Source organism: Kogia breviceps, chromosome 7 (genome assembly GCF_026419965.1).
Source record: "Kogia breviceps isolate mKogBre1 chromosome 7, mKogBre1 haplotype 1, whole genome shotgun sequence".
Taxonomy (NCBI): domain Eukaryota; kingdom Metazoa; phylum Chordata; class Mammalia; order Artiodactyla; family Physeteridae; genus Kogia; species Kogia breviceps.
In genome coordinates this window covers 36,400,769-37,432,731 of record NC_081316.1, presented here as the reverse complement: position 1 = coordinate 37,432,731, position 1,031,963 = coordinate 36,400,769, and the positions used below count along the sequence as shown (strand labels likewise).

General features: G+C 45.9%; 2 protein-coding genes, 1 non-coding gene and 2 pseudogenes across 14 annotated transcripts; 2 read left to right on the top strand and 3 right to left on the bottom strand.

Moving 5' to 3' along the window:
• Nucleotides 1-73,460: 73,460 nt before the first annotated feature.
• NAV2 (neuron navigator 2) lies at nucleotides 73,461-838,089 on the top strand. Of its 12 annotated transcripts, none has more exons than XM_067038101.1 (39): nucleotides 73,461-73,659; nucleotides 559,993-560,110; nucleotides 568,539-568,591; nucleotides 595,761-595,833; nucleotides 606,930-607,185; nucleotides 611,879-611,947; nucleotides 620,417-620,583; nucleotides 663,808-664,903; nucleotides 669,892-670,004; nucleotides 675,590-675,698; nucleotides 677,972-678,361; nucleotides 712,069-712,191; nucleotides 762,083-762,221; nucleotides 770,052-770,343; nucleotides 771,089-771,791; nucleotides 774,755-775,222; nucleotides 775,892-775,957; nucleotides 777,296-777,340; nucleotides 780,035-780,195; nucleotides 781,811-781,999; nucleotides 788,772-788,824; nucleotides 794,164-794,187; nucleotides 794,302-794,376; nucleotides 798,994-799,077; nucleotides 799,474-799,585; nucleotides 800,888-801,033; nucleotides 803,978-804,150; nucleotides 810,623-810,776; nucleotides 811,777-811,939; nucleotides 812,679-812,779; nucleotides 814,893-814,988; nucleotides 816,667-816,835; nucleotides 819,700-819,935; nucleotides 822,251-822,405; nucleotides 822,607-822,678; nucleotides 824,332-824,528; nucleotides 825,378-825,496; nucleotides 832,324-832,527; nucleotides 835,425-837,267. In XM_067038101.1, exons 1-39 carry the CDS (start codon nucleotides 73,585-73,587, stop codon nucleotides 835,548-835,550), a joined length of 7,164 nt encoding a protein of 2,387 aa, XP_066894202.1. In that variant the 5' UTR covers nucleotides 73,461-73,584; the 3' UTR covers nucleotides 835,551-837,267. The 12 variants fall into 12 exon arrangements, 11 of the variants coding, with proteins under 11 accessions (XP_066894202.1, XP_066894198.1, XP_058926132.1 ...); XM_067038097.1 differs by lacking the exons at nucleotides 73,461-73,659; nucleotides 835,425-837,267 and adding exons at nucleotides 429,568-430,658; nucleotides 837,928-838,089; XM_059070149.2 differs by lacking the exon at nucleotides 73,461-73,659 and adding an exon at nucleotides 429,568-430,658.
• LOC131760676 (small nucleolar RNA SNORA1) lies at nucleotides 326,406-326,539 on the bottom strand. Its single transcript, XR_009336781.1, has one exon. It is a non-coding gene; the product is annotated as a small nucleolar RNA SNORA1 (small nucleolar RNA).
• On the bottom strand, nucleotides 599,824-600,495 carry LOC131760238 (26S proteasome non-ATPase regulatory subunit 9 pseudogene; annotated as a pseudogene).
• A 30,558-nt stretch (nucleotides 838,090-868,647) lies between the features above and the next one.
• On the bottom strand, nucleotides 868,648-873,243 carry DBX1 (developing brain homeobox 1). The gene is made up of 4 exons (XM_059070164.2): nucleotides 872,877-873,243; nucleotides 872,127-872,228; nucleotides 870,007-870,209; nucleotides 868,648-869,586 (listed from the first exon to the last, which is right to left on the bottom strand). The coding sequence occupies exons 1-4, from the start codon at nucleotides 873,241-873,243 to the stop codon at nucleotides 869,221-869,223; spliced, it is 1,038 nt and encodes a 345-aa protein (XP_058926147.1). The 3' UTR covers nucleotides 868,648-869,220.
• Nucleotides 873,244-933,532: 60,289 nt separating this feature from the next.
• LOC131760282 (protein artemis pseudogene) lies at nucleotides 933,533-935,873 on the top strand (annotated as a pseudogene).
• The last annotated feature ends 96,090 nt before the right edge of the window (nucleotides 935,874-1,031,963 follow it).

Below are 1,031,963 nucleotides of genomic sequence, written 5' to 3'. Positions count from 1 at the left end.
CAACGACAGCAACAACGTTGGAATATGTCAAGAACCTTTATATCTATTATCTCACAACCACCTGTGGTATTGATACGTTCCTTCCTTCAGTCAACAAACACTTCATTGATCCCTTACCAAGAACCAGGCACCGTGGTCGGCGCCTTAGTCACACGCAGCAAACCTCCACGTTTATAGGGCTAACACTCCCTCAGCGAAATTGATTAGTTATTTGTTAAAGCACACCTCAACTTGATCATCAGTGCTAAGAATAGCACAGAGTAGTGCTTAAGTGATATTTTTGAATTGCTGGATTAATACCTAGGTTAATCAGTTTCACCACTTAATAAACAAGGAAATAGCCCAGAAAAATCAGATTTGGAAGTTTTGAGGCTGAAAGGCTCTGGTCTAAAAGCAGAGGTTCTAGGACCTCGGTGTTTCACAGACTGGTCAATTTCTAAATGAAAAGTGCCAAAAAAAAAAAAAAAAAATAGTTAGAGTTGGCCAGTTTTTTGTTTTCTAAGTAAGGAAAGGGGGAACAGTATGACCAACACTCATGATGTCACAAAAGGATGTTTTTAACACTCCAGTTATGTGAAGGATGATCCCAGAATTTTTTAAAATTGTGGTGCATTTTGGCTTGGTGGGAAAGCTACTACATTGTTTTTATAGTTCTCATTTCACTGAGGACTAGTGAAAACTTCACTGGTCAACATGGAAGAGATAGGTTGGGATTCAGATGGGCATTTGGGAGCCTCTGGCCTGGAAGAACCCTCAAATTCTTGCTTCTGTCTTTATGTGTCTCTCCAGCTCCTCTCTCGACTTCTCCCTTGCTCTCCTCTTACCTACAGACACACAAAGGCACATTTCATAGCTCCAAAGAGAAGCATGCTGTGTATCAGAATTGGATCTTATGGGGGGAGAAGAAATGCAGTCTCTCCTATTCCAAGTCCAGAGTTCCTAACTCTGAAAGGAAGAGGAGGGAGGGTCCCCACGACCCTCTTTATTATACTCTAAGTATTCGTTTATGATTCCTATTAGTCACATGGAGTAACCCTCCCAATTATCATATGATAGAGACATGCATTCCTTCAGCCAAACAAAATAATTATTTACTAAAATGAATTAACATATAGAAAAGCCTCAGTGCTCTGGAGGCTGAAATTTAGCATAATGAGTTTATCAGGCTTAAAAGAAGCCCAGACAGGCTTCTGGGTGAAATAAATACACTAGCTACAGTGAGACTCAACCATGCTGGCATCGTGCCATTCGTTATTTCTTTAATAAACGCAGCTCGAGTTGATCATCTGTTTTCAATATAATTTATTGACGCTCTCCTTCGCAATTAACAGCTGGGGCGGGGGCGGGGAGAACATGTTCTTACCAGTCTCCTCCTCCAGGTCCCCAAAGTTGCTCACCTGGGGCGTTCTTTGTGGCTTAAGAGGCTTGCCAGTCAGCCTGGTGCACAGATCTGATCTGGGTTGACAATATACTCGTCACTGGGAAAGGCATCTCCAGGACATCAGCCCTAGCAGTGAGGGGAGCCAGCGAAGGGGAAACAATTACGCAAATTTAAACTCTCCCGAGCCCCCTCCACGGCCTTGCAAGAGAGTAAAGGTCTGCCTTCTGTCCCTTTGTCTAGGGGCAACGGGCCCTCTTGCCACGTGTCTTCCAGAGGGATTCCTCAGTTCTTGAAGCATCTCCTAAATGGCCTCATGGACACATAGTTGGGAAACAGGATTTATGAGCAATTAGGACTGAAAAAAATCTTAATTGTTTATGGTACCCACTAAGCCACTCAGTCTGTTAAATTTATTTTTAATAGTGACAGTGTCAAGTGTTCACCAAGGGACATTCAGATCATTCATTCACCCATTCATTTAACAAGCATGCATTCTACAGTGCAGTGCTGGGAACACACAGAGCTTAGAGCTTACCTCATTCATTCATTTAAAAATATATGTCGAGCATCTACTGTGTGTCAGTCCCTGGGGCGGGGAGGTGAACAAGGCAGATAAGGTACTTGCTGTCGTGGAGCTTAGCTTTGGGATGGGTGCGTGAAGGAACGTGACAGCTGTGACTCCTGGTGGTCCCAGCCCTGTGTGATTCCCAACTCTTCTTGAGTGTGGCTGGCCTAGTGACTTGCTTCTGAGAAAGAGAACAGAGCCCAGGTGGTGGGATGTCACTTCTGATTAGGTCAGAAAAGACTGTGACTTCCATCTTGCTAGCTCTCTCTGTCTCTTTCTCTGTCTCTATCTCTCTCTCCCTCTCGCTCACTCCGATGAAGCAAGCTGCCATGCCATGAGATGCTCTATGGAGAGACCTACACTGCAGGGAATAAGGGTGACCCCCATCTAGCAGCTCCTGAGAAACCGAGGCCTCAGCTCCTCGCCGTGAGGAACCGAGTCCTGCCGGCAACTACACGCTGGAGCCAGGAAGCGGACCCTCCCTGTTGAGCGTGAGGAATCTGCAGCCCCGGCCAGCACCTTGATTTTGCCACCAGTGAGACTCACAGCTGGAGGACCCCAATGCCCCTAGATTCCTGACCCACAGAAACTGAGATAGTAAATGTTGTTCTTAAGCCTCTGAGTTTGGGGACAATTTGTTATACAGTCAATGATGATAGTATGAAGAAGTTATAAACTAATAAATGAAGGAGGATAAGTATCAGCTGGTGATAAGGCAGTGCTGAGTATTAGTGAAGGGTGACATGCTGAAGGGTGGCAGGGCAGCTGGTGAGAATTGGTGTCTCAGGGAGGAATGGACCCTCAAGGTCCTTTGGTCCAGTGCCCCAGGTGAAGCTTCTGTGTGCTCTGCATGTCCCTTCCAAGAGGCATCCAGTCTTGGGTCAAGTAAGCCTCCGTGAAGGGAAATATACACCTTTCTAGTTCCTCTGTACCGTCTTTGGATGTGAAAAATATTTGCTGCTGTGCTGAAATCTGCATCCTTCTGGTTTATCTCCCTGGTCCTGGTTCTACCTTTTGAGGCCACATTCCTGCTCCTGTGTTGTGAGCCCCTCTCTCCTAGATGATCATCTAGCCCTTCCCTCATTGCCCTTTCATTCCTCGAGCTGGCTCTTACTCCTTCCCTTCCCAGGCTCCTGGCTTCATCTGTTTTGATACTGCTTTTGGCTATTATGATTTGATGGCCTCTCCAACTCCCCTTCCTCTACTCCCTGGTCTCATTTCTGTGGTCTTGGCGTCCCTGTAGCTTTAGTAGGAAATCCTGCACCCCTGGGGTGGGTTGACTGCCTTCAGATGCGTCATGCCAGAGCACACACTCACAGGGCAGGTCCTTCCTTTAGCCGAAAGTGGCTCGTGACAAGCCCAGCTTGTGGCCAGACAAGCCCAGCTCCTTGGTGCTCCACCCCCTCCCTGGTGACTTCCTCCCCCTCTCCTGCCTCCCCTAGCCTCAGTGATCACTTCTGCAGATGACTCACTGGAGGATGACTTCTGTCCAGCCAGCTACCTGCTGGACAATTTCCTGTGACCATCCTTGAAGTCTCTTGAGCATGCCTTCCCTGTCCTCCTACAGTAACTATCCTCTGATCTCTCATGCTGGGCTCTTGCCCCTTCCGGGCAGCATCCCCTCTCCTCTGCTACCTGATGGGCTAGGGCCTCCTGCACCTTCTGGTATCCCAAGCTCTGAACTCAGGACAGCCTGGCCTCTTTCTCTTTCCTCCACCTTCGATACCAAATCTGTCGTGTACTCTGCCCATTTTTCCTTCCCAGGGTCTTTTTCACCTGCCCCTTCCTTCAGCCACCCTGAGACCTAGGTCCTCACTCCTGGACTATAATAACCACTGACCTCCAAAGAATGCATTACAGGGGACAGTGCTGGGCCCTGGGAGTGCAGTGACCGGCAAAGCAGAACTGGAGTCCATCCTCATGGAACTTAGAGTCTAGTGTGTTCATCCCCTCATCCATTCAAATATTTTTTTGAACACCTACCATGTTGACTTAAAAAAAAATTATTTATTTATTTTTGGCTGCATTGGTTCTTTGTTGCTTCGCGCGGGCTTTCTCTAGTTGCGGTGAGCGGGGGCTACTCTTCGTTGCAGTGTGCGGGCTTCTCATCGCGGTGGCTTCTCTTGTTGCAGAGCATGGGCTCTAGGCACATGGGCTTCAGTAGTTGTGGTGCACATGCTCTCCAGCATGTGGGATCTTCCCGGTCCAGGGCTTGAACCCATGTCCCCTGCATTGGCAGGTGGATTCTTAACCACTGTGCCACTAGGGAAGTCCCTGCATTGGGTCTTTTTTTTTCTTTTTTTGAAAAGAAGCAGAAAAATTATCTTTATTCATACGTAACATAATTCTAAGGAATCCATAAAAAGTAACAAAGTCAGAATAAGACAGTTAAGTAAAAATTTATAAATGATTTGAACAGAAACTTCACTAAATATGACATTAATTACTTAAAAAAACATGAAAAGATGCTCAGTATTATTAGTCATCAGGAAGATGCACATAAAATCTACAATGACATACTCACTAGGCATCCATCAGAATGGTTAAAATAAGAAAGACTGACTATATCAAGTGTTGGTGAATATGTGTAGTAATTGAGAACCTTAGACATTTCTGATAGGAGTTTATGTGATACAGCCAGTTGGGGAAATATTTTTGCAATCTCTTAATCTGCATTTGGTCTTCATAGCTGCGCACAGCCTTTCTCTAGTTGCGGCGCGCAGGCTTCTCGTTGCTGTGGCTTCTCTTGTTGCGGAGCACAGGCTTTAGTTCCATGGGCTTCAGTAGTTGTGGCGCAGGGACTTAGTTGCTCCATGGCACGTGGGATCTTCCCGGACCAGGGCTTGAACCCATGTCCCCTGCATTGGCAGGCGGATTCTTAGCCACTGCGCCACCAGGGAAGTCCCTACAGTGTTGACTTTGTCAAGCTGACCCAGATTGTTGATAGCTGGAGGTAACTTCCTTTCAGCTTAGTTGTATGAGGGGGGCAGTTTCCAATAAACAGCTTGACAATTGCTTTGATAGTGGCAGCAAATGAGAAGGACTGTCTGGAGAGTCAGGCACACTGTCATTCTACACCCCAAGAAACATGCTTCTGAGAGTTTCTGGGCTGGAGTCTTACCTCTGGGTCTGCCCGACTACCAGAAGCCCCATAGTGACATCCCAGGAAAGGCCAGGGCTGGGAAAGCTGCCCTCAGGGGCTGCCTCTACATCCTGCGGATACAGTGAGTTCCTTTATCCCAGCCCATTTTCTTTCCATCACCTGTAGCTGGTCCACTTTAAGGACCTGCGTCATCCCAGGTAGCCTGGCCATTGGGGAGAGGGGTGTCCTGGCTGCTGAGTGGGGAGCAGGCAGCAGTGGAGAGATCTGTGTCCAGAAAGCTGCCTGAGGGGTCTCAGGGAAGGACTCCAGGCCAGAAGGAGGAGGGAGGCAGTGGGGAATGACCTGGTGTACCTGCAGGCTGTGGGGCAGGTGTGTGCATTCCTGAAGGCCAAGAAAGGTAACATGGTGTCAGGGTGAAGAATGTGCAGATTTTAGGGGTCCCAGAGCGATTACCACTAGCTTGTTGGTACAGTGGGCTTGTGTCCTTGAGCTAGTGACTTGATTTCTCCAAGTGGCACGTATTTCATTTTAAATGGGACCATTGGTACCAACCTTAGAGGACTGTTGGAGGTTTACATGCGATAATGTGAGGAAGTGCGTGGCACGAAAGGTCCATAAATGGTAGCTACATTTTATTAGTATGGTTGGGCTGGTGTTGAGGTGGGGGTTAAGCAGAAAGAACCAGAAAAGGGGAAGGAACCAGGGTCCTCAGAGAGTGTTTAAGGTTAAGCTGGGGAAGCCAAGATCCTTTTACAAATGCAAAGAGCAGGTACAGAATGAAAGTGGGACAAAGCTCAGGGCAGGAGCAAGTGGGAGGTCAGAGATGTGGGGAAGCCCTAGGCAGTTGCCAGGAGTTTTTCTGGATTCTCAGCAATGGACTTTATTAGCTGTTTTCTGGGGAGGGTGGACAGAGTGCGCAGAAAGTGGGGCATCTACATTGCACTTCCCCTGGCTCAGGCCAGAATTGTTTCCAGAGCAAAGGTGAAGCTCCAGATGACTGTCAAGTAGCCACTGGATCAGGAACTGCAGGGCCGTGGGGGCAGGTACTCAGGCAGGCCCATCCAGACCTGGCCCACGGAGGGGGTGCTCCAGAGAGATCACCCTCGGGGACTACCTGGAACTCTTGCACTTTCTCTCCTCCTGTCCTGACTGTTTAGGGCCATTCTCATCTCATCTCTTTCAAGGATGTTTTTCTGATCCCCCGTCCGGTCTGCTCACAGCTATTTCCCTCTGTTTCCAACGGTACCGGGCTAGTTGCTTTATATACACACTGTGGCATTTATTCCTCAAAGCATTCATGTGAGGTAGCTGTTATTCCCATTCTACAGAGAGAAAAAGTGAGGCTCAGACTGGTCAGGTAACTTTGCCAGCATCTCACAACTAGGAAATGGCAGGGTGAGGATTTAAAAACAGGTCTGCCTGGCTCTATGGGCTTCCCTGGTGGCGCAGTGGTTGAGAATCTGCCTGCTAATGCAGGGGACATGAGTTCGAGCCCTGGTCTGGGAGGATCCCACATGCCGCGGAGCAACTAGGCCTGTGAGCCACAACTACTGAGCCTGCGCGTCTGGAGCCTGTGCTTCGCAACAAGAGAGGCCACGATGGTGAGAGGCCCGCGCACCGCGATGAAGAATGGCCCCCACTTGCCACAGCTAGAGAAAGCCCTCGCACAGAAACGAAGACCCAACACAGCAAAAATAAATAAATTAATTAATAAACTCCTACCCCCAACATCTAAAAAAAAAAGGTCTGCCTGGCTCTAAAAACCCAAGCTCTGCTCAAGAGGCTGAGATATTCCAGTTACCATAACTGTGTAACAGATTTCTCTAAAATGTAGTGGCATAATACAACCATTTATTTGGCTCACGTATAAATTCAGAGAGGGCACATCAGGCATGGCTTATTTCCACTCCACAGTGTCTAGAACCTCAGCTGGAAGGCCCGAAGGCTGGGGCCGTGCTCATTGAAAGTCTTGTTCATTCCCAAGTCTGCCGACTGAGGCTGGCTTGAGGCCAGGGGCCTCAGTTCCCCTCCACATGGGCCTCTCCGTGAAGTCTCTCTGCGTGGACTAGTTTGGGCTTACTCACAGCATGGTGGCATCACCTCCCCCAACTCATGAGTGAGGGTCCAAGAGCCAGAGAGAACCACGATGAAGTCATATCCACTTTTATGGCCTACCCCCCCAGAGATGGGCATTATCAGTTCTGTGGTATCCTGCTTGTCAAGGCTGTCACAGAGGGCCATCTGGACTGTAAGGGTGGGGAAATAGACTCCACTTTTAATGGAGAACTGACAAGGTCTGGTAAGGAAATGTATGAAAATATACTTAGCCACATGAAGGAACCTGAAGGAACATATCTATGCGATGATGACCTCACCAGGGCTGACCTTGTCCCCATCTCTGTAATTCTTGTAGACCCAGCCCATGAAGACACAAAGAGCGTTTGTTGAGTTAAATGAATAAATACAGAACATCCAAGTCAAGCCGTTTTGGGGGGTTTTATTATTATTATTCTCATCTCCCATTTACTGCTTTCTCTTTTACTTCTGCAGCTGAAATGTTTAATTTCATAGTTGTTTTGCTTCAAGGTTTGTTTCTTCACTCGGAGATTCAACAGGATGCCTTTTCATTACGGGCACCTGCTCATGGCTTGTAGGGGTCTCTGGAGGAAAGCTCTTGAAAGCCCAAAAGGCAAACTTCCATCAGAACCTTCAACTTAGGACAGTATCACTCTTCTGCTTTGCCTGGCCATCCTCAAAGCTTGGGTTTTTTTCCCTTGGGCCTTCCATGGACTGTGCATGGAGGTGACAGGGGAACCTGAAACCATAGCCTTGAGGCTTGTCATGGGACTAGTTTAGGCTTGAATCATATATGGAAAGTATGGGTAAGATCTGGGTATGATCTTTGCCCATGTGTGCTTTTTGCGTGCTTGCCTGTCTTTCTTCTTTTCCGTCCTCCCTTCCTCCTTCCTTCCTATCTTTGCTACAGTGCAAGTCTGGTTTTGTTTGTAGCTCAGTACTTCCCAGATTGATCCCAAATTCTGTGAAAATTCACACTTCTGTTTTTATCTTATTGTACAGTGTGCTGCTAATGAGAGTTGCTGCAGAAGGAACTCTGGCCTGGCAGCCTAGCTCAGTGGGAAGGACCTGGCATCGAGTATCAAGAGACCTGGGTTAATAGAGACACAGATGTAGAGAACAAACTTATGGACACCAAGGCAGGGGAAAAGAGGGGTGGTGGTGGTGGTGGTGCTGGAGGGACGAATTGGGAGATTGCGATTGACATATATACACCAATATGTATAAAATAGATAAATAATAAGAACCTGCTGTATAAAAAAAAATTAATTAATTAAAAAAAAAAGAGACCTGGGTTAATATCTTCACCTCTCAGCCTCACTTCACTTTCCACATCTGTAAAATGGGGAGATAACACTACCTTTTTCCACACCAAGGGCTGTTGTGAAGATTGAAGGAGACCACGGGTAGAAGAGGGTTTTGCAAACTACACAGGGCTGTATAAAAGTCTGTGGTTACTCCTTTGAGTCAGAGGTTCTATCTGCCCACTGAGGTGGAGGTAGGAGAAAATTCATGGCTCGAACCTTAACCTTGCTACAGTGTCTTAATTAACCACTGGACCTTTCAGAACTAGGGTAATTAAGTGTCTGTAAGAGAAGTTGTTCCCTCAATCCGTGAGGTAACATTCTTTGCTGATGCAGATACTAGCATCAGGACCAGATTCCAGCACAAGTAGAGAAGGTAGTTGCTTATGGAATATTTGGGGGTTCTGCAGGCTCCCTTCTGACCAAGTCCTTTTTACTGGCTTGCAGCATTCCGAAGGTGGAGGTTGAAAACTCAAGTATTTCAGGGCCCAGACAGGTACCATACATGGGTGAAGCAGGCTTGGTAGGGACTAGGGAACTCAGTTGCCTTCCCCTTTCCAAAGTGTGCAACCCCTCTCAGCAACAGCCATGTGTTGTCACATAGGAAGACACACTGGTGGGATTTTTTTTTTTTTTCCCAAAAGAAGCCAGATTTCACCTTTTATTTTAAATGCAAAATCTCTTGACATTTGTTTCTTGGCAACAAATCCAAATTTTCACAAAATAGTGCTAGGACCAAACAAAATACTTGAACATCTGAATTCAGCCCATGGGCCACCAGTTTGCCATCTGTGAGCCAAAAGCCTGGGAAGTCCCATGGGCTGGTGAAATATAGCCCTGTGACTCTCCGATTGCTATAGCTGAGACTGCAGTAGTGGCTATAAGTGATTGACATCAGATCTGTCTTTCCCTGCCAGGAGGGAGTGGGTTTTTTTTGGGGGGGGGGCGGTGAGGAGGGGTCAGGAAAAGGCATGCTGGTTCCTGCTCAGAGCATAGGACATGGGCTGAGGAGGACTGGAGAGGAGAGGGGGTTGCAGCCCTGCAGCAGCATTGGGTTTATGTAGGCATGTGGCAGCTGAGGGCTGGGGCAAGGGGGGCGGGCAGGCTGGCAGCTCAGTCCTCCCTTCCAGCTCCCAGGGAGCTGACTCCTTCCCAGAGGAGGAAAGGAAGGCAACAGGCAGCACACTGGACCCCTGTCCCTCCCCAGAGAAGACAAAAGCCAGCAGGTATGCTCAGCAAACAGACCCCAGATCCATCGCTGGTGACCCGTTAACATTAGTGTGGAATTATTTCTTTCACAGGAGCTATTGCCTATTAACCAGGGGAGACACAGCAATGGCAGCTTTTGTAGAAATCATTGGGAAACCAGGCTGACAACTAGGGCCTAGAAAACTGTGCGTTTTCTGTGTTGACAGAGCTTCCAGACTGGCTTTAAATCATTCAAGGGTCACATCCAGAGAGCTATGAGGTTGAGCAGAGTTAGGACATCTATGGTTCCTTTTATACAAAGTAAAATAAAATTTCAAAATTTTTAAATCACAAAGAGTATACTCATTATAAAGAAAATTTAAAATACAGATGGTCAAAAGAAGAAAACCAATACTCAAAAATTTCTGATCATACTTCCAGAAATATTTATATATGTGCATATATATATATATATATATATGTACACACACACAGGTAGAAAATATTTTGAACAAAATAGACATGGCTTATACTTTACAAACTGGTAACTGGCTTCCTGCACCTTGCCACCCCCCACCCCCATATTTCCATCAATAAATATTCTCCTTTGATATCCACTTTGAAGAGTGATTAGTCATTTTATGGGTGTACCATGATTTATTTTACCAATTTAAATTTTAGGAATTTAAATAGTTTCCTTTTTTCTGTTAGAACCAACAGCATGATGAACATTCTCACAGATAAATGTCTTCATCCAGCTCTTGTTAAGTCTTTAGTATGTGTTCCTAATATAATATAATACATTTAGTTGAAACTACTTAAGAACAGCTTTTGAAAGAGCTGAAAAAAACTTTCCTGAAAACTTATGACTCATAAAATAGCAGCTGTGCTTGGTGCTAATAAACCATCATCCACACTTGATATTTTCCATGTGACAAACACATAAAGGTTTTACAGACATCACCTCAGTCAACCATTCCGTTGACCTTATGAGAGTATTATTACCCCCATTTTACAGATGGGAAAACTGAGGACCAAAGGGACAAAGTAACTTGCCCAAGGTTATGCAGTGGGAAATAGCAGAGCTGGGATTCGAGCACAGCTCAGACTGACCCCAAAACTCCTGCTTATGTTCTTATGCTATCCCACTGGCCACTGGCACATTTATAAAAACTGCTGTCTTGAGAAGTACCTGATTTTTTTTGATTACCAAGCTTAGTGTTCCTGCTCCCTTTTGGCTGCTGTTTCCATGGGCTGAAGAGGCTCTGAATGACTGGGAACAGTTTTTGATTAATTAGATTTTTGTTGCCAAAGAATTAATTTGGTCCCCCTACCCCTCCCTTCTTGCTCAAAAAGCACACAAGAAAATGATTTTAACAGTGGGGATAATTACAGAAAATGCGGTGTTAACTAGAATGGAATGCAAATATTTTAGGTTTTTTTTTTTAAACTGTTCTCCAAGACCACCAGAGTGGAAAGAAAAGAGTGTAATAAGCTTCAGCAGACACTGGGGGAGAGCAGATACCAAGCTGGGAACCTCAGTCACTTTCTGTGCCTGTCCCCTTGACAATCTCAAACAGAAGCCTGGATTATAGCAGGAGGGCTGGGGCCCACTGGAATCCCTGGGTAGACTCATGGCAGATAAGAAAGGCCCAGCAAAGGAACGGAGAAGCCAAGTCTCCTTTTTCTGCCACTTTCCTTGCCTGGTTGTTGTAGTTTCTCTGATGAGTGCACACATATATCAGCCCCATTGTAGGGACATACCTGTGGGTTTAAACTTGGGAGACACCTGTTCAAAGGGAAGAGAGTGGCTCCACAAGGGGGAGTTCTCCCATCAGCGGTCCAGGTTGGAATAGAGAGGCTGGAGGACTCCATTGTTCATTCCCCTCTACTGCACTTGTCTTATACTTTCTTGACTTACTCCTTCATTTTGCTTGAACATCTCATAGTAACTCCTGGGAAAGGAGTCAAGAAGATTAATTGTCTTCACTTTTGCAAATCTCAGCATTCCATTATTCTGCTCGCATTACGACTGATAGTTTGGGGATAGAATTCTGGGCTGAGAACTCAAATCTTGAATACATTTCGTCTACCACATTGCTACTTAAAGTGGGGTCCATGGACCAGTGTCAATCTGCAAACTATTTGTCATTCATCTGGGATGAAATCAGTGCAGAAATTGAGAGTAAGCATTTCAAAACTTTTATACTAATTTGTGTCATTACATGTTTACTGAAGCTGATAATAATATGTTGATGGCTTTTAATTTGTATGTCTTTTTCAAATTTTATTTTTTCTACTAATTCTTTTCTAGTCCCTCTTTTTTTTTTTTTGGACCACGCAGCACAGCTTGCAGGATCTTAGTTCCCCAACCAGGGGTTGAACCCATGTCCCCTGCAGTGGAAGTGCAGAACCACTGGACCACCAGGGAAGTCCCTTTTCTACTCTTTTATAAAAGTAACAGTCAGTGACAGATTGAAGGCAAAGTCCTTCACCACATATTTTGAGAAGCACTGTTTTAGTATACTATATTCTTGAGAAGTCCTTTGTCAGTCTGATGTTGGTATTTTTCTAAGTAGCCCATTTTTCAGGTGTTCTCTTTATCCTTAGGGTTCAGAATTTCACTATGAGAAGACTTAACGAGGGCCTTTTGTCACTCATTGTGCTGGACCCACAATGGGTCCTTCAATCTGGAGACTCATTCATTCATTCATACTAGTTTCATCCCTCTCTTTTTCCTCTCTTCTCTTTTTCCAGAATCCTTAGTGGTTGAATATTGGGCCTCCTGCTTCATGTGTTGAATCTTATATTTTGTCCCTATACTTTCAGTCCCTTTTTGTTTTACTTCTTATAAGATTCTTCAATTTTATCTTCCAACTCATTTGTTTATGTAGACTATCATTTATGTATACTATCATATTTTTAATTTCAAAATCTTATTTAATTACCTCTCTTTTGTAATCTCTTCTTGGTTTTTTTTTGTATGCAATATCAGTATTTTTGAGGAAACTGACCAGATGTACTTTATTTCTAGTCTTTGCTTCCTGCGTTATATCTGTTTCCCTGTTTCATTTTTTCTACTGTTTGAGTTTAGCCTCTCTTCACATTGATGACTCTTGTCAAAGATCCTGTTTGGGTTATCCATTCTTATCTAATAATAAGATTAAAAAGCCGATGGGTAGCTCTGTGTATTAGTATGGATATGGGGGTTTCTCTATTGGCAGATATCACTCTTGGGGGATGGGGTGGGAGGCTGGCACTTGGGGGAAACCCAAATATCAGGAATGTGACAGTCTTTTCTTTGGGACTGTTCAGATTCTCCAGAGAAGAATTTCCTGATCTCCTCCCTGGGGAAGGGTGGTGATGGGTGAGGGTGGCGTGCATATATAGCTGCTGGTGTTCTGCATATCTGGTGGGGAAGAAGGACTAGGGGTTCCAGTGTTCAGATAAAGATGGCCTGCAGCTCTGCACTGCCCCTGCTTCTCCATGACACTTTGGGTCAAGTCTTGAGCTTCCCCAAGTTTCCATGAGGCAAACCGGCAATGTTTTGCCTTTGGCCTCCTCTGCAAACATTTTAATTTGTGCCTTTCTCTGCCCTGCTACCTCATTCATCATTTCTAAAAGCTTCTCCTCTTCCTAAGATTTGCTGAAATCTCTCATTCACTGATGGCTCCATTCCCATTCTCTTTGCTTGGGAGGGAAAGGAGATACATGTCTGATCCACTGACAACTTTTTTTTTTGCGGTACGCCGGCCTCTCACTGTCGTGGCCTCTCCCGTTGCGGAGCACAGGCTCCAGATGCGCAGGCTCAGCGGCCATGGCTCACGGGCCCAGCCGCTCCGCGGCATGCGGGATCTTCCCGGACCGGGGCACGAACCCGTGTCCCCTGCATCGGCAGGCGGACTCTCAACCACTGCGCCACCAGGGAAGCCCTACTGATAACTTTTAACTAGAAGTCTACATCCTGTATTTTTAGAGTTGTGCCAGATTAAATATTCATATTCAATTTCTTCTCAGCCCATTCATTTCTTTCAGCCCATTTTAGACTCCATTGTGTGATGCATAGGCTGGTAGTCATGCCTTTCATATCTTCATCCTACTCAGTGAGGCTGAACAGGATAGGATCAAGGAGAGAACCCAATGGCATATTCCTAAAGGCCTCCACAGACTTAGACACTGTGTCTGTCCTATTTACCGCCATAGCCCTGGCGTGAGAACTTAGTTGTTGTGTAATAAACGTTTGTTGAATGTAACCATCCTATCAAAGAAAGAAGTGAGGGTGATCCTGTGAGATTTGCTCCTAGCAACCCACGCTGGTTGTCATGCTCACCATTTCCCTCTCGCTCATGAAATGTTATCGTTTAATTATCCCTTATAGGATCTTTCTAGGGACTGATATCCAAATCATGAGTTGTGGCTTTTGGAATATGCTTCTTTACCTTTTCTGAAAAGAAGAGCATTGCCTTTTCTGGCTCCTCTCTTGGTCTCACAGATCCCAGTTCATTATCACACTGGTCCTAGAGATGCCTCCCCGTCCTGGGTTTACTGGTGTGGGCCTGGCCCTTCCATCTCACTTAAAATAGCTTAAGACTGTCTTGCTAGTTCTCTCTGCCTTGTATTTCAGTGTCTTTCTAAGCATGTATATTCTATGTTTTCTAGCTTGAAGATTGTTGTTCTTGATAGACCTAAAGGAGTTAAGTCGTTTTTTCTTTTGAACGTGCCTCTGAAGTACCCAGCCAGTTGCTTCCTTATTCTTCTTGGTCTGAGCATTGATTTTAAGAAAGAGGGAGGCTAAGAAGCCTGATCAGGTGCCTAAAATCTCACTGCTGCCTGAACGTACTTTAATCTGTCTTCTGTTGGCTCCAGTGAAAATAGGTGTGTTTTCCTTGATGGGGAGCCTATCCTGTCTAGCATCTGTAGAGCACCTCCAGGACTAGCCATGCCCGATGGATGCAGGGGAACCGAGGATGGCCCATGGCATCCTCGGCCAGGTGAGGTTACAGCGAGAGCCAAGACTGCTGGACAGTGGCAACGTGAGGTCAAGGCAAGGCCCCGTGGCTCGGAAGGCCCCACCGGCCTCAATCCTTGACCACCTTTTCAGCCTCATCTCAAACCATGCTCTCCCTGTTCATTATGCTCCAGTTAGGCCTTTCTGTTCCTCAGACCCACAAAGCCTGTTCCTGCCACCGGACTCTTTGTGTTTGCCATCTCTCCACCTGGTGGCCCACTTTTCATACAGGTCTATGCATTTACAGCTGCTTCTCTTCATTCTGATGTGGGCTCAAAAGTACCTTCCTCAGGGTCCTTCCCTGACTTCCCCATCCTCTCCCCCACCAAGGAAAGCATTACCTTTATTTGTCGTCTTTATGTCACTCACCATTATCAGAAAGTTTCTTGTTTATTTATTTGTTTACTCGCTTAGGATATCCTCTGTCAAATGTAAGTTCTCAGGACTTTATTTGCTTTTCTACTTCTGATTCACAAGGCTTCAGCCAGAGCCTGGCTCACTGAAGGGATGCAATACATGTTTATTGAATAAATGAATTTGAAAACAACATTGCCAACTTTGTAGTTCTCCTGAGTGGAATCCTTGACTATTGCAGAAACACCTGAGGATCTTCAGTCTATACTTTAGAGCAAGGGTCTGCAAACTATGCCCCATGGGTGCAACCTAGCTTACCACCTGTTTTGATAAATAAAGTTTTATTGGAACACGGTCATGCACATTCCTTTCCTTATTATCTTGGCTGCTTTCACCCTACAACAGGAGAATTGAGTAGTTGAGACCAAGACTATATGGCCTGCAAAGCTGAACCAGTTTTATTATCTGCCCTTTACAGAAAAGATCACTAACTGCTACTCCAAAGGGAAGGCTCCCTGGATTACGTCAGACCTTTCTTTCAGATAAATTGATGCCACAATGGCAAGAGGCTTTGTTGCTTCTCAGCTCAGAGGCCTCTTTCATGCCTGTGTCTTTAGATATGGGACTAAATCTTTCTGTTCATGAAATTGTTGGCCTTGGCAATCTGCTTAATTCAGGTGGAAAACTACTTTGACTTGAATTATCTGGAGAACGGAGATCAGTGTGTTTTCTCTAATTGTTAATTATCAGGGTGACACATGGTATGAGCCGCTCTGCCTGTCTGTCTTTTTATCTAGAGGAAAGGTTTAGCAACGCGCCTTGGTAGCATGAAAGATAGACTTCGACAGTAAGATTTTATTATTTTTATTATTTCCCTTTGCTTAGATCTCTATAAGAATCATGATGTTTCCAAGGCAACACATGGCTTGGGGAAACTGGAGAGAATACTCTTGATGCAAAGGGATAACATCACAGCTACCACAACAATGCTACCCAGTGCACAAATGTCGGGTGTTCAGAGGAACCAAGTCATCTTGATTAGAATCTGGGCAGCATGAGTTTCAAAGTGGAATAATCATGCTATGTTCCATAAATTTGCAAACCCTCCTTATAGTGCAGTGGAGAAGCGAACACGGTTAAAACAGTGCCTGGGACTTGGCTCCTGGGATGATTGTCAGGGAGCGTTTTATTACTTTGCCAGGATGGAGCCGATGCTTTTGAATCCCTTTTCTATTGTACCTGTCTATTTAAAACACAAGTTTCTTTTTCTTAAGTACCCAAAATATTAGAAAGCTTTTCAAATTGTCAGATCATTTTCCCTAAAATGACACACATTTCTTAAAAAAAAAAATCTTAAAATACTTTTTACAGATGAACATATTTATTGTAAAAAAACCCAGAACATACAGTTATTTAAAAATATTATAAACCCTTCCAGACTTTCCCTTATGGACTAAAACATATATATATATATATATATATATATATATATATATATATATATATATATATATACACACACGCACACACACACACATATACACAGGGCAAAATACTATACACACTAGTCTGTAACCTGCTTTTTTTTTTTTTTTTTTGTGGTACACGGGCCTCTCACTGTTGTGGCCTCTCCCATTGCGGAGCACAGGCTCCAGATGCGCAGGCTCAGCGGCCATGGCTCATGGGCCCAGCCGCTCCGTGGCGTGTGGGATCCTCCCGGACCGGGGCACAAACCCACGTGCCCTGCATCGGCAGGCGGACTCTCAACCACTGCGCCACCAGGGAAGCCCAACCTGCTTTCTTTTTAAAGAATGGTATGTCATGAAGATTTTTACACTCTGCTGGAGTCAGAATAGTGTGGTGTCAACATCATGTGCTCTGCCCCTGACTGCCATGTTTCAAATACCGACTTGGTCAGTTACTAACTTGGACAAGCTAGTAATATGACCTTGGACAAGATATATAACCTCTCTGGTGCCTCAATTTCCTCCTCTGTAAAATGGACAGAATAATGATGGAATTTACTACATGGAGTTTTTGTGAGGAGTAAATACGTTAATACAAAAACAGCCCATAATGCAGTGCTCCGCACATGGGAACCTCTCATTGAATGTTAGATATTGTTATCTTTCCATGTTAGTACATGTATTTCTACAACATAACTTTATTGTCTGCGTACTGGAATGCAGGTACGCTTTTCTGCTTTTCCTTTGGTTTGATGGTTGTGCTTCACTGCTGTGAGTGTTTGTTTGTTTTGCCTGTGCCGCACAGCATGTGGGATCTTGGTTCTCCGACCAGGGATTGAACCCTCGCCCCCTGCATTGCGAGCGTGGAGTCTTAACCACTGGACTGCCAGGGAAGTCCTAATACTATATTTTTATATTCCACCGAGTTGGAGTTGTACAGTGCATCTGAGTAGAGAACACAGAATCCGTTAGCCCTTTTGTTGGAGGAGCTTCTGACAATGTTAGTGGAAGGAGAGGAGAAGGTGGAAGACTTTGTAGTCGTGGTATCCAGTAGATAAGAGGTGATGTGGAGACTATACATGAGCTTTATAGTGTCTGGTCTTAGATCTGCTACTTTCTGAGCATCATAAGCTACTTAACTTCTCTAAACCTTAATTTGCTTAATCTGCAAAATTAAAATTTTTTTGTTATCTACCTCCTTGTGTTTTTGTGAATTAGATTAGTGATGTGGAGAGTTTAGCACCTGCCTTGTACCTGGCAACCTCTTAGTGAATATTAGATACTATTATTAGAAACGGGAAGCCACCATCAACCATAATGTATCATGTTCAGAGATTCTTATTATACCCATACACTCACACGTTCCTGTCAAATCACACAGTTTATCTATGGTATAGTCATTCGGTAAATTCTAAATTTACATTTCTTCTTCCATCTGCTTCTATTATTATTGCTGCTGGGTCTCAAATTCACACCTACTTTGTATACTTGTTTTGTGTTGCTGGCGCTGCGACTCTGCAAACCCCATCTCCTTTGCCAGCTGGGTGGAGTTCAGGTTCTGCCAGTAGGGGGTGCTAGATGGAGACTGGAAGGCAGGAGGAGGGAAAGGAGATGTGCTTCTTGCTGTTCGCCTCCAGTTCCTGCCAGCATCACCCGAATTACCGCCGCAGTGGTAGATTTCAATATGGCAGCTGACTCTGGTTTTCATTTTTTTCTCACAGTCTCAAAACCAGTTTCATTGTCCCTCCTTGGAGATCCTAGTCCTGGCCCATTGGCATGCCTTCCTCAGAGGCCTGGGTTCCATCTCTGGGGGGGCTCCTCTGTGCTTCTGCAGAAGCACCTGGGTGGGAAGGCCACCTGGGCCCTGACAGTACCTCGTGGTCAGGGCTGCCCTCCCTGGGGGCGGGGTGAGGGTGCTAAGGCTTCAATGTGAGCGGCTGCATTTGGGAAGTAGAATAATCCTTGAAGACAGGCCCAGAGAAGGACAATGAAAGGAAAGTGTGGTAGAGAAAGGAGGGGTGGAGCAGGTGCTGAGGGTGGAAGGCCAGGGCTGACAGAGGCTGGGGGTGGGGAGAGCAGAGAAACACACAGACTATTAGTCCCTGTGGAGAACGGATGGGTCAGGCTTTCATTTATTTACACATAGTGAAAATGGCCTGTATAATTCATTGGTCAACACCACTTTCCGGCTTCATTGGTTTCCAAAAGGGCTCTCTGCTCCCCTGCTGAGAGATTCTTTCTTGGAGCCTGTTTCAGGTCACTCACCCTAACCCCCTCCTCAGTGCTCAGTTCAGTCTGTCTCCCTGTCTGTTTGTCTCTCGTTCTCACACACACACACACACACACACACACACACACACACACACACACACTTTGTTCACAGGGAGCCCTGGAAACCCTGTGGCCTCAGAGGGGACACCCCTCCCCATCCCCACCACTCAGCAGTGGTCCTCCCCAGAGCCCATCTGACCAGTGGGGCTTCAAGAGAGCAGTGGAAGAGTCTGCCATTGCCCTCAGACCCTTGGCTGTCCGGATCCATACATGGTCAGGATGCCTTTACTGAGTTCACATTGCTGCTGGTGCTGCTGATGGGGGAAAAAAGGCAGAGGAGCTCTTGCGGGGGGAATCCGATGACTCCCCCCTCCAGGCTGCCCTGTGTAGGGTGTTGTGAGTCAAAGTGGAGAAGTTCCTGCCCTTGGCTTGGAAATTAATTCTTGGCTAAAAAGTGAAATATACTCTTTATTTCTTAGGAGAAGATTTAACAAGAGGAGCAAAAGCAGCTAGGGCCTCCACTAAGATTTTTTTAAAATAAATTTGAAATGATTCTGGTGCTACAGAAAAGTTGCAAAGTTAGTACAAAGAGTTCTCATCTCCTCCTCTCCTAGTTTTCCCTGTTGTTAACATCTTACGTCACCATGGTACTTTCATCGAAACTAAGGCACCAGCATTGGTACATCACTGTTGTTAGCTAAACTTCAGTCTTTACGCAGATTTCACTAGTTTTTCCACTAATGTTCTTTTTCTGTTGCAGAATCCCATTCAGGACATCATATTGTATTTAGTCATTGTGTCTCTTTAGTACCCTTTGGTCTGTGACAATTTCTCAGTCTCCCCCCCCCACCTTTTTTTTTAAATGACCTTGACAGTTTTGAAGGGTACTGGCATTTAATAGAATGTTCCTCTATTTGGGTTTGTCTGATGTTTTTCTAATGTTGAGACTGGGGTTATGGGTTTTGGGGAGGAAGACCACCAAGGTGAAGTGTCCTTCTCATCACATCTATTAACCCTTCCTCCTCCTCCACATTCCCTCATGCTCCTTTGTCCTCAGCCCTTTCCCCTAACCCAGCCCCTGGCAACTGTTGATCTTTTTCTCTTTGCCTCTATTTTGCCTTTTCCAGAATGCCATATAAATTGAATCATATGGTATATAGCTTTTTTTTTCAGTTTAAAAAGCAGCACTATTGAGGTATAATTAACATATATAATATACTGTGTATACTTAAAGTATACAATTTGATAAGTTTTGACACACACACACACACACACACACACAGTGGTGGTGTCATCGCTACAATCAAGATAGGCGCACAGAGCCTTCACCCTAAAAGTGTCCTCATGCTCCCTCACTCCCTCGTAATCTTTTCCTTCCTTCTCTGATCCTAATGTACTTATATACAGCCTCTCGATGTCTTGCTTATCTACTTGTACAACAACGTTTGTATCTTACTGTCCTAAAGTAAGGTGGCCCAGTGGTTGGCAGCATATGGTCTTTGGGGTTGGATACCTGGGTTCATATTTTAACCTTAGGTTCCACTTAAGCTCTCTATGCCTCATCTTTCTTATCTGTAAGATTGGGAAGATAATACTACCCACCACATAGGGTTGTTGTGAGGATTAGCTGGGTTTATCCACAAAAAGCACTTGGAAAAGAATTTTTTTGTACAGAGAGCACTTAATAAATGTCACCTCTCATCATCAGCCTCGTTATTGCTGAGAGCCCTTGAAGGACAGCAAGTACATCTCTTCCTGCACAGTGGTAGGCATATGGAAGGGGTTCGGATATTTGCTGGATTTTTGACCCAGTGACCCCTTGGGTGAGTTAAAAGTTCCCGTGACCACTTAACATACTATGTGCTTGTTTAGATCTGTTGTTAGACCACACAAAACCAAAACAAACCAGACTCCCGGACCAAAAAGCTGTGACAATTTTGTCTTGGTAAATATAGCCATGGCGTGTCTATTTCCATGGTTTAGAATATCACCAGTGGAAATCTACAGTGGAAAATTGAGTACAAGACTTTCATCACATGATTCGTTTTGCTCGTATTTGGGTATGCCCCTGGCTTAGGAGCTAGGCAGCTAAACCCCACCCAGCGAGGAGCCTTTCATAATGCAGTTTGCACAGAAGGCAGGAAAGGATTCAAACATTTAGTGAGCATCTACTTCAGCGGTGTGCTAGAGCTGGCTTGTTTGGTCAATTTTCAGGAATTTTACAAGCTAGTTATTAAATGCAACCATTATAAAAATGTAAATTATATAGACTTACAACTAAATAAATTACGTTAAAAACAAAAGTAACAAATACTCAGTTGTACTCACATTGAGAATAGTCAACCAATTATTTTACTACTATCTATGCTCTTGAGGTTATTTACATTGGTTGCATCTGTGTGGTGAAAATACTATATAATGGTGCGCTATTTCTCATCTCTTCCCATCTGTGTTCAGTGATGTCATGTCGGTAGCTTGAAACTGGCCATGGTAGGACTATTTACACCACATGTATTGGCAAACACTTCAAATCAAGACTTACTATTCCCAGAGAGATGACTGTTAAGCATTTACCAGCCCACCATTGATACTGCTTACCAGGCATGACAGTTGCATGGTTTTCATTACAAGAAGCAGGGGCTCACTCAGGTTAGTTCAACTAAAGTGAAGAAGGGTTTATGCTAACGGTGTTTATTGTGAGAAAAGGGAGATAGAATATCATGGAGATTCAAGAATAGGTCCTACTCCAGGGCCTTACGGAGCTGGGGGCTTAGAGGGTGGTTCTGGATCCAAGGCTACTCTGTGGACCCCAGAGCGTGGCCTTGAGCGTTATGCCCTGGTTCATTGCTATTCTCATAATACCTGCTTCTTTCTGTCCTGGTCTCAGCTGCTCCCGCCTCCCCCCACTCCACCTTATATTGTCTCTCTGTTATTGCTTCTGCTTCTTAAAATTTCTCATGTCTTTGGCTTGTATTGATTTACCATTGCCATTCCCACTTGCCATTATTTGCTCCCGTTGAAGACTATGTTATTCTCTTTGTTTTGTTGCTTTAATTTCTGAGCGAGGGGATCTAGTTGGTACAGCTCATTTTTTCATGCAAAGTGGTATTAGTCGATAGCTGGCCTATGGTTTACTGGCTTTTGGTCAAATGGCTGTATCTGGCCACCATTGGCCAGGAAGGAAGGTGGGGTCACATAGTACACATTCTGGCCTAGTGCATGAGGGGTAGGAAGATGAATTAGCTAAAGTGAAATAAGCCAAAGAAAGACAAATACTGCATGACGTCACTTAGATGTGGATTTTTTTTTAAAAAAAGAGTCAAACTCATAGAAACAGAGAATAGAAAAGTGGTTGCCAGGGGCTAGGGGGTGGGGGAAATAGGGAGAGGTTGGTAAAAGGGTACGAACTTTCAGCTATGAGCTGAATAAGATCTGAGGATCTAATGTATAATATGGTGATTATAGTTGATAACACTGTATGTATAATTGAAATTTGCTAAGAGAGTGGAAAAGTTCTCACCAAAGGAAAAAAAATATGTGAGGTGATGGATGTGTTAATTAACTCCATGAAGGGAATCCTTTCACAATGTATATGTGTATATCAGATCACCATGATGCGTACTTTGAATATCTTACCATTTTATATGTCAGTTTTACCTCAATAAAGCTAGAAAAATAAGATGAATTAGCTACTACCAGAATGACTAAAATAAAAAAGATTGACAAAGTTTGGTGAGGATTTGGTGCGTTGCTCCATACTTCATGCATTGCTGGAGTAAGTGACAGTGTGTACAACTACTTAGAAAATGGTTCAGCAGTATCTACTCAAGCTTGTTATATGCACAACCTTGTGACCCGGAAGTTGTGATCCAGAAATTCTACTCCTGTAAATACCCAACAGAAATGAATGATTTTTTCCATGGTAGAACATGTACAGGAATCTTCCTAGTAACACTAGCTGTAATAGTTCCAAACTGGAAACTCCCTAGGGTCCATTCACAGTGAAGTAGATACCTAAGTTGTGGTAATTTCATAAACAGAAATTGTGTTATTGCTACACACAACGTCATGAATAAATCTCAAAAACATTATGCTGTGTTAGAGAGGCCTTATTCAAAAGAGTATATACTATATCATGCTCAAGAACAGGCAAACCCAATCTATGGTAGAAGTCAGAATAGTAACTGGGAAGGTATCGACTGGGAAGTGGCATGTGAGAGACTTCTTGGGTGATGCGTTTTCTCTCCTAATTTGGGCGATGGCTCCCCAGTTGTAAACATTCTTTGAACTATACACTTAAGATATGGACACTTGACTGTATGTAAGTTAAACCTCAATAAAAAGTCAATGAAAAGAAAAAAAAGAATGAAGTATTATCATTGCCCCCCAAAAAGTTTAGAGCCCACTAGTAGGGAGGAGAGAGTGACTGACATCAAAAACACAGGAGTAAAAAAATAAAAATAAAAAGAGTGAGTACAACTTACCTATATATTTAAAAAAACCCAAAAAAACATGGGAGTATATATTTGAGAAAGGTAAGTGCTAGTTAAAATACGTATGAGGTGCCATGGGAACTCAAAGGAAGAGGCAACTGATTCTGCTGGGGGAAAAAAAGAAAGGAATTCACATGCAGGAAGTATCAAGTATATGCCAGGTGCTTATAATTAAGCTACCTCATTTAGTCCTGCATGCTCTTCCCGTACCACAATTTATAAGACAGGAAAGCTTTGAATGGGCTTTTGAGTGATATGTGGGTATTCCACACAAAGTAATGAAAATAATTATGTCAGGATTGTGGGACTATTTATAATAAAACCCTTTTGTAATGGTGTATTAGTTTCCAGAGGCTGCTGTAACAAATTAACGCAAACTTGGTGGCTTAATGCAACAGGAATTTAATCTCTAATAATTTTGGAGGCAGTCTTTGAGAAAAATCTGTTCCTTACCTTTATCAGCTTCTGTTGGCTGCCTTGGCATTCCTGGGTTTGTGGCCACATCATTGTGACCTTTGCCTCCGTTGTCCCATTGTCCTCTGTGTGTCTCTTTTACAAGGATACTTGTGATGGCATTTAGGGCCCACCCAGGTAATCCAGGATTATGTCCTCATCTCAAGATCTGTAACTTAATCACATCCACAAAGATCCATTTTCCAAATAAGGCAGCGTTCACAGGTTCCAAGGATTTGATGTAGACATTGGCCTACCATAAATGGTTTAATTGAATTAATAATATATACCAGTTTATTAAAAATGAGTAAGTAGGTGTTTGCCAGGCACAGGGAGAAGGCAAGGCCGTGTATGTAGAAGAATCCTGGGATGTGCTCCATGAGGATTATAACATATTTCACTGTATACTTGCCCTTGACCCCAAACTCCTTGGTTGGAGGAGCACATGATTCATGCACATGGTATCTGTGTACACACAAACAACTTTCATTTCAGCTGCATGTTGCCCTCAACTGGGATCTTTGGATATCCTGAAGCCACCTGCAGCCTGCCATTCACAGATCATGATGAGCCTCTCCAAAGGGAAAACATTTTGAACTATCTTATGTGTCATGAGCTTTTTTTAGCTATAATCCCTTTCTTCAAACAAAAGCATGTTGTGTATAACTGTTAAAGAGCTAAAGCCTGGAGTCCCACTTCTTCTTGATGTCCTTTGTCCCTTCTCCAAAGAGCCCATTTGAAATTATTGTCTCAGGTAAGGGGGTGGCAAATTTTGCCAGTAATGAGCCAGATTGTAAATATTTAGGGCTTTCCAGTTCATACGGTCTCAGTTGCATCTACTCAGCTCTGCTGTTATAGCCCGAAAGCAGCTATAAACAATACGAAAACGAACGGCACGGTTGGGTGCCTATCAAACTTTATGGACACTTTGAATTTCATATAATTTTCTCATCGTGACATATTATTCTATTTAAAGATGTAAAAACTATTCTTAGCTCATGGGCTGTGCAAAAAAGGCAATGGGCTGGTTTTAGCCTGAATGCTGTAGTTTGCCAACCCCTGTCTTAGATAATAGCATGCGACCTGTGGAAGTTTTCTTAAGATTTAAAATCCCAGAACCCCAGGATTGGAGAGGACCGCAGAGGCGAATAGCCCTTAATTCCCACCATAATATCCAATTGCCATCAATGCCTCCCTGAGCTATCATCCAGTGCCTTCTTGAACTCCTGCAGCTGCAGGGAACCCCGCCTCCTGGGGGTGGGGGGGTTCTGCCTCCCAGACAGCGCTGATTGCTAGACTCCTTCCCCGTGCAGAGCGGCACCTGTCTCGAATGAGAGCATCTACAGGATACAGTTGGAACTGTGAAGCACAATATTAACACATCAGGTTCATTTCATGCTCTACTTGTCTTGGGCTGATATTAACGAAAATTAAATTTTATGCTAATCAGCCTTAGCGTTCAGCACGCACGATGCAAATTTGTGATTTCTGGCAAGGGTGGTTAAATCATATTTATGCTATTTGTGCGGTGCCTGAATAACAGGGAAATGCTATTACCAACAATTAAACTCCTAGGTTGACAGATGTCACCATAAGCAGACATAGCCCAGTGCAAGTGGAGATTCTTCTTAGCAAGTTGCCAGGCAGAAAGGACACAAACTGGAGAGCGGAAGTTAATTTTCAATTTCCTCCTTTCCTTTGGATGGCTAATTTTGCACGTTGGACCAATGCAAATGATTTTACTCTATGCCCTGCTTTCTCTCCTTTTCCTCCTTTTTTTGGATTTGAAAAGTAAATTTTAGAGACAAGCAAGGAGGAATATTTTTTTTCTTTCCTGGGTACCTCAGATATAGGTCTTTTGAGCAACTGAAAAGCATTCTTGTTGTTGCAGCTGGCTTATTGGGTGAGAGCAGTTGAGAACTTAGGAGGTGCTCTTGTTTTGATCCGCAGGGCTAGAGAAAGGAGGACTGGATGAGTGAAACTGGTCTGACTCCACGAGTGTCTTCCCTCTGTAGGAGAGAGATGCTTGCCCAGCCTGTGGCCAGGGCATCTGGTGTTTGACCTGTGCTTTCCCTGTGACAAACCACTCACTAGCAGAAGCACTATGTGGACACTGTCTCACAGATCTTATCTCCTGGCGAAGGTAAGAGCCACGAAACACACTCCAGAAGGATACTCTCCAAGATCTTCCACACTTCATCTTCATCAACAAGAAAGCGTCAGGGGAATCGAAGGTCCTTAGGATCTTGGGTAAACATTTCACCTAAGAGCCACCAAATGTGCTCACAGTCAGATTCCTCAGGGGATCTGGCACATTCTCTTTCTTTTCTTTTTGCTTTCATTATTTATTTATTTATTTATTTAGTGGAGTATAATTGCTTTACAATGATGTATTAGTTTCTGCTTTATAACAAAGTGAATCAGCTATATGCATACATATATCCCCATATCCCCTCCCTCTTGCGTCTCCCTCCCACCTTCCCCATCCCACCCCTCTAGGTGGTCACAAAGCACTGAGCTGATCTCCCTGTGCTATGTGGCTGCTTGCCACTAGCTATCTATTTTACATTTGGTAGTGTATATATGTCCATGCCACTGTCTCACTTTGTCCCAGCTTACCCTTCCCCCTCCCCATGTCCTCAAGTCCCTTCTCTATGTCTGCGTCTTTATTCCTGTCCTGCCCCTAGGTTATTTATTTATTTATGGCTGCATGGGGTCTTCGTTGCTGCACGCGGGCTTTTCTCTAGTTGTGGCAAGCGGGAGCTACTCTTCGTTGCGGTGCATGTGCTTCTCATTGCGGTGGCTTCTCTTGTTGCAGAGCACAGGCTCTAGGTGTGCGGGCTTCAGTAGTTGTGGCACGAGGGCTCAGTAGTTGTGGTTCGTAGGCTCTAGAGCGCAGGCTCAGTAGTTGTGGTGCATGGGCTTAGTTGCTCCGTGTCATGTGGGGTCTTCCCAAACCAGGGCTCGAACCCGTGTCCCCTGCATTGGCAAGCAGATTCTTAACCACTGCGCCACCAGGGAAGTCCTGACCCTAGGTTTTTCAGAACCATTTTTTTGTTTTAGATTCCATATATATGTGTTAGCATACGGTATTTGTTTATCTCTTTCTGAATTACTTCACTCTGTATGACAGACTCTAGGTCCATCCACCTCACTACAAATAACTCAGTTTTGTTTCTTTTTATGGCTAAGTAATATTCCATTGTATATATGTGCCACATCTTCTTTATCCATTAATCTGTCAGTGGTCACTTAGGTTGCTTCCGTGTCCTGGCTATTGTAAATAAAGCCGCAGTGAACATTGTGGTACATGACTCTTTGTGAATTATAGTTTTCTCTGGGTATATGCCCAGTAGTGGGATTGCTGGGTCGTATGGTAGTTCTAGTTTTAGTTTTTTAGGGAACCTCCATACTGTTCTCCATAGTGGCTGTATCAATTTACACTCCCACGAACAGTGCAGGAGGGTTCCCTTTTCTCCACACCCTCTCCAGCATTTATTGTTTGTAGATTTTTTAATGATGGCCATTCTGACTGGTGTGAGGTGATACCTCATTGTAGTTTTGATTTGCATTTCTCTAATGATTAATGATGTTCAGCATCCTTTCACGTGTTTGTTGGCAATCTGTATGTCTTCTTGGAGAAATGTCTATTTCGGTCTTCTGCCCGTTTTTGGATTGGGTTGTTTGTTTTTTTGATATTGAGCTGCATGAGCTGCTTGTAAACTTTGGAGATTAATCCTTTGTCAGTAGCTTCATTTGCAAATATTTTTCTCCCATTCTGAGGGTTGTCTTTTCATCTTGTTTATGGTTTCCTTTGCTGTGCAAAAACTTTTAAGTTTCATTAGGTCCCGTGTGTTTATTTTTGTTTTTTTTTCCATTTTTCTAGGAGTGGTCAAAAAGGATCTTGCTGTGATTTATGTCATAGAGTGTTCTGCCTATGTTTTCCTCTAAGAGTTTTATAGTATCTGGCCTTACATTTAGGTCTTTAATCCATTTTGAGTTTATTTCTATGTATGGTGTCAGGGAGTGTTCTAATTTCATTCTTTAACATGTACCTGTCCAGTTTTCCCAGCACCACTTCTTGAAGAGGCTGTCTTTTCTCCGTGGTATATTCTTGCCTCATTTATCAAAAATAAGGTGACCATATGTGTGTGGGTTTATCTCTGGGCTTTCTATCCTGTTCCATTGATGTATATTTCTCTTTTTGTGCCAGCACCATACTGTATTGATTACTGTAGCTTTGTAGTATAGTCTGAAGTCCAGGAGCCTGATTCCTCCAGCTCCATTTTTCTTTGTCAAGATTGCTTTGGCTATTCGGGGTCTTTTGTGTTTCCATACACATTGTGAAATTTTTTGTTCTAGTTCTGTAAAAAATGCCATTGGTAGTTTGATAGGGATTGCATTGAATCTGTAGATTGCTTTGGACAGTATAGTCATTTTCACAATATTGATTCTTCCAATCCAAGAACATGGTATATCTCTCCATCTGTTTGTATCATCTTTAATTTCTTTCATCAGTATCTTAGAGTTTTCTGCATACAGGTCTTTTGTCTCCTTGGGTAGGTTTTTTCCTAAGTATTCTATTCTTTCTGTTGTAATGGTAAATGGGAGTTTACTCCTTAATTTCCTAAGAGTAAGAATTTTTTAAAGTTTCCTAATTTCCTTAATTTCTCTTTCAGAGTTTTCATCATTAATGTATAGGTATGCAAGAGATTTCTGTGCATTAATTTTGTATCCCGCTACTTTACCAAATTCATTGATTAGCTCTAGTAGTTTTCTAGTAGCATCCTTAGGGTTCTCTATGTATAGTATCATGTCATCTGCTAATAGTGACAGCTTTACTTCTTCTCTTCTGATTTGGATTCCTTTTATTTCTTTTTCTTCCCTGATTGCTGTGGCTAAAACTTCCAAAACTATGTTGAATAATAGTGGTGCGAGTGGACAACCTTGTCTTGTTCCTGATCTTATAGGAAATGGTTTCATTTTTTCACTCTTGAGAAAAATGTTGGCTGTGGGTTTGTCATATATGACCTTTATTATGTTGAGGTAAGTTCCCTCTCTGCCTACTTTCTGGATGGTTTTTATCATTAATGGGTGTTGAATTTTGTCAAAAGCTTTTTCTGCATCTATTGAGATTATCATATGGTTTTTCTCCTTCAATTTATTAATATGGTGTGTCACACTGATTGATTTGCATGTATTGAAGAATCCTTGCATTCCTGGGATAAACCCCACTTGATTATGGTGTATGATCCTTTTAATGTGTTGTTGGATTCTGTTTGCTAGTGTTTTTTTTGAGGATTTTGCATCTATGTTCATCAGTGATATTGGCCTGGAGTTTTCTTTCTTTGTGACATCTTTGTCTGGTTTTGGTATCAGGGTGATGGTGGCCTCATAGAAGGAGTTTGGCAGTGTTCCTCCCTTTTCTATATTCTGGAGAGTCTGAGAAGGATAAGTGTTAGCTCTTCTCTAAATGTTTGATAGAATTCACCTGTGAAACCATCTGGTCCTGGGCTTTTGTTTTTGGAAGATTTTTAATCACAGTCTCAATTTCATTAGTTGTGATTAGTCTGTTTATATTTTCTATTTCTTCCTGGTTTGGTCTCAGAAGGTTGTGCCTTTCTAAGAATTTGTCCATTTCTTCGAGGTTGTCCATTTTATTTGCATATAGTTGCTTGTAGTAATCTCTCATGAACCTTTCTATTTCTGCAGTGTCAGTTGTTATTTCTCCTTTTTCATTTCAAATTCTATTGATTTGAGTCTTCTCCCATTTTTTTCTTGGTGGGTCTGGCTAATGGTTTATCAATTTTGTTTATCTTCTCAAAGAACCAGCTTTTAGTTTTATTGATCTTTGCTACTGTTTTCTTTAGTTCTTTTCAATTTATTTCTGATCTGATCTTTTTGATTTCTTTCCTTCTGCTAATTTTGGGGGTTTTTTGTTCTTCTTTCTCTAATTGCTTTTGGTGTAAGGTTAGGTTGTTTATTTGAGATGTTTCTTGTTTCTTGAGGTAGGATTGTATTGCTCTAAACTTCACTCTTAAAAGTGCTTTTGTTGCATCCTATAGGTTTGGGGTCATCGTGTTTTCATTGTCATTTGTTTCTAGTTATTTTAAAATTTTCCTCTTTGATTTATTCAGTGATCTCTTGGTTATTTAGTAGTGTATTGTTTAACCTCCATGTGTTTCTGTTTTTTACAGATTTTTTCCTGTAATTGATATCTAGTCTCATAGCTTTGTGGTTGGAAAATATACTTGATACAATTTCAATCTTCTTAAATTTACCAAGGCCTGATTTGTGACCCAGGATATGATCTATCCTGGAGAATGTTCCATAAGCACTTGAGAAGAAAGTGTATTGTGTTGTTTTGTGATGGAATGTCCTATGAATATCAGTTAAGTCCATCTTGTTTAATGTATCATTTAAAGCTTGTGTTTCCTTATTTATTTTCATTTTGGATGATCTGTCCAGTGGTGAAAGTGGGGTGTTAAAATCCCCTACTATGTTTGTGTTACTGTCTATTTCCCCTTTTATGGCTGTTAGTATTTGCCTTATGTATTGAGCCGCTCCTATGTTGGGTGTATAAATATTTACATTTGTTATATCTTCTTCTTGGATCGATCCCTTGATCATTATGTAGTGTCCTTCTTTGTCTCTTGTAATAGTGTTTAAGTCTATTTTGTCTAATATGAGAATTGCTACTCCAGCTTTCTTTTTCTTTCTTTCTTTTTTTTTTTTTTTTTTTTTGCAGTATGCAGGCCTCTCATTGTTCTGGCCTCTCACATTGCGGAGCACAGGCTCCGGACACGCAGGCTCAGTGGCCGTGGCTTACAGGTCTAGCCGCTCCGTGGCATGCGAGATCTTCCCGGACCGGGGCACGAACCTATGTCCCCTGCATCGGCAGGCGGACTCTCAACCTGCGCCACCAGGGAAACCCTCCACCTTTCTTTTGATTTCCATTTGCATGGAATGTCTTTTTCCATGCCCACACTTTCAGTCTATATGTGTCCCTAGGTCTGAAGTGGTACTCTTGTAGACAGCATATATATGGGTGTTGTTTTTGTATCCATTCAGCCAGTCACTGTCTTTTGGTTGGAGCATTTAATCCATTTACATTTAAGGTAGTTATCAATATGTATGTTCCTATTACCATTTTGTTAATTGTTTTGGGTTTGTTATTGTAGGTCATTTCCTTCTCTTGTGTTTCTTGCCTAGAGAAGTTCCTTTAGCATTTGTTGTAAAGCTGATTTGGTGGTGCTGAATTTCTTAGCTTTTGCTTGCCTGTAAAGGTTTTAATTTCTCTGTCAACTCTGAATGAGATCCTTGCTGGGTAGAGTAATCTTGGTTGTAGGTTTTTCCCTTTCATCACTTTAAATATGTCCTGCCACTCCCTTCTGGCTTGCATAGTTTCTGTTGAAAGATCAGCTGTTAACCTTATGGGGATTCCCTTGTGTGTTATTTGTTGTTTTTCCCTTGCTGCTTTTAATATTTTTTGTTTGTATTTAATTTTTGATAGTTTGATTAATATGTGTCTTGGCGTGTTTCTCCTTGGATTTATTCATATGGAACTGTCTGCGATTCTTGGACTTGATTGACTATTTCCTTTTCCATATTAGGGAAGTTTTCAACTATAATCTCTTCAAATATTTTCTCAGTCCATTTCTTTTTCTCTTCTTCTTCTGGGACCCCTATAATTCAAATGTTGGTGCATTTAATGTTTTCTCAGAGGTCTCGGAGACTGTCCTCAATTCTTTTCATTCTTTTTTCTTTCTTCTGCTCTGTAGTAGTTATTTCCAGTATTTTATCTTCCAGGTCACTTATTCGTTCTTCTGCCTCAGTTATTCTGCTATTGATTCCTTCTAGAGAATTTTTAATTTCATTTATTTTGTTGTTCATCATTGTTTGTTTGCCCTTTAGTTCTTCTAAGTCCTTGTTAAGCATTTCTTTTATTTTCTCCATTCTGTTTCCAAGATTTTGGATCATCTTTGTTATCATTACTCTGATTTCTTTTTCAGGTATTCTGCCTATTTCCTCTTCATTTGTTTGGTCTGGTGGGTTTTTACCTTGCTCGTTCATCTGCTGTGTGTTTCTCTGTCTTCTCATTTTGCTTCACTTAACTGTGTTTGGGGTCTCCTTTTCTCAGGCTACCGGTTCATAGTTCCCATTGTTTCTGGTGTCTGCCCCCAGTGGCTAAGGTTGGTTCAGTGGGTTGTGTAGGCTTCCTGGTGGAGGGGACTGGTGCCTGTGTTCTGGTGGATGAGGCTGGATCTTGTCTTTCTGGTGGGAGGACCATGTCTGGTGGTGTCTGTGACCTTATTATGATTTTAAGCAGCCTCTCGGCTAATGCATGGGGTTGTATTGCTGTCTTGCTAGTTGTTTGGCATAGACTGTCCAGCATTGTAGCTTGCTGGTCGTTGAGTGGAGCTGGGTCTTAGCGTTGAGATAGAGATCTCTGGGAGAGCTTTTGCCATTTGATATTACGTGGAGCTGGGGGATCTCTGGTGGACCAATGTCCTGAAGTCAGCTCTCCCACCTCAGAGGCACAGGTGTAACTCTGGGCCGGAGCACCAGGACCCTGTCTGCCACATGCCTCAGAAGGAAAGGGAGAAAAAAAGAAAGAATAAAATAAAATAAAATAAAGTTATTGAAATAAAAAATAAAACATTATTAAAAAGAAAAAATTAAAAGTAATAAAGGAAAAAGGAAAAGGAAGAAGAGAGCAACCAAACCAAAAAACAAATCCACCAATGATAGATAACAAGTGCTAAAAACTATACAAAAAACCCTCAAAAAATGGACAGACAGAAGACAAATGGTAAAAGCAAAGCTATACAGACAAAATTACACAAAGAAGCATACACATACACACTCACAAAAAGAGAAAAAGGAAAAAATGTATATATCTATATATATATATTAAAAAAGAAGAGGGTAAGCAAATCAATTAACAAATCCACCAGTGATAATAAACTCTAAATACTAAACTAAGATAAACATAAAACCAGAAACAAATTAGATGCAGAAAGCAAACCCCAAGTCTATGATTGCTCCCAAAGTCCACCGCCTCAATTTTGGGATGAGTCGTTGTCTATTCAGTTATTCCACAGATGCAGGGTACATCAAGTTGATTGTGGAGATTCAATCTGCTGCTCCTGAGGCTGCTGGGAGAGATTTCCCTTTCTCTTCTCTGTTTGCACAGCTCCCGGAGTTCAGCTGTGGATTTGGCCCCACCTCTGTGTGTAGGTCGCCTGAGGGTGTCTGTTTTTCGCCCAGACAGGACAGGGTTAGAGTAGCAGCTGATTTGGGGGCTCTGGCTCACTCAGGCCCCGGTGGAGGGAGGGGTACAGAATGCAGGGTGACCTTGCAGTGTCAGAGGCCGGCATGACATTGCACCAGCCTGAGGCACACCGTGTGTTCTCCCAGGGAAGTTGTCCCTGGATCACGGGACCCTGGCAGTGGCAGGCTGCATAGTCTCCCGGGAGGGGAGGTGTGGATAGTGACCTGTGCTTGCACACAGGCTTCTTGGTGGCTACAGCAGCAGCCTTAGCATTTCATGCCCGTCTCTGGGGTCTGCACTGATAGCTGTGGCTGGCACCCATCTCTGGAGCTCGTTTAGGCGGTGCTCTGAATCCCCTCTCCTCGTGCACCCCAAAACAGTGGTCTCTTGCCTCTTAGGCAGGTCCAGACTTTTTCCCGCACTCCCTTCCAGCTAGCTGTGGTGCACTAGCCCCCTTCAGGCTGTGTTCACGCCGCCAACCCCAGTCCTCTCCCTGGGATCTGACCTCCAAAGCCTGAGCCTCAGCTATCAGCCCCAACCCATCCTGGTGGGTGAGCAGACAAGCCTCTCGGGCTGGCGAGTGCTGGTCGGCAGCGATCCTCTGTGCGGAAATCTCTCCGCTTTGCCCTCTGCACCCCTGTTGCTGCGCTCTCCTCTGTGGCTCTGAAGCTTCCACCCCTGTCTCTGCCAGTGAAGGGGCTTCCTAGCGTGTGGAAACTCTTCCTCCTTCACAGCTCCCTCCCAGGGGTGCATGTCCTGTCCCTATTCTTTTGTCTCTGTTTTTTTCTTTTTCTTTTGCCCTACCCAGGTATGTGGGGAGTCTCTTGCCTTTGGGGAAGTCTGAGGTCTTCTGCCAGCGTTCAGTAGGTGTTCTGTAGGAGTTGTTCCATGTGTAGATGTCTTTCTGATGTGTTTGTGGGGAGGAAGGTGATCTCCACGTCTTACTCCTCCACCATCTTGAGGGTCTCTCCCACATTCTCTTTCTAAAGAGGAGTGTTTGCTCCTGGTTATTAAGCTGCAGGATCAGCCCTGGGCCCAGGAGGGCAGGTAAGGCTTACATATTTCTTGTTGGTAGGGTGATAAGCTGTTCTGATTTTCCTGGTTTTCGTGGGAACTTTTGTGTGGAACTTTCAGTTCTCAAACCGGAGCAGTTCTAGGTCAACTGGGACGGTTTGTCACAAGTGGTAAGCCCAGCTCACTGGAAAGGCCATACTGGTTGTGAAAAGAGTGAAATGTTTTAACATGGATTGGTTAAAGAGCCAGTGTCCTGCAGCCCTGGAGTTCCCTCCCCACTTCTCCTCCCCCACCTACTGCCTTGGCCACCTGCCCTTTCACCCCTGGACCTTCAGGTTCTCTTCACCATCCCACAGCTGAAGGCAGCACACCTGGCACATAGGTGCCTCCAGGACTGTTCTTTTAGGTCTGATTTGAAATATCAGCACCTTCCAGTATTATGTGATGTGCTGTTCCCAAAGCCCTAGCCGTAACCTCACCCTTTCTCTCCCACCCAGGAAGGCACATCAGAATGCCTGTGACAAATATTACATATTTGGTATTTATATATGGAGACCTCTACCATTCACCCCTTTACTAGTAGTAGCAAATAGTATAAACAAACTCATTTATAGTGTTCTAGACATTTAACATGTATTAATTAATTTGTCACAGCAACCCCAAGGGGTACATGCTGTTGTTCCCCCTATTTTACAGATGGGGAAACTGAGGTGTGGAGAGGTTATATACTGTATGTAATTTGCCTAAATGTACACTGCCTGTGAGTAGGTTTTAAGTGGAAGTGGTCAGAGACAGCCTCCTGGGGGCCTCACAAGCCCACACAGAGCATGGAGAGCAGTGGAAGGTGGGCCTGCGGACCAGGCATGGAGACCCGGCAGGCCTTGGGCCAAGGCCCCTGGAGCAGACATTCATGTGAACAGACAGCCAGAAACCAGATGGGCCCAGGGACATCCGAGTGGGTGACAGTGGGACTGGTGATGATTGAGACCAGACTCTTCTTGCCCCCATTTCTTCGTTCCCCCAAACAAAACAAAGTAAAACAAACAAATGAAGAACATAAAGGAGAAGAGAACCCCCAGGTGGAATAAAATTTCCCTGACATTAGATTTCTGACACTCTGGTATATAAGAACACAGGTTATATTTCTTGTAACCATTTCTACTTAATCTTCCCTTCCCTGCAGGGTCTGGGAGGGGAAAACCCAGTTTTACCCAGAAGTAAGCCCCAGGGTCTCTGCTCTCAGTTGCCTGACGTATCCTGCCCTGGGGCCTGGCCTGGGTCACGGGATGGGGCTAGACAGGACACAGACCCCCTTTTCAGAGGGGTCCCCACATCTGAGCTCTCTCCTCTTCTCACAACAGCGTGTGGAATGATCTAGTCTGGGGAGTGGTAAGGAGAGGCTCAGACTGGTCACATTTTCTTCCAGATCTGTCATTAACAACATTAACTTTACACCTGACTTTTGTAGGACTTAGGCATCTGACACTCAAAAGCCTAGGTCTTGTAACTTAAGAGCCTTGAAGTCTTTTGACACCTCGAACACTTGGATCTGACTATACTGTTCTCCAGTTTGCTGTCATCACCCAACCGGGAGGCATCAGGGACCTTGTGGTTCAGTTTAGCTGCTCCAAGGAAGTAACCAAAAGTACTAGGAGAGACACATCAGTTAATATCACCTATATGTCCACTTATTTGCCGTTCTCAGACTCAGTAATGCTTTTAAGTCTCAACTTGCTGGTGCTCTATCTTTAGTAAATTTCCTAAATAGCTGTGATATTTCAAGAACAGAAGCCCAGAGCTGCACTACTGCAACTATGATGTACCCAGACCACTTGGAGAAAGCTGATGTGGGGCAGGCACAGAGCAGGAAGTTTTGGTCCACATCTTCTTCCTGGCTGCAGGGCCCATCTCTTGAACTCCAGACCCCAAGATGTAAAACAGGTTTCATCTTGTGCACCAAATCCAATCAATGACTAGGACTGGCTGCTTGGTATGCAGCTGTGTTAAGAAGGGTACTGAGGCTGAGTCTGTTCTCAGAAGGGAAGAAATGAAGTGATCAGTTGATAATGCCTGACATAGGCCTAAGAATGGAGTGAAGAGCAACGCTCCTGCCAGGATCTTACAGACCTTTGTCAAATTCAGCCTCTCTGGAAAATGTAGTGAAGACCTCACCAAGTGGGTAGAGCACAGCATGGTTTCCCCTTTATGTCAAAGCCTCAGATTACAGGGACTCCTGAGATGTTAGCACCCCAAAGCAGCCAAGCATGGCAGGGCAGGACTAGCTCTGGAACTTTTTTCCTAGAACTTTTTTTTCTTCCTCCCTTCCCTTCCCTTCTCTTCCCTTCCTTTCCCTCCCCTCCCCTCTTTCTTCCTTCCCTCCCTCCCTCCCTCAATCTCCCTTTCTTTCTCTTCCTTCCTTTCTTTCCTTCTCCCTTTCTTTCCCTCCCTCCCTCCCTCCCTTCTTTCCTTTCCTTCCTTCCTTCCTTCCTTTCCTTCCTTCCTTCCTTCCCAGCTTGTGGGATCTTAGTTCCCCAACCAGGGATTGAACCTAAGCTCTCGGCAGTGAGAGCACGGAGTCTTAACCGCTGGACCACAAGGGAGTTCCCTCCAGAGCTTTTTTGTTTGTTAATTCTGTTCTGTGTTCTACTTGCTTGGAGATGCCTTTCTATCATCTCCATAGATGGAGTAGCCCTGTGGGCAAAGTGGACAAGTGGCTCTTTAGGCTCTGAACCAATAGGGGGCAGCAAAGAGCAGAGAAGAGCCAGTCTGGCTGGAGCAGCCCCAGACCCAGGAAAACTTCCAATCTTCTATTCCCCTAGTAAGTGAATCCCACTGTTAAGACAAGTTGTCCACACAAGTGGTGTGGTCCAGGAGCAGAGCAAGAAAGGCCAGAGGGCGGGAGATTTTCTGGGTTCAGGTGGAGAAAACCCTTGTTGGATGCCAAGCTGCTCTGAGAATAGGAAAGAGGAAGAAGAACGAGAAAGAATAAGAGCCGTAGTTACTATTTACCCAGTCCCTGTAGAGTGCTAGGCCTCCTGTGAATGCTCATTCTTTTCATTCTATCAAAGACTACGTGAGGTAGGCAAACCCCTCCTTACAGATGAGAAAACAGGGGCCCAGAGGGGTTAAGTAACTTGCCTAGTATCACATGACTAAGGAAGGGCTGAGCTAAAATTTGGACTGTCTGCCCAGGCCTGCATGTTATGATGCCCTTCCAGGAAGGAGGCAGGAAAGTATACCTGGCATTAGGATGCCCTGGGGGAGTTCTGTGGTCCCAAGAGAAGGCAAAGGGCCTTCTTAGTACAGCTTCCTCTCTGCTGGTGGCCGTGGATGCTCTACCATATTTAGCCAACTCATTGGCTCATGGATTCATACACCATCATAGGCAGGGCTCCACGATGGAGCCTTTGAACAGACGCTGGGTTATGTGGCATAAACTCAGGCCAGGCTGGAATCTTGGATATCTGTTGACTTCTGACTTTGAGGCCAAGACCTGGAAGGTCCCCTCCTCCACAGAGCACAAAGGTGGACCTGTGGCCGGTGGCACGACTCCTCCCTTGCACCAGGACCAGACCCTCTAGCTGTGTATTCAAGACTCCAAAAAAAGGTTCTCTGGAGTTCCATCTCCCTTGCCCACCTCTCTCAGGCAGATGGCCCTAGGAAGACTCTACATGCATTCCACCCCACCTGTGAACTCAGTGCCTCCCCCTAGCCCCGCTCCCCAGCCTCCATCATTCTCTGTTCCTTGCTTGGGTTGTCCTTCTCACTCCTCTCTGAGCCAAACCCAACCCCCTCCCAGTTCTTCCCACCAGCTCTTGCGTAGACTTGCCAGCTGTGAGCCAGGTCTCTAAGGAAATGTCTTTAGGGCATAGGTTAATCTGAGGCCAAAAAAACCAAAGAGTGCATCAGAATGACAAGGAGAATCAGCAGTTCAAGGAGGGGGATGAGGCTGAGGATTCAGAGCAAGAATTTCTGACTGAAACAGAATTAATGTAGAAAACAAAAGAAAATTTACATGTCTAATTAATATCTCAGAGGTATTTTTAGATTTTTTAAAGATGATTTTGGTATTTTTAGAGTTATTTAAAAGATATTGAATCAATAAGTTAAGAGAAGGCTGACCAAAAAATAGAAGGAATCAGACAACTCTTAGAAAAGAGTTCTAAGAAAAAAAATAATAAAAGAAATAAGAAAAAAAATCAACAGTGACAAGTAGAAGGGGCTATAGCTGAGAGTAGGATTAGTGAATTAGAAGACAAATTGGAGAAGTTTTCCAGAATGCAGAGCACAAAGACAAGAGATGGAAATTATGAGGATGATTAAAAAAATATATGAAATAGAGCTATCAGGTCCAAGTTTCACAAAACGAGAATACTGAAGTACGGAACAGAGTGAATAAAGAAGAAACAATAATCAAGGAAACATTAAAAAAAAGTTCTCCTAATAGAAGAAATACATGAATCCAGATTAAAAAGTGTCAGTTTCATCAGGGCACAAACCTATATTCATCTGAAATTTTGGAGTTCTAACCAAGAGGAAAATTCTACAATCTTTTAAACAGGAAAAATAAACCAGCTACAAAGGAGAAAGGGTCACACACTACTACTGGATTTCTCATCTGTAACACTAAATGCTAGAATGTGAGTTAGAGGGGAAAAGACAGAGACTCTATATATAACCATTCAAATTATTGTTCTTATGTGAAGGCATAAGAAAGAGATACACCAGACAGACTCAGAAAGTACACTACCCACATGATCTTTAAAAAACAACTCCTTAAGGAAGCTCTTCAGCCAACTGAAAAAAGAATTAGCACAAGATGGGCTTCCCTGGTGGCGAAGTGGTTAAGAATCCACCTGCCAATGCAGGGGACACGGGTTCGAGCCCTGGTCTGGGAAGATCCCACATGCTGCGGAGCAACTAAGCCCGTGAGCCACAACTACTGAGCCTGCGCATCTGGAGCCTGTGCTCCACAACAGGAGAGGCCGCAACAGTGAGAGGCCTGTGCACCACGATGAAGAGTGGGCCCTGCTCTCTGCAACTGGAGAAAGCCCTTGCACAGAAACGAAGACCAAACACAGCCAATAAATAAATAAATAAATTTATTTAAAGAATTAACACAAGACACTCAACAAAGAGGAAGACAAACGTGTGAAACAGCGGTGAGTGATGAAACCCACAAAGCATAGCTAGGGTCTAATGCAGCGGCTGAGAGGGCAGGCTGTGGTCGGAGACAGGCCTGGGTTCAAATCCTGGCTCTTGTCCTGTTGTGATCGGAGATGTTTGATCCTTGTGATGATTGGAGAGTCAGACAATGCCCAGGCCCTGTCCTCTTCATATGTAATTGAGGACAAGGGTACAACTGAGAAATAGAGGACTAGGAATCAAAGCCTAACCTTATTAATATTTGTGGAAGTGCTCAGCACAGACAGGCAAACAGGGCCTTCTAGCAAAAGCTGAGTTGTGTATATATACAATTGTACATTGGAAAGAGAGAGAGAGAGAAATCTGCAGAATGGACTATATCCTATTTTGCAAATACAGAGATGATACAGAAAAAGAAAGCCATGCTCAGATTTTCCTGAGGATAGGAAGCCCCAATCGGAGGTAAGAAACAGAAGAGAGAACTCTGTAAGTAGTTATTGACCTCTATAGAAAAGTAACTGCAGCAAAAAATTTCCCACAGAAGGTTCTGGGCTCTGCTCCATCAGATTACCAATGTACAGTTCCTTTGGCAGGGGTGAAGATGACAAGGGAGTGGGCAGAGCTTAGATTCATGGGTGCAGGGGGCCGAAGAGTCCCCTTGCTCTGATTACCCTCCTTTCATTCTGTCTTAATCCACTGGTTTTAGCAGCCAAGCCCAGGGTCAGCCAGGGCTGTCCTCACCAGGAGGGCCTTAGTCTTGCCTTTGTGAGACTGTTCACCTGAAATTACTCCTGCTCCTTTCTATTCTCCTGGGACCAGGTGGGCAGTGCAGCTTCTGAAATGGGTCATAGCTGAGCATTCCTTAGCTTGGGGTCATTCTTTCTTAGGAAAATTTCAAGTAATTGTGCATTATCCAAAAATTTGCTCTTATATTCTATTTTCCATCTCAAATTATACCTGGCTATGTCATCTACTCTAGTGCAAAAAAAAAAAAAAAATACAATGAACCAAATTAATATAACATGAAATATTCCAAATTTGAACATGAATTTTCTTCCATTATTGAGATCCCATTGAGAAATTAAATTTCAAGATGAAATTCCCTTTGCATGTAAAATCCCAAAGGAAAAATATCCACCATTTCTTCTGCGGTTTCTTTTTCTGCCCATTCTCAGTTACAGAGATCCCACTCAGATACTTGGATACCATCTAGGTTTCTTCTTTTGCCACTTTAGTCTCTATTATTTTTTACTGAAATGATTGAACACCTCTTCTGTACCTCCAAAATAAAATTCACCAAACTTCAAATTTCCCCCATGTTCCAGTTTTCCTTCCCAGTCCCAGAGTTTCAGGACAGGGTAGCACCTGTAAAGTGAGAGAGTAGAGAGAGAGAGAGAGAGCTTAACCACCAGTCTCAGATATGCCTGCCCATTCTGTTACTTTCTGCCATGTATCCTTTTAATAAGCCACCAAATTCATGAGGACCCATAATTTTCCATATCATGTTTTTTTTTTTAACATTCAAGAGAACTGGCCCCAAATGACTTCATATTTCTGTGAATGTTGATGTAAATAATTCTATGTAGAACATTAGTGAATCAAATCCAGAAAAGTATTAAAATAGCATACCATGACAGTGTACGATTTGGTTCCAGGGAAGCCAATATGGCTCAACATTAGGAGATCTGTTAATGAATTCATTTAAATAATAGATTAAAGGAGAAAAACCATATGACTCTCTCCACGAGTGCTGGAATACATTTCAGAAAATTGAACATCGTTGCCTGCTTAAAACTTATGGTAAATTCTGAAGAGGAGGAAAATTTTAAAAGAGAAAGAGTATAAGAAGTGAAGAGCAAGCATCACATTTAGTGGTATAATAATAGAGGCTTCTCTAGTAAAGATAAGGACTGTGCAAGGATCCTACTATCCTTGGGATTAGTCAAGATGGTACTGGAGTCCTATCTAAAGCAACAGGATAAGAGAAAGAATGAGAGCTACAAATATTGGAGGTAAAGAGACAAAATTATAACTCTTTGAATATGATGAGATTGTGTGGCTGAACTATCTAAGAAGATTGACTATTAAGAATTTTTAGTTGAGCTGCTGGATACAAGAGTAATATACAAAATACCAGTAACCTTAATGTGTATTAGTAATATCTCGTTAGGCAACACAATGGGTAAAAGTTCTCATTTATAACAACAAAGCACGTAAGAATAGTTACAGCTGGAAAATTTCAAGACCGGTATGAAGAAAATCATAAATCTTGTGTATGCAAGAGAAGAATAAATGGCAGACCACATTTCTACATGAGAAGGCTCAACATTATACAGATAATAATTCTGAAATTAGTGCATGCTTTTAACCTAATATAAAGAACCCATTGGGACATTTTTGGTGAAATTAGATAATTTTATTCTAGACTTAATCTGGAAGAATAAATATAAAAAAACAGCTGAGAAACACTGAGGAAAAAAAGCATAATGTGGGAACACTTACATTACCACATACTAACACAAACTGTAAAGGTCTGGTGATTCAAACAGATACTGGTACATATGGAACTTTACTAGGGGAACAGAATAGGGAACACATAGGATTTCAGAAAATAATAAAAGTAGGATTTTAAATCAGTGGTGACAATAGGTAAATTAAATATTATTGTGATAGTTAACTATCGACTTAGAAAAAAAAAAGAAGAACCAGAAGGGAATTTGGAGAGTATTTTTTATAATCTTGGATTGGGGAAGCCTTTCTTAGCATATAACAAAGTCCCTAATGTGATATAAAATACTGACAGATTTGACTAGATAAAAATTTAGAATGTACAACAAAAGGTAATATAAACAAAGGTAAAAGATGAGTGACAGACCAAGAGAAATATATTTGTAACTTGTATAACAAACGATTTCTGTGCAGGATATAAAAAATTCCTGCCAATCAGTTAGAAAAGTGCTAACAACCTGATTGAAAATGGCCAAAAGGTATTGGATCCATCAAGGAAATGTTTGCTGATGTAACAGCTAAACCCCCAAATCTCACGGGAAATCCAAGATGGTTGTTCACGATTATCTGGCAGCTCTCCTCCAAGCAGTGATTCAGGGACCCAGGAAGTTACCAGTAGCTTCCAAGGTCAAAAAATCTCCACTGCTGGTAACACAAGGTCCTTGCTCTGAATGGTCCTTTTATTTCAGTAGGGGGAGATAGACTAAAGAAATAGAAGTAAATAAATTTAAAATCAAGATAATTTCAAAAAATGGTAAGTCCTAAAGGTGAGGAGCCCTAAGGTGATCAATGAAGGCCTCTCTGAGGATGAGACATTTGAGTTGTGACATTAATGAAGCCTAGGAGCCTCCCATGTGAGAATCTGAGGGGATGGCAGTTCAGGCAGAGGAAGAGCAAGAAAAAAGGCTCTGAGGTGGGAATGAGCTTGGTTTATTTGAGTTGCGCAAAGAAGGTCAGTTGGAGAACTGAATGGGGAGAAGGTAGTAGAATCACAGGTGGGGGACAGCCAAGTTATGTAGGGCCTTACAGACAAAGTAAAGGAGTGTGGTTTTTGTCCTGTATGTGATGAGAAATCAAGATGTCAGTTTCAGTGGAATCTGCACAGTGATACCACTTCCTTCATTCTATAGGAAAAAAAAAGGCAATGCAAACAGATTTTTTCCTAGTTCTATTGAGATATTGACATACAGCATGTATAACTGTAAGATATACAGCATAATAATTTGATTTCCATATATTGTGATATGTTACCACAATAAGTTTAGTTAACACCCATCATCTCAGATAGGTACAAAAAAAAAAATAGAAAAAAACGTTTTTTTTCCTTGTGATGAGAACTCCTGGTATTTACTCTCTTAACTTCAAATATACCACACAGCCGTGTTAACTGGAGTCATCATGTTATACGTTACATCCCCAGTACTTATTTGTCTTATAATTGGAAGTTTTTACCTTTTGACCATCTTCATTCAGTTCCCCCATCTCCCACCCTGTGCCTAGTCTGATCTCTTTTTCTATGAGTTTTTTTTTTAAGATTCCACAAATAAGTATTTATACAGTATTTGTCTTTCTCTGTCTAACTTATTGCACTTAGCATAATGTCCTACAAGTTCATCCACGTTGCCACAAATGGCATGGTTTCCTTCTTTTTTAATGACTGCATCATATTCCACTGTTTGTGTGTGTGTGCATGTATATTTACATATGTATGTACACACAATGCACACACAATACATCTTCTTTATCCATTCATCTATTGATGGACATTTAGGTTGCTTCCATGTCTTGGCTATTGTGAGTAGTGCTGCTATGAACATGAGGGTTCTCTTTGGCATAATGTTTTCATTTCCTTCAGATAAATAACTGGAAGTGGGATTGTAGGATCATATGGTAGTTCTATTTTTAATTTTTTTTTTTTTAGAAATGGATCTCTTGATAACTTCTTTTTTAAATTAATTAATTAATTTTATTTATTTTTGGCTGTGTTGGGTCTCTGTTGCTGTGTGTGGGCTTTCTCTAGTTGTGGCGAGTGGGGGCTACTCTTCGTTTAGGTGCGTGGTCTTCTGCGGTGGCTGCTCTTGTTGCAGAAAACGGTCTCTAGGCATGCGGGCTTCAGTAGTTGTGGCATGCGGGCTCAGTAGTTGTGGCTTGTGGGCTCTAGAGTGCAGGCTCAGTAGTTGTGGCATACTGGCTTAGTTGCTTTGTGGAATGTGAGATCTTTCCGGACCAGGGCTTGAACCCTTGTCTCCTTCATTTGGAGGCGGATTCTTAACTACTGCACCACCAGAGAAGCCCTATTTCTAATTTTTTGAGGAACCGCCATACTGTTTTCCATAGTGGCTGCACAAATTTATATTCCCACCAACAGTGCACAAGGGTACCCTTTTCTCCATATTCCCGGAAGCATTTGTTATTTCTTGTCTTTTTGATAATAGCGATTCTAACAGCATGAGGAGATATCTCATTGTGGTTTTTCTTTTTTTAGCCCCACATTGTTTTAATTTTTATTTTTTTAACATCTTTATTAGAGTATAATTGCTTTACAATGGTGTGTTAGTTTCTGCTTTACAACAAAGTGAATCAGTTATACATATACACATGTTCCCATATCTCTTCCCTCTTGCATCTCCCTCCCTCCCACCCTCCCTATCCCACCCCTCTAGGTGGTCACAAACCACCTAGCTGATCTCCCTGTACTATGCGGCTGCTTCCCACTAGCTATCCACCCTATGTTTGGTAGTGTATATATGTCCATGCCACTCTCTCACTTCGTCACAGCTTACCCTTCCCCCTCCCCATATCCTCAAGTCCATGCTCTAGTAGGTCTGTGTTTTATTCCTGTCCTACCCCTAGTCTCTTCATGACATTTTTCCCCTTAGATTCCATATATATGTGTTAGCATACGGTATTTTTTTTTTCTCCTTCTGACTTACTTCACTCTGTATGACAAACTCCAGGTCTATCCACCTCATTACAAATAACTCAGTTTCATTTCTTTCTATGGCTGAGTAGTATTCCATTGTATATATGTGCCACATCTTATTTATCCATTCATCTGTTGATGGACACTTCAGTTGCTTCCATGTCCTGGCTATCGTAAATAGAGCTGCAATGAACATTTTGGTACCTGACTCTTTTTGAATTATGGTTTTCTCTGGGTATATGCCCAGTAGTGGGATTGCTGGATCGTACGGTAGTTCTATTTGTAGTTTTTTAAGGAACCTCCATACTCTTCTCCATAGTAGCTGTAACAATTTACATTCCCACCAGCAGTGCAAGAGGCTTCCCTTTTCTCCACACCCTCTCCAGCATTTATTGTTTCTAGATTTTTTGATGATGGCCATTCTGACTGGTGTGAGATGATATCTCATTGTAGTTTTGATTTGCATTTCTCTAATGATTAATGATGTTGAGCATTCTTTCATGTGTTTGTTAGCAATCTGTATGTCTTCTTTGGAGAAATGTCTATTTAGGTCTTCTGCCCATTTTTGGATTGGGTTGTTTGTTTTTTTGTTATTGAGCTGCTTGAATTGCTTATAAATTTTGGAGATTAATCCTTTGTCAGTTGCTTCATTTGCAAATATTTTCTCCCATTCTGAGGGTTGTCTTTGGGTCTTGTTTATGGTAGCCTTTGCTGTGCAAAAGCTTTTAAGTTTCATTAGGTCCCATGTGTTTATTTTTGTTTTTATTTCCATTTCTCTAGGAGGTGGGTCAAAAAGGATCTTGCTGTGATTTATGTCATAGAGTGTTCTGCCTATGTTTTCCTCTAAGAGTTTGATAGTGTCTGGCCATACATATAGGTCTTTAACCCATTTTGAGTTTATTTTTGTGTATGGTGTTAGAGAGTGTTCTAATTTCATTCTATTACATGTAGCTGTCCAGTTTTCCCAGCACCACTTCTTGAAGAGGCTGTCTTTTCTCCACTGTATATTCTTGCCTCCTTTATCAAAGATAAGGTGACCATATGTGCGTGGGTTTATCTCTGGGCTTTCTATCCTGTTCCATTGATCTATATTTCTGTTTTTGTGCCAGTACCATACTGTCTTGATTAAGGTAGCTTTGTAGTATAGTCTGAAGTCAGGGAGCCTGATTCCTCCAGCTCCATCTTTCGTTCTCAAGATTGCTTTGGCTATTCAGGGTCTTTTGTGTTTCCATACACATTGTGAAATTTTTTGTTCTAGTTCTGTAAAAAATGCCAGTGGTAGTTTGATAGGGATTGCATTGAATCTGTAGATTGCTTTGGGTAGTAGAGTCATTTTCACAATGTTGATTCTTCTAATCCAAGAACATGGTATATCTCTCCATCTATTTTTATCATCTTTAATTTCTTTCATCAGTGTCTTATAATTTTCTGCATACAGGTCTTTTGTCTCCTTAGGTAGGTTTTTTCCTAGATATTTTATTCTTTTTGTTGCAGTGGTAAATGGGAGTGTTTTCTTAATTTTACTCTCAGATTTTTATCATTAGTGTATAAGAATGCCAGAGATTTCTGTGCATTAATTTTGTATCCCGCTACTTTACCAAATTCATTGATTAGCTCTAGTAGTTTTCTAGTAGCATCCTTAGGATTCTCTATGTATAGTATCATGTCATCTGCAGACAGTGACAGCTTTACTTCTTCTTTTCTGATTTGGATTCCTTTTATTTCTTTTTCTTCTCTGATTGCTGTGGCTAGAAGTTCCAAAACTATGTTGAATAAGTGGTGAGAGTGGGCAACCTTGTGTTGTTCCTGATCTTAGTGGAAATGGTTTCAGTTTTTCACCATTGAGAATGATGTTTGCTGTGGGTTTGTCAAATATGGCCTTTATTATGTTAAGGAAAGTTCCCTCTGTTTCTACTTTCTTCAGGGTTTTTATCATAAATTGGTGTTGAATTTTGTCAAAAGCTTTCTCTGCATCTATTGAGATGATCATATGGTTTTTCTCCTTCAGTTTGTTGATATGGTGTATCATGTTGATTGATTTGCGTATATTGAAGAATCCTTGCATTCCTGAAATAAACCCCACTTAGTCATGGTATATGATCCTTTTAATGTGCTGTTGGATTCTGTTTGCTAGTATTTTGTTGAGGATTTTTGCTTCTTTGTTCATCAGTGATATTGGCCTGTAGTTTTCTTTCTTTGTGATGTCTTTGTCTGGTTTTGGTATCAGGGTGATGGTGGCCTCATAGAATGAGTTTGGGAGTGTTTCTCCCTCTGCTCTATTTTGGAAGAGTTTGAGAAGGATAGGTGTTAGCTCTTCTCTCAATGTTTGATAGAATTCGCCTGTGAAGCCATCTGGTCCTGGGCTTTTGTTTGTTGGAAGATTTTTAATCACAGTTTCAATTTTAGTGCTTGTGATTGATCTGTTCATATTTTCTATTTCTTCCTGTTCAGTCTCAGCAGGTTGTGCATTTCTAAGAATTTGTCCATTTCTTCCAGCTTGTCCATTTTATTGGCATACAGTTGCTTTGTAGTAATCTCTAATAATCTTATATTTCTGCAGTGTCCGTTGTTACTTCTCCTTTTTCATTTCTAATTCTATTGATTTGAGTCTTCTCGCTTTTTTCTTGATTAGTGTGGCTAATGTTTTATCAGTTTTGTTTATCTTCTCAAAGAACCAGCTTTTAGTTTTATTGATCTTTGCTATCGTTTCCTTCATTTCTTTTTCATTTATTTCTGATCTGAATTTTATGATTTCTTTCCTTCTGCTAACCTGGAGGTTTTTTTGTTCTTCTTTCTCTAATTGCTTTAGGTGCAAGGTTAGGTTGTTTATTTGAGATGTTTCCTGTTTCTTAAGGTAGGATTGTATTGCTGTAAACTTCCCTCTTAGAACTGCTTTTGCTGCATCCCATAGGTTCTGGGTCGTTGTGTCTCCATTGTCATTTGTTTCTAAGTATTTTTTGATTTCCTCTTTGATTTCTCACTGATCACTTCGTTATTAAGTAGTGTATTGTTTAGCCTCCATGTGTTTGTATGTTTTACAGATCTTTTCCTGTAATTCATATCTAGTCTCATAGCATTGTGGTTGGAAAAGATACTCGATTCGATTTCAATTTTCTTAAATTTACCAAGGCTAGATTTCAAGATATGATCTATCCTGGAGAATGTTCCATGAGCACTTGAGAAAAATGTGTATTCTGTAGTTTTTGGATGGAATGTCCTATAAATATCAGTTAAGTTCATCTTGCTTAATGTATCATTTAAAACTTATGTTTCCTTATTTATTTTCATTTTGGATGATCTGTCCATTGGTGAAAGTGGGGTGTTAAAGTCCCCTACTATCATTGTGTTACTGTTGATTTCCCCTTTTATGGCTGTTAGTATTTGCCTTATGTATTGAGGTGCTCCTATGTTGGGTGCATAAATATTTACAATTGTTATACCTTCTTCTTGGATCGATGCCTTGATCATTATGTAGTGTCCTTCTTTGTCTATTATAATGGTTTTTATTTTAAAGTCTATTTTGTCTGATATGAGAATTGCTACTTCAGCTTTCTTCTGATTTCCATTTGCATGGAATATCTTTTTCCATTCCCTCACTTTCAGTCTGTATGCGTCCCTAGGTCTGAAGTGGGTCTCTTGTAGACAGCATATATATGGGTCTTGTTTTTGTATCCATTCAGCCAGTCACTGTCTTTTGGTGGGAACATTTACTCCATTTACATTTAAGGTAATTATCGATATGTATGTTCCTATTGCCATTTACTTAATTGTTTCAAGTTTGTTCTTGTAGGTCTTTTCCTTCTCTTGTGTTTCTTGCCTAGAGAAGTTCCTTTAGCATTTGCTGTAAAGCTGGTTTGGTGGTGCTGAACTCTCTCAGCTTTTGCTTGTCTGTAAAGGTTTTAATTTCTCCATCCAATCTGAATGAGATCCTTGCTGGGTAGAGTAATCTTGGTTGTAGGTTTTTCTCCTTCATCACTTTAAATATGTCCTGCCACTCCCTTTTGGCTTGCAGAGTCTCTGCTGAAAAATCAGCTGTTAACCTTATGGGGATTCCCTTGTGTGTTATTTGTTGTTTTTCCCTTGCTGCTTTTAATATTTTTTGTTTGTATTTAATTTTTGATAGTTTGATTAATATGTGTCTTGGCGTGTTTCTCCTTGGATTTATCCTGTACGGGACTCTCTTTGCTTCCTGGACATGATTAACTATTTCCTTTCCCATATTAGGGAAGTTTTCAACTGTAATCTCTTCATATATTTTCTCAGTTCCCTTCTTTTTCTCTTCTTCTTCTGGGACCCCTATAATTCGAATGTTGGTGCGTTTAATGTTGTCCCAGAGGTCTCTGAGACTGTCCTCAGTTCTTTTCATTCTTTTTTCTTTATTCTGCTCTGCAGTAGTTATTTCCACTATTTTATCTTCAAGGTCACTTATCCATTCTTCTGCCTCAGTTATTCTGCTATTGATCCCATGTAGAGTATTTTTATTTTCATTTATTGTGTTGCTCATCATTGCTTGCTTCCTCTTCTTTTCTTCAAGATCCTTGTTTTATGTTTCTTGCATTTTGTCTATTCTATTTCCAAGATTTCGGATCATCTTTACTATCATTATTCTGAATTCTTTTTCAGGTAGACTGCCTGTTTCCTCTTCATTTGTTAGGTCTGGTGGGTTTTTACCTTGCTCCTTCATCTCATTGTGGTTTTGATATGCATCTCCCTAACAATTTGTGATGTTTAGCACCTTTTCATGTACCTGTTGGCTATTCGTATATCTTCTTTGGAAAAATCTAACAGATTTGGAAAATGCTCTCTGGAGACCTTTTTGAACCAATCTTTGTTCATTCTCCACCTCCTTTCTAGGCTGAGCTTTGCTGACTAAAGTCGTTTAACAAGATTTCAGTGGAGTGCAGTGTGTAAATGTTATGCAGAATGAATTACAGCTCTGTAGACATTCATTTCATTACCCTAGCTTCTATTAGCAAAGTTCGCTTTATGAGCAGCCAAAACGATTTATCTTATACTAGCTTCTTAAGAAATGTTTCAAATCCTGTGAACTTTAAGTGACTATTGAAATTGTAAGGGATGTCCATTTTGGTAACTAGGAGGTCTAGTTGTGATTATGGAATGTGCCTTTGATTTGTCATTAAAATGCAAACCAGGCCATTCGACAGAGCTCCTAACACACTGTCTGGCCAACAGCCCATGCCCAGTGCTGATGGAGGAAAGCAAGCATCGGTTCTCAGTGTGTCCCCTCTCCCTGGGCATGATTTGGAATGAGATGGATGGAGCTGTATCCAGACACCTATAACATGTTGGGCCCATGATAGGCATTTGGTCAGTATCTACCAATGACTGAATGGGTGAATGATGAGATATTTTGGACTTTAACCACATTTTCACATATAATAGATCATCCTTTTATGTGGGACTCTTGGTTTAACAACATTTCTTCGGAAAAGTGTAAGTCCCTGGCCTGGACCATGGATAAGGGCTGGTGACATGGCAGCAGGTGCCTGGCTGAGGTGGTGCCACCCAGAACTCCAACCTCATCTCCATCCTCTAGCTGCACCCTCTTCCATTTCCCTACCCCAGTGCCATGGCCACTGGTGGCCCGTGCAAGAGCTGTTCCTCTGCATGCAAAGGCCCCACCTGCACCCCACCCTTGCCTCACTGGTCAGACTCTTAAACTCCTACTTATCCTTCAAACTCCAGTCAGATGTTACTTCCTCCAGGAAGTTTCTCTGACTGACCCCTCTCTCCTAACTACTATATCAGTTTTCCCTGTCATGTACTCTTGTGTGCTGTTTTTCAGAGTGATTATCAAAGTTTATAGTATTAATTAAGTAATTAATTTATTTATTTTTATTGAAGTATAGTTGATTTATGATGTACTAGTTTCAGGTACACAGCAAAGTAATTTAGTTATATATATATGTGTATATATATATATATATATTCTTTTTCAGATTCTTTCCCATTATAGGTTATTACAAGATACTGAATACAGTTCCCTGTGCTATACAGTAGTTCCTTGTTGTTTATCTATTTTATATATAGTAGTTTGTATCTGCTAACCCCAAACTCCTAATTTATGCCTCCTTCCCCGCCGTTTCCCCTTTGGTAACTGTAAGTTTGTTTTCTATGTCTGTGAGTTATCGTATTATTTTGTAATTATTTTAAGATTATGCTGTGATTAAGAGCAGGGATGAATTTTTGCTGGGCTCAAATATCAGCTCTGCCATCTGCAAGCTGTAGGAATCTGGGCAAAGTGTTTTTACCTTTCTTTATCTACTTCCTCGTCCATAGAAAAAGGATGATCACAGTAGTACCCACTTTTAGGGTAGTTGTGAGAATTAAACAACCCGATAAATGTACATGGCACTAAAATTAGCTGTAGTTATTTGACAACTGTGTGTCTCCCCCATTAGACTGTAAGCTCCATGAGGCTAGGGGTTGAGTCAATACTTTACTCGCCATGTGTCCTCCAGGCTTAACGGTGTCTGGCCTCTGATACATTTCATGAAAGGAATGAATGAAAATGCATGGAGCTTTTCTCCACCAAGCAGGTGCGATGCTGGAGGAGGCCTGCTGCACAGCACACAGGAAGGCCCACTCAACTAAAATACTTCCACCTTCGATCTGGCCTCATCTGTTAGGTGAAGATGATAAAGTCTTCTCTACCGGCCCTGGGGAAGGTAGCTGAGAAAGAAGGGAGACCCAGTCTTCCCTCTGTGTCCTTCCTCCCTCCCTCCCTCCTTGTTGCTGACATTGCTAAGCCACAAGGCTGTCAGGAAAGGAAGCCCTTTCAAAGTCAACAGAGCACCCATCGTGGGACAGACTCTGAACACCATCCAGTCCTGGCCCCTCTGGTCCTCCCAGCTGAGTGATTTTCTTAAACACATACAAATGGCTCTAATAACATGTGTTAAAATAGGGCAGTGGTTTTCAAACTTTAGTGTATGTGTCAGACTGAGTGGCAGGATTTGTTGACACAGATGCTGGCCCCAGCCCCAGAGTTTCTGCTCCAGTAGTTCTGGGTTAGGGTTCAAGAACTGGCATTTCTTAGGGAAATGCTCTCCACAACATTTTTGGAAAAGAAAAATATTACATTCTCATTCATGTATCAAAAATAGCCTCAAAGACAATACATCAAAATGTTAACTGCACAGAAAGTTATTGGGTTTTTTTGTTTGTTTGTTTTGTCTTTTTGCCGCACCACGCAGCTTGCAGGATCTTAGTTCTCTGACCAGGGATCGAATCCGGGCCCTCGGCAGTAAAAGCACTGAGTTCTAACCACTTGGTTGCCAGGGAATTCCCGAGGAAGTTATTGTTTAATGGGACAAAGTTTCAGTTTCAGATGATGAAAAAATTCTGGAGGTGGATGGTAGTGATGGCTGCACAGTGTGAATGTACTTAATGCCACTAAACCATACACTTAAAAAGGTTAAAATGGTAAATTTTATGTTAAGTATATTTTATCACAATTTTAAAAAATAAATAATTTTTTTAAAAGACCGAAAGAAAAAAAGAACTGGCTTTTCTAACAAGTCCTAAGTGCAGCTGGCCCTGCTGGTCTCGGGTCTACATTTTGAGAACCACTGAAATCAGGGCATGTTCTCTACGTGGCAGGGGAGACAGGGTGATGCAATTTGACTCTGGGAAAGTGGTCACAGAGGCTGTGATATTTGTACAGGCCCTTGAAGAATGAGCAGGAATTTGCAGGATGGGGAATGGGGTTCCACGCAGAGAGAACGGCACGAGCAAAGGTGTGGAGAGATGACAGTGCATGTTGGCAAGCGATCCTCCATGGAAGGGGCTTGGGAGGAGTGTGGAGGCTGCTGCATAGCAGGGCTCCTGCTTATTCATCCTTTGTTCTTGGTCAGCATGGGGAGAGGCAGCCTGTGGAGAAGACAGACCCAGGAGAGGACAGGATAGGCCAGAAGAGCTTAAGCTCTCCAGTTTTGGAGTTAGACAGACTTGGACTTGAATCTTGACCACATACCACCTGTAGGACTTTCGACAAGTAATTTACCTTTCTCAGCCTCAGTTTATTCACCTGTGAAATGGGACTGCTGATAATCGTAGCTGCTTCATAGAGTTATTGTGAAATGAAGCGAGCTGATAGATACGAAGAGCTTGGCTTCATGTTTGGCCCATGGTGGATACCCAGTAGTGGAAGCTACCATCAGTAGGTGAGTCTAATGTAGAAGAGGCAGGTCTGGAGCCACGCTGTAGTTGTTTGTGTATCTGCCTCCCACTCCAGGCTGGGACCCTTTGGGCACAGTGTGTGACATTTCATCTGAGTCCTCCCACCTCTAGCAGGGCCAGAGCCTGGATGGAGCCCAGATGCTCAGGACATGTGACTTGGGAAGGGATCTCTGTTTCCATGAAGGGCTCAGGTGGTCTGGGAGCCAGCAGACACTTGGAAAAGGAGCAGGACCGGGGAGGCAGATGAGCTGGAGGTGGCCTCTGCCTGTGGCCTAGCATGATCTAAACAGATGGCCCAGCCCTGGGTGGCTGGAGGCCCAAGCTCAGCTTCAGGCCATGTGGACCCCTCTCTCACTGGACACTGAAGGGAAGAGGCCCTGCCATGATGCCCTCGTCGAGCTTCTCCAGACCAACAGGGCCATGACCGGGGTGCTAATGACCCATGGTCCTAAGAGAACAGGCGTCACACGATAAGCACTGTCCTTGGAGTCAGAAGGTTTGGGTCCTAGTCCCTTCCACCACAACTCCCTGTGACCCTGCTTGTGTGACCTTGGGCAGATTGCTTAACCTCTCTGGGCCTGTGGCCTCATCTGTTAGGTGAAGATGATAATGTCTTCTCTCTTTGAATGCTGAAGGCTGGACCACACCTTCTCTTTTGGTGAGAGGACCAGCCCTGGGGAAGGGGACTTAGAAAGAAGAGTCATCTTTCCATACTTCCTTCCTCCCTCCTTTCCTTCTGCCACCATTTATTGTGCCAGATACTGTGCTTTGTGCAGGGGACACAGCAGTGAGCAGGACAGACAGTGTCCTGCATTAATGGTGCTTAATCTAGGTGGAATTAAAGGTCAGGAAAGCTACACCAGGTAAGAAATCAGTTCAGTGTTCAAGGAGATCATAGGTAATTATACCAGGACTTTCCAAAGTCCGTGAGTCTATATGATTAGAGATGACCACGGCCCAGGCACAGTGCAGCCTAAGAATACAGTGTTTCTTTGAAGACGCAAGTAAAGACTGCTTCTGCCCCTTCATTTATTCCACAACTATTTAGTGAATGTTGCTGTGTACCAGGCACAGTTCTAGGCCCTGGGGATTCAGCATGCAGCAGTAAACAAAGCAAAGAGCTGTCCTCCTGAAGTTTACATTTAGTGTGGGAAGACAGCAAATAAATAAATACTGATGTAATTCGTCAGGTGGTGATAGAGCCCTGAAGAAAACTAAGGTGTGTGGGGGGGTAGGAGCCACATCTTCCTTTCGCCTGTCTCTCCTGTGTAGGGGGAGGACCCACCCTTGTGGAACACTCCTCTAGGGAGGAAGGGCTGGTTCGCTGTTGGTGATTTGGGGATGAATAGTGGGGCATGTGAGGCCCTGCTCGTCCTCCCTTCCCTTCGGCTGGGCGTGAGCCTGCTCTCTGCAAGCACCAGCCTGCTCTTCTCCTCCAGCCTTACCTCTTAGGGTCCCCTGCTGTCTGGTCCTGCATAGCCAGGCCGGGTGGTTCTGTGTGCCTCATCTGTAGGTTGGTACCCAGAAGCCCACTTGCCCACAGGTATAAGTCTCATTTTCTAATGTCAGTTCTACTGGAAATAAAGGTGACATTTTGTTCTCCCATCTGCCTTGCCTTCTTTTTTTTCTTCCTTATTTTGCAACTGAATTAGAACAAACATGGAGTAGAAGGGTGCTTTTAAATGGCTCTTCAGACTTCCAGCAAAGAGAGTTGAAGAGTGGTAGGAGGTGCTATTTTAGATAAGAGAGGTAAGGAGGACCTCTCTGATGAAGTGAGAGAGAAAGCCATGTGGGAGTAGAGCATTCCAGGGAAAAACAACTTGTGCAAAGGCCCTGGGGCAGGCATTTGCTTGGTGTATGTATGTGTGGAACAGCAAGGGAGCCAGTGTGGCTGAAGCATAGTGAAAATAGAAGAGACATATCTTAAGGATTTCTGGCTTTCTGCATCAGGCAGTTATTTTTCTGGATTGGATAAAACCATCATCTAAAGGACCTAGTACAGCTCAAATAACGAATCAGTGCTTCATTCTGGAGCCCCACAAGCTATTGTTCTGACCAACCTGCAAGTCTCTTCCATCCTTGCTTTGTGCCAGGACTCCTCTTTGAGGACCAGGAGCTGGAGAGATGTGCCAGGGACCAGCCTGGAAGATGCATGAAGTCTCCTGGGAGAGTCAGGCTGGAAGGCAAGATTCACAAGACAGAAAACAGAGGTGACCCTCAAGTTGAAAGGCTTGAACCTAGCTGGGTGATTGATTACCAGGAGACCGCCCTTATTTTGTTCTCTAATTACAGTGTTTATTCGAAGCATCATATTGGGTCTGAAACCCTTAATACCAGCCAGTGATGTTCATTGTTATAATGTCCTAATTAAGCTTTGATTTATATGCTAATTTTATTCCAAGTGTGTTCAAAAGGGGGAAAGTTATTAGACTTTATTTTGAGATTACATTTTAATCCTGGGGTCTGCTGGGTGAGCACCATGTTTATTCTGTCGGCTTTTGTTTCCAGGATGTTGGTGGCAATTGTGATTATTTCCTTGGAGGGGAAAGATGATGAAGTGGTAAGGAGCTGTTTAGAGTCGGTGGAGCTTCTGCTAATTGGAATTATGTAACCTCTTGCCTTTGCCTTGACAGCTTTGCAATGAGTCTTGCTTTGACTGCCCAGCTGGTTAGGAGGGACAACTGGGGTTTGCCTTGGGGATGTCACAGAATGGTAAACATTTGGAAAGAAGTCCATGACATGAGGGAGTGATTGGATTTTGGAATGTGAGTGGAAATCGGGCTTTACCACATGAGTCCCTGAAATCTGTAAAAGGGTCATGCAAAAACTCTGGTAAGGGGAGCAGCTGGTCTTTGCTATGGAAAGAATGCATTGTGTGTGTGTGTGTGTGTGTGTGTGTGTGTGTGTGTGTGTGTGTGTTTACATTATCATTTATCCTAAGTAGATGTCATTTGAATTTTTCTGTTCAAGGATTAAAAAGCCTTGCCATGAACTGTAGGTCTGTTTATCTCTAGACATTAGGAGGTTCATGTGGCTCATAAATACGCTGAAATAATATGTAAAATAGTGTGCATTTTTCTGGGGAAGGGTCCAAAGTTTTTACTGAACTTTCAGGAGTACTGATATTCCAAAGTGTCAAGAATCATAGGTTTGGGGAGCGTTAGGCTTAGTTCTGGTATTAAATTTCCTGAGATTGGCTTTGTGGCCTAAAGAAACCAGTTACCCAGATTAACAGATACAGACTACTCTACATGAAATAGATAAGCAATAACGATTTACTGTATAGCACAGGGAACTATATTCAATATCTTGTAATAACCTATAATGGAGAAGAATCTGAAAAAAATACATATATAACTGAATCAATTTGGTGTACACCTGAAACTAACAAAATATTATAAATCAACTATACTTCAATTAAAAGAAAAATAATCCAATTACCTAGTGGCCTTTTCTCCCTGCCCATCCAAATCTTATCTGCCCAGGTCCAGGAGGTACCCTGGGTGAGACAGACACAGGACCATGTTGAATTGGGAGGGATGTTTGCCTGAGCTTGTCCCTCGCTGAGTGGCACAGCAAGGACCCAGACTATTTGCTCTGAGTGACCTGAAAGTCCTTTTTGTCTCAACTCTAGAGGAAAGAGTTGTTTATAAATAGATGAGGGCTTCTGAGTAAACACTCAGAGTCACCTCTCATTCAAAATGCTTTGTAACCTGAAGCTTGTGTGTTTCCCATGGCGCTTCAGTAAATCATCCTCCATTGGGTCTTCAGTTCTACTGATTGGGTTTTATGGTTCTTTCATTCCCCTTCCCCACACCCCCACCATGCCAGCCAACAGTCACCATCAGAAACATTTAACAGGCGTATGTTCATTCCACATTCTTCCATTGTGACTAGTACACAGTCTGCAGCTCATTTGATACCTTTACTTTATTCTAAAAAAATTAAACTTAGGGATTCTGATTTCAAAAATAACTACGGCTAACATTGATCAAGCACTTATGTACTAAGCATTTTATCGGCCTTATCTCAGCTCCTACTCCCCCAAATCCTCAGGGTAAGTCCTATTATTATCATCCTCATATATAGACAGAGAGACTGAGGCTCAGAGAGGTTAAGGGCTATCTTGGGGTCACATATCTAGTATGTGGTTAGCTGGCATCAAACCTGGGTCTGCCAAGCTCCAAGTCCATGGTTGGGACCGCTATGCTGACCTGTCCCTGCTGGGACATATTACTTTTTAAGTGTCTCCGTTTCATCATTTTCTGCAGAGATCATTCTTCCATCCCTGTGGGTATGAAGACATGGAGTATGGGTCAGCTCCTCTAGCCCAGGATTGTATCTTTCAAGGGGATACCAAGGACTGGTTTATAGGAGAGCAGGGCTATGTCTCTAACCTCAGTGGGGAAATGACCCCCAAATTGGACAAACTGCCCTCAAATTCTCTGGATGCCTTGGCTCTGCACCTACTTAGCCTGGTGTAATCAGAGCCTTCCACCTGACCTAGTTTAATTATGATGTGGCTTCAGGAAGGTTCTAACACTTGCTTCTGATGCGTGTATCTTAGTACCTCTGCTAGTCTTTGCTGCTTGCCTATATTTTTAACTTTACACCTTGCATTCTGTCAGCTTTCCATATAGTGAAAATACCCCCATTCACTTGGTGCTGCTCCAGAGGAAGAATCTCTACCATTTTCCATGGATGTTGACCCTGGGATGGAGGAGATGTCTGGTTTATTAAGGCTCCCATGTGACCCCTAAGGGTTTTCTTTGAAAACATGTCTTTTTAAAATGGATAACATAGATTTTTTAAAAGTCATATGTTATCTTTCTACCCCATCATAAGGAATTCATTTTTCCTATTTCTTTCCTTGTCTTTATCTACATGTATATAAATTTTACTTAGGCATGGTGATGGAATGCATTCATTTCATGTTTATATTTAATGTAGTGAGTAGGAATTTCACAAGTTACATATTCAAATATGCAAAGATGATCATTTTATTTTTCTACAACTTAAACTCTATTTTGAGCTCCGTTTATAGCTGATGGCTAAAATGAAGAAACAGACAAACAAAAGTCCTACCTAATTTAATCAGTTCTACAAAAACTTAATCATCCAAAGTTTTCCTGAGCCTCTTTTGAGTAAATTCAGTTAATTTAGGATGTTCAACCTCCCTCCTTCCCCCTGGAATTGTGATAAATTCCCAGGGGTCTCAGATGGTATCAAGACCTCAGTTGGGGGTAAGGGAGGCTTCTGCTCCTGATTCGTCAAAGTTCAGTTAGGAAAACAGAAATCAAATGTCATACAGGAAATTGGATACATCAGTTATGGAAGGACTGAGAGGCCAAACAGGGGACAGAAAGGAGGGGAGGGATGGTGTAGGTAAGGCCACGGCACTTCCCAGAGCATGCACTTATACCTGACATTCTTATTGCATTTCCAAATCTCTAAGGCATTGTAAAGAAGAAATAAAACTTTAGCTAACATCTCAAAATGTTATTTGGCCACATTTGTATGGGTAAGTATTACAAGAACCTTAAGTTACTTAACCATTCCCTTATTGGGTATTTGGTTGGCTTTCAATGTTTTACTACCGATTCAATGGTGGATGTATTTTAAGAAGGTGGCAGAAGATGCCCACCTGACCTTGTGCCTTTATCCCCTTCTGACACCCTAATGTACCTCAGAGCCAGAAGGAAGAGTGGTTTGATGGGCTTCAGCCCTATTCATGGCAAAAGGTGGGCCTTCTGCTTCTTGGCTTCCATTTTGTGCTTCCTCTCCCTACCTGTGGTCTTGGTTTTGTGTCTGTCTCACCCTAGATCCTGGCTAGAGATGTGGCATCTTCTTTTCAACGCTGGTCCTTGTCTCACACTATGTCTTTGATTCTTGCCCTCTGGCTGTACCACTCTTGACCATCCTGGGTTACTCCCGCAGAGGGAGGAAGGACATAAGAGGTGGGCTTTAATTTCTAAGGCCCATGTTCCAACCCCAAGCTACAAATGAGTTTATTTTTTAAATTATGTTTAATTTTAAAGTAATTTTAAAAAGGAATATCTGTTCAGTTTAGAAGACATGGAAGACACAAAAACATATGAAAAAAATTAAAGTTACCCCAAAGTCTGCCACTCAAAGATAACCACCACAAATTCCACAAGGGAAAGGACTTGGCTGATCTTGTTCATTTCTGTAACTCCAAGGCCCAGGCACGTAGTAAGTGCTCAGTAAATATGCTAAATTAAGTGATAACCTTTCACTTAATTTTTTCCATCTATTTTATACAAATGGAATCATGCTCTACCTACTGTTTTGTAACTTTTTTTTTTCATAGCAACGTATCATTAACATTTTTCCAAATCAACAAATGTTCTTTTACATTATTTTAATAGTAGTATGGTATTCAGTTGTAAAAGTGGACTATAATTAACGAGTTACTTAATGTAATATGTTTAGGTTTTTTTCCGCTAATTTTTTTACTCTTCCAAACAGCTTTACAGTCTTATATGTATATGGGTGCACGATTGTCCCAAAGGGCATGTACACATATTTTTAAGGCTTTTGATGCATTCTGCCATCTAAGAAGCATGCACATCTTCAGCACAATGAATTACACTAGAATGCACATTCCATATAGCAAGGATTTTGTCCGTTTATTATACCGCAAGGACTCTAGCCTAGAGTAATGCCTAGCACAGATTATGTTCTTAATAAACATTTGTTGAATTTGTTTCCCTGTGTCCTCATCAATAGCATTTACTATTACTTTAACAAGTTTTTTTTCAGTCTGATGGCAAACACAACAGTTTCCATATTTAAAAATCATACACTCATCCTACCTTCTATCCCCCAATATTTAGTAAGTCTGCTGGAGTTGGACCTAAATATTTAAAAACTATTCTCAGAACAAAAGCTAATCAGAAATAAGGTCTTATAGAGCTGTAATCTCTGGATTTAGACTCTGAAGTTCAGGGTGCTCTTAACCTGAACCTGCTTACAACTCACGTAGAGCCAAGCATCCCATCTCCAGGGGAGATTACTGCAGGTAAAGGAAGGCAAAGAGATTCACGTCAGCAGCACTCATATATTTCTCCTTGAAGGATTCATCTTTGTTTTCTGTTTTTGTTTTTTTTTGTTTTTTGTTTTTTAACACAAAGCTAACTTACTGACCCAGAAAGAAGAGAGATTTTTATTTTCTTTGAGGATTTGGAATATGCAGGCTGCCATGACTCAACCCCAGGGGAGAAGACAACGGCATAGTGTGGTGACATCGCCAGACTTCAAAGGTGTCTTGAAGAAGGATTTGTGTGGGGGGGTGGACCCTGGGGGCTTATTGTGTGCGCGCGTGTGCATGCGTGCATGTGTGTGTGAGCGCTAGTTAGGAGGCAGCCAGGAACCCAAGCAAAAGAATCGAAGGGGAGCTTTTCTTCTGTATATCCTTGCTCAGCCTGTTGGGCTTTGAGTAGTTAGACCACTGGACACATTGTGAGATGAAAGGAATTTGCATTGATTTCCAGGCCACTTTCATCTGATGCCACAGGACAAAAACAACAACAACAAATCTAATGGGGCTCCTTTCAGTGGAGAAACAAGACTTTGGAAATGCAAATACTCCCAATGTGCTATGCAAAGTAGCCAAGCCAGGGGCCTCACACCTGCCGTCCCAGGAAAGGTCTTGATCCACACACAGGAAGCTAGGGTGGGTGGCCTCATCATCAAAGCCAAGAATCTTCCCTTTGAAGAATTTAGAGAAACAAAATGTCAATGGAGAGTCACACGTCCAGGAAGCAAACACTATTCAGATATGATGAGGTGACTGAAACTTTTACTCAAAATATAGGAGGACACGCCCATTCTCTTTTAGATGGTAGAGTTGCTCTGGTTTGAACGTGGTGGGATCCAGGAGTCCCTACATTCTCTTGGTGACACAGCTAAATATTTCTGCCATGGCCTGAGTCCCTGTCCTCACCCTCTCTTGCTTGCTTTGTTGCAGCTGCCTCCTCTCTTCGTGTCTGCAGTCTTCCTTGCTCTAGTCCATTCTTCACGCTCGTCACCAGAGACATTTCTCTAAACAACTCATCTGACTACATCACTCCCACTTCTCCTGCTTAAAATCCTTCCATAGGGGCTCCCTTTGGTTTTTGGGAGGAAGCATGGTGCCTGAGACTGCTGCTTCCACACCACTGGCTCGTCACTCATGTCTCCAGGACACAGAGTTTTCCTTCGTAGACCCCCCAGACCTCTTCTTCCTCTAATTTGTTCTTGCTCTTGGCTTCCAAAGAATCTCATTCTTGCATGCATGGGACACAGATACTCAATACATATTCACTGGATTTGTTTTAAGTTTTAGTTTCAACTCCATTTCTAGTACATACGTGCACCCTCTTTAAGATATCTTGAAAACCAAAACTGCTAAAATCAACTTATAGCTTGGATCTTGTTACCCATTCCAGCCTCCCTAGAATGTTCCACTCCAAGCCCCTTTCTCTACATTTGACTCCTCCACAGCCCAACTGACATGCTCATGCTACCTGTCTGGGTGTTCCTCAGCAGGCCTGTTGTTATAGCATCCTCCCACGCTTGCAGAAGTGCCAGCCACTCGGGGCTGGGGAACCAGAGCCCGCCCACCCCCAGCTTCCGTCCCTTGCCAGCTGACAGTAAACTGCCTCCTCGCTACTGTCTATTTCAGACAGTGCAGCGTTGTCTCGGCCCACTATCAGTCCGGTAAACAGACTCCTTCCGTCTACTCTAGCTGCTCAGCCATGGTGGTGCTGAGTGAAGGATGATGAGGGAAGAGTTTGAGGAGAACCTGCCAGGGGCAGGAAGGAGAGAGAACCAGAATGTCACAGCCCATCTATCTCTCCCTTCCCCATCACCCCTGCCATGACCATTCTTCAGATGAGGAGGCTGAAGTGACTACCGTTCAGTGACCCTTCAGTGAAGTTGTGGAAGGGAAAACACAAAATGAGGACTGTAGGCTGCTGAGAAATGGGAAGAGTAGAGGTGGGGTCATGAATTTTCCTCAGACATAAACCTCTGACTTTACAATAATCCGGCACATATTTTTTTTCAAGAGTGAAACTTCAGCTGCTTCCAAAAGATCCAGAATGAGAGTCATATTTCATAGAATCACAGCAAATTGATTGTTTTCAAAACTGTGGGATAGACTCATCAGTTCTTCATGCTGCACTGCCCTGAGGACAGGGTCTGCGTCTGGCGAGTTCTTCCCTGTATCTCTGGATGCTGGCACAATTCCTGGGACAAAGTTCTTGGATGAATGAGCCCTGAGCCCCTACTTTGAGAACTTACTCTATCCCCAGATTTATGTTAGGTGTTAAGAGGAATAAAAAAGAAGTAAATATTGTTTATTCTCTCTTTCATCTTTCTGTTTGGTTGTAAAAGATCTGCCACTAACCAGCTTTGTGACTAAAGGCAAGTTGCCCAACCCCTCTGAGCCTGTTTTCTCTTCTTTCCTCCTTCAGAAAACAGGGGAAAAAAACAGTACCGACTTTGTAGATTTGTTGTGGAGCTTGATTGAAGTCACGTATTTAAAGCAACTGGCACATCTTAAGAGTTGCTCAATAAATTGTAATTAATAGTTCAATCAGTGTCAAATATTGGCTGTCCAGAATTCAGTCACTTTTGACAACTGAACTTTCTTAGAAGCCCTGGGTTTGTCCATTAAATTCCATTTAGCCAATTTGTATGAAAAGCTTTCTTGGATACTAAAATCTGCCCTGCCTTTTAAGACCTCTGTTGGATTCAGAGTCAGCATTAGGAGGGATCCATGCAGTTTAATGAATGGATGAGATGTGTAAGATTGATTGCCCATTCACTAAATGGTCCCAGATTGCCTGGACCTTTTGTTTTGGTTTCCGTAGGTTTATTGGTCTCTTGTCTTGCTGACAGATTGTCCTCTCTTACTTCTTAGAGTTGTCAGTTTGCCAGCTCTAGGGATCAGTGCCTTCCTCTGATTTGCTGTGGGCTTGAGAACGAGATAAACCAGCCCCATTAAAAGTGTGAGTAAACCAAGAGCAGAGAGTCTTTGAACGAGGACTGGCGAGGCTGTCTCCTTTATCACAAACCTTTGCGTCATCTCATTTGACTTCTCAGAGATCTCCTGACTCTTCGTGCGTTCTCATCAATGAGATCATACTGCACAGGCATGTAAGTTCTTGGCATATGTGGGCACTCAATAAAATTTATCGACTAAATGAATGAAGGAGCAAGAAAACAAAATCATACAGCTATAATATACCATAAACTTAAGGGGTGTGCTTGGAGGGAAAGGATGAGGTGAGGGAGTGTAGAGTGAGATTAGTTTGCTATGTTGGCAGAGACAAATTGAGCTGTCTTAGAGGAAAGGAAATATGGTGGGTGAGGGTAAAGCTGGTATCATGCAGGGGTACAGAAGAGAGGGATGGACGCTCCCCTGTCCCTGCTTCCTCCCTAGGCTTGCTTTTTCCCCAGACGGATGTGAGTACTATGCTGTAGTTACACTGACCTTCTTTTTGCTCCATGAGCACGCCAAGCTCATGGACTTTGCACTAGGAGCTGCCTCTGCCTGGAATGTTCTTCCTCTTGATTCTTGTGTGGCTGATATCCTTATCATTCAGATCTCAGTTTAAATTTCTTCTCAAAGAAGTCACCTACTGCTTCCCACCCAGTCATTCTTTATCACACCGTCCTATTTTTATTCCCTGCAGAGCCCTAATTATTTTCGCAAGTAATCTTGACCAAATACTTGTCTCTCTTCCATCTTCCTCCACTCTCACCATGAGAGCAGAGACCTTTCCTACTTTGTTCACTGCTGTATCTCAGAATCTTTATTGGCAATAAAATTTGTTTCAGGGTTGAGTGAATGATGAATGTGAATGAATGACTAGTCAGGGAGAGAAACATGAAAAGGGATGATTATGGCATGGTGTGGCAGGTGCTAGAAAAAAGTACAAAATGCTGTGGGATGCCTGAGAAGAGAACAACCAATGCTGACGAGGATTTGGGGGAAAATGCTTAAGAGTTGGATCCCCAAAGATAATGAAAGTTCACCAATCCAAAAAGATAAGGTGGAAAGGGACATTTTCCATCTTCTTTCCTGCCTGCTGGCCAAGTGGCCCTGTGTTCAATTCACAGACAACTAAAGACATGAGAGAAGAACATTTTTTAAAATAAATTTATTTTCTCTTTATTTTTGTCTGTGTTAGGTCTTTGTTGCTGCATGCAGGCTTTCTCTAGTTGTGGCAAGCAGGGGCTACTCTTTGTTGCAGTGCATGGGCTTCTCATTGCGGTGGCTTCTCTTGTTGCAGAGCACAGGCTCTAGGTGCGTGGGCTTCAGTAGTTGTGGCATGCAGGCTCAGTAGTTGTGGCTCACGGGCTCTAGAGTGCAGGCTCAGTAGTCATGGCTCACGGGCTTAGTTGCTCCGCGGCATGTGGGAGCTTCCTGGACCAGGGCTCGAATCCGTGTCCCCTGCGTTGGCAGGCATATTCTTAACCACTGCGCCACCAGGGAAACCCGAGAAGAACATTTTTGCATTTAAGATGCCGCCTCTCTGATGTCCCACACATGTTAAGACAGTATCTGTGCTGAATCTACGAGACGTGCCTGCTTTCCAGAGGCCTAAACCAGAGACTTTTCCCCTCAAGTCTTCTTGAGATTGGATGAAAGATGCTCCTTAATTTATAGAAAAACAGAACATGCTTTAATTTCCTAAAGTGCCTCACATTCATTTGTTCAGGGATTCTGTAGCTCTGGAAGAGGGCAACATGGGCACTCTTGAAGACAAGAAAATGGGGGTGCAGGGGGTTAGTATTAGGAGTCAGAAGCTGAGTTAAGTAAGTACCTTTGCATGTCTCCCTTTCACTGTGTGCTACAAATGTCTAACATTGTCCAACCATTGAAAGGTCTCTTTCATATTTGCTACTGCTGATTGACCCCCTGATCTGACCCAAAGGTCAGATTCTTCCATGAGAACTTGAACTAAGTTCCAGAGGGTAATTGGTATTTGCGCTGAAAGATCCTGATAGAGACACTGAGACAGGTAGCCATGTTAGGCTACGAGGAAGGTGAGTGATGGGAAAGGGAGAGAAGAGAAGGTGCAGCCCTCTCCTGAAGGCATGGAGGGAGTGGCTGAGTCCCTAGGCTTGCAGTTCTAGTCCCTGGGAGACCTGGTTATACTGTGGTTCCTGGTGTTCTACATCAGTGAAATAGAAATAACCCTTTCTTCAGGGGACAGGGGCAGATTTGGGGTTAAGACCCTAAATGGGTGATTGAGTATGATTTTTAAAAATTTGTGCATCCTTAATAAAGGCAAAAATGGTCTTGCAGATGGTAGCAGGTGTTAAGGCCTTTACTGCTACAACTCTCATTTGGGATTGCAGCGTGTGTGTGTGTGTGTGTGTGTGTGTGTGAGAGAGAGAGAGAGAGAGAGAGAGAGAGACAGAGACAGAGACAGAGACAGAGACAGAGACAGAGAGACAGAGAGGGAGAGAGACAGAGACAGAGAGAGAAAGATCAGATAGAATCTCCCTAGAACTAAGTCTATCCTCTTGGATCTTAGTGTACAGGTGGGGACTGGGCAGGAGTCATAGTGGCAGGAGAGAAAGGGAGCTATTTTAGAAAAACGTGCCCCCAGATATCCACCTCTAGTAGGGAAAGGTTGTTGTGTAGAGTGGTGGCTCAAAACCACCTATGAAGATAAGTCGATGCCCACTTGGCCCAGACTTGGGGAAACACACACACACATATACCAACAAGCTGTAGGCTCATGATCAGGCTACAAATCCAGCCACCTGGTTGTTTCCTCTCTGCATTTGCCTGGCAAATCCTCATCATTCTGGGAAGGGCCTGTATTAGTCACAGTTCTCCAGAGAAACATAACCAATAGGTTATGTATTTATATTTTTATTTTTCTATCTACATCTATACTGCTCTTTCTCTTCCCCCCTCCGATAGATAGATAGATAGATAGATAGATAGATAGATAGATTGATTGATTGATTGATTGATAGATAGGGATTTATTTGAAGGAATTGGCTCATGTGCTTGTGGGGTCTGTCAAATCCAAAATCTGGAGGGCGGGATGGCAGGCTGGAGACCCAGAGAAGAGCTGATGTTGCAGTTGTGAGGCCAAAGGTAGCCTGGAGGCAGAATTCCTTCTTTCTTAGGGGGACCTCAGTCTTTTCTCTTAAGGCCTTTAACTAAATGGATGTGGATGAGGCCCATCCACATTACGGAAGGTGATCTGTTTTATTCAAAGTCCTCTGATTTAAATGTTATAATAACCTCTAAAAAAATAGTTTCATAGCAACATCTAGACTGGTATTTGAACAAAAACTGGGTACCATAGCCTAGCCAAGTTGACACGTAAAATTAACCATCACAGGGGCAAATTGGTTTTATTATAAAAGCCCTTCTTCTCTGCAAGGTACATTCTTGCTTACAAAACATGTACTCACCTATGATCACATCTGATCCTCAGAACATCTCTGTCGGGAGGAATATTAACTTCTCTATTTTATATTTGAGAAAATGGAGGTCCAGCGATTAGATCATATAGCTGATAAATAGCAGAGAGGGGATTCCAGCCCAGGCTGTCTGGCTCAGATCTGTGTGTTCTAACTCTATGACACTCCCTACAACTGGGTGCATGATGTTACTCTCCTGTCATTCCCTGCTGGTCATATTGCTTACATGACCTCAGAGGGACTTGCAGGAATTGGCCAAGAAAGCGGCATGGTTTTCATTTTTCAGTTCTGTCTCGTGACCAGTGTCAATGGGCCCCTCTGGGGCAGGACCCAGGAGTGCAACACATGTGTCTGTGTTGGAGTAAGCACGAGCACAGGTGCCTTTCCATCCCAGCTGCAACTGCCTCTCCCCTGCCATGTCACAGCTCAGCCCTCTGCTCTCAATAGGAGGAGGCTCCTGCCCTCTTCCTACCACCAGACCTGGGGAGTGCACCTCCCTTTCTGAGCCTGAATCTCCTCCCACCCCTCAACCAGAGGCTCAGCAGCAGGATTGGCCTTCTGCTTTGGCCTGTGTCCAGAGCTCCTGGGTCCACAGCACCCTGAGAATGCTGGGCCCATATGGTCCTCCCCAGGTGGTGGTGTGGACAGGCCCTGCAGTCTGGTGGCATCTGTAGGCTTTGGAAAGGCCAGACAATCCTCCTGCCAGGACCAATGGGACTCCTTTCTTCTCACCTCGGATGCCCCATGTGATAGAGCAAGTTTTGATTGGAGGATGAAATAGGAGGGAAATAAGAGGCCTTCAGAGATGGAAGTGACCACTCAAGTGCTTCTCCAAACCTGCCTGTCTCCCCTTTTATTCCATGTTTGGGGAACTGACCTGAGTTTAAGAGATGAGAAAACGTTTGTTTTCACCATTTCAGGTCTTATTTGCAAATAGTGCTAGGATCCCGAGATTCCTCCCACCTGGCACCTGAAAGAGGGGTAGAGAGACACAGCTGAGCACAAGCCTCTCCGAGTTCAAAATGGTCCTGGGGAAAGACGAAAGATGACCGAAGAGCCTTCTGAAGAAGGGTCACCTGGGGAATAGGATGTGTGGCCTTCTAATTTCTGAAGGCCTGTTAGGTAGCCTGGCAGTCTTGTTCTGTGCGTCCAAGAGAGCAGAAATGGGGCCTGGTCAGGAGGCAGGATCGGTTCCGTGCTAGACAGAACATGCTCCCAGTCAGAGCTCTAGAAGGGAGAAAGCACTAAGCTTTGCCTTGGGAGACTGCGAGCTTGCCATGGACAGAGGTGTTCAAAGCTGGACAGCTCCTTGTCCAAAGGATTACGGGTTTTAGTGAAAGGCTGAAGTAGGTGCCCTAGGGCATTTTCCGACTTAGGCTCTCCAGTCATGCGGGTCTACATTAAAGCGCCAGGTAAATCTGTCCCGCAGAAGAACGGTACCAGCGGAGAAACCAGATGACTCTCTCTGGCTCCCGGGACCCCATCTTCTAGTAGCAGCAGCTCCAGAGAAACCCCTGCCTCCCCGTCTGGTCCCTTAGCCTGGGAAGGGGCTCGGGACCCTGGAAGGGGACCGGAATGGCGAGGTCACCCATTGGCTGTGAGGCGCCATGTGAATGGTGCTGGTTGGTTGGCGGGAGGGAGGAGGAGGCGGTTTCCCGGGTAACGGGAGGGCAAGGAGCGGCTGCAGCAGCGGCGGCGGCCGCGGCTGAGGAGTGCGGTCCGGAGCGCGGTGCGAGACCTGCTGGAGGCGGCGGCTCCGCAAAGCCGCGTGGGCGCAGGTAGGAGCTCCCAGCGCCGTACCCCCAGGGTCGGGCTGGGCCGGGTTGCCCGGCGCCTGGACCAACCGGGGGAAAGTTTGCCGCCCAACGGGACGAGCAGGGAGGAGAGGACTTGCGGATGCTCTGTGCTGGGCTCTGGGGACCGGCAGGGCGGGGACTGCGGGCGGGGAGAGGGCTGGCCCCGCACGGAGCGGCGCGGGGGCCACACCGACACCCCGGGACCCTGCTGGAGGGCCGGGGCCTCCTCGGACGTGTGGCCGCAGCACAGAGACCCAGCGGGCGGACGCGCAGCGACCGACGCACGCCGACGGCTGGCGGGCCCTTGTTCAGAGATGCGGCGGCAAAGTCTTCCCCGGCAGATGTGGGCTGGGGCGCGCGGCGCGGTGCTCTGAGGTGGTTCTGTGAGCTCCGGGGCGCACTTTCCCCGGCCTCGGGCTACGCTGCACACGCCCCCGTGCAGAGTGGGTGTGTTTCTCTCTGGGTGTGCGTGCCTGAGGCTGGGTGTATGTTCTTGTGCGTGTTCTTGTGTTCCTCATGTCTTCTGTTTGTGTGCCTCTGTGCGTGATTCTCCCTCTGTGTGATTGGATCTCTGGGTGTATCCTCACGTCTGGGCCCTTCTGTGTTTGCTGTTGGCGTGGGTGTCTGTGAACGCCCTCTCCGGGTGCTTGTGTCTGAGTATCTCTGTTTGTGGATCCTTCTGTCGGCGTCTCCGTGTATTTTCGGTGTTTGTGTGTGCCTCTTTTCTCTGTGTGCCTGTCTGTGTATCTAAGAGTATGTGTGTGTTTTCTGTCTGTGCCTCTGTTTTATAGGTAGGTCTGGTACCTGTCTGCGCGTGTCCCTCTCTGGGTGGGTGTGCATCCTCGTGTGTGATCTAAGGTTCTGTAGGTATGTGCGTGTAAGTCTGCGTGTGTGTTTATGTCTGGACCTCTGCGAGTGTCTACTATGCCTGTGTCAGTCTGTGTCCGAGTCTCTTCACTGTGTCCATATCCGTGTGTGTGTGTGTGTGTGTGTGTGTGTGTGTGTGTGTGTGTGTGTGATTGTAGGTGGATCCGAGCCGAGGGCAGCTAGGCCGGGCCTCCAGTTTCCCTGTCGCTCTCTCCCACGCTCCGGGGAGGCGCGGGCGGCGGGGCGCGGGCGAGGGCGGAGGGCTGGGAGGGGGAGCCACGGCGCCTCGCGGGTGTGCGCTCCGCTGAGCCGGCTCCTTTCTTGCCGGCAAAGGGACCCCAGCGGCAGAGGCAGCAGCAGCAGCCCGCGCCGCCCAGCTGGGGCCCTAGTGACTTATTTTTGTGTGTGATCCTTTCTTTTCTTCAGGGAAGAGGCGGGAGCACGCTCCGCTCCCTAGTCGTGCGCAAATAAAGGCGCCAGGGTTGGCGGCTGGGTCAGCCCTCCCCTGCAGCTTAGCAGAAGTGGCCAAGGGCAACTTAGCAGAAGTGGCCGACTTGGCGGGCTCCCTTTGGGAGTAAAAAAAGAACACCCCCCAAAAAGAAAAAAAAAAAAACAACAGCCCGGAAACCACTATGCCTCCTTGGCTCTCTTCCTTACATCTTATGTAACTTATTGATTGATTGATTAATGAAAGGCTTGATTGCCAAGAAGTTCCTCCGTTTACCCTATTGGCACCGAAGACTAATTAAAAACGCTGTGTTGGTGATGAGTGTTAATTAGACCATTCCAAAGACGGATGCATCCCTGTTTCAGAAGCTTAACTCCAGTTAAAAGATGAAGCAGGGCAGGCTGCCCTTTCTCACCCCGATAACCTTTAATCCAGGTTTAGAACCAGTTTCCCCAGTCTTGGAGCCAGATGGGGAGAGGGAGAAGAGTAAGAGGCCAAAGGGACTTTGTCCAATTTTGAAAACTTTGGAGAATAAAAAGGCTGTTTTACTAAAACATATGAAATGACTTAACAATTCCAATACCTGGGCGGAGGAAGGGGTGCGGGTGCATTGTACCTGGGAGGGACTGGCCTGTGGCTTGTCTGGCACCTGGCATCCCAAATTGGCATTTACTGGGAAATGGAGTTTTATTGCAGGACGGGACCTCACTGGGCCTCTGGAAAAGATGCCTCTATATCTGAGACTAGACCCTTGCCTGGCTCCCCGTGTCCTGGGCTATGCCTTCAAACCAGTCTTTAAAAATTTTTCCCCTGGGGATTGCCCAGAAGGCAGGGAGGATTTGGACACATGTGGGGTGGGAAGTTGAAGGCTTTTGGAGACTGTGTTTGACTAAGTAGGAGGAAGCCCACTCCGTATGCTCAGAATATCTTCAGTATGGCTGGACTTGTCTTTTGGACCTTAAGGAGGAGCTGGGGCTTGCCCACAATGACTCCCCGACCCCTCTTATGGTCCAGTCTGGTCCAGTCTTCTTTCTCCCCTTTCCCTTGCACTGCTCCTGTCTGACTTAGGGCATGGAGAGGAGAAGCTGCTGCTATGTTGCTGCATTTAGGGATCAATCCAGCAAACATTGACTTCTCCACCATCCAGTAAAATATTCTGTTAATCCTGCCGTTCAGCTCTTTTTTTAAAAAATTCAAGTGTGTTTAAAAACTTGCTGAGATTTCTCTGGGCAGTAAGAAATCAGAACTTTTACATCAGGATTTCCTCTCATGAAGTCTGCTCTCCCCAATCAGGAAACTGATTGGATATGGCAGCGAGCTGAGAGCAGCATCCTTGCTTCTCCCCTTTCTTGGGTACCCCCTCCCTACCCTGGCTCTAGCACAGGGACAGCGACAGCCCCAGAACTGGTGGAGACTGACTCCCAGAAAAAAACAAAAGGCTCACAGGAGGTGTTGAACATCCTCCCACTTCCCATTGATGGGGAGGTATTTCTGTGGCGAGAACGTCTGTCCCCATGTGCACTTGGGGTGTGTGCACCAGCTGGCATGATGAGATGTGACAGGGTCTCACCCGGGAGAGAGCTAGGGTCTGGTGCGGAGTGCAGAGCTGTTCTCAGAAATGAGAGATCTCAGAGCAGAGAACGAAGCGGCTGCTCTGGAGAAGGCCCGTCCAAGTAGGATACCCTTTTGGCAGTGGCTTTTTTTTTTCTTTTATTATTATTCATGAGGAGAGCCAGGAGCTGTAAAAAGTGTGGACTCCGGGCTCAGGCTGCTTGTGAAAAGCCAAATAACAGTGATCCTGCCAGAGGGGCATGGCTATTCGCAAGGACTTTGCAGTCAGACGTGGGTTGAAATCCCAGCCCCACACTTCTTAGCTGTATGACGTTAGGCAAGTTACTTGACCTTCCTCCTCATCAGTTGTCTCATCTCTAAGCCAAGGTTAAGAATCCCTAATTGGAGCAAGGTAACTGACACATAGCAAGCCCCTGATAGAGACTGGTTGAATGAATGAAAATGTAAGGCAGTAAACAGTGCCTGGCATAGAGCAAGCATTCAGTACGTGTTAGCAATTGTTATCTTTTGATCACCTGCTGTCAATAGGTGATCTTGATCTTTCCACTCCCATGTGCTATCATTATCCCCACTTTATAGATGAGAACACTGAGGCTCAGGGAGGTTAAGTTCCTTGCTCAAGGTCACACAGTGAGTTAAGTTTCAGAGATGAGATTCAAACCTAGATCTGTCTGAGTCCTCTAGTTTGAGGTCTCCGTTTAGATTCAGCAAAGGGTAACACTTGGAGCCAGTTTGCCAGAGTTTATTTGAATTGCAATCTGGAGCTAAAAAGAATGGATCTGAGAGTTTTCACCTCTGCCAGGGATCCCCTGAAGGGGCTGTGGAGATGGTGGTGGGCAACCAGAGGGCTTTCTCTGGAAGCTCAGCTATTTCCTGGGCCAGCAGAGGGCTTCACTGATGCGGCGTCTTAGATCTGTCACCCATGGGTGTACGAGATGCCTGTCTTCTGGATATTCTGCTCTCACGGATTCTTGCCAAATTCAGAAAGTCAGATTTGTGATTTGGGCATTTACTTGGTGAAATCGTCTCTGGCCGAGTGTTTCATGTGGTGTGGGACAAGCCTTCAACCTTTCTGTAGCTTCTCTCCCAGGAGAAACTGTTCTCTTCCTCCTCACAAACCCTTCGTGGCTGAGTCTCTCATCCGCCTTTTAACCTGCTTTGGCACTGAGCTGTGCGGAAGCCTTTTGTGACAGGGGGTGGCTTCGGCCTCATTCCAAAGTAGCCACCGGTCAGGACAGCTGCAAGGGAGGGTCTGAGAGCTTCTGTCTGATGCCCGCTGTGGCCGGATCTGGCCACAGCTCTCCCGGAGGCTGGCGCGGCCTGAATTGTAGAATAGCTAGTGCGTTGATTAGAAACGCTGGCAAGAGACTAGTGCCTTTTAGTAAAGAGCTTTTCCCGCTTTTTTCTTTCTTTTCTGGTGGTGCTAGTGCTATGGGAAAAGGCTTTCATAATTGTTTATTGGTGCATCTTCTTGGGGATTCTCCCATATGTTCCCACCCCTCGGATCATTTGTGGAAGGCGCATCCCATGTGAAATGTTTTCCTTGGTGCAGAGGTCCCTCCTCTCTCCTCCCTCCCTCCCTGTCCCTCTGAGCTTCTGTGACGTCAGCCCGGAGGTGACTGGGTGCCTTCTCTGCCTGCAGGTTCTGAGGCAGGGGACGCAGCTCTATTGCACAGTTGCCTTCCAGCCCTCAGATGATCTAGGCTGCTCTTTTCACTTCCCCAGTGGACCCTGTTGTCTCACCTGCCACATACTGCTTTTGTAGCTGTATTTGGGGGGAAAATGTTGATGGCTTTTTGCTTCAGAGACCATTGCTTCCCTGTCTTATCTATCATACCTGGGTGCCTTATCCTTTGACGATGATACGCCCCACATGGGTTCGAGAGAGAACTCATTTCTGTCTCTGGTGTGCATATTTGAAGAACAGGGTCCCCTGTGTGTCTCTTCCCAGTGGGGGTGGGGAACCTGTGCGGCCCCCGGGTGCTTGTCCAGGGATGCGCGCCAAACGTGGCGAGGCCTGGAGGAAGATCGATGGCTGCTGCTGGGTTTGGGCTCCAGATGGTGGGCAAGGAAGCTCAAGTCTGTCCTCCTCCACGCAAGGCAACTCTGACCATTGAACATTTTCCCCTCAGGTATGAGTCTTCCTCCAAAGAGCAAGATGACAGCCCCGGAAGGGAGCAACCTCGGTGATGAACACTCGCAGGAACTGTGAGGGGCGGCTTGGCGAGCAGCTTTGTGGTGATTTATGGGAGTCAGGGGCTGCCGGAGAGGGATGTGGATGCTATCAGCTCGGTGGATTAAATGCCCATTTCCATTGTTATTGACATATAAATTATCAGTGCCAAGGAGACTGTGAGGGGAAGGATTTCTGGGGCAGTGATGTGGCACATGCCCCAGGATATGGACTCGTCTTTGCCCAAATCTGTCCTCTGGGCTCTCAGGAAGCCGGCACTGGAACTGAAATAAAACCCCAAGTCCCAGCTCTCAGGATGCCGGCAGCAGCCGCCTTCATTGCTAAAGCAGCCATGGCGAAAGAGGTTCCCGAGTGGATTTTAAGAAGTCGGGAAGACCTTTGAAAAGGTAGTGTGGATCTCCTCCGCTGGCAGGAGCCGTGTCAGGCCACGTGCATGCATCACTTTTGCCTGGGTTCTTTTATTCCTCTGTGGATTTGGAAGCATCGCTGAAGGAGAGAGGGGATCTTATTCCTGGGAAATGGAATCGGCTTCTGAGTCCAGCCAACAGCAGAAGAGAAAACTGGTAACCCACGGACTGGAAGATCAAAAGAGGGTAAGTGAGAACTTTGTTGCTTGGCTTATGGCGCCAGAATTGCTGGGCATGATTCAGAGCGCCCAGGTGGTCGATCGCATTGTTGTTGTTTTCATTGATTTTGCTGGTTTGTCTTTCTCTGGTTAAGGAGGTGGGATGGTGGCTCTTGATTTGCCAGATCCTAGTGCTGGACTTGAAGCCTTGACTTGTTGGGCAAGGGGAGAGAGAAAGAAGGGGAAAAAAAATCAGAAAGGCAAAGATTTATAAGCCTCAGCTCAGGGAGTTGACAAAAAGTGTTGGTGTTCTATAAGTCAAATATGAGCTTATTTGTACTGAAGCCCCCCTTTGGGATTTATACGCTGTTAGCACCTTTTGGAAATGGTACTCTTGACAGCGGTGGTTTCATTTGAGTTATTCACCATGTGGTCTGCTGGCTCTTGTGTTTATGGATCAAAACCATATTCTACTCCACTCTTTGGCCGCATCTGTGAGAATGTCAAAGCCATTTTAAAAGGCCCGTTGAGTGTAGGTCATTTGCTGTCATTGGTCTGAAAGCTGCAGTCACCCAGGACTTGTGCCTTGCAGTTAAAGTTCAACTTGTCTTCAAAAGCCAAATGTGGTCGAGAGTAGCATTGAGTGGCTACTTTTCCTGTGTTTCCTCATTCCCAGGGGAATTTCTAGGACCAGGGGTGGCCAGGGTTAAATACAGCCCAAGGAGAGTCAGGGTCTATGTTAATCTGAAAATAATTTCTGATGTTTCCTTTGAAATGTTGTGGACGGTTGAAAAACTTCTGGTATTCTGTTCATGTGGAGTGGAGTATCCCTTCTCTTCATGAGTCTCAAAGATAATCTCTTCCTGGTGTGAAATATCTGTGGAGGTGAAAACTAGACTTACACCTCTTCCCTATACTTTTCAGTGGCTGTGTGTGTGTGTGTGTGTGTGTGTGTGTGTGTGTAAAGGATTTAGTATGGGGCTTTCCTCTGACCTTCAAAAAATAAACATAAATGGAAACAAACCATATTTTAAAAACAGTTAATTACTCTATTTCTAAAAAAATTTTCCACTCTTTAAGCTGCACTCACCGTAATGTGGGAAGAATGCCCACTATCTTAGGCACCTGGATAAGTGAAATTTGTTTTGTGGTCTGTAATTTATCCAGTGTACAACCTGCTAGACCTGTCTGCTCCTATTTCTACAGGAGCTTTCTGAGAGATGGGAGGAAAACTGGTAATTGTTGTGAACAGATCCTAGGATTGACTGCGTTTTACTAAGTGTAAGCCAAGTTTGATATCCAGACACTTTAGTGGAGGAACATTTGGGACCTCTGACACTGTAGAATATTTTAATTGGGCTGGTACACCGAGATAATATGCAATTATGACAGCCTCTCCTTGGTTAGGTATGGATATCTGCATTTCCCATCTGTTCTTGGCTCTGGCTGTGTTGGGTGTACATGTACTATGGAGCCTCTGGAAGTAGAATATAACCCCAAGTGAGGCTCCGCGGCAGCTGGGTTAACATCAATTGGTCATGCTCAGCTGACGTTCATTTTAACTTGAACTCTAGCTGTCATGGCGATTATTAAATTTATAATGATATATGTAAGATCCGTTTTAATGACTCTCTGTGCTTGAATGAGCTCTCACTTGTGCTGGCAAAATAAGGCTTAATAGAGTATTACATTTCATCTCCTACTGAATTTTCCAGGCAGTGGTTGAAACTTTGCTGAGGAGGAATTAGATTGCTTTTTCTGATAGGCATTGTGATTATAGTTCCATATTGCTCGAGTACAGTTTTGGGCACTCTTGTAGAAATATCGCCACTGCAACAGCTTCTGTTGGTGTGTGCGTGTGTGTGTTTGTGGGTAAACACACACCCCATTTGTGTCAAGTGTGAAGCTGAACAAGCCTCCCGGCACACAGCCTGGAATGTCTTGTCCCCGGAGCTGAAAGGCGACTCTCCAGTGTTTTGGCTCAGATATCTCGGGTGAGCTGAAAACCCCTCTTCAGGGGGGATTGGCTGAAACTCCAACAAAGGCACAATCAAGGCATCCATTGGGGAGCTGGGAAATCTCCATCAGCATGCTTAAGTTACCACGCGTTCACTGGCACCAGATCCTTGTGGCATTGCCGTCAGTGAGCGTGTGTGTGTGTGTGTGTGTGTGTTTGTGTGTGTGTTACCCAGGGAAGGACAATTGTGGGTAGCTGCGGAGACAAGGCAGAGAGAGAGTGGCTCGCTTCATTTTGCTGTATTTCTTGCTGTCCAGAGCAGCAAAGCCATTTTCTTTAAGGTTTGGTAGGTTTCATGCACCTTGCTGTAACTTGGCCCTTTTTTTGGTTTTCATACAGATAGAGTGCCTTGTTGAGGGCTCCTCTAGGATCTGGCTCTTTGAGGGTATTTGCCTGTGCTTTCTGTGGTGAAGAGTGCCATGAGCTGTGGAACCAGAGAGCTGGGTTCAAATTCCAATTGTGCTGTGTGACTCTGAGAAAGCTACTTAAACTCTCTGACTATTAGATTCTACATTTTCCAAGAGGACAATAGTATTTAATTATAGGGATACTGTTAAGATTAACTGAAGTAAAGCTGTAAGGACTTTGGTGATTGGTAATTATTTAAGAAATGTTCTGTATATTCTTGGGACAATTTGCAATGTGGTATTTCTTATTGTCCTTTTGTTCTTAGAGGGCTACATGTGATTTTTTAAAAAATCTTTTAAAAAAATACTCAAGGTGGGCTTCCCTGGTGGCGCAATGGTTGGGAGTCCGCCTGCCGATGCAGGAGACACGGGTTCGTGCCCGGGTCCGGGAAGATCCCACATGCCGCGGAGTGGCTGGGCCCGTGAGCCATGGCCTCTGAGCCTGCGCGTCAGGAGCCTGTGCTCCGCAACGGGAGAGGCCACAACAGTGAGAGGCCCGCGTACCACACACACACACAAAAATACTCAAGGAATACACACTCATTACACATTTAAACATTAAAGAAGAATTCAGAGTGTAAATTCCTCTTTTCTCTAGTTTTATCCAGCAGTGACTGCTATTAACAGTTTGATATATAGCATTCCTGACTACTCTTGGTTTGTGTTTCTTAATAAAAGCAAATCATACTGAACATATTTTTAAGAACCTTGTTTTTCCACTTAATATAGTGTGGATATCTGTCTGACTCATTACATACATACCTACCTCATGACTTTTAATGACTAGTGAGAGTTCCATTATAGAATGTGCCAAAATTTATTTAACTAATCCCTTGCATGTACAGTTAGGATGTTTCCAGGTTTTGGTTCTTGCTCTGTGATTTTTTTTTTTTTTTGGTATTACAAAATTCCTTTGTTCATCTATTCAGCAAGTATTTATGAAGTACCTTCCATGTGCCAAATCCTATTCTTGGAGCTGGGTATCAACTAGACAGATATGATCGCTTTCTTCCTGAAGTTTACATTCTAGACCAGCTCTTTCCATCCAGCTTTCTGCAATGATGGAAATGTTCCATTCATGAACTGTGCACGTCAGTAGCCACTAGTCATATCTGGCCACGGAGCACTTGAAATGTGGCTAATATGACTGAGGAGATCATTTAGTTTAAATTGGGAATTCCCTGGCGGTCCAGTGGTTAGGACTCTGCACTTCCATTACAGCAGGCATGGGTTCGATCCCTGGTCAGAGAACTAAGATCCCGAATGCTGCACGGTGTGGCCAAAGAAAAAAAGTTTGTTCTCATTTAGTTTAAATTAATTTAAGCTTAAATAGACTAGTTGGCTACAGTGTTGGACAGTGCCTCTCTCGACAGCTACATCATCTATTTGCAGACAGTGGCCTACGTGCTAAAGAAAATAAATCGGCCTGGGTAGTGTCATGGGTGTGGCAAGGATGAACTTCATACTTATAAGTATTTCTTAATTTTCTTTTAATTGAGGTGTGACTTACATTCAGTAAAGTCCATGCTTCTTAAGTTTACAGCTTGATAAAGTTTTTTTAATCTCTATTACACCTGTGCAGCCACCACACAGATCAAGATATAGACCATTTCTTGACCCCAAGAGGGTGTGTTGTAGCTGGGTATAAGGGATGCCCCCCTAGGGAAGTGCCTTTTGAGCGGAGACCTCAGTGATGAGCAGAAGCTGGCCATGGGGAGATCAGATGGCAGACTTCAGATGTGAACGTGCCCACACTCACCCCGCAGCAGGGAGGGGTGCCATTCAGAACTCCCCCTTGGGGGACTTATCTTGGTGTCACTTATGGACAGTAGCTCCCCATGCCTCCCTAGCACTTGTCAAATTCAAATTCTGTGCTGACGTCAGGAAAAATCCAGAGAGGCATGGGGCTGCAAATTGCCACGGAGAGAAATTCAGTGAGGTTAAGTATTGTTTAGTGCTGTAAGAACCCACTTAACTAGCACAGTTGGGAGAAGTAAAGTTTCCCTGACAGACACCTATTGATCAGTCAAGGGAATGACTTTTTGATTGATTTTTTTCTCTACTCCTCCTTAGAAGTTTGTCCTTCACAGACGGAGCTTTCCCACAGAGGATGAACATAAAATAAGAATTGTTCAGGGGTTTTTAAGACACGTGATAACTGAGTGGTGACAAAGATGGCTTAGTCTGGGCTGTCAGCCTCTCAGCATGAAAGACTTCCTGGGGACAGTTTTTTAAAATGACTTTGGAGAGAGTGAAATTGGGCTTTGTATAATTAAAATTTCCCGGGTTGGCCGAACGGCTCTGGGTTGCCAAATGCTGCCCTACAAAGTGGAAGATATTACCATGCTTGCCCTGTCATCCTCTCCCCCTCATTTTTCTTACTGGCATCCCTGACTTTCCTGTCACGTGGTTGCAGCTCAGAATAATTTTACCTTCTCCACCACCCGCTAAGTCCTCTACCTTTTCATCCTATCATCAGTCCCACTTGCTCCTGTGCTACATTGTATCTGCAGCTGTCTCTTCTTTCTGGTCTTACTGCCACCACCTTCATTTCAGGTCCAGGAATTCTTGCTTGGCTGGTGGCATAGCCTCCTGGCTGGCTCTCTTATTTCCATTTCTCCTTTAGACCATCCTCTACTCCTGGCCAGATTACTCTTCTTGGAGTCTTCCTGGAGTGTTGTCATCCTATTCAGTGTTTTCCTGCTATGACCTTACCCTCCCCAGCCCCTGGCACTTTACGCTGTGCCCAACTTCTAGGATGTAATAAGTAGAAGCTCAAATCTCATTGGAGTTTCATAGACCATGGCTTTACTCCTGGAAGAATTCTGTAACCTCCCTGAGCTGTTTTCTCAGTGGTATTTATGCATAGCTTGTAAGATGCTTAGCCCTGTGCCTGGAACATGGTAAATAATCAGTGAGTGGGAATTGCTGTGATTATAGTCTCCCATTCTCTTTTATCCAAATATTCTCTTGCCAAACTCTCATTTCTGTTTCATGAACAACCCTCACGTTTCCCCCACCTCTGAGCTTTTGCTTTTGCACATGCCCGCCTGTCCACCTTGAGACCCCTCATCCATCCTCCATGAAGAATGCATCCTCCTCCTGTTTCTAATACCTTGTTCACATGCAGCTGGGGTAGCAGTTCACGGCATTCTCCTCATGGCCCAGATGTTTTTCTACATGTCACACCCTGTACTAGATCGTTGGCTCATTGAAGAAGGAACTGGTTTTGCCCATCTCTTCATCCCCTGGCACACAGTAGGCACCAGTAAATATTGGTTGAATGAATGAACGTTAGTTGTTGCTTTGAGATTTCTTTTTCCCTGTGGTCCTGAAGCTGAATCTGATCTTCCAAAAGGACTGGTTTAATATGTTGTCCACTCTTAGACAGAGAAGAGGGAGAAATAGGATTCAAGGAGATGGTTAGGAGTTCCCTGCAGTGATTGAATACATTTGATTCGGGAGACTAGATGGGGTCTGGTGAGTGGAATAGAAAGAAGGGGCCTATTGAAGCAACATTTTGAAGGAAGGAGCAGAAGAATTTGGGTTAGCGACTAGACTAGTCCCTAAACTGACAGAGAGGGATGAATCTAAGATGTTGCCAAGCTTTGGTACATCGGTGGCTGGAGGGGACTTGCAGCCCTTTGAATGGAGCGACTTGAAGTAGTGACACCTTCTAATGCTTCTCACAGCAGAAGTGCTCTTTTGCTTGGTTTGCACCAGTGGAAGCAGAGCAGTTGTTATTTCTTTTCAGGCAAAGAAGGAAAGCAAGATGTATTTTAAGGTACTTTTCCCAAGCACACATGACTTAGATTTAGTGAATCTTTCAGAAACGATTAAGAAATAGGCTAAGGATAGGGAAAGTAACATATTGTACAACTGCTATGTGGCAGAGAGTGTACTAGGCATTCATTTTATCTCATTTAGATCTCCCCCAAGCCCTTGATGTAGGTATTACCAACCCATTTTACAGATGCAAAGGAAAGGATTTCTCCAAGTTTCCACAACTTATTTTGTCTGCTAGGCTCCAGCACCTCACTGTAATTTCACCTACCATTAGGATTATATCTCTAAAAATTTTAAACTGGAATTTACTTTAAAAATAGTTTCTTCTAACTTCCTTTTAGTTGTGTACTTGTATATACATGGACATGCACATACACACATGTGTGTGCATACATACTCCATAGCAGGGTTTGCCTGTGTGGCATCTTACAGGTGTTTGTTCATCTGGGAACTATGTCCATATCATTCCTGAAATCAGAGCTCCATGCCACCACCCTCCCCAAGGTCAGTCTCTGGCCATGGTGAGGCTGAGCTGCTGTAGAGGAATTCTCCTCCTAGTGGTCTGAGCTCTGAGATGCTGCCAGTGTGATCAGGGCTCTGGACGAATGGATATTCACATGTCAGGTAAAAATGCAGCTCCAGCCCCAGCTCCCTGAGCTCTTTCCAGATGAGCTGAGATGCTTGCTCTTCGTCCTGGGCCCATGTGCTGCTGTCGCCCCTTTGTAGCCGGAGGTGGCAGCAGTTACAAGTTGATCAGCCTCCAGACACCTCCCTACCTGGATGGCCTGCCTGTCTGCCTGGCCTGCATGGAGGGGGTGTTAACCAAACGCTCAGGGGATGTACACTGAGGGCCTACCACAGCACAGTTCACATGTCACTGAAGGCTGGAAAAAGACTGTAGCTGGATGCACCTCAGTTCAGTAAGTTTTGAGCTTCTGTTCAGATATAGGGGGAGAGAGGCTAGCAAAGGGGACAGGGCAATGCCCTGCTTTCATTCCAGTGCGGAGAATGTGAGACAGCTCAAGATCAGTCTCATTTATGCATTCATTCATCCCACATTTATTTCTTGAGTCCCTACTGTATGCCAGCCAGCCACAGCATGAGGCTCTGGGGTCATAATGGTGAGCTTAGGTAGTGTCCCCCGTCTCTTGACACCTCCATTGCCTTGGAGGAGTCAGTTTAACCGGCAGTGACAGTGACATTAAATAAGTGTGTGTCTGGCTTGGAGAGGTTGGCAGGTTTGGGAGGGTGGGCAGAGAGTGCTTCCCTGGAGGAGGAGGAACTTGAGCTCTGCCTATAAGAGGCTGAGTGAGGAGCACACTGGAGGGAGCACTAAATAAGCAGCTCGCAGGGTGGACTGAATTGTGTCCCCCTGCCCCAAATTCATATGCTGAAGTATACCTCAGAATGGGACTGTGTTTGGAGATAGGCCCTTCAAGGAGATAATTCAGGTTAAATGAGGACAAAAGGGTGGGGTCCTAATCTGCTATGACTGGTGTCCTTCTGAGAAGAGGAAGGAATGTGTGCACAGAGGAAAGGCCATGTGAGGACATAGCGAGAAGGCCACCATCTGCAAGCCACAAAGAGAAGCCTCAGGAGAAATCATACCTGCTGACACCTGGATTTTGGACTTCAAGCCTCCAGAACTGTGAGAAAATAATTTTCTGTTGTTTAAGTCACCTAGTCCATGGTATTTTGCTATGGCGGCCCTAGCAGACTAATACACTGGCACACGGGGAGAGAGAGAGTTGGCTTAAGGCATTTTACCTACAACAACCCAGACTGTAAGCTCCCTGAGGGCAGACACTAGGTCACTTCCCCAGCATCCAACACACTGCCTGATGTCTGATAGGTCTTTAGGAAATATTTGTTGAGTGAGAAAATCCATGAATGAAAAAGATGAGGACAGAGAATGGAGAAACTGGACAAGCCATATGAACAGTTGGGATTTTGTCCTGTAGGCATTGAGAAACCACTGGGGGTGTCAGAATTAGGGAATGCCGTGAAAGCGGTGCTTGGGAAGATTTCTGGAATAAACCAGGGTGGATAGGAAGGGGTGAGGGTAGCTGTGCAGGTGATAGAGCCTGGAATCAAAGAGACCAGTTAGAAGGCCACAGTAGCCACATAGGCATTCATGATCAGCTTCCATTCCAGGGCTAAGACAAAGGGAAGGCAGAAGTGAGCACAGATACAGGAATAGAATCTGAGGAACAGAAACTGGTCAGCAACTGGATATGGTTGACTCCTATTCCATGTGGCAAGAATCCCAGGGGTCTCCAAGGTTCAGAGCCTCCCCTCCCCATACCTGCTAGAATGGTGTCTGATAGCCCAGTGGCACTTTGGATCATGACTAAAGTACCCCGGATGCACCGTGATCTCCTGCACTAGTCATAACAGAGTAGTTGACTCTGTCTCTATTTGGTGGATGAGGTAAGTGAGGCATGCACAGGCCAAGTGACCGGCCCAACATCACACAACTTGTTCATAACTAGATGGGGGTGAAGATCCCTAGTCTTTATCCTCTAGTTTAGGGTCACTTTCCAGGGAATAAAACTGCCTCCATCAATCAGCTGAAATAAATGCTGATGTTTTGTTATTTTAGTTTAATTTTCAATGGGGAAGAAGATAACATTTTGGGGACCCTACTTTAAAGATACTGGAAAAGTTAATTATTTTTGGTCCTAAAGGTGCAAGAAGTTGAACAGTAATTCAGGCACCTCAGAGGTGGCCTTTTCCCATTTATTTGAAAGATACACATAAATTGCATGAGGATAGCTTTGCAATAAGTTCCAGCTCTGTCCCAGATGGCGTCCAGGAATCAAATTACTGTGTCCTCAGCACAAAGGAGGGCCGAGATTTAATAAGAAGTAGTAAGAAGTGCCACCTTCCAGCTGGCTTCCTATGTAGGGCTGGCATATTTGTTAAAGCCTTTTACTTACCTGATCTCTTTAGAGTTTAATTTTTTCCATTGTATTGTTTGTACAATACAATTGTTTCATCAATTGTTTCATCATTAATTCCTTCCTTAAACTATATAAGGTATGGTCTTAAAGGAAGAGAGGAAGAGAGGAAGAGAGTGGCAATGTCACCTAGGCTGTTTGGTATTTGTTAAGGACATAACTTTGGGACCTTATTACTTTGGATAATTTATCCTTTCTAGCCTCTGTTGCTTCATCTTGAAAATTAGGATGATAATAATAAAACCTTTGGTGAGGGTTATGAGATATAATGCACTTGAAGTATTTAATGCAGTGGTTAGCACACAATTAAGAATTAAATGATATCTATTATAATTCTTATATGTTTCCCTTTCCTTGGTTGGCAAAATTCTCTAAGTGGCATATTTTGTGAATAAAATGGGGGGGGGCGTGGAGAGGGAGATGGGTGACTGCTGCTCATTTGAGTTTCCATTTCTGGTTAACTGAGGTCATATAAAATTACTTTTAGTTTAAACATTTGTTACTGCATGTCTCCCTCAAAGAAAGTCCGCTTTTCTGCTTTAGAATTAGAGTCGATGACAGCAACCAAGTCTTCCTTTGTGTAGCAATCCTGTAGGAACTTCCTTGACCTCATCGTTCTGCACATTAATTGACAATTTACAGGACTCTGGTAGGTACAGATGAGGCTAAACCTTTTGTGGGATTCCAACACTCCCCCACCACAAGTTGCATTTTTTGCGTGAATATGTTTTCTGAATTTCATTTATTACACTTTGTAGTATCCCCTAAAACTGCAGCACTGGGAGAAAAAAAATCTGGTTACCTAGAGGTAAGTTCCAATTAATCAAGGTTTTCCAAATCTTGTCTTAGGTTACTTTGCTCCTAAAGCTTAGATCAGATTCCTCCATGCCTGCGGTTTGAATCAAAATAATGACATCTCTGACTCCTATCCTCAGGGCATTAATTTTTAATCTTCTTTCTCTTTGGGATAATTAGAAAGAGAGGGAGGGGGGTGGGGGCGGGGGGTTGGGGAGAGAAATGCAAGGAGATGCGGTTGGCAGAGCAGGAGTGGGTGTTTTTATAATGCAGCCTCTTCTGGGAGGAGGGAGCATCTGCATTCCCAGTTCACTTGAGGAAGCAGAGGCGAGGGTTGGGATTGGGAGGGTGGCTAATGGAGCCAGATCAGGTTGGTGTCTGATGTGGGAACTGGAGGCCGTTTGGGGAATGAGCCAGAGCTGCGTAACTGTGTGTGTCAGAGAGGAAGGTTGAGAAATACACTTGGGTGTATGTGGGGATTTCTCCCTTGGCTAAGCTGAGTAAGTACAGAAAAGGTTACTCACAGCCTTGTCCATTTCCTGTATCCACGCTCCCTTGAACCTCTGGGGGGGTCACAGTGGGACTTGAAGGACAGGAGTCAACATCTTGATTACAATTAGCAAGATGCATTTTAAATTTGCCTTCCAGTGATTCTAACATACATTGGGGTTTGAGAATTACTTTCATGATGGATTAAAACCTGTGACCACCTCCATCAGCACCAAAATCAGGGCTTTGCAGGAATGGGTTGGAGGAAAAAAATTTTTTTTTAATTGCAAAGAGTTTCACTTAAGTTCCCTTAGGAAAAAGTGAAGTTTGTTGTTTGTTAATGGAGAGGACACATGTGCTTAGGAACCCAGAGAAATGTCAAGACAGGCTTCAGGAAGGGCAGGAGATGAGGCAACTCTAGGTCCTTGCCATTTGTTCCTCCTTGGCTATTGTTCCCCTTCTCTGCTTCTCTCAGTGCATCTCTTCCTTTCTCTTCTTCCCAGAACTCGTCCTCTGCTGCTGTTCATAGTTTCTTTCTCTTCCCTTTTAAATTCAAGGCTGACCGTCATCACCTCCACCTGCCATCACAACTTAGCTCTTTCAATATTACTGTCCACTGAGAACTTCCCTTTGTGTTGCTTAGTTCAGAGATGTGCGATGCTCAGATTGGCTTATCTCATCTTGTCCAGCGTAGCAGCAAGTCCAGAGAGTTAGATCAGCCACTAGATTGGCCACTCATGAGTTGTGGGTGTGTTCCTGGGCCTGTCAGCTACGGCTCCAGTGGGGGTGGGTCACATGGTCCATGGCAGCCTTTGAGAGTAGATTATCCCAGGAGGAGGCATGTGTAGGCAGGCAATGACTGACATCTCTATGTTCTTAGATAGAATTTGATGGAAAGAGGAGACCAGAGAGGAGGAGGCACTCTTTGGGTTGGATGGTCAGGGGAGTGATGGAATCATCTATTGAATGTCTGTCTTTGTCACTGGATTGTCCCTGCCTTCGTAAAGCTCACAGTCCAATGGAGCAATCAGGTATTAAATGAATATTGAAACAAATATCCACTTAGGTTCCACTGATTGATAAATGAAATATACCAGGGAAGATGGGGCTTTCACCAATGGAAAACAGGGTTGTGCTGTGGTTGGCAGCCCGCCTGCCAATGCTGGGGACACGGGTTCAATCCCTGGTCCAGGATGATCCCACATGCTGGAGCAGCTGAGCCCATGCACCACAACTTCTGAGCCTGCACTCTAGAGCCCGCGAGCCACAACTACTGAGCCCACGTGCCACAACTACTGAAGCCCGTGTACCTAGAGCCCGTGGTCCACAACAAGAGAAGCCACCACAGTGAGAAGCCTGCGCACCGCAACGAAGAGTAGCCCCCGCTCGCCGCAGCTAGAGAAAGCCCGCGTGCAGCAACGAAGACCCAACGCAGCCAAAAATAAATAAATAGATAAATAAATAAATTAATTAAACAAAAATTTGTTAAAAATAAAACAATGGAAAGCAGGAAGCCAGATGGTAAGGTAGGAAGAACTTCAGCAATTTGAGCAATTTGGGTTTCGATCTGTGCCTCAGAATGTATTGGGTCTTTTGATCTTGGAAGAAGTTTTTTTTTTTTTTTAATTTATTTATTTATTTATTTATTTTTGGCTGTGTTGGGTCTTCGTTGCTGCGTGCGGGATTTCTCTAGCTGCGGCAAGCGGGGGCTACTCTTTGTTGCGGTGCGCGGGCTTCTCATTGCAGCGGCTTCCCTTGTTGCGGAGCACGGGCTCTAGGCACACAGGCTTCAGTAGCTGTGGCACGTGGGCTCAGTACTTGTGGCTCACGGGCTGTAGAGCGCAGGCTCAGTAGTTGTGGCACACGGGCCCAGTTGCTCCGCGGCATGTGGGATCTTCCCGGACCGGGGCTCGAACCCGTGTCCCCTGCGTTGGCAGGCGGATTCTTAACCACTGCGCCACCAGGGAAGCCCGGAAGAAGTTTTTTAATGTCTCTGAGTTTCACTTCCTCATCTATAAAATGTGGATACTAATAGTTTCTACCTTGTAGGGTTACATTAAAAGAAATAATGTATGTAAAGTACTTGGCACAGCACCTGGTATATTGCATTGGTACTGATCAAAACTGAACTTTCCTTTACCAGTCTCTGAGCTCATATTAAGCCATGAGAAACTGCACTTTGTTATTGCGTTGTTAGTGGGTTTACTTTGGAACTAACATCTCTTGTCTATAGAAGAGTGAGGAAAAGTCACACTATCAAGAGGACTTGAGTTACAATCCCAGTTTATCACCTGGTGTGACAGCTGTGACTGGGCGAGTCCTGTCTCTCCTTGGTCCTCAGCTCCTGCTGGACTTGTATGAAGTTCTTTGACTCCTTGTTCTGGCCTTTTGCTAGTATTTGGCATGTGGGTAGCTCTAGGAGGGGATCTTCTGGTTGGAAGGCCGGGCAAGGTTCCCAGCTGTAAAGCATCTTCGTCCCTGGCTGCCTTCCATCATCTAGAGGCCGCTGCATCAAGCCCAGGGAGCCAACTCGCTCTGCCGATTGAGATCAAGGGTACTTGGAAACAGGAGCCCTGGATGCATGCTCTCTCTTCTCTTACGGCCATCAGTCACTGGCAGGGCCCCGCCTAGGACTGAAGAAGGAAACAGCAAATAAGCAGTTTGCATTACTAGAACAACATGAAGCCCTTTGCCTACGGTAATTGAAAAAAATCTTATTTCTGCCAGTGTCCCTGGAGCATCTTCCTACTTGGATTCCTGTGGAGTCTCCAAATTTTATTACCAACACAACTGAGGAGGCAGAAGGGAGTGAAGTTCACTGCTGGAGTGAAGTTGTGAGGAGAATCCCTGGGACCCCAGAATGGTGCCCAGAGATCCTAGATCTCAGCTAGATTAAGGAGAATGAGGTAGAGGTGATGGGGAAAGACATGAGTGAGGGCAATGCATATGCCTAGGATGGGGGTTGCCTGGAGGGTGGAGGTGGACTAGCGATTGCTGAGGTCCAGTGGTGCAGGGATTTTAGTACTTTGTCATCTTATTTAGCACTGTTGTTCCCACTTCAGGCTCAGAGAAGTTCATAACATTCCAATGGTTCCAACAGCTGGAAGCAGTAGCCCTGGGTCTTGAAGCCAGCTCTGCATGACTCCAAACCCTATGCTCTTTTTCATCAGATGCTATTATAGACATTAATATACCACTGCCCTGACTTCTGCTATATTATTAATACTCCATATCTGTTTTTAAATAGACTCAAACAAAATTAGCCTTATCACAGGATAATATCAGTGAAATCCCAGGTTTGATGTGCTACTTATTTTTCTTTCTAATACTCATGAAAATGAAATCATGGGTATGAAGTTTTTAAAGTTTATTGATGTACTACTTAAAATAACATATACCTTCAGGGGTACACAGACCTCAGTTTGGAAACACTCCCTTTACGTCATTAGCAATATGACAGCAACAATAATAATATCGACTGATTACTGAACACTCACCATGTGCCAAGTTCTGTACAAAGCATCACAGTGGGTAGAACATGGGATCAGTAGTCAGACCTGGGTTTAAAACTGAAATCTGCCACTTCCTTTGATGTTTGACCTTCAGTAAATTAGTTATCTTCTCTGTGCCTCAGTTCCCTCATCTATAAATGGGGCTAATGATAATATCTCTCTTCTAGAGTTGTTTTGAACATTAAACAAGTTAAAATAATACTCAGAAAAGTGCTTTGCACATATTAAGTGCTGTGTTAAGTATTAGCTATTACTGATTCATTCATTCATTTGACAATTAATGTTTGAGCATGTTCTGTATAACAGACACCATTCTATAATCTTCACAAAAATCTGATTGTGGATATTATCCACATTTTACAGATGAGAAGACTTAGGTTGAGCAGCTTCCCCCAAGGTTCCCTAGCCTAAAACATGATGAAATTGAAATTCAAATCCAGGTATGTCTGAAGCTCTACTGCTATGATTTTTACAGAACACTTCTGACACAAAATATGTGTGTGTGGTGTGTGTTTTTCGACAAAGACCAATTCTTTGACACCAGCTGGGTGCCCTACAACTCAATTCAATTCATTTCTGATGCTATCTACCTGGAGTGAGTGTCAGATCCCTCAAGTTAAGGACTCAGTCCCACAAGCCTGCCCCTGGTTCAGATGCTAATTGTAAGTTCAGACCTCTGGTACTTTTCGTTTTAAAAAAAAGATTTTTTAAAATTTATTTTGAAATTTTTTGAATTTTATTTATCTTTTTATACAGCAGGTTCTTATTAGCCATCAATTTTATACACATCAGTGTATACATGTCAGTCCCAATCACCCAATTCAGCACACCACCATCCCCACCCCACCGCTTCTTTCCCCCCTTGGCATCCATACATTTGTTCTCTACATCTGTGTCTCAATTTCTGCCTTGCAAACCGGTTCATCTGTACCATTTTTCTAGGATCCACATATATGCATTAATATACGATATTTGTTTTTCTCTTTCTGACTTAACTTCACTCTGTATGACAGTCTCTGGATCCATCCACGTCTCAACAAATGACCCAATTTCGTTCCTTTTTATGGCTGAGTAATAGTCCATTGTATATATGTGCCACATTTTCTTTATCCATTCGTCTGTTGATAGGCATTTCGGTTGCTTCCATGACCTGGCTATTGTAAATGGTGCTGCAGTGAACATTGGGGTGCATGTGTCTTTTTGAATTATGGTTTTCTCTGGGTATATGCCCAGTAGTGGTATTGCTGGATCATATGGTAATTTTATTTTTAGTTTTTTTTGTGTGTGTATGTGTGGTATGTGGGCCTCTCACTGTTGTGGCCTCTCCCGTTGTGGAGCACAGGCTCCGGACTCACAGGCTCAGCCGCTCGGTGGCATGTGGAATCCTCCCGGACCAGGGCACGAACACGCATCCCCTGAATCCACAGGCAGAGTCTCAACAACTGTGCCACCGGGGAAGCCCTTATTTTTAGTTTTTCAAGGAAACTCCATACTGTTCTCCATAGTGACTGTGTCAATTTACATTTCCACAAACAGTGCAAGAGGGTTCCCTTTTCTCCACACCCACTCCAGCATTTGTTGTTTGTAGATTTTCTGATGATGCCCATTCTAACTAGTGTGAGGTAATACCTCATTGTAGTTTTGATTTGCATTTCTCTAATAATTAGTGATATTGAGCAGCTTTTCATGTGCTTCATGGCCATCTGTATGTCTTCATTGGAGAAATGTCTATTTAGGTCTTCTAACCATTTTTGGATTGGGTTGTTTGTTTTTTAAATATTGAGCTGCATATATATTTTGGAGATTAATCGTTTGTCCGTTGACTCATTTGCAAATATTTTCTCCCATTCTGAGGGTTGTCTTTTCGTCTTGTTTATGGTTTCCTTTGCTGTGCAAAAGCTTTGAAGTTTCATTAGGTCCCATTTGTTTATTTTTGTTTTTATTTCCATTACTCTAGGAGGTGGGTCAAAAAAGATCTTGCTGTGATTTATGTCAAAGATTGTTCTTCCTGTGCTTTCCTCTAAGAGTATTATAGTATCTGGTCTTATATTTAGGTTTCGAATCCATTTTGAGTTTATTTTTGTGTGTGGTGTTAGGGAGTGTTCTAATTTCATTCTTTTACATGTAGCTGTCCAGTTTTCCCAGCACCACTTATGGAAGAGACTGTCTTTTCTCCATTGTATATCCTTGCCTCCTTTGTCATTTATTAGTTGACCATAGGTGCGTGGGTTTATCTCTAGGCTTTCTATCTTGTTCCATTGATTTGTTTCTGTTTTTGTGCCAGTACCATATTGTCTTGGTTACTGTAGCTTTGTAGTATAGTCTGAAGTCAGGGAGTCTGATTCCTCCAGCTCCGTTTTTTTCCCTCAAGACTGCTTTGGCTATTCGGGGTCTTTTGTGTCTCCATACAAATTTTAAGATTTTTTGTTCTAGTTCCATAAAAAATGCCATTCATAATTTGATAGGGATTGCATTGAATCTGTAGATTGCTTTGGGTAGTATAGTCATTTTCTAAATATTGATTCTTCTAATCCAAGAACATGGTATATCTCTCCATCTGTTGGTATCATCTTTAATTTCTTTCATCAGTGTCTTATAGTTTTCTGCATACAGGTCTTTTGTCTCCCTCCTTAGGTGGGTTTATTCCTAGGTATTTTATTCTTTTTGTTGAAATGGTAAATGGGAGTGTTTCCTTAATTTCTCTTTCAGATTTTTCATCATTAGTGTATAGGAATGCAAGAGATTTCTGTGCATTAATTTTGTGTCCTGCAGCTTTACCAGATTCATTGATTAGCTCTAGTAGTTTTCTGGTGGCATTTTTAGGATTCTCTATGTATAGTATCATGTCATCTGCAAACAGTGACAGTTTTACTTCTTCTTTTCCAATTTGTATTCCTTTTATTTCATTTTCTTCTGTGATTGCCATGGCTAGGACTTCCAAAACTATGTTGAATAATAGTGGTGAGAGTGGACATCCTTGTCTTGCTCCTGATCTTAGAGGAAATGCTTTCAGTTTTTCACCATTGAGAATGATGTTTGCTGTGCGTTTGTCATATATGGCCTTTATTATATTGAGGTAGGTTCCCTCTATGCCCACTTTCTGGAGAGTTTTTATCATAAATGGGTGTTGAAGTTTGTCAAAAGCTTTTTCTGCATCTATTGAGATGATCATTTGGTTTTTATTCTTCAGTTGGTTAATATGGTTTATCACATTGATTGATTTGTGTATATTGAAGAATCCTTGCATCCCTGGGATAAATCCCATTTGATCATGGTGTATGATCCTTTTAATGTGTTGTTGGATTCTGTCTGCTAGTATTTTGTTGAGGATTTTTGCATCTGTATTCATCAGTGATATTGGTCTGTAATTTTCTTTTTTTGTAGTATCTTTGTCTGGTTTTGGTATCAGAGTGATGGTGGCCTCATAGAATGAGTTTGGGAGTGTTCCTCCCTCTGCAGTTTTTTGGAAGAGTTTGAGAAGGATGGGTGTTCGCTCTTTTCTAAATGTTTGATAGAATTCACCTGTGAAGCCATCTGGTCCTGGACTTTTGTTTGTTGGAAGATTTTTAATCACAGTTTCAATTTCAGTGCTTGTGATTGGTCTGTTCATATTTTCTATTTCTTCCTGGTTCAGTCTTGGAAGGTTATACCTTTCTAAGTATTTGTCCATTTCTTCCAGGTTGTCCATTTTATTGGCATAGAGTTGCTTGTAGTAGTTTCTTAGAATGCTTTGTATTTCTGTGGTGTCTGTTGTAACTTCTCCTTTTTCATTTCTAATTTTATTGATTTAAGTTCTCTCCCTCTTTTTCTTGATGAGTCTGGCTAATGGTTTATCAATGTTGTTTATCTTATCAAAGAACCAGCTTTTAGTTTTATTGATCTTTGCTATTGTTTTATTTGTTTCTATTTTATTCCTTTCTGCTCTGATCTTTATGATTTCTTTCCTTCTGCTAACTTTGGGTTTTATTTGTTCTTCTTTCTCTAGTTCCTTCAGGTGTAAGGTTAGATTTTTTATTTGAGATTTTTCTTGTTTCTTGTTTCTTTCTTTTTTTTTTTTTTTTGCAGTACACGGACCTCTCACAGCTGTGGCCTCTCCTGTTGCGAAGCACAGGCTCCGGACACGCAGGCTCAGCGGCCATGGCTCACGGGCCCAGCCGCTCTGCGGCATGTGGGATCTTCCCGGACCAGGGCACGAACCCGCGTCCCCTGCATTGGCAGGCGGACTCCCAACCACTGTGCCACCAGGGAAGCCCCTTTCTTGTTTCTTGAGGTAGGCTTGTATAGCTATAAACTTCCCTCTTAGAACTGCTTTTGCTGCATCCCATAGGTTTTGGATTGTCATGTTTCCATTGTCATTTGTCTCTAGGTATTTTTTGATTTCCTCTTTGCTTTCTTCAGTGATCTCTTGGTCATTTAGTAATGTATTGTTTAGCCTCCATGTGTTTGTGTTTTTATGTTTTTTCCCCTGTAATTCATTTCTCATCTCATAGCATTGTGGTCAGAAAAGATGCTTGATGTGATTTAAATTTTCTTAAATTTACTGAGGCTTGATTTGTGACCCAAGATGTGATCTATCATGGAGAATGTTCCGTGCGCACTTGAGAAGAAAGTGTAATCTGCTGTTTTTTGATGGAATGTCCTATAAATATGAAGTAAATCTATCTGGTCTATTGTGTCATTTAAAGCTTCTGTTCCCTTATTTATTTTCATTTTGGATGATCTGTCCATTTATATAAGTGAGGCGTTAAAGTCCCCCACTGTTATTGTGTTACTGTCGATTTTCTCTTTTAGAGCTGTTAGAAGTTGCCTTATGTATTGAGTTGCTCCTATGTTGGGTGCATATATATTTCTAATTGGTATATCTTCTTCTTGGATCGATCCCTTGATCATTATGTAGTGTCCTTCCTTGTCTCTTGTAACATTCTTTATTTTAAAGTCTATTTTATCTGATGTGAGTATAGCTACTCCAGCTTTCTTTTGATTTCCATTTGCCTGGATTATCTTTTTCCATCCCATCACTTTCAGTGTGTATGTGTCCCTAGGTCTGAAGTGGGTCTCTTGTAGACAACATATATATGGGTCTTGTTTTTGTATCCATTCAGCAAGCCTGTGTCTTTTGGTTGGAGCATTTAATCCATTCACGTTTAAGGTAATTATCGATATGTGTGTTCCTATGACCTTTTTCTTAATTGTTCAGGTTTGTTTTTGTAGGTCCTTTTCTTCTCTTGTGTTTCCCACTTAGAGAAGTTCCTTTAGCATTTGTTGTGGAGCTGGTTTGGTGGTGCTGAATTCTCTTAGCTTTTGCTTGTCGGTAAAGCTTTTGATTTCTCCATTGAATTTGAATGAGATCCTTGCCGGGTAGAGTAATCTTGGTTGTAGGTTCTTCCTTTCATCACTTTAAGTATATCATGCCACTCCCTTCTGGCTTGTAGAGTTTCTGCTGAGAAATCATCTGTTAACCTTATGGGAGTTCCCTTGTATGTTATTTGTCATTTTTCCCTTGCTGCTTTCAATACTTTTTCTTTGTCTTTAATTTTTGCCAATTTGATTACTATGTGTCTCGGCGTGTTTCTCCTTGGGTTTATCCTGTGTGGGACTCACTGCGCTTCCTGGACTTGGGTGGCTATTTCCTTTCCCATGTTAGGGAAGTTTTCGACTGTAATCCCTTCAAATATTTTCTCTGGTCCTTTCTCTCTCTGTTTTCCTTCTGGGACCCCTATAATGCGAATGTTGTTGCATTTAATGTTGTCCCAGAGGTCTCTTAGGCTGTCTTCATTTCTTTTCATTCTTTTTTCTTTATTCTGTTCTGTAGCAGTGAATTCCACCATTCTGTCTTCCAGGTCACTTATCTGTTCCTCTGCCTCAGTTATTCTGCTCTTGATTCCTTCTAGTGTAGTTTTCATTTCATTTATTGTATTGTTCATCTCTGTTTGTTTGTTCTTTAATTTTTCTAGGTCTTTGTTAAACATTTCTTGCATCTTCTCAATCTTTGCCAACATTCTTTTTCCGAGGTCCTGGATCATCTTCACTATCATTATTCTGAATTTTTTTTCTGGAAGGTTTCCTGTCTCCACTTCATGTAGTTGTTTTTCTGGGGTTTTATCTTGTTCCTTCATCTGGTGCATAGCCCTCTGCCTTTTCATCTTGTCTGTCTTTCTGTGAATGTGGTTTTTGTTCCACAGACTGCAGGATTGTAGTTCTTCTTGCTTCTGCTCTCTGCCCTCTGGTGGATGAGGCTATCTAAGAGGCTTGTGTAAGGTTCCTGATGGGAGGGACTGGTCGTGGGTACAGCTGAGTGTTGCTCTGATGGGCAGAGCTCAGTAAAACTTTAATCCGCGGGTCTTCCCTGGTGGTGCGGTGGTTAGGAATCCACCTGCCAATGCAGGGGATATGGCTTCGAGCACTGGTCCTGCAGGATCCCACTTGCCGTGGAGCCACTGGGCCCATGCTCCACAACTGCTGAGCCTGCGCTGTGGAGCCTGTGTGCCACAACTACTGAAGCCTGCGTGCCTGGGGCCTGAGCTCCGCAACAAGAGAAGCCGCCACAATGAGAAGCCCGCACGCCGCAACAAAGAGTAACCCCCGCTTGACACAACTAAAGAAAGCCCATGTGCAGCAACAAAGACCTAATGCAGCCAAAAAAAATTAAAAAAAACAACCCCCCCAAAAAAAACCACTGTAATCCACTTGACTGCTCATGGGTCGGGCTGGGTTCCCTTCCTGTTAGTTGTTTGGCCCGATGCAACCCAACACTGGAGCCTACCTGGGCTCTTTGTTGGGGCTAATGGTGGACTCTGGGAGGGCTCACGCCAAGGAGTACTTCCCAGAACTTCTGCTGCCAGTGTCCTTGTCCCCACGGTGAGCCACACCCACCCCCTGCCTCTGCAGAAGACCCTCCAGCACTAGCAGATAGGTCTGGTTCAGTCTCCCCTGGGGTCACTGCTCCTTCCCCTGGGCCCCAGTGCACACACTACTTTGTGTGTGCCTCCAAGAGTGGAGTCTCTGTTTCCCCCAGTCCTGTCGAAGTCCTGCAGTCAAATCCCACTAGCCTTCAAAGTCTGATTCTTTAGGAATTCCTCCTCCTGTTGCTGGACCCCCAGGTTGGGAAGCCTGATGTGAGGCTCAGAACCTTCCCTCCAGTGGGTGGACTTCTGTGGTATAAGTGTTCTCCAGTCTGTGAGTCACCCACCCAGTAGTTATGGGATTTGATTTTACTGTGATTGCGCCCCTCCTACCATCTCATTGTGGCTTCTCCTTTGTCTTTGGATGTGGGGTATCATTTTTGGTGAGTTCCAGTGTCCTCCTGTGGATGATTGTCCAGCAGCTAGCTGTGATTCTGGTGTTCTCGCAAGAGGGAGTGAGAGCACGTCCTTCTACTCCGCCATCTTGGTTGAGGGCCAGACCTCCTGTACTTCTGACTCACCATCTGTAAATCATAGGTTCCCACTCCCTGCTCCTTGAGGTTTGCTAGAATGGCTCACAGAACTTAGGAAAAGAGTTTAGTTACTATTACTAGTTTACTATGAAGGATACAACAACCAAATGGAAGAGATACATATGGCAAGGAGTGTGGAAAGGGGCATGGAGCTTCACGCCCTCTCTGGGCATGCCACCCTCCCGGTACCTCACTGTGTCCACCAACTCTGAATCTCCTTGAACCCCTTAATTTAGGTTTTTAAACGGAAGATCCATTACATAGGCAAGATTGATTAGATCATTGACCATTGGTGATTAACTCAATTTCCAGCCCCTCTCCCCTCCCTGGAGGTCAGGGGGTGAGGGCACTGGGGCTGAAAGTTCCAATCCTCTAATTACGGTTGGTTCCTCTGGCAACCAGCCCCCATCATGAAGCTCCCATCAAGAGTCATCTCATTAGCATAAACTCAGGAAAAACAAAGACGAGGCTTTCCTCTCAGCCCTATCACTCAGGAAATTCCAAGGATTTTAGAAGCTCTGTGCGAGGAACTGGGGATGAAGGCTAAATATGTATTTCTTAATCTATCACAATATCATAGAAGCCATAGCTGGTTCTCTTAGCTACTCTGCCATTACTGCCCCTGCATGAAAGGAAGCCCCACTTCCTGACAGAGGGATGCCTACCCATTTATTTCTCAGACATGTGGTCAGACTTTATCCTCTTGGGCCAACTGAACTTCCTTGCCCAGTTTTCGGAAAACAGCCAGTGTCACCCTGTCTGTCCATGTTCCAACTTTGATTCTAGTGATGTGGGATGAGTCTTCAGATCCCATTAGCCTGTTGTGGCATCTTTGTGTCCCCCACAGTGTCCATCCAGAGGCCCAGAGATCCTGTACACAGGGGGCAGTCAACACATATTAGAATGTGGGACTGCAGCGGGGCAGTGACCTGGAACAGACAGATGCCACCGTAGCAGCACCAGCAACAGAATTCGTACACAAGCATCTTCTTTTGCAAGGTGCAGCAGTTAAGGATCTGTTTCCCATCATATAACATAATAGTGGTTTGCTTTACAGATGTCTTCATGGAGTTCTTTTCCTTAGAGAACTTTAGAAAATTGTGATTGCTTGTTACTTTTCGTGTCTATGTTCACTATGCAAGGGTAGGTTTACTCACACAATATTTTGACTGTTGTTGTTTTCTACCTTTCACAGGAAGATCTCTGGGCCAAATTTGATCATTAAGGGCAATGAGCTTCCTTTTGAGAGCATCTCTCCCTCTTTGGGAAAGGATGAACTAGATACAGTGATGCCCTCTGCTGTGTTTTTTCAGGTGTGTTTAGAGCCCAAGTTGCATGGGTACAGATGAGAGTATGTGGAGAGAGTCAGTTGCATCTGGGCCATTTCAAGCAGGACTGGCATTCCTTGTGGAAACTGGCAGTGACTGTCCATCTTCACCTTATTCTCCCCTTTCCTCCAACCAGCCAGCCCTAGCCACTCTTCAAGATTGATTCTCCCATTTCTATTCACTTGAAACCTTCCCTGTCTCTTCTCTCTTGTTCCTTCTCTGATTCATTTTGTTTGTTTGTTTTTTTGCAGTACGCGGGCCTCTCACTGCCGTGGCCTCTCCTGTTGCGAAGCACAGGCTCAGCGGCCAAGGCTCACGGGCCCAGCCGCTCCGCGGCATGTGGGATCCTCCCAAACCAGGGCACGAACCTGTGTCCCCTGCATCGGCAGGCGGACTCTCAACCACTGTGCCACCAGGGAAGCCCTTCTCTGATTCTTTTTAACTCTCTTTCTTTGTTTCCTACCCGATACAGTATTTCATTGAATCACATATGAGTTAAGAGCATGAGTTGTGGAGTCAAAGGATGAAACTCTCAGCTCTGTGACTTTCAGAAAGCCCCTTCCTTTCTCTGCACCTTAGCTCCCTTCTTTGTTCAAAGGAGAAAACAACAGCTGCTCTATCTTGGTCATCTTATGGAGGATCAAATGAGCCAATACAAGTACTTAGCAGGTACCCAGTAGATGGTAACTGTTCTGTAAATACTGACTGGGAGCCGTGATAGTGGCGACAGTGGCGCTGTGTTCCTGGCTAGAGTGTAAGATGCTAGAGGGCAGAGACCGAGTCTCATGTTTGTTTTTTATCCTCCAGAGTTGATGGTGGTGCTAAAGTCATAGAAGTGCTTTATAAATACCCCGGGGGATTTAAGGAGGTTTCACATTTCATGCTTTCTCCTCTGTCTGCTTTATTAGAATTACATTTAAGTAAAATTAATGTTTGGCTTGTCCTTAGACCCATTTTATTAGAGTGCATGTGTCAGCGATTAAATATAGGGTTTATTCATAAGTGTTTATTGTCCTGGAGTGAAAACATCCCAGCCAAACCATGTGCTTTTAAGACTCCTGCTCTTGGCCAATTCATAGGGCACAGAGAGTAAGCCCAAAGGGAGAGCCACCCTTGCTCTTTTAGTGTGAAGTGAAAGCAGGTCTGATTCTAGAAGCAGCCAGAGAGGAAGCATTAGGCAGAGCTCTGAGAATAGGAAGTCCTGTGGGAGATGTCGATAACCAAAATTATCTCTCATTTCAGCAGCCGCTAAAAAGAGCCCCACCTGGCCCCTTCCCCTGAGGGGGTGACCTCTCCCCTGTGCGGGCAGGATGAGCCAGGCAGGGGCAGGAGGGGGCAGTCATCAAGAGTCAGGTTACCAGTGGGCATGACGTCAGGGTGGCTCCTCAGAGCCCGTGCTGACCTCGTGGAGAGGCAGCAGCTGTGCCCAATGCACCCTCCATGGAGCCCATCTAAGTCTGAAGCTCCGTGTGGATGGAGGGAGGGCGGGAGGGCTGCAGACGGCCCCATCACTTGGAGGGCAGCCAGGGCTGCTCTCTCTGTTCAGTCCTCATGGCAGGGTCGCCTTTTTGCAGCTTTCCCTGCGAGGTCAGTTTGCAGAGGAAGGGAATCAGGAGCCCCTAGGCGGGCAAGAATACAGGTGTTTGAGTTGATGGGAAGTTTCAGGTCCCTAGGATGGGCCTGCCAGAGCTGCCAGTAGTGGATGGGAAGCAGAGGGCTGTCCTGGAAAGAGCTGGATTTGGAATCAGCCCCCAGATGAAATTCTGGATCCAGCCCTTATGATGGGACCATATGCACATCCTTTCTCCTTTCTAATCATCAGCTCGTCATCTGTAAAGTGGGGAGGGATGTTTCCCCCCTTTGGAGAAGAGAGTGTTGAGACTGGTGCATAGTGAGAACTTAATGCATGGCAGCTCTTTGCTACCCCCCTCCCCTATGTCACCACTCTCGAATATTAGACAGCTAGTTAGACTCTAACAGCTGAGTTTAGTAGCTGCTAGACCATTCCAACAATGACTTGGGTTAGCTCTTCACTTTTTGTGCAGATGGGGCCGCATCTAGAGCAGGTTTCTTAGGTCTGGGTAGATTCTCCCTTTGATACCTGCATCTTTAAATCCAGAGTCATCATTGCGCAGACAAGGAAACTGAGGCCCAGAATTATCACACCCGGAGTGGTAGAACCAGGCCCAGGTCCGCAATCTAGGTTGTACAGCACCATCTGTAATTTCCTGATCCCTCAGGATCTTCTCACAGCCTCTGAGCATTTGCATGTGCTGTTTCCTCTGCCAAGCACAACCGCTGCACTGACTGTGCTGAACCGTTTGTCCTCCTTGAAGATTCAGATCAAGAGTCACCTTCTCTAAGAAGCCTTCCCCAATCACCACCTCCTAGCTGGTATGGGGACCCCTCCTCTGTGGCTTTCAGAGCCAGTGGAGCTGACCTCTGTGGTGGACTTCTCATACTGCATCGTGGACAGCTGTTCCCCTGCCTGTCTCCCCTACTCGACAATGAGCTTTTCAAGGATTTAGGCCAAGTCTTATTCATTTCTGTATTTCTGCTGTCATGCCTGGCACATTCTAGGTGCTCCAAGACCTCTTCATGCAATGAAAGTATGAGTGAATGAACAGATAGCAAGGAGATAGGGTGATGCTCCTGGCAGTAGCTTTTCCAGAAAGGTTCCCACTGGCTCTTTTAAACAAGATGGCAGACCTCCAGCCCTCCTGCTCATAGAGACTTCTCTGGGGTGGTGTCCCTCCCAGTGACCCAGAGTGCAGCCACTCATTACCTGAGCTGTATGTCCATCCTTGTGGGTCCCAAGGACCAGAAACTCCCAATGTGAGGCCCAGAGAAGCTGCTATTTAGGGTCTTTGTTTCCTACAACCCCTGCATCTATTTTATGGCTCTGTCTTTGGCTGCCATCCTTACAGGGGCTGAGTTCCCAGAAGATGTCTTAATGGAGACGTCACTAAATTGTCCTCCAGAGCTTAGTGTAAACAACCCTGGTGTGCATTCATTCATTCATTCTTTCATGCATTCATTCAGTGCCTTCCTCCTTCCATTAAGGCACATAATCACAAAGGGACTGTATATGACTTTATCACTCACCCGGCTCCGATGTCACTCAGAGCAGGCAATTAGATTTTTCCCAAAGGCCAGATTTGGGGGTCAGGAGGGCAGGCTGATGGAGCATTGACAAGTACTCTGATGTCAGCTTTAAAATAGGCAGTAGAATCCTGAGGTAATATTCCCCCTCCCTCACTTATACACATGCCCCCAACATCATCCAGTAGCAGGTTTGGAGATATATCTACTCTCTTCCCTTCCCCAGGGCAGGGAACAGCCAGCTAGATCCAGAGTCCCTGCAGGATTTGAAGTCCTAAGAATGATGGCCACACTGATTTTGCTCCCATGCAGACACAAACAAGCAAGCTTCTTCCTTGTCTCCCTGTTCGTCTCTGGGTGACTTCAAGAAAAATGGTGGGACATTGAATGGGACCAAGCTCCCCCATGTCCTTCAGCAGGATTGTCAGAAACTGGGCAATGTGTGTGTATGACCTTGGAAGAGTCATTTCACTACTATGAGCCTCCATTTTGTCACTGTATGAGGAGGCTAATAATCCCAGCCCTTTCTCCCTTGTAAGGTTGTTGTGAGGATTAAATGAGGTCACGTTTGTGAAAATGAAAAGGCACTAACAGCTAATGTTCCTTGGGTACATCGCAGGCACTGTTATATTCCCCATTTTATAAATAAAGGACCTGAGACTCAGGGAAGTTAAGCACTTTGCTCAAAGTCACACAGTAAATAAGTGATAGAGCCTGGTATTTGTCATCTGTCTGACCCCAGAGTCTAAGCTTTTCATCGCCACACCATATCCTGTTTCAGATTTGAGCTGTGTCACATTGGGCAAGTGACTTCCCTCTCTGGTCTTCAGTGGTACCATCTGAAAATGAGAGACTTGGCGTGGATTAATGCTAACGTCCCTTTCAGCTCCAAATTCCCGGTTGTATTTGAATAAAGGACACAGACACCCACTACCCGACAACACTTCCTTCCTCCAAGTTTGGCCTTCTTTGAATGTGGAAGGACTTGACCGTTTGCAGACTCTAGCTGAGAGAGCACGCCGGAGGAGCGGGCAGATTGTAACGCACATCTAAATAGCAGAGCCGAGCCTGCCTAAGTGGGAAATGGATGTTGTAATACAAAGGCAGTTAGCACGGTCCTTGGAGGTTTCAGCAGGATGTAATTACGGTTCTTTAAAAAAAGGCTCGCATATGTTTTTGAGCAAACTTAACAGATGCCCGGATGTCATGTCTGTACTCTTTAGGGAGCCTAGGATGACTGATTTTCTACAACAAGTTTGCGTAGCACACGGGAACGACCCATTGCAAATCAATTCCTAGGGTGCAATTTAATGAGTGCTCTCATTGGTGTTTCAGATTAATAATCTAAAAACCTTTATAAAATGACCACAACTTCATCTCTGCCTGGTCTACTCTGTGTTTGATAAACTAGATGGATAGTCCTCTCTGTAGTTAGAGCTTAATGGGATTCCTTTAAAAAGAAATCCTCAGCCACACCTGTTTACAGGGATTGAGGATTTTAATGCTGTGCGCTTGTTTCTGGTGCATCATCCTTTGCAAACTTTTGTGACTTCCTTAGAGATTTTCTTTGAGCTGTGCACCATAGGGAGACCTTCTGGACGGTTTACCACCAATTTAGTGTAGAATTAAATGCACATTGATTCTAACCAATCAATGCCCCAGTTAAGGCAGTTTGGGGGCCATTTCCATACCCCAGCATACTTTATCTGGAAAAGTCTCTTGGAAACCCATGTCCTCCTGAGGCTATTGAGAATATCGAGCAGCTACATCAGGAAATCGAAAGATAACAAGCCTAGTTTCCTTTGGTGGGCACCTTGACATCTCTTTTTTTTTTTTTTTTTTTTTGCTGGAGCTCTAACCTGTCTGATAAATTTCCAATCGAAACTTCTGCATCGAGTGATTCTTATTCCTAAGACCCGGTTGCAGGCTTCTGGGTTCACTTCTCTGTACTGGCTTCCTCCGGGCCAAGAAATTTTCCTCCTAATAATAAACAGTTGAAGACAGTTGAAGATGGAAGCCTTGCACATGTCTGGTTTGGGCAGAATGTCAGCCTTTCAGTTGCCTCCAACTTTTCATAACCGTCCGTAATTTCATAGCCATCGATTTGCCCTCCCCCCCAGCACGCTCTCATTGGCCTGTTGCCCACATCCCGTAATTGTGCCAGTCACCCCCATGACCTTTCCTTTGCTGAGCCTGATTAATAATGTACTCGACACGTTTCCCTGTTGCATCAAATACCAATTTGGCCTGAATGGGTGAAGGAATGGCTAATGAGGAGATAGTTAAGTCTTCTTATTGGACAAGCCTTTTCATTGATCTGGTATTAGGAGATGGGGGGAAGAGAGCAAGCTGCATTGTCACATTTGGCTCAGCAAGTTTTTCTCAAACTGCAGCAGAGTCTGATTCTAATTACCCAGATACAGCAGCTCTTGTGCAGGAGAGGGTGTGTCACCTGATATTGGGGGGGGGCTCTGAGCAGTCAAGGGCCTCATATGACACAGCTTTGTAGCAGGTGTTTGCCCACCTCGCAAATGTTTCTGCTAAATATTTTGGACTGAGAGGAGAGTAATTACAACATGGAATAGAATATTTATTTAGGAAGGAGGGAGGGAGGAGACTAGTCCTGTCTTTCTGCAACTTTCTTTGTGTCCTGGAATGGCCCGGCATGTGCTCAGTCAGAGGATGGAGTTGGGTAGCTGCAGAGGAGAGCATGGCACCCACGCTTGCTTGGTTCCCTGCCACGCACAGACACAGCATTTGCAGTTGCTTCAAAGGCCAGTTTTGCTGACAGTTAATGTTAGGGGGACCTGCTCCAGGATATGTGGCTTCCAAAGCTATGTGATAGCAGACAGCTGGCCTCTCCAACTTTGAGTTTTGGGAGGATTTCATGACTCCCTGGGAAGAGGCATTTCCTTGAGATGCCGGTAACCTCATAGAACATCAGAAGTGGAGGTTCCTTGAGACCACCTATTTCAAGCTCCCATTTAACAAATTGGAAAACTGGGTGTGTCAGATAGAAAGGTGACCTCTATAATGCTTGCCACCAATGGGAAAGAATTGCAGAAAGGTGGAAGCAACTGCATTAACCACGTTTTATTGAGCACTTATTATGTGCTATTCTGTATTATTCCATACTGAAAATTCTACATATGTTTCATTTAGTCTTCAGAAAAATCCTGGCAGGCAGGTACTGTTTATTATCTCTATCTGACCGACGGGGCAATGTAGTGTTGAGAGAAGTAACGGTTCCAGGTGACGACACCCGGAACTCAAAATAGGGAAACAACTTGCCCAAGGCCAGTCAAATAGTTAGTGGAAAATATCGTTATTGCCACTGAAAGTAGATAACATTTATTGAGCACTTGCTGTGTACCAGAGATTGTGCTCTATGCTTTACACCCTCTTATTTAATTTTTACCACAATCCTAGAAGGTTGGTACCATTAGGTGAGGTAACCGAAGGCTAGGGAGGTTAAGAATAACTTATCCAGTGATTGATAGGATTTAAGCGGAAGCTCCAAAATTCGACTGTCCTAGTTCTACTTTGTGAGGTCTGGAGTCTCTGAATCCTATCCACACCCATTTCCATATCTCATTTAATCCTCCTAGTAACCCCTTAGGTAAGACTTGAGAAACCTGGATATAGTTCTAGCTTTGCTACCAAATGTGCCGTGTGCTCTCTGGCTAGTCACTTCTCCCTCTGTGTGCCTCAGTTTTCTTATTGGTAAAAGAGGGCTAGCATCCTCATTTGTGCCACAGGAGCATGTGAGACAGTAAATGTGCATGTACTTCAGTGGAAAAGTGCTGAACAGGGGATTATTCTGATTCTTTCCATTAAGTCCCTTTATCTTTTGAGCTCTGGAAGCTTTCTCTGTTGCTTCATCCCTTCAGATCGCCACTGGAGTGTCCACATTTGTTGTGAGTTAGATGACAGCTGGGTTTGTATTTGATTCGGATGGAGCGTGGCCTGGGTATTAAATGGCTGTCAGCAAGACCTCTTTTCTAGCTGGCTCGGGGGACAACAGAGCCGAGCTGGCAGTACTCCCTCCAGATGTCTGGGGACGCCTGCAGAGGGGAGCTGTGGGGCCTCCAAGACTAAGTCCCCATTCCATTGTGCTTGAAGTACATAGAAAATATTGGGTCCAAGTGGAAGCAGGCTGAGCCCTGCTTCAACATCCGGCCCCACTTCCGTGAGACAGCAGAGGAGATCAGGCTTGAGAGGTTTGGGTGATAAGTGATGCTGAGAAATGGCTGCGGAAACCAGATTTCAGGACCTCCTGGCCCCATCAGCTGTGCACTCTATCATTTCACAGCCTTTGGCCATATGGGCTGTTGGGATTTCTAGGAAAACTTCATTTTAACCGTAACCAGTCTTATTATGTTCTTTTTTATTGGGATGGGGAACAGTGTTGCATTCTCCCATCTACACTGATTTCTTACTTATTTTAAATCCTGCAGTACTTAATTCTCTCTGAAACCAAGGGGAGGCAAACAGTTTTGAGAGCGGACTCTTTGATGGAGTTTATGCTGAGACTTTTACACACATTATACCATATCATTCCCACAAAACAGATCATTCTCTCCTTGCAATGCTCACACTCTCTTGCTTTTTCTCTCATATTAATGGTTTTATCTTTTTTTTTTTTTTTTTTTTTTTTTGCGGTACGCGGGCCTCTCACCGTTGTGGCCTCTCCCTTTGCGGAGCACAGGCTCCGGACGCGTAGGCTCAGCGGCCACGGCTCACGGGCCCAGCCGCTCCACGGCATGTGGGATCTTCCCGGACCGGGGCACGAACCTGTGTCCCCTGCATTGGCAGGCGGGCTCTCAACCACTGCGCCACCGGGGAAGCCCAATGGTTTTATCTTTTTAATCTGCTGGCTCTTCAACTGAATGTCAAGTGCCTGGGGCTCAGTCCTTAGTCCTTTTTTCTCTTCTCTAGGACTATGTAGGGGGTCTTATCCAGCCCTGTGGTTTACCTTCCACCTCTATGCCTATAACTCCCAAGTTTATGTCTCCAGATCCAACCGTGCACCTGGGCTCCAGACTCATACACCCCTCTTGGAAGTCTCCCAGGAAAGCTGGCCTCTGCCTGCCTCTCCGACCCCTGCTTTTAATCTCCCCTTTAGCCTCTGACCTTCATGCTGTTCCCTGAACCTGTCAACATATTCCCACCTCAAAGTCTTTGCACCTACTGTTCCCTCTGCCTGGAAAACGATTCCCCTGATATTTTCTTGGCTGCCTCACTGTTCATCAGGACACCTCCTCTGACCACATCATCTAAACCAGCCCCTCAAACAGGATCCCACCTCCCACTCTCAATGCCCTTATCCTGCTGTTATTGATCATAGCACTTATCCTACCTGCTATGACATGGCATGCTTATTTACTTTCTTGTTTATTGTTTGTCCCTCCCCCTGTATTATAAAATTCACAAAGGTACACATGTTTTCATGTTCACTGATGTAGCACCAGCACCTAGAACGTGGCTGCAAGTGGCTGGAGCCCAGGGAATGGTTGTTAGATGTGGAATGAAAGAATAATTTGAGAGGTAGGTATCGTTTCTCCAATTTTTTAGGTGAGGAAGTGGAGGCTGAAAGATGTAATGTGCCCCATGCCACAGATTTTTTTTTCCCCTCAGAAAAGGTGTGATAGTTTTAATCAGGATCACTTACATGAAAGCAATTTCTATTCATTTTGATATAAATTGATAAAACTTATAACAAGGATAGAGTTTTCTTAGTTTTTGTCCAGATAACAAAACTCAGTATGTGCATTTCATATGTGCATTTCACAGCAATTCTGAACATATATTGTGACCATAATTCACCACATGTATGACTGGTCTGCTTTTTTCCCCCAAAACACCTGCTTTCCTGACTTCACACCTAACCTTATTTTCTTGTTATTTACTATGTGACAGTAACTTGGCACCCATAACTCTTTGTCAGCTCCAGTAGATGACTGTTTATGTGAGAATCAAAATACCCAGTGCATCCAAGGAGAATTTTTCTTAAAAGATTTTTAAAATAATTGTTTAAAGAACCCCTCACCGGTGTCTTCACTGAAGGACACTTCGTGGTGTCTGGTGTGGGGTGATGGGTGAGCTGCCGTTGACTGGCTGGTCACAGGGCACCATGGTGCATTCTCCAGGGACTCACTGTTGGGAGATCCTGTCATTCTTGGCCTTTGGTAGAAGCCATTTGTTTTGAACCTTTATGTTGTAGTTATGCAGTGTATTTTACATATCCATTTCGTAATCTGCAAAATAGGAAGGAACACCAAGAGAATCCAACCAGAAGCTGTTGAGCTAGATCAGCTCTTTTTTTTTCTTTTAGATCCTTTCCCCTTTTGATTTTTTTTTTTTTTTTTTCCTGCGGTACGCGGGCCTCTCACTGTTGCGGCCTCTCCAGTTGCGGAGCACAGGCTCCGGACGCGCAGGCTCAGCGGCCATGGCTCACGGGCCCAGCCGCTCCACGGCACGTGGGATCTTCCCGGACCAGGGCACGAACCCGTGTCCCCTGCATCGGCAGGCGGACTCGCAACCACTGCGCCACCAGGGAAGCCCCCTTTTGATTTTAAGAAGCTTTAACTCTGGGAATATCGTGAATCCAGTACAATTCAGAATTTGGACATTCAGGATACATAACCATCCCCTCACCTTGTTCCCTGACTGTGTGGCCCACCTGGAAGTTTGGTGCCTTGCCCATCATACCATACAATTCCCCTGCAAGGCTTTTTCTTCTCCTTGGATTTGATGCCTGTCCCTCTCTCTTTATCAGAACCAAGTCCCAACCCCCTTGAATGGCAGGCAGTCCTTCAGGCATACAAAGAGCGACTTGGACTGTATCTGTCACTTTTGGTTGGATGCCGCCTGGCTCGCCCAGCCACCAGGTCAGGACTCAGACCCTGATGTCTTCCTCTCTAGCCACGTTAAAGCTCCTCCTGGACAATGACAGTTTGCTATATTCTAGGTTCCTTCCAAATTCTCACCCAAGGGTGGCCACGTACAGCCGCTCAATAAAGACTCGTTTGTCCAACTTCTTGGTTTGTGGCAGCCAGTTGTTCTCTACACGATCCCCTCAGACTTGAGGAGTCATTATTCCACACATCTGGGTAGTCTCTTTCTTCCATGCAGTCATGTCTGGCAGGACACCTCTGCAGGAGCCCTGTTTCTCCACTGCAGTCACTCAAAATCTGATGTGTATGAATTCATCCCAACGGGACGGCCAGGCACAGATCAGGCAACGGGAGACTGCTCATGGAGAAAGCAGGGCAAAGCATTGGTGCTCCCTTCCCCCCTGCTCCCCTGTTCCAGCACAATTCTTCTTGGGCTTGTTTGTTTCCCAGTGCTTGAATTTCAATATCTACCTCCTCCTTGCCAAGCTCAGCTCTTGCTCTACATCTGTCTGAGTTTACTGTTCTCCCAGCCTCTCCTTCCTATTAAATTAAATATTAGACATACCCATCCATCAGTGCTGTTCAGGGTAGAGTTTGCCATTTCTTTGCATGAATGGCTGAATGCTGTGGCTTGGATGGACCTGGATTTATCTACAGAATTACATGCAAGCCTTGTGCATTCACCTGTGCAGGTGTTCAGGTCCTGTGTCACTCTACCTCATAAAACACTAAACTCCCCTGGAAGATCTCAACAAAAGAATCCCATGTTATTATCCCTTGGCATTGCTATAGCTCTTTATGTTTTCTCTTCCGGTGGTGATGTTGGGAGTGTGTGTGTTTATGATCATTTTATTAGCCTTTCCTCACAAGATTCATTTTTATTAAGAACACAAATATCACTAGAAATATCTTGGTAGGAAGGTTGAAAGGGATTTCGGGAAAAACAGGGCAAAAGGATTGAATGTCTGTAGGTTTAACCTGTTGCTCAAATGAATGACTACAATATGACCATGGACTTTTCTCTTACAGGTAGTCTATCAGTTTTTCTTCAGATAGGATGTGACAGCTAAGAGCTTGCTGGTTTAAAGACATGTCACAGTGGGAAGGGCGAGTTTGTGGAGATTACTTGAAGAAAAATCTTGTGTTTAGAAAAATCATGTTCTCTACTTCTGTAGTTATTTTCTGCTCAAAAATTTCTTATTTGTGCATTTCTGGTGGGCCAATACATTCCCTTGTTGTTTAAGCTAAGTTAAAATGGATTTTCTTTTACTTGCTGTCAAAGCATCCTAATCGTAAATAGAAGTAGCATGCGTACAACACTTGGTAGTTTACAAGGCACCTTCAGGTTGGTTGTCACATTTAAATCTCCTGACAACCTTGGCCTGGGTACACTTAGATTCCCCTACAACAGAAGAGAAAACTGAGGCTCTGTGGGAATGAGAGACTCATCCAGTGTCATATTGCTAATGAGTGGTGGAGCTGGACTCGAACCCAAGTCTTTCCATTTCTGTTTCAAGTTCCTTCTACAATCTCACACTGCCTCTCAAAGAAACAGGTTTGTTCATTCATTCAATTATCTATCTCTCCATCTATGCATTCAGCCATTCATCCATCCAGCCATTCATCTATCTAATATATCCAGCCATCCATCCATCTATATCCATCCAAAACTATTCATTGAGAACCTATTATATACCAGATACTGTCTGGAACTCCCAGTTTGGTAGGGAAGACAGTTAATAAATGTTTAATTATAGTAGTGTGACAAGTGCTCAGGCATTAGGACTGGGGCTCTGGAAAAACAAAGGAGGAACACCTGGCCTGGGGCAGGGGTCAGGGAAAGCTTCCTGGAAGAAGTGATGCTAAAGCTGAATTTTGATGTGTATGTGTATTAACAAGCATTTATTTCCCTGAATGGTACCAGCTTCCAATGCAACACTATTTTGCCCACCCCTTATATCACTCTTAGTTGGGCTCAGTTGTCAAGAAAGCAGTGGGTGGAGCTAGTTCAAGAAGGAAGAGCATTCCCAGTGAGGGGACTTCGAATGATAAGGTGGGCTGGAGAAGGCTGTGAACATATGGGATGGAGAAAGTGCCCCAGACAAGAATCAGAAGACCTGGTTTGGGATCTGGACAAACTCTGTCTTTTTTCCAGGCCTTGCTTTCTCATCAGTGATACAAAGGGATTACATCTTAAAAAAGCTTGAAAGTGCTGATTGCGCTGTCTCAAGCAAGCAACAAGAACAGGGCAAATAAGAATATTCTCAGGGGGTCTTCCCTGGTGGTGCAGTGGTTGGGAGTCCGCCTGCCGGTGTGGGGGAGACGGGTTCGTGCCCTGGTCCGGAGGGATCCCACATGCCGCGGAGCGGCTGGGCCCGTGAGCCATGGCCGCTGAGCCTGCGTGTCCGGAACCTGTGCTCTGCAACTGGAGAGGCCACGGCAGTGAGAGGCCCGCGTACCGTGGGAAAAAAAAAAAAAAGAGAGAGAGAGAGAGAGAGAGAAAGAATATTCTCAGGAAGTGTGGAAGGGCCCTTCTCGTGCCTCTCATAGCTGCGTGCCTTTGCACTAGCTCTGCCTTCTCCCTAAAAAGCCTTTGCCCATTTTGTCCATCCATTAACTTCTAGCTCCTCTCTTGTCTCCTTCCTGTTCCCAGAGAGATGTTCAGGACCCTACTTAGCAACCACAGAGCCCTGGGCTATAACTGTCCCAGTCCTTGTGTTTGGATGTTTGCATGTCTGACTCTCCGCTGGCCATGCATTCCTTGAGGGAGGGACTGTGACCTTTTATCTCCATGGTCCCAGAACATAGCCCTGTGCCTGGCATGACACATATGTCAAAGAATGATGGAAGATGGCAGACTTGGTTTGATCATAGGTCTTTGAGTTGGATAATAGGTCTTCCAAAAATGACTTGGGTATTCAGAATAAAGTACTTTCATGCCCGTTCTACAGACAAGACTCTTAAGGCCCTGGGAGGTTAAAAGACTTACTGGGAAGGACAAGCCAGGTCTTCCACTTCCCAGGACAATGGTTCTACAATTCCCCCAAGCCTCCCAGGATTTCAGTTCCATTTCTGTCCTTTGGAAAAACAGAGAGGCATTTTCACAGGTGTAAGTTAAGGGACATAGGAGTCGGGGTGTAACAGCTTAAGGAGAAGAGTGATATGAAGTCTGTGAAGGTTCATTTGGGTAACAGCTTTTGAATAGATTAAGACGGTGAGGCTTGGAGGAGGCAGGTGGAATAAGATCAGAGGAGACAGCATTTGACAATGCGGAGCTGTGTAGGCCCTGAACAAACAGCTCATCTCTGGGGAGAGTGGAGAAGGGTTTCGAAGAGCGTGTGCATGAGACAAGCTCCATGTACAGTGAAGTGGTGCGTACGGCAAACACATTTCCCCCTCTGCTTGGGCTGTCACAGCTCCGGCCCCTCTGCACATGTCATTTATCTTTCAACTTCCAAGTTGCAGTGGACCCTTTCAGGCCATCCGAAAATGGAGTCTGGGCTTTTGGGGGTGCCTGCTTCTTTTACACACCTAACCGTCATCACTTTGGGATATTGTTTCTGTCTTCTTTGTGTCTCCCCCCTGAGTTTATTCCTTGGCAACAGGCCTCTGGCTCGGGGGCTCTGATGCATCTTCCCATGCTGTTGCTTGTCAAAGGCACCTTATCAGTTCCCTGGCAGGCGCAGGGTGCACGCACTGAATCGCTGATAGATGCCACTCGGAATCAGCTCACACCTTTAATAAAGAGCACCGCCTCACTATTTGCTATGATAGGGCTGGTCGTGCTAAAAGCATCTCTTTCTGATTGGCTTTTGAAACGGCAGATGGAGAGCTGGGTGGGGGTAGGGCGGGGAGTCACTTACTGAGGAGGAGATGCTCTCTTTTATAAAAGCCAACTTCATCTCTGCCAAAGCCTCCAGGGTAGGTTTGATGCCACCTTTGTGTTTTATGCTCTGAAGGAATGGATGATCAACACACACATCCCAGATGCCGCTAAGGGGCACAGGCATCCTGACCAGCCTCTGAGCTCCTTGAGGACAGGGCCTTTGTTGTATTTTTCTGGGTCCCCAACCCCAGGCTCAGTGCCAGGCTCAGTGTGCCTGTGGAGGCTCTTGGGCCTGAGTTCCAGCCCTGACTTCACCCCTTGTTAGCTGTGTGATCGTGGGCAAATTTCTCAGCCTCTCTTGAACTCCTTCCTCAGTGTGTTACAGGGGTCGGGGCAGAGGCATTTCCTGGAGATGCTGCTTCCGAGGCTGAGTCTTGAAGGAGGAGGGGGCAGGGCTGTTTGGAGGACTCTTGGTGGGCAAGAGAGGTCTGCTCAAGGGACCTTGTGGTGAGAATGTCTGGGAACTTGCAGTGTGGTTCAAGGTCAGGCAGGCTAGATGGAGCAGGAGTGGGAAAAAGGACACTGAAGTCCTAGTGAGTGGTTGGAGAAGCCAAGGGAGTCGGAGAGAGACCTGTTTAGATAGTGAGAGCAACAGGGCCTGTTACCTGGGAGGAAGGCGGGGTGGTAGTTGGGATGGGATGCTATGAAGCCAAGACAGCAGTAGGGAAATCTCCAAGCAAGAGTCGGAAGAAAGCCATGCCCATACCTCACACTTGATGCACTAGAAAATGTTCGTCTTCACTTCATTTCCCTGTTGTGTTCTGAAGCGGACTCCCAAATGGCTGCTGTAGAGGAAAAAGCAGAGAGGGGAGGACAAGAGAGGGTGGCGACAGCCTTGGGACCCCGACACCTGCTGGGTGTGGCCACCTCCGCTGCCCCGGCTCTGCTCTTTCAGCATCACTCCAGTGCTGCCATGTGTCTAGGGAGCTGAGTATGCTTCTCAGAGGTGTTTTTCCCTATCTCACTTCAAACTGCCTGGTTTGCCCGGTACTCCTTCGAGAACCCCGCATCCTCCTTCTTACTGCTTTGCTGTCTGCGTGCAGAATCCGGTCACAGCAGCTCTCTGCTCACCTGTCCACGGTGCCTCCCCGAGAAGCACTTCCTGCTTCCAGCAGCACCAAGAATTTAACAAGTTCCTCCACGTCACCAACAGACCATTTTGGAAAACAGATTTTATTAATATCTTGGATAGCTATAGTGCCTATAATTATAGGCATATATAATAAAGATCTATAATTAATATCTTGGACCACATACAGTTGCAGATGGGATAAATACTGCCATGATGGTTTTTACCTTTCAGGCTCTCCCACAAAACATCTCATTTGTCTAACCCTCCTCACTCCCTGTGTGTTGTATTACTTGCAATTAACATGTAAGTGGAATCTTTCTTATGCAAACAAACTAATAAATAATAGAGTACATCTTCTCGCCACTCCGGCAACAATCTAGTCGACCTTAATGAGATTTGAGCTCAACGCGGTGATGTTGATATCTGTCAAGCTTGTTACAGTGGGATTCTCTCCATATTGGATTTCCTTAGGCTACTGCTGTTCCTTTGCATTAGATATATCATCCCTGTGGCTCTGAAAGTCTGGAAGGCACTAGCTAGAAATTGTACCAGTCTGGGAAAATCCTGGCATCCTTGAACGGTCTCTGGAATTTCCATGTTCTAATGGACTGCTTAGGAAGTGGAGTGCTTCTGAGTAGGTTATCATGAGGCATGTGGGAGGGTAGGAAGAAGAAGCTTCCTTCTCCAGGGATCTGCCATGACATCCTCCATGACAGCAGGCTAATAGGAAGTGTCAGAGCCTTCAATGTCATGGCAAAGCATTGGTGGTCAGTGCAGTCTAAGCATTATGAATGACTGGTGTGCTGTGGAGATGCTCACGGAGGAGAGTGTACCCACTGTCCGGATGGTAGAAGTGATTGGAGTGGGTTTTCTGAAGAAATTATAAATACAAATCCGATCATGTCACTTGCATGTTGATGATCCTCCATGGACTCCTTGTCACCTTTACACAATGTTTAAGCTCCTTAGCCCGACAAAGAGTTCCTTGACTAGGGTGACCAACCGCCCTGCTTTGCCCAGGATTGAGTGGGGTTCCTGGGATGTGGGACTTTCAGTGCTAAAACTGGAAAGTCAGGGCAAACTGGGCTGATCTGACCACCCTATAACCATGACCTAGGCCCACCTATTCCTCTGCAGCCCCAGCTGCCACCCCTATCTTGAGCAATAAGCTCTAGTGGTTCTAAATGGGTTATAACGGTTCCCTGCTGTTTCTTTTTTAAAAATTGAAGTAAAGTTGATTTACAATATTATATTAGTTTCAGGTGTACCACACAGCGATTCAATATTTGTATAGCTTACACTCCATTTCCCTGCTGTTTCTTCCCTCTTTGCTAACACCCCTGCTCTCTTGGCTGCCTGGAAGGCCGCCCTGGCTCCCCTGTCTTTGCCTAACTGGTTCTTCTCACAGTCCTGGGTGGTGGCCAGGACTAGTCCACAGGCTGCTTAGCAGACCTATCACTCCCTGGGACCCCTGGTGAGCACGTTGCCAGCAAGTCCCCTGAGCTGCCAAGGGGGCTGCCTTGTGTACTGGAATCTCTGTCTGCAGGATGAATATTTCAGAAAGGCAGCTGGGAAAGGCAGTGCCTTTTTAATCTAAGCTGAATAGAGCCTGAGGGGGAAGGGCACGGCATCCTCAGGAGGGGAATAATGTGCTTGGGACACCATGTTCCCTGTGTACAATGGGACGGGAGGTGAGCGCGGGCGACGGCTCTGGTTATAGAATTCTTTCCCTCTTGGCCCATCCTGAATGAGAGCCTGGAATTGTCGCCGGTGACCTTTGACAGCAGCACAGGGGGTGGCAATTGTGCCGACCTTGATGAATGAGAGCCCGTGGGGGAGACACGCAGTGCCTGCTGTCTATGGAGCTGCTCGCTCCGGCCAGATGCTGGCTCTGCTTTCCATAGCTAGCTTCGTCTCATTGCAGCAACAGCCCTGTGGCAAGTGATCCTCTCTCCACTTTACAGGGGAGGAAACTGTGGCCCAAAGGAGTCCAATAACTTCAAAGCACTTAGCACAATGCCTGGCACACCATCCCAACAATAGTAGCTAAAATGTAGGTTAGGTTTGCTCTGTGCCAGGCATCAGGCTAAGTCCTTTGATAGGTACAACATATTTAATCCTTACAACCGTATAGGATATAGGATATAGGATATAGGTTCCATTATTAGCCTCATTTTACAGATGAGGAAACTGGAGCACAGCAAGGTTAAGAGCATGCCCAAGATCACACAGCTTGTAAGTGACAGAGCCAAAACTTTAAAAAAATTTTATTGAAATATAGTTGATTTATAATGTCATGTTAGTTTCAGGGGTACAGCACAGTGATTCAGATATATATATATATATATACGTATATATGTATATATGTATATTCTTCTTTAGATTTTTTTCACTATAGATTATTATAAGATTTTGAGTATAGTTCCCTGTGCTCCATAGTAGGTCCTTATTGGTTATCTATTTTATACATAGCAGTGTGTATATGTTAATCCCAAACTCCTAATTGATTCCTTCCCCCGTTTCCCCTTTGCTAACCATAAGTTTGTTTTCTATGTCTGTGATTCTATTTCTGTTTTGTAAATAAGTCCATTTGTATCATTTTTTAAGATTCCACATATAGGGGATATCATGATGTTTGTCTTTCTCGACAGAGCCAAAACTTGAACCTAGGTAGTCTGATTCCGAAGTTTAAGTGTTTAACCATTTACAATACCACCTCGTATACAGAGAACACTCAAAACTGTTAGCTGCTGTTACTCTCATTACTCCCAAAGGCCCACAGCTTGTGAGGGCAGAACTGGGATTGAACACAGGATGTCTGACTCCAAGATACCTGCACTGAACTTCTATACTAGGCTGAGTGAGGGATCTCTGGATTTTTCTAGTTAACTGAGGGTTAGTAGGAAAACCCAGTTGCCTTCAACCCAGTGACAGACCCTACTAGAGTCACCGGTATCTGTGCTCTCTTCCTCCTGGGCTCACAGCCTCGCTACATGTCCCTGCTTCCTTTGCAGTGAAGTGTGGCCACGTCAATGAATTCTAGCAAGCGGAATATGAACAGAAGGGATGTACGCCCCTTACAGGCTTGTCCCGCCCTCAAAATAATCCATCTGTGATCCCAGAGGACCCAAAGGAGGGTCACTGATGGAAGGAGCCTGGGTATTTGAATAACTACATGGAGCAAAGCCCCCAACCCCTCGCCCCCACACGGGACTTTAATGCAAGCAAGAGACCATATTTATTGGGTTATGTCACTCAGATATTGATATTATTACAGCCGTCAGCTCTCTCCACTGCCAATAATATAGAGCCTTAACAAAAGCCCTTGAAAAGTGCCTGAGTCCACTTCTCTGCCACGGTAAACAGAGGCCAAGAGAAGTTTGGAAACAACACAGGCTTTAGGGTCAGACCCAACTGAGTTCCTGTCCCAGCTCACCACTTGGTAGCCTTGTACCTCAACCTTACTAAGCTGCAGAGGCCTCTTCTGGGCAATCCAGGAAATACCATCCATGCTGGGTTGTTGCGAGGAGTTAGAGGTAATACAGCTAAAGCCCCTGGCACAGCCCTTGCTGCCTACTTGCTCAATCAATGTTAAAGATTTTTCCTTTTAGTGAGAGAGCAGTTGTCCACTATGTGTCAAAACCTGAAATGTTTGCACGGCTCTTAACCCAGCAATTCCACTTCTAGGAATTTATTCTAAGAAAATAATATTGGATGCTCAAAGATTTAGCTATTAAAATGTTTACCCGGGCTTCCCTGGTGGCGCAGTGGTTGAGAGTCTGCCTGCCGATGCAGTGGACATGGGTTCATGCCCCGGTCCGGGAGGATCCCACATGCCGCGGAGCGGCTGGGCCCGTGAGCCATGGCCGCTGAGCCTGCGCGTCCGGAGCCTGTGCTCCGCAACGGGAGAGGCCACGATAGTGAGAGGCCTGCATACTACCAAAAAAAAAAAAAAAAAAAAAAATGTTTACCCTAGTATTGCATTTGAGTGAAAAATTGGAAACAAGCTAAATTTTCAACAATAAGAAATTGGTTAAATAAACGGTGGTGCATCTATTCAACTGAGAACCATCCAGCCATCCAGCCATTAACATACATAAAAAAGGCCATGCAATGATATGAAAAAGTATTCACAGCAAAAAAGTAGAGAAAGCAGATTGTACAATAGCATGTATTCCATGAACCTATTTTTAAAAATAAAAATAAAAGTATATGTATATAGAAGAAAAAGAGTTAAAGGATATACCCTGAAATATTAAAATGTTTATCTCTGGGGAGTAGGGTTTGTGAGTTTCTTTTTTCCTTTGCTTATCTGTGTTTTCTAGATTTTCAGTCTTAAAAAGGAATTATTTAGGTAAAGAGAAAAAACTAAGTTATATAAACTCTTTTTTTTTTTTTTTGGCTTTGCCTGCATTAGCCATGACATTGAACATCTCTGATCACTGTGCATGGATGTTGACTTGGAGAGTGTGAGAGATGAAGAGAAATGAGAGTTGACCCGGGGAACTGTCGAGTATAGGGTTGTGTTGCTGTCATTTGTGGTTTAGGTGGGTGCTGGTTGTTGGATGGTTAATATTATGGGTATTATTTGTATGGACACACGAGCACATGGACATCTCCCCTCCGCTCTTCCCTGTAAAAGTTCTGCTGCTAATGTGTATCCTGTCCTTGACAGGACCAGGTGTCCCGTGACACTCTCCAGGTGCCCAGATCATAAGAGCATCTCTGGACAGACCAAGGACCACAAGACGAAAGCTGACAACTCCCAGCCTTAATATAACAAGGCGTCCAGCATGGCAGCACTTGCTGGAGTAGCCTTCTCTGGGCTGGTACACTCACAACCTGCTTTCTTACTCCTGGAGCCAGGGACTTAATGAGTGTGAATGAGTTTGTTTCAGGTTTGTAAAAACCATGCTTTTGCAAGAATAAGTGAACCACTTATTCTTATGCAAGAATAAGTGAACCATTTATTCTTTTTTTAAAAAAAATTTGTTTTATTTATTTATTTTTGGCTGCATCGGGTCTTCGTTTCTGTGCACGGGCTTTTTCTAGTTGCGTCAAGCAGGGGCTACTCTTCGTTCTGTGCATGGGCTTCTCATTGCGGTGGCTTCTCTTGTTGCAGAGCACAGGCTCTAGGCACACCGGCTTCAGTAGTTGTAGCATGTGGGCTCAGTAGTTGTGGCTCGTGGGCTCTAGAGCGTGGGCTCAGTAGGTGTGGTGCATGGGCTTAGCTGCTCCACGGCACGTAGGATATTCCTGGACCAGGGCTCGAACCCACGTCCCCTGCATTGGCAGGAGATTCTTAACCACTGCGCCACCAAGAAAGTCCCTGAACCATTTATTCTTTTGCAAGAATAAGTGAGCCACTGGGAGAAAGTATTCACAATGTATATGGCTGACAAAAGACTCCCATCCAGAATATATAAAGATTTTCTACAAATTGACAGTAAAAAGATCAGTAAAAAGTGGGCAAAAGATTTGAAGAAGAATTTCACAAAAGAAGATCTAGGAATGGCTAATAAGCCCATAAAAAGGAGTTCCACATCATTAGTCATAAGGAACATGCAGTTTAAAGCCACAATTAAATACCATTTCATACCCAATAGAATGGCTAAAATAAAAAAAATTCTGATGACTCCCAGAGTTGGTAAGGATATGGGACAACTGGATTCTCAGTTCATTGCTATTATGGCATCAGTTTAAATTCTGTTCAAAATGATTTGATTTATGTGATAAAATAGTTTCTGGATAAATATGTTTCTTCACTCATGCACTTATCCAGCAATTATGTAATTACATGGTGATGGGTAAAACAAAGTTTATGCCTTCAAGGATCACGTAGACAGTTTTTGAAATGAAGCTTTGTTAAGTCAGTCACCATATAGCTAGTGTTATTTACTATATTTTCTTGATTCTCAGACCCATGTTATCTTACATCCAATTTCAAAATAAATCTGATAACTGAAAAAAAAATGTGTTTTTGCACCAAAAATAAGAGTTTTGAGGTGCCTCTGTTTGCATGTCATTTTTTTCACACTTGGCCCTGGCTTCGACAGGAAAGAGATAATTTTTATTCTCTTACCCTTTGCCTCTGCATTCCAGTTCTTTGAGAAGAAATGATTGGGAATGGATGGTATTAATAATGATCTTGTTCCATTTGCTGAAACTTTTTCCCTCAATCTCTTTTAAATATAGCTGCATTTTGATCTCTCAATATAAGAAAATTATGTTAAATTAATACAGTCTTAAGCCATAAATTGGCGTGGCTTTGTTTACTTGCCCAAAGGCAAAAGTTAAATCCATTCAACAAATATTTTTTGTGCCTAGCATTGAACCAGACACTGTGCAGTGACACGGAAGGAGCAGTTCTGATGTGAGAAACGGATATCATTTTATAATGAAAAGAGTTCTGGGTTTGAAGTTAGGGGACTGGGTTGGATTATGGCCCTGTGATGTCTTAGCTATGTGATCTTGGGTGTGTCCCCAGACTTTAATTTTCTGAACCTCTGTTTTCTCCTGGGTGGAATGGGTATAATCATACCTATCTCATATTATTGATTTAATGGATCATGTAAAAAAAAAACTTGGTGGGCTTCCCTGGTGGCGCAGTGGTTAAGAATCCTCCTGCCAATGCAGGGGACATGGGATCGAGCCCTGGTCCGGGAAGATCCCACATGCCGTGGAGTAACTAGGCCCGTGAGCCAGAGCTACTGAGCCTGCACTGTAGAAACTGCTAGCCACAACTCCTGAAGCCCGTGCGCCTGGAGCCCATGCTCCGCAGCAAGAGAAGCCACCGCAGTGAGAAGTCTGCATACCCCCACGAGGAGTAGCCCCTGCACGCTGCAACTAGGGAGAGACCACACGCAGCAACGAAGACCCAACGCAGCCAAAATAAGTAAATAAATAAATAAAATAAGTAAATTTTAAAAAATAGCTTGGCATGTGATAGGTGTTCAGTGAATGCCTGTCGAATCTGAATCAGTCTCAGTGGAGTTACAAGATGTGCTTGAGGAGATTCTCAGAGACAACATGAGGCAGTGGGGAGCATGTATTGTCAAATTTGAGCTTGAGATGGGCACAGCTCTTAGAATAACCTCTAGCATTTTTCAGCAGTGTTCAGTGAGCCATAGTAGAACACCAGGGAAATTTGGCTGTAACTTTGACCTTGGTTTGGTAGAGAGAAAATGTGACTTGGCAAAACTGAAGTGTGTGAGTTTTATAGTTTGGGGCTTAGAGATGTTACCTCCATGACCCCAAAGGGCAGCACGTAAAGGATAAAAAAAAGTGATGGGCACGGGCATGGTGCTCAGAAATAATTTCCTGGAAAAGAATCAGATATGAGAATGACTGGGAGTAGAAACGGGAAAGAAAACTAGAGAAGGGAAGGTGAGTGGAGGCTGCCCACCCAGCAGGAGGACAGCAGGCCCTTCTTTGGGGTGAAGTGTAGGCAAAGGTGTGTGAGAGGTGATGGGAGTGGCTTCCCAAGGCCACACAGGTGGTCACTGCCTGATTCAGGACCAGGAACTCACACTTCATCCCCCAAATATTCTTTTTTGTCCCATTGCAAATTGTTTCAGTGATATCACTTTCTCAGTTTTTCATTTACTGGGCATGCACGCGCGCACGCACACACACACACACACACACACACACAGAGTCACATTGGCAAGTCCTTTCTGGGGAACAAAAGGCTGGTTCATCCGTTCATGTTTCTAAACTGTGTTTCTAGTTAAAAATCTTCCTTATCCTGTTGGATGCTCTTTAAGCATTTGCGATCCAGGTCAGCTAGGTGCTCTGGGACGCGGTGGCTGAAGGAGGAGGAGCAGACATTGGGACGGTGCTGGCTCAGTGTCCCAGAGCTCTCTGGAGCTGAGATTTCAGGGTGAGTTAGAGCACCAGGCCACATGAAGAAGAAAGGGAAGTGGGCAGGCTGGGAGGCATTGCAAGGAGAAAGGCCTAGGGACTGTGCAGCGTGCCGTGTTTTAGGAACTGCCCATTGCCAAGGTGGGAGCGTAGACTGGGAGCTGCGATGTGAAGAGAAGCTTCCGAGCCCCACAGAGCTTTCCCTCCAGGGCACATTTTCTTTCCCTTCCCACTTTACCAACCACATGGAACAGAACAGTATTTTCTTCCCCTCGTGAAGGGACAGGGAGGGGTTGGGTAGTCGGTGGGTGCTGAGTGAGGCTGTGAGGTCATGAAAAGCATGGGGGCTTCTATCCAGGGAAGGGGTGGACACTAGGGGACTTGCCCCAGACAGTCCCGGAGACTGTGGAGAGAGGACAGGAGGCTTTCTAATGCCAGTGAGGATGGGTGAAGCTGTTTCAGAGTAACTGTTGAGAAGTCGTTCATTTGCTTTAAATCTTGTTCTTGGCTGTAATTTGATTTAAATAGACTTCTTTAATATTCAAGCCTCATTTAAGAGCTCCATTCTTAGGGGAAAAGCTCAGTGGAGAGGAAAAACTTGCTAACATTTGGCTCCCTTTGATGGACCCTGGGCAGGCCGTAGGCACCCACCAGCGACCTTGTGCCTCTCCACACCAAGTGTGTGACCGGCACCTAAGGCATTAGCTAGCTGGGAGCTTGTTAGAAATTCAGAATCCCAGGCCCCTTCCCATACCTACTGAATCAGAATCTGCATTTCCACAAGAACCTCACGTGACTCTAATGCACATGATAGGCATGTGAGAAATAAATAGATGACAATGATGGAAAGCATCACCAGCTTCCTGGGAGGTGAAACCTTGAAAACTCCAAGCCAGAAATTTCCAACTTTGGAAGGGAAGGAAAAGGGATTAAGGAATTTAGAAACACAGTAAAGTGTAAATCTTTATATGTTTTAGAATACTTTATAAAACATTGGATTATAAATTGCATATTGGAGTTTTCAGGGTAATGGGATGTGTGTGACTCTCCTCGCAAATACGTTACTTATCTCTGCCAGACCTTGCAAGAGGCTGCCTTTCTCCAGCTGTTCCCCATCCTAGAAAACCAGCTTTACAGCTTAAGTCCTGCGTCTGGCTTCCTTGAGGTTGAGCCTCATTGGAGATGTTGAAAGTTTGCCTGTTGATTCTCATTGTGAAGATTTTAATTGCTAGGTATTAAAAACACCCATGTAATATATATTCCATCTGAGAATCTGTTTTTCTAAGCCTCCTGTAATGTAATCGGCACGGAAAGATTGAACTATAGATGGCTGGGGGTTTGCTGCTGGGGGGAAGTTGAGGAGTAGGTGGGGGGGGTGGATGTGGGTGGATTTGGCGAACAGCTGCTTTCCTTGTGACTTACAATGAAATAGATGTTAGTAGTAGGACACCCAGGGCAAAAGAAAATCTATGAATTCTTATGATTCTGTCATTGCCCTCACGTGCAAAATGGCCATAGTTTACTGAAAACTTACCATGTGCCCCAGACTTTACATATATTGTATATATTCCAACAACAACTCCATAGGCAGGTGGCATTATCCACATTGATAGATGAGGAAGCCGAGGTTCAGAAAGGAAAAGTACCTTATTCAAGGCCACAGCACTGGCCCATGCAACTGGGATTTGAACCCAGGTCCTTTGAACCCCAAGCTATGTTCTTTCTGCTCTGCCCTCAGTTGTCCACTGTGAGCCAGACTCATATTTTACCCGGCCATTCTGGTTTGCTGCCAAGGAACCCACCAGCCTCCTTCCTCAACTGATGGAAGCAAATCTCATAGACTTGTTCATCATCCGTGAACAAGAAGAGGGTAAGCAGTGACATGGCCTGCTGTTTGGTTGCAATCAATCCACCAGCTAGTCAACTCCACCAACATTGGATAAATAGCTGTTATGCACAAGGCAGGGCTCTAGACTCAAGAGAGTTTAAAAGTATGAAGACAGGGCCTTTAGACTGGTGGAGCTGTGAAATAAACACATTCCCCTCTCACCTGCACGTGACAAGTTGCATATTGACAGCACAATGTGCTTTTACAGTGTCTTGCATTTCAGAGGCTGCTGCAACCTATCAGAAAGGACACAGAATATGCACTCAAAATGTCTGGATTTGAATCTTGTTCTCCCACCACCAGATTTGTGATGCTAAGCAGATCCTTTTTCCTCTCTGAGTCTCAGTTTCCTCATCTGGACCATGAAGATCCAGGACAGCCGTCTCACAGAGCTGTTGCAAGGGTTAAATGCCCGGATATATGGGAACTGGCCAGTGCAATGCCTGGCACACAGTTATTTCTTTAAAGATGTTTATGGAACTCTGAGTCTTTAGTGCTTTATTGTTTTCAAAGCTTATTCTTTCCAAACATCTCATCTGTGATTCTGTGGCATAAACAGTTTGGCCTGGGCCACTTGAACTTCCTTGAAAGCCTCCTGCCCCAGCCCACAGGCCTAAGCTCCGAGCGGAGATGTTCTCACATCACCTCTCAACTGCGAGCTGGTCAGACAAGAAAAACTGTGGCCTGGGGTCAGAGGTAGAATCCCTGCCTTCTATTCAGTGACCCAGGCTACTCTGTGACCTTGGTCGTATGTGATACTTTTATCCCTTGGCCAGAGTTTCATAATCTGCACCATTTGTACAAACATTCCAGGAAACAATTATTTGTACAGGCTCATAAATTTGTGGGACAATTTACATATGGAGCCTCATTAAATGATAACCTTCTGATGCTCCGAGCCCACTCAGGGTCCTCCTCCCTTTGGTCACCCCTTTCTGCTGAGCTTAGCTGTGCAGGTGCCGGTGGCCTGAGGCTATGATGATCCTGCTTTGGCCCCCTTGACTCTTTCCCCCAACCCCTTTCTGTGGCCTTTCGTGATGGACGGTGCTCGACCCATAATTTTCTGTCTCTCAAGTCTCCCCAAGCAAGAGCTCATCATCCCCTTGCCTCAGCTTTTGGTCCTGGGTGGGTAGCTCCCAGATCTGCCCCAAATGCCTAATCCTGCTTCCTGCCTGCAAAATCATAATCAATATGAATTCCACCCTTCTGCAAACATTTATTGAGCTCCTGCTGTGTGCTAACCCTGGACATGTAGGGTGAACAGGTTGGTTAAAGCCCTGGACAGAAGCGATACCCAAGTATAACAAAGAAATAAGTCATAAAGTTGCAGTCAGGAGGGGAACGAAGCATTAAACCAAATGTCCAGAGAGTGGAGAGATTGGGCTGATGGATTGTCTCATCACTGAGAACAAATGAGCAACAGTTCTGGCTTGCCTGCCGTGAGGGAAGTCAAGCAGGGTGAGGGGTGGGTAGGGAGGGCCGGGAAATGGTGAGGGAAGGCTTCTCTAGGGAGAGGACCTCCGAGCAGACCCTACAAGCTGAGAAGGAGCTGGAAGATCTGGGGAAAGGGGGGCAACTGTACAAGAGGCCCTGAAGTGGGAGCGAGTGGGGTGAGTTTTAGGAGCGGTCACTATTTATTGTGTGGTTAACTCCATGCCAGGTGCCAGGCGTCATCCTTACATGCCATATCTTAAATGATCCTATGAAAAGAGTGGTAATCTTGTCCCTTCCGTTGCATAAGATGTAGAAGCTACTCCAGTCTCATTCTGGAGGATGAAGACTCTGAGGGGTGGAGAGGCTAAGTAATTTGTCCACGGGCGTCCCAGAGCAAGTAAGTGGTGGGGCTGGCGTTTCACCAGCTTTGCAGTATCCCAGGCCTTTGTTCGGTAGGACTCACTGCACACACTGCCTCCTTTCAGCCCCACTTGCATTCTGATGAAACCCCACCTCTTGCCTTCATTACAGCTCATTTCCAAGGAGGCATCCCTTCCATACCTCACCTATGAGAGTCCCTTCCAAGTTGTCTCTGACTCATCCCCCTGCCGTGCACTCAGCACCTAGTCAGCTTTTTCTCAGCATTTCACCTCTGTCCCTTCCCAGCTGCCATTTCACCTGTTCCCAAAGCCCTGAACCTGGTTCCTACCTGTTCCTTCTGCACACTTTTGGCAGAAGAAATGTCCTCATCTAGAACTTCCTCACCATCCTCACGTTAAACCTTCAGCAAATTTTTTTTAACATCTTTATTGGAGTATAATTGCTTTTCAATGGTGTGTTAGTTTCTGCTTTATAACAAGGTGTATCAGTTATACATATACATATGTCCCCATATCTCTTCCCTCTTGCGTCTCCCTCCCTCCCATCTTCCCTATCCCACCCCTCTAGGTGGTCACAAAGCACGGAGCTGATCTCCCTGTGCTATGCGGCTGCTTCCCACTTCCCACTAGCTATCTGTTTTATGTTTGGTAGTGTGTATATGCCCATGCCACTCTCTCACTTTGTCCCAGCTTACCCTTCTCCCTCCCCGTATCCTCAAGTCCATGCTCTAGTAGGTCTGCGTCTTTATTCCCATCTTGCCCCTAGGTTCTTCATGACCCTTTTATTTTATTTTTTAGATTCCATATATATGTGTTAGCATACAGTATTTGTTTTTCTCTTTCTGACTTACTTCACTCTGTGTGACAGACTCTCTAGGTCTATCCACCTCACTACAAATAACTCAATTTCGTTTCTTTTTATGGCTGAGTAATATTCCATTGTATATATGTGCCACATCTTCTTTATCCATTCATATACAGATTGCCAACCAACACATGAAAGGATGCTCAACATCATTAATCATTAGAGAAATGCAAATCAAAACTACAATGATATATCATCTCACACTGGTCAGAATGTCCATCATCAAAAAATCTACAGACAATAAATGCTGGAGAGGGTGTGGAGAAAAGGGAACCCTCCTGCACTATTGGTGGGAATGTAAATTGATACAGCCACTATGGAGAACAGTGTGGAGGTTCCTTAAAAAACTAAAAATAGAATTACCATATGACACAGCAATTCCACTACTGGGCATACACCCTGAGAAAACCATAATTCAAAAAGACTCATGGGCTTCCCTAGTGGCACAGTCGTTGAGGGTCCACCTGCTGATGCAGGGGATGTGGGTTCGTGCCCCGGTCCGGGAAGATCCCACATGCTGCGGAGCGGCTAGGCCCGTGAGCCATGGCTGCTGAACCTGCATGTCTGGGGCCTGTGCTCCGCAACGGGAGAGGCCACAACAGTGAGAGGCCCACGTACCACAAAAAAAAAAAAAAAAAAAAGAGTCATGTACCACAATGTTCATTGCGGCTCTATTTACAATAACCAGGAAATGGAAGCAACCTAAGTGTCCTTCAGTAAATTTTGATGCTCTGAATTTCAAAGGCTATCAGGTATCTTAAACATTACTAGCGACATTAAGAATGACCCCTTGAAAAAAAAGAATGACCCCTTGACTTGCCAGCCTCCATAATCTCATGAGCCAATTACTTAGACTAAATCTCTCTCTAGGGGGATGGGATTAACATATACACACTACTATATAGAAAATAGATAACTAACAAGGACCTACTGAACTGTACTCAATATTCTTTAATAACCTACAAGGGAAAAGAATCTGAAAAAGAATCTATATGTATATCTATATCTATCTGAATCACTGTGCAGTACACCTGAAATTAACACGATGTTGTAAATCAGCTATACTTCAAAAAAAAAAAAAATGATCCCTTGAATTTGAGGAAGATCTTACATTGAACAAGACATTCACTGTTACTGTGTGTCCTGAAGAGAGTTCTGTGCCTTTAAGTAGCAGAAACAGTGGGGGATGATTTTGAATTTAGGTGTTGCTAATGGCCTCACAGTAAGAAAGTAATAGAGGTTTTAACGCCTATCAGTGGGGTTTGGGGCAGTGGGGGAGGAACAGGAACTGGGGACGGAGGGGGATTTTATACTGTGTGTTGTAACAGACGCTGGAGTTCAATCTAACTATAACTTTTCTTTTTTATCTATTCTGTTTGTCTAGAATAATGAATGACAATACTTAGCACAGTGCTTTGCACATAGGGGATGCTAATAAAATGTTGGTTCCCTCACCATGTCCCCATCTCCATCTCCAAGAAATGATACTTAAATGAAGCAAAAAAATCGTGATTATAAATCATAGTAAGGAAGGGACTACGTTAAACTCTTGACCAGAATGCTCGGGGAATAGAGAGTCTGGATTCGTGTTTTCTGGTAGTTGAGGATTAATCAGACTCTCTCTGTCTAAGCCTTTGAGTTGATGATGGAGGAATAGTGGTTATGGGTATAAGCCTTGCCAGCTGGGTTCAAGCCCTGACAGCCAATTGCTCACTGTGTGAGGCATGTGACTTCATCTCTCCAAGCCTCAATTTTTCGTCTGTTAAATGGATATAATAAGAATTTGTTCCAGGAATCTATTACTACATAGCAAATCATCCCAATACAATAATTTAAAGCAATGACCACATTTATCTTGCTCACAAATCTATTATTTGGTTTTTATTTTTATTTTATTTATTTTTTTACTTTTTTAAACATCTTTATTTGAGTATAACTGTTTTACAATAGTGTGTTAGTTTCTCCTTTACAACAAAGTGAATCAGTTATACATATACATATGTTCCCATATCTCTTCCCTCTTGCGTCACCCTCCCTCCCACCCTCCCTATCCTTCCCCTCTAGGTGGTCACAAAGCACAGAGGTGAACTCCCTGTGCTATGCGGCAGCTTCCCACTAGCTATCTAATTTACATTTGGTAGTGTGTATATGTCTCTGCCACTCTCTCTATTATTTGGTTTTTTAAAAAAATGTTTATATATTTGGCTGTTCCAGGTCTTAGTTGTGGTACGCAGGATCTTTGTTGCGGCATGTGGGCACTTAGTTGCGGCATGCAAGATCTGGTTACCTGACCCAGGCCCGCTGCGTTGGGATCGTGGAGTCTTAACCACTGAACCACCAGGGAAGTCCCCCAAATCTATTCTTTGGGCAGGGTTCAGTGGGGGTAGTTTTCTTTGCTCCATTCAGTATCAACTAGTGTGGCTTGAAGCTGGAATCACCTGAAGGTTCACTCACTCACTCACTCTCATATGTGGTAGTTGATGCTGGTAGTCAGCTAGGGGTCTAGTTGGGCTACATGCAGCCTCTCCATGGGACCTGGGCTTCCTTACCACATGGTAGCTGGATGCAAGGGCAAGCATCCAGAGGGAGGGGGAGAGGGAGGGGGATGGGGAGGGGGAGGGGAGGGGGATGGAGAGGGGGAGGGGAGGGGGATAGGGAGGGAAGGGGAAGGGGGAAAGGGAGAGGGAGAGGGAAGGGGAGAACCAGACATAAGATATATTTCATTTAATGACCTACTCACAGAATTCACTCTGCATAGCTTCTACTACATTCTATCCATTAGGCATGAGTCTAGACAGCTGGCCCATATAAAAGGGAGGGAAATTAGACTCCACCTTTTGATGGGAGGAGTGGAAAACAATCTGTAGCCCTGCTTAAAACCACCACATAGTTCCTACATCAGGGCTGTAGTGAGGATTGAATGTGATCTTGCAGTAAAGCAAGGCACAGTGCCTGGCACAAATGTATAACCACAGCAACCTTATGAAGCATGTCACATTTCCAGTTTGCAGCTGAAGCAGCTGAGGCTCTGAGAGGTGAAATGACTGGCTCAGATTCCCAGTGACTGCCAGAGCAGGGATTTGACCTCTTGCTAGCAGGACTCTGTGTGGCTCCTTCAGAGGCTAGCAAATGGCTCTGACGTCACTCAGCGTCATTTACACGTGGTGCCAGTTGTTAGAGGACACGATTCTGTGAATTGGATGATGTAATCTCTACAACCTGAGGTCATCCTTCCTTCTTTCCCAGATTGTCTGTCCCTCTTTCTTCTTTGCAAAGGGACTTGGGGCTTGATTAGGTGGGCACTGGAATATTTTGCTTTGCCCTATGCACCCTGTTGTGGGAATGGCACTGAGACCATCAGTTTCTTCTTTCTCAGGTTGTCATCCAGAAGGCCTTGGATAAAGGTACCAGACAGGCCTTAAGTCACTGTGTCCAGTCCCCTTTGGACTTTGGGAGGCGTCTAACATCTGCTGGCTTGACCTGGAAGCTTCTGTTCTCCACTTCAGTTGTTAACTACATTGGACTGGTCTGTAGCTTTAAAACACTTCCATATACCACCCCATTCGTTATGCTCCATTGATTTAGAGGGGAAGGTGTGGATCCCTTTGTCTGTTTACAGGGATTATAAAATATGAGCTATATCTGTAGCCTGAAATTACGTGTGTCAATAAAATACAATTTTTTAAAAAACACCTGACAAAACATGTTTTAATTTTGCAGTGGAAATCCCTTCACCTGTCAAATTAAAATGTAATCCTCCTTGAAATGAAAAGTACCTTTTGTAGAAAAAACCTGAGGAAGAAGGCAATGAAATTGGACTGCTACCTCCAGGCTTTTTAATTTGGATTTTTTTCCCCCTTTTTCTCTCCTTTGTATGCCTGGTAATTTTTCTTCCCAGTAGAAATTTGCTTGTTTTAAACTTAAAATGTACTGCATAGAGAGCCATTTTGCTCTATATTATTACTTCTGTTTTAAAAAGAATTTATAACCTAAGATTTTGGTTTTGTTTGGTTTTTTTTTGAAGTAAAATCTCACTTATGAAAGTGTGAAACTCATGGAGACTGTTGTATTCGGAACTTTTCTTTCCATTTGGACTGTGAACCCTGAGCATTTTTTGGAGGCAGTGAAACTGAAGAGCTGCTTTACTCTGGGGTGGGTGGTGGGAGGTCAAAGGATACATCCTTGGTCTCTTCTGGAAGGTAACTCTAAATTATCCAGCACGGTTCCCCTCCCCTTGGCCATATCACAGCCAGGAAAGGAGCTGCATCTCCTAACATTCTGGGTGCTTTGTGCAGTGGACCTCATGATTTTACTGTTTGAGGATAACTTCGGGTGCTGGGAAAGAGGGTATTTTTTACTTTCTTTCTGTTTTTCTTTAAGATGTAGATATTGCTTTTATAATGGGAAATAAAACCTTTGTTTTAAAAACAAAACCACAGGGCTTCCCTGGTGGCGCAGTGGTTGGGAGTCCACCTGCCGATGCAGGGGACACGGGTTCGTGCCCCGGTCCGGGAGGATCCCACATGCCGCGGAGCGGCTGGGTGCGTGAGCCATGGCCACTGAGCCTGCGCGTCCGGAGCCTATGCTCCGCAATGGGAGAGGCCACAACAGTGTGAGGCCCGCGTACCACAAAAAAAAAAAAAACAAAAAACCACAGCCCCCAAAGAATTATTGTTTAGAGGGACTCTTTCCAGGGTGCTCATTCATTTATTCCATTAGCCAGTATTTTCATAGCACCTGCTATGTTCCAGGCCCTATGCTGGACTCTCAGGACATAAAGATAAACATAAGTAGCCATGGCTCCTGTCCTCACCGAGTTTAGAGTCTATGGGAATGGGAGCAGTAAACATAGGGGCTCATTGAAATGGAACATTCAGACTGGGGCGTGGTGCCATTGGAGGGCAGGAAGGGGAGATCACCCCAGGCAGAAGGTGGGATGAGACTTCCCTGAGCTGAAATCTGCAGGCAGAGTAGAAGTTGGTGAGTCAAGGAGGGAGGCGTGCCCAGGCAGAGGGAACAGCATGGACAAAAGTTCAGTATCAAGAGGACGTGGAGGCATGAGGTCCTGAAAAAGCCTCATTGTGGCTGGATTGGAGCCCTAGAGCTAGGAAGTAGGGGATTCAGCAGGGATGCTCCACCCAGGGCAGCTGACCGTGTTCAGGAAGGCCACCTTTATCTGAGAGTAATAGCAAAGGGTTTGATGCAACCTGTGGTGTGTGGATGAGCTGTACGTAACTCCGTAAAGGCAAAATGCAGGAAGCTTGTCTGAGGCAGGCCTTTCTCATTCTTTGAAATGGAAAGGTAGACTGGTTGCAATGACCTTCTGGGGGTGTGGGCAGCTGCTGTGTCTTTGTGTTCAAGTAGTATCTTGAAATCTTCCAGTGTTGCTCTTTGGGATCAGGGAAGAAGAGTGAGGCTGTGAGCATGTGCCTGTGGGTTTGCCTGTGTGTAGGTGAATCCCGAGGGGGCACATTACTGGGAGGAAAGAAGAGGCCCCACCGGAGAGGCCCAGCCTCTGCTACCATGGACAGCACCTGCCTTGCTGTGCTTCATTCATTCAGCACACACTCATTCTGGGAGGACCTCCCCTGTGCCAGGTACCTGGGGCAGAGAGAGGATTCTTGCCTCTGACAAGACCACCCTAGGCTGAGTCTGGTGTGTGGAGAGGGTCCAGACAGGGTTCAGGCCGTCGCTCTAGATGGGTGGGTAGCTGAGTGCAGCTCCTTTGTCCTCAGAGGCAGGTATGTCTGCCCAGGTCCTGGTCCAGGGGGCACCATTGCTGCAGGAGCAGAAATGAGCCTGTGACTCACTGGGCAGACAGCTGAGCCCCCAAGGTCCAGCTGACAGACCAGCCTGTGCCCAGGGCAGGAGGGAGCCCTCAGCGGGATGGGGATTGGGCCTGCTGTGGGTTTCTGGATGTTGTTTGGAGGCAAAGCCAGCACACTGATGGCTCTGGTTTTTATTTCAGCCTCTGTTCTTGACACCGTCCCTCTTCCTGCCTCTCCTTTTTGGTCCCATGCTGTTTCTGCCCCTCCTCTGCCCCTTCACCCCTGAATGCTCCTGTAATAGAACTGTCTCATTTCCTACCTGTCCCAGCCCTGGCACCCAGATCCCAGCTTTGCAGTTCCCCACAAAGGTTTAAGTTGGGAGAATTTGGAGTTGATCTCAGGCAGGAGTGTGGAGAGTGTCCTCAACTGCACAATGGATAAAAGTACCTCCTGGAGTTTTGTGAGGGTTAGCTGGAATGATGCATGTAAAGTGCCCACAGCTCTGCCTGGCATGCCCCCAATAAATTCCTAATAAGTGATATTGGTAATTATGAATAACCAATCTCAGCAGCTTAGAGGGTGCAGGGGAGAGAGAGTGCCTTTCCCCTACAACTGGTGTTTGTTAAGCACCCACTAATACTGCTAGCTAACATTTGAGCACATTATACGTGCTGGGCTCTGGACAGAACAGCCACCGTTATTACCCAAGATCTCACAGCAAGGAAGCATGCAGGCCTAACATGGGCATGTTGCCTGTATGAGACCAGGACATGGCCCCCATGGCATGTGTGTTAGGTTGATGTGTAATGTAGTACCGCTAACCTACAGCCTATGAGGGTGTTGCTTAGTGCATTTTCTGTGAAGAGATACCATGTTATTCAGAAGACTCTATCCCTGTCATTCTGCTTGTGTCCAGGGCTTACCTGTGCCCACATTGTGAGATCCACATAGTCAGAGGGTCTCCAGAAGGAAGCTTGTGCTCCTCCTTTCCTGAGCACCTCACCTGGTGGGAGGCATCATTGTGTGTCAGTTCTCAAGCCCCACTCTGTGCCAGTGTGTCCCTTCTTGGGGGCAGGTGACCTTGACTGTGTCCTTCAGATACCACTGACAGAACCAGTGGTTGGCATGGTGATGAGAAGACTCAGAGGGCTGTGGGCCCTGTTCTTAAATACTTGAGGGCCCCCTAAGAAGAGGAAGCAGATATGTTTGGGGTTGTCAAAAGGGTTAAACTAGGGCTATGGGTAGACAAGTTTCTGCTCAACTAAAGGAGGAAATTTCTGACCACTAGAGCTATGGAAAAGTGGACAGGATGCTTCCAGAGGTAGCGATCTCTCTTGGTCTTGGAGGTATATAAGTCAAGACTTATTGACTGCTCGGCAGGGCTGTTGTGGACAAGATTGGATTCTCTGAGGGGTGTGTGTGTGTGTGTGTGTATTGGGGTTCCTGCCCTCGTGTCTGCCTTTTGAAAGGGGGCTGTAAACTCCTGGCCTCTCACAAGTGGAATGGTTACCTCTGGTGTGTGTTTGTGGGTGGGTGGGGGAGCTCATCATTTCTACTATTATTATTTCTGCATGCATATTTAATTTAAATTTGTTACAACAAACAAGCATTGATTATATGATAAAAAATAGATTAAAATTGCACCTTGAATCAAAATTGCCTCTGAATTATATGTCACTAAAGAAAGAACAGTGGGCTGCTACAAGTCAGGAGACCTGAGGTCTAGCCTTCGCCTGGCTGCTCCCTCTCTATATGACTGGGCAAGGCACATTTTCATTCTGGGCCTCAGTTTGCCCATCTGTAAAATGGGAGGACTGGACTATATATATGTTATGCATGGTCCCATATGGCTCTGATAAGCAGGCTGGGCTACCGTGGGAGTGGGGGAGAGAGAGAAAGAGAAAGGACAGTGTCTGTGCCTCTGTGTGATGGGAATATAGGGCTAGTGGTGGCAGAGGGCCCTGTGTCTTCGGGCTGCATCCACTTTGTCAATACTGCTCTATTTCCTGACTCTCCTTGGCATCCTCCGTCTGGGAGATGTGTAGGAGGTGCCGACTGCATCACTTGTGTCCCAGAAACTCCGTGATGCCTATAGGGCTGGCTTTTGAAGAAGCAAGCCTGGGGGATGGCACTGCTGGTTTCCTCTTCTGTAGGCCAGTCTCTGTCCCTTTAAACACAGCTGGTTTTCCCATGCACCATGCTTCTGCCACCATGGTGACTCTGTGAAGCTAGCCTTGCTTTTGTGCTGGCTTGTCCTTCCTCCGAGCCCCCTCCGTGCTCCACTCACCCCTCTGCTTTCCTATCCCTGAAATTCCAACCCCTGCCTCCATTCTCCAACCTTCTGGGAGTCCTTCCCTAGCTTACTGAAACCCCATTTCCCTTTTGACGCTCAGTTTTACCCTGCCCCTTAATTCTGGCTAGATCCACAGTTTGGGGATTAAGAGGGACCCTACTAGTTTCAGCTCCCTATCCTGTGCAGGAGCCTGCCTCGGCCCCCTCTGACACCACTGCTCCCACCAGGGAAGGAGGATTTAGACCCTCTCCTTCACTCACACACAGGATCATAGTAGGTGGGTGAATGAACAGCACTTTTGGACCCAGCCTCAGCCTCTGGCAAACACCTTTCCTGAACCCCAGGTCACTGTTGCTTAAGTCACAGCTGGAGGCTGGCTTCAGAGCATATTGATTTCTCGCAGGGCTTTAATAACCCCGAGCTTCAGTTTGCCTATTGGCTCTTTCGTAATGTATCAGCCTCATAAAATGGTCACTTTCGGTTAAAAGATCTCATTACTGCAAAAAGAGATGTTGAATCACACTTTCAAGGTCACTGGTGAAATGTGATCTTTGAGATTCATTGGCCCTGGTCCAGGGCGTGGGGAAGTGGGTATTAAGAAGATAAATTAGAAGTCAAAACACAGGTCTGTTTTCCCCTGCGTCTTAGGCTGAGTGTCTGTGATGAATTTTGCAAGGAAAAAATCAGAACTCCCTCTCCCCACGCTGCACTCCCTGCCACCTTCAGAAGTCAGATTCCAACTTGGAGAGATAGTCAGCAGCTCTTTATTTCAACCCTGACATTACCAGAATGTTAATTTCTCTGGGTAATAACACAGAAGGCTGCCTTCTCTCCTGCAAGTCCCTGAGGTTGGCTTTACCCCTCAGCCCAGATATTTTTCAGTTCCATGCAGTTCAGGAAATCCTTGTTAACGGGCTTGTTCTGTGCCAGGTGTAGCATCCACGGGCAGGGAACACAGAGAGATGTGACAAGGCTCCTGTCCTTGGAGCCTACTTGCCTCTGGTGTTGGTGGGGCCGGGGGTGAGGAGGGGATGGATTGATGCGGTCAGGGTGCCGCTGGGATAAGATGGCAGACCCTTTCTTTCATCGACCCTAAACTGCAAGTATTATGACCGACACCATTTACGGTAAGGAAACTGAGCCTTAGACAGGTTAAAATGCCCAGGGCCAGTGGTGGAGCTGAGCTTGGGACCAGGTCTGACTGATTCCAAAGTCAGCTAGCCCTTTACCCCATATATGGTACTGCCCTTCCCAGCACCCAGAAGAGCCCCAGGCCCAGTGGCCAGAATATAGAGAAGCATCTTTCATTTGTGCAGCCAACCCCCTTGGATGCCATTTCCATTTTAATACAGCATCTCATGAATAGTTCTCAGTAGCAGGGTAATGCTCTCAGATGACAGATTCCTGTGTCCAGATGTGGAATATCAGTCTGCAGTGAGACAGCGTTCTGAGGTTAGAGCAGGAAGGTGCTGTGCCTGTTATCCAAAGGGTGTGTTTGGAGAAAATCGGGGGGGGGCGGGTGCTGGTGGGAGTCCACAGTGACAGCTGTGAATTCAGGTAAAGTTAGCGTTCAGGAGGATGGGGAGGTATCCCAAAGAGCCACCTTCTCCCATATCCCTACCCTAACCTCACTTTCCTTTGTTTTACTTCCCATTCATTCCTGTAGTAAACATAGATGCTGGCCACGTAGAGCCAGGGCCCCCGAGGCTGACTTGCTCCTCAGTTGCGCTGGTGTGACTGGGCTTTTCTGCTGGTGAAATGGCGCAGCAATGGGGAGAAGAAGTCATTTCTCCCCCCAGAAGCCACCGACTAAATCTTCAGGCCTCCACGGATGTCTCTCACGGGGCACACGTGCTCCAAAGAAGCACCATTGCAGCATTTCACCTCTTTACAAAGAAAACTCTATAGATGAGGGCTCTGTAACAAAACTGGAGATTCCTCAGGGTAAATACCCAACTGTTTAAAGACAACCTCCAGGGAAAGTGCCAGATCCTTCCCTCTCATCACTAGAAGAAGGCACAGGATGGATGGGGCCATGAGTGTGGCATGTTGGGCATTTCTAAAGCGCATAGGGCTACTTAGGACTGGGAGGTATCCTTGGCTAGTTTCCTGGGCCTCTGAGCATTTTCCTGTCTCCCATTCATTCACTGGAAAATGACTTGTTGCATCTCTCCTGTGCACCAGGCACTGTCCTAGGCACTGGTGATGCCCTGGTGGACAAAAAACAGACAAGTCCTGTCCTGCTGGAGCTTACACTCTGCTGAGGAGAGGAGATAATGAAAATAATGAACATCAAATGAGTAGAACGTGGAACGTGTCAGATGGTTATAAGTGTAGTGAATAAAAATAAAGTCGAGTACAGAGAATAGAAATATGGCGACAGGGTGCTGATGGCATGTTGCACAGGCCGGTCAGGGAGGACCTCACTGACACGTTCACATTTCAGCAGAGTCCTGAGGTGAGGGAGCGAGGCAACATGGTATCTGGACGTGAGAAAACAGCAAATGCAAAGGCTTTGCAAGGAGAATGTGTCTGGCGTTTCTAAGGATGAACCGGGAGTGATGCGGCTGAAGTAGACTAAGAGTCAGGGGAGGGAAGTGATGCTTGAGCCTCACAGGTGACCATAAGGACTTTCATTTTTACACTGAGGGAAATGAAAACCCAGTAGGGGGGGTTGAACAAAGGAAAGATAACACCAGGCTTACATGTTAAAGGATCCCCTTGCTTGGGGCTTCTGTGTGGCCGATGGCTGGAAGGGGAGGGAGGGCAGGAGGGGAAGAGCAGGTAGAAGGTGATGGCGATGATCCCTGTGGCTAATGAGGGTGTCTGGCGCCGTGCCTGTAGCCATGGAGGTGGATAGAAGTGGATCGATTCTGGATACACTGAATATACAACAAACAATTTTTGCTGATGGATTAGTTCTGGATTATGAGAGACAGTGAAGAGTTAAGGAAGACTAAAGTTTTTGACCTGAGCCAGTGGGAAAATGGAGTTGCTATTTAATGAATTGGGGAAGGCAGTGGAAGAAGCAGGTGTGGGGAGAAGAAAATGTGGAGACTGGGTGTTGGACACATTAACGGTGAGATGCTTATGAGATCCACAAGTGGAGGCGTTGAGTGGGTGGTTGGATATGAATCTGAGGTTCACAGGAGAAGCCCAGTCCTGATATATACATTTGGAAATCATCAGAGAATAGATGGTGTTTAAAGTCATGACACTGGGAAGAAGTGTGGATGGAAAAGAGATCTGAGGACTGATCTCTGGGGTGCTCACTCCAACATTAAGAGGTCAGGAAGATGAAGAACATTGGTAAAGGCGACGGAAAGAACAGCCGGTGTGGTAAGAAGAGAAAAAGAGAGGTGTCCCAGTGTGACGGACATTAGAAAAATATGGTTCCTTTCCAGTCTCTGCTTCTTCCATCCTTTTCAGGCCTCTGACTTTGAGCTTTGCCTGCAGAGGTAGCAGCACCTTAAGACCACGTTTTATCAGACTCAGCGATGTAGAGTCTTGGTTCCATCATATGTTCCGAATGGGTTTCTAGGAGGATTAATTGGTCTGTGGCCAGGAGGAATTAGGACTACATTTCAGTTGGCAAGCAGCCTTAGAGAAGTCCCGTAGTTAAGATGGAAGGGGTTTTCTTATGAATGGAAGACAGGACTGAGATTTTTTAAATGTTGAACTGCAAAGCAAGCACAGCGGGACATCTTTCAGTTTTCAGTCTGAATTGGAGTTCTGATCTTGGCATAAATAGACAAACCTGGTGATGTTTCTGGGGAATAATTTTGGGACCATTTCTTCAGCAGCTGTTGGCTATTAGAAATGGAATTGCTGTGGCTTCAAAAGAAAATGTCTGAAGGAAGAGACCATTATTTTGCTTTAGATCAGGATTCAGCCTGGTGTATTGGAAGGAAAAAGAGACCTGAACTTGATTCAGGTTCCAGATCTGCCCCTGGTTAATTGTTCAACTGTAGGCCAGTTACTGAAGAATTCTGGGTGTCAGTTTTTTCATCTGTTAACATGGGCATAATTTCTCCCTACTTGCAGAGACTTTGTAAGGATTTAATATGCACCAGTACCTTGTTCATTATAGGGGTTAGTTAGGGCTGGTTGGTTTTATTTGCTTTCCTCTAGTGAGAAAGAGATGGGACTTCTTAGGGAGGTTAAACAGTACACATCATGGGCATATGTATGCGCCTCCAACTCTCCAAGAATAGACCTCTCCCTCAAGGAACTCTTTAATCCATTTGGAAACACAGAGCTGCTTATGTGAGAGCATGTTTAAGAACCCTGTGGTGTGAGACAGTCTGAGGGGAGAGGGAAGGCTTCAAGATGATCCTTGAGCTGGGCTGAACCCAGGTGGACAGAGTGTGGATGGGTGACCTGGAGAGGGGTGGCACCTTTGTGTTTAGTTCTGACTTGTCCAGAGGCGAGAGAGTTGAATGAAAATCCAGTTAATTTTGAACTCATTAAAATCATCCATCAACTATGCTAGAGAAAGTACAGAAGAAGTTCTTGTCTCCAAGCACTCCCAGTCCTGCGGGGTGTTGGAGATGTAATAGACATTCACGATATAGAGTGGTGAACTCTCTACACGAGACCTGTTGTAGAAGAGACAAACATTATAAGCTAGGGTTTCATTCAGTAAGAGCTTTGGAGAATCTGGTGGACCGTGAGTCTTAAGAAATCACAAGGAAGAAGGAGGTGAGTTATTTTCATCAAAGTCATGGAGATCTCCTCGTCATGTTCCAGATGGAGCTTCTGCTGAGGGGCTGTGTTTGCTCCAAAGCTTCTATCTGGGTGACAAGGAAGGAATGCCCTGGCTTTCCCATCTGTTCCAGCTGCTATCTTCCTTCAGTCTCCTGGAGTCATATTGGTGCCTCTTACCAGCCAACTTGTATGTTGTCCAGGGTAGGGCAGGATTTGAAGCCAGGTGAGATGGGTTTGAATCTCAGCATCAACCCTGGCTACCTGTGTGGCTGTAAGTAAGTCAGTAACCTGCCTAAGTCCATCTCCTCAAATGTAGAAGGGGGATATGACCCCTAACTCTCAGGTCATTGGAGGATGAGGCTGTCACTAGCTTATATAGTGGTTTTGTGAGAGTTAGAATTAGGAGAAGGTACCTCTTCTTCCAGACATTCTACTGTCATCTTCCAGACTATGGTGTGAATGGTGCCCCCTAGGGTACGTAGGATACACATCATCCATTGCATAAACGATAGCCGCTACTATGATAATCATTATTATCACCTTGAAGGAAAAGAGCTCCAACCTGACCTTTTGGTGGGTTAGTTGGATCAGCCTGATGCCTGGTTAATCAGATTTCATCACAAAAGAGCAATTCTCCTTTGACCAGCTAACATATAATCGTGACAATACACAGGGGTGTGCCAGGAGCTGTGTGTTCTTATTAGATCTACTTTAGCACTCCGTGTCAGAAGCTGAAGGTCTTCAAAACATTGGCCATCTCTAAATTATTGTGCTGCCAAAATAATTCCTACCACAGAGCAGACTGTCTCCAGCCACTGGAGATCAAAATAGAGCCTAATGGATTTAGGAAGCAATCAATGCTTCTAAAGACATTTGTGGGTTGTAGCTCATAAAATATTAATTCTTTCTGTTTGTCTTTAAGAATATATTTTATATGTTAATGCATTATTGAAGGGTGTTTATAATGTTAAGTGACTTAAGACCTGAGCATTGAATGGCTGAATTTATTTTTCTTTCAGATATAAATATAAAATAAAAAGACAAAACCAAACCCCGCTGACCATGCTGGTAGCCATGAGTTGACAGTCATGGAATCAAACTGTATCCTTATACAGTGAAGTTGTTTTATTCACGTTTTGATGGGCAAATAAATAACTTATGTGTGGCATTTCCCACCTAATAAAATGTTTCACTCTCAGATTTACAGGGCACATTTATGAAATCACAACTGTGCAGCTCAGCTTTATTTGTCCTTAATAACATTAGGGCTGGGGAGGGTTGCGTCTGGGTCTTCAATGTACAGAAGGATGCAGGTGAAGGAGGAGTGATCACAATTCAAAGCAAGGGCAGTCTGGAAGATGCAGGGAAAATTGTTTAAAATTGACTCAGAATTCATCTTTCTGGACAGAAAGTATTGTAGACGTTTGGGTTCTTCTGAGAGTGGGCATGTATACACCACACAGAAGTACACAAGGTATGTTTCTTGGTATATTTCATGGAACACTACATTCTAGAAGGAATGATTTAATGCACTTTTAGGGGGCCACAGATCACTCTGAAAATGTAACCTATGGTGCCACACTTAAGAAACATTGTCATATTCATATGCACACAAAATTCTTCACATGATTTCTGAGGGTCCTTCACCCCGGACATAAGACTGTTGGGCTCTGATCTAGTCCAGTAGTCTTGTTTTTCACTCCAGGTTGCTGAAGCCCAAGGAGGTGGTGGCCCACCTAGGATCGGTCACACAGCTCCTGATACCTCATCCCAGTACCACCTCTCCAGGTGGTAGAAGGTGTGAACTTAGGCATGGAGGAGTGTAGACTCTAGAGCCAGGGTGCCTTGGTTCATAGCCTAGTTTTGCTACTTATTATTGGTTTCACCTTGAGCAAGTTATTTCTCTTTCTGTGCCTAAAATATCCTCATGTTTAAAGTGAAGATAACACAGACTTGTTGTGAATATTAAACAGACTGATCTACTTAGAGCTTGGGGCTTGAAACACAGTAAGCACTTTAGAAGTATTGGTTTCCATCGCTGTGTGTCGAGATCAAAGTCTCCTGCAATATGCTTTCATAGCTTTTTGTATGTTTTCTTCTGTTTTTTTTTCTCCTTCATTGTGCCTATAATATAATTTATAGGACTTTGAAACTATCTTGACTATTTATTTGTTTGCTTATTTATCTTTGGTCTGTTTGGGTGCAGATAGATACTGCTTCATCCTCAGTACCTAGAGTGGGTCTTGACACATAGTAAGCCATCAATAGACATTTACTGGATTTTCAATAATGAATGAATGAATAGCCCTTATTATCATCTGTCTCTTTGTGCTCATGTGTTGTGTGTAGTATCTGTCTCCCTCCTGGACTAAAGCTCCATGAGAGCATCACTTACTGTAGTTACCTCCATCCCTCAGTGCTGTGCCTTGGTACATTGTAATTTCTCAATAAGTATACGTTAATTGAACATGTGGATATTTATAAGGAAACAGGAGAGAGTAAGAATAACAGAGGGCACATAGAGAAAAGGAGAGAAAAAGGATATTATTTCAGGTCCAGCATTCATGCCACTCCACCATTTATTCATTACTAAGGCAATAGGGGGTGGTGGTTAAGAGCCCAGACTCCAGATCTGGCTTCAAATCCCACTTCAGCCACTTACATTGTGTGAATTTGGGACAACTTAGCTAACCTCTCTGTGCCTCTGTTTACCTGAAATATGGAGTTATATTAGCACCTACCTTATAGGGTTGATAAAAAGATGATGAGTTAATCTCTGCAAAGTGCTTAGAACAGTGACAGGCAAATAGTAAATGCTCAATAGACACCAGCTATAATGATCATTTACTTGCTAATTTCAGCAAACATTTACAGAGTATTTACTATCTGCCAGGCCCTTGCTGGGTGCTTAAGGTAGAGTTGGTGCTTCAGAAAAAACAACACACCTCTTCCACGGGGAGCTCAGCATCTCCTAGGAGAGATAGAGAAGTGCATTAACAATCCCACGCTGGTGTGGTAGAAGGAACGGCCGTGGGACATAGAGCTGGCACCCTCGCCAGGCCGGGGCCCAAAGTGCAGGGACAAGGAAGTTCCCAGAGAAGGGACGTTAAAAGAAAAGCTGGGGTTAGCCTCGTAGTAGAAATGGGAGGAAGGGCATTCCACATGAACGGAACAACATGCTCAAAGATAGAGAGGCGGCAGCAGCAGCTATAAGTTTGGAGGACAGCAAACATCAGGATGCCATTCATCCATTTAATTCATTTTATTAGTATCCATTGAGCACAAACAATGCTTATGCTAGGCGCTGTTCTGTGCACTAAGGATAGTGCAGAGAACACATTGGACATGAGGCTTCTATTCTAGCATGGGAAGACAAACAATAAACAGATGTGGATGTCATGTGTCAGGTGGCCAGAAACACTATGGGGAAAACCAAAGCAAAGTAAGGGATATAGGGTTTGTGGTTAGGAGAAGGAGTGTTATTTGAGATGGGGCGGTCAGGGAAGGCCTCTCTGATAAGTGACATTTGTACAGAGCCTGAAGAATGTGAAGGAGGAAACATGGGACTCTCTAGGGAGACATTGATTGGTCCAGGTAGAGAAACAGTCATGTGCAAAGGCCCTGAGTTAGGAGCAGGCTGGACCTGTTGGAGATAGAGCAAAGAGGCCAGTTTGAGGAGTGAGCAAGGGGAGAGTGGGAGGAGACCGGGCAAAGGGCTGGCCAGTTGCCATTGGGCCTTGTGAAGACAAGTGGAGACTTTGAGCATGAGTCGGAAGGCAGACAGAGAGGTTGGGGGGGCCGACTGCTCAGGGCCGAGGCATAAGCTCTGCCAAGTGATTGCGCTTTCTTCACGAGAGCCAGAGAACCATGGAAGGGTTTTAATCAAGAGTGATGTGGTCACATTGCGTCCGGCAAGGATAACTCTAGCTTGAGAGTTTACTGGAGGGGAGGGGCGTCAGGTGAGGAGTTCAGGGGGTGACCCCCACTGAAAAAGGAGGGAGGCCTGAACTTGCAACAGGGGGCAGAGCTGATTGCACCCACGTCTGTCTCCTTCACTGCCTGCAAGTTCCCCTCTTTCCATGGGTCTCACCAGTGCCTTACTGGAATCAGCATTACCTCCTGAATTGAATTGTGGGTGGGAAAGACCAGAATTCAGTCGCCTGAGCCCCTAAGGCCAATAGTGAGAAAGAAACTTCGAGCTTTCTGTGGGTGCTATTACAGGTACAATTTCTGCAGCTTGAAGCCTAGGTCTAGAACAGTGAGACATTTTCATGTTGTACACTGCATCGCAAATCAGATTATTTTTTAAAAAATTAATGGCATCTGTCATTTAAAAGAATTTTAAATGCGTCTTTGTCTCCGCTCTTGGAAAACGCTACCTCTTAGTTTTTATGCTAAATCAAGTGATCACAACCCAAGAACTCAGCAATTTTGCACTTTAAACATTTACTCCATGATTTATTTCCTTCCAATGAATTCATGATTAAATTTTAAACCCACACTCCTATTCAGCAGGGAATCAGAGAACAGAGGGTGAAATGACGCTTTTCTTTCTTTTTTAAAGTTTTAACTTGGAAATGCTGTCTGTTGGGTCTTCCAAAACCCATCGTCGAGCCTTCCCTCTCCTCTCTGCACCATCCACCTGGAACTCCGGTTATCCGGGACAGTGGACAAGGAGCGTGGACCAAGGACAGAGGCAAAGGGCAGCTGACTTTTCCATCCTAGATATTTTTGTCTCTTGTCCCTGGAAGATAAGAGTTGGTATTTACTGTCCTAGAAGAGTCCAGAATCCTGATGCCTCTGAGTGTTTATGAATAAGGAGAAAAATACTCATTGACATGTATGCTGAAGACTGCTGGTTTGAGACCACTGGGTCCCCCAAATAAATAGGGAAGCAGATGTTTGGGAGGTGCCTGCCAAGATATTAATAGTTTTTCACCCAAATTCTGATGTCGGGCTGACCCCCTCCCCTTCTTCCTTCCCACCTGGGTCTCCGGCCCCATCTCTGTGATAAACAATCCCTTCCCTTTGTAGTGGTCGCTTCTGCTCTCCACTGAGATCTTTCTGCAGTCAGGGCTGTATTTCCCGCTACGTGAAGGAGTGATGTGAAGGCTATCAAAAGGTTTGTCCGTCCTGAAGACCCTTCCCTCTGCACACCAGCAGCAAACCACGCCACACCGCCCCTGCCACCGCATACCCACAGGTGCTTGAAAACACCTTGATCCAGTGGAAGAAGCTGTGTATGAGGCACAGACAGGCCTAGGCTAGAAGCTTTACTTTGCCACTTCCTCCCTGTGGCATTGAATGTGTTATTAAACCTTTCCAGGCCTCAGTCCCCTCATCCATAAAATGCGATTGGCAGTAAGTACTTGCTTTGTAATATCTATGCCCGTGCCCAGCATAGAGTAGGGGCATCAGGGAACAGTGACTTTTTCTCTATTTGTATTAGACCTTTGGGTGAAGGCATTGGGTCTCCAAAAAGAACCTTTTAAAAATGCAAAAGGGTTATCTCAGAGGGCTGCCATAATTACCCAGGTAGGGATTGCTTACTAGATAAACAAGATGGGGCCACTGGAACAGAGTAGGAGAAGCACGGTATTGGGGGATGGGTTGGGATATGCCATTTGGTAATGGGTGCAAAGAAATCCCAGGAAAGAGCTCTCAGGTGCTTGGTGGGGCAGGCAGAGGTGGAACACATTTTGCAAACTTCTGGCGGTCAACCCAAGTTAGCTCGGCTTCTGTGTTCTTGCTTTGCAGCTGGGGGAAGCTGGGGCCACCTGGCAGCCTGCGGGGCTTGGGGGAGGGCACAATTTGGACTCATCAGATTTGAATCTGAGCATGGTCACCCACTAGCTAGGTGAGCTAGGACAGGTGACTCTCTTCTTCTGATCCTCAGTTTCCTCATCTGCTAAATGAGGGGAGAGTCTAACAGGGTGTGGGAAGATTCAATGGTAAAAATGGGGGAAAGCATCATTTTCCCAAAGAGGAAAAGGGAAGACAGAGACAGCAGACCACTCATCTTAAGTCACAGAGCAGACAGAACCGAGGCTATAGGTCTGTCTTCTCCAGGCTGGCCTGCTCAGATGCTACCTGATACTTCTACAGGTGGCCCCTGGAACTAGCCATTCCCTCAGGATGGGCTCATGTCACTGGGAGTCTCCTATTTCCCTTCACCCAGCCTTCTTCTTCTTCCTCTTCTACTCTTCCTCTTCTTCTCCTCCCCTCCTCCCCCTCCTCCTCCTCCCCCCCTCCTCCTCCCCCTCCTCCTCCTTTTTTTTTTTTTTTTTTTTTGCAATTAACCAAGCCTATTTTTCCCTTGAAATCTCTACTTGTCGCCACTGTCCTGTAGAGGATCTGGGCCTCACTTGCCCAATAACCCTATAGCCAAGAGGGTCTGATTTGTTCCCGGCCTTTAAGACATACCCATAAAAGAAGAAGCATGTGGGGCTTCCCTGGTGGCACAGTGGTTGAGAATCCGCCTGCCGATGCAGGAGACACGGGTTCGTGCCCCGGTCCGGGAAGATCCCACATGCCGCGGAGCAACTAAGCCCGTGAGCCATGGCCGCTAGGCCTGCGCGTCCGGAGCCTGTGCTCCGCAACGGGAGAGGCCACAACAGTGAGAGGCCCGCATACCGCAAAAAAAAAAAAAAAGAAGAAGAAGCATGTGCTCATGACTGTTTTAGGAAATTCCTTGAAATCACCTCTTTCCCAATCTGCTCCTGATTCTCTGGCACCCTCTCTCATCTCTCTGGCCCCAAACTTCTGCTTCACACACCAAATTCCATATCTTCCTCTGCTCCCCTATTTGGGAGTAACTTCTAAGCTCCTTCCTAGGGATTTGGTTTCTGATGTCCTGTCTGGTTTTCAGCTTTGTTAACTCATTTGATCGCTGTCTCCTAGTGCCAGGTGGAGGCTCGGGGCGGTGGAGGAGTTAGAGGTCCTGACCCTACCTTGACGGGACGTGTGGCTCCCTTAGGACTACTGGCTCCCGCCAGCGTGCAGGTTCTTTCTCTTCATGCTTACTCATTCATTTTATAGACAGTCTCGGGCGTCTACTCTGCCGAGTATGGTGCAGGGTACTGGAAATACCACACACACAGCAGCCCCTGCCCCAGTGGAGCTGACAGTCTAGAGACAAGTAACGAGACATTAACAGTACAGCTGAACAGGGCTGTGCTGTGAGAGGCTGACGAGGAGTACAAAATTCCAATTTGATGGTGGTCAGGGAAGCCTTCCTGGAGGAAGCCAATCTCATCTGAGACGTAAAAGGCAACTAGGAGTTAGCCAGTTAAAGGAGTGGAGAAGAGAGTATTGCCAGATAGGAAATGGCACGTACAAAGGCCTGCAGGCATCTGAATGAGTGAAGGATGGCAAGAATATGGAGTAGGATGGAGGAGTTGGGGGAGAGGTGTAAGCAGGGTCCAGAGCATGGAAGGGTTTGCAGGCGTGCTGAGGAGTTTGGGCTTTGTCCTGTGGACGACGGGGAGCCATGGGATGATTGCAAACATCAGATCTGCATTCTGGGGAGATCCCTGTGCTGCCATGTGGAGGACTGAGCCAGCCGCTAAGGCTGTGGTGGTAATAGAGGACTTCAGCCCTTGGGACCTGCACTCTTTAGAGAACACCCCACCCACCCACAGCCCCCACCCGCTCCCCCTTCCAACTTGCCACTTGAAAACGAAATCTCCAGCCTCCCTTCCTTTCTGCACTTGGTGTTCAGCGTGCCCCGGGCTTTGTCCAATCAGCGCTGGCTGGCTGAGTGCTTCTCCCGTTGGCGGCTGGGGCCTGATAATGCGTGTCCTCCTTTGTTTCATTGTGCAAATATGTGTCTGCGATGTGGTTGGGACTGATAAGTAAAGAAAATTGTGTAGCTTAACAGCAGACATTTCATGACCTCAGGAGTCCCCCAAGATGCATGCTCCCAGCAAATTGTCGGCAAGCCCATTTATCACGGCGCTGACCTGGGACTCTGTGCACATTTCCCTATGAAAACAACCCAGTGCCGTCAGTTACCATCTGCCCCGACCTCACCATAATGAAGCGAGCTTTAACTAACCCTAGTACCCACTGAGTGGTCCCATCACAAATGGCTTTTGGGATGCAGACACCTGCACGTGGAATGTAGTCTTCCTGACGGTGGATTTGTGTGGAAATCCAATACACCCTTGAAGCTTTGTTTATTTTTGGCTTAGGTAATTGGATAGCATTAATTATTTATAGTTCATGCTGCAAGCCAGCAGGAAAAGGGCAGAGAGGGGGGAGGTTGGGAGAGGGACAGCCGACCAGTTAAGATGATGGCAAGTGGCTAAAATATTCTGAACCCTGATTAAGTAGGGGTGATCGTGTGTAGTCACTCCAAATAAATTTTGCTAGAAATATTGTATGTGGTTTCCCAGAAACTGCTTGGTGACTCCTTCAGGCAAAATGACAATTTATCAGTGTTTGGGAAGTCCCTTGGCAGTCCTGTTCTTGCTACCCCAAAACTCATTACACCCCATAGCTGTGACTTTAGTGATAAGAGCAAACTGCAAACTTTTACTGGGCGCTTACCACATACCACGTGCCAGGCACTGTGCTTAAGTTCCGTACAAATGTTGCAGTCATTTGAAACTCAACCTCATGAATGATCTGTTTAATTATTATCCCCATTTTACAGATAAGGGAACTGAGGCTAAAGAGATGGTCTTGCCCAAGGTCACAGCTCGTGAATGACACAACTAGGATTTGAATCTGGGCCTGGCTGACTCAGACTCTGCAGCCCCTTTTTTCTGAGGATATGAATACTTTAAACTGAAGACAGGCACCCCCCCCCCAACCCCGAGAGCCCGTGAGTCCCACTGGGGTTTTAAGCTGCCTGGTAGGATCAGGACGGAGAAGCAGATAGAGCCCCCTCTTTTATACTTGGCTTTCTTTATGAGTTGTGAAGCTAAAGGTTACTCTGCTAATTAAATGGGGAGAAAAGGGGGCTGTTGGAGGATCAGTGGCAAAGTGACTCCAATTAAACCTTTAATGAGTATATTAAGCCATGTAAAACACATGCCTTTTTCTCCCCCTTTGGGAATATCAGCTTCCCTTGGCGAGCAAATCATTGGCCTACCCCGTGTCGTCTGGGGCCTCCAGGAAGCTAGAAAGATGGTGGGTTTATTCTGCAAGTGCAAAAGCTGAATGATGCTTGAGGGTTTAAAAAAGAGAAAGTAAAAATGGATCCCTTCTTTAATCACTAGTGTTTTACTGAATGTGACTTCCAGATTTAACAAAGCATGGGGACTAATTTAGTCTTTTGCTTTTCCTGATCTTTCATGAACAGATCCTGATTTTCTTTGAAACTTCAGATCTCTCCCAGTCACCCGCTGAGCTCTTAGCCTTGTTCTTGGGTGGGTGGGTGGGACCTTGGAGCTCTCCCAAGTCTTCCCATCACTTAGGTAAATAGCCCCGGACTGCCTGGAGCGGCCTTGGCAAGGTTGAAAGGGGAAGTGATCTGGTGCTATGGTCTCCTCTCTAAATGGAATGGTGGAGGCCGTGAGCCATATGAATCCAAGACTCTGTTCTGTGTGATCATTCATTCATTCATTCAGCAAATCTTCACAGAGCTTCTGTGATGCTCCAGGCTCATGCTCCAAGATTTACTTTTGCTATTTAATTTCATTTTCTCAAAAACCCATGGAGGTGGACTTTATTACTGCACCCCTATTCTAAAGATGAGGAGACTCAGAGAGGGTAGTTACTTACTCAAAGTCAAAAACATACTGTTGCAGGGCTGGTATTTGAACCCAAGTTTAGTTGACTCCAAAGTTTGGGATCTTCTTTGACCCCAGTTGGAGGGAAATGACTGAGTGTTCTAGGCTGGGCCAGCGCTCAGGATTCAGTGGGGAGGGCGGGTAGTCCTGGGGCCAGACTGGGGGCTGGGAGCTTCTCTGGGAGGCTCTCCAGGGCCTCTGGGCCCAGGAGACTGGACCTCACAGAGAGAGCCCAGGATGTCCTCAGACCTCTGTGTGCCAGCATCCTCTGTGGGGCTGCTCCCCCACCTCCCCACCCAGCTCCGGTCCGACTTCAGGGGGTACAGACAGAAGGGGGACCTTTCTGAGGCCTGGGACCTTCCCAAGAGCCATGCAACAGTCAGGGGCAGCCTTGGCTAGATTATAAAGGTGGCACACTTTTTGTTTCAGACAACTCCTCCCCCCTCATCTGGGCTCTTTCCTTCCTTTTATCCACTCATATGGAACCTCATTCTGACTCTCTGCTGGTTTCCATCTAATCCCTGCCTGACTTATGTTTTCAATACACACTTAAGTGTGCCGGGCACTGTTCTAAGCACTTTATACACAATGATCCATTTAATCTCCATAACACCTCTACTAAGTAGATCTTATTATCCCTATTTTACTAATAAGGAAACCGAGGCAGGGAGAGGTTAACTAACTTACCCAAGGCCACACAGTTAGGATGTGGCCAAGCTGGGATTTAAACCCAGAGGATTTGACTCCAGCATCTGTACTCCTGACCACTACCTTGTGCTGATATTTCTGATAACTCCCTGATGGGATATTTTCATTTTAAAGGAAAAAATAAAAAGAACACTTTCAGACATAAATAGTGAAGGTGTAATGGATGGACCTCCATGCAGTAGGGCTGATGTTTGGTGGGGGTGGGGGGCGGGCAGGGCTCTGGGTGCCATTCCTCACATCATAGTTCAAATGGGATGGGGAGACCAGACCTTACTTAGGGCCAGGATTCTTTGACACAAGAAGGGCTCTTTCCTTTAATTAATCATTAAACAGACGTTTCCCGAGCACCTAGTATGTGCTGGGCACCGTGCTGGGGGAGGTGAGGACGTACATGAAGAAACCCCTCTACTTAGGACTGTCATAACAGAGTGTTCAGGGGAGAGAGAACAGCACAGCGTGTGGTGAGGCTTGGGGTGGAGAGTCAGCAGAACTTCTGGATAAGAGAACAGGATTTGGTGCCCTTCTTACCTGGGTTCAATCTGACTACACCACATGCCAACTGAGCCTCAGTTTCCTCATCTGTGAAGTGGGAATGACATTATATTATTATATCTTTCTCAGTTCTCTTTTAAACCTGGCCCAACGCTCAGTAAATGAGAGCTGAGATGCTGCCACTGCTATGCCAAATAGAGATGAACACTGATGGAACATTATGATTTTCCAAAGACCCAGCTGGAGGGGTGGAAGGCCAGATTTCTAGATAAGAGCTAGTATTCTTAAGGGGCATGGCAAAGGGTGAGAAGAGATACTTTAGAACTGGCAAACTCCATTTAATAGTTGTCCCAGGTAGCCAGAAATGTCCTGTTGGCTAGTCAGAAACTCCGCCTACATTGCTGAAGTGAATGCCAGCCATCCAAAGGGGACCTGGCTGTGTTCCTTGTCATCCACAATATTCAGAGTGCTAGCTTACTGATTTCTGAGAGCTATTGGTCTTTTGCACCAAATTGCTCTTTAGAAATACAGGTCCTCTGTCATTTGACCAGTCACTCTTTATTACCTGACTGACCTCTATTTATTCCCCTAGACCCAGGGTCGATGTCTCCTCTATGGAGAAGCCTTCCCTGCCTGGCTTGAGCAGTGAGTCATGCACAGTACACTGTCCCCATGCTGTAGTGCTGTGATTGTCAGAGTATAAGTACCCCAATAAGACTAGGAAACCACATGATTCAGTTTTGGAGCATTAGTATATCCAAGGACTAATAATCCAAATTAAAAACTTAAAGTAATTATATTCAAATGAAAAAGTAACTAAAATCCATGTCCCGGAGACACCAAAGATGCTCATCCTAGTCTACCACAATCCTTGGCAAAACTCCCTTTTCTCTGCTCTCCAGTTTCCTTATACCTGACAGTTCCTCTCAATCCTTCTCTGTGCCCCAAGCCCCAAATCTCACTACACATAATGTGCAAGGGTTTTCTGTCTCTTTCTTCCTTCCATATCTTCTCTATTCCTTTCATAGTTCTGTGGACTTAGTCCCTTTCCTAGCAAGTATGAATCTTTTCTATTTAAGAGTGGGAAGGGAAAACCAAGAGGCCAATGCAGGATTCTCCTTAGTAGGTGGAGGCAGATATAAACCCTGAAACACTTACAAGTCAACACATTTTTTATCCCATCACTCATAATCTTCCCTCCTCTTGACTGTGAGACCCTCTATATTGGATAGGGATTGAGAGATTCATCCCCCTGTAGCCACTGTTTCCAGAGGTAACGGGGGAGGAAGACGGGTAGGCAGGCATAAATATTTGTTTGCTTTTGAGCCCCTGTTCTCAAGGCTCTGCTTGAGTTCCAGGATCAACTTTTTTTTTGGTGGTGAAGGGACTCAAGGACGTGTGCACAGAGCAACTTGACATCAAATCCTCCTTCGGCTCCGCAACAGGGGAGCCCGTGTTGGTGGTGCCAGAGGCGACATTCCCATACCTACCAAAGTTGCCATCCTATCCCCCATTCTCTTTCATCTTCCACTGCCCAAGTAGCAAAGTTGGTCTCAACCTGGGTGTCAGCAGAATCACCTGGAGGGCTTTCTCTGGCCCTATCCACAGAATTTCTGATTCATTAAGGCTGAGTGAGACCTGAGAATCTGAATTTTCATAAGTTCCCAGGTGATGCTGCTGCCATTGCTTTGGGATCTATACTTTGAAAACCACTACATTAGCAGCCAAAAGTATTCTTTTGGGGACCATACTGTCAACTAACTTGAACCCTCAAAACAATTGAAAGCCACTGGGTTATGGGACACCTAAAGGACCTTCTACTAACCAGAATGCATTTTCTACCCACATGCCATCAATATCATTTCCTTCCCTTTCCCATAAGTATTTAGGGTTTTTCTCCTTCATTACAAGACCCCAGAGACAAGCAGGACCAGGAGCTAGTGTGTGTGTGTGTGTGTGTGTGTGTGTGTGTGTGTGTGTATGGCTAGGGTGTTTTTCTTCCATCTCTTATAAATCTCTTCTGGCTTTCCTCCTTCTTATTGTGTCCTATTTATTATTTATTAAGAGAGTCTTAGCTCAATCCCAAGGAGCCCTGAGAACGTACTAAGGGATAAGGAATGGGGAGAAAGTATGTGGAAACTATTCCTTTCCATCTGGACAAGAAGGGGACCAGAGACGGGACTTCCTTCAGAGCACAACTGTGCTGTTAGGGCTGCCCTGCTTGGCACGTCTTCATTTTGTGAAGCATCTTCACAACGGGTGTTTCATTTTTTGGTTCAGCATCTGTGAGACAGGAAGGGTAAGTATTACTCTCGTGAAGGTAAAGATGAAGACATTGAGGTTCAGAGAGGTGAAATCACCTGCCCAAGGACACATAGCTTGTAGCTATAGACTAGAGTTCGGAAAGAATCCCAGGAGTCTGTTTTAAAACCTTCTTCTGACTTTCTGACACCGAGTTCAGTGCTTTCAGTGAGTCAGTCAGTCTATCTCTCAATCAGCCTCTCAATCCACCAGTGTTTATCAAGAGCCTGTCATCTGGGAGGCTGTGTGTTAGGAGTGGAGGTTCAGCAATAGAGAAAGTCTATATTTGCCTGCTTTAAGAGAGCCCACAGTCTAGGAGGAAGCTGGACATGGAGAGAAGAATTGTCAATGGGATGAGCATGCCCAGAGGAAATGCACAGGTGCTGTGAGGCTGACAGCACAGGGATTACCCCTCACTGTGGTCTCAGATGAGTGTTCGCTGAAAAGGTCCAAGCTGAAACTCTTATTCAAGGATGAATGGTGGTGATTTAGGAGATGAGGGGCTAGAAAAAGGCATATTCCAAGAAGAGACCAGCATGTATAAAGGTCTGCTTGTAGGAAAGAGGAGGAGCATATTTAGGGAAAGATCTTTGCATTTGGAGCAAAATAAGTCAAATGAAGAAGGGACTGAGATGAGGCTGGAAAGAGAGATGGCAGCCAGATCATAGATGGTCTTGCAGGTCATCAGAAGGGCTTGGAGCATTTCTCTAAGTGCCATTGAAAGCCGTTGGAGGGTTGTTGGTGGTGGGGTGGTGTAATCAGATCTGCATCTATTATATGGCTGGAGGGTCTGAGTAGAGGCAGGGAGACCAGTTAGGAGACAGTGGGAGTCCAGGTAGAAGGGTGACAATGGGCTGGCCTCAAGTGGTGGCAGTAAGTAGTGAGAGCAAGGGTTGGAATCCAGAGATAGAGGGGTTGGACCACTTGGTGCTTAATTGTGTTTGGTAGGTAAGGCGGGGGGAGGAGGTAAGGGTAACACCCAGCCTCTGAGTGCACATAATAGGAGCTCAGAGGGTGTTTATGGACCTGAATGCATCTGATGGCAGACACATGCCTTGAGTGCTGGGAGCTGAGCCCTGGAGGTTTGGGGGTCAGTATTACTGGGGGTGGGGAGTACTGGCACTGTGTTGGAGTCTGAAGTGCCTTCCGCTTCTTTCTTGGCTCCTACCTGCAAGCTGCCCACCTTCTCTAAACTGTATTCTGCTCATCGTTGTTGAAATGCTGACTGACAATTATTTGCTTTTTATAAAACATGTAGCTTTCCTACTATCTTTAGAGAAAAAGCACTGTAGGTGAGCCTCATCAAAAACACTCTGTAGCATTCTATCATGAGCCAATTAGAAAACTTGGGAGACATGTCTGATACAGAAGGATCTCATGAATAAGATTCTCTGGGGAACGTGGGCAGAACTTGTTTCCCAGCTGTTTGCACCCATCAGCACGGCTGAGAAAGGAAGCTGGTGCAACAATCACTTGCTCTTTGCTTTTGCACTTTGGCTGGTAAGTGGAAGGGAACATGGCAGGCAAAGCTCCACGACCTGGTTCTTAGTCCAATGAGAAGAAATGGGGAATGATAGAAATGAACACTCCAAATTCTCTTCGAGAATTCTCAGGGATTAACAGTTCATTCATCAAATGTATCTTAGCAATACTTTATACAAGGCTTAGCAATAGATGATCTAGGAATGACAGAAGTGAGATAAGGCCCTTGCTTTCTGTTAACTGAGAGTATAGGGAGGTGTGTATAGGATGAGATACTTGCCTAGATGGAGAATTTCTTCAGAGCAGGGACTGTTACTGATTCATTTCTGTAACCCCTGAAGCTGGTCTGGGTACTGACAGAGTAGGTGTTCAATAAATGCTTGGTGAATAAAAGGATGGGAGGATGGTTGAACGGATGGATAGATAAATGGCTTATTGGTTGGATGCATGGATGAATGGATGGTTGGATGCCCTTTGGTTGCAGGAAATCCTGAATAGTAAAATGTGTCTGTAGAGCACATTTTGTCATTTCAATGACCAAGCTGTAATCTCTGTTCACTCTTAGTCTTGCTGAGTCTCTGTCATCTCCAACAGCTGAGTATTCACAAAGATTCTGCTTCATTTGGCATTTGAGTCACCAGCTGAGCTTGGCTCAGTTTCCTCTTAGGACTGAGCGAGGCTCTTCCACTTGTTTAAACTTAGTGAGTGAACCACTTGTATGCTCAGAAAAAAATCCTTCCGCCATATTTAAACTGGATGAAATATCAGAGATTGTGTAGTTCAACACCTTCTTCTTAGAAATGGGGAGTAAATTACTTAAAAGCCAGTATACACTCTGTGAAAGAATGTTGGACTGGAGTCAGAAGAAGACAGGCCTGAATTTTGTCCCTGGCCCTCACGTGGCAAATCATGTAAGCTCCAGAGAATAATTCCTTGCTGCCTGCCTTATCTGTTTGTCGTGAGGATCAGACGAATGAGCGAGGGCTTGAGGAAGGGCTTGGCAAAGACCAGCAGCAATTCTTTTCTAATGGCATCAAGATAGTAGCTGGAGAGCCAACATTAGGGCTAGGTATTCTGAGTCAGGGTCCGAACAATGTCTGCTACACCACATTGCTTTTTAGAAATGACATCAACCCGTGGACTTGTGCAGTTTGGACAAAACCAAAATATGGGTGATCGATAAACCCACCAGAATGGCTGAAATCAAAAAGATTTAAAAAAAATATCAGTGGTTGGCAAGGATGGGGAGCAGCTAAAACTCTCACACACTGCTGGTGGGAGTGGAAATTGGTGTATCCACTCAACCCGAACATGTACATTTACTATGACTGAGCTCTTTCATTCCTAGGTATATACCCAAGAAAAGTGAACTCAAAAGTCATGTGCTGGAATACTCATAGCAGCATTATTCATAACAGCCCCAAACTGAGCCCTACCCAAATACCCATTAAGAGTAGAATGAATACATTATAGTTTATTTGTACAATGGACTGTTATACACCAGTGAGAATGAACAGACTAAAGCTATATATAATAATATGGATGCATCTTGTACACATAATGTTGAACCAAAGAGACCAGACACAAGACTACATAGGTATGATTCCATTTATATAAAGTTCGCAATAGGCAAAACCCATCTCTGATATTAGGAGCTAGGACAGTGTTCACCATTGGGACAAGGTACTAACTAGAAGGGAGCATGAGAGAGCTTCTAGAATGAGGCCGATGTTGTGTTTATTCATCTGGGTGCTGATTACATAGGTGTGTTCAGTTATTAAAAAATTTGTTGAGCTCTGAACTTGTGGTTTGTGTATTTTCTTATTATGTTGCGCTTCAGTGAAAAGCTAAGCTAACAAGCAAAGCGAAACAAACTTAAGGGTGATCTCCACTGTATGTGGCAGGGTGCTTGCCCCTGCCTTCCTCCACCATAGGATGCCACTGCCCCAAAAGGCATTGCCCAGCTGCTCTCCCCAGCCTCACACCTTGAGAAGCAGGGCTTGGGTTTGATGTGTGGCAGCTGGTGGAAGGGGTCACTACCCGGTGGGATCCTGCCGCTTTCCTGCTCTCCACCTCTTCAGGCTCACCAGACTCTTGCCCCAGGCACTCCAGATGGAAACCATGCTCAGGTTCCCAGAAATCAACTTCTGCCTCCTTTGCCCACATGCTGCAATCCAGCTCCCATCACACAGCTGCCTCCGTGGCAGCCCGGCATCCATCATGGAGGACCAGACCACACGGCTGCAGATGACACAGGTCCAATCACACTCACACTCACTCACACACACACACACACACACACACACACATACACACCCATGCAGGGGGATGGGGCAAGGACTCACAGAGCAAGAGCTGAATGGAAGCTTGGAGATCACTGAGTCCCCCAAACAAGGCTCTCTTGCCTGTGATGGGATGCTCGTAGGTGTCACCAAGATGAACAATTTGTAACTTAATGATCAACTTACTTTGTTGTATATTAGGAAATAATATAATCAGTGCATTAAATCCTTGATTTCATGGATATTATTGCTTAGAATGATGCTGAATTTAAAAACTAGTTGGTTTAAAGACAAACATTAAATATTAGTATATGTGATATAAGGATATGGCAAAAATCATAGAAGTGGAAGTTTGGGAAACACTAATCTGGCTCCCTCAGGTCACAATGAGGAAACTGAGGCTTGATGTGGGGGAAGGAACAACGTGAAGATCCTGACTCCTAACACTGACACAGCACTGGAGAGCCCATTAAGTACCTTAGGAGAGAGGTTTCCTTAAGAGATAGATGTGCCCCAGCATGGGAGGTTGAGATAATGACCATCATCCATTACCAAGAGTGAAGGAGCAGGGTCCCTGACAGGGCAACAGTGAGAACGTATGCTTCAAAGTCAGATCAAGCTGGAGTCACATCCCAAACCCCCATTTTTCTTGCTGTGCGACACTGTACATGTAATTTAACCTCTCTGAGCTGAGGATACCTTCGCTGTAATGAAAAACTTTATACCTGTATCACGGGGTTGTTACAAGGTTTAAAAGAGATGATCAAGCCCCAGGCTCAAGTTGGTTGGTCTCTGTCCCTAGAGAGAGGAGGGGCCTCATATAAGGCAGCGTCTAGAGGCAGATCCACACCTGGAACCCAGGGCTCTTTGCTCCCAGTCCTGTTCTCTTTCTTCTAAGACGCCATCCCTCCCCATCCCGGTTCTGCAAGTCCTTGCTCCAGTGGCCCAGCGTCAGCTAGAGAAGAGTGGGGCGTAGTTTCCCCGGGTCTCTGCTGGGTTAGCCTGACTTCCCATGGCGAGAGCACCAGTGACTTGAAGAGGCCTTCACGAGTGGGCCTGGGGATCAGTGAGCTGCGTCTGAGCAGCTGAATGGGCTGCCAGCCAGAGAGGGAGGCCCCCACTGCCCTGGAGAGCAATTAGGGGCCACTGCATCGGGAAGCGGTGCCCTTGGGATGCCAGCCCCAGCAGAGGGTAGCCACCCACACGGCATTGTGGGATGCACCTGCGCTGGAGAGCCCCATTCCCATACAACAGGAAACCATCCACACGGCCCTTCTGGGGCTACGTGCAAAGGAGAGGTTGGCCCCTTGACGTTTTATATACTGGCCACGGAGAGCTGCAGGTTTGGAGACCGGCCCGGTCACCACGGTAGCAATTACGCAGAAGGTTAAATAGGAAAGATCTTAACCTAGGATCAGGACAGGAATAAAGACGCAGACCTAGAGAATGGACTTGAGGACACGGGGAGGGGGCAGGGGAAGCTGGGACGAAGTGAGAGAGTGGCATGGACATATATACACTACCAAATGTAAAATAGATAGCTAGTGGGAAGCAGCCGCATAACACAGGGAGATCAGCTCGGTGCTTTGTGACCACCTAGAGGGGTGGGATAGGGAGGGTGGCAGGGAGACGCAAGAGGGAGGGGATACGGGGACAGAAGTATACGTATAGCTGATTCACTTTGTTATAAAGCAGAAACTAACACAACAATGTACAGCAATTATACTCCAATAAAGATGTTTAAAAAAAAATAGGAAAGATCTGGCCTTGTAGGAATTACCCAGATGGTTACAGTGTTTGCACATATCTTCCCTCCTCATTCCTTCCCTCTCTCCCTCTCCCTCTTGTCTTCTGTCTGATCTTTTTCTCCTTCCCTCTCCCTTCCTGTCATGCACTGATTCATTTATTCATGAGGCACAGCAGCACATCAGGGACTTGGAGGCAGAGAGGGCTGAGTTTGAGCCCTGGCTTTCCCTTTTAAGACCAGATTGGTCCTTTTGAAATGGCCATTGCGGTCAGTTTAAAATGGTCCAGAACTGTGGGTAAGACACTTAACCCTTCGGAGCCTCACTTTCCACATCTGTAATTTCATTCATTTCACAAGGTTGTAATGCTGAAATTACAATGCATGTAGGCTGTTTAGATCGGTGCCTGACACGTAGTAAATACTCATTTGTATTTTCTTTAACGATAATTTCATATGGTTTACTTATTATTTGTGTAGCCTTCGTGAAGTTGCCATACTGAATCTCTTGGAGCATTTGTATCCTTAACTGTAAAACAGAGACAGTATCCACCTTGGAGGGTTGTTGTACGGATTAAATGAGCTAATGTTTGTAAAGTGCTAAAGGCAAGCACCGAACAACTAGTGGCCATTTTTTTCCATTCTTTCATTCATTTGTTCTACAGGCATTTGCAACTAAGAGCTGTGTGCCGGGCTCTGTGCAAGGTGCTGGGAACATAGAGATGAAAGAGAGATGTCTCTTTCCTTCAAGAATTTACTGTTCAATAGACTCAACAGGCAAGAGGCTTATGGACATTTTATGTTGTAGGGAAATAAATGGAGCTGGAAACTGCTGGACTGAAACTTTGGGTTTTGTCTTCAGTGGGGGGAGTATTCATTGAGCATCTGCTCTGTGCCATGTGCAACATACACATTATCTCATGTAGCTGTTCACACAGTGCTATAAGGTAGGTATTATGTGAGGAACTGTGGCTCAGAGATGGAAGTTGCTTGCTAATGTCTGACTCCAGTGTTCATTATCTTTCTACTGTACACAGCTATCCCCAGGGAGCAGAGTTAGGGGAGGAGAAGTGACTGGGACCTGAGAGGTAGGCGTCAGCTTGACCTGACCTGCCATGGTTTCCTCCCTGTGAGTTACTCCTGAGTCTGCAGAGATACTTGGGGCTGGGGAGACTTCTGATAGCTTTCTCCATGGATGAGCCATTGGCGGTTCGGAAATAACTGGGAACTTCCCTGGGGGCTGAAGCTCGAGCTGAGAATTGTAAAGTAGCATCAAGTCCAAGATCTGACTCCTGTCCCCAAAGTTGACATGTAGATGGTAGACCCAGAAAGCCAAGGAGCCCCCATTTCCTGTGAAAAGGGTGATCTGACATGGAGTTGTATGCTGCACTGTGATAAACTAATGCTCTTAAAATTTTAGCTATTCATTGTATGAGCTGCTTTGACAGGGAAATTAGACATGCAGAATTTTGAGCTCTGGCCTTATTCAATTTTTAATTAATTTTTGTGTAATAAGCTGTAAGCACATTAATATCAATGAGGTACCCTCTGCAGTGCAGCTAATATACAGCTTTAAGAAGTCGTGGGTATTGTTTTCCCCTTTATTTGTGTTGAACAAAGATTATTAGTTCTCTAAGTATTATTTTCTGGTTCTTGGGAGGTGGGGCTATAAGAGAGGAATTAAATTTTCCCAGCAGGCTTGGGCTGAAATGTTGTCACAGACATGTATTTGAGAGCGATGAGAAGAGCTCTAGGTGTGGTGCTCATCGAAGGTTTGACTGTTGGAAATTAAAGGTTCTTCTGCACTGTAAGAAGTGGTCCAGTGTGGGATCAATCCATAACTAAATAAACCATAGAATTTGGAATAGGATTATTGCAGTTTTTAAATAAGATCTAAGCAAGAATTTCAAAATAAAAATATTTAAAATATTTAGGTTAACAGCACTAATTTTGTCCAGATATTATGGGATTCCATTCATTCATTCATTCAGTCAGTCAGTCAGACATCCTACAGTAATTTGAACACCTACTATGCACAAAGCATTCTGCTAGGCATTATCAGGTATACAAATATGTAATTCAGCCTTGTGTCTAGGACACTATTTTAGTATAAGGCGAAGTGATAACTGTCATCATAGAGGTGCAAATTAGTGCTGGAATAGTCCAGTGAAGAGGTTATTTGTGAAAGAAAGAGTATGAAGATGACTTTTGAACGGGACTTTTAAGGTTGCATAGAATGCAGAAGAAAGGAAAAACCATTTTTGGAGAAGGGAACAGCCAATCCATATCCAAGAAGAGCAGGGACAGGGTCACCAGATCCAAGGAAAAGAACAACATTCTCTACCACTGACATGCCTTTAATCATGCTCTTCCCTTCTTCAAGAGTACCTTTTCCTTCTTCCAACTGGGTAGGTCCTCTGTGCCCCACTGGTCTCTCTTTCCTCCCATTAAGGTCAGCCTGTGCTAATTTAACTGGCTTGTCTTTCAGGTAAGAAAGTTGAGTCAGATAATTAGAAGGACATGTCCCCAGCTGGTTGCAGTCTTGACTTGGACTGGATCTCCTGTGGATTAGTCTTCTGTGCATTTTATGTAGTTCTGATCCATTATGTCTCAGAATAAAGGTCAAGAAATATGCCTCCCACAATGGGAAGTTATAGCGCCACTTTCATTAACTGCTAAACTTAGGGACAGGGGTGATTTTGGACAGTGGAGGCTTATCCAGAAAATTCTTTTGGTTTCAACCCTTGTTAGTTCTGAATTCTCTTACATACTCTAATAGAAAGAGTATAAGATTCATATCAAATCCTTTTTTGATGATTGAGGATATTAAAGACCCCAAGTCTGTCATTCTGGACATCAATTCTTATGACTCTTCATTGTTGATCTCAAGCCCAAGATGTCTGCTAAAAGTTTTTGTCCAAAGCACTAAGGTGAGATTGTTTTCTTCTCTTTTGCCTTCATGTATTTTCTTTTTTAACATCTTTATTGGAGTATAATTGCTTTACAATGGTGTGTTAGTTTCTGCTTTATAACTAATCAGCTATACATATACATATATCCCCGTATCTCCTCCCTCTTGCGGCTCCCTCCCACCCTCCCTATCCCACCCCTCTAGGTGGTCACAAAGCACTGAGCTGATCTTCCCGTGCTATGCGGCTGCTTCCCACTAGCTAGCTATTTTACATTTGGTAGTGTATATATGTCCATGCCACTCTCTCACTTCGTCTCAGCTTACCCTTCCCCCTCCCTGTGTCCTCAAGTCCATTCTCTATGTCTGCATCTTTATTCCTGTCCTGCCCCTAGGTTCTTCAGAACCTTTTTTTTTTTTAGATTCCATATATATGTGTTAGCATACAGTATTTGTTTTTCTCTTTCTGACTTACTTCACTCTGTACGACAGTCTCTAGGTCCATTCACCTCGCTACAAATAACTCAATTTCGTTTCTTCTTATGGCTGAGTAATATTCCATTGTATATATGTGCCACATCTTCTTTATCCATTCATCTGTTGATGGACACTTAGGTTGCTTCCATGTCCTAGCTATTGTAAATAGAGCTGCAACGAATATTGTGGTACATGAATCTTTTTGAATTATGGTTTTCTCAAGGTATATGCCCAGTAGTGGGATTGCTGGGTCGTACGGTAGCTCTATTTTACTTTTTAAAGGAACCTCCATACTGATGTCCATAATGCCTGTTTCAATTTATATTCCCACCAAGAGTGCAAGGGGCTTCCCTTTTCCCTGTACACTCTCCAGCATTTATTGTTTGTAGATTTATTGATGATGGCCATTCTGACTGGTATGAGGTGATATCTCATTGTAGTTTTGATTTGCATTTCTCTAATGATTAGTGATGTTGAGCATCCTTTCATGTGTTTGTTGGCAATCTGTATGCCTACTGTGGAGAAATGTCTGTTTAGGTCTTCTGCCCACTTTTGGATTGGGTTGTTTGTTTTTTGATATTGAGCTGCATGAGCTGCTTGTATATTTTGGAGATTAATCCTTTGTCAGTTCCTTCATTTGCAAATATTTTCTCCCATTCTGAGGGATGTCTTTTCATCATGTTTCCAGTTTCCTCTGCTGTGCAAAAGCTTTTAAGTTTCATTAGGTCCCATTTGTTTATTTTTGTTATTATTTCCATTTCTTTAGGAGGTGGGTCAAAAAGGATCTTGCTGTGATTTATGTCATAGCATGTTCTGCCTATGATTTCCTCTAAGACTTTATAGTGTCTGGACCTACATTTAGGTGTTTAATCCATTTTGAGTTTATTTTTGTGTTTGGTGTCAGGGAGTGTTCTAATTTCATTCTTTTACATGTGGCTGTCCAGTTTTCCCTGCACCACTTATTGAAGAGGCTGTCTTTTCTCCATTGTCTATTCTTGCCTCTTTTATCAAAGATAAGGTGACCATATGTGCGTGGATTTATATCTGCACTTTCTATGCTCTTCCATTGATCTATATTTCTGTTTTTGTGCCAGTACCATACTGTCTTGATTACTGTAGCTTCCTAGTATAGTCTGAAGCCAGGGAGCCTGATTCCTCCAGCTCATTTTTTCTTTCTCAACACTGCTTTGGCTATTCAGGGTCTTTTGTGTTTCCATACAAATTGTGAATTGTTTTGTTCTAGTTCTGTGAAAAATGCCATTGGTAGTTTGATAGGGATTGCAATGAAATCTGTAGATTGCTTTGGGTCGTATAGTCATTTTCACAACGTTGATTCTTCCAATCCAAGAACATGGTATATCTCTCCATCTGTTTGTATCATCTTTAATTTCTTTCATCAATGTCTTACAGTTTTCTGTATACAGGTCTTTTGTCTGCCTAGGTAGGTTTATTCCTAGGTATTTTATTCTTTTTGTTGCAGTGGTAAACGGGAGTGTTTCCTTAATTTCTCTTTCAGATTTTCATCATTAGTGTATAGGAATGCAAGAGATTTCTGTGCATTAATTTTGTATCCTGTTACTTTATCAAATTCATTGATTAGCTCTAGTAGTTTTCTGGTAGCATCTTTAGGATTCTCTATGTATAGTATCATGTCATCTGCAAACAGTGACAGCTTTACTTCTTCTTTTCCGATTTGGATTCCTTTTGTTTCTTTTTCTTCTCTGATTGCTGTGGTTAGAACTTCCAAAACTATGTTGAATAAGAGTGGTGAGAGTGGGCAGCCTTGTCTTGTTCCTGATCTTAGTGGAAATGGTTTCAGTTTTTCACCATTGAGAATGATGTTTGGGCTTCCCTGGTGGCGCAGTGGTTGAGAATCCGCCTGCCGATGCAGGAGACACGGGTTCGTGCCCTGGTCCGGGAAGATCCCACATGCCGCGGAGCAACTAAGCCCGTGAGCCATGGCCGCTGAGCCTGTGCGTCCGGAGCCTGTGCTCCGCAACGGGAGAGGCCACAACAGTGAGAGGCCCGCATACCGCAAAAAAAAAAAAAAAAAAAAAAAAAAAAGAGAATGATGTTTGCTCTGGGTTTGTCATATATGGCCTCTATTATGCTGAGGTAAGTTCCCTCTATGCCTACTTTCTCGAGGGTTTTTATCATAAATGGGTGTTGAATTTTGTCGAAAGCTTTTTCTGCATCTATTGAGATGATCATATGGTTTTTCTCCTTCAATTTGTTAATATGGTTTATCACACTGATTTGTGTATATTGAAGAATCCTTGCATTTCTGGGATAAACCCCACTTGATCATGATGTATGATCCTTTTAATGTGCTTCTGGATTCTGTTTGCTAGTATTTTATTAAAGATTTTTGCATCTATGTTCATCAGTGATATTGGCCTGTAGTTTTCTTTTTCTGTGACATCTTTGTCTGGTTTTGGTATCAGGGTGATGGTGGCCTTGTAGAATGAGTTTGGGAGTGTTCCTCCCTCTGCTATATTTTGGAAGAGTTTGAGAAGGATAGGTGTTAGCTCTTTTCTAAATGTTTGATAGAATTTTCCTGTGAAGCCATCTGGTCCTGGGCTTTTGTTTGTTGGAAGATTTTTAAATCACAGTTTCAATTTCTGTGCTTGTGGTTGATCTGTTCATATTTTCTATTTCTTCCTGGTTCAGTCTCAGAAGGTTGTGCTTTTCTAAGAATTTGTCCATTTCTTCCAAGTTCCCCATTTTATTGGCATATACTTGCTTGTAGTAATCTCTCATGATTCTTTGTATTTCTGCAGTGTCAGTTGTTACTTTTCCTTTTTCATTTCTAATTCTGTTGATTTGAGTCTTCTCCCTTTTTTTCTGGATGAGTCAGGCTAATGCTTTATCAATTTTGTTTATCTTCTCAAAGTACCAGCTTTTAGTTTTATTGATCTTTGCTATTGTTTCCTTCATTTCTTTTTCATTTATTTCTGATCTGATCTTTATGATTTCTTTCCTTCTGCTAACTTAGGAGTTTTTTGTTGTTGTTGTTGTTCTTCTTTCTCTAATTGCTTTAGGTGTAAGGTTAGGTTGTTTATTTGAGATTTTATCTTGTTTCTTGAGGTAGGATTGTATTGCTATAAACTCCCCTCTTAGAACTGCTTTTGCTGCATCCCATAGGTTTTGGGTCGTCGTGTTTTCATTGTCATTTGTTTCTAAATATTTTTAATTTCTTCTTTGGTTTCTTCAGTGATCTCTTGGTTATTTAGCACTGTATTGTTTAGCCTCCATGTGTTTGTATTTTTTACAGATTATTTTCCTGTAATTGATATCTAGTCTCATAGCTCTTTGGTCAGAAAAGATACCTGATATGATTTCAGTTTTCTTAAATTTACCAAGGCTTGATTTGTGACCCAAGATATGATCTATCCTGGAGAATGTTCCATGAGCACTTGAGAAAAAAGTGTATTGTGTTGTTTTTGGATGGAATGTCCTATAAATATCAGTTAAGTCCATCTTGTTTAAAGCTTGTGTTTCCTTACTTATTTTCATTTTGGGTGATCTGTCCATTGGTGAAAGTGGGGCGTTAAAAGTCCCCTACTATTAATGTTACTGTCAATTTCCCCTATTATGGCTCTTAGCATTTGCCTTATGTATTGAGGTGCTCCTATGTTGGGTGCCTAAATGTTTACAATTGGTATATCTTCTTCTTGGTTTGATCCCTTGATCATTATGTAGGGTCCTTCTTTGTCTCTTGTAATAGTCTTTATTTTAAAGTCTAATTTTGTCTGATATGAGAATTGCTACTCCAGCTTTCTTTTGATTTCCATTTGCATGGAATATCTTTTTCCATCCCCTCACTTTCAGTCTGTATGTGTCCCTAGGTCTGAAGTGGGTCTCGTGTAGACAGCATATATATGGGTCTTACTTTTGTAACCATTCAGCTGGTCTATGTCTTTTAGTTGGATCATTTAATCCATTTACATTTAAGGTAATTATCAATATGTGTGTTCCTATTACCATTTTCTTAATTGTTTTGGGTTTGTTATTGTAAGTCTTTTCCTTCTCTTGTGTTTCCTGCCTCGAGAAGTTCCTTTAGCATTTGTTGTAAAGCTGGTTTGGTGGTGCTGAATTCTCTTAACTTTTGCTTGTCTGTAAAGGTTTTAATTTCTCCGTCGAATATGAATGATATCATTGCTGTGTAGAGTAACCTTGGTTGTAGGTTTTTCTCTTTCATCACTTTAAATATGTCCTGCCAATCCCTTCTAGTTTGCAGAGGTTCTGCTGAAAGATCAGCTGTTTACCTTATGGGGATTCCCTCGTATGTTATTTGTTGCTTTTCCCTTGCTGTTTTTAATATTTTTCCTTTGTATTTAATTTTTGATAGTTTGATTAATATGTGTCTTTGCATGTTTCTCCTTGGATTTATCCTGTATGGGACTCTGTGCTTCCTGGACTTGATTATTTCCTTTCCCATATTAGGGAAATTTTCAACTATAATCTCCTCAAATATTTTCTCAGTCCTTTTTTTTTTTCTCTTCTTCTTCTGGGACCCCTATAATTCGAACATTGGTGCATTTAATGCTGTCCCAGAGGTCTCTGAGACTGTCCTCAATTCTTTTCATTCTTTTTTCTTTATTCTGCTCTGCAGCAGTTATTGTCACTATTTTTTCTTCCAGGTCACTTATCTGTTATTCTTCCTCAATTATTCTACTCTTGATTCCTTCTAGAGAAATTTTAATTTCATTTATTGTGTTGTTCATCATTGTCTGTTTACTCTTTAGTTCTTCTAGGTTCTTGTTAAACGTTTCTTGTATTTTCTACATTCTATTTCCAAGATTTTGGATCTTCTTTATTATCATTACTCTGAATTCTTTTTCAGGTAGACTGCCTATTTTCTCTTCATTTGTTTGGTCTGTTGGGGGTTTACGTTGCTCTGTCATCTGCTGTGTATTTCTCTGTCTTCTCATTTTGGTTACCTTACTGTGTTGGGGTCTCCTTTTCGCAGGGTGCAGGTTCGTAATCCCATTGTTTTTGTTGTCTGCTCCCAGTGGCTAAGGTTGGTTCAGTGGGTTGTGTAGGCTTCCTGGTGGAGGGGACTGGTGACTGTTTTCTGGTGGATGAGGCTGTGTCTTGTATTTCTGCTGGGCAGGCCCGCATCCGGTGGTGTGTTTTGGGGTGTCTTTGACCTTATTTGATTTTAGGCAGCCTCTCTGCTCTGGGGTGGGGTTGTATTCCTGTCTTGCTAGTTGTTTGGCATAGGGTGTCCAGCACTGTAGCTTGCTGGTCGTTGAGTGGAGCTGGGTCTTAGCGTTGAGATGGATATCTCTGGGAGAGCTTTTGCCATTTGATATTACATGGGGCCGGGAGGTCTCTGGTCGACCAGTGTCCCGAACTCAGCTCTCCCACCTCAGAAGCTCAGGCCTGACACCCAGCTGGATAACCAAGACCCTGTCAGCTACACAGCTCAGAATAAAAGGGAGAAAAAAATGAAAGAAAAAATAAAATAAATAAAGTTATTAAAATTAAAAAATTAAAAAGTGATTTAAAAAATTTATTTAAAAAGAAAGAAAGAAGAGAGCAACAAAACCAAAAACCAAATCCACCAATGATAACAAGTGCTAAAAACTGTACAAAAAAAAAAAAAATGGACAGAACCCAGAACCGTAGGACAAATGGCAGAAGCAAAGCTTTGTCTTTCATTCCATTCTTCTTTGCTTTTGTCTGGCTAATATTCCCATAGTCTATGTTTGTTCTGCTTTCTGGTCCTGATGTAGATTCCTGTAGTTTCTCTCTCTTCCTCTTCTTTTTTCACCCTTTCAAAAGAGAGTGGTGTGTGTGCTGAGTCTGGCCTCTAGCCACTGGGCCTGACACTGACGCTCCGACTCCCGCTCCCTGCCTTCTTGTTTTAATGACAGAGGGAAAGAGGGAACTAGATAGCTTTAGAGTTACTGGGGCTGTGATTCAGCAAGGTTTGATTAACTGAAGTTGCACTATGTCAGAGAAATGCACTATTTTGACAACTCCAGCTCAGTGATTCTGAGTAATGGTGAAAGGAAACACGAGTTTGTGTTTAGTGAGACTCTGGGAATGGTTTGGAAAGACTCTGGGAATGTGGTTTTCTGCAAAATTTGACAGCTTCCTGCCCACCCTCTCCTTTTCTCAGTGCTTTTAATCAGTGTTCAGAGAATCCCACGAAATCCGTTTGCATCACAGTTCTAGATATATAGATTTGTGTCTTCCCCAAAGAAGGACTCAGATGGGTCCCAACGGAGGTTTCTGGGATGGAGAGGTACTGCTGGCAGGCTCCAGAGGAACTCAGCTTTCCCAGGCCATTGAATGGCTTTCTTCCCCATCACTCTTCTTTGGGAATTTTTGCCAATCACAACCTGATACTCCATGAAGGACTCTGTGAAGAAATAAATCAGAGATGCTCCTTGGTTACAGAAAAAATATTGGCTTTTTCACTCTAATTCCTGGTTTCCAAAGATATCCCTTTGCCAAGGACAACAACATCTACCCACAAGTAGTTCCATTAACAGGGAGGGACAGGTCAGCAAGAATCCTAGTGTCTCTCGTGGCGAACTTGCCAAGAGAGGAATATGATTCAGGGTACATGGAGAGGGAAACTAAGTACTGTAGGTTGTAACCAGTGAGAACCTCTCCACCGTCTCAGAGCACAAAGTCTTATTATTGTTTGTTTTCTAATGAATTGATGGACTCCTCCGCCAACTGCTGTACCAGCAGGAAATTCGTATCCCCCTTGAGGTCCCGTCTGACTCCTCTACCTCCACCACATTGTCCTGGAACCTGGTGATTTATGCAGTGCAAAGATCAGTCATGCTTTCTCCCCTAATCAGAGGAAGCAGTGGCATTTGAGGGGTTCATCGCTGCTATTTCCTTTACACAGAGCAGCCATTTAAGACTGGTCTTGGCCCCTCTCTTACTGAAGAAGAGGATTAAGGAAAAGCACAAATGAAATCCCTGGCATGGTACCCTGCTACAGTACGTCTGAGCTGGCTCCACAGCTGACCAGGGCACCCTTAGCTTCCGGGGTTCCTTTCACTCATTCAACCAAAACAACCCATGTCAAAATAAGCTTCTCCTCCACATGGACCAAGCTGTGGCTCCTTTGTACAGACCCTCCCTGCACACATCTGTCAGAGAAGGTCAAGTCCCATGGCTGCTCTGAGTCTGTTTCCTTTTCTACAAAAAGAGGATGGCAATGCGCTTGGGCTTGTTGTGGGGAAGAAATGAGGTGATTGATGCGTATGAAGCTCGGGGTGGGTGCTGGTGCATAGTGAGCCTGCAACGGTACTAGACTTTCTCCTTCCCTCCTGCTGTTTCTCCCCTTCTTTCTCTCTCTTAATAAGAAATAGAAGAGCACATGCAGCTAGGATTACTGAGGAAACCCTTTTATTTTTAACCAGAACCTTTGCCTAATTACAGGAGAGCAGCATGTTCAACTTAAATGCTGAATGGGATCCAGACAAAGTTCTTGTTTCCATCTTCAGAATCCAGGTACGAAACTCCGAAGGGAATCTCGTCACTGGGACACATGATGAAAAGTCAGATGGTTTCTGGACTGTAGTGCAAAATAGTTGTTGTTTAATTTCCTGGAAGAGTAATTGCAATCTCCCACAGCCCTGCCAACAGTGGATATTATCAAGGTTTTGGATATTTGCCATTCCAGCATGTGAAAAATGGCATCTCAGTATAATTTAGCTTGGTTGTGTTTTTTTTAATTATGAGTAGAGCTGAACATCCTTTCTATATTTAAAAGCTGCTTGTATTTCACTATCTGTGAACTGTCAGTTTATGTCATTTGCTTGTTTCTTATTGGGTGGTTGATCTTTTACTTATTGATTTCTTGAAGTCTCTATACATGAGAGCAATTATACCTGTGTAATATGAGTTGCAGTTTCCACCCCCAGTTTTTTGTTTGTCTTTTTGACTTTGTTTATGGTGTTTTTGATTTTTATATAGTCAAATGTATTATTTTCTTTATAACTTCTGGATCCTGGGTCTAAAGTAGAAAAGTGTTCTTTATCCTGAGGTTATAAAAAGAATTCGACAATGATTTCTTCTTCTATTATAGCAGTTTCCTTCTTTGTGTTTAAATCTTTCAGATCTTCCAAGTTTTAATAAAACCCAGAAGTCAGGGTTTTCTTGTTAAACATTCAAATTATTAATATTGGCAACTCATTCATATAACATGCACGCACATTATATTGGCCTAACAAAACACACACGTGGGCTAGACTTGCTCTGTTGACCCCTGATTTGCAACCTCTGGTTTAAGACCTGACTGTCATCCTGTGTGAAAACATTACATAATTGGGCAACTAGAGGTGTGTTATTTCTAAAACACATCTTCATTCTTACAGTTTCTTTCCCATCGTTCCCCAGTTTGTCCTGAAGCCTTTGCTCTCTGTCTACCAGTGCCTTTGGCTTGGAAAGGGCTGTCTCCTGGCCAGTCCTTCAGTACTGAGCTTTGAGAGCCCCTGAAAGTTTTGCCCACTGCAGGTTGGGGCTGATCCGATTAGCCATCACTGGGAATTATGTGTCTCCTTGACACAGTCGAGCCACTATACTGCCTTTGGCTACACTTAATTGGTTTTGCACCCAAAGAGGTTAAGAGCTTTATCCCTGGTGTTGCTTACATGGGCAGTGAATTCAAATTTGGATTACCTGATATTTAAAAAATGCAGTTCATGTCCTTCCTCTTAAGTGCTTTGAAATCACTGAGTGATTCTACTTGATTCTGAAGTTTAATTAACCCTGGCCAGGAACTAAACCTTGAGCTCTGTTTGCTTTGCTCTCTTCAGGGAAGCCCTGTGCCTTACGGTCTATGCTTTCCTCATGGCCACTCAGAGTCACCTTCTGGTTGTAAACACTTATAAGCAGAGAATAAGGGTGGGAAAACAAGGGTTGGTTGGCCAGACTGTTAAATTATGAAACAAGCAGAGATGTGCAAACTAATTGTTGGCAAACGCTTTCCCAAGTGATCCTTTCTTCATCTGCATCAAGAAAACTCTTGCCTAAGAACCTTGACTCGTGTGCAGTGTAGTAGGTACTTGGAGGCAAAAGCAAGGTGAGAGAGGACTTTTCTCCCAGCCTGACTACAGAGCCACAGAACTCAAAATTGAGCCCTAAAAGATAGGTGGCCTGGGGAGATGGGGATAGGGGAAAATCCTGAGTGGACCTCCATCATTTTCTGTCCATTGTACAAGCTCATGAACCCCTCTGTGCAGCCTTTCTAGAATCTCCAAGGTATACTCACAGTCTTCTGCCTCCCTCGTTGGTTTGGGAGCTCAACGAGTACAGAGATGGTGGTTTCCAGACCCATATCCAGCTCCACTCACAATTCCTGGGACAGGGTGGGGTGCTTGGGGAAGGTTTGCTGGGTGAATGAAACCTTGTGCTGATGCATCCATTTATCTGGCAGTTCCTGGCACTGCCAAGGGCACCAGGCCAATCAATAGGCTTGTCAATCAACCAATCTGCAGACCTTCGCTGAGGTATTATGGAAATGCCCAGGGGCTTGGGAGAAAGAAGTCTAGCTTTGGGGTCAGGAGATCTGAGTCTGAATTTTGACTCTTCCCTGAACCCACTGGGTGACCTCAGGCGGCTTGACCCCAGCTTCTCTGAACCTCAGTTTAGTCGTGTGTAATGTGAGGATATTGGACCACAGCTGTCCACAGACTCTTCAGCTCTGCTGTTCCAGGAGTCTGTTGGTTCAGAGGTTATAGAGAGGGACCCCTGTCAGCGCTGGCAGACATTGGCTGGACTCCCCCAAGTGCCAGATGCTTTATGCATTGACATAAATGCTTTCATTTCAGTTTTCAAGACATGTCTAGGAGGTGCATCTTGTTGTCTCCATTTTACAGATGAGCAATCGAAGGCTTAGGACAATTAAGTTCTAAGACTACACAACCGGTTTCTCCAGTAGCCTGGACTCAGTAGGGTCCCTTCAGGAAACCACATTGTTTTTCTCCTGCCAGGGCCTTTGATCTCACTTCTCAGGCACTTGGTGACGCTCATAGATTCCAGTCCTTTTCAGCCATGAAGAAGGAGGAAGAGGACGGAGGGGAAGGGGGAAAGGGGGGGAAGGGAGAGGAGGAGGAAGGAAGAGGTCTCATCTTGAGTCATTTGAACACTGAATCCAATTTAAATTGAAAACTGTAATTTGACATTCAGGTTAAAACTTTATTCCTCCCATCAGCTCCACCTGGTCTGGCCCTCAGTGGGCCACGGTGGGAGGAGGACCACCCTCTGCTCTTCATTCTCCTTGTTTCCCTTCTCAGCTGCCCTCCTGCCCCCACCCTTGACTTCCCCCTTTCAGGCTGCTTAGGGTCGGGCTGGGGAGGAAGGACAGGGCTGAGGCTTTCTCGTGCAGCTGACGCTCTTTGCCCTTCTTGCTTAGCGGTCCAGGCACCTGTGTCAGTGTCAGAGCATTTTCCCAAAGTCAGCTCTGCCGTGGCACCCCTGGCGTGTCCTCTGAGTGCCTCTGTGCTGCCCCACCCTTAACGTGGACTGTGCCCCCTCACCCCAGCTGGCGTCCTTGGTGTCTGTTCCCCTCCTCCTGTCCCTTCTCTCACAGCCTGCTTCAGCTGGGTCCTTTCAAGACAGTTCAAGCCCAAGTCACCAGGGTTCTCTGAGCCATGGATACAGTGCATCCTTGCCCAGCTGAAAGGTCAATGAGCAGCTAACCCCACTGCTGACCTCCATCCCCTTGGCCTGCCATCATGGCAGCTCCAGCCCATGGGCAGCCCTGTTCATTTCACATACACTTGCAAACTCCTGGAGGTACACTGAGTTCCCCAGAACTTTCTCACTTCTGTCTACTCCATTTATAACAGGGAGTTGTTTTTCTAAGTTTCTGGAGCTCAGCACCGTTAAGGTGTGAGGAGCTTCCTGTGGAAAGAACCACCTTTCTCCCTCCCCTCCTGTTCTTCCACAGATGTCCTTAGGAGAGCCTGCCCTTCAGAGAAGCCCCAGCCTCCTCTGACACAACCAGAGCTAGCTTTGTCGTCTTCCAGTAAGTGTTGCTGGGATGTGTCAGGCCACCCTCCAGAACGTGGGCTATTTGTCACCCATTAGCTTTCATTTAAGGCTTCAGCCAAGATTTGGGTACAACAAAAAAGCCCCTTCCATAGCCTCTTAAATCTTACAGTGTACATCTGCCTTATTTTAGCTTTATTAAAGGCAACATAGAAGTGCCCACGGAGGGGCATCTCATCTCCCGCCTGGAAGCTGCTAACAGTTTCACCCGCTGTCTCTCTACCCATGGTGGTCTCACAGTGCTGGGGATAAACAGCTTGTCCCTTCTAGCTGTGCCGAATTAATGCTGGCTAAAGCCCGAAGCGGGAAGCCACGTGGCGGGCTGCTGCTTCCTGGAGCTAGGAGGTCAGCAGTCACAGCCCCAGCTCTTTGCCGCATTTACTGACTGCGGGGGCAGCAGCGGGGAGACGGAGCATACCCGTTGGCGTCTACTTGCCACAGGAGGAGGCCTGGAGGATTGTGCAAGCCCTGCATCTTGATGTACTGAACAATGAGACCATCCACTGAGTACAGAAGCCTGGGAGAGGCCTGGCCTCCATGCTTTTCAAATTTTATTTTTGTTTCAGAAACCATTGTTCCAACAAACTCCTATCTGGAACTTTATTGTGTTAAAAACCATTTTTCTGGCCAAAGTGGAGCTGGGGCTGGGTGCTGACTCTAACCCCCTCGTTCTGCTTCTTCTCTTTATGGTTCTGATGGGGCTTAAGAGCAGAGATTAAAAAGCCAGGTGTCAGGGCTTCCCTGGTGGCGCAGTGGTTGAGAGTCCGCCTGCCGATGCAGGGGACGCGGGTTCGTGCCTTGGTCTGGGAAGATCCCACGTGCCGCGGAGAGGCTGGGCCCATGAGCCATGGCCGCTGGGCCTGCGCGTCCGGAGCCTGTGCAAAAAAAAAAAAAAAGCCAGGTGTCAAAAGAATGAATATGGATGAAGAGAGAACTTACAGGCTTCGACCTTAAGTAGAATCTACCAAGATGAATGTGAGAGGTGAAGATTTGTACATACAGGTACCTGGTGGAGAGGGGAGGCTTAGCAGCAGCTGGTGAAAGCCCAACTTTGGGATTTTTCAATAAGTGCAAGGCTTAGAGTGTAATGTGACTGTCCAAAGCGTTGACGAGCCTGGATTCGTGCATGTGGTTTAAGACAGGGCAAGCCAGCATAGGCCCATCTTGCTAAAGACCCTTACAGAGTTTCTTCTGTAGAAATTACCACTCTCATATCCTGTGGGCCACCCTCTCATTTTTGTTGATGGATCAGAGGAGGGCATTTGAACTAATCTGTAGGCTGGCCAGCAGCTGATAGGGCGACCTGCTGCTAAAACTTGGCATGACTGGGTGGGTGGTGATTAAGTGGAAATATCAAGTTGTCTCCCTGTGGAAGGTTTGAATTTAAGTCATAGAGAATATTTTGGGAAAAGACCACCAACCATACACTCACAGGGGGGCAGGCAGGAGAAGCCAGAGGCATGGTGAACATGAGGAGGTGTTGGCCAGGAGTGTGCAGATGCTAGAAAGACGTGAGGAATGGAGGGCAAGGCACCTGGTGGGTGGGATCTGGAGCAGCAGAGATGGAGACAGGCAGGAGCCAGGGCCCCTGAGGAGCTGCTGAGGTGTCCCTGCTGTTAGAATTGCACTGGATCCTGAATTGCCCTGTGGTTTCAAAGCATGTTCAGGTGCTAATCCATTTCAAGGTTTCCATGAGACCCAAGTTCTTGCTTCCTTATCTCCATGTTTATCTTCCCAGTAAACCTTATTGGAGCTGAGGAGAACCCTGCTGTCCTCTGAGGCAATGCGTACTCAATCAAAAGAGCCCAACTCACCCTGAACCACTAACATCCTGCACACGCTGAATGTTTACCCCATTCCTCTCCATATTTGTCAGACTTGTGGCTGGCTCCTGGTACTTGAGTTTTCATAGGATATTGATGAGCTGGAGTATGTTCCTAGGGAGGGTCCTAGAAATTATGCTGTTTGGTGAAGAGAGGACTTTGGGACAGAGATAAGAAAAAGATAAACGTTCAGCCTTCAGTTCTGTCTTCAGATGCCTGAAGGGTCCACATGTAGAGGTGGGATTGTATTTATGGAGGTGGGGGTTGCCTCTAAAGGGCAGATATGGGACTGAAGAATGGAATCTTTGCGGAGGCCATTTCAGCTCTCTAATTCCAACACTCTTCAACACTAGATGGTGCTACTTCACCGAGTGGTGAGCTCCCCATCAAAGAGGGCAAGCAAACACAGGTTGGCTGCTCCATCTGGAATGCTCCAGAAATCACTCTTTGAAGTTCTAAGAACTGATGCAACTTCTATACTTTGAGACTTTATTTTGGAAATGTTGACCTAAGTGTTCTGCACCTGTTTTAGTTCTTATTTTATATTTTAAAAATAATTTTCTTATTACCAAATCAATATATGCTTCTAGAAAAATTAGAAATTACAAGTAATCCAGAAGATTTCTGCATTTGATAGGGCAGCAAGAAGGGAATGCCTAAGAGCCCTCATAAGCCCGCGATGCTTGGATTCTTTATTTCTCCACTTTTTAATAGGAAACGGAGGTCTGGTCCTGCTGACCTGCCTAAAGGGAGGGACTGGAACTGGTTGACTGTTGCTTTTTAAAACTGATTTTAGAAGCAGGCAAAACCAACTCTATTTTCAGAGAGGCAAATGCCAGCACAATTTATATCAAAGCCCCCGTCTGCTCAACTGAAAGGCAGTGGTGTGGACCAAGTGTTTTGTGAGCTGGCAACACACTTGCTTATTGAAGGGTCTTAGCTCCACCAGGACTGCCCAGTTAGGTCCCTGAATCTAATTGGGATCTTTATATTAACTCCTTGCCATTGTGACCACCATTGGCAAGTTGTATTTCCCCTTGACTGGAAGGTAGATCACTGCTTTTCAAAAAGTCTCAAATCCAATTGAGATGTTTAAGCTATCACATGCACAAATAAAATCTGCATTAGAAAAGAGTTGTCAAAAATACATTAAGATGTTAAAGTAAGTAAAGCTAGCTGCTATAAGAAGTAAAGCTTAAAATTTCAAGGGCTTAATACAATGAAGGGATGTTTCTCATGCTTGCCATGGTTTCAGTTGGATCAGCGTGGGGCTCTGCTCCACATAAACATTCAAGAACCCAGGCTTCTTTCAGCTCTGGGCTCTCCCATCACATGCATCACCCGGGGCCTTTATGCCCTGTAACTACTGTTGACATTATGGACCATTCTCCCTGTGGCAGTCCAGGAGAACTTTAGCATCTGGCCAATAGGCAGGAGAAGAGAAAGCATGAAGTGTTATGCAGGAAGTTTAGGTGCCAGGCCTGGAAATGGTGTGGGTTACTTTGCCCACACTCCATTGGGCAAGCTACACTAATCACATGGCCTCCCTTAGATGATAGGGAACTAAGAAATATGCCAAAGAAGAGAGGATGGCATGCATATTAGTCAATAGCTGCCTCTCACATGAGAAACAGAAGAGATGACTTTCCATGTCTAAAGAGATGGGTGCTACAAATTTGTCAGTGACGTTGGAGCCAGGCATCTGATTTCATGCATAGAAAGTGACCAGTGGCTATTGGTGATATGGATGTCAAAGAGAGTAAGGCATCTTGGTTCCTGAAGGGAAGAAGTATGTTGGGGGTCATCTCTGTGCAGCTTGGTGGTGGAGAAATGAAGCATTTTTCAGAGAAGAATTAATATGTCAGAGTGGCCAATGTTTTTTTGTTGATAATTACAAAAAGAAGGAATTAAGAACCTGGAGAGAAAGAAGGGAAGTGAGGAGTTTCACAGTGTAGCCTCGGGAAGAAGGAAGCTGAGTTCCCATCAGAAGCATGGAATCCAGAACTGAGTGAGCATCTACCTTCCCAGACTCTACATAAAGTTCCCATGGATGGATGCACCGTAGTTTACCCCCAGGTTTGGAACATATTTCTTCTTTAGCTCCTTTAGAAGGCCAATACTGTTTGAGCAGGTCTTGAGGTGTTTTCCTACCTTGGGTAATCAGATTACTCTAGACTGGGTGGTGGGAGCCAACACTTTGGCTTTGTTATAGATGAGCCTTCAAATATCAAAATACGTTCATTGACATGGATGTTATCAATCACCATTTGACTCTCTCATACTTTTACAGTCAAAAGAAACACAGGAAAGAAGCAAGAGACTATGGGGGACTTTTGCCAAGGTTCTTCTCAGAAAGTTGAAAAGGTTCTTCATGTTTCCCAAATCTGTCTTGAGTTGTCATATTGGTCCCCAGCTCTCCTAAATCTTGATGGCACCAATCTGTTGGTGGTGGAATGAGGTAGGTGTACAGAAGGGGAAGCAAGCATATTCTAGATCATGTGATCTGTCACAAAGAAGACAGTGACCACTCATGAGATGAAGCTACTACCATCAACAACTCTCATTTAAGTGGAATGTCCAAGGTTCATAAGTTCTGGTTACTTGAGGCTAACTAACCAGAAAAATCTTATGTTTCCAACCCTTGCAAACTTGTCAGTAACCCAAAATCTACTTTCTTTTCCCAACATATGTGGCAAATATAACAGCATCTTTGCCTGATGGCTGAGGATTTCACAGTGTCTTTATTCATCCTTCTAAATATTTATTCTTATCAGGGTTGGCCCTGTGTACAAAATGCTAATTATACAAAATTTGCTTTAACCTCACCCTACACTCTACTCTGCCTCTTGTCTCTCTTTTCTATCCCTTCCCTCTCTCCCCTTTGCACTCTCATTTTCCAGCAAAATTAACTCTGGGAAATATTGGAGACATAAATATTGGAAACATAAAGGAGAACAGTCCTTTATACTTTAGAGTGAATTCCTTCTTTAGTCAGTTAAAACTCACAAATGGGTCATATACCAAATGTCTGTTTGTGAGTTATGGTGTTTCATCAAATCTCAAATGCCATTGGTTATAAAATTCACTGTGATTTTATGTACCACTCAGGAAAAAAAATCACTGCCAATTAAACTATGACACAATGCATTCTCACCACTTAGGATTTTTCTACTTACCAAAGGAGTTCTCTTATACTTAATTAGGCATGGCTTTCTGTCATATCACTCATACATGCACAAAAAGGACAAGCAAAATAGATCGAGTAAGGTATTGCTAAAATGTCTCTAATTAGAGCTTGAGATTTCTGAATCAATTTTTGAGTCATTGATATGGTTGTTTTCCCACATAATACCATTTTCTGTTAATGCCAATGTAAGCATTGGTGATTTAGTAATTCTGAAATGAATTCTTAAAAGAATGAAAAGCCATTGGTGCTAGGCCCTCAGCAGTCTTGCAGTTATATAAAGTGAGCCTACTTCAGACTCCTGCTTCACTTGACTTCTGACTAACCACTTCCCCATCACTTATCTTATAACCATTGCTCCTTGGGGCTAAAAGAGTCCTTCTCTGCAGCATCGTTGGGCTTTAATGTGCAGCAAGCCCCCGTACGTGGATTTTCTCATCGATCCTTAGAACAACCCTATGAGATAGGTATTATTATCACCCCAGTTTACAGATGAAGAAACTGAGGCTTTCAAAGGTTAAGTAACGAGTCTGAGACACAGTGTGTGGTGGGTCAGGGTCTGAACCTCATTTGTCTGCTTGCTTGTGTCCTCTCTGCTGTGTTAGTGTTGTTGATATTATTATTATCACTCTCCCCACGGTCATCTCAGCCATGAAGTGTAGAAATCAGGGGGCTAGAGGAAGCACAGGTCTGGATTCAGGCAGACCTGAGCTCAAACCCTGTCTCCAGCCCTTATCAGCTGTGTGATCCTAGAGAAATTATGCATTTTTTTTCTGAGTCTCTTTTCCCAGATATAAAACTGACAGTGATAATAATACTGACCTCACAGAGAGGTTGTGAGGTTTAGGTGGGATGATCTACATAATGGGCCCAACAGGCCGCCATGTTTACTTCCTGCCCCCTGAGATGTGCTCATTCACAACTTTGGCCCTTAATCTTTCACACAGTACATGATCAAGAAATATGTTTTTGTGAATGAATGCCGTGATGGATGTAATTTCCTAGGTAACTGAGGATTAATTAGAAATTCTCTTTTGTTCCAACCCTTGTTAAAAATCCTTAGAAAATGTCAGAATCCATTTTTCTTACATGCGGTGAGCATGATTTAATCTTTGATTCATTTTGAACATCATTCCTCATTACCCAGGCCTGCAGGTGTAGCCAAGAATGATGTAGAATATTGAAAATAACATGCAAATTGGTTTAAAAATTAATTCCAAATGCGAACTTTAAAAAATGTAATTTACCTTTTTGCTCAGAGTTTCAGCTAAATGCCCATATAGTTGAAGTTACATAATTGAAGGCAAGATATTGGAAGCATTCTGGCTTCATATGCAATTTCTACTCAAGTATTTTTACAATCATTTACTTCAAAAAATTCATTCAGAGCCTACTGTATGCCAGGCAAGGGGCTGGTATACAAGATAGATGAAGCTACCGTCTAGGGGGAAGGCAGACAATTGGTGGAGGAAGTCCTGGGAGCTTTGAGAAGCCATGTCTGGAATTCCTACCAAGTCTGGGTTTGGCGCCTGGCGAGGGTGAAGGTGGTGATGGTCAGACAGGGAAGGCATTCTGGGGGAAACGATGCTTAAGCCAAGAGCTGCAGGATGAGCTAGAGTCGGAAAAAGGGAAAGCTTTTCTATATAAGAGATGCAGCCTATGCAAGAGCACCCCCAGTGTTGTCCAAGGTGCTGGGGTCAGAGCGGTTGGAACAGAGAGTAGGGGTCCCAGGGGGATTGGAGAGGGGGAAGGGGAAGAGGCCAGGTCATGCTCTTAATGGATTATCTAAGGGAGGCTTATGTGGCTCCAGTATTCATCTTGCATTCTTTCATTGTCCATCTATTAGGCACCACGAGTGCTGGAGGCACTGTGTTAGGCCCTGGGTAGCACAGTCAGCAGGTGATAGCCTGGACCTCAGGGTGCACACAGTCAGTGGGGAGGACACTCGACACAGTCAAGCATGGGAGGGGGTGAGAGACAGGTACCGATCACAAAGAATGAAGCAGTAATTCTCTTGGGAGGTGAAAGGCTCAAGAGTGACTCCATAGAGGACAGGACACATGAACTGTGCCTTATGCACGGTCCACGCCTATCTTATTAACTGTAGGACCTGTGTCCCCAGCCCACACATCTCCTGGCATCAGACAGGCATTCAGTGGGGATTTGGCGATTGACTGAACAAATGAATGAATGAAGAAATGGTTTAACCCTTCCTACTTAATAGCTTTTATTTGCTTTCGTCTGTGCTGCATACACATCAGGAAACACCTCTATTCCATTGTAACACAGGCCAGTCCTTCTACGTAGTGTTCTGGAAATCAGTACAGAAAAAAAATGCAATTTGATCTTGTTGTCATGGAGCTTGCAATGGAATGAGAAAGACAGGCATTGAATAACTAACCACACAAATAATTATGTAATTAAAATGTTGACACACAATACAAAGAAGATATACAGGGGGGATGTAAGGGCACATAACGGGGCCAAAGAAAGCCTTCTTAGAAATGGCTGCTTTTCTCCAGTTTTAGTGAGGCTTAAGATAAAACAAAGGTGTCTACTTATCCTAAACTTTTGTTACGTTTTAGTGTCTTGTGGTCTTTTTGGTTTTGTTTGGTTTTGTTTTTGCACAAATCTATCCCTTTAATAGAAAACACTTTGGAATCTGTGTTCTGATTAATCTAGAATTAATTCAATTAAGAAAGGCACATAAGTACATTTGAGACATGTAAAGAAGAGGCAAAACAGGAATAAAAGATGGTTACTCTAAAGGAGAATGTGAACTGGTAATCCAATGGAGAGAAACCTGAAGTGGAAAAGGATAAAGACTGAAGTGATTCAAAAGAACACACTGGATATGGAGGATAGAAAACAGCTCAGCTCAGAGTTACAGGTATTTTCAGAGAAGAAACTGGAACAATTTGAGGGAAGTCATAGTCAAACATTTCACAACAGAGAAACTTCTTAAATTGAAAAGGAAAAGAAAAAAAATTGAATCTCTAGGTCAAAGTATATTGCTTTGGGAAAAAATACTAGGTGTTTTTAATTGAAGTACAGTTGGTTTACAATGTTGTGTTAATTTCTGCTGTACTGCAAAGTGATTCAGTTATACATATATATATATACATTCTTTTCCATATTCTTTTCCATTATGGTTTATCACAGGATATTGAATATAGTTTCCTGTGCTGTACAGTAGGACCTTGTTATTTATCCATTCTATATATAATAGTTTTCATCTGCTAACCCCAAACTCCCAATCCATCCCTCCCTTCCCCCACCCCCTGGCTACCACAAGTCTGTTCTCTATGTCTGTGACTGTTTCTGTTTCATAGATAAGTTCATTTGTGCCATATTTTAGATTCCACATATAAGTGACATCATATGGTATTTGTCTTTCTCTTTCAGATTTACTTTACTTCCTATGATAATCTCATGTTGCTGAAAATGGCATTATTTCATTCTTTTTTATGGCTGAGTAGTATTCCATTGTATATATACAGCACATCTTTATCCATTCATCTGTTGATGGACATTTAGGTTGTTTCCATGTTTTGGCTGTTGTGAGTAGTGCTGCAATGAACATAGGGGTGCATGTATCTTTTTGAGTTATAGTTTTGTCTGGATATATGCCCAGGAGTGGGATTGCTGGATCATATGGCAACTCTATTTTTAGTTTTTTGAGGAACCTCCATACTGTTTTCTATAGTTCACTTACATTCCCACCAACAGTGTAGTAGGGTTCCCTTTTCTTCACACCCTCCCCAGCATTTGTTATTTGTAGACTTTTTAATGATGGCCATTCTGACCAGTGTGAGGTGGTACCTCACTGTGGTTTTGATTTGCATTTCTGTAATAATTAGTGATGTTGAGCATCTTTACATGTGCCTGTTGGCCATCTGAAAAAATACTCATTTTATTATTGGTTAGGTGCAAAATCATGACCTTCTTTATATTTTTATATAGGTGAGCCAGTGAACTGATAGCAAATATTCCATTAAATAAATCAGTTGAGGAGGAATTATTAAAGCACTTGAGCAACCACTCAATCTTTACAAAAAGAAAGAAGAATTCATGGCAAATGTCAAATAAAAACAAAAAGTAATTTAGAAAAAGAGAAATGGCTGCTTGCACTAGGTTCTGAAGGGGCAAAAGGAGGTGGGAAGAATGTCTCAGGCAGAGGGGAGTAGCAGATGCAAAGGCCCCGAGACAGGGAGGAGCAGAGTGTGTTCAAGGACATGACGGAAGGCCGGTGTGGCTGAACCCCAGCGATTAACTGGGAGGGTGGCCGGAGGTGGGCTGGAGCGCAGACAGGGACTCCTCACTGGAGGCCTTGCAGCCATGTTAGAGATTTTGCTCATTGGTCTAAGAGTACTGGGAGCCATTGAAAGATTTTAAATTGGGGGGAGATATATCAATCACACAAGCTGCTGAGACATGAATGGATTGGAGAGGAGCAAGAAGGGACGCTGGGACACATACACACACAGTCTCCAAACAGGCTGACAATGCCCTGTATACAGAAAGCCGTAGGGAACACGAAACTGAGGTTTGATTGTCTTCACATTATTTCTTCCTTGTCTTTCTGATATGGCCCGCCCCTTCATTCTGCATTAAAGCTGACATTACTTGTTATTTATTTTTTTACCAATTTTATGAAACAACAGACACGACACTTCCCTTACTGTTGTTCTTCTCAGGGAGAGGATGTGGGTCACAGCAGATAACGTGCTTTTATCAGAGCCCATTTTCTCCCTTGGTTTCAAGGGGAGGGCCGGGGGTTGGGGGTGCTGAAGTTGGGCAGGAGTGGAATTCACCCTTCTGTCAGGGGTTGGCTTGAAAGCGAGCGTTAGCACATATTCAATTTGGTACAGGAGCTCCCCTTGGACACGGAACCTGGTCCTTATCTCATTTTTCCCATTAATAATGAGCTGTTAAATTACATTGCTCATGCCATTTGTGGAGATAGCGATGTGGCGGCTTAATTGTAGCTGCCCTGGTGCCCCATCATCTTAATCCTCCTCCTAATGGCTTGACAGGCGGAGCAGGGTGGCTCAGAACTACTGGTTTGGGCCTGGCTCGTCACCTTTCAAGGAATCTCCAGTTTCAGAGTCAGGGATCGTCATAGCTGAGACTGATGGGGCTCTGAGGGTGAGGGCCTTGGGGAGGGGAGACCGCAGACATTCCCATCTGTGTGCTCCCTCCTCTCCATCTCCCCAGAGGCCCTCTCCGGAATGCTAATGGGTTGAGGAAAGGCGGCTGGCGTGGGCGGCAGGGCCTCCACTCTGAACATTCAAGCAGACCCCCTCCCTCCTATCTGCCTTTTGTGGGCAGCTTGGGCAAGCTGCTGACTTCCTGGGATCAGGCCAGCTGATAAACAAGGATAATTATGTCTGTGGCTTTGCAATCCCTCAAAACCAAAGGTGAAATGATTCATTCTAAAGGAGGGATTTCCCCAAAGAAATGACTCTGTGCCCCTGGTAGGAGTGGCTAGAAAAGAGGTGCATTTCTCAAATGTGGGGAGAGGACCATTCTCTGCTCTTGCTGGGGGAGTCCAGGCATTGGAGGGCTGGCCAGAATTAGGATTAGGGGTGGTCTGCAGAAGCCTGCAGAGACATTGGGAGGTGGTGGCATCATAGAAAAGGCCCAGAGCTCTGGTCCCACCCAGTCCCACCAACTGGCTGCATGGACTTAGAGGAAACACCCTTTCAGTACTGTGAAATTTCTAAAAATGTGTCCCAGTTTCTAAAATGGGTGTGACAGTGGGCTACGTCAGAGGTATCATCCTCTCCCTCTCAGCTACCGTCATCAGATGTGTTGCTCAGTTTCCTTGACCAAAAGAGCTACATAGGTGCATTGCCCTGGATTCCTAGTGTTTTGATTTCAGCTGCTTCTTCCAGTGTGGGGAGAAAGGTGGTCCCTTCTGGGGTAAGATTTGAAATGCACTCCTGCCCAAAGAGGTCTCCCTATCTCCGCATCAAAGGGCCTGAAATTCCCACGGTTTGCATCTAATTTGAGAGGGAGGCTGGGTAATGTAGTGGAAAGAGCGTGGGCTTTGGTGGTGAGACATGAGCCTTGGGCATTTTCCAGGTTACTCAGAGCACCTCCTTCTTGCTGAAGGCACTGCCACCTCCTAGTCCTGCTGCCACCCACAGCTGGACAATCAAAGCTGAAGCGCTGGGCCAGCGTGGCCTCCATGCCCTACGTGCTGGCCCTTATCCTTGCTGCGTTGTCCCTCACTGTGAGGCACGGGTGGGAGGCAGGCTATTGTCTCTGGCCTCCCTAGTGCTTACCAGGGACTGAATGATACCACGTGGAAGTATAGGGAGCCAGCCCTCCGTAGACTTGGACCAATGGGAAGGAAGAAGCCTGGGGGAGATGGGCCAATTCCCCGCTTCTTCCTCCCTGCCATGGACCACTCCAAGGCACAGTTTGTCCTTGCAGATCTTTTGGAGGAAGTTCCGCATGCTAAGCAGACAAACCTGCCGATACCTGCTGTCACGTAGCAGCTTGTGGTGAAGCCGTGGCCCCCAGTGAGGCATCGCTTTGCATCCTTTTGCCCCTTTCCTGGTCTCATTTTCCTCTTTTTCTCCCTCTTGCTGCCATGGGATTGCACTTACCTAAGAGTATTTGTAGTTGAACTCCCGCTGAAGCTTTGCTTCCTAGAGGACCCAGACTGAGACATCTGGTTTGGCACATGGATCTATAGCTTGCCGGCAACTTCTCCTCTCCTAAAATGCCAATTTTCTTCTCTGTAAAATAGGGATAATAATATTCAGCTTTCAGGGTGTGAAAAGTAGATATAATGAGTATCAAGTATTTAGCACAGAGCCTGGTGCATAAGCACAGCGAGTGCTCAATCATTATCTTTATTATTGCTGCTGATATTATTTGTAACAGGAATGGTTGGCTGTCACCAAAGTTGAGTGCAACCCTCCCACAATAAAGTGTTGCTGCTCAGAAGCCCTGCCCCGCCATGGATTTCCATCCTCAGCCTTCCTGGCGACTAGGGAGAACCATATGACCGAGTCCTGGCCAGTGGAACGTGGGGAGAAGTGATGTAATGCCTCACCCCAGCCTGGCTCATAAAACGTTCTCACCGCAGTTTAACCATGTGCTGCAGACAGCAGAGTATCCAGCAGCCCAGAGCCCTGGATGGCTCTGATGGCAGAGGCACCCAGTCCACCAGCCCATCCCGCCACACCACCAGTGAACGTTATATAAATATGAGATCAATTCTTTGTGTGTTGAACCACCAAGATTTCGGATTTTTTCTGTTATTGCAGCTGATATTACCTTAATCATTACATTGTTATTGCTATATATATAGCAATATATATTGCTATATATATATATATATATATATATATATATATTGTCTGTAACTTCTTCTTATTCAGAGTAAGACCTTTTCTGGGAGGCCCTGTTGAGGCTTTTCAAGGGGTTCAGCATGTGGACTCTGGAGTTAGAAGGCTTGGATGTGAATTCCAACTCCATCACTTTACTAGCTGTGTGACTTCTGTGCCAAATGACTTGAACTATAAAATGGATCAATTATGAGAATTGGGTCAAGAAAACTGTGTAAAGAATAGGACAGTGGCTGGCACAGAATGAGTTCAAGGAAAGTTAACTATGGCCACCCCCATCATCTTCATCATCATCACGATCATCGTTATGTCAGTGGAGAGTTGGGCACTGACCGAATGGGAGGTGGAACTGCGGTCTGGCTCTGGGGTTGAAGGGGGGCATAGAAAATACTCAGCACATGGGTGTGCCGGTTTGAGAAAGGCAGCTGAGCAGTGGGAAGATGAGATGATGCAGTGCTGGAGACAGACTTGGCCCATTTCACAACTGATGTAGGCAGGGCACCTACATTGCTCTGGAAGATGGCTTCAGTCCTACTGGCCAACAAGCATCTTCTGAGAGCATCCTGTGGACATAGCACTGCCCTGGGCACTGTGGGAGATACAGTAAGAAGGGGGAGGGAGTGGGAGAGGATGCTGAGCACGTGGGATGCACTAGACAGGAGGCTAAGCCCTGGATCCCTGCTAACCTGTTGAACCTTCACCACAGACCCATGAAGTTGCCAGTCTTTCATTTTATAGATGAGGAAGCTGATACACAGGACTCGATGGAACTCGCCCAGAATCACACAGTCAATTGTAGAGCAGAGGCTTGAATCTTCACTGGGTAGAGACCCTATTGTCTCTGGAGCGACTTTCATTCACCAAGGCTAGTTCAGCAGAACTGGAGGTCGCAGCTGGGAAAAGGCAAACAATGTCAGTAGTCGGGGGCCTGCCCTACCTTTACCATTAGCTGACTTTATGACTTTTGGCACGCCGCTTTATTGTCTCTGATGCTTTTTTTTTTAACGAGAGGGAAAGGGGGGTGGAGGTAAGCCACATATGCCAGGTACCATACTGGAGTCTTTCAGTAGAACCACTAACTCATATAATGTTTCCAACAGTATACGAGGTAGGTGATGTTACGGAAAACTGAGGCAGAGAGAGAGATTCCATCACTTGTCCCAGATCTCTGTGGCACATCCATCTCCTGGGTATGTGTATCAACGATGTTTTTGTGGCATAAAGTCCCAAGTCACTGTGCCTCAACACAGTCAGTATCTTCAAGACTTCTTCCAGCTCTTAATTTACTCAGTCTCATTTCTGTAAAGTTTCTTTGGGAAGCAACGCAAGGAAAATGGCAACTTGAATATCCAGCCCTGTGTCATCTACCCTCTCTTCCCAGCCTAAGGCAATGGAGATGCAGCCAAGTAGGCGCAATGGAAACATAGGATGAGTATCTGGGTTCTTCTGGGTTAGATCCTCTTTCTTCCTCTTCTCCCCTTCCACCCTCCCCCCATCAGAGCTGTGGGCTCCTAGCTTCCTCTATCTTTTCAAAGATGGGAAGGAGCATTATAAATGCTAATGTTGCATCCTTTCTTCCTTTCCTCCCACTTCTTCTCCTGTGTGTTCTGTGTCATTAACCAAGCCCCAACTGGCGCAGAGAGCAGGGCCAGGCGTTGTTTGGGTTTAAAGGAAAGTTGACACAACTCGGGGTTTATCTGCTTCACCTGGCAGCTCTCCAGGGAATGGAGTTTAGGGCCACTTGGAGGGAATTTTCTCCCTTTTAATGAGCTGCTCGCAGGCTGCCAGGTGATAGCAGGGGGTTAGCGACTGCTTCAGGGGATTTGATAACAAGAGCAAGGACTGCATCTCAGACAGAGTGCCACCTGCCTGCCCGCGTCATCATTAATGCCAACAGCTGAACTGCTGAAGGGCTCAGGGCTCTCCTGCGTGTGGGAGCCAGGAGAGAACCCATCGCAGGGGCCGTGCCCCTTAGAATATGTCCATCCACATCTACACACTGGAGGGCCCAAGACTTCCAGGCCTGGGTCTGTGTGGACAGCTGTGTGGAGCAGATGTTGACATATCCTGGGCCTGATGGAGAGAGAGCCAGTGTCAGCCCGGGCCCTCAAGTGCCATAAGAGTCCTTCAGGTGCGCGTGATTCATGTTCTCTCCAAGGAGAGGGAATCAATAGGTAAAGGACCTGGCATGAGGCAGTGAGGTTATGGTGCTGCCAATTGGACCTGAAGGGGGTCCCGTGTGTTCCCTCTCCAGAACCTAGAAGGTTTGGTACCCACTGGTTATGCCCTTCGGGATACTGAGACCCACTGTTGCCCAGCAGGCCTGTGGTAAAAGAGGGCTATCTCCCTTCTACCTCTAACCTGAAAACCTCTTCCTAATTAGTTGGAAATAAAACACCGGCAGTCCCTTTCTAGCTTACTTGTGGCTTCCCTGAAATTGAGCGGGATGGTTCTTTTCAGGATTTAACTGATAGATTCTCCATAGGACTGTCATGTAGACTCGAATAACCATTGACATTTGTGCTTTGCTTCATGGGTTTCAAAGCGCTGCCACTCACCTGAATTTGAGCAGGTTGCGTTGGGAGGAGGTTCAGAGTCTGGCTCTGCAGTTTGATAGAGTGGGTTCTAACCCCAGCTCTCCCACCTCCCGGCTAAGACGCCGGGACAAAGGTGCTTCACCCCTGCTTCCCGAGCTGTAAAGTGGAGTCAGCAATTCCTACCTCACAGGTTTTGGGGAAACGAGACTAGAAGATGCATTTACAGCGCTATGTCAGGGTCTAGCATGGAGTTAGCTGTTGTTATTATTATCATTAGTAATAATTCTTACAACACTATGAGGTAATAATCTGTGAATTATTAGATGAAATATTAAGCCTCCCTGACTTAGAATATAAGCTTCCCTCATGGCCAGAGACCATATCTCCTTTCACTTATTAGACTAAGTCACAGAAGGTCTTAGTTTTCTGGACCAACTAGGAATTTGATTTGTAACAATGTCCCAGGAAGAGTGCTTCCTTATCCTTGATGTTCCATGAGCTGGTCCTTCTGCTAGATTCTTGAAGTGAGATGTAAGATATGAGATACCATCAGAACACGTGAATCAGCATGATCCCAACTTTTTTCACTCTCCTGTGACCAAATGTCCTGGCACCCTGGTTTAGCCTGAACTGTCGCTGATCACAAGGGGTAAAAACACTTAAAGGCAGTCAGTATGGCCTGGGTGCTACTTCAGCGCCCCCAGCAGGCCTGGCTGTCTCATTGCATGGATTGGAATATAAGCAAGATCCTCAGAGGTGACAGCCATCTCCGTCCTCCCCAGGGAGGTTGATGGCAAGGACACCCAGGGCCAGGACACCCTGGGAGTTCTGAACCCCTCCGCAATCCCAAGTCTGTTTTATACCGGGATCCAGGTACATGGTTCTCCTTGGGGAGGCCATTCATTATTTAGTTGGACATTTGGTTTTGTGGAAGATTCTGTTGGACACTTTGTTCTGTACGCTGAGCTGTGAGTATTAGTTACGTGAACTCGAATAAGTTGCCTAACCTCTCTGATCCTGTTTCTTCATCTGCAAAATGACACAACAATCCTTACTTCACACTATAGGCGTTAAATGCAATAATGTATGTTATTGTTTAATAATGTTGTTAATATTATAATTTGCATGCTGCATATTACCTAGCATATAGTAAGCACTCAATAGATACCATCTGTTTCCTGTTTTGTTCACATAGCGATTAGTTGTATAAATAAAGCCTTTTTGGCAATGAAATTACAGTCTGTGAAGGAGGGAGAGAGGGGAGCCAGGGAGTCAATCTGCTCTCTAAGAGTGATGGCTAAGGAAATAGAGCTGTTTAGAGAGCAGTTATTTATTTGTAAAATAAACCACCCAGGATTGTACACAGTGTGGGATTATTTTTTTCAAACTGTGAAATGCAGTTTGTATAACATGATCTATGGATTATTAAATTCACTTAGCCTCAAGCAAGCCTGGAATTGAGCGATTATTTTCACTTCTTCCCACCCCTACTTCCTGGGTCTGCTAGGGCATCCGGACTTTGCCTCCAGTTTGGGGAACTGGACCATCTAGGTAGGCTCTATGCTGAGGAAAGACACCCCCACACACAAACACACACACAGTGCTTTGTCTGTGGTGGTGTAAGCAGAGGAGGGGGCTCTGGAAGCACTCCCCAGAAGAGGTTCTGAGGAATGTGGAGGCCTGATTTGAAATGCGGGCGTGGAAAAGTGACAGCCTCGGGCAGAATGTGTTGGCAGAAGCCCCCCAGGGAGGGCTGTGAGCTCTGGGCAAACACTGCCTCTGCTTCCACCTTCCTGGGCAGGGACCGCGACCTTCCAGGGCTGATCCTCCTTGCTCTTGACGGAGGGCAAAGGCATAATTGAGGCAGACCATGTGTGGGGATGGGAGGGCGGGGGCGGGGGCATGGAGTGGGTGCTTTTGTAGATCCCTTATTGTTACAATCTGTTTCCCTGTCTGCCTCCCCTGCCAGGCTGTGTGACCCTGGAGGGCAGGGCTGGGCCATGGCAGTGCTTTCTATGTCCCCAGTGCCTGGACCAGGGTCTGGCCCAGAGCAAGTCTGTGGTTGAGCTAAGAAAACAATCGTGGGTTCCAGTGACCCCTCTTCCTTCTGCAGCCTTCTCTCGTGGCCTGCCCTCAGCCCTCCAGATTTGTGGCGTCATTCTGTTGTGGCGAGAACTAAGCAGACATCCAGAGCAGAGGACAACGAGGGGCCTTGTTTGCTTTTCCAGGGAAAGGCATGACAGGAGAGATGGTTACCTGCACATTCTATCATCTTCAATTCATCAGTGGACTCTCGTTAAAAGAAGTAACTGCCTAAGTGTTTGGAAATGGGGGAGAAGAACTTCTGTGACGACAGTGAGGTCTGGTCGGGGAAGTTAGAAGTCCATTTACTACAGTGGAGCTGCAGGGGTGAATGGCCGTGTGGTATATATGGATTTTTTTTTTAAATCCCCTTCTGAGGCACATTGAGCTAATTTCCCTGCACAACCTATGATGATTTGACTCCTTGATGGTGGAGGGTCACTTGTAATGAGCTGCAGTGTCACCTAATTTCCTTCCCTTTCATTGCCCCCTTTATCAGTGTCTAAAGACCAGTTCCTCTGAGTCATGGGGCACTGGAAGAAAACCATTTGGTGGCAAGAAAATGACTTGGTCCCTCATTCTCGGCAGAGCTGGCCCAAGCAAATCACTTGTTCTAAGCCCCTGAGGTCATTTGTTACATCCTGTAGCATAAATGGCAGATAACTTTCTAATCCGTTAATGGCTTATTCAAAGTAGCACGTAGTAATTCAGAACCTTTGCTATCTGCCAGCTGACAAAAAAAAAAAAAAAAAAGACCTATTAATAAAAATATAAGCAACCGGCACATTTGTAGTCTTGTTTTGACTTTTGAATTAATGTCTGGTTTCCTGAGGTGTGAATTAATGAGGTTTCCCTGCCTAACCTATGCAACTTCATCATTCACAACAAATCATGTGGCTGGACTGGCTTAATCAGTTTGGTTTGAGGCAGGGACGCGGTTGTGTATGGTTTCCGCCAAGTGGCATCGCTTCTTTTCCAGGGTCAAGTGTGTGATGGGCCTGAGCTTAGTGCATCTGATGCTTCCCAGTCTAGGCCACCTGAGCACAGCAGGTGGGTGATGGTTTGGGCCTGCTGGCTGGGCGGAGGTCTGTAGCAATTTCTGAATAAGGTATGGACTTACGGTCTGAAAGGATAAGACAACTTGAAGGCTTTTGATAACAGTGGCCACTTAGTAAATGACTACATAGTAGGGACTTCTCCAACTGCCCTCCTAGAATACATATACAGCGATAGAGAGTTTAGCTTGCCCCAAATGAACTCTGCCCTGGAGCATGGAAGAAGTTGCTAGGACAAAGGGATGTAGTTCTGTCTGCCCCTTATTCATGTCTGCAGCTCTCTCTCTCTCATGTTCCCAAGGCTGCCGTGTATTGTTCTGCCTCCTCTCAGTTCCCTGCCCCTCCCCCAGTCTCTTTTATGACTCACAGATATTCCTAGAGATCTCCTCTTATCCCCCAAGCAGCACAGAACTGATGACACCACAGAAAGGGAAACATACCCACCTCTGATGGACCCAGTGTCCATCTACACCTCTCCCCAAATGGTACCCATTCTCTCTCCGCCCCCGCCTTCATCGCTTCCTTCCTTCCAAAAGGTATTTACTGAGGACCTACTATTAGTCAGTTCTGTGCTGGGCTCTAAGTATACAGCAGTGGAGCTCCCAGTCTGGGGGTGGAGAGAGAAGACAGCCACTTGTGCAAATACTGAACTACTCACAAGTGACTGGGGGGCTGCAAAGGCGAGCCCAGGATGCTAGGAGAGCAAGGTACGGTGAGGCTGGGATGGGGATTCAAAAGGCTTGCCTGCTCTGAGGATGTTTCAGCTGAGACTGAAGGATAGGCTGGAGTTTCCTAGAAAGAAGGAAGGGGAGCGGGAGAGAGTCCTGGAGGAGGGAGCCGCCTCTCAGCTGGTTCAAAGTCCCTGAGACAAGAAGGAGTGGAGTAGAGTCAGGGACTTGGAGGTGGAAGAGGCTGGCTGGAGCCTGCAGGTGAAGAGGGGCAGCAGCTGCTGGGGCTGCCGAGGACCAGAGCAGCAGGGCCCTGAAGGTCAGGTGGTGGGTGGAACCTGGATCCAAAAGAGAAGGGGCTGGTGAAGAGGGCTGAGCAAGGAAGTATCTTCCATAAAGCGTCCCCACAGCTGTGGTATCTGCTGTCCCATCCTCACTACACAGTGCACATCACCCTGTGATGTGGTCAGTTCTATTAGATTAAAAAATTAGGTGTAAGAGTCTGTGTGTGTGTGTGTGTGTGTGTGTGTGTGTGTGTGTGTGAGAGAGAGAGAGAGAGAGAGAGAGAGAGAGAACCAAAGATTCTCTTCTTTTCATTTCCCTTCTATTATTTTCATGTAAGTGGATAACCCTTTAAAAATCAGTCCTAAACTAAATTCAAATTTAGGGAAATCCTTTTTGAAAACTCATAAATAATCTCTAAATAGTTACCGAGTGCCTGCCATGCTCCAGGTGCCATGCTGGACACTGAGATAGGAAGAAAGAGCTCACAGGAGGGGAATGACCATCATGAAAGGCCCACGCCCTCCCCGTCTTCCCAAAATGCCATCCTCTCCCCCTTGGGCAGGTTCCTTCCTTGGCCCCATTCTCCCACACCCCACTGTCTGGATGAGAAATGCTCCTCTGTCTTCCAAACTCCTGTATTTCCACTTTCATCATGACGATAACATCACAAACAATGAGAATACGATAGATAAATAGTGGCTGCTATATGTAAGATCTTTTTACGTGTGTTAATCCTCAGAACTACCCTATGATAAAGGCACTTATTGTCTCCATGTTACAGATATTGAAACTGAGGCACAGAGAAGTTAAGTAATTTGATCAATATCACATACATTCAAAGTCACATGGCTGGTAAGTGCCAGAGCTGCGGTTTGATCCCAGGCGGGCAGTCTGACTCCAGAGACTGGGGTCCTAATTGTGACAGTTTATTGCCCATATCTAACTGTTCATTGCTATGAATTCCCCTCTAGATTTTAACAGCAGACACTATGGCTATTTTGTTCCCTCTGGATTCCCAGTGCTTAGCACTGTGCCTGACACATCACAGGTGTTCAAAAGAAACATGTGGAGACTGGCTGATTGCAGATAAAGGCAAAGGAAAATTGGGGACAACAGATGTGAGGCCTGAGTGTGGAGCAAGCCTCTTGGATGGAAGGCCCCTGAGAAAGAGTACATGTCCTTCAGGAGGGCTACAATCCAGACCCTAACAAAATTCAGTGAGATTTAGATCAATAGAGGGAAACTGATCTTTATTCTTAAGCTGGATATTAGAAATATATTTGGAAGATCCCTGACCATGCTAACACTTTTTGGTATGTGGGTATCTCCCCCAGAGAGACATCCTCTGGAGACTCCCGTGGGCTGCCTGGGTCATCCTGTAATAATGTCACCTCTGACTAAACCAGTGTCTTGTCCAAGTGGCCTGGGAGCCGGTCACGCTGATCCCACCGGCCAGGCTGTCTGCTGACCACTGGGGCTCAGTCCAGAGGGCACCTCCCCTGTTCGATCTGACCCCAGGCCGCTGCCCTCCCCACCCCGCCCAGAGCACCGCGGGGGCTCCAGCTTCCTGGAACTGGCCACAGTCCTGTCTCCCCTGAAGAACTCCCTGGGGTTCCTCCCCCTCCTGCCATGCTGATTTGCTCTGAAAACACCCAGCAGTCATGTGAGACCTCTCTTACCTCTCCTCAGATTGCCTTGAGGGGCTCCCAGAGTGACTGTCATGTCGTTGGCTGAGACCCCTCGGGGCCATCAGCCTGTCCTCGGTTCTGTTGCTCCGGTACTGCCAGGGCTGCGGGGAGCATCTGAGCTGACCTGGGAACAGAGGGCAGGCCTCTCTGCCCAGTCCTCAGGGCCCCTGTGGCTTTCTCCTCCTCCTGAAATCCTACCAGCCACGAATCTAAACCCTTCACGGATAAACCTTTATCCTTTTAAATGACTCCTTTAAGGTTTTGTCTCCTGCTCAAGGCCAGAGTCAGCCCTTTAGAAAAGGGAGGACAGAGCCCATCCCGAGCCATCCATCCGCCTTCCTGTCACTATTGTGGCTTAAGTGAACCCCTTTATGCGGGGAGAGGCCATTATGATTATTTTTCATTGTTAATTGCCTGTCTGTTTGGGCCTCTGCATAGCCTTCATGGACAATTTTGGACACCATTCTCTGTGGCTGCCTTGGACACAGATTCTTCTCACAGAGAGATGCTGGCTTCAATGAAACAAGGGTGCTTAAAGTCAACACTCCTTGCCTTGGAGGCAATGCCACTCAGAGCACAGAGAGGGCTGAGGGCTGGGATCAGACTGCCGGGCCAAGGAGAGAGGGGGACTAGAGAAGCTGGAGGAAGGGCTGTGCCTCCTAAAGACTAAGCATCAACTGCGTGGGGGGTTGACTCAAGGACACTGGGGTGCGCGGGTGTCTGCAGAGGGAACACGGTCCACCTGGCCTCCTAGGGTGGGGGCCAGCCCAGCTGCAAACAGCTGCCTCGATGCTGGCCAAGAAAGTAGGTCTCAGGGAGCTTTGAGGACACAGCCTCTCTGTGACTTGTATTTAAGGAGGATGGACGGCTCCTTCAGGCACATCACCCTGAGGGCGGGAGGTTGTCAATGATAATTGTCATTTACTGTGTGCTAGGCCTTGTGCTTAGGGCTTCGCAAGGACTTTTCTAGACGGACATCCTTGAGGCAGGGCGCCTGTCCTTTATTCATCCCAGTGGCTTACTGACAGCTTATCATTTGCTAACAGCGTGCTGAGCTGGTAGGCAAAAACGTCCGGCCCTTTGCTCATGAAGCCTACAGGAGAATGGGCGGGTTAATGAAGGGAACAGACCAGGACTGTTGTCATGAATTTACAGGCCATTGTAACTGAACACAACAAAGGAGGCAGATGGCCGAGGAGAACATTTCTGAGGAAGTGACAATGAATATGAGATGGAGCCAAGCAGGGGGAGAGTTGGGGCATTCCAGACAGAGGGAATGGCATGTGCAGAGGTCCTGAGGTGGGACAAATCGTAGTGTCTTTAAGTAACAAAAATGAAGGCCAGTTGGCTAAAGCATTCTCAGAGTGGATCTCTAGTGGATCTCAACATCACCTGAGAACAAGTTAGAAATGCAAATTCTCAGGCCCACCCCAGGTCTACCGACCCACAGACCTTGGGGTGGGGGGCCCAGCAAGACTTCCAGATGGCTCTGATGCATGTTAGAGACAGAGAACCACTGGGCTTGAGCACAGTGTGCAAGGGGCGGGGTTGCCTGAGATGAGCTGCAGAGCTCGGTAGGGCCAGGGAAGGTGCAATAGCCAGTTTAGATTTTAAGTGCAATTGAGGTCACCGAAGGATTTTTCAGCACTTGGGTCGGATGATCTGAGTTTTCATTTTAAAATATTCCTGGCTGCTATGTGGAGAAGTGATGGATGGGGTGGGGCAGGTTGACAGTGGAAGATGGAAGACCAGTTGGGAGGCTGTTTACCATATCCCTAGTGCCTAGGATCACAAGAGATGCATAGTAGATGTTCAGTAAATATTTATTGAAAGAATGATCACATTTTAGACTGTTATCTTTTCTCAAAGCATCCTGTAGACTTCATCCACAGCATTTGCCACATATGAAATGCAGTGAATCCTGCATAATCGTTGGTATGTCTCTTCCACTCTGCCGTGATTTCTATAAGGCAAGAACTGGTGTAGGGCCTCAAGGAATATTTGTGGAATGAATAATTGAATGTAATCATAGCATCTCTGTGAATGGGAACTATTATTTCCCCCACTTTACCGGAGATGAAACATTACAAGAGGTTAGGTTGTCTTCCTAGGAAGGATTGGGGCTAGAATCAGGACCCAGGCTCTTCGGGACGATGCCAGCCCCCTCCTTTTGTCCTTTTACCTTTGTGCTATTTAAGAAAAATCACCAGTAGAATTCCAGGGTAATGTCTGTGCCGGTGAAACAGTCCCCTGAGAATGGTTGCCAGCCGTGAGCAATGCACGAGAGCCCGAGGTATCAAAAGGCCTGATATTTTGGGGCCTGCCCGGTTGCCATGGTGTTTGACCTATAGTAGGCAGAGGCATCCTCTGCCGTGGCTGAGGCCCGAGTGTACATATTCATGGTGGGGCCAGCCCTGCACAGGGGGAAGGGAGGAGGCCAAGTAGGCAGCACGGGCTGCTCCTGCCGTTCAGGGTTTGAGCACCTTGGAGGTGCAGTGATGTCATCCAAGTGACCCGGATTGCTCCCATCAGCTCCTCCCAACCAGGTGAGGACCCAGCTCTGAAAAGCATAATCAGAAGCCTCTGCTTTTCTAGGTAGAAAAAAGAGAGCAAAAGAAATGTGCATTTAAAGGATACCTGTGATATCCCTGGTGCTCCTGGGATATTCCCTAATGTGACCCGAAAGTCACTGCCAGTTCCGACCACCTCTGATGTGCCAGGTGCCATGATAGATCAACAGGCACTATTTCACTGAATCCTCAAACACCTTTGTGAGATACTAGCAATGATTATTAATAAGTATCATCTATTGTGTGGAACAGCACCGTAAAGTTGCTGTCATACAGGTGACATAACTGAGGTTTGGAGAAAAAAGAAACAGCCTGCCCCACCTCCCAGATAGAAGGGTCAGAGGTGGGACTTGAACCCAGGTCTGTCTGACTTCAGAGTTCACACTGCCTGGCCCATCCCAGGCTCTCCCCTTGGAGCAGTCTTCTGAGGATGGCTGGACTGTCCCTTCCCAGGACTGGACTCTGTTTACAGGTGACCTCTTCTGTTGCCCAGGGTGTTGCCCGAGGTGAGGTGAATCGGAGACAAACTCAAAGCCCTTCAGACCAGAAGTCCCCGCAGTCCCACCCTCTGCTGTGCCCTCTCTTGTTTACCTCCCTGGGACTCAGCTCTTCTGTAAACTGTAGTCCAGGCAGGAGAGGGATCAGGTGACTTACCAGGTCAAAAATTTATTCAAAAAGTTATCAAGCTTCTACTATGTACTAGACTCTGTTTACATTCTCTGGGGACAGAGGTGGTACATGAAACAGACAGCGTCTCTACTGTCATGGAGTTTATAGTCTAATGGGGGAAGAAGAAGTCTAAACAAAATTTAAATTAGATGGAGGAGAAAGAAAACAGTACCATCACCAGTGCATTTTAGGGGGTACTGGTAAATGCTGTGAGGAAACCAAAATAAATTGATGCTGTAGAAAAGGGGGGTGTGGCGTGAGCAGGCCAATTCAGATTGGGTGGTCTGGAAACAAGTCTCTGGGGAAAGTGACTTGGAGGCAAGAAGGAGCCAGTTGTGTGAAGACCTAGGGACCAGTGTGCCAGGCAGAGGGAAGAGGCTCTGAGGCAGGACCTGCTCGGCGAGTAGGAGGAAGAAAACGATGGTCCGCATCCCTGCGAAGACAGAGTGGGGAGTGGGGCAGAGCCAGCGCTTGGAGGGCCTTGTTGGCTATGGCAAGGGGTTTAGGCTTCGTTTTAATTAGGATGGGAGGCCGTTTGAGAGATTTAAGCAGGGAGTGACACCCTCTGATTTGCATTTTTAAAAGGTCACTTGGGCTGCCACATGAAGGACGAATGGCAGGGGGTGGGAGAGACGGAGAGCAGGAAGGCCGGTCTTCCCTGCAGGGGCTGCTGGCCTGGGGTTTAACAGGCGGAGGAGTGGAGAAGAGCTGGCAGATTTTATAACAAGTTTGGGGGCAGGTCTGTGCTGGGCAGAGGGGAGAACAGGGATGCGTGTGACGAGCTGCTGTCCTAAAGGATCTTACAGCCAGCCCACTCTTAACAAACTCCTATTTGACCCTCAAGAAATAATTATAGAGTATCGAAGAGAATGCAACACAGGAGTGGGTTGTGGGAGCACGGAATGGTCTGCGGTGCACAGCAAGGAGTTAGAGATGGAAAGGAGGCAGGGGCCCTCCCTTCCAGTCCCACTGGCCTGCACTTTGCCTCTTTTCTGGCCCCGCAGCCTCCATCTGGTCCCTTGTCTTATGGGTAGTTTGGCGGCAGGCTTGGCCCCCACGTGCCAGGCATCCTGCTCTCGCCCGGTCTGCAAGCCCAGCCAGCTGAGAACATCTGGGAGGCGGCAGCTTGATGGGCGGAGGAGGCCCCATGGTGGCTCTTGGGCCTGGCGCCCATAGCTGCCATCCAAGGAGTGGCTCATGCCCCACGCTGGTAGCGTGCGGACAAGAGGTCAGCCCAGTGACAGCCACACTGCAGCTGGGAGCAGGTGGTGTTTGTGCTGGGAGGCAAGGGGGATGCAGGAGTGACCAGCCAGCTGTGGCTGCTCCCAGAGCCCCTTCCCACAGGTGTCTGGTCTGAATGGAGAGGAAGCGCTTGGTGAGGGGACCCTCCACGTGTGCACGGAAGTCACCAAAGTCTTCCTGTAGCTAAGTCACACATTTGTGTGAAATACAATAAAGGCCCTGCTCATGTCCCTGAAACCTGCCCAGGAACATTCCATGGCTCCCTGTCTCCTGCACATTAACAGTGATAGTAGCTAAGCCTTTGGTTGACCAACCGTGGATCAGGCACTGTTCTGAGTGCTTTATCTTTGTTAATTTATTTAATCCTTTGTTAACTTATTTGATCCTTCAGGGTAGGATGCGTTATCACCACCATGTTATAGATCAGGAAACCAAAACATAGGGAGGTTAAGGGGTCCAAGTCCTGCAGCTAGTACGAGGTGGAGTCGGGATTTGAACCCAAGGAGTCTGGCTCCTGGGCCCTGTGTTTAACCAGTTTTCTATGCACAGTAAATAAAGAATAGAGTCCAGAGTCCTCTCCTGGCACATGGTGCTCCTTGGACCATCATCCCACCTTCCAGGCACACCTCCCACCTCTGAGAGGCCATCTTCCACAGTGGTTATGCATTTAAACTCTGGGATGGGTAAGTGAGGATTCAAATCCCGATCTAGCATCGACTAACTTTGGGACTGGGACTGAGTAACTCGGGCAGAGAGCAATGTGGGCCATGGCAGGGCGGCTTGAGTGTGTGAGTACACGTGATGACACAGGTGGGGGTGGACGAGGGGAAGTGGTAGGAGATGAGCCTGGAAAGGAAGACGGGGGTCCTGACTGCTCAGGTCTTCAAAGTCCCTCAGGAGACTGAATCTCATGCCAAAGGCAGGGGAGAGCTACATCAATTAGAGCTTCCAGTCATAAGGAGACTGCCAGGTTCAAGTTGTAAGAAAGCCCAACCCAAACTTGCTTAAGCATAAAAGAAATGTATTGGCTATGTCACTGGGTTGTCTAGGGATAAAGAAATTTCAGGCCAGACTTGATCCAGGGGTGATATACCATGTTATGAAGAGCTTGTCTTTTTGCATCTCTCCTCTTTGTGAGCTGCATTCTCAGATACAATCTCCCCTCTTGTGGCGTGGTGACTGCCTAGGGCCCTGCACTTAAAATCCACCCCCCAAACAGAGAGTGCTCTTGCCTGAGCCCAAGTCCTGGGATTAGCTCTGAGTGGATTGGATTGTCCTGGCCTAGGTTACTTGCCCATACCTGAAGCAATCTCTGTGGTCCGAGGGGTGTGGTGCTCTGATTGGTCAGGGCTGGTTACAGGCTCACCCCAAGGAGGACTGAGTAGAGGACAGTTACCTCTGTTACCAGAGGAAGGGCAAATGATGGCAGTGAATGTAACAGATGTCTCCTTAGAGCCATGTTCAAGCAAAGGGATGGTATAATTAAGCACCATTTTAGGAAGAATGCATTGATGGTGACATTGGACTGGACTAGGGAGATGTGGGGTGTCTTCCTGTGCTTGAAAAGCAGGATTGAGTCTAAACACTGGAAAGACTATTTGGATCCAGACTGAGGAGAGCCTGAAGTCAGGCTGAGGGATTTAGGCTTTATTCTCTAGGTACTTGGGAGCCATAGAATGTTTTAGAGCAAGAGAGGGCTCTAGCCTGAGTTGCATTTTAGGATGACTAATGCCGCATTAACCTAGAGGGTGGATTGAAGTGTGGAGGAGAATCCCTTTCAAGGTTCTAGTCAGCACGGTGTAGTGGAGAAGCAAGAGGTTTAGACTCGGACAGTGGGATTAAAGTCTGACTCTTCCACTTTTAAATGGTGTGACCCTGGGCAAGATACTGAACCTTTCTTTACTTCTGTTTTCTCATCCGGAAAGGGGGAGAACAATCTTGTTATGAATGGAAGATCGTGGTTTAGAAAATTTCTGTAATGCACCTAGCATGGTATACTGCACATCATCAGTATGCAACAAATCTTGGTTTCTCTTCCTTTTCCTTCCTCTTCCTGTGATCCAGTGACCCAGTTCAGCTGAGTCCGAAGAAGTAGGTTCTGACCAATAAAGAATGTGGGCTTGGGCTTGGAAGCCAGAGAGCTGGATCAAATTTAACTTCCCTGTTTAACAACTCTGTGACCTTGGACAACCTCTCTGAGCCTCTTTCCTCATCTGAAAAATTTCATTTACAATCCTACAGATTGTAGGCACTATGTGCCAGCCAGATGGCACATAGGTATGTGCAGTGGCACATAGGTATTAGAAATCATCATGAATACTAACGCATACATATGGAATCTAAAAAAATGGTACTGATGAACCTAGGGGCAGGACAGGAATAAAGACGCAGTTGTAGAGAACGGACTTGAGAACACAGTGGGGAAAGGAGAAGCTGGGACGAAGTGAGAGAGTAGCATTGACAAATATGCACTACCAAGTGTAAAACGGATGGCTAGTGGGAAGCTGCCGCATAGCACAGGGAGATCAGTCGATGCTTTGTGACCACCTAGAGGGGTGGGATAGGGAAGTTGGGGGGAGGCTCAAGAGGGAGGGGATATGGGGATATATGTAAGCATATAGCTGATTCACTCTGTTGTACAGCAGAAACTAACACAACATTGTAAAGCAGTTACACTCCAATAAAGATGTTTATTTAAAAAAAAACTACAGTTAAAAAATAAAAGAAAGAAATCATCATGAAAAAAATCCTGGTTGGGGGAGTTGAGAATCAAAGATGAACTTTCTAGATAGGTGAATCTCACCAGGCAATCCTGGGAGAGAGGTTCCCCCTCGCTTGGTGGGTGGAGTTTTATACTCCTCATTTCCTTCCACATGCAATAAAGGGAGTTGAGACTTACAGTATACTTCTGATGGGATTCATCATTTCAGGTCCTCAGAACTAAACGCAGGTCTGATTTTCCAGGAGGGAATGATTAGCACTGCAGCAGCTTCCGTCTGTAGAGTTCAGGTGCTATGGTTATAATTTGTAACCAGCACCTTCCCATTTGGCTCCTTTGCGGCCATCTGGTCTCCTTAGCGGAGATCTGTTTTGTTGGCAACTACAGTGCTGAGTAAATGCCACAGGAAAGTTGAAATTTACCCATCAGAGCTCAGTGCATCATGGAGACTCCCTTCTCAGCCCCCACCTCTGACCCCGGCTCCCCTCTCACTAGTCCATTGCCAACACTCCTCCATGGGGATTTTCTAGCACTATGATAATTTTATTGCCAAGAATCAGAGTAATTGTAACTTTCAGAGGGATTTCCTAGGAAAAGATGAACTTGGATTTATGCATCAGCACATTCAAAAGAAGAGGTTTGGGACTTGTGCATTTTATGTGGTTTAAGACATTAACATGAGTTTCATTTCTCTAAAATACTTAATAAGTTTCTGCCTGCTGCATAATGTGTTGATGATGATGAAAGCTACCATTAATTTGAGAACCCACTATGCATCGGGAAGTGTGCTAGGTATTTTATAAACATCTCTTCTGATCAGCCCAATCTGGAAGGGACTACTTAGGTCACTGTTCCTTTCAAAACCATAGTTTGTGATCCATTAATGGGTCATGGAATCAATTTGATGGGTTGAAACCAGCATTTAAAAAATGAAATAGATTGGTAGGGAATGGAATGGAGTGGAATGGAGTAGAGTGAAGTGGAGTGGAATGGGATGGGATGGAATGGAATGGAATGGGGCGGAATGGAATGGAATGGAGTAAACTGGAGTGGAATGGAGTGGACTAGAGTGGGATGGGATGGAATTTGAGTGGGATGGAATGGAATAGAGTGGGGTGGAGGGGAGTGGAATGTGGAGTGCAGTGGAGTAGAAAGTGGAATGGAGTAGAATGGAGTGGACTAAAGTGGAATAGGATGGAATTTGAGTGTGATGGGATGGAATGGAGTGGGGTGGAGGGGAGTGGAATGGGGTGAAATGGAATGGAGTGGAGTGGAGTGGGATGGAAAGGAGTGGAATGGAGTGGAGTGGAATAGAATGGAGTGGAATGGCATATTAAGTATCAGAGAGCATTGAAAGAAGCCAGAGGAAGAATGTTTCATGAAACTTGTATCTCAGTTATGAGCATAATGTGTGTGAGTACTATGCTGTGATGAAAAATAAATTTCTTACTGTGGGTGGTGGAGAGAAAAAGCTAGAAACTCACTGGCCTAAGTCAGTGGTTCCCAAGCTTTAGAGTGCATCAGAGTCACGTGGAGGGCATGTTATAGCACAGCATGCCGACCCCTATCCTTAGAGTTCCTGGTTCAGTAAGTCTGAGTCAGGCCTAAAACTTTGCTGACAAGCTTCCAGGTGCCCTGATGCTGCCCATCCCAAACCACATTTGAAAACCATTGGCCTAATGACCGCATTTCAAAGGTGAAGAAACTGAGATTCAGAGAGAGAAAGTGATCTGCCCATGGTCCACAGCTGGTACAATTAAGAGCTAGGATACAGACTCAATCTGTTTGACCCCCAAACTGTAAACCAGGTTATGCTGGATTTAATTCTGGAAATAATCTGTCTTCAGCAAGTGGATCTGGCATCTCTCTGTATATGGTGTGCTTGTTTCTATATTTTTTCTCCAAGTCCCATATAAATTGCCTGAGATAGGAGAAACATTGGCACTGGCAAGCCGAACCCCCTTATTATTTAGATGGGTACCTAATCCCCATAAGGGAAGAAGAGCACAGCCTTGATGAGAAGCTGGATGGCATCCTTAGCCTTCGTCAGTCTTTGCAAGCCTGCCCCACCTCCTGTCAACCACTCCATACCTGGGTCTTAGTTGGAGTCTTGACATGTGCATGGCTTGGTCTCATGAAGATCCCAAGCCCAGGAAAAGCCCCTTTGCCCAGGAATGTTCTCTATATCAACTATGATTCCAGAAGAGCCCAAATGGAGGCCAACATTTAGCACTTCCTAGGCTGGGACTTAGAGCATAGTACTCAAAGGATACTTCTTCTGCTTGTAGCGGAAAGAGCAGTAGCTATGGGATTAGAGAGATACGGGTCAAATCCTGGGTCCACTACTATGTGATCCTGAGCCTTCTACCTAACTTTCTCCAGGTCTTGATTTGTTATCTTTTATACAGGACTAAAAATACCTATAACCTCAGAGGCACTTTCTGAAGATTAAATAACATATATAAAACACGTGTCATGGCACCTGGTACTGAATGAACCCTCAGTAAATAGTAGATAGTATAGTCCTTACTCATTCATGTGCAAATATTAATTGAGCACCTAACTTTGTTTTAGGCACTGCGCTGTGTATACCGAAGCTAGAAAGATGAATATGGCCCTGCCCCTGCCTTTAGGCATTTCTCAATCTAGTGCTAAACAGACCCACCTGCCTCCACTCTCTAATCCCATGCCCGAGGCAAACCTGGCTAATTGATCATGGTATCATTTCACACTGAGCTCAATATGCAGCTTCAGCATCCTTCTCCACATGGCAATTCAGGCAGTGCTGCACAGCAGATGGAGTGGCCATAAACCATTAACTTCTTTGCTTTCCCTGGTTTCGTGGGTGAGACTTAGAAATGGACAATTACAGTGGTGTGTGGTAAATGCCGTTATAGGAGAAAATAGAGGTCCTCATACCCTGTGTGAGGGTTGCTTAATTCCCTGGGGAGAGCATATTGTGTAAAGCTTGCAGAAAGAGCTGAGTCTGGAAGGACAAACAGGGAGTTGATTAGATTTAAAAGAGGGGTGGTGATCAGGGAGAAGGGGGAACAGCATACATACATACATACAAGACAGACAGACAAGCAATTAGGCAGCTCTCTCTCTCTCTCTCTCTGTCTCTGTCCATCTCCATCCCCATCCACATCTCCATCTTTCTCTCCATCTCCATCTCCACCTGTGTGTTCTGGAGGCAAGAGGGAGCAAGCGGGCATTTGGGGAACTGTAAGGAGGACAGGGTATGGTGAAAGGGTGTGTTGAGGCTGCAACAGTAAAGAGAGGCCTTTCTGGCCATGCTGAAGTCAGGGCACCATCACTGTGCCCCTGGGAGCAGTCAGGTGAGAGTCCCCAGCTCCCTGTATGGGAGCTGAGTGGCTGCTGCTGTGCTGCACCCGGAGAGAAAGCTGAACTGATGCGGATTAACCTGGAGAAAAGAAGCTGACAGGCAAGAAATGTTCCTCCTCTGTGTGAAAACCCCTGAATCCAGTGAAAAGATTTAAGGGATAATGGAGGCATTTCTCTATTTCATACGGTAGTAATCCAGGTCCCTCAGGATCAAGCCCAGAACCTGATTAGTGCTGGGCCAAAGCCGCCCTGAGCACCCTTTTCCATCATGAGCTGACTGCAGGCTACACTCTAATGGGATTGTTTGTTTAAAAAAAAAAAAGCCACCCCTGCTTTAAAAGAATGTCCTCACTGAGCCCGAGCTCTGTTGCTATTGTGAGGGGATGGGGGCCCGGCAAAAATATTTAAAGCCCTACTCTTGGGGGGGATGGGCTTTGAATTTTGGCTCCAGAACTTTCCAGTTAATCAGCTTTAGAGTTGCAGGAGTAGAAAGGAAGTGAAGGTGGATATAGGGAAATACCCCTCTTGGTTGAGCGGAGTGCTGCGAAGACGGCACCCTCTAAGGCAGGGTCTGGCATTCAGAGTCAGCTCGTGCCTGGGCCACCTTGAGCCAGACCCTTGCCCTCTCTGGGCCTCAGTTTTCTTACCGGCAAAATGGAGAAGTTGAATCATACTATCTAAATGTCCTTCCATCTATAATATTCCTTGTTTAGACAGCAATTGCCTGGGAGATTTGTTTTATAAGAAGTTTGATCAGCAAATTGCCAGGCTTTGTCTGTTCTCATCTATCAGAGGGATACACACTGCTAACGTGCTTTATCCAGATTTGCTGCTGTGATCAGAAGCACACCATTTAGTGCAAAAAAGTTAGACATTGCTGGCAGATCCCCGCTTAGACACGCGCTGTGTCCCTACAGTTGGCTTTTAAGTTTCTTGCATCAAACTCAGAATGCACTTTCCAGGGAATATTTAACTTGGAGTTAACTTTCTCGGCCAACCCACAAAAACCCTGTTTGGCCCTTAATGGAACTAAAGTAATTTTAGTTTTATGGGACTAGGCTGAGAATAGTACTGTTTTTATAGAGTATCCTGGAGTTGGGCTCTTTCATGAACTAGCCTGGAACAGAACTGTTATGATGGGGCTCCCATGGAATAGTCGTATTGCTTTAGTTTGAAATAGTGTTGATTTTGACAGGTTAACTTGGAATGAAACTATTTAACTTGGAATGAAACTTGGTGAGCCTGGGAAACTATCCCTAGAACAGCATTTTCCAGTTGCCTTTAGGGTAAGAGGACATTGGGGGTGTGTATTTTCTCCTGCAATTGCATCAACCATGGGTGGGAAGGTTTGCATGCTCCCGATTGTCCAAAGAAAGGGGAGCCCCCTGCTGGAGGGAGGACTGCCCTGTTGTGGTAGCTGCAAGAAGGTCAGTATTTCTATTTCAGGATTAGTCTGTATTTACAGGTAGAGTAGAATCAAAAGTCTTCATATCTTTTTATAAAGGTGCTTTTTTTTGGTATTAAATGACCATTATTACTCCAAAAGATTTTAATTATTTTAATTGCTGTTAAATCAAATTTAATTAACTAGTTTAAAAAAAAAGCCTTTATAATTTCAGATTCCTGATGAAAGATTAAGAACGAAAACTGTGGGCTTTTTGTGTGTTGTCAAGTTGTAGAATGGGGAATCAGGAAGGTCCCCTGATTAGGGCTTTGGGGAAAGTGACCGAACTAAGTTTATAGTTAAACCCTAAGAATGGAAGATGATATAACATTAACCATATTCACTTGAGGATTCACTGCAGTTTACACTTTACATCTCACTTGATCCTCAAAAATATGGTAGACATTTTACAGTTGGGGAAATTGAGGTTCAGCTCCCTAGCGGGGGAGCTGCAATTAGAACCCAGGTGTCCAATTCCTTTACTTTTTCTAACACCTTAGGATTAGAAATGGTCTTTGTCCTAAGGGATGAACCCAGAAGGTAATCAGTAGAGAGGAAATTAAACAGGTAAAGGTCTAGATGGGGGAGCACCAACTGGTCCCTATGATGTATGATGCTTTCTGGGGAGAGACAGGAGTTCCAGAAATGCACATGAATGTGAGCTTCATTAAAATGCAGTTTGCGCGCGAGAGTTCAGCTAGTTGAATTTCTTCTTCCCATGAGAAAGTGATGATGATGATTATTTGGTGCTGTGTGTGTTTGGTATTTCATTTAAATTTTTATAGCGCCAGGCCAGATGGGAAGACAGGCAGCATTTGTAAAAGCCTTGTGGCTGCACTGGGTGATAGGCCAAAGTAACAGGTCAGACTTATCGTTTTGTTGGTATTGGTGGGATTTCTCCTCCTGTGACCTCACTGTGGAAAATCCATCTGGACCTGCCCACAGCCCCTTGTTTCTTCCACCAAATGCCCCTATTGGCCCTGTCCCTGAGATGTGGCTGGCGGCAACACGCTTGGGAAGAGGCATCGTTTCCAGTTTGGGGTGAATGGGCTTTGCCTGCAGTTCCTCCTAGCTTTTGGGTCTGAAGGTCGGGGAACAAGGTAAGAGGTGTGCAGGTGCCAGAGCCAGCTGCCGCTCAGAGCAGATGAGCTGTTCTTGGAAATAGTCCCAGACGATGAATCGCTTGTGTGGTGCAGAGAGATGCAGTGGAAAATTGTCCATTCACTGTGCACACTCTGACTCTTGAATGCACTGGCACTTGCTTAGTCTCAGCTCCACGTGGCTCAGGAGTGAGCCACACAGGAAGGTTCTGAACGAGCCATGGGTGGAGCCTAGTGGAGGCTGTCAGTTTAGGCAGGGAGGGGAAAAGGAAGCGGCAGGGACATTTCGCTGGGCAGAGACAGCCCCCGCCCCCTGCTTCCCCTCCAGTTATAAAACCCTTACCGGTAGTCATGGTAGAGAGCTTGGGAAACACAAACAGTTACAAGGAAAAAGAGAAATTTGTTTCTCGCCTTGCTACTCAAAAGGAAAGGATATTTTTAATGTATCTCCTATAGATCTGAGAATCTCTGTCTCACCCTTCCTATCCCCCCATGATCCATTCTTCCTTTCTCTCAACCTTCCTTCCCTCCCTCCTTTCTTCCTCCCTCCCTTCCTCCCTCCCTCCCTCCCTCCCTCCTTCCTTCCTTCTCTCTCCCCTCTCCTCCCCTCCCCTTCTCTCTCTCTCTCTCTCTTTCTCTCTCTCTCCCCCCTTCTATCTACAGTCCAAATTGGGATCATATTATATGTACAATTTGGTAACTTGATTTTTTAGTAGTATCCACATGCTCCCATGATAAGACATTTTCTTCAGAATTAACATTTTTAATAGTCCAGGGATAATTTTTTAGAAGAACCATAACTTATCTAACCAATAAGGCATAACACTCTGTGACTGTACCGTAATTGAACTAACACATCACTTATTGTTAGACATTTAGGCTGTTTTCAGTTTTTTCAAAATAATAAATACTATTTTAATAAGCATCTTTGAACATAAATCTTAGTTGGAATTTCTGATCATTTCCTTAGGAAAGATTTCTAGGAGTGGATAAAAACTATGAACTTAAACAAAACAAATAAATGACTTGTGACATTCATGGCTGCCTTGCTTTCCAGGAATTTTTGTAGCAATTTACATTTCCTTTGGTGTCAAAGAGCTTGCTCCCTTACATCCTGGATGAAAAGATTTTCCTTGAGAAACAGCATAGAATTGAGAGTCAGTTAAAAGGCGAGACCTGACATCCAATGTTGTCAAAAACATCCAGGAAATATCTTGCTTCTCATGCGGATCTGTGGATTCTCAGATCTGCGGGTGAATCAGATGGGCCTCTTATCGCTGGGATCAGCGTCCTGTCCCTGGATGAGGCAGTCTGAGGGCAAATGGGTAAGTACTGGGTGATTCTGCCTTAGCTCTGGGCAGAGCAGCAGTGGACCTGACCAGGTCCTGGCCTCAGAGAACTTTCAGTCTTATGATGGAGGCGAGGCTCACTTGAACCGAAGAGGGGCCATGGAAGAGGGCGTGAAGAAAGGTGCCACGTGGCCGGGCTCTGTTGTGGAAGTGTGGGAACTCAGAGAAGGGAGAGGTCACGTGGGTAAGTCAACAGGGAAGCTTCCTGAGAGAAAGTGGGCCGTGAAGGGGCGCGCAGAAGGAGCCGAGAGGGGAATGGGCATGAGAAGGGCTTAGTGTGTGCTGAGCCTCTCCCACAGACAGGCTGTAGGCTTGGTGGTCGAGCCTCGAGGTTCTGGGGTCAGACAGACTCGCATTCCATTCTCAGCTTCACTGCACAATCTCTGAGTGATCTTCATCTGAGGCTCTGCTGAGCCTCAGTTTGTTTTTGGTTTTTGGTTTTTTTCACTTTTATTTATCCGTATTTTAAAATATTTTACATTGAAAATATATTCATGCGTTGAGTCCTGACCTTAAGAAGTTACAAACTAGTAGATATGATACAAATGAACAATTTTTTTTTCTTAAACAAAAAGCAAAAAACCTGTTGAAGCAAGTGTGGCAATATGTTCAAAACAATTAAAACTGAGGAATAAGTATATGAGTTTTATTTCTAACTTCCCTCAGCTTTTGTATATGTTTGTAACTCAAAAAATATTTTTGTTATAAAAGCTATATATGCTCATGGTAAAAAAATGTTAAGTACATGACATCTCCATTCACCCTAATCATTATTAACAGTTTTGTATATAGCCTACTAGAACCACTTGTCAGATAACCAAATGTATACAAATGTGTTTCTTTTAAAACAAAAATGAGATTATACCATACATATTCTGCTGGTTTTGACTGATAACATTCCATTTTATGGGTATACCATTATTCATTAACTAATTCTTTTTTTTTTCACACACACACACTGTATTTTATTTTTACAAGAGATAAACTGACACCAAGCATTGTAAATGGATGACTACAACAAAAGCAACAATGATTGCAATTACCAAACATGAAACACACTCGTACTATGTCATAATATTGACATTCAGTCCAGTAATCCTCCACTGTTACAGCTCCTTTACTTTGCAGTGAAAATTGATTTGTATATTTTTTGCCTCTGAGTCCTTGTGGGATGTTTTTTTTATTCAACAGAAAGTCACAAAAATTATAATCATCCTCATCAGTTCACTCAGTCCCATGTAATTAATTTTTTCTTAATCTTAATCTTTTGTTAGCAATTTTATGAATTCATCAGTTTTCCATTAGAGTTCTGAAAATGCTTATTCATTCAGTTCAGCAGTATAGTCAGTTACCAGAAACGTGTACTTGTCAGAGTCTTTGCCATGAATTCCTTGAAGATGAAACCCTTTATAGGAACATTTTTGCAAAAACATCAGAGTATACCCAGAACTGTCTGTAAATGACAAAAGACTTAAAAATGACCACAATTAAACATTTGATGAAAGTTCATAATAATGCAACTGACAAGGAAATTTAGTTATTTCTGAGATACACATTTTAAAGTAATAACTAGAATTATGACTTATAACATTATACCAGAACATATAAGATTTTTAGAAATTTCATGTAATGTCTGAAACATTTATCTTAACATATTTCCATACAAATAACCCAAAGAAAGTTTAGTATTAGTTGTTTTTTTGTTTCTTTGTTTCTTTATACTGCAGGTTCTTATTAGTTATCAATTTTATACACATCATGTGTATACATGTCAATCACAATCACCCAATTCAGCACACCACCATCCCCACCCCACCACGGTTTTCCCCCCTTGGTGTCCATATGTTTGTTCTCTACATCTGTATCTCAACTTCTGCCCTGCAAACTGGTTCATCTGTACCATTTTTCTAGGTTCCACATAATGCGTTAATATACGATATTTGTTTTTCTCTTTCTGACTTACTTCACTCTGTATGACAGTCTCTAGATCCATCCACATTTCAACAAATGACTCAATTTTGTTCTTTTTTATGGCTGAGTAATATTCCATTGTATATATATACCACATCTTCTTTATCCATTTGTCTGTCGATGGGCATTTAGGTTGCTTCCATGACCTGGGTATTGTAAATAGTGCTGCAAATAACATTGGGATGCATGTGTCTTTTTTAATTATGGTTTTCTCTGGGTATATGCCCAGTAGTGGGATTGCTGGACCATATGTTAATTCTATTTTTAGTTTTTTAAGGAACCTCCATACTGTTCTCCATTGTGGCTGTATCAATTTACATTCCCACCAACAGTGCAAGAGGGTTCCCTTTTCTCCACACCCTCTCCAGCATTTGTTGTTTGTAGATTTTCTGATGATGCTCATTCTGACTGGTGTGAGGTGATACCTGATTGTAGTTTTGATTTGCATTTCTCTAATAATTAGTGATGTTGAGCGGCTCTTCATGTGCTTCGTGGCCATCTGTATGTCTTCATTGGAGAAATGTCTATTTAGGTCTTCTGCCCATTTTTGGATTGGGTTGTTTGTTTCTTTAATATTGAGCTACATGAGCTGTTTATATATTTTGGAGATTAATCATTTGTCCATTGATTCATTTGTGAATATTTTCTCCCATTCTCAGGGTTGTCTTTTCATCTTGTTTATGGTTTCCTTTGCTGTGCAAAAACTTTGAAGTTTCATTAGGTCCCATTTGTTTATTTTTGTTTTTATTTCCATTACTCTAGGAGATGGATCAAAAAAGATCTTGTTGTGATTTATATCAAAGAGTGTTCTTCCTATGTTTTCCTCTAAGAGTTTTATAGTATCTGGTCTTACATTTAGGTCTCGAACACATTTTGAGTTTATTTTTGTGTATGGTGTTAGGGAGTGTTCTAATTTCATTATTTTATGCTGTTTTCTCAGCACCACTTATTAAAAAGACTGTCTTTTCTCCATTGTATATCTTTGCCTCCTTTGTCATAGATTAGTTGGCCATAGGTGTGTGGGTTTATCTCTGGGCTTTCTATCTTGTTCCATTGATCCATGTTTCTCTTTTTGTGCCAATACCATATTGCTTTGATTACTGTAGCTTTGTAGTATAGTCTGAAGTCAGGGAGTCTGATTGCACCAGCTCCGTTTTTTTCCCTCAAGACTGCTTTGGGTATTCGGGGTCTTTTGTGTCTCCATACAAATTTTAAGATTTTTTGTTCTACTTCCATAAAAAATGCCATTCGTAATTTGATAGGGATTGCATTGAATCTGTAGATTGCTTTGGGTAGTATAGTCATTTTCACAATATTGATTCTTCGAATCCAAGAACATGGTATATCTCTCCATCTGTTGGTATCATCTTTAATTTGTTTCATCAGTGTCTTATAGTTTTCTGCATACAGGTCTTTTGTCTCCCTAGGTAGGTTTATTCCTAGGTATTTTATTCTTTTTGTTGCAATGGTAAATGGGAGTGTTTCCATAATTTCTCTTTCAAATTTTTCATCATTAGTGTGTAGGAATGCAAGAGGTTTCTGTGCATTAATTTTGTATCCTGCAACTTTACTAAATTCATTGATTAGCTCTAGTAGTTTTCTGGTGGCCTTTTTAGGATTCTCTGTGTATAGTATCGTGTCATCTGCAAACAATGACAGTTTTACTTCTTTTCCAATTTGTGTTCCTTTTATTTCTTTTTCTTCTCTGATTGCCGTGGTTAGGACTTCCAAAACTATGTTGAATAATAGTGGTGAGAGTGGACATCCTTGTCTTGTTCCTGTCCTTAGAGGAAATGCTTTCAGTTTTTCACCATTGAGAATGATGTTTGCTGTGGGTTTGTCGTATATGGCCTTTATTATGTGGAGGTAGGTTCCCTCTATGCCCACTTTCTGGAGAGTTTTTATCATCAATGGGTGTTGAATTTTGTCAAAAGCTTTTTTGCATCTATTGAGATGATAGTATGGTTTTTCTCCTTCAATTTGTTAATATGGTGTATCACATTGATTGATTTGTGTATATTGAAGAATCCTTGCATCCTTGGGATAAATCCCACTTGATCGTGGTGTATGATCCTTTTAATGTGTTGTTGGATTCTGTTTGCTAGTATTTTGTTGAGGATTTTTGCATCTATATTCATCACTGATATTGTTCTGTAATTTTCCTTTTTTGTAGTATCTTTGTCTGGTTTTGGTATCAGGATGATTGTGGCCTCATAGAATGAGTTTGGGAGTGTTCCTTCCTCTGCAATTTTTTGGAAGAGTTTGAGAAGGATGTGTGTTAACTTTTCTCTAAACGTTTGATAGAATTCACCCATGAAGCCATCTGATCCTGGACTTTCGTTTGTTGGAAGATTTTTAATCACCGTTTCAATTTCATTACATATGATTGGTCTGTTCATATTTTCTGTTTCTTCCTGGCTCAGTCTTGGAAGGTTATATCTTTCTAAGAATTTGTCCATTTCTTCCAGGTTGTACATTTTATTGGCATAGAGTTGCTTGTAGTAGTCTCTTAGGACGCTCTGTTTTTCTGCAGTGTCTGTTGTAACTTCTCCTTTTTCATTTCTAATTTTATTGATTTGAGTCCTCCTCCTCTTTTTCTTGATGAGTCTGGCTAATGGTTTATCAATTTTGTTTATCTTCTGAAAGAACCAGCTTTTAGTTTTATTGATCTTTGCTATTGTTTTCTTTGTTTCTATTTCATTTATTTCTGCTCTGATCTTTATGATTTCTTTCCTTCTGCTAACTTTGGGTTTTGTTTGTTCTTCTTTCTCTAGTTCCTTCAGGTGTAAGGTTAGATTTTTTTATTTGAGATTTTTCTTGTTTCTTGAGGTAGGCTTGTATAGCTGTAAACTTCCCTCTTAGAACTGCTTTTGCTGCATCCCATAGGTTCTGGATCATCGTGTTTCCATTGTCATTTCTCTCTAGGTGTTTTTTGATTTCCTCTTTGATTTCTTCAGTGATCACTTGGTTATTTAGTAACGTATTGTTTAGCCTCCATGTGTTTGTGTTTTTTACGTTTTTTTCCCTGTAATTCATTTCTAATCTCATAACATTGTGGTCAGAAAAGATGCTTGATATGATTTAAATTTTCTTGAATTTACTGAGGCTTGATTTGTGACCCAAGATGTGATGTATCCTGGAGAATGTTCCATGCACACTTGAAAAGAAAGTGTAATCTGCTGTTTTTGGATGGAATGTCCTATAAATATCAATTAAATCTATCTGGTCTATTGTGTCATTTAAAGCTTCTGTTTCCTTATTTATTTTCATTTTGGATGATCTGTCCATTGGTGTAAGTGAGGTGTTAAAGTCCCCCACTATTATTGTGTTACTGTCGATTTCCTCTTTTACAGCTGTTAGCAGTTGCCTTATGTATTGAGGTGCTCCTATATAGGGTGCATATATATTTATAATTGTTATATCTTCTTCTTGGATCGATCCCTTGATCGTTATGTAGTGTCCTTCCTTGTCTCTTGTAACATTCTTTATTTTAAAGTCTATTTTATCTGATGTGAGTATAGCTACTCCAGCTTTCTTTTGATTTCCATTTGCCTGGATTATCTTTTTCCATCCCATCACTTTCAGTGTGTATGTGTCCCTAGGTCTGAAGTGGGTCTCTTGTAGACAACATATATATGGGTCTTGATTTTGTATCCATTCAGCAAGCCAGTGTCTTTTGGTTGGAGCATTTAATCCATTCACGTTTAAAGTAATTATCAATATGTATGTTCCTATGACCATTTTCTTAATTATTTTGGGTTTGTTTTTGTAGGTCCTTTTTTTCTCTTGTGTTTCCCACTTAGAGAAGTTCCTTTAGCATTTGTCATGGAGCTGGTTTGGTGGTGCTGAATTCTCTTAGCTTTTGCTTGTCGGTAAAGCTTTTGATTTATCATGGAATCTGAATGAGATCCTTGCTGGGTAGAGTAATCTTGGTTGTAGGTTCTTCCCTTTCATCACTTTAAGTATATCATGCCACTCCCTTCTGGCTTGTAGAGTTTCTGCTGAGAAATCATCTGTTAACCTTATGGGAGTTCCCTTGTATGTTATTTGTCATTTTTCCCTTGCTGCTTTCAATACTTTTTCTTTGTCTTTAATTTTTGCCAATTTGATTACTATGTGTCTCAGCGTGTTTCTCCTTGGGTTTATCCTGTGTGGGACTCACTGTGCTTCCTGGACTTGGGTGGCTATTTCCTTTCCCATGTTAGGGTAGTTTTCAACTATAATCTCTTCAAATATTTTCTCAGGTCCTTTCTCTCTTCTTCTCCTGGGACCCCTATAATGCGAATGTTGTTGCGTTTAATGTTGTCCCAGAGGTCTCTTAGGCTGTCTTCATTTCTTTTCATTCTTTTTTCTTTATTCTGTTCTGTAGCAGTGAATTCCACCATTCTGTCTTCCAGGTCACTTATCTGTTCTTCTGCCTCGGTTATTCTGCTCTTGATTCCTTCTAGTGTAGTTTTAATTTCAGTTACTGTATTGTTCATCTCTGTTTGTTTGTTCTTTAATTCTTCTAGGTCTTTGTTAAACATTTCTCGGATCTTCCCGATCTTTGCCTCCAATTCTTTTTCCGAGGTTCTGGATCATCTTCACTATCATTATTCTGAATTCTTTTTCTGGAAGGTTGCCTGTGTCCACTTCATTTAGTTGTTTTTCTGGGGTTTTATCTTGTTCCTTCATCTGGTACATAGCCCTCTGCCTTTTCATCTTGTCTGTCTTTCTGTGAATGTGGTTTTTGTTCCACAGGCTGCAGGGTTGTAGTTCTTCTTGCTTCTGCTCTCTGCCCTCTGGTGGATGAGGCTATCTAAGAGGCTTGATGGTAGCGACTGGTGGTGGGTACAACTGACTGTTGCTCTGGTTGGCAGAGCTCAGTAAAACTTTAATCCCCTTGACTGTTGGTAGGTGGGGCTGGGTTTCCTCCCTGTTCGTTGTTTGGCCTGAGGAAACCCAACACTGGAGCCTACCTGGGCTCTTTGGTTGGGCCAATGACAGATTCTGGGAGGGCTCAAGCCAAGGAGTACTTCGAAGAACTTCTGCTGTCAGCGTCCTTTTCCTCACGGTGAGCCACAGCCACCCCCCCATCTCTGCAGGTGACCCTCCAACTCTAGCAGGTAGGTCTGCTTCAGTCTCCCCTGGGGTCACTGCTCCTTCCCTTGGGTCCCGATGTACACACTAGTTTGTGTGTGCCCTCCAAGAGTGGAGTCTCTGTTTCCCCCATTTCTGTCAAAGTCCTGCAATCAAATCCCACTAGCCTTCAAAGTCTGATTCTCTAGGAGTTCCCCCTCCTGTTGCTGGGCCCTCAGGTTGGGAAGCCTGACGTGGGGCTCAGAGCCTTCCCTCCAGTGGGTGGACTTCTGTGGTATAAGTGTTTTCCAGTCTGTGAGTCACCCACCCAGCAGTTATGGGATTTGATTTTACTGTGATTGCGCCCCTCCTACCATCTCATTTTGGCATCTCCTTTGTCTTTGGATGTGGGGTATCTTTTTTGGTGAGTTCCAATGTCTTCCTATTGCTGATTTTCCAGCAGCTAGTTGTGATTCTGGTGTTCTGGCAAGAGGGAGTGAGAGCATGTCCTTCTACTCTGCCATCTTGGTGCCTCTCCGAGCCTCAGTTTTCTCATCTGTAAAAACAGAAAAATAAAATGCCTAGTGTTGTATGTTAGTTTCCTAGGGCTGCTGTAGCAAAGTACCTTAAAGTGGGTGACTTAAAACAACATAAACATATGGTCTTACCGTTCTGGAGACTAGAAGTCCAAATTTAAGGTGTTTGTAGGGCCCTGCTCCCTCCAAATCCTCTGGGGATTTTCTGGTAGTCCCCGGCCTTCCTTGGCCGTGACAGTGTAACTCCAATTTCTGCCTCCGTCTTCTCCCTGTGTCTCTGTGTCTTCACATGGCATTCTCCTCTCTGCGTCTCTCTCCTCTCTCATAAGGACACCATCCGTTAAGGGCCCATCCTTGTCTAATATGACCTCATCTTAGCTGATAACATCTACAATGACCCTATTTCCAAATAAGGTCATATTCTGAGATACTGGGGACTAGGATTTCAACATAGCTTTTTAGGGACCCAATTCAACCCCTAACAGGTTGGTCTGGAGGATTAAATTGAAGTAAAAGTCATAGTCCAGGGCCAGGCTGTGGTAAATTTCAAAAACTGGAAGCTATTATTACTACTGTTATTATTGCTATGTGTCTAGGTCCTTTTCTTCTGTTGTTTTATTCCAAGGTAGCTATTTGTCCCTCATTTTTTGGAAGAGGATACTGAAGTGCCAAGAGGTTATGTGAAAGACAAGATGACATAACGGTTGAGTGCAGAGATTTTGAAGACAAAGAGCTGATGTATGAGTTCTCACGTACTGCGTCTGGGACCTTGGACCTGCATATAGGGATAACCAAACTTAACTCGTGAGTCTTTCATGAGTTCTCATGAGGATTAAATGAGAGAATTTCACATAATGCTCCTAGCATTGTACCTGGTATATGGAAAGTACTCAAAAACTTGTACTCATTTTGTCAAGTGGCAGAGCTGGAGGCAAACCCCAGACAGTGTGACATCCAAGTCCCCACTCTTTCCAGGGAACCCACTGCCTCCTAAAGATTGGTGGCTGCTCCCCTGGCTCAGTTCTGGCCCCAAGATCTGGCCCCAAGAATGCCCATGTGTGAATATGAGTCAAGAATAAGCTGAGGCAGGACCCCAGGATGAGGCAGAAGTGGTGGAAAAGCCATCTCTTTAGACTATGATCTGCGGCCTTTGCCATCAACTCTGTGGGATGGGGCAGAGGATAGCGAGGGGCTTAAAAGATTTGCCCTCTGGTGTCCAGAGGATTGTGTATTCTCTGCCTTCCCTGCTGGACTGGGCAGGAAAGACCTACCTTTCCTAAAGCCCAGCTCTGCCAACCCTGCTAATTAAGCCATTTGGTCAACCAGAGCCATTTCCCCACATGGTCAGTGGTGTTAGTTCCTGCATTCTCTCATCTCTAGCATTCCATTATGGCCTCCAGCCTTATCTCACCAGGTGCACTCTCACCTGCTTTCAGGATCCTGGCAGGCTTTTCCTTGGCAAATCTGGCAGGAGTTGTAAAGAGCAGAGGTTGGAAATGAAGAAAACCATTTAAATCCAAAAGTTATGTTCCTGATCTGGCTACCTTTGTTCCTGGCTGTCCTACATTTTCTACCTGTTCTATATTTTCTTATTGGACCTCTTTTTTTTTTTTTTTTTTCATTGTTGTATTGAATTTTTCTAGCCAGGCAGCTCTGACCAGCTGTACTAAAGCCCCATGAGAAGCTCTAACATTGATTCTCTGTCTTCTTAAAAGGAGGCAAGAATGCAAAGTAAGGCAGCCCCCTGTGCCTTGTCTGTCACCTCTGCCTCTTTATTAACATTAAGAGTGGAGGGTTGCCAGATAACCTGGAGATCGCTGACCCTGAGCTTGCCCTTGGCCAGAGGGTCAACCTAGACTGTGCCAGGCAGCCCTTACACTGGCTCCTGGAAGTTTGTTTCTGCAAAGACTCCTTGTCTCCCTGGGGCTGAGGGAAGGTGGAAAACCCTGAAGAGTCAGTGAGTCAGTGCTGGCTGAGCTACGGGGCTTCAGGGAGATGTTGGCTACCCTGAGAACTCACTAGAAGTGTCTGGATCATTCCCTAGACAGCCTCCAGGAGAGCTGGAATAACTCAAGTGATGTTCCTGTGCCATAAACTCCCTGGAACCCTAATATCCAGATGAGGGTTCCGGTAGGGAGCAGGTGGCACACTGGGAAGGACTGGTTGGAGAGGGTTTAATCGAGGGACTGTTTACAAAGGCATGGGCAGGGTTGAGGGAGCCAACAGGAACTAGCAAAAGTAGGAGCTGTTCCAAGCCCCAGGCTTGAGAGCTGAGGGGAGAAAGCTGTAGCCTTGGACTAGGGGTTCCCCACAGCAGCTTTGACCTTAAGGAGAAGAATGAGACAATTTGGCGGGGAGGGAGCTGGGGAAATACCACCTGCCCCCAACCCTGGCTCTCCTTTCTCATTTCTCTTGTTAGGCAGGGCCTCTCATTGGCCTAGAGGGCATGGGAGTCTGGGTAATGCAGTCTGTAGAATCACCTCCTGAGCCAGAGCAGGGTGGAGAAGTGTGGAGAATGGTGGGGCAAAAGGAGAAAATCAGCCACCTCCAAATTCTCTTATTTTAATGAAGGTTATTTGCATTTGCATTGAAATGTGCCTTCTGTGTCTCTCCCCCATCTCCTTTTTCTGGTGAGTTTCCCAGTGCCCATGGCTACGTCTTCATGTTATCAGTACCATTTTGAACACTACACAGAGGGGGAGATAGGGCTCCATGTAAAACACTCACACCAAGAAGTCATTTGCTTCCCTTGTGCAAATTACTTAACCCTTCTGAGTCTCCATTTACTCATCTGTAAATTAGAGAAAGTAATAGCCACCACAGCAGAAGGATAAGATGAGAAAAATGGTTATAACACCCTGAGCCAGGGGACAGGGTCAATGCCCAACCAGTAGCAGCAGCAATAAGAAGCAACAGCAACAATTGTTTCTTGATCGCTTACTCTGTGCCACATGTATGTTATTGACTTTAGGACTGTCTGTGGATTTAGTTCTCCCTGGTAGACGAGGCACTCTCCCCATCATAGTTTTACCAGTTCAGGATCTGAGAGGCAGAGAGATAAGCAGCTGTCCATAGTCACACTGAGAGCCAATGATGGAGTAGACCCAGGACTCATTATTATGACCACTACCCTCTACTACTTCTCAGCACTGGTTATATCACCATCGTCATCCTCACTCAGTATTCACTTTTGATTTCTAACTAGTAAAGGGTAAGCATGAAGAGGGCACTGCTTAGCCCAATCAATATGGTAGAATTGCAGCCCCTGCGGTGCCTGGCTGGGGCTGCCTGGGCACCCATCTGGCTTCCAGAGCTGCTAGAGCCTTCTCTGCCACTGCCAGCTTCACTCTGATCCTCTTCCCACAGATGCTGCCCTAAGATCCCCACTCCTGCTGGAACACCAAACACTGAACACCAAAGTTAGACCGGCCAGCTTCCTGAGAACCCCAGATCTGTTGAAGTAAAAAACAGAGGCTAAGGGTGAAGAGTGCCTTGCTTTTAAACTTAGTTATGAATTTCTCCTTACTCCCTCAATCCTGGTTCTGCTCTGAGCATTGTTGCTCCCATCTGTGTATTATTGGGGAAATCTCTTGTCATCTCTGGGTCTCAGTTTGTCCATCTGTAGAATAGGGAGATTAGAAGATTAGACTATGTGTGCTGTAATCCCTTTTAGCTCCATTATTCTATAGCAAGCTGAGAGTGTAGAGGCAAATACAGGGCTGTGAGCCCAGAGGGCATGTGGATAAGCCCATGGATTCCAAAGCCAGGCTGTTGGTTCAGATCCCAGCTCCAACTTTTACTTGCTGTGTGACCTTGGCCAATTATTTAACCACTCTGTGGCTTAGTTTCCTCATCGGTAAAGTGGGGATAATAAGAGTATTTACCTTACAGAACTGTCCTGAGAATTCAGTAGTTGACATGTGTAAAGCGCTAAGAACAATACCTAAACATAGATGTGACACGTACATGAGAGCTATAAATATTATTAGTAGCAATGCTATTATTATCGATCCTGGAGCCACATAGGGCTGGTTTGAAACCTCACTCTGTCAGCCCAAGCAAATGCATTCATTGGTTTGGGTCCCGATTTCCTCATCGGTAGCTAGACTTCGGCCTCTCAGGTTGTCAGGAAGATTAAATAGGATAATACTGAATATTTGTAAGTGCCTGGCTCTTAATAGTCCCTCAGGAAGTGCTGCTGCCTTCTTCCCTCGAGCTGTTTCTCCAGGGCCCTTGTTTCCTGGTTGATTTAGGCAGTGCTGTATGTAAATAAACTCAATAGTGCCTGCTGGGAAGATGATACTTTGCCTGAAGGTTCGATGGTAAAACCATCATTTAGTCAGCGACAGTAGCCAAGCCTGGTGCTGCCTGCCCCCCTATGTGGGGTCCCCCAGCAGCTCAACTGTGTGACCCACAGAAGCACCATGATTAACTAGAGGCTTTTCCAGGTCTGGGTGAAGAGCCCACTCTTTGTGCTACAGGTCAGCAGGTTTTCCAGATGAGAAGACAGAGGACCCATAGGAATCTTCCCAGGGCTCCCAAGAGAGCAGCCAAACTGGGATTGGAGCCAAGGTTTCAGAGTTTAGATTTCTGGTTTGGACCCATACAGCTTTGTTGGTCCTGATTCCCCCAGCTTGTTTTTTGAGGTGCGAGCCAACTTGAAGCTAGAAGCTAATATGGCTTAGGGGGTGTCTCTTTGGGTCTGTTTTCTGCCAAGTTAGGCTTGCTTTGTTCCATGCATCTGACAGAATCCTTAGCCACTGCTAGAGTCCTTACAAATAGGTCAGAAATGGGCCCAGGTTAGAGGATACAAATGGCTCAGTACCAAGTCATTTCCATGAAATGGACATGTGCATACTCTGCAGGTGGGGGTATGAATTGGCACAGACATGGATGAGAGGGAGAGGCCTAGTAGTACTATTGCTGTTCAATTTATTTAGTAGTGCATGCACATGGTGCGTTAGTCAGTATATATGTTCAGCTGTTTTTCAAAGAAAGTGCACATAAAATTGACCTAAATAGCACTCACGTTGACTTTGCTCTCCTGCGAAAGTCTGAGATGATCCCTCTATGGCTGAACCTGGAAGTTACTCATGTTAGTGCCTGGTCCCATTGGTCAGAAGCTCATCACATGCACTTAGCGGGGAGGGAGCCTGGAAAAAGGAGTCATTCTTTTGGAAGTGGGTGCAGCGGATATGTGCTACATCGCCTAGGTCCCCTCTTCAGGGCTGACATCCCTGTCCCCAGATGCTGGGAATATCGGTGACTGATAGTACACAGTTGTGTCTCTCTCTGGTCACTGCCCAGAGCCAAGATGGTCACTTGGGAACCATCTCACCCAAGATTATACCCGCTTCCAGAAGGAGGCCATTTTTGCCCATACTTGACTTATGTAGGCAGAAAAATTCCTGGCCTCATTGCCTCTATTTGGGACAGCTCTGAAGGGTCATTCCAGCTCCAGAGGTCCTGCTGGGCCCCCTGGAGCCTGGTTGGAAGAGCATTGCCAGCCCAGCCATGCCTTCCTCACTTCCTTATAGGTGGCCCTCCTGAGATGTCTCCCCAATAAACCTCTGCCCGCACACTCTACGCCAGAGACAGGTTCAGGGAACCCAAACTGAGAAATCTGGACTCTGTATCACGGAAGAGGTGAAAGGATGTTGGGAACAAACAGTCCCTTTCACCTGCTGCGATCCCATTTTTCACATCAGCTCTGAAAAGATACTTGCAGGTGTGCCCCAGGAAGCAGCCTCGGGCTGCCTTGTCCCTGCAGTGTCTGCGAGAGTGAAAACATGGTTCGGCCACGTGGTAAGAAGACTGAGAAAGTTCTAGATTTGCTGTATTCCGTATTCTCCAGGAGCTTATTGAATGTAAAAAAGAAATTGCAGAAAGATATATACAATATGATTACCAATTTATTAAAAAGTGGCAAACGTTACGTACATGCACGGCCATCAGAATAGTATATAAGCGCTCGGAAAACCAGTGGAAGGTTGCCGTGGAAGCCGATCACAGTGGCTGCCTTTGGGGAGGGGAAGAGAGGCTTGGGATGTGAGTGCTGGGACGGGGTAAGGCGTGAAGTAGAGTGGTCTAAGAAGCTTTAAGCCTTACCTGTAATGTTTCGTAAAAAGAATGTATTGGAACACATTCATGGATGATTTGTTCCATTAGAAGTTTATATTCAAAGAGAAAACTGGAAATCCATTCTCAGTCACGGGAATTGAAATCGTAAGTCATCTTCTGAGGACAGATGAAAAAAGCCAGCTTTGCTTTGCAAAGAGAATCCTTTATTTTCATTTCAAGAGACCTTGAGCCCTCGGGCAAATCACTCTGCCTCTGTAAGCCTCAGTTTCCCCATCTGTGAAATGACAGTCACAGACCCCATTTCATATGTTGCGAGGTTAAACTGTTGTACAGTTTATAAAGCTGTTAGCCCAGCGCTGGGCACACTGTGCAAAAGTGGTGGGTGGACTTCAGGGAAGGCTCCTCTGCTTCTAGAGAAGACGGCCTGGCAGCCCTGGACAGGGGGTAAGCTGGTCCCCCCCCCCCCGAACAAGCGCCTGGCCCAGCCTCACCAGCTAGCAGCCGGCACTTCTGATGACCTTCAGCTGGGCCTGGGTCAGCAGCCCCACTCCCTGGTCACAGCCTGCAGCTGTGAGGGCCAAGACAGACTGTTCCAGAACGTTCCAGGTGTTCAGGGATCAGCTCTCTGTTTCTGGGATATGAGCAGCCGTGTGTGTAGCTGCCGAGGAGGTTTTGTATTATGTCAAAGGGTTTGGGTGGTTTTTCTGTCCTCTTCTTTCTCAGAATGAAGAGGACAAAGCCTCCCTTTCAGGGCAGCCCAGCAGATCAGAAAGGCTTTGAAATCATGAAATGCAAATCCTGGCCTCTTTTGAACCGTATTGAAGGTGGAGCTGCTGAGTTAAATTAACATGGCCCATAAATACAGAGGTTAAAAAATGGGAAACCAAGTGTTTCGAGGCTTTTGTCCAAAGGAAAAATAATCACGGGACAATGGTCTATTTTGTTTGGGTTACAGGCCGGGCTGATATCACATTAGCTCAAACCTGGCAATATTTATGTTGAAAACTGCTGTTTGCAGGGCACTGTTGTCCCAATTCATCTCTGCGGGGAATCCCTCAGAGCAGAGCATACTGGCCTCCCGCTGCCTGCCTGGTACTGCCCTTGATTGCTGGAGGGTGCTGGTGTTTGGCTGTCTGTGGAGAGGAACAGACCAGGTCAGAAGGAGAAGGATCCAGCACAGACAAACTGGGAACCCATTGACAAAATTCAGCCTGCAAAGAATATATTTTTTAGAAGAGGTACCATACAAATCCATCCATCCTGCTTCTCTTGTGAAATCAAAAGAACCAACAATGTGTGACCTGCACATTCACATGGCAGTAATCACAGGAGTCATGGAGTGGCTGGCCCTGTAACCAGAGCACTCCATTAGCCCCAGTCCCCACCGCTCCCTTTTGCTCCCTGACCCTGAGGCTGAATGTCAGTTGCCATTAAGAGCATATCACTCTTGTGCTGTTGTTTATCTTATAGTCAAAAAAATTTGTCCAAACTCATGACATATTAAAATGTAAAAAGGTGTGAGCTAAATCATCCAGAGGCTTTTTTTTTTTCTTACAGCCAAGCTGCTTTCCTCCTATGGGTACTTGTGTTTCCAATCACTGGGCTATTGCTGAAACTTCTAGGCCTGGATATTGGTCTCCGTTCTTCACCAACTGATCTTAGGCAGCCATCCCATCTACCCCCACTTTGGGTCCCAGTGTCCTCACGTGAAAAGACAAGACATCATCTTTCAAACTGTGTTCCATGTAACGTTAGCTCTGTGGGACCTGAACAGAGTTCACTGGAAAGCACTGTTAGACAAAATTAACTCAATTCCCACATGCAGGTCTTTCCAGAGCCCTTAATGAACTGACATGCATCCGCTTCTCAAATGAATTTACCAGGGAAGCCAATTTTCATGGAGCGTCTTGGGGCACTGGTGTTATCTGGCTTGGATTTGGGGAAATGAAGGATGACACCCAAGTTTCTGTCCAGGATGAAGGCTCAGTGCTGGAGTTTAGCCCACCCAGTCCTCAGCATGGGTCAGGGTGTCTTGCCCAGTACCAGCAGGCCCACTTGTGCCCACCTTGCTGTGTACCTTCCTTCTGTCCTCCCCCTAGTTTGCATCTCCTCTCCAAGCTTTGGGCATCAAGGGAAGTTTGAAAGTGAGGAGTGATCACTCCCATCCCCCAATCATATCATGTTCCCAGGGAGTCCTTTGCCCCCAGACTGAGTCACAGGGCGGGAAATATAGCCAGTCTGGGTCAGGGAAAATGATCTTTTGGGATAAGGATACGAAAACACTTGTCAAGGTGAACGAGGCACTCAGCCCTCTGCCAACTCAGAGTTGGCAGAGGAACGCTGATGAGGGCACTGCTAAGAAAAAATTGCAAACCCTATAAAACCTGTCGTGTTTATGTCCCTTTTATGTCAGACTGCTGTTCTCTGTCTCCTGCAATGTTTTCTCCTTGCATTACACCAAAAACTCCTAGAGGGCAGCGAGCTGCATCAATTTTATTTGCATTATTTATTACATCGTATGCATTCAAACAGTTAATCTAGAAGGACTTATTGAGTGGGGCTGCTGCCTCCTGAGATATAGGTTCCTCCCTTAGAGTCATAAATAATCAAATGCCCACCGTGTGGCAGAGTGGAAAGCTGCAGATTCCACAGTCAGATGGAAGTGGGACTGAATGGTCTATGTGGCCTTGGTCACATCACTTCTTTCTGAGCCTCTGTTTTCTCATCTGTAAATTGGGGACTATACTGGGAAACTCACAGTCTTCATGAGGATTCCCAGCAGAGCCTGGCACAGAGCAGGCTGCAGGAAATTACCGGTATTGTGATGCCTGAAGGTTTACTAGGGGCTTCCTTATGTGTCCATCACCTCACTTCATCCCCATGGCCTCTCCCTGAGTTAGGTAAGGCCAGGATCGAGACCATCTGTGTTTTACAAATGAGGAAACAGAAGCTCAGAGATGTTGAGGACCCTGCCTGAGGTTTCTCAGACAAGAGGAGGGGAACCAGGATTTAAAGTTTGGGTCTTGGATTCTACACCCTGGGTGGCCTCCAGCACAGCCCCAGATCCCATGTGATAGTGCTTTGCCAGATGCAAACACCGTTCAGTACAAAGGGTGATGTGTTGCTATCATGACAAATTCAGCATTTATTGCTACAAGCAACAAGCTTTTCCTGGAAAGATGTCCTAGAGCCCTCAAAGAGCCCTCAGGAGGACAATAAGGGCTGTCTGTTAAAAAGAGCTTTATCAGGTAGAAAATGGTCAAGATCAATTAGAGAAAGTGTGTGGGTATCAGGGGAGAGAGATAGGGCGCAGAGCAAGAGCTCCCTCTGGAAGGGGTGTTGGAGGTGGGACTCACAGAGAGACAGCAGGAGCGAAGGACAGAGGAAACCACAAAGCTCCTTGTCAGGAAAGCAAAGGGGAACCCAGGTCATTGGGCGTGACTGGACAGGCAGGTCCAGAGCCAGGGGCCTACAAGAACCACTGAGGAGGGCTTCCAGTGTGAGGGCATGTGAGAGGAGGGTTAGGGGTTTCCAAGAGGCAATGTCAAAGCAATGGGCAGAGCGGGCCAGCTTGGAGTTCACTGAGGAGCAAAACACCAAGGGCCTAGCAGACCAAAGCAGAAGAAAAAGGAGGGGGTATAATAACTCATTAATAAATTTGTCAAATATTTCAATCAGTCAGTGAAAATATTTTGAGTACCTACTGTGTGTCAGGATTGGTACTTGCTTCTGCAAGTCCAAGATAGTACAAGAAAGAGATAGGACACAACCTAAGCCTTGACCAACCATGACAAAAACCAAGGTCTTACTTGCCACCTTACAAGAAGAAGATAGGACACAACCTAAGCCTTGACCAACCATGACAAAAACCAAGGTCTTACTTGCCACCTTAGCCCCTATGCTGTGCACACACATGCACATATGTGCACACACATGCACACTCATGCATGCACATGCATATGCAGACATGCACACACGCGGTTCTCATCCCCATCCCCTGTTCCTGCTGGCTTCCATAACCATTACCAGACATCTCTCCTCCTCTGTCCCAAGGCAAGGCACGTTTGCTGGTCAGGTCAAAAGTTCTGATGCAAATGTAATGCCTACTTTAGAAACAAAGCCTCCCCCATAATGAGATAGTTAAAAAGGAGGCTTTGCCAGGCATCTGAAGAGCTGTTTTTCATTACAGAGACGGGCGCATACTTTTAGCATAGCTCCCAGCTTCCAGAGGTCTCCCCTGACTTTGGGGCTCTGGATGGGGCCCACGGAGGTGGGGTGGCCATTTTCACCCGGCTGCCCGAGCCAGCTGCATGGGGCTGAGTCTGGAGGGTGGCTGTGAGTTGAGCCGTAGTTCATTTGGTGGTCTGGTCACTGTGTCGTGTATAATTAATTGAGCTGAAAGGAAGTTAAAGAAACTTCTCTGACAGGGAGGTCAGGGAGGATGAACTCTGATGGGAAATTAATGATGAGAGTCTGGAAACTCCACAAGAGGGCTTTGCCACCATGGCTCTGGTGGCACACTGGTAGCTGGTCTCCTCCCTACTTACCTAACAGAATGCAAGCACCCAAGCGGCCTTTTTGGAGATTGTTTCTTCTGGGCATTTCAAAGAACGCTCCACTGCTGGACATCAATAATAATAATAATAATAATGATAATAATAATAATAATAATAAAAAAACTGTCATCAACATAGTTATTGAGCGTTTATATGACAGCTGCTATGGAAGTGCTTTATGTATATTCTAACAAGAAACTGTCTTACTGACTCCACCCCGCACCTCTCTCTGTGCCAGGAGCTGTAACAGAGCTTAAGTCATTTACCCAAGGATTCAGAATTACTACCCAGCAGAGCAGGGATTTGGACCTGACCTCCTACCCGCTCCGCTCTTTGACCTGTTAATAAGTCTCCCATAGAAAAGAAGGTTGGGGTTGCAGTGGTTCATGGTCTAGGGCAAAGACTGGCCAACCGTGGCTTACAAGCTGTGTTTTTCAATAAAGTTTTATTGGAGCACAGTCACACCTTTTTGTTTACTATTGTCTAGGGCTGCTCTCACGCTACAACTGTAGAGTTGAGTGATTGTAACTGTATGGGCTGCCAAGCCTAAAATATTTACTATCTGACCGTGCATAGAAAAAATTTGCCAACCTTGAACTAAGGACACCAAGGATGAAACAAAATTAAACAGGTTTCTTTGCTGCAAGACTTTTCAGAGCCTTCACTCAGCTAATGTGCATTGTGAAGGGCCCAGAGAAGGATCTGGTCTGCAGCACAGCCTCACGTATTTGGCTAAAGGACCCCCTTTCATTGTCGAGGCGTCCTTGAGGTGAGCCTTGGGGAGTACTGCTGGAGTCTGACCCCACTCACTTGGTCAAGGAGACAGGCTTAGAGTGGGAAACGTGACAGGCTACTGGCCATGCAGCTTGAGTATGGCTCAGCCAGGACTTGGTGCGGATCCCAGGAGCTTCCCAAGGCAGTGCTATACCGTCTGCCCTTTGCCAGCCTCAGTGAGAGTGATTGGTGCTGTTCCAGGAGCGCCTTCTCCGGAGGGGTCGTCTGTTGCGGTGGCCAGAGCTGCCCATTCTTCATTCAGTTGCTCACTCACGATGGTGTTCTACAACCTGGTCTTTATGGGGCCTGTTTGTTCAAGTCCAAGAAGAGAGGGAAAAAATCATCATACTAATAAAGAATGTCAGTTTTAATCAGCATTATCTGCCATTATGAGAATTGAATTTCTACCTTTCACTGCATATGTTAAATATGGGGCTTTATCTCCTCATGCAGAATTGATTTGCCGTAATTCTCTCCTTTGGCCCTTGTCATGTAAATCATGGTATTTCTCCCCCAATGACTGCATGACGCATAATCTGCAGAAGCAGATTAGAGGTGAGAATCCAGCCTCCCTGACCAGCTGCTGCTGGGAGCTTTGTCTATCTGTCTTTTCCAGCTCATGCTTCCCCTCTCTAGATTCCCTCTTTGGGGCTGCTCACTGGACCATCATGCCCTCTGCAGATGGAGCCTGGACGAGAGGGAGAGAGGGATGATGGCTTGGGGGGCTGAGCAGGCAGCCCTTGGAGGAAGTCAGGAGGCCTCAGCCGTGGGGATCTGTGACTGCTGGATAGTTTGTTGGGATGGATCTTAGGGCCACTTGCAAATCTTGGTCCACTACTGAATCAAATCACCAGTATCCTCAAGAGTGCCACACCCTCAAATACTCCCCAAGGGGGCCCTGGAGAATCTCCAGCTTCTGGCATCTGTACTGGATGGATAAGGACAGAGGTAGCCTCTGCCTGGTACAAGAGCCAAGAGCCGAGCCTATGAACTGTGGCTTGAAGACTAGTCCAAGGGCTCTGTGGGAAGGAGCAAGTTTTGGGGAGAGCTGTCTCTGGCACATAGGCTGTGACATTCAGTGAGACGCCAACTATGGACGTCTCTACCCCTGCTCTGTAAAGCTCTTAAGTCTCACTTTTGTCTTTTAACTATTTCCTACTACCTATCTGAGCAGAGGTTAAGGGATGGGATTCTGGAGGCAGAAAGACCTAGGATCCAATCCTGGCTCTTCCACTTATTAATTGTGTGACCTTGGGCAAATGACTTGAGCCTTCAAAACCTCCACTTTACCATCTATAAAATGGGGGCAATAGTAATAGGAATGCCCATGAGGTTGTTTGGAAGACTGAATGAAATAATCCATGCGAAGCATCTAGAGCAGGCCCAGCATGTAGTAAATGGTCAATACATACAGGCTACTCTTCTTATTGTTAAATTCCCATCCTCAGATACTGTGTCTGAGACACACCTTGTGGCATAGTGTATTGACACGGTATGTAGACCAAGGTGCTTTAAAAGGCCATTGAATATCTACAGTATATCTCAGGGGTGACACACAAAGGTGGGGAGGGGCAAGAAGGAATCCATCCATTACTGAACTCTTACTGACCACCAGGCACTTTTAACAGTAAATGGTCAATGATAGATGGTTTTCATAATATCACTCACAGCATGCCCTTAGTGTTAACTGTCAAAGACAGCATCTGGGCAAATAAATAGGAGGTCTGGCTCAGGTGGGAAATTCTTAATGCTTTCCATAAAGAAAAATAAGAAAAAAGAAAAAATTACATTTGTAATTTTATTTTATTTTACTTTTTTAAATTTAGTTTTTTGTTGAAGTGTAGTTGATTTATACATTTGTAATTTTAAATTTATTATCCATATATTGAGAGCCTGCTATGTGCAAGCACTATACTCAGAACTTTATCTTTATTGTAATCTAATTACATTTCACAACAACCCCTAAAGGTGGTACCATTATTATTCCCATTTTACCGTTGGTGAAACTAAAGGGCATCTATGTAGTCACTGGAGAGAGGAAGACATCAGCTCCAGAATCAACTCTGAGATGAATTTCCTTCACGGGCTCTCTGCTGCTTCTGTGCAGCCTACAAATCTTGTATTGCACCACCAGTAATGAGAATGTGCTGCTGAATTTGTCCTCTGTTACCTGAGCTCTCTCCATCTAAACTCACCTTTCCCAGATCAAAATGAATGTTCCTCAGGACTCCAGGGTTACTGTCTGTCAAATGAGAAGAAGGCAGTTTTCCGTGAGTCAGGCTACGGCCCAAGTGGTGCTTGAGGATAAGTGTAAACTGACTGTGAACGGAGGTGGCCTGTTGACGTTGATGACTGGGACAGTCTGGCCTCAGTGAAGTTGGTGGGAGCCACTCTGACTGCTCAGCACTGCTCTCCCCAGCAGCTTTTGCAAGTCAGGGCAGTTGGCATGGGTCCAGCAAGGTCCCAAGAGGCTAAGAAGTCAGCTGGAGCTGGCCAGCTGGGCAGTAACATGGAGGAGAATCTGTGTCAGGACCACCTTAGCAATGCCCAGCATAGCTCACTGCAGCTTATCACAGGGGTAAATGGGATGCTCTTCAAGGCAGGTGGGATGACGTTCAGCCTTTCCCTAAGTGCCGTTGTGCTAGGGAGTTACAGAGACTCTGCAGTCACAGATACACATATATGTGTGTGGTGGGGGGGGTTGCTCTTGGGAACGGCTGGGGCAGGGACAGCGGCTAATGCGCGTCCCCCTCCATGCCGCTTGTTCCCATGTGCCATTGCCCAGCCCCACACTCCTGTGCTCACACAAATGCCACCTTCCACTTACTGAGCCCAGCTTCCTGGGTACCAGGCATTGTGCAAGCCCTCTGGCCTGCCCGCTGCTTTATTCAGATCCTACAACCCCCTGTTATAGGTAAGTGAGTAATACTCTGATCCTACTTGGTTTTCAGAAGGGAAGACAGGAGCACAGAGAGGCAAAGTAATTTGCCCGGGAAGTAGCAGGGCCAGAATTCAAACCGAAGTCTCTTGATTCTAAAGCCCAAACGTTTTACTCAGCAGGGCTCATCCTCAGCGCCCTACCCCCCTGGGGTGTCACAGACTGCGGTGAGGGGCTTCAAGCACCTTGTTGCTAAAAAAGTACTGTGTCTTCTGCCTTTTGAGTCTGGCAGTGCAGGTCTCTCTTTCCTCTATGCCCTTGGATTTGTGACTGGTCCTCTCTCTCTCTCTCTCTCTCTCTCTCTCTCTCTCTCTCTCTCTCACACACACACACAGACACACACACACAGACACACACACACAGACACAGACACAGACACAGTCTCCCCAGGCCCTCAGAGAATGAATATGTTAATTAAAGTCTGGCTCTCTCTTTTGCACTGTTCTGCCCCCTGCTTTGGGAGGTTGGAGGTGCTTCAGGGTCAGTCACCTCTGTAGCGTCCTCAGACTGCTTCAGCCACTTCTTACAGCCCTTCTGATGATGGGAGGAGGGGCCGGGGGGGGGGGTGTCGCTGCTGGTTCCACTATTGCAAAACCCTGGCCGTTAGAAAGCATCTCTTCCTCGGGAACCATACAAGTGCCCTGGCAAATCCTGCCCCAGAAGAGCAGCTCAGCCAACTGGTATGGGGGCTTTGTTGTTGTTGTTTACGTCTAGAGGAAGGGACCCTTCAGCTCTTGACCCTGAGAGGCCTTTGCCTGGACCCTGAGGTCTGTTCTCCTAGACCTTGGGCTGTGATTATTCCTGTTCCCAGGGCTGGACCCCTCCTGGGGAAGTTCCAGCTTCTGGTCTTTCCTTCCTAGAGGGAGGTGGCACAAGGCTTTGTCCACTCTGACCCCAGACCTTCCCTCATCAGCCTGCCAACCCCTGAGCTGCCACCCTTCCAGCCCACATTCTCTCCAGCCCCACAGCTGCTGGCTGCTGGAGTCAGGCAGGGAAAGGGCTGATGGATCAGACAGCAGGTGCAAGAGAAACTCCCAGTGTTGAGCCTCTGGCAGCTGGCACTGGGCCTGGCTTTCATCTGCCTGCCCTCCTGCCCTCACCCCTGCCTCAGCAGGCACTCATTCAGACAGAGCTGGGGAGGACTTCCATATGGGGTGACGGAACAGCTTTACCCCCAAGGCCAGGAGAAATCCCTGTTTCTTGGGATGACTTTAGTCCTTCCTGTGCACTAGAGGCTCAGGCTGCAGACTCCATAGCACCTTGGCCCTGCCCTGAAACTTATCACAAGCAACTCCCTTGGACCTACCCTCTGGAAATCAACAAGGTGCAAAGGACAAAGCACAGGGCTAGGCTTTCAGAGGCCCAGGCTCCTCACTTTGCTATAAACTTGCTCTGTGACCTTAGGCAAGTCACTTCCCCTACTTGAGTACTGATCTTCCCACCCACAAAGGGCATGTGTGGGTTTCTGAAGGATCTTGAGGCCAGTGGTATCCAAGCCTCATTCTATCCCTGACTTTTCATTTCTCAGAACCCTATAACTTGAGATTTCCTCTGAATTTCAAGTCTAAGTGGGAGGCAAAAGAGTGGAGAAGAAGAAAGGAAGAGTCACTTCTTCCGTCTCTACCCTCCCTTTCTAGCCTAGGACCAAGACTACCAGGAAGTTACCAGCATACAGGGCTTGATTTGGGAGATGTTGAAAGGCCCATCCACTCCCCAAATATCCTCTCTGCCCCTGTTAATTCAATAACTGCAGTCACTCCTTTGGGGACACATGATCTCCAGAAGTCACCTGTGAATATTTAAATTTGGTATCTGGGAAGTGAGTCGAATAAACTTGTTCTTATCCTTTAACTCCCATTAGATTGAATTTGCTTCCCATGGAGCAGATCCTTGAAGGAGCACATAGATAGAATCTATTAAGAATTTTTTTTTTAAAAAAGAGAGGAAGAAATAATGTAGGCAGGCCTGGGATGGCTCCAAATGTTAGGGCACAGAGTGTCCAGAGACTATGACGTACAGATGCCTGTGCACAAATAGAACCTGTTTCCTGATCGTGCCAATGACAGGCTCTGTCGTGTTGCATTGAACAGGGCAAGCTGGAGCCAGCTGCAGGGCTGGGGAAAGGAGGCTGAGCTGAAGCGATGGCAAGACCCCTGTCCACCATGAGCCCTCACCCTGACCAAACTGAGGAAGCTTGGCACTGCCCTTATGGTCCACCTCTGAGTGAGGTGAGCTTTGCAGCCCTTCAGGAGTGGAGTATGGCAAAAGCATCTCTCCACAGTAGCCCTGTCCAAGAGACACAACGTGCCCTGCCTCTGATGTTTGCCCGTTGTAGCTTCTGGAGTGCAAAGCCAACTAGGCAAAAGTGGGTGGCATCAGAGTAGCTGAAGGTGGAACTGAGGGTAGCTGCCAGGGAACAGGGAGGGTTTAGATGCATTCACTTACAATCTCCGCCTGGGACCTTTCGCCTCAGAAGCCACTGGCTAATAGCCTTCCCCATCACTCTCAATCGTTAGGGCTTTGGTCTTTCTGGTTCTTCTGTCTCTGTTGCCCCCCATCTTTTATCCTGCAAGACTTAGCTCAGGCATCATCTCTCCGAAGCCTCCTATGAGGGAGTGGATAAAGGAATGAGTATGCATAGTCCCTCAGTCCTAGAACTATCCTCAATCTATCCAAGCACCTTCCATAATCCATGAGTCAGCACCCTTTAGCTCAAAAGAGCTCCTGGAGGCCCAAAAGATGCCCAGGGAAAGTTGCAACCGATTACGTGTTGTCTCCTGGACTTGAGAGGATGATCAGGATTAGGGTGGATGCACCCTATCCAGAGAGGCTCTGGGTGTAAAGACCAAAGGAGAGGGCTCAGGCACACTGCCTGGGCAAGTGGCTTTCCCTCTCTGGGCCTCTCTATCTGGAAAATGACTGAAGGACATTGAGACCCATCCAAGCTATAATGCGCTCCCTCCCGCCACCCCCAAGCCTGCTTCCTGAAGCAGAGAGAGGCTGACTCAGTGGTTTCAGAATGCAAAGACTTGTCACTTGCAAGGTCATCAGAAGTGATGCTGTTCATTCAGTGCTGAAAGGCATTCCTATTTAAAATCTTCCTCCTGAGGAGAAGAAAGAGCTTCACAAAATGGGAAATGGAGCTGGTGCTCTGTGGTTGGCCGCTTCTGACACGTTCCCAGTGATCCCTGCCTCCTGGGATTCCCTCCTTGGGTGATTCCCTCCCCTAGTGGCTTGCTTCCAGCAAATAGAATATGGCTGGGGTGATGGGATGTCACTTCCGTATTAGGATATAGAAGACTGTGAATTCCTTCTTACTGGACTCTTTCTCCATTGTCTTCTTGGCTTGCTCATGTTGATGAAGCAAACTGTCATGTTGGGGAGATCTATGTGGCCAGAGCTGAGGGCAGCCTCTGGCCAACAGCCAGTGAGAAACTAAGGTCCTTAGTCCTACAGCCTTCGAGGAACTGACATCGTGGCATCATTATGCCACCAACCATGTGAGTGAACTTGGAAGCGTATCCTCCCCGAGCTGAGCCTTGACATGACCACAGCCTACCCAGCATCTTGATGGAAGCCTGTAAGAGACTCTGAAGTAGAGGACTGAGTGAAACTGTCTGGATCACTGACCCATAGAAATTGTTGTTTTAGGCCTCTGAGATTTGGGATAATTTGTTGCACAGCAAGAGATAGCTAATACGTGCTCCTAGGGTTTTGGAGAGCCATGGACGGAAGTCCTAAAAACCAAAGATATCCTAAAAATTAGGAAGTGCCTCCACCAATATCAGAGAGGCAGGTGGAACATCATATGGTGTCACCAAGTGGTCTCAGACATGTCACTGTCCCCCTCCCTGTCTCAGTTTCTTTATAAGGGGGTTGGGTTAGCACAATGGTTTTGGTGAATCAACAACTTCAAGGTTTCAGGGACCACTTTAGTAATTTTGCTTTCTGGATCTATTGACTGAAAGATACAAAAATGACAAATAGCTACTCTAAATACAGTGATGCTGTAACCAACTTTATTAGACCAATAACGTTTCCGTACATTTGAGAATTGGTCATCCCTTTTACTGATTTAATCTGTAGGTGTAAGCAAGCAGGGAATGGCTGTGGATAGAGGGTGTTCTCATTGAGAACAACTAAGACAGGCCATTTTGGATCTTGCCAATGTACAGATGGTGAAGTAAGGTTAGGGCAGGGATGCTGGAGTCAGACGGCCTTGGGTTCACATCCCAGGTCTGCCCCTTCCCAGCTATGTGCCCTTCAGGGCTTTCTCTCATAAGTCCTCAGTTTCTTCACCTCTGAAGTGGACATTGGGGATCATAAAACTTACCCCACAGTGTTGATATAAGAATTAAATTTGATAATGAACAGAACATACTGTACTTAGCAGCTAGTTAGTTCTCAGTAGTGGCACCTAACTCTAATAAACAAGCATTCATCACTGCATCATTACTGACATATTAGTGTACCAAGCTGACATTTATTGAGTGTTTACTACGTGCAAGGCACGGAGCCAAACTCTTGGTGCAGTGTTTCAGATGCCAATCGATAGAACTTACAGTCTGCAGGGTGGCCCTGTCTGTCCTCATCTCTCTGAGGTAAGGCAGACAGTTTTGTCCCCTGGATGCTTTGAGTCACTTGGATAGGCCACCCTGTAGAGGACACTGAGGTGTCTGCTCTCAGGAGTCTGTCACACAGTCAGTGCTGTCCTGGGCCCAGCATCTTTTCTGTTCTCCAAGGGTCTGCTTTACCCTGGGCAGGGTGGGCTGTGTCTAGGAGGCTCCCCTGCCCAGCCAGGAGAAGTGGTGAGGGAGGGTCCCTGGGACTGTGAAGGCCCAGGGCCTCCATCCCTTCCCCAGAGACCACACCTTCATTGAAGCCCCATGTGCACAGCTTCAACCCTAGACTCCACAGTGGTATCTTAAGCCCCTACAGGGTTGGGCAGGGATGAAGGAGGGTATACTATAGTCTGAAATTGTGGTACCTTTTTTCTCTCTGCTGTCACTACTAATAATATGTTTCTTTGAAAGGAAAGGGGCCCTCCGCATTATGACATGGAAAAGGTAGAGATTCTGGTTTCAGATGGAGTTGTGCTTAATTCTAGCTTCACCATTCGCAGGCTGATATGAGCAACTTATATCACTTTGCTACATTCAGTTTTCATCTGTGAAATAAGGGTCACAGCCCCTGCCTTTCAGAAGGTCATCTTGTCAGGCAAAGCGGTGGCCTGTATGTCAGGAGTTGAAATGAGATGCACAGAGTAGGTGCTCAGTATGTGATAGAGAATCATCTGGGCTTGATTCTCAGCGCTTTCCTGTGAGATCAGAGATGAAATACTAGAACTAGCTCACAGTGTTGGGGCATACTATGTACTGGATAAATGTTAACTATTGTGATCATAATGTTTTTATGACGTTAGCTTTTCTCCCCACAAATCATGCCTGACTTCCAAGACTTTCCCACTACCTCATGAAAGGGACACTGGGTCCACGGGTGGGCTGGAACATACTTTTTATTTTGTTCCATAGTCCCAGAACTCCAATATTAAGCTGGGCACATATGGGTGCTGCTAAATACTATACTTCCCATCTCCCCTTGTAGCTAAATGTGGACATTTTACTAAGTTTACTAAGTTACATATCAGCAGACACTTAAAGAGCAGCGCCACGCCCTTCTTTGTTACTTCCTCCATCCAGCTGCCTGGGATTTTGATATGATGGCTGTAGCTCTCGCAGACATCTTAGACTACAAGGATAAAAACCATACCCCAGGGAAGAAAGAGGGTAAACTGGAAGGAGTCTAACCTAACCGCCTCATGTGTCTCCGTATAAGGTCTGTCTACCTCCAGACTTCTTTTTATAAGAATAAACCTCTGTCTCATTAAAACCACTGCTCTTTTGACTTTCTCTGTTATATTTAGCAAAACCTCATCTCAATGGATACAAATAGAAAGGCTTTCCTTTCCAAATAGTTAAAAACCTTGTCTTCCAGGGATTTATTCAAAGAGTATAATCATATAATGCTTAAAGTCATGTGGACAAAGATACTCCATATAATTTTTTTTATTATTGCAAAGAAAATGGATGTAACCTACATTTCCACCAGTAGAGGAGAGGTTAGATGTAAGATGGTTACAGAATAGAACAGTGGAGAGGACCTTCAAGATGGCGGAGGAATAAGATGTGGAGATCACCTTCCTCCCCACAAATACATCAAAACTACATCTACATGTGGAACAACTCCTACAGAACATCTACTGAATGCTGGCAGAAGACCTCAGACTTCCCAAAAGGCAAGAAGCTCCCCACGTACCTGGCCATGTGGCTGACAGGGTCTTGGTGCTCCAGCCAGGTGTCAGGCCTGAGCCTCTGAGGGGGTAGAGACGAGTTCAGGACATTGGACCGCCAGAGACCTCTAGCCCCATGTAATATCAATTGGAAAGAATGTTCTCAGAGATCTCCGTACAAATGCTAAGACCCAGCTCTGCTCAACAACCAGCAAGCTATAGTGTTGGACACCCCATGCCAAACAACTAGCAAGACAGGGATACAGCCCCACACATTAGCAGAGAGGCTGCCTAAAATCATAATAAGTTCACAGATACCCCAAAACACATCACCAGACATGGTCCTGCCCACCAGAAAGACAAGATCCAGCCTCATCCACCAGAACACAGGTACCATCCCCTCTACCAGGAAGCCTACACAACCCACTGAAACAACCTTACCCACTGGGGGCAGACACCAAAAACAATGAGAACTATGAAACTGCAGCCTGCAAAAAGGAGACCCCTAACACAGTTAGTAAAGCTAAGTGACAAGACAGAGATATATGCAGCCGAAGAAGGAGCAAGGTAAAAACCCACCAGACCAAACAAATGAAGAGGAAATAGGCGGTCTACCTGAAAAAGAATTCAGAGTAATGATAGTAAAGATGATCCAAAATTTTGGAAATAGGATAGAGAAAATACAAGAAACGTTTAACAAGGATCTAGAAGAATTAAAGAGCAAACAAACAATGATGAACAACACAATAAATGAAATTAAGATTCTCTAGAAGGAATCAATAGCAGAATAACTGATGCAGAAGAATGGATAAGTGACCTGGAAGACAAAATAGTGGAAGTAACTACTGCAGAGCAGAATAAAGAAAAAAGAATGAAAAGAATTGAGGACAGTCTCAGAGACCTCTGGGACAGCATTAAATGCACCAACGTGTGAATTATAGGGGTCCCAGAAGAAGAGGAGAAAAAGGAAAGTGACTGAGAAAATACTTGAAGAGATTATAGTTGAATACTTCCATAATATGGGAAAGGAAACAGTCACTCAAGTCCAGGAAGCACAGAGAGTCCCAAACAGGATAAATCCAAGGAGAAACACACCAAGACACATAACAATCAAAGTATCAAAAATTAAATACAAAGAAAAAATATTAAAAACAGAAAGGGAAAAGCAACAAATTACATACAAGGGAATCCCCATAAGGTTAACAGCTGATCTTTCAGCAGAAACTCTGCAAGACAGAAGTGACTGGCAGGATATATTTAAAGTGATAAAAGGGAAAAACCTACAACCAAGATTACCCTACCCAGCAAGGATCTCATTCAGATTCGATGGAAAAATTAAAACCTTTACAGACAAACAAAAGCTAAGAGAATTCAGCACCACCAAACCAGCTTTACAACAAATGCTAAATAAACTTCTCTTGGCAGGAAACACAAGAGAAGGAAAAGACCTACAGTAACAAACCCAAAATAATTAAGAAAATGGTAATAGTAACGTACATATCAATAATTACCTTAAATGTAAACAGATTAAATGATCCAACCAAAAGACATAGAGTGGCTAAATGGATACAAAAACAAGACATGTATATATGTTGTCTACAAGAGACCCACTTCAGACCTAGGGACACATACAGACTGAAAGTGAGGGGATGGAAAAAGATATTCTATGCAAATGGAAATCAAAAGAAAGCTGGAGTAGCAATTCTCATATCATACATAATAGACTTCAAAATAAAGAATGTTACAAGAGACAAAGAAGGACACTACATAATGATCAAGGGATAAATCCAAGAAGAAGATATAACAATTGTAAATATTTATGCACCTAGCATAGGAGCACCTCAATACATAAGACAAATGCTAACAGCCATAAAAAGGGGAATAGACAGTAACACAATAATAGTATGGGACTTTAACACCCCACTTTCACCAAAGGACAGATCATCCAAGATGAAAATAAATAAGGAAACAAGCTTTAAATGACACATTAAACAAGATGGACTTAATTGATATTTATAGGACATTCCATCCAAAAACAACAGAATACACTTTCTTCTCAAGTGCTCATGGAACATTCTGCAGGATAGATCATATCTTGGGCCATAAATCAAGCCTTGATAAATTTAAGGAAATTGAAATCATACCAAGTATCTTTTCTGACCACAATGCTGTGGGACTAGATATCAATTACAGGAAATAATCTGTAAAAAATACAAACACATGGAGGCTAAACAATATGCTACTAAATAACCGTGAGATCACTGAAGAAATGAAAGAGGAAATCAAAAAATACCTAGAAACAAATGACAATGAAAACACGATGACCCAAAACCTATGGGATGCAGCAAAAGCAGTTCTAAGAGGGAAGTTTATATCAATACAATCCTACCTCAAGAAACAAGAAACATCTCAAATAAACAACCTAACCTTACACCTAAAGCAATTAGAGAAAGAAGAACAAAAACACCTCCAGGTTAGCAGAAGGAAAGAAATCATAAAATTCATGTCAGAAATAAATGAAAAAGAAATGAAGGAAACGATAGCAAAGATCAATAAAACTAAAAGCTGGTTCTTGGAGAAGATAAACAACATTGATAAACCATTATCCAGACTCATCTAGAAAAAAAGGGAGAAGACTCAAATCAACAGAATTAGAAATGAAAAAGGAGAAGTAACAACTAACACTGCAGAAATACAAAGGATCATAGAGATTACTCCAAGCAACTATATGTCAATAAAGTGGACAACGTGGAAGAAATGAACAAATTGTTAGAAAGGTATAACCTTCCAAGACTGAACCAGGAAGAAATAGAAAATATAAAAAGACCAATCACAAGCACTGAAATTGAAACTGTGATTTAAAATCTTCCAACAAACAAAAGGCCACGACCAGATGGCTTCACAGGCAAATTCTATGAAACATTTAGAGAACAGCTAACACCAATCCTTCTCAAACTCTTCCAAAATATAGCGGCAGGAGGAACACTCCCAAACTCATTCTACGAGGCCACCATATCACCCTGATACCAAAACCAGAGAAACATTTCACAAAAAAAGGAAACTACAGGCCAATATCACTGATGAACACAGATGCAAAAATCCTCAACAAAATACTAGCAAACAGAATCCAACAGCCCATTAAAAGGATCATACACCATGATTAAGTGGGGTTTATCCCAGGAATGCAAGGATTCTTCAATATACGCAAATCAATCAACATGATACACCATATCAACAAACTGAAGGAGAAAAACCATATGATCATCTCAATAGATGCAGAGAAAGCTTTTGACAAAATTCAACACCCATTTATGATAAAAACCCTGAAGAAAGTAGAAACAGAGGGAACTTTCCTTAACATAATAAAGGCCATATTTGACAAACCCACAGCAAACATCATTCTCAATGGTGAAAAACTGAAACCATTTCCACTAAGATCAGGAATAAGACAAGGTTGCCCACTCTCACCACTATTATTCAACATAATTTTGGAAGTTTTAGCCACAACAATCAGAGAAGATAAAGAAATAACAGGAATCAAAATCAGAAGAGAAATGGCCATCATCAGAAAATGTACAAACAATAAATGCTGGAGAGGGTGTGGAGCAAAGGGAACCCTCTTGCACTGTTGGTGGGAATGTAAATTGATACAGCCACTATGGTGAACAGTATGGAGGTTCCTCAGAAAACTAAAAATAGAACTACCATATGACCCAGCAATCCCACTACTGGGCATATACCTTGAGAAAACCATAATTCAAAAAGACTCATGTACCACAATATTCGTTGCAGCTCTATTTACAATAGCTAGGACATGGAAGCAACCTAAGTGTCCATCAACAGATGAATGGATAAAGAAGATGTGGCACATATATACAATGGAATATTACTCAGCCATAAGAAGAAATGAAATTGAGTTATTTGTAGCGAGGTGAATGGACCTAGAGACTGTCATACAGAGTGAAGTAAGTCAGAAAGAGAAAAACAAATACTGTATGCTAACACATATATATGGAATCTAAAAAAAAAAAAAATGGTTCTGAAGAACCTAGGGGCAGGACAGGAATAAAGATGCAGACATAGAGAATGCACTTGAGGACACAGGGAGGGGGAAGGGTAAGCTGAGACGAAGTGAGAGAGTGGCATGGACATATATACACTACCAAATGTAAAATAGCTAGCTAGTGGGAAGCAGCCACATAGCACGGGGAGATCAGCTCAGTGCTTTGTGACCACCTCAAGGGGTGGGATAGGGAGGGTGGGAGGGAGCCGCAAGAGGGAGGAGATATGGGGATGTATGTATATGTATAGCTGATTTACTTTGTTATACAGCAGAAACTAACGCACCATTGTAAAGCAATTATACTCCAATAAAGAGGTTTAAAAATTCATGTTTAGATATGCAATTAGTTTTCTGTTGTATAATAAATTATCCCAAAATTTAGTGGCTCAAAAGTAACATTTACTGTCTCCCAGTTTCTGAGTGTCAGTGATCGTGAGCGGCGTGGCTGGTGGTTCTGGCTCAGGGCCTCTCAGGATGCTGCTGTCTAGATGTCAGGCAGGCTGTGTTCATCTGAAGGCTGAACAGGGGCTGGCGGAGCCACTTCTAAGGTGATTCACTCACCCTGACAAGTTAGTACTGATGGTTGGAGGGGCCTCAGTTCCTTGTCACGTGCACTTCTCTAAATGGCTGCCTGAGTGTCCTCACAACATGGTAGGTACTTCCTCCAAAGCAAGTAACTTGAGGAAGAGCAAGCAGAAGCCCCAATGTGTTTTGTGGTCTAGACTTAGAAGCCACACAACGTCAGGCCTGCAGCATCCTGTCTGTTACACAGGTCAGTCCTGTGTAGGGTGAGAGAGGGTTACACAAGGACTCGATTACTAGGAGGCACAGATCACCAGGGCCATCTTGGAGACTGGCTACCGTAATAGGCAACTAATGAAAATCTATTTTTAAAATGACATGAAATTAGCATTATTTCAGAAAATTTGAGATGTGATCACTAAAAAAAAAAACAGTCTACTGAACTATTTTTTGTTTAAGGTCATGTCCACTCCTAATGTCAAAGGAGAGGAGCGCCCAGGCTTTGCATTCATTCCAGACCTGGGGTTAATTAACTCAGAATTACGCTGGTTGTGCTTTGACACATCACTTAATCTTCCTATGCCTTGGTTTCCTCACTGTAACGTGGAGAGTAATAATAGCCACCTTCCTGGGTGTTCTTAGGGGTAAAGGTGAACAGTCCCCATACCAGCTTGTAGCCACTCCAAATCGTAGCAGTGAAGGGGTTGAATCCTGGTGTTACCAGTTATTGGCCACTTAATTTTGGGCAAGTTTCTTTGCCTCTCTGTGGCTCTCTCCTTCTGTAAAATGGCAGTAATAATATTCTCTGTCTCACAAGATTGTGATGAAGATTGAATGAGTTAATTCTTATAAAGTGCTTAGCACTGTGTCTGGCACATTCTAAGTGCTGTGCTGGTATTTGTGAAATAAAACATAGTCTAGGTATATAGTAGGTATTTAATAATGGGTAGCTGTTTCCACTCTGTCCAGGCTTGTGTCCCATAACAAAGACTGAAGGTATCAGAACATAATGGAAAAAAATACCCTGGTGAGTAGACCCCTTTAGAATATGGGGTGGGAGCCTCCCTGGATGTGTAATATGTTTGCTATTCCTTGGCTTTTCACAGCCTCAGATTTACCCAGGCTCCCTTCCTAGTTTTAAATTTGTCTTTACTTTTCCACAGTTAGATGAACAGCTGTAGCTCTTGGCCCCAGGGTGTCTGAGGCTCTGAGCGTTTATGAGTCATCCATCATCGGATGGGAATGAATGAATTTTGCTAACCAAAAGGTGAGCCTGCCACCTGAACTTATGACCTGAAAGCCACAGAAAGAAAATGCAATTCCCTTTTAGAATGTCTCCGTTAGCCCAGCTCTTGTTCCCAAATGTCAATCGGCGGAAAGGCCTCCATGAGGCCCCTTCTGCTCAAGTACCATGTTGAGTTGGCGGTTGCTGGGTTTGGAGCAGCGAGAAGCAAAAAGGAGCTTGGAGGAACCAACTCTGAGAACGGTCGCTAACATCCATGGCTGGCTTATTCTGAGCCACATCCCGTCAGAGCTCGTTTAGTGCTCACAATCATCCTGAGGTCATTTTGTCATCATCCTAATTTTACAGATAGGGAATCGGAGGCACCAAGAAATTAAGTAACTTGCGCAAGAACACGCACTTGGGAAGTGATGGAGCCACATCCAAACACATGCAGCCTGGCTCCACAGCCCAGGCCCCGAGCACTCTGTATGCCACATGGTGGCTCCAGTCTCTCCAGGCCCACAACCCCTTTCCCCATGTGGCTCCTCTGGATACGAGGACAACAGATCTAGGCAGCTCCCCAGTTTTTTTTCACACACGGTCTGCTGATGGCTATGGTCACATCATGTGCTTCTCCCTGCCTCAGTTTCCTTATCTACAAAACCAGGTCCCTCAAAGTTCTCCCAACTCCCGGTGGGGAGGGCACAGACTTTAGGAAGTAGGCAGACTCAGATTTGAACCCAGGCTTCTTTGGCCAGTTCCCTTACATAACCTCTCTGAGCCTCAGTGTCCCTTTCTATAAACAGGGGATGATTAAGCCAACTCTGGAGAGGTGTGGTTACAATTAAGTGAGAAAAGGGGAAAGGGGGATAAATTAGGAAGTTTGGGATTAACATATATACACTACTCTATATAAAATAGATAACCAACAAGGACCTACTGTATAGCACTGGGAACTATACTTCATATTTTGTAATAACCTATAAGGGAAAATAATCTGAAAAAGAATATATATATATGTGCATATGTATGTATGTATAACTGAATCACTTTTGCTGTACAGCTGAAACTAACACGATGTAAACCAACTATACTTCAATAATTTTAAAAACCTTTTTAAAAAAAATTTATTTATTTTATCATTTATTTTATTTTTGGCTGTCTTGGGTCTTCATTGCTGTACTCGGGCTTTTCTCTAGTTGCGGAGAGCAGGGGCTCCTCTTCACTGCGGTGCGCAGGCCTCTCATTGCAGGGGCTTCTCTTGTTGCGGAGCATGGGCTCTAGGCACGTGGGCTTCAGTAGTTGTGGCTCGTGGGCTCTAGAGCGCAGGCTCAGTAGTTGTGGTGCACGGGCTTAGTTACTCCGCGGCATGTGGGATCTTCCTGGACCAGGGCCTGAACCCGTGTCCCCTGCATTGGCAGGCGTATTCTTAACCACTGCGCCACAAGGGAAGCCCATGAAAAAACTTTAAAAGTTATAATTCTGATAAAAAACATATTAAATCAGATCCATTGTTAAAAAAAGTAAATGAGAAAATATATGTATTGTGTGGAAGTACTCAATAAATGTTTCTCCCTGTTCCTACCCGCTCCCATAAGTAGTGTAAAACTTTACTTAATTTAAAAAAATCAGGGGACTTCCCTGCTGGCACAGTGGTTAAGAATCCGCCTGCCAATGCAGGGGACATGGGCTCGAGCCCTGGTCTGAGAAGATCCCACATGCTGTGGACAACTAAGCCCGTGCACCACAACTACTGAGCCTGCGCTCTACAGCCCACAAGCCACAACCACTGAGCCCGCGAGCCACAACTACTGAAGCCCACGTGCCTAGAGCCCAAGACCCGCAACAAGACAGGCCACCACAATGAGAAGCCCATGTACGGCAATGAAGAGTAGCCCCCTCTCGCTGCAACTAGAGAAAGCCCACGCACAGCAACGAAGATCCAACGCAGCCAAAAATAAATAAAGTAAAATAAATAAATCACAAATCCATTTATTTACTTCACAGACATTTACTCCTACCTGTTCATCCCCATTTTATCCTGTTACATTCATTCATCTATCCATCTGTCTATCCATTCATCCTCCTATCCATCTGTTCACTCATCCACACATTCATTCACTCAAATATTGATTGAGCTGCTACTGTCTGCTGTGTTCCAAAGATGGAAAGCTGGGGTCCTTGCTCTCAAGTAGCTCATAATCCGTGTTCATCCTATGCTTGAGTGTCACGTCATATTCAGATGTACAAAGCTTTGCTCAGCCAAGTTTAATTCACTAGGTTGACAGATCTGTTATTAAAGAAGGTTTTCCCTAAGGTTTTTCCTCATTTATAGCAAGCTACTATGGTTAAACCATTAGTTTAACCTCTCATCATGTTCAAATCTGTTCTGTTGAAATAAATCCACAATTAACATCTGTCTATAGTCCATCCATTTTATGTGAGCCATACAGCCCAGCCAAAATGCTCCGACCACCTCTGGGTTGTTACATGTCTTAGAGGGCAGAGCCAGCACCCTAGGCAGCCAAAACTGCCTTTACCACCTGGGTTGGGTGATTTTCTCCACAGTTGCTTTAACCTCATCTAACTGGCCTCAACAGTGAGCAGCTAATGAAGTGGAACCACTTTGAAAGCACCATAAATAAAAGTCCGGGAACCTGAGACTGAAGTGAACCAGTGGTTACAGTAATAATGATGAATTGTTTCTCCTAGAGGGTTTTTGTTGTTATTGGGTTTTTTAAAAGGAGCTAGTTAGCATCTCTCAACCATGATGACACCACATGGGGGTAAAGGTGGGAGATGGTAGGGATTCTGTTTGCAATTGGTGAGGCCTGATAGACTTTGGGCAGGAGAAGAGTCATGAGTCATTTCTAAGGAGCTGTGAACAGTGCCTGGCACTGAAATAACTGTTGAGTCAATGAAGACATGCTTTCCAGAGTGGAGCAGAATGAATCTGGAGTTTGGAATGAGATGTAGCTCGGTATCTTGAAACTGGGCATGTACACAGCTTAACCTTGCTCAGCCTTGATTTCTACATCTATTAAATAGGGATGAGCATATAATGCCCACCTTTGGGGGCTGTTGTGTGGACTAGATGAGATAACACACTGTTTATGTTTTATCCCCAGTTATTGGCCTGGGCCTGAAACGTTGTGGAACATATCATATGCTGTTCTTTTGCCCTGTAAACACTCATCTTAGACATTCTATTGTAATGTAAGTTCACTGCATAAGATAGGTTCTGTTTATTTCCGTGTCCCCTAGATGAGTTTCTGGCTTACAAGGTGCTTAAATCTCAAATGAAGATGACACAGCTCGCTTTGCTTTTCTTCTCTGTGGTAGATTAACTGTATCAATGGGCCCAACTCTTCACACACACACACACACACACACACACACACACACACACACACAGAGTATTCATGCCCTTTGCCATGTGTCTTTGTATTTTCTTTCACTAAAGAATCACTTACTTGCTTCTAAGGCTGGACCTGTGCCATGTTTTGGCCAACGGGATATTAGATGTGACACATGCAGAGGCTTGAAAAGATAACTCCACTCTTGCTCTTGCTCCTATTCCATTGCCATGAGAAGATGCTCAGGCTAGCCTGGTGGAGGGTGAGAGGCATGTAGAGAAGAGTTGAGTCATCTGATAATCATCTCTCCATCATGAGAGTGAGCTGGGCTACTGCCAGCACTGCCCAGTCAAGCCCAGCCTAAATCAAAAACCCACAGACTCATGAGCGAAATAAATGCTTATTGTTTTCAGCAACAAACATTTGGGGTACTTTGTTACACAGCATCATTGTGGCAATAAATAGCTGATACACCCCTCTTTGATTAATATCTGGGATAGATCTTAAAAAGGGGCCAGGAGAAATAATGAAATACTTCTTGTCATTTTTTTTCTTTTTATCACCTCTGGGAAAATATTTGATTGGGGGAAGCTGGCATTAAATGATCATTGCTTAAATGATTTGAAGCACTATGAATTGGAAAGTCTCGGCCATCTCTATTGGGTTGTCTCTCTTAGAGTGCAATCAGCTGGAATAATAATGTTAATATAGTAAAATCTTACCCCACATCACTTTAATACTTAGAAAACTTTCAGATACTTTCTCTAAATTACTCTGATTTTCTCAGGAACACTATTCCTGATAGGTAAGGTGACTCAGGCAGGGTCACACAGCTAGCAAATCGTAGAAAGAACTCTTGATAGAAGGTGTATTCATTTTCTGTGGCTGCTGTAACAAATTAATACAAACTTAGTGGCTTAAAACCACACAGATGTATGGTGTTACAGTTCTATAGGTTAGAAGTCTGACAGTCTCAAAATCAAGGTGTCAAGGAGGGCTGCATTTTTTTCTGGAGGATATAGAGGCAAATCTGTTTCCTAGTTGTTTCCAGCTTCTAGATGCTGCCCATGTTCCTTGGTTCCTCCCTCTTGTAAGCCAACAATGTTGCATCTCTCTGGTCATTCATTTGTAGTCGTATCTCTCTGACTGACTACAGTCAGGAAAGTTCCTCCACTTTTAAGGATTCACACAATTAGATTGGGCTCACCTGGAAATCCTGAATACTCTTCCATGTCAAAGTCCTTCACCTCTATCTCATTTGCAAAGTCCCTTTTGCATGTAAAGTAGCATATTCACAGGCTCCAGCAACTAGGATGTGGACATCTTTGCAGGACCACTATTTTGCCTGCCATGCAAAGGGTCATCTACATTTCCAGTAACTCATTTCATCAGGATTTGGCAGGCTACTGCCTGCCCCCCTTTCTTCTTCCTTTTTTTTTTTCTGGACAGTGGTGCAGTAGCTATAGTTCCACAACTCCGGTGGTTGTAAAATCTTGGCGTTTGGCCAAGTGGAAGAAAAAAACGGTAAGCACTCCCCAAAACAGATCTTGGGACAGAGTTGTCTGAATACTTGGAGTCCAAGATATTTTATATTCGTATAAAATCACTTAGTGTTAGCTACAGACATGTTTCTGATTAAAATAGTCCAAGGGGTATGTTCCTTCTGCGTGTATTGCTTACTCATCTCTCTTGGTGTAAAGGGACCAGACTTGTAGTAGAAATGGATTTATTTGATGGTAGGGTAGCAGCAGCAGAAATTACTTCATGCAAATGAAGCCTGGCAGTGTGACTTCATGAATAAGAAATGAGCCAGCACCTCCTCTCCCCACAGGCGATGGTGTGTGCTGGGAAGTTAATTGTGGCATTGGTTGGGTGGCCTGGCTTCTCTGACAGGGTTTCAGGCAGACACAAAGATGCTTCTCTTCACCCAATTGGATATCAAGTATTTATGTCCTTTATGGCTTTGCTCTCTGTTGTAAGTGAACCATGGGTGGGTCTCAAGTCTCCCAGAAGCTTTTGGAGAGACTTTCAAAACTTAAGAACTCATGGTGGGAGCCAATATGGCACTGAGCCACACATAACGACCATGAGTTCAGATCATCTCTGAGTTGAAGAGACTTAAGTTGCCCTGGCTTTTTTGAATGACAATATACCTTAGTGGTTAAGTGCATAGTCTCAGGAGCCAAAACATCTGGGTTCAAGTCCCTGCTCTCCTCCTTTCTAGCTACATGACTCTTGGCAAGTTACCTAATCATTTTGTGCCTCAGTTTCCCTATCTACAAATTAGAGATTATAATAGCTCTTACCTCATAGGGTTGTTGTGTGTTAAAGCACTTAGAAAGAATTTCACTGACACCAGGCTTTGGAAGTGCCCAATAATGTTACTTTAGATAAAATTAAGATGAATGATGAGTGCTCTTTGCTGCTGATGGTTATAGGTGTTCATAGTGTCATCAAGATGAAGTAGAAAAATAAGACTAAAAACAGGAAGTCTTGGGTTCCAGCCCCACATGTTGGTGCCTCACTGTCTAGGCAATTCATTTACCTTGTTCTGCCTCTGTTTCTTCATCTCTTGGATGAGGTAATGATTGTTCCAGTCGTATCTTATTGCATAACAAATCACCTCAAAATTTAGTAGCTTAAAATAACAACCATCTTTTAATAATTTACAATCTTGTGGGTCAAGGATTCAGACAGGGATCTGCCGAGCAATTCTTCTGCTCCACGTGGCTTTAACTAAGACCAATCATGAAATTCAACCAGTGATGAGCTGATCGGGTGGGTTTCATTCACATGTATGGTGCTTTGGCTGAGGAATGACCTGAAGGCTGGGCTCAGCTGGGACTGTCAACTGGAGCATCTACATGTGGCCACATCAGCATAGTGGCTTCAGGGTTTGACATCCAGTGTTCCCAGAGATAGTGTTCCAGATCATAGGGAATGGGAGCTGCCAGCTTCACAAAGCCTCACTTTACAAAGTGGCACAGTGTCACTTCTGCCATATTCTATTGATCAGAGTAGACATAGAGCCTACACAGATTCAAGGGGTTGGGACATAGACTTCATCCCTGGATGGGAGGAATGTCACAGGGTTTGCAATCTTTAATCTCTTCTGTGATCCTGTTCTTATGACCATGATGTGTGGATACAAAGTACTGGGTAAACATGGTACTTGATAAAGTGAGCTATATATTGTCTTTTTCAAAGATCTCTTCTTGGCATATGATGGTGACATACATGCAGGAGCTATCAAGGCTTTGACCCTACTATGTGATAGAAATCTGGGGCTCCCCACCTGTCAAAGATTCCAGGCCTAATGGAAGAAGCAAACTAAATATTTTGTTCATGTCAGAGCCATGTAAAAATGAAACATGTTGCCTTTGTGAGAGAGTGAATTCCCTGTCATGAGAGGTATTCAAGTCCAAACTGAATAATCACTCCTTAAAGATTTTCAGAGCAGGAGGCTGAGTTCCTGGCAGGCTCAGGGAGGAGTCTCTGTTTTGGGCTGCTGGGCTAAAGGGGCCATCATGAGGGCAGTGGAGCACCCAGTGAGCAGGTGGCCCCCCGCTAGAACTCAGGCCTCCCAGTCCACAGCCCCAAACCGACTCTTTGTTTTTTAATTTTTACTAATACCTTGCAAAATATCTAGACTAAATATATATAGCTAACTGTTATTTTAATCAAAGTAACTTTTAGTTTTATGAGTAATGCTTATATTTCTAATATTTGTTCAACAAGTCATTCAACTGTTGACTGAAAAAACAATATAGAACTTGAAAGTTGAGAATTATGTTTTATTTGGCGAATTTTCTGAGGACTGAAGCCCAGAAGACAGGCTCCCATAAAGCTCTGAGGGATTGCTCCGAAAAGAGGTATCCTCCACTATTCTTCAGCTGCCTAATCAAATCACCCCATTTGAATCCTTCTGAGAACAGCAGAATCAATCAGCTGTGTGACTGACAGGGTCTTGGTGTTCCAGTCAGGTGTGAGGCCTGAGCCTCTGAGGTGACAGAGCTGAGTTCAGGACACTGGACCACAAGAGACCTCCTGGCCGCATGTAATAACAATTGGAGAGAGCTCTCCCAGAGATCTCTGTCTCAATGCTAAGACCCAGATACACTCAACGACCAGCAAGCTCCAGTGCTGGACACCCCACGCCAAATAACTAGCAAGACAGGAACAAAACCCCACCCATTAGCAGAGAGGCTGCTAAAATCATAATAAGTTCACAGACACCCCAAAACACACCACCGGACGTGATTCTGCCAACCAGAAAGACAAAATCCAGCCACATACACCAGAACACAGGCACCAGACCCCTCCACCAGGAAGCCTACACAACCCACTGAACCAACCTTACCCACTGGGGACAGACACCACAAACAATGGGAACTATGAACCTGCAGCCTGTGAAAAGGACACCCCAAACACAGTAGGTTAAGCAAAGTGACAAGACAGAGAAATATGCAGCGGATGAAGCAGAAAATTAAAAACCCACCAGACCAAACAAATGAAGAGGAAATAGGCAGTCTACCTGAAAAAGAATTCAGAGTAATGATAGTAAAGATGATCCAAAATCTTGGCAATAGAATGGAGAAAATACAAGAAACATTTAACAAGGAACTAGAAGAACTAAAGAGCAAACAAACAATGATGAACAACACAATAAATGAAATTTAAAATTCTCTAGAAAGACTCAATAGCAGAATAACTGATGCAGAAGAATGGATAAGTGACCTGGAAGATAAAATAGTGGAAATAACTAACACAGAGCAGAATATAGGAAAAAAATGAAAAGAATTGAGGACAGTCTCAGAGACCTCTGGGACAGCATTAAATGCACCAACACTCGAATCATAGGGGTCCCAGAAGAAGAAGAGAAAAAGAAAGTGACTGAGAAAATATTTGAAGAGATTATAGTTGAATAGTTCCATAATATGGGAAAGGAAACAGTCAATCAAGTCCAGGCAGTGCAGAGAGTTCCATACAGGATAAATCCAAGGAGAAACACACCAAGACACATAACAATCAAACTATCAAAAATTAAATACAAAGAAAAAATATTAAAAGCAGCAAGGGAAAAACAACAAATAACATACAAGGGAATCCCCATAAGGTTAACAGCTGATCTTTCAGCAGAAACTATGCAAGCCAGAAAGGAGTGGCAGGACATATTTAAAGAGATGAAAGGGAAAAACATACAACCAAGATTACCTAGCAAGGATCTCATTCAGATTCAATGGAAAAATTAAAACCTTTACAGACAAACAAAAGCTAAGAAATTCAGCACCACCAAACCAGCTTTACAACAAATGCTAAAGGAACTTCTCTCGGCAGGAAACACAAGAGAAGGAAAAGACCTATAGTAACAAACCCAAAATAATTAAGAAAATGGTAAGAGTAACGTACATATCAATAATTACCTTAAATGTAAATGGATTAAATGATCCAACCAAAAGACATAGAGTGGCTGAATGGATACAAAAACAAGACGTGTATATATGCTGTCTACAAGAGACCCACTTCAGACCTAGGGACACATACAGACTGAAAGAGAGCGAGTGGAAAAAATATTCTATGCAAATGGAAATCAAAAGAAAGCTGGAGTAGCAATTCTCATGTCCTACATAATAGACTTTAAAATAAAGAATGTTACAAGAGACAAAGAAGGACACTACATAATGATCAAGGGATCAATCCAAGAAGAAGATATAACAATTGTAAATGTTTATGCACCCAACATAAGAGCACCTCAATACATAAGGCAAATGCTAACAGCCATTAAAGGGGAAATTGACAGCAACATAATCATAGTAGGGGCCTTTAACACCCCATTTTCACAAATGGACAAATCATCCAAAATGAAAATAAATAAGAAAACAAGCTTTAAATGACATATTAAACAAGATGGACTTAATTGATATTTATAGGACATTCCATTGAAAAACAACAGAATACACTTTCTTCTCAAGTGTTCATGGAACATTCTGCAGGATAGATCATATCTTGGGTCACAAATCAAGCCTTGATAAATTTAAGGAAATTGAAATCATACCAAGTATCTTTTCCGACCACAACGCTGTGAGACTAGATATCAATTACAGGAAATAATCTGTAAAAAATACAAACACATGGAGGCTAAACAATATGCTACTAAATAACCGTGAGATCACTGAAGAAATGAAAGAGGAAATCAAAATATACCTAGAAACAAATGACAATGAAAACATGATGACCCAAAACCTATGGGATGCAGCAAAAGCAGTTCTAAGAGGGAAGTTTATAGCAATACAGTCCTACCTCAGGAAACAAGAAACATCTCAAATAAACAACCTAACATTACACCTAAAGCAATTAGAGAAAGAAGAACAAAAACACCTCCAGGTTAGCAGAAGGAAAGAAATCATAAAATTCATGTCAGAAATAAATGAAAAAGAAATGAAGGAAACGATAGCAAAGATCAATAAAACTAAAAGCTGGTTCTTGGAGAAGATAAACAACATTGATAAACCATTAGCCAGACTCATCTAGAAAAAAAGGGAGAAGACTCAAATCAACAGAATTAGAAATGAAAAAGGAGAAGTAACAACTAACACTGCAGAAATACAAAGGATCATAGAGATTACTCCAAGCAACTATATGTCAATAAAGTGGACAACCTGGGAGAAATGGGAAAATTGTTAGAAAGGTATAACCTTCCAAGACTGAACCAGGAAGAAATAGAAAATATAAAAAGACCAATCACAAGCACTGAAATTGAAACTGTGATTAAAAATCTTCCAACAAACAAAAGCCCACGACCAGATGGCTTCACAGGCAAATTCTATGAAACATTTAGAGAACAGCTAACACCAATCCTTCTCAAACTCTTCCAAAATATAGCGGCAGGAGGAACACTCCCAAACTCATTCTACGAGGCCACCATATCACCCTGATACCAAAACCAGAGAAACATTTCACAAAAAAAGGAAACTACAGGCCAATATCACTGATGAACACAGATGCAAAAATCCTCAACAAAATACTAGCAAACAGAATCCAACAGCCCATTAAAAGGATCATACACCATTATCAATTGGGGTTTATCCCAGGAATGCAAGGATTCTTCAATATATGCAAATCAATCAATGTGATATACCATATTAACAAATTGAAGGAGAAAAAGCATATGATCATCTCAATACATGCAGAAAAAGCTTTCGACAAAATTCAACACTCATGTATGATTAAAACCCTCCAGAAAGTAGGCATAGAGCGAACTTACCTCAACATAATAAAGGCCATATATGACAGAGCCACAGCCAACGTCATCCTCAATGATGAAAAACTGAAACCATTTCCATTAAGAGCAGGAACAACACAAGGTTGCGCACTCTCACCACTATTATTCAACATAGTTTTGGAAGTTTTAGCCACAGCAATCGGGGAAGAAAAAGAAATTAAAAGAATGCAAACTGGAAAAGAAGAAGTAAAACTGTCACTGTTTGCAGATGACATGATACTATACATAGGGAATCCTAAAGATGCTACCAGAAAACTACTAGAGCTAATCAATGAATTTAGTAAAGTAGCAGGACACAGAATTAATGCACAGAAATCTCTGGCATTCCTATACACTAATGATGAAAATCTGAAAGAGAAATTAAGGAAACACTCCCATTTACCATTGCAACAAAAAAATAAAATACCTAGGAATAAACTACCTAAGGAGACAAAAGACCTGTATGCAGAAAACTATAAGACACTGATGAAAGAAATTAGAGATGATACAAACAGATGGAGAGATATACCATGTTCTTGGATTGGAAGAATCAACATTGTGAAAATGACTATACTACCCAAAGCAATCTACAGATTCAATGCAATCCCTATCAAACTACCAATGGCATTTTTCAGAGAACCAGAGCAAAAAATTTCACAGTTTGTATGGAAACAGAAAAGACCCCGAATAGACAAAGCAGTCTTGAGGGAAAAAAAACGGAGCTGGAGGAATCAGGCTCCCTGACTTCAGAGTATACTACAAAGCTACAGTAGTATGGTATTGGCACAAAACAGAAATATAGATCAATGGAACAGGATAGAAAGTCCGGAGATAAACCCACACACATATGGTCACTTTATCTTTGATAAAGGAGTCAAGAATATACAATGGAGAAAAGACAGCCTCTTCAGTAAGTGGTGCTGGGAAAAATGGACAGCTACATATAAAAGAATGAAATTAGAGTACTCCCTGACACCATACACAAAAATAAACTCAAAATGGATTAAAGACCTAAATATAAGGCCAGACACTATAAAACTGTTAGAGGAAAACATAGGCAGAACTCTCTTTGACATAAATCACAGCAAGATCCTTTTTGACCCACCTCCTAGAGAAATGGAAATAAAAACAAAAATCAACAGATGGGACCTAATGAAACTTAAAAGCTTTTGCACAGCAAAGGAAACCGTAAACAAGACAAAAGACAACCCTTAGAATGGGAGAAAATATTTGCAAACGAAACAACTGACAAAGGATCAATCTCCAAAATTTACAAGCAGCTCATGCAGCTCAATATCAAAAAAACAAACAACGCAATCCAAAAATGGGCAGAAAACTTAAATAGACATTTCTCCAAAGAAGATATACAGATTGCCAACAATCACATGAAATAATGCCAACATCACTAATCATTAGAGAAATACAAATCAAAACTACATTGAGGTATCACTTCACACCAGTCAGAATGGCCATCATCAAAAAAATCTACAAACAATAAATGCTGGAGAGGGTGTGGAGAAAAGGGAACCCTCTTGCACTGTTGGTGGCAAGTAAATTAATACAGCCACTATGGAGAACAGTGTGGAGTTTCCTTAAAAAACCAAATATAGAACTACCATATGATCCAGCAATCCCACTACTGGGCATACACCCTGAGAAAACCGTAATTCAAAAAGAGCCCTGTACCACAATGTTCATTGCAGCACTATTTACAATAGCCAAGACATGGAAGCAACCTAAGTGTCCATCAACAGATGAATGCATAAAGAAGATGTGGTACATATATACAATGGAATATTACTCAGCCATTAAAAGAAATGAAATTGAGTTATTTTTAGTGAGGTGGATGGACCTAGAGACTGTCATATAGAGTGAAGTAAGTCCGAAAGAGGAGAAAGAAATACCATATGCTAACACATATATACGGAATCTAAAAAAAAAGAAAAGGTTCTGAAGAACCTATGGGCAGGACAGGAATAAAGATGCAGACCTAGAGAATGGACTTGAGGATACAGGGAGGGGGAAGGGTGAGCTGGGACGAAGTGAGAAAGTGGCTTGGACGTATATACACTACCAAATGCAAAACAGATAACTAGTGGGAAGCAGTCACATAGCAGAGGGAGATCAGCTCGGTGCTCTGTGACCACTTAGATGGGTGGGATAGGGAGGGTGGGAGGGGGTAGACACAAGAGGGAGGGGATATGGGGATATATGTATATGTATAGCTCATTCACTTTGTTATACAGCAGCAACTAAGACAACAATGTATAGCAATTATACTTCAATAAAGATGTTAAAAAAATATATATGTATATATTAAAAGCTGAAAAAAAAAGATTTTCAAAGCAGTCTATGTGAAAGCTGGAGCTATGTTGTGTCTGAGGTATGCTTCAGGGATGAGACTTTGTGAATCTTTGATTTCTACGGAAGGCTTCTAGGTCCTGTCTTCTCAGTCCCAGTTGCAGAGGATGAGGACAGTTTGGAGTGACTAATAATGCTTTTTGACCAAACCCATGGGATCTTGGGCTGAAGCAAAACCTGCCTCTACAGATAGTCGCTGCCCCCAACATGGAAGACGGGGAAAGCGAATCAGCATTTTGAGCGGATACTGGGGCCAGGGGGACGGTGCTCAGCCTGTTATATATATGACCTCATTAGATACTCACAGTTTCCTTGAAATATAGTATTATTCCCCTGATTCCTTACATGAGGAAACTGAAGCACAGAGAGGTTCAATTACCCCTCATGATCCAGAGCTGGAAAGTGATGGAGTTCCACATTCAGACTCACGTCTGTCAGGCTCCAAACCTCACCCTCTTCCCACCTCTGCATTCTAGTTCCCTTCAGTGGGAATATACATTGCCAGCTGGGCTTCCCTTGGTTGCAAATGACAGAAGTAGTCCATGGAGAGAGGAGGAGGAGGAATGTCTGTGTCCAGCTCCCTCTCAACCCCTATTTCCCGCTGGTCAGTGTGCCCAGTGGGGAGCTAAGTCTTCTTCACTTCAGAACGGTAACCCCACATCCTGTCAGCAGCCTCCCACAATGTTAGCACCCACACCACACTGGAAAGTGTGTCTTCCAAGTCTGGAAAATGTCAGAAGAGCCAGAAACTCTGGGCATGTGGCTGGGAGGGGCCCGCACTCCTGGGACTTGTAAGTGATCTGCCACAAATGGAGAACCACCTGGGCCCAAGTCAGGCACAGCAGCAGCCTTTGAGAAGGACCTTTGGGAAGAGTCACAAGATTTGTGTCTCCAGTACTGTGTGACCTTGGGAACGTCACTGAATCTCTCTGAGCTTTAGTGTCCTCAACTGTGAAATGGGGCTGATAATACCCACCCACCTTCCAGATCAGAAATAATATTAGCCCCGGTTGAGTGTGGTGCTGGCATCTAGCAGGTAATACATACATAGCAACTATTATTTGTAGGATTATGAGTGACTCTGTTCTGGTGACATTGGCATGGCTGCATTCTCTGGGGGAAGACTATTGAGTTTTGATAAAAACTCTTGAGCTAGAGTGCTGAATGCATTGGCAGATCTGAGAAGGGGGCATAAAGAAGGAGAAAATGCCATCCAGGAAGGAAATGCACAAAATGCCTGTTCATCACTTGTTTCTCACACGGGACCTGCTGCGTAATTTGTGGGGCTGCTGCCCAATGGACATGGGAGATGCCTTGTTCAGAGGTTATTGAGCATTTCAGGACGGCATCAGCAAGTGTATTAAACCAAGCATGGGCCGTTTCTGAGGGCAGGGCCCTTTGCCACTGTACCGGTCACATGCCCATGACACCAGCCCTGTCCCACACTTACACGCTGCCAGAGTGAAGCAAGTGCTGCTGTGGGCCAGAGCTTGGCAACGTTCCCTTTTCCCTAGCAACCTCTCTTCCTGCCTATGCCCAGCTTGATGGGGTCTTGTAAGCATCAGAGGAGGGGAAGGGATCTTGAAGCTGATTGAAAACACCTCTACCTCAGCCCTGATGGTGTCATCAGCAAGTCAATGGGTAACATAGAGATTAAGGGCAAATATAGAACATATATACATAAATTTATATATATATATATAAATTTTTTTTGTTGACATGATTCCATGTACTTACAGGAGTGTTGCCATGGTGATTGGCAGGGCCAGCTGTTGTTTCATTTCCCCCAAAGAATTGTATGGTAATGATGGTCCCCTGGAGAGTTCTCCTGGGGCAAGGAATGATATTAAAAATCTGCAAATCAATGAACAGGTAGTGGATAGGACCTCATTCTCATTAGTCGTAATTAACGGGATTTTACAGCACTTTGATGAGAAGTGGCTAATTGGGGATAGAAATGCAGAGAGGGGACTGCTTTTGGAACCTGGGTTTGAATCTTCTCTCTGTCATTTAATAGCTATGTCACTTAATTCCTCTGAGCCTGAGTTTCCTCATTTAGGAAATGGGGATCATTATACTAAACTTATGGGAGCATTCAAAATAAAGTATATGGAATACTCAGCTCAGTATCTGGAACGTTGTAGACATGCACTACAGGGTTGCTGTGGTGATATTACTGAAATAATAATAATATAAAGCTGCCATTTATTGAGGACGTCCACCTGCGTGTCCCAGTGTTTATATGCATCATCTCATTTAACCTTTATAACAACCTTATGAAATGAATAAATTGTTATCTTCATTTTAGAGATTAGCGATGAGGATACAGAGAGGTTAAGAGACGTGCCTGAGGTCACACAGCTAGTGAATGACAATATCAGGATTCAAACCCAAGCAGTCCAGAGCCCAACCTCTTAACCGTTATGCACAGTGCGCCTGGATTAGTGATGACATGAAGACTGAATAAATGCTGAGAGACATGCAGTCTCCTAGATTTTGAGTTGGTTTTGGAAGATGGGTCCTCGATGAAGTAAGGAGTAGCCTTCCTTCTACAGCAAAGGCAGTGCGGGTGAGAGTGGGGGAGGGGGTGTTTTAATAAGTATCTGCTGGTGAGGGCTGTTCTGTGGACCAGCCTTGCTCAGCCCCAGAACTTCAAATGTCTCTTCCTAGGACTGTCTCACTGATTCCTCTGGAGTTGCAGCAACTCCTACCCTGGTTTGATCCAAGAGTCAGGATCAGGGTCAGGATTAACAGACTGACTCATTGACTCCCCCTCCAATGGTACTTCCTCCCCAGGGCTCTGAGATTGCTGACCTTGGTCCTCCCCAAAACTAAACAAAAACAAATAATCATACAAGCACAAAAGCAGCCCTTAGACTTCTCTCTAATCCTATGTGGTTCCTCAAATATGGAAGGCAGTTTCTTTCCCAGGGCCTTTGCACATGCTCTCTCTTCCAGGACTGCTTTTCCAAGCCTTCATTCCCAGCCCCACTCATTGCTGGACAAATTTCTAATCATCCTTCATTTGTGAGCATATTGTTCCTCAAGGAAGCCTTTCTTTGGGTCTTCGGGGAAGTCTTCTGGGATGACCACCCCCACCCCAGGCTCTGTTAAGTCCCCTTGTTATACAATCCTACAGCCACCTGTCTGTCTTTTGTATCACTTATCAGAATTTTCATTAAATAATTAGGAGTGTAGTGATTTGTTTAAGATCTGTCTCTCGCAATAACTATTTTACTCACTCCTGTATCCTTGGAACAATGGCTGACTCTGAATTTGTTGAATAAACGGATGAATGAATAAAACCACCAAAGACCCACCACCTATACTGGGGGTAAAGCTTGTGTCTTGCAAGGTGAGAACTTCATGGCTTTCCCAGCTTCCTTGATATTTGGTAGGTTGACTGTGGTCCCACTAAATGTTCAGGAAAAAACAAACAAAACACCATCATTACATATCAGGGCAGCATGAGAAGGAAGGGAGGAAAGTAAATTTACCAAGCTTCTACTACATTTCAGGGCCTACATCTCTTGTTTAGTCCTCAGAACCCCTGCAGTGTAGGTGAAATGATTTGCACTTGACAAACAAGGAAACAAAAAAGAGAATGGACAGAGCGATAATTAGGGCAAGTTAGTCCTTGCTGTGGAGCCCAGTGCCTTGTTCTGTAGAATGAGAGTGGGACAGGTAACTGGACAACTTTTAAGATCCCTTTCAACTTGGTCCTTCTCTGCCTGCGGTTTAGTCCCCTGTTGTCCGGACGTGTGTGCAAATGCACAAAATCATCTGGGACAGGGACATTGTCATTAGCATGAGTACCCGGCTTCAAGCTCTCAGAGGGGAACCCCGCTTTGGCTAATTACATCTCAGAGTTTGGACAGGAGTGTCTGTGTCCTGTGCACCCTGGAAAGGCTGGATGATCTTGTTCAGCTTTTACATTATTCCATAGGAAGGATTAGAAGGGGATTAGATGCAAATGCATTTAGGATTTGGCTGCATCGAGCTTGTATTCCCAGCCTTGATAGTTGGGATAGTTATTCAACCCAGGATCTCAGGCTGCTTTTCCCAGCTTTTTCCTGCTGAGCTGCAACAAATGATAATATAATCAGCGGAGGCAAGTTGGGAAAATAATCGGCTGCCCCCCCTTCTCTTTGCTGGTTCTTTAGATGTCATCAGTGTTTACCCCCTCAAGCCACAGATTCACTGCCCCTAGAACACTAAGGAAGAAATGGACTTTTATTCTGGGGGCTGGGCAGTTGAGCTCCTGACATTTGCTGGAATTACTTTAATCTTGCCTCGAACAGCCAGCTGGAAAGAAATGTCTGAGCTAGATCTTATAGGCAGAGACCCACCTCCAAAGTCTGGGGGCTTTTCCTCATTCCTGGGGGTGTTCTTCCTCTGGGCATTAACATTTTCCAGGAGGAGCTATCTAATGCTTTTAGTTCTTGGACTTTTGCAGGTGTAAACAGATTGTTAGATGAGATTAGAAAACCAGAAGCTATTTTGCAATTTGAGAAAATATCAGAAGGACTTTTAAGATAGAAAACAGGGACTCAGGGTATACAGGGAGGAAGTGAGGGGAAGATACCCAGGAGCCATTGTTGATATGTGAGGGAATGAGGAAAACCTTCTCAGGATGTAATAGTAACAAATCCTTCCGTAGCTCTCTGTGCCAGGCACTGTTTTAAACACACTATGTTTATGAACTCATTGACCTTCACAGTTATATCTACTATGAGTTTGGTACTATTTTCCTATCTATGTTCAGTTGAGGCACAGAGAGGGGGTGGAGCCTGGCCTCAAACCACCAAACTGACTGATGATGCTGTACTATTTCTTCTCTTTTTAATTCATGTTCTCTTCTGAAGTATACAGAGGTTCTCAGAGTTACTAGAACAACTGATAAAGCAATGGTTAAGCTGAGGGCGATGTGACCAGAAGAGGGTCTAGACACTGCATCCTCACAGAAGTGGGTATGAGTTATTTGGGGGGAGTAGGGCGAACATTGATTGTGGTGATGATAGTTGCACAACTCTGTGAATAGACTAAAAACCATCAGGTTGTATACTCTAAATAGATGAATTGTATGAGAACAATCCATCAATAGAGCTGCTATTATTTTGGAAAAAAAAAAAAAAAAAGCGGGGAAGACATCTGGAGGCATGGAGCTGGGAGGCGGGTGGGTGCGTGAGAAACGCCAGGCTGGAAAGTGGGAGTTGTTTCATGCAGCCTTTCTGGGCCAGACAACAACTGCTGTCTCTCTGCGTCTCCATTACCCTCTGTTCAGGCCTGGGAGGTGAGGCTGGAGGGAAGGGCCAGAATAGGAGAACAGTGCCCTCGTCACCGAGGCCTCGGTGCCCCGGTGATGATGACTCTTCTGGGCCTGGGCCACTGCTGGGGCCCTGGCGAGCTCTGCGGTCTCCCCCAGCCTCAGGCCCTGCCATCTGGCGTGGACACTAGCCTTTCCCCCTGACCCAGGACACTTGGCACATTGAGCCCAGACTGAAAAACATCGTCCTATCCAAAAACTACATTTGCCAAATAGGAATGGATGTAGCCAGTAACAACACATTCTGCGGTCTGATGGCCAGAATTCTGCACACTGTCCTCTGGGGTTCCCGCCTAAAGCCTTTTGTACCCCAGCCCAGTCTTTGACATTGCTCTGCCTGGACAGACTCCAAGGGAAATAGATTCTGTTTCCCTTCCCATCAGGAAACCGCCCTGTTCGCTGGGGAGCTCTCACTTCAGTAGGTTCTGTTGGGACCCTTAGGTGCCCTTCCTGAGGAGTGGAATGGTGGTGGGGTGTCTGGACAACGCTGAGAGCTGCGGGCCACAGGGAGGGGGGTGCATGGCACTTTGAAGACTCCTCTGACTTTGTCTCCAGGGAAAACAGCCTCTTTGAGTCGCTGTAAATGAAACCCAGAGCTGGCAGCTTCCTTTCTAGAGCAGCCACTGAGCACAGAGGCTGGCACTTTAGAGATGGAGGCGGGGACGGGTTCTCTGGGAGACAGGTCTGCAGAAGGTAGGAGACTGTGGGATGTGGTATGGAGGTGCCAACTGGGCTGGGACAGGTTCTCTGAGAGACAGGTCTGCAGAAGGTAGGAGACTGTGGGAAGTGGTATGGAGGTGCCAGCTGGCAAGTGGCTGCATAGAGGGAAGGGGAAAGGAGGAAAAAGAGGGAGTCCTATCCCCCGAGGGAGGCTAAAACTCACAAGGGAACTCTCATGCATTCACATTGTATTTTAGGCTCTTAGAGTGAAAGCCTGATTCCTTAGAAAGGGGCCAAATGGCTAGTTTGCCTTTCTAGATAACTCAGAGTTAGGCAGAACCACTTTTCTGTTTTAAGCCTTGTAGGAAAAAAGATGGGAAATACCTTGGTTCCCTTCTCATCAGTCCTGGAGACGCTTTCCCAACAGCGTGCCTCAATCCCGAGGTCCCACACGCATCCTTTCACAGGTGTGCACCAGATCGGGCTCAGATCAACAAGTGAAGCTCATTTTTGCAATACCAGAGTACATGGACTGCTTACGCTGGTTTGGGTGATGCCACACAAAGGGGAATATAACCTGCTGTGGATAAGAAGGAGTAAGTTAATTCTTAGATGGACTTGAAAGATGTGAGAACTTTGCTTTTCCTTTAAAACCTATTTTTTTCCCTTTAAAAATGCTAGTACCTGCGCCAAGGTTAACATCCAGGGCCAAAGGCCTGAGGGCCATTCTGTCTCCGCAAGATGCCTTTGCATCGCTCTGCTCCAGTCCATATTGTGTCTGTCGTGTACGGTGCCTATCACAGGAAAATCTTCATTTGCCCAATCGCAAGCCAGGGGTTGGCACTGTTGTCCTCAGAACTAGAACAATTCAATTCTCCCAGGGTTTAACTTATACTCTCATCAGATCCTTTCAACAAACATTGTTACCTTGCCGTCCTTCTGATCTTATTTTTACAGACGTTGTAGGTGAAACGATTTGTCACCTCCACAGCCCAGGCCTACCTGTCAGGCCACAGGAGTCCCTCGGGTACATGACTCCCTCCCGCACGGCCCAGAAGCTCTTGATAGGATCCAAGTCCCCCTTCTCCGCCTCTCAGAGAGATCAGCTCACCAGCCTTTTTATCCGTGTGTGTGTTTGACATTTAACCCTAGGAGATGCTCCCTAAATGTCTATGGCTTTATTGCCTGGGAGGGAATCACACAGGAGAGGATTTGGGGTAGGAGGTCAGGCTGCCCTGGGGGAAACTCCCACCTCCCAGGCTGGCTGGCCTTCCCCTGGCGGCAGCCCCAGGCTCTCTGAAAGCCTGCCCGCAGCAGCTGCTTTTTTGATGAGGGGAAATTTGGACTCATGAGTCCAACCGGAGGAGGTAGCCCTGGCCCAGGCAGGCCCAGGCTGTGCCCTGGGCTGAGAAGTATTAGGGGGCCTCTGATAATAGTATGGACTTCGGGATTTGAACGCCAGCCTTGAAGGCGACCAGTCATGTCTTTCTGACAAGTTCTCTAACTCCTGTAAGCCTCAGTTTCCTCAGCTGTAGAATGGGGTGGAGCAGGGCAGGGGGGATGGCTAACCTGAGACTGGTAGTGGGAAGAATATTCACTTTATAAAGCACATTGCACAGTGTCTGGCACCTGGGAATAAATGAAAGCAGGCATTATTATTCTAGCAAGTCACCGTGCATCTCTGGGCCTCTCTTTCTTTATCTGGGAAATGGGGACTCACAGGACACAGAGCTCACACATTCTCTGCAGACAGGGAAACAGCAGCCTGTCCCTCCTCTCCAACAACCACACATTGTCTCTGCTTCTGTCTTCTTTCTGTCTTCTTTTCCCATCATTTTATTTTTTTTAAGTAGCAATTTTTCCTAATAATGAAACTTCATTCTTTAAAAAAAAATTTTAGAAAGTATAAACATAGAAAAAGAAACTTAAAATTCCTGTAATTTTAGAACCCAGAGAACATTTTTGAATATAACTTTCCAGTTTACATGTATTCTTTTTTTTTTTTTTTTAACCTTATAATTTCAAGTACGGTTTTCCCAGGCAATTTCTTGATTGTTCTTCAGCATGGCCTTAAATAGCCATTTGACGGTCCAGAGTATGGAAATCTTAAAAATTATTCTGTAAAGCTTATATTGTTGGACATTAATTTCTAGTTTCCCCTTGGTACAAATACACTGTGTGTTAAGGGACTATTGCAGTCAATTCAGGGAGAGATGCTGGAGGCAAGGGAGTGGCCAGGACTGGTCAGACTGGGATATGTTTTGAAGGTAGAGCCAGCAGGATTCGCTGATTGAGTGGATGAGGCATGTGGGGAAAAGAAAGGCAGCAAGAATGACTCCAAGGGTTTCAGCCTGAGCAACTAGAAGCATGGATTTGCCCTTGACTGAGACGCGAAGGCCTCCCATGGAGCGAGTTTGGAGAGGAAGGGCAGGAGTTTGTTTTTAAAACATGAAGTTGGAGGTTTCTATTAGACATCCAAGTGGAGATGTCAAATAGGCCGTTGGATATATGAGTATGGAATTCAGGGTAGATGTCCTGGCTGGAGATATAAAGTAGGATGTCATCCATGTGTGATCCATAGATTTAAAGAATTGAGACCACATGAGATCTCTAAGGGAGCTGCAGAACTCAGAATAGCTGCCACCACACTGGGGACCTTTCTTCTTTTTGTTGCCGGGAAAAGGTGACACGTTCCCCTCTTTCTCCTTAGCCAATGATGTAGTGTCACAGCTTGAGCCCCACAATACCAAAAAAACTTCTGCCTTCACTAACAAGTCCCCAGAGTCCAGAATTGCTACCCTTACCAGTATCACCTTGGGCAGAAAACCACACGAGCTGTCCTCAGTTGTGGATACAAGAGGCCCGGCTGGGAACTCTTTTGCGGCTGATTTCTTTGCAGCCTATAGCCTTGTGCTAATTTGCACACCTGGGTTAATCCTTCTCCACCACAGCTCACCCCCACGTGGAAAGCAAAATGAGCTCGTCTACGATCACCGTTTTTTTTTCCTTTGGCTGACGTCGTGGGGGCAGAGGGGGACATGAGATGATGGTGGAGACCACTTGTAGTCTTGGCTGGATCCATTTTGGTCCCTCTGGCTGTTAGTCAGTGACCTGTGAAAGGAGAGGGCAGGAGAAATGGGGACTGAGGAAAAGCCAAATGGCTCCCCTCTGGCCTGGCGTTTTCACCCAGGTGAGGATGTGAGGCTCAGAGAGGGTGGGCAACAGACCCAGGTCATCTGCACAATGCCCCAAGTATACCTGTCCACAGTGGGGTTTAGTGGGTCAATGCTGGGAATTTCAGTGAACAAAGAAGAGAGATGCGGTGATAGGTGACGTTATCAGCGCTGTTTAAAAGGTGAAATTTCAAGTGGGTTTTTGCAGAAGAGAATGAGTGGAAAAAGACAGAAGGACTCACAGCTAATTCCCTTCCTTTGGCCGCCACAGTCCACTTTCCCTGCTGCCCATGGATGTTATGTGGTCATCGCAGAGCGGCCTCTCACTAGCGCTTGTGAGCATGCCCTGGCCCGGGAGGCTTTTCTGTGGAATCTCTGCTCTGATTCAAGTCCTTCTGGTTCTGGTCCTGAGAACTCACATGTCCTTGGGTAAATCACCAAATCTCTTCAAGTCTTATTGTCTTCATCTTTTCAATGAGAATAATGATACCTGCTTGCAGAATTTTTGAGAGCACAAAGTAAAACAGTGCCCACAAATTGCCCATCAGTGCCTGGCACTTAGTTCAGTATCACGCACTCCAAGCTCACCTCTGTCTTGCCTGCCAATAAGTGGCTCAGTTACCTTTAACCCTGCAAAGAGGAGGGGATTGAGCGCCAAAGGACTGGGGATCGTTTCAGAATTCCAGGTCAAGCCCACAGAGGTGGATGAGGTTCTTGACCAAACTTATTCAGATGACATACCAAACAGCTGGAGAGGCAGCTAAAAGAGTGGCTCTCAACTGTGGTTCTATGGCCCCCACCCTGGTAGCCCAGCACCCTTCACAGGTGACAAAGCCAATTAGGATCAGTGGGTAAAAGTAATTTTATTATTACTGGGTGGTAGAACCAGCATTTGAACCCTGACCATGTTGCTCTAGAATCCCCACCAATATGCATGGTACCCTGCTGTCTCCCACCAGTTCACAGACAGTGGGCACTCCCTGAGTAACTGCTGAATGAATGAAGAAATGCGAGAAGGACCCCCTTCCTGGCCTGGTGTTCAGTAAGGCTTTTGCTGGCTGCACCTGTCTTAGCTTGTGAGGCAGCCCAACATATCCACACACCATATTATCCCTCCCATCTCAATTCACCAGACCCAGCCAGGTCATGGGAGTTCACTGAGGATCATCAGACCTGGAGGAGAATATCCTTCAGCAAATAGCTCCTTGGAGGAAATGAGGCAAACTGCATGAGGACAAGTCAAGTGGTGATTCCACATGCACTGGCCGGGCCTCTCAGGGAGACCTCTCAGCTGTGCCTCCTCTGTGGATGCAGAGGCTGGAAGCAGCATGTGCTTTTGATAATTCAGCTGCAGCACGAACGTGCTAATGAGGGTTGTGTTCATTTTGTGCTACATAAAGCAGGTTGGATGAACTGAGCAGGGCAGAAGCATTTTGAGGGAATAGCGCTTTCTCTCTGGCTGAGACTTTTTTCAACTCTTCTCTTTGGTCTGAGAGCCTTGAAGTCCTTTCTTGGCTGGACCAGAAGAGGCAGAGGTTTCTGGAAGGGTGCCAGGAGTTGAGGTCTCCTTCATGCTCAGGCAGCCCCTGACCTCCGGGACCACAGAAAGGATATGGCTGCCTCTAATCCTCTTCCATGTGATGCACCCAGAAACAAACATGCATGGGCGTTTTACCACACTATGGCCCGGAAGCTGGCACCAGCCCATTTTCAGGCAAGTACAACTATCTGCAGATGAAGCAAAATTGCTACTGAAATCTAGGGAAGCATCAAAGGACTTGACAGTCCAGAAGGGTAGAAGCCATGACATGCCAAGCCTGTGGCAAAATCTCCCCATGGCTTGTGGGGACCCGCACGTGGTTGCCTCTGCCTGCCCGGTCCAGCCCTTTCCCAATCCACGCGCCTCATTCTCCAGCTGCTCAGCCTGCTTTCCTTTCCCATCATAGTTCCTTCCTGCCCCGGGGTCCTTGCAGATGTCCTTTCTTCCTCGTCTCTCCTTCCTCCTTTCTGCTCCTTTGGGGTCCCCCTCCCTTGCTTCACCCTGCTTTTGGAGATTCTAAGCACAAGCCTCTTGCAGAGAACACGAGCTGCTCAGTAAGTAACATCAAAGACAGTCTGGGTTTCAGGGAGGAAGAGCAGGAGAAGCCAGTGGTGTGTCTCCAGCTATCTCTGGGTACCAGGTGCTCTGCCGGGCTCTGTCCCTGTGTGGCACTCACAGGAGCAAAGGGGTGGCCTTGGGAGAGTGGAGGCTGCTGCCGGCTGCCACTGCCACTTCATTACTCATCTGCTAATTGTGGCAAATGGGGATTTTACAGCTCCCCCGGCCCTCATTGTGAGCTGCAGCAGTGCTCTGATGGAGGGGAATGGAAGGCCAGCCTAGAAATCCCTTCAAGGGGTCCATGTGACCGCCCACTGGTTCATTTGGACCCTGCAAAACTGAGTCTGGGTCCTGCACTCAATTGGCGATGAGGCAGGGAGGGGCGGTGGACCTGGGACCTATAGCTCCAAGCTGAACCCTGCTTCTCCCCATGTCCTAGTGAAGCCCTCAGCTTGGATCATTCACATTGGGTCATCAGTGGTAGCCACTCGGCTAAAAGAAGTGGCTGGGTCACGTGCAGCTGCTGAACTCCTGAGAGGAGGAGTTGAGGGCTGAGGCTAGGGACAAGACTTCCTTCTGGAACCTTCTGGAGACCATGCATTCAGAGGCCAGTGCCCAGGTCCTGGGCTGCTGTGGGGAGGGACAGGGAACCAGAGCATCAGGGAGCAGAGCTCTGAAGAGCAGGACTCTGGGTCCTAACAGGCAGGAGCTGGCTGACCTGGAAATACGTCGCTGAGTCTCAGGTCCTCACCTGTAACACGGGAGGGTCATACCTCGCCAGGTTGTGAGGAAGATAAAATTAGCTAGTGTACCTAAGTGCTTAGCACTAAAGGATCGCTTCCAAGAGCAGTTGTCAGGGAGAAGGAAGATTCTCATGCCTGTTCAGCCCACAGTTCTGTTCTTAGCTTATCTTACATGTTAGTGGGGATACTTGAGGAGCCCCCATCCTCTCTGTATGAATCAGAACTGCCATCAGTGAGCACTCATGGAAGGCCATGGGCTTAAATATCACATCTCTGATCTTTACAATCATCCTGCAGGTAGGTCCCTCCTGCCCCGAGCCATTCTCCAGATGAGGATGCAGGAATCAGGGAAGCTAAGAAACTTATCCAAGGTCACTCGGGGAGATGTTACCCAGGACTGTCTCTCTGCCTGGCTTCAAGCCAGGGGTCAGCTGGATCCTTCCTTTTCCTTTGGCCACTATCATTTAGTCCCTTTTCCGAACAGCTCTACCCAATTCTTCTCTCTCTCTCACCCTCTGCTCTGAGAGGCAGAATGCAGTAGGGGTTAAAACTGGAGTTTTGCAGATCAGACAGATTCGGGGTTTGGATCCAGCCTGGCCACCTACTAACTGCGTGGCTTGGACAAGTCATTTGCCCTCTTTGGGCCACATTTCTCTATTTGTAAAGTGAAGATAAGGTCTGCTTCACAGACAGGTCACGAGGGAGTAGAATCACTGGGGAGATGCCAGATCTTTCTCCCCTTCCTCGGGGGTGGCTGCACAGCTTGGAAGCCTCCACGGAGCCTCTTTCTGCAGAACAGCAAGAGGGCAGGGGGGCAGACTGGAAGGGAAGCCACAGCAGGCCCCTCACAAAGGCCTCCCCTCCCTCAGCCATCTCCACTCCCATCACTGAAGATGGGGGGACCCACCAACTCATCCTTTTTAATAAAGAGAGGAGTGGTCCAGAGAGGGCCTGTTTCTATGGCTACAGGAGCGTGGCCTCCAGAGGCTCCTGATTTGGTGATAAATGGCTGAGGGGATGCTGCCTCACACCTTCAAGAGGCTCACAGAGTCAGCAGTAAGGGGCCAGCAGTGGTGACTGCCCTTCTTCCCTTCCTCACCAGCTGGGGGTGTCTTAGCCCCCCGGGCCCCAGCAGGCACCCACCCACAAGCCCCTTCTCAGGCTCCTTGTGGCGTGTGCCCAGGCTTCAGACAGTCACTCGGACCCCCACTGGCACCTTAAGGCCAGCATTTACAGGTGTTGAAAGGGTCTTTCTTCACTGTGATGCAATTTTCCTGTATAGAAGAAAAATCATGAAACTTCTGAAGAAGGGAGCTGCTGTGTTATTCTCTAGGAGAGGAGAAAAGGCTCTAAGCCATCATTTCATCTGCGCTTAAAACCTTTCTCTGCGATTCCTCAGTATCGACAAGATCAAAACCGCTTTCCGAGCTGGTGCTCAAAGTTCCCCCACATACTGGCCCCGACCTACCTCAGGGGTCTTACTAACAGTTATTATGATTATTGGGAATAATGATGACCGTTGATTAAAATAATCAATCATCCATGTTGGAGGACACACGAGGCTGGAGGCTGTGTCCTAAGCACTTGCATTATCTCACCGAAGTCCAATGACAGCCACAGGACGTAGATGTGAGGTCCCCGTTTTCCAGTTAGGAAACTGAGGCCAAGAGAGGGTGAGTCGTTGGACTCCAAAGCTCAAGCCCGGGTTGCTCGGCGAGACCATCCATATACCCAGGGCCCCAGTCTCCTCCTTCACGCAGACTCTCTCCTCCTGACTGGTCCTCCATGTACCTTCCATTTATCTTCTCCTGTCCTCACTTGTGCTGTTCCTTCTTCCAGGAAGACATTGGGAAGTGGCATGGATAGGGCACAGTCTTCAGGGTCAGGCACACCAGGGGTCGGAATCCTGGCCATACCACTTCCCAGCCCCCAAACTATTTAAGCTCCCTGGGCCCCAGTCTCCTCACCTGGAAAATGGGAGGACAGCGCAGCCTCACTGATTTGATGAGTCACCATGTGCAAAGTATCTGGCTCCTAACGCTGGCTTAGCTGACCAAGTTCTTCTCGAAACTGGAGGCCCAGCTCTGACTTCCTCAACAGCGAGATCTTCTCTGACTCAGTCTGTTACCATTTCTTCTTCTTCCAAACCACTCCGAGCCACCACCTGTGTTCCTTGCTCATGTCCCTTTGAGGGCAGGCGTTCACATTGACCTAGTCCTATCCCTTGTAACAGTGCAAGAGCCTAGTCAAGGTTTGCAGAGTAATTGCACTTCAGGGCTCTTCATCTTCTGCCCCCATCTCCCTCTCCAGCATCTTTACTCTGTCCCCCCAGGGCCTTCCCCTTCCCCCATCACACACCTGTGCTCTACCCAGCTCCCTGTGCTTCCTCAGACATCTCCGTTCTCTTTTACCTCCTCGTCCCTCTGTCTGCAAGGCCCTCCTCCATTCTTTCCCTGGGTTATTTCTGCTCCTCCTTTAACATTTGGCTCAGGCATTCTCTCCTCCTCCAGGGAAGTCTTCCCTGATACTCCAGGCTGGTTAGATACCCCTCCTCTGTGTTCCCCCAGCCCCTAGCCTGAACTCTCTCCCAGCTCTTGCCACGATTCATTTGCTGTATGTGTCCAGCTGTCTATCTCCCCTGCTAGGCTGTCATCCCCTGGCAGCAGGGACTGAGTCACTGTCATCCCTAAAGCCCTGGCATTTGACACAGTGTCCACCACAAAGCCAGTGGTTGTTGAGTGGACAGATAGATGAATGGACGAATGAGTGCCTGCTTGAAAAATTCCCAACACTTGCTGTTTGGAGTATCTGCCCACTGGGTTATGCGCTGTCTGTGCCCATGGTGTACCTTGGCCACCTTTACCTTTGCATCCTGGAGACTGTGCCAGGCTGTTAGGAGGCAGGACCCAGTATCTGGGAACTGTGTCTAAATCTGCGTGTGCATTTCGTGCCTCCAATCCAAACCTTGTTCATTAGCACAGCAATTAACAGCAGTGCCTAATGGCAGATGGTCCGGCAGCGAGCCTGAACCCCTGGCTCCACAGCGGGCTTGGAGTGGGGCAGACACATCTGGCAAGGTTGATGTTTTCATTGATCTAGCAAGTCAGAGCTCCCAGGGCTGCCCGCTATGGAGCCACTGAGCTGATGTCAGTGCCGGTGTGGTGAGGGCTAGGCCTAAAAGGGCCGTGCCTTAGAACCAGCCCTTGGAAAGGTCAGGAAAGATGTCCTGCCTCCACTCTAATCCTGGAATTGTTCATTTTAAGATCTGAATTTCCTACTGGGGCGACCCAGCACACCACCCTCAAATTTTCTTAATCCACTTAAACTCTAGTGACTTCTCCAGGAGGTGGTGTCCCTTCCCATTAATGCCTTAGAAGCATCTAGGCTTTCTACAATCATTATTTAAAATTGCAGTGTCCAGGCCCCTTGGCCTCTGCTAACAGACACACAGAGTTCAGTGTTTAGCCTTGTGTTAGACCAGTATTGTGTACATTGTATTTAAGCAAGTTTGGAGAGACATTTTCTTTTTCTTCCTGTTATCCTTGGTTTGAATTGGCTCATTGGTTATTACCCTGGGAATGGTAGTCATTTCTCCAAAAAAGAAACATCAAATTGGCATTCAAATGGCTGTCTGGGTTATAAATTCAAGCCAGAGTACAGCATCCTAAACCAGAAGTGGCTTTCCAGAACTAGAGTATATCAGAGCTAGAAAGGATCTTCTTGTCCAACCCCCATCATTGACAGAGTGAAACTGACTCCCAGAGAGGTGCACTGATTTCTCTGAGGACGCACAGCGAGCTTGTCTCCTAGCTGGAATCTCTTCCCTACGGCATGTCCAGATCATTAGAAATGTTCAGGCTCTGCCGAGTGCCAACCCCCAACCACTCTAGCAGAAATTCTTTAAGTGGAATGGGATATGCTTCCTTCACGGCCTGTCAACAATCAGGCCGAGTGAAATAGAAGAGGGCGCAGGCCGAGCAGGCGAGGCCTGTGATCTGTTACTAGCCATGTGGAAACCACACATCTTGTTTTGAGAGGTGCTGACAATGAGCCACACTGGAGAAGAATGTTAGCTGAGGTTGAGAAGTCCCCGTGGTGGGAGACCTTGCAAGGTGGGCCTTTCTCTTGCATGGGGTTGGATGTTGGGGGGGGGTGTGTGGAATTGGGGGCGTAGCCTAGTTCCCACTAATAACTGGTAGGAGAGACACGCATCGTGTAATAGCCTGCCCCCATCCTACCTTTTCTTACCTTGTGGCCAAAGCCTCTGGAGATAACCTTCCTGCCCTCCATGTTTTAGGAGATCTCATTGGCCTGAAATGCCAGGTGCTTGTCTGATGACTGCTAAGGTTACTGTGAGGAGGAGCCTTGGTCCAGAAAACCAGTCTTTAGGCTACTGGGCAGCTGGTCACCAGGGGAGACAGGAGATAGGATACCCTGGGCCGAATGTCTTAGAGTGAAGGCCCAGGTCTCGGTGCCCCATGGACTGGTCCCACCTGAGAATGTTCCCCACCTCCCTGTTGGGGGCGCCGAGATTCAGGTGGGCGTTGTGAAATGCTGCCTGGAAGAAGCGTCCCTTCTCTCAGTGCTGTGCTAAGAGTGCCCACTACTCTCAAACCCTCACTGAGGCAGACCTGTCCCTTCCGTCTTTGTCTCTTTTATTTTTTGATTCTATCCAGGACCTACAGCTGAAGGAGGGTTCAGCGATACAGTCCCCTCTTATGATACAGAAACATGATCAAAATATATTCAATCTCAGGGGCATTTTCTTCTTTTCCTCTGGCAAGATAGTTTTTTATTGAAACATACAGATAACAACAGGGAATTTCAATGGGAAAAAATGTTTCTCGTATAACTCCATCACCTTATCATAATCATTTTTCCTTCCAGACTTTGCACAGGCACATAGTTTGGACATAATTCTTACTTTAGTATAAATGGAACTTTTTTATGTTTTTAACATTCAAAATATTCATTTAATATGTTCCATTAGGACTCAGAATAAGCCTTTGTTACTTTGTGTAACAAAGAGATCCTAAAGCCAGTGGTTTAAACAACACAAAAATTTATTCCTCTTTCACCTGACAGTCCAGCTTCTACAACTACTACTAGTACTATTATTACTATTTCCATACTACTCTGAGTATTACCATCACTACTAGTACTGGTACTGGCTGACATGCATTGAGTATTACTGTGTACCCGGTAATATGCTCTGTACTTCAAATGTGATAATCCCTTCTAATTCTGACATTATCCTTAAAAGGATTATTGTACCCATTTTACAGATGAGGAAAAGTTGTTCTCCCAAGGTCTCTTAGACAACATGTGACAGAGACAGGTATGACTTCAGATGCTCTTTCTCATAATCGTTGTGTAACATGGTCACCGAGACTGGAAGGGCCAGAGATGGGATCCAGGGCAGAGTCATCTGGCCAGATGTTCCAATCTGGATAAAGATGAGATTCTGAGTCTCAAGCTGGAAACAAGCAAGGAAGATGCCTGGGATGCTAGGGAAAACTTGAGACAGGCTTTGCTGACTACTTTCAAAGACAGAGCAAAAGAGGACATATTAGTCTGATTACAAGAAACAGAAAGCACTTTCCGTTGCATTAAGGAAATGAATTCCTTGAGAGGATTTGAGGTAGTCTGCAGACTTGCTAAGAAGGCTGGAGGCCAAGCCTTCGGAACAGGCAGGCAGGATGGAAGCCAGGGTGTGGCCAGGACCCACTGGTACCCGACAAAGCTGAGCCTCAAAGCCAGGCTACCGAGGATGCCATGGTCGCCGCCATGGCATCAGCTTGTATCTCTACCTCCCACCCACAGCCTGGCCACAGCCATCCCTGGACACGGCCCGTGGCCTGTGCTGCCTCTGCTACACCAGTGGAACGCCCCTCCTGGTTCCTGATTCCCTGGCGTACTTTCATCAAGCACAAGTCTTGGGAGGAGCAGAAAAACGGCATTTCTGTCTCTCGCTGAAGTTTTTCTCCTGTCCCCAGATGAAAACTCAAAGAGGTGCAATGACTCTTCTGCTCACTATTAGTAACATTTTCTGTCACTTGAAGTCACAAAGCACAGTCTTGGTTCTATAATGAGAATACCCAGTCCTGTGTGTTAGGTCGAACTCTGCCTTTGATTTAGAGGTAAATCTTCTCCATGTCCCCTTCCAGGGCCAGCTTCAGGGCCAGCCTTGTCTTGGAGAGTGGGTAAGGACTGTGCTTTTCTCTCTTTCTCTGTTCTTCCTTTGCCCTCAGTTTACTGACTGCAGCTCCAGGGTTGGCCAAGGACAAGGAGGAGGGACAGTAGAAAAGGAAAGTTTTTACTAAACTGGTGTGCCAGTCACAGCTGTCACGGACGGCTCCGGACTTGGGGGCAGACACTGAAAGCAGATTAGGCAGCAGACCTCTTTCACACTTTCTCAGAGACCTAGTTATGGCAGGGCAGGGAGGCGGGGTCTGGCTCACCTGCTGATTGCAGTCAAGCCTGAGATCACCACTGGCTTGGTGGCCCCCTAGGAAGCCTGAAGTTTTCCTTCTGCTAAAGTCCCATCACTCCCCTGCACCAGCTCTCTCTTCAGAGGGGGTCCACGTCTGAAAAATGTCATTTCTGAACCCACAAACCCTAGGAATAAGGCAGCAGAAACTCTTGTTTGTCCCTCCTTGTCCCCTATGGCTAAAATTCCTATAGAAGTCCCTGAGGTTCATGCCCCCTTAGCCACTGCTGGGGAGGGAGAGGTGGGATTTTTCTCCATGCAGCTGCCTCTCTCTCTCTCTTTCTCTCTCCCCGCCCCTCTGCTGACAGCCACACTCCCTTGGCTTTAACTTTCTCAGGTCCATATCAGGCAGTAGCCTGGTGAGCCTCCAGTGCACATAGGTCAAGCTCTCCAGTGCATTGACCACTTTCTCAGACCCTCTAGGGTGGGTGCCCTCCCTCCCCGCAGCAGCTGTCTCCAAATTCAAGCTCACGCTCCCGAATTTATCAGACACCGACCGTGAGCGTCCGCATCTTGGTCTCTCCCTGCACTGTGCAGAGTATCTAATCCCTTTGTCTGTCTGAGGTCGTGGCTGAAATGTACTCTTTCCCAGGCTCCTGATTCGCAGTCCGGGGTGGTCCCTCCTGATTGGTGGAGCCCATCTCCCACCGGAACTCCTACAATGGGAATCCCACAGGCTCCCTGAGTCTCCTCAGAGGGGTCGAGGATGCAGAGCAGCCAAGTCACAGGGAGAGAACTCCCTCCTCCCTCCCCCAATCCTGGGAATCAGGCTGCAGTTGTTTCTCTTAACAAATGGTAGGGGCTTGAGGGGCGGGGTGCAGTTCCCCACGAGCCCTGTTATGACAAACCACCTTCACTGCTCTGTGATATGGTGGCAGGCACGGAGAGGAATAATTTTGCATCAGGGAAACATTATACACTCAGTGCCTCTCCCCCACCCCAACTGCACCTTTCTAATCCTGGGGAAGGCCAGGGGGACGTAAAGGGGGACAAGAAAACAATCATGACCAAAAAAGGAGGTGGTTTCAGGAAGACCTTTTGCGTCAGCCTTGGTGGCCTCTTCTCATGACCTCCTGGTCCCTGCATCCCCCCTCCCTGGCATTTTGCAACAGTAATGAGTGTTTTGCAGTTTGAGGGGCACTGCCGAGTGGGCAGTGCACAGGATCATATCTTTTTTTTTTTTTTTTTTGTCCTCTTCTGAGACTGCGGATGACTGTATTTCTCACAGGCACAGTCTTACTTCCAGGCACCTGAAACCCCATCATCCCACCCCCAAACCAGGGATGAATCTGGCCAGTGTGAAGAGGCACTTGGGAGGAATTTGCCATCTCCCTTCCACAATGAAGCCTATTTCCTTGAACCTTTAGGCTGCCAAAGAGAAAGGCTATGAAAACAGTGGTTCCCTGGTCTTTGGAGTTTACAGACCAATAATATGTTTTAAGGATGACAAGAAACTTATTTGCCAGGTAAGGATACTGAAGAAAAAAGAAACCTAAAAAATGAACATCTCCTAGACCACCATTTCATAAAAGAAAGGACATTTTAGCACACACACACATACTAATTAAGAAGGAGGGCTTCCCTCCTTCTTAATGGTTGAGAGTCCGCCTGCCGATGCAGGGGACACAGGTTCGTGCCCCGGTCCGGGAAGATCCCACATGCCGCGGAGCAGCTGGGCCCGTGAGCCGTGGCCGCTGAGCCTGCGCGTTCGGAGCCTGTGCTCCGCAACGGGAGAGGCCACAACAGTGAGAGGCCCGCATACCGTAAATAAATAAATAAATAAATAAATAAATAAAAGAAGGAAACTGATCTTGGAATAAATGGCAGCCCTTTGAACTAAATACTCTTAGATTTTTATATGAAAACTCCCAATATTGTCCTTACTTTTCTTATTTTGTTGGAGACCCATGGAAACTCCAAGGTAGCCTTTTCCTTGAATTAGAGATTGAAAAGGGGGAGCTCAAGTTGCTGAATCAGTCACAAGGTAAAGAAGCGATCACATATGCAAACAGCTACATGTCACTGCGTTTACTGATGTCAACATTTAACACACATTCATGATTACCGAGTTCTTGCTGGGCGCTAGGTTTGTGTGGGGTACACACTGCTCCCTGACCACAAGGGAGTGTGTACTTGAGTGAAGGTTATGGAAATGTCACCTCCTCTAAGAGGCCCTCCAGATCACCCCATCTAAAGTGGCAGCAAAGCCCGCCCCCCCCCGCGCCCCGGTAATTCTCTAACATGTCACCTTTTTCTTTTTCTTCTGTACTCTTACCTTAATGGAAGTTACTTGACTTCTATCTTTGCGTCCTCCTCTGTGGCCCATCTCACCCTTCTAGAACGTAAGCCCCAAGGGTGCAGGAACTTTTCTGCCTTACTCACCACTAGAGCTCCCATACAGAGGTACAGGGGGTTCCCCAGGGTAGTGGGGTGGGATCCTGGGTTGGGGGGTGTGGGTGGGACACAGCCACCCATTGTCCTGGGCCTTTCACACTGTATATAACCTCTTCAAATCCCTCAGTGATCGGGTGAGATGATAGGAGGCATCTTGCTATGAATGAGTGCTCTGACTTCTGAATTAACAGAGTTCCAGTTAGGAAGATAAGTTAAAGTGGAACAGCAGTGTTTCTTTAGAGGAGGAAAAAACAAATCTGCTTTGTACCACTTTCCTTCTTTGCTGAGGGTGTGGAGGTTGCTGGAAGGTCATGGGGAATATTTAGAACTGAAAACTCAAAGGCTCCCCATCGCCCTTCCCCAGTGGAAGTCAGCAGTCTGCGCAAAGCACGCTGGTGGCAGCAGGAGGGTCCCAAATCCCCTCGCCAGGTCACCACTGGAAATGACAGGGGAGGTCCCAGGCAGTACCAGAGCCTGACATTAACATCCCAGTCCCCGGCAAGAAGGCAGGGGTGGGACTGCCTCTGTGTGTGGCTGGGCGCTGTGTAATTGCTTCTCAGGAGGTCACAGCAGCTTCAGGAAAGCAATTGCAGGCTCCTTCCGCTGTGTATAGCTACAGGAAGGCAGGCTGAGGTGAAACTCAGCGCAGCTCCCCAGATGTCAGGAGCCGGGGATTGAGCTCCGAGTTTGGGAGAGGAGCTGGGTCAGATGATAATAACCTGTGAGTTAGTATTTGCTTAGAATTTACCGTGTGCTGTGTGCATACACTAGAAATGCTCTTAAGAATCGTGTGAGATAGATGTCATCATTATCTCTTCTTCACGCATGAGAACACTGGAGCTCAGAGGGGTTAGGTGGCTTTCCTGAGGTCACACTGCTGACACATGACATCACCAGGACTTGCATCCAAGTCGACCCCACCCGCAGTGCACACACACCTCTGTGCTTCTGCCCTGAGCCTACCTCCCATTCACTAAAATGTGCCATGGTTTGGTGACAAGCTGCAGAGTTCTGTGGCCAAATCCTGAGGTTGGAATGACAATAGTAATAAGTGACAACAACCCAGCTCCTGCTATGTGTCAGGCGCCGTGCAGGAGCTTTCTGCACATTAACTCTTTTAACCCTCGCAACAACCCTGAAAGGTGGGTATTATTATTGCCATTAAGCAGATGAGAAACAGACTAGAGAGTTTAAATGAACCTCCCAAGGCCCATATCCATGAAGCGGTAGATTCGGAATTTGAACCCAGCTTTGCCTGACTTCAGTGCTCCCTCGAAAGCATCGTCCTGTGGGACACAATTCATTCAAGAAGTATTTAGGAGCACCTGTTCTATGCCAGGCACTGTTCTAGAAGGTAGGGATTAGCACTAAATGGAGAGACAAAGCCCTTGCCCTCACAGGGCTCACATTCTGGTGGAAGAAACAGACAATAAATGTAGGAAGAAAGAAATATGTGTCATTTCGGCTGTAAGTTATTAAAGACAGGAGGGTCTGTGTGAACCCCACTCCCCTTCTGGCTGCAGCACTGAGTGGAGACTGTAGGCGGACAGAGCAGCAGGGGACCAGTTAAGAGGTGATGGCAGAAATCCAGGTAAAAGACAAAGTTGGCTTGGATCAGGTTGGTGGTAGTGGATCGGTGGGAGGTGGTTGGATTCACTTTGAAGTGAATCAGCAAGATTTGTTGGTAGCATGAATGTAGATTGGGAAAGAAATCAAGGAGTCAAGGGTGATTCCAAGATTTCCGCCTGAACAGCTGGAGGGATGGAATTGCCAGTTGCTGAGATGGGGAATATGGGAAGGTCAGAATTTCAATTTTATTATTTGCGTTTGAGATGTTTATTCCCTATCCAAGGGGAGATGTTGAAAAGCCATTGTGATTTATGAGGCTGGAACTCAGGGGGTATTCTGTGCTAAAAATGTACCATATTTCTTCAAATGTAAGATGTCATTGACTGTAAGACCACCGTTGTTTTGTGTACTACTAAGAAAGAGCACTGCCAATTAAACTAGGACACAACCCAACTTTTAGAGATATTAAAATGTGTGTCTTAAAATCAATGGGATATAGTCAGTTTGGGAGTTGCCAGCATATAGGTGATATTAAAGGTGGTGAGAGTTGAAATCACCATGGAAGTGATAGAGGAGAGAGAGAGAGAAAAAAAGAAATACAAGGACTGTGCTCTCAGACAGCAAAGTTAGGACGCTCACGGCCCAGTTCCAGCCAAATGCAGTGTCAGACAGTTAAAGTTCTTCTTCAGAGGCAGATGCCATGATGGTGCCTCCCTGTGGGGCTTCAGTCTGAGGATGCAGAGTTCAGGGGTGGCCAGCTGGCATTACAGCCACATCACCTGGCACTGGCTACATGGCATCCACAAGGGCCGGACCTTTGGGCTCACCTGGGTTCAAACCTGAACTCAGTTTCTCATCGGTAATATGGGCATATAATGTCTGCTCTACTCCCTTCAAGACCCAGAAAACAGGCCAATCTGTTCTTTTTCTAGGTGGGCCTCAGTTTCTGCATCTATGAAATGAAGAGGTTGGACAGGATGACCTTGAAGCCCTCTTCTGGCTCAGGCATTATGATAACAATAATACTGGCTGCAGTACTTTGACGCATCTACTAGGAGATTTATGTAATCATTAATCAGTATAAACAACCATTTAGGGGACGTGTTATTATTCCCATTTTGTAGATGAGGCAACTGAGACCTCAGGGGGCAGGCCACTCAGAGTGGTGGAGCCAGGCTGAAAAGCAGGGTGTTTTAAGGCCAAGGGCTTTGGATTCCACCAAGCCCCCTGCCTCCCTGCTGGGATTGATGTTTGGTTCTTGAATGAAACTTAGTAGCATCAACGCCAGAGCCCAAGGGCAATCCCTCCCCATACCATGACAAGGGACGTTCAGGGTGTTGCCCCATACAAATGGGAAATGTAATTTGTCTCAGCAGCTCCAGTGCTCTCATGAAAACAGAGTGGCTCCTGGAAAGGCCACTAGAAAAGGAGGCAACTGATGTGTGTAGAGGGTAACGCACATCCAACCCTGGGGACTCGGGGTCCAGTGCTCTCTCACACCACATTTTTATAAGTCAAGGGTGGTGCCACACAGAATGGTGTTGAATGGGTTTCCCGCAGCTGGGGAGGGGCTGGTGAAGGCCGTTCTGCCATTCTGTCTTCTCTGGTATCATGAGAAAGTTTCCTGAGCAGGAGGTGGGAGGGAAGAGGTGGATTTGGGTGGGTTTGAGTGATGGGACAAAGCTGGCTCTTGGCCAAGGCCTAATCGTGGAGCTGACCAGAGTCAGTTGCCGTCAGCATTTCAACAGGATTATAGTGTAGACAAGGATTTCATAACCTCAGCAATATTGGCATTTTGGGTCAAATGAATCTTTGCTATGGGGGACTGTCCTTTGCATTGTAGGATGTATATCAGCATCCCTGTCTGCTACCCATTAGTGCTAATATCATCCCCCCACATAGGCAACTAAAAACATCTCCAGACGTTACAAATGTTTCTTGAGGAGCAAAACTGTAGCCACCCCCTTCCCCAGGGTTCAGAACCATTGGTGTAAATAATTCCCTTATCCTCCTTAGAAAGTCATCAGCTGACCACTTCCATGAATGCCCTGGGGCCTTCCTGAAAATTCTTCTCCCCATGGCATCTGACTGCAGGGCTGGGTGAAAGCTGGACCCCATTGTAAGCAGGTTACCCCTGCCTTTCACTAAGTGTCCCCCTGGAACCATCTCATACTGAAACCTTCTCTGGGACACGCTCTTTCTCTCACTACTCTCTGTCTGTGCTGGGCACCTTCTACGTATGCTCAGACACACCCAAATGTGTTCCCACCCTGGGACATTTACATGTGCTGTTCCCCTGCCTGTGTCTCCTTCTCAACATTCAGATCACTATTCACATGGCACCATCTTGATTACCATTCCAGTCACTCCTTCTTGCATCTCTCTGCTTCAGTTCCTGCAGAGCATTTTCCACCCTCTGGAATCATCTTGTTCATATATTTGCCTCTTTGTTTCTTGCTTTCCTTCCCCATTAGACTGTAAGCTCCCCGAGGGCAGAGGACTGTTCTAGCCTGTTCCCTGCTGTAGCCACAGTGCTGACTGCAGTGCATGGCTAACGGTTGGTTGAATGACTTTGGTGGACACCTACTCTGTGCCAGGTGCTGTGCTGGGGCTGCAGATGCCAAGGTGAATAGTGCAGTCCCTGTCTCCTGGGAACTTGCTGCCTTGTAGAGGGAGACCAATGGAGGAGGTGAGGACAGGGAAGTATGGGAGCACAGAAAGGGAGCAGCTGAGGACAGATCTCCAGAGAGGTGGTTAGAGGAAAGGGAGGGGGCACAGCATCTCTAGAGGCATGGAGATCTAGGGGATCATGGATGAGCCCAGAGGACAGGGAAGGAGCATGGCACAAAGCTTGGTGCTGCAGGAATACCAGGGCAGTATCTGAAGCAGCTGGAGATGATGGTGGTGGAATAAATGAGGCCAACTCTGAGAGGCCTTGAATCCCATGTGAGGAAACTTCAACCTATCCTCTAGCAAGAAAGAGCCATGGAGGCAGTGTGGGCTAATGGTTAAGACTGTAGGCTTAGAAGTTAGTCTCAGATCTTTGTTCAAATCCTTAACTCTGATACTTCTCAGTGGTTTGGCCCAGCAATTTCATGTCTCTTAACCTCTGTTTTCTCATTTTTGAAATGAGGTTAACATTTTCCCTTTGGGTTGTTGGGAATGTGATTGCGTGCTCAGCTCAATGCCTGGCACATAGTAAGTACTCAATAAATCATCACCATTCCTGTTGGTGTGGTTAACAAGGAGCCATTGGAGGTTTCTGAGACAAACAAGGGATGTGATAGATTAGCATTTTAGCAACATCACTCAGGCAGTAGTGTAGAGGGTGGCTTGGCAGTGGCCCTGGGGAAAGCAGATGAGACAGGAATCAGGGAGGACAGTTTGGAGGCTGCTAGAATGAAAAGGGAGGCAGAGGAGGGGGCGTGGTTCCTAGGATCTAGAGCATCTGCTGTGGTAGGAAACGTGGCCATACTTTGCTCCTCAAAGTAAGGGTGCAGGGGCTGGAGGAAGAGCCCCCAAGCCTGACAGTAATTGAGACCTCGATGTGGACCAGGCGGGGACTACAGCTCAGCCTGACCTGGGTTCACTCGGCAGCTCACGGCGCCCCTGGAAGAGGCAGCCAGCTCTGCATTCCAGACAGCCCTTGCGGTGAGAAGGGTGGCTTGCCATTAGTATCAGGTGATACACTTTTAATTAAAATAGTAATCATTTGAGCATTCTCTAAAGTTTTACTTTGGGAATTTGCCTTCTTGCAAGCTCTGCCCTAATTAACATTCTCTTTAGCCTCTATTAATAAATTACATATCAACAGTTTTATCCGCCTCCTTTGATCACAGAGTGTCATCATTCCTGAGCCAAACTCCACCCTCTGTTGACATTTTGGGTGTAGTGGAGCCAACCAGGCCTGATTTGGGGGCTTGAGAATTAGAACTCTCAATTAACTCCCAGTAACATAGGGGTCCATCTTCTTGCTGTCCAACTGAGCCCCAGGCAAGCACACAACTTATGTGCCTCCTGAGGTCAAGATTATGGGACCCCTTAGGGGCAGGCCTCTTGAGGAAGCCCCTAGAATTAGGCAGATAAACCTGAGAGGCGGCCACGCATATATTAGGACCCAGTACCATAACTAGGAGAACAGAAGCGGAAAAGCTGAAAAGCTGATGGGCTAGCCCTACAGGCTTCAACCCCAGGCTCAGAAAGATTAAGTAACTTGATTACAGTCACAAATTCAGGTCATTAAAGGTTAGTGAATCAATAGGGACTAACATTTATTGGGAGGATCTTATGGGCTAAGTCCCATGTGAGGTGCTTTATGTGCCTGGTGCCTGTTACTATTCCAGACCATCTAATAGGTATAGGCAGTTTTGTCTCCCATCTCTGGAAGAGAAAAGCAAGTCAGTGAAATTAACCATCTTCCATAAATCTACCCGCTAGCAAGAGACGCAGTTGGTATTAAGTCAAGGTCTGTCCGACTTCAAAGACCTCTCTCTGTTGACTGCACCATCCTGGCTTACTACCAAGGTCTCCCAGCTTGAACCCCACTGCCCTTTTGTTTGGCACCCTATCTGGAGGGTGTGTTAGACCCTTGCTACTCAAAGTGTGGTCCACGGACCTGTGGCATCAGCTCACTTGGGTTCAAGTTATAAAAGCAGAATCTCAGGCCCCAACTCACACAGAAGAATCGGAATCTGCATTTTTATAGGATTCCCAGGATGTACAATACCCATTAAAGTTTGGGAAACAAAATGGATATTTGATAGTTGTTCAGCATCTTCTACTAATCCTCCCAAGCCTTCCAGTGTCAATGTTATTCCTAATAAATAGGTACAGAGATGTTAAGTGATGACTTGGCCCAAATCTTACATTCAGTTAGTGGCAGAATCCAGATGTAGTCCCTAGCCCTGCCCCTGACCTGGAGTTCTAGGAGCTAAGGTCCCATATTCTCAGTTCTTGGGCTTCAGGATGATTATAATGGAGATTGGGAGCCATTATTAGCATTCCCAGAAGTCCAACGTGTATCTTCTGCTTCATCTTAGTCAGACCATAGGGATGTGAACTTGGACACAAACGTCTTTGCTTTTGGCAAGAATTATAATTGGCCAGCATGGAAACTAGTTATTTCCTGGAGAGCAGGGGTTTAGATAGGCAATCATATATCATTTTGATGAATAAAAAAGAGACATTAATTAATTACCTTTCAAAAACGTGACTTGTTTAGGAGACAATGGCTTTCAAATTGTGAGGTCCATAGTGGGAAGGAGATTATAAAAGGGGTCCCTGTGAGTCTAGTAACTTCTAATATGTGTTGAAGAAGAAATCCAGAGGATCAACATCACGAATCATCAGGGAAATGCAAATGAAAACCACAATGAGGTATCACCTCACACCTGTTAGAATGGCTATCATCAAAAAGACAAGGGAGGGCTTCCCTGGTGGTGCAGTGGTTGAGAATCCGCCTGCTGATGCAGGGGTCATGGGTTCGTGCCCCGGTCCGGGAAGATCCCACATGCCGCGGAGCAGCTGGGCCCGTGAGCCATGGCCGGTGAACCTGTGCGTCCGGAGCCTGTGCTCCGCAACGGGAGAGGCCACGACAGTGAGAGGCCCGCGTACCACAAAAAAAAAAAAAAAAAGACAAGGGATAACAAGTGCTTGCGAGGATGTGGAGAAATTGGAAGCCTTGTATGCTGTTGGTGAGAATGTAAACTGATATAGCCACTATGGAGAACAGCATGGAGGTTCCTCAAGAAATTAAAAATAGAATTACCATATGATCCAGCATTCAAAGCCAAGTCTCCCAAGTCCCCTTTCTTTTCATAGCACAGTACCCCTCCGGCTTATTACATTCTATTTGTTATACCATTGTGGCTGACAGCTGGTTTTTCTTTACTATTTCAGTGATGGGGCTTTAGAATTGGCCTTTGGGCAACAGCCAGCAAGTAGACTTTGTCTTTTCCTTCTCTCCTTAATGCATTCTGACCAGGGATTGAACCCGTGCCCCCTGCAGTGGAAGCGCAGAGTCTTAACCACTGGACCACCAGGGAAGTCCCAGTGCATTCTGGATATCGTCACCTTTACTATCCATTTCCTGAGTGACTTTCCCTAGTTCTGGACACAAGCTCACGGGTATATCAGATCTAGTCCACGTGCTTTTTTTTAAAGTCAAACAGACGTGGGTTCAGGTCCTGGCTCTGCCACTTTCTGTGTGACCTCAGAGTTATTTAATCTTTCTAAGCTTCAGTTTCTATATCCATAAGATGAACCTGCCTCATAGGGTGTTGTGAGGATTGACAAAGGAAGTATATGTGGTCTGGAGATCATGTTTGGCAGGGAAGGCACCTGAGTTCTAGAGGAAGGAGCACCTTGCCATGGTTATAAGGCTGCTGAGGGAAGGAGGGGCCAGAACCCAGCCTTGGGTTCCTTACCTCGCTGCACCTTTTTTTTTTTTTTTCTCATTGCACCTTTTGCAACACCTGTGCTTTAGGTTTGGTGAGAAAATGCCACACAAAAAGCAACTCAGACTAGTAGAGTCTCTCAGTTTTTGTTCCCATATCTTTAAATGTCATTGACATTGGGCTTCCCTGGTGGCGCAGTGGTTGAGAGTCCGCCTGCCGATGCAGGGGACACGGGTTCGTGCCCCGGTCCGGGAAGATCCCACATGCTGCGGAGCGGCTGGGCCCGTGAGCCATGGCCGCTGACCCTGCACGTCCGGAGCCTCTGCTCCGCAATGGGAGAGGCCGCAACAGTGAGAGGCCCACGTACCGAAAAAAACAAAAACAAAAACAAATATATATATATATATAATTGACATTGACATTGGTGAGGTCCAATAACCTGGCCAAGCTGTGACATCTCTGGAGCAGCCTGGCCCCGAAGGCTCTCATCATCATTCATCTGAACCACGATCTCTTCTGAGCGGCCTCCCCTGACCAATCAAATCTGCAAGTTCTCTGTTCATATTCTTGTACATTTCTCTGTTTTATTTTCAAATTATAACTCACTTTTTTGTGCGTTCATGTCATGGTCTCTGTAAGTTTGTGTTTCATTTATTTATGTATCTTTTTAAAATTAACCTTTTTATTTTAGAATAATTGTAGATTCACATGCTGCTGTAAGAAGTAATATGGGGGGATCCTGTGTACCCTTCATCCAGTTTCCCCCAGTGGTAATATCTTTCAAAACTCTAGGGCAATATAACAACCAAGATATTGACATTATCTTTACAATGTTTTTCTTTTCACTAGAAAGTAAGGACCACAAAATCAGGGACTTTGTCTCATCTGACACACAATTCCCAACATCTAGAATAGTGCCTAGCATATGGTAGCTGCCTAATTACTGTTTGCTAAGTGTGTGAATCAAAATTGTAGGGCAAGAGCCCTGTATCATTTTCTATCCCTTCCTCTCCCTGCAATCTTTAAATGGCTCTGTGATGCCCAGGTAGTTTTACTCTGCAGAGTCACGGGTTTCTCCAAATTCTGTGAACTGAATCTCATTAAATCAGTTAGAGCAATGATCTTCAAACTGGGAGTGCCTGAAGATTTCCCCAGGGGTGTGTATGCATGAATAGTTGGAAAGAAATCAATTTCCAGATACTCAACTTGTTTTTCAACAGTTTTCCAGTATTGATCTGACCAAGAAGATCTACCCAATAAAAGTTCAGAGAGGCTCTTCTCCCATTTGACAAGAAGGAGACCTCTCCCTTATCTCAAATCTTACTAGGATGATTTGCCCTGGGATTTCAAACCATCCGAATGTCAAGCAAAGGGATAAATTGAAATATTAGTTTGAAGTAAGCCACCTCTAATGATTAACTAAGGTACCTTAAACACACAGGGTGTCCTATCTTTTCCCAAATTGTGCATCTTCCTGTTACAGGCTAAGGTTGGCCCTGGAAATAGGGTCTTTGGGCTTGTGTTGGGAGGCTCTGAATCAGGAACAAACAAAACAGCATAGATTGGTGATGCTAATCTTCTCAAAGTGCTAAGAATGTTTTTCAGAGCTACCATTTTTCTCACGCTATATTGGTGAAACCCATGTGTAAAATTTATATGTGATCTCTTTCTGATTTGATGTGCTTTATTCCATTCATGATTTTTAATCACATCATGAGATATTTATTCCAATTATACCTAATCCTAATTTTATTTAATCTTATAAAATATATGCTATATTCTGCTCATTAACACAGAGTAAATATGTGCACTCATGACGACATCTTCTAGATGATCAGTTTAACAAGGAGCCAGTGTTTTTTCAACCTTCTTTTGGGGGGATGGGAGTAAAAAGATTGAAGGCAACTGAGACAACACAGCCATTTGGAAAGCCATTATCAGCTGCCATTTTGATTCAAGATCTAATGTCATGGGCATTTTGAAGCCTTTTGATTGCATCCCAAATTTGATGCAATCAGTCTACTCCCTGAAAAGTTATCAAGAAGCAGCCAGGCTACAAATGCTCAGGGTTGAATAGTTCTCTTGAAAGAAGCCTCACTGTGTCCAGCTGATAATCAAACGAATGGCTGCCTTGAGATAGGTCACCAAGGGGGATCCACTGCTCCCCCATCCCTTATCCAAGCCTGGGCTCTGTTTCTTTCCCGATAGGAACCCATAATCCCATCAGCGCCAAAGGGAGTTATGTGCCTGCTTCACTAGAGACAATAGGCTGTCTGAGAGGGACAATTGTTCCTAGCAACTGAGGGGGTAAACGCGATTGGCTGTTCCCAGCCACTACCCAGGAAGGGCCCGGCTGGGCTCCCAAAGCCCTTTCTTTGTTAGGCTGCAGAGCCAGAGGACTCAGCCTGTCTCTCCTTCCTCAGTGGCTGCCATCCCCCACCTTCAGAGGCAACCTGTCCCTGGGGCATCTCCCAAGGTCCCCACCCACACTGGTTGCAGAAGGCCTTCCCAGCTTCTCTCCTACCTGTTTCTCCTTCCTTCTAAAGACAAGCCCAAGGACCCTTGTCTATTTCACTCTTGCCATGAAATCGTAACAGTATCAAAAATAAGAATTGTAACCATTTATTGAGCACTTATTATTTCCCCCCCCGACTCTAAGCATTTTATGCACATTTGTACATCTAGCTACAGATCCTCTTGGCAACTCTGCAGGGTAAATATAATCATTCCCATTAAATAAAGCAAAAAGAGCCTCAAGGAAGTCACACATCTAGTAAATTGCAGAACCTGGATTCAGTCCGGGACCGAGCTCTATCAGGCTCCAAATCCCATGCTCCAAGTGATGCCTGTGTTTCCCAAAGTATGTTTCCTTCAAGATCCTCTGAGACACAGCTTGGGAAATGCTCTACAGTGTCCCTGCTCACCACACCCCAGTCCCTTTCTGGGAGATTCCCAATGCAATTTAGTTTATTAAAAGTTCTGGAAAGTCCTGCAGGAAACAAATTTAACTTGTTTAACTCAGTATTTCCCAAGTATTTATCATTTTTTGCACAACACAGATCACACTTTGCTAAATGCTAAACTGTATTATGATGATGGGGGAAGGGGAAATGTGCCTAGAGGAAGGAGCTTCTAGCGAAAGTTAGAAACGTGACTGGCTCTTGCACTCAGCCCCTTAAGCCAGTGGTGGAGGCAGAGCTGTTGACTGCCGCTTTGGATTTCACGGCCTGACAAGGGAATCATAGCCAAGTTCTCTCTTCTCTTTTTAAAAAATTTTTGTTGGAGTACAGTTGATTTACAATGTTGTGTTAGTTTCAGGTGTACGGCAAAGTGAATCCGTTATACATATGTCCACTCTTTTTTAGATTCTTTTCCCGTATAGGCCATTACAGAGTACTGAGTAGAGTTCCCTGTGCTGTACAGTAGTTCCTTCTTGTTACCTATTATAGGGCTGTGGCAGCACCAGAGATCCATCGTCCAGCATCTACTATCCCACCTTTTATACCAAAAATGTGACCTGTTTTCCCACAGCAGGGTAAAAAGACAAATTGCTCCAGAATCCAGGGAAGGAAAGGTGCAGTAGCAGTATTGAGACTCTACTGCCCTGGGATGGAGCTGAAATACAGTAGGGCAAGAGATTTACTATAGATGAAAGCTTTGGGTCCATCTCTGCGGACTGGCAGCCCCTGGCAGAGTCCCCTGTGAATCTGGTTGTCCCTGGGGCTCTCTACAGCAGCGGGCTGAGGCCAGGACTCCTCGGCTGTGCCAGGGGCTCCTCCTCTACACTAGGATGTACCCACAGCTGAGGCCCCTCATCTCTTTGTCCCACTGGAGGGAAGGGACAGAGCCTCAGGCATCAGGCAGAGCATGAGGCCCAGGCTGATGTGGGACATGCCAAAATGACATGTCATGGGGATTTTTGTGGGCCTCGCTGGAGCCATTTCCTCCAGGGGGTCATTTTATTTAGTTTCAATTGGACCCTGTGATTGGTCTCAGCCCTGAGCCACCTGGTGTCCTGGCTCCATATGGCAACAGCTAGGAAGATGCCATTTTTCAATTGAAATATGATTCTGCCTTACTGTGGATCAGTCTGTAATTGCCTTTGGCTGGAAAGGGGCTTTGTTTTTTAAAAACTAAGCCAGGAAGTGATTTCTCCACTTCTGATTTGTTGGTCTGATGGGTCAGTGTCTTTTTTATTAACTCAAACAGAGTGAGTCACAGCATGGGAGTGACAGGAGGGGTCTTAGAGGTCAGCAGGGCCCACCACTGACCTCATATGGGAATCTCTTCCACCTACCCTGGACAGATGGTCCTTTAGCCTCTGGCTCAGCACTGCCACAGACAAGAGAGCTCCCTCCCTCCCTGTGTAGACCTATCTGCTGTTGGCCAACTCTCAGTGAGTTTGACCCCATAGGGAGGCAACAATGGGTACCCTTTAAAGGACCATCACCACCTGCCAGACTCTAGGCTAGGCATTTTACAGGCCTGTCTTATTTAATCTTCATCCTAACCCTCTAAGGTAATATCTTATTACCCCTATTTTGCAGAGTGAGTGAAACAAGTCACAGAGGATTAAGGAACTTATTCAGGGTCCCACAGGCAGTAAGTGATGGAGCTGGTAAATTCTGGAAGGGTCACTCCAGAGCCCAAGCTCTTAAGCCCTTTGCTCTCTGCCTTGAATAAGAATAGCTGTTGTTCATGGAGTGTTTACTAGGAGCCAGGCTCTCGGCCAAGGATTCCGTAGATGCCATCTCATTTCATTGTAACAGGCTGTGAAGTGGTTCTTAGTATGCCCATTTTAGAGATAAGGACCCAGGGGATTCAGCCAAGGCCACCAGCAGAGCTGTGACTCTAATCAAGTTCTTTTTGCCCCAAAGCACACTGCCCATCAAAAGTCATAGTGCTGGGCTTCCCTGGTGGCGCAGTGGTTGAGAGTCTGCCTGCCGATGCAGGGAACACGGGTTCGTGCCCCGGTCCGGGAAGATCCCACGTGCCGCGGAGCGGCTGGGCCTGTGAGCCATGGCCGCTGGGCCTGTGCGTCCAGAGCCTGTGCTCCGCAGCAGGAGAGGCCACAACAGTGAGAGGCCCGCGTACCTCCAAAAAAAAAAAAAAAGAAAAGAAAAGAAAAGCCATAGTGCTGCCATTCTACAGGTGAGGAAACCGAGATCAGAAAATTCAGGAGTTTGTCCAAGCTCTCGATCTAGAAGTAGTAGAGTCAGGAGGTCAGCCTGACTCAAACCCCCAGCTCTTCCTTGGTCTCCTGCTTACCTCTAATCCTGACCCTGGGTCCTAGAGGACCAGCCCCTCTGATGATGGGTGATCCCATCTCTCTGTCCTCCCCAATAGCTTTAATAAGCTTTCCGGGTAGCTGGTCTAATCACGTAAGTTTGAGAACCAATGATTAGAGAAAGCCTTCATTCATCCTTGGTCACCTTCAGAATAGGGTCATGGAAAGCAATGTAAATTTCAAAGTCAAAAAGACCTGGGCTCAAATTCCTGCTCTGCCATTTCCTCTATGAGGGATTTAAAGCAAATTGAATAAACTCCCCCAGGCTCAGTTTCCTTGTCTATGACCAGAGATAAGAATGGCTACCTTGTATGGTCATCAATCTGTTTCTTTTTGAAGTGGAAGCTTCCTCCTGGACATAGGATACTTTCTAAAGGTATCTCTGAAGTTCCAGGGACCAGTGGCTTGAGCTGTTGATGACGCGTGTTGCCAGCCAACCTAACAGCAGTCGTCGCTGCCGTCAATGAAATGTCATTTATTGTCACGTTTACCTGCACACCCCTACATGTGGTACTTTGCTTTTATCCTCGCTGCAAATCCCACCTAATCCCACTGATACAGTCTCTGGAGAGTCCAGCTTGTACTCCCCCTAGAGAAACGTTCAGCCTGATGTAGGAGTTAAAATCCAGGGACTCTGGAGTCAGGTGTCTTGCCATTTTTGACTGTGTGATCTTATACAAGTTGGTTAACTGCGCTGAGCCTGGCTTTCCTTGTCTATAAAAAGGGAGTAAAAATACCTGCCTCCCCACTCTCGAGTGGTTCAGGTTACAGACATACTCATAGTAGGTTTTCAAACATTATTTCTCTTTCTATTCCTTGCCCTCTCCTCTCTCACTTAGCCAACTCTGAGTCCAACCTCTCAGTGACACCAAACGCTACTCATCACCTCCGTCTTCCTCTTGTATTTCCAGGTTCATGGTGGATAATCTATCAAGTGTTATAATGGTCACAAGTGTACTTTTTAGCTTTAGAAAAAGTATTGTTCCAATGTAAACTGCCTTCTTTTGTCCTCTAGACCAAAGCTTGTGAATGTCCTTAGTACAGCAATATGATCTGCACTGTATGCATCCATTTAAATAATATTTCTTGAGCATCTTATAGGTGTGTAGGGCTTAATATTATGACTGGCACATAGTAAGTGTTCAACAAATGTATGACTACTGAATGAATGAATGACTGCATGGATTAGTACTTCTTCAAGGAAGCAGTGACATGGGCAGAGCTGGGTGCCGTCTAAACCAAGTGATTTAAGCGGCGTGAGGAGGAGATGAACTTGGACCCAGACCCTCTGATTCTAACTCCTGAGTTCTTTCCGCTGTGAGTCTCCAATGTGAGCAGAATGAGATCCATGCTATGAGCCAGCCACAGGTTTCAGGGATAACAAGTAGACGGAGGTCACTGTAAAGGCCAAGTTCAACTTTCTCATCCCCCTGGCTCACTGGTTCCCGGGCTCTGGTCAGGCAGAGTCTGAAATCCAGTGTTCTGAGCAGCCATCAAGGCTTGAGCTGGGTTCTGTCTCCCTGGAGTCCACATTCCACACGTGAAAAATTGAAGCCAGGCAGGGGCTGGGTGGGCTGTGTTTCACTCTGGGACACTGGTCTACTTTGGTGGCTTGGAGTTGGGGAGAAAATCCACTTTGGGGGGGGAAAATGGGGTTTACTGTGCAGCCTCATCCCAGTTCATCACCCCCCTGGCTGCTTACCTGGCCATCTTATCCTCCTGTAACAGGATGAGCCCTGGCTTGGGAGCCAGGCGGAGCTGGAGTGAGCCTGGTTCTGCTACCTGGTGGCTGTAGGACCACAGGCAAATCTCCCAACTCTCCCTCAGCCTAATCCTTGCAGGCGACTTCAAACAAAGGCATGAGAATGGGAATCCTAACACCCGCCTCATCGAAATGTGGTAAGGATGACTTGGGTGCTCATGTGCTGAGCACCCGGCAGGCACGTGGTTAGATGGTAACAAATGTTAGGTGCTCCCCTTCTCCACCCTGCTTTCAGCCCAGGAGGCAGTAAAGCCCGTTCAGAGCAGCTGCCATGTTCAGAGACCCTGAAGCTGCTCTGAGCCCCGTGGTCCTCATCCACCTACTCATTCACTTCTTGTGTTCCTACTGCTGGCCAGAGCCCTCCTCGCCAAGGTGGGCATTTATTATTGGGAGCTCCCGGAGGGCCAAGCCTGACTGGCTTGGCCCAGACCTGACTGGCTCTGTGAGATTTCATGAGGGGGCAGATGTATGTCTCAACCCTGCCTCCAGGGAGCCGGTTTGGACGTGGCAGCCAGCTGCATTATCCACTACATGCGTGCTCACCTCCATCTGTCTCCCTTGGAGCCTCTTTGGTTTAAAGACTGATGTTAGTGCTGGATGTGGCCTCCAGGGACAGAGTTCCTTCCTGGGGGACAGCTGCAACACCAGCATGCAGATGGTCAAAGGAAGATGGTCCTGGCTAGGGGTGCCCCCTTTGCAGTGGAGCTCCCACCTGGAGCCTCCCTGAGAGGCTGGCATCGAGCTGCTGGGAGTTGGTTGCTCGCCAGACAGTTTAGCTTGGCATGAATAGGTCAGAGAAGTAAGCAGTGCTCTCTCTCTCTCTCTCTCTCTCTCTCTCTTTTCGTGAGGGTACTAAACATTTGGGGAAATAATCTAATCATTTCCACTTTTTTTAAGTAGAGGAACTCTTCTGTTGTTTGTCTTCAAATAAAATGTCAAGCAGTTATAGTATAGAAACCTGTGCTATAACGGAAGGCAGAGTGGCTCCAAGTGGGTTGGGATCTCCCTTCCCCCTCCCCTCCAGGAAGTTTCCACTGGGTGCTTCCAGGGAACCTTAGAATTCCATGGGGCTCCGTTTTAGAACCAAGGAAACTCATTCTCCAGGAAGCCACACCAAACTGTGTTTAAGCAGGCAACGAAAACATAGATGTTTTCCTGTAGAGAAATCTCATCCCTGTTTGGTCTTGATTGGGAGTCTCTCGCAAGGCCTGACTGCTCTCTGAAGAGCAGATGACAGGGGAGGCTGAACCCCCAGCTCGGAGACGTCCTCCTCCCTCAAGCCTGGCTGTTTTGTAACTAAGGCCATGTTGAGGGCGCAATTGACCGCTGGGGGTCTGGCTGCCGTGACTAATGGAAGCCCCGTGGTGGCCATGCTGGGGGCCCCGGGTGTGCAGCCTGGATGGCGAAGATTGAGCTGCTGGGGGCAGGTAGGAAAACAGCCTGTAAGCTGGGCAGTGGAGCCGGCTGGACTGCCTCTTCTCAGAATCCCAGCCTCTCCAAAGCCACCTGCAGGGTGGGGTGAGTGCATGGAGAAAGGGTTGGAGGGGTTGTGTACAGAAGGAGGGGCTGGTTACCATGGTAACCACCCTCTGTGGTCCAAACTCCAGCGGCCCTTTTGGAGGTGTTTTTTCTCATTTAAATTGCCTTAGGACAAGAAAAATAAATAAATAAATTGCCTTAGGGACTGTCGAAAAGATTTTATTTCCCAGGTTTTGAGCTAGTTCTCTCTCTTTTTAAAGTTCCTCTAAAGTAAATGTAATCATTTTAGACTCTTTCTTTTTTTTTTTTTTCTCTCTATCTCTCTCCTTGAGACGGGAAGCTACATCCCTAAGACGTAGCACTTTCGAACCCCCAGGTGCAGACATCTCCCCATCCATATAACCCTTGATTCATTTTTAGATCAGATCTGGGAGAAGATCAGTTGAAGTTTAGGCCATAGTCAACACCTGGATTCTGGGAGCTCACCTGTAGCCTGTGTACCTCCCTTCTGAATGGTAGGTGAAGAATCAGGGGTGGGTGCACATGAGACCATGAGGGCCCCTGATATTGACATGGGGTGGTCCTTGCACACCCATTTCTAACTGGAGCCTCCCCAGCCCTGCACACAGACCCCACGGCTGCCCAGAGGTTAATGATCCTGTAGTAACTTTGCAGGCCAGCTCTCCAAGCTGGAGAGCAGTCGTTAATTAAGGTCGCCGGGGCTGGAGGCCATCTGCGGAGCCGAGCGAGGGCCAGAAGCAGTCCCAGCAGATGGAGAGCTTGAAAGATGCTGGAAATCCTTGAGTTCCTCTCCCCCCCACCCCCAAATGTAATGCCAAATCAAAGCAGTACTTTACCATGAAACACAAAACTGCTGACACTAAAGTAGCTTCTTTCTGGTTTTTCTAATTGCAGACCCCGGAAGCTGATTATTTTATTCTCCCACCACTACTTTTTCCAGCCCCTTCCTTGGTCACAGGTCCATGAAGTGTGTTCTCGTTCTGCACGCGGGATTATCAGGCGTTGAGGGGAGGCTGCTGGCATCCAGCTACAGTTGTAATCTTCTCTACCTCTTCTTTTGGCCTCTCAAGTTTGCCTTTCATCTTCCTGTTCCTTGGGGCCATTTACTAAAGAACAAGTAGTAGTTGAGAGGCTGGAGGAGATAGAGGATCCCACCCCATACTCTCTTTTGCCTTAAGACTTGCCCATCCTTGCTTTGAGTAGTCACAGTAAGGCTAATGATAATTGTGTGATGATAATGGTGATGATGATGATAATAATAATGATAATAGTGCTAATAATAAAAGGTCTGAGAACTCACTTTCACTACAGGGAATGGGCTGGCTTCTGGAGATGTTTCTGGGCTCCAGTTCCCTGCTAACTGCAGTCTGGATAGTAACATTTCAATGTCTGCAAGTTGGTGGCCCACAAGAAATGCTGGAAGAGTGGATTAAGGTGAAGTAAATGTGAGCATCGTACCTGATTTAGAAATGGGGAAGTCCAGGTTGAGAGGTTGAATCACCTGCTGCAAATCACCCAGCTAGTGAGGGATGGGGATGGAATCAGACTCAGGGGGCCTGACTCCGTGGTCACCATCGTTCCTCCTTGGCTATCACTGTTCACAGGTGAGTTTAGTCATGGCGTCTCTTACTGACAGTTTTATGGCTGTCGGTGATGGGTATCTCCAAAGAGCAGTTCACAAATGAACAGAAAGGGAAGAAACTTAAGGAAAGGGCATAATAATAAAGTGAAATCCTGAAACAGCAAAGACGTAAGTGTTCAAAGGAAATCAGATGATGGGGGTGGGGTTCAGTTATCACCGTTCTCTCCCAACCGCGGACATTCTGCAGCACGCACTCTGTACCAGGGCTGATTCTAGTGACATGGCCTCCTGTGCTCTCGGAGGGAGGACCTGTTCTTGTCTCTTACTCCATTTTACAGATGGAGTAACTGAGGCAGAGAAATGTCATTCACCCAGGAGCCCAGTGATAGTGGAAGAGTCGGGGTTCATGAGCCTATATTGTCTAGGTCTACAGTTTGCCTTCATAACCAAAGAGTGTGCCCTTCACCAATACCTTGCCAACCACAAGCAATAGAAAATTTCAAAACATTCTAAATGTTTCAAAACATTCTCACCTTTAGAATGCTCAAAGATGAGGTAATTTGTATTAAGCAGAGGTCACTGACTTCCTGCATGCCCTCCTTTTTGTCTGAGCCAGGGTTACAGACAAGAAAGATGAGACTAGGCTTCCCTGGTGGCGCAGTGGTTGAGAGTCCGCCTGCCAATGCAGGGGACACGGGTTCGTGCCCCGGTCCGGGAAGATCCCACATGCTGCGGAGCGGCTGGGCCCGTGAGCCATGGCCGCTGAGCCTGCGCGTCCGGAGCCTGTGCTCCGCAACGGGAGAGGCCACAACAGTGAGAGGCCCGCGTACCGCAAAAGAAAAAAAAAAAGAAAGATGAGACTACATCTCTTTCAAATGACTGCTTCCCTGAGCAAGAAGGGCCTTGGAGGTCATCTGGGCCCCTAAGCAAGTGAATGTTTCAGGCTTTGGGACCAAAAGTCATTCTCCTCTTTCTGAATGTGACGGGATATTAAAAGGGACATTTCTTATTGTCTTGGGATTTGGCTGAGGCTCCCAAGCTGAGGCTGGGTGTCCACACTTTCTCAAGGTAGGGGCTGGGTCATCATTGAACTGGCTAAGAGGTGACCAAGACCAGTCCCAGGGCTCCTACTTCCAGAGTGAAGAAAGGAAGTCTGGGGGTGGGTAGGAAGGCAGATCCTTCTGAGCCACTCAGAGAGATGGAGGCTGCCTTCGAGAAGGGAGGCTGGGATCTTATTCCCAGCTGGATGCTTGCTAGTCCTTTCGGAAACTCACAGGAGACGGGCACCCCCTTCTCCCCCCCATGCTGTCTCTTGGGTTTGAAGGACAAGTGTCCCCAAGAGCATGGGGGTTGACCTGATGAACAGAGGCCCTGGCTGGAAGAGAGGCCCCTGACTGCAGAGCAAGGAGGGCAGGTACTGTGAGAGAGCGTGACCTTTCTGCCAGTAGCATGGCAGGTGACAGCAAATGGTAACCGGGCTGAGCCATTTTAAAAGGACCCCACCCAGGAGGGCTGCCTGCCAGGAAGAGGGGACTCCAGCAGCAGATTACATGGGAGTGCTGTGCCAGAGGGCAGGCTCTGAGGAGGAGGGAGAGGGACCCCCCACAGGGTCCCGCCTCGGAGCCATGAATGATACAATGTGGAGGCCCCAGGGGGCATCGCCCAAGAACCCAAACTGCCCCCATGAGCATTAGGTCATCTGCCCACCAAGGGCATCACAGCCAGATGACAGTAACATTAGTCGTGTCAGAGTCTGCCCTTTCCCCGTAGCCTCCCATCCTCCTCCCCCAGCTCCAGAGGGGCCAGAAACAGGAGAGCAAGTGGAGGGGGACGGAGCAAGGAAAGCAAAATAGCAGCCCCCCGCCTCCCCCTTCTGATGCTCTGTGGCCCCAGCTCCCACACTGCAGCCAGGGAGAGAGGACACACGTGGAGTTGGAAAAGAGAGCCGAGTTTTGATTTAGATTGCACCGGACGAGTGTTACCTGAAAATGAGATTGTTCCAATACCCGAAGGCAACTAGAAAAGCTCTGGGACCTGCTTGAGATATTACCCAGGGGTGCAGAAGGAAAATTTGACAGGACAGTATCTGAAGGAAGATAAGAGTAAAGCTATTCCTGATGCTCATTTGGTAAAGAAAATCACTGGCTGAGAAACTCCGAGTTTCCTTCCAGAGCCCCTCAACGCCCCTATCTGCTAAGGAGGAAAGAGAAAGGGAATGCACATTTATTAAGCACTTACTGACTGCAGGCACTGTGCTAGAACCCTCGTACCTAAAGCATCCCTAAATCCTCCCAATAATCCCATGAGTTTGGATTAACAATTTCTATTTACAGATGAGGAAACCGAGACCCATAGGGGTCAGGTGACTTGCCCGAGTGCAGGTGCACATGAACTGGAGTGGAGATTGGAACTCAGCAGACCATGAGCTTCACAAGGGCAGGGACTGGGTCTGTGTGGTCCCTGCTACGGCTTCAGGGCCTGGCACAGAACAGGTGCTCGGTAGATATTTACCTAATAAATGATGATCAAGCCCATCCCTTTCCACATGGCCCTATGGCTTCTCTCGGGGACTGATACCAGCCTACCCCTGTCACTTTCTTTCTGCAACTTATACAAGAATGCGTGCAGGTTAGCAGACTGATGTGTCATTGGGATCAAGTTCCAGACTGTAGATACCCCAAGGATAAGGACCATGTGTTCTGTTCCTTGAGGAGGGGGTCAGAGGCCAGGCTGAGCCTCAGAGAGGTCAAGCGACTTACCCGAGGGGCCCAGCATGTCCTCCTGGCTGAGTGGTGACCGCCTCCAAGTGCTCCTCTCCTTTTGCTCCCTGCACGCCCCTCCACCCCCCTCCCCCTCCCCGCCCACCAGGTGCATGTGCTGTCAGCTTCCCCTGTTATGTTGCAGAACATTGGACTTAGCAAAGCTGACGGAGGCTCCACACCGCGAGGTTCAGAATAGTAGCTTAAGCAGATGTCTTGTCAAAACAGAATAAGAAACTGTGAAGAAATAGTCTGTGAAACCCAGCCGCGTCCTGCTTCCTCTCATTTCTGGGGTAAAATAGCAGTGGGAAAAAAAAAAAAAAAAAGTTCCTTAGTTCTGTCGGAATAGTGCATTTCCTGCGTGAAGCATGGGTGGCTTCTAGAATTGTCATTCCAGATCAGATTCATTCTGCTTCCTTTCCTCACGCCACCTTCTTCTTTTCCCTGCTGCCCGCCTGCCCCTTGCTCTCCTCTCCTCCCTCCCCGTCCTCTCTCCCCACCTCACCCTCCTTGATGCTCCTTTGGTGAGGACTTTAGCAGCCCTGGGTTCCTGGGGCTTCTGAGACCTGCACTCTCCCCTTCCCTTTGTCTGAGGAGTAGAGGGGAGGCTGTGAATTATTGATGAGGCGCTGCACTCTCTGAGGCCCAGGGCTGAGCCTGGGGTGGCCCGGGCCCCTGGAGGGGGCAGCAAGACTGTCAGTTTGGGAGCCCGTGGGGGGCAGCTTGCAGTGGGGGGAGGGTGAGGAGGAAGCACTTATCACCCATCCTTTGCCTCTTTGCCAGGCCTGGGGCTGGGAGGGGCGAGAGCTGGGGTAACTGGGAATCCGTGGACAGATGGAGCCAGGAGAGGGGAGCTGTGTGTGTGACGTGTCTGCGGGGAATTTGCAGATTACAGTCCCTGGGTGTTCAGCCCCCTCACTTTGCCCCTCTTGGGCTTCTCTGGGTCAGTTCCCATAAGCCCCAGGGCAGCATCCTCATGGCTGGGGGGTCTTGTTGGGCCCTGGGCTCCAACCCCACACCAGCTCCCTCCCATCCCCTTCCCAGGAGGGCAGAATCTCCCAAGCCAGATCCCATTTGGGTCAAAGAACACAAGACGAGTCTCTGTCCCAAGGCTGTGGAACATTAAGTGGAACCACTTGGTGGCTAGAAGGACAAGCAGAACCGTAAATGATTCGGTCTTGCAGATACGATAGGCATTTTGGAGAGAAAGTGGAGGAAAAAAAGATTATTTCAGCGCTGCAGTCTGAAAGAGCCGAATCACTTTCACTGGCCAGCGCTCTGGGAGGATTTTCTGCCTTAAAGTAGCTTTCTTTGAGGAGCTGTTTCCTGGGCAGCATTTCTCTCTGTGGAAAAATTTGCTTCCTTGTTAGCATTGACATTGCATTGTGACTGTGTGTGTGTGTGTGTGTGTGTGTGTGTGTGTGGTGTGTGTGTGAGAGAGAGAGAGAGAGAGAGAGAGAGAGAGAGATCCACTCAAGACAGTGAAATTAATACGTAAGCAGAAATCCTTCTTTTTGTCCATTGCATCAGTGGAGTGAAAAAGAAGGCAGATTCTGGCAGCCCTGTCTCTGCCCTCAGCATGGCTGTGTGATGTGTTCTCTGTGGACACATTTGTACAGGAAAATGTTGCTTGGTGAGGGGGGCTGTCCCTGTCCCTTGGGAGAGCCCTGCTTGGACAGACCCTTGAGAGGGGCACCCTCTTTCAGTGCATGGTCCTGCCTCCAAGCCAGGAGGCCCCTTGGCTAGAAAGTCCCAAAAACCTTTGCTCTGTCTCCAGAATCTGAGATATAGGAAATCAACATAATCCCCCCGCCCCAACTTTGTGAACGCCACTGTCTTGAACAGGACTCTGGGCTCCCAGGAGAACGTGAGGGCTCTGCTCCAGGCTTTGTCCAAATTCCTTGTGGGAGGAGGAAGAACGTGTGGGGTCCCACCCCTGCTTCATCCATCCTCCCTCCTGAGGCCTCCACCCAAGGGCTCAGGGCCCTTGGAGCATCAGGATACGCAAATGCAGACAAAAAAGCCTGCACACACGCAGGTAGTCTCTATTTCTGTCTGTCTCTCCTCCCCACCCACCCCCCACCCACTCCCCACCCTCAGGGGCGAAGGCATTGGCCACCAGATTATCAAAGGCCTAGGAAACTGAGCTGAGGCTGCTGGTTTCCTTGGTCTGGTTTGAATCTCCACCTCCTGGCTGTATTGTTTGTAACAAATGGACACATTTAACAGAAGAGCCCATTCCAGTACGCTTTGGCATTGCAAATTGAATCCAGCCCCGGTTGCTGCATACCTGAAGGTCTGACCATTCCATTTCTGGGGAGACAAGCCACAGCCGCTGGGCTCCAGGGAAAGAGAGGTTCGGAGGCAGGACCAGGCTCTCTGCAGGAGCCAGTGAAGCCATAAGACAGAGGAGGCCGCCTGGATGGCAAATCCTCCTGGGCTTTTGGCAGAGTGGTGCTGCCCTCTGCTGGCAGGTGAGGGCTAAGTCACCGCCGCACCGGTTCTCAGGCTGCAGGGTCAAAGGGCCTTGCACCCAGTAAGGTGAGGCTGAGGGTGAGGCTGACTTCTGTGCCCCGGCAATGACAGAAGGGGACAGGGCATTTGATTTCATTTCACCCTGAAAATAAGTGAGAGTTCTATCTTTTTGGAAATACTATGCTCTAAGCCCAGGAGGTAATGGAGGATAAAGTTGGCCTGGGAGAACTAAGGCTGGGTTAGAGCCTTCTAAGGGCCTGGAAGGGCTAAAAAGTCTACATAGAGGTTTTTCTCTTTGTCAGAAATCAACTCTGAGAAATTATTCGAATTTTAAGTTTACAGATGAAGAAAGTAGCTCAGAGAAGTAAATTAACTGTCCTAAAGACACACAGCTAGCAAGCAGCAGAGCCCGGATTGACTGTGTGATGCCAGTAGCCACACTAGGATCACCTTATGGATGAGGATTTCTCTCTGGTTGTGAGAGTGAGGGCAGGGAAGATGATTAACCTCTTGGGGAGACACTAGGCTTCAGGGCCCTGCTTCTCCCCACTAATGGAATTAACTTTTATCTAGATAATGAGTTACCTTGACAGCAGTGGGTTCCTCAGCAGGCTGCCTTCTGTCCCCGTGGTGCCTTTGGGAGAATGTGCCTTCCTGTGGGCTGCCGGCCCCAGCCAGAGCGCATTGCTTGGTAGCAGAAACGGACTAGAATCCAGCCCACGCTTATCACCTGGGTTGGGTATCCTTGAGCAGGACTCAGCCTGCACACCTGTCCACGGCGGCCCTGTCCTCCCATTTGTCTTTCTGGCTCAGCCTCCCTTTCAAAGCCTTCTGTCCTCCTCCATCCCGAATGTCAGTGCTTTCAGCTCCCCAGGAAACAGGGAGGGTGTTAGAGCTTTGAAAACATTCACTCTGCCACTGCTGGGAATCTCGCCTAAGGAAATAATCTGAAACATGGAAGATCCTTACGCAGGAAGATGCTCATCCCCGTGTCATTTATAAAAGTGACAGATTCAAACCATTTCTAAATGGCAAACCACAGGGGAATAGTGAATTGTGGTGTGTCAACAAAATGGACTGTTATGCCACCATTAAAGATGATGTGTGCAAGAAGTAGCACGAAAACATGTTTATGGTTAGTTAACAACACAGACTACAAAATTATATTATACAACCTGATCGCAGCAATAGGAAATACATAAACAGTTAACGACGGGGGTGGGGGGCGTAGGATTTGAACTGGTCATGGGCTTGGGTGGAGACACCACAGCGGGCAGATCTTAACCCTTTTTGTACAAAAAAAATCCTTCTTGTCTGTTTGGTGAGCCTGTGAGCCCCTTCTCAGCATGTTATTAATGCATGAAATATAAAACATAGAACTTCAAAGGAAACCAATGATATTGAAATACAGGTATCAAAATTTAAAACAAATTTGCAACGTAGTAGTGTATATGCTTTTTCTTAAATACCTTTAAATAACAAGTATTACCTAGCAGGAGGTCAAATAACTACTATACCTATGGAGGGGTGAGGAATGCAAACAGTATTTCAAGATACTTGCAAAAACTAAAACGTGATATAACAACGTCTGAGATTCCTCTTGGTGACAAAGTTGCTTGTACTATAGCTAAGACTTCTGTGATTTGATGCCTGTATTCATAATGGATGGAAGTGCTGCATTTTAGTTAAAACCTGATGAAATCAGTATGTCATTTTTCCTGTTCAAGTTCAGGCATACTATAAACTTCTTACAGGTCCTCTAGGGGGTTCATGGACCCGGATTTAAAACCCCAGCATCAGTCTTCCTTCTTTTCTTTCTCTCTTTCTCTTTCTTCCTTCCTTCCTTTCTTTCTTCCTTCCTTCCTTCCTTCCTTCCTTCCTCCCTCCCTCCCTCCCTCCCTCCCTCCCTTCCTTTCCAAATTTTATATAATAGACATGCATTACTTTTACAATGTATACAATAATCAGGGAACTTTAAAATTAAGCAAACGGAGGAAGTAAATATGATTCAGACTTTTTTGATTACTTGTACTCTTAAATATCATATCATTTAATCCTCAGGTTAATTCTGTGAGAGAGGTGCTGTTATTGTAGCTGTTTTGCAAATGAAGACATTGAAGCTGAGAGAGGTTAGGAGACTTGTGCAAGGTCACACAACCAGTAAATGATGGAACCAGAATTCAAACCTAGGTCTGTCTTTCTAAGAGCCCAGCCTCTTCCTGTTCCAGTCTAATGATGAGTGAGTTGAATGTTGTGTTTGTATGTTCTATTTATTGTAGCTGTTGTGAAGTAGTCTCAATGTGTACATTTCTCTTGCTGAAGTACAGCTGCCTCTGATGAAATGCTACCTGTGCATTTCTTGGGAAATTGATGGTACCCTGGGCTCAGAAAGAGAAAACTGGGAGTTTCATGTCTGCTGATGCCTTGAGGAGGGACATCCTCTTTCCCCAGATGGAAGCACCTCAACTTGAGCTTCAGGTGGGATGCTTTCCTCTGAGCAGTGACCATGGAAAGGCCTGGCTAAACTGGGACTCGAACAGAACCGAACGGGCTTCAGTTCCAGTTGGGAAACGCGGAGTGGTGTCTGCAGCCTGGGGGTGTGTCACCAGCAACTAGGAGAAGGTTTGGATAACCAGTGGCCACTGGAGGGCAGCATCGAATCAGGATTAGAGGGGCTCTGGGTCTGGTTAATGTCTGATGAGCCCACTGGGAGTTTCTTCTTTTTTCAGATTTATTGATTTTATTTTTTTTTAACATCTTTATTGGAGTATAATTGCTTTACAATGGTGTGTTCGTTTCTGCTGTATAACAAAGTGAGTCAGCTATATGTATACATACATCCCCATATCTCCTCCCTCTTGCATCTCCCTCCCACCCTCCCTATCCCACCCCTCTAGGTGGTCACAAAGCACCGAGCTGATCTCCCTGTGCTATGCAGCTGCTTCCCACTAGCTAGCTATTTTACATTTGGTAGTGTATATATGTCCATGTCAGTCTCTCACTTCGTCCCAGCTTCCCCTTCCCCCTCCCTGTGTCCTCAAGTCCATTCTCTATGTCTGCATCTTTATTCCTATCCTACCCCTAGGTTCGTGAGAACCTTTTTTTTTTTTTAGATTCCATATATATGTGTTAGCATACGGTATTTGTTTTTCTCTTTCTGACTTATTTCACTTTATGAAAGACTCTAGGTCCATCCACCTCATTACAAATAACCCACTGGGAGTTTCTTCTTGGAGGAGTGGATGCTCCTGTGGGACCACACTGGGGAGGAACAGTCCCTTTAATGACTCTGAAAGGCATGTCCTTTTACAAAGGGACAGCATAATGTGGTGCCCACAAATGTGGACTCTGGAGCCGGCCTGCTTGTGTTTAAATCCAGCTCTGCCATTTATTGGGTGTGTAACTTTGGGCGAGTTATTTAAGCTTTCTGTGTCTCAGTTTCTCCATGGGGTTGATTAAAAAGTCTGAATGAATTAATACAAATTAGGTACTGTTTCAATTATCTATTGCTGCAAAACAAACCACCCCCAAACAGCAACTATGTATTTGCTCATGATTCTGCAGTCAAGGCAGGGCCCTATGGGGAATAATTTTCTTCTCCATGGGATGTTGGCTGGCGCAGTTCAGATGAGGCTGGATGACCAAGAAGTCTTCTTCAAATGTATGGCAGCTCAGCTGGGGCCTGGCTGGGCCTCCCTCTCCAGCAGGTAGTCTGGATGTTTTTACGCGGTGACTCAGGACTATAAGAGAATAAGTATAAAAGCTACCAGCCTCTTAAGGCCTAGACTAGGTGCTGGCTCGGCGTTACTTCCACCACATTCTATGAGTCAAAGCAAGTTACAAGGCCAGACCAGCCTCAAGGAGAAGAGAAAGAAGCTCTACTTCTTGATGGGAGTAATGACACACTCCAGTGATGGGAGGAATTATTGGTGGCCATCTTTGCAAACAATCCATCACGGGTAGAACAGAGGAAACCCTCTGTAAATGGTAACTACTATCACAGCTGACCAGACCGAAGCTGAGACACTACAGAGATTGTCCCAAGATCACACAGTTGGTAAGGTTAGACAGAGCTGGTATTTAAACCCAAGTCTTTCTGAATCCAAAGCACATTCACTTATCACATCATCATTATAAGCTGTGTGTCCTTGGCCAAGTCATTTAACCTCTCTGAGCCTTTCTTTCCTCATGTGATTTCTGATGGATATAATAAAGACAACTACCACATAGAATTATTTTGCAGACTAAATAAGGAAATGCCCCAGAAAGCATCTTATAATGTATGAAGAATATAGGAGCATGAATTATTTTGAGATATTAATTTGAATATCATTCTTTCAGAATCTGTCTCCTGCTGGTAGAATCCAGATTCATGTTTACCTCCTTTGACACTAGTGGTAAACTAGGATGGCTACGGGTGGCTGACAGGAGGGAGTATATAGTGCGTAACCCACAAGCAGTAGCGATTTCCAGGTCTTTGGGAAGCAGCCATTGACGTGAATGTTAAGCCACTCTTGTCTGATCACTAAGGAAACTCCCAAGAACCTATTTCTATGAAAGATGACTCTGGAGGCAGGAAGCTGCTTTCTTTTGAAGCCTCTGGCCCTCTCCCTTTCCCAGGGCCAGTCTGGGGTTTGTGCTGTCCCCTCTGGGGAGTCTCCAGAGCCCCCTCTCAGTAGTCCACCCTGTGCCGGGAGTCCGTCAGCCCTTTGGAGGGCAGACGGACAGAGAGCCCTCTGACCCTGCCTGTTCTACCTGGAGTCTCCAGTTCTTCAATTACCTCTCTGTTAGCCATTCCCCTCAGGTGCCTGATCAGCTCTAGCTGCAGGGACCAGAAGCTGTGCTTTTATTAAATTTCATCCGCATCAAGATTGCATTTGGGGCTTCCCTGGTGGCGCAGTGGTTGAGAGTCCGCCTGCCGATGCAGGCGACGCGGGTTCGTGCCCCGGTCTGGGAAGATCCCACATGGCGCGGAGCAGCTGGGCCCGTGAGCAGCGTCCGGAGCCTGTGCTCCGCAAAGGGAGAGCCACAGCAGTGAGAGGCCCGCGTACCGCAAAAAAAAAAAAAAAAAAAAAAAAAAAAAAAAACCCTTAAAAAAAATAAATAAATAAAAAGATTGCATTTGGTGGTTTTCCACGTTATGACTTCCTAATTAGCTCTTTGTTGAAGCTGTTTTTTATTGCTTTGCTCAGAATCAGTGGTAAAATAGCCCCCATTTTTTGATGGTTTGGCCTCCTTTGGTTATTCTCCACCACCTCCTCCGCCCCACCCCCCACCCCCCGCCAAAGAAGAAGGATGTGCTTCCTGAGACATCGGATATCAAATCAGAAGCTTTAGAAAACCCTGAGATCCCCAGATTATCAGCTATGCAGACGTCTGCTTTCTGCTGCAGGAAAACAACCTCTCCTTGGCTGGGAGAGACTGGGAGTGTGGGCTTTGGAGTCAAACTTTCTGGGTTCAAATCTTGGCCCTGCTGTTTGCCAGCCGTGTAATCTCAGGCGTATGAATCAAGTTCTCTGAGCCTCAGCAGCATCTTCAGTGTCACAATGAGAAGGTTAAGTACATAGTACAGAGGTCTTGCTGCGAAGCTCCACAGAGGTCATCAATATGCCCTCAAGAACATCATCAGCTGTTATTATATTCTGAGGATAAAATGAGATACTTTGAAAGAATGTCAGTGTATAGAAATCTCTGAAGTGCTATGCAAATATTGGTTTTTATGATTATCAAGAATAGTTCACTGTATGGCCTTGGATAAGTCACTTTATCTTTCTGGGTATCTGGACCAAAGAATGGGTTGCAAACTCAGATGCCTTCAGGAGCCAGAAAAGAGTACTGGAAAAGAGTAAAGTAGACTGGATAGAAGAAATGTTATGTTAATAGGTATTATGGTTTTTAAAAAATTGCATTGCGAGGAAGGGTCCAAAGTAAATAAGTTTGGGGAACTGGCTTAAACAAAATTGAGTCTCTTTCTGCAGGACTGCTCAGTGCCTTTTAAATGCCACCTGCACAGTGAATTTCTAAGGGAAGGAGAGCATATGTGGGTAGTATTTCCAAACTTCTCTGACCACAGACCCCTGTTTTCCACAAAGATTGGTGTTCTAGTGAATGCACCTGATAAATTATTGGGTTGATGATCTCAACCATTCCTTCCAATTCTGAAATTTAGCCTTCCATTCTGCTTGGGTCTCTACAGTTAGAAAGAGGAATTTCTGAGATGATAAAAGACAGAATGTGTGGTTTCTTCCCTATAAGTGTTGATTTTCACCAAGATTACAACTAATTCTATTCCTATGACAGCTCGGTGTGGTCAGCTGTCAGTGAGACACACGTCTGGGTGTCACTGGTCCTACCCAAGCTGAACTTTGCTTAGAGACAATCAGTGATGGAGGAGTCGGGTGGGAGACCAGGGAGGGAGGACAGTGCTGGGGCCTATCTGTTATTTAGGGAAAACCAGAAAATTGTCTGGACCTAGAATTTGGCATATAACACATGTGAGGTTCTGAAGTCCAAGGCCGGCAGCAAAGGCCATTTGAGGCTGGCCTTTGCCTTTATGAGCTCTAATACCTTGAATGAGTTTCTCCCCTTCAGTGAAGGGAAAAGTTAAAATCAGGAACATTTTGTGAGCACCTACTATTACCAGGCATCTGTAAGTTACTTAATCATCTTCATCAACCTGTTTAATTTACATATATGTTGGGGGAGTCTCTGAGATCTCAGTTAAATTGCTGTGAACCCCAAATCCCATAGTCTGTGGATAGCTAAAGCCCTTCGTAAGGTTTCTGCTTCTTATCCCTCTTGGGCACTAAGTTCCTTAAGTGGGACCTCTACCCTGCACCTTCTGTGAACTCCCTTGTGTCTTAGAGAGGGTAAGTGACTTGGTCAGGATCTCACAGCCTGCAAGTCTGGCTCAGTCAGGCTTGGCACTGAGCCCTGCCTAACTCGAGAGCCTTGTCCCCTGCCCTAGGCTGCTGTCCCTGGGGGGAGGATGAAGATCCTGCAGATGAGGGCTGAGATCTGGGACACGTCTCCATTCCAGTCTTCCCTTCTCTCCTGTCCTCACCCTGGGTCTGGGGGCCACCCAATCCAGAGATGCAGGCATCAATCCTCCAAAAGAGATCGCTTCGGGCCTTCATACTTCATTTCATTTAATCTTCCAACCATTTCCCTGACAGTGGTAATATACCCATTTTACAGATATCCTTATAGAGGTTAACTAGTAAAAATAACAAAAACCACCACAACAACTGATATTTATGGAGCTCACACTGTGTGCCAAGCATTGTCTTTATTTTCACATGCCTTTATAGGAAATACAGTGCCTTCTAGTGGGGAGACTTATCATGACTGTGACCAAGTTATGCCCAGCCCCCAACCCTTTGGGGTCAGATCCCCTCTTGGAAGGTGGCAAGGCCTGTTGATAATCAAAGTGATCCCTGGGGCCTCCCCACAAGCTTTTGGGACATCTCTGGGGCCAAGGTATTTTCTAAAGCAAGGCAAAACCTTTATAATAGCCACCCTCTTTGAGACATGGGCTGGGTCTTCACTTAACCTCTTTGACCCTTACTGAATTATTTTTTCTCTTTCAGTTTCAAGTTTTGGTGGCCCTGGAGCTTGGGTGGGGTTTCGGCACTATATCAACAACAGGATAGAATTCTAAGATATTTGGCTAGGGATTAGGTCTGCCCAGAGCTGGCTGATCTAATAAATCGGAGTCCAGGAAGGAGGGGACTGTGTAAAGCAAAGTCCAATACCTCATTTACAAAGAGGGGAAAGGAGGCCCAGAGCTGGTAGGGATTCAACCAGCACCATAGCAATGGTTCTGGGGTTGGAGCCCAGGCTGTTACGTCTCTTGTTCTATTGATCTGCTTTACTCAGAGCCAGCAAGACAGAGCTGCTTCATAATCAAGTTGTGACTCAGAGCCAACCATATGGTGGGATGGTGGGATGTCAAGGAATCACTGACCTTCCATCTATTCTCTGGCCATCTATCTAATCCTATGAGTTTGCCCTCGGTCCTGAAATAACGTCACCCTTAAAACTTGGAGTAGAATCTGCTATGTCTTACCTACCTGGGGAAGGTATTAACGGTGTTAACAGCAAAGCCCTAATTAACGTAACTTCTGGACCCATCGGAGACATTGGACAGTTAGTAAGTTTGACTGCTTTGAGAAGTGGCAGGAAGCCAAAAGACATACAGAGGTTTGGAGTATGAGCACATAGAATTTTCAAAACTTAGAGAAGATCTCAAATCTTTTCCTTGCTTAGGTGGATAAACCAAGATCAGGAGAAGGGACTTTTCCAAGAACTCCCAAATGACAGGGCAGGGCCCACCCAGCTCTCTATCACTTCCTCAGGCTCTCCCCTCACAGGCAGCTCTTCTGGTGGAGCGCTGAACTGGGGACCAGGATTCTGGGTAGATTTTACAGATAACCAGAGGCCAAAGGTAGAATTTCGTCACAGTCCCCTCTTGACAAAGAGGGACCTTTACAGACCCATTTTTCTGCCTGTAACAACCATAAATTAAAATGACCTCCTTGGTTGGTATTTGAGCCCTTAGATGGGGATGCAGCCTAGCATCCTTCTCAGAATTCACCAATTTGCTTGTTAAAATGCAAATTCCTGGGCTTTACACAAGGCCCACTGAATCCAGACGTACAGAAACAAGGCCCTAGAACCCGCATTTTGACATTCACTCTGGGTGATTTGCACGCACCCGGACACTGGGGAACCACCACTGCAGTGGAACACGGGCCCTGGAGTCAAGCTTCCCTGGATTTGAACCCCAGCTCTGCCAGTTACCAAATGTATGACCTCAGCACGCCTGAGCTTTGGGTTCCTCCTCTGTAACATGGGGAGACCAATAATAATAATTCCATCACAGGGTTATCGAGAGAGTTTAGGGAGGTAAAGCAGGTAAAGTACTTGGCAGCTGGCAAGTGCTTAATCATTATGAGCAGCTACTCTGATATCATTCTTTAGAGACAGTCTCTGTTTCCAGCTGTCCACATGGAGGCCATTTGGGGCCCTAGGGGTCCTGGGAGCAGGTCCCGACTCTTGCCTGCCCCACTTCTCCCAGCCGGGATGTGCTGGTGTAAGAAGTCTGGCCCACCCACTGTGGCTGGGGTCTTGGTGGGTGCAGGGACAGTGGCCACCTGCAGGGGGCGACATGCACACATTTCAGAGCACAGCCTGCTGGGACCCTTGAGGATGGGACCTGTCTCTGCCGGGAACGGTTTGAGGCGGGGATCAGCATTTGTTCTCGAATCTTCCTCCCAATGTGGAGAGGAATGTCTGGGGATGGTCACAAGACAGGGTAGTGCTTTTCCTCTTGTTGCTCGTGAGAGCCTGAGCTGGCTTGGTGCTGAGCCTCTCCCCTGAGGCCTCAGAAAGTGCCTCCTTAGCTGTTGACTTTATTTTCCCCACCCAGTCTGGCCCCGGCAGGCCCTCAGCAGGGTGCTGCATGCGGTGCCTTTCTAAGGAGACTCTTGGCAGGGCCAGGATCTGGGCCTCGTAAGCTTTTTCCATCTGAAGGAGCAAGAACTGTGCGAGGAGGCTCGCCCTACATAGCCAGCTTTCTTACCCTCAGAGGCAGGGTGGTGGGTGAGGGGTACAGACCTGCCCTCTGATCCGGAGCTAAGAGTTAGTGCCCTTGCTGCTATCCCCTGTGAGTCGAGGGCTGAGGAAGCCGACCACCATTGCTTGAGCACCTGCTCTGTACTCTTCTGTAGCTCGTGAGCATTCTACAGAGGTGAATCTGAGGCTCAGAGAGGTAAGGTGACTTTCCCAGAGCCACACAGCTGGTGAGCAAAGATAACAGTGCCATGGGCCACCAACTGAGAGCCTAGGACATTGCCGGGCGTAATGGCAGTCATATCACATATGCTCAGTCCTATGTGAACCATATCTGTAAACCCCAGTGTCTGACCCTAAAGCCCCTGCTTTTCCCTCCACTCCACACTGCCTCAAAACCCTATGGACTACCCTTCTATTTCCCCAATCTTATAAATTATTAAAGTTCCCATTTATCCCACAATTAAAAGTCCCCTCTTCCCTCTTAATCCAAGAGTACTTTGGTAAAACTACAACAGTGACTCAATCATATTCCCAATTTTAGATCTCCTTGAAATTCCTAGCCTGGAGAGTACCAATTCCCTGCTAAACTCTGCTCCTAGAAGCACACAAGTCAGAACATCTCTTTGCTGGAGAAGCCCACTCCCCTGCACACCCCTTTTGCAGCTATCTGGCAAGGGCTCACATTGCATTTATTTTCACTATGGTGAGAAATTGACAGCCCTCCTTTTTATCACAGAAATTAATGCCAGTAAAATGCCTGCCTGAGTCCACTCACTGATTTGAACCCACCATTAAAATAAACCATGTCTGTGTGCAAACACTTATGCCTTTGTGTGGACTTGATGAGTTGTGGCTTTTAGAGGTGCTATAGTACAATATACACAATACAAATGGGAAGACATTTCAGTTTTCCTCCCGGCTGTCTCTCCATCCACCGATGAAATGCCAGCTGTGGCCGGATGTCTAATGGCAGCTGGAGGAAAAGAACTTGTGGCTTCATGTTTTTTCTCCTGGAGCGCTGGGCTTGCTCCAGCTCGCAGGGAATTCTGATGTTGGTGGTCCATGGATGCTACTTCCAGAAATACTGCAGGACACCAAGCTGTATCCCCATCTAAGGGCTCACCAAGGTGGTCATTTTCATTTACGGTTGTTACAGGAAGGAAAAAAGGACTCTGGTCCTGATAGATCTCTCTGAATCAAGAGGGGACCATGGCTGAATTCCACCATAAGCCTCAAGTTTATCTGTAAACTTGATTCTGTGAAGACCATTTGGCTCAATCATGAGATGCTTCCTGTCATTGGGGATGCCACCCTTGGGCCTGGGAGACAGGGAGCCCAGACAGCTTGCCGCAAGTGACCTAGTCTTGGTACTGCCTCAGGACTCAGGTATTTCAGAGCTGCTGGCCATGTAGGAAGTTCATGTGGCAGACAGGAAGAAGAGCAGGAGAAAGAGAATCTACACTCGCTGAGAACCCAGAGGATATCCTGGGTTCATTCCCTCTGTACAGTCACATCGTGAAGATATAAGCTCCCTCTAGGTCTAGAATCCAAGGAAACCGCGGCCCAGAGAGGCATGGTAACTAGTCCATGGTCACCTAAGTGGCACAGAAAGGTTCTGGAGCAAATCCAGGTAGGTCCAATTCAAATCCATGCATTTTTAAAAAATAGATCTTTATTGGAGTATAATTGCTTCACAATACTGTTAGTTTCTGTTGCACAACAAAGAGAATCAGCCATATTCATACACATGTCCCCATATCCCCTCCCTCTTGAACCTCCCTCCCACCCTCCCTATGCCACCCCTCAAGGTCATAGCAAAGCACCGAGCCAATCTTCCTGTGCTATGCTGCTGCTTCCCACCAGCCAACCATTTTACGTTCGGTAGCATTTTCACACTCACCTCTGAGAGCAAATTTTCCAAGTATCACAGAGGTGTCTTTATTTGTTTTATTGGGGGTCCACACTTTCTGCTGCAGTCACTTCTCTAGGCAGCGAGAACACTGTCCTGGCAAGGGAAATCTACATCAGACCAGAGACTGGACAATGGAAGGTTGTTTCTGTAATATTTATCCCTGCAAAGTAAATATTTCTGTCTTCGTCGTAGTCCAGAATGTCCCCGTTGACAGCTTCATAGGTACTTCTTTTTCTCCTCTCTTGAACATTCAGCCATGGCTGGGGACAGGATGGCCAGGCAGAACTGGTTCTTTTCACTTTTGACTGTGGACGTCTCCCAGTCAAAGGAAGAAAAAGGGCCAGTGACCCTCCAGGGGAGGGCTGAAGCCAAGGCTGTGGAGGGAGGTGGTAGGCTGGGTCCCAAGCAGTGGTCCTGGGGGGAGGAAGACTCACCCACCAGAGAGCGAGCCTGGGGCTTTCCGTGTGGTTTTGGACCAAGGTATGCAGTTTTCTGAAGTCATCGTGTAGATTTATTTCTGTTGTGTTCTCACATCCCTTCCCTTCTCTCTCTTCCCACCAGCACTTCTCAGAGAGGTTGTATAACCTGCCCAAGGTCAGGCACTAGTAAGTTCTGGCCCCTGCCTCCCAGGTCATGGGCTCACTGCTGCTCTGTAACTGGAAAGCCCTTCAGGAGCCAGGCCTGCCTGTGTCACTGGACCCATTTCTCAGGCACCTCACCGTGACCATCTATCTCAGTCCCTCCAACGTACACATTCTTCTTTGTCTTTACAGCTTCGCGTGGCTGTTTCTGCTGCCTGGGACTCTTTTTTCACTTTATTTATCCTCAAAAAAAAAAAATAAAAATGTCCTCAGGGAACCTACTGACAGTCACACTCAGCTAAAAGGTCCCCTCTTCCGAGGGGTCTCCTGTCACTGGTGACCCCGCTCACCTGTGCCCATGCCCTTCCCTCTGCCTCATGCCTGGTTGGGGGCTCCTGGCACCCCCCCCCCCGGTCTAACACTGACCATGCTGTGGTGTAACTTCTGACTTCATTTTCTGTCCCCCCGACTAAGAGCTCTCTGAGTGCAGGGACCTCTTCACAGCTGCCACGCCAGCCACCAAGGCAGCACCTGACTCGTAGTATGTGCTCGATAAACGTGAAGTGGGTGAAAGTGTGAATGAGGCCATCTCAGCTCCCTCAGCCTGCACGCCCTCCTCACGCCCCAGCTCTTGTCACAGCTACTGCCTTCCTTGGCGCACCACTTCTCTGTAGCCCAGAAGGCCACGAGCTCTGTCTCTTGGGCTCAGGGGTCTCAGCTCAGCCCAAGACACCCTCTAAGGGGAGTGTCCGCAGAAATGTTCTCCAGTGCCAGGACCCTGGAGAGAGGCTCCAGACAGGGGCCAGATGGGGCGTGGAATGGATGGGAAGGTGCAGGGTTGGGTGGAGGGGAGCAGGGCACTCAGGAGAATCCGGAGCAGGCAGAGCTGGATAGAGTGCGTGCATATCCTGGCCCCAGTTCTCGATGGTGTTTGTGAATCCTGGGTGTTTGAGTTGCAGGGATGGGTCTTTTAAAGTGGCAACTTGACCCAGAATTCCGGAGCATGGTAGCACCTTTTATTGAACCCAACTACAGGTTAAATCCTGCTAAGCACTTCACATACTTGGTCTTGTTTACTTCTTATGAAAACACCTCCCAGGTAGGCCTGGTCCCTGTTCCTGCATCACCCGATGAGGGGGCAGAGGAGCGGAGAGAGTGAGCACTTGCCCCAGGTCAGGGGTGCAGCGGGCAGAGCCAGGTCTCAGGCCCCAAGTCTGTTGCTGTGGCATGTGGTGTCTTCCCGAGGTGGCCTCCCCACCCCAGCCATACCCCGGAATGCAAAGGGGAGCTCTGGCTTTAACTCCAACCTCAGTGGATCTGATTAGCAGAAGGGAGTTGAGCTGAAGTCATTAACTTTCATTTCAGCTGTGCTGCCTTGGGTCCCCGTGTGCCTTCCATTTGACAGGCAGCTCGGGGGAAAGCAAGGCTCCGGTCCACGTAACACAGGCCTTTTGGATGCTGAGCCAGGCACCTGTGGGCTCTGCAGTTCAGAGAAGTCAAATGGCCTCTGGTTTTCCATGGTCACGACGTTAATGGTTATCCCTCGGTGATGGAATGATGGGTGCTTTTTCTTCTTTTTCTGCACTTTTAAAAATTATAATCAAAGAAAAACATTTTAAATAATAAACAAACAAGCGAATACCTGCAAAGCTGCCTGCCCTTGCTTGTGCATTTCTCTTAGCCTGGAATGCTCTCCCTTCTGTGGTGTAAGAAATATATTGGGTCTTGACCCCTGGTTCCTGGCCCAATGCTCTTAGAATCCTTGGAATTTTCTGAGTGATTGAAGTGTCTTTTATTACTCATAAGGAGATCCTTTGGACCACACCTGAATTTATGCTGATGAGTGAGGAATGGAGACAGCCTCAGGATGGGGCTGGTCACCAGAAAGACCTAGAGGGTTGAGACTTTCAGCCCCCCACCAACCTCTGAGGAAGGGAAGTAGGGGGCTGCAGATTAAGCTCTAAAAAAAAAAAAAAAAAAACCTCTTGGACGACAAGACACTGGATGAGCTTCTTGGTTGGTAAATGAATTCACCTGCGGGGTTGCGGGGGAGTGCACCCCCATTCCACGGAGACAGAAGTTCCAATGCTTGGGACGCTTCTGGACCTCGCCCTAAATACCTCTTCATCTAGCTGCTCATTTGTGTCCTTTACGATTAAACTGGCAAACATAAGTAAACGTTTCTCTGAGTTCTGTGAGCCGCTCTGGTAAATTAATCGAACCTGAGGAGGGAGTCATGGGGCCTCCGATTTAGAGCCAGTCGGTCAGAAGCACAGGTGACAACCTGGACTTGCGATGGACGTCTGAAGCAGGGGCAGTGTTGTGGGACCGAGCCCTTAACCTCCGGGATCTGATGCTGTCTCCAGGTAGATAGTGTCAGGATTGAGTTAAAGTTGTAGGACAGGCAGTGGCTGCTGAGAACTGGAGAACTGCTTGGTGGTGTTGGAGAAAACACTGGACACCCCTGCCCCGCCCAACGCGTTAACTTCTTCACGGGGCCCAGCTCTGCAAATGCTGACCCCTTCCCAAGCTCAATAAACCTCTTCTTTGATTCCTTGGCTGGTGTCTGTCTTGCCCACTAGAATGGAAGCTCTGTGAGGCAACACTGCTTTATCCTCAGGATCGATGGGCACATAGGAAAAATCCATAAGACTTTTTTTCGTGAATAAATGGTTAGTCTCATATCTGATTCCAAATATCCATGCCCATCTCTCCCATGGTCCCCTGTGTGTCACCCCGAGGCAGCTGTTTCCATCTCCCTCCTCCACGGGCCTGTGAGCCAGTGAAACGCTTCTTTCTGTGACCCCACAGCACAGAGCTTGGCTCCCCTTAGGCCTCAGTAAGTGGGTGTTTGCTGTAAACTTGAAGGCGAGGAGTCAGGCTCACTTTACCCAAGGATGCACAGGGCTACCTCTCCCCTCTTTTCTGGAGAATGAGCTGGGTTGAGAGAACGGCCCCTAACCACCCTGGAAGAGGGAGTTACGAGATTCAATGGCTCTACGAGATTGTCCCACTATTTGCTGCTTTATGAGAAGGGAAAGTTCGGAAGCACGGCCACAAAATCTATTCAAAGCTAAACTTTGAGATATAAAGATGACTTGGTCCTTGGATTCAACCCGGTGGCTGCTTTTACCTGGGCCTTCAGAAATCAGGGGGAAATCTGCATCCCTTCGTTCCTTCCCTTTCAGCGTTTCGTTTGTGAAATAGCTATATTGTTGAAGACAGCGGAATAAGGACAGCAGAAGAGTAGACGTGCAGACGCTGAATGACATGGATCTTGGGCTCCAGGGTCGAAGACACAGGTTCAAACCTTGCCTCTGCTCTGCCCTGACGGTGTGTCTTTGGGCTGGTGACTTGCACATCCTGACCCACAGTTTTCCTCATTTCTAAGATGGGGTATTGATGATAATGGCATCTACCTCAGAGAGTGTCAGAGAGATTAAATGTAAAAAAAACACTTCACACAATACTCTTTAGGATAAAACAAAGCGGTAAATCTTCATGACCTTGGATTTGGCAGTGGATTGTTAGATATGAGACCAAAAGCATAAGCGAGAAAAGAAAAAAAGATAAATTGGACATCATCAGAATTAAAACTTTTTTTTTTTTTGCAGTACGCGGGCCTCTCTCTGTTGTGGGCTCTCCCGTTGCGGAGCACAGGCTCCGGACGCGCAGACTCAGTGGCCATGGCTCACGGGCCCAGCCGCTCCGCGGCACGTGGGATCTTCCCAGACCGGGGCACGAACCCGCGTCCCCTGCATCAGCAGGTGGACTCTCAACCACTGCGCCACCAGGGAAGCCCAGAATTAAAACTTTTGTAGTCAAATGACAACCCTGTAGAATGGAAAAAAAGTTTGCAAATCTTATATGTGACAAGGGTCTAATATACAGAAATATATAAAGAAATTCAACAGAATACATAAAGAGCTCAACAATGAGAAGATAAATAACCCAATTAAAAAGTGGGCAAAGGACTTGAATAGACATTTCTCCAGAGAAGGTCTACAAATAGTCAACAAACACATGCATAGATGCTCAGGATCATTAATCATTAGGGAAATGCAAATCAAAACCACAATGAGATGCCACTCACACACACTAAGATGGCTATATTTTTAAAATGGAAAACCACAAGTGTGGGTAAGGATGTGAAGAAATTGGAACCCTCATGCCGCGCTGGTAGGAAGGTAAAATTGTGCAGTGCTGTGGGAAACAGTTTGACAGTTCCTCAACAAGTTAATCATCGAGTTACCATCTGATACAGCAATTTCACTGCTGGGTGTATACCCAAAAGAACTGAAAATAAGTGTTCCAGAAAAACCTTGTGCATGGATGTTCATAATGGCACACTATTCACAATAACCAAAAGGTGGAAACAACCCAATGTCCATCAACAGATGAATGGATAAACAAAATGTGTTCTGTCCATACAAAAGAATATGATTCAGCCATAAGGAGGAGTGAAGTACTGATAAATGCTACATGGACGAACCGTGAAAACATGTTAAGTGAAAGAAGCCAGATACAAAAGATCATATATTATATGATGCCATTTATATTAAATATGCAGAATAGACAAATCCATGAGAGATAGGAAGCAGATTAGTGGTTGCGGGGGGGGGGGGCTGGGGGAGGGGAGAATGGGAGTGACTCCTTAATGGGTACGAGGTTTCCTTTTGGGGTGATGAAACTATTTTGGAACTAGATAGAAGTGATGATTGTACAATACTGAGAATGTAGTGTCGCTGAACTGTACCTTTTAAAATGGTTAATTTTTTGTTATGTGAATTTTACCTCTTAAAAAAAAAAAACATAGCTCAGAGAAGGCAGTCAGTAGATGCTGCCTTTAGCATCACTTACCATCAATATGTCCCCTTCCCCCTGGACATCAGCTTTCCCCAAAGGCTAAGTGATAAGATGTGTTAGGAAGCTATAAGACAGGAAGTGCAGAGACGGAGGACAAGGACGAGATGGGGGCCAGTCACAGGTGTGGCCCTTCCCTACCCTTCGAGCACTCAGTGCATTAGGGTCACCCTATGGTGAGCGCTCTGGCAGGCAGAGAGACCCACCCCCCACTGCCTGCGGTGAGACCACAGGGGTGACACTGGCAGACACAAGGCAATCAGATGGGGCAGATGTTCCTCTGGTCCAGCGCGTGGACTTGGTGCTGTGGCTGCTCCTCCCCCTGCCCAGCAACACGGCCAGCTCGCCCAGGCTGCTGCCTTCTGTGTATCAGTTGTAAACTCCTAACAGTGCTCTATGGCTTAGGTCAGGGCCTATGTCTCTGAACCCTATGATCATGGACTGGAAGAGACCCTAGAGGCTTCCATCCCTTCTTATGTTGCAGACGGAGAAACTGAGGCTTGAGGATGTGGCACCAGCTTGCCTCACTCTTTGCTCAGCCGCTCTGCTCTGCAATGGAGGCTGGAGTTTTGAGTCGTCCCTTTGCTGTAGTAGTCCATCTGCAACGTGTTTTTTCTTTAAGATTTTTCATCTTTGACAAAAGAAATGAACCATGTCAAAGGATTAAACGGGCAGCTCTGCAGTGTTCATTTGGGGGAAGCAGCATGGCTCACAGGAAAGAGAGGGAAAGCTTGGATGGCCCAGGGCAATCCCTTCATGCTAATAGCAACAAACACTTGCAGGTTTTGAGGTAGTTAGCACGGTGGTCAGAGCATAGATGCCAGAGCCAGGCTGCGTGCACTTGAACCCCAGCTGGTCTACTTAAAAGCTGTGTTGAGTTTGGTTAAAGGTTTAAACTCTCTGTGCCTCAGTTTCCTCATCCGCAAAATGGGAATAGTAACAGTGCACATCAGAGCTTCCGGAACTGTGCCTGGTGCCTGGTAGGGGCTTAGGAAATGACAGTGATTATAATTCTTATTGCTGATATTAATTAGTATCATCACGTAGGGAACCCTGTATTAACATGCTGAGGCTTGCCAAAGATAAGTTCCCAGAAAGAGCAAACCGTCAAACCAACAGTGGATCACATCATTCCTTTTGAAAAACTGGCCACAAATTGCATTTTTACAAAATCTAATTTTCTCATTGACTTCTTGTTTGGGAAAAGCTTTGTCTTTGAAATCTAGTGAGGACTCTGCCTTGGCGTTTTAGCTCAAGGCATTTGAGACCGGTTTGCTCTGCCTGGAAAGCTGTCCCCCCGGACTAGGGATCCACAGGGCAGCCTTTACCACTTCCTTCACTCTCTTCTCAAGAAGTCAGCTGTTCAGTGAGCCCGCCTCCGGGCACCCTCTCCAGAATTCCAGTGACCCTGTCTCCCTACACTTCCTATCTGCATTCTCAGCTTGACTTTTTCCTTCTTAGCACATTACCTGACATTTATTTCTTTATTTTGTTGATCATCCCCTCTCCTTCCCCAGCCCCTCAACTAGAAAGTAAGGGCTTTGAGGTCAGGGGTTTGGACCATTTTGTTCATTGCCTTTTCTCCAGTGCCCAGGGCATGCATGGAGCACGGACCCCATGAGTGTTCGTTGCACGTGTGAGTATACAAGTGGGAAGGAGAATTTGTTTGCAGGCTGGTTCTGAATTTAGAATTCAGCCAGGACAGCTGTGCTCAGTAGAGAAAAACCAATCTTTACTGAGCTCTTCCTCCGGGACAGCCTTGGGCAGTGCTTGGCGTACGTATGTCATTTCATTTCTTCTGCACGAGAGCCTTATGGATAGGAAAGTTAGGGCTCAGAGAAAGAAAGAAACTTATGGGTCACACAGTGGATGGGTGTGACAGAGCCTAAGGACCGAGCCCTCCCGTCCTGGACAGCAAGCGAAGCCTTCGCCCTGCCCTGCATCCCAGCAGAGTGGGCCTCCCTGGGTGCTTTCTGAGCTGGCTACTCCGGAGGGCCCGAGGCCACCCTTCCTCACCTGCCCACGTGCGCAGGCGGCTCTTGGCATGTTCCCTGAGTCAGGCGGTCCCAGCAGCTTTCGGCGCTCAGAGGTGGCAGGCTAATTAAGGGCTCCAGAGCTGCCGGTGGATGCACTAGGGATTGTCTGAAAAGTTTGCTCAGAGCCGTGGCCTGGTGGGACTCCCTCCACTTCTGTGCCCAGGAGGGCAGGGAAGCGGGGCAAGGCCAAGACAGCCATCATGCCTGTGAAGGGTGTTTTCTGTCAAAGGGAGATATCAGACAAGAGTTAGAAAGACCTGGGTTCTTAATCCTGGCTCTGCCACTGAATTGTGTGAAATCTAGTAAGTTTCTTGAACCTCCCTGAATCCCCCTGCTTATAAAATCTCAGCAGTAATCAATGCCTGCCTCCCAACCTTTGTGGGGGGATGATGGATGAGACAATATATGTGACATGCTGACCCTGGCTACGAAATAAATGTTATTTTATGTTTATTCATTGTGGGCTACGGTCTCCTCATCTGTAAAATGAGAGCTTTCCTTCAGTAGACATGGCCTGGCACACAGTAGGGGCCGAATAAAGGTTAGTCCCCTCCCTCTTCCCCTTCCCTTCCTTCAGCCTCAAGTACCAGGCCTCTGTTGTCCCTGGGGATGCAACGCCCCAGGCCCTGCCCTAGATGTTTTCCACAGGCTTGTGGTTAATGAGCCAGCTTCCCAGAGCAGAACAGCTGGGCTCTGGGTTTCGTTTTGGAGCTATTGTGTTAGAAGCCCCATTCCTCCCTGCCTTCCTTTCTTTCATCCGATTCATTTTTATTGAGTACCTACTATGTGTCAGGTACTATGCTAGGCACAGTGACCAGGGCTGTGAGCAAGACAAGATCGCTGCTGTCATGGAACTTAAGTCTGGTTGGAGTCAGGTGGGGAGAAAGAAAATAAACACGTATCAAAGAAAAGAAAAGAAGCCCTATGAAAGCAGAAAATATAATCACATAATGGGAGGTGATGGAGGGGAGTAGTAATGCTATGTTAAATGGGGAGCCAGGAAAAGTATCATTAAGGAAGCAGTATTTGAACCACGACTTGAAGTATCAGGATAGGCCAACCATATTCAACACTGGGAGAAGGGGTTTCAGGCTGCAGGAACAGCACCTGCAAAGCCCTGGGGTGAGATTGAACTTAACTAGTGCCCCCACACTTTTTAGTGGGAACACTGGGCCCCCAAAATGAAACCACAGCTCTTCTCCTCCAGCCCAGACAAGGAAAGCAGGCTGGGTCTTCAACAGTTGGCTACCCTTAAGATCCTGGGTGCTCCCAGGATATCCTTTTTGCAATTAATTTGCTGCAGCTGGCAGAGGTTAATCACGTCCGTGTTCCTCAGGACCCATGCCAAAGCCTGCCCTTTTCACAGATGCTGGTTTAAATTAGAGGACTTGTTTGCTGAAGACTAGATGGGGCAAATTCCAGACTGGTCCTATTTCTGAGCCCTCCTGATGGGCAGGTGAAAGAATGCTAGGCTAGGCCGGCATCTAGTAGAGGTGCGAGATGCCTGGTCCTGCCAGTCTAGAGAGAGGCAAGTCAGACCCCATCAGCTCTCCTCCTCAACCTGTGTGGGCTCCCTGCTGCAGCCAGAATGCCACCCAGACCTGCTTGTCTCCCATGGGAGATGCTCCACACTTGGCCCCCGCCTTGCACTCATCTCTCCCGCTCTGAGCACTCTCCTGCCTCACTCCTGCCTTCAGCCGCCTTACCTCCTGGCCCCATGGGGGACGTTTCACTCATTCTTCCAGGCTCTGTGAGGCCCTGGGGGAATGCTCCTCTCTTTCCGTATTCTCCTAGTTTCTCTTAAGCCTTTTAAGGCCTTGTTCACAGTGTACATTCCGGTGGGGAGTCTGAGTTCCAACCACAGTGTGATCTCCTTGAGGGCAGGGGGTCCAGGCAGCTACATCTTCGCAGCTCCAGGGCCTGGCACGGGCTTGCCTGTCATTCATCATTCATTCCTTCATTCATTCATTCAGCAGATGTTTATGGAGGGTCCACTCTGTACCAGGCTCCATGAGAGGCCAAGGGAAACAACTGTGAGCAGCTGTGTTCCTTGCTCTAAGCCTCGTACAGGGGATGGGCCATGAAGAGATCACTGTAACACAGAGGGCTGAGCAAATTGGGGTGCAGACTCTAATGAGGGGTGCCCCGTGGAGGCTGGGGCGGTTCAGGAAGGCTTCTCGGAGGAAGTGACAACTAAAACACATGGACTGAGAACGCTGAGGCTCAGGGGAATAGAAAGCTGGCCCAAGATCTTGCCTCTGGCACACGGCACAGTAAGCCCTCAGATCCAGGCTGCCGTCAGTGCCCCGTGAGCACAGTCATTTGTAGAGTGGGGTCCCCTCTGTCTCCCCTCCTCCCAGGTTAGCACACTCCTTTCTGATCTGGCCTCCCAGAGTAAGGAAGAAAAGGATCAGACCCACTTGTCCAGAGCCTGGGCAGCCTTGACGCATTCTGCCGCAACATCTTCTGTTTTCAAGCTACTTCAGCCTTTTGATGACTCACCAGGTCCGTGGAGTCACAGAGACCGTCAGCAGAATCTGAGGCCGGTGAACAGACTTCCCCACACAGGGTATCGGAGGACAGCTTTCTTCTTACTGTTGCTTTTTTTCCCCATCTATTTAGAAAATAATGCATACTAATTGTAGCAAATCTGGGGAGAAAATACAAATCACCCAATTCCACTACTCAAAAAAAAAGCATTGTTAACATTTTGGTGTATTGAGATAGTTATTTTGGGATATTTTTCAGAAATTGCTGTAATATATAATTACTGCTTATTTATGCAAATACATGAATATGATTAACTTGTATATATTTAGCTTGTTGTAAAGACTTGCAAACTCTAGTGCTTGGAAACCTCAAAGAAAGAGAGGAGAGGGAAAGGACTCGCTTTTATTGAGAACCTACTATGTGCCTGGCTGTAATTAAACACTCTTCATATTGATAATGCAAGAACCAAACTTCTGTGATAAAACAAATGTTATCTCATTTATCTTGACGATATTAACCCCATCAGATGGTTATTGCTCTCATTTCCATTTTTCAGATTTAAAAAAAATGAGGCGGGCTTCCCTGGTGGCGCAGTGGTTGAGAGTCCGCCTGCCGATGCAGGGGACGTGGGTTCGTGCCCCAGTCCGGGAAGATCCCACATGCCGCGGAGCGGCTGGGCCCGTGAGCCATGGCCGCTGAGCCTGCGCGTCTGGAAACTGTGCTCCGCAACGGGAGAGGCCACAACAGTGAGAGGCCCGCGTATCACAAAAAAAAAAAAAAAAAAAAAAAAAAAAAAAATGAGGCAAGGCCAGTAAATCACATAACCAAGGGCACAGAGCTAGGATGCTGTGGGTGGCCTTGGGATTAAACTCCTGGTCTGTCCTGCTCTCCAAGTGCATGTTCCTTCCACCTCATCATGTGGTTTCAGTGGTCTTATCTGAGGCCTCAGAGAGAAGCATTCATGTTGCCCTTGGAGATGAACAAGCAGAGATGGCCACTGGTCGTCCACTGGGTGCTAACATCATATCCTCATCAAGCCCTCTGATAGGCCCGGCCCTGCATGACCCGCTGGGACTACTCACAAGGAGCAGACCTATCCCTGTTTTCAGGAAGCTTTTCAGGTCTCTGCGAGACCTCAGAGGAGGGAAAGGCCTTCAGAATATCAGCCACGGGAATGAAGAGAAAAGGACGGCTTTCAGAAACTTTTCAGATATATCCTTCCACAGTGTGGTGGCAAATGCAAAAGCTGAAGAGGGCAAAATTCAGATGTCTGCTCATCAAAGAACAGAGCCTATGCTGCGTGAGTCATTGTTTTAACATCAAAATACTTCTCCCAGACGAAGCCTTGGATGAGAGAGCCACGTGCAGACAGAATAAAAATGGAGGCGTTTTGGCAAACATCATGGTCGGGGTCCCAGATATCTGCCCGTTGGGATGCCCCACGACTTCCCTGTGGGCTCTGGAGACCCTGCCCCGTCCTCAGGGTTCCTTTCCCTCCACTCCTTCCACCATTTAGCTGCACACGCTGGTATAGCCATACCTCTAACCCAGTTGGTGACTATCCACTGCCCCGAGCCCACTCTGTGTCCCCCGCCTCACATCCTCCAACCAACCGTCCAGCCCCTGCCACACACCCCTGGCCTTCCAATAGTCCAGCAACTAACGGGAAGGGCCCGGCTCACAGAGGGGCTCTGGAACCCTCTTCTCCAGCGCCATGGCCAGCACACGTTAACTGTTTGGTCCCTGCCATAACAATTATTAAATGGGTTGAGTATCACCAGTCCCTGCATCTTGCACACCAGCCATTCCCAACTATGGACATTTTTCTCACAAACATCATGTTGTTCGTTCTTTCTTGTGGGAATGCCTTCCCCTCCTCCCTGTCTGCCTGGTCAGCTCCTACACATCCTTTAAGACCCGCCTCTGTCACTTCCTTCATGAGGTTGTTCCCTCTCTCTCCAGGGAGCATTCATGGTTCCCTCTTAAACCTAACTCTGTTGTGGTCCTTTTCGTGCTGAATGGCAGACACCTGTTAGGTGAACTTGTTTTCCCCACCAGGCTGTGTATTTCAAAAAGGCAGACTGAGCTCAAATCCCTCCCTCTCCAGTATGCAGCCAGTAGTAGACATGCAGTCGGGTGGGATAAATGTCTCTGTGGCCCAGCAAAGGCATTCTGGGGCCTTTCAATTCATTTGCTTCAGGGCGAACAGTGCTGGTTCTATATTTCTAAGGAGAGCTCTTCCTTCCCTGCAGTGTTCTCTATGGAATGAAAGTATTTTTGAGCAGGGCTTTGTCTAACTCATCAAGGCATTCCCCAGTTCCCAGGACAGCACCTGGCACACAGAATGCCCTTCATGCATGTTTGCAGAAGGCTGAATGCCCCGAATAATGCTGCTTTGCTAAATAGTATGCGTGTATTATCACCACAACCCTGTGATGTGGGTCTAACATTATACTTATTTATCACGTGAGGATATCACATGAGGCTCAGAGATATTAAGTGGCTTGTCCAAGGTCACGGTTAGTAACTGGCGGAGCTGAGACTTGAACTCCAAAAGCCAAGTTCTGGTTAGCCTCCACCCTGCCCTCTGCTTGCTTCCTTCACGGGGCTGCGCTTCTGATACCCATCCTCAGCTATCCATCCTCTGGGAGGAAGCTTGCTGGCTCTGCCTCCTTCACTGCCTTGAGGCCAGGTGCCGTAGCGCAGGATGGGGGCCCCTGAGTAAGAGGGAAGATTGGCCACTTGGGCCTAGCCGTCCATGCAGCCGTCCTGGCCTCTGGGCTCTGTCCCAGATGATTCTGGGTTCCCCCACCTGTCACAGTCAGCCCCCTTGTCCCTCCGTGTCCTTCACCCCCTATCTTTTTCACAGCTCTATTTCCCCTCTTGTCAACAGATCGCTCGACAAAATGTTTTCCATCACTGCTGGCTAATTTTAGCCCTTTATCAGAGTTATTTCCTTTGGTAAATAGCTTCCTGGCACGGGGTGGGCAGCCGAGTTCAGGCGCCAGCGAGCACGGCGCGGGCAGGAGGTGTGCAGTGGGTGGGCATCGGGGAGAGAGAGAAGAATTCAGCGACGTGGGCCAGGCCCGGCCTTTGGGGAGTGCTTTCTGCTCTGATGGCAGGCGGCGGCAGGAGCAAGATGCTCATTCGGTCCCCATTTCAATTTGATCAAACCATTCTCTGAGAAGGCGGCGTGTGCCGAGGGGCTCGGAAGCAGGCAGTCAGCGGCAGGCACCCAAAATAGCCTCAAAATCAGCAGCATTTTGTTTTGCTCCCGGCTTTTCATGCCTGCGAGGGGAGGAAAGAAAGGATCCAGAGTATTTTCGGCGTCCAAACACACATCCCTTTTACAATAAGACAAATGACTCGTATTCGTGCTATCAAATCCGGCAGCGTCCGCTCCCCACCAACCACCCCTTCTCCCAGGACCTCGCCAACATTTCCTTTTGTGGCTGTGGGAGAAGAAAATAGCAGCTCACGCCGTGTCCGGTGCCGCGTGCCTCTGCTTCCTCCAGCTCTGCCTGCAAGCTCGGCTTTTACAAGCTGGGATTTTAATAAATTAACGCCACGCGTGCTCCTGCAGCTGCCGTAACGGCTTTCCAGAAGGTGTTGCTAGAGCCAGGCTTTGCTGGAGAGAAATGAGCCAGTGATTTGCTAGGGGAAGCCTCATGGCCCCAGGCAGAGTTTAAGCCAGGCGTTTCCAGAAGCCCCGGGCTGGGCTCTGAGGGCTGCCCACTGTCCCTGCGCCTCTAACAGGGTTGCAGGACCAGCCTCAGTTCCTGGAGGAGGTTCCCTGATGGCCAGGGAGGCAGCATGTGCTGCGGGGAGCCCCGAGGGGAGAACAGGAGACCTGGACCCTGGTCCTAGCCCAGCTCTGACTCACAGAGGGGCCTTGTCCAAGCTGCCAACCCCCTTGGGACCAGTTCCTGGGAGGAATAAACTCTCAGGGAAGGGTGGTCCATCTCCTTTGTAGCACTTACCCAATGAGAATCTAACACTTGTGGAATCGTTTGACCATCTCGATCGGGGGGTCTGCACACTTAGGCCCATGGGCCATATCTGGTCACATGCATCCGTTTATATCTTCAGCTGCTTTCACACTGCAGTGGCAGAACTGAGTAGTTGCCATGCAGGGATTAGATGGACCCCAAAGCCTAAAATATTTAAGCTCTGGCTCTTTATTGGAAAAGTTCATCAACACCTGGTCTAGATGGTAAGTCCCATGAGAGCAGAAACTGTGTCCCCTTTGAGAGTTTTAGGGACATCCTCAAGGTTACTCAGCTAGTAAGTGGCCTAAAAGTAGATGTGCCTGTGGAAGGCTCAACATCCAAGACTGTCAGAGAAGTTACCAATTAAATGTGCACAAGTAGAGGTGGAATTTGACAAAAAAGAAATCCCTCCCCAGAATAAAAATCTTACGATGCATAGGGGGGTGAGGTCAGGGTCTGGGATAAGGCTTCTGAGCAGGGACCTCGCTCAGGCAGACTCACCACCATTTTCTAACTGCGTGGCCTCGGGCAAGTATGTACCATACATCTCTGAGCCTCAGTTGCCTCAGCTGTAAAATGGGTATAACAATCCTTCTTTTGCAGGACTGGTATGAGGATTTATCATGATAATCTAAGCAAAACGCCAGCACAATGCCTGGCAAATATTGGGAGCTCTGTCCAGGGCTGGTTTCCCTCACTGGTCATGCTTTTCACCCGACAGAGACAGAGTAAGGGCCCTGGGATCATGAGTGGTAACAATGTAGAGGATGAAGTATTTTAGAATCACTGGACCTGCATTCAGATATCGGCCTTACTTTTCTCATCTGGAATATGGAGGAAAATAAAGCCTTCCTTGCAGGGGAGTAATAAAGATAGAATGTAATCGTGTGCGCTATGTATTTAGAACCCTCAAGAATAGTAGATAGTAAGCGCTTAGTTGCTACCCCCTCCCAGATGAGCTGGCTTAGGTAGATTCTCGTTTCTCCTGAGCTGTCACAGGAAGGAGTAGCTTTGGGTGTCTCTAGGTCCCTCGTGGACCACACCCTGAGGGTAAAAGGCTCTGAGAAGTCTTCTGTCCTGTCTCACTGAAGTGGAAAGTTCCATAAAACCCAGAGGCGCAGCACGCCAAATCAGCTCAGCTACACTCTTGGCACCGGGACCAACCAGTGGCTTTGAAAATGTGTGTTTTCCTGGATAAAACCTCTAATTGGACAATTGTAGGTCTTCTGGCTTTATGTCGACTTTCTGACTTTGAAAGCTCTTAAGCTGGGGTGAGGAAAAATTTATGAATGGGATTTCTCTATTTCTGTAGCACTCTGACTCATGCTGTTGACCCAACCGGGGGGCTGGGCTTCCATTACTTGCTAATTTCTCTTTACCAGGTGGTCCTCATTCTGCGTGCTCCCTCACTGAGCCCCAGCCCCAGCGACTAGAACCCAGGCAAAGGGTTTCTGGCTGCTTAAAAAATTGTCCTGTACCCAGATCAACTTCCCAGGTAAAGGAATATGGTGCTTGGGAATTTCTCAGGGAAGATTTACAGTTTTCTCTCAAATTTTGAAAGCTTGTTTTACCAGGGTTTTTAAGTCCTTCTCATAGAAAATGCTCACAATCTGAGTTAAAGGGCATCTGGCTTAGAGGAAAGGCTGATTCCTGGCTGAGAAACATTTCCTTTGGGTCCCTACATCCAAGACTCTTTTAACAGTAGAAAACAGAGCTACAAAGATGTGTCTGGACCAGTGCAGCAATGAGACTGACTTCACATAAAAATTGTGTTAGTTAGGGTAATGTAATCTTCTATAACAAAAAGACCCCCAAATGTATAAAGGCTCAATGCAATAGAAATGTACTTCTTGTTCACATGATAGTCTGAGGTTGACATTTCTGGTCAGCGGGTGGCTCTCCTCCATCCAGTTACTCAGGAACCCAGGCTGCTTCCATCCTATGGCTTCACCATCCTGCATCTAGTCAGAGGAAGGTACAAAAGAATGTGGAGAAGGCTCACCAGCTTCATAAAAGCCTCAGCCTGGAAATGGCTCTCATCACCTCTTACATTTCATCAGTGAAGTCACATGGCCACACCTAGATATAAATGGAGCTGGGAGCTGTTGTTGGTTTCTGGGAAATTCCTCCACATGGAAGGAATATACCATAGAAGGACAAGCATGAATTTTAGGGGCAGTTAGCAATATTTGCTACAGAAAGGGAAATATACTAAAATGGAGTCCATAAAGAATTAAATACAGCTAGGGTGCCCTTGGATCTGGCATCTGGCTGACAATATCACTATCTTTGTCTGAATCCCTAGCTCTTAGAGCAGTGCCAAGCATATAGTAGGTGCTCAGTAAAGCTGGTGAAAGGGTCCTAATCTGACTCTGGCGTCCTTAAAAAAAGAGGAAATGAGGTCACAGATACACACACAGGGGAAAGACCATGTGAAGACACAGGGAGAAGATGGTCATCTACAAGCTGAGGAGAGAGGCCTCAGAAGAAACGAACCCTACTGACACCTTGATCTTGGACTTCTAGCTTCTAGAATTGTGAGGAAATTAATTCTGTTGCTTAAGCCACCCAGTGAGTGGTAGTACTTTGTTATGGCAGAAAACTAACACAGGGGGAAATGAAGTCTGCTGTTCTCGCCCGTGTTTCTCTCCAGGGCACAGGCCACGAGGTAGCTGCGTGAACTTGGGTAGTGCGTAAAAGCGGCAGGAGGCTCTCCTGGGCCTCCAGGGTGCCCTGGAGCCTACAGGCCCGCAGGCCTCCCATGATGACCTGGGCACCAAGGGGGTCTTCCAGCCAATGAACACCATGGCCGCCACCACCCAGCCCCTCCTCTGCACCTCCCTATGTCGGCTGCTGGCAGTCCTGAGACTCCTGGGTCATGGCCTCCAACCCAGGTGAGCTCAGTCCAGAGGAAGCCATAAGTCCTGTATTTCCTGGATCCTAAGACGACATCAATTACAAAACACTATCCATTCAATAACAGGGTTCCAGGAGGCAAGAAGGGCTCTGACTCAGAAGCATGGATTTTAAGAACTACCCTGATTTTAGTCAAGGGGAAATGGGACCACCTGCATGTCTTTGAATCAAGGAAGTGAAATCATTGATTCTAGCACAGGGGTGTGTGCTGTGACAGGGAGGGTGCTGGGAGAGAGTGAGTGATTCTGCCTTGTGCGAGAGGTCAGGACCTTAGAGGACACACGTGAGGAGGAAAATGCCGGGCCAATGAGGCAAGAAGGGTAGTCCCAGCAGAGGGAACGGCATGGACAAAAGAATAAGGTGTAGACATAGCTGCGGTAGCAAGGATATGTGTAGGGGAGCAAACAGAGGTGAGACAGGGCAGACAGACAGAGTGCAGGCTGTGAAGGGCCCGGGATGCTGTGTGCAAGGTCCTCAACTGCATATAGAGCAGAGGGTGGGAAATGAGGCCACGGGCCAGGAGAGCGCCCCAGGCCCATTCAGAACAGGGGGCTCCAAAGCAGATCTGTTATCATAGCTCCATCTCCTTCAGAGGCTCCCCTCGTGAGAGCACAGATGCTTGGTAACCAAGGGATGGTCTATATAAAGCCACCTGTGAGTCGGTTCTAGGAAGTATACTGCAGGATGGAGAGGGAGGGAGGGAAGGAGGAAGAAGGCCCTGAGGGGGAATGGTCTGCCCCGAGCCCACTGTGAGGTCTGGGGCAAGTCCCTGCCTCTCCCTGGGCCTCAGATTCCAGCACCTCGTGGTGGAAAATTGTGCAGGCTCAAGAGGCAGCTGCATGGGTTCAAAGCCAGGCTCCATCTCTTACAGTATGTGTGCTTTGGTCAAATTACTTAACCTCTGGGCCTAAGTTTTCTCCTATGTTAAGGGGCTAATAATGGTACCTCCCTCTTAAAGGTGCTATGAAGATTAAATGACATAATGCACATAAAGCCCCTTTAACAGTATCTGACACACGCAAAACACTCAAAATCAGCTCTTGTAAAATATGATGAGATGATCATGATGGACTAGCTTTGGAGGTTTTAAACCTTACACAGTGTTTTTTTCCAACGTATTTGGAACTGCAATGTGTAAGAAAGGTTACGTTGACCTCTTCTGGTTGATGCAGGTGGAGACCCCGAGACCAGGCCCTCAGCATCCCCCTTCCACAGGGCTGTCTCCCAGCAACCCCTCCCCACAGGGCACCTCTGCAGAACTCTTAGGCTCCAAAAACACCAGGTTGAAAGCAATTGTCCCAGAAGATCGCTGAGGTCTCTCAGCTGCTCTTTTTTTTTTTTTTTTAAATTTTATTGAAGTAGAGTTGATTTATAATATTGTGTCAATTTTGTCTCTCAGCTGCTCTTTTTAATCTAATTCTTATTTCTGAAACCTGAGTATACATCTGGAATAGCTATCCTTTACAGCTCAAAATCCATTTTCCAAAATCATCAGCTGTGCCAGGCCTCAGGGACAGTCTGGGAAAGGCAAACCAAAATGGACACGGAGAGGTGAGGAAGTTAATTGAACAAAAATCCTGACTGCAAAGACCCACAGACAACCAAGTACCACCTCCGCATTTTTTTAAGCCAATAAATGTTTAGTTAAGGAATTTCACACACTGCGATTCATTCCACTGCCTAGCAAAGTTACCTTAGTTCCTCCAAAACTTGAGTCAAGCTTATCTTCAAGATATAGGCATTTTTAAAAGATCCCATACTTCATCCACAGTAGTTCTGTCAGTCAGCCTGGTCGCAATTTTCTTAGTTGGGTTTCTTTTACCTCCACTTGAATAGGGACGTACTGATGACGTACTTCAAAAAGTATCCCACCTAGAATCTTTGGGATCTAGTTTTTCAAATAATTCACTTTGGAGCTCTAGCAGTTGAACTGCAAGAAGTACATTGCTATTTTGGCTAATGATCTAAAATGCATCATTCCTTAACACATTTCTCGTGTTGCAGTTGCGGTACATCCAGTTTTCACTCATGACCTTAGCAAAACGGTTAACAGTCTCATTATCACCGTTTCAATAAATTTACTGTGATATAAGCAGACCTTGTGTCTCAATTTAGTCCCATGAACAATTTCTGGACAATATGACCAACAGTGCCCTTCTCATTAAGAATGAGGCTTTCGGGCTTCCCTGGTGGTACAGTGGTTGAGAGTCTGCCTGCCGATGCAGGGGACACGGTTTCGTGCCCCGCGGAGCAGCTGGGCCCGTGAGCCATGGCCGCTGAGCCTGGGTGTCCGGAGCCTGTGCTCCGCAACGGGAGAGGCCACAACAGTGAGAGGCCTGCGTACCACCAAAAAAAAAAAAGCAAAGCCATTGCATCAAATTGTCTGTGTGATTCATTTGTTGCATGCACTGATGAAAAAAGAATGAGGCTTTACCTCCACATTTTTTTATTGAGGTATAGTTGATTTATAATATTATATAAGATTCAGGTGTACAACATAGTAATTCATAATTTTGGAAGGTTATACTCCATTTATAGTCATTATAAAATATCGGCTATATTCCTTGTGTTGTACAATATTTACTTGTAGCTTATTTATTTTATACATAGTATTTGTACCTCTTAATCTCCTACCCCTATGTTTCCCCTTCTCCCTTCCCTCTCCCCACTGGTAATCACTGTTCTCTACATCTGTGAGTCTGTTTCTTTTTTGTTATAGTCGCTAGTTTGTTGTATTTTTTAGATAAGTGATATCATACAGTATTTGTCTTCCTCTGTCTGACTTATTTCACTTAGCATAATACCTTCCAAGTCCATCTATTTGTTGCCAATGGCAAAATTTCATTCTTTTTCGTGACTGAGTAGTATTCCATTGTATGTATATACCACATCTTCTTTATCCATTTATCTGTTGATGGACACTTAGTTTTCTTCCATATCTTGGATATTGTAAATAATGCTGCTATGAACATTGAGGTTCATGTATCTTTCTGAATTAGTGTTTTTGTTTTCTTTGGATATATACCCAGGAGTGGAATTGCTGGATCACATGGTAGTTTCAATTTTTTGAGGAACCTTCATATTGTTTTCCACAATGGCTTTAGGAACATATTTTTTAAAGATAAGTCATGCTGGGCTTCCCTGGTGGCGCAGTGGTTGAGAATCCGCCTGCCGATGCAGGAGACACGGGTTCGTGCCCCGGTCCGGGAAGATCCCACATGCCGCGGAGCAACTAAGCCCGTGAGCCATGGCCGCTAGGCCTGCGCGTCCGGAGCCTGTGCTCCGCAACGGGAGGGGCCACAACAGTGAGAGGCCCGCATACCGCAAAAAAAAAAAAAAAAAAAAAAAAAAAAAAAAAAATAAAGATAAGTCATGCAGATGTGACCATCTCCACCAATCACAGTCCAGGGTAGTTTCTCATCCCTTTGCCTCTAGGTGATCGGCACTGCCATTGCCCTGTGTGAGGTGCCCTATGGTTGTCTCTTCTCCACTATGGGACTGTGTCTTGTTCTTTCACCTCCGATCCTAGCACAGGGTCTTTTTTTAGCTGGCACCCAATAAATAGATATTGAATTGATCGAATGGAATTGAATATGGAACCTCTACATGGTCAACTCCAAGCTGCATTCAACAATGACCCAGAAAGACCTGGATCCTGACTGCATAGTGGTCATTGATGGGGTGGGAAGATTACTAAGTACAGGTGTGATAGGGCTCATGACTTATTATTGAAAGATAAAATTCCAAAGCCCACAAGGGGCAGAGGTTTGCCTTTAGGATCCACTAGGGCTGGTCTTGGGAGGACCCTGGAAAACATCACCTTGAGGTCCTGAAACAGAAGGTCTCCTTGTTTCCTGGGACCCCAGAACCCACTGCAGAACTCTACCCGGCTTTTTCAGCATAAATAGAAGCCTGGTGCCTTGTCATGCACTGTTTTCACAGCACATGCACTCTAGACATTGGTCTTTAGGCTTCCATGGCAGACTCCAATTTGCAGGCCACAGTGAGCAAAAGCTGGGAGAACAAGCCCAATCCCCAGCCTCTTCTCACCGACTACCCTCTGCCTTTCCTTCCTTCTGCCTCTGCCTCTGGTCACATGCCAGCTGCTTCAGCCACCTTGAGCTTGTCACTGTTCTCCAAGCTCTCCCACCCCTTAGCCATCAGGTTCTCTCTACCTGGAATGTCCTTTCCTGCACCACTACCCCCTTTTATACCTACTGAGCTCCTACTCATTCTTCAAAACAATCCCAAATGCCACCTCTTCTAGGAAGCCTTCCTAAATCTCCCCAGTTGGAATTTGTAACTTTTCCTTCTCCCATCCTTCCGTAGAACTTATACAGCATGTATGGTATTCTGCTTGGGTTTTAAGTTATATCTCTTACTTCCGTTACTATGTTATAAACTCAGTGAGGGCAAAGATTTTTATTTTACTGGGTATTCGCATATATGTGGGAAGTCCATGGATTTGAACTTCAATTCCTAGGTCTTTATGGATATGTAAATTTAGATAAGTTACCTAATGTGTCTGAGTCTTAGTATTCCAGTATGTAGAATGGAGGTAAAAAACCCTTTTTTCATAAGCTTATTGTGAACATTAAATAAGATGAAGTAATAATGAAAATGAAATAATAATAATGAGAGCTAATATTAAGTGTTCACTTAGGCACTGATCTAAACTCTTTACAAGCTCATTTAACACATTTTTTTAAATTTTAGAAATAATTATAGATTTGCAGGAAATTGCAAAATAGTGTGGAGAGATCCTTTGTGAGGGCACCCAGTTTTCTCCAGTGGTTAAATCTTACATGATTATAGTACAGTATCAAAACAGGAAACTGACAATGGCATGATGGTGTGTGAGTACAGTTCTGTGTCCACTTGTGTAGATTTGTGTAACCACCACCACAATCAAGACACAGATCTATTCTATCTCCACAAAAATCTCCCTTATGCTAGTTCTTTATAGAGCCACCCTTCTCCCTTCTACCAGGAAGCCAGTAAGGGTGGCTTACGTTTCGCCAGCCTCCCTTCTCCCTTCTGCCATGCTTACCTCCTGGCAACCATTATTGTGCTTTCCATCTGCATACTTTTCTCATTTCAACAATGTTCTCTGAATGGAATGACACAGTATGTGACCTTGTAAGATTGACGTTTTTCACTCAGCACAGCATAATCCATCCAAGTTGTTTTATGCCTCAGTAGTTCATTTCTTTGTTGTTGCTGAGTAATATTCCATGGTGTGGATGTACCATGGTCTAGCCATCAAAGGACATCTGGGTTGTTTCTAGTTTGGGGCTATTACAAATAAAACTGCTACAAGCATTCATGTATAGGTTTTTATGTGAATCTAAGAATTCATTTCTCTGAGATAAATGCCCAGGAGTGTAATGGTTGGGTTATATGGTAAGTGTATGTTTGATTTTTTAAGGAAGAGTCAACTGTTTTGCAGAGTGGCTTGTACCATTTTACATTCCCATCAGTAATGTATGGGTGATTCCATTTCTCCACATCTTTGCCAGCGTTGGGTGTTGTCGCTATTTTTTTTTTAAATCTTAGCTCTTCTATTAGGTATGGTGTGACATCTCACCATGGTCTTACTTGCATTTCCCCAGGAGTGAGTGATGTTGAGCATCTTTTCACATGCCTATTTGCCAACTGAATATCCTGTTTGGTAAAATGGCTCTTCACATCACTTGTTCATTTTCTAAACGGATTGTTTGGTTTTTTAATGTGGAGTTGAGAGCCCTTGGTCAGATATGTGCTTTGCACAAGTAGCTCAGTTAATCCTCATAACAACCCATGAAGAAGATACTAAGATGATCCCAATATACCAGATGAGGAAGCTGAGGCACCGTGGTCAGCACGCCGCGTGGCAGCAGATGGGCAGTGAATAATCACCGTGAGCCATGCGGATGGAGCTCAGACCTTAGGCACGTACAACTCACGGCATTTTGGTGGAAATGGTGGGGCTGCTGGAGATAAGGATGGGAAGATAAAAGTTGAAGCCATGGGCTTCCCTGGTGGCGCAGTGGTTGAGAGTCCACCTGCCGATGCAGGGGACGCAGGTTCGTGCCCCGGTCCGGGAAGATCCCACATGCCGCGGAGCGGCTGGGCCCGTGAGCCATGGCTGCTGAGTCTGCGCGTGCAGAGCCTGTGCTCCGCAAAGCGGGGGACGCGGGTTCGTGCCCCGGTCCGGGAAGATCCCACATGCCGCGGAGCGACTTCTTTTCATCCACATCTTACCTCTCTCCTGTACCGCAGGTTTGGTGAAGAGCTGCCAGTTTCCACTGCGGGGATTTTTTTTTTTTTTCCTCCATGCCTACCCTTTCCAGGGCACTGGGAGGCAGCCTGATGTCATGGGAAGCACAGGGCCAGGGGTCCCAGCCGGGCAGTGAAAAGTGTGGGAATTGAATGCTTTACCTCCCTGAACATTCCGTCTCCACATCTGTAAAATGAGAGTAACGACGGTAGCTAACTGGCAGGGTGGTTGTGTGGATTAAACGGAGAGCAGAGGGTGAGAACAGGGCATTAGTAACACACATGGATTCAGAATGGAGCTTCTCCTTTCTATCTATGTGACCTTGAACAATGTTCTTAACTCTTCTAAGCCTCAGTTTCCTTATCTGGAAAATGGGGACTATCTCAGTTCCTACCTTATAGGGTTGGGGTGAAGATTAAGTAACATGATACATGTGAAGCATTTGAACAGATCCTATCTCTAGATGAACATGATGAAGCACTTACTTTTTGCCAGAATCTGCTTCTCTTAGGTTGAGTTCATGCAAAATAAGATGAGGCACCAAGACAAGGATATAGGTGCAAGAAGTGTACTAGGGAGGGGATCCCAGGAAGCGGAGAGAGAGAGAGGAAGGGAGATGGGGAAGGGCGTTGTTCTGTGGGCATCTGGGGCTCAGAGAGGTCGTGGGGGACATGCCTCAGAATTGTTGCACTGGGTTGGGGAGATGGTGAGGAGGATGCGGTGTTTATCCACCGTCTTCCAGTCCTCCTAGGCTGAGGGTTGATCCTGGGACATTAATTCTGCCATGCTTCTACCTGCCCTGAACTTGAACTAAGCATATTTCCACGACCAGAGAGAGAGAGAGAGAGAGACAGAGAGACAGAGAGAGAGAGAGAGAGACAGAGACATCCAGGAAGGCACGTACAGGGGGCCTGAACTATCTCCAAGGGGACTTGGGTGGGTGCTGGCAACCTCTGCTACGTTGCAGTAAGCACTTAAAACATTAACTCATTCGATCCCTACAACAACTTTAAGAAAGAGCACGATTTCCATCCCCATTACAACCCAGCTCCCAAACACTTGCAGACACGTTCAGGAAATGAAAGTTCCACAGCACGATACTAATCCTTCCTCTGCGCGATGCACTCTGAACTTTTCTGTATTTTTTACCACGTTATTTAGAAAATGCTATTTGTCACCCACTAAACTGTTTTCATAACCCAGTAACAGGCTGCAATCTACAGTTTTGGAAAAGATGGTGCTCTCTAACATTTGATTTAATAGGACAATGTTGATGACAGTGATGATGTCATAGGGCTGGCATCCGGCCTGGTGCCCAGAATGTGCCCAGAGAATGTTGGTTTCCTTGCTTGCCCCTCTTGGCAAACCAGAGCCCGTGAGCAGCTGCCTCCCAGGCTTGCAGACGGAGGCCTGAGCTGGCTCAGCTCGTCTCCTGCTCTGACCCAGACCTGCCCCAGTGGGGTCTGCTCAGCCTCCTCCAGGGGGATGGGCACCATCTTGGGCTGTGACCTCCAAGTCACCAGCTCCCCAGAAGCCAGCCCCTCCTTGGGAGACGAGGTTATGCCCTGTCCCCACGACGCTGTCACTTCCTTCCCCTGAGTCTCTCTAAGTGAGGATTGTTCCCCTAATCAGGATGGAGACGCAGCTCATTACAAGCTGGTGAGGCAACGGCTCTGTGCTCCAGGCCCGAGACAGGCTGTCTGGGAGCTTGGCCAGCTTCCCGCTGCCCTGGACACCAGGGCAGTGGCCTCAGAGCAGAGCCAGCCGCTGGGTTGGTTTGCCCCCTTCCCCAGGGACACAGGCAGACAGACACTCTGCTGAAACTTCCACGGCTTCCACTATCACAAAAATTCTGCCATGCTCAGACGATGAGTTTCTTTCAACCCTCAGTGCTTCTTCGAGAGCATCTCAACAGCATCTTTGATAATAACTGGCATTTACTGGGCATGTACCATGCACTAAGCACTATGTCGAATGCTTTATATGCAGCGTGTTACAGCATGTGGTCTTTACAGCAGACCCACTAGATAGACATGATCATCCCCAGTCCACACACGCAGAGACTGAGGCATGGAATGTTTCGGTGACTTGACTAGCTCACCAGGCAGTTAGTAAGTGGCCACACCCAGCTGTCCCCAGATTCCACACCTGTTTCCCACATCGCCAGGCTGCCTGCAGGAATGTCACCCAAAGTTGCCCCTTCCTCCTGGTTTCCAACCCTGGCTTCACTCTGTGCAGCGGCCAGGTGAGTTCCCACAGGTGACTTCCCCTCTGCGAGCCAAGTTGCCCTCTTCCATTCCTCACGGCACCTCCTTTCCTTCCTAAGGCTGTTAGGAGGAGTCAAGGAAATAATGTGCATAAATGAATCTCTGAGAGCTCCTGGTGCGTTAGAAGGTTCTCAATACATCTATTTATAAAAGAGGCGATTCAGCTCTTTTTCCACTGACTTGACAGCATCCCGCAGCCATTTCCCACAGGCATGATGTCACCATCCTGAGGGGGCATGGCAGCCGATCTAGAAGCCTTCCTGTGCTCCTGGGCTTCTCACTTGTGCCTTGTCTCACCCCACTGCTTGGCCACACTGACGTGCCCCCGGGCAGTAGTCTCCAGCATGACTACTGTCTCTCGGAGGGCTGCGAAGAAACCATTTATTTCTTCCAGCAGCAGACCCCTCCGCCCCCGGGGCGAGGGGAGCCGTCGTCGTGTAGTGCGGGCAGAGGCTGATGCTGGAATTCTCATTAGCTACAGTTGAATTACTGCCTGCAGTAGACGTTTATAACAACAGTAAGTCCCAATTAGTTGCTTGTTACTTCAGAAATAATTACTGATAGTGGCCCCTTTGTCTTTGCTGTAATTCCAGCTTCATTCCCAAGCTGCAGGGGTCTAAATGGAAAAGTTGGGGTTCTGGGGTGCACGTGGAATGTTTGCACCGAATGGTGGGTTTCGCCGGGGTGCATGCGTCTGTCTGAGTTGAGTGGAGGCGTGCCCATGGCCGGTTCTCCCCCATGAAGACACCTCCGCGGAGGAAAGCTGGGACCTTGATCCCGAGCCGATGATGGAGATGGGGCTCTGCTCTCAAGGCAGGTGGGCCTGAGAAGTGCCACCCTCTGCACAGACAGACCACACTGTGAACTGTGCCTGCGACATGCCCCTCCGCTGCCCCGGGGACCAGTCCCAGACGCTAACCATGGCAGCGACAGGCACAGCCGGGTGGCAGAGCTGATTTCCAGGGTGAGGACGGGGTGTGCCATTTCCGCTGCGAGGACAGAGCCCCGGTCTCGGCCACGCCTCTGATCCACAGTCTAAGGGGGGCCTTCCTACCGCACTGAGGAGAACTTGGGCATGCAGGGGGCCTCAGGGTTCCCCAGCACGGGAGGTAGGCACAGCAACCGGCCGTCTGTGCTCCTTGGGGGATACGCTCAGGTAAGGCCATCCACGGCTTTATTCCAGTCTCCTAGCTTCAGGGCATCCTTCTTTGCTCTGAACCTGCTTTCATGCTGCTTTCGCCTTTTTAACTTTTATTCTGTTGCACCTGTGAGAATATTGTAGTGCCGAGGAGCTGTTGTCTTTGGAAGCCGTGTAGTAACTAGAGCTAACATGTATTGGTAACTTATTATCTGCCAGACGCTTTTCTAGGTGCTTTAGATGTATGTTGTCGTTTAATCCTCACTGACAACTCCCTGAAGTAAATACAACTGTTATCATCAGCCCTGATTTGCGGATGGGGAAACTGAGGCTCAGAAAGTTTATGTAATTTGCCAAGGTCACCCAGCCCATCAATGGCGTAGCTGGGGGATTCCCTCCCAAGCAGTTTGGCTCCACAGCCAGGCTTTTGACCACTACGTAATCCTGCCTCTTATTGGAAGAACTTGAACCTTTAGGGAACTGGGTACCTCACAATGCAAACATCCCCACTGATTTTTCTTTGATCGGCTCTGAATAATATGGTCTTTCACGACCAGCTTTCTTTTTAAAAAATTCTTGGGTTGGTTTTTCATTCCAACTGTGTTCTCTGAAAGCTTCTCCCCATGTGGACCCTCCACGGTGGCTCCGGCCAGATGCCCTCTGTTCTCAGTGCTTCTGCAGCTTCAGTGGTGAATGAAGTGGGTGGGGAATCTTTTGGACCTGGCCCAAGGGCCACCCTCATTTTGAGGTGACAAAGCCCTCTTTCCCACCATGCGGGCCAGCTCTCAGCCCTTTCCCATGCGTCCTGTCCCTCCTCCTTTATGACCAACTTGTCGAAGAAAGAAGCCACACTGCTGGGCCAGTAATTTGCTGTTTTTCCACCATGATTTTTGGTCTCTTTCCTCATGAGGATCCTTTCCAACGAAATTACAAACTATTTGGCTGGAGGAACCCGCTGAAAATTCATCCTTTCTCGTGTTTTCCTTCTTGCCTTCTGTTCATTTCATCCGTTGGCCCAAACCACGATGCTGTCTCATTGTCAATCATCTGGGCTCTTCTGTGTTTGGAAGTTCATTTGGAAAATCGGGTCTACGAGGCAGAAACGCTCCATATCATCCCAGACACAAAGGGGCCCTTTGAAGGTGCAAAGGGTTTGGGATTAAGTGAGTAAGCAAACAAGCGTGGCCTTTGAGGAGAGCAGTGTGGGAGGGTGAGGAGAAAAATAAAACGGCTTCATAAAACTGTACCTCAGTTTATTTAGACAAGGGGAGCTTATTTGTGTTTATTCTGTGCTCACATCCCAGAGTTTCAAGGAATGCCCCTTTAATCTACTCCAGAGTCACGGGGGCTCTTGCCAAAAATCCTTTGATGGCCAACCTTTTTTGGAGCGTCAGGTGAAATGTGGGCTCGGGGGAGGCTGTCCTGTTTGACAGCCAGCATGAGGGGTACCTGGTCTATTTCCCCACTTCCTGGGACTTTTCTCCTTCTGTGGGAGGGCTTGTGTGTGGCCCTCCCTCCCCAGCTCTTCCCCTAGTCACATGTGTCCAGAAAAACCTCAAGCCTCAATGGGTACTAGCTCTTCTTTTCTTCTCTTTCCAAACCAGCTTGCACCCCTGTCTTAGTTTGGGTCCTCCCTAACTGACCCTGAGGGAAGGATTGCGATGCACGTAGTTTATTTGGGAAATGATTCCAGGCAGCATTATGAGGGTGAGGAGTAAGGCAAAGAGAGGAGGAGGTTCATAAAAGGGGCCTCGTGGGTGGGTAACTGTTGTGGGAAGCTGGGGCTCAGTCCTGTTAGGGACCCTCTGAGGGACTGTGTGGGGCATACCTCGGAATTGGCCCACTGACGTGTTTATCCACCAACTCACAGGCCCTGGTTGCGGGGTGCTCCTGGGTGTAAGCACCCCAGCACCTCTGGCCTGCTGTGTTTGGTGGCCAAGCATCTCTCAGAGAGAGAATGGCCCCATGCAGAGGGCCACTGCCACTGTCTGTGGGTGATCTCTAGGCCCGGCCAACAGTGATGCCAGAGTGTCAACAGCATCTGCTAAAGCAACCAAATGCTGAAGCGCCATGAGCGTCAGACAGAAGAATAACGGTGGTCAATGTTGACCTCTAACTTCTAACCAATTACATGTCTATTAATCTTATCGGTCTGCCGAAACCTTGGAGGTAGGCCCACTGTCAGGATCTGCAGTATAGCCTTGCGGCTGAGAACATGGACTCTGGAGCCGGAATAACTGTGTTCAAATGTCATCTCTTCTGCTGAGCAGTTGTGTGACTCAGGCCAATTACTTAGCTTCTTTGAGCCTCAGTTTCCACATCTGCAAAATGGGGGTAACAGTAGTACCTATTTGATAGGGTTGTTTTGAAGTTTAAAATAGTTAATATTATACATATAAAATAGTATACATATACATATAAAAGCACTACGACAGTAGCTGGCCTGCAGTGGGTGTTCAATCAACACTAGCCATGGTCATCGTTCTACAGATGAGGACATCAGAGCTCGGGGGTTATGATGAGCTGCACAGAGGATGCAAGACCTTAACTCAGGCTTTCTGCAGCCACAGTCACTCTTTTCCTACTATACCACAGGACTTTGTAATCATTAACATGTGAGAAAGCACTTTATATACTGTAAAACGCTCTACAAATACTTTGGTTATGAGCTGACTATTTCCTGGTCCTTGTAACAGCAGATACAGTGGTGTTCTCTTAAGAGCTCCAGTCTAGCCTTTGAGTTCTGCTATCTGTCATTGCTGTAGAGCTGGCAGCGGGCACAGTGCCTGGTTGGACGTCAGCTAAGTGGGTGAGTGACCAAAGGCCCCAGGACGGGCCCCACTGACACTTCCCATCAGAGCTCCCACCTTGGAACTTCCGCTTAAGTCTGGCCTTCTCTCCATCACACGCCCCAAATGCTGCCTCTCCCAATGCCCACAGGCCCCCCTCGGAAGTGCTCCCTGCTCCACCTGCCTTCGGCCTGCTCGAGCCATCACTGTCCCCCAAGCACAACCTCTACAATTTCTCCTTCGGGTTGCCACGCCCACCAGCCCTCCCTGACCTCCCCCCACCCCGGGCTCAGAGCTGCCCTCTGCTTGCTCCCAGCCCGACCCTGATGTCTGCCTCATCATGTACTCCTGCAGTATGAGAGGGGCCTCCTCACCTGCCTGAAAGCTCCTGTGGGCAGAGCCGAGTGGCACCTGTCCTTTATTCATCTATTTATCCATCGTGGTACCACACACTGTACCCCACTGGGTGATTAATTGGGAAATCCGGACACACAGAACAAGCTTGGTGTATGGCTGGAGGAGCTCAGTCTGAGGGGAGAATGGCATGCAAACATCCCTAACGATGCCAGTGAATCTCGGTGGGGACACAGAGCTGAGAGTGCCCAGAGACGTGGGTCATCTCTCTCTGTGTGGTGCAGTCAGGGAGGCTCTTATGGAGGTGACACTAGAGCTGAACTCTTAGCTTAGGGTTGATTGAGTTGCAAGGAAAAGCAGCCTCCTCTAGGAAAAGCCAGGTGGAGGAAAAGGGAAGGGGGGCTGGATTTTAGAGGAATACAAGGAACCTTTTGGAAACAAAGAGCAGGACCTTCCCCATGGGAGCAGAGGAGTCGTCAGGGCCCCTGGTCTTCTCTGTTGTCAGGGCCTGCCCTGCGCCTCTCCATTTAGCTTCCTTTCCCCACGTGACCCCACACGGCCCAACTCTGAGCCTAGATGACCACCCCTACCCATGCCCCATGGCCTCACCATATAGTTCCCGGTACCTGTGACACTTACCAGCCCAGCCCGGGCAAGGTGTCCATCCTGGCTCCAATCAGCTTTGGCCAGGGAAGCAGGGGCATCTAGTACAGAAAGGCTACCTCAGCCCCCCTCAGTGCTGGGAAGCGAAGACTGCATCTCTATGGCGGTTTTGAAGGGGAGTGTGTTAATTTCCTGTGGCTGCCATTACAAACTTCCGTAAACTTGATGGCTAAAAAACCACAGAAATATATTCCCTCACCATTCGGGAGGCTGGAGGTCCAAAGTCAACGTGTTGGCAGGGTTGTGCCTCCTCCGAAGGCTCTGGAAAGGCCTCTGGTTCTTGCCCCTTCCAGCTTCCGGTGGCTCCAGGCATCCCTTGGCTTGTGGCAGCATCACTCCAGTCTCTGCCTCCGTCTTCACGTTGCTGTCTCCTCTGTCTTCTCCCCTGTTCTTCCCTTGTGAGAAGACTTGTCATTGGATTTAGGGCCCACCCTAATCCATGAGGATCTCATCTTGAGATCCTTAGCTTAATTACATCTGCAAAGACCCTTTTTCTAAATAAAGGTTACGTTCACAGGTTCTGAATGGACGTATCACTTGGGGGCCACCATTCAACTCCCCACAGTGAGAGTCTGACAGATGGAGAAGGGAAAGGAGGGTGTATCGAGCTGAAGGAACAGCACAAGCTAATGATCGTTGCTCAGGGAACAACGACATTACTGCTGCAGGGTTTGCTGATGGCAACAGAGGGGTCTGCGGTTAGGTGGGACCAGACCACAAAAGGCCTTCTGTGTGTCATAGTAGCTTTGCCCTGTCGGCAGCAAGTGGGCCACTGGTTGCTCATGAGCAGTGAACGAGCATCATAAAATGTGTTGTAGGCAGGTCATCCTGGCTACAGCCTGGAGTTGTATTAGAGGCAGACAAGAATGGAGGGAGGGAGATAGTCATTCAATAAATAGTGATCAAGCACCTACTGTGTGTCAGGCATGTTTCAAGACATTTGGAGTATAGCAATGGAGAAAAGGAGTTAAGCTGCGACTGCTGTATTAGGTCTTAAAACTAAAGGAAGGAAAGGAAAAAAAGCAAAGAAACAAAGGTTTATCATATTAACTAGCAATAAAAGCAGAAAAGGAGAATAAGGCAGAGAAATGGGTACCGGGAGCGATGGAAGGTTTCTGTACAGGAGGTTCAAGGACGACCTCTCTGATGAGGTGACGTTTGAGCGAAGGCTGACGGAAGTGAGGGAGGGAGCCATAAGGTTTCTGAGGGAACAGTGTCCTAGGCAGAGGGAATGGAAAGTGCAAATGTTCTGAGGCAGGAACATTCTTGGCAGGTTCAAGGAACAGCAAAGAAGAGAGTGTGACTGGAGGAGACTAAGAGGGAGGAAGCAGTAGGTGAGAGCGTCAGAGAGGAAGTGGGTTGGAGGCCCTGGTAAAAACCTGGCTTTTACTCTGAGTGAGATGGAGAGATTTGGGAGCATTTTAGGCCAAGAAACATCGTTGGACTTAAATGTTTTTAAAGGGTTGTTCTGGAGGAGAGATTAGGGGCCAGGAGGAGAGTGCACTAGGAGGGTACTGTGTTAGTAAGGATGAAGGGTGACACTAGCTTGAAGCGGGGGTGTTATTGATGAGATGGTGAAAAGCGACCAGATTCTGAATCTATTTTAAATGTAGAGTTGATACAATTTGCAGATGGATCGCCTAGGGCGTAGGAGAGAGAAAGAGTCGAAAAACTGACTCCAAAGTTTAGGCTTGGGCTTCCCTGGTGACGCAGTGGTTGAGAGTCCGCCTGCCGATGCAGGGGACCCGCGTTCGTGCCCCGGTCCGGGAAGATCCCACGTGCCGCGGAGCGGCTGGGCCCGTGAGCCATGGCCGCTGAGCCTGCGCGTCCGGAGCCTGTGCTCCGCAACGGGAGAGGCCACAACAGTGAGAGGCCCGCGTACCGCAAAAAAAAAAAGTTTAGGCTTGAGCAACTGGCAGGATGGGGCTGTCATTTACCCAGAGAGGGGGGCAATGAAAGAAACAACCGGGATGGTTCGAGAGGTTGGGGACATGCTAGTTATTGGTGGTTTGGGAAGAGTTAAGTTATCGAAGCTTGCTTTGTGCCAAGCACTGTTCCAAACCCCTCACAGGTATTAACTCCATTGGAACTCATAGCTGCCCCATGAGATGGGAACGATAGTCACCCCACTTACAGGCGAAGAAACTAAGGTACTGAGAAGTTAATTAACTCCCCCAGGGTCCCCCAGGTAGTGAGGTGCTGAGCTCGGATTGAGCCCAGACGTGTTCCTGACAATTACAAAGGACTGCCACCGGCTCTTTGAGAGGTTGAGGGGAGGCAGTGGGGGAAGGGATATTTATTTAGGAAAAAAACACCCAGAGGAGATACTGACTTGCCTCCACCCAGCCTCCCCTCGTCCACCACACCCATCTAGATCTTTTGGACTTTGGGAGAAACTCTTAATCCTCCAGCCCAGCCCCCTCTAAGATCCTCTTGCCAGGAGGGTAAAGGGGCACTCCCCTACGCTGATCTTAAGTGTATTTACCATTTCCTCGTGTTCTGTTTGTGACATGCTGGCTTTGTTTCTATCTACTTCAAAAAATACACTGCAGGAAAAAAATAACTCGGTGGAAATGTTTAAGTTTCCGGGCCCCAAACCATTTCTAAATATTATTTTTTAAAAAGAAAAAAAAAATAATGAAAAGTGGCCTGAGCTCTGCATAGCTGAGAAGGCCTGTCCAACGGGGTGAGGGAGGATGGGAGGGTGGGGAGGAGGAGGAGGAGGAGGAGGGCAGGAGGCTGGCCTCGCATCCCCTTCCTGGTAGCAGCTGCAGGGCTGCCTCCTTTGCTTCATTTGTTTGCCTGGAAAGGATTCATGAAGGAGGCTGCCTTCTTCTAAGGGGCTCTAGCAAGGACCCTCCAAAATGGGTCACCTCTTTTCTTAGCTTCATCAGATTTCAGATTTGGAAGGCCTTTGGGATTCAAGGCCCGGGGCCCAGGCTGTGCAGCCTCCCCGGGAAGCCCTGTTCCCGTGCAGCTCTCTGCAGCTCTGCTGTTCATCTTGGAACCTGTTCGGAGAGAGAGCTGGTCGATGACTCCAGGAAATCTGGTGGCCGGTGGCATCACACCCGTTCACACCGAAGCAAAAGGTTAACGGGAACGAGTGAGAGGCCGGCAGTCAGGACTAAGTTTAAATTCCATAATTTGTATCTGTTTGAGTTCCATTTAAGTCCTCAGAGGCAGTTCAGCGGAGATCTGTAGGCTGGGCCTTGTTCAATTAAACAGTTGGGCATAATTTGTGACTGGCTTCTTGAGAGCACAGCCAAGCCCCTTTGTTTGGCTGTCAAGATCCTGGATGGGCTAAGCCTGCTTATTTGCTTTTTATTTCAAAATGTCTTGGATATTGGATGCTATGATGGGTCAGGTAATCTGCTGGATGCTTTCCCATTCATTGCTTTAATCCTCACCCCAATCCTGAAGCCAAAATGTTATAATACTTATCCATAGATGAGGAAACTGAGGCTCAGAGAGGTCACCCTGCCGCCGGTGTCACAGCCAATGAGGGCTCTGTGTCCGGCGCTCCTCTAGGACCCCACCTGTGCCCCTCTGGTTTCTTCCTTTCTCTGCCTCGTCTGCCCTCCCTCCACCACCATTCCAGCTGCCTCAGCCAAGCTCTGCTCTGTCCCAACGCTGCGTCTGTGCTCCTGGGGCTGCACCAATAGGGCACTTGATATTAGTCAAATCCCCAAGCCCTGACCTGGGGATAAAAGGAGTTAAGTGTCCTTAACACGTAGCCGGAACCCCAAAGGCCACGAGGAGGCGAGGGCCTCCTAAATCACCTCTGCCGAGAGAAGAGGCACCCAGGACATCATGAAAGTCGAGAGAAAGGTCTCCGGCAAGTCCCTATTCTTGTCTCTGAATTATTGTTTCTTTTTGTGCTTTCTCAGGCTAACTGCAATCCCAAAGGTGGGCAGGTAGCACAGCCTTACCTGAGGTCTTGATAGGAATGCAGGATCTCAGTCCCACTCCAGATCCACTGAATCAGAATGTGCATTTTAACAAGACCCCAAGAGATTCAGAGCGTCCCGCGTCGGAGGTACGCTGCTCGAGCTGGCAGTACTTTCTTCGCGCCCCTGGCCGGGTCCCAGGCCAGGGCAGGGAGCACGGGTTCGCCATAGCTGTGCACTACTCTGCCTCCTTGCTGCTAAGGCCCTCTCTTGCTCTGTGTCCCTTGGATCTGGTGAGGGCACAGTGGAGAAGGACTCCCACTATCGGTAGGTGACCCCAGCTGCACAGTTGGCCCTGCAGCTTCTGCTCAGATAGGCCCCCCGGGTGTGGGTGTGATCTCCCCCAATCCTGACTTCTTTCCCAGATCTGCCCCTTGTCTGCCCTTGGCGCTGAGAGCCCTCTCGGCCCAGAGCAGAGACGAGATGATTTGTAGGCATGGAGACCAGCTCTGCTCACTTTGGCATCTTGAGCTCTGGGCAAGGCAGCCCCACCTGGTGAGCGGAGGTGGCTCTGCCTTTCTAAGCAGCGTGAGGGCAGCTGTCACGAGAGGTTGCAGCTGGAGGATGGCCAGCTCTGCATGTCAGTGTGTCTGGCTGTACTTGACCCTATACGGCAGGCTTCTTGCCCCATGAGTTGACTGTACTCCTGGCCCCAAAGGTGGGAGTAAACAGGTACCTCTCCACTCACAGCTCAGCTCTTTTCCTTGTCAGCCTCGGAGCCCCTAATGAATGGGTGTGGCTGGGCTGAGAGCACGACTGAGGGATGAGAAAGAAAACAGGTCCACTGAGCAGGATGCAAGATGGGAGCTCAGATTACAGGCTTCTTACTCGCAGCACGGAAGAGAACTTCATGCCTAAAGGGAACCAAGGAGAAAAATAGTTCCTGCCTTTGGAAACCTTTCAACAGAGATTCCTCTGATAACTGACCACAGAACCCTAGTTTTATTTCTTTATGATCCTTCATTTTAATTGGCATGCTCGATCAGGAGGCTAAGTGCCAGAGCGTCCACATGTGCCCTGAGAGCTACCTCTCTCAGGGACTGTGCTATGCCCATAAATGCATGATCCCCTTGTGTACCCAGAATCACCTTTTTCTCCCATTTTACAGATGAGGAAAAGAACAGTACCAAACCCAGGGACCACAGCCAGTAGGACCCAATATCCCAATCTACCTTTCTGCACCTTTCTGCATCACCATGTTCTACGACATTCCAACAGAGCAAACGGGCTGTTGTAGGACTTCGTGGAGCTCCATTTATCAAAGACATGGGTCCTTCTTGTAGAACTCGTGTTTTAATTGTAAAAATGTAGGTGCATTTCTAAATGGTAAAATGCCCCAGGGACGCTGCCTCTCCTTGGGCCTCTGCTCCCACTCTCACCGTCCTCGTGGCCCCTTGTGCACGGTGCCCTGGATGCCAGCCGAAGACCAGCAGATGTCAGTGTGGAAAGAGAGTACGAGAAAAGCAAAGCCAACTGCCTTGCCTTGCTTATTAGTGCATGAACACAATGATGCCCTTGATGTTTTTCAGAGGGAGGGGTGTTCAGGCCAAGTCCATTAGGCATGTGAACTAGTCTCCACACAAAGGCCCAACTGAGATGAGAGCATCCATTTATTCTGAGGAAACCTGTCCTGTGTCAGCCATGATCTGTGGGACAAAAGATATCCATATGCTGTATGGGCAAGTCCCCTTACACACACACACACACACACACACACACACGCTCTCTCTCTCTCTCTCTCTCTCTCTCTCTCTCTCTCTCTCTCTCTCTCCCTCTCATATACACACACACATACACACACACTCTCTCTCTCATACAAACACACACACACACTCTCACACACACTCTCTCACACACACACATACACACACACTCTCTCTCACACACACATACACACTCTCACACACACACACTGTCTCTCTCACACTCACACACATACACACACTCTCTCTCACACACACACACTCATACACACACACTGTCTCTCTCTCACACACACACACATACACACTCTCTCACACACACACACACACACACACACACAATCTGGCTGTCCTGACACTAGGCAATATGAATTCTCCTGTGAGAAACAGAGTTTCCATGTCTCTCTTTGGAAGCCAGCTGTGTTCGTTTCCTATTGCTAGTTTAGCAAATTACCACTAACTTTGTGGCTTTAAAACAACACTAATTTATTATCTTCTGGAGGTCAAGGTCTCAAATTGAGGTGTCAGCAGGGCTTCTGGAGGCTGTAAAGGAGACTGTTTCCTTATCTTTTTCCAGTTTCTGGAGGCCTCCTGCATTCCATGTCTCACGGTCCCCAGCTGGCCATCAGTCCCATCACTGCGACCTCTGTTTTCATTGCCACATTCCCTTCTCTCGCTCTTCGGCCTCTCTTCCATCTTTAAGGGCCCTGTGATTACATTGGGTCCACCTGGGCCATCTGGAATAATCCCCCTATTTTAAGATCCTTATTTTAATCACATCTGCAGAATTCCTTTTGTCGTATAAAAGAACATATTCAGAGATTCAGTGACTTCTAGAGGGCCATGGGTCTGCCTACCACACTAGCCTTTGTAAAAGCAGATAACACATGAGATTTATTAATAACCGCAGACATAGTTTTAGTCATTTACATTACTAGAAAGGATAGCAAGAAATTCCAAATATAGAAATTTGAAGGTGAAAGCAGACACAAAGGAAAGGAGGGGAGGGAGAAAAAGAAAATGCAAAATACATCAAGACCAGGTGTGTAGAAAGACAAGGAAGGCTTGTGTCTTCAGGAAGACTTACAGAGAAGGGAGGTGGGAAAAGTAGAATGGGAGGGGGAGAGAGGGAGAGAGAGGAGAGATATTTAAAGGCAGGATGGAGGGAAGGAAAAGTGTTACAAGTGGAGGAAACAGCATGGACAAAGGCCTAAAGGCAAGATGGAGCCAGAGCCACAAACACCTCCTTCCTCCTGCTGCTGTAGTTGGTGGTTTGCAGGTGGGTCTCCTTTGGTAGACACTGAGCTCTTTGAGAGCAGGGAGTGTGTCTTCCCTTCTGGGCACCCCTGAGGGCTTAGCAGAGGCCCTGAGCTCTGCAAATCTCACCCAGCCTTAACTAGGGGGACTGTTACCATTCAATGTCCAGGATCAGTTGAACAATTGATTCTTGGCCATGTGAGCCTCTGTGTCCTCAAAGATCCTATTTCCGCTACCCTCAAAGCCTGAGAGGAAGGGAGAGGGCACAGCTCAGGCTGTCCACATGGGCTCTGGTGCAAAGATTTAAACTCAATTTACATCATGGATAATTTAAACCCATCAGCAACAGCAGATAACCCTTACTGAGCTCTCACCACACATCCTCCCAGAGTCCTGCGGGCCAGGAAGTGATGTACCCCTACTTTACAGTGAGAACACAGCAGCTGGGGTCTCCCCCTCAGATGCCCCAAACCAGGTCTGAGAGTTTCTTCTTGAAGGGCCGCATCCCTTGGCCAACAAGAGGCAACCCTTCAGCTGACAGCAGTCACGTCCGCAGGGATATGGGTGAGGGTAACAGAGAATGTTGGACTCTCAGTTTGGGGGTTTGGATGGGGGGTGGTGCTCATCTCAGTTCCTGAAATAAACCCCCCTCTTTGTTCCATCTGCATTAGTTCAATCTAGTCATTTTTTTTTTTTTCCTTCATGATTCAACTTTATTCCAAAAAGGATTTGAGGAAGCTTAAGATATATAAGCTAATACAAGATGGTAACCTATATATAGTCAAGGAAGTCAGAGTACGGTGGAAAATAGAGAGAGGGAAAATCAGATTATATCCAGAGCAATGAGGCCAGTGGGCTCACACCTGCTACCTGGACATGGGCTACCATTGTGACTCCGAGCTTTCTATAAAATGAACCCCCTTCAAAGTTTCAGAAATCTCTTATTGCTTTATAATATGTACTTAACATAAATATCTCACAGGTAAAATGCCTTATTGCTTGGAGAGCTTTTTCATTACAGCCTGCCCACATCCAGTTCTCACACAGGGGCCTTCAATATGAGGGAGGAAGCCCAGAGTTCAGTTAGCTTAAGAAGAACAGAATGTGGGCACTTATTCTTTGTAGTTCCAGAATATGGATGGGTGGATGGATGTTGGATGGATGGATGAATGAATGAATGGATGATGGATGGATGTCGAATGGATAAGTGGATGGATGGATGGATGGATGGATGGATGCAGTGGTAAGAGCCTGAACCTGCCTGCCTATGTGCCTGGACATCGAACACCATCTTGTCTCCCTTCAGAATCAGGTCAGCCCCTTCCTGGGTCAGAGGGACCCAGCTGGAAAAGTTCTATGACTGTCTGGGTTCCTCCCAGTGTCTGAGCTGAGGATATGGATGGAATATGAGGCTTTAGGAAAAGAGATCGTGTTTTTAATCTTGCTTTTTAAATTATTATTCTGAATGTGACTTCCTGTTTCCTCCACATCAGACAGGCCTTGGGTATGGGTGGATCTCCCAGGAAGTACTGCCCTTGGCCTCTAGGCTGGGAGTGTCCTATTGTTTGTTAGGTGATGGGGAACCAGCCATCCTATGCCCTGTCCAGAAGTCTGCCCAGTAACAAAGCATTGATGAGGTGGGAGGGCATCGGAGTTGTTCCCAGGACTTGCAGGAATTGCTACAACTCTCCCAGCCCAGGTTTCTCTGAGTCTGAAACAACTTTTCATGGTGAATAAGAAGCAAACTGCCAGAGTTGGAATCTCTTCTGTTTACTAGCCATGTGACCCTCATCAAATTAGTGAACTTCCCTGTGCCCCAATTTTCATCAGTAATAATATCACTTACCTCAAAGGTTTGTAACGTGGATGCAATGAGTTAATTCATTTGCAGCAATTAACACAGTGCCTGGCCCATGGTAAGCAACTCAATAAAAGTCGTGTAAGACAGGTAAAACCAAAATTGCCTTGCTCCCCTCTTAGGTTTGCTGTAACAGTCAAACGAGTCATTTGTGCCATAAATTATTGGGCAATTTCTACATCCCCCACTTGGAGGTTGGGCCTAAAGGTGAGCTACCTGCCTTCGGGAGCCCTTTTGTGAAAGGACTTTGCAAACTGTGGGGTTGTACAGATAAGAGGGAGGGTTGTGGGCTCACTTATGTTTGAGCCCCTGAAATAGATGTTTTTAAAACAGGACCAGCAGCGCAACCTTCTTCAGTTGAAGTTTTTGCAGAACCCAAATCGATAAAGTAATAAAAGCAGGGTAGCTCTGGCAAGATGCCTGGGGGATGTAGCAGGCTGCTGGATCCTGCTGGTCCTGCTGGCTCTTTTCCTCTCTGCTCCAGCCCCAGCCCCTAGTGGCCCATAAGGCACCTTCCAGAAACCCCTTGGCTGCTCAGAACACAGATGAGACCCTCCTTGTGTCTTTCTTTTGGCTCTGCACATCTCTCTCTCTCTCTCTTTCTCTCTCTCTCTCTCTAATTAATATATTATTTTTTAGAGTACTTTTATGTTCACAGCAAAATAAAGGCAAAGTGCAAAACTCCCATATAACCCCATCTCCCCCGGCCCCACAGCCTTCCCTATCAACATCCTGCACAGGTGGTACCTTTGTCGCAATCAAGGAACCTGCACTGATGTAACGGGATCACCGAAAGTCTATCGTTTACGTTAGGGTTTACTCCTGGCACCCCAGTCTCTTTTAAACACACACCCTGTCGGCATGGCGGGTACGTGTCTGGATGCTGGGGTCCAGGGGCGCCCAGCTCCATGGCCAGGCAGCAGAGGTCATGCTGAGAGGAGGTGCCTGCTCTGGAGCCGTGGCTTTCCTGTTCTCCTCAGAGCCTCTGTCTGGAATTTCCCCCAGCACCTTCTATGCAAGGAATCGTTAAGCCCTCCAGGCCACAGTGACGATTATGATCAGGACTTACCCCGATCCCTATGTGCCCTCTGTTTTCTGGAACTTTTCCCTAAAGACCCCTCCGCCCACCATAAAATTTTCATTTTTTTTTTTTTTTTTTTTTTTTTTTGTGGTACGCGGGCCTCTCACTGTTGTGGCCTCTCCCGTTGCGGAGCACAGGCTCCCGACACGCAGGCTCAGCGGCCATGGCTCACAGGCCCAGCTGCTCCGCGACATGTGGGATCTTCCTGGACCGGGGCACGAACCCGTGTCCCCTGCATCGGCAGGCGGATTCTCAACCACTGCGCCACCAGGGAAGCCCAAAATTTTCATTTTTAATATCAGACATGGTCCTCTCCTTTGTGACTTTTGGGCCACCTCCTGTACCATTCCTTCATCCTCAGAATACTGCCCAGAGGAGAGACTATGGTGGAGGCACCAGATGGCTGTGTGCCCTCCACCGAGCAAAGCTGAGAATGGGCAACTCGTAGTCATTGCCTGAGATGCTGGGGCTGCTAGTGCCCACTTGAGTGTTCTGGCTGACTTCGCTCCACAGTAAATAGGTACAACATGTAGCCACACACACACACATGCTGAATTTTTCAGAACTTAAATGGATTTGCATTTATATTCAAACTCCCATTTGGGTAAACTTGCTTTAAGTCCTCTGTGCCTCTATTTCCTCATCTGTAAAATGGGTATAATCATAGTACCTCCTCATATGGCTCTTATGAAAGTCAAATAAGATAATACATGTAAAGTGCTTAGGACAATGCCTGACACTGAGTGAATATTCAACAAATGATAGTTTTTGTTTTTGCACTTAACTGTTACTACAAATGCATAATATATGTATATATACTATATTATATAAAAATTTTTTGAGACAAACAGTGTTGTAATGAATCAGCTCTAAAAGGGGCAGCATCAAAGATGGCAATGGAATGACTCACATATTTATCACCCGTGAGCTTAATCACAACAGCTTTCATGTACTGAGTGCCTGGGATGTGCCAGGCACTGTGTTTTAAATATCATCTTTTTTTTTTTTTTTTAAGTGGTATGCGGGCTTCTCACTGTTGTGGCCTCTCCCGTTGCGGAGCACAGGCTCTGGACACGCAGGCTCAGCGGCCATGGCTCACGGGCACAGCCGCTCCGCGGCACGTGGGATCTTCCCGGACTGGGGCACAAACCCGTGTCCCCTGCATCAGCAGGCGGACTCTCAACCACTGCGCCACCAGGGAAGCCCAAATATCATCTTCTTGAATCTTAGCAAAGCAGCCATTTAGGGTAGGCTTAGTTTTTGTTTTTTCTTTCAGGGAACTAAAGCTGTAGGCCCATCAGCTGGCAGCTCCAGCTGCCTCTGTATCAGCCGTCGGGGGACCCCGCCCTCTGTGCAGCCCCTACCCCAGCCCTGTCAGCAGAGTGCTGGCCTCTCCACCCCCATGTTCTCTGAGCTGTTTGCTTTTGTGCTCCCCACTTTATTTGACAGCCCACACACAGCTACACGGCTTGTGGGCGTCGCTCCAGGCTACAAAATTTTTACAAGCAGCACACAGTGGAAACATTGGCAGGTTTTTTTTCCTCCTTATTTTCCAAAATACAGCCCTGCACCCTGTGTATGTGTCCACATTTAGGCATATGTGTCCCTGTTGGTGTCCAGAAGCTCAGGGCACGTGGTGTCTGGATATTTATGTGTGTGTATTTTAGTGTGAGCCCACTTCTCTTGATCAGTATACAAAGATAACCATTTCTGCCTGTGTGTGTGTGTGTGTGTGTGTGTGTGTGTGTGTGTGTGTGTGTGTGTGGTGTTTGTGGTTCTCTGGGCTGGTCTACCTCCCCCAAGCAGTGTCCAAAGGCTCGCTTGCCCCTGTGCGTGTGTGTTTGTGAGCCTGGGTTCATGCCTGCATCTCTCCCAAGGGTGTCCAGAGACACATGTAAACTATCCTTCACTTGTGTTGTTGAGACCCTCCTAGGATACTTTGGCCGGCAGAGCAGGGAGACTTGGGAGAGAAAGTGTTTAGTCTGGAAGGCAGGCAGGCTGGCAGTGGAGACTCCCTGTGGAGCACCCAGGCGGCGAGCCGGACCCCAGGGCCGCTTCCAGTGCCCTGGATGATGGGGGGGACAGAGCTGTCCCAATGCCACGTCTGGGTCCAAGGTGCTGGGTGTTCCTGCTTGGGCAGTGCTGGGCTCAGGTTGGCTCCTCTGGCCTGAGTGCTGAGCCGGCTTTCAGCCAACCCCAGCCCTGTTGAGGCAGGTTCCTTATTTTTCTTGTTTTCCTTTTCTTGCTTTCTTTCAGTCCTCAGAAGCATAGATTTTTATGCTGAATTGAGAGGCTGTGTTAGCGCAGGCATATGGAGAGAGCATGAAGATTTAGTGTCCTGGCTCTGTCATATGCTAATCATATAATATTGAGATGGGGGCAGTTACTGGACTTCAGAGCCTCAGTCTCCTCATCTGTGAAATAGGTGTAATAACATTATGTTGCAACCTTGTTTAGGAGCCTAAACGATAAAATCTATGGAGACAACCTTGCAGGTTCTCCATCACTTTTCATTCCCTTTGTCTCTGTGGAATTTTCTGGGTAACAGTTTTATGACTGGACCAGCAAGGCAATGCCATGAATTTCTAGGAAAAGAGCTTTTTAGTTTTTTTTTTTTTTTTGCGTTACGCGGGCCTCTCACTGTCGTGGCCTCTCCCGTTGCGGAGCACAGGCTCCGGACGCACAGGCTCAGCGGCCATGGCTCACGAGCCCAGCCGCTCCGCGGCATGTGGGATCTTCCCGGACCGGGGCACGAACCCGTGTCCCCTGCATCGGCAGGCGGACTCTCAACCACTGCGCCACCAGGGAAGCCCAGAGCTTTTTAGTTTTGATGACCTAGTTGAGGGGCAGAGAGGAGGGCTTAGCTTTGCAAATGTTTTCTTTTAGCTTGTTGTAACTTGAATTTAAACCTTTATATTTCATTTTAGTGAGTGGTAGAGGGCATTTAAGGTGGATGGTGGCAGTTGGAGGAGGGGCAGGATGAACTTTCTGCAGAAAGCATGCACCTGCCTTCCCAACAGGAGCAGGTTCATGAGCCGGTGTCCAGCCCCCTGGGGTGCATCAGCTATTAGCAGGCTGGTAATGGAGATAACAGGCTGCTTGCTACTTTGCTCGCTGTACAATGCTTGGACACTGTCAGGCACTGTTCTGGGCAGTGAGGTTTCCACACTAAACAAGACAGACACAGGTCCTGCCCTCAAGGAACTTCCAGTCTCGTGGGTGGAGCCAAGGAAATCCATATCAGCTAATTTTCAGAACATGAAAAAGATTAAATATGGGAGTTGTGATAAAGAGTGAATGGTGAGATGTGGGGTGCCACTTACATAAAGGTGGCCCTAGGAAAGGCCTCCCTGAGGAGACAGCTTTGTTCCAGACCTGAAGGATAAAAAGACAGCAAAACAAAGATCTGGGACAGGAGGCAGGGGTGGGAGGAGCTTCTGAAGTCCTCCTTCTCTTCTGAGGACAAATCCAAGTCCTTACCGTGGCCATCAAGTCCCTGTCCGATCTGACTTGCTCCTCCATTCCCCTCCCCTGGTCACTGCACTCCAGCCACACTGGCACACATACACCTCAGGGCATTTGCACTTGCTGTTTGTTCCACCGAGAGCACTCTTCCCACAGATATCCGCATGGCTATCTCACTCCTTCCTTCAAGTCTTGCTTAAAGGTCAACTTCTCAATGGGCTCTGGATTCTCCTTTACCCTAGGCTATTTTCTCTCTAACATCTCGTAATTTACTTATTTGTTGTTTTTGTCTTTCTCTCCCTCCTGGATGATAAGACCCATAAGGGCAGGTATTTTTGTCTGGTTTTATATTTGGATGTAAACAAGTACCTAGAATGGTGCCTGGAACATAACAGGTGTTTAATAAATATTTTCTAGATGCATGGATGGGACCTTGGGGACTCAAACCTCACCCTAATCACTGGAAGAAGCAATGGGTACAGTCTGAGTCTCTGCCATGGGCCTGGCCCTGCACTAAGCTGTGGTGATGGGGAGCCCCAGATATGACAGGGAGATGGGGCCAAAGAAAAATTAGCCGAAAAGTCCAGAGTCAAGTTGGGGAGAACAAGGTTCTGAGGGGAGGTACATGGGTACCCTCTGAGGACCATGAAAAATCTGAGAGGGGGAGAGTTAGAGGTAGGAGAGGGGCCAAGATGAGTGGCGTGAGGAAGAGGGTGGCCTCTCTGGGACCAGAAGGATAGAGACCCATCTTGGCTAAAGCTAAGGTGTTGGGCTGGCAAGAAAAGGACAGAAAGATCCACCACTACCAACACACACACACACACACACACACATTCTTATAATGTGGTCCCAAGTATCCATCTATAGAAGCACATTGATGTTCTCACAAACCTGAGTTCATATTCACCTCTGCTCCTTACTCTGAGTGTATTCTTGGGCAAGTTACTTAACAGATCTGTGCCCTTTCTCTGATCCAAGGCTTAATATTTCCTACCTCACAGGAGTATTGTGGGACTGAAATGTGATAATTTAATTATTAAAAGCATAGGCTTTGGAGTCAGGTCCAAGTTCAAATTCTGGTTCCAATTTTTATGACCTGTGTGTCCTTGGGAAAGTGACTTAACCTTTCTGATCCTCAGTTTCCCTAATTGTAAAATGGGAATAACGTCAACCTTATAATATAGTTATGGAGATGAAATGAGACAATAACTAGAAAGTAGAATACATGTCATATGGGATGTGAAAGGACTCAGCACGTGACCCGGCACATAGTAGGTCCTCACATGCAAAAGGGCTGTTTGAAGAAGGTGAGGCTGGCTGAGGTGTGTAGGGTCAGTTGGGGACCAAGAGACTCATGTGTGTGCTGGGCCAGGGCTCTGTTGGCTTGGGGGCCATGCGGGCCATGGGAATGGAAGGTTTTCCATGGTGAAGTTCTCTGGTCACAGGCTACAGGAGCTGCAATTCTGATCTTATCAGTACCAGCAAAAGGAAGCAACTTGTGCAGAGGACAATGTGCTCTGGACCTTTATGTGAGGCTTTTTCCCAAGTGGAGGGTGGACCATAGTTGTCTCCAAGGTCCCTTGCTGCAGTGAGAGCCCACCTGTGTCCAGGGGTTCCAAGGGGGTAGCCTGGCAGAGAAGGAAGCCTGGTGCGAAAGGGTCCCCTCCTGGGGCCCAGTCTCCCTGTCTGTGCCCCGAGGGTGACAGCCAGATGGGAGGTGCTAGTCCTGCCTGCAGGGTAAGAGCTTGGGCTCTGAAGCCAGGGAACCCAGGTTCCAATCCCAGCACTGCCTGTGTCATCTTAGACAGATTCCTTAACCTAAACCTCTGTTTCCTCATCTGCCAAAATGAGATAATGGTAACCCGTGGCCACTGAGGCCGTGGGGAGGCTGAAGTGAGTTTATGCCTGTGAAATGCTCTACACGGGGCCGGCACAGGGCAAACACCCAATGAACGATGGATACTTTCATCACGCCTGGGGAGAGTCTCCTACTGCTGACACCCTTGGAGCCGGTGTGTCTCCCTCCCACTCTGCCCCTGGGGTTTGGCTCCCTGGATGCTCTCCGTCCTGGTCAGGAAGTGCCTCACGGTCCGAGGCAGCCGGGGAGTTGGACTCGTCAGGCGGGAGAGGTGCCAGTGGACATTATGTTCCTTCCCAGGAATGGGAAAGCGGGAATGTTCCAGGGCAAGGAACAGGGCTCTGGGGCAAGCATGCCGGGAACATCCGCTCCCCCTTCACCACTGCCTGGAGCCTCACCAGCCCATGCTGGGCCCTGTGGGGAGGAAGACACGTTGCAGAGGTGACCAGGCCTGCACGGGGCCCCTGGTACGTCTGTGCACACCCTTGTAGAGCGTACAGTGTCACACGTTCACAAATAGCCCCACAGCCCTGCCCCCACGCACAGACACACAGGCGTGCTCAGATATGCATCCAGACGTCCACACCCACATGGCCATGTACTCATCTGTGTTCATTTGTCCACATGTAACCCGCAGGTCCTGAAGTCCCAGCCCTGTGTACACACACTCACATACACACAGGATACTTAATCACCCCCATCACTTACCCATACTCACCAATGTGCACCCGGTTACCTGCACAATCAAACAGTGTTGACACCCATGAACACATATGTGAATGTACATAGCATAAACATGCACACACATGTAATCCCACACGCATAACCACATACACCAAAGTCCCCTAGCCGTTTAGCCTTCTGGCAGCATCCACCACTATACTCTCCAAATAAAACAACCCAAACCCCGTCCCTGCTACTCTGACAAACACCCTCTCCCCAGGACCCGCAAGGCGTTCAGCTGCTCCCTCCAAGGTGTATCGTCTTCCTGGCCTTGCTCCAAGCACCTGAGACTACAGCCCTCTGTCCTGCGCCCATCTTCATTCCCAAATGCCACCGACCTGGGATCTCATGGCCACCAGGCTTTTGCGGAAAATAAAGGAGTGGGCAGAAAACAGCTCTTTTTCTTCCCAGAAACCAGGTGGCAATTCTCTGTCTCCACAGAGTGCACTCCCTGCCAATTTTGGGGTTCCATCTGCATTTCCTTGGTGCACCCCTCTTTCCCACCCCTCTGAGCCGTCACTCATCAAGCCTCTGCAGTCCCAGGGAGCAAAGCCCAAATGTCATATTGCGCAGAGCAATTTAGTCCTCTCTTGTTTCTCCTTCCCCTCCCAGGCCAGGAACCAAAGAAGCCCATTAAGACATTTTCCTAGACTACTACTACTACTACTATTACTAACAGTAACAACAGTGTTAGTAATAAAGCTGTGTCAGAAAAGTTCCTCTCAGGTTAACTGCGCCTCTCTCCTAAAAGGTAGAGCAGCTTCCGTGTTTGATGTTGATGGTATTTTTTCTTACGTATACACTCACACTCACACCCACACACACTCACACACAGCCTTGAGGAATTAATTTCCTTTTTCATGCTCTCCCCCTACGTCCCCCTCCCATCTTCAGGTCAGTTGCTGGAAAGGAAGAGGCTGAACCCCCAAAGAGATCCCAGAATCGTGGGAGTGGGGGGAGGGGGAGGGGAGGGTGGGAACCGCAAACCGGTTAGGAAAGGGGGCCGGGAAGAGAGTGGACTGATCTCAGCTTTGGAAGGCCCCGCGTGTTCACTAAATCATGCCCTGCGCTTCCCCGCCTCTCCGCTGTTGCTCTCAGTGCCTCTTGTGTTATGGGCCCATCAACTCTCCCATCTCTGCTGGTCCAGGAGCTGGTCCAAGTCCTCCCCGCCCGAGAACCTTGGCCCCTGTCAGTCCAGAGCGGCTCTTTCCCATTCTATACTCCTCATGAGCGGTCACGGGCTTTTGATAAAATCCTCTCCGCTCTCCGATTTGTGGGGCAACCCTGGAAGCCACTGTCTGTTTCGCCAACTCTTTGGGGAGCTCCTGAGAAATAGGGCCCATGTTTCCCCAACTTTGGGTCCCCAATATACCCACACAGCTTAGGGCAAAGAATGCTCAATAAATTACATATCTTTATCTCTCAGTATCTATATATCATTAATATCTAGATCATCTGCATCTATCTGCATAGTAGTTTAGAGCAGTAAAGGCTGCCTGGCCCAGCCAAAAATCCTTGGCCTGAACAACAGAAAGCCTGATTTCTGCTTCTGCCTCTACCACTCACTGGCTTTTTGACATTGGCAGATCAGTTAGCTTCTCCAGATCTCTCTCTTATCATGTGCTAGATGGAGCTGAACAGGAGAGGTGGTTCTCAAACTGGATTCCAGGGAACCCTAGGGTTCCAGGAAGACATGATAGTGAGAGCAAGGCAAGAAGGGAAGAGGGCAGTGGCTGAGGGCAGCAACCCCTACTTCTAAGAGGGCAGCAACCCCTACTTCTAAGAGGGCAGCTCCTCCTCGCTCTGTTTTATCTACTGTGGTTCCACTCAAGAGTGCATTTAAACAAAGGGTCCTATTGCTTGAAAAAGAAAAGTTTGTAAGACACTGGCCTCGATGCTCTCTGAGGGCCTTTCCAGCTTTGACAAGCCAGGATTTGTCATCTATTTCACCCCCAAAAGTGCCCATGTAAGGAGAAAGCAAAACCAATTCTTCCTCTCTGGTTTTAAGGCCATCTTTCCTTTCGTTTCTAGAGTCACTGCCCACCTTTCACCTCCCCTCCAAGACTAGGGTGCTCACATAAGCCCCCTTACCTCTACTTCCACAAATAGCAAATGAGGACACTCACAGCACTTCACTCTCAGGGTTTTAAGGAGAGACTTGTATTCAACGAGTAGTGAATGCAAAGGCCCAGCACAGGCTATGGTACCTGGAAAGTGACCTCTAAGCGGTGGCTTTGGTGACGGTCAGCGTCCCAGGAGACAGCTGCCTCTCTGGGCATCCCGCCTGGCTCGTGGCTGGGGTCTGCAAGCCGAGGGTGCACATTGCTCCGTGGTGAGGGGTCAGTGTGCTGTGTGACATCTAATTAGCCATCACCTTCCAAGAAGACAGCTCAGTTGTGTAATTTTTATTTCCATATTTTATACACCCTCCGTCAGCAAGAGAGACCCAGGCCAACCTTTCACCGGCTTCATTGTTTGTTTGCCTTCCAGCTGTGTCAATTACCCCCTTCTCATCTTTCCTCGGTTCCCACCCACCAGGGAACGTGCCTGCTGTGGGGCAGGGTAGGGGTGCAGGGAATAGTTTTTTCATGTTGCTTCAAAGACCCATCTCCAAGACCAGCACACTGAGAACAGCTGTATTGGTTGGATTTCCTGTATGGCTCTGGGTGGGGCAGGTGTCTGTGATGGCATACCCACTTCTACCATCTGTTTATAGGAGTGACGCGGTGTGGCGTGAAAGACACTAGGTTTGACATCAAACAGGATCCATAATTTTCTAGCCATTTAATTCACCTCTCTGAGCCTCGGCTTCCTTATCGGTTAAATCAGGACCTTTATTATACCTTGCATCATGAGACTATTGCAAGCTTCTATCCTTCAACACATATTTATTGGGTTCCCCCGGATGAAATAATGTTTGTGGTAGAGCTTTGCAAACTGAAAGTGCTGTCTAGATAGGAGTTATTCTCATCATTGCAGTCTGTCTTGATTATTTGAGGAGCTTTTTATCAGGTTTAGATTGTCCAGACTCATTATTATGAGATTATTAGACTAGCCAACCTCTTCCCACCTGCTGTTGCCTGTTTTGCAGTTTTCCTCCTGGTCAGTCAGAGAGGCTGATTCCTTGCAGGAAGCCCAGTAGGGAGAGACTCACATCCTGAAGCTATTATTGATGGCAGTTGTTTCTATCCCATTAGGATATGCATTTGACCTCTTTCTTAAATACTTAGGAAACGAAATGCTCAGCGCTGGGCTAAAAACCGTGGGTGCTATAAAGAAATATAAGCCAAGGTCCCTAACTTCCACACACTCCACCTCAACAGGAGGCCAAAGATCCACGCAGTGTTTAGCAAGCACCATTTTTATGAGCAAGGCTAAGTACGTTAACCCGTATGCTTCTCATCCAAACCCTTTAAGTGGATATTATTAGTCCCATTTTGCAGATGAGAAAACTGAGGTCCAGAGAGTTTGTCACTTGTCTAAGGCCACACAGCTAGTAAGTGGTACAGCCTGAAGAATCTGCCTCCCTTTGACACTGCACTAAGATTGTCTGCCTTGTGTGTACCTCCTGCTCCAGACTCAGCTCCTTGGGGGCAGAAGCTATATCTGCTCATCACAGTGCCCGGCAGAGGCCTCACTGAGATGGTTCATTCTGGGCGTCAAACTCCTTCCAGCCTCTCCCCACTAACCTCTCCTCCTAGTCCCATCCCAGAAGGACTTTTGCCTTCCTGATCTCCCTGACAGCAGTTCAGGGGCCTCTGCTCAGCTGCCAGGTTGTTGAAACAAGCAAAGGCTTTGACCGGGGCCTGGGGCTCCTGGCTGCACACCTGGATCCATCTCCCCAGCCAGAGGGGGAGGTCTCTGGCATTCAGAACCCTGGGCCCTTACCTGTCAGCAGGGCCAAGGGCTGCTCAGCCTGCCAAGAGTCTGCACAGCTCACAGCTGCCAGCGGAGACAGAGCCCGGGAGGCCTGGCCATTGTTGCCTGGGAGCAGAGAAATGTGCTGGCTCCAGTCTGGCTCCCTCACCTGAGAAATCAGGGGAAGCTGACCCAACAGCCCGGTGTTTGTTTCCACCGTATCTGGGGCAGCTGTGCAAATCAGGCCTGCCTGACAGAGCCGGGTCCAGGGAAAAGCAGTCTGTTCCTTCCCTCTCCTCTGAAGTCCATGTTCAACGGGATGCTGCCAGGGGAAGCATTCGGAGTGCTCTGCTCGGGCCAGGACTGATGTGCGGGCCTCACATCTGTGTAGGGTCCAGGCCCGGGGCATCATGGAGAAACCAGGCATATCTGGCTTCAGCCTTTGTCCCCTGAGGTGCATTGGGAGGAGCCCCTGCTCAGAATTCAGACAGGCCTGGTTTGGATTCCAGCCCTGCTGCTGTTTACCAGCTGTGTGACCTTAGAAAAGTCACTTAACTTCTCTGAGCCAAATGTGGATAATAGCAGCAAACTTACAGAATGATTGTCAGGATAAACTCACTGAAAGAATATATTTAAATTGCCTGGCACATAGTAGATGCTTAATAAAAGTACATTCCTTTTTCCTTCCTCGCCAGGCCAAGGTTTCCTAACTTTCTCTTGCCCCTCACCTGTGTCCACAGCACACAGAGAACCCAGAGCTCTGGCTCCTATATCAACCACTGTCCAGAAAGCTTGCCGTGTAAGTTTTCCTACAGCCTGGGCTGCTGCACCGATTGCCCTACATTGACCTCAGCACACACAGGAGGGAGGCAGCATTATATACATATATAGGGTATCATCAAGGAACTGCCCATTCACAAATCTATGTCTTAACTCACACCATTTATTCATTTATTCAAAAAAACTTCTACTCAACTTCTCCTCAGGGAAAAGCCCTATCCTGCACCCCAGGAATACAGAGATGAACAAAACACAGTCCCTGCCCAGAGTATTAACTGGAGGAGTTGGACAAGTGAAGAGAGCATTAAATTCCATGGGCTAGGTACACTGGCAGAAGAAAAGCACAAAATTCTGAGACACGTCAGAGATGAGGCTCCTAATTCAGCTTGGAGAACTAAGGTAGGCTTCCCAGAAGAGGTGATGCCAGAGTAGTGAAGGATAATTAGGTATTTTCTAGGCAGAAGATAAAGGGAAATGTGTTGCAGGGTGAGAGAGCACGCACGCACAGGCCTGTTGGCTAAGAGAACGTGCCCATGTGTTAGTTAGTGTTCACTAACTGCTGTCACGAATGTGCTCAAAATTTCAGTAATTCCATATAATAAAAGGGTGTTTCTTGCTCATGCAATGGTCCAACACTGGTGTTCCTGGTCAGATGCTTCTAGATGGCTCTCTTTCTTGCAGTGATTCAGGGACCCAGACACCATCACTTTGTGACTCTTCCATCCTTTATAGCCTCAGAATCAGCTACTTGTAGCCAAGTCCGCAGAAGGAAAATGAAATGGTTTTTGGTGGGAACGTAGTAGTACCTCCAGCAACCTGTGTGAAGAGTTTCTAGGGGTTAAAGAAAGTTGGAACAGAAGCTATGCGACTGGGAATGGTGAGACGTGGTTGTGCTGTAGGCAAGAGCAGAGCGTGTGGGTGCTATAGGCAAGCTCAGGAGTTTGAATTTTATCCTGAAAGTTGTGCAGCATCATCAGAAATTTTTAAGCAGGGAACTGCCATCATCAGATTTGCTTTTTTAGATCAACGACTCCAGCTGCAGGGTGGAGGGTGGATTGGAGGGAGAGAGGCTGGAGGCAGGGGAACCAGTGAGAAAAGTACTCTCGTAACCCAAGCCGTCTTACCTAAGGATGGGTGAGCAGTGGCGATGGTGAGGGAGAGGGGGGTTGACTGCTGTCCTGAGAGGCGGTCTGGGCCATGGATTGGAGTCTGCATTGCAGCAAAGCTTTAAATAGCTTTTGGGTTCATGTCTAGTGCAATGGCTAATTGAACCTCATGCTCATGAAATTACAGTCAATACAGAGCAGCTTATTTGAGCTCGGTGTTTCCACGAGCCTGAATCTCATCCCTTAGGGCCCTGGTCAGTAGATTTGGTCAGTGCAATTGCTAGTGTTCCCAGAAATCAGAGATGTTTGTAGTGCTCTCTGAACGTCTGTGTCTTGCTTTCTGTTTTTCATTCTGTTCTCCATGTCTGCTTCTCCACACATTTGTCTCTCCTAGAGAAGCAAGGATTGTCCCTGAGCCTCAGTGGGAAAATGGAGATTTCCTTACCCTTGGAAAGGGGCCCTGGGTTTGTTGGTCTCTTTGCTTACCATCTTCCCGATGGCCCCGCCTGTAATTCAGGGCACATCACCCAGGAAAGGACCCTGCTGGCCACAAGGTTTTGAGCCCAGGGAGCTGCTGGCTTGCCTCATACTGAGAGAGAGAAGAGATTCAAGTTTGTGCATGGAGTTCTTTACTTGCAATCTTAGGTAGTGAGTTCTGCGACCTTTAAGTCTTCTTTCACTTACTCTGAAGGGCGCTGGAACTTCAGGCCGCCTCACACCTTCCAGGTTAATTTACACAGTCTGCTTGGTCCAGATCCACTTGGTATATAGACCCACATCTCGTGAAATGTGACAATGAGTTTCCTCTTAAAAGAAGGGAGCTTTGGTGCTGGAAGTTGAAAATATTCAACAGGGACAGATGGGGTCCCATTGTAGCACATCAGTTCCAAGTTAAGGCTTCCATGAAGAAGCTGGTAAAAGTACCTCTGGGTCTTCTTTTTCTGCTCCATTCAAGAGTTGGGGGTGTGGCCTCCTGGCCACATGAAGGGCCATGAACTTCTTCCTGGCCTGACCTCTAGTCTCTGTGTTCCCTGGCTGCTGGCCTTGCCTCTACCTTCAGTCTCTGCACACCTCCCTTCAGCCCCAGTTTACCTCTGTGCTGATGAATACCGGACACGTTTCCCCCTCCCAACCCATCCTGCCAGCGCTGACACATACAAGGCGTTTTGAGATCCTTCATAGCTAGTGGGGGTTTTGTCCCTTTCGTTTCCAGATGCCTTCTTAGGTTAGACTAGTAAATTGGCTTTTATCAGATACAGATTTCTGACTAAGTCATTATTGCGATAATTTATTGAACCCTTACTATGTGCTAAACACTCTATGTATGTTGTCTTATTAAATCCTCAGAATAACCCTGGGAGGTACATACTGTTACCCCGCTTGTAATGGACACTTACAGGATTGTCTGCCTCAAATCTCTTTTCCTAGGAATCCCTTCCACAAATTCATATGATTTCAGTAGGAGTTACTAGATTTCAATGTGACCGTTCCCTCTTAGGCCCATGTGATTGATCCCAGGGTGTGCACTTGTCAAAAGTTGGGACACAGGCAGAAATAGAGACACAGAGGTAGAGAGCAAATGTATGGACACCAAGGCGGGGGAAGCTGGGGTGGGAGGGTTAGGTGGGATGAATTGAGAGAAGAACAACAACCAAAAAATGTTGGGACAATCAGTCCCTTCCCTGGGAAGTTTGTTACTGGGACTGAAAGAAGGAGATCAGTTTCTCTCTCAGTGTCTGAACAGTAATAAGCAAAACACAGCGACCTTCATTGCCATGCTTTCCACCATGTGAACCAAAAAAGCAAGCTTTGAGCTTGAGAAAGCAGAACTTGGTGGAAGCAGTAATGTGGTATAGTAGGACAGATACGGTGGAGAAAGGCAGACCAGACGTTGAAGGCTCACTTTGCCAATTACTAACCATGTAGTGTAGACCAATAATACTAATGCTAATACTATCTAATATTACTGAGTCCTTACTATGCACCAGACACTGTTCCAAATGCTTTACATGCAGGCTTATTTGTCCTCACAATATAAGGTAGTTTATATTATTATCCCTACTTTTTTCCCATGAGGACACTGAGGCCCAGTGTAGTTTACAATGTGCCCAAACGTACCCAGGTGGTTGGGTACATCTCTTGAGCCTTAACTTATTCGTCCGGAAGTAGCGAGAGTACCGGCCCTTGGGCAGAAAAGCGTTAATATAGCAGGCTGAGACTGCAATCCTTAGAAAGTTCTATTCACAAGGTTGGCCCTTGTCTGCTGGATTTCCAGGGGGTTCCCACAATTTCCCGATAAGGATGGCGCACTATGCCTAAGACGTTTGTGCAAAAAGTATGGCCTTTGCTTGAGGCCCCCTGACACAGCTGTACTTCAGGTTTGTTGTATGAAGCAGAGGATGAAGTAGATTCACTACTCCGAAGAGGGTTTGGTCACCAGGAGCACCTATGAAATGGCTCAGCCCTCTGTGAGCAGCCCCAGATGGAGGGCACAGCCTGCACAGCCCCGCGTGAGGCCCCCGGAGCCCTTCCACCACCACGACCGTTACTATTTTTAGCCCTCCAACAATTGCACTTTAGGACTGGCAGCCTATGCAGAATGGCAAAATATTTCTAGATATTTAATCAACAAAGGAAGTATTTATTTCAAGAGGTTTTCCAGGTTTTTATAAGGTTGTGTGTGGGGAGGACGCTTTCCATTGCTGTATTTTCAGGTTAATTCTCTGGGAAACTGACTGCCACAGGCCTGCTGACCGGGAGGTGCCACGCACAAACCCACCACCGACAGACAGAGGAGGCCTTAGTGGTCTCCTGCTGCCTTCAACAGTGTGCGAAGTGGAGGTTCAGAGGAAAGCGATTCCCTGGGTGTCTCACAGGAGGCCCAGGGCCGCCTTCCTCCACCTGGGCCCCTGGAGCCAAGTGACTCCCCACTGACGGGCCTTGTGTGTGATGAGGATCCGGAATGGGACGGGGGGAAAATGTGGAGAAATGGCTCAACCAGTGGGATCTCCTCCTAGGAACCGGAACAGGGTGTAAACAGTCAGTTGCATTCAGACCTGGTTGGCAGCCAAGGGATGGCTTGTTTGAATTCAGAAGGGCTGCGGGGACGTAACAGCCTCCTGCTCACTTGCCCAAACCAGTGTGTGTATGTAAATGAAGCCAGGTCTACAAGTGCCAGTAAAGAAAGACAGAATCCATTAAGCAGGTAATTGAATTCAAAAACACCATTTGGGCTTTAAAACATCGAAATGGTTCAGGGCAAAGTGGGACTTGGGGACTTAAGTTAGACAGATAACAAATTCCATCTCATAACTCAGTCATATGGAACGGCGTTTCCTAAAGCGGAGCTATTAATAGTAGGTATTCGGGAATAAAGTTTGCTTTGGTCAATAAGTTTAGGTAAGGTGCTAGTCAACCAAACTGAACGGATATCTTTACTGCAGGACTTCTCAGAGCCTGCTCACGTGTATCATGAAACTCCAAGAGAAGATTATAGTATAGTATTTTATTACAGTATATACCTGTATGTTATATATGTTTCTAATATATACATATACACACACATATAATACTTTACGTTATTATACACAGCATTGCCCACACTTACTCACCTGAAGATTCCTCTTCCCATGCTGCATCATGGGACTATCATTTCAGAGCCTACTTGGGAAACACAGCTCTGGATAGTGTCACCATTCCCTAGGCCTAAGAGAACATCTTAGGACAAAAAGATAGCTCTGTGAGGGGAAAGGTAAGACTAAAGGGACAGGGTTTGGCCAGCCCAGTTTTCTGGGCCAAGTGGCTGAGTTGTGAGCTAAGGGTTGCAAATGTAGTGCTCAAGAAAGATGACATCTTGACTTTTAGTCCATTGGCAATTCTCCGAACCTGGATGTGTTAAAGTCCAAGACCCACACCCAGGTGCTGACATCATGAAGGGACACCGTGACACTGATGTCAAGCTGGGGTGGCCCTGAGCCACTGTAGACACTAGGGATGTTTGGCCTGGAGGAAAGAGGACCCAAGGACACCTTTAGCACTACCCACAGTTCTCCAAAGTCTCCAAAGGAAGGGGGCTTGCCATTGCCTTGTGACCCCAAGGGAGGAACATAACCAGGACCAGGGATGGGCGCTTTGGAGAGGCAGAGTTCAGCACCACCCAAAGGAGAGCTCTCCAGGGATCGTTGCTATCTGTCAGGCCATGGGTAGGCTGGCCCCTGGAGCTAGTGGGTACCACCATCTGGAAGCAGGGGCTGATGAGCTCCTGGTGGGGGCAGGAAGCAAATATTTAAACTCTGGATGAGAAGTGGTTTCGAAGGTCTCTCTCAGCCCTGGGATTTTTGACTCTAGGAAGTTTGACTTTACAATATTGACAGATGACAGCATTCTCCAGTCCCTGTACCATCTACATTCAATCCATCAGCGAGCCCATCCCTTCCACCTACCGATGAATCTCCAAGCCATCCACTCCTCTTTGCCTCTACCGCCACTTCCCTAGTCTAAGTAACCATCACCTTCTGCCTGGACCACTGCAGTAGCCACTTAGCTGGTCTCTTTGTTTCTATTCTTGTCCACTTTTAACCCGTTTCCACAGCAGTCAGTGAGTTAAGACTCTTGGGAGGAGATATGGGGATATATGTATATGTATAGCTGATTCACTTTGTTATACAATAGAAACTAACACACCATTGTAAAGCAATTATACTCCAATAAAGATGTTTAAAAAAAAAAAAAGAGAGAGACTGGGTAGAAGGGCTACCTCCTCACCGTGTCCCACAGGGCCCTTCCCTAGCTGGCCTAACATGCTGGCCAGTCTTACCTCCCCTCCGCTCTCCCTTTCACCTACGAGGCTGCAGCCACACTGGCTTCCCTCGAACGCGGCCGGCTCTCACCTTCTGGCCTTGGCACTCGCCGTTCTCTCTGTCTGAAATGCCCTCTACTCTTTACCTGGCTGCCTCCTTCTCATCCTCCAGGTTTAGGCTCAAATGTCACCTCCTCAAAGAGGCTCCTGTGGTCACCTTAGATAAACACAGCCTTCCATCCTCACGGCTTCTGCTCACCTCTCTGTCTTTCATAGCACTTTGTTTCCTTCCTAGCAGTTCTGACAATCTGAAATTTAATTTTTATTTCTTGTCTCTCCTTTTCTGACCTGTCTCCCCCATCCATTCTTCCCATTTTCACCTCAAATGCAGGCTCCTTGGGGGCAGAGACCTTGCTTTGGTCACGCATATTCCCAGCTGGAACAGTGCTCCGCGAATTGTAGGTACTAACAAGTGTTGGTTGAATTAATGAGTTAATTAGTTACCACTTTATATTTGTTGGGGGATGGAAGGGGTGGCAGGGACAGGTGTTCTCTTGACTAAATTCCCTAGGCGAAGAACGCAAGCCTCGGAGAATCCCATTGGATCTCCATCTCCACATTCCCGCAGGGTCTGTACCCTCTGGGACTTACCCCTCTGCCCCTACCCTGCACGGCTCCGCCCCGCCCAGTAACACTCCAGGGAGGGGGGCACAGTCCCTGTAAGTTCTAGAGCGTTTCAGCAGACCTGTGCCTGGAGACAAAGCCCTTTCCTAAGCGTGAGAATCGTTTGATACAGTGTTATGAAATCTTCCTCCCTGGAGTGCTTTTTTTTTTTTTTTTTTTTTAAATTTTAATGTATTTATTTTATTTTTTGAACGTGTGGAAAATTTTATTAACATTCAGTTTAAAAAGCTTTACACCAACATATGTATATGTATAACTGATTCACTTTGTTGTAAAGCAGAAACTAACACACCATTGTAAAGCAATTATACTCCAATAAAGTTGTTAAAAAAAAAAGCTTTACACCAGTGGTACACCAAGAGATGTATGTTTGATATATTACCCCAAATATATAACTAAATCAGTGTCTCAGTTGACAATAAATTGCTGTGTCAATTGAGTTTTACGTATATGAAAGTCTAAGAAATTTTACAGAATTTAAATAATTTCCTCACCTCTAAATAAATAAGACATACAGCTTAGGATATATTCACGTACTAAACGTAGTAAACGTCAATATAATCTTCACAGTACTAAGCCATAATTCACAGCTCCCTGGAGTACTTTTTAAGCAGGTTGATTTTTTTCTTTCTGGGGCTGCTTTGAGCGATTTCCGTCTGGAGATGGAGAGTGAGACCAGCTTGGGACTTGGAGGACTTTGGGAGTCCCTCCCTGATCCTGATGGCTTCGTTCTTGTCAGACCTGGAGTTCCACTACTGGGTTCCCCCGGTCTCCTCAATTAGCTGCTTTGACTTCTTCCTCTCCACCTGGGCTCTGGATGCGCTAAGGCGCTGTGCACAGAGTCGACGGCTTTGATTAAGCAGCTTTGATCTCTGTTGAGCATCTCAGAATAATATCTTTGCTCTCAGAATAATATCTTTGCTCTCAGCATCTGTGCCAATTCCCGAAATAGTTGAGCCCAGCTGAGCAGGAGGGGGGCTGGATTGCAAAGTGTATTATAGGAGCGATTTAAAAAGAAAAGGCAGCTGCAAACAGTCAGGGGTGCGTGTGTGTGTGTGTGACACATACTCATGTTAATGTGAGCACCCAAGGCCCCTGGGAAATGATTACCATGCTCTCAGTGTGTACCAATCCTGTGTTCACAGTGGCCACTGCTGCGAGAGTAGGCAGCTTGTAGCAGTCAGCCCCTGAGTCAGGTGGCAGTCCTGTTGCAGAAACAAAAACATCAAAGGCCTTTGCTGCTGTTTACGTGGCTTTCGCTTGTTTTCACTAAGGCGTTGGGAGAGCTTGTGCCAGATTGCATTCTGCATGGCTGTCCTTCTCATGTGGGCGTTGGGGGTGGGTGGGTGTGGAGGGGGAATCACCACGGTTTTGAGGTGTTGATCCTAGATGCAATATGTATGCCACAGGATGGAGGTGGCAGTGCTTCCAAGTACGTGTGTTATGTCTGTGCACGTGTTTACCATAAAGTTGGTATTTCACTGCCTCCGTGTAGTTAAACACATACATGTCTACGTGTCTTGGGTTGGTAAGTAGTACCCTGTGTCTGTGCACTATGATGCCCCCGAAGTGTGCTTTCCCATCACGGGGAAGAGCATCCTGACGTTTGGGTGCGTGTGTGCGCACATATATCCAGGGACTGACACACATGTGTGCATGTGGCTTTCTGTGGGTTGGGTTGTCCTGGATGGGAGTGGTATGTACACACAGCAGAAGGCTGTTTGTGTGGTTACATTTGCATGGGGTGAACTCCAGAAATGGATGCTGGGGAGAAGGTGTTTGATGTCAGGGCATTTTGAACAGTGAGTCATTATTTTCTCTCTTTTGGTGCCCATACCCTGGGAGCTTGTCCTTGTCTATAGCTCCTCTGCAATCACAAGCGGAGGAAAAACAGCTCTATTCGGGACCCTTTGTTCCTCCAAGGAAGCCGTCCTTGGTGCTAGGTGTTGCTGCAGGAAGCTTTGGTTCCTCTGGTGGCCATAGGCCGGTGGATATGAATGTATGCATCTCATATAACCCCTTGTGGTGAGAGCCTCTGTACTGAGGCTGAGGGACATGGGAGCCGGGAGACAGACTGTGGTCTCTCATTCCTTCTGATCCAGCCATTCATGTGAGCTCCTTTGCTCTGAGGATCCACCAGGTGTGGGTCACAGGGTAGCCGCGGAAGCCAGGCCGTTGCCAGAACTGGGAGAATAAAGCCTTGGGAAGGAGGAGTCTGTTTTGTAGGGCCATTAAGTCCAGAGCTGGCTGGAGTGTGGCCCTTAGCTTGTTGGGTTTCAAGCAAAGGGGAAAGTAGGTAGCAGAGCTGGGACCTGAGAAGGTCCCAGATCAGGACAGATGGCCATCAGGTCAGGGCGGGCTATAATCAGAGTACTGCGTGATGAACAGTTTTTGGCATTCTGTGTGGCCCAGGGGGGCCTTGACTGAAGGTCACACCTGGTATTTCTCAGTGGTGGCTGCCTGGAGCACTATATTGAAAAGAATTCTCAGGCCAAGTATATTCTTCTGGAGAAAGATGATGGCTGTATTAGTTTCCTGTTGTTGCTGTAACAAGTTATAAAAATTGGTGGCTTAAAATGACACAGATTTATTCTCTTACAATTCTGGAGGTCAGAAGTCAAACACAGGCCTCACTGGGATAAAATCTAGAGGTCAGGAGGGCTGCATTCCTTCTGGAGGTTCTAGGAGAGAACCCATTGCCTCAGTCTTCTCAGATTCTAGCGACAGCCGTATTCCTTGGTGTGTGGCCCCCTCCTCTGTCCTCAAAGTCGGCAATGGCCAGTTGAGTCTCCATCACACTGCACCTCTCTGAGCCTGAACCTCCTGCATCGCTCTTATACTTATAAGGACTTGTGGTTCCTTTGGGTCCACCAGATCATCCAGCATCATCTCCCCAGCTCAAGATCCTTAATAATCACATCTGCAAAGTCCCTTTGGCCATAGCACGTCACATATTCAGAGATTTCAGAGCTGAGGAGGATGTGGACATCTCTGGGGGGTGTAATTCTGCCTACTGTAGTAGGGATAGATTAGTAGCAACGTTTGCCATGGCACTGGTGGGAATTTGGGGTGATAAGAATACTGGATGCTGACCATCCCTAGTCTGGTAGTTAACGACATGTAGAGTTAGATAAGGGATGTCAACGGACTGGGGAGGGATGAGAAGAAAAGGGAACTAAAATGTATTGAGCCTTTACTATGTGCCAGGCACTTGCTATATAGTTCAGAGGCCTGTCTCATTTCATTATCACCACAACTCTTTGATTGGGTGGAAAGGTGACTGGTATTCTACAGTGGAGAAAAATGAAGCCCAGAGAGGTTATGGGACTCATCCAAAGTCACCCAGCTGGTAAGGGACAAGGTTAAAAATCTAAAACCAAGTCCAAAGCTACACATGGCTGAAGCAGAGAACAGGGGCAGCTTCTGACATGGCTGTGATGTCCTTTAAAGTCGAATTGGCTGCCAGGAGCAGTGGTGCCGCCCGGGATTGATGACAGCGCCTGACACAGAGCTTTTCTCTGGAGCCGTGCCCACCTTGCAGATTATCCCCCAGCTTTGCAAGTGGGGTTGAGTGAGAGGCCAGGGCTGAGGGCTTCAGCCCCATCAGCAGAAATGCTAATGGCCTCCCTAGCAAATGTCAGAAAATGCACAGCCAGCATCTCTGAGTGTGACTTTATGCGAACGTGGTTTGCGTTCCGATTGTCTTTCACTATCACTACTGACGTCGAGGTGCTGCAGAGTGAAGCCAGCTAGGAAAAAAATGGAGGTGTGGGGTGGGAGCTGCTTCTTTTAATATAAATATTCTAATTGACACATCAGGATTGTTTGAAATGGGGCAGAGGAGGCTGGCAGGCTGGCTTCCTCCTGCTTTTTGCCTTTTGTGCAGACAAGCGTTGGGCAGCTGTACGTGGCAGGCAATGATGTGGATTTATGACCGTGTCTGAGCTGAGGCCCCGTGGTACCACGTGCCACAAACTGCTGGAGGTCAGAGGGCAGAAGGGAGGGTGGGCTCAGCAGTGTTAGGGTGTAGGGCCTGTGGAGCTTCCCAGGGTGGGGTTGTGTTGGAATGTATTTTAGGGTGAGGGTACTGGCCAGAGACAGCTGCTGAGGGGTGCTTATCTAGAGGGAATCAGATGACAGTCTTCAAATAGTGGCTATGCTCCAGGCACTATGCTAAGTGCTTTAATTATAAAATCCTAAATCCTATCCAACAACACTATGAGGTAGGTATTATGGATGTCCCTCATTTATAGGTATGGATGCTGTGGCCCAGAGAGGTTAAGTAACTTACACAAAATCACACAGCTTGAATGTGGCAGAACCAGGACTTGAACTCAGGTTTGACTTACTCTACAGCCCATGTCTCTTCAGGCACTGCAAGGGGACACTGCCCTGCCTCCCAACAGTTAGCCTCCAGAATTCCTGAAGAATCTGCTGCAGGCAGGGGGCAGGTGTGCCACAAAATGCCAGGCCCTCCTGCACCAAGCAGAGGTAGGGTAAGAGATGCCACTTTCCCTCTGGGTCTCTGGCATGAGCTGCTCCAGCTTGCCACCTCTGGGCCTGTGGTCAGTATTGACCGGGTATGTTTCCCTTGGAGAGCGGCCCTCAGCACGCAGCAAACCGCAGCCCTGGTGGGGATGAGGCTGAGCACACACAGGCTTGTGCATGTGTGTTGCAGGTCTCGCAGGCTGATGGGCTCCCAGTAGGCATGGAGAGGCTGGCACTGTACAGCAGTTTGTGCCACCATGGAAGAGTACAGAGCAGGCCTCAGGTCAGACCTAGGGTTAAAGCTGCCCTTTGCCCCTTGACATGTTCCCTAAGCCCAGAAATTCATAAACCTAATTGCAGTACAAACCCAGCGATCGGTGTCTGCTTCCACCACCAGCAGCACCAGCACCATCCCCCTTCGTCACTATGACTGTGGGGCAGGCAGCACGGCCCCCTGACGCTGAGGAAACGGAGGCTCAGGAAAAGTAAATGAGTCAGGAAGCTTCTGCAGCAAGCAAGTGGCAGCACCAGCATTTGCATCCCGATGTCCCAGCTCTTGAACCTAGACCTCCACCCCACCCTTTGCCATCCCTGTGGCTGGGCACGCTTAGGTGGTGAGCCCTGGTCACTGATGGATGTGGAATGGACGTCGAGAGTCAGACCTGCTGACCCACCCTCTCCTGGGACTGAAGGGGGAGAGAGGAGGTGGGTACTGGGGGCGGTGGGGAGGGGGGCTCTGGCTTGTTCTCTTGACTGTACCGGCCTCGGGGAAGGTTTGGGAAATATCGGTCACTCAGCACCCATTGTGTGCCAGACACAGTGCTGGGACTTTTACATTACTCTTCCCCACTCTTGTGAATTAGGTAGGGTAGTATTAGACTCATACGACAATGAGAACACTGAGAGGCTCAGTTTAACAGCCTCCTTGTGCGTGCCTGGGACAGGGCCTCTCCACGAGGCCGGGCAGCCTAATTTGCCGTGATATGTTGGAGCTGACTAGTGTCTGTGTATGAGAGCCAGGTATTAATTTTTCAGCAATTTTGTGAGCTCCTTGTTAAAAACAGTCATTATTAAAAATTAGGGCTTCCCTGGTGGCGCAGTGGTTGAGAGACCGCCTGCCGATGCAGGGGACATGGGTTCGTGCCCCGATCCGGGAAGATCCCACATGCCGCGGAGCGGCTGGGCCCGTGAGCCATGGCCGTTGAGCCTGCGCGTCCGGAGCCTGTGCTCCGCAACGGGAGAGGCCACAACAGTGAGAGGCCCGCGTACCACACCCACACACACAAAATTAAATTATATAACCTGACAGGTAAATGCATTGTATTAAAATTGAAGGTAATAAATACTCAAAAGTCATCACTTCTTAATTCCTTTACTTCTCCCTGTACTCTTAAAGTTATTTAGGCCTCTTCAGTGTGATGGAAATACTATTTATAATACTGTATAATGTTTTGCTATGCTCAGCTCTTTCCAATGCTACATTCAATGATGTCACATTGGTAGCTTGAAATCAGCCACGAAGGTAGTATTTACACCACAGAAATCAGCAAATATGCCAAATCAGGGCTGGTTTTAGTTCTCCTGGAGACCCAGCTGTGAAACATTTACCCACATACTACTGCTTGATAGGCCTCAGCTGTATCATGTTTCAGGATGGGCCCAGTAATCCAGAGGAGGGGGTCAGGGTCCTGGCTCTGAGTAACCCAGTCCCCACTGATGGCTCTTCGCTTGGCCGAGTGTTGCTTTGGTCCCACCGTCAATGCTAATGGAGCTACGGTGTGCTAGGCAGGACCAGTCCTGGAGAGTGTTTGGTGATGGGGACCCTCCAAGAGATCACAAGGGTGTTTCCTTTCCACTACGCTGTAGCCAGCCTTCAGGATAACAAAGCTAACGTCGAATGTTTGGCTTTGGAAAATCATGCTCTAGCAGTAACACAGTTCAACCCTTGTACAATTATTAACTAAGTGTAGAGAAACCAGAGCATACAGATAAGTTAAGAGGAAATTAAAATTACCCCAATTTCCACCACCTAGAAACAATTACTGTTAACATTTCGGTGTATTTCCTACTTGATAGCTTTCTATGCTCTTTGTGAACACTTGTTAAAGGATAATATTACACATGATTTTATAAAACCGGCTTTTTCATCAACATTATATTATAAGCATCGTTCCATGTTAATTTTTATGGCATCTGTTTTAGTAGATGTATATTATTATAGCACTTAGACTTAGGATATCTCCTGTTTTAAGGCATATAGATTAACTCCAGTTTTTCTCAAATATAAACTGTGCTAGGAGGAATATTCTTGTCGTGAAATCCTTGTATATCTCCTCAGGATAAATTCTCTAGGGTAAGATTGCTATGTTAAAAGACATAATACAATTCAGTATTTGCATCTGGTCAGTGGGTTAAACATTCCCATCAGTTTAATTTGAGATTAAACCGAAGAGGTCTAAGGGACTTTAGAAATGAGACTATCACTCCTAGTTTTAACATGGTCTGGAGAGAATATATTATAAAGTACACTTGTAACTCAATTAAGAAGAAGTAAACAATTCAGTTATAAACTGGACAAAATATTTGAACAGACACTTGACCAAAGAAAACTGTGGGTGGCAAATATGCACATGAAAAGACACTCAGCACCGCTGGCAATCAGGGAAATGCAAAATAAAACCGTAATGAGGTAGGGACTTCCCTGGTGGTCCAGTGGTTAAGAATCTGCCTTCCAATGCAGGGGTCTCCGATTCGATCCCTGGTAGGGGAACTAAGGTCCCACATGCAGCAGGGCAGCTATGCCCACGTGCCGCAAACTACAGAGCCCACGCGCTCTGGAGCCCCTGCGCCACAACTGCAGAGAAGCCTGCACGCCGCAACAAAGAGCCCACGTGCCGCAACTAAGATGCAACACAGCCAAAAAAACAAATAAATAAAATAAATATTTTTTTAACAACCATAATGAGGTGACTCTACACACCCATTAGCATATGCAAAACACAAGAGTGTGACGACTACCAAGTGGTCAAGGATGTGAAGCAACTTGGAACTTTCCTGTATTGCTGGTGAGAATGGGAAGTGATGCCACTACTTTAGAAAATAATTTAGCAGTTCTTTCTTTTCTTTCTTTTTTTTTTTCCGTTACGCGGGCCTCTCACTGTTGTGGCCTCTCCCGTTGCGGAGCACAGGCTCTGGACGCGCAGGCTCAGAGCGGCCATGGCTCACGGGCCCAGCCGCTCCGCAGCATGTGGGATCTTCCCGGACCGGGACACGAACCCGTGTCCCCTGCATCGGCAGGCGGGCTCTTAACCACTGTGCCACCAGGGAAGCCCTGTTTAGCAGTTCTTATAAAATTGAACAGCTACTTACCATATGTTACAGGTTGAATTGTATCCCCCTCAAAGAGGTATGTTGAAGTCCTAACCCCTGGTACCGGTGAACGTGACCTTATTTGGAAATAAGGTCTTTGCAGATGTAGTTGAGTTAAGATGAGGTCTTTAGGGTGGGCCCTAATCCAATATGACTGATGTCCTTGTAAGAGGAGGGAAATCTAAACACAGACACGCAAAAGAGAATACTATGTGAAGACACAGACACAGAGGGAAGATTGCCATGTGAAAACAGAGGCAGAGATTGGAGTTAGGCTACCATAAGCCAAGGACCAGGCCTGGAGCTGCCAGAAGCTGGATGTTGCAAGGAAGAATCATCCCCTAGAGGCTTCAGAGGGAGCGCGGCCCTGCCAACACCTTGATTTCAGACTTCCAACCTACAGCACTGAGAGACAGTAAGTTTCTGTTGTTTTGAACCACCCAGTTTGTGGCACTTTGTATGGTAGCCCTAGGAAACAAATACACCCACATGGGCCTAGAACTTCCATGCCTTGGTATTTAACCAAGAGAAACGAAAACATGGAGTTACACAAAAGACTTGTTTACTTATGATCACAGCAGCTTTAGTCATAACAGCCCCAAACTGGAAACAATCCAAATACTCAACAAGTAATGGATATGCAAACTGTATTAGATTCATACGATAAATACTACCCACCAATTAAAAGGAATGAATTACTACTTGTCCGTGCAGCAACATGAATGACTTTCAAAAACATGCTGAGTGATAGGAGCCAAGGGAAAGAGACCACATACAGAATGATTCCAGGTGTATGAAATGTTAGAAAAAAACAGATTTAATCTTCAGTGATTGAAAGCAGGAAGTGGAGCTTTTGGAGTGATGGAAACGTCTATACGGTAGTCCCCCCTTATTCACGGTTTCACTTTCCACAGTTTCAGTTACACACGATCTGAAAATATTAAATGGAAGATTCCAGAAATAAACAATTCGTAAGTTTTAAATTGTGCGCCATTCTGAGTAGCATGATGAGGTTGCACGCCATCTCACTGCGTTCTGCCCGGGATCCACAACCACTGACATCATCTGCTTCTGACGTCCAACCATCAACATCGTCATGGCTCAAGGATCCAGGACCACACTAAGCACATGATCCTCCTCCTGACACACCATCAGAGGGTCAATAGTAGCCTAACACTACGTCACAGTGCCTACGTCATTCACCTTGCTTCATCTCATCACGTAGGTATTTTATCATCTCCCATCATCACAAGAATAAGAAGGGTGACTACAGTACAATAAGGTATTTTGAGAAAGAGAGAGACTGCAGTCACATGACTTTTATTACGGTATATTGCCATCATTGTTATATTTTAATATCAGTTATTGTTATTAATCTCTTCCAGTGCCTGATTTATAAATTAAACATTAGCGGAGGTATGTACGTATAAGAAAAAACATAGTGAATATAGGATTCGGTACTATCTGCAGTTTCAGGCATCCACTGAGGATTTTGGAATGTGTCCCCCATGGAGAAGAGGGGACTACTGTATCTTGTCTATGGTGATGGTTACAGGAGTGTCACATTTATAAAAACTCATTGAACTGAACACTTTAAGTAGGTGCACTTTATTCTATGTAAATTATTTCTCAGTAAACTTGGCCTAAAGAGGACGGGGTCACGCAGTTCTGATGGCCAAGACAGAACCTGAATCCCTCATCTGAGTCTTAGTTCAAGAGAGCTCTTGGGAGAAAAAAAAACCATCCCACCAGATTTGCTGTACAAAGCCATTAGGTTTGCTGTACAGACCCTCTTGACACTCTTGAAGAGCCATTCCCTGGAAGCCATTCTTCACAGCTCGTCTCCAGGGAGGATGTCTTTTCTCAAGGGTCCTATAAGAGCACAGAGATTAAGTAAGAGCTTGACTAAAGCATTTTCAACCTGCCAGGCCCCATCGGGGAGCAGAGAGGCCCAGTGCACTTCCCTGTGAGACAGAGGGACAGGGGTCTCTGGAGCCTGTGATGTGCAGTGGGCCCCATAACGTAGAAGCACAAGGGACACACTCCACAAAATGTTCTCACTGCACACCCAACAGGCCACCGTGCTGCAGAGGGGCCCACACATCTGTGAGCTTGGGGAGGCAGGACTGCCTAGAGGTCCAGAAGCCCCTTTCCCCTTATGCTTGCCGGGCCTCAGTTTCCTCATCTGTAAAGGGAGCACACGATACTTGGAAATTTCATTGTGAGAAATAAGTGAGATAATATATCTGAAGCCCTTAGCACCGTGTGGCATGAGGTAAAAGCTCAATCCATGGGAACTTGCTTTATCATTTGAATTATTATCACCAACCCTGTTTCACTGAAGAGCCTGCAGATGATCCAAGTGAAAAAAATGAGGCGGGTAGACCAGCTGGTCATCCACTTTGGCCTTCTTAGCAAAGGCAGGGCAGATGGCAGCCTTGACAGATGGCATCTGTTTTTAAAAACCATTTCTGGCAAGATGAGTCACTAACCGTAATAGGATATGCTTTCCTTCTGATCTAGAAGGATGGATATCTAGTTAGGACAGATCCTTGAGGACCCTGAGTGACAGAGTAAGGAGTTTGTGTTGTATCCTATGTAGTGTGTTGGAATGGTGGCCCACAGAATATCCTGGAGCAAGGAGTGACCTGACAAAGATGAATCTAGGATGTTAACCAATTAAATAGAGCCTACTGGAAAAAAATGCCATTTGTGCCCCTATGATCCCAGCTAATAAGAACCTTCAGCCAGGGTCTGCACTTGGATGCTCTGTGGGCTCTGGGAGGGGGAGCTTGGAGGGATCTTGGCTTACCACCAGCACCCTTGGGACCAGCTTCCTCCCGGGGCTCCTCTGGCCTGAAGGAGGCACAGCTGAGCCACAGGATGAGTACTGGCAGGGCCCTAGGTCAAAGCAGCCACAATCCCAACCCTTCTGCAGACACTCAAAGCAGCAGGCCCATGATCGGCATTGAGGGATATACGTCTGGACAGATCTCTGAATCTGGGGTGATATGCAGTGAGAAAGCAAGGCTCCTGCAGACCCTAAGCATCCTTGATTACATGGGCTTGGGTTTGTGGACAGAGAAATATTAGTTTTCGCCTCCTTTCTTTTCTTTTCCTTTTACTTCCTTAACTTCCCAAGAAATATACGTGCGAAACAATCAATAACATAGAAGCATATGTGGTACTTCTATGAAAGCATGGCTTCAACCACCATGCCTGCCTTGAATGCCCTCCCCCTGCCTTGAGGTAACCACTGTGAACAGCTCACACATTTACGTGCATCTATGTCCATATACGACTACACAGCTTTTTTTCGCGTAAATGGAACCATCCCATACATAGCATTCTCCTCCTCACTTTTTCACTTGGCAGCTTTCCATGGCAGTGCATATAAATTCACTTCTTTCCTTCTAATGGATACAAAGTATTCATAGACTATAATTTCTTTAGCTCCCCGTTGAAGATTATCTAGATATTTTCCACCTTTTCTGAGACTATGAAGCATTGGTTTTTCTTTACAAACCTCCGGGGAAGGCAGAAAGTTGCCCAGCGTTGAACCCTAGCTGTGCACAGCTAGCTTCTCAATCCCCATCCTTTTTCTGGGCTCTGCTTAGGGCTCCCCCACATCTCAGCCTCTCCTGCCCTTGGCCTTAATAACAGGTGACATTTGCACAAGAACCACGGAGCCGTGGAGAAGTTCCACTCTATCTCTGTTGCGCTGTGTTTCTTTAAGTGCTCTTGTTAATGTTTCATGATGGATGGCAGCGAAACCTGGGAAATGTACCAGCCTGGATTCTTAAAGTATCTGCTCGAACTAACTTAATGTATTCATTTATTCAGTGTGACAGTAAAGAGGAAAAAGAAAAGGACTGTGAATGCAGAGCAAGCTCCAGAGGGAGGTAAAAGAGGACAAGAGGGAGGGAACTAACATGTATTAGGCCCCAACTAAGTGCCAGGCAGTTTGCATTTGTGTCCTTGTGAATCCTCCTCACATACCCAGGAGGTTGCTATTAATATCCTCATTTTGCAGATGAGAAAACTGAGGTGAAGCCACTTATTCAAAGACATGCAGCCAAGCAGAGCTGGGATTCAAACCCAGACGTGCCTGGCATCAAAACCTCATGCTCTTGCCATCCAGCTCGGCCGCCCTGGTTGCCATGTTCCTGGAAGATACCAGAGATAATGAGGCATGACAATAATAACTAACACTTATCGGGCGCTTGCTGTGTGCCAGGCCCCATTCTAAGTGCATCATGCACATGAATACGTTTATAATCATGTGAGGTAGCCAACCACTGCTATACCCATTTTACAGACAAGGAACAGAAGGCTTAGAGAGCCCACATAACTTGCCCTTGGTAACACAATCCTGGCTGGCAGGGCTGGGACTTGAACCTCTGCTTTCCTCCTCTCGCCTGGATGACCTGACAGGCTAGAGCTTTAGGGGTGACTGCAGAGGTCAAACACACCTCTGGGCCCCTTGATTGGAGAAGGAAGATTGTCCAGCTGTTCTCTTGGTTTCCAGGGGGACAGATGTCTGATGGGGGCAGGGTGACCATTTGCAGGGCATTTGCCTCAAGGAGATCTTCCTGTGCAGGGGCCTCGCGGCATCATGGTTATCTCACATCGCAACTTCGAGCTGAGTTTCTCTCTAAACAGCAAATGGAAATGACAAAATGCAGAGCGCCGAGTGGCAGTGCATAGGGACCTCCATTTCCAGGGGAGACTGGCTGCAGGAGGAGCCCCCGGGGTCAGTCCTCAGTGGCAAAAGCCCATCCCCTATCTCACCAAGGGAATCCATCTCACTTGTTTTCACGGAGCTTCATGTTGTATTGGACTCTCCAGCTCAGCATTCATCAGGCAGAGAGAACAGCCCACGCCAAGCCCCTGAGAGAGGAGGCAGCTTGGTGTGTGTGGTATGTCTGAGGGACAGAGAGAAGGCCATCCTGGTGAAATGCAGTGAGTGCAGGAGAGATGCTCCGACTGAGGTTGGCGGGGGAGCCCTGAGCCAGATAATGCTGAGACTTGCGGGTCGGCTTGACATTTTGGATTTCACTCCCTGTTTGAAGGGAAGATATTGGAGGGTTTTGAGTAAGGGAGTGACTTGATCTGTTTTATGTTTTGTAGGATCCCTCAGGGAACTGGCAACACCCACATCACCTGGGAACGTGCTAGAAATGCAGACCCCCAGGCCTTGCCCCCATGTACTCAGAATCTGCAGACTCAAGTGATTCCTTAGGAATAGCAGTGCTCTAGAGACAGAAATGATGGTCGCCTGGCTAAAGTAGTGACAGTGGAGAAGTTAAGAAGTGATCGGATTCAGTATATATTTTTAAGGGTAGAGCTGACAGTGTTTGCTAATGCTTTGGTTGTGTGGTGTGAGAGACAGAGCATCCAGGCTCTCACCTGAACTTTCAGCCTGAACAACTGGGTCCATGGAGAAGCCGTTTACTCCGATGAAAAATTCTGGGGAGGGGAAGGCCTGAGGGGGAGGTCTGTCTTGGCTATGATGTAGTGAGGTACCTTCTAGACATCCAGGTGATACTGTTGAGCAGGAAGTTAACTCTACAGATTCAGAGTTGAGGGGAGCCGTCTCGGTTGGGGATATAAATCTGGACATTTAAATTCATGGGAACTGTGACTGAGTATGACTAGAGAAGAAAACTGCCCCTCCAATATTTCAATTTGGAAAAAACCAGGAGAGTCTAGGGTAGCCTCAAAAGGCTACCATCCTGGTCATTCCTTTTTGAGCATCCAATTTGTGGCAGGTACCTATGTATGGTTTTTGTTTGTTTGTTTGTATTTCTCAATACAGCGAAGCAGGTAGAACTTATTTTACACATCTAATATACATACATACATACATACATAAATCTGGTTCAGAGATGGTAGGTATTGCAGCTGAGGATTTGAATTCCAATCAACTTTCCATATCCATGTTCTTTTGATTATGCCACGCCCAGGGCTGATCTTCAAGTGGGTTCTGAATATTAGGGAAATGTGCCTATATCTGAGTTTCTGCCCATTTCCCATCATCCTTATGCTGCCCACTCCCTTAGGCTGCCTGAAACCACGCCAGCCCTATATCCTGAGAGGGCCAGGAACACGTGGGTCAGTGACAGCAGGCAGGATAGACCAGACAGGGAGGCCTTGACTGGAAGCCCATGCTAATGTCCTTCAGCCCCCAAGCAAGGCACGTTGGCTTCCCTGGGGCTCCAGAGCCCTGCACAGGCAGGAAACAGGGCAGGAAGGCATGAAGAAGAGCTGGGTATCCTGAGAGATGAGATAAACAACAAGGCCGAGCCGTGAGACCTCACCAGGAAGAGGAGCCTGTAGTGACAGATGGGAACAGCGTTCTGGACACATCATCACATCAGGGGCAAAGGCATGGGGTGATAGAGACCAAAGTATTAGATCTGGGACAAGGTGGAGACTTGGACTGGGGAATACAGCCTAGGATCAGATATTATTAATAATGAAAGTTGTTATTTATCAAGCACTTACTGAGTCCCGGCTACTGGGCTGTGGACTTTTATATCTACTCTTGCCATTTAATCCCCAATAGTAATAGCTTTTATTCTATGCTACGCATTCTATGTTTACTATCTAATTACTTTTCACAACTCTATGAGGCAGGTACTCTTATTATTCCATTTTATATCTTAAGAAACTGAAGCACAGAGAGGTTAAGTAACTTGCCTAAGGTCACACATCTAATAAGTAGCAGAACTGAGGTTTGAACCCAAGCTGTCTGACTCCAGAGTTCAGGCTTTTAACCACTATTCTATAGTGAACACTTTACACACAGAAACTCATGTAATTGTCATGACAACCATGTAGGTACCAATATTATCTCCACTTTACAGGTGAAGAAAGTGAGTCTTAGAAAGCTGTGCGATTTATTAAGAGTCACATAGCTGAAAGGCAAGGGAGCCTTTATAGACACATTATAATGTCTGAACTTTGAACCACCAGCCATAGCACCTGATCCATGCCACCTAATCAAAGGCAGGGTAGGCAAAGAGGGGACTTCTTGGCACACCCTTTGAGTGTGGAAGTCAGACTCCTCAAATCCCCTTATTGAAGATAAGAGGGACTCTGGGCCTGGATGAGCCCAGCAATGAGCTGGCAGAGGCTCTTCCTGGCTCACAGAAGCTAATGCATGCATTTCTTCCCGACTCTGCTTTCACTGACATCACATTTGTTGCTTGAAATCAGCTACAGTGGGGGTCTTCACACCATGGAAATCAGCAAGGGCTACAGATCGGGAATTATCTTTTCCTGGAGAGCCAAGGTACCAGTGCACCAGTGATTAGACTTGAGCTGACATTTAGAATCAAGTGTGCTCCACTGGGGCCAGAGGAAGGTTGTGGAGTCAGGAAACCAGGTATATCTCTGCCCTGGTCCTGGGGGAGATGGAAATCAGCAAAAATATTCTAGGAACGGACACTTAGCAGTTCAAGTGTACTCTGTTGTCATAACATCGGGCCCTGGAAATACATCAGTGACTTCCATAGACATGTCCTTGATCTTGTGACACTTAAGAGTCCAGTGGGGAAGATGGGTAAAAATAAAGAGGTGTAAGTATACATTTGCAAGTTGTGATACTGTGAAGGAAACAGAGGAGAATCTGGTTGTACAAGGAGTCAAGGAAGGTGGCTGTAAAGAGTTGACATTTACACCAGAGACCTCTGGGATGAAAAGGAACCAGTAAGACCCAAGTAGAGGGAGGAGTGTGTGTGAAGGCCAAGTACTGGGAAGAGCTTGGCAAATGTTGGAGGCCAGGTCAGGTGGAGTGGGTGGTGAGTCAGGGAAGCGTAAGATATGGCCAGATGGTGGGGGCAGCATGGGGTGGGAGGGGTGACCTGCTCTGATTTCTAACAGTGAAAGATGACTTTGGCTCGCATATGGACAGTGGGCTGGGAGGAGAGTGGTCAGAGTAGAAGCAGGGAGATCTCTTATGGGGAAATCGCAGGAATTCAGGCAAGAGCTGATGGTGGTCTGGACTATACTGGGACACATTTGAGATGTATTGAGGAGGCAGAATCAAAAGGACACGCTGATGGATTGATATGGGTTGCAAAGCAAGAGAGAGGGTGGAATCAAGGATGGTTCCCTCATCTGGACCTCAGTTTCCTTGAGACATTAAAGACAAGAGGCCCAAAGCAGACTTTCTGAGTTCAAATCCTGACCCTATCACTTGCTAGCAATGTAACCCTTTGCAAGTGACTCGGTCCCTGAGGGCCTCAGTTTCCCGATCAATAAAATGGAACTCTTACTCCACACAGTTCTTGTGAGGTCTCAGTGAGTTATTCTGTGTGAAGTGCCTGTATAATACCTGAATTTAGTGAGCCCTGCACAAAACGGAATTACTACTCTTATGATAAATCTACTGATCATTTCTCTGCCTGCCATTAAGAAATTGAGGCTTTCAAGGCAAACAACTCTTGTTCGGAAAGAAAATGTTCTGGGAGGAGTACCGCCGGCATCCCCTCTTTCTCTGTGTTTGTGTTCCCTTCCCCAGCATGAATTTGGCAGGCGGAGCTGTTCAAAGTAAACACAGGTCCAGTGCCCTAGATAATATCAGGTTAGACAACACAGCAGAGGCCAGACAAACAGCACTGCTGGACAGGAGGAAGCAGGCTGGCTTTATGCTGACCTCACCAGGCCACTGCCTCCCAGGGGCTGCCGCCCCAGCAGGCTGGACCTCCCTGGCGGGTGGGGCCTCCATCGGGGAGCCCGTCACCTGTGCTGTCTGGTCCCTTTTCTGGTGCGGCTTCGGATGAGTCACCACTGTCACTCACTGCTTGCTGGTCTGGACATGATGATTCACAGGCTCCTGAAATTGACACCCAGGCGGCAACAGAGGTGGGGTCCAGAAGAAAACAAGGGAGATAGTAGTACTAGGTTAGGTCGGGAGTAATTGGAGGTGTGCAGGGCACTGGGGAGGAGGGGACGGCGAACACATGCGGAGGGACCCGCAGATCTGAACAGAAGCCAGAGGTGACCAACCACCCCCAGCTTCGGATACTTTGACTCAGGGCTCCTCAACCCTTCTGACTCCATGTCAGCCCAGCCTGGAAGATTTACACAAGGTGTATTACAAAAGCAATAGTTAACTCTTTGCTTTCTCAATATAAGACTACAATGTTGGATACAGTTTCTAAACCAGGAGATTCTGATGTGAGGCTGGTGGAGCCGCACTAGAGAATGGAGAATTGCCCTTCTAATTATAGCGGCAGCAGTAGTGATAATAATAGCCTTTATCTGTGAAAAAACACTAACAATTGAGGGGATATGGAGCTTTTGGGCAATGTCGCTCTTTTTTAAATTGTGGTGAATTACACATAACCTGAAATTTACCATTTTATCCACTTTTAAGTGTACAGTTCAGTGGCATTAATATTCACAGTGTTGTGCAACCATTATCACCATCCACCTCCAGGACTTTTTCATCTTCCCAAACTGACACTCTGTACCCATTAAACAATAAAATGTTTACCCCTATGCACGGCCCTCTCCCTCCGGCAAACACCATTCTACTTTCTGTCTCTATGGTTTTGACTACTCCACGTACTTCATATAAATGGAATCATACAGTGTTTTTCCTTTTGTGTCTGGCTTATTTCACCTATCACAGTGTGTTCAAGGTTCATCTATGTCATAGCATGTGTCAGAATTTCATTGCTTTTTAAGCTTGAATAATATCCCCTTGTATGGACATACCGCATTTTGTTTATCCATTCATCCGATGAACACTTGGGTTGCTTCTATTTTTTGGCTATTATTACAGTGTCGCTATTGATACCGGGTGTGTTGAAATGATTCAAAGTCAAAAATAGCATATAACAAGATGCATGGGTATCTTCTGTTTGTATGGTGTTTTTAACTTGTCAGAGGGCTTTTGAAACTAAGGTGTGAAGGTAAGAATAGGAGTTTGATGGCCAGTCAGGCCTGGATTTTTATCCTGCCTTTGTCTCCTTACTGGTTGTGTGACTTGAAATAAGTTTCCTAAATGTACTATGTCTCAGTGTCCTCATGTGAGAAGAAGTCAGGACATTATGCCCAGTGTGGACAGTTACTATTATTCTAAATAAGAGAACAAGTGTGAAAATGTTGAGCAGAGTCTGACTTTCAATACTCAATGGATTTCATTGTTTGTGTTACTTCATTGTTTCCATCTGATTCAAATGGCAATCTGTGGTTAGGTAGGACATGAAATATTTGTCTCATATAATGGATTAGGAGACTAAAGCATTTAATGAATTAATGGCCAAGGTCAGATTGGAACCCAGGTCTCCCGAATTTCAGGTGAGGGAAGATTGGGAAGCAAATATGAGAATGGCAATTGTTACTTCTACCTGCCTTTCAACCTTTCAGACTCCAAGTGGCTCTCATGGCCCTGACTGTCCTCCCATTCCCTGCCAACCACCACATGCCAGGCAGCTGGAGGGACGGTTGTGTGGCCCTGCAGAGCCGGCACCCCAGTGGCACCAGACAGGCCTGCCCTGGAGCCTTCTTTCCATTCAGCCACTTCCCTACGATGAAGCTGTGCCCATGGGCTCAGGGATTCCTGTGGAAGCACAGAACTTCCTACAGCAGCCCCACCTGTCTCACCTGTGCCTGAGACACTCAGACCCCAGGTCCAGTGACAAGTGGACTGTATCTTTTGGCTACCTTCCCCGGCCTGGTGTACCTTCCCCTTGCCACACGACTGCCTGATATCATGTATGTGTGACCTGATGTCAGCTAGGGCCCTCCCGATTCAGGGGACCACTTACACTTAGCTTGAGCACCACACTCCATGCCCTGTGGAGGTCCAAGGCTCTCCCCAGTTTCAATCAATTCCTAGCTGCGGTCATGATAAGAGAGCCATTTGCACGGTTCCCTCAAGTCCCGCCCTGTTGCCTCTTAGTTGAATGGTCATCTCCCCACTGTGCCCATGTAGACTCTGCATCACATTGTCTGGGTTGGAAACGCAATCTCTTTCACACAAGGCGATGTGTATGTGTGTAGAGTACACGAAAGATTTGCAGGCGAGACAGAGAGGGGGTATGTATTTCAGAAATGCATGTAACTTTGTACTGAATATTATTAGATACTGTATGGGGGCGAGAAATAAAAATAACCAAAGCTGATGTTTACGGGGTGCTTATTACATGATAGGCATTGTACTAAGCACTTCACATGTATGACCTGATTTGATTGTCCCTGCGATGCCAGGAATTAGACACTATTGACGTGTCCAGTGTATAGATTAAACTGAGGCTTCGAGAGGATAAGAGATGTGTTCGAGGTTACACAGCCAGGAAGTAGCAGAGCTAAAGAACCGAACTCAGGCAGTCTGACTCCAGAGCCATCACAAACCACTCCTGTGGTCCCCTGCCTCCCACACCCCCCGAATGGTTTGTCTGCTTCCTCCAGCCCCATACCATCCTGGTAACATATTCTCTTTCCTTCCTACTCTCACTTCTTATCCTCCCCTCCTTCCTTCCAGATAAGTGGGGAAACTCCAATATCTTCTGCCTCTGTTATTCAGACCAATTCAAGTTTCCCCAGCCTTTGCTCCTAACCTCCTCTCAGATGCCATCAAAGTTCTCAGCAGAGCAAAATGCCTTTCATGTAATAACATCCACACACCTTTGATGTTAGGCACATGGACTCACACTATGCAGGTTCTCTGCTCTAGGACAGGAATGGCAGGTGTGTGGCATGTGGCTGCCCCTCCCACTCCCATCCCCATGGCAGACGTCACTGATTAATGACAGCACTCCTCCTTGTGGAGCCCAGACACAGCACAGGGCTCCAGAAAGCCACTGCCAACTAAGCCGGTCTGTTGCGTGAAATGGAACCTTCTCTGCCGTCACCCCCCGCCAACAGGGTAAGGCCATGACTGCACAGGAAAGGGACCAGACCATCCTTCAAGGGGAAAGGTGAAGCCTGATCCCAGTCTCTGGAAGAGATCAGACTTGAAAGGTGGGCCTTCCACCGGCCCTGGATTCCTTCTCTGGGCCTCGTTCTTTCAGCCTAGACTCTTTGGTTGAAGGCTCTTTTGAGTGAGAGGAGAAAGTTGACCCTTTGTCACATGGATGCCAGTCCCACAGCTGGGCATGGGGGCAGCTCTTGGGGACCCCAAACTGAAGACAGACCGGATTTGTCAGCTTCTTGGCAATGCCTGAGTCTCTTCGTTGCTGTCCCTGAGCCTTTAGTCATCTTGTTGCATGTCCTAGACCATGACTGGTCTGCTGTCTATTAATGGAGAGGTCATGAGTCCAAGATGAATTTAGAACCACTTAGAGAAGCACTTCCTCCCTCAAGCCCATAGGACAGTTACGAGGTTGACCAGAGAAAGAAGTTCCCCCAGGACAGGAGAAACGAGGCTGCCATCCTTAGGGATTCTGGCAAGCTTTGAGAAGGGGTGGGTGATAGAACTCTGAATTTCAGTAGAAAATGGAGAGCTAGATATCGCCCCAATCTCAAGCCTCAGCCTGTTTGAATTTGAACCCTGAGGGCTTCAAGATGCTGAGAGGCCCTTGCCATGGAGGAGAATGGTGAGCTCCACCTGCCCGAGGAAGGAGAGGGAACAGATGACCATTTATTGAACACCTATCGTGCTCTTGCAACATACAAGACATTTATAAGCATCCTCATGTTCAGTCCTCAGAGCAGCTGTATGAGGGATAGATTGTCTCTACCTCACAGAAGAGAAACCTAGAATTCAGAGAGATTAAATAATTTGCTCGAGTCACACAGCTAGTGAGTAACAGAACTGGAATTCAGACCTGGGTACTGTAAAACTTGAAAGCCAAGGAGCTTATCACTTGTGCTGTATTTCCTGGGGCTGGGGGCTTCGGGCAGACATTAAGAGAACAAAAATGACCACTTAACAAAACTGAGAAGTCAAGAGGCGTGCTGGGCCCGCTCCAGGGACAGCAGCTTCTACCCTGTGGCCCCTGGACCCTCTGGGCTGCAGACGACCAGCCAGGGTCCTCTTTTCCTCCCCAGCTCACTGTTACCCGGCACTCCTTTCAGGCCTCTGGAGAGGATGCTGTTTCTGAGGCTGAGAAGCAGAATGGGGCATGGCTGGGGGCAGGGAGTGGCATGCTCGCCTGACACCCCCGTACATGGCTTTCTACAGCTTATGAGGCTCTCTTTATCCCATGACAGCTCTGTTCAGGAAGCTCAAGGAAGAGCCTTGTGGCTTATTTTTTCTTAGGAACTGGCTCTTCTGCAAAACAGAGATATTAATAGTTACCTGGCAAAGTTGTTGCTCAAATCAAAATCAAAATATGTAAAAGCCTCAAGAGATTTTAAACACACAGTCACCATTGCTCTTGTGATCCGTTCATTTCTGATTCATAAGATATAGATTTGAGGACAAACATATCTCAAACTTCTCACCATCCAAACTGTTTATCATCTTTTCTTGGAAGAGCAGAAAAGCCTGATAGAATCAATTAATAATGAAACATTTGGCGAGTGTCCTCAGCAATCTTCTTATAAAGAATTTTTTAGATCAACCAAAGTCTAAACTGTGAATATGATCTGTGTGATCAATTACAGCCATACTTGAAGATTATTTCATTCTAGGATTATGAATCACAACGTAACTTCAAAGAATGAAATAGCATCATTATCACCATCACTACCCCGTTGTCATCATCACACCCTTCCATCGCAGGCGATGGACCCCTGCCACTCCCACATGCCTACGAGGGAGGTATTATAAACCTCCTTCTGCAAATAAAATACAGCTGAGCTTCCAAAAGGTTCAATACCTGTATGGGTTCACGTAGCAAAGTCTCAGGGCCAGAATTTGAACGTGGTTTTCTCTGATGTTAAAATCACATGCTCTTTCCGCTATAGCAGCCAGCTTCCAATATCTCACCATGGGTTTTTCACTGGCTTCACTAGCCAGGGATTCTGATCGAGTTGGTCTGGGGTGGGGCCCAGCATGTATAATGGAAGCCAGATTCCCTGAATCAGTATCTGGAATGGTGTAAAAGTCCACATTAAGCCTTTGCAGAAACCAGTGGGAGCTCCTGGTGCCATCATGGCCCCAACGGGCTAGATGTTTTCACGGCACCTCTTCCAGCAGCCTGTCTGCAGCAGAGAATAACCACCACTCAGTATTGCTATTGTCAAGGGGGATTTGGGGTAATGACCTCACACGTGGGTGGCCTGAGCCCTGAATATTTGCTTTTCCCCTGCAGCCGAGTAGGCTCCCAGGTAGCCTGTAGAGCTAGTGGACTCGGTGGGCACTGATGGCTGTGGGTCTGTGATGATGCCCTCTCTCCCCGTCTTTGCCTCCACCTTATTGTATTTCTTTTGGTTCCTAGGCTACGCCATGATCTTTTCCAGTTCAGGACCTTTACACATGCTGGCCTGGAATAATCTTGCTCACTCCACCCCTCGACCTCCACCTCTGCCTGCATCCAGCTTAATGAGACTTCACCCTGGCCTCTCACATTAGGATCATTTGAGGAAGTTAAAAAAAAAGATGATGTTCAGGCCTCACCCCAAGCCAAACGCATCAAAATTTCTGGGGATGAGGCTTTTTCACGAGTATTTTTATATCGTTCTCCAGGTTATTTTTATATGCAACCAGCACTGAAAACTGCTGATTCTAGCTAGTTCCTACTTGATTTAAATGTCACTTCCTCCAGAAAGCCTTCCCCAGCCCACCTCTCACCCCACCCCGATTCCCCCGCCCCTAGACTGGGCTCAGCCCTTCTGCTGTCTGTTCCCGTTGTCAGTGTCCCAAGAAGCTGCTAACTCTTGGGCACAGTGACCATGTCCTCCTTGTTCACCGGCGGGGCCTCAGAGCCAGTGCCTTGCACACAGGATGTGCCTGCTTTGCTTTCCTGGCTGATGGAATAGACCAAACAGATATTTCAAAATTCCGCAGTTACTCACTGATGCCTGCTCTGTGCCAGACCTCGTGCTGGGCTCTGGGGATTTAAAGTTCAGTAAGACGTGGCCCTTGACCTTGCAATGCTCATAGGCAGGCGGGGAAGACGGATGCGTGAACAAATAATTTCAGTGTGTGGCATCTGACTAGGGGCACAGGTGGAAGGTTGGCGACTTCTTCAGGCCTGAGATCACCAGTCGGGATGGCCAGCACACACGGCTGAGCTTTGGAGGCACCAGGAGGTGGGGGGAAAGAGAGAAAATGAGTAGACCGCTTGATCGGTGGGTTGTAGGGCTCAGGGCTGGGGGACTGGGGGAGGAACAATCCTGGGTCCCCTGGGCCCAGCACCAGTCCTAGAATATGCTAGGTGCTTGTTAAGAGCTTGTTGAGCGAATCGAGGAATAAATGATTGAATGAGGCAAATCAATGCCTCGTCTCTGAGGAACTGGAGAACTGCCTGGGTAAGGATCAGTGTGTGTTTTATAGGTTTCTATGCCAGAGCGGTGTCATGGTTAAAAGAACACAGTTCAGAAGTCAAAAGGAATGTCAACATAGCTCAAGTCCTTTATTTGTAGTTCTCAAACACCATGAAAGGGACTCAAAATCCACAGTCACACATCTCAAGGTGTTTGCTTGCCTGTTTTTTCCACACTCTCATCCACCGCCCTTATAGCTCTCAGTTCCCTTGGAGCCTGTCTTAGGCAAAGCCTCCCAAATCCCCCTACAGGTGTGCTTTAGGGGCACCAGGGGGTGGGAAAAGGAGTGAAGATGAGGAGACAGCTCAACTGGTGGGTTGTAGGGCCCAGGTCTGGGTCCGGGGGGCTGGGGGAGGACCCATCCTGGATCCCCCATGCCCACTGAATGTCTCCCCTCTGCCTGTCCTCCCAGGTCCAAGAGGACACCTCCAGAGAGGAAGAAGGGCAGAGGAGGGAGGGAAACTGAGCAGGCAGAGCAGGAAGGGAACTGTTTGGGAAAGTATAAAAGACAATATTTTAAAAAACCACATATAAGTAAGATCTGCACTTCCCATATGAAACGCTATTTCCATCAATTGCCTTAAAAAGTAAACTTGGGGGACTTCCCTGGTGGCGCAGTGGTTAAGAATCCGCCTGCCAATGCACAAGACAGGGGTTCGAGCCCTGACTCGGGAAGACCCCACATGCTGCGGAGCAACTAAGCCCGTGCGCCACAACTACTGAGCCTGCGTGCTGCAACCACCGAAGCCGGCGAGCCTAGAGCCCGTGCTGCGCAACAAGAGAAGCCACCGCAGTGAGAAGCCCGTGTACCGCAACGAAGACCCAACGCAGCCAAAAATAAATAAATAAATTTATTAAAAAAAAAAAAAAAAAAAGTAACCTTGGTTCTACAGCCTAGTGGCTTAAAGTGTGTTTACAGCTTAAGGCTGATCTTGAATCATCTCAGTCCTGGGTGGGATCCCCCTCGCTGTCCCTCCTCGTTCAGGCCCTTCATGTACCCCTGTTTCCAGGCTGGGTTGAGGAGGTCGGCACCGGGCCACCTTGCCCTGGTGCGCAAGCTGTGGCTGCCCAGAACTCAGGTGCTTTCCCATCAACTCATCTGCGGCCAGAGGTGAGAGTGCTGGCTCCCTGGCAGTATTAAACAGGTTTCTGAGACAGACCACTAGTAGTTGAGAAGAATGTCCCGTTTCATTGTTAAGAAGGGATTCCCTCTACACTGCAGGCCTATGGGAGACAATTAGGAGAGCTTGGGTCTTCATGTATCATCCATCCTCCTGGGGTACCAGTAAGATGAAGGACAAACGGATGGATGGATGGAGGAATGCAGGGATGGACAAGTGACCACCCACTTGGCGATAAGAGAGGTGGAGAGCTCTGGCTGATGCACCAGCTGTGGAGAGGGTGCAGCCAGCGGCTAAGGTTTATTGAGCTACTCCTTGGTGTCAGAAGCCATACCGGGCCTTTCTGTATAAAAGGTCATTTAATTGCACAAGGCATCTGCAAGACGCCAACACTCACTGCCATCGCCTTGGTCTCTTCAGCTCCATTTCATCTCACTTGTTTCTCCCTAAGCCCCAGATGACCTTTCTTGTTCTAGTCTTCTTCCCTCACTCATTCATTTTAAGTGGCTCTACCACTTTCTTGCTACACAGCCTCGGGCAGGTTACTTACCCTCTCTGGGCCTCAATGTGAACATCTGCAAAATGTGGAATACAATAGCACCTCTCTCATAGAGCCTCAGCATGACAGAATGAGTTAATGTATGTAAAGCACAATGCTATGCTCTATACAGGTGCTAACTATATAGATCACCTACTAAGTGCCAGATGGGGTGCCATGCTGCTCTCTCCTTCCTCCACTGGTGACAGCTGCCTGTGATGTAACTCAGTACTTGTGAGCAAGGGGGTTTTGAGCCAGAGGCGCCTGGCTGAGTGGTTTGAGCTTGGTCAGAGGGTCCTACCCTGTCCCGTTCCCTTTTCTCTTAGTAACTCCCAGGTCATTCAACACCCTTCTGTTTTTGGCTGTGCCGAGAGCGGCATGTGGGATCTTAGTTCCCTGACCAGGGACTGAACCCGCGCCCCTGCAGTGGAAGCGCAGAGGGACGGCCACGGAGGTCCCTCAACACCCTTTTAAGTCCAGGTTCACACAAGTGGACCCAGCTTGCCCGTGATGGCGGTGGGTGAGACTCCTTCCTCCCTAGTCCTGGGTGATGCCCAGTAGGTCAGACATGTTCTCCCACTTGGCATATCCAGATTTCAAGTTTCTCTAAAACGCTAATCTAATCACACCTCTCCCCTGCATATTATGACCACCGATGCTCTCGGGAAAAGTCCTACTGCTTTCAACTTGCCGTAAAGTCCCACGTGATCTGGCTCCTGCCCACAAATATCCAAGACTGCAGTCCATCCTCATCATCCAACCTTGCGCTCTGTGACCCAGCCTTTCTGAACCTCAGTCCCTCAAACGTACACGCACACTCTGGCCTCCCCTATCACTCTGCCTGGAATGCTCTCCACCCACACCTCCGTACTCTTCGCCAGTGGCTCCCCCTGACCCATTGTACCTCTGCTTAGGCCCCACTTCCTCTAGCCCTTCTCAGCCCCCAAGGTCTGGGCGGGCTGCCTCTTCGCCTAACCTTGAACTCCCCGGGTGATCTCAGCCTCCCCTCGCTGGATTCCCTGTGAGGTCCAGGAGGAAGGGCACAGGCCTCTCCTCTTCACCGCTTTGCCCCTGGTGTCTCCGAGGGGTCCCTACGCGGCGCGAGCCCTCTCACTGCCGGGGCTCCGGGAGCTCTGCGCAGGGAGGACCTGTGCTCTCTCCTGTCGCGTTCCGAGGAGAAGGCACAGCCTCTCTGCAGCTCTACACCCAAGGCTGCCCGCAGCCTTGCACCGAGGGGGCCTGGAGTCCTCAGGCACCAAGCCAGCCGGAAGGGGCTGCTGACCAAGCCATGCCTGTGACTCTCTGGGCAAAGGAGGGAGGAGGCAGGCGTTAATTGCTGGGTCCCCCTGCTCCCAAAGCAAAGCCCAGGCTTTGAAGCTGCAGCTGGGCCACAGAGGAGGCGGGAGAGGCCGAAGAGGCGGTGCCGTGGCTGTGGGCACCTCTGAGCCCACAGGAAATTATTAATAAAGAGATCACCAGCACGGAGCACTTTGTATAAATAAATAATGACACCCTGTCTTCCCCGGCAGCCTGGCCTAAGCGCTTTCCAGCCACAGACTGGTTCATCCAGCCCCCTTGGAATGTCAAGGCAGTTAATGGAGGAGCCTGGTGTCTCCTTCCAGCCCCACCCTCTCCCCAGTGCAGCCCACCTGGCTAGGCCAGCCCTCCTGGCCCCTCTCCTCAAAGCCCCTGTGATGTCAAGAGTCTGGGGACTCCATCTAGTCTAAGATGGCAAGTAGGTTACATCTGCTTCAACGCCAAACGGACAGAGGGGGCCAGAGCTTGGGTGGAGAGGCATTGGAAGCTACATCCAAGCCACTCGTGAAAGAGGGTGGTGATCAATTAGTGCCGTTTGCTATGTGCCTCTGATCTAGTTCTTGCTCTTTGCCTCACTTGGACCGTTTGCCCTGGTTCTCGTCTCACCAACAACCTGTGTGTGCTTTAAAAACATCGTGACAGGTAATGAACAAGCTCCAGCACATGCATGCATGTGCTCACATTCACACCTGTACTTCTCCACGGTGGACGGTGTGATTTCTCCGGTATTGTCTTCCTTATACGGGGCCTCTTATTTCATTGAGCTTTTATGTCCTGTCCTTCAGCTGGGGAATGCCTTCTATTTATAGTGACTACGGAAATGCTACTCACCCTTTGAACTCAGCTGCCTCCACGAAATCTGTCTTGAGCATCCCCTGCTCTGACCGCATCTGGCATTATTCACCCTCTCCCTGTCCCTGTGGCTCCTGTCTCCTGCAGCCAGATTGGCTCCTTGGGGTCAGACTGAGCCCCGCTCGTCCCAGTAGCTCCCCCATCCCACCTGCCCCTCAAGACTTAGTTTCAACACTTAGAACAAGGGTTGGCGCACTTTTTCTGTAAAGGGCCAGATAGTAAATATTTTAGGCTTTGCAGAACCACATATGGTCTCTGCTGCATATTTCTGCTCTTGTTTTGTTTACAACCCTTTAAAAATGTAAAAATCATTCTAGCTCAGGGACCATTCAAAAATAGGCCCAAAGCTGGATTTGGCCTTAGTTTGCCAACTCTTGATTTAGGTAAACAAATCTTTAAGCACTCCTGCTGTATGCTTAGTGTGATTCTAGGTGTGGGAAAGACAGAGATGTACAAAGCACATCCATGTCCACAGGGGATGCCCTCAATGGAGGGAGAGACGTTCATAAATAGGCCATTACAATAAAGTGATGGGAGCCATGAGGGAACTGGGGATGCAGACTTCCTGGGAACGACCTCGGAGCTGAACCTGAACACCTAGGAATGAGCTAGAAGAGAGGAAGAAGAGATCAAGGCGGAGGGAACAGCAGGGCAAGGGCATACAGGAGTGAACCAGCACTGCGTGTCCTAGGAACTCCAAGTGGAGGGTGCTTAGCACAGTGCCTGGCAGGGAGTAAGTGCTCCATGCAAGTGCCGTGCCTTGAGCAGCTTCCATCATGGTCCCCGGGCCAATGCCAGATCCTGAGTCAGCACTCAAGAAATATTTGAGATTTGTGTGGTTCTTTAATTTCTTCTTTAATTTTTTATTTTCATAAGGGCACAGAGCCTGAATCTACATCCAACCAACCCTTAGGAGTGAGGCAGGTCCACTCAGGAATGAGTGCTGGTCAAGGTGACTCTTGGCATATCTTTCCTTGACATGAGTTGTATTCCTGCCTCTGTCACTGACCTTGATTGAACAAGTGTTAACTTTCTCGCTGTAAAGTGGGCAGAACGGTGGGAACTGCCTCTCGGAGGGGACTTCGGGAGTCAGTGAGCCCTTGGCAAATGCCCCATGAAGGTGACCGGCAAGAGTTCTTTCCTATCTGCTGGGCCCAGGACGTGGAGGGTGGGAGGGACGCGCTAAGGGTGATGGGCATGGATGGAGCCGCAGAGAGAGGGCTTGAGGAAGGAGCCCGATAGAAGCTGAGAGCGGACGTGTCCTGCGTCGACCAGCTCAGGCTTGGGACGGGCCCGCAGGCGGACAGAGTGCCCTCCATCTCTGAGTCACTCAGGGGCCGGGGACCATGCAACTCCCTGCCGGCAGCCTATGGCACCTTCCAGACAAAGAGGGTTCAGGTCTTAAAGAGTCAGGCAGAGAGAGGGACAGGGCAAAGTTCCTGTGGCACAGCACATAGACTTATGAGTGTTTTATGTTTATTTATTGGCTCCTAGTCTTTCTCCAAAGGAAATTTGAGGCAGATTGCAACAAACTACATGCTTACAAGAGGGTTGCTAGAAGGAGAAGTCAGAAACCACCACAGCCCAAGAGCTGGATTAGACATTGAATTTGGCTCTGAACCTCTGAGCAGCTGAGGCATAAGCAGAGGCCGGGGAGAGAAAGAGAAAGACGAATATTGAGTCTGTAGTGAGCACCATTATCGTGGAAGGTATTCTCCCGTGGCAGCCCTGTGATGATAAACATTATTCTTTGCACTTACAGGACCAAGAAGTTAGAGAGGCTGCACTGTGTTTTATAAATGTATCCATGTATGCCTGTGCTTACTGAGCCTCTACCATGTGGCAGGCACTGTGCCGGATGCCTTATACTAATTCTTCTAACAATTCTCAGAAGTGGGTATCATCATTATCCTCATTTAACCAACAAAAACCAGAGAGGTGAAGTGATTTCCTCGAGGTCACACAGCTAGTATTTAAACCCAGAGGAGTTTGATTCTAAACCTCGTCTCTCACCACCCTCTTAACCCAACTCCTCTGAGAACAGGTTCCTTCACACTAAATTCTATAAGAAATTTCTCATATGGAGTCTTAACTGGAGGAAGAAGGAGACAGTGAGTAATATAAACAGTCAGTTTTAGATGGAGGGTTGAAAGTTTTTGTGCATTATCTTTGGGTTTGATTAAACAACCCATGCAACAAAGCTCTTTCTCCTCCCGGGACCTGTTAGCTTCCTTCCGTGATGGACTAAGGCTGGGCACACAGCAGGGCTTGGGGGCCAGGACCCAGCCTCCTTCCAGGCCAGGGTGGGCAGCGGCTGTCAGAAACAGCACATCAAGGATGATCTGAATTTCCCACCCTTCCCTTTCCTTTCCCCTTCTTGGGCCTGTGTTTTTATGACACTCAGTTTGCTGCTTCTCGGGGCCGGATGCCTCCTCTGAGCGGAGCCAGCCTTTTATGGCCATGGAGTTAATTAAGTAAGAGCAACTCAGGGGCACTTGGAGAGCAGCTCTGGTCATCGTCAGGCCTGGGCCAAGCAGCCAAGTGCCTCTGGCCCGGGGTGTGAAAGGAGCTCTTGGCTGAGCATCAAGCTCTTTCTCTCTCCAGCTGGTCCCGTCTCACCTTCTCTGTTCCCTCTGATCACAGACACGTGCAGCCACTTCTTCCCCGAGCTAGTTAGGAACGTTCAGAGACTGGCCTAAGGATCACCATGTCCCAAGTCTTATTTTCATTTCCACTCTGGAGTGATTTTTGCACAAGAGGGATGTGAGGACAAGCTCTTAGAAGGAGCACATGTGTCCATCTTCCTTTCTGGGAAGAAAAGCCTTCTGGATGCCGCCCTTGACAGACAGGAATGGCGGCAGTTCCCAGCCAGCAATTTTTCTCAATGGAAGGTTCTAAGCAACCAGCCCTGAGGGTTGAACTCCTCTGCTCCCTTCTCCCAGTCTTGGAGGGGGGACTTTGTTCTCAGGATTGTTGTCCTGGGCCAGGCTTAAGTTCTCCAGGACAAAGGTGGGGACAGGCACAGAACAGAATCTCAATGGACATGGGTTGACAGTTGGAAGTTTCAGTGAGTGAGGTCACCCAGGGAGCAGGTTTTCCCGAGCCTTGGGCTTCCTGGGTATTCCTTCACTTCTCTGCCTGGAATGTCAGGCTTTGCACCCTCAGCCTCAACCCTTAGGCCCACTGCCCTCCTTTCAGACGTCACAACTTCTCTCCTGGACTCTTTGAAACGTGCCACCTGTCCATGCTAGGATGCAGTGGCCACTGGGAGGGGAAAGAGCCAGCCTACCTGGGTTCGAATCTGGTGTAGAACTTGCCCAAATCTCAGTTTCCTCATCTGCAAAATGGGGCAATAGTTGGACCACCCTGTGAAGTTTGGAGGATGATTAAAGAAGGGGATTCATGCGAAGGGCTCAGCAGGGGGCCTCGCAGAGAGTAAAAGTGGGAGATAAAGGGTGGCTCTCCCCCTAGCCTCGTGGCTTCTAAACCATCTCTCCCAGGACCTCCATAGACGTCCAGTCACATCCTTCACATACACAACGGCTTCCTTTTCTTGTCTCAACCACAGGAAGCCTCCAGGATCCTTAGCATAGTGTAGAAGACCCAACACAACTTCCATGTCATCTCTCATCATACCCACTCCTCCAGCCTCCCCCAGCTCCACACCACACATATGCACTTGAAACTCTAATCACATGTTCCCCAAATGCCGCCCCCCCCACAGTCTCCCTGTAGGGATGCCCCACCCCTGCACACCCACTGCACATGCCCACCTAGAGGAGGCATCACTCTGTGAGTGAACAGCCAGTGTGTGTGCCCCTTCTGTCTCCTTCACAACCCATGAGGTCCTGGAGAGCAGGGACCATGTCGTATTCCTTTCGGCACAAGGCACGGCACGTACTTGGTGCTCAGTAAGTGCCCGTGGGACTGACACACTCATCACTGTTCTCACCGAGGGTTGCAAGGTAGGAAGTCTCTTCCCATCTGCCAGTAAATCAGGGCTGCTGTGTACAGTCATGTGGCTTGTGGGGTGTGCCACCTGCACGGCCATTCCCAGGGTCCCTCCACTAAGGTAGCCCTAAGTACCCCCTAAATTAGTTGATATTCGCACAGCAATTCATAATTTACAGGTCTGTTTTCACAAATAGCATAATTAATAATGGTAACAATAGCCAGAATGCTGACATTTATTGAGTGCCTACTCTGTGCCATGCATTTGACATGGGTTATTTTGCTTAATCCTTACAGCAACCCTATGAGGCACATAGGACTTGTACACCCATTTTTACAGATGTGGGAACTGAGGCTCAAACTGAGAGTGGGAGAGTGGACCTTATCCTCAGGCCCTTTGGTGCCAAATCCTGTGATCCCTCCACACACCCGGAGAGCCTGAAGAGCCTAGTGCTCGTGCATCAGAAGGTACCAGGGTCCTGATTCCTCAGCTCTGTAATTTCTTTTTCTTTCTTTCTTCTTTTTCTTTTTCTTTTCTTTTTTTTTTTTTTTTTTAATGTTTGGCCTCATGCACTTGCACAGCATGCGGAATCTTAGTTCTCTGACCAGTGATCGAACCTGCGCCCCCTGCAGTGGAAGCGTGGAGTCTTAACCACTGGACTGCGAGGGAAGTCCCCTCAGCTTTCTAATTTCTGATTTAGCTCCTTCCCTGTCCCCTTGATCCTCTGTCCCACCCCCTGCTCCAGGGCCTGGATGATAAGAATAATCTGGGTTGCAGAATCTCCTGAATCCCGGCGTATATATTGGAAAGGAAGCAAGCACCGGAGTATGACAATCTTGGGTTCAAAACTGGCTCTGCCACCTTCCGTCTCTGTGTCTGTGGACAGGTGTCTTAGCCTCTCTGTGCTTCCATATTTTCATTTGCAAAATGGAGATATTACCACCAAACCTAGTGCTTTGCTATGAGGATTTAGAACCTAGTTCAATGCCTGGCTTACAGTAAATATTGAAATAAATGTTTCCCTCCTTACTTCTCCCTGAAAAAAAAAACAACAACAGAAACCTTAAATTTTTTTTTAGAAAGCAATTTCTATGGCAGTATGCTCAAGGAAACCATAGCAACCAGTTTCCTGCAGCTTGGTTTCCGGCCTTCCCCAGCTGTACAATGGTGCTGGGACACAGCCTTTGTTATCCCAATACCCCAGGGAAGATTGGAAGTCACGCGCTCTGTGGGGTGGAGGCATCTGCTGGGGAGAATTGCCTAGGCTGATGGCGGTGTCACTGCCATTGGCACCTCAGCTCCTGGTGAAATGAGGCTGGCCCAGTCCTGTCCCCCAGTGGTCAGGTCACAGGGATGCCATGGTTCCCCACTGGAGGCGCTCTTCATCTTCTAAGGCCTGCCTCGTTGTGGGTCAGGCCGGAGCAGCTGCTTTTCTTTTTTTATGGGGATAAAAGCAGCATTTGGTTGGGTCTGGAGAGCTTCCTGACTCTCCTTAGATCTTTAAGACATTTCCTAGGACGTAAAGGCCACATGGTACCCTGTGATCGTGCGTGTGTGTGTGTGTGTGTGTGTGTGTGTGTGCATATGAAGATTGCCAGGAGTGAAGGCAGTACCTCTAAAGGACAGAATAAAGGCTGCCAGCCACAAAGAGCCTCTAAGGTTGGCCTTGTAGAGCAGGGAACCCTGCGTTCCTGTTGGCCTCCGAGTCACGCTGTGGTCTGGTCCAGTCCGCGATGACACCACACCCGGTTTGCCATGCTACCTTGCACTCTGCAGAGGAGTTGCCCTGGGTGCTTGGCATACTCAAACATGAAGTGAGACAGTCTGGCTGTGGAGGGATTTCCCAGCAAGCCATTCGGGCAAGAGCAACCTGGCTGTGTCACAGTGTGGGGCTGAACGTCGGCCCAGTCCACAGTGACGGATTACAGGGGTCCCAGGCAGTGGGGAGGAGGGCAGTGAGGTGGGAAAGGGCAGCATCTTGGGATGGTTGGGGTGCCTGAGTGCCTGTGGCTCACTCTGTAGCAAACTCAGGGCCTCCCCAGCGCAAAGGCTTCCCCTGGGCACGTGGTCAGGGCTCAATGGCCGATGTAGCCCCTTCATTTTACAGAGGAGGAGACTGTCCCAGAGAGAACAGAGCTTGCCCAGGGTCACACAGCTTACCAAGCACAGAATTATTGTACTTTAGAGACAAAATGCCTCTTAAAAATGATCTGTCCTGATCACTTCAATTGATAGATGAGGACTCTGAACTTCTGGGCAAGGAAGGAGCTTCTCAGGAGCACAGAGCAGAGAAGACCCACAGGCCCTGACTCAGTGAGTGTATGACTGGTCTACCCAAGGGTCAGCCCTTGGGCTAAGTCTGGCCTGCTGGCAGTTTTTGTAAATAAAGTTTTATTGGAACATAGCCATGACCTTTCATTCATACGTTGTCCATAGCTGCTTCTGTGCAACTGTGGGTTGAGTAGTTGCAGAGACCATATGGTCGGCAAAGCCTAAAATATCTCCCATCTGGCTCTTTACAGAAAAGGTTTATCCACCCCTGGTCTAATTCACTGAAGTTTTCCAAAGGCCTGGAAACTGCTGACCATGCTTCCAATATCTTCCTCCTTTGAGAAGAGAATCCACCCCCACTGTCAGGCCGGGTGCCAGCCTGAGACCCCTCTCTACAGGGTGAGACTGTGCCCCAGGAACAGAGGGAGGGGGGCTGCCAAATAGGAATGCCTCCTTCAGAGGGGAGTTGAGCGTGTAAGATAATCAGGATAACAGCGAAAACAGTAGCTAACAGTTGTAACAGTGTGTTATGTTCTGTTTAGAAGGTCTTTTCCTGTAGGATTGAACCCTCATGGCAACTTGGTGAGATAGGTACAGTCAGTATTATCGTTTTGCACAAGAGAAGTTAAAGTATGGAGAGATTTAGGAACTTGCCAGACCCGCTAAGTGGTGGAACCAGATGTGAACGCGGGAAGGCTTACTCTGGAGCCCTTGTCCTTCATCTGCTGCATGATCTGGATTGGGGGGTGGGTGGGTGCATCTCCCTTGAATTAGGAGAGGTCAAGCCATGACTCTGTACTTTTCTTCTTCATCCTTTTGTCAAACATTTAGTAACCACTTTTTGAGCAAGAGTCATCGTGGAGCTGTGCTGGGTATTGTGAGTCAGAAGGAAAGAGGAGGAGAGAGAAAAATGTCAGGCATGGAGCCTGTATCTGAGAAGCCCACTGATGAGGGGACAAGGCAGCTACGTGATTAGTGGCTGTCTTTAGTGGAAATTGGCGGTGTCAAAAGAGATGCCCAAGTAAGATGCCAGGGAATTCAAGGTGCCTCCTGTTCTGGAATACTACATAGCCATTCAAGTGTTCAGTATCAGGGGCTCAGATGCGAGTGCCTGGACCAGCCAGGCAGGGGATGTAAACAGAGGAGCAGACCTCGCTCGTGTTTAAGACAAGGAAAGGTGGCCTTGGGGAGAGATAGCTCATATAGTCCTCATGCTAGGTGTGCAAATGCAGAATTTGAACATGAGCCAAACAAAACCTCTCTCAGGGTAGATAAGTCATGACCCCTGTATTATTTTGACTAGTATGTACTGACATGGAAAGATTCCATATTATATTATTCAATGTAAAAAGCAGATTACAAAACAGATTAACATTTTTTTTAACGTGTATGTCTACACACATAAAAATACACAGAGGAAAGGCTGGAATTACTCCAAAATTTTAACAGGATTTACGGATGCTGTTACTTTTCTTCTCTGGTTTTTTCATTTTTTTTTTCTCTTTTTGGTACAATAAACATCCACTATCTTCTAATTTCTACATTTCAAGATTCAACTCAAACATCACCTCCTCCAAGAAGCCTCCCCTGGTTCCTAGAGTGGGTTTGCCCTCCCTCCACACCACCCTCCCCGTATCAGAGCTCTTCTTTTGTGGAGATTACTGTTCGGTTCCCTGTATACACCTGGTTCCTCACTGAAAGGGACACAAGATGTGAGCTTCCAGAGGGTGGGGACCATGTATAATTCATCTTTGTATTTCCAGTAGCTACCATAGAACTTAACACGTGGTATATGCTCCACAAATATTTGAGGAACCAGGGCCTGAATTTAGAGCTCAAGGCAAGAGGGAAGGCCCCATGAAGAAGAGGCAAACACAGTGGACCCAAGGGCTGGGAGACTGGGGCACCTGGAGCAAAAGGCAAGGACATTCCAGGCACTGAAGGGAACAAGAGGGCATCCTGGGCATGGTGGATCATCCCATTTGGCTGGAATGTGGGGTGTTTGAATGAGAATAGAGAGAAATGGGGCGCAAAAAGATGGGGGTGGATATAGACAGGGGCAGGAATGTCAGACTTGGGAGTTTAGATGTCGTTCCAGGGACCAAGGCAAGCCTGGTCCCTCCCTTACAAAGTATCTCTCACTCCAGTTCATTTCTTTCATCTCCTGCTCTCCCCACCCCCCGCACCGAAGCTTTTTCCTGCCTTTTTGGCACTGAAAGCAGTGCTGGCTTCTGTCCTGAGCAACGTGATCTGCTGCCCATGAGTCAGGGGCTCGGCCATTCCTCAGTGACTAAGGCTGTCGCTTCCCGCCAGTTTCCCGTAACCGCCTGAGTTAAGACTCGGTCTGAATCACCGTTTATTGTTTTTAGAGGTTTTTTTCCCCACTACCCTCCAGTTTTTAAATATCAACTGCCTCAGCCAGCCAAGTAGAGCTGAATGAGTGCTGAGGAACTGGTTGACATACCCACACCCACAAAAGGGATCCAGAGCCGCATTCTGTGGAGGGAAGCAAAGCGGCTGTGGCTGTGGAGCCAGACAGACTGGTGTTCAAATCCTGCTTCTATCCCTGACCACTTCTGTGCTCTCTTGAGCAAGTCACTTCACCTCTCCAAACCTCAGCTTCCTTATCTGTAAAATGGGGATAATAATGCCTATTTTAGAGGGTTATCATGAGGATTGGGGATAAAATCTGTAAAGCACCTGGCACATGGCAGGCATTCTAGGAGTGGCAATTATTATCATAAAGCAGAGCTCCTTTGCTTGGGAATGAACTGATGCAGGAGAAAGGTGTGGGTCTCATGCCTTCTGCCCCATCTGTCATTTCAGAAAGGCAGGACGATAATGAGCTTCCCCAAATTCACACTTGAGACGTTCACTTTAGGCTGATAAGAAATCGTTTAGTTCTGTTATTATTAACCACCATTTACTGAACACTTACTATGTGCCAGGCACTCTTCTCAGTACTTTACATTAAAAATTTAACCATCATAAGCTCATTTGAGGTAGGTACTATCATTAGCCCCATTCACAGATAGAGCAACTGAGGCACGGAAATTAACTGGCGTGGTAGAGAAAGAGGCAGAGCCAAGATTTGAATAGAAATGATCTGCTTTCAAGGGACCATGTCATACACAGCAGCCAGAGTCTCTCAGGGATGTCCCTGGCCTGACTGTCCTTTGCCCTAACTGGGTCATCATTAAATAATGACAGCGTGCCACGCACTGAACTAAGCAGTTATCAACTTTCTATTTAATTTTCACAGCATTTATTAAGGATAGGGTCGATGGTCCTCATTTTCCAGATGCGGAAATTGAGGTTTTGAGTGATGCTACATGCTACTGATTACCGTCAAAGTTAGCATTTCAACTCAGGTCTCTCTTTCTCAAAGTTGGAGGTGGTTCTACCACTCCATGTGAAATGGCTGGCTGGGTTGTCAGCAAGCTGACTTTGTCTTTTTGAAGTTCCTTGACCTGATTATTTGGCAGTGATGGCCCCCTGGTCTGCCTAAATCCTCCAGAATAGGAGACCAGTCTGATAGGGGCTAGCGACGGATTTCCCCCTGACCTTGGGAAGACCATCCTTTGCACTGACGGTCTATGGCTTTGAGAGGCCCTGGGCAGCCCCTGGCAAGTCAGGGTTTGAGGTCCAGGAATTCCCTTCACACAGCACATGTCTACAGTGTCCAGAGCCTCACACCAGTGTCCAGTGAGCATTTCCTGATGCCACATGATCAGGAAGCCACCTGGGGAATCTGCACATCCAAGTGAGATTCCTGCAGGGATAGAATGGGCCAAGGGGCAGACAGCCTCAGGAGGCTGCATGGTGCATTCACACACGGTTTAGGACACCTCCACCTGATGGAATAAATTAAGGAGGGAATTAGATAGATTTCCAGATCATTGGGAAAGCTGTGTTGGCCACGGGACCCTGACCAAACTCCTCAGGGAGGGGCTAGCCATGGAGTGGGCTTTACCCCTCGGGCCTCCAGGGCTGCTGAGCGCCACCAGAGCCACAGGCAGGGCAAGGGCCCACTAACAAAATATTCACCCTACACATTGCCCTTTTCATTTATCTGGATTAAGGAGTGGGAGACTTCGAGAGGGAGGAGAGGAAGACAGAGAGAAGGGGCTGATAATGAGAACGTGCTAATAATAATTGCTCCCACGTGCTGCTTGCTATGTGCTAAGCACTGGGCTAAACCTTTTACATACCTTCATTAGCTCCCCTCATCCAATTATTATCCCCACTTAACAGATGGAACCACTGAGCCTTAGAGAAGTTAGTAGGCTGCCCAGAAGGAACTAGGGACTGGACACTGTAAGGACAACCTGACAGCCGGATGTGAAGTGGCCTGGTTAAGCCCTGAGGGAACCCTGGAGGCTGTTATGTATTTTGCCCGTTTTTCAGTTGAAAACATTGAGGTTAGGAGAAGTGAAGGTTCGCCCCTGGTAGCACAGCTAGGATGAGGGAGGACTAGACTCCAACCTAAGTTTGTGGCTTGTCAACTATGCCACCCTGGCTCTGGCTAGAAGTTAGAAGACCTGGATTGTAGTGGCTGCTTTCTTTGCCTTTTATACATAAAATGGGGTTGTTGGACTAAATTAGCCTTTAAGTTCCTTGCAGTGCTAATATTCTGTGATTCTCTGAGGAGGCAAGAATGCCCTGGATTTGGGGGAACCATCAGCGGTCTTGTTCTGGGACCCTTCTAAGCCTGTTAAATGGGGACAGGCAAAGAGAGGGAATGGTTTTGTCTTTCCTTCAAGCAGGGTATTCAGGGAGCAGAAAGCCTCATGGCAGCAGCTTGGGGATGAATGTTCAATGATGTGTTTTCCTAAAAGAGAAAAGGGAGACGTTGGGCTTCACCCCACAGGCCTGCAAGCCCTGTACTTGCCCAGCGTCCAGATTGAAGAAAGAGCCTGGAGTCGGTGACAGAGACATCAGTAGTTTAATGGATGGTGATCTTACACGTCTGAAGCAAGGTCCTGGGGCGACACCCCACTGTGTGTGGCAGATGGCAGGCAGGAGGTGGCGGTTGTCTTTACTTCTGGGGGAGGCTGGGTGGAGGGATTACCAGTCTTAGGAGGAATTGACCTCAGGTTGGCTGTCAGTTACCAGGGAAACCAGTAGAGGAGCACGCCCCTCACTGCCCTTTTGATAAGCTATCAAACTGGAGATGTTCTGATCCAAAGATTAGAACAATCACTAGCTGGGGTCGGGGGCAAGTATGTAGGCCTTTACTCAGTAGGCTCTGTGAATACGAGGGAAGGTCAGTAGGGCGTAGGTGAAACAAGCACTAGTCAAGCATGGGATGTACAGAGAGCAAGAGAACAGCCATCTTGGGTGGCCTGAGCGTACAGGAGAGTTGGGTTGCCTTTCTCTCTTTCGCTGCTGTGTCCCAGCAAGGTCTGGATCGTTAATGGGCCATAATTTGGTGCAGAGGAAAACACGCAGTGCTGAGCTTAACCAGGTCCTCTGTGCTGGTGTTACTGGTTGATTTCTCAGCCCAACGAGCCCATCCAAGAGGCCTGTGGGCAGGACAGTCAGATAAGGGCAGCGATGTTCCCTGGAGCACACTGGAGAGCCTCTGTGGGTCTCCCCTGCCCCGACCACAGTGGGGCACAGCTGGTTCTGCCTCTTTTTGGCTAGGTTGAGTCACTCAGCCCCTGGAATCCCAACTTAACTCCACAAACCAGCACAAGTACAGGACCACATCTCACAGGTCTCCAGGGAGGTGAGACAAATAAGGATATTCAATTGAGTCTTCAATGATATAACTTTATTAAGTTTAAAAGACCAGACTTTACACTGATTAGCTTGTCTACTCTATTTTTGACGTTAAAATATCCTTTCTTTTACCAAAAAGCAATGGTGAATGTAGATGTAGCAATTTGGGGGTTTTAAATTTCCTTATTTAGGAATATTAAATAAAAGTTAGCAACCCATCCCCCAGTGCTTTTTAACTTGCTCATTTGTGAACTGTAGAAACTGGAGATCACTGGCATAGCTTCTCAGAATATTCATTTCTTCATTTATAAAGTAGGGATAATAATTAGTTCTATTTCCCTTGAAGGGTTATTATGTTGGAAAAGTGAGGTAACATATAATCTGTATGTCCCTGAACTCAGCTTAAAATAGAATTATATTTCCTTTAGTGTCAACTATTGTGGTCTGAGTTTCCTTACTGGACATTAGCCCTTGTGCCAATGTCCCCCCATCATTTCTGAGGGGTTTCCCAGGGCGTTGGTTTACATGTGCTCCAGAGAGAATCCCACGCTTCTTCTGTTCCATGGTACCCCTTTTGTGCCCACACCACAATCTGGGCTAATTCCCCGTGTGAGGTCACCAGTTGGCTGGCTCAGTTGTCATCACGGCTGGCTATCTCTGAGAGCCCAGGGGCGAAGGGGAAGTGCTTGCCTCAATCCAGGGGTCAGTCTGGGTTGCTCTCACTTCTCTGAAGAGGGGCAGGCACTAAGTCATGCCCCCTTGAGCATTGCCTGAATGTTGATTATCACCAAAACTTGCTGCTTCTTTGAGCTGCTGCTGCTTCCACCATGGTAAACAGTGGTGGCAAGGTGCTGCCCGGCTCCTGGATAGCATCCGTGTAGCCAAGGGCAGCTCACTGACCCCTAGACCGTTCACGGCCTCTCCAGACAGCAGGTCTGGTGCAATTCCCATGGGCACCAGGGTGAAAAACACATCTCCTTCATCCCTCATCCAGTCCAGAGCCTCATTGCATTTCCTGAAGCTCCAGGACAATCAGCTATGGGAACACCCATTCCCTTCAAGGGAAGAATCCTCCCTATGCTCCCAGGCTGGTCTTATCCCTGTGGCCTAAAGAGCCACTGGTTGGTACATTGCTGCAGGTTGGGTCATTATAACCCATGGTTCCCCAGCACAGTGCCTGGCATGTGGCAGGTGTTCACTGAGTGTTAATTTCCCATCCTAAGTCCTTCACTCCATAAGCACAGGTTCAGGCAGGGCCAGGACCTGGAAATCCATTTCTCAGGGAAAGCCAAAGATTCTTCCTGTGGTTATTGTGGGGTTGGGGTGAGAAGGGAGCAAGGCAAGGAGTGAGGGTCTGACCCCAGTCAGAGGAGGCCCAGCCATGAAGCCCACCCCGGGCCCTGTGTCCACAACGACCCCAAAACCTCCATGCCCAAAGGCCAAGCTGACCTCTCAGCTTCGTGTGTTTGGATGACTTATCCTGTCCTCTCCGTTCAGAACTCTGCCATCTGGCTTTAAATCACCTTAATTTCCAGCCTAGCAGGAGTTTTCCTCTTATTTCAAAGGCCCATATTATCCGTCCAAGGGGACGAGTTGAGGAAGAATCCTTGGGAATTTCCAGACCCAGCAATATGGGTGGGGGGTAAGCAGGCTTCCAGCAGCCCTGCTGGAATCGGGCTCATGGCCACACTCCTTCCCAGTCTCTACTTGAGCAGGTCTGCAGGTGCAGCCTGGCTGAGGTCAAGCTCTGCAGGCCCCGAGATGCTGTGAAGGAAGGAGAAGAAGGAAGAATGGAGGGAAAGGGGAGCAGATCCAGGGTCCCCAGAAAGGGCCATGCACTTAAATTCCTACATTCTGCAAAGATCTATTTGGTGCCTCTAGACCTAAGACATGTCCCTGCCCATTAAGAGCGCATTGGTCCATCTGGGGTTTAACAAAACAGCCGTGCAAGGCAGAGGTGGCTGTGGGTGCAGCAGGGACTGTGCCTGGAGACCTGGGAAGCAGACCTAGCTCTGCCTATGGGTTTCTGTGTGACCCTGGGCAAGTCACTCTCCCTCACTGGTCCTCAGTTTCCCCAACTGTCCGGTGAAGATGCACCAGCCCCTAAGGGACCCTGCTGCTCTGGCTGTGGGAATTGAATGAGGCTGCAGGAGCCCTCCCACTCTGTACAACCTGGTGCCTTTGGACCTGGGCTCACTCTCAGGGCTCTTTTCTAAAGAGCGAATCTCATTATGTCACTTCCCAATTTAAAACCCTGAGGCAGCTTCTCACAACCAATAGGATAAAGTCCACAATTCCCTGCGTGGCTTAGGAGGTCTTGCACACTCCCCCTGGCTCCCTGCTTTCCACCAGCACCGGCCCCTTTATTGTCCTATTTCCCTTGCCCACGCCCACCCCACCCCAGCACCTTCCCACAGGCTCTTCCCTGCCTCTTCATTTCTCTTAGGCCCCTTTGATACGTTTCCCTTACTTCTTCTTTGAATAACCCATCCCTTGCTTGTCATCCGCATAGTTTGGTGTCTCTCCCCACCATCTCCCAGACTGTGAGCTCCAGGAAGGCAGGACCCTCTTTGTTTCCCGTGTTGTCCCCAGCCATGTCCCCTGTGCCCTGATGGAGACACCAGAAGATCTGATCTGGGTGCCGGTCCTTGTCATTGTCACCTACTGGCTCTGTGACCTCAACAAGGTACTCTCTTCTCTGGATCTTACTTTTCTCTCATAAAGTGAGGGGACTGGACTGGATTATAACATTTAGTCTTCAATGGGTGCTGATATTTTTGCCAGGCCCTGGGTGAAACCCTTTATATGCAGTACAGGTAATTCCTACAGCAATCATATGGGGCCAGCTCTGTCATTAGCCCCATTTTACAGATGCAGAAACTGAAGAGTAGAAAGCTTATATCATTTTCCCAAGGTCACATGGCTACCAAGTAACAGAATCAGGGTTTGAGCACAGGTTTATCTGTCTGCCTCCAAACGTTCGGCTCTCAACCACTTTGCCTCTTGTCTAAGGACCTCCTGACTGTATTCCAGGAGGGTTAGTCTGCCCAGAGCCTTAGAAGGAGCAGCGTGAGATCACAGACTCACATGCTCTCAATACAGGTTTCTCCCTGCAAGCAGGGAGACAGTGCAGGCCTTCAGCCTCGCATCTTTGAAACAGTGGCAGCTCCAGCAGCCCAATAGCAGCTCTTAGCTGTATTAATAGGTGAGAACCAGAAAAAGAGCTAGAAAGATTTCTTGTCTAGATAGCAAGTCTCCAATTAGAGCCTTCCCTCTCTCCCTGTGCTAGTTTTCAAATTTAAACTTTCACTGAAGTAGCATATGCATTCAGAGGAGAGCACACATTATACACGTAGAGGCAAATGAATCATCTCAAAATGAACACACCCATGGAATCACTACCCTGGTCAAGACATAGAACATTACCGGCTACCAGAGTCCCCATCAAGCCCCCTCCTAATCATTACCTTCCAGGCCCTGTGTGTTTTGATCTGAGGATATTTCCTGGAGCTATGGAAAAAGACTGGGAAAAGAAGTTAATTTTCAAATTATCCTTTCATCTCTGGGGAAATTGTAAGTCTGCAGGAAGGAGGTGGAGGAGGGGAGGAAGGAATTCAACACAAGATGTACTAAGTCTTCAGACATGGCAAATGGCTGCAGGTTCCAGAGAAAAAGAAAGAGAAACTTGATGTCCTTGGACCAGATTCTGTGTGTGTGTGTGTATGTGTGTGTGTGTCTGTCTGTCTGTCTGTGCGTGCGCACGCGCACTGTGTGAGTGGTGTAGGACGTTGCTAGGTGGGAGGGATGCACGGGGAGGCTGTAGGATCACAAACAATGAGAGCCTTGCCCTATCTGCAGGGTTAGAATCAGGCCTCGATGAGGAAGTCACAGTCAGCTGAGTCTGGGAGGTTTGACCTAGAGCCTCTGTGCCACAGGCTGACCCCCCGCCTCCATCCAGATGAGATTGCTGTGGACTCAGCACTCCAGGTATGACTGCTGGGGGAACTGCCTTCTGGTTTCTTCAGAAACCATGGAATGGGATGAAAGGTGGGGGACCCACGCAAACACCTCGCATTTGGGGAGGGTCTCCCACAGAGGTGTCCTGTTGTCAAGCTGAAGCATCTCTACGTGAGGGGCAAAGTATCCCATCTGGGGCTTTGAGTTGCATGATCATGAAGCCCCGAAGACTCTTGCATGAGGGTTATTGGCCTTATATTTGTCATACGTAGAGGAACAGGAGACTCAGTAGAGAAGAAAGTCAAATGCTTAAGCAAGCCCAGACCCTGAACTAGACCTTGATCTGTGGAATTCTCATTCATCCCAACAGACATCTTGGACATGGTGAGTGTGTGTGGTTTTCTGTCCACCCTGCCACCCACACTAGCTGTGAGGCTGTTATAATGTCATGCTTCTCAGATGACACTGTAGAATCAGGGGGTACCCAAAACCACAGAGTAAACCTGCAGCTAACATCTTCCTGGGCATCAATTTCACTCTAAATTTTGAGAAAAGAATATAAAGGTAGTTTTTTAAAAGGCAAAATGAGGATGTATTATTAAATAGAATGACAAAATGTATATACCCTCTAAGACTTCAAAGAAAAGAGCTGCTGTCAAGAGGCTTTAGGTGGTCCCATTGCAGAGTGCATCAGTCACCTGGGAGGTGTACACCTCAGTCTTTTTTTTTTTTTTTTTGCGGTACGCGGGCCTCTCACTGCTGTGGCCTCTCCTGCCGCGGAGCACAGGCTCCGGATGCGCAGGCCCAGCGGCCATGGCTCACGGGCCCAGCCGCTCCGCGGCATGTGGGATCCTCCCAGACCGGGGCACGAACCCGTATCCCCTGCATCGGCAGGTGGACTCTCAACCACTGTGCCACCAGGGAAGCCCCACCTCAGTCTTTAGGGGTACTTTTGTGGACAAGTCTCAGTGATGCTGATCAAAGAAGGAATCGGTATAGTGTATACAACATAGGGATATAGTTATTATCAGGCTGTATCACTGAGAAGAAAGTTGGGATCTGAGTAAGGGTACTTCATTAAGTCCCCCAGTTAGCCTGGGACAATCCCAGTTTATGCCTGTTGTCCAGGCATGATAATTAATAGCATCTACTTCCACTGCCAAAGGAGCCCAATTTGGATGGAAAATCATATGGTCATTCTAGGTATGAAAACCCAGCAAGATTAGAGGAGGAGGCCTGGAAGCTCAGTCCCTGTCTGGGAGTAACTCAACAGAGGGAAAGTCTTATATGTTCCCACAAGGAGCTCCCAGGGACTTTGGGAATCTGTTAGGAGGGAGAATCCTGATGTGGCCTTTCTCAGTGGTCCATTCTTGGTCCCCCCTCCGCAGGTCAAGGCACACTTGCTCTGGACAAAGATCACGTGACAATGCCAGGACAGAGTCAAGGAGGGCAGGCTGAGCCAGCCTCGGCCAGTTCCTGGAGCAGCCAGAGAGGAATCATCTACGGGAACAGGCAAATTCTAGTCCGCGAGGTCGGCATGCCAAAGTCAAAGTGAAGTGTCAGTTCCAAGGGATGAGTGCAAAGACACCATCAGGAAATGAGGCAAGAAGCCCTGAACCAGGAATGGGAGGAAACGTTTGGGAAGAGGTGTGCAAGGTAGAAGCAAGGGTTGGGAACAGGGCTCAGCGCAAAGGCTGTGACAACACAAGTGGCTGGCACAGGAAGGGATGTAGCCTGGCTGGGTCGGAGACGTTGGCCAGGCAGGACAAGCCCTCCCCAGACTGCATTCACAATCGGCCAACGAAACTGCCTTTTGATGGCATTGCTATGATTACCTTACGAGTAGTTATTTTTACAGAAAAATTTATTCATGAGAGAAGAGAGGGATCTTTAAAAAGAAAAGGGCTTATTTTAGCATTAACCTTTTTCTGATTATTTCCTTGGGGACAAGTTAATCAGCCTGCCCCATCCGTCGTAACCAGGCTTGTCAGAGTGTGTGTGTAACTGGGTATTTATGTCATTGTAGCAACTGGACAGAATGTCTTTCCCAGGAGACTTCTGTCACGTGGGTGCTGAGTTCAAAGAGAGAGATTATCGTGGTTGCCAAATGCGTGACATGGACCATCATACGGGGATCAGGCAAACGCTGCAGAAGAACCTAGTTTGGCCTTGTGTGTTGACTTGATTCACTTATATCGATTATAAATAACACTTTCCTTTTTCCTCCCTATTTTTGCCATCTAACAGTCTTAGGCTGCCTCTCTGGGCCTTTCCCCTCCTGGCCAGTCATGACTTCATGGCCAAAGTCTGGAGGACCCTGAGTCAGGGTCAACACACCTGTTTTGAATGCTTGTTCCAAGCATGGAGCAAGAATATGGCACCATGGCTGCCTGTGTCTGGTGCCCCTTATCCACAGTTATGGGCTGGGAGGCCAAGGGAACAACTAACAAGGGTGCGGTCCCCTGGGGTTTTGATGTCAACGGTGTCAGGGAAAAATTCTGGAGCCTGGAAACCAAGAGCAAATGTGGCAAGTTGAGAATAAGCGTCCCTGGCAGATCGGGGCTGAACACATGTGTAAGGAGTTTCAGAACAGCCCCAGAAGGAGTTCACGGTCTTGGTTAAGAATGAAAAGTTGGGTTTACCAGGAACAAAATCCAGACTTGAGCACTTACCAGCTGTATGATCTTGGGCAATGTAATGAACCTTTTTGTGCTTTAATTGATAAATCTATATCTATCTATCTATCTATCTAAAGTTATGATGAGCCCCTACCTCTTGGGGTCATTGTAAGAGTTAGATGAGACAACACATGTAAAATATTTAGAATCAGTCCCAGCATGTAGTAATTGCTCAATAACAAAAACGTTAATTAATTAAAATAAAGTTCTCAGGACCCAAAGGAGAACGTACTAGAACATACTAAAACATATATATCAGTTCCCCACTGTATATGATTGTTTTGAGTGGGATGGATGCAAAGGCCAAAGTGAAAACAAAACCTTCCAGGGGATTTGTCTGGGAACCTTTGTAAAAGGAGCAGATTCCAGTCACACCAGCTGGCATGAGGGAAAGCTCCTGCAGGAGCTTTAAAGGTCTTCTAGTCCAGGTTCTTCACTTGCAGGATGAGGAATTGGCCTCAGAGAGGGGCAGTGACTTAACTAAGGTCACAGCAATTTCAAGGCAGCATCAGGCATAGAAGCCAGATCCCATGATTTTCAAACTAGGGCTCCTGCCATGATACTGCACAGACCAGAGTTTTCTTTCTTGGGGTCTGTTCTGCCATAGCCCTCAAAGCTGGCCTTCAACCACAGTGAAGCCAGAATCCTAGGGAATGGCCTAGGCCAGGGCTTCTCAAACTTTTATATGCAAATGCATCTCTTGAGGATCTTGTTCAGAATGCAGGTTCTGTTTTAGCAGGGCTGGGTAGGCCTAAGAATCTGCATTTCTGACAAGTGATAACTGCCAATAGGGATCAGACTTGGCCTACCAGGGCTCTAGGCCAGCGCTGTCCAATAGAATTATCATATGAGCTGCATATGTAATTTTAAAGTCTCTAGTAGCAACATCAAAAAAAGAAACAGATGTCACTCGTTTTCATATATTTATTTCACCCAGTATATCCAAAATATTCTCATTTCAACATAATAATCAGTATAAACATTATTAATGAGATATTTTGCATTTTTTTCATACGTAATCTTCAAAATTCAGTGTGTGTTTTACACTTAGAGCACACCTCCGTTCAGACTTGCCATATTTTAGGTATGAAGTTGCCGTGTGTAGCTGTTGGCTACAGGGCAGTTAGAGGCAATCACACCAGCTGACAGTGACCATCATCTTGGGTCTTCTTCTGGCTTTCCCACGTTGGCAGGCCCACCTAGCCCACTCTTGTACCTTTTTCATGGGTGAGGATGGCACTAAGCCTTGAAGAATAGCAGCCCAGGCTCCCACCCGTCCAGCTTCCTGTGAATACGACAGCCTACATAGGGTCAAAGTAAGAAAGGCCAAAACCCACCTTCCCTCCTTCATTTCTGGGTAACCCTGGGTTCATCTGGGCCAAAAGACCTCAGTGTGACTGGCACGGTGGTGTCGGAATATACAGTTAAATGCTTGAAAGCTTGTGTGCTCTGTTCTCAATTAGAAGAGCGGGGCTGAGAATACTTTCCATACGGCTCAGGCCCTGCCACTGTCTGGCCTCGGCGTTGGAAGGGTTTTCTGTGGGGTCAGCCATGATGGTGAGAGACACAGGCCGTGATTCCGTGGCAGAGCGCCAGCGTGACATCTGTGGGCCCTCTGTGACTTCGGGCGCAGTTCTTCTCCTGCCAAAGAGACATCAATGGATCATCTGACAGCTCTGGCCGTGCTCACAGACTCGCTGGGAGAATCCCCGCCCCGGCTCAGGGCCTCACTGTGGAGGTTTCGGGTCTTGTCTGAGCCAGAAGGAAAGCTATAAGCTTCTCCCCTAATCTGTGACTTGCAGGTGACTCAACAGGCACTTCTGTTCACATGTACCCCCTGGAAACCCATGTCTGAGAAGCTGGGACATTTGGCTTCTCAATCAAATGTTTGCTTTTGCTTGCTTTTGTCTGAGAAAGCTCATAGCTTGGTGCTACCTAATGCTAAACATATGAATATCTGGAAACATCTAAATATGCTGTGCTCTATAGACAAAACATCTACACAGGGATGGTCTGATTAATGGAGTTTTCCAGTAAAGCAGAAACTGTTCCTTGTTTCATTCCTTATGGTTGCAAATCCTTCTAAACTTGGATTGACTTATTCCCTGCCTCAGTAAGTGGACGGTAGCGAGCAAAATCCAATTTTATCTAATGTTTGGGTATCATTATTGCCTCCACACGCATTTTTGCGTCTTGACGGGATAGGCCATTATATTTCATTCATACAATCGACAAATATGTGTTGAGTACCTGTCATTGTTCCAGGCTCTGGGGATACATCAGAAAGAAACCTCTGCTCTTATGGAACCTGAATCCAAGTGTGTGCGTTTGTGTTGAGGTGAGGGGAAAAACAGGGATGAAAAATAAGCAAATGACAGATAAATTCTACCTGGTGGGAAGTATTCTATGTGCTATTGCACCCTTGATGGGGCCCAAACTGAGTCACAGAGCAGCCAAGGCTCCCCAACAGTGGGCTGTCCCCCACCCAGGACAGATTTTGTTCCCTGCCCAGAGTCCCTGCTGCCTGAGAACCTGACCAATACCTTCTGTCCAAGCTCAACAGCTCCCTGGTTACCTATGGCTGAGATTTACCAATTAAGCAGATCATTGGGTGCCCGCCTGCTCCAGTGTTTTCAGATTCATTTTCTGTCACTTATCTGCCACCGTCCCACCTCTACCTGGGCCCTCGGTTTCCTCTGTGATTGAAGCCATGACTGGGCATGACGTTCACCCTCCACAGGGTCCCCTCGTGTTGGGAGGGGAGGAGATGATGCGTTTGGGGTGAGATAGCAGATGGACTGTTTGCACCGTAAACTTTCCCCATTGTCATGAGGTTGGAGCAGTGATAGCTAGAGGAAATATAAACAACAATTTCCCATGCACTTTTTATGTCTCTGTCAGCCAAGAGTGCCATGCTGACGTGAACACAGGATTCATTTGTTCAGTGTTTGATGCGGAAATGTGCCATAAAATATACCATGGCCCTTCAAAGAGTCGGTTCACAGCAGCCTGCTTTAAGAGGTCACCAAAGTGGCCTCTTTTTTTTTTTTTATTATTTCAGGAAAATAAAACAAAAATATATTTACAAAACATTGCCCTTGGGGGAAGTTGAAAACATTTTTCCTATGTATGATCTGGTCCTTTTCCACTTGACAAATATTGCTTGCTCTCCTCCACCCACAGCCCTGCCCTTCCTCCTGTTTTAGGTGGGGCCCCAGTTCACATGGTCTTCTGGTGAAATAACAAGTGTATCTGTACCCAGCCCCAGCCCAGCAGAGCCCAAATGCCAGCAACTGAGGGGATGTTTGAGGCCAGCACTGTTCCAGTAAGGGGACAGAACAGAGAAGAGACACTGATTTGGAAACCCACCAGAACGGGCTGTGGTCTTCATTAGAAAAATGTTTTCACTGTAGCTGGTGAGAGAATGTTAGGAGACTGGACCTATCATTCAATATCATTAGGTCGATCCATGTGAAATTATCATTTTTGAGTCAAAAATAGTCGTTACTGGCAGTGTCATCTGGTTCCATCTGAAAATGCACAATAGCTACCAGTTATTGATTCCTGCTTGTGTGCCAGGCATTGAGCTAAGCACTTGACAGCAATTATGTCAGTTAATCTTTACAGTGACCCAACAGAGTGGTGTCTGAAGTTGGGTTCCCCAGGGCTGGACTCTAAGATGAGTATCTGTGATTTATTAAAGCAGTGCTCCCAGGACAAAAGCAGGACAGGGCCAGGGACGAAGCCAAGTGAGGATATGTGTTCTGGGCAAAGTCTCAGCCTCATCCTGCGTCAAGCTCTGGAGCTTCAGTTACTCCTCAGGGTTTGTCCCACCTCAAGACAAGTGAGCTGGGCTTTTGTGTGCCTGTGGGCCATCTCTGGTCATGGGTGCCCTCAGGAGTCTGTGCTTAGACTCACGCAGCTCTCTGCATACGTGGGTGAAGGGGCTCCAGCCCACGTGCAGCCTCTGAGCAAGGTCATAGGTGCTGGCCAATAGAGGCAAAGCACATGGAATCCGAGGGAGGGGAGGGCCACAGAAATGGGGAGGGGGCCCTGGGCCTCCAGGCAGAACATCTTTGGAGTCCACTGGAGGTAGGTATTAGTTTCATCTCCATTTCACTCATGAAGCAACTGAGATTCAGAAGGATAAAAGTAACTCAGCTCCTGCTACAAAGAGGTAGGACTAGAACTCTGCTGTCCTGAATTGTCCACTGTCATTCTCTCAATGTCAGTTCCAGTGTCCTTGGTCACCAGGATCAAGCTGGTGGTGCCCGGTTCCTCCTTCCCTTAGAATGAGATTTCAGAGCCTGCTTGCCTCACACAGATGGATTTGGGCGGCAGGGTGGGTGCGGAGGGGGTGTCACCCGAGTGACCGAGAGCCATAGCCTGTCAAAGTCCATTTAGCAGGAAGCTGGACTTTTCATCACATTAGCTCTCCCCTGTGCCTCTCTAGGTTGGAAAAGGGGCCTTTCTGGCACCCAGCTCTGTGGGATCCGCTCACATGTCCCTCCATAGTCCCTGGAGCCTGTCCTCCCACTCAGGGGTGCCCTGGCAGAGGCAAGGGTGACCTGCTGCTCTCCAAGGCCATGGCCAATGGCAAAGCGCTATCCAGTGTCACTGCCTGAGAAGGCTATTGCTGCTGTGATCAGGAGCTCATCCCCAGCTGAGCCAGGCCAAGGGGCACATGGGCACCAGAACACCTGGCGAGGTGGATTCCCTCCAGGTGCTTCCTCCACCCTCCCTCCCCCAGCCAGGTGCAGTCACTTGCCCTTATTTAGCAGCCCAAGGCGGCCTTCCCGAGGGAGCTGAGTCAGAGCTCTCCAGCCGAGGACCTGCCATAGTGGGGAAGATACAGACTCTGGAGGCTGGATGGGAGTTCACAACCCCCATTCATCCACTTACTAACTGGAGTGGTTATTTAACTTCTTTGTACCTCCATTCTGTCATCTATAAACAGAAAATAACAATACTCTACCCCACAAAGAATAAATGAGATGTTATCTGTCAGTGCCTAGCACAGAGTGGGGATCTGAGAACTGTTTGGTCCCAACATTTTTGCCTTGGTTTTGCTGGCACTGCTTCCTGTCCCATTACCTGTCTTAACTTTGGGTCATTGTGTGCATTTTAATTCAACCTAGCTACCCTGGGCTTGCTTGGGTGCAGGGTGCAAGCCAGAGAAATGTGTCCTTTATTTTCATGTGTTTTGAAAGGTTTTGTCCCTTCTGGGTTTCCATCTGAGTTCTGTCCAAGAACACAAAGGGCCTGCTTTTTTTTTTTTTTTTTTTCCCATTGATCTTGACTAATGCAGAGCTAGCACCTGGCCCTCTTCATTGATTCCATTATACTCCATATGCTAATAGCTCCTCAGATGAAGCTCTCTTGGACAGCACACCACAAGAGAAAAAGCAAAATGCTACAAGACACTGAGATGATGGGTCCTGCCCTGCTCCAGCCTTCTCCCCCATACATAGAAATGCTGTCCTAGTTTTCAGCAGCCTAATTGAACATCAATCACTTAAGAAAAAAAAAACCCTGGCTTGCCACCCACACCATTGTGCTAAGAATAACTTCTCTCCCAGCAGTAGAGCTGGTCAGAGTCACTTCCTAGTGTTTCCATCTGGAATTAGGTGTGAGGATTCAAAAAGTGCATTTGTCCATTTTGAGTCTGCAGCTGGCACGGGCCCTGAAACTTGAAGTCTGACAAAAAACCAAGAAACCTAGAGTAAACATCTAAACACTTAAATACCCGAAAACCTGTCCCCTGTTGAAAGTCTTTTTCCCTTTTGTGTGTTGTTTGGATCTCATTGAGTCTGTTCTTCCTAGTTTGTCCAGGAGTCAGTTTTAAATACTGACTTTATTTACCGAGATATGGCTCAGTTGAGCTCAGCATCTCATAGTTGAATTCTCAACCAGCAGGACTTCTCGATGAACAAGATCATGGGTTTACTGGTTTCAGGCTGAAACTGGGTTTTTGGAGTGACTGGATGTCTGGCTTTGGGGAAAGGATCATTTATCCTTTAATCTTCCAAATAAATAGAATCATCCACTCATTCAAAATCTATTTCCAGAATGCCAGCTTTTTGCCAGGCACTGTGCTACATAAGCGCCGAGGCCGTGAAGTACACACAATAAGATGCCTTCTCTACTCTGTTGGAGATTAGTCTGATACCAGAGATTCCCTAACCCTGGCTGCATGGTGGAATCATCCGGGAGCTTTTCAAAAGTACTTTTTACGTGTATTTTCTTCTTTAATCCTCACAATAATCCTACAAAATAGATACTGCTATTGCAGTCATCTTGAAGATGTGGAAACTGAGGCACAGTTGGATGAGTCAGTTGCACAAGGATATTCAGCATCACAGAAATAGAATAGGACCCCAGGCGCTCTGCTTCCTGAGAGCTGTGCTAACCGCGGAACTGTCCTGCCTCTTCATGTGTGGCATTGTGAGAGGGGCTGGCATGTCTGGAGATGGCTGGGGCATGTGACAAAAGAGAAACTAGGGAGAGGAAGCTGGAGAGGTGGGTGAGGGCAGGGCAGGAAGGGCCTAGGGAACCCAGACTAGAAGACCGGGTTTTATCCAGTGGACAGTCAGAATAGCTGCCACCTGTACCAATGAGAGTAAGAAGGCATTAGCTGGGGGGCTCGGGATACATTTCTACACGACAGAAAGTAGGTCAGTGTTTTGGAAGAGAGCGCGGGCGGAGGTGCAGGCGCTCCGTGACGACAATCAGCTCTGACAGCGGCTCCGTGCTGAGTGGGGAGGAATGTGAGAAGGGCCTCCTGCTCCTTTCCCCCCCACTGAACTCTTGCTTCGACATGTTATCTGGACCTCAGGGGTCAGGCCCAGAGCAGCTGGCTCTGTGCCTTCCCTCCCTGGAAGCTGCATGACCTACCCAGCGCCTGTGCCCACCAGAACCTTCCTACACAGCAGCCGGCTCATCGGAGCACAGGGCTGAGTGCTGAGGGGGCGGCCACGGATGAACCAGAAACCCATGTTCCTGCCCATTATCTAAGCCAGCAGAGAGGCTACCTATCCCCTCAGAAACAGTAGGTGGTAATAGTTACACATGAGCCTGGGTTTGAATCCCAGCTCCAGCATTTATTTAACTATGTGATTTGGGGCAAGTCCCTTGACCACCGTGGAGATCAGTTTTCTCATCTGTAAAATGGGGTGGCCATTCCTACCTCTCAGGTTTGCTTTAAGAATTGTAGATATCATTCATAAGGCACCTGGTAAACATGTCTATGGTTCTCAGTAAATGGCAGCTCTTATTATGCCCAGTTAACTGCCATTACCGTATCCTAAGCCCCTGTGGGTCTTGAGAGCCCAGGCTGAGCACCCTTCATTTTGCAGCTGAGAAAACTGGGGCCTAAAAGGGATCCGCGGCTTTCTCAGGGTCACCTGGAATCTGAACAGCAGAAGGGAGCAAGAGGTACCTGTGAGCAGCTTCACTGAGCAGGGATGAGAAGTTCAACTCAGGCTTAGCCATGGTCACTCACAGCCTTTGCTCTGATTTCCTCTCTCCATAATGACACGGATACAGCCTTTCTGGAAGGGTTGTGTGTACGAGTAAGCTGTCATTCCAAAGTGCTGAAAAGTACTCCACAGGTGCCAAATCATGACTCTCCATGGATTTCAACACCTCCGTTGGCATGCCTTCCTGCCAGATGCAAGCTGCATGAGGACAGTGTGCGTGTGTGTGTCTGTCTGTGTGTGTGTGCACGTGTGTGTGTAGGGGATAAGGAAAGGGACGAGGAAGAAGAAGAGCACACAGAAAATTCCAGATTTTCCAGCGCCTGTTTCCATACCTGAACCCCAGTACGCTGTGGCTTAGCCCCCTGCCCTATTACTCAAACAGAAGTGCTCTCTTTCTTCCCAGGTCCTCTGCAACCTACTTTCAGCCACCTGTTGGAGGAAGGCGTGAGCCGTTTTGCTGAGAGGCAACGATTTGCCCAACCTTCAGTCAATAGAGCCAGGGACTCGGTCCCAGGGGGCTGGTGTCAGGTAGGGTGTGGAATGGAAAAAGCATGGAATTTAGAATCAGACAGTTCAAGATTTGAATCCCAGTTCTCCTGCTTCCTAGCTGTGTGACCCTGAAAAAATTACTTCTGAGCCTCAGTTTCTTCATCCGTAAAAGGGAGAAAATTTGCATTATTTGGAGACATTAAATGAGAGGACTACTCTGGCACATGACTGTTTCTTTCTTTTTTTTTTTTTTTTTTTTTTTTTTTTGCGGTACGCAGGCCTCTCACTGTTGTGGCCTCCCCCGTTGCACAACACTGGCTCCGGACGCGCAGGCTCAGCAGCCATGGCTCACGGGCCCAGCCGCTCCGCGGCATGTGGGATCTTCCCGGACCTGGGTGCGAACCTGCGTCCCCTGCATCGGCAGGCGGACTCTCAACCACTGCGCCCCCAGGGAAGCCCCACATGACTGTTTCATTCCCACCCCAAACCCTGCCCCCATCCCAGTGGCTTTCTGCACTCGGATTACCACCATGCCTGGGCTGATACTATGGGTCGACTTTACCTGTGGATTTGGAAGAGTCAGAGAGACACCAGTATGAAGAGGTGGCTGCTGAAAGCAAAGCCTGCCTCCCCCAGAGAGGCATCTTCCTTGGAGAAGATGGCCTTAGTACCTCAGGCGTTTGGGATAAAAGCAGCCATTGTTGGGAGTGACACCCACGTTTGACATCCTGTGGCAGAAGAATGGTGCAGTACCCTGAGTGGGTGTCTTGGATGTGACAGATATGCCCATAGCCTGATTGTGTACCTCTCTACTAACTGGGTTTGGCGGGAGGTCAGGTGAGGAGAGGGCAGATATGAGCTGGGGCTACAATGAGAGAGGCTGGGCCTCTCTGCACCTCTCTCGGCCTGCAGAACTGCAAGGGTGGAGAGGTTCCATGACCCTCTCTCTTAGCTTCTTTTCCCTGCCTGGCCCATTCTGGGTGCCCCAGTTCTGGGGATACAGATCCCTCTCTCAGGACAGGGGATGGTGTCCATGAACCCCTCTCAGAGAGGCAGAGGTCCCCATTGGGCTCCTAGCCTCAGGTTCTGGGCCTTCACTCAGTGTCTTAGCAATGGAAATTTCCACACACGCAGATACACCCACCACAAGGGGTCATGTAGTGACTCCAGGGTAGGTGGGAGAGAGGAACTGTGGCTTGAACTTACTGTGTGCCAGGAAAAACGAGCATCGTCATGGTGGTAGCAGTGACCATGTATCAATCTCTGATTTAGTGCTTTACACGTATTAGTTCATTTAATCCTTCCAGCACCCCTGTGAGGGAGATACTGTTAGAAACCCCATTCTACAGATGAGAAAGCTGAGGCATTAAGAGGTTAAATAACTTGTCAAAGGTCACACAGTTGGTAAGTGGAAGAGCTCAAAGGCATGTAATCAAACTCATGCAGTCCAGTTCCAAAGTCATCCTCTTTTCAACCACTGTACCCACCTCTACTGCTTCTCTTATTTAATATTGCTCCAAAGTCCCAGGAGGTGGGTGTTGCTCATGGCATAGGTGAGGCAACTCAGGTTCAGAGAGGTTCAGTGACTAGGCCAAGGTCACACAACCAATTAAGTGTCCATGCACATCTGTGGGACTCTTTCCACTTCACTGAAGGGCTTCCAGGAGAGCAACTGAAACCTTGACATCACCTCTTACCCCATGGGTAACAGAGAGGAGTATGCAGAGGGGGCGCCCAGGTCTTTGCGCACTGCCCAGCCTTCCGTCTCAAGCACACTGGCAGGCAGCCATGAAAGCCCCATCCCTGCCTCTTTGCCTTTCAGACCTCATCCCAGCATCACCACAACATCACTTCTCCAGGAGCCTTGGCTGCCTCGACCGTCTAGGTTCTTTATCTGCTAACATAACACTTGCCTTGCTTAGTAATTATACATCCACAGATGTGATTGTGTAATTATTGTCCATTTTCCTGATTATATTGTAAACTCCGTGAGGAAAGAACTTTGGCTCTTACTAACATTATATCACCAGCAATTAGCATGCTGTCTGGCATTCAGTACCACTGAACGATGATTTAAGTGAATGAATGAATGAGTAGAGCACCTGTGAGGTTCTAGATTCACACTTGGCCCTCTGCCTCCGTTATCCCCAATCTTGGCAACAACACAGTTGTTAGTTACCATCATTCCCATTTTCCTGATGAACAAACTGACGGCCAGAGATGAAATGAAGTGACCCTTGCTCACTCAATGGGAGGTGAGATCAGGATTCACACCCAAGTTTGCCTGACGCCACCCCAATCTTCTCTCTCCTTCACATCAGTCAGAGAAGAAACAGGAAACAAAAAAGCAGTGATAAGCGTGGAATTTCCTGGTTGTCCAGTGGTTAGGACTTCTACTGCTGAGGGCGCAGGTTCAATCCCTGGTTGGGGAACTAAGATCCCACAAGCCATGCAGTACAAGCAAAAAGAAAAAAAAAAAAAAAAAAGCAGTGATAAGGGGCTCTGCTCAAACTCCTCCTCTAGAGAAAGGAGAAGAAAATGGGGTTGTTGATACCGGACAGGACTGAAAGTCAAGAATAAAGGATCAAAGGCAAGGAAAGAGCTAAAATGGTCATGGGAGGAGATTCTAGCAACCTGTCTTTGATAATTCAGCAGGAAGTCAGTCTTGCAGGCCAGATGCCTTGGAAGACTGGATTCTCCATCTCCACAGTCAAGTCTTCAGGGTCCCCCTTACCCCTTTGGAAAGGATAAAACCCTAAGAAGCAAATGATTGTGAATAGGAATTCATTCACCATCCCAAAATTCAAAAAGACAGTCTTTGTGGAAACGAGGAAGCCAGGGTGACATGCTTGACAGTCTTCTCTGCAGCCTTAGGGAGACTGACTGTGTTAGATTCATATTTGATGTATGTCCAGACTGCCTTGAGGAAAAAATTTTGATAAATGTATCAGTGAATGTCTAAAATTCTTGCACAATGTGGAACTTCAAGAAAGATGCCACTTAAATTTTTTAAAAAAGACCAAATGGTATCTTGCCCCACTCTTTGTAAAACCATCTTTCTAAGCCAAAAAAATAAAAGAAAATCCTTGTATATTTTGTTCTTTTCCACCCTTCAAGCTCTTAGGTTTTATTTGCCTTGGGTTTGGAGAGCGAGTGGAAATCAACACAGCTGTTTATGTTTAGTGGCTTCGAATGATCTCAGGGCGCAAAAGATCCTCACGGGTGTCTCTGCATTGTTGACAGTTTTTAGACCAGCTTTCACTCAGCCAAGGGGTAGTGTGAACTAGAATTCCTTTTTACATGTGCCCAGCAGGGTTCATTTCACTCATACAGGGCCTACTTTCTTCTCCATCTTCTCTCTTTCTGCAAGATGAGGACTCTGTCTTCAGGCTAGCGTCGTGGCTAATAGAAACAGCTTGGGAGGTCAGTCAGAAAAGCATGGATTTCCTAGTCTCTCTGCTCAGGGGTGGTCTTGGCACTTCTGCAGAGGAGGACTCTATTAGGAGCTGCTTCCCTGGAAGGAAGGGAAAACAGGAAGGGTCTCTGGAGTAACTGTTCCTGGCTGTCTTAAAAGGAGGGAACCCTGCTTGTTAGTGACTTTCTTATCTACAGTCATCCCTCAGTAAATGTGAGGGATTGGTTCCAGGACCCCCTCGGATACCAAAATCTGTGAGATGCTCAAGGCCATTATATAAAATGGCGTAGTATTTGCATATAACCTACATACACCGTCCTTCCGTACACTTTAAGTCATCTCTTGGTTACTTATAATACTTAATACAATGTAAATACTATGTAAATAGTTGCTAGGGCATGGCAAATTCAAATTCTGCTTTTTGGAGCTTTCTGGATTTTTTTTTTTTTTCCATCTGCTGTTCGTTGTATCTGTGGATCTGGAACCCACGGATACAGATGGCCAACTGTATATAGATCTTATATATGTATATATATAACTAAACTGGATTTAACTGAACTGGATTTTAGTTTAACTAAAACTGGATTTTAATCTTTTATAGCTAACAAAGCTTTTGTCTGTTTGGGAGAGGACTCATCTCTCCTGCCTGAAAAGGTGGAGGGCAGAGATGGATATAAGCTAGCTAACTTCTCTATCACCAGCATTTGGCTCAAGGCTTTGTTCATTATGGGGCGCAATGAGTGTTCCTTGAATAAATAAAAGTTTAAAACGAGTAAAGATACTTATTTGAAAAATGCAGAAAAATTGCATGGAAAAATAAGTTGAAATCAACCATAATCCCAACCCTTTAAAACAGTGATAGAAAAATAAGAAGGGGGCTTCCCTGGTGGCGCAGTGGTTGAGAGTCCACCTGCCGATGCAGGGGACGCGGGTTCGTGCCCCGGTCCGGGAAGATCCCACATGCCGCGGAGCGGCTAGGCTCGTGAACCATGGCCGCTGAGCCTGCGCGTCTGGAGCCTGTGCTCCGCAACGGGAGGGACCACAGCGGTGAGAGGCCCGCGTACTGGAAAGAAAGAAAAAGAAGAAGGAATGACCAGTCCCCTAACTTGCTCCTCTGAAATAACCGCTATTAGTAGTGTGATGTGATTCCTTCCTTCTCCTTCCCTTTATAAACGAATTTATTTATATATATGTAAACACACATAAACATATTAGCAAGTTTTAACAGTAGCCAAACATGTATGTAAATAACATAAATACCCCCATGACAAATACTTTTTTAAAAAATCAATTTAGTTTTGGCTGCACTGGGTCTTCGTTGTTGTGCGTGGGCTTTCTCTACTTGCAGCAAGAAGGGGGCTACTCCTCGTTGCGGTGCACGGGCTTCTCATTGCGGTGGCTTCTCTTGTTGTGGAGCACAGGCTCTTAGGCACACAGGCTTCAGTAGTTGCGGCACGTGGTCTCAGTAGCTGTGGTACACAGGCTTAGTTGCTCCGCGGTATGTGGGATCTTCCTGGACCAGGGCTCAAACCCGTGTCCCCTGCATCGGCAGGTGGATTCTTAACCACTGCTCCACCAGGGAAGTCCTGACAAATACGTTTCAAATAAAGGAAAAAGAACCGCAAAGTACTTACCAAAGTTCTACATGATTATTTTCGTTATCTATTGCTGAGATTTTTTCATGCCAGCACACCTTTTCTGAGCACAGACCTTCATGAGTTAACTGCTCCAGGCTCTCCTCAGAGAGCCCTGAACCCTAGGCACCATGCACCTCTCCCAGGGCCAGGAGCCCCTCTGCTAGCAGACCAGGCCTTGTGCCTGGGGCAGAGTCAGAGGGTAGGCAGGAAGGCTCACAGGAGGAAAGCAGTAACCCAAAGAGGAAATGGGTGGAGGGAGCTTGGAGCATCCTGCTCCTTGCCTGGGGGCCCGCACTGACCAGAGGTCAGGCTGCTTGATGCCGTCTGCATGGCTGACTCCCAGGCAGCATTTGGGCAATTACCCAGCTGCCTTTGGGCTGCACAGGCAGCTCAACTGGCTGAGTGTGTCTCTCAAAAAGAAGATCTTGCACAGAAAGTAATAGAAGGCCTGGGTTTTTCCAGATTGTCCGTTCACATTGATTAAAATTGTCCAAGTTCTTGCCTCATCACCCCCACTCTAAAGTATTGAGGGAGCAAAGTCTTTGTAGTATTTCTTTTTTTGCGGTATGCGGGCCTCTCACTGTTGTAGCCTCTCCCGTTGCAGAGCACAGGCTCCGGACGCGCAGGCCTAGCGGCCATGGCTCACGGGCTTAGTTGCTCCGCGGCATGTGGGATCTTCCCGGACCAGGGCACGAACCCGTGTCTCCTGCATCGGCAGGCGGATTCTCAACCACTGCGCCACCAGGGAAGCCCTGTAGTATTTCTTAAAGCGGCACTTTTCAATTTGCCGGCACCCGGGAGCTTTATTAACAGACAAATGCTTGGACCTCATCCCCAGAGTCTGATTTAATTGGTCCAGGGTGGGGCCCGGGCAACCCTGTGTTTTCAATTCCGCAGGTGGCTCTAATGGACAGCAGAGGCTGTGAAGCCAAGTGTGAGAACTGATTCAGAGTCCATGAGCGCTTGTTTAAAATGCAGACACGCAGATTCAGAATTCTAGGTCTGTTGTGGGTGTGCGGTTAGGGTTTTGCTCCTTTAACCCCCCGTTATTCTTAGGCTTCTATTAGAGTGTTAGTTCTACTATTTGTCATTTATTTCCCTGTTTCCTTGCCCTGTTCTCTCAGTTTTTCAGTTGTGGAAAAGGGCAACCCTCAAGCTGGAAACAGCAGTTGCATCATTCTTTGAACCTTGAGAGCAGGGAATGAGCACTTATTCTTTTTTTTTTTTTTTTTTTTTGTGGTACGCGGGCCTCTCACTGTTGTGGCCTCTCCCGTTGTGGAGCACAGGCTCCGGATGCGCAGGCTCAGCGGCCATGGCTCACGGGCCCAGCCGCTCCGCGGCACGTGGGATCTTCCCGGACCGGGGCACGAGCCCGTGTCCCCGGCATCGGCAGGCGGACTCTCAACCACTGCGCCACCAGGGAAGCCCCCGAGCACTTATTCTTATTTGCTCCCCGTCATAATGCCCAGAGCCTGGCACATAGTTGGCTCTCAGTTTATTCACTGAGTTAATGATTGAGCCACACCATATCAGGTAAAGCAGTGGTTTACCATATATTTGTTTGACATTTAGTCAGGGCTATTGCCTCAAACACCTGTAAAAACGCACGCGCGTGCACACATTCATATATACTCCTTACACTCCAGCCCTGCAGGTAGAAGGAGCCACTGTCTTCAGCTCTCAAAAAACAACCCAGAGATTGGGCATACTGGTCTGCACACATCCATCTGGAAAAAGGTAGATTAGAGGCAAGTGGATGGGGAGGGGGGGGTGAGCAGACTTTCTAAATAGCTGTCCTAAGGTTCTTACCCCAGCTTCTCTGCAGTCTGAGATGGGTGGGCTCTCATTTCAGCCACTACCAAAAGGTGAGCATTTGTGCCAGTGCTGAGATAGGTGTCATAAGTTGCCAACCCATGCCATAAAAAATTAAGGAAAAGTGCACTTTTGAAAATAAGCTTGTCTGATTTTCTTTTACTCTCAAATAAATTCAAGAATGTTTGCTTTTTATATTATTCTAGAGACTTGCAACATGTCCCTTCATCATTTACAGTAGGGGTCTCCAAGAGTCTGTTGATTCTTTCCCCAGATTCCTGCTTTTTTGTGTGTGTGTGTGTGTGGTAGGCTGGGGTTTAGATGTTTCAGGCTGTCTTAGGACAGTCTTCTTGGGAGGTCAGGCGCAGCCAGGGGTCTTTAAGTCAGATAAAGGATGGGTTGATGGGGCTGGTCACTTGCAGGTCAGCTCCGACGCCCAATTTACACTCAGCTAATCACCAGTGGCTGATGTATAGGATCAGAAAGCAGTACAGCTGGCACATCCTGACCTGAGGATGGTTCTTACAGCCAGAGAACTGCCAAACTCTTTGGATGATTATTCAGTGGTCCTGGGAGCTTTCGTAATATGTTTCAAATTGGGAGATTTTGAAAGTTTAGAGTCCAAAAGAGAAAAAGAGAGAAGGGTTGTCAAAGTTGGGATTTAAAATAGTGGGCTGGGACTTCCCTGGTGGCGCAGTAGTTAAGAATCCGCCTGCCAATGCAGCGGACATGGGTTCGAGCCCTGGTCCGGTAAGATCCCACATGCCGTGGAGCAACTAAGCCCATGTGCCACAACTACTGAGCCTGCGCTCTGGAACCAGCGAGCCACAACTACTGAGGCCACATGCCACAACTACTGAAGCCTGCACACCTAGAGCCCGTGCTCCGCAACAAGAGAAGCCACCACACTGAGAAGCCTGTGCACCGTAACGAAGAGTAGACCCCGCTCACCGCAAAGCCCACGTGTGGCAACGAAGACCCAAAGCAGCCAAAAATAATAAATAGATTAATTTAAAAAATAAAAATAAAATAAAATAGTGGGCTATCCATAGTGCATATCATTTTTTAAAAAAATAACGTTAAAAAAAAAAACCTGGATAGCGTATTCTTTCCAAAGCAGTTTGCCATACTCTGAACCAGTGACTTCTTTAGCTGCCAATGCTTGCCAGACTTATTGATTTAAAATGACTTCATTCATGTTAACACAGCATCTATGTGGAAGGAGTAACTTTATAGGACATTTTTATAATTTGAGATGATTTTATTTAAGGAGGGATCTTGCAATGATCTCTTTTGCCTCAGGGAAAATATAGCTTTTTTGCCCCCTTTGTCTGGTTATAATGACAAATTATTTTGCTTTAAAGAAGGAAAATGAGGGAAAGACAGGAAAGATATAAAGGGAGATGAAAAATGTTCCAGGAAAGAGCAAATAAAATTATTAAAGGGATGCAGAGGCCAGGAAAGAAATTTGGAAGTAGACTAAAAGATTCACTCCTTTTCCATCAAGAAAGATGAGAAGTTATCAGACTTTAGTTAAATAAATCACGTAAGGTTAAGGTGAACGGTCATGTGTTTACCAAATCCTAGAGTATTAGGAAGAGGTACTTTTCAAAAAAGAATGCATTGTTTTTCATATTAGTACATATTTGAGGGTCTCAGAATCCAAAAAAATGACCTTGGTACAAATATGATTTAAATGGGAGATCCAAGATGGCAAATACATAGCATGTATGTCACTAGGTCTCTTTCTGTACCCATGACAGACATTATTAATTGATCAGGCTGCTGTTTCCAACTTAACTAGATACATGCACCCTTGGAATTCTTTTCAGCACAGTGTGACAGAAAGTCGGTTAGCTAGAGATGGCCCTTGAGATGAACCCATTTTGCTACCTATGGATTAGCCTTACTACTCAAAGTGTGAGCTCCAGACCACCAGCATGGCTGTCCTGTGGGAGCTTATTCTGAAAACAGAATCTCAGCCCCATTCTAGACCTACTGAATCAGAATCTGTATTTTAGCAAGATACATAATTCTTATGTATATTAAGGTTTAAGTGGCCCTGGAGGAGCATGAATGCATGATATATTCATTAGGGTGGAAGTTCTGAAACTTCAGAGTGCATCAGAATCACTGGGTTAAACACTTGGTAAACCTAGATTGTTGGGCCCCAACTCCAGAACTTTTGGTTTAGAAGATCTAGGGTGGGGCTTATCAAACAAGCTTCCAGGTGTTGATGCTGCTGGTGGTGGTCTGGGGACCACATTTTGAGAAAAACTGCATTAAGGCCATGGAAATACTTTGGAATATCTCCATGACCTTTAAAGTCAAAGACTGCAGTATATTTCCATAACTCTTGCTACATCTGGCAGAACCAGAATTCTGAGTAGGAGAGTCCCAAGGTTTAATACAGCATAGCATCTCTTATGACCTTAGGCACCTGGATCTAAAAGGCTCTCCCCCTGGTTAATTGCTGCTGACACCATCTACTCATCCATTTGATGACAATCCGGATAGTTATTCTGTCCACAGCATTATACTCAATGCTGAGAGAATCTAATGAAGGTTCAAAATGCAGTTCCTAACTTCAAAAGGCCTTCTCTTTAAGAAGAAAATAAACATGAAATGAAAAATAACAAGGTGGCATCAAATGGTAAAGGGCTGAGTGCTAAGTAAGTGGCACGGACCACGTGTGCTTTAATTTCAGAGGGAGGAATACCTGAAATTGTATACAAGACTGTGTGCATTTCAGTCTCGCTAGAGAAGAAAGCTGCTGCATAGAATGGGTGGAGATAAGATAGGAGAGGGGGAAGGCCAGGGTAAGAGGCCTTCTTATTTCTTAATGCTGCTTTGAGAGATTGTTTTAAAACTTTATTTCCTACGATCTGGATAATGACAAATCAATGCTATGGGCATTGAAAATCAGGCTATAGGGTGGGCATACTGTGAAAACCTGTATCTCAGAGCCAGAGAAGAGAAACAGCTTACAAACAGAGATGACTGGAGGGCAGGGGGTGGGTGGTGGTGGTGGTGGTGGTTGCAGAGCAGTAATTTAATAATAGGGATAATAATACCCAACTTACTGGTCTCTCACATAGCTAAGTACCTGTGCTAAATGACTGTAATGAACGATCTCATTTAACCAAACAACAGTATATTATATATATGTAGTCAAACCCCTTCCTTACTCCGAGAACCGAAGTTTTGTAAGGGTGTATGTAAAGTCAGAGAACTTGCCCGATTTAAATCCAGGTAGTTCTACAGTGGGGGGGGGGCTTCTCATCTATGAGGGGTTTGGCCTGCCTGTGTCATCTCTTCCAACTCTCAGCGAGGAACCCATAGAGCACCTGGGACAGGAGAGAAGTCCTCAGGCGAATTAAAGTCGAGGAACCTGTAGGGCCAGTGCGTCCGAGGCGCGGACAGGGAGGGGCTCCTACATGAAGCGCATCAGAATTTAGCCCGAGCCCGCCGGGGTCATGGAGCTTCTCCTGGTTTCCTCTGGCCAGTCTGTGGTAGGTTGCAAGGAGGAACCGTTGGGGCGGGAGGCTTCGCGGGGTATTGTATGTGCCTATAAATACTTCAAATAGTTAAGTGAAATGTGCAGCCTTTGAAAGTTGGAGAGGAAGCTATTCGGAGGCCCCCCGGCCCGCCTGGAAGAGCTGGCAGAAAAGAGAAGAAATGGCTGGCGCGTCCTTAACGCGGGAGACGAGGAACGGCCCTGCCCAGACCAGATGGGGGGCCGCGGGGCTGCAGGCGCGACTCCGGAAGCCTCAGACCGTTAAGGTGACCAGAACAATTTCAAAAAGGAAACAAACTTCCCCGGAGCCTTCCCCGCGGGGCCTCGAGGCGGGCGCTTGCGTTCGAAAGGGCATTTTTCAAAAGGTTTCAGGGACGCGGGGGTGTCAGCTCGCGGGGGAGCGCGAAGCCCGAGCAGCGCTGCAGAGCGACCACCAGCTGGCTTTGTACTTGCGGCCAAGCGCGGCCCCAGACTTTCGGCGGCGGCCAGGGAGTTGAGGCCACGCCCCCCTTTGCAGTGAGAGCCGCGGCTGCAGATTGGCCCGCCACGGACCAATCGGCGCGCCGGGGCGGTCCGGGCTGTCAGCGCGCGCCGCAGCCGCACGGGTAGCAGCCTGTCCTCCCCTGCGCGGAGCCCCGCAGCCAGCGCAGCCTTCCCGGGAAGCGCGGCGGCCGCTCGCGAGCGCTGCGCTGCCCTGCCCAGCCCGCCAGCCGCGCGTCCCGGTGCCCGCGCCCCACGGCCACAGCCTTGCTGCGCTATAGCTCACGGAGCATGTGCAGACCCGCAGGCGCCGAGGTGCTATCTGTCCGGCGGGCTTCTGGGCAGTGGTGACTGTCACGCGTAAAGGGACCTTTCGGGGACTCTCGCCGCGCCTCTGCGTAGCGGGTGACACCGCGGTGCTCGCGATCAGGGCGGCAGCTGCCTCTCGGTGAAGACGTCTTGGGCTCCGTGCGCCCTCCCTCTCTCCCCTATCGTTCTTTCCCTTCCCCAGCTGCTCGCTCCTTAGCTCGCCCGCTCACACCCGCAGCCTCCCGGAGCGGGAGGCGTGGGTCCCCGCCGCTTCTCTTCCAAAGGGGCCTCCTCACTTCAGAGATGCAGTGACAAGTTAATATGGGCGTCCAAGCCTCGAGTTCCCAGGAGGAGAATCGCAAGAGGCAACAGCTCCTGAGCACCCGGAGCCCTTGAACAGGCCGCCCAGGAGGGGCGTGAAACCCGGCTTCAGCATCCGTCCAGGTGGGACCAGCTGAGCGCCGCGACCAAGGCGAGCTCGCCGGATTGCTCCGAGATCCCCGACCCGGGGATATTTTTTTCTTTCCCTCGGCTGGTGGTGGGCGCCTCTCGGGCCGAAGCCCGGCGCCTGCTCTGCTGCCCGCGCTGCCTTTAGCGGTCGCCTCCGCCGCCGCTGCCAGGGACGTGCTGGGAAAGCCGAAGCCCCGGGAGAAGATGCCGGCCATCCTGGTCGCCTCCAAAATGAAGTCTGGACTGCCCAAACCCGTGCACAGCGCCGCGCCCATCCTGCACGTGCCCCCAGCCCGGGCGGGCCCCCAGCCCTGCTACCTCAAGTTAGGAAGCAAGGTGGAGGTGAGCAAGACCGCCTACCCTAGCCAGATCCCCCTGAAATCGCAGGGGCTGCAGGAGCCGGCGGGGGAGGGGCTCCCGCTGCGGATAAGCGGCTCGGTGGAAAACGGGTTCGATACCCAGGTGAGAGGTGCTGTGTGCCGGGGCACTGTTCTGGGAGAAGGGTGAATACATGGCGGCGGGGGGGTGTTGGCATGGCCAGATAGGGGACAGGGCTACCCTGTGGGCTGAGAAGGGAACCGTCCCACTTAGGCCAGCAGATTGGGGGATGCGCGCGGAGAGTGGGCTGGCCAGTGGGTGTGGCCGGGTGACCGAGGTTTGCCTTAAGGAGCTCTGTGAGACCGGGGTGCGGGCACATCTGCGGCTTCCTTCTGGAGGGCACGGTCAGGATGTGCTCAAAACTGTGCCGCACTGGAAATGTCAGGTTCTGCATGTTGAGAGCTTGGCCCCAAGAAGGCAGTGACTGCTGCAGCGTCTGTCTGTTTGTGTGTCGGTTCTGCAGAGATTCTGTCCCTGCCAAGGAATGGTCCGAGGCCTCGTTGGGCTCCACGCCCTCTGGCCTGGCCGAAAGATCCAGGGAAAGGGGTCTGGGGGTGGCAGTGTGCCTGCTCGCCTCGTCTTGAAGATGCCTGCCCCTGCCTCATCCTTTGGGTTGACAGGATTCCAGGCACAGTGCTGGGACTGCAGTAGAAGTGCTCGGTGCACCAGCGGAGGCAGGCAGCTTGAGACTCCTAGCGTCTCGGCTGGCTGTTGCGGTGGGCGGGGGTGCCTGCCTCAGAATGGCGGCCCGAAGCTAAGCCCCTCCTTCCTGGGTAGCAGATCCTGGTGCCGGTAGCCCGGGTGACTGGGGCTGGGGTGGGGGGATGACTTGAAAAGAATTGATGACTTCTACCTTTCCAGACAGAGCCCGCATCACCCAATTCGGCTGGGTGACTGGCCCTAGCCATGCAATCTCTTTTAAGGAAATCAGCAAGGGCCAATCAGGTTCTCCTGGCCTCCTGCCCTCTCTGCTGCTTTTTTTTTTTTTTTTTTCCTCTCCTGGTAGGAGGGAGCAGGGGCGTGCTGTATTTTCTTGGCAGTTAGTCAGCAGGGACTTTTGGGGACAGGCAGACCTGACGGATGTGACTGTCCCGGTCAGGAGAGGTGGGAAGCCAGCGGGGGAGGTAGTTTGGGGCTGGTGTCAGGGAAGTGGCAACAGACCAGCTGACCTTTTTGACACTTATTCTCTGCTGACACTGTCTCCACCTTCTCCTGGAGATTTCTCTGATCAGAGGCTAGAACTCAACACATTCCTAGCCTTTCTGATGGAGGAACTGGAGCTGGAAGCTAATTGTAAGCAGACTTTTGGAACTCTGGGTTGGAGAAGGCCCTCAAAGCAGATTAAGCTCCCACGCCAGGCTGATAAGCATGCCCCTTGCTGCTGCACTTGCTAAACATGTTTGGAAGCTGACAGGTTTGAGTGATGGCGTGTGGGGGAAAGATTTCCCCCAATGCTCCCAGGGCCTGTCTCTGCCAGGGTTTTGTGCTCTGCGCTCTTTTTCTGCCTTCAGCACAGGTTTCTGTACGTGGGCTCTGAAATGGGAATGAGCTTGGGGGTGCACCCTTGTGAGGGTTTCCATCCTTGGAGACGGGACTGATGAGGTGTGGTGGGTGGTATGCGGGAGGCCAGAGCAGTGACTCCGGGATGTGACACACAGCCTCCAGCCTGATGAGGAGGACCCAAGGAATGAGGGGGAAAGTAGACATTGGGATTGTTGCTACCCAGGCAGCTGTTCTACCGTTGCCCATTTGACCCTTCATTTAACAAACACTGTCGGTGGACTTGCCATGGGCAGGCTCTGGAAAGGTGATTCATCCTCTTTTTCCTGAAAAAATGATCTCCAGCTGCTGCCGGAGGAGCTGGTGTGGTCCAGTTCCCTCGAGGCTTTTCTTCTCTCCCTCGCCCTTGGCCCACAGTCCCCTGGCTGCCCCCATGCCACCTGCCTTGCCCTCAGTGGGACCTTGCGTACTGACCATGTGGATGGTTTGGATGGATTGCTGAGGAAATCGGCCACTTCCCAGTGGGCTATCCTGGTTTTTACCAGTCTGCCCTTTCTTTATTCGTGGCCGAGCTCCCTGGAGGCTCTTCTCTGTGGCAGGTACAAATCCTTTGTCTCACTGCCTCACCCTGGCATCCAAGTGACATTGGCAAAAGGGGTTTTCCCGTCTTTGGACAAGGCTTCCTCCTCCTTTGCCTGACACGGTGTCCATTCACCATCCAGGAAAGCCTCTCCATACGGCTCGAGGACTGTGTCAGACTTGACACATCTGGTAGTCCTGGACTCAAAACCTGGTATTTATGACTAGAAGATACTCAGGAGATGATGAGTTAAATGGCAAATAGTATCTTGGGGCATCTGACTCCCCTTTTATTCAGGGGGCTTTGGGGAGAAGGCTGGGTTGTGCAGTGGTCAGTAGCACAGGCTTTAAAGTCAGGTGGATATCCCTGGTATCCTGTCTCCACCATGTACTAGCTGGTGACCTAGTCCATTAACCTCTCTGGGCCTCACTGTTCCCATCTGTAAAAATGGGCGTTAAACAACCACACAAATTATGAGAATTAAGAAAAAGAACATATGTAAAGTGTCATATATACATATGTTTATATATACACATATACATACATCATATAGACATATGTATAGACATATATAAGTAACATGTGTAAAGCCCAGTGTCAGGCAAATAGGAAACACTCAATGAAATGAGATAATCGTATTGCTAAACCAAGAGATGGGGCATTGTTGAACGTAGATCTAATAGCCTGTCATTGAGAAAAGGCATAGCTTATTCTGTCAAGCCCTTGAGAAGGTATCATTCCGTTCACAAGGATTTACAGAGCATCTGTCACATGCCTAATACAGTACCAGCCATGGTGGGAAGATGAGGGAAGTGCCTGATGTGCCAGGCTCTTTACATACGATCTCATTTCATTCCCACAGTAACACTTAAAGCATGTATAACATTTTCTATGACAGTAATTTCCTGTAACATCTTCTTTAATGACAATAATATAATAATGGCAAGTCATCCCATAGCACTTCCTATGTGCCAGGAATTGTTCTAAAAGACCTCATTTGATTCTTACAACACTCCAGTGAGACAAGTGTTATTATTCTCATTTTACACATGAGGAATCTGAGGCAAGGACCGGGTTAGTAACCCTGTGAGTAGCAGAAGTAGAATTAGGGCTCGGACAGTCTGGCTCTGGACTCCATGTCCTAAACCAGCATGCTATAGAGAGTCACAGGGACTTGCCCGTTCCTCGCAGGCCCTGATTTCTAAGACCACTGCTCTAGCCATTGAGCTGGAAGAGTAAGCAGCACTTAGCAAAAGGTAGAATAACTTGCGCCAGGTCATCCTGCTCTAGGGTGGCGAGTGGGGGGGCCAGCTCAGGTTGGTCTGGCTTCCAGCCTGGGGGGTCTTCCCCTCTTCACAGCTGCCTTCCTCCTGGATGCTCTGGCGGAGGTATAGGGTGATAAGACACGGCCTGGGCCTTGGAGATCTTTTAATCTAGTTGGGAGGCATGACTGATGTGCCAAGGGCATCAGACACAACACGAAGAGGGCTGAGAGGTATGCTTGGGGCTGAAAGGAAGGAAAAGGCCACCATGGCTGGAGAAGCCCTGAGGGCCTCATGGAGGAGGCAGGAGATGGCGGGCTCCAGAGATGGGCAGGAATGGCTGGCTGGGGAGGAGAGGGGGTGAGATGAGCATGCCAGGGAAGGAGGAGGAGCAAGACCACGCAGTGGTGCAGAGCAGGAGTGGGTGTCGCCACCGGGAAGCCGCACCTTCGCCTAACAGGTGATTGCTTCGTATCTGGTATCTTCCTTTTGAAAGGTAATCATGAGCAAAGAACAAAGGCTTCTTGCAGTTGAGGAATTGGATTTACGTGCTGCCTGCGTGGTCTGCAGTAATCCTGAGCATGCAGGGTAGTTATGAGAAGGTGGAAGGATGGTGTCCATGAAAGACCTGTGTCATAACAGCCCCTTGGGAAATGACAGTGATTATTATTATTAGCTTAGGGTTCAGAATATCCAACACGGCAGTGATGCAGAAAGGACATGGGTCTCATGGCTTTTATTAGGCAGCGACTCTCTTTAGTCAGTGACAGCCTGTTCTCCCCCAAGCCTGCTGTCCATCGCCATCAAGTGTGAAAAGACCTGACGCAGCCAGCAGCTAGCTTTTAGGTGCAGCCCCACTGTCGACTTGCCAAACCCCTCACCTTGAATCTCTCCCACAAACCTACAGCTGGGACTCGACCCCCAGAGAGAGGAACTGCTCTGCAGCCACACATCCCTCCCGAATTCCCCTCCTGGTGTTGGGATACCTGGGCCTTCCCCCAAGAATGAACATTTATAGCATCTGCTCTGTTAACATGGCGTATAAATTATGACCATGTGCAAAGAATTGTTTTAGAGATCTGCTCTGTGTTAGTTCAGAAACTCTGTCCGTCTGACCTTCAGATAAGGAATGCTTGTGAGCTATTTGAGGAGAGGTTAGCCTATTTTTAAGAAGCAGTTGCAGGGGAAAAAAATTATATATATAATATTTTGATATTTCCTGTTTTTAGGAGCCTGGGGTTCAACTTGCAACTCATTTCTTTAAAAAAGTAATTAGAGGTGATTGAAATCCTCTGTGGGTGTTTTAGATGTTTCAAAAGAAAGTGCAGGCGAGGCCCCTGGGAAGAGAGTGCAGCTCCAAGCTTGCAACCTGTTGCAACTTTGCCCCATTGTGTTTTGATTAGAATCCTTGCTCCATCATCAAAGTTGATTATGGATTTGATTAGTGCATTTTTCTGCTATTGTGTTATTCGCTTTCTTCTCTTCCTCAGTTCTTGGAGGGGGAATGTGTAGCATGGTCATCTGCCAACATGCAAGAATGTTTATAGTTCACGTATTATTGCTTATTCCATGCGTTAATTTTCTGAAGACACTTTAAGGGTGGGACTGGTGGCTAATTTAGGGTATCATTACGTGTGTGTATATATGTGTGTATAAATACATCTACTTCTGGATATGTGTATATATACATATATACACACACATATACAAATATATACACATGGAACAGCTTAAAGTAATGAGCACATGTAAGCACACACACATCAAAGGCCAGGCTGGGGGAATTACAGCCCAATTTCCAGCTTTCAGAATACCCACTTCTCATACTCCCTTCCTCTGTGACCAAGGTTGAAGCAGCAAGTCTTCGTGCCCCATTTTATTTACTTATAAGACATAAGAGGTGTGGCCTTGAGAGAGGTGCTTTAATTAGGCCTTAGTGAAGCTCCTGAAGCCAGTGTGAAAAAGCCAAACCACCCAGTGAGATTTGGGCTTAAGGTCAGAGACTCTTATTTCTTAGAATCAGTCTCATCAGCAGGGAAGGGAGTAGTTGTGGGGCATCTGCTATGTGCCAGGTAGTAGTAGACTGCAGTGATTTCACATGTATATATATATAAATGATTTTATGTATATATGAATTTTATATGTATATGAAATTTAATGTGAAGCGCAAGAAACTGGGTAAAATGTAAAGTGGCCCATGCATTTCATATGAGGAAGCTGAGACCAGGGGAAGTTATCACTTGGAGACAGTGTTAAGTGGTAGATTACACTTAACTGAGAGACAGACCTGGGTTCAAATCCAGGCTTTGGGCAAGTTATTTAACATCTCTAAATGTGTCTTCATCTATAAAGCAGAAACGATGATGCTTATAGGTTGTCTGTGAAGATTCAGTGAGATAATACAGGTAGGTTGCTGAGCACAGAGCCTGGCGTGCAATAAGCAAGGGATATGTGATATTGCCTATTTTTATTACCCAAGGTCAGAGCCAAGTTTGGAAACCAGATCTGCCTCATTCCAAGCCTGTGTTCTTTCTGCTCTACCTCTCTTCGTCTCAAGTGCACGGTTGATTACATGGAAGACAGATGGCTTGCACTGTGAAAGCAGAGAGCATAGCGGGGCTTTGGTTAGATGAATGAGGGTCAGGGTCAAGAGTAAATTAAGGTAGTCATATCCAGAGTTGTGAAATGAAACCTCCACATTTTGCTCCCAAACATGCCCTCTCTATAGCACTAACCAAGCTGAGGGATCTGCTGCAAACCAAACGTCTGGGAACCTCCTTTGTACACCCAGTCTGAGCTGGCACTGTCAAGGTGATTGAGTGGAGCTGGCCAATCTGTCAGCACTGCCCAGGACCAAGAATGGAACAGTCCCATTGATTGGACTTCTGAATGGTTTCTTATTGTTCTGAAGGCAGAAGGAAAGCCCTCTTCCCTTACTGCTGGCATGATTGTGGTGGGAGCTGAACCTTGTGATCAGCTTGGCCATTAAGGTGCCCCAAGGCATGGCCAGCTGCCCAGTGGTGTTTTACTGATAGCCACGGGGCCACTTTCAATGGTGACTCTGTCTCTTCGTCACATTGTTCAAAGAGATGGACAATGTGTGCCTAGAATGTCTTGGGCAGAATGGTTCATGTGATTTGGGGAACAAAACTGGGTCAGGCTTTTGTGCTTCTGTCCACACAAGACACTAGTGAGTGACACAAAAGTTTTCACAGGAACCCCAAGTCGCCCACACAGAACCTAAAGAATGACCCATGACTTAGTGCTCCATTTCCCAAGGAAAACAGACCCTCTTTTGTGTTTTGCAAACAGTAGCCCCACAGCCTCAGAATATTTTCTCTCTCCTTCTAAGTGAAACCTTAATACCTTTAGTGAATTTTGGTTTGTTCCAACCTCCCCTGTCTTGGTGGAAGAGAAGATAGGGTAGGAAAGGGGGCTTGGTCAAGATAATAATAAAGTTCTTTTGGAGCCTTTGAACAAAATCAGTTACGAGAGTGTGACACAGGAAAAATCATTATAATAATGGGCCCTGACACTGACAGAGCATAGCCTCTTACCAGCATAATGCATAGCACCAGGCATGCATCATTTCATTTAATCCTCCGAACATCCCTTTGTAGAAGCTACTTCCTGAAGAGAATAGAAATGACAGCTGAGAATCAGCAACTTTGGTTCTAATTTTGTCTCTTTAGATGCTTTGCTGCATGACCTTCAATAAGTTACATTGTCTTTTGAGCTTCAGTTGCCTAATCTATAAAATGAGTAGGATGACACTTGCTCTACTTTTTTTGAAGAGTTGTTGTGAAGCTTACTAGAGGTGATTATTATGAATGAGACTCTGATTTAAACATCTTACACCATAAATACCCTTTAAGGAAACCAAGGGTAAGAGAGGTTAAGCTACTTTTCCAACTAGCACAGCTGGTTAAGTGGCAGACCCAGGATTTGAACCCTTATCTGTCTGACCTCAAAGTCAAGGTTCTTAAGTAGCAAGTGTGAAAGCACTTTTTAAAAAAATATCTGAAAAGACATTGTTAATACGGAATCAAAGTAAATTGCTGTAAAATTTCCTTTGGTGTGGTATATATGACATCTGGCTCCTCCCCTCTGCCCCAGAGTTTAGAAATATTGAATATATTCATTCAGTATTAAATAAACATTAGCTGCTTCATCATATCAGTTAAACTCTCTGGGATTTGTAAAATTCTAAGTGTTCTGATGCCACAAGGTCCGCTAAGGTGTTATCACTATGTAACTGACAGGGCTGGTTCTGGACAGAGGAAGGGAAAAATGGGGAATTTGATCATTTGTTGGCACGCAGAAGCAATCGGATAAATTCAGATTATGGGTCATCTTTAAGACAACAGGCCTGGGATCTTCAAAATTGATAATTTCATGAGAAACAAAAAATTTTTTTTTTTTTTTTTTTTCCGGTATGCGGGCCTCTCACTGTTGTGGCCTCTCCCATTGCGGAGCACAGGCTCCAGACGCGCAGGCTCAGCGGCCATGGCGCACGGGCCCAGCCGCTCCGTGGCATGTGGGATCTTCCCAGACCAGGGCACGAACCTGTGTCCCCTGCATCGTCAGGCGGATTCTCAACCACTGCCCCACCAGGGAAGCCCCCCCAAAAATTTTTAAGGTAGATGGAGAACTATTCTAGAAAAGGAGACTAAAGAGCTATGACCATCAAATCCAATGAGAGATCCTTGACAAGCAAAACCATAAATGCTAGAAAGGTCATTTTGGAGACAATGGGGGATATTTGAATACAGATTGTATGTTAGATAGTATTACTCCATTGATGTTCAGGGTTTGGGGATAATGTAAGAAAATGTCCATGTTCTTGGGAGATACATGCTGATATATTTAGAGGCGAAGTATCTTGATGTTAGCAACTAACTCCCAAATGGTTTAGGAAAAAAAAAAAAAAAAAAACGGTGAGTATATCTGTAGATAGAAGAAGAAAGCAAATGTTGTGAAATGTTAACAATTGGTGAATCTAGGTGAAGATACATATGCAAGTCTTTCAACTTTTCTGCGTTTGAACTTTTTCAAAATAAAATGTTGGGAAGCAAAACAAAGCCTTGGCTAAAGAGTATACATTAGCAATCCCCTTGACATCTGTGGTGTATCCATAAGAACATATATGAGGTAGGAGTGTGTGTCAAGTAGGAGTGGTGTGTGTGTGTATGTGTGTGTGTGTGTGTGTATGTGTGTGTGTGTGTGTGTGTGTGTGTGTGTACTCACAGTAAATAGCCTGGCCAAGTTTGGTTCACTGGGTTTAGGATCTGGACTCCTTATCTCCTTTCTGGTATAGTGTGAGAATCTTGGCTTAATTCCTCTTCTTTTATGAGAAGGGTTGCTGAAATTTTATGGAAATCATAAGATCCAGGTTGATTTGATAATCTCTTATAAAAATCTAAGATGTTTCCAAGGTTGAAAGTATAACAGAGATTTTTTTAATGAGGAAATTTTTTTAAATGTGAAAATACCTGGTTGAATTTTGCTCATCCAGGCATGAAGCAGGCAAGGGGTATGGGTGGAAGCAAGCTCCTTTGTCTGCTTTAACCTCTTTCTGTCCTCACTACTTAGAACTCCTTTGCCTGGCTAAACCTGTCCCATCCTTCACCCATTCAAGTTCAGGCTTAGTGCCACCTCGTCCAGGAAGCCCTGTGCCACCACCACAGTCCGGATGCAGTATCTGTCCTGTGTTCTCCCATAGCCTGCTCTGAGCCCCCATTGCTTGGACTATGGTTGCTTATTTAGCTGGACCATGGCTTCTGTGAGTTCAGGGATGTGTCTCTCATGATCTCTGCTGGTACAGCATCAACACATAGTAGGTTCTTAGTTCCTATTTGCAGAAGAATGGGAGGGCGTAGATAAAAGAAAGAGTTGAAAAACAGGATTGAGTGGATATTGAGCACCAGCTGTGTTCCTGAAGCTGCGGCTATGCCACAGGGCTTCTGCAGAACTCCCTCTTGGCATGTGAGCTGAGATGATCCCGTGATGGTGGGTGGCCAAGCGAGGGCAGTGTCAAAGCTTTCCAACGCCAGGTCTTGGGACAACCCACCTGGTTGGGTAGCAGGAGAAGGCAGATTCTTTACACAAGGCTGTTTACAGCATCCAGACTGGCTGGCTGCTCCACTGGAAGAAGGTCTGTCCAGCTGTGATCGTGGCGGTATAGTAGACGGGAAGGGTTGGATGGGCTTCGGAGGGCTTTGGCAGATTCCATCCCCACCCCTACCAATAACTTTGGAAGGGGGACCTGAGAAGGGTTCTGAAGGATTTTAGTAGGTTAAGAAGAGAGGTTAGGACAAGGCTTCCAGGAATAATGATTTCAGCAACCACTTATGTGCCATTTCCATACGAAATCTCACTTAATCCTCACACTAACTTTCTGAGCCTGTGTTATTCATCTTGTCTTATCATTAAGGAGAAAAGTGAGGAGTCAGTGGGCAGAGGCCTGAGAAGGGTCATGGAACTTTTACAGGTCACACAGCTGGTGTGAACAGTGGCAGGGTTCCAACCTGGTGTTTCTGAGTCCAAAATCTGTGCTCTTAACCGCTGTCTTCTTCTGCCAGGAGTTGGAAGAGGCCTGAATCCCATACTGGGGTGCTGCTTTAGAAAACCAAACCTCCAAACCCTCTTCTCCTTGGAGCCTGCTCCCCATTTCCCTGGCCTTGGCCCCCTCACTGTCTCCTTCTTGTCAGGGCCTCCTGTGCCTGTGCCTATTGCCAGAGGCTCTGCATTTACAGAATGAGGAGCCCCGTTGGCTTTTGCTCACATCTTGCTGCAATCTGGGCATGGTCTCCTCTCGCTGCTGTGGCTGCTGTTCCCCAGGTCAGTGCTGGTGGGCTGGGCCGGGCCATGTGCCTGACAGCTGGCACGACCTCTTTCCTGTCGTCCTGCTGCAGCTCTGCAGACTGTCCCCATTTCATACTGGTTTGCTTTGATTCTTTTCAGACCTGAGAGTGACGCATGTTGACGTCAAAAAATGTGGGTCGCGAGCATCCCGGAACGGTCAGACCTTCCAGTGTGTGAACTTTGCTTGTTAACTGTCTCTGGACAGAGGAAGGCAAGCCCTGGAGGGAAAAGTACCATCTGAGTGACAAAACCAGATTTAGAAGAATCAGTCTTACTTGGATGTCAGCTTAGTGATCCGTGCCTCTATGGACTAGATAATTTGGGATGTCTGAGACCGTGTAGACCTTGGAGGCCATCTATTCCCAAAGCTCCACTGTGCAGATGGGGAAACAGAGCCCAGAGGGGGGTGTGACTTGCCCATGGTCACCCAGCTTTGAGGACAGAGCAAAAACTGGGATCCAGGCCCCCTGAACTCCTGGCCCAGTGTTCTCTCCACCTCACTCATGGCGATCAGATGTTCTGTTCGGAAGTGCCTGATGTTTTAAAGAATTAGAACCAGCCCTAAGCTATGTTCTTTTCCCCTCCATCTACTAAGTAGTTAAGATAAGTATTGTTTTTAAAAGGATTTTATTGAAGTATAGTTGATTTACAATGTTGTGTTAATTTCTGCTGTAGAGCAAAGTGATTCAGTTATACATATATATACATTCTTTTTCATATTCTTTTCCATTATGGTTTATCACAAGCTATTGAATATAGTTCCTTGTGTTATACAGTAGGACCTTGTTGTTTATCCATTCTGTATATAATCACTTGCATCTGCTAATCCCAAAGTCCCAATCCATCCATCCCCGAACCCTGTCTCTCTTGGCAACCGTAAGTCTGTTCTCCTAATTCTTTCATATTTAAAAGCTTTTGCATTTGGCTCAGTGGATCAGAAAACCACACTCTCTTTGTGGATCATATAATTGTGGCAACAGACCACCATTCAACACCTCCCATGGGCCACTCTCCATACGTCATCTCATCTAAGCTTCACCACAACGTGGTGGCATTTCATGGGTTTCATGTATGAGGTGCAAAGGAGGTCAGTAACTTGACCAAGATCACACGGAGTCAGTATTGGAGTTCTCTAATTTCACATCTGTGCTTTTTCTACCAAACACCTTAGAGCCCCACCCCCAGGCCGGAAGTCAGAGAGACCTAGGTTAAGATCCTAGCTCCCCGTTTACGTACTGGACATCTAACTTCCCCAGTGCTGGTGTAGGGCCTGGGACACTGTAAGCCCTCAATAAATAGTTGTTGAACTGCAACTTGGACAAGTCAGTCCTACCAAGCCTCCGCTGCTTGAGGGAAAGTGTAGCATTTCAGTGGGTCATGCAGATCAAAGCGATAGTGTATATAAAAATGCCTGGCATGGGGTAGATAAGATCACTTATTTACTGAGCACTTACTATGTGCCGGGTGTTCGTCTAAGCATTTTGTATGGATTTACCCATTTAATCATCATAAAAGCAGTAACCTCTGAGGTAGGCACTTTTGTTATTCTCTCCATTTTACAGGTGAACCAAGGCAGGTAGACCATAAGTGACTTGCGCAAGGTCACCCGCCTCTAAATGGAGGAACCAGGCCTGAAACTCATCAGTGCTGGCAGAGCATGCATCCTTACCCACTGTGTGGTCCTCCCTCTGTGCTGCTCCTAACTACACCCAAATCTAGTTGAGGGTGGGGAAGAAAGATGAGGGCACAGAGATGGAAAACAACTTGTTTAAGGTTCTTTAGCGTGAGAGGTAGTAAAACCCAACTAAGACTTGCCTTCCTAAAGTAGCCTGGGGCTCTGTTCTTTAAAAGGTGCCCCCTCTCTAGTGGGAAAGGACAAACTATTTAGTCCTGGGAAGCACTCCCAAACTGGAGATGATGACTAAGAATCAGTGACTCCCAATTTGCCTGGGGGAACTGTGTGGTTTTACCCTTGGGTCCCTGCTTCTCACTCATTTGGAATCATTTCTTCTCTGGATTGCAGAGCAAAACCAATATAAATTTGACCTAGTCCCTAGAAATGTTTACCTGGCTAAAAATATGCCGGCTTTGATATATTTTTAGCCAAATTTAGATGTGAAGTACATGCATTGCCCACACCCATGTATTAGGCATGAACTGTTGGTACATTTTGTAACAGGAAACTGCTGGTTTTCCATTCCAAAGAACTGGAATTCGGTCAGAAATTTGTCATTTGCAAATGCCAGCTCTCACCACATTCCACTGCTGTTTTTAAGACCGTCTCGTCACCTGGATTCGGAGGAAGCAGGCCATGGGCGAGGCCAGGCTGGTCAGGCTGTCTTTTCTCCGGGTCTAGTGCCTTCCAAGCAACCTCCGCCTGGCTCTCCCCAGGCCCACGCCATCTGCACTGTGTTGCCTTTGGATTAGTGTATGGGCAGACAGGGTGCTTATTTTAGAACTGGAAGGAGAAGAGATGTATCAATAATAAAAAAAAAAAAAAAAGCTGGGAAGGAAAAATCCATTCAGTGGTTTTAAAATATCTCTCCCTTAAGAGGACAGATTATTTTTGTTTCTTAAAAACAACTGGGTGATTTGCTCCTCGAAACAGAGTTGGAATGAGAGATGTATAAGACTGTAAAAAAAGGAGGGGGCTGTCAAGGTGGCCTGTAGGTTTCACCACCCTGGCCTTTTCACACAGCACAGGTCATTTCCCCCAACCTCCAAAGCCTCTCCTGCTCCTGGCTGGCAGACTCTGGAACCTTAGAACTGTATCACAAAGATCCTGTTTCCTTACCTCTTTATTTTGGAGATGATGAAGCCGAGCCTCAGGGCCTTTGCACTTGTTCTTTCTGCCTGGAATGTCTTCCCCAGATATTGATGCTGTTCATTCTCTTACCCTCAGTCTCTGCTCAGATGCCCCTTTATCAAAGGTGCTTTTTCTGACAACCCTATATAACATAGCAATCCATCCTTTTATATATCCTTGCCCTGCTTCATTTTTCTCCCGAACCAGAGCAGTCTACTCTAGACATGTTGTGTATTTATTATCTTGTGTCTTCCTCTGTTAGACTTTCAGCTCCATGAGAACCAGGGCTTTGCCTTTCTTGTTCACAGCTGTATCCCCTGCACCTAGAACAGTGTCTAGAACATAGTAGGTGCTTACTAAATATTTAGTGAATAAACAGTAGGGACTTGTACAGGATTCCAGGCAGGTCTGGGATTAGCATCTAGGTCTGACTCGAAGTCAAGGACTCTTACATACACTATTTCTCCAGATGCTACTAAGAAATCTACAGTGTGTCCCTTAAGATGCTAATGGGTCCAAATGTCCTCCCTTTGACAGTTTTGTGCCTTTTGTAGGGGCTCTTACTGCAAGGGGTGGATGAGTGTCTTAGCGCAAAGGTCAGCGTCTTAACGCAAAGATGTAGATAAGTTAGGTTGTCTGGGAAATGGTAATACGTGTGATCAGGTTGGGGAATTCTTACCCTATGAGCAGACTCTTTCTTGGTCCAAGTTGAGAGCTGGATCCACAGTAGAAGAGAGAGGTGAGAACTGGATTTGCCAGCGTACACTGGTTCCTTTTTGTCTTCAGTTTTCCTTCTTTCTTTTCTCCCCTTCCCCACCCCTCCTTCCCCCTTCCCTCCTTCCTCTCTCCCTCCCTCCTTCTTTCCTTTCTTTGTTCTGGCTACTTTTTGTGCTTTAACCCTCATTAATAAAAGTATGGTCTATGGACCAGCAGTAATAGCATCCCCTGGAGGCTTGGTAGAAATGCAGAACCTCCGGCCTAGCCCCAGACCTTCTGAATCAGAATTTGCATTTTAACCAGACCTCAAGATATTTCATAGGCAAATTAAAGTTTAAGAAGCAGAACAATTATGTCCTCACCCCTTCAGAAGTACTTAAGAGAAACCTTCCTATAAATACTCAGTTGCTCTTCTGTCTGGAGGCACAGGCCCCATTGCCTCTAATAACCCTACCCTCTGATTAGGGATGGGAGGGATGGACAGGGCAACCCTAGAAAAGGGTACCATAAAAGAGACTTCTAGAATCTGTGGCCGCTTCATTTCTTACGTTGCTCTGTCTTACTCACCTGGGCACTGGGCTTTGTGGCTAATGCTTGGTCAGCGTGGTGGGAGGCTGTAATCTGCCTGGTAACTGCAGAAGGAAGGGAGATCTTGTCTTTGGCCTGGGAATTCAGGATCAATGGACCTCAGCTCTCCTCTCCACTGGTGTGCCCTAGGCTGGCCGAGATGGCATCTTTCAGGACCTGGAGGCAGTTCCATCCCAGCCCTTCTCACAGCCAGCGGTGAAATCCTCTCCAGCCCCTTCAGCAAAGGGAGGACAGCCCTTCCCTCCGTCTGAATAGAGCCCAACTCCCAGGATCCTTTGCTGTTTGGAAGTCTCCATCCAATTCTCCTTGAATTGCAATAGGAAATTGCACTGCATGATTCTAGCATAGATCTGTGAAGGAGTGCGCCCCAGAGAACCAAGGGCAGCGGCTTGCTCCAGTGGCCATGCTGGGGTCTCCATCCCCACCTAGGGAAGCCCTGTGAATGGGCAGGTGCCGTGCAAATGTAATCTGTCTCCCTGCTGAGGCGTTTCTTTCAGTCATGCTGCGGCTGGGTACTGATTTGCGGAAAGCCCATTGATAGGAGCAGAGCAGATTAATTGAGCCCCTGGATCAGGCTGTTTGGTGAAATTATTGTCTAATGCTTTTAGAGGTAGGAGTTTTTTTGTCTCATTCTGGCTAAATCAGGGCTACCGAAAAGCTGCTTACACGGTCACCATAGAAACCGCCCATCCCTGAGCACATGCCTGGCCCAGTCAGGCATGGGCCACTGCAGGTGGAGGAAGAAGACTTGGTCACCTTGCTCTGGAGTCCACAGGAGGGAGGAAGGTGGTGGAGAGAGTCAAGGGGGGGGCTTTCTGTTCCTTCCCCAGCTCCCCTAGACTTGTCTCATTTAACCCCATCCAAGTCACCTGGAGGAGGGACATCCCCAGCCCCCCTCAAGTCCAGACTGGGTCCTGATGGAAACAGGGAAGCTGTCCCATGACTGAGAGGTGATGAGTCTGATGCTAAGATGTTTGTGGGAGTGTGCATATGTGCACGTGTGTGCACAGGCATGTGTGCGTGTGTGTGCGTCCAGGTGCTCTTTGAGGGGCTAGAGAAAATCCATTTCGACCGCTGGCAGCACCCTAGCATGTAAGCAGGGTAGGGCGGCTGAAAGAGCGCTGTTGTGGGAGTCGAGAAACGAGTTTTCTCTCTAGACCTACTCGAGCAAGCCGCATGACCTGGGCGCATGGCCAGTCATTCTTTGCCGGGACCACGTGGAGCTGTCAAAACAGAACACACGTCCAGACATCTCCCTTCCAGATACAGGCCTGGGGTGAGGCTTTGGCATCTGTATTTCTCAGGGCTCTGCAGGGGATTCTGATGCACAGTCTGGGGTGAGAGCTACTGGAGTTGAAACCAGCTCTTTCAGAGAAGTCAGGTAAGAGCAAGCGGTCACGGCCACATGGACCAGGGTTTAGATTCCAGCGCTGCCCATGTAAAGTGAATTGCTGATAAACTTGTCCTTTCTTCCTCATCTGCCCTCAAGGCATGAGAGTCACAACCTCACAGGGCTGCTCTGAGCCTTAAAGTGTATGAAGCATGTGGCAAATACCTGGCATGTGATGAGTTCTCCGTAAATGTTAGGTCTCAGGTGTGTGTGTGTTTTCTGCCTTACTCTAATATATGGATAGAAACCTCTCAAGTAAGTCCAAGGAGAATGCAATTGGGAAATGAGATGGCAGAGCTCAATTATATTAGTGTAATTTGGCAATAAGGAAACCAATTAATTCATTCTTTCAGACAGTTATTAACAGGAAAGGGAGTGTGCAAAGAAAGGTCCTGCGGGGCCAGAGGGCGATACAAAGCGTGCCCCTCTTCCTCCACGACAGTGGTTCTTAAACTTCACTGTGCATCCGTATGACCTGGGCACTAGTTAAATATGCAGAATCCTGGGCCCCGGCCTCAGAGATGCTGATTTTGTAGGTCTGGGTGAGGCCCAAGAATGTCTATTTTTGGCAAGTGAATGTGCAGAAGATGGTCTGCAGCCCTCACTCTCTGACAGAGGCTGGTCCAGAGGGAAAGATCAACTTAGATGATTAAGAGAAGGAGGGAGCTGGGTGAGTGGGCGCAGGCAAGAATGGGAGCCTAGACAAGGTGAGAGGATCTAGGTTTGAATGCGTGCATGGGAGATGCAGAGAGAACAGAGCAGCATATTCAGGATTTCGTGTGCTGAGCAGAGGGTGGAGGGCTCTGGTGGGCAGGGAGCCCTGGCTCCTCTCCCTGCTGCCAGGGGCCAGGGTTGCCATGGAGGGTCGGCGTCATACCAGGATGTCAGCCACTGCAAAGGGTTAACTGGGACTCCTGGTTAAGGGCTGTGAACCCAGGATATGTGCCCCTTTTGTCCTCTGCTTAAGGCCCAACCTGGCTGCTTGTAAGTTGTCTGGCAGTGCCCATAGAGTTCAGCATCTGTCTCTCTGTTTGCTCATTTGGAAATCAGAGCCCAGGAATAACCTGCGCGTGCGGAGACCTGGAAGGGTAAAGTCAGTATGAGCTACTCAGGACCCCAGACTGGGGTGGCAGAAAGAGCGCCAGAGAAGAGAGGAGGAGTTGTGTGTTGTGTGTCAGTGCTTCTTATCACGGGCTGTGTTAGCTGAGAGGAGCCTGAATCAGAGTGCCAGGTCTATGAGGGACCCGGCATCCACTTGTGAAGGCCTGCACCAAGATATCCCCTGAGCAGTGGCCTTTGGATCTGCTGGTCACAGGAGAGCACATTTCCTGGGGTCTTCCGTGGACCAGAAAGGGCTATAAGAAGGGATAGAGGGGAAGGGAACATTTATTCAGCACCTACTATGTGCCAGGCTCCATGCTCCATGCTTACATGTTTTACCTCATTCAGTGTCCACCTTAGGAGGAGGTATCAGGAGTCTCGTTTTGCAGATGGAGAAAGAGAGGCTCAGAGAGGTGAAGCAACTCGCCTAATCCCACACAGCTAGGACTTGGCAAAGCCTGGGCTAGAACTCGCTCTGTCTGGCTGCGGCGAATTGCCCTCAGATCCTCAGTGAATGTAGGGGAGGCCCTGCTGCTCAGCCCTCAGGTGTGGGCCCCTCGGCAGCCTGGGCGCCCCGGCCGGGGCAGGGGTGCGGGGTGGGCGTGGCACCCTGGAGTCCCGTGACGTGTGGGGCATTTTGGTGCCCTCCGTCAACAATCCAGTCTTCAGTAAAGCTGCCCTGGCTGCCGGCTGCTTTTGCCACAGCCAGAGACCCCACCCACACAGGCGAAGGCTGCGGCCAAGGGCACCCAGGAGGGGGGAGGTGCCCTCCAGAGGGGCCTCTGCAAAGCGCCTGAATGGCCCCATTGAGGCTCAGGCAGGATGACAATGGCCCGTTGGGGCCCTCCGTCCGGGTCTGCTGAGCTGAGAGGGCTGGGGCCCGGCAGGCAGCTCTGGCTCAGAGGCCAGATGCAACTTCCAGGGCAGGGAGCCAGCGCCTCTGACGCGCTCTGAAATGCCAGCCCCGCTTAATGGGGAGCAGCCAGCGCAGACTCTACACTCCTCCCCATGCCGGGAAGACTGCGAACCCGGCTCCCAGCCGGAGGCCGGCTCTCAGCCTCCTCCTGTGCCCAGGGCGGGCCCTGATCTGCGGATACTGGGGACTGTGGTCGGTTCTTTCCAGCGTCCCCTCGATCCTCAGGGGCATGGCTCTCAGCCCATTTGGAGAAATAACACCCACCCCAATAACTTAAGGCACCCACAGGTGGAGTGGCTAGGTAAAATGCAGGCACCCAGTTAAATCTGAATTTCCAATACATAGTGAATAATTTAAAAATTATGTTTAAGTATGTAACAAATATAAATAATCGATAAGGCCCGAACCAAGATGTGGGTCCATTTGGTGTGTCGTGGACACACTTAAACTAAAAATTATTGTCTGTTTATGTGAAATTCACATTTAACAGGGTACCCTCTATTTTCCGTTGTTAAATCCGACAATCCTAGCTAAGGAAGCCATCCACGATGGGCACACACGTGGAGGTGCTAAGGGCTCAGCTAGGTTTTCATCCGCGCCGCCAAGGTGGGGCACGTAGAGGAGGAGTCCTCTCCTGCACACACTCTCCACCTCCTGCTTCCCATACCTGGGGTGCTGGCTGCTACACTTAGTAGGTGCTTTACTGAAAGGCAGCCACTGCCCCGTGGCTCTTCCTCACCCCCGCTTCCACGAGCTGCATTTTCCTCCCCCAGATCCCACAGTGGGAAGGGAAGCTTTGAGGTGCATTTCCAGTTGGTGACTATTTACTGAACACCTGCCTGTCACACTGGGATGAACCCTGGCGACTTAATGGTGAATGAGCCACACGTGGTCTCTGCCCTCAAAGGAGCTTACAGGGTGGTAGGGGAGACATGCAGTGAACAAAAGAGCAACGACGATTCAGCAAACCATGAACACTGAGGGAGGGTGGAGAGAGTCACAGACGGGCTCTCTCTGAAATCCCAGGAGGACATCTCACCCACACCTGCACAGCCATACTAACACAAAGAATAGGGGTCTTGGAGTTAGAGGATCCAAGTTGAAATCCTGGGCCGTATCGCATGGCTGACTAGCTGTGCGGCCCTGAGTAAGTCACTGAACCTCTCCGAGCCTCAGTTTTCCTCATCTATCAAGTGGGAACAATATACCTTGCCTCTGGGACTGGTGTGAGATTCCAAGTAAAATAGTGAATGTGAACATGTACTGCCAATGCAGGGTTCTAGATGGATTGAGTGTGTTTGTGTGGGGGCATAGAGGCTAGGAGTGGGAGGAGAGGGGAAATACAGGGGCGCCAGGAATGTTTAGGCCCCAGGCCTTCTCCATGCCCCTCCATCCTAACCCCCTCAGCACACTGGTTCTCTGCATGGCATCGTTATTGTCAGTTTTTGATATCATTCTCCTTCTGTCTCAGGTGAATAACAGTGATACCAGATGTTTATATGGTATTTTACTTTTTGCAAAGCATAATGCTTAAGAGCATATGGGCTGGGGAGTCAAACAGGCCTGGGTTCAAGCCTTGTCTCTGCTCTGTGACCTCAGGGAAGTCCTTAACATCTCCATGCTTAGTTTTCTCCCCTGTAAAATGGAGCCTCACAGGTGTGGTTGAGAGGATGGAAAGAGACCAGTCACATAAACCACTTAGTGTGGAGCCTGGCACATAGCAAGTGCCCAAGAAATGGGCAGCTATTAAGAGGGTCTTATTTGAGTATCTTTTTTTTTTTTTTTGGGTGCTAGGTGGGCCTCTCACTGTTGTGGCCTCTCCCATTGCGGAGCACAGGCTCCGGACGAGCAGGCTCAGCGGCCATGGCTCACGGGCCCAGCCGCTCCGCAGCATGTGGGATCCTCCCGGACCGGGGCACGAACCCGTGTCCCCTGCATCGGCAGGCGGATTCTCAACCACTGCGCCACCAGGGAAGCCCCTTATTTGAGTATCTTAACACCCTTGTGAGGGAGTAATTATTAGGTGGAGAAGTGAAGGTCAGGGAGCTTAGGGAACCAGCCTAAAGAGGCATAGTCAGAGGGATGGCTGTGGAGACTACGCCCCTGGCTTCTCTGGAGGCCTTTGGTCACCTGGGCTTCAGGGGACTCTCTTCTAGCTTTCATCTGGATGCCTCTCTGAGGAGTAGCTGGTTTCAGGCCCTCCTTGCCCAGTCGTGGTCTGGTCCAGATACCAGGGTGTGTCCCGAACATCTTGACATGCCTGCCTGTGCTAGGCCTTGCCCTGCCCAGCCCCCTGGGAGGCAGAGAGACACAACATCTTTCAGGAATCTGAGGATTTATGCACGTCACACCATCCATTCTTCTTTGCCGGGCTTGAAGTCAGAGACGTGGGCATTTTTATTACCCTCTTAAACCTTTTTGTCAGCCGATGCCTGCACAATTATGCATGGATGCTAGTTTTATTGTCTTGAACAGAAAAGCAGCTTTGAAAAGAGGGGGCATTTCTGAGGAGTCGGTGGGGTGGGCTTCTCACAGGAGAGGCCTTTCCACCGACTGCTTCACCCTCCTGTGGGAAGAGGTGGATTACATTGCTACTTTAGGTGATACTCTGGTTTCCAATAGAATAATGATCAACAGCCCACGATTGTTGAGGGGAGGGGAAGGGAGCTCACCTTTACTGAGCACCTGATGTATGCACAGCACTGTAGTGGGGCTTCTTTCCCAGCATCGGGTTAGGTCCCCTGACTACCCTCTAGGGTCAGGCCTTAGACCCATTTTGCAGATGAGCAAAATGCGCTGAAGAGGCTGGCTGATTTGATCTAGGTCAAGTGGCCGGTAAATGGTAGCACCAGCATTTGTGCTCAAGAGCGTTTGGCTCGGGCTTCCCTGGTGGCGCAGTGGTTGAAAATCCGCCTGCCGATGCAGGGGACACGGGTTCGTGCCCCGGTCCGGGAAGATCCCACATGCCAAGGAGCGGCTGGGCCCGTGAGCCATGGCCGCTGAGCCTGCACGTCCGGAGCCTGTGCTCCGCAACGGGAGAGGCCACAACAGTGAGAGGCCCGCATACCGCAAAGACAAAAAAAAAAAAAAAAAAAAGGAGCATTTGGTTCCAGAGCCCTTGACTGGCTGTCTGTCACCCACACACCTGGGTCTGTGTGCAGCATCTTCGAGGACATAGCGTGCTCCACCTACCAGACAGTGGGCATTAAGCCACTTGGTGCCATTAAGTGCCCAACCTTTGGACAGAGGACCTAGGCTTCTGAGGAAAATGGGACAAGAGCTGGTTTCTGATGTCCCGTGTTTCCTTAAAGAGGATAAAGGATTCGGGTACGTGGAGGGAGAAAGGAGGGTTTTCCGAGGACCATAGGAGCCTGTGCAAGGCCTAGAGGCAGTAATGATCATGGCCATCATGCAGTGAGGGGTGACATTGAAGAGACGTGCTTTGACCGAATGTATATATGGGAAGGTGATGTTCAAGGCAGGCTGGAGGCTGGAGAATGAGGGCCTTGAAGACCAGTCAGGGACATTTGGTTTCAGTCCCAGAGAGTGAGGAGCCACGATGGGATTCTGAGTAGGGGAGGGCAGGCTGAAAACAGCATCTATGGAGGTCATCTCAGAACACTGTGATGAAAAGGATGGAGACTAGAGGCCTGACCAGGGATTGTTGGCAATCTTAGTACTAATATTGATGATGATGATGGTGACAGTGGCCAATGTTTACTATGTGCTAGATACTATTCTAAGACTTTTACATGTATTAACTTGTTAACAGATTGCAGCAGTCTTATAAAGAAGGTACTACTATTAGCCCCATTTTACAGATGAGGAAACTGACACAGAGAGGCAATAAGGGCTTAGAATAAAGATGGGCATTGAGGCTGGAGAGGTGCAAGTAGACTTAAGAGTCATTGGAGGAAGACCAAGCAGAGGACTTGGCACCCCATGTTGAGGAAGAGACGAAGGAGGCGAGGCTGTGTAATGACTCCAAGGGAAGCTGTTGCTTTTTGATAGCAGCCGATTTCCCGGTGTGTAGTTATGGGTCAAGTGACCACGCAGCCAGCAGAGGCAAGGTAGCAATTTCCTCAGTGCCTGTGAGAAAATGTAATGTAATATTTGAAAGGCAGAATATAATAAACCAGTGCCAGACACAGACACAGACACCTCAGCACGAGCGAGGTCATCAGCTTCAGGACGGGGAGGATGGCTTCAGAGAAGGGGACCTGGATGGGTCAGTTTCAAGAAGGCTCGTGCCAGCCGTTTCCTTCCTTCCACGTGCTGCCTCCAAACGTGACTGCCCTGGGTCCCTTTCTCTTGAGCTCTTTGCCCTTCCTTCCTATGCACACTCAGTCTGATGCAAAACAATTCGTGCTCAAGCATTCCTGACCAGCTGGGTTAGGTATCCGTCTTTCCAGGTCACACGGTGACATTTTAACAGACCTTCGGTGGCATTTTAACAGACCTTCGGAAGTTTGACTAATGGAGGTGGGGAAGTGAGTAATCCCTGTGGGCTGGGCAGGGACAGGAGGGGCTCACACATCCCCCACCCCCAGAAAACAGGTACAGTGAGAAGGCTGGAGTCTCCACCTGGGCCTGGAATCAGAGGCCTTGGACCTGGATCCCCAGTAAAGTCACGAACCTCACACACTCTCTGCCAGGTCTGCCATGGAGGGCTGGGCCAGGCCCGCAAGCCTCCTCTCAGGCTGGCGGTGTGGGAAGCCACCTTCAAGCCCTCCAGCCCCACCTCGGTGGTATGTTGTTATTATAAGCACGGAATCTCCGGTTGGCCGGGCCAGAGTTGGGTCCTGGCCTCATGCTTTCTTCTCTGTGACCTTAGTTTTCTCATTTGTAACTATTTGTGGATAGTAATAATACCTTCCTCATAGCACTGAGGGGACTCAATCAGAGAAGGCCTGTAACGTGCTTAGCCCAGGACCCAGCACGTAGTAAGTGCTTACTAAATGTGAGCTGTAGTTGTCGCTCTAGCCCCACTCTGAACCTCTCCAGGAGACCTAAGACTTCTCCATGGGTGTTGTGACTAAGCCTGGTACCTGGCAGCTTGGTGCCACTTATGGCAGTGGTGCCTGCCCACTCTCCCTGGCTCTCTCAGCCAGATACATGGGTGGTGTTGGGGTTAGTGTTGCCCTGGGATCAGCCCTTTCCCCTGGCATCCTAGACAGGGTCTTGTAGCATTCCTTTCCAGCCCTGCAGAAGTTTCCATCAGAGGTAATAATAGTTCCAGCCAATACGTACAGACCACCTACTGTGTGCCAGGCACTGGCCTGATTAATTTAATCCTCACAACTATTCAGGAAACAAACACTGTTGTTGCCCACATTTCGTATGGGAGGAGATGGAGGCACAGCAAGGTTAGGTCACTTGCTTGCGCTTGGAATCGTACAGCCGAAATCAGAAGCAGGACTCAGACTCCTCGCTTCTATGCTGTTCTGAACAAAGGAGTCTGAAGCCTTTCCCTCTGCACGATGCGTGAGATTTTAATAACTTCCCGATAGCCCAGGAGGTTTGCTGTTTCTCTGAGCGCAAGGGACCAGAGCCATCTGTTGGGTGCTTTTTTGAGGGAGCTGGTGTGACTTGTTTCAGGGTAAAATGCGGAGAAATAGCATCACTTTTTTTTCTCCCATGGTAAAAATAAGCTGCAGGGATGGGAAGAACAAGCTGAAGTTGAGAGGCTGACGCTGTGGAGAGGAAGGTGCTTGTATACTAGGGGCTGCCCACCTGGGTGCCATCTGCTGCCATCTGCCCAACTTGGGGCCTATATCAGCCTGACCTGCCAGCACCTGTCCGGCCACCAGCATCAGCCATCAGAAACACAGGATCTTTCCAAAGAGTCTTTGGCTCAAGGCAGCTCAAGGGGCAGAGAGAGGTCCATGGGGGGTGGTGACAGTTCAAAACACATTGTCCCTTCATAGTATGCAGCAGTGACCATGTATCTCCCCCTCTCGGTATCAGTCAGCTCCAGACACAAACTGGGCATGGCTTTTGATCATGAAACATGTTTTTTTAAAAATGAAAAACTAGAAGTTGGTGAAGTTGAGATTATGTTAATGTATGCAGTTTCCACTGCTGCTAGGATTAAAAATAGCTTCCTCTTAGGAAAATTGGAGCTACTCACTGTCAGTCTGCCTTCTAGGCCACCTCTTGTTGGGTTCCAGGGCTGCTGGGCTGGACACAGGGCAGTTTCCATGAGGACCTCATTGGGTGTCCCAGGCCCTGGAGGTTTGCTGAAGCAGAAGATAAAGAGATAAGAGCAAATTCTTTACCAGTATGTTTAATAGAACATGATCTGCTGAGCTTCACTGAGAACTCTTGTCAGCATTAAACACCCAGGGAATATTCTGGTCCTTCTCAGGGAATATCCTGGGGCACCTAGCATCTGTGCTAGGTTTGTGCTAAGCAAACATACTGATTGATTTGGAGATCAAAGTCAATAACCATCATTTGTTGAATGCCTACCATGGGCTAAGATTTTTTTATATATAAGATTTCTCATGTCTTGCTCATAATAAGCTTATAAGGAAATTACAATTATATCCATTTCACAGAAGGGATACCTGAGGGTTACTCTGTATATTTGACTTGCTAACGATCAGAGAACTAACTGGTGGCTGCAGAGCTGGGGTTTGAACCACGTGTCTACACTCATAATTACTTTGCCAGCCTGCCTTCCCCAGCCATCAGGATTTGGGCAACAAAATGCAAGTACAGTTTTGACCCTTGAACTGCACGGGTCCACTTATACACAGATTTTTTTCAGTAGTAAATACCACAGTACTACATGATCTGTGGGTAGTTGGATTCCCGATTGCAGAACCACAGATACGGAGGAACTGGTATACAAAGGGCAGACTACAAGTTATACTAGAATTTCCCACTGCATGGAGCGTCAGTGCCCCTAACTCCTGCATTGTTCAAGGGTCAACTGTAATTTGGAAAGATTTGGGGACCTCTAAATAAATTCACGAGGCTCCTAAACCAAAATGCTTACACTCCACTCCACAGGAAGGAGGGAGGGAACTTGCCCCATGTCACTCAGCCAGCAGACTGGCAGGTTCAGACTCACATCTGCCACCTCTGAAGCCCAAGCTCGCCTGACACCTTCTGCCCCAAATCTGCTATTCCAGGTGTTGATCATGGCTACCCTTTGTGTTCATTTTAATCAGATTTCATCAATATAAACATTGGTGGAGTCTTCCTTTAGGGATTGCGTAGGCAAAGCCTCCCCTAGGCTCTATAGGGCCCCTGACAACTATTTTTGAGGGGTTCTTATCTCTATAAAAAAAGTTTGTTGGGCTTCCCTGGTGGCGCAGTGGTTGAGAGTCCGTCTGCCGATGCAGGGGACGCGGGTTCGTGCCCCGGTCCGGGAAGATCCCACATGCCGCGGAGCGGCTGGGCCCGTGAGCCGTGGCCGCTGGGCCTGCGCGTCCGGAGCCTGTGCTCCGCAACGGGAGAGGCCACAACGGAGAGAGGCCCGCGTAGCACAAAAAAAAAAAAAAAAAAAAAGTTTGTTGGGCTTCCCTGGTGGCGCAGTGGTTGAGAGTCCGCCTAACCATGCAGGGGACGCGGGTTTGTGCCCCGGTCTGGGAGGATCCCACGTGCCGTGGAGCGGCTGGGCCCGTGAGCCATGGCCGCTGAGCCTGCGCGTCCGGAGCCTGTGCTCCGCAACGGGAGAGGCCACGACAGTGAGAGGCCCGTGTACCGCAAAAAAAAAAAAAAGTTTGTTGCCAAAAGTCAATGTGCCAGCACCATTTGGATAGGGCAACCTCATACGAGCTCATGAAAGAACTTCGGTCGCAGCCAAGAGGATCCACACTCTTGCTCTCCTAGAATTGAGGCCCAGTCATGAAGCCCAAGACAGCACTGGGGTAATTTCTGGAACTCCTTGGGGCATCTGGTCAGCACCATGAGCGGGTAGAAGTTCAGAGGGGTCCCTGAAGGGAGAACTGAGGACAGGGAGCCCCATGATTCCAGGTGTTAATTGGGGCATACTGGCTGGTCCCAGGCTGTGGAGGGAGACTGAAAATTTCTAGGAAGGCACTCAAAAGCCTGATTTAAAGGACAATAGTGAGCACAGAGACAAGAAAATATGAGGGAAAGAAAGGGAAGAAGGGAGTGAGTCTGTCTTTTTATTAAACATCTTCTATATGCCAGGTACAGTGTTCAGCAGGGTGGGGAGGGAGAGGCCAGGATAAGGTGAACAAGGAGGACAGAATCCATGCTTTCCTGGATCTTACAGCCTGGTGGGGAAAATAGGCATGAATTACATCATTACAAGGAGGAAGGGATAGAATGAGTAGGGAGGCAAGGGGCCCATCTATCTAGTAGATAATTCCAAAGCAGAGTAACATGGTGGAAGGTGGTATACCATGATCACAGACTTTTGGGTCAAAGAGACTGGATTCAAGAACCGGCCTTAAAAGAAAAAAAACAAACAAACCAAACACACCCGTCCTTTGCTTATATACACCACCAAACGTAACATAGCTAGCTAGTGGGAAGCAGCCACATAGCCCAGGGAGATCGGCTTGGTGCTTTGTGACCACCTAGAGGGGTGGGGTAGGGAGGGTGGAAAGGAGGGAGATGCAAGAGGGAGGAGATATGGGGATATATGTATATGTATAGCTGATTCACTTTGTTATACAGCAGAAACTAACACACCATTGTAAAGCAGTTATACTCCAATAAAGATGTTTAAAAAAAAGAAAAAAGAACCATCCTAGCTCTACGCCTCTGTGCAAGACACTTAAACTCCGAGCTTAGTTTGCTCATCTGAAAAATGGGGATAAGAGTTCCTACCTCCCAGGGTGCTTGAGAGGGTTCAGTGAAATCATGCACGGAAAGAAAGCCCTCAGCTAGAAGTCTGATGCACACATAGTGCCCAATGAATGGTTGCTGTTGGTAGTTATTATCTGATTTCTCAGGCTTAAGTAGATCCAAAGCAACTGACTAGGAGGGCCGGGGTAAGTAGGCACTCTGACAGCCCAGTCAACAGCTGGCAGTGAAACCACAAAGGAAGAGGAGACTGAAAAATCCACTGTTTTCTCAGCCCTGAGAGCGATTAATGATGGTTGTGATGCTTCTTGAGCCACGAGGAAGAGGTAAACTTCTGTTTAATGTATTCTGATTTGGGGGAAGGTGAGGGTTCATAATATAGGGCTTTCGGGGGGATAAAAAGGGCTAAAATAACAGTTGGGATGCTGGTTATGTTTTCCACGTTGTGTGGCCCAGGCAGAGCAGGAGCCCCTAGATGTACGTGTTCTGAGGATCCATCTGGAGCCTGTCAGCCTTGCTCAGGCTGGATTTCCAGTTTTGGAGATGTAGATCTTAAATGGGGGTGACAGATGTGGGAGAGGCATATCCAGGAGATGAAGAGACAACTCCATCTGCTTGGTTCTGGAGAAAGTAGGGAGACTACAATCAGCGAGTGGTGGCTTTTCCTAGTGAGGAACTTGCAGGTGAGATCTCAAGGCAGAGGCAGTGTTTGTAGCCAACGTAGACCCCTAAACTGGATATCCTGATGCCTGGTGTGGTGGCTGCAGTTGGCAGATAGGGTTTGTTTGTTAGGGAGACCAGGGAGGACAGTTCCTGGCCACTGTGAGGGGACCTCTGGGTCTCTCCCCGTAGAGGAGGTCACACGGCTTTTGGTGCATGGGCTCTGTGACAGTTCTCTGAAGGTGTCTTAACTACTGCAAATGGGAAACTTCTGCTGCTATGCTGTCTGGCTGCCTATAGGAATGCAGAGCTATATGCTGGAGCCCAGAGCCACCCTTGGAGCACAGCAAGTTAGGTTCTGTCCCCTGGGCCACACGTTGTACCTGTTGGAGAAGAGGCAGTAGCTGGAGAGAACACACAGCTTATACCAGAAGGAACAATGTAATTAGAAACATAGACAAATCCTAACCTCTCCCCTTACAATCCTCCTGTTTGGTCAGTAACATTTAAAATCACTTAACATACATCAGATTCTATGTCAGTCTGTTCATGTATGTTTTCTCATTTAATCATCTTAGTGACCCCACTAGACAGATTGTCATTCTATTCCCATGTTAATGATGAGAAAATGGGTAAAGAGCGGGCAAAGTGTTCAAGATCACACAGCTAGGAAATGATCGAGAAGGAATTCAAATTCAGGTTTGTCCCCCTTAAGTATTACTTCAGAGGTCATACTGAGGCCCCTGAATCCCTCTGTTTTGAGGGTCAGTGGCAAATTTTTAAGGTAAAGTTGGCAAGCAGATGGCCCTCAGGCTGCATTAGGTCTGTGGATACATATGTTTGGCAAAAACTTTTGGGAATGACTTTAAGTAGTGTTCTCTGTTTACCGCAGTCCCCACCACTCCTAGCTGTCTTACACCTGGCCAGCTGCTTGGCCTCTTTAGGAATGTGAGCTTACTATTCTTGGCTAAATCTTTCTCTTGCTTGAGTCAGTGGTTGAGTCAGAGGGATTGACAGTGTCCTAGGGGGAAAATGCCCTCTTTTTCTCTCTTAGGAGGAAAGAAGAGCCAGCAGTTCCAGACTTGGCCAAGCTGGGTTGAAGAATTTCTCAGGGCCTTGGGTTTTGCTCTTATGCTTGGAATTCAGCTTTTGTGAATTCAAGTTTCACAGCATATCTGAAGAGGACTATGGGGAGGGAAGTGCTTTATTCTGTCCTTGCAGAGGAAGAGGAAAGTTCTCCCATACCTATCAGTGCTCCAAGCAGGCACACCTCGGAGGGTGGCCACTTGGCCCACAGTGAGGAATCATTTTCACTGTGCACTTTTGGGGGCACCTACTGTGAACAAAGGTAAAGTACTGTGCGACGTGCTGGGCGGGATGACTGCCTGCAAGCATCGAGGGACAATAAAACTTATTCACAAAGAACGAATTAAAGGCAGACTGTACTAATTTGTGGTGGGCCTTGAAGTTTGGAGGGGTTTTTTGAGGGAACATCACGGGCAAAGGCATGAAAGTCGGAGAACACGAGAGACGTAATCAGGGAAGGAGACGTACTGATGTTTGGGGAAGATGCAGGAGGAAGGTCAGGCAGGAGAACCAAACCACAGCAATCCTCCCTTTGGTAGCCCAGTCACTAATAGTAGCATTTATTGAGCACTTACTGTATATCCAGGGCATGTTAAAAGCACATTTCATATATCATCTCCTCTGATCCTCACAATAAGCCTGTGAGGGAGATGCTGTTTCTTATCATTATCATCCAGTTGGCAGAGTAGGAACCTGACGCAAAGAGCTCAGGGTCATGTTCAAGGTCACCTAGCTAGTAAACCCGAGCGTCTGGCCCCAGAGCCCACACCCTAACCTCTACCCTGTGCTGCTTCCAGTAGCAGCCAGCAGCCCCGGCATGACGGCTGTGAGACTGTGGTAAGAGGTGAAGAGAGTGAGTTAGACCCTGTCGTGGCACCGTGGTTTTTTTTGGTTTTTTGTGTGTTTTTTTGCGGTACGTGGGCCTCTCACTGTCGTGGCCTCTTCTGTTGTGGAGCACAGGCTCCGGACGTGCAGGCTCAGCGGCCATGGCTCACGGGCCTAGCTGCTCCGCGGCATGTGGGATCTTCCCGGACCGGGGCACGAACCCATGTCCCCTGCATCGGCAGGCGGGACCCTCAACCACTGCGCCACCAGGGAAGCCCAATGGCACTGTTTTCAAAGTCTGGAATCAGGACCCTTTCCTGGATGGCCTCGGCCTCCCCTAACAGTGTGTCTTCTCCCACGTACCCCTCCCAAGGCCCTTATACTCCATTCTAGCCAAACTCTTCTGGAAGAGCATGAACTAGGGAGTTACATGGGCTTAGGTCAAATTCTGGATTACTGCTAACTACCTCTGGTGACTTTGGACAAATTACTTATTTTCTAGCCTCATTTTCCTCATCTGTAAAACATGGGTGATAATAGCTCCTGTCCTCATAGGCTTGTTGTGAGAGTTGAGGGAGATAAGTGCATTTAACATGGGATCTGGCACATAGTTAGTGCCCTGTAAACAGCTGCTTTGAGCACAGAATTAATTTCACATGTGGTCATCGCCTAGGTCCAGGATTGGCAAAGGTATGGGTGTGATTTGCAGCGTTGGCTCATGGATTCATGCTTCCCTCCACATGAGATGCTCCAGGGAGGACCTGGCGGCTAACATTTGATGCATCCTTGCTCTGCCCAGTGCCTGTACCGATAGCTAGGGCACTGGTGCCAGGAAGGTTACAGGAGCCGGTTGCCGTCCACTGGGACCTGGGCTGGTGTCAGCCCTGCCTGTCTCTAGATAGTGGGAGTAGCGATACTTCGATCCTGGTGCCCAGACAGGCAGGTAATCAAGAAACCACCTCTGCCCTGGTCCAGACAAATTCACGTGTGGGCAGCCGACAAGCCCAAGTTCCCCCACTGCTGCCTGGGAAGCTGTGGCTGCTATTGCCATCTGGTGGTGTTTTGCGGCAATGCATGCGTGGAGACTTCGGCAATATCATTATAAGCTTGTGGCATCCTGGGAAGTGAAGGTCCAATTCAACGTGCTCACAGTACAGAGGGCAAAACTGAGGTCCAGAGAGGGAAAACAAGTGAAGTTTAGGAGGAAGAGCACGGTGAGAGGAGTCATGTGACCTAGCTTCAAATTCCTCTCCCGTAGTTGGGATTTCAGACATATGACTGAACTTCGATGAGTCTGTGACTTATCTAAAATGTAATGAGGGCTTCCCTGGTGGCGCAGTGGTTGAGAATCCGCCTGCCGATGCAGGGGACACGGGTTCGTGCCCCGGTCCGGGAAGAGCCCACATGCCGCGGAGCGGCTGGGCCCGTGAGCCGTGGCTGCTGAGCCTGCGCGTCCGGAGCCTGTGCTGCGCAATGGGAGAGGCCACAACACTGAGAGGCCCGCGTACCGCCCCCAAAAATTAATTAATTAATTAATTAATTAAAATGTAATGAAAATCCTCCACATCTACTCACAAAGCCATTGTGAGGCTCCCATGAAGGGCTTTATAAACTGCAAAGGATTCTGTAAGTGGGGGAGGTGACGGTTATGGGGTTGCAGCAGCAAAGAGAGATCAGTGCTTCTGAACTTGTGAGTCAGGAGACTGGCCTTTCAGCTCCCCTGACCTTATTGGGAGGGACCACCGACCACCCAAGCCCAGCTTGGAGATAGGAGCAGAACTGGCTGTGGCTCATCCATCCACCTTTGCTGGCCCAGGATATCTCAGGGTGGGTGAAGCTCAGGGGTCTCCAATCCTGGCTGTGTGTTCCAGGCCCTTCTTCCTCCTGAGCCTTGTCTGTGACCTCCTTTTACCCAAAGTGGAAAATACCTAGTGCTTGTAATTCTCAGTTCTGGGCATGGGAGCTCGTGACTGGATTTCCCCCAAGGACAAAACTCTGGGTCTGAATGAGGGATAAGACACAGCACTCCAAGATAAGGCCACATAGAAGGGCTGGACTCAGCCCCAAGCTGTTTCTCTTGCCCTAGGAATGTGATGGTATCTGACCTGGACACGAAGCATTAGGTCATCCCTTTCTGCTGACGGACAAAGGGCCAGTATGCAGTTTCAGGCGGTCATCTCAGCGGCTTCTCGTCGTCCTGCTGCAGCAGCTGCTGGGCTGGTCCAGCTCAAGGAGCCTGGGGTGTCTGTTTGCCCCACCAGTAGTGGAAGGTTTGAGTCAGGCTGGGGCCATCCCCATTCTCAGGCCATAAGGGTCCTCTTCAGGCCGTGATGTGCTCCCCTGCCCATAGCATCGCTTTCCCCTCCCGAGTTCAGGTACATTTGATGTTTCTCGAGTACCTAATACGTGCTAGACATGGTGCTGAATGTCTTCACAGAGCTTGTCTCATTTCCTCCTCAGAGAAGACTTTTAAGGGTGGGGTAGTTGTTCCCATATTACAGATGAAGAAACTGAGGCTTCCAGAGGGTACCACTCAGCTAGTGAAGTGGGAACTTGGTTTTGAGCCCGAACTTTCTGCCTCCTTGTATATATAGAGTCTAAGAGTACAAGACCTTCCAGAAAAAGACCTGGAATGAAGGCCCACCCTAGATTCCCAGGCTTCTCTGAGCAGAGAGGGAGGATCCCAATGACACACTTTGCCAGAGACCCAGTGAAATGCTCCCCTGCCAGCCTCGCCCTGGTATGGCCTTACTCTCCAACCACCTTCATTCCCGCTCACCTAGCGATCACCTCTATGAACAGTTTATTGTGCATCCTTCCAGAAATTTTTGTACAAAAACAAGCGTATTCAGATACATCTCTTCTTTCCTCTCCAGTTGGAATCTCCCCATACACACCCTTCTACAGAGGTCTTTCTCTCCTCACCGTCTCTTGACACAGAGATCAAATGCCCTCTCTTTAACTGCTTTGTTGCTGACCATTGCATAGCTGTTGGCGCTACACAGTGTATTGGCTATTGCCCTCCTGATGGACTTTCCGGCTTGTTCCAGTTTTTTACCATCATGAACAACGTGCTCATTATACCTTTATCTGTGCACAGTTGCACAGGAAGGACTGTAAGGTGGATTCCTGAAAGCAGAATTGTTGGGTCAGAGTACATACTGTTTAGATTTTACCAAATACGGCCAAATGGCTCTCCAGAAAGTTTGTATCACGTTATACTCCCACCAACAGTGGGAGTAGAGAGTATCTCCGCCTGGAAAATGAGTCCAGTGGTCAGGTTGGACAGCAGCTTAGAAGGTATGATTCCAGAGGTGTCCACAAACCGCTCCCCGTCGCCCCTCAGGAATCTCCCTTTCCATCCAGCCATGGTGTCGGGAATTCCTACTCATTCCTTAACCTGGACATTGTCTCCAGAAGATTCTGATGTCTAGGAACAGACATCAGTCTCAGAGGAACAGATCTGGGCTCTGGGAAGGATAACAAGGGAAGCCCATTTGCATTCACTAGCAGTGGACTTGGTCAGGGCTACATTATGACTTTGATGGGCCCTCACTTTTGCCTTTGTGGACCCCTTCCTCCATCAAAAACAGATTTAAAAAAATAAATTTTATAACTGCATAGGTATAAGACCAATATAGAATATATTGGTCTTATACAAATATAATCCAGGCTGGATTATATTTATTTATTTTTCTTCTGATTACAAAAAATTTAAAATATTTTCATGGGCCCTAAGCACTGTGCCAAATGGGTAAGTTGGCCCTGGACGTGGCTCCCAGATGAGCCCTCCACACACCTGCTTCCCTCCCTGTTGTCAGCCTCCCTGACTCTGGCTTTTTTTTTTCGGTACGCGGGCCTCTCACTGCTGTGGCCTCTCCCGTCGCGGAGCACAGGCTCCGGACGCGCAGGCTCAGCGGCCATGGCTCACGGGCCCAGCCACTCCGCGGCATGTGGGATCTTCCCGGACCGGGGCACGAACCCGTGTCCCCTGCATCAGCAGGCGCACTCTCAACCGCTGCGCCACCAGGGAAGCCCCTGACTCTGGCTTTTGACACTAGGAAGGTATAAAATTCAGGCCATTTGGGTATAGTTGACCATCACAGAAAACACTGGGCAACGTTTGGGTGATCACTAAGAAACTTGCAGTTTTCAAAGTGTTTTCACCAACATGATTATCCTAAAGCATTATGCCCATTTTACAGATGAAGAAATAGAGACACATTGGGGCTTCCCTGGTGGCTCAGTGGTTGAGAGTCCGCCTGCCGATGCAGGGGACACGGGTTCGTGCCCCGGTCTGGGAGGATCCCACATGCCGTGGAGCGGCTGGGCCCATGAGCCGTGGCCGCTGAGCCTGCGCGTCTGGAGCCTGTGCTCTGCAACGAGAGAGGCCACAACAGTGAGAGGCCCACGTACAGCAAAAAACAAAAAAAGAAATAGAGACACTGACACAGAGAAAAGAGAAGTGACTTGCCCAAAACATATGGCTAGTAAGAAATAGTATTGTAAAGTCAGCTGCAGCCTCAGCCCCCTTCACACCCTCCGACAAGACCAGCTCTGCTGCCCAGACTCAACTTAGATGTCATGATACAACTTTGTTCTCTGAACATAGTCAAGAGTGCAACTTTACAGAAGACAAGGCAATGACAGTGCCACATCCCGACAGGCACACAAGTGGAGCTCCACATATTTGGGTGACATATGGAAGCCAAGTGCTTCCCGAATCTCTCCCTAAATAACTGACTTCAGTTTGTGAGTGTGTGTTTTTTTAAACTAGAGTAAAATTGATTGTCACACATGTCTGGAATCTCATTTTAATGTAAGTAGAGCATGATTAGAAATTCGGAATTAGTTGGCTCAGCATTAATTACCTCTCCTCTACTACACTTTTTATTTATGGAGTGTGATTACTCTCATTAACTAGGAGAATGCTGAAAAAGCATGGAAGGAGGATTAATCAAAAGAAGGCAGATTTAATAAGGAGTTGTGGATGGCAAAATTAGAAATGGATTTCTTTCAGTTTTATTTACATTTTATCTGATTTCCACAACCTTTTCATTCATCTAGCCCCTTTGCCAAGTGCCCCCTCCATTTCTCTTTAAGAATCCTGCTCTCACTCCCCTCTTGTTGCCATATCCAGTGTCAGTCAGTCATATCCACCTTCTAGAACGCTCCCTCCAATCCCGACTGAAAGGAGCCACAAGACTAAGCTTTATAAAGCTAGGCTCTCATCATGTCCCTCTTAAAAAAGCCGTGATGATTATTATCATTATTGTCTACCTTTTATTGAATACTTATTATGTCATCATTCATATTATTTTACTTGCCAATAATACTTTGGGGTAGGAATAATTACATCCAGTTTATAGATGTGAAACTTGAGGCTCAGAGAGGTTGAGTCAGTAATTTGAGGTCACACAGCACAGATGGAGGACTCAAATTAATCACCTTCCATCACACCGTGCTATTCTCAGACAGGACGACAGAAAGGACTGAATAAAGCAAGCTCACTAGATAGCCAGGAGTGGACAGGACCTGGGACAAGAGCTGAACATCCATGCTCAGATCACCCAGTGTCCAAGCTGCCCTTGGGAGGAGGCAAATCACTTTTGTCCCATTCCGGGCCTCCTTTGCTTCTCCCTGACTGCCTCCAGGCAGTGATATTGATCTGGTTTCAAGATGTTTGGTTTTTTGAAACTAAAACTCAAGTTGAGTTGGGGTAGGCTATTCACTTAATACTTTGCCTCAACAGTTATTTCCCTTCCAGGAAATAGCCAGTGTCACTTTCCCTCTTGACAGTGATCCCATCTGGAAATCGAGAACTCTCTGCCTAGGTGGAGACCTGGGAGGGCCTAGAAGACTCGGCCGTGCTGCCAGGGCCCCTGCCCACTGCCCCCAGGGCCCCACTGACCGGGTGGCAGGGAGATTGTGCACAGCCCAGGAAACCTGAGCACACGGGCAATTGAGCGTGGCATTTGCGGGATGTGCTGGGTATGTAATGAGACCTTCTGGAGGCTTTGTGGGAAGGCTCTGATGTGCACTGAGGCCTGGGACAGGGCTGACCAGTGGAGTGGTGGAGCCAGGGAGATTGAATTTCCTCCAGAGGAAATCGCCTCCAAGTCGCATTTGCTTCCAACTTGTTCACAGGCCCTTCCAGATGTGCGTGTGTGCCCTGGGGTCTTCACATCCATCCCATGATACAGTGAGGCAGACCCGTTTACCTGCATTTTACAGATTAGGTAACCAAGGGTTGTGGAGTTCAGCTAAGCCAGCCTTGGTTATTGAGTATCTGAGAGAAAGACAGGCAGGCACAGGAGACCTGGAGCCCACCTTCAAGGAATCTGGGAGAGGGAAAAAGAAATGTCCCTGGACAGCTGAGAGTGAAACAACTTAGGCTGGGGTTGAATTCCACCTCTGCTACTTCCCACTGTTTAGCCTTTGCTGAGTCTCAGTCTCCTCACCTGTAAATTGGGTATAATAACACTTGTACCACGAGCTCCTTCTAGACAAGAGCTGTGCCTGCCTTTTGTCCATCTTATCCCAAGCACCTAGCATGGTGCCTGGTACAGAGTTAAGTGCTGGATAAACACCTGTTCATTGAATGAACATTGTTGCGAATATTCAAGGTGACGATATGAGCAAAATGCTTCTTTAGGGATTCATGGGAAGCTTTCATGGATGGGGGCTTTAAAACTCATTGGAGGGCTGAGCACCACTTCTATAGAGAGCTTCAGGCCAAGGAGAAGTAGGCTCAGAGGAGAACAAGGGCATCTCAGCCGGGCTCCCGAGGAAGATCGGATGCTGAAAAGACAAAGATGTGCATGAACGTGATCGAGGATACTGACAGGCAGAGATGGGGGAGTGTTGACCAAACTACAAGACTGGTAACAGGCAAAAGACCGGATTGGAACCCAGAGATTCTAACCCTCAGAGTGTCATTTCTGAACCACTCTTTTAAGTTTCACTGACAGATTTTTTAGGCATCCACTGTAAGATGCTCTTAGAATTTCAAATGGACTCATTTTTAGCAGCAACATCACACTGAGCGTTTGACAATGATTGATTCATTTCTCAGTTTATTTTTTTTTATTTTTTATTTTTTTCGGTACACAGGCCTCTCACTGTTGTGGCCTCTCCCGTTGCGGAGCACAGGCTCCGGACGCTCAGGCTCAACGGCCATGGCTCACGGGCCTAGCCGCTCCGCGGCATGTGGGATCTTCCCGGACCGGGGCACGAACCCGTGTCCCCTGCATCGGCAGGCGGACTCTCAACCACTGCGCCACCAGGGAAGCCCTCTCAGTTTATTTTTAATAAGCTTAAAGGTTACGGTTGCTAATCGTTTATAGACATAGTTGATGCAGCATTTATAGTTCCTGACTCCACAGGCCCAGAGCTTATTGCGTCTTCATTAAAATGATGAAACCGAGAGGTGGGAGGAGCTGGGGACGTCCCTGTTGCAGGTTTGTCCTCTCACCTCTTTAAACATTTAGTTCTCCACGCCAGTCACCGGCTGTCACCACTGAGGTCCCAGTTTGACTAAACTGTCATTCCATTTTATTACAACTTTATTCCCTCTGTCCTAAGCTGGTTGATGAGGAGCTAGCTAGTAATTAAGCTCACCTGTCAGAGTTTGGCTTAAGTCAGAATGAAGTACATTCTGCAGCTTCCCCCTTTCATTTCCCTGGATGTCAGGGCATCTGAATTAAGTTCCTTATGGGAACAATACCTGACCCAAAAATGTTAGAACAGGGGTTACCGAGCTGGAAATTCAGTTAAGTTACCTACTTGTCATGACTTAGAAGAGCTGTGAGTTCTCAGGCTGCTTGAGAAAACTATTCATTTGTGAGGAAAATTGAGTTCCAAACCATAATAGCCAGTGGAAGCAATTTCTGGGATCATAGCATTCAGATTTGATATTCATTTGTCCCCCAGAGAAGAAATTCAGGCAAGTCCAGAGACTTTGACAAAGAAAAGTGCAAAGTCCACAAAATCTTTTAGGGCAGCTTGTCATCTGCGGGGAGGCCTGCCTCATGTCTGTGGCTTTGGGGGAGCCGTGGCAGATACTTTGTTCCTTCTGATGGGCCATATGAGCCAAAGGCTAGATGGAGCTTTGTTCTTGACTCTTGAAAATTATAGTCTGATGTACTTCAAAGGGATTCTAATGAGGACATTGGAGGCACAAAGAACTCAGCTTTGCAGATTCAGTTTTCAAGTCCCTGAAGTTTGGTGCTACTTGATGTCTCTAGCTAACCTCTTGCTCTTTCTGCCTTGCTTGTGCGTGGTGGGGATGGTCTTAAAGGACCTTACCGTTCTCACCTTGCTTTTTCCCTCTTTGCCTCTGATGTGCTCATCTCGCCCAGCATTTCCTCAACAGCTCCTTTTCTGAATTCTCTACATGCAAGGTTTGGCAGAAACAGCCTTCCTTTCTAACATGTTTATTAAAGACATTTTCTGAAAGCCTATCAATCCTGACCTTACTCACTTAAACAAATGTTCCTTTTCTCTCACCATGGCCCTAGGTCTCATTTTTTTAAATGTATTTTTCTCTCACTCTCTTGACCTTTTGAACAATTCTTTAGCCTTTGCCAGGAAAGAACTTGCTATCCCAGCCTCTGCACACATTTGCCACCTCTGTCCTGGCAGCTTTTCATACTGATGAGAATCTAGCAAACTCTATCCCTCCCTCACGCTGCCTTAGTAACCTTCAGCCACTTGTTCTTTCAATGCAATTTCCAGACCAGTCCCCGAAGTAGGAAGTTGCAGAATGTCCAGTCTGGAAGGGACTTTATCAATAGCTCTATCCCTCACTTCATGTAGAGTAACTGAAGCCCAGAGAGGGAAAGCCACTTGCCCAGAGTCACACAGGAGGCAGAGACAGAGTCACACTAGGGTCCCAGTCTTCCTCTTAGCCCTTTTTACCTTCAAGAATCATTTCTACATACAAAAGCCAGACTGGAATTCAACATCCTTACTGAATACAAATTGTACCTCATTTATGGAGTATTAGCTGTGTGCCATTCATTATGCTAAGTAAGTGCTTTTAACATATACCTCATCTAATTCTCAGCAGGTACTCTTTGAGGGGAAATCCATTTTACAGATGGAGGAACTGAGGCAATGGTATGCTGGAGCTGGCTAGTACTGGCTTTCAAGAGCCAAACGTATGTCTCTTCCCAATTCCATGTTCAGTGATTTCATGCTGCTAACTGAAATCAGCCACAGTGGGAGTATTTACACCACAGAAATGGACGAATGCTACAAATCAGGGCTTTTCTCCATCCCCTGCCCCCATCTCCTCCAGGAGCTCTAGTTTACCGGCATACCCCTGGGCTTCCTATAAGCTAAGCAGTTTGCCCAAGGACACACAGTGGGGATGTGACAGCGCTAGGACCTTTACCCAGGGGTGTGTGACTTCAAAGCCTGAGCTCTCAACCATTACCCTGTGTAGTAAACAGGGCTAAGTTGTCAGACTCGATCCTCTTGGGCTGGAGGTGGTGGTAGGAGAAAGCCGATCCATAGCATTGTGGCAGGTTACCGGTATGCAGAGGGGCCACACCTGGTTGGCTGCATCTGGCAGCCCCGGGAGCATTTCTCAGGTTCCCTTGCTCCAGCGGCATTGGCTTCCTTGCTATTTGGGGGTTTTCCAAGCATATTCCTAACACAGGGCCTCCGTCATTGCTGTTCCCACTGCCTTAAATGCTCTTCCACAGATCAACACAAAGCCTGCTCCCTCACTTCTTCTAGTCTGTGCTCTTCCCCGACCAACCCATCAAAAACAGCACCTCAGCAGTCTCTATTCACTTGCTTTAGTTGATTTTCATAGTACTTATCATGGCCTGTCTTCATCGCACATACGCATTCTCTTTTTGTCTTTCTCAGCCAGGTCCGTGAAGGTTGGACCTGTGTCTAGTTCACCATCATAGCTTCGGAGTGCAGACTAGGGAGGGATCAGATAAGTAACTTAAGGAATCTCAGCTGTTATTCTACACCACTGCTGCCTTTCTGAGACTTGCCTTAGGTCGTCAGCTATCAGTTCGTATTCATTTGTAAAGGTAAAGGGCTTCTCCTTGGCTCTCTGATCTCATGGGATCTTCAAAGTCTACAACCATCTTCCCTCCACCCTGGAGCTGTTTCTTTCATGTTCCCACCTTCCTGCCTCAAATAGGCCAAGAGTCACATCTGTCAATGCTGATTTGCTAACAAATAATTAATCAAACATTTTACAAAGGAACCTTTGACCCCAAGAACTAATTACATTCCCATCTTAGAAGGTGGGTGTAGCTGTGTCTTTTAAACTAACTCTTTAAGCGGATGGTTGGGACTGATTGAGTGTGACCTTTAGGGAAGCAAATAGGAGGGGATTCAGGTAACAGTCAGCAATGGAGTGGCTTCAGGCATCCCGGGCAGTTGCTTGTTCACTCATTCTGACCTGGAGGGTCACACCAATGCGCTCGCCCACATTTCCTGGGTCATACCTGGCAGTAAATACATAATCACTCACGTGCATACACACACCTTCCTTTCTGATTTCAAACATTTTACAAGTCCATTGTAGACAATTTAGAATACATGGAAAGAGTAAAAGAATAGTTAAAAAATTACTTGTGGTCTCACCCCTGAGACAACAACTGGGAATATTTTGGTCAGTTTTCTTTTAGTCTTTTTTTCTACCAATTACCATCTATGTATTTTCTGACCTATATTTTAAGAAACTTAATATATCATGGACATCTTTCCATGTGATTAAATATGCTTATATACAGTCACTTTTATTAGCTGGAGAGTATTTCGTGTATGTAGGTACCATGAATTAGTAATAACGTTTGGACAGTTCCGTTGTTTCCAGCTCTAGATGATTACAGATGATGCTGTGATGGAATTTCTCACTGGTATGTCTTAGACCAGCAAGGATTAATCTCATAGTCCTTAACTTCAGTTACTACAGCTCAATGCTGTGGACTGAATGTTTGTGTCCCCCCACCCTTCCAAATTCATATGTCGATGCCCTAATCCCCAATGTGACTAGGAGAGGGGGGCCTTTGGGAGATAGTTGCGTTTAGACGAGGTCACAAGGGTAAAGCCCCTTTGATAGCATTAGTGTCCTTATAAGGAGATGAAGGGACCAGAGCGCACACGCTCTCGCTCTCTCTCTCTCTCTCTCTCTCTCTCTCTCTCTGTCTCCCCCCACCCCAACCCGCATGTGAGAATACAGTGAGAAGGCAACTCTCTGTGAACCAGGAGTGCTCTCAGCATGAGCCCCACCATGCTGACACCCAGACTCCAGAACTGTGAAAAACACATGTCTGTTGTTTAAGTCACCCAGTCTTTGGTGCTCTGTTATCACAGCCACCTCACTGAGACCTCCTTCCTCACTAGCATGGCACCTATATGGCAACCATGATTTTACCTCTGGGCCTTTGCATATTCTGTTCCCTCTGCTTGGGGAGCCCTTTCCACTTCTCCCTCAAACTTTTTTTTTTTTTTTTTTTAAGTTTTGGCTGCGTTGGGTCTTTGCTGCTGCTCGCGGGCTTTTCCCTAGTTGTGTTGAGCAGGGGCTACTCTTCGTTGTGGTGCGCAGGCTTCTCATTGAGGTGGCTTCTCTTGTTTTGGAGCACAGGCTCTAGGCGCGCGGGCTTCAGTAGTTATGGCACAAGGGCTCAGTAATTGTGGCTCACGGCCTCTAGAGCGCAGGCTCAGTAGTTGTGGCGCACGGGCTTAGTTGCTCCACGGCGTGTGGGAATCTTCCCGGACTGGGGCGTGAACCCGTGTCCCCTGCATTAGCAGGTGGATTCTTAACCGCTGCGCCACCAGGGAAGTCCCTCCCTCAAGCCTTTTTACCTGATTATCATAGGTTCTTTTTTTCTCCTCCAAGTCAGACGTTTCCTTATGTTTTAATATTTCGGAAATGACAATGACTGTAACAGCCAGTGTGTGTGTATTTGTGGTGGGAGTGAGTCGTGGGCTTTGAGAAATATCATCATTCCTCTTCGTCCCTCAAGGCTCAGCCGGGCAGTAATTCTCTGGGTTTAGATTGTCAAAACCCCTTGGGCTATCACTGCACCACTCACACTGCACTGCACTTGCCTGCTGGTTTCTTTTCCCTACACGAAGACCTCCTTGAGAAGAGCAAAAATGTATTTTACGTTCCCGTGGCTCCGCCTCCCCGTAGTTCAGTAGCCTGGGCTCCAGGACAGGTGCTGAGGTCTGGGGGGAAGGGAGTGGTTTGTCCCCTGTCCTCCCGGCTGAATAGGTAAATGGAAGTATTTCCTTGTTCCAGGCCCATCGAGAGCTCCTCTACAGAGCCCTTTGTGGGTGGATCAGAGAACTTCACCTGACCTACCTGTGAGGTTAATGCCCAGTTCAGGCCATTGTGGATACACGTATTTGCTTTGAGCAAGGGCAGGGAGAAAACTTGGCAGGCGGAGGTTTTGCTAATTCGTGCCCACATGGCTATAGAAAGCTTCCAAGCAACCACATTACCAGCAGAGCAATTGTTTTCACTGCGCTTCAGAATGACACTCAAGAGTCAGGGGACATGCTTGAATTTCAGCTTTACAGAAGGCCCTCCTTGTGATGTCACCTTTCCCCTCTGTCCCTCTCGCCCAACCCAGATACAATGACCGTGAATGAAGTTGGTCACTTGAGCTTCTCAGGACCCCTTCCTCCCACCTTCTCCCCCTCCCCCAATCCCTTCTGGGTCTTTCTCTTTGTCCTGAGTTCATCTTCCCTTATCTGCCTCTGCATGACTTTTTGTCTTGTTTTTTATTGATTAACTCTAACTCCAGAAAGACTACAGTGTGTACCTGTTACATAGGAATCTGGGCTGCACAAAGTTGGGAGAAGAGAGAGCGTCCCTTTCCAGCTGGGAAGGTGGGGGAAGGCTTCGTGGGGAGGCAGCTGATTCGTGAAGGATGGGTAGGATTCACATGGGTGAGGAAGCAGTAGAGGAAGGGCGGAAGTCACTCAAGCCTCAGGCAGGAGTCAGGCGTGGTCAAGAAGGTGAGGACTGTGGCCGAAGCAAACATTTATGTGTAATGTTTATAAAGTACCTGCAACATGCCTGCCACCAAATGTCCCTGGGTCCCTGCCACCAGGTCCATGGGTCTCCAGCTCATGTGTCTGTTTGAGCTTCTCTCATTTTTACCTCCGTGACAACCCAGCCTTCCAACTTGGTACCTCTCCAAGTTCAAACTGAAAAAAACTCCGTGAGCATAAAAACATTGGTACCCAATTTAATCTTTACTGGACATGTTGAGGGGAGGTGGAGAAAAGACCTTATCTCGTATACCTTGTCGCAAACAACTGAAAGTATCCAGTAGACGTTTCTGTTTTCTCCAGAAGCCCTCCTTAGCCACACTATGGTATTGGGGGGGGGGGCGGGGCGGGGTGCTTTCTCCTTCCCCCACTCTTGCTGGCCCTTTTTATCTCTTGGATTCTTTCTCTCCCTTTACATTCCTCTCTCTTTATCAGCCAGATTCTTACCACCCAACTTACACACTACAAATCCATCATGGTAATCAACAGCCCTCTCCACCTCCACCCCCAGGTTCTTGATCAGAGCCCTTGAGATCCGCCCTCCTGCAAGTGGCCTATTAAGCTCTGTTTTCCAAATAAATGTGATACCTCCCCAAGAGAAATCCCAGTGGCTACATATCAATAGTTTCCCTCTTGTTACATGTATATTTTCTCATTCAGACTCCCCCCGCAAAGCCCTTCTGTTACCTTCATTTTATAGATTAGACAACTGAAAATAAGAGAAGTGAATTGGTTTGCTCAAAGTCACACAGCAGCCAAAATGGCAGAGGTGAGACCTGAATTCTGGTACTTAAAAAAAAATGTATAATAACCATCTCCTATATGTGGTGTGTGAGGAGGGTGACTTTGATGGGAGAAGGGCTAGGCATGTACTTGGGGACCAGTATTGGTTTCCTGGGATTGCCATTAAAAAAATACTGTAGCAGGGTGGCTTGAGACAACAGAAATTTATTCTTCCCCAGTTCTGGAAGTTAGAAGTCTGAAATCAAGATGTCAGCAGTGTTGGTTCCTTCTGGTAGGTCTGACGGAGAATCTGCTTTATGTCTCTCTTCCAGCTTCCGGTGGTTGCTGGCAATTCTTGGCATTCCTTGGCTTGCAGACGCATCACTCCAATCTTTGTCTTCATTTTCACGTGGCGTTCTTCTCTCTGTGTGTCTCAGTGCCTTCATGACCTTGTTCTAAGGACATCAATCTCTAGATTCAAGGCCCACACTAATCCAGTACTAACTACATCTGCAAAGACCCTATTTCCATATAAGGTCACGTTCTGAGGTTCCAGGAGGACATGAAGTTTTGGTCAGACAGCATTCAACCCAGTACAGGACCAGTTCATGAAGCTCCTAGAAGGGAGAGCCAGGAAGTTTAGACTGTGAGCAAGGAACAATCATGAAGGGTTTTTGAGGAGGATGACAGAATCCAATCAAATTTCCACCCATACCACCACCACCAGCCCCCGCCCACTTCACGTCTAACTGGTTCTGAGTGATCTCTTTCTGGCTACAGATGTTTGTGCCTTGTTGCTTTTTTAAGGAATTAAACTGGGTGGGTTTCCCTCAGCAGGTGGGTGTTTACCAGACTGGCAATCTCTACTTCCTTTTGGAAATTTTGCATGTGAAACGAGTCAAAGCCTAAAGCATTAGTCACAACAAATCTGCTCCTACTGGATGTTAAAGAGACTGAATGGGGCACCAGGTTCTTTTTGGTGAATGCAGTTTGGCTCTCCTTCCATCATTTGCCCCCAGCCCCTTGGATTCCTTGGACTTTGTGCCCAGAGCCCCTTTCCTGAGTTGTCCCTGGTGCAGGAGAAGCTGCCAAGGCCTGGTCAGGCCACCTCTGATAACCCTTCCAGGGACAGGGGCCAGGTACCGAGGCAGGGCAGAGGGTCAACCTGGGAGGGGCCCCTAGGCCTGGCTGATCCGCGGGCAAGACTCTGGTGCCCAGTGAACTCACCTGCCACCTGGGAGCAGATGACAAAGCCCTGGGTGACTGCTTCAGTGCCCCGGTCTGACCCACCCCCAGCCAGTGCTGAGCTATTTTGATGTTGCTTTGAGGCTGGGAGAGCACTAGAACTTTGGGCCTCCTCTAGTGGCCGAAGCCACAGGCTCCATCCATCTTTGGGGCTTTGCCAAGCTCTCAACTGGCCTACGAGGGAGCGGGCTTGGGAGAGACGCACTTGGCCTCAGTGAGTGTGCAGAGGCCTAGGGCTTCTGTTTACTTTGAACAGGAATACTCAAGCAGCGCAGCAGGGTTTCTCCATGTTGGGCCCAGCGTACTGTCTTCAGATTCTGGACTGTAGGTTGGATGAGGACACAGGCATAGTGTGGTGACCAAAGAGAGTTTGAATTCCTGATTCAGAGGCTTTTCCTCCACTGCTTGTGGCTAGCTGTGTGATCTCAGGCAAACTGCTTGACCTCTCTGAGTGTCCTTTTTTTCAGCTATGAAATGGAGTGGATAATTCCTAGTCCTTATAGGGTTTCAGAAGCAAGAGCTGGGAGACTTTATGTCAAAGTGCTAAAGGCTGTATAGTGTATAAGGAGAGGGCATAACGGAAAACGTATAGCCCTATATGTGTACGCAATAATAGCTTACATTTACTGAGGGTATAGTTCCTGCTAGACAATGTTCTGAGTACTTTTCATGGATTGTCGTATTTAATATGCACAATGGCCCTAGGAGTTAATTCCATTCTTTTCTCTTTTTTTTAACACCTTTATTGGAGTATAATTGCATTTAATGACATTATTATCTCTATTTTACAGATGGGGAAACTGTGACTCAGAGAAGTTACATAATTTACTGAAGGTCAAACAGCTAATTAGTTGTGAAGGCCACATTCAGGCTCTGGAGGCTGTAGGCTTAACCCTCAGTGTATGCTATTTCTCTCAGTGCAATCATAATCATCTTAAAACTGCCTGTTATTGGGACCCAGTCTCGGACAAACCCTGAAAATACATTGCCTGTAATCCTCACAGCAGCTCTGTGATACAAATATTATCACCTCCCCTTTAGAGATGAGGAAATTTGAGATGAAAGATTCTGTTCACTCCATTTATTGAGCACCTACTATTCTGTTTAAAACACTAGAGACACAACAGTGAATAAAATGGGGGGCTTCTGCCTTCATAGAACTTATATTTTTGTGCTGGGGGACAGGTGATGAAATACATAAACAAAATAATTTCAAATCATGGTGATGGCGATGAAAAAAAATAAATGTAGTGATGTGGCAGAGTGACAGGAGGTCCGGGAAGGCCTCTCTAAGGAGGGGCTGTTGGAGCTGAGACTTGAACGGTAAGAAAGAGGCAGTGGTGTGATCTACATGGGGAGGAGCTGTCTCAGGTGAGGAAGAGCAGAGGTCTGTGAGGAACAGAAGGGGGCTGGAAGAGGCCGGGGAGGGGAGAGCAAGGGTGCTGGGGGTCAGGGGAACAGGAGGCAGTGGCCATGGTGGAAAGCAAGGTGACTCTTGTAAGAGTCAGCGTGGACTCATTTCTGCCGAAGCTGATTCTGGGGTCAATTGTGCTGCCATGTCATTGGCCATGTGTCCAGTGAGGGATGATGGCCAGACCCGGGCACAGCAGGGTGGGCTGGTGGACAGCCTGCTTGGGTAGTGGGTGGGTGGGCTCGGGCTTGGCGCCTGTGGAGCCCTCTCTCATTTTGCTGCAGGGTAAACAGTCAGCAGGCCTGGGGGCTCAGGGGTTCCCTCCACACCCACAAGGGCTGGTCGTCACACTCTGATGCATCTAGGGATCGGCGCAGCTGGTAATCACCTGTGACTTAGACCCAGGCCGCTGCCAAAGTGGGAGCCAAGACCTCCCCAGGAAGGCAGAGCAATTTCCGCTGCCCACTTTTACACATACCCCTGGAGACCGTGGATCTTCATTTATTACAGATTTTGTAGGAACCCCACCATCTACAGAGAATTGCAGCAGATGTTTTAAAGAGCCTAATGAGAAATTTTTTCCACTCTTGAGAGGAGGAAGATGCTTTGTGCAGTTGATCAGCATGAAATTGCAGCCCTTTGGACCTGGAAGACACTTTATTTAAAAAAATTTTTTTAAGTAGACATTTATTTATTTTTGGCTGCGTTGGGTCTTCGTTGCTGCACATGGGCTTTCTCTAGTTGTGGCGAGCAGGGGCTACTCTTCGTTGCGGTGCATGAGCTTCTCACTGCAGTGGCTTCTCATGTTGTGGAGCACCAGCTCTAGGTGGGCGGGCTTCAGTAGTTGTGGCTCGCGGGCTCTAGAGCACATGCTCAGTAGTTGTGGCGCAAGGGCTTAGTTGCTCTGCGGCACGTGGGATCTTCCCGGACCAGGGCTCATACCCGTGTCCCCTGCATTGGCAGGCAGATTCTTAACCAGTGTGCCACCAGGGATGTCCTGGAAGATACCTTAGAGATAATCTTGTCCAACGCTCTTACTTAGAAGAGGAGACTAAGGCTCAGGTGTTATTTTATGGGTGTGTGTGGTTTTTTTTTTTTTTTTTTTTTTTTTTTTGCGGTACGCGGGCCTCTCACTGTTGTGGCCTCTCCCGTTGCGGAGCACAGGCTCCAGACGCGCAGGCGCAGTGGCCATGGCTCACGGGCCCAGCCGCTCCGCGGCATGTGGGATCCTCCCGGACCGGGACACGAACCCGCGTGCCCTGCATCGTCAGGCGGACTCTCAACCACTGCGCCACCAGGGAAGCCCTCAGGTGTTATTTTAATTTAGTGTCATGAAATATAGTTGGTAAAAGTCTTTCTGGGGAAAATAAAAAACCAAACAAATATACCTTTTCTGATTTAGTAAACAGAGTAAATAGAAGAGAGGCTGGCAGCAGAGCAGAGCAGGGCTGCTGGTGTCAGATACAGGATTGGTTCCCACATCTTGTACTTACTAACTATATGTTCTGGGGCAAAGTTATTTAATGTCTCAATTTGTAAAATATAGATAATAGTGGACGCTCAGCTCATGTAAACTGAATAAAATACCATATAAACTGAATAAAATACCATATAAAGTGCTCATCGCATAGTCAGTATTCAATAAATGGCTGCTGCTGTTACCATTTGAAGGGGCAGACGCAGAAGATGCAGATGACCAGTGATGCAGAGCATAGGAAAATGCTCAGTGATGGCAAGATGGTCTACAAATGTTCGTATCTTGAGCTCAGCCCTCCATAGCATCCCTAAGAACTGATTTTTATTAATTCCCCTCCAAAAGTTTGTTATGTGATCATTTTCCTCTACTTCCTGAAAGGCTATTTCTAAGACAAAAATAGTCCCCATGAAGCGAGAGTTCCGGCATATGAATTAGTGGTTTGGAACAGAGATTAGTGTTTTTCATTTCAAGAGCAGCCCCAGCACATCTGCCAGTGTGTGAGCCTTGAGATGGCTCCTCAGAGAGACAGGCTGGAGAAAGAGGTGTCCAGCCTAACCCAGCTGTTCTAGAGCTTATCCTTTGTCCCATCCCAACTCAACCCTGGGGCGATACAGTAAGGTGTATTATATTTTAAGGGGACAGTTTCTCTTATCTCATCAGTTCCACTATGGTTTCCGTTGAAATTATCATTGGACAGGGATATCTGTTCTTAGTCATCTCCCTCTTGGCTTCGGGGAGACCGCAGGCATGAGGAAAAGATTAGAAGACTCATCCACAGCAGCCACTAACTCACAAGCTCTGACAACTGACCATCCACTGGTGACTCAGCATCAACTCGTCCCTTCAGTGGGCTCTACAGGGGCCGGGCTGGGCCTTGCCACTCCTTGTTTCTTTCCCCTCTGCAGAATGCAGTCTCCATCTTCCTGATATGAAAACAGCATCTTTTCAAAATAAAATTCAAAGAGTAGGAAGAATCAAGAGCCTCTCGCAAGATATAATTTAGCTGAGAGGACCAAATCGTGTCCAATATCTCGGGTTAAAAAGAATCAGCTATGAAGTACAAATGCAGTTGACTTTGGCCCTGAGATCTATGGGGAAAACTGGGGGGAAAAAAAGAGCAACGAATCAGCAGCACAAGAATATTTGCTGTGAGCTGTTCCAGTCATGGGTGTGAGTAAGTAACTCTGTCCCAGGATCCTATCGAGTTTGGTTTGTGCCTTGAGGTGTGGAGTTTGGAAAGGTACCAATGCTGGCGGTTCTTCTGCTTTGGGGAAGAACTAAAAGGAAATCCCTGTGGGATTGCTGTTTCTTGAAAACCTGCTGCTTACCTGAGCCCTGTGTTCAAGAGGCCAGAGGGAGCCTGAAGGAGCTCGTGTGGAATCTGAGCACAGGGGCTGCTCATCTGGCCAAGTCTCAGAGCCAAGGCCAATGTGAATGTCCAGATTGCCCAAGGAGAGGGCACTGGGGGGTGGCTTTGGTCTTTGGGGTGTCATTTATTCATTCATCTTTTTATTGAGCACCTACTATGCCCCAGGCACTGTTCTAGTGAAACAAGAAGAGCGAGGTTTCTGTCGTCATGGAATTTACCTTCTTGTGGGGAGATACAGACAAACCACAAGTAAACGAATGCATTAAAACGTTTATTAGGGCTTCCCTGGTGGCGCAGTGGCTGAGAATCTGCCTGCCAATGCAGGGGACACGGGTTCGAGCCCTGGTCTGGGAAGGTCCCACATGCCACGGAGCAACTAGGCCCGTGAGCCACAGCTACTGAGCCTGCGCGTCTGGAGCTTGTGCTCCGCAACAGGAGAGGCCACGACAGTGAGAGGCCCACGCACTGCGATGAAGAGTGGCCCCCACTCACCGCAACTAGAGAAAGCCCTCGCATAGAAACGAAGACCCAACACAGCCAAAAATAAATAAATAAATAAAAATACAATTTGCTGAAAAAAAACATAATAAAAGTAGAGGAATTAAAAAAAACACGTTTATTAAGCAGCCGCATGGCACAGGGAGATCAGCTAGGTGGTTTGTGACCACCTAGAGGGGTGGGATAGGGAGGGTGGGAGGGAGGGAGGGAGAAGCAAGAGGGAGGAGATATGGGAACATATGTATATGTATAACTGATTCACTTTGTTGTAAAGCAGAAACTAACACACCATTGTAAAGCAATTAGACTCCAATAAAGATGTTAAAAAACAAACAAACAAAAACGTTTATTAATAAGAGAGTGACAAGTGCTGTGAAGAAAGTAGAGCAGGGTGATGTGTTCCAGAGTGGCTCAATGAAGACCAGTCTGGGGAGGCAGCATTAGAACTGAAACCCCAAGCACATGAAGATGGGAGAGCCTGGTCCAGGCAGGGGAATCCCCAACACAAAGGCTCCGGGTAGGGACAGGCTTGGCTCATTCAATGAACTTATCAATGGCCAGCGTCCCTGGACCGTCCTGCATTTGTGGCTTGTTTCAGCTTTATACCTGGCATACTATAACCCCAATTGGAGTATCCAGGAGTGTCTAGAACTGCTTTGGGGACAAGCAGGTACTCAGAGAACTAATCCTTCCCTCCTTCTCACCCCCACATCTAACCTACCATCAAGCTCTGTTGGTTCGTGCTCCCCGTGTTTTCTTAGGTGAGCCCACTTCTTCTTCTCCACTTCTCCACCTCTAAACCAGATTCCTCACATGCAGTCTTGCCCAGTTCCAGTCCACTCTCCACACTGTGTTCAGAATGATCTTTTTTATTTTTTCTTTTTTCTGCGGTACGCGGGCCTCTCACTGTTGTGGCCTCTCCCGTTGTGGAGCACAGGCTCCAGACGCGCAGGCTCAGCGGCCATGGCTCATGGGCCCAGCCGCTCCGCGGCATGTGGGATCTTCCCGGACTGGGGCACGAACCCGCGGACTCTCAACCACTGTGCCACCGGGGAAGCCCCAGAATGATCTTTTAAAACTTCAAATCTGGGGGGATTCCCTGGCAGTCCAGTGGTTAGGACTCCGCGCTTCCACTTCAGGGGGCATAGGTTCAATCCCTGGTCAGGCAACTACAATTCTGCCTGTCACATGGCGTGGCTAAAAAATAAAACAACCAACCAAACAAACAAAAACAAAATCCAAAAACCCTCAAATCTGGTCATGTCACAAATGCATGTGTACACACACACACACACACACACACACACACACACACACACACACTCTCCCCCCTCCTTGGTACTTTTTCATGACTCCTCTTGCCCTCAGCATAATCCCACAATGACATACAAAGCCCTGGCTATGCAGCTCCCCTATTTCTTCCCTAACCTTATTTCTAGCCGTCTGTGGCTTCACTTTCCATGCTCTGGCTACACAGTCTTTCATCCAGTTCCTCCAATTTGCCGTACTAGTTCTGGCCTCAGGCCTTTACACAAGCCTCAATGGCTCCTAACCTGTTCTCCTTCCATGCATCTTGGCCTCAGCAACTTCTCCTCGGGTCTCTCAGCATAGCTGTTACTTCAGCAGGGATGGCTTCCTCGTTCTTTGACTCTATGATATTACATAGGGTCTTTCGGTTTCATGTGCCCACTAGCACTTCATATTTTTTTCATAACTCTCAGCACACTTGTATTTACTTGTGATGTCTCTTTCTTGCACTAGTCCACAAGCTCCACGAGGGCAGGAACCATGCCTGTCTTGTTTGTTGCTGTGTCCTCAGTACTTAGAAAGTTTCTGGAGTACAGTAGACACTTAAGATGTAGTTGTTGAAGGAATGAATGCTTACAAAGACCTTGAATCTGAAATGTTCCACTTGAGTGTGCTACTTGCTTTCAACAAAATGAAATAACAGGAGACCGTCTGTATTTTCTGTTCCATTTTCCTACCCTATAGAGATGGTGATTGATATCTGGAGTTCAAGAATAAGCATAGTGAGCAGGAATTCTGGCAGATGCACAACCTGCTTAGGAAGTCTGTTCTTGCCTTCGACTATCAGAACAGTGTTATTTTCTTTGGCTCAAAGGAATCTAAGACTGTGTGTATTCAGGGAAACGGTATAGACCCACGGTGTGGAGTCAGGGCCAGGGGTGAGACTCCAATAATAATCAAGTGAAAGAGGGTTGTGTGAAGCCTGGTAGGGGACATTGCCTTTCTCAGCGGCTGAGGAATTGGAACATTCCCCCTTGTGTCAATGTGGAAGTGAATGAATTAAGCTCCGTTTTTTGCCTCGCCTGGAAAAATACCAGTGCTGTACTTACCGAGTGCCTGAAAGCAAAGCCCACACGCCACTCAGTCTCAGGTCTATGAGAGACCGTTATAGGAAAAGAGAGTCAACATTCACAGACAATAGGAAGTATCACTGAAGTGGAAAAAGATTAGAGCCATGGATTTCGACTTTTTTGAGGTTACACACCCTTTCAAAATTCTGACAAAAGCAGTGGACCTCCCCTCCATGCCCCTCCCCCCTCTGCAAAACGTATATTTGTATAACATCCTCCCATCCATGGGGACCCTGGAGGGCCTCAGGTTAAAAAGTCCAGTTAGAGGGTCTGATTGGAAATTGAGCAGAAATATAGCTAATAAGAGATGACAGTGAAGCACAACTTAGACAATGATTGGTCTGTAGAATAGAAATGCTCCATAATTACACTTTTCCATTCCTGAAGTTCTTTATGTTTTAGAAGTTGGTTGAGGAAGGGTGAATATGTGCATCAGAGTGAAATGAGGTAGACCTTTAGGACCTGGGGGCAAACCACGCTGAGCGTCTCCCAGATTTAACCACCCATGATGATCCATCCACTAAAAAGTGAGCCCCATGAGGCCAGGATTTTAGCCTATCATCTTCACTGCTGGTCCCTGGTATCTAGCTCAGTGCCTCGCACTTAGTAGATGCTCAGTAAATATTTATTGAATGAATGAATCAATTAATTAGTCTATCCTGGGTTGTCCCTTTTCACTCTATCTTCCTCTCCTTAGTTTTGTTCTGAATTAATCAGATTCCTTCGTTTTGATTTATTTGTTCAAGAACTGTTTACTAAGCACCTCCTAGCCTTCTGGTGGACCATTGTTCTCTAGAATAGAATAGCATGAGATTAAAGGGCGTCTGCTCTGGGTTAAGGTCTCAGTTCTGCTGCTTGGGAGTAAGGAAAGCCTCAGTTGCCTCAACTGTAAAATGGGTGTGAGAATTAGATAAGGTATGCAGCTTAAGCACTTAGCACAATTCTTGACACACATCTTTGTGTTGTTGTAATAAATGTCAGCCATTTTATTATTTATTACCTGGCTCCTCTGCCATATACTTCATTGGCTCCTTTGGGGACCTCTTTACTTGCTGAGCCCACGTTTCTGAATCTCAGAAACGAATTGTTATCTAAAGCAGATAAAGTGTATGCAGCCTTTAAAAAGTCCCAGAATATTCAATCACGGCTATATTTAAGGATTGGGAACATGACTAATTTTCACCGTTTTCTGTTTTTCTGTATTTTCAATTTTAATTAATAAGCATGTATTACTTTCATCAGTTAAAAAGTATTGTGTAAGGAAAAGTATTATAATGAAAAATGTGTATTTTCAATTTTACTAAATTCAGAGATAGAAAACAAGAATATTTTATTGTATCTGGGCTAGAGAATCAATTCAAGAACTCAGTTTGTCCTTTATGTTGCCCAAATAAAAATGCCCGAACACAAACACCAAAAAAGGAAGGGTGCCTTCCTGAGCAGACACGGTTGTGTTAAGTTTAGTGGATGTAGGATTAAGAACTTGGACTCGTGGCTTCGTCTCCCAGCTCTACCTCCGCCGAACTCTGTATGTAATGCTGGGGAAACTGTTCAACCTCTTTAAGCCTCAGTTTTCTCATCTGTGAAAGGGGAGGGACAAATGGAGAACATTTTCCTTATAGATTGTTACGAGCATGAATATCTTACTTCACACGTGAGTCTTCAATACACTCTTTTTTCTTTTTTCCAAGTACATCAGTAACATTATCATTCTTTGCGTTATATGTGACATGTCTGTCACAATAGGCATTCCAGAGTTGAGACATTTGAGGTGACAGATACTAAATGGTCATCTGAGTCGGCATTGCCTTAATGAGAGCATCTGCGCATTCTCACAATTGTAAAGTCTCCTTCCCCTTCATTTTGGTGACCAACAATACTACCGTCAATGTCTTCGGTTTTCTGAAGTTCACAGGGTATTAATATGCTGGAGCACTATGTAAATTTAAAGAAGTCATACACAGCATTTATTACCTTGGTATAAAACATTTACATTATATGCATTTTGCGCATGTGTGTACGTACGTCTCCACTTTGATAACTAATCATCATCTCAAACCGATCATGGCCACACCAGAACTTTGGAACTCTCACACCCATCTCGCTAACTGCTTCTCCCTCAGTCTTCTGCACTCGGTAAATGGCACCGACATCTGCCTAGTTGTTCAAGCTGAAAACCCAAGTTGTCCTTCACACCTCTCTTTCCCTCACCTCCCATATGTGATGTGTCTCAAACCGGAGTCCTTCTCACCACCGCCACTGCCGCCATCGCAAACAGAGCCACCATCCTCTCCCTCCTGGGTGAGTATAATGGCACCAGTCCCTGTGCCACCCTGGACCCCTACGGCCATTTCCCTGTGGTGGAGCCAGAGGAAGTGCTGACCAGTAGACCCAGACTGTGCCTCTCACCTGCTCAGAACCTCCTGCCCTCATCCCAGCAACTTCCTGTAATGTCGGAAATGAAACTCAAAAAAATGGCTTACTGTCCTTCAGATCTCAATATTAGGGGATAAGCAAACTTCCTCTGTAAAGGGCCAGATGGAAAATGTTTTAGGTTTTGTGGGCGACATAGGAGTCTATCACGTTGCCATCATCTTCTTCTTTGCCTTCATATTTGTGTCTTGTTTCTTTCTCCATCTCTGTTTCCTTCTCCTGTAATACCACTCATTTGCAGCAAGGCGACCCTCTTTTAAACACTCGGCCCTGTTGGCTTGGTCTAATAAAGAGAGATCAGGTGAAGATGCCAAGCCGTGCTCTGGATGATAGCTAGGACTGTGAGAACCTAGTTCCAGGTATTGTCGGGGTCTGAAGGGTGACTCCGAGTGTGAACGTGGGAGTGGGGGGAAGCAGGGAGAGGAGGGGAGCGAAGCAAGGCTTTGAAGTGAGGGGAACTGTCCAGCTCCCAGGAAGCTGATGTCATTGGAGCATCCCTGGATAAGTGCTCAGCAGAGCCAATTCCTGATGTCTCTCGAGGAGGGAGAGAAGCATCTCTTGGAGCCAGAGGAAAGCACTGAGACTGAGATCAGCTGTCCTCCCCTGGAATATACAGCTAAGCCAGACTGCGATCCAGTTAGGACAGACATTGAAGAGATGGTGCTTATCAGGCCTAGGTGGGACATGGTGGAAAGAGCTGGTGTTTCTGGAGCCATTGAATAGAACATGGTGACTCCCAGCCCCAGGCACAAATACCCCAGAGTCTCCTCCTAGGGGCCCCTTTGGATTGGCAAGCGAGAGGGGTGCACCTGGAGCAGGCAGGTTACCCTCCTCCCACCCTACACTCCCACCCTGCCTTGTTCTAGTCCAGAAGCTTCAGAAGAAACAGGCTTGGATCTGGATCATGGCAGCAGAGCGGCTGGGGCCATTGTAGGAGGCTACTCAGGGGCTGGATGGGGTGCTGCACGGGATGGTCCTGTGGAGGACTCCAGGGGGACTTGGTGCCACACACCCTCAAATTTGAGCTCAGGGTCAGACAGTGAGCCTTGTATTAGGCAGTGAGCTTGGCTATAAACTGACTCATACACCAGGCAAGGACTGGACCAGCCCTGGCCCAGGAGACAGGTTAGGGAGTGAAAAGATATAGGAATCTCTTCCTTGGATGCCCCTTAGGATAGAAACTGGGGAGTGTAGGACAGGGGAGCCCATACACTGTCCAGAGTGGGGAATTTTATGTCTGAGATCATGAGTCTAGCTCTTGATTTTAGAAAATAAGACGGCTGTAGAATATGGGGAAAAATGCAATGATAGTACAAATCAAAGTGTCCATCACAGCCGTGCCTCAGGAGCTGAAGGCAGGAGGTCAGATGGTTTGGGATCTGATGACGGGTCTGCTGTGTGGTTTTGGACCAGTCACTTGACCTTTCTGGCCTTCAGCGTTTTCACTTGTACAATGGTAATGGTAAGTCTTGACATTGTCATCTCATTGAGTTATTAGGATTACCAGAGAATTAAGAAAGTCTTTGAAAAGTTAAAAAGGCTCTCGTCATGTATAACTTGGTCCCTAATCAAGTTGTGTGAAACAGTAATACCAACAGAAATAAGAAACATCCAGTGAGCTCTGACCATGTGCCAGGCACCATGCCCGGTGTTCATATGCATGTCACATGTGGTCCTCACAGCAACCTTGAGAGAGGGCACCACATATGTAGATAGATAGATATAACCATGAACAGATGAGGTCATAAGCCTCACAAGAAGTTAAATAACTTGCCCCAGGTCACACAGCTAGCCAGGGTGAACCAGAATCTGAATTCAAGAAGTTTGTTCCGGAGGATGCACTGGGACCTGGATCTCCAGCCCAGATCTCCAGGCTGCCAGCCCACCCTACTTGGCTTCCTCGGAGAAGATAACCCCAGTCTGTCCAGAGAAAACCGACACATCACTATCTCTTCCCTGCAGATGGGTTCAATCCCTGCCAGCTGCAGAGAGGCTGTGGGGCTTTGACACAGCTTGATGTTTACCAGTTCCAAGAGCCATGGGTTCCAATGGGGTGGCAAATCCCCACCAGTCCTGGGACACAGGAGAGATGCAGGGAGCAGGTGCTCCTTAAGGCTATGGGGGGCAGGCACGTGGGGTGGAACTTTCTCACTCAGGATGGGCCTCCCTCCCTGCATGTTGAGTGGGTCTTGGAAGAACATTTCCTTGAGAACGCAGAGGCAGGGAGGCAATCTCTGAAGGGCAGGCTGTTGTTTTCCATGTTCTCATCAGGAAGAAGAGAAGGAAAAGCAGTCAGTGTTCCCTCCGCACAGCCCCTCCGCCCCTCCTTCAGGAAGGGGGCTATCCAGCCCTCCTTCACGACAGCACAGCGTGTGGTGGCAGCCCAGGCCTCTTTGCTCAGCAAGCCTGATACTTTTCCATAGTGGAATTTGGCGAGTTTGGCCAACAGAAAGTGGTAGATAAGGGATTCTGGATGCCCCTCTCTGAAAATTCCTCAGGAGCCTTTTCAGATGGATGGGGATGGGGAAAGGACATGAAAACAGGTAGAAGAGGAATTATTGAAAGAACTGTAGCCTTTGTCCTGGACAAGAGAAGACCCAGGAAGCCTGGGCTCTGTCCATATCTGAGGGGCCGCGCTGGGCAGGTGAGTTCGGAGCGGCCTCCATGGAGTGGAGGAAGGAAAGTCAGGGAATAGTGTAAGGAAACACGCAGAAATCTCACAGAAGGAAAACGCAGCATAATGGGCAGATGCTTCCAGAAGGGAAAAGAACCGCCCTGGGTGCAGTGAGCTCTCGGTCACTGCAGGGGTTCAAGCAGAAGAAGGGGGCCCCCTTGGCAGAGGCTTTGTGAAGGCAGGGACGTGTGTCCGGTAGGAAGAGAACTCAGGGGTCCTGAGGACTGCACGGCCCTGAGAGTCTATGGTTGTGGGAAGAGGGAGGGTCGAATTGGGATGGAATGGGACAGACTGGGATGGAAGTGGTGGCATATTCACTGCAGGCCTGGGCTGCCCTGGCCTTTCCCTGCCCCTACAGCGGACTGCGGCTCTCCCTCTCCATTCTGTCTTGGCCCTAGTGCCCTGGGACCACCAACCTCACTATTACTTTTCCTTCCCAAAATAACTACTAGCCCCCCCACCCCTGCCCTAATGTGCCCTGCTTGTTGCTGGGTGACACTACTGGATAATGGACCAGAGGACTCATTCTGGGGCTGTGTTACTTTTCTCAGGTAATATGATACCATCCCCTGGGTACAAAGCCCTTGCCCCAGAAGCAGTGGTTCTCAATCATTAGTGGGCCTTAGAATGAGCTGCAGAGGTTGTACAAAACACAGACTGCTGGATCCCACCAGAGATTTTCATTCAGTAGGTCTGGCGTGGTGCCCAGGAATTTGCATATCTAACAAGTTCCCAGGTATTGCTGATGCTGCTGATCCGAGGACCACCCTTTGAGAACCACTGCTCTAGATGACCTATAAGGCCTATAACCCTAGGCCCAAGGCTATGGATTCAGACAAACCTATGGTGGAATCCCAGCTACACCATTCATGAGCTGTGTGATGATTGGCAGTTTACCCAACACCTCTATGCTCCCAATACCGGCTCTGTAAAATGTTGATGGTAATACTTTCACAGAGTTATTGTGAGGATTGAAGATGGTGATTAGCTAAGATGGTGCTGGGACATGCTAAGTAGGCAAGTACTCAATAAATGTTAGCAACTTTTTTTATCAGAATAAAACAGTGGGGATTTTAGACATCCCACGTCCACCTCCATAGGATCGTGGTGTCAGAGCAGAGAAAGGCATGCATTCTCCTCCAGTTGTGCTCCATGTGTTGGGCCAATCCCATGGTACTCTTTACGCATCTGCTCTGTGGGTGCTGGAAGGATGGGGATTCATCATCAGTAGGGCCATCCTTCAAATCTGGGTTTTGTGTCGGTGGCCAGCCACACATTCTGGGTGACTAGCTCCTGGTGTGACTCTGCAGCTTGTAGGACACAAGAATTAGAGTTGGGTCATCTTAGGTCTCTTGTCACGTTTCTGTTGGAGTCCCAGAGCCCCTCTCTCGCGTCACTCATATCCTGTTATGAGGATATAACAGATAGTTATAATAATAGAAATGCAGGCTTAAGTCTTCTGCTGCAAAGTCTCAAAGTTAAGTGGAAAAATCTAGGGCTGACTTCAGATGGCCTGGAGCTGCTCTGAATGTTGCTGAAGAGGGGAACCCTCTGGGAAAATACATACCAGTTTCCACTTTGTGGGAGACGTATCTTGAAGTGTGTTACTTGGAATAGTAGCTGGAGAAATGCTTCACCCAAAGGGTTCTGTAGTCAAATTTGGGAAGTACTCCATTTCTGGTTTCCTACTAAGAGCTCCAAGATGCTCACTAGCGTATTTAAGCTTCCCAGGAGTCCTGCAGTTGAGACACATATGTAAGTTTGTTGAACGAAGTAAACTTTGTTTACCATCAATTAATTTTGGGAAACTAGTTCTAGGAATCTACAGTTTTCCAGGTGCCTTCATATGTAGTATATATATGTAAGATATATATAGTATCTTATGTAGATATATGTAGTATCTTACCTGATTTTTCAAAACAACCCTGAAAGGTAAGTATGATCATACCCATTTTATGGAAGAGGAGGCAGAGAGGTTTATAATTTGCTCCAGGTCACAGAGCTATTTTTTAAAAAACCTACAATTGCATGACCTGAGAAAGAATTTGGTGGAATTTTATTTGTAGTAATAACAATCATTAAAACTAAACAAAAACAAGAAACAAGCAAAAAACAAAAACAATCCTCTCCCAACTAAATGAGAATGGTACCTATGATTTGTCAAAACCCTTTCAGTGGAGTACATTTATATTATTTATTGATCTTAGGCTCATGTTATAATTATGATGTCACCACACAGAGAGAGAGAACAGCACGAGGTAAGAATGTAGATTCTGCAGCTAAACAGAGTTTAAATCCAAGCAATGTGACTCTAGGTGAGTTATTTAACTTTTCTGTCCTAATTTTCCCTCTGTACCATGTAATTTTCAAATCTATATCATAAGGTTACTATGATGATTCAATGACATTTTACATGCAGACTTCTCAGAATGGTACCTGGCACATAGAAATTCAATGAAGGTATTAATTATGTTGCTGCTATTGCTTTTGTTAATAGTACTATTATTATGTAAAGTCCATTTGTCTTGAGAACCCTTGAGAGTGGATTTGGATAGCAGCCAGTAAGGTCTAAGACCTAGTTTGGCGGTCTCATTAAACAGCTGTGCAACTGTAGACAGCTCACTTACCCTCTCTGTGCCTCATTGCCTCTTGGAAAATCATGCCAGCCATTCAACTTAGCTCACAGAATAGTTCTAAGAATAGTTACCTGGGTAACTGATGAGAAAGTGCTTTGATAAATATAACACCAGGTCACCTTGAGTTCTCGATGTCCACATTTGACTGGAGCATGACCAGAGAGGAAGTTGTGTAAAGGGTTTGGCTTGGGAGAACTTCTCTACCACTCTTCCTCTAGGAGCTGAGAAATGCCCTGAGCTGCCGAGGCCATTTGATCAACAGCCACAGTAATTATGACCAGTGTAATTTCACGGGCCTGTACGGAAGCCAAAAGCAAGTCATTAGTGGCGCTGGGAGTTTTCCTTTGCTCAACAATGGCGCCCTCATTCTGGGATTTCCCTGCTGTCCTCTGTTGACTTGGAATAGAGGGTGACTGTGTACACACACTCTCTCGGCTGGTGCATCTCAGACATCTGTTTCCTCCTGTTTATCCTCAGCTCAGGCCCTGTGTACTGGATCCAGAGAGCCAGCCCTCATCCTCTCCCCAGAGGCACTTATCACAGTCACCCTCTCCTGGGCTGGGGGGGAGGAGGAACGCTCAGTGTGGATTGTGTACACTGCTGGAGGGGTGTGTGTGTGTGTGTGTGTGTGTGTGTGTGTGTGTGTGTGTAGCCATCTCCTGTGAGATCAGGAGGCCTAACAAAAGTGGAATCAACTTACCTACTGCTTTTGTTCCAAGGGGAAAAAAAGCCCCCACTGGGGAATAATTTTTAACCCACGTCTAGGGTACTCGTGTCCCTTTAATCGTTCAATCATGTAATTTTTCTGTTGAAAGCAGCCACACTCCCAAGAGCAAAGTTATTAGGGAGGCGCTCAGTTCCTCAACAGTTCCCAGGAGGTGTAGACCATGGCCCCTTGGGAAAGGCGCTGCCTCTTAGGTTGCTAACCTTAATCCCCGGGGACCAGAATTGGCCCAGAATGAAAAGGCTGATCCCACAGGGAAAATAAAACAAACGAAACCACACCACCCTCTCCCCCACCAAACCACAGCCACCGAAAACCAAACAAAGCAAAACCCAACACCCTAACACACCCCAGTGAGGGTTTGAGGGCAGCTCTGTTCCAAACTGTTTCTCTGAATCACTCAGATGCAAAACCAGAACAGAGGATAAAAATTAGAAACCATTTAACTTTCTTAAGTGCTTCCACAATAACTATCTATATTTCTGTGGCCGCAGTTTTGTGGCAGAAGTTTTTCTAAATTTTTTTTTCTTTTGCTTAAATGGTTTTATTTCACCTTATGTGAACCCCTAGCCCCCCTAAGTGGGCTAGATAAGCCTGAAACAAGTCTTTAAGCCACTTCCCCAAATGTCTGTGGGTCCCCATGCTCCAGCACCTCCCTGGGGTCAGAGCTGGAGGTGGTGGTCCTCAGAGTGGGGGAATTGGAGGGAGGACTGGTCAGGTGGAGGCCCTTCAAAGGGGGGTCAGAGGTCACCCAAAGATTGTGCAATTTCAACCCTTATCTGCCTCACTGAGGTGGTGGGAGGGGAAGGGGCTGGAGGAGGAGCCCCCAGGCCTGGGGTGTTGAGTAGAGCAAATAAATACCGGGGGCACCTGGCAACCCTCGGATATGAGGAATAAACAAGCTCGCTCTTTGGAGGTGTGTCCTCCATTGCTTGGGACCAGTTCGGCTGCCTTGTATAAATCAAAACCTCTTGCCTTGGAGCTTTGAATTTAGTCTTTTATTCCTTATTCATTCAACCTGAAACTTATTTTTTACCCTACTCCTCCTTCTATGTTTGACAGTGTTTGAGCAGCTATAGAGAGAAATAAGATAGAATCCTCACTCGGAAAAAGCTCTTCGTCTACTAATATTTAAAAAGAAATATCAAATATCCAGACTCCCAGCAAACAAATGAATCTTTAGTCTGAGTCACCATGGATTTCTGATTTCTTCCTGAGGGCCTGCCCAAGTGCTTCCAGCCTCACAATTCAGTTGGGTTTATTTTTCATACAATTTTCATGTTACAGTGGAAGGAGCTGTATACGGGGATTCTTCTGGAAATTGGGGGTGGGGTGGGGGACTGGATGATCTTTCAGCCCCCTATAGCCCTGACATTCTGAATCTGTTAATTGTGTTTAATTATACCAATGATAAGCCAAGCACTATTCTGCATGTACGAAGATGAATAAGGTAGAGCACCTGTTTCTAAGCAACTTATAATCTAGTGGTAATAATATTAATATCAATACTAATACCCATAACAGCAAATAAAACATACCAACCTCAAACTCCAAGAGAAGATAGACTATTATAAAGGCCGTCAAGAAGATAGAAACAAAATACTGGGGACCACAGAGGAGGGTGTAAATAGTTCTGATGGGGGAGAGATTGAAGAGCAATTCATCAACTAAGTTAGTTTTGCTCTGGGTCCCGAAAGAACAGCGGCCTAGTCCTGGGGAGTGAGCAGCTCACAGGTACATTGGGAGGGGTGATGGGAGACCCTCTTCCCCCCAGAAATTCTCTCCCACCACCTGACCCCCATCACTGGAAGGGAGAAAGTAAATTGTGTGGGAAGCCAGGAAGCGACCCATTAAACCCTCTTCGGGGAAATACAAGAAAATCAGTGATATTTAGTATGTGCGCTGGGAGATGCCTTTACATAATGCTTTATCTTAAGAGAAAAGGAAAGGAGGTGTGGGGGGAGAGAAATCCTTTGTTAGCCCAGCCAGCCCAGCCCTTTCTAGGGGCATATTCATTCATTCGTGGACTTGTCACTGTGATGCTGTGTCTGCCCTCTTGAAAGCCATACATCTTACTTTCAAACCCCCCAATCGCCTTGGACCCCCTGCAGACCCCAGCATTCCCAGGCTGACCTATAGGCAGGGGGCTTACTTTGCCGGAGGTTGGCAGAGGGGAGATGGCACCTCCTGTGCTCAGACTTTCCTTGTCCCTGGCTTTCAACAAGAGTTTTTTTTTTCTCCAGGAAGGCTTAGTGCTTTTCTTAAATTTGATGCTCAAGTTCTGAAAAGCCTGCCAGCTGTGTACTTTTTCAAGCCTTTTATTTTAATTTTTATACATCTTCTTTTTCCATATCCAAGATTGCAGGGCCCTTCCAGAGTGGGAAGGAGACTTAAAATAAGTCTGAAAGCCCCTTGCAAAAATATCTGCTCACAGGTCCTCTTCATTATCCCAGGGATGGCATTTCTGTACTTTCATTTCCTGCAGGAAGTTTGACAATAACACAGACACTGCAGAGATCGTGGGTGAGGAAGGCTGACCTGTTTGGCGGCTTCTGAGTTGGCTGAACAGAGCCAATCACTCTCTCTCTCTGAGTCTTTATCCGCAAAATGACTTTTCTTAGCAGGGCTGTGATGAGTAAGTGAAAGTTGCCCTGTGCCATGCTTAATACATAGCTGCTAATATGGCTAGGTTTTTCATTTGACAGGTGATGCTAAGCTCTTCTGTGGCATTTTTCTATTCAAGCCCAGTTATTTGGGGGAAAAACAGTGGACTCCCCATGTCAAGCTAACTAGCTTATCCCTTCCTCTGGAGCGGCACACCGCTTCTGGTCTTAACTTCGTTAGCCTTGTACCACGTAAAAGCTGACACCTCCCCACAGTCTGCCTCACGTGTGGCTGGAAAGGCACCAGCCCACATTCAGGCCTGTCTAAAGAGCCCATGTTGTTTGCTGTTCCCCGGGCTGGCCCCCACTGCATCTGAACTTTCCCCCATTAGTCACTGCTTTGGCTGGGAGAGTGGAAGACCCCTGTTAAACTGAAATCCGTTATCTGGGAAACACATTAAGCCATTAACAGCCGGACACAAATTAGTTTATCAGACAGGGGCCGGACTTGCAGGATTTCGGAGTGAAAAGGAGCTTCACAGATCATCAGTTTATAGGCAAGGGAATGAAAGTTCACAGGGGAGCAGCCTCAAACCCTGCTTTCTGGCCTGGCTCTCTTCCCTTCCTTATTCTACCTTGAAGAGCAAGATGGACACTCCCACTTTTATTTAGGAGATATTTATCACATGTCTACTGAAGCTGGGCTAAAATTCAGAGAAGCAGGAGGGAAGATAGACATGGGAATAAGCAAATGCTGTATGATGTGGGATGGACCTCTTGGATGCTGGGGATGGAAAGGTCTGGAACATAGAACACTGTCAGCAAAGGGCAGATTCAGCCTCTGGGAGGGGGGAGGACAGCACAACCAGGGGTTGCCCAGTACTAGGACCTGGAGTCTTGCCTTGTGGCTACCATGAGAGTATAAGAGAGTTCACGCTCAGGGAGCTGGGCTAAGCTGGGGGTGTTACTACCTGCAAAGGTCAGCGCTGAACGGTCAGGCCCAGGGGATGGGTCAGAGGCCATGAGCTGAAAAAAGAGGCTGACAGCTGGGAGGAACCAGACCGCACTTCAGGGCAGATCTTCACAAGCCTTGTTCCCACTGGCTCTGTCCTATGTGGCCCACACATAGAGAGGCTGATCTCTTTCTCTGAATCCATATCGAAGGCCTTGATGGGAGATTACAGAAATGAGAAGAAGAAAGGTGCTGGGAGAGGCAGCCTGGTGAAGAAGAAACAGCTCTCCAAGGTGTAGTAGGAGGTTTAAGGAGCCACATCTGTCCCTGAAAATCTGCAGGGTCCTGACACCTACTTGGGTGAATGCACAGCCATTACCCCTTGGAGCCACTCATGGTATCTATGGCTTGCTGGTGACATCAGTCTCCTTTTCTATACACGTCTCCTTACTCAGGTCTTTATTCTGTCTCCCCTGTGTGATTTCAACAGCCTTCCAACTGGTCTCCGACCCTCCAGCCTCCACCTTGTCAAAACCATCCTCTTGCTATTAATAGAGAGGTCCTCCTAAAACGGGAACTTGGTCAAATCACTCTCCTGATTTATAAGAATTAAGGGTAGAATCCCCCTTATAGGGACCTAGCCTGCTCCAGCCTAACAAACTGCCCCACTTCCTGCCACATCATCTCCACATTCTGACCACACAGAACTTGCCATGCTCTTTCACTTTTCTGCATCCTTGAACGTGCTATTCTATCTTCCTGGGATGCATGCCTCCTCTTGTCCAGCCTGCCTTCATCCTTCCAGATGCAGGCCAGTGTCACCACTCTGAAGTTCTTCCATGCCTCTCAGTCTTGTTCGTAGGTTTTTTTCTTTCTGGTCCAGCTGTACACTGTATAGCCCTCTTCTGAAGTGCCTGTCACATTGCATTGCAACTGGTGGTGTATGTGTCCATCTTCCACTAGACCGTGTGTGTGCATGGTAGGAGTGTACACACACACACACACACACACACACACACACACACACACACACACACACACCAGAGAGGAACTCCTCTGATTCTCAATATCCAGCACAGAGCCAGGTAAGTGCATCATGGTAGATGATCAAGGAAAGTTTGCTAAACAAGGTAACATACCTGTGGTCTGAAGGGTGTGAGATCTGAAAGGCAAGGCCACAGGATTTATTCTCTTTAATAAAAGCTGGGACAGGTGCCCTCTCAAAATCCCCACCCCTCAAATTCCTCCTTGCACCATGACTGGTGTTTTCCATCTTTGACCAGCAAAGATTTTGATTGGGAACCAAATGCTCATTCAGTGACTTCCGGGAGACCTGTAGTTTTTTAATGTTCTGGGTATCCTAGAGAATGTGATAAACCTATACATACATGTTTCCCCAGAAAATGCACAAACGTCCAGTCACAGCGTTTTCTCATAACCAGAAGGTTTCTGGACTCCAAGAACCCCTGGCTTAAAACAGCTGCAATAGAGAGTTTGTGTTTTGCTTTTTTGGCCAATACGATTTTGTCAAGATTTATTTTAAGAAAAGAAAAAGTTATTTAGAATCTTGTTTTCCAAATACATAAGTATATTGTAATATGGAATATACTTTTTTAAATGACACCTGCTTTCCCCTTTCTGTGTTTCCCTAGGATGTGCCCCTTCCCTGGAGGAGCAAAGGTGATTGCCTTTATTACATTCTCCAGAAATATGTGTGGACATCTACATAAAAGGGTCTCTTGCAGACATTCAGTCTAGGTCAGGGCCTCTGGCAGGATGTGGGATGTGCTGCCTGGGTCTGGCTCAGTCCTCATTGCAGAGGAAGCTGCATGAACTTAGAGTAGGACAGTTGTCAACAGTTTTCAGTTGGCAAACATTTACTGAGCTCTCACTCTGAGCCATACACTGTTCCAGGCACTTGGGGACACCATGGAGTTTCTAGCCCAGTGGGATGATGCAGAAAATAAACAAGAATACAAGTTAGCTAAGTTTACAAAGTGAGCAGAACAAGGAAGGAAAATGACTGTAATGAGATAGAAGAGTGTGGGAAGGAGAAGGTCACTACAGGAAAAGTCAAAAGTCCCTCTGAGGAGGTGACATGAAAATGAGACCATGGTCGGGTCTAGGGGAAACTGTGATCTAGGGAGTGAGGCTGTCTGGTGCAAAGGTCCTGAGGTGGGAAGGATTTCCATGTGTTGTTTTCTCAGTGCAGCTTGCAGGATCTTAGCTTCCCCACCAGGGATCAAACCTGGGCTCCCGGCATTGGAAGCTGAGTCCTAACCACTGGACTGCCAAGGAATTCCTCCTCCGTGTGTTTGAGAAAAAGAAAGAATGCCACTGTTGCTGGAGCACAGAAGTCAAGAGGGAGAGGCTGGGAGATGAAGTTGTAGGCCATAGAAGAAGAGTTGGGATTTTTCAACTATGAAGGGAAACCAAATCCTGAAAGCTTTAGTTAGGTAGGGCAACATTTTGATCTAACTGGCATGTTTTGAAGATCTCTTTGAAAAGATAAGGACCCATTTTATCACCTCCTGTCATTTTGTACAGTTTTGACTACTGAAATGAATGTGTAACGAGGCAATTGCATGAGTTCTCCTCATAGCTCTCTATCAGCAGGGGAGAGTCAGGATTTCCATCCCAAGATGTCCGAGCAGCCCCAATCAGATACAGCCCTGAGGTCTGGGTGGCTAGTGTCATCTTGCCTTGGGGAGCTGAAGGATTCCTGAGCCTTTTCAGGGTACTGAAAATTGCTGGGGAGCCCTGGAGGATCACTGCCAGATTAGGGGATGCTAGACCCAGGCCGAGGCTTCAGCAGGAAGGTGTGGAGGTGCCCAGCCCCCAAAGTCTCAGAGGAGGGCACAGGGTGGAGGGGACAGGTCCCTAGAAAGAGCCCGTGGCAGGTGGGAAAGGCAGAAGAGGAAACAAAGGCCACACAGCCTCTTCCTCTGTCCGCCTGTCGTCGTCTGACCCCTCCTCCTCCCCTCCACGGACGTCCTTTCGTTGGCAGCAGCAGCCAGGTGTGTTTGAAAACACTCGAGCCCCGTCCTTCACGTAGCAGGAAATAAATGCTGCTGGGGAAGCGGCGTGTGGGCTGGCGCGGGTATGTGCGTTGCGGGGGGACCGGTGCAGGGGGCGGCGGAGGGGGGTGGCGATGGTGCATTCACCTCCAGCTGCTCCGGGGGCGGCGGCCCCAGAGCCGCCACTGTTAGACAACTTGGATGAGTTCGGTGCAGAAACAAAATGCAGACGGAGCTGAGCACACTCGGTTAGGGGCGCGGACTGTGTCTGGGCTCGGGAGCCGCGAGGACCGGGGAGCCACTGACTGCGCTCCCGCAGCCCCCGGCCCACCAGACCTTCCCTATTTCTGCCTAGCCTGCTCCGCCTACCCACGCCCTCCCCGAAAGAGTTAAGTGCCTCCCCCCTCCGACCACCTCTGCCCCTTCCCTTCCCCTCCCCCCGGCCCCCGCCCCCGCCGTGGGGAGCCGGCCAGTTGAAGCGCTGGGGGCCACGCGGGGCAGCCCGCGGGCCGGCGAGGAGGCGGAGAGCCCGCCGGCCCCGACCCCCCTCCGCCGCGGCCCCAGCGGCCCCCGCGCTGCGAGGCGCGGGCGCTCGGACGCAGGGGGAGTTGTTTGATTTGGCGGAGGCGGGGAGGCCGGCTGGGAGTGAGCGAGGGAGGCACTAGAGCCGGGCAGCGCGGGCGCCGGGCTCCTGGGGAGGGTCCCCGCGCGCGGCAGCGGCCCCGGGCGGGGGCGAGGCGGCTGCGGGCGCCGGGGATGCCCGGAGGGGCCGGGGTCGGAGAGGAAGACTCCGGACTGGACGGCCCAACCTGCCGGGCGCGCGGGCAGGTGCTTCGGCCCCCTCCCCCCCTTTTTCCCGTTTCCTCTTTCCCCTCCCTCCTCTCCTTGAAGTAAGATGAGCGTGATGCTGTGGCGCTGGGACCAGAATAACACCACCATGAAGATGGTAAGGGTGGACTGCAGCCCTCACTCCCGGGGCACTGCTCTACTTTTTATTCCTCACCCCACCCCCCAGCCCCATTAAGAACTGTCTCCCGTGATGGAAAGCCCCTGAAGTGCATCCAATTCTTGGTATTTCCCTTATTGTTTTGAAAATAGATTTCAGGTTTTTTTTTTTTTTTTTTTTTTAAACCAGGAAAGTCGATGTGCATATGTGTGTGTGAGCGATTGAAGGCGGGTGGGATGGGCTGCATTACCTCCCAGATCCTTCCACCTAGGAATTCCTGGGGCTTTCTAGGGTTGCACACGCTGGGGATTGTCTCCTGCGCGTAGGTCGGAGCTCTCAATGCGGGTCCCGGGTCAGCATGGCCTGCCCCCCTTTCCCCACCCCGCCCCCATTGTGTTTTGATAGTTTGGGGATGCGCGCGAGTGTTGATCTCTATTGCGGTTTGGCTTGTTTGGGCAAACAAACGCGAGCCCAGCTTGAATATGCACTGCGACCTCTTCTCCCGCCTCTCACAATGCCTTCGTTTTCTTTCAAGCTTGTAAGAACCGTCTAGGCTGCAGGTACTTTTTCTCTCCTCCGATTTCAAAAATAACCGCCCATCACTCCTGGGACGGCAGAGGAGAGCGGCGTTTTCCTCTCTGCCCCAGGAAGTCTGAATTGTTTCTCCATCACAAGGAGAAAATGTGATCGGAAGGCTCTTCTTTGGGTTTTGCTTTTGTGATTTGTTTTTTATCTGATGGTTTCAGCTGGCGGGGGACCTTAATTCCCCATTGAAGTCAGTCAGCGCTGAGGCCAAGTGAGTTACCCCCTTGGATATCAGTTTCCTCCTCAGTGAACTGGGCAAGTTTTCACCTTGTAGAGCGGGTGCAAGGATAAGGAATTATATTTGTAGGTTTCTGACCCAAGATAAGGATTCAATAAGGAATAGGTATTAATAAACTGGAATCGATACTTTTGGGGTAAAACTCTTTTAAAAAAAGTCATAGCAGCTGCAGTGGATACCAAGATGCTAAACCAACCTAAGCTGGTTCTTCATATAATGAACTTATTCGTTGGAAAAATGGCACCTTGCTTTTCATACTTCTTGTGTTATGTTTGGCCCGTCTAACTTTAAGTTACTATTTTACAACTTCGTTTAATGTGCTGTAACATTAGCAGATGTTATGCACCTTTGCTGCACTATGCCAGGACTCCAGTTCCCTAATCCTTTCCTGAAATCTTTCTCCAACCAGACTGTTGTGGGAGAGCCCAGAGTTTCACACATTTTCTCTCCAAGCTGCACCTGAGATGCTACTTGAAGATACAGCCCAGGAAAGTTGGGTCCTGGTCTGGACTGGGTAGTGTCAGGCTGCCATACCTAAATGCTCTCAAGAAAAAAAGAAGAAAAAGAGTTATTTCCCAGGCAGGGAAAACGTGGAGTATCCCAGGGGATGGTTTTCTAGAGCTTGGTGGCAGGTGGCTATGGTAAGGGCTGGGATGTCCTCACTGCTCCAATACAGCCTCCCTTTTAGCCTATGGAGGGAGCATTTCCCGTTATGAGTCTCACTTTTCGAATGAACTGTGAGGACCACCCAAGGTAGTTGTGGTCTGACCAAAGTACCCCTGTGCCAGGTGGGGGAGGGGCTAGAGGCGCGCAAACAACCTGGGAGCACTGGGGGAGGCGGCAGCTATTGTCTCAGGCAGGAAAAGCTGATGACTGCGTCCTGGCATTCAGAGAGCCTCTGCTACCCTCAAGGATGGGCCTCAGCTTTTCCGCAGAATCCTAGAAACCATGGACACATCATTAGTTGACACCTCATTAGTTTGTCTTTGGTTTCATCATTTACTGTTTGATTTACCAGTTATGTTGTGTGTTTCCTCTGGGCAGAGCCCTTTCGGGGTGGGAGGCCGTGCTCCTTGCAAAAGACTTCGCTCTCAGGTGATTCTCAGTTTGAATTCCAGCCTTGTCACTTGCTAGTCTCCGAATCAGTTTTCCTCTTCTGTAAAAGACGGTTTTATAGCGCTCTTTCCCAGACTGTGAAAAGATGAAATGAGCATATAGAAACAGGATGCAGGACCGAGTCTGATATATGGGTACCTAAAAATGGGAACAACAGTAGTTGTTATTATTGTTATTTTCTTCAAAGGTAAATGTCCTGCTCTCCATTGTGCTCTTGCGTGAATGGTTTTTTCTCCTAATGAGCTTGAGAAAAACAAATCTTTTTTACCTTCCAGTCATTAGTGGCCCTGTGTAGGAAGGAGCTCTCTGGGAACATCTTGGAAGTCAACTGTGTATGAATAACTATCCCAGAATGGGGCCTGGGGCCAGAGGTGGGTGCCTGAACTTTTATCACTGATGCAGTTCAATAAACATGAAGTCAGTTAACCCACAGCTTGCAAATTCACCGTTCTGATTGAATAGTGGAACCAAAGGTTTTGCTTCATGTTCTATTTTAAGGTTAATTGGATCAAAATAAGGCTAAGAGTAATTAGAGGCAGAACTTGCATCTTTATGTATTATCTCTGCAGGGGGATGTCAGAAAGGCACCTGCCCACCTAGGGTAGAAGGCAGTAGCTGATAAATCCTTCTCTGTTCAAATCCCATCTGACAGGGTCACAGAGCCTTTGATAAAAGTGAGAGGAGGTGACTGCTCAAGCCTGAAGCACCCACTGGGAGGGGCTAAGCACAGGCCTAGAGCATGATGTTAGATGGTTCTGACATCCTTATCACCCCCCTTCTCACTTCCCTTCTTTTAGATTCTTTCAACTTGGGCAGGGTAAGGAGAAGAAAATGAGGCCACTTCTGGAGCATCTAGTGTCCTCTGAGAAGTGGCAGAGCCATCGAATGGGGAGAGGAAAAGCAGGGTGGGGTGGCCACCCTTGCAGCCTGTCCTCAGGCAGAGAGGCAGGCACTCCAGCTGGAGAGGCCCACACTCACAGCTCTGTTCAGGAACAGCTAGCCATGTGACCTGGCTGCATAACCTCTTCAGCCTTGCTTTGCTCATCTGTAAATGGGTACCACAGTGCCTCACAGGGTTTCTGTGAGAATTAGAAAGAAGTGTTCCGCAGGCTTTGAACTCCGGGCCCAGCAATGAGTTGACAAGCGGCGGACGGTTGCTCCTGTGATTACAAGGTGGTCCAGTAGTGGGTGCATGTCTCTGTGCCCAGAGGAAACACTCAACAGAAATATTCCCAGTGTTAACAGTGCTCAGTTCTGCGGGGAGATTATCAAGGATTTTTTTTTTTTTTGGTCTATACATTTGCTTATATTTCAAATTCTGTGCAATGACCATACTTTACATTTATCATCAAGGAAATATAGAAATAGTAGTACTGCTAAAATAATCATATAATGAATGTTCATCATATTAATAGCTAACATGCATTGATCCTTTACTTTGAGCTTCATTCCATTTCATCCTCGCCATAACCCTATGAGGGAGAAACTACTGTTATCCCCATTGCTCAGATGAGGAAATTAAAGCTCGGAGAGGGGAGTGACTTGCCTAACATTCCAGGGTTAGTAATTTGTAGAACCTCTGCCTTGTCTGATGGCAAAGTCTGTGCCTTGAATTGCTCTGTCATAAAACTGTGGGTGCATCCTGGGGACCAGTGGGGCCTTCTGCTGAGCTAGGTATGTGTGAATGTGCTGTGTACAGGCCTGTGCTTACCTCTGGGCTTTCTCCCTGTGAGGGGTCTCTCTGTGAGTTGCTACCCACTATTATCCTCTTTGGCCTGGGAGATGCAGTGAGCGAGGTGAAGAGGAAAGGAAACACAGTGAGAGGGGCTGGGTTGGGTCATTGCCCTTCAGTGTCCTGGAAAACACTTATGGGGCCCTTCCTCAAAATGGGGGAGAAAGTAGCTCTGAACGAAGAATAATTGAGAATAATGATGATGAGGGAATGTGCCTCTGACCTTTGACCTTTCCCCAGAGAGGCATTGATCACAGGCCCCTTGGTCCTGCCCACAGCCAAGCTAACAAGCAGATTAAAAGAGGTCAGTGGGTTAAAGGGCCCTGTCTGCCTTTCTGCAGTTATACTGCTCCCTCCCAAAGGCAAGGATGCCATGGACACTGCAGAGCCCATATACGACCAGGTTCTGGGTTTAAAATGCAGTGGTCCAGGGGCTTCCCTGGTGGCGCAGTGGTTGAGAGTCTGCCTGCCGATGCAGGGGACATGGGTTCGTGCCCCGGTCTGGGAGGATCCCGCATGCCGCGGAGCGGCTGGGCCCGTGAGCCATGGCCGCTGGGCCTGCGCGTCCAGAGCCTGTGCTCCGCAACGGGAGAGGCCACAGCAGTGAGAGGCCCGCGTATCGCTAAAAAAAAAAAAAAAAAAAAAAAAATGCAGTGGTCCTTCAGCTCTTATTTGTCTTTCTGTGCATAGAAAAGTGACAACTTTTGCCTTTTTTCCGGATAAAGCTCGTTGACCACTCATCTGAAGGTATTCCCTTCTTCTGCTGGAAAATATCAGCAATTTCAACTCTCAGAAACTTGTAGAACTTTCTCCTGCTTTCCACTAATTGTAACTGGCATAGATTTTTACCATATTCCAGGTGCTGAAGTCATCATGTCTTTTCTGTTCATTCTAAAAATCTCCAGAGCAAGAAATTCCATCCTTTCCTGGAGAAACCATGTTGAAATATACAGGAACGTTTCAGTATGCATTTCTGCTATAGGTAATGAGCCATCATAGCCTTGATAGACTTTTCAGAATTGAAACCAAAGTGTGTAAGGAAGGTTTTGACTCTGGTTAATTACTGAGAAAATAAAGAAATGGATATTGGGAGAGGAGGAAACAAAACCGCTGAAATTAGTGACTTCCTTAGGATGACATTTTAAGGTAACACATTTTCCTTCATTTTGGTGTTGATATGGATGTAGAGATTTATAATTGGTCCCTCTGGTGACCCAGTAGTGATCGCATTACTTTTGCCATTGTTTTTGTGTGGAGCCGGCAAAATATGTATATTTTGGGGGTTTGTTTCTGGTTTCTGTCATAAAATGCCATTCACCCAGAAGCCATGTGGCTAAGCTTTTCTTCTGAGTGTCTAGGCTCTCCAGGATGTGTGGACCGGACTGCTGTCATCCATCTAGCTGCGAGCCTAGGGTTCCTGGCTGGGTGACACAGGGGCTGTTCCCAAGTGTTGTTCGTTTTTACTCAGATCTGTTGCAGACGTGCTGGCTCTCATGTTATAGGAGTAGTAGCCAAGGAGGTGGAGAGGCTGTGAAAAGAGGGGAGAGGATAGAATAAGTTGGCAGATAGTGTTTAAACAGGGTAATAAGGTATGATGGAGATGTTTGGGATGGCTGAAGGATAGGAGAGGATGGTCCTTGCCACCTCAGATACTAATTACATCCATTCAGAACACTGTGGTGGGGGACAAGGGTTAGCGCCTGCATCATCTTTGTCATAGTAGAGAAGGGCAACATGCTCAAAGGAACATGATAGGACCCAAAACACAAATCTGTGGGAAGGAGTGTGCTTTAAACAGGGATTTACCAGCTCAAGTATGTGCCCTGGGCTTTTTTTTTTTTTTTTTTTTTTTTTTGCCCTGGGCTTTTAAGAGGATGTATATCTGCAGAGGCTCCAGGGGGAGTCCTGGTCCACAGCTGTAGCTCCTGCCAGCTCCTCTGGCCTTGTTACCAGTGTGAAGTTTCAGGAATGCAGACTGCTCACTATGTCATTCCTGGTAGGAAACCTCTTGTGGGATCCTGCTTACTAGTGGATGAAGCTCAACTCCTCCATGACATTCAAGGCTCTGTAGGTGACAGCAGTGTTTTGGTTTTTGTTTTAATTAAATTAATTAATTAATTTTTATTTTTTGGCTGCACCGTGCAGCATGTGGGATCTTAGTTCCCCGACCAGGGATCGAACCTGCACCCCCTGCGTTGGAAGCATGGCATCTTAACCACTGGCCCACCAGGGGAGTCCTGACAGCAGTGTTTTAAATCTTGCTCTGCAGGGCCTCCAGATAGAAGCTGTTTGTTCTAATCAGCATAGTCAGCCCTGTGATTTTCTGCTTTCACTGCTCCCTGGGACTAAATACTTCTTCCATCTGTCCATGTTCTATCCCATCCTCCAAAGCTCAGATCAAGTCCCTTTTCTCCTAAGAAGCCCTGCCTGACCACACACTCTCTGGGGATCTCTGACAGGCAGTAGCGCTAACCCGCCTTTGACCCCATACTGCCCTGAATCCTTGTGCTGCTTGCGTGTGTGCTGTGTCTCTGCTGTCAGACTTAGAGTGGTGGTTGGTGGTGTAGATCGTCAGCTTCACTTCCCTCGCAGCTCTGCCACCAACAGTCTGTGTGCCCTTGGAGAGTATTGCTTCATCTCTCTGAGGCTTCATTTCTTCATCTATAAAATGATGAGGATAACTCTTCCAAACTTGGGGTTGTTTGATAAAATATATGTATTTTGAGCAGCACCTAGCACATAGTAAATGCTCAATAAATGTTCGCTGTTGTTCCAGTGACGATGATGCATTCATTCATTCGACAAATATTTATGAAACATCTACTACAAACGGGGATACATGAGTAAACAAAAAGCCATTTTTGCCTGCATGGAAGTTATATTTTAGTGGAGATGATAAGCAAAATCTGTTTGGTTTTTTGTTGTTGTTGTTTTTGTGGTACGCAGGCCTCTCACTGTTGTGGCCTCTCCCATTGCGGAGCACAGGCTCTGGATGTGCAGGCTCAGCGGCCATGGCTCACGGGCCCAGCCGCTCCGCGGCATGTGGGATCTTCCCGGACCGGGGCACGAACCCGTGTCCCCTGCATCGGCAGGCAGACTCTCAACCACTGCGCCACCAGGGAAGCCCCCAAATCTGTATTTTTACATTGATGAATGCTATGGAGAAAAATACAGCAAAGTAAGAAGAAGGATAGGGAGGGTGGGAGAGGTCTCCTTTTAATGTAGAGTGGTTAAGTAGGACTTTACTGCAAATGTGACATGGTTGTTTAATAATAATTATTATCATTATTATCACCCCTCAGGGAGGCATTATAAGTAGGCGACTGCATAATTTATTATCCAAGCGGGGACACTTCTGAGAGTGAAAGGGGGTACTATGAAGAACTGCACAGAGATACAGGTGTAACTCAGTCCTGTCCTGGGCAAAGTGATATGCTTTCATATTTATACTTGGTTACTCCAGGCATCTAGATTGGCTAAAATGTAGTATCACGTCAGAAAGGCCTGGTCTAAATCCTTGGTTCTGCCACCTCCTAGCTGTGAGATCTTGGCCAAATCATTTAATCTCCTTGCATCTCAGTTCCCTCCTATGTTATGTATGCCTAAGAGGGATTTTGTGCGAATTAAATGAGGTGATGCAAGTAAAGTATTCAGTGCAGGACCTGACACCTCATAAGCAGTTAATAAAATTTCATTACCATTATCCTCACCAAATCAAGGGCATCACCAGATTGTTCTTTTTTCCTGTCTCTCACTGTTCCAGGGGAGTGGTTGAGGATATGCAAGGTGGGTGAATGTCAGGGTTGGAAATCTGGCTGAGCAGTGGACTTGGGAGATGAGCTGGCTCAGTCTGCAAGGTAGTAGCTTCCATCCCTACTCACAGAATGCGTGAGTCACACAGCGTTTGGGTGCTGGACTCAAAAGCCCGTTGGGAGACTTTGTGCCCAGGCAGCTACAGGAAGAGTTGGACAGTGGAGTCTAGGACTAACAATCTTGGGATGTTCATTCAGGAAGGGGCCCCATGACTAGTGGCCCCTAACAATCCACTCCACAACGGCGGAAGCAGAGACACGGAAGATGAAATGACCTGCCCGAGGCCTCATGGCTTGCAAGCAGTTTTAATACACCTGCCATTACCCATCCAGCAAACTGGTGTAACAAAGATTATAAAGAGAAGAGAGAGCACTTAGAATTCCACCTGGAAAAGCCATGTTTCTTTGGAAATGGGCCGCAGATGACGTAACCCTTCCATATCCCATTACCCGGTACTTGGCTAATCTTTGTACGAAACTTGTTTTGGTGAAACTTGAGCCTGGAAAAGCCAACTAAAGTATACTACTTTCTCACTGTTGAATGCCTCCTAGACTTGGGCTAACATTTAATCTAAAGAGTAAGGTGATATTTCCTGAGATAGCAATGAGTTCATGTTTTGAAATTAAATGAACTGAGTTTATTGTGTCGGTTGGCTTTTTCTTTTTCCAAGCGCTAACCACAGTAGTAAATGTTCTCTCCACAGTAATGTCTGGCTGCTGTATGGGGAGGAGCAGGGAGCTATAGACACGGTAGTGTTCAGTCCTCAGAACTTGTCTCACTGCCTCTCTGGTTAGGTACTATTCCAGATTGAACTATATTTTGGTTTAAAGGGGCCCCTATTTGAATACATAGATTTCTGACCCAGGGAAACGTGGGGACAGCTAGGTTTGTGTTACTTTATATTTTCTGAGTCCATGCGGCATGCCCTCTGCTCTCTCGCCCTCTGCTCTCTCTCCCTCTTAAGTTGCATCTCACTCAGTGAAAGGGGGCTGCACATCTACCTTACACCAGGGAAAGAGGAGAAAAGTTCTCAGACAGGAAATTAGTCAAAACAAGAAAGCATTTATATAATCAAATAACTCTAGGAATCTGGAGTTTGGTACATTATCCTTTAACTTAGTTCCTGGAAGCGTTCTATATTGTAAGAATGTGGAGATTGATGTATGGCTGTAGATTTCTTCAAGGGAGACAATTGGGGTTTCAAGGCTGTCTATGGTGCAGTTTCAAGATGTTTCAGTTGCTAAGCCCTGTTGGTTATGTCTCCAGAGTAGCCACTGTGGCTAAAGAATCCCCTTTCTCATGCCTCCACCTTGCTTTTGGCTTGCCTGGACCCTCTGCAGATGTCTGCTAGACGCCTGCAGTTGAATCTCCATCATCTTTGCCTTCCCCGGAACCAACATAGCACCAGGCACACATAACATGTTCAATGAATGAAGCAACCGTAAAGTCACCATTTTGATTTTTCATCGTAATGCGGTCGGTTTTTTTTTTTTAGTTTTAAAATTCTGTTTTTAAAAAATTTTTTGAAGTATAGTGGATTTATAATGTGTTCATTTCTGCTATATAGCACAATGATTCAGTTATGCATATATATATTCTCTTTCAGATGCTTTTCCATGATGGTTTATCACAGGATGTTGAATATAGTTCCCTGTGCTATACTGTAGGACCTTGTTCTTTATCCATCCTGTACATACTAGTTTGCATCTGCTAATCCCAAACTCCCAATCCCTCCCTCCCCCCATCATGCAGTGTTGAATCCCATAAAATGTAGTGTTGTGTACTGTAAGGTTAATGAAATCGCTGGAGTGAATCTCAGCAGTAGCTGGCAGGGGTTCCTGTGTTCTCTCTTGGGGTTCCCAATCTGTCTGGGTCCAGGCTGCAGTTTGGTTCCCTCCCAGTAGAGGTCCACTCCAGGTTCAGTGTGGGTTGAATGTTTGGGGGTTCTGCAGCTGCTTAGGAGGACCAAGAGAGTGGCTGTTATTCCAAGAGTTTTCTGATACCATGGCTCCCGGGTGGCTCCCCAGGCATATTGGGCCTGGGGAGTGTGAATGGTGTGGCTGTGGAGCTCTGCCTTGCGCCTCCCCAAGAGGTGGTCCTTTCCCCATCTCCCCTTCTCTCCCCTCCCCCCTCCTTCTCACACACATGCATAAAGATAAGACCTTTACCTGCTCTTGTTGGAGAACGGGGGTTCTGGCCTGAAGCCTGGAGCAAATCACCAGGCCATTTAAATGGGAAATCAAGTTATCATGAGGCCTAGTTCTCTCAGGGTTTTACTGTGTGTCCTAGCTGGAAGCTGATGGTTCTGGGGCTCAGCTCTTTGCAGGCGGAGTTCGGAGTTCCTTCACCTTGTACTATATGCGGGGTGTAGCTGTGCTCTGGGAGCAGGGGGATGTGGGGATCTGATAAAGCCCTTTTGATTCTGATATTTGGTGTCACCTTTGCAAGAAGAGAAGCTGCAGGCCGTGCTGCCTGTCCTTCTGAATTTCCCTGGCCCAAGACTTTCAGCTGGAATGGTGGTCTTACACTTGCTCTAGGTTGTGAACATTCTGTGTATGCCAGGTGCTGTGTCCTGGGGAAGGCAAAGATGATGACGACATCGCGGCTTTCCTCCCAGGGTTTACGTTTTGGCGGGCTTCTCAAAAAAGCTCAGGTAGTGGCCTGGGAAAGGCATTCTTTGGGTAGGAGTGTTGTTCAGCCGGGGGTGAGATTGTTCTGGTTGTCAGAAAAAGGGGGAGTTTAAAGATTCTGAGGCTTTTGTCCTGGGAGAGCTGGGCTTTCACACTGTCACTGACCAATATCAGGACCTCAGGAGGAGGAGCAGGTCAGAGAGGGAGGAGAATAGGACACGATGGATGATAGGTTTGGTAGTGCCATGTTGGAGTTATTTATATTATTTTCCAAGTTTTATTGAATTCTTATCTAAACTGTGACCCAAATTATGCAAGGGGGATGTGAACGCAACATAAATCAAGGCTGTGCCCTCCTCCCTCCCTAGGGACAAAGACAGACAGGTGGCCTTTACTAACCTGGGTAAGCACTTTTTTGGTATGCCCCTTTTAACTCCCCAAATCCAAGACTTCTGATAAATTGTGCAGAACGTGACGTAGGCCTGAGTCCAAAGGAAGGCTTCCTGCCTTGTCTCCCGTGAATTGGCCACAGGATTGACCTAACTGGACTTCCAGGTGGAGACTCTGAACAGTGAGAGAAAAAGGGCCAGAGTCGCCTGCACCCCAGAAATGAAAGAGACGCATGGCGCCTGACTCTTGCCTTTAAACGCAGTCATCCCACCCACCGGTAACCTGAGACCCCAGAGAGTACTAGTCTCTGCCAGGTCAGATTAGACCCAGCATCTCCTGTAGGTGTGCAGATGCGGCCAGAAATACTACGGGTGCTTCCTTCTTTGGGGAATCCATTGGGATCTTGGGAAAGAAGGAAAAGCTGAGCACTTCTGCGCTTCCCCAACATGCTTCCCTGCCTTCAAGCTCTTAACAGACCAGCTGGAAGGGCCAGGCTAACACAGGGGGAACACGCTTCTACAAATGATCAAGCACGAGCTGTGTGCCAGCCACTGGTAGGCATAGGAAGCCAGTGTACCTGAGGGCTGTGGTCTAAAGCAGGACCTGATCATCATCCAGAGGCTGTAGATTGAGTGCTGTAGGAGATGAGAGGGAGGCAGCCTGTATGGTGCGTTGATTTGGGAAATAGAACTTGGTCTACGTGACCATCAACTTGGCCCACAAGTCACTTGTCTGAGCCTCAGTTTCTCCATCTGGAAGATTGGTGGAATCCTTTCCTCTGAGGGATGTCAGAAATCTAAAGGAGATACGTAGGTCGTAGCAGGATGGCATACCTAGAGATTTGCCAGTACACAGCAGCTGCCAGAAAAGTCAGACTCCTCTGAACTTAGATGCAACAAGGATGGGTACCGTAGGGAAACCTTGAAAAGCTAAGTCTTGGCACTGGGCTTGCAAAGCAGGCAGAACTGGGGACGGAAGAAGGGAAGGGTTCCAAACAGCGTGAGTGGCAAGTCTAAAGAGACTCCCTTTTTTTTTTTTTTTTAAATTCTTTTTCAAATTCTTTTCCCAGTTAGGTTATTACAGAATATTGAGCAGAGTTCCCTGTGTCATACAGTAGGTCCTTGTTGGTTATCTGTTTTAAGTATAGCGGTGTGTACATGTCAATTCCAAACTCCCAATCTAGCCCTCCGAGACTCCCATTTTTTGATTTTATGAAATTTCTTTTATAATTTAGCAGCAGAGAGGATCATGAGTAGCACCACTGGGTTTTTTGAGCCCAGAGAGAAAGGACTGACACTCTCTCCTCCTCTGAGGAGGAGCCTGTTGCCGGCCCCACTTTTTACTTTCTTCGTTCTGAGCAGTGTGGTTCCAAGGACAATTTAACATGAATATTGCCAATTTAATATGTCCCAGATGTGGCACTAAGTAACCCCTCAGACTGTCTCCATCTTCACTGTCCCTACTTCTGAAATTCAGCCTTCCTCAGCCTTGGCACTAATGACATTTGGGGCCAGGTAATTATTTAATTTTAATTGATAGCAACATCCCTGTCTTCTACCTATGGTAGAATATTTAGTAGCGACCCCCGCCCCCCAGTCGTAACAGTCAAAAATGTCTCCATAAATTTCCAGATGTGCCCTAGGGTGCAAAATCACTGCTGGTTGAGAACCGCTGCAATAAATGGTCCTCTGTTTAGCAGAGGCTCTAGCCACTGAGGAATCATCCTGGAGTCCTTCTTTCCTGCCCTCCTTCATCCCAATAGCAAGTACTTCTGCTTGAACCTTGCCAACAGATCTAGAATCTGACCACTTCTCATTTTCTCATGTGGCACCATCATCTTTCACTCAGAGAACTGCAGTGGCCTGCTAACTAGTCTCCTAACTAGTCTCCATAGTGTCGCTATTGCCTCCCTGCAGCCCATTCTCCATAGGCACCAGAGTGGTGCCAAAAGAAAAATGGCACCACTTCCTTCTCTTGCTTCACGTACATTTCAGTGGCTTCCCTTTGCATAAAGAATATAATTCAAACTTATCACCTTGGCTTAGAAGCCCCTGCACCAAGTGCTCTGCCTGCCTCCCCATCTGTCATCTCTACCTCCTTCGGCTGCTCACCAGGCTCCCACACCATCCTGCCTTGAACTAACCATGTCTTTCCCACCTAAGGGAGTTCGCCTACAGTTCCCTTGACCTGGAATGCTCTTCTCCCCACTTTTTACATGACTAGCTCTTTCTCATCCTTCAGGACTCAACCTAAATGGAGATCCTTCATAGAGACCTTCCCTGCCCTATCTATCTTATGTAGGTACCCCCTTCAAAATCTCAGTCCCTTGTTTTTTTCCTTCATCACACCTATTGCAGTTAGTAATTGGCTGCCTCCTTAATTAGATGGCTGGCCTCCATGAAGGCAAGAATCATGCTTGACTGCTTTTCAACATATCTCTACTACCAGGCACAAGATAAATGCCCAGTATGAGTTGACTGAATGAATGAATTAATCTTATCATCCTTGAAGAAGAGAGATGCCATTACTCTAGTTTAAAATTGGTAGCCGTGGACCTCTGGAGTTAGACTTCCAATAAAATAAATAATATACCAGTTTTCTTCTTTGAATCTCTTAGAACTGTTAGCACACTGCCTAACAAAGAGCAGCTGCTCAAGGAATAATTGTTGAATGGATGAATGACTCAATCTTATGTAGTAAGAATTTGTATAATACATATTATATGAATGCATTATGATTAAAATAAGCAGACTTTAAGCAAGTAGTTGAAATTCCAAAACCATTCTTTGACCTTCTCAGATTTTTATAGGGAAGGTTTGATTACCCGCCTCCCACCCCCAGCTCCAAGCTTAAGACATGGATGCTATTTTCAGCCATTATTGTTATGTAGTTTTAAAAAGTAGCTGGAATGTACAAATGGCATACTGCCTGGCCCATGGTAGATGTTCAGTACATGTTTGTTGACTTGAGTTGAATCAAGTCACTTAAGAAAAAGAGAATTAGGTAGGTTAATGTACAAGGTAGCAAATTTGGGTCTCATCTTGGAAATGAATCAGCAAATCTACAGGTTATGATTAGAGAGAGACAAATTTAATAGCCTTTAAGAATTTACTGTCCGTTTGGAGAACTGGATAGCATATAATTATACTAAACAGCATAGTACTGTTTTGAATATCTTCTGAGTTGCTTTGATTTAGCATTGGGGTTTTTTCCCTCTTTCTGGACCAGACTCAGCTGTAAGAAGCATGGAGAAGTAATGAAGATTCTTGACATTCTCAGACTGCTTTCTGGGAATCCTGCAAAGTCCCAGCTTCTTCTCTGATTACTCTTCTCATGGCTGAGTTCAAGAGCATTTTGCAAACGCAGACTCTGAATCTGGGAAAATGCTTTATGACCATTTTTATGACCTCAAAGCAACCTTCTGAGGCAAGTTATTTCCCTATCTTTGCCAAAGGGGAAAAACCAAGGCCTGGTAAATTGCCCAGGATCTCCCAGGCTCAGATGCTCACTTGTGGGCGGCTCTCATGCTCCCGGCCACATGCCATCTCCTTCCATTAGATGTGCTTTGGCTGCCCAGAGAAGGGCCTGTCAGCAAGCTCAGTGCACAGTTCCATGGACTTCACGGTCTTCCTAGGGAAGGAGGAAGGCCCATTTCAGAGAACCATATACTGTTAGAGCTGTGAGATTGCAGTGCAAAGTCCTAGTCCAAACCAATCTTTTTCTACTTGGACCAGCTGACATCCAGAGAGGGAAAGTGATTTGCTTAAGGTCACAACCCAGTATCTCCAACTTCCAGCCCATTGTTGGTTGTTTTTTTTTTTTTTTTTTTTTTGGCGGTACACGGGCCTCTCACTGTTGTGGCCTCTCCCCTTGCGAAGCACAGGCTCCAGACACGCAGGCTCAGCGGCCATGGCTCATGGGCCCAGCTGCTCCGCGGCATGTGGGATCTTTCCGGACCGGGGCACAAACCCACGTCCCCTGCACCGGCAGGTGGACTCTCAACCACTGTGCCACCAGGGAAGCCCAAGTCCATTGTATTTTTGATTCTGACACAGTTGTCTCTGATTAGAAAAGCATCCTCAGCACCCATGAGGTTTCATTTTTTAGAGGCAGGATAGTGCTGTGAGCAGAGCAAGGACCTTTTTTTTTTGAGAGGTACTTAGGGCAATGGTTAAAGCAATGCCTCTGGAGCCAACCTACCTCGGTTCTTATTCCATCCCAGCTGTCTACTGTATGACCTTGCTTGACCTGTCTGGGCCTCAGTTATTCTCATCTGTGAAGTGGGATAGTCATAGTACCTCCTCATCTGGGGTGTGTTGAAGATTACGTGGGTTAATATGTGTAAAGATCTCAGAACAATACCTGGCACAACGTAAGGACTGTGTAAATGTTGCTCTCATTATTATTGTGTGATCCCAACTGCTCCTTCCTGGCTGTGTGACTCTGGGTAAGTTATTTGACATCTCTGAGCCTCAGATTCCTCCTCTTTGGGAATAATTCTGGCCTTACAGGATTGTTGAATAGAGCAGAGGACATGCATACGAGGCACCTGCCTATAAGTAGGTGCTGAGCGAATGGCCAGATTTTTTACTGGCTCTGAAGGGGTGAGAATGTTGTGTTTGGGAGCCAGCTGGACACAGCATCTGCCACCAGGTTGGTGCTTAAGTTGTTCCTTTCTCTTTCTGTTTCCAGAAGTGAGGACTCTTAGGACTGGAACTGCTACCGCTTCCAGGGAAGAACTGCAATTCCAATGACTGACTGACTTTAAAAGAATGTTACTTGTATTATTTTAAACATTTATTGAGTACTTGCTAGGTGGCAAGCACTGTTTGGTGCCTTTACATGCATTATCTCATTTAATCTGCACCATAGCCCTGTGACATAAGTACTGTGATTATCTCCATTTTATATATAAGGAAACTAAGTCTCAGAAGCTACTAACTTATCCCGAGTCACATAGTTGGTGAGAGGGGGAGCCACACTATTGAACGCGGATCAATCTGGCTTGAAAAGTTTACACCCTTAACCAGTGACTGCTGGGAACTGTGGCAGGACCCGGTTGCAGATGAGTCCTGCGGTGGGGGGGGGGTGGTGACATTACTCACACCAAGGGCACCAGAGGAGGACTCGGAGCACCCTGCCGGGTTAACCATTACCACCTCCCCAGCTGCCAAAGGAGCCACGTCCTCGACTCCTCCCCTAGCCCTCCCGCCTAGCCCCGCCCAGCCCCGCCCAGCCCCGCCCAGCCCCGCCCACCGCATACACCAATCTGCTGCAACCTGCGAGCGCACGCACGGAGCCTGCCAAGTTCCCTTCCCGCCCAGGTGCGGAGCCCACGGGGAGCGGGTCTGCAGGCCCGGAGCTGGGCAGGAAGAAGCTGTGCCTGAGAGCTGTTCAAAGGCACATCTTAATCTGCAGAGGAGAGATGAATACCCACAGTAGCAGAGGTAGGGCACTATAGAGTTCTTTCCTCAAAAAGAGTTCACAAGTGAGAACATCAGTGCCTGGTCACCTTTCTTAAGCTAGGTAAGAGCTTGGGGCAAGCTGAGTGGTTGGGTTGGAACCCTGGGCTGTAGCCATCCAGAGGGCAGGCACTCATCCCCCTAGGGGAGAGTGTGGCTGGACTGAGGGCAGCAGCTGGTAGGTGTGGAAAGCGCATGGGACTTGGAATTGACTCATTCAGACTACAGCTTGGCTATGCACTGGTTACCTGACTCTGGACCTCATTTACTCCCCTCTAGTACAGAGATGGTCTTTCCTTCCCACCTAAGAGGATTTCTAGCAGGGTTATGTAGTGGACATAATGTGAGTGAAGGTGCCGGGCCCCTAGGAGATGCTTTGCGAATGTTCCCCTTCTCCTGCCAAGTCGGTGCAACCCCGCTGCTGGGCCCCCAGGGGGGCAGGCCTGCCCTGGGTATGCCAGGGTGCCTGTTCTTCACATGCATGGCTAATTTATATACCTAGGTGGTAGTGAGAGGTGATTAAATTCAGAAACTGAAAGGAGAACCTTCCTTTATGCCTGTTTCCCTAACAATTACATGTTTAGATCCAGGTCACAGGCTTTAGGAACTCCTGTGCCAGTGACTTTCGTGGGTTCCTTAGCCCCTCCCCACCTTCCCCCATAAGTTTTTCTGGGGGTCAAAGCCCTCACTACCAAGGCGATTTGGTTCTAAGCAGTAGAAAGCACGGCCCCCTAATGGTGTCAGGCCCACCATGGTGGCTTGCTGCAAGGGAGAGCACGCCTTGGAAACCAAAACCATTTTCCAGGACCACTGATGACCCATGTTCTCATTGTCTGGCATATGCGCATCAGGCTTCCAGAGGAATGGAGAAAAGCCTCTTCCTCCATGCCGCCACCCCTCTGCTGCTCTTTGAGGAAGCTGGGAAGCAAAAGCCTTCTCTGCAGACTTGCCAGCAATTATGGAACTCAGCCTCTGCCTGGATGCAGGCTCTGGTTTATATGTCTCCCTTTGGGACATCTCTGCTTTATTCGGGACGTCCGTCTTCATTAATAGGTACCCTTAATACTCTTATCTCAGCATGCCTTCTGGGTTTACTGAAGCATCATGCCAGACCACATTCTTTCTTGGAAGTTACAGTTCGTTCTGGGGAGGTTTCAGGCTCTCAACTTTGAAACTGCTAAGTAAGAGTGGGCTCGTGTTATGGGGGCAGGTAGGAGGCAGTGGAAGACGGACTGGAAGCTCCTGATAGCACAGTTTTGAGTGAGTCATTTTCCTTTACTATGGTTGGAGATGCTGCCCTGAGCTTATCTTAATGCCTACTTTATATAACAGCTGTTGACTATTGTTCAATTCATAGATGTTGGTTGCCCATCTCGGAGTTAGAACAGGTGGCTGGGTGTATGATCAGTTTTGCTTTTATGATGGTTGAATTTCGAAAAGCCAATCAAATCAGGTACAATTCCAGCCAAGTTATAAGTATTTATTCAGGAAGCTTTGATTCAGTGCCGAAGTGTGCCTAGTCTTTTTCAATTGCTTTTCCTCCCTTCCTTCAGTCTCCGCTACCATCACCTGGCCCAAGCCTCTCATACCTGGTCTACTGCAGCAGCCAGGTAACTAGGCTCCCTGCTTCCAGTCCTGACCCCACTCCTCTGTCCATTCTTCCCACAGGGGCCAGAGTGACCTTTTGAAAGCTTAGATCATTTTGCTCCCTGTTTAAACCATCCCATGGCTGCCCGATGCATGTCGAATAAAATCCCCTCCCCCACACCATCGTGGTTTGCGGGGGTCGTGCGTCATCCGGTCCCTGCCTGCCGCCCGACATCACCCCACATTACTCTTTTCTCTTTGGGGGCAGGCACTGGGGACGGGGTGCCTTTCTGTTCTTCTCACAATTTCCAGCTCTTTTCCACTTCTGGGCCTTGGTCTTGGCTGTTCTCTTGTCCAGAATCTTCTTACCTGGCTCTTCACATGATTCTTCCATCTCCTTTTATCCTCAGAGAAGCCTCACTTTCCACCCGCCCTCACCATAGCAGCGATCTCTTTGGTCACTAGCTCTGTCACCCTCTTGCCTTCCCTCATAACACACCACATGCACTGACGTTGTCTTGTTTATTAATATATTCAATTCTGTATCATCTATCTCACCCAACTTACAGGTCAGTTTCATGGCTTCAGGGACATGTCTGTCTGGTTTTCTACTGAATCCCTGACACCTAGCACAGTATCTGGCTCAGAGGTAGGGGCCAATAAATATTTGTCAAATGAACGAATGACCAAAATAACGGGCAAGGTACTTGGCGGGGTCTTCTGAAAAGGGACATCTGTACTTGGAGTTGTAAGGAGGCTTCCTTTTCACCTCACCTGAGCCAGCCACGTTCCTCCTCCCCTCACAGCTATTGTTAGGATCCCACGCCGAGTATACTGTTGTTCCATTGTATGTGGAACGTTTCTTACATTGCATTTCTCACATCCTCTCTGAGGTCCTAGCCTTATGGACAAGCTGCAGCTGCCAAAGAACCCAACTTGGCTGCCTTACGCAGTAGATTTTACCTCCCCTCCCCCCCACCCCAACCGTGCCCCAGACGGTTGTGGACCAATGTGGTATCTACAATGAATATCACAGCCATTTCCCCAGAAGACTTTTCCCCTTATCAAACATATTCTAGGATGTGCTTTGTGACATCTCTGCTAAAAATGACCATAGTAGGTCCACAGAGAATTTAGCCTCATCCTGCACAAATTCATGGTGAGTTACTTCCTTGGCCTTATTGTCACCCTTTTCTTTTCTCTTTTGCCCTCTTACATTGGGTTTTGGGGGACCCTAAGTGCCAGTAGTATTTTTGTGGGGTGGCTAGAGAGAAAATCACCCACCTCCTTTTCCTCTCATAATTGTGGATCTACATCCTTGGGTTACCTTAGCTCTGCAGCCATATGTCTATGGCTGAGGGAATCAGCCACAGCCTAGTGCTATTTTTATTTGGCACCAACTGTATGCCAACACATTGTTTCTTGACTTCTTTGGAAGCCAGCTTCTCAGAAGAAAACTGGTGTGTTTGTATCCCACTGAGGGTGCCTGGAGTATAGGCTCTTGACCCCTTGAGGCCACACCTGCTTCAGTTTCGGGGAGTGGGGGGCATCCAGTTGAAAGAGAAGAAGCCTATGACCCTGAGAATTGCTTAGAAACTCTTGTCCCCCTCTCTACGCTGGCAGGAATGGAGGGGAGGTAGGCTGTTCATTCTAGCTTCAGTATCATTTCTGTTCGTGAATATTCACAAGGATCCAAAATCAACAAGTATGTTTTAAAAGGGTATATCAGGATACTAACATTTCCCCCCATTAAGATTCATTTATTGGAATAATTTATTGCAAACCTTTCTTCTCCCCCACCCCTGGGATTATATGTATCAAAAACTGTATTTAGATAAATCAGTTCAACTAAAGACAATCGTTGAAATTAATGATTTCATTTAGAAGGCACAGCTCCATCTTTGTGTCCCCCTCAGCACCCCATGGAGTAAGTGGGCATGCGAAGGTTTCCTTTCCCAGACACAGGAGTGAGCCAAACGAGGTTGAATAACCTGCTCAGGACCACAGTCTGCAAAAGGCTATTGAGATTCCTGATGCCATTGGACAGTCTTCCTGGAAGACCAGATTATTCCCAAGACCCTGAGAAGAGAAGTGGGACAGAAAGTTATGTAAAATGAATTATGAATGTTCTCAGAGCTATCTCATAGTATCCTGATAAGATCATTTGAAATTCCCCAGAAAATATATTTATTTTGATTTTGATTTAAGTCAGTGTCACCCAAACTTAGTCATTCTTATGCCATATTCATAGTTTTGCCATATTTGTCTACCACTTGTATTGCTTATTTACTTACTAGTTTTCTTCATAGTAGCTACTTAATTTGAAGCAATTTATTTAAAGAGGAAACTATATACTCCAACTACAAATGCAAAAGCAGTATCATTGGGCATAATAGAAAGTAATCACAAAAATAAATACATAGCCATTACAATAAGATGTTCACCAGTGTGCAGTCTAAAATTTTACAAAGCATACCACCAGGGGTTCATCTACCACACTTGTGAAACACAGACTTACAAAGCAAATCTGACTCTTATTGACCAGAGAGAAAGAAAGACCAGGGAAAGAAGGAGGAACTATCAAAGCTCACAGAATGGGGGCTTCCCTGGTGGCGCAGTGGTTGAGAGTCCGCCTGCCGATGCAGGGGATACGGGTTCGTGCCCTGGTCCGGGAAGATCCCACATGCCGCGGAGCGGCTGGGCCCGTGAGCCATGGCCGCTGAGCCTGCGCGTCCGGAGCCTGTGCCCCGCAATGGGAGAGGCCACAACAGTGAGAGGCCCGCGTACCACACACACACACACACACAAAAAAAAGCTCACAGAATGGTCAGATAGTTTTAGTCTAAGTCTTAGTGCTGAGTTTGTCACCTCATAAGTGTGGTGAATATTTGTCCCAGTGACAGATCTGCTTTTGTCATCCAGGTTTGCTTTGGGACAAATGTTGGCCGTTATTTCTTGGATACTTGATACTTGGAGCCCTCCTTGGCCATGGGCACTGTTGGATAATATACACTCTCATCTGTCAATTTCACAGGCTGCGGCTTTGAGAGGTGCTGTGGGAAGGGGGCTGCTTAGGCTGAGTTGACTACAAGGATGAAAATAAATCTGGATCCCTGATGGACTCATGATTCAGTGAGCAGCCCCTACAACCAGAGCTAAGCACTAAACTACATACAGATAATGTGATAATTACTGAGCTTGAGAAGCTGAAGAGCAAATTGGGGGGAGGGGGAGTGTCTAAATAATTTGGCACCAGTCCAGGAACTAGGAACCATTCTAGGTAACTCAAGCAGGAAGGGATTTAATACAGGGAATTGGTAACATACAAAATTGCTAAGAAGGACAGAAGTTAGGAGGGTGCAGTTGGACTCTTCATCTTAAGGCCAAACCATCACAGCTGAGATCTAGAGGGCCTGTTATGCTAGAGTTGTTATACTCCCCTGCTGCCCCCACCCACCTACCTCTGACTCCCACGAAGCTGATTACCAGATTCTGAAACCTGGAGTCTGGCTTCCACAATCACTCCCACCTGTTGTAATTTGTTTGCCAGCCCCCTCTGCCTCGTGCCTGCCTTCTAGACCTCATGCAAGTGCAAGTTGTTGGCAGAACCTAAATCACACTCAGAACCCCCGCTGCAAGGGAGTCTGGGATATGCTTCCATGCTACAGTATGGAAGTGGAAGAGAACATAGCGGGGAACAGAAATGGATGCCGAATGCCAATAGACAACATAACCATGGGGAGATAAGGCAGATAATTAACCAGGATAAGTGTGCAAATCCCAGTTAAATGGTAACAAGCAGTACCAGCAAGGTCACAGGAAAGAGAAAACAGTATTGGTGTGATCTGGACCTTGCAGAATTCTGGTCAGGGTGTGTAGGGGGATGTGGTAGAGAGGTCTAGGTCAGGAAAATCAAGAGGTGGAATGGTGCAATGGTATCAATGTCTCTCCTGGCATGAAGGCTTAAAAATCTCCAGTGTCTTTTTTCTTGAATGGGCCCTAGGCTCTATGCATTATACTGAGTACATTTTACATGCAGTGTTTCCATTCTTCCTCTGAATGTTATTTCTTCTCATTTTAGCTTCAGAGAGCCTTAATAACCCACCTCAGGTTGCACAGCTATTAGGCAGCTAAGCCCTGTTGCTAAACCCAGGTTAGGCTGACACTGAAGCCAGTGTGCCCAGTTGCTAAGCCACACTACCTCTCTCTGGAGGGGAGACTGAGGCCAGGTTATCATGAGCCATGAATGCCAAGCTAAGGATTCTGAACTTGATCTCAGATGATAAGAAGTGTCACTAACAGGTGGTGTGAGAGCAGGAGTGTGACATGGTGGAGGTGCAGAGGTGAATGTAGCAGGAGGATGTGGGCTCAACTGCATGAAAAAGGCTAGAGACAGCAAGAGATGAGCTTTTGCTCCACCCAGATTTTCCCTTCTTCATTTCAAAGAGAGTGAACTGTCTGCTTAACAGATCCTGAATCCCAGGTGATTTTAGGTTTTCATTTTGGTCAGTGAAGCAGGTTCCTTCTGAAGAGCATTTTCCCTTCACTCACTGATAGTTTTGATCTTAGACTATGGCACAGGATCAACCTTCCAACACAAGTCGTTCTCTCTTTTTCTTTTTCTTCTTTTTTATAAAATCCAAAGAAAGTAGAGGGAAGGAAGAAATAAAGTTAGCATAAATTATATAGAAAATAAATAATAGAGAAGATCAATAAAATTCAGATATTGTTTCTTTTAGGACATTAGTAAAATTTTTGAAACCTCATATTGATACTAATGAGAAAAAAAGAAAAAGGCATGAAAAAATCATTATCAGCAAGAAAAAGGGGACATGGACATAGATTACGTAGACCTGGAAAAGTTTACAATGGGGTAATATGGACAACTTTTTGCCAATTTGAAAATGTTGAAGTAATGGAAATTTCTAACTATAACTTTCCAAAACTAAAACAAGAAGAAATTAAATCTTGAATAGTCCTATTTTCTTTCTTTTTTAATGTTTATTTATTTATTTTTCTCATTAGTCATCCATTTTATACACATCAGTGTATACATGTGAATCCCAATCTCCCAATTCATCACACCACCACCACCACCTCCTGCCACTTTCCCCCCTTGGTGTCCATACGTTTTTTTCTCTCCTTTTTTTTTTTTTTTTGGTGGTACACGGACCTCTCACCGCTGTGGCCTCTCCTGTTGCGGAGCACAGGCTCCGGACTCTCAGGCTCAGTGGCGATGGCTCATGGGCCCAGCCGCTCCGCAGCATGTGGGATCTAACCGGACTGGGGCACGAACCCATGTCCCCTGCATCAGCAGGCAGACTCTCAACCACTGTGCCACCAGGGAAGCCCTTTTCTCTACTTCAGTGTCTCAATTTCTGCTCGGCAAACCGGTTCATCTGTACCATTTTCTAGGTTCCACATATATGTGTTAATATACGATATTTGTTTTCCGCTTTCTGACTTCACTCTGTATGACAGTGTCTAGATGCATCCACGTCTCTACAAATGACCCACTTTCGTTCTTTTTATGGCTGAGTAATATTCCATTGTATATATGTACCACATCTTCTTTATCCATTCGTCTGTTGATGTGCATTTAGGTTGCTTCCATGACCTGGCTATTGTAAAAAGTGCTGCAGTTAACACTGGGGTGCATGTGTCTTTTTGAATTCTGGTTTTCTCTGGGTATATGCCCAGTAGTGGGATTGCTGGGTCATATGGTAATTCTATTTTTAGTTCTTTAAGGAACCTCCATACTGTTCTCCATAGTGGCTGTATGAATTTACATTCCCACCAACAGTGCAAGAGGGTTCCCTTTTCTCCACACCCTCTCCAGCATTTGTTGTTTGTAGATTTTCTGATGATGCCCATTCTAAATGGTGTGATGTGATACCTCATTGTAGTTTTGATTTGCATTTCTCTAATAGTGATGTTGAACAGTTTTTCATGTGCTTCTTGGCCATCTATATGTCTTCTTTGGAGAAATGTCTGTTTAGGTCTTCTGCACATTTTTGGATTCAGTTGTTTGTTTTTTTTAATATTGAGCTGCATGAGCTGTTTATATATTTTGGAGATTAATCCTTTGCCCAATGATCCATTTGCAAATATTTTCTCCCATTCTGAGGGTTGTCTTTTTGTCTTGTTTTTGTTTTCCTTTGCTGTGCAAAAGCTTTTAAGGTTCATTAGGTCCCATTTGTTTATTTTTGTTCTTATTTCCGTTACTCTAGGAGGTGGATCAAAAAATATCTTGCTGTGATTTATATCAAAGAGTGTTCTTCCTGTGTTTTCCTCTAAGAGTTTCATAGTGCCCGGTCTTACATTTAGGTCTCTAATCCATTTTGAGTTTATTTTTGTGTATGGTGTTAGGGAGTGTTCTAATTTCATTCTTTTACATGTAGCTGTCCAGTTTTCCCAGCACCACTTGTTGAAGAGACTTGTCTTTTCTCCATTGTATATCCTTGCCTCCTGTGTCATAGATTAGTTGACCATAGGTGTGTGGGTTTATCTCTGGGCTTTCTATCCTGTTCCATTGATCTATATTTCTGTTTTCTGCCAGTACCATATTGTCTTGATTACTGTAGCTTTGTAATGTAGTCTGAAGTCAAGGAGTCTGATTCCTCCAGCTCCGTTTTTTTCCCTCAAGACTGCTTTAGCTATTCGGGGTCTTTTGTGTCTCCATACAAATTTTAAGATTTTTTGTTCTAGTTCTGTACAAATTGCCACTGGTAGTTTGATAGGAATTGCACTGAATCTGTAGATTGCTTTGGTTAGTATAGTCATTTTCACAATATTGATTCTTCGAATCCAAGAACATGGTATATCTCTCCATCTGTTGGTATCATCTTTAATTTGTTTCATCAGTGTCTTATAGTTTTCTGCATACAGGTCTTTTGTCTCTCTAGGTAGGTTTATTCCTAGGTATTTTATTCTTTTTGTTGCAATGGTAAATGGGAGTGTTTCCTTAATTTCTCTTTCAGGTTTTTCATCATTGGTGTATAGGAATGCAAGAGATTTCTGTGCATTCATTTTGTATCCTGCAACTTTACCAAATTCATTGATTAGCTCTAGTAGTTTCCTGGTGGCATCTTTAGGATTCTCTATGTATAGTATCATGTCATCTGAAAACACTGGCAGTTTTACTTCTTTTCCAATTTGTATTCCTTTTATTTCTTTTTCTTCTCTGATTGCCATGGCTAGGACTTCCAAACTATGTTGAATTATAGTGGTGAGAGTGGACATCCTTGTCTTGTTCCTGATCTTAGAGGAAATGCTTTCAGTTTTTCACCATTGAAAATGATGTTTGCTTGTGGGTTTGTCGTATATGGCCTTTATTATGTTGAAGTAGGTTCCCTCTATGCCCACTTTCTGGAGAGTTTTTATCATCAATGGATGTTGAATTTTGTCAAAAGCTTTTTCTGCATCTATTGAGATGATCATATGGTTTTTCTTCTTCAGTTTGTTAATATGGTGTATCACATTGATTGATTTGCGTATATTGAAGAATCCTTGCATCTCTGGGATAAATCCCACTTGATCATGGTGTATGATCCTTTTAATGTGCTGTTGGATTCTGTTTGCTAGTATTTTGTTGAGGATTTTTGCATCTATATTCATCAGTGATATTGGTCTGTAATTTTCTTTTTTCGTAGTATCTTTGTCTGGTTTTGGTATCAGGGTGATGGTGGCCTCATAGGATGAGTTTGGGAGTGTTCCTTCCTCTGCAATTTTTTGGAAGAGTTTGAGAAGGATGGGTGTTAGCTCTTCTCTAAATGTGTGATAGAATTCCCCTGTGAAGCCATCTGGTCCTGGACTTTTGTTTGTTGGAAGATTTTTGTTTGTTTGTTTTGTTTTGTTTTGTTTTCAGTATGCAGGCCTCTCACTGTTGTGGCCTCTCCCGTTGTGGGGCACAGGCTCCGGACGCGCAGGCTCAGCGGCCATGGCTCACGGGCCTAGCTGCTCCGCGGCATGTGGGATCTTCCTGGACCGGGTCACGAACCCGTGTCCCCTGCATCGGCAGGCAGACTCTCAACCACTAAGCCACCAGGGAAGCCCTGTTGGAAGATTTTTAATCACAGTTTCAATTTCATTACTTGTGATTGGTCTGTTCATATTTTCTATTTCTTCCTGGTTCAATCTTAGAAGGTTATACCTTTCTAAGAATTTGTCCATTTCTTCCAGGTTGTCCATTTTGTTGGCATAGAGTTGCTTGTAGTAGTCTTTTAGGATGCTTTGTATTTCTGCAGTGTCTGTTGTAACTTCTCCTTTTTCATTTCTAATTTTATTGCTTTGAGTCCTCTCCCTCTTTTTCTTGATGAGTCTGGCTAATGGTTTATCAATTTCGTTTATCTTCTCAAAGAACCAGCTTTTAGTGTTATTGATCTTTGCTATTGTTTTCTTTTTTCTTTTTTTTTTTTTTTTTTTTTTTTGCAGTACGCGGGCCTCTCTCTGTTGTGGCCTCTCCCGTTGCGGAGCACAGGCTCCAGACGCGCAGGCTCAGCGGCCATGGCTCACAGGCCTAGCTGCTCCATGGCATGTGGGATCTTCCCAGACCGGGGCACGAACCCATGTCCCCTGCATCGGCAGGCAGACTCTCAACCACTGTGCCACCAGGGAAGCCCGCTATTGTTTTCTTTGTTTCTATTTCATTTATTTCTGCTCTGATCTTTATGATTTCTCTCCTTCTGCTAACGTTGGGTTTTGTTTGTTCTTCTTTCTCTAGTTCCTTTAGGTGTAATGTTAGATTGTTTATTTGAGATTTTCTTGTTTCTTGAGGTAGGCTTGTATAGCTATAAACTTCCCTCTTAGAACTGCTTTTGCTGCATCCCATAGATTTTGGATCATCGTGTTTTCATTGTCATTTGTTTCTAGGTATTTTTTGATTTCCTCTTTGATTTTGTCAGTGATCTCTTGGTTATTTAGTAATGTATGGTTTCACCTCCATGTGTTTCTGTTTTTTACATTTTTTTCCCTGTAATTGATTTCTAATCTCATAGTTTTGTGATCAGAAAAGATGTTTGATACGATTTCAATTTTCTTAAACTTACTGAGGCTTGATTGTGACCCAAGATGTGATCTATCCTGGAGAATGTTCCGTGCGCACTTGAGAAGAAAGTGTAATCTGCTGTTATGAGATGGAATGTCCTATAAATATGAAGTAAATCTATCTGGTCTATTGTATCATTTAAGCTTGTGTTTCCTTATTAATTTTCTGTTTGGATGTTCTGTCCATTGGTGTAAGTGAGGTGTTAAAGTCCCCCACTATTATTGTGTTACTGTCGATTTCCTCTCTTAGAGCTGTTAGCAGTTGCCTTATGTATTGAGGTGCTCCTATGTTGGGTGCATATATATTTATAATTGTTATATCTTCTTCTTGGATTGATCCCCTGATCATTATGTAGTGTCCTTCCTTATCTCTTATAACATTCTTTATTTTAAAGTCTATTTTATCTGATATGAATATTGCTACTCCAGCTTTCTTTTGATTTGCATTTGCATGGAATATCTTTTTCCATCCCCTCACTTTCAGTCTGTATGTGTCCCTAGGTCTGAAGTGGGTCTCTTGTAGACAGCATATATATGGGTCTTGTTTTTGTATCCATTCAGCGAGCCTGTGTCTTTTGGTGGGAGCCTTTAATCCATTCACATTTAAGGTAATTATCGATATGTATGTTCATATTACCATTTTCTTAATTATTTTGGGTTTGTTTTTGTAGGTCCTTTTCTTCTCTTGTGTTTCCCGCTTAGAGAAGTTCCTTTCGCATTTGTTGTAGAGCTGGTTTGGTGGGTGCTGAATTCTCTTAGCTTTTGCTTGTCTGTAAAGCTTTTGATTTCTCCATCGAATCTGAATGAAATCCTTGAGTAATAGTAATAGGTAGAGTAATCTTGGTTGTAGGTTCTTCCCTTTCATCACTTTAAGTATATCATGCCACTCCCTTCTGGCTTGTAGAGTTTCTGCTGAGAAATCAGCTGTTAACCTTATGGGAGTTCCCTTGTATGTTATTTGTCATTTATTCCTTGCTGCTTTCAATAATTTTTCTTTGTCTTTAATTTTTGCCAATTTGATTACTATGTGTCTCGGCATGGGTTTATCCTGTATGGGACTCCCTGCGCTTCCTGGACTTGGGTGGCTATTTCTTTTCCCATGTTAGGGAAGTTTTCAACTATAATCTTTTCAAATATTTTCTCGGGTCCTTTCTCTCTTCTTCTCCTTCTGGGACCCCTACAATGTGAATGTTGTTGCGTTGAATGTTGTGCCAGCCTAATGTTGTCTCTTAGGCTGTCTTCATTTCTTTTCATTGTTTTTTCTTTATTCTGTTCCGCGGCAGTGAATTCCACCATTCTGTCTTCCAGGTCACTTATCTGTTCTTCTGCCACAGTTATTCTGCTATTGATTCCTTCTAGTATAGTTTTCATTTCAGTTATTGTATTGTTCATCTCTGTTTGTTTGTTCTTTAATTCTTCGAGGTCTTTGTTAAACATTTCTTGCATCTTCTCCATCTTTGCCTCCATTCTTTTTCCGAGGTCCTGGGTCATCTTCACTATCATTATTCTGAATTCTTTTTCTGGAAGGTGGCCTATCTCCATTTCATTTAGTTGTTTTTCTGGGGTTTTATCTTGTTCCTTCATCTGGTACACAGCCCTCTGCCTTTTCATGTTGTCTATCTTTCTGTGAATGTTTTTCGCTCTTTTTCTTGTACTTTTTTTTTTTTTTTTTTTTTTTTTAGTGTTTTGATAATGACGTTGATGGTTTGATTTAACTTCCTACCTTAGCTGCTTTGGCAATGGTAGTCAGTGGGAGTGGGCCAGCCTCTGTGGAACTGGACCATGAGATGTGACTGTTCTAGCTGAAAGGAGCAAATTGTAGGACAAGGGATGCATTTTCGAATCAGAAATACCTGGTGCAAATCCCTACCCTGCTTCTTTGTGTTTGGGACTTATAGGACTATGGGTACCTTCAGCTTCCTTGAGCACCAGTCTCCTCTACAGAGTAGGGATAACGATACACAGACCCTCAGGTGGTCAGAAGGGCTCAGTGAAGCCATGTGTGTGAAGCATTCATCATGGTTCGTGTGCATGTGGTAGGAGTTCTGGAAATATTGCTCACTTTCCCGTTTCTGCTTTTTGCTAGCAGTGTGAGGTGGTGCTGACCAGCTGAAGTCAATTGGTGTGTACGTGGTCCTAATGACTTCACCTCTAGGGTTTTCTCTCCTAGTGGCCCTGGTCTGATCCCCTCCCTCTGGCCCCCAGCAGCCTCAGGGTAGACAGAGACGTGTTCCAGAGGTACCTAGGAGAAGGGCCAGTGAGCCAACCCTGAATCATGGTTGCCTCCCAGTGAATAAAAGCCCTCACCAAACACCACGTGATGGTGTATGAGTTTATCTAGCCTGTGCAGTGCACCCACCCAGTCCTGAAGATGTGTCTCTCCTTTGCCATCATAGGTGGAGTGCACTCCTTCTCAATCAGTGAGACCCTCTGACACGAGCTCCTTGACAGCTCCCACTTCTCTGCCAGTGCAAAGAGCTTGAGGCTTTTTGTAATTCTCCAAGCATCTGGCCCATCTTATCCAGATGACATTTGGAATTTTAATCTTCTAGTTACGGGTTTTCATAAATCTGGTTTGAAATCTCACTGCCAGTCTCCTCTGCTGTGGGAAAATTGTTTTAAAAAGATGTGGGGAGAGGGTGGTCCACGCATGTGTGGGGATAATTAGAAAGTGCAGGGGGTTTTTTGCAAGGGGCTTTGGGGTCCAGAACTCACTCTGTCCAAGCACTACGATGGGTGCTTTACATAGATTATCCTGAAGCTCCTTTTACATGATACCCATTGTGCATTTAGAGGAAAAACTGAGGTTCAAATATATTAAGTAACTTGCCTGAGGTTACCAGGTGGATGGTGGAGGGGGTTTTTGAGTCTAGGTTTAACTGACTTCAAAGCCTGTAGCTTTTCTAGTACACCTGACTGCCTCCCATTCATCTATGGGTTCCTGGAAGCAAAATCTCCAAATCCACAGATCTGAAGTACTGGGACTACCCTCGCTGTGTTCTTTTAAACCCTCTAGCGCTCACCTCCTCCAGGGGGTTAAGGCAGAAGAGGTGAGCACAGGCTGGGCTCTGAAAGATTTTGCCAAGGTCTCGAGAGTTGGGACTTCATGTTCAGGGTCATGGGATGAGATTGAAAGGTTTGGCAGGAAGCGGCATGGATCAACTTTGGCAGTTACTAAAAGTCCCACCCTGTGGCAGATGTGACAGTCCTTGTCCTTTTCCTGTTGGTTGATTGGAAGCATTCTTACGCCCATGTGAACTCTTAGGTACTGTTATACCTTCGAGGACTGCAAGGATCCTAGGCCCCCAGGTGGGGAACTACCAGTGGAGAACATTTTTATAGGATTTAGAGGTGAGGGAGAGTAAAGAGGGCATTCCAAATTACAGATCTTCACTAAGTCCATCCTATAAATGCTCAATGTTGTGTCCCTGTCACCAAAACTCTTCTAAGATGCTATGACCCCAGGTGAGTAGAACAAAAAACCCAGTGGGTCCCAGTGTGGGCAGAAGGGTGCGATTTGGCATCAGTTGCCTCGTACAAGGAATGTGTCATCTCCCAAGACTGGCCAAGCTAGGTGCCAGGCTGTAGCTCACCTGGACATCTGTACTGGTGGGGGGAGTGGGGAGGCTGGGGGATCCCCTTGAGCTTCAGCAGGTCTGTCTCCTGCCTCTGCCAGGACAGTCCAGCATTTGCTTTTTTCTCCTGCAGAGCACCTACAAACTGTTAAGGAAATACAGTCCTAGACGCAACAGTCCCAGTAGCAGGAAGAGAGCAGGTGTGTGGGTGCTGTTCAAACCTTTTCTTTGTCTCCCCTTTGCCTTGTTCCACATATTGTGATGAGGGCATCAGAGCCCTGAGAGACTTTGTGTGGACTCAGCAGTCAAGAGGAGGCCGGAACACGTGCCTTTTCAGGAGAGGAATTTGATGGAGAAATTGTTTTAACTGTCCACCCCTGGGTTTCAGCCCAGGGCCTCAAACTTGGATAGAAGAGCGTATCTTGGCAGTTTCTCAGAGCCCAGGGTGAGCCCCACGTCTTGTAGTAAATTGACACACTTTGTTTGATTGATGCAGGTGTGACATTGGTGATTGTTTTACAATGTTCCTGACCCCAGCATCCTCCCCATTATCCTGCGCACCTCCGTCCTCCTCACAGCTAGACCCAAGTTCCCCTCTGGCAGAACTGAGCGTATTGTACTTGCTGGCAGTTCTGTTCAGACAGTGGCGCTGGGCCCACTTCTGACAAGCCCAGTGGGGTTTTGTGGGGTCCTCTGGATGTTCCAGCACTTAGGGGTTGGCCCACAGCCTTACAAAAGAAAGAGGGCTCCAGCTGGCTGCTCCCTCCTAGACACATCTGTAGGTATCTTCAAGGTTCTTAAATCCCCAGGGTTGGAGAAGCAAGGAAAATTCCTATTTCCCCCAGCATATCAAATCTAAATCAGGGCTTCCCTGGTGGCGCAGTGGTTGAGAGTCCGCCTGCCGATGCAGGGGACACGGGTTCGTGCCCCGGTCCGGGAAGATCCCACATGCCGCGGAGTGGCTGGGCCCGTGAGCCATGGCCGCTGAGCCTGCGCGTCTGGAGCCTGTGCTCCGCAACGGGAGAGGCCACAGCAGTGAGAGACCCGCGTACCGCAAAAAAAAAAAAAAAAAAAAAAAAAAATTGTAAATCAGTTCTTCTTCTCATTTCTAGGTAGATAACCTGTGACTGGCTTAGTAAATTCCTCTTCTGATCAGATGGTTTTACTCTGAAAATCCAGACCCTGAACCGATCTCAAGCTTAGTGTAAGGTGTAAGTTTAGTGTGAGTCTAACTTGGTATCTTGGGGATTCCTTGGAGAGAGAGAGAGAAAGGGAGAGGGGGAGGGGGAGAGAGAAGGAAAATAGATGTTTGTGTCTAAGCATGTGCATGTGTGAATAGGTGTATTTGTGTGTACGTGTGTGTGTGTTTTCTTTGGAACTTCTTTGTGCTTTCATTGTACTGTGGTTAAAACTTGAGGGTGTGTGGAAGTAAAGTTGGGATCTCCAAACACCTGGGATCCCAGCCCGAACTCTAGACTTGGGTCATTTCTGTAAGCTCACAGCTGCAGAAAATCTCCCCATCCGGGACAAAGCTTGAGGCCACATGAACATTAGGGTCTTACTTCAGGACCCAAAGTATTTAATTAGTGCCCCATACGTTTCTTCATGGAGTGCTTAGGTCTGAGAATTTCAGAAGCACAAAAGAGAAGTTCATTTTTCCAGGGAGGTTTCATTTTTTAACCCCTGAAGTAACCTCACAGTTTATTTTTCCTTGTCCGATTGCAACCTCCCAAGTTTCTGACAGTTCACCTTTGAAATGAGTCCGTTTTGATCAGGGATATGGCAGCCAGACAGGTCATCTTTATTGTCTGTGACTTAGTCCAACCAGTTTGGCAACAATAGGATCCCATCCAGAGTGAGGAGTGGAGAAAGGCGGCCTGCCCCCTGACTATAGCCAGCACACTGGCCCTTTGCTCCCAGCACCCATTGGGTCTCCCAGAAAGCAGCTTTCTTGCCAGCCATCTACTGCTGTGGGGATGAGGTTCCTGCTGCCACCCTCTGGCCCCTCTCCCTTTGCTGTGTCTGCTCCAAGCCCAACATTCCTCCAGATTGTTAAATGATAAACAGTTTGTTTTCACTGCCTCCCACTTTCCTTTTCCCGTTCCCCGTTTAAGACGTACTTCTCCCTAGGCAGACTGTCGCCATTGCTGCTCAGGGTCTGAGTCTTTAGAGAATGTCAGTTTCGGGTTCCACCCATGGAAGTATGATGTCTGTAGCCCACCTCGTGGACCATTAGAAGGATGTGGCTGAACTGGTGCCCTCTTTAGGGAAGAGGACAAAGAGAGCAGTGAGTCTGTCTGAGTTTGAATCCCAACCCTATCCCATCACTTACTAACTCTATGGCCTTGGGCAAGTTACGTCACCTGGTGAGCTTCAATTTCTTCAAAATGTAAAATGGACAGAATAATAGTCCCAAACTATTGCTGTTGTGAGGATTCCAGTAGAAGTGCCTGGAAAGTGCATAGTATAGTGTATGTCACATAGTAGGGGCTTTACTAAATAAGAGCTAAGATCATTGCTTTTATTTTAATAATCATCATTGTCGTCATTATCCATCATCACCCTCTATCTGGAGGAGAACAGCCAGGGTGTGAGAGAACTGAAACCTTGTTCTACACAATATTTAGAGGAAGTTGAAACACTTTCATTATATAAAGACTCATGGAAGAGATATTATGCCATCTTCTATCTCCCGAGGGCTGGTAGGATTCATCTCTGGGCTTCTCCCCATCCAACAAAATAAAAATTTAATTTAGCAGAAGGAAGAGCTCTCTAAGGTAGTGTCAGATGGCTTCCTTAGGGGTTGGGGAGGTCTTCGTCCCTGGGAGTTTGGGAACACTTGGCACAGGGTTTGATTAGGGGATTTGTGCATCAAGGAGGAGGGAGATTGGGCAAGAGGGCTTCCAACCCTAGGACTGTCTGATTTCGGTTCCTGTGCTGTTTGTTTTCTGGGAAAGGCCACCTAGCACAGAAGATATCATATTCCCTACTTGTACAGCGACTTGATGTGATTGCTGAGGCCTCCCCCGACGACTTGTGGTCTGTAGACTGGCTTCTTACTATATCTTTTAAATAAGGCTATGTCCGTGCTTTAATTTTGGCTTGGATGAGCAATTAATTCAGGATACTTAACACAGCAGTTAGGCCTTATTGTGCTGGCATAGTGTTCATTCATCCTGGAGAATGGTTTTGTGGGGACAGGAAGGGTCGGTGGGGATGGGCAGCTTGCAGGACTTCTGCTTGCCCACGCTCGCTCGCTCGCTCGCTCGCTCGCTCGTAAGCCTGCTAGGAAAGCCTGAGTTGCGCAAATTTAGCATACACCTTCATTCGCAAGAAGCTAGTGGGCCTGACTATAGAACACAGACAGAGGTGAGCAGACCCATCTTCTGTTTGTTGTAAACAGTTATTTTGATCGCAGAGAAAGGCCTCCTTTCCGTTTCTCTCCAGTTTGTCGTGTCCTTGTGCAAAGACAGTTGTGCGTTCCAGACTGGGGTTTGTTTTTTACCAGTGATACAGATGTTTCTGCTCTTGTGCAAGATTTCATTAAAGCTCAGCCAGCGGTTTACTGTGGCAGGAGACTGCCAAGGTTAATATTTCTGCAATACATTCCCTTCTGTTCATTCTTGGCACCAGCAAACTCCCAGGTGGGCATACACTTTATTAGTTATATGCAGTATATCTAAACGAGGCAGTGAATTCGCCGGCACATCTGTTGAACTCAGACGGAGCCTCTGACTGCACAGAGTACCTTAGTTTTGCCTTGAGAACCAAGCAGGGGGCTGTGTCCTCTGGTGAGTATCAGCTCACCCTTTCATGCCCCTCTCTAGTTGCAGAGGCTGCCACGGCTAGTCAGTTTGGGACCGGGACAGAGGGCGAGAGAGCACTTGGCAGTGAGAAATGCTCTATCCTTCCAAGTGGTGTCCTGAAATGGTGGGAGCATAGCTTCGTGATGAGGACAGATGTGGGTTCAAATCCTGTACAGCTTAGATGAGTCACTTATCTCTCCAGAGTATCTGTTTCCTGATCTGTGCCACGGGTAGTAATCCCTGCCTCTCAGAAGATGTCGTGAGGATTCATTGAGATGCTGCATATAATTAATGGAGAAGATGCAGGATGCCCTGGCTCAGAAAAGCACCTGGGAGCAGGAGCTGTCTGATGACTACTTGGGAACACTCTAATGGCAGAGGACCCCAGGCCCAGGGAGCCCAGAGCGCTACTCTCTGCTTTGGCAATGGAGAAACTGTTTACAACAGAACCGGTTCTTCTACCTGCAAGCACCAAGGAGCCAAGTTAAAAATAATAGGCTGAGAGGGAGGGAGATGCAAGAGGGAAAAGATATGGGAACATATGTATATGTGTAACTGATTCACTTTGTTATAAAGCAGAAACTAACACACCATTGTAAAGCAATTATACTCCAATAAAGATGTTAAAAATACTACTAATAATAGCGGCCCGACTTGTTTGGTGTGTGTTTCCTCTGCCTCAGCCCATCTGTGGCTGGTGGAATTGGGAAACGGTCAAACAAGCATGGCCTTTGTCTAGGAACGTTTGGCAAGGGTAAGGAGAACTTGGAGGAGGGGAGGGCCAGGATTAAGTGCGAGACAAGGGTGAGATGTTTTAATGTGATCTATGGCCAGGGTGCTTAATGACTTTTGCCACTGATTTTTTGAGTCCAAGTCTGCCGGTTGGGTCTGAGGGGAAAGAGCCAGACCTCATGCACTTCGGGGTGGTGTGTGTGTGTTTCTGTGTTTTTTCATGTCTCTGCTGCTTTGTAGGGTCATCTAGTTGAAAGTTTATAATGTTCATCCTAGCTTTGTAAGACTCCACTGAAGAAGGGACTGTAGAAAAACTATTTTCAGTTATATTTTCAGCAAACATATGTCTAGTTATCTAGGATTCTTTTTTTAATCAGTGCTCTGCAACCCGTCCTTCTCACACACCAGTGCAGTGGCCATTGAGATTCCTAACCTTGAGTCTTGCAGGATGTCCAAGTGCTTTCTGAATCATCAACAAATGACAGTCTTGTTTATTCCATTTGAAATGCAAGGTAGATTTTTTTTTGGGGGGGCGCCGTATGCGGGCCTCTCACTGTTGTGCCCTCTCCCGTTGCGGAGCACACGCGCAGGCTCAGCGGCCATGGCTCACAGGCCCAGCTGCTCCGCGGCATGTGGGATCCTCCCGGACTGGGGCACGAACCCGTGTCCCCTGCATCGGCAGGCGGATTCTCAACCACTGCGCCAGCAGGGAAGCCCTAAGTAACAGTTCTTAAAAGTCAAGTTAAGCCTTTGCGACTTGATTCTGTAGGTACTAGAGATTGCTTTCCTGGTCGGTGTGGCGAAGGGCAGACTTTCTGGCCCTGCTTGAACGTGCTGATAGATTCTGAGAGGTCTTCCAGTTTTTAACAAGTAGGTGTTAGCCGAGAGATGGGGGGCAGTCTCATGACAGGTGGTGGCCGATTCAGCAGCGCCAGGCATACGTAGCACTGTCTACAATTCCTCCATTCATGGCTGCTTCTTTCTTTTCAAACTTCTCCTTACTTTTCAGTTTTTCTCACTTTTATTGATAGTTTTCCCACTGCGTTCAGGCACTCCTGTAAGACCTGCTCTTTAGCCTCACCTCTCAGCCCTCTAGGAATCTGGGAGTCTGGAGAAGGGGTTTCAGCCTCCATGACCTCTTCTATGTTTGGAATCTGTCCCTTAGCTATAAATAAGGCTGTTGCTTTAGTGCCAGTATTGATGGTATTTGCAGCTGTCCTCTGGGAGATGGACTCAGACGAATAACCCATTTTCAAGAGGACATGGCCATTAGGTGACAGCTATTTATGGTTCCTATTGACTAGGCCCAAACCTGAACTGTCGCTGACATTAAAATTTCATGTGCCGTGAGCCGCTTTTCCTTATCTGGTTGTCTCTTTCCATTTATTTGAAATATCTAGCCATGTTTATCTAGGTTCTTCAAAAAGATGAGCTACGGAATCTTGAGGGAATTCTGCGTTCTGGCGGCTGGGGTTTTCCCTAGCAGACCTCTTATTCCCCCAGCAGCCCTTTAAACTGGGGTGTTCACACCTCCATTTCACAGAAGAGAACACTGAGTGTCAAAAGGTAAATCGCTTGCCCAGAGTAACCAGGTCAGTCGGTAAGTGACAGAGCCAGAATTCAAACCAGCCAAAATCCTGCCTGGTGTCAAAGCCTGGATAATTTCCATGAAACCACGCGTGTCTGATTTCTGAACCTGGAATGTCACTCCAGAGGGTTTTATTTATTTATTTTGTCCCCTGATAGTTCAGCCACTTGTAGTTAAGTAGTTGATTGAACATGTGATTTTTAAAAGCTCGTTCATGCTGAATTTGCCTGGGTAGCCACAGCGTTCCATCTTTATGGAGTTTCTTTCCCACACCCTTAGATGAAAATAAACAAGGTCCTAAAATGTCAGGCGAGATTCCTTCTGGCTTTATAATCTAATGTATTTTGTAGATGGCTGAATTCTCCAGTGAACTTCTCATTGGAAAATATTCCTTTCCTGAATTCTTTTTCTCCATCAAAGGGATATTACATGGTTTGTGATAACTCTTTCTTAGCGGCCTTGACATTGAAGTTCTGTGTAGGAAATGATCCTGCATCAGTCACCTCTGCTGTCATCGGATCCCTTTCATCTCAAGTACCTGCACTTCTTCAACTTCAACTTTGGAATAGGATCAGGCCTGGGGCCAGGGGAAAAGAATGTCTTGATTTCTACATTAATGGTGATTCTTAGAAGGAAGAAGGTACAGTGGTTAAGAACCTGGTCTTTGAAAGCAGAAGACCCGGGTCGACTGTCAGCCTTGCTTCTTGTTAACTGCTGGACCTTAAGCAAATAACATCTCTAAATCTCAGTTCTCTTATCTTTAAAGTGAAGATTCATTTCTGGAGAGGGGGGTGGAGAATTGATCGTAATATTTTCATATCGTTTTGGTATGCCACCATTTGCTAATATTTTGAGAGATGAGAAAAAGCAACGCTGGAAACCTTCTTTTGTGGGACATACTTAATAACCATGCTGCCTCACTCACCAAATAATGCAGATTTTCTAAATATTAAGAAGTAACCTGGGTGTTGATGAAATGATCTTCTATCCTCCTTTCAGAGATAATTATTCCTATATCTGTATATAGAGCATGATCTGATAGTTCTCAGTCCTGCCAAGGCATCAGAAGTCTCTAGAGAACTTTGAAAAGAAAGGCAGATGTTTGGGTCATTCAAACCTACTGCATCACTCTTTGAAGGTGGGACCTGGACGTCTGTGTTTTTTAAAAGTTCCCCCAGGGGACTCTGCCCTGCTCATGTAACTGGCATATTGGGTAAGTGTAATGTGTGGATTGCGGACAGAGCCCACGAGGTTTTTTTCCGGCCACGGGAGGAAGGCTCTCATAGCCCATGGGCGTTCTGCTCATTCATATAGACAGTCCCGTGGTCACAGTCACTTGCAAAGATAGCCTCAAGTGAGAAACTAGAGTATCCCCCCTCTATAATCCTTAATCAGAGCTCAAACTTGAATTGTCAGGCCCCTGCAGAGGAAGAGTGAAAGCGGTACGCCCTCCCCAGCCCCCAGGGAACTCCTCAGAGGAGAAAGGAACTTACTCGATGGTGCCTCCCTGAGCTCATTTCCTGCTCTGTTGAAAGCTGCGTCTTTCTTTTGTGGAGTGCTTCAAGGGCCACTTCACAGGAACCCCAGATGAACCCTGGTGTGCAGCTCCCTCCAAGAAAACACCAAATCTCTTGTCTCAACAGTGTGGGCTGCAGGCTAATCCCAGCCTGTAACAGTCTCCTGACTCCATCACTGGAACCGTCAGTCATACACTCCCTCATCCCTCCAGATTCTCAGGGCAGGAGTCAGATCTTAGACCACAGCATGTCTAACTGCAGGAACATTCATCTTAGGCTTCCCAGGGACCCCACTGAAGCACCCCTGACCTAGGTTTGAGTGACTGGGTAGAGCATGTGCTCATAGCACAGTGGTCTGCAGTGATAACCCTTCTCCCCCAAATCCTCTTTCTCCACGCTTTTTCGTCTCTTTAATATCCTCCATCTGATGGAGCAGGAAAAGTCTTGAAACTGGCTCTCCAGTATTCCTTTGTTATTTTATTTATTTTTTTTAAGGAAGTTAGTTAGTTAGTTAGTTAGTTAATTATGGCTGCGTTGGGTCTTCTTTGCTGTGCGGGCTTTCTCTAGTTGTGTTGAGCGGGGGCTACTCTTCGTTGCGGTGCATGAGCTACTCATTGCAGTGGCTTCTCTTGTTGCGGAGCACGGGCTCTAGAGCACAGGCTCAGTAGTTGTGGCGCACTGGCTTAGTTGCTCCACGGCATGTGGGATCTTCCCAGACCAGGACTCGAACCCGTGTCCCCTGCGTTGGCAGGAGGATTCTTAACCACTGAGCCACCAAGGAAACCCCAGTATTCTTTTGAAATCCTGCATTTTACACATTTGTCCCAGGCTTGCTTTGGTATCTCTGTTTAAGCTCAGACTTCAAGGCGGTGCACTTTGTCATGCTGAGTGACCTGCATAGTGGCCAGTGGCATGAGCTGTCAGGTCCGAAAGGCTTTGTTTTCAGACCTTGAGTAAGTGTTTTAACATCTCTGGACCTCAGATTACTCATGAGTGAAAGTCATAGAAACTAAGTCAATTTGTGAGGATTAAATGTGATGTATGCATGTAAAGGGCTTAGTGCCTGACATGTAGGAAGTGCTGTGCAGTACCCATTATCCAGTTGAGTTCAGCTGAAAGTCTAGCCGTCTTAGCGGCCCTGTTTAAAACTTCATTTGCTGATGGGCAGCCAGCTGGAGAGGGGCTGCGTCACGGCTGCTCCTTGGAGAAACACTTCTCTGGCTCAGCCAATTCCTTGTCTAGAAGCCACCGGGGAAGGTCCCATTGAGAACTGCTTACAAAAGCAGGGTCACAAGAGCTAACAGAATTAAGCAAGTTATCAGGCAGTAGAAAATGCAGTTAGATTTGCATCTATGAAGCAGATGGCCAGCACAAGATGATTGAATTAGTTTTATTACGTTTGGGGAAATTAATTTGTCACTTTAATTTTTTCTTTTCTTTTTAAAGAAGGAGACGTGATTTTGTTATCTCTGGCCAAAGTGATTTGTGGAAAGAGTGTATCCTTTAATGGAAAACAAGGGATGCAGTGGGACCTTGAAAACCCCTTGTCTTCTAATTGTCTATTACTAGTTGGTACAATTCTGTATATAGAATGTGGCCCAGAGAGCAGAAATGCTGCCACCTATTGCTGGTGAAAGCTGGGCTTGTGTTTCCAGTCATAGGGAGGATTTTTTTTCCCCTTCAAAATCTCAGACCATGGGGCCATTGGGTATTCAATTCACTTTTGGAGAGGTTTTTTACATACTGAAGATCTTAGGATCTGGTGTGTTCTAATTTACATTACTAATTACAGTGTCTCACGTCACATTTTGATCTGGTTAACTTGAGGGACCCTCAGGTGTTTTGATTCCTTCTTTTAAAGGTGAGGAAGAATCAAATGCAGAATCTTTAAGAACAAATGGAATCTTTTGAGTTGGGGCCCAGGGTTATTAACTGGGAGATTCCCAACACTTATTCTTTGGGCACTAATAGTTCTTTTGTGGCCCTTTTGAAAGGATCAAAGCAAAACCTGGAGTTTTGAATGGCCTTTTTTTTCTGTTAAGTCCTTTTATCCTTAACAGTTACTAATGAGCATTCAAGGAGAATCACCCATGCAGAGAGTTTCTGGTACATAATAACTAGGGTATAGACTTTATATACATTACGTTCATGTATGGTGTGTGTGTGTGTGTGTGTGTGTGTGTGTGTGTGTGTGTACACGTGAATGATGTTTCTGAAATTCTGTGATCTCAAATCTAACTTCAGGGAAGGCATTCTGCCCTTGAAGTGGCTAAATCAACAGTCTGTCCATGGGCGGTTAAGAGTTCAGTTTTCAAACCTGGCTGCACACTATCGTCGATTGTGTAGCTTTGTGTGTTATCTTTTTAAAGTAAACTTTCCTGAAAATTTAAATCTACTCTAAAAGCTGTGAAGATAGTACAGAGAGTTGTCATATACCCCACACCCAGTTTGCCCTATTGTTAACAACTTATATGGTGTGTTTGCCACGATTAATGAACCAATATTAAAACATCATTAACTAAAGTCTGTACTTTATTCAGATTTGCTTAGTTTTTTAATCTAATGTCCTTTATCTGTACCAGGACCCCATCCAGGACACCTCATTACATTTAGTTGTCATGTCTCCTTAGGCTTTTCTTGGCTGTGACACTTTCTCAAACTTTCCTTGTTTTGGATGACCCTGACAGTTTTGAGGAGTACTGATTGGATATTTTGTAGAATGGCCCCTCCCAATTGAGGTCAGTCTGAGGCTTTTCTCATGATGAGACTAAGATTGTGGGTTTTGGGGAGGAAGACCAGAGAGGTCAAGTGCCACTTTCATCACCTCGTATCAGGGTACCTACTATCAACACAGCTTACGGATGTGGATGTGGACCTTGATCATCTTGGGTGGGTTGGTCTTTATCAGGTTTCTCTGTGAAGTTACCCTTCCCCATCACTTCCATACTGTTCTCTTTGTGCAGCCCACACTTAAAGGAGTGGCAATTCACGTTGTACCTCCTTGAGAACGGAATATTGACATAAATTATTTGGAATTCTCTTTGCATGGGAGATTTTTCTCTTCTCCCCGTTCATTTATTTATTTATTCAACCTTTTATTGCTCAGTATGGATTCATGGATATTTGTTTCATATGTTGGGTTTTAATCCACTACTACTAATTCTTTATTACTCTTGTTGGTCAGTTGTTCCGCCGTTGGCCATTGGGAGCTCTTTCATTTAGCTCCAGTGTCGCTGTGACAAAACCCCATCCATGTGTTTTGGTGCGGGGCTGTATCCTGCCTTTCTGGCACTATAATGTGCTCCAGGCCCGTCTGAATATTTCCTGTCGCAGCCCAAGAATCAGCCGTTTCTCCAAGGAGCCGTGGTTCCTTATATTGGTAAACAGTATTAGAAACCAAGATGTGGGCACTGGGTGTGCTTGTTGCCACTGGGATATCATTGTTTTTAGATCCTTTCAGTTGACAGAACAAGGAAATAAATGTGTGCATACTAATGCATGTATCTATAAATATCGTATCTAGGTTAAGCTAAACATTAGTTTACACCGATATACTATATAGGTCAGTATATAGTTATACTGAAACTATAAACTATTATTTAGTTTATAAACTAAAAATAGTTTATAATGTATATAGAGCTTCCAACTCGAACCAGTTAGCACATGGATGATCCTAGCCTTCCTCCCTTGCTGGTCTGTAACCTCCCACTCCAGCAGTAAAATCCCCTGTGAAACTTATTAAACACCCCTGTGCCAGGACCCCATGTCCTGAGGTTGGTTTCCATGCCTACCTGGGACCTGGGCATCTGTATTTTAATAATCTCCAGACAGGTTGAATTTTTCCATCACAGGCTCGTGGTGCCATGCACTCATCTTTGTAGCATTTGCCACAAGTGCCCTCTGACATCTTTTTCTTTATTTTTACTTGACATACTTATTTGATTAATACCTGACCCTCCCTCAAGATAAGAAGCTCCGTGTCCTTTTTGATCATCATTCTATCCCTAGTAAGTGGGTATATATATATATATATATATCTATAGTGGGTCCTCAATAAATATTTGTTGAATGAATGAGTAAAATTACATACAGTGTGAATGAGGAGGAGGAGAAAAGGAAATGATTTATTGAACCCTTCCTACATGCCCAGTGCCTTTGCAGATGCTTTCAAAATATAGTCCAGTTCAGGGATCTGAACTGGGTCTGACTGACATCAGAATCATGCCATTTCTGTCAAGGAATTCCTACCACTGTAAGCGCCTTGTCTTGTCTCCTGCTTTGCATGTCACTGGAGCTCCCACTGGCCTGCACGGAGCTGTGTGGGTGGCCCAGGAGGAGGCCAGAGGGGGAGAAATAGCCGCACCCATTTAGAACCTCACCTAGTCCCGGTTAGGAAATTGACTCGTATTTGGTTTGGGGAGGGCGGTGTTTTTTCCTGCCTTTTCACGCTCACAATGAAGGTGACATTGATTTACAATTCAGTGGGTTGAAGCCTGGAAGGGAGGGTTCTATGGGTAGAAAAGATCAATTAAATGATTATCCCAGCTGCCACACACTAATGCCTTTCTTACTGAATTTCAGAATCCCAGGAAGCAGAAGGCTACTGCATTTAGCCTTTTACAGGAAATCTAATTGCCAACTTTGTGATGCCAAGTTTTATTAAATTGGGAAGGGTCAATCTTAGCGCTGGCAGTTTCAGACATGACGGGAAGCTTCCCACTGGCCACCTGGAATTCTAAATGAGTTCCTCCTGTTCCTTTTTGGGTGCTTTCGCTGAAGATTTATGAATTCAACACTTTTGTGATTTATATCTTTGTGATTTTTACTTGGGGTCCAGGGTGCTAGGGCTTAAAGCTTGGCAAGAAGTCAAAAAACACTGGATTCCTACTCCGTGCTAGGCGCTGGGCTGGTGGCTGAGGATTCTACCCGGGAGCAGAACCACAGATTTCTGCTGTTTATAGAGTTCTCCACCCGGAACGCTCGTCCTGTATTTCAGTGGGTTTCAAACTGTAGTGTGCATGAGAAAAACCTGGAGAGCTTGTTCAAGCCCAGATAGCTGGGACCCAACCTCAGAGTCTCCGATTCAGGAGGCCTGAAGTGGGCCCTGAGAATCTGCATTTCTAACAGGTTCCCAGGTGACGCTGATACTGCTGGTCTGGGACAACCATTGCCCTGAGTCTTTGCATGACTGCCGCCGTTTTGTCAGTTAAGTCTTTATTTCAGTGTCACCTCCTTAGAGAGGCCATCCTTGAGTTCTCTGACATAGGATCCCTCCTTCCCTCACCATTCATTCTCTATTGCATTTTTTTTTTTTTTTTATGGCCGCACCGCGCCACTTTCAGGATCTTAGTTTCCCGACCAGGGAGCGAACCCACGCTCCTAGCAGTGGAAGCGTGGAGTCCTAACCACGAGACCCACCGGGAATTCCCATTTACTGCATTTGCTTTATAGTATGTATCATTCTCTGATATTAATCAGTTTATTGCCATTTTGTCTCTCCCACGTCTCATTCTCCCTAGAATAAAGCTCCATAGGGCTCTCTTACTCACTGCTGCCTCATCCCAGCCTAGAATAGGGTGCCTGTCCCAGAGTACTTGCTCAGTAAGGTCTTGAATGAATGAAGTAATTACAAGCCTAATGAGTCTTAGAAAAGAGGGGCCTAGGACACCATGGGAGTGTAACAGGTAGCCCCTCAGGCAGGGGAAAGGCATTGCATTGCATCCTACAGGGAGCAGTTTCTGGGTGTGGCCTTCGTGTCAATTTCAAGCACTGCACACCAGCGTTTTGCCTGCAAGGTTGTAGGCTGTGGGGTCTGGTGGGAGATTGCAGTCGGCCACTCCAGATTTGTTTAATTTTTCTGTAGCCTTTCCATGGTCCTGTCCACACTGAGAAAAGGCCATCTGAAGAGCAGATCAGAATTCCATCTAGCAGGCAACCCCGGCACAGACCGGTTTGGTAAGCTCCCAGGTCCCAGTCGCTGAGCTTAGCAGGAAGCGAGGCCTGCCTGAAATAGACTGCTCCTAGGGACCTTCCTCCTGACGTCTCCACTTGCTGCACTCCGAATGCCCTGCACAGACAGCCTTTTCAAAACCTCTGCAAAGTTGAATGAAGGCTCACACTCTCTTCCTTTGCAGGAGTGAGACCTCTGGGTAGAAACATGCAGATTCCTCTCCATCAGCATTTTTAGAGAAATGGAAGGGCAGGCACGATTGTGCCTGCCTTTGACAAAAAGAATGTCAGGCAGAAGACAAGACATGTGTGGGTCCCCCGCAACTAATGGCTTAGACAAAGGTTTTCAAAACCTCTCTGCAGAAGCCGAAGCATCAGGCTCCTGCCCTTGTGCTGCCCGGTTCAAGTGAAGTTTGTACAGTTCCTCTGCCTTTGCCCAGCCTTTGCCAAGCATGGGAGAGGGGGGAGCCGTTCCCCAGGTTCGTTTGCCTGGGGCAGCAAAAGGAACTGTGATTTCTTTCCCTCGAGTGTGTCATGAAAATATAAACACAGTTCGATTATTTGGGAGGGCGAAGAGAAATGGTGTGGGGGAGATGAGGGAGGGAGAATGGCAGCAGTGTAGAACTGCGGCTGAGGGCCAGAGGGCTGCCCAGCGGGTTGTGGTAACATAAGCTGCCGCTATTCAGGAGGTGGCCTGTGTAAGAAAATCTGACCACAGTGAGAGCATGACTTCAGCTAAAATTAACCTACGAGGCTTCACACGCCTCCGCAGTGCTTTGAACTAGACACCCTGGGAGGGCGTAGGCCATGGACTGCAGGGACCGAGCGTGGGCCGTGGGTCGAGCCATGCCTGTAAGCATCAACTTGTGGGTTCCTGCCCGGGGAGAGAGTCGGGATTCTTGCAACCATTATAAACTGGTAAGCCACCTGGAGGGCCACTGGCGGGGTCCCTGGGGAGAGGTGATGAAGTTTGTTTGAATTGGGGCTTGTGTTTCGAGACAGCTCTAGTATATTTTCTACACCTGTTGGGACCACAGCGCTCTGAGCTGGCTTTTCATCTGCAGAACGCTTGGCTGAACTAACTGCCACCTCGTTGTCGCTTTTTGTTTCCTGTGTCTTCGCAGGGTGAGGACCCAGTGGTGTATTTTTAGAGCAGGTAGGGAAGAATCTGTCTAGAAGCTGTTGACGGCCTGAAAAAATACAGTCCCATAAACCAAAGGCAACAATCTGGAGGGCCGCAGACGCCAACAGGTGTGGCGGGTTTGGGTGTTTTCGCAATTGTGGGCCTCATCAGGTGCAAACGGGAAACAAGACTGACCTCTGTAAAGGTCTGAAGAGGTGTAAGGGAGTCCTCCGGGGGCTTCACTGCAGAAAGGATCTATTTGGGAGGTAACTCGAAGTGATTTCCCGTCGTGTGAGGCCAGGAATGGCCCAGGCAGGGCACCACTGACCTCCTCCACTGCTGGTCGGACAACTTGGACAGGATCTTTCAAGCCGGAGGGCAGCTGCCCCTGTGGCTTTCCATTTATTGTGGGGAATCCGCTTGGGATCTTGCAACACAGAGCAAAAAGGCAAGATGTATTTTTTTTCCTTTATGTCTCCTTCACCTTCGGACAGTTAGTTAATGCGACCCTGGGGCCAATGGCAGTCTTGATGCTTGTGGCCGAGGGGCGCCCTGGTTGATAATCAGACCACTTTGCCGTGTTTTCGTTTCCCTGGCAAACAAGGGTATAGTTTATCCTCCCCTCCCAGAACGTATCCCTGCCCCTCCCCCCAACTCAACTTTCTAGGCAACATTGTTATAAAGTGTAGAAAGGATGCATTTTCTGGGGAAGGGCGAATTTCTCTTGTTTAATGATGACTGTGTATGACTGACCTTGGAATGCTTGATTGTAAAATGTTTAAGCCACCAAATGTTTGCTTAGGTGAGGGGGTAGTCCTGCCCTTTACGTGCACGGGTATGAATGGAGTTGGTGTGAACCATGTAGAAAAAAACTCCCTGCATGGAGCTATCTTCTGATGCAGCTTTGAGGCCATTTTCCATATGAGCCTCTCTGTGGAGCCCTCCGAATATTTTGTATCTTTCTGTGGCCTCCGTCCTCTGGGTGTGTTGGCTCGTTAGAGGTAGAGGGCTACTGGGATGTTGGACACTGGCTTGTCTTTTTCTTTAGAGGTCTAACAATACCCAGGCCAAGTGGGATTGATGGGGGTGTCTTTGGGTCATTACTTTGACATTTTAGCTCCAGGATCTAGGCTCACTGCCCCATGGAAGAGATTTCTTTTGAGGTAGGATGTTAAAAATAGACATTTCAGTAGGAGGAAGCAGTGGTATGTGATTCTGAGCTTCGATGAACACATCTCATGTTCTGCATGGGGATTTCCATCTCCTGCTGAGCCTGGCTGGACAGACACGGAGCTTGAATTCTGATTTTCTTAGGAAGAGAAGACTCCCTCCAGTTCTGTCCTAGAACTCCCTCCCCATCACAGCACGTCAATGACCTGGCCTGGTGTTTGTACCTGCCGAGTGACACCTAAATGGCTGGACTGAGTGAGAATACCTGGGCCACAGTGCTGATGCTAATCATTGACCAGCTGAGCTCTCCCTTTCCTCATCCATGAAGTGGGGAGAATGCAGTGCGACCGCCTCCCCCTTTTCCCAGGATTGTGGTGTGGCTCAGATCAGATTGTATCTACAGAAGGGCTTTATAAGTTATAAGCACCGCAGATGGGAGGTAGTGGCTGAGTTGTAGTTGGGACTTTATGTATTCTTCTTGAGATAAATCAGTCGGGGCTTACTTCCAGAACTTTGTAGAATAAACAGTATCTTTGTGCAAATCGTTCTTTTGTGCTCCGGGCCAGGTTGGCCTCTTCTTTCTTGGGTGCCAGCTTGGTATCTGGTAGTCTTCCTAGTAAAAGTCTATTATAAAAATACAAAACACAGAACCCCCGAGATTTCCCCAGGCCTGAGAGCTCTGACATCCGGGCTGGTGAGGGGCCCGGGGCACAACGGCCACTTCCACCGTGGCCAAATCTCTTGGCCATGGAGTTGCTTAAAAAGGAAGGAGGCTCCTAAATGGAGAACGAACAGGGCAGTGTTTCCTGGGGCAGGGCAGCGCCAGCCACTGAGGGGAACTGCCTATCTCCAGAGATTTTTAAAGCCTTTGTCACACAACTTTCCCACAAGTGACACAGCATTGTCTCTGGCAGGCCTAGTGCCTCCCTGCCCAGTGGGATGAAGCTCTCTGACCATTTTTGAGGATGCCAGACCTTCTAAGTTTCCCCTTGGAGCGCCTAGACCTTCCTTAATAAGCATCGTTACCCCTCATTGGGTACCTGTGTGCGTGGGCTCACAGGTGCTGCACATTTTTTCTCATCAGTCCTTAATATAAGTTTATGCACTAGGTAACCATTATTATCTCCATTTTACTGATGAAGAAACTGAGCTTGCGTTTAAGTGACCTGCCTGGATTTGGATACGTTCAGAGGTGAAGCCAGGATTTGATCCCAGATCTGACCTCACCCTCTTAACCACTGCACACCATTTTCTCCTTTTCACTAACATAAAATTCAGAGAGTTCATGGCTGTTACCTTTTCTGTGCCAACCGTAAACCTGCTTGGAGGTGGGGGAGAATAAGGAGACATGGTACCCCGTTTATTTCCCAGGGCCCCTCAGCTGTGCCCCTCCCTTTTTCTCTGGGTGGAGAGGAGCCCCACCCCCCATCTTGCTTTGCCCCTGCCTCAGGGTCCCTCATGCAGAAAAGGGGACTGCCCCCAGCCCCCATGCCTGGGGTCCTCTCTTCTTCTGCTTCTTCCTGATGAATCAGCCTGCTTTGGCTGCTTAATCTTCTCAAGAAACCTGACCCAGGGGAAATCCTCAAAATGTTATCCACTACTCAGGTTTCCTGGGTCAGGGAGCATCCTCAAACAGTTACCAAGAGTTTGTCCCGTGGGTTGTGAATTTTAGTGAGCAGTGTACTGTTTATATAGCCACTCACCTGCAGTGATCTGGCCCCCCAAAACCCTTTTACCATTTAAAAAAGACAAAAAACTCTCTCCCAAGCTTGCCAGTGTGGTTGCCTTTTCCCCTAGCTATCTCCTGGAAGTAAAGCATTGATGACTCCATTGAACGTAAATGTTAGTTGCGAACAGTGACTCACCAGGCCATCCCTGGAAGAGCTGCATACCTGGGACCTAGGAAGCCCCGATGGAATGGAATGGAACATGTCAGGTGGGTTTTGATCACCAGGGTCAGGCTGAGACGGGGCCAGGCCCAGAGCCCGGGAAAGGGGAGCATCGGGAACAGGGCTAGTTGGGGCACCTCGGCGGGTGGCGGAGTCGGTGTAGGGGGCAGGAAGGGGCGAGGCAGCTTGGGGACCATAAATATTTGGGAGACCAATCGATGCTGGAATCCGGGAGGCTTGTGCGGGGAGGAGGGACAAGGCCACCGAGAGGGCCTGTCTGCCAGCATTCCTTGAGTGAGTGCCTTAGGACACACACACCCAGTTCGGTGCTACATAGGGGAACCACGAACTCGCCATCTACCCCTCGGCCCTGTGGATAAAGCTCATCACTCTGCAACGGGAGTAACCTAACTGGCTCTGGCTCACTCTCTCCTGCCTCTTCACCCACTGGGAAGCAGGACTTGGCACGTTAGGCCTTCCTGAGAAGGATTCCACTAGCCCTAGAAAGCATCGGTAAGAATATAGATTTTATTGAAGATTTGAAAGGGCTGCGTTTGGACCACGTACAGATTCATTAAATGCCCCTTGATATTGTATCCAGGGCTTCTTCCTTCCTTCCCACCCACACAGCCTTCCTGCTTCCCCGTGGGTCCAGCTCCGACCTCTTCTTTCTCTGCCTGAACTCTGTCTTTCTGATGCAAAGCATTTTAGCTCAGTCTGCACTCCTCTAAATTTGCACATTCATACACATTATTTTACGTAACAAAAAAGCTCCTCCTTGGTGGGGGGTGGGGGGAGGGGGAAGAAAGGGACATCCCACCCCCACCACTCACCTGTGTGCGCCTGGTGTCGGTTAACAGTGGGCTCACAATTGATAGGTAGCACTTGCTGATTTCCAAGGTAAATCCTCCTACCAAGGCTGATTTCAGTCTACCAAATGTGACATCTCTGAACTGGCAGGAGATGTGCTATATCATTATATACTGTTTCTCTCATATGGAGGAAATAGATGCAAATCACTTCGAGCATAAACAATGGTAAAATGTAGAAAGAATTTTAAAGGAAGTAATGAGTTTTGAGTACGACTACCTTTAAAAATTTAATTGTAAGGTTATACAATGTAATTTTAAAGTATATATAATTCTATGTGTATACAGTTCAGAAAGCGCAAGTGCATCTGTAATGACATAAAGCAGATCCGTGTTAGCCTTGCAGCGGTGGTAGAGTGAGGGACGGTTTATAAGGGTTGCAAGGAAGTTCTTGGGGTTGGTAGAAATATTTGTTATTTTTTTTTTAACATCTTTATTGGAGTATAATTGCTTTACAATGTCGTGTTAGTTTCTGCTGTATAACAAAGTGAATCAGCTATATTTGTTATTTTTTTAACATCTTTATTGGAGTATAATTGCTTTACAATGTCGTGTTAGTTTCTGCTGTATAACAGTGAATCAGCTATATGTATACATATATCCCCATATCTTCTCCCTCTTGCGTCTCCCTCCCACCCTCCCTATCCCACCCCTCTAGGTGGTCACGAAGCACAGAGGTGATCTCCCTGTGCTATGCGGCTGCTTCCCCGCTAGCTATCTATTTTACATTTGCTGGTGTATATATGTCAATGTCACTCTTTCACTTTGTCCCAGCTTACCCTTCCCCCTCCCTGTGTCCTCAAGTCCATTCTCTACATCTAGGTCTTATGTCTGCGTCTTTATTCCTGTCCTGCCCCTCAGGTTCACCAGAACCATTTTTTTTTTTTTAGATTCCAACAGTTGTTATCTTGATTGTAGGGATGATTTCGTGGTTGTATGTAGATCAGAACTCATCAAATTTTACATTTGAAATATATGCAGTACATTACATGTAAATTAAATCTCAATACAATTGGAAAAGGAATTTTAAATTGAACAATTTTAGATTAAATTATTTTTTCAGAATGTTCAGTTTTCTAAGTTCAGTTTTATCATTACAAAAGAGTGCATTTTTGGGCTTCCCTGGTGGCGCAGTGGTTGAGAGTCCGCCTGCCGATGCAGGGGACACGGGTTCGTGCCCCGGTCCGGGAAGATCCCACATGCCGCGGAGCGGCTGGGCCCGTGAGCCATGGCCGCTGAGCCTGCGCGTCGGGAGCCTGTGCTCCACAACGGGAGAGGCCACAGCAATGAGAGGCCCGCGTACCGCAAAAAAAAAAGAGTGCATTTTTATTTATGTTTTGTTGTGACCTCATGGATGATTGGCCTATATATTTAGTTTTAGGTCCATATATTTAAGTTTGGGGATAACATAAAAGTAACTTGGCCTCACTTCCTTCAACTATAAATTTAGGGTTGTATCAGATCACCAGAGGTTCTTCAGTCGCTGAAATTCTGTAATTGTAATTATGGATGAATTGGTCTCTTGGGATTCAGGATCACCTCATATGACAACACTGTAGAGAGATTGCGACTATCCACTGGAGATAGTCTCAATCTATCTGTCCCAATATCTGTCTACTGGAGATAGACATTCCTGGAGATCAGAATGGCTAATCATTTCCTATTAATCCTTTCAGAGAATATTTTGAATAATTTTAGGCCAATCTGGTAATGCAGAGTTGAACAACTAGAAAACAACTGCCCAAAGGTGAGAACTCAGTCTTTGGTATCTTATTTGCGATGCAATTGTAAATGGAATTGTTTTCTTAAATTTCACTTTCTGATATTCCTTTATAGTTAATGGCTGGTTAACAGCTAACTCACAGGTTTCCTAAAAGTTTAACAGTCAGCTCTCCAGAGCCAGTACCAGCCTGCTCTAGCATGTGTGTGTTTCTGTGTGTGTATCGTTTTAAAGAACACTTTTATGTCCACAGTCAGATGGGTCACTACCGTGTTGCTAGAAATTCGCACAGCAAAGTGTTACCTACCAGTGCCTGTTCTGTGTCTTGTTCTACGACTGGTCTAAGACATACATGAATCATCATCTTGATTTCATGGGGACTTTATGTTCTAGGCAGTGAAGGGGAACAGATGCATTCGTCCATTCCAACTATTCATCCATCTGTCTGTCCGTCCATCTGAACGTTCACTGGTCTACCCCTCCGTTTCTTGTCCATCTGTCCACGCATTGACCCTCCAGTAAGTCAGTAAGTGCTTGTTTATTGAGCTCCTGTAGGGAGTCAGACATTGTGCTAATGTTTCAAAGATGTAGAAAACGTGTTCTCTACTCTGGAGAAGCCCCCAGTTGAGATGTGGATGGTTATAATAACCATGATGAAGCCATGTGCAAAGTGCTTTTGGAGCCAAGAAGAAGGAACAAAGAATTTTCTGTTGGGAGTGAGACAGTGAGTTGGGAATGGCTTTACAGGGATTGAGACTTGACTAGGCTTTTAAGAAAGACACCAAATAGGCATTTGCCAGGTGGTGGGGTAGAGATGGCACTGCTGGCAGAGAGGATGGTGTGGGCGAAGGTACAGGGGCTGGGTAGCTAGGCACGCAGGTGGATTTAATTGTAGGTGCACTCGGATTTTAAAGAAGGGAGAGAAGCCTGACAGTCGGGGCTGGTTTCTAGAAAAGAACATCCTGCCAGACGGAGGGGATGCGGGAGGACATGCCAGACCAGAAAACCCACCAGCAGGGACCGAAGGTTAATGTGGCACAGAGCCTGTGGTGTGAGTGGTGGGCCAGAGGAATTTGTGGGTTGGGGAGGCGAGGCAGGAAAGGAAATTAACATTTAAAGGTTCCTGGGACTTCCCAGGTGGTCCAGTGGTTAAGACTCTGTGCTCCCACTGCAGGGGGTGCGGGTTCGATCCCTGGTTGGGGAACTAAGATCCTGCATGCTGCATGGTGTGGCCAAAAATAAAAATAAGTTAAAAAAAATTTAAAGGTTCCACCTAAGTGCCAGGCTCTGTGCTAAGGACTTTACAAACATTCTCATGGAGTGCTCACAGTAAATAATAAATTATTATCCCATTTTACAAATGTGGAAGCTGAGGCTCAGAAAGTAGCTTGCTCAATGCCTTGGCATACTCCGTGTCCAAATGTGTGAGGTCCCTTAGGTCTAATATGTCCCTTTATGCATTTAACAATCCTGTGAAGAGCGGACAGACTCAGAGAGGTTAAGCAACCTACCAGAGGCTATCCAGGACTCCAAGGTCTTGACTGGACCTGGTAGGGCCAAAATCCTGGGGAGCTTGTGCCTAGGAAGCTAAGCTGAGGCATTTGGGCTGGACAGGAGTGACCGAGAAGTGCAGTGGCCGGCATCCCCTTACCTGCAGTGTGCAGGGGAACTGTGGAGGCTTGGAGGACCGGAGGGAGGCTAATATTTAAAAGGTCAGTTCATGACCAGACGGGAGGAAGGTCTGTATTGTGGCCCAGGTTGTCACCAGCCCCTCGGGTGTGGCCACCCTGCCAGGCAGCTCTCACAAAAGCTCTTGTTGGGTTTGGGGATGTTGGCTGTCAAAGATTGTGCTCAGCAGCGCCCCCTACCCCCCACTCCATCTCCTCCTTCCCGCCCTCCAGGCCTGCCTTGGGGGTGGGGTGGGGGGCTGGTTCCCATCGCAGGCATAGAGGAAGCTCTTGGGAAGAGAATATCTCTAATGACTTATGAACACAGGAAGGGAGAGAAAATACTTGAGAAATTCCAAGTGGGCTCTGACATTTGGCTTTCTTGGAGATGCTGGACATTATGGTAAAAGTTACTCAGATCTTGCGTCTGAGGTTGGAGTAGGTGAGAGGAAGTGCTGCAGGGGGAACCCAGTTTTATTCTGAAGGCACCAGTGATAGTCTTCATCCTTACTTGGCCTTATTTGACTTTCCAGGGAGGCCCTCGGGAGACCTGGATGCACATTTTTTGTAAGAGCTGGTAGCCGCGGGACCAGGCTGCCTGGCTCAAATGGAGCATCACCATTTGCTAGCTGTGGGACCCTATGTACATTTCTTAACCTTTTAGAGCCTCTGTTTTCCAGTATGTAAAAATGGGGATGACTCATTTAGTCAACAGATATTTAGTGAGCACCTACTGTGTGCAAGGCACCATACTGGATGTTTGGAAAAAATCAGTGAGCAAAGCAGATGAGAATTTTTTTTCAGATGAGAATTTGTGTTCTCTTGCAGCTGTCACTCTAGCAGGGAGAGATTGTAGATGAGATCACAGGTAGAAAATGCCTGGCACACAGTAGGCTCTCAACAGAAGCACATCCTCCCCTCGTGCACAGGTGGTGGCCATAGTGAGGAAACAAATGGGAAAGGACTATGTATCCTGTCAAGTGCAGGGCAGAGCACAGCCTATCCCAGGAGGACAGAGTGCGAGCAAACAAGGGGCATCCTCAGTATCGAAGGTGGGTCAGCCCAAGGTGTGGGGTAAGCAGGCGCCTACGTGCTCATCCTTAAGATCTCACCAGTGCCTGCCTCCCTGCACGTTCACCAGCCTGGTGTATTTTTCTAGAGGCACAGTTTCAAGACCTCTGGAGTTGCTGTGCACGCCCACCTGCAGCTGGTTGGTGTTCCTGCAAGACAGTGCCACCAGTGTGTGGCTGTGGGGCCCTTCCCAGGCCGGCCTGGTCCACTTCAGGCTGGAGGAACTGGGGGACTTTACTTCTGAGCATTTCCCATTCGGATACAACCCTGCAGTGGTAACTCCTGTTGTACTGGCATTTTTATTTTTGCGATAGTGACACTGTTGTGAAATGATGTTTGGTGTGTGCTTTGGTGACCTGGGAAAGTGTCAGCTCCCCTCTTGGATGTGTTAGGCGTGAGTGACAAGCAGCCAACCGTGTTCCCAGGGGCAGGCGCGGGTGACATTGAGGTGCCTGTTGTGCAACGAGCCTCACTCTCTCTGGCTGCTTTTCCCACGCGGCCGTGACGCTCACCCTTCTGTGGCTCGCGGTTCCTGCGTGGGCCTCTGAGGAGCAGCGTAGCATCCTTAGGAACCAGGGTGTCTGCTATCAAAGGCTGCATGCTAGTGTGTGACATTGGGAAAGTCATTTCCCCTCTCAGAGCCTCCATTTCCTCATCTGTAAAATGGGGGAAATAATACCTTCCTCACAGGTGAGTTGGGAACTAAAGGAATCCATTGTTTACCAAGTGTTCACAGTGCATGGCATCGTCTTCATGGTAATGATAATTGCCACTAACGTACTGTGTGCCCCTACCATGCACTGGGCATTGTGAGATGATCTCTCTTCTTTTTTTTTTTTTTTTTCCTTCTCATCATCTTTTTTTAAAATTAATTTTTATTGGAGTATAGTTGCTTTACAGCATTGTGTTTCTGCTGTACAGCAAAGTGAATCGGTTATATGTAAACATGTATCCCCTCTTTTTTAGATTTCCTTCCCATTTAGATGACCTCTTTTCAATCTCACAAGAACCTGAATGGGGAGTTGACCCATTTTACAGATGAGGAAACAGAGGCTCAGACATCATTTAAGGAACTTGCCTGGGATAACTGTGCTGGGAAGTGGTTGAGGCATGTCTGGAACCTAAGCAGTCTGACTCTAGAAGGTGCTCTCTTCATCAATTCACCATAGAGTTTGGCGGATGGTAGTTAGCATCCTACACAAGGCTGCAGCAAGAGTGGGACCCAGCAGAGGCGGCTGCTCAGGCAGGGTTTGCTCAAGGCACCAGGGCATACATGCAGCTCTGAGCACCTTACCTTGATTTGATACCATTCAGAGGTAAAGTAGGAGGAAGGGTGGTGAGGGTGGATGGAGACTTGGATTAGCGATAAGCCCTGCCCCTCCTCTAGGCACCTGCTGTGTGTGTGTGTGTGTGTGTACACGTGTGCATATCCCTTAGGGACAGAAGCATACATATGGGCAGGTGTCAGGGTGGCTCTTTGGTGGTTGTGCATACAAGTATGTAGGTTACTGCCAGTTAAAAAGGGAGAAAACCAGCAGTGGGCTCCTCCCTTCCCCTGCTGCTCTCTTCTGGGACCAGACAGGGATGTATACTCCCTGGTGTAAACAAGATCCTGTGAACCATGTTCCAAAACGCATACTGAGCACGGGGGCTGGCAGTCCCGTTCTGCACGTGCTCGCGTGGCAGGTACAGACCCCAGCCACATCTAGGTGCTCTGGAGCCCAGCCTTCTAGCAGCCTTACCTCGCTAGAGACCAGCTGAGAGCCAAGAAGTCTTCCCTACCGACCCTCCGAGCAGCTCAGAGGGGTGCCGCAAGAGCCTTCCGCTTAGGTGTTTTCATCAGTGGAAAAGTCCTAGCAAGGCTCTTGCTTGCATGGTACTTCTTTTACTTTACACCTATTTTTAAAGGACTCCGGGGTCTTTTAAAGACAGTCCAGCAACTCTGCAGCCTTAAGGGCAGCCCTGTATGCATCAAAATGCTATTCATAGTGACGTCCACAGGTCTTCAAGAAAACATGGAATTGGGCTAATTGAAAAAGCAGGGATCATGATAATCTATTTGGGAAAGAGTCCCTATGGCATAGTTAAAAACTGGCTTTCAGAAGTGGAAGCTCTCAGCAATTTAGAATGACTTAGTCCCCCCAAACTTATATTAATTTGAATATGAATAACCACCATTTATTCAGTACTGTGCTCCAGACACTGTGTTGACCATTGACATACATGTTTTCATTTCGTCTGTAAAGCAGACCTGCCTGTCACCGCCGTGTAAGTGAGGGCCCCCCCGCGCTCAGCTGGCCCTGACTCATTGTGGGCCACCTGGCTGGTAAGAGGCAGAGCCAGCTCGGAACCCTGGTCCACGCCAGCTCCTGAGATTGCAGACACACTGCCCTTGTATAATTACCGTGGTTGATGAAAAACCACAAATGACCTGAGTAATGCATCGGGAGATGGCAAAAGCATGGGGATGGAAGAGAGTCATTGACCTCTAGGGTGGGCATGTAGTGAGAACCACGGACAGTGGGCAGAACTAGACTCTTCCTTTGAGAAAACAGGGAGCAGTGCCAGCGTTCAGGCTCAGCCCCTGCTGGGCTGTGTGGCCTGGATTGACTTCTCCGTGCTCCCCCTCTTTTTCCAATGTATAGGGCTGGGGACACCATTCACCCATTTGACTGTTTCAAGGCAGTGGTTTTAATCAAGGCGGGGTCTACATTAAGAAAGGTTATATTAGACTCTGATGGGGAGAGAGGGGGAGGAGGGAAAAAGCTACCAGCTAACTTCAGGTGCCTTACTTCACCCCAGGCAGTTAAAATGATCTGTGGACATGTGGCCACACCTGTGGGGTAGGTACCGGGCTCCTTTCGAGATGCCGGGGATACAGAAGTGAATGTGTTAACCAGCTTTGCCCTTAATAACAGATGGTACATTTTGATTGTCTTAAAACTGTGACTAATTGAATAATCATTCTTTGTGGTATCCAGGTGCTGGGTGGACACTCTGTACTATTGTGGCAATAGATCATTTTTTGTGCTTCAGGACAATCAGAACTAAACCATTTCAGCACACACTGTGCAGTCATGGAAATGATGGGATGTTGATGATGTTCCCAAAGTCTAGAGCGGGACATTGAATGGAGGCCGAACAGTTGAGTTCTCTTTTACAACTGATGGACTGGAAGCCACCTCAGATGCTAAAATGACTAGTGTACTTGTATCGTAAAGCTCCACCCTGGCATTTCCTGCTAAGAGATACACTGTACTCTTTTCTTCCTGGAACCGCTGTGCTAAAGCTATCTGCTGCCTTCAGGATCCATCAAGCTGCCTGCCCGGCATGTTGGTCTGCACTTAGAGTTGTTAGGGCAATGACTTTGGGTGCAGTTATTTTATGGAATTTTGGGAGGTTTCTTCCTTAAAGTGCTGCCCATTCCCCTTCATTTGGGAGCTAATTGCAGTATAAACTTGGCACCTTCCCCGTTGGTTTAACAACAGTGCAATTGTTATCAGTTTTCTTGTTACAGCTAATAACCAGGTTCTTTACTTCGCTTGATCTGTCAAGATTTTCCCTCTTTGATTTCAGCCTGTTTGATACGGAGTGATGTGGAGTTATTAGCAAACAAATGACACACTCCTTGAAAATTCTGTCAGGGCTAATAAAGTGAATCAAAACGAATTCGCTCTTCAGCTGTCACTGTCTCCCTTCCCCATTTTTCTTTTCAAGCCTCTGACAGCAGCTCCTTTCCCTCACCTGGAGCACTGGGTCTCCCGTTAGAGGGGGTGGGAAGAGTGGTAAACTCAGCGAGATGGGTCAGAGCCAGAGCGGGAAAGACTCCTTCAGATACTGGTGTGAAACGATTCTAGAGCCTTTTCCTCTAGAATCTTTTCTCTGGAATGATGTGATGATTTGGAGTTGGGGGTGGGGATGGTGGTTTTATTCTCTCCTAGAACTGTGTGGTTCTTTGTCTTGCCCATTTCTACTGAAAGTTCACCGATCAAGGCAAGGATGAGTGGGCTCCAGCGTAAAAGCAACAGAAGCCCTAAGTCTTTAGAGCTCTGAGGAAGGAGAGGCTCTGGAGAAGTTGATTCTGAATGCCTGAGGCTTACAGAGAAAGCCCTGCATGCCTTAGCCCTCGTTTAAAATCTTTCAAACACACACTGTTCCATTTTTGTTGAGTTCCTGAACCCGAAGTAGTCTTCAATGACTAAGGATATTGTGAGTTTATTTTCCAAAGGTGCTCCTTGGAAGAATGGTAGTCATTGCGTGAGCTACTGAAACAGCAAGTGAGAGGGATGCGGCTGAAGTGCCAGTGCGTAGCAGGGCCCATGAAAACTGTGTTTCTTAAAATAAATCTAGGCATTTTCTTGTGACTCGCTTCTTCAGAAAGTCGAGAGCTGGGGAGAGGAAGCTCCAGATAATCAATGATTCTTGTTTGATGGGTCCTGATTAAGCAGCTTGCACTCTGGACTGATTTATTTTCTTTATTCCTTCCTCTTTTCAGTCAATAAAGAGACTTGAGATCCTGGTTTGAGGATTCACTGAGAGCTCACTGTTAAGTCTCCAATGCAATCAGTTTCCCAAGGGTTTGCCCTTTTTCTCTCCATTCAGCTCAACGCGGCAACCACTTACTGACCACCTGCTGTGCCCCCACCTTGAGAGACACTCTCTGGTCCCAGAGATGGACGAGACACCATCTCTGCCACGATCTGGGGGTGGGGTGAGGAGGTGGTGCCAGCGAACAGGTTCTCTGCTTCATATGCAGCTCGGGATGCAATGAGGAAATCAAGGGTGACTTCCTGGAGGACCCAGCGTAGGAATGGAGTTTTTTTGGGTGGCCCCAGGTGGAGGCACTCAGGTGGGTGGGGTGGCAGGAGTTCAGAGATGGGGAAGTGTGAGGTCCAGTTTTCCTGAGGGTAATTGTAATTATTACTGAGCCCTTGCTATGTGTAGGCATATTATGTCATTCAGTCCCCATGACACAGACTGGCCACTTTCTTCTGTAAAGAGCTGGACAGTAAATACTTGAGGCTGTGCAGGCCAAAAGCGTCTATCACAACTACTCAGCTGTGCCATTGTGGTCTGAAAGCAGCTACGGATAACAAATAGGTGTGGCTGGGCTCCCATAGAACTTCGTTTACAGAAACAGGTGGTCCCTTGGGTTGGGCCTGGGTCACAGTTGGCCAGTCCCTCCCTGCCTTATCATATATTTGGTATAATCCCCATTTTATGGAGGATAAAACAGGTACAGAGAGGTGAAAAGAAATTCACATGCCAAGGGCCACCTTGACTCGGTCAGTTCCCAAGCCCAAGCTTTTCACTTACCCACGCCCTGCCTCCCCTGCGAGGTCGACACTGGCTGGGGAAGAGTGAATGGATGAGAAGACTGCCTTGAACTGCAGTATGAAAAGTCTGCCCTTCATTCGGTGGGGAGCCGTCGATGATTTTATGAGCAGGTGACAGGACTAGAGCGGTGCTCTTGGAAGATTAGGTTGGTTGTGGTATGTAGGTAGATTCGAGTTGGGAGAAGAAGAGCTCTGTCTTAAACGGTGTGGAGTAGAGAGGTTCACTTCGTTGGCAGAGCCATTTCTGACCACTATAGAACTTTAAAAGTTCTCCCTGGTATACCAGATACCTGTGTGGCCTCCCCAGGGCTCCACACCGTGTGTGCCGGTGGGTGAGTGGGAGAGGCTTGCTTAACCTTGGTTTCCTGCTGGATTGTATAGACACAGAGAGGGCTGGCTTTAGGGAGGATACGTCTATTTTAAAATACCCTTAATCACCTAGGAAGGGAATGAGAGGAGGTACCTGTATCCCCTCCCACTCAGCTGTGTCCTTGTCCATGGCCTGTTCTCACCTCAGCTGATGGTTGTGGGGCAGGTGGCTCGAAGCTTTGGGATGTTCTCGTGGTCCCTCAGGCCCTCAGAGGGTAGGATCCCTCCAGGGCTTGAGACATCACTGCGGTGTATCTCCTGTTGAGGGAAGATACCAGCCTGGTATCACTCTCTGAACCAGCCCGGCTAGTTTCTGGCCTGCTCTTCTTTCACAGTCCACTGTGGTTTGTGATTCCAGATGGGGGTGCTCCAGACTCTCGAAATTGTACCTTGTGCAAGAGAAGGGGAGTGAGTCTTCAAGTCATTTGTGTCCTGGAGGTTCAGGGTAGAGGCTGTGGCTGGTTTTGTTCTGGCCCATTTAATAATACTGGTAGTCAAATTTCTAATTATTCTTTTTACTTACTGAACACTTAGCATGTGTCAGATTCTGTGTCCTTTATGTGTATGAACTTGTTTCACCTTCATAATGGCCCAGTGATGTTGGTATTATTATCCCCTCTTGTAAATGAGGACACCCAGGCCAAAGGACACAGACGTAATAGGCAGCGTGGCAGCCAAGATTTAGAGCAGTCTGCTGACTCCAGTGCCCTCCTCTTGACCACCTGCTGCCTCTGCTTCCTGAACCCCATGTGGGTCAGGTCAGGGGCTTCCAGGTGGTGCTTCACTGAGTATTCACAACCACCTTCTGAAGTAGACCTTACTGTGCCCATTTTACAGCTGGATAAACTGAAGCCCAGAACAGGCAAGTGACTTGCCAAAGGGCATTCAGACAGCAATGGATAGGTTTGGGGGGTTTATTTATTTTTAAACAATTCTTTCAGTGCGAACGTAACTGAACAGAGAATGAGCCGAGGCAGTAGGACGGTGTTGTGGAGGGGGTGAGTGAATTGAATAACTTATATTTGTATTCAGAGAAGCAGTGTTGGAGAGTGTCTAAGGGATTCTAGAGTTAGTCAGCCTGGGTTCATATCCTGGCTCTGCCACTCCCCTTTGATCTTAGATAAGTTACTTTACCTCTCTACACTTTAGTTTTCTCCTCTGAGAAAACTAGACACAATAATAGCATCTACCACAGAGAATAAGGATTAAATGAGTTAATGCATGTAAAGTGTACTAGTGTCTGGCATGTATTAGGCTCTGTATGTGTTAGTTGTTATTAAGCTCCTACTCTGCATAAGGCACTTTTTTTCGAATATGTTATATCACTCAGTCCTCATAAGAACTGACAAGTACATGGTATTTATTCCATTTTACAGATAAGAAAACCTAGGCTCAGAGAGTTAAATAGCTCACCTGAGGTCATACACCCGTTCCTCCAGAGATACACGTTGAGAAATTGAACAAAACAGACCCAAATCCCCACCCTGGGGAGCCTCCAGGGCTGGGACTTGAACCCAGGTCTTTCTCTTTTCCTTTGTATGTTTTTCCCTTTCTCTCTCTCCCTCTTAACAATTTCATCGAATGATCTCTCGGATTGGCCATTGTAATGACCAAGATGGCCCTCGACTTCCTTAACCTTCTCAGTGCTTGTGAAGTTGAAAATGATCTTGCTGAACTAGAGCTTCTATCTGACAATTTGGGACTCATGAGGAAGGAAACTGACATGGATTTAAGGATTAGATGCCATGGTCCGAGGTGTGAAATAGAACCATATTGTGGTGTGGGTCTCTGCAGTGGAAGCTTCGAGTTGGGGGCTGGGGGGTGGATAGGCGTCGTCTGTTCTCAGCGCTTGATGAAGTGGAAAGTGCACGTCTGCCTTGGCCCCTCTTGGGATGAGGCCTTCACGGTCCCAGGTGGAGTCAGAGGTGCCGCCTCCCCCGAAGGGCCTGCTTTGCCCAGGCCCTGGCCCTCGGTCTCCATTCTGGGGGCCTTGAAGGGCAGTACCACACAGTGTGAGATTCCTCTGAGCACAGTGTTGAGAAGAACAGGATGGAGAGTGAGAGCTGGGGCAAGGACAGGGCTTCCACTGCTCTGTGAGTCACGTGAGATCTCGGAGCGGGCCTGCTAGTGGAGATACAGTGATCACCTTCATCATTTGGGTGGAGACATCACATGGATTAGTACGTGAACTGCACCTGCAAACACGGCCCCGCTGAGGTGGGATACTTCTCTTTCTGAGCAGGCATGGGTTTGTATCCCTCCTGGGGAAAAAAAAAGGTGCTGATAAACAGGACCTGCATGTCCCCCGCAAGCTCACAAGTCCACGCATGAAACTTAGCACTCAGAATTGACGAGGAGGTTTTCAGTTTTGGCTTTGGTTTATGTCATTTAGGGAGAAAGTTTTTAGGCGAGAGTTTTCTCGTGTTTGTTGGCTCGTCGGAAGCCAATATTCTTTGTGCCGATGATTCTGCGACTGGGAGGGGCAGGTCTCTCTGTCCCCCAAGGGGGTCTGCTTTCCTGATCCCATGATGACCCAGCCTCTGCGTTTCGGGTGCTGTGCACACCATTGCTGTGTTTAAATATGTTGGAATTTGCTGGGGTTTTTTTGTTCGGAGAATCCCAACTGTGAAAATGATGCCAGGCTTTTAAGTTAAACTGATTAAATTTGAGATGATTGTGAGGCCATTAATAACCCCGCTCACACAAGAGTAATTGAAGCGCTCTGTGTTTTTGGTACTTGGCTCCTTTACAAGGGACCCAGGCTCCTGAGAACTCAGCTAACTCAATAGCCCTCCTTTCCCTGAAATGGCCCGTGAAAAGATGCCTGTTGGGTGGTAACCTCCCCATACGTTTTCTCAATAAAGAGAAAAAGATGGGAAGGGGCGGGGTAGGGCAGTGGGGCGGGGGAGACCTCGCCTGCATTTAGAGCCGTAGCCTCTCAAAGCCGTCTGGCGCAGACGGTTTAGTTCCGTGTCCCCTGTCCCATTCAGGCCTCTGCATGTTTTGAAGCATTCTTTAGCTTTCTCCTGAGCCTTGATGGCAGATCTCTCAATAGGTGAAAGCCTGGCTCTGGCCAGCTGAATACCCCATGGGCACAATGCACTGCATGTTAATGGCTCTGGCTGGCCCCAGACAGCTCGCCTGCCTGCGGGACAGTGGCTCCTATACCGGCCCAGCAGCTGCCTCAGATGGAATCTGACGGGGTTCCTAAAGTTGCCCATTTACTTTTTTTGCAGATCTACACGGACTGGGCCAATCACTATCTAGCCAAATCAGGCCACAAACGTCTCATCAAGGATCTCCAGCAAGATGTGACGGACGGCGTCCTCCTGGCCCAGATTATCCAGGTTGTGGGTAAGAGCAGATTTTACGTCAGGGGTGGATGAGTTACCGTGGAGACCAGTCCAGAGGGGGGTCGAGTCTGGCAAGAGGGACTGGAACCCTGACATCTAAAAATGCAGTGTTTCTGTCACATGTATGACACTTTTTTTGACTCTGTCTTGTGCTGGGGGAGTGAGGGGTACCAGCTTGCTTTTCCTGATAAGATCACCCACGTGGCAATCTCATCTTGATTCTCTAAGAAGAAAGACTAGCCATGGCAGGGGGGAAATGCTGGTGGTTTGCGGAGGGGCTCTCTGTCCCCTTTCTTACCTCCTACCATCTTTCTGACTCTCTCATTTCCCCCCTGCGATGGTGCTTTTTTGTGGATTACTCTGGCAATATTTCAAAAAAAAAAAAAAAAAGCAATGTGGGGCTGGTTTATTCCTGTGAACTCTAATCGGGTCTGAGAAATCAAAGGATCACACTCCGCAGAGGGCTGGTTCTGTTTTTCATACTAGGGGAAGGGAAGTGGAGCCGTGGGGTTTTTAATGCCTTGGCTGTGTGCAGGAGGAGAGGGGTCACCCTGGGCAGGAACGTGGGTGCAGGCTGAGAACAGCTTTGCCTTGGGTCTTAAGGGAAGCAGCCCAGTGGTCCTGCCTGAGAACTCAGCCGACCGTGGAGGCGGGAGGTCAATTAGATGGCATTAGGCTGATGGTTGTCACTGGCAGCTTTAGTAGCTGACTCATGCCAAAAGAGAAGGCAGAAAAAAAGGACAGAAGCCCCAACCCCTTAGGCGTGAGTTCTTCTGGAAAAGTTGCTTATCCTTCAAGTGAGAAGAAGCCTTGTATAGTTTTAGCTCTGCTCACACCTGTGGAGACCGTACCTAAAAATATAGGTACGTTGCCCTTAGGCGAAGATTTTGGACTTTCAAAGAGAAAGATGCTTCCCTGCTGTCCTCAGACTGACTGAAGACCAGCTTCCATTGGTCCTCCTTCTCTTCTGTCCTTTTTCCTTCCTTCCCTGTGTTAGTGTGCTGTTGCTGCATAACAAAGTATCGCAAACTTAATGGCTTAAAACAACGTACATTAACTATCTCACAACATATATTAACTATGTCTGTGCATCAGAAGGGCAGGCATGGCTTAGCTGGGTGCCTCTGCAAGGCTGCAGTCAAGGCGTTGGTCAGGCTTGAGTTCTCATCTGGAGCTTGACCGGGGAAAGGGGTCAAGCTTACTCAGATTGTTGGCAGAATTCATTTACTTGCAGTTATAGGAGCGTGAGCCCTGATTTCTCCCTGACTGTTGCTTGGAGGCCACCCTCAGCTCCTAGAAGACCCTCTCAGCTCCTTGCCACATGGGTCTCTGAACATGGCCTCTGCCACCTCTGCTTCCCTGTCTTTAAAATGGGCACAGCTATGCCTGATTTGTCTGAACTTGTGGCAGTCTTGGGAAATGCACAAGGTAGGTATCAGATATGAAATATGCTTGGATACTGGAAGGTGTTTCTGGATAGGACTTGGTAGCCACTGCCTAGAAAGATATGTGTAGAAAGACGAAGAGGCCTCTGAATCGATGTCAGAGTGTCACGGTAGATTACTTGTATCTGCCAGGACCCAGCAAAGGTGAATGGTAACATGTGCATCACAAACCTTACTAAGCATAGTGCTAGGGAAATGTAAGGTAGCACAGTTTTTAATCATTGCGCAGGAGGTTGCTTCCCTGAATCTGTTCAGATGAGATAAACCTCCCTAAACAGTGACATTGCTGGGCCTGAACTACTGGATTGCGATTTCAGAGGCTCAAGCTAGTACCACTGACGCAGGCTGCCGCTCAGGCCACCAAGTTGCTTCCCCCCAGCCCTCCAGGAGAGGCTTCCTCTGCCCAGGGACTCCCTACTAATTAAGGCCAGATGTCAACACATGGAACTCTACCCCTGACTGTGCCAGGCTCACACCCTCCGCTCTGGGTGTGGAGAACAGAGGCCCAGGATACGGGCAGATGAGAAGGCAGCTAACCATAGGCATCTCCTATGTGACTTCTTCCCTAGACTGTCCATCAGCCGGATCAGAACATTTCATCTCAGAGTGTCTTGTGAACACAGATCTCTTGGTTGGGGGTGGTGGCGGGAGGGGACAGCACTCTGACCAGGATGCTAAACTATTAATTGCTACACTCCATGCTTCCCCCACACATGTGCCTATAAAAGGAAAATGTAAAAATATATATTTGTATGTGTACATGTTTTTAATATATGTGTGTGTGTATATATATACACACACACATATGTGTGTTGGGGGTGGGTGTGTCTCTCTCTATTCTCCCTAAGATTTTCCCAGAATTGGAATCCTAGTGACTCTATCTTGTACTGGACAGAATACTAGTGGTTACAGTTGCTCTTTGGCTGGAGAGCTCCTACTCATTCTTGAAAGGTCAGTTACTCCCTGATACTTCCTAGCTCCCCCAGGTAGAGCTGTGGGGACCCTCCTCTGTCATCCTGCTGACTGCTGTATTGGGCCTGGGGCTCTCCAGGCCTGGGTCTGAGTCATCTTTCTTTCTAGGTTCACAGTATTTAACATGGTACCTGGCGTGCAGTGATGTTCAAGAAGAGTTGAGGAGATTAGGGATGAGAGTTTTATTCACTGCAACCCTTGCTTCCTTAAGCCTGGCTCAGATTGTTTCCAAAAGGTGGCCCAGATGTTTTCCCTTACCAGTATTTAGTATTCTTCTGAGCACTCCTCTAAGCCGTATGTCACACCCTCCTCCTTTCCAGGATTCTGGTGCAATTCTAAGGTTTGGAAGGGACCTTTTAAAAGCCTCAACCTGATGTGTGAATTGCTTCCATGAGATGTAGTCAGAAGAGTCTATTAAAGTAGTCAGCAGATGGGCAACTTACTACCTCCTCAACTAGTTCTAATGATGGAGAGTTAGAATTTTTTAAAAGCTCTTGTTTCATTAAGTCAAAATCTGCCCCTCCTTGGTAGTGTCTCCCTACAAGTACTAGTTCTGCCCTCCAGGGCTACAAAGAGCAAGCTAATCTGGGACAACTAGAGCATCAAAATAATTGAGGACCATTGTGGATTATAACTGTGGAATAAAATAGGAATCTACAAATCTGTATTGATAGATAGATACATAAATAGATGATCAATGGAGAAGAGGGAACTCAACTGTTCGGGTGAATGCCGACTGATAAATGTAGAAGAGTTGCAGCTGTGATGGTAAAGGTTAGTTAAGGCAAGAATCATCAATGGATGCTGAAATCTAGAGGAGAAAGTTTGATGGAGAGCAGCTATTTACATGGTCTCAAAGTGGCTCTCCACTGATGGCTTATTAGTTGCAAAGGGAACTATAGTAACCATGTGGGAGAATGAGGCGTCATGACCAGGTGATCGAAAGTACATCACTGGTGAGGAGCAGCTGGATGTCACGTGCTTCCTGACGTGGTACCTCGAAAAGAGTGCAGCATCACTTAGTGTTATGTTGCAATCAGGGATGGAAAACCTGAAACCCATCCTGAGGAATCTCAGACAAACCCAAATTGTGGAACATTCTGTTAAAAAAAAACTGGCCTGAATTGTTCCAAAATGTCAGTGCTGTGAAAGACATAAAAGGCTTAGAAATTGTTCCAGAAGAAAAGAGATTAAAGAGACCTGACAACTAAATGTACTGCATGATCCTGGACTGGATCCCATACAGGGGCATAAAATGCTACAAAGGACAATTTTGAGTCAATTGACAAAATTAGAATATTGGAATTATAGTAATGTTAAATTTTCAGAATTTTAAAATTGTACCATGAAATAATATCCTTTTCCTTTGGAAAGACACACTAAGAGTGAGGGACATGATCTATGTAGCCTACACTAAATTGATTCAGAATTTTCAAACAAGTGTACCTATAGAGAGAAAGAGGGAAGGAGCGAGAGAGGGAGAAAATAAGAATGGGTGATGCTATACGGGAATTCTCTGTACTGTTCCTGTAACTTTTCTGTAGGTTTGAAGTTACTTCAAAATAGTTAAAAAGAACACATCTAAATGAAGGTCCATCAAACTTTGCAGTCAGGGAGATTGTCCTTTTAATGGACAACCTGTTCCTAGGCCTGGGAGGGAGGAATATTATGCATAATGATTAAGGATCCATGTGCTCTGAGGCCTGACCCATGACTGGGGAGCTGGGGGGCTGGATTAGGAGGGTAGGAACCAGGGAACGTTTCCTCAAGGAATTTATCTATAAGCTAAGACCTCAAATTTGGAGTTAGCTTGGTAAAGTGGTCAGGGAGGGCTTTCCTGGTGGAGGAAATAATGCATAGAAAGACTGGAGGATAGAGAGTCGGGCTCAACAAGGCAAAATAAGGCCAGGCTACCAGGTACAGGGCAGTGAATTCTGGGCTTTAACCTAAGGAACAAAGGCCACTGATTGAAGAGTCGGTTTTCAGCTTGGGGATCTTACTACCTCCTCTACTATTTCTAATGATGGAGAGTTGGAATCCTTTAAAAGCTAAGATGTGTCACATGAAGGAAAACCTTAGATGCTTTTCACAGACATTGCTCCTACCTAAGTCTGCATCTAGCCCAGATGGGCCCTAGGGTCTAGCCATCTCTTTATCCATCCATCCTAGGGCTGGTCTTACCAGATAGTGGGATATCTTGGGGCCCACACTTTTCCGTCATTGCCTTCTGCCCATTAGGCAGAAAATAGACCTTTTGCTGCTGCCTCTTAGTGCCCTTGCTTTAGTGACTGAGGGTTGGGTGTCTGTGTTCAGCCTCTTATTAGTATGATTATCTTCTTGAGTCATGAGCTGCCCGAAGCCGGCAGTTGCCTGCCAGACCATCACGGTGCCATGTCCGTGAGTTATTAGAAAGGTTTACGAGGCCAGGGTAAACAGCATGAATCAAGAGGGAGAGACAGGCCTCCCTCCTCCTGCTTACATTGCTGTCACTCAGGGAGGATGCCAGAAGGGGTTGGAGTGAGCGAAGGAGAGAAGGGGCGGGAGAAAGGGAGGAAAGAGGAGAGAGAGAGGGAGGGAAGCAGGATAAACAAAAAGAGGCTTGGAGAGAAGGAGGAAGCCAAGACAGAGAGGGGGTGAGAGCTGCTCACTTTCCCACCATCTGGGCTGCCTCTCAGCACAAGCAGGAAATTCAGGCAACACGCAGGACTCTACCTTCTTTCTGTTGATGACCTGCTACCATGGCGTGGCCTTGGGTAAGTCATCTGCCTTTCAGTGAGGGCAGCCAATTGTGCCAGACGTTGGCAGGGCTGCCAGCTGCCCTGCACATGCATTGATGCCATGCATAGATCCTTGGGCTGTTGAAATGCTTGGAACCCTTCCAAGGAGGTCTTTTGAGAAGTGATGAGCTTGATTCCATTCTTCTCAAAGTGCACTGATGCTTTCCAGTTACTAACTTGTCACCTTGTGTGCAGACAGGTCACCACATTAGAGATTGCTGGAATGAATAAATTACCATTGGCACTTCAGGATGCCAATTGAAGTTGGCAGTTGAAGACTTTGGGGGACAAATGCCTTTGCTTCTCTGGTTATCTTCTCTGGGGCTGTAGCCAAAGACCCCCTACCCCGAGTTAATAAATTCAGTTCTGAGGACCAAGCTCTTCTTCCTCCTAACCAGCAGAATCAGAGCTGCTAGTATTGCTCTAAGTATTTATGACAACCACAGAAATTCTTGAGAAGTTAAGTTGAAGGAGAAGTATTTAAATTACATGAAATTGGAAACTAGGAGGTCCAGACTTTTTTGCATTTTTATTAAACATTTATTTTGAGTTTGGGCTGAGTCATTTGATCTCTTCCCATATTTTCTTTAGAGGGTCATGAATAGGCTTCACCCCATTGGTTTATTTTGAATGTTGTAAAATGGCAGCATTAGGCTTATAGGAGCCTAATGAATTCAAGGAGCACCTGACTGTGGTTTAGGTGACAGACCATGAGAAAGAATTAGAGGGATAATTAGACCAAGTCCCTTGGTTTTGTTTATCCAGAAGGTATATAAATAATCTTTAAAATGACTTCTCAAGATCATAGTTATCCATCCTTCACTTTAATGAGCACTAAAGAACTGGGTGTTGATCAGAGTCCAGTGACGTATGACTTTGGCCATCATGAGTATCCAACTGGAAGATACCTTGAGTGGCCTTGATTCTCAAAAGCCATATCAGTGTTGTGTATCAAAATCCAAGGTCAGAGTGCAAGCCTGCCATAATTTCCCATGTATGAAGGTGTGCCATTTGTCAAGGATCTTTCTTTTTTTCCACCTTCAGTACATACATTTATATATACAAGTGAAAGAGTAGCTGCCTCAAAATAGACAGTAAAACTTTGATTCATTGGAATGTTCAGAATACTGCTTAGTTCCCCTCAACAAATACATAGTGAGTGGCTGCTGTGTGTCAGGCACTGTGCTAAGCTCTAGGGTTATAGTAGAAAACAAAGCAGATGAAAATCCTTGTTTTTGTGGAGTTTACCTGCTAGTGACACATTCTGGCTAATTGTATTTTCTGGTGAACTGAAGAACAAACATCCGTGAATTATCCCATTCACTGGGCATCCTTTACGTGCTTTTTGAAGGCTTTATGGCACCTCTTTTGGGAATAGGGAAAAGCAGGTGGAGGAAGCTTCCTAAAATGCCTATCCCAGTGTTCTTAAGAGCTGAGAAGACTCAATTGGCTCTCTGAAGACCGAGGTCTTCCCAGGTGGGTCATAAGCCTGAATATCTATTACTTTGGGCCAGTTCTAAAGAAGGTGTAGATCAGGCTGAATGTATACTAACGAGGCTGTCTCTGGTAATTAGATTTTTAAATAATTTCCTGCCACTAGCTTGCTTTCTTATTTTTTACTTCTTAAGATAGAAACACTAGAGGAAAAAAACCCAATTGAGGTAATGGTGAGCTATATTTAGGTTCAGGTGTTCTAAAACCTTAGTGTCCTGGGACACTTTGAGTCTGTTATCCTTTTCAGACACTTTTCAATGTCTTTTTTCTTCATGGAAGTTTTAGGTGTCATAATCATTGAAATCTGGTGTGATATATATATATATATTTTTTTTTTAATGCAATTTTGCAAATACTTGTTGAGCCCTAAGGATACAAGTGTGAAAAACAAAATCTACATGTCTGCGTAGCTGGGGGAGACAAGAAAAGGAGTTACACATTAGGTGATTAAAAGTAAAGTAGAGGCAAGTCCAGGGTGCTGGGAGAGCAGAGAGACCTAGTGGGACTTACCCTTCTGGGGGAGGGGGCATGCAGTAAAGGGACATAGGATTGGGCAGGAATCTCATAAAGGCTTCACAGAGGAGGCAAGTCCGTAATTCTTCACTGTGAACTCCTAGCTGAGTTTCTGGGCTTAACTCAGATGGAGACATCAAAAAAGGGAAATTTTATTTTATATGTTTTTACATAGATGATAAGAATATATATTATTGGATTAATGATCTCTACCATACATGGGACACTCACTGTGTGCTAGGCACTGCACTAAGCAGTTTACTGGCATCATACAGTCTTCTCACAGCTCCTCTTGTGAAGTAGGTAGTATTAGCTCCATTTTATAGATGAGGAAACTGTGGCCCAGAGAGGTTGTGTTACATGGCTAAGATCACACAGCTGAGAAGCTATAAAGCTGAGCTTCAAACTGGGGTATCTTCGCCTCCAAGCCACTACACGTACTGCCTTTCTTGTAGCACTGTAGTTGCAAACTCAGATGTCTTGGGCTGTGTCTTGCAAGGATTCCTCCATACTTAGGATGAAATACATTCACCATGGGAAGCTGGGCCTTTCTTCCCTGTTGTTTATTTGATTTCCAGCTTATTCAGTACGGCCTCTTTCTATCACTTCCCTAAGTAGGTAGGTAGGTACTCTTTTGACTTCAATAGTGTGTGTTCCAGATCTAATCTGGACTTACTATGTGACCATGGATGTTCCATTTTTAAAGTCTCACTCTCTTGTTCTTCCATTGGCCACCACTTCGGGAATAGAATCAGGACAGACAAAAGCAGTCTTAGCATTTCTGGCTAAAGATGGGGTGAGATGCTGTCATCTATGGCTTTTGTCCCCAGGAGCTGTGTTGTGGCTGGCTGGATCCACTCTGAAGCACCCTATCTTTTGTAGGCAAGTTGCAGTTGCCTTTTTAAGAGCCTAAAGCACAGGCACAGCTCAGGCCGTTTCCCAGTCTCCAGACATTTCCACCATGCCCCATCACTCCAAGACTGTCATCAATGCAGTTGTCTCTGCCTTAGATGACAGCGACCTTGCCCCAGCTGTCCCTGGAGGGCGGCAGCTCGATGAGTAAGTCCTGAAGCTTGCTAGATGCGTCTCAGTATTTCATATTCCTGCCTTGGTTGGACAAACCCCAGTATGGGCCTTAGGATTTTCTTGGCCTCAAGGGTCCTGAACATCACTGCTCAAAGTGTCTATGATAACTATTTATTTTTCTGACTTGTGTTTCTTTTTTCAGCAAATGAGAAGATTGAAGACATCAATGGCTGTCCAAAGAACAGATCGCAAATGGTAAGTGGTACACAGGCAGTGAGTGTTTATGTTATGTTAGTAAGCCCTGCCTCTAAATGATATTGACCATCTTGAAAACATTCACACCACAGGCTTTACTCTGGGGGATTATATTAATAAACTAACAGCCATTTCCAAATAGCCATGGTTTGCTTCTCTGACATTTGTTGGCATTTACTGGAAAATGGCTGTGATTTTTACATAGGTCATGAGACAGTGAAAATGAAATATGGTCCTTGCTCTTAGAAATGAGTTATGCAGAACTGGTGCAGACATACCCTTGTTTAGAACTTGGGCTGATACGACTCTTGCTTTTTCCTCAAAGACCCACAACAATTTCTGTTTGTGTATGGTGCTGGGGCACAAATGGAGTGATGGTATCATAACAGTCATCAGAGATTGGGGCGTGTGGTCTGATTGCCTTTAAAGGTTAGAATGATGTGAAATCCGAACTGTGACAGGAAATGTGAAATGTCCAATCACATCCAGACCATTCACAACGTAACCTTACAAGTGACATTCTCTCTGGGGTGATATGCTTAAGCTCTGATATTATAACTTTAAAAAATCTTTAAAAATCTATTCTGTTCTTGTTGCATGTCCTGCACATAATCTTTGAATGAAAATTCATGATCACTGTTGAGTTCAGGGAGCATTGAATTGTGACACAATCTGAGTGCTTAGCTTTTCCCTTAGAAATGCTTTTCAAATATGAATATTTCCACAAAGATTGTATATTATCAGACTCTGTTAAGATGACGCTAATACCTGTTTAAAATATGAAGGTGGCAACTGAAGGACAACCTTTTCTCCTGGACGTTAATTTGCTTCCAGAAATCTAAAAAACAGGCATAATTTGTTTTCTAACCTCACCCTCCTGCCTTTGAGTAGACACAATTGGATAGCCTCATTCTAGAATACACTGAAGTGATTGGCCTTCCTTGGGTTTACTGTTTAATTTTCTGAATTGTTTGTTATTCCAGTGAGTGGACAGATAGCCTTTTCATCAACTTTTTATCTAGACACACAAAGTTTCTTATTATAAAGAGGAGCGAGTGTGCCTGGCTGGGGGCAGGGGATGTCATTTCTGTTAAATTCTGAAACAAGTTTCTCTTTTTTTGTTGTTCCACTGGAGATTTTGTTTCTTTTTGTTTGATCCAGAGAGCAGCCAGTCCTCACATAGGAAAGTCCCCATGCAGACATCTCATGGCTGCTTTGACTTTTGGAAGAGCTTGGCTGCTATTTTTGCCAGAGCTACTACAGCTGTCTGGTGTATTAATAATTGAGAAAATTTGGAAGATAGAAGACTTAATTTTAGTGCAAGCATTTTACACATGCAATCATAGCTTCTCATGAAAGAGATGTAGTATTTCCGCCTGGGATAGAGATGGATGCGTTTGTCCCAGCCCCTTATAATGCATATGTACAACTGACAGTTTAAGGTAGTGAACCTTTTATTCTGTTTGGTGCATTTGTATTTTCTGTACCTTCTGTTGGAGTTGTTTGCTGTTAAAGTCCACTTTCAAGCTTACAAAATAATACCGTCACCTCAGATTCTTCTGTGCCAATTTAGTTTATGTAAATATGTTATGTATAATGCTACATAGCACTAACGCAATTTTGTGGTTTCTCTATAACTCTTTTAGTTATGGAAGTATTGGGTTTTTCTTCATGGACTGTGTTTTTTTTCTTTCTTTTTTTTTTTTTTTTTAAGAACACAGGAATATAAAATCCTAAAATTATCTGTGGTAATTAGTTCCAGCTCAGGGGTGGGGCGTGGGCAGACAAGGTCTGGTGGTAAAAGTGGCAGAGAATAATTCAGCAGACAGGATGTGAGTCCAGGAAAATGTCAAAACCTCCACCACAGTCATTCCATTCTGTAGGAAATGAGAAAGGCAATGATAAGGAACTCGGGGCCATTGTCCTTTCACCTACATCACAAAGCAATGACAAATCCATAACGCAGAACTCACCTAGGGCACACAGGAAGTGCTGCTTACACACAAGCACAGGCGGCGTTCTGGCTGATAGGACACCTGTGTGTATGCGTGTGTGAGCACGTACAGAGTTAAAGCATCTCTACTCATGGGAAGTATCATTTGGGAAGATGGCATAGCAGATGAGCCACCATTTCTAGATTCCTAGAAGGTTAAACTCCCAATTAAGCTTTATTTAGGGCAGCCAATGATAAAGATTTGTTGTTGTTTGCTACATGTTGCCTGTTTGGAGGAGACCAGAAGGGAACAAGTACAGAGAGCATCATGTTGGCAAAAGGAAGATGAAACACAGCGAGAGAACTGGAGAGCGTACCTGCTGGGAGGGTAGCTGTGACCCCACTGAAAATCGTCAGTGTGGACTTACTGCGCTCACAGAGCATCTTCAGGGGCCTTAAATAACGGAGACAAAGGAAAACAATTTCGCTTCAGAGCAGGGGGGATGGGTGCTATTTCAGTTTTCAAGGGGCAAATTATTTCATTAGCTAATCGGTGGGTAGGCACGAGAGCTTTAGTTTTACGGATGGGGTGCCTCTTCCTCGTCTCGTACCCCCTCCCCCCCACTCCTGACCTACCAGGCTGCCCGGAGCTCTGCTCTCCAGCTCCTGAGCTCCAGGCTCTGCTTCCAGTTCTGCTCTCTTCCCAGAGGATGTAGAAGTGAAAGCAGACACCTGTGGCCTATGGACTAGAGAATTCCAGAGGCCCTGATGCACAAACATTATGGGCGGGCTTCCCTGGTGGCTCAGTGGTTGAGAATCTGCCTGCTACTGCAGGGGACACGGGTTCGAGCCCTGGTCTGGGAAGATCCCACATGCTGCGGAGCAGCTAGGCCCGTGAGCCACAACGACTGAGCCTGCACGTCTGGAGTCTGTGCTCCGCAACAGGAGAGGCCACGACAGTGAGAGGCCCGCGCACCGCGATGAAGAGTGGCCCCCGCTCGCCGCAACTAGAGAAAGCCCTCGTACAGAAACGAAGACCCAACACAGCCATAAATAAATAAATTAATAGATTATTAAAAAAAAAAACATTATGGGCATGGCACTATATACTTTTAGCCTGTCAGTCAGCACCCAGTCACAGAGTGCCAACTAATGCCAGGCACTGGACTAGACCAGGATAGTACCCCCCTGAACAAGATGGGGTCACTGCCCTCAGGGAGCTCAGTGATGAGTGGGCAGGAGACCAGAGAACGATTCGAACACTAGAACAGTGCAACTCCTCCCATAGACATCTGTGCATCTCACGGTGGGGACCATTCCACCCCAGGACAAGGGGAGGCTTAGGAATAACTTTTAGGGGTTGAGTCTCGAAAGGCAAGAGGGTTCACCACAGGGAATGATGAGTGGAAGACGATTCCCATTTCTGGAGATTCTGTTTACCTGAGGGTATCCTGGACCTTGCAGAGGAAGGTTTCGCAACATTTGTTCATGGATCCTATATCGTGTGCCATCACCTGTGTCTGGTGAGACTCTTCTGGCCTCTCCTCAGTGTCAACCCTTTGTCCTGTTGTATCCGAGGTGAGGGATAGGGCATGGAAGAGACCAGAGTGCGACAGACCCCAGAAGCATGGGACCTGGGCCAAGTCTTCTGTATTCATTGTCACTCCCCAGGTGGCAGCGCCTCAGGGAACAGCCCCATTGGACCCTGGAGTGAAGTTTTCTAAAGGAAAGTACCCATGGAGATCAACGCCTGTGGATGAAAGTTGAACCATGGGATGTGAGAAATGGTGGTTAATATTGTTAATATCAGCACTCACAGGCATACACGCAGTGCTTTAAGGCCTTTCACTCTCATGGGCGCACTCGACCCTCCCGACCCTGGCTGTAGGCAAGCGTATCAGGAGACACTGGTGCTGGCAGCTGTCCCCAGGGAGAAGCGGAGCCAGGACCTTCGGCATCTCCTGTCACCCCCTTGTGGCCCTCGTAAAACAGGACTGTGCCTGCAGCCGAAATGCAGAAGCACGGCAGTGGCTTCGCTTTCCGGAGCAAGCCTGGCCTCAGCTTCTGTTGAAGGAGTCCTTTGCTCTGTTTCAGTCTGACATAGATGCTTTGGGGGCCAAATCCTCAGAGATGGAGCTGTAGAAACAACATTCCCCCCCCCCTCCTCACCCCCCAAGTCCATCCGTTTGGCCCTTAAATAGGTTTGTGTATGTGCGTCAGAGCTGGTTAAAATGTTTCATCTGTTTAGCATTGCCACGGCAACGCATGGGGCATCTTTTTGGATTTCAAGTGGTGTGTTCAACAGGGTTACGTGTGTGTTTGGAAGGAGAAACATTGCTTGGGGCACAGCCAGTGGACTCTGAGGCTGCCACTGCCTTGCGCCTTGAACCCACTGTACTCCAAGATGCTGGCTCACTTTGGAGCCTAGGAAAGGAGCAGCAGGGGGTGGCCTTCTTTTTTCATCCTTATTATTTTAAGTGGTTTGGCTTTGCGTTGTTGATTAGAAGAGGTGCAAAGTTAGGAAGGCTGCCTGTCCTTTCAGGCCCTTTCAGTGGAAAGCCCTGGCCTGTTTTCTGCTCTGGCCGGGGGTCATCTGGGGCCTCCTAGTGCTGCCCACCTGCCTACCCACCTCCTCCTGGGCCCTCAGGGCATCCTGCCTTCTTCCCTTACCCTTCCAGACCCAGGGCCTGCCTGGGCTTGGGAACCAGACGGGCCGACTTCGGGTTCCTTCTCTGCTCTTCTGCAGCCTTGAGCTAATTATTTAACCTCTTGAAGGCTCTATTTCCTGTTCTATAACGTGGGATTGATAATAATACGAACCTCATCAAGTTTTTGTGAGGACTAATGAGGCAGTCAAAGTGATAACGACGGGTGACAGTAATGATGATGAAAATAAGCTGTAAAGCCAAACAGTGTTTGCCATGTGCCAGGTGCCGTTCTAAGTGCTTCACAAATAGCCTCTTAGTTCATCCTCCCCACAACACTTTGCAGTAGGTGACCTCATCACCCCCCTTCTCCATAGCACATGGTCAGCACTCAGTCAGCGGTGGTTTCTCCAATGATGATGATTTGTTTTATAGCCATTCAGGTACTGGGGGACGTGGAACCCTTGGGAAATCTGAGAAGAGCTACCGGCCCTCTCCTCCCCGGATCACACATGCCCCGGAATTTTGCATATGTTCTGAGCAGCTCACGGATCCCAAAGGCCTCTGGGGCTCCACAGACCCGCACATTCAATGCCCCTGCTGCTTATGGCACTGGTCTACTCATCACCCTGTCCTTTCAGAGGCCCCTGTGGAAAAAGCCAGCAGCTAGGTTCCCAAAACAAGAGGAATTTGCTCTTAGACACAGAAGGACAGGACACTGGTTTTCAAACTTCTGTTCCATGAGCAGAAGCCCCCCCCCCACTTTTTCCCAAATAAAATTGTATGTGGCACCCCACATGTGAAAGTGACAAAAACTGCATTAGTGCTTTACATAGGGTTAGGCAGCCCAGGGAGGGCCATCGTAGCATCTCCCTTTTGCCTGCCTCTTCCCTCCCCCTCCCCACTGTCACATTTGCCCCTGAAGCCCCCTTTCAGAAGGCCAGCCCCTGAAAATACACAGTGTGGTGAAGCCTAGGGACCCCCTACCCAGGCGTCAGGTTCTAGCTCTGGATAGATCCAGCCCATTCTCTGGTCCTCCTAAGTTTCCTGTAGGAAAAGACCATCAACTAGGTCGCCTTCACGTCTAACCTCTGGAGGTTACAAGGCATCAGGGCTAAGAGCATGGGCCCTGAAGGCCAGCTGCTTGTGACCCAGGGCAAGTTCCTTAGGCTCTCAGGGGACCAGTCTCTGTAACGGGGTTAGTAACAACACCTGCCTCCCAGGGTGGTTTTCAAGTGTGCATGAGACCATCTGTATGACATGCCCGCACGCTGCTGAGCACAGAGGAAGCACACAGTTGATGTTAGCTCTTAATAGGATGAGGTTTTTCAAGATACCTCAGTATTTTTAAAGAAATAGATGTTTCAAGACTGGCCAGCCTACCTTTGGATGAGGGGATTACCACCGTGGCCCTGGCTAATCAACTGTACTTCCTCCCCCGGGAAATGTGGGAAGTAACAGCCCTATGAATAGGTGCAATTATTGTTTGTATTTTGCACGTGGAGACTGAGCTTGCTTTTTTTTTTTTTTTCCTTCGGTACACGGGCCTCTTGCTGCTGTGGTCTCTCCCGTTGCGGAGCACAGGCTCCGGACGCGCAGACTCAGCGGCCATGGCTCACGGGCCCAGCTGCTCCGTGGCATGTGGGATCTTCCCGGACCGGGGCACAAACCCGTGCCCCCTGCATCGGCATGTGGTCTCTCAACCACTGCGCCACCAGGGAAGCCCAGAGACTGAGCTTTAAAAGGTTTTTTTTGCCTCAGACTACTTGCCTAGGAGGCAGAGCTGGAGCTTGAACCCAAGTCTGTCTATTTGGAGAGCCTGTGGTGGTCCCTTCTGTGACAGAGAAAGGGCATAATAGTCTCCACCTCACCAGTCCCTTATTTCTCACTCGTGAACACAGTAGAGCCAGCTAGCTGGGTTTAGCTGAGAGTTGGTGAGAAGGGAGGAGAGTGACTATTTCTGGAGATTGCCTGAGTTGACCTGTCGATGGGAACTCAAGAGCTGAAAAAGGGGCAAGTGGCCCCCAGTGAAAGGCAGCCTCTTGAGAAGCCCAGGAAGAGCCCTGGCGCCAGGTACCTCCGACTGCGTTCTGCACAGAGCTCCCTGGGCCAGGAGAAGGCTGTCTGTAACAAGATCAGGTTTCCAGTCCCAGTGACCTTGAGCCCTCCCAACAGCTGCCAGAAAGCCGGCCACATGCCTGGGGAGTGTCTGAGATCCTTGGGCAGCTGAGTTGCCTCTTCCCTGGGCCCTTGGACCTATTTTTACATGGCCCTAAGGGTACACACATTACAAAACCAAGAAAGAATGAAGGAACGTCCATGGGCCCCTTAGAATTTAAAACAAAGTAGAGAGTCCAGGGCCAACATGGGCAGGAAGCATCCACTGCTTCCCATTCAGGGGGCACCTCCAGCATCACTGCATGTATTGTGGCTGACATTCTCTTTCAAAGATGGCGGCCATCTCCACGCCTGTCTCTTACCTCTTTGGTCACCTCTCTGTTCAAAACCATCATTGGCTCCCCATTTACCTCTCCATACTCTTGGGCACACAGTAGAAGGGCCTTCACAATCTAGTTACCACCATCTCCTGCCACTTGGCCACTCAAACTCTATACCCCAGGCATACTGGAACTTGGGGTGCCCCAAGGAGGCCTCGTACTTTCATGCCTTATACTTCGATGCAAGCTGTCCAGTCTGCCAGGAAGACCTGACGATTGTCCCACCTGGGCAATGTAACCTTGAATATTCAGGTTCACTGTTAACTCAAGTAACTGAGATAATTAGGTGCCTTTTGTCCCTTGTGTTCCCAGGTGTGAAAGCATGTCTCATAACCTGCTCTTTGTGGTTGTCTGTTCAATTGTCTTCTTGAAGGAGATGCTATATCTTTCACCTGAGGATCTAAGCACCTATCACTTAGATGACTAGCATATAGTAGGTGGTTAATAAATGTTGGGTGGATGGACGGACAGATGGAAAGACCAATGAGGGAGCTGGCCTGGATGTGTCCATGGGGCTAGAGGATTATAACATACTGTTATTCTCACATCATTATCTACCGTTGAGCAGTGATTTGAGCGCTGGGTGTTCACTTGGAAGTTCTTTATGGGATTTAAGAAATGGATATTTAGCACTATTCTAGAAGTGTCTTTCCTTCTCTTAATTCTTTTCTTCCTTGGTTTATCCAGAGGATCCAAATAGAACATGGCAGCTAATTTTTCATTTACTGAGTTCTTTTATGTTGCTTGAGGTAAGCATTTTTAGACATCTTTACAATTACCAGAGATGATTAACATTGATAACAAAAATGAAGATAATTACTGTTCTAAGTGATTTACATGTTTTAACTCACTTTATTCTCATAACAACCCTATGGAGTAAGAAATATATTTTGTTCATTCCATTAAAGGGCACGGAGAACTTGGACCCTGATGCCATTTTCTGTGCTCTGCCAGGGGGCCAATATGAGGCACATTGAAGAACATCTCGTTCTTTCCCCCTCATGCTGTAGAGCCTAGGGTTATTGCCTTTGTCCCTGATTCTGTCTGGGTTTTTAGATAATATTAATAGCAAATACATATACAGTACATTGGGGCAATGTTTTAGACATTTTATCTGCACTATAACTGGTTTTATCTTCATAAAACTCTATGGGAGCAGGTATCTTTATTATTTCCACTTCACAGGTGAGGAAACTGAGGCAGAGACAGGTTTAGTAAGTTTCCTCAGGTCGCACAGCTAGTAAGTGACAAACTGGGGTTTGAACCCTGGAAGCCTGGCTCGAGAGTCCATTCCCTTAACTGTTATGCTATCCTACATATAAGGAAATAGATGGAAGAAGATAAAATGACTGACGTGGAGGTGCTAATGCTGTCTCCTCATGTAGTTAAGGGCAGAGCTTTGGGAGGAGGCATTCCATCGTGGCAAGGAGATTTGGGATGAAAAAGAATAAGCATGGACTCTGGAATCAGGCAGACCTGGGTCTCACATACTGGGCAGGTGTGCTGGGCAAGTTACTGAAAATCCAAGTCTTTTTCCTTCTCTGTAAAAGGGAGATAATTGTGGAAGTTGCCCCCAGGGTTGCCAGGGATGAATGAGAGACGGTATTAAAAGCACCTGGCTCACGAAGAGAGCACATTAGACTGTCATTCCCTTCTCTGTTGACAAGTCACTTATTTCCTAACTATTAACTTGTGCATTCAAAAGGCTTTTCATATTCAAAAAGTAGGTACCAGTGTGGTAGGCTGAACAATGGACCCCCAAAGACATCTGACATTCTAATCCTCAGAACCTGTGAATATGTTCTCTTAAATGACAAAGGGGACTTTGCAGAGATGATTAAGTTAGGGATTTTGAGACAGGAAGGTTATCCTGGATTATCTGGGCAGGCCCAATGGGATCACAAGGATCCTTCTAAGAGGGAGGCAGGAAGGTGAGAGAGAGGAGGTGTGACCATGGAACATGGAAGCAGGTCAGAGGAGAGAGCGGAAGAGAGGGAGGGGACACGGGGAGCGTGGGGGAAGGGGAGAGGGAGAGGATGAATGAGAGAGAATGAGCTTGGAAGATGCTACTTGGCTGGCTTTGAAGATGGGAGAATGGGCCATGAGCCAAGGAATGCAGGTGGCCTCCAGAGCTAGTAAAAAAGACAAGGGGACAGATTCTCTCCCCTAGAGCTTCCGGAGTAGAGGCAGCCCTGCAGACTCCTTGATTTAGCCCACTGAAATTGATTTTGGACTTCTTTTTTTGTTTGTTTAATTTTTATTGGAGCATAATTGGTCCACTCAGTTATACATATACATATATCCACTCTTTTTTAGGTTCTTTTCCCATAGAGGCCGTTACAGAGTATTGAGTAGAGTTCCCTGTGCTATACAGTAGGTCCTTATTAGATAATCTATTTTATATACAGTGGTGTGTGATTTTGGACTTCTGACCTCCCAGAATTTTTTTTTTTTTTTAACCTGTGCCCCCTGCAGTGGAAGCATGGAGTCTTAACCACTGGACAACCAGGAAAGTCATTTTTTTTTTTTTCCTCCCAGAATTTTAAGATAATAAATTTATGTCGTGTCAAGCTACTAAGTTTGTGGTCATTTGTTACAGCAGCAGTAGGAAACTAATACACCCCGGGATTCAAGCGAAGTAACTGACTGTATTAGCAAGCTGTTCGGGTTTATAGCAGAGGCTCATTTTGCCACTGTGTGTGCCTGTTAAGTTTCTGAGTTGACTGGAAGTTGCTTCCCTTGATAGAACACTTTGCAATGGAGTTTTGCACATCTGTACATTTACTGCAGGTCATTGCAAAGAAGTGTGCGGAGACAGAGGCCCACATTTAGTTTCTAGCACTGTGACCATATCATGGGCTGCCTCAGATACTGAGCTCAGATACTGGGAGTGGCAAGTGCCATTTTGTCTGTTATTTAGAAGTGGATACGCGGTATTCCTGATGTGAATGTACTCAGGAGTAAGTACTATGCTCCCTAACTAATGTGTGTTTGTCTTGTAATTAATACGACATTTAAGCACACTTTATGAGAGACTTATATTTCATATGCTAGGTAATCCCGTCAAAGCTTTGTAGTGCATATAGCGTGTTTTTTTTCTTTTAGTTCAATGAAAAGCTCCATATTTCCAGCACCTGGCCTAGTTCTAAGGTACATTGGAAATGCTCAGCTAATCTTTCTCAGATGAATGAGCCAAACAATAAATGGTCCAGCCGTCTGGGGGCTTCCCAGAGAGTGGGGCGATGGTACTCCTCAAGGTTTCATACGTGAAATACTAGGCACTTTAAAATGCTATCAAGAAACTTAAGTAATCCTAAACCAAGAAATTCCCAAATCCAATGTTTTATAAAAGTGTATGGAAGTGATACCATGATAACAGATTATTTTCATTCATAAGGGAAGGAGTGTTTGGAGGTTTGGCAAAACCTCTAGCCACTGGGCTCCAGCTTTAGTGAGTAGGAGAATCACCAGAAGGGCTTTTGTTCAAACGGTACTGGGCCCCACCCCCCGAGTTTCTGATGCAGGAAGTCTGGGAAGGAGCTGGAGGATTTGCGTTTGTAACAAGCTCTTCGGTGACGCTGATGGTCCTGGTTTCGCGAGCTTACTTTGCCAACCTTATCCTAGAGCCAAATAAAAAAAAAAAAACTTCTTTTGGGATATTGGCTGTGCAAATATGCATTTAAACATCTGTCAGTTTGCAAAGTTCTTTAAATTTTTAAAAATTAATCTCTCTAAAGGTTTATTTAATTTTAACTAATGTTTTAGGAATGCTATGTATTTTTGATTGAGATATAATTGACATATACCATCACATTCATATCAGGTGTACACACATAATGATTCGACATTTGTATATGTTGTGAAGTGATCACCACATAAGGTTTAACTAAATATTTTGAATGAACCAATCAGTTTACTTATTGGAAGGATGAGGACGCCTTAGATATCCTCTTGTCTGAGAACCGTGGTAAGTTCTAAGTTGATAGGATCTGAATTGTGTCTGCAGCTGTGGTCTTGGAGTTTGCAAGTGTCTTCTCTACCTCTTCCAGTTCACTTAAGCTCTGTGACCTTTGGTTTCCTCCATTGAAAACCCAGGTGATAATCCTTCAGCACATTGTCCTTAACTGCCTGCATCCCACCAGACATTAACTTCTTTGAGGGCGGGGTCTCATCTCTTTCTCTGCCCATGCCACCTGACATCTGGTGGATGCTCAGCGAGTATTAACTGAAGAAATCCCCATTACACCTACTTTGAAACTGAGGCATTTTGAGTGGCAACATGTGGTGCCCCGTAAGGTTAAAGAGCTTAGCAAGTATGTGGATGGGTGGGGAGAGAATAGCTTCAGATCTTGAGCTGAAAGAGAAATTGGATGGTGATTTATAACCATGTAGATTGTGGTTTATATAAAAGCCATCTGGCTTCATGCTTGGATCCATCTCCCTGCATGTGTCTTCATGGGGTTCTTATGTTTCAGCCTAGCATCAAAGGGGTGTTTTGGTATGCATCTTTGTTTTTTAGTTTTTATTTTTTTCCCATGAACTAGAACTTAGCAAGGAATTCCTGTTGGCACTTTGGTAAGGCATAGTTAGCCTGTGGTGTCTGCGTGTTGGAAACTGGTCAATAGGTGAATGCCAGTGTGCTCACTTAAGCAAAGAGAAGAGAACAGTGGCCAACAAGCTGAGTTCAGGTCCCCAAAGACCTTTTAAAACAAAAACTAAACAGCTGGCAACCATTCGATGAAAATCAATATACTTCACAAACAATGATCTTCCAGCTTTTTTTAGGAAAAAAAAATGGCAGTACTGGATTGGCACTCCACAGGCAACAATTGGCTAAAACTGGATAGCAGCTGTCCTCTTTAGGTAGGTGTAGACTGCGTTAGTCATACTCCTCACCATTCCCTATTGTCTTATACCCAGCCTCTTTTACTTAGTTTTTGCCTGCCTACCCCCTGCACACATTTGAGGTTTTTGACCCCCAAACCATTGTATTCTTATAAGTATCATGAACTTCCTCAGGAATCCTAAACACTGGCATATGTTAGTTTGAAAAATCCCTGTTATGGGAGCATTTCGACATCAAAATAATGCCTGTAATGTTTATATTGGTTTAAATAATTCCTGCCCTAGAAGATTTCAAACACTATAAAATAACATAAATATCTTCCACAAAACATGTCCAGAAGGATGTGGGAGAAGTCACCCCTTCCTCTGTGAAGTGCCCTTTATCTTTCTGATGTAATGATTGGGTTTAGTTTAGATGGATTGATTACTTGCCTTGTCTTACTACTGGAGGGCCGAGGAAATGACAAAACGGGGTGGTCATTTTTCTCCTCCTCAGCAATAGTGAAGCTGTTGCTGCTCGGTTGTTAATGCCCCATGTTTGTGTAGACTTCAGAGCTTACAAAACACTTCCCAGTAAGTGTTCCAATTGCAACTGTGCCATTTAAAACCGTGATTTTAGGAAGGCACTTTAACACTCTATGCCTCCATTTCCCCATCGGGAGAGTGATGATAATACCTACCTTATTGGGGCTTCCCTGGTGGCGCAGTAGTTAAGAATCCACCTGCCAATGCAGGGGACACCGGTTCAAGCCCTGGTCCGGGTGGCTCCCACATGCTGCGGAGCAACTAAGCCCGTGTGCCACAACTACGGAGCCAGCGCTCTAGAGCACGTGTGCCACAACTACTGAAGCCTCTGTGTCTAAAGCCTGTACTATGCAACAAGAGAAGCCTGCACACCACAACGAAGAGTAGCCCCCGCTCACCGCAACTAGAGAAAGCCTGCGCGCAGCAACGAAGACCCAATGCAGCCAAAAATGTAAAAAAAAAAAAAAAAAAAAAAAAAACACCTAACTTATCTAACTGAAAGGTGAAAAATAATTGAAATAATAATGTGCGGAAAAGAATCTAGCCCAGTGTTTCATGTTTTCTAAGAGTGTAAATACTAGTTTCTTGGGAGGGATAAGAAAATGATAATTATCCCCATTTTACTGAAAGGAAAACTGAGGGTTGGGGAAATTAAGTACCTTGCTCAAAGAGAGCCAAGAAGCTCTGCGGAAACCTATGGTTCCGCAGACAACTCTGGTCCTGGGAAATCCGTGATTTCCATCTCCCCTTTTAAAATTTCCTCTTTGTGATGGTGCCATCACAATGCCAATGATGTCCCTGTGGCATGAGTTGGCTTTTCCTATGGAGCAGATTCCCACATTGGTGCGAACGTGGTAGCAGTCATGTAGAGTTGCATAGGGTGGCAGAACCTGACAAAAATCTCATCTTACACTTTCCCCTGAAGGAACAGGAAGGCAAGAGGAGAAGGGTAGGTGACCTGGGCTACCCTTCACTGTTGTGAAGGACGACTAGTGCTTTTGCCTTTTATGGGAAGTTTTGAGATGAATCAGCTTGGAATGAAAGTCTTGCCCTGCCCCACTTTGCTTCTATAAGGGGATAGTGCAGAAGAAATTCTTAGAACTGAAGCAAAGGGCCTTTGAGGGCTTAGCTTGTGAATGGGGTGTTTCTTCTGACTTTATATATATAAATCAAAGTGTATCATCATCAGTCTTTTGAAACTCCTTTGAGAGACACTTGCAGAGATTTGACTCTGAGTTTCAGGATTTACAGATGCTTTGTTTATCAGTGGCTATAGAGTGCTCTATGTTTATGATCACCTGGCAGTATAATTTTAGCTTTTGGAGGGAAGCATCTTCCTAATATATTGATAATAGGTAGAACCATATGAAATGGCCAGTATGTAACCATTTTTACCTACAAAAATGGCAGTTTTATCTGGTTCAACTGAATACTTGACAAGGATGGGATGAGTAACAGGTTCGCATTATATACAAGAATTGTCACTATTTCTTCACAGGTGCGTTAACGATCTTGTAGCCTTGGGAATCTCAAGGATATCCTGTAATAAAGACCTTCCTTGTCTTGTTTGCTCTCCTCTTTCAGTGACTTTGACCACACCTCTGACATTCTGCCTGTGGCAGTAAGTAGAGTTGAGAGTTACTTTAATTCTTGATGATATTCTTAATTACTTTTAGTCTCATATAATTTTTGGTTGGCAAGTAGCTCTTTGCCTTGATCACAGATTTTGGAATTTGAAACTATTGGCCAAATCTAGTTTCTTGGTGTATTTTGTGTACTACTTGGAAAACCTCCCAAATTCTATATTAATGTCCACTAGGAGGCTATAATTCAGGCTCAACTCTTTAGCTATACCTACAAACAACTTTTCAAATTAAAAAATGGATTGAAGTGTAATGTATGTGAAAGGTCCTAGTATTATGCCTGGCATATGATAATTGTTAGCAACATCTGGAATTAGAGTGTAAACAATGGTGATTTTTTTTTTTTGCCCACACTGAATGGCTTGTGGGATCTTAGTTCCCCAACCAGGGATTGAACCCAGGCCCTCGCAGTGAAAGCGTGGAGTCCTAACCACTGGATTACCAGGGAATTCCCAAATATGCCATTTCTTTTTTTTTTTTTATGGCGATTTTTGAATTACATCTCCTGCAGAAATTAACACTACAGGTGATACATACAAGGAGAGGATAATAGAACAGTTGGCTTCCTTCCGGCCATCATCACAGTGAGAGAGCAAAGTCTTATAGGATCCTGAATTGAGTATTAAAGCATTTAAACTTACCTGCTTGGCTTTGCTTCCCTGGTTATCGATGCTGCCAGGATGCATCTTGCACTTAGGTACATCATGCTATCCTTGGAATTGCGGGGTAGGAATCCATGGATCAGCTACTCATGAGCGACCCGGAAGGACCATAAGCTGCAGACATTGGCAAGTTGGCAGAGCCACAAAACTGAGTTTTACAGGCTGATGTGAGGGAACTGGTCACCAAGCTGGTGAGCCAAGTGTAACTCTTGGCCTTCATCTACAGATTAATTATCCCATTACCCTGTTCTTTTATATGTGTTGGTTTTGTGGGTGAAATGATAGATTCTAGTGGTATCTCCAAAACTGAGGATTTACTGCACTCTTGGGGTGTATCAGGGATCTGCTGTTTTGCTTTATTTTGCATTTATGTTCTGCTGCCTCTTGAAGACTTCGTGGTGGCTTATGTGTTAAAACATGGAAATATGGCAAAAATACAAAAAGCACCCAGACCTTCTAAAAAGATCCCAGTGAGTCAGTGTCAGGCTTTCAAGTAGGTGAACTGATAGGTCTAAGTTAGCCTGTATCACCTTTGTTTCGTGGGGTGATATTTGCTTAAAGTCTGCAAATTAAAAAAAAAAAAAAAAAAAAAAAAAAGACAGCCTCCTCTTGCTCAGGAGGCTGTCTTTTCCACAAGGGAAGGACCACACAGTCTAATCACCACTGTTTCCCCTTCCCTTAGAGCAGGGCATGGGAGAGAGTAAATACTCAATCATCACTTTTCCAGGAATGAATGAGGCTGCCAAGTCCCAGTTCGTCCCTGGGTGAAATTCTCTGACAAGCACTGTTCTTCCCCGTTCGTTCAAGAGGCAGCTGTGTGTTTGGGGTCTAGAAGTTGGAATCTGAGTTTGTATCCTTCTCTGTAGATGAAGCCAGAAGTTTTCTGCAAAAAAAAATGTTTGATTCTTCTTAACAAAGCCACTTGTCTAAGGCTTAGGGTTTCCTATGTAACTTAGCAGAGGAGACTTTGACCTGAGAGCTTTTTAGATAGAAAATATTGATTCCAACAGGGTCAAAGTGAATTTGAGCTTCAAGGAGCCCATTCATAGAGAGGCTGTACTAGTATCATAATTTAGTGGATCTCAGAACGTCTCACAGCTCCAAATGATCTTTCGCTTTCAGAAGATGCCATGGTTGTCTAGTACTCTGCCATTATGGGATTGTGTGAAGAGCTTTTTTTTTCTTTTTAACATCTTCATTGGAGTATAATTGCTTTACAATGTTGTGTTAGTTTCTGCTGTATAACAAAGTGAATCAGCTATATGCATATGTTTATCCCCATACTCCCTCCCTCTTGTGTCTCCCTCCCACCCTCCTTATCCCACCCCTCTAGGTGGTCACAAAGCATGAGCTGATCTCCTGTGCTATGCGGCTGCTTCCCACTAGCTATTTATTTTACATTTGGTAGTGTATATATGTCAATGTTACTCTCTCACTTTGTCCCAGCTTACCCTTCCCCCTCCCTGTGTCCTCAAGTCCATTCTCTAGGTCTGTGCCTTTATTCCTTTCCTTCCCCTAGGTTCATCAGAACCATTTTTTTTTAGATTCCATATATATGTGTTACCATACAGTATTTGTTTTTCTCTTTCTGACTTACTTCACTCTGTATGACAGACTCTAGGTCCATCCACCTCATTACAAATAACTCAATTTCATTTCTTTTTATGGCTGAGTAATATTCCGGTGTATATATGTGCCACATTTTCTTTATCCATTCATATGTCAGTGGACACTTAGCTTGCTTCCATGTCCTGGCTATTGTAAATAGTGCTGCAGTGAACATTGTGGTACATGTATCTTTTTGAATTATGGTTTTCTCAGGGTATATGCCCAGTAGTGGGATTGCTGGGTCATATGGTAGTTATCTTTTTAGTTTTTTAAGGAACCTTCATACTGTTCTCCATAGTGGCTGTATCAATTTACATTCCCACCAACAGTGCAAGAGGGTTCCCTTTTCTCCGTACCCTCTCCAGCATTTATTCTTTGTAGATTTTCTGATGATGGCCATTCTGACTGGTATGAGGTGATACCTCATTGTAGTTCTGATTTGCATTTCCCTAATGATTAGTGATGTTGAGCATCTTTTCATGTGTTTGTCGGCAATCTGTATATCTTCTTTGAAGAAATGTCTATTTAGGTCTTCTGCCCATTTTTGGATTGGGTTGTTTGTTTTTTTGATATTGAGCTGCATGAGCTGCTTGTTTATATTGGAGATTAATTCTTTGTCAGTGTTTTATTTGCAAATATTTTCTCCCATTCAGAGGGTTGTCTTTCATCTTGTTTATGGTTTCCTTTGCTGTGCAAAAGCTTTTAAGTTTCATTAGGTCCCATTTGTTTACTTTTGTTTTTATTTCCATTTCTCTAAGAGGTGGGTCACAAAGGATCTTGCTACGGTTTATGTCATAGAGTGTTCTGCCTATGTTTTCCTCTAAGAGTTTTATAGTGTCTGGCTTTACATTTAGGTCTTTAATCCATTTTGAGTTTATTTTTGTGTATGTGTTAGGAAGTGTTCTAATTTCATTCTTTTACATGTAGCTGTCCAGTTTTCCCAGCACCACTTATTGAAGAGACTGTCTTTTCTCCATTGTATACCCTTGCCTCCTGTGTCATAGATTAGTTGACCGTAGGTGTGTGGGTTTATCTCTGGGCTTTCTATCCTGTTCCATTGATCTATATTTCTATTTTTGTGCCAGTACCATATTGTCTTGATTACTGTAGCTTTGTAGTATAGTCTAAAGTCAAGGAGTCTGATTCCTCCAGCTCCGTTTTTTTTCCCTCAAGACTGCTTTGGCTATTCGGGGTCTTTTGTGTCTCCATACGAATTTTAAGACTTTTTGTTTTAGTTCTGTAAAAATTGCCATTGGTAGTTTGATAAGGATTGCATTGAATCTGTAGATTGCTTTGGGTAATATAGTCATTTTCACAATATTGATTCTTTGAATCCAAGAACATGGTATATCTCTCCATCTGTTGGTATCATCTTTAATTTCTTTCATCAGTGTCTTATAGTTTTCTGCATACAGGTCTTTTGTCTCCCTAGGTAGGTTTATTCCTAGGTATTTTATTCTTTTTGTTGCAATGGTAAATGGGAGTGTTTGTTTAATTTCTCTTTCAGATTTTTCATCATTAGTGTATAAGAATGCAAGAGATTTCTATACATTAATTTTGTATCCTGCTACTCTACCAAATTCATTGATTAGCTCTAGTTATTTTCTGGTAGCATCTTTAGGATTCTGTATGCATAGTATCATGTCATCTGCAAACAGTGACAGTTTTACTTCTTTTCTGACTTGGATTCCTTTTATTTCTTTTTCTTCTGTGATTGCTGCAACTAAAACTTCCCAAACTATGCTGAATAATAATGGTGAGAGTGGGCAACCTTGTCTTGTTCCGGATCTTAGAAGAAATGGTTTCAGTTTTTCACCATTGAGAATGATGTTGGCTGTGGGTTTGTCATATATGGCCTTTATTATGTTGAGGTAGGTTCCCTGTATGCCTACTTTCTGGAGAGTTTTTATCATCAATGGGTGTTGAATTTTGTCAAAAGCTTTTTCTGCATCTATTGAGATGATCATATGGTTTTTCTCCTTCAATTTGTTAATATGGTGTATCACATTGATTGATTTGCATTTATTGAAGAATCCTTGCATTCCTTGGATAAACCCTGCTTGATCATGGTGTATGATCCTTTTAATGTGCTGTTGGATTCTGTTTGCTAGTATTTTGTTGAGGATTTTTGCATCTATGTTCATCAGAGATATTGGCCTGTAGTTTTCTTTTTTTGTGACATTTTTGTCTGGTTTTGGTATCAGGGTGATGGTGGCCTTGTAGAATGAATTTGGGAGTGTTCCTCCCTCTGCTATATTTTGGAAGAGTTTGAGAAGGATAGGTGTTAGTTGTGAAGAGCCTTTTTAAAGGTCTATGTGAGGTACCACCAGACTCTTGACATATGTCAACTTATGTACTCTTCAGTAATGCTATGAGATAGTTATCAGCATTCCTATATTACAGATGATGAATTTGAGGCTTGAAGCAGTTAATAATTTTCTTAGGGTTTTGTGGGTAGTTTCTAAAGGAACCAGAATCTAGTGTGTTGTTCAATATATACTGTTCCTTAATAATTGTGATGGAATACAAGTACCTCTGGGAGAGGTGACATGTTGGGAGGCTAGTAGCAGGCCCTTCTGCCTTGGTGTGAATTGGTTTATCAGCATCTTTTCAAGAGAGGATTTGCACATCAGGTGATGGAGAGGAAAACCAAGGAGGAGGAGTGGAAGGCAGACCAGATAAGCTTGTTTAATTCTCTGTTTTACCAGAGGCCAACCCCAGACACAGCTTTGAGCATGTCATGGCCTGAGAACTATTGACCAGGGACATTCATATCAGAATTGACAACACAGTAACAAAAACTGCCAGTTATTGGGCACCTACTAAGTACCATACACATATCCTCTCATATGATAACCACCACCACCCTGAGTGGTAGGTGTTCTAAAGCCCATTTTACAGATCAGGTCACTAATCAGGTTAAATTGCTGATGATCATAATTCAGTAAATGGCAGAAGCAGGATTTGAACCCAGATCGGTCTGACCCCAAAGCCTTTGTTATCCTGTAAATATCACTCTTTAGCCCTGATCACTCCCCTTTTAGCATCTGTGTCAGCTCCTATTGGAGGCCTCCACTTGGAATAATCCCTTTTGGGGGTGCTAAGACGTTCGGGATCATTACTCTGAAATTGTAGGAGGAGATATGACATGCAGAATGCTGTGCTCAATGAACATGCACAGAGGCGTGCTTTGGGCCTTTCCGATGATGCTCTTCCCCAGTGGAGTTTCCACCCTCTGAAGGACTGCTGTATCCAAGAGCAGGTACTCTGCAGAGTTCAACTGTAGGCGTCTATTCTGGGAGCCTCCGGAGTGAGGACTGGCTTTGAGAAGTTAGCCACAGTTCCCGTTCCAGGTCTCTCTGTTTCAAGGGAAAAATCGAGAAGTCAAAAAAATACTAGGGAAATGAAACATTCTAGGCAGTAGGAAGCAAAGTGGAAAAAGATAGTCACTGGAGGAATTTGAGATTCTTGTTTTCAATTTTTTTTCTCCTCTAGAGAGACTTTTTTTGTATCCATATGGACTTACCCATTTGCTATAACAGCAGAGAGACTCCTATAAAATTTTTTTTAAAAGGAATTCTTGACATCTTGGAAAGCCTAAGTTATAAATATCATGAAAGATAAGGAGGATAACATTGCCAAATTAAAGGAAGGAGTCGGGCAAGGCATTAAAGCAGCACGAGAAACAGTCTGACAGAGGGCCTCAAGCTCCATCCAGCCCCCAAGTCCCACGTTCTTCAGCTTTCTGTTTCAAAGCCACCAAGAGAGCTAGAGATGACTTTCTGAAATCTTTGATGCTTGAATGGCCAGAGCTTAGACAGAAGGTATGGAGCCCCTTGTACTACCGGCCAAAGATGGCTTTATGTGTCTGTCAAGTAAGCAGTGGCATGTGGTGCTTACAAGGAAACATGCTCCTGAACGTTTCCCCACCTGGGCGGATTTGAAGCACTAGCATACATTTCCCTTTTTCTGGGGTCCCCTTCTAAAACTAAAACTACAGTGTCTGGGCCCTTCCTGCTCTGTCCTGTGGTGATGTGCATCTCCAGGACCATACTGTGACCCATGACCATGGAAGTGACCATATGATGCTGCTGGACCCCAACACTGACATAGGTAGAGAAAAAAGTGAAGCTGGAAAATCATGCATTGGGTCGTGGTCCCTAGGAATGCAGAGCAAAAAGACCACACTGGTGAGACAGGCATTTCGGAGGGCAGTTCCCCAAAGTACATTTTGGTTTGGTTTCATGGATGGATTTCTTGGTTTTATTTTTTTCTTCTATTTTTATTTTTGGAAAGTGTCAGGGGAAGGAGTGTCAGGAGAGCATGGAGGCTTGTTAGATAGGAAACAGACTTCCTAGTACATGTGACCACAGATGCTGCCCTACCCTTCCCATCCCTCCCTGTCTCGGTGCCCAGCCTGGATGTCACTGGAGCCCCACCATTTCCCCCCCCCCCCCCCCCGGTACGCAGGCCTCTCATTGTTGTGACCTCTCCCGTTGCGGAGCACAGGCTCCGGACGCGCAGGCTCAGCATCCATGGCTCACGGGCCCGGCCGCTCCGTGGCATGTGGGATCTTCCCAGACCGGGGCACGAACCTGTGTCCCCTGCATAGGCAGGCGGACCCTCAACCACTGCGCCACCAGGGAAGCCCTAGAGCCCCACCTTGAAGGCACTGATTGATCCATCCCTAACACAACATAGCCCATCCTGCAGCTTTCAGACCAGAGGGCTTGGCCTGGCTGCTGTTGCCATGGTAATGGAGTGTCAAGGCTTCCTTAAGAACAGGAAGGACCCCTCCCTTCTCTCCTTTTCCACATCATCTCCTGAATATGGACCAGCACTCTGCTTTTGCTATGTGTCCTCTCTCATTGCTTTTCTCCTTTGCTCACTGGCCTCCAGTCATTCCAGCTCTTTTGGTTTCCAGAATATGCTGGGCTGCAACCTGCATGAAAGCTTTCCAGCCTTACGTCCCCTGTGATGGGGATGTTCTTCTCTTCCCCACTCTCGGTGCCCAGCTCACTCTTACGTCTCAGCTCAAATTTCCCTTCAGTCAACAAACATTCTCGAGTACCTACCATGCTCCCCGTGCTCTTCTAGGTGCTTGGAGCTACATCAGTGAACAGAACAGACAAAAAGCCCTGTCTCTGTGGACCAACTTGCTATCTCTTCCTTAAATTCTTACCTGGCTCCCCATCCCCCCAGGCTAGATCCTGTCCTTTAGTACATGACAGATGCTATTGGTGTACTGTTTATCTAGTGCCAGTTCCCCTACATTAGTAGGTTCTAGAGGGTCAGGGATTATGTCTCTTTTATTCACCACTGCATACCCAGTACCAACACATTTCCTAACACCCAGAGGTGCTCAGCAAATATGGATGAAGAAATGGATACATGAATGAATGAATGAATGAATGATAATTGTTTTTGTTGACAAGTAGCATTATCAGATATGAAGATCACACACACTTCTGGGAGGAAGTTGTTTGTGTTGATAAGAGGCTCAAGAAGAAGCTTCACTGTGCTTTTACTATCCCTAGAACTTGCAAGTTCTCACTCAGCCTTGTCTGGGGTCTAGGTCTCCCGCTACTTAAGGTCTAGGCATTTCATGATTTTTTTTTAAATGGCTGTGACTATGCCTGACTTTATTGCAGCATCTGTTTGCCTCCCTTCCAATTCCATCTTCTCAGGAAGGAGATCTTCAAGGGGTACGGTGACAAACTCTGAACTCATAAAAACCAGCACCCCATTTACTCGTTATGCCCAGAGCCCTGTCTTCCCCTGGGCTGCGATAGTGCTGGTAGAGATGGTCTTCGTGTGCATTAATCATTTTCATGAGCTTTGCACTCAGCTACACTGGTATTCAGAGAAAAATGCTACCATGACAACTGCCACAACAGATGGTATTTGATCAGTCTCTAAGCTACCAAGGAGATATACAGCAGTGCTTCTGAGGTTTGCATATTTTATGTTATCATGAGACCCAGTCCACCCTTAATCATGATTGAAATGTGAAGTTTTTCCATTTGCCTCTGATCCCCCCTCCCTTCTCTTCTCAATCGTTTGCCATTTGTTTTGATTTTCCTTGCTCTGTGCCTGGCCTGTTTGGGGATGTATTTCTGGATGTGGGATACATAGGCTACAACTTACATGGTCCATGGAAGTTGCCCTGCGGGTCTAAAGTTTAGAGACTGTTGAGGAGCTGTTCAACTTTGGAATGGAGAGCCTGGCTGAGAGTGGGAGAAAGGCTTAATTGCAGTCTTTCTCTCTTGGATGTTCATGGACCACACGGGGTTGAGGCCACATATGGCCCCAAACAAAGGGAAACTCGGGGAAGTATATTTTGGTCTTGGTTTGTCCCCTTACTCTGCCCACTCCTCCATCTGGCTCCTTTCTACTCCCAGGGTCTCCGGTGTTGTGGTCCCACTTCTCAGCTTCCTGCCTCTACCCCAGCTAGCACTGCAGACTCCAGGAGCTTGATTCCAGAGCTCTTGGACCCATTTCTATGGCAACATCTATAACAGCCTTCTCACCCAGTGCCCCTCCCCACCCATCAGCAACACTGGAATGTCAGACTTCACACAGATTTTTTTTCAGCTAATTTTGGAAAGTAGTTTATATTGGCCGCTATGTGTTAATGAACAACTTTCGTTGTATTTACATACTTTGCTGGTGAAGAGGCTTTTCCTTCACTCTGCCTCTCAACTTTAACAGGATCCTCATCTTGCACTGCATGTCTGGATCCCATATGAGCCATGAGCCTCGTTAAAGATGGGCACTGAGACCTCGCTGTGCTGTGCTGAGTGCCCCAGGGTCCTGCCACCGTCCTGTCCCCTCCAGGGATGTGGTGGGAGTCTGCAACCTCAGTCCTACTGGAGGATGGATTGTTCACCTGAACAGTATTTATAAGAAAACCTTAAGGTGAATTTGAATCACAAGAGAGCGTGGATCAAAGAAACATTCTCCTCTTCTGATCTCATTCCAAGTGAAGCGGGAGGTTGGAATCCACATCTGACCCTATGCTGCTTCCCAGCCCCGTGCCCTTCCTGGGGTGCAGATGAAAAGAGCGTGGGTCTCGGCCGCCTTGTCGGGAGTGATTTTTAGCCTTAATGGAACATTATTAAACAGTGGATTTGAAACTTGAGGAATGTTTTTTGAACTCCTCTGTGAGCAGAGAATTCATGGTAGAGGGGGAAAAAATTCAAGGCGCTTGATGGGCTTATGAATCGTCTTTTAAATGATGACCCAAGTTCTTATTTTCAGGTTTTACATTTTCTGGGAGTGCAATCTGGCCATCTGGATAGTGTTCCCCGTTTCATCTCCTCTTTAGGAGAAAGCATTCCTAATGCCCTTAGGTCTCCTCCTTCACCTAATGTAGGGAGAGCCTAGTGCTTCCCTTGTTTGTGTGCTCTGATTCTCCTGGAAATGGACAGGATTCAGGGGGTGTATGTCGAGAGGCTCTGTGGACCGACCCTAAAGAGAAGGATTGTGTAAATGTGGGCTCCTGGACTGGGGAGAAGACTCTGGACCAACACTGTCAAAAGAATCAAGCACAGTGCCTGGCACAGAGTAGACATCTGCACAATAATGTTGACTGAGTGCTTGAAAGAATCACATCCCTCAGGTGTCTCACCCTTGGCACTGCTGACATTTGGGGTTGGATAATTCCTTGTCGGGAGGGAACTGCTGTGTGCCTTGTAGGGTGTTTAACAGCATCCTTGGCCTCTGCTCACTAGATGTCAGTTCCCATCAGTGTTGTGACAACCCAAAATGTGGACAGATGCCCCCTCGGGGTCAAAATCTTCTTCCTTTCCCAGTCTCCCTTACTCAGCAAAGAACTATTGATCAAAATTGTGAAATCGGTTGACAGAATAATAGGACTGTAACAAAAATCAACAAGAGAGGAAATATTCTAGGTAACCTGTTTATAATTATTTCTGCCCTTACCAGAATTTAACATTTAAAAAGAAAGCCCCATGGGTGAACTGAAATGTACCAAGGGTAGCCTCGCAAGAAGAGATTGCCATGGACTTTAAAAAAATTTATTTATTATTATTTATTTACTTATTTTAGGCTGCATTGGGTCTTCGTTGCTGCCCGCGGGCTTTCTCTAGTTGGCGTCGAGTCAGGGCTACTCTTCGTTGCGGTGCGTGGGCTGCTCATTGCGGTGGCTTCTTTCGTTGTGGAGCACGGGCTCTAGGCGCGCAGGCTTCAGTAGTTGTGGCTCGCGGGCTCAGTAGCTGTGGCGCACAGGCCTAGTTGCTCTGCGGCACGTGGGATCTTCCCAGAGCAGGGATCGAACCCGTGTCCCCCACATTGGCAGGCGGATTCTTAACCACTGCACCACCAGAGAAGTCCTACCACGGACTTTAAATGGTGCTACATACATCAAATGCTCCATAGATGTGACAAGGAAACATACTTCATGCTCCTTGGAGGGAAAATTCTATAGAATTGCAGTGTTGTAGTAGCGCAGTGCTTTTCTTGGATATGTTGGCAGGTGTCCCCTTTTTTTGTATTTAGTGTCACACTGCCACACTGTTTGCTGAAAAACTAAACCTACCCATGTCAGCCCACCTACATGACACTTCCCAGGATAAATATCAATACCAAGTGCACTATTTTTGATTTTGCATTAACAGATTCAGGGGTGGTCAGATTTCTCTTCTTATTTGCTATGGGGTCATAATTGCCAAAGCCTCCCTTCAGGGCCATGTGTAAGATATTATATTAGAAGAAGTAGGATAGGGTCCTGTATAGCACAGGGTACTGTATTCAGTATCCTGTGATAAACCATAATGGAAAAGAATGTATATGTAACGGAATCACTTTGCTGTACAGAGAAATTAACACAATATTGTAAATCAGTTATACTTCAATAAAATAAATTTTAAAAAATAAACAATAAAAACACATACATACCACACACAAAAAAGTAGGATAGTATTATAGCAAGAGACAGGCGGTAGGAGAGGAATTTTTTAAGTTTACTGTGATTTAAATACTAGTGCCTTTGTGTAGAGGCCACAAATCCTTTTGAATGGTTTTGGTCTATTACCACTGTATACAATATCATGAAATAAGGATTGGTATTTTCTCAAAAGCAGGGTTTTGTAATAGAGCGCAATAACATTTAGAGAGATGATTTGTATTACACTTCTACATGGAAGCCGATTGCTCCAAAACACCTTGCACAGGGGCCTCTCAGCCGCTCTCTTCCTTCTTCGTCCTCCCCCTTCACCCCCCTTCCCTCCAAGGCGGTAGCACTTGGTTGTCACTGTCTGTCATCCTGCGCTGGAAAGAAGAAAGGAGAGTTTAAAGCCATCTCATTTTTCCTCCCTCTTTGTAAGAAACGATTTTCTGCGATGGCGGCAGGCGTAAGGTGTAGCATGGGCATTTATTTCGTTTGTAGGAAATTGCATTCTACCCCTTTTCTTAGAGATGAAAAAAATGTCTCCCAGATGAAGACCCTGGAAGGTGAGCTGTAAGCTGGGAAAGAGATTGGGAACCTGAGCTAAAAAAAATGTGAGGATGGAGTTGGCCTCAAGCTCAGGGTTGAGCGGATTCTTCTAGAATGGACGCAGTTTTATTCAGGTGTCCCTGAGCTTAATTTAACGTGTTTGCAAGCTGTGAAGACTGGGAGCAGAGAAGGAGAATGCCAGACATCAGGGGAGGGTGGACATGAACTTCGGGAAGACTGCCTTGGAGCCAGACTGTACTCAAATGAGAGCTCGTAAAATGGAGACACTTCACTCTGTGGCTCTGAAGGAGCCCTCAGGATATTGCTTGGGGGAGGGGAGGGAGAAGGGTCACACGTACGCTGTGAAAGAGTCATTTATGAGTTCACAACAAACCCCATGGGTCAAATACTGGTTGGAGTTCATAAGCATGTGGCTGGAGCCTGGGAAGTCGGGCGGGGGCTGAGGGGTTGCAGAGGTAAGGAAGATCTCTGCCGTGAAATGCAAACCGTGTGAAATCCAAAGTTCCCTGTGCCAAGTCCAAGGCAGTTTTTCTTATTTTTGGTCACCATTGACATGAATCGAGCCCGAACAGTTTCCTGTAGACCAAAAAATAATTAGCCCTGACAACTGAAGGCAAATCTGACCTTTGGGGATGATCCAATTGCTCTTTCCTGAGGGCTGGATGTGAGCTTGCCCTTGGCCGTGGCATCAGCCCTGGAAAGCCTGGGAGGCCTCCCAGACCCTGGTGGGGTCGGGTCCCTTCTGCCGCAGAAAACACAGAGGACAGAGAGGTTCGGCGAGTTTGCAGCTCTCTCTGTCCTCTTCCAGACGCCTGCCATCCTGAGAATTTTGTGAGTAAACACTACCCAGATTCCTGCTGAGACGCCCATTCACTCTTTTTATGCTTGACTGCCCACCTCCTGGGGGCTGGGAAGTCTCTCCCAGCTGCTGGTAGGTGGAAGGGTCTCCTAACCTTGTCCCCACCTCTGTGTTTCTGGCAGCTGCTCAAGTGTTCAGGATAGCACTGGTGACAGTGATCAACACGAGAGCTCCAATTCCACCCTGGTTATTTTTGGCAGCCGTGAGCAATCCAAGGCCTTGACTTTTGGCGCTGTGTGTGGTTGGGATATTAGGTAGCCTTTTCCTGTGCAAGTACAGACAAAGGAGAGTACTGACCTGCATCCATCTATCCATCCGGTGTTTTCATGTCATTTTTTCCTCTTTGAGAACCTTAGCAAATGCACAGTGAACCCTCTCTCTGACATAGACTTTTGTTCCTTATAAGAGATGGCTCTGGAGAAGACTGAACATTTATTGAGTGTATATTGTTGTTTTTTCTTCCCCCCCCCCAGATTGAAAACATAGATGCCTGCTTGAATTTCCTGGCAGCTAAGGGAATAAACATCCAGGGGCTGTCTGCGGAAGGTGAGTCTGAGCACTTGTCATAAAGCTGCCCTTTCATCACTCGAAATGCCCACCTGTTACTTCTTGATGACATTTTTAGAGTTAAGCCAAGGGGTGCTGGTGGGCTTTTCCGGTTTTGTCTCTTTCTGGTTTTGAGGCCACTCAATGCTTGTCTACACTTGAGGATGCCAACTTTTTGACAACCTAAAGAATCTCTCGGAGAGTGCCAATCCAACTGTGCCAGCCTTGTCGGCAAGACACGGAGGGAGCAGTAAAGACAGAGCTGCTTCTCTTTGAGAAGGGCTTCATCAAACAACACCGATTTGATTCACGTGACCGGCAATTTAGTTAATTATCAAGCCAAGCCTTATCTGTGGGAGAGAGAACACTTAACCACAGAGCATATTTAAACGGTGCAAGTTCCCAGGGAAAAATGCCTAAGCCTTATCTCTTAATTTTATTAGAAGAAGCAGCACTTTTCCTAGCCACCACCCCCCCCCGCAAAAAAAGCACTTGATTTATTAATGAGGTGCTCCATTTTGACATCGTGATTAGTTTTTCATTAACTCCAATTTGGTGGCTAATTAGCACATTAGCATTGGCTGCTGGGTCGCTGTTCATTAGGTGTTGGTCTGGATATGGCCGGTCTGAATTCTCAGCCTCCTCGGGCAACAGCTCACTGTAGAAACTTGCTCTGTCTCTCTCCTGTTTGTAAATACAAGCAGCTGCTAGCTCCAGAGCAGCCATAGACCCCAGCATCCTCCCAAACTCATTCGGCTGCACCTCCTCCAGTTTTCCCAGAACAGGTAGAGCAGTGTGGGCCTCAGATGACACCGCCTTTCCCTGTCCTGGTCGCGTTTTTGCAGAGTTGCTGGTTAGCATTGACTCTGGTAGCTAGGTTTGGGGAGGCGGGGAGTGGTGCGGAAGGACGCAGCCCAGTGGAGCGTAAGTTTGTAAGCGTGATCCTTTTGGGGCCTGTTCCTTGCCTTTGCTCTGCTGTGTGGTGAAAGCTTGGTTTTCCTGGCTGTGTTTCTGGACTGTAGTCTCTTCCAGTGTCACGGGTGGGCATTGCTATTGGTGTCTCGTGTTTCTGCATGGAATTCCCCAAGTGGGACCTCTAACAGGCTGGGGCTGCCCTGGGTCAGACACGGTCACACTGCTTCCAGAGGTCTCTGAGGCAGCTTTCGGTGGTCAGCCTTAATCTCAGCTCTGAGAGAAGGGTCCGTGGAGGATTCCTTTGCTCTGGGCACTGGGCCCTCCTCCGCGGGGGATGCGATCTAGGCTGAATGGCATGTGGCACGGGCATCGCTGGGGCATGAGGGGTTGGTGTTGGTGTTTCCATGGAGAGGAAGGGAGATGCAAATTTCTATTCCAAGGACCACATCACTTCCTCCTGGTAGAGAGTTCTCGTGCTGGTGGAGGTGGCAGGCACACATTCCTCCTAGGTCCTGGGCATGATTGGATCCTGTGCACCCCACCCGCAGCAGAGCATCAGCAGGGGCTCGTCTTCTACAAGTCACGCTTAGCAGAAAGGGCTCCAGGGGATGCAGACTCTGTAGGCCAGCTTCATCTCATGTGGCCTGGAGGTGACCCTGGCCACCCTGCCATCTATCTACCCATTGTCCTGCCTTCTACCTGTCCTGTCTCTCCCCTGCCCCACCTTCTCTACACCTTAAGGCATAGAGAATCTACTCAACAAATATTTGTTGAATGAATAAGTACCAACTGTGCTTTTAAGGCCTTTATCTGCATCAGCTCCAACTCTCACAACTGACGTTTGGAATTTATAATATGCTGAGTTTACACATGAGGAAATTTTCCCTGAAAGAAGTTATGAAGCCCACAGTGAGTGAGTGGCCGGGCCGGGATTGGAACCCAGGTCTGTGATTTCGGAGCTCCTGTTCATGGTGTCCCTGGGGAAGGCAGACGGATGAAAGAAATCAAAAAAGATCTAGAACGTTTGTTGGCTGGAACACTGTTTCGGAAGATGCCGGGCAGCCCATGAAGGCATATCGCGCAGACAGACTCAGCCCCAGCCCCCTGGTCGATGGTGGGATGTGGCCCTTGTGAGTCTGAGCAGAGAAGAGCAGACTGGAACCAGTGTGTTGAGGAATCAGTCACTGGGGTATAACCACGAAGTAAGTTTTTCAGCAGCTGACCCCACCTGTGCTATGTTGACACCCATCTTTCCTGCTTGGTTGAGACTCATTTAATGATACCTGGGCCAGAGCCTATTCTCTTCAGTCTTGTGCAGCTATTGGCACAGATTTATGTCAGTACTTAAGACTCAGTCTTGTTCATTTTTAAACTTTAGTCTCAGACTCAAAGCTCTTTTCCCCGGTGCCCCCCAGTGCAGGTGGCTTTGGAAGGCTGAGGGGGGCTGGGGGGTGTGATGACTTGACTTCCTTTCCCTTCCCTCGTTCCTGTGCCTGAGCCTCCAGGATTGGGGCAGCAGCAGAGACAGTAGAGTTCTGCTGGTGGTGAAGTTGCTGCCCTCCTCTTGGTGGGCCATTGCCACTGTCCCCAGTGGGGGTCTCTGCATGCCCTGCTGACCGGCACTCACTCCATGCTGCTCCCAGGGCCTCGGTAGGCTCTTGTGATATTTGACCACTCTTCTAGCTCACCCCCAGCTGGTAGCAGTCACATTCCATCCCCCTGATTCAGGCCCCTCTTCGTCCCCACACTAAGTGGTCCTGGTAAGGCCATAGGCCTCAGTCTCACTGTCCCTGTGGTACCCACCATAGAGCAGCAGGAATGTGTGGGCTCTGTCTTCCACTTGTAGTGATGGAACAGGCCTCCTGGTACCTGGAAGTCCCCACCATACAATCTCTCTCTAGCTCTTTCCCCCCATCTTAGGTGGCAAACAGGCAGATCTGCCAGGTCCCTGCTCAGCAGGTGTCCCAGCTGGGCACTAGAACACCAGCACCACCACCTGGAGTTATTCTCTTGAAGCCTCTACTCCCTCGACTTCAAGGAGTGCAAGGACCCTACTGTCTTGCTCCTTGGTGAGGGGAGGAGATATCTTGTCTCTGTGATCATCAGTTATGACCACCCACGCCCACCCTCAATGACATTCTCTCATCTGGATCTTCTTATGTTGATTTTGGGCGCTGTGGGTAGAGGCTGGTGATGATGGTCTTTGGTTGTAAGACTGATTCTGGACTAGTGCATTCTTGTGGGAGGGTGACTGCTCCCAACTTCTGTCAGTTCCTTGAACTTACAAAGCAAGGGTACTTAGAGCCTGTTTTCCTCAAATGGGCCTTATTCACAATTTCAGGGCTACAGGCAGTACCTCCACTTGACATACTGTTAAATTATAGGAGTGGAAATCATGTATTAAGGACCCACTATGTACAGTCACTGGGCTAAGTGTTGTACACATTTTAGTTTATGTCCTATTTAATCCCCCACAGCAACCTTCAGAGATCAGTATTCGTATTACCACATCTTACAGATGAGGAGACTACGGCCAAACGAGATTGTTCCATGTGGCAAAAGGGAGGCCCACAGAGTCAGCAGTGGTCAAGCTACTCACATCTGCTGATTCAAGTCCTGGTATTTTATACTGCTCACCACTATCTACACTTCTAACCACCCCCACAACTACTAGAAAATCATTATAGTGTTTAAAGAAATCATGTAATCTTTTTTCTTTTTTTAACACTGTAAAACTGTTTATTTGGGGGAAAGAAACAAAATTACTAGAAGAATAAAGTCCCATCAGCACCTACCAGAATATCTCCCGCCCACTTGCTCACAATCCAGGGGATTTCCATTTGGGGCCATGGCCTAATCTGCAAAAGATGATACACACAAATCAAGTTTTTAACAATGCGTTAATCCCAAGAGATCGAACTGGGAGGCCACAGCTTTTCCACCACCTAGAAGTTCAGACTCCCAGCCTCTTCCAGATCCTTGAGCTTCAGGAAGAGAAGAGAAGGAGGAAATGGCCACTAGACCCAAGGCTGGGGCAAGGGAATATGCTTTCCTGTTTCTGTTCCCCAGGGACAGTCATCTTTGCAAAGGAATAATGTTGCAACCCAGCAGTCCTTTTCCCACCCAGCGTGCTGGCACGAGTCTAAGCTGGTGTGTCTCCCCTCTGCGGATCACTGTCACATTCAGGGGCTTCCCCTCACGGTGCTGGACCACACTGCCAGTGTTCTGCAGCGACTGGAAGTTTTGGGTGTTCACAGAGCCAAACTCCACTATCTCGTCATCCACTTGCAGACCTGCGATGCTGGCAGGGGAGCCGGGGCTGATGCTGTTCGCCGTGGCGAAGGCCTGAGCAGGGCTGAGGTCCTGGCTCTGGCCCAGGCCGTGGCTCACGGCCTCCCTGCGGGCCTCGGCCAGGTCCCGGGCCTGCTTCTCCTTGTCGCGAGCATGCAGCTGGTGCAGGGCCTCCTCCGCCTGCTTCATCACCGCCTTGTGATCGTTCTGCAAGCAGATGATGTTGTGCCTTGCGGTTCGGACTTGGTGCAGGTCCACATCTGCCCAGGGGTAGCCCTCGCGGTCCACCAGTGGCTCGTTCATCCCGATGACTTTTTGGCTCTCCAGCATGTCATAATTGGCTTTGATTTGCACCTCGATCTCCTCCTTGCGCCGTATCAGTTCCCGTATGTCGCTGACAGTCACCCCGCTGGCCTCCGGGGAGCCTCCGCTCGGCCTGATTTCCTTCTCCGACATGGTGAACCTCGGCCCAGGAGCCCGGACGGCCGGTCCCGTGGACGCCCGAGCGAAATCATGTAATCTTAATGCTCTTTGTTTTCCTTTTGAAGATGATTGATTGCCCTGAGGCTCCTCCTCTGATTAAAAAAAAAAAAAAAAAAAATCAGCGGTTGGAAAGCCTCATAGGCACATCTCCACCCTTTCCCAGTGACTAAAGCCGGGTTTGGGACCTGGGAGGGTGTGTGCACCTGTCCTTGAAGCATCTCAGCAGCTCAAGCCCTGTCCTGGCCTGCCTGCGAGAGAGCCACAGGGAGCCTTTGTTCCAGGGCACAGACAGCTGATGCCTGCGAGCAGGGGCTGCAGGCCCACGTGAGCCCCGTGGAGATGCTGCTGGTTTGGGGCTTTTCCTGTCCCCTGCGTGTTCCCCAAGATCGGACCCATCCGCTTGCTCCTGGAGACTTGCCAGAGTCCTGTGAGCTTGGGCCTCAGCCTGCCCGGGGTGATTTTCTAGATCACTTCAACTCCTCACTCCACTTGTCACAACCATCTGTAAACCTGTTCCTGTGAGGAGGAATGGCCTTTATCCCTGGGAGTTTTGAGAACACCTGGGGTTTGCGCTACCTGGCCCTGAGCCCATCCTCCTGTAATGGGGAAGCGGCAGTCTGGAGGTGGAGACATAGCCTATTTAGTTAAGCACGCATTTACTGGGCACATCCTATATGCCAGGCCCAGTGCTAGGCACTGGGGTACACAGAGAGTCACGTCAGTCATACAAAACTAGCTTTAAATTCCAATTAACGAGAGAGCTGTGCTGGCGGTATGTACAGGATCCAGTGGTGCCCAAAGAAGGCTATGATCAGCTCTGCCTGGGGTACGCAGGGGCTTCTCAGAGACGGTGATGTTTCTCCTGGGTTTTACAAGTTGAATAGGTTTTCACCAATTGGAAAAGGAAGGTGAAGGGAAATTTAGATAGAAGTTGGGGCATAGGTAATATGATGGGAACAAAGGACTAGCTTTCTACGCGTCTTCCAGGTTGGAGAAACAGAGTCAGGAAGATCGGTTGCTGACTTGATTAGTTCAGACCTGGGTTTGCTGCCCTGATGGCCAGAGACCTGATGCTGGGCTTTCTCCTCCTTTCATCCTGAGCCAGAAAGCAGGAGGTTTTTCTGCACCGTTAGAGTAAAAGCAGCACGTAGATTGTCTCCATCTCTCCCTACCCAGGTCACCTGAGTTTGGCGGTGAGCGGGGCCATTTCGGTCCTTCACCGGCAGGGGGCCTCGTTGGCTCTGTTCCCACCCCCTCATCCACTTCCCCTGTGGGCAGAGTCACTGAGGAGCTTTGCTGAGCAGTACACAGAAGGGCTGCCAGAGTGGGGTGGAACGTTACATGCTGAATGTGGGTGATGTAGACAGCCCAGCTGGAGGAGTAATGCCACAGAATCCACAATCCCGAATCAGCCGGGTGACCTTACACCGTGGCTTAAGGGGATTGAATAGGAATTCTGAGACTGCGGTCTGAGGCAGCCCTCCCTTTGGCTCCCAATCCCTTTCCTACAAAGCAGGTCTCTTTGTATTAGGTTATTCCAATGATTGTGCCTTACTAAAGCAGGTCTGAGGTTTCTTTTAAAGGATATTGAAAGAGAATAACTCTATTATCCTCCCTTCTTACACAACATCCCCCTGAAGCATCCATGCAGATTAGCGCCAGCCAGTGGGTATGGAGATCAGTCAGAACCCAGGGAGGTTCAGAATCAACGCCATACTGAATTCTAGTGGAAATTGGACTATGGCCCGTGTAGTTTATTCTTCAGTTTACGTGGGTGCAGCCATAGGAGAGAAAGAAGAACAGGGTTCTCATGCTGGTTTAGATACCAGCCTAGCTCATGTCTCCTTAAACAAGTCATATCTCTCTAGGTCTACAGTTATTTCCTTCTCTACAAATCAGGAGGGTGAGGATAGTTGATCAGAAACAGAGTGATGTTCTTTTTCCAAAGCCTCGGGAAATGTCATGAGGGGAACATTTTTGTGGGCTGGTGGATTTTGTTTTAAGACAGCCTGTGGAGCCAGCTTACCAGGCCTCGTGGCACACAGAAAAATGCCATTTGGAAATAGGAAGAGAACACAATTCTAGCTATTTTGGACCACCCATGGCATAAACTGTGTGGCTCCTTCCCAAACAGAGCATTCACCACGCTTGAGTCCTGTGTTCTGAAAAGAAAATTAAAACAGTCCAAATGTCTGCCAACTAGTGAATGGATAAAATGTGGTCTATCCATATAATGGGATAATACCCAGCAATATAAAGAAACAAACTGGTGATAACGCTCTCACCTGGATGAACCTTAAAAACATTATGCTCCGTGGAAGAAGCCAGATGCAAAAGACTGCACATCACATGATTGTCATTTATGGGGAAATGCCCAGAATAGGCAAATCAATAGAAACAACAGATCAGAGGTTGCCTGGGGGAATGAGTTTGGGAATTGACTGCAGATGAGCAGTTTTTAGGGTGATGGAAATATTCTAAAACTAGAATTTACTAAACTTACTAAAAATCATCACACACTTGACTTTATGGATATAAACTGTATCTCAGCAGAGCTGGTTTGTTTGTTTGTTTGTTTTAAAAAGATGGCCATTGAGTTTTCTGTAAAATGAGATTATCATGGTTGCTCTTCTTTTTGACTCCTGTGACTGTGGCCTGGAGGGGATGTGCAGGAAGAAGGCCTTCTTAGTCTTCTCGTAGTTGAAGAGCTCTGTGCTGAGTTCTGAGGGGGCTGCAGGTACAACGACGGTATTTTCTGAACCAAAAAGGGAAATACAGAGTCAGGCCATGTCCTAGGTGCGTTGCCCTTATTTTCTCATTAATCCTCTGTTAATTCTCATAGCATCCTTGTGGGGAAGGTGTGGCACACATATGCCAATTTTAAAGAAGAAAACTGAGGCTCAGAGAGGTTGACTCTTAGAAAAACTTTGAAGTCCATAAATGATGGACTAGAAAGATTCAAACCCAAGTCTTTGTGACTCTAACAATCAGTGATCATTATAATAAAAATGCTTCCTCCTAAGAAAAAGTGTATTTATGAGAGCACTGTGCTCTGTCACAAATAAAAAGATGCTTTCAGGGCTTCCCTGGTGGCGCAGTGGTTGGGGGTCCGCCTGCCGATGCAGGGGACACGGGTTCGTGCCCCGGTCTGGGAAGATCCCTCATGCCGTGGAGCGGCTGGGCCCGTGAGCCATGGCCGCTGAGCCTGCTCGTCCGGAGGCCTGTGCTCCGCAATGGGAGAGGCCACGACAGTGAGAGGCCCGCCTAGCACCAAAAAAAAAAAAAAAAAAAAGATGCTTTCAGGAATAATAGAACAGTTATGAACAATAAATGACTGAACATCCACAGCAGGGAGAGAATATGACAGAGCCAGCTCCGTTCATCTGCCCGGGGCTGGGCAGGTAGGTTGAGGGGGTCCCAATGTGGATATGCCTGCTTTTTGCAGGGGGCAGCCCCTGAGCCCTTGGATATGCTGAATTGCTAGTTCTTCCCTTCTTTGTTTACCTTGCATGGTTTTTAAAAAATGTATTATGGGATATTTGACACATCCAGTAATACAAGAATACTTCTAGAAGGAGAATAAAGAATACTTATATGGCCATGAGCTAACTTAAATGAAACATTATCTGCTCTGCTTTTCAATACATGACCCATGATGGGTATGTAAGTAAGCCTGGTTACACCATGTTGGGAGCCTGGGCTTTGAGCTGTAAAATCCTCGATTCAGATCCCAGCTCCGGCATTTATTACCTTGGAGAGGTTGCAAATCTTTCTGAGCCTCTGTTTCCCCTTAAGTAAAAGGGAGATAATAGGCCTCATTTTCCAGGTTGTAGGGATTAAACGGGATCATGTATATAAAAAGCTTCTCTTGGTATATACTAATTAGTAGTAGCTCTATAAAAGGCACTAAAATCTTACATAGATTTCATCTGTCATGATTATAGCTCTGTTTTCACCCTTCAGGGAATTCAGTTTTGAGGGGAAATTGGTTTCCCGAGTTCCTTAACAGGTCGTCACCTGCACGCCAGCCCTTGATTCTGTCCTGCCTCCTGTCACTGTCCAGCTAAGGGCCCGGGGGGGGTGTCCCTTTGCTCTCCATCTGCCCGTGAGGAAAATGGCCATTTTAAAGAAGAACACTGAGACTCAGAGGTTGAATCTTACAAAAAATCTATAAACTGAATCACCCCAGCCAGGCCTCACACTCTGTGACCTTGGTGTCCTTGTCAGAACATTTAGAAGCAGAAGCGGAACAGGCCCCAGGTGTGTTCTCCTTTGGTTTCCTTAGAATGGAGAAGGAAGCAGAGCTGAATGGTTAAAGCTGAGCTACCCAAAGAAACTGGGGGACTTTCCCACATCTGGGGAAACTTTCTGTGCTCCCTGCATTGCACACAGGGGTTTACGAGCATCTTGACTTGTCCAAGTCAGCCCTGGCTTACACCTGTTTTCCTAATGTAATCAAGAACTTCTCCCTCCCACTCTCAAAAATGATGTAATTTGCATGATAAATTATAAGGTCACATGGTAAAAACCATAATTTTTAAGGCATGAAACTGGAGCTGCATGGGAATCTCCTACAGGATTCTGAGGCTGCTGTGGTCATACGGTAACCAAGACCAGTGAAGGACGTGACTGTTTACAGTTGTGCTTTCACATCTCTGCTCTGGTTTGATCTGCAAAACAACCCTGTGTGATGGGGCAAGCTGTGTCAATATTGTCATTTGAGGCCCAGAGAGATTAAGTGACTTGTCCAGGGTTGCACAGCTAGTAAGTGGTAGAGTACAGACTGCAACTCATGGCTTTGCTTTCCTGAAAGCTGGGCCCCTGACAGTTTTGTCCCACAGTCAGCACATGCTAGCTCCCAAAGCAGAGGGTGAAAGTTGGATTGTAGTAGTCTGTATTGTCAGTTTCTTCAGAGGCTGGAAAGAGGAACTCTCCAACAGGAAGTAATTCAGCCTGACCTAATCAGCAGGATCACACCCCAGGGCACTGACAGACTTGCAGGGAATATGGGGCTTGTTCCTGAAAGAACCCCATTCATGCCTTCTGTCCCGCAGCTGGTCCTTGGAGGAAACTCTGGTTCCTTTATCAGCATCCTCTTGCTCAGCCTGGGGCTAACCTGGAGGTGTGTGTTACCCACACAGGGGAGGGGGGCTTCCCTTCCTCCAACCCCAGTCCCTCTAACCCCCTTGCCAGTTCAGAAGAAGAAATTCTGCCTAAGGGTGGAAGCAAAGCAGAGGGGAGCCCCTAGGTTCCTTCTTCTCTGTCCCCCACGCTGGGTAGCCCTATTACTTTACCCTCAGGGTCAGTTTAGACCCTGGCCATCGGCATCTGGTGTTAAAAGAACTGCAGAAAAGGAGGGATTTCCCAAGGGAAAACACCCTTGCATCCACAGTCTCTGCCTGTGAATAAATATTTTATTCCTTCTCTGCCGCACTTAATTCATGCCTCGAGGCAAATGCGTTTTTTTTTTTTTTGCGGTACGCGGGCCTCTCACTGTTGTGGCCTCTCCCGTTGCGGAGCACAGGCTCCGGACGCGCAGGCTCAGCGGCCGTGGCTCACGGGCCCAGCCGCTCCGCGGCACGCGGGATCCTCCCGGACCGGGGCCCGAACCCGCGTCCCCTGCATCGGCAGGCCGACTCCCAACCACTGCGCCACCAGGGAAGCCCCAAATGCGTTTTTTAACATCGGAACAATTAACGTCTGGAATAAAAACTTTTCGTAGCGCCACTCTGCACAAATTTCTTTTAATGTAGGAGAATTTTTGTGTGAGTTCTTTATGGAAACAACCCCTATCTCCTATTCCCACGCCCACCCCAAGTTCAAGTTATTTATTCAACGGGCAAGAGAGAGACAGAGCCATCTGAGGGCAGGATGATTGGGCGAAGCAGGGCGAGGATTTTGGAGTGGGTCGGCAGCCACTGGCTCACTCCGGGTGGCTTGCAGCGCATTGCAAAACCACCCTGTGTGATGGGGCAAGCTGTGTCAATATTGTCATTTGAGGCCCAGAGAGATTGGGCAGGCCCACGTGGAGACCCGTGAGTTTCCCTCAGTGGGTGCTTCTGTCCCTGGACGGCTTGCTCTGTGTCCTGAACAAGCACAGTCTTGCTCGGGACTCTGTCTTTTTCGGTTGTGTCCTTGAGAATTTCCCCCTGGCACTTGCCAGGCATCCCAGTTGCTGCTTGCCTCGGGTATCCACTCTAATCCCAGTGGGGAGAATCAACTAATTTCTTTGTGGTTTAGGCCTGATTTTAATGGACTGGGACACCAATTAAGTGTTCAGGAAATCTGTCATATCCTAGAGGAATTAAAACTCGTGTGAGGGCTGAAGCAGCCTCTTGAAAGGGTGCGAGACAGGGCTCCCCGGAAAGGCTTCCTCCTCTAACCAGAACCTCTTCACTGTCTTGCAGAAATCAGGAATGGAAACCTCAAGGCCATTCTAGGCCTCTTCTTCAGCCTCTCCCGGTACAAGCAGCAGCAGCAGCCCCAGAGGCCGCACCTCCCCTCGCCACTGCTGCCTGGCGTGTCCCCGGCGGCCGGGGCCCCCTCCCAGTGCCAGGCTGGCGGTTCTCAGCAACAGGTGCCCGCCGCTCCCCAAGCCCCGTGCCAGCCTCACCAGCCAGCGCCACACCAGCCGTCAAAAGCACAAGCTGAGATGCAGTCCAGGTGGGCTCTCCTCGCCAGATGATACTTCTGCTTTTTATCAGGGGTCTTCTGCCCCACTGAGCACATTCTAGCCTGTGCCGGACGTGTGTGTCATTTGCACTTCTTCGGTGCTGAGAACTGCTGGTAGTTAGTGGGGAAGTAGTGTGACCTTGAAATGGATGTGCCTGGCGGAGATGTATACCGTTATAGATCGGAATCGCCAGCAGCCAGAGCTAATTAGCTGCTCCTGGCTGAACTCTGGCCTATTACACACACACATTCGTAGGCAATCAACAGCCCCAAAAATAGACTTCAAATTTCTTTTGCGTGTCTGCCTACAAGCTGGGTGTTCAGTGTTATATGTGCAAGTAATTTCCCTTAGTGGAGGCAAAAAGTTCTCCAGCAGATGCCTCTGCTTTGCCAGAAGAGAGAAGTACTGAGAACACAGAAGAAAGATGGCCAGTGGGTTTTAGCAGGGAAAGAGGCATTCCCCCTTCCCTGAGAGGGCCAGCATCCCCTGATGGGGGGCGGTTACCATTAAATGGGACTCACTTTTGTTGACCTCAGAGACCGGGTAGCAGTGTCAGCTGTGGCCCTCTGCTTTTTGGATTAGGACCTAGATTTTGTTTGTTGTTTCCAGAGGGACCTACGCTTGCCAGAGGGACTCGCCATAGAATGATAACGCTAGCAGAATGCTGGGGCAGTTACCGTCTACTCTGTTACAGTGTATAGATGCATTCCTAAACAACTCTGCAGAAGATCACCTCGTAAACCATTTGTTTTAATGACAAAAGAAGGAGGGGATTAGGAACTAGAAAGTTTTTGACTCATAGTGAAGTTCTGGAGAAAAGTCCACCATAATTTTTTTTTTTTTTTTAAAGCCATAAACCTTTAGCTATCAAACCTAAATGCCACTGATCGAACTGATTGTTTGATTTCATTGAACATATGCTAAAGAGTAATGGCTTTTTCTTTCCAGTTCCCCGAAGCACCAGCATTAATAATCGTAGGTTTTCTCACACACCGTCATACCCTTAGTAGGCCATTGTAGTTAGTTAGGCAAAGCACAAAGTGGTTCAAACAAAGCAGCTGCCTTATAGATGGTTACAGCCTTTTTCCCCCAGGAGAAGCGCTGTTTCCCAATTGTGATGGTGTTAAAACCAGCACTGATAGATGTGATGTAACTCAGAGCCCCTAATTGATTATCTAATTATATCCAGTTCCCATTTTGGAAATTTGTGGGCTAGTAGGAATGCCTGGACTAGCAATGAGGAATAGACAGCCAGGCAGCCGGCCTCTGCACCTTTGCCTTGAAGAACCACCTGAGTGGGAGCCACTCTCTGATTGGAGATCCCTGATGGACGTGGATGATTAAATGATCAGGACATCACTTCCCACACTGCATTTTGCAGAGTGCTTATTCCCTGGATGGTAACATGCGGGGGAAGGGTTCTATGGGGAAAAAATTGGGAAATCCTCTGGGTTAAGTTGTATAAATGTTACTGCAGGGTCTACTCAGATCCTTGAATCGGCCAATATGCATTCATTTATCCAGTTAGTGTTTGAATGCCTTCTATGTGCCTGTCACTGTCCTAGGCACTGGGAGATCAAGGGTGAATGAGATAGCCAAGATGCCTGCTCTCTACTGTCTACTGGAGGAGGGCAGGCAAACAAAAGGGGAAGAGAAATATCCGATGGTGGTAGTACAATAAGATAATGGGATCAGAGGGACCAGGTTGATAATTTAGGTTGGGTTGATGGGAGGCTTTCTCTGAGGACATGACACCAAAGTGGAAATATGAATGACAGGGAGCTGTCTGTGTGGGTGTAGAATAGATCAGGTTAGGGGGAGCAGCCGGTGCAAAGGCCCTGTGGTAGGGGTGAGCTTGGCAGCCTGGAGGAGCAGAAAGAAGGCTAGTGTGGCTGGAGTTCAGTGGGTGAAGGGGGTGTGAAGTGAAAGGCAGCCTATAAGCAGAGAGGGCTGACCGGTGGCCCCTAGAGTTCTGTAGTCCCATGGCCCTTGAAGTGAGGTCAACAGTGATGGCTCTACAGGCTAAAGAGTTGATATTTCATTCCAAAGGTATCAAGCCATTGGAGAGTCTTGAGCAGGAGAGAGACTTGATTTGATTTACAGTTTTTTTGTTTGCGTGTCTTTTTAGTCACTTTTGTTCCTCTCTGGAGAGTAAGACTGTGGGAGGGTCAAGAATAGAAGGAAAGACCCTAGCTAAGAGGCTTCCATGGTCCTCTAGATGACAGTGGCTTTGATCAAGGTGGTAGAGCAAATATGGAGATGGACCAGTTCAGGATATTTTGGAGGATGAGCCAACAGAACTACAGGTAGATGGACTATCTAGAGTGAGGGAGAGAGGAGTCACGGATAAAGCCGAGATTTCTGGCTTGAGCGGTTAGGAAAATGGTGGCATTTCTTGAGATAAGGAAGCTGGGGTGTTGGGGTGGGGAGAGGAACACATGTGTACTGGGAATCTTCAGAAGGCGGCGTAGAAAGCATTCTCAAACTGAGCTACAGAACTCTTCTTATCTTATAGAGCATCTCATTGCATAGGGTTCCGAGGAACATGTCTTGAGAAACCCTGGGCTTTTGTCTCTGAGCTATGCTAGCCTGAGGCATCCATTTCCATAGTAAGCATTTGTCTTCTCAACAAAACCAGGTGTTCCAGTCAGGGCACCCATCTCCAAGTAAGAAAAAACATCCTACTATTAATAAACGCTTTACCTAGGGGGACTTTCCTGGCAGTCCAGTGGTTGAGACTGACTCGGCTTCTCTAGAAATTTTTTAAAATAAAAAATAAATTAAAAAAAATAAGAATAAATGCTTTACCTAAAGACGAGCCAAACTCACTTAAGCCAGGTTTTTTTGTTTTTGTTTTTTAAAACACTTCAGATGTTGGGGGTAGGGGTTTATTAATTAATTTATTTATTTTCGCTGTGTTGGGTCTTTGTTTCTGTGCGAGGGCTTTCTCTAGTTGTGGCAAGCTGGGGCCACTCTTCATCACGGTGCGCGGGCCTCTCACCATCACGGTCTCTCCCGTTGTGGAGCGCAGGCTCCAGACGCGAAGGCTCAGTAGTTGCGGCTCATGGGCCCAGTCGCTCTGCGGCATGTGGGATCTTCCCATACCAGGGCTCGAACCCGTGTCCCCTGCATTAGCAGGCAGATTCTCAACCACTGCGCCACCAGGGAAGCCCATAAGCCAGGTTTTTATATCCATTTTTTCCAGAGTAGTTCCTGCCGTCATGGCCCCCTGACCCTGCAATGTGGTGACACAAACTGGGCTCTGGAGTTGCTGTATGTCCTCATTCGTCCCTTATTTGGCCCATATTGGGTTACTTTCACAGATGATTTGTTTTATCCATTATATACCGATAGTTTCTAATTTAACTTCCAGAGGATAATCTTGTTCTCAAGGTCTAGAGATGTGATACCCCATGTTCATGCTCTGGCTGTAAATTTAAGAGTAGTAAAATCACTTCTCTGGCTTTGTTTCATTGTATTTCTATCCCCAAATTCTGACTTCGATAACCAAAGTCCCAAGGGTAATGGTTCAGACCCTTGATCATTAACGTCAAATGTTGATGCAACCCCCCAAATACCAGGTTTGTGTTGATCCTTCATTAGAACTCTGCCAGATACAAACATGCCTAAATACAGTACCTCTCAGGACAGCAAATACTAAAACTTGACAGCTTTTCCGTAGTGTTTGTTAATAAGAGAGTCGTGGAAGCTGAGCAAGGAAATTTGAGATATTGGCATGAAGGAATCAGAGCAACTCCTCTATGATGGCTGCCAAGTGGAGACTCACTTTTACCCTGCAGCTCTTCTCATTAATTTATGTGCTGGTTGAGAACTTGATCCACATTTCACCTCATGAAATTCCTCTCCATCTGTGTCTACCTTACATATTATCAATATTTAGCTTTCTAGAAAAAATCCAAACAATTACTTTTAAAAATTCATTCACTTCTGTCTCTTCCTTCACTTCCTAAGTTTAACGACACTAACATTGTATTTCTCACTTCATATCCTTTTATGAATGTGGCATAAGATGTATGGATGCAAGAAAGATAAATATTTCTGTCTTTCCTAAGGCAGTAAGTAAGTTTAACCTTTTATTAAGTCCAACCATGATTCTTCATATTCATAAATTTATGGTTCAAAGCCCAGAATGTAGCAAGTTCGGAAGACTTGAAATGATCATTGCTTATACCATGGAGTGCAAAAATTCCCCAAGACCAGCAAAACTTGAAAACATCTCCACCCTTGTTTAGGGTCAACTTTATGGGCTATTCAGGACATTCATCGAAAAACCACCCTGATAGAACAAGCATGCAAAATAGAAACATCTGAATACTTTAGAAAGTTACAAAGTTTACTTGTCCGAGACCCCTGGCTTCAGTGCCATTGTAGAAGAAGGCCTTATAGTGACTGATACCATAAAAGAGATTTGGCATTAGGAAAAAAAAAAAAAAAAAAAAAGAAAACCACAAAAGTTCTTAGATAATCTCAATAGCAGTTTCTTCATGTTGGAAATTTACCAGATCAGACCTAGAAAGAAGGCTGTATATTGTAGAAAAAGCAGGCAGAGGGAAACCCAGGGGCATTCGCATTATCACAGGACTCCTGTTATTTATTTGTGTGTCCATTGCATCTTCTCCCCCCTCACTCATCTCTTCCACTTTTTTCTTTCCTATCATGCAGTGCATCTTCCAAGGACTCATCACAAAGCAAAATCATCCGCTTCACTCTGGGTCAGAAAAAGATCTCTAGGTTAGACTTTCTCCACGTCCCGCGAAGCATGGTTTCAACCCAGCCCCTCGTTCCTTTTGTTCTGGCTGCGTTTCCTTTTGGTCCCCCTCCCCATGTCTGTTTGCAGTTTGGGAAAACCAAACATGCTTTGGCTGATGACCCAGTGTTGGAGAGTTGAGAGTGGCCATGGGGTTATTGAAGGGGTGTGTGTGTGTGTGTGTGTGTGTGTGTGTGTGTGTGTGTGTGTGTGTGTGATCTGTAAGTGAGGCTGAGTTGTATGTATTGTTTCTGCATTTCATTGATTGTTTTGTCTTTGATTGCTCGGACATCAAAGTCCATTATGATTTAGAGAGGTGAGTTTGTAGGTGGTTTTCCATAGTAGTTTTATGATGAGTCTGGCTCCCTGCTCTGTCCTGGCCCTGATCCCACCTCACCTGCATCTTATTTATGTGTGTTATGCTTTTTGTTATTGGTGCTGTCATTAAAATTACTAATGTGGGATTGGTTTTCTCTTGAGTTTTAAAGACCTGAAGCATGAATCCAGTTGTTCAGAGGAGACAAGGCAATAAGGCAATGGGTTATTTTTATTTCTGGGTGCTCTTGTGTACCATGTGTAACATGGACAGATCACCTCAGTTCCCTGAAAATAAAAATTAGGGCTGCTCACTAATTCTCTTGACTCAGTTTGGCATCTACCGCATCCTGTCAGGACCTGTTTCAGAGTATGGCAAACGCCAGTTATATCCCTGTATCTACTCTGTTTTAAAGGTGTCAACAGCTAACTTTTATTGAATGCTTATTATGTGCCCATTTGAATACATTATCTTTTTTAATCTTCACATCGGTATTCTTGCGGTAGGTCATGTTATTATCCCCATTTTACAGATGAGGAAACTAAAATTTAGGAAGTTCTCGGTAAGTTATTACAGTCACACACAAAGTGGAAAGACCAGGATTTGAGCCCAGGTAATCTAACCCCAGAACCCTCACTTTAACCACTATGTTACATCTCTCCCCGCCCCCTCCTCCTCCTTGAATTCTGGTACTTATGTGGTTGTTGAGGCTGCTTTTTAAAATCTTACATTTCAGCCATGCCTCCTGGCCTTTGCCTCATGTTGCCCTTGTAGCATCCTGACAGAAACAGAGTCTCCTCATTATGGCTGGTATTTCTTTTTCACTGAATTCTCACATAAAGGTAAAGGGATGCCCAGACTGCATTTCTCTCCGTATTCATGCAACAAATAGGTACAGAACGTCTGCTTGCTGCCCTACTCTCTTAGGCTCCAGGTGGGTGCCTTTTCTTTTTTTTTTTTTTTTTTTTTTTTTTTTTTTTTTTTTTTTTTGTGGTACGCGGGCCTCTCACTGTCGTGGCCTCTCCCATTGCGGAGCACAGGCTCTGGACGCGCAGGCTCAGAGGCCACGGCTCACGGGCCCAGCCGCTCTGCGGCACGTGGGAGCCTCCCAGACCGGGGCACGAACCCGCGCCCCCTGCATCAGCAGGCAGACTCCCAACCACTGCGCCACCAGGGAAGCCCCTGCCTTTTCTAATCAGTTAACTTTTCTAAAAAGCTTACGCATGGGGAGGCCCAACTCAGGATCTGTCCGGCTGCAGGGAGAAGCCGCAGGGCAACTGCTTCTCTGTAGAACAAGTCAGCATGTTACCCAGACTTGGTTCTGGGGGACCTACGTTCATCACTGCATCTCATAGGCCTGTGTCTTAGTCTGCTCAGGCTGCTACTACATGTCACCAGAGACTGAGTGACTTAATGGAGATTTATTTCTCACAGTTCTGGAGGCTGGGAAATCCAAGATCAGGGTGCCAACATGATCGTGTTCTGGTGAGAGCCCTCTTCTCATTTCCCAGATGGCTGTGTTCTTCCTGTGTCCTCACATGGTGGAGAGCAGAGAGAAAGCAAGCTCTCCCGTCTTTGTCTCTTCTTCCAAGGCACTAACCCCATCACAAGGGCTCCACTTTCATGACCTCATTACCTCCCAGAGACCCCATCTCCAGATACCGTCACACTAGGATGACAACCTTTGTATTTGGGGAGCAGGGGACACAAACATGAGTCCATAGCACCCTGCTAGAGAGTGACTGCTTTCCCAACAGCTTGAGGCCCAAGTCAGATAGACAGCCTCCCCACACCACTGCACTGGTAAGCTGGGATCCCTTTTTTTTTTTTTTTGAGTGTCGTGCAAAGTCCATACACAGGAAAGGAAGGGGGTGGGGAGCTTGGAGGAAACCTGAAATCTAGTGTTTGCTCCCCCGATGTGCTTACTTCTGGAAGAGAGAGAAAACAGGAACTAGCGGGGAAAGAATCTAATTGGAAGCACATGCCCATCCCGTGAATGATCTATTATTATCAGTCCCAAATGATGGAAGGAGGTGGAGTGGGGTTGGGGGAGAAGAGAGGAAGAGCTGACGAATGAGGGCGTGTCTGCCCTGCCCTGAGGGCGTGCTGGGCACAGGGCTTCCAAGTTGACCGAAGCCAAGGTGTGGCTTTCCATCAGGGTCCTGTCCCTCACCTAGAGTTTCTTTTGGATGCGTTTTATTTCTGACGAGCCTTCTGACAAAGGGATGGTCTTCATTTTATTATTCGTCTAACACTCCTTGCCTTCTGCACCCCCCCCCCCACTTCCCCGCCCCTAGACTTGAGCACAATCTTGATAAACGTTTTAGCTGATCAGGCACCACCAGGGGTAGTAGTAAAGTCTGGTTGCCAAAAGAAACAGCCCTTCCTACCCCTCTGGCTGAGTAGGATACCTCTCCCAGAGCTTTGGAAATAGGTCTCTTGTTCAGGTGCGAACATCGATTGCACACCGGCCAGAGCCAGACACCTAGATAGGCACCAGGGAGGTTAAGCAGGGTGGGAAGCCTCATCTTGAATCTACGGGGAAGGGGCTTATGGAGGGAACTGGTACAGGGATGAAGGATTTCCATGAATTTCCACCTTTGACCACTGTATTGCCTCTTGCCATCCCTGGTGAGCCTCAGGTATTTAGGCTAATTCTACCTGTGGGAGGCATTGAAGCATGGTGACGAAGAGTGCAGCTTTGGGGCCTCCTTGGTGGCGCAGTGGTTGAGAGTCCGCCCGCCGATGCAGGGGATACGGGTTCGTGCCCCGGTCCGGGAAGATCCCACGTGCCGCAGAGCGGCTGGGCCCGTGAGCCATGGCCGCTGAGCCCGCGCGTCTGGAGCCTGTGCTCCGCAACGGGAGAGGCCACGACAGTGAGAGGCCCGCGTACCGCAAAAAAAAAAAAAAAAGAGTGCAGCTTTGCAGTCAAACCTAACAAACCCTGTTTTCACCACTTACTATGTTACCTGGGCCAATTATTTAATCTCCATGAGCCTGTGTTTCCTTATTGGTAAAATGGGGTAGTCCTGCCTCACTCACAATGCTATGTGGACTAAATAAAGTCATCTGCAGTCCTTTGCAACCTGGCATGTAATCAGTGCACCGTAACTAGCTGATAGGGTGATGCTGGTGGTTTGGGTTGATCTGGGCCAGCTCTAGCGAGTCTCACAGAGTCGATCTCTGTGCGACCATCTCGTGGAGAAGAATCATTGTGGCTAGCAGTTCAGCCGTCTCTGCCCAGCTGCTGAAAAGCAGATGCCATGGAAATGAGAGGTTTAGCATTTAATCATCTTGTCTAGAAAGCATCTCCAATTATGACCTCCGCCCCCCCCACCCCCAAGGACCTGAGCATGTGCACACAAGCTGCCATCTTTCCTGGGAGGGCCATCTTCTGCTCCCAGCCTTTGAAGTGGTTTGGGGGAGAAGAACGGCTTTCTTCCCATCAGCACGTACAACGCGTGGAGCTGGGATGCGCGCACAGGTTATGTGCCAGGAACAACAGTCTTACCGTCCTGCCTGCTCGGCTGTGCACACGTTGGAGAAATTGACCATAGCTCCCATAGCAGCAGGATTTTCCTTCTGCCTCTTTGTTACACCTCTTCCCTTAAACCTCATTTTTTAAAAAAGCAACATGTGTGTGTTTCAGAGAACACATCTGTGTCCTCTCATTTCGTAACTCTTGTTTGGACATGGGGTGATCCTGGGAAGTAGAGTCCCTCTTGCAAAGGAGCCATTGAAACCTTCTGGCACTCTGGATGATGCAGGGTGTAGATGATTCGAGGTTGACTTGCTGCACTCTACTCTCCGCTTTTTCTTGATGAGGCAGGCATCGCTGGGCAGCAGCTGTTGTGGTATCTGCAGCTGTTCCACATGAGCAAGACCCTGCTGTGCAGCAGAATGATGCTAATGGACAGACAGCAGCTATTCGCAGGCTGGAGCTTGAGAGAAGTTCTCCTGATGCACAAGGATGTTAAACAATAATGAACTTCAGAATGTTAGCCAGGGGCCTGTGTGACGGTGAACTGGAAGCTACTCTGCTTTTCAACTCTAGCTCTGTTCTCAGCTTCTCTAATGAATGCCTCCTCGCTGGAGAACAGGACCAAGTCCAAGGTTCATAGTGTGACATTGAAGGCTGCCCCCGCCTGGTTTTCCAGCCTCATTTCCTCCCACGCTGTCTCCCAAGCCCCAGCACACACTGGCCCTTTCTTTCTTCAGTGTTTTTTTTTTTTTTTTTTTTACAAGCTTCCCTCTGCATGACACCTCTGCCCCCTACCTTCTTGCCCTCTATGCACATTCTCATTCCACATGCCACATCTTGCTCTGGGGTTGCTGTTATTTGGAACCTTCCCTGACTATTCCAACAACTTCCGAGGTCATTATTTCTCTTCTTTGAATTACTTCTGACCTTTCATATTCTTTTATCAATGCGTATGTAATTGAGATGTCAGCTAGGGGATAGATAAGATTGAACTAGAACCCTGTGATAATCTTTTCGGGCCACCATGATAAAACCCCACAGGCTGGGTGACTTACAAGCAACAGAAATTTATCGCTCACAGTTCTGGAGGCTGGAAGGCCAAGGTCAAGTTGCCAGCCTGGTCGGATTCTGGTGAAGGGCCTCTTCCAGGTCACGGACTGCTGACTTCTCGCTGTGTCCTCACGTGGTGGAAGAGGCAAGCTAGCCTTCTGGATCCTCGTCTATAAGGGCATTCATCTCACCCATGAGGGCTCTTGTCTAATGACCCAATCACCTACCAAAGGCCCCACCTCCTAATACCATCACATTGGGCATTACAATCTCAACATACGAATTGGGGTCAGGAAGGACTCAGAAACACAGACATAGCACATCCCTGCTTCAGTTTGTGAAGTCCAGTGCCCTCACCTGGATTGCTCAGGTATCTTAGGATCTCGTGGTCACCTTTGGCTTTGAAATCCTGTATTCACAATTCAGTCTGAATTAATTCAGTTTGTGGATTGACTCATCATCCCAAGGGATGTTTTGGTTCCCTCCTGCGTGGATCCAAACGAAGCTTTTTTACCTGACTTCCCATCCATCACACATTCATTCATGGCCTTTGTTTGTGAGGCAGACTGCTGAAAATTTCAGAGGGTTGGAGGAAGCTTGCTTTGGAGCAAGCACTGTCCAACCCCATCCACAACAGAACCCAAGTTTGAAAGCACAGTGTTCACATAGATTCCTTCTGACACTTGGAAGAAGTTACTTGGTCTCCATCCAGTTTTCGCATTTGGTCAAGTTAAGGGAGATGTCCTCACTAGGGTGTAATGGTGATGAGGTAGAGGGCGACATGAGTTGGCTTGAGCTTTATGGTGGCTTTTGATGGCTCGGCATGTGCCAACCATCCCTTATTGTCATGTCAGCTGCCCTCAAGGCCTTCGAGACCTCTTCCATGTCTCAGAAAACTTGGTACAACCTGTAGCCATTTGAAGGATGGGTCAGTCCCATCAGAGTAGCACCTCTAGGTTCTGACTCAAGGAAGAGGATCTGATGGTGACCACCCCTGGGAAACCAGAGCCGTCTCAGTTAATCCAAGACTGGGGATGTTTCAGTGTGGGCCCCAAAGATGGCTCAGAGGTACCCCAAGTGTAAGGTCTTCGTCACGGATGCTTGGATGAAGCAGTTTCTTCGTCACAGATGCTTGGATGAAGCAGTTTCTCTCCTCGAATGTTCCTTAGGGAGATGATGAATCCTGTCTGCCAAAACCTGTCTTGCCTCTTTAGAAATGTTGATCTCCAACTCTTGTGTGTTGATTTTTGTCCAACTCTCTATTGCTGCTTTAACCTAGATCTGCCTGATTCCTTCCTTAATTGTCTGGTTCTTTTTTCTACCGTAGCATGTTTTCTTTATGACAATGTCCAGTTCCTTTATGAATCTGTGCTCAGCAGAGAGGATAATAAGGGGAACCAGCATGTATTGAGTACTTAAAACAGGTTGGACCTTAAGTCCCATTCCAAGTTTACAACTATCCCATTGGGTACTTTACTATTATTCCAAAGTGACACATATGGAACGTGAATCTCAGATCATAAAACTGGCCCAATGTCATGTCCGTATTTGTATGGAAAAAGCTCATATTTTACCCATTGTACCACACTGCCTCACAGAGGACCGAACTGCCTACCTCATTCAAGGTTGTGGCCATCCCATCCAATACTTTGAATTTCTTGCCTCTATAAAGGCCCTGTGCTGCTCTGAAAAATCTGTGGTCCAGTCCCAGGTGAGTGCAGTGGGGCCTCAAGCAACTTTTCCCTCCTCGTTGGAACGCATCTTTTCCCTCCTCGTTGCTTTTGGCTTCCCTGTTCTTTGCCACGGGAGTAGAATCCTGTCACCTGTGTTACCCTGCACCACTTAAAACTGTTGCTGTGACATCATCTTGGAACATGTCCATAACCCTTTTGCAGGCCTATCTGTGGGCATACAGACTCCTGCAGCAGCTCTGCCGTTGGCTGGGAGTCCTCAGGTGACACTGTCCGTCTTGGAGGGCTTGCAGGGTGCTATATGCATTGGACAACAGGTACCAAGATCCCATTGCTGGACCTCCTTGATCAGTTGACCTGGCCACCTCTAGTCTGCAGACACAGGCACTGGCACTGCTGGTTTTGCACCCTACTCCGTGCCTGTCTTCATGGGGTGAATATCTTCACTAAACAAGATGGGGTAAATTCACAGAGGAGCAAATCCTCCTAATGCAGTGGGAAGTGAGGCTCCTCCACCACTTTTGGGGGGAAGAACTCACCCCCTTCCTTCTCTCCTAGCTCCCAGTTAAGGAACTGGGCCAGCTTCTTCTTAACTGTATAAATCTTACAGTCCTCTCACACCAGCTCATGTTCTCTGTGTACTCTACAGCCATCTTTTCTTGCTCAGCCAACAAGAAAAAGTTTAAAGCGTTTGCCTGCTTCTATCTAAAATGCTTCCAGACTGCAGACTTCTTCGGTGCTTAGAGATTTGTGTGGAAAGAGAAGGCTGAAAGCTTTATGAGTTGAAAATTCAGACTTATCGCTAGATCTAATGCTGGTCAGCTGAGGTTCCAGTGGCTTTTCAACACTGCTAAGTGGGTTTTAGCTGAAAGATATAACTAAATATTTCATCATTTATTCATCTTTCAACTTTAATGATTGGAGAGACTGCTTAGTAGTCCCTGAACCAAAATTCTGATTTGCGGAGTCATAGCCTTAACTCTTCAGGGAATGGGCCATAATATCTTTAGACACATTACCAAAGATTAGTCTGCTGACTTTATTTCCCAAACCACCCAAAAATGAAGTGTTTTATTTAAAGGGAAAGTGTGTGTTTGTCTTTAGGCTAACAGAGTCCTGCTCATTTTACAGAAAGAATGTGTGATCTTATCCATCTACTGTGCAGAGAAGCTGAGCTTCAGACTCAGAGTAATGTCTATGGAGACAGGTTGTCAGATGTTGAAGGAAAATGTATGTCTGAACAAATGTTTCCATCCAGTCCATAATTTTTCATTGCAGATGAGTTGGGTTCTGAGGTAGCAGTTTCCTTTCTGACCATCATAAATTATATCTTTTTCTTGAGACTTACATCCCTAGATTATGGCAAAAACCATTTTCAGTATCTGTCAAAAGAGATGCACAGACAAGTTTAACAGTTTAGAGTCTTAACAGGCATTTATGTTCTACCCTTGATAAAATTAGAGATGACATGGTTTGGCCCTATTGAAAAGTAAAAGTACTCATCCAAGAGAAAAAGGAAAATGAGCTTTGTATTTTTTTTGGCCACGCTGTGTGGCTTGTGGGATCTCAGTTCTCCGACCAGGGATTGAACCTGGGCCACAGCAGTGAAAGCCCAGGATCCTAACCACTATTACACCAGGGAACTCCCAAGCTTTGTATTTCTAATCAGCAGACATATTCATATATTTCTCTCTGTGTTCAAAGGAAAACTACTCACACTTGGCTTTTGGACTTTACTGGGGTCATTACTAGCCTAAATGTTTGTGGTGGTTCCAGTAAGTCCTTGGACTGGCAAACTGCCCCCGACCCGATGTCTTGAATGGTTTCTTTTACCTCCTGCATGGCTGCAGTCCCTTCTGAGGTACTGTTGTTCTCCTGAGACTGAAGCCATTACTCTGTTGCTTTTGCATTTTAGACTTCCAGGTCCTACCGCGAGGGTATCCGCTGCAGGCAGCGAGGCCAAAACACGCGGAGGGTCAGCCACTGCTAACAACCGACGGAGCCAGAGCTTTAACAACTATGACAAGTCCAAACCGGTCACCTCCCCACTCCCACCCCCACCAGCAAGCAGCCATGAGAAAGGTAAGCCACCTTCTTGGGGGTCCTTTCTGGCATCTTCCTTTATAGCAGATCCAGTTCTATTGGGTGAGTGTGGGGTTGCAAACAGTGATGGGAACGGGTCACAAGGACGTGCTTGGCTGGCAGGAACTTTGTTAGAAGAGGTATTAATAAGGTGGGGAAAATATTACATATTCATAGTTGCCAGCAGGAATAGCTGTGTTTGTCTCGGTGGAGCCCAGAAAACACATAGAAGCAATATAGCGTTTGCAATTTGAAAACATTCATAGAACATTCTCTATACAGGAGGTGGTTTTCCAGAAATGCAAGCTGCTTGGGGCATGCATTTTGTGAGCCGATAAGGTTTTTACCCATCAGAAGTGATGTGAGGGAAGTTAGGAACAAGGAGAGTTTTCACCCTTTGAAAAAGTCCGAAATGTGGGTTGGCTAAATGAATATCTTGGCTACACATAAAGAGTAGGCAGCATTCCTCTTGGTGTTCTGATAATGTAGCTCTTACCAAAAAAGGATATGATTTTTTACTATGCATGGTACTGAGCTTTTAGGTTGGGGGGGAAGTGTAAGTAGCCCTGTGGGGACTCTTGCACAGAAGGTAGTGAAACAAACCTTTGCTTGCTGCAGTCTGTATCTCATGAGACATTGGAGAAATAGGGAAATTGAAACCGCTCAGAAGATTCTTCAAAAATAGACAGAGCCCTCCCTTATTCCTCCCATGCAAAGTGGTCTAGACTTCTTAGGGGGGCATGCCCAGGTCCCTAGGAAGCATTTTCTGCCTGGTAGTATGGAAGCTTCCTAGGGCTTGTCCTGGTTGTGCCCCCTCCTCTCCTGGGACCCAGGAGACACCCCCGCCCGCCCCCTGCAAAGTGCTCCAGGGGACTGGGCAGCTCTCCCACCGAACGAGATCAGAACCTCCCTGCCCGCACCCCTCCATCCCAGGATAACTTAGTCCAATGGAGCTGGGCTTCCCCCACACCCACTCCCACCTGGAACACTGGAGGAAATATGAAGGAAATCTGTGTAAGGCTGACATATATATGGCAGAAATTTTCTCTGACAAGGCATGGGGAACTCTGCACCTAGCACTAAAGCTAAAATCAGAATGTCTCAACCAGTCATGACTCTGATGCAGCCTTTAGCTCCTGCCTCAAGCAGAGCATTTTTCTTCTTTTCTTTTTCCACCTCCCTTCCCCTCTCCTCCTTTCCTTTTCTTTACCATACCCAAGTGTATTCTTGTTAAAAGTGTGTTTAACTTACAAAAATAATGAATGCTTGTAAAATGGTATAAGTTTCTATCAAATAAAAATTCCTCCTCTATATGCTCCCTGAAGCATACCACTATAAACCATTCTATGCATATCCTTCCAGATACGTTTATGTATATATACATAATATAGAAAAGAGCTAAATTTTGTTGAGTACCTACTGTGTGCCTCATTGAATTCCCCCAAAGTGTGTTGTTATCCCCATTTACAAAGGATGAAACTAAGGTTAAGAGAGGTTAAGTAGTTGCCGAGGTCACACCAGAAACAGTGAGAAGTGGAGTTGGAACTGAACCCAGGCAGTTTGGTTCCAGAACCACAATTAATACTACGCTTTTCCTGGAAGTGGAAAAGAGATGCTTGAAACCCTGCCACTGAGAGCTGGTTAGAGATGTGCAGGTTGAGGCAGCGGGGAGAGAGGAGAAGGTGTTTGGGAAGCCTGCCCTTGTCCCATAGTCCTTTGAGGAGAATAGACATAAAACAGTCTGAAGGGCTTCCCTGGTGGCGCAGTGGTTGAGAGTCCGCCTGCCGATGTAGGTGGACGCGGGTTCGTGCACCGGTCCGGGAAGATCCCACATGCCGCGGAGGGGCTGGGCCTGCTCCTCCGGAGCCTGTGCTCCAAAACAGGAGAGGCCACAACAATGAGAGGCCCACGTACTGCAAAAACAACAACAACAACAACAACAACAACAACAACAAAACAGTCTGAAGGATGGGTATGAGGCCAATGTCCAAAAAATTGAGAAAATAAAGAAAAGGTTCCCCGTGGAGGGAACATATGTGGGAGGGTGCAGGGCTGGTGGCTGGACCTGTGTCCCAGAGCCCACACAGACATAGGGCCACTCAGGCAGCCCGTCCAGGGGCTCCCCACTGCCACTGGGGCAGCCACCAATCTGCCTCTGTCCTGGGCAGGGGTTGCCACTCGTGTATCAAGCAGACAGCCGGGAGGCCTCCTGAAGGACGGTGGCTGTGAATGCTAATAGAGGCATTGTCCCAGGGAAAAACTCCAGTGTCAGAAGGAAAGGAAATCATACTTACTTGTTGAGCATGGAACATCTGCTAGGGACTTTGCTTTTCACTATGTTATACTTGATCTTCAGAAACATTCCATGAGATAAATATTACCCCAGTTTTTATAGGTAAAGAAGATGAGGCTAAATGAGATTTAGTGACTTGCCCTCCCTGTTAATTGAGTGCTGGAATTCATATCCAGGTCCAACTCCCAGCTTTGAACTCTGGTTCTGTCCTGTCCGCTGGGATATCTGTGAGGCGTGTCAAGTGAGGGGATTTGTGTGAGAATATTGTGTGAGCTATGATGTGGTCAAAATCCTGCAAGGATTTTTTTTTTTTTTTTTTTTTTTTTTGCGGTATGCGGGCCTCTCACTGTTGTGGCCTCTCCCATTGCGGAGCACAGGCTCCGGACACGCAGGCCTAGCGGCCATGGCTCACGGGCTTAGTTGCTCCGCAGCACGTGGGATCTTCCCGGACCAGGGCACGAACCCGTGTCTCCTGCATCTGCAGGCGGACTCTCAACCACTGCTCCACCAGGGAAGCCCCCTGCAAGGATTTACAGTGATAAAAATTACTGATGGAGGTTCAGGTGCGTGGGGGGTGCGTTTATTATCCCTCTCCTATCCTGGGGAGATGAGGTAAAGCAAGGTTGGGGCAGACCTAGAGTTTATTTATTTATTTATTTTGGCAGAGCCACGTGGCTTGTAGGGTCTTAGTTCCCTGACCAGGGATCGAACCCGGGCCCTGGCAGTGAAAGCGCTGGGTCCTAACCACGGGACCACCAGGCAATTCCCAGGCCTCAGTATTTTTTACTAATACTTTTCCACCATCCTAAAGTAACGGGGTCATGTGATTTTACCTTCAGAGACTCGTTATTTCCTCCTCGTTTCTTCATGTTCCCTGTGTTCTCCCTTGAATCTGACCTTGGTTGCAGACTGAGGTAGGCGGCTTGCATGCAAAATATAGTTTGTGGGGATGGAACAGAAATAACTCAGCCACCTGGCCATGTCAAAGGCACAACAGGTACTTGGGTGCATAAGGTATCATCCTTTACCTGGAGAAATCTTGGAGAGAGAAACTCTTTGAGCAGATGAATTGCAGTTCAGTGTGGTTGGCGCTATAGTTGAGGTGTGGACTGCTTTCCCATGAGGTCAAGTCCGTGATAGAATCTCATTACCTGTCCTCCCCTGAAGCTTTCTTGTGAGTCAGTCAGACCCACACCGCATTGTGCTCTGGCATTTCATACTCAGGTGAACCAATTCAGAGGCTTTTCTATGGGATCCATTGACCCGAGAATTCCAGTCCTAGGAATTGATCTAATCACATCAGTAAGTTCAATAAGAAATTCATTATTCTGTCAATAAATGACAAAAATATTTCAACACCCTAGTCCCAATTTTTAAAAAGGGTTAAGAGGAATAAAAGGAGATTGTAACAGGCAACTTTTCAAAAACCCCAGAGCACTTTATCCTTTGTGGGGAAACACTAAAGCATTCCTCTTAAAATCACACCCAAAGAAACAAGTCCCCTTTTGTCATCATCACTGAATTTAGTTCTGATTATACTGCACAATCAACTGAGATGTAAAGCAGAAGAAAACTAACAGGTAGTACTTCAGAGCTAGACATAAACCTCAGGACTCACACAGTTCATTACGTTGTTCCATAAAGTGACCAAGTACATAGTGGATACACAAAACCCAGAAAGGAATGTTCTGTACAGCAACACGACCTGTTTGTTAGTTTTCCTAGAAACTCAGATTTCAGATTTTGTAGGTTTGGAGGAATGTCTGCAGAGCCTTAGCCTTTAGGAAAACCTGCTAGTTGTTTGTTGTATCATTATCACTGCCATGGTTTAGTTCCGCATTTGGATTCGCACTCCTGCAGGCAACGACCGTGCTGAGCCCTGCCTGGCCTACAGGATGTGTCAGCAGGATCGGCTGCGAAACATCTGTCAAGGAATGGCCAGGACACGCGGCGGCCCTTCACTTCCTCTCTTGGCTCCGAGTGGCTCTAGGGCTCCAGGCCAGAATCACAGATTTTCAGGGGAGAGGAAATAGCTGTTCTTTTTCAACATTTGTGACATGATCTGTTTTCTCTTCCTTCCATTCCCTCACTTACATCCTCTGAACAGGTTGACACTGCCAGAAATCTAATACAGGTCTAAAGTATTTAGTCCATAATACAAATTTGGAATGTTTAGTATTCCTAGACTGAATTCTGTGCATATGGAGGATGTTCTTTTCTGAATAATAAGGTTTTCTTCGTTTTTGTAGAAAGCATATCTTTACTATATTTTCAATACAAAAATAATTATATTAAAGTATTTGAACAACACAAATTTATTAAAAGAAAAAAACCCTATATAATCCCACCTCTCAGACAAAGCCACTGTTAGCCACATAGTTTATATTCTTCTATATTATTTTCATGCATATACTATCACATTTTTTGTTTTGTTTTTTTTAAAGTTTTTTTTTAGTATTTCCTTTTTTAAAATCAAAGTATAGTTGATTTATATCCTATAACATTTTGATAAATTTTTCCTAATGTTTACTCTTCGGCAGGAACTATTTGAAGTGCTTTATTAGTAATATTTAATTTTTACAGGAGCCTTATACATATACACACAGTCTCACACACATACGTATATGACATTTTAAGTCTTATAAATAAAATCAGCAAATTGTGGACAGCCCTTTTTATAGGTCATTCTCTCTTCATAAAATAGTTGCATAATACTTCATAGTATGAATTTACCTTAATGTTTTTAATCACTTTCATTTAGGTTGCTTCTAATTTTTTGATATTATAAATAGTACTGAGATTAACATCCTTGTAGGTCTTTTTTGCATGTATACAACCATTTCAGTGGAATTGCTGCATTGAAGAGTGTATGCACATTTTACAGTTGTTTTAACAGTGCCAAATTTTGCTCCCCGAAGGGTATCCCTGTTTATAATTCCCAGCAACAACATGTGAGAAGGCTAGTTTCTCTCCACACTTGACATTTTTATTTTCATTCTCTTGGGCAAAAAAATACCTTGTCTTAGAAATGAAGCAAATTATTTTAAGAAGCTGAAATAACAAGATCATTTGCTAAAAACTGACTGTTTTTATTGACACTTTGCTGCGAGTCACAACTAGTGAGTGTGACATAGAACAGAAGCACTTGGGTTTGAGATCAAGCTCACTACCACCTGGCATGACCTCCTTCAAGACACTTCTCCAGGCCTCAGTTTCCCGTTCTGTAAAGTGAGTCTAAAGTCCTCTGGCGCTAAAGCCACTGCGAAGTTTTCACTGGCTGTTTGGCCTTGCGTGATGTGAGCCCCATCAGCACTTTCTGGTGGGTTCCTTCCTCGGGTGTTCATTTTCTGGGTCACCTTCGTCCTCTTCGTTCCCTCCTACCTGTCGTGGCAGAAGAGGAGAGCCAGACAAGGCTGGAGACGGGGTTTTACAGCCTTCAGCACGATGTCGTGTCTGAGTCACATTGATTTAGAACCTGTATAAACTTGTCACTTAGTGGTTGGCAAAGCAAGTTCTTTATCAGACGTAATGGTTGGGAGAGGGAAGCATGGAGAAGTTGCCCACGTTCTGCCGTTAATCAAGATGCTGAACTAAAATTACAGTTTAGACTAGATGGAATTGATTCAGTGGTCCAGGTCACACAGAAGAGAATATGGTTGGGGTGCACCTGTTTCATGTTGTTTCTTGCCTTTATTCGTTTTGTCACCATTTGTGCCCAGCTTTGCGCTGTTTGTAGACACAGTGGGAGCTCTGGGAGCTGGATAGCCTTGGGGCAGGGGCGGTGCTCACTTGTCCTGTGATAGGGCTCTGCTCAGAGTGGTGAGGAAAAAGATCCGCTTAGCCAGAAGGCTGGGGAGGACCTCAGAGAGGTGATTTCATTTGCCCTGATTTCCATCGGAAGATTTTTGCTGAGAGCAGAGGAAGGGGAGGCTGGGAAGGAATGATGCATCCACTCTTCTGGTCAGGTGTTAATCTGGGAGGACCTTTGCTGTGTTCACTGTATTAATAACCTCACGTCCCATGGAGGGCCTGTAGAGGGAAACTTCTGTAAGATTGTTTCAGTGGCAGCATAGGACCTCCCTTGGTCATCAGGGGACCTCTGCCCTTCCAGAGCTGTCACCCCAGGCAAGGGGAGGGCTTGGGTACCTGTCTGTGCTCATGGGTGACAGTCACCTTGGTTTGGGAACCAGGTGTGACATCACCATGACCCTCCAGCCTGAAGCCATAATTGTCTGAGGGCTTAAAAAGTCATCCAGAGGTTTGCATTTAGAGAAGTCTCTGGTGTTAGCGAATGAAATGAATAGGTCCCACTGCTTGCTGCTTACAAAATCAATTCTCACAGATGCTGACAGAAAGGAAAGGTGCCTTTAACCAGAATGAATGCCGGCAATCTGGGGAGATGGTGGACTCAACGTCCCCCCAAAAAGCAACCTCCAGAGATTCTGCTCGGCCATGAAAACTTTTAAAAGGGAAATAGGGAAGTGACCTCAGTTAATCATTGAGATAGGGGGTCAGGGTCGTCGCCGTCCCCCTGTATGCAGGCTTGTGGGCAGCCTTGTCAACTCGTGATCTGCCTCTAGATGCTATCTTGTTCACACAGTTTGGTCACACGGTTCGTTCGGGAGATTACTGAAGGGGAAGCTACGGAAGAGATCTCAATCTCGTCGTCTGTTAATTACTTATTCTCCATTTCTACTTCTTTGATCTAAGGAAAGAACTGACAAGTTAGACAAGGTATTGTGTAATCAAAAGATGTGAAAGGTGTGTTTGGGCTGGAGATGAGGAGAGAGTGGTAGGGGAGGTGCCTGGTTTAAAAGTTAGTTACAGTGTAGCTTCGCTAAAGTGACAAGGAAAGGGGCTTCCTGCTGAGGGCCGTTTCCTGCAAAGAGCTGCCTACCCTGGGAGAATCATCTAGAAATGACTCAGCTGGCCCCCCGCTGTTGAGGTGGGCAGGCAGGATGAAATAGATGCTTCCAAACCTAGGGACCTCATGTGGCACTGGAGGTGAAAAGAATGTCTGGCAAGTGTTTACACCAGTTGCACCGGTCTCTTGGGCCAGAATACAGTTATCTCAGGAGAAAAGGTTTGGGCCCTGCAATTAAAGAGAAAATGTTTACCTTGAAGACAGCCAACTGAGTTTGAGTTCCGGCCCTGCCACCTCCCAGGAGTGTGGCTTTGGGCAAGTGCACTGCTCACTGCGGCATGTGTTCAGAATCACGCTCAGACCATCACAGGCCACAGCTGGCACCATTCCACGCCTCAGGGGACAGAGGGGAATCACAGGTTGTTGGCAGGGCAGTGCAGACGTTTCTGTTCCATAGGAGTGGTCCTCACAGCAGTATAGACAGCAGTCCACGCAGCATCCAGGGGCCATCACTCCCCTCTCCCACCTCAGGTGACAGCTCAGGTGTGAGGGAAAAAGACCCACAGGGGGCAGGTGTAAGAGTCTCTGTAACTTAGAAGCCACGTGACCCACAAGAGCCAGTATCTCTTGTAACAGCTCCGCATGCAAAACTTCTGTGGTTTCCACCGATCGTCTTGGGCCCGATCGGTAAGAGTCACAGCACTCAAAGGAGCCCCAAATGATGGTGGCCCTCAACAGGCCTTCATTTATAGCTCTTGTCTGTCCAGATGTGGTATAACTATCCAGGGTCAATTTTATCATGAGCAGTGTTGCTTGATAACATAGCTGACATTCTATCTTTATCAAGTTTCCAGGGGAACAGAGATAGAAGGTTAACCCAAGGTCAAATTCTCATGCAGAAGGGGAAAAGGTTTTGTTAATCCTTTTCCAACAGCAAGTCACCTCACCTCTCAGAGATTCAGTTATCTATGAAGCAGCGACAGGCTGCTCTAGCCCTAGTGATGGGAGAAAGTCAGATGTGAAGTGTTTTTTCTCATTTTTTGTAGAGCTCAATTCAGATTTTCTGGTGTTGTCGCCTCTGTTGGTGTTGGTTGAAGACATTTCTGTGAAGGGTATGACTTGTTTCCTAGTAGCTGACCGTTGATTGACAACGTGGGTGTCATTTGCACAGCTTGAAACAGTTGCTGCTTCTGACCTTTCTAAATCTTGTGTAGTCTGTTGTTTGCTGTCTGTTAGTGGTGCCGTTTTACAGGTTGGGGGCTGGGGGTTGTGGCTGCTGCAGTAAAGGCAGGTTTCATTTTTCTCGTTTGCATTTTACACCCTGGTTCCCTCTTGTTCTAAAGAAATTACTGACGTCTAATTGAAGAGTTGAAAAGTCCTAAAACACATGGCATCTCTCTCCAAAATAGAGCCTCCACAGTAACATTTTTCCTCTCCAACATAGCATCTGTAAATTGCCCCTGTGTGATGGAAGAGAGAACAGGTCCCACATGGTAGCTAGCTCTGAAGCGCACAGCTCACGTCCCGTGGTCTGGTGGCACGGTGAATTCAAGACTCTAGACTGTCATTTCTCAAGGTATGATGAATGGGCCACCTACACCAGCATCCTTTGAGGTAATTGCTAAAAACAGAAATCCCGAAGCTTTACAAACGTCCTCCTAATTCAGATTTCTGAGTTAGAGTCTGAAAGTCTACATTTTACACCCTTATCACTCTTACAACACTGAAGTTTGAGAACCCCTCTCCTAGGAGTACTTCTTGCTCTCCATTGAAAGGGCATGCTACCTTCTAATTGCCCTTCAACTCTCAGCAACTACTTCGTAGCGTGTTGTTTTGGGGAATGGAGATAAATGTGTTAAGACGCCCAAACTCATGCCTGGCATATAGCAGGAGCTCAATGCGTGGGAAACCGTTTACACTGGCATGTTACATGCATTTTGTTGTACACATATTTACACTTATTCTCAGAGTCAGCAACTTATACTGGGTAGACTTAGCTACTTGCATAGGTCTTTGTATCTTTTGGTTTCTTGCTACTGCGTCATTAATCTCTAGTGACATTCTTTTTTTTTTTTTTTTTTTTTTTGCGGTACGCGGGCCTCTCACTGTTGTGGCCTCTCCCGTTGCGGAGAACAGGCTCCGGACACGCAGGCCTAGCGGCCATGGCTCACGGGCCCAGCCGCTCCGCGGCACGTGGGATCCTCCCGGACCGGGGCACGAACCCGTGACCCCTGCATCAGCAGGCGGACTCTCAATCACTGCGCCACCAGGGAAGCCCTCTAGTGACATTCTTAATTAACAAAAAATGACTCAGTGCTACCTTGTTTCAGTTGAGCTAATAGAAAATAAGGAAATGGATTTGGATCCCACACTTAGGTTGGAAATACAAAAAAGAGAGTTGTCCCTGTGGGATCTAGATAGGGTAGCAGAGGGAATACATTGCAAGGAGGTGGTCTGAGGGGAAGTCAGCTTGCCCTTTCCCTGTTTGAAGAATCATCTTCTGGCTCTTTCTCTGCCTGCACTTGGAGAGCTTGGTGTTACTTCTTGAGTGTAAGAGCGAGCTCCTGTTCAGAGGAAGGGCGAGCACCAGAAAAGCTACCTAGAGAGGAGCCTGTGTGATGATCCTTCCTTCCCGCGCTGCAGCGTAGCCTTTGTCCTTAACCTCTAGCATTAAACGAAAGTCAAACGTGAAGGTGAAAGAACTCTCTCTGGCCACCTTTGGAGCCATTTTTTTGATCTACTGTGTATTTCAGAAGAGCCTTCAGAGGAGGAGACGCATCACTCCCTCTAATGTGTGAAACTAACAACCTTTAATGCTAAAGCCCTCCTTTTTCAGGGAGAAGAGTAAGAGGGATATAACCATGTTGGCTTTTCTCTAAATAGGGATGTGTTTCAAAGTCATGCATGACCTCGTGTTTCTGCTGTATCTCCTTTCTTGAAAATACACTAAACCTGGCTTTTTGTAAGAGGTTGAAAGAGTCAAGAAAAAGAAAGAAAAGAAATCATTTAGGAAGATGAAATATCTGATTAGTCTTGTGTCAGGAACCGAAAATGACCAGTTGTTGTTCATTTGATTTTCAGGTGATAAGTCTCAGCGTTTCTTTTGCTTCCATCTTCTATGTGCAAAGCGTCACACGTACACGAATTCAATTTAATTTCAAGGATCATTGGTAGGGGAAAGTATTTATGTTTCTGGGGGCTCCCCTAGTAATTTTTATCCAAGTGTCATCTGCAGTCAGGTCTTAGTTTAGTTGTTCATTTAGATGTTCTTTTTTGAAAAAAAAAAATTTCCTTCTCCAAGTTAGGTATTTGACAGTGTGTATTAGCATGAGAAGATAAATACAATATGTGTGGGGATAAATGAGATTAGCTTTTCTATGAGCGCATGTGACCCCTATTCACAAGGAAAAATACAAGAAGAGAAAGAATGCTGGTCAGGACAGGGAGAGTTCCTGAACAATAAAACTTGAGAGCTCCGGGTAGCTCACCAACTCGATGAGGAGTTTCTGGTGAACACGTGCGTGGCTGCCTCTGTGCTAAGGACATGGCATCCTCGGGCATAAGTGAACCTAACAGATAAAATGCCTGTTTCTCAGCTACAGCTTGCCTTCTGCAAGCTTCTGAGTCTGTGCATTTCATTAGCATAACCAACACATATCCCATGTGTCAGGGAACCGTCTTCTGTTGAGGGTGTCACATGAGGGGTCACATTGAGAATATTTGTCTCCAAGATAATGGTCATAATCTATCTTCATTGTGGTGCGACTGCCGCATGGGCCTTTGGTAGGTGTCACACCATGGAGATAAATGGTCATGCTGCACAGTGGTTTACGCCAAGGCATTGTGGGCACAGTTTACATTCTTAGTGTCCTGGGAGCTCCCGCCATGATTTCTTAGTGACGGTTGTGTTGATTCATGTGATTGGCAAGGTTCCCCAAACTTTGTGGAGATTCGACAGTTATCAGCTGCTGGTGGAAATCAGCAGCCTGGACTACTTCCTTCATAAGAGCAAAGGTACAGAAGGCCTCCCCACACCTGATGCTCTCTCCACCTGTCTCAAGATGGAAGAATCAGAGCATTTTTATGAAACGTGGAAAGGAGTAGGGAATCAGTGACCTGTAATAACTCACCTTGGGGTAAAGCAAAGACAGAAAGAAAAAAAAAAAAAAAAGTCCTTTGGCTTGGAACAGTCCAGGACGGTGAGTCTCTGCTTCCCCCTACTGCCCAGGTTTTGTATCGTATCTGAGCAGAGCCTTGGTTTGCAGGCTGGCATCCTCGGGGCACACTGGGAGGATAATGACTCCAGACTGTCCCAGCATTTTCTTCCAGACAGAGCTTTCCCACATTTGTTTCCACAAACAAAAAAAAACTTAGGAGAATGTATGAGGACTGAATAAAACCCACACTGTCGGTGGGACCCTGTTCATGTGGGAAGGTGGAGAAGCACGCTCTCCAGCGGCGAGGAATTGACAGCAGGCCTGAGCTGAAATCGGTCTTCACAAGGCTGTCCACTCTCTCCCTTCAGCAGGCCACTAGCTGGTAGATTCAAGAATCAGAATTAGCCCTAAGCATAAGGATCTCTGAAGGCACTAGTGGATTTTTGCTGCAAGAAAAGTTATGCTAGATTTGACTCCATTTTTTTTTTTTTTTTTTTTTTTTTCGGTATGCGGGCCTCTCACTGCTGTGGCCTCTCCCGTTGCGGAGCACAGGCTCCGGACGCGCAGGCTCAGCGGCCATAGCTCAGGGGCCCAGCTGCTCCGCGGCATGTGGGATCTTCCCCGACCGGGGCACGAACCCGCGTCCCCTGCATCGGCAGGCAGACTTGCAACCACTGCGCCGGCAGGCAGACTTGCAACCACTGCGCCACCAGGGAAGCCCTGACTCCATTTTTTAAAGGCAGGTAATTCCAACCAGACTATACAGTGTGGAGTAGGTGAGTCTCTGTCTTCTCATTAGGCTGCATATTCACGTTCTTGGGACTCAATCTCTAATCTATTCACATACCATCGGGAGACTCCTCTGTCTCAGGCATCATGGTAGTCACTGAAAATTCAAAAGTGAAAAAGCAGGTAATGATCCCTGCCCTCATAGCACTTACAGCCTAGTGGAAGAGACAGCTATTACACACAACACAAGTAATCTCATTACATTGTGTGACACCTGCTCTTGAGAAGATTAGGTGCTATGAGTGAGAATAAAGGAGGGATGAACCGAATTCTCTGGATTAGGTAGAAGCTCATGAGGGTGTGAGACCCAGAGAGAAGTTTGCAGAGGTCTGCTTTGCTCAGAACAGCCATTCTCCCACCCAATGGTTAGACACAAAAGATGTTTTAGGAAACAGTTTTACGGAGAGAGACCAGTTTCCTTTTAGAAATGCAAGTCTGTATCCTGGGCCAGCTTTTTTTCTCCCTCTAGCCGTAGAGGGAAGAACTAAAAAATTACAAGGATGCAAACTTTGGCTTCATTTTAAAAAAGGAAAAAGCACTCTTTCACATTTGTCTTCTCACAGTTGAATAGGCTGTCTTGGGTGTAGGGAGTTCCCTGACTCCAGAGGAGCAGATACAAAGGCTAGATCATCACTCACTGAGGTTACGAGAGGGGAGTTTTCTTGCATCAGTAGGTAGATTGGAACAGATATTCTGTAAGATCCCTTGCAAATATAGGATTTGATTATCCCAGGCAAAGGGTAAAATTGGTGTGATTTTAGTAGGTCCTGGAAAGGCCTGGTAATGACACATGCTTCCCCACAGTTTGTGGCAGTTCCCAAAGCCCCACCTTTGGATTGGTTCCTCTGAAGGCCTTCATTCCAACAGTGCGATTTATTCTTCATGCTGCTTACCCTCTAGGGTTCATTACCGAACGAAAGTTGCATTTCATGCAGAAAGTGGCCTGTGTGCAGTTTGCAATGACTTCCTTTACTCCATTCACATACTCGGGGAAGATTTCTCCCTTAACTTCAGATAAGTTGTCTGGAACTTGCCAAACTCATGCTCTGAGGCCATCAGAGAGGCCACAGGCGAGGACTCCTGCCGCACGGAAATAGCCACGGCCGCTGAGTGAGAAGTTACTCATGCTTCCTTTCAACCATTTTAACATTGGACTCATTTTCTTGCCCTCCCCTGAGAAGAGCCAGATACAAGTATCTTCAGGCACGTGTCCGTACAGAATTATTTTTTAAAGTCTATTTCACATATGTGCTGTAGGGGGCAGCATTCATTAGGGAAAACCAGGGAGAGAGAGTCTTCCTTCTAGGAAAGAATCTCTGGGCCCTGTCTGTAAAGGTTTCTGCACACCTGAGACTCATTCGGTCCTATTGTTCATGTATGAATGAGGCTCTGGCCCTTCAGTAATAAACCTCCTTAGTGAGCCAGGATTACTTTGCCTGATATTAAATTCACTTGGTGTCCAGTTAATACCAGTGAGTACCTGTAGAGGGCAGAGTGACTTTTCCACAATAGGACTCATGTGCTAGGGCAAGGCGGCTAACCCAGATCACCTGACTCCAAGCTTTCACTCTTTTAGCCAAGTTCTGAGCCATTTTGGTCTCAAACCCTCCATCAGACATAATGATTATTTCCCCCAGAGCATCTTCAAATCTGTTACCTACTGCTTAGGTAATAGTAAATAATAGTAGAACTTGTGGGAGCCAATCTTTTTCTGGACTTCAGCCTTGATAAGGTTGGTGAAGCAGGTTCTGACCGAAGGAGACTCCTGTCTCCTCAGGCCCTAAAAGTTCTGGTTTCAGATAATAGCCATTTATTACTTCTCACAAGCCTGCAGGTGGACAGGACAGCTCTCCTGAGGCATGTCAGGCTCCAGTAATCCTGGTGGGGCTGGCTCACACATCTGAGGCCGTCTGGGTGGTGTGTAGGATGCCGGCTGGTCTGCACTGGCCTTGGCTGAGCCAGACCAGCGTTTTCAACCTGGTCTTTCGTCCTCCAGCAGGCTAGTCCATGCTGTTCTTATGGCGATGGACAAGTTCTGAGACAGGGTTGATGTGTGCAAGGCCCTGTAACGCCTAAGCTCTGAAAAGTGACATCAGCTCTCTTCTGCCTCATTGTGTTGGCCAAAGCAAGTCACACGGCCTGCCCAGATGCGTGAAGGAGGGAGGTGTTGTGAAGTCACACTGCAAAGCCTGCAGGATCCAGAGAGGGGTGGAGACCTAAGACTGTTTTTGCAATCCATCTCCACACTGTGTAAGTTGGATCCAGTATATATATACATACATATATATATATGGATTGATTTCACTTGTTGAGGTAATAGTGTATTTGCACTGCAATCACATGAAAATAAGAATCCTCTGAGTTCATTAAAGGTGAGCTGGGGGCGTGTAGCTCTGAGAACTCTCAGTGGGGAGAGTGGCTGAAGCATCCTTGGTTATTCAGTCCCACAGAAGTTCTCTCTGTCCAGCAGACGCAAGCCAGTCATTGCAGGGCACAAGACCCGCTTGCTTTACGAGACCCCCTTTGGCCAAGGTAGGAACTACCCATGAAAACAGCAGCCTGCAAAACAGGTCTGGCTCTGCCTAAGCCTGTTCTTGGGCCTCTGGGATCCTTGGTCTTCAGAGCCCCTTGCTCCCCTGCTTTCTCTTTTCCATACCAATTGGCACAAGTTGTCATGTCATGAAGATGGCCTGAATGCCAGCCTGGGATTGCAGGACATCAGGGGTCTGACCCTAGCAACTCCACCTGATGGCTGTGTGACTTTGATGACTTCTTTAACAACTCTGAAGTTCCAATTCCTCAACTCTAAAATGGAATTGAGGGGCTTCCCTGGTGGCGCAGTGGTTGAGGGTCTGCCTGCTGATGCGGGGGACGCGGGTTCGTGCCCCGGTCCGGGAGGATCCCACGTGCCGCGGAGCGGCTGGGCCCGTGAGCCATAGCCGCTGAGCCTGCGTGTCCGGAGCCTGTGCTCCACAACGGGAGAGGCCGCAGCAGTGAGAGGCCCACGTACCGCAAAAAATAACAATAATAATAATAAAATGGAATTGAGAATGGCACCAACCGCAAAGTTATTGGGAGGATTACATGAGATGAAACATAGGGGAAAAAAATACCCTGAATGATGGATGTGAAGTGTATTGAATGTGTGACTTCATGACGTGTACGAAGTCAGAAATGACTGCTAGGGGCAGAATAGCCACAGCAGCTGAACAGAGAACCCCAGAGAGCTAGTTCTCTACGCCTGGTCTGTTGCTTAGGATCAAAAGTCTAAAGCACCCGTGGAACTGCCTCTTCCTGCTTAGCTACATCTCCACGGTGCAGGATGTTTTTGAAAACCAAGGGACCAAGAAACACAGGGTGCCCTTCCCTGAAAGAACAGCTTATTAGCAAATGAACTCTTGTCATAGCTTGGTGAATATCCACCTGGTTCTCTTTTGCTCCTGGTGTCTTAGAAATGTAACCTGTTGATTCTTGAAATGCCTCCAATGCCACTCATGGAGGGAGGGGAAATTCAAGACAAAATTATTGATTTAGACAAGCAGGCACACTGGATGAAGCGTTCATTAGGTTGTCTTTTTTAAAAAATAACCTGCTGCCCTGCTCCTGGGAGCCAGTGACTGAAGCATCTTTCGACAATAAGAGGAAAGACATTGTAGCTGAACTAGTGAACAGCCCAAGGAAAGGGGTGGAATGCAGAGCCTGGTCTCCCTTCTGTCTGGACATGCCAAGATGCCATGGCTCTGGCCTTGGGGTGTCCATCAGCCTTAGTGGTCATGTCTTGGCAACCAAAGTAGCCACTGCTGGCCGGAAACTTATCAGGACTGTTCACTCTCATTAAGGAGCCCCTCAGATCACCTTCTGGCCTGAAACGCTTCAGAAATCATCAAACGGCAGAGGTAGAGGCTGGATTCCTTGAAGTGCTTCCAAAGGCTTTGGCATATCTGCCTTTTGGATGAACTTCACTAGAGAGCTTTTCAGGTCTGGGTCCTGGCCAGGGGAGCTCCTTGTGCACCCAGCGTAACACTGAGCTGGGGGCGGGAAGGGTGGGAGGAGGAGGTTGGCTCTTCCTGGCCCACCCCTCCCTCCTCTTCCCCTCCCCCTCCTCCCCATCCTCCTCTCCTTCCTCTCCCCTCCTTCCCCTCCCCCCTCTCCCCCTCCCCGCTCCCTTAGCTCTTTTTCACCTTCACTCTTCATTTGCAAAGGTAACTTTTCAACACCAGGAAGAGCAGCCATTTTATTTTTATTTTTTATTTATTTATTTATTTATTTTTTGCGGTACGCGGGCCTCCCACCGCTGCGGCCCCTCCCATTGCAGAGCACAGGCCCCGGACGCGCAGGCTCAGCGGCCATGGCTCACGGGCCCAGCCGCTCCGCGGCATGCGGGATCCTCCCGGACCAGGGCACGAACCCGTGTCTCCTGCATCGGCAGGCGGACTCGCAACCACTGTGCCACCAGGGAAGCCCAAGAGCAGCCATTTTAGAGAGAGTGGGTTTGTAGTTAAGGAGCAAATGCCTCTGTATCCTCTGGGTCAGTGCTGTCCAATAGAACTTTCTGCAGTGATGGTGTGACATTTCACATCTGTGCTGTCTAATGTGACAACCACTAGCTACATGGGACCGTTAAGCACTTGAAATGTGGCTGGTGACAATGAGGAACTGAAGTTTTAGTATACTCTATGTTAATAATTTAAATGGCCACATGTGGCAAGTGGCTATAGTATGGGACAGCACATCTCTGGATAGTAGTTCAGGGAGCAACCAGAGGGTCTGCTGCTAAAGTCCATCACGAAAAAATGGCTTCCTGGTCACAGAAGACCATTGTATGATTCCATTTATATGAAATGTCCAGAGTAGGCAAATCCGTAGCAACACAAAGTAGATTTGTGGTTGCCAGGGCTAAGGGTCAGGGTGAAGGCATACAGAGGGGCATGGAGAGTGACTGCTAATAGCTTTGGAGTTTTTTTTGCTGTAATAAAATGTTTTAATTAGGTTGTGATGATAGTTGCACAACTTCATAAGTATACTAAAAATCAGTGAATTATATACACTTTGAATGGGTGAGTATTATGATCATGAATTATATCTCTGTAAAGTGGGTTGAAAACAACGGCCTCCTTTCCTGCCGTATTTGAGTAGATGTTGTGGCCACAGTTTTGCTCCTGCCCAGTGGTGTGTGTGGTTACGTGCCTCCCCCTTCCTGGGCCTCAGTTTACCCTCAGTGAAATAAGGGCATTGCCTTTGCCACAAGGGTAATGCAGAAGAGAATTCCCAGCCCTCCTTTCCCTGTATCTATTTAACTTTAATCCAGTTCAGATGGGCTGATCCCTGGGATAGAGGATGAGCCCCCTTTTTCTAGGAACCCAATTCCAGAAGCTCCCCCAGTTCCAGGAGAGCCCGAGGCAGTAAGCAGAGCTTTGAGACAGGTCACAGAGTGCCCTGCTCTGTCCATTCCCTCTGGAACCACAGTGTAGAAAGCCTTTGGTGCCGGGCTAGGAATTTTAAGTAATGGCTGAGATATTTATCTTTTTGCCTTTGATCCAGATAAAAGCAGATTGTAACTTTGAGTTGTCATTTGATCTAATGCACAGAAACAGGTTTCCATACCCTTGGCGAGCATAGATTCCTGGCAGGCAAAGGAGAGATTCCTGGTTGTAAAATGTTATGCAGCTTTCCGTGGTTTGTGGTTACGGGATCCTGAGGAGTTTCTGGGAAGTCCATTTCTTCAGGAGCAGGCTTGAGCTGGTGTTTTTATTCTCCCACTTCTCATGTGGGCTTTCGTAAAACAAACCTGTCAAAGGGTCCAAAATCAATGACATGAGAGGAAGTAATTGTCCTCCTCCTCCTCCTCCTCTTCGTTGCTGTCAGAAAGCCTTACGTGTGTGCCAGCAAGCAGCTGTTACAAAAGCCTGCCTTATAAATAACTTTAGGGCCTGCTTTTAGTGTAGATGAGGTGGTGGACTGTGAACAGAAAAGGACCTCGTAACAGTAGTAATGAAGATAACGGTCATGGTGAGCTGCTAGTTATTCAGGTTTTCTTACCTGCCTAGAGGTGTTTTAGGCACTTTGCATGCATAGCCTTGTTCAATCCCTCACACCACTACCAGGGAATGTCAGTAGTATCTGATCCATTTCACAGATACAGACACTGAGGCTCAGAGTGGTGAAATAAGTTGCCTACATCACGCCGCCAGCACGGGCCAGAGTGGAGATTTGAACCAGGATCTGCATGATTTCAAAGCTGGTGTTTTGCTTTTAACCATCATGCTGTCATACAAGCTCGCTTTGACTAAACTCACCAATCATTAAGCCTCCCCCCACTTCCCCCCCCCCCCCCGGTATGCGGGCCTCTCACTGTTGTGGCCTCTCCCGTTGCGGAGCACAGGCTCCGGACGCGCAGGCTCAGCGGCCATGGCTCACGGGCCCAGCCTCTCTGCAGCATGTGGGATCTTCCCGGACACAAACCCTTGTCCCCTGCATCGGCAGGCAGACTCTCAACCACTGCGCCACCAGGGAAGCCCTAAGCCCCCTTTTTGTGTCAGGTTCTGTGCAAATTACTGGAGATGTAGCTATGACCAAAACCAGCAAATACTGGATGAGTGGTGAATTAACTACGTAAGAGGAGAGAGTATTCTAGGCTGAGGGAACAGCTTGCGGAAGAAGCGGGGGGGCGGAGGGTGCGGGTGGGGGCGTGGACGGTGAGGGAGGGCATGGCAGGATCAAGGGAACAGAAGTTGAGAGCTTTCTTGCACGTGTCTGTCTGAAGCAGGCAACGTGACTTTCTCAAGTCTACCCAGCAAATCAGTGCTACTCTTAAGTTGTATGTAGGCAGGGAACATGCCTCATGTTCGATAAATCTTTGTTGAAAGAACAGACACGGTGGCTGAAACAGGATCAGAACCCAGGTTTCCTGAATCTGCTTTGTGTTCTGGGCAATCTTCTTACTCTGAGATCTCTTGGACAGTTCCAAATTAGCCTTGGACAGGGGGCGACTGTGATATTGTAATTTGTGATAAATATTTATTTGGTTTTCATCTCCATTTTTGGCACAGAGCTCCTAAAATCCTTGGAATTTTCTAAGCTATAGGACTGGTAAAGGTGTCTTATTCTGTTAGTGAGGTGACTTTGGACCACACCTAAGCATGGGGGCTGGTGGCGAGTGGAGCCAACCATGTGATTAGAGGGTTGTAACTTTCAGTCCCACTCCTTGACCTCCGGGGAGGGGAGAGGGACAGAGATAGATGTCAAGCACCAATGGCCAAGGATTTAATCAGTCATGCCTCTGTAATGAAGCCTCCATAAAACCCCAACAGAACAGGGTTTGGAAAGCTTCCGTGTTGGTGACTCTGTGGAGATGTGGGGAGGATGGAGGTCATGGGAGCTCCTGGTCCTTTCCCGGTACCTGGTCCTAGGTATCTCTTCCATCTGGCTATGCTTGAGTTATATCCTTTTATAATAAACCAGTGATCTGGTAAGTAAAATATTTCTCTTAAGAGTTCTGTGAGCTGCTGTAGCAAATTAGTTGAATCCAAGGAGGACGTTGTGGGTACCTTCAATCTATCTGGTCAGTCAGAAATGCAGGCTTGTGACTGATGTTTGAGCGTTGGTAGAGGGTTGGGGGTGGGAAGCAGTCTTGTGGGATTAAACCCTTAACCTGTGGAACCTGACACTAACTCCAGGTAAATAGTGTTAGAATTGAGTTGGATTGGAGGACACCCAGCTGGTGTCAGAGAATTGCTGGGAGGTGTGGGGAATCCCCCCAACACACACACACACACACACACACACACACACACACACACACACACACACACACACACACACACACACACGCACGCACGCACGCTCCCACGTGCACGCACCCACGCACTCACGCACACTGGAATTAGTACAAAAATCCTTTTAATGACGTAGTGTAACCTCCGTGGGCCGGTCAGGGCAGAAATCAATTTTTGGAACATCGTGGCTTGAGCAATCCTAGCCTGGGGGCAGAGCTGCCCAAGGAGCTTTGCTAACCTGATGGGCTTTCAGTAAAAGAGAAGGCACATCATGGTCCAGTGATAGTTTTATTTGTGGACACAGGGACCTGATGGAGCTGGGTGGTGATGAAGTCCTGGGCCGGCTAAATCCCAGCAAGTTTCAGTGTCTGTGAACACATGTGATGACTTACGCAGCCGCTGTGGCGATCCTGATGGGTGCGATGATGGGTTGCAGGGATTTCATCAGTGAATTTCTGCTCAGTTAGATCTCAGCCGAGTAAGTTCTTTTGGTGCTTACATTCCAATTTCTAAGCAAAATGTCTATGTTTGGTAGTAGTTCTTTAACTTTATCTCATTAAATAAAGATTAGGGAACTGTCAAAAGCAAGATGAGCTAAGGCCAATGTTTTTGAGATAGAGAAAGTAAGAGCGGAATTTATATTTGGGCTCGAGGACGTTTTGGCCTCTGCAAAAAAGTGATTCTCGTGCATTTCTGTGTCTCTTGAAAAAGGCTGTTCTACTTTCAAACACCCACAGCATGGGGCAGATCTTTACATTCTACTTAAACACAACTGGACTTTAATGTCTATACTGCTGGCTACCAAAAAATGTTAAGTGAGGCAGAAAAAATATGTTTAAATGTAGTATTTTTGGTATGCCTGACTCCTTATCCACCCCATGAAATTGGTCACTGTTGATCTTTGTGTTCCTTTGACCTAGCACAGAAGAGCTATTTATTAAATAAATTACTGCCTCCTGCAGAGTTATTTATCTTTTTTATTGAAGTATAGTTGATTTACAATATTGTGTTACTTTCAGGTGTATGACAAAGTGATTCAGATGTATAAAAATATTTTTTTTTTCAGATCCTTTTCCAGTATAGGTTATTCCAAGATATTGAATACAGTTCCTTACCCTATACAGTAGGACCTTGGTGTTTATTTTCTGTATAGTAATGTGTATCTGTTAATCCCATACTCCTAGTTTGTCCTCCCACTAGCCCTTTGGTAACCATAAGTTGGTTTTCTATGTCTGTGAGTGGTTTCTGTTTTGTAAATCAATTTATTTGTATTATTTTTTAGATTCCACATATAAGTGACATCATATAATATTTGTTTTTCACTATATGACTTACTTCACTTAGTGTGGTATTCTCTAGGTCTATCTATGTTGCTGCCAATGGCAATATTTCATTCTTTTTTATGACTGAGTAATATTCCATTGTATGTATATGTGTGTGTGTGTGTATATATATATATATATATATATATATACACACACACACACACACATGCCACATCTTCTTTATCCATTCATCTGTCGATGGACACTTTGCATCCATGTCTTGGTTATTGTAAATAGTGCTGCTGTGAATATTGGGGTGCATGTATCTTTTCAAATTAGAGTTTTCATCTTTCCCAGATATATGGCCAGGAGTGGGATTGCTGCATCATATCGTAGCTCTATTTTTAGTTTTCTAAGGAACCTCCATACTGTTTTCCATAGTGACTGCATCAATTTACATTCCCACAAACAGTGTAGGTAGGAGGGTTCCCTTTCTGGAGAGTCCATTTTAAACGCCCATCTTCATGAAGACCGACCATCCTATTAGTTTAGCTGGAAATCTTCACCCTTGGGAACATGACCCTGTGGGTGTATCTCTCCCTAATCCTAGGATAGTTTCCTAGGGACCCAGACTGCGTCTTACTTCTCTCCATACCCTGCCTGCCTTTCCAAGGAGTATCAGTTTGTACATTTGCTCACCCAGCATGTTTGCCTCCAGACTGGCTTCCATGAGCTGAAAATTCATTGGCATCTCAGAGGGAAACTAGATGAAACAGACACTTTGAGTGCATAGTTTTATTTAAGACAGGGACAGGGCATGTAATCTGAGTTGTGGAAGGGAACCCATGCATTCCTGGCTGCTATTTTAAGACTCTCCTCCTAAATTGATATCCTTCAGGTTTATTTGGTTTAACTCCTGCTCTGGAAGTTGGCTTGTTTCTCCGCATCAGAGTTGTCATGAAAGCAGCTCCTCCAGGATTCCGGCCGGACAGCTGCGGAATAGCTGGCATTTTTCTCTCCTTCACTCTGTATTGACAGCAGGTTTGAATCACCCTGCCCTGTTTTCTGTAACATAACCAGGCCAGAAATCATTTGAAAAACATTTACGATGCCTAATTTGATCTTCTTTTCAATGAGAGGGTGACATTGCCTGGTATATTTTAGGTTTTTGTGTTTGGAGATGCATTAAGAACATAAAAGGACCTCCGTCTTCTGCCTCTCCTATTTCCTGCTGATCAGCGTGGAAATGGGGGATCCTTTTACAGTTGGGAAGATCCCATCCGCCCTCTGCTTCCACCCACATCCTTGGACATTCTTGGAGAAATCTGTCCGCTCATTCATTTGCTGCTGGCCACCCCGGTTGGGTCGTTCCTTCTTGTCAGCTGGATCTCTGGCGGGCTTTCTTAAGTTCACCCAAATCCCTGACAGAGCTCCTCCTCTTCGTACAGAGAGAGTCGGAAGTTCTCCAAATGGTAAGCTAGTAAAATGTAAAAACTTAGCCAGAGCTGCCCGTGTGTACCCCTGACCAGCTGCAAGCCAAGTTCAGGCCTTCCTTTCCCTGAAAGGAGGACTTTGAGGCACAGAGGAGAGGGAGGCAGGCAGCCCCAGCTCCAGTTCCAGGTCGGCTACTAATTCAAAGAGTGACCTTGAGCAGTTAATCATGCTCTCTGGGCCCTGGGTTCCTCCTCTTTAAAAAAGGGCATCATACCAGCTATCCGAGTGCTTCCTTTCAGCTCTAATGTATGTTGATCACATGATGGCTCCCTGACTCATGGTGGCTGCCTCTGTGCCTTTCTTGTCCCTTGGCCTTCCTTACCATCCTATAGGTATTGCCTGGTCTCCAGAAGCTAATAATGCTCTGGATAGCACTTTCTCTCGTCAAAGCCAAAACAAGGACTGCATCCATGGGAACTGACATTAACCTAGACGTCAGCTGTGGACATGATGAGCCAGCTTGCACCAGTTCATGAGAGCCAACTTAAAAATTTTTAGGACTCTCAGAAGACTGTTGATGTCATGTCAGTAGCTTGATAGCTGCCATGCCGGGAGTATTTACACCACAGAAATCGGCACACACTGTAAATCAGAACTCTTTTAGTCTTCTTCAGGGTTGTTAGATATTCACTAGCCCACCACAGAGATTCAAATGAAATTGATCTGCCAACTCACAGGTGGAAGAAGACCCAGAGTCTTTCTGGAAGTGTTACGTTTTACTGATTTTGTTTTGTTGGGGTGAAGGTGGGGTTACATTACTGTTGGTCAGTAGTATTTGTTCCTAGTTCCTGTTTTGTTGAAATACTCGAGCCTGTAGATCACGGAGCTTCCCATCCTATGTGCAGTATCCCTCTCTTGGCACTGGAACTGCCCCACCTCCTTCTGTCCTCAAAAAAGTGACATAAGGCTCTGAGCGTAGATTTTTTTCCTGAAAGTTTAAGGCCATGGAGGGGTTACAGTGTTGTAATACGAACACCTTCAAATTGAATATTGGATGTTCCTGTTCTTAAAAGTCCTTCAGCTGGGCTTCCCTGGTGGCGCAGTGGTTGAGAATCTGCCTGCTAATGCAGGGGACAAGGGTTCGAGCCCTGGTCTGGGAAGATCCCACATGCCGCGGAGCAACTAAGCCCGTGAGCCACAATTACTGAGCCTGCGCATCTGGAGCTTGTGCTCCGTAACAAGAGAGGCCGCGATAGTGAGAGGCCCGCGCACCGCGATGAAGAGTGGCCCCCGCATGCCACAACTAGAGAAAGCCCTCACAAAGAAACGAAGACCCAACACAGCAAAAATAAATAAATAAATAATTTAAAAAAAAAAAAAAAAAAAAAAAGTCCTTCAGCTTCCCTGCCACTGAGAATTTCTCAGTGACCACATTTTGTTTTGTTTTTAAGACTCCAGCTTCCTACTGTATTGTTCAGTTCTCCTCTTCTCCCTCTCCCTTTCGTATACCAAGCGGTTGATCTCTGTTTTCTTGTCTCCTTCCAGACCATGCCCCAGAGCCTCATCTTCCACACTTCCTTGGATATGGTGGCCCATATCCAAGGTATTTCTTAAACAAAGCTTCTAAGAGGAGCTCTGGTACCAGCTATTAAAATCATACAGTTTTTTCACATTCCTCCGTCTCCAAAGCTTGGTAGCTGACTGTCTCCAGTTAATAATTCATTTTGGCCTCTCACCTTCTGAGATGGCCTACACTCTGTCTGTGTATCTTTCTAAATAAATCCATTTCTTACCTTAAAAAAATAAATAAAAATACAAATAATTCGTTTTAACTCAAAGCTGGTGCACAGCTTTATTCTGCCAATTCAGTGCATTCATTTGGTGCGTATTTATTGAGTGTTGACTTTCTACCAGCCTTTATGGTTTCACTGAGTCCATCAGGGCCTTAGTTTTTGGTGGGAGGGAGTCTGCAATCAGAAGTTATCTGATTTTCTTTTTTCTTTTCTTTTTTTTTTTTTTTTTTATTGCACAGGCTTCTCATTGTGGTGGCTTCTCTTGTTGCGGAGCATGGGCTCTAGGCGTGCGGGCTTCAGTAGTTGTGGCACACGGGCTCCGTAGTTGTGGCTTGCGAGCTCTAGAGTACAGGCTCAGTGGTTTTGGTGCACGGGCTTACTTACTCCACAGCATGTGGGATCTTCCGGGACCAGGGCTCAAACCCGTGTACCCTGCACTGACAGGCGGATTCTTACCCACTGTACCACCTAGAAAGCCCAGAAGTTATCTGATTTTCATAAAGAAGAAAATGACTTTGGTTGAGAAGGGGGAAATTGTCAAGTGAACCTTGGAATACTGAATTACCATTTCTCCTCTGCGTTTGACCGTTTAGAGGGAGCTGGTCTGCTGTCTCACTTGAAGCTTCTGCCTTATGGAATAGTTAGTAGTTTCATGCAGGGGCCTTTATTCTCTCAAGCGTGCCTCCTTTTTCAGTGCTGGTCTGTCTCTGAAATGCTTTCTGCCCTCCTCGTTCCTCACTCTTTTTTCCCACCAAGTTTCTACTTCACCTTTTAGGTTTCAGCTCAGACTTTGTTTCCTCTAGAAAGCTTTTCCTGGGCTCAGTTTGAAACCCCTCCTCTGTGTTCCCACAGCACCCTGCCCTTATTCTCTGGTTGTTCTAATCACATGCTGTGGTCATCTTGTCCATCCTTCATTTGCAGGTGGGGACTGAGCCTTCTTCTCTTTTCTGTCCATTGCTATCACAGAACTTGGTATCTAGAGACTTTAGGTAAATATTCGTTGGTAGAGTAAATGAATGAATGAGCTGTAGAATCATGATTTACAGCTCAGACACTGGAGCCAGTAGATGTGTACCTGTCATTTGACATTGGGCAAGCTACATAATCTTTCCAAGCCTCAGTTTTCTCATCTGTAAAATGAGGATGTAGCAGGATCTACTACTTAGGGTTATTGTGAGGGGTAAATTAGGCAGTGCAAATAAATTGCTTAGAATAGAGCCTTTTATACAATATATGCTCAATAAGTTATTGAGCTGTTTTTAATTGTTAAAATCATGAAGAGTAAATGATAGGGACATAAACTGGTATTTTTGGTATATGTACCAAAAAGCAATAATTTTCACCATTTAACTGAAGGCAAATGATCCTCTTTCCAAATAACATCGAAAGCTATGTCTGTGATTCTTCAGTAATGAATACCGATGTTGAGATACACAGCTTGAAGCATCACGCGGCACTTTCAGTTAGACACAAGTACTAAGGAAGAGAAATGGGATAACATGCTTTTGAGAAAAAAACAAATCAATATGTATTGAAACATAAAGTCTCTGTTGTTGCTGCTAACTGTCTTAACTAGGAAATACAGTTAGCTAGAATGATCTCTTTTCAGTTATTAAAAGCATTTCTAATTTGTATCTTTGCAGTAACTGACTTAATGATGTTTATCTAATCCTCGTACATGCATTCAACCATTTAATCAAACATTTACCCTGTATCAGGTACTGGAGAAAAAAAGATGAGTGAAACAGAGTCCCTGGCCTCAAGGAATTAATATTCTGGAGCAGGGTCAGCAAACTTTCTCTTAAGTGTCCAGATAGTAAATACTTAGGGCTTTACAGGGCATAGGATCTCTGTTGCAAGTACTCAGTTCTGTCATTGTAGTAAGGAAGCAGCTATAGACAATATGCAAAAGGATGAGCATGGCTGTGTTCCAATAAAGCTTTATTTACAAGGTTGTGGGCATAAACAACAAGGACCTACTGTTATAGCACAGGGAATTGTATTCAATATCTTATAATAACCTATAGTGGGAAATTCATATATATAAATATATATATATATGAATCACTTTGCTATACACCTGAAACTAACACAACATTTTAAATTAACTATACTTCAATTAAAAAAAAAAAAAAAGATTTGGCCATCAGGCCCTGGTTTGCTGACCTCTGTCCTAGAGGACTTAGGTACTTAGATTGAGCTAAGTCTGGACCAGGCAGGGTCAGCACCAAGGGCTAAGGCCTGTGAAGGACAGAGGATGGGGAGATGAGAAGAGGATGAGATGGGCTGTGACCCTCACAGGAGAAATGGGTTAGGGAGGTGGGAGTGCTGTGCTGGGTGAGGTAAAGGAGAGCAAACCAAGGCCAGGAAGAAGAGATGCATGGCTTGATGGCAAAGCAGGCGATGGCTGGTGTAACTAGGGATCAGTTGTCCCAGACCTGCACTGAACAGCCCACATACTGGCAAAGACCTTCCGCTCTTGGGAGATCTGATTGAACAGCCTGGAACCCACCTCAGAATTTCTGCGAGTTCCTGTGGACTGCTTCCCCCAGCTGCTCTCTTGGAAGGTTGTCTCCATTCCACCCTCACCCTGAACACGGAAACCTATTTCCTTGATGGCTTCCAAGAGAAACCCGATCACAGCAAGCATTTCCAATTTTTTAGTATCTTTTGTGGCAGTTTATGGTGATGTCACCGGGAAGTGACCCCTACCTTGCTTGTCCCGCCCACTTCTTTTCCCTCTTTTTCTATTTTTGATGGGACCAAGCAATTATTTCCTTTATCTGCTGCAAGACATACAGGTTCTCCTAGGACTTCAGCCTCTGGCCCAAGTAGCTTATTAAGGAATTCTCCTACCAGAAACAACTCTCCCATCCTAACAGAAATTCTGGTGTTCCCATTACCCTGACAGGCGGTGGCTTCCCAGAAATATGCTACTACCCACTGCTCAGCCCACAACCCACCTCCCACCCCCAACTGCATAGCTTTGGTCCCGGCTCTATTACTTTCGCAAAGGAGAGTGAGGGTGGGGCAGCTGTCTGTAGCCTCCACGTTGGACAGACCTTGGCTTGAATCTCACCTTTGCATTCACCTGCTATATGTTTTCAGGCCAGTGACTCAGTCTCCCTGAGCCTGATTTATTGTTCTGTGAAATAGACTTGACACCGCTCTCCTCGTTGGGTGGTTGTGAAAATTCAGGAAAAGAACCTGCTTGCCAAGCTCGGTCCTAGTTAGTGTGGGGCTAATGCTAGTTGTCTTTTCCTGCCTTCATTTCCTCCTTTAAGTCCCAAGTTGGGTGTATAAACTTGCATCTGGGTTTCTTTCACTCATTTATATCTTTACTATTGTGCTACGTGTCTCTTGATAGAGGAAGTTTAGCCATTTGCCTTGAACTTGTGGCTTCTGGATTGACAGCTGGGAGGGGCTTGATCAGTAGTTGGTTTGATAATAGTCGAGACCATCCACTTTGTTTTGGCTTCGCAGCCAAATTTGGGAAAGAATGAGTGTGGTGTCTGCATGCCTGTTTTTTCCAGCCCGGACTGGGAGGTGACTTGTAAGGATCCTTCATTGCGGAAATAAATTCAGTACGTGTGCTGAATGAAGGGAGTATATGCATGCTGGGTGAGCAGGGAAGAATAACATTCTGATTGAGTTATGTGTCCCATTTTTCATTATGCCTGGAGGCAATGGCTATGCCCTCAGAAATCCTGGTTGTGATTAGTATCATGAGTGCGTTTGGCTGACCAGATTTTACCCTGATCAAGTGGAGGATCTATATATTTTTATTTTAATCATTTGGTTTGGGTGCCTGGATGCTTTATTGCCTTTTAATACTTTATAGAGAATTAAGTTCTAAAAGTTCTATGGAAGGGTGACGAAACATGGCTTGAATGACTTCTGGGACTGCCTCTTGCTCCCAGACTGAGTGAGGTAACCCACTTTGCCATCCAGAGTTCCATAAGCATTCTTCTATCACAGTGTTTTCACACTTTGTTGTTATTTCTGCTCTATGGTCTGTCTCACCCATAAGACTTAGGACCCCTTAAAGGCATAGATTTCATATCTATTACTATATCTCCAGCACCTGGGAAAGGACTCAGAAGAGTCAGAAATGTTGGAGGGATGGGATGGGATCTGATGGATGGAGGAACAGACACTACATGTTGTGGTGGTTTTAGGATTCCAAGGAGAAACATCACCACATAACTTGGAGCCTCAATCATATTCCTGGTTACTGTACCTCCAGAATTCATTATTCAAGATGACGAAGATCCCCTGGAACAACATTTAATAAGCTTTGGCCTGTGTAAGTGTGCGCTAAAACCTCCAAGCTGGTTTGTGAGCGTGCCTGGTTTCCACATTATATATCTCATAGCCCTGCACACGGGTGAGAAGCTTCTTGACTGCTTTTCACCGTCATTCATGTAAAGAGCCCTTTGAGTCTTACAGAAACAGAGCAGATGTTGCCAGGAGTGTCTGAGTCATCACGGCAGACAGTGAGAGCTGCGTATTGTCTGGGCTGCCTCCAGTGAGCCTGGTGAGGTGGACAAGGCACACAGGCCAAAGCCTGCCTTGCACGGGGCCCTGGAACAGAGGGAGCTTTTGCCAGCAATCTGCAGTCAGCCTGGATGGGGCTGTGGGAAGCGTCTTACAATCCGTGGGTACTTTGGAACGCACAGGGCCCCAAGAAGCGCAGCTTTTTCTCCCTCTATAAAATCGGGTCAGGGAGAGCGTTTAGGGTACCCCCTGGCGCCATTCTGCTTGTGGGACAATTCCACCAGGACTGGGTACAGCTGTCCCTTGCTTTAAGAAAGCCCAATATTAGTAGGGGGATGAGAGTGAATCTGTATGCAGATACTTCTGCAAAATGCTCTCCCATCATTGCTCCCTTGCTCCTTATAGCGAAGGAAGAGAGCTTCGGTCACCATCTCCGTTTAGTGAAGTGCATGGGTTAAGAGCATGGACTTTGGTGTTCAGATTCTTGCTCTGTTGCCATGTTGTCATGACCTTGGGCAAGTTGCTAACATCTCTGAGCTGCAGGAAACCCACTTCATGAGATGCTTGTGTGTGAATTAATGAAATCATTAATTAAATGAATTCAGTAAATGAAATTATTTAGTGCACTTTGCACAGTACCTGGCACTTGGTTAGCCCCCAGTAAATGGTAGTTAGGGATGTTAGGTTTAGTTTTACTTATGACTAACCTGGAGTTCAACTAAACTAAATGACTCGGTCAAGGTTACCAGGCTGTTAAGTTGGACTTGCCCCCATCCACAGAGTCCTGTGTTTGCACGATTCTTAGGGTGGTGTGAGTTGCACAGAGCAGAATAAAACAATTACCTTGCCGTTCTCTCCACCTCATCATGATTCTCTGGTTTTTAAAAGATGTCTTAGCTTGGGCTTCCCTGGTGGTGCAGTTGTTGAGAGTCCGCCTGCCGATGCAGGGGACACGGGTTCGTGCCCCGGTCCGGGAAGATCCCACATGCCGCGGAGCGGCTGGGCCCGTGAGCCATGGCCACTGAGCCTGCGCGTCCGGAGCCTGTGCTCCGCAAAGGGAGAGACCACAACAGTGAGAGGCCCGCCTACCACAAAAAAAAAAAAAAAAAAAAAAGATGTCTTAGCTTTACAGCAGAGTTACTAGATGCCTCTAAATGAGTGCTTCGCTTACAAAAACTCAATCTACCCCCAACTTGTCACAGCCAGGCCTGTTGTATAAAACAAAACAGACACCTGTAGGAAATTGCTTCCCTATTTGGATGAAGAAAGCTGATGAGCAGTCTTTAGGGACATTTTCTACCTCGGCATATGTCTTTTATTTTATTTATTTATTTTTTTTTTTTAAGAAGAAAAATTCTGTTTTTCCATTCAGGAGACAACTGTCAGGTGAAAAGTCTCAGAAGGCTGGTAGAGCTGGGTGTAGATCAGTGACGGTCACGAAGCCCCAGAATTATTTGATCTATCTAATACCACGTGTCTGCATACTTGGCAGAATCAGGATAAGTGACTGCTTTTTTTCCCTCCTGTTCCTGCACTTTTGGCGTAATACAACCATAGATAGTGAATAATAGTCCAATTCAGCTCTCAGTTTCTGCATTGATTCCCCTGGAGAAATACAATAAGTTAGTTCTTTGGTTGGCTGCTGATTTTGATTGGCAGAAAAAATAACAGCAGAAAGATTGCATTTTGCCAGCATCCTAAATTCTGAAGAACAAAAACCATACTTAAGTTATTGCCCGGCTGTTTGACATCCCCATTTTTTAAAAAGAGTCTCCTGGAGAGAAAAATTCTCTTTTTCCTCCTGGAAGGAGTTAAAGGTCAGAGAATTTCGCTGTAGCATCTCTGAAAGCTGTTGATGGAAGACTTGATGAAAATACCATTATCTTGTACCAAAAGAGGAGCACGCACTTTGAGAGTCCAGTTTAGGGTCTCATCTTCAGGCGGGTAGACTGGGAGTGTAGCTGAAATGTGTAGACTTTGAAATAAAGTTGCCTGGCAGTAATCTGTTTCATCTTGAGGCACCTAAAGCCTCATGCCTGTTTCCTCATACCTATCTCATTGGAATTTTTTTTTTTTTTTTTGCGGTATGCGGGCCTCTTACTGCTGTGGCTCTCCCATTGCGGGGTGCAGGCTCCTGGCGCGCAGGCTCAGCAGCCATGGCTCATGGGCCCAGCCGCTCCGCGGCCTGTGGGATCTTCCTGAACCGGGGCACGAACCCGTGTTCCCTGCATCAGCAGGTGGACTCTCAACCACTGCACCACCAGGGAAGCCCCTCTCATCGGATTATTAATGCAAAAGAAAGAAGTCAATACAATGAAAGTGCTTTCCAGCACAGTGTCTGCACAAAGTGCATGCTCTGTCAGTGTTGGCTGTTAATAATATAGGATTATTAACATTGTTACAGGTTTTTTTTTTCCATGGAAACCTTTTGTCAAATAAAATCTTACTTGTAAAGAGGGCTGCTCTGGTAGAAGTGGAGCAGAGAACATATAAAAGCAGGTTGGGTCAACTGCCCTTTTCCACAGTTGCTGCGAACACTCCCTTCCCCACCTCACCCCGCCTCCTTGGCCGTGGAGCCCGGGAAGCTCCCACCTTCCAGTACTGTCGTGGGCCCTTGACCTCTCACTGTCCACAGAGCAGACCTGAATCATGGGCCTGCCCTGACAGGTGTTGCTTTCATCCTTTTTGATGGTTCACTGTCAGTGGGTGAAAAAAATCAAAGGGAAAGGAAGACACCTCAGTAAGAAGGTTTCTTCCACTTTCACCTTTTCCCAGATCCTCTCTTGTCCAAGCTGAATGTCTTCTTCATTTCAGCCACTCCTTGCTGAGAATAGTTTATGGTCATCCTCAGATTCTCATCCTTATCCTGGGCAAGTTAAAGATTTCTCAGCAAGACTTTCCCTGGTAGCGCGATGGTTAAGAATTCACCTGCCAATGCAGGAGACACGGGTTCGAGCCCTGTTCCAGGATGATCCCACATGCTGCAGAGCAACTAAGCCTGTGCACCACAACTACTTAGCCTGTGCTCTAGAGCCAGCGAGCCACAACTACTGAGCCCACGTGCCACAACTACTGAAGCCCGCGTGCCTAGAGACTGCTCCGCAACAAGAGAAGCCATCGCGATAAGCCTGCACGCTGCAACGAAGAGTAACCCCTGCTCGCCACAACTAGAGAAAGCTGGCTTGCAGCAGTGAAGACCCAATGCAGCCATAAATAAATAAGTAAATAAATAAATAGGTAGGTAGGTAGGTAGATAGATGGATAGATAGATGTTCTCAACGTGTTGTAGTAAGACACAAATTCTTTAATACCTGGATGACAGTCATGTGGGGAGCTAGTCAGACCTCCAGCTGCTTGGCTCCATCCCCAGAGATTCTGAACAGAGAGGTTTGGGGGTAGAGCCAGCAAAGCTACTTTATTTAACAAGCCCCAGAGTCCTAAGTTCGGTAACAGCTGTGCCGTTTACTGATTGGGAGACCTTGGAGAAGTCATTACCTGCCCAAGGATCTTTTCCCTTTTGAGGAAATGAGTGACTTAAAGTAGAGGATCTCTAAGAAGCCTTTCCAGGTCCAAAATTCTAAAGATTTCACCATTCTAGCTCTGGTCTGAGCTGTGCGCAACAGGGCAAGATCCTTACCTCCCTTCTTCTAAATGTCATTCCTGTGTTCATGCAGTCCAAGATCACATCAGTTTTCATGGCTGCCATGTGTCAGGACTGAGTCACAGTGAGCCTGTTGATAGAAATCTTTTTATAGACATCCCCCTGCACAGCCATGACTGCTGCTTCCTGCTTGCATGTAGCTTTTTGGCTTTAGTACAGAGCCTTATTTTAATCCTTTTGAAATGAAAGGGAACAGGTACATATTAAGGATATTTAGTGTTCAAAATGCATATCATGAGGGGCTTCCCTGGTGGCACAGTGGTTGAGAGTCCGCCTGCTGATACAGGGGACACGGGTTTGTGCCCCGGTCTGGGAAGATCCCACATGCCGCGGAGCGGCTGGGCCCGTGAGCCATGGCCGCTGAGCCTGCGCGTCCGGAACCTGTGCTGCGCAACGGGAGAGGCCACAACAGTGAGAGGCCCGCGTACCGCAAAAAAAAAAAAAAAAAAAAAAAATGCATATCATGAAAGCATTCCACAATCTACAACTTCCCAGGGGAAAAAAAGGTACATCTTCTTCCTTCTCCTTTGCGTAGCTCTCCTGATTAGTGACTATTACCTGTTAGACAGCAGTCTTATCTGCTTTGGGTTACATTCCCATTTTATGCCCCCCTCCATTAGGACAGTTTACCAGAATGCATCCTATGATAGGCTGTTTCCTTAAGCTATCCCATAAAATCAATTCTATGGCAAAAAATAGGTTTGGGATTCATACTATCCCATTGTCATTTTGGATATTCCCAGTGCAAGTGAGCATGTTAAAGGCTCTGGGAAGTCCTGCAGGCAAGAAAACTGACTACTCTTTAGCCCTCTGTTTTCTAAACTTACCTGAGCCTGGAACCCCTTCTCTCTGTTACTTCCTGTTTGTATTGCCTAATAGAAGGCATTCTTTGTTAACACTGGTTTGGAAGCTCCTATTTTGGAGTGCCCATCCCTTGCCCAAAGAGAAAACAGGAAGACTGGGCTGGTATCTTAGGCGAAGAGAGTCTATAGCATTCCTTAACCAGCTCCGTCTTAGGGGGATGTATTTATAATAGTGTACAACCGTTGCACTCTGCCAAAGAGCTGTTAGCTGTGGACGGTGACGTCCTGCGAGAATGAGATTTGCCCCCCCACCCCGTTTATCATCTCTGTGAAATTTCATACACCCTTGAAGCAAGGGAGAAAGTTCTCTACAGCCAGTTTTGTACTTATAGCCGTATATGGTACAAGATAGAGAAATGGCTTGACCAGTTAAAACAAAAGCTTTCTCTTCAAACATAGTGCTTGGGATTTTGAACAAGTAAGTTCAAGAGAGAGGAAAGAGTTGTTTTGACAGTGATAAGCCTTCAAGAAATGAAAGATGAAGAATAGTATCCCTTTTTGTTGTTAAAGGTATCTTCCTTCAGGTGTCAGCAGTCAAATGGTCTCCTTACCCAACAGAGTGGGAGCATTTACCAATATGTATAGGACACTTATTGATGTAAAGGGTGTATGGGAGGGAGGGAGGGAAAGATTTTACGAATTCTCTTTCTAAGGTGTTACTACCAGGTCAACCATAAGCCCAGCTGTATACTAATATTTCAGGCGAGTTAACCTTTGTTTAGTTTCCCCAGTTCTTTATGGCATTAAGTAGGATTGGAAAACGTACCTTGTAAAGCTGGAGAAAATGTAGTGACAACAATTTAGGAGAATGGTACTCTCTTCTTTTACTGCCTTTTAGCGTCATTTAGAGCTACAAATGGCCTCGTTACCCATAGTTTCACTTGGTTTTATCCAAAATAAGCCATGGAAGAGAAAGAATTACCTTGAAATTACATTCCGCACATTCATTTTTGGTCACGCCCTCATAAGGTACTGGCATGTTTATACATAATCTTTTTGATGACCCAGTATAGCAAAATTCTCACCATTCATAGCAGGAAACACATGAAAAGCATCACCAAGGATTCTAGTCTTCTGAGTTCACTTAGTTGTAAAGAGAACAACTGGCACGGTTAGCCAAGAGGGATAAGCCAGGCACACCTGATTTTAATTTTGAGCCATATGGAGGGATCCAGTGTGGGTAATAGTTGTTATTTGTTTATTGATTTCTGGGCACCTGTCAATGCATCACTTTCACTAAGGGAAATGAGCCAGTCTTGAAAGGACAAAGGCATGGATTTCCAACAAGCATTTCTGTGACTTAGTGCATCAGCCATTCTTGTGAGTAAGCTAAGTGTGACCACTAACTACAATTCAGGGCAGCCAATATCAGGGCCCCAGAGAAGGCCTGGCAGAGGCTTCCGTCTCTTTAGATGAAAAGAGATGGCTTCTGGTTTGGGGGTTCGGGAGGGTTCCTAGAAGAAACGGCATGAAAGGTAGACTGTGGGGGTGAAAGTCAGGTAGGGATGTGAGACAATGAGGGGGGCAAGGAAGCATCCAGTCGGAAGAAATAGCTTGACCAAAGAGTCAGTGATGGCCAGTTTAAGGAAGAAAAAGTCTAGTGGTGTAATTTGTTTCCCTGCTTGAGTTTCTTAAAAAGGATCACTATTCCTTTGAAGCAGACATTTTTTCAAGCTAGAATAAAATAATACTAATAAATTAATATTTGAAACTATGTAATTTCATGTGATTAATTAACATCAAAGATAAACTTTAGTTTAACAAACATTTACTGAGCCCTTATTGTGTGCCAGACCCTGTGCTAATCACTGGAAATAAAGTAGTAAACCCCTCACCCGTTTAGGCTATGGTGGTCAGAATTCGGTTACTTGCAGCCAAATACAATCTTTTTCTTTTTTTTTTTTTTTCATTGTGAACAATCCTGCCTTCCCCCAGCCCATGGCAACCACCCTTCTACTTTCTGTCTCTATGAATTTGATTACTCAAGGGACCTTTTATAAGTGGAATCAAACAATATTTGCCTTTCATGACTGGCTTGTTTGTCTTAACATGATGTCTTCAAGGCTCATCCATATTGTAGCAAGTGTCAGAATTTCCTTCCTTTTGCAGGCTGAATTAATACTCCATTGTGTGTGCATGCGTGTGTATGTGTTTGTGTGTGTGTATACATATATATACACCACACTTAGCTTATTCATTCATTTATCCGAACAATATCTATTGTTTAACCATTGATGGACACTTGGGTTGCTTCCACCTTTTGGCTATTGTGAATAATGTTGCTATGAACGTGGGTGTACAAATATCTGTTTAGGTCCCTGCTTTCACTTCTTTCAGGTATATACCCAGGAGTGGAATTGATAGATCATATCCTATGTTTAATTTTTTGAGGAATTGCCATTCTGTTTTCTACAATGGCTGCACAATCTTCTATTCCCACAGTAGTACACAAAGGTTCCAGTTTCTCCACATCCTCACAAACACTTGTTATTTTCTGTTTTGTTTTGTTTTTAATAATATCCATCCTAATTTGTATGAAGTGGTATCTCATTGTTGTTTTTGATTTGCATTCCCTGGTGAGTAGAGACATTGAACGTCTTTCTGTGTGTGTATTGGTCATTTGTATATCTTCTTTGGATAAATGTCTATTCAAGTCCTTTACCCATTTTTCAATCAGGTTGTTGTTGAGTTATATGAGTTCTTTATATGTTCTGGATATCAAGTCCTTATCAGATGTATGACTTGCAAGTATTATCTTCCATAGGATGTTTTTTCATTCTGTTGATTATGTCCTTTGATGTACAAGTTTTTAACTTTGATGAAGTCCAGCTTACTTTTTTTTTTTTTGCTCATGCTTTTTGTGTCATATCCAAGAAATTATTTCCAAACCCAATGTCATGAAGTTTTTGCCCTGTGTTTTCTTGTAAGAGTTTTATAGTTTTTACTCTTACATTTAGGTCTTTGATCCATCTTAGGTTAATTTTGTATGGTGTAAGGTAAGAATGTATGGTGTAAGGTAAGAATCCAACTTCATTTTTTTGCACATGGATATCCAGTTTTCCCAGCACATCATGTTGAAAAGACCGTCTTTACCCCACTGAATATTCTTTTTTTTTTTTTTTTTTTTTTTTTTTTTTTTTTTTTTTGTGGTACGTGGGCCTCTCACTGTTGTGGCCTCTCTGGTTGCGGAGCACAGGCTCTGGATGCACAGGCTCAGCGGCCATGGCTCATGGGCCCAGCCGCTCTGCAGCATGTGGGATCTTCCTGGACCGGGGCACAAACCCGTGTCCCCTGCATCGGCAGGCAGATTCTCAAGCACTGCGCCACCAGGGAGGCCCCACTGAATATTCTTGAAAATTATTTGACCATATATGCAAAGGTTTATATCTGGCCTCTCTCGTTCATTGATCTATATGACGGTCTTTGCCAGCATCACAATGATTTGATTACCGTAGCTTTGTAGTAAGTTTTGAATCAGGAAGTATGAGACCTCCAAATTTGTTCTTTTTCAAGATTGCTTTGGCTATTCAGAGTTCCTTGAGATTCCATCTAAATTTTTGTATGGATTTTTCTGTTTCAACAGAAACATCATTGGGATTTTGATAGGGACTGACTTAACAGAGCAACTTTAAAGAAAATATTTGTTTATATAAATCATCATTCCTATTCTAACTTGGATGTTTTAGGAGCCTATGGAGTTATAGACACAAAATGATCCTTAGAAAATATGAATCCAAAGCCCAGCTCCCTCTACACCATGCCCTTTCCCTTTCAGTACACTTTTCTTGGTACTTCTCCTGACCCCCCCTCTCCATCTTTCTGTACCTCCAAGGATCCTCTCAAAGAAGGAGTTGGAGAGAAACTATGTTTAAGCCCATGCCCTTAATTTTAGATCTTGATCACAACAGTGTTGAGAACGCGCCTTGGGCCAGGCTCCAGGAATCCTGAACAACTACTAAGTGGATTGAGTGAGGTTCATTTATGTGCCCCTCTGTGGTCTGGTGGCTAATGGTTGTAAAGAAACTGACCTGAGTAACTCTGGAAACAATGTCCAGCCCGTATGGCTAGAGTCCATGCACTTACAAAAAAAACCAAAAAACAAAAACAAAAAACTGGTTTCAATTATCTGAACAAATTTGAATGCTCAAGATGGATACCTTGACAAATTATAGGAAATTGTGAACATCTTCCCAGGCCCAATTATCAGGCCTTTTCCTGAAGGCGATGGAGAGGATTTAGGCAAGAACCATCCCCAGGGCAGGTTTAAAATCACAGTAGGGTGACTGGAGCTGAGATCAGCTGGCCTCACTGCCTGGGTGCCTGCTGCCATCTGGACCAGACCACCAATGTCTCCCAAGTAGGAAGCTGGGGAAAGAAGGGGCCGGGGACCAATGTTGGCCCTCTTGGAAGTAGAGAGGAAGAAATGCTTATTTATCTGCCTTGGACAGTATTTCCCTTTAGAAAGTATTTTGGTTACTGTCAGGGAAGGTTGAGGCTGGCTGCCAGAAAAACCAAACTTTTCCCCTCCCCACAGGAGGATTAATGCTCTCCCTAAGCTCTTAAAAAAAAAAAAAAAAAAAGCCTTTTCTCTTCTTCAAAGGACTCCTGTTTCTGCAGTATTTCAAATGAGACTTTTCCTTTTTGCGATGGTTTGTCAGTTGGTGGTGGGTGAACCTGGCGAGCTGGCCTTTTAAAGCTGAGATATTCAGGCTGCAGGGTGTGGTCCACTGGTGGGTGGTAAAATCTGTTCAGGGCCCCTGTGATCAGCATTTTTTAAAATGGACTAAGGCAAAATATACCAGTGTCTATTACATACAGTAAGTCTTGATATTTTTAATTTTACATGTGGATATTTGGGATGTGTATTGGGCATGATGTAACGTGTTATTCTTACTATGTTTAGTAGTCCAAAACTTAGGACCGTTATTCTTAAAATTACCTTTGGCTAAACAAAGGCCTGGTCATGTTCCCAGATCTGGCCCATTCTCAGCAAAATGTCGTGCTAAACAAATACATACAAATAAATAAAGCTATAAAAGTAGCCATTTCAGATTAGTTTTTGAACCTAGTCCTTATTTGGGCCTTCTGATTTAATTTCTCTTTGGTGGATTGCATTTTCCAAAAGAATAAATTGAGTATAAAACAAGTATTATTAAAATACTTATGTATTTTGCATATAAAATAAATATTTCTGATTTAATGGAACAGTGTTTCCCCAACTTTAGTCTTTCACAAACTTTCTGCGTGATTTTTGCCACATCAGTGAACTGCTTGTGTTTTTATTTGTTTCGTATTTTCCTTAAATCAACTCAAATTAAATCTACATCTGCTGTCTGTGAAGCTGTTGATTTATATATGGGCTACTTATCTTTTCTGATATGCAATAAAATAAATACGTAACTTTTAAAATAGAAAAATGTTTTTCCATGTGCCATCAAATACGTTCATCTCACCTCTTTACCCCACATACCATTATTGGGAGAACACTGGTAGTCAAAACATTTCTTTTGTGCTTTCCTCATTTTGCTCTCTCAGATTCCTTTGTTCCAACAAAGGTTCCTATACCTGAGAAAAGAAACTAGAGCTGTTAGTTATTAGAGAGAGAAGTGTTCTTAATTTTAAAGAACTCCCCCTACCCTCCCTCCCACACATTTACTTTCATAGAATACTAGCATTTTTGAATTCACTAGCAGCTCATTCAAGGTTGAGTATACCTTGACCCAGCCAGTTTTCTGCATTTATTGGTAAGCATCTTAAGAGAACCATGGAGGGGGAATGATTGACATTAAAGAAACACCTGTATGTCGCAGCACAGGGCAACTCATTGTTTAGCGAGTGAACTTAGTTGCGTTCTTGGGGCCCAGCCTCATAGGGTCTCTTGGAGACTGGCTGAGATTTTAATGGAAACAGAGCTGAAAGGATTCTAGAGAAAAAGCTTATCCTCTTTCTTACAAATGGGGCTACGGAGGCCTAGAGGGGCAGAGTGGTATACCTGGGGTCACACCTTCAGCTGGTGTAAAACTTGAGGCTTGGCCTGTCTCCCCACATCCCTCCTGCATTTATCTCACTATCTCAGAAGCCTGGTAAGGAAAGTCTCATGCTGGGTATCACAGAAGCCTTGTATTAGAAAAATGGCTGCTTTCCACTTCAACCAAGATCTGAGATCACTGATGCGATACCCTAGGGATGACAGAAACATGTCAAGTTCACCTGGACAAGACCACTGATGACCTGGAGCCCCTTCACTGTTAAGGGGTTTTCTGGCTATGACATAATGTCAAAGTATTGATGATCTGATCCTCAGGTGCCCTGTAGCCCTACTCGGGGAACTTCTGCTCCAGAAACCAAATTCAGAATCATCCGCCAGGACTACTCTTACAGCTGTAATGAGTAGCCTTGAAGTGTCCCCATGATCCTGTAACCAGGGGAGTCCAGGCAAAATGCCAAGTAGCAATTCTGAAGTTCTGAGTCCTGATCCTGAGTTTGGACTGAAAAGTTTTAAGAAAACCCTAATGACTAATCACAAATTTTGAGTCTCTCTTACCTTAAATGTGACTTGCAAAGGTCAAAACTACCAACCAACAATTCAGAAACCATTTACTATTTTCTATGCTCTGGCAGGCTTTGGAACACAAGGATGAATGGGGGTGGGGGTCATCTCTGCCCTGGAGGAATTTACAAACCAGTGGAATAACAATGAAGCGTTCCCAGATTCCTTGGGGAGAATTAGGAGATCCCAATGCTTGGGTCTCCCGGGACCGGGGACCGCGTACAGCCCTCTAAAGCCTTGACATTGTTTCTGTGCTCTGTTTTGAGGTCCGCTGCCCCTTTGGGCAGTGAGTTCCTAGAGGGCAGGGGTTATATCTTACTCAACTCTGTATTCCCAGTGCCTGGTGTAAGTAGGTGACCCTCCAAATGCTTTTATAAAAAGGGAGGTATGGAGAGTGTCCTGGGAAAACATCATTCATTTGCATCATTCAGCTCGAGGGTCTCAGGTAGCTTGACGAAGGAGGAAGGCCTTTGAGCTGAGGTTTGCAAGACAGGGAGGAGTTTCTGGGAGCTGTTTGGGGAATGGCCTGAGGAGTGCCTGTGTGTCCGCCATGGCTACACTGCAGAGGGCCCCTTCCCTGCACCTGGCACCTTCCCTAAAGGAGACACACATCTTTGGTTGGTCTGCGCATTTCTCTTAGGCAAGCCAGCCATCTGTTTAGCTCCGGATCTGTCCTTAGCTAGTTAGTAACAACTGATTTCTAGCTGTGTGTGTTAAGGTTTAAAAACACACAGAAACGCTAGGCAGGGGCATTTCTTGTCCAGCCGATTTCAGGCGAGCTTTATAAGAGTTCCAAGGAATGTGTGGGAGCAGAGAAGTGACACTGATCCATGTATGTCTGCTCTGTAGGGAGTATGCCTGAAACTTCTTTAGAAACGAGGGGCGTACCTCTGGTCAGGATTTGTTGCAGCTCCTGTAGGCACATTGCCCCCCAAAGCCCCTTTTTCTTTAGGGCTTCTTTGCTACCAAATGATAAGATGTATTTATTAATTACATTAGTTATCATCTGTTCCTCGCTGCCAGAGTGTAACCTCCGTGAAGGCAGGGGTCTTGGGGCATCTGTGACAACTGTCACTGAGGCATCCCAAGTGCCTAGAGAATGCGTGGCTTATACTAGGCACTCACTGAATATTGATATGAATGAGTATATGGAATGAACGAATGAATGAATACTTCTGCCCAAGATCCGAGCCCAGGTAAAGGGAAGGACAGTTGTCCCGAGAGAGTGGAACTCGGGACTGGAGGGTCACCAGTATTTCCTCCAGGGCGCTGGCCTCTGTGGCATAGGCTGCCTCCTTTCCAGTGGCTGGGCTGGTTTGTCGTGAATATACCCAAGCAATAGAAAAGGTGATGCCCCAGACGTACTCTAGTCATTTAAGTGGCTGTTGTTTAGATGTGTTCTTTATCACAGGAGGTAGCTGTGATGCAGTCCCAAAGAACACTGTGTCAGAATACCTGGGTCCAAAGTCCAGATTTGTCCATTTCCAGCAGTGGGACTGAGGAGCAGTCATTTGCCCTCTCTGAGCCTTAGTCTTGTCAAACGGGGGCAGTAACCCCCTTCACAACGTGCCTAGCACGGCACCAGCAGCGCCGCACCCGAGGAGACCCTCTGAAAGGCCAGTAGTGTGGGTGGGTTCTGTGAGCCTGTTTCCCAGGCAGTCCCCGGCTCTCCCCAGGAAAAGATCCAGCAACGCCCCTTGAGTTTTGTTAACGGAGGATCATGCAGCAGCCCCTGCTCCAAACTCAAATCCCCAGTAAGTCAGGAAGATGTATGTGTTTTAAAACATTGGGAGGTCTGCGTTGGATCACCCTGGAGCCGTGGCTTCCCGGAGCAGCTGAGAGTGAAGGGAAGCAGTTCCTCTGCCGGGAGCTCTCCCGGCTCATGTCCCACAAGGGGTTGCCTTCACTCGGCTTTGGCGGCCGTTGACTTTTAAATCATAAAAAGCCGCTCTGTATACAGTTTACTCTGTTGCTAGAAGGCGGCAGAACATAGGTATTTAAAAAGGGAAAAAAAAAAAAGCAGAAGAAGCAGCCGTTAATCCCGCCAGGCTTCTGGGCACTGGAGCAGTTGCGGATGACAAAAGTTAATTAGAAACATGAGCAGTTTAACCGAAAACACTTGTGACAATTGGAAGGACAGCCTTTCGGGTTGGAGAAGTTTTCCTAGGGAATCGTTGTGGAAGAAAGTGGCTGCCGCTGGGTAAGTCGTGTCATCGTGTGACTCTGCAGACACAGACATGCTCTGTGGGGGCTGAGGCACTGCATCCTGCCTGCACTGGGTGGGCGCGGCCGTGGGTGGGTGTGGGTGCTGGGCTCAGCCATGTCCCTGCCACCTTCCCTCTGACAGCTGCCCTGACGTCAGGGACGGAGCTGTGTGGCTCCGAGTGCTGCCTGAGGAAGGGCGCTGCAGGGTTCATGTCTGCAGTCTGGGCCACCTTGGTGACTAGCGGAGCACCAGTTTGGAACCCGCCCTTCTCAGAATAATTCCAGTTTTAGTTTGGAAATATTTTGAAACTTTTCTGAGAAAAGAGTTTGGCCGGGGAACTACTCCCTGACCGCCAAGGGGGAAACCTTGACTTTCAGATAACCTGTGTGTTTTCCTGCTTACGGTGAAGTCTTGTGCCCAGTTCATACTCTTAAGCTCAGAAGCCTTTTTAAAAATTTTAACTCTTAACTTGCATTGTGTTCGTAACTCTTTAAAAGTGCCAATATAGGAAAAACGTATTTGTTTTGATGGGATTTAGCAACTTTTGTGGGTAATTCTTCTTCTGTAAAGATTATACTTGGTTTCTCTTTTTCTGGATTTTTTTTTTTTTTTTTTTTTTGGTCTGTTCTGTTTTAATGTCTCTGCTACATTGTTTTCTTAAAGTTGGATAATTCTCAATTGTTTGGCTTAACTAGGAAACGGAGTTGTGGGTTGAGTCATTCAAAACAGGAGATGTTTCCTACATCATTCCTACACCATCAGAGCGGTGATGCAGATTTTTGTTTTCCGGTAAACATATGTGCTTAATATTGCCTCGTGCGTGTTGATGTTAAGATCAGCATGCATTCACACAGCATGCACCAAAAGGTGACAAGGGGGGCATGTGAATAGCGCGTGAATAGGAGAAAGTCAAGGTAGAGTTTAAATTCAACCATAGGTAACGCACGAAGCAGGTAATGGAGCTGCGCAGCATCTGGGTTGGAGCGATTGGCCGTGTAGCCATGGCCGATGCCCCCTCGTGATCAGTGCAGATCCGTGGGTGTGATTCAGGTCTCCTTCTCTTCCCTGTCTCTGCAGAGCCTTTGGCGAGTCCGGCCCCCTCCCACCCCGGAATGAGCGAAGATGCACCTGCTGCTTTGGAGGGCGGCGGCTGCGCCCCTGCTAATTGCGGCGCCTCCTCTGCCATCCCCCAGCCCGGCACGGCCTCCAAGCCCTGGCGTAGCAAGTCGGTCAGTGTGAAGCACAGCGCCACGGCTGCCACGCTCGCGGTCAAGCCTCCTGCACCCGAGGCCCCCAGGCCCACCCCCGAAGCCCTGAAGCCAGCCCCCAACAATCAGAGGTCCATGCTGGAAAAACTGAAACTCTTCAACAGCAAGGGAGCTTCCAAGGTGGGTGAGGGCCCTGGGTCACGGGACACAAGCTGCGAGCGGCTGGAGATCCTGCCCAGCTTCGAAGAGAGCGAAGAGATGGAGGCCGGCGGTCGCCCACTGTCCGCGGCGGGCCCCACCTCCAACAGCCCCAAGATCGCGCTCAAGGGCATTGCCCAGAGAACTTTCAGCCGGGCGCTGACCAACAAGAAGAGTTCCCCGAAAGGCGGCGAGAAGGAAAAGGAGAGACAGCAGCGGGAGAAGGAGAAGGAGAAAAGCAAGGACCTCGCCAAGAGAGCCTCGGTGACAGAGAGGCCGGACCTCAAGGAGGGGCCGAGAGAAGACCTCAGCGGGGTGGCGGTGACCGAGATGCCAAAAAAGTCCTCCAAGATCGCCAGCTTCATCCCCAAAGGGGGGAAGCTCAACAGTGCCAAGAAGGAGGCCCCGGCCCCTTCCCACAGTGGGATACCAAAACCAGGAATGAAGAGCATGCCCGGGAAATCCCCAAGTGCCCCCGCGCCTTCCAAGGATGGGGAGCGGAGCCGGGGTGGGAAGCCGAGCTCGGGGCTCCCCCAGCAGAAGCCCCAGCTGGACGGCAGACACTCTAGTTCCTCCTCCAGCCTGGCATCCTCGGAAGGCAAAGCCCCAGGAGGGGCCACCCTGAATCACAGCATCAGCAGCCAGACTGTCAGTGGGTCCATCGGGACCGCCCAGACCACGGGAAGCAATACTGTCAGCGTCCAGCTACCTCAGCCCCAGCAATACAGCCACCCCAACACTGCCACGGTGGCGCCTTTCCTGTACAGGTAGGAGCGGCTGCCCCCCTGCCCCGCCGGGGCCCGTGGGCGAAGGAGCCTTGCTGGTGGATTCTGGGTCTCCGAGGGTAGGGGTCGGGACTGCTACCCGGGAACATTGAGGCAGACAGCCCAGGTGCCGCGTGACCAGTGTGCTTGAGGGACAGTTAATTCAGCAGCGCTGGTGGGGGGGGGGGAGGTCAGGAAGCTAAAGAGTGGAAGTAAAATGTGAGCTGAGCCTGGGATGAGGAGGGGCTCAGGCACATGGGGACCCAGGGGCTTTGCAGAGGCGGCAGCAGCAAGAGCAGAAGCTAGGAGGGTGGTTTGCTATCACTCGACGGGCTCCAACATCAGTCCTCAGGCATCCTGAATGTACTTGAAACAATGAAAACCACAAAACCACCTTGCTGAGTAACGGAGACTTCTCACAGAGGTGCTTATCTTAAAATTCCAGATCCTCATGGTTTCTTACCCCATCACGCGTATTAAATATTTTTTCTTTTCTTTTTTTTTTTTTTTTTTTAATTAAAAAAAGGTGTTTTTTTTTTGGCTGTGCGGTGTGGCTTGTAGGTTCCCAACCAGGGACTGAACCTGGGCCACGGCAGTGAAAGCCCAGAATCCTAACCACTAGGCCACTAGGGAATTCCTTAAATATTTTTTCGGTCCCTGCTGTGTGCTGGGAGAACAGGATGAGGAAGAAGGGTAGCCGTAAGGAGGGACTGGTCCTAGAGGAACCAAGGAAACCCGGGTTGTATTTGGGGAGACAAGCCTGGGTGTTTGCGTCTGTCCGTTATCGGTCCCTCGGTCTGTCTGTCTCTGATGGCACATCCACAGCACCACGGGAGACCACGTGGAGCCAGGTGCTGTTGTTCTGGATGGTTCTGGCCTACGAGAGCCTCTGGTTGCACCACACACCTGTACAGGATGGAGGACACTGGCTCCGGGTGATGCTGGATGCATGGGATGAGTCCTCTCCGGGCAGATGCGAGGCTCTCAGCCCTCCTCTTGGGGGTTCCCAGAACCTTGTTCACAGTGCTCGACTTGATCCTGTGCTCGAGATGTGCAGGGCAGTGGGCGGGCCACCCTGCACAGCTGAGTGACAACTAATACCTCTCCACAGCACAAGGGGACCGATGGTTGAATGTCATAGTCTGGGCACTTACTTTACAGTTTCTACCCTAAGTATATACACAATCACAGCTGTACACACACACTCATACACCTATAGTGTGGATGCACTTCAGGGACAGTCACACGTAAGTAGGGACACAAGTACACATTCATACATAAAATGCAAATACACATATTCACACGTGTATTTACATACCTGTTCATATGCACAGACTCAGGCCCATGCTTTCAGCTTCCTCTGTTTACATGGTTCCCCAAAGAATTAGATATTTCCTTTATTTCTGCCTGAGGTGAGTTCCAGTAGGTTCTGTCACCATTCCTGCCAAGAGCTGATAGAAAGTCTGGTTCAAGCGATTGATTTCAGAGTCAAGCCCGCAGCATCCAGCCTGTGAGGGAACGTCAGGCTTCTGAGGAGAAGTTCTTTGCTTTTCATTGCTTACCCACCCCTTCATTGAGGGTCACGCCAGACCTTTTTAATGGGAGGTGGTCACCTTTGTATTCAGTCAAGTCATCAGCTCAGCTAACAGTCCTGAGAAGGGTGCCAAGGCTTAGGTAATGACTCAGCACTTGCTTCCATGCTCAGCTTTTTATACAACTGTTCTCTGAACCGTGGAGGCAACTGAATTGCTTGCCGTGAAATTTTTATCATGGCAGTCACACGAATAGTCTTGAGGTGATGCATATTCAAGCGACTGTTCCCAGATTCTTGATCTGCGTTTTCAGAATCAAAATACGTGACTGTCTGATCAGATCATCAGTCTCACCCCCGCTCCTTTTTTTTCTGGCTGTAATTATTTGAACGATTCTAAAACGTTTAACCTTTTTAAAAAATATTTCAAGATTTTTCAATGAGAGGAAAAGCTCTTAATGATAAAGAGCAAATGTCTGACAAATAGGAGGAAGGAGAAAACGTCACATGTGTCTGTCAAGCTGAGACTTAGTGTTTATGCTCACCCTCTGTGATGTTCTTCTGTCTCCTCTGAGGTGCCTTTCCTCTAGGTGAGCCGAGTAGGAGGATGGAAAGAAGAGAACTGGGATAGGAGTCAGGATGCCTGGACTCTGCCCTTTATTCGCTTGTGAGTCCCTGGTTGGCCTTGGGACCTGGCTGCAGGCATAGCTGTTGAGTATGCACCACGCGAGTGCAGAGACCCAGCTCATTTAATCACTCTCGCAACTCCATGAGCTGGCTACCCTTTTAATCCCTGTTCTGAAGGTGAGCAAACTGAGGCCTAGAGTATTTAAGTAACTTGCACTAGGTCAAAGAACTGAGAGCCAGAAAGCTAGTGTCTAAAGCCACGTCTGTCCCTTTAAGAGGGGCCAAGTGCTTAACCACGAAACCACTGTGACTCTAAATCACTGCCTCGCTTTGAGCCTCATCTGTAAAGTGAGGAGATGGGGCTAGATTAGAGGATTTGAGGAAATGGTTTAGGCTCCCTTTGTGCTCTGAGATGCTCTCTCTCAAGTTTGTAGCTCACTGTATATGCCTTACAGCGCTTCCCCCAGAACCTCTCCACGTTAGTGATGGTACCAAGGGAAGAAAAGGAAGATAAATCACTTGTGAAAAATAACTCTGAATGAATCATAGTTACCGATTCAGAAGGCACACTGGACACCTCTGTTGCTTTACACTTTACTGCTTTTATGTTGTCTCACCTGTGATTTTTGTAGCAGCCAGGGGAGGTCGCTGTCCTAATCCCCGCTTGAGGGCCAGACGCTCAACGAGGTGCAGTGACTTACTGAGATGTGCATGGCTCTCAAGTTACAGACTCCACACTGCAGCCAGCTCAGTGTTGAGACTCCAAGTCTAATGTTCCTTCTAGCACCCAGCACTGTTCTAGACTTAAAAACATCTCATTTATCCGTTCAGCACACCCTGCCTGAGTGCCTGCTTGGCATGTGAGTTGGAACAGATCGTGTTCTCATGTGCAGGCATCAAAAGAGCCAGTCTTAGCCTTCAGAGAGCTCTTAATCGAGTGTAGGAAAGATTTATCCATTAGATCGTATTGTAATAAGTAGGCATCAGGAGAATAGAGATATACGAGAGGTGGAGCCATCTGCTGGCCAAGGACTGGGGAAGACTTCCAGGCCAAGATGACATGGGGACTGTGCCTGAAAGGTAGATTAGGAGCAAACTAAGGAAGAAAGAGGAAAAGAGCCTTTGGGCAGAGGGCCCAATGACTACAAAGACAAAACTTAAGGACGGGGTATGATCTGGGAATGGAGAGAAGCCACATGTGGGTGTGGAGCACAGGGCAGGGCTGTGTGTAAAGGGCAGCAGTGGCAGGAGACAGGGCTGGAAAGGAAGGAAGGCAGAATCCCACGATGTAGGACACCTATCACAATTACGACTTTAGACCTTATTCTGTGGGCAACGGGAAACCATCGGAGCTCTTTAATCAGAAGGTGACAGGATCACATGGGCATCACCGAGATCAGTGCAGGACAGAATGGGGAGTGGACCAGACCTAGGAACAGTCTAGAACAGAAGTCACGGTTCACGTGCCTGCTTGGCTCCACAAAGGTGATACAAATGAAGGGTTCAGGGTGAGTGGGACTCTGGTAGAGGGAACCCCACGCCTCTCTAGAGGGGGCCGCCACAACATGTCACCAGCAGGTGGCGCCCTGTGAGAATGTGAGCTCGGTCCTTCCAGACTTCTTTTTACTGGGAGAAGGCAGACATCCAGAATTTTTGTGAAATCTCCCCATTTTTAAATGTGGAAATGAATTCAGAAGCTTTAAAAAAAATACTGTGGAGACCAATAAGAATCAGTCTGTGGGCTGCTTTCTGTACATGGCTGTCTCTGGCAACCTGTAGTCTGGAGGCAGCGTACCTGTTCACAAAGTGCTTCTAGGGCCTGGGCAGAGATGACGAGAGCTTGGATTCTGTTCAAGGGAAGGAGAGGAACACTGAGAGCATGAAAATCCTTTAAAGGTCGAGATGGCAGGAATGGGGAACCGATGTTATCTGTAGGAGGGCAAAGGGAGGAGCATGGATGGATGATGGCGGGGTTATCAGGACACATCCGCCACAGTCTATTTTAGACAGTTCACATTGCTGGCAAACGCTTCCTTCACAGGGAGTGAAATCTGGTTGAATCAGCTCAGGATGCTAATGAATTAGAAACGTTACACCCATGGTTATGTGCCTGAGCATAATTATACGTTTGCATGGCACGCCAAAATAAGTAGAGGTAATTGTGGCGAGAGCACATGACATGAAGCAGTTGCCTCGATTTGCTTGACACAAAAGGGCACGGAGAAGGTTTGGGGAAGTACAGGTTTCAGTCAGGTGTTGAAATAATGATCAGTGAGAACTTTCATCTCAGAAGCTCTGAGCTCTGAACCAGACCTAGAGGACAAACACACCTGCCTGGCACCCACTCCTGACTGGTTGGACGGTCATCTTCCCAGAGACGGCCGTGTCAGGAGGATGTGGCACGGGGGGCCCTGGGGGCTGTCAATGGAGTCACGGAGTCACCTTCATGCTTGGCTTGCTGGCATCTCTGGTTACTTAGAAGTGGCTCTTCGGCCCATGTTAAACCACCCAAACCATCCAGTACTCGCCAGCCTTTTTCTGGCTAGACCCAGCTCCCCGAAGGGGGTGCAGAGAAGCGTTCTCCAGTGAAGGATTGCAGACCCTTCATTTGGGTGATGAATATTTCATGTTTTGCAGTTCGGTGGCTCTCTCTGTTTCTAGGACCTTGCTCCATGTGCACCGGTGAATTATTTAGCGTCTCTCTGCTGGTCTGCTCTGTTCTAAAGCTTCTTGCCAAAGGAGGGGATAGTTGGGGCTGTGGTCGGGGCACGGTGGTCCGGATGTGCTAGTTACCCCTTGTGACAAGCGTGTCTGCTCTGGTTTGTGTGTGAAGGTCCCAGACAGACACCGAAGGGAATGTTACTGCCGAGTCCAGCTCAGGGGGTGTGACCGTGGAGCCGAGCCACTACAGCAAGAGTGGACAGCCTGCCCTGGAGGAACTCACTGGTGAGTTTGGCGCCTGGAAATTCCGTGTCTCTCGGGGGTGAGACCTCCCGTGCAACCATCTGCTGGAAGGTCCCGAACCCAGCTTGATGTGAAGTTGCTTCACTGTTGCCTTGATTGATGAGCCAAACAAACTGATTGTCTTACTACCTTCCTTCTCTTTCTTCTCCTTCTCTCATGATCTACTCCCTCCTCCCCAGAATTTTAAATAAGTCTTTTACCTATTGGCCATATTCTGTTTTAAGGTATGCTCCTCTTCACTCATGTAGGGGCTCTGGGCTGCTCGGATACTTCACTTTGAATCTCCTTGTTCACTCTTCAGATAGAGTTGCCTTACAAAAAGACTTGGAACTCTAAAATGTATTGACTTTTTCAAATTTCCTTTAAGAAGCACTGATGAAAATTGTTCTGAGCACCCTTGGAACAGTTGGAAAGAAGATTTCAGCACGCTTCTTTTACCAGAAACAAAAACAAATCTAAATTTTATTTAAATATAACCCAGACAAGGATGATTAAAGGGATATTATATCATATAAAAACATAAAATCTGCAATTGTCATATAGTTAATTCCACAAATATTTATTAGTGTTATACTGTCACATTCTTAATTTAAAGAAAAAAAGGTAGCATCAGAATTAGAATTCCTACTGCAGTGTATTCCGAGCTACCACCTTCTCTGTCCCTTGTCCCCTCTTCCCAGCTCTGTGCCCTGGGTTCCAGCAACTTCTAACCAGGGAAGAGAGTGGTAAACCACATATTTAGCAGTGGCTGAGTTATTCTTCGCATATCTTACCACTTCCAGAGTTGGCTTAAAAATTGAATCCATGTTTAAAATCCATTTATTAGACTAAATATCCATGACCCCACCATATTAATAGCCCCATTACAGCTGTGGAGTTGGTCTGCAGCCCACACGATCGACTCTTATAACCCGTTTGACCATTAGCTCTGAGTATTAATTTCAGAGGATCTGAGTGATTTCACTCTTTCCTTCTTGTTCTGCTGCCTGGGCACAGTGATGGGGCAGAGAGGTTTCAGGCCATTTGTAAGTGATCCATCTTACAGTGGTTTAGGGCCCCATTTAGTGGTTTGGGATTGATTTTATGTTTCCTTCTCTCCCAAGTTTTAGCTCCCCTGCATATGAGGACATGGATAGTGCAGGAAAAGGGCCAGCTCTCAGGAGAAGGGTGTGGAGTTTAATTACTACTCAGGTCTCCACACACATTCCAGATTGTGTTCGTATGTGCAGGCATCAAAAGAGCCAGGCCGGTGATTCAGAGGCCGGCATGGATCAGAAGTGTGACTTGTGGAGGGGTCGTGGCAGACATTGGGGCTCGGTGAAATTCACATCTGAAAAGCAAAAGCGGCAGCCGGAAAACGTTCCACATAACAGTTAAATCCCACAGGGACAGATGGCACAGCCTGTGATCTTTGCACTCCTTTATCTTTTTCTCCCCATGTCTCCTGTGCATCAGGACAGTAAACCAAGTGAGAGCTCAGAAAACCTGAGATGCTGTCGGTTTGGGGACCAGAACTGTGTGGCCAGTCATGCCTGATCAAGCACCCTTTGGTGTAAAGTCAAACGATGTTAGTTGCTAAGGAAAATACCTGAATTAGGGTGACTTGTCTTTACATTCAAGTAGTGGAACTCACATGGGCGGCTGTAACACATGCGGCTGTACAGTTAATAATTTTATGGAGACACTACATAGTAGCTTGTATGTATGAGGTTGAATTCAGCTTATGTACAGCCGATCCCTTGAAATGACAACAAACGGGTGTATTTAGGAATGGACATTTACGAGACTATTTGATCAATTGCTAACTTCCTCCCCCTCACTTATGCAAGTAGGTGGATTTTCCCATGGTGCTCTGTCATTTACAGAATGTTACACGTGAGTCCTGCATCTCAGATTGTAACGTTAGAAGGAGCAACATCCACTTATTATGCAGTCCATGAATCCTTTCGATCATTCATTGATGAATTGTCTTTCAGTCTCCACTGGAATACTTCTTGTGATGGAAAGTCTATTCCTTCATGAGGCAGCCCTTCCATATTTTATTGGCGTTAAGTAGTAATAGAGTCTTTTATCCTTACCTTTCTAAATCACTGGATATAATCCAGCCTCACAGACAATTTCCATTCTTTTCCATGTAGCAGCGTGTCCCTTAGCCTCCCTCTTCCAAGTAAAAATCCCCGGTTCCATCCATGTTTCTCATGTAACACCCTGACAGCCTCACCTCTGCTTTATTTGGTCAGAATATGGTGTTCTCTCCATCATGGCCAGTGGCTTGAGGGAGGACTGCCCTTGGTAGATGCAGGAGAGCCACAGGTATACATGGAATAGTTCATTCCGTTTTTAATTTCTCTGTTTACGGGCTTTAAGGGCCCAGCCATTTCCACCAGGGCATGGCTGTGTGTTTATTTTGTTCAGGCTATGGGTTGGTAGGGAGATCTTACATTAAGGCCATCTTCTAAGCAGGTAGAATTGGCAGTTCAGAACATGATCATCTGAGCAAGGCAGGTGGATTACTGGTTTGTGTTTCTATGTTTGCTCTTGGAATCTGTGTATGTAGAGCTCCGAGAGGAGCAGATATTTCCTAGTCGGACCCCTCAGAGGGACGCAGGACACTCAGATTCAACGAGCCCTCATTTTATGCCGGGCATATCATGTGTCATCTCATCTGATCCTCCTAACCTTGAGGGAAGGGGTTTTATCCCCATTTGACAAATGACATTCAGAGAGAATAAGTGACTTGCCTGAGGTCAAGTGGCTGGTAAGTGGCAGTGCCGTGATTCAAACCTTTATCTGTTGGAATGCAAAAGCTATCCTTTTTCTTCAGCCCTACGTTGACCAAACATCCTGTGGACAATAAATATTTCTTGAGCATCTATAGATTCTTGTGAGGTTATCAAAAATAAAGGTGAGATACCACTCCATATCAAAGATATTTGAATTTCTAAAGGAGAGTTAATAGGCAAATGTATCATTCATAGAGACATGGATAAATACAGGCATACCTTGGAGATATTGCAGGTTTGGTTCCAGACCACTGCAGTAAAGCAAATATTGCAGTAATGCAAGACACACCGAGTTTCTGGCTTCCCAGTGCATATAAAAGCTCTGTTTACACTACACCGTAGCCTGTTAAGTGTGCGGTAGCGTTATGTCTAAAGAAAACAACGTACAGGACTTCCCTGGTGGCGCAGTGGTTAAGAATCCGCCTGCCAACGCAGGGGACACGGGTTCGAGCCCTAGTCCGGGAAGATCCCACATGCCGTGGAGCAACTAAGCCCGTGCGCCCCAACTACTGAGCCTGCGCTCTAGAGCCCGTGAGCCACAACTACTGAACCCACATGCCACAAATACTGAAGCCCACTCTCCTAGAGCCTGTGCTCCACAACGAGAGAAGCCACTGCACTGAGAAGCCCGCACACCGCAACAAAGAGTAGCCCCCGCTCGCTGCAACTAGAGAAAGCCCGTGTGCAGCAAATGAAGGCCCAACACAGCCACAAATAAATTAATTAAAAAGAGAAAAGAAAAAAGAAAACGATGTGCATGTCTTAATTGAAAAATACTTTATTGCTAAAAAATGCTAACCATCATCTGAGCCTTCAGTGAGTCATAATTTTTTTGCTGGTGGAGAGTTTGAAATATTGGGAGAATTACCAAAATGTGACACAGAGACACAAAGTGAGCAAATGCTGTTAGAAAAATGGCGCCGATAGGCTTGCTTGATGCAGGGTAGCCACAAACCTTCAATTCATAAAAATCATAATGCCCTTGAAGCACAAAAAGCTAAGCACGATAAAACAAGGTATGCCTATAAATGTAGTTTTTATACTGTTGTATGTGATTAAGTTAATTAATGAAGGTAATTTGAAAACTGGTGCCTAGACTTAGCTTCTTAATAAATGTTCCCTGCAGAGCCTGGAGCTATCCAAAGGATCAGTACCTTTTTGGCAGCCTTTACACGGATAAAATGTGGTCAAACTGGCAGTAAAAGATATTTAATTGATGGCCCAGGAGATAGATGCAATTACATTCCTCCACGGCCATTAGGGGAAGGTAAAAGAGATATTCATCACTGCTTTTGTTTAAAAACACATACATATATATATATATGTATTTTAAAGAATTGGATGGGAAATGCAGGTTTGACCACTTTTTAGATAGGAGAAAAATGCCTTCCAAATCTCTCTTGGTTAGAAGTGGGAAGAAAATTGAAAACACTGGCATTTTCAAGGATAGAGAGTTTGCTATAGCAGATTATTTCCATATAATCAATCATTTAATCCATTCCCCACCCTCCAGGCACCACCATGCTGAGAATAATCCAAGATCATCTGTCTCAGAAGGAAAGTTAATTCTATGACATTTCTTAGAGAAATGTCTATAAGAAATGCCTGTTGCACTATTAATGACAATTGCTGGAAGTTCTACTTGGTGTCTGCTCTATATCCCACTGGCTGCTGCCCGTGTGTACTAAGTTCTATGTAGAGATTTCTTTAGAAATACTGCTGAGCACTTGAAATAGTCATCAGCTTTTAAAGACCCTTGATTGTGGTCTCCTCAGACTTCCTGAAATTACTCTGAGGGAATGATGGTGATTCCTTTAATCACTATTTTAGTTATTTGGCTTTTCCTCTCCCCCCATAAGCAGCCCAAACTAAACAGAATAGCCAGACAACCCAAAGCGAGGCTTCTCTGAGAGGGGACATGGCTTCCTAGCTTGTGTGTAGCCTGTTTCTCCTGGGATGCTTGTGCCAACTTGGCCTCTCTGGGCCAGGTATTTAGTGGGAAATGTTGCCTGGGGAATGGAAGTCCCTTATCCCCCAGAGAGAAGCCTGAATCTCCTCGAATGCTCCCCTCTCTGCAGCACCAGCTGGCGTGAGTTGAGTGCTTTTGGTGGGTGCCGCGCTCAGGGATCTCCATTTAGTCCCTACAACAGTCCTTTGAGGTCAGCACTGTCACTGTCTTTGTCTAGGACCGTGGAATCTGAAGGATGGAGAGAGAGGGTCAGCACCTACCCCGTGACCACTCAGCCAGGGAGTTACAGGAGCCAGCATTCGTGATAACATAACAAATCGAACAAAGAAAAAGGCAAACCTCTCTCTGGAGGAAAATTCATGATAAATAAGTGCAGATCGTTTAGCCACTACAAATTAACCATCTGTAATGTTGGGCCAGTAGACAGCAGCACCTATCACCCACGGGTGAGAAAACCAAAGGTCCTTCCTGGGCAGGGGTCAGAACTAATGTGTTCGTGGCTTTATTGGAGACAGTGTGAAAATGTGTTTGTCTCAGACTCGGCACTTTGCTTTTCCCACGGGCTAGACTTCACCTGTTGCTGGAGGGACCTGCAGGGACAAGAAAGACCTCTCTCTCTCTTTAGACTTAACACCTTCCTTTGGGCAGCTGTGCATTTATTCATTCATGCATTCGTTCTCAAATCCTTCTCGAGCACCCGTGCTGAACCAGGCCCTGAGCAGGGAACGTGGTTTTGGTCACAGGCGCAATTGCTGTTCCCAAGAATCGCCGCATCTATCTGAGAACTAAAATAGCTTTAACCTTTGTCTCTCCAGGGGAAGATCCAGAGGCTCGGCGACTGCGGACAGTGAAGAACATCGCTGATCTGCGGCAAAATTTGGAGGAGACCATGTCCAGTTTACGGGGAACTCAGGTTACACACAGGTATCTGGAACGTGAATCACTTTCCTGAACCAGCTAGTAACTTGGTGTTCACACGGCTGCTCCTGCCACGGTGTGTTCCCGCCACAAGCCAAGTGATTTGGTTAATAATGGAATAAATAACCTTGATCGCCAAAGGTGCTGGAATTCACCGAGAATGCCATATGGCATGAAGAAGTGTCAGGAGCAAAAATCTGTGGAGACAGATTCCTCCCCAAAGCAGAAAGTTGCTAAATCCATTCCATAGAGGATGTTGCAGACCAGCTGTTTTTAAATTTCCCTTTGCTTGCATTTTCCAAAACGATATGATATTATGCTGTAGAAACGAGCAGGTGAACTGTATTTGACCTGTGTGATAAAGTGAATAACTCGAATTCCTACCCGGTCTTCTGATCCCCAAGCACTCTGTAACGTTGTTAGTCATGCACGTGTATAAAACACGTACAGAAATATTTATAAAAACGTAGGATCATGTTTAAACCATGATTTCGTTAGATGAACTCTAGGATTACACTGGAAACATTTATCAGTTTCTTTTCATTGTTGAGCAAGAAAGTGAAGAGGGTGCAGCCCTGGGACATCCTTCATGATTTGGGCAGAACCAACTTTTGTGGTTTGTGTTTGGCCTTGATGATCAAGATAAAGTTCCGGTTACCCCCGTAAGCTCCCGGGTCTGGGGGGGGGGTCTCCCCTGCTTCTCCAATTTCAGTCTCTTTGATAAATGAATACAGCAAGGAGACTGCTGGGCTCCACCATGGCCAGCAGCTTCGGCAGATTTGGGTTAAGCACTGTGGGTTCTTAAAGAAGACCAGGGCCCGAACCTTAGGAGTTCCCAGTATAAGGAATGTCAGGCAGGCTGCTTCCAGGATCAGAGGGAAACAAAAACAGGTGAGGCACCAAATTGATTCTCCCAGAGAAGAGTCCACTGGGGGTGGCTGGTGATGGCATGGAACCAGGTGCTGGACCCTGCGACTCTTGATTAGCTAAGAAACATCTCTCTTTTCCAGCATCATCATTGAAACTGATTTAATGTAGGTTACAGCAGTTCCGTGGATTTCTTGGCTTGGGCTAGGATGGTGATCATGACAGGAGGGAAATCTTCCATGCTTTCTTCTGCAGGAAAGACTCTCGCTCTCTCTGCTTAGTAAAGAGATCCCAGCCTGTCTCTGCATCTTGATGGTGTGGTGAGACCTGCAGGGCCGGAAAGACAGTGGACTGACTGCAATAGAGTCTTCAGAGGGCCAGGGACGAGCTCCATCTCCTGGCAGTTTCAGGCTCAGCTAGTTTCATGGGTCTCAAGCCCAGGCATTTACCACTCTTTTCTGGCCTTTTGCCACCAGAGTTTGTCATTTTGGACGAAAGGTGGGAGGAGCAAAAGTGTGTGTGTGTAGCGGGGGTGGGGTGGGGACGGCGGGGATAGATATTTCAGGGCCCTCCCCACCTGCTCAGTCTGGAGAGAGCTGAGGATGTGAAAATGGGATCTTAGGACCTTGGGAGTAGACGGGTGCATCCTGCCTTTAGGAAAAGTGAGCTGAGATGCAGCGTCCTAGGATGAATATGCACACAGCTACCTTTATGCCCCATTGTTATTGATCCAGAGTTTTCTACTTCCTTTCCTGGGTTGGAAAGAAGATTCCAGTAGTTAAGACTGTTTATTTAAAGTAATTTTTAGGGGGTATCTTGTACCATGTTTTAGGGGAAAAAATCTGTGCTGGGCTTTTCAGAATGTCACATAGATGTGCAGCTTCGCCTTCATTTTTAACAACAGAGCTACACTGGGTGGTATGTTGGTACCTTTTTTTTTTTTTTAACTTATTTATTTTATTTTTGGCTGCATTGGGTCTTTGTTGCTGTGCACGGGCTTTCTCTAGTTGCAGTGAGAGGGGGCTACTCTTCGTTGTGGTGCACGGGCTTCTCATTGCGGTGGCTTCTCTTGTTGCAGAGCACGGGTTCTAAGCGCGTGGACTTCAGTAGTTGTGGCTCACGGTCTCTAGAGCGCAGGCTCAGTAGTTGTGGCGCACGGGCTTAGTTGCTCCGCGGCATGTGGGATCTTCCCGGACCAGGGCTCGAACCCGTGTCCCCTGCATTGGCAGGCGGATTCTTAACCACTGCGCCACCAGGGAAGCCCAATACCTTAATTTTTGATCCTCTTTTGTATATGGGAACTATTTCATAATTCTAAAAAAAAAAAAAAAAAAAAAAATGAAAGAGAATGTAAACTGCAAAGACTACTAGGCATATTGGGGTTTAACCCAAGGCCGGTTTTATGTTTTTAGCACATTGGAAACCACGTTTGACACCAATGTCACCACGGAGATCAGCGGGCGCAGTATCCTCAGCTTGACGGGCAGGCCCACTCCCCTGTCCTGGAGGCTCGGCCAGTCCAGCCCTCGGCTGCAGGCGGGAGACGCCCCCTCGATGGGCAACGGGTACCCGCCCCGAGCCAACGCCAGCCGCTTCATCAACACCGAGTCGGGCCGCTACATGTACTCTGCCCCCCTGCGGAGGCAGCTGGCCTCCAGGGGCAGCAGCGTCTGCCACGGAGACGTCTCGGACAAGGCAGGAGATGAGATGGACTTGGAGAGCATCAGCATGGACGCCCCCGGCTACATGAGCGACGGGGACGTTCTGAGCAAGAACGTGCGGGCGGACGACATCACGAGCGGGTGAGTACCTGGGCCGCCTCTCTTTTCACGGAGCAGGGGAGGCATGGCCCCTGCCTTCTCTTCTGCGGGGCTTATTAAAGTTCTCTGGGGGAGATCAAACTGCCTTCCCTCATGTCCTGTTCATTTTGAAGGCTGTGTGCCCTGGAGGGGAGCCTTCTGGGCCAAGAGACGCAAGACTTGGTCTGCAGTCCGGGCTTGGCAGTAACTCGCTGGGCAATTCCAGCCAGGCTCCACCGGCAGCCAGAGTGACACTTGACAACAAACCACACTGTGTCAGTCCTTTAAACCAAACCTTATGCCTAGGATAGAATCCAGACTCCTGAGCCTGGCCTACCTGGCCTACAGGATCTGGCCCTTACCTGCCTCTTAGAACTCATTGTCCTGCACTCCCCTTGCTTTTGCTGCCGCAGCTGGTAATTCTGTCCCTCAGTCTCATCAAGCTCTTTCCTGCCTCAGGGCCTTTGCACTGTTTCTCTGCCTCGGTTCTATTGCCCAGATCTATTCCCCTGGTTCCTTCTGGCTGCTCGGCTGGCATCTCTTTGGAGGGGCCCTTCTTGACCCTTCAACTTGAAGTCCTTTATGTGACCTGCCCCAGGCCTAGTTTCCGTCACTGTGTCTTATGCTCATTTGGAAGCTTATCGCTGTTTAAAATTATCCTGAAGATGGGTTTATATTTTATCGTTTCCCTGCCCGTTCCTGCTTGCAACAACAAGTGCCATCATGCAGGGACATTGTCTGGCTTGTTCACCACTGAATCCCCGATGCCTTGTACATGTAGGAGCTTATAAACATTGCTGAATTGGTGAGCACGCGAATCAATGGATGAAGGAGCAGACCCAACCTCCCTGTAACGTGCGAAGTTGAGGCGAGTGATGAGATGATGTCTGAGCCGGGCCGTGACCATGTGTGGCCCAAGGCTTGGCTTCTTGTTTTTGCCACACTTCCAGATCACTATGGAAGCTGAACGAGCATCCGTTTGCTCCCCTTCCTGTGAGTACTTCATCTGTTAACCCGGCTTGCCCAGCAGTCCTTCAAGACCTTCTCCCCCTCTAACATTCTAAGAGATAAAATTACAGATAATAAAACTTAGGCATGGGCTTTCCTGGTGGCGCAGTGGTTGAGAATCCGCCTGCCAATGCAGGGGTCACGGGTTCGGGCCCCAATCTGGGAAGATCCCACATGCCGCGGAGCAACTAAGCCCGTGCGCCACGGCTACTGGGCCTGTGCTCCGCAACAAGAGAGGCCGTGACAGTGAGAGGCCCGTGCACCGCGATGAAGAGTGGCCCCCACTCGCCGCAACTAGAGAAAGCCCTCGCACAGAAATGAAGACCCAGCACAGCCAAAAATAAATAAATAAATTTATTTATTTTTTTAAAAAAAATTAGGCATGATGATCATGTCACTCATTTTCCTGAATGTCATGATCAAGAGCCCCATGGGTGAGTCAGTGTTTTCATAATTTTAACAATAGCTCATTATCCTACTATGTGCCAAGCACTGTGCTAGGTGCTTTCTATATATATTATTTTCTTCTGTCCTCACAGCAGCCCTTTGGGATAGGTGATATCATAATCCCCATCTTCTGGAGGAGTAGACTGAGGCTCAAGAAGGTTAAATAACTTGCCCACGTAGTTAAGCAGAGCCCAGGGCTAGTTCCTTAACCACTGTACTGCCCCATCTTGCCCAGCATTTTATTGCTGTGTTGAAATAGCACAGCTACTTGAGTTTATTTCAAAATTGATTTACGCTTCCCTGGTGGCGCAGTGGTTGAGAGTCCGCCTGCCGATGCAGGGGACACGGGTTCATGTCCCGGTCCGGGAAGATCCCACATGCCACAGAGAGGCTGGGCCCGTGAGCTGTGGCCGCTGAGCCTGCGCGTCCGGAGCGTGTGCTCCGCAGCGGGAGAGGCCACAACAGTGAGAGGCCCGCGTACCGCAAAAAAAAAAAAAAAAAAAAAAATCAATGTCACCAAAAAAAAAAAAAAAATGATTTACTTTTGCTTAGTTCTACCTGTCTTACTAGAAGTGTTCTTTCATTTAATTAGAAGCTTAGAGATAGAGCTGCTTTGGCTTTTTGGCTGTTACTTTTAGAACCATCCCATAGTGAAATCTTCAAAGACAGGAGCCACCAAACCCTTACGGTGTAACATGTTTCTGCTATTATCCAAATGGCTGGGAAAGTTAATGGCCTGATAAATCAAATGATCCAGTTAAATTAGAGCATCATTTTGTGTCTCTAGTTTTACACGAACATGAACACAGTAACATATACCTGTTACTAAAATTACATGTAATTTAATCTTTTATTATTCTTTAGAAGACCGTTGGTATTCAGCATGGCCTCAAGGTATCATTATCACTTCCCACTGTGATATACTACCAAAATACTTTGGGATTATTTTGAGATTTTCATATTTTTTAAGAAAGTTTATTCTCTTGTCAGGTCAGTCTTTTAGTAAATGAAGATGTATTTATTTTTATGTACTACTGACAGTTTCCACAAGGTGGAGACATTGGAACACCGTAAACTGAAGCTTAGTGATGTTACAGTGAGACGTTCCTAGTTTCTTCAGCGATTCAAACCAAAGCCTTTACCCCTGCTAAAAGGCACAGATGTTTACATTTCACTTCCTGCTTTGGGAAGCTTACATTTTTAGCAAGTGAGATAGTGCTTAGAGCAAGTGTAGATAAAAGTGCGGAAATGTAAGCAAACACCCAGTTACTGAAATTGGAGAACTCTGGTCTGTTTCCAACTCCCCCCAGCCCCACCAGTTCCTTTTAATGTAGAAATTTACCTACACAATGAGGAGAGGCAGCCCAGATGGCATTGAGCGCTCCTCCTAGTTGTGACATTGTAGAGTGCTAGTTAAGCATGACTCCACACTGGAAATGCACGCGAGTTTCTGCTTTGAGGCCAAGTTATAGGTTTGCCTGTATGTGCAGAGTTCAGTGCATGCATGCAGTTTAATGTCTTTTGTACTCAATTCTTTTTCCTTTTATAAACATGACAAGGTTGTAGATATTGAATGACTGGTCATTTAGTCTGTACTTCAGAATCTGCCCAATAAGTCATATTGCTGAGGCAGTTGGTGTAGTGGAAAGAAAACAGATACCTGACAAGCTTGAATCCCGCTCTGCCACTGGCAAGCTCTGTAACATTAAGCACGTCATTTAACTTCCCAAAGCCTCAAAGCACTACAGTTAATTTGGTTTTTAACCTTCTACAATTAGATTTCTCTTTGAGGTTGTATCTAATTAGTGGCAAGTATCTGATAAAGACACACAGTTTTCAGACAGGGTGTAGATGTCTTACCAACCTCAAAGGTCCCGGCACTTGGAAACAATGAAATGATCACAGTTTTCATCCAGATGTTTGTTTGGCTTAGTGGAAACAGCCTCGATGTATGAGTAATATAGAAATCAGTATTGAGGCTCTTTGAGGAAAGTTCTCGTAAAAGTTTACAGCAAGTTTAGTTAGCAAGGCTGAGGTGGAAGTAAATTCTAGCTTCTGAAAATGTATGGCCTTTGTTTTTAAAGTGACGCTGGACCTCAGCTTGGTAGAAGCAGCTGTTTTTTGATGTCTCCAGCTCATTGTCTCCTCTGGATATGATTGCACGAGCACCTGTGTGTATCATTCAGTTCTCCCTAAGGTAGGGCTGAAGTTACTTGATTTCCTTGGAGTTTAGCTAAGGAACTAATGGCACATGCCTTTGGTCTGTGTGTTTGTGTATTTATTAAACCCTTCTATTGCACTTAGTATGTGCCAAGCGTGTCTAAGTATTGTGCAAGAAATCATCTGACCTCACCACTTCATTTTATTAGATTGATAAATTGGGCTTCGGCTATGGTTAGTGGAAAAGGAATTAAAGAAACAGACGAAGATGTCTCTTACCAAGTTTTGATCTGTGAAGCTAATCCATCTACTCATCTAAAAATTCAGGGTGCCATATGGTATAGAGTGAAATTAAAGGCACAGACTTAGTGTCCATATGTTCGGAAAGATTTTTTTTTTTTTTCTTTTCAAAGGAGTCACTGAGTTGTATAATGTTGCAAAGTATGAATATGCCTCCCTTCCTGGAAAAAAAAATGAGCGTTTAAATTTAACATTAGAAGTTTCTACGAGAGCCTTTGATGGCTTCCCATTGCCTGTGGGAATAGATCTCAACTTCTTAACTGAACAAGGGAGGCTGTTTATGGTCTTTCCCTCAGCTGCCCTCCCACCTCCACCCTGTCCACATCCCTCCTCACATACCCCAGCTCCCCAGTGCCCTAGGCTACATGCCATTTGCTACCAAAGGCTGTTTCCTGCAATTGCAAAGCTTTGTGCCACAGGACCTGCCTCTTTCTCCCTGGAATTTCTTTGCCCCCAAGCTTATCTGACTGATTCAAAGAAAAAAAAAAAAAGAAAGAAAAGAAACCAAACAAGCAAACAAAAAAACACCTCCTCTGTGATGCCTTCCTGGACACTCCTAGTCAGTCAGTTAGCTCTGTCTGGTGTATTTCTGGTGGTCTTGGTTCACACCCAACCTTATGTGTGAACCTTTCACTTTGCATGGGGAGTGTTTGAGAGGGAGCTGGATGGTATTGAGGAAAGAATATGGTCTTAAAAGGCAAGCAGATTTGAGATTTAATCTTGGCTCTGCCAAATGAACTGGAACAAGTTTTTAACATTTGGGAATTAGAGATAGAACTTGAAAAACACCCAGCAGAGTCTGGGATGCACAAGAAACATCATGCACAATGTGTGTGTGTGTGTGTGTGTGTGTGTGTGTGTGTGTGTGTGCGCGCGCCTTTCCTCAACCAAACATGGAGCTCCCAGAAGGCAGATAGTGCCCATTATTTGTCTAAACTGAGACTAGCACAAGTAGGAATTTAATAAATATTTTGTGAATGATCTATCCTTCATGCCCACCCTCACAGGACCCTGGGCTTGTATAACTTGCTACCACCAGCTGTGAAAGTCAGTGATTCTATTTACAGAACACCTGGAGAAAATCAATTTAGCCTCTGGTCTTTTTTTTTTTAGTGTGATGCATAGCTCCATCTAGTGGCAAATATAGGGTGTGGTGCTGTGGTTTTGATTGCTTTTGACTCACAGAGTCAAAGTCTTATATTGGTTTAAGACTCAGGGCTGGTGTTATTCAAGGCTGAGAGAATGGAGATTGTAGCAGTTGGATCATCTTTCAAATGTGGTCTGACCAGAAGTCTAGTGCAAGAGAGAACGTGGCGTTGTGAGCAAGCTGGTCTTCAGAGTTGGCTTTTTGATGGCTAAATTCTTCCCTGTTAGGTGTCAGGGATTACTCAACAGATACCACATGTGCCTGCTGGGAGACTTCATCCCTCAGAAGTTGAGGAACCAATCCCTGCTGAATTACTTGTAGCTCCATAAATATGTCATGGCATGTCTTAGCTCAGGCTGCTATAACAAATACCACAGACTGGGTGGCTTAAACAACAGACATTTATTTCTCATGGTTTTGGAGGCAGAAAGTCCATGATCAAGGTACCAGCATGGTTGGGTTCTGGTGAGAGCCCCCTTTGCTGGCTTGCTGTGTCCTCCCAATGCAGAGAGAAGCAGGTCTGGAGTGTCTTCCTCTTCTTCTAAGGGCACTAATCCCATTATGGGGCCCCACCCTGTGACTCATCAAACCCAGTTACCTCCCAGAGGCCCCACCTCCTAATACCATCACATCGGTGGCTGGGGGTTCACCATGGGAATTGGCAGGGGTGAGAGAAGCACAAACATTTAACCATAACAGAGTGTTTCAGGCTTCCGTGTATCATTTGCATGTACAGCACCCTGTGTTGCCTTTCCCATCATTGCCTGCCAGGTCACCCCCTTGAGTAAGCCTTCCCTGATCCTATCCAAACAGAGGTGGTGATTCTTTCTTCTGGGCTCTCATGGTACTTGATGTATTTATAATAACACCGATAGCACTGCATCGGAGTTATTACAAATATATATGTGTGTATAAAAGCAAACAAAGCGTCCATACACAATGTTTTTTTAGATTGTTTCAGTGCATTATTTATGAGGAGAGGAGAGAGCGCATACCTGTTACCAGCTCTTAAAGGTCAAAGTCCAGTCTGTCTTAGATGCTCCCCTATCTTCATCGGCTAGCACAGTGCCTGTTCCATAGTAAGTGGTCAATACATATTCGTTGACTGAATGCTGCAGCTGACTTTCAGCAAAGCAAGACCAGTCACATGCCTCTGAATGAAGATGTGCCTCAAATTGAGGCCCCTTGAGCTTGATGCCCCGCCTATGTGATCTTCCTTTCCTCGGCCCTGTCCTGTACACCAGTTATTCTAGAACTGTGACTCCCTCTAGCTCAGTGAGCTGGACATTGACAGTGCAGGTAAAAGAGACAGAGGACCAGGGCCACACACCATGGGAGTGGTGGGTGGAGGTAGAGGTGCCCTGTTTCTCTCTTCTTTCCTCCAGTGACCATCATGGGACAAATGAGGGAAGCGTTTCTCAAGTCAGCACAGAACACAGCAGGCAGCACCATGAGTCCACAAGGCGGTAGTGATAGCACGAAAGGCCCTTTGTTATCTGGTGAATGTTTCTCATGGTCTTTCCAGGCCAGACCTGAAGTAACCTTGACAGACTGTTGTTCCTGGCAAACTGATAGGAGAGGAAGCCAAAATACTCCTTTTGGCTAAAATGCAGCCTGGAGCCAAGATAAATGATTTTAGGCAAGGCTGTCCTGAAAGGCACAGAGTCATGGCAGGGTCCAGCCGGGTGTGGCAGGCACCTCTGGGATTTGAAAAACATGGGCTCTTGTTTCTCCAGGTTGATCCCCCTGAAATGATCTTGGCTTGTGAGGCTCTTGAAAGGCTTTGGAATTCCCGGTTTCCCATCAGCCACTGGGCGGGTCTCAGTGATGTTCGGAAGGTGGAACCATCATGGAAAGGTGTAGACTCAGCTCTCTAGGCAGACAGATCTTTAGGGCCTTGGGCAAACCACTTGCCCCTAATGCACTGCGTTCCTCTTACACACACACACACACACACACACACACACACACACACACACTTTAAAAAATACAGTGGTGCTCCAGCATGAAGCCACAGGTCCAGGGTAACCCAGTAGTTTGGTGGTGGGGCTGGACCAGGTCCCAGTTTATCAGCCTTTCCATTCCTCTCTGCTTCCCTTGGTGTTTCCTCGCTTCCCCTGGTGATTGATACATGTCTTAGCGGGGTATGAATTCACAGAAACTAGAAATACTTCACCCTGTCTCATATTTTCCTTGGTGTTAAATATCGCAGGCAGGGCTTCCCTGGTGGCGCAGTGGTTGAGAGTCCGCCTGCCGATGCAGGGGATGCGGGTTCGTGCCCCGGTCCGGGAAGATCCCACATGCCCCGGAGCGGCCGGGCCCTGTGAGCCATGGCCGCTAAGCCTGCGCGTCCGGAGCCTGTGCTCCGCAACGGGAGAGGCCACAACAGTGAGAGGCCCGCGTACCGCAAGAAAAAAAAAAAAAAAAAAAGTAAATATCGCAGGCAAACCCCATGACCTCCATTTCCTTCAGCAGCTCTCTGGGTGCAGTGAGCAAGCACAGGGAGTCCGGCAGGGGGCAGGATTCATTCCCCCAAGCATCGCTGAACAAGTGCCAGCTTCCCTCCCCCACCCCGCCCCACGGCTGTGATGTCATCTGACACGGGCGGGGCGGTCCGGCTGATTGATGGCTCGGGTTACCAGTATCAGTTGTCCCCAGTGGCTGGGACAGCATCACTTGTGCATGTCTTCTTGCCATCCTCTTCCCCGCATCGCAGACTCCCTTGATTTACTGAGTGTGGGAAATCGCTCAGCCCTTATCGGCAGCTGGGCAGGCGGTTTTATCAGAGGAGAAAGAACAATTGAGCTAACGGCACGCTGAAAGCAGAGAAATTCTCCAGCCTTCCCAAGCCTGCTCGCGCCACTCACTGTTGGTGAGTTAGGCTGAGCAGGCCGAGATCAGGATTCCAAAAAGATTTCCTGGAGAACAGCCCCACAGAGAAATGAAGTGTGGTCCAACTTTGACATGGGCAGCCCACACCGTTACTCGTAATAGCAGATGTTGGCTTAGTAATTCGTGGGGAAGAGAGAAAAAACGGGGGCATCTTGTCTTAGGAAACGGGGCTTAGGCCCTGACTTCTTGGGAGTTTTCCGAGCTTGTTTCGAGATTTGAATCTCTTCCAACTCCACCCCACCCGCAGCATCTTCAGAGAAAGAAGGGGAGAAGGGAACTAAAGTGAGTGCTTTGGGAGAAGAAGACCATACCTCAGGCCCTTCTGAAGTAGCCTCTGAAGGGGCTGCTCGCCCATCCTCAGTGACATCCTCCAACACACAGGCTCTCCTGGAGTTGGAGACTGGAAACCCTTCCTTTGGCCTGCCTTCTCAGGAGACTCCAGGCAAAAGGCAGTAAAATTCCATTTAAAAAGTGTTTACTGAGTTTGTTGTGTACTGGAGACTGTGCTAAAGACAGTACGACCAAGGGAAATTAACAAGCCCCAAGAGCCCAAGGTCCTGACAGCACGAGGGCGCTCACAGAACGGGGAGGTAATAGGTCAGTGTAAGAGCGGGGAGCTCCAGAAACAGTAGGAAGCAGTGCCTTCTGTGGGGACGATGAGGGGGAGATAAGAGGCCTACTGTGAGGTGGGGGCATGGGAAGTCCAGTCTGGCTGCCCTGCTCTGGGCTGTGTGTCCTGGAGCACGTACCCTGTGCCCATCTCAGAGCTGCTGTGTGGCTTCCGTGAGCTCACGCCTGTGAACTTGGCCCAGAGCCTGGCTGCATGGACAGAGCACTCAGCACTACCACAGTATCCACCACCGGCAGCAGCTACAGCATCTTCAGGACCTGTGAGCTGGGCCTTGAAGGATAAACAAGAGGCCTAGGTCAAGAGCAAGGGCATGAAGGCATACGGGTGTGCGGCGTATAGTTTTATAAGAATGGTGCCTGGGCTGGGTTGGATGGAGATTCAAGACGGGAGGTGGGGAGCTCAGGTCAGAGGCTCTCAGAGTCCAGGGAGGGGTGACCCAGCTCCGGGTAAAGCCAAGGCCCTGGGAACGGGCACACAGAGTTAGAGAGACTCCTTAGATTAAACTCCGCCTGACCTGAGGCCCGTTGGACAAGGGGCATGGAGGCACCAGAGAGTCAAGGCCGACTCCCAGGCTCCGGCCTGTGCCGATACTGGCTGGGAATAGTTGACGTCTGTCTTCAGCACCCTCTTGGCACCACCCACTGCCCTTAGATTGTCTCAGGCCTCCGCGCCACCCCCGGACCAGGGCTGGCTGGCTGTTGCATCAGAGTACGTGGCAGCCTCTGGAGTGTAATCCCCAGGGCTTTAGGAAAACCCCAGTCCCACAGCCTCCCGATTCTGTTCTCACTTTCTTCTGGGAAGCAGGCTTCCCTCATCTGCAAATGAGAATAATAACGCCTGGAGTTGCAGTGACTGATTGAATGAGGCGACATATGCACAGTGCTGCTGGACTCTTCCAAACCCTCCTCATAATAATGATGCTGCTGCCAGGATTAAATGGGATATCATGTACATATAATGCCTAGTTCAGAGCCTGGTGCTGGGTAAAAGTACTCACTATATGTCATTCCCTTCTACCCTTGCTTGTTCCCAAACCCTAGTGAGACATCTCCTTATAGCGAGTGGGGTTTGAAATGAAGCTGTAACTGACATTCATGTGGGAAATAAGAATCCCCCTAAACGCTGCAGCCTGCATCTACTGCGCTGGGGTAGAGAAACCTGCCTCAATGAATCATGTTTAGCAAGGCTCTCCTTCCTCTGCTTCGCACCATCTGGACCATCTGCTGTCTTGCTGGAACAGACTTCCTGCCCTTTACAGGGCTCTTCATTGGTAAGCATCATCAGCAGAACACACAGCAGCTTTGGCCTTCCTCAGATGAGCCCCAGGTGTTCAACCAAAGGAAATTCTGCCTTGGGTCCATTAATCCACGCTGCAGAGAGACTCTGCATTTTAATTACTGAAAATCAACAAATATTTAACAAGTGTCTTCTCCATCCCAGGATTTGCTCTGGGGTATCTGACTGATAAGATTTGTTCTCAGGCTGACCATTTGGTACCCCTTCTTTTGGGATCTCACTTTTGATCATTATAGGTCCTCATCAGGAGGGACCGTCAGCTCACATTTACCAAAGGGTGCTTACATATCCAGGAAAGACATATTCCAACTCTGTAGCTCTCGATGGATGACAGGGAATAGGGGCTAACATGTATCACACACCTTCTGTGTGCCAGGTACCTTACATAACCCTTAAACTTTATAGGATCTTTTCATTTTACTGATAAGAAAAATGAAGACCCAAAAGGGTAATTGTTCACTTCATTGTTTTTTAAGCCCATGGAGGAGAGAAAAAAGATGGCGGCTATTCTGCTATGTCTTTCCCTTTGTGTGCAGGAATTTCAGTGTGATCTTGGTGCCTTTGTTGCTTTGCTCTAGTTGGGTATTTTCTGCTTCCCTCCGGACACCCTCTCTCATAGAGTCTGCGGGCTCCTCTTTCACTGCTCAGTGCTTTGCAAATGTACCTTGAATGGAGAGAACTATGTCACAGGTAGACCTGAAGGTCTTCTATTTTTCCTATTAAGCCTTTGCATAGCTCTCATCTAGAAAACCCAGTCATATTTATCTTTATCTTAAGCATATAGATCACTGAAAGCACCCTTTCCAGCTCTTTTTCAAGAGCCAGCAGCTACAGAGTGGCTCAACAGATTTATGACAGAGAGGTTGGAGGATACCAAGTTCGAGTTGAGGTGAAGATGAAAAGAAACATTTGGATGAGGTTGGGAGTATTTTGGCCCTGAGACAGTAAGCTCATGTTGAAAGACTCAAAATAATAATAATAATAATAATAGACCATATGTGCCTGTACTCAGATCAAGATAAGAAATTTAAGTTTTGTTGGCAACTCATGATCCTCTCATGCTGCTCTGGAGACGTGGTATGGTGGAGGAGACTTTAGACTCGTGGTCAGAAGACGTGACTTCATATTCCTTGCTTGCCAGCTGTGTGACCTTGGCAAATTTGCTTCCTTTTCTGAGTGTGTTTCCTACCTGTTCAGTGGTAGCCTGCCTCTTAGGTGTTTAGTGAGAAAGAAAGGAGACAGTGTTTCTGAAGTGTTTGGCACATACAGAATGGTTGTTCCCTTTGGGCTTTTTGGAATTATGCATCTATTTGCCTTCCTACTCTTTTATCCTCCTTAGAACATTATGATGATGATGTAATGCTGTTTCTTATTCTTGAGCACAATAGCTAGATATCTGCTAACTGGGTCAGAGTCCATCTGTGTATTAGGGCTCTCCAGAGGAAGATTTGATGTTGCATCTCAAGTCCAAACACAGCCTGGAGGCAGAATTTCCTCTTCCCTTGGAACATCTGTCTTTTTTCTCTTTTGGCCTTCAACTGATTAGATGCGGCCCACCCACATTCTGGAGAGTAATCTGCTTTACTCAAAGTTTACTGATTTAAATGTCAATCGCCTTTAAAAAGTACCTTCACAGCAGTACCTAGACTAATGTTTGCCCAAGTGTCTAGGTCTCACAGCCTAGCCGAGTTGACACATAAAATTAACTATTAGCCTGCCAGCAGACCTTGTTGTATGATCAGTAGAAATGGGCCAGGAGGCAGCTTACCTGTGGTCTAGAGACAAAGAACAACACAGCTTGTAGAAATATCTGTGAGGGCTCAAGGCTAGTGTGGCACACCCCCCCCCCCATAATGAAAACAAATCATAAGTCTGTGCATGCCTTGGAAAATCATCACATCCCTTCCAGAATCCCCAGGTCCTAATAAGAAATTTCCCAAGAAATGGAGGTTTTAACCTTTCCCCTTAGTCTTGAAATAACTACAGAGTTAAACAGATACCCTGGCATGGATACCTCTGGAGGGCTGATGACTTTTGAGACCCCAAAGTGAAATAAGAGTCAGAGTCTAAGGAGAGGCCCATGACTGTCTCCAGGATCTTCCAGCTATAAATCAAGCCCACATTCACCTCTTGATCTTGGGACAAGAGGGAGATGGGGGTCTGTGGTTCTCTCTGCTGCATCGTTGGAGTCCATGTCCCAGTTCCCAGAGCTTTGTGCTTGTAATCACCCGGTCATCTGTTTTGAAATGAGAAATCTCACATACTTGAGCAGTGAAGTTTAAAGGGTGAAGTCAGCTCAAGTTGTTAGAAACATGGGAGAGAATAAATGTGGTGTTGGCTCTGCTGAGATGGGAAAACACCACAGAGAAGTCGACCAACAGTGCCTGCTAGCGTGTGTCTTTTTGCCTGTCCTGCAGTAGCGGTGCTGTAATTCACAACAGCTAAGTTGCTTTGGGGTCTCTGTCAGGTGCTGGGCACTCTGTTGAGCTAGTGACATGCACTGTCTCACTTACTGTTTACATCAGTTCTTTGAGATAAAGGCTGCTTTTCGTCTTTTTTTTTATGATTGAGGAGACCAAGCTCAGAGAGATTAAGTTACTTAAATAGGTCGCACAGGTGGTAATGTTACCGAGTCCAGGCTTGTACTGCTCATGACATGACAGGCCAATAAATTAAGAGACGAGTTGTTGGAGCAAGGAATAGTGACTCTGTTTGGAAAGCAGCAGATGGAAAACGTGGCGGACTAGCATCCCAAAGAACCATCGCACCCAAATTAGAATTCAGGCTACCTTTATACTAAAAGGGAGGGAGTGTGGTTGGTCCTTGCAAACTTCTTGGTGTCAGAATCCTTTGTTCTTGCAGCTGCCCACTTAGGTCAGGTCACGATGTTCCTGTAAACCTCCAATAAGACAAATGTTATGCCCTGTTCTGCAACTTTTTATCTCTATATAAATGGAAAAATGTTATACCTTTAAAGGTCAGAGCCTTGAGAACTATCCTGTATACTTCAGGCAATTGGCAACATTCTAAACTTGTAGCAAAAACAGTAGAACACAAAGTAAAAGAAACAGATCCAATATGGAGTCTGATTTATTCTTCCCTATTACAGTAACAGCTGGAACCAAGTGTTTAACTGGGCTGGAATCAGAGCCTGTGCTCCAAGAACTCTGTAGCATGGCTTCTCCCTGTAGCTCTGATTATATGAAAAGCACGACCAAAAGGGAGGAGTGGGCATCTGTGGATATTGGAAACCCTGGGTCTCCCCTATGCCATATTAGGGAGCATTAGGACTATAAAGATAGATGGATGGTGGTGTTCGAAGGGTAAGGCTTAGAGGGCTGAGTTGCATAGGAACTTTGAGAAATACTTGGTCAATGCTTGTGCAAGGACCAAGGAGGCTGGCTGGGGAGGGGGCAAAAGCAGATACTTTTATTTGCCTCAGAAGCATTATTTCATGTTTCATTTCAATTAAATATCACAGGTCCTGGCTGTAGCTTTAGAAACACTTGCATCAACATTCTCCACGTGCTGGTGCGCAGAAAGTGAGCTGAGGCAATACTGCTTCTGTGTGTTTTGGAAACAAAAACCAGTGAGATGGTCAGAGTCAGGAAGGTTCAGAGCTGGAGCCCCCCTCGCAAGGTGATTTCATGAAGCACCTCACCGCAGCCTAGCTTCTTGTTGTAAAATCTCATGCAAGTGGACATTTCCATCACTGGCGATTTCCAGCCTTTGTTGATGTGATACTGAATTTCTCCAAGGAAATTCTAGTCGTGTCGCCTCCCACCCACTGCAAACCCAAACAAAACACACAATTACAAGCTCAGTGCCACCTGGAGACCCCAGAACCCTGCACGGCGAGTTGGAGCTTTATTAAGAGAGTGACTTTTGCCTTATGCTGGGGGAGTTGTTAATTAAAACCACTCACCCGTTAAGTTGGGAGAGAGGGAGGGAGACAGAAATTGAGGACAGCTAACAGACTGGTTTCCCTTCCGCCTTTGCAGGCTGGCGTAGCTATTTTAGACGTGGACACAGACTTTATGCTTGAATAAACCATGCTCCAGAGGTGTGTGCAAGGTTTCCTGGGAACAGCTTTCATTCAATGCCCTGCAGCCAGGCGTCCTGCATACAAAGAACCTGCCAGCCTCTGACCAAGTATGCATAACAGTTAATAATAAGGATCGGGCTTCCCTGGTGGCGCAGTGGTTGAGAATCCGCCTGCCGATGCAGGGGACGCGGGTTCGTGCCCCGGTCCGGGAAGATCCCACATGCCGCGGAGCGGCCGGGCCCGTGAGCCATGGCCACTGAGCATGTGCATCCGGAGCCTGTGCTCCGCAACGGGAGAGGCCACAACAGTGAGAGGACCGTGTACCACACAAAAAAAAAATAATAAGGATCACGGTGGTAATAATAACAGCTACCTGTTATCGTTTACTGAGCAATGTTAAATGCCTGGCACTGTGCGCAGCACTTTATATACCTTATTTCTTGTCAGCCTTGCCGTAATCCGTGTGGTCATCTGCTTATTCTCCTGACAAGGATGCGGGGGCTTGGAGGGCATCAATATCTTGCCCAAGGTCGCAGAGCCTGGTGAGTTAGGGAGCCGGGACTCAAATGCAGATACCTGACTGCAAAGCAGAAATGCAACCACTGTGTTGGGTTTTTACTGAAAACCCTGTAAGTTGTGTAAGCATGTTAAAAATCTAACTCCTCTTCTCCCCTTTACATCTATTTCTTCTCCTGTATTTCCACATCCGTTTCTCATCCACAGCCCAGAAAGAATCTCAGACTCTTCTGTTCCCTTGTTCCTAGAAGGCCAGTCACCAAGGTGGATGGATTCCGTCTCTTCACTTTCTCCTGCCATGGTTCCCTCTAGAGTTACTGCTCATGTTTCTCCTCCAGATGATTTGCATTCGTCCCTTCCTTGCTTTCTTTGCCTCTGATCTCATCCATCCAACACATCTATCCTACACTTGGGTGAGAAAACTCTTTCTAGAGTATGAATCTGATTACATTATCACTTGCTTATAATTCCTCGGTGGCTCCACCTTGCCTGCTGGGTAAACTCTGTGTTTGAATTTCTGTGGCTGTATAACAAAAGACTTGAAAATCTGGCTGCTTGAAACCAGCATTTGATGTTGCTTACAGGTCTCTGCCTCAGGAATTGGGACAAGGTGCAGTGGAGTTGGCTTGTCTCTGCTCTACCAAGCCTAGAGCCTCAGCAGGGAGGCCCCCAGGGCTGGAGCTGGTTTGATAGCAGGGGTGCACGTCACTCCACAGCTTGTTCACTCACACGTCTAACACTTGCGCTAGGATGACTTGAAGGTTAGGATGCCCATACCTCTCCATGTGGCTTGGCTTCCTCACAACATGGAGGTCTCAGAGCCCCAAGGGCAAGGGATACAGCGAGCAAAGCAAAGTTTTCCTTTTCTCATCTACCTTGGAAGTCACAGAGTGTCACTTTCACTGGACCACATTGACCAAAGCAGATTCAAAGAGGGATCCTAGATGCCACCTCTCAGTGGGCAGGTCACCTTGAAGAAGACCACGTGGGATGGAGACGTTGCTGAGTCGCCTTTGGAAAGTTACAGTCTGCCACATCCTACCCCCTGCGTTGTCCAGCATGATGACACACAAGGCCCTCCGTGGTCCCGCATTGGAGTGTAAGTTTCATGGAGACACAGCTTGTCTTCCTTGCTGACCACGAATCTCCGGTGCCCCACAGTGCATGGCGCAGAAGAGGCCCTCCTTTTCACTGGGGAGCTAGTGAGTGACCTGCTTGCCCAGCCTCATTTCTTGTCATCTCCACCATCCCCTCACTGCCCAGCCCTCCCCCACGCACCCTGGTCCCGCCACTCTGGACCACTGACATTTTCCTTGATGTACATACCACTCTCTTAGACCTCTGTGCCTTTTGCACGTGGCTGCTCTCTCTGTCCATAAATCCCCTCCCCCTCTCCATTCCCATCCACCTGCCACAGTCCTTTAAGAATCTGCTGAGGCTGGGGAACCTTCCCTGGCAATGCCAGCAGACACCGCCTCCCTCGTCTGTGTCCCAAACACCTGGTCACACCTCGCAGATGGCTCCTCTCAAGTTCCTTTTGCTTTGTCTGTTTGTATAACTGTCTGTCCCCTAGACTAGGGTATCCTTGAGTAGAGGGATTGTGTCTTTTTACGCCTGCATTTCTAACATCTTCTACCAGGCCTGCTGTATGGGTTTAGTGACATGTTTGGAATGAAGGGAGAGGGAAAGAGGGTAATTACAATGGTGGTACCACGGCCACTGATGCTACTGCTGTTGCTGGTAATACGGCAGCCAGTGATTGTGGAGTCCTTTTAACGTGGTAGGCACTTTTCAAGTATTGTATCATTGAATTCTTAGGGAAATCCTAGGAGGCCTATAACACTGTTATTATCCCCATTTCATAGATGTGGAAACTGGGGATAAAAGAGGCCACTTGTCCAAGGTCATCCAGCTACTAAGGGGTGCAGCCAGTTTCAGGAAGCTTGAGGACTCAGCAATTGAGATCCAAGCATCTTTCCTTTTGGTGCTGCCACCTGCTGGATTTTAGGTTCTGAGACCCAAAGATGTTTCTTGGTTTTAGAGAGATCTATAAATCCTAACCTTCAGCCGGTGGGTAGCATAATAATGTGGGAGGTGAAAGAGTATCTGCTGGTTAGACAATGTCTGTTTTGTTCTTGGTGCCAGGTTTGAAGAGGTTCCGAATTAGGCAAAGGTTTGTTTAGGAAAGTGTGACGAGGGAGGAAAAAGGGTTCAAAATGTAATAGAAATATTTGTAGAAACTAGATCTGCTTGGTGTGGATAATACTTAGAAAAGCAGTAGGTTCCAGAGGACCAAACTCAAATTGTGGGTGGCAGTTAGACTTTCATTTTTCATTTCCTGAACACCAAGGTTACTACTGTTAATCAGTGTAATGAAAAACATGCTAAAAATCAGACGTAGGCAAAGTGGGCTGGGCTCTTTTTTTAAGGACATAAGCCTCCTATTCCTGAGAGTAACCAAGCAGAATCTGGAAACCTGTGTCCACATGTTGTAGAAGGGATTCCTGTATGAGGTGAGAAGCTGAGAGAGAGGACCTGTAAAAGTGTAAGATTCAGGGGGTCCAGTTCCCATAGGAATGACTGAGGTCCTGATAAGGATGGAGCAGAGCTGGGCGTCGTGTTCAGGAGAAGGTCTCTTTGACAAGACTGGTTTCCACAGGTCATGCCAGCCTGCGGGTGGTAGCAGGACACCAAAGCTGTTCCTTCGAAAAATGTTCTCACCTATGCCCCCTTCAAATAAACACGAAAGTCAGACCCACTTCTTTCCCCTGCTGCAGGTTCTGGTCTGGCAGATGTCAGAGTAGCTGTTGAGAATCACTGTCCGCTCAGGGGCTGCACACCTGCCGAGATATTCCTGAAAGTTACACTTGTTAGTTTGTATAGTGAAAATGATTGATTTTTAAAAATTGAAAGATAGTTGATTTACAATGTTGTGTTGGTTTCAGGTATACAGCACAGTGATTTGGTTATATATATAACTGAATATATCTATTTTATATACAGTAGTGTAAATCCCAAACACCTAATTTATCCCCCCCTTCCCTTTTGGTAACTGTAAGTTTGCTTCCTATATCTGTGGGTCTATTTCTGTTTTGTAAATAAGTTCATTTGTATCTTTTTTTTTTTTTTTAGATTCTATATATAAGCAATATCATCATATAACATTTGTCCTTCTCTGTATGGCATATTTCACTTATTATGATAATCTCTAGGTCCATCCATGTCACTGCAAATGGCATTATTTAGTTCTTTTTTATGACTGAGTACTCTTCTATTGCATATATGTACCACATCTTCTTTATCCATTCACCTGTTGATGGATATTCAGGTTATTTCCATGTCTTGGCTATTGTAAATAGTGCTGTTATGAACACTGGGGTGCATGTATCTTTTCAAATTAGAGTTTTCTCTGGATATATGCCCAGGCATGGGATTGCTGGATTTTTTTAAAGTGTAAACTATTACAATATTGAATAAGCCCACTCTCACTACGCAGGGTCGAGGGGATTTGGCTTTGCCCCTGCCCTGTTTGAATGACTCCTTCAACTGATCTGTCTCCCATTCTTGTGAAAGTGGAAACGTTTGAACCAGTGGAAGTGTGAGAAATTCAGGGACCCTGTTCGTTGGTACAGCACCAGCCAGCTGTTGTGACTGCAGCTCCTCCTGCCCTGATAGCAGGTAACTCGAGTATCCTGTAGACAGCCAGCTTTTGCTTGATTCCTGCCCTGGAGGTCACCGGCCGGGGTTCCGGCTGCCTCCCAGCCTGCCCTTCCCGCCAGTGCTCCAGCTGCTGCAGGGGTGCTCCTGCCGGATCCCGATGTTCACCACCTGGGCCGCTCTGTCTGTCCCCAGGCTGGCTGGTTTGCCTGGACTCTTGGCTGCTGGGTGTCTCCCGCCCAAGTTACCTGCCAGGCTCCAGCAGCCGCCTTGCTGTGGGGAGACACACCTGTCCTTCTTGCAAACATGCCTGTGGCACTGTCCAGGCCCATACCTGTTGAAATTCTACAGGGAAACAGTTTTTGCCTTTCCAGCTGAACTCCCTGCTCTACTGGTTTCACTTTTTACTCCTTTTAGAACGTCCCTGACAATGGGGAATTCAGCCAGAGGGCAACATGCCTGCCTTCAGCTCAGGTTTATGAGTCACTGAGAGTGGCATTGACCTTGTTCCCTTCACTGGGTACTCTGCTCATGCCATGCTGTCCCTTGAATGGGACCTGTGACCCCTCCCTCTAAGCCTTTTCTCACTAGCCGCCCCTGCCTGGGGGACCCCCTTCTTCCTAGAAGTCTTCCTTGAATCCTTTAGCTAACATAGCCTCTATTAATGTATTTGATTTTTCTCTAAGTAGATGCAAGGCTGTCTCACTTCTTTGTATTCCACAAATGTGTAACACATATCATACATTAAAGCAACTTAATTCTAGGTTTTTATTTATTCTTTCATTTAGTCTACCAAGAACATTTGTTAGGTACCTATCTCAAGAAATCTAGGCAGAGGGCTTCCCTGGTGGCGCAGTGGTTGAGAGTCCACCTGCCGATGCAGGGGACACGGGTTCGTGCCCTGGTCCGGGAAGATCCTACATGCCGCGGAGTGGCTAGGCCCGTGAGCCATGGCCGCTGAGCCTGCGTGTCTGGAGCCTGTGCTCCACAATGGGAGAGGCCACAACAGTGAGAGGCCCGCGTACAGCAAAAAAAAAAAAAAAAGAATTCTAGGCAGAATCTAGGGACTGGGGGTAGTGAAGCAAAAATACAAGCTCTAAAATAATCATTATAATAATCATAATTATGATAATACTGGTCATACATTTGTTGAAGTCGTTGGGTGAGAGGCTGGAAGACAAGGAGGTAAATAGGTAAACAGTTAAAACAAAACGGAAAAAAAAGGAACAAAACTTTAATTTTACATAAAAGATTTATTGAACACGATAAATTTATTGAACACAAAAATATATTAAAATGAAAACATCAGTGGCTACTTTCTAGTTGTGTTTCCTTCAGTAAATCACTTAAACTCTCTGAGTGTCAGTTCTGCATCTGAGAAATCATCAGACTGAGTAATCTTCGGAACCTCCCCCCACCCCCCGATCTAATATTCTGTAGTTCTATAAGACTGTGTATTATTGGTGTTTTTCTTAAATGGTTAACTTTTTTAAAAAAATTAATTAATTTATTTATTTTATTTTTGGCTGCGTTGGGTCTTCGTTGCTGCGCGCGGGCTTTCTCTAGTTGTGGCGAGCGGGGGCTACTCTTCGTTGCGGTGCGTGGGCTTCTCATTGCCGTGGCTTCTCTTGTTGCGGAGCATGGGCTCTGGGTGCACAGGCTTCAGTAGTTGTGGCTCGCGGGCTCTAGAGCGCAGGCTCAGTAGTTGTGGCGCACAGGCTCAGTAGTTGTGGCTCACGGGCTCTAGAGTGCAAGCTCAGTAGTTGTGGCACACAGGCTTAGTTACTCCGCGGCATGTGGGATCTTCCCAGACCGGGGCTCGAACCCGTGTCCCCTGCATTGGCAGGCAGATTCTTAACCACTGCGCCACCAGGGAAGTCCCTGTTGGTGTTTTTCTTAATGCCTGGTTGCATTTAAGGTGAGGTTTTAGAGGTACAACCTTTTCAGGCTGGTGTCCTAAGTGGGAGGTGGGGGAGATGATCTTAAAAGACATCTAGTATCTCAGCACTAAGATGCTAGAGGAAACAGAGTATGGTGAGTGAGGCCACCGCACGTCAGTGTGCAGATGAGCAAGGTGGGGGCTTTTTAATTCTTTTCCATGATGGTTTATCACAGGATATTGAATATAGTTCCCTCTGCTATACAGTAGGACCCTGTTGTTTATCCATCCTATATATAATAGTTTGCATCTGCTAAGCCCAAACTACCAAGCCATTCCTCCCTCACCCCCACTCCTCCTTGGCAACCACAAGTCTGTTCTCTATGCCTGTGAGTCTGTTTCTGTTTTGTAGATAAGTTTATTTGTGTCGTATTTTATATTCCACACACAGATGATATCATATGGCATTTGTCTTTCTCTTTACGACTTATTTCACTCAGTATGATAATCTCTAGGTCCGGCTGTGTTGCTGCAAGTGGCATTATTTCGTTTCTTTTTATGGCTGAGTAGTATTCCATTGTATATATGTACAACATCTTCTTTACCCATTCATCTGTCAGTGGACATTTAGGTTGCTTCCATGTCTTGGCTATGGTAAACAGTGCTGCTGTGAACATAGGGGTGCATGTATCTTTTCGAATTATGGCTTTCTCCAGATAGATGCCCAGGAGTGGTATTGCTGGACCCTATGGCAACTCAAGCATGGTGTTTTAATCATTGAGGAGCACATCATTTGTTTTTTGGAGTTTGTACCATGTTGGACCCCACAGGCACTTCTTGGAGTAGGACAGACGTTTTACCAGCCTTAGTAGAAAAGGGCATTTTTCTGTGGCTCACATGGGAGGGACCCAGGCATTATCTGGGGAATGCCAAGATGGAGGCTAGGCTGATTTTTCTTTTTTCCGGTGGCCCTTGGTTTGTGCAGGAAGCCTTTTCAATTTAGAATTTTGTTTTGTTTTTAAGATTTTAAGAATTTCAGTATGCCCTATTTTACCAGGATTATGCAGTGCAGCTTTTTTGGGGGAAGGGGTGGGACCCCAAAGAGGCAGCTGTGAGATCTGCCTGTCGTGGTTCAGGGCAGGGAGGGGCCCCGTCCCCACTCTCAGCCACAGTCTTGTTCCTTCCATGTGAATATATCCTGAGACACTTCTGTGACTGTACGACACATGTTTAGATGGCCTCACTTAATATGGAGGCCTGGTGCTTACGCAGTTCAAAATCTGAGCTCTCCAGGAGGAAAATGGCTGGTTCCCATGCTCACAGAATTTTAACTCAGTGTTTTTCAGACTTAAAAAAAAAAAAAAAGCAGGGCTTCCCTGGTGGCGCAGTGGTTGAGAATCCGCCTGCCGATGCAGGAGACACGGGTTCGTGCCCTGGTCCGGGAAGATCCCACATGCCGCGGAGCAACTAAGCCCGTGAGCCATGGCCGCTGGGCCTGCGCGTCCGGAGCCTGTGCTCCGCAGTGGGAGAGGCCACAACAGTGAGAGGCCCGCATACCGCAAAAAAAAAAAAAAAAAAAAAAAAAAAAAAAAAAAAAAAGCAAAAACTCTCATATCCCTTATTGTGAAGGCATCACACTCTGAATTGGGGGGAAGGGAGATATGAGAGTAAGAATAAATGTGTCTTTAGAGAATTACCATCTCTTTAGTAGTTCCACGTGAACCAAAATTCTGTCAAACTTTACAGAATACCTTATAAAAAACATTGGGCCTTTTTAGTTGTTTGCTTAAAGTGGTAAATTTATAACATCAAATATGCTTTTCCAAACTCCTGCCCCACCCCAGCGATGGGCCCACTGCCATGGAGAACTGGTGTTCTGGCTGCTTGGGTGCTGTTTCTGAAGGTGACCCAGTGCTCATGGACAAATGGAAGAGCACACAGGGTCAGGCATCCTATGTTGTCAGCTGTTATGTCTACTGGGCTTGCCGGATTTAGTGGCAGGTAATTCGAGTATCCTTGTGGTCACCCAATTTTGGCGTAATCCCTGTGCTTGAAGAGGCCTATATACGTATTTCTTTGTGTTGGAAATAACATTTATCGAATTCCATTTAGAATGAGTGCCCAGAATAATGATTTTCTTAATGAAAATGTTACCTAGTAGAAATTTAGCATCTAAGACCACACAGTGAATCCACGGTACGTTTTAGATCCTTTGTATCGGTACACGTATGTCTGTGTGAACTGTCTAATTTCCTTGCCCCAACCCAAGGCTGCCTGGCAAACACCTTCTCATCCTTCAAGATGCCGCTTGAGGGTTTCTTCCTCTAAGAAGCCTTTTCTGGCCCTTCTCCCTGCTCTGGCCCTTGCTGAGCCCCAGGCAGACATTGACATGTCTGTTCTCCTCATCCAGACCCTAAGCCCCTCAGGGTCAAGGACTGGATCTGATTCTTGTATCCCCAGCACCCAGGCCAGTGCCTGCCTGACAGCAGGGGCTACATTAAATGTTTACTGAACAAATGACACCACCTCAAAACGTGGACCGTATCTCTAGGGCAGCAGCCTGCATAGGGCTGTGGTGCGGTGCTTCCTGTAGCCTCCCAGCTGCTTCCAGAAATCTTTGCTGAGGTTGGGTGATGTCCCAAGGCCTGCTTTCTGTCTCAGAAGGGGTTGCCCCCCAGTTAATGTCAGTCACCTTCGTCCTCCACCTGTTCTCAGTACCCCTGGGCATTTCTTTGAGCCACAGTCTAGATAAGACAAAGTGAAACTTACATAAACCTAAACTCAAGTGCCAGCTGGCTTCTCCCCAGTTTGGAAGTGACTCCGGTTATTACCTAGGGGTGTCTACATGGAACCAAAAGGGAAAGAGACTCTGGATGTCTGATTCCCACCGCTGGGAGCTCTAGTCATCTTGGAAAGGAAACACACAATCGTGAACGCCAGCACAGATTCCACCGACTCGAGATGAAAAGTGAACTTGTGTCATAGAGAACTTTAGGGGTCGGGGAGTCATGTCAGAAATCATGGGAATGCTAAGGTGCAGCAGCAACCGGAAGATTGGTAAGCGTGTCCCAGTGCATGAGAAGTGCCTGGGAGGACAGATGCTTTTGAAACAGAAGGTTATTTCAGGGTGAGGGCATCTAATTATGACACCCCCGCTGAACCTCCCACAGATGACCTCCAGTACTCTGTACTCAGCATACCTGGCACTGCTCGCTTACGTCCCTTCCCAGTCTAGGCCTCCACAGTTGAACTGTTCTGGGGCCTGTAGGCCTGAAAGTCCACGCACAAGAGTTAACTGATATTTTACAAGAAACTTAGAGTTCTAACAACTCTTTATCAGGCCATGATCTGAGATGGAGGAGCCATTAGGAGTCAGGGATCGGGTACTTTTAACATGCATGTTACCTCCCTCCTTAATATACAGGGCCAAGACTAGTTATTATAAAGATTTGAAAGTTAAGTTACTGTTACACTATAGTCACGCACAGTTCCTCCATCCAGCTCTCAAGACTTAAGCCAGCATTTCTGACAGCTTGATCCTGACAGCAAGAAAATTATTTAGCCAAAAGGAAAGAAAGAAAAAGAAAATTACATGTCTTTTAAAAAATACAAATTTGGGCTTCCCTGGTGGCGCAGTGGTTGAGAATCCACCTGCCGATGCAGGGGACACAGGTTCGTGCCCCAATCCGGGAAGATCCCACATGCTGCAGAGCGGCTGGGCCCATAAGCCATGGCCACTGAGCCTGCGCGTCCGGAGCCTATGCTCCGCAATGGGAGAGGCCACAACAGTGAGAGGCCCGTGTACCACAAAAAAATAAAAATACAAAAAAATAAAATAAAAAATACAGATTTGAGGGAAGGGATGAACAGGGGAGGACAGGACGTTTTTAGGGCAATAAAACATTAGCTGTGTGATACTGTGACAGTGGATACATATCATTATGCATTTGTCAAAACCCATAGAGCTATACAGCACAGTGAACTGTAAGCTATGGACTCTGGTTAATAGTGTGTCAGTATTATTGATAATAATGTTAGTTATTAGTATCAATTATTAGTACCAAATAATAATGTATCAATATTAGTTTATCAGTTTTAACAAATGTATCACACTGATGCAAGATGTTAATAGGGGAAACTGGTGGAAGGGGAGAAGGAGTTTAATGGAACTCTACTTTCCTCTATGCAGTTTCTCTGTAAACCTCAAAATGCTTTAAAAAAAGAAAAGGTCTATTTAAAAACGCAGGTTTGGGCCCCACTAATGGCATTCTGCATCTGTGAAGCTGGGGCCTTGGAGTCTGCATTTTTCTCGGGTTCCCCAGATGATTCGGGTGTATTCTAAGGTTTGAGAATTCCTGGATGTCAGTCAGTCTCGTTTCACCATCTGTTTCATTCCAAGAAAGAGCTTAAAGGGGCTTTGTCTAGAGAACCGTCTCCTGTGTGCTAGAATGTGTTTCATCTTTCAGTAGGTGGACAAAAAGCTTCCTGCTCGTGCTAGAAATACTTGCTGCAATCCCGCACTGACAGTTGAACCACAATAAAGAGAATTCAGGCCAGACCAAATTCCAGACATGGGGACTGTCAAATTTCCAAAGCGTGCAGCCTTTCTTCAGGAGGGTACCCTGCCAACATCCATTTTAAACAAGCATAGTTATGGGTTGTAATGAAAAATTTATATGTGTGTATTTATTTAAATAGGGGTCATAAATAGGGATAAATTGTTATCATCCCTGGCTCTCTGTGTGACTGTGTATTTTATTAGTACAGTTATGGATTTTTAAAAATATATGTATAGCATTGATATATGTATAGATCCGTAGGCAAGCTAAACCGAAATGCTCTGGTAATCAGTGCTAGATGGAATTTTGTTAAACTTGTAAAAATCCACATTACATTTTGCAAAAGATGCAAGAACCATAGCAGCATGTTTCATCACCACGCAAGAATTTTCCCGCTAGATCAGTCTCTCGTCTGCTAGGAGTTTGGAGGAGGCAAACCCAAACCCACAGCAGTGGTGAGATTGAGTCTGTGTGCTAGAAGCCAGGGTGACTTGTGAGTTACAGCAATGCCACGTGCCAGTGCAAAGTCCATTTACAGCAAAGACAAGCAAACACCTTGCTCTGCGGAAACTGTATATGTCGAAGTGACCAACTCAGCCAGGATCCACTTCTGCCCTTAGCTCCGCAGAGGGGCCACTAACACGGGGCCTGGGGTCGGGGGTGGGGGTCCGTGACCTGACTTGAACTGGATACACGTTTTATTCATACGAGAGATAGGCTCCATGGCTTTCACGGGTTTCTCTGAGGGGTCCACAACTTAAGAAGATTTAGGAATTTCTGCTTTAGATGGTGGTCTCTAAACTGCTTTTGGTTGCGTCAGAAAGAGCTTGTTCCTCCATTAGATGCTGTATTTGTTTTTTAAACATACATATGCTTTGTGACTGAAACACGGTGCATACTATAATACCTGCATACACACAGGATTTACAAGGGATGTGATAAGAAATAAATATAAACAGAAGCATTTTAGTTTTCACCCCTGTGGGTCATCTTATGCTCGCCACTACAGAGACCACTGCCTGAGGTCACTGCTTTCCATTCTTTAATGCACATTAGAACGACGTGGGGACTTTGTTGAACTGCAGGGTCTGATTCAGGAGGTCTGGGGTGCCGCAGTTCCAATAAGTTGCCAGCTAATGCTGAAGCTACTGGTTCAGCGGCAGGTAGAGGATGAGGCAGGTGTTGAGTTTTGTGGCATGACCCCTGCAGTGTGCCTTCTGTTCTCTTCAAGCAGCTTTGCAGCACCTAGCTTTTGGAAATAAAGTCTGTGGCACCACTTTCACCCAGTGAGGCTTCATGGGGCCCCCTGGGACCTTCTGACTCCTCCTTTACTCAGGCCTGCCTTTTCCTGCTGTTACCTCTGTCTCCGTGGCCTGCTGGAGCTGAGCTCTTGCCTGACTTGCTTAGCAACGTCTTTGCAGTGCTCCCCAGAGAGGCGTGCTACGGTGACTAGGTAGCCAGAGCAGGCTCCAGACCTGCTGAGCCTGGCTCACTTCTGCAGGCTTGCCTTCCTGCTACACCAGGCTCAGAGAATTGAGCCAGGGTTTCCCCAATCGTCTGACTCACTTCACAGCCAGGACTGACTCCATGAGATGCAGGTGAGATGCAGATGAGCCACGGACGGAGCTGGTGCCCCTTGAGCTGTGGATGCTCCTGGCCATTGAAGGAACTTCCCTGCAGTGAAAGTGACATCTGTTTGCCATAGCCCTGTTCTGTGCTCTGGCCTCAGGTGGCTGCTCCAGGATTCAGTGAAATAAGGGCAGATTTTGCTGGAAAGGAAAATTGAACTCTCAAATCCTCCTTAAAAGAGCAAGGTACCAGCTTGGGGATGTCCTGAAGAGCCAGCTGTCCTAGAGCACCGTGGGAAGCGGTGCTGAATCGCTGCCCAAACCTGCTCCGAGCAAGAAGGTAGGAAACTGGTCCTGTAGGGGCACATCCCACCTTCTCTCTTCCAGCAGAGTTATTGGAGGAGTTCCCCAAAAGACATGAACACCAAAGAAATCTTTCTTGATCATTTGTGTTGTCTAGTCTGGATCATTTATACCTGAAGTCCTATTATTGCAGGGAAACCTAATGAAGAAAGACATTCGAAACTTAAACTTGCTCTCTGAAGGCCGCTGTAAGTTTCATTTCATCGTGTGTCAGTTTGGGGTGGTCCAAGATAGAGAAGCAGCAGCAACCTGTTCTTTGATTAGGACTCACCTTTATTTGATTTTTAGATATTAAGGCTATGCGGTGGGTAGGGTCTTCGAATTGCTCTGCGATACGTTTCCATACTTGTCATTGGAGGTGAGGGCAGCAGGGGGGCGTGGATTGGTAAATGAAATATGCCATAGTTGCCTCAGATTTTGTACCTAAAACCTGAGGGCAAAGCAGTTTCCAAGTGTTTCATTAGTAAAATTTTAAGTGTTCGCCTAAATTTTTGTGCTGCAGTCTTACTATTATTATTTTTGCTGGAGAGGAAAACTGAACTCTCACATGCTCCCAGAAAGAGCACTGAAAAGTTAAAAAATCTGTTTTTTTCCAACCATGTTTTTGCATTTCAAATGCATCTTCTCCCCTTAAGTCAAATGTAGCAGATTCTTTTTTGTCACTAAGATCAACTTTCTTCAAAAGGATTCAGGCAGCTTTGTTAGACTTGCTTGTCAGTTTGTCCTTCCATGACACAGTGAAATTTATTCATCTGACTTCTAAGAGGCCCTAAACTAAAGGGATCCTTTTATGGGTTGGTCCAGAAACTCAATTTACATCCTAATAAACTTAGAATATAAATGTCAGGCCTATTGTAATGGAGTAGAAGAGCACTGTGAAAGCATTGGTTGTTTGGGGACTTGGGTGTTGGTGAAACTCAATGCAAGGTCTTTTCATCCTCCCACATCATTTTCTTTAACCTTATATAACGAAGTATGTGTTGATGTATATGTTCATATATTTATATTGATGTTGGCAAGGAATCGTTTTTAAATATGCAATTCTTTTATTCCATTTTTCTTTGCTATGTTCACATTTAAACCAAATGTGTGTCCCAGAAATACAGACAAGCTGACATTTCTTTGAAGAAAAGTAATCACTGAGGCTCGATTTTTTTTTTTTCCTGTCGGTATTGCTTTCATTTCTTGCCTCTGAGAGTTTTTAATTTTTTTATGCTGTTCTCTATTAGGAATACACTGCAGTACATCAGTGTACGTATTTTTCTCCCTTCCCATCCCCTCTCACCTCCCCCAGTTCTTGACAGAAGGTGATTTCCTTTGCAATTAGTGCACAAGCCCATTTGTGTTCCTTATGCGCCAGGTTGGGAACTTTGGAAAGGAGGGGTCCTCTTTCCCTCCTTCTGAAGGTGACTCACAGAGCCAGTTTCACTTGTTCTACATAGTTGCCTCACTATGTACATTTAAAGAAGGAGGAGAGATCTGTTGACAGCATTGGACTCAGAATTTAGTGTATTTGTTCTGACAGGTCCTATGAGATTCCAAAGCTTTTTCATAGCTCCTGTCAGTTACACAGGCTGCACCTATTTTGTTGAGAAAGTTTCTTGTCATAGGCTTGTTGCCTTCACAGGTCTCTCTTAGCTGGAGGGATGGTGAGATCTACCCTGCAAGTCTGGTCATTCCCCGAAGGTCTGGGGTGACTCAGACAGGATCCAGACAAGTGGTGTGTTCTGAAAAATCTACAGGAGATATCAGTGAGACAGTGCTCGCCAAAAATGGAGTGTTGAACGGTGGAGGTATCGAAAACCTGTTACTCACTAGCTTACTACTTACATCGTTTCCCTGGCTTCTGGGCAAAGGTCTCAGTCCTGCCTGGCCTCTCAGCCCTTCCTGACTGTACCCCAGTCCCCTTGCAACCCAGCTCCTGTCTTTGTTTCTGCTGCTCTGGCAACAGTGAACTACTTCCCATCCTCTTACCCTCCTCTCTGCTTTTGTACATGTTATCTATGTGCCTAGATGGATCCTCCTCCTTTGGCTGGCAAACTCCTATGCACCCTTCAAAGGCCAACTGTGACTCCTTCCCCTTTATGCACAGAGCCTGTCATACATCCATCTGAAATATGTCTCCTCCTGCAGTGGGAGAGTTACCTATTTACATATCTGAGACCCTTGTTGACTTTGAGCTTCACTAGGCAGGACAGGAATGAGACCTTTCTGTCTCTGTAACCCCAGCCTGGCGCAGAGCACATAATATTTGCGGAATTGAAAGGGGAGGAGGGACTGCAGAATCACTACTCAGAGATACGAGCCATCGCAGCTGCTGATAGTAACAGCAGGTAATCAATTTTAAGGGCTCCTGATATAGCAGGCTCTGGGCATTATACACACTGTCTCAGTCTACCCACCGCGGCCCTGTGAGGTTAATCTGTAGTTTCACTCATCTTGCAGATGAGGAAACTGAAACTTGGAGAAATTACCCTCCAAAAGTGACAAAGCTGGGATTAGAACCCACCTACCTGTACTTGATCTTGACCTCAGTTTCACTGTCTTCATCTAAAAAACAGAGATAAAAATAACACTTGATAAGACTCTTTTGAAGATGCATGACTTACGTGAGGCACTTAGCACAGCACCCAGCAAGCATCAGTAACCGTTAGTATTTTCTAACAGTGATGCCCTCAGCATCATGCCCAGGGCCCTCAGCTAGCAAGGGGCAGGGGAGACTTTGAACCCAGGACTCTCTGACAAGTTAGAGCCATGCTCCTAACTCTGATGCTTGTGGGCCACCCCAGCCTTGAAAAGCTAGAAAAACACCCCACAGACACCCTGTCTCTTCAGCAGAGGCTCCCGCTCTCCATCCAGGAGCCTCTGGGGAAGCAGTGGAACCTCCACCCATCACTGTGGAACTCGCGAGGACAGTGTGGAAATTGTTCAGTTGCCTGGTTGCTTAGGACCCCAGCAAGCCAGCATTAGGATATTACCAGCACCTCATTAGGCTCCAGCACTAATTATTTATTTCTCCACGGAGAAGGAAAGTGTGGCCCTGGTGCTCAGGGATTCGGTCCCTAGATCAGCTGGTTCCTTTCCTTCTGACCTCAGGCAAGTCACTGCATCTCCACCCAATGGGAGCCTCTGATAAAGCTGCATCCCAGAGATGGGATGCAGCCATCCCTCCCAGCCTCCTGAGCCGTCAGGAACATAAGCCTTTTCACCTTCCAGGGAGAGGGCTGGTCTTTTAGATCAGCACACCAGTCACGGCTTCATCTCTAAAATTATGCTTCCTAAAGGGCTGAACTAACAGCAGTCTATATTAATGCACTCAGTAGCCAATTCCTGTAGAAATTTGAGTTGAACCAAAAACTGTATATTTTTCATTGAGACCAGAAGAGTTATTAAAAATATATACAGAGCTTTTTATAAATCAGACTACTGTATTTGGTGGATAATAATTGGTTTGTTTGTTTGTTTTGTTTTGTTACGCGGGCCTCTCACTGTTGTGGCCTCTCCCGTTGCGGAGCACAGGCTCCGGACGCGCAGGCTCAGCGGCCATGGCTCACGGGCCCGGCCGCTCCGCCGCATGTGGGATCTTCCCGGACCGGGGCACGAACCCGTGTCCCCTGCGTCGGCAGGCGGACTCTCAATCACTGCGCCACCAGGGAAGCCCAGATAATAGTTTTAGAAATAAATACTTTAAGTTCTTGAGTGTGAGGCTGGTTCAAGTGACAGCTATCTCCAGTGCTGTGCTGTCTTGCAGTGAGAGGACATAGAATTTATTTTGAATATTTAAAAAAATATGATTGAATACGTTTTTACAAATCTCTGGGAGAAGAGGTAAATTCCCTCTTTTCCTTAACCACTTCTGACTCCTCCCTTTCTCCTTCCCTCTCTTTCTTTCTCTCTGTCTCCCTCTCTCTCTCTCTCTCTCTCTCACACACACACACACACACACACACACACACACACACAAACACACAAAGAATGAAATAGATTTGTAAAGAAACTGGATTGTTGTCACATTGGTTACATTTGATTCTGGCTTTCAGTCTTTGGTGCATTTGAGAAGGCAGAGGATCCTGATTTATCCTTGACTTTCCCCTCCTCTCTGCCTAAACAAAATGAGAATTCCCAGCAGCAGTTGACAAGCTAAGTTAGCACATCCCGTCCCATCTCTCAAAGGCCCCCCAACTTCATCAGTGGTCAATTTTGGACACCACCATCTTGCACCCGGTGTTAGTGGGCTGGGGGCTGCAGCACATCTCAGCATTCAGTCTCTGGAATGCTCACCAGCCTCCGCTCTTGGCCTTCACAGAAAGCCAGGGCTGTGTATGTGTGGGCCTCTGTCTACATGCCCGGGTAAGTGCAATTGCCCAACCGTGTGTGTTGTTTCACCAGCAATAAAAATCCAGCAGGGAAATGAATGCTAAAATTAGTTTGTCCTTTGACAAGATCTCCCCAGTTGAAAAATTGTTGTTTATCTCTATGGCTGAGCAGACTTTGCTAAAATCGAAATTAACTGCCTTGTTTAATGATGCAGCACATTGTGTTTTGAAGAGCTTCCACTGAAATCTCCTTGAAAGGACATTTACTCTAGAAAGTCTAGCCTCTGGCAGAGTTACTGCATTTTTCTGTAGGTGCTTTTTTTTTCTTCTCCTTATGTTAATTGTAGGATGCACACATGGAGGCCACCACTGGACCCAGCGTCACTACATCTGATGGGTGGGTGGGTGGATGGGTGGATGGATGGGCAGATGGTTTGACTGACAGGTAGACAGTTTTATTGCCGTATGTCTTAGATGTCAAATTTGCTGACATTTAAGAGGCAGAAGAACCTGTAATTGGTTTCCTCCCAAAATGTTTTTTGCTAAACTTCACCCTATGGCTGTATCTTTGGGCTTCATTCAACAAAAGCAATATTTATTAAGCACTTAGTATGTGTTAGGCACATGGGATATAGATTTGAACAAAATAAAGTAGTTCCTGCAATCAAGGAGTTCACTATCCAGCATGGGAACCAAGCATCCAAAAGTCATTACACAAATAAGTATTTAACTATAGATGCAATCGCTGGGGTTTTGGGGTTTTCTTTTTTCTTTTTCCTTGAGGAATAAGTCAAATACCATAAAATTTACCATTTTAAAGTGTACAATTCGTTGGGTTTTAGTATATTCACAGGGTGGTTTTTATGGTACAGTTGAGTGAAAAAAACCAGTCTGTTGTGTTGTTTTGCTGGTGCACAAACAATCGGTTTGACTGACTTCAGCAGATTTTCCATTATGCTGGCATTGTGATCATTAATGTCATAAATGGGGATGAATGGGGCCATCAGAGAAGTCAGTTCAGACATGGTATCCGGGAAGCTGCCCTAAGGGAGAGTTCTTTTGACCCAAAACAGAAGCTCCTTCTCACCCAAGATGGCTTCTATGAGAACTTTCTTCTCTGACCCTAACTTGACCCTACTGGTTCTGGGAAACTTCCACAGCATCCTGTAAGTCCATTTTTCTAAGAATATATCCTAAGAAGTTCCTAAACTAGAGGTGGAAGAATCTCAAGGATTGAGAACCCTTAGGATCTACGCCATAATATTCTAAAGCCAAGATACCAAATGCAGTGAAACATTCCATGATGTAGCTCAGCCGACCGTTGCAGCAAAACAACCACTCGTTCACTGGTCTACTTACTTCCTGTTATTTGACTTGAAATGAAAATCACTTGTAGTTTCAGATGCATTGCAGGTCTATCTGATAGGGCCCATGTGGGAATTTAAGGGATCTGAGTTTGGATTCTGGTTCTGCTCAAATTTTGCTTTGAATTCTCGTTCTCCTCTGGAGATGGGGGTGATGGCACAAGCAGTCTCCTTTGTGGGGTGTCATGGAGGAGCGAAGGTACGTGAAGTAAAGCTGCTTTGGACCTGAACTACCTCCTACTGGTAGCTAATCTTTCAGGAACTGGTCTGATTGGTAGATAGTCAGCCATCTATACAGAAAGTTTCAGGGGTCTCCCCTTCCCCCTGACAACACTGATTTCATCAGAAGATAGCTTTGTGGCATCACCGAGAGATCTAGAAAAGTAAAGGAGCATTACTGTTATTCAGAGAGTTTGGGACACCCCCCTTAAGACATCAGTATCAGAGGTGAAATTTACCCTTGTAGCTACTTCAAGATGATGAGTATCCTAATAACATCTTCTGTTTATACGGTCTTATACGAATTATAGAGCACTGTGATATTCCTTATCTCACTAATTCTCATGTCCACCTTGTGATGCAGGAAGGCTGTGATATTCACACAGTTTAGATGAAAACCACAGGCCTCAGAGAACTGACTTGCCCATGACGCAAAGCTGGCTCTTATATCCTCCATCTTTTATTTCTTTTCCTTTTAAAAGCTCGCCTACTTTTTCCACTGCACTGTTCTGTAACATTTTTCCCTATGATTTGCCGATGACTTGTCAGTTCCATTCTAAGTACTTAGGTAAAACACCTGTTTGTATAATTGCTGACATTGAAAAGAATGTCATGAATGCATCTGACAGTTAATTTTATTTACTAGTTCCCTTCTGCTTCATAGATTCCTGTGAGTTTGGGTTAATTAAGCTGACTTTTTTTTTTTCGTGTTTTTTAATAATTACATCATTTCTAATATCTTCAGAGTTAATACTTTTTAATGACAACATGACAAAGAGTATGAGTAGTTTTCCTCCCAGACCCTATAGGATCCTCCCCTTTCCCTGGTAATCTCTTCTGCCAACCTGGTAGCCTTATTTGAAATTTTACTACCAAACCAAAATCTAAAGCAGAAGAATACTTAAACTGTGAAACCATCAGAGCTGAGTTACATTATACAAGTTTTGAAAGGAGCGTACTTTATTCCAAGTGGTTAAGCCGGGTGTGATTTTATTTTATTTATTTATTTATTTATTTATTTTTATTTTTATTAAATTTTTTTTTAAACATCTTTATTGGAGTATAACTGTTTTACAATAGTGTGTTAGTTTTTCCTTAACAACAAAGTGAATCAGTTACACACATACAAGGCGACTTATTTTTGCCGGCAAGCTGGTGATCCTTTGGGTTGAGTCAGCTGAGTTATCCCTGGGCTGTGATCAGTGACAGAGCCTCGGGAAAGCCTCAGTTCCTTCCCCCTTAGAGCACAGGATGGCCGTGCAGGACTTCTGGATATGAACCGCAGGATGGCACAGGACTTGCTCTTAACCATACATTTGCGTCATCCTCTTCTCCTTTCAAAGGTACATGACTGATGGTGGACTTGGCCTCTACACCCGCCGCCTGAACCGGCTCCCTGATGGGATGGCTGTGGTGCGGGAGACCCTGCAAAGAAACACCTCCCTGGGCCTCGGAGATGCTGACAGGTAAGCCTGCTCCACTTGGGGTTGCCCAGGTGTGGAGGTCATTCCAGAGGGGCCTGAGAAAGGAGGGCAGTGATAGTGAGAGCGGGTGGGTGCTACTTTAACCCGCCAGAGGTTGGGAGGCCTTGAAGCTGGGCCTGGGATTAGGAGCTGGCACAGCAGGAGAGAGAGGGCTGCTGACCAGCTCTTCATGCTGCTTCTGGGTAGGACGGTGCTTCTGACAGCACGAACCCAGCGAGCTCAGGCTGGGCAGTTTTTGTTGTTGTTTTGACCATTGCTACTGCATCTTTATCAGTTCAGCAGGCCCTGGGGATCTGCTTTGCTTCCTCTGTTAGCCAGCTTTCTAGGTATTGCACCTTGGAAGGAACAGAGTCCCTGGTGGTGCACAGAAGGTCTGTGTGTAGAAGGGAGCTCTCCTGGCCATGGCTGAGCAGGCTTCCCCATAATTCTCTGGTTGCCTGGTGATAGGAGGCAAGGCTTAACCATGTACCTTTATACACTGCATGCTGAGTAGTTGACATGATAGGACTTGACCGGTCTTCGTCGCTTGAGAGACAAAAAGAGCTTCAGAAAACACTGTAATAAAGAAGAATATTCGGCCTTCAAGTTTCTACTCTTTACTCCAACACAAACCAATTCTATGACCATGAGCAATTTATTAAAGAAGGGGTTTGGACTGTATGATTTCCAAAATCCCTCCCAGCTCTGATGTGCTATATTTCTAGATTTCAATACCCTTTACTGATCTGACTATTGAAGGATTTTTCTGGCATACTTGACCTCTTTCCAAATCTGGGTTGATGAGACATAACATGGAATTTTAAACTTATTTTTATTTATTTATTTTTGGCTGCATTGGGTCTTCGTTGCTGTGTGTGGGCTTTCTCTAGTTGTGGCGAGCGGGGGCTGCTCAGTGGTTGTGGCGCAGGGGCTTAGTTGCTCCGCGGCATGTGGGATCCTCCCGGGCCAGGGCTCGAACCTGTGTCCCCTGCATTGGCAGGCGGATTCTTAACCACTGCGCCACCAGGGGAGTCCCCATAACATGGAATTCTGATATGAGTGGTTTGAAATCACTGTGCCAAATATTTGTATCACAAGCCCAGCTTCTTAACTATTCTCTTAGCAGGACATACTTTTTTTACAGAGAGTGATGTGACTTTCGTAGTTCTCTGGCTTCAGAGAAATAGGGCAGCATTATTTTGAAGTTACCCCCAGAAATGGAATTTGCCGCAGAGGAATCCTCACCTTCTCTGGGGAAGACTCGGAAGCTTGGGCTGGTGTGGAGAGTGCTGAATTCGTTGTCGGGAAGTTGGCATCTGCCCAAGGCCCAGGCTCTGCCACCAACTCGACTATGTCCTTCTCCGAGTCGCCCCAGCATCCAAGGTGGTGATTGATACCAGAGAGGACAAAAGACTTGTCCAACTCAAGTCAGCTTTTTTCCTGTAATTTTATTTAAAGTATTGGTTTGAAAATTCTATAGAAAGATGAACCATTTGAGAACTGCTCTTTCTAAGGCTAAAACTCTCTATAACTAAAATCTTTAGAGTAAATATCGGCAAAAGAAAAATCAGTTGTTGTAACACCCCCACTGGAGATTTCACAGTTTGCTAAGTTATTTTGCTTATTTGCATTCTCTTGTAAACACGGAGTTGCTTAATAAATCTATTAGCATAAAGTGAAGGCCTTTTTCCCCTTGCAGCGAAAGCAGAGTCTGCAGTAGGCAATTTAATTTAATGCTTCATTGCAAGGTTAATGGAATGATCATAGATCACAGCTCAGCTTGTTCCTGCTTTTGGAGGTGGAGGATTTGGGTAGGGACTGGAAAGATGGGTAGCATTTGTTCTGTTGTTCCAGCTCAGCCCCTATGGTGGGACCAAGTAGACAACAGTGTCTCCTGGTTCTCTCCAAGCTGGAATTGCTCAGATGTGATCATTTAAGACTGAATGGATAACTGACCAACTTTTTTTTTTTAAATTAATTAATTAATTTATTTATTTATTTTCTGATGCATTGGGTCTTCATTGCTGCACACGGGCTTTCTCTAGTTGTGTCCAGCAAGGGCTACTCTTCATTGCAGTGCACGGGCTTCTCATTGCAGTGGCTTCTCTTGTTGCGGAACACGGGCTCTAGGTACATGGCCTTCAGTAGCTGTGGCATGAGGGCTCAGTAGTTGTGGCTCTCAGACTCTAGAGCGCAGGCTCAGTAGTTGTGGCGCATGGGCTTAGTTGCTCTGTGGCAGGCGGGATCTTCCCGGACCAGGGCTTGAACCCGTGTGCCCCGCATTGGCAGGCGGATTCTTAACCACTGAGCCACCACGGAAGTCCCCTGACCAACTTGTAAAGAAGGAATTCAGGTGGCTTTAAAAACAGGATTTAATAATGCTTACAGATTTTCGATTTTATGTAAAAGTTTTGACCTGTAGGCAGTGAGATATTCTACATTATTCTTGAATATGTTAAATTTCTTTACTCTCCAGAGTTAGTTTAAACAGACCATAAGAATTCTTTATCTTTGGCTAAGTTGAAATAGCAGTAGATTTGTTTCTTTCAAGTTCCTCATGTAAATCTCTTCCCAAAACTATATTCTAGATGAGTGTGTCCCAAAGTAAGAGGCTAACATTAATAGTACAGGAAATAATTTTAGATGGTAGACAGGGAAATACTTCTTTTTAACAATTACATTTTAACTGTAATTAAAAAAAATAAAATAAAAACCTTACAGCTAGCATCTCAAACCCATGATTTTACAAATATTGCTTAGGGTAAGGATAGTGTAAGCTTGGGATGATTTAACGTGAAAAATCAAGGAAGAATATCACAGATGGTGTGCAGATATATAAAAAAATAAAAAGTAGTATGCAAATGGCTACAGGCTAGGTAATCCTGTTCTTATCCTTGAATTGGAAATATGTTGTTTAAATAATTTAGACAAGTGAAAAAAATATGCAGAGAACCCAGCACCTTTCCAGAATTCTTCCCTTTTAACCTGAAAAAAAGAGCTAAGGTATTTCCGTGAAGTTTTTAATAAAAAGACAGCCCAGTCATTAAGGATTCACACACAAGCAGTAAACTACATGAGTTCTACAAAGGAAATAGCAAAAGTACTGAGAGGTGATTTCTGATGAGCCCTCAGCAAAGGGAAGGCAAGCACAAGGGCAGATCACCTCACAGTGCAGACAGAAGCATCATTGACCTTGGCAGTGCAGCCCCGAAGGACAGCTCTCTGGGGGAAGGCCCTAAAGGACGCCGACCCACCAGGCAGGCCGTGGCTGTTGGCGACGGGATGTAGCTGGGGTATCTTCAGGGTTATTAAAAGTAACTGATAGGAATGTGTACCTTCAGAGTCTGGGAAACAGAGACCGTATCTGTTCGTGAGTCTCGTTACGTCACCAGCCAGCTTCTGAGAAATAGTAAACGACGATCGTAAATTCAGGATGCCAAGTCTGTCCTTGATCTCCGGTCACTCTTTAGGGTTGCCACCCGTGGGCTCTAGTTTTTACCTGATAGTCATCAGGGCCAACTTTCAGCAAACTAGAGCCAGCTGTCTGAGAAGGGAGGATCAAACGGGACAAACGGAGGTGGCTTATTACAAGCCGTTGGCCCCAGATAACAGGTAACTGAAGAGAGCTTTGGCTTGGAGGTCTGTGGACTGGCGGCCTGGGAGAAGGAAGGAAAACAGCAAGGAGGGCCCAGGGGCTGGGCCCACAGTCGCATGGTTTGTGGAACTCTGGCTGGTTGCACGCACTGCTGTCTCCTCGGAACCCATCTTGACCTCCAGTGAGTTGAGTGTTTTCAAAGCTTAAAGGTCAGCTGTGGGAAAGTTTCCACTCTCGGGTCCCTTTCTTTGTCCCCCCAAAGCACCGCTGTGGCCCTTTCCAGCATCACGCTTTAGAGAGCAGTGAGCTAAGACAGTTAGGAGCTCCCCCGATGGTCATGTACGTGTCACTGAGAGCACGTGGAGGACAGAAGCCAGGCTTCTGTGCACATAGATGCTGAGGAGGACTTTGCATTACTTGGTAACTTTCTTCTCAACCATTAAAACGCTTATTGAACACCAGTTGCTTTTATTAATTTAGGTAGTAATAAAGATAGCAGAAAAACTAACGCCGCGTGTTAAAACGTCAGCCTGAGACTTGAACAAGATGAACATTGCCCTCTGACATCACCAAACAGGAAGGGGAAACTATTTTGTTTTGTTTTGTTTTTCCCTTGTTACAAGATTTTCATTGCCCTGCAAATTCTGCGCATTGTAGGTATTGAGATGGCATTTGAGTTGGGCCTCAGTCCTTGTGTAAACTGGCCTGTCTGCATTTGGGACCCAGGCCTTGGTGCTCGGAGCTGTCCCAGCTTCATCTGGAACAGGGAGTCCCACAGTGTGAGGATGTAACTATGCAACCTGGTATTTGACCAGCCTGCCAAGCCAGGCCCTCCTTCCTCGGTGAGAGTGTCACAAGATCTCCAAAAGCCCAGGGCACTGCTTGGCTTTGTGATTTGTGTGGAACAACACGGCCTCCTGGCACCAAGCAGTGCATTCACAGACTCAGGCCCGACCTGGAGAAAGGAATTGAATCCAGGCCAGAGCACCCCAGCCAGCCGATGCAATTGGTAGGAGCCCTCACCATGTGGTAGGTCCCCGACCCAGCTGTTTCTTAGGCATCGCCCCTGCTGGGACATGCAGGCTAGAGGGAGCACAGATGGGAATGACTTCTCCCCTCGTCCTCCCTTCCGGGCCTGGGGTAAGGAGAACAATGGCCCCACAAAGGTGTCCCGGACCATACATAGCCCCAGCACCTGTGAATATGTTATGCTACATGGCCAGGGGAGTTAAGGTTGCTTATCAGCTGACGTTTAGGTAGAGCGCCTTGGATTATCCAGGTGGGCCCAATGTAATCACAAGGTCCTTAAAAGTGGAAGAGGCAGGAGAGGGGGGCAGAGTGATGAGGTGTGAGAGGCACACCACCTGCCCTGGCTGGCTTTGAGGATGGAGGAAGGGGCCACAGCCAAGGAATGTGGGTGGCCTGTATCAAAAGGAAAGGGCAAAGGAACAGATTCTGCTCCCCTACAGCCTCCAGAAATGAATGTAGCCCTGCCGACACTGTGATTTCAGTCCATGAGACCCAATTCAGACTTCTGCCTCGAAGAACTGTAAGACAGTACATACTTATTGTTTTCACCCACCAAGTTTATTATAATTTGTTACAGCAGCAATAGAAAACGAATACGCATCTTTACCAGAAAATAATAAAACACAAGGAGGAAAGGAGTGGGGTGAGAGGGATTGGGAGCCTGGGATTGAGACATATATGTTATTGATACTATGTATAAAATAGACAAGTGATGGGAACATACTGTACAGCACAGGGAAGTCTACCTAATGCACTGTGGTAACCTAAAAGGGAGGGGATATCCGTATGTGTATGGCTGACTGATTTTGTCGTGCAGTGGAGGCTAACACAACATTGTAAAGCAACCATACTCCAGTAAAAATGAATTTAAAAAAAGAAAATAACAAAAACAATCATAATCGCTATTTCCTGATGGATCGCTATATGCCAGGAACTGTGCCAAGCACCTTACAAACTTTGTGTCATTAATTCCTAACCCTGACCCTTTGAGAGGAGATATTATCCTAGTTTCATAGGCCATGAGAAGGTTAGGTTGCATACACAGCTAACTGTCTATAGTGTCCAAGCTGGAATTGAAACCCAGGCCCACCAGACCCCCCAGAGGCTCTAACCACCTGCCATACTGCCCGCTCAGGGAGCCCTCCGTGCAGGGATTCTTCCCGAGTTCCAGCCCTTATCTTGGTGTCATCTCGTTAAATGAGGCCCTCCTCACTAAAAAAGGTAAACAACGCCCAGATGCCTGGAAAGGCCAACTCCATCCGTAAGGGACAATGCAAAACAGTTTGCATGAAGAGGGAAGAGGGATATTTCTTGATTCCTCTCCCTCCATCCCACACTTTTCTCACAGGGATACTGCAGGTGGGCTGACCCTCCTCGTCCCTTATCCCACCGTGATTTCAGGCCTCAAGGAAAAGGCCTTTCTTACGCAGTGCTGGGCCAGTTTACCCCTTCACCTCCTTGCAGGTTTGAAGGAGGGATGCCTGTTTGTGGATTCTGACCTGCTGCCAACTTGGGTGGTTTGCTGGAGGAGGGGTCCACAATTTTAAGATCCCAGGCCAGGGCTGATCCTTCCTTTTAATGATCCCAGAAATCCAGGGCCCACAGAATCTGCTGAGATTCTGCAGTCATTTGAAGAATTCTCCCTGCTGCTGGTTTACCACGGTAGTCCCTGAAGCATTGCTGGAGTTTCTCTACCCAGAGTTTGGGGGTCTGCAGGCCTACTTGGCTGAGCCATGGTCTAAGGAGGGCTCCCCTAAAACGTTCCCTCCCTCCCCCTCGCTGTCTCCTCTCTGTGCCTTTTGAGCACTGTCATTTCCTAATATTCCCGCCATCACCGAGGAAGCCAAGGGGGCGGGGTTGGCCCTTCTTTTATCACTAATCGCACTTCATGCGATCTCTGGCTGCCGGTATTTGAGCCCTGTTTCCCCTGCATTCATGTGGTGGGAGTGAGGGACTAAAGATCTGCACCGCCAGTGTCAGGAACCCCAGTAGCATGTGGCCATGGCAGTGTAAAATAAACCAGATTAAAAGTCGGCTTTTTAGTCACGTGAGCCACATTCAAGTGCTCCCAGGTCCCACGTGGTTTGGGGCCACCCTATTGGAGAATGCAGACACTCTTCAGTAGATAAGAGAACATTTCATCACTGCAGCAAGTTCTTTTGGGCAGCGCTGATATAGACCAGCTCATTTCTATTTCAAAAGGCAGCTGTGGAGTACAGAGAAGACATGGGGTTTCTTGTAGAGGGACCCTAGGTCTAGTGAAAACTCCTGAGTTTCAGGGTTTTGTCTCTAAAATGAGGACAGTATTCACTCGTGCCTCACAGGACTGTTGTGAGGAGGGCCCAAGGTGGCGGTAGGGAAAGTGCTTTATAAAGTACGGAACAAAGATAAATACACTGATTATTCTTCGGCCTGCAAGCCATTCAGGGCAATCTGGCCTCTAGCCAGATTGTTCTCTTACCTTTATATTTAATTAACTAATAGTTAAGCCCTCTTCTTTCCGTAACAGCTTTGAGTAACTACATATAGTGAAAGAACAATTGTAAATTAAAAGACTGAAACATTAGGACAGAAGGAAATGTAAGTTAGAATATGACATGTAGAAAAGGGAGAAAATTGAGAATACAGATAAGGTCCTACATGGTTACGTATATGCGTGGTAATTCAGCATTGAGATTCCTACTGGACTAAGTGAAAATGAACTTTGCCTTCCTGACTGTTCCCATAATATTTTGTCTTCATCTTGCCTTGCTTGGCTCAATCAGTTGATCTCTCCCCCTCTCTCTCTCCCTCTCTCTCTCTCTCTCTCTCTCCTCCCCTCCCTCCCCCTCCCTCTCTCCCCCCTCCTCTCTTTCTCTCTCTCCCACTCTCTCTCCCCCCTCCCCCCTCTCTCCCACTCTCTCTTTCTCTCTCTCTCTCTCTCTCTCTCTCTCTCTCCCCCTCCCCCTCTCCCTCCCCCCCAGCCCTCCCCTCTCTTCCTCTCTCATACTGCTGGCCTCCTCCTCACTGCCTCATAACTGCCTATTATACCCACTAGTGCCCCCAAGCATTTTCCTAGTCCTGCATTCCAGGGTTATACTCATTTTCTTCGAGTAAGAAGATGCCTCTAGCACAGTGCCCAGCATCAATGATCTTCATTGTGTTTCTTTTCCATCCCTTTCCGCCTTCTTCTCCTGCCCGTGTGTAGCAAGAGAACACAAAGTAGGAGAGAGTGAAAGTCACTTTCATTTTAAAGCTCATAAAAGGAGCCTTAGAGGCAAACCTCTATTTCCGTGGTAACAGGATAATAATTACTGCATTGGCCTTTCCCAAGGGCCTCTTTTCTGCTGGTACCACTGGCTTCCTTTTTAAGTTGGAGCGGCTGCTTGTGGAATGGGTGGGCAGAGGCCACCTGTGCTGAACAGGAGCAGCGCTGACAGGAAGCAAACCATCTGCACCTTAAGCCACAAAGGAATTCTCCCGGGGGGTTGTAACAAGAAGAGAAAGAATGGTCTGTGGAGTATCATTTCTCATCCATGCAGTGTTTTCCCTTAAAAAATAAGAAGGCAGTATAGTGGCCCCACGAGAACCCTCCACTCCCTTATGTTGCCCGACTTCATAGCTTTGTCCCAGGGTATGCCGTAGGAGAAGCACAGCAGAGTGTGTGTGTGTGTTAGGGGACAGGGAGGACAATCCCTCCCCCAAAGCACATTTTTCCAAAAGTGGTGCCTTTTCAATAGTTGCTTAAAGGTGATTTGGAGACTTGATGGTTGTCCAAAGTATGGATGAGAAGACATCTAGCAATACAAAAGCAAGAGTGACAGGTCAAAGAGAAACAACCAGGTACTTCCCTGGCGGTCCAGTGGTTAAGACTCCACGCTTCCACTGCAGAGGGCATGGGTTCAATCCCTGGTCAGGGAACTAAGATCCCATATGCCATGTGGTGTGGCCAAAAAGAAAAAGAAAAAGACCAAATGAGGCACCTTTTTCTGTGCTTCCTCCCCCAGAAACTTGAAGCATAGGCCCCCATCCCAAACTGAGAATCTGACTACGCCTGTGCCCTGGAACAGAAAATAACATCATGTGTTTTAATCCGAGTACCTGGGCCAGACTTTGCATCAGTTACGATAGGCTAGATTGTGCTGCATAACAAACAACTCCCAAAACCCACCCTCAGTATCTGGCCATTGCAGATCAGTGGGAAGCTACGTTGTACATCGTTCTCACCTTAGGACCCAGGGTTCCAGAGAGGCGACTATTTAGAGCATTGACAATGTCCATGGCAAAGAGAAGACACACTGCCTCTTAAAGCTTCTGTCCAGGAATGGCCCCTGTAACTTCCACTCACTTGCCATTGGCCGAAGGAAGTCAGAGGTACACCTAAATTCAAAGGTAAAGAGAAGTACATTTTTGCCAGGTGCCTGTGAGAACAAAATATGTGGAGAACTCCTTAGTGACTATCATTGTTTTATTACATACAAGTGTCAGCCCGAGCCTAATACTGCCCCCACCCCACCGCATTATGTAACCAACTCTGTATCATGCAGTTCATCACATATTCACTACATACCTATCAGATGCTGGGCACCACGGCGCCTAGTCTGACTGATGGCCTCGGTCAGGGAGGGTGAGCCCAGAGGTTAGGAACCCGCTGACTGAACTGGCTGAGGAATTTTAGACAATGCTATGGGTCAGTTGCATTTCAACAAAGTATTTGGCCTGTATCTTGATATGTGACAGCTTATAGAAACTGCTGATGACTATTTATATTGACAGAGCATCTCCCATGCACCAGGCCCTGGGGATCCCAAGGTGAGTCAGGACATTGTCCCTGCTCCCTGCCCTCAGGAAGCTTGCAGTCAAATCGAGGGGAGAGGAGCCTTAATAAGCCCTCATAACACTGTGTGCCATGTGCCAAAGAGATTTGTGGGAACTGGAAGGACCAGGGGTAGCCCTGAGGGCTAAATGTCATCCTACATTGGGAATTTGTTGTTAACTATAATGAAATGCAGGAGGTTTATTTTCCTGTCAGTGGTGATTTGAGAGATCCTTTAAAAATATTACCCAAGTGTCAAAATAGGCCTGCTTGTTTCATTATCCACTTGGGATTTTCCTTTTGTTTCCTTTAATATCCTTTGTCGTGTTTGAAGAGCAGCCTAGTTGTGATTTCTGTGACTGGAATGCAGGAGCTGATGAAATAAGCCTGGTGTAGAAGGAGCCCTTACGCCAGCTGTGGAGAAGTGTTCCTGGTTAATAAGTGTAGCCTTTAGGCTGGTCATGCTGGACAGTTGCGCCAGCCAAGTTTCCGTTCAAGGTTACCTTGCATGTAAATGTATTTTCCCAAGGCTGCCTCTCCAAAGAGAGGCTTACCATGCAAGGCTGGGTGAGAGAGAGCACCCTTCGGGGTCACCAGCCGCAGCCCTCTCTCACTTTGCCAGTGAGGAAATCCAGGTCTGGGGAGACGGTTTGTGGTCCAGTGACTGCTCTGTCCTCCAGCCTTTGGGGAGCAAAGTCATCTCGGCGTGAGTTTGGAGAGCATGAACTCTGAGTAACTGATGAAAGCGCACGTTATGTCTTTGGTAAGGATGAACGCAGTCCATGCAGTAAGGGAGGGAGTGCAGTAGGAATCAAGAGTCCTTGTCCTAGACCTGGTTCTGCCACCATTGAACGTCTTGGGCAAGATGCTCCCCCTCCCTGAACCCCTCGTTCCTTCATCCCTGCAGTCAGATCTGCCGATGTTTAAGGTCCTTGAGATCCTGGGACTCGGTGTTCTTGTTTGTCATTTGAAGGACAGAGTTACAGAATGACTCAGGACTGTGACTCATTCACACAGGGCAGGGACTCCACGAACCTTTCGGCTCTGACGATCTCCATGACAGGTGTCGTCGTGCAATGATGGCGCGTTGCTATTAGGAGTGCAGTGCTTGTCCAGGGGCCCCTGCTGTGTGCAGACCCAGCAGGCTGAGGGGGCCCCTCTTCTTCCAGAGGAGAGAAAGCCTCAAAGTCCATCCTTACTGCGCTTCAAAGCTAAGGCACGAGGCACTTAGGGAGAGAGAGGCGGGTAGCAGTGTCGCTGACGGCAGGCACAGATGAATGCCCAGGGCTGAAAGACCGAATGAAATCTTGCAAAAGGGGAAGGCAGGGCAGACAGAGCTGTGACCGGGAGTGGTGGGGGTATGTACCTTTCTGACGCTTTGGAGAAAATCTATTACACGTGATAATGGATTTTGCTCTAACTTGGAGCTTCACCAGAGTTATATTAGAAGTTGAAGCTCGTGGGATTGTAGTCTTATTTTCACTGAGATAAAATTCCAAGTGACTGATAAGCAGTGAATTGTATTTATTTCGGTGGGTGTTTTGACTCAGGATTTAATTAGACTTGGGAGGACATTGTTCCCTAAATCACCACTAGCAGCGGCCTCTGCCTGTCCAAAGGGGAGCGGGAGGCTTTCGGAATGAGCAGCGTCAGGGGCCTTGGAGGGACTTCCCTGCACTGTGATTTTTCATGCAGTTGGCAGGCTTTGTGGGGTACACCAGAGTCCTAGAGGGCAAAACTGGGAATGGGTTTATACAAGACCATGCGCTTTACGGATAAGGGAGCAGACTCTGAAAGGTGACATGCCTTCCCAAAGCCACAGTGCCGTAAGGGGCAAAGTTCGGATTTGAATTCAGGTCTCCCTGGGCACAAAACCTTTGCTTTCCATCATCGTGCTTGCTTCCTCTTTGTTCAGAGGCTCAGTGCCATCCTTCCAGAAGGTGACTGGGAGCTACGTGGGTGATGGGCGAGCATCTCCTTAGTGCTTTGCACCAGCGGAGGTGCTTGCAAAGGTGACAGACTGGGGACTGCTGACCTTTGAGACAGTCCTCCTCCCAGCTCTCGTTTTTTCCCATTGGGAGTCTGGGTCATAGGAATGCCAGAGACTGCGGCTCAGGCCAGGCTCTGCTGCTGCGGAGGGAACTCTAGCTCTTCCTTAAGAAGAATTTGGGGATGCTTCAAGCTGTGGGAGTCACATTTTCCTCTGTAGGAACATTTAACTTGTTCCGTGCCAGAACCTCCAGCAGAGGCTTCAGAGTTGCCTTTGCCCTACTGGTCACACCTGGTGACCTCCAGGGTCTGTCTCCTCCGGGAGTGGCCTCTGCCATAGACCCCTATGGCTTTTGTGTCTTGGGACTTAAGGAAAAGGAGGCCGGCTTCGTGCGCTCCAGCTGCAGCCCTGTTGTTTTCCCTTGTCCGCTGCACACTTTGATTTATCCCCCTCATTAATCCGTGGTACTCAGTTCTGTAAAATTGCCTGAAATGAGATCTGAAGAGGGACTCGGACATTTTGAGGGATGTTGCAGGATTGTGTGGAGGAGATTAAATGGGGACTGAAGGAAATGAGGTTGGCTGCATGCCTCGGTGGCCTCGAAGCCCCTGACTCAAGGATTTCTGTCGTCTCCTCTCTCTTTAGCTTACCCTGAGATTTGGGGAGAAGCACTCAGAACCCCTCTGGTGGCAAAATGAGGCTTAAAAAAAAAAAAAAAGAAAAAACTATCCTCCCTGGCTGCCTCTTTGGGCTTCCGGGACGTGGACCCGTGGGTAACCCACGAGGGTGCGGTAGTTGAAGCCCTAGAGGAGCCGTGCAGCAGAATCACAGTGCACCTTGGCCGGGCAGGGCTCTCATGTGTTGTCTTGTACAGGGTACACAGGTGGCTGCAGAGGGTGAGTGCAGGGGCCACAGTGGGTGTCCTACCATCAGCCAGAAGCTGAGTACCATGCAGGCAGATGCGGGGAGATCTCCAGGTACCCTCTGCCTTGTTCTGTGGGAGCTCTTGCAGGGAGAAGGGATCATTTTTCCCTTGTCAGTGTGGGAGCAGCTCGTGAGAGCTCCGGGCACACCAGGGATGGAGGTCCCTTGGGAGGCTGTCTAAACTCCTCCATAGGACTCTCTGACAGTTTGCAATCTGTGGTCCTGGCCTCTGAGCCTCTTTGTCAGCAACAGCTACTCTTCTAGGTATTGTCCTAAATGCTTTGCATATTTGCTCTAACCTCCCAGGGGACCCAGGGAGGACTTATCCCCATTTCACAGTTGAGAAGTCCTGGGTCAGTGGGTCTAAGTGATTTGCCCAGGGGCACGTGGGCAGTGAATGGCAGAGCTCAGTTTCCAACCTGGTCTGTCGGACTCCAAAAACATGTTCTCCCTGGGGTACTGCGCTGCCCGTCTCTGACAGAGGAGGGTATGCCAGTGATGAGTAGTCCATGGACCCAGCTCTCTCCTGGAATAATCAGGAATAACCTCCTGGCGTCCCTTACCTCTGCAACCCCCACTCATGCTCCAGGACTGGCCCCAGCCCTGCCCTTCCTAGGAAGCCTCTTTGCCCTCTCCTCTCCTCCCCTAACCCCAGACAGGGTCCCCCGCGGGCCTCTCATCCATCCAGGGTCTCCCGGTAACCCACGTTTTGCTCTCTGGTAGCATGTAACATGCCTTTGGAATTGTCTGCTTCCAGGTGTGGTCTCCCCGACTGAACTAAAGGGAGGAACCGGAAATGGTATCTTACTCTACTCAGCATTCCTGGGCTCTGCACGGGCCTGGCATATACCGTAGATGTTTGCTGTATAATTAATTTACAGTATCCTAAGAATGATTAATAAGACTTGCTGAATATTTAGGTTTCTTCTCCTTTTCCATCCAGTCTGTTGGCAAGTCTTGGGCATAGTCCCTGCAAGTGATCTCTCAGATCTCTCTGCTTCTTAGTGTCTCTCATCTGCCATCACAGCGGTTCAGGCTGCCATCACCTCTCATTGAGCTCCCCCTGTGGCCTCCTGACCGGGCCCACTGTTTCCTCCATGGCCTTCGTGTGGTGCATTCTCCACCCAGCAGCCGTGTGATCTTCTTAACACGTACATCGGATCTCCTCTGCCCCCTGCCTATAACTTTACCTCAGTGGATTTCCACTGCACATAGAATAGAATCCATACTTCTTACCATGGTCTCCAAGGTAGGGCATGTTCTAGTCCCTGCCTGTCTCTCTGGCCTCACCTCATTCCACTTTCCCCTCCCCAACTCATGCCTTCCTCTAGGTCCTTGAACTTGCCAAATGTCTCCCTTCAGAACCTTTGCCTGTGCTATTCCTTGTGCCTGGAATGTGCTTCTCCCGCTTCGCTTCCCCCTTTCTTTTTATAAGGCTGACTCATTCTCATCCTTCAGGAATCAACTCAACAACATCTCACCCATCTCTCAGGGAAGGTCCCTGACCACTCTCTCTAATGGTCTCAGCTGTTAGTGTCTTCTGGATCATCCAGTCTGATTTTTTCACATCCCTATTTGCATTTGCATTCTTTTTTTTTGGCGGTACATGGGCCTCTCACTGTTGTGGCCTCTCCCGTTGCGGAGCGCAGGCTCAGCGGCCATGGCTCACGGGCCCAGCCGCTCCGCGGCATGTAGGATCTTCCCAGACCGGGGCATGAACCTGTGTCCCCTGCATCGGCAGGCGGACTCTCAACCACTGCGCCACCAGGGAAGCCCCGCGTTCATTTTTATTTATTTGTCTGTTATGTCTTTCCAGTAGACTGTAAGTATCAGTAAAACATAAACTAGGTCAGTTCTGTTTGCAGATGAATCTCCTTCCTAGCACAGTGCCTGGCTCAGAAGAGTGCTCATTACATATGTTCTTGAATGGCTGTCTGGCTCTGTGATGCAGGGACCATATGCAAAATACTTAAAGCCAGTGAGGTGCAGGCACCAACCAACCAGAACAGGGCACTCACCAGTCAGAACAAGGGCAACAAGGCAGTGGCCAACCAGAACAGGCACTGACCAATCAGAATAGGGCACTGGCCAACCAGAACAGGCACTGACCAATCAGAGTGAGGCATCAGTGGTGGTAAACAACTCTTATTGCCAACACAAATCAATTCTGGTGCTGGGGCTTATAGTGATCCATCCCACTCAGTCCTCATCCAGTCCTCAAGTTAAGTTAACCATGGCCCCAAGATGCATTCAAAAAATGGGTTTGTTGGTATCCAGGAGCTTCTCCTGTGTGAGACCGAATGGTTCGACCCAGCCCACAATCTTTCCCGGAAAAAGGATTTCAAACCTGCAACCCCCTGACATGTTTAGACTCCAGCTTTGCTGCCTCCCAGCTACATGACAGAGATCAATTAACTTAACCATCCTGAGCCCCCATGTCCTTGTCTATAAAATAAATAATAACGAGCCCACTTCCACCTCGTAGAGTTGCTGTGCAGAGTAGATTAGAGTAGTGCGGGGGTAATGTTAGCACAGCTGCTGAGCCCAGTTAAACACCCTCCATAAACAGCAGCCAGTTTTGTTTTAAGGATTAGAACACCAGTTGCACAGATGAGGAAAGAGAGACACAGGAAGGTTGAAGTGCCTAAGTTGGGGGTCCAGGATGGAAGTATAGGTCCTGCCAACCCCAGGTCCAGCACTGTGGCCACTTGCCTGCATCACCTGTGTGCCACAGCATACCCTTCTCTTTGTGATTCTGCCCTAGGGGACAGTCTCACTCAGCGCCTGTCCCCCTGCTTCTCCTATCCTTGGGGAACTCTGGCTGAAGAAAAAGCAGAAGGTATCATTTAAGGCCGGAGCCCCCCACGAGTAATTGCTAAAAGCTGTAGTAGTCAGCACACTCCACATCCTGGCAAGAGGCCCCACTCTTGAAACCAGCAGGCTGACCACAGCGTAACAACATCAGAGGTGCAAACCTGTTAAAATCCCCAACAAAGGTCTTGAAACAGAACTTGAAAGGGTTTATGACCCTGTGGATTTAACTGTCTCTCGGAGCCAAGCTATAATTCCAGCTCTTCGTTTGGAAGTAAAGATCAGAGCCATAATTTGAGGAGGGCCTTGGAACACACACCGATTATGTTTCAAGACACAAGCTGTGGGCTGTGCTATGGGAGCGCCTGGGGTGCTGACCAGGCAGGGGGAGTATGGAGGGGAGGGGAGCGGGGAGTAAAGCAGGGTGTCTAGCTGAGGCAATTAAATGTCCTTGCTTCTCACTTTAAACAAGGTAGCCTCCCAGAGGGCTGTGCTCTTAATGATCTGGGATAAAGTGCTAGAGGGCAAAGCCAGCAAGCTGGTAGAGCTAATGCAGGCTCTGGCCTTGAATGTCCCTGCAGGAAGTCTGGAGCAGAGGGCCTCTGTCCATAAGCAGCACTTGTCATGCTAATGACTCAGCCACCACGCCAGTGCCGGTGCCACCAAGGTCAGCTCCCAGACTTCAGATTTGAGCTCCACTGGGGCCGGAGAGCTGGGCCTCCTTCTCAGCATCGCTCTTCCGACCGCTTCATGGCGTGTTCTCACGTGCTGTGTTTCCCGGCGCCCCTCTGCTCTCATGGCCACTGTCCTGTTACTCCACGCATTGGCCCATGCGTAGCCGCAGTGGTCCTCCCCAAATGCGAATCTGGCCGTGCGTATCAGAGCATCACTCACCTGCTTAGAAGCGTCTAGAGCGGTCCACCCAACCTCGGCCCCGACTGCCACACCAGCCTCACTTCCCACTTCCTAATCCGCAGCACCAAACCTTTCACAGTTTCTAGCACACTCCACGATGTTCTGCGTCTCTGTGCCTTTGCCCATGGAAGGCCCTCTGCTCAGAATGCCCTCTCCTGGCCCTGCTTTGCGAGGCTAACTGACACATACACTTCTTCCAACGTTCGGTTCCAATGTTTCCTTACTAGGCATCTCAGACTAAGTAAGTTTCTTTCCTGGGAGCTCCCAAAGGGCCCCATGCAATCCTTTAACTTCTAACAAAATCTTAACTGTTATTTTTTTCTATTATCTCTGTATTAAGCTTGAAGACAGGGATTATCTTAGTTATCATTGGGTTTCCAGGAGCTGATAATACAGTGTTTGGCACACAGTAGGTGCTCAGTCAGCACTTGTTAAACTGAACTCCTGTTTTAGCCAGATGAGTTGTGTTTCCCCAGTTTGAGGCTTTGGCTTTTCACTGTGAACATGGTTGTTTTTCTCACTCCCAGCACTGGTTCAGCCCTTAGCTGGGTGGGTGGCACAGAGTAGGTCTTCACTGAAGGATCAGGTGCCAGCCTGACTGAAATGACTGGAGTGTGGCTGTCCCTTCCATCCAGTGGAGCGCTCACCAGGACTTAGCATGTGTAGGGTGCTGAGCTGACCCTGTGGGTACACAGGGTTCTGGAGTGGCGCCTTCTTTAAAAAAAACCAAAGGCTTCTCTGTTATCTCAAAGACCAGGTCGTGAGAAACTGAGGGAAAGGGCAGGGGACTGTCGATGCTTTCTGATTCAGAGGTCGAACAAGAGCACTAGAGTAGGATTCCTGGAGGAGAGGGGACTTTTAGGTGGATCTTGGAAAACAAGTGGGATATCTGAGTGGTGAGGAGGATAAAGAACAGTACAGGTTTGGCAGGGAGGGAAGTGGGACGGAGGGAAAGGAAGTCCCATCTCTGCAGGCTGTGTTTTCCAGGCTGACTGGTGCTTTACTTGGATACCTAAAGCCTCATCTCTAGTAGCCATGTCCCACTGTGCCCTTCAGAAGTCACCTCCCCCATCTCCAGGCTGTGTCAGAGGTCATCCCCTGTGCCCTTCGACAGGAGCCGTCTGAAAACAGACCCTGATATAGAGGCAATAGCTGACTTATCTGTAGATGCCCTGGGGCTTACCGTATTAGAACTAGCCACCTCCTAATGATTAAACACTACACAAACACCCAGTGACCAGGGGGTGTCCTGCCATAAATGGGTTGTAAACCAAGGGGTGCAGCAGCTGTCCCACCAACTGGAGGGAAGGAGGCTGGAGAAATGCTTTCTGCCCTAAGCAACGAGCCTTCTGACATGCACCCAGAGAACAGACCCAGAACTTCACTGCAACTGGGAAGGAGGTGGGGGAGGGGAGCGGTGGGGTTCTGAGGTCACTGAGAGTGGAAAATAACAAGCACCGCCCTCCCCTCTCTTGTGCCGGGTGCATTAAGCTGCATCACAGCCTGGCTGGTGAGTTCGGTGTTACAGATGAGGAAATAGAGCTGGTAACCGATGGGGCTGGTTTCAAATGATGTTCCATTTCATCTGCATACCCATCTATGAGGGGAAAACTATCACCACCACCTTCAAGTTAGATGATGCAACTGACTCAGAGAGGCTAGATCATTTGTCTGGAGTCACACAGCAATCAGGACTAGAACCCAGGTCATCTGACTTGCATGCACAAGCCCTCCCCATTATCTCACATGACCACACACTGCCCCCAGCCACTCCCAAGGGTCAAGGGACTCAAAGGGCCAGGTGTGGGACATTGCCTCTCCTATCGCTACCCATTCCCCACAATCTCTGAGTTAGCTCCACTTGAGTCCAACAGGGAAAAGAATCACATCTGCTTCTGCCTTTTGCTTCTCCAGGAAGGAGGCCACTGGGCTGTATTGGTGGGAAAAGTAAGGGGTTCACGCCCAACTGCCTGCACACACTCTTCCTAGTGGTTTAGAAGGGGCAGACCACGGCTATGGGCGTGAAGCCTCTTGAGAGCCAGGGAGGAGAATGAAGCCCTCTTGCCTGGCAGGCTTAAATGTCCTTCAGAGGAACCTTGAGTTTCCAGACGCAAGTTTCTAGGGTAATCCACACCTTCTTTGCGCTCTGGTTTCCCTTCTGTGAAATGGGCATGTGAAGTCCTGGTTTCTCCTCTCCCGTGCAGCTGGCTGCACCCCTAGGACAGGTGTGGCTCCGGCCTCAGCAGCCCAGGTTCTCCCTGCTCCCAGTGAGGAAATGACCACCCAGTGCTAATGGAACATAAAACAATGTGCTCCAAGGGCAGTTTGGATGCTCTGATCAGGTTACAGTTAATTCTTTCAGAACCTCCTTCCCTGGGAGGCACAGCCTTACTAGTCTCAGAAATTCCCTTTCCCTGCCCCAGGGCCTCGTTGTAATTTAAGGTGGTTCTGAAAGAAGATAGCATCTAAATCCACTGGGTTGCTCTCCAGGCTACAGGCTTTAGCCCCCATGCCGGCCTGCACTGGCCTCCCTCTTGCTCCAGATGCCACCAAATGGGCTTTGAGAGTCAGTGTTTCTCATCTGCCTTTCTTTTTCTTTTTCATGCTTCTTTGGATTCAAGACCTCAAACCTGAGGCAAAATGCAGTGGTTAAGAGCCGAGGAATAGCCTGTCACCCAAATACTTTGGCTGGGATAGCCCAAATCCCAGCTCAGCCACTTACTAACCAAATGACTTAGAGTAACTTAATGCAGATAATTAGAGGCCCTTCTTGGCGTACTCGGCATGAGACCCACCAGTGAGAATCCCAGTAAATGAGAGCATTTATTCAGAAGAAAGATTTGGCTCCAAGGTAGGGCAGAAACGAAAGTGTCTTCTGATGCATCCTCGCTGGACTGTGACCCTCTGACAGTGGATACCCTCTCTGTCCGTCTTAACACTTTAACAGCCAGGGCCTGGAAGCCCCTGTGCTAGAAGCCCCATAAATGTTTGTGAAAAATTTCAATGCCAAGTGGTTCTGGTTATTTTAAATCATTCTTTAAAAGCAGAGCAAGGGGAAATGAGTCCCGTCTGGGTTGAGAGCTGTTCAATTCAGAGAGGAACACAGCAAAGGGAACTGACATTTCTGAGCACTTCTATGTGCCTGGCAGTGGGCTGAAGGCTCCAGGATCTCACCTCGTTTCATCCTGCCAAACTCCTTCCTGCGAAGTCAGTGTGACCTTTATTTTTCGTGTCAGGAAACTAAAATGAGGTGCAGAGAGGTGAACTTACCTGAGGTCAGACAGCTGGAGAAGCTGGGTTAATAATAGTAGCAGCAGTAATAGTAGTAATAACAGCAGCAGCAGTAATAGTAGTAGTAACAGCAGTAATAGTAGAAGTAATAGTAGTAACAGTAGTAGAAGTAATCACAGTAACAGTAATAGCAGCAGTAGCAGTAATAGTAGTCATAACAGCAGTAATAGTAGCAGCAGTAACAGTAGCAGCAGCAGCTAACATTTATGTAGTACTTACTATGAGCCAGGTACTTTACTGAAATTTACTCACTTAATTCTCATGGGAATCCAGTGAGTTATGCTCATTTTACAGATGAGGAGACTGAGGTACAAAGAGGTTAAATAACCTGCACATAGTTGGAGGTGGAGCTGAGACTGGAACCCTGGTCTCCACAGACTATTTTTTTCTTGTCTCCCAGAAAGCGTTAGGAAGGACTTTGTAGAATATAGAAGAATTAGATTATTATGTAAAATGGTGGCCCTTCCTTTCTTAGAGGTCTTTAAAATGAGATGCACTGTCCATATGCCCAGAGTGTGTGAAAGGAGTTTTCCTGGAGGTGTAGGGCAAGGGTGTGGGAACCCGTGAGCCCCCCCGGGACCTAGCCACATCTCTCCAATCCTGACAGGGTTGGCAGTATTCTTGTCACTGAAGAAACTGGTCTACCCTTCTCCAGAGTGAAATGACAGGTTGGGAAAGGCTGTGAGAGTCTAAATTTAGCCAGCAGAATGTATTCATGGTCACCAGGAAAAGATAGGTTTGACAGGTTGGCTGGAGGACAGAAGCTGGTCCTTGAAGAAATCAGTTCTCCCTTGGAAGGTAAGTCAGATTCAGTATTTATCTCCACTGAGCCTGCTGGGTGAGCCGTGGATCAGGGGCTGCAGCAGGAGCACCGAGGGGTGGGAACCAGGAGGTAGAGCCGCCTCCTCGCCAGGGCTTCTGCTGTGGTCGTCTGCCGGGATCAGCCAGCATTAGAGTAACCGCCTACTATGCCCACCCGCACGCTTTGGATCCTTTGCTTTATGGTGCTGGTGAGAATTTGTCAAAGTGTTTTATGTCCACAAAATGGGAGAACGTCATCATTATGCTTTACTTCTTGCGCTAGTCTTATGAGATGTGTCAGTGGTGGGGGGGCCTGTTTTGTGGAGGTGGGGGAGCAGAGCCCAGATGTTTCAGAGATCTCGATCTGTGTATTTAAAGCTTAAATCAGTTAGTCTGCTTTTCCATTACTAGGTAGGCCTCCTTATTTAAATGTGTATTGAAATGTTCAGTTTTCTCTCATAGTGAATTTTCATTTTCACTAAAGGGGGTGTGTCTGTCTTCATTTGTATCTGTGTCTTTTCTCTCTCACCTTTATTGTCCTCTCCTCAGCTACTTCTTGAGGTTCACAACCTTCCAGAGCTTTCCCTGCCCCCTGACAGCCAACAAAGATTTCAGGGACACAAGCAGAGCATGCTTACAAATCAGCACCTTCAGCGCTACCCTTAGGACTCTGCTCAGGCAAAGACAGGCTCAGAAGAAAATCATTCACACCAGGCAGTGTCCTGCCGCAGACAATACACTCTGGAAGAGAAGTTCACCAGTGTGGGAGGACTAAATTTAGACTTGTGTGTTTCTTTTTCTGTTGCTTGTGTCTTTGATCTACTTGGCAGTTGAAAATTGAAGTTCCTCAGATCTTTTTTCCCCTGGTTATTTTCTAGATAAACCATTTGCACAGAACAGTATGTGTGCCTGCACATGCTTAATTTCCCTGGCATCCGATAAATGTTTTGAAATAGGGTAATGCTGGAAGCACTTTTCATTACCTTAAAGTGCTTTGCGTAAATAGAATTGATTCTTTTCCTCTACTGCTCTGATGTTACTGCTTTTTTTTTAAATGGATAAGAGCACTCTAACTAGCTTCCCTTCTTATCACTTCCATCCTGTTCAACCATCTTTTCTGTTCCTTCCTGCAGCATTTGCTGGCAAATGAGATTTCATGGCCCTGCATGGCTGCACAGGTGTCTGTGAGACCTCCCTAACTGTGGGATGGGAATTTGGAACCCTTTGTCTGTAAGAAGAGAGACAGGGGGTGGGGGGTAGTAAAGCAAAACATGGGGGGCTGGAGATCTGAGGTCTCACCTTGGATCTGTCACTAAACTCTGTGTTCTCATGCAAGTTACTTCCTCTCCGCCTGAGCTCACCCATAAAATAAGGGAATTGAGCCACATGACACATGTTTCTTTTCAGGTCCGAACTTCTAGGGTGACCTCAGTTCATCAAATAGACAACGCTGTATAAGATTCGGGGTTAGGTAATTGCAAATGAATTGCATGGAGGTAGCTGCTCGTTGAACTCAGTGAAGTCTGAACAGCATCTCCAGAACCTGCAACAGATGAGCTGTGAGATCATGGTGTGACTTGGAGCTTCCATGGGCTAGACATAATAATTTTTTTTTTTTTTTTTTTTTTGTGGTACGCGGGCCTCTCACTGTTGTGGCCTCTCCCATTGTGGAGCACAGGCTCCGGATGTGCAGGCTCAGTGGCCATGGCTCACAGGCCCAGCCGCTCCACGGCACGTGGGATCCTCCCAGCCCAGAACATGAACCCGTGTCCCCTGCATCGGCAGGCGGACTCTCAACCACCGCGCCACCAGGGAAGCCCTAGACATAATAATTTTTTAAATGCTGGGTTTGTCAAAGAAATCACACAAGATGCAAGCAACAGCGGGAGATTTCTAAACTGGGAAATATAGCTGAGTAACTTCCCTTTGTTAAATCTGCATCCCTGCTTCCCATAGCTTTTCCAGAAGCAATGAATGTGTCTCAGGATAAAGTTCAAACTCTGTTACTAGGCTTACTGTGAGCTCTGGCCCCATTATTTCCTACCCCTTCTTCCCTTCTCTGCATCCACACTGATTTCCAAACCTTCCCCCAAAACTATCCTCTCTCTTGTTTCATAGCCTTTGCAGAGCCTGTACTCTTGACCTACAATGTTCCTCTCCGTCCCACCCACAGCTTGGTTCTTATCCTTAAAGGCTCACATTAAGTGTCACCTCCTCCAGGAAGCCTTCCCTGACCACACCAACTCCCAAGACCAGATTAGCTGGCCCACCTATTTGCTTCCATAGTATCCTGGAACTAACTGTTCCTTATCAGAGCACCAAACACATCATATTATAAATGTCAGCTACTCACCTGTCACCTCATTTATGCACAAAGCATCTTGAGGACAAGGGCCTGTCTTACCACCATCGTATCCTCATTCCCCAGGCCAAATGAGAGACTGCTCAGGCAGGTAGATGAGCTCCAGCTCACACAGCTCAGCTTGTTCTTGGAGCCGGAATTCACTCCCAAGGCTACCTGTCTCCAAATCGTACCTCTTTTCCACTCTAAGACATCTCACCTTGACCCCATCTTCCCCTAACTATGACATCCTCCTCTCTCGAGACATCTTCTATGATCTCATGAGAAACCAATAGTGGGGAAAAATGGCATTTGTGTCTCAGACATTGATTTAGAGCCTCACAAGACTCCACCCCGTGTATAAGACCAGACATGAGAAAACCTCTGTCAATTGACTTAAACAGCACAGGGCCTGCTGTGCTCATGGGGGCTCAATAACAGTGAGGTTGCTTTCCCCCCAGAGTTTGCCACAATCTTCCCATCCCAGATGCATTTGTCAGATAAGTACATCAGGCACATTTTTGGTTGGTTGGTTGGTTTGTGTGTGTGTGTGTGTATGTGTGTGTGTGTGTGTGTGTGTGAGTGTGTATGTGTGAGTTTTGAAATTCAAACACGCCTTCTGCCTCTTGGATTCCAACAGCTCTAAATGTCCTTGGACTTTGAAGAAAGGGACCCAAGTCTGTAATTTGTGTCCAGCCGTGACTCTTATCAGAATACAGACATGCCTCTCATTACTGCTAATTGCGGTTCTACACTGGGTGATGTGGACTCAAACTTCGTTCTGTGACTGGTAACCTATTTTATAACATTGGCTACATAGGATACATTACGGTATCTTCCAGGCAGCTGCTCTTTAGGTAAATTAATACGTGGTGTCTTTTTCCTTCTTTAGGAATCTTTAAGTACTGTAACAGAGGCTTTCATTTAAGGCTGTGCAAGGCTTATTTCACCAGATTGCTATTTGGAAGTTCTAACATAACACCTTTATGAATAGTGGCTGTAATACCTTTAATCTACTAAACTTCCTGACTTTTTGAACCAAGTGGATTGCTAAGAATGAAACCAGACTTTCTTGTCTCTCTGCTCTCTTCCTCTCCCCAGCTCTGCTTGTGCATCTTCAGGACTGAGGCACTGGGGTGCAAATTCTTTCTTGTTATTAAGGCACTGAACTAGAAAAGACCAGGAAACACCATGCCATTTCTCCAGACTCCAGGTTTTGTAATTACCTGGCCTGACCAAAGCTTTTTTTAAAAAACAAGTTTGGGGGCTTCCCTGGTGGCGCAGTGGTTGAAAGTCCGCCTGCCGATGCAGGGGACACGAGTTCATGGCCCAGTCCGGGAGGATCCCACGTGACGCGGAGCGGCTGGGCCCGTGAGCCATGGCCGCTGAGCCTGCGCGTCCGGAGCCTGCGCTCCGCAACGGGAGAGGCCACAACAGTGAGAGGCCCGCATACCGCAAAAAAAAAAAAAAAAAGTTTGGGTGAGGTTTCTGTTTCTCATTAAAGCTTAGGATTTAAATATAAAATTAAAGGTGATTTTCTTCCTTCCTATTAAGGAAAAAACCAAACATTTTATTTTGGAAAAATAGAAAATACAAATAAGCAAACAGTAGGGAAAAAAGCAAAATGTCATCATAACATATGACCCAGTGAGATTCACTCTGAGTACCTTGGTGACTCCCAGACTTTTTTCTATGCATGTAAAACCACTTGCACATTTTATTTTTGAAAAAAATCAAAAATTTCTTGAGCACTTGCTACGAGCCAGACATTGTTCTACGCTCTTTACATATATTGATTCATGTAATTTTTACAGTAACTCTAGAGTAGGAACCCATCGTATGTTGCTTAAGCAACATGTCCAAAGTCAGGCAGCTGGAAATGGCAGACCACGGATTGTGATGCTATAATCTTTAATTTTTTTTTTGCAGTACGCGGGCCTCTCACTGTCATGGCCTCTCCCGCTGCGGAGCACAGGCTCCGGACGCACAGGCTCAGCGGCCATGGTTCACGGGCCCAGCCGCTCCGCGGCATGTGGGATCTTCCCGGATCAGGGCACGAACCCGTGTCCCCTATATCGGCAGGCGTGCTCTCAACCACTGCGCCACCAGGGAAGCCCTGTAGTCTTTAATTTTAACTGCTACGCTCTATAACCTCTTAAAATGGAAAGGGTTTTATCGTCTACTTTTGTAGTTTGGCACTACTGCATGAACATCTTTTTATCAGGATCCATCAGCATCACTTTTGATGGCCACGCAGTTTTCCATTCTATAGTGGAGCCACAGTTCGATTAACTCTTTGCCCACTGAAGGTTTTTCAGGGCGTCCCACTCCTTTTGTCATTACAAACAACAATGCAAAGACCATTCTTGGAGCTAAATGTATGCATGCTAGTGTGAGCTGCAAATAAAGACTGTATTCTACATTTTCCTTATAATTCTGACATTTGTGCATGCAGATGACGCCCTTGGGGCCCTGTTAGAAGAACGTAGTCTTGAGTTTGTTCCGGCTACTGGAGATGGGGCTGCCCTGAACCATTCACACCCTTTTTGTCTCCACACTCCATTGTTCCTGGTACCGTGTCTGGGAGAAGGTTGGCTGAAGAATGGAGTTTCTGTCTGGGCCCAGCCAGCTGCCTGCAGCTGAACCTACAAATTTGGTGTCGGTGTGCTCTGAATTGAATGAGAGTGTTCGTTCATCTTTCTCTCTGGACTCAAATGAAAATACAGAAGTGGGATCTACCATGATGTTACCCACCCTTGGAGTCAACTCCTCCTGTAGAGAGGGAGAGAAGAAGGGAAGAAAATTAAGGGCCCGTGGGTATAGGTTGTTGTCAATGTACTTAATACTCGAGCAGTGAAGTGGCTATTGGTGAGATGAAGAAAATTGTCCCCAGTGGGCCAAGTACCAGGCTCAAGGCCACAATTCAGAGGTGATGAGGGTGGTTTCAACTCGAGCTCTGCTTAGTAGGGGCTTTACCCGCAGTGTGGCCTTGGGTTACTTAACCCACTGCTTCTCAACATCCTCATACATATTAGGGATAATAATCTCTAGTACATAAGGGCTTATACCTACTATATAGGGGATGTCAGAGGATGAAATGAGACCAGAGAATTTAGCACGATAACTGCCATGATAAGAATTCAATAAAAATGAGAGCTTAAAAAAAAATCCTCAAAAGGACACTGACTGGACTTCCCTGGTGGTGCAGTGGTTGAGAGTCCGCCTGCCGATGCAGGGGACGTGGGTTCGTGCCCCGGTCCGGGAAGATCCCACATGCCGCGGAGCAGCTGGGCCCGTGAGCCATGGCCGCCGAGCCTGCGCGTCCGGAGCCTGTGCTCCGCAACGGGAGAGGCCACGGCAGTGAGAGGCCCGCGTAACGCAAAAAAAAAAAAAAAAAAAGGACACTGACTTATGAATCAGGCAGACTTGTTCTTTAGCACTTATTAGCTATCTGTCCTTCAGCAACGTAGCTCACCTTTCAGAGTTGTAGATCATGTGTGAGTCGGGGACAATAAAATCTGTCTTACTAGAGTATTTTGAGTCTTGATATCAACAGTGTACATCCCTGACACACAGTTGGTTTTCAGTACCCATAGCAAAATTTGTAAGCACTTAACTATGTGCTAATCACTCTGTTTTATTTCTCTTCCCTCATTCAAAACAGTTTTTCTCTTAGAGACTGATGGTCAAATGGAAGGAGTTTAATCCTTAACCAGTCTGTAACTTTTCAGCTAGTCACCCCACTAGGCAAATACCTAGAATAAGTTGGGCTCTTTGCCAAGCTTTTTTTTTTTTCCCTTTGACTTAGACAAGATTGTGGTTTAGAGATTGTGAATCTATTTTATAGTCCCTATAAACTCAGGAGGGAAACGATGAAATACCAAGCTAAGGGACAGGACAGCTTTTCTTTCTTTCTCTCTTTCTTTCTTTTTTTTATAGATTCATTTATTTATTTTATTTTTCTCTGCGTTGGGTCCCCATTGCTGCGCGTGGGCTTTCTCTAGTTGCGGCGAGCGGGGGCTACTCACTGCAGTGGCTTCTCTTGTTACGGAGCACGGGCTCTAGGCACGTTGGCTCAGTCGTTGTGGCTCGGGGGCTTTGTGGCTCACGGGCTTAGTTGCTCCGCGGCATGTGGGATCTTCCCGGACCAGAGCTTGAACCCATGTCCCCCGCATTGGCAGGCAGATTCTTAACCACTGTGCCTCCAGGGAAGTCCCAGGACAGCTTTTCTTATAAGGGACTCAGGGTTGCATGGGATGAGGTATTTACAGCATTAGAGACAACACCTGACACCTAGAAAGTCTGCGGGAAATTCAGGGGCTGAGGGCTCAGAGGGAGCATGTCAAATTCGACAGATTCGAGAACCTCTGGGGTGGCAGTCGGCTCGCCGAACAGGCAAGCAATCTGAGCCATCGTCAGGCAGTGATTTGGATGAACCCGGCCCTGGTCAGTGTTTTCTCCACTGCTTTGCAGGGCACTTCCAGCGTGAGAGCTGAGTGACCCAGGGCCAGAGGGAGCACCTTTGGGTGCGTGGAGTAACGAGTAAGTAAAGGTGAGACTAGAGTCTGCCAACCGCTGGCTTCAATCCCAGCCAGCTCAAGGCTGTCCCTGATTAGCACCTATTCCAGCCTCTCCCCCGCCCACCCCCCTACCAGCTCATTATCTCACCACCCTGCACTGGACACACTCAAGGATGTCCTTGCAGCTGGAGCCACGTGAAAAAAAGCCAAAGAGTGGCTTTGAAATATTTTATTCATTACCCATCCATCTTCATAGAGATAGATAATAGTCCAGCTGCAAAAATAAATATTTGAACTCTTGGGATTCTCCCTATGCACCCATAACAGCATTATCAAAATACAACCCCTTATGGCCAATGGTATTATTTTAAATTTCCTTTTTTGGTTTGTTTGTTTGTTTGTTTTTCGAAAGACCAAATTGCCATGTGGATTTGCTCTTTTGGTTTTTTGTTTTTGTTTTAAATATTTTCTTCCAAAGAACCAGGTTTATTACCATGACCAAAGATGCAGGAAGCCCTAGCTCTAAATTGATCCCTGAACACCAGATGAACTAACTTTCTTATCTGCTGTTACTCCTTATTGGCCGTGGGGACAATGACAGGAATCTTTGTGGCTGTTGTGTATTAGCCAAGGGTGTTTGGGATGGGGTTTATGGGGTAATCTCATTTCATTATGTGGAAAGCTATATATAAATAGGCACAGGGGCTTCCCTGGTGGCGCAGTGGTTGAGAATCTGCCTGCCGATGCAGGGGACACGGGTTCGTGCCCCGGTCCGGGAAGATCCCACGTGCCGCGGAGCGGCTGGGCCCGTGAGCCATGGCCGCTGAGCCTGCGCGTCCGGAGCCTGTGCTCCGCAGCGGGAGATGCCACAGCAGTGAGAGGCCCGCATACCACCAAAAAAAAAAAAAAAAAAAAAAAAAAAATTAATAATAAAAAAAAAATAATAAAAAATAAATAGGCACAAAATTAAAATGTTTCACCAAACTGTCAACTTCTAGCATTGCACAGCATTCCTGTACAGGCAGCCTAGGCAAAGACTTTTCTGACTTTATAAGCAGTAATCTCCTCTTCTCCCCTCTGATGTGCTCCCACAGCTCACTATGCTTTTCTTTCATGGCATGTATCATGGTTTGCAATTAAATGTATTTGTTTTCTATTTGGTTGCCTGACATCCCCCCAAACACCACACTGTAAGCTCCATGAGGGGGAGAGTGAGACCTTTTCTCGTTTGCATACCACTGTTTACCCAGCACAATGCCTGGCACATAAAACTCAGCACCCAGCCAATAGTTTAAAGAGAACAGTCACTGCCAATATAGTAGAAGACATGATATCGTAGAATTTGGTGGAAGGGTAGATCTAAATAGGACCAAGTCCAAAGTATTAGAAGCAGCTAAAGGATAACCTGTTAGTGACATCTGTTGGCACAGTGACCTGGAAATGTTTGCTACTCTAAGCACACGGAGTTATGGAAACTGAACAGGATTTGCCATCTGAAGGCATGGGCTTCAAGTCTGTCCCTTAGTACTTGTATGACTATGAGCAAGGCGTCTAGGTTATCTGAGTTCCAGTTTGTTTTTCTGTAACATAAGGATAATAATACTTGTTGGCACAGTTGGGAGAATTAAATGAGATTTATAGGCAGTAAAGTATGTAAATCTGAATTATCGCTGTCACTGAAAATAACTTTGGCCTCACGTATCCTTTGCTGAAAATGCTGCCATTTGGGAGTTGGTTTGTAGTTAGTTGGCACCCTGTTAGAAAGGGCATCTCTGGGACTTCCCTGGTGGCGCAGCGGTTAAGAATCCGCCTGCCATTGCAGGGGACATGGGTTCGAGCCCTGCTCCGGGAAGATGCCACATGCTGTGGAACAACTAAGCCCCTGCGCCACAACTACTGGGCCTGCGCTCTAGAGCCCGCAAGTCACAACTACTGAGCCCAAGTGCCACAGCTACTGAAGCCCGCACGCCTAGAGCCTGTGCTCCACAACAAGAGAAGCCAACGCAATGAGAAGCCCACGCACCGCAAATTAAGAGTAGCCCCCGCTCGCCGCAACTAGAGGAAGCCTGCGTGTAGCAACAAAGACCCAACGCAGCCAAAAAAATAAATAATTGTTTAAAAATAATCTATATTTTTTATAAATTTATTTACTTATTTATATTTGGCTGCATTGGGTCTTCACTGCTGCACGTGGGCTTTCTCTAGTTGTGGTGAGCAGGGGCTACTCTTCATTGCAGTGCATGTGCTTCTCATTGCAGTGGCTTCTCTTGTTGCAGAGCATGGTCTCTAGGCACGAGGGCTTCAGTAGTTGTGGCACGCGGGCTCAGTAGTTGTGGCGCACGGGCTTAGTTGCTCTGCGGCATGTGGGATCTTCCCGGACCAGGGCTCGAACCCGTGTCCCCTGCCTTGGCAGGTGGATTCTTAACCACTGCACCACCAGGGAAGTCCCAAAATAAATAAATTTTTTTTAAAAAGAAAGAAAAGGCATCTCTGATGTTGGATTGAGGACAGAAGGTCTGGTTTTGTGATCTTAGGCTGAAGATGCCAACACCCAGGGTCCTGTTCTCCAGCCTCCTCTATCCAGAGTTTCGTCAACAAGCCTCTGGTTTCAGATTCAGAATGGGAGGGGAGTAAACACGGATAACAGAGTGGATACTCTTCCTGATGAAATGAAGCCATTTGTTTGCAGACAGAGGAGTATGCGTGCGCTTTTACATGTGAGGACCCGCAAGCGTGGGCCCCAGACAATCCCAGGAATTAATCAGTTGAAGGTAACAGAAACTGCAACCCCTCAGGATAAAACATCTGACCCTGAAATGTGACTCTTCTGTCTTTATAATAAGATTGGAGGACGGTGTCACCTCCTCACTGGAAAAGGCGGGCAGGGCCCACAATCTGTAAATGCAAAGAATAAGGCAGGCGAGGACCAAGTGGACACAGAGATTCTGCATAAGCACCTCAACAGGAAAGGGGGTTTTCTCATTTATCCAATAGGTCCTGAGACCCAGGGAAGAACTGGGAAAGTGGAGGTACAGAGGCACACGGACAGTATCTCCAAAGCTCTTTCTTTGGTACCCCACCATTTTCATCTGTTACTAATGGGTCTGGAGTTCTCTAGAGGGTGGACTTTCTTTTCCATCACCACCTGCCATCACCCCCGCCACCCAGAAGCATGGTAGCCCCACTTCAGTTCCTCAGTCACACAGCTCTTCCCTCCCTCTGGCCTTTGCACAGGACGTGCCCTCTGCCTGGAACACCAGGCTTCCCTCCTTTTGCTGGCTGACTCCCTCTCGTCTTTCGCATCTTAGCTTAAATATCACTTCCAGAGATGCCTTTCCTGACCACTGTATTTAAAGGAAGTGCCTCCTGTGACTCTCTTTCCATGCACCCTGTTTGTTTCCTTCATCGCGTTTCCCGTAGCATCCAGAGTGACTTTCCTTGTTTGTCTCCTCTGAGTAAATGGCTCCATCGGGGCTGGGGTATTTTCTTCCGCTCTCCCTTAAATCCCCAATATCTGGGGATTTAAGACTATCTCCAATAGTCTGGAGTCAGGTTAGGCACTAAAGGGCTGTTGGTTGAATGTTGTTCATTTTCTACCCCCAAAGCTACCTCGTGTCTTATAATTTCTGTTAAAAATCACAAATTCCCTGGTGTTAACTCCTGTACTGGGAAGGCTTTGCTGAAGACCTCTGGAGTATTTCTCCCCTTCCCACTGTCTGCTGCAGAGCACAGTCAGTGAAATTCAGTGGTGGGCAATTCGATGCTTCTCATTTTCACAGGTTTTCCTTTAGCCCCTTATCTTCCCATTCTTGTTCATCCATCCAGGAGAGCCTTCCTTCCTTCTTTTCTCTCTTCGTTCTGTTACTAACAAACCAGAAGAAGGCAACCCAAATGAGCATCAGGCTGGTTCCTGAATTAAGGAAACAAAAGGTGATAGAATGAATGTGAAACTACACCTTGTGTAAAGCCACTGCCATAAACCTCAGAAGCAGCTGCCCTTAACCTGGGGCTTACGGACAGGCTTCAGGGGATCAGTGCATCCCTGAAATGGTGCACAAAATGTCAGCATACATTTTTGTTTACAGAGAAACAGACCTGGGTTTCTATCAGATTCTCACATGGGTCTGTGACCAAGTAAAGGATTAAGAAGCATTGAATTAAAGTCCTTGGCAGTACCAGAAGTTGCCAGAAGACTGCACAGAGAGTTCAGTTCACTGTTTTGTCCTCCTGTACCCAGTTGGTCCAGGACCACATCATCGGTGCCCTAGGCACTGGGAGGAGATCTCCCAAAACAAAAGCAGACAGCACTCCTGCCCTCAAGGAGCTTACCGGTAATTTTTTTTTGGAAAATACAGACAGTAACACCCCCTCCCCCAGACACACACACACACACACACACACACACGCACACGCACACAAAATAAACGAATAATGTGCTGCCTGGTAAGTCCCATGAAGTATCATGGAGTGGAAAGTAACTGGGCCAGAGTCTAGAGGGAATTCCCGAGGAGGTGACATTCCAACCAAGACGTGAACCCTGAGAAGGAGGCAGCCATGGGGAGATGTGGGGGGAGAGCATTCCAGGCAAATGGAACTCAGCACAGGGCCTATGAAATGGGAAGAGACCTAGTATGTTCCAGGGCCCAAGTGGGCCCTGCACTTGAACATAATGAAGGAGAGGGGCGGAATGGCAGAGGAGCTGGGCAGGAGTCAGATCTCTTTTAGGCCAAGGGAACGAATTTGGATTTTATTCTAATGAATTTGGATTTTATTCTAAGTTCCCTGGGAAGCTCTTGGAGGGTTTTAGGCAGAAAGGCAACTTGATCTGATATATACTTGAAAGGTCACTGTCACTGCAGGGGGGCTGATGGACCCTAGCAGGGCAAGAAGGAAGGCTGGGCGATCAGGGAGGTGTCTGACTGAGGAGAGAGGTGACGGTGGCTTGGGCCAAGGGGATCTTACTGTAGATGCTGAGTAGTGATCAGGTTCAAAGTGCATTGGAGAGGTATAGCCAAAAGGACTTGTTAGTGGATTGTAGAGGAGGCATGAAGGAAAGAGAGACTGATAGATGACTGGTGGATAGTGGTACATTGACTGGGAAGGGGACAAATTTGGGAGTCAGATGCACACAAACTGGAAGTTGGGAACAATAGTTTTGTCTAAGGTGAATTAGATTTGAGGTGTGTTGAGTACACAAAGGGGGCCAGGCTAGAGAAGCAAACTTCAGGGTTGTCTACGTCTAGTATTTGAAGCCCCAGATGAGATCACCTAGGAAAAGACTAGGTAGAAAAGAGTAGGGGACAAGAGACCGAACCCTAGAGGTGTGGAGAGGAGGAGGTTGAGCTAAGGGACAGAGAGATACAGCCAGTGAGGGAGGATGAAACCAGGTGCAGATGATGGCATGGAAACCTTGGAAGAGACCCCTTCCGGAAGGAGCAAGCTGCCAACCTAGCTACATGCTGCCACGTTGGTAGCAGAAGGGCCATTGGCTTTGGCAAGAATTAAGCCATTGATGTTCCTGGGAGAAACAAAACAGTTTCAGTGGAGCGAGGGGGGACGCAAGTCTTCCTGGTGGGTTGAAGAGACAATGGGCCATAGGAGTTGGAGTATAGACAGCTCCTTTGAGGTGTTCTGCTGTAACATGGTCATGGAGGAGAATATGGACGTGGGGTTAAAGAAAATTTTGTTTTATTTGATGAAATAGGTGATATATTTCTTGGCCAGTGGGAAAGAGCCAGTAAAAAGAGAGAAACCCATGATGTTGGAGGAGTGAAGTATTATTTTAATATTAGTATTATTTTAATAAAATAGTATTATTAGTATTGTTTTAATAAAAGTATTCATTAGAAATAAGTGAACATCTTTTTAGATTCATTTCAGTGGTTTTCTGTTTTCTCTAATTACCTACTGTATTCTAAGAATAAAGTTTTATTCTACTCTTTGATACCTGCGTAGAGTTGATCAGCTGCTTTTTGGTTTAAAAAATGGCTCTGTGAGTTAACCTGAGAACCTTGACATCATTGATAACATTGTTTCTGTGGAGAAAAATGTTGTGAGTTCTAGAAGGTCTTTGGAATTTGGCCTATTTGGAAACCAGGGTCAGAAATGACAGGGTGAGGTTGGCTCTTTGCAAAGAGCCAAAGGGCATCTGCTCTCATAGAGTTGGTTGACCTACCTTCCTTTTCTTTTCTTATCTCCTCCTGTTGCTGGATCTCTTAGCCATACTGAGTGTTGCCTTTCAGAGCATGGAAAAGCCCTAGCTAAATCTGAACCCATAGCTGCAAAGAATTCAGAGCGTTTCATATTAAAGATGTGATCTTTACTTTTAACCACAGGGAGAGGACTGAGACCCTTTTAAACTATATTGTCTTGTGTAATAAAGTTGCCCTTGAAAAATATTGTGCATAATTGTATATTTAGTGTTGAAGATTTACACGAACTTTTATATAAGGAGAAAACTCCATTATTCACCCTCCAGTGCGTCTCTCCCAGAGTGAAAGCCAAGATGCTTACAGTGACTTGCCAGGCTCTCCTCAGGGACCCTCCTCCCTCCCTTCACCCCTCTGACCTGACCTCCTAGGCTCCCTTTGCTTCACTGGTCACTCTGCTTCAGCCACACTGGGATCCGGGTCTTTGGAATGAATGTGCAAGTTGTATCCTGTCTCAGGACCTTTGCACTGACCTTTCCCTCTTTTAGAAGGCTCTTACCTCCAGAATATTCACCTAACCAACTCCTCCACTTCTTTCAGACCTGTCATAATCATCCCTTCAGCAGGCCTTCCCTAGCCACCCTATGTAAAATTTCAGACACCCCTCCTTGACAAATCACAGCCTCTTCCCTACATTACTTTTTCTCCTTTGCACTTATCACTATAGCATACTCTATAATTTACATTTTGTCTCATTTATTGTATACTTCTATCACTAAACAATAAGTTCCCATTAGAGTAAGGAATTTTTTGTCTCTGTTGTTGACTCTTGTATAGCAGGTGCTCAGTAAATATCGGTTAGTTGAATGAATAAATAAATGAATAAATAGATCCCTTAGTTATCTTGGCAGTTAATTTGCATTTTTACATATCATATTTGCTTAAAACAAGGAACAACTGCAGGAAACAGTGGACATTTTTTATGTGTGTGTATGTATATATGCATATGTGTGTGTGTGTTTATGTATGTATGTCTCCATATACGTAGTCATTCCACCTAAATTAACCCAGAAGTCAGCGAGATTCTCAAACAAGTCATGTTGTAAAGATAATTCAGTTCCAGAGACAGTATAGAAGGTAATAGGAAGGGTTTAAAGCATCTTTGTCAGCCAGAGTTTGGGTCCATTCTGACTTTGTCTCAGTAAATCTGGGCTACACTGGCCTCCCCTGAACTCACCCCTCCCTCACCCAGCCTCTGCCTTCCACTTTCCACTTCAGAGGCTGGCCTCAGTTTTTCACCTGGGGAAGGGCCCTAAGGGATGAGATGGGAATGATTAACTTTGGTTGAGACTCCTTCAAGATTACAATCTCTGCTCCTGGACACATTTGCTTTTTCGTTCACGTGGGAAGCCCCACTAGACCCTCGCTTGCTCTCTGAGCTGACCTTTTATTCCCCCCATTTTGGGTGGGGGGGAATGGCTCTTCATTCCCCCTTTGAAAGGCTTCTGTTTGCTGAGCAAACATTGACCACACCAAGACCTTGCTTGGGGCCAGTTATTGCTTCCTCGCCTGCCCTCCCCCCTTTCCAAACACACACTCATAACCCCCTATTCCCCCAACTGATTGGAGAGGCAGCCCAGGCCAGGGAGGGAGCCTTTCTCAAGGAAAGTCTTTGAAAGCTGCTGGGAGCCAGCTGGTAGGATTTTTGGAGAGGGCTAAGGGTTTTGGAGAGCATCTTAATCCTCCGTCATTTTAAAATAAAAGCTTGTGGCTATGACATTATTTTGCCTTTGAATTCTCACTAATAAAACAGTTGTTCATTGTTCGCAGCATCTGTTTACATAGCTCCCTCTGAATTCCTTGATTACAGGTTTTAATAGGGATTAGTTGGTGCAACCCCTTCCCATCCCAGAACTGGGACTCTCTCCCATGCCACCTCCCCTCCCAGCCTCTGTACTGTAATGTTTAAAGTAGCCATGCGTAGACGGAGCGTCTTTAAAAAAAAACAAAAACAAAAACCATGAGGAATTAATGCATATTTTTGTTGGCACTGCATCAAAATTGACATCACCGGAAATAACATACGTCATTGTTAGCTATACAAATAGGTATCTTTTCTTCTCAGGTTCAGAAGTTATCTCTGTAGCCTAATCATTTCAGTTAAAAGCTTTGCATTCAATTGTTGATGGAATTAGTTAAGTAATGTTACCGTCAGTGACTTCTGTGTCATTATTAATAGTAGCAGTTTTAGCTGAGAGACTTTTTCCAACATTTTAGCACAGTCCATGGGTTTTCAGAATATTCTTTCACGTCTAGATTTTATTCAGCTTGGCCAACTGTTACCGACTCCCTTGGGACCATCGGAGCGCCCTTCCACTAGGTGCTTTACGGTAACAGTTTCCGAGTTTGGTGTTAGCTTTTGCTTTGCTGAAACTTTTCACAGCTGACTTGGTACTAGCACTCAGGCCTGACCTCTCGCACCTTCAGCACTTTAGGGGTTAATTTTGTTGGTGGATCCGGTTTCTTTCCTGGGCAGGGGAATGGAGATCCCCTTCTAGCTGGTACTTCAGTAGCAGAGTTGCTGGGTGCCTGGAATTCCCAGGCCCGGCGTGGGCTGGCTGGCTGGCTGGCTGGCTGACGGAATTGCCTTCGTGAGATTCATTCAGCTTCTTTGTCTGCTTTCTCTAAGGACCACAATGTAGTGAAATGCTCTGGCCTAGGAACCTTACAAGGTAGGACGATATTCTAAAATTTCTAGGGCCTGGGGCGGGGTGTGGTGCCTGTACTACTTTGGATGGTATCAGAAAGCCAGGCAGAGAAGCCAGTGGTGCAGCTGCCAAAATCCCAGTGAGCTAAGTAGCGGGGGAGTCACTGGTCAGGAAATTCAGCATCCTTTTCCTTCCCAACCCCAGCCCTTTTCATTTTAACCTTGATAGTCTTAAAGGCAGCCTGACAGAGCATTACCCAAATGTCCTTGGTCCACCTGGACATTTGGGTAATGTCAATATTTTCCAGACCATCTTATCAAATTAGGCTGCTGAGACCAAAAAACTGAGTGTTGATCACTAGCTATCTTAGGTCCTTATTTCAGGCTTTTTGGAGGAGACCTTTGAGCCTGGGGGGATGGGGGAACTAGAGAGAGGCAACGTGGGCCCCGCGCAAGGGCGCGGGCTGCTGGTGGTTCAGAGGGCCCTGATTGAAATGACTTGCAGTTGGAGGTTTTGTTTGGAGTCTAAGAAGCCGGGTGAACTTGTGGTTGTGTTTACTAATGCTGCAAATTACCAGGTGGGTTTTTTTGTGGAAACTAGGCTCTGGGAGAGATGGCATAGATTTAAGTAGGAGTACTTTTCTTGTTTGTTAGGGCTGCTCTAAAGCTGCCCAAAGAGGAGCATTTTTATTTTTAAGCCAGACAGGGGAAGAGAAAACAATGTTCATTGCCACCTACTACTTGCCAATCACCTAACAGACATTGTCTCGTTTAACTTTTCTTGCAAAGCCAGCAATATTATTTTAAATTTTGAGGTGAAGCATTGAGAGCCAGGAGAGGTTAGGGAACGTGCTTAAGGTCACACAGATACTAGGCAAAGCTGGGACTGGCCGCCACTCTGCCCTCCTTGTTGGGCTTGGCAGATGGCTCAGGGTGGTTTTATCTGTAAGTTTAAATGCGGATTCAGCTGGATGAAGGGCAGTTTTTATTGTGGAGGACTCACCAAAGTGCACATGATACTTGCAAGCACGGCCTGCCTGGGCCTCTCAGATTCGGCTTGTTTCTGGAGCGGGGTGGTATTAAAAAGTAACTGCTTTGGCAGCAGGACCTACCTGGGAGTTTGCTAATCTCTTTGAGGCTTTCGGACTCATGGATGAATCTGTGACTGGATTTGTGCTGGTTGGCTTTGTACCTGGTTCAGGGGGGCAGAAGCCCAAGTGAAAGTCAAATCTGGGAAGGTCAGTGGCCTTGGAGTTGGCCTTGGGCTGCTGGAACTGTGCCCGGGAACTCTCCGGCTGCCTCCCAAGAAGCAGGATTTATGGAGTCCCAGAGGGAGAGGTTGTACACCCAGAATGTTAATGCAGACCCAGCCTTGGCACTAGCCAGTTCGCATGTGTGACGGGGGTGGCTAATTAGCTAGGGCTGAGCTGCTCTTGGGTCCCAGAGCTGATAGCTGATTTTGAGTGTCTGTTTCTTTTTTTTCTTTTTTTTTTTTTTTTGCGGTACGCGGGCCTCTCACTGTTGTGGCCTCTCCCTTTGCGGAGCACAGGCTCCGGACGCGCAGGCTCAGCGGCCATGGCTCATGGGCCCAGCCGCTCCGCGGCATGTGGGATCTTCCCAGACCGGGGCACGAACCCGTGTGCTTTGCATCGGCAGGCGGATTCTCAACCACTGCGCCACCAGGGAAGCCCTGAGTGTCTGTTTCTTGACCTGAGTTCCCTTCCCTCCCCATCCCATTTCCCCAGAAGACGTAGCTTAAGGGCAGACCCCTGACCGGCAGCCCTGAGGCAATTGTAGTTCTGTTTTGTGCATTCAGGTTCCCGACTCCTAAAATGTATGGGGAGGTGAGTGTGAGTATGTGTGGGTGGGCAGTGTTAATGGAAATGTTGGGACCCTCACATCCCCCCACCTACTCTAGACCTAGGGCGGCCAGTCAGTGCCCTGTCTGGGATCCCCACCCCAGCTTATCTTTAAGTACTTGGAGATGTTTTTGAAATAAGTTGACTGCATTAAAAGGTGTCCTGGGTTTTTTTTGGAGAACAAGTGAGAGTTCAGGGTTCTTTTTTGACTGTGATCTGCTTAAAAGCTTCTTTGCCTCTGCTCTTAGGTTGAATGAATGTGGTTAAGAAGAGCTTGGGTTTTAGAACCACGCAGATCTAGGTTCAAATCCAACTCCATTTATTAGCTCTGGCATCGTAGGCAGGTCACCATAGCCCCTGTAAGTCTCAGTTTCCACATCTCTAAAAAGGGGCCTTTAATACTTTGTGCCTTACAGTGTAATAGGAGTGTGTGCAATAACATGTAAAGTGCTTTGGCAAAGTGCCTGCAGCCCACTATTAAAACTTTTCAGCTTGTGTAAGTGTTTGCTGTTATTTTCATTAGCTGTTGCTGAATTCTGTTGATGTATAGGGTACTCATGTCTTCTGGTAAACAGAACAACAGGACGAGTTTGTTGAGATCTTTGGCAAAAGCCAGGCGGCTGTGGACCAAGTGTCAGCAGCCTTCTCTGGTGGAGCCTTGGAGGAGAGAGGCCTTTGTGTAGCTGAGGCTGGCAGACACGCTGGTGCCTATTCTAACAATGAGGGTATAGGGCATCTGGACCAGAGCTCTGGGGTTTGTAGCCCAACCAGCCCCTGGAGCCAAAGGAGGAATTTCACGCTTACTCAGGGGACCACCTACTTGTTGAAGGAATGAGTTACCAAAATGGGACAAAGGTGCCCGTGGGGTGAAACTCAACCCCTGGCATTCTGAGTGCTACTAAATCCTCTTGGAGCCTTCTTGATGGGGTTCCTGTTTCCCTCTCTCCACCTCAAATGATTGGCCTTGCACCTGGCACTGTCTGTAGAAGCTGCTTCTCCCCTGGGACACTCCCCGTTTATGGCAGCGAGCTCTTGCACTAGAACTTGATCATCTATTTCAGATTGTGGGCCTGTGTCTCCTGCCTGTGGTCCTTGCAAAGTCCCTGGATCCAGGACTGCAGCTGACAGGAGCTGGTTATCTCCTCTGTGCCTGGAGATCTGATGTGGTCCCACAAAAGGCTTATGAGGAATGGGCGTTAATTAGCACCAGATCACACAGGAGGAAACCTGGAGGTGAAGATGCTCTGACAAAGCAAATGGCAGGGCCAGGGTTCAAACCTAGATCTATTTTGCTTTTCCCTCCGGAGCATATGCTGCCTCCATGTAGAGCCTTGGGGGTTTATGGTACCCTAGCCCACTGCTAGATGAGACTAAATTTACTGGGATTAGTATCTAATTCTGCCCTTTCTTTAATTTGAGCTCAGGTTCTGGGTCATTTTGCAACAGCAAAACCCTGTAGGCTGATCCCAGGGGTGACAGGAAGGGTGGCTTTCTTGCTCATCGCTGTTTTCAAGTAGCTATCTTTTTTTTCATGTGTAAAACTTTAAAGTCCTTTTAATACACATGTAGGTGTTCATGAAAATGTGTCAAATGAATACATAAATGAGGTGGTTGAACGCTCTTGGATCTGTGTGTGAATCCCAGCTTCAACAGTTCCTAGTTGTATGACCTTTGGGCCTTTCTTTCCAAGCGTTAGTTGTCTCATCTCTAGAACGGGTATAGAATTAGTCTCTATCTCATGGTACCCAGGAGAAAATATAAGTAAGCCGTCAATAATAGTTATTATTTTTATCATAGAGTTGGGCGGATTCAATGAAAGAATGCAAGTAATATAATTAGCATGGAGTCTGGCACAGTTTTAAACTTCAATTAAAGTTGGCCCTTATCATTCTCAGATAGGCAGTGAAAGGTAGGTTTCTGCAGGAGTCCTGTTGCATTCTTTGAAGGTTGATTTTCTTAATAGGCTCCGGCTGTGGTCGGAGGAGGTGATGCTCCTGAGAAAATCTCCTGGGGAGGAAATAGTTAACATACCTGGTGGGAAATGGAGATAGCCGAACCTTTTCCCTTCCCCTGGGTTTGCTGCTAAGCCCTGGTTGGGCTTGCTTACTCATCCACACCAAAGGATCTCATTCCGCTGGGCCCTGGGGTTTCACAGGAACAATTGCCTTGAACAATAGCCAGAAAACAAGTTCCACCAGTCTGGGCTTTTGCAAGTAAATACAGCTGTCTGGTGGGGGGCACAGGGCCCTGGAAATGAGCTCTGCTGTGATTCTGGAGCCGAACTGGAAAAGTGAGCAGGTAAGGCCGGGACACAGCCCTGGGTGGCTCTATAGTGCGGGCTTAGTCACCAGCAGAGAGACAGAGACCGGGGCAGGGGCTGTCCAGACTGTTTCTGAGAACGGTGAGGGCCTTCTGGAAGTAGACCCAGTCTTTGGGGTTTGGGGGGAGAGGGGATTAGGATCCATTGCTTTGTGAAGGCTGCTTTTGAGAACCGGAGTTACGGTACTTCATCTCTGCTAACCTGCCGTGGTTTATTAGTGAGCAGAGAACTAATATTTGTCTGCAATCTGATTTTGTCCACAACATCATTTAAGCATGTCTTTCCCTTTGCATGAACAACATTACCTCACAGCGAGTCCATTTGGAAAGTGTGATGACCCTTCAGATCCTCCAGTAACTTCTCAGAGTCTTTTGCTGAAAGCCAGGATCCCTCATGCCTGGGTGTGTAAATCCTAGTGGAAAAATCTGTTTAATCGTCCCTCTAACCTTGGGATTCGGTTTTGCCTTTTTATTTCATGGAAGATGAAGTTGTAAATACAGTGTCTCATTAATTCAGAAGCATTACAGATTCCTGACATATCAAGATACTCCCCCAGAAGAGCTCAATATTAAAAATTTGTCCAAATTAGAGGTGATTTCTCAGGAGGGTCTGGTGAAAGCAGGCTACTCTTCCTTGGTTGTATGGAATGCTAACTCCCTACAGCAGTGGGGAAAACGGGGAGTGTGAGAGGCTGGAGTAATTTATGATTCTTTCACCTGCGTTTTTCATAGCAGATAGCTTGTGTTTGGGCTGTTAAAATCGTGCTTTAAGCCCTCTGAGTGGCATTTGAATTCCTGACACAGTGATGTCAGAATCTCTCGGAAGACTGTGAAACTGGATCTCCTTGTCTTGTGGGCCTTTCCATTTTGTAATGGATTTTCTGGTCACTTTGGAGAGCCTTGGCTCCAGTTAAAATGCTGTGTCTCAGCCAACATGGGGTCTCATTGATATTATTACTTGGTTGCTGTCAGCCAGTCGAGGTTATCTTGCAATTCGGCTGGGGCTAGCAGACAGAGACTTTGAAGCTGACCTACATGTACTCTCTTTCTGATGAGAGGAGTTAGACCCTGGTTGAGTCCTGTCCTGATGAGCTCTGGGCTCTTAGCCTCGGTTCATCCAGTGGAAAATGGGAGGTGGAATAATCCATGTGCCATGCCTACCTAGTACAGCGCCTGGCATTTGGTAAACACCGCCAATGGTGGCTTTAAGTATTAGGTAAGATTGCATGTTATTCCTTTGTGGGTAAACAGTGTGGTCTCATGGAGAACCTCTATTGTGGATTGGGTTGTAATGCCTCTATAGGAGGGTCTCAAACTCAAATTGCAGGGTCAGTTAGGTAGCATATGTGAGTGCAAAGGCTCAGATGGATTGAGTCAAATGGGAAGGCACATGTCTGTCTAAAGAGAGCAGTTACAACTCAGGGCTAAGTAATCATCTCCTGTGTGTAAGATATTGGCACCTACTCCACATATTTAAAAGACTCAGTGTGGGCTTTAAAGATAATCATTTAAGGGGTGAAATCAGCAACGAAGAAGCCCAGAAACTAGGAAGTGCAGCTACTTCTTTGGCAGCTTTTACTGAATGAGAGGAAACTACTAGCTTTTCTCTGAGCTTAAACTCCCAGGATGGCAGTTAGAAAGCACCTTTGGGATGGCTGCATCCACCTCCCTCATGAAAGACTGGGAACTGAGAGTAAGTGACATGTCCAAACTCTAATAGGAAGCAGTTTGGGGGGGGCGGGGGGCTGGGGCCAGGGCCTGACTCTCCTGGCTCCTTGGCTTTGCCGCTTCCAAGCCTCGAAGGAGAGAGCAGCATAGCAAAGAGCATCGGTGGGCCTGGGCTATAGCATGCTGCCGTCTATTGCCTTGTGCTCGCACTTGGCCGGTGGTTTGAGGGGCTATTGAAGGCTGTAGAAGTATCTGAAACCAGTGCAGTTTCCTTTGCTGACCTTCCCATTTTACATTTTCCTTTGTGTCTGAGCTATGTGTTCTTGTCTGTCACATCTACCGGCTTTGCGGTCAAGGGTGGGGACAACTGAGTCATCACTGTACCCCCCAGAACCTCACGTGGTGCCTGGCACATAGAGGGTGCTGGCAGACGGGGTGAGATGAACAAAATGAATTCAAGGCCCCTGGCTCGGGACTCAAAAACATTGAGTTTAGGAGTCTTGAAGTAAAATAGCAAATGTTTGGTGGGATTCTTTCCACCCACCCACTGGCAAAAATAGGTGAAGGTCATCTTCCAATCTGATCACTTGTAACTGTAGTTGTGCCCTGACATGACCACCAGTGGAAGACCTTTCATTGAGGAGAGAAAAAGGGACATGGCTGTGATCTGGAGGGGAAATGATCTTTTTGTGTTGATGGTTCTGAGGAGTCAATGGAAGCATCTTCTTGCCATTTCTCTAGATGTCCCAGCCAAAGAATTCATAGGGCATAAACATCATATGCTGTTTTGAAATTAAAAAAAAAAAAAGAAAAGAAAAGAAAGACGGGAACCAGCCAAGCTGTGGGCCCCACGTCCCTTCTAGTTTCCTACGATAGAACCCGGGGCAGGAGGAGGCCCCCAGAGTTCTTCTGCTTGTTTCCCAAGGCTATTGAACACAGTGCTGTTTCCACTAAGACTTTTGGGGTAGTCTTGGCAGTCTTACACTATAGAGTGAAGGTGAAGTGGAGCGGGAAGAACTGGTTAAGAGAGTAGATGCTGTCTTGTGTTCATTTATTCTTCTGGTCGTTCATATAAAAAGCATTCATTCACTCACAAAATGAAATCTGCTTTAACATTTTTCTAAATGTCTGAGGAACGCTTTTGTACCCAAAAAGAATGTCTTAGAATTAATTAGGTTTTACTATTCAGCTGTTGAAGCTTTAATTTTGAAACCTATGTTTTCTTATAAATCTTATCTGTAAGTCAAGTATTTTTGTATACATTAAGAACATTTCCACTTGTTATTTGATTAGTGCTTTATTAATTCAGATTTGAATTTAATTAGTACTGTTTGCAAACTTGGATAATTACGTTTCCTTAAATATTTTATTTTATTTTATTTATTTTTTTGCTGCACCACGAGGTTTGTGGGATCTTAGTTCCCCAACCAGGGATCGAACCCAGGCCCCCAGCAGTGAGAACGCCAGGTCCTAACTACTGGACCACCAGGGATTTCCCTCCTTAAATATTTCAGGTTGCATTCATAAACTTAACATACCTGGTTTCCTCATGCTCTCCAAATGTTGGATGGGGTAGACTTTTGCAGCCTAACAAGCAAAATCTTTCTAAGCACTTAAACAACCCTTGCAAAACAAATAATTTATGACATTTATAACTTCAGTTTGTCCAAAACACTTCGGTTCTTTTTACAGTCTGAATCCAATTCTTAAATCTTTCATCTTAAAAATCTCAAATCAAAAATCAGTACTCATTTAGGTTCGAATCACAAGACTGTTCTTTTTAGATTCTCTAATATGCTGTATATTTTTTAAAATATTATAAATATATAGAGATTACCCCAGTGATCACAAAGCTTTCACCCTAAACTTAAGTATCAATATTAGGATTTATTTCTTTATCTCTCTTCATCTTTTTGAAACTTTCCCAGGATTTAAAGTCACTTACTCCCAACTGAGGGGAGGAAGTTTATCCTCTCGGTGGGCTCAGAACCATCATGTGGTTTTTCTCAATCAGATGCAAGAGCAGGATGCAGGAATGGTCCAATCATATTCCAGAATGATTGTTCTGGAGCCATGGCTGAGTACACTGTAGTTCTTTCTCCCGTGCATCTGGGTCCCTTGAGCCTGTTACCTGGAATTTTGTTTCACCGCACTGCAAACACAAATCCTCTGGGTTTCTTTCAAGTTTGAGTCATAATCATGTTTTGTAACCTCTTTCAACATTTATCGCCCGACTTGGGTCAGTAGACTTGTACCCCATCCCAGGTTGTACCTAATTTCCTCTGCCACTTGATTGGATTCAACTAATGTTCTTACTGCCTGAATGAATTCTGCATGCTTTCCACATTTTTCCTGTCTGACTCTCAACCACATGTCTGGAGTCGTTTTAGAAACAAATTGCAATTCCCCATTAGTTAGCACAAGTATACCGAGTGACAAAAACCTAAGCAAACTAGGTTTTTTTTTTAATATATATATATTTTTTAATATAAATTTATTTATTTATTTATTTATCCTTGGCTGTGTTGGGTCTTCGTTTCTGCGCGAGGGCTTTCTCTAGTTGCGGCGAGCGGGGGCCACTCTTCATCGCCGTGCGCGGGCCTCTCACTGTCGCGGCCTCTCTTGTTGCGGAGCACAGGCTCCAGACGCGCAGGCTCAGTAGTTGTGGCTCACGGGCCTAGTTGCTCCGCGGCATGTGGGATCTTCCCAGACCAGGGCTCAAACCTGTGTCCCTTGCATTGGCAGGCAGATTCTCAACCACTGCGCCACCAGGGAAGCCCAGCAAACTAGTTTTAAGCAAAAGAAAAGAATTTTATTACTTCTCACTGTTTGGTCTCCCAGAAGTGGCTTCTGGCTTCTGGTCTGACTGGATGCAGGAGCTCATGTGATGTCATTCCTCTTGCCTCTGCTCCCCTGCCTCTGTGCTAACTGCCTTCTAAGGCAGGTAAGGGTGAAGGGGCCAGTGAGTCAGAGGCAGCTCTAGGCTTCCTTTGCTGTGTCATTCTCAGCATCTCCTGTGGGGAGGGGGGGTGCTCTTTTAGGCAAAGTTAAAGAGCTCTTTGTAACTGTGAAAAAGTTCATGGACAAGGTGAATCTCTAAGAGGGGGCTAGCATACCCCACATTCTCTTGTTGGGACCACATTGTTATCACAGAGCATCTTAGGGACCTAGTTTTCCTTAGGATGCTTCTTGGAACTCACTGACCTTGATCTTGGTGGCTCATGACCATTTATAATACCCTGAATTTTAGGGAAAGGACAAGTTGGAGCTAAGTGATTTTATATCTAGATAGATCCTCCAATGTCCCCAAAGATCCAGAAGTGAGGGAGACATGGCTGGTTTTCCGAGTGTGGGGACGGCTCTGGTTTCTGGCACACAGACAGCCCTGGGGGACACCAAGGCCGCTCCTGTTCAGCATGGACTCTTCCCTTGTATTACTTCTCCTTCATCCTCCTCCTTACTTTCCCCTCTCCACTCTTCCGTGGGGTAGATCATTGGTTCGCCCCTTCTGGGCCAGCTCAGTTTCAAGGACTTCCTGTAATCTCATCATAGCCGCATGATGCTCTGGGCACCGACGTGGAAAGAATCATGTGTGTGATAAGTGCCACATGCCCCTCTGCAACAGCATCTCAGTGTTGAAAGGCCACAAAGGAAGAGCGGGTACAATTTCAAAGCAAAAAAATCTGGGGCTTGGATTCATGGGCATCTGTTACTAAGTTCCCTCCTTCTTCCCCTCCAGTCCCACTTGTCTCCTGGCTGTCCTCTTTCTTCTTCGTTGGATTATAGGACATTTTAGATACCTTAAATTGCTAACCCCAGAGAGCAGATGCAATTAAAGACTCATGGGATTTTCTTTTCATCATGAGAGTGGATTAGAGTCCTTTCCCATCTGTTATGTCACCCTTTTCCCAGCAGAGCCTTCCACAGTTGCCAGCCTAGGTGGTGTCATCCATATGTCACCCATAAGGCAACTGAGGCAAGGAAGTTGTGACTTGTCAGAGGCTGAAGTGGGAGGGAGCCGGGCTCAGAATCCACTGCTGGGGCTGCGTTTGCGTCAGAACTTGCCCTACCTGTCTCTCCTGTACGTGAGTTCAGTCAGGAGGTGTTTAATAAACACATACTGTGTGCCTGGAGATGGAGCTGATGTGAGGCTGGCATTGCTGTGGCAGCACCGCTCTGGAGGTGGGCTTCAGGGTCAGGGAGGGTTTCACTGACATCTCTGCCATGCGTCTGCAGAGAGCCTTGGACGGCAGCTCTCACAGCCTCAGTTTCCTCATTAGGAAGCGAGGCCACCTGTGAGGGAGTAGGAGCGTTGCTGAGAATACGTGCAGATACTGGAGAGTTGGCATGTTGGCAAGTGCTCAGCCAACGGCTGTTGTGAAAAATCGGATGATGAGTGCATGTTCTGAAATTAGACAATTCAGCGTCTTAAACCCAATTCCAAAGTGGACTGAACGGCACTGGGCAAAATACTTGTTCTTTTAGCCTTGATCTCTTCATTTGTCAACTGGGGAGGATAATAGGTCCCTTACGGGTGTGATATGAAGAGTGGAGAAATAAGTGATGTATCGGAGGCACCTGGCATGATACCTGACATCTGGGATGCACTTGTTACTATCACTAAGCAGACCCCTGCATATACTTGGAAAGTAGGACAGACCATCATATGGAGAACAACTAGAAAACTACAGGAGTGTATAGAATGAACCCAAATGTGGAAGACTGGGAATTCAGAGGAGGGGAGGGGATTGTGAGGGTGGGCCAGAGTATTTGGAGAAGTCCTTAAAGGAGGATTCAGAACCGGATGGAGCCCAGGCCAAAGCAGTGGAATCACAGGAGGGAAGTCGGCTGAGACCCAGAGCTGCGGGATGCTGCAGTCCCTGTGAATTCATCCCAAGTCCCCTCCTGAGCCCTCACACTTCCTGCCTTTATCCTCCTTACTTGAGAACCACCTTCGCGTGTTTCCCCTGTACGTGTGTGGGACCCTCCAGGTGGGCTTTAGGAAGCCAAATTGGCGGGCTGAAGGGAAAGGTGCTGAAAACAGGTTTCCACTAAGCCTCGTCTTCCTGCCTGATCAGCAGAGCTCAGACAGGCATCCTCCCAGCTGGTGGAACAAACCGAAACTTCCTTTTGATTACTTGGGGGAGTACGGGGAGCTCCTGGCCTTCTAAATCTCAGATATGGCATTTCTTTTTTGTTGTTTGGTTTTTTTGGTTTGTTTTTTCGGGACATAGTTGATGTACAATATTATTTGTTTCAGATGTGCAGCATAGTGATTCACAATTTTTTAAGGTTATGCTCCATTTATAGTTATTATAAAATATTGGCTGTACTCCCTGTACTACACAATATTATCCTTGCAGCTTATATATTTCGTACATAGTAGTTTGTACCTTCTAATCCCCTACCCCATCTTGCCCCTAGCTTCTTCCATCTCCCCACTGGTGACCACTCTTTTGTTCTGTGAGTCTGTTGCTGTTCTGTTATATTCCCTAGTTTGTTGTATTTTTTTTAGATTCTACATGTAGGTGCTATCATAGTATTTCTCTTTTTCTGTCTGACTTATTTTACTAAGCATAATGCCCTCTAAGTCCACCCATGTTGTTGCAAATTGCAAAATTTCATTCTTTTTTATGACTGAGTAATATTCCATTGTATGTACATACCACATCTTTATCCATTCATCTGCTGATGGACACTTAGGTTGCTTCCTTATCTTGACAATTATAAATAATGCCGCTGTGAACGATGGGATGCATGTATCTTTTCGAATTAGTGTTTTTATTTTTTCGGATGTATACCCAGGAGTGGAATTGTTCTGACACTGGCATTTCTGAGGCATGAGGCTGCCTCTGTGCAGGCCTTTCAGTGAGGCACAGCTCACTGTGGAGGGCTGAGTGGTAGAGTAATGTGGTTAAGTCAATGCTTCATCATCACACAGCCCCGAGTGTAGATACTGACCCTGCTCTGGGATATGCTAGCCTCCCGAACCTGGGCTTCCTCCTGGGGAAGTGGGCCATGTCATATGCCCGTGTGCACTGAAAATTGATGTAATAGAGAGCCGGCCGGCATCACAGTAAAGAGGGTGGCTCTGGGACTTCCCTGGTGGCACAGTGGTTAAGAATTCACCTGCCAATGCAGGGGACAGGGGTTTGATCCCTGGTCCCGGAAGATCCCACATGCCGCGGAGCAACTAAGCCCGTGCACCACAACTACAGAGCCTGCACCGTAGAGCCCACGAGCCACAACTACTGAGCCTGTGCTCTAGAGCCCGCGAGCCACAATTACTGAAGCCCACACGCCTAGAGCCTGTGCTCCGCAACAAGAGAAGCCACCGCAATGAGAAGCCCGCACACGGCAGTGAAGAGCAGCCCCCACTCGCCACAACTAGAGAGAGCCCGCGTGCAGCAAGCAACAAAGACCCAATGCAGCCAAAAATAAATAAATAAATTTATTTTTTAAAAAAAGAGGGTGGTAGGGCTTCCCTGGTGGCGCAGTGGTTGAGAATCCGCCTGCCGATGCAGGAGACACGGGTTCATGCCCTGGTCCGGGAAGATCCCACATGCCGCGGAGCAACTAAGCCCGTGAGCCGTGGCCGCTGGGCCTGCGCGTCCGGAGCCTGTGCTCCGCAACGGGAGAGGCCACAACAGTGAGAGGCCCGCATACCGCAAAAAAAAAAAAAAAAAAAAAAAAAAAAGAGGGTGGCTCTGAAGCTGGGGCAGCTGGATCCAGGTCCTGCTCCACCTCTTACAGTCTGACCTTGTGCAAGGCGCCTTACCTTTCTAAGCCTCAGTTTCTCCAGCTGTACAATAGAAAAACAATAACACTTACCTTTTGTCACTCGATCAAGTAGAGCAGTGTTACACTGATGCTGGAAGCTTACTTTATAGCCTCCTCAACTTCGCACTCCCATGTGTTTAAATCAGCAAGTATTTATTGAGTACCTGCTGAGTATCTGCCACTCTGCAACCAGACAAATGAGAAAATGCAACCGGCTTGATGCTGGCCGGCAAGGGGGTGGAGGTGGCACTGCAGACAGAGGGACCAGGGAAGGCCTTTCTGGGGAGGTGACTCTTCAAGTGAGAAGGAAGAAGGGACAGGTGACCAAGAAGAGGTACAATAAATGCAAAGCCTTGAACACAAAAACCCAGAGCCGGTGAGCAATGGAGGGGGGCCCAAGACAGGACTGGATGGGGAGGCTGGATCACAGGGACTTGAGGGCCAGAGTACAGAGTTTGGGTCCCTGAGAAGCCACTGGACGGTTTGAAGCAGTGGAGCAATAGATCTGATTTGTGTTTCACAAAGATCTTTCTGGCTGCTGTGGGGAGAATAGATGGTCTGGGAGCAGACGAGGAGCACGGAGCACAGCCGGCCTGTTGGCAGTCACCTAGGCAGAGCTAAGCGGCTGGAACCGCAGGGCGCAGGGGCGGGGAGGGCCATGCCCACTGGGCGAGGTTCTGCAAGCAGAGGTGGGAGGACCCGGGGGTGGACTGAATGTCTTGGTGTTGGGAAGCAGGAGGCAAGGCAGAAGTAAAAAGAAAAATTATTGCTTGGAGATTTGACTTGAATGGTGGGGGACGATGGTCTCGATGGAGTTGAGGGTTGAGAAATGGACTCTATTTTCGACGCATCCTGGGATATTATTAGAGTTAGCACTGCCAATGGAGTTGCTGGGTTTTGCTGACTTTTGCAGTTTCCTTCCCTTGGCTTTTTTGCTCCAGGAGTGGAGGCCAGGGAATTCACATAGCAGTTCTTTCTCCCGCTCTGAGCCCCAGGGAGGGTGCCGCTGCTGTCTCTTTCTCTGCCCCACTTTCAGCTCCAGCCCCCAAACCCACTGCTCCTCCGCTGGCTCTAGGCCTGGCAGGTAGCCCTTGGCCTTTCTGAAGTTCCCGAGATGAAGCTGAGGGTGGGGTAGGCAGGATGTCGGTGTCTAGCCACGTCTGCTCAGGGAGGTGCCCCCCCTCCAGGGGAAGGTACACATCAGCCACTTCACCCAGCTGCCAGACGAAACGGATGGATGGCACCCTTGAAGATGAGTCACATCAGAGGCAAAGGAGCTCTGTCTGGGGCTTTGTGACACCGGAGCCTTCGGGGATGGTACACACTTGTCTGTGTCATCAGACGCTGCTGAGCTGACGCAGGGTGAGGTCTCGGTGCTCAGGCTGTGTTTGTCTTGGCAGCTGGGATGACAGCAGCTCCGTCAGCAGCGGGATCAGCGACACCATAGACAACCTCAGCACGGATGACATCAACACCAGCTCCTCCATTGGTTCCTATGCCAACACGCCTGCCTCCTCGCGCAAGAGCCTGGATGTCCAGGTAAGGAACAGGGTCCCTCCCAAGGCCCTTGCCACCAGAGAGCCTTGGGCTTGTGGGCCAAGGGGGCTGTTTGGGGTGCACAGAATCTCCAGGTCCATGAGATGAGGCCCGACCTCCTGCTTGATGCCTGTGCTCTTATGTCTTGACTCTGTCCTCTACCTGCAGGGAGTAGGGGGGGGGGTATCCAATATCGGGGTATGCTAAACGGGAGTGGGGAGACTCACCGCTCTCACTGTGGTGGCCTTGGCAAATCCTGTTTCCTTCCCAGACCTCAGTTCCTCAGTTTCATCATCTATTTGGGGGAAAAAAAAAAAAAAAGGATGTTGGACTCAACTGGCTGTTCTTAGTCTGGAGTACATGTGTCCATGGCATTTGTCTAATCCCTCAAGAGTGCTGGGGTGGGAACCAAGTTAAGAAGCCCGGGCTGGAAGACGAGTACGTCCCAACTGATCTGTGGGCCATATCCTCCTGCCAGTGTATTGTATTTGGCCCACGGTATCACTCTTCTTTTAAATGGGGTTGCATGTCAAGTTCTTTAAAGTTCATCACTTCACATGATAGTGAGCTTCTGGTTTCTCTTGAAAAATCAGAAGATATTGCCTTCCTGAGTCTATATTCTCCACAACCAACAGATGTCCAGGTGTCCCCGCCTTTGGACAGGGCACCCATGCCTCTGTGTGCCAACCAGCTGCACCCTTCAAATACCTGCCTGAGGCACTTGAGCTTCCAACCCCTGCTTTAAACTCTCTGATTTAGTGTTTCAGATGCAGTACTTCCAAAGCAGTTTTCTGCAGGTGTGTTTGCTTCCCCTCATAGCATCCCTTAGTGGTCAGAGGGGTTGGTTCTAATAAGCCCATTTTACTAGTGGACAAGCGAGGTGCCATCCTCACCACCAGTCCCCACGCTGGGACAGATCGGCACGAGGACTGCTCAGCCACGGTGGCACTGGCATATATGGACTGGAATCCTTTTCATGATGAGTCCCTCCCACCAGTGGGGCCCGCTGCCTCGGGTGAACCCATGTGAAGGTCTGATGGGGACGGAGTCTCCCAGAGGGACCTTTTGAGGGCAGAGCTGACACAGCCCCTTCTTTCACTCCCTTCCTTTCACATCCGCTTCCTTTCTTCTCTCTTTCTCACTCTGGACAGATAGGAGCTGCTTTGGGAATCTCTTTGCTTTCAAAGGTATCTTTCTCTTTGAGGACAGGGCTAAATGAAGGATGTGTCAGAGTGTGGGATTAATTCTGTACCACAGAGATGTAAACACAGACTGCCTGATGAAATCTCTTAGGTGTTGCCTCTGGGATTGCCTAGGACTTCTTGAGTTTTCATTTTTAGCCTGAATTTCTAATTATCATTGGCAAACAAGGGTGGGTTGTGGCGGTTAAGGGAAAAACAACTACCCAAATGAAGGCAGCCCAGAGATTTGGGGGGTACTGATAATGTGCCATATCTTGATCTGAGGGGTAGTTATATATACGTTAATTTCAGAAAATTTCTTCCAATTATATACTTAAGATTGTACATGCAGTATATGAATGTTATACCTCAAGTTTTAAAAAGTTAATAAGACAAAAAACAAAAAAAACCCTAAGCCACACCACCAACTGATCACTGTTTAATTAGTTATTAGACACAAGTTAGAAACACCCAGCCAGACTGTGTCCCTACCACTTGCCAAATGTTATAATACCTACAGTTTCTGGGACTTCCCTGGCGGTCCAGTGGTTAGGACTCGGTGCTTTCACTGCCGTGGCCCAGGTTCATTCCCTGGTCGGGGAACTAAGATCCTGCATGTGGTGGGGCACAGCCAAAAAAAAAGATATCCACCGTTTTCCTTTCCTTGTGGACACTAATTTTTTTGTTTTCCGAGACTCATTTTAATTTCAAGGTAACAACAACCAAGCTTCTAGACAGTTCTTAGATACGGAGCTGGGGAACTAAGAGAGGAGGAGAGAGAGATCTGTAAATCAGTAGGTTTCTCTCTTGTTTACTTGCAAGGTTAGGAAGAAGCTTGCCCCTAAAATGCTCACTGAGCCAACAAAACACTGTTGGAACAGTCTCCTTGCCTTTGTTCCCTTCCCACAAACCTGGAGTTAGAATCTGTTTTCCACATTGATACAGGGTAAACATCTGGGATTTACAAATGATGCATTTGAATTTGGTTAATGTCAGGCCCCCCCTCCTCCTTGACCAGCTCTTTGCTTTCATCTAGCAAATGTCACATCAGAAAAGCTTCAAGAATATTACACAAGCATGTCTTTTGACCAAGATCAGAAAGATAACGTCAAGGGTTGTAAAGAGGTTACTATTTATTGGGTTGTCTTCTGCTCTACAACTACCTGAGTTTAAAATATTTAAATAAAAATTAGGCAAGTAGGTCTTGGAATAAAATAAATGTATTGTCCCTTTGTTCCTGTCCAGGGAGCATCTCCAAGTATCTGAATCCACATAAAGTGCAGCCTTCTCCCCTCCTCCCCTGTACCACTGTGAGGAAGGCTAAGGGCCATTACTCGTCTCGGAGCAGCGTCAGGCAGCGGGAAGGTGTGCACTGCCGTCCTCCCCAGGGCTCGTTCAGGTTCCCATCACATATGGCTTTCCCTGGACAGAGGCGCAGCGCAGAGCATCCCAGGCGAGGCACGGAAAGGCAGGAAGAAGTAGCCCAGTGTGTCCACTGGGAAAGCAGGTTGAGGACAGGTTGCCTGCCTAAGTTTTCATATTTGAAAAGCCTCTGAAGACCAGCCAAAAGGAAGGACATCTCAGGAACAGGGAAGCTATCGTCTGGAAGCCTAAGGAACAGCCTCGTTCCGCTGCTTGAGAGAGGTGGCAGCCAGTAACAGAGGAGCGATCCTTGGGGGATGGAAGTCCCCTTTGTCTGTGAGTGACTGTCTCCTCAAGGATGTCGAGGAGCACGGGGAGGGTCTTTGATGGGGCACCCGTGCCCAGATACCCAGCGTCAGCCTCTGCTCACTGCTTCTCAGTGTGCTGGGCAAAGCATCTCCCTGCCTGGGGTCTGACAGCCTCTTGACCAACTTTCTCCAGGAGAGCTGCTGAGTCTGGCTGCAGTGTCAGGGAAAAGGTACGGCCTTTGAAGGCAGGGTTGAGCTCCTAGCTCTGTGGCATCCTTGGATAAGCTCAACCTCTCCAAGCCTCTGCCTCCCCGTGATTTTACGGTAACTAGGCTTATCTTGAAGGGTGAGTGTGAGAGCGATATGGACATTCTTTATCTGAACATACTTTCAGATAAATGAGCCTAATCCGTTTTTTCTTTTTTCTTTTTTCTTTTTTTCTGGCTGTGCCACTCTGCTTATGGGATCTTAGTTCCCCCGACCAGGGGTTGAACCCCAGCCCTCGGCAGTTGAAAGCGCTGAGTCCTAACCACTGGACCTCCAGGGAATTCCCTCACAGCCTAATTCTCAATAGTTGCTCAGACAGTTCGTTTCGTTTCTTTCCTTTCCTTTCCATTTCCTTTTCCTTTTTCCCTTTCCTTCCTTCCTTCCGTCCTCTATATTACCTATCCCTCTACTTCTCTCCTCCATTCGTGTCAGGAACCAAAAGTTGACTGTTACTCATGTCCTTTCTTTGTAGTGTCAGAGCATTTCGTCTTACGTTTTGCAGCATTTTGCTTTTAGGACAGTGTGTTGGTGGCAGAAGACTTTCACACGTGAACATCACTTCCCCACGTCCCTTTCATCTATCTCTTCCTGTCCTTGTGACTCGGCATTTTCTCTCAGTCTGTGGAAGGTTCCATGCCAGGTGCCAAGGTACAAAAAAGGCATATGTCAAGATCCCCCTCATTTTCACTGCCTTTGAAATTTTAACAAAATATACAAGGGGAAAAAATGGTAATTCCATGTGAGTTTACTTTTTGCTACTAAAGGAAACAAAATTCTGAACTCTGTGGCAAGGATTCCTGTCCTGTGTGATCTTGAGTAATCCTGGAGCTCTCTGGATGCTCTCTGGGTGATGGTCTGGATGTAAGGATAGGGTTTGGCTGGGTTGTGGGTGGGGCACCCCTTCTGCTACCTGCTGGGCCCTGCTGCTTCTGAGTTGAGGCAAGTTACCTTTCCTCTTCACACCTGTGCTTTCCTTGTCTGTCAGATACAGATAAAAGTGCAAGTTTAGAGGTTTAGATGAGCTAATAATGTGTGCAGAGGCACCCAGTGCCCAGTAAGAAAGGCGGCAGGTGATAATGCTGACGCTGATCCTAATTTCTGTTATTACTGGGTCTCAAACTCGCCCGTGTAGCATCTCAATCTGCAGGGGATGGTGTGGGCTTGAAGAGGGCGGTGTCTCTGGCTTCTTAGAGGCTTGTGGCCTAAGACCACAAAAGACAAGTACCCTGTTCGCCTTAATGCAAGACAGAAATAGATTAAATGCTAAAGTGCCGGAGATTTTCAGAGGGGGGACAGTTGGTGACAAAAGAGCCACTGTTAAAATTGAGTCCCTCCACATTGAGCTCATCACACCCACTGTCAGCTCTCTGAGACACCTGTCTGTCATCACCCCTGTTTCACGCACAAGGTAACAATCTCAAAGAAGCTCAGCCACTTCCTTCAGGGTCACACACAGCACAGGAGGGAGTTGCAGCACCTAGTACTTGACCTCAAGTCTGTCCGACCCCAAGCCCACGCTCTTGCCTCCACCTCCCGCCCCACGGCTGCACCTCGCTCCTCAGCGCCTTGGTTCCATCCTCTGGCTCTCAGAGGACTGGCCACCCCTCTTCAGTCTCTGGGGAACATGGGCCCTCAGGGGAGAACTCTCCCATCTTCCAGGCCCTCTTCCTCCTTGAGTGTGGCTATTTCCCTGCCTTCCCTCTTGGATGCTGAATGAGTAAGTGGGCTTACAGGTAGGGGCAGTAGGAAAACCTACAGAAAGGAGGTACCACTTGAGATGGGAACAGCCGGCCAAGGGGAGGGTGCAGCGCTTTGTACATCCCACGTGGCCGTCCTGCCTGCCCTCCTGTTGTAAGCTCTGGGAGCAGAGAGGCTGGCCGTCCTTCATCTTTTAATCCCTCCTGGTGCCACCACATGATCTGGCACACAGCTCAGCAGGGGTTTGCTAAGGAGATGTGAACTCACAGCCAGTATAATGTCCTGGGGCAGAGGCAGCTGGGAAGCCTACCACCCTGGACCACATTGTGGGGCTGTGATGGTTGGATGATTGTTCTTTCCAGAGGGGGATTCAACTGTGGTCCCAGACCAGGCATGTGTGCATGCTCTCTGCCACTGGGGTGGAATCAGTTCTGGAGGTCCCACCCAGAGGCTAGGCTGGAACTGCTCCAGAATTGGAGCTGGGGAACCACTGGCCAACCAGGATGGAAGGAGAATCTACTGGGTGTAGGTGTTATGTTAGATGCCCCCGGACATGCAGCATCCTCAAGTCCTTGGACTTGTCCTCCAGGAAGGCAGCATAGCATGATGGCCAAAATATGGGCTCTGCACTTAGGCTCCCTGGAATCCTTGCACTGTGTGATCTTGGGCAATTTTCTTTTTCCACTCTGTGCCTCAGTGTTCTCATGTAAAATTGAGACTGTGAACTATAACTTCCTCATAGGTTTCTGGTGAAGAGTAAATTAAATGGTACATGTAAAGCACTTTAGCCCAGTGCCTAGCACATAGTAAATGCTTAGTAAATTTTAATTGTTATTGCTTCTACTATTAGCATCACTATAATTTGATCAGGGAAAATAAGGTATAGGAACATTAAAGGAATAATTAATGCAGTACCCCAGGATGTGTGGTACGTACTAAGTTTTCAGTACCTCTTAGGGTGTAAAAGAATGTGTTAGAATGTACTTGAACATAAGCTCCAGGAGGTTAATGATTTGTATTGATATTTTGTTCTCATTCATTGTAGTATTCCCACTAGCCAAAAGCTAGCTTGGCACACAGCGGTACCGGTAAATATTTGTTGAGTGAATGTTTGCAAAGCCAAGATATTTTCTGCCTCAGGGCCTTTGCACATACTCTTCCCTCTACCTGGCATGCTCTTCCCTAAACTCTTCTCTCGGTAAGTTTCTGCTCATTCTTTAGGACACTTCTTCAAAAAGGCCTTACCAGACCACTGTCCCTTACCCCACCCCCATCATCATCATCTAAATTACATCACTGCCTGTAATTCTCTCTCAGACTCCTTGTCCTTTTCCATTTATTTGTCTTATATTTCCAATCCCTGCCTCTTTCACTGGATCATAAACTTCAGAAGGGATGGGAGCCAATCTCACTCACAGGTCCTCAGACCTATCATAGTGCCCGGCTAATCACGGGCATGGAGGAAATTCTGGTTGAATGAATACACTGGAAGGTTTAGAGGAAGGAACACGGGCTGGTGTCGTTGGGACATGGAGTGAGTACCGTGAGTTTCCACTTACCTGTAAAACTGAGATGAAGACAGTTCTACTTACCTGCTTACCCTCCTTGACCACACAGTGGTCAGGATCAGATGAGGTCGTTTTGTTAAAGTGTGCTGTAGCTCGAGAAGCATGTGTTCACCGACCGATTTGCTCATTTCCTCACCAAGCCTGATTGCGTGCCTGCTGTGGGGACCCCTCTGTCTCTGTCCTTTGCTGCATCTGAACGATGAGCTTCTTGCAGCCCAGGAGCGTTTCTGTCTTCCTCCTCTCTCTATGCCTAGTACCTCGTGGAAATGTTTGCGGAAGGACCAAGCAACTGAAGGCACCCATGAGGTGGCTGAGGGAGAGGCGGGGAGGCTGTGGTGACGATCGAGAGGCGATCGAACTTGGGCTGCTTGTCTGTATGTATCTTTGCTCCCACTCAGCCAGCGTATTCCATGCAGGAAGCCATCGGTACTGATCTCGAGTGACAAGCATCAGGCCAGATTCTTGCCAAGGGGTCATTTTGATTTCCTACCTTGCTGATGCTGCCCATTTCTTGGTAGTTAAGTAGAGCAAGTATGAGACCTGTATCGCAGGGGAGCCGCCCTAAAGTGTTGCTGACCACCCTTCCCCATTCGCTGCACTGCTTCTCCCTGCTGAAATCTGCTCAGACTGGCCCCAACCCCTAGGGAGGCCCCCAAAGCTTTCTGGTTAGCAAGTTATGGCTTTTAACTGCAGCAAATGATTAACCATCACACTTCTGTCCCCTCCTGGGCTCCGTGGCCAGCAGGTCAGGCCTCTTCCAAAGAAAGCTGGCTAATTATATCCCTTGTCTGCACAAAATCCCACAAGAGGAGCAAGCAGCGGCATATGAATGGAGCTGGGTGGGGGGAGCAGGCTCCCTCTGGCTTTTAGCATGGTGTCGTGGGGAGGAAGTGTGGCTTTTGAGGCTTTGCTTCCTCTCAGCCCCTCTCTCTCCCTGATTCGAGGGGAGCTAGCAGCCGCCCTCTCTCGCTCACTCTCGGTGTGTTAGACTGTGGCGCTGTGCTAGATCCAGAGATCTGGCTGCCAGTGGAATGATCGGGAGCTGGCAGAACAAAGGGAAATGGGCTTGGAGGCCGTGAGCTGGATAGAGCTCAGGCTGCCGGAGCTAGAGGAGGCTGGTCGCCAAGTGGCAGAGCTGGTGGCTGAATTTTTGTCACAGCTCCGTCCACTGGTTCTCCTCCATGGGGCTCTGTCCCTCTTTTTCCTCTGGCTCTTTTTCCTCTCCTCCCTCACTCCCTTTTAGGATGCGTTCGTATTCTTTACTTTCCTTGGACCCAACAAATCAGGCGTCCTAACAAGATAACCAGACCACAAAGGCCCAAACATTTTAAAGTAGTCATCTGTTATTTTTCCCTTAACTTGTCCAGTGCGTGGGCAGTTTTGCTCTGGGGTGAGGGGCTCTGTAGCCTGGGGTTTGAGAAAGACTAATTCAGAGGGTGTCCTTCGCAGACCGACGCTGAGAAGCACTCACAGGTGGAGAGGAGTTCCCTGTGGTCCGGCGATGATGTCAAGAAGTCAGACGGAGGGTCAGACAGTGGCATAAAGATGGAGCCGGGCTCGAAGTGGAGGCGGAATCCTTCTGATGTGTCTGACGAGTCCGACAAAAGCACGTCGGGCAAGAAGAACCCCGTCATCTCTCAGACAGGCTCGTGGCGGCGAGGCATGACAGCTCAGGTGGGCATCACCGTGCCGAGGACGAAGCCGGCTGCCCCGGCAGGCACGCTCAAGACCCCAGGAATGGGTGAGTCAGAGGCATGCGTGGACACTTGTCATTTTCAAAACCTGAACCGCAGTCGCTCTAGCGAGGGCTTGATGATATTTTTAAATCCCCATAAAATGCACAGGTATTTCTTCTTAGGGTTTCGACTCCGCTCATAGCCAGCTTTCAGAAAGGTTCACATCCTTACCTTTCTCCAAGTGGAACTATGTAAGCCTGAGAGCCTCTTCAATTCTGAAGATGGTTCAGCTGCCGAGACATGTTGAATTGGTTTAAGCGTGTGCTGCGTCAGAGCTAACGTACCCAGTGAAGGCTATTCAAGAGCACATGGTTAGGAGCTGTTGGTGTGTTGAATTGATGTTGTCCATGATTTAAGGATGTATGTAAACAAGGGCAGTGTTTTTGCAGGAGGGTGGGGTACCTCTTGAAAGTGATAGGGACAGCTTTTCAATGGACAGAGGGAGAATGGTCAATAAAACACAAGATCTCTTTCCCAGACATATCAGCGATTGGCTGGCTTTGCTTTATTCTGGATAAATTTAGACTGCTTCGCGAATGAGGAAAACCACTGACATCTCCTAAAAGGCTCGTGGTGACAGTTGTAGACACGATTATCTTTTTAAAAAGCTCTTTCCTCTGTCTCCCAAGGGGACTGCTTTCCCCCAGGAGAAAGCGAACTCGTTCTTTGGAGGAGGGGAGAATTTTAAACAGACAGCTGGCGGAGCTGACTTCTTGGTTTGCAGGCTAACCTTTCTGATTTCTCTCTTAGGAAAAACAGATGATGCAAAGGTGTCTGAGAAAGGAAGGCTGTCTCCCAAAGCCTCCCAGGTGAAGCGCTCCCCGTCAGATGCTGGCCGCAGCAGTGGCGATGAATCCAAGAAACCCCTCCCCGGCAGCTCCAGGACGCCCACTGCCAACGCCAACAGCTTTGGGTTCAAGAAGCAGAGCGGCTCAGCCGCTGGTCTGGCCATGATCACAGCCAGTGGGGCCACTGTCACCAGCAGGTCAGCCACACTGGGCAAAATCCCCAAGTCGTCCGCACTTGTCGGTCGGTCCACCGGTCGGAAGACAAGCATGGATGGGGCTCCGAATCAGGATGATGGGTATCTGTCTCTCAGCTCCCGGACAAATTTACAGTACCGGAGTCTGCCAAGGCCCAGTAAATCCACCAGCCGGAATGGGGCTGGGAACAGGTCTAGCACCAGCAGCATAGATTCCAACATCAGTAGCAAGTCAGCAGGCCTGCCGGTGCCCAAGCTGAGGGAGCCTTCCAAGACAGCCCTCGGCAGCTCTCTGCCAGGTCTGGTCAACCAGACTGATAAGGAGAAAGGCATCTCATCCGACAACGAGAGCGTGGCTTCCTGTAACTCAGTGAAGGTGAACCCGGCAGCCCAGCCTGTGTCTAGTGCGGCTCAGGCCACTCTCCAGCCAGGGGCCAAGTACCCTGATGTGGCCTCTCCCACGCTCCGCAGGTAAGTGGGTAGATGGCACCGAGCGGAACTGGCATCCGTGGAGTGGCATCCTGGATTAATAACTTCCTGTTTTCTTAGCTGAAGCCACCTCTGGTTTTCTCCACTTCAGTCCTTGGGTAAAGCTGTTTGGTCGGATGCTGCCAGCAATTCTGCAGTCAACTGATTATTTTCCCACGTTGGCATGAAAAACATAAACCTCTGGAATCAGTCACCCTGGGTTTGAATCCCAGGTCCACCTTCATTGGCTACCATGTAACCTCTCTTAATACTTCTGCCTCCATTTCCTCATCTGTAAAATGGGGATGATGATACCTACCTACAGGTTCTTGTGTCCATTAATCTATGTAGCTACACCTGGCCCATAGGAAGTACTCAATAACAGTTAGCTACCTGGGCTTCCCTGGTGGCGCAGTGGTTGAGAGTCCGCCTGCCGATGCAGGGGACCACGGGTTCGTGCCCCGGTCCGGGAAGATCCCACATGCTGCGGAGCGGCTGGGCCCGTGAGCCATGGCCGCTGAGCCTGCGCATCCGGAGGCTGTGCTCCGCAACGGGAGAGGCCGCGGCAGTGAGAGGCCCACGTACCGCGCAAAAAAAAAAAAAAAAAAAGTTAGCTACCATTGAAGATGAGATCCTAATACTCGCTTAGATCTGGATGGGGAGCTCAAGGAAAACAGTTTTGTTTTTAATCTGTGGCTCAGACTCCTCATCATTATGCCAGACAGTGGCATAATGGCCAGATCTTTTCCCCAAATAGTCCAATATCCCCCACATACTTTTTTATACTGCATGCATAATTCCAAATTAGTGCCTGAAATTCTAGCTTCCTTTAAAAAAAAAGAAAGAAAGAAAAAACAACTCAAAGCAGAAGCGTTTTTGAAAAAGAGAATTTGGTTTCCGATTACCTGAAAAAGGCATTTTCTTGCATTTCCACAACGGGTGGAAATTTGTACATTAAAATTGATTATTCGCTTTTTAAAAACAGTTTCCTTTCAGTTTATACAACTTTTGCCTCTCCATAGTATCTCATTGTAATATCCACTGGACCACTTTAAAACTGCAGCTGCATAGAGCAGAGTTCATCCTACCTTTTCAGGAAATTTCTTGTCATAAGAAAGAGTAAAACCAAGGATAGAAAATTTAGCAGTGAAAAAATAAAAATTATGTGCACATGTACATATTTGGGGATGAATGGGAATGTTTGCAAAGCCTTCAGAAGAAGCATTCCACATGAAAGGTATAATGCAGCAGTTCACTGTTCTTTGTCTAGACTTGATTATTAGAATTTCAGTAATGATTATTTTTTCAGGGGAAAGTCCTATTGGGCTGCTCTTTGTTGTTTTAACAGGTTGCCTTGTAAATGAAAATTTTCTCTGCTTCTTGCCTCAAGTATTATATGTAATATTCGCTCTTTGGTATTATAGATTTCCTTTAGTAACTACAAAGGCATTTTACTAGACCCTTAGGCTAGTGTAATAGAATACTTGAAAATGCATGCAACTTCTTAGGCTGTGAATTGAGCACCTTTCAGCCCATTCCTAGCAATTACATTTTTCCTAAATTGTTAAGGTGTTCTGAATTCTCTCGTTGTGCATTAGAATGAAGAAGAGGAATCTTAGGTGAAGTGTGATAGCTGTCTTCCAATGGTTTGAAGGACTAACAGACGAAAGATTGGGCTTTTTCTGTGTAGTTACACATAGCAGGATTAGGAGCAAGGCATAAAAGTTGGAAGACGGTGGGTTAGATTTTGCTTTTGTAACAATTGGAAGTGCTTGGCAATGGAGCCAGTGAGCCTTTGGAGTATAAAGTAGTGAGGTCCCTGACAGTGGAGGTATGTAAGCACTCTAAAGCCAAGGTTCTGCAACAGGATAGTTCTTTCTCTGTCACCAGGCAAAAAGTGTTCCTCTTTTGTCACCAGACATTGTAGTGAGGGTTGATTATGTGTTTGTTTATTTTTACAACAGTTGGGATTTGTAACAACTGTTTGGAGTGGTCGGAGGTCAAACTCACACCACTTTGACTAGCTGGGAGAAAGGCAACCTGCCTATCATAGTATGTAGTGGTATCTTCTCTTTTCGGAGATACCTGTTCCATGACAGTTTTAGTGGATAGAGTAAAGCTGTTACATTTCTAGAGTATGTACTGTCCTTTGACTTTAAGACAGTTTCTCCATCCTACCAGAGAACCCTCTGCCAACGGAAGAGGGAACTGTCTGTGTCATTCCCTGTGTTCTGACAGCACATTTTGTGGTCATGAGCAGTGGGGGAGATGACATGCAATGGCATTTCTGTTGTGTCTGTCACAGAGACACAGTTCACACCCAGTGTGTCTGGTTGAACATCTTGTGAACCCCACAAGGTTTGTGTGTATCACTGGACAGTACTAGCTCTCTGGCCCTAAAAGACACATCTTTCAGGCTGGGCTTTCATGTGAGAATACATCTGAGAGGATACATTGCCCAGGCCACCTCCAGATCTAGCCTCCTGTTCTTGATTCTACATGTTTGCTTAGAGATCAAAGAAACCAAATCCTTTGGAGTTGAACTGTCATAAACGGAGTGCCTGCTTTGTGCCTTGGGTCCTGGATACAGAGGTGATCAAGACAGCTCTTTTCCCTTGAGATGTTTCCTGGGCAAGGGCAGTTTTCTGCCTTACTCTATTTATGGAAAGAAAGGAAAGCGAGATGTCGGACCAGCAAGGGATAGGCCTGTAGAAAATTACTCCCCGTCTCCCTTTGGCTCAGGTAGATCCAGGGTCTCAGCAGCAGCCTAGAACTTGAAGGTGGAGCCTTTGCTCCACCAGTGCCCTGGCCCGCAGTGTTGGCAGCCTTTCCCAGGGGAGCGCCTTGAGCCGTAGGAAGGACCGCGCCTCCCTCCCCAGGGACTCTCACTAGCTCCTGTGACCCGCCCTCCTCAGCGCCCCTGGGCTTTGGGTGTTCAACCCGTGCAACCCTTTGTCTCTTCGCAGACTCTTTGGTGGGAAGCCTACCAAGCAAGTGCCCATCGCCACAGCCGAAAACATGAAAAACTCGGTGGTCATCTCCAACCCTCATGCCACCCTGAGCCAGCAAGGTAACTTAGAGTCCCCCTCGGGCAGCGGCGTCCTGAGCAGCGGGGGCAGCAGCCCTCTCTACAGTAAGAACGCAGACAGCGCCCAGTCCCCCCTGGCCTCCAGCCCCAGCTCCGCCCACTCGGGCCCCTCCAACAGCCTCACGTGGGGCACCAACGCCAGCAGCTCCTCGGCCCTTAGCAAGGACGGCCTGGGCTTCCAGTCGGTCAGCAGCCTCCACACCAGTTGCGAGTCCATTGACATCTCCCTGGGCAGCGGAGGGGCGCTGAGCCACAACTCCTCCACCGGCCTCATTGCCGCCTCTAAGGATGACGCCCTGACCCCCTTTGTCAGAACCAACAGTGTGAAGACCACACTGTCGGAAAGGTTGGTGCTGTGCATTTGGCTGCCTTTATCTCCCCGAAAGACGCCCTTCCAAGAGTCCAAAGATTATGTCAGGAAGCCCGAGTGTTAACTCACCTTTGCTGGGAGATTTCTCTCTTTCTGATCACTGCCGTCTTTCCAGAGGGAAGCCAGTTTGGGATGGATTAAGCCTGGCTCTGCTTCCTGTTATCTTTTTCACTGTGGTTTTTCTCAGTGCATGGAGCTGCTGGAAGCCTCTTGGGGGCAGATTTCATGCAGCCTTTTGAAAGGGCATTCTGCTTTCGAAGTCCGTCCATTTTATTGTTTGTTCATCCACTGCCTCTTTCCCTGCCCCTTGTAATTGTGCTGTCCAAGTAGGCGGCGGCTGCAGCCGCGGAGCGTGTGGTGGGATGTTCCTTAAGCCACTGAGTCCACATACTGGTGTCCCGGGCAGACACCCTCCTACTGAAGGGCCGCAGGCCAGAGTGACAGGGAATCAAGAAACCAAAATTGTCCTCAAAGCTCTGAATCTCACTGCAGCAGGGGTGCATGTCCACTTGCTCCACATGGGGAGGAAAGCCAGTATCAGCGCTGGAAATGAGAAAAATGTTCTAGGCGTTGTGTATAATAACCCCACCCCCTCCTTCCAATCTAATGCTCCTTCTCTTGTTTTCCACCTGCCTGGCCTTCTAGCCCTCTCTCTTCCCCTGCCGCTAGCCCTAAGTTCTGCAGAAGTACTCTGCCCAGGAAACAGGACAGGTAATGACATTGTAGGCCGGGGATGCCACCGAGCCTCTAGCTTCCTCTGCCCCCCTGTGTCGAGCCAGATGTCTTGTATGAGGCTGTTGGCCTGTGGCTTCCGCTTGTGTTCGTGGCCCCGGTGTGCTCTCTGACCCCCAGACATGCCTGTGAGGTTCTGTTCCGCTGCCCACAAAGCCCAGGAAGAGGTGGAGCGGGGCTGGCCCCTCCTCTCCCAGCTTGGGAAGGAACCTCAAACCTGCCACCTGGCGAGGGGGCGGCAGAAGCTCTCACTGGCATCTCAGCCTCCCCGTGGCATGCTCCTGCTTCCCGGCTTCCTGCCCTTGCTCCTCTCTCCCCTCCCCGCTCCAAGCCCAGAAGTGACCGACCGCCCACCACGCGGCTCTGCGGCCCTCACCTTTGTCTCCCACACCCCTGCTCCCCACGCAGCTGGCTCTTTGCCCTCTCAAAGGCCTTTGCTGCAGTTTGGCTCTGTGTCTCGCAGGCTGTTGTGTTCTGTGTGCCCATTTTCTGTAACAGTAAGAAAAATATGTGGAGTGTTGTCGGCCTCCAGATGCCCTGAGGGTGGGCCTCAGACGTGGATCTTGACCTTCAGTTTGTGGGGAAGCCATGGCTTGGCCAAACATAATGAGCAGATGTTGTTTCATGCTAGGGGAAAAAACAATTAATGGAAACCCTCCTCACCCCATTAACAGCGAACACTTTGCCTTTGTCAGACTCATAGACCAAGCCTTTAAACCGAGCTCTTTGGAAATCCGAATACTGTGACTTTATCAGCCAGCAAGTCGTAACATGCCCCAACTCTGCCCAGGGCTCAGCTCCTAGCTACGCCCAATGAGAGCCTCGAAAACTGAGAGGGACCTGGAATTCGGTTGTTACAGATGAATTCCAAATATGCAGACTGCTGGCCTCTTGAAACTCTCCAGCAAGTCCCTTCTCTCACTTGAAGTCATCGCCAGTGGCATTTGGTGCTGGGCCAGAGTGGTTAGGGGTGCGGGAGGCCTGGCATCTCTCTCTGCCGCGGAAGGCATGGGCTCTTGCTTCCACATGAGGGCAGCTCCTGAGTTTGGCTTTGAACCCGTGGAAAAGGAGGAGCAGTTGGGGCCGAGTGGCTCAGTCCTCCTGGGGACGGGGGTGGAGGATGCCTGGGTGTGAGCGCAGGTCTGGGTCTCCTTTGTTCCCGTGGCTGTGGATGTGTTGCATGCAGAGGACCACTCCCTGGTGAAGTGAGTCTCTTCCTCCAGATCTCTTGGCTCGTCCTTAGCCTTTCCCCCCTCACGCGGCCTGCTTTCCCTGTGCTTCTCTGAGGTTCTTATGTTTGTTTTAACTTTCCTACAGTGACCCGCACCTTGATAGGAACACTTTGCCTAAAAAAGGACTCAGGTATCTGTGTTTTCTCCTTGCATCCATGCCATCTGGTATGGCTCTGGGGCTTGGCTGTGTGGCTCTCTCATGGCTGGTGGGGCTCGGGCTGGGCTGGGGTCCCCGCTTTGGCCACCGCAGCAGGACCCTTTGGATGACGGCTCCCCTCGCAACCCTCTCGTTCTCATCTCTCCATGTGTCGGCTTCTTTGCTTGAGCAGAGGCTGTGCTCTTTCAGGCTTACTGTGGTCAAACCATCTCATGACAGCCATCCCTGAGCAAGCCCGGAGAGTGGTTACCGCTTCTTCCGGGGCCAGCGGGTTTAATTGCTGATCACTTCGCCATGACCATTCCATTCACGGGCTGTCTTCCAAGAGAAAGGATATGACTTGTAGCATGTTGATTTGTCAGCCAGGACACAGAGCAAAGGAGAGAAATATTCACCCCCGCCCCTGCCAATTTGAAGATTTTTAACTTTCTGGCCCATAGAAAGTTGCTAAGGACAGGTGCTTTGCACTTGTCTGAATGTTCTAATAATCGAAAATCGGGTCAATTTTCAATGCCCAGCAAGACATGGGTGTGTTCATTTTTTTGATGGAAAGAAAGTAAGGACTTTCTTTCCAAGAGCGAATGTCCTTTCATTCACTGTAAGTGATGGCTCGTTTTTGGCGCTGGTCCTGGTGAAACAAGATGCTATAAGTCACCACTGCTCATGCCATCCACCTCACTTTGCCACCCAGAAGAACTTCAGTCCTAACGCCTGCCCCGTGATCTTAATGTCACATGGTTACAGCTGTCATTTCTCCCGCTCTCTAAACACCTCGTTCTTTGTAGCATTGGCTTCACCCTGCACCAAGCAGTAAGTGCTTTCGCAAAACGTGGAACTTGGAATGAAATGTATCGTTGCTGTCATGTATGTCTGTAGTTAATAACCAGCAGTTCTTAAGGCTGAGAGCGTTTTGACCAGTAATGGGAGGTAGGTATCAATGCTTCCTTTCAACAGGAGTTCCGAGTAAAGCCAAATCTAAAAATCTAAGAATAAAAGTGTTGAAAAAGCCCCCGAGCGACCGACCTCCCGAGGGAGGAAGTTCAGCACGGTGGCCTTCGAGGGGGGAGTTGGCAAGACCTTTAATACTTAACAGTTTTCGTCATGCTTGTCGGCACTCAGGCTAACGCTTAAATCATATCCACTCTTCACGTGAGTTTGACCTTGATGCCCCAGTGTTGCTCCCAGAGGAAGCTCACGTCTTCGAATATCAGCATTTCGTAATGCTAATGTGTATATTTCTGGAGCGGATCTATTCTGTGAAAATTATGTAGCTCTGGCTTTTAAAATCTGTTTTTTAAAAAATTCAGAATAGAGGTAAGTGACAGGGTATCTTCAGGCGATTGATGGGACCTAGAAAGTCTGACTATAGTAAAAACATTAAGGAAGAATCGTGTCTATGTTCCCTCTCACTGTGACTCCCTTTCTAGCTCACCCACTCCGTACACACACACACCCAATTCCAACACACTGACAACACCTTGTCCTAAGTCAAGAGGACCCCTCTACGTAATCAGTAGTAACCCCACGGTAATCTGTTTATAAGTCCAAAGTCCTCTGGCCACTGGGGCACTTTAGACATTCGAGATGCTGCCTGTGGACATAATGAGAAGAGCCCACAGGCAGCATCCATAATGGATTTGGGAATCAGACAAATATGGATTGAAATCTCGGCACATGATTCAAGGCAGGCCGTCACCTTCCCTGAATGTAAAACAGGAATAATAGCATCTGTGTTGCTGGGAGAATCCGAGGCTTCAGTAAGATAATGTCTATGAAGGCACCTGGCACGTTGGAGACGTTCAATAAATCATTATTACCAAATACGTTTCAGAATTAATGATGAGGTGGACCATGTGACTTCTGAAGGCCCTCCCCTGCGTGAGACCCAATGATTTGGGGTTCCTTTTGTGAAGACTGGTTTCTGCCAGATTCTAGTAACTACTGTCAGCGTCGGTCTCCTCATACCTTCCTTTACGTGTCTGGTTTCTGATACTCTGTGATTCATGGCCATTTACTTGCGCTCCAGAATGCAGATGCCATGAGCTATCTAATTAAAACTTCCTCAGAGCTCTGACAGCAGCTTGTTTTGTTGCTTCAGTCCTGTCAAGGTGGAGGCTTTGAAATGACACCGTCATGAATCAACATGTTACAGATACGCCCAGGGACGGCTCTTTTGAGCGTTTACCCATCCTGTTCCCTTTATGTAGTTCCCTCAAAACTGAAAGGGGGCTTCCCTGGTGGCGCAGTGGTTGAGAGTCCGCCTGCCGATGCAGGGGACACGGGTTCGTGCCCCGGTCCGGGAAGATCCCACATGCCTCGGAGCGGCTGGGCCCGTGAGCCACGGCTGCTGAGCCTGCGCGTCCGGAGCCTGTGCTCCGCAAGGGGAGAGGCCACAACAGTGAGAGGCCCGCCTACCACAAAACAAACAAACAAACAAACAAACAAACAAACAAAAAACTGAAAGGAATTGCAGTTTTCCCCCAAAGACAGCCAAGTGACAAAAAAGGTTTTGAGAAACTTTGTGAGTTTCGGGATGTGTAGTGATCTGATTTTTCAAACACCATCTTTGGATGTATATTTTCTTTTTATGTTTATCGTCAGCTCCAGAGAGCTCATTTTCATAAGCGCTGTTCGTAGTTAATCCCAGCCTGATTTCTGTCTATGCAGGTACACCCCCACCTCCCAGCTTCGCACACAAGAAGATGCAAAAGAATGGTTACGGTCCCACTCTGCAGGAGGCCTGCAGGACACTGCCGCCAACTCTCCTTTCTCCTCTGGCTCCAGTGTAACTTCTCCCTCCGGAACAAGATTCAACTTTTCTCAGCTTGGTGAGTAGCTGCTTGGCATTAACTGTGTTGATCAGCGCCTTAGGGCAGAGGTTATCTTGCATTTTGAAAGGGACATGTGGTCACATCACTCTCAGTATCTGATCAGCCCTCAGCAGTGTAGTTTGATTATAGGCAATTGATAGGAGAAGAAAAGAAAAATGTGTTTTGGTTCTCTATCAGTAACTTTCTCTACATGGTTGATATAGGTGGGGTTATAGCAAAGAGCAAACCATCCATGGAATGAGAAGAATGTATTCTAAAACCTCTGAAGATGTAGGTTTTGTAATGTATCCCATGTTTGGTCATCCTCCTTGCTTTATTAAACCGGAAATAAAGATCAGGTTTTGACTGAGCAGATATTCTTGGAAATGCCTACCGGTGACATCATGCTTTGACTGGCACAGTGAGGAAATGAAAAGAATTTGTAACAGTCCCTGCTGACATGTCAACGGATGCTTTTTTTAGAGACAAACACCCACACAGACTTATAGATAGGTAAAAGAGAACAGTCCAAAGCTTTTGTTTGTTTGTTTGTGTGTTTGTTTTTGTTTTGTTTTTGCAGTAGGCGGGCTTCTCACTGTTATGGCCTCTCCCGTTGCGCTCCAGATGCGCAGGCTCAGCTGCCATGGCTCACAGGCCCAGCCGCTCCACGGCATGTGGGCTCTTCCCGGACTGGGGCACGAGCCCGTGTTCCCTGCATTGGCAGGCGGACTCTAAACCACTGCGCCACCAGGGAAGCCCCAGTCCAAAGCTTTATATGAATCCATGTAAAAACTGCATATGATCTGATAGCAAGTATACACAGTTAGAAAAAGGAAAGAACAGCCCTGGCTGAAATGACTGGGAAAGGTTACACGAAGGTGGCAGGATGAGAGCTGAGCCTTCCAAGACGGAAAGAGAAGGAAATATTTTTTCCAGTCTCATCTCGTTCTTTAGAGAGGCAGCCTTTTCTGATTATTGTGAATAATAAACTCATTCTTTAAGGACTTCTAATCAAGTAAGGGTCAACTCTTCATTGTTAATGAACCGAATGCATACTTCTGAACTATTTTACGTTACTGAAATAGACGGGATTTTAATAAGAAAGCCAGTTTCGGCTAAGGTAAATGCACCGCCTTTGCACTGAAGCTCTGCAGGCACCATTATGAAATCTTCCCCGTCTGAGACAGTGAGACCTGTGTTCGTTCATATTGTTCTTTCCTGGCTGTAACTCTTTGAGGCAAGAGTTTCTTGTCATGCACAAATGCTTCCCATCTGATCAAAAGCCTGGCTGGACTATTTTGGGCTTTTGGCTTTAGGGAGAATTGTTCCAGATGAGCCCAGAAAGTAATTAGCTCATGCCTGGAAGGTGACACTAGCTTGTCTGTATGTGCCAAGTTGGAAAGCTGAGGCCCAGAGCCTCGCTTTGGAACTGACCCACCTTTTCCTCCCTTATTTTTAGCTGTAAGTGTGTTACTCAGATGCTGGTGTGACCACCTTTGAGAAAATAGACAAGGGAGAGAAGTTGACAGGGACGGGGATGGCTGATCGTAAGCAGCCTCCTCTTCATCCCCCTTCAGGATTTGAACCTGGGACATGAAATCTCCAACCCTTTGACTGACTCCTTTCCTTCCAGCGAGTCCCACCACTGTCACCCAGATGAGCTTGTCCAACCCGACCATGCTGAGGACCCACAGCCTCTCCAATGCCGACGGGCAGTATGACCCGTACACGGACAGCCGCTTCCGGAACAGCTCCATGTCCCTGGACGAGAAAAGCAGAACCATGAGCCGCTCAGGCTCATTCCGGGATGGGTTTGAAGAAGGTAAGAAGCAAGGAGATTCACCCTCTCTCACGTTGTGCAAAGCGGTTAACAGTCCTCTATACCGAGTTCACTTTGTTGACCTAAGAGTCCACCTGGGGCTTCCCTGGTGGCGCAGTGGTTGAGAGTCCGCCTGCCGATGCAGGGGACGCGGGTTCGTGCCCCGGTCCGGGAAGATCCCACATGCCGCGGAGCGGCTGGGCCCGTGAGCCATGGCCGCTGGGCCTGCGCGTCCGGAGCCTGTGCTCTGCAACAGGAGAGGCCACGACAGTGAGAGGCCCGCGTACCGCAAAAAAAAAAAAATTAAAAAAAAAAAAGAGTCCACCTGTACAAGTTTCCAACTCGCCACTTACTCTGGGGCACGGGGCTGGGGAACTCTGAATAGTAGGGTCTGACTCTTAATTAACCTCGCAGGACTGTAGGGAAGACAAAACACCGGTGAACCCTGGAGTTGACCGAGTTCCGCTCCAGGCTTCTCTCCCTTGGACTTGGGCCCTAGCTTCTTGGCATGCACCTCCGCTGTGAGACTCAGCCGCTGCCACACCATCTTGGCAATGCCAGTTACTGGAGAGTTCGCTTCCCTGTGCCGACACACCCGCATGGCTTTGGGGGGCTGTCGGCAGCCACGCCTCTCCCCTTCGCTCCAGAATTTTCTATTTCTTTTCTCAAGCACCAGTTTTTTTAAGTTGATTGCTTTCAGTTTTGCCCTTTTCCTTCTTTGCTTGCTAACTGGGAATATTTGGTGTTGGATTCTTATGTTTTGTTCATTTTATTTTATTTTATTTTTTATTTTTTTGAGATCAAGCCATTTTATTGAGGGGCTTCGGGGGAGGGTCGAAAAACTGGGAGGACAATGAGATCCGACGTCCTTCTCCCAGCCAGGACCTTCGCCACTTCACAGTCACTGAAAGGCTGTTCATTTTAATCAGAATTTGGGGAGAAAACTACAGTGGACCTCTTCATCAGACATCTTCCTAACTCAGTTCATTTTTCTTTCCTACTTCAGTCAAAGCGTGAGTTAGGGGAGCAAGCAGTCAAAATGTTGGGAAGGCACATCACCCCCACCCCCAAAAGCTTCCCACAGATGGGGATGATAAGACATTGGTGTCAGTACCAGTGACGAATGGTTAAGAATAGGGGATAATAACACCAGGGTTTGAATTCCAGCTCCACTACATCTTAGGTGTATGATCTTGGGCAAGTTAACTTCACCTCTCTGTGCCTTTGTATTTTCACTGATGAAGTAGGAGTACCAGGCTCGTGGAATTATTAGAATTAAATGAGATCATATATATAAATGTTAATCCAGTAATTTTAGTACCTGTTACAGCCTGAAAACTGAGCTTCAGCATTGATGTCCTGGCAGCTGGAAGTCCCCAGCCAGAGGAAGGGAGACTCTTGGAGCAAATGGAGCCCAGACTGAGGGCCATAGGCCTAATTGTGCCTTTTCTGCTGGTGACAGAACAGAATGGGGGTGGGGAGGGGAGTCACAGGCACTTCCCTCTGTTCCTGGTCCCTGTGAGAATGGGGAAACATGCCCAGTGCCCTCCTGGTAGGAAAGAACAAATAAACTTGTGACTGTCGAGGAAACCCCTAAACAAGTCAAGAGGGAGAGAGATGCAAGATGTCAGCTTCTGCCCTGCCCAGTGTTCTTTTTAACAAAAGTTGTAAAGAGTTTAGTTACAGAGCAGTTGCCCCCTGGTTCATCTTCCTTAATTCTCTCCACTCTGATTTATGTATCATTTGCGTCCAGTGAGCAGACACTCGTCTGTAAATCCATCTGTGGGAACCCACTGGGTTATCCCAGTCCACTGGGATAGAGGATTAAGGAGGGGCAGAGCCTGAGTTACTGAGAGCGTTTTTGCTGGATTTAAGAGCTAGAAATCAGAAGTAATCATGGAGGGTACGTTGACCGTAAGGGGAAGGAGTAGGCAGTTTGTCTTTAACATTTTTCTGATCAGTGGGCGAACCAAGCATGGCCACAAAGCATTTCCCAGCCCTCCTGATAATGACTCGTGAATGGAGAGTGCCCTGTGCCCTATTCATCTGCTCTGTCCCGTTTGTACCTGAGTGAACCGTGTTCAGTGCTGCAGCTTGTCCAAACAAGCACACTTGACCTCATAAAGGTCCAGGACCATTACAGTATCATCATCAGATGGGTTTTTTTATTCCATCTGGAATCAAGCCATCAGGCAGCACAACTGTGGAATATCTGGGATGTCAAAGTAACATTGATAAAAAGGGCTTGCCCACATGCAGTATCTAGACTTTTGTAAACCCTGATGACTCATGGTGATGTGGAACTGAAGCGCAGAGGTAAAATCAGATTTGGGGAGAAGGGGTAGAGACTGCTGTCGATATACTAAGAAACATGTAACATCTTCATCTTTTGGGAAATTTGGCATCAGATTGGTTTTATTTCTTCCAAGGCTATTACAGTACAAAAACAAAATAGGGCTTGTGCAATTAGGTGTTTTTAATTCCATTGGGGGACGACTTTTTCTTTTCCCCTCTTGAATGTATAAACTCCTGATACTGCAGAAACAGTTGGGAAAAAATTCACATCTCATGTTTGGACCGAATAGAACCTCCTTATATTGATAAGAGGCAGTTAGGTATATCATATGCCAGAAAGCAGAAAGAAATTTAGGAAGAATTAGCACACATACTTGGCTGAGGTTTTTGTGGGATTTAATTAGCACTTTCCATTTTGAAGGAAATGGAAGTCATAAATATGTAGATGAGGTACAGGGCTGGCCCAGGTGCAACCTTTCAAGGTTATTTCAGGTAAATTAATTTCCATCAGATGCATTATGCAATCTTCAAGTCAGCTTTAATAGTGCACTTTAAGGAGATGCTTGAGGCACTTTTCGAATGAATGTCTTTGGAGAAAAAAAAATCCAGGGACTTTACCAGTCATCCCTAAGAACTGGTGTGGTCTAAATCAGTTCATATGGAACCCACAGAAACGGAGCAGCTTATTAGTAAATAAATCTTCTGTTCAGCTCTCCTGTGTTTCTAGCCCCTGAGTTACACTTGGATTCAAGTCCTGGCACCTCCACTGTTAGCAAGGTGACTTTGAGTAAGGCACTTGAACCTGTTCAGCCTATTGCCTATTCACTAGAATGTGGAAAATAAGTATAACTGTACCTACTTCAGAGGATTGAAGTGAAGATTAGGTGAGATAAATCCTGGAAGGCATTTAGCAGAATGACTTTGAAAGGGGTTTATAGTAAGTACTCAGTCAATGGTAGGTATTGTTATAGTTGTCATGTTTTGTTTTATCTTTCTCCCCATGGGCCATTTCAACCCCATTTTGTTTATGGCAAAGTTGAACAGAGGAAGTGACTTGGGGACGTTTTGCAGCCAGAACTATGTCCTAAACTCCTGATTCTCAGCCCTCTGTGTTTCTACTCAATCCTGCCTTACACTTATCTCTTCCTTGGCCACAGCTGGGCTTTCTTACGTGTCTGAAGCAAACCCTGAAGCTTCATCAGTGTGGCCGCCGTCTTCAGTTATGCTTCCTTTGCTGGTTGAGAAGGCAGCCCATTAGCCATCAGAACTGCATCTCATTCTCACCGACTCCTTCCTTCCACAGCCCCCAGTGGCAGAGCGAGGACTAGAGTGCAATACCCAGACTCACTTTGTCTCTCTGCTCCTGACCAGCTGTGTGTGCTTGACCACATGACTTAGCCTCTCTGGACCTAAATTTACTCCTGTGTTCATTGGGGATAGAAATTCCTGCCCTGTTTGGGAATATTACCTACAAATTCTCTATGATGATGAGGATCACTTCAAACAGTAGCATGAGGAAGAGCTTTGATTAGTATGAAGCTGAATATATATATATATATATATCTACGTCTATATCTATAGACGTAGATACGTGTGTGTGTATATATATATATATATGGTGCCCAGGTGTGACAACAGAGGCATTTGTTTGCTTTATTGGCTGGAATGTGCCCAGTTGTCTCATTCCATCTTGTGATTTCACCCCTACCTGTGCCTTCTAGTTCTTCTCAAACATGCACTTTTGGGGCTTCCCTGGTGGCGCAGTGGTTGAGAGTCCGCCTGCCGATGCAGGGGACACGGGTTCGTGCCCTGGTCTGGGAGGATCCCACATGCCGCGGAGCGGCTGGGCCCGTTAGCCATGGGTGCTGAGCCTGCGCGTCCAGAGCCTGTGCTCCGCAACGGGAGAGGCCACAACAGTGAGAGGCCCCCGTACCGCCCAAAAAAAAAAAAAAAAAAAAAAAAAATGCACTTTTTGCTTGTTTGGTCCCAGATTGTGCTTGTGTAGATTGAATGAGGGGTTTAGGAAACCATTCTAAATATACCAAAAAGCTTTACCAAAACCAAAAAAACTTCAGATACCAGTAAACAAGGTCACTCAAGGGCAAAGCCATCTCCAGATTTCTGGTCTGCAGATTCTGTTCCTGAATGCTGTAGGACCTTAGGCAGGTTGTTTAACCTCTCTGGGTTTCAGATTAGTCAGTGGCAGAGAAGGCCTAGATATTCTCTGTGGTTCCTTGTATCTTCAAATTTTTGGAGGTACAGGTATAGGGAGGAAGCTGCAGAGCATGCTTTTGCTGCTCTGGCTTTGTAAGTCTCGTAAGCATTCTGTTGTCCAAAAGTATCCCAGCCACATAACCCAGGCTCTGCCTTGGCTCAGTTTTCTTGAAGGAAGGCCAACTGCAATGATTCAGGCAGCCATATTCAGCTTTGAGTTGATCTGGAAGGCAAGGACTCTCTCTGGACCACAGCCTTGCTGTTGCTATTTACAAGTGAGAGGAATTAATTACAGAGAAAAATAATTACGTCCACCCGAAGCTTGCCAGATGTGCTCCTCTCTGCCTGCAGCCCCAAGCTTGTCTTGAGGTATTGCAGAAGGCATTATCAGTGAATCCATGTGTATGAGGTAGAGAAATATAAGAGACAAACCTCCATTTTTCAGCAGCCCAAGTCCACACAGCAGCCCTGTGCAGGCCTCTGGAGCGGGCGTCTGGCAGGGCGGTGTGATTGAAGGATGGCTCCATGCTAGTCACCTCTCTTCCCTCATCTTGGCCTCCAGCATAATTTCCCCCCTAGTGTCTGTGTCATGGGGCTAAAGTAACTTACCCCTTTGGACCGTTAGGCCACTAGGTTGGGGCATGAGAGGCCTCTGTTAATGTGTGGACATATTAACACTGAAAGCCATTATTGGCCGTTAACACCTTAAACTGATTTTTTAGGGGCATGGGCCAGATGAGTCATGGATGGAGAAAGAAAGGAGGAAAAGCTCTAGAACCTCGGGCATTGCTGAAGAGGGTGGATCTGAGTGATGGTGCAGAGATAGCCTCCGAACAATTGGCACCGTCTAAGAGAGAAGAGGACCAGAAGCACAAGCCAAGAGCTGTGTGGGTTAGAGGAGGGAGGAAGCCCATCGCAATGGCTGTTGGGGAAATGAGATAGGGCTCCAGGCGAAGATGCTGTTTGAGCTGATCCTGGTGATTTGGATGGGCAGGAATGGGAAACTTCCTAAACCAAAGGAACTGAATGGGCAGAGACTCTGAGACGGCAAAGTACCATGCAGGCCATGCTTGAGAGAGCCGTGCAGGATTCAGAGTGCGATAGGAGCACCTAAATGAAGGATGGGGGGGTTGGAATCTTTATTGGGGAGACGGGGTGGAGGCACCGGAGTGGTAGGCTGAGCCGTTGCTGGGATATCTGTGGGCAGGTAGCTTCTGCCAACTGCTGATCCAAGATGAGTTCACTCCTTGGGTGGTAGGTGAAAGCCGTCTAGTACACATGCAGTGTTCCTCCCCAGCCTCCCACTCTCAGACCGCAGGTGAGAGCGCGGTGTGGGGTACAGGCAATCCACTCCTGGTCAGGGAAGCTGTGCCCCATTAGAATGTCTGTGATGTCTCAACAGGCATATTTCTGTCTTTCAGACAAGTTGTTGGGAGATTACTAAGAAAATGTCATTAAAGAATCTGGTTTCCAAGAAGAGAAGTCAGGCAGAATACCTAGTCCTGGAAAAGACCCTGGTTTAAATTACATGAAAACAGAAAATAAAATGTCTATTGGCTGGGGGCAGGAGGGGGGGTGAGGAGGGTTAAAGGATGGTACCCAAAATACCAGTCACAAACAGAAAAGGGGACACTTTGTAGATATGATAGAAATCAAATGAAGAATCTATGTTTCTGTGGATATGTTTTCTAAACAATGTTCTACCACATGGTCATCTAGGATGAATTTACCGTGGCCAACAGCCAGCCTCCTATGCTCAAAATAATCAGCTCATCTTTTTATTTATACAAATGGCAGTTAGCTAGCAGGATATAAAATATATATGCAACCCAATCTTAACCCTAAGGGAATACATTCGAAAAAAGAAAGAAAGAAAATATGCTGGAGCAGAGCAGGTAAAAGTTGCCTCTGGGTAATAGAATTATGAGTCACACAGGTTATGGCAGTGAAAATGCTTCTTAACATTTCTCTGTACTTGAAACATGTAACTTAGTAATTATGTGTTATTTTGATAGTTGGAGCAGGGGTAGTATTTAGAATGTAAGAAAAAAAATGTGGTAATAGAGAAATGACTCCCATAGAAAATTATTCCTTACTTGACACTGACCTGTCACCAAACCAGGAAAGGTTGGGTCAAGATGAGGTTAAGTTGCTCCAAGCCTGGTAATGTCCTCTAATGCTGAGTTTCTCCTTCCCTTCCCCTTTTCCGCTCCATAGTAGCCAACTGTGCAATTCACCTTTTCTTCTTTTCTTTTTTTTTAAACAGTTCATGGATCCTCACTCTCCTTGGTTTCCAGCACATCATCAATTTATTCTACAGTGAGTATAAATCAATGCTGTGTGGCTATGTGTGTCAAAAATAAAATACAAGCATGTCTCCTAGAGAGAGTGCTTCCATTATAAGGGAATCAATTAATTAGGGAACAAGGTTTGAAATTCACAAACAGTTACGGATGTACCAACCAATAAATCAGGATCTGACTTTTGTTAAAGTGGCATTGTGCTTCAAGTGGTAACTAGTTAGAATGTATGAGATGCCTTTTTCAACTTTGTGTCTGCCTCAGTTTCTTTGTCTGTAAAGTAGAAAGAACAGCAGCCCCTACCTTGTGGCGTTGTAATGAGAATTAAAGTTATGAATATTACTGTTCACTGCAATATAAATTCCTTGAGGACAAGGACTTTTTTCTGGTTTTATTCCTAGTGCCTAGAACCGGGCCTAGCATATAGTAGGTATTCAAAAAATAGGTTTGCATGAAATAAGAAAATGCACGTAAAGCAATGAATAGAGTGTACGCAGCACAGAGGAAGCTCTCGTAAATGATAGCTGTCATCAGTGAGAGGTCTACTGAACAAAAGCCAAACAATCAAATATAGTACTGGATTTATTCAGTATGCTTTAACTCGGGAATTCCTGTAGGAAAAAAAAAATTTTGATTAATTAGTAATTGGGAATTCTTTAGCCCTTAATTCCATGGAGGACAGATGTTTTAATAATTCAGTTTTTGGTAATGCCAGGTGTCTCGGCTCTGTAGTGGCACAGACTGTAGATAGCCCCCTATAAGTTAAAGACCATCCCAGAATCAAGTCAAAGAGCACAGGGCCTGACTGTTCTTTCTTAGGCCTATAGCGAGCAAACAGACTTCAGTGGTTGCTGACACGGTCTGATTTGAAGGACCTAGAAATGTTCTCTTCTGCGCCTACCCACCTTGCCCCTCCAACTCCATAGTACCTCTTTCCTCTGCTAGTCATCTTGTCTGAAGTTTTATCAAAGTCCTGGCTTTCATTTTAAAGACTTTATATATGGTAACCTTGGGAAGAGGTTATTTAAGCCGTCATCCAAGAAAGCATGGGGGGGCTTCCCTGGTGGCGGCAGTGGTTGAGAATCTGCCTGCCAATGCAGAGGACACGGGTTCGAGCCCTGGTCTGGGAAGATCCCACATGCCGCGGAGCAACTAAGCCCGTGAGCCACAACTACTGAGCCTGCGCGTCTGTAGCCTGTGCTCCGCAACAAGAGGCCGCGACAGTGAGAGGCCCGTGCTCCGCGATGAAGAGTAGCCCCCGCTCACCGCAACTAGAGAAAGCCCTCTCACAGAAACAAAGACCCAACACAGCCAAAAATTTTTTTAAAAAATAAAACTAAAATAAAAAATAAAAAATGAAAGCATAGGGATGGCCTTCTAACTATCAGCTATTGCATCTACTGAGTCCTTTCGTCTAGAATGAAACTCTGTGACATGGGTACCAGACCAGAGGCGGTACTTTTCAGCCTAGATTCACTTCTTCTACAGTATTTACTGGCACCAAGTATTGATATATGCCAGGCTCTGGGCTGAGCCCCGAGGACATGGTTTAGGTGGAGAGAGGAGCCTGCTTCCGAAAGAGGAAGCCAGAGGCACAGAGGGCATGGGGCGGGCCGGGGCCGGGCGTGGGGGGGGGTTGTGTGGCACTCTAGTTTCACAGGGTTGGTGCACTGCAGCCATACCAGACATTTCAGTGCCCAAACCCCATGTTTTCCCAGGGAGTTCCCAGGGTTTCCTGTCAGCACATTTTTCGTTCAGAAAAGTGAAAAATGGGGGCTGGCCTGCGTCAGCCAGCCTGGGAGGGAAAGAGCATGAGCTCCTCCACCTGTGAGAATTCAGATGCAGGAAACTATCGCTTGCAGTTCCTGGTTGCTTCCCCTTCACGCCAACCACCGGGAGTTCTTACAGCTACAGGCCTCTCTTTCAGTAGGTCTTGTTCTAGGTGTGTGGACCTGAAGTTCGTGTTTTCATGAAATTTGAAATCGTCCTTTCTGAGTTGATATAAATTCACAAATTACCAAAGACCTAATAATAATAATTTTTAATTCCACGTTTATCTGGATAGCAAGAGACTCGAGGCCTATTCATAGTTTTTCCCTTACCGTATGACTTTGGACAAATTACCTCCTTATTCTGGGGGTCTCCGTTTTGCCCTTGGCCTCAGGAAGCTAGGCCAATTGGTCTCCGAGGTCCCTATAACCTCTGACATTCCACTAGTCAGTGAGTCAAAGGTTCCCATGTACTGTTCTTCATATGTGCCTTCTCTGAGGATGTAAGTTCCTTTTGCAGACTTTTTACAAAATACTCTAACCTTTGAATATTTTCATGACGGAGTGGTATGCTAATTCCAAGCAAAACTGCAAATCTGGCTAGATTCTGCTACCACCAAGCAGTGGTGTGTGGTCCCTTATCTATTATTAGCTCCGTGGTGATGATGAAATTCAGAAACACATGCTCAGGCGCCTTTGTAAATGAAAAGGTAAATAAGTTGGTATTTGTTGTCTAAAAAGAGATCTTTGGAGTCGCTTAAGTTGCCACCAACCCAGACCAAAGAGTCTGTTGAAGACCAGAGTGTTTTAAAGGCTCTTATTGGATGATTATAGGCTTTCTCCCCCATGAAATCTCTAGATATTCAAGAATGTTCATTCTGGCTGAAATTTGCCTGTAATTTTAATTACAAAGGAAAGAAAAGACAGCCTGATACTAAACAAATGCCATGAAGAGGTCATGGCCGGCCCTTGGAGTAGAAAAAAATTGAAGAGGCCACATCTGGCATCAGATTTGCTTTCTTGGTTGGTAGGGAGCAACAGTTGAGCTCCCAGGGGAACTGCCTAGTGGAGAGAGGCCCGCAGCTTCTCTCGGAGTTCCAAGATGTACAGAAGAGCAGCAGTAGCTGGGGCAAGATACAAAACACATGATTTCTCCAGGCTGCTGTTGAGAACAGGATTCCAACCCCAGAGACAGGTGGGCACCGAGACAGACAGTGGCAGCCGCCCAAGGAAGGCTGTTGATAGAAGTGTTTAGAAGTGGGGCTGGTCCTCGGTGGATGGTTCAGCCTGCTAACAGACCTCCATTCGCCTTCCAAATGTTAGATAGCTGTGACGTTATCACCATTAACTTTTCTCCTTTGGATCAGACTCAGAAGCCAGGGCCTTATTTCTGGAAGGCCTCCAGGAGAATGTCACTGTAGTCAGAGCAGGAGAAAGTGCTGGTTAAGATCATAGGCTCTGGAGCCAGACTGCCTTGGGTCCAATCCCAGTTCTATCACTTCTCAGCTGTCGCCATGAGCAAATTATATTAGTACCTTGTGAAAGAGTTGTTATAAGGATTAAATGAATAATGAATGTCAAGTGCTTGGCACCATCTCTGGCATATAGTAAGTGTTCAATAAAATGCTACTTCTTATTACCAGAACATAAGCAACATAAGATGTGATGGACTTGGTCATGTTCACAGCTGTATCCCAGATTCTTTTTTTTTTTTTTTTTTTTGCGGTACGTGGGCCTCTCACTGTTGTGGCCTCTCCCATTGTGGAGCACAGGCTCCAGACATGCAGGCTCAGTTGCCATGGTTCACGGGCCCAGCCGCTCCAAGGCATGTGGGATCTTCCCAGACCGGGGCACGAACCTGCGTCCCCTGCATCGGCAAGCAGACTCTCAACCACTGCGCCACCAGGGAAGCCCTATCCCTCCCAGGTTCTTAAAACAGTGCTTGACACATAGTTAGAAATCAATAAAAATCTGGTGGTGGTGGGATGAATTGATAGGCAGACAGACAGACAAAGAGAGATGGCTGAATATTATCAGAGAGGGAAGAGTAAGCCCTGAGGACTTCTCCAAACCTTCTCCTGAAAGTGTTTCTTAGATGAGGAGATTGTCCAGCTGTGTGACTTTAGGCAAGATATCTAACCTCTCTGAGCCTCAGATGGAATACAAACCTACTTTGTGGAGTAACTGCAAGGATTAACTGATTTGGCCCCAGTGTACCTAACAGGTAGTTACTGTTGTTAGAAGGCAGCCTGGAGGGAGGGCCTTCTGGGGCAGGATCAGGAGTGAGGGGGTTGGGAGCAGGATATGAAGGGCGGTCAGACAGGAAACGGCTACCCACCTGTCCCAGCTGTTAGGTACAGGGGCTATGGGGCCTAATGAATCATACCCCTCTGCATCCTGAACTAAGAGAGAAGTAGAAACCAGAAACCAGATGCTGACTTTTTAAAAGAATGGGTTTATCACTAGCGAAATTGGATTAGGACACACATAGAGGACTCAAGGAAAAAATCAGGGTCCTTCCTGATTTTCATTCACCTACCTGGCTCCCAAGTCACTGTTCCACCCCCGTGAAGTGCAAATGGTGGGGTGTGGAGAGAAGGGCAGGAACACTTCCAATATTTCCAAAAAAGGGTGTGTTTGTGGGGGCAGCTGGGGAGGGTTGGGGGTTTCTTCATTTATGGTCCCCCACCCCACCCCCGGGAACCCCAGAAGAGGGGAGGAATAGTTCCCCCTGCTGCAGGTTCCCCCAACCCATGTGGGCTCCCCCTCTGGGAAGAGGTAAGTAGCTTGTAGTCTCTGGCTGGCCAACTGCTGTGTCACCACAGACCCAGGGCCCAGTATGGAAGGCTTTGCCAGTAAGAGGGCCTGCAGGCTTCATCTTTACTCCCCAGGTAACGGGGGGGCTAGAGATGGAACATCAGGAAGGTACAGGCCGCCTTCATCCTTACAACCTGGGGAGTCACCAGGCTGGCTGACAGCGGTTCCCATCCCCCCTCCCTTTGGGAACCTTCCTGACCTGCTGCTTCAGTGCCGTAGGGAGATGAGAGGGAGGGATAAAATGGGACAGAGTTAATCTATGAGCCGTCCTCCCTGCCTCCCAGGTAGGATAACCCGATTACATACAGAATGCCCAGTTAAATTTGAAATTCAGGTAAACAACGTATAATTTTTTAGTATAAGTATGTCCCCAATATTGCATGGGACATACTTAAACTAAAAAAAAAAAAAATGTAAATTTAACTGGGTGTTCTGTTTTTCTATTTGCTTAATCTGGCAACTCTGCCCTAGCTTATCCCCTTCTCATCACAGCTTCTCCCTGTCATCATCTCCACATGGGAACAGGGGGCTCCTCACAACCAAATCAGGGGCATAACTCTTTCTAGTTTCTTAAAATAATGTGCTGTTCATATTTGGCCTTTCTGATTGGTCATATTAATTGAACCACTTTATCCAGAAAAGTCCATCAGGAAAGAAACTAATAAATCTTTAAGACTGCTGTAAGTGTCCAAATATGGTACTCCCTGTAGGCAAGATTATACTGTTCTTAGTTCCTCAACTGGTCTAATTTCTTCTATGTTCTTCTTTACAGCCAGAAGAAAAATGCCAGTCAGAGGTAAGGAAGAGTTGGCTAGTTGGATTTCGTCTTTCGCTATTAGCAATTATTTCTCCCAGCTCATCCTGTAAGTAGACTCCCAAAGCAAGTAACTCTGTCCCTTGTGATCTTTAGATTCGCAAACTACGGCGGGAGCTGGATGCCTCCCAGGAGAAGGTTTCCGCTTTGACCACCCAGCTGACGGCAAATGTGAGTACAGACCCAGGGCCGTAGCCATTGCTACCTCTGAGCATTATAGAAGCAGTGTGGTATAATAAAAAGGACATAGGCTTTAGCATGGTGGGTGTGAGTGTCAGCTCTGACACTTACTGGCATTGTGCTTTGGGCAAATTCTTTAACTTCTGAGCCTGCCTTTGCTCATCTGTGTGTTGGGGAATGATAATATTTAGCTCTCAGGGGTGTCATGTGATCAGTACCTGAAATAGATTAAGTGCTCAGAAATGTTCATTTCCCTTTCTCTTTCTGAAAATTTTCATCTTAAGAGAAAAAAAAAAAAATCTAAGGCTCCACAGTAAATAGCTGACTGCTCTGTAATTATAATATACACAACTACGTGTTCAGGAGGCACTGCCAACTGGCATTCAATTCAACAACTGTTTGAATGCCAACTATGACCCAGGTACTGTGGGTTCAACAGCAAAGCAGGCACAGTCACTGTCATCTTAGTGTTCTTTCTCTGGTACAGCAGAGAGACAAAACAGTTTTGCTATAATGTGATAGCTGTTGTGATAGCAATAAAGGGTGAAGGTTGCGGGAATATATAGGAGGAGCACCTAGATCAGTCTTGGTGGGGCTGGAAGAAGTCAGGAAAGGCTTCCTGGAGGAGGTTACATCTGATGAATGCTGTGTAGGGGAGGATGCATGGGAAGGACAGCATTCTAACCAAAGAGTAATTCGTGCAAAAGCCCACGGTGCATTTGGAAACTATAAATAGCCCAGTGTAATTAGAATCTATGGCTTGGATGTGGGGAAGAGGCTGGGGTGGAGGGGAGGAGGAAGTGGAAAGGAGGGAGGCATCGAAGAAAGGCAGGCCACATCATGGAGGCTGTCAGCTGTTAGGTGGTTAAGTCAGCTTCCTAACTGTGGTGTGGTTATAGGATTTGAGGGGTCAGAGTAGAGGCAGAGATCTCCTACCCCATCAGATCAGTCTATAAAGGAGCCCTGCTGCAGAGCCGTGAGTTGGCGAGGGCTGAGGCTCAGAAGGCAGAGCCTGAGGTTTTGGAAGGTGCTGAGATGCCTCAGAGGCAGGGCTTCCTGCTTGGGAGCGCACAACCCAGCTTGAGATCACATATCCGTGTGTGTGAGCCTGTCAGAAAGCCACCTGCGTGACTCCCAGCATGCTGTTAAAATGCAAAGCAACTTCAAAAGCTTGTCTTCTTTGGACCAGGAAGGTAATTAATATTTATCTGCAGCTTTTGCCCACATAATTCCTGGCTTGAGTCTGAGTCTACTCAAGGAAACTTTGCATTTCACTTTAAAGTCTGCACATGAAGTACCTAGCACAGTGCTTGACCTTGATTATAAGCTCAATAATTGGTAACTACCCATAACTATTCATTCTCCTGAGCTCTCTTAAATTTCTGGAAATCTTTGGGGTTTTTTTCAAAACCCTAATATACTAGGCTACTGTGTGTTTTATAATCCTTTATTTTCTTGACTTCTTCCTCTGTCGGTAACTCTATCCAAAGAAGATCAGAAATTGATGTTAGATCTGAAATTTGAGGCTTAGAGTCTAGTTAAGATGGCAGAGGTATTCTTCTGTGGGTAGTATTCATCTCAGTAACCAGATGCATGTATTCGAATCCAGCACGTACCCCAGACCCGGTGAGCCAGGGCTCTCCTCGAAACGTGAGGTTTGACAGCAAGTGATTTGGAGCTACTCCCCTAGTTAAGAATTACAGCTGCCAATGGCTGCCCCGTACTAATGAAAAAATAGTAAGTAATTTACTTATCAATGAACTTGGATTAATTCCTCCAGTGACTTCATGCTTCCCCAAGGGACCTTACATTGGGCCATTTGGAACTGTCCTCTCTGATCAAGAAGAGTGAGATCTCTCACATATTATTATTATTTCAGAAGTACGTTTTGCTCTTCACAAAAGCCATTGAATCCAGCATTGTTTTCTTTTTTCTTTTCTTTCCTTTATTTTTTAAAATTAATTAATTTGTTTTTGGCTACGTTGGGTCTTCGTTGCTGCGTGCGGGCTTTTCTCTAGTTGTGGCGAGCGGGGGCTACTCTTCGTTGTGGTATGCAGCCTTCTCATTGCTGTGGCTTCTCTTGTTGCGGAGCACGGGCTCTAGGCACATGGGCTTCAGTAGTTGTGGCACGCGGGCTCAGTAGTTGTGGCTCTCAGGCTCAGTAGTTGTGGCGCACGGGCTTAGTTGCTCGGCGGCATGTGGGATCTTCCCGGACCAGGGCTCAAACCTGTGCTCCCTGCATTGGCAGGCGGATTCTTAACCACTGCGCCACCAGGGGAGTCCCAGTATTGTTTTAAAGTAAATATTTAGTCTTGCCACACACCACCAGCAGTGCTAACGTGTTTTACTGTCTGCCATCTTTCTTGTAGGCCAAGCTGTGTTTGTTTTTCTAGGACAAACTACTCAAAGCCACCTTCTCTGAGTGTTTTTATACCACTTGTGTTTGTTTTCCTGGGAATACGAGAATGCTGCTTGCTGAGAAGGCTGTTGTGCGGCTCTAAACTAGTCTCCTGGCCCATATTTTCATAATCGAGATCATGACACAAAGTCAGTCCTTTTGCTCACCAGCAAAATGCGATCCTCTGGTTCTTCAGAGCAAATGTGGTTCCTTCTTGAGTTGCAAAAACACTCTCTTGATAGCAGCCTTTCTGGGGTCAGGTTTTTGCTTTTGTTTTTAACTGAAGAGAAATTTTGAATGCCCACAAATAGAATCTTGGGGCAATCAAAGGAGAATTGAAGTAAATGGAAATTCTGTCATTTAAATTTGACCTTGTCTTTCCTTTGAAATGCAAGGGTGGCAGTCATTCTTTTTCACATCCATGTCCTGGCTTCATTCACTTTGTGAATGTCTTGAATTGGTTGGCTTTTGTTCTGCCACATTGTGTGTCTCCCCGCCCCCCCCCCCCCACAAACTAAAGCATATCTCTTTATTTTAAAATGCAAAGGCATTTTCTCAATTTTTAATAAAGAGAGAGCGTGCAATCGGAAAGAAGCTGGCCAGTCCACTTAACATTTCTATCTCAAGTGCCCTTGCTCCCTGCCAGTTCCTACGGCCAATGGAAAAGACACTCAGCAGTTGATCCTAGAGATGTCTTATCCTCCATCTCCCTGTTTGATGAAGTCCAGTAACCGAGGCCTCTCACTCACCCGTCAAGTCTCTCCTCCTCAAACTGAAATGTCCACGGACCCTGACCCTCCTCACAGCACAGGGTGACGGCTCCTCTCCCACCCTTATCTTCTTCACTCTGTGCGTCAGTCACCTTTTCCTCTAGAAGTTTCCAGAAACATCAGATCTCACTTCTCCCAAGACTCAAGTATCTTGCTGGTCCTTCTGATTCCTCCTGTGACCTTCTGTGTATCTACCCACCCCTCTCCTAGAACCGTTTCTTGATGTCTCCACACCTGTGTTCTCATAGTATCTTTTGTCACTTTCTCAGTCCCAAACCCCTTCCTTTCCCTGCAGTCTCTAGTCATTCCTGTGTTTTGCAATTCCTTAACAGTTTATAGGTCATTTTCAACTATATTGTTTCATTCAGTGCTCACAGTCACCCTGGGAGGAACATAGATATTGCTTCCATTTTATAGATGAAGAAACTGAGGCCAGTAGGATTAGATGAGTTGTCCATTCTTTATTCTTGGTTTTAACAATATTATCAGGATCCTAGGTCAACTAACTAATATTTCACCTACTGCTCTGTGGAAGAAGGAAAAAGGCTTAGTGTTGGGACACACAGTTGCATCTTGCCCTTGAAGAGGCTTTCAGAGAAAGGGGCAGATAGGGAAGCATCACATTTCTCAATTCTATGATATATATTTTTTTCACATCTCTGAAAATTGGATGCATATTTCAACTATAATTGGTGGCATTTTTAAAACTGTCTTTGTAAAATGTAAAATAATGGTGTGTCTGATGCTGTCTTCTAACAGGGATACAAAAGTGCAGGGGAGCCCCAGGGAAAGTCATAACTCCAGGGAAAACAGTGGGCAGGTTCTCTAAGGAGGCAGCAGATGGGCCTTTCGGTGGCTTTTTATTAACCAGGATTATAACAAGCAACATCTGCCAGCCACTTTGTTCATTTATCCTACAAACACGCTCAACGTGAGGCTCTACTATGAGCTTGGTGCTTGGGGAACAAAAGGTCATCCTGCAGTGTAGTGGAGACTGGCGTAGATCAGCAATCACAAGAGTGTGTGTTTTTGACTGTGATACCACAATGCGTGTATCAGCAGTCCAGTGTGCTTGTGAGAGTGAATAGGAGGGAAGCAACCCAATCTGGGGGTGTGTTGAAGGCATGTGCTGAGGTCTGTTGAGAAGGATGGGTAAAAAGCAGTTAGGGAGGCAGTTGGGAGAAGTGCATTCCAGGCAGCGGGGAAAGCATGCAGAAAGGCCCTAAGGTGGGAAGAAGCACAGGACGTGAAGGACGTGGAAGTCTAGAGTGACTGGATCCCAGAGAGTGGTGAGGAGTGGAGCTCAAGAGGCTGAAGAAGTCGACGGGCTAACCCACGTGGCTCCATTTGGATTTCTGTCTTTAAGACCTGGCACCCTTTTTAGGCACTCCTACCTTGCAAGATAATGTAACCGAAGGGAAATGTGTCTCTTCCCTCCAGGCTCACCTTGTGGCGGCCTTTGAACAGAGTCTTGGAAACATGACAATCAGGCTCCAGAGCTTAACCATGACGGCTGAGCAGAAGGTACAGCAGAAAGAACGCTCCTTCCCTCCCTGCTTGGAATTAACAGCAAACCTGAAAACATTATTCTCTTTTATTCCAGAGCGTTGTATAGATTTTAGTGTGCTTGTTGGACTGTTGGAATTGAATCTGAAAGAATAGGTCTGCTGAGTGAAAATATGACCTCGATGGAGTGGCAGTTAACTGCATCGGCAACAGATCTTACTTAGTCCTATACCTTCTGCGTTGATGTACTCACATATGCCTATTAAAACCTGATTCAACCTAATGTTTGCGACAAAGGTTTCCTGCAACTCCTTCATTCTCTACCCTCCTCTAAGCTGACGCTAAGTTGTACTTGAGCTGAACTCGGTACAAAATGATTTGGGGATGACCACTGTTTTTTTTTCTATTCCTCAGGACTCAGAACTGAATGAGTTAAGAAAAACCATTGAGCTGCTGAAGAAACAGAACGCAGCTGCCCAGGCGGCCATTAATGGGGTAATTAACACCCCAGAGCTCAACTGCAAAGGTAAAGGGAGAGAAACAGCCTCAGACCAACGACCTGCCTGCCCTTAGGAACCCTCCCTTGACAGTATATGATGCAACCTCCCTGCCAGAGGGTGGGTGTCCTTGTCAGTCGAACAGGTCCTAGAAGGCACTTAATCCAATTACTTCCAGCCTCTAGGAAAACAGCTATCCCAGCTCATCCTCTTCTCTGATGTATCTCAAAATGGAAGAAAATATATCTCTGTTGGCAAAGTGTCAAAGTATTTCATAGCCTTAACTTCACTAATACTTGGATATTTACATACTGACCTGGGACAGCCTGAAATGGGTTCGTCTCTCATTTGTCCCGGAAAATATTCTAAAAGGATTGCTTTGTCCTTGTGTATCGTACTTGGGGGTGGGGTGGGGGGAGATATGGACATGAGGAGGAGTTACGTCCAGAAAATGATATTAAGAGAACCGATAGAAAAGTAATAGAGTTAATATTTATGGAACATTCACTGTGTTCTAAGCACTATGCTCAGTGTTTACCTTATTTCATTTTCTCCACAAAACGCTTATGAGTGCAGTGCTGGTCCCCCCCACATCGTACTGAGGGGAATACTGAATTTTGGAGGCAAGAGTCCCATCCTGAGGCCACAGAGTGTGAAAAACAGAAGTGGGACGAGAACCTAAGTCTGCCCCGGAAACCAGTGCTCTTAGAGACTGGGCTGTCAGGGTCGTTCTGTGATTGTGAGGAACACTGTCTGCAAACTTTATTTTGGTCTCACTACCGTTCTGGGCAGTGTTATTTCTGGTACCACTGTTATCTCAAATGTCAGACCTCCTGGAAAAGCGAGGCTAGAGGTGACATGGGAAGGATGGGCAGGAGCTGGCCAGGCAGAGCAGAGGGAGAAGAGCATCCAGGAAAAGAGAATGGCACCTGTAAGGTGGTGAGAGGACATGGGCTTGGCATGTCCAAGGGCATGAACATGAAAGAAGGCTGGTGCGGGGAGAGCAAAGGACGGGGCACTCACGACACAGATGACGATTGCCGCAACTCACAGACACATTTTAGCTCAAAAGAGTGAGTGGGGGGGGGGGCCGGATCTCTAAGACTCCCCTGACTTCTGTTTTGTAAAATGGAGAGAGCCCTCCTTTAATCGACCAAAGAGGGCGTAGCCCTCAGCTACCCAAGGACCTTAAAACCAGCATCGCGGGACAGAAGGTGATGTCTGATGGGAAATAGCTCCTAGTCCTTGGGTGTGTGGATTTAGGTGTAAATCCTGGGGCAAAGGAAGGGGCTCAAGTCAGCAGCTCCTGATGTCCTGCCTTGGGTCTCCAGGAAATGGTACCTCCCAGTCTGCAGACCTCCGTATCCGCAGACAGCACTCCTCCGACAGCGTCTCCAGCATCAACAGCGCCACCAGTCACTCCAGCGTGGGCAGCAACATAGAGAGTGATTCAAAGAAGAAGAAGAGAAAGAATTGGGTAAGTGTGCATCCAGAGACCTCATGGGCAGTAGGAGAGTCAGGCTCGGAAGCAGTGTGGCCCAGGTAAAGCCCAGGCTAGCTCTTAACTTCACAACATAGACCTTTGGGAGTCAATCCAGAGAAGTGGCTTGTGGAGGGGTTTCTACTAAAGTCAAACCCTAGGATTTATGAAATAACTACCTCTTTTTAGTTTTTCTGTTTCATGAGACTACGTGAAGCACTCATCTTTCATTTCATATGTGTCATTTCTTCCTCACCATATGCTGGCCACAGAGTTCCAGATATTAGAGCAAAATTACTCTTAAGTGGTTTTTTCCTTAGTTCCAAAATACTTTTTGGAATATGTATCACTAGTTATCCCATCGTTAACCATACCCCTTATCTACATATTTACATCATTGCCTATGATGGCATTAAATCACCCACCCTTGTCTTTGAAAATTTTTTTGACCATTTGCTGTAAGTAAAAGCTTCATAATATAGTTGTTAGCAGTTAGTGAGTGGTTCTAAATTGGGGGGAGGGTGGCGGGGATCATACCTCAAAATAGCAAATATAATAGAACCCGGTGTCCAATGCAGTGTTTCTCCATGTTTCCATAATCCCATTGAGCTACTTGGCCTTCTGTACAGTGGCCTCTTGGACAGTTTTTCCCATTCTTCTTGGGAAATTCCACTCCCCTCTCCCCACCCAATTTTTAGTTCTGCTGTCAGGGCTGTGACAGTCAGTTATGACAGACGTTCGCCACTCCCCGACTTCAGTGCAGGGACACCCCAGGTTGATCTGAAGTTGGCCAGGACTCCCAGGGCCCCGTTTTTCAATGCTGACAGCATCGTGTTTTCACAGTAGCTTCATTGTCCTCATTCATTCCATACACTTCCCCCTCATTTTGTGTTATCTTGGATGGGTGGCGAGGTCTAGTGATGGAGGAGTCGAGGACTTAGTCCTTTTGCTTATTGATGACTCTCGCATCGAAAGGCCAGTTCAGTGTGATCCTCTCATTGTTCTGATTAAATTTTTCCTTATGTTACTAATGGCTTGTAGTCGACTCATTTGTTATGACTTAAACAAACAGAATTAACTCATGTTTCTGTTTCTAATATGCTGTTGATAAATACAGTCTGATTTAATTATCAAAGTGATGAGAATAATTTTCTGTGAAAAATCGTGATTATCCATTTTCTTTAATTCAGGAAATAAAACTTGTTTATTTTAAGACAACTCTTGGTTACCAGTGCAATTGGGGAGGATGGAATAATTGGCATCCCCAGAGAATCCCAAAGCTTAATTTTGTCTAATCTTTATCATCTCCTCTTCTGCCTGGCATTTTAGCAGAGGTCGAGGCAAGGATTTAGGTTGATGTATACCAAATCCTTCTCTTTCTATGACTACTCTCTGGAAATATGGCCATAAGTAGGACGTGGGAGAGAAATGGGATCCAGACTCGCCCACAAGCTGGACATGCAGTTTGTTACGGGTGAAACTTTGATGGGAGACAATTCCCATCATTTCAGAATGGCCCATTTTCTGAATTTCACAATGGCTAAGAAAATGCCCAGAATACGTTTTCAGTAGCAAGAAAAGACTTTAGAAAAAGGAAATTGCTTTTTAGAAGACATTTTTCTAGATGAAACTTTATCTTTTGGCCTAGAAAAATACATGCTTATCATGGCTTTCAGAGCAGACCTTGCACTTTAAATTCTTTATGTTCTCACTAGAATTTTCAGATCCATCTCATGGTTTGGGGAATCTGTGACGTACCAGTTCCTTTTTCCCAATATGGTTAATACATTTCTTTAAAATATCATTTTTTTTTTTTTTTTTTTTTGCGGTATGCGGGCCTCTCACTGTTGTGGCCTCTCCCGTTGCGGAGCACAGGCTCCGGACGCGCAGGCCCAGCGGCCACGGTTCACGGGCTTAGTTGCTCCGCGGCATGTGGGATCTTTCCGGACCAGGGCACGAACCCGTGTCTCCTGCATCGGCAGGCCGATTCTCAACCACTGCGCCACCAGGGAAGCCCTAAAATATTTTTTTTTTGAGCAAGAAGCGAGACAGCTAATTTTCTGCTTTTATTATATTACGTGTATAGAAGGACAGCAGGAGCTCCTAAGTATATATATCAAAGAGCTATGCAGCCATGTTGGGACCAGTGCAGCAATGAAGCTACCCCTGCTAAGAAAAGAAGACATGCCAAAAAATAATAATAATAATAAGGCTTAGAGATGACTGATAAAAGGCCAGAAAAGAGTGAGGAGTATAGGAAGGTGAGAGAGTCATTTCAACCAGACAGAGAAGCTTGCAGAGCTCGGATTGTAGGGGCCTCCAGACTCACTCTTCCTCTCCTTCCATAATAGAGGAAGATGCCCTTAATGCTTTGAAAGATTCTTGATCCTACCGGAAACCTCCTCTCTGTATGGTGTCATGTCTGAAAAGTCCGAAGCTTTCCCTGTCACTGGCTTCCTCTGTTAAAAATTGTCTTTTTTCCTTCCCCTTCCCCATTTTTGCTTGCGTTTTCTCTGGCAGGTCAATGAGGTAAGCAAGACCAACGTGAATATCAGATACCAAGCTAACCCATCCATTGATATGACTAACCTCACCCACATCCGCATCCGTCACCGTGTCTGAGCACCCCGCTTTGTTGCTGTGTCACCTCCTCCTCCTGACATCCATCTGCTGAGCCAGGGTCTGTCTTGCTGTTGGCATCTAGTCTTGAGCCAAGAGTAGGCATGGAATGTTATCCACAGGTCCAGTCCCCCGAGCTGTCAACACCAGATAACTCTTCTTCCCTTAATGCACTGATTTGAGAGAGCTGTTGGGAAACTTTTTCATTGCTGGGTGGAAAGCGTGGGAGAAGTAACTTGCTGTTCACTCTGCATGTCTCCGTTTTGCCGAGGCCTGAGGGGTGGTCTCAGCTCCTGCCAGGCTGACGGTCTTGTGTATTCAGTTACGCAGCTCCTTCAAGCAAGCCTTCGGGAAGAAGAAGTCCCCCAAGTCGGCATCCTCTCATTCAGACATTGAGGAGATGACGGATTCTTCTCTGCCTTCCTCACCAAAGTTACCACACAACGGTTCCATGGGCTCCACGCCCCTGCTGAGGAACTCTCACTCCAGTTCTCTGTAAGTCTGTCTGCCGGGGTCACTCTGGTCAGACGGCATCTTTGGCCCCTGGGAACCCTCTCTAGTAGGAATGGCTAGGAGTCCTGCTATGTTCCTTGGGGTCCTTTGTGTCTTGCGTTCATAAGACCGTGCATATTCTTTCAGTGTTTTAGGACCAGAGAGTTTAAAAGAGGAAGGAAACGAGTTTCTGTTCTGCTGGCATCGGTGTGCATAATTAGCTGGCTGATCTTGGGCAAACGGCTTAACCTCTCTTTGTTTCCATTTCTTTGTCAAATTGGGATAATGGTTGTCTCCTTACCCTATCCTAAGGATTGAACAAGATAAGTGGATGTGAAGAGCTACAGCCGTTGTGCTCTGACAGGGAGATGATGGTATAAGTGTTGGCAGTTGGGGCTGAAGTTCTGGTTCACTTGGGTGACGGGGCTTAGAGAGATTATACTTTTCTTTGATCAACATTTAGCATTGACTCTTTCTCTGAGGTCAGCACTCAGAAACAAGACGTTTAAAAAAACAGAGCGACTCAGTGACGATTCTCTTTACCAAAGGGCTCTATATTTCATCGAGTGATTCATCACCGTGAACTCTCCCAGTCGATTGTAAATGAGTCAGTTTGCACAGAGCCCTTTGGGAACACAGCTGGTTGAGTGAGACAGGCAGCACCAGCGTCCCAAAGCCAGCTCACCAGACGGGTGCAGGGAACGCGGGTGAGAGGGCGGGCCAGGCCTTTGTAGCACGTCGCCTGCCCGGACTGCACACGAGACAGGCAGCGAAGCAGGGAGACAGAGCGTAGAGCCCTGACTTTTTTATGAACCCGCCTACCAGTGAAGCATGGCCTTGTCAGGGTGTCTGCTTTACTTAGGTCAGCAGCTCCTCTTCTCTCGGGGAGCACCCCGGAAAGAGGGAGGCTGTGCGGACGGGCACTTCCATTCTGGGCCAAGGGTGCAACCCCGAGCAGGGGGGTGGAGAGGAGTGCCGAGCGCTGGAGTGCAGTGCCCGCCTGAGGCCCTGTGTGCTGGCGTGAGGGTTAGACCAGTGTTCAGGAGCGTGAGTCCTGTTTGACCTGAAGAGTGCCCAAGAGGTAAGTAGAGGACGAGCTGCCTGTGACTCACCTGCCATCATCCCAGAGCATCTCAATCCAGTTGTTTGTCTCCCGGCCAGGAGAAAAAGGAACTCCTCATCTGTTCTTTATGTGTTGGTATAAACTTCTCATATGACAGCCTGTGTGGGCAGGATGCTACCCAAGACGGTTCTGGAGAGACCAAAGAGAATAATAACCACCCCTGGGGTTTAGGGGCTACGGGGGCGTGACACGGTAGAGCTGATTCCACTCCTGGCGTCTGCTCCGTGCCAGGCGCTGTTCTTGGCTCCGGTGACAACAGTGTAGGAGACGATCAAGTCCCAACTCCGGTGTGGACCCCATATGTCCGGGGGAGGGTCGGGCATTAAGCACATAAGTCTGGATAAACTAGAAGGATCAGACAGTGCCAAGGGTTCATACTGGGACCTGAAACAGTGTGTTGGAATACAAAGTACCTTGGCAGCAACTGCAGGCAAGGTAGTCCAGACAGGCCCCTCTGAGGAGATGACGTTTCAGCCGAGGTCTGTGTGCCAGGAAGAACCCCTGGTTAGTTCTCGTCGGTAACACTAGCCGCTGTGACGAGCTCAGTCGCAAAGGTCAGCGCCTTTACCTGTGACTGTTGATCTCTGCTTCCTTCCAGACCCAACACAGATATCCCTCATCGGCAGGTGGCCTGCCGTGCGGTGATGCCGGCACCGAGGCTCCGTCTGTCCTGCGGGCCCGTGTCCTCTGCTGAGTGTCCAGCCAGCAGGCGGGGAGGGGAGAGAGTGTGGGGGCCCTGCAGGCGTGTGTCATGCACCAGGCCTCTTCCCACAGTCCACTGAGCAGGGCTTCCGACCTTGGCGGGAAGACGTGACATGAGTGTGCCCGGGAGGGGAAGGAGGTGGGCCGTCGTAAACCCGTGGCCGACGCTGCCGGCCAGCAAGCAGGGCAGCCCTCCCGACAGAACCCAGAAGCAGGCCCGGTGTGTCTGAGGAAGGGGAGGGTAGCCAGCCTGGCTGCTGCGTCCCCGGGCGCTGAGAAAGTGGTGGGAGGGAAGGCCGGCCATGCAGAGGCGGGGCCCAGGACCTGGGAGGCTTCGAAGCCAAGGTGAATTTGCAGCCGATTTCCTGTGTGATAAGTAGGGTTTGGATCTGAATTAGCTTCCCAAAGGTGGGAGTCTCTGTTCAGGGGGTAAGGGACACAGTGGAGCAGGAGTGGAGAACGGAGACCATGGAAGAGGCTGAGGCCACTCTCCCCACCAGCTGCTCTGGTCCATTTCCTGTTCTTTGAACTTGCCACCCACCGCCACCCCCACCTCCCCCGGCCTTTTGCCCTTTCTGTGCCCTCTGCCTGGTGTGCTCCTCCCCAGAGATTCACTTCCTCTGGGCCTCTGCCCAGTGTTACTACCCTAGCAGTAAGGCCTGGCCTAGGCACCTTGCCTAAAACACCCCACCACCAGCCAGCACTCCCAACAGCCCCCTTCCCGTTTTATTTTTCACCACTGCAAATATCGCCAACTGCCGTGGAGCTTGGAGCTTTTCCTCGGTTATTTTTTCTTTGCCCCCGCCCCCCAGTCTACAGCTGAAGCTCCATGGAGGTAGGTGGTCTGTTTCGCGGGCATTCAGATATTAGGTGGCATGAGTGATTGATGCTAATGATGAGTCCCCCGGATGGACTTAGGATATATTCTGGAAGGAAAGTTGAGGGCACATGGTGATGTGGATTGTGAGGGAAGGAGAAGAAGAGTCCTTGAATATTCCTAGACTTGCCACTTGAGGACTTGGGTGTGTGGCGGCGTTGTTTCTGGCATGAGTGGGAGACGCACGCGGGGCCAGGTCGGGGTCAGCGGCTCTGGTTTGACCGTGAGAAGTTTGAGATGCCCAGGAGACATCCCTGTGGAAATGGCCAGCCAGCCTGGAGTTCCTGGAGGTGGAGGTTTGGGAGACGTGGGCTCAGTGGTGGTTTCGAAAGCTGGGAAGCTGGAGGGATTCTCCAAGGGGTTGAATGGAGATGGCGAAGACGCAGAGGAGCAGGGACTGAGCTCTGGGTCTCTCTCATATCTGAGGTTCAGGAAGAGGAAGTAGAGCAGCCAGCGAGGTGGGTGGAAACCCGGGAGCAGAGAGAAGAAACTGTTTGGAGGCGGGAGTAGTCACTGGGCCAGAAGCTGCTGGGAGGCCAAGCAGCGATGCATTCAGCCTATGGGGCTCCCAGAGCCTGTAGCAGGAGCGCTCCCCCAAACCACTTTCCCCGTAGGGACTAGGGGGGCAGGGGGGCCCACCCTTTGGCTCGGCAGCCCTTTCCTGACATTCCACAGCATCCATGCACACTGGAGATGTTTGCTTTGGGTCTGGTTTTCCAAAGCGTGGGCAGAGAGCAAATGCTTCCTTCCAGCCTTGAAGGGTTTATAAGAATGTGCAGATCTAGACGCGAGAGGGCGTTCAAAGAAGAAACCAAAGGCAGAGGAGTCGGGGCTCAGGAAAGTTCCTACCCCATGGGCAGAAGGAATGGCCGTGTGGGAAGGCAGTGTTTCCCACACTAGGGTGTGTAAAGTTAGGTATGCCCCCAGCCCTGCCTCCTGGGCATGACGGCACGAATATGCTGGAATTAAGTGTTAGGGGCTGAGTAGGAAAAAATTAACATCAGGTTGCTTCAGTAAGTGGTCCATAGAGGGGACCAGTGTGTGTTCATCCGTGCCTGCTGGATGAAGTTCAGGAGCTTATGCCCTGGAGTTAAGCAGACCCATCAGACTTGTTTCTGATTCTCACATTTTTAATGGGCGTGTCAATTTCTTTCTGTCTCAGCCTCCCCGTTTTGAAAATGGTGATAATTGTAGTGTCTCTTCCCGAAAGTTAGTAGTGTATGTGGTGCATTAAATAATACACTGCAGGGCTTCCCTGGTGGCGCAGTGGTTGAGAATCCCCCTGCCGATGCAGGAGACACGGGTTCGTGCCCTGGTCCGGGAAGATCCCACATGCCACGGAGCAACTAAGCCCGTGAGCCATGACGGCTGAGCCTGCTCGTCCGGAGCCTGTGCTCCGCAACGGGAGAGGCCACAACAGTGAGAGGCCCGCATACCGCAAAAAAAAAAAAAAAAAAAAAAAATACACTGCAGATGCCTGACACAGTGGTCTATGTAGTCAGTAAACATTATGTGCCAATCAATGTGATCAGATACTACAAATGAGGCAGAGGAGAACCCTGGTCCTAGGGGAGCCAGGGGCCACGCAGGGAGTGATTATCAGTGACTCGGCAGAACCAGGGGAGAAGGCTCTGGGCAGTAGGCACAGGTTGACTAACTCTTAGCTGGAGCTTGTTTTCAACATCACCTCTGTTGTAGGCCACCCCTCCTGTGCGGCCTCGCTGTGCTGTGCTTCTGAGAACTGGCCGATTTGTGGGGGACACGGGCGGGCCTTGGTCTCCTGACAGACTTTCTTCCTTTTAGTTTGCTTCCCTTTGTAAAGTCATTGTTTGGCCAAGCTTCACAAAGTAACCCATGTGATAAATTCCACAGAGTGGATGCGGAGGAGATGTTGTCTCTCTTGCTGAGAAAGCTTTCTGGGGAAAAAGCACAGGCCATGTGAAAGAGACTGGAGCAAAGCGCCTTGCCGTGTGACAGACAGACAGGGTGGACTAAAGCTGATTGTTCTCTGCAATGAGCTGGAATCTTCGAGATCTATGCAGGACATGGTTTGGCTAAGACCAGAATGTCACAGTGGAATTTTGTTCAGACTTTACACTCTATTTAAACCCAGAAACCGTAGTCCTTTCCCAAGAAAGAACCAGTTTTTGCAAGCTCCCCTCGAAAACCTCCCAAACCAAAGAAAGTATGGCTGTATAGTTAAACCCTACAAACCACAGGCTATCCAAAGCACAGGGAGCTGGGGGGTTGGCGGGGGCAGAGGATGATCTGATTTCTAAAGACATTACTGTCTCTCTAGCCCTTTTAGTCCCAAATCTGTTGGCCTCAGTTTCTCATAGGTATGAAATGGGAATAATTAGAAGATTTTTCAAGGGTCTGTTGGAGGTTTCAGATTTTGAAGTGGAGAAGTTTTCTTGGATGCTGACAACTTTTTAAAATAGGAGATGATTTTGTATCTCTCAAAACAGTTCAGGGTGCAGGTCAAGAAAACAGCCACAAAAAGATTTGGCTGTTCAGGCGTTAAATTTTTCTTCTAGTCCTTTCTGCCCCTGAAATACAATTACATCTCTTTTAACAATTATCATGGTTCTCCTTTGGCAATTAACATTTCCACTCCCTCTCCCAGTTTCACAGGTCAGGTTTGGTTTGGCCTCACATCCAGTACTTGGGTCCTGGAGAGAGGGCTCGAGCAATTATTTCTGCAGAGACCACGTGCTCACCATGTTGCTCAGAGATAATCAGCTTCAGCTTTGTAACTTCATGAACTTGGGCTTTTTTTCCTTTCTTTTTTCTGTTTTAGTTCCAAGAAACGTCTAAGCTTTCTCTTCTGGATCACCCCACACCTCAGCTCCTATAATCTTTGAAATCAACCGAACTTTTTTTTTTTTTTTAATGGAAGCTATCTTTTCTAACATTGCAATTCATCATGACTTTTATGATCTTCCAGTTTGTGCTGACTTGCCAGTATCTGAAGGGCAAACCTAAGTAATCGAATAAGGAACCCAGCTTGGAAGGTCCACCTCTTAAAACAGAGGGACTCACAGGGTCCCACAGTCTCCTGATCTGGTGTCCAGCTGGGGAAGGAGGACAGCTCACCACACTGTTGCATGTTTTCAGATAAAATTTTGGCTTTCATGTCGCATCACTCTCTGCTAGCTACCTGAGATGTTTCTCTTCCTTGCCGTGGGCTTATTAAGCAGTATGGGGGGTGGGGCAATGAAAGATTGTTTCTCTCTCTCTAGACACCTTTAGGGGAGTGGGCTTTAGAGTGTGACCAGAAACAGACTAGCATCTTCCACCCGTATCTTTAGGTTTCTTCCCCTTTTTGGCAAATAAAAATCACCCTCAGCTGTCTGACCCTGTCTGCCTTTACAACGGACAGTTGACCTCATTTCTCTGAGTGGGCTTAGATATCAAGAGCCGTGTTGTATCTTTATAGGGGCCCAGCCGTGTACACATCACGGAGGGTTTCAAACCCCCAAGGTTACCATTCCCTTTTGCTGGCTCCTGTTTATCCCTAGATCACTGGAATTTGGCTAAAAGGCATACCGGAGCCATTCAGATTGCCAGAGCTCTGCAAAGAAAGAGTGTAGAGAAGTAATAAAGTCTGTGAATTTCAGGTGCTTTTGATATTGTCACTTCCGGGAAGCACCGGGCAGCTGGTTATACGGGGTTACTCTTTAGCAAACCTGATGATGATGTGGTGGTCAGAGGAGGGCTAAAAGGAGCTGAACTCAGAGCCGCCTTGGGCAGTAACACTCCTCTTTCCCTAGCATCTCGGAGTGCATGGATAGTGAAGCCGAGACGGTCATGCAGCTCCGAAACGAGCTGAGAGACAAGGAGATGAAGCTGACCGACATCCGCCTGGAAGCCCTCAGCTCTGCACACCAGCTGGATCAGCTGCGGGAGGCCATGAACAGGATGCAGGTGAGATCCGGGAGTGCAGCTGAGCCCCAGGCTGCCCGGGGAGGAGCTGCTCCTGCCACGCTCCCTCCGCTGGGATAGCCTTCTGCACATCTAGATTGGAAGCTTCCCTCAACGCTCAGCCTGACGCTTCTTCCTCTGCCAAGCCTTTCCAAGTCCTGCAGCTGGAAGAGTTGGTGTAATGCCCTCATCTGAATCCCTATAGATTTGTTCCTACGGCCCCGCTCACCTTTGGACACGGATTGAAGGCTTTTGAGTCTCTGAGCTGTTCTGTTTTGCATCCCTTTCTCTGGATGTAGGACCAGTGCTTATGAACACATAGTAGGTTCTTTATAAGTATTCATGGAATGAAAGACCACTGTGGATTCTACTAAATCGGCTTTCACTGGAGAGCAGCGTTTCCCAGAGGAGTTTCCGTGAAATGAGAAACTCTGTGAAAAGAAGGGCTCCTTGATCAAAAATGTTTGGGAAATGCTGCACACTATGTGCCCCTCTCAGATTCACAATGCATACCAACTTATTAAAGGCTCTGAGAAGTCCTGCAGTAAAGGTCTGGGTTGAGAAACCCAGAGTTTTCAAACTTCTTAGATAAAACTTTTTCCACTTACCACCCAGATTCTGGGAAACATTTCTGAGGTCTTGTCAAAGGCCAGCTCTTGGACCCTCCTGTGCCAGAGAGGTCTTGTGGGGGGACTTCCCTGGCGGTCCAGTGGTTAAGACTTCACCTTCCAATGCAGGTGGTGCAGGTTCGATCCCTGGTCGGAGCGCTAAGATCCCGCATGCCTCACAGCCACAAAAAAGAAAAAACCCAAAAGAGAGAGGTCTTGTGTATACAGCAAAGGCAATGACCACTGTTGAATCTCTCTGATGGTGTAACTTATTCTGCCTCCATGGCTGGAATATGCACTTGATCCCTGCAGGGAACTTTCAATTCCCTCCTCCAGGAAAGGCTTGTTCGCATTGTAGCTGCCTAGTAAGTGAGCTTCTCCCTTACCCTTCACAGAGTGAAATAGAGAAGCTGAAAGCTGAGAACGACCGGCTGAAGTCGGAGTCTCAAGGCAGTGGCTGCAGCCGGGCGCCCTCCCAGGCGTCCCTCTCCACCTCCCCAAGACAGTCTATGGGGCTCTCCCAGCACAGCCTGAACCTCGCTGAGTCCAGCAGCCTGGGTGAGTGGCGTCACAGGGCCTGCAGCTGGCACTCTGGTCTCTAAGCAAGAGCCCCAAGATGAGCAGATCAGCAGATCAAATGGAGAGGCAGCAGGCGTGTGTGTGCTTAGGGTGTATGTGTGTGGGTGTGCGTCTGCTACCAACATGAGCCCAGCCATTAGACTGCTGTCATGCTTTGCTCCAACGCCCCAACTTCTCCAAGCCATGAGCTTGGATCCCCTCGCCCTCCATGCTGAGTTCTGTTTGATCCATTTTAAGAGGCTGACCTGCAAGCTGTATGCTGCATACCACCCGCCCCCTGCCCCACCTGCCCTTTGGTAGCCGACTGGGACGCTGGCTTGGTTTATGACCTTCCTGCCTTGGGGCTGGATTCAGGCTGGCTCGATAATTAGCGAATGTGATCTAGGCAGATCACACAGATCTGTATGTAAGCATATCGAGGCTGATGCTTTGATTTATTATCCGTGACGCCGCTCTTGCTGTCGTTTTGGTTGAGCCTCCCTCGCACCTCCACTTGGCAAAGGTCCGTCATCAGCCCGCTGGCTCCTTGATCGGTCCACTGTTGGTTTCTGTGGTTGCGTTCTGCATTCTGCCCTCTCCCCCGCCACCCCCCATCCCATTTCCCCTGCACCACGACACCTGGTTTGTCCCGCTGCTGTGCCAACAAGCGGCAGGGGTGTCAGGAAGCCGGCTTCGCTGTCCCCGTGTGCCTAAGGCTGTTGCTGTTTTCCATTCGCAGACATGTTGCTGGATGACACTGGTGAATGCCCGGCTCGGAAGGAAGGAGGCAGGCATGTTAAGATAGTTGTCAGCTTTCAGGAGGAAATGAAGTGGAAGGAGGTTAGTTGGATCCCTTACCCTGCTTGGCCTGTCCCTCCCCCAGGTAGAACTACCTAGCATAGCGATTCCGTCATCACGCCCCATCACCTCAGATCCCGAGGTGATCTGGAAATAGTACTAACGTTTTCCCTAACTAACCCTACTCCCCAGCAGCATCTTGACACCGTGAAAGTGAGCCAACGGCCCCTCCCCGTCGCTCGTGTTTGAAAAGTGTGTAAAGAGTTCTAAAAATGGTCCACACTGCACCACCTTCAAGTATCTAACTAAACACTAACATCAGTCAGCAACGGCTTTTCTGAATTTAGTATATTCCCAAAGCACTTCAAAGGCAGCTAAGCACATTCAGCACAGAAGGTACAGAAGTAAGCCACCCAGATTCATCCGACCAAGAGCACCTGTTTGAATCCAGTCGTCAGAGGCTGCTGACCAAGTAGAAACTGGGAGGTAGAGGTGGTCAAGCCCAGGAGCACACAGGTGGCTAGCAGTGAAGGTGGTGACTCACCGAGGCCGGGAATCTGAGTTTTCTGAGTAGTTTCTGTTCTCTTCCAGCATCTAGAGGTCATACCCCCGTCAGAGACTGTTTTAGGGTGAGGGCAAGGGTTGACAGTCAAAGTTGATTTTTAGTCGTCAATTAAATCTAAAGGTTGCTGAGAATGACCATCTCTCAGATAAGTGGGAAAAGACCTCCTGAGCCCCTCATGTAAGTGCCTTGAGGTTTTTGTTTGCTTGTTAGTTCTGAGTATTTTAGCCAACATGCTATCGTAGGCTCTGAGAGCTTGAGAGCCCGCAGTGCCCATCAAAACAAAGCATCTGCAGCCAGACTTCTCTGCCAGGGGATTCTACTTTGTGGCTGGCTGTCTAGTCTCACTGACGACGGTAGCCCCAGGATTTTGAGCTGCCAGGGGTCTGAGCGTGATCTAGTTGAGAAAGATCCAAAAAATAGTTCCATTTTCAGAGCTTAGCTGGTAGAGTGATAGACTATCAAGGGGGAGGTCCATTCTTATTCTGTTAATAAACGCAAGTGGTATCTGTGAAGGCATTTTATTCTAATGATCATCAACGCAAACAGATAGATCTTACATTTTATGAAAGTCTGTCACTTTGCAAAATGGTCTTGTTCTGGATCACCACAGCATCCAGATGAGGTTGACTGCCCAGATTTTATCATCTCCATTTTACAGTTGAGAAGCCCAAGACCCAAGCGTCACTTACCTAAGGCTGTAAGGCAAGTGATGGGGCCAGATCATCTCACTTCAAGACTGTTGCTCTTTTCTCTGCTGATTTTGCTTAACCTCCAAATACACCCCCTCCTCTCCCCACCTCCCTCCACTCTCCTAATTCTGTATTCTTATCAGCATGTCAGATATTTTAAAACCAAACAAAATGGAATGTTCTATTAGTTTCCTTTAATCATTGTGATCAGTTAGCCCCCATTCTGCAGAGCCCTGTGGGCAGAGAGGCAAAAGAAGTAGAACAAAGATTATTTTTTGTGAATTTCCTGGAGTTTTACTAGTTTTCTGAATTGGACATGTTTTAACTTTTAATTAGAAGAAAAGAAATCAATACTATTAAGAAACAGAAAAGAAAAAATAAAAACATCCTGAAGGAGTTTAAGATCGAGCAAGGAGACAAACTTGATAGACAAATACCTAGAAATAAAAAGTGCAGAATATATCATCATATAAGTTGTGTACAGAACTGTTGAAGCAATGTGAGCTCTGAGCCTGGTGGGTTGATCATTGAAGGCTTCCTGGAAGAGGTGAGTTGGTAAGCAAGGTTTGGAAAGGGAGAGATGGCAGAAAGGAAAGGGGAGAGCACTCCCCGCAAAGGATGTGTGATCTACACACCATATGAGGTGCACAGTCGGTAGAAGGTTCGAGATTCCAGAGAGGAGATCCTCTCTTCCTAACCCACGGGTTGCTGTTTTAGCAATAGGGGAGGAAAGTGTTTAAGACCATTACATTCAGTCCAAGTTACATCTGGTGTTAAAACAAATAGGACTTTTATTCCCCTCTCAAACCATTGGCGGAGTTCTAAGACAATGAGTCCTCTGCTAACCTGAGTCAGAAAGGAGCCACCTGTTTTTCACCTGCGGACATTTCCTTGCCCTTAGGATTCCAGACCACACCTCTTCCTCATCGGCTGCATTGGAGTTAGTGGCAAGACGAAGTGGGACGTGCTCGACGGGGTAGTTAGACGGCTGTTCAAAGTAAGTGCTTCGTGAAGACAGCTACGGCAGTGCGCCCGAGCGGGGCCTGGGCCTCAGGAGGGAGAGGGCGGTTTGTGGCCCGAACCTGGTCATTCATCGGGCCTGTCCCCTCTCCCACACCCTTATGTTGCTGGGACTTGTCCCCTGGCCCTCAAGGGAACAGAAGGAGGATGGTAAGTATAGGCTGGTAACAGGACCAACTATTCTCATCTGCCTTTGGCAGTGGTTGGCCAGCCAGGGAGAGGCATTTCCCTGGTCTTGAGCGATTATATGAGCCTCTCACAGTGAACTGTTAACGTCTACCTTCTCTTCACCTTAGAATTGTGTCCTGTTGAGTATGTTTTGCAGCGTGTGTTCCGGGGCTACGACATCACGTTTCCACCCTTCATTTTGGTAGGGGGATTTGATCCACCTTACCCTGCGTCGCATGCCAACACTTCAGACTCTGTGATTTGTGCTGTGCCTGACATTGACTTCTGATCCATGGCTGGTGTCAAGGCTGTCGGCACAGTTATTTTTCTCTTCATTCTAATCACATCACTGGAGTGGGTGTTTGCCACAGGAGAAATTACTAATGAACATCTAGGTGAACCCTGACATACTAGGTGATTTGAAAGAAGCTTTTGGTACATTTTTTTTTTTATTGACCTGAAGTAGGTCAATAACTAGAAGTATTCATTAATCACATCCCCTGAGTATTAATAATAGCCCACATTTTTTGTGCCAGAGACCACATTGGTCTAGTTGAGTTGGTCTGGTATCAAAACCTGACTTTTAACTAGTATACTCTAGTCTCCTAGCATCTAGACTCAGGTGGCTTCACAGAGAGAAAATTCGGTTCTTTGACCCAAGCTCGCTTCCCATCTTGACAGGCCAGTCTGTAGAAATGAGACGGGGTGAGAGACAGGAATGGCTTAGAGCAGACCAAGCCTGCTGCCCCAGCCGAAACCTTCTCTCTGCTGATGGCCAGTTGGGACGTCCTTGGATTAGAAAGGCCACAGTTGGGGCTGAAAGGAGCCTATGAGGCGTCACACGTGAGGAAGTGAGACCATTAAAGGTAGAGACTTGTTATCAGGATTCCACCTCAGTCGTGTGGCTACCACAGAGCCCATGGACTTCGTTCCAAGTTCACTGACCTAAAACCTTCCAGTCACTCATCTAAGGTGGAACACTTTCCAAATTGAACACACCTTTGTTTAAAACTCTAAGCTGCTTTCTTCTAGCAGCACGGACTTTTGTTCCCTTTGTCATTATATGGCCTTTGACCTGAACCAAAAGAAAGGGCTGCTGGAGAGATTGCTCGTCAGAATTACTTCGGCGTGCATTTTCCAGCACCGTTCACGGGCCCCAATGTCTTTAAGATTTCAGCTGAACTTATAGGAAAAGCAGCTTAACTTTTCCGTGCTTGGTTCATCCAGACTAAATGTCCACCATCTTGTTAGGGTTTCCCACCCGCCCATCACTAACCGAATAAATCTGTACCTTAAGGGGCCTGTGATACGAGGGCATCCTCCCCAGAGAAAGTCAGCTCCGCTGCCCCTGGTTCCACAGCTCGATTTCAACTCAGGCATCAGCTGGGAAAGAGGAGAAGGTGATCGTAAATCACCCAGCGAAGACATGAGTTTTGGGCAGATTTTTCGCCACATCTTTGACGGGATCTTTATTTTACTTTTTCCAGGAGTACATCATTCACGTCGACCCCGTGAGTCAGCTGGGGCTGAACTCTGATAGTGTCCTCGGCTACAGCATTGGGGACATCAAGCGCAGCAACACCTCCGAGACCCCCGAGCTTCTTCCCTGTGGCTACCTGGTTGGAGAGAACACAACCATCTCTGTGGCCGTCAAAGGTAATCCAGCCCATTGCAGGGGTGGGCGCTTCCAGAATTGTAGGTTGTGTTCTGTAACTCGGCACGGGAACCTGTGGCCGTGATTTTGTTTGTGCATGTATATGTGGGTTGTATTTTTTTCCCCCGTCCACCACAGTTACTCTTACCTAAGCAAGTTGAACAAGTCTTCAGCTTTTTCAGAGACCGTGGGAAACAAATAATTTTAGTTCATTGCTGAAATTACATAACAAAAGGTGCCATTAGCCTTATGACTCTGAGATGATGGAATCTTAACAGCCCTGTTGAAACGGGGCTCCACTGATAACAGTGAGTTACTCTTGCCCGCGAGCCTTGGATGCGGTCTCATTCTACAGATGGGAAACCACGACGCTCTGTGGGCCAGAGAGGAGTTGCTCGGAGCGCCCTGCGGAAGCAATGAAGCTCCTGCCCACGCACGATGCTGTTCAAGCTTCCAACTGCCTCATCACCTAGAGAGGCTACCCCCGAGGCTAAAGTTCTGTGGAACTTTACACTCACAAAGTATTTTTGGGGGAAACAAAAAAAGTTTCATGGCCAAATAAGTCCGGCATCGTTATTCCCATACAGGTTCTCTAAAGCCTCTGTCCTTTAATGTCCTGGCTCTTGCCGTTAAAAAAGCTGTGTGATCCAGTCTGACACAAATGCATTTGACTGCAAAACCCCTTTTTCCTATATTTTATGAGCCACTTAAAGAAGAGATTGCTAAACACTGTCCTAAGCTCAGCCTTCACGGTATCTTATCTCTTCCCTGTAAGGCATTAATCTGGACTGTAGTTTTGGGGTTGTTTGATGCAAGCTTTGTTGCCTACCTGGGAGGTTTTCTAAAAGCACCCCAACATTCCTCATCAGCAAGAATGAAGATCTTGCTCCCCTGGTGACCAGTAGCATGTTCCTGTTTGAGCCTCACCCATAGCCTTATCTTGTTGGCATTCCATAATTGTGGCCTTGGGCTGCACGTGACAGAAACCTACTCAAAACTAGCTTTAGCCAAAAGGAAACATACAGGCTCAGGTACCTGGAAGATCCAGGTATAGGCTTCAAGCGCTTCTGGATCCAGGTGTTGCAGCAGTGCCATCAGGATCAGGCCTACCTCGGCTTTGCTTATTTTTTGAGCTTTCTGCACGTAGCTGATGAATGGCCCAGTTCATCCTTCTAGCTTAGGAACCTAGAAGAAAGAGAATGTCTTTCTGGACAAGTGTGACAGGAAATTCTTAGGGGTGATTCTGGCCCACCATGGGTCAAATGCTCATCACCCAATCAGTCGTTGTGACCAGGGAGAGGCTTTGGCCCAGCCTGGTCACAAGCCCACCCCTTTGGTGGCTGAAGGTGCTGGGTCTCAGCCCTGCTTGGACCAGCTGGAATGGACTCCTTGCAAGAAAGAAGAGTCCCACTACAAGGGGAAGGAGGGAGGGCTGCCAGGCACACTTTAACAACGGTCCACTCCAAGACCAGACCAAACCTCTGTAGAAACAGCGACAGGATTATCTGCTTCCCGAACAGGCCACCTCACCACGGAGCCTAAGCTGGTGCTGCTCTCAGCACATCGAGTTGTTTTAGCATCTCTAGGGATCAGCTCGGGTTTATTTTTAAGCCATACCTGACTCTTCTGTTTTCCCGTGGTGCTTGACACTTATGCCTCCAAGGCACCGAAAACCACTCAAGGATTTGAGCTGAAAGAGATCCGTGAGCTGCAGATGATTCACTTCGGTGGCCGGGGCAGGGGCTGGGGCTTTGTGTGCTCTGAAATGAGTTCGTCTGCAGAGCAGTCACTGCCAGGGGGGTTTCTGACAAGAGACTGAGACAGCAACGTAGATGCAAAGAGAGAGGGGTCTCTGTGTGTTTTAATCCCTGCCCCGTGTTTGTTATTAAGTTTAGAGAGGAGACCCTATCCTCCGTATTTTGCATCAAACTTAGAGCCCATGTAGGCTCTATTGAGACCAGTTGTAGGAAAGTCTTAGGCCTGTACCCAGAAGATCTCATTTGGGATCCTTCATCAGGATGACTCTAGAACAGTCACTGTGCTATCTTTGGTTGGGGAAGATTGGAAACAAATGTATAGATGCGTTAGGGGGGGGTCTGTTTGCAGTGAATTAATTATGTGGATGGAAGATGCTACTGTAAAACAGAATAAGTGCTTTTCAGTTTATTTTTTGCCTACATATAGTGGTTTCTTGAGGTGCTTTTTTAATAGAATTGCCTTAGGTTCTGGATAAGTAACCTTGGCTGGATCCTGTCTTGGGAATGATGTGAAGAAAACCGCTCTTGTAAAGCCAACAGCCCTGAGTAATGAAGTTGTCCCGGGCGGGGAGGGGGAAAGATGTTTCCTCTTGCTGTTGGAGAGTCTCCGCCTAGGTCTGCCGGAATTCACATCCCCAAATCAAATGGTCCCACCTTGCGTTTTTCCTCGTTTTAACGATAAAGCGTTGATACCTTCATGGTGTATCTGAGTGTGGACAGCAGCGACACCTGGCGTGCAGGAAAAAACGGGGTGAAGAGGCAGCCGCAGGGTCTGGGTGGACACAGGGGATTCACATTTGGTTTGAGCTAACACCCCCGGTAATGGTAAATCCAGAAGGACAAGTAGGGCTCAGAGTCTTATGAATTCTGCAGAGGATGGATGAGGACTGAGGGGCCAGATGTTACAGGTGAATCTGTGGGGGGGGGGGGTGCAGTCAGCCAAGCCAGGAGCCAGAGCACATCGTGCTGGTGAAGGGAGCCTGCGGTGTCCCTGGGTGGGCGGGGCCGCCCAGGAAAGGGGTAGCCTTGCATTTTGGCAGCTCCAGGTGGGCAGGCACAGAGAGCCACCCTCTCTGCAGGGCTGCGAACACTTCCTCTCTCAAACACAGGGCTCGCGGAAAACAGCCTGGACTCACTGGTGTTCGAGTCCCTGATCCCCAAGCCTATCCTGCAGCGCTACGTCTCCCTGCTGGTGGAGCACCGGCGGATCATCCTCTCTGGGCCCAGCGGCACTGGGAAGACCTACCTGGCCAACCGGCTGTCAGAGTACCTGGTGCTCCGGGAGGGACGGGAGCTGACAGACGGGGTCATCGCCACCTTCAATGTGGACCACAAGTCCAGCAAGGTGAGGAGGTCGTTCAGAGGCTGCTGCTCAGCCCTTTGAGAACTAGTGATGCCACCACCCCCGTGATGGCAAAGCAGCATTTCCTACAATGCTCACCTTTGATGGTTATAAAAGCCTGGGGAAGGAGGTCAGAATGGAGCTAGCAGAAAGGAAGGCTTTGATCCAAAACTTCCCAGCGAGAAGTCCCACGTGTAAGTCGATATAGTTCATTTCTTACTTCCCCGCTGTGAGTTGGGCACGATGCTCAGTGCTGGTAGTTCTTTAAGGTCATCCCAGATGCTTCCACTTCAGTTTACCAAAAATTCATCACGTGCCTACTAGGTTCTCTTGTTTTTCCAGAACAAAACTTTCTTTTGTGGAACAACAGTAGTAAGAACAATAGCAGCTCACATTTGCAGACTGCTTACCCTGGGAGCAGCAAAGTGAACGCCCCACAGCCGGACCTTCAAGGAAGTAGTTGTCACCGTCCCATTTTACAGATGAGGAAACTGAGGCTCGAGGCAGATGACCACGTATCTAAAGCCACTCAGATAGTACTGAGCAGTAGACTGGAGCTCAAGTCAATGTCTTAGACCCCAGAGCCAGCAAATAGGATCGATCCTGCCTCACAGGGAGCAGTGGAAACGTTCGGACAGCCTGACCTAGTCCCAGCCTAGGGTTATGAGGTGTTTTCTCAAACTTGTTCATTATCCATGCAGTGGTTGTTGATGGGTGATTCACTCTGACTGGCCAAAGGGGCCAGGAAGTCAAAGGTGAATTGGAAGTGACTCTCTCACCTTAAGAATCACCTGGCATCCTTGAAGATGCAGCTCCCAGACCTCATTCCCAGACGATCTGTTTCAGTAGGTTGTATGGGGCTGGGAATTTGCACCACAAGTTCTCCAAGTGACGTGGACACGGGGGCAGGACTACGGGAAGCGGTCAGAGCCCCTGTACCAAGATCCTCTGTGAATAAGCTCAGAGAAGGCGCTCTCTCCCGGGACCGGCGAGAAAAGGATCCTAGGCACGTGGCTGGAGGTCGAGCCAGGCTTGAATTCAGCCCCTACTCACTCCCCTTGGCCAGGCACCCTTGTACAGAGCACAGCTCCCCAACTATACCCTGCAAGCCTGCATAAGGAAGAGACGGCTCCGAGACTCAGGATCCGTGGCCTTGTCAGGTGCCAGAGGCCAAGTACCCATAGTGGAAAGGAGCTAAAAGGAAAGATAACTAGTAACTTTAAAAATTGGGCTGCTTCTATTGCTGAAAGCCACATTTTGACTTAAAAGGGAGGCGTGTGTGTGGGGGGGAAGCAGAGGAGATGTGACCCCCCGAGCATCCAAGCCAGCGTGCAGGACAGTGGCATGGGGTGGCGCCCACACCGAGTCCAGATCCAGCCCTGCTGCCGACCCTGTGTGCCGCCTCAGGCTGCTCACCTACTGAGGGATGCCTCAGCTTCCTCATCTGTAACATGGAGACAGTCATAGTGCACCCCCCCAGGGGGTTATTGAGGGGCACAGAAGTTCATATGTGTGAGGTCCCAGAGCTGTGCCTGGCGCAAGGTCACTCCATCCTCATGGTGATGATAATACCATCAGGGAGTTGTTCTGGGTTCACTGGCTGGCCCTTAGCCCACCGTTTTGGCCTTTCCCCACCGCACATTCTTCTTTCTCTTCCTTTTCTGATGCACCCCTTGCCCCAGCTGTGCTGAGCTGTCTTCTAGTGCCAGCTCCAAACAGTGCCCTGCCCGTTCTTCACAGTTAAGGCCAAAGGTTCCCCTTTCACCCAGACCTTCCAAGGCCCCCCATGCGTGGAGACCACCCCCCCCCTGCACCATTCACTGTCTGTCTGCCCCAGCACTAATCAGCAGGACATATGTGTGTTTGGGGGCAAGGGGGTCCTTTGCTGTGCTGATTCATCAAGGGCTTCTGTGTAGATGGCTCTCAGGCAGTGCCGTGGTTGTAGAGAGATGTATGAGGCACTTGCCCTCAGGAGCTTCCTGGGAGGCTGGCAGAGTAAGAAATAGTAGTGCTTCTAGAGAGTGCTGCAGCAGGTACAGCACCATGCCTGGGCACCCCCGTGGTGCCTGCTCTTGCCCAGGTTTTCTGTTGCCTAGTGAATTCCGGAAGCCAGGGCCCAGGCCTTCCTCACCACTCCCCCGCCCGCACCCCCTGCGCCCAGGCAGACGCCCTGTAACGGACAGGCACTCAGCACCGGTTACCGCGAGGCCTCAGGAAGGGCCCCTCTGCCGGTGCCGGCCCGGGGCAGGGGAAGGCCCCGAGTGCGTGCGTCTTCCTGGGGGCGTTCGCACCCACCCATTCCTGCCCGGCCTCCGCAGGAATTGCGCCAGTACCTGTCCAACCTCGCCGACCAGTGCGCCAGCGAGAACAACGCTGTGGACATGCCTCTGGTCATCATCCTGGACAACCTGCATCACGTCAGCTCCCTGGGCGAGATCTTCAACGGGCTGCTCAACTGCAAGGACCACAAATGGTAAAGGCAGCTCTGGACCTCGTGGCCCCTGGGAGAGCCGTGTGCTACAGGGGGTAGGAGCGCCGCATGCACGCGGCAGGGAGGGGCGGGGGCCGCATGGGGGGAGGGGCAGCAGCCAGCAGCCATCTACCTAGGCTCTTAGATGCCCCGGGATGCTGCGACACCTTCTCCAGCTCTCTTACCCTTCCTTTCCCCCCGCAGCCCTTATATAATTGGCACAATGAACCAGGCTACCTCTTCTACTCCCAACCTGCAGCTTCATCATAACTTCAGGTAAGGAGTCACTTTTTGAGTACCTGCTGTATGCCGGGAGCTGTGAGCATTTTTCCCAGCTTCACTCATTTGATTCTCACAAAAGCCTCAAGTCGTTATATTTATCATTCGCAGTTTACAAATGGGGGGAATTAAGTGGTTTGTGTGAGGTCACACAGCCAGTCGACCGGCAGGGCTGACTTGCACCCAGATCTCTTTGATGCTAAGTCCTGGGACAGCAGTGCCCCGGGGGCAGCTCTGGGCAGGGAGCGTCGTCATGCAGCCCTGCACGTCACCAGTGGCACGTCTGTCTGTCCCAAGTGGACGTGAGCAGTGAAACCTCCTGCTTATGAACGTCTTCATGCAGCAGACTCTGTGGCCCTCGAGCTCCAGCTGCTGTGAGCCCTCTGCCCCGGCCCCGTACCGCGCTCCCCCAGGACTGGGGTGTGGGGCTTCCGCCGTGCTAGGTTGTGTGGCCTCTCGCCTGGCCGTTGCGAAATGAATGCCCTTTGCCCAGTCCTGACACTCAGCGGACTCCATATACTCCTCCCCTGCCTGGGGCCTTAGGTAAGAAGGAATAGCCGTCTCCTGGGGTGAGACACCCCCCCTCCCCCGCCCCCAGCTTATTTTCGTGGCCATTCTGCTGGCATCCCTGTTGAAAGTAGAACTGCAGTTATCAGAGAAATACCAACCCCGCCAGGTCACTGAGATCATGGGTCACCTCTGCATCCAGGCTGTCCCTGTCTTATCCATGCTTTCTCTTGAATGTCCCTCAAGACCTTTCTGCTCCTGCTTCTCCCGTCACCACCGCATCATCTCCCAGCACGCTGTTGCAGTCATTTTCTAACCAGTATGCCTGCCTGCCCCTTGGCCCCCCTGCAGGCCATCCTCTGTGCCAATGGCAACCGGAGTGAACATTGTAGAATTCAAATCTGACTGTAAACCCTCATGCAAGAAGTCCCTCAGTGGCTCCCATTGCCTCCAGAATGAAATCCAGGCCCCTTAGGTTGGCAGGTCAAGTCTAAACTCCGGTTACACTGAACCTCTGGCAGTTTCCCTGAACATCCCACACTACTGCTGATGTCTCTGCAGATGCCGCAGCGTGCTCTGCACCCCACTGCCACCCCGACCCCTGCTCCTGCCTTGCCTCGTGTGGCTGCTCCATTCATCTCCTTTGGTCTCAGCTCAGGTGTCCCCTCCTCTGAGGAGCCTTCCTGGTTTCCCCAGGTTTCATCATCTCTCGTTCCTCTTATCTGCCTCCTCCGCTAGACTGTGAGCTCCTGGGGAACAGGGACTGTGTCTGAGTCATTCTTACAGCCCCACGGCCCAGCACGGAACCCGTCACAAGCAGAAGGGGCAGTTAGCTCAGTGGTCAGAGCTCAGCCTCTGGAGTTGGACCGTCTTGGTTCTAATCTTAGCTCTTCTGTGGACTAGCTGTTTGATCTTGGACGAGTTACATAACCTGTCTGTGCCTCAGAATTTCTACCTGTAAAATGGGTGGCGATCATATCCATGGCACAGGGTTGCTGTGAGGAGTTGTGAATTGGCATATGTGCAGTGTTCAGAGGAGTCCAGTTTGAGTATTAACACGTGCACCTTCCAGCTGTAGTGAGCTTTGATTCGTGAGGTTGGCCATAGTCCTTGTCATGGAAAAGTGTTCCTGACTTCTTCCAGGTGGGTGCTGTGTGCCAACCACACGGAGCCCGTGAAGGGTTTCCTGGGCCGGTTCCTGAGGCGGAAGCTCATGGAGACGGAGATCGGTGGGCGGGTACGGAACGTGGAGCTGGTGAAAGTCATCGACTGGATTCCCAAGGTCTGGCATCACCTCAACCGCTTCCTGGAGGCTCACAGCTCCTCGGACGTCACCATAGGTGGGGAGGGGAGGCCGGGTGGGTGCCGACGGGCGGGCTGGCAGGGGAGGGGAGTGCTGCTCCTGGGGCCCTGGCCTCCTCGGATGGCTGTCCCTGGGCCCTGGTAGCCGGATGCTGCACTGGCCACATGGATAGAGAAGGGGACAGAAGGACAGGCACAGCCTAGACAGATGCCGGGCCGCCCTGCACCCACATCCCAGGGCTGTCTCTGCCCTTGTCTCCTGCCCAGAGCTCTGGGGCTGACGAGCAGCAGAGAGAAGTGTCCAGCCCCAGGCTGGTGCAGAAACTATGGGCTCAGTGAGGGGCCCCCACCCCGAGGCTCCCCTGGGTGGAAACCACCCTGTGGGATTGGCTTTGCTGGCCATCCCACCATCCTGATGTAATCATTGTAATTGGAGCTTATTTTTTCTGTCCTTGTCCATACATGTTTTATGTAGTGGCAGTCATAGGGTACATACAGTATGTTCTTTTTATTTTTCACTGCACATTGTCTCATGAGCATTCTGTATCGCTCTGCAAAATAATCAAACGTGGGTGCACCGTCACTTCCTTAACTGTTTCTGTTCTCTGTGACATCTACTGTGCTTCCATTTGCAAAGGTTAGGACTAATAATATCTCAATGAACATCTTTCTGCATAAAGCCTCGCCTCCCTCTGGGGTGATTCCTGAGAGGAACGCGGTCTCAGGGTGGGGTTAGGGAGGCCAGGCCTCCTGCTCTGTGCCTACCACGTGGCAGCTGGTCTTTCTTCTCTCGCTCAGAAAATGCAGGGTCCCTCCTTTGAGGGGTGCCCGGGCTGGCTTCTCCTCCCCCGCGTTTCAGTCTGACTGATGTTCCCTGTGGTCCCCAGGCCCCCGGCTCTTCCTGTCGTGCCCCATCGACGTGGATGGTTCCAGGGTGTGGTTCACCGACCTGTGGAACTACTCAATCATCCCCTATCTCCTGGAAGCCGTCAGAGAAGGACTCCAGGTAAGAAGCACACTGCCCACTGACCTCCTCAAAGTTGGAGGGACTGTGCTAGTGACAAGAAGGGTTGTTTTTATCTCCCTCTTCAGAAATCTGATTGACGTGAGGTGACAACCCCTCACCTGTGAAGTCCAGCGCAGTGTAAGACACACTGGGCTGCAAATCCTGGCTCTGCCACTGTTAGCTGTGTGACCCTAAGCAAGTGATCCAGCCTCTCCCTGCCGTAGTGCCCTCAATCGATGGAAGAGAGAATGATAGTAGCGCGCCACAAAGAGTTATTGCCAGGGCTCGGTGACATCATGGCCATCAAGTGCTCGGCATAGTGAGTGCACAAGAACTGGAATATGTCACTTCACAGTTTGCAAAGCATCTGCTGTTTGGTTCAAGCTCTGCATTTGTCCTGGGGTTAGGCAGAGATTTTTTGGTTTTATCCCCCCTCCTTTTTTTTTTTTTTTTTTTTTTTTTTTGCGGTACGCGTGCCTCTCACTGTCGTGGGCTCTCCCGTTGCGGAGCACAGGCTCCGGACGCGCAGGCTCAGCGGCCATGGCTCACGGGCCCAGCCGCTCCACGGCACGTGGGATCTTCCCAGACCGGGGCACGAACCCGTGTCCCCTGCATCGGCAGGCGGACTCTCAACCACTGCGCCACTAGGGAAGCCCAATCCCCATTTTTTTCAGAGAAAATTATGGCTCAGAGTGAATAAGTGACTTGTCCAAGGTGAGGAAGTGAAACTTGAAGAGTCTGGGATTTGCATCCAGGCCTCAGGTTCTTGGCCCTAAGCCCCATGGCGCTCGCTGCCTGATGCCAGGACCCCTCACAGGTGACCCTGGGTCCACGTGGCTGCCCACCCCTCCTGCCCTGCTGCAGCTGGAAAGCCCAAATCCTTCCTTCCCTTCTCACTCAACCCAGGGGCTAATGCTAGGAGCTTAGCAGTAAACTGGGGATTGTAACAGTTTTATTGTTGAGTCTGGAGGGGGCCTGAGAGGTTGTCGGCTTTCAGGACCACTCTGAGTAATTAGCCGGCATCACGCACGGCTGAATAGTCCAGGAACCAGCTTAACAGCTGGGTTTCTGAGGGCTGTGTTTCCTCCGCACCGGACAGTGGGAGACACATGATGCTGGTGGAGGACCGGGGCTGGGGGGCGGGTGCACACCCACATGCACGTGTGTGACGGTACACGTAGGGGTTGCACACCCACGTGCACATGTGTGACGGCACACCTTAACGGCTTCCGTCAGGGTTTGTCATTTGTGTACATTCAGCTGAGCGTGGCGAATGTTCAGCTGCTTTGTATCTGTAACTTGCAGCAGCACTGAGGGTCTTCGGAGACATTCAGGACAACCAGGGCTTGAAAAGGAAGGTGGTGCACCTCTGGTCACTGGTATTTTATTGAACTGGAGCGTGTAGGCTGCGTATTCAAGCCACCGTGTTCAAATATAAGTGTGAAGACAGAGACTAGCAAGAAATTCGGCAATCCCTTGACCAGCCTTAGTTTCCAGTGTCTGAAGATCATTCATTGATGGCAGCATTTTTTTAAAATTATAATTGACATACAGTATACTAGTTTCAGGCATACAACATAGTGATTTGATATTTTTGTACATTATGAAATTACACTATGGTAAGTCTAGTTACCGTCTGTCACCGTACGGAGTTATTACTATATTATTGACTATATTCCCTATGCTGTACATTACATCCCCATGACTTATTTATTTCACAGCTGGAAATTTGTACCTCTTAATGCCCTTCAGCTATTTCTCCCATTGATGGCAGCATTTCTATTTTGTCGAATGTGGCTTTTGAAAGAAAATATGAAAGATTTCAGATCTGTCAGTGGACTCTCTTTAGGCAGAAAAATTCACTGGGTAAAGTAGCCATAATTTAGTCTCTACTCAAATGGATTTGTTAGGACCGCAACCCCAAACAGCCACCCAGTCACTCCTGTTTTCTTGGGATGCACCGCCTACTGGATTCTTGGAGTCTGTTTCGTTCCAGAAGCCTCTCTCTCTTCCCATCAGGGGCTTCCGGGGACTGCTGTAGAAACCCACACTGCTCGAGAGAAGCCACAGGAATTGCAGGGGAGGAAGGGGCACTGTTTCCTCCGATTTCTGCCTCACCTCTCACTTCTCCCCTTTGCTTCTTTGCCCAAATATGTCTCCTGGTGCAGGACAGGAGTGACCTAGAGTGTGCTTGGAAAAAGTCGTGGGTGCTGTTGAATGAAGGCTTCCTGCCCAAGGAGGCACCAACCAGGAGGGGTAGGCTTTGCTCTAGCCTCCAGCTACACATCAGAGGCCCCTCGTTGGTCCTCGCTAAGGATGGACAGAGCTAAAGCCCTGCTCCTTGGACCTCAGCTTGAAAGAAGACCTTGTGGGCATGGCTATGAAAGTGGGGTCTGATCTTCCCTGCCCGTCCTGGAGAGGTTACTGATGGGCTTGATCTTCAAGGGTCTCTTTCCCACCGAGAGCAAGGAGGCTGTAGGTGAAAGGACTTGGGGGTAGCTGTGGAACAGCCCATTTAGGACAAGGAACAGAAACGTGTCACCGTCTCAGGAGACTCACCAGTTCACTGTGAGGCAAGAAAAGTCATCACTTCCCTGTGCTGTTGAGGTCTTTTGAAGGACAGTCTTTCAAGAACATGGAAACAGGGCTTCCCTGGTGGCGCAGTGGTTGAGAATCCGCCTGCCGATGCAGGGGACACGGGTTCGTGCCCCGGTCCGGGAAGATCCCACATGCCGCAGAGCGGCTGGGCCCGTGAGCCATGGCCGCTGAGCCTGTGCGTCCGGAGCCTGCGCTCCGCAATGGGAGAGGCCACAACAGTGAGAGGCCCGCGTACCACAAAAAAAAAAGAACATGGAAACAACCAGGGGAGGCAGCCAGAGTTAGCATTGTACCAAGTTGCTCAAAAGTGAGCCCTCCTGCCCCAAACCTGTGACTTCATGCCATTCTGCAGCCTGGGAGACCCCATGGAATCTGCAGATTCATGAGGAACCCTGGAGTGTTCTTCACGTCTCTAGTTTTGAAGGAAAGTTTGATGACATTTATTGAGAGGCTGCTACCTGCCAGGCAGTGTGCCAGGGGCCTGACAGGCGTGATTCCGTTTAGTTCTCAGTGCTCAATATGCACCTTATAGACGAGGAAACCAAGGCTCACAGTTTTTGACCCTTCCCCAGTTCACTGGGCGGGGTGTGGATTGAGCCAGCGTCGTAGCCCATAGCTGACTCCTCGGTTACTTCCGTGATTTTTCAGGCTGTCCTGAGACCCCTGTTACTCCACCCAGACCCCTCAGGTGGCTCAGGGGACCAAGTATTGTGTTTCATAGCGTGACGTTCCACATAAGATTTCATTTGACAAAAAGACTCTTCTATTCAAAAAGAAAAGTTTAAAATTCCTCACTCCGTGTTACCTTGAGCCCCGTGCTCACTGTGTGCTGGGCGCTGTGCAGGCCATTAACTCCTCCCTGACCCTGCGAGGAGTGGTGTGGCCATGAGGTGAGCGCACTGTGGTTCAAAGCAGGTAAGCCCTTGGCCAAGGTCATAAGCTAAGAAGAGGTGGAGTCCCCAGATTGGGCTCTGGCGGGGCTGCGGGGGGGTGGTTGGCAGCACAGAGACCCTGCTGCCGTCAGGTCTCACCAGGGGCTTCCAGTCAGCCCCTCCAACAGGCACAGCCTTGCCTGGAGGAGATGTGGCGTCGCCCCCTAGTGGATACCAGGTATCATTGCAAGTTTTGGCTCCTGAGTCTTTTGGGGGGGGGGGGGCGTGCGCGCAACTGCATGTAGGCTCTTCCAGAATGTGTACCTTGATGCGTTCACGTGTGACAAACGTACATCCCACAGAGTGAGAAGGTGCCCAGTGGCCAAGTTTTCAGTTTCCCGTGTCTTGGCTCCTTCTTCCTGACCCAGTGGGCATACTAGGCTCCCCGCTGCCTTGGGGAAAGTGAGTGTCCTGTCTGTCTGTCTGTCCGTACAACTGCCTGCTGTTTCCCAGAGCTGCCTCGGGGCTCTGCAGGGGGACCAAGGAGCATTACGACACATCCTTTGCTTGCCACGGTACTTACCCAGCCATTCATCACCTGGACTTAGACATGTCCAGCGGCAAGTGGGGAGGCTTGTAAAAATCTTCTCTGTTCTTGCAGACGACGTTAGATGCGCCCAGGTGTGCATTTGTCTTACGACTTAGTCCTCAGCCCTGTTCCCCTTTGGAATTTTCATTGTAAACACTTGCCAAAATGTCTAAAGCCTGCAGAGTCACTCAAAAGACACCTGTCCCCCTGGTGGGGAGCCATTGATCACATGACCCAACCTGCTCTGAGACTCTGGGCAAACTTCCCACTGCTAAGCCTCGGGTTTCCCATCTGTAATCTGAAAAGCGTGGACTAGAAGAGTTTTTTCAGGCTGGCTCTGTGTAGCCCCAAAGTTCCGCAGTCCACTCATAGTAGGGTCAGGGGAACAGAGCAAAACTTTAAAAGCCACGGAGCCAGACCCTCTAGGAACTTGCTGAGCTCGGAATTCTAGGCTCTGTTGTTCTGCAGCCCTGAGCATCTTCTCTTCCAGGCTGGAAGATGGAGACAGAAGCAGCAGTTTTCAGAAACGATGCTTGGTTCAGCCTCACACGTGTGAAATCTGGCTTGGGAAAGTGAGCTGAGTGCTGTAGGGAAAGCCCTTGGAGGGAGAAGCTTCGACAAGTTGCAGGAATGTTTCTCATGTTCCACAGGCTTTTTCAGTTCTAAATATCCCCGAGCGCTTTGTGTTCCCTTCCTCCCTGACTCGTACCCATGCTCACACGAACCTTCACATGATCCCTTCCTGCTCGGACCGTGAGTCGCCTTTCCAATGCCAGACTGAGCTCTCAGGCCTGGGAGTCACCGCTGCCCCAGGTTAAGGAAGGTTTCGCAGTAGACAGGGCTGGAGCACTAGACGGGAAGGGTGCTGGTGTCTGAAAGCGCTGAGCTCGTGGAAGGCTGTGTATCTTGAGTGGAGGAGGAGGCGGCCATGGGTGAAGGGAGGTGGCGGACCTGTCTGCAGTGTGGGCAGGGCAGGCACTTCCCTGAGACAATCGGAGGGGGCTTAGGCAATCGTGAGACCGCAGAGGGACAGCAAGCCCAGCCCAGGTGACGTGTCCTCGTCGGGTAGACAGCCTGGCCTGCGTCTCCCTGCTCTGGTTTTGGCTGAGTCATGTGGCTCTTGCTGATACCAAGTGGTTCAGAGTGGAGTCTGTGAGGAGGGGTGGAGAAGGGAAAGGCCCAGACAAGGATGCCAGGGTCCTGGGTTCGAATCCAGATCTGCTCTGAAACCTTTCACAACTGGCTCTTCTCTTTAAGCCGTAAGTTCTCCATCCGGTAGATGAGGCGGCTGGGACCCCAGTTCCTTCCAGCTGAGGCAGCCTGTGACCTGGGAAAGACGTGATTTTATCGGTCAGAGCTCAGCTCTCTTGTACTGTCAACATTCTCTCCCCACATCCCCCTCCCTCCCCTCTCAACTGTAAGGGTTCTGGGAGGACACAGGGAGCAGGCGGACGGACAGACAGGCTGTGGTCCAGATGTAATTCCACTCTAGAGTCCCCCCCCTGCAGCCATTGTGGTTCAGGGGCTTTGGTCTTTGTACTCCTGTGGTGCCCTACAGAGGGGGTGCCCTTCCAGAGCCACAGGTGGCACTCTCCTCCTGGATCGCACATCTTGTCCTGGCTGTGAGCCAGTCCTGCCACATTTGCTCAGACTTCAGTGGGGGTTCAGGGACCTGGGGCACACTTGGATTCCAGTCCTGCCTTCTCTCGTCCCTGGGCCTGGCTCCTTGTCTGGGAAACTTAGGCAGTGATGCTTCCTCTTGGAATCACATGGTGGCTAAACAAGATATTTGTCAAGTGCTTCTCGTAATCCCTGGCTCGAAGGGAGCTGTAAGGTGTGGCGGCAGGGGTGGCGTTAAAGCGGAAAGATACAGAGAAGGCACCCAGCCACGTGAGATGCAGAGCCTCGCCTTGGGGAGTGGTGCAGCCTAGGTCTTTGTTCTTTGAAGAGTGTATGTATTTCTTGAAATTGGCAGAAGAAGTCACTAAAATCATTGTATTATTCGGTATTTCAGGCTTAAGGAAAGGGGTTTGGAGGCATGGTACTGGTCTTACAAAATTATGTGATAATTCCACTTTAAGAGCAAATTAGTTGTTTGGGGCAATTTTGAGAGATACTGTGAGGGAGGAGAAGCAGTTACAATTCCAGTACCCACATGGAACTCCTTTAACAATTTGCTGTTCTGAAAGTGACAAGCGCCTCTACACGGGGGCTCTGAGAGTCAGACTCACTTTAAGAAATGGGGTTTTATCGAGCCAGAGCCAGTGGTGACCTCTGCCTAGGCTGCTGATACCCAGTACCCCATCTGTGTGCCGTGGAGGAGGGGGGGTGCTCAGTGGGATGACAGCACCTCTTTCCAGCTCCACATTCATGACATCGTGTTGGTAATTGACTGGCCACGGTGGGAGTGTTCATATCATGGAAATTGGCAAACACTTCAAAACCAAGAGTTGTCTTCCAAGTTGGATCAGCGAGGCTTAGCGTTTAGGGCGACACAGTGAGTCAGTGGCAAAGCTGAAGTGTGAACCCAGGTCAGGCTGACTCCAAAGCCAGTGCTTTTACTCCCTAGGTCATGCTGCCTTTGGTCTTGGCACATCAAGGTGTCCGTGCCTTGGATGATTTCCTTAGGATTTCTTCTGGAAGCGGAATTACTCCATCAAGAGAAGCATAATGCTGGACTTGGAGAGTTTTTCAGAAAGTTGCAAAACCAGGCCTGCAGAAGAGGTCTCGGCCCACTTCCTAACTGTTCCTTCTTTGTCTGTTTCCAGCTGTATGGAAGGCGGGCCCCCTGGGAGGACCCCGCCAAGTGGGTGATGGACACCTATCCTTGGGCAGCCAGCCCTCAGCAGCACGAGTGGCCTCCCCTCCTGCAGCTCCGGCCCGAGGATGTCGGCTTCGACGGCTACTCCATGCCTCGGGAGGGGTCAACCAGCAAGCAGATGCCCCCCAGCGACGCTGACGGAGACCCGCTGGTGAGTTCTCGGCTTCCAGAGCAGCTCGGCATTCACTGAGCACTTGCTGTGTATTGGGCCTCATGCCAGGCACACCGGAAATTTGGAGGTGACTGAGCCCCAGCCTTGCTTTGGAAGGCTAGACCGATCCCAAGATTTGGGACATTTGTGCCAATATTTTCTTCCTTGTTTTTAGTTTTTCACTCGTGTCTTTAACCCCTCTGAAATTTTTCAGATAGAAGTTCCAGAATTTGATTTTTCTCCCTAAATGTCCTTACACCACTCTTCGCCCTCTGGTTTGAGTGCCAGCTTTATCATGTCTTGCCCAGTAGCCCAAGCCAAATGGTCAGGAGCTTAGGCAGGGAGAGGTTTGAGGGCGGGAGGGACTCATGGAGGAGAGGGCAAAGGGGGCCTGAATGCGAGTCCCCTGGCCAGTGACATGAGTTAAGCCTTTAACGCTGCCTGAACACCTTTACTCCACTGATGCTAAAGCAATAAAGGCCCTTTAAGAAGAACCTGGGTCAGAGATCATACCACTACAATTCTAGAACTCTCTGCCAATATAAGACCCATACGTAGGCGTACTGCGAAATTAGACCTAATGAGTCAAAAGCCCTATTAAAAGACCGTTGAAGCACATATACCGGAACCTCCCATGGTTAAATGACCATTATCATGCTATAAATTTAACCCTGAGCTCTCTTGGCAACTAAGGCAAGAGGAAAAACACTGCAAAGGATAATGCTTGCATTACCTAATGAAAGAACATATTCATAAGAGATGCGGCAGGATTAAAAGACAGTTGACTTGCTGTTCTTTCCCTAGTGACTGATTTGCTAGATAAAAAATAATAATAATAGGTGCTTTGGGGTTGTCTGCTGCTCCTGACTGGCGGGATGCAACTATGGTCCTATTGAGACGTTTTACACGGGAATTCTATGTTAAATGGATTTATGGCCTGTATTACTAAGCACAACCTAATGTGCAGTGTTTACAACAGTGGTTTTCCAGAGGAAAGGATCGGCCTGTAAAAGGCTATTTCTAACGTTAACCGTTACTAAAAGCCAAAGTCATGGAACTATTTTTGTGGGTTCAAGCTCATGAACTCTTAACTTATGTAAAACTAGAATTTAGGATATCTAGAGGAAATAATGGCCAGCTCAGCCCTGGACATTCTTTTCTTAACCAGGGATATTTGTGTCACTGACTAAACACAGAAGGCATTTAGGTAAGACCCGGGGTTCTCCGAATAGTTACACAGAATTGTTCTTCCAACCTCGGGCTCCCAGAAGTCAGCTGTGCCGGCCCAGCTACCTCTACTTACCAAGTTAGATACTTGGTGTTTCCCCCAAGTCCTGTTCTCTCTGCCCAGGACCACAGGTGTCTGCTATGATAGCCCTCCTGTTAACTGATCTCTCACGCTTCTGAGACTGAGGCCTCCAGGAGGGCAGGAATGTCCCGTTTTTATTCCAGACCATATGCTATGGGTACACAGGGAATGTTTGATGAGTGAATGAGTAATCCTGGCTGCGAAGGATTTTTCTTTGTACTTCTGCTCTACCCCTTCCCAGTTGCAGCCATGCAGATGGACAGCAGATGGTGGTGCTTCTGTGGTTGGCCCACCCAGGCCTACTCTGCTAGGCACCCCGGGGGGCAGCCAGCCAGGGGGCAGCTGGGTGTGAAGCCCAGCTGCACCAAGTCTGAAGATAGCTCAGAGAGACCCTATCTTCCTAATTTTGCTAGATAAAATATAAAATACATACACACACGGTTTATAGTTGTAAATAAAATTAAAGTATTTGGGCTTCCCTGGTGGCGCAGTGGTTGAGAGTCCGCCTGCCGATGCAGGGGACACAGGTTCGTGCCCCGGTCCGGGAAGATCCCACATGCCGCGGAGCGGCTGGGCCCGGGAGCCATGGCCGCTGAGCCTGCGCGTCCGGAGCCTGTGCTCCGCAACGGGAGAGGCCACAACAGTGAGAAGCCCGTGTAACGAAAAAAAAAAAAAAAAAAATTAAAGTATTGATAGTTTTCAGTTCCCCATCTCCCCCTTGAACACAAATGACCAATAGACTGTAGACCAGGGAAGATGCGAGAACACTGTCTTTAAACTCTTAAGAGAAATGATGGTGATGATGATAGCAGATTTATCACATTTATTGAACAGTCACTATGTGCCAGGCCCTATCCTAAGGGTTGAATACACACTGTGTCATTTAATTCCCTACTTCAGCCCTGTGGGATGGGTACTGCCAGTTTCTCTATTTTGTGGATGAGGAACTGGTGGCTCAGATACATTAAATAATTGCCCAAAGGTTTCTGAATTGGAATCCAGGCCTCTCTGTGCTCCGAGGCTCTGCTTTACTGATGCTGTCCTCCGCCTCCCCATGGAGGCCTTGACAGGAGCTGGAGCCCAGGTGACTCCAGGCTGCCCTCTGGCCAGAGGCAGGACTACAGATGGGCTCGATGCTCATCGAAGGGGGAAGGAACCCTGTGCCTCGAGGTCAGCGGTGCTGGGGCGCTTGGCTGGCATCTCACCCAGGCTGAGGGCTATATTTGAGTAAGGTGCCCCTCCCAAGTAAAAAATATATACATATTATCTTTTAGAGGATTTTGTATTTTCAGTGATCTGCGTGTATTAATCCACGCCGTAACGTTATAGGGCAGGTATAATTATTCACATGTGACCAGTGAAGAAACTGAGGTGTAACAGTTAAGTCACTGGCCCAAGGTCATGCAGCTAGTAAGTGGTGGAGCCGAGACTTGAACCCTGGAAGCCTGGCCAAGGGCCCATGCTCTCGTCCACTGCGGGCCACAGTTCCCAGGGTGAGTCTAGAGGAGGTGGCGTGAGCTTTGGAGAGGCCAGGCGTGGCCGGCTGACCGGCCCGGAAGCCACGTCGCAGTCTCCGCTCTTTCCCCAGATGAACATGCTGATGAGGCTGCAGGAAGCAGCCAACTACTCCAGCCCCCAGAGCTATGACAGCGACTCCAACAGCAACAGCCATCACGACGATATCCTGGACTCGTCCCTGGAGTCTACTCTGTGACGGCCGGGCCACGGAGCCTGCCCTCCTGCCCTCTCCACCTCCCTCCTCTGCACCACCCTGAGGGCGCCCTCCTGAGCCAGCCCCCGGCCTCGGCGTGAGTGCCGCACGAAGACCCGGACCCTCCTCGTCCTCCAGCCTTGACCTGGGTGCAGGCACCCCGGGCCAGCTGCCTCGGGACCGCTTCCTTCACAGGGAGAACTGCACCATCTTCTGTGTCAATTATTGTCCTGCCTTGTTGCTGTGACCTTCCTAAGACACTGAAAGATACTTCTCGGGAAAGGACCATCACCGTTGAAATGAAAAGGGTTTTAAAAAAAAAAAGCCAACCCACTTGAAGCTCTGAAACCAAACAGCATCCTGCCCTCAGCGGCCCAGAGACAGAAGAGATTAGAGCAGAGCTGAAAACGGAGACAGCAGGGCTTCCTCCGTGCACAGACCCTGCAGCTCCAACCCCGCCGCCGCCCTTCCACCACACCGGCCACACAGAGATCGGATGCCAGCCGGGGCCCTTGCTTTGGTCACACTCAACAAACTGCAGAGCCGCATTGCAGGAAAAACTTAGGAAAAAACAAATCGTGCTTTCTCTTTGGTTTGTTTTTTAAATGGTGCTCTCCTTACCCGAGAGGTATTTTGCCTGTTCCAGTTCCTCCCTCGCCTTTCAGACCCATCAGCCTCTGGTTCTTCCCTAAGAGAGAGCGAGGCCGAGCGGATGTGGCCGTAAACGCAGAGCTGCATGTGTCTGTTTCCTTCTCGTACAGAAATGAATCAGGTCTTATTCCTGCTAACACTGTGTACAGTGAGAATTGGTCTACCTTGGCGAACCGATCACCCCTTTGAAAATGAGGTTGAGTTTCTCCCTTTCTGACTCTTTTGATTTTGAAGACGTTTTCCCCCTCTCCTTCCCCTCATGGTCAGAATTCATCCTTTGGTGAACGTGAGAACCGCAGGAGTTGGCTTTTGGTTTGGTCCTGCTGAGTTTTGGTTTTCAGTTGTCCACCCTCACAGTTCTGCACACTCGCTGCCTCCTGCTGGGGCCGGGGTCGCTGTGCCCCGGACAGTGGACCCAGGACCCCGTCCTCAGCGCGTGGGTGAGCGGGACCTTGCCTTTCCTCCTCGTCCTCGAGGCTGCGGGACACACGTCGACACCTCCAGCATGCCAGCCCCGACCTCAGGTGGGGTGTGAGGTCACCTCGCAAAACACTTGCACTTTCCCCAGAACCAACGTGACGTCACACAAGTCAACAGGTGGAGGCAGCTGCTCCCTTCCAGAAGCTCTGGCCTCCGGCAGACGAGCCTTGCCTGACCTCTTCGGTGCTGACCTTCCCAAAGCGATGCCTTAACTGGTTTTGTACTCACCGTGTTCATTGATGAGTGTCGTGCCTGCCTGGGGTCTGTTTTTCTGTTTTCCCCATCAGAGCAAACAGGGCTAACAAGTCATCTGCTCACTAGGAGAACTCAAGCTAATGTGACTTTTCTCATCCAAAAGACTCATTCGTGTGGATGCGTGACTGTGGGAAAAAGAAAAAGGAAAAAAAAAAAAAGTTGTTTCTTTGTTTTGTTTTTTTTTTTTTAGGTTCTTATCAGTCTCCAGCTAACACCCTGACTAGACAACGATCTGTCTTGTGCAGGAAAAGGCAAAAGTTCCTACCATGTTACATGACATTGTTGAGCCATGCTCTGCTCGTATGTGTCTTCAATATACTGGTGTTTTCTCTACAGAGTGTGGTCAATCTTTGAGTCATTTGTTTCTGTTTTATTTTTATCAGACCCCCATGGGGGGAGTCTCTGTTAATGATCAGGGTTTTTACTCCATTTTTTTTACATTTCTATTTCCAAAGGTCCCTCTCTCAACATCTTTTGTTTTCTTAGCACAAAAGCCTGACCTGAAACCAGTCACATTACATTGGATGACACCATTTGCTTCCTCTTTGAAAAGAAAAGGGGAATGTGTCCCTCTAACAGGTGAATGGAAAACCTCTCAGCGTGCTCTTTTCTTTAATCTCAGTAAACTCAGACTCTATTCTGCTAAGCCTTCCTTAGTCATCTGGGTGTGTGAGTGTGTCTTGTTCCGTTTTGCTTTTCATAAAATGTTTAAAGCATGTATTTAGCCTGTGACCTCAGGGGTCAGTCACACCCTGAGCCTTCTGGTAAACCTGAAGAATGGTCCTTCTCAATTTATCTCCCAGTGATGACCTTACACGCTCATACTGTGAATTTGGGAGGAGGTGCAATGGACTTCTCCTCATGGGCAGTTTTCCCGGTCACCTTGTGAGTAGACACCTGCCAATATCCTTTGAAACGTTTTTTTTGTTTGTTTTTTTGTTTTGTTTTTTTTACAGCACCCTCTTTTCTCTTTCTTTTCTCCCCCGTCCCACAGACTTCCCTCCCACCGGGTCCAGGCTCAGCTCCGAGACCTCTGTCCCTGGTGCTGCCTGACAAGTGAACGGTGGTTTCAAGGAGTGTAGCCTTGTACGAGTCACAACTCGGGGTCGTTCCTACAGTTTCCGGAAGCAGGGGTTGTCTGATATGCACATTTCTAACTTTGGTCCTGTTTTGCTTTTGTGTCACTCACCTTTGACAAAGTGACTTTGTGCTCATTTAGGGCTCTCTCCGAAATGCTTCCATTTTGCCTTTTTCTACAGTTAGGCTAATTTTGAAAATGTATGAAATTCTATGCAACATTTGTGTTGAGTTACCAATGGAAGCCAAAAGTTTTCTTTCCAAACTGCCAAGAATTTTACAGGCCATAAGTGAGATGGGAATTCCCTTTAGTTTAAGGTGGTGGGTGGGCAGGGCGGGGACACAGAACAAGACTTGCCTAGACCTTTGTTGTATCTTGGGGACATAGTTTATTGTTGACGCTTAAACTTCAAAATTCTGTGTATTCAAATTTGATAATGGCGAATCTACTTCAAAAGGAAAAAATAATCCAACTTTGTGGATACGAAGTGGAAGGTTTGCTGTTTTGATCTAGTTATTTCCAGTGGAGCAGTTTATGAAATATGTTCTATAAGATGTACATTTTTTCATTGTAACATAGAAATTGTAAATAATTGATTAAAGTGCTGCATTTTGATGAATTTTTTCTAGCCATTTTTAAAGAGAAAACTAGGAATTGAGTATTTTGTGTACGGTATGTTTCCGTCCTCCCTCCCCGTCCGCCGTCCCTCCCTATTTAATTTTCATTTGTCATTAGGTTTCTGGATTTGCCAATGATCTGCCGGAGATCATGCCCCACATCATAGAGAATAAAGCTGATGATTGTACCAGTCTTAAATTATTCATGATTCAATAAAATTGATGCTTATTTATTCAGATTAGTGGTTTGGCTTTTCTGTGCTAGAGAACGTCCTCATCGGAGTTCAGTTCCATGCCAGGAGGAAGTCATTCTTACTTGGATGCAGGAAACACAACGAGAGCCCCCCCAAATCTGCAAACCCATCTTTGCTGCTGTGTCACCGACATCCTACCTCTTCTCGGTTCCTTGCCTCAGTTATTGCCTGTGTGGAACTTCTTAGCAATGCAGGACTTTGTGCTCCTCCCAAACTTTGAGTCACTGGGGATCTTGTGGAATTGCAGATTCTGATTCAGCAGGTCCAGGGTGGGACCTGCGATTCTCAATTTCTAAGAAGCTCCTGGATGAGGCCAACACTCTAGGTCCTAGACCACACTTTGAGGCAAGCTCTATCTATAAGTATCCAGCCACCCCCCCACCCCTCAGTCGACCCCTTGGCACAGGAAAGATTTTTTTTTTTTTAATGTATTGAGTACCTGCTAATTGCCAGATGCTTTCCCAAGTGCTCCAATATAATCTACAAAATGACCCAGAGGAGGTAAATTTTCTTATTCCCGTTTTGCAAGCGAGAGGAAAAACGAAGACAAAACATCAGGCTCAGAGAAAACAACTTGCCAAGGATCCTGCAAGCTGAGAGGTGAGAGAGTTGGAGTTTCAGCCCTGTATTCCAACCCCAAATCCTGCCTGTCATCTCAGGGGCCCCGTTCCGCATTGCAGCTGATATCCACTGCAGAGCATAGGCAGTGAGAGATGACATCACATCTTAACCTTCACTTTTACCAGAACAACAAAAACTGTGAAGGCTTGGTTTGAAGTGAGGCCTGTGGGGTCACTGTGAAATTGATCCAACCCAGCTGGCTCAACTGCTGGTGATGTGAAATGTCCAACTCAATGTAGCACACAACAGTGGCCCAGCCAGGGGGCAGGTAAAGAATCCAGACGTTGAGAATAGGCAGTTTTTAATGCCTGTCAAAAAAAAAAAAAAAAGAAAGGGAGCTGGTACGACGGTGTGGCAACTAGATATCCTGAATTTCCAAGGTTTTCCGCATCAAATATTCCACCCCTACGTTTATACAATGAAATGTTACTCAGCCATAAAAAGGAGCAAAATAGTGCCATTTGCAAAGACATGGATAGACCTAGAAACTCATACAGAGTGAAGTAAGAGAAAAACAAATATCATATAATATTTCTTATATGTGGAATCTAGAAGAATGGTGCAGATGAACTTATTTGAAAAGCAGAAATAGAGACACAGATGTGGAGAACAAACTTATGGATACCAAGGGGGGAAAGGGGGGTGAGATGAACTGGGAGATTGGGGTTGACATGTATATGCTACTATGTATAAAATAGATAACTAATGAGAACCTGCTGTATAGCACAGGGAACCCTACTCAGTGCTCTGTGGTGACCAAATGGGAAGGAAATCTAAAAAAGATGGGATACATGTATACATATAGCCGATTGACTTTGCTGTACAGCACAAACTAACGCAACAATGTAAAGCAATTATACTCCAATAAAGATGTTTAAAAAAAAGAATATTCTTCTTCCCAATCCATTTTCTTAAGACATTCTCTCCCTTGACCATAAAAAGAATTTATGTAAAAAAATGAAACATAAAAATGCAAGAACTATAGAAAGCATCATATGTAATGTATTTAATGGTAAAATGTTGAATGTGTTCCCTTTCAGATTAGGAGACAGATAAAGATGCCTCCTTTCATCAGGTAACATCATAGTAGAGAACCCCAGTCAGCACAGAGAAGCAAGAGAAGTAAATCCTGAAGATTGGAAAGGAAGAAATTGGAATGTCTTTACTTACAGATAGCATTATGTACTTAGGTCATCCAAAAGAATTCACAGATAAATGATTAGAAATAATAAGCTGAAAATTTTTGCTGGATACAAAGTCAGTACATGTAAATCTATTGAACACCTATATGCACCTAAATTTTTTTAAATTAAAAAATGCCAATTTTAGAGCATCAAAAATATCGAATACTTAAGAATAAATTCAGTGTAAGAGGGGCAAGACCTCGGAATTCCCTGGCGGTCCAGTGGTTAGGACTCCGTGCTTCCACTTCAGGGGGCACGGGTTTGATCCCTGGTCAGGGAACTAAGATCCTGTAAGCCATGCCCCATGCCGCAGGGCCAAAAAAAAAAAAAAGATGGGCAAGACCTCTACATAGAAATCTATAAACCATGGGGAGAAGTGAAAGACCCCAAGATATGGAGGAATATGTGATGTGTATGGATTAGATGACTCAATGTGAAGATATCAGTTCCTCCAAAACGGTCTAGAGAGTTGATGCAAGCCCACTCCAAAGCCCGACAATTTTTATGGAATCGACAAGATGGTTTTACAATGTATAGTGAAACGCAAAATGTGAAGTATAGCCAACTACTGAGCCTGCACTCTAGAGCCTGCAAGCCACAATTACTGAAGTCCGCGCGCCTAGAGCCTGAGCCCCGCAACAAGGGAAGCCACTGCAATGAGTAGCCTACGTGCCACAACAAAGAGTAGCCCCAGCTCGCCGCAACTAGAGAAAGCCCGCGCGCAGCAACGAAGACCCAACGCAGCCAAAAATAATAAATAAATAAAATAAAAATTTTTTAAGAGTATTAAAAAAAAGAGGGTCTTTGCAGATGTAATTAATGAAGAAGAAGTTCTGTTGGAGTAGGGTGACTCTTAATGCACTATACCTGGTGTCCTTATAGGAAGATAACCTAAGGATATGAGGGAAGAGGGCCACGCGAAGGTGGAGGTGGAGATGGGAACTGGGCAGCTGCAAACACCACAAGGATGGATGCGCTTTGCTTCCACCAGAAGCTGGGGAGAGGCAAGAGAGGATTCTACCCAGAGTCTCAGAGAGAGCACTGCCCTGCTGACACCTTAGTTTCAGATATCTAGCCTCCAGAACTGTGAGAGAATAACTTTCTGCGGTTTTAAACCTGCCAGTTTGTGACACTGAGTTATGGCAGCTCTAGGAAACGCATACAGTTACATACCCGATGTATACATGTATGCACCAAGAAATATGTGCACAAATGTTCACAGCAGTTATCACGTTCATTATAAGAAAACCTGGAAACAGTCCACAGGTCCACTGACAAAACTGTGATGTCAGTGTCCTCCAGCAGTGAAAATATTTGTGGGTGGATATTGAGTGAATGCTGAGTGAAAGCAGCCAGACCCAAACTGATGCCAAATGTGTGATTCCATTTACATAAAGTTCACACTGCCGTCAGGTGTGGGCATGTGTGTAGGTCATAAAACTAGAAGGAAAAGCAAGGTGGACAGGGGCAGTGGTCAGGAAGGATAAGAGGCTCTGGGTTGCTGGTGGTGTCCTATTTTGTGACTTGGGTGGTGATTTCATGAGCAGCTGCTTTGTTATAGATCACTAAGCTGTATATCTTTGTGCACTTTTGTCTGTGCGTGTTATACTTCAAAATAAGGTTTTTACAGAGTGTATGCTACCCCAGGCTGCCCACCTGGCCACCACACCCAGTGAGTGCTGCAGGGCAGCCAAGAACGCTCCTCCTGATCGTCAGCAGACTGAGCTTCCCAAGTCCATAAACCAAGGACACAGTTTGCATTCACCTCGACACTAACTGATGTGTGAGCTTGGATGGGTTGATGCCAGTTCCCTATGCCTCAACCCCCTCTGAAGTAAAATGAGGCTAAACCACCTGTGTCTTGCAGGATTCAGGGAGGCGACGCATCCAGAGGGTTCCTGATGCCATGAAGCACTCACTCCACCTCCCTCATCCTCCCAGCTCTGGCTCCTCTGGCTGTGCAGTCTCTCCAGTGTGTCAGGGGACAGAGCTGCTCAGCCTCAGATGGGGGAATTGGGTCCAATAGGGGAGGATGCAGAGAGGTGAGTCTGGACCCCAGACAAGGGGAAATGTCCTGAAGTTCACGAGTAGGGAATAGGCTGCTAGTAAGCTCCCCATCACCATGGGAGCCCAAGCACAGAATGGAGGACCACGTGACAGCAGCAGCGGAGGTATCCCAGCCCTGGCTGGCAGGTGAGTTCCAGTGGTCTTTGGAGCTCTGCTTGCCCGGCAGGATCACTTCAGACAGGGCATGATGGAAAGAGCACTGGGGTATAGAGACCTGAGTTACTGGCTCCTATCCTGGCTGCCTCCTTCAGACAAGCCCCACCTACTCTCAAGGCCATAGTTTTCCCATCTGTTTAGTGAAAGGATTGGACCAGCTCAGTGGTTCCCTAATATGGCTGACCACGCTGAGCCCAGGAAGCACGTTAGAAACAGACTATGACCCCCCTTTAGCCCTGGAGAATCAAAAGGAGCTGGGGACTGCTGGCTTCTCCCAGCTCCTTCCATTCCAGGGTGCAATTACGGGCAGCGCTTTCTACTCATAGTAGCCACGAGGGGGCAGGAAAGCCCAAGCAATACCAGTCCTCCATTGGGATGCACGTGCCTCTCTTGGCAAAATTTCCTCCCTCTTTTTCTCTCTCCCTTCCTTCCTCCCCGCCCCACCCCCACCACCATATCACCAAAATAGGATTGGATATGATCCTCAGACAACTGAGTGTAGTATTTTCCCTTCCACTCCATGCTTGGAGGATGAAGCTGCATTCTCTAATAAATGGAATATGGAAAGGAATTGACGTGTGTCAGGCATCTTGTTAAGCCAAGGAATTTGCCTTCATGGATTCATGTGATCTGCATAACAATTGTGTGAGTGGGTATCATCATCCCCACTCTATTGACTGTTAAGGGACTTGTACAAGGTCTCACTAATTAGGGACAGAGTAAGGATCTGAACCCAGGACCCAGTCAGATTCCAAAGCCTGGAGTCTCTCCTATACCACATGGTGCCCTCCACCTGCAGTTGCTGAAATGCTTACATCCATAACCTCATTGCTGGTCCACCTCTCGGCCCTGCAGGTTAGGCCCAAGAAGGCATAGTTGCATTCACAGGAGGGGATCAGAAAGGGGAAGGAAATTGTCCCCAAACACACCTGAGCTAATAGAGCCACCAGAACAAGAACCCAGGTGTCCTGGCTTCCTTTCCTGGGCAACTAGGGAAGCAGCTAAGCACACAGGCTCTGGAGTCCTACAGAATGGGTTTAAATCCCAGCTCCCCCATGCATAAGCTGTGACCCTGAGAAAGTTGTTACCCTCCCTGAGCCTCAGTTTGCTCATCTGTAAAATGAACATGAAATATCCACCTGTAGTAGATGCTGTGTCCTTCTCAGCATCCATCATCCTCTCTTGCTAACTAAACCCTGATGGTGTGCAGGCATCTACCCCTCCCCACAAGGTCGTGTGACTCAAGGAGGCTGACCCCCATCCCCAGGTCCAGGGTGGAGTCAATGGTCTAATGTAAAACCCAGTCTGTTTCCTAGGGGATGGGTCAGGAATAGACCTATGATGAGGTTTGTGGGAAAATCTTTGGGGAAGGGGTGCTTCTGGGAGAGTTTATCTCTTAAGAGAGACCCTCAGGGGAGAAATGCTTCCTCTTCCTCTGACTATCCTTAGGTCTGAAAGGTGACCTCCAACCTGGTGCCATCATCTCGAGACCAGCCTGAGGATGAAGCAGCAAGGAGGAGAGCAGAGCAGAGATGGAACTGGATCCTGTCGTCCAGCCACCGACTCATCTGCGGCAGGAGTCCACTCTCCCTCTGGATGCCCAGTTGAATGAGATAATGCGTGGAGTCTGCTGAGTCCAGGTTTCTATAACTAGACACTGGGAGGGAGCCTGGAGGATGCTTGAGGGACGTACTTGCTGAGACAAGTCCTGTCAACCGCTGAGCTCAGCACCTGGCGGCAGTAAGCACCAAACCAGTAGGACCTGCTTCTCCTCTGGGGGTTGCCTGTCCAGACACCAGGGCGAAGGCCTGGGCCGCTCTGTGCAGTGTAGAGTGCTGGCCAAGACCTTGTGCTCTGCAACTGGCCTGCCTGGGTTTAAACCCCAGCTGTTTTAAACCCTGCCTGGGTTTAAACCCCAGTAAATCCACTTACTAGATGTGTGACCTTGGGCCGGTCACTTAACATTTCAGTGCCTCTGTTTCCCCACCTGTAAAATGGAGGTGATAATAACAGGACCTGCTTCTTGGGGTTATTGTGAGGATTGAATGGGTTGAGATCTGCAAGGCTCCAAGAACAGCGTGTGGCACGTTGTAAGCGCTCAACAAACGTTAGCTGCTATTGTCATATTTGTTCCGAAAAGGTTAGCAAGATCTTGGGTTAGAATTTTTGTTGGCCTCCTGTCTAGTGAGGACAAATATAGTTCGTTACCTGTGATGGGAGGGCTCCCAGAGTTACCAGAAAGGGGACCTCTTCCAGGGTTCTTGTCTAACACTCGGAAATGAATTGTCCAAGGAGACACATGTCCTGACAAAACAAAAGACTTTGCTGGGAAGGGGCGCTGGGCGGAGAGCAGCGGGTAAGGGAACCCAGGAGAACTGCTCTGCCACGTGGCTGTGGCTCGTAGTCTCAGGGTTTATAGTGGTGGGGTTAGCTTTCCGTCTTGTCTCTGGACAGTCATCTTGCTGTGCCCATATTTGGTCTGACAGAGGGTCCTTCCTGGTGACACACGCAACTCTCAGCCAAGATGGATTCCAGCGTGAGGGTTTCTGGGAGGTTGGCGGGACATATTATGGGCTGGTGTCTCCTCCCTCCTTTTGTTACCAACGAGGGTTCTTGGCCTTCCCCAATCAATACAAGTTGACTAGGGGCCAGACAAGAAATGCAGGCAAGGCTTTACTGGGGCCCCTGCTGCAGCAGTGGGGAGTGAGAACAAACCACAGATTCCCTTACTTGCTCGCTTCCCAAAAGGGGGCAAGTTTGTCCCTTATATGGGATGAGGGTAGTGGTGCGTCCAGGGGTCGGGCCAGAAGGATGGCTTAGGTGTTTCGCCCACCCCTTAGGTGGTAGTGTGTGCAGGAGTCATGCTCAGTACCCTGCTTTTGCTCCTGACACCCTATTTTTGTTCCAGGCTCTTCAAAAGTGGCAGTTGGGTTTTTTGGTCTCTTTGTATCTTTGGGGTCCAGAATTTGCCCCAACTGGGCACGCACACAGCTATTTTTTTTTAACACCTTTATTGGAGTATAATTGCTTTACAATGGTGTGTTAGTTTCTGCTTTACAACAAAGTGAATCAGTTATACATATACATATGTTCCCATACCTCTTCCCTCTTGTGTCACCCTCCCTCCCACCCTCCCTATCCCACCCCTCTAGATGGTCACAAAGCACAGAGGTGATCTCCCTGTTCTATACGGCAGCTTAGCACACATCTATTTTTAATCCCATGTAGTTTCTTTGTATTTTGTTGCTGGAGGAGAGGTGTGTCCATGTGTAAGCATTGCAGCACTGCAGCAAAGGGTCCCAGGTCCCAGCCTGTCTCACTCTTGGCCCCTCCCAAATTCTCCCAGCTAGCTTTCAGCAGCCTTCCTTACCCGGACCTCCTGTTGTGAGACAACTCATGCAAGGGGTTAGTATTGTGCTTGGTCAGGGTGGGCAGTTTCAGTCAATGGTTCCCTAGCATTAGGAGACCTGGGTTCCAGTTCAGACACTGCCATGAACTTGCTGTGTGACTTTTAGAGAAACATTTCCGTCTCTGGGCTCAGGATGGTCAGATGTGGAACAAAGGCAACATGCCCGTGAGATCTCTTTAACTGCTGACCTCTTCCGTTGTTCCCTTGGCGCGTCTTTGCTCTGTATCCTGATGTGGGTAAGCCCTGGACCAGCCTCAAGCACCAGGACAGTGGAGGAGCTTGGCAGGTATCTGTGGGTTCGAATCCTTCCTCCCCCTGCTGTCTGGCAGATGAACGAGGAAGTCCTGGGTCCACAGTGAAGTGCAATCTGTTGTAATGCAGCTGCCGTCTTGAAATTCTTCCTAAATTTTGAACAAAGTGCCCTGCATTTTCATTTTGCACTGGACCCTGCAGATTATGTAGTGGATCCTGGTTTAGATTCATGCGCCTGAGTCCTGTGTCCATTCATCGAGCTGTGTATGGGAGACAACCAGCCACACCCAGACCACATCGACCAAGAGTGGAAAAACTGGCTCGCCAAAGGCAAATCGAAGCGTTGTAACCAAGAGAAGGGAATGATTGCTACGTGGGCAAAAGTAGACAGATGTCCATACCAACATGGAAGTGGGAAAGTTCCAAGGATGTGGGGAAACTCTGTGCCGTTCAGTCTGAACCTCCACAGTGTGTGTGTCTCTGTGGAGAGTATCACACAACCGTATTAGAAATACTCAACCCTTTCCCATGCCAGGAGCTGTGCTAAGCATGTTATATGCACTATCTCGTTTCATCCTCACAGCGACCCTATGACGTGAGTATTATTAACCTATCGCTAATAATAAGTATTATTAAGTTAATAATTATTAAGTCAATAGTAAGTATTATTAACTTAATGTTAAGAGACATCGTCTCTTCCGCCTGTAATGGGACAAGCAGCTAAGGAGTGCCACCACACTCCCTCGATGGGCGCAGTGCATTGAGAAGTCCCCCCAACCCCGTGTTCCCGGCAGCCCTGTGCCTCCGCTTCACGGTCCCCATTGCTCCACTGCAACGGGCTGTTACCTGTGTCTCCTTCACACGTGGTGAGCTGGAGGCATGCTGATTCCACCGTAAGGTTCTAGCACCTGGCACAGATCTTGGCTCCTATCAGTAAAGGTGATAAGGACAGAGAATAAAGAGAGACAGGGGCTTTCCTCTTGGCGCAGTGGTTGAGAATCCGCCTACCGATGCGGGGGACGCGGGTTCGCGTCCCGGTCCGGGAAGATCCCACATGCCGCGGAGCGGCTGGGCCCGTGAGCCATGGCCGCTGAGCCTGTGCGTCCGGAGCCTGTGCTCCGCAACGGGAGAGGCCACAACAGTGAGAGGCCCGTGTACCACAAAAAAAAAAAAAAAAAAAAGAAAGACAGAAGGAAATACAGACGTTTAAAGGGCTCAACATGGGAATTCCCTGGAAGTCCAGTGGATAGGAACTGAAATCCCACAAGCCTCATGGTGTGACCAAAAAAAAAAAAAAAAAAAGGACTCGATGGGGAGAAAGTGAGGTAGAAGGAAGCCAAGTTCGAGGAAGTTCAGAAGGTAAACGCCCTAGGTGTGCACATGAAATAAAGTTACATCAGCAAGGATGGAAAAATGCTTACAACTGAAGACTAGTGGAAACAAACAGACCTAACTGTGCATCAGACGAATGACAGAACTTTGTACAATTTAGTGGAATATAATCTTATATGTACTTGTAGGCATGCTGATGTAATCATTCCAGTACTGTTTTGTGAGTAATGTATGTAGTATATGTATGTAATACATATGTAATACACATGTATTACATAATACATATGTATGTAATACATATGTGTTACATACATATGTATGTAATACATATGTATTGCATACATACATATGTATGTGATACATATGTATTACATACATACATATGTATGTAATATATTTGTAAGCAAATATATTGTATGGGGTAACGATAATTCTCACATAGTGTGAGGGAAGGGAGATGAAAATATGGAATGGGGAAAAAAAGAAGAACCCTATGCTGCTGTAGATGATCAGTAGGATCTCTCTGCCTCTCTGTCTCTTTCTGTCTCTCTCTCTCCTCTAAGGGCATGGAAGCAATGATATTACAGTACAAATCAACAGACTTAGCCACCAGATCTTGATATCTAAATACCATGCCCCATTTAAAAATAAACCTGAGCTTCTTAGAGAAGTGGCTGATTCCACGTATGGGGCAGACAAATTACAAGGTGAGCCTGGAAACTCTGGTTGTCCCAGAAAGCATGGAGGCGCTTAAGAGCTACTGGAGACATATCTGAGGGACTCCCATTAGCTGAGTCTCAGATCACTGAGCATCAAAAAGAATAACGGTGGTGATGCATCATAACATAATTGAATAAACCAAACATCCGTGGGTCCATGGGGATAACAAAAGGTTAAGGGTACCACTCAGAGGTATACCGCTCAGCCTCAGGTCTCCCTCTTTTGTCAAGCAGGCATAAAGGGATAGTTTGAAAGAAGCCGGGGAGACAAAGGCGAGGAACAGTTCTGCATACATAATATTATGAAGTAGAGACTTCATGGTGAGAGAGGAGGCAGGAAGCATTTTTTTTTTTTGATGGGAAATTGCACTTAAATTCCCGATTTCCCGCTTCTCCCAGGCAATCTGCCCACTTCCCACGTGGTAACAAACAGCTGGAGGGAGCAGCAGTCTTTTTTGGGGGGGCTCCAGAGTCCCCGCCAGTCCTGGCCCCCTTCAGTATGTGTCACCTGCCTGATCCCTGAAAGCATCTGCATTTATGACCACTAGTTAAAACTGCACCTCTGAGAATTAGTGTCTGCATTAGGAGTCAGGGACGTGTGTGTGTGTGTGTGTGTGTGTGTGTGTGTGTGTGTGTGTGAGAGAGGGAGAGTATTTGATTCAACATTTACTAACAGGACAATTGAGAGAATGAAGAGGTAAACTCCCACTTGTGAAGACGATTTGCAGGGACTCTTCGTGGACTTCACTAAAGACTTTGGGCCATCAAATTTCTCTTTCTTAGACCTAGAGCATCCAACCACCACTACTTGTCATGCAGATGCCTCTTCTTTATCTCCCATTCTGGGGAAGAGTAAGTTATCATTATCATGTGGAACAGAAGGAGAAGCAGATAGAATTGGAGTGAGACCTTTCCCGAGGGACGAGGAGTAGAGTTTTCCAAAAAGTCAGTGGAAGTCTTCCTGGTTAGTGTATGAAGAGGGAGGCTCTTTTGAAGGGAGGCCAAATGTAACGATGGGGTGGAGTTGAGAAGCAGTGTTAGGAACTAGGAGAAGGGTTTGAGTTCTTAGATGCTGCAAAAGACATTGGTGGTTGTCTACCCAATAGTTTTCCTACCCTTCTGACTAATAGAACCCCAGTTTCGTTCAGGCAACAATGTGCACAACCACAGAGAGTGAACCACAATTGGCCTAAGCCAAAATGGCAGCTCCTTTGCTTGTGATGGGTCAGGACATGGCCCTGGATCCAGTTCTGTCAAGTGAGATGGAAGATGTCTGCTGGAGCGTTCTGGGAAGGATTTCCTCCAAGATAAAAGAGATTCATGTGACAAAAAAGCTCCCTTTGCCATTGTCCTTGTGGCTTCCTGATGTGGAGGCTATCATGTGAAGAAGTGATGACTGGAACTGCAACAGATACCTTGCCACCCCTGAAAAAAACAAAACAAAACTCAAAAGCCAACATCTAAGGAAGGTTGAATAGAAGGATGAAAAGAACATGGGTCTTGATGAAGTGTTGACGGACAAACAAACTCTAGGCTGCCCTATATCCTGTTCCCATGAACTAGGGGAAACATCATGTTTGGTATACAGCTTACGTCTTCCACCTTTAATGATTCCATCCTTCAAAAAGCATGGTGAGGGTGGAGAATCTAGGGACAAGGCAGTAAGGGAAGTATGGCCTGGTCCATATTCATACCTCTACTGATGCCCATGGAGAAGTGGCAGCATCCTATTGGGAAGAGGGGTCCAAGAGTCCTAAACAATGATGAGCAAAAAGATGGGTGGTCACCCTCAGGGCTGCTGGAAGTAGTAGGGGAGTCATTATGGCTCCAGGAAATGCTGCCAAACCGACAACTTGGAAAGAATTTAAGAGGAAAACATCCTCCTTCCCAGTGGGAGGTGACCTTGAAATATGAGGGAGGGAGGCTGATGATGCAAGTTGTAGGAAAGTATAAAGTTATTAGCATGCAATGCTCTACCTATAGAGCACGATAAGCCATGCAGGAGAGCCTAAGTTTCAGGCATGATCACCTGAGGAAGAAACATGACGTTTTATCAAAGGCCATTTTGGTCAAACGCATCCTGTGTGAGCTACTTGGTGACTTGCTGGTCTGTGTTGTAACATTTTGCCTCTTTAACAATACATTTTAACATAAAATTTTGTCCAAGATCGGAGGAGCTCGGATCCAACTTCCTCTTGCTACTCTTCTCAACCAGGTAACACATGTCTGCTTATCTGAGGTTTTATGGGCAATTCCTTAACTTACTTCAATAGCATGCTTTGTGCATAATAGCTGCTCATCACATGATTTGTGGGTATTACTCAGACTTAATGGCAGAAGTTTGAGGCACAACAGAAGGACAGAGATTGGGGGGTTCCTTTATTATTTTCCAAATCATGCCCTCCCTTCCTTCCATGCTCGAATCATTTCTCGAATACCTCCTATGTGCCATTTACCATAAAGCGGCTCACTACCAGAGATGGTATAAGCTAGTAATGGTTAAGAGCATGGCCTCTGAAGCAAGACTGTTTAGGTTTGAAGCTTTGCTCTGTCACTTGCTAGTTGTGTGATCTCCAGCAAGTTTCTTAATACTTTGTGCCTAGGTTTCACTATCAGTAAACATAAAATAAGTTTATCATAGAACCAATATTGTTATGAGGAACAACTTAAGCAATAAATGTATTATTTATAGACTAGTACCTAGTAAGCAGTCAGTAGATTTTAAATGTTATTACTCTGTCTACCTGTAACTTGGCCTTGAATAAGAGAGGTCAGCTTCATATCCCAGTCTCCACCTCCCGACTGGAATCCAAAGCTGAGTGTCCATCTCCCTTCTGCTCCCCTTTATCAAAACCCACTCCCTGGGGCTTCCCTGGTGGCTCAGTGGTTGAGGGTCCGCTTGTCGATGCAGGGGACACGGGTTCGTGCCCCGGTCCGGGAAGATCCCACATGCCACGGAGCGGCTGGGCCCGTGGGCAATGGCCGCTGAGCCTGCGCGTCCGGAGCCTGTGCTTCGCAAGGGGAGAGGCCACAGCAGTGAGAGGCCCGCGTACTGAAAACAAAACAAAACAAAACAAAACCACTCCTTCTTTCTCCCCACTTTCTCTTCTACAGGAAATCCCATTTCCCCCAATAACCCCTTGCTCTTTGCCCCCATTCAGCACCTATCCCCCGAATCTACCGCCAAGGTTCATTCACCCAGAGAAGGCTTCACCACCTAGATCACTCCCAGTCCTCATCTTTTTCCTGAACTCCAAAAGCACCTATTGTCAGAGCCCTGTCCTGCCTGCCTGTTTGCCATCCTGTTCTATGGCTGCCTTGTCACATCACACAGACTGTGAGTCATACCATGGGGTGCAGGGCGTGGGAACGTGTCGCATGTCTTCCTCTGAATTGCCCTCCACACACACCTGTGTACATAATCAGTGCCCATCAGAGCCTGCGAGATGCCTAACATCATTCGTTCATGCACCTCCCCTTTGATCTTCACTCCACTCCCACTCTAGTCCTAATCACTAAACTCTCCTTCTCTGTCTCTGTCTCTCTTAATTTTTTTTGGCTGCGCTGCACGGCTTGCAGAATCTTAGTTCCCTGACCAGGGATCGAAACCAGGCCCCCTGCAGTGGAAGCATGGAGTCCTAACCACTGGACTACCAGGGAAGTCCCTCCTTCTCTCTGGATGTATCTTTCATCAGCCCACAGACATGCTCCAGAATCAGCAGACTTTAAAAAAAAAAAAAGGAAAAGCAAACCCTGAACCTCCCTTAACAACACATCCCTTTCCAACTCCTGTTCCATTTCTCTGCTTTTGTCTATAGCCAACCTGATTGAAAAACTTGACTATTCTTGTCTCTGGTGACTCTCAGACTTTTTGACCATGACCCACAGTAAGAAATGCATTTTATGAAGCAGCCCAGGGCACACACACTCAATGTGTAAGCACACACTCACGCAAGCACCCACACTCACACACATGCACTGGCATACACACAGTCACACATAAACACACATATGAAATAGAAACAAACATTTCAGAAAACATTACTCATGGAATATACACTGAGATTTTCTATTCCATTCAATGCTATGTTATGCCATTTCATTAAAACAAAAAACAAAAAACTGGCTTCTATAGACTGAATGTGTCCCCCCACCCTACCTGCTGCCACCAAATTCCTATGTTGAGACCTAATCCCCAACGTGATGATATTTGGAGGTGGGGCCTTTGAGAGGTGATTAGGTCATGAGGGTGGAGCTCTCGGGAATGGGATTAGTGTCTTTATAGCAGAAGCTTGAGAGAGCTCCCTCACCTCTTCCTCGGGGTGTGGAAGGCATCTTCTCCATTTGAGAAGACAACTGTATACCAGGACGTGGCCCCTCACCAGACAGTGACTCTGCCAGCGCCTTGATCTCAGAAGTCCAGCCTCCAGAACTGTGAGAAATAAATTTCTGTTGTTTATAAGCCACCCAGTTAATGGCATTTTTCTTGTAACAGCCTGAACAGACTAAGACACTGGCCTAAACTGTTGCTCCACTTCCTTTCTCCTATTAACTTTTTGACATGGAGAAATGTTTAAATATATTAAAGTTCAAAGGACAGTATAATAAACTTTGTTGTTACCACTTAGAATTTACAAATGTTAACACTGTTACCACTTAGAATTTACAAATGTTAACACTGTCATATGTCCTTCAGATTTAAAAACATGTCCCCTACACTCCCATCTCCCATTTCCCTTTCTTCCTCTTTGGAGGCAGGAATTGGGTTTTTATCCTGTCTGTGTTCTTTTTTTTTACGGTACGTGGGCATCTCACTGTTGCGGCCTCTCCCGTTGCGGAGCACAGGCTCCGGACGCGCAGGCGCAGCGGCCGCGGCTCACGGGCCCAGCCGCTCCGCGGCACGTGGGATCCTCCCGGACCGGGGCACGAACCCGCGTCCCCTGCATCGGCAGGCGGACTCTCAACCACTGCACCACCAGGAAAGCCCGTGTCTGTGTTCTTAAACTTCTACTAAATCTATGTGCATCTACAACAATATGTGTTTTTCTAAGTGTTTGAAAATTTTGTATTTCACATTTAAGTTTTGGGTTTTTAATTCACGTGAATTTTTGCATATGATGTGAGCTCAGGATCAAAAGTGTACATAATTTTGGAGAGACAGTTGTCCCAACATCCTTTATTGAAGTGCACGCTTTCTCTCCACTGAATGAGCAAACAGCAAGGTTTTGTGTTTTGGTTCTGTTTCTGGGGCATTTATTCTTTATTTCCCTTCTGTTTGGCCTACACCCATGTCTCAAATAAAACTGGTCTTCTCAGGGTCCCTGATGATTTCTATCTAGCCAGATAGTTTGTATTCTCATCTCGACTGCCTTTTTTAGAGTTTTGGGAGAACTGGCATCCTTCTACTTCTTTGCCTCTATGACAACCTACTTCTGCTGGCTTTCCTCCTACCATGAGTGCTGTTTCCGTTCCATCTCCTTCACAGGTGCCTTCTACTCTATCCAGTCCCAGCACAAGCTCCTCCTCCTCCTTCTCCAACCCTTCTTTGGCTTAAAAAAAAGTACACAAATGATACACAAATACGTTGTTTCCAAAGTAGAGAAATGAAGCAAGGCAGATCCATAAGAGGAACATAAAATATCCCTTTTTTATTACTCATCACCTGCTTCCCCACAGAGGCACGTGGACTGTTGGGTGTGGGGGGCTGAGGATGTGAGCTGCCCCACTATCCACTCTCCCCTTTATCTTCTGTAATCAAACCACCCAGAAGTCAGATTACACTGAAATGTAAAGCACTGCCCAGTTTAAACTGGTTTTGCTTCCTTTAAGTAGGGTTGTTGATTAATCAGACCTGGAGTTATTTTAGAGACAGCACTGTGCACGTGCAAGATGGGAACCCACATCTCCAGGATGAGCCCGGAACCAAGAATCTTTAGTCTACGGAACTCAAAGAATAGAAATGTTGCCACCGGAGCCCTTTACGAAGTATGAAGTCCTTCGGTAAAGAAAAGTCAGCTTCCAGCAGCACGAGTAACTTGATTACCATGGATGGACTGATTCCAGACTAGCCAATCAGCTTCCAAGTTTGAAATTCCCCTAACTGGTTAAATTTCACCCTCAACTCTGGATAGGAGAGATAGCTTTGAGCCCTGCTTCCTGTCCCCTTGCCAGTTGACCTTGCAATCAAGCTTTCTTTTATCACAAGCCAGTGCCATGGTATTGGCTTCAGTGCATGCTGGGCAGCAATAACAAGGTTTCCCTCCCACACAGCTGTGTGCAGCTCTGTGACTGAGTTCTGGCTCACGGTGGAGAAGTTCAACTTGTGTGTGCAACTGCAGGGATGTTCGCTCAGAGAAAAAGACATGCCCTTCTCCTCATCTTTGCTCCTTTCTACTGTCTGGTTGCCAGAGCCAGAGCAGCCCCCTGGGACCCTCCAATAAGTGGGATTCTTTTCCCACACCAAGCAACTTTGCATCGCCAGCTGGGAGTCCTTCAGTTCAACTCAATGCTGACGCTATTGGCGTGGAGATGGAGTCAGCTGCCAGGAGTCAGGGCTCAGCCCCACCAGACTTCAGATGCCAATTCCAAGTGCAGCTTCTCACCTGTGCTTCTGACCAAGAGGCTGTGAATCGGAGGTTCCTACAACGCCCTCCTCAGTTTCCAGTAATTTGCTAGAGCGGCTCACAGAACTCAGGAAACCAGTTTACTTACTAGATTATCGATTTATTATGAAAGAATAGAACTCAGGAACAACCAGATGGCAGAGCTGCACGGAACAAGTTATGTAGGAAGGGGCACGGAGCTTCCAGGCTCTCAGTCACTCGCCCAGCACCTCCATGGGTTTACCAACCCAGAAGCTTTCTTTAAACCCCGTCCTCCTGGGCTTTTAGGAAAGCTTCATTACGTAGGTATGGCTGATTAAATCATTGGCCATTGGTGATTGAATTCAATCTCTAGCCCCTTTCACCTCCCCAAAGGTGTGGATGGAACTGAAAGCTCCAACCGTTTAATCATGCGGTAGGTTCCACTTGCCCCCAGCCCCCCCCCCCTTTTTTTTTTTTGGCTACATTGGGTCTTCATTGCTGCGCGTCGGGTTTCTCTAGTTGCGGCCGGCGGGGGCTACTCCTCGTTGTGGTGCGCGGGCTTCTAATTGTGGTGGCTTGTTATGGAGCATGGGCTCTAGGTGCATGGGCTTCAGTAGTTGCGGCCTGTAGGCTCAGTAGTTGTGGCGCACGGGCTTAGCTGCTCCACGGCATGTGGGATCTTCCAGGACCAGGGATCGAACCTGTGTCCCCTGCATTGGCAGGCGGAGTCTTCACCACCACACCGCCAGGGAAGTCCCTGGCCCCCATTCTTAAGTGCTTTCTGGAACTCACCTCATTAACATAAACTCAGGTGTTGTTGAAAGATGTTTGTTATGGATAACAAGACACCTTTACCTGTCTTATCACTTAGGAAATTCTGAGGGTTTTAGGAGCTCTGTGCCAGAAAGGAGGACAAAGACCAAATACATATTTCTTATTATAAATGACAATATCACGGACCCCAAACTGGGAGCTGCCTATTGAGGGAGACAGGAAGACCCAGAGACGCTGTTCCAAACCCATCCTTGTATACAGGAGAAGAATGTGAGTATTGTAAACCTTTGTTATTTGGGATTTTCTCTCACACTCAAAATTGACCTAGCTCAAGCTAGATATCCTTTAGGATATTTATTAATAAATATATCTTTTCTTTTCCATGAATGAATTCATCTATGGGTCTGTGGCTGGCTTTTTTACTGAACGATACAGTATGCTCCTCCATCCTCCTCACCTCCCACATTGAATTCATTCTTACAGCCTGTGGATCTTTTTAGCCCTCGCCCTCTCTGTACCCTCACTGTCACTCCCCTAGTGCAAGCCACCATAATTTCTTTCTTTCCTCTTTTTAACAGGGCTGGGTCTTTGTTGTTGTTGGCTGAGAGGCTTGCGAGATCGTAGTTCCCCAACCCGGGATCGAACCTGAGCCCTCAACAGTGGCAGTAAAAGCACTGAGTCCTCACCACTGGACTGCTAGGGAATTCCCACACCATAATTTCTAAGTGTTGCTAACTGATCATTCTGCTTCCACTCTTGCCTATAGGTAAAGGCAGTTTATTCTTCAATCCGTTCTTCACCTTGAGTTCAGGACGATTTTCTAGAAAACACAGGTCAAGTCATGTCAAGCCATATTAAAAACCCTTCTGTACTTCCTGTCCCATGTAGAATGAAATTGAAGCCCTTTAACAGGGCTACAAAGCTGGGAGAGATTCTCTCTGCCCATCCTCTGACTCCCATTTCTTTTTAACCACATCGTGTCTCTTGGTTCCTTTCTCCATTGTCATGCCCTTTGCAGACTCCTAAGTCATCTGGAGCATCCTTTCCACAATATGTGCCCCACTGGTGCCTGATATCTGCTAAAATGTCACCTCCTTAAAGAGGCTTTCCCTGGCTAGCTTTGCACTCTATTTCCCTTATAGCCCTCATCACAATTTGTAATTTTATATGCATCTGTTCATTGACATGTCTTTCTGCCTCTCCTGCTGGACTGTAAGCTTCCAAGACCAAGGACCCTGCTTGTTTCAAGTATCACTCCATCCTCAGGAACAACCAGAGATCCAGACACAAAGAAGATACTCAGTAAATACTTGTTAAATGAAAGAACCCTGACTTAGAGTTAAGAAACCTTGGTTCAGGTACCATCTTTACTGCTTATAGGCCGTGCCACCTTGGGGAAATCAATCAACTTTCAGAGCCTATGTGGAACATGGGGAAAATGAAGCCTGCCCTGATTATCTCATGGGGTTGATGTGACAATCAAATGGGATGAGGTAAGGTAAAAATGTTAAACTCTGAACAAATGTGAGGGGTTGATTTGATGTTGAGGTGAGGAAAACTTATGTGAGAACTTAGAACGAGGACCTACTTTCTCAAATACCTGTAATGTAAAATAGGCCTCTGCAAACCAGTGTGTCCAAGGCCTTGTTAATAATTAATAACCGTTCATTCCTGGTCATTTCCTCCCATTATACAGCTTGAAAAGGAAGGTTTTCTTGGAATACAAACTTTAGCAGTACTTACGCCATCAATCCCAGTAAATGAGTCCTTTTGAATTAAGAATGAGGAGTTTAGTGGCAGCTGCTGGTTGAAAGTTTTTTGCTAAGAACAATAAAACCTCAGCTCTCTCGCCCCTTGATCTGCTTTGCTTAGTTTGTTGGTGATTGCTGGGGTGTGGTATTTACAGAAAAGTTTAGAAAAGTGCAGGAGGTGGCCTGTCCTTTCGCATTGGATGCCTACGTGGTGTAAATAATCCTCTTTTAATCACAGTCTAAACATGGTCCTAAAACAAGATGTTTGTGCCAAAAAGAATTCCAGGAGGCATTACCCTGATGCGGGGGGGGGGGGGCGGTTTGGAGCGGGGAGCAGGGATGAGTGGCTTAAATAATAGAATCATCAGCCCCACTGGGCTCGGGCAGGGGGTGGGGTGCACACTTTTGTTGTGTGGATTACCAAAGAATGAATTGAAGCTTCACTTTTCCTTTTAATAATCACCTTACTCTAATAGTACTTTTGCCATTTAAACTATAAAGAATGTGGTCCTGTTTTCTCCCTTGCAACACATCTATGCAAACACATTGGATTTTTTAAAAAATATTTTATTTGGGAATAATTTTAGATTTCTACCAAAGCTGCAAGGGTAGTACAGAGAGTTCCCGTATAATCACTTATCTTCCCTCATGTTAACACCTTACCTTACCACGGTACATTTGTCACAGTTAAAAAAACCAATATTGGTACATGACTGTTATCAACTAAAGTCAGTGCTCTATTCAGATTGCCTTAGTGTTTACCTAATGTCCTTTTTCTGTCCCAGGATCCCATTTGATTGGGATTGTTTTTTTGTTTGTTTTGATTTGTTTGAATTTTTATAAAATTTTTATTTTATAAAAATTTTATTTTATATATATTTTATATTTTATTTAATTTAATTAATTAATTAATTTATTTTTTTTTTGCGGTATGCGGGCCTCTCACTGTTGTGGCCTCTCCCGTTGTGGAGCACAGGCTCCGGACGCGCAGGCCTAGCGGCCATGGCTCACGGGCTTAGTTGCTCCGCGGCATGTGGGATCTTCCCGGACCGGGGCATGAACCCGTGTCTCCTGCATCGGCAGGCGGATTCTCAACCACTGCGCCACCAGGGAAGCCCTATTTTATATTTTTATATTTTACAATGTTGTGTTAGTTTCGGGTGTATAGCTAAGTGATTTAGTTATACATATACATATATCTACCCTTTTTCGAATTCTTTTCCCACTTAGGTTATTAGACAATATTGAGTTCCCTGTGCTATACAGTAGGTCCTTGTTGGTTATCTGTTTTAAATATAGCAGTGTGTACATGTCAATCCCAAACTCCCAATTTATCCCTCCCCCCCACCTACCCCCTGATTGGAATTGTTTTCACACCAGCATCAAAAAGTCATTTTTGAACATTTTAAAGTAAAACCATAAACTTAAAATCAAGGACACTTTTTTCTTTTTGGAGAGCGTCAAGTTGCAGACTTACAGGTCTTTCCGAGGAAAACCATTTCTATAATTATTTAATATTGTCTTTCCAAATTCAGATTGTGGGACCCCAGCTAAAGACACTCTTTAAAGGAAAGCATGAATGTCTACCCAGAGGATCCCAGGTAGAAGCTGCAGTTGGTAGTGGGGTGGGGAGAAGGGGAGGAGACTTGGGTTCTATGGTGCCTTTGCCCTTAGTGGAAAAAGAATGTGCTGGAGTCTCTGCCATCTGGATAATTAGGTGAAAGTTGCTCAGCCTCAGTTTCCCATTCTGTCACATGCAGGTATTGATGTGTTCATGCAGAGCTGTAGTAAAGGTTAGATGCAAACTAAATGGAAGCTTTAGCAATATGCCCAGCACACTAGGACTCAGTAGCCATTACTGTTATTCTTTTATGTTTAAAGAAAGGGAACGAGGCATTTTGGAAATGTTTACTTAGTGGCTGCTTGTTTCAATGTATTACCACTGAATAAAAACGTCTTATAAAATTGCTGGCCACAAATACACTCAGAAACACCCCTCTGCTCTTCCTGGTGTATCTTTCTGGAAACAAAACAGTGTATGGTTTCCTCTTCCTACCCCATACATACAATACCATCCTTCAAGACTTGCGGCAAATTTCTCCACAAAACCCACTAAATGCTGGGAAAAGGCCATAACCAGGAAGATCATTTGTCATGGTGATTAAAGGAAGTAATGTATATAAAATGCTAATCCCCACATCTAGGACGTAGTATGGTCTGAAATAATAATAATTAATAATAGCTTTTCTTTGAGATAGTGGCAGTGAGAATGGAAGGAAGAGCAGAAAATCTACTAAGGACTTACATACCAGGACAGGCCTTAGAGGGTGATCCCTTGTTTGGAACGGATGAGAGAGGGAGAGGTCAGGAATGGCACTTGTCTCTAACTTTTGAGCAAGAGAGATGAAGGCATTCATGGAGTTAGGGGAAGACTTGGATGCGGGTTTTTTCTTGTTGTTTTTTGGGGTGTTTTTGTTTTTGTTTCTGCTTTGTTTGAATGGAGTATTGCAACTAGAAGACTTGCCCTTGGTCCTGGGCATGTGGAATTTAACAAGTTCTTGGGACATCCAAGGGCAGATATCCAAAGACTGCTGCTTATCTGGGTCTGGAGCTGAGGAAAGAGATGTTCGAGTGCCAGGTTGGGGTTCACCATCAAACAGATGTTAGCTGGAGTCAGAGAGGAGAAGATCACCAGGGTAGCTCGTGGAGAAAGCAGCAGCAAGGGCTAAGGATAAAGAGAAACATCTGCGTTAAGGGTAATGAGCCGAAGAATGAGCCTTTGCCAGCTCGAGGGACTGAGAGACATCCGGCAGTAGCTAGAGGGAACAGAAGAGGAGATTTTCTAAGATATGTTTGGAGGAAGGGATAAAGTTGATCGTGTGTCAATACTGATACTACTGAGGTGCTACTGAGAAAGGTGGGCTGAAGATGGATAGAGAAGGGATTCCTGGAGGGAAGGGAAGAGTTGACAGAGGAGGGAGGGAACTGAGGACCTGTGGAAGGCACAGGTGTGGTTGCAGCTAATTTTTTATTTTTTTCCCCGGTACGCGGGCCTCTCACTGTTGTGGCCTCTCCCGTTGCGGAGCGCAGGCTACAGATGCGCAGGCTCAGCGGCCATGGCTCAGGGGCCCAGCTGCTCCGCGGCACGTGGGATCTTCCCGGACCGGGGCACGGACCCGTGTCCCCTGCATCGGCAGGTGGACTCTCAACCACTGCGCCACCAGGGAAGCCCGCAGCTAAATTTTTAAGTGGAGTGGTTCGAACTTGGCCAAATAGTTTCCTCCCATCTCTCCCCTAGTCAAAGCACTTCATATGTTTAAATGATGAGCTCTCAAGGTGTGATCTGGGGACCCTGGAAGTCCCCAAGACCCTTCCATAACTGTACAGTGGTGTTTTCTGTACAGTAGGGGTTGCATGTGCAATGGTGTCTCCCTCTGACGGCTAATGGAATATGTGCTTGTATAGTCTTGTGTTTCTTAGAATTTTCTAAGGTGGTGAATTTAGATTTATGTGCATTTTAGTGATTAACTTAGTTTTTTTTTTCTCAGTACTTCTGCTGTGCTTTTACAGCCCTCTTCACTTATACCTGCTATGACATCTATAACCTCATTATCACCCAGTAAATTGCTATTTTGAAATTCCCAAATTTTCCTTGCGCCTATGCAGAAACACAGGAAGTGCACATGGCTGTCTTGTTTAGCAATAATATTTTTAAATTTTTTGAAAATGTTCTACACTGTAAGATTTTGCCAAAAACTGCTATTATTTTAGAATTTTATATTTTATTTAAAAATAAAAGAAAATGTGCCATATGTTTTTCTTATATTAAGGGTGAATTGTTGGCTTTTGAAAGGGAGACTAGAAGAGTCACTTTCTCAACCCATAGCTGCACTGTCTTTCTAAAGATGCTAACAGAGATAAAAGTGACATATCAGAGTTCATGGAAGGCAGGAATATACTGCCCCTCCCCCTCAATAAACAAAAACAAAAGCTGGATGAAACTGCAAAAAAGAAGGAAAATATGTTAAAAGTTAATTGATGTAATAATGTACCTTTATTGTCTTACACAACAGACCATTCGGGGATAGTATTATGGTTTCAGTTAAATTGTACTATCATTCTGAGACCAATCATTCAGAGTTTAAAGAAAGGAATTGAATTGCATTTTTAAAACAAAGATGTGAGGCACTCTTTAAAAATTAAAAATTGGGGCTTCCCTGGTGGCGCAGTGGTTGAGAATCCGCCTGCCGATGCAGGAGACACGGGTTCGTGCCCTGGTCCGGGAAGATCCCACATGCCGCGGAGCAACTAAGCCCGTGAGCCATGGCCGCTAGGCCTGTGCGTCCGGAGCCTGTGCTCCACAACGGGAGAGGCCACAACAGTGAGAGGCCCGCATACCGCAAAAAAAAAAAAAAAAAAAAAAAAAAAAAAAAAATTAAAAATTGTTACAGATTTTCAGAGTAGAAATGGAAAGGCTAGTAAAGCATCTCACAGAGTAAGTTAGCATCTTGCATTAGCTAAGGAAATACACTCAGCAGCTGAGAGACTAATTAAAACAGCTGACAATGCTGAACACCTGCTGGATGAACAGTCAGTAAAAGAAGTCATGATGGTGCCACTTTCCAATAATAGAGTATAATCAAAAACAGAGTTAATAAATCATCTGCAAAACTGTAATTTTGCTTTGGAAATGGACAAATCTGCAAAAGTGCCCAGACATTCTATTCTGTTTGTATTTGTTTAGTATTCACAACAGCTAATCATCACAGAAGATCTGTAAATGCTTGACAGCAAACGCAAGTGTTACTGAAGTATTTATAAAGTATTGAATACCTTTTTGAATCTTATGTTTTATTCAACTACTGTGTTGACATTTTTAGGGCATTTTTAGTGCAAAGTCGGTTGTTGGTACAACTACTGGCACCTTGACACAAATCAAGGCAGGGGTGCTAAACTACACCAGTGGTCATTGCATTCTCTGCTGCCTCCTGCCCACAGACAGCCATTTTTACTTAAGAATGTGGTTGGTGGGGCTGGAAAAATTATTATCAAATTTAAATGCTTAAGTATATAACGTATAATCCTTTTAATACTATGTATGATGACATGAGAAGTGTGCATAAAGCACTTCTGCATTGTGAAATGTGATGGTTATTTCAAGGAAAAGCACTTTGCGATTCAACTAGCCACATTTTTCATGGAACTCCATTTTTACTTGAAAGAATGATGATGGATAGAAAAACTGTGGTTTCAGGGCTTCCCTTCCCTGGTGGCGCAGTGGTTGAGAGTCCGCCTGCCGATGCAGGGGATACAGGTTCGTGCCCTGGTCCGGTAAGATCCTATGTGCCTCGGAGTGGCTGGGCCCGTGAGCCATGGCCGCTGAGCCTGCGCGTCTGGAGCCTGTGCTCTGCAACGGGAGAGGCCACAGAGGTGAGAGGCCCGCATACCTCAAAAAGAAACAAAGAAAAACTATGGTTTTAGACATGGGTATCTTGTAGACATTTTCTCAAAAATGAATGAAGTGAGCCTTTCACTTGAAGAAAAAATTAAAGCATTTGTCCCCATAATAAAATTAGAGTTTTCAAATAAAAACTTAAGTTTTGGAAAACTTGTATCTGCCACCATGAGCTTGACAGCTCCTTAACTCTTAAAACTTCTATGATGAGATGTGTGACATTAACAAATGTGATGTTTGATAATATATGGAAAGTGTCAATGTTTAGAATATTAACATTACCCAGTGAACCAATGTTTTCCAAATGACCAATGCATGATGTTACAAAATCAAATATGGGTAAAATACCCATTCAAACTGCAAGACAGACCAATGGACTTTAATGTAACATAGTTGAAAACTTCATTGATAAGAATTTAGATTTCAAATTGCTACTAACCTTTAAAAAACTACCACTCATCAAGTTTTGCTGTTGTACCAAAGAAGAGCCACAGTCATCTAAGGTTAATCAAATACTGCTCATTTCCATTTGCGTATTTGTATGAAGCCAAGTTTTCTACAGATAAGAGAATTCAGCTGTCTCCTATTAAGCCAATCATTAAAGCGTTTTGCAGAAATGTAAAGCAATGCCACTCCTCTTTCTAATTTTTTTGCTTTGTATATATACTTATCTTTCTTAAAGTATGGTATTTGTATGGATATTTAACAAAATTGTTTTAAAATGAAGTAATAAGTATGTAAATTTTTTCTCAGTCTTAATTTCTTATACCAAAAATACCGATAGATAAAACCGACAGAAACAAAAAAGTGTTTTAGATATTCAGTGATTTTTAAGAGTTTTATAAAGGGGTTTTTTAACACCACAGTTTGTGGATCACTGGTTTAGACCTCAGGGAGGAGAGCTGGTGGTTCGAGACATTTAGGTGGATGAGAAAGGTTTTTAAATAGCCCATGATTTTTTTTTAAATTTGGATTTCTTTTTCTTTTTAATTAATTAATTTATTTATATTTTATATTTGGCTGCATTGGGTCTTCGTTGCTGCCTGTGGGCTTTCTCTAGTTGCTGCGAGTGGGCGCTACTGTTCGTTGCAGTGCGTGGGCTTCTCATTGCGGTGGCTTCTCTTGTTGCCAAGCACAGGCTCTAGGTGCTCGGGCTTCAGTAGTTGTGGCACGCGGGCTCAGTAGTTGTGGTACATGGGCTTGTTGCTCCACGGCACGTGGAATCTTCCCGGACAAGGGCTTGAACTTATGTCCCCTGCATTAGCACGCAGATTCTTAACCACTATGCTACCAGGGAAGTCCCTAAATAGCCATTGATTTTTTTCTCATAACTTCAGAATATTAAAAAACATACAGCTCTATTAAGAGTGCCTATTCAGGGTTTCCCTGGTGGTGCAGTGGTTGAGAGTCCGCCTGCTGATGCAGGGGACACGGGTTCGTGCCCCGGTCCGGGAAGATCCCACGTGCCGCGGAGCGGCTGGGCCCAGTGAGCCATGGCCGCTGGGCCTGCGCGTCCGGAGCCTGTGCTCCACAACGGGAGAGGCCACAGCAGTGAGAGGCCCGCGTACCGCAAAAAAAAAAAAAAAAAAAAAGTGCCTATTCAAAAAATATACAAATCAATTTTCACTGCAAAGTTAAGAAGCTGTTACAGTGGAGGATTACTGGACTGAATGTCAATGTTATGACATAGTATGAGTGTGTTTCGTGTTTGGTAATTGCAATCATTGTTGCTTTTGTTGTGGTCATCCATTTACAATGCTTGGTGTCAGTCTATTTATCTCTTGTAAAAACAAAATACAGTGTGTGTAGTTTTTACCAGTTTAGTCAAGGAAGCAGGATGGTGTGTATTAGAGTTAGATGCACCTGAATTTGAATTCTGGCTGAGGTAAGCATGAGGAAATTACCAAAACTCCATGAGGAAATTACCAAAACTCCTAGCCTCAGTTTGTCCATATGTATTGTGGGATAATAATATCTACCTTAGATGGGTTATTGTGAAGATAAAACTTCATGTAAATTTTCACTACTTAAAGTGTGTTCTGTGGACCAACAAGGGGTTAGCAATGGTAAATACCCAGAGCTCTGACTCATGATCTACATTTTGATGAGATCCCCGGGTGGTCTTATGCTCATTAAAGTCTGAGAAGCACTGATGTGTAAGGAACCTAGCAGAATGCCTGCCTGCCACATAATAGGTGTTCAATAAAAATTCTTTCTTTGATGTATTTATTATTCTTCAGCTTATAACTATTTTAGTCTTTTGGACTAAAGTAATTGGTTTGATTTAAAAAAAAATAAATTTATTTATTTTTGGTTGTGTTCAGTCTTCGTTGCTGCACATGGGCTTTCTCTAGTTGCAGCGAGCAGGGGCTACTTTTCTTTACGGTGCACGGGCTTCTCATTGCGGTGGCTCCTCTCGTTGTGGAGCACGGGCTCTAGAGCACAGGCTCAGTAGTAGTGGCACACGGGCTTCCTTACTCTGCGGCATGTGGGATCTTACCGGACCAGGAGCTCGAACCCATGTCCCCTGCATTGGCAGGCAGATTCTTAACCACTGTGCCACCAGGGAAGCCCAGTTGGTTTGATTTTTTAAAATACATCTGACCAGTTAATTTAGTGTTTTTCTTTTACTTTATTATCAGCCTAAGTAATCCTTCAACTTTCAGACCTATGGTCTAGAATCTAGAGTGTCTCTGTTCCTCCTTTTAATTAATTTATTTATTCAACACATATCAAACACCTAATACATGTTAGGGACTATGCATGACACTAGGAAAACAGTATGCAAAACGAACATGATTCTCACCCTTGTGACGCTCAGCTAAAGTTGGCACTTAAATGAGCCAACATGTGCCATTTGTAATTCTCAAGAAGAAAAGCTTTGTGCATATGGGGGAGTAGCATACATTTTAGAAAAACCTCCAGTGTATATTTTTTTCCTTTTCTGGGTTTTCTTAACTTTTATTAATACAGAAAGAACTTTATTTTCATCACATAATACTTCTTGGTTTGAATTTTACATTGTCTTATGATAATATTGCTTACCTCAGGGAATTCCCTGGTGGCCTAGTGGTTAAGATTCCAGGCTTTCACTGTCATGGCCTGGGTTCAATACCTGGTTAGGGAACTGAGATCCTGCAAGCTGCACTGTGTGGTGTGGCAAAGGAAAAAAAAAAAAAAAAATTACCTCAGATTTTTTTCACTTGCCTGCCATAATTTTGACCATTGCTGGATTTTAAAATCTGCTAACGTGGGAGTTATTTTTCCAGTACTGAAATATTACTGAAATTCTGCACCCATTAAACAACCCTCTATTTCCCTGTGACCCCAGCCCTTGGAAACCGCAATTCTACTGTTTCTATGAGTTTGACTACGTTAGATACCTCATATAATTGCAATCATATAGTATTTGCCTTTTTACTACTAGCTTATTTCACTTAGCATACGTCCTCATAGTTTATTCATGTTGACAGGATAACATGTGACAGGATTTCTTTCCTTGTTAAGGTGGAATAATATTCCATCGTGTGTGTATTCCACTTTATCTATTCACCCATCGATGGACATTTGGGTTGCAGAAGCTATTGTGAATAATGGGAATGATGTGAACATGAATATCTCTTGGCTATTGTAAATAATGCTGCAATGCACACGGGTGTGCCACTGGAGTACTTTGATGTAGACACAAATCCATCCCCATGCCTGAAAATAGTTCTCGACTGTAAGCAATAACTGCAGGCTTGAGCTGGCAGAGAGGGAAAGGAGGGCCATTTCTGGCCAGGATTCCATCTCTGGTTATCTCTCTGGGCAACAGCAGAGGGAAGGAGAAAATAGCCTGAATCCCTCCGAGCAGAGAGGGTTTCCTGTCTGAAAGATTGTATGCCTACCATAGGCAGGACGGCCATGCTAACACTTTCATATGTATTGAGGGGGAAATGTGGGAGATTTCTTGAATTAAGATAACTATGATAATTAAGATAATTTCCCCCCCAAATTCCCATGACAATGAAAACAGTGATTGCCAGTGTCAGGAATGGGTCCAGGAGGGCAGGATATCAGGACCTTAATATGGAGACGGCTTGTGTTATTTGAAAAAAGAGTTGAGAATAGAATATATTCAAATTTCAAATATAATGCAAACTGTTGAAATTTAAGCTTAACAATGTTTTCCTGGCTGTTGTGGTATGAGTTAGGACAATAAACAAATGTGTTATGTGCCTGATGTGGCAGAGATCAGTCTCTCAAAGAGCACAGAGCCCTTGCCAGGGTTCTAACCTGATGTTCTTTACTGGTTGCTGGTTAAGTAAATCATTTTTGCTGAAAGTTAGTCTTTAAAGAACTTTAGTTTCACTGGGGAGCCCCAGAGTCTGTATCTGGGCTCCCAAGTCCTGCCTGTAGATGTCATTCCTATTAAAATCAGTTCATACACAGAAGTCAAAACCAACTTTGGGCTTCCCTGGGGACTAGGAAATATACCTTCAAGGAGGGAAAGAAAAACCATTGCAAAGTTGAACCACTTAAACTGACTTTCATTGTTGTCTTCTAGTCCATCATTTCAGTCCTTAGAGTAGGGGAGAAGGATCTTCACAGACTCAACTTGTTGACGTCACTTGACTGGAGCTATTTTACTTGTAACCATAGCAAAATTGGCTATTTTATGGTACAGGGAAGCAGAAAAGGCACTGGCCCGAGAGTCAGAGATGGGTTCTAGTTGTAGCTTGTCCTCTAACTAGTTGGGTGCTTTAGACAGTGCCTTTCTCTCTTGAATATGAGCATACCTTCTGTAAATTCCAGCAGCACTTGGACTAGAATAGCTCCATTCCTTGCACTAGAATAGCTCTAACATTCTGTAAGTTAGGGATAACACTTGATCATTGCGTGCATCCTACTTTTTATTTGGCATTTGTTCATTTGATACATATATACATATATAAAAATCTGTACATGGTAAAAATACAAAATAAGTATTTTTTTATAAGTTACTCAATTAAACAGCTACGTTTTTAAAGTTTAAAAACCATTGCAAGAGAAGGAAATCTAGTCAGTCCTTTATATCATTCACAATAAACTTGGTATAAAATATCCATACAAGTGTACAAAATAGTGTACAGTTCACAAAAGCTGTGCAAAGACAGCAAAGTTCTATGAAAAAAAAAAAAAAAAAGCAAAGAGGCTTGTGGGTCTCTCTCTGTTCACATCATGCCCAGTGCTCAGTGAAACCTCCCCGGAAATAATAAAAGGGCACAAGGTAGAGTGCTTGGTGCATATACTATGCATGCAGAAATAGTAAAGAAAAGGCTTTAAAACACACACTCGAAATAGAGGCCGACTCTTCCTCCCATTTACAGAACTCACTTCTTTGCCCAGAGAGCATTTGGAATATGACACATAGAAAAGACTCAATATTTATGTGGTACCTTAGACCAGAAGGCATGGGTAGATTTTTTTTTTTTTTTCTTTTCTGAAATTCTTGAGCTTTTTAAGGGCACTGCTACGGGAAGACTGAGTTACCAGTGTCTGGAGTTGGGCAAGAGGCTTTCCATACCTAAGATGGGGAGGTGGAGGGATCTAGGTAGTCAGGGGTCTTAAAGTTACTGCTTGATGTTGTGACTCCTATCTCGGTTTCCTACTTCAGAAAAGGTTTCTTACCTTACAGGGTTGTTGCTGCCGCAGACCAGCAGGGCCTGGCGCACAGCTAAACCCAGGCTGGGAAGAGTGAACACCCCACTGTGTTGAAAATATCTTGCAATAAGGAAGATAGAATAAGGAAGCTAGACAGGGGTCCTCGCCGCAAAGTTAAGGCTGGGACCAAGACCTAAATTTTACTTATGCGGAGAGGGCTGTTGGTAGGTGGTGTGGAGCAAGGGAATGTCGCTGGGGGGCAATGGAAGGGGCCAGGGTGCCCTCGACGACGCGGCAGTTCTACAGCGGGGAGCGGCAGCGTCTGCGCAGCGGGGGCAAGTGAACACGCACCGAGTCCCACCTCTTCCATTTCAAAGCACTTATAATCAGTACCCCGGGCGCGGGAGGGCTTCTAAGACACGGTGATCTCCTCCTCCTCGCCCTCCTCATCCTCCTCGGAGTCGGAGAAGTCCGAAGGTTTGTCGGGGCTGCCAGAGTGCGCGGGCGAGTGGGGCAGCGGCCCTTCTAGGCGCGGGTCCCGCAGGTGCCGAGGGTCGGGGGACGGGTGATGATAGACCAGGCGGTGGCGGAGGCTGCCCGGGCCCTCGTCCTCCTCCTCGTCGTCGTCCCCGGGACCCTTCTGGCCCACGTCGCTGAGGTCCGGGTGCGGATTGAGTTTGGTGGGAAGGGTCTGCTCGCGGCAGCCCCCGCTAGACAGGAGCTCGCGCTCCTTGGAGTTCCGCCACTTCATGCGTCGGTTCTGAAACCAGATTTTCACCTGGGGCGAGACAGTTGAGAGCGGGAGAGAAGCAGAGGTTAGCGCAGAACCCCCGCCACCGCCCCAAGTGGGTGGGAAAGAGGCCCTGTTCTTCCTCTCTTTGCCGGCTCCCCACCCGGTAAAGTGAGTTCGGACCGGAAGTGGCCCTTACCCTACCCCCACCAGCTCGGCGGCACGCACCTCTCGCCCTCTCTTCCGGCACCTGGCCCAGGTGGGCGGGGGTGGGAGAGACGCTGGGCCCGGTAGAGACGGGGCGGGGAGAGTAGCAGGCTATCGCGAGAAGCCTCCGCGAAGCTGGCTCGTGCACTTACTCCCTCTCTCGACCTTACCGCGTCTGTACAATGGGACCTAGGCGGTTTCAGAGAACCTTCCCGTTCGTACGATGCGTGGGGGGAGGGGCTCTGGGGAGACTGCCCTCACCTGTGAGTCTTTCAAGCCCAGCTTGGCCGCCAGCTTCTTGCGGTCGGGCTTGCTGATGTACTTCTGCTTCTGGAACATCTTCTCCAGCGCCTTGCGCTGCACGTCGGAGAACACGGCTCGACGCAGCATGCCCCGACGAGGCTTGCCGCGGGCGGCCAGTGGCCAGGAGAAGGTCCCCGGGATGGGCACGACGCTGGAGGACGCTGCGGAGGCCAGGGGTGCGAGGTGAGTGAGTGGGCGGTGGCCCGCCCGGGCCGGCGGCGTCCGCCCCACCATTGCGGCCTCCTTAGGTTTTTCTCTCTGATCCCTTCATCTCTTTAAAGCTCTCCTTTTTCTCCCCCTGGAGAATAGGCTACGAACCTGCAAACCTGCGAGAGTGAAAGGCGCTTTCTGCCCAAATAACTTTCCCTTTCAACCGTGCAAACCCGGATTAGGTAAAACCACGGAAACACAGAAAAGACCCCCCACAATAGCCTATTTCGTTTTTCCATTCAACGGTCTCAGGGAAACTAACTTGAGTGCATCAGCTAATATAGCTGCAGAAAAAAGTAAATTGTAAAAATAAAGTAGCCAGCCACTGGGTCCCCCCCTAAGCTTTTTAACACGTTTGTGGCTTTTGCATTCTTTAGATGAAAATGAGGTGATTTACTGATTTGATAGAGAGGAGAAAATCCGCTTTGGATTTTTTATGTTTTGAAAAATCCAATCAGTATTCATCTTTTTTTATATTAATCTTTCCTCCCCTCCCCCACAAAACGTAAAGAATTCGGCCAGAATACATGAAAAGTGGCAGCTAATTAGCACATTGACCGCTTCCCAATGGGTATTGGCATGATAAAAGGGGGGAGAGTTTCGCTTTAAGGGAGAAAAACCCCCCAAAAGAAACAGAGACTCTAATGAAGCGTGAATGGTAATTGTGTAGTAATGAACTAACAGAAAAAGACTGAGGACAAGCAGCGAAAGCCATATATTACTGGGACAAAAGAGATTTACACTTTCAAACTAAACACAACTGCAGGCCAAGACCATTGGGAGAATACTGATGGCAGAGGCTTCTCTTCCCCGAATCATTTTCATTAAATGGACATGAAAAGCTATTTATAAAGCTCGGGTTGTTTTTGTTAGAGCATTGAGATGGGGGAGAAAGGGAGCAAATTCCATTATCAGCAGTAGCATGAATGGTGAGGGGGGGGTGAATTCTCTCTCCCCCTTTCAAAAATCAATTGCTTGTTTCTTTCGCTGATATTTGGAAGTGCTGTCGAGGTTCTACCCATCCCCCACCGACCATGCCCAGTCTCTCTTCCCTTTATAAGAGTTACTGTCTCCTTAATCTTGACCAGCTGCAGAGTTTTTGAGCCATAGTTTGAGTCACCACTGGGATTCCAGGATGAAGACGTCCTGGAACCTGTTTAAGGTGTTTCTCCTTTAAACCGGGACCCAATTATGGGCTTCCCTCCGACTTATTTTACGAGCTCTAGGATCTTTAAAACGGTATGGCGGTGGGGGGACGGTATGAGAAAGAGTTTGGGAAATCAGGTTGGAAATAGAAGGTTGGGGTTGTGGGAGGATCTAGTCCCCTTCCCCCTGGGCGACCCCAGGCATCCCACACAAGAGGGCACCCCATGTGGTCTTGTGAAAAGCCTGAAGCCCTGAATGAGTCTTAAAGAGAAATTAGCCCCGGCTGGTAGGTGTCTCTCCCCGGCTCGGAGGGGCGAGGGTTGGTCTGTGTGTGGCTGCCCGGAGGAGCTGACCAATTGGTCATGGTGCTGAAACCTTTGTGGGGAATCGTGGCCAAGTGCACTGACTCTGTGGGAAAACGGCGGCGTGAAGGGATGCCAACAGCTCCTCGCCGGGAAGGGAACCGCCTCAAATTTGGACCATGACAATTCCTGCTAATTTGTAGAGCAGGGAATTGGTGCAAAGTGTCAAGCAGTCACTGCTTGTGCTAAATAGGGCATCAAATTGGCGCGACGGATTCGTGAATGTTGTACGCCTTGCAACCTCTGAACCGGAGCGTAACCCCGTGAGGTGGACGGAGAAATATGGCTTCGGGGCAGGGAGCGACGGGGTGGGGCTGGGGTGACGCCCAGCCTCCTGAAAGGAAGGGGGATGAGACCTACCTGGGAAATAAGAAGATCTGATGAAAGGCTGGAAGGAGCCTTCAAAGTAGGGAAAGGCGAAGGTCTTGGGAGGGACACTCTGGAGCAAGGCGGGGGACGTTTCTGGGAGAGAGTGAGGAAAGGAGGAACAGAAGGAGGGAGACAGAAAGGGAATTTGATTAAGTACATGATTATTGTGCAGCACAGTGAATACACGACATGATTAACCTTTCGGCTGGTTTCAAAGGCATCTTACTCAGTGTACTGACGCAGTAAAGTAAACCTTTTCCTAACACTGTCTCTATCTGTGGAACCCCCTCCCCCAGTAGCCCTCGGAGTCCCCCCCCCCGTGTCATCCTAGGCACTAACGAGATAGAAGAACTGGTGGTGGGGGGAGAAAAGAATTGCAGATCGATAATACTTGCTAAGCTAGTAAATATATTGTCTTGGGTTTAAAAAAAAACTGGCTTTCAGAAGCTCAAGGACAGAAACGCAGACGTCCAGGGGCGTGCGCGCAATTTCACTGTGCCAGGGAACTGTGCGCGCACGGACTGTAGGTGTTCAAATTCATTCTGAGGGTGGGGCGAACCTGGAGGCTTTTCTTCCCGGGAATCGTCTGAACCTAAGTCTCACATTGCTTGACAGTGGGGCCTCGGGGATCTTGTGTACGTGTGTGCACTGCTGTGAGCGTGGGTACCCGCTGCGTGTGGGAAACTGAGGCCAGAAGGACTCTGCATCTAGACCGGCTCTTAGCGTTTTGCTTTCACTTACCAGTTCTGGGCGCCGAAGAAAGGATGGCGTTCACTCCAAACTTCAGAAACGTGGGCTCGCTGGCAGGGGAGACGGCCGTCTGCGGTGAGCCGCCCCGCCGGCTGCCTGGACCCGGGGAGCCCAGGTCGGAGGCCCCTGTGTCTGTGAGAGCCGCAGAGGCCCCCTGCCTAGGGGGCGACATGCTGGCGGTGGGCACGCTGCGGGGCAGGTAGGCGGGGGGTCGGCTGATGCGGATCAGATCCTCCACCAGGAAGCTCGAGTGGCCGGAAAATGCCGACTGCAGGGACTGGGGCAATGTTAAGGTGGGCGTGGGGCGCAAGAGGCTGGGGTACCCGGCTGGGGGCGCGAGGAGGCCGGGGAACATCATGTTAGGCGAGGGGCGGGCGGAAAAACCCTTCTTCCAGTGGCCAGAGGGTAAATGCTGGGTTTCCCGCCCCTCCCGCCCTCTCTCTTGGGCTTAGCAAACGTCTTCTAGTAACGATTCCACTTGGGTGTCTGCGAGTCCTCCGCGGTCCTCCCGTCGAGGTGATGGTTTTATAGTGGCCCGCCCGTTAAAGCGTTTTGAAAAGTGACAGCTCTGACAATGAAGTTCAACAAAGTTCTCCACTCGAGCTTCATTCGCCGGAGGCTCTGGGCGCGCTGATTGGCGCAGGGGTGCAATTTATGATTGGATTAGTCTTCATAAGCATGGCCCGCACAATGGGCTGGCAACAAAGGCTGGCGCGCATCAATTCTGCGGATCGACCGCCTCTTTGCAATACAGTGCTCCCCCAAAGCTCTCGCCGGGAGTTTTTGTTCGGAAGCAACACCCGGGCTAATTAAATGCCTATTTAGAAGTTTCAGATGACATCTTGCCTCATAGAAAAGGAATTATTTAAAGAATGCACTAAATTTATTTGCAGCTCCCCTGCTGAGCCTGGAAAATAAATCAATAAATATTCATAGAAATTCATCTCCAGGCAATCAGTAAAATAATCCTCCCCCCTTGTGGGGAGGGCAATGGAAAATTTCAAGTCAGTGAACATGAAAATATGCTCCCTCTTCGGTCTCTGCCCTATACATTACTCCAGCTGAGGCATAAAGCAGATGTGATGGGTGGGTTAAATAAATGTGGGGTAGGGGAGTGCCGTTCTAACAACCCAGGGAGACTTGAAATTGATGCTTTGGGGCTATTGGATGTGCGTCCCTAGGGTTGGAGGGGGGAGGTCTTGATTTGAGTTATTTCATGTTGGGAAACTAATTGAGATTGAGAGAGTTAGTGGATACCTGAATAGTCATATGACTCTCCTGCAAACTCCCAGCAACTTAGGAAACGATTTTCAGCGACGTATCTTTATAAGTGTCACTGAGGAACAAACGGCAGTTCACCCGGAGGAGGATCAGAGGAGAGCATTGAAAAGGGGCAAGGCAGCCGGATTCCATTCCCAAGGGCTTACCTCTGCTGAAAGCTGCCTCAGGCGAGGACACCTGGATGCTGTGGGTGCTCTGCTGGCTCTTTTCTAACCTCTACAAGCCCTCGGCAGTTTCAGTAGAAACTCACAGCCTGGACTTTTTAAAACCACAGCAGCGAAGGTTGGGATTTGTCCCGAGAGAGTCCTACCCATTGCGGGTGCTTAACCCGGCCAAAGTTTTGCTGCTTCTTCATTAACTGCAATGTACAAACAGGTGAAAACAGCACGAAGGATGCGGTTCCCCAAAATGTTGGTCCATATGAGGAATGACGATTCTTACTTAATTTGGTGCCTCAAATGAGAATCTTCCTGTAGACAGTACTTTGTTTTCTGCTGGGTTGGGACTGGGGTGGCTCTGAGCCTCAATTCCGTTTCTCGGCTCGGCTAGATAACAGATGTGTAAAATGTCCCATTCATTTCTTTAGTGTGGCTGAACCTCCCCAAAGAGAAGTGTGCAGCCCGCCAGGCCGCCTTGATCCTATTAACCATGAACTAACTGTCACCTTCAGCTGGTTTTCCTTTTTTGCTTTTTAACACAAAGCTTTCTCAAAAATCTTATTAACCAGCTTTATTTCTCTCGATGGTTTTGTTCAGGGCGTTTTGTGTTGATGATCTCCATGTCGCTGCTTTAACCATTCAATAAAAGTGCATCTGCGATTTATATCACATTAAACCAGAAATGGAGCCCGCTAAAGCTCTCCCTTGATTCAGATTAAAAAGTTATTTAGGTCGGGCTCTGGAGCCGAATTAATGCTCCAACATGACGCAAGTACGGAGTTCCTGAGCCCAAGACTGTTTATGGAGGCATTCTGGGCAGCAGGCCCTGGAAAACCACTAAGGAAAGAACAACTGTTAAATAAGTGGCTATTTAAATATGGGAAATGCGTTGCTCAAGTTAACTGGTGTCCGCTGGAAACGAAAGAGACAGATCTCTGGAGAACTTCAAAGGTTCCTCTTTTTGAAGCTTTGCCATAAAATAGGGGAGAAAAAGTCGAAAGTATTTGAACACCTGAGCTCTAACCTTGCCACAGTTTTCATTCGCTATCACCCCTCCCCACCAACTGCTTTCTGGAAGCAGGAGGGCCAGCTCTGGTTTTTGCATTCTCTCCCTCCTTCTCGTCTTTCTCCCCTCTTCATTCCCTTCCTCTTCCTGCACTCCCTCCCTCCTTCCTCCCCTACCCCACTGCCGGGAGTGGTTGCCAGTTCCCAGAAGGAGGAAAGCCTGGACTAGAGGTGTTGGGTTTCCCATCAAGGAAGTCGGAGTGTAGCTCAGTGGTATAGCATTTGACTGCAGTCTACTGGAAGATAGAGCCTACATTTGCAGGGTTGTGTATTGAGGGGCGGTAAGGACTGAAAGCCAGTCTAAGGACTTCCTGACCACCACCACCCAAGACCTTCCCTAGACCTCTCCAGCTGAGGTATTTCCCTGGGTGTAGTTTTTACAGTTACTATCTTGACAATTGACACGCTCCTTGGCTCCCACCCTCACACACACACCCACACACACACACACACACCCACACACACACACACCGGCCATACTGCCTCACTCTAGACTAACTGCTGCTAATGTCTCTTCTTTTAAAAGGGGGGCCTGACATTTTTTGGAAGGTGGGTCAACCCCTTGCTGCGATCCACGTGTTCTTGGCCTCCAGCGGTGCGTCTCCATAGCCTTTTTTCCTTTTTCCAAGAGGGAAGAGTGAAGGCGGGGGCGAGGGCTGGCGGCCCCGTGAAAAGGCAAAATAAATCCTAAGGAAGCAAGAAATCGGACGAAAGGATCTTACTTTTAAGTGATTTCCTTGAACGCGTCTTTTCAAACTCCGCCATAGCCTAAGGGGCTGCGCAGCCGGCGGCTGCGGCTAAGACCTGTGACTAATGCCGTTTGACCTGAGCCCTTGGGGTTTTGTGCGTCCTGCCATTCATTGTAATGTCGTTATCTTCAAGTTTATTTCAGAGAAGTCACTAGCGTCCTCTCTCCCAGAGCCGGGCTTTCTGTCTGTTTCTCTTTCAGGGTAAAAAAAAAGACGGGAGGGGAAAAGAGAATCGGAGGCACCGGTTGGGGTGAAGATCCTCGCCTGTGCCGCGGGCGCCGCTGCTCGCTGGGGGAAGGCCTCAGTAGAGGCAGCCGAGGCTCCCGGGGCCTTCGAGGCCAAAGCTGCCGGAGCCTCCCTGGGAAGGCAGGAAGGGCTCCGGAACCCGTCTGGGGTTTCTTCCCCCCGCCACGCCCCCGGGGCCTTGGATAGCTGGCGCGTCCCTGCCCGACGCGCCGGGGTCTGGCCATGGCGCACCCTCTCCAGTGTGGGTCGAGGCATGAGCGCCTGCCCCGGGTGGGTAAGTGCAGGCCGCCCATGGGGAGGCGAAGTGCCCGAAGAGTAGAGAGTGGCTTGATATATTCCTCGCCCTCCGAAAAGATAACGAACGTAAGTTCGGGAAGACTGGGACCGCAGGGTCGTACTTTGCAAGGGTTCAAACCCCCAGGCCGTGGCGCTCCCGGACCGGAGCTACCAACAGAGAATGCTTTGCAAGTTTGGCAGGCTGCAGGGTGGCGGTGGCATCGGAATTAGCACCCGCCTCCTGGCTTCTGCCGTCCCAGGGAAAAAGAGGGAGCTGATGCGCGAGGCAAAGGAGGAGGGCAGCGAGGCTCGGGCTGTAAGAGCTTTCCTACAGCCCCAGCTCTTTAGGCGAGCCGCTCTATTAAGACACCTCTAAGGGGTTCACCTTCAGAAAAGGCCACAGGGAGCTACCGGCCGCCCCAGCCCTTTCTAGCATCTCCCCGCACCGCTCATTCCTTTCACACTCACTCCCCCCGTTTTCCTTGAAAATCCTTCTATTGTGCCAATCAAGCAGATGGTTTGCAGGAAATATAGCTTGGCCTTGCTGACCGAAACTAATTTTAACTAGCTTTCCAAGCCTGAAACGTTTGTTTTGCTCTTACAAAATAGCCCCCAAAACAGCTGGCAAGGGTGAATTAAACCCATTAAAGACACATTTATAAGAAATTATATTCACATAGATTGCCTGAACCCCCTTGTGCAGCCTGAGAGGGGAGATGAGCGCATTTAAATGAAAATGTCGCCGAAAGCTCCCCTCCTTAACGTAGCCTGAACGCCTCAAAAACATTTTACTAAATAGATTAACTTGACTATTGTCTTGCATCACATTTATCAGCTTCATTAAGTGAATAGCTGAACAAATATATTACGCATGCATGAAAAGCTCTTTTTCGAAGCGCCTCATTGTGTCCTCAGCCCTGACAGGTGGTTAACTGTGTGTTGTGTTTTTTTGTGGGTTTTTTGTGTTTTTTTTTTTCTTTTTTAACCCGAAGAAAGAGGGTGTTTTTAGAGCAGTGCTGTGCGCAGGCCCGGCTTGGTGGGAGTTTACTTTAACTGGCTGCTTGGGCCCTGCCGCCCAGTGATATTAGCACCGTGAGATGTTGGCAAAGGCGATCTGAGCCCATTCAAGATAATCAAAATTAAATTTTGGTGAGCCGAGCCTTGAGTGCTTTTTCTCTCCATCACTCCCACCTCCTTGTCTCGGAAATTAATTTTATAATGCTTCTTTTCAAAGCTGATGTCCGTCCGTCTCCCCCCCCCCCCCCCCCCCCCGTCCCAAAAGTAAATTGCCTTTGCGTTTCCTTGATTAACAGGCTCTCCGCAGACTGCAGTGTTAAATATCCTTTTAACTCACATTTGGATCCATTTCACTTTACTGAGTGTCTTTGGGGAAAGTCCTTGTTTCCCAGGCCTCAGTGTCCCGGTGTGGGAAACAAGGGACTGGGGCCCTAGAAAGCTCTCTAAGGGCCCTTTCAGGTCTGACCTTCTAAAGTTTAAAAATTCTCTGCTCTTTGTCACCCCACTGCGGGTCCCAACCCAGCAACTCCCAGTGTCTGGCCTCCACCTGGAGGACCTGAAAGTCTGCATTTCCGGGTACTAGAGGTGAGCCCTGAGTGGAGGGAAGAAGCCTGGAGTGAGCTGGAGGCTTCAGTGCTGATCCACAGGGCTTCTGCTCCTTGGGTCTCAAGATCCACTAGGAGCCCTTAGGTGCTGGGCCCTCGCATCCCACCCAGCACCCCGCCCCACATCCCTCCCTGCGTTGTACTTCTCTTCGGTCCTGGTCCCACAAAGAGGTGCGGCCTGATGCTGGGTGTGAAACAGGAGGTGTTGCTCCCTTGGTCCTGGGAGTTGCTTTTCAGTCTCTTTAATTACTTCTTGCGCTCCCCGCCCCCCTCTCCCCCCATGAACCCCTTCCTCACCTGCCCCTGCCCCAGCTTTTGTCCTCTTCCTCTCATCTCAAGCTGAAACTATTGGTTTCCTGTCCCAGAATCTTTGAGGGACGCCGAGTGGGAAACCATATGGGATCTTTCTCTGGACCTGAAAGAGCCGGCTTTCGTCGACGGTGGGAGGGAGAAGAGAGGGAATATATGTCTTCCACCTTTTCAGTCCCCAAGGACTCCGGGATGGGGAGCAGGTGCCTCTTAGCGAGGCTGGGTTTGCAATGGGGTAGAGGTGGCCCTAGAGGGAGTTGGCAGTCTAGCGAGTTGGGTGGCAGGTCCCAGAGAAATGGATGCCACCACCTACGACCGCCACCCACACTTCAAGAATAGAGGACTCTGGGGCTTCCCTGGTGGCGCAGTGGTTGGGAGTCCACCTGCCGATGCAGGGGACACGGGTTCGTGCCCCAGTCCGGGAAGATCCCACATGCCGCGGAGCGGCTGGGCCCGTGAGCCATGGCCGCTGAGCCTGCGCGTCCGGAGCCTGTGCTCCGCAACGGGAGAGGCCACAACAGTGAGAGGCCCACGTACAGCAAAAAAAAAAAAAAAAAAAAAAGAATAGAGGACTCTGAGAAGACTGGTCTTGTTGATGTGCAGTGGTTGTGCGAAGTCGATGCTGCCAGATTTATACCAGTCTTTCAAGCTATCTCTGGGGAGCTTGCTGTCTCGATATTAAACCTTAATCTTGTCCAACGTTTAAGAACCCACAAGGGAAAAAGACTTTGGCCTATGGACTGAGATTCTGTTTCCCAAACCAGAATCTTGCTTCACCTTCTCCTTTTTCATGTTAAAAAAACCAGATGGCATGTTTTCAAACATAGAAGGAAGAGGAGTCATTTTAGATCTAGGGCCAGTTGGCTGCGGAAGGTGAGGGCGGGGCGGGGGGAGGGAGCATCGGAGGCTAAACGTTCCAAATTCTTCAGCTCATCTTTGAAATGTAGAGATTGCCCTTTTGGGACAAAGAGGTATTTTTCTAATCCAGATACTCATGGGAGGATTAGAGGTAAGACTGCTAGTTCTTTATAGTGTAGTAAAAATTCATTTTAAAAATTATTTTTCTTCTAACAGGAAGTGAGTCTTGATTTGGTCAGAGGAGAGACCTATCAGAGAGAGAGAGGCTGTTTGGAACCATGAGTCCATACTTGAGAGAGAAGTATTCGGATGTGTATGGGGCTCTAAGTTGCTGAAGGTTTGTTTTGCCTGAGGCTGAGATGGGTTTAGAGGTTATTGCAGGAAAGAGAGAAGGAAAAGTCCCCCAAGACTTTTGCCTGCTCTGCAGTTATGCTTAGTCAGTGTAGGGAAGCAAGAGGGAGGCATGAGAGAGAGAATGTGCCATTCCTCTTACATGGGGAAGGGATGGGGGGAGATAGCCTTATTTTAGTGTGTTACCTATGCTGCACAAAGGCCTGAAGACTAACTGCCAGCTGCTGTCTACAGGAGGAAAATCAAAACATTCCCTATCCTGCTCACCCTCCTTCACTATCAGCTTTTCCCTCTAACTGCTGAGAGAAAAAGATAGTCATCAGACAGAAAGGCCTTACACTTCCTTCCTGCCGGCTTACTCTCCATTCTATTCACATCTCCACCGAGCCAGGTCCTCTCCTGCCTCCCTGGGGACAGTGTGAGTTATCTAATCTCTGTTGCCTTTCCAAATCCACCTCCTACTCCTTCTCCCCCTTCTTTTGTCCTCAGAGACTAGCAAAATGCATCTAGGGAAATGCACTGACACCAGCATACCCTGATGGTTGGTTTCTTCTGCTTTGCTTCAGTTAGTGGGAGGCGAAGGCACCAACTCAAGGATAGGAGAGAAAGGTTGGGGTATTTCTTCCTCTCACTCCCTTCTTTTTTTAAAATTTATTTATTTTATCCATTTATTTTTTGGCTGCGTTGGGTCCTCATTGCTGTGCGTGGGCTTTCTCTAGCTGCAGAGCTCCGGGGCTACTCTTCTTAGGCTTAGCTGCTCCGCAGCATGTGGGATCCTCCCAGACCAGGGCTTGAACCCGCGTTCCCTGCATTGGCAGGGGGACTGTCAACCACTGCACCACCTGGGAAGCCCCCTCCCACTCCCTTCTTGCTTTGTTGCATTTCTGTGAATAACTGTAGCTGCAGCTCCCAAGCTCACTGGGCCCTGCGATATAATAGCTTTCCACTTTTGCTAGTCTTTGGGGCATTAACATTCCTTATTCCCTTAACCTCACCTGCGCTTCTGTAAGTGGTTCCTTCATTGGAAATATTTGCTGCTGAACTCCTGACTGATACAGGGACCTTGTTTTTCATTGTCCTCTCTGTCTATAGCTTCACTACCCCCTTCACCACAGGTTCTTTCAAGCTGTGCTCATTTCAAAAGGACCGTCTCTTGACCTTATGTCCATTTCTAACTGCATCTTTTTACAGACTTCCTCTAACTTTTGTGAGGCCTGAGACAAAACTATAGATGGAAGTCTGTAGCCCACCCTACTCCACTTCCCACTCTGACTCCATTCTACATCTTGAAGGGCCACGCATCCAAGAGTGTGGACACCTGGTCCACTTATCCAAGATCCATCCATATCCCCTGCACCCTCTCCAAACAGCCAGAGGCTTAGGGATGGGCACACTAGTGACATTATCCACTCATGGGAAGATAGACGTAGGAGAGGCTTATGTAGTCTTTGAAAACAGGCTTGGTTCCACTTGGGTAAAGAATTCCAGAGCCTAACAGGGAGCATATAGGCTCTAGGTGAGCATGTCCCTTTGGCCACATGGACATGGGTGGAGCTGGAGGGGAGCCGGACTGGGGCCCTTTCTGAAGTTCAGGGCCCACACAAGTTCCTTGTTTGTCCAGGTCGAAGCATGGTACTTCTTTCACAACCAGACATTTTTGAAAAGCAACGTCTAACCTTGCTTTCTGCTATTCTTGCCACCTTCATGACCTTTCTCAACCTGCTGCCACCACATTCCCCTGAGGTGGATTTGTTAGTGTCATTGATGCCGTCCCTGTTGGCGGTCAATGATCTTCCCTAATTCTATGTGGCCTGCCTACAGCATTTGTCACTGTGGACCTCTCCCTTCTTGGCTTCATGGTTTTCTTTTTCCTCCTCAGACTGTTCCTTCTTGCTCTGTTTGTGAACTCTCTTTTCTCTGCTAAGCCCTTAGATGGTAACATTATTCTGGGTTCTGACTTTGGCTCTTCCCCCAGACAGTTATTGAAATTTTGTTTATTACTTATTCTACCCCTGTTGAACTACATGCACTTCCCTAATTATGCCCCACTCTCTCAAACCCCAGTGCCTTTGTGCACACTGATCCTTTTGGATTCTTTTCACCTGGCTAACTTCCATTGGTTGGGAAAGATTTGTCTTGAGCCTCACCTCCTTTGTGATCCTTCTTTGACATGTACTCTGAGGTCTATGTCTGTTGGATATTTTCTTTTAGTACCTAACACTCACCTTTAATAGTGCATTTATTACACTGTATTTAGAGTTGCCAGATAAAAATACTGGATGCACAGTTACATTTGAATTTCAAACATACAAATATTATTTTAGAATAAGTATGTCCCAAATACTGTGTGAGATATACTTAGACTAAAGAAATTACTCATTGTTTATCACAAATTCAAATTTAACTGGATATTCTGAATTTTTATTTGCTGGCAACTGTACCTATTGGAATAATTTACATGTTTGTTTCCCCTGTAGACCATGAACTTCTTAAGGGTAGGCACCATGTCCTTTGGCTCTGTGTCCTAATGCCTGGCACATAGCATGCATTCAGAGAATGTGTGCAGAGTGATAAAACCTTCAAATTTGGGAGCACTTTGCTGCCTCATTTCAAAGGACCTTTCCTGCTTTGAAATTGAGTGTATTTAGTTCACTGATCTCTCTTCTAACCTCTTCTAAAGTCTTATCATTATTAGCTCTTCATTTTATACTGTTTGGTTCTCTAGATGGTAACCAGATGGAAAAGCTCCCAGATTTTGTCAAAAGAGTGTCTGATCTTCACCTGTATCTCCTAGGGCAGTCCTCTTTGCTGATTGAATGATTAGGTGATGAGGTCTGTTGGCATTGTTGGTCATTAGATATTACTGGTGAATATGCTTAGTTGACTAAATATGTTTAACAGAGAGTCAAATTCCATAGCACAGGAACCAAGCTCAGATTAACACATATGCACTAACTCTTCGTCTCACAGCATTAAATTAAGTAAATATTTAATTTTCACAGTGTAAATAATGAATCCACTGGCAGTTCCCCACCCAGCCCTCACTTAGGGGGTATAAATATATGTGATTTTTATACATGTTTATATACATACATAAATATATATGTTAATGAACTCATCACTAGGAGGAATTCTGTGGTCCAGAAAGCAAAATACTGCAGCTCTGAAAACTGGTGCCTGCCAGCTAATCCTTAGGCCTTAGGTACTAAACCGGTTGACGTGAGACAGAAAGCCAACACAGGCATGGGTATCAGAATTGGTTAATTATGGTGGAGAGGAAGTTAAAGAAAGCAAGACTCTCAGAGAAAATGCAGAGATATCCAATTTATTTTCAGAAAAAAAGTCAGAATGTAGAACTAGAGCTGCACTGTCCAATGCAGTAGCCACTAGTCACATGGAACTATTCAAATTCAAAGTAGTTAAATAAATAAAACTTAAATAATTTAAATAAAAATTAAATTAAATTTTAAAATTTAAATAAAAATTAAAATCTTGGGCTTCCCTGGTGGCGCAGTGGTTGAGAATCCGCCTGCTGATGCAGGGGACACGGGTTTGTGCCCCGGTCCGGGAAGATCCCATGTGCCGCAGAGCGGCTGGGCCCGTGAGCCGTGGCTGCTGGGCCTGCGCGTCCGGAGCCTGTGCTCCGCAATGGGAGAGGCCACAGCAGTGAGAGGCCCGCGTACCGAAAAAAAAAAAAAAAAAAAAAAAAATTAAAATCTTGTTCCTCAGTCACATTAGCCACAATTCAAGGGCTCAGTAGCCACGTGGGGCTAGTGGCTACTATATTGATTGGCATGGATATAGAACATTTCCATCACTGCAGAAGTTCTTTTGACAGCGTTGACTAGAGTTCCTGAATGTGGACTGAATCTGTTGACCTGGGGAAATGGAAACCTAGAGGAATATGACTGTCATATTCAAGTACTCGAAGGGCTGCCAAGAGAAAGAAAGTAAGTAATGAGTTCTAAGTTACTAGAAGGAACCAAAGAGAGGCCAGATGCATACTTTACAGCAACTAGAGATTTAAAAACATAAGTCAATTCTTATTGCCCCATCCTCTCCTTTCAATCAACAAATATTGATTGAGGTCCTACAGTGTACCAGCAGGCACTGTTCTAGGTCTGGGAACCCTGGAGTGAACAAAACAGACAGCTTGTGCCATCTTGGATCTTCTCATTCCACTTAGGATGAAGTAGGAACGGGCCCCTGCCAGCCCCTCCCCGTCCCCCTCCTCTACCACAGTCCTGACTCCCATCTCTTCTCTCTTCCTCTAAGATGCCAGGCTCTTTCTCACCAGTATACCTTTGCATATGCTTTTCTCTCTGCTTGCTTCATTTGGTTAACTCCTACTTATCCTTCAAACTGCAGTTTAAATGCTACTTTCTCATCACCCAGTTTTAATCACCGTGCATTTTTTTCTTCTTGGCAATATATCTATATCTATATCTATATTTATACATATACAGTAAGTCCCCTACATACAAACCTTAAAGTTGCAGACTTTCAAAGATGCGAACGTGTGTTCCATCAACATCTGATGTGAGTGAAACTGCAGCTTGCCCTTCGTCTCCTGTTGCTGAGGATCCTTCAGCTCTACCGTCTCCCACCTCCTCTCCCTCCTCCAGTCAGTAACTCTCTTGCCTGTTCACTCAGTGCCAGTCCTTGTATGCCAGCTGTTGTGCTGTACTATTGTACTTTTCAAGGTACTGTACTGTAAGATTAAAAATGTTTTCTTTATTTTTCTGTTTTTTTATAAAGTCTTTTAATTTTTTATTTATTTTATTTATTAAATTTTTGGCTGCATTGGGTCTTCGTTGTTGCGTGCGGGCTTTCTCTAGTTGCGGTGAGGGGGGGCTACTCTTTGTTGCGGTGTGTGGGCTTCTCATTGTGATGGCTTCTCTTGTTGCGGATAACGGGCTCTAGGCGCGTGGGCTTCAGTTGTTGCAGCACGCAGGCTCGGTAGTTGTGGCTCGCGGGCTTTTTTTTTAATGTATTATTTGTGTGAAAAGTATTATAGACCTATTATAGTACAGTACTATATAGCCAATTGTGTTAGTTGGGTACCTAAGCTAACTTTGTTGGACTTACGAACAGATTGGAACATGCTCTCGGAACAGAACTCGTTCGTATGTAGGGGACTTACTGTATAAAGAGAGAGCACACATTGTCACTCACTAGCTGTGTGACTTTGGGCCCAGTTACTTAACCTATCTGTTCCTTAGTTTTTTCAACTGCCTCATCTAAAATGGTAATAATAAAACTTACCCTAAAAGACTATGAAAAATGTTTATTGCCTAGAACAGTGACTGGCTTATATTTAGACACATAAGAAATTTAGTACCCTTTTCTCTCAAGAAACTAAATATCCTAATTCTATACCTGATTTCCTTTTAAAATGTCAGTGAAGGACATTTAAACCAATAATGATAGCAACAGCAATGATAATGATAGTTAGCTTTATTGAGAACTTACTATAAGCCTGGCACTGTGTTAAATATTTTCCAGGCATGATTTACAGTAATCCTCAAGACAGCCTCATGTGGTAGATACTATTATTATCCCCACTTCCCTACAGGAGGAGATACAGACACTTAGGGAAATTTAACAACAGAACTAGGTTGGCTTTGCATTGTGTCAGCCTGGCTAGGCTGAACTCTGTTTCTCAGAATTCCCTGTGCAGCATGACTCCAGTTAGGGTGGGCTGCTAAACAGGCTTGAGAGATTTGGAGGGTGGAAGGAAGCAGTGGCTGGTTTGTCACTGACCAGCTGGCTTATGTCACTGGTGTGAGGCAGCTGGTCCTCCACTTACCCCAGCTTCTCTGACTCCTGTGTTTACCCCCCTGTAGGAGGGTGTTGGCTTTTGCAGGACATTCACCCCAACAGGGTCAGAGGCAGTAGAGACTGACATGGATTTCCTTCTGTTCTTGTGGGGTTTCAGCTTGTGTTTGTGGATTCCAGCCTGCTCCTGATATGTGTATATTACACTGCCTGTTAGTTCTGCTTCTGATTGGATCCTGACACACAGTTAGTAAATACCAGAGCTGAGGCTTGGAACTCAGTCTGACCCTAGAACTTCCTTTCATAACCATTATTCTGTGCTGGCCCTGAAGAAACTCTAGGGATTTTGAAGGTAGATGAGACTAGTCTGAGGTTTGAATTTTAGGTCTGGAGCCCTCTTCTGCCTTGAAATATTACAGTGATTAACAGGTCATTATACTCATGGGCCAAACTGACACTCAGAGGGCATATAGCAACTGATAAAGTTTACCTTAGTTTATAAAAATCAGAAGTTCTCAACATGGGTAATATAGCCAATGTTTTAAATAATTGTAAATGGAAAGTAACCTTAAAAATTATATAAAAATTAAAAATAAACTTCTGCTACAATAATAATGATGATATGAGCACATATTTAGCATCTACAGAATTTCAGGTACTGCTTGAAGTGCTTATGTATCAACTCATTTAATCTTCACAGTCCTCTCAAGAAGTAGAAGCAGGAGTTCCAACACTTACTTTATTCATAGAAGTAGGTATTAGATTTCAAAAAAGTGAACTTTGTGAGGGCAAGGGATACAGAGTGAGGGGAGCTGTTAGTTCCCTGCTCTGACAAAGGGAGATAGATATAGATGAACCTTAGGTCTCCACTAGCTCCATTTTGGAGAGTGTATATCTAAAGCATTTAACACATACCTATCAGTTAGGGTGATTTGGACTGCAGTAGCAAAAGGACCCACCCCAAAACAGAGTAAACTACAAAGAAAAGTTATTATTCCATAAAACAAGAATTCCAGAAGTAAAACAGGTTCAGAGTCCATTATTTATTGTCTCATTGATATCATCAGAATCCAGGTTCTTTCTCTCTGCTCTGCCATCCTTAATATGTTGAGTTATCCTCTTTGGCTGGCTCCCTCATGGTGTCGAATGGCTGCCTCATCTCCAGACATCACATGCAGATGACAACATCCAGCAGAAGGAGAGTCAGTTTATTGTCTTCTCTCTCCTTTTATCAGCAGGAAAAAAAATCTTTTCTAAAAGCCCACCTGGAGGATGTCTACTCCTGTCTTCTTGGCCAGAATAGTGCCAGTTGCTCATGTCTAAGCCAGTCAGTCACTGGCAAAGAAAATGGAATTACTATTTTTTAATTAAATGGATCTAGGGTAACCTTCCTGGAAATAGGAAGGACCTAGCTTCCTGAAATACATGGGTGTTAGATTTCTGAACAAAGAAGATACTGATTAGCAAAGGAAAAGGTGTGTGGCTTTATATAGGCAGCAAACAGTGTCTGTTACTACATGTTAAATAAAGCAAAGTGTATAAACTGTGCCTTACCCAAAGCTAGAGCCATGGATGTGTCCTGGTAGCTGCCCTTTACCACTGTGTCTTACTCCTGTTTTTAAAAAATTTTTACTGACCACCACAGATACTGCCAATGCTCACCAATGCCCATTCTTCTCTTTATGAGGACACAGACAACATTTTCTAGCTTTCCTCACAGTTAGATGGAGCCATAGACCCTGTTCTGGGCAATGGAATGTGGGCAGAAGTAATCTATATTACTTCCAGGCTTGGCATATAAAATCTCTCAAATACAATCCTTTTTCTTTTTTCCTTCCATTGGGATATGAAGGCCACATGTCAGGGTGGCAGAGATACAACATGTAATGAACCTGGATCCCTGAGTCATGGCTTGGAGGAGAGCCATCCATCTTGTATTGGACTGTGCCATGAGTAAGCAATAAGCTTTTATTATATGAATTTATCCTATCGTGACTAATGTACCCATCAAATCATCTTCCTTGTGCCTTGTATTTTGAGCACAGTGGCTGCAGATCTGGTATGCAGGTCTCAGGCTGCTTAGAGGGTTACCTGAACATGCATAAAATCCCATGCATGTTAAAAATAAAATCCCTTTCATGGTAGTCTTACTTAAGTACTTCCAGTGATAAGGAACTCACTATTTCTAGCAAGAGATAACCTCTGGTTAGTAAGAGATAACATATTAATGAAAGATGGCAAATACACTTCAGTTCATGTGCCGAATCTCACTGATTAGTAGTTGCATTTAAGCTACTATTGATATGTGGAGAAGGATTCTAAGATCAACTCTGGGTGGCCTGGGAAAATTTTCTGCTATTAATTAATAATGCCTTCCAGGGCTGTGGCAGCAGGAGCGGTAAACCCATGCTCCATGTAGCATCTGTGGTATGAGAACTACGGGGAGAAAGCTCATAGGAAAGAGGTTTGCCATTAAATAACAGGACTCAAGGGGATTGGATCTTGGGATACATTTCCAGGGATGATGATACAATTGCAACAATAATTATGCCTTCCGTTTAGCGAGTACTGTGCTAATGCTTTATATATATATATATATATATATATATATATATATATATATAAATTTCCTTGTCTCCTCATAACAAGTCCATTTTACAGACAAAGAAACTGAGGCTCAAAGATGTAAAGTAGCTTGCAGGGCATCATGTAGTTAATTTAGTGGCAGAGGCAGATTTGGTCCAGGGTGGTCTGACCCAAAGTCTGTGTTCCTACCCTATGTCACCTATGCTGTCTATGGAATTGGGGAGGGAACTAATTAAAGATTTCTGAACTTCTGTTTTTTGTTGTGGGGGAATGTGTGGTACACTGTAGGAGGTTTAGCAGAATTGCTAGCCTCTACCCATTAGATGCCTATAGCATAATCCCCCCTCCCTCCTAGAGAAAAATGTCTCCAGACATGCCAAACTGGGCCCGGTTGAAGACCAGTGGGTTAGAGGAAGGCATTCCTATGTTTGGAGCATTTGTGGTTCTGGGCAGGCAGGTGATATGGGAAGGGGCTGAAGAGCGATGTGGGAACCTAGGGGGCAAGGGGGTCCATTAGGGTAGCCTGGGAGCCTTTGTCACATGAAGAAGGCTGAGTCCCCTAAGCTCATGCACTAAGTCTCCCAGATATTTCCTGTTAAGGGGCAGGATTGAGGAGGGAGAAGCTTGAAGGAGAAGGCTCCCGCGGCCCCAAATTGTAGGTAAAGGAAGAATGTGGAGTGAGGATTTTAACCACACAGGTCACCCTGAATGCTACTGAGAGCCTGCCGCTGTGGGCACATCTCCTACTCAGTAGATATGGAAGGAGTGTTTGTTGAGTGAATGGTGACCAGTTAGACCAAAGGAAGGGAATAAAGCAGTTGCACTTATTTTTAAGTAAAACTATGGTATGAAACAGCATTCTTGAAGAGTCACTAAATCTGTACTTGGCAGACATTCAGCAGCAAATTTTAGACATTTGGGCAACGGCACCAGTGTTCAGATGAAAGAAAAAGACAGTGTCTCTTTTAGTGAGAATGAATTACCAAAAGCTAACATGTTCACTCAGTGCCTCTTTAAGTTTTAAATGGAAGTCTGTTTGATATGAAAACAGAGGTGTTCGCGCTGGCATAAACAGAAAGCAAGTTGCTTTGAAAAAAATATGAATGGTATTTGGCAAAACCACTAACTTTCCTTGTAAGTAGGTGTTCTGAGGCAATGTTCATGTATTTCAATTCTTATTACTTATTTTGCTTTCTCTTATTCTCAAAGTGAGTAGCTTCTGGGGCTTCCCTGGTGGCGCGGTGGTTGAGAGAGCCATGGCCGCTGAGCCTGTGCGTCCGGAGCCTGTGCTCCGCAATGGGAGAGGCCACAACAGTGAGAGGCCCGCGTACCGCAAAAAAAAAAAAAAAAAAAAGTAAGTAGCGTCTTAATATACGTATTTAGTTCGAATGTGTTTTAAAGGGTTTCTCAAATTCAGAGCCTCTAGAGGGATGGTGGTTACAGAAGATATCCCTGCCTTCATCCATTCAGAAACACAAGCGTTGCTGTAGGGTCACTGTCCTCTATTTTAGAGAAGCTAAAAGAAGTTACAGAAATATTTAAGCTAATTAACTACAAAGCTGACAAACATACCAGCAGCACAAGTTCAATGTCACTTATAATTTCTGCCCTTTTCTCAAAAAACCAAGTACTACAATCAGTTGGGGTTGCTTTTTAACAAATAAAGCTGGCTTTGTTTTCATCCTTTCTCATTTCCATTTTTAGCATAGTTCACAAATTCATATTTTTTTCTGCCACCATTCAAGATATTTTTCCCTGGGTTATGTGCACTAAGTGGTATAAAGCATGAAGGGAGAGGGGACCGTTGTGGTCTGTGCTATTCACATTTTGCCTGTTAATCTAATTACCAAGGTAGGGGCTCCAGAAACTGAGCTGCCCACATAGAAAAGCTTTCCCCCCACCTGGTGGATTGTTTAGCCAAGCTTCTTAAATGGGCAGAGTTTGGGGTTGGGGGGCAGGGAGAGAAGTGAATCTTTTTTTCGTTGTTGTTGTTGTCAGTTTCTGTGCAGAGCAACGGAAAGAATTTAGTGGTTGTCAACATGAGTTTAGTACAAAGGTATGGTTTAAAATGTAGGTTCATTTTGACTGAGCTTCAGGTCACGCAAGCCTAGGGAAACCTGTGCTGCTATTTGTTTTTTGTGTGTTTTAAAAAGAGTTCAGAAGACGCCAGGGAGGGAGATGAAGCGGAGATGGGGGCCGGAGCGTCCCAAGGGGATGACGTCCTTTACAGGGTGGATACTTCAGGGGTGTTGTTTCCAGAGGCTCTCAGTGATGGATTGTGTGAAAGGGCAGCTTTGAATGAACAGCCCCAGCCAGGCCTGATTTTGAACTGGTTTTCAGTCCTTGATTCCTACACACAAAATAAAATACCTTGTCGAATAGAACCCATTGAGTGAGGATGATGGGCTAAGAGCCGGGGTACGAGGTGGCAGCGTGGGTGCTTGTTTATCGAGCAGGAGTTGTCCGTTGTTCCTGGGGCCGGTGAAAGGAAAGACGCCAGAATCCAATGGCTGGGGTAGCATTGATGTGAGGTAACGGGGTAATCGGATTGAAAGGGTGCCATAGTATTTGTGTCAGTTCACATCTCGTCAAAGGAATAATATGAGGTGCTACCTAGTTGAGGCTTTGGCCCGGGAGGGGAAGCGGGGGAGTTCTGTTAGCAAGCATCCAGGCCTCATTGGATTCAAATATAAATTAATTCTCACAGGAGCATTGCCTGATTAATCTATTTGCATAATAGTAGAAAAACTACAGAGTGGTTACTCTTTTTTTTTTCCCCCCTCTGTAGGGATTTGGACAAGAAAAGGTTTAAATTCATTTGAAAGAAGGGTGTGTGAGAAGTCAGCAGAAAAAGCCCCCTCTGGGGCTCCCAGGGCTGTTTTCTGGATGGAAGGGGTTGGTAGTCGAGGCAAGGCCTGTTCACCCAAGAAGTTTAACTCTTCCTGGGAAAAATCACCTTCTTCTGAGGCCCTTTCCTAGCACTTGCTTTAGGGGACTTTGCTCTTGGCTCAGATGATAGTACGAGGTTCAGAGGAGGAACGGGCCCCAAGTGAGCTATGCCCCTTGTTTCAGATTCTGGTCCAAGACCATCGTAGTTTCAGAAAATATATAGATAGGTTCCGTTCTGACTTACTCTGCTTCACTGGTGTTTGTGAAACAAATCTCAGGTCTATTTGCCATTCCACAGAGAAACAAAGTAACTAGGTTTCTAAAACTCATGCCATTTGCAAACTGTTTTGATTTTGAATCATGTTGATTCAATAAGCACCCGCTTAGCACTGCCTGGTTCAGTATGTGATCGTGGGTGTGCCGATGGGATCAGTGTTATCTTTTTAAGAAACCACATTATAAAAACAGAATGTGAAAAGGGGGCTAAGGATTCCTGAGTTTCAGATTTTCAATGTCAAACGTTATTTTTCCTGCAGACACTTCAATAATAGAAATTTTAAATGTTGCTATAAACATTGCTTAGCAAATCCAGCTTTGATTACTTCCAGCCTTTGCTCAAGAATAAAGAGCCTTCTTTTCATAGTCCTATAGACACTATCTTCAGTACTTCTTACTCATTCTTATCACCTTTATTCCCTCATCTTCCATTGTTGTGATAAAGAAAGCCGCAAGTCATTCAAATGAAGCTGCCATGTTGGCTCAAAATGCTTCTGTTTCTACAAGTTCCAGATGGGGATTCTTTAAAAACAATGGCAGGGGAAATCCTACTTTCTAATTGATTGCATGGTTAATTCCAAATTTTATCATGAAAACTTTCTGCTATAAGAGAAATGCCTATGGAAGGTACTCAACAAACGTTACTTTCACTTTCGCTTCACTTGAACATATCCAGGATGACAATGAGAAAATTCTCTTGTTTCTTAGGAACATCCAGGAACAAGAGCCTAATACAGCAGAGAGGGAAAATGATGTTCTGGGAATGTCAGCTGCTTTGGGGGTGCCAACCCGCCTAGGATCCCCTTCTTTGGGATGTGTACTCCCTCAACTCCTACTAACAAGGGTGAGCCTCCAACAGTTCTTTTTTTTTTTTTTTTTTTAAGACTTTTATTTATTAATTTTAGAGCAGTTTTAGTTTTACAACAAAATATCAGCATCACTTAACCAGAAATGGTACATTTTTGCCAACAATGACCCTACATTGACAGGTCATAATCATCCAAGTCCATAGTTTACCTTAGAGTTTACTCCTGGTGTTGCCTTTTCTATGGGTTTGGACAGATGCATAATGACATGTATCCATTGTTACAGTGTTATACAGAGTATTTTACTGCCCTAAAAATCCTCTTGCTCTGCCTAGGTATCTCTTTCCCTGATCCATCCATGGCAGTCAATGATCTTATTGTCTCTATAGCTTTGCCTTTTCCAGAATGTCATCTAGTTGGAATCACACAGATTGGCTTCTTTCACTTAGTAATATGCATTTAAAGTTCCTCTGTTTCTTTTCATGGCTTGATAGCTTATTTCTTTTTAGCACCGAGCGGTATTCCATTGTCTGCATGTGCCACAGTTTATTTATCCATTTACCTATTAAAGGACATCTTAGTTGTTTCCAAGTTTTGGCAATTATGAATAAAGCTGCTCTAAACATCTACGTGCAGGTTTTTGTGTGGATATAAGTTTTCAGATAAGGAGGTCCCTGGGACCCAGTAGGGCAGGAACCTGTGAGCAGCAGTATTGCCGAGAGAGGAGGCAGCTCATCCTGGCTGCTGCTAGTGGTAAGAAAAGGGTCTCAGGCGCCAGGCATGGAACCCAGAACACTCTGGTTTGCTCTGGATGGGCCTCAACTGTGACACTGCACTCAGTCCTGGATAAAAACTGCTTGTGAGAGGTGCTGAGCCTAGTGGAGGGGTTCTGAGGACAGCATGGAGTCTCAGAGAAGGAGATCAGAATCATTCCACACGGCTTCAAGTAAGTAGAACTGGGACTAATCAAGGAAAACGTATTTGGCTGAATACAAATAAGACCTTTCTAATAGCTCACTCTCTAATCCATGTAGTCTCCACCTGGCAGTCACAGTGACCTTTTTATACATAAATTGCTTCAAGAAATGCCCCTGCTTAAAACCCATCCACGACCTCCCATTGTGGCCTCCTGTGCCCTGCTTCATCGGCCCCTGCCCACCTCGCCAGCTTCCTCTTACCAAGCTCACTCTGTGTTCACTAAAAGGTCCCTTCACCTTTTGGTTCCTGGAACCAACCAAGCTATTCTGTGGTTCAGGGCCTATGCAAAGGTTATATTATAGATCCTGGCTAATTCCCCCCGCCCCATCCTTGAGATAGAGCTTAAAGATGGAGAATTTTCAGGCTTTACTCTCCAAATGCATCTGCAAATCTGATCTTTTTCTCACTGCCTCCACCACCACCTGCTTTTCCTCGCCCCCTTCATCTCTCACCTGTTTTATTGCAGTAGTCTCTCTGTTTCTAACCTGGTACAACAGTCTCTGTATTCAACACAGAAGCCAGAGGGGTCCCTTTTAAAATGCAGGTCACGTGATGGCATTTCTCTGTTCAAAACCCTCCAAAGCTTCCCATCTCAGAATAAAAGCCAAAGCCCCCATCACCTTGCCGTCTTCCCCACTACCCTATGATGCCACAGACTTCACCTCCTGTTACTCCTCCTGCTCTCTCCGCCCCAGAAACAGCAGCCTCCCTGTGGCTCTTTGAACTTGGCAGGCATATTCTCAACATGGGGCCTTTGTCTGACTGTTCCCTCTGTCTGAATTGCTCACCTTCCAGGTATTCCTATGTATCACGCCTCACCTTTCTCAGTTCTGGCCTCCAATCTCACCTTAGTTTAATGAGTCCCTCCCCGAACTCCCTATATAAAGGAGAACATCCCTACCCCCTCCAATCCCTAAGGTAGAGGTTCGGAACGATCCTGACCCCCACAGGGGTTTGTGATGGTTCTGGTATGGCTGGAGCACAGGGCTGAGACCGTGGGAAGTAGATGATCACTTTGGATAAACTGGCTCCTGTCCAACTGTGGGATGTGTTCAAAGGCAGACTAAAGATGCTGGACTTTTAGCCTATCGGAAGCAGAGAACCTTTGGAAATGTTCAAGCGGGGAGAGTCTTGATAAAGCAATTGTTTTGGACAAGTTATTCAGTTGGTGGGGAATTAACCAGGCAAACAGCATGTCTATGGATAAAGATCGGAGCTAAGTCAGGGTCCTGTGAGAAGCATACTCAGAGAGTCTACGTCACTGACCTTTATTTAATTTACTACAAGTAGGTTGTGCATATATTACAGAACATCTATTCTGGGGCATATAAAGAAAGAGGCAACAAGGCCTCTTCCTTTGCAGAGATGGCAGCACAGCGAGGATTCTGAGAAATGAGGAGTCCTGGCTTGGTGATAGGTTTTCCATTTCCGGGAAACATTCTGGAGTCTCCGAGCTTCGCTTGGTGCTGGGCACTGCTGTTGTCACCTTAACTGCACATCCTTTCCCCCAAAGTGTGCTCCCAGACATCGTACTGAAGAGGAAAATCTTCAGTGGCTATAGTTTCTAAAGTAAATTTATTATTCATTATTCACATAGATTAATTTGGGTCTGCAGAGCCAGCCCTGCAGGGACTAATTGATTACTTATTTCCTCGCAGGCACACAGTTTTCTCCGATGTGGATCCTCCCTTTGTGAGACCAAGGGTTGGGTCATGGCTCCAGCTGTTCTTTTAATTCACCGTGACCTTGGGCAGTCACTTCACCTTTGCCCCTTGATTTTATCATCTCTAAAGTGGAGACATTGATATCATATCTAACTTTCTCAAAGGGATATTGTTGCAGAGGAATTAGTGGATTTTTAAAGGAATTAAAATATAGAACATATAAATATTCGTTATCATTGGTATTATATCACAACCCCCAGAACAACTACTAAAATCACTGGTGCTACTACTGCTGCCTATTCTTTTTTTTTCTTTTTTTAAATGAAATTATTATCCATTATTTACTTCATGGATCATGACTTTAGTGTTGTCTCTTATAAGCCATTGCCATATCCAAGGTCATCTAGATTGTCTCCTAGGTTATCCTCTAGGAGATTTATAGCTTCGTTGTTTTACCTTTAGGTCTGTGATACATTTTTGAGTAAATTTTTGTGGAGGGTGTAAAGTCTGTGTCTAGATTCATTTTTTAAAAATACTTTTTAAATTTAATTTTTTATATATTTTAAAATTTAATTTCATTGTATTTTATTTCATTTAATTTTATTATTTAATTTATTTATTAAATTTAATTTCCCACCCCACTTCCGAGGCAACCATTGTGTAATTTTTTTTTCACAACAGATTATGATGCCCATTTAAAAAATTTGTTTTAAAGTTTATATATTTATTTATTTATTTTTATTTTTGGCTGCATTGGGTTTGGGTCTTTGTTGCTGCACGCAGGCTCTCTCTAGTTGCGGCGAGCGGGGCTCCTCTTCATTGTGGTGCGTGGGCTTAACGCTGCGGTGGCTTCTCTTGTTGCGGAGCACGGGCTCCAGAGCGCAGGCTCAGCAGTTGTGGCGCACGGGCTTACTTGCTCCGCGGCATGTGGGATCTTCCCGGACCCGGGCTCGAACCTGTATCCCCTGCATTGGCAGGCAGACTCTCAACCACTGCGCCACCAGGGAAGTCCTGCCTATTCTTATTCTATACTTTTTCTTTTTACAGCTAGAACTGAAAAGCAGAGAAATATCAGATCATGCCCACGTCCCTGGCAACAAGTTTTTTTTCCTCTCAGAGAAAGATCCCTCTGCAGGTCCCTCCCTCTCAGTTGGTCCTCCAAAGCTTGTCACAGTGTGTACGAGTCACTCTGCATGGGGTGGCCATGGATAAACACTATGTATTAAGTAGCCCAGGTATGATTACCTGTGACCAGGGGATGATTTTTCCCTTCAGGGGACATTTGGCAATGTCTGGAGACATTCTTGGTTATCACAAATTTGGGGTGTCGGGGGGTACCAGAAGAATGCTACTGGCATCTAGTGGAAGAGGCCAGGGATGCTGCTGTTTAATGTGCAGGACAGTCCCTCAAAATGTTGTCTGGCCCAAAATGTCAATAGTCAAAGGTGAGAAACTCTGAACTAACCTAAGGACTTTAATTTTCTTCTAAATTTGTTTATTATAAGCAGGTTTCCTTTTTTCTTTTTCACTTTTTACTTTTTTTTGGTTGAGGAATAATTTACATATGGTGAAATGCGGATATCTTAAGTTTAGTTACAGTTTGATCACTTTTGGCAAACGCAGATGTCCTAGCAATCCAGATTCCTGTCAATACATAAGCCATTTCCATAACCCTTAAGAAGTTCTCTTCTACCCCTTCCCAGTCCGTTCCCACCCCACCCCCCAAGGCAACCATTGTCTAATTTTTTTTTCACAACAGATTATGGTGCCCATTTTAAAAATGTGTTTTAAATTTTATTTATTTATTTATATTTTTGGCTGCATTGGGTCTTTGTTGCCGTTTGCAGGCTTTTCTCCAGTTGCAGCGAGTGGGGGCTACTCTTCATTGCGACGTGTGTCCTTCTCGCTGTGGTGGCTTCTCTTGTTGCAGAGCACGGGCTGTAGAGCACAGGCTCAGTAGCTGTGGTGCACGGGCTCAGTCGCTCCACCGCATGTGGAATCCTCCCGGACCAGGGCCCGAACCCATGTCCCCTGCGTTGGCAGGCAGACTCCCAACCACTGCACCACCAGGGAAGTGCCCCCATTTTTAAAAATTAAAATAAAATATTTTTTTGGCCGTGCCACACAGCATGTGGGATCTTAGTTCCTTGACCAGGGATCAAACCTGCGCCCCGTGCAGTGGAAGTGTGGAGTCTTAACCACTGGACTGCCAGGGAAGTCCCTGCCCATTATTTTTGAATGTTAAAGATGTCATATCTGGAGCATGGTAGTTGGTAGGGCTAGTTAGAGCAGAGATTATTAGACCCCAGGGACCAGGGAGCTGGCCCAGAAGAATGAGGCTTGAGAGGTATGAAGGGTAAGTCACATGCAAAGAGCAGACATGCAGGTAGCTGGCATCAGAGAGATCTTGCAGCCAACAGCTGACAGAGATGGTCAGGTGGGTAGGAGAGAAATAAAGGAGAGCCAGGGACAGGAAGCAGGGCCCTAGTCTTAGGGATGCAGGTGGAGGGGCTGGGTGGGGGCTCTTGACTGACTCAGGCAGAGCCAGGCTGCTTGAATAGAAGCACGTGTTGAGCGTCTTGTCAGGGGAGGTGTATTTGTCTCCTCGGGCTGCCGTAACCGATTACCACAAACTTGGTGGCTTAAAATAATAGAACTTTATTCCCTCACAGTTATGGGGCTGGAAATCCACACTCAAAGTGTCCTCTAGAAGCCGCAAGGGGAAAATATGTTCTTGGCTTCTTCCAGCTTCTGGTGGCTGTCTGCTTTCCTCAGCTTCCTCGGCTTCCTCGGCTTGTGGCCACATCCCTCCAATATCTGCCCTGGACTTTACATTGCCTCCTCCTCTTCTGACTGTTCTCCTCTGTGTGTCTCTTATAAGGATTGGATTTGTCACTGTCAGTGTCACTGGTCATTGGATTTAGGGTCCACCGGGATAATCTAGGATGACCTCATCTCAAGGCTCTTAATTACATGTGTAAAGACCCTTTTACCAAATAAAGTAACATTCATAGGCTCCAAGGATTTGATGTGTACATCTTCGGTGGGAGGTAGGAATTTTTCAGCTTACCACAGGGAGCAACGTTTAGAGAGAAGTTTTTTGAATTGGGCTATGAAGTTGGAGTGAGCCCACTGCAGGGCTGGCTGAAGGCCAAGCTGATAGTCCACAGATCTCAGTTCCTTTATATTTCTCCAGTCTAAGGTTGGGATTAGTTCCAGGGAATGAAGGACGTTAACATTTGTTAAGCATCCAGTACTGCCAGGCACAGTTTTAAGTGCTTCATTATCAGATCCCTTTAATTCTAACAAAGACCCTCTGAGGTAGCTATGCCATTTTCCCCGCTTCATCTCTTTGTATTTTGAAAATAGTCAAACTTAGAGAAAAGTTGAAAGAAAAGTACAGTGAACACCTATATACCCTTCTCCTGGGTTCACTAATCACTGCCTTATTGCCTCATCTGTTCTCTGTGTGCTTACATATGCATCTGGGGAAGGGAAGCTGAACCATTTGAAAGTAAGTTATAGGTCTCCTGATATTTCAACCCTAAATAAATCAGCAGCATCCCCTTGATGTGACACATGAGAAATAGTTACTTTTATTTGACAAACGAAAAAATGGAATCTCAGCAATGTTAGGCACATTTCTCAAAGTCTCAGAACCAAAATACAAAACCAGTGTTTGAGTACAAGCCTCTTTGACTCCCAAATGCATGCTCTTTCTGCACATTTTAATTCATTTATCTGTTTATTCATTTAGTGGTTTTGGTGGGGCGGGCAGCTGTATGCACTGAGGATACACTGATTAAGGCATGCAAGGTAGAAAGATAATAGCTTGGTAAACAGATAAATATAACTAAGATAACTTCAGGGTCTGTGATGAACAAGGACTTGTAGGAGAATAGTGGCGTACAGCCTGGGAGGTTAAAAAATGTATATAGTTCATGGCCCCTGCCTTAAAGGAGATTGTAAGGGAGCAGGATTCTTAGAATTGAGAAGTGGGAGTCTTAACAGTAAGGAGACCTCTCTTCCTCTTCCCCCTTTCTCAAGAAGCTTCAGCAGGAGATGCTTTACCAAAAGAGAGGATAAACCAAGAAGGGGGAAGACACAAGGTCCTGGAAATAAGAGATCCAACCCAGAAGAGAAGCAAAGGGAAATCTGGGACAGCAAGACCAGAGGATGCAGTGAGGAGCAGGAGGATGGAAAGGTGCAGGAGAAGACAGAGAACTGATGATATCCGATGCATTTGAGCACAAAGTAAAGAGAAGAGTATTTAGAGGTGTTGTAGAATTCTGAGGGAGAGTTTCAGAAGAACTTAGTGAGAGCTACACAGAGAGCTATGTAAAGAAAAAGAAGAAATTATTAGCTTCAGGAAAAAAAGAAAAACACAATAAAGGCAGTGTAACCATTGCCTAATACTAGCTCATCAGTGCACAGTATTTGCATACTTGTAGTAAAGGACACATGTAATGGTGATTGTACCAAAAGTAGAGATAGAATTATTGTGGGAGACATTGAGCGTGAGGGGTAAACCTTCACCATCTGTTATGGAAAGTCAATAGCTAATGTCTAAAACGTACTAGTCAACAAAACAGAGCTAGAAGCAAACTGTTTAGAAATATGGGGGTAAATAGCAGAAGAAACTGTTAAAAATATAGGAAAATAGTTCTATCTGGAAAGTAGGAGGAAGGGGCTAAGGATTATTATTGTAACCTTTGTAGTATCATTTAACAATTAAATGATGTGCATGTACTACTTTGATACAAATAAAAATGAACACAAGTTGGTAAAGGGGAAGGAAGAGAGGGAGGAAAAGAGAGAAAGCAAGAGGTAGAGGGAGGGAGGGAGAGAGGCTGACTGAGTTGAATTTCCTTTTCTCTGCTAGTCTGGAAGAAAAGAGCATGGCTGGGTTAGAATAAACGAAGATTCAGAAAAGACAGCCTCGGGTAGATGAGGACTGGAAAAGGATATTGATTATTCACAAACTGGATAATCAGACCTTAAATTATTTAAATTAGATGTGCTAGAAAGAAGGCTGTGTATCCAACAGAAAACAAGGGATCAGTACTCTTTAATGTTGAAACCAGATTATCTAGAGTTGATCAAGAATTCCTTATCATATGAGCTCTTCAGATTAAATGGTTCTTAAGACATTTTCATCTTGAAATGGTATATGCTTTTTCCTCATTCCTAACAATTAAGTAATAAGTATAGCTAAATATAAATGAACTCGCAGATTGTGTACTTCAACTTTTTAACGATTTTGTAATTCATCCAAGATTTTTTCCAAATGCTTCTTATTTTCAAGAACTTCCAGAGTCTAGAGATAAAAACAGAAATAAGACCTCAACGTTGCCCTTGATCTACAAGGGATATTTAAAATATTTTAAGTTAGGCCACAGGGTATAATATTTATATTTTTCTATATTCTATCTAATTTGTCAGGGCAATCCATTTTGGTTTTTTTTGTGTGTGTGTGGTATGCGGGCCTCTCACTGCTGCGGCCTCTCCCATTGCAGAGCACAGGGTCCAGACGCACAGGCTCAGCAGCCATGTCTCACGGGCCCAGGCGCTCCGCGGCATGTGGGATCCTCCCGGACCGGGGCATGAACCCGTGTCCCCTGCATTGGCAGGCGGACTCTCAACCACTGCGCCACCAGGGAAGCCCCCATTTTGTATTTTTAAAAAGTTAACATTCTGAATTAGCGCTAAATTTGTTATATTGGCCTATATTTTTATTTCATTAATAATATTGCTTGCATTTTCTAGACATTCCCCTAAAAGCACATATTTAATTTTCCTCAGTTGTTTTGGTTACAAATTCTCCTGACTTTTTAAATTTTCAGCTTTTATTTGTCCACCTCTGGTATTCTGAAGGCTGAGTTTCATCATAGCTGTGATATGAAAAGGGCTATTTCCCTAAAGTCTCTTTTAAAAATTGCCTTTTCCTCTTTAACATGCTATAGAGTTTATGTAGAATAATGGAACCATTTCACAGTCACTCCTGTGAATATTTACCTTGCACATGGTAGATAATAAATATTTCATTGAACGAATTTAGGATTGATGACTATTCTTATTTGGGGTCATAATAGGTGAGAGTTAGTCAATTTGAACATATGTAGGGTTTAAACACAATCTGATGGGAAATACGATATTCTTAGTGCCTTCCCTTCAATCAAACACCAATTCTTTTAGCTTCGATTTGAAATACTTCTGAATTATTTGCCCAGTGGTAGGTTTAGAGAAGCCTTCCCCTATAATCCAGTCTCCTGTTTCTTTGCTATTATCTTCAGTGATTGAGTCAGATCCAGAAAACCCCAAACTTGCTTTCTTTGAAGTTAAAGACTTTTGGCTCCACCCAGGCTTAGGATGTCAAGTGAGAGTAACAACCATTACTAAGACAGTAATAGGGTTAAAAAAAGAAAAAGGAAGAAAAAAAGGGCATACAGAAGGTAAACATTCATTATTATTTAGAATATGTCAAGTTTTAGGTTCATGAATATATAATTGAATCAATATGATATACACCTAGTCCTCTAAAAATTTTCCCATTCTGATAAAAGTCTTTATAAATCTAGAAATTTTAGTACTTGGATTATATTCATTTAATAAAATTGGATTGAATTATATGAAAATATTTGGTCTAACTTATCTACCATAGTTGGATTATGCTACATAATGAGATTGACATCCCTAAAATAAGTCCTGACTCTGCAGCTTCTGGCTTACGATTAGGCAAGTCCCTGCATGTTTTTTTGGCCCGTCTGTCCCTCTGGCTGAATCTCAAAGCAAGCTCATCCTCACTCTCTATGCTTCAGCTCTGTCCCTCCCCCTCCACCCCCAGGGCCTTTGCACAGGCAGCTCCCTCTGCCTGGAAAGCTCTCCTGTACCCCCAACGCCCATCTCATTCCTACTCATTCTTTAGGTGTCATTTAAAATGTCATTTCCTTAAGGAGGCCTTCCCTGACCTCCAGTCTACATGAGATCTTCCCACCATAGTGTTGGTCACAATGGTAATCAATTTATTTCATGATTATTTGGTTTTTATTTTCCTCCTCCACTAGATGAGACAGAGATTATGGCTGGTTTGTTTACCTTTGTTCCCCTTTGAGCACCTTGTCTGACAGAATGTTTAGTATGTATTTACTGAGTAAATGAATAAAAGCTGTCACTCAATGCTTTTATTAATGTTCTGTACCTCCATTTACTCTAAAATAGGGATCATAAATCTACCTCTCATGCTTGTTGTATGGGTGAAATGAGGTCTAGGGCTTGAAAACATCTTGAATGGTGCCTGCATGTAGTAGACATCAATAGATATGGAATAAAGAGTTTAAAAATAATAGTACTTCTTCAATATGTGAAGCAGCACTTAAGTGGAAAGCCTTGAGTGTTAGCAACACCATTCATATGATGATTTATACTTCATAAAGCTCTTTCCTCTACACAAAGTGGCAGATTATATTTTTCCAAAGATGGCCCTACCAATATATGTCTGTCCCCTGCCACATCATCATCTTACAGTGGCACTGACACTCCTCCTGTGGAGAGGTGGGGGCTCTCCTTGAATCCCAGTGGGACTTGTGACTGAGGGAAAATGGCAGAAGTGATGCTCTGTGACTTCTGGCTTGGTGATCTGCCCAATCAGGCACTTACCCCTAACCTGCTACCATGCTGTGAGGAAGCAGTGAGGTAGTCAAGAGTCAGCCCTGACCATCAGTCGTGTGAGTGCACGAACCCTCTGAGATTCCAGCCCCAGCCATTGATTGGCCCCAGCTGATACCAAGTGGAGCGGAGATAAGCTGTCTCCACGGAGCCCTGTCCCAATTGCAGATTTGTGAACAAGGTAAATGTCATGGTTTTAAGCCACTCTGTTTTGGAGTAATGGTTATGCAGCAATAGATGACCAGAGCTCATGGTCATCACCGACCCTGCTGTACTATGCAGCAAGCAGGGTGGGTATGAGCATTTATTCCCATTTTTGAGATGAGGGAGCTGAAGCTCACAGGGGTTCAGTGACTTCTCCAGGATCACATAGCTAAGTGGTAAAGCCCTAGCAGCTGGATTTCTAGGATTTGTCTTCCCAGTACCTGCTAAGTCCTGACTCTCCTTACATGGGCCTCAGAAGTAGTGGGGGTACCAACCCTCTGGGAAATCCCACCTCCTGTTTAAGTGGGCTTGGGAGGCTGGGGGCTCCCTTCTCTTAGAACTTAGGTTCCTTCAGATATTCGAGTGTCCTGGTCACACACTTCAGAGAGAGGAAGGAGAAAATTGGAGCAGATGATAGCCTTAGATAGTACTTAACTTTTCAAGGTGCTAGGTATCCCTTATGCCATAAAAGTTCTCCGTTGAGGCTTGGCAGGTGTTATTTACACACACACCAGAGAGAGAAAGGTTCAGAGAGATAAAGAAACCAACTGGAGGTGTATCCATGCCTCTTGACCCCAAATATGGGTAGAATTTTTCAAAAGGTTTATGTGCCAGCCACCCCCTGCCCACACACCCATACACAAACTTGGTTTACTATTTTTCATCACAAGGAACTCAGTGGAAAGTCAGCTCCCACAGTGACATCAGCTTTGATTACCCTGACTAGACAGAGTATCACAGCGATTGAGCATAGCACATGGTACCTAGTAAATGCGCATGTTTTGAAGGCTCCTGGTGATGATAGGATAAAATCTAAACTCCTTTGTATTGGATACGCACAGAGCTCTCTCTGATTTGTTCCTTTCCGCGCTCAGCCTTGTCTTCTGCCTCATGGTCCTTGCCTACCATACATCAGCAGTGGTTAAGAGTGCTATCACCTGCCTCTCTGGCTTTCACGTCTGCCTGGGTTGTCTCCTTTCTGCTAGTCTGCTGACAAACTTCTCCTTCTTCAAATCTCAAGTGCTGTCTTCTCGGAGAAGCCTTCCCTGATGCTTCCAAGCCAACTCAGTCAAGTCTTGCACTGAAGCAATTTTATTTTCCTTTCTAACTGGATGCACCAAAATCAAAGATAGAGACTTCACCCTTCAAATGTTTTCTTTCCCAGTCTTAAATGCTTTGCCTAATGCAGAGAGAGCACTTAGAAAAGATTGACTTGATGAATAAATTATCTCATTTAATCCTTATGACTACTCTGTAAAGTTGGTACCTTTACAATCCCATTTCACAGACAGTAAAACTGAGTTCAGGAAGGTGAAGGGACTTAGGGTACCATGGCTAAGCTGTGGCACTAAGTATCAAATCCAGGAATGTCTACTGCCAAAGCCCCTTTTCTTTCTCCCGTGCCACAGCTGTGGCTGCCTCATTGTTCCGGTATGGTTGGATTAACAGGTAGGGAAACAACAAGAAAATCCTCTATAGACCAAGGCCACCCTGGAGCTCTCTGCCCTGCTCTCAGGAAGTCCCCCACCTGCTCTGTGAGTCAACACAGCTCAGAATGCACCTTTCAAACTAGCTGGTATGATTAAAGGTCAGTGCCTTTTGTCCCTCACGTGATTATTTTTTTTAGAGATATTTTCCTGATCATATGATCTATTATTTCCATGCCCTAAACTCTCTAGAATAGCTTTAGGACTTGGGCTGCACCTGATTCCCATCAAGGTTTCTGTGGACCCCCTCTCTCCCCCTCCAGATTAACCTGGGTTTGAAGTTTTGATTCATTTCATTCTGCATTAATGGGGGATTCTGAACTCTCTGCTGCTTTGAAACAAGCCCTACTGGATCTGTTGGCTATATGGTTGCAGAGGAAATGATCTTCTGCCATGTAGCTATAGAAAGTCGAGTGGTAGAAGTAAATTAACCTACTGTTTCCACAAAGGGATATGCTGAGAATTGCCAACAATATTTATGTGGGCATTGTGCTCCCAGATACACTTGGATGGCAGTGAATTGTCAGTTACTATGACAAAATAACTGAAGAAATCAATCTGCCAAGTATGAATAGCTCTCAATGGGCTTCAAGGTTCTCAGGTTAAGGGACCTGCGAAGCTGACAGCGGTTGGGTCTCATATCGATATGATCTTCCTTGGGGAGCATGTAAATTAGCGGAGATGGAAGCAAAGAGGTCTGTTCCCCTGCCCCTAAGAAGGGCATTTTCCAATATTCACATGGAAATGAAAGACCATTTTAGAAGGCCTGGAAGTCCAGCCATGTTAATTGATTCAAATCAGACCTTTTCTCCAGAAGAACCTTGAAGGCCTTTCTAAAACACATACCTGCCCAATTCCATAGAAGAGACATGAGTTTCACCTTCACATACGACATTTTCTTCCTCCTTATTCGTCCTCTCCTCGTCTCTAGCTAAGTCACGTTGGATTGCACAAAAAGTAACACTGTGGAGAAATCAAGTATGAGTCTCTCTCTCTCTCTCTCTCTCTCTCTCTCTCTCTCTCTATATATATATATATATATATATATATATATATATATATATATATATATATGTAGGCACACACCCAGTGAGAAGTGATTTTTCAGATTCTTCTCCATTGGATTCTAGGCCATCCCTGGGGTCCTCTCCATTTCAAAGAGAGTGATTTTTTAATAAAATCTTTTTATGGGTGAGTACTGGATAAATTCCCATCCTATTGATAATAAAAAGAAAGATAAAGCTATTCATTTGGAACATTTGTAAGGACTTGACTTCTGGAGCAAGAGTTGGGAGGGATAAAATATTGAAAGGCATAGGCTGTTTAATTTCATTTCTGTTATTGCTGATTTGTGATGTGATTTTAGGGTGACTCACGTAAATCCTTTATATATAAATAACCCATAAAATCAAGTTCTGAGGAAATTTGATATTCTTTGTTCTAAAGGCAAAAGATTATTAAAGTAATTATGATCAGAAAAAGAATAAAATAAGTCATTTTTCTGTACCAAAATTCTAAAATATCAGACTTGGTTCTATTTCTTACCAACTAAGTCTTTGTGAGCTCTATGAATTGTGTTCTATACATTTAAAATAAACTAAGAGAAAATGTTAACATAAGATTAACTCAATGTAAACATGCTAACATGAGAACTGGAAGAAGCACTGCAGGAGTCAGAAAGCCTGGTTGAGTACTTAGGATAACCACATAGTAGCTGGCAAATCTGGGCTGAACCCCAGTTCCATCACCTGTTAAATGGGGATAATTACAACCAGGTCATAGTTAATGACACTGAGATTTCAGAGATGTCAAGTTGGTCATCTTTGTAGTTGTTGACAGACATGAAGTCTCCTCTGGAAAGCTATTATGGAGGACAAAAGAAGAAACTCTAAAGAATTGCAAACAGTGTATAATTCAGTATTGAACATTGTATTAGGATTTTAGAAGCAGGAGACTTGCGTAAGGGTTGGAGGAGTCAGGAAAGGCATAATGAAAGATGCAGAACTTGGTCTAGGCCTTAAAACAGGTCCAAATGTAGTTTTATGCAATTATTTAATATGTAAAGAGCTCTTTAAAATCAACAAGTCAAGTATACCAATAGCAAAAAAGGGAAAGGACATAAAAGATAACTCATAAATGACAAAAATATCAAGAAGAATCTTAAAATATTCAACCTAATAATGAAGGAACTTCAAATAATAACATGCTTTCCTCCCTCCATTTAGTTGGTAGAAATTTAAAAAAAAAAAAAAAAATCCTTACCCAGCAGTGAAAAGATTGTTTTTGCATCTTGTTCATGGAGGGCATATGAATACAACCATTTTGGAAGACAATATGGCAGTATAAAGAACATGAAAAGTGTTGTTTAATCTTGATGAAATCATCAGAGATGTCCACAAAAATACAAAATACTTGGGCTTCCCTGGTGGCGCAGTGGTTGAGAGTCCACCTGCCAGTGCAGGGGATACGGGTTTGTGCCCCTGTCCAGGAAGATCCCACATGCCGCGGAGTGGCTGGGCCCGTGAGCCATGGCCGCTGAGCCTGCGCATCCGGAGCCTGTGCTCTGCAACGGGAGAGGCCACAACAGTGAGAGGCCCGCGTACCGCAAAAAAAAAAAAAAAATGTACAACATGGAGCTCTTATAGTAGCAAAAAATAGAATTACTAGATACCTAACTACAGGGAATTGGTGTAATAAACTTTGATATTTAATATTAAGAAGAATGTTTTCAAAGACTTTTCAATGGCATGGGGAAATGTATCTGGCATAATAAGTGATTAAAAAGCCAGGTTAAAAATTATACATAAGATTAATTCTATTAAAAATGCCCTTGTATATGTGTATTATATAGGTATATTTAAATGTATATTAAAAAATAGTGACTATTTCTGAGTGACAGGACTATGGATTTTTATTTTATAATTTTTCTAACTTTTCTATGTGAACAATAAATGTTATTCCTTTGCATGTATTGTGGTTTTGTACTTATTCTTAGTCAAACAGAGAAGTACTGATGTTATTGTTTTGCTTTGTAGAAAATCAGTTCCATTTTCTTGGATAACTCTTTGTTGCTTTCTCCCCATTGGGTCAATGATTTATTTTTGCTACTCTAGAATCTTGCCCAAATGCCATATTTCTCATGAGTTAGGAGGCGCATATCCTCTTGTCATTACCTTTATGCAATGTTCTTTCCTCCTTTTGGCCAGATCATCTATTTTGCAAGAGGCAGTAAGAATGGTGCTTAATGAAGAGCATGGACTCTAGTCTAATTGCCTGGGTTCTGTATAACCTTAGGCAAGGCATTTAACCCATACCAAGTATCTTTTGGGAGTGGTTAGTAAAAGATGCTTAATGAATATTTATTACCTTGTTGAGATGAATGATACAAAAACATATTTTGTATCATCATAAATGAATGATACAAAAACAGATAACAGGAAAAGAGAGGCCTTATATCTACTGTCTTCCATGAACATTTACAATGTGCCTTCTGGCTCCTGAGTAGAGAGGCAGCATATTTTTTTTTTTTTTTTTTTTTTTTTTTTTTTTTTTTTGCTGTACGCGGGCCTCTCACTGTTGTGGCCTCTCCCGTTGCGGAGCACAGGCTCCGGACGCGCAGGCTCAGCGGCCATGGCTCACGGGCCCAGCCGCTCCGCGGCATGTGGTATCTTCCCAGACCAGGGCACGAACCCGTGTCCCCTGCATCGGCAGGCGGACTCTCAACCACTGCGCCACCAGGGAAGCCCTCCATTTGAACGTAATTGGCAGAATCAGCTTCTATTAAACATGAAGCTTTCCTGTCTGTGAGAATGTCTTTTTTTTCTCTGCAAGTTCTGGGAAAACTTAGCAGATTCATTCTTTTAAGGGAAGTGATTATGTGATAACTGGCTGCAACTAAATTTACCCTGAAATGTGGTCATATTTAGTCTCTTTCTTGCTCATGTCTTCCTAAAAAAAGAGTAAAACTAAATAAGTCCTCCCTCGTTGAATTTGACATAGATGATTATGAATGACTTCAGAAACAAACCCCAGTGCCCTATGAGGCAAATTATTTGAGCCCACCCCATGTGACCTATAATGTTTATGGTTTTTAAGAATATAAGAGACCTGGTTTAGGAAGTAATTATAAGAAAGCCAGATTGCAGAGAAAGAAAGTGAGAGAGAACCCAGTGGCATTGAATTCTAAAAGTCTGCCTAGCAAGAAGCCAGCGCAGGAGATGTGTAGTTCAGAAAAGGGTTCGACTCCTTTTGAACCTTTATATTCTCTAATCCTTGAAACAGGTTTGCTCTCTTGTTCACATTCACTAAAGATCCAAAACAGCTGGGTAAAATCTGGAATAATATAGGGTTACTGTTAACATGTTTAAATTGAGATCAAATCTTAATCTTTTTCTTTTCTGTTTATTTGCTTCAAAGGGTTTCAGGGGCAGTGATGTGAATTATTCTGCATGTGCTTGATAGATTTTAAGCTTTATGAGAGGCAAGATGCCTGCTGACTTTGTGAGCATGAAAAGACCACTCTGACCAGGGTTTTCAGATTCGGTTAGTCTGAAAGTAGTGACTCATGTAGGTCATTATTCCCACAAAGGCAAAATACTTGTCTAATTGGACTACAGGTGGTTTATACCAGGTTGTCTCTTTACCTTAAGACAAGTGGAGAAAATGTTTAGGTGAGAAATGTTATTCCGGTTTATAACAAGGCTCACAAATTAATTTTCCAATTGCTGAGTTCTGAAGGAGATTTTAGTGTTAGAAGACGAAAACGCAGATATCCCCATGTCCAACGACTTGCTCCTCTTCTACCTTGGCTTAACTGAAATTTATGAGCAATTGCATTAATGTTTTTTTCAATTTCTCCTTTGAAACTTCTGGAGAAAGCATCAAAATCAAATGAAAAGTTTTCCTCAAAGAGCCGCATTTAAGTAACTTACATAAAAGATGCATCACTAATAATTCAGTTGAAATTTAGAATATTTAAATTTGAATTTCCTCTTCATAAAGATGTAAATTTAAAACACATTTATTTAGTGGAGGAGTTAAAAATAGTTTTATGTTCTCTAATTTTTTTTTTTCATTGCTCAAGCAGATATCTCTAGGTTTTATATCTCTTGTCATTTTCCTAATGAGAAAAGATGTCAAGTGTCTTTACAAACCTTTCAGTTTGTATTTGGTTCTGGAGAAGTTTTAATTTAAGTATACTATGAATATAGCCATACTGCCGTCGAAGGAAACTATGACTGTTTTTTTTTTTAAAGAGTCTGGTTTAAGAAAAATCAGACATATGAAACATTAACAAGGGGGTGTTTATTCGCATTAGAAAAGTTTTCTTCACTTTACAGAATAATTTGCACTTGAGTTCCTTGAAATGCAGCAGTATTTGTGCATTTGAAATATGATTTTATATAAAACGATTTTTTCCCAGAAGTGTGTATTTATTAGCATTAAAATTAGTACTTAAATTTTATTGCATTAGTCTAATTACCCAGATAATTATGGTTTTTAAAAAAGCTGTACTTTTCACTTGAACTACTACCCACAAACTGAGAAATATTATTTATAGAACTTAAGAACTGGAAAGGAACTTAGAAACACTTTAATAGAGCCCTGTGTCCATTTGGTATTTCATTGTTGAGCTCGCAGTTAGAAAGGAAATGCAGAAAAGTTGGCCAGCATTATCAAATTATTCCAGCTCTCATTTTGGAAGTGTGTATGTATGTGTGCTTGTGTCTGGTGTAAGAGGTTGGCCAAAATTTCACAGCTCAAAAATGATCAAAGGCGCGTTTTCTACAACCCTTTATTTACAAAGTGGCAAATGAAAAGGAAGGGATTTTAAAGTCTTTATATGTGCTTTTTATTTTTAAAATACATGTCATTCAGCACAGATAAATGTAATAATTTAAAATGCTATTTGGCCTTTGTTCACCTCCGCGCTACCGCCTTCTCATCGCTGTTTCTTTAAACGTCTGAATTTGAGAAATCTTTTGAAATCCTCCCCCTCCACCCCCCCTCTTGCTATCCTGAAGACAACACACACTCCAAGTCACGCACACTCTCTGGCCACACACACTGGCCACAGAGGGAAAGGGGAGACATTTTACAAACATTTTAAAAAGGAAAAATATCAAATCAAAGACAGTTTTGCCATGGGCAAAACCCGGCTGTCTATGACCCGGCTGTCTATGACCCTCAATAAAAATCATGTTCAGCAATGGTGAAAAGTCCAGCGAAGCAAACTGTCAAACAGGAGGAAACAACCCTTGAGGAAAGGGGCGCGTTCATCGTTTTACAGATTTAAGGAGGGACCGGCAGGGACTGCTTTAGAACCGCTCGAGGCTGCCCCTGCACGCACTTTGCGCAGAAAGCTGGGCGCTGGACCTTTTGAACTCTGGCCGCTCGACAAAAATACCCTTTAGAAAAGGTGGCATTCACTGGGCTGTCAGAATTAAGCGACACCGAATTAAGGCGCTCATAAGACCGCGTTGGGCTCAGAACAGAGCCTCTGGTTTTAATCCCGACATTTTGGATTAATATCAGGTGTTAATTTCAAACAGGGCAGCCCTTTGGAGGAGATAAAGAAGGGAACGTCATACTTACTAAACTTTTTTTTTTTTTATGCTAGAAGAGCGTGGGGGGTGGGCGTTGCGTTTCTTATCACAAGCATCCCAGTAGCATTAACTGCGTGCGGAGGGAGTAATTGTGAGGGGAGGCAAAGATCGAAACAGCACTCTGCGTTCCACCAGGTCCTCTCGGGAACGGCGGGTCTGCGAGGGGGAAGCGCCCTCCGCGCAAAGGCGTTTTGCAGAGTGCGGGAGCCCCTGTTCCCGGAGTGGCCCGGAGTCTGCACCCAAAGGTAGGAACCTAGAGGCCGCCGCTATCTGCTTCCCAGCAGTCAGCCAGGGTCTTGTGAACACCCCCGTCCGAGATTCTCCGCAAAGGGTGGCTTGGAGAGGGTGGAACTTTGGAGTGGAGTTGTTCTTTCTTCTTTTGAGTGCAGTGTGAACACAAAGGGCCAAATTGGGCCTCCTGGTCTGTGGGTGCTGTTGCGTTTCAGACCGGTGTCCTAGCTGCGAAATCAGCCCCCCTTGTCGCGCTCTCACGCCAGACTCCGCACTGTTAAGAGCAGTGGGGCCCGCGGCATACCGTACTCGTTCCATTAGGCCCGTCGGTCGAGAGGCCAGAGCCTGGCGTCAGCAGAGACGCGGGCACCCTCGGTCCCCCGCGCGCCCCGCCATGGGTTGCTGCTTTCCCGCCGGTTGTTTCGGGCCGGCCAGCCCTTCTTCTTTCAGCACAAAGGGTCTGAGGTGCATTGCTTTCTTTGGCGTAAAGCCCTCGCCGGGTCAGAGTGAAATCTCCGCTTTTTTCGGGAGCATGGCAACACAAAAGGTTTAAGGGGGGAAATTGTTAAAAGGAAGCCCCTTTCTCTTTAGGCTGAATGCAGTGGGGAGATTAAAACTTTCATTTGAGATTTTGCAGTATTCATGGTGGTGGGCCCATGAATGGGACTGAGTCAAAGCCCCCAGTGCTGCTGTGTGTGCCCTTTTATCTCCCGCACATCTTCAGACACAGGTTGTTTTGCACTTGAAAGAGGGGAGAGAGGGGAATGTGGGATTTTGACAGCTGATATTGGCCTCTGAACTCTTGATGGGGATTTTCTAATTAACCCCAAGTACCCATCAGGTGGCCAACACAGAATGATTTCTGTCAGAGAGGGCAAAAAGTTTCCCGTTTCGATCAGTTGGACGGGAGAGTTTTTAACTTTCAGAGTAAGGAAATTCAGGAAGAGTCTCTGAGTACAGATTTGGAAAAGCCTGATGGAGCAGGCTGGATTAGGGGAGGCAGCCGTGAGGACACCAGTAACAGAGGCTGTGTGCGGGCCATCTAGACGTGGCCACCATCAGATCATTTGGGGAGGGTGGATGTGGTTGCTGAGACTCGGAGAAAGTGATTCTGTGTGCTTTGAGAGTTAAATCAGCTAAGACATTTGGGTGGAGAGCTCTAACTTGTAGTTTGACTTATGTCTGGACGTGGGAATTCCCATTTGTTTGTTAGGTGATTTTAATTCTAGTTCAAACCCAGGACTCTTTGCCAAGACCCTAGCATTCGCTACAATCAATTCCGTATCGTTTTAGTAAATGCACCTGCAGTTGAAGAGATGATGGAAATGGTGTATCAGCCTTTGTCAATGAAGAGAGAGCTACTGATTCGTTGGTTCAAAAGCAAAACTGTGGTGGGTTGTTTTAGAACAAGTCCCAAGAAGAAATAAGTTTGGATGATGAACTTCCAAATTCTAAGTCCCTTGGGGATTCAGTTTCAGTGTATTTGGGGGTGAAGTCTCTGAAAAGTATGTGTTTAAAAAGGGCCCCAGGCAGGTGATTCTTCTGACTGGGCCAAGCTCCAGGGCAGTGTTTCCCAAGTTTCTCTGAAGATAACAAGACTAGGAGTGCTTGTTTAAAAAAATCAACCAGACAGACTTTGGGTGTTCATCTTCATACTGAAAACTCCAGTGGATAGTTCTGAAAGTGTATATTTTTTAACAAACTCCTCAGCGTGCTTCCGAGGCCCCCAAATCTCCTGTTTTTTCTTTTATGCCACTGGGTGCTGCTTCCCAGTCTCCTTCACAGGTTTCTTTCCAACTCCCTGACCTTTAAATGTTGAGAGAGCTCCACTGCCCAGTGTTTGGTCCTCTTCTCTTTCTAAGCCCCCTTCCTTGGTGATCTCACCTAGTCCTGTGGCTTTTCTACTAGACCCCCAAGTTACAGCTCCAGCTCAGGTGTCCCTTGAGCTCTAGACTCTCCATCTATCTAATTGTTTGCCTGGTACCTCCACTTGACCTTGACCTTTGTCCTAGAATTTTCTCACAGGCATCAGAGAGAAGGCCATTGTGGCTGGAGCGTGCAAGGGTGGGAGGGCAGTAGAGATGAGGTTGGAGAGGAAGGCAGAGCCAGATCATTAGGGCCCTTTTAGGCCATAGGAAGGGGTCTAGGTTTTACTTAAAGGGCCATTGGAAAGCTTTAAGGGTGTAAGGAGTTGGGGAGACATAACGGGATCTAATTAAGTTTTCACAAGGACACTCCGGCTGCCATGTGGAGAAGGAATTGGAGAAGGGCAAGAAACACAGGAAATGGAAGCTCAGATAGGAGTCTTTTGCAATAGTCCAGGCAAGAGATGATGGTAGCTTACTGCAAGTAGAAGCATTGGAGAAGGAAAGAAGTGGACAGGGGATAATTTTGAAAGTAGCAACATCTGGACTAGCTGAAGGATTGGATTTAGAACATGAGGAAAAAAGAGAAATCAGGATAACACCCAGGTTTTAGGCTTAATAATTTCGATAGTGGTGCCATTTACTGAGAGAAGTAGAAGGCAGTGCTTCCTAACTTTTTTCATTTTGTAACACATTAAAAAATGATATTTGTAGGATTCAGTGAGTAAACTAGAGGGGATTTGCAGATGTCTATATGAGGCTTGGTGAAATTTTTCTTTATATTTTCTTTGTATATTTTTTTATTATGATAAGAAAAATAGAATACAAAGCATTAGGGAAGATATAGCAAATACATTTTAAAATACCTCTTAAATAAAATTTAAAAAAAAATTAATGAGAAACTTGCTTTGGAACATTGCTTCAATGAACATGACTTTTTTTAATGTCAGGTTTTAAACTTGAAGTAGCTACACACAATTCTGATCAAGACTGTTTAATGATAAGCTCTTCCAATTCTTGAAAATCACAACAATGAAAACCTTTTTTCACACAGGAGACAAAATTAGAAATATTTTTCTCACCATTCAAAAACTTCAAGAGTTGCAGTTAAATGTAAGGACTTTTAATGTTGAAATCTCTTGTAATATTTCTAATGGATTTCAAGTCCAATCAGATATTTTCATTTTCATTATTTGTTCATTCAACAAGTATTTACTCAGGCTTGCTAAGTGCCAGGTACTGTTCTAGACACCTAAATACCAGGTCTTTCAAAATAATGATTAAGTCCTAATTTGCAGAATCTGCTTGCCTGCCAGTAGCTCATTTGTCACAAAATGTCATCTGATTTATGTGAAGGGAGAGAGTAAAAGCCGCCAGCTAGAGCCCACCTTTGTGTCCCCTAACCTCTGTCTCTTTGTCCTGTGCTCTGTGCTCCTTGGGCACCTGAAACTCCTCCAGTAGCCCTGAGGGTGTTACTTGCCCAAATAAGTGAGGGCCAGGCATAGCTCATTTTGTTTGCTGATCTGGGGGTTCATGACACTGCTGGGCATGGCATCTGGCCGTGCTCAGTGATGCTGCTTTCAAAGGATGCTTGAGTAGCTGCATAGGGCCAGAGACAGCTGTTGCAGGGCCTCTGATGGCCCCAGAGTCCAACTGGCCACCCTCACAACCTGATACCTCGTGGCACACGTGGGTGCTATGGCACTTTGGGTAAGGGGCTCTAAATCAACCAGAATTGTGTCTCCTGCCCCGTTCCCCCTCTCCCCCACCCCCATTCACATATGAAGCCCTAACCCCTAATGTGACTGGCCTTCATGGAGGTAAGGTTAAATGAAATCATAAGGGTGGGGTCCTAATCCAGTATGACTGGTAAGAAGGGAGAGGGAGAGAGACACACACACACCTTGGGATGTGCAAAGCACGGAGGAAGGGCCATGTGAGAACACAGTGAGAAAGCAGCTATGTACAAGCCAAGGAGAGAGGCCTCAGGAGAAATCAAACCTGCCGACATCTTGATCTTGGACTTCCAGGGTCTAGACTTGTGAGACGATTAATGTCTGTTGTTTAAGCCACCTGGTCTGCTGTATTTTATTATAAAAGCCCTAGCAGACTAATGCAAGAACTGAGCCAAATGCAGAGGTTTTCAAGCTTGGTCCCTCATTGGGACCATCCGAGGAGCTTTAGGCAATACTAATGCTTGGGTTCTCCCCTCAGAAATTCTGATGTGATTGGCTTGGTGTATAGCCTGGGTATCAGGACTTTTATTTTTATTTTTTTTGTATTTATTTATTTTATTCTTTTTTTTTTTTTGGCTACGTTGGGTCTTCGTTGCTGTGCGCGGGCTCTCTCTAGTTGAGGCGAGCGGGGACTACTCTTCGTTGCGGTGCGCGGGCTTCTCATTGCGGTGGCTTCTCCTGTTGCGGAGCACAGGCTCTAGGCACACGGGCTTCAGTAGTGACTCATGGGCTCTAGAGCGCAGGCTCAGTAGTTGTGGCACACGGGCTTAGTTACTCCGAGGCATGTGGGATCTTCCCGGACCAGGGCTCGAACCCGTGTCCCCTGCATTGGCAGGCGGATTCTTAACCACTGCGCCACCAGGGAAGCCCATCAGGACTTTTTTGATAAGTCCTAAATATCAGCCAAGGTGAGAGCCACTGGGGTAATGGCTAGAAGTTTCGAGGAAACAGTTTAATTTGACTGAAAAACAAAAAAACAAACGTTTTTTGATTTGGGTTTGCTTAATGAAGTGGTTAGATAACCCCCCTCCACCCCCCTTCACATCACTGAAAGTATTTAAGCAGAGGTTGGAAATGGTGTGAGGGTTTCATGGGAGAGTTGCACCAGATCACCAGAGTACCATCCTCCTGGGAAATGAAGCATCCACCCTGTCACACCCCGCCCCCCCAAGCATCCAGCCTCACCCTTGCCTGACCCACATGTGTGGACATTCTACTTGAGCACCCTGGATCCCTCTCACCTGGTAGTTTCTGATCCACACCACTCACTCTCTAATCTGTCTTATTTGAGTGTTTCTCTGTGACCTTCCAGGTCCTCACCATCAAATGAAGAGGCTAAACTTGAGGTATTCTAAGCTTCTTTCCAGATCTCAGATTTCTTAATTTTAATCAAGTAAAAATATAGCTTCCTGATTGTAACAGGAGATGGGAATTAAGTGAGCAACTTCAAGCCATATCAAGTTCCTCTCTAAGAGAAAGGCAGATTTAGTCAATGAGCTATGCTTATTTCTACACAAATTGAATTAGTAGGAAATGAAAGGGTCACCTGCTAGAGATGTCCCTTTGGCCCTGGCAGATAAATGCTTTTCTAGACTGCCTGGGAAAGCTTAAATTTGTTGCGGGCACACCTGTCAGCCTTGCTAGTGTTTTGTTTTGGATTTTTTTTCTGCTAGATGCTTATTATCCTGTAAACTGGTGCAGTAAATTGGCACAGAAGGGGGTGATGTGTCAGGCATTCAGGTGATCTCTATGTACCCCCCAACTGCTGGAAATTATGGGCTCCTGGGAGAGGGAAGACATCAGAGGCCTTTCTGCTCTTAAGCCTTAGAACCTCAAGTGGGATTTGCCTTCCTGTATGTTTTATTCCTCCTCATTGTGGATTTTGGGACTCAATGTGCTCTTGTAACTTTGGGTCCTGCCCCAATTCTCCCCACTGGGATTCTCCCCTTGTTAAGTGCAACTAGGGAGTAGAGTACACCTGCTCTGCGGCCCCTTTTATGCCACCTCTGAAACTAGCTGTGACACTTTGGCATTGAACCATTTAATGTCTGATAATGTGGGAAACAGGCAGGAAGTAACAAAAGTGGATGTAACAGTGATTTTAAGCCCTACAGAGTTTTAGAGTCAAAGCCCCTGGCCTTCCCTTCTTGCTTCTTTCTGATGGAAACTAAAAGCCTAACATGAGAACAAGCGTCACGTGTGTGTACATGTGTTGTGTATGTGTATATATACATATATAAAGATACTTATTTTAAAGAATTGGCTCACATGATTGTAGAGGCTGACAAATCTGAAATCTGTAGGGCAGGCTGGCAGACTGGAAACCCAGGTGGGATTCGATGCTGCAATTTTGAGGCAGAATTCCCTTTTCTTCAAAAACCTCAGTTTTTGCTCTTAGGGCCGTCAACTGATTGGATGAGACCCATCCTCATCAAGGGTAATCTCCTTTACTTAAGGTCAGCTGTTAACCATATCTAAAAAACACCTTCACAGCAACACCTGTATTAGTATTTGATTAGATAACTGAGTGCTCTAGTCTAACTCGGTTGGCACATAAAATTAACCATTATAGGCACTAAGAGGCCAGCAACCTCTGGGCCCAACTTTTGATTCAGTCTTTGCAATCTTCTAGGTTTTGGGGGGGAAAAACCCCATCATTTTTGACCTTGGTTTCTCTTTCTAAAATGATCTGGCCTATCTGTGGACGTTGCCCCCACTGAAAAACTAGTTTGGAGGTCAAGGCTAAAGAGGCATAGACTTACAGGATGATATTGATGAAAAGGGCTTGAAAGATGATCTGGTCAAGCCCCTCAATTTACAAATAAGGAGACTGAAGCCCAGCAAAGAGGTGCTATTTAAAGCCAAGAGATTGTGACCCATGGCTGCAAAATGTCACTACAGCCATCAAGTGTATTATGACAGTAATTGCTGTATTTTCTTTTTTTTTTTGTGGTAAGCGGGCCTCTCACTGTTGTGGCCTCTCCCGTTGCGGAGCACAGGCTCCGGACGCACAGGCTCAGCAGCCATGGCTCACGGGCCCAGCCGCTCCGCGGCATGTGGGATCTCCCCGGACCGGGGCACGAACCCGCGTCTCCTGCATCGGCAGGCGGACTCTCAACCACTGTGCCACCAGGGAAGCCCTGTATTTTCTTAAAAATGGCTCTCAGTGACAATGTGCTGGCCTGGGTGTGGGCAGGATCCTGCATAGACTCAGGAATATCCATCAGGTGCCTACAAAGGAACCTTCTGGAGATTAGACCTTAGTAGAGTACAGTCCGTTGGCATCTAGTAAGTGTCCATATACTGAGAAGGCATGAACACACTGGGCCATCTTGAGGGAAAAACACATAAGAGAAAAGGTGGAACCGCTGTGAGAAAGGAGGAAGAAGGAAGGGTGACTGGGTGAGGAGATAATGCCAGAACTACAAATAGAATATTCTGGTTTTCCTCTTCCCTCTCTCTGAAGGCTCCTTCTCACTCTCCTTGACTGGCTCATCCTCCTTTGCCTAAGTCCTTTAAATGCTGACATTCTGCTAAGTTCAGAGCCCCCTTCTCTTCTAATAGTATCCTCTCTCCCTAAGTGAAGCCATCTACTGCATGGCTTCCACGTCACAAATGATCCTCCAGTATGAACCTGCAGCACAGATAACCTCTATGAGCTCCGGTCATGTATATCTGACAGCCTGCTAGCATCTCCATTTAGATGCTGCCTCAAGCTCAACATTTCTAAATTTTTTTTTTTTTTTTTTTTTTTTTTGCAGTACGCGGGCCTCTCACTGCTGTGGCCTCTCCCGTTGCGGAGCACAGGCTCCGGACGCACAGGCTCAGCGGCCATGGCTCACGGGCCCAGCCGCTCCACGGCATGTGGGATCTTCCCGGACCAGGGCACGAACCCGTGTCTCCTGCATTGGCAGGCGGACTCTCAACCACTGCACCACCAGGGAAGCCCAACATTTCTAAATTTGATCCCACGCATCCCCACAGCCCCTGTCCTTTAAACAACAGCAAAGCACGAATGAAAACTCATTTCATCTTCCTCCAGGGTTTTTGTTTTCTCTGAGTGAATGGTATACCACATCCATCAAATTGGATGAGGTGGAAATTTAGGAGACATTCTTCACATCCCTCCCTGTTCCCCATCATTATTTCTTCAGTAGCTCTCAAATCCACCCACTTCTCTACATCTCTTATTCCTAAAAAGCACATCATAACTCAAAAGAATTTTCACAAACTGAACCCAGTCATGCAACCGGCATCCAGATTAAACAACAGTACATTACCTGCTCCCAGAAGCCCCCCTCGTGGCCCATTTCAATCACTAACCTTCCCTTCAGTTAGTTATTCACTAGTTATGAATGGTATCGTTCAGTATGAACTCTTTTGTGTTTCAGACCGTCCTGTGTGGAAAAAGAAATCTGATGATGTCTTGTCATCTGACTCCCTTGTTTAGAACTTTTACGTGGCTTTTTATTGCTCATTAGATAAAGACCAGATTTTTCAGCCTGCTGCTTCTCTTACCATACTGCCTTGCTCTTCTTTCAAATACCCAAATGTCACTAGGTCTTTATATATGCTGTTCCTTCTTCCTGGCATACTTTTCCCACCCCCTTCTTTACTCCCCTGGGCTAATTCCTTCTCATCCTTAAGATCTCAGCTCACCTTAGTCTTCCCCAAATAGATCAGGTTCTTCTATGATCTCATAGCACTTTTCCTTTCCAGCCCTTATCAAAGGATGCTGTTGATAACTGTTTTTCCCTGACCAGCCTATAACCTCAGTGAGAGGTGGCAGTGACAACATGAGCTCGATGGGGCCAAAATGGGGGAGACCACAGAATGAAGTGGAGGAGGGGAGCCCCAGGGACAAATGCTGCCCACCTTGGCTTTGCTTAGACCAGTTGAGGATAGTTGTTTCTCACCCCCTAAATTCACTATTTGGGGAAGGGTTTGCCTTATTTATTTTTTGTTTATTTATTTTACATAAGTAATAATCACTGTAAAAATTCAGTCAGTATAGATGTATATAGAGGGAAAAATAAGAGAAACCCACTTTCTATTGTAATCCTAAATCTCTGCTTACCCCAGAAGTGACCACTACCAAGAATGAGGTGTACATCCTCCCAGACATCCTTCCCATGCATTTACAACATGTGAATGTATATAGATTTTGGGGGTTTCTTTTCAATTAAGTGGGGGCATATTATGTATATCTTTCCATGACAGTACATACAGATCTACGGAGCACCCTTAAACAATTTCCACTTCACTAATTCAGATAAACCACTACTTTCCATTCTCTTTATTCAACATACAGATGCATGCTTGAGGTCTTATCAACATTCTTGGCTAATAGGTCACTCTGTAGCCACCGGGCATGTCTGCGCTCATGGGTTGAGTCGTATGCTTACCAAGAGTTGAGTTGTTTGTTCCCAAACCTGTTTATGCTAGTTGTCTTTGCTACTGTAGTTATATGATTTAACTAAATGTGAGGTAAATCAATGACATTTCAGTGCAAAATGAAAGAGAGCTGTTGTTTCTCCAAAAACTACGTTTGATGTTTTGGGATTAAGTTCAAAGATGATCACTAAAACAAATTGTTATCCAAGTAAAGAAAACTGGGACTATTGGGGAAAAAATAGTAAAAACGGAAGGTTTTGTACTTGCTTCTCAAGTGTCTTTAAGTTCTCCGTACACTTAAATAAAAATGAAGCTGGAAATGATATGTGATGTATTACAGGTGTGGTTTCTGTAAGAAAGATGACACAGAGCACCGATTATAAGACTTGTCCTCACAGAAAAGCATAGGCCTCATTTCAAGAGCTTGGCAGATTGATGTTCATATACATGTTTTAGATTAAAATAACGTTTTAGGTCAGTGTGTATTATTTTGCTTGATCCTCTGCTTTCTTTTAGTATTTATTTATTTGGTTGCACTGGGTCTTAGTTGTGGCAGGTGGGCTCCTTAGTTGTGGCATGCAGACTCTTAGTTGTGGCATTCATGTGGGATCTAGTTCCCTGACCAGGGATCGAACGCGGGTCCCCTGCATTGGAAGTGTGGAGTCTTAACCACTGCGCCACCAGGGAGGTCCCTGATCTTCTGCTTTAACTGCACCTTCAACTAGCTAACTAACTCCCAGCCCCACCTGCGGGAGCTTCCACTATATGATAGGATAGGAGAGGGTACCATGCCATATCATCCCATTCCATACCATGCTATAATATACTATTTATGTTTTACCGTTTTTCTTCAAACTAGATAGTAAGAGCCAAAGTGTGTCAGGACAGCACATAACTTTTTAAAGTCATTTAGTGACTTTCTGTCTCTCTTCCTGTCTCTCTCCTCCCCCACCCCCCATAATGACCATGTCCCAGGCACTGTGGCAAGCACATATATACCCTAGTCTATATATTTTTTAAATTTTTATTTATTTTTGGCTTTGTTGTGTCTTTGTTGCTGTGCGCAGGCTTTCTCTAGTTGTGGTGAGCGGGGGCTACTCTTCATTGCGGTGCGTGGGCTTCTCATTGCGGTGGCTTCTCTAGTTGCGGAGCACAGGCTCTAGGCACGCGGACTTCAGTAGTTGTGTATCCCGGGCTTCAGTAGCTGTGGCATGTGGGCTCAGTAGTTGTGGCTCGCGGGCTCTAGAGCGCAGGCTCAGTAGTTGTGGTGCACGGGCTTAGTTGCTCCGCAGCATGTGGGATCTTCCCGGACCAGGGCTCAAACCTGTGTCCCCTGCATTGGCAGGCAGATTCTTAAACACTGCACCATGAGAGAAGTCCCTGCCCTATTTTATATTGGCAGTAGCCCCATGGAATAGTTGGCATTATTCCCATTTCAGAAGTGAGTAAACCAAGGCTCATATAACCTATACAACATATTTCTAAGTGGCAGAGCTGAGATACAAATCCAAGTCTGCCTGATTCAATGTCTGTGTGTTACCAGTTGGCTCCACAGCTTCCCCTGGTCCTTGATCCAAGAAATTGAACTCATCGCACTCACACTAGATCAGAAACTCTCAAAATGAGATCTTGAAACTCCTGCGGGCTTCCAGGACTCTTTCGGAAGCTCAAAATTATTCTCATAACCATACTAAGACGCTATTTGATTTGTTCACTCTTATTCTCTCATGAGTGTATAGTGGACTTTTCCAGAGTCTACGTGACGTGTGATATTGCCACGGATTCAAGGCAGAAGTAGCTCTGAAGATCCAGCTGTCTTCTATTAAGCCAGACATTAAAAGGGATTTGCAAAAATGCAAAACAATGTTAACTCTTCTCCCTATTTTTTTGTTTTGGAAATAGAGTTATTTTTACCCAAATAGGTTATTTATGTTAACAAGTTACAGTTTTTGGAATACTGAATTAACAAATATTTTTTGTTATTTTTGTAAATTTCTCGGTTTAAATTTCTAATAGAAGGATAACTGACAGATATAACACACATAAACAAAATCCCTTTGGAGTTCTCAATAATTTTTAAGATTGTAAAGAGATCTTGAGGCCAAAAGGGGGAGGGTATATGTGGGCATTTTGGTACTAAGTGATGAGTAGGATCCAGCCACGCAGGTGGACCATAGCACCCAGAGGCTGTGGAGTCAGATGTGACATAATCCAGGAGCAGGATCAGTGTTAAGAAAGTCCAGCTGGTTTTGCCATCATTTTCCTATTTTTGTTATAGGGATGAGATCCTAAAAGTTTGTATACCTCACTATGGAGGCTCAACTTTATCATACGATCATTGGGAAGCCAGTGGATGATTTTGAGTTGGAGAGTGACATAAACAGAAGCCAAGGCAAATGTTAAAGGTGTCGTTGGAAACTGAGGTGGTTGGATAATGAAGAGAAGAAGGATTCAATGCAAGCTTCTGGCTCAGAAACTAGGAAATCAGAACATTGCAGGCACTTGCCTTTGGTCACACAGCTTGGTGACAGCAGAGCATCTGAGATAAGCGTTCCCGAGCTCGTTTGCTTTCCACTGTACTGAGTAAGGCATTTCTCATCCTCCTCCCCTGGTTTCCTTCCCCTCTAAACCTCAACCAAAGAAAAAGAAGAGAGAAGTGGGCACGCTCTTTCCAACTCTATGCTCTCCCTGTCGAGGGTGCACCACTGGAATTCAAACAACATTTCTTTCAGTAAAGCTGCTCTTTGGTGGGTCTCTCGTCAATTAACGATGGTGCTGCTGTGTGATGTTTGGATTGTACAGGCATCAATAGAGCCACGTGAGGCTCGTAATAGGGCAGGATGGGCAGGGTGGTCATGTCACAGGGAGACTGTTGGCTGAGCTGGGCTGTCTCCAACGGCCCAGGTGAAAGCGAGTGCTGGGGGCTTGCAAGACTGTGGGTTCTGACTCGTTATCGCTCCCCAACCCAGGCTGTCAGAAGAAGGCACAGTCATCGCAGTTCTGATGGGTGCTGGAGCCTTAATAATAAGTCTAATCAATCTTGCTGACCCTTCTTATTTCAGCTGTTGCTGTGACAAATTGTTTATTTGCTGAAGTTCAGCCCAGGTATCAGTGGTGTGTGTGTGTGTGTGTGTGTGTGTGTGTGTGTGTGTGTCCGCATGTGTGTGTGTGTGTATTTGGGCAAGGGTGGGTCTGGTTAAGGAAGCATGCTAAATTTTAGTATGCCATAGAGTGCATGCGTGCTGGAGGTCTTGAAAGAAACTTGTTCTGTTTATCTTATGTCATTCTTCTCATTTAATTTTAAATTCAGAATGCGACAAGTGGTTATTAATCACAGTCTGTGAACATTTCCACTTTATGTTTTGGCCTCAAGAGACTAGATGAAAAATCAAAAGTTCCTCTATTGAAGTATTATCTATAATTTAAATCCCTTCTTTGGGACCCTGAGTGTGCTGACATTTGTAAAGTATTCCTAGCCAAGCAAGGCAGGAAGGTTTCCATTGGGAAAGGATTTGATAGCAGAAACTGACTTCCTTTGTCAATGTCAATTGGTCAAATCCATCGGTTTTCCTCCCTCCATGTGTTGCGGGATGTACCCTCAACTTTCTACTGGTGATTTTCAGCTTCTGATGTAGAACTTCATACATTTGAGGATTAGAGGAAAATTTTAGGAGGAAGAATTATGTAACAGCAGCAGTTGGTCTCAAAGTCTTTTATGGTCTTTCGAGTTACAACATTCTATGTGCAATATTTTAGTATATTTTAACTATTTACTTGGTAATTGCATTCAGATGTCCCATGAGCACCTTCCAGCCAGTATGTGATAATCTTGTTATTCTGTGGCCCAAACTTGCTCCTTTTGTGTTCTCTACGTTAGTAATGGGAACCACGAAGCCCAGAGCTGTCCAAGCCAGATCCCAAAGGATCTTCATTCTTCTCTTTCCTCTGTGCCCTACACCTAAGGTAACATAAAATTAATCACTCAAATCAAGGCACTTTTATAAGTGCAAGGGGGCACTGTTAATACTTAAGCCAACACAGTGGTCTAAACTGAAATTGTCTTGGGCAAACTGGAACATATGGCCTCCATGTGTAACGTATAATCTCCATTGTAATCCTTAAATGTCACTCAATCTATTTCCTCTTTCAGTTGCCTTTGCCACTGTTTTGGTTTAGGCCCTTACCAGCCCCAACCTAAACTAACTAACTGCCTCCTAACTGGTCTCCCTGCTTCCAGGCGTCTCCAGTCCACCCACCGTTCCCATCCAGGTCGCTCCCTGGCTTAAATCCCTTCAGTGGCTCTGGGTGGGAGGATGAAGACCAAACTCCTTAGTGTAGAACGCAAGGCCCTTCTTGGTGGCTTCTTCCCCTTCCAGCATCCTTCCCACCCATTTCTTCTCTACACCCACTTCTCTAGTTTTTCTGACTTGCTTGCAGTGCCTGACATTGAACCACCATGTGTCACGCTTTTGCGCGTGCTGTTCTCCTGTTCAGAACACTTAGCCTTCTTGTCGGTCTGTCTGAAATCGTTCAAGATTTAGCTCAAATGACCCCTACTGGAGAGGACTTTTGCAATGTAATAACTATGGGTTTAGCCTAAGAGAACCCTGAGGGTAAGTGTTGTACTTGGTCAACATCAGGAAGCTTTGGACCTCAGGTAGGACTGCTACTGATTTTTGTGTGAACCTTAAATGGGGTCCCCCTCTGGGCAGTTATAACCCCCACAGGCTCACGGTTGGCAAGTGGAGCTTAGCCTGCATTTTAGGTCGCCACTCCCATCCATCCTTTGTTCTGCACACAGACTGCCTACTAAACCAAAGGTGCAGGCCACCCAGTACTCTGCACATAGTGGACCCTGGGTGAATGACTGTTGGATGAATGTCTTCTAGGATGTGAAATAGCTTAGTCTCATCATTGTTACACACTTGCTACCAAAGTGCACGTACTATATAACCCTGCCTCCTCTGTCGGCCCCTCCCTTCTCTCCTGGGACACCTTAAATACTTGCTGCTACCGATCCTCCTGCCTCATCACACTGGACTCTTCCCAGTGAATCCTTTGGTCATTTATTTCATTTTCTAACTGTCTCTTTTGGCTGGTTAATGCCAGTTCAGATTGTCAATGTCTTTTTTCACAGTGACACTGACTTATGTTCACTTACCTAACTTTACTTTCTTGACCTGCTCACTTGATGGGCACAGCAATTTATAGCTATCATTTATCCAAGTGCCTTTTTGACCAAAAACAATGTGCTTTTATGGTATTCTTAAGGTTGCAAGTGATAAAAATTCAATCTGAACAAACTTAAGAGAAAGGGGTCTTTAGTCTGTGGATTCTGCCGTGTCTAGTGGATACCAAGGACAGGGCTGCGTCAGGGCCCCAGAATACCTGGACCAGGCACAGGAATGCAATCAGGACACGCTCTGTCTCTTGCACTCTGCTCTAGGTGCATCTGCTTTATTTATCTCTTTGAAAATTTGTTGTCTCTATTTTTTTGACTCGTGGTGGAAAACAAAGTCATTGATAGCCCATTAAGTTTTTATGGTGCAACTTTATCTACCTGAGAGGGATTGAAAGACTCTCTCTCAATCCCAGTTTCAAAATCCTGAGGCAGAGGCTCTGTGTTTTGATATGAGACAGATGTACTGTCCTAGACCAGTGAAGGTATGTCATGTAAGAGCATGGCAGCTTCTGCAGCAGTCATATAGAGGCCGACCAGGAGAGGAGAGGTCATGAATTCACTCTCAACGAGGACTTACTATATACCCAATGTGTGTTCACTGTGCTAGAAGAGAAGACACAGGGGTGAGCAAGCTGACCTGCTCTCCTGGAGCTTCTGTTATAATAAGGAAGAGAAATCATTAACTAGGAGCCAAACGAACACTATAATTATGAGGTTGATAATGGGTATGAATAGGGCCAAGGAGGGCTGCTCTGAAGAAGTGACATTTAAACTACAAGTTAAAGGGTAACAATGAATGAGCTTTTGCAAGAACTGGAGTAAAAGCTTTCAAGGCTCCTCTGGGACAAGGAGAGGGCAAGTGCAAAGGCTCTGACCTGGGGAAAGGATTGAGGTGTTTTAGAGTCAGAACCAAGCCCTCTCTGTATGTAACAGAATAAGTGAGGATGAAAGTGTTCTGAGATGATGTTGGACAGGAAACGCAGAGGATTGTGGGCTGTGGTAATGATACTCAGCAGTGGGAAGTTATTGAAAGATTTTGAGAAGAGTTAACATCGCCTGGTCTAGGGGCTCTGTGGGAGGCATGGATTGTAGAGATGAGTGCAAATGCTGGGAGACTGGGAGAGTTCATCACTAGATGGTTTGAACTATGGTTATACTAGTCCCTTGGCAACTACTTGGATGTGGAAAGAGAGGGAAGGGGAAGAAGAATCAACAGTGTCTCCTGGAATTTGGCTTAAGTAACTGGATAGATAATGGTGGTATCATTTACTGAAAAGCCTGGAAGGAGACATGGGCTGGTGTGGGATGAGAGGAAATCAAGGCCCATTTGATGACTAATTTTGAGATATCAGTAGGATATCCAAATAGAATTGTCAAGCAGCCACTCTGATATGTTAATTTGCAGCTGTTAAGAGAGATCTAGACTAAAGACATAAATTTGAAAGTGCATAGATAGACCACTGTTTCAAACAGTGGCACATGTAATGTGCTTGACCCCCAAGTCGATCATTTTAAAACACCCCCTCCTCTACATGACAAAATATTTTTCATAATAGCCATGTAATAATAGGTAATATTCAAATTTTCTTGATTAATACTTCAGTTTTAAAAGAAAAATTAACAATTAAAAGTAATACATTTTCATTTTAAAGATATTCAAGTTTAGTAATACATTTCAGTGTGAGTTATATATTTTACACTTACCAACAGAAATATTACACCTTGAAGTTCACACTCAGTTTCACTGTTTTAAAGACAAATAAAAACTCCAAATGTTCATGTAGAATGACAGGATTGAAAAACTCAAGTTTGATTTTACCATTTTACAATCACTGTGCTGTCATTGTTTATTTTAAATCTACTGCCTAACCACGGGAATATGTAGTGCTACAGGGGGAACAGACATGAACTGTACCTGACACAAGACTGAATAATTTCAAACTATTACTAACCTCTCTTGAAATGAATGCATGTAGCAGAGTCTGCACGTGTCCTGTGGAAGAGGGGGAGGGCTGACTGCATAAATGGGCATTCTCCAGATGAACTTCCATGTCCAATACAATGCTTATTAAAGAATAAGTAATTAAATATGCTAATTTGAAACTTACATATTTTTATTAAAGCTCAACAGTAACTGCAGCCATTGTTTACAACTTAAATCAATAAAAGATATGCCCTCCCACCTTAGGAGTATTTTGTTGCTGACACTGTTTAGAATTGGTGATAATGAAAATTAGACCCACACATAGCTGGTCCTATTGTTGTTTTAATAATCTCTACAGACCATGCATCCCCATTGCTTGTACCAGAGATGGACAGCTCTCACTGCCCTGCCCTTGGCACCCCTCTGATTATAAGCTATGGGAATGGCTGAGATAACCTGGGAAGAAAGTGCAGCTGGAGAAAAAGGACTAGGACCAAACTTTGAGGCATTCTTATATGTAGAGAGTTACGGGGAAAAAAGGTGAAACAACGAAGGAGACAGAAGGAAGAGCCATTGAAGTAGGAGGAAAATCAGGAGTCTAATTTCACAAAAGCAAAGGCATAAACGCGTTTCAAGGAGAGTGTGGTCGGTGGGGCCCAGTGTTGCTCAAAGATCATATGAGATGATAACTAAAACATGACCTTGAATTCTGCAGCCCATATCTGGTGGATGACTTTGACAAGGTCAGTTTCAGTGGAGTGGTGGAAACAAGGCAGATGGAAGTGGGCTGAAGAGTGACTGGGGGATTAACAGGAGTACGTCTAGACAACTGGTTTGAAAAGTTTTACTACAGTTGCCTGAATTTCCCAGTAGTAAGTATAAGAATGAGATTGGAGTGGGGAGGGGGGTTTTAGAACCCAAAATACATATGTTTGGTGGACAGGGAATTGTGGGGCAGTAGGTGGTAAAGAAGGGCATGGAGACAAGTCACTGCTAATTTTCTCACAGGTTGCTGACTATCTCATGATTCAAAACATCCATACAGTTATCGTCTTCTAATGAAACTTGCTTTTCTAAGGCACCTTTATCTGAAAGTAATTTCTGATTGAATGCTGTTGATGTCCTCTTTGTTGTGATTTTCCTAGCAAATACATTATTAATTTTTATATTACATTGCCAATGCATAGTTGTTCCTTCAACGTTGTGGGATAATAGGCTCATCGATTAACTGGGGAACCTAACTTAACATCTGTGGCTTTAGGAATATGTGTCCCAAGAGTCAAACAATGGAGTATTAGTGTACTTTTGCATTTCAATCTGTTTGTATATTGGAGGCAATCCATTTACAATTAGATAATTACAGTGGCTTCCATTCTTCCCCTTGGCAATGTTATTTTGCAGTTCCTCTCATCCGGAGACAGACTCTGTTTCCCCACCTTTTGAATCTGGACTGATCTTATATCTTATTTTGGGGCCATAGAATGTAGTACAGACCATGTGTTAGTTCTGAGTCTAGACCTCAGGAAGCCTTGATTGCCTCTGTTCTTTCTCTCAGAACTTTGCCATTGCCATGAAAATAAACTTGGACTAGCCTGCTGGAGGATGCGCCACCACGTGAAAGCAGGGCTAAGCCATGCCAGCCAAAGCCATCCTAGACCAGTCTGCCCACAGTCAGTACACCAACTGACCCTAGGAGGAGGCCCAGTTGAGATCAGCCAGATCTCATCCAGATCAGCAGAACTCATGAGGATTAATAAGTGGTTGTTGTTTAAGCCACAGAGTTTTGAGTTTACTTGTTTACCAGCAATAACTAACTGGTAGAATCATGGAGCCTTGGCACATATATACAATGGAATATTACTTAGCCATAAAAAGAAATGAAACTGAGTTATTTGTAATGAGGCGGATAGACCTGGAGTCTGTCATACAGAGTGAAGGAAGTCAGAAGGAGAAAAACAAATACCGTATGCTAACACATATATATGGAATCTAAGAAAAAAAAATGTCATGAAGAGATTAGTGGTAGGATGGGAATAAAACACAGACCTACTGGAGCATGGACCTGAGGATATGGGGAGGGGGAAGGGTAAGCTGTGACGATGTGAGAGAGTGGCAGGGACACATACACACTCCCAAATGTAAATTAGATAGCTAGTGAGAAGCTGCTGCATAGCACAGGGAGATCAGCTCTGTGCTTTGTGACCACCTAGAGGGGTGGGATAGGGAGGGTGGGAGGGAGGGTGACGCAAGAGGGAGGAGATATGGGAACATATGTATATGTATAGCCGATTCACTTTGTTGTAAAGGAGAAACTAACACACTATTGTAAAACAGTTATACCCAAATAAAGATGTTAAAAAAAAAAAAAAGAATCATGGAGGCTTGGACCTTCGGAGATGGTACTTAAGATGGAAGCTGAATGCGTTATGATTAGATACAGCAATACTTTTTTCAATTACTTGGAGCTTCAATATAGCATATGCCAGAAGTGCATTACTCTGAACGTTGAGTTGTGGATGTTATTAGCTCATAAAGAAGTGATTATTTTTAGTGTATTCTGATGAAAAGCATTCATGGGAAAGGGCCAGGTTAATTTTACTTAGATTCTTTAACTCTGACTTTCTTCATGCCCATCCCATGACCGTCTCAAATCTTAATGTTACGGCAGCATAATCACATTCTTTTGCTCATTAAGTAGAAGGATATGATTTCAATATGGCTTCTTCTTTGAGAGCAGAAAATTGCTGAAATGATACTAATGAAATGCTCACTGACTTACATGCCCTTAAAAATATCTGAATTATTTGTGTCAGTCTCTTTTTTCTTTGACTTTTTTCCGTAAGCATCTACTTGGCATATCTACAAAGGGATGTCTTCCTGCAGAGGGGAAAGAAGTGTTCACCGGTTCTAAAAAGCTGCTGACATAGGTGAAGATTTTTTTCTCTCATCACTGCATCATTTCCCTGAACAGACTGTAATTTCCTCAATTTCCCACGCTTATGGTCATCAGTGCTTGGCATTACCACATCTTAACGTTAACAAAAAAGAAATTTCATGGCTTCAGTTTTCATTTGAAGACAAAGAGGAAATGAAGACCTCATTCGAAATATGGAGTGTCTCCTGTTGGCGCACACCTGCTTTGGCCACGTGTTGATGCCCGTGGCAGACTTTGCTCTCTACCTGCCCACTCCCGTGCCCAATCCCTGCTGCTAACAAGGGGGCCAAAACCTTGTCGGAAGCCAGTTTCTGTGATACCTACACATGGTGCTGCTTATAGAGTCTGGACTCTTCTTTCCTTTCTGTATCAAAGAAAGCCATTTATGGGGAAACTTAGGTAGCATTTATATCAGATTTATTTCCCTTTGCATTTCTTAGACTACTCATGTGGTTTTGAAATGAGATAATTGCATTTTTCTTTCAAAATTTGAAATTGTAAATTATGATAAATCCTACTAAATTTAGAAAGAACTCTATCATGTGGGGAAGTTCATTACTCTGTGAAGTTTTTTCTGAGTCTCCTATTTACTAGGTGTATGACTTTGGGCAGGTTATATAACACTTTTGTGCCTCGGTTTTCTCACATGTAAAATGATAATACAGTCAGCCCTCAGTATCCATGGGGGATTGTTTATAGTAAAGGATACCAAAATCGGTGGATGCTCAAATCCCTTATATAAAATGGTATAGTATTTGCACATAACCTATGCACATCCTCCTGTATACTTTAAATCATCTCTAGATTACTTATAATACCTATTAGAATGTAAATGCTATGTAAGTAGTTGCCAGTGTGTGGCAAGTTCAAGGTTTGCTTTTTGGAACTTTGTGGAAATTATTTTTTCCTGAATAGTTTTTTTTTAACATCTTTATTGGAGTATAATTGCTTTACAATGGAGTGTAATTGCTTTACAATGGTGTGTTAGTTTCTGCTGTATAACAAAGTGAATCAGCTATACATATACACATATCCCCATATCTCCTCCCTCTTGCGTCTCCCTCCCACCCTCCCTATCCCACCCCTCTAGGTGGTCACAAAGCACCGAGCTGATCTCCCTGTGCTATGCGGCTGCTTCCCACTAGCTATCTATTTTACATTTGGTAGTGTATATATGTCCACGCCACTCTCTCACTTTGTCCCAGCTTACCTTTCCCCTCCCCGTGTCCTCTACTCCATTCTCTACGTCTGTGGCTTTACTGAATAGTTTTGATCCATGGTTGGTTGGATCTGTGGATGTGGAACCCACAGATATGGAGGGCCAACTGTAGTAATACCTACTTCACATGATTGTTATGAGGCAGCATTAGTCACAATAGCCAAAAGATGGAAGCAACCCAAATGCCCATGGATGCATGACTAGATTAAACAATGGGGTATTATTCAGCCTTAAAAAGGAGTGAAATTCTGATATGTGCTGTAACATGGGTGAACTTTGAAGACATTATGCTAATGAAATGTCAGACGCAAAAGGACAGATATTGTATGATTCCACTTATATGAAGTACCTGAGATAGTCACATTCATAGAGACAGAAAGTAGATTAGTGATTGCCGGGGGCTAGAGGGTGGGGGAATGGGGAATGATTGTCTAGGGGGTACAGAGTGTCAGTTTGGGATGATGAAAAAGTTCTGGAGATGGATAGTGGTGATGGTTGCACAACAGTGGGAACGCACTTAATGTCAATGAACTGTATACTTAAAATTGGTTAAAATGGTAAATGTCACGTTATGTATATTTTTCTACAATAAAAAAGTGAAGGTTTCTACACATGTCATAAGTATGAATAATAAAAATACTCGGAAAGAATGGATACCTTCCTATCTTGTATTTTAACTGTATCATTTAGACAGCAGAAGGCAGGTCTTTGAGGGCATTAGAGTTTTAAAAATTTATTTTATTTTAAAACTCATATGGACTAATTGAAAATTTGAGAAGTACAGACAGGCATAAAATGAAAATAAAAGGGCCATCCCCCTTTCCTCTGATGCTCTACAAAGTAACTTTTGACATGCTTTTTCTCTGTATCCATTCTGTTTGGGTATATATAAGCAAATATATATATTTGGGTGGGGGAGGGGAGAGAGACTACATTTGAGAAAAATACTTGGGCTCAATGGTACTATTCAGTAACTTTCATTTTTCACTTGATATCATTTAAATTCAGAAATAGATATCTACCCATTCTTTTTAATAGCTGCATGATGTTCTATAACTTCTCGTCTCTTTTCCTTCCCTTTCCCTTTTATTAAAAAAACTTTGAGTTATAATTTAGGTAAAATACACCTATTTAAAACGTGCAGCTTATGACGTTTTGACAAATATATGTAACACCCTGCTAGTCAAGGCGTAGAACATTTTGATCACCTCCTTAAATTCCCTCACAGGTATTCTCTCAAGAATATATATATCCTTTTGTGAAATGACAGTCAAATATTTTGGCAATTTAAAATTTATTTTATTTTTATTTTTGGCTGCGTTGGGTCTTCATTGCTGTGTGCAAGCTTTCTCTAGTTGTGGAGAGTGGGGGCTACTCTTCGTTGCGGTGCACGGGCTTCTCATTGCGGTGGCTTCTCTGGCTGCGGAGCACGGGCTCTAGGCGTGCGGGCTTCAGTAGTCGTGGCTCGCGGGCTCTAAAGCGCAGGCTCAGTAGTTGTGGCACACGGGCTTAGTTGCTCCGCGGCATGTGGGATTTTCCTGGACCAGGGCTCGAACCCGTGTCCCCTGCATTGGCAGGCGGATTCTTAACCACTGCACCACCAGGGAAGCCTGGCAATTTTAAAAATGGGTTGCTGTCTTCTTACTGAGTTGCAAGTGTTCTTTGTATTTATTCTGGAAATAAGTCTTTTGTCAGGTGTATGTATTGTGAATATTTTTTTCCCGTTTGTATGAGGCTTGACCTTTTAACAGTGTTTCTTGAAAGTCAAAGTTTTTAATTTTGATAAAATTCAATTAGTATTTTTCTCTTATTTCTAGTGCTTTTCTATCATGTTTAAGAAATCTTTGCGCAGGTTCCCAGATGTGGTGGTGCAGTCAGTGGTGGCTTGGGCTTCCACACCCGGCTGGGTGGCCAGTTCACTGGGGTTGGCTGGTGGTGTGAGCTCCTTCAAGGGGCAAATGACTGAGTATCCAACAATCTCCACTGACTTCTTGGATAGGGAGAACCTGAGGGCCCACACCTTCCTGTCCCGCTGCCATAAGGATCACATGAAAGGATTAAGAGGCCCTACTTTGAAAAGAAGGTTAGAGTACAGATGAGGAAACTGAAGAACCAGAGAGGTTAAATTAGTTGCCCAAGGTCACACAGCCAGTAAATGGCAGGACCAGGATTTCCACCAGCTTGAAGGTTTACTTATACTGTTTGCTGTTACTAAAGAGTTGTCAACTAGTTGTCTTTAACTAAAGATTTTGGGAGAAACTAATTATATCAACTGAAATTGAAACTCCTACCCAGATATCTTTAGTCAATGAAGCATCAAGAGAGAAGGGAGAGATTGTTGTGACTCTCTTACCAGCTGGTCATTGCCCAGGATCAATTACGTTTTTATTTCAGGGTAATAACAGAACTGTCTTGTACATGGGAGACTTCAGACTCGCAAAAGGAGAAGCTGCTAGAAGCTTGCATTCTGGGGGCAGACTGAAAGACATCTTAGAGTGTGTACTTATATACTACTTTCTGCAATCCAAAATATTGTTAAATTCCTAGTTGGGTGGAGTGTCTGAGTGGAATATCCGAGCTGATTTGAAGCTGGATCGTTCAGAGTCTGTACCTTGATGTGTGGCTGAACTGCAAAGCAGCTTACAGGTAGCAGTATTAATCAGCCTTAGTGAGGAGTTAGGAGTCCAGGTTCTTGTGGATAAACGAGACATTTAGAAACATACCTGACATTCTTCATCTCACAACAGACGGTAGCGCTCAGATCCACACATGTCAGCATCCAAAAGCAGAAGAAAATTTTCAGTGGAATAAGTCACCCTGCAGAATTAGTTCCAAAAATAGAATTACACTTTACAGTCAGCATTAAGCCATCCACTATGTGGTTTGGAGAAAGAACCAGAAAAAAGTGTCATCGTGAGGATTGGAGAGAGTTTGTACAGAGCTCACTTTTTTTTTTAAACTCCTCCTACAGTGAGATTCAAGATATTTTGAGCCACGTCTGTCCTGTGAATGTTACGGAACTCAGGTCCGCTGCTCACCACTCGAAAGTCAGTACCTGAGAGGCAGTTGTTGGTACAAAGGAAAATTGCTTTTAATCAGAATGCCAGCAATCTGGGGAAAAGGTGAACTCATGTCCCCCCAGAAAACCAACGTCAAAGATTTTGCTCAGCCATGAAAGTTTTTAAAGGGGAAGTAATCTCAGTTAATCATTGAGATGGGGGATCAAACGCTTAGCCATCTCCCACTGTGTGCAGGCTTGTTGACACCTTGTGATCTTTCTTTAGATGCTATCTTGTTCACATGGTTTGTGAGATTACTGAAGGGGAAGCTACTAGGAAAAAGACCTGGTCTTCAGTTAATTACTTATTCTTCATCTCTACTTTGATCTAAGGAAAGAACCAACAGGTTAGGCAAGGTATTGTGTGATCAAAAGATTTGAAAGGTGTATTTGGGCCGGAGATGAGCAGATCTTGGGAGTGCCTGGTTTAAAAGTTAGTTACAATAGTCTCTTCTTGGACCCCTAGGTGCACCCTTTCTCATTTCTTAGATTAAAATGAGAGATCTCTTGGAGCTCCTACTGTCTGCACAGGTGCCTAATTCTGGATTTTTGCATGCCTCTGGGTCCAGGCTGGAGATACTGGTGGAAAAAAAAAAAAATCCCAATAATTCACTGCTGAATTGGTTCTTGATTTGAGTTTTATCCCTTTTCTTTCTTTCATTCATTCTTTCTTTCTTTCCCTTTCTCCCTTCCTTCCTTCTTTCCTTCCTTTCTCTTTTTCTTTCTTTTTTTCTTTCTTTCTTTCTTTCTTTCTTTTTTTCTTTTTCTCTCTCTCTCTCTCCCCCTCCCTCTCTCTTTCTCTCTCTCTCCCTCCCTGTCTCTTTCTCTCACTCTCTTGCCCACCCTTCCTCTTCCTCCCTCCCTCCCTCTCTCTTTCTCTTTCTTTCTCTCTTTCTTTCTTTCTCCCTCCCTCCCTTCCTTCCTTCCTTCCTTCCTCCCTTCCTCCCTTCCTCCCTTCCTCTTTCTCCTTCTTCCTCTTCTTTTTCCAATCAGCCTCCTGTTTTCAGAGTCCTCAGATGCTGTCCCATGCATTCTTTACAAGGTTTTTAGTTGTATACTGTGGCAGAGACAAGGTGTGCTATAAAAAAAACAAAAAAGAAAAAAGTTAGTTACAATGTAGCTTTGCTAAAGTGACCAGCAAAGGGGCTTCCTGCTGAGGGCAGTTTCCTGCAAAGAGCTGCTCACATGGATGCATATCCAAATGCCATTCCAGAAGGTACAACTATGGATAAAGTTAAAGAAATCTTCAAGCCTTCATGCTGGTCTTCCCCAAAGTATGGAGCCAAAGTATAAACCACTTGGAAAATTGAAGAGAGCTAGAACAATCCACCTAGACTGAGGAGGAAAATGATGATCTCTTTGATGATTCTCTCCTTGTACTTTTAAGGCACAAGGTTCCAAACTAGCAAACTCTTCACCCTGAGGTATTTCCCATGGTGACTGCAATATCACAAAACCAGCCTGACAAATTGAGAAAGGCACAGGATGCCTCAAAGCAGAAAGTACACCAACCTCTCTTTGGGCAAACGTTACAGATTATGAAGAATTCATCAGTGAAAGTGAAGAATTAGAAATCACATCTTCATCTTAAGGATTTTCATTTAGATTGCTTTTAATTATATAGATCAATTTATGGAAAATAGACACTTTAGTAATATTGAATCTTCCAGTCCATGAACATTTGGGTCTTCTTTAATTTCTACCAGTACTATTTTTTTGTTTGTCTTTACTATACTGTTCCTAACTATATTCTGTTAAACTTATCACTAGGTATTTCATATTTTTTGATGCCTTTATATGTGATATTAATAATACAAAGTCATTTTTCTTTCCTTTCAGCATTGAAAAAATGCCATTCCATTATTGTTTGGCTTGAGAAATCAGTGATAATCCTTATCTTCATTCTACTATATGTGTTGTCTTTTTTTCCCTTTCCGACTGCTTTTAAGATAGTTTCTTTATGATTGGTTTTCAGTAATTTAATTAAGATGTGCCTTGATGTGTGTTTTTATGTTTATTCTTGGAATTCATTGTGATTTATGGATTGACGGTTTTCATTAAATCTGGGAAATTTCTGGCCATAATTCATCAGATTTTATCCTCTCCAAACACTCCATCTCCTTTCCTTCTGGGAACCCAATTACCGCTTGATGTTTTTCCACAGTTCATTGAGGCACTGTTATATTTCTAAGCCTATTTTCTCTGTTGCTTTAGTTTAGATAACTTATGATGCCATGCTAAATTCACTAATATTTTCTTCTGCAATATCTAATCTTCTATTAAGTCCATCCAGCGAATTTTTCATTTTAGAAATTGTATTTTTAAGAACTAGAGGTTCCCTTTATTTCATTTTTATAGTTTCCATCTGTCTCCTCATTGTGTTTGTTTTTATAAATCTGTGAACATATTTATAATAAGTTTTTCAAGTCTTTTTAAAAAACTGTTTATTGTTTCTCTTATTTTGGGTCTATTCTAATGATTAATTTTTCCACAGGTCATATTTTCCTGACTTTTCATAGGCTAGTAATTTTTAAGTTATATTCCAGACATTGTTGGTTCTAAATCTTTGAGTCTGGATTTTGTGATCTCCTATTAAAGCATGCTGAATTTTATTGAGCAGTTAATTTTCTGGAAGATCAGAATTATTCTGTAAAGACTTTTGAGGGACTTTCCTGGTGGCGCAGTGGTTAAGAATCTGCCTGCCAATGCAGGGGACACGGGTTCAATCCCTGGTCTGGGAAGATTCCACATGCCACAGAGCAACTAAGCCCATGTGCCACAACTACTGAGCCCGTGCTCTAGAGCCCGCGAGCCACGACTACTCAAGCCCGCACGCCTAGAGCCCTTGCTCCGCAGCCAGAGAAGCCACCGCAGTGAGAAGCCCACGCACCGCAACGAAGAGTAACCCCCGCTCGCCACAACCAGAGAAAACCCGCGCACAGCAACGAAGACCAAACGCAGCCAAAAATAAATAACTATATATTTTTTTTAAAAAGCCTCAAGTCATCTTGAATCCTAAAAACTCAGGACTTCCTACCTCATAACTTATATCTTACTGCCACCAGAGGGCGCTCTGCAGGGAAGATGAGCTAGGTTTTCATTCAGACCAAAAACCCTTCTAGGATTTTTGTGTTAACACTTCCAGGAAAACTTGAGGCTTTCCTCACACTTAGAAGTATGCCTTCTACAGAAGAGATGCTTGATAAATATTTGCTGATGATAAGTAGGAAGAGGCCAGGTGAAGAAGTGGAGGAGAAACCCAGAGAGCTGGGTTCTGGGTGCTTACCCTTCTAGCAAGTGGCTGTGAGATCTGAAGCATAGCCGCACAGCCTGATGGGGCTTTGTAACTCTTTCTGTAAAACGAGAATAATGGGGTTATTGGGGGAAATAAAATAATCTTTTTAAAAGGATCTTGAAAAATATAAAATGCTATACAAATATGACAGGTAAAGAAATGTCCCTATGGAAACAAACCTGCAAAATGTTCTACTCACCGGTACATTATCCTCTTCAGTAAATGATGGCCCAAGCCCTAACACGATACACTTATTGCCAAGGGCCTCTAAATGTGTGTGTCTGCTTCCCCTTCCTGATGTTGATGCAGAAACAATTTTTATCCTGGTTATTAGCACATTCCTGGACACAGGGGCTGCTCATGAGGTAGTTGTATGTCATGGTTGGGCCTGAGGTGTATCCAAATTCCTGCTGTGATAGGGAATTACATACACCCTTGGCGTGTTTCCTTTTTAATCCATTCCGTCCCTGGCATTCAACACACACCCAGAGATCTCTCTGGAAAAACCGGGAAAATTGGTCTAACACCCACTGGGTCTTCCGTGGTTCCTTGAAAAATTACATGTTCCTCAGTGGCACCTCTCATTGCTTTTCCAAATTAGCAAGAATTGACAGTCTTGAAATTTAGAGACACATAACTCATAAACATGCATTCAGTATTTTCTGGCCCAAGAACACAAATCTCTACATTTTTGCTGTCCTGAAATATATTCTGCTGAGATTATGTTTTCTTCTTCCTCTTCTAGGCTGCCCCACACAGATTAACCTTCTCCAGTACCCTTACATCAGACCGTTCTTGGAATCCAGAAGCTCCAATGTTTTCCCACTTCCCACAGAAACCAGTCAGATTCCTCCAGACCCCGTGATGCCCCCGCGGCTCCTGTGTCAGTCGACTGCACTGCCAGTCAACCTGAAGGTGTCTCTGACCTTTGCACATACTCCAGGCTTTCTTATCTCTGCTTGTGCCCTCCCATCCCCACCTGCATACGGCCGAGTCCTGCCCGTTCCACCTGGCAGAATTTCAATGCCAGCCCTTTTCTGGAGTAATTTCTTCCACCTCTCAACTCTCACTTAATACTTTCTGCTTTGTACTCTAGGGAGCTATGACTCTCTTCTTCTTGTGTCCCATTTATCTTTGTATTCCCACAATATCAGCACATGATAGGTCCCCTATAAATATTTGCTAGGCAACATAGATGAATGGAATTTAATCTAAAGGATCTTTAGGGAGTATCCCATTAGAATACGTATCCATCCAAAACTAAACGTTGTCTTTTCTTTAGCAATAGTTATTTGTAGCCATTTCTATTGTCTCAGTTCCCCAGCTGACCCCTTCCTGAGGTCTGTGCCTGTTTTGGCTAAGTTTTTACTTTTCTCCATATTAAATTTACAGTTTATATCAAGCTCACTTGTTTAAGTTTTTTATTTCTGTTCCCACTGTTCTCATGTCCCTTTACAATGTATGCAATTACATGAGCTGCCTTTGAGAGCAAGATTAGATTTTAAATCTTGTGATTAACCTTTCACATTACGAGATTGCCAGCTCCAAGTTTCTCGCACACTTCTCTTGTTTTGCTCTAGACTAATTTCTCCATTTCATCTCTTTTGTGTTACTTTGTAACTCGATTCTTGGCTGCATAGGCCCAGCTTGAGAGAATTTCTTGCCTCCCTAGGTTTTATAGAATGACTCTTCTGCATAAAATCAAACAAATCTATAAATGTTGGAAAACAGCCTATCTAAATCTGCCTGGTAAGAGTTCCAGGTGGCTACCAGAGTTGCAAAGTTCTCGTTATTCTGACATTTTGAACACAAGATCTTCAAAGAAGACGTTTTGAAAATTTACTGAAAATACAAATTGCATGTATTTACACATGGAAAATGTTCCTAAATAGGAAAGTACTTAGCTTTAAATTGGAACATTAGATTGGAAATCTTTTCAAATTCATAAACTGCTGAGGTTTTGGTCTACATTTGTTGAATTCTTATTTTTATCCAATTTGTTTTAATTTAAAAAAGAAAAACCTTTTTGAGCTTAGAAGACCACTTTAACTTTTATAGTGCAGTAGAAAAGTATTTTGCCAGTGACCCAACAAAAATGATAAAGGTGTGTATTTAAAAAAATACTTACAATACATCCCTTCAGGAAATAACTAATTTACAAGTAAACAAGATATTTGATGTTTTAAGATCTTTCTCTTAAGATCATTGCAATAACTTCCAAGAATACTTGATTTCCTGGCAGTTTGAATACAACTAACATGAATAAACAATCAGTATTTAGACCTACAAAAGAGATTCATTTATAGTAATTGGTTATAGATAACATCCTAGGCATGAAATTAATTCCAGCCTGATCTGAAAACCCTGATAGTGTTAAAATGGATGTTTAATGTGTTATTAGTTAATGATATTTCATCTGAGGACCTTATCAAGTTGCACACAGCAAAGCTGTTGTCATTATTTTTTACTCTTCCAAAGTGACACTTTAATGAAATGTGTCAGCACACCAGTGTTAGGATACGTTTCATTAATGCCCAGCACTTTTGTTCTATGCTTTACGTTTGGAAACAGATTTAAGTATTAAGTGCCTCTAATGTCTGCAGCCAGGGAATCCTTTCCGAATTTGTAACAGTGACCAGAACAGACCGCATTACACTCTCCAAATGGTGTGGTTTTGCATTTGAATGTCTGAATTATCCCGGTTTCTTAGAGACGACCAAAACGCCAACATCTTAAATCCTCAAAATACTGTCCGCTTCATTGAATGCTCGTGATCTAAGCATATGTGTAATTATTCTGTAATTCTCCCCAAAATGTGATTCCTTGGAAATGCATACTAGGTTTCTCCTATTGTAAATGCAATGACTATTTCTTTGTGGCCACTTCTTTAAATACGGTAACAAGCAAGTCTGTGTGTCTGTGTGAACCGCCTTGATAATGATGATTTCTTCCCAAGCTCTCCTTGGGACACCCATCAGGGAAAATGCGCCCTGCATTTGTGTAAGAGAGAGACCCTGATCACAAAAAGACCATTTAAGATGGTATACATTACAACTAGAGGATTTCTTGCCAGAAACAGGCCTAATGTCACTCACAATAGCCTTAGAAATAGTCTCAGATAGTAAGTTAGACTTTGCACATGTTACCAGGACCAGCTGTAGTAATCCATGGCTGCATATAGATTTTAGAGAAGAATAGAATCCCATGCTCCTTTAAAAAAGCTTTGGTTGTGGTCAACCATGGAAAATTAAAACATACACTTTAAAAACTGACAGCTGGAAAGAAAAGTGGTGGTGGAGCGGGGCAGGACGAAGTAGAAGGGATGGTTAGGGTATATTTTAACTTCGGTTTTTATTTTAAAGTCTTGCACTTTCTTTGGGAAAACCCGTCGGTGGCACCTTTCCCTGGAAACCACCTTAGTGGGCAGTTATTCCAAGCTGTGAGATCCTGTGTATGGAAGTCCTTCGCAAATGGTTAATGTCTCCTTCAGATGCGGCTGGGCTGTTCTTATTACAGCCCCTCATTAATTCCAGTGTGAGTCATTTAATTTGGCCTTTTGGTTTAGCAGAGTGCAGTGGGTTTGTGGGTGTTTACTGGTAAATACAAACGACCATGGAATGGCGGGGGCCGGAGGGGAAGGAAAGTCAACTTGCAGGATCATAGTTACTCTGTGGATAATTTGATAATCACTCCGCAGCAGGTGCTCGCATTGAGTCATTCCTCCTCTTGGCATAATTTTGCAAATAGCTTGGCTTTTACAGCCTGTGCCATTCTCGCAGCATCATTTCTAACGGTAGCTTTCAAAATGATTTCAGCATCATGTGAGCTGGGACATTAGTTTCCTACTAGTCCATCTCAGTTATTTGTTTATTCTTGGCAATGAAATTTTTAGAAATTTTAAATCTGGGAGAAAATAGTGGGAGACAGTAGAAAAATCAGTCTTATTGATCGTTTAAAGGAATTTTAAAGTTTGAATTAAGGGAAAGCTGTTTTAATCTTTTCAAAAATATGCAAGCAACAAGCGAAGAAGTGAAAACGTTGGCAACTTTTGTACTTGAGAGGAGGATAGCAGCTGGGGGTGGAGGGGAGTCAGGCAGTGGCGGGGAGGGGTTGGGAAACAGCCCCCATAGTGAAGCCTGTCCTCTGTACTTGCCAGGCCCCCATGAGTGATGCCACGGCTGGCTGTGTTCCATTAGCATTAGAAAAGACCAATTTTATGTTGCAGAGTAAATTTTAGAAATTTAAAAGAAATGACGGAAATAAGAACTCAGGACGCACTATGTTGCTAGGAGATTTGGATCTCTTCCCAAGGAAAGAATGATGTGCGGAAAATCAGCAAAAGATTTCTGAATTCTTCATCCTGTTTATATGTATTTTACAGTACTGTACTGTATCATTTATCTGGGTGTTATTTATTTGCCAGTCTTACGAGAAAACAAACTTAAGGCTTCTGAGCAATAAAAATATGTGTCCCTAAGTCTGCTCACTAACTTTATGACTAAGAAAGCCCCTCAACACTGACTCAGAGCCTAATTACTCGTATGTTACAAATACTTCTAACACACATGGATATCCGCTTCTCCAGCTCATAAAAGATTAGAAGCAGCATAGCAGATGGGGAACAAATGAGGAGAGGATCTCGGACATACTGGGAGCAGCAAGAAATAATAGCTGACAGCTTGATTGTGAACGGGGAGACAGAAAATCCATATAAAGCAAACATAACACTATGAAAGCTTAGCAGTCTGGAGCCATTCAGGGTTTTACAGTTTACCAATCCCAGAAGGTCTCACTGTGTCATAGCACAGAATAAAAACTGATGCTCCTAATCATGACTTTGAGTCATCAAGAAAAGACTGTGTTGTTAAATGTGCCTTTTTAAAAAAATCTGAGGCCTATAGCCAGTGTTTATGAGGCACTTAACTTTATAGAAAAAGGAACTCAGTAACTGTCATCTTTATGTATAGCCCCCAGAGTCATGTTTCAATCTCGCCCACGTGCAGGCATTCATTTTCCCATATATTGCTGTCATGAATGTGAATGTGCCTGTCTTTAAAAAGGCATATGTAGAATAATTTCCACTGGAATTGGCTAATATTGATATTAAGATGCAAGTCTTTGTGCTTAAAAAGCTGATCTTTCATACTCTGGAAATTACTATTTATGTGGAGATTATTTCTGTCTCCATAATGCCAAGTAATCAGTAAAAATCATAAAAATTCCTCATGCTTTGAATTTTGGCATAGCTAAATGTTCTTACTTAAATTGAATTTTATAATTCTTTCTCTAGTGACACAGCTGGTATAGTGAGAAAAAAAACTCTAAAATGAGAATCAGAAGATTTTTCTTGGTCCCTGCTCTACCTCTGAGATGCCAGGCGTTTACTCTCTGGTGCTCAGTTTTCTTACCTATTCAGTGAGGTTCTCAAACCCCATCCAGTCTGACAAACTATGATTTTTTTGAAATGGTAGCTCAGTAAGTGATCGGTGATTCTCTTGGTGCTTGATGCAGGGCTGAACCACAGAGGCTGCCTTCCATCCTGTGGGGATTAGAGGGACTAACCTCAAACTTTATGCTCACCAACATCCTGTTAAGGTATTTTAAAATGACTCTAAAAGGACGTAGAGCCAAAAATGTTAATAACCTTTATCTCTCAGTGGTGAGAACACAGAAGATTTTTCTTTTTTTTTTTTTTTTTTTTTTGCGGTACGCGGGCCTCTCACTGTTGTGGCCTCTCCTGTCGCGGAGCACAGGCTCTGGACGCGCAGGCTCAGCGGCCATGGCTCACGGGCCCAGCCACTCCGCAGCATGTGGGATCTTCCCAGACCGGGGCACGAACCTGCGTCCCCTGCATCGACAGGCGGACTCTCAACCACTGTGCCACCAGGGAAGCCCTTTTCTTTTCTTTTCTTATGCTTTTCTCATACTTCCAACATTTCTAAAACAAATGTGTATTATTTTTATAAGGAAAAAGCAATAGAAGCTATTTTAAAAATATAGACACAAAAGGGAAAAACTTGAGGCCTTCTAAATGCTTAGAGAAGTTCTGTCTTCAAGGCAGAGCACGTTTGAAATAGAATTTGGATAATGTTACATCCCCGGAAGTAGAAAATCCACTCGGCAACTATTATGTCTGCCACATTCAGGACTCTCAAAATGAGTGGTAATTTTTCAGACTTGAGGAATAAAAGTAGCATCCAGCAAACCAGGGGAATATGGCATTAAAAGAAAAATCCCCAAATAAACAACTACTTATAATCCTGGGCTCCCAGCTGCCTTTTGTCTTCTAGATGATTATCATGGCAAAATATCCTCCTTGCCAGGGACAGTCTCATTGTGATTTGTCAAATGCTAACTGATAAGACAGGAGCATTTTTTCTAGACTCTGAATCTCTGGCTACTTTCCCCAGGATCATCTCCTTGGATAATTGTTAGGAAATTTGCAGCCTACCCAAAACCTATCTAAAAATACTGGAGAAATAGAGAAGGATCCAGGAGGCTGATGGAAGCTCTGAATGTTTAATGTCCCAGGAAACTGGCTGCCTGGATGCTGCCGGCAACTAGGGAACCAGTCGATTGCAGCTCAGGAAAATGGACCTGGCCCGGACAGCCCCAATTTGGCAACAGCTTGTGGGGAGTAAATCCTCTCACTGAAGGTTTTGCTTAATCTTAATACATTCAATTTCAAAATCTGCCCTTGATCTAAACCCCTTAAGCTTCTGGGGGAGGACTAAGGGCCTTCAGGGTCAATGCCAATAACAAAAGTTAGGAAAAATCCACCTTTCCTCATATCTCATCGCTGCATTCTATAAGCTGTTAACTCACTGCAGAAAATGTTTCCTTTCAATGAAGTTGTCTTTAGAGAACCCTCCTCCCTTCACTTTAAAGATGACATTCAGTGCTTCGTTTTTCAGATGTTCAGCATGTGCAGTAGAAGGAACACCAGACAAAATGTTAGGAGGCCTGGGTCATAACCCTGAATGTGCCCCCACCAGCAGTGGCATTGTGGCAGAGCAATTGCTCTGAACTTGTGTTATCAGTACAGTGAGTTGGTTGGGCCAGATATATTTTTCTCCTAAACTGTGGTCTTTGTAACACTTGTCCTTATAAGTGCTTTCCCAGGGGCGGGATGATTATAATCAAATAAGCTTGGTGAACACTGAAGATCACATCCCTCCTTGGAGATTCACAGTGTCCCTCAGCATATTAAAGGTTCTGAGAAGTCCTGTAGCAGAGAAACTTATACAAATGTTTTCAATCCAGTATTTCCCAAACTTCTTTACTAAACCAAGAAGCCCCTTTTGTCTGGTAATTCCTATTTTGAAACCAGACTCCCATTCTGACAATATAATAGATGGTTCTGTGTCTGATCTACATTTTAGCAGTTACATGAGTATATATGTAGAGGGCATGATCAAGATCAAGGCATGATATCTTTTACATCGCTGGGGGCTTAAGGTTGGGAGATATAATTTATTCATTGGTTTAGAGAATTAGGATCCAAAGCGACTCAGCAGTTGCATTAGTTTCCTGTGGCTGCTGAAACAAACTACTGCAAATTTGGTGGCTTAACACAGCAGAAGTGTGTTTTCTCACAGATATTGTATTGGTGTTGTATAGCCATCTGTACAAATGCAATATGGTGTAGTTATTACCCAAGTTCCTATATGTAATGTAAGACCCTGTGTCCCAGGCCATAAAAGCAGTATTATATAGTAGTGAATAGAGGTGAATTCAATTAGATCAAGATATGAGTGCAGACCTATCACTTAATATCTACATCACCCTAAGAAGTTATCTAATCTTCAAAGCCTCAGTTTTCTCATCTGTAAAATGGAGATAATAATAGTACCCATCCCAGAGAGTTGTTGTGAGGATTAAATGAGATGAGGCCTGTAAAGGGCTTAGCATGTTGCCTGGCTAATAGTAAATGCTTAATACCTTCTGGCTGTTATGATAATGCTTATAATTGTAGAGTGAGAATATATTCTGGAAGACCCCCAAAGGAGTAGGAGCACTATGGTAGAGATCTGGACCCATGGCATATGAGGAGGACTGTCCCTGGGGGACGCGAGATCTGCCTTCAGTTATGCAAATATGTTCTCGTTATTTTTCAAGGGATAGAAATCCAACTTAAACTCAATTTTAAAAAAAAGGAAATTAGTAGTTTAACACCCCTAACTTAAAAATTTAGGGAAATACTAGCTTTGGGCCTCATTGGATACAGGTATTTAAACAGTGTCCTTAGGGGAATTCCCTGGTGGTCCCAGTGGTTAGGACTCCACACTTTCACCGCCTAGGGTGTGGGTTCAATCCCTGGTCGGGGAACTTCCCTGCAAGCCACATAGCGGTGGCCAAAAATAATAATAATAAACATTGTCCTTAGGATTTAGCTTTTTCTCTTCAGTGCTCTATCTGTTCTGCCTTTCCTCTGTGTCAGTTCCATTCTTAGGTAGACTTTCCTCTCATAGTGGAGAGATAGTTGCCAAGGACACCAGGCTTTCCCTTAACTTCTCAGCAGTTCAACCAGTTTCCAAAATATCCTGGAATTGATTTTCAAGGTTGTCAGGTATTCTGTAGCAGACAGGTTTTCTGACATGGGCAATCCAGGGTTGAACTCTAAATGGCCAGGCTTAGGTCACATGTCTCTCCCTGAACCAACCACTGTGACCAAGGATTTGAAATGCTGTGATTGATCAGCCTGGGTCCTCCCTTTGTCCCTGAGGCCCCCTGGCTTAATAGTGAGGGGAGTGGGGTTTCCTAAGCACACTCAGGAAGCTTTCCCAGAAGGTGTGGGAATGAATGAAAGACAAAGCCATAAATATCCCTTATGGCAGTACTGGGGACCTGGTGGCAAATAATGAGCAGAATCTTTCCTCTGCCTGGCTGACTACTCATCTGTTGTTCTGGCTGGCTCATTGCCCCCTAGGCAGAGTCTAGGTGGAGAGAGGCTGAAATTCATCCAGATACCACCCTTAACGTTCCCTGGGACTGCCCTGCTCCTATGGCCAATGGACCCTAGAGCTTCTGAGCACATACTGTGTTATCCACCCTGGGACAGTTGTGAGAGTGAAAGAGGATGCTATGAATAATTGTGCTAGGACAACAGGCATAAGCCAGGGCTGTCCCAGGAACTCTAGGACATGTAATTATCCTATTGTGAGCCAACCCAATGCAATTCCACCCAGTTCTACCAGTAGTGACAGAACCCTTACTGTGCTGGCTCTGGGGCAACAGGTGAAAAGGTATCAATTTGGGATATTTGCTGCAGTTTTAGCAGCTCCGTCTTCTCTTTCCTTCCCCAACTCATGAAACCGCGTTTGCTGGCAGAGGTGTACTTGTCTATCATGCTCCTCAGTGGGAGAATGAAAGACCTCTGTGTTGACCCTTTGAGAGACATAATAAATAAAAAGCCTACTCTTTCATTCTGGAATATCAGACTCTTGCTCAGGCTAAGGAATTCAAAGTATGAGTGAGTAGATGGGTGTGGTGAGCTTGAGACAGAGCCCCTCCCTGGCCTTTAAGGCCATACCCCAGTTTTCCCAACACCATTTATTGAAGAGACTATCCTTTCCCCATTGAGTATTCTTGGTGCCCTTGTCAAATGTTAGTTGACCATTTATGCATGGGTTTATTTCTGGGCTCTTTATTCTGTTCCATGATCTTTGTGTCTGTTTTTGTGCTAGTCCCATTACTGGTTGATTACTTTAGCTTTGTAATATAGTTTGAAATTAGGAAGTATGATGCCTCTAGCTTTGTTCTTCTTTCTCAAGGTAGCTTTGGTTATTTGGGATCTTCTGTGGTTCCATATGGATTTCAGGATATTTTTTTCCATTTCTATGAAAAATGCCATTGGAATTTTGACAGGGGTTGCAGTGAATCTGTAGGTCACTCTGAGTAGTATGGACATTTTAACAATGCTAATTCTTCTAATCCGTGAATACAGGATCTTTCCATTTATTTGTGTCTTCTTCAGTGTCTTTCATCAAAGTCGTAGAGTTTTCAGTGTACAGATCTTTTACCTCCTTGGTTAAATTAATTCCTAAATATTTTTTTTAATGCATTTGTAAGTGGGATTTTTAAAAATTTCTTTTTTGGTTAGTTTGTTCTTAGTATATAGAAACACAACTAATTTTTATATGTTCATTTTGTATCCTGCAACTTTACTGAGTTCATTTATTTGTTCTAATAAATTTTTAATGAGTCTTTCGGGATTTCTATATGTAAGGTCATGTCAAACAAAAATAATTTAACTGCTTCCTTTCCAATTTGGATGGCTTTTATTTCTTTTTCTTGCCTAATTGCTCTGGAACTTCCAGTATTATTGGGTTTTTTTCTTTTTTTTTAAATGTAGTTGACATATAATACTATGTTAGTTTCAAGTGTACAACATGGTGATTCAACATTTAAATACATTACAAAATTCCAGTGCTATGCTGAATGGAAGTGAAACAGTAGATACCTTGTCTTGTTCCTGATCTTAGAAGAAAAGCTAAGAAAAGAAAAGAAGACCTTTCAGCTTTTCACTGTTGATTATGATGTTAGCTGTGAATTTGTCATATAGGCCTTTATTATGTTGAGGAACATTCCTTCTATACCTAATTTGTTGAGAGTTTTCATCATGGAAAGGTGTTGAATTTTTCAAATGCTTTTTCTGCATGAATTGAGATGATCACATGATTTTTATCCTTTATTCTGCTAATGTGATATATCACATTTGTTGATTTGCATATGTTGAATCATCCTTGCATCCTAACAATCCATAAACAAAAGAATGAAATTGGACCCTCATCTTACACCACACACAAAAATTAACTTGAAATGGATTAAAGACTTAAAATAAAATGTATTAACCTGAAACCATAAAACTACTAGAACAAAACAAAGAAAAAACTCCTTGAAATCAGTCTTGGCAATGATGTTTTTGGGTATGACACCAAAAGCCTAGGCAACAAAAGCAAAAATAACACACAGAACTACAGAAGCAATCAACAAAATGAAAAGGCTATGTACAGAATGGGAGAATATATTTGCAAACCATATATGTGATAAGGGGTTAACATACAAAATATATAAGGAACTCATACGACTCAATAACAAAAAGCAAACAGCTCAATTAAAAAATGGGCAAAGGGCCTAAATAGACATTTCTTCAAAGAAGATATGCACATACCCAACAAGTATGTGAAAAGGTGCTCAATATCACTAATTATTAGGGAAATGCAAATCAAAACCATAAACCTTGCACCTGTTAGGATGACTATTATCAAAAAGACAAAAGATAAGAAGTATTGGTGAGGTTGTGGAGAAAGATACTACACCTCATACTACATGCTCATTCCTACCTTAGTACCTGTGCTCCTGCTATTTTCCCTGATTGGCCCACTCTGCCCTCAGATCTTCCTGGGGAAGACTGTTCCTCTGGATCAATCAGATTTCACCACAGATGTCATCTCCAAAGATCTCTTTCCTAACCACTCAATTTAAATATCTCCCTCACTTCATATCTCACACTGTTGACATTCTTTGTTTTGTGGGACTGTCCTTATGCATTGTAGGATGTTTAGCAGCATCCCTGACGTCTACCCACTAGATGCCAGTGACATGCCATCCCCCACTCCCACCCAAGGTTGTGACAACCCAAATATCTCCAGACATTGCCAAATGGCCCCTGAGGGCAAAATGGTCCCCAGTGAGAACCACTGATGTGTTTCTCTCATGATCTGGGGGCATCAGTAACTCCTGATTCAATTCCTTGCTGGCTTCACTATGATTTCCCTCACCATTTACATTCCTCTTGTTAAAGCTTATGCTCTGTTTGACTCTTCGGTTACACAGGGCTATCTCTCAGCTTCTCTTTATTCTAGATTCCTCATTGAAGAGGAATCATTTCCAGGAATGGGAACTAGAAGTGGTTGGGAAACCAACGTCCCTTATCTGGAAACATGAATAATGGGCTGATGAATACGCTTTTCTGTGGGCCATTCTCTGCAGGGCACAAACTGGCTACAGGATAGAGAGGCAGATTCGGCTTACAGATGTGAAATATTGGATTGGGATGGTGCTTTTTATATTTTAAATAGTATGCTATTAGGTGAGACATGTACTCTCCAGTTTAGCATGGCGTCACCACATCAGTGCATCAGTGTCTTATATGTGTCCAGTTCACACATCTCTATGGCCTGCCTGGCCACCGTAAGCAGTTGAAGTTCATGACCAATCATGCTTTAGACATAAAGTACTCATCTAAATGAAATATTCTAACTCTAACCTATTCACAAATAGAGAATGGTGCCATTGAAAGTGGAAGATGGGATAGGCTCTGTAGACAGTTTTATTTGTATTTCTACTGTAGGGTCCAGCATCATAGACTCCGACTATATTTATTTTCTCTCTTAGGTAGAGAATTTTGGACTCTAGATGGAAAGTGTTCTTTTCTTCTTCACATTGACACCTGCCTATTTGCATTTGAAGTTGTACTCCTGAGTTTAGGGGACCAAGGGGGAATAGCTAGAAGAATCCTGGTGCTCTCATATGATTTTGGTGACCTTGTGCTATTTGAAGACTCTTCAGATTCTTTCTTGGGTATTTCACCTTCTAAGAATGGATTGCTGATGCATTTTATCTATTTTTTTTTTTTTTGACAAATATGGGGCTCACCAGGTTGGGGCTTAATTTGACAAGAGCATCCCAGTAAATAAAAGCTAAACTAAAATACTTTCTATTTCCTGATGAGAAGGTATAGCATGTGCAGACTCTAATCATATTAAAGTATTTCTGCCAACTGCTTATTACCTCAACAGTAATTCTTCTGGGATTTAATAAACAGCTTATCTGTTAAATCCTCAGAGAAACTTCCTCTCTTAACTTCTATGGCAGCTCATTTGTACTGTTCTAAGGATCCTTTTGTCATTACTGCCTTGCTTTGTATAAGGAACAATTTTTCCTTCTAGACTGTAGGGTCCTAGAAGCCTATGATCATGCTTCACACCTTCATGTCTCCACCATGTCCAGCAGAGGGTAAAGATGCACAGGAGATTCTCAGTATGTTTTGTTGGATGAATGAATATGTGATTTGAAATTTGGGAAGGGAGTGCTGCAATTAAAAAAAAAAAAATTTAAAAAGAAAATTTGCAAAATACAGAGATAAATAGAAAACAGACATTATCTATATCCCTATTGTTGACAGTCACTGTAAATACTTCAATGTCTTTTTTCTTTACTATATATTTAGATAATATATTTTGCCATAAAATTGCCATTATACTTAAATGCAAGTTTGTGTCGTGCTTTATTTTTACTCCTTACTACGTAGTTTGAGCATTTCCTAAGTCTTTAAATATTTTTCCAACACGCCTTTTTTTTTTTTTTTTTTTTTTTGTTTCGGTACGCGGGCCTCTCACTGTTGTGGCCTCTCCCGTTGCGGAGCACAGGCTCCGCAGCCATGGCTCATGGGACCAGCCGCTCTGCGGCATGTGGAATTTTCCCGGACCGGGGCACGAACCCGTGTCCCCTCCATCGTCAGGCGGACTCTCAACCACTGTGCCACCAGGGAAGCCCTCCAACACACCTTTCTGAATGGCTATGTAGCATTTCAATGATGGCTAGATAATGATTTACTCATGGACATTGGATTGGTTTTAATATGGGCTATTGCAGATTTGCTTTGATGAACGGTTTTATGCAAACATAGGATATATAATTTGATACGTTCTTAGAAGTCAAATTATTGTACCAAAAATTTAAGAGCTTTTGGTACACGTGTTTGCAACTCCATTCCATTTTTCTCCATAGGGTGTCCCAAAGCAAATTTATTAGGTGGTACTTTACTCACAGTAGTGATGCAGAGGATGACCAACTTCTGAGCAGCAGCTGCAGTAGTAACAACTGTAATAAAGATAATAATAACGACGCCTGTATATCAAGTTACAGTTTAGACAGTGCTTCTCTCTCACTTATCTTCTTTTGTACTTAAGACTTGTTTTCTTTTGTACTCAGATATTATTTCTGTCTTACAGATGAAAAAAAAACGAAAACTTGAGAAGCTTAAATGGTTTGTTCAAAATCACATAACTCATTGGAAGTCTTATATGTTCTTTCAACCACACCAAGAGGGTTAGAGACAAAAATGAAGAGGAGATGCGGATATGGAAGGACCCACACAACAAATGTAACGAAAAGAACCTTTGAAGTTTGGATATAAGCTCAAGAGAGAGATTGGCAACATTTTGTGACTAGATCAATAAAAAAAATCTTTTGGAGCTAGGGCTGAAATTTTAAATTCTAGGAACATTTCACAAAGGGTAGTCCCTTAAGCTCCTAAACCTCAAAAATACTTTCCTAAAATACCCTGATAAATGTGTACCTTTGTGGCCCCCTAATTGTGTCTGGTTGGAGATAACGTTCTAGGCTGGAGGTGATTTTATCAGGAGAAAAGGATGTCTAGAACTTGTTTTAGGTGCCCAGACACTGTCAGAGCTAGAAGGGACTTTAGAAATCATTTTATCTCATTCCCTCATATAAACTAAGTCTCAGGAGAAGTAACTCACTCAAGGTCACACAGAGATTCAATGTCAGGGTTGAGGCCAGACCTGAGAAATACAGTGTAAATCTGGACAGAGTACAGAGAAGGAACCAGGTTAAAATAAAGCAAAGCAACTTTTTTAAAGTTCTGGACCAAAGGAGTTCTTAATTCATTTAGTATGAGTATTCCTATTGTGTTACATCCAAATGCAGTTTCAATTTACACATAATGCAAGGAAACACCCTTGTAAATCACTCAAATAAGCTTTCCTGTTTATTTTATTATACTTGTTTTTTTACCTTTAGCTAAATAATTTATCAGGATTGTATGAGTCATACAAATAAGAAAGCAGAATCATGCATTACCAGGCATCTTAGTTTTAAGTATAAGTAAAATCAGACCAGTTGTTTCTGAACCTAGTTGATTCTCAAAATCGTTTGGAGGACTTTTTGAATGTACACATTCGCAGAGCCCCACCCCAGGGATTCAGATTTAGTAAATCTGATGAACTTGACTACTTCCTCCTAAACTTGCTTAAAAAAAAAAAAAAAAAAAGAGATTTTCAATTGTAACTGAATCCTTGAAAATAAGATCATGAATTCTCAGGAATTCTTAACATATAACAGAATGCTTTTTAGGAAATGTCAAAGCCAAGTGACCATTCCTGCTTAAAAATTAATTTGGGGAGGTAAATCACTTAATGTCTATTCAGAATGACCCTATACTTAGAAATGTCTGAAAAAATTAAGTTAGGGAGGCAATAATAGGCAATAAATGGATTTTCTGTTGTGTAAATGTTTATACAGATGTTGTAAGTGAGACTTTTCAAAAAAAACCCATAGGTTGCTGACAGCAGACAACTTTGCATATGTGTGTTAACAGGAGAATGTGCTGTGTTTCAAATGAATGGGGAAGCCGGTTTAAATGACTTTCAGATTAGCTGGAACAGATGGAAGGGTCACAGTTGAACAACTTGACACACCAGCATAAAGGCAACATTGGAGTGGAGTTCATTGCCTCTGACAGATACTGTCAATCAACCCTGGCGCTCTCTCAAGTTAACCAACAGTCTGGACCTTTAAAGATTTTAAAAAGACTTTTTTAAAAAAAAGTATTATGAGGCAAGAACTGGAATTTATCTTTTTTTCCAGGACCAAACTCTATCCCACCCAGACTACCTACCTAGGGTTTTTAGACAGGAAGTAATAGATTATAGACATTTTGGAAACTAATATGATATAAACTTGGCATTAGGGGCTTTCAATAATAAATAAAAAATTTAGTCCACATGATGGCTTTTGAGGTTTCTGTTGTCACACTGATTAGAATACAGTGCAGAATACCAGAATGAAGGAAATGCAAGTGTTTTTCTTAACTATTCAACTTGGATTTTGATTAACTGTTGTTATAACAATATGTACAAGCAAATATTAAAATATACTATATGTAGGTTATTTTTTCTAGGTCTAACTTTGTAACTTGATATGTGTTAAACTTTTGCATGTGGCCCAAATGGTAAAAAAAAAAAAAAAAAAATTCTCTTCCACTGTGACCTGCTCATCAAGAACAGCATGGGGCTTGGGAAGTAGCTTTGTCCCCTCAGGCCGCTAGGGGACCCTTGAAGAGTCTGAAGACCCTTCCGGACCATCAGCCCCAAGTGGACTCTGCAGAAAGCTACTGTTTTCTTTCCTGCCTCAACATAGCTGATTAATCCAAATTAACACATTGGTTCCTATGTGCTTCTATGCCTGTTGGTAGAAGGTTGGAGTCCTGGAAATTTCAGAAAGGGGATTGCAAAAAAAGAAAAAAAAGAAAAGAAATGTTACCATTTGCAACAATATGGATGGATCTAGAGGGTATTATGTTAAGTGAAATAAGTCAGAGAAAGACAAATACCATATGATTTCACTTACATGTGGAATCTAAGAAACAAAACAAATGACAAATGTGATGCCACAGAAACAGACTCATAGATACCGAGAAGAAACCGGTGGTTGCCAGAGGGGAGGGGGTGAGGGGATGAGTGAAATAGTTGAGGGAGATTAAGAGGTACAGACTTCCAGTTACAAAACAAGTAAGTCACGGGAATGAATGCACAGCTTGGGGAATACAGTCAATAATATTATGATAACTTGTGTGGTGACAGATAGTAATTAGACTTACCATGGTGATCATTTTGTCATGTATAGAAATACCAAGTCTCTATGTTGTTCACCAGGAACTAACATAGTGTTATAGGTCAATTATACTTCAATTAAAAAGCAAAGAAAGGTGATTGCTATTTGCACTTCTCTGTCAGGGAAGGACTCTGATTTTGATCATTGGCTGACTATGGACCCTAATAGTCTGAGAGTGCCCATGGGAAGCAGAGAGGAGATGCTAATTATTAGAAGCGTAGGGAATGACACAGTATGTGTCTTGACTCAGTGATTAGCTTTATAGCTTGAGCTCTGTCTTTTGAACTAGTGGCTTGAAAACCAGATGGACCATTGGAGCATCGTGCTCATGGTATTTATATGGCCATTTTATATCCTAAATACACCTTCATAGGACCATGGGCTGTAGCCCAAAGCTTCAGAGGGTGGAAAGCAATTCTCTTAACTCTGTTCTTACCCAAGTCATAGCATCACCATTTCCTCCGCAAACAATGATCCATCTTAGAAAACCTGTCTTATTCACAGCCTAGAAGAGGGAGCCCAAAGAACTGCATGATTCCAGCCTGGTCACAGCCACTTTGCTGATGTAGACACCTGGATCAAGCTCAGCTAATTAGAGTCTCTGTCCCGGAAGTTGAAATTTAGGTAGAGATTGAGTCAGTTGGCAGTGTTGTCATCCGAGCTATAGGCATGTAGGGTAGTCAACATGGCTACCCAAAGCCTCAAGCAGGTAGAATTTTGGGAGAATAGAAACTAAAAGCTTAGCAGAGGAAACTAATCCATAAAGAGGAAGAGAAGAGTAGGTTAGATATGGACAAAGGAGTCAAGGTGAGAGATCCACAGGGCTCCAGGTAGAGGAAAAGAATGGATAATTTTTCTGTTCTCATGAGAACTTGCTGTACATTCTGTAGTTGGTTTGTGGGAAATTCCTCTTTATCCTCGTACTAAACTTACTTAATTTGACAAAGTTTCTGTTTTTTACAAGCAAATATTATGACTAGGAAACCATGAAATTTCCATTTATTTCTTTAATTTAAAAAGTTTATTGAGCACCTACTATGTAGCTGGCATTGTGCCAGCCTTGGGAAATACAACAATGAATGAAAAAGACAGCAATGGACTCCTCAGTAGTTTACAGTTCATGTCAGTGTCTTGTACTTTCCCTACCATCTTCTCCAAGCCACTTGTGGGACTTGTACTATGAATATAGAGAAGTAAACCAAAGTCTTCCTCTGCTCCAATCTCTCTTCCTTTTTCCATCCATTTCTTTGGTAACCCGCCATCTAGGTGCCAAAATGCACTCACTGTGGGTGACTACAAGGAGGTTCTTTTTCCCACTGTTCTCTGCCTCCTCACTTTATTTTATTTTATGTTTGGCTGTGCCGTGCTGCTTGCGGGATCTTAGTTCCCTGACCAGGGAATGAACCCAGGCCCTGGGTAGTGAAAGAGCAGAGTCCTAACCACTGGACTGCCAGGGAATTCCCTCTGCTTTTCCATCTTAAAACTTCCTTCTCCATGTCCAGTTTTCATAGGTCCCTGCTAAAGAATAACTATGTATTAATGAATCATAACATATGAATGAATTATTAATGATTTAATTTGGTATTTGTGTCACTTACCTGTTCCTAAGGGGAACCATTTTAACCATTATAAAGTGTACGTACAATAATGGCATTTAGTACACTTGCAGTGTTTGCCACCATCATCCTTATCGAATTCCAGAATATTATTATCACTCCAGCAAAAAAAACCCCTACCCATTAAGCCCTTACTCCTCATTGCCCCTCCCCTAGCCCCTGGCAACCATTAATCTACTTTCTATCTCTATGAATTTACCTATTTGTGGACATTTCATATATATAGAATCATATAATATGTGGCCTTTTTTGTATGGCTTCTTTCACTTAATATTTTCAAGATTTGTCTGTGCTATAGCATAGACACTATTTCATTCCTTTTTATGACTGAATAATATTTCTTGTATGGGTATAACACATTTTGTTTATCCATTCATCAGTTGAAAAATATTTGGGTTGTTTACACCTTCTGGCTATTGTGACTAGTGCTGCTATGAACATTCATGTGCACGTTTTTATTTAAATGAATGTATTTTTAAAGAAAATTTGATATAGAAAAATTGCAAAATATTCTATATAAAGTGAGCAAAAGCCTATGAAATTATAATTAGAGTCAGATTCAATTTTATATTTCAGTGTATAAAGACTAGATGGATAGAAAAATCTCCAAAAGATTCACTCAGTTGTTACTAAGTCACAGATCTATGGATGATTTTTTTTACATTTTTCAAACTTTCTATAACTAACATATATCATAACAACTCATTTAACAACTTATCTAAGCAGCTTATTTAAAAATGAGTGCTTGGGAGGTGAGAAAATAGAGGTAGTGAGTGCTATCTATTGTTTTGAGGACCATGTCACACAGGAGATGCTAGTCATGTAGTACTAGTAGAGGATGAGTAATTGAAGGATTTTTATAAAGATGGGTGATTTGAACATATTTGTAGTCTGCACAGGAGGGTCTGGCAAAGAATGAGAGGGTAATAATACAGGGGAGAGAGGAAGAACAAGGTCCGGATCTTAGAGAAATCAGAAAAGGAAGTGATCAGGGATAGAGATTGGCCTAAGAATGGGAAAAGATCCATCTTCCTGTTAGATGAGAGGGTGGTTTGGTGAGAGTGCCGGCACATGGAGATGAGCTGTAGGTATATAGAGAAAAGTTCGAGGGGTTTCATACCTAATATACTTAATATTCTTGGTGGAATAGGGTAAGTCAGATGTTGGAAAGAGTAGGATGGATTGTGTTGTAACTTTGAGGAAGAATAGTGAAAGCTTGTAATGTGCTAGGGAAGTAACCAGGCATACCCAGACTTCTGCACTACTCAATCTGTTGTTTATTGCCTTCACTACATTCTAAAATTCATTAGTTCTACTTTCCTTGTTTAAGAAGACTTTCCTCTGCGTAGGTTTTTTTCCCCTTTTGTTGCTAATTTGATCCTGTTTTTTTATAGATGCAATAGCTTCTAGAGCTTATTGACAGTACAAATTGGAGACGTTTCTATAGTTCTCTTTTGTTTTTAGGTTTTTATATCTTCTCATACCTCATATTGGCCCTTTCTTTGGAATTGCTTAATATTGCTATGCATCCAGAGAATTCTTTCCTTTTGCTCATCCTTACAGTGTGAAGCCTCTGTTTGTCCAGTATTGAGGTTTCTATGATTGATTACGTGTGACCTTTATATATTGCTTTAAATTTAGATGAAAGGGAAAGTACACACTTCAGATTTACTGTAGTGTTACTTTTTGACTTGGTTAGAATTAGGTTGGACTGTATCTGAGATATGAAATAGCAGTATTTTAAATGAGACAGAGATTTGTTTGTGTCATATGTAAAGATCTGAAGACAATCAATCTAGGGTTGATAAGGCAGCTCTCTCCAAGTCCTGAGGGACTCAGGCTCCTTCGAGCTTTGCCATCATTAGGGTGTATTTCCTATGCCCACGGTTCATGATAGAGTTCCAGCCATCACACGCTCATTCCAGATAGCGGGATGGAGGAAAGGGGAAAGAATAAACTAAGGGAAGTTTATGGAAGCTACCACATGATACTTGCACTTACATTCCATTGGCCAGGACTGAATCCTACCTGCTAGGCAGGCTGGGAAATAAATATTTTATTCTAAGCAGTCATGTGACCCACTAAACATTTCACTACTTAGAAAGAGGAGGAGAATGGCTATGAGGGGTAACCCACAGTCTCTGTCACTCACTGATCAGAGAAATCACTTCATCTCCTGGGGTAGAAGGAAGCAGCCACACCAGCAGTGTCTAAGCAGGGCTACTGACTTTTGTGTGTAAGATGTTTCTTCCTTGGGTATAGCTGCATTAACCTCACACATTCTCTTCTCTCACTTGCAGGACTGCTCTTGCTCGGATCTACCTTTGGCAGGTCCTTTGTGTGTTTTGACCAACCATCCATCCATGTCATGTATGGTCTGTTGCAACAAGATTCCCATTCCTTTTGCGTTATAGCATTCTGCCTTCTAGAGGCTTTAGGAAGCTTGAAATTTGATTTCCTGCACTAATTTCCCCCAAGAAATGCTGCAAGGTAGGGATTGCTGTTTGGGTTCCACTGGGGTTTCTTCCATTGACAACTCATGGCATATTGGTGCTCCCTCCAGACAAATGGTACTGCTTGTGTTAAAATCTGCGGAAATTTCTTAAAATCGCTGGCATGTGAGTTTCCCTAGCTTCCAGTGATAAATTGGATTTTCCTTTATGATAGTTGATTTTCTTTGATAATTTTAGTAGAAATTTTATTGAGAGAGGGCACATTAAGCATAAAGCTTATTTAGCCTTCCCTGGAGGTCCAGTTGTTAAGACTCCGCACTTCCAATACAGGGGGCATGGGTTCGATCCCTGGTCGGGGAACTAAGATCCCACATGCCACGAGGTGTGGCAAAAAAAAAAAAAAAAAAGCATAAGGCTTATTATCACATTCTTCAATCAGAATCTATTCTTCGTCTTTCTTAGAGTGTCCTAGATGATAACTTGGCATATCCCCTCCACTACTAGGCTGTTTCCAAAATTGAGATATTAATATGATGCATAAGACTTTCTGAAGGCTTGAAATCACTTTATCCAAGAAACCCCAGAAGAGATAAACACCACTGTGTGTAGAGAAGTTTGGGTAACTAAAAGTCATCAACCCATTCAACTAACTTTAAGGAAAGGGGGGTTTTTGTAAGGATGTACAGAAACTGAATCTGGAACCAGAAAACCACCAGGTAGCTGCTCTCTCAGTCTCTCTCTTATTTCTCATAATAATGTTGCTGCTTCTGTCCATGTATGATCTGGGTTCCTTGCTCTCTATCATACGGCATCCTCCTAGCCTCAGGGTACCTATGGTCCCAAGCAGACACCACAGCCCCAGGTCTACCTCAAGACCTTTCTACTCATCTCTAGCAGCTACTGTCTTGTTCTTGTTCCGAAAAGAAGAATCTGGATTGGCACAGCTCAGTTTTGTTAACAAGTTTTTAAAGCATTAAGTCGCAGCTTACCGGACAGGCTGTTCTCCAGGCCAAGGCCCCCTCAGTTCACTTCAGCTGAGGCATAGAGCAGTGTGAGAAACACGTGGTGCAGAACACAGCTCTTTAGAGCAGCGAGGACTGTAGCTCTTGCTGGGCTCGTCTGCACTCGATTCTAACCTAGGTTGTGTCTAGGACTGCTCCACGTTCATTGTCTTCTTAGCCAACAAGAATAAATGCTAGGGGCTTCCCTGGTGGCGCAGTGGTTAAGAATCTGCCTGCCAATGCAGGGGACATGGATTCGAGCCCTAGTCCAGGAAGATCCCACATGCCACTGAGCAACTAAGTGCGTGCGCCACAACTACTAAGCCTGTGCTCTAGAGCCTACGAGCCACAGCTACTGAGCCCGTGCGCTACAGCTACTGAAGCCCACATGCCTAGAGCCTGTGCTCTGCAACAAGAGAAGCCTGCACACTGCAGTAAAGAGTAGCCCGGGCTCTTTGCAACTAGAGAAAGCCCACGCGCAGCAACGAAGACCCAACTCAGACTAATTAATTAATTAATTAATTTTTAAAAAGAATACATGCTAAGCCTCCTTAGCCACGCATTCAAGGCTGCACCCTCTTAAAGGTGCCCACTTTGCTGATCATGCCTCCCAATCTCACCCTCTTTGCCAGACTCACTGAACTATTTACTGCAAAACCCACCATAGGTATTTCCGCCTCCAGGCTTTGGTCACACTGCCTACCTTCCCTCCCCCACCTCTGCCGTCCTTCAAAGGCCAACTGAAGTTATTCTTCCTCTATACCAATAACAGCTACTCTTTGTTGAACATCTGCCATGAACCAGGTATTCTCCCAGATACTTTACATACATAACCTCATTAATCCTTTCTACTTGCCTTTCAAAGTAGGTATCATTATTCCCATTCTACAGGTGGGCAAAAGGAGGCTTGGCGAAGTTAAAGTACTTACCCAAATTCATGCAGGGAGTAAACGTCGAAGTTGGAATTCTCGCCTCAGAGTCTGATGCAGAGTCTATACTTTTTCTTAAACCATGCTTAGTTGTGAAGAATTTCCTGATGAGTTGAAACCCAGTTTTCTTGCCCTGTTTTGAATAGTACTTGATGTCTATTCTGCATGACTGATTTGATATTTCATAAATGACTACTTATGATATAATTGTCTTTTTAAAACAATACAAATTTATTTATTTATTTATTTTTGGCTACGTTGGGTCTTTGTTGCTGCCCGTGGGCTTTTCTCTAGTTGCAGAGAGCGGGGCCTACTCTTTGTTGTGGTGCACAGGCTTCTCATTGAGGTGGCTTCTCTTGTTGCAGAGCACAGGCTCTGGGGGCGCAGGCTCAGTAGTTGTGGCTCACGGGCTCTAGAGTGCAGGCTTAGTAGTTGTGGCGCACGGGCTTAGTTGCTCCACGGCATGTGGGATCTTCCCGGACCAGAGCTCAAACCTGTGTCTCCTGCATTGGCAGGCAGATTCTCAACCACTGAGCCACAAGGGAAGCCCAGATATGATTGTCTTTGGGGGTGTGAACCTTCCCTCCTCCAGTAAGCTCTAAACCAGTGGTTCTCAATGGGATGGCATTGCCGCTAGGAGGCATTTGGGAAATGTTTGGGGTGGGGACCAGTGATCACATTAATTGGGGAGGACTATTGTCATTTACTGTGCAGGGGCAATCAATGCACAGGACAGTCCCAGGCAATGAATAATTACACCACAGTTCACAAAATTTTGTGATGTTCCACTGGACATTCAAGGTTAAAAACTTGTTTATAATTATCCAAGGCTCAAACCTAACTGTTTTACATATAGATACCAAGTAATCTTTGCACAGTTTAACATATGGAGAATTTCCCAGGAATGCAATAACCATTGTTAAAAAATAAAAAAGGACAGTTATACTTTGTTTAGCATGGCCTTTGACCAAGAGTTTTTCACCATTTCAGAAAATGCATCCACTGATGGCAACACAGCTTGTGGTACTTGAGTCTCCACAAAATATAGCTATGTTGTTCTGCTTTTATAGTGATTGCATTTACAGTAATTCTATATGTAGATGAAAACTTCTTATAACTGCTAGTGTAAGCTTCTTTTAAGCATTTACATATTGAAATACATGCTGTTTTATTATAAATTATTTTCCTTTATTTCACCTTTATATTACTGAAGAGCATCATTGCTTTTTTGGAATTACATATGTAGGTAGGCTAAATAATATAATATCTGTAAATAATTTTCATATAGTAAAAAGGATGTTAACACTATGTACTGGGAGAGAAGAGGATGAAGAAGCAGGTCTATGAGGCCTGCTAGGGCAAGGACCAAGTCTCATGCTGGTCCAAGACAGCTGGACTTCCCAGAACTCCTGGTGGAGCTTTGTGTACTTTGGAAATAGGTCAGCATTTTGGGGATCCAACCAGGAGCAGGAAGGTGGCTCCAAACAAGACTGCTAACTGCTGGGGCTATGGGTGAGGAAGGTCCCTATCTCTCAGAGTTCAGTCCTGTTTGAAAATTAGATGGACAATGCAATGTCTCTAGTTCCTGAATGTGCCCTTGGGTCCCACACGTTTGAGCTCTGACTGTTCCTCCACCTGGAAGCGCTTTTCCTCCCCCAACCAATCTCTGCAAGGACAAATCCAACTTTTAAGGCACAATTTTCCTGCTCCTATCCTTTCTCCTCCCTACTCTTGAAAATTGAACTAATATCTGTTTTTTCTGGACTCCTACGCTATTTTGTCTGCAGCCCTTTCGTGGCACAGTGGATTTTCTAAACTATGCCTTAGAGTTCTTTGTATGTAGTCTCATTATCCCACCCAGAGAGTGAGTTCTTGGCCATGGGGATCTCTTCCAGACTCATTTCTGTATCCCCAAACATGGCAGAGGACCAGGCACAGAGTAGGTGTTCAATAAACAGTTGCTGAATGAATAAGTGAGTTACTGACAAGCAGTCCTACTTTATGAGGCCGAGAGGAAAGATGTCACAAAGTGATGGATTCTCTGCAGTGAGTTAGAATTAAGGTGGGATTTCCTTTGAACCGTTTCCCCCAAGCTTTCCCTCAGAGAGCTTTGCGCTGATGCTAACGGGGGACCAACTCGAGTAGTACACAAGTGCATTTATTCCTGGTAAGAGAAAGAATGCTAATGTGCTCAGTGGGACAGCCTCCTCCCTAACGTCCAACTGTACTGAATTTATTTTTTTTTTAAGATTTATTTATTGATTATTTATTTATTTTATTATTATTTTTATTTTGGCTGCGCCGGGTCTTAGTTGCGGCACCTGGGATCTTTGTTGAGGCATGCAGGATCTTTTGTTGCAGCGCATGGGCTCTTGGTTGTGGTGCGCGGGCCTCTCTCTAGTTGTGGCAGCGGGTTTTCTCTTCTCTAGTGTGGCATGCAGGCTCCAGGATGTGTGGGTTCCAGAACGCGTGGGCTCTGTAGTTTGCAGCACGTGGGCTGTAGCTGAGGCGCGCGAGCTCAGTAGTTGTGGCAGGTGGGTTTAGTTGCTCCGTGGCGTGTGGGATGTTAGTTCCCTGACCTGGGATCAAACCCGTGTCCCCTGCATTACAAGGCGTATTCTTTACCACTGGACCATCAGGGAAGTCCCCCTACTGATTTTAGAAGATCTACACAGCAATCAGCATGTTGATCAAAACCCTTGTGGTTTCATCAAGGAAGTGTTGCTAGTGCTTGATATTTCAAAACAGAGACCTCAGAGATGGTTCTCCTTGAAGTTTGCGTTTTGTACCAGGGATGTTCCAGAGGAAATGCTGGGGGAATAAGGGGAAAAAAGGAGGCTTCCCCCACTTTTAGATTCATTTTCCTCTAAATGAGAAATCTCTAAAAGGGTCTCTTTATTTTTCTGGAAGAGAGGGGGCAAAGCATTCATTTTGTTTGTTTCACACAGTGAAATAAAAGGTGAGCAAAGAGTACAGAATAAAAAGAGCAACAATAAAAAGTCTTAAACTTTCCTTCCTAAGCGTTCTCAAGCCTCAGTGATCTTAAAACAGGCCTTTGAGGTCATGGAGATATTCACTTCTGTTATTTGAATGAGGAAATATAAAGTAATAGGAGGAGGTAGTGTCTCCTTCCCTGAGAAGCCAGCTTAGAAAGATCTGAATGACAGGTGGTCAGCATCCTTCAGAAGCCAGAGACTGGCCTCAAAGGACTCCTAAGAGTCTGGTGAATCAGAAGAATAACAAAAGAAAAACAGAATAATGATATAGTAATCAAACCTATCATTTATTGAATTCTCTTTCCTACTGGGCACCGTGGAAAACACTTTACATACATGGATCTATTTTAAGCTTTGATAGAAAAGAACCTGTGAGATAGATTATTTTTAGCCCTATTTATAGATGAGAAAACTGTGACTCAGACAGGCAAGTGGCTTGCCCAAGACCCTGCAAATTAATAAGTGGTAGAGCTTGGAATCACATCCAGCTTGGTGCTGCTCTAAAGCCCGGGTTCTTCTAGGACATTCTGAAGACAAACATGCCCCCAGCGTGTCTATGCCCTGTAGGGACTCCCTACATTTTCAAAACCAAAAGAGACAGGGCTCAGACAACAAACAGAGGTTTTTTCCTTCATTAAAAAAAGTCTTGGATTCCCTGGTGGCGCAGTGGTTGAGAGTCCGCCTGCCGATGCAGGGGACACGGGTTCATGCCCCGGTCCGGGAAGATCCCACATGCCGCGGAGCGGCTGGGCCCATGAGCCATGGTGCTGAGCCTGCGCTCTGCAACTGGAGAGGCCATAACCGTGAGAGGCCCGCGTACCGCAAAAAAAAAAAAAAAAAAAAAAAAAGAAAGAAAAAAAGTCTCCTACAACCCAAATAAATAAACCCATAAGAAGAGCAGGGAGAAGGCCAGAGCCTCTGGGAGTTGGCTTTCACCTGTAGAAGAAAGCACAGAGATTCCTCCTGGGGACCGATGGCCCCATTTTTTTCTCTCTTGTTTCGGAAAGAGGCTTGGCTGTCAGGCTTTGATTCAGAACAGGAGTGCATTCAGAAGCATCCTCTGGCGAGGCTGGGAAGCTGCTCACATCCCCGGAAAATTCAGTGGGAGAAAAAGGTTATGGAAGCGAGCAGGAGTTTATTCAACAGTGTCTGAGGCCTTTCAGAACCATGAGTGAGTGTCTATAAAGAAGCAGTCAAGCATAGGCTGGGAATTATCTCTGTTGGGTGCCTACCTGTGACAGGCCCTCAAGAGCTGCTAAGAGGCTCATTCAGTGCCTGGGGGACAATGGGCAGTGGGGACAAACAATTCAGAGGAGTCTATCATTCTGGTGGTGTTATCTTTAGCACTGAATAAAACCGGAGTTCCCCCTTTCTGCCTCCTAGTCAGCACTATTTTTAGGAGCCAGTGGTACTTTTCAACTCTCTTTCACTATTTTTCAACAGGTTCACAAGGGCACGAAGTGCAGTATATAAAAAGAGGATAATGACTTGAGTGCAGGAAAAGGCCCAATGAACAGAGCAGCCAAGCTTGCCAGGGACTAGAATAGATGAAAGTTTGGAGAAGAGTCAAGAAGAAATGGCATTGTCTGCATGGAGAAATTCCCCATTTTACATACGGTACTTCTGAGATGCTAAAGTAGACTTTCTGAAGTTCAAAGTTTAGAGGAAAAGGAGTCAACTTTGAACCGCTATGAGTGAAAAGCTGGGATAACGTGAGGCGGCCTTCTTGGCTAAACCATTCATGATTGTCTTGTGTGTGCCTTTACTACTCAGATGCTGATGCGTGAGCTTTCTTTTCGGGGCTGGTTTCATGGGTGTGCAGCCTGTGCAGTCACACAGGACCCCAGGCTTAGAAGGGCCCTCATCTGGTTTAATGCTCTACCATAGCTGTCTTGAAATTCTTGATAATTTTTGAGCAGGGGACCCCACATTCTTATTTTGCACTGGGCCCTGCAAATTACGTAGCCGGTCTTGGATTAGAGAAACAAAGAGCTGTCACATCTACACAGTCTCAGACACCAGCCCTTTGCTGTGTCAGAGTTATATGAGAAGTTAAAATATAACGTATAGGGCTTCCCTGGTGGCGCAGTGGTTGAGAGTCCGCCTGCCGATGCAGGGGACACGGGTTCGTGCCCCGGTCCGGGAGGATCCCACGTGCCGTGGAGCGGCTGGGCCCGTGAGCCATGGCCGCTGAGCCTGCGCATCCGGAGCCTGTGCTCTGCAATGGGAGAGGCCACAACAGTGAGAAGCCCCGCGTACTGCAAAAAAAAAAAAAAAAAAAATGTATATTATATAAACCCCCAGTTGTGTAGCCTGTCCTGTTTTTTGTTTGTTTTTGCTTGTGTTCATTCCATGCATTGTTCCTGTTATAGGGAGAGAGTTGGTGCTGGATTTTTTGAAAATGCATGCTATTTTAAAATTCCTGGAGGAAGGAAACAGTGTTTGTGCAAACCTGTGTCTGTGTTGTTCTCTGAGTAATTCTATACTCTGTTCCACATGGGATTCCTCATTCGAGATTCCCTTATGTGATTCCCTGGCCAGAGGCTCAGGAGGAAATGAGGTCCTTATTGAAATCTAGGGGGAGTTGGATTCATCTTGGGGAAGTTTTTTCTTGGTCTGCTGGGTATGGGGAGGAACCAAAGAAAAGCCAGCCTTTCTGCCTGCTGTTTCTAAGCCCAGTCGCAGCCCCAAAGTTGGTGACATCCAGAAAAGTTAAGACAACATTCACGGAACTAGAGGAGAAATGGAAGTTAACACCGTGGGGTGGTGTCTCCCTCGATGGGGATTGGAAGTGTCTCACATTAAAATCAGAGCAGGGCCAAGGGCATACCCCTGATGGTGCCCTGCTCCAAATAAAAATTGTGTATTAGTGACATGTTACCTAACTGACGCTGGAACTGAGGGTTGAAGAGAGAGATCATGCCAAACTATGCTATGTAAACTTTCCACCCTTTAAAATTTTTTCTAATTTCAAGAGGAAATTATTATTAACAACGATAATAATGACAATAAACACAGGAAACACACTGGGATAATGATCACAGATGTGGCTTCCAATCTTTTATTTATTTATTTTTTTTGTGGTACGCGGGCCTCTCACCGTTGTGGCCTCTCCCGTTGCAGGGCACAGGCTCCGGACGCGCAGGCTCAGCGGCCATGGCTCACGGGCCCAGCCGCTCCGCGGCATGTGGGATCTTCCCGGACCGGGGCACGAACCCGTGTCCCCTGCATCGGCAGGCGGACTCTCAACCACTGCGCCACCAGGGAAGCCCTGGCTTCCAGTCTTGATTCCTGCATTTCTCACTGTGATATGGGCAATTTCCTAACCTCGCTGATCTTTGGTTGTTTCATCTCAAAAGGATGGAGGAGATCAGGACGATCCTACATCTCAAGTCTCTTGTGAGACTCAGACTTGGCTATAACCTGTGTCTTAAATCACTTGAAAGTGGAGCACGTTGTCATAAATGCTGAAAGGCAGTTCTCAGCATGCCAGACTCTATTATTTGGACACAGAGCCCTTCCCACCTCTGCCCCCTCCCACCCTCTTTCCCTTCTCAGGCTTCTCAGTCCTTGTGTGCTCTGGGAACAGTCTGGGCCCCATGTCTGGAATGTCCAGGTTGCCGGCGGCAGCCGGAACCAGTATCTGTAGCGAGGGATCTGAGACCCCACTGCCAGCCCCAACCCCTTGTCATCCTCGTGGGATGACTGGCCCATCGGCCACCGTTCCCTCACCACTGGAGTGTCACCTCACAGATGGAGGACCCAGTCTGTGGGAAAGAAGAGACCATGACTTATCGGAACATATGGTTTCTTAATTCACGTTAAAATGTCTGAACCCTGTTGCATCTGGTGCCATTTTAGTTTGTTAAAAATGCCACACAAGGCTGTGACTAAAGGGGAAGAAATGGAGAAAAATACAGTTATTACACACTCAAGAGCCAGGTTTTGCGGCTCATTACCCAGTGGCCTCCGTGACTAATTAGGTTTTGTCACTGTTGCTGGGTCATTATGCCTTAATTTTTTTGCATAGTTATTCAGCCGTCACTTGAGGAAAAATGAAGTAGAGAAATACCCTTCTCTGTCTCCCCTGCTCTGAATCACTCAGGCTAAAAAACTCTCCCTCCCGGCAGAGAGTGCCCGAAACTGATGAAATGATCATTTTGCCACAAAGGGACAAAGAAGTGTTAGTGGATTAAAAAGGCGCTTCTTTATCTGCCGGCAAAGGCCTCATTGAGGAGCAGCGGGCACAGTTCAGCGGGGAAGATCATTAACTTTGAAGCCAGTCACCCAAAGAGAATGTTTGTCCCTTTGCTTCCTTTGTTGCCCAACTGGCCTTAGCAACCTCTATTTTTGAACTCGTCCTTGAAAATACTGGGGGAAAATGCCTAAGAAAATAAAGGCCTTAGGTCTTCTACAGGCCGCAGGCCTAGGTTAATTTTTGCCGGCAGCAGAGGAAATTGAAGACACCGTGGTATTAGCACAGTGGGGCTTGTGTTGGGTCTGGGATAGTAAAAGGACCCATGGTGAGAGGGGAGACATTGGTGTCAGTCACGGGGTAGGACGCCACAATGGCTGGTAATTGGCGTGGGTCCACCTTCGACGTCTGTCCCGCTGAGCCCGCAGCCCCCGGCCCACTCTTGAGCGCCATCACTAACAAGTAAACAATTTATCAGGGTTAGGTCTCCTGCGGGTTGCCTCATCACACGCTCCATTCAGCCCCGGTACCCCACCCCCCAACCCCCGTGCCAGCCCCGCCACACACACAAAAATTTACGTACACCGTGCAATTTGGGGCAGACGCACCATGTAACAACAAATTTACAACAGGCCTACCATGAAAATGGCTGTGTCAATATAGCTGCGAACTGGGGTAGCAGAGCAGCTGTGTCGGGCCAGGACTGGTGGCCCCCGGAGGATGTCAGGGGGAGAGGGTCACAGGCATCGGATCATATCAGAGCTAATTATGACCCCTGCATTTTTGACACGATAACTCACACAGATGTTCACTAGAATCGATCAATGTCTTATAAAGAGCCTAGCCATGTTAACTTCATTCTCTGGATTTGACCAGAGTGCAGGGCTTGGGGCCTGCGGTGAGGATTTTGACAGAGTTGGCTGTTGTATGGAAAACAGAACACTAGACTTTGGAAACCCCAGACCTGTCTCCTTTACCAGCTGTGGGACTTTGGTCAAGTTACCAGTTTCATTCCCGATGGGCACGTTTTACAGATTGCATGAGCTTTTGCGGGAACTATATATCTAGTATCATAAATAATTCTGTGTAGGGATTTCCCTGGTGGTACCGTGGTTAACACTCCGCTTTCCCAATGCAGGGAGCCCGGATTTGATCCCTGGTCTGGGAACTAGATCCCACACGCCGCAACTAAGACCTGGTGCAGGCAAATAAATTAATTAATTTTAAAAACTCTTAAAAAATAATTCTATGTTGATAGAAAAGTAACTTTTATTGAGCCTCTCCTACACGCCATCTCATTTAATCTCACAACATTTCTAGGAAGGGAATGTTGTCATCAACCTTTTACAGAGCAGGTAAGTGAAGCTTCAAAAAGTAAAGGAGTAGTAGGTACCAGAAATGGACATTAGAACCAACTCTGTCTGCCTAAAGTTGATTCTGTTTCCTTGTAGTTTTGCTAGGAACCAGATAGTCTTAGGGAATTTTAAATACACCATCTCATTTTCAGATTGATAAAACACAGTTCTGTCTCCTGGAAAACATTTCTTTAGAGGATTGGGATGGAAAGGGAAATCCCTTTCAGATAGGCAGAGCTTGTCAATACGAGAATATTTTGTTTATCAGTTTCTAACATTCTGTCACTGATTTTCACTATGAGATTTTTTAATCTAATCCAACATACCCTCAATTATTAGACACACACTATTTCATGTGCCACCAGAAAAGAAAAATTCCTGCCATTTATAATTGTAGTGTGCTATTAATTATAGAACTTCTGCCTATTTAGGAGATATTAAAATGTAGAAAATTGTGCATTTTAGAATCAGATATATATACTTGGATCTCAGCATCATAGGGCTGGTAATTTTTTCCCAAGTTCTTCTTGGAGAAAGCACTGACTTTATGTGCTGTTTCTCATCTCTTTCTCAGATGCCAGGAGTCTAGGCAAATCAGGACTTATGCATTAACGACTGCATAAATAGTAAAAGAGGAAATGAGTGAATGAAGTTCCCATGTCTTAAGCTTCTACCCCTGAAAGAAGGTAGAAACCTCACTTTAGGGAGGAATGCTTTCTGTCCTGTCCAAGTCTCCAGGTCCTGTTTTACATTTTCACCCAGAGATGAAGGAGGTAGAGACCAGAGACTACCTTCTCGGCCTTTACAGTTGGAGGTCTAGCTGATCCTGGTCCCCCTGGGGTCTTTGTGTAGGGTGGCCTGAGCCAAGGTGGGGGAAGGGAGAGGGACTGTCTCCCCAGCCAGGAGTCTCAGCACCATTGTCCTCTGTAGCAGCTGAGACAAAAGAGCAACTTTATGCTAATCAGTGTACGTGAAATGAGCAGTTTTTTACAAAATTTAATTCTTTCATTTGGAAACCCAATAAAGGAGCAGAGGAGTGCAGCCACATTCCTCAGTGAGGCGCACAGCTGGGGCGGCCTTGGTCGAGAATGTGTGCAGGCAGTGGATAACCTGACATAACCCACCTGGCCTGGCCATCTCTTTAGTTGGCTCTTCAACTTGGGGCCCTGTGCATCTCGGGGGCAGTGTTGCAGCCAGCTGTCTTTGTGGAAATGAAGTGAATACATTCACCTGTTGAGGAGAGAAGGAGCCATATTAGAGGGAGAGGGAAATTGTCTGCAGTTATCAGGAGCAAAGGAAGTAGAAAAGAGCCTGCATGAACCAGACCTACACAAGGCAACTTATATGGGTAAGGCTTCCAGAGTAAGGCAAGTGCTTTGAAAAAGCAAAACACTTCCTGCACATAATCTGCTGAGCGTTCTCCATTCTTCACAACGTGTCTCTAACCTCCTTAGATCTCCTACAAGCTTCCTAGGCTCCCGTGCTCCTGCTAGACTATGAGCTCACCAGATTCCATGCCTTTGGCCTTGCCCTGTTGCTTCTGTTGCTGCGATTGACCTTTCATTCATCTGCCTTATCTACTTCATCTCCATCTGTCAAAATCGTATGCATTCTCTTCATGTTCTGAATCAAATGACCCTTCCTCCTCCACGCGGCCTTTCCTGACTTCTTATATCAGGAAGGATGTGGTCTTTCCTTCCTTTCAGCCCGAGTGACACTATCTTAGAGTTTCCATGGTGCCTTGTGTGATAGTCATTTTGTGTCATTTCATGACTATAGCTTAGGACTGCTCAATGCGGCAGGTTGCTACAGCCTTTAGAGGACTGTGTCTGGGAGAAGCACTCTCCACCAGGTGAGGACACTAAGACAGACAAAGATATAGACGCTTAGAAATACAGTTCACCAGGCTGAACACAGAGCAATTTTTATAACTTTCTTAAAATAACAAAGAACATCTTTAATATTAAAAAAAGAAAAACAAAAAAGTTTTTAAAAATTGCCTTAATTCTACCACTCAAAGATGCCTTTATTTCCTTATTTTTTTTTTTCCAGTGCACATTTTTTTTTTTCTTAGCGATATAGTTTAGGGCTTCCCTGGTGGCACAGTGGTTAAGAATCCGCCTGCTGATTCAGGGGACACGGGTTTGAGCCCTGGTCCGGGAAGATCCCACATGCCGCAGAGCAACTAAGCTGTGCCACAACTACTGAAGCCTGCACACCTAGAGCCTGTGCTCTGCAACAAGAGAAGCCACCTTAATGAGAGGCCTGTGCACCACAGTGAAGAGTAGCCCCAGCTCGCTACAACCAAAAAAAAAAAAAAAAAGCCCGCGTGCAGCAACAAAGACCCAACACAGCCAAAAATAAATAAGTAAATAAATTTATTCAAAAAACAAACAAAAAACAATATGAACTACTCCCCTTTCATTAAATTTTCTTCTATAGATAACTTTTTATTTTCATTTTTGACATGGAAACTTCCAAACATATACAAATATAGAGAGAATGGTGTAATGAATTCCAGTAATACAATGCAGAATATAATGGATGAATACTATCATGAGTTAACATATTTCTCTGCCCTCTGTATTTCTTATAAATTGGCACTTATATCTCAGAGTATGGTCCTGGGCCAGCAGCATCAACACCTAGGAACTTGTTATAAATGCAGATTCTTGGGACCCACCCAGACCTGTCCAATCAGAAACTTCAGTTAAGGGTCCCAGCAGTCTGTGTTTTCACAAGCCCTCCTGGGGATTTGAATGCACACTGGGTTTGAGAGCACCTGAACTAGAGGTTTGATCAGATGCAGGATTGACTTTCTGGCGTAACCGCTTTAGAGGAGGTGCTGTGTAAGTCCATCAGGAGGGACACAGTGTCTGTTTGTCTCTAATGTTTGCAACCCTTAAGGATTATTGCCTACATCAAGGCTTCTCATACTCTGTACTATTGATGTTTTGAGCCAGATATTCCTTTGCTGCGGGGGACTGTCTTGTGCATTTTCAGATGTTTAACAGCATCCCTGGCTTCTATTCACTAGATGCTATAAGCGCCTCTTCCCCGGTTGTGACAACCAAAATTGTCTCAGATGTCAAATGTCCCCTGAAGGGCGAAATGGCTCCATTTGAGAACCACTGACCTAGACTCATTATTTCCTTAGAGGTTGCAAAATGTTGATATTCTAAATACATCATTCGGTCTTTAGTTATCAGCTGGTGTCCTTTTATAAAGACAAACTTCCCCACAGCAGCTGGTGACTTACAGTGAGGTATAGTCAGTCCTATAAGAAAGGCAGGATCAATGCTTAATTCTTTCCCTTTATCAGTTTTTAAAGAGTTGGTTTCCTAGGCTCTTCCGAAGATCACAAATGAAGTTTTGTTTTGGAATCTTTCGATTAACACTTTGAATTATGAATGTAATCATATTGAATGTGTTCAACCCATTGATGTTGTTATTCTGATTGATATTCAGATTGTCCCAGCTCTGGCTGGTAGAGACTCTTTCAGTTGGTCTAATTTAAATGGCTGCAGAAAATGTAAGAATGTATTTGCAAGTCAAGGCAAGTGGTGTTTGTAAGTCGGATCAGCAGTCGTAATATAGGGAGGTAACACAGGGAATGTGCCCCAGGTGACACACCGTGACATAGTCTTTCATTTACTCATTCATTCCTTCAGCAAACAGATATTGAACCCCATCTCCCTGCCAAGCCCTGGGAATATAATGTGGAGGAAGATAAGCTTCTCTTCTCTCATAGGTAGGGTGAACATATAATTTCTTATGCAAACCAGAACCCTTTTAAAAGGAAAAGGGAATGCTATTAATAATTACACAAGAATGATACTGGCTCAATAGGTTTTAACTAGGACTGTCTTGAGCAAACTTATGGAGATTGTACTTTCCTGACTGGAACCCCACCACTGGGCTGTGTTTCAAGAGCAGGACTTTGGGTTTGGGTTGACTGTTGAGGAGGATCCTTATCCAGGCAGCCAACTTGCTGATCATGTTACAAAGTCCCAGGGAAGAAGGCCGAAGCCCAGTTATCAAAACCTTGGCAACCCGAGGTCGAGACCAGACAAGCAGGAAAGGTGATGATGCTCAAATCCCAAACTTTAGACTAAGGTTCCTTGAATCCTTTTGATTCAGAATTTGAAGATCAGAACTTATCCTATAGACTGGGGCTACGGTACGACCAAAGGTGGGCACTAAATGATCATGGGGTGAGTCCAGGAGGCCTTGACGGACTGTGTACCTGTCTTCTACCCCTCCTTGAAGACAAGCTTCTCAGGGTCTTTGGATCTCTTCCCCTTTGCTCCTGCAGCACCTCAGTGGATTATTATACCTTGTTCATGCAAGGACAGGGAGGGACCCTAAACTATTTTGGCTCATCTTTTTATAGTGAATGCCTCTCACTTTACCCATGAGAGCCAGTTTTCTAACGTGTATACTATTTAACAGGATACTAGGACCATAACTCATAATACCCCCTTTTTGACAGCCTGTATGCCAATTAGCAGCATGTGAGTAATTGATCAAGAATGACCTGGCCTCCTCAGGAGTGTATCTTTTATGAGATAGCACTAGCCAACTGCTCCTGGGCAGTACATTCTAGACACGTGAGCTGACTGCCCCTAGAGTTACAGTGTATGCTTCCTGATCCATCGATACTGTCACAAGATTATACTGAAGTATTTTAAAGCACTGCAGACATTGTAACTCCCATACTGCTGACCACTGCGCTGAGCTGTCAAAAAGGAAAGTCCCAGAATCAGAGAAGCAGAGAGGCAAGACTATTTCCCTAATAGTTTTACGTGCTAACTTCTCATTTCACCTCTCAGAACCTCGTTTTCCTCATCTAAAATGGGAATAACTGTGCTAGCCAAAGTTAACACAGTACAGCCTTGTGGTGAGTTCAAGTAAAATGTTAATTATCATCCTCTCATTATGTCTCTGTCAATTACCTGTCCCCATGTTCTTGGAGTCACTTATTTAAGCTAATTTGATGATTGAGGTCCTATAATCCCTGGAATTGAGAGAAAAGGTTTACTCTCCAGTTCAGACTCTGAATGACACCTGGATGTGGTGAAAAATGAAATTAAACAGATTATTTGGTTTACCAATACAGGACTTAATACCCCGATGTTTCAAAACATCCTGAAGTGTGCCTGACTTTGTTTTTTCAAATTTCATCCAAATGTGGACTAGGCCTAGTCAGAGCTTTGGTTTGAAAATTAAGCCCTACTAATTAACATTTGCCTAATCCCCTCTGTGGATCCAGGGTTGTGTTCTCAAAAAAAAAAAGTGAAAAACAGCTCATTATTAGGTCTTTGATATGGGATTCCAGACATTTAGAGTTTCCCCCCCTATATCAGAGTCTTTGGAGGTACAAAGACAAAGCACTGGGGAGATTAATTTCATGTTTCAATACCATGTTTTTTATCCTTCATTGTGTGAAAGGGAAGATTTTGACTCTTCTTCCCAAAACGGAAACCTCTTCCCTTTTTGCAGGAACATGCACAGCCAAGATTGCCTCTTACTGCGTTAACTTTGTCAAGTTAACTTTGGATGGTTTCCTTTTTGCAGTTTTCGAAAGATAAAACAAGGTTCTGTTGAAATCCATATTTCCTTTTTATGTAGTTTGCTGCCTGCTCTGTGGATCCATTTCCTCATCTGTCAAAATAGACAAAATGATTCCGCACCTCATTGACCCATTGGAAGTTGTAATATCAAACTATCAATAAGTATTTGAAGTAAGCCAGGTTTGGAAAAGGAAGTCTAAAGTAATTAAGCCATTATCTATAGAGTATATATGAAGTTTTCATTTATGAATTTGTACTTTCATGTATTTATTCAATTAATTCAACAAATATGTATTGAATGCCTTCTATCTGCCAGGTACAAAAGTGAATATAGTCTCTGCCCTTAATGAGCATCCAGTGTGCTGGATACAGACTATTCTCTTGCTTCTCTACATTTTAAATCTCTTTTTTAATCCTCTCTGAATTTCATCAGTGTCCCTCAAAGGTGACACAAACCCAAACTGTGTTGGCTGGACTCAAGATTGAAGTAACAAAGATTGGCTAATGCTGTCAATGTGATTACTTTCTATGAGGGGAAAAAAGGTAGCAAACATTGGTAATTCTAGATTTATTCCCCTATGAGAAAAGTTCTTAACAACTCAAAAAGTAAAGCATTTAAGTTACTCCAATGCTTCAAATTTTCATGAAACAAGAATGGTATAAATTCATACCCATGTTTTTCAGTTGAGTGCCTACTAGCTCTCCAGTGATTGTAATTGCATTGTTCCATTTTTCTTTTTTTCACAAAGGTAGTGGGCATCAGATGTTGAATAGGCTGTATAGTTCATGCCAAAATACCTAGGTGTCCCGCCTACATAATAGTAATCATGTGTATTTGGAAGACGTTGTACATATTTTATTTCATAGTAGCAGGATATGTGGTTTATTAATTCAATTTTTCATTTTTGATTCAGGTAAACAAGATAAAAACAACACAACACAACAACAACAAAAATAAAGGAAGGGAGATTTTGTGATTCAAAAAATTGTAAATGTGCCCTGGAAACAATTCTGCCCTAAGAATGCTGCTGCAATTATGACATGGTGATGTCTTCATTTGTTATCTGGCTTTGAGGGTTACTAAGTTACTTGCCTCTGGGCCTCTGTTCCCTATGTAATTGATCTCTAAAATCTTTCTGTTGTGAAAATTACATAGCTCTCTTTTTTTTTTTTTTTTTTTGCGGTATGCGGGCCTCTCACTGTTGTGGCCTCTCCCGTTGCGGAGCACAGGCTCCGGACGCGCAGGCCCAGTGGCCACGGCTCACGGGCCCAGCCACTCCGCGGCATGTGGGATCTTCCCGGACCAGGGCACGAACCCGTGTCTCCTGCATCGGCAGGCGGATTCTCAACCATTGTGCCACCAGGGAAGCCCCATAGCTCTCTTTCTATTCAGTTATTGAGTGCAAATGAAGGACTATTCTGTTGTGGAATTGTCCTTTCTAAAGGAAACATCTGAAGTGGCTATTAATACTCTGATGCATAATTGGTTAATTTCTTCACCTGGTGGCAATGGCTGTATGTATGAGAGATTATGAGGTTTGGAGTCAGCATTTCCTCATCATCTAGTATCTGCCGGACCTAGAGAAAGGATTTCTCCACAGGTTCTCAGTCTCCCTTTTATTAAAAGTGGCATTAGGGCTTCCCTGGTGGCGCAGTGGTTGAGAATCCGCCTGCCGATGCAGGGGTCACGGGTTCCTGCCCCGGTCCGGGAAGATCCCACATGCCGCGGAGCAACTAAGCCCGTGAGCCATGGCCGCTAGGCCTGCGCGTCCAGAGCCTGTGCTCCGCAACGGGAGAGGCCACAGCAGTGAGAGGCCCGCATACCGCAAAAAAAAAAAAAAAAAAAAAAAAAAAAAGTGGCATTAATAAATGGAACTTACAGAATTTGTGTAAGGATCAACTTGAGAAGATGTATGCTGTCGTAATGTGTAAGGGATAATCCAAGTATTAATCGTACTTTTCACCTTCTAATGAATCTCATTAAGCTCTCTGGTGCTAGTTGCCTCATAATATGACCGCAGGTACGTGTTGCACATTGATATTATTATCACAGAATTAAAACTGGCGTTCTTTTTTTCTGCTACCTCTTACCTCCTCTCTGCCAATGCCAGGACCATCTGGATTCCATAAGCTTGCCTGAAGCTCTTTCCTTGACTAAGAATTGTAGAACCTCCTGCAATCACACGCAAGGAACATCTGCTCAGAGAAGCCAGTCAATATTGTGGAAAAGTTCAAAGACTGCAGCCCATTGGTAGTGTCAGCTTTACAACCAGGAGGTAATGGCATTAAAGGGAACGGTCGTAATACCCAACAATAGTGACCTCATTAACCAGTGATTTATCATGATGAAAAGACCTGTTTAACCTTTGGTCTCCACAAGCTTTTCCTTTTAACAAAAAAGTCTATTATTTCAAATTGTCAGGAGATAATTTGTGAGTTGTTAAAGAACAGATTCGATTACTCTGAAGACAATTATATGAAAACTGTACTCACTGCAAGGTGACTACACAACAATTTTTGTTTTCCTCAGTCTTTTTTTTTTTTTTTTCTGGGAACAGACAAAAACACAGGAGTTTGATGACTTTTGCCACAAGAATCAATTGCAATTGTACCTTCTAATGGCCCTGCTGTAGATGTCTGGTTACAAATTGGGCTTTCTTTGAAACTAGTATAAGGGAGACTTGAGCAAAATGGGATCATTGGCATTTAAGACAACATGTCAAGCTCCTCTGTCAATTCCGTGCAACATTTACAGAGGGACTATTGCGTGGTCCACTGAGTTGGACACTGTGGGGTGGGTACGGCTGTGGATGAGGCTGGGCTCTGCATTCCAGAAGCTCAGAAACTTCTGTGGAGATGCTCTCTCAGTTTGTATTTTTTAGAGCCCTTCTAACGATTCATGAAATGATTGTGTGCCTGTAGGTCTCCTGCTGGTTGGTTCTGCCAATGGCCAAGGGGCTCTCATGCTAAGGAAACTGATCAGAACAACATCAAAGAGCTAGGAAACAAGAGAGAGAAACAGGTGCATGTTTGGGGTTTTGCAGATTGCTTGGAATTATTAACTCTGTGAATTTTGTCCCTGTGGTCCAAACTGAGGGAAGAGAAAAACTGTAACATCTGTGCCACTCCAGGTCTGGGCCTCTTTAGAGCAGAAACTGTCAGTTGTGACAAATTGAGCCCAATTGTATGGAGGCTTTTGTGAGGTAGACAAATGTCCATCAGGGTCTCAAACGACCACCACACTCAGTTCACTTGTGCCTTCTCTCTAATTTACACCCTGAGACCCTGAGGTGAGGGACCCTTCTATTTGGTTGCCTGACCACAGTAAATAATACCAACTGGAGAACTTTTTAACTGAAGATGTTTAGAAAAAGACCAACTTTCAGAATGGGATGGCAGATAGACATTTCAAGTGTCCGCTCACATTGTTTTATTACCGATGCAGGGGTATACAAGATATTGGAAATATGATCATCCTTGATGAGATTGTATTCAGAGGTAAACCTGAACTCCAGATTTTGGTCATAGGTTAAAATTTTTGATGCTGTCTTTAAGAAAACTTTTGCTTATTATTCATGTTTTTCAAATATCTTATATATTGTTTTGAATGTTTGCTCTTAAAGACTAATTTCAAATTTTTATATCAGTATTTTCTTGGGGAGTAATGTTACCTACTGCCTGGTTTTAGTTGTTTGCTAATTTTTAAAATTTTTGTTTAAAAAATTATCTTCTTCACAAACCTAATAAGTTATTTCTGATTTTATTAGGAGAGAAAGAATAAATAATATCCAATTTTACCTTAATAAATATTTCTACCTGATTATATCATTACATGGATTTCATTAAAAGAAATAGATCTACGTTCTTGAAACACCTCAAAATCCAGTAATTATACAAAATAGTAGTGAATGGAGAGGAAGGACCTAATAGAATCCATTCTTAAATTGCCATTATTAATTAAATCAGTTTACCTTTGAGTGCTGTATACCTACTAACTTCCACAGGAGTTCTGAGGCAGCTTAAATAGGTTGTAAGACAGATAAAATGAGAAGTAAAAAAAAAATCATATAGAGGAAGAGTTTAGTAATGTGACCTAGAGACATAGTTCTTTGGCTTAAGCCAAAAGGAAATACGATAAATTACATAATTCCCATTTTATAGTAAATGGAAGTACACAGGTTCATCAGGAAAGTCAAATCTTTTCCTGGGGGGAAAAATTCTAGAAAGGACTTATAGATGGTTGGGTTTTAAGCTATTAGCTTCAAAATGAAAACCATTCAGATCATTATCTCCTAAGGTCCTGGCCTTCACATTTCAGCAGAGGAAATGCCTGGAAATTAGGATTTCTATATAAACCTTCCATTCTACTACTTGAAAATAGTAACAAATTAGAGGAAATTAAAGTTACATTTATTATCTCAACTGAAAAACCTATAAATGAGTAAATACAGAACATTTTTAAGCAAAAAAGGTAAGACAATGGGAGAGAACAGGGGTGTATCAAAATCAAGCTAATTATCTAATTGCCTGTAGCGATATTACAGACAATAGTCAGGCCCTTTGGGAAGGGAGGCTCTCTATCCTTCTTGGATAACAGTTCCAAATGGGCTGTGAAAACCTTAATCAGTAGGAATAAAAACTTTGAGGAATTTGGAATTTGGGTTGAATTAATGCTTAATTTACTGAAATTGAAGGAAAGAGCTATTTATTTTGACTGTTGTAATTATATACTTTTTCTAACATTTCTGGCACTTTGTTACCTAAGGAAGAAAATGCAATTGAATGTTTCCAGATAATTCTGGATCTTATGGCTTTGGGAATCATCATTTTGAAGAGTAATTCTTATTATAAGATGATCTATAAATCCTTTGAGGGGCAGACTCTGCCTTGTTCGTCTTTTCTGTTATAGGGCTGAGTAGGGGCCCAATAGAGAGTAGGTAGCTGTTATCATTGGCTGAGTTGAAGGGAAGTGTCCAGGATTGGTGAAAAGGACTAGGGTAAAGAGACTTCTCTATGCAATGACCCTGGCAAACACCCTGAGCATTGTTTGTTTTAAATAAACTACTGGTAGAATCTTAGGATTTTAAAACCGGAAGGATCTTTATGGTGAGGTTTGATGTGGCCAATCATATCCTTTCCCCTCCAATTTCAGGAAAAGTTGAGAATTAGTCACAGATTGCCAGGAGAGCTAAATTGGGAAATGATCTTGTACTTGAGACCCAGTGGAATTTCTAGAATTGTTACTTGCTTATGAAAAGGAGACTGAATCTGCAGTATGGACAGTGACCCAAATCAATTACAAGGGAAACAACTAACACACACACACGGGCATACACACACACATGCATGCATACATACATGCACAGGCCTCTACACCTGCCTTAATAGTGCTTCTAGAACTATCTGTGCTGAAGAACCAGTTTTTCCTTTTTTTATTCCTATCTAATAATAGACCCATTAACTTGCCAAATGCAATAAGAATGGATTACTAGAGAAATGAAATGAAGAAAGCAAAGACATATAAAACACAAATTGCAATGTTTATTAGATTCAACAGATAAAAAATTATGTTTCCATTAATATAATAAAACAACAGGTTAAAAAAAGAATTACAAAACTGTATATATAGTTCATTGAAAGTGCCTATAGGCAATCAATATATAGAATTGTCAAGCATAACAAAATTTAAAATTATGAGTGAAATAGCAATTCCCCACATTTAATGCATATATGCACACTTTAGGTGAATGTTGTATATATCGATGTTATTTGCATTAGGTTTATTGAGGTATAACTTACATACAGCATAATTCACCCTTTTTAGGTACACAGTTTGATAAGTACAAAGGTGTACGGTCATGTAACCAATCAAGATATAGAATATTTCATCATCCCAGAAAGTTCCATTGTTCCCCCTTACAAGTAAACCCTTCTCCCCAAACTCCCATTCCTTGGCAACCACCTGTTTTCTGGTGCTGTGATGTTTCCTTTTCCAAAATGACATATAAATGAAACCATATATGATGTAACCATTTGTGTCTAGCTTTTTTTACTTAACATAATGCTTTTGAGATTGAGCCATGCTGTTGCATGTAGCCATAATTCATTACTTTTCATTGCTGAATGGTACTCCATTTGTATGGGATGTGTACAATCTGTTTATCCATTCACCAGTGGATGAACATCTGAGTTGACTCCAGTTTTGGTCAATTATGGATAAAATTGCTATAAACATTCACATACAAGTCTTTGTGTGGACACATGATTTCATAGCCCTTGAGTAAATACCAAGAGTTGCTGTGTCTGATGGTAATTGCATATTTAACTTTATAAGAAACTGCCAAAATCTTCCAAAGTAGCTTCCCATTTTACATTTCCACCAGCAAAATGAGAATTCATTGCACACCAACATTCCGTACTATCATGTGAAAAAATTTTCAACTATTTTAATAGGTGTGAAATGGCATATCATTGTCATTTTAATTTGTATTTCTTTAAATAACTAATGAAAGTGAGCATCTTGACATGAATTTATTTGTCACTATAATCTCTTTTTTGGTGAAATAGTTCAATTTTTTTTACCCAATTTTTCCAATTTAAATATTTATTCATCACATGTACCAGGTATTGTGTTCCATATTGATGATGAATAAGTCTACTGGAGGTATATATTTAGCCAAATAATTAGAATACAGTATGATAAGAACATGGCCCAAACTTGATATACAGAATCACATATGCATAAAGATAATTATTATAGTTACTCTGTGACATATGAATGACACAGACAAGCTAAACAATGTAAAACCAATTGGATCACTTTTTAAAAATTTCTTTATTTTCTTTATTTGTTTTTGGCTGCGTTGGGTCTTCGCTGCTGTGTGCAGGCTTTCTCTAGTTGCAGCGAACGGAGGCTACTCTTCGTTACAGTGTACGGGCTTCTCATTGCCGTGGCTTCTCTTTTTGCAGAGCACGGGCTCTAGGCACTCGGGCTTCAGTAGTTATGGCTCATGGGCTCTAGAGTGCAGGCTCAGTAGTTGTGGCGCATGAGCTTAGTTGCTCTGCGGCATGTGGGATCTTCCCGGACCAGGGCTTGAACTTGTGTCCCCTGCATTTTTTTTTTTTTTTTTTTTTTTGCGGTACTCGGGCCTCTCACTTCTGTGTGCCCTCCCGTTGCGGAGCACAGTCTCCGGACGCACAGGCCCAGCCACTCCGCGGCACGTGGGGTCCTCCCGGACCGGGGCACAAACCCATGTCCCCTGCATCGGCAGGTGGACTCTCAACCACTGCGCCACCAGGGAAGCCCTGGATCGTTTTTAAGTGAAATTTTTCACTTTGAAAAATTTAGATAATACAGGTAAAAAAAAAAAAAAAAAAAACCGAGAAGAAAAATCACTATTAACATTTTGGCCTGAATAATTGCACTCTTTTTTGTTTGTAATTATTTTTTGTTAATTTGCCAAATGGGAACATACTACACCTGTTTGAACATCTTTCTAGGGTGTTAAATATTCTTCTACAGTATCATTTTAATGGTTGCATTGAACTGAAACAAATATACTGCCAGCTATTTCTCCAGAACAAATGGGTGTATTGGGGATCAGCAGAGAATTACAATTCAGGGTCTGCAACCATGGCGAGCCACATGCAAGTCCCCTGCACAGCAGGAGAAGGAGAATGCTTTTATAGAGGGGAAAAGGAAGTTGGGAGGGCTATAGTAAACAAAGAATCCGTGACTTTTCATTGGCTGAGTTATTGGCAGGAAAGAAGAGGAGGTCTCTTTAGTTTTTTATTAAGTCCATATTAACTATTTTTTCCTTTATGGTTCATGTTTTGTGACTTATTTAGAAATATTTGCTTCATATAAAATCACAAAGATCTTCTCCCATGTTTTATTCTAGGAATTTTATAGTTTTAGGCTTACACTTAAGTCTATAATCATTTTGGGTTAACTTTTGTATATGTCGTGAGTAAAAATTGAGATTTTATTTTATTTGACGTATAAATGTTCCACTTTTCTTGCATCATTTACTGAAAAGACTGTACTTTGTCCTTTGAATTACCTGGACATCTTTGTCAAAAATCAGTTGAATGTATATCCGTGGGCATGTTTGTAGACCCTCTGTTCTGTTCCATTGGTCTATGTCTATATTTACTCAAATATTTCACCATCTTTATTAGTATAGCATTGTAATAAGTCTTGAAATCAGTTGGTGTTCTACTTTTTCAAAGTTGTTTTGGCTTTTTTAGATACTTGATTTTCCATACTAATTTTAGAATAAGCTTTTAATTTATAATTTATACAAAATATCCTGATAAGATTTTTTTTTTTTTTTTTTTTTTCCGGTATGCGGGCCTCTCACTGTTGTGGCCTCTCCCGTTCCGGAGCACAGGCTCCGGACACGCAGGCCTAGCGGCCATGGCTCACGGGCTTAGTTGCTCCGCGGCATGTGGGATCTTCCCGGACCAGGGCATGAACCCGTGTCTCCTGCATCGGCAGGCGGATTCTCAACCACTGCGCCACCAGGGAAGCCCCCTGATAAGATTTTGATTGAGGTTGATTTGACTCTATAGATCAATTTGAGAAGAGTTGATATCTTCCCAATACAGAATCTTACAGTCCATCAATATGGTACACCTATTTATTTAGGTATTTAGTTTTTCTTATCAGTGTTTTATAGTTTTTAGCATACAATTCTGGCATATATTTGGCTAGATTTATCAATAAGTATTTCATGTTTTTCAGTGCTATTGCAAATGCATTTAAAAAATTTCTGAGGGGCTTCCCTGGTGGCGCAGTGGTTGAGAGTCCGCCTGCTGATGCAGGGGACACGGGTTCGTGCCCCGGTCCAGGAAGATCCCACATGCTGCAGAGCGGCTGGGCCCGTGAGCCATGGCCACTGAGCCTGCGCGTCCAGAGCCTGTGCTCCGCAACGGGAGAGGCCACAACAGTGAGAGGCCCGCGTACAGCAAAAAAAAAATTAAAAAAAAATAAAAAATTTCTGATTGTTCATTGCCAGTATATAGAAATATAATCAGTTTCTGTATATTGACTTGTATATTGCAACCTTGCTAAACTCACTAATTACTTCTAGTAGCATTTAAAAAAAAATAGATTCCATGGGATTTTCTACTTAGATGACCATGGTGTCTGCAAATGAAGACATTTTTAGTTCTTTCTTTCCAATTGTTTGTCTTTTATTTCTTTTCTTACATTGTTGCACTGGTTACAATCAATGCTGAATAAGAGTAGTGAAAGCGAACATCTTTGCCTTCTTTTTGATTTTAGTGAGGAGAGCATTCAGTTTCTTACCAGTAAGTATAATATTAGCTATAGGTTTTTCATAGATGGCCTTTATAAGGTTGTTGAGGTCCTCTTCTATTCATAGCTTGCTGAAAATGTTATCATGAATAGATGTGGATTTTGTCAAATGCTTTTTTTTGCATTTTGTTTTTAGTCCATTGACATGATTGATTAACTTTCAAACATGGAATCAAATTTGCATTTTTGGAATAAACTCTATTTAATCATGATGTATAATATTTCATATACTGATGGATTTGATTCGATAAAATTTTGTTAAGGATTTCTCTGTTAGTAATCATGGGGGATATTAGCTTGATTTTTTTTTTTCCTACAATGTCTTCTCTGGATTTGCTGTCAGGGTCATGCTGGCCTCATAAAATGACTTCGGAAATATTTTCTCCTCTATTTTATGTAAGAGTTTGTATAAAATTGGCATATTTCTTTCTTAAATGTTTGGTAGAATTTACCAGTGAGCACATCCAGGCTTGAAGTATTGTTTGTGGGAAAGATTTTGATAATCGATTCAGTTGCTTAATAAATAAGAACAATTCAGATTATCCATTTCTTCTTGAGTAGTTTGTGTCTTTTAAGGAATCTATTTCACCTAAGCAATCAAAATCATTGGTATAAAGATGTTTACGATATTATCTTATAATCCTTTTAAATTCTGAAGGCTCTGTATTGATATCCTCTCTTTCTTTGTTAATATTGGTAATTTATGTCTTGCCTCTTTTTTTGATCAGTATGGCTAGAAGTTTATCAATTTTATTGCTCTCTTCAGAGAATCACTGTTGACTTCATTGGTTATCTCCATTATTTTATTTATTTATTTTTTAAAATTTTTATTTATTTATTTATTTATTTATTTTTTGTGTGTGGTACGCGGGCCTCTCACTGTTGTGGCCTCCCCCCTTGCGGAGCACAGGCTCCGGACGCGCAGGCTCAGCGGCCATGGCTCACGGGCCCAGCCGCTCCGCGGAATGTGGGATCTTCCCGGACCGGGGCACGAACCCGCGTCCCCTGCATTGGCAGGCGGACTCTCAACCACTGCGCCACCAGGGAAGCCCTCCATTATTTTATTGATTTCTGCTATTATCTTTTTAATGTCCTTCCCTTTGCTTGATTTGGTTTTAATTTGATCTTCTTAGTATCATAAGATGGAATCTTAGATTATTGCTTAAAGGAATTATTTGTTTTCCAATAGAAACATTTAATGCTGTGTATACATTTACCTCTTGGCTACATCAATATTTAGTTTTTAATGTACAAAATGAGCTTTCTTCATGGATTGACAGATTTCTAAATACTAATGACAATGTCTGCATTACTTATCATGGATCAGTCGTGAACATTTTGGTCAGCAGGTCACATTTGAGTGTCTCTGCTTTAGAAGATGGGACCTGGCTTCTAACCTGGGTTTTCTCACCCCATGGCTAAAGACATGAGGGCTAGAAGGAGAATATTGTACCTGTGACCTTTTGGCCAGACAATCAGAAAGAGAAAAGGACAGGCCCTGTGGAAACATCAATCTTTAACACTGCGTACCACCCAGGAGAGAGAAGTGGCTGCAAGGAATCAGACACTAGCCGTCTCCCACCTTAAGTAAGGATCAATGAAAGGAAGGGCTAACAGTGCCATTCTGATACCTTAAAGAAAGTAGAAATTGCCAGTCTACAAACCTATATAAATAAGGAGAAAGAGAGGCCATAGCCCCACTCTCCTTTCACTGCCCCCATTACCATCCAGTTTTCCAATTGACACACCTTAGAGATAAACTACTACATTTAATAGTTTCCTAATTAAGCTCACAGTGCTTAAGTGATATGCCTAAACTCAACCAGCTGGTTAGTATTAACAAGAGAGAATAGGACTTCCCTGGTGGTCCAGTGGTTAAGACTCCATGCTCCCAATGTAGGGGGCCTGGGTTTGATCCCTGATCAGGGAACTAGATCCCACATGCTGCAACTAAGACCCAGTGCAGCAAAATAAATAAATTTAAAAAACGAGAGAATAAAAGGCTTTTTTTACTTTAATGTACTCTTTTCACAATATTAAGTTTATCATCTTTTCCTTGACTTCTAGCTTCTAACTAAAATGCAGGGGTGTGTGTGTGTGTGTGTGTGTGTGTGTGTGTGTGTGTGTGTGTGTGTGTGTAGAGAGAGATATGGATTTTAATTACTTAAAGGTTTTGATTAATCAGCTTCTAGTTGATAGAGATAAATGTCATATCAAAGATTTCTAGGGCTTCCCTGGTGGCGCAGTGGTTCAGAGTCCGCCTGCCGACACAGGGGACGCGGGTTCGTGCCCCGGTCCGGGAAGATCCCACGTGCCGCGGAGCGGCTGGGCCCGTGAGCCGTGGCCGCCGAGCCTGCGCGTCCGGAGCCTGTGCTCCGCAACGGGAGAGAGGCCACAGCAGTGAGAGGCCTCCGTACCGCAAGAAAAAAAAAAAAAAAAAAAGATTTCTATCCTAAGAAATAGGAATTTTTATTCAAGTATAGTTGATTTACAATGTGTTAGTTTCAGGTGTACAGCAAAGTGGTTCAGTTATATATATATATATTTCAGATTATTTTCCATTATAGGTTATTACAAGATATTGAATATAGTTCCCCGTACTGTACAGTAAATTCTTGTTGCTTATCTATCTTTTAAAAAATATTTATTTATTTATTTGGTTGTGACAAGTCTTTGTTGCGGCAGGCGGGCTCCTTAGTTGTGGCAGGTGGACTCCTTAGTTGTGGCTCACCAGCTTCCTAGTTGTGGCACGTGGGCTCCTTAATTGTGGCATGTGAACTCTTAGTTGCGGCATGTATGTGGGATCTAGTTCCTGGACCAGGGATCGAACCCGGGCCCCCTGCATTGAGAGCGTGGAGTCTTAACTACTGTGCCACCAGGGAAGTCCTTCTGTTTTGTTAATATATGTAGCAGTGTGTACCTGTTAATCCCATGCTCCTAATTTTTTCTACCCCACCTCCCTTTCCTCTTTGGTAACCATACGTTTATTTTCTATGTCTGTGAGTCAGTTTCTGTGAGTCTGTTTTGTAAATAAATTCATTTGTATTATTTTTTAGATTCCGCATATAAGTGATATCATATGATATTTGTCTTTCTCTGACTTACTTCACTTACTATTATAATCTTTAGGATCATCCATGTTGCTGCAAATGGCATTATTTCATTCTTTTTTATGACTAATATTCCATTGTATGTATATACCACATCTTCTTATCCACTTATCTGTTGATGGACACTAGGTTGCTTCCATATCTTGGCTATTGTAAATAGTGCTGCAGTGAACATTAGGGCGCATGTATCTTTTCAAATAAGAGTTTACATCTTTTCAAGATACATGCCCAGGAGTGGGATTGCTGGATCATATGGTAACTCTATTTTTAGTTTTTTAAGGAGCCTCCATACTGTTCTGCATAGTGGCTGCACCAATTTACATTCCCACCAACAGTGTAGGAGGCTTCCCTTTTTTCCACACCGTTTCCATCATTTATCGTTTGTAGACTTTTTGATGATAGCCATTTTGACCAGTGTGAGGTGATACCTCATTATGGTTTTGATTTGCGTTTCTCAAATAATTGGTGATATTGAGAATAATTTCATGTGCCTGTTGGCCATCTATATGTCTTCTTTGGAGAAATGTCTATTTAGATTTTCCGCCCATTTTTTGATTGGGTTTTTTTTTTTTTTTGATATCGAGTTGTATAAGCTGTTTGTATATTTTGGAAATTAAACCCTTGTCAGTCACATCGTTTACAAATAGAAATAGGAATTTTAATATACCATATTGTTAATTGTGATTTATGTCAAAAGTCATTTATCTTAAGAGCCTGGATCTGTCTGACTCAAAACTCTGTGCTGTTTTTCACTTTGTCTCATTTCTTCGCACATGTGATTACAAGCCCCAAATAATAAAGGCACTTGATGTTTGCTTCCCAGAAGCATAATTCTCTTGCTGTTTTCTCAATTGGGCAACACTTGCCCTCAGGGTACTGACTCTAGGACACAGGGCTCTAAATAACTGCCCTTATTTTCACTTTACAAGAGGAATGAAGGCTTTCATGGGTCTGTTTGAAGTTGAAATTAGTGTTGAAAGTGAGGTTGCTCCTCTTCCTAAATTGTCCCAAGAGCAAGGAGTCAGGTGGCTCTCTCTCTTCCCAGCCAGCCTCCCACCCCCAAGCCACACCCCTTTACTAAAGCAAAGGAGTATGCATCTATCTGCATAGTCATTAAAATGCACGGAGTCTCGGAACTGGCTTTCTCTCCCCCCATTCTACTGCCTGACAAAGGATTTGGGACAAAAGACCTTCTTCCCGGTTTGTAAAACAGTTGTGTAAAACTTGGACTGTAAAGTCACAGTTGACTGCTTTAATGTGGAACAGCTGGGAGGGTGTAGACGCACTGGCAGGTTGAGACAGGGACTGGGAATGATCCTCCATTCTGCCAAGGGTCGACTTAGTCACACCACCTGCTGCCCCTATTATGTCAAGAGCAAACCAGTCATGACAGCCTCAACAGACGGACACACGGCACCAGACGGTGCAAGGGAAGTTAAGAAAAGATAAATTAAGTGATCAATAAAGATAAGGGACCTGCTCAGCAGTAAATGGTGCTGACAGACCAGACAAAACATGAAGCAAAGGGGCATTTGATGACGTGGGGGTGTGCGGGGCTTACCGTCAACCTTCATAGTATTGACATTTCAGAGACCACTGGGACATTGGCAGTGGATTTTTCTGGCTGGGCTGACTTGAGTTGGAGGTGGCTGCCTTAATCTTTCCATCGTACATGGAGATGGGTTCAGGGCCCAGTTTAGAAGTGTAGTAGCCACATGCACGGAAGAGGTCACTAGTGGCCTTGACCCAAGCCAAACTGAACAGTACATGGTGGGTGAAATCCAAGGTTAAGGTCCACAAAGCTTCCTCTTTCTTTTGACTTGCTTATGGGCTAGGCACAGTGCTAGGCCCTAATGGGGATGGAGGTATGGTAGTGGTAGCAGTGATGATGATACAAGATTGCAGTCATTCTCCTAGAGGATATTGTAGACTAATAAAAGAACCAGCCCATTCCACTTTAAACAGCCCACCCCCCAAACAAGTTTAGATATTATCTCTTAAGTACTATAGTGGAGGGATTTACAGCATGCTAGAGAGTGACTAAGTCTGCTTGAAGGAATCCAGAACACTTTTACAGAGGAGGCTGGGAGGGTCAAGTTCAAGGAGAGGCGTTTCTGGCAGAAGAAACAGCTCCAAAAGCACAGAGATGTGACAGATTTGGGCTTCCTTCTCAGATCTGGATCTGGGGGGAATTCTCAAAGTCACAAGCTACTCAAGGTTGACTGATTTAAACAGTATAGTCTTATTAATATAAATAGGAGGATATTGTGGAGGAGAATAAAAATTTAAATTAATTTTTTGAGATAAAATCTAATACTTTCAAGAAATTTGGGGCTGTTCCATAAAGCTATTTCAGGCTTTGTCTCCAGATATGCCTGGGGTCTGTGCTTATTCTTCTCTGCCATCAGTAAAAAAGTTTGAGACTAGTGTAGGAGGTGGTCAGTTTGGTGTAGATGGAAAACGAGGTACATAGAAGGAGGGGTTGGGATGGACAGAGAAGAGAGCGAGAACAAGGCTGGTCAGAGAAGTGTGGCCATAGTAGGAAGGGCCTCGATGCCTCCCTTTTAGATAGAGTTTTACAACATACAGAGTACTTTTACAGAATTATTTCATTTGACCTTCATCATAACCCCATTAATGACTTTGCAATGCAGATAGTTGAGCACATGTATGAAATTTGTTGTTTAATAATTGGAATTTAAGAAAGGCCATCTGAGTATAGTAACAAGAATGGACTTGATTGGAAAGATGAGAGAAAGAAACTGAAATTATTGAGTGCCTGCAAAGTGCCAAGTACCTTATCATCCATTATCTTATATGGGTTTGGCTGCAGGTGACAGAAAACTCAGAATAAGATTAATTTAAACAAGGTTGGTTATTTTTAATCATTCTTAAGAGATGTTCAGAAGTAGTCATTACAGAGCTGGTACTGGAATCCCACTGTCTCAGGATTTAGGCTCCTTCCGTTCTCTGTTAAATTATCCTCAGGGGCCACGAAGTTTTCTGAGTTCCAGCCATTATGCCTTTGTTCCAAGAAATAGGAAAGATTAATGAAGTGCCAGGTAATACTACTAGTTATATCTCACTGGCCAAAATTGAGTCATGTGACCATGACTAGCTGCAAAGGGAGGTGGGAAATGTAGTCTTCTAAGTAGGCAGCAGTATATGCAGATAATAAGGAAGGGAATGGATACTGGGGTCAACGACTAGAAGTTTGGCCACAGAATTATTATCTGTGCAAGGGAACAGTTCAGAAAAGTAAATTATTTGTCCCAAGTCACAAAACTGTAAAACAATAGAGCCTAAATTCATCTCTAGTTCTCCCTGAATCTGAATCTGATGCCACTTGTATTATAACACTCCGCCTGGACATGGCCTGTGGGGATATGGAGTGGTGGTGGAGGTGTGGGTGAGGAGTAATAAAATTAAAGCTGCAAACATAGGAGTACATGGAATAGCATAATACAGGTCAGAATTGAAGAAAAAATAAAGAATCTCATATCCTATTTTTAGTAATAATAATAGACTGCTGTTGCTTGAATCTTGACCACATACAAGGCTTTATTTTATTTTATTTTTGATTGTTAAAATGATTTTTTAAAAATTTATTTTATATTGGAATATAGTTGATTGACAATGTTGTATTAGTTTCAGGTGTACAGCAAAGTGATTTAGTTATATATATACATGTATCTATTCTTTTTCAAATTCTTTTCCCGTTTAGGTTATTACAGAATATTGAGCAGAGTTCCCTGTGCTATGCAGTAGGTCCTTGTTGGTTATCTATTTTAAATATGGCAGTGTGTCCATGTCAATCCCAAACTCCCAATCTATTGCTCCTCCCCACCCTTCCCCCACTGGTAACCATAAGTTCATTCTCTAAGTCTGTGAGTCTGTTTCGGTTTTGTAAATAAGTTCATTTGTATCTTTTTTTTTTAGATTCCACATATAAGCGCTATCATATGATATTGTCTGTCTTTGTCTGACTTAACAAGTCTCTATTTTACATTAGCTCATTAATTCTCCCAAATTTGGGAAATAGTTATCATTAATTCTTATTTACAAGATAAGAAATCTAAGACTCACAGGGGTTAAGTAATATGCCCAAGTATGACTCTCTCTTTGGGCTTTATTTTTATGCCACACTATCTCTCAATGTATCTTTAGAAGACAATGAATTTGGATTTATAGGTTTTTATTTATCAGCACTTTTTTGGAAGTATTACTATCATTAATTCAGAGCTGAAAGAAACCTTAGTCCTCACAATTCAATTTCCTTTTCACTAATAGTGGAGACACAGAAGTGTAACGACAGCAATGACGACAATGACAATAATTATCATTAAGGTATATTGAGTGCTGTTGGGTAGGTGAGTCCTCAAGCCTTGTCTCCCAATGCTGGCCCTACTTGCTCTCACTTTCTACGACCAATGTCACAGGAAGAAGAGTAGGCTAAAATGAATAACAAGAATCTAAAACATGGACTGGGCCATGGTTATCAATAGACAGGGTCACTGTGTTCAAAAGCACCTACCATCTCCTCCTGCCTGTACGGTGAGCAGATCCATATAGAGCTGGCACAGCAGGCTGGGCCCGATCACCTCTCTCTCCCTCTCCCTACACCTCCTCTTCCTGCTCCTCCTGTTTCCTCTCTCTCTCTCCCTTTCTCTCTCTCTCTCTCTTTCCAAACCTGACCAACTTTTCCTCCCTCTTTCCGTTGACCTCCCTCCCGCATGAATCCACCAGAAGGTAGACGATTCTGAGGTTTAAAGTTAGGAGGAGAGTGGGAAGGCTCTGCCTATAGTCCTCAAGCTCAAATCATGCACTCCATCACAGCTTTTCCAGAACTCAGGACCAGGGGGTGCAAGCAGTAATGCCAAAATGGAAGTGTAGTTTCCATTCAGCTCTTGTTCCTCATGTGTTTATCTCCCTCAAAGGAAAGGGGTGATTGCAGGGCAGGACTTGGACACACCTGGGTTCCTCACTCCAATACTGTCAATTCATCCTTCACCGGTAAGAACTGACCACGCGCCAGGCACTGTGCTCAGCACTTGATGTGCAAGCCCTCCCACTGTCCACACAGCCACATGCTAGTAAAGCTGTTCTTCTTACTGACGAGGAATCCAAGACCCACCGAGCGAAGGACTTGCCCAGTGCGTGGCAGTGCCACCAGGATCAAAATCCAGGTCCGTTGGACTCCACCCCCTGCTCTTTCTGAAGGCTTACGTTGGTCCTCTCCAGTGTGCCAAGGGAGCCATGTATCCCAGTCTAGTCTTGACCGGTAGCTGTGGCAATCCTAAATTAAGTAGAGGATCCCAGTTTTCCAAAGTTGTTCCGATAGCGACCATCCTGGTCTTTGATGAATGCTTTGTATCTGTGAGCTGATCACAAATCAAGCTGGCTGTGGGATGGTTTCCTTTTACGAACCTGGCTCCACAACCCTAGTCCGTGGAACTTCCATGCTTCCTGTTGCCATACCTGCTTACTAGGCCCACCAGTTTCAAAAATGATTTTAGCCAGTGACTGTAAGTGTTATGACAGGATGTGGCGTGTACCCGGGGTGGCCATCTCATGCCGCGTTTGGCTGTTTTGCCTTCATCTAGGCCAGGTTTTCTTAGCAATTTCTGGAGATCTTCTTCCTCCACAAATGACACTTTCTGATTTAAATAAGTGAGACATTGGGGACGTCATGGAGAAGCCTGCAGCAGAGTGGCCGAAGACGCCAGCCCAGGTCCAGTCTCTTCATCCTGGCTGTGGGCCTCTCCGATGCTCACCTTGTGTGCACACCCCTGTCTTCAGCTGCTTAACAGCGTTGCCAGAAATGCCGTTGAGCTCCAGTGAGTCAATCATGTGCATGAGTGTGTTGTGAAATAACCAAATAAACGTCATTTTTTGGTAATGTCTTCCATAGTAGAGTGTAAGCTTTTCAAGAAAAGGGACTATGTCTTATTCACCTTAGTTACCTGTAATCGGGGAGAATAACATCTACCCTACTGGATTCTTATAAGAATTAAATGAAAATATAAAGCACCTAGCACGGGGCCTACATACATAGGTGGTAAATAAATATTAAATCTTTCCCACCCAATTCCTTTTTTTATGTTCCTAGGCCTTAGCACATGCTAAACATTAGTAAATATTGAGAGAGGCAGTATAACATATGGGTTAAAAACAATAATAATAATAATTTATATATTGTGCAGAGTCTGTACCAGGCAGTATTCTAAGTGCTTTATATATATCCACTCAGTCTTCATAAATATCCTTCTAAAAGGGTCCTGTTATTATCCTTGTATTACAGATGAGAAAATAGGCAGGAAGAGGTTAGTTAACTTTCCCAAGACATCATGGCTAACACCTAGCTGAGCCAAGATTTGAACATACACTGTCTGGCTCCAGAGTAAAGAGCATAAACCACAGACCATATGTTCGATTGCAAATGGCCCCCAATTCTTTGCAGCTCCTCCCATCAAGAGGCAGAATCTATTTTCCCACCCGTTAAGCCTGGGCTGGCCTCGTGACTTGCTTTGATCAATAGAATGCAGGGAAGTAGCCATGAGTTCTGAGCCTAGACCTCAGTAGATCTTGCAGCTTCTGCTCTCACTCTTTTGAAAGGCTGCCTCCATATGAACAAGTATGCATTAGCCTCCTGAAGGATGACATGGAGGGAGGGCCAGCTGTCCTAGCCATCCCAGCTGAGGCCCGGCCCTATGAGTGAGACCCTTCTAGACCATCCAGCCCCAGCCATGCCAGCCGAGATCAGCATAACCTCCCAGCCAAGCCACAGAATCATAAGAAATAATAGAATGGCTGTTGTTTTAAACCACTAGGTTTGGAGTAGTGATTAGGCTGATCTGCTTAAAGGCTGTGTGTCCTTGGACACACTGCTTAGCCTTCTGGAGCCTCCGTTTTATTATCTATATGTGAGACTAATTATTCCCACTTCACAGGATAGTACATGTTTGGTACCTGCTGTATGGTGTGAGTAGGTGCTCAAAAAATGTTAAATTCCTTCCCCACGAAGAATATATTATGTAAAGATAAGTTTGAGAGGAATGCAAAGTGGCTAGAAGATCAGATTACAAAAATTATAATTTGTAATCAAATTGTAGATCAGAATTACAAAAATTGAAGAAGATGATAGGTCACAAATGCTTGGAACAGATAAGGAGGTATATTGAATTTTGCTGTAGGGGATTTGGAGTATTGATTGCATGACTGGATTTGAGGATCTTTAAGGTTCATTCTATTCTTGACGTTTGATGAATCTCTGTCTTCAAGAATCATTATATGAGCCAGTATAAAACTTTCTCCTATTCTCTTTTCCTCACTACCTTTCTAACCAGATTTCCTTGATTGCCCACTTGGTAATTCTGGGTAGTGGTTGAAATCTTACATGCTTTGTTGGGTGACCCTCTTTCTAACCCTACCTTAAACACAGCAAGAGTAGGGACTGAAAAATGTTAGCTGGGCTTCCCTGGTGGCGCAGTGGTTGAGAGTTCGCCTGCCGATGCAGGGGACACGGGTTTGTGCCCCGGTCAGGGAGGATCCCACATGCCGCAGAGTGGCTGGGCCTGTGAGCTGTGAGCCATGGCCGCTGAGCCTGCACGTCCAGAGCCTGCGCTCCGCATTGGGAGAGGCCACAACAGTGAGAGGCCCGAATACCCGCCCCCCCAAAGAACAAAATGTTAGCTGAATTGAGCATCAAGCACAGGGGATCCAGTTGCTTTAACAGGAATGTAAAAATAATTAAAATCGTAAGGGCAAAGGGAGGTAGAAATGGCAAAATTTTTCTTTTACTGATTCATGAAACACACATAAATGCCTGCAGGATGGTTACTGTGTGGTGTTTTTATTTATTTGTTGTCCTGGCTTGTTGGCTTGGTGTTTTGTTTGTTTTGTTTTTAAAGATTGGATTTTACTGAGGGAAACCTTTTATAAAAAGTGTCACTGCAGTTTCTGTCTGTTGCCTATGGGGGTCTCATCTGAATTCCTTGATCTCGATAAATGATTTCACTAAAAACCCTGCAAATGACCTAACTCAGACTTGCATTTGGTGGACGGTTTTTTTTCTTCCCTTCATTAAAGACATTTAAAAACATAAACCAATTGAAATGGAATATTTCAACAAGTGATAAAACTAAGTTTCACATCAGAATTTTGGGGAAGTGGTCGTGGCTGTGGCTTTTAATAGAGAGAACTGAAAATATAAAATAAACCTTCACAGGGTCTGAGTTGAAATATTCTATACTTCTCCGATATTTTTAAGGAAGAAAAAAAATTCCCCAATCCAAATCCCCCCCCCCCCCCCCCCCCCGCCGCCGTCTCCTCTGGCTTCAAGGTCTGGCCTCGTGCTCATCCATCCTCCCTTCTTCACTCTTTGCTGGTGGGAGTCCTCATCTCCAGGCTTTGCAAACCCCAGCCTGGCTGATGAATCAACATCATTCTGTCTGTGGCGCCCCATGCACTTTGGAGACAATGGTCAGCTTCAAAGTTTGCAGAATTGTCCAGTCCGGTTTTGTGAACGATACTAGTGGGACCACATTGTCAGGGTGAGGGGTGAGACAATGGTGCATCTCTGACATCACCAAGCACAAGAAGCTCTGTCTCCAGCTGTACAAACAGCACAGGAAATGGATTTTTTTCCCTTCGTGTTATTTTTTTGTCTATTAAAATTATGCAAACCCGGCAAATACAACAATTGCTTTGTTAAGTCTCCGAAATGTCTAACGATTCATTTCCCAAATAAGGAGCCCGCGGTGCCTTTGATGCTGAGGATGGTTAATCCCAAATGTAGAGAACTAATAAAATAATCAAAAAAAAAGCCCCCAGCAGTGTTGATAAATTTCAATGATCTCTTGCTCTCTCTCCCAGGATTGGACGAGGCGGGATGGGGCTACCTTCAAGTAGTACTTGAGTCGGAGCTGCATTTTCTCTTCCCTGGGCCCCTGTGGCTGAATCGCCTTAGCGGGGCTGGGGTTCGGAGGTGCTTGGGGCCAGAGGAGACAAAGCAGACCCGCTTCACAAAGGCAAGGGAGCCAAAGAAAGCAAAATTGAATCTCTAGCACCCTGCTCCTGAGCAAACAGACAAAACTAATGGGTCTGCCATTTCTCCTCCCATCCAATTACTGGGCTCCAGCACAGAGAATATGGCAACATCAGCTCACACAAATTCTAATACTCTTAATCCCTTCCATACATATAAATCTCACATCCACCCACATGACTTCATTACCAAAGCCACCCAGGCAGGCGGTGTGAAGGAATGGGCCCACCAGCTGCAGAAACCTGCCTTCTTCAAGTTTTAATCAGCTAATGAGGGGTATGCAAATGAAAAGCTTATGGGATTACGGCTTGTCCGACAGCGGTTCACCCTGAGTGATGGAGGACTAATACAGGTGTTAGTAAACGGGTTATTAGGCCCAGCCTAATTTAGGCCTATTCATGCTGGCTTGCACTCTTAGCCTAACCGTTTGTCCTCCTGCTGGGGACTCAGCAGGAGCCATCTTTAGGCCTGTGGTGGGTCTGATGTGAACTCCTACTAAAGATATGAAGTTAATAAATCCGGCTCTTGGGTGTTTAGGCATACACAGCAACACAAGAGCGGTCTCCGGTAGAGGCTTTTCTTCCTTCCCCACAGGGAGAAGGGCCTGAGAAATGGCTGTGAAGCACCGAGAGGGAATTTTATCCAACATGATTCACTGCTTATTACTGCCTTTCCATACACCGTCAGGCAAATGCTATCTGGGAGTTGCACCTGGCCCATCGTTTTTTTTTTTTTTCTTGTGACGCAACGCAATGACTTGGTTTCCCATCTCCAGAGGGATGTACCCTGTACAGCCTATCTGCAGAATGTGCAGCTGAGGACAGGAGTCAGAGGCCGCCTGGCTTCAACTGGGCAGTTTCCTTGGAGAGGTCACTACCATACAGGGTCAGATGCCCAGCTCTGCCAGCCTAAAGCCTAATATGGTCCGTACTCCTCCTCTGCAATTCTGAAATCCCCAAAGCTCAGAAAATCAAAGGTGTTTTTTTTTCTTAATAATTCATCTGGCAGCAAAGCCTAGCATGAACTGATGCGAGGCTTCTTATAATCTTTCTATCCCATCAAATGTCAGTGTTTATATATTTTTTTGCCAAAATGTGAATATGTCTGATTATGAGGTGCTGCTGAGGGTTTTATATAATGTGTAGTATATGTTTGATATTATCGTTTTCAAATTTAAAAAAAGTCTGAATCCTGAAACATACCTGGCCCAAGGGTTTCAGGAAAGGAGTTATAGAACTGAATAACCAGTCAAAAAAACTACTTTATAAACCTCTACGTAAAAGAGGAAACATTTTCCAATGACTAGGATACTGGTAATAAGTACAGGTTAGCCTCTTTCTAGTCATTAAGTTACCTGTGAAAGCAAAATAGTAATCAGAAGTTAGAGGATAAGGGCTTCCCTGGTGGCTCAGTGGTTAAGAGTCTGCCTGCCAAAGCAGGGGACATGAGTTCAAGCCCTGGTCCACGAAGATCCCACATGCCACGGAGCAACTAAGCCCGTGCACCACAACTACTGAAGCCCGCGTGCCTAGAGCCGGTGCTCTGAAACAAGAGAAGCCACCGCAATGAGAAGCCCGCGCACTGCAACTAGAGAAAGCCCACACGCAGCAATGAAGACCCAAAGCAGCACCCCCCCACCCAAAAAGAGGATAAGCATAGAATAATTCAAACAAACAACAACAATAACAGTAGCTAATATTCATAAAGTATTTAGTATGTGCCAGGCTTTGCAAACACTGCGTGATTTGGCACACACGAAAATCTCCAAAGCAGTTACTATTATGATTCCCATTTTACAAATGGAGGAACCAAGACTCAAAGAGGTAATCTCCCGATAGCCTGGAAGTATCTTGAGAGAGATTTCATCCAGGTTCAGGTAAAACATAATAAATTCTAGTTACCTTGCAGCAGAATTCCCAATTCTTGTACCCAGAACACTCTCACTTTACCTCTATCCCTGGGATGCCACAGCAGAAACATTGACCAATTACGGATAACTTCTGTTTCTGAATGTTATTTGGCGTCATTATTTCCTCATGACAATTGACTACTTACATTTTCTTTTCCATTATTCTCACTTTCCTGAGAATACAACCTTCAGCATTTCAGGTTTAGCATCTTGTGGAGCTTTCCTCTTCCTTCCTTTCCCATTATTATTTATATGTGTGTTTGCTTATAAAGTATCTTGAGATTAGAATTCCAGGCTTAATTTATCCTCATGTCTCTAATAAGGACTAGTACAATGCTTGAAACATGGAATTCATTCACAAGATACTTAATGAACATCTGTTGTAAGCCAGATGCTGGGAAGACAGCATGGATGAAGAAATAGATGAGGTGGAAGTAATTAACATTTATTGAGCATTTACTGTTCTCATTCCCAGACAAATACTAACCTGTTTAATTCTTCCAAAAATCCTTGGAAGAAAGGGCTAATGTGATCTCAACTCTGATTGTAAAGCCGGAAGAGGTGAAATGAATTGCCCCAGGTCAAAGAGTTAGCGTGTAGCAAAATTGGGATCAGAATTTAGGCAACTCAGCACACAGTATCTGTGTGCTAAACTATTTTGCCAGGTTGCCACCCTACAGGAAATAGTCTCTAGAGATGTCTGCAGACTCATAAGGAAAACTAACCTGTAAAACAATTACAATTCAGTATAACCAGTGTAAGAATGCTGAATAGTGAGAACACAGAGGAGAGGTTGACAGCCTGGAGAACCTGGGAAAGCCTCCTGGAGGAGGTGGCATCAATAGATTGACTGATTCATTTACTTTTGTTTATTAACAAGTTTTCATTAAATACGTACATGTGGCCGGAACAATGCAAGACACTGATTCACAAAGAAGTAGGGAGACAGACAGTGGTGTGTTGGTTAACAATCGGCTTTCCAGAAGAGGAAAAAGAGACCGCAATTTGTAATGTCTGATGACTTCTGTGCATTAAACAGTCCTGCCTGGCTAACACAGAGCCAAAGTGACATCAACCCCCTTGCAAAACATCCTGTAAAGTTAACAGTCAGCTCTTGCAAGCCAATACAAGCTGGCTCCAGCACACCACTGGACATGAGAGCATGAGGCCTTGCTCTCAGGTTAATTACAGTCCAGTGCAGTAGCTCTCACAGGGCGTCTGTGAGGTCAAAACTATTTTCTTTTTTTTTTTTTTTGGTGGTACGTGGGCCTCTCACAGTTGTGGCCTCTCCCGTTGCAGAGCACAGGCTCTGGATGTGCAGGCTCAGCGGCCACGGCTCACGGGTCTAGCTGCTCTGTGACATGTGGGATCTTCCCGGACCGGGACATGAACCCGTGTTCCCTGCATCGGCAGGCGGATTCTCAACCACTGCTCCACCAGGGAAGCCCTAAAATTATTAATATGATTAAATATTGATCCTTGAATACATGTCTTTTGAACATTCTGTGTGATGACCTGGGAAGTAATAAATAAAGCAGTTCTTCATGCCAAAGCATGATTACCTCAAGGCAAGGCATTGTATGATTGTTCAAGTTGTGAACTGAGCTAGCTGCTTTTTTGTGAAACACCGTTTTTACTTGAAAGAGCAACTGACAGACAAACTATGCTTACGCAAACTGGAATATTTGACAGACATTTTCTTGCAAATGAATGAGGTGGGCCTGTCTCTTCAAGGGAAACAACTGACAGTACTTGTTAATGGTAAAATATGAGATTTCAAGCAAAAATTACAATTTCAGAAAACTGTATGCCCCCCATCATGAATTTGACATATCCCAATAAAAAGACCTCTTCAGTGAGATTAAGGGTAATATTAGTGAAAATGACATTTCAATATTGTATAATGAAATGTGTCAACATTTGAAAGATCTGCTTCACTTAGTGAATCAGTATTTTCCAAATGACTGGTGCTGATGTTAAAAAATCAGACATGGATAAAAAATCCATTCAGAGCATCAGGTAGACTAATGGATTTTAATTTAACAGAGTATGAAAATTCCATTGAAATGGTTTCAAATTCCACATTGCAACTAACCTTTCACAAATCACCATTTGTCTAGTTTGGGCATAATGTCAAAGAATAAAATCCACAGTTATCTGAAAAGGTTATTACTTTTTTTGCAGCTACATACCTACTGGTGAGGCCAAATTTTCTTCATATACTTCAACCAAAAACAACATATCTAAACAGATTCAATTCAGAGGCAGATATGAGAATTCTGCTGTCTTCTACTAAGCTAGACACTAAAGGGATTTTCAAAAACATACCAAATATATTTTGTCTTGGAAAATAGTTATTTTTCATAAAACATGTAATTTATATTGTTGTTTTTAATGAGCTAATAAATATTTTTAAAACTTTTTAGTTTTATTTTTTTACCACTATAAATATCAAGAAATATAACCCTCATAAACAAAAACCTTTGGAATTTCTCAGTAATTTGTAAGAATGTACAGGGGTCCTGAGAACAAGAAGTTTGAGAACTGCTGGTCTAATAGAACATTATTATTTGTTTTGAAGAATGAGTAAGAGTTTGCCTGTTGGAGATGATGGGAAGGGGAAGCCAAACAGGCTGTGTGAGGCCAAGAGGGCATGTGCTTGGGTTACCCTAAGAGGGTCAGTATGCCTGGATTTGAGATATGTGGGCAAGAGGGGATCGATGGGTGCGAGGGACAGCTAGTGAAGCTTCAGAAGCAGTCAGGATCCTTGTTTGCCTGCCTAGGAGTTTGTATTTATTTGGGGGGCACCAGGAGCCACAGGAAGTCTTTAAGCAGGGTCATGATCTGATCTGATCTGCAATTTAGAAAGGTCACTCAGGCCCCTGGGGTCTGTAACATATTTATCCAGGGGTCAAAGGCTAATGAGTGAGAGCCCAACTCCAGGATTTTTGCTCAGCTGGCACTGTGTTTCAAAAGTTTGGAATTTGATATCCAGATTGCTCCAGACCCCACCATTCCCTTTTGTCTTACACTCCCCTAATCCCCATATTTATGCTATCTTCTTAGTCCTCACAGTGGTGTGAACTTGAGAACACTACGAGAAGGGGTGCACTCTCTTGACTAGACAAAACTGGGGACTTCTCAGTGCTTTGTGAGTATCCTCTTTGGCTAGGACCTTCGAAATGCAATTGATATTTGGCACACACAGAAAGAAAAGAAGAAGGCTTTGTGTAATGAGTAAAATCAAGCTTGCAAAATTTAAAATCTCTAATTTTTAGATTTCTCTGATTTTCTTTTAGTGGGAAAAAAGGCCTATTACATGTTACAACTTGATTTTCTACAAACTGTCTCTTCTGGAAAATAGCAAATTTACATGCCCATTATGGAAGGAGGTATCTCTTATCCTCCTGAGGACAATCTTACAATAATAAGTTGGACTTAAAAAAATTTTTAACTGGGTGGTTTGTGACCATCTAGAGGGGTGGGATAGGGAGGGAGGGAGACGCAAGAGGGAAGAGAACTGTCACTTATTTTCCAAGGAATATTGTGATATAATCAAAAACTGAGAGAGAGAGAGAGAGAGAGAGAGAGAGAAAGGAAAAAAAATCACCTCTAATCCCCCCTCAATACCGTTTTTATTATTTTTTCATGGTCTCTCTCAAAGTTGGTCCACAAGCATATACAATTATAACACACTTGTTATCATAGCATAAAAATAATTTTATATTCTACCCTTTTCATTAAGGCAAGGAGAAAAATGGACATAACCAACTTCTATTTGCACTTTCTTCTGTACACTGAATAATTGCCACTACCACTACCAGCACCCTCCTCCCCACAAATTTACCTTTCAACTAGATCCATACACTTAATTTTTAAAATTTTGTTGTTTAGAGGGTTTGGAGGTAGTTTCATGTACAGTAACCTTGGTTTTAATTTTTTTCTGGCCTATCATTGTAAAATCAAGTTAAATTCCTACTTGATTGTACCAGGTTCATATGGATTTGCTAATGTGATCCTTTGCATTCTATCTCTGCCAACATCTTCAGAATTCAGCAAGGTGATATGAGAGTTCTGGCTCTTGATAAATTTGACCAGGGTCTCTTCAGAGTATGTTGTACAAATGTCTAAAGAAATATTCTTCTCTTCCTTCAAAATTCCATTTTCTGGAATGATCTCATTGCTATAGAACTGCTTTTTTTTTTTTTTTTTAGAATTGCTATTGAATAACAATGTAGCCAAAGTCAATGCTTAAGTGCTTCCCAGAATGACTGAAGACAATTTTTCTGGCCTTGGAATGTGTGGGTTTGCGGGGTGGGGGGGTGGGCAGGTGTCCAATGAATTTCTTTCCTTGTACTCTGAAATTATCTACTTCTTACTGCCCTTGCCTCAAGCCTAGTTTTAATGAAAAATTCACTGCCCTTAAAAGTAAAAGAGCAATTAAAAGTATTTGGATGTCAGTGTAACAGGCAACCACTTGTACTTCTTGGTGGTTCTGTTTCTCTCAGTGGAAAATTAATTCCAGATGAAAGTTACTGAACAAGGAGTCGTGCCAATATGATGTTGGTTCTCAGAACACAAAATGAGCTTCAGTGTTTTTTATCTATAATTGTCTCCTTGAAATAGGGGGAAATTTTTAAACTTTTTGGTTCCCTTGGAGAAGAGAGGACCTAACTAAATTTCCTGAATTCTTCCACACAAAAGTCTTTTTTTGTTCCCTAAATACTTTTGCTGTTGGAAATAAAGAATTCGGCAGACTAAGTCCTTCAGCAAATGTTTCAGACACCTAATTTGGGCCAACACCTTGTCCTGGGATTGGCCTGTTAACCTTTCACCTTTTACCCAGCCTGCTATGGGGCAATGATCCTCTTAGAATCCTCCTCAGACAAGGCTACAACGTGGGATGCTTAAGTCTGTTTAACCTGGGGATTTGGGGAGGCAGCTTTTCCACACTGCATTGTTCATCACCTCCATTTGTTTTCTATAGTTCCTCCCAATTAGTTGGCCAGGGCTTTGAAAACACATGTGATTTCTAAGGCCTTGTAAGCCATTCCTCTATTTTGAGTGGGAGAAACAAGAGTAGGTTCATGATTTATAAGATGTCATTATGCTTACATGCTTAAACATAGTCCATAAAGAAATAGGTGTCCCACATATTACAACATATGTGAATAATAATAACTGATGTCTCCAACATGCTTTAGAATTTACAAACTATTTTCTATGTCTAATTTCTTTAGTTCCTTACAATAAACCTGTGAAGTAGGTGGCAATTATAAATGCCCATCTTACAGATGAGCAAACTGAAGTTGAGGGAAGTAAAGGACGTTTCCAAAGTTGCTTGGTTAGGTAAAACTGATTTTATTGCATATTTCCATTTGTTTTTTTTTCCCATCTGAATAATAAGCTTTAACATTTTATTTATTTATTTTTATTTTATTTATTTATTTTTTGGCTGCGTCGGGTCTTAGTTGAGTAATGTGGATTTTCGTTGCGGCATGCAGAATCTTTCGTTGTGGGGCAAGGGCTCTTTGTTTCAGTACGTGGGCTTCTCTCTAGTTGTGGCATGCGGGCTCCGGAGTGCGTGGACTCTGTAGTTTGCAGCGTGCAGCCTCAGTAGTCATGGCCTGCGGGCTTGGTTGCATGTGAGATCTTAGTTCCCCGACCAGGGATTGAACCCACATCCCCTGCATAGGAATGTGGATTCTTTACCACTGGACCACCAGGGAAGTCCCCCCAAGCTTTTAAAACTTAAATAATTTGCTTTTTCATTTGATTAACTCATTTTTATTAGTAAAGAACAACTAACCAGGGAAAGAAAAACTTGCTATAAGTCTCCTGTTCTCACAATATAGAATTGGCAAGAGCAAAGAAAAAGAAAAGAAAACCAAAACATCGGAGCCCAATAGAAAATCTAAAAGACGATTTAGTACATTTGAGAACTTCTGTGTTCAAGGGTGCTTATTATAGCAAAGCTTATCATCATAAAAACAAAAATAAAACTGGAAGTATTCATTGATAGTGGTATATGGCAAATGGTCAAATAAATGAGTACCTCAACTCTATAGAATATTTTTCAGCCTCTAAAGAAAGTTATACCTTTATCTCTTAACTCAGATGGCCAAGATGTATTTAGTAAATGAAAAAAAAAAAGAAATGAATCTGGTATGATGCATTTTTACTTTTTAAAACTTTGCGTGTGTGTGTGTGTGTGTGTGTGTATCTGTATGTACTGTGAAGACATGTACCACTCTTAGGGTCATATTGGTAAATAATATGAACTTCTTAATAGTTTTAGGTAGGAAAAGTTAGCTACTCCCCTACAATCTCACTATTGGGCTGTAATAAAAGCAAGTATCTGACTCAATTATTATATTTATTTATTTATTATTAGCAAACAAGCACAAACAGGTCACATCACCAGTTCTGGAAGCTTAATTAGGTCCAGCTCTGTCCTCTAGTTGCTTTATTCACTGCCTTGCACAGCAGGTTCCCTTGAGCCAGATGTGACAATACTGCAGGGGCAGGATTCTATTTCCCTTATGGTCTTTCAGGCCATCAGAAATCCCCCAGGGCTTCCCTGGTGGCGCAGTGGTTGAGAGTCTGCCTGCTGATGCAAGGAATACGGGTTCTTGTGCCGGTCCGGTAAGATCCCACATGCCGCGGAGCGGCTGGGCCCGTGAGCCATGGCCGCTGAGCCTGTGTGTCCGGAGCCTGTGCTCTGCAACAGGAGAGGCCACAACAGTGAGAGGCCCGCGTACCGCCAAAAAAAGAGAAATCCCCCAAAACAAACTAGACAGTACCCTTTAGGATCAGGCCTCAGACACCATCCCTAAGGGAGCAAGCTATAGCCCTTACTGGAGTCTTAAACTCTATCCATGCAAGGAAATGGAGTGTCTGTAAAAGAGTTTAAATAAGCCGTATGTAATTGAATACCACCAATTTCACCAATGAGAGCCTATTTTAACATCTATCATGCTAACAAGCTACTCATTTCACCTGTGAAAATCCCATTTCTGACATTCACTATATAATCAACCAAATGTCCTTGTGTCTTTCAAAGATGAAGATTGCTGAAGCAGTTATAGTAGCCACATATGGATCAGGGCAACTGACTGTTCTTGGTTTGTGACTTAAACCAACTAACACACACAATACCACACTGTCTGGATCCAAGCATTTCAAAACAATTTAGCTATATCATAACTGTTTCATAGAGAGGAAGAGGAAGATTCCACACAAAAGTAATGTATATTTGTTGGGTAGAAATGGAATGAGAATAGAGATAGAGAATATTAACTTACTCTTTATAGGCCTTTATATTATTTCATATAACACAATAAGCTCATATTATTTTTTTACTTTAAAAATCTTAGAAACATATTTAAAAGGAGGCAGTAACTTTACAAGTGAAAAAGCCAGATTGCCTTTGCTCATGCTTTTCTTTCCACGTGAAACACTTCCCTTGCCTTTACATTACCAGGGGTCTCTTCCTGTTCCAGTTCTCAGTTTAGACCCTACATCCTTTGGGAAGATTTTTCTTCTTTTTTTTTTTTTTTTTTTTTAAATTATTTATTTATTTATTCTTGGCTGCATTGGGTCCTTGTTGCTGCCTGCGGTCTTTCTTTAGCTGCAGAGAAGGGGGGCCACCCCTCGCTGCCATATGCAGGCCTCCCATTGCGATGGCCTCCCCTGTCTCCCCTGTTGCAGAGTGTGGGCTCTAGTTGCATGGGCTCTAGTAGTTGTAGGCCACGGGCCTAGTTGCTCCGTGGCATGTGGGATCCTCCCAGACCAGGGATCGAACCTGTGTCCCCTGCATTGGCAGGCGGACTCCCAACCATTGCGCCACCAGGGAAGCCCCTGGGAAGCTTTTTCTAACTGTTCCAGACAGTCACAAGCTTGTTCTCTATGTTTCTGTTGCACCGTAACCATTTCCTAGCAGAACACTCATAACAATTCCTATTTGTCTGTTTCTTTTGCTAGATTATACATTTTATGAGAGCAGGAACTTGGCCTTATTTGGTGCTGTGTCTCCTAACACCATGCCTAGCAATAGTAGGCACTTGACAAGTATGTGCTGAATTTATGAAAGAAAGAATGGATGAATGAAGGAGTGAATGTCAAGACATAGAATTTAGTATTTTTGTTGGACTTCTACCTTCACAATGTTTATGAAACAGGCCCAATAGGATTTCAAGCTTTCTTGCTCAACTAGTTTCTTACCATCATTTCATGAGAGAAGATATAGGTCACCAGTGTAATTTTCAATACCAACATTTGCATTCTATAAGGAGGGAGTAAAAATCTCCTCTCATAATAATCTGGCAGATCAGTGGTGGAAATTACACTACTCCAGACCTATAGTTCAAGTCTTGGACTCACCATTCATTAAATGTGAAATTTTGGAAGAGACATCTAACCACTCACTCTGAATTTCAATTCCATCATCACTTGTAAAATGGAATAAAAATTGCTACTGCAAAGGTTTATGGTAGGGATCAAATGAAATAATATATGCAGAAACACTCTGTTAACTATAAAGTGAGAGGCACAAGTGTATTTTTTTTTCTTTTTTGTTTTTTACAAATGTATTTTTGATTATAATGAAAGTAGGATGAAGTTTCGCTTTTCCTTCTGGAACATTAAGATTTATCCATTGTTAGGGCCTAGGCACACCACATTAATCTTTTGGGCACATCAGAAGGGAAGAATAATAGAATCATAAAATAATAGAGTCTGAAGGGATCACAAAATCCTAGTTTACCCTCCCCATTTTGTAGCCAGGAAAACCAAGGTCCAGATAAATTGTATGGCTTTACTCAGGCCACAGGGCAAGTTGGTTCAACTGAGGTCATCATATCCAAAGGATCATCTTAGCATCTTTTTCCAGTTTACTTTTTTAGTGCTGCAGAAAGAAACTCATTTCAGGCAGAACTTGCCCTGCTTTGACAGAAAGAAATACTCTTAATCCCAAGCACAACACAAAGACTTCTTTGAGGAATTTACTCATGTGTTGAGCAGTGAATTCAATTATTGCAATGACAAATGCAAATTTCCCTGAAAAAACTGTGTCATCTGTTGGCAAATTCATAAATGAATCTTACTGCACAATCTTCATGAGCTTGTGCAAGTCTTATGCAATGGCAGTGAAACAAATATTAACAACTAAAAGACCCACAAAAACTCTAAAGTCTGACACAATAAAAAGAAAGACTATGAACCACAAACCTTGCCTTCCCATTGATTTTGTGTTTGCAGGAATTGTTTTGGGAAGAGAGCTTAGGGTTTTGTTTTTAGTGTGGTGATAATAATGATCCCTTCCATTTCTGAAGGCCTTAAGAATTTTCAAAGAGAGATCACACACATTCTCACTTTGATCCTCACAACAGCCCTGTGATGGAAGCACGCAATTTTCTAAGAAGGTCCACTTATGTTTTTCAACTGATCTCTTCTTTTGTTTCAGGCATATTGCAACTCAAGGGGCTACAAGTCTCAAGTGCAAAGAGTCAGAATAATTCAGAAAGACAAACATAATGGTTGAGTTTTTCTGAAGGAGCTGTGTGTGTGTGTGTGTATTTATGTGAATGATAAAGAACTAATAACAAGAAAATGTGGGAGTGGTGTGGCGAATAAGAATTCCAGTAGCCTATGGGACTAGAATACCCACAGTAACTGGATTTACTGTTTTAAATTTTCTATTTATATGCTTCTCTTAAGATAAGGCTAAAGACTTTGTAGCCTCAACTTTAGGGAATTTTTAAGTTTGTCGTGGCAGTAGTAGTTGTGGTGGGATCACTTGTTTAGTAACTGACATCACCAGCTGTGTGATAGCAACATTTGGGACAATATACTATGGCCTCTGGTGTCAGACTCCCTCAGTTCAAATCCTACACCCAAAACTTATTAGTTGTATGTGATGTTGTGTCAATCCCTAAAGCTGTTGGCCTAGTTTCCTCTTCTGAAAAATGGGCATAGTAATAGTACCTACCTAATAGGGTTACTGGGAAAATTGAATGAGTTAGTATATATAAAGTGCTGAGAACAATGTCTGATACAAAGTAAGAACTGTACACTCAGCCCTCTGTTTCCGCGGGTTACACATCTGCAGATTTAACCAACCACAGATCAAAAATATTAAAAAAAAAATTTTTTCAGAAAGTTCCAAAATGCAAAACTTAAACTTGCCATGCACCGGCAACTATTTACATAGCATTTACATTGTACTGAGTATTATAAGTAGTCTAGAGATGACTTAAAGTATACAGGAGGATGTGCATAGGTTATATACAAATACTATGTCATTTATATAAGGGACTTGAGCATCCAAGGGAGGACTGTATGTGTGTGCTAACATCTGCATTGTTTCTGAATTTGTGTCCTCAGCGTCTCCTTTCACTAGGTATTAGAATGCTAGGTGTGTGTGTTATGATGTACAAGTCTTCATAGCTTGGGATCAGTATTTTCTGAACCTTTTCACACAAAATTGGTGTGAAAGTATTTTGCAACTTGGTTTGGAATTTCTTACACAGGGATTAGGAGTCCTGGCTTGAGAGCCAGACTACATGCACAGCGTTTCTCCTCTACTACCTTCAAAGCTATGTGATCTTGGGCAGGTTATTTAATCTTCCTGGAGCTGAGTATAATAATGGTACCTATTTCCTTGGGTTGTTTTGAGGGCTAAATGAGATAATATATTCAAAGTGCTTACCAAAGTGGCTGCCAAATAGTTACAGAATTACTCTTAGTCAGCATAGGAGAAGGAGGAAGAGAAGTATACTTGTACTCCGAAACTAAACTTCCATTTTTTTAAAAAAGGGAATCAAAAGAATAGCTAAAGTGTAACAGGGGCTTACTATTTGTGCTGAGTCTTATACTAAACTCTATATGTGTATTATCTCATTTAATTATATAATTATAATAGTATTATATCTATCTATATATAATAATATATATTATTGATATATATTGTATATATACCTCTGTGACACAATTTTTTTTTTTTTTTTTTTTTTTTTTGTGGTACGCGGGCCTCTCACTGTTGTGGCCTCTCCCGTTGCGGAGCACAGGCTCCGGACGCGCAGGCTCAGCGGCCATGGCTCACGGGCCCAGCCGCTCCGCGGCATGTGGGATCTTCCCGGACCGGGGCACGAACCCATATCCCCTGCATCGGCAGGCGGATTCTCAACCACTGCGCCACCAGGGAAGCCCTCTGTGACACAATTTTGAGATCCTTTTTTCTCTGACCAATCGTTGTCAGCAGGCCTGGACTTATGACACTTTAGTAAGAATGCTAAAATAGTGAGAACTGTGTTAGCTTCTACAGCAGTTCTCATCAAGACAGCAGAGGCTCCATCCCATGGTCCTCTAGTGAGGAAGGGCATTATGCTTCCGTAGTCAACAGTGTGTTCACTTAGTATCCCTCCCTCCCTCACTGGTTCAGTGGAAAATATACAGATGGAGAATGAAAATAAGAATTTCTCATTTTAGTTGTTAATATATCTTGGACTGAATCCTCGAGAAGTTTCTGAGTTAGAATCTCTGGTGTCTTTTGAGAGCTAAAACTGACTTTAAATGGGTAAACTGCTAGCCTGGAGAAGGGTTTGATTTTTTGAAGGCATTACTCATTCTTTTGCTATAAAGTACATCCTGGGTTGTTTGTATGCCTGTTATAGGTGATATTGCATATTTAATATTTTTAATTAAGTATAGTAGATTTACAATATTGTGTTGGTTTCAGGTGTACAGCAAAGTGATTCAGTTATATGTATATATATTCAGTTATATGTATATATATTTTTTCAGATGATTTCCGATTCTAGGTTATTACAGGATATTGTTATACAGTGTTATACAGTAAATTCTTGTTACTTAGATATAGTAGTAGTATAGTAGTTTGTATTTGTTAGTTCCATATTTCTAATTTATCCCCCATTCCCTTTTGGCAACCATAGGTTTTTGTGTATTTAATTTAATAGATAGATATTATGAAAAATTTGACATAAGCTTTATGCTTCATTTTCACAAGCAAAGTGAAATACATAATGCAGACGATTTGGGGCAGAAATTATCTAGATCAGCACTACAACGATAGAAACGTTCCATATCTGCAATGTCTTATATGGTTCTCACCAGCCACATGTGGCTGTTGAGCACTTGAAATGTGACTAGTGCAGCTGCGGTATTAAATTTTTAATTTTATTTATTTTAAACTTAAATTTAAATAGCCAGGTAGCACTATTATTTGTGATACTATGGCTGCTTCTTTTAAGGTCTGACCACTAAGAAGATCCCAGAGCAGTGAAAGGGCTAGAAGAAGCAAAGCCCCAAAGCAGTAGCAATAGCAAATAGCAATCTGGTGCCCAGATCTTGGCTCCTAAATACCGTGCTCTATGAAAAGGAACCAGAGCTCCTTTGAGAAATGACTGATTTAAGGGTTGGCCAAGGAAAATGTAAGATGAGCCTGGAACACCTTATTGAATCAGAAAGCAAAGATGTGTTCAAAGAATAATGGAGACATGATGAAAAGACACAAGAGTTCTGGTTTTGGTCAGGATGGAATAAGCATACTATACTCTATTGCTTTCTCTGACTACAACTAAAAATCCTGGATAGAACGTGTAAAACAACTATCAGAAGACTCCGGGAGGGGGATCAGAGCAGGAGGACTGGGTTGGAAACCCAGTCCTTGAGGGACAACCCAGCAGTGAACCTCCTGGGTTGCTGCTCTCTTTCCCTCCTAGAGAGCCTGCCTCTGGCTCTAGGGCAGCCTGAAACTTACAACTACGAGCGAGTACAGACAGAAAAGGCTTTGAGGAAAACTCATGCTTTCTAGCCCGAGGACTTGGAGGAGGAAATCCTGTGGGACAGAGGTCTTTTAACTGTCCCTGGCTTACTCCAGGTGAGAGCCAGCAAGGACACAGCAGACCTCCCCTTCCCATCAGTGACAGCAGCAGCAGTGGAAGTGGCCCATGTAGGGTGAAGCTCTGGGGATTCTCCCCACCCTCTACGGGGTGAGCTCCAGCAATGAAGGGGCATCCCTTTCCCAACATTAGCATGGCGGAGGTGGCCGATACAGGGCTGAGCCCTTGTGAGTTTCTGATATATACCAGGTGCAACAAAGGGACATTATTCAGATACTCTTTTTGCTGTGGCCAGTCATTCAAGATGGTTGTATCTGCTTGAGTTGGAAAACATGAATCCCTTATCAACCCTATTGATAGGACAAACAAAGGAAAGAGACAATACAGAATAGAAAATAATATTCTTCCCTCCTGCTGTGGACTTCCTATCTGGCTCTGTTGTAGGCAGCCATTGGCTGAGATGCAGCCTGGAGGCAAGAAAGCATCAACCATTTCCCACCTCAGGCTTTTATTTTGCTTAGCAGAGGCCAAAGTGGTAGGTAATGATCAGAGTGTGAATTAGTTAAAGTGGCAAGACTGTTGCTAAGCGACAGAAACCGCAAGGGTGGTGTCTACATTTGAGGATCATGAGCAAGATTTCTGGCTTTGGACCTTAGTCCACTGACACTAACAGATTAGCAGCTAACTGTGGTTTTAAGGATTGCTTTTGCCAGAGAGGTCCCGAGCTTGCAAAATAATGTCTTGAAATCGATCAGCTTTTTTTTTTTTTTTTTTCAATCACTAGATGCCAGAGCTCAAACTAGTAAGAGAGAACTGCTAAAGCAATATAGCCTTCAGAATAGGAATTCCACTAGAAAATACTTCCCTGGAGTGGCCATGAAGGCAAAGGACAATTGGGTTTCTGTCACTTGCAGCTTAAAAAGCCTTTACTAGTACAAACAGAACTTTGGTTCTCTTTTTTCCTGCCAAGTTGTCTCAAGACGTCTTGTGTATACACTTTTCTCATATATTCCCAGTCCCAATATCCCCTCGGGTCATCCTTCCAAGTTTACTCCAGCCCTGAGAGTAGAACTGAAAGCAGAGTAGAAGGGGAAACTCTGTTCTCTTTGGACCCAGCTGACATCTTGATGTCCCAAGCCTGGCCTGGCACCTTTTTCCCACTCCAAGAAATACCCCAGCTTTGAGAAACATCATCACTGCCGATGGTAACTTACATATTATGTGTAAAATGAGAGTTAGAACTAGATGAGTTTTCAAATTTTTTCCAGATTCCTCTGGGGCGTGGGACTCGGGCATCTCATTAACTAAAGTGCACCCTATTTAAGGAGCCATGGCATATGAATGGGTCCCTCTTAATTCCCTGGCACAAAGCCATGCTTGTAGTAGGTTTCTTAGTGACTATTCCATTGATTACTAATCTGGGGCAAAGCCAACACAGCTAAAGCTTTCTCCATATAGGTTCATTTTGTCTTACAGTTCTTGCCTTGGGCTGTTGTAGTCTTTTGATGAAGGTCTTAAATTAACAAGCTCATTTCACATCTAGAACTAAGACAACCCTTCCTGTTCTCCCCATTCCAAATGAGGGCAATTTCATCCCTATCACTCCCAGATCCCTCACCCCCAAAAGCTCAGATACCAATTAGCATCCATTGGAGATTAATAAACAATACAATAATGACAGATAAAAAGACTAATTCTGTGGCCGAGAGAATCACTTTAATTAATTTAATCCTGGCTGAAAGATCAGCTGTGCTCAGGCCTGCTCACCAGCAGGGCCCATTTATCCCAGTCTGTCCCTTCCTTGAAACCCAGGGTATGCTCAGGAGCCGGCACTTAAGCAACAATGAGAAACAGATTGTACTGTCAGGCCTCATTAAAGGTCATCATTAGTATTCCAGTTTGAAGACAGTTGCTCCAGCTCAACCTTTTACCAATTCTTCCCTGGCCGCATTGTGAAATTTGGTTCAGCTGTGAAACGGAAACATTCTCCCTGGGCTCCCAGCGTTGGGATGGGTATCATTTGATGCCTGTCCGCTCTGCAGCTTAAAGGGCAAATCCCCTGGGGAAGTGACGGTCCAGGACTCTATTTAAAAACCGGGTCATGTGCAGCTGCCTCGAATCCAGACATTTCAAGGAATAGAACTTTCTAGGACTCAGCCATAGCAATCAGAAATAGGATAGATTTGTCATCTTCCCCAGGAGGCTATTTCCACTGTTCTTTTGCAAAAAAAGCTGGAGAAGATTTTTTAATGGAACCGGAGTGAGTGACAGATAGGAATCACCATCAGAGTGGGAAATTGTTTGGGGCCTAAGGCTCCATAGACTGTCAGGAGACAACCCTGGTAGTCCTTTAAAGGCCACCACCCTCAGCGCACAGCCTCAGCGGGCTTTGGGGAGACAGTTTTCAGACTTCTCACTTCACACGGGATGCGAAATTTTAGTTTCCTTTCTCTGCAAGTTGCCAATTTTTAACTGCTTTCCCTCTGCTGAAGCAGTTTTTATTTGTAGGTGGTTATGGGCACAGGGGTAACATTTTACATATTTTTTTACTCTTTTTCCTGGTAAGTAGAGCCATCCTAACTAGGGTGTAAGGAGATATATCTCGTTGTGGTTTTGATTTGTATTTCCCTGTTGATAGTGATGCTGAGCAGTTTTTCATGAAATGTCTATTTTCTTTGCCCATGTTTTAATCAGGTAATTTTTGTTGTTGTTTAACTGTAGGCAGGTCCCACTCCTTATTTCCTCTTTGGATACTTCCATTTTGTACGTAGTCTCGGTAGAAGATAGTAGCTCTTATCCCAGGATCCCCGAATGCCAGATTTCACCCTCCATCCCATGTGCAAAAGAACAGATGTGATTTCCAGTTGATCAATCAGACACCTTCTCATCTTCTGTGAGCACCTAATATCTATCTAAGGAACCCCCTCTTTTTCTAATATAGCCAGAATCTGTTTGTTGCTGCAATAAAAAATCCTAATGATACTCTCTGCAAGTTCGCTTTCCAACTGCCTCTCCCCCTATAGATTTTCCTGTGAAGACAGTGGTGTATGTGTCAAATGTCTGAAAGGAAGGACACAGGCAAAAGAGACTTGAGCTAAACATCATGTTCATAGAGTCTCAGACCTCAGTTTCTCTCTGAGTGCCTTTGGAATAAGAATAAATGGACTTGTACTTTACCAAATATTGATAGTTAGCTAAAGCTAAATCACTATAGGCTGTAAATGGGAAATCTGGAATAGACTATGTCCTTTCTACCTTCCTCTTTCAGGGCTATCCAGTGGTTCCTGATCTTTAGCATGCCTGAGCTATCTGGGACATAAGAAGATTCCTGGATATTCTTTCCCTACCCTATACCCCAAGATTCTGGTTCAATAGGAGAGTCTGATGAGGGTGGTCTCAGGACTATACCCTGAAAAACACTGGAAGCCAGCCTGAGGATAAAGCCATTACACAAAGAAGGAACAATTAGAGAAATTCAGAGAGAAACAAAGTTAGAGCCCCAGTCAAACTGTGCTTGAAGCTTGATCCACTATGGTTTTAAGGAAGAGAATACATTCCTTGGAGTATTTATGCCAAAATTAAAGTTGGTTTTCTGTTACTTACAACTGAAAGCACCCTAACTGATATAAAAATACTTTCACCTCACACATCATATTATTGGATAATCAACACCACCCCATGAAGAAGGTTTTAGTTTTATTCCTATTTTCTGGATGATGACACCAGCTTAAAAATCTGGAATCTTTGCTTAAATGCAAGCATTATATAGAGCCAGATGCATGAAGGTAGGTCTTATTGAGGCAGAGGGACCTTTTGTTAAGGAAAATAAAAAATTTCCCCCAATTATGACTGGATTCACTACCTTCCTGCAGTCTTTTCTGGAAACTGGGCCCACACCATGTTCATTATGTGGCTACCAGTTGTAAACAGATTCAGTGCCACAGACATACAATTTAATTATTCTTAAATAGTTTTTAGTGTTTCAGTATTTCTCTTCTTTCCTCCAACTCCTCATTCCCCTAAAAGATGCTCAAACGGTAGTTGCTAATTGTTGTCTGGCTGAATTAAAATGAAAGGACAGGTAACCTAAAGGTAGAATAAACTGTGGTTTATTCATGTGTGTGACTGAGTTCTAGTAGTTTATGACACATAGTTTGTCCTCAATAAATTTTTCCCGAATGAATGAATAGCAGTCACGCCTTTCTATTACAATGCGACTCCACACCCATGACATTGGAGAATGGGCTTTTCAGTGAAACACTGAAAAACAAACAACAGGTTAATACAGGGTCTCATCTTGCTTTCAAAGAATAATGCTTTGAAACTGACAGCAATTTGTAGAGTTCCACTGGATGCCCTTAACATCAGTGCTAGTAGCCATAACCATGAGATGTTTACAACCCAACTTTCACATAACTTAACATCAATATCTCTGCCTTGTTACACAGGACAGAAAAAGAGTTTCAACACATTCAGTGCGAGTTACAGCATACTCAGACCACAGGCTAGGGCCCATATGGCAAAAGGTTTAAAAATTAAGGAGTCCAACCATTGCTGAAAACCAAAATTGAGATTCTTCATTTTATAATATGTGTCTACCATGTTTTGATAACATTAATAATTGAAAAATCTCATATGTTGCCTAGGTCATGAAAGTTTAAAAATCTGCCCTTAATTTGGCATTTCAACATGACAGGGTAGAGTGAAAAGTAATTGTTTTAGACCAGAACACCTGGTTCCATTTCTGGCTCTAACATTTACCTGGTATGGACCTTAGGCAAGTCATGAACCTATTGGAGACTTCTTTCCTCTTTTATAAAATGGAGATGAGTCACTGAGTCATTGTGAGTGTCCAATTATGCAATATATGATGGCAAAGTCCCTTATATATTAAATAATATCATGTCAAATGATTTGTGTGGCAAGAACAGAAAATCAATTTCAAAGCTTAAATCTAGAGAGAAGGTATTGGCTTTTATAACCCAAAAGCCCTGAGATGGATAAGGTGCCGTTCTTTTCTCTACAGTCTCAGGATAGCTGCCAGCAGCACACTGGGCTACAGACTTTCTCTTTCATGTTCTGGGGGGGCGAGGAAGATGCTTCCCATATCCTCCAAACAAAAGTTCTAGGTTTTACTGTGATTGGATGGCTCCTGAGTAATGACAGAGATTAAGATTATCCAAACTGGTTTAGATCAATCAGGGCCCACCCTAAGACCAAAGGACGAGGTCAATACCACCCAAAGTACATAGAGCTGGACATGAGTGATGTTTCCCCAGAGCAAAGAATGGGAAAAAGGGAAATAAATGCTGAGTAGGCACAAATCTCTACTTCTTTGTATGAATGGCACAGATTTACATTCTGATGGATATTAGTATCATAGCTCAGTTTGGTATACATCTGTATATTTAATCTATTTTACATTTTTAAGATATTTAAGTGGTTTAACTCATATTTCCTTCCTTGTTGTTGCCACCTCTCATATTACTGAGATTACTCCCATGATGCAGTCATATTACACATTTGGTTTGTAACACATGGACGAGCTTAGAAAACTGCAAAGCGCTATACAGATGACAGATACTTTCCTTGCTACTTTGTCACAATGGTCCTTTGACTTTGGGGTTGCTGGCTAGCATGTTAGGATCATGAGATTCTTTGGCTAGTCAAGTTCCTTGGTAACTAGATTTATTCATAAAGGATAAGCCTTATAGGTTCCAAGAAAAAACTCCTCACCCCAGCTCTTATTAGACAGTCTAGCCTGAGGCTTTTCTGAAACAGGTGGCTCACTCGCTCTTAGTATAATAGTACTAGTCATTTTTGTAACAGCTTAATTCGTATGATGATTTACAGTTCACAAACTTCTTGAAAAGCGTCTGAGAGCAATGGATGGATGTTGAAATTTTGTAGTTTTGGGGCCTAGGGGTCAGACCCCTAAGTGAGCGGTTTGTCTAGTGTAGACTGAGAACTCATAACCAAGATTCCTAATAGCATAATTATTTAAGATCTAAGTCCTAAATCTTTTTTTCTTTCTAAACTTCCTAATATCATATGGCTTAGGATAAAAGTCTTCAGCTTTATAATTATTGCATTTTTTTAAACATCTTTATTGGAGTATAACTGTTTTACAATGGTGTGTTAGTTTCTGCTTTACAACAAAGTGAATCAGTTATACCTATACATATGTTCCCATATCTCTTCCCCTTGCGTCTCCCTCCCTCGCACCCCTCTAGGTGGTCACAAAGCTTAGCTCATTTGATTTTGACAACCTCCTTTGAGATAGGTAAGGGTTATTAGCTTTGCTTTACAGATGAGGAAACTGAACCCCAGAAAGGATAAAGGACTTGCTGAAGGTCAAATAGGAAGGGTCAAGTCCAGGTCTTTTGATTCCAAGTTCAGTACTCCTTCTACAACAGCATGGCGTATACATTTGGAAATTTATGGGGACCACAACAGAAATATCAGATTCACTTTGGGCTCTAGGAAAGGACTTAGACATCTGCGTTAGTAAGTGCTTAGAATCAATTAGTAAGCTAGGAATAGAATCTTCATCCTTGGGGAGTTTTACAAGTTAGAAGAATCTCCAGCCTAATCCGAACAGTGGCTACAAGAAGAGCTAAATGACTTAAAGTCTCCTTCAACTCTTAAATTCTAGAATTCTGGAATCTTTATTTCAGGGGCAGATCATCATACCAAGGGCAGATCATCATGCTGTGATTACACTGTCAAGAATAACTTACACATATTAAAGCATCTGTTTCTGACAATTAGCATGGTTTACTAACAATTAGGTCCACTTTTGAACTATGACTACAGAAGGAGGTAATGTTCTCAGGCAGTCCATCTTATCCTGGAAAAAGAGAGTAATACCAACCAAATGAATTCATGTTGGCTCTGTAGAAAGTGTGTGATCCCTTCCAAGCAATTTCAAGGGAAAAGGCCATCCGATTTTAAATTGAGGAATTTGGTTTGCAGATGAAGTCATTCATCTTGTGGCCACTAACCATAGTTATCCAATTGATAACCTTCCCTCTCTTTGAATTCGAGTAGGTTTGATTTAAATCACTAGTTTTCCTACAAAGAGCACATTTTTGTTTTTTATTGTATAATCCTATATGATAGTCCTTGCAATTCAGATAGTTCATTCAAAAGCACAATACCTTGAAGACAGTAATTTTGATATCCATTTTTATAGCATGTTGGAAAACAGAAGGATGATTTTGTAATAAGCAGAGCTAATTAAAGCAGATGGTTTTGAAGTTACTGGAGAAAATGGTAAATCATCTCCAGTGTAACGTGGATTATATATGGGGGGTTATTTTTGTTGTGTTAGCATAACGAAACTATTGCCAAAATTACATTATCTTTGAATAAATACTTGCGTTTTGGATGTTTTCTCTTAATAAGCATATGTAATTATTTTAACACAACAAGCACATGTTTATTTTAAAATGTAATTACTATGTTTTCATTTAATTTCATTCCTTTACATATAGCTAGATTTGTACCAAAAAGAATATGAAGCAGAGCGCTATCTTTTAATTTAAAAGATTTTAAAAGTGCACATAACATAGAGTATTTCAGTTCAACAAAAGAAACTTAAAATATTATCAGCCAACTTTATTCTTTTTGTTTATATACAGTTTGGGAGTAAACCTAAGTCTTTCCACTTTTCAATTCCCAAATGAATTCTTTTTTTTTTTTCCAGAGTGCACATTCATTTATACAAAAAACTTTTCCAGGAGCTATTTAGGCTAGTTCAGCCTCCATGTTCAAAAGGGTGCACATTTTTCACTGAAAAGGAAATAGTAACCAAGTGTAAAGGTAACAACTTAAGGAAAATCCAGTTTGAATGGACATGAATAATTTCCAGCTAAGGTGTTTTCTACAATGGATACCACCTCACTGATTACTGTTTGCAATAGTTATTCAGTTTTTGGGTCAAACTGTACTTTCCAAAGTCTCTTTTATTTTTTCATTTTTATTGGAGTGTAGTTGATTTACAATGTTGTGTTAGCAACACAGCAAAGTGAATCAGTTATATGTATATGTATATCCACTCTTTTTTTATATTCTTTTCCCATAATAGGCCATTACAGAGTATTGAGTAGAGTTCCCAGTGCTATATAATAGGTTCTTATCAGTTATCTATTTTATATATAGTAGTGTGTATATGTGAATCCCAATCTCCCATTTTATCCCTCTCCCCCTTAACCCCTGGTAACCATGTTTGTTTTGTACATCTGTGACTCTACTTCTGTTTTATAAATAAGTTCATTTGTATCCTTTTTTTAGATTCCACATATAAGCGATATCATATGATATTTGTGTTTCTGTGTCTGACTTACTTCACTCAGTATGACAATCTCTGGGTCCATCCATGTTGCTGCAAATGTCATTATTTTGTTCTTTTTTATGCCTGAGTAATATTCCAAATGAATTCTTGATTTAGACTGGATTTGTCCAGGCCAGTAGTGGTTGGTAGAAATATTTCTGAACTGCTATTAAGTGTTAGATTCTCACACAATAATCTCTAGTGGACCAGGCAGCTTTTGTGACTCCTTCTATTCCTTGGTGCTTTTTTCTTTATACTCTCACCAGCCAATATTTATTTACTGAGTGATTTATCCATAGTACAGTGATTTATCATGATTGACCTTATGGCAGGATGACTTGGATGCCCAGGTAAATTCTTCTCATCAGTTAAGGCTTAGCAGTCTTGTTGACTGGAAAAATAAGGACTACTGTCATTATCATGACTATCGTTATTGAATCAGGTATTGACAAGAAAAACTGGATTATAAATCCTTGGCTTGCTGAGCTGTGCTCAGAAAATTTTTCTTAACATCATTTTAACACATAATAGTACATTTTCATCTGCTGTGGCTCTGCAAGAACTCTGATTTCTATATTTGAATGAGTTATACTGATCTCCACAGTCATTAGATGGTTTTTCAGCGTGAGAATGAATGTGACAGGGCTAAACTAATTACACTTCTCATCCATGATGAGGATGAAAGTAAACTGTCTGCTGTTATAATCAGATTGTATATCACTTATCTTGTTCAGAAATGGTAAATGCTATGAAAATAAAATTCGACAATAATAGTAGTTATCAGTTATGCTGCAGCTATTATGTCCTAGGCTCTTCCCATACACTGTCTTATTTAATCCTTCCAAGAATCCTGTGTCCCAATACATCCATTTTACAGAACGCGTGTATCCTTTTACTAACTTTCCCCATTTCCCCCACCTCTCAGATCCTGACAAACATCATTCTACTTTCTGTTTCTGTGAGTTCGACTTTTTTCCTTTCCTTAGTGTCATGTTTAGATGCAAGTCAGTGTGTATTTCAGGCAGCCGGTGCTGAGATAGTTAGCACTGCACCGCCCTCTTGTGCTTTCAACCAAGTTTACAGCATCGATACTATTAAAATCTCACTGCCTTCCTTCCACCCAATCTTCTCTTTTCCACTTCAGCAGTTGAGTTTGCCTGCTAGTTTTAAATTTAAATTGAGGTTTTAGAAGGCTCTTAGCAGATAATGGTGGCTTTGTACACGCTGGAATCCTGAATGCCTCCTCCGTGCAAGATTTTCTTCCCTTCATTGCTCTCTGTTAACAGTAAATTGCATAAAAGTGGTGAAAAGACCCTAAAGCAGCCAGTTTCCAAGAGCTCAAATGTTTGAAAGAGAAACTGCAATATTTATCGCTGAGAAGTTGACTGTGTTCTGGTAATTCATTTTTATAATTAGTTAATTATGAATTCCCAGTTATAAATAGTTAATCGATGTTAATCGTATCTCCTGAGAGGAAACACATTTGACAAATAGTCAAACCGATGAAAAACCCAGTTCCAGGCATCCTTAAAATGACTTTAAACAGAAAGAAGAAAAGAAACTCTGAGAAATTTTTTTTTTTTTTTTTTTTTTTTTTGCGGTACGCGGACCTCTCACTGTTGTGGCCTCTCCCGTTGCGGAGCACAGGCTTCCGGACGCGCAGGCTCAGCAGCCATGGCTCACGGGCCCAGCCGCTCCGCGGCATGTGGGATCTTCCCGGACCGGGGCACGAACCCGCATCCCCTGCATCGGCAGGCGGACTCTCAACAACTGCACCACCAGGGAAGCCCGATAAATTTTTTTTTAATGACAAAAATGCCAACAGATGTAAAAAGACTCTCCCCAAAGTAAACCAAAATAACCAATTTTTGTAAAACCAGTAGCTGAGAAAATTGTTTTCATCAAACTTTTATTTTGACCAAATTGTCCTCTGAGCCAATTTAATTTCAACTAAACTGCTTTCTTCCAAATCATATTTGGATAAATTGTTTCCAGTTTGCCTTTAGCCAAATCCTATGTTACCCACCCAGACCAATCAATATAAGGAATTCAGTAATCACAATGAGATTTTTTTAACCTAGAAATGTATGAATTCAATTTATGTCTTCCCTTATATATCTTGCTTGGTTTTTTCATGTTTTCATAACCATGTAATTTGATCCTCACAAAAAGCTGAGCGATTATTTCTATTTTACACCCAAGGAAATGAAGGTCCAGTGAGACTAAAGGATTTGTCCAAGGCCACACGGCTGGCAAGTGGAAAAGCTAGAATGAGACCCCAGACCTTTCAGGCTCTATGATGGGGCCAATTCCATCACAATAGTGCCAAGAATGTAGACCCTACCTTGCTCTTAGGGATGGAGCCTAGAACAGAGTTTGGGAACTTTCACACTCAGTTTCATTGTACTCACCAGGTGCTCACAGAATCCTGCTGTGGAATCTGAGGGAAATGAGCTCATTTTAAGGGTAGAGTTGATATATCCATCAGTCTCTGTGTGTGTGTGTGTGTGTGTGTGTTTCGCTCCTACAATGTGACGATATGGAAGAAACAAGGATTTTTGACCAATGTTATCAAGTGTGTAATGTTCTCAAGGCTTCTGCTCTCCAAGTTGTCCAGCGTGGTCAAGGAAAGCCAGCCCACACTTGTTTGTTCATTCATTCAACAAATATTTATTTTGTGCCTATTCTGTGTCAGGTACCATCCTAGGTGTTGGGATGTAACAGTGAGCAAAACAAAGTCCTGCCTTCATAGAATGTTCTTTCTAGCAAGACAGTTAGTAAATAGTATATAGCACAATAGGTAATTGAGGGATACATTTGATGGCTCTGATTATAGTGACTTTGACCAATACTCAGGGAAAGGAAAAGTCTGTGAACGTTCGAGGGGTTGGAAACGTGTCACTGTTACACGGAACCAAAAATGACTGAGGTCATACTTTTAAAACATGTGTTATACCAGAGGGTATTTGTGTCATTTGGGGGGAATGACAGTTTCTGAAAAAAATGTCAGTTTTACAATAAGAGTAAGACTAGAAATGGATTCAGATCTTGATTCTTTCCTTTATTATTGTGTGATCTGAGATGTGTTACTTAGTGGTTTTTACTCTCAGTTTCCTCATCTGTAAAATAGAAATAATATTAGTACCTGTCTCATCTCTACCTCTTACTTCGAAGCCCTTGTGCTTAACCATTACGCAGAATCCCTCAGAAGATGTCAATGGGTGAACAGGTGAAGAGGATAAAGAGAGTTTTAAATAAGAAAAAATAAAGTGTTATGATAATTTTGACTTCCGATGTTACTAATAAGTTCAATGGAAAATTGCGGGTTCATTTATCTTTGCACTCACAGCATCTAACCAGCAGACACACAGAAAGCAACTAATAGATGTTTGACAAGTGAATTGATTCATCATTAGCAATCTTCCTTACCCTCTGCATTCTCCAACACTGCTTACATATTTTAGCGTTTTTTCTTGTGAACTACTCACCTCACCCGAAAGTATTAGCCAATAAACTTATGCACATAGTCATTTCATTTCTTTTTTTTTTTTTTTTTTCCCTCGGTACGCGGGCCTCTTACTGTTGTGGCCTCTCCCGTTGCGGAGCACAGGCTCGGGACGCGCAGGCTCAGCGGCCATGGCTCACGGGCCTAGCCGCTCCGCGGCATGTGGGATCTTCCCGGACCGGGGCACGAACCTGTGTCCCCTGCATCGGCAGGCGGACTCTCAACCACTGCGCCACCAGGGAAGCCCGTCATTTCATTTTTTAAAACTCAAGAGAACTAATAATAAGCATCCTTATATAAAGATCAGAGAAGACTTTCTAACACTGAGTGGTTCCTGGGAAAACAAACATTTCCACCGTCTCTGGCGCCCTCGTGTGCTTTGTGGTGGCAACTAAGCAACAGTGCTGATGCTTCCAGGAATTGAGATCTGAAAAAATTCTACAAAACACACACTCTAACAGATAATTTTTTTTTCCCTCTCTGCCTGTTACTCTAATCAGTGCTTGTGTCAAAAATTGTAAAATATTATGTAACCTGAGTTTCCCTAGCCCCAGTAGGCTGTAATTTACCTTACCAGTTTGAATTTCCTCCAGCTCTTATTCCTAGAGACTTACACAACCTATAAAATGCATTTATGTGTTTTTTTGGAAGTATGTGTCATATGTGTTATCTGGCAAGAATGCTCTCATTGCTCTCTCTCTCCTTCACTCTCTCCCTGTCTCTCTCTCATCCTCATGTCAGGGCTCTGATTTCCTTAAGAAGTTAAAGGGTAGGAAATTCTCTTTGGAAGACGGAAGCATATCCACTCTCCTTTCACTTTGCCTTTACATACAGTGCCCCTTGAAGCACTGTTGCTTGTTCTTCAATGTCTTGCTGAGTTTTTGTTTGTTCACTAGTACCACAGGCCTTTTAGCTTTTCAAGTCCCCCTGCACCATTGGACTCTGACATGTGAGCACTGGAAATGAACAGAGGCTCAGGAGGTAAATGCAAGTGATAGATTCTGCATTGCCTTAAACCAGGTGTCCTGCCCGAGCAGCTCGATAAACAGGCTTAGATATTTCAGATTATTAGTTAGACTTGAGCTGGAACCTGCGTTATATTTCTATGAAACTGAATAATTAGTGATAATATTAAAATGATTAATAATGGCTGACTTTCATTTAGTGCTTAGTAGGTATTAAATACATTGCTGAGTGCTTTACAGGCAGCATTTCACTTCATTTTCACAAGTCTCATAAGTAATGTTATAATCTTCATTTTGCAGATAAGAAAACTGAGATGTAGAGGTTACATGCTTTGAGAGACACTATAGCTTTGAGAGAATCTGTTTGCTATAGTTGTTTGAGCCAGAAGACTGCAGTTCCAATACTGGCTCTACCACTTTCTAACTGTGTGACTTTTGATGATCTGCTTAACCTCTCTGTGGCTCAGTTTCCGTATCTGTAATAATCACTCCTGCTTCATAAGGATATTGTGGGTATTAAGTGAGTTAATGGTCCTTGGCATATCATAAGTGCTATGTAAATACTGATACTTTTACAAAAAGGAAAAGCAAAGCCCAAGTTGGTTCAGGCTACTATATGGTCTCCCTAAGATAAAGACTATGCTTTTTCTCCTGATGGATGTTGTTAGGAAATGGATCCTAATAACATGTCCTGCTGTGGTGAATTTCTCCTTTGACTGTGCAGCAGAATCATCTGAGGATCTTTAAAAACTACTGGTCCTGATTTAGTAGGTTTAGGGCAAAGCCCAAGCATCTTTATTTTCCTAAAGTTTCAAGAGATTCCCATCTGTAGCCAGAACTGCAAGTCACTGCTGTAAGTACTTAGATGTTGACAAAGATCTTTCCCATAATAAGATAATATTTGTTCAGTGCTTACCATATTTTAGATACTGAGTGCTTTATTTGGATCATCTCTTTTAACCCTCCAACAAAAACTTCATGAGTTAGGTAATTATTATCACCTATCCTTTACAGATGGGAAAACCAAGGAATAGAAAGTAAGCAACTTGCCCAAGGTCACTTACATAGCTGGTGGCAGGGCTGGGATTTTAAACCAGGGGGACCGATGCTGTGGCCTGTACACTTGGCCATCAGCCTAGACTGCCTTCCCATGTGGTGTCTAATTTGAATTTTGCCATAAATCTGTATAAGTGAACTGGTTTTGCCATTATCCCCAATTTATAGCTGCAGAGACAAAGGACTGGACTGAATGTGCACAGCTAGTCAGTGTACAAACTGGGGCTTACACCTGGGTCTGATAACTTGAAATCCTATGCTCTTTCTATATTGTTGCAGAGAACTTCAAACAACCAAGGTTGATAGTTATTTTATAAGGTCTTTCATATGCATTACCTCCTTCTCTTTCCTGCTTTGGACTGCTTTGGTCCATGCCTTCATCCCATCCGGCAAGAGCTTCAACCAAAACCCCTCTTCTATTTTTATCCTTTCTCTGCACCCTACTTCCAGCTTCCTTTTTATCCACTAAATGTAGAGCTCATCAAGCAACTCTTTTGCTTAAAATTTGGCTAACATTTGTTCTGTTTGCCATCTGTAGTAGGTTGAATGGTGCCCCTGCCCCCCCAAAGAAGTATGTTCATATCCTAACCCCTGGATCCTGTGAATGTGGCCTTATTTGGAAAAAGGATCTTTTCATGTGTAGCTGAGTTAGGGATCTCCAGATGAGACCCTCCTGTACTTCTCTCGGTTGGCTCTAAATCCAGCACCAAGTATCTTTCTAAGAGATAGAAGAGAAGGCACAGACACACAGAGGAGAAGGCCATGTGAAGACAGAGGCAGAGATTGGAGTCTGCAGCCACAATCCAAGGGATGCCCGAAGCCACCAGCGCTGGAAGAAGCAGGGAAAGAGCCTCCAGAGGGAACATGGCCCTAACGACACACTGATTTCGGACTTCTAGCCTCCAGGACTGTGAGAGATTAAATTTCTGTTGTCATAAGCCACCCAATTCATGGTAATTTGTTACAGCAGCCCTAGGACACTAATACACCATCTCTTCACTTCTTGACTTTCACGGTTCGTGACATCTGTGGCTTCTCTGCTCATCAGGCTCTGGGTCTCAAATAAACCCTCTGCCCCATCTGGTGATCCTTCACTGTCTTCTGCATGGGACCCTTGGGTCCTTTATGTGACTTCCCTCAGTTTGCTTCCTCTTTGCTGGAAAGAAGACATATGCTATCTCAACAGAATTTACCCTCAGAAGGAAACTGTCTTTTGAAGTGGATAATATAGGGAAGGAGATGAACTCTGTAAGGACAGACGGTAGAGTGGGCAGGGCACCCTTTGCCCATGAGTTACTTGCCATGTTTTCTCCTTTTTGTTTTTAAACCCTTTCCTATGTTGCTTCCATTAAGGAGCTCATCTGAGGTTTACTACTTGCACAAGTTATACCTCAGCCTTGTGAAACAGGAGGGAAGGGGGCAGGGCACAATCTTTAAAAGAATGACATAGCCCGAGGACACGACGTAAACTGATTAGAACCAAATAGGTCCAAGATGGCAGGTGAGTCAACTTCCACTAGTCCTTGAGCCTCAGTATATGCTCCCTGTAACACATCAGCAAGCTAAATGACACACCCACAGGCGCCATGACAGTTCCAAGGCCATCCATAAGTGTCAAAAGGTGGATGGTGGCCCAATTCCTGGAAATCCCCGCCCCTTCCTGAAATAGCTGGAATACTCCTTCCTCTCATTAGCCTATGGAATTACCCACCCCTATAAAAACTGACAACCCCATACCCTGGTGCTGCTCTCACCTTCGGAGATGGCCCACACTCTGTCTGTGGAGGGTGTTTCTCTCTAAATAAATCCACTTCTTACGTATCACTTTGTCTCTCACTGAATTCTTTCCGTGATGAGACAGCAAGAACCTGAGCTTCATTAAGTCCTGAGACCAGGTGTGTGATCTCAGTTAAAAGACTGTGGATTCAAGTCCCAATCTGGGTTTTGGCTGTGTTTGAGTCCTGGCACGTGGTTTCAAGTCCCAGTCTGAGTTACCTGGTTTCACTTGTGTATCACTTGAAAAGTAAGAATGTTTGACAAGTTGCTCTCTTACTCTCCTTCTAGGTCACATAAAAGATGCAATCCATCCATACAAAAGTTTTTTTCTTGAGTACCAACTTAGTATTAAACACCACCCCAAGAGCTGAGGCTGTATTGGTGAGATAGATGTGGTGCCTGAACTTACAGGGTAGAGTCTTCCTGGGGTGATGAATACTGGCCTTCTCTACTTGGACTTGCCCAAGGTCACACAGCTATTAAGTGGCCAAGATTCAAATTTACTTATATCCGATTTCAAAGTTCATGCTTTCCACCACATCAGGCATAACCATCAGAGTTCTGGCAGGAAAACGCAGAGTGTTGAAATGGGATAAGCGAGGAGACTTTAATAAGAGAAGATTTACAAGAGTGTGGGAGGGTTAAGAAAAATCCAGCAAGGAATGGGGCTGTGTCCCAATGGTAACAACAGCCGGAGGCATTACCACACCGGGGTGTGAGAGGTGCGCTGGGGAGGTGGTTACAGGAAACTTGGAGAGCACCTGTATCTGTGAGGGAGGTCTGGTGGGAGCAGTGCCCTTTGGCAGAGGACCGACCCACAGTGACCCTGTTGCAAGGGATGTGGGGAAGTAGAGACCCTTATCTCACATTCTTCCCCTTTTCAGATCCAACCAGTGCCTCCCATTGGCCACATCCAGCTAGAAGCCACAGGACAAGGGAAACTGGGGTGATACGGGCCTTAGAGGTCAGCTCTGGGGTCACAGAGAAGGGTGCAGAGCGTAGAAAGTGGATCTGAAGGGGCAGATGAAAATGCCCAGTATGCCAGTATTTCACAAACTCTTCTCATTCAAATATTTCCTTCATGAATTTGTCATATCCCATGTGTACTCTATACTCACCTATTCTTTTTTTTTAACATCTTTATTGAAGTATAACTGTTTTACAATGGTGTGTTAGTTTCTGCTTTACCACAAAGTGAATCAGTTATACATATGTTCCCATATCTCTTCCCTCTTGCGTCTCCTTCCCTCCCAAACCTCCCTATCCCACCCCTCTATCACCTATTCTTAATATTTTTAAAACGTCCTCACTTTTACACACCTTATTAAATGTATTAATAGTAATAAGTACGAATAAATGTATTACTAGTAATTAATGTAGTATGTGGCTACCTTAAATAGAGGAAAACCATTAAAAATACGATGAAATCAAGTTTACTGAACTTAAAAAATTAAAATGGAATAATAATTATAAATGATGATTTATCTCATGAGGGCAGGTACAGTTTGGCCCCTGCCTGCCTCTCCAGTGTCCTCTCCCCTACCCTTACCCCAGGCGTTTATGCCTCCATTTCAGTCATATTGGGTTTTTGGCCCCTCAAAACCAGCCATACTCTCACCCACCATAGTGCCTTTGCATAGGTTGTTCTTCAGAATTGATCAATGAGAGAACACTCTCAAAAATGCTAGGGAACCTGAATAATACAACAAAATAGGACAATCAGCTAAAAAGAAGAGGAATTACGCTTTCCTGAAGACTATTCTAGAATTGCACTGGTATCGTTAAATATTTTGTCATTGATCTTGATATCCTGGTTCTTGTCCTGGCATCAAACTTTAATTCTATGGTCTTAGAACATATATTTAACAGATATGTGACTCAGTTTCTCCATGTATAAAATGAAAAAAACTGGCATGGAAGCAGGAAACATGTGAGCACATATGCCAGCAGTTCTCCACTCATACAACTTTCAAAAGGGAAAAAAAAATTACTGTCAAGAACGTGATAAAGATACCAAATCAGCTACCTAAATTGTTGAATGCCGTTCATGGTTGCATTTGTTCTGTAACAGGGGAATACAGAAACATTTTCTTCCAAACACCTACCTTTTCCAAGTCCAAACTCTTTTTACCCCACCAGATACCTTAGTCATGCTACATTTATTTATAACTCTCCTTTGCAAAAAAATCATTCAGCATACATATTTATATGAATAAATGGGATAATGAATGGGGAAGAAGTATGGCCACTGTAGATACTGTTTAAATCCATTCTTCTTTCTTTTTTAAAATAGTGACCTCTACTTCTCAGCCACAGCAATCAGAGAAGAAAAAGAAATAAAAGGAATCCAGATTGCTACTTTCCTTGGGGGTACGACCTCCTTCTCTACTCACAGACATGTGGGAGGCGTTGGTCCCATCCCATCTAGGCTTCGTTCCTCTGGCCACAGTGATGGTCAGGAGGGTCTCCTTAGTGCTCCTCAGGCAGAACTAAGGAGACACAGCTGGGGACTTTTGCTTACAATTGTGCCCTTTTCTGTTGGACTTAAATCTGGGAGGATGCACTGATATCTTGAATAATCCACTCTCTTCATTTCTGCCCCCTGCTCTATGCCCTGAAGAAAATTGGTCTGCACAATATAAGCTCCTTCTAACTTCTAGTTGACTGCAGCCAATTAGGAGTAACAGCAGGAGATAAGGGAAGGAGAAGAGTGAGGCTGGGCTATTATTCCCCTGACTCTTCCTCTGTGGGGTTGCTGCATACTGGCTGTGTTCCTCTACTGAAGATCACAGGTCCCATGAGACAGCTCTCTCTGTCTCAGTTTTGGTAACTGATCCCCTCTCCTCCTTTGCTCTTTGAAATGTCATCCATTTAGTACCCTTGCCTTAGACTACCCACTTTGAATGCCATGTCTTTCTTATCTTGGACCTTGACTAAAACGGGACTACAGGCTGGAGCTGCCCACCGCCTTCGAGTCATCTTGTGGGGTCTGAAAGTAAGATGGACATGAAGGAGAGCAGAGCTAAGGGAGGAGGAGGGATTGAGTCCTGGCCTCACTGGCTGACTGCCTGACTCCAGTGATGTCTGAAGCTGTCACACACACTGACGTTTTCAATGATATGAGTCAGTGTATTTCTTTTTTTGCTCAAAACACTTTGAGTTGGTGTTCCAATTGCTTGAAACAGAAAGTCTTTATTAAGGTGTCACTAAAAATATGGCTCTAAAGTGAAGATGCGGGCTTCCCTGGTGGCGCAGTGGTTGAGAATCCGCCTGCCGATGCAGGGGACACGGGTTCGTGCCCCGGTCTGGGAAGATCCCACATGCCGCGGAGCGGCTGAGCCCGTGAGCCATGGCTGCTGGGCCTGTGCGTCTGGGGCCTGTGCTCTGCAACGGAAGAGGCCACAACAGTGAGAGGCCCGCGTACCACAAAAAAATAAAAAATAAAAAAAAATGAAGATGCGTGGATCCCTGATGCTAAAGACCCTACATTTGACCTAAATACAGAACTACTTTCCAGTTCCAGTCTCCCTGAGGCCTGATCCTACAGCAGATCCTATCTTCAGATCTCTCTGAGATTCTGTCTCCTTTACACACTATGTGTATCCTTACAATATTCACCATCTTTACTCAAGTTAACATGAGTGAGTCTCTGTTTCTTGGAGCAAAGTAAACATAATAAAACAGTTTCCATTTTATAGATAAGAAAAGGGAGGCCAAATAAATGAAGAAACTTCATCTAAGTCAAAGGTAATGTCAGTCCTGGACTTGGCAGGCAGGTCTTCCAGCCCAGGACCTTTCCATGTTACCCCAGCTTCCTTGTGTTCCCTTTGCCTTTTTCCGTTATGTGTTTGCCTTCCCATTTGCCCTGAAATTTTGTGGCCCTGTCCCCCTAGAAGCCTAGGGTGTGTCACATTATCTCAGGGTCTTGATGCTAGTCAACTGTCAGAGAACAAAAGCCATGGGCTTATCTTTTTCTGAGTTTCCATCCCTTGTCTGTCCATTCATTTGGCATTTAGCATGTGTTACCCTATGAAAGTTTGGGAGATGTTGGATAATGTTAACTTGTACTTTTATTTAGCTCCCCAAGTATTCATAACTTGCTGTCTCAGGTGAGAGTACATTTATCTGGTATCTGATTCATCCTGGAAAAATCTGTAGTGCTTACCACAGTATTTAGCTCACATTAGAGAATCAGTAAGTATCCATTGACAAGATTGACTAAAAGCATCTTATATTAGGCAAAATGCTGGCTAAGCTGCTGTGACACAATTACAGTGGCTCCAACACACCAGAAGTTGACTTCTCTCCCACAGCCCAGAGGTGAGCGGACAGTCCAGGGTAGGTAGGCAGCTCTGTTCTATGAAGTCATCCAGGGACTCGGGTTCCAGCTTCTTACTCTGACATCCTCTAGGGTGTCTTTCTCCACATGGTCAGAGCTGGCTCACTTGTACCACTTTCACATCCTGGCCTAAGGAAAGGAGGAAAGGGAAAGGGAAGGGAAAGCAGGTAGCTTTCTTATTAAAATGTGATTCAAATATGCACATATTATCTCTGCTTGCAGCTCATTGGCTAAAACATCATCACATGGTCACATCAGCTTGCAAGTGTTGCTGGGAAGTATAGAATCTAAATAGTCAGCCATGTGGTCTGATAAAACTCAGGACTCTGTTGCTAAAAGAAAGATGAGCCATTTGACCACTTACCATCCACTGGAATGACTAAAATTACCAAGATTGATTTTCACCATTGATTGATACCAAGTGGGTGGGAGAATAAAATAGTGCACCCACCTTAGCGAACTCTTTGGTCATTCCTCTCCTAGGTATTAACCTAAGAGTAATGAAAACATATGTCCACTGGTACAAGAATGTTCATGGGGGCCTTAGTCATAGGAGCAAAAAACAAGAAACAGACTAAATATCCATCCATATGAGAATGATTAAACATGTGTTGGGATAGTCATACATTGGACTGCTACTCAGCAATAAAAATGAACAAATTGCTTATACATCAACCAGGGTTCACTTACCCATTCAGCATAGTAGGCACAGAGCCCAGGCCCGTGAAAATGTTTTAATTTCTTTTAAAATCAGAAGGAAAAAATGAACTTTTAGGTTGAAGAAAATATTTTATTACATGAGACGGATATATTTGTCCTTATAGTAACACAGTTATAAGAGATACATTTAAAATTTTATTTTTTATGAAGGAAGGGGCCCATGAAGTCCCTAGGACCCATGAAGTTATAACGCAGCCCTATAAACAATAGGAATGAATCTTAAAAACATTATTTTGAGCAAAAAAACCTGGAGATACAAAAGAGTACATGCTGTATGATTCTATTTAGTTAAGTTCTATAACAGGCAAAACTAATCTGTATTGATAGATCAGAGGGTGGTTGCCTCTGGGACGTGAAGGGATTGAAGGCACTTTCTGGGGTGAAAGAAATGCTCTGTATCTTGTTTTAGGCGGTGATTACCTAGGTGTATGCATAATTGTTTAAAATCATGGAACTGAACCTTTTGCATCCGTGCATTTTATTGTATATTAATTATGCTACAATTTTTTAAAAAAAGAAAATCAGTGAAACAGATTTGATGAATGAATTCTTGAGACGGTGTTAGCTGACAAGATTTTCAGCTGCATTTTAGTAGAAAATTGTTAGGAGCTCAAAGGGAAGAGT

Bases quoted from the DNA above. Each gene is read 5' to 3' on its own strand.
- DBX1 (XM_059070164.2), bottom strand. From the start codon at position 873,243: ATGATGTTCCCCGGCCTCCTCGCGCCCCCAGCCGGGTACCCCAGCCTC. The intron at 872,229-872,876 runs GTAAGTGAAAGC...ACTCTCTCCCAG, and splicing joins TTCTTCGGCGCCCAGAACTG to AAACGTCCCCCGCCTTGCTC. The intron at 869,587-870,006 runs GTGAGGGCAGTC...GTCTCGCCCCAG, and splicing joins TGGGCTTGAAAGACTCACAG to GTGAAAATCTGGTTTCAGAA.
- NAV2 (XM_059070149.2), top strand. From the start codon at position 430,401: ATGCCGGCCATCCTGGTCGCCTCCAAAATGAAGTCTGGACTGCCCAAA. The intron at 595,834-606,929 runs GTGAGTCTGAGC...ACTGTCTTGCAG, and splicing joins CCAGGGGCTGTCTGCGGAAG to AAATCAGGAATGGAAACCTC. The intron at 678,362-712,068 runs GTGAGTACCTGG...CTCCTTTCAAAG, and splicing joins GCGGACGACATCACGAGCGG to GTACATGACTGATGGTGGAC.